The 1153433-nt window shown below is 42.5% G+C and overlaps 1 protein-coding gene across 1 annotated transcript; it reads right to left on the reverse strand.

Moving 5' to 3' along the window:
* Positions 1 to 374368: 374368 nt before the first annotated feature.
* Positions 374369 to 960668, reverse strand: LUZP2 (leucine zipper protein 2). Its single transcript, XM_044269274.1, has 10 exons — positions 960448 to 960668; positions 647986 to 648103; positions 644204 to 644274; positions 617641 to 617722; positions 607271 to 607333; positions 520330 to 520392; positions 516702 to 516764; positions 450424 to 450498; positions 447485 to 447634; positions 374369 to 374503 (listed from the first exon to the last, which is right to left on the reverse strand). The coding sequence occupies exons 1-10, from the start codon at positions 960510 to 960512 to the stop codon at positions 374369 to 374371; spliced, it is 885 nt and encodes a 294-aa protein (XP_044125209.1). The 5' UTR covers positions 960513 to 960668.
* Between the last annotated feature and the right edge of the window lie 192765 nt (positions 960669 to 1153433).

Consider the following 1153433-nt stretch of genomic DNA (forward strand, 5'->3'; position numbering starts at 1 on the left):
CAACGGAGAGGAACCTAAAATGTATTTAAAAAGTAAGCTATTTTGATGTTATAAATGTAAGAGAACCACACAACGGCATTGATATAGAGTCTGCAGGGGTAGCAGACCCCATTGCCATGTAAGAAGACACCAGTATTGTAGAAAGCACTTAGTAAATGGGGGGGAGGGGGGGCTGTTAAAGGAGTTTTCCAGGATTTGCCCATGAGGCTCTGTTGCGTGTTTTCTCTACTAAAAGATTCAAGCTCACTTGCTCTACAAGCACCCCCCTCCCCTGGTCCTCCACCCTAGCTCCATTTTTCTGGTCTGGCTTGTTTACTTTCATCCGTTTTACAGACATGGTCACATTCGGTTTGGATTATTCATTGGTTGTAGTCATGCAGCATGACCCTGGCTGGAAGTAAAAGTAAATATCCCGGGAACCAAAGAAAGGAAGCCAGGGTATAGGACCGGAGCAGGAGCAAATTAGCATGAATCTTTCATTAGGTCAAACTTACTACAGCGCCTTACTAAAAAAAACATGCAATTCCTGGAAACCCCTTTAATATAATAATGCATCACGGGGTGTCCAATACCTGAGGCCCTTGATATACAGTACGTCCTATTACACTGAAGTATGTTAAAGGTTTAAGATACACCTCATGATGCATTTCATGGGGCTAATTTGGCTCTAATTATAGGGGAATAATATAATAAAGTTTATAAGGACAAGAGACCCTAGACATACGTAAAGGCACTTTAGAACATTATTTACAAATAGTCATTCAGACTAGTAGCTGCCTTTTTTTCACATGTGTCTCTTGGTACTTATTATTAAGACAAAACTTTAGATTATTGATGTATAAAATAAATAATAACTAATTAAATCCTTGCACGCTAGTTCCAGCTCATATATACTCTTTATATAAATATATATATACAGGGAGTGCAGAATTATTAGGCAAATGAGTATTTTGACCACATCATCCTCTTTATGCATGTTGTCTTACTCCAAGCTGTATAGGCTCGAAAGCCTACTACCAATTAAGCATATTAGGTGATGTGCATCTCTGTAATGAGAAGGGGTGTGGTCTAATGACATCAACACCCTATATCAGGTGTGCATAATTATTAGGCAACTTCCTTTCCTTTGGCAAAATGGGTCAAAAGAAGGACTTGACAGGCTCAGAAAAGTCAAAAATAGTGAGATATCTTGCAGAGGGATGCAGCACTCTTAAAATTGCAAAGCTTCTGATCATCGAACAATCAAGCGTTTCATTCAAAATAGTCAACAGGGTCGCAAGAAGCGTGTGGAAAAACCAAGGCGCAAAATAACTGCCCATGAACTGAGAAAAGTCAAGCGTGCAGCTGCCAAGATGCCACTTGCCACCAGTTTGGCCATATTTCAGAGCTGCAACATCACTGGAGTGCCCAAAAGCACAAGGTGTGCAATACTCAGAGACATGGCCAAGGTAAGAAAGGCTGAAAGACGACCACCACTGAACAAGACACACAAGCTGAAACGTCAAGACTGGGCCAAGAAATATCTCAAGACTGATTTTTCTAAGGTTTTATGGACTGATGAAATGAGAGTGAGTCTTGATGGGCCAGATGGATGGGCCCGTGGCTGGATTGGTAAAGGGCAGAGAGCTCCAGTCCGACTCAGACGCCAGCAAGGTGGAGGTGGAGTACTGGTTTGGGCTGGTATCATCAAAGATGAGCTTGTGGGGCCTTTTCGGGTTGAGGATGGAGTCAAGCTCAACTCCCAGTCCTACTGCCAGTTTCTGGAAGACACCTTCTTCAAGCAGTGGTACAGGAAGAAGTCTGCATCCTTCAAGAAAAACATGATTTTCATGCAGGACAATGCTCCATCACACGCGTCCAAGTACTCCACAGCGTGGCTGGCAAGAAAGGGTATAAAAGAAGAAAATCTAATGACATGGCCTCCTTGTTCACCTGATCTGAACCCCATTGAGAACCTGTGGTCCATCATCAAATGTGAGATTTACAAGGAGGGAAAACAGTACACCTCTCTGAACAGTGTCTGGGAGGCTGTGGTTGCTGCTGCACGCAATGTTGATGGTGAACAGATCAAAACACTGACAGATACCATGGATGGCAGGCTTTTGAGTGTCCTTGCAAAGAAAGGTGGCTATATTGGTCACTGATTTGTTTTTGTTCTGTTTTTGAATGTCAGAAATGTATATTTGTGAATGTTGAGATGTTATATTGGTTTCACTGGTAAAAATAAATAATTGAAATGGGTATATATTTGTTTTTTGTTAAGTTGCCTAATAATTATGCACAGTAATAGTCACCTGCACACACAGATATCCTCCTAAAATAGCTAAAACTAAAAACAAGCTAAAAACTACTTCCAAAAATATTCAGCTTTGATATTAATGAGTTTTTTGGGTTCATTGAGAACATGGTTGTTGTTCAATAATAAAATTAATCCTCAAAAATACAACTTGCCTAATAATTCTGCACTCCCTGTATATATATATAATCTGCATCTTGCTAGAGTCACTTTAAGTTTCTTCCTATTCTAAGAATGCCTCATTTGTAGGCCTCATGCACACGATCGTGGTGTGTTTTGCGGTCCGCAAATCATAGATCCGCAAAACACGGATGGCGTCCCTGCACTTTCCGCAATTTGTGGAACGGCACGGACAGCCTTTAATATAAATGCCTATTCTTGTCCTCAAAGCACAGACAAGAATAGGACATGTTATATTTTTTTAGCGGGGCCACAGAACAGAGCAACGGATGCGGACAGCACATGGAGTGCTGTCCGCATCTTTTGCGGCCCTATTAAAGTGAATGGGTCCGCATCCGAGCCGCCAAAACGGCGGCTTGGATGCGGATCAAAACAACGGCCGTGTGCATGAGGCCTTACTCTTATAAAATTCTCAAACACTGCCCAACGGGGGCCATTCTTGAACTGGAAGAAACTTAAAGTGACTGTAGCAATGAGGGACAGATATATATATAGGAGTGAGCTGGAACTAGCGCGCAGGGACCAGCCCCCTAGAGTCCCATGATAATGCAACAGCACGGTGGGAACAACAGTGCTCATATATTTAAAACATAAAAGGAAAAAGAATGCAACACAACTGAATGTTTTAACATGATTTAATTGGTTATTTTAATTTTTTTTACATCAATAATTAAAAGTTATTTCTTAATAATAAGTAACAAGAGACATATGTGAAAATAAGGCAACTACTAGTCTGAATTATTATTTGTAAATAATATTATAATATAGTGGCAATATTTATTTGTACAGTATATACACACTATGGCAGCACTGCATATTGTGACTCAATTCATAACAAAAAAAGTACAGACGGTATCAGCAGCATCTCACATCATCGACTTTATTTGGACTTCAAAGCAATAATACAAATGGCAACGTTTCGGCTGATACACAGCCTTTGCCATTTGTATTCATGCTTTGAAGTCCGAATAAAGTCGATGATGTGAGATGGATGCTGATACCGTCTGTACTTTTCTATATATTTTGGCCATTGGATCCAAGGCCATCGGTGAGGCTGTTGCTTCTACACTTTGTTTATTTCTATTCATAACTAAGGCCTCTTTCACACTTGCGTTGTCCGGATCCGGAGTGTACTCCACTTGCCGGAATTACACGCCGGATCCGGAAAAATGCAAGTGTACTGAAAGCATTTGAAGACGGATCCGTCTTCAAAATGCTTTCAGTGTTACTATGGCACCCAGGACGCTATTAAAGTCCTGGTTGCCATAGTAGGAGCGGGGAGTGGGGGAGCGGTATACTTACCATCCGTGCGGCTCCCGGGGCGCTCCAGAATGACGTCAGAGCGCCTCATGCGCATGGATGACGTGCCATGCGATCACGTGATCCATGCGCTTGGGGCGCCCTGACGTCACTCTGGAGCGCCCCGGGAGCCGCACGGACGGTAAGTATGCTGCTCCCCCGCTCCCCGCTACACTTTACCATGGCTGCCAGAAACGACGTTTAGCTTAAGGCCGGATCCGGATCAATGCCTTTCAATGGGCATTCATTCCGGATCCGGCCTTGCGGCAAGTCTTCAGTTTTTTGGGCCGGAGCAAAAAGCGCAGCATGCTGCGGTATTTTCTCCGGCCAAAAAACGTTCCGTTCCGGAACTGAAGACATCCTGATGCATCCTGAACGGATTTCACTCCATTCAGAATGCATTAGGATAAAACTGATCAGGATTCTTCCGGCATAGAGCCCCGACGACGGAACTCTATGCCGGAAGAAAAGAACGCAGGTGTGAAAGAGCCCTTAGTCATTTTAAATTGAGCAGTTTTTACAAAATCATAAATCCCACTTGACCCCACCCCACTCAAGAATCATAACTTACTGACCTTCTGACATGATATGATCTTAAACTTGACAGCAGAAATAAAGAACTGATGAGGTAACATGATATGCAAGAAACGATGAACACATCTTTAAGAATACTACTCCATTGAACTCTCCACATATGAATAATCCACTTTTTGTGTGGAAACTTGAACCTGATTTATCATCTCTATGATACGAGCACCAGATTTCATAGTTCCTCGAACTGTGACCTATCTTCAGTAATTACCCGTCTATATAGACAGTCTCTTATCTAAGGCTACTTTCACACTAGTGTTTTCAATTCCGCTATGGAACTCCGCCATGGGATCACAATAGCGGATGAAAACGCTTCAGTTTTTTCCCCATTCATTGTCAATGGGGATAAAATTGAACGAAACGGAATGTCGTGGTCATTCCATACAAGAGGTTTCCCCAATAGTGATGGACGAGCAGCTGGGACCGTGCGCGGACGCGATCAAATGTCCGCGAACCGCAAATTTCCGGCGGGCCACATTCACTTTAATGGCAGGCGAACCTCAAAAACCTTCAGCTCATATTTTCAGCCACCAAATACTTAGTAGAAGTGCGCAAATAGTCCCACAACATGGACAGTGACATACTAGAGGGGGTTCAATGACCAAAATTCCAACAAAAAATATGTATCCTAATCAGGGGACATTTTTATGCGTCTTAAAGGGAAATTTTCTAAAATGTGTCCTGTTGGAGCCTAGAAATTTTTTATTTTAGGCCATGGTATTACGGGCCTTAAAAATTAGGCATTCACCTAACAAAATAAATTCTGATTATGTGGCTCGAGGTACTTTATGCGGTCGATGGATAAAAATTTTATTGTAGGTCACTGGACTACAGGCCCAAAACATTAGGTATTCACCGGACAGAAAAGATCAAGTGATTATGTCGCAGAGTTTGTACAGGTAGTCATTAACTGCACGTTTCTGCTGAAGCAGCCTATCAAGTATATACAAGGTGGAGTTCCAGCGCGTTGGGCGGTCAGAAATCAGTCGTCTAAAGGGCAGGTGGTGTCGCCACTAAACATCAGCAAGGCGAGCCATGGCCATGTAAGATCTTCTAAAATGGACAGAGATTTTCCTGGCCTGCCGCAAGACGTCCTGGACCCCGGGATATTTGGCAACAAATCGCTGCACGTCTAAGTTCCGAACGTGTGCCATGCACGGCACGTGTGTCATTTTGCCCTGTTTCAGTGCACTCAGCGGATTGGCACCATTGTCGCACACCACTTTACCAACAGTCAAATTGAGCGGGGTTAAACACTGATCGGCCTGTGATCACAGAGCTGAAAGCAGTACAGGACCAGTGTGGCTCTTGGCTTCCAGACACAACAGCCTCAGTACAGCATGGCAACGTCTCACCTGGCACGTCAAATAGGTTCTGGGGAGCTTGGGGGATGCAGCGGAAGAGGCGGTAGCAGTGGATAAGGAGGAGTCAGCTGAGGAGGAGATGGAGGATGGAGTAGGATGAGGAAAAAAAGAGGCAGGCCTGCATGCAATCCATAGCGGTAACACCAAATCCACACGGGTGCCACGGGTTACATGCTTGACGGCTGTCAGAAGGTTCAACCAGTGGGCAGTAAAAGTTATGTACCTTACCTGCCTGTGTTTGCTAGACTATGTGTCTGTGATCAGATGTATCTGTGTGCCAGAGATACAGTCACTTGCCGCCAAACGTGGCCATATAGCTCTGGGATGCCCTTCTGGGAGAAATATTTCCTTCCGGGGACCTTCCATTGCAGTGTGCCAATGGCCACAAATTTTCTAAAGGCCTCCGAGTCCACCAGTTTACATTGCAGTAGTTGTCGGGCTATCAGTTCCGACAAGCCAGCAGTCAGCCGTTGGGCAAGAGGGTTTTCCGGCGTCATCAACTTTTTACGTTCGAACATTTGGGCCATGGAAGCCTGCCTTTGGTCAGATTAATGCAACGATGGCACGGTGGAAGGTGAAGTGGAGGACAAATGGGAGGAGAAGGTGAAGAGGCAGGACGTGGAGCGCCGGGAGTGTAGCTTTGAGGGTTCTGACAGGCATTGCTCCCACTGGGCTCGGTGATGGGAGGCCAGGTGCTTCATTAAGGCGGTCATCCCTAGGTGAGTGTTGGGCTTACAGCGACTTATGCATTGACAGCACAGGCAACATTATTGTCAGGAAGCTGACACGTTAAGAAAAGCCCACACTGCAGAGCCTATGTGCCAGTGTCCTGGGAGCGCTAGATACATTTGCAGTCTGCTTTTTGCCTCCTGTGCACTGCGAGTTCTGCCTGCATCTCCTCCTTCTACCCCCTATCTGCTGCTCTGTGTCTCCCTCTGAACTCCCTCCTCTTCCTCTCTTGTGGGCACCCACGTGACATCCATCGACACGTCATAATTGTCACCTTCACCACCACTAACATTAGAGATCTCGGAGTAGACAGCAACAGCAGGGACCTCCGTCCTAGGGCTGATCTGGGTACTGTCGTCAGACTACTGGGTGGTGACCAGTTGCTACCTCCTCTTCCTGATCCAATGCCATGTGTCCATGTGCTGAAATATCTCAATTGGCTGTCGGTCCCACCTGATAGATGTGTCATGGGTCAAAGTTTGGTGCAATGCAAAATAATATGGTGCTGGCGGACATTGCCATATGTTACGACCGCTGTGCGAACTGCAAGGCCATCTCTACTTATATGTATTAAATTCTTGTGTAAATTGATCTCTTTTGCAGACAATCACCAACACTTTTGTCCTAAATGTTGCATAAGTAGAAAATCACTTTAAAGCCTTCTTGAAGCCTTAGATCGTCATACACAGAATTGTATAAATTAGTACCAGCTTGTACCATTTAAAACAGTATTTTGACCGTATGTTTCCATATATTATTAATTATGTGCATCATATGCATTTTGTGTATTTCTGTATTAGTTCAATATTGAGTATTTTATTGATTGCAAAGCTTTCTTAACAGTAGTTTTTACAGTTAATGCAATTTTTACATTTGCATTGAATTTTATGGTAAAACATTGGCACCCATAAGGAGCACAACACATTTTTTTCATGCAAGGACACACAGAGGTAAGGAAATCTCCATAGTATATAATCATTTGCAGGTGATCTCAATATATTAGAATATCATCGGAAATTTAATTTATTTCAATAATTCAATACAAAAAGTGAATGGATTCATCACACACAGAGTAATATATTGCAAGCATTTATTTCATTTAATGTTGATAATTAAAACCCAAAAGTCAGTATCTGTCACGGAAGATGTACAGGAAACAAGACAATGCAACATGCATATCTCACTGGATCCAAAGCTAAGGAACCAAAAGGGAGACCCCTGCACAAAACCTGGCACTTTCCCTGGCTGCTCAGCCTATGCAAAGATCCCAGAGGTGGATGGTTGCATATCCACGTACCTCGACTATATAACACCTGAACACCCTACAATAGTGAGGGGACACGACCACCGGCTCCCTACACCAGACACGGAGGGAGTCAGGGTCACCTGGGATCCAGCAAACAGAAAATAACAGATAAATGTACAGCACTTAACTTAGTAGCAGAGTGGGAAATAGGATCAGCATGCACACACACTCCAGGAAGAAGTATAAGCCGCTCAGTAATGCATTATAGGGAGGAATTTAAAGGGAAGCAATCAGTCCAACTACATGACAGCTGAGAGAGGCTAACGAGATGAGGAACTGAACACTACAACAAAGAAAACTCAAGGAGGAGGTTCTGAAAGGCTTCTGTCAGAGCTTCTCAGCTGTCTGGTTGTGACAGTATCTCAGAAAATTATAATATTATATAAAACTGATTGAAAGAATGAGATTTAATACAGAAATGTTGGCCGAAAGTCTGTCCAGTATATGCACTCAATACTTGGTCGGGGCTACTTTGAATCAGTGCATCAATACAGCGTGGCATTAAGGCGATCAGCCTGTTTAACTGCTGAGGTGTTGCCCAGGTTTCTTTGATAGAGGCTTCCACCTTGTCTGCATTGTTGAGTCTGGTGTCTCTCATCTTCCTCTTGGCAATGCGGGCAGGTGCCAAGTACTGCTAGAAAATGAAATCAGCATCTCCATAAAGCTTGTCAGCAGAGGGCAGTGCTCTAAAATTTCCTGTAAATGGCTATGCTGACTTTGGACTTAATATAACACAGTAGATCAATATCAGCAAATGACATGGCTCCTAAAACCATCATCAACTATGTCTGTGAAGGTTCTCATTTATCCAGGTCATGGTATATCTGTAAAGAATAAATCAAGGCAACTGGACGTACTGTAGATTTCTTGAAAACGTTTCACTCGTTCTTCCAACGAGCTTTCTCAATTCTGAGTGGAGCACTCAGAATTGAGTGGAAACATTTTCAAGAAATCTACAGTACGTCCAGTTGCCTTGATTTATTCTTTACAGATACATCATCAACTATAGAAACTTCACACTGGACCTCAAGCAACGTGGATTGTGTGCCTCTCCATTCTTCCTCCAGACTCTAGGACCTTGATTTCCAAATGAAATACCGCATTTTCTTTCATCTGAAAACAGGAATTTGGACCACTGAGCAACAGTCCAGTCCTTTTTCTCCTTAGCCCGGGTAAGATGCTTCTGATGTTGTCCCTAAGTCATGATTGGCTTGACATGAGGAATACGACAGTTGGAGCCCATGTCCTGAATACATCCATGTTACTAGAAACACAAAAAAAGGGGGGGGGGTCAGCACATCCCAATGCGCAGGTGCACGTTGCTGATGTGGCTGCAAATATACATCTGACAAACACATGGTGCAACAGCACTCTACAAACCAAAAGTAGAGTACAAAGGTATATTACATTGCAAATGCTATGCTAATAACTTAGAGATGCTTAGAAAATACATTTTGTACAAAATCATTTGAGCCCTTCTGCCGAACGCCTGGATTCATGGTCGCTGTTATGGCACCCAACAGGTGAGCTTTAGTGTTAGGACCCTTCTTATAGAGGTCGCCTTGGCGTTCGGCAGAAGGGCTCAAATGATTTTGTACAAAATGTATTTGCTAAGCATCTCTAAGTTATTAGCATAGCATTTGCAATGTAATATACCTTTGTACTCTACTTTTGGTTTGTAGAGTGCTGTTGCACCATGTGTTTGTCAGCTGAATACATCCGTGTGTGGTGGCTCTTGAAGAAATGACTCCAGCCGCAGTCCACTTGTGAATCTCCCCCAAATGCTTGAATGTCAATTTTCTGAACAATCCTTTCAAGGCTGCAGTTATCCTTGTTGTCTGTGCTTCTTTTTACCACACTTTTCCCTTATATTCAACTCTTCAATTAATATGCTGGGATACAGTACTTGTGGGGGTGTCAATGACTGTCTTCAGGACAACTGTCAAAAGTCTTCCCCATGATTGCTTAGCCTAGTGAACCAGACTGAGGGGACCATTTAAAGGGACACTGTCACCTGGATTTCACTTACTAAGCTATTAACATCACCAAATCAGTCTCCACGATTTACATTAAAATATACTAGTATTACTGCCCTGTGTCTTGCCATTTGTCTAAAAAAAATGCTTTTATTAATATGCTAATTACCTCAATAAGGAGCCCAAGGGGCTGTCCCTCTGGCCGTTGGAGCCCAGCCGCGACACCATGAGTTTATATAATATTATAACTTTTTTACAATATTGTAATTTTCTGAGATACTGACTTTGGGGTTTTCATTAGCTATAAAGTCATTTTACTCTTGACTTGACTCAATAATCAATCTTCTTGAGTATAGTCATAAAAAGTTTGCTGCATATTAGTCACGTGTCAGTGTGAGCTTTCAGAAAAAAAAAGTCCAGAATAAATTATAAAAGCATAATCTACTACTATAAGACCCTCACTACCTTTCTATTGGTTCCAGATTAGTTCCCACATTATGTTGAGGAACCATTGCTATATTATCAGATTTCCTGTACTAAAAAATGCCAGATTAGAGGTATATACACTGCAGAAAAAAGGAAAAATAAAAAATAAAAATAATTGACCTCTCACAAATCTGAATTAAAGACAAGCCATCACAAGAAGCTAAATGAATAATATATTGCTTTACCCTGCAAAGTAGAAAATGTGTGCCTCACGCTAATCAGTTAATTCTTGCTATTGTGTCAGTCTGATTACTGTAATAAGACACCCATCGTTCAGCCAAAATCAAGGACTGAGCATGAAGAGGAGAGCAAACAACTTATTATGCACATGGAAATGGGATATCAGATATTTTTGCTCTACTAGGAGGAAAATAATAGATTTTTATATATTTTTTTCATTTTTATTTTATGTTGTGTTATGCTATTACGTGTTTTTATTCCCCAAAATGTCTGGCCAAAATAAAACATTAATAACTAAAATATACGAGCTGAAGCTTGAACTTACCAGATATGCCAGTTTTGTGGTGTAAAAATTCATGACAATTGCAACATTTCCATGGCAACTGCAACATTTTTGTGACATTTTGTGATCCTTGCCACTTTTTCACAGTGGTCTATGTTTAGGAGCTAAAAATGAGATTAGACTTGGGTCATGGCTCATTAATCATAGGGGGTCATTTACAGACAGATATTCAACACTTTTGTGGCGTATATCTGGCGTAAATTTTGTCACACCCCATGTTGTGGCAGAATCTGCGACTTTAACACAGTTTTCTTGCCTGGTCTAAAAAAGGGGGCATGGCGGGGGTGGGGAAGGGGACAGGCCGCCAGGCTCGTCTCATTTACCATTTTTTACGCCTGGTTTAGGTGTAGAAAATGGTCTTAATGTAAGACAGTAAGGAAGATGTCTTACATTTAGAATCAGTGGTGGATATGCCGAAGTTATGTAGAAGCCGGGACCTCTACATAACTTCGATGATCCACTGCAGTCTAAAATGCCAGTCTGAATAAATGTGCCCCTAAGTGTGACTTTTGCAAAAGTCGCTAAAAAGTTGCAACCCACTTCAAGAAACCCCTCTGGTGTAAACCTAGAGGTGTAAACCACATTGTACTCACAATAAAATACCATTTAAATTTATGTCACATGCATCATAAAATATTGTGGTTTAACTCCATGCCCAAAGATTTACCTTAATTTTTTTTTTTACTTTACTCCATTAAATAAATCACAGCTCTTACATTAAGGCCTCATGCACACAACCATATCCATTCTGCGTTCCCCAAACCTTGAATTCGCAAAGTACGGAAGGCGGCTGTGTGAATGCCACATTTTTCTATTAGAACTGGCTGTCCATGTGCAGTCCACATTTTATGCAGACTCATAAAAACAAAAGGATACGCACGTGAGCCGCAAAAAATTGTGGATCGGACGCAAACCAAAACTGCCGTCATGTGCATGAGGCCAAAAGTGAGCCTGCCCAAGCCATGGGCAGAATAAAATTCAACAGGCTCTCTCGATAGATACAGTAATGTTTCAATCAAAAATTCTATAGGAAAAACAAGCTTGGAATGTTAAGTAGAGTCATAGCGGTGGGTTCCTGGTGGGTCTCACTCTGCCTGGCTTGGCTTGATTGACAAGGCTTTCTCTCTACACAGGAAGATACTTGTCAATCACCCTGAGTAAGATGGGTAGAAACTAATTAAAGAATCGGTTGGGATTTTGTTCTGCCCATGGCTTGGGCAGCCATAAATCTCTTCACAGGTTCCCTTCAGACCTTGTGTATTTTTCCAAATAAATAAAACTGTGTAACTTTGCATATTATCTAGCTTGGGAAAAACATTAAAGTGTGATGAATGTTTATTGTCTGGCTTAGCTTCTTATCTTTCCTTAATGCAAATGTTGTGTGTCAAATAAATTAATATCACAATAGAAGACAATTTATTTTTCACATAGCCTCTTCTTTAAAACATTTCAGGGAAATTCTTAGACACCGGTAACTTATAAATGGAAAATACAAGAGCATAAACACGAACAAAATCTAGAAAACTTGGATTATAGGCAAACTAAATCTAACTAAACTAATAACGCACAAAAAGTTCTTGCCACTTAATGAGAACATTGTGTAAAGTGAAACAACAAATCTTTGAATGTCATAACCTGTAGATCCCTAGCAGCAATCCCCTCCACCAAGCTTATTCTGCAGCTGCAAATATAATTTGAGTAAGCAGTTTTAACCCCATTCTGGCTTTCTACATTAAGGGTAATAAACCCTTAACGCTATACAACTTACATGTATGCCATATAGTGTTAAGGGTTGTATGGCAAAAGCTAAATTTTTTAGATTGCTCCATACATGGCAGGTAGCGACTGCATAATGATGCCTATCCTGGTCTATTAAACCCTTAGTTGCTGTTTTCAGTAGCAACTGCGGCATCTGTTGGGTTAGGTAGAGGGAGGGAGCTCCCTCTGCTTTCTGATTGGAACATCCTCTGCAAAATGTTGGGTCTCTGATCAGTTTCCATGACAGCCTGGGGCCTTGTGGAGGTTCCCAGGCCTGTCATGGCTAACTGCCTGAAAAGCCTTGCCTGAGGCACGGTTTGGCAGCCAGTGTCTCAGAATCCCATAGACTGCAGTAGTATTCTATTACAGTCTATGGGACAAGCGATCAAAAAAATTATTAAAACCTCATCAAATAGTTGTACATACTCCAAAATGGCATCAATGAAAACTACAGCTCACCCCCTCAAAAAAGCAATCATATGGCTATGTAGACAGAAACATAAATGAGTTATGGGTTTTTATTAAAACTAGTCAAATTTCCATAATCATACTGACCTGCAGAGGCAGAATAAGGATATCATGTCATTTTTAGCATGCAGTCAATGACGTTGTATCAAAATCTGAAAAACTTTGATCTATCCATATCCCTCTATAGGGGTTAAATGGTATGTTTTAAGTAGAGTTGAGCGAACACCTGGATGTTCGGGTTCGAGAAGTTCGGCCGAACATCCCGGAAATGTTCGGGTTCGGGATCCGAACCCGATCCGAACTTCGTCCCGAACCCGAACCCCATTGAAGTCAATGGGGACCCGAACTTTTCGGCACTAAAAAGGCTGTAAAACAGCCCAGGAAAGAGCTAGAGGGCTGCAAAAGGCAGCAACATGTAGGTAAATCCCCTGCAAACAAATGTGGATAGGGAAATGAATTAAAATAAAAATTAAATAAATAAAAATTAACCAAAATCAATTGGAGAGAGGTTCCATAGCAGAGAATCTGGCTTCCCGTCACCCACCACTGGAACAGTCCATTCTCAGATATTTAGGCCCCGGCACCCAGGCAGAGGAGAGAGGTCCCGTAACAGAGAATCTGTCTTCATGTCAGCAGAGAATTAGTCTGCATGTCATAGCAGAGAATGAGGCTTCACGTCAGCCACCACTGCAACAGTCCATTGGCATATATTTAGGCCCAGCACCCAGGCAGAGGAGGGAGGTCCCGTAACAGAGAATCTGTCTTCATGTCAGCAGAGAATCAGTCTGCATGTCATAGCAGAGAATGAGGCTTCACGTCAGCCACCACTGCAACAGTCCATTGGCATATATTTAGGCCCAGCACACACACAGGCAGAGGAGAGAGGTCCCGTAACAGAGAATCTGGCTTCATGTCAGCAGAGAATCAGTCTGCATGTCATAGCAGAGAATGAGGCTTCACGTCAGCCACCACTGCAACAGTCCATTGGCATATATTTAGGCCCAGCACACACACAGGCAGAGGAGAGAGGTCCCGTAACAGAGAATCTGGCTTCATGTCAGCAGAGAATCAGTCTGCATGTCATAGCAGAGAATGAGGCTTCACGTCAGCCACCACTGCAACAGTCCATTGGCATATATTTAGGCCCAGCACACACACAGGCAGAGGAGAGAGGTCCCGTAACAGAGAATCTGGCTTCATGTCAGCAGAGAATCAGTCTGCATGTCATAGCAGAGAATGAGGCTTCACGTCAGCCACCACTGCAACAGTCCATTGGCATATATTTAGGCCCAGCACACACACAGGCAGAGGAGAGAGGTCCCGTAACAGAGAATCTGGCTTCATGTCAGCAGAGAATCAGTCTGCATGTCATAGCAGAGAATGAGGCTTCACGTCAGCCACCACTGCAACAGTCCATTGGCATATATTTAGGCCCAGCACACACACAGGCAGAGGAGAGAGGTCCCGTAACAGAGAATCTGGCTTCATGTCAGCAGAGAATCAGTCTGCATGTCATAGCAGAGAATGAGGCTTCACGTCAGCCACCACTGCAACAGTCCATTGGCATATATTTAGGCCCAGCACACACACAGGCAGAGGAGAGAGGTCCCGTAACAGAGAATCTGGCTTCATGTCAGCAGAGAATCAGTCTGCATGTCATAGCAGAGAATGAGGCTTCACGTCAGCCACCACTGCAACAGTCCATTGGCATATATTTAGGCCCAGCACACACACAGGCAGAGGAGAGAGGTCCCGTAACAGAGAATCTGGCTTCATGTCAGCAGAGAATCAGTCTGCATGTCATAGCAGAGAATGAGGCTTCACGTCAGCCACCACTGCAACAGTCCATTGGCATATATTTAGGCCCAGCACACACACAGGCAGAGGAGAGAGGTCCCGTAACAGAGAATCTGGCTTCATGTCAGCAGAGAATCAGTCTGCATGTCATAGCAGAGAATGAGGCTTCACGTCAGCCACCACTGCAACAGTCCATTGGCATATATTTAGGCCCAGCACACACACAGGCAGAGGAGAGAGGTCCCGTAACAGAGAATCTGGCTTCATGTCAGCAGAGAATCAGTCTGCATGTCATAGCAGAGAATGAGGCTTCACGTCAGCCACCACTGCAACAGTCCATTGGCATATATTTAGGCCCAGCACACACACAGGCAGAGGAGAGAGGTCCCGTAACAGAGAATCTGTCTTCATGTCAGCAGAGAATTAGTCTGCATGTCATAGCAGAGAATGAGGCTTCACGTCACCCACCACTGCAACAGTCCATTGGCATATATTTAGGCCTAGCACACAGGCAGAGCAGAGAGGTCCCGTAACAGACAATCTGGCTTCATGACAGCAGAGAATCAGTCTGCATGTCATAGCAGAGAATGAGGCTTCACGTCAGCCACCACTGCAACAGTCCATTGGCATATATTTAGGCCCAGCACACACACAGGCAGAGGAGAGAGGTCCCGTAACAGAGAATCTGGCTTCATGTCAGCAGAGAATCAGTCTGCATGTCATAGCAGAGAATGAGGCTTCACGTCAGCCACCACTGCAACAGTCCATTGGCATATATTTAGGCCCAGCACACACACAGGCAGAGGAGAGAGGTCCCGTAACAGAGAATCTGTCTTCATGTCAGCAGAGAATTAGTCTGCATGTCATAGCAGAGAATGAGGCTTCACGTCACCCACCACTGCAACAGTCCATTGGCATATATTTAGGCCTAGCACACAGGCAGAGCAGAGAGGTCCCGTAACAGACAATCTGGCTTCATGACAGCAGAGAATCAGTCTGCATGTCATAGCAGAGAATGAGGCTTCACGTCACCCACCACTGCAACAGTCCATTGGCATATATTTAGGCCCAGCACACACACAGGCAGAGGAGAGAGGTCCCGTAACAGAGAATCTGTCTTCATGTCAGCAGAGAATTAGTCTGCATGTCATAGCAGAGAATGAGGCTTCACGTCACCCACCACTGCAACAGTCCATTGGCATATATTTAGGCCTAGCACACAGGCAGAGCAGAGAGGTCCCGTAACAGACAATCTGGCTTCATGACAGCAGAGAATCAGTCTGCATGTCATAGCAGAGAATGAGGCTTCACGTCACCCACCACTGCAACAGTCCATTGGCATATATTTAGGCCTAGCACACAGGCAGAGCAGAGAGGTCCCGTAACAGACAATCTGGCTTCATGACAGCAGAGAATCAGTCTGCATGTCATAGCAGAGAATGAGGCTTCACGTCACCCACCACTGCAACAGTCCATTGGCATATATTTAGGCCTAGCACACAGGCAGAGCAGAGAGGTCCCGTAACAGACAATCTGGCTTCATGTCAGCAGAGAATCAGTCTGCATGTCATAGCAGAGAATGAGGCTTCACGTCACCCACCACTGCAACAGTCCATTGGCATATATTTAGGCCTAGCACACAGGCAGAGCAGAGAGGTCCCGTAACAGACAATCTGGCTTCATGACAGCAGAGAATCAGTCTGCATGTCATAGCAGAGAATGAGGCTTCACGTCACCCACCACTGCAACAGTCCATTGGCATATATTTAGGCCTAGCACACAGGCAGAGGAGAGAGGTCCCGTAACAGACAATCTGGCTTCATGTCAGCAGAGAATCAGTCTGCATGTCATAGCAGAGAATGAGGCTTCACGTCAGCCACCACTGCAACAGTCCATTGGCATATATTTAGGCCTAGCACACAGGCAGAGCAGAGAGGTCCCGTAACAGACAATCTGGCTTCATGTCAGCAGAGAATCAGTCTGCATGTCATAGCAGAGAATCAGGCTTCACGTCAGCCACCACTGCAACAGTCCATTGTCATAAATTTAGGCCCAGCACCCAGGCAGAGGAGAGAGGTCCCGTAACAGACAATCTGGCTTCATGTCAGCAGAGAATTAGTCTGCATGTCATAGCAGAGAATCAGGCTTCATGTCAGCCACCACTGCAACAGTCCATTGGCATATATTTAGGCCTAGCACACAGGCAGAGGAGAGGTTCATTCAACTTTGGGTAGCCTCGCAATATAATGGTAAAATGAAAATAAAAATAGGATTGAATGAGGAAGTGCCCTGGAGTCCAATAATATATGGTTATGGGGAGGTAGTTAATGTCTAATCTGGACAAGGGACGGACAGGTCCTGTGGGATCCATGCCTGGTTCATTTTTATGAACGTCAGCTTGTCCACATTGGCTGTAGACAGGCGGCTGCGTTTGTCTGTAATGACGCCCCCTGCCGTGCTGAATACACGTTCAGACAAAACGCTGGCTGCCGGGCAGGCCAGCACCTCCAAGGCATAAAAGGCTAGCTCTGGCCACGTGGACAATTTAGAGACCCAGAAGTTGAATGGGGCCGAACCATCAGTCAGTACGTGGAGGGGTGTGCACACGTACTGTTCCACCATGTTAGTGAAATGTTGCCTCCTGCTAACACGTTGCGTATCAGGTGGTGGTGCAGTTAGCTGTGGCGTGTTGACAAAAGTTTTCCACATCTCTGCCATGCTAACCCTGCCCTCAGAGGAGCTGGCCGTGACACAGCTGCCTTGGCGACCTCTTGCTCCTCCTCTGCCTTGGCCTTGGGCTTCCACTTGTTCCCCTGTGACATTTGGGAATGCTCTCAGTAGCGCGTCTACCAACGTGCGCTTGTACTCGCGCATCTTCCTATCACGCTCCAGTGCAGGAAGTAAGGTGGGCACATTGTCTTTGTAGCGTGGATCCAGCAGGGTGGCAACCCAGTAGTCCGCACAGGTTAAAATGTGGGCAACTCTGCTGTCGTTGCGCAGGCACTGCAGCATGTAGTCGCTCATGTGTGCCAGGCTGCCCAGGGATAAGGACAAGCTGTCCTCTGTGGGAGGCGTATCGTCATCGTCCTGCCTTTCCCCCCAGCCACGCACCAGTGATGGACCCGAGCTGCGTTGGGTGCCACCCCGCTGTGACCATGCTTCATCCTCATCCTCCTCCACCTCCTCCTCATCCTCGTCCTCCTCGTCCTCCAGTAGTGGGCCCTGGCTGGCCACATTTGTACCTGGCCTCTGCTGTTGCCAAAAACCTCCCTCTGAGTCACTTCGAAGAGACTGGCCTGAAAGTGCTAAAAATGACCCCTCTTCCTCCTCCTCCTCCTCCTCCTCCTGGGCCACCTCCTCTTCCATCATCGCCCTAAGTGTTTTCTCAAGGAGACATAGAAGTGGTATTGTAACGCTGATAACGGTGTCATCGCCACTGGCCATGTTGGTGGAGTACTCGAAACAGCGCAACAGGGCACACAGGTCTCGCATGGAGGCCCAGTCATTGGTGGTGAAGTGGTGCTGTTCTGTAGTGCGACTGACCCGTGCGTGCTGCAGCTGAAACTCCACTATGGCCTGCTGCTGCTCGCACAGTCTGTCCAGCATGTGCAAGGTGGAGTTCCACCTGGTGGGCACGTCGCATATGAGGCGGTGAGCGGGAAGGCCGAAGTTACGCTGTAGCGCAGACAGGCGAGCAGCAGCAGGATGTGAACGCCGGAAGCGCGAACAGACGGCCCGCACTTTATGCAGCAGCTCTGACATGTCGGGGTAGTTGTGAATGAACTTCTGCACCACCAAATTCAGCACATGCGCCAAGCAAGGGATGTGCGTCAAATTGGCTAGTCCCAGAGCTGCAACGAGATTTCGCCCATTATCACACACCACCAGGCCGGGCTTGAGGCTCACCGGCAGCAACCACTCGTCGGTCTGTTGTTCTATACCCCGCCACAACTCCTGTGCGGTGTGGGGCCTGTCCCCCAAACATATGAGTTTCAGAATGGCCTGCTGACGTTTACCCCGGGCTGTGCTGAAGTTGGTGGTGAAGGTGTGTGGCTGACTGGATGAGCAGGTGGAAGAAGAGGAGGAGGAAGCCGAGAAGGAGGAGGTGGCAACAGGAGGCAAAGAATGTTGCCCTGCGATCCTTGGCGGCGGAAGGACGTGCGCCAAACAGCTCTCCGCCTGGGGCCCAGCTGCCACTACATTTACCCAGTGTGCAGTTAGGGAGATATAGCGTCCCTGGCCGTGCTTACTGGTCCACGTATCTGTGGTTAGGTGGACCTTGCCACAGATGGCGTTGCGCAGTGCACACTTGATTTTATGGGATACTTGGTTGTGCAGGGAAGGCACGGCTCTCTTGGAGAAGTAGTGGCGGCTGGGAACAACATACTGTGGGACAGCAAGCGACATGAGCTGTTTGAAGCTGTCTGTGTCCACCAGCCTAAATGACAGCATTTCATAGGCCAGTAGTTTAGAAATGCTGGCATTCAGGGCCAGGGATCGAGGGTGGCTAGGTGGGAATTTACGCTTTCTATCAAATGTTTGTGAGATGGAGAGCTGAACGCTGGCGTGTGACATGGTTGAGACGCTTGGTGACGGAGGTGGTGGTGGTGGTGTTGGTGGTACATCCCCTGTTTGCTGGGCGGCAGGTGCCAACGTTCCTCCAGAGGCGGAGGAAGAGGCCGAGGCGGCAGCAGCAGAATAGGCCGAGGCGGCAGCAGCAGAAGAGGTAGCAGGGGGAGCCTGAGTGACTTCCTTGGTTTTAAGGTGTTTACTCCACTGCAGTTCATGCTTTGCATGCAGGTGCCTGGTCATGCAGGTTGTGCTCAGGTTCAGAACGTTAATGCCTCGCTTCAGGCTCTGATGGCACAGCGTGCAAACCACTCGGGTCTTGTCGTCAGCACATTGTTTGAAGAAGTGCCATGCCAGGGAACTCCTTGAAGCTGCCTTTGGGGTGCTCGGTCCCAGATGGCGGCGGTCAGTAGCAGGCGGAGTCTCTTGGCGGCGGGTGTTCTGCTTTTGCCCACTGCTCCCTCTTTTGCTACGCTGTTGGCTCGGTCTCACCACTGCCTCTTCCTCCGAACTGTGAAAGTCAGTGGCACGACCTTCATTCCATGTGGGGTCTAGGACCTCATCGTCCCCTGCATCGTCTTCCACCCAGTCTTGATCCCTGACCTCCTGTTCAGTCTGCACACTGCAGAAAGACGCAGCAGTTGGCACCTGTGTTTCGTCATCATCAGAGACATGCTGAGGTGGTATTCCCATGTCCTCATCATCAGGAAACATAAGTGGTTGTGCGTCAGTGCATTCTATGTCTTTCACCGCTGGGGAAGGGCTAGGTGGATGCCCTTGGGAAACCCTGCCAGCGGAGTCTTCAAACAGCATAAGAGACTGCTGCATAACTTGAGGCTGAGACAGTTTCCCTGGTATGCATGGGGGTGATGTGACAGACTGATGGGGTTGGTTTTCAGGCGCCATCTGTGCGCTTTCTGCAGAAGACTGGGTGGGAGATAATGTGAACGTGCTGGATCCACTGTCGGCCACCCAATTGACTAATGCCTGTACCTGCTCAGGCCTTACCATCCTTAGAACGGCATTGGGCCCCACCATATATCGCTGTAAATTCTGGCGGCTACTGGGACCTGAGGTAGTTGGTACACTAGGACGTGTGGATGTGGCAGAACGGCCACGTCCTCTCCCAGCACCAGAGGGTCCACTAACACCACCACGACCATGTCCACGTCCGCGTCCCTTACTAGATGTTTTTCTCATTGTTATGGTTCACCACAACAACAAATATATTATTTGGCCCAATGTATTGTATTCAAATTCAGCGGGATATAAATTTGAGGCCTAGTATTTAGGCGCTGGGTGACCGGTATGGATTTAGTGACAGAATTAGACTTGGAAATGCACAGAAGCGTGTGTGTGAAGTTATTCTGAATGACCCTATGTGCACCTTCAATATGATCTACCCTTTTAGGGATAGATTTCAAATAGCTCTGATATAGCAGAAACCACTAAATTATGAAATTGCTAAATTGGGAATTGTATTTCAACCCAGAACAAGAAATGTGCTTGAACGGACACTAAATAACTCGCCCAGCTACAGCACTAGGGACAGATTTAGCGGGATATAAATTTGAGGCCTAGTATTTAGGCGCTGGGTGACAGGTATGGGTTTAGTGCCAGAATTAGACTTGGAAATACACAGTAGCGGGTGTGTGTGAAGTTATTCTGAATGACCCAATGTGCACCTTGAATATTATATACCCTTTTAGGGATAGATTTCAAATAGCTCTGATATAGCAGAAACCACTAAATTATGAAATTGCTAAATTGGGAATTGTATTTCAACCCAGAACAAGAAATGTGCTTGAACGGACACTAAATAACTCGCCCAGCTACAGCACTAAGGACAGATTTAGCGGGATATAAATTTGAGGCCTAGTATTTAGGCGCTGGGTGACAGGTATGGGTTTAGTGCCAGAATTAGACTTGGAAATACACAGTAGCGGGTGTGTGTGAAGTTATTCTGAATGACCCAATGTGCACCTTGAATATTATATACCCTTTTAGGGATAGATTTCAAATAGCTCTGATATAGCAGAAACCACTAAATTATGAAATTGCTAAATTGGGAATTGTATTTCAACCCAGAACAAGAAATGTGCTTGAACGGACACTAAATAACTCGCCCAGCTACAGCACTAAGGACAGATTTAGCGGGATATAAATTTGAGGCCTAGTATTTAGGCGCTGGGTGACAGGTATGGGTTTAGTGCCAGAATTAGACTTGGAAATACACAGTAGCGGGTGTGTGTGAAGTTATTCTGAATGACCCAATGTGCACCTTGAATATTATATACCCTTTTAGGGATAGATTTCAAATAGCTCTGATATAGCAGAAACCACTAAATTATGAAATTGCTAAATTGGGAATTGTATTTCAACCCAGAACAAGAAATGTGCTTGAACGGACACTAAATAACTCGCCCAGCTACAGCACTAGGGACAGATTTAGCGGGATATAAATTTGAGGCCTAGTATTTAGGCGCTGGGTGACAGGTATGGGTTTAGTGCCAGAATTAGACTTGGAAATACACAGTAGCGGGTGTGTGTGAAGTTATTCTGAATGACCCAATGTGCACCTTGAATATTATATACCCTTTTAGGGATAGATTTCAAATAGCTCTGATATAGCAGAAACCACTAAATTATGAAATTGCTAAATTGGGAATTGTATTTCAACCCAGAACAAGAAATGTGCTTGAACGGACACTAAATAACTCGCCCAGCTACAGCACTAAGGACAGATTTAGCGGGATATAAATTTGAGGCCTAGTATTTAGGCGCTGGGTGACCGGTATGGATTTAGTGACAGAATTAGACTGGGATATGGCCAAAAAATAAACAGACTATTGCTGGTTAAATGCACTTGGTGTGACAGCTTCACCCTGATGTAGGCTTTAGCCAAAAAACAACCACACCATTGAGGGTTAAATGCACTTGGTGACAGGCGCAGCTTGCCCCTGATTTAGTATATGGCCAAAAAATGAACAGACTATTGCTGGTTAAATGCACTTGGTGTGACAGCTTCACCCTGATGTAGGCTTTAGCCAAAAAACAACCACACCATTGAGGGTTAAATGCACTTGGTGACAGGCGCAGCTTGCCCCTGATTTTGTATATGGCCAAAAAATGAACAGACTATTGCTGGTTAAATGCACTTGGTGTGACAGCTTCACCCTGATGTAGGCTTTAGCCAAAAAAACAACCACACCATTGAGGGTTAAATGCACTTGGTCGCAGCTTGTGCTGGCGCACCACAAGACACAAAATGGCCGCCGATCACCCCAGAAAAATGTGACTGACAAACGGTCTGGGCAGCCTAAAAACAGTGAGCAATTGAGGATCAGCAGCTCAATGATCCACAGCTGCAGATCGATCAGTTAATCAAGTCCTTTGGAGGAGTTAATCTGCCTAATCTCGCCCTACTGTCGCAGCCGCAACCTCTCCCTACGCTAATCAGAGCAGAGTGACGGGCGGCGCTATGTGACTCCAGCTTAAATAGAGGCTGGGTCACATGGTGCTCTGGCCAATCACAGCCATGCCAATAGTAGGCATGGCTGTGATGGCCTCTTGGGGCAAGTAGTATGACGCTTGTTGATTGGCTGCTTTGCAGCCTTTCAAAAAGCGCCAAGAAAGCGTCACAAAAGCGCGAAGAAAGCGACGAACACCGAACCCGAACCCGGACTTTTACGAAAATGTCCGGGTTCGGGTCCGTGTCACGGACACCCCAAAATTCGGTACGAACCCGAACTATACAGTTCGAGTTCGCTCATCCCTAGTTTTAAGTCATTAATATTTCAGGGATTTCTTGAGTGCACGGCTCTCTTCAGGTCAAACCACATCATCTTAATAAAGTTAAAGGGGTTATCCGACTTAAAAAAATATGTGTTAGGGCTGCTTTATACATCATTAAAGATACATTTCTAATGTACTCACTTTATTGATTTTGCGCTGTTTCCACACTGCTGATTTGGGTCATGTGACCCCCGATGTCATCAACCCTTCTCTGGCACTGACGTCTCGTTTACAAGCTTCTCCCTGCTTGAGGGAGTGGCCCAGCTCTGTAAACGAGACGTCAGAGCCTTTGGTGCCCGCCCCCTCTCTCCGGCTGCCGCAATCTAATTAGCATATCAATAGAGCAGCAGGGCTGTCATTACCATACACAGGGCTGACTGTGCAAAACAGAAGCTCCTGTGTTACACTGAAAGAGTGTACAGGAGAGCTCTGATTAGGAAAGGGTTACCCAGGTGCGGCCAGTCGCTGTATTGCTGTGATCCAGGAGCAGGAATGAAGGACAAGCAGCTCAGCCAATAAAAGGGAGAAGGCAAATCAGGACAGCCAATCAGATGAAAGACCCGCCCTCCCTGCTGTTTACACTGGAGAGTAAAAGACATGTGCTTCTGCCTGGGCTCTTAGGTTTCCCGGGGAGAGGAAGGTGGGGGTGACTGCATTGTGTGTATAGAGGGGTGGGGGTGACTGCATTGTGTATATTGTGTGCATGGAGGGGTGGGGGTGACTGCATTGTGTATATTGTGTGTATGGAGGGGTGGGGGTGACTGCATTGTGTGTATGGAGGGGTGGGGGTGACTGCATTGTGTGTATGGAGAGGTGAGGGTGACTGCATTGTGTGTATGAAGGGGTGGGGGTGACTGCATTGTGTGTATGGAGGGGTGGGGGTGACTGACACGGCATTGTCTATGGGGGGGAGGGGGGACAGTAAATACATAGTATATAGTCAACATAGATATGGCTGTAATATAGCTTAGATAGATAGGTGTCATATATGACACCTATATCTATCTAAGCTATATTAGATACAACAATCAATAGGGACCCGCGCTACCTTCTTAGATAAAGCAAAGTATAATCCACAATACACTGTATAATACTCCTTGGAGTGTGCCGCTGCAGGTTTAAAATAGGGAAAAATGCCTAAACCCTAAATAAGTGGATAGAATCAAAAAATATATAATACAATAAACCGCGCTGGCTATCTAGTGTAAGTCTGCAGATGGTAACTTGCCTTACTACCGATGACTTTCGAGGATTCTTTACGGAGCTTCCTGGTGCTTGCCTTCAGAGGTAGTGGTGACAGTTGTGTCTTCAGGTTTCCTCTTTCAAACATGCGTGGTCCCGGCCGGTGACTCGCGCGCGTGAGGGAAACCCAGGCTGATGATCAGGGAGGACGCTGCTTCCGTGTGACGTCACACTGAGTACGGATACTTTTTTAGACCAAAAGACCTCTCCGGGAGAGGTCTTTTGGTCTAAAAAAGTATCCGTACTCAGTGTGACGTCACACGGAAGCAGCGTCCTCCCTGATCATCAGCCTGGGTTTCCCTCACGCGCGCGAGTCACCGGCCGGGACCACGCATGTTTGAAAGAGGAAACCTGAAGACACAACTGTCACCACTACCTCTGAAGGCAAGCACCAGGAAGCTCCGTAAAGAATCCTCGAAAGTCATCGGTAGTAAGGCAAGTTACCATCTGCAGACTTACACTAGATAGCCAGCGCGGTTTATTGTATTATATATTAGATACATACAGCTTAGATACACAGAGCTGCCTCGGAGCTTAGATACACAGATCTGCCATAGAGCTTAGATACACAGAGCTGCCATAGAGCTTAGATACACACAGCTGCCATAGAGCTTAGATACACACAGCTGCCATAGAGCTTAGATACACAGAGCTGCCATAGAGCTTAGATACACAGAGCTGCCATAGAGCTTAGATACACAGAGCTGCCATAGAGTTAGATACACAGAGCTGCCATAGAGCTTAGATACACAGAGCTGCCATAGAGCTTAGATACACAGAGCCTGTGTTTCTGCAATGTGACAGGATGATCTGTCTGTGTGAGCTAGGAGATGATTATGTGACTGGTTTATGCAAAGTTAGGATGTACAGAGCAGGGTGAGGGGAAGGTCAGATTGTTCACGCCCAGAAATATTCATGAGGCAGAGCTCAGGCTTTGTTGTTACACGCCCCCTCAGCATGTACTTTAGCATGTAAACACAGCAGAACCATGACAAGGTGTAAGGCTAGTTTCACACTTGCGGCAGGACGGATCCGACAGGCTGTTCACCATGTCGGATCCGTCCTGCGGCTATTTTGCCATGCCGCCGGACCGCCGCTCCGTCCCCATTGACTATAATGGGGACGGGGGCGGAGCTCCGGCGCAGCACGGCGGTGCACGGAGAAAGCCGCCGGACTAAAAAGCCTGACATGCAGTCATTTTAGTCCGGCGCCCTTTCTCCGTGCACCGCCGTGCTGCGCCGGAGCTCCGCCCCCGTCCCCATTATAGTCAATGGGGACGGAGCGGCGGTCCGGCGGCACGGAGAAATAGCCGCAGGACGGATCCGACAGGGTGAACAGCCTGTCGGATCCGTCCTGCCGCAAGTGTGAAAGTACCCTTAGTATGGGTTTTAACTTAATGAAATCTAGCTTAACCAAATTATATGTATATCTAGATGGGTTTTAAGAGTTTTTTTTTTTTTTATTAACTCAGATAACCCCTTTAAGGTTAGGACTATGGCTTAGCCATTTTCTTCTTTTTTTCAACCATTCTATATTGGATTTAGTGTTATGTTTTGGGTCATTGTCTTGTTGTATCACCCAATGTCTCTTCAGCTTGAGGTCAAGGAGATCTGCCCTTACATTCTCTTGCAAAATGTTTTCAAAAACCTTACAATTCATTGTCCCCTCAATGATAACCAGGTATTCAAATCTAGAAGCAACAACGCATCCCTAAACTGTGATGCTCAATTCACCATGCTACATGTCTTATTTTTCCTCCAAACATAGCACTGGCTAAAATTTTGCAATTTTGTTTTATCTGTCCAGAGAACGTTTTCCCAGAAGCACTGGGGAACAGCCTTACATTCTTGTCATCTTGGGAAAACTTGAGACAGGCAGCAATGTCTGCTTTGTACAGAAATGTGTTCCTTTGTTATGTCCTCCAATGTACAGTACAGACCAAAAGTTTAGACACACCTTCTCATTCAAAGAGTTTTCTTTATTTTCATGACTATGAAAATTGTAGATTCACACTGAAGGCATCAAAACTATGAATTAACACATGTGGAATTATATACATAACAAACAAGTGTGAAACAACAGAAAATATGTCATATTCTAGGTTCTTCAAAGTAGCCACCTTTTGCTTTGATTACTGCTTTCCACACTCTTGGCATTCTCTTGATGAGCTTAAAGAGGTAGTCCCCTGAAATGGTTTTCACTTCACAGGTGTGCCCTGTCAGGTTTAATAAGTGGGATTTCTTGCCTTATAGATGGGGTTGGGACCATAAGTGGCGTTGAGGAGAAGTCAGGTGGATACACAGCTGATAGTCCTACTGAATAGACTGTTAGAATTTGTATTATGGCAAAAAAAAAAGCAGCTAAGTAAAGAAAAACGAGTGGCCATCATTACTTTAAGAAATGAAGGTCAGTCAGTCAGCCGAAAAAATTGGGAAAACTTTGAAAGTAAGGGCTATTTGACCATGAAGGAGAGTGATAGGGTGCTGCGCCAGATGACCTGGCCTCCACAGTCACCGGACCTGAGCCCAATCGAGATGGTTTGGGGTGAGCTGGACCGCAGAGTGAAGGCAAAAGGGCCGACAAGTGCTAAGCATCTCTGGAAACTCCTTCAAGACTGTTAGAAGACCATTTCAGGGGACTACCTCTTGAAGCTCATCAAGAGAATGCCAAGAGTGTCGAAAGCAGAAATCAAAGCAAAAGGTGGCTACTTTGAAGAACCTAGAATATCACATATTCTCAGTTGTTTCACACTTGTTTGTTATGTATATAATTCCACATGTGTTAATTCATAGTTTTGATGCCTTCATAGTCATGAAAATAAAGAAAACTCTTTGAATGAGAAGGTGTGTCCAAACTTTTGGTCTGTACTGTACATCATTCTTGCATAGTGTTTTTCGAATAGTTGACACAAGAACAGAGGTTTTTTGCAGGTTGTTGTGTCTTCTTTGGGTCTGTGACTGTTACCTTTGATTCTTTCTCATCTTGTTTGTGATGGTCCATTCTGCTCTTGGATTACTCCTAACACAATGCAGTCTCCAAGGGAGAGTAGCAATAGTCCTGACTGATCTACACCCAGTTTAGCAATGCATATGTAGTCATTTCTAATATCACTTTATGCATCATTGTAAAACGCCTTCTGAGAGCTTCTGAAAGTCATTTGCATTGATGCATGGTTCATATTAAGCAAACTTTCTTGAAAAGAACAAATTTGTTTTATCTACTTAATTGAAACACTTTTTGCCAATTAGCTCTTTAAGTAGTCATTAACTCAGAGGGTCTTTATATATATTTTTTTTATACATTTTTATTCAACTTACAAATGTTATGTATTGATAAATCTGCAATAATATATTTATTTGGTTGGTTGCAGTTTAGAACTAGTATTGTACTGGTCTAGTAGCAGTCTGGTACATGGGTGTCTTAGCCATGGTCTCTCACTTGATGCTGGATGCAGCTGTTCACTATGCTGTCTGTCTTCTCAATGACTTACTTGAGGCTGCACAGGTGAAACTCGAAAAATTGGAATATCGTGCAAAGTTCATTTATTTCCGTAATGCAACTTAAAAGGTAAAACAAATATATGAGACTCATTACATGCAAAGCGAGATATTTCAAGCTTTTATTTGTTATAATTTGGATGATTATGGCTTACAGCCTATGAAAACCCCAAAGTCACAATCTCAGGTCCCCTTTGCTCAGGAGGTATGGGATTAATTAGCTTTCTAGAGTGTGACACTTTGAGCCTAGAATATTGAACCTTTTCAACAATACTCTAAATTTAAGTTGCATTAATGCAATTCCTTTTAAGTTGCTTTACTGAAATAAATGGACTTTTGCACGATATTCAAATTTTTTAAGTTTCACCTGTATATCTTTAGCTGTTATTCTATTGAGAATCCTTCTAAGAAGCAGGAACTCCATTGTGTGCTTCCTCTCCACTCATAGACTTGACAGGAACTCCACCTCCTGGCAGGAAGCAGGATCTTCTTACTCCTACCAAGAGGGGAGGAACAGATTGGCTAGCCCTGTTTCTTGCCAACCTTTAGCTAACAATTATTTTCTGGAATAAAACAACCATAAACATACAACATACATCACAATACATAACAATATAAAACAATAACTATACACAATATTGTAGTACACTCAGGTCTGAGCAATACACAATGATCTTTGTTAGCCTGAAATTGTTTTTCTGAACCCAGTGTTTTAACCCTTTGGCTACCGGAGTTTTTTACGTTTTCATTTTTCTTCCCTATTTTCCGTGAGCCATAACTTTTGAGGGCTTATTTTTTGCTGGACAAGTTGTACTTTCTAATGCCACCATTAATTATGGCATAAAATGATGTGGGAAGCGGTAAAAAAAAATCCAAATGGGGTGGAATTGGAAAAAAAACGCAATCCCTCCACCGTTTTACGGGTTTTGTTCCCACAGCATTTTGTTTACTGACCAATGCCCTTTATTCTCTGAGTCATTACGATTAAAACGATACCCCATATGTATAGGTTCTTTATGTCTAAATAGTGTAAAAATAAATGTAAACTTTGAGAAAAATTTAGTTTTTTATATCACGATTTTCTGACCCCCATAACTTTGTTTATACTTATATCTACTGAGCTGTTTAGGGGCTAATTTTTTGCAGAACAATCTGTATTTTTAATTGATATTATTGTGGAGTATGCATGACTTTTTTTTATCACATTTTATTACATTTTTCAGTAAGAGAAGCAATGAAAAAAATGGCAAATTGCCCATTTTGAACCTTTTTTCCTGTTACGCCATTCGCCGTATTGTTTTTTTTTTTTTTCTATTTTAATAGTATTGGCATTTTCGGTTGCAATGATACCTATGATGTTTATATTTATTGTTATGTAGGTATTTATTTTTTAATTATACAGAAAGGGGGGGGGATTTAATCATTATGTGCCTCATATATGAGCTTATTCAATTTTTTTATTTTTTTTATTTTGGTTTATCAGGAATTTATTATTGGCTTATTTTGCTCACTTTTGCTCATTTCTTATCCTGGCCTGCTATCTGGTGGCCAAAATAAGAATTGCAGTTTGAATACTGTTAGCCTACTCAGTAAGGCAACTACCTATGCCTGGATCACGGCATCTAAATCATTTAATTATCGCGATCGGCATTATTGCCAGTCACAGTAATTAGCCGCAGCTCTCTGCTGTATGAAACAGCAGAGATCTGCCGGCCATGACGCCCGCTGCACATGCGAGCGGGCGTCAGGTTTACACATCACACATGTATGGCGCTGGTAGCCTAAGGGTTAAACGTGCTTCAGTGTTTGTTTGGTTTTTGTCTTCTATTCAGAACATCCCAATTCACACCAGTTTTATTCCTGGATATTTTATAACCTGAGGGTACAAAATTAGTACAGGATTCATGTAGTATATCTTTAAACATCTCCATTTTGCTTCAGTATCCCTATTCCCCTATTTGCTAGTACTTGATCTCTATGTGCAAGACTTGCCCTCTTCCCATAGTCAAATCAAATTTGCTTTTTGAAAGTCCCAGGATTTTTTGGCTCCCTTTTTACTGTTTTATGGGATATTATTGAAATTTTCATATATTAAATAACTTCTACCCAAGTGATTTTGAAGTGGTAAATCTCGTATTGTTTCTGGTCTGTTGGAGAAGACCTGATCCAACAAATGATCTTCTCTGGTTGATTTCTCTGAGAGAAATAATTGTTGGACATTCTTACAATTTGAATGGCTTGTTTAATTAACAGAACTTGCTTTCTTTTGGATGGTATTCACATTATAATAAAATATTTGTGTTTTCCACAGTAATTACCCTGGCAAAAGTTTTCCTATTACAAATATAAGCCTTGCATTGTAACAAGGTCACTAGATTGAGGTTATCGCATTCTCCATATAATTGTGTTAAGAGAAATTCATTTTGAATGTGGATTATATCACTAGAGGGTTGTTGTTGCATTTTCTTGCAATTAATATTTTGTTTCCCTTTCTTACTTATCTACAGTTATTGCATGCCCACTGATCTCATTATGTAAATTGGTAAAAGAGCAAATCATCAAAACAGATATGATGCAATAGTAAGAAAAGGAAAACGGCAAACTCTGGTTTATTCAGGAATTCTACAATATTATTTTCTCTGTATTGACGTAGTAGAGCTACATCTCTATGTCCATCTCATCTCAATGTATAGGAGGCCATTGAATGGTAATAGGAACCATGCCATTGGCCAAGTCCATCAACTATGAGGTATCCTAGACTAAAAGCATAGCCCCATACCAGGCAGACATATGAGTGTGTGTGAATCTAATATACAATATATGTTAAAATTCAATTTATTATTATTTATTTTATTCACTTATCTGGTGCTGATATATTCCGCAGCACTTTATAGACTTATCATCACTTTGTGTCCCCAATGGGGCTCTATCCATATGTCTTTGGAGTGTGGGAGGAACCAGAGTACCTGGAGGAGAACATGCAAACTCCATGCAGATGCTGTCCTTGGTCAGATTCAGGCCTAGGACCCCAGCAGTGTAAGACAATGTGTGCCCACATTATTATCACAACATATTTTGTTTAACAGTAGAGTTTCCTGAATATGATGGGGGGGGGGAAGTACTAGCTCTCTGTGGAGAGCACCTTAATTAGAGCGAGGAGATGTATAGGCCATACATGCTCCTCTGGAATTCTGAGAAGAAAGGATGCAAATGAGCTCTTTACAAGCTCTTCCTCTAATGCCACCAGCAGTGATGGTCAGTTCGCAGTGTTCGCCAGCGAACACATGTGGGCTGCCATCTTGACTCACCCGTCCGGCGATGCACAGGTAAGCCCTTACCTGTGCCTGTGCCGGGAGCCTGTCTGAAATCAAATGTGGTCACCGGGAGCAGGCAGTTCCGAGAACAGCTAGATGAAGGCCCCCGGCGGCTGTTCTCGGGAACTGCCTGCTCCCGGTGACCGCATTTGATTTCAGACTGGCTCCCGCCCCAGGCACAGGTAAGGGCTTACCTGTGCATCACCGGACGGGTGAGTCAAGATGGCAGCCCGCATGTGTTCGCTGACCATCACTGGCCACTAGATTTAAGGCAGTTATCCTATAAGTCATTGTTTGACCCTTTAAATTGGCCTTGAGACATGACTAGTATAATAAATAAGCCAGCACCTCATCTGCAGATAGCTGTTTTAGGGTGATTTCACTGGGCGAGAAGCCTAGGTCAGTATTTGGGGATGCTATCCCTCCTTAAAGAGAGCTCCTTAATTGGCGTGAGGAGACCTATAGGCCATCCATGCTTCTCTGGATTTCTGGGAACTAGGGATGCAAACAAGCTCTGCCTCTAATGCCACCAGACGTAGGGCAACTATCCTATTAGCTTATTTATTATCCAAGTCATGTCTCAAGGCCTATTTCCTAAAGGAAAGACATTGGGCCAGATTTATCATGACTCTGACAGCTCACTCCACCTTCACATATGGCTAAAGTCAGTTTTAGCCAAGTCAGAATTATGATCGGCCCTTTAAGACTGTAATAAATGTGGTTTGACGGTAGCAGTTTATCCGTCAGTAAGCAGCTTTACAAAAGTCGCACATCTTTACGAAAAAGTCGCACATTTTTATGAAAAAGTCGCATGTTCTATTAAAAAGTCTCATAAGATAAGCATGGTCCTCACTGGAGTTAAATTTCGACTTTTTTGCGACTTTTTAAATAGTCCCAATAGTAAATCTGTCTAGAGATTCATTTACATAAGAAAACACGCCCACTTTCAGAAAACTGGCGAGCATAGTGCAGAGCAGAAAAAATGTGCAAATTTGTGCGCAGTTTTAGCGTTTGGGACTTTTTTGGGGACTTTTTTACTCCATTATTCTGACCTGAGCTAATGATAAATCTGGCCCATTGACTTATAGAATAGCTGCCTTTCATTTGGAGGCATCAGAGGATGAGCTTGGTAAGAGTTCATTTGCATCCCTTCTTCCATACATATGGTAAAGCATAGAACCTGCATAGTGAAACGCAGAGTCCCCTACATATTGTATTTTACATTGCATATATAATCAAAAACAGAAGTCAAAGTTAAAAAAAAAGTAAAATAAAATCCACCAGTGCAGTCTGTTTTTAAAGAGGCCACCAGCAGCCATAAACCATACAGTACATGACACTGTCACTTTAAGATTAAAAATATAGATTTGGTCCTCGGAGACCCCATAATATTATCTACAACTCTTCAAGATAATTGGATCACTTTTGATTTCAGTCCAAATTATTCAGACCTGAATCGAATCGTCTGACTCATCCAGTCGAATCAAGCTTCAAGAAGTTCAAGTTGCTAGTGACAAATGTTGTTTTTGGGAAAACGCTTTAAAAAATGTTGTATGTATTCTGGCCTCTTTTACCTTCATTTACCCCAGCACCATTCAGTTTTAGCCATTTCAGGAAAGTTCTGTACAGTCCATACTAAGAGGATGGGGGTGCTTTGCCCATGAAAGGCGCTGCCATAAAAAGGCAGACTTTTTAAGGAACCATCTCACATATGTGCTCAGAAAATGATTTTCCTAGTAGAAAATGTTATTCTCATCCATTCAACTGAATCAGTTTTGTGAGAAATTGCAACGTTTGGACTTGTTCAGGCTATTGTGCCACATGAAATAATACTTCAGGCCAGAAAACCGGTCATTATTGTCATTTCGCACAATGGTATTTGTAATATTCATACAATATAAATGATGTGATTTTATTCCTTCTTTCTACAATGATTGTTTCACACATAACTACATTGTTTAAAAAAAAAAAAAAAAAACTCAACGAGCTAAAGTGCCCCTTTTATCATTTTCTTGGCCTGAAAACCTGTACTGTTCTGCTACTTCATAGCATTATAACATTAACATTTGCTTTGCATCTAACTACCTTGAAAAATCTGGTAAGAAAAGGTTGAGTACAATTTAAATTGCTTTTTCCCTCAAGCCAGCAATTATTTGTTTTTATTAAAAGGGTATATTTTTCAATTAAAAGACACAATTTGTCGATTTCATGCTGAGATGTAAAATTCAAATCCTATATATATTTTTTCTAAAGTGTCTGAAATAAAGTTGCTATGGTGATAGGGTCTGAAGTCTCCTTAATTCCCGTGGAGTTCCTTATTCCACATATTTATGTAATGAGATCTGTTGCAGCTTATGATCAGTCTTTATAAGACCTTTTATCTCCACTTTAAGTTTTTTTTTTTTTAATCAAATATATTAAGATGAAGTTTTAAAGTGAACCTATCTTGTTGTACATGCAGTTCTATATGAGCAGTAGGAGCTTAGTAGGTTAATATATACCATATTTTTCACTTTATAAGATTCACCTATAATATTTTTCTTCAGACCTCAGATGAGACTACCAAACTTCTTCGGACCTCAGATTAGACCCGTAATCTTTATCAGACCCCCAAATCAGACCCACAATCTTCATGACACCACAGATAAAGACCCCAAATCTTCATCAGACCCCCAAATCATACCCCCACTCTTCATCAGACCTCAAATCAGATGCTCAATCTTCGTCAAACCTCAGTTCAGACTCCAATCTTTATCAGACCTCAGATCAGATTCCCCAATCAGACCCCCAGTCTTTATCAGATCTCATATTAGCGCCCCAAATCAGACCACCAATCTTCATTACACCTCAGCTCAGACAGTGAAATAACTAACTTGTGGCGCACACTTCTTGCACTCACTGCTCCTTGGTTTTTTGTCAGCACTGCGCTGCACTGTGAATTGACATTGCACAGTGTCAGGTCATAGTTCACACCTATATGCACTACATCCTGAGAGTGCGAGGTCCGGAAGAAGACCAGACAGCTTCAGCTGCGTGGCTGTACTCACCTTCCCTGGTCTTCTTCTGAGCCCCACTCTGCACTGTGTCCCGACAGTGTACAGTATCAGGACATAGTGCACGTAGGCGCGCACTATAACTTGACATTGTGTGACGTCAGGTCAGAATGCAGCTCTGTCCGAAAGATGTCTGATCTAAGGTTTGGTGGGGGTTGGTGGGTCCAATCTGGAGCTTATGGAATCTGATCTGAGGCTGATGGGGTCTGATCTGGGGTTAATGAGGTCTGATCAGAGTTAATGGAGTCTGATCATATTTCATGAAGCTCGGGGGTCTGATGGTCTAATCTGAGACTTATGGACTTAAAGGTTTAATTAGGCTCTGATCTGAGGAAGATGGAGCTTGGGGGGGTCTGATAACAGTCTGATCTGAGATCTGATAAAGATCTGAGCTTGGGGTCTGATTTAAGGGTCTGTTGAGGATTGGGGGTCTGATTTTTTTAAATTATTTTCCTAGGTGCGTCTTATAGTCTGGTGTGACTTATAGTCCAAAAATATGATATACTGAATCTTTTCCTATAAATCTATATATCAATTTGCACAACATCTTCCTAGTCTATAACATGCTGCATGCAGATCGGAAGCCATGTTCAACATGACAGGTTCCTTTTAAGAGGAGATTCTGGAGAAATTATTTTATTCAAAGTGGAACTTTCACCTCTCCTGACATGTCTGCTTTAGTAACTACTTTAATTCTTCATGTAATAATTCATGCTAGAAGTTTTGGAAAAAATTGCAGCAGTCTGCAACACCTTCGGTGTTCAGTGGGGAGTTTCCCCCCACTACCCACCGTGACAGTATGTCTCACTAGGTGGAGACCAACAGAGGCTGGAGGACAACAAAAAAAAAACTCCAGGCTACCAGCCACAGGCAATATAAGCACCTAGTGACCACACCCAGCCAGGTAGTTAACCCCACAGGCACCAGACAGGGAAGGGAAATGAACCTTAAAGGCTAAGTGTACACACATGCTGAATAAACTACACATTGCCCCAGGCAACTATCATGCACGGCAAACGTGTCATGGCAAACAACAAAAAGACCGGGACACAGCCTGCTGTCAGCAGTTTAACAAGGACAAAACTGTTGTCAGACTCCCTTAAAACTGCTGGCAGAGTCCCTTTAACATTGTGTTTAACTTTTTTCTTGATAATCATTACTGTAGATTCATTTTGTAATACTACTTTAAAATATTGTGAGGAATGAACATTACATATCACTAAAAAGCAATGGAGATTAAGTACTGTATTTACTGTAATTGCTTCTCTGCAATGCACAATAGACGATGGAGGTGTAATAGTTAAATACAAAGAGTGGTTACCTTATTAGATGTTATAGCAGTAGGCAACTCATGCTGTTGTATGGCGAGTTATTAAAGATTTAGATTAACTCTTACACTCACCACAAGGTAACTGTATGGTGATACCGCTCCATGTGTGACATGCTGGCTGTGTAATACAGCTGGCACCTGGCCACAGTGATCAAAGATCCCGTCATTTAACCCTTCAGATGCTGTGGTCAATAGCAATTGTAGCTTCTGAGCTGTTAGACAGAGGGAGGGGACTCCGTCTCTCTGCAGATAAGAGCCCCTGTGACAAAATTGTGGACCTTTGATCAGTTGCTATGACAGCTGGCAGCAAAGGAAAACTGCTTGTTAATCTCTAATAGGCAGCCTGTCAGAATCCCATAGACTGCAATAATATTCTATACAAGAATGCACATTCAAGTCACCTAAGGGGACTAAAAATGACAGAAATTTTTAATTTTTTTTAAATGTTAAAGCTAAAATGTTAAAATTCTAATCACCTCTTTTCTCAATTTTACGTATAGGAATAAACAACAAAACTTAAACATTATGGCCCTGATTTATCATTTTACAGGGTCAGCTCAGCAGCAGGCCCTCGCATATAATGTTTTAGAGCGTTAGCTCACCAGCAGGCACTCGCATATAATGTTTTAGAGCCTCAGCTTACCAGCAGGCTCTCGCCCCTAATGTTTTAGAGGGTCAGCTCAGCAGCAGGCCCTCGCATATAATGTTTTACAGGGTCAGCTCACCAGCAGGCCCTCGCCCCTAATGTCTTCTAGGGTCAGCTCAGCAGCAGGCCCTCGCATATAATGTTTTATAGGGTTAGTTCAACTGCAGGCCCTCACATATAATGTTTTACAGGGTCAGCTCACCTGCAGGCCCTCACCTAAAATATTTTACAGTGTCAGCTCACCTTCTGATGACAGCAAAGTCTTACCTGTTGGTAGTTTGGCACACATGGCTGACTTCATGTTAGGCTGCCTTTCCCGCGACCCGCGCGTTATATGCATTTTAGACAACACTGATTACTGGTTGTTCACCCTTCTCGACCCACGCAACAAAGAACTTCTCATCTCTTATTCCTCTGCTGGAGAGGACAAGCAAAACTGTGCTATACCAGAAGGTCCTTGTTGAAAAATTGCTCCAAAGTTGATAGGGCAGACATCCAAATGGATCGTCGCCGTCACTGAGACGTGCGTTGCCTAGAAATTATTTAGTGTCAACAAAGCGGAAGCAGGCCCTCACCTACAAGTCCAGTCTCAGTAGCCAAGAGTCTGGTCAACACAATCCTCACCATGATGGTACACTGACATGATGACATAACCGAAAGAGAAGACGTCATCGGCGCAGGCGCACTGAGGGAGTTCTGAGGAGACGAGCCTCCTCATCTCAGAGCGCCTGCGCCGAATGAACAGAGGCGCGCGATTTTTGAAATACTGACAGGGCCGGCCGGAGGAGGAGATCACGGCTGGCCCTGTCAATCAACACGACGAGGGGGCGGTTTTCTGCTGCGGCTACCAGCAAGTAGACGCCCTACTTGCTGGTAGAGACCGGATTTACATATTATAAAACTTCGTTTTCTAAAGAAACGGCCGCATGAAAGTAAGTGACAAGATTATATTCTCCTATATCGCGCTATAAGTAATGTAACTATCCAAAAAAATAAAAATCACTTTTGTGGGGTGACAGAAGCCCTTTAAACACAATACTTGCCCTGCAAAAAACAAGCGCTTGTATAACTATGTGAACAGAAAACTAAAACAATGTTAATCAGATAAGGATGGCTCTACTGAATATAAGGAAGTCTGGTTAGGTGCACAATCTGATGTAAACCCCCGTTTACCAGATAAAATGTATTGGATAATTAGATTGGCACTCACAAATACAGGGGTCACGCAGATGCAACAGTATTAAAATTTATTGATTTAAAATTCCCTATGCATACAATAACACAATATATATTGGCCAATACTCAATATTTAAAACATTGTACATACATTAGTCCTGAGACTCATATATAGAAAATGTTAATTCACATATATGACTAATGGTTCATCAAATGTTAAATAAAATGTGAATGGTTCCTTTAAGGCAAACAGAGGTAGCTGGATAACTTGCAAAAGGCTACACAATTCTGTTGTAGTGGCTTGAAAACTTGCTGAATCAAAAGTTCAGTGTACACATTTATTTAAACGGCCAGTCTTATATATTCGTAAGTATATTGTATGTTCGCGTATTGCTTTTGTGCAAACCTTCTTATTCAAAACATTCGATATAGACACAGTGGGACAGCATTTATGAGGTGCTCGCGATTTTATGATGCGTAAGTTCATATATATTATTCATGCGGACTTTCTAATGCCAAAGATTTAATATAGGCACAATAGAGCAAAGTTCATAGAGTACTCACGATTTTTTCGGCCTCTCGATATTTTCGGCCTTACGTGCAGTTTTTGTAGACACAATAAAACAAAATTCATAAAGTACTCACGATTATTTTCGACCTTGCACGTGTTCCAAGGTTTCCAATTTACTGCATGTTGTCAGCATGTGTTGCTTTCATTACCCGGAGGTTCAGGGTATATTATCGCTGGATCACCTCTGTGTCTCACTTCCTGGTTGCTTGGTATCTGTTGATAAAGGTTTGCTTGATTTTCATATCAGGCTGGTCTTTTCAAGATGTTTGCTGCCGGCAGTATTTCTTAAAGTTGTTTGTTCCTCAGCTGGCGCTGGAAGCTTATTTCTTTAAATGAACCAAACGCGTTTCGGAGTACAATTTTTGGTCTGACTCCTTCCTCAGTGGTCAGGAAAACTAAAACAATTATTTATTTTAGAGGATGGGGAGGAAAAAATCCAAAAAGTTAAAATAGGCTGTATTCTGAAAGGGTTAAAGTGACTTTTTCTTTTAAAGACAAATTATTTGTGGAAACTCCCTGTGGACTGCTGACATTACTGAAGGAATATGTGGTGGGCAAGTAATGTGTGTTTCTCTGTTAAAAACTGCAATTTTTTTAGAACTTGTTAAAATTAAAATTAGAAGGCACATCTACTGTATTAAACTTGGCTTACTGTTCGTGTTTAGATTCTGATAATTGCTCACAGTAAAAGCACCTGTCATATATGGAACAAGATAATAAAAAAATATACAAATGGCAAAACTATAGCATATTGGCTTACATTTACTAAGGTCGGTGTAGCTAGACACTGTCGTAAACTGCACCTAAATTTGGGGCAGTTTGGTGGAAACTGGCACATTTTTGGCTCGATGTTGCACATCTAGTTACTGAGAAATTCCCTGCACCTAGCTTGACAAAAAAATAGAACAGTGAGCAGCGCACATAGGTAGGACTGCTAGGAAAAGGGTAACAAGGAGCTCAATTAGAGGTGGTCACCTGATAAGGTTGCATTAGGAGTAGTGTTGAGCGCGAATATTCGAATCGCAAATTTTAATCGCGAATATCGCCACTTCGAGAATTTGCAAATGTTTCGAATATAATGCTATATATTCATATTCGCGAATAGTGTTGAATATTCTAATCACAAATTTATTGCGAATATATTACATTGCTGATTTTCGCAATCAAGTAAACAATGACTGGAGATCAACGACATTCGAATATTGCCTATGATGCTCATCACTAATTAGGAGGAGCACAACCCCCAGAGTTGTGTGTAGTTAGTGTTACTGATCCAGCCAGGCTTGATCCCTCAGGCACTATGTGCAGGCTGAGGAAAGGGAAATATATGGGATGAACTGTGGCTCAATCAGGTAAGGTTCCAGATGAGGTAGACTTTTTAAAGAAAAGTTTATTTTTCAGGTGACACGTTGTGGGGGTGGAACAGACCCCTTCATCAGATCAGCAAAAAGCATCCTGCACTAAATTTGCACCATGATTCTAGTGTAAAATAGTCTTAAACTATGCCAAACAATAGGTGGTATAAAGCTAGAAAAAACTGTCAAGGTAATGCCCAAAATTCCCAATTTATCATCATGCCTGAGTCACTGTGCTTTCTGGTGTCATGTCTAGACAACCTAAGTTTGTGTCATCTATAGGATAAGTAAATTTGACCCAACGTGTTAAATTACAATAGTATTACCTAAAGGATACCATTGTGGATAACAGTTAGGGGGGCTTAAATTGTAATGACAAGTTCCCTGTAAAGAAATCATATGGGTAAGGCCTCTTTCACACTACAGTATGTTGAATTCAGTGTTTTGCGTTCCGTTTTTCACGGATCCGTTGTTCCGTTTTTTGCTTCCGTTGTGGTTCCGTTTCCGTTCCGTTGTTCCGTTCCGTTTTTCCGTATGGCAAATACAGTATACAGTAATTTCATATTAAAAATTGGGCTGGGCATAACATTTTCAATAGATGGTTCCGCAAAAAACGGAACGGATACGGAAGACATACGGATGCATTTCCGTATGTGTTCCGTTTTTTTTGCGGACCCATTGACTTGAATGGAGCCACGGACTGTGATTTGCGGCCAAATATAGGACATGTTCTATCTTTTCAACGGAACGGAAAAACGGAAATACGGAAACGGAATGCATACGGAACACATTCCGTTTTTTTGCGGAACCATTGAAATGAATGGTTCCGTATACGGACCGTATACGGAACGCAAAAAACGGACCGTATACGGAACGCAAAATACTGTAGTGTGAAAGAGGCCTAAGACTCAAACCTTCTGCAGGGTATTAACGGATAAAGCTGGACATTGGGTTTTAACGAACACAAAAAATAAATACACAACCCATAACATAGTGATTCAGGATTGCTTGTAGGGTTTATTAAGGTCTAAAGTAACACTTGTCCTGAAAAACTTGATGTTCTCAGATCAGTGAGCTAACAAAGCAGAACTTCCCATATGACCCTATTCCTGCCTCAAGCAGCACTAATGCTAATAATACTCTGTAAAAAGAGCACCAAGATCACCATCTATCTTTTAAATTGAGAGGGCTTAAGAGCCTGTCAAGATGAGGAAGTAATTTCTATGCAAATTGCCTTTAGGGAAATAAACAATAGATTAAGTCATATATTTGGATAGCCATTCATGCAAAATCTGTATGCCAAAGTATTAAAAATGACTCCACCAACAAGCCATTATTGCTTGGATAAATTTATTAGAAGTTCCCTCAGAGTATTGTTCTCTCCATATGAATAATATACAGTATATTACACACTTCATAGCAACAGATCAACATAAAAAATGTTACCTTTCTCCCCTTCCTAGTTACAGTCTTGCCTAGTAAAGTTGGTTATAAAAACTTATATTCAAATACCTTTTAAAAAAAATCTTATTTAAAAGGGTTTTCCAGCGGTATTGTCACGGGGCACCGGCGATGTGCTCCGCAGCGCAGACTGCGCATAGCCTCTGTACAGGAGCGGGGTCGCGTGCAGCGTCCTCATCTCCTAGGTGATGGTGGGCGGGTGGCATCCTCGGTCCCCACAGCAACCAGATGAAGCCTGAGCACCGAGCCGTGCACTCGGTGCTCAGCCTTTTGCAGCAGGGCGAGTCATGTGACACTAGCCACGTCACATGACCCCTGTTACTCAGTATTTAAACAGGCAGCATGCTGGCCACAGGTTTCCTGTTATTTAGGTTCCTGCTGTAAATTTGCGTTACCTGTTTAACTTACCTTCAGCTATTTCCTGATGATCCTCTGCCTGCTCAAGTCCTAATGACAGGGGGCAACTGGATGGCAATCCCTAGCTTGGATTAAGTGCTGGGAGGACAGACCAGACAAACAACAGAACGTGAATGAACCGAGTCATTACCAGGAGAGGAACGAAGTATAATATATTGCAAATCTGGGATTAGACGTGCATAAGTGAGTGACTGTCACATTTAGGCCAGAAATATGGCTTTGTGCTTACTGGGGTGAAAAACCCTCTAATATACTGCACATTTGGGATTAGACGTGCATAAGTGACTGTCACATTTAGGCCATACGTGACTGTCACATTTAGGCCAGAAATACGGCTTTGTGCTTACTGGGGTGAAAAAACCCTCTTATATACTGCACATCTGGGATTAGACATGCTTAAGTGACTGTCACATTTAGGCCAGAAATACTGCTTTGTGCTTACTGGGGTAAAAAAAAAAAAACTCTGATATACTGCACATCTGGGATTAGACGTGCATAAGTTACTGTGAAATTTAGGCCACAAATACCGCTGTCATATAGAGTTTAAAAAAAATAATTGAGTGCAATACCCTACATCAGGGTTTTTATTGGCGGTTAATTATTTTTAACAGACTTAACCACTTTTTACTTTGCTTTGTGAAGGCTAACTATGAGGCAAACATCTAATAAGGGACGCGGTCATGGTCATGGTGGTGGTGTTGGTGGAACCTCTGGTGCAGGGAGAGGACATGGCCGTTCTGCCACAGCTACACTTTCTACTGAACCTACTAACTCAGGTCCCAGTAGCCGCCAGAATCTACAGCGATATTTGGTCTGACCTAATGCAGTTCTAAGGATGGTAAAGCCTGAGCAAGTACAGATGCTAGTCAGTTGGGTGGCCAACAGTGGATCCAGCACGTTCATATTATCTCCCACCCAATCTTCTGCAGAAAGCGCACAGGTGGCGCCTGAAAACCATGCCCATCAGTCTGTCACATTACCCCCGTGCATATTGGAGAACCTGTCTGAGCCTCAAGTCATGCAGCAGTCTCTTATGCTGTTTGAAGACTCTGCTGGCAGGGTTTCCCAAAGGCATCCACCTAGCCCTTCCCCAGGGGTGGAAGACATAGAATGCACTGATGCACAACCACTTATGTTTCCTGATAAGGACATGGGAATACCACCTCAGCACATCTCTGATGATGACGAAACACAGGTGCCAACTGCTGCGTCTTTCTGCAGTGTGCAGACCAAAAAGGGAGGAAGACTGGGTGGAAGACGATGCAGGGGACAATGAGGTTCTAGACCCCACATGGAATGAAGGTTGTGCCACTGACTTTCAGAGTTCGGAAGAAGAGGCAGTGGTGAGACCGAGCCAACAGCGTAGCAAAAGCTGGAGCAGGGTGCAAAAGCAGAGCAGCCGTCGCCAAAACAGTTCGCCTGCTACTGGCCACTGTCACCAGGGACCGCGCACACCAAAGGCAGCTTCAAGGAGTTCCCTGGCAGGGCACTTCTTTACACAAAGTGCTGATGACAAGACCCGAGTGGTTTGTACGCTGTGACATCAGAGCCTGAAGCGAGGCATTAAAGTTCTAAACCTTAGCACAACCTGCATGACCAGGCATCTACATGTGAGACACGGGATGCAGTGGAGTAAGCACTTTCAAAACCAAGAAAGGGCTCAGGCTCCTCCTGCTCCCTCTTCTGTTGCTGCCTCGGCCTCTTCCTCCGCCTCTGGAGGGACATTGGCACCTGCCGCCCAGCAAACAGAGGATGTGCCACCAACAACCCCACCTCCGTCACCAAACATCTAAACCATGTCACACGGAAGCGTTCAGCTCTCCATATCACAAACCTTTGATAGAAAACGTAAATTCCCACCTAGCCACCCTCGATGCCTGGCCCTGAATGCCAGCATTTCTAAACTGCTGGCCTTTGAAATGCTGTCATTCAGGCTGGTGGAGACGGACAGCTTCAAACAGCTCATGTCGCTTGCTGTCCCACAGTACATTTTTCCCAGCTGCCACTACTTCTCCGGGAGAGCCGTGCCTTCCCTGCACAACCAAGTATCCGATAAAATCAAGTGTGCACTGCGCAACGCCATCTGTGGCAAGGTCCACCTAACCAAAGATACGTGGACCAGTAAGCACGGCCAGGGACGCTATATCTCTCTAACTGCACACTGGGTAAATGTAGTGGCAGCTGGGCTCCAGGCGGAGAGCTGTTTGGCGCACGTCCTTCTGCCGCCAAGGATCGCAGGGCATCATTCTTTGCCTCCTGTTGCCTCCTCTTCCTACTCAGCTTCCTCCTCCTCTTCTACCACCTCCTCATCTGGTCAGCGACAGACCTTCACCACCAACTTCAGCACAGCCAGGGGTAAACCTCAGCAGGCCATTCTGAAACTGATGTGTTTGGGGGACAGGCCCCACACCGCGCAGGAGTTGTGGCGGGGTATAGAACAACAGACCGACGAGTGGTTGCTGCAAGTGAGCCTCAAGCCCGGCCTGGTGGTGTGCGATAATGGGCGAAATCTCGTTGCAGCTCTGGGACTAGCCGGTTTGACGCACATCCCTTGCCTGGCGCATGTGCTGAATTTGCTGGTGCAGAAATTCATTCACAACTACCCCGACATGTTAGATCTGCTGCATAAGGTGCGGGCCGTCTGTTCGCGCTTCCGGCGTTGTCATCCTGCCGCCCGCTCGGCTGTCTGCTCTACAGCGTAACTTCGGCCTTCCCGCTCATCGCCTCATATGCGACGTGCCCACCAGGTGGAACTCCACCTTGCACATGCTGGAGAGACTGTGCGAGCAGCAGCAGGTCATAATGGAGTTTCAGCTGCAGCACGCACGGGTGAGTCGCACTGCGGAACAGCACCACTTCACCACCAATGACTGGGCCTCCATGCGCGACCTATGTGCCCTGTTGCGCTGTTTTGAGTACTCCACCAACATGGCTAGTGGCGATGACGCCGTTATCATCCTTACAATACCACTTCTATGTCTCCTTGAGAAAAGACTTAAGGCAATGATGGAAGAGGATGTGGCCCAGGACGAGGAGGAGGAAGAGGGGTCATCTCTAACACTTTCAGGCCAGTCTTTTAGAAGTGGCTCAGAAATAGGATTTTTTCAACAGCAGAGGCCAGGTACAAATTTGGCCAGCCAGGGCCCACTACTGGAGGACGAGGAGGGGGAGGAGGAGGGGGATGAAGCATGTTCACAGCGGGGTGGCATCCAACGCAGCTCAGGCCCATCACTGGTGCATGGCTGGGGGGATACGGAGGACGCAGATGATACGCCTCCCATAGAGGACAGCTTTTCCTTACCTCTGGGCAGCCTGGCACACATGAGCGACTACATGCTGCAGTGCCTGCGCAGCGACTGCAGAGTTGCCCACATTTTAACCTGTGCTGACTACTGGGTGGCCACCCTGCTGCATCCCCGTTACAAAGACAATGTTCCATCCTTAATTCCCTCACTGGAGCGTGATCAGAAGATGCGCGACTACAGGCGCACGCTCGTAGACGCGCTTCTGAGAGCATTCCCGACTGACGCCGGGGGACAAGTGGAAGCACAAGGCGAAGGTAGGGGAGGAGGAAGAGGTCACCAACGCAGCTGTGTCAGCGCCAGCACCTCAGAAGGCAGGGTTAGCATGGCCGACATGTGGAAAAGCTTTGTCACCTCGCCGCAACAACCGGCCCCAACTGCTGATATGGAGCGTGTTAGCAGGAGGCAGCATTTGAACAACATGGTGGAACAGTACCTGTGCACACACCTACACGTACTGACTAATGGTTCTGCCCCATTCAACTTCTGGGTCTCCAAATTGTCCACATGGCCAGAGCTTGCCCTGTATGCCTTGGAGGTGCTGGCCAGCCAATGTGGACAAGCTCACGTTCATTAAAATGAATTAGGCATTGATCCCTCAGGACTTGTCTGTACCTTGTGCAGAATAGACAGTTCTAACAGCCTCAACCATCCATCCTTGTACTCAAGTGCACTTATTCCTTTTTTTTTGTGTCCCAATATTTAGGGGGATACCACTATGTAAAAATGCAAAATAACACACATCTGTGTTGGCTACCTATTCCTCCTTCGCCGCCGCTTCCACCTAGACCGCCACGTGAGCCTACATGGCCACATCCACCATTCACCGCCTCCTCAACCTCTTCCTCCTACATCATTCCTAATTTTTATTTTTTTAAGGTCTTTTATGTTTTTTTAATTCATTTCCCTATCCACATTTGTTTGCAGAGCATTTGCCATGCTCTTAAGCACATTTTGATGCCCTTTGCAGCCCTCTAGCTCTTTCCATGATATTTTTACAGCCATTTTAGTACTCAAAAGTTCGGGTCCCCATTAACTTCAGGTTCAGGTTCGGGGTCAAGTTCGGTTACCTGAACCCGATTTTTTTTGTTCAAGTTTGGCGAACCTGACGAGACCCGAACATCCAGGTGTCCGCTCAACTCTAGTTGAGACCCAACAAGCACCAGGGCCCACAAGCAGCTGCTATCTCTGCACCCCTACAACTACACCCCAGCCCACAGAGGAATGCGTGTAGCAAAAAGACATTGCCCAAATGTAACAATTTGTTTACGTACTTAAAGTGTAACTTGTTTCTTTTGACATTTCAGAGTAAAATGTTGTGTGTGTACAATGAAAATATCAGTATTTCTGGTCATTATATCATCTATACCCTGCATTTATCAGCAATTTCCCTCTTCATACTCCTGAGCTGAGCTCCAAGTTTGCGGAAGCTAGTTTCTATGATTAGAGATGAGCGAAGTTTACAAAACTTCGATTTTGCAGCTTCACCGAATTTCGCAAAGAAATTTGCTATGTGACAAATTATTTCATCACGAAGAGCATTTCTTTGTATACAGCGGGCACAATAATGGGGAACGGCGCCTGCGCCACCCCTAGTCATTGAACCCCTCAGATACCGTGTTCATCGCTGATTGCATCATCGGAGATTAAAAATTAAGGCTTTCAGGGGTTAATCTGTTAAAAAATAATAATACACACCTTATCCATGTGAGCGCAAAGAGGCCGTTGCGGCCATTCTGATTGAAAATCCTGTAAGAAATGTCACGTGGTGCGTGATGACGTCATTACGCTGGCCAGTGTGGTGATGTCATACATCACCACGCATGAGATTTTGCACAGCATCTTTAATCAAGGCCGCCGCAGCAGCCGAATTGAATTTTCGCTCATCAGTAGTGTTGTGTTTCCCCCCTCCCCCCACACACACACTCTTTAGATCCGTCTATGTAAAATGACCACATATTATTATCTTATCGGTAAATACTCAAAAGCAAAAATAAATGAATCATAAGTTTAAACTTTCCATTGAACAAGATCCCACTGACCTCATCCAGCAAGCCTCTGAAAGATTGATCCCTGCAGTGTACTTTGGGATTTTATTGGATTCTTGTCCTGCATTGTGTAGTTATTTTCTATCCACATTTAATCTTTCATATTGACCAGAATAATACATTTCCTACCAGTTCAATATCTTATTAACCGTCTTGGAGAAAATGGGATTCCTTGCATTTTGAGAACTTTGATTCTTCAACGTACTGTAAGTCATTATTCATGTTTTGCTGAAGAGTAACTCGCAAGTCTCTAGTATAGATCGCAATGTCTATTACAGGAATTAGAAAACAATTCTCTGTCCTTTCTTTAAAGGTCAGACAGGAATGCTGTACTTTTTAAATCCAATATCCTTAAGACACTGAATACTACTTTATAAAAATATTTGATTAGTATTTTTTTGTATGAATGTCATGAAAAAAACTGGTTTTGCCAGGATATACAACCTCTGGGCTTTCTCAGAAGTCAGAGCTGCCATTCTGAGCCTAGCTTGCGATCTCAGAGCATTTATCCTGTATGTGTCAGTTGCAGACACAAATCAACAACTTTAAACTGTTGTAGGGACACTATAGGGACATATTAGTTAGGTAGAGTGACGCAACAGGTAGAAAAGTGCAATCACCAAAATCTTGGAACAATCAAATTTTTTTCTTCTGTCCATGAAACGCCAAATAAAAAAAAAAGGCTTTTTTCTAAGCACCTCCAGGACCAGCAGGATATATTGTGCTGCAAATGCTGCGCATCGACCCTCTTTTTTTTCTAAAATGGAGTTTTAATTTTGCTACCATTTATAATTAAGCACTTCAGAATTTTCTGTGTGTCAATACCAGTCCATTCATAGAAGGAGATGTATAACTGGTCTCTAATTACCATAAAACAATTACCAGTTTGCTTCCGTGTATAATTTAGCAGTTCATTGCATTTTACCAGTGTGTTTGTAGCAGGGCCTGTTCAATTGTGCCTCTGTTAGTAAATGAAAAAACTGTTTTAATTTAGTTGTCTGTATCTAGGCATTTCAGCAAATTCAGTGCATCAATATACCTATTACATTCAACTCATTTGTATTGCATCAATATACCTTGTCGTTTTAGTTAATGCATTGGATTGAATCAATATATCATGCATTTTTAGTTAACACATTGTACTGCAAAAACATTAGTAAAAGAGTTTCATTCAACACATTGGATTGCGTAAAGACACCATGCAGCGTTAGGGAAGGCATTGACCTGCATTAAAAGGGTTTTCCATCTTTTTTTTAGTGATAACTAGTGCTGAGCAAAGTGAAGCATTTGAAGAGGAATTCGGTCCAAATTTTTGGAAAATTTCTACTTGCAACCAAGCCGAATTTCCTCGCGATTCGTGGAATCTGTATTTCCTGAAATGGCTGCTACACATGTTACAAAGTGAAAGCAAAAAGCCTGGGAATGCGAGATCAGCTATAATGCTGTGCAGCCAGCAGGTATTCATCCCCTGTGATGTCTTAGCCCTATTAAAATCTCATCCTGCTAGGTCTCCGTCATTGTCCTGTGAGCTGAGCATAGAGAGAGACAAGCGCTCATGCAATAGGGACAGTGCTCCTGCAAAGTGTTTTAAAAAACAATATTGGAGAGGGAGAGAGCAGGGAGAATGCAGAGAGACTGCAGGGGGAGTGTATCGCCGTGTGCATCATGGTCTAGTGCACCGACATTTAGATTTAATCCTTTATTTTAGAGATACAATTACTGTGTCTCAGTATTAAAGGCAGGTATAATGTATCATCTTGTGAATCATGTTCTAGTGCATCGACATTCAGATTTAACCTGCTATTTTAGTGATACAGTTACTGTGCCTCAGTATTAAAGGCAGGTGTAATATATCGCTGTGTCCATCATGTTCTAGTGCACCGACATGCAACAAGTCACCCTGTAGCTGCTAGGGACCCACAATAAGAAACTGGGGGGAAGAGGTGTTGCTACTTGAGAAGGTGGAATAGGAGTCGGAGTTGGAGGAGAAAGAGGATGATGATTAGTGTTGAGCGCGAATATTCGAATTGCAAGTTTTTTTCTTGAATATCGCAACTTCGAGATTTTGCGAAAATTTTGAATATTGTTCTATATATTCGCGAATACGAATATTCGTTTTTATTTTTTATTTTTATTTTTTTAATTGTTATATTTTTTTCTTTCCCACTTCCCTAAAGTAGTTCTTACCTGTCCTTAGGATTCCTGGCTTCCTGGCTGCTCCAGTCAGTGCCCGTTGCCGCTTCTGCCGACTTCCGTGCTCAAGGAGCGTCCCCATCACCATGGGAACGTCTCCATATACTAGAATGTACTGTCGGATTTGAGAATTACGTTGAAATCGCAATCCGATTAATTCAAGTTATAATAATCGAATTGCGATTTCAACTTAAAGAGGACCTTTCACTAGTATACAAACTAAAAACTAACTCTATCTGTGGGCAGAGCCGCGCCCAGGGGTCCCCCTGCACTTACTAGTATGCCTGGGCGCCGCTCCGTTCGCCCAATATAGGCTCTGGTGTCTAGGCTCCGTCTGTTGTACTGGACTGATTTTTTGTAGGAGGCGTGTCCCTTGCTGCAGTGCTGGCCAATCGCAGCGCACAGCTCATATGGAATATAGCAGTGCTAACTTAGCTAAGTTGAAATCGCAATCCGATTAATTCAAGTTATAATAATCGAATTGCGATTTCAACTTTTTACGTATATTCTTAATATTGCTCTAACTTCGTCTTTTAGAATATTCGTAATATTCTAAAAGACAAATTTAGAGCAATATTACGAATATTCTAAAAGACGAAGTTAGAGCAATATTACGAATATTCTAAAAGACGAAGTTAGAGCAATATTAAGAATATTCGTAAAATACACATATAGATTGTAATTTAGCTAATATACTGCTATAGTAATTTTTTTAATAGTGTACATATTTTACAAAACTTAAGTTCAGAAGAGGCAAAAGAAATTAGAGAAAAAATGACCACATTCTATAAACTACCCCCCTCAAGGTATTCAAAACTGATTTGACTAACTTTGTTAACCCTTTAGGTGTTCCACAAGAATTCATGGAAAATAGAGATACAATTTCAAAATTTCACTTTTTTGGGAGATTTTCCATTTTAATAAAAAAAAATTCCAGTTACAAAGCAAGGGCTAACAGCCAAACCAAACTCAAAATTTATGGCCCTGATTCTGTAGTTTACAGAAACACCCCATATGTGGTCGTAAACTACTGTACGGGCACACGGCAGGGCGCAGAAGGAAAGGAATGCCATACGGTTTTGGGAAGGCAGATTTTGCTGTACTGTTTTTTTTTACACCATGCCCCATTTGAAGCCCCCCTGATGCACCCCTAGAGTAGAAACTCCATAAAAGTGACCCCATCAAAGAAACTACACCCCTCAAGCTATTCAAAACAGATTTAAATTTTTTACAGTGTTCATCTGAGGGGTAAGGTCATGTGATATTTTTAAATAAACGGTCGATACGGATGTGGCGATACCTAATATGTATACTTTTTTTTATTTATGTAAGTTTTACACAATAACAGCTTTTTTAAAACAAAAAAAATGATGTTTTAGTGTCTCCATATTCTGAGCCATAGTTTTTTTATATTTTTTGGGCTATTGTTAAGGTAGGGGCTAATTTTTTGCGGGATGAGGTGACGGTTAGATTGGTACTATTTTGGTGGGCAAACGCCTTTTTGATTGCTTGCTGTTGTTCTTTTTGTGTTGTAAGGTGACAAAAAAGTGGTTTATTTAGCACAGTTTTTATTTTTTATTTTTTACGGTGTTCATCTGAGGGGTTAGGTCATGTGATATGTTTATAGACCCGGTCGATACGGACGCGGCGATACCTAATATGTATACTTTTTTCCCCCCTATTTTTTACCAATTTGTTTTAACTTTATTTGGGGAAAATGACGTTTTGGTTTATTTTTACTTGAAACTTTTATTTTTTGGGGGGGAAAACTTAATTTTTTCAACTTTTTTGTCCCATTTTGGGACTTGAACTTTTGGGAGTCTAATCCTTTACAATGCATTCCAAAACTTCTGTATTAAAAAGGCATTGGCTGTATGAGTAATACTGTGTGTATTACTCATACAGCTTTTCGGCCTGTGAGATCCAGGGGGCTGGATCTCACAAGCTCGTCACCGGAAGGCAGCACATGACCCCCCCTGGCGTTGTGACAGGATGCCCGCTGAATGATTTCAGCAGGCATCCTGTTCCTATTAACCCCCCGCCGCGCCGCAATTTACTTTTAAACTTAGGACGTACCGGTATGTCCTGAGTCCTTAACCCCTTAAGGACACAGCCTTTTTACACCTTAGGACCAGGCCATTTTTTGCAAATCTGACCAGTGTCACTTTAAGTGCTGATAACTTTAAAACGCTTTGACTTATCCAGGCCGTTCTGACATTGTTTTTTCGTCACATATTGTACTTCATGACACTAGTAAAATTAAGTCAAAAAAATATTTTTTTTTGCACCAAAAAATACAAAATTTATCAAAAATTTTGAAAAATTAGCAAATTTCAAAGTTTCAGTTTCTCTACTTCTGTAATACATAGTAATACCCCCAAAAATTGTGATGACTTTACATTCCCCATATGTCTACTTCATGTGTGAATTATTTTGGGAATGATATTTTATTTTTTGGGGATGTTATAAGGCTTAGAAGTTTAGGAGCAAATCTTGAAATTTTTCTGAAATTTACAAAAACTAATTTTTAGGGACCATTTCAGGTCTGAAGTCGCTTTGCGAGGCTTACATAATAGAAATCACCCAAAAATGACCCCATCTAAGAAACTACACCCCTCAAGGTATTCAAAAGTGATTTTACATATGTTGTTAACCCTTTAGGTGTTGCACAAGAGTTATTGGCAAATGGGGATGAAATTTGAGAATTTCATTTTTCTGTCTAATATTTCATTTTTACCCATTTTTTCCACTAACAAAGCAAGGGTTAACAGCCAAACAAGACTGTATCTTTATTGCCCTGACTCTGCAGTTTACAGAAACACCCAATATGTGGCCGTAAACTACTGTACGGCCACACAGCGGGGCGTAGAGTGAAAGGTGCTGCCGTATGGTTTTTGGAAGGTTGATTTTTATGGACTGGTTTATTTACACCATGTCCCATTTGAAGCCCCCTGATGCACCCCTAGAGTAGAAACTCCCTAAAAGTGACCCCATCTAAGAAACTACACCCCTCAAGGTATTCAAAACTGGTTTTACATACGTCGTTAACCCTTTAGGTGTTGCACAAGAGTTATTGGCAAATGGGGATGAAATTAGAAAATTTCTTTTTTTGCCTTATTTTCCATTTTAACCCATGTTTTCCACTAACAAATCAAGGGTTAACAGCCAAACAAGACTGTATCTTTATTGCCCTGACTCTGCCGTTTACAGAAACACCCAATATGTGGCCGCAAACTACTGTACGGCCACACAGCGGGGCGTAGAGTGAAAGGTGCGCCGTGTGGTTTTTGGAGGGCTGATTTTTATGGACTGGTTTATTTACACCATGTCCCATTTGAAGCCCCCTGATGCACCCCTGGAGTAGAAACTCCCTAAAAGTGACCCCATCTAAGAAACTACACCCCTCAAGGTATTCAAAACTGGTTTTACATACGTCGTTAACCCTTTAGATGTTGCACAAGAGTTATTGGCAAATGGGGATGAAATTTGAAAATTTCATTTTTTTGCCTTATTTTCCATTTTAACCCATGTTTTCCACTAACAAAGCAAGGGTTAACAGCCAAACAAGACTGTATCTTTATTACCCTGACTCTGCCGTTTACAGAAACACCCAATATGTGGCCGTACACTACTGTACGGCCACACAGCGGGGCATAGAGTGAAAGGTGCGCCGTTTGGTTTTTGGAGGGCTGATTTTTATGGACCGGTTTATTTACACCATGTCCCATTTGAAGCCCCCTGATGCACCCCTGGAGTAGAAACTCCCTAAAAGTGACCCCATCTAAGAAACTACACCCCTCAAGGTATTCAAAACTGGTTTTACATACGTCGTTAACCCTTTAGGTGTTGCACAAGAGTTATTGGCAAATGGGGATGAAATTGGAAAATTTCATTTTTTTGCCTTATTTTCCATTTTAACCCATGTTTTCTACTAACAAAGCAAGGGTTAACAGCCAAACAAGACTGTATCTTTATTACCCTGACTCTGCCGTTTACAGAAACACCCAATATGTGGCCGTACACTACTGTACGGCCACACAGCGGGGCGTAGAGTGAAAGGTGCGCCGTTTGGTTTTTGGAGGGCTGATTTTTATGGACCGGTTTATTTACACCGTGTCCTGTTTCAACCCCCCTGATGCACCCCTGGAGTCGAAACTCCCTAAAAGTGACCCCATTTTGGAAACTACGGGATAAGGTGGCATTTTTTGGGGGAGTATTTTTAGGGCAAATATAATTTTTGGTTGCTCTATATTACATTTTTGTGAGGCAAGGTTACCAAAAATTGAAATTCTGATATTTCATCTCCATTTGCCATTAACTGTTGAGGAACACCTAAAGGGTTAATAAAGTTTGTATAATCATTTTTGAATACCTTGAGGGGTGTAGTTTCTTAGATGGGGTCAATTTTAGGGAGTTTTTACTCTAGGGGGGCATCAGGGGGGCTTCAAAAGGGATATGGTGTCAATAAAAAAGGCCATCAAAATCGGCCTTCCAGAAACCATGTCGGTCCTTTCCTTTTGCGGCCTCCCTTTTACGGATACAGCAGTTTACGACCACAAATGTGGCGTTTCTGTAAACTGCAGTATCAGGGTAATAAATTTTAACTTTTGTTTGGTTGTTAACCCTTGTTTTGTTACCGGAAAAAACGGACTGAAATGGAAAAGTGCCAAAAATAGCGGTTTTGGCACCGTTTTTTTTTTTTTTTTTTAACCGTGTTAATCTGGGTAGTTAGGTCATGGGATATTGTTATAGAGGAGATTCTTACGGACGCGGCAATATCTAATAAGTCTACTTTTTTTTTACAATTATTTAGGTTTTTGACTATATTATCTTTTTTGATACAACATTTTTTTTTGGGTATCTCTAAAGTCTAAGTGTCATTTTTTTTATTTTCTTTTAGCCAATTATCTTATGTGGGGGCTCATTTTTTGCGGGATGAGCGGACGGTTTTATTGGCACTATTTTGGGGGCTGTATGACTTTTTGATCGCTTGCTATTAAACTTTTTGTTATGTAAGGTGACAAAAAAAATATTTTTTTGCACCTATTTTATTTTTATTTTTTACTGTGTTAATCTGGGGGGTTGTGTCATGGGGTATTTTTATAGAGGAGATTCTTACGGACGCGGCGATACCTAATAAGTCAACTTTTTTTTACAATTATTTAGGTTTTAGACTATATTATCCTTTTTGATACCCTAAAAAATTTTTTGTATCTCTAAAGTCTAAGAGTCATTTTCTATATTTTTTTTTAATCTGATTATCTTATGTGGGGGCTCATTTTTTGCGGGATGAGATGACGGTTTTATTGGCACTAATTTGGGGGCTATATGACTTTTTGATCGCTTGCTATTAAACTTTTTATTATGTAAGGTGACAAAAAAAAACTTTTTTTGCACCTTTTTTTTTTTTTTCTGGACCGTGTTAATCTGGGGGGTTAGGTCATGGGGCATTTTTATAGAGGAGATTATTACCGACGCGGCAATACCTATGTCTACTTTTAATAAATTATTTTAGTTTTTTTGGGTGTCTCAAGTCTGAGAACCATTTTTTTTTATCCGATGTCAGTGCTAAATTGGGATATAAATTTAGTACTCCATGGAAGTGTGATACTCCCTGAAGCAACCGTCAATGCAGAGGCCCGGATGATCGGGGCATGTGTCGCACTGAGTAGTCGTGTCCTTCCGTATCCCCCTCCTGCGACACACTCTGCACTTTTTTTGGGTTCGTCCCTTCTTTCCAGTATGGGGGACCACACCTGGAAAGTGTTGGCCAGGGACGATCCGGGCGCCTACAGTTCCCGAGGTACTCCGGCCTGCTCTTTCCCGGTCCGAAAAGATCAGGGCCTTGAGGACTGCCTCATAGAACTGGAGGAATGTCCCTGTGCTGCCAGCGCTTCGGGATAGTACAAAAGAGTTGTACATGGCAACCTGCACCAAGTAGACCGCAACTTTTTTGTACCATGCCCGGGTTTTGCGCATGGCGTTATATGGCTTGAGGACTTGATCCGAGAGATCAACTCCTCCCATATACCGATTGTAGGCGACGATACAATCGGGCTTGAGGACCGTTGCCGCGGTACCTCGCACAGGGACAGGGGTGATGCCGTTACCATGAATTGTGGACAGCATAAGGACATCCCTCTTGTCCTTATACCTGACCAGCAACAGGTTTCCAGTGGTAAGGGCACGGGTCTCACCCCTGGGGATAGGTACCTGGAGGGGGTGGGCAGGGAGGCCGCGTTGATTTTTCCGCACGGTCCCACAAGCGGACGTGGATCTGGCGGCAAGGGACTGGAACAAGGGGATACTGGTATAAAAGTTATCCACGTACAAGTGGTAACCCTTATCCAGCAGTGGGTGCATAAGGTCCCACACAAGTTTCCCGGTAACACCCAGAGTGGGGGGACATTCTGGGGGTTGAATCCGGGAATCTCGCCCCTCGTATACACGAAATTTGTAAGTGTACCCTGAGGTACTCTCACAAATTTTGTATAGCTTCACGCCATACCTCGCCCGCTTGGAAGGCACATACTGGCGGAAAATGAGTCTCCCCTTGAACGCAATGAGAGACTCATCAACCACGACCTCCCTTCCAGGTACATAGGCCTCCATGAATTTGGCCCCAAAGTGATCGATGACCGGCCGTATCTTGTACAGACGGTCATGGGCAGGATCACCTCGGGGTGGACATGCTGCATTATCGGAATAATGCAGACATTTCCGGATGGCCTCAAACCGGGAGCGTGTCATAACTGTACTGTAAAGTGGGGTCTGATATAGGACGTCCCCACTCCAGTACAGCCTGGCACTGGGTTTCTTGACCAGGCCCATATGCAGCACGAGGCCCCAAAATGTCCTCATTTCGGCTGCACTGACCGGCGTCCAGCCACCGGGCCTGGCCAAAAAGGAGCCCGGGTGTTGAGCGACGAACTGTTGGGCGTACAGATTCGTCTGCTCCACCATCAGATTTACCAGTGGGTCACTGAAAAAATGACAAAAAAAGTCATATTCAGTGTAGCCCACTGTGGAAATCTGGATTCCTGATTGGCCTACGAAATCGGGAATCACGGGCTCGTATCGCTCTGGGCTACACCAGACAAGTTCACCGGCAGGGTGCTCCGGTGGATTTAACTGGTGGGCCGGGAAACCAGTACGAGCCCCAGAGCTGCTCGTACTAGTGTGGGCCACAGGGTCCCTAACATGGCGGTCCCCTTGCTCCGCCTGGCGGCGTCTCCGCCGCCTTGGGGGCTCATCATCATCGCTAGATGATGAGGAGGATGCGGATGACAACAGGAATGTGGGGTCATCCTCATCCTCACTGGGACTCTCGGACTCGGAGGCAAGCTGGGCGTATGCCTCCTCGGCCGAGAACGTCCGGCGGGCCATAGGGGAGTGTGTGTCTGCGTGTATATGTGCGTGTGTGTAACTCTTTATTTGGTGTGCGTGTGTGAGGGGGCACGGGTGTTCACGAACTCACCCTAAAACTAACAGAAAAAATAAATAAACTAACTAAAAAAAGGGCAAAAAATGTGGGGAAAAAAAATTCAAAACTGCTGATCAACCGTCCGAAGTTGATCAGCGGTGGGGTGTGCGATGCGCTAACAGTGGCCGGACGCTAAGTGCCGGCCACAGTCAGCGAACTCAAAAAAAAAAAAAAGCACCCCAAAAAAGGTGGGGGGGGGGGGGCAAGTGGCAGGGGGAGGGGGGCAAGTGGCAGGCACCCCTGGGGGGTCTAGGGTCACACAGCTGTGCTGTGGACCCCAGACACCCTAACTGGGGTGATGCAATAAAAGTTCAAAAAAACTACCTTTCCCTTTTTTTTTCCCTGCCTAAACCAAACTTTCCCTAGCTGTCCCTATGTACCTGATGGGGTGCTGGGGGCAGAGATCGGGTCCTGGGGGGGCACAGATCGGGTGCAGGCAGCGGTGCAGCGGTGGCAGCAGACACGTGCAGGCAGCTCCTCTCTCCTCCGGCTCCGGAACACAAAAGGAGGAGGAGAGGGGCGCCTGCCTCTTTTGAATCTGCCGCCGGACCGCCCACAGACCAATCAGAAAGCGATCCTGAGTGGTGATGTCACCATCACCACTCAGGATCGCTGGATGGTGATTGGTGGAGTGAAATCACACCACCATCACCATCCTGTTCCAGGTTATCGGGTCTTCGGAGACCCGAATAACCCGGAAACGCAGAAAACCGCAGGTCTGAATTGACCTGCGGTTTTCTGCGATCGCATACATGGGGGGGTCACCGGACCCCCCGACGCATTTGCCCCAAGTGCCTGCTCAATGATTTGAGCAGGCACGGGGTTCCGATCGCCGCCGGCCGCGCGGCGGTGATTGAAAATGCACAGGGCGTACATGTACGCCCTGTGTCCTTAAGTACCAGGGCACAAGGGCGTACCTGTACGCCCTGTGTCCTTAAGGGGTTAAGGACTTGGCAAACATGGCGTACTGGTATGTCCTAAGTATTTAAGGGGTTAAAGTTTGTGAATTCATATTATCTCCTTAATTCATCACAATTCCAGATTTAAAAAAATGTCAAAAAGCAATTTTGTCATTAAAATATCCGGTGTTCCGATTAAGCATAGGGGGCCAATATAGAAACAAAGCATGTATACAATATATAAGCATGTATACAATATAGAAACAAAGAAACATAGAATGCGTCGGCAGATAAGAACCATTTGGCCCATCTAGTCTGTCCAATATACTGAATACTATGAATCAGTGGTGGATCCAGGGGGGGCAACGGGGCAATTGCCCCCCCTGAGCTGGCGGCGGCGGCGGGGCATAGGGAGATGAGCGCTTCCATTGTGGAAGCGCTCATCTCCATACCTCAGGACAGCGATACAGATGGCTGTGCTGCGGCAGGGAAGGGAGAGGCGTGTCCCTTTCCCTTCCTCTGATAGGCTGCAGGCAGTAGCCTATCAGAGGACGTAATCGCGCCGCCTGAGCCATACAGCGCGGGACACAGGCCGGAAGAGGCCTGGATCGCATTGCTGACATGGAGTTAAGTATGTGTTTTTTTTTTTTTTAAATATATACAATACTTTTACTGGCGGGGGGACTGTTAATACTGGAACAGGGGGGCTGTTATTACTGGCACGGGGGGAGGATTGTTATTACTGGCACAGGGGGAGGGTTGTTATTACTGGCACAGGGGGGGCTGTTATTACTGGCACGGGGGGCTGTTATTACTGGCACATGGGGGGCTGTTATTAATACTGGCACATGGGGGGCTGTTATTAATACTGGCACATGGGTGGCTGTTATTAATACTGACACATGGGGGGCTGTTAATACTGGCACATGATTGGGGGCACTATAGGGGCATCTACTGAGGCCACAAAGAAGGGGTATTTTAAATGGGCGCTCTGTACAGTACAATTTTATACTGGGACACATTATGGTGGGTACTATGGGGAAGGGGGAGAGGAGTACTATGGGGTCCTCTACGGGGGTATTTTATACTTGCAAATTATGGTGGACACTGAGGGCTTCTACTGGAGCATTTTATACTGGTACATTTACTGGGGGCACTATATAGGGGTATTTATACTGGCACATTTTGGGGCACTATGGGGACATTAGCTCAACTGGGGGCATTATAAGGGGGTATTTTTTGCACTGTCACATTATAAGTAGAATTATTTCTATGGGGGGGCATTATGGTGGGCTTTATTACTCCCCCATGGTATGACCCCCTAGTAGCAGCACCATCCTCTCCCTGCTCTGCTAATCCTCTGCCCCTCTCCAAATCCTTATTATGAAATCTTTCTCATTAGGATAAAACACAACATCAGCTGCGATTTCCACTTAGCACTGCCATATTCCATATTAGGCTAGAATTAACGAATATGGAATATAGCAGTGCTAAGTTGGAATCGCAATTCAATTATTATAACTTGAATTAATCGAATTGCGATTTCAACTTAGCACTGCTATATTCCATATTCGTTAACTTCGTTAATTCTAGCAAGCTGACCCATTAGAAACACAGCTCTAAGTTGAATCGCATTGCGATTTCAACTTGGACCTGGTTTACTATGGTTGGCTTGGTAGAATTAGCGAAGATGACGAATGTATTCGTCATATTCCTCAAAACGAAGATAACGAAGTATTCTCCATCTTCGTTTTTGCTCCATATTCGTCAACTTCGCTAATAGTAGCAATCAAATAGGAAAGTTGACTATAGAGACAGCTAAGTTTAATTCGCTATGCGATTATATTACTTTGCTTTTTTTTAAATAAATAGAATAATTATAATACTTTAATTATTCTATTTATAAAAAAAAAAGAAATATAATAGCATAGCGAATTAAACTTAGCTGTCTCTATAGTCAACTTTCCTATTTGATTGCTAGAATTAGCGAAGTTGACGAATAGGTAGCTAAAACGAAGATGGAGAATACTTTGTTATCTTCGTTTTGAGGAATATGACAAATACATTCGTCATATTCGTCATCTTCGCTAATTCTAGATATCAAACCAACAGAAAAGTAGCCTTAAGTTACAATCGCAATACGCGATTATTTAAATCACATAATAATCGCGATAACTAGAAAAATGACGAATATTCTATTTCGACGAATATGAAACGAATATTCTAGGGAATATTTGCGAATTTTGTCGAAATCGAATATGGCACCTCCCGCTCATCACTATTGCTCTATGACATTGTCTGCCTACCTTTAAGTCTTCTGAAATAATGACCCCTAAAATCCCTTTCCTCAGATACTGAGGTTAGGACTGATTTAATATTTTGCTCTTCAGTTTTTACGCCCCAGGTGCATTATCTTGCACTTATCAACATTACATTTTAGTTGCCAGATTTTTAACCATGCCTCTACTTTTCCTGAATCCTTTTCCATTTGGTGTATCCCTCCAGGAACATCAACCCTGTTACAAATCTTTGTGTCATCAGCAAAAAGACACACCTTACCATCGAGGCCTTCTGCAATTTCGCTGATAAAGACATTAAACAATATGGGTCCCAGAACAGATTCCTGAGGTACTTCACTGGTAACAAGACTCCATTGACTACAACCCTCTGTTGTCTGTCCCTCAGCCACTGCCTAATCCATTCAACAATAAGGGAGTCCAAGCACAAAGACTGCAATTTATTGATAAGCCTTCTATGTGGGACAGTATCAAAAGCCTTACTAAAGTCTAGATAAGCAATGTCTACTGCACCTCCGGTATGTTATATCCCAGTCATTACTCCCATTGAACCATGTCTCAGTAACAGCCACTAAATCTATATTCTCAGATGCCATTATAGACTCAAGTTCATTGATCTTATTCCCTAAACTGCGAGCATTTGTAGACAAGACTCTGAGCTTGTCATTTCTTAACCTATGTGCTACTGGCATCTTCTGGCATTGTTCCGGGGGTCAGTCAGACTGCTGGATTATCACTCTTTTTCCCCCGTTTCCTAGTTTAAATGCTCCTTAACAAATACTTTGAACTGTTCACTGAGGACATTCATTCCCTTGAGAGAAAGATGCAAACTATCTTTCTTGTACAGTTCTTTTTATTTCCAACGAGAGCTAACATGAGACACAAAGCCAAACCCTTGGTTCAGACACCATTCACCAAGCCATACATTGAATTCCATAATGCACATCTTCTTGTCATGCTGAAGGTTATGCACAGGCAAAACTGCAGAGATGAAACAGTTGATGCAACCTCCTGTATATCATTGGTTGTTGGGATCTTTATGTTAAGGATCCTGTTTATTGACTATCCTGTTTTGTACAATGAGCATTTTTGCACTGTGTTGAACATAACATATGACACAAGAATTTTGTAAAATTATATTGTTTATTTTTACAAAATAATAATACAAATTTATCTGATTAAAAAAAAAAAATACATAAGGGTACTTTCACACTAGCGTTTTTCTTTTCCGGCATAGAGTTCTGTCACAGCAGCTCTATACTGGAAAATAACTGATCAGACATATCCCCATGCATTCTGAATGGAGTAATCCATTCAGGATGCATCAGGATGTCTTCAGTTCAGTTGTTTTGACTGATCAGGCAAAAGATAAAACCGTAGCATGCTACGGTTTTATCTCCGGCGAAAAAAAATGAACACTTGCCTGAACCCCGAATATGGCATTTTTCCCCATAGGAATGTATTAGTGCCGGAATGCCGGATCCGTCCTTCCGGTCTGCGCATGCACAGACTGGTAAAAATGTGAAAAAAGACTGCTGCTGCTGCTACTGGATTGCACAGACTGGTAGAACAATCTTATCTTACCCATAAGATCACCTACTCGGCTAGAGCTGCTTGGGCCAACAGGTAAAAAAGGGGCGGAGAGAACTGGAGCATGAGGCTGAGGGTTTGCCTGGTGGATCAGACAGGCCCGCAGGTTATTCATACAGGCATCCCTCCGGCTGGCTGGGATGAACTACTCCAGTTACCCCTTACAGTGTGGGTCTAAAAGGGTGGCCAACCAAAAATCACCCCTCTCCTTAATTTTATTGATCCAGGGGTCCCTCCTGAGGCATCGCAGCATGTGGGCAGCCATGAGGAAGAGGACAGCCCGCTGTGGCTCTTCTTGGCTGCCTGGGACCATGACACCTTGGTCCTCCTCCTCCTCCTGCTGCTGCTCCTGCTGCTGCTGCTGCTGCTGCTGCTCCTGCTCCTCCTCCCTGTGGGAGCCGCCCCACCCTCCCCCAGACTAACGGTGCTCCCAGCACCGGCCCGCCCTCCTGACCAGGCCCAGACTCCAGGACAGCAGCAAACTCCTCAACAAATTCTTCCTCCTCCTCCTCGTCCTGGGCCTGGTCTTGGTGGAACATTGTTGCCTTTTCTTGCTCCACCAAGTCACTCTCCCCAGCATCGAGCAGGCGATCTAGTGTCCTGTGTAGCAGAAACACTATGAGGAGCACGTCATTGAGGCCGACATGTCCCCTGCTGAGCATCTAGGTTGCCTGCTCGAATGGGGCCAACACATGGCAGACCTGATGCATCTTCCCCCACTCCAAATTGGTGATGTAAGGGAGTGGGTGTGATGGCACGGAAGTGCCTTGGTCCAGCAGGTATTCTTTCACTGACCGTCACTGCTCCCACAACCTATCCAGCATGTGGAGGGTGGAGTTCCACCACGTCATGCTGTCCACAATCAGCCTGTGAGGTGGCAGACTGTTGTATTGCTGCAGTTTGGACCGGGACGCAGTGGCTGGCAATCCTACCTACATGTTGCACGATGTCGCTCAACCTTGGGTATGTGCGTAGGAACTTCTGTATCACAAGGTGTAGGATATGTGCTATGCAAGGCATGTGTGTTAGACTGCCAGCATTGAGGGAAGCAAGGAGGTTGCTGCCGTTGTCACAGACAACCATACCTGCCTTGAGCCTTCGGGGTGTCAGCCACTTGTGGACCTGAGCCTGGAGGGCAGCCAGAACATCAGGTCCAGTGTGTCTCCATTCCCCTATGCTCACAAGCTGGAGCACGGCCTGGCATAGGACATGCCCCACACTTGCTTAGCTATGGGGAACTCAGCAGCGGTGCAGACAGTGGCTTGAGGGAGAGCAGCAGTTCTGTGATGGCACCACATCTGATGATCCCTTCCCGGTGCCTCGGGGGGACACCCAATGGGCTGTAAAACTGATGTATCATCCCTGCCCATGTCTGCTGGTCCAAGCATCCATTGTCAGATGCACCCTGTCACTTACAGCGTGATCCAGCTACAGGGATACATTCTGCACAATGTGGTGGTGTAGGGCAGGGAGGCCGATCCTGGCAAACAAATCACCACCTTACTATCTAGAATCCCACAATGTCTATCTTCTATATCATCCTTCTTCGCCTCTCGCTTTCTTAAACTTAACATGGATAAGACAGAATTCATAATCTTTCCCCCATCTTGTTCAACCCCCCCTACAGACCTATCTATCACGATCAATGGCTGCACACTATCCCCAGTCAACAAAGCCCGCTGCCTTGGAGTGATCTTGGATTCTGCCCTTTCCTTCCGACCGCACATCCAAGCCCTTTCCACCACCTGCCGTCTCCAACTCAAAAACATCTCCCGCATCCGCGCTTTCCTTAACTTTGAATCTGCGAAAATACTTGTACATGCCCTCATTATCTCCCGCCTAGACTACTGCAACATTCTCCTCTGTGGCCTTCCATCTAGCACTCTTGCACCCCTCCAATCTATCCTCAACTCTGCTGCCCGACTAATCCACCTCTCACCCTATTATTCCTCTGCCTCTCCCCTTTGCCAATCCCTTCACTGGCTCCCCATTGCCCAACGAATTCACTTCAAAGTACTTACAAATACATACAAGGCCGTCCATAACCTGTCCCCTCCCTACATCTCTGAGCTAATTTCCCGATACACCCCCACACGCACTCTCCGATCCTCACAAGACCTCCTTCTCTCCTCTCCTCTTATTGCCTCTTCCCACAATCGACTCCAGGATTTCTCCCGTGCATCCCCCATACTCTGGAACTCGCTACCCCAACATATCAGACTCTCACCTACAGTGGAATCCTTCAAAATAAACCTGAAAACCCACCTCTTCAGACAAGCCTACAACCAGTGACCCTGCTGCCTCTATACCGCCACGACCTGCTTCACCCGCACCTACTGTGTCCTTCTCCCATACCATGTAGATTGTAAGCCCTCACGGGCAGGGCCATCTCTCCTTCTGTACCAGTTTGTAACTCATTTTGTTTATGATTAGTGCAATTGTCTGTATTATGTATGTGCACCCCTTATCATATCATATGTACAGCGCTATGGAATGAATGGCGCTTAAATAATAAATAATAATAATAATAAAAACAAATGGTAGCTCGGGACACGCTATCTGAGTTGGGCCTGCTCTGACATCTGCCGGAATGGATTGCAATCCACAATATTGAAGTGCAGCAAATGTTGGGCGATAACTAATGTTGAGCGACCGTGCTCGGCTGAATACCAGTTCGGCTCGAGCATCGCTATGCTCGGCACGTGACGGTACCCGGTCAAATACCGCATGTGCTTGAGCGCAATGCTCGAGTCTCCTCCCTACACGTTTTGGGTCTGCTAAGCAGCCAATAAATGTGCAGGTAAGTACTGCCCTCACTGTAATGCCAGTAGCCGTGTTGGCTATGCATTACAGTGATTGGCTGGCCGAAACACGGCATCGGGTGCTATATAGCACCCAATGACGCGTGTTTAACTCATTCAAAGTCAGGTAGAGCTGAGCGAAGGAAGGGACAGTGTAGGGAGTGTAATTGAATATTATTTCTGTTTAAAGTGTGCGCATCCCTAAAATATCAGTGACGTTCAGTGCACTTTTTCCGTAGATGGTGTTCGCTGCGGACAGTAAAGTATCTGTGCCACATCTCCTGTTTAAAGTGTGAGTATCCCTAAAATATCAGTGGCATCCAGTACACTTTTTCCATAGACGGTGTCCGCTGCGGACAGTTAAATTATCCGCGCCACATCTCTTGTTTAAAGTGTGTGCATCCCTAAAATATCAGTGATATCCAGTGCAGTTTTTCCTTAGATGTTGTCCGCTTCTGACAGTGACCTTACCAGTCTCGCATCTGCTGTTTAACGTGTGCGCTTCAAAATTCTTTCTGTGACATAAAATAAAATTGTTCAATAGACAGTGTCCTCTTCTCACAGTCGGAATTGGTAATTTGCACACCCCCCACTTCCCTTCCTTGGATGTGGTAGCCGTTTCTCAGGCTCCCTCTCCAGAATCAAACACCGATTTCCCGTTACACGTGGTCCCCAAGTTAGGCGCATAAAAGAACATCAAAAGTTGATAGGGCAGACATCCAAATGGATCATCAACGTCACAGGCATTTGCGATCAGGTAGAAGTTATCTAGAGTCAACAAAGCGGCAGCAGGCCCTTGCCCATAATGTTTGCGATAGTCAGCTCACCTGCAGACCCTGAACCATAATTTTTTCGATAGTCAGCTAAGCAGCAGTCAATCTCCCATAAGAGTCCGGTCAACACAATCCTCACCGCCAGGGGTCATGTAACTAATTAGCATGGAGAAGCCTCGTTGGTTATCGGAAGTAACCAGACAAATCGCTCCACCAACTCAGAACGGCCATGCACCACCACCTACAGAATAGAGAAAGAGCTATCAATCTGTCAATCCTTTCCTTGTCCGGGCAGGGTGAGGTTTGCCGTGTTGAGTCAAATTAAGCCGCAGGCTCCACTCCTGGTGGCACCCTTCCGCCAATTAGTTTCAGTTTCAGCTTTGCAACCATACTCCCCTTTTCAAACTTCCGACTTTCGTTGTTGATTAATGAAAACATTCTTGGAAAATGCTTCACTGTGGTTCGTCTTGCGCAGGTCCATGAATTTCATCTCTAGCGGTGCAGTACGAATGCCACCAGCCGTCCCTCCTAATCATGGCCCCAGTTCTGAAAATCAACAACATTTTTGGCAACGTTTGCACTTTATATACAAGTAAGCATACATGAAAGAATGTTTCCTAACAATTTTTCATCTAAAATCGATTTAATCTTCGGTTTTGTGCGTATTATTGCCAGCCTATAAAAGTTGCATACTATTCGGACAACATAATTTCCAGCAGTGACCTAGGAGTTCAAGATGCATCCAGACATCCTCCCCATGCTATTCCTGAACCATTTCGGTGGTGTTTCCATCAATTTCAGAAATTTCTCTCTGAACCAGGCACCCTCTCCTCTTCAGAGCAGGGGGTGCCTGGTTTAATGCTCGGGTTCTCCTATTGACTTCCATTATACTCGGGTACTCGGTCGAGCACCCGAACATCCAGTTGTGTTTGGCCTGAGCACCTGAACACCCGAGCACTACGGTGCTCAATCAACACTAGCGATAACCCTTGCCAGGAGCCCATTGAGTGAACGCACGCATCAGTCCCCGGGGGCGTAGGGTGTGGTGCGATCAAATGCATCGGAAACCGACGGCTGGTGCCAGACGGCAGTGGGGCAATAAAGGAGGGTGCAGATGAGGTAGAAGTCTCACTGCTGGTACCAGTACCTCTAAGAGAGGGAGTGGGCTAGTGGTAATGCATTGTTTAAAGGGGGTGGGGTGGCTGCAAGACAGTGGCAGGAGCTGCTGTCCTCTGTGCACTGCTGCTGCTGCGACCACCCTGCATCTGTCACTGCTGCTGCGACCACCCTACATCTGTTTCCACTCCCGCCAGTGGTTGACTCTCAGGTGCTGGGAAAAAGCAGTGGTACCCAGCCAAGCAACAGACCTCCCTCTCCTGACCCTGGTATGGCAAAGCTGACAGATGTCAATTGTCACATCGTCTGCTGCCAGGGTGAAGTAAGCCCAAACGGGCAACTTACACACCACCCTCCTGTTAGATGGGGTGGTGCTGGCTTGCGCCTGTTTGGGCTCAGTGCGCACAGGTGGAGGAGGCACCTGCTGCCGCACCTGCTGCCACCTCCTGCTGCCATTACCAGTGGAACCCCTGCCATTGGGCTTCCGGGTGACCTGGCGCACTGTTTGCCTCGGGTGCCTACTTTCCTGATAAGTGTTGCTGTCACCTGACAAGGGAGGTGGCACCCATTCTAAGTAACCCTGCTCTTCATTTCCTGTAATGTCAGACCCAAGGTCGACCAGTAGTTGACTGAGGGGAAAAGCAGATGTGGAGCTCCTGACCTGGATCTGCTGTCCCCTCGCTAATGCCTGGGTCTGACTAGGTGCGGAGGTTCTGTGGCTGTACCCGCACCAGTTGGAAGGGAAGTCACTGGGGTACTGACGGGCAGTACCCCCTCTCCCATCTCCTTCATCCCTTCCAAAAGGTCCTGAGCATCTGGACTAAGCTCTAGCTCACTCTCCTGCATTACCACCACCAAGATGTCCCTCTCACTGTCACTGTCAAACAGCATCAGTGTCGATTCTTGGGGGCTGGGGGCTGGTCCTGCAGGAGGCGGAGAGATGCTGCTTAGAGCCGGGGCAGAAAACTCTATGTCACTAGCTTATGTCACGAATTACACCACTGCCAGTGCCTCGGCGTCTTGAAATGAAATGGGGCAGCTGCCACGCCCCAAAAAAATTACAGATGAGGCTGAAGCCCCTGACACCTGCTCTTGCCCCTCCCCTACTACGAACTCGGCTGCCGGGACGCGCATGTGCACCTATGATCTGATTTTATATACAAAAAAAATCTATAAGGAAAATAATGAGGGAATTTGGCCAAACTTTATTGAGTTGGGGACAATGGGGCAAAAAAGGAAAAATAAAATATACACAAAACCCTAAAATACAGAAAAAATACTTTTTTTAGTTTGTTTCACAGTAAAAAAGCGCTGTTACTAATCACTACCCACACGAAACCCTAAAACACTAACCGCAAAACACAGAAAAATACTTTTTTTTTTACAGACGAAAGACGATGACACTAATCACTTCCCACACAAAATCATAAAACACTAACCCTAAAACACTGAAAAATACATTTTTTTAATTTTTTTTCACAGAAAAAGGACGCTGACTAGGGATGAGCGAACTCGAACTGTATAGTTCGGGTTCGTACCGAATTTTGGGGTGTCCGTGACACGGACCCGAACCCGGACATTTTCGTAAAAGTCCGGGTTCGGGTTCGGTGTTCATCGCTTTCTTGGCGCTTTTGTGACGCTTTCTTGGCGCTTTTTGAAAGGCTGCAAAGCAGCCAATCAACAAGCGTCATACTACTTGCCCCAAGAGGCCATCACAGCCATGCCTACTATTGGCATGGCTGTGATTGGCCAGAGCACCATGTGACCCAGCCTCTATTTAAGCTGGAGTCACATAGCGCCGCCCGTCACTCTGCTCTGATTAGCGTAGGGAGAGGTTGCGGCTGCGACAGTAGGGCGAGATTAGGCAGATTAACTCCTCCAAAGGACTTGATTAACTGATCGATCTGCAGCTGTGGATCATTGAGCTGCTGATCCTCAATTGCTCACTGTTTTTAGGCTGCCCAGACCGTTTGTCAGTCACATTTTTCTGGGGTGATCGGCGGCCATTTTGTGTCTTGTGGTGCGCCAGCACAAGCTGCGACCAAGTGCATTTAACCCTCAATGGTGTGGTTGTTTTTTGGCTAAAGCCTACATCAGGGTGAAGCTGTCACACCAAGTGCATTTAACCAGCAATAGTCTGTTTATTTTTTGGCCATATACTACATCAGGGGCAAGCTGCGCCTGTCACCAAGTGCATTTAACCCTCAATGGTGCGTTTGTTATTTGGCTAAAGCCTACATCAGGGTGAAGCTGTCACACCAAGTGCATTTAACCAGCAATAGTCTGTTTATTTTTTGGCCATATACTACATCAGGGGCAAGCTGCGCCCGTCACCAAGTGCATTTAACCCTCAGTAGTGTGGTAGGTCAAGCTATCACACCAAGTGCATTTAACCAGCAATAGTCTGTTCATTTTTTGGCCATATACTAAATCAGGGGCAAGCTGCGCCCGTCACCAAGTGCATTTAACCAGCAATAGTCTGTTCATTTTTTGGCTATATACTACATCAGGGGCAAGCTGCGCCCGTCACCAAGTGCATTTAACCCTCAGTAGTGTGGTTGGTCAAGCTGTGACACCAAGTGCATTTAACCAGCAATAGTCTGTTCATTTTTTGGCCATATACTACATCAGGGGCAAGCTGCGCCCGTCACCAAGTGCATTTAACCAGCAATAGTGTGGTTATTTTTTGGCCATATCCCAGTCTAATTCTGTCACTAAATCCATATCGGTCACCCAGCGCCTAAATACTAGGCCTCAAATTTATATCCCGCTAAATCTCTCGTTACCGCTGTCCTGTTGTGGCTGGGAAAGTTATTTAGTGTCCGTCAAAGCACATTTTTTGTTCTGGGTTGAAATACAATTCCCAATTTAGCAATTTAAAAATTTAGTGGTTTCTGCTATGTCAGAGCTATTTGAAATCTATCCCTAAAAGGGTATATAATATTCAAGGTGCACATAGGGTCATTCAGAATAACTTCACACACACGCTACTGTGCATATCCCAGTCTAATTCTGTCACTAAATCCATACCGGTCACCCATCGCCTAAATAGTAGGCCTCAAATTTATATCCCGCTAAATCTCTCGTTACCGCTGTCCTGTTGTGGCTGGGAAAGTTATTTAGTGTCCGTCAAAGCACATTTTTTGTTCTGGGTTGAAATACAATTCCCAATTTAGCAATTTCATAATTTAGTGGTTTCTGCTATATCAGAGCTATTTGAAATCTATCCCTAAAAGGGTATATAATATTCAAGGTGCACATAGGGTCATTCAGAATAACTTCACACACACACGCTACTGTGCATATCCCAGTCTAATTCTGTCACTAAATCCATACCGGTCACCCAGCGCCTAAATACTAGGCCTCAAATTTATATCCCGCTAAATCTCTCGTTACCGCTGTACTGTTGTTGCTGGGCAAGTTATTTAGTGTCCGTCAAAGCACATTTTTTGTTCTGGGTTGAAATACAATTCCCAATTTAGCAATTTCATAATTTAGTGGTTTCTGCTATATCAGAGCTATTTGAAATCTATCCCTAAAAGGGTATATAATATTCAAGGTGCACATAGGGTCATTCAGAATAACTTCACACACACACGCTACTGTGCATATCCCAGTCTAATTCTGTCACTAAATCCATACCGGTCACCCAGCGCCTAAATACTAGGCCTCAAATTTATATCCCGCTAAATCTCTCGTTACCGCTGTCCTGTTGTGGCTGGGCAAGTTATTTAGTGTCCGTCAAAGCACATTTTTTGTTCTGGGTTGAAATACAATTCCCAATTTAGCAATTTCATAATTTAGTGGTTTCTGCTATATCAGAGCTATTTGAAATCTATCCCTAAAAGGGTATATAATATTCAAGGTGCACATAGGGTCATTCAGAATAACTTCACACACACACGCTACTGTGCATATCCCAGTCTAATTCTGTCACTAAATCCATACCGGTCACCCAGCGCCTAAATACTAGGCCTCAAATTTATATCCCGCTAAATCTCTCGTTACCGCTGTCCTGTTGTGGCTGGGCAAGTTATTTAGTGTCCGTCAAAGCACATTTTTTGTTCTGGGTTGAAATACAATTCCCAATTTAGCAATTTAAAAATGTAGTAGTTTCTGCTATATCAGAGCTATTTGAAATCTATCCCTAAAAGGGTATATAATATTCAAGGTGCACATAGGGTCATTCAGAATAACTTCACGCACACACGCTACTGTGCATATCCCAGTCTAATTCTGTCACTAAATCCATACCGGTCACCCAGCGCCTAAATAGTAGGCCTCAAATTTATATCCCGCTAAATCTCTCGTTACCGCTGTCCTGTTGTGGCTGGGAAAGTTATTTAGTGTCCGTCAAAGCACATTTTTTGTTCTGGGTTGAAATACAATTCCCAATTTAGCAATTTCATAATTTAGTGGTTTCTGCTATATCAGAGCTATTTGAAATCTATCCCTAAAAGGGTATATAATATTCAAGGTGCACATAGGGTCATTCAGAATAACTTCACACACACACGCTACTGTGCATATCCCAGTCTAATTCTGTCACTAAACCCATACCGGTCACCCAGCGCCTAAATACTAGGCCTCAAATTTATATCCCGCTAAATCTCTCGTTACCGCTGTACTGTTGTTGCTGGGCAAGTTATTTAGTGTCCGTCAAAGCACATTTTTTGTTCTGGGTTGAAATACAATTCCCAATTTAGCAATTTCATAATTTAGTGGTTTCTGCTATTTCAGAGCTATTTGAAATCTATCCCTAAAAGGGTATATAATATTCAAGGTGCACATAGGGTCATTCAGAATAACTTCACACACACGCTACTGTGCATTTCCCAGTCTAATTCTGTCACTAAATCCATACCGGTCACCCAGCGCCTAAATACTAGGCCTCAAATTTATATCCCGCTAAATCTCTCGTTACCGCTGTCCTGTTGTGGCTGGGAAAGTTATTTAGTGTCCGTCAAAGCACATTTTTTGTTCTGGGTTGAAATACAATTCCCAATTTAGCAATTTAATAATTTAGTGGTTTCTGCTATATCAGAGCTATTTGAAATCTATCCCTAAAAGGGTATATAATATTCAAGGTGCACATAGGGTCATTCAGAATAACTTCACACACACACGCTACTGTGCATATCCCAGTCTAATTCTGTCACTAAATCCATACCGGTCACCCAGCGCCTAAATACTAGGCCTCAAATTTATATCCCGCTAAATCTCTCGTTACCGCTGTACTGTTGTTGCTGGGCAAGTTATTTAGTGTCCGTCAAAGCACATTTTTTGTTCTGGGTTGAAATACAATTCCCAATTTAGCAATTTCATAATTTAGTGGTTTCTGCTATATCAGAGCTATTTGAAATCTATCCCTAAAAGGGTATATAATATTCAAGGTGCACATAGGGTCATTCAGAATAACTTCACACACACACGCTACTGTGCATATCCCAGTCTAATTCTGTCACTAAATCCATACCGGTCACCCAGCGCCTAAATACTAGGCCTCAAATTTATATCCCGCTAAATCTCTCGTTACCGCTGTCCTGTTGTGGCTGGGAAAGTTATTTAGTGTCCGTCAAAGCACATTTTTTGTTCTGGGTTGAAATACAATTCCCAATTTAGCAATTTCATAATTTAGTGGTTTCTGCTATATCAGAGCTATTTGAAATCTATCCCTAAAAGGGTATATAATATTCAAGGTGCACATAGGGTCATTCAGAATAACTTCACACACACACGCTACTGTGCATATTCCCAGTCTAATTCTGTCACTAAATCCATACCGGTCACCCAGCGCCTAAATACTAGGCCTCAAATTTATATCCCGCTAAATCTCTCGTTACCGCTGTCCTGTTGTAGCTGGGCAAGTTATTTAGTGTCCGTCAAAGCACATTTTTTGTTCTGGGTTGAAATACAATTCCCAATTTAGCAATTTCATAATTTTGTGGTTTCTGCTATATCAGAGCTATTTGAAATCTAGCCCTAAAAGGGTATATAATATTCAAGGTGCACATAGGGTCATTCAGAATAACTTCACACACACACGCTACTGTGCATATCCCAGTCTAATTCTGTCACTAAATCCATACCGGTCACCCAGCGCCTAAATACTAGGCCTCAAATTTATATCCCGCTAAATCTCTCGTTACCGCTGTCCTGTTGTGGCTGGGCAAGTTATTTAGTGTCCGTCAAAGCACATTTTTTGTTCTGGGTTGAAATACAATTCCCAATTTAGCAATTTCATAATTTAGTGGTTTCTGCTATATCAGAGCTATTTGAAATCTATCCCTAAAAGGGTATATAATATTCAAGGTGCACATAGGGTCATTCAGAATAACTTCACACACACACGCTACTGTGCATATCCCAGTCTAATTCTGTCACTAAATCCATACCGGTCACCCAGCGCCTAAATAGTAGGCCTCAAATTTATATCCCGCTAAATCTCTCGTTACCGCTGTCCTGTTGTGGCTGGGAAAGTTATTTAGTGTCCGTCAAAGCACATTTTTTGTTCTGGGTTGAAATACAATTCCCAATTTAGCAATTTCATAATTTAGTGGTTTCTGCTATATCAGAGCTATTTGAAATCTATCCCTAAAAGGGTATATAATATTCAAGGTGCACATAGGGTCATTCAGAATAACTTCACACACACACGCTACTGTGCATATTCCCAGTCTAATTCTGTCACTAAACCCATACCGGTCACCCAGCGCCTAAATACTAGGCCTCAAATTTATATCCCGCTAAATCTCTCGTTACCGCTGTACTGTTGTGGCTGGGCAAGTTATTTAGTGTCCGTCAAAGCACATTTTTTGTTCTGGGTTGAAATACAATTCCCAATTTAGCAATTTCATAATTTAGTGGTTTCTGCTATATCAGAGCTATTTGAAATCTATCCCTAAAAGGGTATATAATATTCAAGGTGCACATAGGGTCATTCAGAATAACTTCACACACACGCTACTGTGCATTTCCCAGTCTAATTCTGTCACTAAATCCATACCGGTCACCCAGCGCCTAAATACTAGGCCTCAAATTTATATCCCGCTAAATCTCTCGTTACCGCTGTCCTGTTGTGGCTGGGAAAGTTATTTAGTGTCCGTCAAAGCACATTTTTTGTTCTGGGTTGAAATACAATTCCCAATTTAGCAATTTCATAATTTAGTGGTTTCTGCTATATCAGAGCTATTTGAAATCTATCCCTAAAAGGGTATATAATATTCAAGGTGCACATAGGGTCATTCAGAATAACTTCACACACACACGCTACTGTGCATATTCCCAGTCTAATTCTGTCACTAAATCCATACCGGTCACCCAGCGCCTAAATACTAGGCCTCAAATTTATATCCCGCTAAATCTCTCGTTACCGCTGTCCTGTTGTGGCTGGGCAAGTTATTTAGTGTCCGTCAAAGCACATTTTTTGTTCTGGGTTGAAATACAATTCCCAATTTAGCAATTTCATAATTTAGTGGTTTCTGCTATATCAGAGCTATTTGAAATCTATCCCTAAAAGGGTATATAATATTCAAGGTGCACATAGGGTCATTCAGAATAACTTCACACACACGCTACTGTGCATATTCCCAGTCTAATTCTGTCACTAAATCCATACCGGTCACCCAGCGCCTAAATACTAGGCCTCAAATTTATATCCCGCTAAATCTCTCGTTACCGCTGTCCTGTTGTGGCTGGGCAAGTTATTTAGTGTCCGTCAAAGCACATTTTTTGTTCTGGGTTGAAATACAATTCCCAATTTAGCAATTTCATAATTTAGTGGTTTCTGCTATATCAGAGCTATTTGAAATCTATCCCTAAAAGGGTATATAATATTCAAGGTGCACATAGGGTCATTCAGAATAACTTCACACACACACGCTACTGTGCATATTCCCAGTCTAATTCTGTCACTAAATCCATACCGGTCACCCAGCGCCTAAATACTAGGCCTCAAATTTATATCCCGCTAAATCTCTCGTTACCGCTGTCCTGTTGTGGCTGGGCAAGTTATTTAGTGTCCGTCAAAGCACATTTTTTGTTCTGGGTTGAAATACAATTCCCAATTTAGCAATTTCATAATTTAGTGGTTTCTGCTATATCAGAGCTATTTGAAATCTATCCCTAAAAGGGTATATAATATTCAAGGTGCACATAGGGTCATTCAGAATAACTTCACACACACCGCTACTGTGCATTTCCAAGTCTAATTCTGTCACTAAATCCATACCGGTCACCCAGCGCCTAAATACTAGGCCTCAAATTTATATCCCGCTAAATCTCTCGTTACCGCTGTCCTGTTGTGGCTGGGAAAGTTATTTAGTGTCCGTCAAAGCACATTTTTTGTTCTGGGTTGAAATACAATTCCCAATTTAGCAATTTCATAATTTAGTGGTTTCTGCTATATCAGAGCTATTTGAAATCTATCCCTAAAAGGGTATATAATATTCAAGGTGCACATAGGGTCATTCAGAATAACTTCACACACACCGCTACTGTGCATTTCCAAGTCTAATTCTGTCACTAAACCCATACCGGTCACCCAGCGCCTAAATACTAGGCCTCAAATTTATATCCCGCTAAATCTCTCGTTACCGCTGTACTGTTGTGGCTGGGCAAGTTATTTAGTGTCCGTCAAAGCACATTTTTTGTTCTGGGTTGAAATACAATTCCCAATTTAGCAATTTCATAATTTAGTGGTTTCTGCTATATCAGAGCTATTTGAAATCTATCCCTAAAAGGGTATATAATATTCAAGGTGCACATAGGGTCATTCAGAATAACTTCACACACACGCTACTGTGCATTTCCCAGTCTAATTCTGTCACTAAATCCATACCGGTCACCCAGCGCCTAAATACTAGGCCTCAAATTTATATCCCGCTAAATCTCTCGTTACCGCTGTCCTGTTGTGGCTGGGAAAGTTATTTAGTGTCCGTCAAAGCACATTTTTTGTTCTGGGTTGAAATACAATTCCCAATTTAGCAATTTCATAATTTAGTGGTTTCTGCTATATCAGAGCTATTTGAAATCTATCCCTAAAAGGGTATATAATATTCAAGGTGCACATAGGGTCATTCAGAATAACTTCACACACACACGCTACTGTGCATATCCCAGTCTAATTCTGTCACTAAATCCATACCGGTCACCCAGCGCCTAAATACTAGGCCTCAAATTTATATCCCGCTAAATCTCTCGTTACCGCTGTCCTGTTGTGGCTGGGCAAGTTATTTAGTGTCCGTCAAAGCACATTTTTTGTTCTGGGTTGAAATACAATTCCCAATTTAGCAATTTCATAATTTAGTGGTTTCTGCTATATCAGAGCTATTTGAAATCTATCCCTAAAAGGGTATATAATATTCAAGGTGCACATAGGGTCATTCAGAATAACTTCACACACACACGCTACTGTGCATATTCCCAGTCTAATTCTGTCACTAAATCCATACCGGTCACCCAGCGCCTAAATACTAGGCCTCAAATTTATATCCCGCTAAATCTCTCGTTACCGCTGTCCTGTTGTGGCTGGGAAAGTTATTTAGTGTCCGTCAAAGCACATTTTTTGTTCTGGGTTGAAATACAATTCCCAATTTAGCAATTTCATAATTTAGTGGTTTCTGCTATATCAGAGCTATTTGAAATCTATCCCTAAAAGGGTATATAATATTCAAGGTGCACATAGGGTCATTCAGAATAACTTCACACACACCGCTACTGTGCATTTCCAAGTCTAATTCTGTCACTAAATCCATACCGGTCACCCAGCGCCTAAATACTAGGCCTCAAATTTATATCCCGCTAAATCTCTCGTTACCGCTGTCCTGTTGTGGCTGGGAAAGTTATTTAGTGTCCGTCAAAGCACATTTTTTGTTCTGGGTTGAAATACAATTCCCAATTTAGCAATTTCATAATTTAGTGGTTTCTGCTATATCAGAGCTATTTGAAATCTATCCCTAAAAGGGTATATAATATTCAAGGTGCACATAGGGTCATTCAGAATAACTTCACACACACCGCTACTGTGCATTTCCAAGTCTAATTCTGTCACTAAATCCATACCGGTCACCCAGCGCCTAAATACTAGGCCTCAAATTTATATCCCGCTAAATCTCTCGTTACCGCTGTCCTGTTGTGGCTGGGCAAGTTATTTAGTGTCCGTCAAAGCACATTTTTTGTTCTGGGTTGAAATACAATTCCCAATTTAGCAATTTCATAATTTAGTGGTTTCTGCTATATCAGAGCTATTTGAAATCTATCCCTAAAAGGGTATATAATATTCAAGGTGCACATAGGGTCATTCAGAATAACTTCACACACACGCTACTGTGCATTTCCCAGTCTAATTCTGTCACTAAATCCATACCGGTCACCCAGCGCCTAAATACTAGGCCTCAAATTTATATCCCGCTAAATCTCTCGTTACCGCTGTCCTGTTGTGGCTGGGAAAGTTATTTAGTGTCCGTCAAAGCACATTTTTTGTTCTGGGTTGAAATACAATTCCCAATTTAGCAATTTCATAATTTAGTGGTTTCTGCTATATCAGAGCTATTTGAAATCTATCCCTAAAAGGGTATATAATATTCAAGGTGCACATAGGGTCATTCAGAATAACTTCACACACACCGCTACTGTGCATTTCCAAGTCTAATTCTGTCACTAAATCCATACCGGTCACCCAGCGCCTAAATACTAGGCCTCAAATTTATATCCCGCTAAATCTCTCGTTACCGCTGTCCTGTTGTGGCTGGGAAAGTTATTTAGTGTCCGTCAAAGCACATTTTTTGTTCTGGGTTGAAATACAATTCCCAATTTAGCAATTTCATAATTTAGTGGTTTCTGCTATATCAGAGCTATTTGAAATCTATCCCTAAAAGGGTATATAATATTCAAGGTGCACATAGGGTCATTCAGAATAACTTCACACACACGCTACTGTGCATTTCCAAGTCTAATTCTGTCACTAAATCCATACCGGTCACCCAGCGCCTAAATACTAGGCCTCAAATTTATATCCCGCTGAATTTGAATACAATACATTGGGCCAAATAATATTTTTGTTGTTGTGGTGAACCATAACAATGAGGAAAACATCTAGTAAGGGACGCGGACGTGGACATGGTCGTGGTGGTGTTAGTGGACCCTCTGGTGCTGGGAGAGGACGTGGCCGTTCTGCCACATCCACACGTCCTAGTGTACCAACTACCTCAGGTCCCAGTAGCCGCCAGAATTTACAGCGATATATGGTGGGGCCCAATGCCGTTCTAAGGATGGTAAGGCCTGAGCAGGTACAGGCATTAGTCAATTGGGTGGCCGACAGTGGATCCAGCACGTTCACATTATCTCCCACCCAGTCTTCTGCAGAAAGCGCACAGATGGCGCCTGAAAACCAACCCCATCAGTCTGTCACATCACCCCCATGCATACCAGGGAAACTGTCTCAGCCTCAAGTTATGCAGCAGTCTCTTATGCTGTTTGAAGACTCCGCTGGCAGGGTTTCCCAAGGGCATCCACCTAGCCCTTCCCCAGCGGTGAAAGACATAGAATGCACTGACGCACAACCACTTATGTTTCCTGATGATGAGGACATGGGAATACCACCTCAGCATGTCTCTGATGATGACGAAACACAGGTGCCAACTGCTGCGTCTTTCTGCAGTGTGCAGACTGAACAGGAGGTCAGGGATCAAGACTGGGTGGAAGACGATGCAGGGGACGATGAGGTCCTAGACCCCACATGGAATGAAGGTCGTGCCACTGACTTTCACAGTTCGGAGGAAGAGGCAGTGGTGAGACCGAGCCAACAGCGTAGCAAAAGAGGGAGCAGTGGGCAAAAGCAGAACACCCGCCGCCAAGAGACTCCGCCTGCTACTGACCGCCGCCATCTGGGACCGAGCACCCCAAAGGCAGCTTCAAGGAGTTCCCTGGCATGGCACTTCTTCAAACAATGTGCTGACGACAAGACCCGAGTGGTTTGCACGCTGTGCCATCAGAGCCTGAAGCGAGGCATTAACGTTCTGAACCTGAGCACAACCTGCATGACCAGGCACCTGCATGCAAAGCATGAACTGCAGTGGAGTAAACACCTTAAAACCAAGGAAGTCACTCAGGCTCCCCCTGCTACCTCTTCTGCTGCTGCCGCCTCGGCCTCTTCTGCTGCTGCCGCCTCGGCCTCTTCCTCCGCCTCTGGAGGAACGTTGGCACCTGCCGCCCAGCAAACAGGGGATGTACCACCAACACCACCACCACCACCTCCGTCACCAAGCGTCTCAACCATGTCACACGGCAGCGTTCAGCTCTCCATCTCACAAACATTTGAGAGAAAGCGTAAATTCCCACCTAGCCACCCTCGATCCCTGGCCCTGAATGCCAGCATTTCTAAACTACTGGCCTATGAAATGCTGTCATTTAGGCTGGTGGACACAGACAGCTTCAAACAGCTCATGTCGCTTGCTGTCCCACAGTATGTTGTTCCCAGCCGCCACTACTTCTCCAAGAGAGCCGTGCCTTCCCTGCACAACCAAGTATCCGATAAAATCAAGTGTGCACTGCGCAACGCCATCTGTAGCAAGGTCCACCTAACCACAGATACGTGGACCAGTAAGCACGGCCAGGGACGCTATATCTCCCTAACTGCACACTGGGTAAATGTAGTGGCAGCTGGGCCCCAGGCGGAGAGCTGTTTGGCGCACGTCCTTCCGCCGCCAAGGATCGCAGGGCAACATTCTTTGCCTCCTGTTGCCACCTCCTCCTTCTCGGCTTCCTCCTCCTCTTCTTCCACCTGCTCATCCAGTCAGCCACACACCTTCACCACCAACTTCAGCACAGCCCGGGGTAAACGTCAGCAGGCCATTCTGAAACTCATATGTTTGGGGGACAGGCCCCACACCGCACAGGAGTTGTGGCGGGGTATAGAACAACAGACCGACGAGTGGTTGCTGCCGGTGAGCCTCAAGCCCGGCCTGGTGGTGTGTGATAATGGGCGAAATCTCGTTGCAGCTCTGGGACTAGCCAATTTGACGCACATCCCTTGCTTGGCGCATGTGCTGAATTTGGTGGTGCAGAAGTTCATTCACAACTACCCCGACATGTCAGAGCTGCTGCATAAAGTGCGGGCCGTCTGTTCGCGCTTCCGGCGTTCACATCCTGCTGCTGCTCGCCTGTCTGCGCTACAGCGTAACTTCGGCCTTCCCGCTCACCGCCTCATATGCGACGTGCCCACCAGGTGGAACTCCACCTTGCACATGCTGGACAGACTGTGCGAGCAGCAGCAGGCCATAGTGGAGTTTCAGCTGCAGCACGCACGGGTCAGTCGCACTACAGAACAGCACCACTTCACCACCAATGACTGGGCCTCCATGCGAGACCTGTGTGCCCTGTTGCGCTGTTTCGAGTACTCCACCAACATGGCCAGTGGCGATGACGCCGTTATCAGCGTTACAATACCACTTCTATGTCTCCTTGAGAAAACACTTAGGGCGATGATGCAAGAGGAGGTGGCCCAGGAGGAGGAGGAGGAGGAGGAGGAGGAAGAGGGGTCATTTTTAGCACTTTCAGGCCAGTCTCTTCGAAGTGACTCAGAGGGAGGTTTTTGGCAACAGCAGAGGCCAGGTACAAATGTGGCCAGACAGGGCCCACTACTGGAGGACGAGGAGGACGAGGATGAGGAGGAGGTGGAGGAGGATGAGGATGAAGCATGGTCACAGCGGGGTGGCACCCAACGCAGCTCGGGTCCATCACTGGTGCGTGGCTGGGGGGAAAGGCAGGACGATGACGATACGCCTCCCACAGAGGACAGCTTGTCCTTACCCCTGGGCAGCCTGGCACACATGAGCGACTACATGCTGCAGTGCCTGCGCAACGACAGCAGAGTTGCCCACATTTTAACCTGTGCGGACTACTGGGTTGCCACCCTGCTGGATCCACGCTACAAAGACAATGTGCCCACCTTACTTCCTGCACTGGAGCGTGATAGGAAGATGCGCGAGTACAAGCGCACGTTGGTAGACGCGCTACTGAGAGCATTCCCAAATGTCACAGGGGAACAAGTGGAAGCCCAAGGCCAAGGCAGAGGAGGAGCAAGAGGTCGCCAAGGCAGCTGTGTCAATGCCAGCTCCTTTGAGGGCAGGGTTAGCATGGCAGAGATGTGGAAAACTTTTGTCAACACGCCACAGCTAACTGCACCACCACCTGATACGCAACGTGTTAGCAGGAGGCAACATTTCACTAACATGGTGGAACAGTACGTGTGCACACCCCTCCACGTACTGACTGATGGTTCGGCCCCATTCAACTTCTGGGTCTCTAAATTGTCCACGTGGCCAGAGCTAGCCTTTTATGCCTTGGAGGTGCTGGCCTGCCCGGCGGCCAGCGTTTTGTCTGAACGTGTATTCAGCACGGCAGGGGGCGTCATTACAGACAAACGCAGCCGCCTGTCTACAGCCAATGTGGACAAGCTGACGTTCATAAAAATGAACCAGGCATGGATCCCACAGGATCTGTCCGTCCCTTGTCCAGATTAGACATTAACTACCTCCCCTTAACCATATATTATTGGACTCCAGGGCACTTCCTCATTCAATCCTATTTTTATTTTCATTTTACCATTATATTGCGAGGCTACCCAAAGTTGAATGAACCTCTCCTCTGTCTGGGTGCCGGGGCCTAAATACAGTATATGCCAATGGACTGTTCCAATGTTGGGTGACGTGAAGCCTGATTCTCTGCTATGACATGCAGACTGATTCTCTGCTGACATGAAGCCAGATTGTCTGTTACGGGACCTCTCTCCTCTGCCTGGGTGCTGGGCCTAAATTTATGAAAATGGACTCTTACAGTGGTGGGTGACGTGAAGCCTGATTCTCTGCTATGATATGAAGACTGATTCTCTGCTGACATGAAGCCAGATTGTCTGTTACGGGACCTCTCTCCTCTGCCTGTGTGTGCTGGGCCTAAATATATGCCAATGGACTGTTGCAGTGGTGGCTGACGTGAAGCCTCATTCTCTGCTATGACATGCAGACTTATTCTCTGCTGACATGAAGCCAGATTGTCTGTTACGGGACCTCTCTCCTCTGCCTGTGTGCTGGGCCTAAATATATGCCAATGGACTGTTGCAGTGGTGGCTGACGTGAAGCCTCATTCTCTGCTATGACATGCAGACTAATTCTCTGCTGACATGAAGCCAGATTGTCTGTTACGGGACCTCTCTCCTCTGCCTGTGTGCTGGGCCTAAATATATGCCAATGGACTGTTGCAGTGGTGGCTGACGTGAAGCCTCATTCTCTGCTATGACATGCAGACTGATTCTCTGCTGACATGAAGCCAGATTGTCTGTTACGGGACCTCTCTCCTCTGCCTGTGTGCTGGGCCTAAATATATGCCAATGGACTGTTGCAGTGGTGGCTGACGTGAAGCCTGATTCTCTGCTATGACATGCAGACTGATTCTCTGCTGACATGAAGCCAGATTGTCTGTTACGGGACCTCTCTCCTCTGCCTGTGTGCTGGGCCTAAATATATGCCAATGGACTGTTGCAGTGGTGGCTGACGTGAAGCCTCATTCTCTGCTATGACATGCAGACTAATTCTCTGCTGACATGAAGCCAGATTGTCTGTTACGGGACCTCTCTCCTCTGCCTGTGTGCTGGGCCTAAATATATGCCAATGGACTGTTGCAGTGGTGGCTGACGTGAAGCCTCATTCTCTGCTATGACATGCAGACTAATTCTCTGCTGACATGAAGCCAGATTGTCTGTTACGGGACCTCTCTCCTCTGCCTGTGTGCTGGGCCTAAATATATGCCAATGGACTGTTGCAGTGGTGGCTGACGTGAAGCCTCATTCTCTGCTATGACATGCAGACTAATTCTCTGCTGACATGAAGCCAGATTGTCTGTTACGGGACCTCTCTCCTCTGCCTGTGTGCTGGGCCTAAATATATGCCAATGGACTGTTGCAGTGGTGGCTGACGTGAAGCCTCATTCTCTGCTATGACATGCAGACTAATTCTCTGCTGACATGAAGCCAGATTGTCTGTTACGGGACCTCTCTCCTCTGCCTGTGTGCTGGGCCTAAATATATGCCAATGGACTGTTGCAGTGGTGGCTGACGTGAAGCCTCATTCTCTGCTATGACATGCAGACTAATTCTCTGCTGACATGAAGCCAGATTGTCTGTTACGGGACCTCTCTCCTCTGCCTGTGTGCTGGGCCTAAATATATGCCAATGGACTGTTGCAGTGGTGGCTGACGTGAAGCCTCATTCTCTGCTATGACATGCAGACTGATTCTCTGCTGACATGAAGCCAGATTGTCTGTTACGGGACCTCTCTCCTCTGCCTGTGTGCTGGGCCTAAATATATGCCAATGGACTGTTGCAGTGGTGGCTGACGTGAAGCCTGATTCTCTGCTATGACATGCAGACTGATTCTCTGCTGACATGAAGCCAGATTGTCTGTTACGGGACCTCTCTCCTCTGCCTGTGTGCTGGGCCTAAATATATGCCAATGGACTGTTGCAGTGGTGGCTGACGTGAAGCCTCATTCTCTGCTATGATATGAAGACTGATTCTCTGCTGACATGAAGCCAGATTGTCTGTTACGGGACCTCTCTCCTCTGCCTGGGTGCTGGGCCTAAATTTATGACAATGGACTCTTACAGTGGTGGGTGACGTGAAGCCTGATTCTCTGCTATGATATGAAGACTGATTCTCTGCTGACATGAAGCCAGATTGTCTGTTACGGGACCTCTCTCCTCTGCCTGGGTGCTGGGCCTAAATTTATGAAAATGGACTCTTACAGTGGTGGCTGACGTGAAGCCTGATTCTCTGCTATGATATGAAGACTGATTCTCTGCTGACATGAAGCCAGATTGTCTGTTACGGGACCTCTCTCCTCTGCCTGGGTGCTGGGCCTAAATATATGCCAATGGACTGTTGCAGTGGTGGCTGACGTGAAACCTCATTCTCTGCTATGACATGCAGACAAATTCTCTGCTGACATGAAGCCAGATTGTCTGTTACGGGACCTCTCTCCTCTGCCTGGGTGCTGGGCCTAAATTTATGAAAATGGACTCTTACAGTGGTGGGTGACGTGAAGCCTGATTCTCTGCTATGATATGAAGACTGATTCTCTGCTGACATGAAGCCAGATTGTCTGTTACGGGACCTCTCTCCTCTGCCTGGGTGCTGGGCCTAAATATATGCCAATGGACTGTTGCAGTGGTGGCTGACGTGAAGCCTCATTCTCTGCTATGACATGCAGACTGATTCTCTGCTGACATGAAGCCAGATTGTCTGTTACGGGACCTCTCTCCTCTGCCTGTGTGCTGGGCCTAAATATATGCCAATGGACTGTTGCAGTGGTGGCTGACGTGAAGCCTCATTCTCTGCTATGACATGCAGACTAATTCTCTGCTGACATGAAGCCAGATTCTCTGTTACGGGACCTCTCTCCTCTGCCTGGGTTCCGGGGCCTAAATATCTGAGAATGGACTGTTCCAGTGGTGGGTGACGGGAAGCCAGATTCTCTGCTATGGGACCTCTCTCCAATTGATTTTGGTTAATTTTTATTTATTTAATTTTTATTTTAATTCATTTCCCTAGCCTTTTGCAGCCCTCTAGCCCTTTCCTGGGCTGTTTTACAGCCTTTTTAGTGCCGAAAAGTTCGGGTCACCATTGACTTCAATGGGGTTCGGGTTCGGGACGAAGTTCGGATCGGGTTCGGATCCCGAACCCGAACATTTCCGGGAAGTTCGGCCGAACTTCTCGAACCCAAACATCCAGGTGTTCGCTCAACTCTAACGCTGACACTAATCACTACTCACACAAAACCCTAAAACACTAACTCTTAAACACAGAAAAATACTTTTTTTTTTTTTTTTTTTTTCAAAGACAAAAGACGCTGACACTAATCACTACCCACACAAAACACTAAAACACTAAAACACAGAAACAAACTTTTTTTTTTCACAGACAGCAAATGCCTACACTATACTATATCTTTATCTCACCTAAACTACACCCTGCACTGGACCCTATCAGCTACACTATTCACTCACTAACATACACTGACTATCTAACACTAACTATCTGGATTATATATATGAGCTACCTAACTAATGTACCTAACACACAACACTGCAACCTATCAGCTACACTATTCACTCACTAACCTACACTGACTATCTACCACTAACTATCTGGATTACAGTTGCAAGAAAAAGTATGTGAACCCTTTAGAATGATATGGATTTCTGCACAAATGGGTCATAAAATGTGATCTGATCTTCATCTAAGTCACAACAATAGACAATCACAGTCTGCTTAAACTAATAACACACAAAGAATTAAATGTTACCATGTTTTTATTGAACACACCATGTAAACATTCACAGTGCAGGTTGAAAAAGTATGTGAACCCCTAGACTAATGACATTTCCAAGAGCTAGTTGGAGTGAGGTGTCAGCCAACTGGAGTCCAATCAATGAGATTGTATAAAAAACACACACCAGTTCTGGGGTTTGCTTTTCACAAGAAGCATTGCCTGATGTGAATGCTGCCTCACACAAAAGAGCTCTCAGAAGACCTACGATTAAGAATTGTTGACTTGCATAAAGGTGGAAAGGGTTATAAAAGTATCTCCAAAAGCCTTGCTGTTCATTAGTCCACAGTAAGACAAATTGTCTATACATGGAACAAGTTCAGCACTGCTGCTACTCTCCCTAGGAGTGGCCATCCTGTAAAGATGACTGCAAGATGCACAGTGCAGACTGCTCAATGAGGTGAAGAAGAATCCTAGAGTGTCAACTTAAGACTTGCAAAAGTCTCTTGTATATTCTAACATCCCTGTTAGCGAATCTACGATACGTAAAACACTAAACAAGATTGGATTTCATGGGATGATACCACAGAGGGAGCCACTGCTGTCCAAAAAAACATTGCTGCACGTTTACAGTTTGCACAAGAGCACCTGGATGTTCCACAGCAGTACTGGCAGAATATTCTGTGGACAGATGAAACCAAAGTTGAGTTGTTTGGAAGAAACACACAACACTATGTGTGGAGAAAAAGAGGCATAGCACACCAACATCAAAACCTCATCCCAACTGTAAAGTATGGTGGTGGCGCATCTTGGTTTGGGGCTGCTTTGATACGTCAGGGCCTGGATGGTTTGCTATCATCAAAGGAAAAATGAATTCCCAAGTTTATCAAGACATTTTGCAGGAGAACTTAAGGCCATCTGTCCACCAGCTGAAGCTCAACAGAAGATGAGTGTTGCAACAGGAGAACGACCCAAGGCATAGAAGTAAATCAACAACAGAATTGCTTAAACAGAAGAAAATACGCCTTTTGGAGTGGCCCAGTCAGAGTCCTGACCTCAACCCGATTGAGATGCTGTAGCATGACCTCAAGAAAGGGATTCACACCAGACATCGCAAGAATATTGCTAAACTGAAACAGTTTTGTAAAGAGGAATGGTCAAGAATTACTCCTGACCGTTGTGCACGTCTGATCTGCAACTACAGGAATCGTTTTGTTGAAGTTATTGCTGCCAAAGGAGGTTCAACCAGTTATTAAATCCAAGGGTTCACATACTTTTTCCGCCTGCATTGTAAATGTTTACATGGTGTGTTCTATAAAAACATGGTAACATTTAATTCTTGGTGTGTTATTAGGTTAAGCAGACTGTGATTGTCTATTGTTGTGACTTAAATGAAGATCAGATCACATTTTATGACCAATTTGTGCAGAAATTCATATCATTCCAAAGGGTTCACATACTTTTTCTTGCAACTGTATATATATGAGCTAACTATATAATGTCCCTAACACCCTACACTGAAAACTATCATCTACACTATTCACTCACTAACCTACACTATCTAGCTCTATCTGGATGATATATATATATATATACATATATATATATATATATATATACAGTACAGACCAAAAGTTTGGACACACCTTCTCATTCAAAGAGTTTTCTTTATTTTCATGACTATGAAAATTGTAGAATCACACTGAAGGCATCAAAACTATGAATTAATACATGTGGAATTATATACATAACAAAAAAGTGTGAAACAACTGAAAATATGTCATATTCTAGGTTCTTCAAAGTAGCCACCTTTTGCTTTGATTACTGCTTTGTACACTCTTGGCATTCTCTTGATGAGCTTCAAGAGGTAGTCACCTGAAATGGTCTTCCAACAGTCTTGAAGGAATTCCCAGAGATGCTTAGCACTTGTTGGCCCTTTTGCCTTCACTCTGCGGTCCAGCTCACCCCAAACCATCTTGATTGGGTTCAGGTCCGGTGACTGTGAAGGCCAGGTCATCTGGCGCAGCACCCCATCACTCTCCTTCATGGTCAAATAGCCCTTACACAGCCTGGAGGTGTGTTTGGGGTCATTGTCCTGTTGAAAAATAAATGATGGTCCAACTAAACGCAAACCGGATGGAATAGCATGCCGCTGCAAGATGCTGTGGTAGCCATGCTGGTTCAGTATGCCTTCAATTTTGAATAAATCCCCAACAGTGTCACCAGCAAAGCACCCCCACATCATCACACCTCCTCCTCCATGCTTCACGGTGGGAACCAGGCATGTAGAGTCCATCCGTTTCACCTTTTCTGCGTCGCACAAAGACACGGTGGTTGGAACCAAAGATCTCACATTTGGATTCATCAGACCAAAGCACAGATTTCCACTGGTCTAATGTCCATTCCTTGTGTTCTTTAGCCCAAACAAGTCTCTTCTGCTTGTTGCCTATCCTTAGCAGTGGTTTCCTAGCAGATATTCTACCATGAAGTCTCCTCTTAACAGTTGTTCTAGAGATGTGTCTGCTGCTAGAACTCTGTGTGGCATTGACCTGGTCTCTAATCTGAGCTGCTGTTAACCTGCGATTTCTGAGGCTGGTGACTCTGATGAACTTATCCTCCGCAGCAGAGGTGACTCTTGGTCTTTCTTTCCTGGGGCGGTCCGCATGTGAGCCAGTTTCTTTGTAGCGCTTGATGGTTTTTGTGACTGCACTTGGGGACACTTTCAAAGTTTTCCCAATTTTTCGGACTGACTGACCTTCATTTTTTTAAAGTAATGATGGCAACTCGTTTTTCTTTACTTAGCTGCTTTTTTCTTGCCATAATACAAATTCTAACAGTCTATTCAGTTGGACTATCACCTGTGTATCCACCTGACTTCTCCACAACGCAACTGATGGTCCCAACCCCATTTATAAGGCAGGAAATCCCACTTATTAAACCTGACAGGGCACACCTGTGAAGTGAAAATCATTTCAGGTTACTACCTCTTGAAGCTCATCAAGAGAATGCCAAGAGTGTGCAAAGCAGTAATCAAAGCAAAAGGTGGCTACTTTGAAGAACCTAGAATATGACATATTTTCAGTTGTTTCACACTTTTTTGTTAGGTATATAATTCCAAATGTGTTAATTCATAGTTTTAATGCCTTCAGTGTGAATCTACAATTTTCATAGTCATGAAAATAAAGAAAACTCTTTGAATAAGAAGGTGTGTCCAAACTTTTGGTCTGTACTGTATATATATATATATATATATATATATATATGAGGTATCAGATGTCACATGAATTCAGCACAGCACAAAGATCACACTCCTTTCTCTCTCACAACTGCATGAAACAGCACAATATAGCTGTGGGGAGGTTCTCTTATATAGTAAGGGATAGGCAACTTTCGTATTGGTTGCTAGGGAAGTTGCTAAGCTCTTGCAGTCTTCTCTTTAGCCCACAAGCTAGAAGCAGTGAGGGATCATGTGTACTGTGAAAAAAAACAAAAAAAAAGAATATTTGAATTTACGTATATATAGTGTTATATTCTAAATATTAGCGAATTCTCAAAGTGCCAATATTCGCGATTAAAATTTGCGATTATAATTTTTGCGCTCAACAATAACCTTCACCACCAACTTTAGCACAGCCAGGGGGAAACAAAAGCAGGCTGTTTTGAAACTCATTTGTTTGGGGGAAAAAACCCACACCGCGCAGGAGCTGTGGACGAGCATGGAACAGCAGACCGATGAGTGGTTGGTACCACTAAGCCTCAAGCCCGGCCTGGTAGTGTGTGATAATGGGCAAAATCTCGTAGGAGCTCTGGGCCTAGCTGATTTGATGCACATCCCTTGCCTGGCTGCTTTGGTTCCTAAAAAATTACTCCGATAAGTCGGAGCTGCTGCAGACAGTGTGGTCCGTCTGTGTGTGCTTTCGGCGTCTTCACCCTGCTGCTGCTCACCTGTCTGCGCTGCAGCGTAACTTAAGCCTACCCGCTCACCGCCTCATCTGCGACTTGCCCACAAGGTGGAACTCCTCCTTGGACATGCTGGAGAGACTGTGAAAGTGGAGTTTCAGCTGCAGCACGCACAGGTGAGTCGCTCTGCGGAACAGCACCACTTCACCACCAACGAGTGGGCCTCCATGCGGACGTGTGTGCCATTTTACACTGTTTCAAGTACTTCACCAACATGGCCAGTGCCGATGATGCAGTCCTTAGCGTTACTATCCCACTACTATGTCTCCTTGAAAAAACGCTCCGGGCGATGATGGAAGAGGATGTGGCACATGAGGAAGAGGAGGAGGAAGACGGATCATTTTCGTGGTTATCACAAGGTCATTCACAAGGGGCTCTGAGGGTGGGTTCCTGCACCAACAGAGGTCAGGTACACAATTGTCCAGCCACAGCACAGTTCTGGAGGATGAGGAGGAGGAGGATGATGATGAGGAGGAACCGTGTTCACAGCAGGGTGGCACCCAAATCAGCTCATGGACATCACTGGAGTGTGGCTGGGGGTATACAGAGGACACAGACGATACACCTCCCACAGAGGACAGCTTGTCGTTGCCTCTGGGCAACCTGGCACACATGAGCGACTACATGCTGCAGTGCCTGCGCAATGACCGCTAAGTTACCCACATTCTAATCAGTGCTGATTACTAGGTGGCCACCCTGCTGGATCCACGCTACAAGGACAACATGCTGCCCTTAATTCCGTCACTGGAGCGTGATCGGAAGATGCGCAAGTACAAGTGCACACTGGTAGACACGCTGCTGATGGCATTCCCACCTGACACCGGGGGCTCAGTGGAAGTACAAGGCGAAGGCAGAGGATGAGGAAGAAGTCGCCAATGCAGCTGGGGCCCCGCCAGCACCTCAGAAGGGAGGGTTAGCATGGTCGAAATGTAGAAAAGCTTTTTCAGCACCACACAACAACCAGCCCCACCAGCTGATATGGAACGTCTTAGCAGGAGGCAGCATTTCAGCAACATGGAGGCACAGTACGTGTGCACAGGCCTACACATACTGACTGATGGGTCTGCCCCATTCAACTTCTGGGTCTCCAAATTGGACACATGGCCTGAGCTTGCCCTTTACGCCTTGGAGGTGCTGTTCTGCCCTGCGGCCAGTGTATTGTCCGAACGACAGGGGGGGTGATCACAGACAACCGCAGCCGCCTGTCCACAGGCAATGTGGACAAGCTCTCGTTTATTAAAATGAACCAGGCATGGATCCCACAGGACTTGTCCGTACCTTGTGCAGAATAGACAAGTTAAACCGGCCGCACCCAGCTATTGTTATACTCCAGCGCACTTTCTCTTTGCTTTCTTTTTTATATTTCCCAATGTTTTGCCTACCTCCTCCTCCACCACCGCTTCCACCTAAACCACCACGTCCACCGCATCCTCAACCTCCTACTCCACTTTGCCCTCCGCCACCTAGTTCAAGATCATTATTTTTTTAAATTTTTTTAAATTCTGTTATTTTAATTAATTTGCCTATCCACATTTGTTTGCAGGGCAATTGTCCTGCTCTTACCCCTATTTTTCTACCTTTTGCAGCTCTCTAGCCCTTTCTATGACATTTTTAGAGCCAATTTAGTGCCCCAAAGTTTGGTTCCTCGTTGACTTCAACACGGCGAACCCGAACTTCCAGGTGTTTGCTCAACACTAAATATTACCCATAATGCAAAGCAGCCAGCCAATCCGTAGATAACCATCCCCTGGGATGTCACAGCCCTATAAAAGCCTCATCCCACACAGTCTCTACCACACAGTCTCTACCAGTCCTGTGAGCTGAACATAAAGAGAGATGTGGTAAGCGCTCCTGAGTTAGAGACAGTGTTGCTGAAAACGATTAAAAGAATAATATTGGAGAGGGAGAGTGCAGGGAGACTTATGCTGCATCAGTTTAATTTATTTATTCCTACATTTATTTATTCCTAGATCATAATGATGACCATCCTCATCTTTTGCTGGCTTTTTTTCTCCCAAATCATCCTTCAAATCTTCAGTGTCCTAGAAAAATCAGCAAGATGCATAGAGTGGAGGAGCTAGGTGTTCCTCATGACATCTCATCCATATTAGATGATGCGGAAAAGGAGGAAAAGCAAATGGCAGAAGAAGAGCTCCCACCTGTAGGGCAGCAGAGCACCGGGGTTGGAGAAGTAGGTATGCCAGAGTTGATAAATATTCTGTGTTTACTGTCAAATACAACAATCATATGCATATTGTCCTCCGACCTAACCTGCCAAACCCCATACCAGCAACACCCCCTGTTTAAAGATGCCGCGCAGCCATTAACAATAAAGAAAGACTATACAGTGCGGTCTTCATTATTAAATAAAATGCAGCTGCGGGCTAATTGGTCTAGTGGATCTTTACTGCAGCATGGCCCCAACTCACCTGCAGCATGGTGGCTCCGTGTGGCTGTACCCTAAAGCACAGTGACCTGGGTATGCCTGATTTATTGTGATTCGTGACAAATTAATTTGTAACAAATCAAACTTCTTGCCGAACTTCGGCGAAGCTGTCAAATTGAATTTTTCAAAACTTTGCTCATCTCTAATGAGGATAATAAAGGGTATACAATAATGAACAAGAAGAAAAAGAACATAAAGCAAGCAATCTAAAATTGAAATAATCCAAAACTCAAAGTACAACATTTATCAAAACAATGGAGCACTTGAAAGATCCAGACATTGTGACAAGCAGAATGATTTGTCAAAATTTGCTACAACTTGTAATTTTCTTCTTACTTTCTTCTAACCCTGTAATTTTTGCTTTTTTTTTTTTCTGTAATCGTCCTACCATCTCAGTGCTATTTGCAAGCTGTTAGATCAATATTCCACACTTCTGATTTTTTTGTAATCACGCAGAGACATGAATAATTATGGCAGCCCCTGCAATGAGCGATAGTTTACAGTATGTTCTATTTGTTGACATCCTTCATCTGCTAATTGTTAGTTACAAACGTAAATTATGGTGTAAAGATCAATAAATCCAGTGTTCCTAGTAGACAAATTAGACAGAAGACGGCTGGAAAATGGCAAATCAGCGGCTGTATGTAACATTCCTAGTCTTATATTTGGATACACTGTTGCCATTTGAATATCTCAAAAACTTATGTTTGTGTCAAGTGCATTCGATATTTCTGCCAATCACTTACCCCAGATTTACTGAGACTTGTCTTGTCTGTACACATACTGGGAAAGCCTTTACACCGAACAGCCAGCATAACAAGCTGCAGCCAAAATTGTATCTTCAACATATCTGAAGGGTGGAATAAATGTGTCACTGCAGCACTATAAATATTATCACTGAAACTTTCAGTAATAAGGAGTTTAAGACAAGTCACAGTCATTATCCTAAGTTTTTATTATAATTTTATCCAGTGTCTTCGTTGTAGACATACAACCATAGTAGCTATAGATGAGCAAATTTTTCAGACATTCGATTCGGCAGGTTCACCAATTTTTTTGAAAAATTTGCTTTGATCCTAAATAATTTGCAATGAATTGCATAAAAAAACTGCTACTTCCTGGATGCTGAGAGCGTTTATAGTGATGTAGAACACTGTGCCTTGCAGTAACACGCATAGGGAGTCTGCTGTGGTAGTGAAACAATACTGTGAGTCCGTATGACATGCAGATGTCAGGCGTCGCTCTTAGAATCACTGCTCACTTCACTTATTAGGGCAGTCACGGGCCAAAACTGACCAAATAACTGAAGTATGAACTGAACTTTACAGGTAGATGTTAGCATCAGGAAGAAGCGCACTCCTTTTACACCATCCCCAGTTGATTCCACATAGATGTCTACAGAACCTGTTCTAGTAAACGCTTATACAAGTAGAGCCCCCCGGACTGAGCGGAGAGGGTGTCAGCAGTAAGTTTGTGTTGACGTCACTGATTAATTTGTAGTGATGAGCGAGCATCGCTATGCTCAGCAGATCAGAGTGCTTGGCCGAATACTTTGGGTGCTTGAGTACAATTTAATACAATGAAAGTCACTGGGAGATGTGAGCATCAAACCAGGCACCCCCTGCTTGGAAGAAAAGAGAATGTCTGGTTCACAAAAAAGGTTAAACATTAATGGAAAACCCATCAAAATAGTTTGGAAACAGCATTAAGAAGATAGTTGGATGCGTCTTGGACTCATATTATCTATGACATACAATAGACAACCACACAAAGGCAGATGACAGGCTGAGTCAGCATACCTTACAATGGCAACCTTGTGCACTATGAGACTTTCCAAACCAGCTCTCATCTGACTGCGAGCCAGTAAGCCTCAAAGTTACTTCAGATCTGTTGGATGGCTTGGGTGGATCTGTGCACCTAGATCAATATCATTAGGGAGACAAAGTTTTCTGATTGTCCTAACATAATATTCAATTACCTTTCTATACAGTTTTGTCATGTAAAAACTCATTTGCATACACATGGGCTTATGGGAAAGACATGCAAATGAGCAGAATCTGCCTTGTTTTTCAGCTGTCATAAGACTATGAAAACCAATAGATGGCACAATTGAGTTATGAACAGCGCCATCTATTAGTTTCACAGTCTTATGACAACAGACTAATAGTTTTGTCAGACTATGAAACCAATAGATGGCGCTGTTCATAACTCAATAGCGCCATCTGGTTTCATGGACTTCTGACAAGAATATTAGACTATGAGTCTTATGACAAGCTTATGTCTGATGTCACTTAGGACATCAGACTCCTGCTGCCACGCCCCCTTACTCTGCTGCGACCTCTGCTTGCTCCCGAAACATTCAGGCCTCTGCCACTCCTCTGTGCATGGTCTGGCACTTCTCTGCCTGACATACTTGTAGCTGAACTAAACAAATGAAAAGGAAATTAAAACACCCCTAAAAGTGACAAATATATTTTTATTTTTGTACTAAAATAGTTCACTAAACGCTTTCACCACAATTAACTGTAGAAATGCACTGAGAATATATTTTTCTAGTAGTACTGAAATATGCCCCTATATGCTTTGACCACAAAAAACTTAAAGAGTGAAGTGCGTATATATATTTCTGGAAGTTCTGAAATACACACCTATTCGGTTTCACCAGAAATAACTGCAGAAGTGAAATGCGTATATTTTTTTTTCTTTTTTTTTTACTATAATATGCCCCTATACGCTTTCAACAGAAATAACTGCAGAAGTAAACTGAGAATATATTTTTCTTGTACTGAACTACTCACCTATACTTTTTCACCAGAAATAATTGCAACAGTGCAGTGCATATATATTTTTCTTTTTTTACTGTAATACGCCCCTATACGCTTTTACCTAAAAATAACTGCAACAGTGCAGTGCGTATATATTTTTCTTATTTTACTGTAATACGCCCCGATATGCTTTATACAGAAATAACTGCAACAGTGCAGTGCGTATATATTTGTATTGTTGGACTGAAATAGGCCACTATACACTTTGACTAGAAAACAATCAAAAAGTAAAGTGCGTATGTATTTTTCTTGGAGTTCTGAAATACGCCCCTATACGCTTTAACCAAAAATTAACTGCAACAGTTCAGTGTTAGATACTTTTCTTGTTAGACTGAAATCGACCACTAAACGCTTTGACTAGAAAACAATCAAAAAGTAAAGTGGGTATGTATTTTTCTTAGATTTCTGAAACAAGCCCCTACACGCTTTCACCAAAAATAACTGCAACAGTTCAGTGCGTATGTATTTTTCTTTTTTTAATGAAGTACACCCCTATACACTTTCAAAAGAAATAACTGCAGAAGTGAAATGCGTATACAGTGCAGTGTATATATATATTTTTATTTTTTTACTGTAAAATGCCCCTATTCGCTTTAAACAGAAATAACTGCAACAGTGCAGTGTCTATATATTTTTCTTGTTGGACTGAAATAGGCCACTATACGCTTTCACCAGAAATAACTGCAACAGTGCAGTGCGTATATATTTATCTTTTTTTAAAGAAGTATGCCACTATACGCTTTAAACAGAAATAACTGCTACAGTGCAGTGAGTATATATTTTTCTTTTTTTAATGAAGTATGCCCCTATACGCTTTAAGCAGAAATATCTTCAACAGTGCAGTGCGTATATATTTTTCTTTTTTTTTAAAGAAATATGCCCCTATACACTTTCCCCAGAAATGACTGCAGCAGTGAACTCAGAATATATTTTTCTTGTTGTACTGAAGTACCCTCCTATTAGTTCACCAGAAATAACTGCAACAGTGCAGTGCGTATACAGTATATAGTTTTTCTTTTTTACTGAAATACGCCCCCATACGCTTTCACCAGAAATTTCTGCAACAGTGCAGTGCGTATATATTTTTCTTGTTGTACTGAAATACGCCCCTATACACTTTCAACAGAAATAACTGCAGAAGTGAAATGCGTATATATATTTTTCTAGTTGTGCTGAATAAGATACTAAGATATAAGCCACTAAAGCTTTTTAACGTAACACTTGCAGCCCAATAACAAAAAGCTGGAATGACAGAGCTGTCTAATGACTATTTGGATCCCCAAATAATCGTTCCCTGCACTTGTAAATTGCTTTCCTATCAATGTCCCTAGTGCCTTCTGACGTCTCTCCCTGCATTAAGATGCTGTAAAAGAATTCATTCCTATGCTTTCCCAGCACTTATAAATAATTTTTTTGTTGTTTTTAGAGTTCCTTGCCCCATGTCCTCAGTCCACACACGTGTAGCCGCCATTTTAGGAAAATTGTGAGTCTTTACCAAGAAGCGTGAGAAAATTTGCATTTGTTGCGAATCAAATCTTTTTTGAAATTCTGATCGAATTCCACTTATTCAGCTTAGATTCGCTCATCTCTTATAGTAGCCATAGAATATGCCGTAGGGACCAGAGGCTCATCTTCAGGTAACCTCTGTTGTGCTGACCAAACCAGACAACCCCTTTAGAAATGTTTTTATTGAAAAATAATTACTTTGAGTTCTTCCTTCTGTTGTGTTTTAGATTTCAGTGTTTTCTCAAATAGGAAAAATTGAGTTGTAACTGTTACTTTGATAATGGATGATAATGGATTACTGTACTTATCAGATAACCTATTTAGCTCCTCACAGACTGACCTACTTCTGGCTAACATGCCAATCTAAGACACTATTTTAAAGACCTTTCTGTATTGCCTCTGGCTGAATATGGGGAATGACAGGGAAAACTTTGCTAGGTGCCTGTAAATTATTTGAATAAGATTTCAATAGAAGAGTCGGTTGAAAACCGAACATAAACTGCAATATGCTCAATACTAGTGTTGATCACAAATATTCTAATCGCAATTTTTTTTAGAGAATATTGGCACTTCGAGAATTTGCGAATATCTAGAATATGGTGCTATATTTTGTATTTGCGAATATAAAAAAAAATAAAATCATCTGCAAAACCATGATCCCTCACTGCTTCTTGCTTGTGGGCCAATGAGAAGGCTGCAATATCTTAGGAGTAGTGTTGATCGCAAATTTTCGTAATCAAGAATATAATGACTGGAGATCACAAATTCTCAAATTCATGAATATATGACGACTATTCACCCAAATATTCCCAAAACATCGCAAATTCAAATATTGCCCCTGCCGCTCATCACTGCTCAATAGCCCTCCTTGGACATCCTCGTTCTCAGAAAAAGTAAAAATTGATTAGCAAATGTGGTAAATATTTTCCATATGCCATAACATATCCATCCTACATAATGGGTCCAAGGTATGCCAAAAGTTGGTACACATTGGGTCTTTATACTTTGTTCACCACTGTATTCTCGATTCATTCTTTACTCCCTGCCCCTTCCCGAAGCCATAACTTTTTTCCCACTCACATAGCTATTTGAAGGCTTGATTTTTGTGGGACAAGTTGTACTTTTTAATTGCAGGAATGAGATAGAGGGGTGACATGAGTAAGGGTCTGTATCAGAAGAAAAAGGAAAGTCTGGTACCGTGTTAGCCAATAGTAAACTAGTTTAGTGCTCTCATTAAGAGAAACAAAATAAGAGTTTTGCAGGTTTGATACTTTTTAATGGCAAAAATAGAAGTAATGATGTTACATAGCGAGCTTTCGAGAATTACGCCAGATAAAGGGACTGGTGATGTCTTGAAAGCTCGCTATGTAACATCATTACTTCTATTTTTGTTAGCCATTAAAACGTATCAAACCTGCAATACTCTTATTTTGTTTCTCTTAATGAGAGCACTAAACTAAGGGTCTGTATGTAATGAACAGAGACATGTATACACTGTTGTCTGTGTGTTTGACTTTTTATCTTTTTGCATAAATAAACTACGGATTTTCATGGAAGCTGGATTTCTCAATATTTTAGTGTTAACAATATAGATGAAAGCTGGAAGAAAAACTGGTGTGGAATTGGACAAAAAAATTAAAATCCGACACAGTTTTGTTTTTTGGGTTTTGTTTTTATGGCGTTCCCTATATGGTAAAACTGACTTGTTCCCTTCTATTTCTGGGTCAGTACATTTACCCCAATACCACATTTATGTACTGTATGTACTTCTTCTTGTGTTTTAATAGTGAAAATAGTGTTTTTTGGTTAGGTCTATGGAGTTGTGCTAAGGCTCAGTTTGCAATCCTTGACATGGCTATAAAGAAAAATTATTATGTTTTTTTATTTCTTTTCATTGAAGGTTTTCATAGTAAGAACAGTACAAACAAATGTACATAAATACAAGCTTCATATCACATGAGACTTACATTATTGAGCAATTTGTACAAGTGTTGTATGGGGGGGGGGAGTTGAAAGGGGGAAAAGTGGGGTTTGGGGGGGGGGAAGGTTAGGGAGTGTAAACGGCAAATAGTATTGCACTGCAAAATGTATTTGGTGGAAAGCGGATGCTCCCCCCCAAGAAGGTGGATCACCACTAGACAGTGCAGGACTGTGAGGGATAAGTAGTGTCAAGAGATGTATAATACAAAATCAATGATATGACTCAGTTATAGCAAGTAAAACAACAAGAATATAACCTAAAAACTATTCCACCATCTGAAAGGGGACTTATGGACGCCATATATAATAGAGAAAAGATAAATCAGTGATATATGGGAAGTGGATGTAATGATTCGCTTCGAGATCCGATTTGGTCCTCAAGTGCGGTCAGAGGTGTGATGGCGGCTAGCATTGATGATAAGTAGGGTTGAGGAAACCCGAACTGTAAAGTTCGGGTTCGTACCGAACTTTAGGATTTTTGGACCCCAGACCCGAACCCGAACATTTCAGTAAAAGTTGAGGTTCGGGTTCGGTGTTCGGCAAGTTAATGGCGCTTTTTGAAAAGGCTGCAGAGCAGTCAATCAACAAGCGTTTAACTCATGCGCCATTAGAAGCCTTTACAGGCATGCCTACTAATGGCATGGCTGTGATTGGCCAATGCAGCATGTGACCCAGCCTCTATATAAGCTGGAGTCACGTAGCGCTGCACGTCACTCTGCTCTGATTAGTGTAGGGATAGGATTCTGCTGCTGTGAGGGAGAGAATAGGAAAGAATCTTTAATAAGAAGTGCTTGTTAACTCAGTGATCTACATAGATTTTGATTTGTGGGTGCAGTGCACAATCTTTTTACCTTGCCCTGTTAGTTCGGTGGGCATCGGGCAGCCATTTTATGCAAGTTCAGTGCACCAGCACAGCATATGTGCATTTGTGACAGTCAAAAACAAGCTTTAAATACTGCAATTATACTCTGGGTTTAAAAAATCACCTATTTTTTGCAAGACCCTACATCTGGGGCCTATGCTGCATTTGTTAGTGTGAAATACAAGCTTGAAATACAGCAATAATATTTTGGGTTAAAAAAACACAAATTTTGGGCAATACCCTACATCTGGGGCATTTGCAGCATTTGTCAGTGTGAAATACAAGCTTGGAATACTGCTATAATATTTTTGGCTTAAAAAAACACCCATTTTGGGCAAAATACTGAATATGCAGCTTTTGCTGCATCTTTCAGTGTGAAATACAAGCGTTAGATACTGCTCTTATACACTGTTATTAAAAGAATACCCATTTTGGGCAAAATAAGAAATTTGCAGCCTTTGCTGAATCTGTCAGTGTGAAAAATAAGCTTAAAATACTGCAATAATATTCTTGGTTTAAAAAAAAACACAAATTTTTGGCAATACCCTACATCTGGGGCCTTTGCAGCATTTGTCAGTGTGAAATACAAGCTTGAAATACTGCAGTAATATTCTTGGTTTAAATAAACACCAATTTTTGGCAAAATACTAAATTTGCGGCCTTTGCTGCATCTGTCAGTCTGAAATACAAGCGTTAGATACTGCTGTTATACGCTGTTATTTAAAAAACACCCATTTTGGGCAAAATACTAAATTTGCGGCCTTTTCTGCATCTGTCAGTGTGAAATACATTCCTGAAATACTGTAATAATATTCTGGGTTTAAAAAAACACCCATTTTTGGCAATATCCTACATCTGGTGCCTTTGCAGCATTTGTCAGTTTGAAATGCAAGCTTAAAATACTGCAATAATTTTCTGGGTTTAAAAAAAACACAAATTTTTGGCAATACCCTACATCTGGGGCCTATGCTGCATTTGCTAGTGTGAAATATAAGCAAAGCTTGAAATACTGCCATAATATTCTGGGTTTAAAAAAACACAAATTTTTGCCAATACCCTACATCTGGGGCCTATGCTGCATTTGTTAGTGTGAAATATAAGCTAAGCTTGAAATACTGCCATAATATTCTGGGTTTAAAAATACCCTACATCTGGGGACTTTGCTGCATTTTTCAGTGTTAAATACAAGTTTGAAATACAGCAATAATATTCTGTTATTAAAAAAACACCAATTTTTGGCAAAATACTAAATTTGCGGCCTTTGCTGCATCTGTCAGTGTGAAATACAAGCGTTAGATAATGCTGTTATATTCTGTTATTTAAAAAACACCAATTTTGGGCAAAATACTAAAGTTGTGGCATTTTCAGCACTTGTTAGTGTGAAATACAAGCTTGAAATACTGCTATAATATGCTGGGTTTAAAAAAACACCCATTTTTGGCAATACCCTACATCTGGGGCCTTTGCTGCATCTGTCAGTTTGAAATACAAGCTTGCAATACTGCAATAATATTCTGGGTTTAAAAAAACACCCTACATCTGGGGTCTATGCTGCATTTGTTAGTGTGAAATACAACCTTGAAATACTATAATAATATTTTCATTTTAAAAAAACACTCATTTTGGGCAAAATACTAAATTTGCGGCCTTTGCTGCATCTGTCAGTGTAAAATACTGAAAGAATATTCTTGGTTTAAAAAAACACCCATTTTGGGAAAAATACTAAATTTGCGGCCTTTGCTGCATCTGTCAGTGTAAAAAATACAAGCGTTAGATACTGCTGTTATATTCTGTTATTTAAAAACACCCATTTTGGGCAAAATACTAAACTTGTGGCCTTTTCAGCACTTGTTAGTGTGAAATACAAGCTTGAAATACTGCAATAATATTCTGGGTTTAAAAAAACACTCATTTTTGGCAAGACCCTACATCTGGGGCCTTTGCTGCATCTGTCAGTTTGAAATACAAGCTTGCACTACTGCAATAATATTCTGGGTTAAAAAAAACACCCACTTTTTGCAATACCCTACATCTGGGGTCTATGCTGCATTTGTTACTGTGAAATACAAGCTTGAAATACTATAATAATATTCTTGTTTTTAAAAAACAGCCATTTTGGGCAAAATACTAAATTTGCGACCTTTGCTGCATCTGTCAGCGTGAAATACTGCAATAATATCCTTGGTTTAAAAAAACATCCATTTTGGGAAAAATACAAAATTTGTGGCATTTGCTGCATCTGTCAGTGTGAAATACACGCGTTAGATACTGCTGTTATATTCTGATATTAAAAAAACACCCATTTTGGCCAAAATTTGCAGCCTTTGCTGCATCTGTCACTGTGAAATACATGTGTAAGATACTGCTGTTATATTCCATTATTAAAAAAAACACCCATTTTGGGCAAAATACTAAATTTGCAGAGAATCAGGAGAGCATCAGATAAGGGATGTGGCCCCTGTCGTGGTGCTGCTGGTGACAGAACCTTCAGCATTATTTGGTCGGGCCTAATGCGGCTCTACGAATGGTGAGGCCAGAGAAAGTACAGGCGATAGTAGATTGGGTTGCTGACAGTGCCTCCAGTTCCTTCACATTGTCTCCCACCCAGTCTCCTGCTGAAAGACCACAGTTGGCACCTGCAGCCGATGTCCATCAGTCTTTCACCTCACCCCCTTGCAAATCAACCAAGCAGTCTGAGCCCCAAGTCATGCAGCAGTCTTTTCAGCTTTTTTGAAATAACTTTTATCTGTCTGTTAGTTAGGTGGGCGTCGGGCAGCCATTTTAGGCACGTTCAGTGCACCAGCACAGCATATGTGCATTTGTGACAGTCAAAAACAAGCTTAAAATACTGCAAATATATTCTGGGTTTAAAAAATCACCTATTTTTTGCAAGACCCTACATCTGGGGCCTATGCTGCATTTGTTAGTGTGAAATACAAGCTTGAAATACAGCAATAATTTTCTGGGTTTAAAAAAACACCAATTTTGGGCAATACCCTACATCTGGGGCATTTGCAGCATTTGTCAGTGTGAAATACAAGCTTGAAATACTGCTATAATATTTTTGGTTTAAAAATACACCCATTTTGGGCAAAATATAAAATCTGCGGCCTTTGCTGCACCTTTCAGTGTGAAATACAAGCTTTAGATACTGCTCTTATATACTGTTATTAAAAAAATACCCATTTTGGGTAAAATAATAAAATAATAAATACAAGCTTGAAATACTATAATAATATTTTTGTTTAAAAAAAACACCCATTTTGGGCAAAATACTAAATTTGCGCCCTTTGCTGCATCTGTCAGCGTGAAATACGGCAATAATATTCTTGGTTTAAAAAAACACCCATTTTGGGAAAAATACTAAATTTGCGGCCTTTGCTGCATCTGTCAGTGTGAAATACAAGCGTTAGATACTGCTGTTATATTCTGTTATTTTAAAAACACCCATTTTGGGCAAAATACTAAAGTTGTGGCCTTTTCAGCACTTGTTAGTGTGAAATACAAGCTTGAAATACTGCAATAATATTCTGGGTTTAAAAAAAACACCCATTTTTGGCAAGACCCTACATCTGGGGCCTTTGCGGCATCTGTCAGTTTGAAATACAAGCTTGCAATACTGCAATAATATTCTGGGTTTAAAAAAACACCCATTTTTTGCAATACCCTACATCTGGGGTCTATGCTGCATTTGTTAATGTGAAATACAAGCTTTAAATACTATAATAATATTCTTGTTATAAAAAAAACACCCATTTTGGGCAAAATACTAAATTTGCGGCCTTTGCTGCATCTGTCAGTGTGAAATATACACGTTAGATACTGCTGTTATATTCTGTTATTTAAAAAACAGCCATTTTGGGCAAAATAATAAATTTGCGGCCTTTGCTGCATCTGTCAGTGTAAAATACTGCAATAATATTCTTGGTTTAAAAAAAACACCCATTTTGGGAAAAATACTAAATTTGCGGCCTTTGTTGCATCTGTCAGTGTGAAATACAAGCATTAGATACTGCTGTTATATTCTGTTATTTAAAAAACACCCGTTTTGGGCAAAATACTAAAGTTGTGGCTTTTTCAGCACGTGTTAGTGTGAAATACCAGCTTGAAATACTGCAATAATATGCTGGGTTTAAAAAAACACCCATTTTTGGAAATACCCTACATCTGGGGACTTTGCTGCATCTGTCAGTTTAAAATACAAGCTTGCAATACTGCAATAATATTCTGGGTTTAAAAAAGCACCCATTTTTTGCAATACCCTACATCTGGGGTCTATGCTGCATTTGTTACTGTGAAATACAAGCTTGAAATACTATAATAATATTATTGTTTTAAAAAAAACACCCAGTCTTAATTGGCCCTTTTATTCGATCATTACACTTTAATAACTTGTCCCACATTTCAGCTCGATCACATTGCAGCCATTGACCTCCCTTGGATATGGTGTCCCTTTCTCACGCTTCCTCTCCGGCGTGGAACCCTGATTCACCGCTAACCGTGATCAACATGGTAGGTACAGAAAAGAACATTGAAAGTTGATAGAGCAGATATCCAATAGGATTGTGAACATGCGACATGGTGGAGCAGTATGTGTGCACACGCCTACACATACTGACTGATGGGTCTGCCCCCTTCAACTTCTGGGTCTCCAAATTGGGCACATGGCCTGAGCTTGCCCTTTACACCTTGGAGGTGCTGGCCTGCCCTGCAGCCAGTGTATTGTCTCAACGTTTGTTTAGCACGGCAGGGGGGCGTTATCACAGGTTATATTTCCCAATGTTTTGGGGTGTACCCTAATTTTAATAAATAAAATACTAATTTAAACCAAAAACCAAATTAATTTTTTTTTAAATAAATTTAAAATCAAAAATCAGTGTTGGCTACCTGCTCCTCCTCCACCGCCGCTTCCACATACACCGCCTCCTCAACCTCCTACTCCATATGGACCTCGTCCTCCTAGATCAAGATTATTATTTTTAATGTTTACGTATTTTATGTTATTTTAAGTCATTTCACTATCCACATTTGTTTGCAGAGTGCTTGCCATTCTCTTAATCACATGTTGATGCCATGTGCAGCCCTCTAGCCCTTTCCATGACTTTTTTAGAGCCATTTTAGTACTCCAAAGTTCGTGTCCCCATTGACTTCAATGGGGTTTGGGTTCGGGGTCAAGTTCGGGTCTCGAACTCGAACTTTTTGTGAAGTTCGGCCGAACCCGTCAAACCTGAACATCCAGGTGTCCACTAACTCTATTAATGAGGTGAGTTACACCTACTAAAAAAAATTAAACAAGAGAAAAAAACTAGATGTGATCTGGCAAACTGGGTGAGAAGCGACTGCAGAAAAAGGATCAGCAGTTGAGGCACACCTATGGCAGGGTGGGGGCAGGAGATGAACAAAAATTCTCATGCCAACCTGGCACCACACCACCATGCTTCCCTATTAATTATGTGCATATATAGGTAGCAAGGTGTGAAAGGAACAGTTTAAATATCACAAATAATGATTACAATAATAACATGTGCCATATTAAGTCAAATTAGATATTTGAACAATGGCTGGAACGTGAGAACAAGCCAAAGAAATTACCCATTAAGACATTAACAGAACAAAATAAAATTAAATAAGTGAAACAGCATCTACAGTGAGGAACAGAAGCATTTTAACACCCTGCGATTTTGCAATTAGAACTTAGAAATCATGGAGAAAAATTCAGGAAATCACATTGTATGATTTTTAAACAATTTATTTGTCTTGCACTGCTGAACATAAGTATTTAAACACCTGAGAAACAGCAAGAATTCTGGCTCTCAAAGACCTGTTACTGTGCCTTTAAAAAGTCCACCTCTACTCCACTCATTAATCTAACTTAGTAGCACCTGTCTGAGCTCTTAAAAGACACCTGTCCACCCCACAGATAGTCAGACGCCAACTACTACCATGGGCAAGATCAAAGAGCTGTCAAAAGACACTAGAAAATTGTGGACATCCACAAGGCTGGAAAAGGCTATGGGGCAATTGCCAAGCAGCTTGGTGAAAATAGATCAACTGTTGGAGGAAGTGTTAGAAAATGGAAGAGGCTAAAGACGACTGTCAGTCTCCCTCGGACTGGGGCTCCATGCAAGATCTCACCTCGTGGGGTATCACTGATGATAAGAAACGTGAGGAATCAGCCCAGAACTACAAGGGAGGAGCTGGTCAATTACATGAAGAGAGCTGGGATCACAGTTTCAAAGGTTACTGTCAGTAGAACACTACGCCGTCATGGTTTCAAATCATGCATTGCACGGAAAGTTCCCCTGCTCAAGTCATCACATGTCCAGGCCTATCTGAAGTTTGCCAATGACCATCTGGATGATCTAGAGGAGGCATGTGAGAAAGTCATGTGGTCAGATGAGACCAAAGTAGAACTTTTTGGTCTAAACGTCACTCGTCGTGTTTGGAGGAAAATGAAGGATGAGCTGCATCCCAAGAACACCATCCCTACTGTGAAGCATGGGGGTGGTAAGATCATGCTTTGGGGGTGCTTTTCTGCGAAGGGGACAGGACGAGTGCACTGTAATAAGGAGAGGATGAATGGGGCCATTTATTGTGAGATTTTGAGCAACAACCTCCTTCCCTCAGTCAGAGCATTGAAGATGGGTCGTGGCTGGGTCTTCCAACATGACAACGACCCGAAGCACACAGCCAGGATAACCAAGGAGTGGCTCCGTAAGAAGCATATTAAGGTTCTGGAGTGGCCTAGCCAGTCTCCAGACCTAAATCCAATAGAACATCTTTGGAGGGAGCTGAAACTCTGTGTTGCCCAGCGACAGCCCTGAAACCTGACAGATCTAAAGGAGATCTGTGTGGAGGAGTTGGCCAAAATCCCTGTGGCAGTGTGTGCAAACCTTGTCAAGAACTGCAGGAAACGTCTGACCTCGGTAATTGCAAACAAAGGCTTCTGTACCAAATATTAACACTGATTTTCTCAGATCTTCAAATACTTATGTTCAGCAGTGTAAGACAAATAAATTCTTTAAAAATCATACAATGTGATTTCCCGATTTTTTTTTTTTTGGGGGGGGATACACCTACAATGTGAATTTCAGACCCCTCCATGATTTCTAAGTGGTAGAACTTACAAAATCGCAGGGTGTTCAATACTTATGTTCCTCACTGTATATGAGTTTGATGTTATAATAACTGACTCCAAGAATAGGGTGGATCAATAGGGATAGAAGATGAGACTCCTTACTGGCGAGGGTGTACAGCTGGTATGTAGCTTGCATGCAACGAAGGCATATGAAAATTTTCCGCACAAACGTATAGAAGCAGTACTTATCTGGAAAGGGAGAGGTCTCACTGTGGAGTTCCAAGTCTAGGTCCTTGGTCCGCAGTTTGGAGAGGGTAGAAGCATAGGATGTTGAGGAGCTATTCTATTCACCTCCTGCTGTTGGGGGACTTTTGCTCGGAGAGCACCCACCAGGCCTCTTGGTGTGGTAAAGGTGGCAATTTGTTTAGAGATATCAAAAATAGAAGTAATGTGTGGGGGGCACTCAAATATCAGGACCATATGGACTATCAACCAAGTAGAAAATATATAATTTATTGTAATCTATAATTAGACATAAAAGGCACCACACAATAAAAAATCATAAAATTACAAAATAGTAAAGATAAAACCAAGATAAAAACCACCAATAATAGCAGCAATAGAAATATATCAGTAGCATTCCTATGAGCAGCACAATCGTAAGCAGCCAAAAAAATATCAGCAGCAAAAAAGGGGGAGGTAAATGTCCAGCAGTGGCAAAAATGGAATGTCTACCTATGTTTAGACTGTACTAAAATGTTAATCCGCTCTTATAGTCAGTATCACTCTTCATCACGTATGTCACTACTTTTCCTTTTCAATAATTTCATCCAGAGATAATCTCTATATTATGTATTGCGCAATATCACATAGGGTATCAATGTGTGCGAATGTACTTTATCACTCCTCGCCGAATGCAGCTTCTCCGGGGTACCTCTTCCTCTTTGATCTGCTAGGACCTATGCGGCGTCCCACGTGATCCAGCCCGCCTCTTGTGGCGTCCCACATGACGGCAGCAGGAAGCAGGGCGTGCTTTCTAGGTCCTAAAGCTCCTCTGCTCCGCTGTATTGGAAAATATGATGGTATAATCGATAGCTTTGAATTCGGATAACTCCTATTAGCCCCTGTATTCGAGCCGCATAAGTGAAGTGTAGATTCGTTTGCTGTCCTTTCACCAAACGCGTTTCGGGGCTAACAAAAACGTCCCTTCCTCAGTGAACCACTGCTAACGTTTCTTATGTAGATCCTATTACATTGCTTGGCCTACTGTACTGTGAACTTTGACCACTCTTTTTGGATTATCCCTCAGTAGATCATTATCTATGCAGTGATTATTGGTTAACTCCTTACTTGACACCTGAACTTTACTCCTGGTATGTGTAGTACTTCTAGTTCTAACTCTTGGCCTGCTCCTGACTGTGCTCCTGATTTGACCACTGGGCACTGCACCCATTATCTTCAACAGTTTCAAAGTTTTGGCCGGGCGGCATGGCGCAGAATGGCGCGGTAGACAGGCAAGGTATGGTGTACAGGTAGTCAGACAAGAGATCACACCTTTGCTAGTTACTAGAGACTAGAAAACATGAAAGCTCAGGCAGGGGGTGGATCCACAGCCCAGCTAAATACGGAAGCTGATCAGCACCTTAGTGAGCAGTTGGACAGGGAGCAAAAATAAATAATTAAGGCTACATGCACACAGCCGTCGTTTTGGTGCGCATCCGAGCTGCAGTTTTTGCGGCTTGGATGCTGACCCATTTACTTCAATTGGGCTCCAAAACATGCGGACAACGGTCATATGCATATAGCCTAACTCTCAGTGTTGAAAGAAAGTTCTCTGACCATTAGTCCCAGTACACACAGGGAGAGTGGAGGGATGCCTGTGAATGCCTGGGACAGCAGAACAGCAGAGGACACAGGCCATCAGCCTAAAAGGTCTATTGATATCAGAGGACACATTCAATTTTAACACAGGTTTACAATTTTATTATTTCTTGTATGCAAATTGTAGACGTAATTACAAGGGAATAATTATTCTATCAAGGTAATTTCTACTGTTTAAAGTGCATCTCTACCTTTAGGCATTTATTCACCTTGCGCATATTCCCCTTGCATATTATGAAGAGCACTTGCTGCACACCAGTTAATCATCACTACTCTTGTCAATTAACCTTTATCCGATTTGTCCTCAAAAAACACCCTGGTCAGAGAGGTCTGCTCTGCTTAGCTAATTTGGCTACCTGCATCTGGAGCCATTACCCAGTTCATAATCCTATATTAGATTGACCTTATTAAGTTTGAATTTATATTCATTTGGTTATAATTAAATAGCTTTGACATCTTGCTCCTGAAGTTTATGTCACACATGGTTTGCAAACAAAGCAATAAATACCTGAACTGCAAAAGTAATTGCTGACCAAGAAGATCTGCAGACACGGTAATTGCAAATACAGACAGTTTTTTTAAAAATCTGAAGAAGGTTGTGAGCTGATTATCTTTGTAATATTCCTACATAGAGGTCAGGGCTTATTTTCTGAGACTGAGTTTTTTTATCAGCTGTTTTCCTTCACAAAGTTGAGTTAAAAGATAAAAAACTCTGACTTCCTGCAGCCATCACTAGAGGGAGCTATGTGCTTACAAAGCTATGCTATTATCCATGACCTTAGTGTAGAAAGTTCACTCCATCTAAAAAAAATTGATGGCTTGTGTAAAGACTGCAGTTGTTCAGAAGACTGCAAAATTAGATTTTATCTATAGCAATTGCCTTTCCTGAAAGCTACCTGTGTCTCTAAAAAATGCCCCCAGAATTTACAATAGGGCCGAATGACATTCACATGATTGCAAGAAAAATATATGAAACACATATAAAAACTGGAAGGCAACAAATTAAGGCCTCATACACATGACCATATTTTTTATCCGTGTCCAATCCGTATTTTTATTTGCAGATTGCACATTGATCCATTTATTTCTATAGGTCCGTAAGAAAAAAAGAGCACCCATGTGTAGAGTTGAGCGAACACCTGGATGTTCGGGTTCGAGAAGTTCGGCCGAACATCCCGGAAATGTTCGGGTTCGGGATCCGAACCCGATCCGAACTTCGTCCCGAACCCGAACCCCATTGAAGTCAATGGGGACCCGAACTTTTCGGCACTAAAAAGGCTGTAAAACAGCCCAGGAAAGAGCTAGAGGGCTGCAAAAGGCAGCAACATGTAGGTAAATCCCCTGCAAACAAATGTGGATAGGGAAATGAATTAAAATAAAAATTAAATAAATAAAAATTAACCAAAATCAATTGGAGAGAGGTCCCATAGCAGAGAATCAGGCTTCCCGTCACCCACCACTGTAACAGTCCATTCTCAGATATTTAGGCCCAGCACCCAGGCAGAGGAGAGAGGTCCCGTAACAGAGAATCTGGCTTCATGTCAGCAGAGAATTAGTCTGCATGTCATAGCAGAGAATGAGGCTTCACGTCAGCCACCACTGCAACAGTCCATTGGCATATATTTAGGCCCAACACACACACAGGCAGAGGAGAGAGGTCCCGTAACAGAGAATCTGGCTTCATGTCAGCAGAGAATCAGTCTGCATGTCATAGCAGAGAATGAGGCTTCACGTCAGCCACCACTGCAACAGTCCATTGGCATATATTTAGGCCCAGCACACACACAGGCAGAGGAGAGAGGTCCCGTAACAGAGAATCTGGCTTCATGTCAGCAGAGAATCAGTCTGCATGTCATAGCAGAGAATCAGGCTTCACGTCAGCCACCACTGCAACAGTCCATTGGCATATATTTAGGCCCAGCACACACACAGGCAGAGGAGGGAGGTCCCGTAACAGAGAATCTGGCTTCATGTCAGCAGAGAATCAGTCTGCATGTCATAGCAGAGAATCAGGCTTCACGTCAGCCACCACTGCAACAGTCCATTGGCATATATTTAGGCCCAGCACACACACAGGCAGAGGAGAGAGGTCCCGTAACAGAGAATCTGTCTTCATGTCAGCAGAGAATCAGTCTGCATGTCATAGCAGAGAATGAGGCTTCACGTCAGCCACCACTGCAACAGTCCTTTGGCATATATTTAGGCCCAGCACACACACAGGCAGAGGAGAGAGGTCCCGTAACAGACAATCTGGCTTCATGTCAGCAGAGAATCAGTCTGCATGTCATAGCAGAGAATGAGGCTTCACGTCAGCCACCACTGCAACAGTCCATTGGCATATATTTAGGCCCAGCACACACACAGGCAGAGGAGAGAGGTCCCGTAACAGACAATCTGGCTTCATGTCAGCAGAGAATCAGTCTGCATGTCATAGCAGAGAATGAGGCTTCACGTCAGCCACCACTGCAACAGTCCATTGGCATATATTTAGGCCCAGCACACAGGCAGAGGAGAGAGGTCCCGTAACAGAGAATCTGTCTTCATGTCAGCAGAGAATTAGTCTGCATGTCATAGCAGAGAATCAGGCTTCACGTCACCCAACATTGGAACAGTCCATTGGCATATATTTAGGCCCCGGCACCCAGACACAGGAGAGGTTCATTCAACTTTGGGTAGCCTCGCAATATAATGGTAAAATGAAAATAAAAATAGGATTGAATGAGGAAGTGCCCTGGAGTCCAATAATATATGGTTAAGGGGAGGTAGTTAATGTCTAATCTGGACAAGGGACAGACAGATCCTGTGGGATCCATGCCTGGTTCATTTTTATGAACGTCAGCTTGTCCACATTGGCTGTAGACAGGCGGCTGCGTTTGTCTGTAATGACGCCCCCTGCCGTGCTGAATACACGTTCAGACAAAACGCTGGCCGCCGGGCAGGCCAGCACCTCCAAGGCATAAAAGGCTAGCTCTGGCCACGTGGACAATTTAGAGACCCAGAAGTTGAATGGGGCCGAACCATCAGTCAGTACGTGGAGGGGTGTGCACACGTACTGTTCCACCATGTTAGTGAAATGTTGCCTCCTGCTAACACGTTGCGTATCAGGTGGTGGTGCAGTTAGCTGTGGCGTGTTGACAAAAGTTTTCCACATCTCTGCCATGCTAACCCTGCCCTCAAAGGAGCTGGCATTGACACAGCTGCCTTGGCGACCTCTTGCTCCTCCTCTGCCTTGGCCTTGGGTTTCCACTTGTTCCCCTGTGACATTTGGGAATGCTCTCAGTAGCGCGTCTACCAACGTGCGCTTGTACTCGCGCATCTTCCTATCACGCTCCAGTGCAGGAAGTAAGGTGGGCACATTGTCTTTGTAGCGTGGATCCAGCAGGGTGGCAACCCAGTAGTCCGCACAGGTTAAAATGTGGGCAACTCTGCTGTCGTTGCGCAGGCACTGCAGCATGTAGTCGCTCATGTGTGCCAGGCTGCCCAGGGGTAAGGACAAGCTGTCCTCTGTGGGAGGCGTATCGTCATCGTCCTGCCTTTCCCCCCAGCCACTCACCAGTGATGGACCCGAGCTGCGTTGGGTGCCACCCCGCTGTGACCATGCTTCATCCTCATCCTCCTCCACCTCCTCCTCATCCTCGTCCTCCTCGTCCTCCAGTAGTGGGCCCTGTCTGGCCACTTTTGTACCTGGCCTCTGCTGTTGCCAAAAACCTCCCTCTGAGTCACTTCGAAGAGACTGGCCTGAAAGTGCTAAAAATGACCCCTCTTCCTCCTCCTCCTCCTCCTCCTGGGCCACCTCCTCTTGCATCATCGCCCTAAGTGTTTTCTCAAGGAGACATAGAAGTGGTATTGTAACGCTGATAACGGCGTCATCGCCACTGGCCATGTTGGTGGAGTACTCGAAACAGCGCAACAGGGCACACAGGTCTCGCATGGAGGCCCAGTCATTGGTGGTGAAGTGGTGCTGTTCTGTAGTGCGGCTGACCCGTGCGTGCTGCAGCTGAAACTCCACTATGGCCTGCTGCTGCTCGCACAGTCTGTCCAGCATGTGCAAGGTGGAGTTCCACCTGGTGGGCACGTCGCATATGAGGCGGTGAGCGGGAAGGCCGAAGTTACGCTGTAGCGCAGACAGGCGAGCAGCAGCAGGATGTGAACGCCGGAAGCGCGAACAGACGGCCCGCACTTTATGCAGCAGCTCTGACATGTCGGGGTAGTTGTGAATGAACTTCTGCACCACCAAATTCAGCACATGCGCCAAGCAAGGGATGTGCGTCAAATTGGCTAGTCCCAGAGCTGCAACGAGATTTCGCCCATTATCGCACACCACCAGGCCGGGCTTGAGGCTCACCGGCAGCAACCACTCGTCGGTCTGTTGTTCTATACCCCGCCACAACTCCTGTGCGGTGTGGGGCCTGTCCCCCAAACATATGAGTTTCAGAATGGCCTGCTGACGTTTACCCCGGGCTGTGCTGAAGGTGTGTGGCTGACTGGATGAGCAGGTGGAAGAAGAGGAGGAGGAAGCCGAGAAGGAGGAGGTGGCAACAGGAGGCAAAGAATGTTGCCCTGCGATCCTTGGCGGCGGAAGGACGTGCGCCAAACAGCTCTCCGCCTGGGGCCCAGCTGCCACTACATTTACCCAGTGTGCAGTTAGGGAGATATAGCGTCCCTGGCCGTGCTTACTGGTCCACGTATCTGTGGTTAGGTGGACCTTGCCACAGATGGCGTTGCGCAGTGCACACTTGATTTTATCGGATACTTGGTTGTGCAGGGAAGGCACGGCTCTCTTGGAGAAGTAGTGGCGGCTGGGAACAACATACTGTGGGACAGCAAGCGACATGAGCTGTTTGAAGCTGTCTGTGTCCACCAGCCTAAATGACAGCATTTCATAGGCCAGTAGTTTAGAAATGCTGGCATTCAGGGCCAGGGATCGAGGGTGGCTAGGTGGGAATTTACGCTTTCTCTCAAATGTTTGTGAGATGGAGAGCTGAACGCTGCCATGTGACATGGTTGAGACGCTTGGTGACGGAGGTGGTGGTGGTGGTGTTGGTGGTACATCCCCTGTTTGCTGGGCGGCAGGTGCCAACGTTCCTCCAGAGGCGGAGGAAGAGGCCGAGGCGGCAGCAGCAGAAGAGGCCGAGGCGGCAGCAGCAGAAGAGGTAGCAGGGGGAGCCTGAGTGACTTCCTTGGTTTTAAGGTGTTTACTCCACTGCAGTTCATGCTTTGCATGCTGGTGCCTGGTCATGCAGGTTGTGCTCAGGTTCAGAACGTTAATGCCTCGCTTAAGGCTCTGATGGCACAGCGTGCAAACCACTCGGGTCTTGTCGTCAGCACATTGTTTGAAGAAGTGGCATGCCAGGGAACTCCTTGAAGCTGCCTTTGGCGTGCTCGGTCCCAGATGGCGGCGGGCAGTAGCAGGCGGAGTCTCTTGGCGGCGGGTGTTCTGCTTTTGCCCACTGCTCCCTCTTTTGCTACGCTGTTGGCTCGGTCTCACCACTGCCTCTTCCTCCGAACTGTGAAAGTCAGTGGCACGACCTTCATTCCATGTGGGGTCTAGGACCTCATCATCCCCTGCATCGTCTTCCACCCAGTCTTGATCCCTGACCTCCTGTTCAGTCTGCACACTGCAGAAAGACGCAGCAGTTGGCACCTGTGTTTCGTCATCATCAGAGACATGCTGAGGTGGTATTCCCATGTCCTCATCATCAGGAAACATAAGTGGTTGTGCGTCAGTGCATTCTATATCTTTCACCGCTGGGGAAGGGCTAGGTGGATGCCCTTGGGAAACCCTGCCAGCGGAGTCTTCAAACAGCATAAGAGACTCCTGCATAACTTGAGGCTGAGACAGTTTCCCTGGTAATGCATGGGGGTGATGTGACAGACTGATGGGGTTGGTTTTCAGGCGCCATCTGTGCGCTTTCTGCAGAAGACTGGGTGGGAGATAATGTGAACGTGCTGGATCCACTGTCGGCCACCCAATTGACTAATGCCTGTACCTGCTCAGGCCTTACCATCCTTAGAACGGCATTGGGCCCCACCATATATCGCTGTAAATTCTGGCGGCTACTGGGACCTGAGGTAGTTGGTACACTAGGACGCGTGGATGTGGCAGAACGGCCACGTCCTCTCCCAGCACCAGAGGGTCCACTAACACCACCACGACCATGTCCACGTCCGCGTCCCTTACTAGATGTTTTTCTCATTGTTATGGTTCACCACAACAACAAAAATATTATTTGGCCCAATGTATTGTATTCAAATTCAGCGGGATATAAATTTGAGGCCTAGTATTTAGGCGCTGGGTGACCGGTATGTATTTACTAACAGAATTAGACTTGGAAATGCACAGTAGCGTGTGTGTGAAGTTATTCTGAATGACCCAATGTGCACCTTGAATATTATATACCCTTTTAGGGATAGATTTCAAATAGCTCTGATATAGCAGAAACCACTAAATTATGAAATTGTTAAATTGGGAATTGTATTTCAACCCCGAACAAAAAATGTGCTTTGACGGACACTAAATAACTTTCCCAGCCACAACAGGACAGCGATAACGAGAGATTTAGCAGGATATAAATTTGAGGCCTAGTATTTAGGCGCTGGGTGACAGGTATGGGTTTAGTGACAGAATTAGACTTGAAAATACACAGTAGCGGGTGTGTGTGAAGTTATTCTGAATGACCCAATGTGCACCTTGAATATTATATACCCTTTTAGGGATAGATTTCAAATAGCTCTGATATAGCAGAAACCACTAAATTATGAAATTGCTAAATTGGGAATTGTATTTCAACCCAGAACAAAAAATGTGCTTTGACGGACACTAAATAACTTTCCCAGCCACAACAGGACAGCGTTAACGAGAGATTTAGCAGGATATAAATTTGAGGCCTAGTATTTAGGCGCTGGGTGACAGGTATGGGTTTAGTGACAGAATTAGACTTGGAAATACACAGTAGCGGGTGTGTGTGAAGTTATTCTGAATGACCCAATGTGCACCTTGAATATTATATACCCTTTTAGGGATAGATTTCAAATAGCTCTGATATAGCAGAAACCACTAAATTATGAAATTGCTAAATTGGGAATTGTATTTCAACCCAGAACAAAAAATGTGCTTTGACGGACACTAAATAACTTTCCCAGCCACAACAGGACAGCGGTAACGAGAGATTTAGCAGGATATAAATTTGAGGCCTAGTATTTAGGCGCTGGGTGACAGGTATGGGTTTAGTGACAGAATTAGACTTGGAAATACACAGTAGCGGGTGTGTGTGAAGTTATTCTGAATGACCCAATGTGCACCTTGAATATTATATACCCTTTTAGGGATAGATTTCAAATAGCTCTGATATAGCAGGAACCACTAAATTATGAAATTGCTAAATTGGGAATTGTACTTCAACCCAGAACAAAAAATGTGCTTTGACGGACACTAAATAACTTTCCCAGCCACAACAGGACAGCGGTAACGAGAGATTTAGCGGGATATAAATTTGAGGCCTAGTATTTAGGCGCTGGGTCACCGGTATGGATTTAGTGACAGAATTAGACTGGGATATGGCCAAAAAATAACCACACTATTGCTGGTTAAATGCACTTGGTGACGGGCGCAGCTTGCCCCTGATGTAGTATATGGCCAAAAAATGAACAGACTATTGCTGGTTAAATGCACTTGGTGTCACAGCTTGACGAACCACACTACTGAGGGTTAAATGCACTTGGTGACGGGCGCAGCTTGCCCCTGATGTAGTATATGGCCAAAAAATGAACAGACTATTGCTGGTTAAATGCACTTGGTGACGGGCGCAGCTTGCCCCTGATTTAGTATATGGCCAAAAAATGAACAGACTATTGCTGGTTAAATGCACTTGGTGTGATAGCTTGACCAACCACACTACTGAGGGTTAAATGCACTTGGTGACGGGCGCAGCTTGCCCCTGATGTAGTATATGGCCAAAAAATGAACAGACTATTGCTGGTTAAATGCACTTGGTGTCACAGCTTGACCAACCACACTACTGAGGGTTAAATGCACTTGGTGACGGGCGCAGCTTGCCCCTGATGTAGTATATGGCCAAAAAATAAACAGACTATTGCTGGTTAAATGCACTTGGTGTGACAGCTTCACCCTGATGTAGGCTTTAGCCAAAAAACAACCACACCATTGAGGGTTAAATGCACTTGGTGACAGGCGCAGCTTGCCCCTGATTTAGTATATGGCCAAAAAATGAACAGACTATTGCTGGTTAAATGCACTTGGTGTGACAGCTTCACCCTGATGTAGGCTTTAGCCAAAAAACAACCACACCATTGAGGGTTAAATGCACTTGGTCGCAGCTTGGATGCACTTGGTCGCAGCACCGCACAAGACACAAAATGGCCGCCGATCACCCCAGAAAAAAGTGACTGACAAACGGTCTGGGCAGCCTAAAAACAGTGAGTGAGCATTTGAATTTCAGCAGCTCAATGATGCACAGCTGCAGATCGATCGATTAATGAAGTGAAGTCCTTTGGAGGAGTTAATCTGCCTAATCTCGCCCTACTGTCGCATCCGCAACCTCTCCCTACGATAATCAGAGCAGAGTGACGGGCGGCGCTATGTGACTCCAGCTTAAATAGAGGCTGGGTCACATGGTGCTCTGGCCAATCACAGCCATGCCAATAGTAGGCATGGCTGTGACGGCCTCTTGGGGCAAGTAGTATGACGCTTGTTGATTGGCTGCTTTGCAGCCTTTCAAAAAGCGCCAAGAAAGCGTCACAAAAGCGCCAAGAAAGCGACGAACACCGAACCCGAACCCGGACTTTTACGAAAATGTCCGGGTTCGGGTCCGTGTCACGGACACCCCAAAATTCGGTACGAACCCGAACTATACAGTTCGAGTTCGCTCATCCCTACCCATGTGTTGTCCACATCCTTGTATCCATTCCGCAAAAAGATAGAACATGCTTCCCCACAAAATTCAGACCACCGATTCATTGAAGTCAAAGCGGGTCATTTATTAAGGCTACATTCACACGTCAGTATTTTTCTATAATCCGAATTTCGGTCCGTTTTTTGCGGATCCGTTGTTCCTGAAAATGTTTCCGTATGTCATCCGTGTTTTGCGGATCCGCAAAAAACGGAAACATGTATACATTTCAATAATCAAATAAAGTTGTTTGGATTTCTTTGGAAAAAAAATAAAAAAAAAATAAAAAATAAAAAAAAATATTTGCTATGTGTTTCCAGGAACGGATTCCGCAAAAAACGGAAGACATACGGAATGACATCCGAATGTCTTCCGTTTTTTGCGGAACCATTGACTTTGCATTGTACCAGGATCCGATTTTTCAGGAACATAATAGGACATGTTTTATATTTAAACGGACATGCGGAACGGAACAATGGAAACGGACAGCACACATTGTGCTGTCCGATTTTTTCCAGGACCCATTGAAAATTAATGGGTCCTGATCTTGTCCTGATCTGTTCCGCAAAAAACGGAACAGATCAGGAAAGAAAAAACGGACGTGTGAATGGACCCTAAGACCAATGTTTTAGATGCTGGTCTTCATAAGGCACCGGCCTCTACATAACTTTGGCGGATCCACCGCCACTTCTAAATCTACGCCAATTCCCTTGCCGGAATAGATTTAGAACATTTTCTACACCTAAAACCGTAGTAGAAAATGAAGAATGATATGGGCCTGCCCATGCCACAGTCCCTTTTTTAGACCTGGCGTCGCAAATAACCTTTGTGCCACAATCTGAGCCAGAAATACACCTAATATACAGTAGATGTATTTCTGATAAGTATATGACGCCCAAAGTGTATGAATAGAAAGTAGAATACATGGAGTGACTTAAGATTATTTCTAGGAATACATTCCACCATTTTTTGTAAAAAAAAAATATAAAAATACATGTAATATTCACATATAGGTTATTAACAAATGTGATTAAAATTATGATGGAAATGTCCCTTCAAAGCAGAAATTGTTTTCAAATAAACTTTTCTTTATTGTAACTAGTAAAACAAAGCCTGGCACAAAATGTGTATGATAATGATTTAAAAATGAAGATATGGCTGATGAAAAATATACTGGTTATTTCTCTTTCATTTCTGTCAGAAAAATACATTGTTTCCTGAGGCTCTTAATTCAAACTACTGCAGAAAGCAAAAGCAACAAAAAAAAAAAGAAAAGAAAAGAAAAAAGAAACGTTTGCATTGCTCATTGCAATTTAATACATTTAATGTGTCCATGAAAGCACTAGACTTGCTTAAAAGCCTGATAAATAATATAGAATAGCCGTTCACATAAACATAAAGCAGACCGATGTAAAAGGGAAAAAAATAATCTTCAAAGGATTAGTGGTGGAAAAAGTAAAATCTCACAAAACAATATGTCAGAAATATATAACTGCACTAAAAGGAATATGAGGAGGAAACAAAGAAGATATAGAGGATGCGTCGTGCTTTACTACTTAGAGAGTGATGGCCGTTCACAACGAGCTGTGGGCAGAATATAAAAAGGGGGACTAAGTGCACTTTACATTTCTTTATTGTTGCCTACAGGTATAATCAATGTTCTTCATTTACTATGACATGAAAGGCTATTAAAAACATAAGCAAGGATAGTAATTTGAGTATTATGCGTTTTTGCTCATATACTGAATATGTTGAATATAAAAAGTTATCCAATTTTAGGAACTATATTCATAAAATTATTGTGCAGCCCCATGTAGTTTTCTGTTTCAGATCATGGGAGTAATAGTCTTTAAAGGTTAATTTTTGAAAATTTACAACTAATGAGGTTGTCGGAGATTAGAAAATCAAGGCTGTTTTCTTCCAAAAACAGTACCACACCGGTCCACAGGAAACTGAGCTGAAAAACAGGACACAATTGATCAACAGGTATGTCACTGTTTCTTGAAGAAAGTGGTCATGTTTTTCTTATCTTGTACAACCGCTTTTGTAAACTCATTTCATCGAATCCACAGTGGTCTTCAATAAGAACCATTTCTTCAAGCAGAACATCAAAATTTAAGTGTTTGGAGGGGCTATAGATGTCACTAGACACAACTAGGCATAGCCATCACCAAATTTTACTAGGGAACTATGTATATGTTTCAAATCTGTTATTGGCCCTTCTTCAGGCTATGTTTAGTCATGTCCTAAATCCTAATTACTTAGGTCAATTAGGACGTCAAGAGATGGTCTTCACTTTACGTCTACAGTATGTATGTAAGGGGCAGTTGGAATTGCATGGAAGCGAACTCCACTTAGCCTTTAATAAAATAAAGGGGTTTTGCGGTACTTGACAAGTCCACATGAGTAGTAGAAAGTCAACGTGCCAAGACGCTGGACAGCTACATTTCTGGGGGACACCCCTTTATAATGACTGCAGCTGCCTAAAACAGCTGATTAGCGTGTCGTACCTAAACCAATCTGATATTATTGACCTCCTCAAAGGATTGCACACACAGGAGAAGTTCCTTAAAGGGGTTATCCAATACTATATGCCCCCCATATGCCGGGCCCATCACAGGGAATATACTTACTCTACTCCCTGGTCCGTTCACCGTCACTGCTGCTTCTCCCTGTGCGCTGATGAAAACATCCAGTGTTGGGGGGAGCAGCCAATGGCGAGGGGGATGGGGAAGAGTCTCCCTAGCGTCACCCGCTAGGAATGAAGACAACTCTGTGCAGTATTTTCTCCACACATTCTTCCATCAAAAAATAATCAAGAAATAAAGCAAAAATCTTAGCACTGTATAAATTGATTTCTTTGTGATTTAGCTATGTGAATGCACTTTTTGTGCCATTAGTCGCTTTTATGTGTTATTTTCTATAATTTAACAAACTTGAGCCCATCTGAATAACGTTGTCTAGAAATTCCTTTTATTCTAACTAAATACTGAAACCTCCATTATTTTTCCTAATAATTGCTGTGTGTTGACAAATGGTTAGAAAATTTCTAGAAAATGAACACGTAATCTCATGGGATTTAACATTATTTCTCAACTATTTTATTATTAGATTTATTTAAAAATCTATGTTACAGATAAGTACAGTAAAATGTAATAATATTCAACAATTTCAACCATTACTTTGTCGAATGTAAAGTATACTGTAGCCTAGTAAGAACGACAACTTTCAGAAAAGTCAGATGATGTTTAACACTGACAAATGTAAGGTTATGCATTTGGTAAGGAATAACGTAAGTCACTAGAGATGAGCAAAGTTTTTATTTGTTTTAAAAATTATTTTTATTGGTTTTTAAAACAATGAAATTGTACACTAGTTGTTTGCCCCACCAGGGCAGCCATATAAGAGCAAAATTTTTAAAAATTTGGCAAGTTAGCCAAGAAATTCATTATAAATTGATTTGCCATGAATTACTATAAATCAGGTATACCCAGACTACTCTGACTTATGGTACAGCTACACGGAGCGGCCGTGCTGCTGGTGGGTTGCGGGTTGCGGGTTGTGGCCATGCTGTGATGAAGAACTGCGTGACCAATTAGCCTGTACCTGCATTTCATTTTATAATGAAGACTGCACTGAATAGTAGATCTTCATTGTTAATGTCCATGCAGCACCTTTAATGCACCTATTACCAGGGGCTGCTGCTGGTATGGGGTTTGGCTGGTTAGGTGGGGGAACAATATGCATATTATTGCTATTCTGGCCTACAATCTCCTGCAGGGTATTTGACAGTAAACACAGAATATTAATCAGCTCTGGCATACCCACTTCTCCAACCCCAGCTCTCTCCTGCCCTACAGGTGAGAGCCCTTCTTCTGCCATCTGCTTTTCCTCCTTTTCCACATCATCTAATATCGATGAGAATATGTCATCGGAAACATCCAGCTTATCCTCTCTCTGCATCTTGCTAACTTTTCTAGGACATTGACACTTTGAAGGATAATTTGGAAGAAAGAAAGCCAGCAAAAGATGAGGATGGTACAGACTGGATGGTATTGGTTCGCACGCTGGCATCCATCTTTTTGGTAGTAAATGTTCTTCTTATAATCATGTTTAGCAACACTGTCCCTAGCGCATAAGCGCTGCCACGTATCTCTGTCACCGCCACTTCTGTGAGAAGGTCTGTTAAATGTTCTTCTCTACCTGCATGAAGTTCTTTGTTTTGGTTTCACTTTGTCATCTCCTTTCCTTCTCCCAGCTGTCACCTATTTACACTAATTGTCTCCCTTTATAGTCCCTCCCATACTGCCTCACTTTGCGGTTTATACTTCTTCCTGGATTGTGTTCACTGCTGGAGGCTGCTTCTGCTGATTCCTCAGATAAGTCTGTTTCCTTTATTTGTGTTTCCTTGCTGGCTTGATTCTAGGTGACCCTGACTCCGTCCGTATTAAGTGCAGGGAGACGGTGGTCGTGTCCCCTCACTATTATAGGGTTTTCAGGTGTCACATAGTATTAGGTACGTGGACATACAATCGTCTACCATAAAGACCTTTGCATGGGCATAGCAGTCAGGGAGAGCTCTAGGGGTTTTATAGGGCTCACCCATATGCTCCTAAGTTTGGGATCAAGCCAGTCGGATGTTTATTTATAAGTTCCAGCTTTCTGCAACACCATCTGTGACACTCTCCCTATGCTCAGCTCACAGGACAAGGGTGGAGACTGCGCAGGATGAGGGTTTTATAGGGCTGCAACATCGCAGGGGATGGCTATCTGTGGATTGGCTGGCTGCATGGCAATATGGATGATCTTGCGTTCTTGTGCTTCTTACTTTCACTTTGTAACACATGCAGCCACCATTTTAGAAAAACCTGATTCGTTACCATGAAACATGAAGAAATTCAAATTAGTTGTGAATCAAAGCTTTCCTAAACTTTGGACTGAATTCCTCTTTGAATGCTTTGCTTTACACAACACTACAAGTCAACATTACATACTAAATGGTAAAACACTGGACAACACTGGCATGGACAATACTTAGGAAATTTAGTGGACAGCAAACTTTGCTGTAGAAACCAGTGTCAGGCAGTTGCTGCCAAGGCCAATAAGATAATGGGTTGCATAGATGCCTATAATGAGAACATAGTCCTGCCACTTTACAAATCACTAATCAGACCACACATGGAGTACTGTGTACACTTCATGGCTCCTGTGAACAAGGAAGACATAGCAGAGCTGAAGAGGGTTCAGACATGGGCAACTAAAGTAATAACTGGAATGGATGCACTACAATACCCAAAAAGATGATTAAAATTAGGGTTTTTAGAAGAAAAAAAGTACATCAGAGGGTAGTACAGAGATCTCTCCAATGATCTCTTTACACCAGGGGCTGTGACTGTGACAAGGGGACATAGTTAAATAGTTACATATAGTTACACAGTTGATACGGTTGAAAAAAGATATAAGGCCATCAAGTTCAACCAAGGGATAGGTGGGGACGCGTATCCAAGAAGGAAGTGAGACTCAGATTTCTACACGTTTTCATAAGCATTAATGTTGTTTACTTTTAAGAATTAATCTAAACCCTTTTTAAAACTGCCCACTGTTCCTGCTGTGACCACTAGTGATGGACGAACATCTGCCTGGACGGTTTGCGAATGTGATCAAATGTTCGCGAACCGCAAGATCGCGGCAAGTCCTATTTATTTTAATGGCAGGCGAACCTGAAATACCTTCAGTGCACAAATAGTCCCACAACATGGACAGTGACATAACAGATGTATTATTCGAATTTGCGATCTCCATTCATAATTTTTTTCAATGCAAAATATCGGCAATATAATTTTCGTGTATGCGCAAATGCACTATACAGTACCTAAATGCACTATAAAGAAAGTATATTGGTATATAACACCCTGCTTCAATCAGTATTTTTTTGGGGGGCGACTGGTTTTATCACACCAGTAGAAATGATTTGTTCAAATAACGCTTGTCCCCGCTATATACCTGCAGTATCGCAGCAGAACCGCACAGTGGAACGCGCCATCTAGGAGGCGGGCACGTCCAGAGCGCGCGCACATCATCAGTGCATCCAGCGTCACCAGCGCTCCTGATAATACTATATGTGCATCTATCTGCATTCATGGCAATGGTTTGAGGGCTGAGCACCGAGCTGATCACTCTGTGCTCGGCTGTGTAGTCTGTGTGGAGTCATGTGACCCCTCTAGCTCCCTATTTAAACAGGCATCTGTTGGCCACAGATTGCCTGTTATTTAGGTTCCACCTGTGAGTGTGTCTTTCCTGGTGTACTTACCTCCTGCTGAATTCCTGACGATCCTCTGCCTGCTCCTTGTGTACTTTGCTGCTCTCCTGGTATTCTGACCCCGGCCTCCTGACGATCCTCTTCTGACTCCTTTGGTACTTCACGGCTCTCCTGGTATTTATGACCCCGGCTTCTCCTGACTATTCTCTGCTTGTTCCATTTGTACTTTGTAGCTTTCCTGGTATTGACTCGGTCCGTTCACATTCTGTTGTTTGTCTGTCATCCCTGCACTTATTACAAGCTAGGGATTGCCATCCAGTTGTCCCCTGTCATTAGGACTCGCGAGGCAAGTAGGCAGGGCCAGGGGTAAGGGTGGAGCGCAGTGGTCACTTCCCTCGCCCCTGTGTGTGTGTGTGTGTACGCGACCGTTACATCATTAATTGATTCTGTTGGATCGACAAGTGACAGTGGATTAGGGGGCCCTATGAGGGCAAAGAGTCCCATCTGATGAAAAGACAGAGATTAATTTGGGGCTCACAGCTGAGCCTAAGACATTAATTAATGAGGGAATACAAAAGCTGGTTGACAGCTGGACAAAGTGTATTGAAAAGCAGGGATATTGAGTCAAAAAATTATGCATTTGTCTTTTCTGAAAGTTGATTGAGATAACTTCTGCAGCCAGAGTGCAGATAATTTTTCACCCACTCTCATATCTTTTTCACATAGATGGCTCCAGTAGATAATTGGGTATGTGTAGGACAAATGCAATTTATTTATGTATTCTAGATTTTTATTTAATTAAACAATAGTGGAAAAATAATTTATGATATTTACCGTATTTTTCACACTATAAGACACACCTAAGTTTTAGAGGAGAACAATAAGAAAAACATATTTTTCATTAGATCTCAGGTAAGACCAGCAATTAGACCCCAAATGTTACTCAGATGACAACCCTAATGAAACCTCCAATGTTAATAAGACCCCAATAAAACCTCAGATCAGACCCCCAATCAGACCCCAGCTGGGACCCCAATGTGAATGACCCCCAATCAGACCTCAGATAAAAGGCCCAAAATAAATAAGACCCACCATTCAGACATCAGATCATCCCGATGCCTCTTATCGTAAGCCCTCATGCCTCTCATCAGCCCCCATGCCTCTTACCATCAGCCCCCATGTCTCTCATCAGCACCCATGCCTCATATCATATAAAATAAAATATCAAATTACCTCTCTTGCTCTGGATGCCACCGCCCCTCGCCTCCAGTGCTCTTCTTCTTCCTGCTGCATGCTGTGCTGTGACCCTCCGCACACAGGCAAAAACCGACAGCAGAGGACCAGGAAGCAGTTAGTACAGAGTCCGGGGAGAGCTGCATTCACCGCTTCCTAGTCTTTTGGTACTAATGTGCGCTTCCATAATGGAAATGCTCATTAGTATTCGCCCTATAAGACGCTGGGACATTTTCCCCCCACATTGGGGGAAAAAATGCATCTTATGTGGTGAAAAATGCGGTAATTTAAAGGGTACTTAAAGTCATTGTATAAATGCAATATATCTTATTAGGGCAAGTTGCAACTTCATCATTTTGTAGCAGTGGTATTTCTTTTCAGCATCTGTGTAGACTCGTTTGAGGGAAAAAGGATGAGTTCAAGTTATCAACCTGTCATCTGTAAAAATTCCTACGACATTCTCAGCCAGTCCAACCACATTGCAACACAAGAAAGACCTTGCCCACCTAACAGACAATGTAAAGCTTGGCTTTCAATACCGATATTTCCACCCTTACCTTAGCTCTAATTTGGTTAAAGACTCCAGTTTGTCGTAAAACCAATTCAATCCATTATTCCAGTGACATGCAAGGAAAACCCTTGAAAGGTTGCAATTCACAATGCAACCACTGAGTGGCGCCAAATAAAGACATGTAGAATAGACATCTCATGACAGAATATCACAAAATCACATTGTTTTGAAAAGCTGGTCATCTTGCGACACACATATCAGAACATGTATAGTCATGGTAAGGAAAGACACGTATATTTTCGATTAAGCATTTTCCAAAATTGTGCAAATGTCTCAGCCATACATATGTAATAATACTGAGGTTTTATTCATATTAATATCATGGCTTCAGTTTTCTACACTAGGTTCAGAACCTTGTTGAATAATGAATAAATAAAAAGCACACATAAAAAATACATCAACAGTGCAAAACACACTGTTGTATTACTTGATTAATACCACACTATATAAAGATAATCATGGTACAAGCTTGCTGAAACGCCATAGAAAACCTACACAAAAAAATGGAGCCCACAAAGTACCCAATAAGTAAAGTCTTTCATTTGATATATAGATGGTATAAGGAGAGGTGGCAGAAATAACGCCATCCAAGACCTACACAGAACACATGGGGCTTTATAAAACTGTGACTGATAGCAGAGACACTGGCACCAAATAAATGATTTCCATAACAAGACAGCTTCATGTAAATCTTAACTCAAACACTTATATACCAGTATCAAATAACAACAACAAATAACAAGTGGAGATATTTGTATCTCATCCATGAAGTACGTGTGGTCAGGGATGGCGATACCCCGACACGCGTTTCCGCTGAAGGAAATCATTATGGAAATCATTTATTTGGTTCAAGTGTCTCTGCTATCAGTCACAGTTTTATACAGCCCCATGTGTTCTGTGTAGGTCTTGGATGGTGTTATTTCTGCCACCTCTCCTTATACCATGTGATTTTATTGACTTTTTAACTATCTATATATCAAAATAAAGATTTACTTTACTTACTTTTTGGGCTCCATTTTTTGTGGATGAATAATGGCAGAATACAGTAATGTGTTCCAAACACCCATTTATAAATGCATCAAATAGTAAGCTGTCAAGTCAACTCATCATTTTAGTCAATGTATCTTTTAGTTTAGCATACAGGTTTATAGCCTGCACATGGTCTTAACTATTTCTTTGGAGAAGCTCAATCATTGTCACTTAAGGGAAAATCCAGAAAAAAATGATATCCCAATCATAGATACATGTGAGGAGATCACATCTATGAAGTTTATGATCTTCGACCACAACCGATTTCCAAATGAAATGGCGCTATAGAAATATCAGCCCATTACAATACTGAGAGATTTCTGTTACTGGAAATTAGACAATATAAGCTGGTCTTCTCAAAGCTTTTGCTTTTCAGCTGTTTCAAAACTATAACTCTAAGCAAGCCCTGAACAAAAGTGCTGGCAGCAGTAAACTTGCCACAGTTGGAGAGCCACAGCTTGGAAGCAACTAATCTAAGAAAAGGGCTACTCAAATCAATATTACTGTGCCATCTGCTAAAAGCAGAAGGTGCATCCGTGAAAATACATAGTATAACAGACACCAGCTGACAGGCTTCTACATACTATATTGGTACAAAATGAATACAAGTGCATCATGGCTGCAACAAGTAAAAGCAAATTAGAGCTACCACTGACCAAGTTTTTGCAATTATCTGATCACTAAACATCTTCAAAACATTTCAATGTTTGTGTGGTTCTTAAAGTTGTCATGTAGTCCCAGCCTTATGTATGTAGCCACGATCAGGAAAAGGAAGGGGAGAGATAAAATGACTGCCTCCCAAAAAAAATCTAGAGGCATCACTGTGGAGGCAGTCCAATAACTGATAAGGGTCCACCACAGGGTCGTCTTTCCTAAATGACAAGCAATGTGTATATGAAGTGGAATTTGATCCAAATTTCAGGAAAAATTTGATTCGCAACGAATGCGAATTTCCTTGCATTTTTTCTAAAATGGCAGCTACACGTTAAAGGACTGAGGACATGGGGCAAGGAACTCTGGAAAGGCAGGATCACCCAGATTGACATGCATGCATGCAACCAATCAGCAGCCAGCCTGCCCTGTGATGTCCCAGCCCTAAAAATACGGCAATCATTTTAGTTTCTGCCATTTTCCAGTGTTCTGAGTGCAGGGACAAAAGTGAGAAGGCGCTAGGGACAGCTATTGGAAAAACCTCATTGTGAACGAAAAATCGAGTTATAAGTGCAGGGAAAGGATAGGGAGGAATCATTTCACAGCATCTTAGTGCAGGGAGAGACGTCAGAAGGCGCTAGGGACAGTGCTAGAAAGCTATTTACAAGTGCAGGGAAAGATTATTTGGGGATCTAAATAGTCATTATTAGTGATGAGTGGCAGGGGTCATATTCGAATTTGTGATATTTCGCAAATATTTTGTAGAATATTCGTCGAATATTTGCAAATTAAAATATTTGTCATATACTACATTTTTTTTACTCGGAAAATCGGCACGATAATGATCGCATTATATGCAAATATTACGTGATCAATACAGGTGTGGGTCAAAAACAAATATATAGCACTATAGAATTTAGTGCTATATATTTGTTTTTTAGAATATTAGTGATTTTTTTCTATCTGAAGTTATGATTTCTCCCTGCTTAGGTTGTTTGTCAAGCAATTTAAGCAGGGAGAAATCATGATTTCAGATGGAAAAAAATGACAAATATTCTAAAAATGAATATATAGCACTATATTGAATATAGTGCTATATATTATGTTTTTTTTTATATTTGTGATTGAAGAATATTCTAAAAAACAAATATATAGCACTATATTGAATATAGTGTTATATATTTGTTTTTTAGAATAGTCGTCATTTTTTTCCATCTGAAGTCATGAATCCCCCTTGCTTAAGTTAAGCAGGGAGGATCCTGACTTCAGATGGAAAAAAATGACAAATATTCTAAAAAAACGAATATATAGCACTATATTCTATAGTGCTATATATTTGTTTTTGACCCATGCCTGTATTGATTGCGTAATATTCGCATATTACGCGATGATTACCTTGCCGATGTTTTGAGAAAAAAATAAAATGACGAATATTCGAAAAATTGACATATTGCGGTCGAAAAACTAAATGTATTCAGCGTTCAGCGCAGCAGTTATACGTGGTAAAATCTTTATTAACGTATTTCGGTGGAAAAACAAATTTGATTCAGCGTTCAGCACTGCAGTTAAATGTGCTAAAACCTTCCACAGTTATTATTATTTCAGTACAAAAGCCAAATATAATCAGCGTTCACTTTTGCAGTTATATGTGGTAAAACCTTTAGTGAAGTATTTCGGTCGAAAAACTAATTTGATTCAGTGTTCAGCACTGCAGTTATATGTGGTAAAATCTCTATTGAAGTATTGCGGTCGAAAAACTAATTTTAATCAGCGTTCAGCGCTGTAGTTGTATGCGGTAAAATCTCCATGATGTCTCCATGATAAATCTGCAGCGTGGGGGCCCCGTGTTGCTTCTACACAGTTTCAAAATAATCTCTCAGTGGGGGGAATAGATGAATAGATGCCAGATGACCGGGACGCTCCATGACCTTCCCAGGAGCTGCAGTGCAGGGGGGAATACGAACACCCTCTCCATCTCTGTGCTCCGTTATATTTGGTAAAATCTTTATTGTTGTTTTTCGGTGGAAAACAAATTTTATTCAGCGTTCAGCGCTGTAGTAATATGCGGTAAAATCTTTTATGAATTATTTCTGTGGAAAAACTAATTGTATTTAGCATTCAGCTCTGTAGTAATATGTGGTAAAATCTTTTGTGACTTATTTAGGTGGAAAAACTAATTTTATTCAGCGTTCCGCGCTGTAGTTATATGCAGTAAAATCATTATTGACGTATTTCTGTGGAAACACAAATTGTATTCAGCGTTCAGCGCTGCAGTTATATGTGGTAAAATCTTTATTGTCGCTTTTCGGTGGAAAAACTAATTGTATTCAGCGTTCAGCGCTGCAGTAATATGTGGTAGCATTCTTTGTGACGTATGTCCATGGAAAAACTTATTTAATTCTGCTTCCAGCACTGCAGTAATATGTGGTAAAATCTTTTGTGAAGTCTTTCTGTGTTCAAAAAATTGTATTCAGCATTCTGCGCTGCAGTAATATGTGGTAAAATCTTTTGCGACATATTTTGGTGGAAAAACACATTTTATTCAGCGTTTAGCGCTGCAGTTACTGTATATCCGGTAAAATCTTTATGGATTTTTTTCGGTGGAAAACCAAATTTTATTCAGCGTTCAGAGCTACAGTAATAAGTGGGGGGAAAAAATTTGTGCCGTATTTCTGTAGAAAAACTAATTTTATTCTGAGTTCAGCGCTGCGGTTATATGCGGTAAAATCTTTATTGAAGTATTTTGGTCGAAAAACTAAATGTATTCAGCGGTCAGCGCTGCGGTTATATGTGCTAAAATCAAAGCTATCTTGACGCTTTGTCTTCTCATGGTCTGTAGCTACTAGAGGCCTATTTATGCCAGGCAGGTTCCCCCAGAAGTATCTTTGTCGATCGACGCTCTGTCATTGTGCCATTCTATGGCCTATTCATGCTGCTGCCACCTCCAGACTCGCTCATTGTGCCACTCTGTGGCCCACTCATGCTGGTGCCACCTCCAGACTCAGTCATTGTGCCACTCTGTCGACTTCTCATGTTACTGCCATCTTCAGACTCTGTCATTGTTCCACGCTGTGGCTTCCTCATGCTGCTGCCACTTCCAGACTCTTTCATTGTGCCACTCGGTGGCCTCCTCATACTGCCTACACCTTCAGACCCTGTCATTGGGCCTCCTCATGCTTCTTCCACCTCGCCGCTATGTCATAGGTCCACTCTGTGAACTTCTCGTGCTGTTCCCACCCTCCCCACTTCATGACTGGTCCACTATTTTGCCTTTCATCCTGGCTGATACCATCATTTATTTGACACTTCTTCTGATCTGTCAGAAGGAAGGAAAAATGAGACACACAACGGATCGTGTCTGTGTAGCAGCTGTAAGGCCTGTATGGTCCCATCAGAATTGGCTTATGATTTGGTAGCCAAAAGCAGGAGTGGGTACAAAACACAGAAGACATGCAAATATTCCATTCACGTGTCATCTCTGTTTTAGATCCACTCCTGTTTTTTTTTTACAATAGCAATACTGATGGATTATTAAGCAAATTCTGACCGAGTGAAGGCGCATGCTCCACAGACAGAATCCGTTTTTTGTGGGTTATTGTTCTAACGGATCAGAGAATGGGGAAAATTAATCAGTGACGTCAACACAAACTTACTGCTGAAACCCTCTCTACTCTGTCAGGGGGGCTCTACTTGTATAAGTGTTTAATAGAAGAGATTCTGTCAACATCTATATGGAATAAACTGACAACAGTGTATAAGGAGTGCGCATCTTCTTGACGTTAACAGCTACCTGTAAGGCTGAGTTGATACTTCAGTTATTTGGTCAGTTTTGGCCCCGTGACTGCCCAAATAAGTGAAGTGTGCAGTGATTCTAAGAGCGACGCCTGTTATCTGCATGTCATTCTGACTCACAGTATTATTTTACTACCAAAGCAGACTCCCTATACGTGTTACTGTAAGGCACAGTGTTCTACACCACTATAAAGGCTCTCTGCAGTCCGGAAATAGCCTTTTTTTTTTTTATGTAACTCGCTGCGAATAAATTTGCATACATTTTTTCGGAAACATTCGTCGAACTGGCAGAATCGAATTTTTGAAACATACCGTCATTTCTAATCAAAATAGTTCTGCAATCAATTGCCTAATCAAGCAGGAGCAAAAGACGCTAAAAACAGAAAGGGAAGCAATTTGGTTAATACGGTAGATATATGGCAAAGGGGCATACCTATGATTCATAGGGCCCCATAGCAAAATAAGATGTGGTTTTCACCACCTAGTGTAAAAACATTAAAACAGCAGCATAAGTAGCAAAACTTATCAGTATGCATAATAGCACAATATATCAGAAAATCCAGATTGTAGCAAAAAGCAGAAACCAATGCCGCCGCTTGCAAAAGTTTGGTGCCAGTTCCACACCAGAATTCCGCTGACAAAAAATGGCATGTGAATGGGCCCTTAAGGTCTAAATCAGTGGTGTCATGATGCTGTGAGATAAGCAAATCGTTTCTATAGTATCAGAATTAAACCCGAATTGTGTAAAAAAAAACACCCACACTTTATTTATCTCTTTATGCATTATACCATATTCTCAGCCCTTTATAGGCTTTCATCATTGGTCTAAGTCTTATCCTCATGTAAGCCTAGTATATTTCTAGTGCCTAGAATTCCCTGTATTATGGGTGTCATGGATGATCCGCGAGAATATTGAACCATCCTCACAATATTATCAATATTACTATCCCTTACCGATCAATGGGCCTATTAAACAGTCCTTATTTCCATAGGCGCCCCCAGAGCTTGCAATCTGATTACTCAGAGCGTCTTATTCTATGTACCCAGAGAACAAAAGGGTCCTTTTGTTCAAGTCAGTCAATAGAGGCCAGCATGCTTCAGACTTCCTACAGACTGTCTATCACAGCTAAAACTGGAAATGGATCGAATGCTAACTTCGTTACGGGTCCTCTACAATTTAACTGATCAGACTGTGGCTATTTGTCTGCATCCCTGGTAAATAAGAAGTGTGAAGTCAGTTTCCTGAAGTTACCTGGGTGAAACTATAGACAGTCAGGCACCGCGATCTGAGATATGATTTTTACCATTTTTAAGAGAGACCATGCATCTTACAGACATAAAAATTACATCATCTTGTCCCTCAGAATTCACTGGACATTTACATATGACAAACATAACTCTAGGAGATGCCAAGGTAAAGTTATGGCGTTACACCATCATAAAACAGGTTATAATAGTCATATTTGATATCCTTGAACTCCATATTTTGTGGGGAATGTGAATCTGTGCTCGTTACTTATGTACAGCGGAGACATCCCGAGATATGGCACATACCATATTTCAGAACTGGCATTCATCTCAGAAATACAGCCTGCCCCAGCAGGCGGACTCTCAATTCCCCGCCTTGATTCTGGGATCCTTATAACAAGGGCCTAGAATCTGCTAAAGGATTTCTCCACTTTTAACAACACCTGAAGAGGGCCTCAGCCAGAGAACCCGTGGGACTATACTTTCCTTAATCACTGCACATATTGAGAAGTTGTATTGTATATATATAATAAATGACCTCCAAGTCATTTCTCTAGCCATATGCCTGCTTTCAAACACTGCAAAAACTTACCCTAGCCTCTCCGAATAGAAATTTACTCGGTTCTGTTATCCAGATAGTGGGTTCCTTGCTACCATAAATTGCAAGGTGGTGGCAGTTAAATTACCCTGTGTGTGGTTCCGGTCCGGTCGCTCACACGCTTACTTGTGGTCAATCTGTGGTCCAATCCCTGCGCTTTCAGCCTATCAACTGTACGGACTCAAATTAGACTGTCGGTGTGATGAAAGTGGCTGGGAGGCCTGTTTGCGGATTGACCACTAGGGGCGCTGTGACGGTTCCGTGACGTATTGTGGCCGCGGCGGTCGCAGTTCGTCACAATGGGAGATTAGAAAATGGTACCCTCTTACATTTTTCTCTTCATATAAAATACCCTTACTTAAAGGGGTTATCCCATGATTGATGCAAAAAATTAAAACCAGACATCATACAGTAGATGACAATCTCTTTCTTACAAAGCTAGAACCGGCCCTATACCTCCAATGGACCCATAGATCACCCCATCCATTGCTCCAAATGTTCTGCTAGATTTCTTCTTGGCAGCTCAGGAGGTGTGCCCTTCTCATAGGGCATGTTCTTTCAGTTGTAGCTCTGTCACAGCTTTTAGTATATACAGTATGGCTGGTTGAAGATTCAAACTGAGTGTGTGTGCCCACCTCAGTGAGGTGAACAAAAAAATAAATAAGAACAAACAGCAGGTGTGCTATACATATTCATTTTATTGAATAGCTCACTGGCTATCCAAAATTTTTAATTGCATGAAATTACAAAAAGTATTTAGATCCAGGTGCTGGTTTGAAAAATGTACCTTTAAGGCGTATATTAGTACAAGAATAAGGGACTAATAGGGTACATGACCTTAGATTTGTCTTTGTCCTTATACATATTTTATTCTGAGAGGATAATACCTTTTTCAGTTGCATTTTGTGTTTAAGTGGACATTTTTGTCTTTAATAGGATCATGAACTTCAAAATGCATGTAATGTACTTTTTCTCCTACTGCCCTTTGTGTGAAATGTGATTCCCAACCAGAGTAAGTTAATTGAATTCAGCTCTTTATTGTTTGAACCTCAGGTTGAATCTACCGCAGACTCAGGCTTTAGCACTTTGTAAAGCTTTACCTTTAATAATAAAAGATATATAGCAAAGAGAGAAATATGTTTCTCACAATGGTTTTCTTTGCTTCTTTGTCACGAACAACATATGGTCCAGTATGTATACCAGGAAATAGTTAATTCAACCTATCAACTACATTTCTCTTTTTACTAAAAAGATGTTCCACATCATATGCAATAAATGTTTCATAGGTGAAGGATAATAAGGAATTTTAGAAACAAACAAGTTTTAGTTTGCGGTGGTGGTCATGGGAAACTCCATTATGGAGGTCTATGGCTTGTTAAAATTAGGTTTTTAAAATGGGTTGTCCTGTTTAGAAAAAAATCTAATAACATTAGCAATGAGCAAGATATTTAGAAAAATTTGGTTCAGACACAAATCAATTTGTAGAGGGGGGAGAAATGGAGGGGAAGAGAGACCTCATATAACTCAACAATATCTATGTGTTGTCGAAAATGTACTCTTTCTCATTATGGAGATCCGCTAGTATGCAGAGTGCATGTGAGTAGTATTGCAGGCCCATCTGGGTTTTTGGGAAAGGTATTCAAATTAGCTTTCCTAAACCTATCTGATGCCAGCAGATGTTAGACATGATCATTTGCATATATTTCCGACATAAATCAAGATGTTTAGCAAAGAAAATGGAATCCCCATTGTAGTAATCAGATACCTTTTCCTTAACCTGGGGCTAGAGGATACATTTGTATTTTGGGAAAGCTCCTTTAAGTTACAATATACTACAAATGTAGATGGAAAATGCATGTGAAGTGAGCTTTAGAGGAGCTGATACAGAGGATGGGAGTGGTAGTGGCCCTGTTGACATGTTGTGTCACAGTGTACTCCCTCAAGCCATTGCTCTCTGGGGATCAGGGCAGTGGAAATGTTGTATTAAAGAACAAGGCCAGAATGAAACCTATAGAAGTCCTAGTTACTAAATGCAAGATAGAACTTCAATTACATTCGATAGCAGCTGATTTTAAGTGTAATTCTCTCTGGCACCAGTAAGGAATATGGAGGCTGGGTGACTGCAGTTTAGCACTTAGGTTTTACTGGCCTTGCATTGTTATGGGGCATGGGTTTCTTGGCCATAGTCTCTCACCTCATAGCAATGTCTTTAAATACTGAATGTAGCTTGAGGCTTAAGATAAAGGTAATTTTTTTTAGAAATTTGTAGCAGGAGCTCCAAGGTGTGCTTCCACTCCAGTGTAAGACTGAACTAACCCTCTCATTTCTGGCAGGAAGTAGGGCCAGATCCCTCCTACCAAGAGGGGAGGAACAGGGTGGTTAGCCGTGTTCCTTGTTAACCCTTGCCATCATATCCTTCATACAGTATAAAACAATACATAGCACAATACATAATACAAAACTATATACAATGGTAGTACCCCCAGGTCTTGGGTGCTACATTTGTTTGCCAGATTTCAAATGATAACTCTTCCACACAATTAGTCTCTTAACATTTAGGTGGAGTAGTAATATTTTAAAGGATAACCTCCATGCTTCATGAACAAGATGTGGGTGTCTACAGGATGGTAACCTTGAGTAATTGAGTAGTCTCAAAACAGATGTCCTTGTACACTCACTTTCTTGCTTTCTGGACCATCTCAAAGCTGAATCATTATTGCCTCTTTCACAGTACTCATAGCAGGTCCCTTTGTCAGCGGTAAGCTATATTCCTCACACTTCCAGCTATTGCCTATTAGTATGGTATAACCTTCTCTTAACTCTTCCTCACAGTAAAGCTGTCAGTGCCGCAAGGTTGTCCCTGTATAAGTGTCTGACCAAGGCTAATGCTGATGCTGAGCTCCTCACCCTGACTTAAAGCTAGGAAGGTCAATCTTATGGCAACCAGTAATGACATAGCTTTTTGTTGGTAACCCTCCTTCACAGCAGCCAGATGAACACAACACAAAAAATGTGGTTCAAATAGACACAAGGGGACAAGCAAAAACATACATAATATGGGTGGCAAGGGTCACTTTCCTTACAATTTGTATGTTCCTGATGATGGTGGTAGTGGTGCTGAGGCTCCTTCTAAACATTGTGATCAGCTGTATTTCATATTTTGCCAGTTTCTTTCGAAGAAGCATTGATAGTTGGCGGTTTAGCTATATGTCAATGAAACAGCAAGAACCCACATTTATTTGATTGATGCATTGATCACATCTTTATCCCTAGCATGAAGGAAGGCAATAACCTCATCATTTTGATATTTTGCTCAAAGGCAACATTTATTAAGTATCAGAGACTCCTGTTTTCAAAAAAATAAGATGTAATTAAAGTAAGAGTTCAAGTGTGGAATGACTGAAGAGAAGAATGCCCGTATTATATCATCCCTGCTGCTTATTTTCTGAAGAAACTACACTGTTTACTTGTGATTCAAATGAAAACCTCTGTAGAATTTCTTTATCTATTAATCTTCTTAGTGTCTTGAGGATGGCTGTGCATTTAATCATGGTACTTTGCAACGCAGGAAAAATAAGCCTAAAAATATTTCAGATTAAAAGCAAGAAGAAGTTAAAGTATTTGTAATTAGGAATAATAGCTCTTAAAGAGCTTAAAGCGGTTGTCCACCTTTGGTAGAAGGGGGAGAGGGTCTGAACTCCCACTACTGCAGTGACCGAGCCACAGGGTTGTAGTAGTTGAGTGAGTGAGTGTACTAGTGATGAGGTGCCGAGGATAGTAGTAGTAGTACTCACAGTTCAGTTGTCCCCTGGGGCCGGTGTGCAGTGGATGGGAAGACAGCACGAAATCCTCCGGGGCACTCTCGATTGCAGGGAACACCAGCCAGATAGTCGTCGAGGTGCCCTTAGTGGTAATGGGCGTTTAAGGTGCTTTGGTGGCTGGGCTGGACGTTCGTGACGCCAGCACTGTACGGTGCAATCAAGAGATGGAGCAAAAGCATTAGGAATGAGGCATTAGTTAAACCAAACAGTAACTTTACTTATCAGATATAGAAAGGCATCCAATATCATCACTTTGTCTTGCATACAGATGGCATAAAGTGTAAAGCTGCAAATCTAAATTAGCAGGCTCTTTATGGTCAATTGTAGAGGTTAACTCCAGCTCACTTTAGCAAAGGTTATGTTCTTTTGCTTTTATCTTACAACCTTTCAGTAGTAGTTCAGATCATCTGTAAATAAATATTCTGACAGATGACCTTTCTGTCCTTGGTTATGGTGGGGCAGCTTATAGCTTAGAATCTCTCCACCTGATGCAAAGGTGACTAAAACCTGATAAATGGCAATTACCTTCCTTCCCCAATATTCTTTAGTTCAATGATCCAACAACCCCAGGGTGATCTCCCTCACGGCAGACAAACAGGTTGTGGTCTTCAGAGTAAAAATCCACTTGATACCCTGGAAGGGTAATCTACAGTGTAGGATCATACAGTCCCAATCTTGTACTCAATAGTTGAGGCAAATTAGTTCCCCTGGGCTAGGCCCAGGAGGACAGAGACAAGCCTGTCTCCTCTCCTTCCTACTAACTCCTCCACTCAACTCTTCATCTCTATCTTGCTTCCTGTGTCTGCACTATATAAGTGGTGTGATAGAGACCTCTAGTGGTGAAAGTATGTAGTGCATGTTACCAGCCTGTAATATGGATTCAGCAGCATAGACAAAGAAATAGTGCAAAGTAACATCATAATACACAACAATTTGGAGTGGACCATACACACATCTGTGGGGCACTACACCACACACCAACAACAACAACTTCCTGGGCAGACCTGTAAAAGGAACCATAATACTTACCTTTCATCCTGATACTGGTTCCCGACTCCTTTATTCCCTAGCCTCTGCTTCTTCCCTTACTGTCATGGACGGTGTACAGGAAATAAGGCAAAGCAACATGTATAAACGACTCGCTGGATCCAAAAACTAAGGAACCAAGGGAGACCCCTGCAGAAGACCTGGCACTTTCCCTGGCTGCTCAGCCTATGCAAAGATCCGAATGGTGGAGGTTTGCATATCCACGAACCTTGACTATAAAGCCCTGAGCACCCTACAATAGTGAGGGGACACGACCACCGGCTCCCTACACAAGATACGGAGGGAGTCAGGGTCACCTGGGATCCAGCAAACAGATATTAACAGATAAAGGTACACTTAGCTTTGAAGCAAACAGGAGGACAGATCAGCGTGCACACACACTCCAGGAAGTAATATAAGCCGCTCAGAAAAGCCTTCTGGGGAAGAATTTAAAGGGAAGCAATTAACACATGACAGCTGAGAGAGGCTGACGAGAGGAGGAGCTGAATACCACAACACAGAAATTCAAGGAGGAGGTTCTGAAAGGCCTCTGTCAGAGCTTCTCAGCTGTCTGGTTGTGACAGTACCCCTCCCTCTACGAGTGGACTCCGGACACTCAGAACCCACCTTCTCAGGATGGGACCTATGGAAAGCCCTGATGAGACGAGAGGCCTTAATGTCCGTCACTGGGACCCACATCCTCTCCTCAGGACCATACCCCTCCCACTGAACAAGGTACTGAAGAGAACCGCGGACAAGACGAGAATCCACAATCCTAGATACCTGAAATTCAAGATTCCCATCAACCATAATCGGAGGAGGAGGCAAAGGCGAGGGTACAATGGGTTGAACATAAGGTTTCAATAAGGACTTATGAAAAACATTATGGATCTTCCAAGTCTGAGGAAGATCAAGACGGTATGCAACAGGATTGATGACAGACAGGATTTTGTAAGGCCCAATAAACCTAGGACCCAACTTCCAGGAGGGAACCTTCAATTTGATATTCTTGGTAGACAACCACACCAGATCACCAACATTCAGGTCCGGACCAAGCACACGTCTCTTATCAGCCACACGCTTATATCTCTCACTCATGCTCTTTAGATTATCTTGAATCTTTTGCCAAATAGATGACAAAGACGAGGAGAATCTGTCCTCATCAGGTAAACCAGAAGACCCCTCTCCCGAGAAAGTCCCAAACTGTGGATGAAACCCATATGCACCAAAAAATGGTGACTTATCAGAGGACTCCTGACGACGGTTATTTAAAGCAAACTCAGCAAGGGACAAAAAAGAACACCAATCCTCTTGATTCTCCACCACAAAACAACGCAGATATGTCTCCAGATTCTGATTGACGCGCTCTGTCTGGCCATTCGACTGCGGGTGGAAAGCAGAAGAGAATGACAACCGAACCCCCAAGCGAGAACAGAAAGCCTTCCAGAATCTGGAAACAAACTGCGTGCCCCTATCAGAGACTATGTCTGAAGGAATACCGTGCAATTTGACAATGTGATCAACAAATGCCTGCGCCAGCGTCTTAGCATTGGGCAAACCAGGAAAAGGGATGAAATGCACCATTTTGCTAAAACGGTCCACCACCACCAGAATCACAGTCTTCCCCGAGGAACGAGGCAGGTCCGTGATAAAGTCCATGGACAGATGTGTCCAAGGACGGGAAGGAATGGGTAAGGGAAGGAGAGGACCTGATGGCCGTGAATGAGGGACTTTGGCACGAGCGCAAGTCTCGCAGGCTGCCACAAAACCCTCAACCGACTTACGAAGCGCAGGCCACCAGAATCTCCGAGCGATGAGATCCAGTGTGGCTCTTACCCCCGGGTGCCCAGCAAGGACCGTATCGTGGTGTTCTTTAAAAATCTTGTGTCTTAAAGCGAGAGGCACAAACAACCTCCCAGGAGGACAAAGATCAGGAGCCTCTGACTGGGCTGCCTGCACCTCTGCCTCCAATTCAGGAAAAAGAGCAGAGACCACCACACCTTCAGCCAAAATGGGACCCGGGTCTTCAAAATTCCCGCCTCCCGGAAAACAACGTGACAGGGCATCTGCCTTTACATTCTTAACTCCAGGGCGGAACGTGACAACAAAATTAAACCTAGAAAAGAACAACGACCATCTGGCCTGTCTCGGGTTCAGACGCTTGGCTGACTCCAAGTAGGCCAGATTTTTATGGTCAGTAAATACGGTAATAGGGTGTCTGGCTCCCTCTAGCCAATGGCGCCATTCCTCAAAAGCCAACTTGATGGCCAACAATTCCCTATCTCCCACATCGTAATTTCTCTCTGCGGAGGAGAGTTTTCTTGAGAAAAAGGCACACGGTCACCAATTGGCAGGAGAGGAACCCTGAGACAAGACCGCCCCCACACCCACCTCAGAAGCATCAACCTCAACTATGAAGGGTAGCGAAACATCAGGTTGCAACAAGATGGGAGCGGAATCAAAACTCTCATTGATATCAGAAAAAGCCTTACGCGCCTCTACTGACCAAGAAGAAAAATCTACCCCCTTTCTGGTCATATCAGTGAGTGGTTTAACAATAGAAGAATAATTCAAAATGAACTTCCTGTAATAATTGGCAAAGCCCAAAAAACGCATCAGCGCCTTTTGATTCTCAGGAAGCTCCCACTCAAGCACAGCGCGGACCTTCTCGGGGTCCATGCGAAAACCAGAAGCGGAGAGAAGAAACCCCAGAAATTGAATTTCTGGAACCGCAAACACACATTTTTCCAGTTTCGCATATAATTTATTCTCCCGCAGGATGAGCAAGACCTGACGTAAATGTTCCTTATGAGTTTTGAAATCGGGAGAAAAAATCAAAATGTCATCCAAATACACCAATACAAATTTTCCCATCAAATGATAAAAAATGCTGTTCACGAAATGCTGAAAAACGGCTGGGGCATTCATCAAACCAAAAGGCATAACCAAATTCTCAAAATGGCCCTCAGGGGTATTGAAGGCCGTCTTCCATTCGTCCCCTTCTCTGACCCTGACCAGGTTGTATGCCCTTTTTAAATCTAATTTGGAAAAGACTTTAGCCCCAACAACCTGGTTAAATAGGTCCGGGATCAGAGGAAGCGGATAAGGGTCACGAATTGTGATATTGTTCAGCTCCCTGAAATCCAGACAAGGTCTTAAAGAACCATCTTTTTTCTTAACAAAGAAAAAACCAGCGGCAACAGGTGACTTTGAGGGTCGTATGTGTCCCTTTCTCAGACTCTCAGAGATATAAGCACGCATAGCGATCCTCTCAGGTTGGGAAAGATTGTATAAACGAGATTTAGGCAGCTTGGCGTCTGGGATGAGATTAATAGGGCAATCGTACTCCCTGTGCGGGGGCAAATCCTGAACTCCACTCTCAGAGAAGACATCCGGAAATTCAGAGAGAAAAGATGGTACAGTCTTAGTAGCAACCTTAGAAACAGATGTCGTGAGGCAATTCTCTCTGCAAAAGTCACTCCAACCATTTATTTGCCTCGCTTGCCAATCAATGGTGGGGTTATGTTTAGTGAGCCAGGGTAGCCCCAACACTAGAGGAGTCGGCAAACCGCTAAGGACGAAACATGACACATCCTCAACATGAGCATCACTCACAATTAAACGGATATTGTGAACTATGCCCTTTAATGACTTCTGAGAAAGTGGAGCGGAATCGATAGCAAACACAGGAATATCCTTTCTCAAAGCGCACACCTGGAAACCATGAGTTATCGCAAAGTGATTATCAATGAGATTGACCGCTGCTCCACTATCCACAAAAATCTCACAAAAAATGTTCTTGCTCTCTAGCGCCACCCTAGCCGGCAGGACAAAACGGGAACTACAAGCAAACGGAAAACCTTCAATCTCCGCCTCAACCCTGCCAATAGTAACAGACGGAACATTTTTCAAAGATTTTTTCCTCTTTGTTTCTTTATTATACCCAGAGAACTGCCTGAATCTCCTAGAGGGACAAATATTTGCCAAATGATTAATATCTCCACAACAAAAACAAACCCTCCCATGCGGTCTGAATCTTCTATTGTCAGAAGCAATCAACCCCAGCTGCATGGGCTCCTGCTCAGAAGGGGCTGACAGCGACTGAGACCCCTGCGCAGAGAATGGGACCGCTGCACAGTCCTGGGACCGAGTATGACAGGAAGGAGAGATCTCTCCTCTCTCTCTAAGACGCCTGTCAATACGAACGGCCTGAGACATAGCAGAGTCCAAAGAAATAGGCCTTTCATGAAAGGCGAATGCATCTTTCAATCCCTCTGAAAGACCATGGCAAAATTGACTTCGGAGTGCAGCATCATTCCAACCAGTATCAGCTGCCCATCTCCGAAATTCTGAGCAGTATATTTCTGCAGATTGTTTACCCTGGCATAGGAGACGTAATCTAGACTCCGCCAGAGCAATACGATCCGGATCATCATATATCTGACCCAGGGCTAAAAAGAATTCATCCACTGAACGGAGGGGCCGTGCCCCCTCCGGCAGCGAAAAGGCCCAGGACTGAGCGTTACCCCTGAGCAGCGATATAATGATCCCCACCCTCCGTTCCTCATCACCAGAAGAATGGGGAAGAAGGCGAAAATGGAGTTTGCAAGCCTCTCTAAAACGCACAAAATTCTCACTACCCCCGGAGAACGTATCCGGGAGCGAGATCTTAGGCTCAGAGCAAACTCCATGAACGCCAGCTGAACCGGTCACTTGAAGCTGAGAAAAAGTCCTGCGGAGATCAGCTACCTCCAATGAAAGACCCTGAAGGCGTTCAGCCAAAAGTGAAACCGGATCCATGCTTGAGACGGTTATGGCGGCTTATAATGTCATGGACGGTGTACAGGAAATAAGGCAAAGCAACATGTATAAACGACTCGCTGGATCCAAAAACTAAGGAACCAAGGGAGACCCCTGCAGAAGACCTGGCACTTTCCCTGGCTGCTCAGCCTATGCAAAGATCCAAATGGTGGAGGTTTGCATATCCACGAACCTTGACTATAAAGCCCTGAGCACCCTACAATAGTGAGGGGACACGACCACCGGCTCCCTACACAAGATACGGAGGGAGTCAGGGTCACCTGGGATCCAGCAAACAGATATTAACAGATAAAGGTACACTTAGCTTTGAAGCAAACAGGAGGACAGATCAGCGTGCACACACACTCCAGGAAGTAATATAAGCCGGTCAGAAAAGCCTTCTGGGGAAGAATTTAAAGGGAAGCAATTAACACATGACAGCTGAGAGAGGCTGACGAGAGGAGGAGCTGAATACCACAACACAGAAATTCAAGGAGGAGGTTCTGAAAGGCCTCTGTCAGAGCTTCTCAGCTGTCTGGTTGTGACACTTACTGTAAAACTGATTTGACTCTGCTGCAGCTAATTGCTGGCCTCAGAGGTGACCTGCTCCCCTTGGACCATGATAAATGGTCATGCAACCTTTGCAGATCTACTCAGGACAAGAGAGTTTTCTGCCCCCCCCCCCCTTCCTCCACAAAAGGTGGACAACTCCTTTATAGCGTACTTCTGTATTTGAGTAATAACATTATATATGGTCATTTCATGACTTGTATCTAGAATTTATCACTAGTTTACCCTTCTGAAGTCTTCAAGTCGAATTACTAGTTGTCCCTATAAATACCCTCACATGTACACAAACATCAATATGGAAGATATTATAAAGCAGTACTGAGCAGTGTAGCTTTGAATCCAGCACTGAGGTGAAAAAGTAAAACACTTGGTACCTGGTACCTGCAGCCTCTCTGCAACTCAGTCTCTCGCCACTCCTCATCCCATCCTCTCCATACAATTCTATGGGCAGCAGCTGTAACCTGATCACCCACTAAAACTGAAAATCTATTTTGACTCTGCTTTTCTTCCAGAGAGTGAATAATCAGTACAAGGGCAGGACAGACAAGTAACAGAGTCTAGTAAATGGATAAGGAGACATTTTAAAATATATTACAAAGTTTCTTATTGTCATATTTGCTATTGATTTAGGCAAAGTTTGTTGAAATAACAATGCCCATTTAAGGGATACCAATGCATCCTTCCTAAACTCTGCTCTTGGCACTGGATACCCTGAGGTGTGTGGTATGGGATAACTAACTTTGAAAAATAACATAATAACATAATGTGCTATAAGCATGCCTATGTTTGACCCCTTACTGGTTGTGATGGGATTTGCGAACATGTTGCGATATTACACTAACCTAGTTCCAAGAGCAACTGAAGTCCTTAAAGGGGTTGTGTAGCTTTTGCATATTGATATCCTCTGGATAGGTCAATATCTGATCGGTGGGAGTTTAACTCCCAGCACCCCTGCCAATCAGTTGCTTGAAGAGGAGGTAGCACTCCTTCCTCGCCAAGAATACACCGCTTGTTGTCTTGATTGTCTTGGCAGTGCAGATTAATTGCAACTGCTAATCTCATTCATTTGAATGGGACAAGCACTTGTAATTACACTGCGATGCCTTCATAAGCTAGAGAACGCACAGTGTAATCACAAGGGTGCCTCCTCTTCAAACTGTTGATTGGGAGAGCCTGCAGTAGGACCCCAACGGATCAGATATTGATAACTATCATAAGGATAGCTATCAATATGTACTGGCTGCACAATCCTGTAATCAAAGTAAAGGCAAGACTGGGCACATTAAAGGGACACTGACAGGCCCAATAAGCATATTTAGCTATATATATATGACTGCACAGGTCTTCTAATGTGTATTAAAATCATATAAGTATACCCCCTGTCCACCTTATAAATACAGTAAACTCATGTTTTATAACCCGATAGAACCGTCTTCTTTCTGCCCAAGGGGCGGTGTTTCAGCTTCACTTGTGCCCAGCCAGCCTTGCCCCAACTGCCGTTTTGAAGCGCCGCCCAGCTCATCAATATTCACTTCGCTGGGCGGCTTCTGCTGTCCCCGACGTTCCGAGATCCCATAGCTTTCTACTGGGCATGCGCGGGATCTCGGAACGTCGGGGACAGCAGAAGCCGCCCAGCGAAGTGAATATTGATGAGCTGGGCGGCGCTTCAAAACGGCGGTTGGTGCGAGGCTGGCTGGGCACAAGTGAAGCTGAAACGCCGCCCCTTGGGCAGAAAGACGATTCTATCAGGTTATAAAACATGAGTTTACTGTATTTATAAGGTGGACAGGGGGTATACTTATATGATTTTAATACACATTAGAAGACCTGTGCAGTCATATGTATAGCTAAATATGCTTATTGGGCCTGTCAGTGTCCCTTTAATATATACACTCTAGCAACCATATAATGTCTGAATTTGTCAGTTCATGAACCTTCTCAATTGTAAAGTTGTGCTACATAAAGATTACTATTACAATTTTATTACCTAAAAAAAATTCATGAAATTTCAAAAGTTTTTCTAAAAGTCTTGATTAAACAGTCTACTATTTTATGTCTTGCAGCTTCAGTGGAGCTCTGTGTCTTCATACTGTAATTCAAGATTACAGACAACCCTGGCATAGCCTTATACAATAATATTGCAAAGTATTACATTAGTAGCCAAAAAATATAACTAGAGTTGAGCGAATTTCCCCATGCTTCATGGTAGCGAATCGATTTAACCTGAAATAGTGTGAAAAATAATAAGTGTAAATAAATTGTCACGGCTGTTTAAGGGTAACCAGAGCATACACAGTAAGAAGAGCTACTGACCGGACCGAAACTAGGGAAGAGAAAGGGTGACCCCTGTCAGACCCTCTACACTCTCCCTATGCTGCTAAAGCACATGCCCGGATCCAAATGGTGGAACGAGGCATGCCCACGTACCTTAGACTGATGAGCCCTGTAACCCCTACAATAGTGGAAGGGGCACGGCCACCGATGCCCTGCTCAGAATATGGAGGGAACCGTGGCCACCTCAGATCCAGTCAGGAAATCACCAGGTACACAACAAAGTCTGCACACTTAGCTGATGGAGCTGCAGCCGCAGAGAAGACGGATCCAAGGGCCGCTGGCAATATCCGGAGTGCTTGCAGCAGCAGAACACAGGTCCAGAGAACTAGTAGCTTAACAAGTGAAGATACTCAAGGCAGAGCTACAACTGAAAAGAGAAATATAATCCACGCCCTGCAATAGGAGGAGGGGTGATTTAAAGGCAGGGAAATCACACGCAGGAGAGACAGCCGGGAGTAAAGACCTCATCACAGGGGCGGAGAAACAGAACAGTGAGAACACCTCCAAACTCTAAGTGACATCATCACAGGGGTGGAAAGGAAGATGGCTTCGGCAGCATGTAGTAGTATCAAAATTCTTTATTTGTACCTCCAGACACAAATGGCAACGTTTCGACTGTTCACCAGTCTTTGTCAAGCCTAATAACATCATTGCTGGTAGGCATATATATACCCCCCCATGTATTAAAAGCACACACCCCTCATTACGTCAACATGGCCAATCAATACATAATAAGAAGTATCTGTGTAAGTTACTACCTGTCACACCTGTAGAAGCCGCGAACTTTAACATTTACCATCATCACCGGGGTGGAGACACAGAGCTGTGAGAACGTCTCAAAGCTCTGGTAGTGACATAAATAAATCATACTTACCTCCTCCATTTCCTCGCGACATCTTGATCTGTGACGACGTCCTCTTGGGCTGCACAAGATTTCGTGCCAGATCTTCAAGCAAGATGGTGGTGACAGGCCCAAACAAATGGACAAGGTAAGTAATTTATTTTCTGTTAATTTTATACTGTTTTTACCTCCAGATGCAACGATTATATATGGGGGAACAATGATAGGGAGCTGTGTTATCGCAGCTCCCTGTCATTGCATCTTCTACTTACAAATACATGTGCTTTGTGATGAAGTAATTTTCCAAAACTTTACTCATCTATAAATATAACGTATACATCCCCTAGAGGATATTTTTTTTTCCATTAAAGTGCTTTGATTAGCCACATGAACACATGGGTCTGTGCACCCCAAAATGGTTCCAATGTGAACTACTATTTGACCCACAAAATTTAAATCTTTTATGAACCAACATTGACTGAAAAATAAGAAGTTCTTGGAATGTGGTGCCATAAAAGGAAATTACATATTGTCCGTAACTAAGAAAACATAAAAAGATCTGTATATTTTTGTTTTTAAATCCACAAAAGTGTGGATAAATGTGAAAAAAGGCAACAATTTGAGGTGCTCATTTTTGGTCACAATTTAGGCTCTGTTTCAGTTTCCACCATGTGTGTGGCTGAGCATCTATGCCCCCAAAAAAGATTTGTTAAGGCTTGTTTCACATTGGCATTTGCTGATCCGGCAGGCTGTTCTGGCCGGGAACAGCCTGTTGGATTCGGCATTAACGGAATGCCGTCCGGCCCTATTAACTATACTGGGGTCCAGCGGTGATCCGGCCACAATCCGGCAAATATGCAGAGAATCGGCCAGATAAATACTGCTGCACGCAGTATTGCTCCCCAGCATTCTATGCTGGAACAGCCTTCTGGCAGTGTGAAACCAACCTTACTAATTTAATTAGTATTGCAGTCATTAAAAATACTGAGTAATATAGTATATAGCAGGCATATTCAACCTGCGGCCCTCCAGCTGTTGCAAAACTACAACTCCCAGAGTGCCCTAATAGCTGTAGGCTGTCAAGGCATGCTGGGAGTTGTAGTTTTGCAACACCTGGAGGGCCGCAGGTTGGGCATCACTGGTATATAGTATTCTTGAAGTCACTTTAAGAATAGAATGACAAGGTTGTGAGCTAATTTTACTGAAGTCTTTTCCAGTTTGAGTAATGACAGAGATAAGGGAGTTATGTAAAACAATATAGAAATTGAAGTTTCAAGCAAATACTACAGAGGGATTATATATTGGGCTATTTCTTAATATATCAATTTATTCATTGCTCATTTTGTCATTTTGGCCTGTAGGTCATATCTGACATTAATCTTTCCTCTCAAAGACAGAGGTTAATTTGTGAAAAACATAAAATGTTTATAAGAGGAAGAAAGTGAACAGAGATGGTACTTTAATCTATGTTCCAATACATGTTACATTTTTTGTTCTTATAAAAATATACAAAAATAAGAATATTGTATGTGGCTGAATGAGCAACAGATAATGCCAGAATACATGGACACTGTACAGTACCACTTCACTTTTCCTGTATGCTGGGCGTGACAATTCTACAAATGCCATATGGGCACTGGGCAGGTGCCAGAGTGGGACATCTGCTCCGGGGGAAACACTAGGCCAAAACTCCAGGGCTTAAGCCCCGAATTAAAGTTTTACCCAGCAACTATATCAGCCCCAGTATTCACTCTCATAGGCCACAAACCATTAGGCCTGAAGCATCGTAGGCGGTTATGAAGTGATGAAATCATCGCAACCATCTGCTCCTCATTTCAGGTGGTCGCAATGTTATTGAATCAGGACACAGGGATGCGGGCAAATCAGACCACAGGACAGAAAATAGGCCTGTGGTCTGCTTTGCAGACTAAAGCATGGATCGGGAGTATTTTTTTTCCCAGTCAATTTTGGGGTAATACAGAGAAAATAACATAACAAAAACAAATACAGGTGCACTCTGCGGTCTTACTAACCCTCGTACTGATGTAAAATTGAGAATTAGCTAACATATCCTGCTTGGAGGACATGTCTGAGCCCGAGCACCGCGCCAAGGTTTCTCAAGTAGCTCGGGAACCTAACGCTAAAGCTACCTGGGCTGTATGGGCAATACCAGGAGCCAGTGGGCAAATTACAGGTGCGCAAGGTCCGACTCAAAGCAATCTCCCAGTAACCTCCAGCATGTGACCATGCATACAATGGGAGGAGGCAGAGAGCTCTGAGCCCCACCCAAGACTGGCTGATATAGCCCGGGCCTCACATGTGCACCAGAATGCTGCCTGTGGATGGAAATGAAGGCACATTCAGACTAGGAGTTTCTACACCTCCAAAAATTCAAAATACAAACTACAAATTGGCATGGTATTAAAAAGCAGGAAGTGCTCAACCCCATATGCAGTGGTGCATCTATACTGGGGGGGCAGATCCTGCACTTGTGGCCCGTTGCTAATGGCAATCCCCAGTGTGGTCCGCTGCAGGCATCCTCCTCCATTGTATGCATTTTTGCTAGGGATTGCCATCAGCAACGGGCCACAAGTGCAGGATCTGCCCCCCAGTATAGATGCACCACTGCATATGGGGTTGAGCACTTCCTGCTTTTTAATACCATGCCAATTTGTAATACAGAGAAGGCAATACATGGAGGGCACTATAGAGGGCATTATAACTACTGGGGGCTATATTTCTACTGAAGTTATTACAGGGGAATATGATAAGTACCGGGGCATTTATAACTACTAGGGTCACTTCAAGGGTGCATAATAACTACTTGGACACTATAAAGGGCATTATAGCTACTGGGTCAGCACTATAGTTGGGTTTTATATTATCTGTGTGCACTATAAAGGGGCTTATTACTTACTAAAAACTTTTTAGGATTACTTATTACTACTGGAAACACTAATTAGAAAACTTATTACTACTGTGGACACTTTTGAGCACCTTATTTCTACGGGGTGTACTTTTGGGAGCTTTATCACTACTAAGAGCACTATGGGGCATTATTCCTACTGGCGGTATTTAGGAGGGATATTATTATTAATTCATGTTGCAATGAAAGTTTCCAAAAGCACAGTGACCTATTGGAAGAAGTTTGGAAAACCAGTACTCCTAGAGCTAGCCAATAGTGATGAGCGAAGTTATAAAAAATTGAATTTGGCTGCTTTGCTAAATTACACAAAGAAATCCACTTAGTGAATAATTACTTCATCACAAAGCGCATTTCTTTGGAATTTGCGAGCACAATAATGGGGAATGGTGATTGTGCGGCCCCGTCATTGAACCCCCTCAGATGCCACGTTCAGATCTCGACATCTTAGGTGAGTATTGAGGGCTTTCAGGGGTTAATCCGGTAAAAAAAAAATACTAACCTTATCCATTTGATCGCATAGAGGGCGCTGCGGTCATCTTCTTTGAAGAGCTTGCGCGAAATCTCGGGCGGTGACGTGATGGCGTCATTATGCCAGCTGGCATGGTGACATCATACATTGAATTTCGCACGGGATATTCAATCAAGATGGCCACGGGAGTCTCTTTGCGTGGAAATGGATGAGGTGAATATGGCCCCCCCCCCCCCAATTTTATGGAAAATTGATTTGTTTTCATGAATCACACGGAAATTCGGCTTCGCTGTGAATCTAATTCTCCCTGTAATTTGATTCACTGTGACGTGATGACGTCATTATGCCAGCTGGCATGGTGACATCATACATTGAATTTCGCACGGGATATTCAATCAAGATGGCCACGGCAGTCTCTTTGCGTGGAAATGGATGAGGTGAATATGACCCCCCCCCCTCCCCAATTTTATGGAAAATTGATTTGTTTTCATGAATCACACGGAAATTCGGCTTCGCAGTGAATCAAATTCTCCCTGTAATTCGGATCGTAGTTCAATTCGGATACTTTAATTAGCATAACCCACTGGCCACCCTGCTAGACTAAGTTATCAGAGGAGAAGGGCCTTGGTAAGAGAGATGAACAAGAACCTTACGGTCACTGTGAATGATCTTCAAAGATCCTTTGTGCAAATGGGAGAAACTCCAGAAGGTCAATCATCACTGCAACACTCCACCAGTCTGGGCTTCATGGCTAAGTAGCCAGAAAGATGCCTCTCCTCTGTAAAATACATACAAAAGTCCACCTGGAGCTTTCAAAAAAGTACCTAAAGGACTCTGAAACTGTCAGAAACAAGACACTCTTCTCTGATAAGACCAGACCAAGATTAAAAAATGTTACCTAAATTCTAACAATCGTGTATGACGGAAACCAGGCACTGCTCATCATCTGCCCAATGCCATCCCTACAGGGAATCATGGTGGCGGCAACATCTTGCCCTGAGATGTTTTTAGCAGTTGGGGCAGGGAGACTGGTCAAGGTTGAAGGAAGCTGAATGGAGCAAAGAACAGACTACAGAGATATTCTTAGTGAAAAGGCAAGACAAGGACCCTAAGCACACGACCAAGACTACAAAGGAGTTGCTTAGGGACAACTCTGTAAATGTCCTTGAGTGGCCCAGCCTTAGCCCTGACTTGTACCCAATCAAACATTTCTGGAGAGACCTAAAAGGGACTGTCCCCCAATGGTGCTCATCCAACCTGACAAAGCTTAAGAGGATCTGCAGAGAAGAATGGCAAATCCCCAAATCCAGGTGTGCAAACATTGTGGCATCATACCCTAGAAGACTGGAGGTTGTGGTGCCAAAGGTGCTTCAACTAAATCCTGAGTAAAGGGTCTAACTACTTCAATGTCAATGCAAGATTTTCTTTTTCCCTTTTAACAGATAAGCAAAGCTTTCTAACATTCTGTTTTGACTTTGTCAGTATGGGTTTTGAATGCAAAATGATGGGGAAAAACGTGAGTTTTTTTTAAATTATTATTATTTATTTTAGCATAAAGCCACAATACAACAAAATGGGAAAGAACTGAAAGTGTCTGAAGACTTTCTGAATGCATGGTAGTATTCAAGATCATTGGGGAACACAATGGTTGCAGTACTGAGGCTAGCAGCAGCATAACACTGTTTGGGTACCAGGAGGAGGGGAGATGCTAAAAAAAAGTGAGGAATCTATATGTTGCAAACTCTGCAGAGACAAACAAAATACAGCTCTCATCAGGGTGGTCTGCTCGCAATGAACAAAATGAAAGGGATATACTTAAAATTAGCGCTGGAGGGGGGGGGGGGGGTTGGCAGGGATGCACAAACATTTTTCACATTTACCACAGAGCAAGTGGTGCAATGAATGTCTGGCCCTGATGCTGGCTGTAAATCTCAGTATCTGCTCTTAGGCCTCATGCACACGACCGTTGTTGTGGTCCCCATCCGAGCTGCAGTTTTCGTGGTTCGGGTGCAGACCCATTCACTTCAATGGGGCCGCAAAAGATTCACTTCAATGGGGCCGCAAAAAACGGTACGGTCGTGTGCATGAGGCTTAATTCTGTATATATGGACATTACACAGTACCACTTCTCCTGTCCTGTATACTGGGTGTAATTCTCAGTATCTGCTCCTATACTACAGTCATGTGAAAAAATTAGGACACCCTTTGAAAGCATGTGGTTTTTTGTAACATTTTTAATAAAATGTTATTTCATCTCCGTTTCAACAATACAGAGAGATTAAAATAATCCAACTAAACAAAGAAAACTGAAGAAAAGTCTTTTCAAGATCTTCTGTAAATGTCATTCTACAAAAATGCCTATTCTAACTGAGGAAAAAGATAGGACACCCTCACATGTATTCCCTCTTAAATTGGCTCAGATCTCACACAGGTATATCACACCAGGTGCACATAATTAGTAGATCGTTACTCTGCATGTTGAATGAGGCTTGCCCTATTTAAACCTCAGACATTTAGTTTGGTGTGCTCCTGACTGTTGAAGTGAGAGTGAGCACCATGGTGAGGGCAAAAGAGCTGCCAGAGGACTTCAGAAAAAAGATTGTAGCAGCCTATGAGTCTGGGAAGGGATTTAAAAAGATCTCAAAAGATTTTGAAATCAGCCATTCCACTGTCCGGAAGATAGTCTACAAGTGGAGGGCTTTCAAAACAACTGCCAACATGCCCAGGACTGGTCGCCCCAGCAAGTTCACCCCAAGAGCAGACCGCAAGATGCTAAAAGAGGTCTCCAAAAACCCTAAAGTATCATCTCGAGAACTACAGCAGGCTCTGGCTACTGTTGATGTAGAAGTACATGCCTCTACAATCAGAAAGAGACTGTACAAGTTTAACTTGCATGGGAGGTGTGCAAGGAGGAAACCTTTGCTTTCCAAGAGAAACATCAAGGCCAGACTGACATTTGCCAGAGATAAAGTTGACAAAGACCAGGACTTCTGGAATAATGTTCTTTGGACAGATGAGTCCAAAATTGAATTATTTGGACACAACAGCAGAGGACATGTTTGGCGTAAACCAAACACAGCATTCCAAGAAAAGAACCTCATACCAACTGTGAAGCATGGAGGTGGAAGTGTCATGGTTTGGGGCTGCTTTGCTGCAGCAGGACCTGGTCAGCTCACCATCATAGAATCCACGATGAATTCTACTGTGTATCAGAAGGTGCTTGAAGAACATGTGAGACCATCAGTTAGAAAATTAAAGCTGAAGCGGAACTGGACCATGCAACATGACAATGACCCAAAACATACTAGTAAATCAACCAAAGATTGGCTGAAAAAGAAGAAATGGAGAGTCCTGGAATGGCCAAGTCAAAGTCCAGATTTGAATCCCATTGAGATGCTGTGGGGTGACTTGAAAAGGGCTGTACGTGCAAGAAACCCCTCAAACATCTCACAGCTGAAAAAGTTCTGCATTGAGGAGTGGGGTAAAATTTCCTCAGACCGATGTCGAAGACTGGTAGATGGCTACAAGAACCGTCTCACTGCAGTTATTTCAGCCAAAGGAGGTAACACTCGCTATTAGGGGCAAGGGTGTCCTATCTTTTTCCTCAGTTAGAATAGGCATTTTTGTAGAATGACATTTACAGAAGATCTTGAAAAGACTTTTCTTCAGTTTTCTTTGTTTAGTCGGATTACTTTAATCTCTCTGTATTGTTGAAACGGAGATGAAATAACCTTTTATTAAAAATGTTACAAAAAACCACATGCTTTCAAAGGGTGTCCTAATTTTTTCACATGACTGTATATATATGGACACTGTACAGTAACATTTCTTTTGCCCAATATACTAGGTGTAATTCTCAGTTCTGTGTCTGCTCTTATTCTGTATATATGGACACTGCACAGTACCACTTCTCCTGTCTTGTATACTGGGTGTAATCCTCAGTATCTGCTCTTCATCTGTATATACAGTATGTAAATGCACAGTACCGCCTCTCCTGTTCTGTATACTGGGTGTATTCCTCAATATCATCTCTTTATCTATATATGGACATGCACAGTACCACCTCTCTTGTTGTAGTTCTCAATATCTGCACAGTACCACTTTTTTGCATATACTGTATCTAGACCTTTTTCACCAATACAACTTCAATTCAAACTGAGCTTTCAGTTTTAGGCTAAATTACCCACAATGTTCTATTTTTTGTATTTCCTATATCAACTAAAGAGAACTTTTTCTACCCTGTTTAGGATCTTCTGATGGCATTATATCTAAATGGGCATGAATTTGATAGAAAAATTTGCAGCTTGCTCCAGCAGATTTTACACTATAAATAGTGTTGATCGAGCACCAAACTGCTCAGGTGCTCGGGTGCTCTGGCCGAACACATCGGGATGCTCGGGTGCTCTATAATGGAGTCAATGGGAGAACCCGAGCATTAAACCAGGCACCCCCTGCTCTTAAGAGGGGAGGGTGCCTGGTTCATAGGAAAAGGTCATAAATTGATGGAAACACCACCAAAATGGTTCGGGAACAGCATGGAGAGGATTTCTGAATGCATCTTGGATTCCCAGGTCGCTGCTTGGAACGATGTTGTCCGAGTAGTACGCCACTTTTACAGACTGACAATAATATGCACAAAACCGAAGATAAAATCAATTTTAGAGGAACAATTATTAGGAAACATTCTTTCCTGTATATTTACTTGTATATAAAGGGCAAGTGCTGCCAAAATTTACAAGGAAGAGGCACTCAGATACAACCTGTATATCACATAATGGAGGGCCTCATTCACATTGTGGTACAATTGTTCATGTAGTGGGACTCCTACACTCATAAAGCCTATGCACTAAGAGAAAGGGCTGCCAAAAATTACAAGGAACCTGCACCCCAAAACACCCTTTGTTACACATAAAGGAGGGCATCATACACAGCCTTGAAAAATTATGATTGATGGCCTGATGATGACCCTCAAAACCATTTGGAGCAAGGGCCTGCTGATCTGACCATCTAAAACATTATAGCGGGGGCCTGCTGCCGCTTTGGTGGCTCTAGATAACCTGGGGCCGATTGCACGTCCCTGTGACGGCGACGATCCATTTGATCCATGCCCTATCAACTTTCGATGTTATTTTAAGAGCAAATCATGGTGACCATGGGTAACGGTGAATCAGTGATCAATTCCGGAGAGGGTGCCTGAGAAACAGCTGCGTCTACCACATCCAAGGAAGGCAGCATGCGCACAAATTACCTATTAGGAATAATTAGGTGAGGGCTTGTAGGTGAGCTGACCCTGTAAAAGATTTTAGGTGTGGGCCTGCAGATGAGCTGACCCTGTAAAAGATTTTAGGTGTGGGCCTGCAGGTGAGCTGACCCTGAAAAAGATTTTAGGTGCGGGCCTGTAGGTGAGCTGACCCTGTAAAAGATTTTAGGTGCGGGCCTGCTGGTGATCTGTCTCTGTAAAAGTTTTTAGGTGCAGGCCTGTAGGTGAGCTGACCCTGAAAAGATTGTAGGTGAAGGCATGCTGGTGAGCTGACACTCTAAAACATTATATGCAAGGGCCTGCAGATTAGCTGACCCTGTAAGAGATTGTAGGTGAAGGCCTGCTGGTGAGCTGACCCTGTAAAACATTATATGCGAGGGCCTGCTGGTGAGCTGAACATGTAAAAGATTTGAGGTGTGGGCCTGCTGGTGAGCTGACCCTGTAAAAATTTTTAGGTGAAGGCCTGCTGGTGAGCTGACCCTGTAAAAGATTGTAGGCGAGGGCCTGCTAGTGAGCTGATCCTGTAAAAAATTATATGCAAGGGCCTGCTGGTGAGCTGACCCGCTAAAACATTATATGTGAAGGCCTGCTGGTGAGCTGACCCTCTAAAAACTTATATGCAAGGGCTTGCTGGTGAGCTGACCCTGTAAAACATTGTAGGTGAGGGCCTGCTGGTGAGCTGACCCTATAAAACATTATATGCGAAGGGCATATATGCGATGGCATTATATGCGACTGTGGCGAGGTTGGTTTCGCCACACATCTCCCCCTCCCAGGGAAGACTAACCAGATACCTGACCTCACGGTCAGTACCTGAGTTAGTCTGGCAGTCCAACCACAACCCAATACTGGACCTGTTGAATCTTGGGGCCTGGCTCTGTTCTGTATGTCCCCAGCTGTTGAGTGTGCATCTGCTACTCCTTGCTTTGTGGTTCTCCAGCTTGGAGCTGTAGGTACTTGGTGGGCAGAGGCCGACTGCGCTCTGCCCAGATGCCAGCTCTTCCACTGGGGATGCCTGTGGGAAGTCAGTCTCTGGACAAGAGGATAGGGGAGGGCATAGGCCGACTGCGCTCTGCCCTGATGCCAGCTCTTCTGCTGGGGTGAGGGGGGTACAAGCCAGTCCTGTAACAAGGGGGTCGGTGGAGCAGAGGCTAGCGGCTCTCTGCCCTGATGCCAGCTCTTCCGCTGGGAAGGGATCAGTGGGTATTTCAGGCTCATCCCCTGCCCCCAGAACTCGGTTGGGAAGTAGCTGGGAAGGGGAGGGCTCGCTTACCTCCTCCTCCTGGTATCCCTGCGGAGATGGCTGGAGATCTGGTTGTTTGAGGGGGAGACCGACTGTCTCCTCTTTGGCTAAACAGCCCTGTTGCTGGGGGACAGGACCGACTGTCCCTACCCCCTGTGCTGTAAGTGCAGAGACCACGGTCCCATCTGCACAGTTGTGGGGCTTACTGTCTCCCCCTGGTGCGTTAGGCTGCCGCTGGGGAATGGAGACTAGGCTCCCAGTTCACAACAAATCCTTCTGTTGCTGTGGGATGGAGACTAGGCTCCCAATTCCCAACAACTCAATCTGCTGCTGGGGGACAGGACCGACTGTCTCTGCCCCCTGTAACTCAGCCTGCCGCTGGGGAATGGAGACTGGGCTCCCAATTCCCTGCAGGACCAGTGGAGAGACCTCGGTCCCATCTCTACCGGCCACCTGGGGTCCTTCCCAGTAACGCTCTACAATATCTGCCCAGCTGAATGGGTCTGGATCTGGGTCTGTCACCTTACTGTCCTGCTGAGCCTTCCCAATGGAGTGGAAGAGATCTTGGTAGTCCTGCTCCAGTTCCCACTCCAGGGTTGCTAGGAAAGCCAGGTCTTGCTCTACCTCATGGGGGTCATCCCACTCATGCCTAGCCTCCCTCTCATAGAAAATGTCCTGAAGTCTGGACTGTGCAGGGCTCCCAAAGCCAGGCTCTGCAAAGGACTCCCATAACAAGCCAGGACCATCAAACACCTCTCCCTCTGGCTTGTCATGCTCAGCTGTCCAGGGTATATACTGTGCCATATACCACCAGAGCGCCTGGTAGGCATCCTCCAGTCATAGCTCCTGCCATACCCGGTGCTCTAGTTCCTTCACCCATTCCTCCAGGGGCTGCTCTCCCAGGAAGGGCATCCGCAGGGCCACTTGCTTCTGCAACCGCTGCTCTTCACTGGGGAGACTCTCACCCCGCTGGTATTGTACATTATCCAGGGCCTGGTACCAGATGCCTTTCCTTAATGCATCCCGGCCATCCAGGTCCTCCTCCACGTATAACACTGCTGGTTCCATCCTGTTGCTTTTAGGGTCGCTGTACTGGGACATGTGTTGCCCTTAAATTGTAGAATCCACAGAAATTGTGTCTCCTGTAGCTGTCCTTCTGGCTGTAGGAACGATCCCGCTGCTTGCCACCAATTGTAACGGACCGTTTCAGCAGACAAGGGGTTAAAATCCGTTTAGGCGATATGCCCCTTTCTGAGAGACAGGCACAGCTACTGCAGAACACCAAACTCCCGAACTGGATACAAAATAGCACTCCAAACTGGAACCTCGTGAATAGCTGCCAGCAGACGAACAGGGCTTGCAATCCTTGGCGTCGGTAGCACCTGTGCTATCCCAGGGTATGACTCTCTTCCGGCTTCCACAACATTCCCCCAGTGTGCCGTCAGGGAAATGTCGCATCACTGGCCAAATGCACTTGTCCACGTGTCCGTGGTTATGTGGCCCTTCCCAGTAACTGCGTTGGTCAGGGCACGTGTGATGTTACGGGACACATGTTGGTGTAATGCGGGCACGGCACACCTTTAAAAATATTGGCTGCTGGGGACTGCGTAACATGGGACAGCTGCCGACATCAGGCGGAAGGCCTCAGTCCCCACAAGCCTAAATGGCAAAATTTTCAGGGCCAGTAATTAGAAAAGCTGCAAATTTAGCGCTATGGCCTGTGGGTGGGTGGCTGGGTATTTGCGCTTGCGTTCAAGGACATTTGGATGCTGTGCTGGGACACAGAAGTGAATGTAGTCACTGATGGTGCTTGCGAAAGTCCAGGTGCAGGGCGCCTTCGACAGGAGATTAGACAACACGTATCACAGGGGAAAAGGAGGCAGTGGTGTGACCCGCATACACAGATTGTGCACGGAGACGTTCGTCCTACTTATTACGGTGCTTGGATGCCATGTGACGGATCATGCTGGAGGTGGTGAGGTTGCTAGTTTTCATGCCCCAACTCATTTTGGTGCAGCACAGGTTGCAAACTACTATTCTTTTGTCGTCCGCACTTTCCTCAAAAAAGCGCCATACTACGGAAAACCTAGGGGGATTTCCACAAGGGGGTGCTCCGTGGAACAGTTGCGGGGCTGTTTGGTGTTGTCCCCCTTCTCCCTTTTGGCACCCCACTGCCTCTTCCAGCCTGTTGCGGTGTAGCAGATCTCTCCCCCTCTGTACTGCTGTCCTCGCTCGGCTTTCCACCTTCCCAGGTTGGGTCAGTGACTTCATCGTCCACCACATCCTCTTCCACTTCCTCACTCTGCTCACCCTCCTGACTTGTTGACCTAACCACTACCTAAGTGATTGAAAACTGTGTCTCATCCTCTTCATCAACCTCTTGAGACAGTAATTGCCGTTGAGTTATTGGCAACTGTGTCTCATCATCATCCACCTCATTAAACAGTAATTGCCGTTCCCCACCATAATCTTCTTGTGATTGTGGATGCTCAAGAGTTTGGAAATCAGGGCACAAGATCTATCCCTCTTCAAGTGGGCTTGGCAAGAGGGCCAAGTCAAGGAACGGTGCTGAAAAGAGGTCCTCGGAATATCCGAGTGTGGGATCACTTGTTTGCCCAGACTCTCCATGGTGGGAGGAAGGAGGATAAGGGTGAGGATTCTGTTGACCAGACTCTTGGCTACTGAGAGTGGACTTGGTGGAAGACAGTGTGGTGCTTAACCGACTGGAAGCATTATCTGCTGCAATACAACCGACCACCTGGTCGCACTGGTCTGACTTCAAGAGTGGTGTCCTGCGCCGCCCTGCAAACTGGGACATGAAGCTAGGTATCGTGGATGATTGTTTTTCTTGTGCTCTGGCAGCAGGAACAGTTTCACCGTGCCCATCAGCATCATGGCCACTGCCCAGTCCCTTACTGCTCACCTTCTTCATATTAAATGTTATATATGATTGAAAGTCTGTCACACGTACAGTAGGATTTGGAAGTGTATGCGCAAACACATTTAAAAAGCTATTTAGGATGCGAAAAAGTCACGCAGGAGATATACCGCAGGTAATGTCAATGCTGTCACCAGCGGCTAATGAAAAATTGCAGGGAATGTGACAGGTATTAGGTAGAGGTGGGATGACGAATATGTCGAATCCATGAAAAACTAGAATTTTGCTGAATTCGTGGGAATCGTGGACTCGAATCCCGACGTAATTTACGAAATTCGAATCTGACGCGACGTCATTTCCCTGCGCCACGTCCCCGCGCCTCCCAAGACCAGTGGCGCTGCCATGGGGGAGCCAGAGGGGGCCACGGCCCCCCCCTACATCATGCTGTTCCACCCCATGTGCCCCCCAATTCAAATGTGCCCCCATTCATTTTGACCCCTCACAGGAGTGTTCATTTCTTCTAAACTGTAATCGGTATCCTCTGACCTGGTCCTGCAGTAACTTTAACTTTAAATCAGCACTTAGTAACAACTAACAGGCAGTGCGGGCAGCGTGCCTGCTCCTCCCACTAGGTGGCGCAGGCGTGTGACATCACTGAGTGCCGCCTGTGCACTGCCTGTAGGCTGTAGCCTGGCCCTGTTACCGAAGCTAGCTGAGGAGTGGTGTAAGGTACTGGTAGAGATGAGCGGCCGCTTATTTAAAGTTAAAGTTACTGCAGGATATGGATTACAGTTTAGAAATGTGACTATTAAATGTACACTCCTGTGAATTATAGGGAGGGGGATCTGTGGATGACACCATCATGTGGTGGATCTGTGGATTACACATATAGCATAAGATGCTATATATACGTTATGTGTCATCCACGGATCCCGCCATAACAGTGTCATCCACAGATCCCCCTCTATAACAGTGTCATCCACAGATCCCCGCATAGCAGTGTCATCCACAGATCCCCCCCATAGCAGTGTCATGCACAGATCCCCCTCCATAACAGTGTCATCCACAGATCCCTCAATACAATTCTTATGTACAGGATTCGTAGGATTCGAGATTCGAAAGATTCAATATACAGTGATGGCAAACACTGGCGAACACTGCGAACTGACCATCACTGTCTATATATTCGAGAACCTTTTCGGATTTGGATAAAAGAAAATTGGATTCGTCCCACCTCTAGTATTAGCAATGAGGAAATGTTATACAAGAGAGGTACCACCAGTAATGTCACTGACCGCAGTGTCTACGCAAAAAAGTACACAGTATGTCACAAATACATTTTTGAAGTTCACACATTACACTGCAGATGTGGCCCTGGTAATGTCACTGTCAGTAGTGGACACAATCTATTGACAAAGTACACTGGATGTCACAGATATTTTTTGGATGTGCACACTTTACACTGGAGATGTGGCGCAGCTAATCTCACTGTCCGCAGCGGACACCTTCTACAGAAAAAGGACACTGGATGTCAGTTTTTTGGGGGATATACACACTTTACTGGAGATGTGGCACAGCTAATGTCACTGTCTGCAGATGCCTAACTGATGTACGCTACACACAATAGTCCTTAGAAGGACTTTTGGGTCTGTAAAGTTTTAGCAATTTAGCGCAGGTTGCGCTAAAAATATAGATTGCTGCTGCTACATACAATAGACCTTAAAAGGACTTTTGGGTGTCTGAAAAGTTTTGGTGGTAAAAATATTCTTAAATCACTCCCTACACTGTCTGTCCCTTCCACAGCACAGCTCTCTCTGACTAAGAATGAGCTGAACATGCGTCATCGGGTGCTATATAGCGCAGTATGGAATACCTTATGGCGGTAGAGGTACCAGCCAACCATGTAATGTGGACTGGAGTTGACTCTCCTCTGCTAGAACATATTGGGGGAGAGAAGGATAGGGCTGTTGGATTTTTTTTTGTTCTTAGGGGAGATAAGCCACAGAGGTGCCTGCTTACAGATGACTACCCTCTCCGCATTCGTAACACATGCATGCTCAGCCATGCTAAGTGTACATGTATGCGAGGGATTGGGAGAGACAGCTATTTAAAGTTTATAGCCAGTTTAATACCAGGATAAAAAGTACCGTATATTAAACATTACAACTTACCGTAGAATTGAATTAAAATGCCACTTCATGGGTTTAATACATACAGTAAGTCAGTGTATTTTGATCCATTGATCACATTGTATAATAGCTCTTTCTCTTTAAATTTACTACTAAGAGTTCATTTCCTTTGATCCACTCGCAGTTGTACAAGTAATGCACTTTAAAGAGCAGAACATTTATTTTGTTTTCATTTGCATTGAAGATATGAAAAACTTGTGCTCGCAATGAATGCTGGAGGAATAAAACCCGAATAAAAATTGCTTTCTTCTCCTCTCTGTGCATTTAATTACCACAAATGCATTTCTTCAGATCTCACCTAGACAAATGGCAAGAAATATAATGTCAGCAGCCCTTTAAAGCAGCGCAGTGCTGCTGATAATGTGAATAATGCTTAGCTTCTCATAACCTGCTTTTTCATGCTCACAGATGTAATCTTCTCAGAATGACACAGCCATAACTGCAGGAGATAGCAATTTTGTTTAATTGCGAAGAATCGCTGATGTATTTCTTTTGCTTGTACATAGTTGGCGTAAATAATACAATAGTAAATGGTGCTAGTAAAATTATTTAGCCTCCCATCTAACAGTCTTGTGCCTCTCCAATCTATCCTCAACTCTGCTGCCTAGTTAATCTATCTCCCGCCTTGTTTCTCCTCGGCCTCCTCCTTCGTTTCTTCTCGGCCTCTCCTTTCGTTTATCCTCTGCCTCTCCCTTCATTTCTCCTCGGCCTCTCCCTTCTTTTCTCCTTGGCCTCTTCCTTCGTTTCTCCTCGGCCTCTCCCTTTGTTTCTCCTCGGCCTGTCCCTTTGTTTCTCCTCGGCCTCTCCCTTTGATTCTCCTCGGCCTCTCCCTTCTGCAATTCCCTTTACTGGCTCCCCATTGTCCAGCGAATTCAGTTTAGAACACTAACAACTACATATAAGGCTGTCCACAACCTGCCCCCTTCCTAAAGTTCTCCAATTCTCACGTGACCTATTTTTCTGTTCTCCTCTCATCTGTTCCTCACCCAATCATCTACACAATTTCTCATGTACATCCCCTTACTCTAGAACTCACAACCCCAGCACATCAGACTCTTCCCCAAACCTTCAAAAGCAACCTGAAAACCCACCTCTTCAGGAAAGTCTACCACCTGCGATAAGCATGCTGCCACCACACAGCCAGATGAGCAGCTTTCACCCTAACCTAGTGTCTACTTCCCCCTACCCTTGTAGATTGCAAGCCCTCACAGTCCAGGTCCTCTCTCCCTCTGCACCAGTCTTTTAACAAGTTCCTTTTTTGTACTTCATTTTATGTTTGTTTTGTTTTATATTATGTATCTATATTCTCTTTTAGATGTACCTCACCTTAAAATTCATGGCTCTATCAAATAAATAATAATATTAATATTGCAGCAGTTATGTGCCCCTGGTGGATCAGTGGTTATCACTGGTGCCTTGCAGCATTGGGATCCTGAGTTCAAAGCTGACCAGGGACAAAATCTGCATGGCATGAAGTTTGTATGCTCTCCCCGTATTCGAGTAGGCTTCCAGGTACGCAGATTGGCTTCCTACAAAATTGATGCTAGTGTCTGTTGGGGTTGAGAGCCTATATGCAGCCACCGACTTCCCAGGGAGTCGCCCAATCCACACAACTCTCCTGGTGAGAAAAATCCATTAAGAACTTTGGTCATATGAGTGTGTTAATCTGGGCTAGATTTTAAGTTGGGGCTTATTGACACACAGTAAATCACAGACATGTTCTGTTCATGTTTTCCACAAACAGATCATATATCCATTCGCTTTAATGTATTTATTCAGTCATACCTTTTATATTGACTGTGGTCAGTGGAAGAACAATGGAGAAATTCACTGCTTTGGTCAGTGATGTGGACAAAACATGCCATTTGAAGCCTATGGGTACATGAAAACCACTGACAGAAGGCAAATGGTAAATATGTGCTTTTCATTAACCATCGTTAGTGGAAAGTCTAGTCCTTTTTTTTTTTTTTTTTTGCCCAGCAGTACACATTCGAAATGGAAGACACATGGAAGATAAAACATTTATATTCGGTCCAAACACAGACCCTTCACGGACATTATCATGGATGAAAAGCCCTGCCTTTTTGAGGATACTGCCATGGACATGGATGTGTAAATGAGGCCTTAGACCTAAGGTGGAGTCCTACATCTGGCCAAAGGCGGCCAAGACATGACCATCTGCATCAAAAAATGGCCTCACGATTTTACCACAAAATTGTGGGGAAGGTGGTTGCTGCAGGTGGGCTTGCAGCCAGCTGCACCCTCTGGCCATACCATATGTGGTCCTGTCTTATACATGTTCTAGAAATCTTCAATACATTGACCATATTGGTCAGCAGAAGCAAGCTGCAGTACAAGACACAGCAGACATTGCAGAAATTCATCTGAATATTTTTAGATTCTATTCATCTGAATGTTTTTCTTTTTTTTTCCATTGGAATAACTTGGTTTTCTGCAAGCCACATTCAGGTAAACCTTGTAGTTGCAGACATTTCTGCAGTTAATCTGCCATGTGAGAATTCAACCGAAGGTTATGTTCACATATGTCAGATAAACTGCAGATCTTCCACCATAGAACTGCAAACGAAAAATCGGCAGTGCTGCATACCGTAGCTTCAAAATGGGTGAGATTTTACCAAATCGTATCGACCTACTGTGGAAAAGTGACCTACAATGCAGATTTTAAATCCATAGCATTTTTCAGTGCATGGTTTGAAATCTGCAGAAAAATCCATGACAAATCAACATATATCTCATACATTGAAGATCTTCAAGTGTATTACTGGCAAAATCTGACATATTTTTCCACTGCAATCAATCATTTGGACATCCCCTAAGAAGTATTGAAACATAGAAACATAGAATGTGTCGGCAGATAAGAACCATTTGGCCCATCTAGTCTGCCCAATATATCTGAATCCAATGAATAGCCCCTGGCTCTATCTTATATGAAGGATAGCCTTATGCCTATCCCATGCATGCTTAAACTCCTTCACTGTATTTGCAGCTACCACTTCTGCAGGAAGGCTATTCCATGCATCCACTACTCTCTCAGTAAAGTAATACTTCCTGATATTACTTTTAAACCTTTGCCCCTCTAATTTAAAACTGTGTCCTCTTGTGGTAGTTTTTCTTCTTTTAAATATGCTCTCCTCCTTTACCGAGTTGATTCCCTTTATGTATTTAAAAGTTTCTATCATATCCCCTCTGTCTCTTCTTTCTTCCAAGCTATACATATTAAGGTCCTTTAACCTTTCCTGGTAAGTTTTATCCTGCAATCCATGTACCAGTTTAGTAGCTCTTCTCTGAACTCTCTCTAGAGTATCTATATCCTTCTGGAAATATGGCCTCCAGTACTGCGCACAATACTCCAAGTGAGGTCTCACCAGTGTTCTGTACAGCGGCATAAGCACTTCACTCTTTCTACTGCTTATACCTCTCCCTATACATCCAAGCATTCTGCTGGCATTTCGTGCTGCTCTATTACATTGTCTTCCCACCTTTAAGTCTTCTGAAACAATTACTCCTAAATCCCTTTCCTCAGATACTGAGGTCAGGACTGTGTCAAATATTCTATATTCTGCCCTTGGGTTTTTACGCCCCAGGTGCATTATCTTGCACTTATCCACATTAAATTTCAGTTGCCAGAGTTCTGACCATTCTTCTAGTTTTCCTAAATCCTTTTCCATTTGGTGTATCCCTCCAGGAACATCAACCCTGTTACATATCTTTGTGTCATCAGCAAAAAGACAAACCTTACCATCGAGGCCCTTTGCAATATCACTTATGAAGATATTAAACAAAATTGGTCCCAGTACAGATCCCTGTGGAACCCCACTGGTAACATGACCTTGTTTTGAATGTTCTCCATTGACTACAACCCTCTGTTGTCTGTCACTCAGCCACTGCCTAATTCACTCAACAATATGGGAGTCCATGCTCAATGACTGCAGTTTATTGATAAGTCTTCTGTGTGGGACAGTGTCAAAAGCCTTACTAAAATCTAGATATGCGATGTCTACTGCACCTCCACCGTCTATGTCACAGCAATTTCTTTAAACCGATTTTTCAAGCTATCCCCTATCCACAGTTAGGTGTACACTGCATCTGTCTATTTCAGGCAGTTCCATAGAAAACAATGGAGTGGCAGTGCAAACCTGCTTCATTCACACAGGAATGAACATGAGGAATGGGACCCCAGTTCTCGGGATCAGTGGGGGTCACAATTTTCAAGCTTGTCACAACCTCTTTAACCTAGCAGGTACCTTAACTAGTCTGTAGTAGAAACTTTTCAATATAGTTACCTTCCTGAATTGCTTGGATCAGCCTCTCCAGAACCAAGGCACATAAAACCATAAAACTCCTCTTCTGAAAATTCAGTTTCTGTCAACATCACATCCTTACCCCTTACGGAAGTTTGCCTCAAAGTTATGTGGATTGGTTCAGGCTTGGACTGGAATTCCCTGGACCTTTCAGAAGAAATTATTTTCTGGGTCAAACCACTATATTATCAATAAAGTCTAATAGATTTTAAAATTCTCTTTCTTCCGGACCTTTAAAGCCCACTTTGGTATCAGAGCCTGGGCCGACCAGAGTATATTCTGGTACTCTAGTGAGCCAGTCTGATTTGGATTGGTTGGTCTAGAACCCGGTAACGTGATGCCCCTCTTCTGAGAATAGAGGGGCATCACGTTTTGAAAATTCTCTTTCTTCTGGACCTTTAAAGCCCACTATGGTATCAGAGCCTGGGCCGACCAGAGTATATTCTGGTACTCTAGTGAGCCAGTCTGATTTGGATTGGTTGGTCTAGAACCCGATAGCGTGATGCCCCTCTTCTGAGAATGTTGTTTCCACATTTGTCATGTCCTTTACCAGGCTTCATTTCCAGTGTAGATTGGGACAAAGCCATTCCTCTGTCTAGTCCATTTGCAAACTCAAAAATCCAACTCATCTGCACATGCAGCAGCGAGGAGGCTACTTGTGGCCTTGTCCACAAACTTACTGACCCTGGGCTATGGAAGTACAGTCCCATTTAAAACTAAGTCCGGAAGCCTGGTGAAGGGCATTACGATGTTGGAAACAGCAACGATCAACACAACTTTGAGACAAACTTTTTTCTACAGGTGAGTCTAGGGTAATTAAGATAGGTTTGCGGGCCCGCCGGGTCCTGGGAAACCCCTTTGAGTTACGTCTCTCCTTACAGAACATACATTGTACAGCTGTGCTGTAAAGAGATTTTTTGCTATATACCAACCCTATTAATGTTCATTTTCTTTTTCTGAACTCCACATGGCTATAATAACACATTATATTGTGATAGATTGTAGCAAAAATATTCAAATATAAAACCATAATAAAGGCACTGAAAAATATGCTTTGTGAAAACCATTACACACAATGAATAGCTGTTTCAATCAAATAAGAGGCTTATTAAACTAAAAATTGCTTATAGTATATATATGAAACTCTATAAAATAGACTTTCTGTATCATCAGGTCCTAACAGGAAAAAAAAAACAGGGAAAGTCACAAAATGTTCATTGACGTTAACTCATTTTGTATTTATAATTTCCCTTTAATCTGTCACATACCTTTAATGTCATACCTCCCGGAGAGATACAAAATAAAGGGTAGTAGTAGTGAAATTCTTCATATTTGTGACTCACTGACTAAGAATATTACCCAGCCTGAGTATCTTCTTTATTCTTTTCCGATGTCGCTCTCATTGAAATGCTGAACCTGGTGCGGGATGATAAAACTGACAGATGTCCTGATTGAATCTAAGAGCTGATATTATTTTCTATCCATTAATCCAGTGATTCCCTTAGAGCGCAAAAGAATGTGCTTTAGCCAAAGAGACTCGCTTAAGGATGATCGATTCGTACTCTTGAAATACAGTTTAACAAAATGTACTTAAATTAGTGCATTAAATAAACCATACCGGATTCTATGATGGCTACATCTCTAAGTAGTTGTGGAATTAGTGCTGGGAACAATGAGGCATTCACTGACAGCAAGCTGCCATTGACTTTGTCAAGAGGAATTGAGTAGATGTTTCACCCTGATTTAACCTGCCAATCAATGGAAAGATGGCTGCTTGAAAAAATGCAATTTGAGGGAAGTAACTATCGGATCGCTCATCTTCAGACTGTTTGGGAGGAATGTACACGTTCACTGTTTCAGAACAGCAGGCATGACGTTTACTAACTGCATTATTGGAAGAGATTCATTGTATAACATTACTACAGTCCTGATCAAAAGTTTAAGACCACTTGAAAAATGGCAAAAAATCATATTTAGCATGGCTGGATCTTAACAAGGTTCCAAGTAGAGCTTCAACATGCAACAAGAAGAAATGGGAGTGAGACTAAACATTTTTGAGCTTTCAATTTAATGAAAAGAACGAATAAACTGAAACAGGCTGTTTTTCAGCTGATCAAAAGTTTAGGACCACATGCCTTTAAAAGGTCAAATCTGTGCAAAGATGTGGATTCCTTTTTCATTTTCTGTCAGGTAGTCACACGTTGTGATTAGGGATGAGCGAACTCGAACTGTATAGTTCGGGTTCGTACCGAATTTTGGGGTGTCCGTGACACGGACCCGAACCCGGACATTTTCGTAAAAGTCCGGGTTCGGGTTCGGTGTTCGTCGCTTTCTTGGCGCTTTTGTGACGCTTTCTTGGCGCTTTTTGAAAGGCTGCAAAGCAGCCAATCAACAAGCGTCATACTACTTGCCCCAAGAGGCCATCACAGCCATGCCTACTATTGGCATGGCTGTGATTGGCCAGAGCACCATGTGACCCAGCCTCTATTTAAGCTGGAGTCACATAGCGCCGCCCGTCACTCTGCTCTGATTAGCGTAGGGAGAGGTTGCGGCTGCGACAGTAGGGCGAGATTAGGCAGATTAACTCCTCCAAAGCACTTGATTATTGATCGATCTGCAGCTGTGGATCATTGAGCTGCTGATCCTCAATTGCTCACTGTTTTTAGGCTGCCCAGACCGTTTGTCAGTCACATTTTTCTGGGGTGATCGGCGGCCATTTTGTGTCTTGTGGTGCGCCAGCACAAGCTGCGACCAAGTGCATTTAACCCTCAATGGTGTGGTTGTTTTTTGGCTAAAGCCTACATCAGGGTGAAGCTGTCACACCAAGTGCATTTAACCAGCAATAGTCTGTTCATTTTTTGGCCATATACTACATCAGGGGCAAGCTGCGCCTGTCACCAAGTGCATTTAACCCTCAATGGTGTGGTTGTTTTTTGGCTAAAGCCTACATCAGGGTGAAGCTGTCACACCAAGTGCATTTAACCAGCAATAGTCTGTTCATTTTTTGGCCATATACTACATCAGGGGCAAGCTGCGCCTGTCACCAAGTGCATTTAACCCTCAGTAGTGTGGTTGGTCAAGCTATCACACCAAGTGCATTTAACCAGCAATAGTCTGTTCATTTTTTGGCCATATACTACATCAGGGGCAAGCTGCGCCCGTCACCAAGTGCATTTAACCCTCAGTAGTGTGGTTGGTCAAGCTGTGACACCAAGTGCATTTAACCAGCAATAGTCTGTTCATTTTTTGGCCATATACTACATCAGGGGGAAGCTGCGCCCGTCACCAAGTGCATTTAACCCTCAGTAGTGTGGTTGGTCAAGCTATCACACCAAGTGCATTTAACCAGCAATAGTCTGTTCATTTTCTGGCCATATACTAAATCAGGGGCAAGCTGCGCCTGTCACCAAGTGCATTTAACCAGCAATAGTCTGTTCATTTTTTGGCCATATACTACATCAGGGGCAAGCTGCGCCCGTCACCAAGTGCATTTAACCCTCAGTAGTGTGGTTGGTCAAGCTATCACACCAAGTGCATTTAACCAGCAATAGTCTGTTCATTTTCTGGCCATATACTAAATCAGGGGCAAGCTGCGCCCGTCACCAAGTGCATTTAACCAGCAATAGTCTGTTCATTTTTTGGCCATATACTACATCAGGGGCAAGCTGCGCCCATCACCAAGTGCATTTAACCCTCAGTAGTGTGGTTGGTCAAGCTGTGACACCAAGTGCATTTAACCAGCAATAGTCTGTTCATTTTTTGGCCATATACTAAATCAGGGGCAAGCTGCGCCTGTCACCAAGTGCATTTAACCAGCAATAGTCTGTTCATTTTTTGGCCATATACTACATCAGGGGCAAGCTGCGCCCGTCACCAAGTGCATTTAACCAGCAATAGTCTGTTCATTTTTTGGCCATATACTAAATCAGGGGCAAGCTGCGCCCGTCACCAAGTGCATTTAACCAGCAATAGTCTGTTCATTTTTTGGCCATATACTACATCAGGGGCAAGCTGCGCCCATCACCAAGTGCATTTAACCCTCAGTAGTGTGGTTGGTCAAGCTGTGACACCAAGTGCATTTAACCAGCAATAGTCTGTTCATTTTTTGGCCATATACTAAATCAGGGGCAAGCTGCGCCTGTCACCAAGTGCATTTAACCAGCAATAGTCTGTTCATTTTTTGGCCATATACTACATCAGGGGCAAGCTGCGCCCGTCACCAAGTGCATTTAACCCTCAGTAGTGTGGTTGGTCAAGCTATCACACCAAGTGCATTTAACCAGCAATAGTCTGTTCATTTTTTGGCCATATACTACATCAGGGGCAAGCTGCGCCCGTCACCAAGTGCATTTAACCCTCAGTAGTGTGGTTGGTCAAGCTGTGACACCAAGTGCATTTAACCAGCAATAGTCTGTTCATTTTTTGGCCATATACTACATCAGGGGGAAGCTGCGCCCGTCACCAAGTGCATTTAACCCTCAGTAGTGTGGTTGGTCAAGCTATCACACCAAGTGCATTTAACCAGCAATAGTCTGTTCATTTTCTGGCCATATACTAAATCAGGGGCAAGCTGCGCCTGTCACCAAGTGCATTTAACCAGCAATAGTCTGTTCATTTTTTGGCCATATACTACATCAGGGGCAAGCTGCGCCCGTCACCAAGTGCATTTAACCCTCAGTAGTGTGGTTGGTCAAGCTATCACACCAAGTGCATTTAACCAGCAATAGTCTGTTCATTTTCTGGCCATATACTAAATCAGGGGCAAGCTGCGCCCGTCACCAAGTGCATTTAACCAGCAATAGTCTGTTCATTTTTTGGCCATATACTACATCAGGGGCAAGCTGCGCCCATCACCAAGTGCATTTAACCCTCAGTAGTGTGGTTGGTCAAGCTGTGACACCAAGTGCATTTAACCAGCAATAGTCTGTTCATTTTTTGGCCATATACTAAATCAGGGGCAAGCTGCGCCTGTCACCAAGTGCATTTAACCAGCAATAGTCTGTTCATTTTTTGGCCATATACTACATCAGGGGCAAGCTGCGCCCGTCACCAAGTGCATTTAACCAGCAATAGTCTGTTCATTTTTTGGCCATATACTAAATCAGGGGCAAGCTGCGCCTGTCACCAAGTGCATTTAACCAGCAATAGTCTGTTCATTTTTTGGCCATATACTAAATCAGGGGCAAGCTGCGCCCGTCACCAAGTGCATTTAACCAGCAATAGTCTGTTCATTTTTTGGCCATATACTACATCAGGGGCAAGCTGCGCCCATCACCAAGTGCATTTAACCCTCAGTAGTGTGGTTGGTCAAGCTGTGACACCAAGTGCATTTAACCAGCAATAGTCTGTTCATTTTTTGGCCATATACTAAATCAGGGGCAAGCTGCGCCTGTCACCAAGTGCATTTAACCAGCAATAGTCTGTTCATTTTTTGGCCATATACTACATCAGGGGCAAGCTGCGCCCGTCACCAAGTGCATTTAACCAGCAATAGTCTGTTCATTTTTTGGCCATATACTACATCAGGGGCAAGCTGCGCCCGTCACCAAGTGCATTTAACCCTCAGTAGTGTGGTTGGTCAAGCTATCACACCAAGTGCATTTAACCAGCAATAGTCTGTTCATTTTTTGGCCATATACTAAATCAGGGGCAAGCTGCGCCCGTCACCAAGTGCATTTAACCAGCAATAGTCTGTTCATTTTTTGGCCATATACTACATCAGGGGCAAGCTGCGCCCGTCACCAAGTGCATTTAACCCTCAGTAGTGTGGTTGGTCAAGCTGTGACACCAAGTGCATTTAACCAGCAATAGTCTGTTCATTTTTTGGCCATATACTACATCAGGGGCAAGCTGCGCCCGTCACCAAGTGCATTTAACCAGCAATAGTGTGGTTATTTTTTGGCCATATCCCAGTCTAATTCTGTCACTAAATCCATACCGGTCACCCAGCGCCTAAATACTAGGCCTCAAATTTATATCCCGCTAAATCTGTCGTTACCGCTGTACTGTTGTGGCTGGGCAAGTTATTTAGTGTCCGTCAAAGCACATTTTTTGTTCAGGGTTGAAATACAATTCCCAATTTAGCAATTTCATAATTTAGTGGTTTCTGCTATATCAGAGCTATTTGAAATCTATCCCTAAAAGGGTATATAATATTCAAGGTGCACATAGGGTCATTCAGAATAACTTCACACACACGCTACTGTGCATTTCCAAGTCCAATTCTGTTAGTAAATCCATACCGGTCACCCAGCGCCTAAATACTAGGCCTCAAATTTATATCCCGCTAAATCTCTCGTTACCGCTGTCCTGTTGTGGCTGGGAAAGTTATTTAGTGTCCGTCAAAGCACATTTTTTGTTCTGGGTTGAAATACAATTCCCAATTTAGCAATTTCATAATTTAGTGGTTTCTGCTATATCAGAGCTATTTGAAATCTATCCCTAAAAGGGTATATAATATTCAAGGTGCACATAGGGTCATTCAGAATAACTTCACACACACGCTACTGTGCATTTCCAAGTCCAATTCTGTTAGTAAATCCATACCGGTCACCCAGCGCCTAAATACTAGGCCTCAAATTTATATCCCGCTAAATCTCTCGTTACCGCTGTCCTGTTGTGGCTGGGAAAGTTATTTAGTGTCCGTCAAAGCACATTTTTTGTTCTGGGTTGAAATACAATTCCCAATTTAGCAATTTCATAATTTAGTGGTTTCTGCTATATCAGAGCTATCTGATTATCTCCCACCCAGTCTTCTGCAGAAAGCGCACAGATGGCGCCTGAAAACCAACCCCATCAGTTTGTCACATCACCCCCATGCATACCAGGGAAACTGTCTCAGCCTCAAGTTATGCAGCAGTCTCTTATGCTGTTTGAAGACTCCGCTGGCAGGGTTTCCCAAGGGCATCCACCTAGCCCTTCCCCAGCGGTGAAAGACATAGAATGCACTGACGCACAACCACTTATGTTTCCTGATGATGAGGACATGGGAATACCACCTCAGCATGTCTCTGATGATGACGAAACACAGGTGCCAACTGCTGTGTCTTTCTGCAGTGTGCAGACTGAACAGGAGGTCAGGGATCAAGACTGGGTGGAAGACGATGCAGGGGACGATGAGGTCCTAGACCCCACATGGAATGAAGGTCGTGCCACTGACTTTCACAGTTCGGAGGAAGAGGCAGTGGTGAGACCGAGCCAACAGCGTAGCAAAAGAGGGAGCAGTGGGCAAAAGCAGAACACCCGCCGCCAAGAGACTCCGCCTGCTACTGACCGCCGCCATCTGGGACTGAGCACCGCAAAGGCAGCTTCAAGGAGTTCCCTGGCATGGCACTTCTTCAAACAATGTGCTGACGACAAGACCCGAGTGGTTTGCACGCTGTGCCATCAGAGCCTGAAGCGAGGCATTAACGTTCTGAACCTGAGCACAACCTGCATGACCAGGCATTTGCATGCAAAGCATGAACTGCAGTGGAGTAAACACCTTAAAACCAAGGAAGTCACTCAGGCTCCCCCTGCTACCTCTTCTGCTGCTGCCGCCTCGGCCTCTTCTGCTGCTGCCGCCTCAGCCTCTTCCTCCGCCTCTGGAGGAACGTTGGCACCTGCCGCCCAGCAAACAGGGGATGTACCACCAACACCACCACCACCACCTCCGTCACCAAGCGTCTCAACCATGTCACACGGCAGCGTTCAGCTCTCCATCTCACAAACATTTGAGAGAAAGCGTAAATTCCCACCTAGCCACCCTCGATCCCTGGCCCTGAATGCCAGCATTTTTAAACTACTGGCCTATGAAATGCTGTCATTTAGGCTGGTGGACACAGACAGCTTCAAACAGCTCATGTCGCTTGCTGTCCCACAGTATGTTGTTCCCAGCCGCCACTACTTCTCCAAGAGAGCCGTGCCTTCCCTGCATAACCAAGTATCCGATAAAATCAAGTGTGCACTGTGCAATGCCATCTGTAGCAAGGTCCACCTAACCACAGATACGTGGACCAGTAAGCACGGCCAGGGACGCTATATCTCCCTAACTGCACACTGGGTAAATGTAGTGGCAGCTGGGCCCCAGGCGGAGAGCTGTTTGGCGCACGTCCTTCCGCCGCCAAGGATCGCAGGGCAACATTCTTTGCCTCCTGTTGCCACCTCCTCCTTCTCGGCTTCCTCCTCCTCTTCTTCCACCTGCTCATCCAGTCAGCCACACACCTTCACCACCAACTTCAGCACAGCCCGGGGTAAACGTCAGCAGGCCATTCTGAAACTCATATGTTTGGGGGACAGGCCCCACACCGCACAGGAGTTGTGGCGGGGTATAGAACAACAGACTGACGAGTGGTTGCTGCCGGTGAGCCTCAAGCCCGGCCTGGTGGTGTGTGATAATGGGCGAAATCTCGTTGCAGCTCTGGGACTAGCCAATTTGACGCACATCCCTTGCTTGGCGCATGTGCTGAATTTGGTGGTGCAGAAGTTCATACACAACTACCCCGACATGTCAGAGCTGCTGCATAAAGTGCGGGCCGTCTGTTCGCGCTTCCGGCGTTCACATCCTGCTGCTGCTCGCCTGTCTGCGCTACAGCGTAACTTCGGCCTTCCCGCTCACCGCCTCATATGCGACGTGCCCACCAGGTGGAACTCCACCTTGCACATGCTGGACAGACTGTGCGAGCAGCAGCAGGCCATAGTGGAGTTTCAGCTGCAGCACGCACGGGTCAGTCGCACTACAGAACAGCACCACTTCACCACCAATGACTGGGCCTCCATGCGAGACCTGTGTGCCCTGTTGCGCTGTTTCGAGTACTCCACCAACATGGCCAGTGGCGATGACGCCGTTATCAGCGTTACAATACCACTTCTATGTCTCCTTGAGAAAACACTTAGGGCGATGATGGAAGAGGAGGTGGCCCAGGAGGAGGAGGAGGAGGAGGAAGAGGGGTCATTTTTAGCACTTTCAGGCCAGTCTCTTCGAAGTGACTCAGAGGGAGGTTTTTGGCAACAACAGAGGCCAGGTACAAATGTGGCCAGCCAGGGCCCACTACTGGAGGACGAGGAGGACGAGGATGAGGAGGAGGTGGAGGAGGATGAGGATGAAGCATGGTCACAGCGGGTTGGCACCCAACGCAGCTCGGGTCCATCACTGGTGCGTGGCTGGGGGGAAAGGCAGGACGATGACGATACGCCTCCCACAGAGGACAGCTTGTCCTTACCCCTGGGCAGCCTGGCACACATGAGCGACTACATGCTGCAGTGCCTGCGCAACGACAGCAGAGTTGCCCACATTTTAACCTGTGCGGACTACTGGGTTGCCACCCTGCTGGATCCACGCTACAAAGACAATGTGCCCACCTTACTTCCTGCACTGGAGCGTGATAGGAAGATGCGCGAGTACAAGCGCACGTTGGTAGACGCGCTACTGAGAGCATTCCCAAATGTCACAGGGGAACAAGTGGAAGCCCAAGGCCAAGGCAGAGGAGGAGCAAGAGGTCGCCAAGGCAGCTGTGTCACGGCCAGCTCCTCTGAGGGCAGGGTTAGCATGGCAGAGATGTGGAAAACTTTTGTCAACACGCCACAGCTAACTGCACCACCACCTGATACGCAACGTGTTAGCAGGAGGCAACATTTCACTAACATGGTGGAACAGTACGTGTGCACACCCCTCCACGTACTGACTGATGGTTCGGCCCCATTCAACTTCTGGGTCTCTAAATTGTCCACGTGGCCAGAGCTAGCCTTTTATGCCTTGGAGGTGCTGGCCTGCCCGACGGCCAGCGTTTTGTCTGAACGTGTATTCAGCACGGCAGGGGGCGTCATTACAGACAAACGCAGCCGCCTGTCTACAGCCAATGTGGACAAGCTGACGTTCATAAAAATGAACCAGGCATGGATCCCACAGGACCTGTCCGTCCCTTGTCCAGATTAGACATTAACTACCTCCCCTTAACCATATATTATTGGACTCCAGGGCACTTCCTCATTCAATCCTATTTTTATTTTCATTTTACCATTATATTGCGAGGCTACCCAAAGTTGAATGAACCTCTCCTCTGTCTGGGTGCCGGGGCCTAAATATATGCCAATGGACTGTTCCAATGTTGGGTGACGTGAAGCCTGATTCTCTGCTATGACATGCAGACTAATTCTCTGCTGACATGAAGACAGATTCTCTGTTACGGGACCTCTCTCCTCTGCCTGGGTGCTGGGCCTAAATATCTGACAATGGACTGTTGCAGTGGTGGCTGACGTGAAGCCTGATTTTCTGCTATGACATGCAGACTGATTCTCTGCTGACATGAAGCCAGATCCTCTGTTACGGGACCTCTCTCCTCTGCCTGTGTGCTGGGCCTAAATATATGCCAATGGACTGTTGCAGTGGTGGCTGACGTGAAGCCTCATTCTCTGCTATGACATGCAGACTAATTCTCTGCTGACGTGAAGCCAGATTGTCTGTTACGGGACCTCTCTCCTCTGCCTGTGTGCTGGGCCTAAATATATGCCAATGGACTGTTGCAGTGGTGGCTGACGTGAAGCATCATTCTCTGCTATGACATGCAGACTAATTCTCTGCTGACATGAAGCCAGATTGTCTGTTACGGGACCTCTCTCCTCTGCCTGGGTGCTGGGCCTAAATTCATGAAAATGGACTCTTACAGTGGTGGGTGACGTGAAGCCTGATTCTCTGCTATGACATGAAGACTGATTCTCTGCTGACATGAAGCCAGATCCTCTGTTACGGGACCTCTCTCCTCTGCCTGGGTGCTGGGCCTAAATATCTGACAATGGACTGTTGCATTGGTGGCTGACGTGAAGCCTCATTCTCTGCTATGACATGCAGACTAATTCTCTGCTGACATGAAGCCAGATTGTCTGTTACGGGACCTCTCTCCTCTGCCTGGGTGCTGGGCCTAAATTTATGAAAATGGACTGTTGCAGTGGTGGCTGACGTGAAGCCTGATTCTCTGCTATGACATGAAGACTGATTCTCTGCTGACATGAAGCCAGATTGTCTGTTACAGGACCTCTCTCCTCTGCCTGGGTGCTGGGCCTAAATTTATGAAAATGGACTGTTGCAGTGGTGGCTGACGTGAAGCCTGATTCTCTGCTATGACATGCAGACTAATTCTCTGCTGACATGAAGACAGATCCTCTGTTACGGGACCTCTCTCCTCTGCCTGTGTGCTGGGCCTAAATATATGCCAATGGACTGTTGCAGTGGTGGCTGACGTGAAGCCTCATTCTCTGCTATGACATGCAGACTAATTCTCTGCTGACATGAAGCCAGATTGTCTGTTAGGGGACCTCTCTCCTCTGCCTGTGTGCTGGGCCTAAATATATGCCAATGGACTGTTGCACTGGTGGCTGACGTGAAGCCTGATTCTCTGCTATGACATGCAGACTAATTCTCTGCTGACATGAAGCCAGATTGTCTGTTACGGGACCTCTCTCCTCTGCCTGGGTGCTGGGCCTAAATATATGCCAATGGACTGTTGCAGTGGTGGCTGACGTGAAGCCACATTCTCTGCTATGACATTCAGACTAATTCTCTGCTGACATGAAGCCAGATTGTCTGTTACGGGACCTCTCTCCTCTGCCTGTGTGCTGGGCCTAAATATATGCCAATGGACTGTTGCAGTGGTGGCTGACGTGAAGCCTCATTCTCTGCTATGACATGCAGACTAATTCTCTGCTGACGTGAAGCCAGATTGTCTGTTACGGGACCTCTCTCCTCTGCCTGTGTGCTGGGCCTAAATATATGCCAATGGACTGTTGCAGTGGTGGCTGACGTGAAGCCTCATTCTCTGCTATGACATGCAGACTAATTCTCTGCTGACGTGAAGCCAGATTGTCTGTTACGGGACCTCTCTCCTCTGCCTGTGTGCTGGGCCTAAATATATGCCAATGGACTGTTGCAGTGGTGGCTGACGTGAAGCCTCATTCTCTGCTATGACATGCAGACTAATTATCTGCTGACGTGAAGCCAGATTGTCTGTTACGGGACCTCTCTCCTCTGCCTGTGTGCTGGGCCTAAATATATGCCAATGGACTGTTGCATTGGTGGCTGACGTGAAGCCTCATTCTCTGCTATGACATGCAGACTAATTCTCTGCTGACATGAAGCCAGATTGTCTGTTACGGGACCTCTCTCCTCTGCCTGGGTGCTGGGCCTAAATTTATGAAAATGGACTGTTGCAGTGGTGGGTGACGTGAAGCCTGATTCTCTGCTATGACATGAAGACTGATTCACTGCTGACATGAAGCCAGATTGTCTGTTACGGGACCTCTCTCCTCTGCCTGGGTGCCGGGGCCTAAATATCTGAGAATGGACTGTTCCAGTGGTGGGTGACGGGAAGCCAGATTCTCTGCTATGGGACCTCTCTCCAATTTATTTTGGTTAATTTTTATTTATTTAATTTTTATTTTAATTCATTTCCCTATCCACATTTGTTTGCAGGGGATTTACCTACATGTTGCTGCCTTTTGCAGCCCTCTAGCCCTTTCCTGGGCTGTTTTACAGCCGTTTTAGTGCCGAAAAGTTCGGGTCCCCATTGACTTCAATGGGGTTCGGGTTCGGGACGAAGTTCGGATCGGGTTCGGATCCCGAACCCGAACATTTCCGGGAAGTTCGGCCGAACTTCTCGAACCCGAACATCCAGGTGTTCGCTCAACTCTAGTTGTGATGGCAAAGGCAAAAAAAAATATCCCTTTTTGAACTGCATAAGCTGGGTCTCTCACAGTGCGCCATCGCTGCTGAGGTGGGACGCAGTAAGACAGTCATTTGGAATTTCTTGAAATTCTTAAATGATCCTGAGGGTTATGGAACAAAAAAGTCAAGTGGAAGACCCAAAAAAATTTCATCAACACTGAGCCGGAGGATCCAATTGGCTGTCCGTCAAGACACTGGACGATCCTCAACCCAAATTAAGGCCCTTACTAGTGCTGACTGCAGCCCCATAACCATCAGACGGCATCAGAAACTGAAGGGCTTCAAAAACAAAAAACGTCTTCAAAGACCTCGTCTCCTTGAACGCCACAGAACTGCTCGTTTGGACTTTGCAAGAGAGCACCAAACATGGGACATTCAAAGGTGAAAGAAAGTTTTATTCTCTGATGAGATTTTTTTTACTTTGATGGTCCTGATGGTTTTCAACGTTACTGGCATGACAAGCAGATTCCACCTGAGATGTTTCCTACGCGCCACAGTGGAGAGGGCGCCATAATGGTCTTGGGTTCTTTTTCCTTCAGTGAAACTATGGATCTTCAGAAAGTGCAGGGGCATCAAACGGCCGCTGGCTATGTCCAGATGTTGCAGAGAGCATTCCTTATGACTGAGGGCCCTCGTCTGTGTGGTAACGACTGGGTTTTTCAACAGGACAATGCTACAGTACACAATGCCCGCAGGACAAGGGACTTCTTCCAGGAGAATAACATCACTGTTTTGGCCCATCCTGCGTGTTCCCCTGATCTAAATCCAATTGAGAACCTTTGGGGATGGATGGCAAGGGAAGTTTACAAAAATGGACAACAGTTCCAGACAGTAGATGGCCTTTGTGCGGCTGTCTTCACCACTTGGAGAAATGTTCCCACTCACCTCATGGAAACGCTTGCATCAAGCATGCCAAAACGAATTTTTTAAGTGATAAACAATAACAGCGGAGCAACTCATTACTGAGTTCATGTTTGGAAGTTGGATTTCTGTTTTGGGGGGGTTTCCTTTTTTTTTTGGGAGGTGTGGTCCTAAACTTTTGATCAGCTGAAAAACAGCCTGTTTCAGTTTATTTGTTGTTTTCATTAAATTGAATGCTCAAAAAATGTTTTATCTCACTCCCATTTCTTCTTATTGCATGTTGAAGCTCTACTTGGAACCTTGTTAAGATCCAGCCATGCTAAGTATGATTTTTTGCCAATTTTCAAGTGGTCTTAAACTTTTGATCAGGACTGTATTAAACCATGGCTTTCTAGGCACTCTGGATGCAATAGAGTACATTGTATCTGAAGAAACATCTACAGTAGAATCCTGCAATATCTCCATAGTGCTTTGCAAAATGACCCAAAATACAAGTATTTTGTGCACTCTCTAGAGATTATAATTTGGAAATAATAAGGATTATTGTATAGAAGACAGATCATGACCTTCTATCTTCATTCAGCAGGACCTGCAGGTCCTTTTGTAGGTCCTGAAGAAAAGAAGATACCAGCTGCGCGATCAAGTGGCTGAGGTGAGTTTTTGTTTTTTTAACCCCTCAATAGATATTTTATTTAGCATTCTCTTTTAAGAATGCTATTATTTTCTGTTATAACGGAAAATAATAAAGTGAAGTTCGGGCCCCCATTGACTTAAATGGGGTCCGGGTTTGGGTTAAAGTTCGGATCAAGTTCGGGTCCCGAACCCGAACTTTGACCTGAAGTTTGGCCGAACCCGGTGAACCCGAATCTCATTAGCATTTGCTCTATAAGATGCACTGCCATTTTCCTTCCACTTTTGGTGGGGGAAAGTGTGTCTTATAATCCCAAAAATATTGGTATCTCCTATCTATCTATCTATCTAATTCATGAGATGTTACTTATTTAGAAGATTATCCTTATAGTGTGACATCACTGTGCACACTGAGACATTACAATTTGTGTTATCCATATGCTGTTACATCACCATGTGCCTTAGCTATGTGCATGACTTTGCTATGTAGCAGGGGTAAACGCACCATTGATGTTACCTGTGAAGCAGCATGAAGGCCTTTTAGTTAAAAGGGTCTTACAGCAGTTAAAAAAAAGGCACAAAGGTTTCTTGACTCAAAATTACTAACAGATCTTATACTATCATATGGAAGATTAGAGTCATAGAAATGTGGTAGGAGTATTATGATTAGAGTTGAGCGAACACCTGGATGTTCGGGTTCGAGAAGTTCGGCCGAACATCCCGGAAATGTTCGGGTTCGGGATCCGAACCCGATCCGAACTTCGTCCCGAACCCGAACCCCATTGAAGTCAATGGGGACCCGAACTTTTCGGCACTAAAAAGGCTGTAAAACAGCCCAGGAAAGAGCTAGAGGGCTGCAAAAGGCAGCAACATGTAGGTAAATCCCCTGCAAACAAATGTGGATAGGGAAATGAATTAAAATAAAAATTAAATAAATAAAAATTAACCAAAATCAATTGGAGAGAGGTTCCATAGCAGAGAATCTGGCTTCCCGTCACCCACCACTGGAACAGTCCATTCTCAGATATTTAGGCCCCGGCACCCAGGCAGAGGAGAGAGGTCCCGTAACAGAGAATCTGTCTTCATGTCAGCAGAGAATTAGTCTGCATGTCATAGCAGAGAATGAGGCTTCACGTCAGCCACCACTGCAACAGTCCATTGGCATATATTTAGGCCCAGCACACACACAGGCAGAGGAGAGAGGTCCCGTAACAGAGGATCTGGCTTCATGTCAGCAGAGAATCAGTCTGCATGTCATAGCAGAGAATGAGGCTTCACGTCAGCCACCACTGCAACAGTCCATTGTCATAAATTTAGGCCCAGCACTAGTGTTGAGCGGCATGTCCCATATTCGAATTCGCGAAATTTTGTGAATATTCAAAAGAATATTCGTAAAATATTCGCGATTATTCAAATTCGTTATTATTTCGCATATGCGATAATTCGAATTATCGCATAATACATATGCTATGCAAAATTCACATGTGCGCTAATGAAATCGCCTTACGAAGATTCGCAACTCAATTCAATCACTAATGTATGAATGCAATGCCCTTTGCCTCTGTTCTGGGACAAGTGTAGATATTCGCATGTGCGCTAATAAAATCGCCTTACGAAGATTCGCACCTCAATCACTTTCTAGGGAATGTGAGACTTTTGGGAATCAATCGAGATACAGTGGGGGGTGATGACAGTAGTTGACAGAGTACAGATCAATGTAATCTGTAAGGTGGAAAGTAAAATAAAAAATACGAATATTCGTAAATCGAATTTTACGAAGTTCTACGTATTCGCGAATATGGTGCTATACTATATGAATGCACAGGCCTTTGCCTCTCTGTTCTGGGGACAAGTGTAGATATTTGCATTTGCGTTAATAAAATCGCCTTACGAAGATTCGCAGCTCAATTCAATCACTAATGTATGAATGCAAAGCCCTTTGCCTCTGTTCTGGGACAAGTGTAGATATTCGCATGTGCGCTAATAAAATCGCCTTACGAAGATTCGCAACTCAATTCACTAATGTATGAATGCAAAGCCCTTTGCCTCTGTTCTGGGACGTGCCGATATTCGCATGTGCGCTAATAAACTCGCCTTACGAAGATTCGCAACTCAATTCACTAATGTATGAATGCAAAGCCCTTTGCCTCTGTTCTGGGACGTGCCGATATTCGCATGTGCGCTAATAAAATCGCCTTACGAAGATTCGCAACTCAATTCACTAATGTATGAATGCAAAGCCCTTTGCCTCTGTTCTGGGACGTGCCGATATTCGCATGTGCGCTAATAACATCGCCTTACGAAGATTCGCGCCTCAATCACTTTCTAGGCAATGTGAGTAAGATCTGAGCTGTTGGACCTTTGGGAAACAATCAATTATATGTGTACTGTAATTTTGTGGGGGGGGGGAAAAAACAAAAAACAAATATTCGTTTTTACGAATATATAGCACTATATTCAAAATATTCGCGAAATCGCGAAGTTGCGATATTCGCGAAAAAAATTTGCTTTTCGAATATTCGCGCTCAACACTACCCAGCACCCAGGCAGAGGAGAGAGGTCCCGTAACAGACAATCTGGCTTCATGTCAGCAGAGAATCAGTCTGCATGTCATAGCAGAGAATGAGGCTTCACGTCAGCCACCACTGCAACAGTCCATTGGCATATATTTAGGCCCAGCACCCAGGCAGAGGAGAGAGGTCCCGTAACAGACAATCTGGCTTCATGTCAGCAGAGAATCAGTCTTCATATCATAGCAGAGAATCAGGCTTCACGTCACCCACCACTGTAAGAGTCCATTTTCATAAATTTAGGCCCAGCACACAGGCAGAGGAGAGAGGTCCCGTAACAGAGGATCTGGCTTCATGTCAGCAGAGAATCAGTCTGCATGTTATAGCAGAGAATCAGGCTTCACGTCACCCAACATTGGAACAGTCCATTGGCATATATTTAGGCCCCGGCACCCAGACAGAGGAGAGGTTCATTCAACTTTGGGTAGCCTCGCAATATAATGGTAAAATGAAAATAAAAATAGGATTGAATGAGGAAGTGCCCTGGAGTCCAATAATATATGGTTAAGGGGAGGTAGTTAATGTCTAATCTGGACAAGGGACGGACAGATCCTGTGGGATCCATGCCTGGTTCATTTTTATGAACGTCAGCTTGTCCACATTGGCTGTAGACAGGCGGCTGCGTTTGAGGCCTAGTATTTAGGCGCTGGGTGACCGGTATGGATTTAGTGACAGAATTAGACTTGGAAATGCACAGTAGCGTGTGTGTGAAGTTATTCTGAATGACCCTATGTGCACCTTCAATATTATATACCCTTTTAGGGATAGATTTCAAATAGCTCTGATATAGCAGAAACCACTAAATTATGAAATTGCTAAATTGGGAATTGTATTTCAACCCAGAACAAGAAATGTGCTTGAACGGACACTAAATAACTCGCCCAGCTACAGCACTAACGACAGATTTAGCTGGATATGAATTTGAGGCCTAGTATTTAGGCGCTGGGTGACAGGTATGGGTTTAGTGACAGAATTAGACTTGGAAATACACAGTAGCGGGTGTGTGTGAAGTTATTCTGAATGACCCTATGTGCACCTTGAATATTATATACCCTTTTAGGGATAGATTTCAAATAGCTCTGATACAGCAGAAACCACTAAATTTTAAATTGCTAAATTGGGAATTGTATTTCAACCCAGAACAAAAAATGTGCTTTGACGGACACTAAATAACTTTCCCAGCCACAACAGGACAGCGTTAACGAGAGATTTAGCAGGATATAAATTTGAGGCCTAGTATTTAGGCGCTGGGTGACAGGTATGGGTTTAGTGACAGAATTAGACTTGGAAATACACAGTAGCGGGTGTGTGTGAAGTTATTCTGAATGACCCTATGTGCACCTTGAATATTATATACCCTTTTAGGGATAGATTTCAAATAGCTCTGATATAGCAGAAACCACTAAATTATGAAATTGCTAAATTGGGAATTGTACTTCAACCCAGAACAAAAAATGTGCTTTGACGGACACTAAATATCTTGCCCAGCAACAACAGTACAGCGGTGGGTAACGAGAGATTTAGAGGGAATTAAATTTGAGGCCTAGTATTTAGGCGCTGGGTCACCGGTATGGATTTAGTGACAGAATTAGACTTGGAAATACACAGTAGCGGGTGTGTGTGAAGTTATTCTGAATGACCCTATGTGCACCTTCAATATTATATACCCTTTTAGGGATAGATTTCAAATAGCTCTGATATAGCAGGAACCACTAAATTATGAAATTGCTAAATTGGGAATTGTATTTCAACCCAGAACAAGAAATGTGCTTGAACGGACACTAAATAACTCGCCCAGCTACAGCACTACCGACAGATTTAGCTGGATATAAATTTGAGGCCTAGTATTTAGGCGCTGGGTGACAGGTATGGGTTTAGTGACAGAATTAGACTTGGAAATGCACAGTAGCGGGTGTGTGTGAAGTTATTCTGAATGACCCTATGTGCACCTTGAATATTATATACCCTTTTAGGGATAGATTTCAAATAGCTCTGATATAGCAGAAACCACTAAATTATGAAATTGCTAAATTGGGAATTGTATTCAACCCAGAACAAAAAATGTGCTTTGACGGACACTAAATAACTTTCCCAGCCACAACAGGACAGCGGTAACGAGAGATTTAGCAGGGATATAAATTTGAGGCCTAGTATTTAGGCGCTGGGTGACAGGTATGGGTTTAGTGACAGAATTAGACTTGGAAATACACAGTAGCGGGTGTGTGTGAAGTTATTCTGAATGACCCTATGTGCACCTTCAATATTATATACCCTTTTTGGGATAGATTTCAAATAGCTCTGATATAGCAGGAACCACTAAATTATGAAATTGCTAAATTGGGAATTGTACTTCAACCCAGAACAAAAAATGTGCTTTGACGGGCACTAAATAACTTTCCCAGCTACAACAGGACAACGGTAACGAGAGATTTAGAGGGATTTAAATTTGAGGCCTAGTATTTAGGCGCTGGGTGACAGGTATGGGTTTAGTGACAGAATTAGACTTGGAAATACACAGTAGCGGGTGTGTGTGAAGTTATTCTGAATGACCCTATGTGCACCTTCAATATTATATACCCTTTTTGGGATAGATTTCAAATAGCTCTGATATAGCAGGAACCACTAAATTATGAAATTGCTAAATTGGGAATTGTACTTCAACCCAGAACAAAAAATGTGCTTTGACGGGCACTAAATAACTTTCCCAGCTACAACAGGACAACGGTAACGAGAGATTTAGAGGGATTTAAATTTGAGGCCTAGTATTTAGGCGCTGGGTGACAGGTATGGGTTTAGTGACAGAATTAGACTTGGAAATACACAGTAGCGGGTGTGTGTGAAGTTATTCTGAATGACCCTATGTGCACCTTCAATATTATATACCCTTTTTGGGATAGATTTCAAATAGCTCTGATATAGCAGGAACCACTAAATTATGAAATTGCTAAATTGGGAATTGTATTTCAACCCAGAACAAGAAATGTGCTTGAACGGACACTAAATAACTCGCCCAGCTACAGCACTAGGGACAGATTTAGCTGGATATAAATTTGAGGCCTAGTATTTAGGCGCTGGGTGACCGGTATGGATTTAGTGACAGAATTAGACTGGGATATGGCCAAAAAATGAACAGACTATTGCTGGTTAAATGCACTTGGTGTGACAGCTTCACCCTGATGTAGGCTTTAGCCAAAAAACAACCACACCATTGAGGGTTAAATGCACTTGGTGACAGGCGCAGCTTGCCCCTGATTTTGTATATGGCCAAAAAATGAACAGACTATTGCTGGTTAAATGCACTTGGTGTGACAGCTTCACCCTGATGTAGGCTTTAGCCAAAAAACAACCACACCATTGAGGGTTAAATGCACTTGGTGACAGGCGCAGCTTGCCCCTGATTTTGTATATGGCCAAAAAATGAACAGACTATTGCTGGTTAAATGCACTTGGTGTGACAGCTTCACCCTGATGTAGGCTTTAGCCAAAAAACAACCACACCATTGAGGGTTAAATGCACTTGGTGACAGGCGCAGCTTGCCCCTGATTTTGTATATGGCCAAAAAATGAACAGACTATTGCTGGTTAAATGCACTTGGTGTGACAGCTTCACCCTGATGTAGGCTTTAGCCAAAAAACAACCACACCATTGAGGGTTAAATGCACTTGGTCGCAGCTTGTGCTGGCGCACCACAAGACACAAAATGGCCGCCGATCACCCCAGAAAAATGAGACTGACAAACGGTCTGTGCAGCCTAAAAACAGTGAGCAATTGAGTATCAGCAGCTCAATGGTCCACAGCTGCAGATCGATCAGTTAATCAAGTCCTTTGGAGGAGTTAATCTGCCTAATCTCGCCCTACTGTCGCAGCCGCAACCTCTCCCTACGCTAATCAGAGCAGAGTGACGGGCGGCGCTATGTGACTCCAGCTTAAATAGAGGCTGGGTCACATGGTGCTCTGGCCAATCACAGCCATGCCAATAGAAGGCATGGCTGTGATGGCCTCTTGGGGCAAGTAGTATGACGCTTGTTGATTGGCTGCTTTGCAGCCTTTCAAAAAGCGCCAAGAAAGCGTCACAAAAGCGCGAAGAAAGCGACGAACACCGAACCCGAACCCGGACTTTTACGAAAATGTCCGGGTTCGGGTCCGTGTCACGGACACCCCAAAATTCGGTACGAACCCGAACTATACAGTTCGAGTTCGCTCATCCCTAATTATGATACATTAGGTGTCCATATAGGAAAGGGGGCCAAAACCATAATAAAGTCTGATATAAAATCCATTTGGATAGGGAGAGGCTATCACCCCTTTAGTATAGTGAACATGTTTTCGCTTGATTATTCCCACTCACTATTGATGTAGTCCAGTTGTTAGTGGTCAAATTTAATTTCATAGTAGGGACACAAGTCTTAAAATGGGGCAAATTTCATATCTTCTTCTCACCCTCCAGCAGATCCTGGTCACTGCCCTGTCTGCAGGGCTGGTGCAAGGATTTTTGCCGCCCTAGGCAAGATAAAAATTGCCGCCGCCCCCCTTATCAGATGATCTGCCCATATCATGACATCACATATGTTCAGATCCGCAATTCCGATCCTGAAAAAAATAGAACATGTCCTATTCTTGTCTGCAATAGCAGACAAGAATAGGCATATTCTCTTAGTGCCTGCAATGTGCGGTCCGCAAAATGCGGAACGCACATTTCCGCTGTCTGTGTTTTGTGGATCCGCAAAACACACACGGATGTGTGAATGGACCCTAAATGTAAGGTAAATTAGTTTCCAATGTAGTATTAATAATTAAACAATAACATAATAAACATATTGCATTGTCTACTTACCACCAGGACAATAAGATGATCTGGTCTCTGGCTGCAGTCTGGCTCTTGGTCTGGCTCTGGGGACTCCCTTGTCACTCTCTTCTCCCCCTCCCTCCCTTGTCACTCTCTTCTCCCCCCTCCCTCCCTTGTCACTCTCTTCCCCCCCTCCCTTGTCACTCTCTTCTCCCCCCTCCCTCCCTTGATACTCTCTTCTCCCCCCCTCCCTCCCTTGTCACTCTCTTCTTCCCCCTCCCTCCGTTGTCACTCTTCTCCCCCCCTCTCTCCCTTGTCACTCTCTTCTCCCCCCTCCCTCCCTTGTCACTCTTTTCTCTCTCCCCTCCCTTGTCACTCTCTTCTCCCCCCTCCCTCCCTCCCTTGTCACTCTCTTCTCCCCCCTCCCTCCCTTGTCACTCTTTTCTCCCTCCCCTTCCTTGTCACTCTCTTCTCCCCCCTCCCTCCCTTGTTATCTTTTCTCCCCCCTCCCTCCCTTGTCACTCTCTGCTCCCCCCCCCCTTGTCACTCTCTTCTCCCCCCCTCCCTCCCTTGTCACTCTCTTCTCCCCCCCCCTCCCTCCCTTGTCACTCTCTCCCCCCCCTCCCTCCCTTGTCACTCTCTTCCCCCCCTCCCTCCCTTGTCACTCTCATTCTACCCCCCCCCCCTTGTCACTCTCATTTCCTCTCCTCCTCCCTTGTCACCTCTAGTGTAGCGTGGCTGAGCTCTCTTCGGTCCGCGGTACAGGAGCATTTGTTTCCTGTACCCGGCCGGACTGAAAGGAAGTGCACACTAAGTGAGCACTTCCTGTCAGTCCGTCCGGGTACAGGAAACAAAAGCTCCTGTACCGCGGACCGAACAGAGCTCGGACCCGCTACATTAACAACAGCACAGAGCAGACACAGCAGGCGCAGGCAGGCTGCGCAGCACTGAGCCGGCGGACGGAGATTCTTTAGAGTGGCAAGCGCTCAGCCACTCAGGAGGCGCAGCATGAGGGGCGCCGCCGGCCGGCCGCCCGAACTTATATAACCAACTTTTTATTTATTTTTTTTACACCGCAACGGGCGCCCCCTGCTAAATGGCGCCCTAGGCGACTGCCTAAGTTGCTTTACTGGTGGCGCCGGCCCTGCCTGTCTGACTGCAGGGATGCCACCCCTAAATGGGCACTCTAACAGGACCAAAAGCCAGGTCCTGATACATTTTGCCTCCTCATGTAGCAATTCATCAAAGCACCTGAACCAAGGTGCCTAGATATCTGGCCATCCAGTGTGTGGGCTGCAAAAGGAACATACTAAGGGTAAGGCCACACAGTCAGGTTTCTACATGCAATTTTGGAAGCCTAAATCGGTAACAACAGCAAGCACTGGTCTATTTAGTTCCAATGTTTTGGATTAGAGATCAGTGAACCACTCCAGATTCTCATGTTGGCGTGAATTAATAGTGTAATATAATAGTTAGTGTGGTGTCCACCTGATTTCATAATTAAGCAATTCCATTAGACCTTTATTCTCATATTGGGGTAAATAAACAGTGTAATATGACCGTTAGTGTGGTGTGCATCTGATTTCATAGATAATTTTATAGGTGCTCCCACACCAGAACATTGTGAAAAATGGCCTGTTACTTCGGGACATGTGCTTAAGCCACTTTTCTGATGCTGCCACCTATCTTATTCCACACACCTGGTGCCTTTGCTGAAATCTTCTCCTACTGCCACCCACCATCTTGCTTTTACTGCCATTGCTGTTGTCCCCCACCTCCCCACTTTGTGACTTGGGCCACTATGTTGACTCTTCATGCTGTTGATACCCACCCCAGTATGTGACTGTGCCACTGTGTTGACACCAAATGCTGTTTCCACACTCACCACTCTGTGACTTTGCCACTATGTTGACTCCTTATGCTGTTGCCACGCTCACCACTCTGTGATTGGCCCACTATGTGGATTCCTCATGCTGTTGCCACGCTCACCACTCTGTGACTAGGCCACTATGTTGACTCCTCATGATGTTGAAATCCTCCCCACTATGTGACTAGGTCACTACGTTGACTCCTCATGCTGTTGCCACCTTCACTATTCTGTGACAGGGCCACTAATGTCCCTGTTTGGCCTTATTGTCATCACCATTTATTTTACCCTTCTTCTGATCTGTCAGAAGAACCAAAAAATGAATGTAGCATCAGATACATACAGACAGGAATTGGTGGGTTCCTCTGACACCACGCTTAGTTCGCATGGCCCAGGAACTGCCTCTGTGCCCTCACCTGTCCTAAACCTGCCTCTTGCTTTGCTGCTCCTTCTGCTAGCTAAGTATGAATGCGGCCAGCTCTGCTCTGCTTTTCAGCAAGGATGAGCTTTGTGAGGACAATGAAAAGTTACAGGCCAGCACAAACTTGGAGGAGAGGTCCGCTGCGGACTCCTTTAGATGTTCAACTACCAATGACAACAGGTCATGGATGTACACAAGAGACAGGCGAGGTAGGGTGACATAAGTGATGACCAAACAAATGTAGATAATGATGTATCCGATCGCACGAGGCAGCCGGGTGAAGAGGGGGCATCGTCATCATCAGGGAGCGACGGTGGCAGCGTGTCCGTGTGATAGCAGGGTGGAATCCTGCCTGAGAGACAGCAGGGTGGTAGCAGTGGGAGATCTGCAGCCAGATGCAGGAGGGGTACACTACCTGCTACTCAAGAGACTACCTGTGAGGAACACACTAGCAGCGGTAGCCACGCTTGCGCAGTGAAATAGGCGAATAGGCCAAATAGAATTTTTCAAAACTTCGCTCATCTGTAGTAATCACATATGCAGATGCAGCCAAGCTAAACCTGATGGTTAATGCATTAAGTAAAGAATGACAAGAAAATATCAACCAAATTTTGCAATGTATTTCAGTGGCTTTTGTCACCAGATAACCAAGATAACACTGTGATATCTGTTATCAGAGTTAAATTTCACTCGGCTACATCTGTTTGCTGGTTTGAATAATTTGAAGCCCCCCACCCACCAAAAATAAATAAATAATGGAACTGTGTGGAGACAGAAATAAATAGATTTAGGCCTGCCGCCTAATATCACGTTATCACTCACAGATAATGTTGTGCGCTACCCTGTGTATTGGTAAAGTAATACCTAAATAATAATAATAATAAAATTTATAATAATATTGCTGTAAAACATGTGCAGTAAAATGGCGCTGCTTGATTCGTTTACTAGATTCGTCCTAAACAAACTTGAAAAGATTCGGGTTCATCAGTCATTCGAAAAATTGAAAATTTTATAACGAACCCAGTTTGTTACGATCTGGTTCGCTCATCTTTAGTTTGGATATGAGAGTTAACTTTGTTTTTTGCACAATATACCCCCAAAAATATTTTATGAGATGGTTGGAAATGCCATGCAATATGAAGCTGGGGTTAGGCGGGTCTTATCTGAATTTTCCAAACACACATTCATATCTTCTTTTACTGTGCTTTCTGATTGCTCTGTTGGCTTTTTATCAACTTAATGTTGCAAGCGCAATAAAAAAAAAAAAAGAAGTGTATTCCTTGCTTTATACCAGCTATTAACCGCGGGGTGCTTCATTTTTATTGTTGCCTGTAAATGATGGTGAAAATGTATATTATATCATTCTGTATACCTACTGTTTTATTATGAATTAAAGGTTCTGTTAACTTCTGTATATATTAATTTAGTGGAATCAGGTGATTGTACTTCAGAAACAATGTCTCTAGGTAACTGAAAATAAATTTGCATGCAAATGGAATCTGTTCTAATATAGATTAGTGCTGCCCATTTGACCCCTAAGGACCTGAATGCTCGTTTGTTTGTCTTATCATTTTCATGGTCCTCGGGTTAATTCCCTTCATCCTTGGTTGTTAGCAGAGGAACTAGGTACATGGTACCCCTGGATAGGTTCTCACTGCTCATCAAAAGAGAGGAGTCCAACCTGGCCTAGGTCTACATTTTACTCCCCTGCAACAGTGGAAGAAGCATTGAAAGCTGGGCCTGGCACAACAGCCTCTATCTTAGCACCCTCTACAGCAAGGTCTCCCTCTCACTCCCAGAGGAAAATGGTAGAGGTTGATCGGTGAGAAGGTCTATGAGGCGCTTCCAAATCACGAGAAGACTGGCCTCCGGCTCGTCGGACAGGTTCTCGTCGTTGATCTGACGGGCCCCCAGTGGAACTATCCTAAGCAGGAATGGTACCTGTGAGTAAACACAAGTATAGGACTCTCAGGTCTCCAGGAATGGAGGACATGAGCGTCAACTAGTGGGTTGGCAGGGAGACCTCCATGGTAGAAAAAATAGAAAGACAAAATATTGGCTTAATGCAATCATTGGTGGGACGCTCTCAGGTGGAGTTCATTAAGGACAGGTCAGCAGTGGCCGGGTCCACTACTGCTCTCAGCCAGGAGATACCCCCATTATGCTTGCTTTAGACGCTAAGAAGGCTTTAAACACAGTAAGCAGGGACTGGCTGGTAGTGGGAGCGGTGCTAGACATATTCCATAAATTTGGCCTTTTTTTTTATCTTGCTAAATGACCTCTATACAAATCTGATAGCAAAGGTACACTCCTCTGGCTTTTTATCCTCAACTTTTCCCCTTCAAAAAGGCGCTCAGCAGGGATATCCCTTGTCGCCACTTTTGTTTGACTTAGCTTTAGAGCCCTTGGCCTGCCTCTTGTAAGATTCAGATTTGTATTCAGGCATGATGATTAGCAAGAAGGAAGTTAAATCAGCACTATACGCTTATGATCTCCTGATTTTCATGTCTCAACCCAAGCTTTATATGAGTCCACTAATAGACTGGCTAACCCATTTTGGTTCCTTCTCAGGCTATGGTATTAACTCCACTAAGAGTGAAATCTTTGAATTGCAGGCCAAGAATCTCCCTCAACTGTGGCATGACAATTGTTTTGCTCCCACTTCCGTTTAACAGCACATAACTTATTTGGTTTTAAGCTAGGTAGACTACCCAGCTCACATTACAATCTGAATTACCCACCTCTCATAGGGAAGATAGTGGCAGAAGAGATGGCACTCACTCCCCTTGTTATTTCTGGGAAAATGCCACTTGGTTAAAATAATGAGTTTTCTCCAAGTTGTTGATTAAACATGTGGATGTAGCCACTCTTAATACGGCCTTCACTAAGTTTGTCTGGTCAGATAAACGCTCCCGTATTTCTCTACAAAAGCTGATGCTGAGGAAGCCTTGGCTTATGAGACATATGGTGGATTGACTACATGAGAAAGAACACTTTTCTAACAGAGATTTGGGGCACAATCTAGGGGCTCCTTGGGGTTTGGTGTCTTCCAACTTTCATACTTGCGTCAAAGTTTTCCGGTATTGAGTTCCGTCATAGGGGCTCAATACCGGAAAAAACTGAGTTTTATCCTAATGCCTTCTAAATAGAAAGCAATTCGTTCAGAATGCATCCGGATGTCTTCAGTTCAGTGCTTTTATGGTATTTGGACGGAGAAAAAAACGCAGCATGCTGCATTTTTCTATCCGGCCAAAAAACCTCAACACTTTCCGGAATGCATTTTCTTCCATTGGAATGTATTAAATTGCTGCATTGACGGATCCGGTCTTGCAGTCTGCGTATGCGCAGACCTTTAAAAATGTAAAAAAATATATACCGGATCCGTTTTTCTGGATGACACCAGAGAGACGGATCCGGTATTGCAATGCATTTGTGAGACGGATCCGCATTCGGATCCGTCTATAAATGGTTTCCGTTTGCATACAGATTGCCGCATCCGGCAACGGAACTGCCTGCTGGAATCCAGCAACGCAAGTGTGAAAGTACCCTTAGCAAACCTTCATACAGAAGTCAAGAACTACCGTAAGTGTTAGTAAAGGACGCTGTGGTGGCATGAAAAATTATCAGGAAGGCCTTTGGGCTACTCTTTATCGAAGCAGATGCCGCTGTGGGAACATCCTGCTCTCCTGCTGCCGGCTTCACTCACTGCACCTGCACCGAATACTAAATGGGATGACGCTGGATTTTACGGGCACAGAGGAGAACTAGAACGTCAATCAACTGGACATGGGCGTGCTAAAGCGTGAGAAGACGGAGCCTCTAGATCAGGCATCCTCAAACTGCGGCCCCCCAGCTGTTGTAAAACTACAACTCCCACAATGCCCTGCTGTAGGCTGATACCTGTAGGCTGTTTGGGCATGCTGGGAGTTGTAGTTTTGCAACAGCTGGAGGGCCGCAGTTTGAGGATGCCTGCTCTAGATGCTGCAGCAATGCCCCAGTAGCACCTAGAGGCTCATTAGCATATTATAAAAGTCTTTGTTTTGAGGAAACGGCGGCAGGCAGGGAGATAAAAATCATACAGTTATGTTCTGCTGACATTAGCACATCGCTAATGTAAGCCAGATACATAAGGATTTTTCTGATGACAGAAACCCTTTAACAGTGACCTCCACAGCAGTTGCCCCTTTAAATGTTGCCCCTGCTTCCTTAACAGTGACCTCCACAGCGGCCTTCCCCCTTAACAGTAACATCCACAGTGCCTGCCCCTTTAACAGTGACCTCCACAGCGGCCTTCCCCCTTAACAGTAACATCCACAGTGCCTGCCCCTTTAACAGTGACCTCCACAGCGGCCTTCCCCCTTAACAGTAACATCCACAGTGCCTGCCCCTTTAACAGTGATCTTCACAGCGCCCTTCCCCTTAGATGCTAGGGCTACACGAAGGCATGTGTCGCGCGACATTTTGTCTCAACAACTTTTATAATGATAGTCTATGGTTTTGCACTGCGACATGTGACATGCTGCGACTGCGACACATGTAGCAGTGTAGTTGTGCCCTATGTGTCATGCGACTTATTGTCATCATGTAGCCCTAGCCTAAAGCTGACCTACAGCAGTGAATAAAAATGGCTGGGTTATTATGGAAACCTGGAGTAAAACTATGTGCATGCGGAGACTAAGGGTCTGCGAGCTTCTATTGGCTGATAAGGGTCATGTGACCATGTGTATGGCAGTGGGGATATGAAGAGAAAGACTTGCGGGCTTGTATTGGCTAATGCAGGTCATGTTTTTGGAATATCTCAGGAACGGTACATCCTAGAGCAGTGATGGCTAACCTTGGCACTCCAGCTGTGGTAAAACTACAACTCCCAAGATGCCCCCCTTTGCTTGGCTGCTCTCAGAACTCTATAGAAATAAATGGAGCATGCTGGGTCGTAGTTTCACCACAGCAGGAGTGCCAAGGTTAGCCATCACTGTCCTAGAGAGCTGTGACCCCCACAACATTTCTTTCAAGGTAGCAAGGGATGTGTATACCAAGTTTTGTTGAAATCGATGGTTTTGAGTGATCGCAGAACACACACACACACATATATACGTCCTTTATATATATAGATGCTACAGGTATGGAGGCTTTAACTTGCTCTATAACCATGGTCTCGGAACATCCATTGCACACAATCTAAGATGTAATCTAAACAGAATGTGCTAGATCTTGTTTTTTCTTCTCTATTTTGTTCCTCGTTTATCTCTTTATACATTAAGGCTTCTTAATTAACTGTCTGTAAAGAGGGCTGGGACTGGGAAGTTGCTTCTTGAAAGCACATCAAAGCGTTCCATGGAAGCATACATCCATTTGTGTAATAATTAGAGATAATGGAGACTGACATACCACTTCAACATTAAACCAGAAATCTCATTTGGAGGTCACCTTTCTTTGATGGGTCTCCTCTGGTCATTAGCTGATTCGAGAAATGTAGCTTCTATTATTCTTAATTGCAAAGAAGGAAATGCTCAAAGGAATTGTGTTATAAGTTACTAAACGTATATATCAAGCTAAATGAGTTATACATTGTAATATGTTTTGCATTTTAAATACAGTAACTGGATTGACAAGTCATTAAAGTTAAAAATTAATTTCCATATCTTCAATTAAAATTACATGCTTCCTATTAACCATTCCTCAGAAACCCTGAGCTGAAATTGACACTAGAATGATGATGTATATAGATAGACAGACTGAAATACAGTAAAAAAAATTGACTAAGAGGGAAGGGGAAGAACCAATTAAAAATCATGTTTGATAGATAGATAGTTGGACTTACTTTTGCGGTTATAACACACTCTTGTGGAAAGGTTCTCCACAATTTTTACCAGTGTGCCACATCAGCCAAACAACTGTCTTGGTGTCCAAGGTAGGGGCTTCAGAAGGCAACTACAACCGACTCATCCTCAGTCTAAAGTTCACCAGGATTGCTATTAGATAGACTAGTCACATGTATTCATATTATAGGGTCTCCATATTGGACCACCACCAGCAAGCTCCAAATCTGCTACCTATCTTCCCTCACCACTCTGATTAGTAAATCCAAGCCTACCCCTAGGTGTTCGCCAGAGCCCACCACGAGGCCAGTTGGACTTAGCTTCTGGGGACCTAAGTTATGCCTGTGGAGTAAGGCGGCAGAAAACAAGTGTGAGCTTACAGGCAGCAAATCCATCAGATGTCAAGAAGTGGCAGAAGATTAAAACAAACCAAATAGAGTTGAGCGAACACCTGGATGTTCGGGTTCGAGAAGTTCGGCCGAACATCCCGGAAATGTTCGGGTTCGGGATCCGAACCCGATCCGAACTTCGTCCCGAACCCGAACCCCATTGAAGTCAATGGGGACCCGAACTTTTCGGCACTAAAAAGGCTGTAAAACAGCCCAGGAAAGAGCTAGAGGGCTGCAAAAGGCAGCAACATGTAGGTAAATCCCCTGCAAACAAATGTGGATAGGGAAATGAATTAAAATAAAAATTAAATAAATAAAAATTAACCAAAATCAATTGGAGAGAGGTTCCATAGCAGAGAATCTGGCTTCCCGTCACCCACCACTGGAACAGTCCATTCTCAGATATTTAGGCCCCGGCACCCAGGCAGAGGAGAGAGGTCCCGTAACAGAGAATCTGTCTTCATGTCAGCAGAGAATTAGTCTGCATGTCATAGCAGAGAATGAGGCTTCACGTCAGCCACCACTGCAACAGTCCATTGGCATATATTTAGGCCCAGCACCCAGGCAGAGGAGGGAGGTCCCGTAACAGAGAATCTGTCTTCATGTCAGCAGAGAATTAGTCTGCATGTCATAGCAGAGAATGAGGCTTCACGTCAGCCACCACTGCAACAGTCCATTGGCATATATTTAGGCCCAGCACCCAGGCAGAGGAGGGAGGTCCCGTAACAGAGAATCTGTCTTCATGTCAGCAGAGAATTAGTCTGCATGTCATAGCAGAGAATGAGGCTTCACGTCACCCACCACTGCAACAGTCCATTGGCATATATTTAGGCCCAGCACACACACAGGCAGAGGAGAGAGGTCCCGTAACAGAGAATCTGGCTTCATGTCAGCAGAGAATCAGTCTGCATGTCATAGCAGAGAATGAGGCTTCACGTCAGCCACCACTGCAACAGTCCATTGGCATATATTTAGGCCCAGCACACACACAGGCAGAGGAGAGAGGTCCCGTAACAGAGGATCTGGCTTCATGTCAGCAGAGAATCAGTCTGCATGTCATAGCAGAGAATCAGGCTTCACGTCAGCCACCACTGCAACAGTCCATTGGCATATATTTAGGCCTAGCACACAGGCAGAGGAGAGAGGTCCCGTAACAGACAATCTGGCTTCATGTCAGCAGAGAATCAGTCTGCATGTCATAGCAGAGAATGAGGCTTCACGTCAGCCACCACTGCAACAGTCCATTGGCATATATTTAGGCCCAGCACCCAGGCAGAGGAGGGAGGTCCCGTAACAGACAATCTGGCTTCATGTCAGCAGAGAATCAGTCTGCATGTCATAGCAGAGAATGAGGCTTCACGTCACCCACCACTGCAACAGTCCATTGGCATATATTTAGGCCCAGCACCCAGGCAGAGGAGGGAGGTCCCGTAACAGAGAATCTGTCTTCATGTCAGCAGAGAATTAGTCTGCATGTCATAGCAGAGAATGAGGCTTCACGTCAGCCACCACTGCAACAGTCCATTGGCATATATTTAGGCCCAGCACACACACAGGCAGAGGAGAGAGGTCCCGTAACAGAGAATCTGGCTTCATGTCAGCAGAGAATCAGTCTGCATGTCATAGCAGAGAATGAGGCTTCACGTCAGCCACCACTGCAACAGTCCATTGGCATATATTTAGGCCCAGCACCCAGGCAGAGGAGGGAGGTCCCGTAACAGAGAATCTGTCTTCATGTCAGCAGAGAATTAGTCTGCATGTCATAGCAGAGAATGAGGCTTCACGTCAGCCACCACTGCAACAGTCCATTGGCATATATTTAGGCCCAGCACACACACAGGCAGAGGAGAGAGGTCCCGTAACAGAGAATCTGTCTTCATGTCAGCAGAGAATTAGTCTGCATGTCATAGCAGAGAATCAGGCTTCACGTCACCCACCACTGCAACAGTCCATTGGCATATATTTAGGCCCAGCACCCAGGCAGAGGAGGGAGGTCCCGTAACAGAGAATCTGTCTTCATGTCAGCAGAGAATTAGTCTGCATGTCATAGCAGAGAATGAGGCTTCACGTCAGCCACCACTGCAACAGTCCATTGGCATATATTTAGGCCCAGCACACACACAGGCAGAGGAGAGAGGTCCCGTAACAGAGAATCTGTCTTCATGTCAGCAGAGAATTAGTCTGCATGTCATAGCAGAGAATGAGGCTTCACGTCAGCCACCACTGCAACAGTCCATTGGCATATATTTAGGCCCAGCACACACACAGGCAGAGGAGAGAGGTCCCGTAACAGACAATCTGGCTTCATGTCAGCAGAGAATTAGTCTGCATGTCATAGCAGAGAATGAGGCTTCACGTCAGCCACCACTGCAACAGTCCATTGGCATATATTTAGGCCCAGCACACACACAGGCAGAGGAGAGAGGTCCCGTAACAGAGAATCTGTCTTCATGTCAGCAGAGAATTAGTCTGCATGTCATAGCAGAGAATCAGGCTTCACGTCACCCACCACTGCAACAGTCCATTGGCATATATTTAGGCCCAGCACCCAGGCAGAGGAGGGAGGTCCCGTAACAGAGAATCTGTCTTCATGTCAGCAGAGAATTAGTCTGCATGTCATAGCAGAGAATGAGGCTTCACGTCACCCACCACTGCAACAGTCCATTGGCATATATTTAGGCCTAGCACACAGGCAGAGGAGAGGTTCATTCAACTTTGGGTAGCCTCGCAATATAATGGTAAAATGAAAATAAAAATAGGATTGAATGAGGAAGTGCCCTGGAGTCCAATAATATATGGTTATGGGGAGGTAGTTAATGTCTAATCTGGACAAGGGACGGACAGGTCCTGTGGGATCCATGCCTGGTTCATTTTTATGAACGTCAGCTTGTCCACATTGGCTGTAGACAGGCGGCTGCGTTTGTCTGTAATGACGCCCCCTGCCGTGCTGAATACACGTTCAGACAAAACGCTGGCTGCCGGGCAGGCCAGCACCTCCAAGGCATAAAAGGCTAGCTCTGGCCACGTGGACAATTTAGAGACCCAGAAGTTGAATGGGGCCGAACCATCAGTCAGTACGTGGAGGGGTGTGCACACGTACTGTTCCACCATGTTAGTGAAATGTTGCCTCCTGCTAACACGTTGCGTATCAGGTGGTGGTGCAGTTAGCTGTGGCGTGTTGACAAAAGTTTTCCACATCTCTGCCATGCTAACCCTGCCCTCAGAGGAGCTGGCCGTGACACAGCTGCCTTGGCGACCTCTTGCTCCTCCTCTGCCTTGGCCTTGGGCTTCCACTTGTTCCCCTGTGACATTTGGGAATGCTCTCAGTAGCGCGTCTACCAACGTGCGCTTGTACTCGCGCATCTTCCTATCACGCTCCAGTGCAGGAAGTAAGGTGGGCACATTGTCTTTGTAGCGTGGATCCAGCAGGGTGGCAACCCAGTAGTCCGCACAGGTTAAAATGTGGGCAACTCTGCTGTCGTTGCGCAGGCACTGCAGCATGTAGTCGCTCATGTGTGCCAGGCTGCCCAGGGGTAAGGACAAGCTGTCCTCTGTGGGAGGCGTATCGTCATCGTCCTGCCTTTCCCCCCAGCCACGCACCAGTGATGGACCCGAGCTGCGTTGGGTGCCACCCCGCTGTGACCATGCTTCATCCTCATCCTCCTCCACCTCCTCCTCATCCTCGTCCTCCTCGTCCTCCAGTAGTGGGCCCTGGCTGGCCACATTTGTACCTGGCCTCTGCTGTTGCCAAAAACCTCCCTCTGAGTCACTTCGAAGAGACTGGCCTGAAAGTGCTAAAAATGACCCCTCTTCCTCCTCCTCCTCCTCCTCCTGGGCCACCTCCTCTTCCATCATCGCCCTAAGTGTTTTCTCAAGGAGACATAGAAGTGGTATTGTAACGCTGATAACGGTGTCATCGCCACTGGCCATGTTGGTGGAGTACTCGAAACAGCGCAACAGGGCACACAGGTCTCGCATGGAGGCCCAGTCATTGGTGGTGAAGTGGTGCTGTTCTGTAGTGCGACTGACCCGTGCGTGCTGCAGCTGAAACTCCACTATGGCCTGCTGCTGCTCGCACAGTCTGTCCAGCATGTGCAAGGTGGAGTTCCACCTGGTGGGCACGTCGCATATGAGGCGGTGAGCGGGAAGGCCGAAGTTACGCTGTAGCGCAGACAGGCGAGCAGCAGCAGGATGTGAACGCCGGAAGCGCGAACAGACGGCCCGCACTTTATGCAGCAGCTCTGACATGTCGGGGTAGTTGTGAATGAACTTCTGCACCACCAAATTCAGCACATGCGCCAAGCAAGGGATGTGCGTCAAATTGGCTAGTCCCAGAGCTGCAACGAGATTTCGCCCATTATCACACACCACCAGGCCGGGCTTGAGGCTCACCTGCAGCAACCACTCGTCGGTCTGTTGTTCTATACCCCGCCACAACTCCTGTGCGGTGTGGGGCCTGTCCCCCAAACATATGAGTTTCAGAATGGCCTGCTGACGTTTACCCCGGGCTGTGCTGAAGTTGGTGGTGAAGGTGTGTGGCTGACTGGATGAGCAGGTGGAAGAAGAGGAGGAGGAAGCCGAGAAGGAGGAGGTGGCAACAGGAGGCAAAGAATGTTGCCCTGCGATCCTTGGCGGCGGAAGGACGTGCGCCAAACAGCTCTCCGCCTGGGGCCCAGCTGCCACTACATTTACCCAGTGTGCAGTTAGGGAGATATAGCGTCCCTGGCCGTGCTTACTGGTCCACGTATCTGTGGTTAGGTGGACCTTGCCACAGATGGCGTTGCGCAGTGCACACTTGATTTTATCGGATACTTGGTTGTGCAGGGAAGGCACGGCTCTCTTGGAGAAGTAGTGCCGGCTGGGAACAACATACTGTGGGACAGCAAGCGACATGAGCTGTTTGAAGCTGTCTGTGTCCACCAGCCTAAATGACAGCATTTCATAGGCCAGTAGTTTAGAAATGCTGGCATTCAGGGCCAGGGATCGAGGGTGGCTAGGTGGGAATTTACGCTTTCTATCAAATGTTTGTGAGATGGAGAGCTGAACGCTGGCGTGTGACATGGTTGAGACGCTTGGTGACGGAGGTGGTGTTGGTGGTGTTGGTGGTACATCCCCTGTTTGCTGGGCGGCAGGTGCCAACGTTCCTCCAGAGGCGGAGGAAGAGGCCGAGGCGGCAGCAGCAGAATAGGCCGAGGCGGCAGCAGCAGAAGAGGTAGCAGGGGGAGCCTGAGTGACTTCCTTGGTTTTAAGGTGTTTACTCCACTGCAGTTCATGCTTTGCATGCAGGTGCCTGGTCATGCAGGTTGTGCTCAGGTTCAGAACGTTAATGCCTCGCTTCAGGCTCTGATGGCACAGCGTGCAAACCACTCGGGTCTTGTCGTCAGCACATTGTTTGAAGAAGTGCCATGCCAGGGAACTCCTTGAAGCTGCCTTTGGGGTGCTCGGTCCCAGATGGCGGCGGTCAGTAGCAGGCGGAGTCTCTTGGCGGCGGGTGTTCTGCTTTTGCCCACTGCTCCCTCTTTTGCTACGCTGTTGGCTCGGTCTCACCACTGCCTCTTCCTCCGAACTGTCAGTGGCACGACCTTCATTCCATGTGGGGTCTAGGACCTCATCGTCCCCTGCATCGTCTTCCACCCAGTCTTGATCCCTGACCTCCTGTTCAGTCTGCACACTGCAGAAAGACGCAGCAGTTGGCACCTGTGTTTCGTCATCATCAGAGACATGCTGAGGTGGTATTCCCATGTCCTCATCATCAGGAAACATAAGTGGTTGTGCGTCAGTGCATTCTATGTCTTTCACCGCTGGGGAAGGGCTAGGTGGATGCCCTTGGGAAACCCTGCCAGCGGAGTCTTCAAACAGCATAAGAGACTGCTGCATAACTTGAGGCTGAGACAGTTTCCCTGGTATGCATGGGGGTGATGTGACAGACTGATGGGGTTGGTTTTCAGGCGCCATCTGTGCGCTTTCTGCAGAAGACTGGGTGGGAGATAATGTGAACGTGCTGGATCCACTGTCGGCCACCCAATTGACTAATGCCTGTACCTGCTCAGGCCTTACCATCCTTAGAACGGCATTGGGCCCCACCATATATCGCTGTAAATTCTGGCGGCTACTGGGACCTGAGGTAGTTGGTACACTAGGACGTGTGGATGTGGCAGAACGGCCACGTCCTCTCCCAGCACCAGAGGGTCCACTAACACCACCACGACCATGTCCACGTCCGCGTACCTTACTAGATGTTTTTCTCATTGTTATGGTTCACCACAACAACAAATATATTATTTGGCCCAATGTATTGTATTCAAATTCAGCGGGATATAAATTTGAGGCCTAGTATTTAGGCGCTGGGTGACCGGTATGGATTTAGTGACAGAATTAGACTTGGAAATGCACAGAAGCGTGTGTGTGTGAAGTTATTCTGAATGACCCAATGTGCACCTTGAATATTATATACCCTTTTAGGGATAGATTTCAAATAGCTCTGATATAGCAGAAACCACTAAATTATGAAATTGTTAAATTGGGAATTGTATTTAAACCCAGAACAAAAAATGTGCTTTGACGGACACTAAATAACTTTCCCAGCCACAACAGGACAGCGTTAACGAGAGATTTAGCAGGATATAAATTTGAGGCCTAGTATTTAGGCGCTGGGTGACAGGTATGGGTTTAGTGACAGAATTAGATTTGGAAATGCACAGTAGCGGGTGTGTGAAGTTATTCTGAATGACCCTATGTGCACCTTGAATATTATATACCCTTTTAGGGATAGATTTCAAATAGCTCTGATATAGCAGAAACCACTAAATTATGAAATTGCTAAATTGGGAATTGTATTTCAACCCAGAACAAGAAATGTGCTTGAACGGACACTAAATAACTCGCCCAGCTACAGCACTAAGGACAGATTTAGCGGGATATAAATTTGAGGCCTAGTATTTAGGCGCTGGGTGACAGGTATGGGTTTAGTGCCAGAATTAGACTTGGAAATACACAGTAGCGGGTGTGTGTGAAGTTATTCTGAATGACCCAATGTGCACCTTGAATATTATATACCCTTTTAGGGATAGATTTCAAATAGCTCTGATATAGCAGAAACCACTAAATTATGAAATTGCTAAATTGGGAATTGTATTTCAACCCAGAACAAGAAATGTGCTAGAACGGACACTAAATAACTCGCCCAGCTACAGCACTAAGGACAGATTTAGCGGGATATAAATTTGAGGCCTAGTATTTAGGCGCTGGGTGACAGGTATGGGTTTAGTGCCAGAATTAGACTTGGAAATACACAGTAGCGGGTGTGTGTGAAGTTATTCTGAATGACCCAATGTGCACCTTGAATATTATATACCCTTTTAGGGATAGATTTCAAATAGCTCTGATATAGCAGAAACCACTAAATTATGAAATTGCTAAATTGGGAATTGTATTTCAACCCAGAACAAGAAATGTGCTTGAACGGACACTAAATAACTCGCCCAGCTACAGCACTAAGGACAGATTTAGCGGGATATAAATTTGAGGCCTAGTATTTAGGCGCTGGGTGACAGGTATGGGTTTAGTGCCAGAATTAGACTTGGAAATACACAGTAGCGGGTGTGTGTGAAGTTATTCTGAATGACCCAATGTGCACCTTGAATATTATATACCCTTTTAGGGATAGATTTCAAATAGCTCTGATATAGCAGAAACCACTAAATTATGAAATTGCTAAATTGGGAATTGTATTTCAACCCAGAACAAGAAATGTGCTTGAACGGACACTAAATAACTCGCCCAGCTACAGCACTAAGGACAGATTTAGCGGGATATAAATTTGAGGCCTAGTATTTAGGCGCTGGGTGACAGGTATGGGTTTAGTGCCAGAATTAGACTTGGAAATACACAGTAGCGGGTGTGTGTGAAGTTATTCTGAATGACCCAATGTGCACCTTGAATATTATATACCCTTTTAGGGATAGATTTCAAATAGCTCTGATATAGCAGAAACCACTAAATTATGAAATTGCTAAATTGGGAATTGTATTTCAACCCAGAACAAGAAATGTGCTTGAACGGACACTAAATAACTCGCCCAGCTACAGCACTAAGGACAGATTTAGCGGGATATAAATTTGAGGCCTAGTATTTAGGCGCTGGGTGACAGGTATGGGTTTAGTGCCAGAATTAGACTTGGAAATACACAGTAGCGGGTGTGTGTGAAGTTATTCTGAATGACCCAATGTGCACCTTGAATATTATATACCCTTTTAGGGATAGATTTCAAATAGCTCTGATATAGCAGAAACCACTAAATTATGAAATTGCTAAATTGGGAATTGTATTTCAACCCAGAACAAGAAATGTGCTTGAACGGACACTAAATAACTCGCCCAGCTACAGCACTAGGGACAGATTTAGCGGGATATAAATTTGAGGCCTAGTATTTAGGCGCTGGGTGACAGGTATGGGTTTAGTGCCAGAATTAGACTTGGAAATACACAGTAGCGGGTGTGTGTGAAGTTATTCTGAATGACCCAATGTGCACCTTGAATATTATATACCCTTTTAGGGATAGATTTCAAATAGCTCTGATATAGCAGAAACCACTAAATTATGAAATTGCTAAATTGGGAATTGTATTTCAACCCAGAACAAGAAATGTGCTTGAACGGACACTAAATAACTCGCCCAGCTACAGCACTAAGGACAGATTTAGCGGGATATAAATTTGAGGCCTAGTATTTAGGCGCTGGGTGACAGGTATGGGTTTAGTGCCAGAATTAGACTTGGAAATACACAGTAGCGGGTGTGTGTGAAGTTATTCTGAATGACCCAATGTGCACCTTGAATATTATATACCCTTTTAGGGATAGATTTCAAATAGCTCTGATATAGCAGAAACCACTAAATTATGAAATTGCTAAATTGGGAATTGTATTTCAACCCAGAACAAGAAATGTGCTTGAACGGACACTAAATAACTCGCCCAGCTACAGCACTAGGGACAGATTTAGCTGGATATAAATTTGAGGCCTAGTATTTAGGCGCTGGGTGACAGGTATGGGTTTAGTGCCAGAATTAGACTTGGAAATACACAGTAGCGGGTGTGTGTGAAGTTATTCTGAATGACCCAATGTGCACCTTGAATATTATATACCCTTTTAGGGATAGATTTCAAATAGCTCTGATATAGCAGAAACCACTAAATTATGAAATTGCTAAATTGGGAATTGTATTTCAACCCAGAACAAGAAATGTGCTTGAACGGACACTAAATAACTCGCCCAGCTACAGCACTAAGGACAGAATTAGCGGGATATAAATTTGAGGCCTAGTATTTAGGCGCTGGGTGACAGGTATGGGTTTAGTGCCAGAATTAGACTTGGAAATACACAGTAGCGGGTGTGTGTGAAGTTATTCTGAATGACCCAATGTGCACCTTGAATATTATATACCCTTTTAGGGATAGATTTCAAATAGCTCTGATATAGCAGAAACCACTAAATTATGAAATTGCTAAATTGGGAATTGTATTTCAACCCAGAACAAGAAATGTGCTTGAACGGACACTAAATAACTCGCCCAGCTACAGCACTAAGGACAGATTTAGCGGGATATAAATTTGAGGCCTAGTATTTAGGCGCTGGGTGACAGGTATGGGTTTAGTGCCAGAATTAGACTTGGAAATACACAGTAGCGGGTGTGTGTGAAGTTATTCTGAATGACCCAATGTGCACCTTGAATATTATATACCCTTTTAGGGATAGATTTCAAATAGCTCTGATATAGCAGAAACCACTAAATTATGAAATTGCTAAATTGGGAATTGTATTTCAACCCAGAACAAGAAATGTGCTTGAACGGACACTAAATAACTCGCCCAGCTACAGCACTAGGGACAGATTTAGCGGGATATAAATTTGAGGCCTAGTATTTAGGCGCTGGGTGACAGGTATGGGTTTAGTGCCAGAATTAGACTTGGAAATACACAGTAGCGGGTGTGTGTGAAGTTATTCTGAATGACCCAATGTGCACCTTGAATATTATATACCCTTTTAGGGATAGATTTCAAATAGCTCTGATATAGCAGAAACCACTAAATTATGAAATTGCTAAATTGGGAATTGTATTTCAACCCAGAACAAGAAATGTGCTTGAACGGACACTAAATAACTCGCCCAGCTACAGCACTAAGGACAGATTTAGCGGGATATAAATTTGAGGCCTAGTATTTAGGCGCTGGGTGACAGGTATGGGTTTAGTGCCAGAATTAGACTTGGAAATACACAGTAGCGGGTGTGTGTGAAGTTATTCTGAATGACCCAATGTGCACCTTGAATATTATATACCCTTTTAGGGATAGATTTCAAATAGCTCTGATATAGCAGAAACCACTAAATTATGAAATTGCTAAATTGGGAATTGTATTTCAACCCAGAACAAGAAATGTGCTTGAACGGACACTAAATAACTCGCCCAGCTACAGCACTAAGGACAGATTTAGCGGGATATAAATTTGAGGCCTAGTATTTAGGCGCTGGGTGACAGGTATGGGTTTAGTGCCAGAATTAGACTTGGAAATACACAGTAGCGGGTGTGTGTGAAGTTATTCTGAATGACCCAATGTGCACCTTGAATATTATATACCCTTTTAGGGATAGATTTCAAATAGCTCTGATATAGCAGAAACCACTAAATTATGAAATTGCTAAATTGGGAATTGTATTTCAACCCAGAACAAGAAATGTGCTTGAACGGACACTAAATAACTCGCCCAGCTACAGCACTAAGGACAGATTTAGCGGGATATAAATTTGAGGCCTAGTATTTAGGCGCTGGGTGACAGGTATGGGTTTAGTGCCAGAATTAGACTTGGAAATACACAGTAGCGGGTGTGTGTGAAGTTATTCTGAATGACCCAATGTGCACCTTGAATATTATATACCCTTTTAGGGATAGATTTCAAATAGCTCTGATATAGCAGAAACCACTAAATTATGAAATTGCTAAATTGGGAATTGTATTTCAACCCAGAACAAGAAATGTGCTTGAACGGACACTAAATAACTCGCCCAGCTACAGCACTAGGGACAGATTTAGCTGGATATAAATTTGAGGCCTAGTATTTAGGCGCTGGGTGACAGGTATGGGTTTAGTGCCAGAATTAGACTTGGAAATACACAGTAGCGGGTGTGTGTGAAGTTATTCTGAATGACCCAATGTGCACCTTGAATATTATATACCCTTTTAGGGATAGATTTCAAATAGCTCTGATATAGCAGAAACCACTAAATTATGAAATTGCTAAATTGGGAATTGTATTTCAACCCAGAACAAGAAATGTGCTTGAACGGACACTAAATAACTCGCCCAGCTACAGCACTAAGGACAGATTTAGCGGGATATAAATTTGAGGCCTAGTATTTAGGCGCTGGGTGACCGGTATGGATTTAGTGACAGAATTAGACTGGGATATGGCCAAAAAATAAACAGACTATTGCTGGTTAAATGCACTTGGTGTGACAGCTTCACCCTGATGTAGGCTTTAGCCAAAAAACAACCACACCATTGAGGGTTAAATGCACTTGGTCGCAGCTTGTGCTGGCGCACCACAAGACACAAAATGGCCGCCGATCACCCCAGAAAAATGTGACTGACAAACGGTCTGGGCAGCCTAAAAACAGTGAGCAATTGAGGATCAGCAGCTCAATGATGCACAGCTGCAGATCGATCAGTTAATCAAGTCCTTTGGAGGAGTTAATCTGCCTAATCTCGCCCTACTGTCGCAGCCGCAACCTCTCCCTACGCTAATCAGAGCAGAGTGACGGGCGGCGCTATGTGACTCCAGCTTAAATAGAGGCTGGGTCACATGGTGCTCTGGCCAATCACAGCCATGCCAATAGTAGGCATGGCTGTGATGGCCTCTTGGGGCAAGTAGTATGACGCTTGTTGATTGGCTGCTTTGCAGCCTTTCAAAAAGCGCCAAGAAAGCGTCACAAAAGCGCGAAGAAAGCGACGAACACCGAACCCGAACCCGGACTTTTACGAAAATGTCCGGGTTCGGGTCCGTGTCACGGACACCCCAAAATTCGGTACGAACCCGAACTATACAGTTCGAGTTCGCTCATCCCTAAAACCAAAGTCTAAGCTAGGAGAATCAATAGAGGCCTAAAGCCTTATTCAGACATCCGTGATGATATTCGTGAGATGGTCAGTGGTTCATCTGTGAATAAATCTGTCAAGAATCTATATTTGGTCCATGTGTCCGTTTTTTGCCCTCCATGTGTATTCCATGCACACGGCTAAGCTGAAAATGAATGGGCCTGAGCTCTGATACCATGCAAAGCCCCTTTCAAATGGATGACGCTGTGCTTAGTAAGCTGCAAGAAGGTTGTGGCACTCACTGGAGTTCCAATGTCCTCAAACAGCTGATCGTTGGGGGTGTCCCTTTAAATAATCAGCCCAGTTTTTATATGATCTACCACAGTTTTAAGTGTTTTGTTTTTAGGGCGTTCCTTGTGCAAGAAAACTGACATGTCCCTTTATTATAGCAATACCACATTCATGTAGTCTTTCTTGTGTTTTAATACTGAAAAATATTTTATTTTTATTTTCATATTTTTATAGCCAATTGAGACATTGGCTATTTTGATGTTTTTATCCCGTTATTTTAATAGTGTGGGTGTTTTCATCTGCAGCAATTCCTAAACATTTTTATTTTTTTATAATTTATTTTTACATTAAATTTGGGGAAAGGGGAGGAGGTGATTAGAATTTTTATATTTTTAAAAACTTTTTCAGATTGACATTTTTATTCACTAATGGATTTTGATCCATTACTGCATAGATGATTCATTAGATTCCAATGCAGTGCTGCCACCTGCAGGACTGCATTGTAATATTCCTGTGATAACCATCAGAGCCTGCAGAAGGCACTGTCCTACCATTACAAGGTAGCAGCTTCCCTTATCACTGTAAAAGGAAGCTGTTACTAGTGTGAGACCTTACTGGCTCCTGAATTTGCACCACATAATTGACTACGGCATCTGCATTGTTAAATGTCTGCAATCAGCACTATCGCCGATCGCATACATCAGAGAGCATCATCAGTCCCGGGTGTCTGCTGTATGAAACAGCAGAAACCCGGAGGCGAATGCAAAGAGCGCCACAGTTAAAGTGACAACTTCTGCCATACATTAAGGCGGTGGTCTCCTAAGGGCAGCTTGTACCATGACATCCCTTTACAAATTCACAATGGATATTTGTCTCCTTTTTGATGCGTTAAAAGATGAAACTATTTTTACGATGCACACAAGAACAGCTGCAGAGGAGTGAGTAGGGAGGTGGCGTGTTTATAATCATTTCTGGAAAGCTATTGCATATCTGTCAGAAGTGACAACTACTTGTGTCCCTCTTTACATGCAATGATATCTGTGACAACTCTGAAAAATGAAGCGCATCACCCCTGGAATGAGAAATGATGATAGAACTGGGTCATTAGATATACTGCATTGTCAGACACTTAATTAGAGATGAGCAAGTCAGTCTCATGGAAAAACAAACCACCTTGAATTAAGACATCAACATGGAAATATTTTCTGCTTTACAGCATGAGTACATGCATGACAATTTGCCTCCTGTGATTTATATTTCTGTTCTTTTTTTGTACAGCATTTTTCCTGTTTACAGAATTACAACATTTTTTGCCTCCAGAACAAAACAAAACAAAGAAAACCTGTAAAAACAGGGGTTGCACAAAAACAGCACTTTAAGTGCTTATAAGTGTCTGATATTACATGTGCCCTATTCTGTTCAGTGAAGCGGAGCTGCAATACCAGGCACAGCCTATGGACAGGAGTGGCACTGTTTTTGAAAGAAAGAAGCTATGTTTTTCCAACTCTATATCCCTTTAAGGCTGATGTGAGTAAGCAATATCCGCTCTAAAATCAACACAGAGTAGTATCAAAGTTATATAAATACCCAAATGATGCTTTTAAAGAGAACCTGTTACTGCTCGTGATATGTCTATTTTATCAAATGCTCAAAGTGACAGTTTTGGAGCGCCTTTGAAACTTTTCATATAACTTTACCTTATGCAATTCCTCCGTTATTCCTTCTAGAATTATTTTTAAACATCAATTGACAACTGGATATTGTCACACGGGTATGTGCCTATACAATCTGCCATTTTGTATTTATTTTTGTGGGTGCAATGCAACATTTCTGTACCCTGCCCTGAGCCCAGTGACACAGAAAAATAAGTTTTAACCGTCTGTTAGTTAGGTGGGCATCGGCCGCCATTTGTGCAAGTTCAGTGCACCAGCAATGCATATGTGCCAGGGACAATTATTTAATCCTGTTCTTTTTGTTCAGTGGGCAACATATACCCATTTTTTAAGTGCACCTGCACTGCATATGTGCCAGGAGAAGGCAAAATAATATAGGTAATCCGTGAGTTCAGGGACCCAGGGGGGGGACATATTCACATTTTTTTTCTGTAAAGTACAATCCAAGTAAATCCATCTGATAGATTCTGGGGGGACAAATAATATATTTTTTGCTAAAAAGTACATTTGTGCAGTGCATTGCATTTGTGATAGTGAAATAGAATTAGTAAATCCATCTGTTTCACTGTGAGTGAAAAAAATCTTATTTTTTTTTGCCAGAAAGAACCTTTGCGGCCTGCACTGCAAATCTGATAGTGAAATAGAATCAGTGAATACAATTGGGACATTGTGGGGCAAAAAAACACTTTTTTTGGCCATAAAGTACCTTTGCGGCCTGCACTGCAAATCTAATAGTGAAATAAAATCTGTAAATCCGTCTGTTTCACAGTGGGTAAAAAAATCATATTTTATTTTCTATAAAGTACCTTTGCGGCCTGCACTGCATTTCTGACAGTCCAATACAACCGTTAAATACTGCTGTTATTTTGTGGTTTGAAAAAAACACCCATTTTGTGCTAGATAGTACATTTGCGGACTGCGCTGCATTTCTGACAGCCCAATAAAACCGTTTAATACTGCTGTTACATTGTTGGTTGAAAAAAAACTCACTTTTTGGCCATAAAGTACCTTTGCAGCCTGCACTGCAAATTTTATAGTGAAATAAAATCGGTAAATCAATCTGTTTCACAGTGGATAGTACATTTTCTGCCTGCGCTGCATTTCTGACAGTCCAATAAAACAGTTAAATACTGCTGTTACATTGTCGTTTGAAAAAAACTCACTTTTTGTGCTAGATACTACATTTTTGGCCTGCGCTGCATTTCTGACAGTCCAATAAAACCGTTAAATACTGCTGTTACATTGTTGTTTAAAAAAAACTCACTTTTTGTGCTAGATATTACATTTGCAGCCTGCGCTGCATTTCTGTTTCACTGTGGGTGAAAAAATCATGTTTTTTTTTTTGCCAGAAAGTACTATTGCGGCCTACACTGCAAATCTGATAGTTAAATATTAATATTAAATTGAACCAAAACTTAATTACAAGTATAAGTAAATAAACTTAAATTCGCAAATATATTATCCCAATCTTCAATGGAAATTCCCAGGCAATCAATTTGCCAAACCTTTTGTGCCAGAGAAAGTGTATTATATAATCGTGCCGAGTCGGGGTGGCCTCCTCATGCTGCTGCCACCTCCACACTATGTCGTCATGACACTCTGTGGCCTCCTCATGCTGCTGACACCTCCACACTTTGACGCTGTGCCACTCTGTGGCCGCCTCATGCTGCTTCCACCTCCACAATCTCTCGTCATGGTGCCACTCTGTGGCCTCCTCATGCTGCTGACACCTCCACACTTTGTCGTTGTGCCTTTCTGCAGCCTCTTTATGCTTCTGACACCTCCATATTTTGTTGTTGTGCCACTCTGTGGCCTTCTCATGCTGCTGACACCTCCACACTTTGTCATCATGCCACTCTGTGGGCTCCTCATGCTGATGACACCTCCACAATCTCTCGTTGTCGTGCTACTCTGTGACCTCCTAGTGATGATGACACCTCCACACTTTGTCATCATGCCATCCTGTGGCCTCTTCATGCTGCTAGCACTTCCACACTTTGTCGTTGTGCTACTCTGTGGTCTCCTGATGCTGCTGACACCTCTACAATATCTCTTTGTTGCGCCACTCTGTGATTTCCTCATGCTGCTACCACCTCCACAATCTTTTGTTGTCGTGCCACTTTGTGGCCTCTTCATGCTGCTGACACCTCCACACTTTGTCATTGTGCCACTATGTGGCCTCCTCATGCTGCTGATACCTCCACACTTTGTCGTCCTGCCACTCTGCAGCCTCCTCATGCTGCTCCCACCTCAACAATCTCTCGTCGTCATGCAACTCTGTAGCCTCCTCATGCTGCTAAACCCTCCACACTTTGTCATTGTGCCACTCTGTGGACTCCTCAAGCTGCTGACACCTCCACACTTTGTCGCTGTGCCACTCTGCAGCGTCTTTATTCTGCTGCCACCTCCACAATCTCTCGTCATCGTGCAACTCTGTGGCCTCCTCATGCTGCTGACACCTCCACAATCTCTCATCGTCGCGCCACTCTGTGACTTCCTCATGCTGCTGCCACCTCCACAATCTCTCATTGTCGTGCCACTCTGTGGCCTCCTCATGCTGCTGACGCCTCCACAATCTCTGATCATCGTGCCACTCTGTGGCCTCCTCATGCTGCTGACACCTCCACACTTTTTCGTCGTGCCACTCTTCAGCCTCCTAACGCTGGTGACACCTCCACATTTTGTTGTTGTGCCACTCTGTGGCCTAGTCATGCTGCTGACACCTCTACACTTTGTCATCGTGCCACTCTGTGGGCTCCTCATGCTTCTGACGCCTCCACAATCTCTCATTGTCGTGCCACTCTGACTTCCTCATGCTGCTGACCCTCCACAATCTCTTATTGTCATGCCACTCAGTGGCCTCCTCATGCTGCTGCCACCTCCACAATCTCTTATTGTCATGCCACTCTGTGGCCTCCTCATGCTTCTGACACCTCCACATTTTGTTATCGTGCCACTCTGTGGCCTCCTCAGGCTGATGACACCTCCACACTTTGTCATCGTGCCACTCTGTGGGCTCCTCATGCTGCTGACACCTCCACTATCTCTCATTGTGCTGCTATGCTGCTACTCTGTGGCCTCCTCATGATGCTGACACCGCCACACTTTGTCATGGTGCCACTCTGTGTCCTTCTCATGCTTCTGACATATCCACATTCTGTTGTCGTGCCACTCTGTGGCCTCCTCATGCTGATGATACCTCCACACTTTGTCATCGTGCCACTCTGTGGCCTTCTCATGCTGATGCCACCTCCACACTCTGTCATTGTGCCACTCTGTGGCCTCCTGATGCTGATACCACCTACATAATCTGTCACTGGGCCACTCTGTGGTCTCCTCATGCTGCTTCCACCCTCCCCACTTCATGACTGGGCCGCTAATTATCCTTTTTGGCTTGGCTGACATCACAATTTATTTGACCCTTCTTCTGATCTGTCAGAAGGAAAGTAAAATGCACAACGGATGCACAACGGATCCTCTCTGTGTAGCAGCGGTAAGGCCCGTATAGTCCCATCAGCATTGGCTTATGATTTGGTAGCCAAAAGCAGGAGTGGGTACAAAACACAGAAGACTTGCAAATATTCCGTTCATATGTCATCTCTGTTTTGGATCCACTCCTGTTTTTTTTGGGCATTAGCAATACTGAAGGATTAATGACCAAATGCTGACTGTGTATGCAGGATCCATTTTTTGGGGTTATTGTTCTAACAGATCAGAGGCAGGGCAAAATTATCAGTGACGTCAACACAAACTTACTGCTGACACCATTGCCACTCTGTCGGGGAGCTCTACTTGTTTAAGCGTTTAATAGAACAGGTTCTGTAGACATCTATATGGAATCAGCTGACGACGGTGTAAAAGGAGTGCTCTCTTTCATGCTACAGTAGGATCTTGGGCGTCTGCACGGTTCTTTATACCTGGTGCTAACATTGACCTGTAAGGCTGAGTTCATACTTGAGTGATTTGGTCAGTTTTAGCCCCGTGACTGCCTAAATAAGCGAAGTGTGCAGTGATTCTAAGAGTGATGCCTTTCATCTGCATGTTATACTGACTCATGGTATTATTTCACTACCAAAACAGACTCCCTATGCGTGTCACTGCAAGGCACAGTGTTCTACACCACTATAAAGGTTCTCCCCAGCCAGGAAATAGCTGTTTTTAACGCTATTCACCGCAAATTAATTCAGATCCGGCGAATCGAATGTTGAAAAATGTGCTCACCGCTAGTCATATATTTACTGTTCCAATGATGTGTGGCTCCATCTTCTGCCAACGTCACTTCTATTACCATGTTTCCAGCCTGGACTATAATCGGGATATTACTCCCGCTGTTAATAAAGCATGATCTATTCTTCTCCCTTGTGCGTCTTGGAGAAGATAAGTTCTGGCCCTGTCCACAGTGTAAGTAATGACCTACCCTGGAAGCCTGGTAAAGGACATAACGTTGGCAGAAGCTGGATTTTCAGAAGAGGAGCTCAGGTGACTGGGTTCCTAGAGGGCTTATCAGCTTTGAAGAAGTAAGTATATGGTACATTTTCTCCTTGCTTTAGGAGTGTGCTATGTAATTAAGATTGCAGGGAAGTTCTGGAGAAATAATTTTTGTATATTAAAACTTTTTTAATTATCCTAGGTGACTATAACAAGCAGTCATTAGATTGATACTTGTATTCTGTTATCAATATCTATCCATTACAGAATGCAGGATTCAGTATACTACAATGCAGTACTGCACTGCTGCCACATACAGGCTTGCATTGGAATATATTAGTAATAAGCCTGGAAGCCTTGTACAGGCTCAAGCCTATTACTAGTATGGGACACCTTCCCCGATCTCAGCCAGGAGAATGTGGCCCAGACCATGAATGCAGCTCCTGGTTTTATTGCTCCCAGGGTTAAATGTCTGCAATTGGCTTCACCACCGATCTCAGAAACTCTGCAGTTATGGTGCCCCTGCACGTACAAGCAGGCACCATCTTTAAAACCCAGACTTTGACTTTACATGTACAGTAGAGGTCCAGAAAATGCTAATTTAACCTGGGGAACTAATGTATTGTGGTTCAGAAAATTGCAGGTGGTTATATATACAAAATATATTCTGCATCAAGTTCACCTTATGAGTAGACTCTTTGCGCAAACACAAAGCATTACAGTGAGTGAAATTAGGTGTAAGGCAATAAAACCGAATGATCTTCTGGTAGCCAGCTGTTCATGGTATTAGTGCCTTATAACAACATTCCTCTACATTTCATTAACAGCAAGAGATTCTAAGCATTATTGAAATATCACTGATGGCTTTTCTGCAATTTCATAGGATCCTACATTCCAGCCACCTGCAGATCTGGCACACAAGTGCTAGCTATTCACTGGAATATCACATATTGGACAGATTCTTTACTACTTTTGAATATTTCATTTGTGGTGGATTCCATTTAGAGATGAGAATGAGCAATCACGAAATCCCTACTGAACATTGATAATGATTGTTTGTTAGTCATGCTGTAATGGAGTGGAAGAATATGCTGAAAGCATCGGTTTATGATAACAAGTGAAACGGTACAAATTCCCTCAATCATAGATGATTACATGTAGGATGGTAGCAATCTGTGTGCTGTATTAAATCTGCAAAACCTATCTTTAGATATCTATATTTCTTCTAGCTTTTTAGCTTCAAACCTTTGAGTATACAGTTACAGAAATAAAATAGGACAGGGAGTAAAGAAAAGCAAAGTGGCCCCATAACAAAGTGAAATGGGTCCTCTTCCGATGCTGGTTCAAACGACCATACTTCTAACCTTCCTAAGGTAGAAGGACTCAATGCTTGATTTCCTTATCTCCTTTTCATGACCCTTAGATTAGTCCCCCACACCTTTGATTGATAGAATGATAGGGCATACATGGAGGTTTTGGAGGTTATTATCCAAAAATGGACACCAATTTCATTGGATTAATTAAATTATAATGACATGAGAATGATTTTCCAATTAGATCGATACAATTATATCTCTTCTCTAGCATCCAATTCCCTATGTAAAATGTTTATCTCACCTACTTTTCTTTTTTTTCCTTTCTCAATCGACACACATGTCTCATTAGGACTTGGCAGATGAGACATCATCATCTGCAACAAGCGAATTGGACAATGTCATGCCAGGGTTACAATCTGTATGGTGTATTTGAGCGGTCAATAGGATGGAAAGAAGACAAGCGGAAGGAGAGAAACCCTGGACAATATGCCACCAAAAGGAGGAGTGGAGATAACATAGGGTACATAAAATTTCTAAGTACTGTATTTTTCGCCCTATACAACTCACCAGCCCATAAGACGCACCTAGGTTTTAGAGGAGGATAATAAGAAATAAATGTTTTCCATTACACCTCAAGTCAGACCAGCAATCAGACCCCCAATGTTAATCAGACCTCAGCTCACAGCCCCAATCAGACCTCCAATGTTAATCAGACCTCAGATCAGACCCCCAATGCCCTCAGATCAGCCCCCCATGTCAGCCATTAGCCCCCATATCAGCCATTAGCCCCCATATCAGCCATTAGCCCCCATGTCAGCCATTAGCCTCCCATGTCAGCCATCATGCCTCCATGTCAGCTATTATGCCCCCATTTCAGCCATCATGCCCTCATGTCAGCCATCAACCCCCCATGTCAGCCATCAGCCACCCATGTCAGCCTCCCATTGTCAGCCATCATGCCCCCATGTCAGCCATCATGCCCCATGTCAGCAATCAGCCCCCATGTCATCAATCAGCCCCCATGTCAGCAATCAGCCCCCCATGTCAGCCATCATGCCCCCATGTCAGCCATCAGCCACCCATGTCAGCCTCCCATTGTCAGCCATCATGCCCCCATGTCAGCCATCATGCCCCCATGTCAGCCATTAGCCCCCCATGTCAGCCATCAGCCCCCCATGTCAGCCATCAGCCCCCCATGTCAGCCATCATGCCTCCATGTCAGCTATTATGCCCCCATGTCAGCCATCATGCCCTCATGTCAGCCATCAGCCACCCATGTCAGCCATCAGCCACCCATGTCAGCCTCCCATTGTCAGCCATCATGCCCCCATCATGCCCCATGTCAGAAATCAGCCCCCCATGTCAACCATCATGCCTCCATGTCAGCTATTATGCCCCCATGTCAGCCATCAGCCACCCATGTCAGCCTCCCATTGTCAGCCATCATGCCCCCATGTCAGCCATCATGCCCCCATGTCAGCCATCATGCCCCATGTCAGCCATCATGCCCCATGTCAGACATCATGCCCCCCATGTCAGGCATCAGCGCAAATAAAATAAATAACTTACCTCTCCTGCTCCTGGACGCCGCCGCTCCTCACCACCAGCACTCTCTCTCTTCTTTCTGGTTCTCGGCTGTCAGCTGTGAAGGCTGCGCACAGTGAGGTCACATGGTGCGCAGCCCTGCACAGTAGACAGCCGAGCGGAGGACCAGGAAGCGGTGAGTAAAGATCCTTCAACGCTTTGCGGTCCTCCGGTACTAATGAAGCGCTTCCAAAATGGAAGCGCTTCATTAGTATTCGCCCCATAAGATGCACTGCGTCTTATGGGGTGAAAAATATGATAGTCACTTACAAATGTATTTAATGCCAAGATGTACTGCCAGAGAGGTTAAAAAGAGAGAAAATTCAGAACCAGCTACTAGAGAAACTCAAAGCTGTGCAGGAAAAACGGCTCAATATTTTTAATAAAGACCAATTGAAAAACAGATTTTTAGCTCAAAAAAAGTACAATGCAATAATTACAAAAATGCCACCAAAGGTGTACATAGCCTTTAAAGCAAAGTTAAATGGGTTCTCATCTGATAATGATTCACACTATTAACTGCCTAAGACAGGAAACGATGCTTCATTGGTCTACCTCCTTTCCATGACCTTTGGGTTAATACCCCCTCACCTTTGATTAATAACATAATATGGCATGCATGGAGGTTTGGAGGCTTCTAACTGAAATTGGACATCGATTTACAGGAACCATATATTGATGACCAGTCCATAGGAGAGATCATCAATATCAGATGGCTGAGGATTTGACACCTGCTGTCTCCGCCACCATAACTAGTACTTTGAACAGAGATCTATTCAAACTGTAGTGGCTGTTCCATTCAAGTGAACCCCTTTAACCCCTTAGTGACCACACACATTTTTTTTTTAAATTGCATTCCAAGAGCTATAACTTTTTTTGTTTTTTCATCAATGTGACAAACTCCCCTCTTTTGAGGTTGCCACGAGCGCTTGGAGAGGACTACTTGCCAGCCTCTTACCATGTGATTACGGTCCCATGTTGTATGCACCTGTTTTATGCAATAGCGGCATAGTTATATAAGTTCATGTATTTTGCTGTCTTTTTCTACCATATGGCTAATGGAGTCTTGCCTGTCCTTGGGAGAAAAGTGGATCACTTCTCAATAGTCTCCAGGACAAAAGACTGTGTAGAACCGGTTTTGGACAGAAAAGCCATGAGTACAGCCAGACACAAGAGACTTGTACTAACTTTTGAATTCCTGGTCTAATTTCGTGCCATTTTGGGATGTGTTAAATGTCTATGTGTATTGTAAAGGGTGGGACATTGTATAAGTTGAGTAGTGAGGTCTGTTCCATTGTCTCTCTGTGTGTATTGGCGATTGCCCTCTGTCCTGAGAGATAATTTAATTACAACTCGGTTGTCTCCAGGACAGAGGACATTGTGTATTGTCCTGCCTGGGATAATTATGTTAACCATGGTGTACCATGATTATATCACAGGCAGACGGGAGGATGTTACGTGGGTTGTAACCATTGTGTTATGGGTTACTGTATGTTTGTTGTGGGTGTCTCCCTTGCATGGGAGCAGGGGATAAAAGAAATTGTATTTTTGAATGTGGTGGCCTTCCAGTAAAGTATTTCTAGCATTCAGCTTGGGCTCATGTATAGACTTATTTGGCGATACCAGCGATACTAGCGATAATAGCGATTAATTGCTCTGTGGATCAATTGCTGGTGCTATTTCAAGGGAAGAAGGGAATACTAGACGGTGACGCGGATGATACCGTCACAATCAATGTACTTGTATGAGGTCTTATTTTTTGCAGGATAAGTTATAGTTTTTAATGCACCATTTTAAGTACATGTAATGATTGATTAAAGCAAGCTGTTTAGCTAAACCCCCCTTGTTTACGTCAGTAAATTGGTGAGTTAGAGGTCACTAAAAGGTTAATGCTTTTTCTTTGCTAGCTTGTTATTCCTTTTAGAAATTTCCATTGCAGATTGAAAGAAAAATAATTCTACATGCAAAACTATGATTACCTCATAGGAAACTGACAGGCCCAAATAAAAGCAGTAACTACTACTATTATTTCTCATTAACAACCACTTTTTCTAGCCATTCTCCTGTAGTCAGTCAAAACTTTTAAATTGAAATGCACTGTAGAAAGTAAACTCTTTTTTAAAAATACAAAATACTGAAATATATTGGAGGAGAAATAAATAATTCATGATTGACTTTAATTTGTAGTTACAGTGTTACATACAAACTCAATGACATTTAGATATTACTGGGGTTGCATTTATGTCAGTACATTCACGTTCCTATGGTAGCAGTAATGCTCAGTATATTGCGGCTTATTCTTCTGAACAAGCCAATGAGACAGGTTTAAGAACTGTCTGATTCTTATCTTCTACAACTCCATTAAATGTCAAGGTGCATGGCTTTCAAAATACATTAACTGTAATTCACCGGATGGTTTAGTAGATGTGATATTTATTGCATTTCTCTGCATACTAGCTGATTTCTGTAAGGACAAGAAAAGTATCGAAAGGACAAAGACTTAAACATCCCCTACCGAGATCAGTTTTTTATATGGTTGATTTACTAGAACCTAACTTCTATAAAGTTATCAAAATACTTATGGTTATGGAACTATTCAGGGCGGTTTCTAGAGCAGGGCGAGGGGTGCCACCGCACTGGGCGCAGCACATTAACAAGCAAAAGGGGGCGCTGCTCACTGGTGTTTACAGCTGATCGGCAGCAGGGCCAGGATGCAAACTAATGAGCGCTTCCATTGTGGGAGAGCTCATTAGTAAAGAAGGCTGAAGTAACAGAGAGTACTTCGCTCCCAGCACTAGCTGTACTCACCGCGGGCCCACTTCTTTATGGTTGCAGTATTTTGGGGGAAAGAGCAGCCTGTGCAGTGTGTGAGGGAGGAGGAAGGGCCTGTGGGGGCGCGTCAGGCAAGGAGGCGGGGCCAGTGTGAGAAGAGGACAAGGCACCGAGGGCTGTGTGGAGCTGCATGAGGGAGGAGGAGGGGCTTATCTGGGGAGGAGTCAGGTAGCTCTGACCTGTGAGGAACTTTCTTCACAGTGAGTACAAACTATAATGTAAATGTGCTGGAGCTTGTGCATGAGGGATGTTCAGTGTATTAGGGGAGGTGGGGCGGAGGTGGTGCTCAGTACATGAGGGGAGATGCTGGGGGGTGCTCAGTACATGAGGGGAGATGCTGGGGGGTGCTCAGTACATGAGGGGAGATGCTGGGGGGGTGCTCAGTACATGAGGGGGGATTCTGGGGCAGTGCTCAGTACATGAGGGGAGATGCGGGGGGGTGCTCAGTACATGAGGGGAGGTGGAGGGCTCAGTACATGAGGGAAGATGCTGGGGCGTGCTCAGTACATTAAGGGAGATGCTGGGGGGTGCTCAGTACATGAGGGGAGATGCTGGGGGTGCTCAGTACATGAGGAGAGATGCTGGGGGTGCTCAGTACATGAGGGAAGGTGAGGGGGGCTAAGTACATGAGGGGAGATGCAAGGGGGGTGCTCAGTACATGAGGGGAGGTGGGGGGCTCAGTACATGAGGGGAGATGCTGGGGGGTGCTCAGTACATGAAGGGAGATGCTGGGGGGTGCTCAGTACATGAGGGGAGATGGGGGGATGCTCAGTACATGAGTGGAGATGCTGTGGAGGATGGGGTGTCCAGTGTATGAGGGGAGATACTGTGGAGGATGGGGGTGTTCAATGTGTGAGGGGAGATACTGTGGAGGATGGAAGTGCTCAGTGTATGAGGGGAGATACTGTGTGGAGGATGGGGGTGCTCAGTGTATGAAGGGAGATGCTGTGGAGGATGGGGGTGCTCAGTGTATTAGGGGAGATGCTGTGGAGGGTGGGGGTGTTCAGTGTATGAGGGTAGATGCTGTGGAAGATCGGGGTGCTCAGTGTATGAGGGGAGATACTGTGGAGGATGGGAGTGCTCAGTACATGAGGGGAGATGCGGGGGAGTGCTCAGTACATGAGGGGAGATGCAAGGGGGGTGCTCAGTACATGAGGGGAGATGCTGGGGGGGTGCTCAGTACACGAGGGGAGATGCTGAGGGTGCTCAGTATACAAGGGGAGATGCTTTGGAGGATGGGGGTGTTCAGTGTATGAGAGGAGATACTGTGGAGGATGGGAGTGCTCAGTACATGAGGGGAGATGCGGGGGAGTGCTCAGTACATGAGGGGAGATGCAAGGGGGGTGCTCAGTACATGAGGGGAGATGCTGGGGGGGTGCTCAGTACATGAGGGGAGATGCTGAGGGTGCTCAGTATATAAGGGGAGATGCTTTGGAGGATGGGGTGTTCAGTGTATGAGAGGAGATACTGTGGAGGATGGGGGTGTTCAGTGTATGAGGGTAGATGCTGTGGAGGATGGGGGTGCTCAGTGTATGAGGGGAGATACTGGGAGGGTGCTCAGTACATTAAGGGAGATGCTGGGGGGGCTCAGTACATAAGGGGAGATGCTGTGGAGGAGTAGCTCAGTACATGAGGGAAGGTGGGGAGGCTCAGTACATGAGGGGAGATGTTGGGGGGGGTGCTCAGTACATTAAGGGAGATGCTGGTGGGGGTGTCACCGCCACTTCTGTGAGAAGGTCTGTTAGATGTTTTTCCCTACCTGCATGAAGTTCTTTGTTTTGGTTTCATTTTGTCATCTCCTTTCCTTCTCCCAGCTGTCACCTATTTATACTAATTGTCTTCCTTTATATTCCCTCCCATACTGCCTCAATTTGCGGTTTATACTTCTTCCTGGATTGTGTTCACTGCTGGAGGCTGCTTCCTCAGATAAGTCTGTTTCCTTTATTTGTGTTTCCTTGCTGGCTTGATTCTAGGTGAACCCGACTCCGTCCGTATTAAGTGCAGGGAGCCGGTGGTCGTGTACCCTCACTATTATAGGGTTTTCAGGTGTCACATAGTATGAGGTACGTGGACATGCAATCGTCTACCATAAAGACCTTTGAATGGGCATAGCAGTCAGGGAGAGCTCTAGGGGTTTTATAGGGCTCACCCATATGCTCCTTAGTTTGGGATCAAGCCAGTCGGATGTTTATTTATAAGTTCCAGCTTTCTGCAACACCATACGTGACAGTGGGCTCAGTACATGAGGGGAGATTCTGGGGGGGTGCTCAGTACATTAGGGGAGATGCTGGGGGGGCTCAGTACATGAGGGTAGATGCTGGGGGGGTGCTCAGTACATGAGGGGAGATGCTGGGGGGCTCAGTACATAAGGGGAGATGCTGTGGAGGATGGGGGTGTTCAGTGTATGAGGGGAGATACTGTGGAGGATGGGGGTGTTCAGTGTATGAGGGGAGATACTGTGTGGAGGATGGGGGTGCTCAGTGTATGAGGAGATATACTGTGTGGAGGATTAGGGTGCTCAGTGTATGAAGGGAGATGCTGTGGAAGATGTGGGTGTTCAGTGTAAGAGGGGAGATGCTGTGGAGGATGGGGATTCTGAGTGTATGAGGGGAGATATTGTGGAAGATGGGGATATTCAGTGTATTAGGGGAGATGCTGTGGAGGATGGGAGTGCTTAGTGTATGAGGGGAGATGCTGTGGAGGATGGGGGTGCTCAGTGTATTAGGGGAGATGCTGTGGAGGATGGGGGTGCTCAGTGTATGAGGGGAGATGCTGTGGAGGATGGGGGTGCTTAGTGTATGAGGGGAGATGCTGTGGAGGATGGGGGTGCTCAGTGTATTAGGGGAGATCCTGTGGAGGATGGGGTGCTCAGTGTATGAGGGGAGAAGCTGTGGAGGATGAGGGTGCTCAGTGTATGAGGGGAGATGCTGTGGAAGATAGGGGTGCTTAGTGTATTAGGGGAGAGGCTGTGGAGGATGGGGGTGCTCAGTGTATGAGGGGAGATGCTGTGGAGGATGGGGGTGCTCAGTGTATGAGGGTAGATGCTGTGGCGACACTAGTGCTGCACTATGTCTTGGCAGCGCACAGCTCCAGGACGTATTGCACATAGGAGCACACTATGACCTGGCGCTGTGTGATGTCAGGACATAGTGCAGCACTGATGCCAAAACACAGCGCTAAGCCAAGAGCAATGGCGTCTGGAGGAGAAGCAGAGAGGGAGTATACACCATATATATATTTTCTAGTCTGATGGCTGCATGTAATGTACGAAGGAGTGACGTGGAGGTTAGAGGGGGCAACAGGGGTCTGAATAAATTTTAGGTCTGTATACATTTGTGGGCTGATCTGTATGAATTTGGGAGTTGTTCTGGGGTCTGAATGGATTTGGGGCTGATCTGGAATCTGGATAGATCTTGTCTGGAGGTCTGCATCATTAATTTTGGGATCTTATGTGGGCTCTGTGTTAAGAAGGGTTTATCCAGCCATGTAAAATTAATTTTCTAAAACTGATTTGAATGTGATAATAAAAGTAGTGATACATCTCTGATCCCTGCCGTACTCCTTTCACTTCTTCCCGTGTCTTTGTGGGTCTATGCACTTCTATGTCCCCCTCCACTGAGACATGAGACCACTGCAGCCAGTGATTGAGAAGTGAGCGGTGGGATCAACAAAGTTTCACTATTTTTATTATTTTATCATGTTCTCAGCAGTTTTAAAGTAAACTAATGTTGGCACATGAGGCAGCAGTGGGCATAGTATGGAAACTACAGGGTGGCAGTGTTAAAAGGGGCAACTATATAGGGATGTTATTTTCTATACAGGGACGGGGTGGACTGCAGAAACAACAAGCCAAAGTCAAAGGTATAAGCTGAATTTCCTGGTCCCAAATGCAAAATCGGCAACAGACCTCCTCTACCCTGTGCCATTTATCAATACTGGTGTATTTTTATGTGGCAGAGGGGGCTGCGTACCCTTGGCCGAAGATGTGTGCTTCTGGAAACAAACTCAAAAGAAAAGGAAAGTGAACAAACTTAGATCTGTGGAGACTTTAAACGTTAATCGGGGGACAGCCCTTGGATTGTTTGTCCTGTTGGCAAAATTCCCTAGAAACTGCCCTGGAACTATTATATACTATTGGAATGTTTTTATCTTAGTTTTTTCTGTGAGATTTTTTTTGTCTATGTAGTATTTGCTTGAGGGAGTGGCACCTTCAAGTGTGAATGCGCACCTATTATCTTGGGAGTAGCATTCCTCTGCACCTTTGCCCCCCTCCCCTATCCAATAGAGCGCCTTAATTAGGTGGTACATATGGCTGTGCTTGCTCCTCCTCCCATTGGTTGCTTGATGCACATGGAGGTTACTAGGAGCAGCACACCATATGTGCGGCATCTGCGCTCCTGAACATAGAAGCCCAACAGCTTAGGTAGGTTTAGCGTAGGACCTGCCTGACCTGAGACCACCTTGGCGTTCGGTAGGCGGGCTTAGATGTGTTTTGATCAAAATATATTGACTAGGTGTCTCAGATATTATCATATCAGAGTGAGGACTTTGTCCATATATAATGCTTGCATCTACGTTACTAAGTGCATTATTATCTTATTTCTGTGGTTTTCTTCTATTATATACTATTGGCTAAAGCTGAGTTGTCTCCAGAACACATTTCATTGGTCTAACAGTAACGTTCATCCAGTGATGCCATCATTTCATTGTACTGATTGTTTAATGGTTTTTGCAAAGCTGAAGATGCTGCCAATGTTCGAAGATAAGTAAAGGGCAAATTGAAGTTGAAGTTAAGTCATCTGTACTATGGTAATGGAAGTGTAGGCTTGTCTAATACAAAGCTGGGTCCAGATTGTGAAATGGTATTATAAAAAAGATATATTGGATACCCGACTTAGGAGGTTTCCAACCTGTGGCTACAGATTTTAGACTATTTGGTGCCATGCTTCTTTTGGTATCAAGAAATCAGACCCAACTAGTATGAGGAATATAATCTTACTGATACAAGCCCCCATTCTTTTTTGTAATCATTTTTGGAAAGACTTTTTGTCAATGCAGTTTTCATGTTTTAGGGGGTCAACAGAACATCTGAACATATCACGAGTAGTGTTGGGCGCGAATATTCGAATAGCTAATATTAATCGCGAATATCGGCACTTTGAGAATTCGCTAATATTTAGAATATAGTGATATATTCGTATTTTCAAAAAAAAAAATCATCTGAAACCATGATCCCTCCCTGCTTCTTACTTGTGGGCCAATGAGAAGGCTGCAGTGTCTTTGTCTGAGCTTAGCAACATCCCTAGCAACCAATAGGAAAGTTGCCTACCGCTTACTATATAAGAACCTCCTCAGCAGCCATATTCTACAGTTTTTTAAAGTTCTGAGAGAGAGCAGTCTCATTGCTGTGCTCTGTGCTTTCCTGTGTCATTACATTGGATAGTTAGTTAGCTTATACATATAATACAGATAGTCAGTGTAGGTTATATCCTGATATAGTGTAGCTGTTGCAGTGCAGGGTGTTAGGTAGTGTGATAGGTTCTGCTGTCCATACATACATGCTACAGACATAGTGCTGTGATGTCACAAGTTGCACGTATTGCGCCAAAATATGTGCATCATTAATTGCCGATTTGCGCAATCGCAAATATATTGGAGCACTCTAACTGTATATAAAGCTATTGTAATGTTCTGACATGCCAGTCATTTTCTCCAGTCTCAGGACACTTCTAGCAGCTTCGAAAATGTAGCAAAAGTGACGCACGCCTGTATTGCGTGCGCTTTACACGAATATTACATTGCCGATTTTTGAAAATAATAGCGAATTCTCGAATTCGCTAATATTTGACGAATAGTCTACAAACTTTTAGCGAAATATCGCAAATTCGAATATTGCCACTGCCGTTCATCACTAATCACGAGCATACAAAATTCAGGCAAACGGATCAGAGAAGACAAAATGAGACTTTATAAAACTAGTGATGAGCGGCAGGGACAATATTTGAATTTGTGATATTTCACGAATATTTGGTAGAATATTTGTCATATATTCGTGAACTCGAGATTATTTTCTTGATCGCGAAAAATCGCAATGTAATATTCGTGTAATGCGCGCAAAATACAGGCGTGGGTCACTATAGCTACATTTTTCAAGCTGCTAGAAGTTTCCTGAGACTGGAGAAAATGGTTGGCACGGCAGAACATTACAATAGCTTTATATGCAGATAGAGTGCTCCAATATATTCGCGATTGCGAAATTGGCACTAATGATGCTAACATTTTGGTGCAATACATTTTAACAGGTCTGACAACTTGTTAGTGATTGGTGCACTAAGTATTGTTGTGAACTTGTGACATCACAGCACTATGTCTGTATGTATGTATGTATGTATGTAGCTTGTATGTATGGACAGCAGAACCTAATCTCCCACTAACTATTTGTATTATATATATGAGCTAAATAACTATCTAATGTAATGACACAGGAAAGCACAGAGCACAGCAATGTCACTGCTGTCTCTCTCTCATATCTGCAAAATACTGCATACAAGGGCTGCTGGGGAGGTTCTTTTATAGTAAGGGGTAGGCAACTTTCCTATTGGTTGCTAGGGATGTTGCTAAGCTCAGACAAAGACACAGCCAGTACACAATATCACAGGCAGCTAGTCAACATGGCAACACAGAAAACTGTCCTGTGATACAAACACAGGGAACACAGGCCCACATTCAGACACAGAAGACCATGGCCAGCACGCAGACCAAGCAACCGGCATACACAGGAAACAGCCTACAGGCAGTATGCAAGAGTGCCTGCAACCTGTGACAACAGCTTATTGGGAAAACATTTTACAATATACATTGGATTCAGAAAGTCTTCCAACCCTTTCATTTTTTCACATTTTATTATTTTCAGGTCTTGTGCAAAAATCCCCCACACACAGACACACACAAAAAAAATCTAGTTTTCCCCATCAATCTACATTGAATACCTCAATCAAAAAGTGAAAACAGAATTTTAGGAGTTTTTGTAAATGTATTAAAAAGGAAAAAAAAAAAGTTTTGCATCGATATTAGTCCCCTTGACATTTAGCTATTGGAGCTTCCTATTTCTCTTGATCATGTTTGAGATGTTTCTATACCTTCACTGGAGTTCAACCATGGTAAATTCAGTTGATTGGACATGATTTGGAAAGACATATTAGACCTATATGAGGTCCCAAGGCAGGTCATGCATATCAGATCTTGAGAAGGATACAAGAAATTCTGCTGCCCTGAAAGTTCCCAAAAGCACAGTCGCCTCCATAATTCTTAAGTGGAGGAAGTTTGGAACATTCACGACTCTTCCTAGAGCTGGTCACCCCACCAAACTAACTAATGGAGAAAAAAGGGCATTAGTGAGAGAGATGTCCATAACCAAATTGGTCACCCATGGATCCTGTCTCATCTATACACAGAAGTGAGGCAAGAAGTGGTGCCTATTAATAGGCTTAGTGGCGAGTCCAAAAACTGCAGGATTTTATGTTTTTTGTTTAAATGTAAAATATTAAAAAATATATTAAATATAAAACCATGATTTAAACACATCTCTAATAACACATTAATATTGTACGATTGGTCTGGAAAAGGTTGAACTTGGACCTGTGTCTTTTTTCAACCTCGGTAACTAGTGTTACTAATGATCTTGACAAGCGTCATTCCCATATGAGTGACCACCAATGTATTTGCCAATGATTTGTCTTCTATAATAGTCAAGATTGTGAAATGGCATCATGCACCAAATATGTTGTCTTCAACCGGGGAATATTAGAGATACCTGCACTATACTGAAGTTCTTAATGCTGTACTTATTTGGACTTCAAAAATACTGACCTATCTTTAAAGAGGAATAGTATAACCTTTGTAATGCCAGTTCTCCTTATACCATTTAAACCAATGAGCTGGAAATGCCAGGTCTGATCACTGTCCTGGAACTATGGCAACTAAAAATTTGGCCAAATCAACGGATCCAATTTGAGTCCAAATTGATTCTACCTGAATTAAAAGTGGTCCAAATTTTTCTCTCTCTCTTTAGTTATCTCCAAAATTTGCCCAAAATCAAATTTTCAAAAACCTGGTTTTGGAACTCTACTTAGAATATTTGAAATTTACTTAAAGGGGTTGTTTACCTTTGTACACATTTCTACAGACCCCACAACATAGCTGGACCTGCGGTGGTCATAACTGGCAGAAGACTTGATTTGTAACCCATACAGCACGCTGGGACATGTGACGCATGTGTGAAATGTAAATGAAAGAGCTGTGGCCAGTAATTGGTTGCAGCAATTACGTGACCCGGCATCAAACCAGATGTTACGTGACCCAGCACCAACAGAGCCAGTGGGACAGTAACTGAACTGGAACCCAGCAGGAGGGATCAGGTAAGTGTGATTACACCCGCAGGTCCTGCCACGCTATGGTGTCTTGAGAAAAGCTCTACAAAGGTGAACAATCCCTTAAAGTTTTCATTGCACAGTGAATATGTTTCTTATTTTGCTAAAAGTCACCTCTATGATATATATAATATATAAGCAACTGATATAATAATTTTTTAACAACTATCCACAATCACCAGCTCAACAAGACTTCGATATCACCAAGAAAGGCTTCCACGGAACACCAGCAGTTAAGATAAACCAGTTTACAGGATGGTGTTATATTTTACTGATAGACTTTTTACCCTGTATGTTTATATCAATTATGTCTTAAAAGGCAGCTATAGCAAAATAAATAGAAAATAAATTATACAGCTATATTACATGGACAGGACTGCAAATTAAATTGAATTCTCCCTCTAACTCTTAAAAATCCACACATATACGCAATGAATTTGTGCAGCGTTATTTGAGAGATCTTAATAACCACAGACTTTTCTATTTTATTAGTAATATTTCAGGGAGAGAAATATTGCATCTTGGTATGTAAGAGCCTCAGGAACTTTAGCTAAATTATTTAGCTGCACCCAATGCTAGACTCACTGTTTTCATGTATCACAATCTGTCAGCTGCTAACCTTTTGTTGTAGTTCAGTCTGTACTTTCATCTTCTGCACAGGCAAAACAATATGCTCACCTTTAAATGGGTTGTACAAGAATGAAGAATGGCTGGAGTTTTAAAGGGAAACTTAGTTACCTGCTTCCTGGCGCAGGCTACCAGCTCCTTTTTGTCCCAGCCTGCGATGCTCCGCTGGGGTCCCTAGATGTCAATATCTGGTTATACATCATCGCATCCAATTACTGCCATAGCAGAGACTGGATACCGTTGTGTCATGGGTCACCGTCACAGCCTGTAATTGGCTACTGTGACTTAAAAATGGATGCTGATTAGTGTTGAGCGCAAATATTCGAATAGCAACTTTTTCTCACGAATATCGGCACGTCGATAATTCGCGAATATTTAGAATATATTGATATATATTCGTTAAAACAAATATTCTTTATTTTTTTTTTTTCATCTGAACCCATTAGTGATAGTAAATGTAATGGGTTTAGAGGAAAAAATATATAAAAAACGAATATTCGGATTATGAATATAGCGCTATATTCTACATATTCGACAATTCTACCAAGCCAACCCAATAGGAAAGTTGCTTAACGCCCTTACGCGATTCGATTAATGCGCATATTTAATTGCCAATTTTTCTGCATAAGATAAACTATATTAAAGAATATTTTTATTCAGTACTGACTAAGATATTTTAGCCTTCTCACATTGGCCCACAAGCAAAAAGCAGGTCGGTAATGGACCATTACTTGTGGGCCAATGTAAGAAGGCTAAAATTTCTTAGTCAGTACTGAATTAGAATATTCTTCATTATTTAATATAGTTTATCTTATGCTCACACGAATATTTCAATGACGATTTTTCGCAATAGAATAGCATTGTACGAATATAACGAGGTCTCGGATTAGCAAAAATATCAAAAATATTTAACGAAATATTCGTGAAATATCGCAAATTCGATCATGGTACCTGCTGCTCATCACTAATGCTGACATTGAGGGAGCTCAGTGGAGCATTGCAAACTGGTAGAAGAAGGAGTGGGAAGCCAGCGCTGCGGGAGTCATGGCCGGCAAGTCTCTGCTGTTTCAAACAGCAGAGACCTGCGGCTAATTACCGTGACCGGCTAAAATGCCAATCGTGGTAATTGAAGGTTTAAGATGCTGTGATCAAGTGAAATCACGGCATCTAAATGCGCAAACACCCAGAAGCTCGAGCTTCCGGGCTTCCTACTGACATTCCCTGCGGCCAATGAGGGCTTCGGTAGTTGCGATAAACACTATGACCCTCGCTGAAGAGGCTTATAGTGCTCATGCTGCAATTCATATTTTGGCCTCCAGATGGCAGGCCAGGATAAGAAATTAGCAATTTTCAGTCCAAACCCCATTTTAAAAATCCCTGATAGTAAAAAATTAAAAATAATAATTTATAGGCTAATATATATGGTTCAAAACATCACAATAAATAAAATAAAAATGTAAATATATAAAAAAATATAAAAGTTTAAATCACCCCCCCTTTCTGTATAATTTAAAAAGAAATACCTAAATAACAATAAATATAAACATTATGGGTATCAGCACAACTGAAAACACCCATACTATTTTCAATATGGCGAATTGCGTAATGTAAGAAAGGGTCAAAATGGCCAATTTGCCATTTTTTCATTGCTTCTCTTACCCAAAAAAAGTTATAAAATGTGATCAAAAAGTCATGCACACTCAAAAATGGTATCAATAAAAACTACAGATTATCTGGCAAAAAATAAGCCCATAAACAGCTCAGTAGAGATAATTATAAAAACGTTATGAGGGTCAGACTATGGTGAAATAAAAAAAATAAGTATCAAAGTTCAAATTTATTTTTACACTATACATATGGGGTATCATTGTACCTATACATATGGGGTATCATTGTAATCATACTGACCCAGAGAATAAAGGGCATGGGTCAGTTTTGCCACAAACAAAACACAGTGGGAACAAAACCCATGGAGGAATTTTTTTTTCCAATTCCACCCTATTTGGAATTTCTTTACCGCTTCCCACTACATTTTATGCTAAAATTAATGGTGGTGATACAAATTACAACTTGTCCCTTAAAAAATAAGCCCTCATACAGCTATGTGAACAGAAATATAAAAAAGTTATAAAAAAAGGAAGAAATGGAAGAAAAATTTAAACCCAAAAATGAAAAACACCTTCGGTATTGAAAGGGTTAAGTGTTTTAGACACTTTTGTAGCTGCCTTCCAATTCGTGCAGTAAAAAGGTGTGAATAAGCAGGAAAGGGTGTGGGCTTCCAGAAAAGGGGCATGGCTTTGGATATACCAAAAAATGCATCAGATTTTCTCTGCAAATGTAAGATTGAAGTCAATTCTGTAAAAATGGAACCCAATCCGGAGAGCAGAGAGTGCCATAGGTTTTTGTTGTTTTAAACAGCAGACACTTAGGGCTAATGTCTGTGATCAGCAATAATGGTCATTGCAGACACTTAACCCCTCAAAATCCAATTGTGACCACAGCATCTGAAGTGGCTTTCTCCAGGAGCTTTGCTTTCCCGGATCCCAAACGGCTCTCCTGCATGGCGACCGCAGGAGCCGTTTTTTCCTTGTGGTAGCCTCAGTCCCTATGAAAAATCTTAGACTACCACAGCAATACTTCCTATGGAGAGTGGCCTGTGTCAGGACTCCATATTTACTCAATGAATGGCCCATAGGATGCAATAGATATTATCTGCGCACCTAGATCATTATCATTAGGGTGACAAAAAGTTTTCTGATTCTCCTAACATAATATTAAATAACCTTTCTAAACAGTTTGGCCATGTGAAATCATTTGCATAATCGTGGGCATATGCAAATTAACTGAATTTGCTTGTTTTTCAGCTGATACACCATTTGCATGGAAAATATGTGAAAAAAATTAGCGATTAGAATATTTGCAATCAACACTACTCATGAACAGCACCATTTATTGTATTAATAGTCTTACGATAAGACTATGAATCCAATAGATGGCACTGTTCATGAGTAGTGTAGTTCGCGAATATTGTAATCGCTAATTTTTATAGCAAATTTTCCATGCAAATGGTTTTTTAGCTGAAAAACAAGGTAATTCTGCTCATTTGCATGTCTTTCCCATATGCTCATGTTTATGCAAATGAGTTTACATGACAAAACTGTATAGAAAGGTTATTGAATAATATGTTAGGACAATCAGAAAACTTTTTGTCACCCTAATGATAATGATCTAGGTGCACAGGTCCACCCAAGCCATCCAACAGATATGAAGCTACTTTGAGGCTTACTTGTTCTCATTAATGTCTCATAGTGCACAAGGATGGCATTGTAGCATGTGCTGACTGTATCTGTCTCATGGATAGATTTTTGGCTATAGCCTTTGTGTGGTTGTCTATTGTATGGCATAGGTAATAGGAGTCTAAGATGCATCCAGACATCCTTCCTATGCTGCTTCCAAACCATTTTGGTGGTGTTTCCATCAATTTCTAACCTTTTTCTGTAAACCAGACACCCTCTCCTCTTCAGAGCAGGGGGTGCCTGGTTTAGTGCTTGGGTTCTCCCATTGTTGACTCCCATTGAGCACCTGAGCATCCCAATGTGTTTGGCCCAAGCACTTTGGTGCTCGATCAACACTAGTTATCTGCAATAACAGACATTAGACATTAGGAACCTGGTAGATATGGTGCTCTCTGAGCTCTAGAGAATGGTTTTCCATGATAAATCTGGATTGGGTGTCATGGAAGGGTTAATAATGTGCTTTAAGGTACAAAGTGATAAAATGTGTGATCAAAGCAGGTTCATACATGATATATGATGTAATATTCATACATAGATAATGATATATTCAACTAATGATGCATTATGAGTGATTGGTTAAAGGGGTTGTGCAGCAATATATATTGATGACATCCTCATAATAGGTCATCAATATTTGATCAGTGGTGGTCTGACACCCGGCGCCCCCGCCAATCAGTTGTTTTAATAGGAGGCTGTTCTCCATGCAAGCATTGCTTTCTGTTGATTATACTGCCAGTCATCTCAGTAGTTTCCGCAATGCAGTGGAATGACAAGTACTTGTTCCATACAATTAAATGGAGCAAGTAATTGTAATTATACTATGCCACCAGTCCAGAGAAGATGACGGGGCAGTGTAATGAAAAGTAAGCAGCACTTGCAAGTAGCACCTCCTCCTCTTCAAGTAGCTGAGCGGCAGGGGTGCCGGGTGTCGGACCTTTACTGATCTAATATTGATGACTAGTGAGGAGCATAGTAAGATTTGGTTGCTACATCCGAAGTCTCTTTCAAAACAGATTAATACTGTACAGAGATCCGTCTCCATACAGCATTAAAATGTATGGGCTCCGATGAACCAAAGTCTGTTATTCGTGAAGTCACACAAGACTTTGCTGGATAACTTCAGCAGTTGATTTTTAAAGTGGAGAACCACTTTAAATCTTGGAAGAGAACTCGGCTTCAGTTCTGACTGGTGCCTCAAAACCGAAGCCAAGTTCAGATCCAAGTTTTAAAGTGGTTTCCCACTTTAAAAATCAACTACCAAAGTTATTCAGCAAAGTCTTGTGCGACTTCGCGAATAACTGACTGTACGGATCTCTGTACAGCATTAATTCAAAGTTTTGAACAAAGCAACTTTGGATGTAGCATCTGAAGCTCTTTTCGCTCATCACTATTGATGACCTATCCTGAGTATGTCATCAGTATATATTGCTGCACACCCCTTTAACAGTGCAAAAGACAGCTCCTTCAAGTGCATTAAAAATGTACATGGAGTAAGACAAAATATCCAAATTACATTTTGCATATTGAAGATGTGATCATCTTTAAAGATCTCTACTGTGGCTAAAATAGGAGGATCTTTAAGAAAATCAAATCTCTAGTAATATATTTGAAAATGATTATTTCCTTTAATCATGTAATTTCAATATTGTGTTTAATATACTGTATGCTATTTCGCTATGTACAGTACTTCAGTCCTATTAATTAAATGTACAATGAATCCAGTATGTTTGAAAGAAGAAATAAAAAGCTTGATTAACCATATTAAACGTAATTTATACCTTTTTTTTATTGGCGGCAAAAAGAACTACAAAGACTGCTTTGTGGACAGATGTGATACTACAGTGCGTGATTCAGAGATTAACTCCCTTTCATACGAAGTATAAAGATTTGTTCTGTTTCTCCTTGTGGGAAGCCACAGAACTGGCATAGGGAGTCTTATAGACCAGGTGCAACCCTACAACTCCCCCCCCCCCTCCCCGATCGATCGTGTCCCAGGTTTTTAGGAATGCTGAGTGGTGTGGTGTGGCCTTAATAGTATCTGTGTGTGTGTCACAGTGCTTCTACCTGGATACCGTTGCTCCCCAGGGTTAGGATTCAAAACAATAAAGGGGAGAGTAATGGTGGACGTGGAGAATAAGTCAAGTCCAGACTTTATAACGTTCAACAGATTTACTTGAATAAACTTGCATCCAGTTAATATTCAGGCATTTTCTTGGTTCCAGCAGGTTTTGGCATAAATTGGCAGGCAAACTTGAGTATTCTACTTTATTTCCCTCTCTGCTGTGATAAACGTAGCTTTAGTCTGGCAGCTACAGTAGACTTTAGGTCTGTTCTGATACCTCTGGAATGGGGTGCCTTTGGCTGTTGACCCCCTTACAATATTGTGTTTATGAATCGATTAGGAATTATGGTGTTCTATGAACTGCTTCCCTCTGGAGAGACTCCTGCTGCAGGAGGGGGCCTCCCCTCGCTGCTATATCTTGGCACATCTGCATCTGATGCTACATTGACTTAGACTGACTAGACTCTTCCTGCTACCCCTAATTTCAAATTTATTGAGAATGACGAAGCTAACGCAAGCTAAGTGAATCAATATATTTACTAAGTGTGATGAAATATATGATAATTATAGTGGATGGCACTCCTATGCAGCTGTTGGTGCTCAGTGGAAATGATCAAGTTGACTTAAGAAGTAACCACGACACTCATTCGGATGATCAAAGATAATTCATTTATTTAATTGTCCATCCCAAAGTCCTCCCGATACCTTCTGATCCTCATGACAAGGCCGTGAACAAGGTCCTGGTGGACCGAAACGTTGGCCATTATTTAAAAGATCACTTTGGGATGGACAATTAAATAAATGAATTATCTTTGATAATCCGAATGAGTGCCGTGGTTACTTCTTAAGTCATTAAATATATGATAACACAGACAAATCACATACTGAATAATAAAAACGAAATACATGCTATGACACATGGCTGTCTACAACATTATAACACATGACTGACACCCCAGGGTGTACACGATTTAGGGCAAATAAATACTTACAACCTACCTAGGATGAAGTCCCAGCTGGAGTTCCCTAAATGAATATGTGTCAGAGAGTTTAAACCTTTTCGCCCCTCCTCCAGTGTGCAGCATCTCTGAGATCACTCAGGAATGTGGTCTTATCACCACAATGGGGCATGGGTACTACATTACAATGCACATCATTACACAGAATGGTTAAAAATGACAGAATGGTAATAATAAAAGGGAACAGAATTAAAAGGACAGAACTAATCAGTACTTAAAATACACTTACAATACAACAAAATACACAATAATTGACTTCAGTAACTATCTTTTAGATGCCATATTATTATTCTCTCTTAGAAACATTGGAGAGAATATCAAATGACAATCAAAAATTTTGCATTCACACAGCACAATATGGCGGTAAATGGAGTTCATACAGCCCAATATAGTCTCTTGAGCATCACTTTGGTTAACAAATGCTTTGCTGGATACATTTTCTAATCCTGCGTACCTAACCAGTTTTATCTCTGTAATACTGGGGCAGCTTTACTAAATTACTAATACTGAAGTGTATAGCCCTGAACCAGATTAGTCACAGTGTCACAATCTGACACTATCCAATCAGTGCTGCCATTTTCAAACTTTTTACACAAAACTGGACCTTTATTGAAGACGGTTTGCAATGTATTCATAACTTCTAGTAGTAATAATGGAGGAATGACACAACATACTGTAATAAGAATAGATGCTCCATATTTGTTATTACAAGGGGGAAGCAAGTAGTTACTAAAACTGACATGTCAGGAGCAGCGACAGCTCCTCTTTATAGTGTTGAGTAGATGATAAGATAGGAGGTTTTTCAGTGTTGTAATTAAAGAACTCAGCTGCCTAAGAGAGCATGTGAACAGAAAAAAAGGGATTACACGCTCAATGGCTATATATTGACATAAAAAAAAGACCATTAATTGAACTTTCTAATGAAAAAGCATAGATAATGAAATCACCGACACTGCAGACGAGCCAGAGGCATGCCATAAAATAAAATAATTGGATTAAGGAGCCGTTAAAGGAATGCCTAACTAAATGTTTAAATGTGATCTTAGATTTTTAAATACTGTATAACAACAAACAGGAAAAGAATATAAAAAGTATAAAACTGTGTTTCAGTGGGAAATTGTTAATCAAATCTTGGACCTCCACAGTGCTCTAGAGCAGTGTTTCCCAACCAGTGTGCCTCCAGCTGTTACAAAACTACAACTCCCAGCATGCCCACACAGCTAAATGCTGTCCGGGCATGCTGGGAGTTGTAGTTTTGCAACAGCTGGAGGCACATTGGTTGGGAAACACTGCTCTAGAGGAACCCAGGCTTGGCTATGTCAGTTAAGTCCACCCTTTATACTATGAATTCTGGACAAATCTTCTGGTACTTGCAGTTAAAAACACCACAAATTTATTTCAAACGCATAAAAACATCAACTTGCAATACAAAAAAAAAAAAACATAGAAAACCCATGATGCACTTCTCTTTTCTCTACAACAGCTCCAGCACCGCTCCTACAACGCCCAGCTAGTTTATAGCTCCTCCCACCCAGCCAGTTACATAGACACTCCCCTATTACAGCCTCTAACAATGCCAGCTAGTTTATAGCTCCTCCTATCAGCGTTGATCACGAATATTCAAATCGTGAATATTAATCGCGAATATCGACACTTCGAGAATTTGCGAATATTTAGATCTATTCGTAATTTTGAATATTCTAGATTTTGTTTTCATCAGTAACCTCCCTTCTTGCTTCTGGGCCAATGAGAAGGCTGCAATGTCTTTGTCTGAGCTTAGCAACATCCCTAGCAACCAATAGGAAAGTTGCCTACCCCTTACTATATAAGAACAGTGTCATTGCTGTGCTCTGTTCTTTCCACACTACATTAGATAAATAGTTAGTTAGCTTATATATAAATATATATATAAAACAGATAGTGGGAGATAGTCAGTGTAGGTTATATGCTGATATAGTGTACATTCAGGTCCATAAATATTGGGACATATACACAATTGTAACATTTTTGGCTCTATACACCACCACAATAGATTTGAAATTTAACAAACAAGATGTGCTTTAACTGCAGACTGTCAGCTTTAATTTGAGGGTATTTACATCCAAATCAGGTAAACAGTGTAGGAATCACAACAGTTTGTATATGTGCCTCCCACTTGTTAAGGGACCAAAAGTAATGGGACAATTGGCTTCTCAGCTGTTCCATTGCCAGGTGTGTGTTATTCCCTCATTATCCCAATTACAATGAGCAGATAAAAGGTTAAGCGTTCATTTCAAGTGTGCTATTTGAATTTGGAATCTGTTGCTGTCAACTCTCAAGATGAGATCCAAAGAGCTGTCACTATTAGTGAAGCAAGCCATCATTAGGCTTAAAAAAAAACATTAGACAGATAGCAAAAACATTAGGCATGGCCAAAACAACTGTTTGGAACATCCTTAAAAAGAAGGAACACACCGGTGAGCTCAGAAACACCAAAAGACCCGGAAGACCACGGAAAACAACTGTGGTGGGTGACCGAAGAATTATTTCCCTGGTGAAGAAAACACCCCTCACAACAGTTGGCCAGATCAAGAACACTCTCCAGGAGGTACAGTACAGACCAAAAGTTTGGACACACCTTCTCATTCAAAGAGTTTTCTTTATTTTCATGACTATGAAAATTGTAGATTCACACTGAAGGCATCAAAACAATGAATTAACACATGTGGAATTATATACTGTACATAACAAAAAAGTGTGAAACAACTGAAAATATGTCATATTCTAGGTTCGTCAAAGTAGCCACCTTTTGCTTTGATTACTGCTTTGCACACTCTTGGCATTCTCTTGATGAGCTTCAAGAGGTAGTCACCTGAAATGGTCTTCTAACAGTTTTGAAGGAGTTCCCAGAGATGCTTAGCACTTGTTGGCCCTTTTGCCTTCACTCTGCGGTCCAGCTCACCCCAAACCATCTCGACTGGGTTCAGGTCCAGTGACTGTGGAGGTCTGGTCATCTGGCGCAGCAACCCATCACTCTCCTTCATGGTCAAATAGCCCTTACACAGCCTGGAGGTGTGTTTGGGGTCATTGTCCTGTTGAAAAATAAATGATGGTCCAACTAAACGCAAACCGGATGGAATAGCATGCCGCTGCAAGATGCTGTGGTAGCCATGCTGGTTCAGTATGCCTTCAATTTTGAATAAATCCCCAACAGTGTCACCAGCAAAGCACCCCCACACCATCACACCTCCTCCTCCATGCTTCACGGTGGGAACCAGGCATGTAGAGTCCATCCGTTCACCTTTTCTGCGTCGCACAAAGACACGGTGGTTGGAACCAAAGATCTCAAATTTGGACTCATCAGACCAAAGCACAGATTTCCACAGGTCTAATGTCCATTCCTTGTGTTCTTTAGCCCAAACAAGTCTCTTCTGCTTGTTGCCTGTCCTTAGCAGTGGTTTCCTAGCAGATATTCTACCATGAAGGCCTGATTCACACAGTCTCCTCTCAGTTGTTCTAGAGATGTGTCTGCTGCTAGAACTCTGTGTGGCATTGACCTGGTCTCTAATCTGAGCTGCTGTTAACCTGCGATTTCTGAGGCTGGTGACTTGGATGAACTTATCCCCCACAGCAGAGGTGACTCTTGGTCTTCCTTTCCTGGGGCGGTCTGCATGTGAGCCAGTTTCTTTGTAGCACTTGATGGTTTTTGTGACTGCACTTGGGGACACTTTTAAAGTTTTCCCAATTTTTCGGACTGACTGACCTTCATTTCTTAAAGTAATGATGGCCACTCGTTTTTCTTTACTTAGCTGCTTTTTTCTTGCCATAATACACATTCTAACAGTCTATTCAGTAGGACTATCAGCTGTGTATCCACCTGACTTCTCCACAACGCAACGGATGGTCCCAACCCCATTTATGAGGCAAGAAATCCCACTTATTAAACCTGACAGGGCACACCTGTGAAGTGAAAACCATTTCAGGTGATTACCTCTTGAAGCTCATCAAGAGAATGCCAAGAGTGTTCAAAGCAGTAATCAAAGCAAATGGTGGCTACTTTGAAGAACCAAGAATATGACATATTTTCAGTTGTTTCACACTTTTTTGTTATGTATATAATTCCACATGTGTTAATTCATAGTTTTGATGCCTTCAGTGTGAATCTACAATTTTCATAGTCATGAAAATAAAGAAAACTCTTTGAATGAGAAGGTGTGTCCAAACTTTTGGTCTGTACTGTAGTTGTATGTGTGTCAAAGTCAACAATCAAGAGAATACTTCACCAGAGTGAATACAGAGGGTTCACTACAAGATGTAAACTATTGGTGAGCCTCAAAAACAGGAAGGCCAGATTAGAGTTTGCCAAACAACATCTAAAAAAGCCTTCACAGTTCTGGAACAACATCCTATGGACAGATGAGACCAAGATCAACTTGTACCAGAGTGATGGGAAGAGAAGAGTATGGAGAAGGAAAGGAACTGCTCATGATCCTAAGCATACCACCTCATGAGTGAAGCATGGTGGTGGTGGTGTCATGGCGTGGGTATGTATAGCTGCCAGTGGAACTGGTTCTCTTGTATTTATTGATGATGTGACTGCTGACAAAAGCAGCAGGATGAATTCTGAAGTGTTTCGGGCAATATTATCTGCTCATATTCAGCTAAATGCTTCAGAACTCATTGGACGGCGCTTCACAGGGCAGATGAACAATGACACAAAGCATGCTGCAAAAGCAACCAAAGAGTTTTTTAAGGGAAAGTGGAATGTTATGCAATGGCCAAGTCAATCACCTGACCTGAATCCGATTGAGCATGCATTTCACTTGCTGAAGACAAAACTGAAGGGAAAATGCCCCAAGAACAAGCAGGAACTGAAGACAGTTGCAGTAGAGGCCTGGCAGAGCATCACCAGGGATGAAACCCAGGGTCTGGTGATGTCTATGCCTTCCAGACTTCAGGCTGTAATTGACTGCAAAGGATTTGCAACCAAGTATTAAAAAGTGAATGTTTGATTTATGATCAGTCTTCTGTCCCATTACTTTTGGTTCCTTAACAAGTGGGAGGCACATATGCAAACTGTTGTAATTCCTACACCGTTCACCTGATTTGGATGTAAATACCCTCAAATTAAAGCCGACAGTCTGCAGTTAAAGAATATCTTGTTAATTTTATTTTAAATCCATTGTGGTGGTGAATAGAGACAAAAATGTTAGCATTGTGTTGATGTCCCAATATTTATGGACCTGACTGTATATATATATATATATATATTAAAGGGGTTGGCCATCCTTTAAACACTCTCCACTACAGTGTGGCAGGCAGGGAAAAAATGAAGTTCCTAATATACTTTATTAAACACACCTGCCTGCTTCTCTGTCAGTTATAAGCCACTCCCCCTTAGTCCTGCTCTACCTTGCAGCTGAGTTCGTCCATGGCTGCACACGACATGGAGGAGCTTGAGAGGAAGCTCGTCCATGCGCATGTGCAGTCTGCTCCTGTCAGTGGTCAGCTCCCTGCTGCCCGCTCCAACTGTGACAGGAATCAGCTGCTTGTTCCCTCTCTACAAACAGCTGATTCCTGTCAGAAGCTGGCTGTGATAAAACCTTCCGAGTCCCTACTGCAGAAGATACTTAGTCAATCCCCATCCCCCCCCTGCACCACACAGCCGACCCGCTAAGCCACGACCCCTGGTTCCGTTAGGCCATGCCCCCTGCAACCAACAGGGAAAGTAGGACATCTAGCCAGGAACTATGATTTTGTGTGTGTAAATATATATATACCTTTACCTTGGAGTGCTGCCTGCTTATTGGATTGTATATATATATATATATATATATATATATGTACACATACTTAGGCTCCATTCACACATCCGCAATTCCATATTTTGCGGAACGGAATTGCGGACCCATACATTTCTATGGGGCCGCACGAATTGCGGTCCCGCACTTCCGGGTCCGCAATTCCGATCCTGAAAAAAATAGAACATGTCCTATTCTTGTCCGCCATAGCGGACAAGAATAGGCATATTCTCTTAGTGCCGGCAATGTGCAGTCCGCAAAATGTGGAACGCACATTGCCGCTGTCCGTGTTTTGCAGATCCGTGGATACGCAAAACACACACGAATGTGTGAATGGACCTTTAGACATAAATACATACACACACATACATATAGATACATACACACATATATACATATATGTACACATACGGTCAGTGCCCATGCATTGCGGACCGCAATTTTTATACACATATAAATATATTAAACACGTGTGTTATATTTTGTGTATAAATAAATATGTATGTGTGTGTATATATATATAAAGCAAAACAACAGCACTCTCATTAGATGAAAATAGAAAAAAGATGATTCACCCATGTGGATGTGATGTTTGTGTGTGTATATATATATATATATATATATATATATAAAAGCAAAAAACGGAACAGCACCTCCTGAGACTAATCGCAGGTGCAGGCTACCCGGCAATAATACAGCAAACAAATAAAGTAGCAGCACACCACTAAATGCACTAAGACTGAGTATACAAGTGAATATGTGAACAGGGTCAAATACATGACGCCAATATTATTATTATTATTATTATTTACTGCAAATGCAGTAAAGAAGCTTTTAGCGCATATTATTGATCAAAAATATGTCGGGCCCACCTACCAGGCGACAAGGTTGCTTCTTATCAGGTGGGACCTACTCTAACATGGAGGGTCCAGCTCCATTTTCACTCTGATTTAAAAACACCAAGGGCTGGGGGATGGGCGAGGAGTGCTAAGTTCCAAAGAGGATGCCTAGTCCTCTATAATATACATATAAGCAAAAAACGGAACAGCACCTCCTGAGACTAATCGCAGGTGCAGGCTACCCGGCAATAATACAGCAAACAAATAAAGTAGCAGCACACCACTAAATGCACTAAGACTGAGTATACAAGTGAATATGTGAACAGGGTCAAATACATGACGCCAATATTATTATTATTATTATTATTATTTACTGCAACTGCAGTAAAGAAGCTTTTAGCGCATATTATTGATCAAAAATATGTCGGGCCCACCTACCAGGCGACAAGGTTGCTTCTTATCAGGTGGGACGTACTCTAACATGGAGGGTCCAGCTCCATTTTAACTCTGATTTAAAAACACCAAGGGCTGGGGGATGGGCGAGGAGTGCTAAGTTCCAAAGAGGATGCCTAGTCCTCTATAATATACATATAAGCAAAAAACGGAACAGCACCTCCTGAGACTAATCGCAGGTGCAGGCTACCCGGCAATAATACAGCAAACAAATAAAGTAGCAGCACACCACTAAATGCACTAAGACTGAGTATACAAGTGAATATGTGAACAGGGTCAAATACATGACGCCAATATTATTATTACTATTATTATTATTTACTGCAACTGCAGTAAAGAAGCTTTTAGCGCATATTATTGATCAAAAATATGTCGGGCCCACCTACCAGGCGACAAGGTTGCTTCTTATCAGGTGGGACCTACTCTAACATGGAGGGTCCAGCTCCATTTTCACTCTGATTTAAAAACACCAAGGGCTGGGGGATGGGCGAGGAGTGCTAAGTTCCAAAGAGGATGCCTAGTCCTCTATAATATACATATAAGCAAAAAACGGAACAGCACCTCCTGAGACTAATCGCAGGTGCAGGCTACCCGGCAATAATACAGCAAACAAATAAAGTAGCAGCACACCACTAAATGCACTAAGACTGAGTATACAAGTGAATATGTGAACAGGGTCAAATACATGACGCCAATATTATTATTATTATTATTATTTACTGCAAATGCAGTAAAGAAGCTTTTAGCGCATATTATTGATCAAAAATATGTCGGGCCCACCTACCAGGCGACAAGGTTGCTTCTTATCAGGTGGGACCTACTCTAACATGGAGGGTCCAGCTCCATTTTCACTCTGATTTAAAAACACCAAGGGCTGGGGGATGGGCGAGGAGTGCTAAGTTCCAAAGAGGATGCCTAGTCCTCTATAATATACATATAAGCAAAAAACGGAACAGCACCTCCTGAGACTAATCGCAGGTGCAGGCTACCCGGCAATAATACAGCAAACAAATAAAGTAGCAGCACACCACTAAATGCACTAAGACTGAGTATACAAGTGAATATGTGAACAGGGTCAAATACATGACGCCAATATTATTATTATTATTATTATTTACTGCAAATGCAGTAAAGAAGCTTTTAGCGCATATTATTGATCAAAAATATGTCGGGCCCACCTACCAGGCGACAAGGTTGCTTCTTATCAGGTGGGACCTACTCTAACATGGAGTATTTATATACTGTAGGAGAGTACCTGGGGTGGTAATAGACGGCAGGTACGTGCCACCGGGGGTCCTGGCACCGGTGGAGTAAGAGCCAGAAAAGTGCATATTGCAGCGGTTATGCTGTTAACACAGCGGATCCGGGCCGGCTCTTATTGGGAGCAGGCAGATATGCGGGCGGGTGCCTGTCTCCCCACGGTCCAGGCCAGGTTTTGCAGGGAAGGGTTAAAAACCTGACCAGCAACAAGGGTGTGGTGTGCAATGTGAAGCTTCTGTGTTCTCTGGCTGTGAGAGTGAGAAGTGGAGGTGAGCTGGGCTGTGTGCTGAGGCCTGTGGAGGACTGTGCAGGATCCTGCAGCTGAACCCAGGAGGGATCCGTGTTCTGTGGCTAGAAGCAAGACCCATGGATTTACTTCACCAAGGAGAAAAAGGTGACATTACTCCTGGCTTTAAATAGACTTTGCTTTATGTGACTGAAACAGGCCTCAAGTAGTCGGCAGCAGGGACTTGCTGTGTTTGAATTATTATTTTGCTGTTGTGTGTGACCACCCTCCCTATGAACTGCACTTGTATGCACCGTGTGAATAAACAAAGCATCGTGTTTTACACCAAGACCATTCTGTGTTGCCTCTATACTGCACTCGCTGCCACTGCCTACCAGAGCGGATCCCCACAATTGGTGGAGGATGCGGGCAAACGGCAGAGAGGCTGAAGGGGGAGGTGTTGGCTCGTCTTGGGGTTAATACCTATGTGCGTGCACATCGAGTGTACCGGTGGGCCTTCTCCGAGTCCCGGCCTGCTCGGTCCCAGGCCTATGACCTGTTACACCTGGTAAGAAAATGGCTGCAGCCTGAGACATTGAGCCCCTCGCAGATGGTGGAACGGGTGGTGGTTGATCGTTTGGTGCGCACACTGCCAAGGGCCATACAGCGCTGGGTTGGTCAGGGAGACCCCGGCAACCTGGATCAGTTAGTAAGCCTTGTCGAGAGGTATGTGGCAACCCAGGACTTGGTGCAGGACTCAACGCAGGCGCAGGAATCCCGTCGGGCTCCCTCTCAGGCTAGGGATCCGGAAAAAGGGACCCAACCACAAAGGGGGGGGAAGGCTAGTCCTACTGCAGGGAAGAGAGACCGGGGAGGGACCACGGGGATTCAATGTTGGCACTGCCACGGCCTGGGACATAGGGCAGCGAACTGTCCTCAAACACCTGAACCCATGGATTGCGGGTTCGCTCGCCGGTCCTCTTTCTTTGCCCGGCCTGTATGTACCGCGGATGCCAGGCCGACCACCGATATGCCACCTCTGTGCCAAGTCTTGGTCGATGGGCATCTGATTAATGCTTTGCTGGACTCTGGGAGCCTGGTGACCCTAGTGCATGAGTCCTTAGTGTCTGAGACACTCCCAGAGAAGCAAACCCTGTCCATTGTCTGTATCCATGGGGACCGCCGGGAGTACCCCACTGCCAGGGTTACCATGTCCGTGTTGGGCAAAGAGGTGCAGCATGTCGTCGGAGTGGGACGCCAAATCCCTTATGCCGCCATACTGGGAAGGGATTTTCCTTTGTTCTGGACTCTGTGGAAGAGCAATATGCCTTCCCTTAGGGACAGACGACAATCGGGCCCAGTGCCCAAGGATCCCGATGCAGGGATACCAGCTGTAGGGGTCACCACATCACCCGTAGAGTGTCATCCCGATAGGTTTCCCCTAGAGGTGTTGGCAGGCGAATCCGTGGAAACCCCGTCCATCCCGGACCTGGAGGTATCCCGTGACACGTTCGGGACCGCCCAGCTCCAGGATCCGACATTATTACGGGCGAGGGAAGGGGTGACAGTGGTAAATGGGGTGGCTCAGCACCCAGGGGCCGACTCTGTGTTTCCCCATCTGGCTTTTAACCAGGACCTGCTGTATAGGGTGGACAAAGTGCAGCACGAGGTAGTGGAGCAGCTGGTGGTACCCCAGCCATACCGCCGTGTGGTACTGGACTTGGCCCACTCCCACGTGCTGGGAGGACATTTGGGCGTAAAAAAAACCCAAGAGCGGATTCTGCAAAGGTTCTATTGGCCCGGGGTTTATGAGGAGGTCAAAAGGTTTTGCCAATCCTGTCCAGTGTGTCAGATGACGAGCCCCCAGCCCCACTATCGCAGTCCCCTAGTACCCATGCCCATCATCGAGGTCCCCTTCGAAAGAATAGGGATGGATCTGGTAGGCCCCATAAACAAGTCGGCCAGAGGGCACCAGCATATCTTGGTGGTCTTAGACTATGCCACCAGATATCCTGAAGCGATCCCACTACGTCATACTTCTGCTAAGCTCATAGCTAAAGAACTCATGGGTATGTTCGCAAGGGTGGGGATTCCAAAAGAGATCCTGACCGACCAGGGGACGCCCTTCATGTCTAAGGTGACGAGGGAGCTCTGCAAGCTTTTAGGGGTTAAACGGTTGCACACGTCCGTATACCATCCTCAGACCGACGGACTAGTGGAACGCTTTAACAAAACCCTAAAAACTATGCTTAAAAGAACCGTAGCCAAAGACGGAAAGGATTGGGACCTGTTGCTGCCGTACGTATTGTTCGCAGTGCGAGAAGTGCCCCAGGCATCTACGGGATTCTCGCCCTTCGAGCTATTATACGGTCGACGGCCAAGAGGGTTGCTGGACATCGCAAAAGAGGCGTGGGAGCAACAGCCCACCCCCCACAAGAGTATTATAGAGCATATAGAAAAGATGCAGGACCGTATAGAGACAGTCCTACCAATCGTCCGGGAACACATGGAAGCCGCCCAACTGGCACAGAGCCGGGTATACAACCGGAGTGCCCAGGTCCGGACATTTAACCCGGGTGACCGGGTACTGGTGCTAGTCCCCACCATTGACAGTAAGTTTTTTGCACGGTGGCAAGGTCCTTACGAGGTGAAAGAGAAGGTAGGGCCAGTGAATTACAAGATATCCCAGCCAGGCCGGCGGAAGCCAGAACAGGTATATCATGTAAATTTACTGAAATCGTGGAGAGATAGGGAGTGTCTCATTGGGGACAGCCCAAGCACTGTCTTGTCTGCGGGGAAGATCCCAGCTCCACCCGAGGTCCGGGAGGGCGCCTCCGCAGTAAAGATAGCGGGTGGTCTGTCGACTAAACAAGCTCAGGAAGCCAAAGAGTTGGTGAGTCGAAATAGGGACGTATTCTCTGAGCTTCCTGGTCGAACTTCGGTAGTCCGACATGACATCGTCACCGAGCCCCACGGCAGGGTACGGTTAAAGCCGTATCGTGTACCGGAGGCCCGGCGACAGGCCATTACAGAAGAAGTAAGGTCCATGTTGAGGTTAGGGGTGATTGAGGAGTCAAGGAGCGAGTGGGCCAGCCCCATAGTCCTCATCCCAAAACCTGACGGTACTCTGCGCTTCTGCAATGACTTTAGAAAGCTCAACGAAGTGTCGAAATTCGATGCCTACCCCATGCCCCGGGTAGACGAGCTCATAGAACGGCTAGGGAAAGCTCGCTATTTCTCGGTCCTCGACCTCACAAAAGGATATTGGCAGGTGCCTCTCACGGAGGCGGCAAAGGAGAAGACTGCCTTTGTCACCCCGAGGGGTTATTTCAGTACCAAGTTTTGCCCTTTGGCCTACATGGCGCTCCAGCCACCTTCCAGCGTTTGATGGACGTCATCCTACGGCCCCATCGTCCATATGCTTCGGCATATCTGGACGACATCATCGTGTTTAGCCAGGACTGGGAGAGTCACCTGCCCAAGGTACAGGCCGTAGTCGATTCACTTAGAAAAGCTGGACTGACGGCCAACCCAAAAAAGTGTTCGCTCGGGTTCGAGGAGGTCCGGTACCTGGGATACGTGATTGGGCGGGGAGTTGTCAAACTCCAGGTAGACAAGGTTGAGGCGATCAAGAGCTGGCCCAGACCTCTTACCACCAAGCAAGTACGTTCGTTCCTAGGGATGATAGGATATTACATGCGCTTTATCCCCAACTTTGCCACAATAGCGGCCCCATTAACAAGACTTTTAAAGGGGAGGAAGACGGTGATGGTCCGCTGGGATGAGCAGGCGGAAGAGGCATTCTCCCGTTTGAAGTCGGCTCTGTGTGGGTCCCCGGTTTTGGTGACACCCGACTTCACACGGGAATTTGTCGTTCAGACGGACGCCTCTGGAGTGGGCCTAGGGGCAGTACTCTCTCAGGAAATCAGTGGGGAGGAACACCCTGTTGTCTTCCTGAGTCGCAAACTCACCCCAGCGGAAACCAGGTACAGTGTGGTAGAGAGAGAATGCCTGGCCATTAAGTGGGCCCTCGAGTCCCTTAGGTACTATCTGTTAGGGAGAAGGTTCCGTCTGGTGACCGACCATTCCCCTCTCCAGTGGATGAGCCGGGCCAAGGAGGGGAGTGCCCGGGTCACCAGATGGTTCTTGTCCCTCCAGAATTTTAAGTTCAGTGTCGAACACAGGGCAGGCCGCTTACAGGGGAATGCCGATGCCCTTTCCCGGGTACACTGTTGTACATGTGTCCAACCCCTCAGGATTGAACAGGGTGTGCAACCCTTCAGGGTTGAACAAAGGGGGGGGATATGTAGGAGAGTACCTGGGGTGGTAATAGACGGCAGGTACGTGCCACCGGGGGTCCTGGCACCGGTGGAGTAAGAGCCAGAAAAGTGCATATTGCAGCGGTTATGCTGTTAACACAGCGGTTCCGGGCCGGCTCTTATTGGGAGCAGGCAGATATGCGGGCGGGTGCCTGTCTCCCCACGGTCCAGGCCAGGTTTTGCAGGGAAGGGTTAAAAACCTGACCAGCAACAAGGGTGTGGTGTGCAATGTGAAGCTTCTGTGTTCTCTGGCTGTGAGAGTGAGAAGTGGAGGTGAGCTGGGCTGTGTGCTGAGGCCTGTGGAGGACTGTGCAGGATCCTGCAGCTGAACCCAGGAGGGATCCGTGTTCTGTGGCTAGAAGCAAGACCCATGGACTTACTTCACCAAGGAGAAAAAGGTGACATTACTCCTGGCTTTAAATAGACTTTGCTTTATGTGACTGAAACAGGCCTCAAGTAGCCGGCAGCAGGGACTTGCAGTGTTTGAATTATTATTTTGCTGTTGTGTGTGACCACCCTCCCTATGAACTGCACCGCCTTTCACTTGTATGCACCGTGTGAATAAACAAAGCATCGTGTTTTACACCAAGACCATTCTGTGTTGCCTCTATACTGCACTCGCTACCACTGCCTACCAGAGCGGATCCCCACAATACATATATTAACACACATGTGTATGTGTGTGTGTGTGTGTGTGTATACATTGCAATGCATGGGCGCCGACAGTGTGTCCACTGTCTGCAGACATGAACCCATTCATTTAAATGGGGTCTGCAATCTGCATCCGACAGTACTTTTTCGCAGTGCGGAGGCATAGACAGAAAACCCATGGATGCACTCCAAAGGTTTCCGATCTGTGCTTCCATTCCAGACCACACTGTACCTTTCGGATTTCAGACCCATCACTTGATACGGTGCGCACACGGCTGGCGCCTGTATATTGCAGACCCCCTGTTCGCTGGCCACAATACAGGCACAGGCAGGCTATGGTCATGTGCATGAGGCCTAAAGCCATGCCTCCTTCCAGTATCCGGCAGGACAGTCCCGGATTTCAGTGGCGGGACTGGTACGGGGGAGGTATGTCGAAAATGGATCCGTTTTCCCCTGATGCATTCTGAATGGAAAAGGATCCACTCAGAATGCATCAGTTTGCCTCCGATCAGTCGCCATTCCGCTTTGGAGGCGGACACCAAAACGCTGTCTGCCTGATGAAACTGAGCCATCTGGCACAATAGAAAACGGATCCGTCCCCCATTCACTTTCAATGGTGTTTCACGATGGATCCGTTATGCTTATAGAAGACCTAATACAAATGGATCCGTTTATGACGGATGCATGCGGTTATATTATGGTAACAGAACCGTTTTTTCAGATCCATGACGGATCCGCAAAAAACACAAGTGTGAAAGTAGCCTTGGGCACGCAGTGTCCCTCTTCCTTCTATTCTAAAGTTGGGAGGTATGCTAAAGCACTGATGACATGACACCTAATGGGCTGTTGTCACTATGGCATCACAAGTAGGCAGAGATGTCATGTGACTGCTCCCCTGGAGACGCTTTGCTGTGATGCATGCTGGGATTTTTACTTTCACTTTGCAGCTGCTCCGCCCACACAGCCTCTCATTAATGGGAGCACGCTATGCCGAATGCAGTAGAAAAATGATATATACAGTATATCTCTCATGATACAAATTCCTCTTGGCTTTAGTTATTGTCTGGGGCACCATATTGTTTTTTATACTTATGGTGGCCAACCCCTTTAACAAATAGAAAGTAACAGTCACCTGTTATCATTTGTGAACAAATGAGTGAGCTCCAATCTATTAGTGCCCAACATGGCAACCAGTTGACACCCATAAGGGCAGCCGTACTAAAGCGCAGCCTAAGGGGAGGCTGACATGAGAGGTTTGGGGGACGAGGGGACGGCAGGGTTAACGAGAGGTGGAAAGTGGGCAGGAGTAGGTTAAGGTAAGAGGGGGCCGGTTTAGGATAGGGGTGGAGCTTTAGGTTTTTAAGGAGAAGGAGCGGGAAAGCGGGCGCCATTTTAGGTTTGAAAACTTTTCTGGGGGGTTGGTGGTATGGGGTATTTTTGGGGTCAGGTTTTGGGTAAGTGTTTTGTCATAGCAGTCTGGCAGTAGGAGGTCCTCGAAGACGGTGGTAGGGCTTGGTGTTTGTGGATGGGAGGGCCTCAAATGGTGGGGCTGGACTCCCAGGTGTGGAAAGTTGGTTGGTTTCAGTGGGGTGACCATCACTCGGTGTCTCCGAGCTGGAGTGATACGGCTGGAGGCAGGGTGGCCTAACCGAGTGTTTGGGGCACCAGCTGGAATCGAATCGGGGCTTCTAGGACCTCCTTTGTCAGGGTTTATATATACTGTTATATATATATATTTATATGGATATTTACATGTTATGTTTTGTATTAATAAAAGGCTGCTGTGGCCATTTACTTCCAACATACGATTTTGTGTCATTATTGGTGGGGTCTTAGAGATTGGTAAGGTGGTTGGGGAGACGTTATTATAGGGTGGGTGTAGAGGACCCGAGGAAATTCCCCCACTAACCCGATCATGATAAAATAGGTCATGGTAGCAAAGCACATTTTACCCTGATGATAGCTTTAATGGAGCTGAGCTCTTTGATACACAGCTAAATATTTACTGGTCTCCTGGTACATTCCAAACAGGTCAGTATGCATGTATAGTTACTTCATACTTCAGGGACGAGGCTGGGTATCAGGCATCACTAATAAACTACATTACAAAGAATTAAAGAGGAAAGGGACACTAAATACCTTGCTATACAGCATGATACAGAAATTATGACACATATAATACAATTAATTGTGATAAAATGTTCTGTCTCCAAAAGCTTAAATTCATTGTTTGTTGCTCCCCAAGCTTAAGTTACTTTTAGCTCTATTATGTGTATTGTAAGTGTTTTTTCTATTCTAGATAATAATTCATCATTTAATAAGCAGTATTACATAATACAGCCTGAATTCATGATGATGAGTAATCCTACCACACACAGTTTCTAAAACTGCCGAATGAGAACACTGAGTAATGTTATTTATGCGCTGGGCGTACATTGTGGCTGGCATTTTGCATGTGGTAATGGGTGACAATGTTATAAAAGTAGCTCTTTAGGAAGCATTGTTTGGGGGCACACTGTTGGTGCAATTGTTATAGTTTGTAATCCACAGAAGACTTTTGTGTGGTTATGCTAGACAGGAGCAATATGACTTAGAGAACAGTATATACCAGTGATGGCTAACCTTGGCACTCCAGCTGTGGTAAAACGACAACTCCCAGGATGCCCCCCTTGCTTGGCTGCTCTCAGAACTCTATAGAAATAAATGGAGCATGCTGGGAGTCGTAGTTTCACCACTGGAGTGCCAAGGTTAGACATCACTGGTATATATGGTAGTTCTTCACTGGACCTCACTGCTGTCTTTGTCTCTGATGTTACTTGCCACCAGCCATAGGTGAAAGTGTTTACAAGTCGTCCCACCACCATGACTGTTAAAGCACCAGCAGGACAGCTGATAATATAAGTGGCAGCTGCTATTCTATCATGGTTGATCTCTAAATATGGTGCATATTCCCCTTCTCCTTGAATAAGAAATACATTGTTTGTGAAGATCAATTTAATGTCATAGCAAAGGCAGTCAGCGTTGAAAATATTAGTAAATAATACAAGATTTCAAATATTACACCATATTATGTAATGTAAGTTTAAGTGCTTGCCATATACTGTAGCTGAATTAATTTCATTTGTGATTTATTTTAGGTACAATTTTACACACAAAGAACCATGCATAATACTCAGCTGTAAACAAGACATAGCCATGTTCTCCTTTAAAAAGAATAGCAGGTCCCGGTATTACACTTCCCTGAATGAGACATGGATGTTTCAGTTCTTCTTTTAGAAGAGCAAGAATACTGAGTATCGTAAGAGATAATTGCCTTGATTAGCTGAGTGGCCTTGGGGGGCAGTGTTCCCTGTAAGCTGCGCGGGTGCGCGGCCGCGCAGCTTCCTTTATGCCTCCGCTAAGGACCTCTGCTGGCCCGCTCACCGCTGCAGCCCCGGACTTTATGTAAGGGGCTTGGGGCCTCTCTGTGCAATTTATTTTTATAATGCCTACAGTGTGGTTGGCCGGCTGCACTACCGGCGCAGTGCGCACATTAAATAACCCATACCCACCTACCCATACCCTCTCCGGTGCTGCGCCACCAGCTGTGACAGCGCAAGATCCGGCAAAGAGGTCACAGGTCTCGCAGGATCACTCTGGATGACTGAATCACGGGATTGTACTGACAGATGGCCGGAGCGGAGCAGAGTAGGTATTTTTTATTTATTTATGTATGCACACACCGGCTTCATATGTAGCAGGCAGTGTGACCCAGTGGCACGCCACACTTGAAATCAGAAAGGGGAGTCCGCGCCAGCCACATGAGGGCAGGCCCACTGGCAGAAAATCCTTAATTATCATGAAATATATATAGAATGGGGCAAAATAATAAAATATATGTATGGGGACACGCGGAAATTTAGCAGTAAATTTTAACACTTTCTTTAAAATCTCGCCTGAATACGGAGGGGGAATATACACAGTGACCAGTATCAACCGAAACTGAAATGCGGAACAATCAAGACATATTAATCTTCCCTCAGCATCAATGCATACTTCATTGGAAGTAAAGGGAAGACTCCTATGTACAAGAACACTAACTCCCCTCGATTGAGTGGAATATGTAGAATGAAATTCATGCACCATCCAAGCTCTATGTACAAGGTGAGTCTTATCAGAAGTAAGGTGAGTCTCAGACAGACAGAAAATTGCAGGTTGATGTCTTTGCAGAGCATGGAAGACAGCATGACATTTAGCGGTCTGACCCAGCCCCCGTATATTCCAAGCTATAACCTTAAGGGTACCCATCATCATACCAATACCAGAAATGTAGTCGACTGCTGCTACACCCCCCTGCAAAGTTGCTGCTAGGCCCCATATACCACACGCCACTTGTCTCAGGATCCCCTAAGCCCCACTTCTCCCCCCAACACAACAAACAAAACAAAAAGACATTTCTCCTTACAGTAGAAGAACTGGGGTATAAAAAATACCTCAACTCTGATATATCAACGAGCTGAAACCATCAATAAAGCAACTATTACAGTAATGACTCGGCTTCAAACCCTGGCATAGCATATTTTGTTTTACATCCCCAACCAGCATTCAACCTCAACTTATAGACACACAGAACAGACAGTTGGAAGTGGTTCCCATTCACATGGGACTACCCCTTACCAACTGCACAACCCCCCCATTATTGCAACAAATTATTGCACCGCAGAAATATGTGAACCATAAAGCAATATAAGGTCCATCAGCTCCTGCAGGAGAAAGAAGGCAAGTAGCAGACACCACTAGAGGAACGCTGTCATCTCAGGTGTTGCCATGCAGATCCTCTTCATGTGCATCCAGCCACTGGCACGCCGCATCAGGATTATCAAACATATGTGTTTAATCTCTCGCTACCAACTGCAGTCTGGCAGGGTATAACATCGAGTAAGGAAGCTGCAAGATCCGCAGCCATTTTTTGACATCAAGAAAGTGTGCTCGCTTTTTTCTGGACTTCTGCAGAAAAGTATGGAAATAGAGAAATCCTGTTGCCATTTATAGTAAGATCCGTACACTCTCTTGCACCTTTAAGTATAGAATCCCGATCCCTGTAGTGCAGCACTTTAAGCAGTAGAGGTCTCGGCGGCACCCCCGGTGGTGGAGGGCGAAACGGTACACGGTGTGCACGCTCAACAGCAAAAAGCGGAGATAACTTATCCTTTCCAATTTTCTCCGCCAGCCACTTCTCCACAAATGTAACTGTGTCTGTTCCTTCTGCACACTCAGGCACACCTATCATACGGACGTTGTTACTCCTTAGCCTGTTTTCCATATCATCCATTTTGGATATAAGCAAAGAAACATTGGGGATACCAAGCTGAAGGTCACGCTTCACTGGCAGCACTTGATCTTTTAATTCACTTACATGGCCCTGCATTACTCCAATCCTCTCCCTCACTTGTTTCATATCCTGCCTGATAAGCCCAATATCTTCCTTTAGGCTTCCCATGTGGGTGCCGAGTGAGGTAAGCACTTTATTACATTGCATCACAGCTGCAAACACATCTTTAATAGTAGGCTCTGTCTCTGGAGCAGCCACCCAGTCCAGTAGCGCCCTAATCTCTTGTTCTTCTGCTACTGCATGAGCGACTGGCTCAGCAGCTTACTGGCCATTTACTGTCTTAGAGGCATCCAGCTCTGGACCAGGTATAGAGGGCACCTTTGAATGCGCAAATCTCTCCAAGCACGCCACCACCTCTTCACAGGCTGCGCGGCGCCATTTTGAGTCACCGGCGCGGCACTGCCAAAGTCCTTCCCCCTCCCTCTCCTTTGCCTTCTGTCGCTTCATTCTGCTGCGAATCAACAACCAGGTACAAGGGGGACAGTTCTGCCTCCGATATAGGTGAGTCACACCCGAAAACAGCGGGTTAGAGGAGAAGTTACAGGAGACTGTGCCAGGAGCTCCGCGCCGCACGATCGATCACATATTCGGTCAAGCCACTTATCTTGTGTTTTGTCTTGGAAGGTCTCCCTGCACTTATGGTTCTGGGTTTACTGTGGCTTACCAAGCATAATCCAACTATCGATTGGCAAGCTAGGCAGATTCTGGATTGGGGGGACTATTGCATTGATAATTGCCTCAATACATCCTTTTCTGTGGTTACTACTAAGACTGTACCCTCTTTTATATCAGAGTTTGCCGATGTGTTTTCTGAGAGTGGATGTCAGGATTTACCTTCCCATCGGGAATATGATTGCCCTGTCAATCTTATTCCCAGGGCTAAATTGCCTAAATCTAGGTTGTATAATCTTTCTGAACCTGAAAGGTAGGCCGTGAGAGAATATATTGCCGCAAGTTTGAAAAAAAGGGAACATAAGACCTTCCAAGTCTCCAGTGGCTGTAGAGTTCTTTTTTGTAAAAAAAAAAGGATGGACGTCTTCGGCCATGTCTGGATTTTAGTGAACTCAATCAGATTACTATCTATGATCCTTACCCTCTTCCTTTAATTCCTGATTTGTTTAACCAGATTATTGGTGCCAAGGTGTTCTCCAAGTTGGACAGGTCCCTTCACCTGGTAAATGGCGACCATGTGCATTTTTCTCGAAAAAACTATCCCCCCGCTGAGAAAAATTATGATGTGGATAACAGAGTTGCTGGCCATTAAATTGGCTTTTGAGGAATGGCATCATTGGTTGGAAGGGGCGATTCATCCGATCACGATATTCACTGATCGCAAAAATCTGGCTTATCTGGAGTCAGTGAAACAAGATGGGCCCTGTTTTTCACCAGATTCAATTTCACTGTCACCTATCGTCCTGGGATTAAGAATGTCAACGCCTTGTTACATAGACAGAGACTTCCATTCGTCCATCTGGGGAGGAATGTGTTGTCTCTGGTCCTAACCTCATTCCAGGGCCTTATAGGGATATAAGGGACTAGGTATACAGCGTGTGAATATTCATACCTTCAAGGTCTATTCATATTGATAGGTAGTTAGGGCCCGGATTAGGGTTGTTTAGGAGGTGACCTGTTCCCTCCCTAGTTTCCAGGCCCAGTTACTGTTCCCCTTCCCTTCTGTGTTCAGTATGGAGTTTTTCCTCCACACTGATCTTGACATTGCCCTATCAACTTTCAATGTTATTTTCAGCGCTAACCACGGTGACCATGGGTAAAAGTTTGTAGGTAAGGGCCTGCCGGTAAGCTGCATTATTCCCGTGACCCGCCGAGCAGCTTCCGGGAAACCAAAGTCTTTGGGTTCTGGGGGAAGTATCATTGCAAAGCTGAAACTTAAAGGAATTGACGGTAAGGCACTACCAGGAGCGGAGCCTGTGGCTTAATTTGACTCAACATGGGAAGCCTCACCCGGCCGGGACATGGAAAGGATTGACAGATTGATAGCTTTTTCTCGATTCTGTGGGTGGTAATGCATAGACGTTCTTAGTTGGTGGAGCGATTTGTCTGGTTAATTCCAATAACGAACGATACTCCTCCATGATAACTAGTTAAGCGACCCTCGGCGGTGAGGATTGTGTTGACCAGACTCTTGGATAGTGAGACTGGACTTGTAGGTAAGGAGCCTGCTGGTGAGCTGACCCTCTAAAAAATTATATGCGAGGGCCTGCAGGTGAGCTGACCCTGTAAACGATTGTAGGTGAGGGCCTGCTGGAGAGTTTACCCTGTAAAACATTATATGCGAGGGGCTGCTGGTGAGCTGACCCTGTAAAAGATTTTAGGTGCGGCACTGCTGGTGAGATGACCCTGTAAAACATTATATGTGAGGGCCTGCAGCTGAGCTGACCCTGTAAAACATTGTAGGTGAGGGCCTGCTGGTGAGCTGACCCTCTAAAAAAATATATGCGAGGGCCAGCTTGTGAGCTGACCCTGTAAAACATTATATGTGAGGGCCTGCTGGTGAGCTGACCATTTAAAACATTGTAGGTGAGGGCCTGTTGGTGAGCTGATCCTGTAAAAAATTTATGCGAGGGCCTGCAGCTGAGCTGACCCTGTAAAAAATTATATGCGAAGGGCATATACAGTCATGTGAAAAATTTAGGACACCCTTTGAAAGCATGTGGTTTTTTGTAACATTTTTAATAAAAGGTTATTTCATCTCCGTTTCAACAATACAGAGAGATTAAAGTAATCCGACTAAACAAAGAAAACTGAAGAAAAGTCTTTTCAAGATCTTCTGTAAATGTCATTCTACAAAAATGCCTATTCTAACTGAGGAAAAAGATAGGACACCCTTGCCCCTAATAGCGAGTGTTACCTCCTTTGGCTGAAATAACTGCAGTGAGACGGTTCTTGTAGCCATCTACCAGTCTTTGACATCGGTCTGAGGAAATTTTACCCCACTCCTCAATGCAGAACTTTTTCAGCTGTGAGATGTTTGAGGGGTTTCTTGCACGTACAGCCCTTTTCAAGTCACCCCACAGCATCTCAATGGGATTCAAATCTGGACTTTGACTTGGCCATTCCAGGACTCTCCATTTCTTCTTTTTCAGCCAATCTTTGGTTGATTTACTAGTATGTTTTGGGTCATTGTCATGTTGCATGGTCCAGTTCCGCTTCAGCTTTAATTTTCTAACTGATGGTCTCACATGTTCTTCAAGCACCTTCTGATACACAGTAGAATTCATCGTGGATTCTATGATGGTGAGCTGACCAGGTCCTGCTGCAGCAAAGCAGCCCCAAACCATGACACTTCCACCTCCATGCTTCACAGTTGGTATGAGGTTCTTTTCTTGGAATGCTGTGTTTGGTTTACGCCAAACATGTCCTCTGCTGTTGTGTCCAAATAATTCAATTTTGGACTCATCTGTCCAAAGAACATTATTCCAGAAGTCCTGGTCTTTGTCAACTTTATCTCTGGCAAATGTCAGTCTGGCCTCGATGTTTCTCTTGGAAAGCAAAGGTTTCCTCCTTGCACACCTCCCATGCAAGTTAAACTTGTACAGTCTCTTTCTGATTGTAGAGACATGTACTTCTACATCAACAGTAGCCAGAGCCTGCTGTAGTTCTCGAGATGACACTTTAGGGTTTTTGGAGACCTCTTTTAGCATCTTGCGGTCTGCTCTTGGGGTGAACTTGCTGGGGCGACCAGTCCTGGGCATGTTGGCAGTTGTTTTGAAAGCCCTCCACTTGTAGACTATCTTCCGGACAGTGGAATGGCTGATTTCAAAATCTTTTGAGATCTTTTTAAATCCCTTCCCAGACTCATAGGCTGCTACAATCTTTTTTCTGAAGTCCTCTGACAGCTCTTTTGCTCTCACCATGGTGCTCACTCTCACTTCAACAGTCAGGAGCACACCAAACTAAATGTCTGAGGTTTAAATAGGGCAAGCCTCATTCAACATGCAGAGTAACGATCTACTAATTATGTGCACCTGGTGTGATATACCTGTGTGAGATCTGAGCCAATTTAAGAGGGAATACATGTGAGGGTGTCCTATCTTTTTCCTCAGTTAGAATAGGCATTTTTGTAGAATGACATTTACAGAAGATCTGGAAAAGACTTTTCTTCAGTTTTCTTTGTTTAGTTGGATTACTTTAATCTCTCTGTATTGTTGAAACGGAGATGAAATAACCTTTTATTAAAAATGTTACAAAAAACCACATGCTTTCAAAGGGTGTCCTAATTTTTTCACATGACTGTATGTGACGAAAAAGAATGTTGATATGATGGAAGAGGAGGAGGAGGAGAAAGGGAAGATTCAACCATATACCCTTGTTTGTGGTGGAAGGGGTGCATGGGAATACAGTGTATTCAGAACATTATAAACAACACATTTAAAGTGCCTTTATGTTCATCAGCTTTCCTCTGGTGGAGTCGGGGGGTCATGGTCAATCCAGGGCTTGTTCATTTTTATAAGAGTCAACCTGTCAGCATTTTCAGTTGACAGGTGGATATGTTAATTTATTATAATGACCAAAGCTGCACTAAATACCCGCACAGAAAAAACGTTGGCGGGAGGGCAGGCCAGCACCACCAAGGCATAGAGCGCCAGTTCGTGCCAATTGTCCAGCTTGGACACCCATTTGGAAGTGGAGGAGGTGGCGGAGGAGGAGAAGTGGGGGTTGGAGCTACTAACGTAGGTGCTGGTGGAAACCCTGATCGACGTAGGGCCCGCATTCCTTGGCGTCGGTAGCACGTGTGCGATCCCAGGGTACGATTCGCTCCCGGCCTCCACAAAATTCACCCAGTGTGTCGTCAGGGAAATGTAGCATCCCTGGCAGAATGCACTTGTCCATGTGTCCGTGGTTAAGTGGACCTTCCCAGTAACTGCGTTGGTCAGGGCACGTGTGATGTTACGGGACACATGTTGGTGTAAGGCACAGCACACCTTGAAAAATAGTGGCGGCTGGGGATTGCATAACGCGGGACGGCCGATGATATCAGGCTGCGGAAGGCCTAAGTGTCCACAAGCCTAAATGGCTACATTTGCAGGGCCAGTAATTTGAAAAGCTAAGTGCTCTGGCCTGTGGGTGGTTGGCTGGGTATTTGCGCTTGCATTCAAATGCCTGGGGTAAGGACATTTCTACGCTGCGCTGAAGACAGGGAAATGGATTTGGTCACTAATGGTGCTTGCGAAGGTCGGGAGGCATGCACACACGTTACACTGGAGATGTAGCACTGGTAATGTCACTGTCCACAGCGGGCCTGCGTCTTGGACAGGGGATTGGCCAGCAGCTAACAAAGGGGAAGAGTAGGAGTGGTGTGACCCTCAGACACTGATTGTGGAGCCAATCGTTCGGCCCACTCATAACGGTAATTTGATGCCATGTGGCGGATCATGCTGGTGGTGGTGAGGTTGCTAGTGTTCACGCCCCTGCTCCTTTTTGTATGGCACAGGTTGCAAATTACAATACTTTTATAGTCTGCACTTTCCTTAATAAAGCACCAGTCTGCGGAACACCTACCCCTTGGCAAGGGAAATTTCCACCAGGGAATGCTCCGTGGAGCAGTTGCAGGCCTGTATGGTGTAGCCCGCCTTCTCCCTTTTGCCACCCCACTGCCTCTTCCAGCCTGTTGTGGTGCTGCATATCCCTCCCCCTCTGCACTGCTGTCCTCGCTCAGCTTTCCACCTTTCCAAGTTGGGTCAGTGACTTCATCGTCCACCACCTCCTCTTCCACTTCCTCTTTCTGCTCATCAAGTGCGGGCAGGAGACTCAAGCATTGCTCTCGAGTGCATGCGGTACTCGGCCGAGTACCGCCATGTGCCAAGCATCGAGATACTCAAGCCGAACAGGTGATTGGCCGAGCATGCTCGATCATCACTAGAATTTTCCCTTATTTTTATTTTTGTTAGGAAAGCTAATATGCATATATATTGGTTTCTGGGAAAGATACTTCAATTATATTCAAGAAATGGGTTCATCTTCAGTTTACCATTTTTTCACTGTATGAAACCCTGAGAGATGAAAGTTGATAGTAGAAATGTGGTAAGATCCCTTCTGTCCTTGTTTAATGCAATGTCTGCTTCAGTAACTACTTGCATCTTGGTGTAATAAAAACTCTATTCTTATGTCTCTCTGATTCCTCCTAGAAATTATGAATGAATATAATTAAGATGTGAGAACCTCCGTATTTGCTCATAAGGTTAATGTTACTTTTGTGTCTCCCATTCCCTGTAAAATGTCTTTCTATTAATAATATTTAAACTGTCAATGAAAAAATATGTCATGAAGTTTAGCACATAACGTTCTACATAGCTGGAAGCAAAGCTGTCCACATATTCACCAAGCACGTCAATGTGTAAGTTATATTTGTTTAATACAATGGTTAGCACCGGAAGGAATGTATTAATTGTTAGGAAATGAAGAATAATTATTTTGTATTTCTCTTCTTAAGTGTTGGAATGAGGTTTATTTGCTTGCTTCTCTTCAGATTGTTTTAAGACATAGTAAAGCTGTAGACATTGTAATCATATTACCGTACATGTATTTTGGAAGTCTGTTTCTATGGTAACCAATTTTGTAGAAAAAACTGAATATGGCTCACTTGTTTTTGTATTTTCAGACAGTACAACACTTAATTAAACTTGGAGTTTTAACTATGTAGAAATAATTATTTAAAAGAGTTTTGTAATGAAAAATATTCTCTATTTTTCAAAACAGCACTTAGAACTGATAACTTCTGTGGTTGCATGTAATTAAAACTTTAGAACAGCTGAAGTATTCCATAAGATCTATCTGTATAGCACCACCTGCTCTCTGTTCATTTCCTTATTTCTCTGTCAATTTTACTGAGGTGGTTACATATGCTCAGTTCCATCCTAAAACTGGCATCAGTCATATCTGCGGTTAAAAGCTGTGACAGTTACAACAAAAAAGATGCATCAGTAAATATATGTCCCCTGAGTTGTCATAGGGGGGAGAGCTGCAACCAAAAAGACATGCCACTAACCTGCAGAGTATTTGAAGCAATAAATGGGGAATCTCTGTATCCACATTAGGTAGCAGGCTGGTTTAAGCTTTGTGAGAGATTTTCATGTACTACAGTATACACTGAAAAGCAAAAGGGTAACAATGTTTTGAACGTTTGAGTTTCAGGCTCCACCATCTCACCATCCACTACAGCTTCCAAAGTGACACTACCATCATTTTATAGACAATCATCTTGGCTATCTCATACATAAATTGGACTTGCAACTATTTAGCATATGATTAGTTAGGCAGATTCTTGTCATGTAACTGCATTGTTGCTGTTTTGAACCTAAAATTCTACATTTACATTTTATTATTTTGTTTGTATTTTGTCAAACCACCATTGGCTTTCAACACTGCCTGAATCCTTCTGGGCATGTTCTTGATCAGATTCAAGCATGTCTTAACTGAAAGCTGTTCCCAGGTATCTTCTACACGTTCCCAATGTTGGTGCATATTGGTCGACTCACTTGGGTACAAATACAGCTTTTTATTCAACTCTACCCATAAGTGTTCGATTGGGTTGAGGCCTGGGGACTATGGGAGCCAATCTAGCACCTCTACTTCATTGTTATTGAACCATTTCTTCACCAATCTCAACGTATGTTTCTGGTCGTTGTCCTGCTGGAACACTATGGTCGTCCTTTTCATACCCATAGTACTCGAGTGTACGAAGTAACTTACAGTTGCAAGAAAAAGTATGTGGACCCTTTGGAATGAAATCATTCCAAAGGGTTCACATACTTTTTCTTGCAACTGTATCTTGAATGATACTTACATATAGCTCAGCATTGAGATGACCATTAATCCTGGTCAAGTATCCAATGCCTTTAGTTGTGAAACAACCCCATATCATTAGGCTTCCTCCACCGAACTTGACAGTTCCTTAAATTTTTCGATTCATTAGCCCACTTTTCCCTTGTTTCTTCCAGACCCATTTACACTCGTCAGAGCCCAGTTTATTGACTTTCAACTCATCGCTCCAAATTACCCATTTCCAATACTCTACTGTCCACTGTTCGTTCTTTTTTGCAAACTCGAGCCGACAATTCTTATTAAAATATTGAAGTTCCAGCTTCTTCACCTTTTTTTGTTCCATCATTCTAGACTTGTGTAATGCGTGTCACACGGTGCTTGCACGGACATCGTGATCTCACTATTATGAAGCATATGAGCCACCTCCACTGCTGTGTTTGTCATACCAAAACTGATAGACCTTGTGATAAGCCAACTTGTTGACTCTGATATTAAGCCTAGACGTCCAACTCTTGGATTTGGAATGGATGGATGGACTTCCCTTGTATTCTACCAACTGTCCTGGCACTCACATAATGCATTCACATGACAAGAATCTGCATAATTAATAATATGCTAAATAGTTGCAAGTCCAACTATGTATAAGATAGCCAAGATGATTGTCTAAAAAATGAAGGTAGTTTCACATTGGAAGCTGTAGTGGATTGTGAGATATGGAGCCTGGAAGTCAAAAGTTTAAAACATTGTTACTAGTATTGTTCGAGCACCAAAGTGCTCGGGTGATCGAGTAGAACACCTCAGGATGCTCAGGGTGCTCTACCGAGCACCCGAGCACCCGAGCACAATGGAAGTCGATGGGAGAACCCGAGCATTAAACCAGGCACCCTCTGCTCTGAAGAGGGGAGGGTGTTTGGTTCACAGTAAAAGGTCCAAAATTGAAGGAAACACAGCTGAAATGGTTCGGGAACAGCATAGAGAGGATGTCTGGATGCATCTTGGTCTCCCAGGTCGCTCCTGGGAATCATGTTGTCCAAGTAGTATGCCACCTTTACAGACTGACAATAATACGCACCAAACCGAAGATAAAATCGATTGTAGAGGAAAAATTGTTAGGAAACATTCTTTCCTGTACATTTACTTGTATATAAAGTGCAAGGACTGCAAAAAATTATAAGGAAGAAGCACTCCGATACAACCTGTATATGACAAAAAGGAGGGCCTCATTCACATTGTGGTACAATAGTTCAGGTAGTGGGACTCCTACACTCATAAAGCCTATGCACTAAGTGAAAGGGCTGCCAAAGATTACAAGGAACTGGCACTCCAATTCACCCTTTATTACACATAAAGGAGTGAATCATACACACCCTTGAAAAAATATGATTAATGGCCTGCTGGTGACCCTCTAAAACATTAGGGGTGAGGCTCTGCTGCTGAGCTGACCATCTAAAAAATGTTGTGGGCAAGGGCCTGCTGCCGAGCTGACCATCTAAAAAATGTGGGCGAGGGCCTGTTGCCGAGCTGACCATCTAAAAATTTAGGGGTGAGGATCTGCTGCCGAGCTGACCTTCTAAAACATTATGGTTGAGGGCCTGCTAGTGACCCTCAAAAACATTGTGGGTAAGGGTCTGTTGGTGAACCTCTAAAACATTATGGGTGAGGGCCCACTGCTGAGCTGATCCTCTAAAACATTATGGGAATAGAGATGTCCCAAACTATTCACCGGCGAACAGTTCCCGGCGAACATAGCTTGTTCGCGTTCGCCGCGGCGGGCGAACATATGCGATGTTCGGTCCGCCCCTTATACGTCATCATTGAGCAAACTTTGACCCTGTAACTTACAGTCAGCAGACACATTCCAGCCAATCAGCAGCATACCCTCCCTCCCAGACCCTCCCACTTCCTATCAAAAAGCAAGGACAGCATCCATCTTAGATTCATTCTGAAGCTGCAGTGTTAGTGAGAGCAGGGACAGTGCAGCTGCTGCTGATTTAATAGGGAAATCGATAGCTAGGCCAGTGTATTCAGTGTCCACTCCAGTCCTCAAAGACTCATCTGATCTGCTGTAAGGAAAGCGTCCTGACAGCACCCCAAAAAGCCCTTTTTAGGGCTAGTACATCAGTCTGCTTTTTTTTTTTTTCTCTGTAATATAATTTCAGTTGCCTGCCAGCATGTGTGTCAGGCCCACAGCGTGTACTGTGCCCACTACTGCCAGTGCCCAGTGCCACCACTCATATCTGGTGTCACAGTATCTTGCATTTAAAACAGTAAAACACTTTTTTCACTGTGATATAATTGCAGTTGCCTGCCAGCGTGTGTGTCAGGCCCACAGCGTGTACTGTGCCCACTACTGCCAGTGCCCAGTGCCACCACTTATATCTGGTGTCACAGTAGCTTGCATTTAAAACAGTAAAACACTTTTTTCACTGTAATATAATTGCAGTTGCCTGCCAGCGTGTGTGTCAGGCCCACAGCGTGTACTGTGCCCGCTACTCATATCTGGTGTCACAGTAGCTTGCATTTAAAACAGTAAAACACTTATTTCACCGTAATATAATTGCAGTTGCCTGCCAGCGTGTGTGTCAGGACCACAGCATGTACTTTGCCCACTACAGCCAGTGCCCAGTGCCCCCACTCACATCTGGTGTCACAGTAGCTTGTATTTAAAACAGTAAAACACTTTTTTCACTGTAATATAATTGCAGTTGCCTGCCAGCGTATGTGCCAGGCCCACAGCGTGTACTGTGCCCACCACTGCCAGTGCCCAGTGCCACCATTCATATCTGGTGTCACAGTAGCTTGCACGCATAGTACCACTAATTGAAAAAAAAATGACAGGCAGAGGCAGGCCACCCCGCAGGGGCCGTCGTGGTCGTGGTGCTGTGATTTCCTTTGGCCCTAGAATAATGCCCAGTGTTCAGAGGCCACGTACCCTGAACTCGAAAAGTTCTGAGGACATAGTTGACTGGCTAACACAGGACACCCAATCTTCTACAGCTTCTGCTTGGAACCTAGACGCACCATCCTCCTCCAGCTCAGCTTCGAGCACCTCTCAAGTTACCACTCGCCCGCCTGCTGCCACCACCAATACTAGTACCACAGCTGCTTCACTCGATCTGTCAGAGGAGTTATTTACACATCAGTTGGAAGAAATGAGTGATGCACAGCCATTATTGCCAGAGGATGTAGATAACAGGGATATGTCTCAGTCAGGCAGCATTACACACATGGACGTACGGTGTGATGATGATGATGTTGTACCCGCTGCTGCTTCCTTTGCTGATTTGTCAGATACAAGTGAAGCTGTTGATGATGACAATGTGTCCATGGATGTCACGTGGGTGCCCGCTCGAAGAGAAGAAGAACGGGGGAAAGTTCAGATGGGGAGACAGAGAGGAGGAGGAGACGAGTTGGAAGCAGGGGGAGGTCATTGCAAGGAGCTAGTGGCACAGTCAGACAGCATGTATCGGCACCCGGGGTCAGCCAGACAGCACGCCAATCAACGCATGCTGTTGCCACCACCAGAATGCCGTCATTGCAAAGCTCAGCAGTGTGGCATTTTTTTGTGTGTCTGCCTCTGATAACAGCGATGCCATTTGCAACCTGTGCCAAAAGAAACTGAGTCGTGGGAAGTCCAACACCCACCTAGGTACAACTGCTTTGCGAAGGCACATGATCGCACATCACAAACGCCTATGGGATCAACACATTATGACGAGTACAAGCAGCACACAAATTTAAAGCCACCATCCTCTTCCAAGTCCAGCATCTTCAGCCACGTCAACCACTGCTGTCCTCCATGCCCCCTCTCAACCACCCGCCGCTCCGCCTCTCGCCTTGAGCAGTTCCTGCTCATCTGCCCACAGTCAAGTGTCTGTCAAGGAAATGTTTGAGCGTAAGAAGCCAATGTCACAGAGTCACCCCCTTGCCCGGCGTCTGATAGCTGAATTGTCGGAACGCTTAGCCCGCCAACTTTTACCATACCAGCTGGTGGAGTCTGAGGCCTTCAAAAAATTAGTAGCTATTGGGACACTGCAGTAGAAGGTACCCGGCCGAATTTTTTTTCCGCAAAAGGCAATCCTTAACCTGTACTCTATTCTGGAAAAGGAAGTCATGGCATGTCTGGCACACAGTGTTGGGGCAAGGGTCCATCTGACCACTGATACCTGGTCTGCAAAGCACGTTCAGGGCAGGTATATCACGTACACTGCACATTGGGTAAACCTGCTGACGGCTGCCAAGCATGGAATGCGTGGCTTTGCAGAGGAGTTAGTAACACCGCCACGACTTGCAGGCAGGCCTGCTGCCACCTCCTCTACTCCTCCTACTCCATCCTCTTCGCTAACCTCCTCGGCTGAGTCCTCTTCTGCTGCTGCGTCTTGCTCCACATCAACTCCACCCCCCCAGCTCCCCAGGGGCTTTTCCACATCCCGGATACGACAGTGTCACGCCATCTTGGAGTTGACTTGCCTGAAAGCAGAGAGTCACACCGGAAAAGCACTCCTGTCCACCCTGTACGCACAGGTGGATCAAATGCTGACTCCGCACCAACTGGAGATCGGAAAAGTGGTGTGTGACAACGGAAGCAATTTGTTGGCGGCATTGAATTTGGGCAAGTTGACACATGTGCCGTGCATGGCACATGTGTTGAATCTGATCGTACACGATTTGTCCATAAGTACCCAGGCTTACAGGATGTCCTCAAGCAGGCCAGGAAGGTGTGTGGCCATTTCAGGCGTTCCTACACGGCCATGGCGCACTTTTCAGATATTCAGCGGAGAAATAACATGCCAGTGAGCCGCTTGATTTGCGACAGCCCGACACGTTGGAATTCAACACTCCTAATGTTCGACTGCCTGCTCCAACAGGAAAAAGCCGTCAATGAGTATTTGTATGACCGGGGTGCTAGGACAGCCTCTGCAGAGCTGGGTATTTTTTTGCCACGTTACTGGACGCTTATGCGCAATGCCTGTAGACTCATGCGTCCTTTTGAGGAGGTGACAAACCTAGTCAGTCGCACCGAAGGCACCATCAGCAACCTCATCCCATTTGTTTTCTTCCTGGAGCGTGCACTGCGAAGAGTGCTGGATCAGGCCGTAGATGAGCGTGTAGAGGAAGAGTTGTGGTCACCATCACCACCAGAAACAGCCTTATCAGCATCGCTTGCTCGACCTGCGGCAATGCTGGAAGAGGAGTCTGAGGAAGAGGAGTCAGAGGAGGAATGTGGCTTTGAGGAGGAGAAAGACCAACCACAGCAGGCATCCCAGGGTGCTTTTTGTCACCTATCTGGTACCCGTGGTGTTGTACGTGGCTAGGGGGAAGAACAGAACTTCAGTGAGATCAGTGAGGACGAGGAACGGGACATGAGTAGCTCGGCATCCAACCTTGTGCAAATGGGGTCTTTCATGCTGTCATGCCTGTTGAGGGACCCTCGTATAAAAAGGATGAAGGAGAACAACCTGTACTGGGTGGCCATGCTACTAGACCCCCGGTATAAGCAGAAAGTGGCTGAAATGTTACCGGATTACCGGAAGTCGGAAAGGATGCAGCAGTTCCAAAACAAGTTAAAAAGTATGCTTTACACAGCGTATAAGGGTGATTTCACAGCACAACGGGAATCTAACAGGGGAAGAGGTGAAAGTAATCCTCCTCCTACCATGACCACGCCGGCAAGGACAGGAAGCTTTACAGACATGTTGTTTTGGAGGACATTCAGAGCTTTTTAAGTCCTACGCATCGCCACAGCCCTTCGGGGTCCACCCTCAGAAAACGACTCGACCGACAGGTGGCAGACTACCTCGCCTTAACTGCAGATATCGACACTCTGAGGAGTGATGAACCCCTTGACTACTGGGCGTGCAGGCTTGACCTGTGGCCTGAGCTATCCCAATTTGCGATACAACTTCTGGCCTGCCCCGCTTCAAGTGTCCTGTCAGAAAGGACCTTCAGTGCAGCAGAAGGTATTGTCACTGAGAAGAGAAGTCGCCTAGGTCAAAAAAGTCTAGATTACCTCACCTTCATTAAGATGAATGAGGCATGGAACCCGAAGAGACTGACAGTGGGCGATACATTTGACTCAAAAAGGCCTGATGAGATGAGATGCCTTGGGCTAAAAATGGTCCACACGCTGCTGTATTTAATCTCTGCATGCCGGATGACTTGCGTGACTTCTCCGCCACCAACTAGGGTTCAAGCCGCAATGTTTTGGTGCACTTTCTGCCTGGAAAATATCAATTTTTACCTGCTACAGCGACTGTAACAATACCTAGTTTTTCAGGCATGTGTACTTGCCTAATTTTTCTGGCCTCTGGTGCTGCACTGTGGCTGCAAAAACAAAACAAAAAAAAGGCACATACATGTGTCAATTCCCCTCCGTGATCGTTACCTTGTTGTGGTGAAGGGGCTTGCGTATCACAATGAAGCGATCACCTCTATGAGTGTGTTGGCAATGGCAATGTTGGCACACCCCAGATGATAAGGTCGTTGCTTCATTGTGAACAGACCAAAAGTGATCGGCTGGATAATTTTGCATAGAAAAAAACATTAATTTTCTTTGTGATCATCTAAGGTGATCATTAAAGCCTACTAGGCCAACAATGGGCCCACACTGCAGAATAATTGTTATCTGGGTCATTTAACTGTCACTGAACTACCTCAGCATGACCATAGGCTTTGAAAAACCTCCATAGCCTGCAAGCTACCAAACGTGCGCACGAGCACAGTCATCACTACACCAAGATTGACGCATAGAGGAATACAATTTATGTCATGAGTGTGTCAACTATTGACAACTCTTTGCGGTTGTCTAAACTCTATTCCATGCACGTCCCTGATAGGGGACGTAACAGGGATTAAACTGATAGGAATAGTACTACTTAACATACCACTCATATCGGGTAGCACAGAACATTGCACGGCGCACGCGCAGTGCCCCAAATTGGAAGTAAGAGGACCAACCAAGCATCTTTTTCCATCTCCCAGTTCCTAAAATCTATTCCATACACCGGCCCCTGATAGGGGACAAAACAGAGATTAAACAGGACAGACTCTGCAGAGCTGGGTATTTTTTGGCTGCGTTACTGAATGCTCATGCACAATGGCTGTAGGCTCATGCATCCTTTTGCGGAGGTGACAAACCTGGTCAGTCAAACCCAAGGCAACATCATCAACCTCATCCCATATGCGTTTTTTCTGGAGCGTGCCCTGCGAAGAGTGCTGGATCAGGCCGTAGATGAGCGTGAAGAGGAAGAGTTGTGGTCACCATCACCACCAGAAGCAGCCTTGTCGTCGTCAATTGCTGGACCTGCGACAACACAGAGAGAGAGGAGTCTGAAGAAGAGGAGTCAGAGGAGGAAGGTGGCTTTGACGAGGTGGAAGACAAACCACAGCAGGTGTCCCAGGGGGCTTGTTGTCACCTTTCGGGGACCCATGGTGTTGTATGTGGCTGGGTGGAGGAAGAGACCTTCAATGACGTCAGTGAGGACAAGGAACGGGACATGGCTAGCTTGGTATCCAACCTTGTGCAAATGGGGAGTTTGGGGTTGTTTGCGGTGTGTTAAACGGGGAGTTTGGTCTGTCATAGTTTGGTCTGTCACTGTGAAGCGGGCGTAACCCTTACACTACCTGGTCGATACATACCTGATGTTTTAAAGCACGTTATTCCAAACAATTTAGGAATGTTAGGTGATTTATTCCCTTTACGGATTAAAACCCGACTCTGCGTCAACTACGTAATTTTCCATTAGAGTTTTGCCATGGATCCCCCTCCGGCATGCCACAGTCCAGGTGTTAGTCCCCTTGAAACAACTTTTCCATCACTATTGTGGCCAGAAAGAGTCCCTGTGGGTTTTAAAATTCGCCTGCCTATTGAAGTCTATGGCGGTTTGCCCGTTCGCGAACATTTGCGGAAATTCGCATTCGCATTTTATGTTTGCGACATCTCCATATATAATATCACAAAGCACCAGCTCCACCACAGCTCCTCTCTCTGCCACAAATGCAACACCACAAAATGTCAGTTAAATATATCATATAGGAGACACACACAGTGATATTTGAGAAGTGAAATGAAGTTTATCGGATTTACAGAAAGTGTGCTATAATTGTTTAAACAAAATTAGGCAGGTGCATAAATTTGGGCACCACAAAAAAGAAATGAAATCAATATTTAGTAGATCCTCCTTTTGCAGAAATTACAGCCTCTAAACGCTTCCTGTAGGTTCCAATGAGAGTCTGGATTCTGGTTGAAGGTATTTTGGACCATTCCTCTTTACAAAACATCTTTAGTTCATTCAGGTTTGATGGCTTCCGAGCATGGAGAGCTCTCTTTAAGTCACACCACAGATTTTCAATTATATTCAGGTCTGGGGACTGAGATGGCCATTCCAGAACGTTGTACTTATTCCCCTGAAAAAATGCCTTAGTGGATTTTGAGCAGTGTTTAGGGTCATGGTCTTGTTGAAAGATTCCAGCCCCGGCGCAGCTTCAGCTTTGTCACTGGAGACCACTGGTCTCCAGAATCTGCTGATACTGAGTGGAATCCATGCGTCCCTCAACTTTGACAAGATTCCCAGTCCCTGCACTGGCCACACAGCCCCACAGCATGATGGAACCACCACCAAATTTTACTGTAGGTAGCAGGTGTTTTTTTTGGAATGCTGTATTCTTTTTCCTCCATGCATAACGCCCCTTGTTATGGCCAAATAACTAAATTTTAGTTTCATCAGTCCACAGCACCTTATTCCAAAATGAAGCTGGCTTGTCCAAATGTGCTTTAGCCCACCTCAAGCGGCACTTTTTGTGCTGTGGGTGGAGAAAAGACTTCCTCTGCATCACTGTCACATACAGCATCTCCTTGTGTAAAGTGCGCCGAATGGTTGAATGATGCACAGTGACTCCATCTGCAGAAAGATGATGTTGTAGGTCTTTGGTGCTGGTCTGTGGGTTGACTCTGACTGTTCTCACCATTCGTCGCTTCTGTCTATCCGAGATTTTTCTTGGTCTGCCACTTCGAGCCTTTACTTGAACTGAGCCTGTGGTCTTCCATTTCCTCAATATGTTCCTGACTGTGGAAACAGACAGCAGAAATCTCTGAGACAGCTTTCTGTATCCTTCCCCTAAACCATGATGGTGAACAATCTTTGTCTTCAGGTCATTTGAGAGTTGTTTTGAGACTCCCATGTTGCTACTCTTCAGAAGAAGAGGGAAACTTACAATTGACCCCCTTAAATACTCTCTCATAATTGAATTCACTTGTGCATGTAGGTCAGGGGTCACTGAGCTTACCAAGACAATTTGAGTTCCAATAATTAGTTCTAAAGGTTTTGGAATCAATAAAATGACAACAGTCCCCAAATTTATGCACCTGCCTAATTTTGTTTAAACAATTATAGCACACTTTCTGTAAATCCAATAAACTTCATTTCACTTCTCACATATCACTGTGTGTGTCTCCTATATGATATATTTAACTGACATTTTTTATCATAACAACCAACGATTTATACAGGAAAATCATGACGATTAACAAGGTTGCCCAAACTTTCGCATCCCACTGTATATAGTGAGAAGGTAGGCTTCTTTCGGATTGGTTGCTAGGTTTGTTGCTAGGCCTTCTCAGTGGCTAATCTTGGTAAAGTAGGGAGGGGTTAGGATCAAGTCACCTAGAAAGGAAAAAATAAAAACGAATATTCGAACTGCGAATATATAACTCTATTCGACATATTTGGCTATTCTTCTAGTACTTCAAATAACACAAGGGCCAAACGCCGGGTCGGGTATAGAATGCTGCAATTAGACTTAGGAGACGATTTTACATGTTTAAAAACCTTTACATGTATTGAAAGCTTGAAATGGTGGGAGTCGGATGCTCGAATGGAATGCCGCGAAAATGACATATACGATTTTTTGCAATACATGCAGTGTAGTGCTGTCTGACACAACCCGTTAACGCTTGAGAAAAGAAGGGAATACAAAACACGAATAGATTACTGCGAATAGTCAAGTGCCGAATTTTCACAGGAAAGTTTTTACGTATAATGTCCTTACTCTAACAGGAGTATTTAAACCATTGATTAGATTTGTAGATTGATATCACTGAAATGTTATTGAACTTGGAATATAAATTAGCATATACGATTATTCAGTATTTAACATTCGCACAAATCGGATCGCAATACAGCATGAGGCATTTCACAGCCTTGACACGAGGTGGCAATAGCGTTTCGAAATTGACGAATATGGCGAATATTGTGCTATATTCGAAATTGACAAATATAGCACTATCTTCAACATATTCTACTAGATTGTGCAATTGTACGTGTGTCTGCTGGTACATGACAGCTACAGGGACGCGCATACAAATAATAATATATATCGTATTCTGAATAGGATAGGACACACACAAAACACTATCAGTCTTGAAAGCGAATATTCGTATTTGCGAATATGGGGTCATGTATTCGACTGTTCGCGAAATCTCGAAGTGGCGATATTCGAGAAAAAATTTCGCTTTGAGAATATTCGCGCTCAACACTACTCATTAAAAAGAAAGAAAAAAGTTATGGGCCTTGGGAATCGGTGTTGCAAACTATATATATATATACAGGGAGTGCAGAATTATTAGGCAAGTTGTATTTTTGAGGATTAATTTTATTATTGAACAACAACCATGTTCTCAATGAACCCAAAAAACTAATTAATATCAAAGCTGAATATTTTTGGAAGTAGTTTTTAGTTTGTTTTTAGTTTTAGCTATTTTAGGGGGATATCTGTGTGTGCAGGTGACTATTACTGTGCATAATTATTAGGCAACTTAACAAAAAACAAATATATACCCATTTCAATTATTTATTTTTACCAGTGAAACCGATATAACATCTCAACATTCACAAATATACATTTCTGACATTCAAAAACAAAACAAAAACAAATCAGTGACCAATATAGCCACCTTTCTTTGCAAGGACACTCAAAAGCCTGCCATCCATGGATTCTGTCAGTGTTTTGATCTGTTCACCATCAACATTGCGTGCAGCAGCAACCACAGCCTCCCAGACACTGTTCAGAGAGGTGGACTGTTTTCCCTCCTTGTAAATCTCACATTTGATGATGGACCACAGGTTCTCAATGGGGTTCAGATCAGGTGAACAAGGAGGCCATGTCATTAGATTTTCTTCTTTTATACCCTTTCTTGCCAGCCACGCTGTGGAGTACTTGGACGCGTGTGATGGAGCATTGTCCTGCATGAAAATCATGTTTTTCTTGAAGGATGCAGACTTCTTCCTGTACCACTGCTTGAAGAAGGTGTCTTCCAGAAACTGGCAGTAGGACTGGGAGTTGAGCTTGACTCCATCCTCAACCCGAAAAGGCCCCACAAGCTCATCTTTGATGATACCAGCCCAAACCAGTACTCCACCTCCACCTTGCTGGCGTCTGAGTCGGACTGGAGCTCTCTGCCCTTTACCAATCCAGCCACGGGCCCATCCATCTGGCCCATCAAGACTCACTCTCATTTCATCAGTCCATAAAACCTTAGAAAAATCAGTCTTGAGATATTTCTTGGCCCAGTCTTGACGTTTCAGCTTGTGTGTCTTATTCAGTGGTGGTCGTCTTTCAGCCTTTCTTACCTTGGCCATGTCTCTGAGTATTGCACACCTTGTGCTTTTGGGCACTCCAGTGATGTTGCAGCTCTGAAATATGGCCAAACTGGTGGCAAGTGGCATCTTGGCAGCTGCACGCTTGACTTTTCTCAGTTCATGGGCAGTTATTTTGCGCCTTGGTTTTTCCACACGCTTCTTGCGACCCTGTTGACTATTTTGAATGAAACGCTTGATTGTTCGATGATCACGCTTCAGAAGCTTTGCAATTTTAAGAGTGCTGCATCCCTCTGCAAGATATCTCACTATTTTTGACTTTTCTGAGCCTGTCAAGTCCTTCTTTTGACCCATTTTGACAAAGGAAAGGAAGTTGCCTAATAATTATGCACACCTGATATAGGGTGTTAATGTCATTAGACCACACCCCTTCTCATTACAGAGATGCACATCACCTAATATGCTTAATTGGTAGTAGGCTTTCGAGCCTATACAGCTTGGATAAGACAACATGCATAAAGAGGATGATGTGGTCAAAATACTCATTTGCCTAATAATTCTGCACTCCCTGTATGTATATATATTTATATATATATATATATATATATATATATATATATATAGAGAAGAAAATTGATGGCGGCACTGGAAAAAGCAAAGTGGGTGCTAGGTCCAGGGGTGTAGCGGCTTACCCCGTCTGATGCAGATGAAGAAACGGACAGCACTCCAAGTAAAAATCAATGATCTTTTATTCACCCATGTGGGTAGCAGCAACGTTTCGGCTCATGCAAGAGCCTTTTTCAAGCTTGAAAAAGGCTCTTGCATGAGCCGAAACGTTGCTGCTACCCACATGGGTGAATAAAAGATCATTGATTTTTACTTGGAGTGCTGTCCGTTTCTTCATCTATATATATATATATATATACAGTGCTGCCCATAATTATTCATACCCCTGCCAACTTTTGACTCAAAGTTACTTTTATTCAACCCGCAAGTAATTTTTTGATGGGAAATGACATAGGTGTCTCCCAAAAGATAATAAGACGATGTACAAGAGGCATTATGGTGAAAAAAAAAAAAAAAAAAAAAAACATTTCTCAGCTTTTATTTACATTTGAGCAAAAATTACAAGATGTTCCGCACTGTGGAAAATCTCAGAGGACGTGGTCGGAAGCCAAAAGTGACACCTGTGCTGGCCAGGAGGATAGTTAGAGTTGAAAAATAATCCAAGGATCACCACCAAGGCCATCCTGGTGAATCTGGGCTCTGCTGGTGGCAATGTCTCAAGGCAGACAATCCAACGGACACTGCACACTGCTGGGCTCCACGGATGCAGACCAAGGAGGACACCACTTTTCCAGATAAGGCACACACAAGCTCGCTTGACCTTTGCAAAAGCTCATCTAGACAAAGAAGAAGACTTCTGGTCTCCTGTGTTATGGTCAGATGAAACAAAAATTTAATTGTTTGGTCACAATGATGTTTCCTTCATTTGGTGTAAAAAAGGAGAAGCCTTCAACCCAAAGAACACCATCCCCACTGTCAAACATGGTGGTGGGAACCTAATGCTTTGGGGGTGTTTTTCAGCCAATGGACCAGGGAACCTAATCACAGTAAACTGCACCATGAAAAAAGAGCAATACAAGAGGATTCTTAACGACAACATCAGGCAGTCTGCAGAGAAACTTGGCCTTGGGCACCGGTGGACATTTAAGCATGACAATGACCCAAAACACACAGCAAAAGTGGTGAAGAAATGGTTAGCAGACAACAACATTAGCGTTTTGGAGTGGCCCAGCCAGAGTCCAGACTTAAATCCAATTGAGAATCTGTAGAGGGAGCTAAAGATCAGGGTAATGGCAAGAAGACCCTCCAACCTGAAAGATTTGGAGCTTATTGCTAAAGGTGAATGGGCAAAAATACCTGTGGAGACGTGCAAAAAGCTGGTCTGCAATTATAGAAAGCGTTTGATCGCTGTAATAGCCAATAAAGGCTTTTCTATTGATTGTTGAGAAGGGTATAAGTAATTTTGGACTGGACACTTTTTACTCAAATGTAAATAAAAGCTGAGATTTTTTTTTTTCCCCCACAATAGTGTCTCTTGTACATCGTTTTATTATCTTTTGGGAGACACCTATGTCATTTCCCGTCAAAAAGTTACTTGCTGGTTGAATAAAAGTAAGTTAGGGGGGTATGAATAATTATGGGCAGCACTGTATATATATACACTCACCTAAAGAATTATTAGGAACACCATACTAATACGGTGTTGGACCCCCTTTTGCCTTCAGAACTGCCTTAATTCTACGTGGCATTGATTCAACAAGGTGCTGATAGCATTCTTTAGAAATGTTGGCCCATATTGATAGGATAGCATCTTGCAGTTGATGGAGATTTGAGGGATGCACATCCAGGGCACAAAGCTCCCGTTCCACCACACCCCAAAGATGCTCTATTGGGTTGAGATCTGGTGACTGTGGGGGCCATTTTAGTACAGTGAACTCATTGTCATGTTCAAGAAACCAATTTGAAATGATTCGAGCTTTGTGACATGGTGCATTATCCTGCTGGAAGTAGCCATCAGAGGACGGGTACATGGTGGTCATGAAGGGATGGACATGGTCAGAAACAATGCTAAGGTAGCCCGTGGCATTTAAACGATGGCCAATTGGCACTAAGGGGCCTAAAGTGTGCCGAGAAAACATCCCCCACACCATTACACCACCACCACCAGCTTGCACAGTGGTAACAAGGCATGATGGATACATGTTCTCATTCTGTTTACGCCAAATTCGGACTCTACCATTTGAATGTCTCAACAGAAATCGAGACTCATCAGACCAGGCAACATTTTTCCAGTCTTCAACAGTACAATTTTGGTGAGCTTGTGCAAATTGTAGCCTATTTTTCCTATTTGTAGTGGAGATCAGTGGTACCCGGAGGGGTCTTCTGCTGTTATAGCCCATCTGCCTCAAGGTTGTGCGTGTTGTGGCTTCACAAATGCTTTGCTGCATACCTCGGTTGTAACGAGTGGTTATTTCAGTCAACGTTGCTCTTCTATCAGCTTGAATCAGTTGGCCCATTCTCCTCTGACCTCTAGCATCAACAAGGCATTTTCGCCCACAGGACTGCCGCATACTGGATGTTTTTCCCTTTTCACACCATTCTTTGTAAACCCTAGAAATGGTTGTGCGTGAAAATCCCAGTAACTGAGCAGATTGTGAAATACTCAGACCGGCCCGTCGGGCACCAACAACCATGCCACGCTCAAAATTGCTTAAATCACCTTTCTTTCCCATTCTGACATTCAGTTTGGAGTTCAGGAGATTGTCTTGACCAGGACCACAACCCTACATGCATTGAAGCAACTGCCATGTGATTGGTTGACTAGATAATTGCATTAATGAGAAATAGAACAGGTGTTCCTAATAATTCTTTAGGTGAGTGTATATATATATATATATATATTTTTTTTTTAAGGGTTTTATTTGTGCAAAAGTTTTAAAACATATATAAATGTTCGATATCACTGTAATCGTACTGGCCCAGAGAGTAATGTTATGGGTTATTTATGCCAAAAATTGCCAACAAAAACTTTATAACATAAAAACTCTATTCCACTCCCCCCAGAAAGAGCTAATAACTACGTTTCTGGAAATAAGCACACATCATTTTCTAGACATCTAGCCATGAATCTAAATTAGAGTTGGGAAAAAAGATTAACAGATAAACAGATCCTGGTAAATAATTTAATATCCCCGGGTTCATATTTTAGTCCGTGTGAATTTTTGGCCAATCAATCGGCTATCAGCTCTTTTGGAGTGAGTCGAATTAACCCATTGACCTTATTTTCTAATTAACTGAATGTCTCTGGCTTTTCCCTTTTCACTTTAATGGAGCCAGCTTTGCATGGAGATTACAAAGCATGCCCAGTGCGAGGCAATTCATTGTTCAGCACAGTACAAATCATTTTGCATCTACTATACATACTAGGCAATATTTCACCATGTGTTTGTTTTCCAAAATGAAATCCATAATGGAATGTAGCATTCTATAAAGAGAAAATACCCTGGATAAAGAGAATACATGGCATGTTTTGTTTCCTTATTTGTAGGCCTTTAATATTTATGAAGGAAGCTGTCATATTATACCAAATGGGTTTTACTGAGGTTAAGATGCTTTACTTATATTTTTACAGGGTTTCAGTAAGAACGCAGCATCTCAATGAATGTCACCATTAGCAATGTAATACTATGGTGACTTTTTAAAGAGTTTGTCTCATCTCAGGCATTAGTGGCTAGGATAGACCTCTAATGTCAGATAGGTTCGGGTGCAACCTCTGGGACCCAAAACCATATCCAGAATGGGAGGTCTGAAGTGAATGGAGCTGTGGCTGCGCTTGCGCAGTGCTCTCCTTTCATTTTTATGGGAATTCAGAAAATAACTAAGCACTTGCTTGTCTATTTCCAGCAGTCTTATAAAAGCTAATGGAACAGTGGCCGTGCTTCAAAAATAGCTAAATGCCCTTGCTCAGGTTTTTTCTGGAACATCTATAGAAATGAATGGAGAACATTTTGTGCATTCATGGTGAGCTCTCCTTCACTGTTTTATAGATAGGTGCGAGTCTGAGAGGCAGGGAGCGGGGATGGGTAAGTATGGTACATGCGAGGAGCCCGTCACATGGTGGAGCTGTTGGAGAACTTGGATAACCCATTTAATAGAGAATTTGGTTTGAACACAAAAATCAATTTCCTCATCTCTACCCCACACCTTTCCACAGAAGAGGAGAATTTGTTATTTGTCGACACCTTTCTATATCAGCTCTACATTTGAGATATCTATGCACAATTAACCAGTCATCATTCCTCCAGAGCGAACAGAGTCTCTATGCCTTCTTCATCTAAAACTGGCCATTATACAGAAGTTGATTGATAGTTGATAAGTAGTGTTGGGAGAGCATGCTCGGCCAAACACCATTTTCACTCGAGCATCGCGATGCTCGGCACATCGCAGTGTTCAGCCGAACACCGCGTGTGCTTGAGCGGGATGCTCGAGTCTCCTCCCCACACAATTGTTAGGTGCTACGCAGCCAATAAATGTGCAGGGAAGTACTGGCCCTCACTGTAATGCCGTAGTCATGTTTGTTACTGGCATTACAATGATTAACTGGTCGAAACGCGTAATCGGGTGCTATATAGCACCCGATGACACGTGGTTCAGCTCAGTCTTAGTCAGGGAGAGCTGCAGCAAAAGGGACAGATATTGTAGGGACAGAAATTGTTTAGTGTTGAAAGGTGTTAGAGACCCAAAAGTCCTTTTAAAAACTATTGTTTTAACTGGCTGCAATATATATTATTAGTGCAACCTGCGCTAAATTGCGTGCAATTGTTTGGCCGCTGCTGACAGTGACACAACCTCTGCTACATCTGTTGTGTTACATTAGTGCATCCTAAATATCTGTGACATTCAGTGCAATTGTTTGGCCGCTGGTGACAGCAACATAACCTGCTAACCTGCGCTATATCTCTTGTATAACGTTTGCGCATCCTAAATATTTCTGACATTCAGTCTAATTTTTTCACTGTTGGTGACAGTGACATCTCCTGCGCTACATCTCCTGTATAACGTTTGCACATCCTAAATATCTGTGACATTCAGTCTAATTTATTTGCGCATACACTTACAAAACCTGCGCTACTCTACATGTGACATACTTGCAAGCATATATACCATTTAATATGTACAAGGTGAGCAGTAAGGGATGGGGAAGTAACCGTGCTGCTGATGGTGCAAGCAAAGGCCGTTGCCCTGTGCACGGTGAAACTGTGCCTGCTGCCAGAGCACAAGAAACACACTCATCCACGATACCTAGTTCCAGTTTGCAGGGCGGCGCAGGACACCACTCTGGAAGTCACACCAGTGCGACCAGGTGGTCGGTTGGATTGCAGCATATAATGCTTCCAATTGGTTAAGCACCACCCTGTCTTCCACAAAGTCCAGTCTCAGTAGCCAAGAGTCTGGTCAACAGAATCCTCCCCCTGATCCTCCTTCCTCCTACCATGGAGAGTCTTGGCAAACAAGTGATCCCACACTCGGATATTCCGAGGAGCTCTTCTCAGCGCCATTCCTTGATTTGGGCCTCTAACCAAGCCCGCTTAAAGAGGGACATGAGGAGATCTTGTCAACTGATTCCCAAACTTTTGAGCATCCACAGTCAGAAGAAGATGATGGTGGGGAACAGCAATTAGTGTTTCACAGGGTGGATAATGAGGATAAGACACAGTTGTCAATAAATGAGGTTCTTGCTAGGTCAACAAGGAGAATGACCAGAGTGAGGAAGTGGAAGAGGAGGTGGTGGACGATTAAATCACTCACCCAACCTGGGAGGGTGGCAAGCCGAGCAAGGACAGCAGTACAGAGGGGGATAGATCCGCAGCACCACAACAGGTTGGAAGAGGCAGTGGGGTGACAAAAGGGAGACGGAAGGCCACACCAAACAGTCCCGCAACTGTTCCCCGGAGCACCCCCTTGCGGAAATCTCCCTTGCCAAGAAGTAGGTGTTCCGCAGTCTGCCGCTTTTTTGAGGAAAGTGTGGACGATAAAAGAATTGTCATTTGCAACCTGTGCCATACCAAAATGATCAGGGGCGTGAACACTAGCAACATCACCACCACCAGCATGATCCGCCACATGGCATCAAAGCACCCTAATAGGTGGGCCAAACGCCTGGGTCCAAAATCAGTGTCTGAGGGTCACACCACTGTCTTCTCTTCCCCGTGTTACATGCTGGTCAATTCCCTTTCCAGGATGCAGGCCCTGATGCCTCCCGCACTGCACCTGGATCTTTGCAAGCACCATCAGCTAGCACATCCACTTTTGTGTCCCAGCACAGCGTACAGATGTCCATACCCCAGACCTTTGAACAAAAGCGCAAATATCCAGCCACCCACCCACAGGCCATAGCACTAAATGCGCACCTTTTAAAATTGCTGGCCCTGGAAATGTTGCCATTTAGGCTTGTGGACACTGAGGCTTTCCGCAGCCTGATGTCAGCGGCCGTCTGTAACAGTCATGAACACACACATAGAGAGGGGGAGGGAGTTACTACTGCGCTCCACCCTTGCACCTGACCCTGCCTATTTGCCTCGCAATTCCTAATGACAAGGGACAATTAGACGACAGTCCATAACTTGGTGTAAGTGCAGGGTGGACGAACAGACAACAAACAGAACGAATACGGACCGAGTCAAAACCAGGAAGGCAGCGCAGTACAAAGGAACAAGCAGAGAATGGTCAGGAGAAAGCTGAGGTTGTTTACCAGGAGCAGCTAGTAGTACCAAAGCAGTAACTAGGGATCGTCTGGAGCAGGCCTGGATCAGGAACCAGGAAAGCAGTACAGCACAGCAGAAACAGACAGGGAGACGTCGGATAAACAGGAGATAAGTACACCAGGAATCCAAGGAGACACAGGTGGAACCTGAATAACAGGCAATCTGTGGCCAGATTGCCTGTTTAAATAGGGAGCCGGAGGAGTCATGTGATGTGGCTAGCGTCACATGACTCCACACAGACTACACAACCGAGTGCCGAGTGATCAGCTCGGCGCTCAGTCCTAAAACCATTTGCATGAATGCGCATAGATGCGCTGGGGGCGCGCATAATATTATCAGGAGCGCGGGCGACACCTCCTAGACCATGCTGTGACACCGTCCCTCATTACTCAGTCCCCAGCCGCCACAATTTTTTCCAGTATTCCGTCCCCGCCTTAAACCAGCATTTGTCCCATAACATCACCAGTTCCCTGATCAACACAGTTAATAGGAAGGTCTACTTAACGACTGACAAATGGACAAGTGCTTTTTGCCAGGGACGCTACATTTCCCTGATGGAACACTGGGTGAACGTTGTGGAGGTCGGGAGCAAGTCGTACCCTGGGATGGCACAAGTGCTACCGACACCAAGGATTGTGGGCCCTACTTCCATCTGGATTTCTGCCACTACCTACATTAGTGGCTGCAACCCCGCTTCTTCTCCTCCTCCACTGCCACCTCTGAATTCTCATCTTGCAGCACCAGTCAGCCATCAGTCAGTAGCTGGAAGCAGTGTAGCACTGCAGTGGGGAAGCGACAACAGGCCATGCTGAAACTAATTTGCTTAGTTGACAAACAGCAAACCACCGCAGAGCTGTGGCAGGGGATAAGGGACCAGACTGAGCTGTGGGTCCCACCACTCAACCTACAACCAGGCATGGTTGTGTCTGATAATGTCCTAACTTGGTGGCGGCATTGGAGCTCGCCAAGCTCACACACATACCATGCCTAGCCCACGTGTTCAACTTAGTGGTTCAGCAGTTCAGCAGTTTCTGAAAACCTACTTCAATTTGCCTAAGCTACTGGTAAAGTTGCACCGTATGTGTGCCCATTTGCGAAAATAATCTGCAGCTGCCGCCGGTCTGACAACGCTACAGCAGCGCTTGCAATTGCCAGCTCACCGACTGTTGTGCGAGGTGAGCATGAGCTGGAACACCACGTTCCACATGTTTTCCAGGCTTTGTAGGCAGCAGATGGCAGTAGTGGAATACCAGCTGCAACATGGTCATCGACTTTACAGTTAGCTTCCTCTCTTCACAAGCGACAAGTGGGCATGGATGTCTGACCTCTGTGAGGTTTTTACGCAACTTTGAGGAATCAACACAGATGGTGAGCGGTGATACCGCTATTATAAGCATAACCATCCCACTTCTGTGTCTACTGAAATTCTCGCTGCTCACAATGAAGGCAGACGCTTTGCATGTCACAGAGGTGGAAATGGGCGGGGGAAGACAGTAAACAGGGTGATAGCCAGACCACACTCCGTTTGTCTTCTCAGCGCGATTTGGATGATGATGAGGAGGAGGAGCAGGAGACGGTTGCCTCCGCTACAGAGGGTAGTACCCATAGCTGGTTTATTCTATCTGTTCAGCGTTGATAGGCCGAAAAGGAGGAAGAGGATGAGGAGATTTTGAGTCATCCTCCTGATGAGGACACCAAAGTCTTGTCTGTTGGGACTTTGGCACACATGGCTGACTTTATGTTATGCTGCCTTTCCCGTGACCCTCGCGTTATACGCATTTTGGCCAACACCGATTACTGGTTGTTCACCCTTCTCGACCCCCACTAAAAAGATAACTTCTCATCTCTCATTCCTTTGGTGGAGAGGACTAGCAAAATGGTGCAATACCAGAAGGTCCTTGTGGAACAATTGAGCCAAAAATTTCCAGCTGAAAACGCTGGCGGCAGAGTACGTAGTTCCTTGGGCAATCGAGGAGGTGAGACAAGGGGAACACACAGCAGTTCCAACAGAGGCAGAGCAACACTCTGCAAGGCCTGGGACAGTTTTATGACACCCCACCAGCACCCGAACCCTGATGCGCAAGCCTATTGTCTCAAGGAGGGAAACGTTTTGGAAGATGGTGAAGGAGTACATAGCAGATCATGTGTCATGTGTCCTCAGTGATCCCTCTGTGCCTTACAACTATTGGGTGGACACGTGGCACGAACTGGCGCTCTATGGCTTGGAGGTGCTGGCCTGCCCTGCTGCCAGTGTTTTGTCAGAGTGGGTATTTAGTGCTGCTGGGGGCATAATAACTGATAAGCGCATCCGCTTGTCAACTGAAAATGCTGACCGGTTGACTCTTATTAAAATGAAAAAGGCCTGAATTGCCCCTGACTTCTCTACTCCACCAGAGGAAAGCGGCTGCACACAAAGGCACTTTAAATGTGGCTTTTATGGTGTATTGAATACACTGTATTCCTATGCACCCCTTCCACCACAAAAAGGGTATATGGTTCAATCTTCCTTTTCTTGTCATCCTCCTCCTTCTCCTCCATAATATCAACATGCTTATTAGGCTGCCCTCGCTCCTAATGTTTTAGAGGGTCAGCTCAGTAGCAGACCCTCACCCCTAATGTTTTAGATGGTCACCAGCATGCCCTCACCCATAATGTTTTAGATGGTCAGATCAGCAGCAGGCCCTCGTCACCAATGTTTTAAATGATCAGATCAGCAACAGGCACTCGCCCCTAATGTTTTAGATGGTTAGTACAGCAGCAGGCCCTCGCTCCTAATGTTTTAGAGGGTCAGCTCAGCAGCAGACCCTCACCCCAAAGGTTTTAGATGGTCATATCAGCAGCAGGCCCTTGCCCCTAATGTTTTAGAGGGTCACCAGCAGGCCCTTGCTCCTAATGTTTTTGAGGGTCACCAGCAGGCCATCAATCATAATTTTTCAAAGGTGTGTGTGATGCCCTCCTTTATGTGTAATAAAGGGTGTATTGGATTGTTGGTTCCTTGTAATTTTCGGCAGCCCTTTCACTTAGTGCATAGGCTTTACGAGTGTAGGAGTCCCATTACCTGAACAATTGTACCACAATGTGAATGAGGCCCTCCTTTATGTGATATACAGGTTGTATCGGAGTGCCTCTTCCTTGTAATTTTTGGCAGCACTTGCACTTTATATACAAGTAAATATACAGGAAAGATTGTTAGGAATGTTTCCTAACAATTTTTCCTCTAAATTTGGTTTTATCTTCGGTTTTGTGTGTATTATTGTCAGTCTGTAAAAGTGGCGCACTACTTGGACAACATCGTTCCCAGCAGCGACCTGGGAGTCCAGGATGCATCCATACATCCTCCCTATGCTGTTCCCGAATTGTTTCAGTGATGTTTTTATCAATTTCTGACCTTTTCCTGTGAATCAGACACCTTCCACTCTTCAGAGCAGGGGGTGCCTGGTTTAATACTTGGGTTCTCCCATTGACTTCCATTGTGCTACAGAGCACCCGAGCATCCCAAAGTTCACTTTGGAGCTTTATCAACACTATTGATAAGTGCTACTACCACGTCTGTTATGGCAGGTACAAGACGTGCGGCACAGAGGGAAGGGAAACCGGGTGCCCTAACACAAGGGAGGGGGAGGAGTGGTGACCTCTAACTCACCTAGAACTGGCACCTGGCTACCCTGCAGGTATAGAGAGAGAGAAAAAAGGCGAGGGTTATTCCGATCAAGTAGAAGGATACAACGCGTTGAGCCTTTTATGAAGAGCCTTTTATGAATTAATAAAGAAGCAAAAGCCTTCAAACAATACCACTGAAGTGAAGCCTTTCCTTTCCATACTGGGCAATCGTCAGTGTTGGACGACTCTACAGGCACTCCGGATTGGGGGGTTTGTGTTCATGCTGGTGTCTTGAGCTTATCCAGCTGGCCACCCCCCGTGAAGTGAGTTGACTATTTCTTGGCTTTTCCAATATACCTTATAAGTTAACCATATGTGAATACTTCTATTTATTGTTCTCTTTATGACGCCATATTTATGTGTCTATTGGTCACTGGGTTCACCTCCTTCTCCTGGTTACCCTGACTTTGTTATATGATTTACCATACCCTAATCGCTTACCTAATTTTATTTTCCGTATATTCTGGGGATTTTGGCGCTTCTCATAGGGGTGTAAATTTTTATGACCTTTTAGTCACTCTCCTTTATTACCTGGCTACCCTAACATCCCTAGACGGGTTGCTGACCCATACGCCAATCACGTGCCTTGTCCCTGACTTACCCTGGAAAAAGCCCTAGGTAGTTAGTAGGGTGGTGGGAGCACTAGTCCTTACCACTGACACCTAGGGTAACAACAGTGAGTGGACAAACAACACAAACACCACATATAACCCCAAAGGGAGACAACAAACAGTATACAACAAACTAAAGAGGACCGGAGATCCAACCGCACTGGTTCCAAATGATCCAGCAACTCCACAGCAACACCACCTGAGGTCAGAATAGATTACCTAAAAGGAAGGTCTATATCTACCAGAACAGCTTAAAGGAAAACTATGGATACCTAGGTAAGACAAAAAGGATAGTAAACCAAAACAGGAAAACCTGGACTGGAATACATTACCACAACTAGGTCATGGAGCAATCCCTTGAAATCGGGCGGGTAGCCACCTGCTGAGACCTTCTGACCCCAGGCACCACAGGGACAGCGATAGGTCGTGACACCTTCGTGACAGCTACAAGCAATCATCTGATGAGGGTAAACATGGCCATAAACTGTCACGGCTGTTTAAGGGTAACCAGAGCATACACAGTAAGAAGAGCTACTGACCGGACCCAAACTAGGGAAGAGAAAGGGTGACCCCTGTCAGACCCTCAACACTCTCCCTATGCTGCTAAAGCACATGCCCGGATCCAAATGGTGGAACGAGGCATGCCCGCGTACCTTAGACTGCTGAGCCCTGTAACCCCTACAATAGTGGAAGGGGCACGGCCACCGATGCCCTGCTCAGAATATGGAGGGAACCGTGGCCACCTCAGATCCAGTCAGGAAATCACCAGGTACACATCAAAGTCTGCACACTTAGCTGATGGAGCTGCAGCCGCAGAGAAGACGGATCCAAGGGCCGCTGGCAATATCCGGAGTGCTTGCAGCAGCAGAACACAGGTCCAGAGAACTAGTAGCTTAAGAAGTGAAGATACTCAAGGCAGAGCTACAACTGAAAAGAGGAATATAATCCACGCCCTGCAATAGGAGGAGGGGTGATTTAAAGGCAGGGAAATCAAACGCAGGAGAGACAGCTGGGAGTAAAGACCTCTTCACAGGGGCGGAGAAACAGAACAGTGAGAACACCTCCAAACTCTAAGTGACATCATCACAGGGGTGGAGACACAGAGCTGTGAGAACGTCTCAAAGCTCTGGTAGTGACATAAACATTTTGGTCCATATTGGCCTTTGCAGTTGTTAAAATTGGTCAAACATGTTCAATGAAATCCGGCGGTGGACGAAAGTACTTTCTTGGAGCATTGTTTCAAAGAAAAGCATTGTTTTAAAGAAAGATCTTTCATACAACTATCAGATAAAAATGTCAAACATGGTAGACTTCTTTTCAGATGATAATAGTCTGTCATTGTTCAGCCAAAGCAATCGTATTTTGTCAATTTTCACCCAATGTACTTTTGTTTTGGTTGAATTTATGCCTTATGTTCAGACTAACGTACTTGGGTACTTTAATGGGGTTTTCCAGGCTACTGATGCATCCTCAGGGTAAGTCATTAATATCTGAAGCTGTTGCCTTCAGTCTCCAGAGCTGGAACTAGTTCTTGAAAGGAGGGGACCAGGAAACATAGCTCTGTGTAGTGGCCGTGGGGGGTTACTACAGCATATCCCCCAGTGAAATGAATAGGAGCTGAGCTGCAGTAACTGGCTTAACCACTACACTTTTAATGTAGCTGTTCCTCCTGTTCCATTTAAAATGCTAATTCCAGCAATGGAGCCTGAAAAACCCATTTAGTGAGTTAATAGTACCATTATCCTATTTTTATTATATCATGTTTCATCTTTTGCACTTTACAGATTTGACCTAAGAAAGAAGGTGATCAGAGATTTTTAAAAAAGTTGATTCGTTGATTCGCCAAATTTTTGGGGAAAATTTAGTTTGATCCAAATATATTTGCGGCGATTTCCGTTAAAAAAACAGCTATTTCCTGGCTGCTAAGAGCCTTTATAGTGGTGTAGAACACTGTTCCTTGCAGTGACACGCATAGGGAGTCTGCTGTGGTAGTGAAATAATACTGTGAGTCCGTGTGACATGCACTTGACAGGCCTTGCTCTTAGAATCACTGCACACTTCACTTATTAGGGCAGTCACGGGGCCAAAACTGATCAAATAACTCAAGCATGAACTCAACCTTACAGGTCGATGTTAGTGCCAAGAAGAAGCGCACTCCTTATACACCGTCGCCAGCTGATTCCACATAGATGTCTCCAGAACCTGTTCTATTAAACGTGTAAGTAGAGTCCCCCAACAGAGTGGAGAGGGTGTCAGCAGTAAGTTTGTGTTGACGACACTGATTAATTTGCCCTTCCTCTGATCTGTCAGAACAATAACCCACAAAAAACTAATCCTGTCTGTGGAGCCTCCGCCTTCACTCCACCAGCATTTACTCAATAATAGTGTTGAGCGCGAATATTCGAATCGCGAATTTTTTTCGCGAATATCGGCACTTCGCTAATTCGCGAATATTTCGAATATAGTGCTATAAATTCGCAATTTCGAATATTCGTTTTTTTTTTTTTTTTTTTTTTTTTTTTTTTAATTGTTATATTTTTTCCTTTCCCACTTCCCTAAAGTTGTTCTTACCTGTCCTTTGGATTCCTGGCTTCCTGGCTGCTCCAGTCAGTGCCCGTTGCCGCTTCTGCCGCCTTCCGTGCTCATGGAGCGTCCCCATCTCCATGGGAACGTCTCCATATACTAGAATGTACTGTCGGATTTGAGAATTACGTTGAAATCGCAATTGCGATTAATATAACACGAAATAATCGCATTTGCGATTTCAACGTAATTCTCAAATCCGACAGTACATTCTAGTATATGGAGACGTTCCCATAAGCATGGAATATAGCATTACTAAGTAAAAAAATCGCAAATGCGATTATTTCGTGTTATATTAATCGCATTTGCGATTTTTTTTTTTTTTTTTTTTTTTTTTTTTTTTTTTACTATGGTTGGCTTCAATGGTAGAATTAGCGAATATGACGAATATATTCGTTATATTCCACAAAACGAATATACGAATGTATTCGTCATATTCCACAAAACGAAGATAACGAAGTATTCTGCATCTCAGTTATATCTACCTATTCATCAACTTCGCTAATTCTAGCAATCATATAGGACAGTTTACTATAGAGACAGATAAGTATAATTCGCTATGCGATTATATGACTGCTTTTTTTTTTATATAAATAGAATAATTATAATACCTGATAATTATTATAATCTATTTATATAAAAAAGCAAAGTAATATAATCGCATAGCGAATTATACTTATCTGTCTCTATAGTAAACTGTCCTATATGATTGCTAGAATTAGCGAAGTTGATGAATAGGTAGATATAACTGAGATGCAGAATACTTCGTTATCTTCGTTTTGTGGAATATAACGAATATATTCGTATATTCGTTTTGTGGAATATAACGAATATATTCGTCATATTCGCTAATTCTACCATTGAAGCCAACCATAGTAAAAAAAAAAAAAAAAAAAAAAAAAATTAAAATCGCAAATGCGATTAATATAACACGAAATAATCGCATTTGCGATTTTAACTTAGTAGTGCTATATTCCAGGGATCAGCAACCTCCGGCACTCCAGCTGTTGTCAAACTACGACTCCCAGCATGCTCCATTCACTTCTTTGGGAGTCCTGAGAACAGCCATGGAGGTGTGCATGCTGGGAGTTGTAGTTGCACCACAGCTGGAGTGCCGAAGGTTGCTGATCCCTGCTATATTCCATGCTCATGGAGCGTCCCCATCTCCATGGGAACGTCTCCATATACTAGAATGTACTGTCGGATTTGAGAATTACGTTGAAATCGCAATTGCGATTAATATAACACGAAATAATCGCATTTGCGATTTCAACGTAATTCTCAAATCCGACAGTACATTCTAGTATATGGAGACGTTCCCATGAGCATGGAATATAGCATTACTAAGTAAAAAATCGCAAATGCGATTATTTCGTGTTATATTAATCGCATTTGCGATTTTTTTTTTTTTTTTTTTTTTTTTTTTTTACTATGGTTGGCTTCAATGGTAGAATTAGCGAATATGACGAATATATTCGTTATATTCCACAAAACGAATATACGAATGTATTCGTCATATTCCACAAAACGAAGATAACGAAGTATTCTGCATCTCAGTTATATCTACCTATTCATCAACTTCGCTAATTCTAGCAATCATATAGGACAGTTTACTATAGAGACAGATAAGTATAATTCGCTATGCGATTATATTACTTTGCTTTTTTATATAAATAGATTATAATAATTATCAGGTATTATAATTATTCTATTTATATAAAAAAAAAAGCAGTCATATAATCGCATAGCGAATTATACTTATCTGTCTCTATAGTAAACTGTCCTATATGATTGCTAGAATTAGCGAAGTTGATGAATAGGTAGATATAACTGAGATGCAGAATACTTCGTTATCTTCGTTTTGTGGAATATAACGAATACATTCGTATATTCGTTTTGTGGAATATAACGAATATATTCGTCATATTCGCTAATTCTACCATTGAAGCCAACCATAGTAAAAAAAAAAAAAAAAAAAAAAAAAAAAAAATCGCAAATGCGATTAATATAACACGAAATAATCGCATTTGCGATTTTTACTTAGTAATGCTATATTCCAGGGATCAGCAACCTCCGGCACTCCAGCTGTTGTCAAACTACGACTCCCAGCATGCTCCATTCACTTCTTTGGGAGTCCTGAGAACAACCATGGAGGTGTGCATGCTGGGAGTTGTAGTTGCACCACAGCTGGAGTGCCGAAGGTTGCTGATCCCTGCTATATGCCATGCTCATGGAGCGTCCCCATCACCATGGGAACGTCTCCATATACTAGAATGTACTGTCGGATTTGAGAATTACGTTGAAATCGCAAATGCGATTATTTCGTGTTATATTAATCGCATTTGCGATTTCAATAGGAGAGTAGCCTTTAAGTTTAAAAAAAAAAAAAAAAAAAAAAAAAAATTAAAAAAATCGCATATGCGATTTTTTAAATCGCATATTATTCGCAATAACTAGCATAATGACGAATATTCGATTTCGACGAATATAAAACGAATATTCTATCGAATATTCGCGAATTTCGTCGAAATCGAATATGGCACCTGCCGCTCATCACTACTCAATAATCCATCGGTATTCCTAATGCCCAAAAAAACTGGAGTGATCTAAAACAGAGATGATACGTTAATGGAGTATTCGCATGTCTTTTGTGTTTTGTACCCACTCCTGCTTTTGGTTACCAAATCATAAGCCAATTCTGATGGGACCATACAGGCCTTACAGCTGCTACACAGACGGGATCCGTTGTGTGTCTAATTTTTCCTTCCTTCTGATAGATCAGAAGAAAGTTCAAATAAATGATGATGTCAGCCAGGCCGAAAGGCAAAATAGTGGCCCAGTCATGAAGTGGGGAGGGTGGGAACAAGCATGTGAAGTCCACAGAGTGGACCTATAACATAGTGGTGAGGTGGATTTTTTAATGTGATATCACACTCAAGTTTATAACTGCGTCATCTCTCCTTTAAGCCAGCTTGCCTCTTGAAATACATAATTACAGTGTGAGGAATAGGCATATTTTTTAAAGTGATTTTGATCTAATTAGTATTTTATGGACGTTTTGAGTCCAAAAATGACTCTTTTTTTTAATATTTTTTTGATCTTTTAGGCTACTTTCACACCAGTGTTAGAAGACATTCGCCAAGCTGTTCTGGTAGAGAACAGCCTGCCAGAGTTCTCCGGATCCTGCCATCTGCTCACTGTACCCCATTGACTATAATGGGAAATGGCAGCCATCCGACTACTCTTCAGTATATATGCCGAGATTTGGCGGGACAAAAACTGTGGCATGCAGAAACTTTTGTCCGGCTGATTCTAATCATATATGTTGGGGATGGGAGCAGCCACATCTGGTTCCTATTATAGTCGTTGAGGTCTATGGGCAGGCGGCACTTTCCGGCTATGCCGATTCCAGAGAACTCTCTGTCGGAACAGTCTGCCGGATGTCTCTAATTCTGGTGTGAAACTAGCCCTAACTGCCATTTGCACTTTCTTTTAATTTTAAAACTTTTTAATATTATAAAATGTTTCAAGAAAAAAGAATAATCATAAAAAAAGATATATTATCCAGAAGTCCTCTAGAAATCTAGTGGCAGAAGTTCTTTCCTGTTCCATCTAACCCCTCTATTAATACTATCCATCTTTAATCCAGTGTCTATTGTCCCCCTTCTATATTATCAGCTTCCAGCAGCCTTGTTAAACTGCGATTTCTGATCCAGTGAAAACGCTGCCATTCTTAATAATGCTAAGCTTGTAAGACACTCACTTCTCCCGTCTAAAGTAAGAAAGTAAATCTAATGAATTATTCATGGCGGGGGGGGGGGGGGCTGAAGGAAATGTTCTGCTGATAACCTCAGGTATGTAAAGCTTACAATTTGGAAGCGACTGATAAAACTGGCAGGCTGTTAAGAAATATGAAATATAATATCAGTAATCCGACATCAGATGTAAAAGAAGAAAATTCCAGTAAACACGTAGAATTTTTATTTATTTTTTATGCCATTTTGATGGTGTGAGCTCATAAATTCCTACATGGAGGTGATTTCACTTACCCTATCATGGTGAGCACTAGGATATTAAAATGACTGCACTCTATTCCAGCTGGCATCACTAAATTTAGCTGTGAAGTGTGACATTGGGGAATTTGATGCAGATTCCTCTCCTTTCGCTAAACAGCTCTGGCAAAAGTCAAAGGAATACACTGTTATTACTCTGCCGCCATCTTCATTCATCGCTTCCTGTACAGGACACAAACAGAATGGAATTCATCACTTGCATCAGGTGACAGGTCTATAATGTTCTATTTATCATAATATCTCTGTTTTATAAAAGTAGATTTTATGATTTATACTGGTCTATTATCAAAACCTTAGCAACATTCCAACTGGTGTTAAGCAAATTGAAGCCAAACAAATTGACTTTGATCGGAATTTCAGGAAAAATTTGATTTGCCTGCGAAGCTGAATTTCCTTGCGCTTTATTGTAACAAATCTATTTTTACTGAAATGGTAGCAAAAAAATTTAAAAATTCATACTCACCATTGCTCCTGGAGAAGCCGTTGCGGCCATCTTGATTGAAGATATTGGACAAAATCTCACACGGGGAGACATGTAACATCACCGACGCAATCACCGCTTCCTGTCATTGTGCCTGCTACATACAAACAAAAGCTCGTCGTGATGAAGAAATTTGTCACAATTCGAATTTCTTTGTGAAATTCTGCGAAGCAACCGAATCAAATTTTTTATAACTTCGCTCAACACTAGTTGCAGCGTTGAACATTGTAGTACGTGTAGAACAAGTGTGAACACAGAACGACAGTAAATCGAAATGATACATGGATTATGGATATGTTGATAAAAGTGACATTTATCAGGGTGTTTATCACATGACTAGATCAGATTAATATTAAAGCAGAACAAATGGACTTGTAACAATCAATTCCCCTCATCAAGCAGGGTATCCCTGAGGGCTCATGCACACAGCCCTTGTGCGGCCATTTCATGCTTTGGGAACCGTAATTTGCAGTCCCCAATGCACGGTCAATGTCCGTGCGGCGGCCAGGACGGATACAGACCCATTCAACTTGAATGGGTCCGTGATCCAGACGCACCGCAAAAAAAAATTGAATATGTTCTATTTTTTGTGGAGGCACGGACAGAAACACTACAGAAGCACTTCCGATCAGTGCTTACATTCCGCATCTCTGTAATTGCGAACCCATTCAAGTTATGCATAACGCAATACGGCCACGGGCACACAATGGCCATGTGCATGAGCCCTGAAGCTGAGGACGCCCCACCTGCCGCTTCATTGACAGGGCGGAACATTTTGGCCAGCCCTGACAATCTTGCACTTTTGCTGCTGCTCAGAGAAGCAGCTCAAGCGCATCAGCTCTGGTGCAGCAGCTGTACATGCGCAAAACTCACAAGTGTAGCAGCTCGTGTGCAGATACTGCACCAACAGTTTAGGCAGAGCCGATGCACTTGCACCGCTACTTGGACTGAACAAAAAACACAGAAAAAGTGAATAAATAAAAAATAAATATACATGGCTACATTTATGAAACAAAAATCACAGAAAATAATGCACTAACATAATAGATGCAACCATTATATATGGACTAAGCCCTAAAATCTGAGGCTCTCAGCCAATATATTTTGATTAAAACACATCTGTACCCGCCTATCAGCACCAATATATGTAGATGCCCAACGGCATAGATAAGTTAAGAGTAGGACCTGTCTGACTGAGACCACCTTGGCGCGGGTAGGCGGCAACAGATGTGTTTTGATCAAAATATATTAGCTAAGAATTTCAGATTTTGTCATATCAGAATGAGGGCTTAGTCCACATATAATGTATCCATCTATTGTGTTAGTGCATTATTTTCTGTGATTTTTCTTTTATATACTCTGGAGTGTACTTGGAGCAACTACACAGGTGTGAGATATTAAGGGCCAGCCAAGATGTCTGGACCTGACAATCAAGCAGCAGAAGGGAGCATCTTCAGGGACATCATGTCGCAGGTGCAAAACCCTGCTTGATGAGATGAGTCGATTCTTACAAATCGTTTTGCTCATTTTTAATCAATATACAATAGACATAAACCATTGAGTGGCCAATTGAGTGACTGCAAGCAGAGATTTTGAAAGTAAGGAATTGAAACGAATACAGCGGAAAATAGTACAACTTTTCAATATACAACAAATAAGATTTAATTATGGGAATATGCATATTTATTTAAAAGGGGCATTAGATGATGGCATATTAAAATTTTCATGATGTTTGTGGGTCCAAACTTCAAGGATCATCTACATGAACAGGAAATAGCCCCTTTTGACTTTTTCATTACACAACAACATTCCCGTTCACCTGCTGTAAAAGGTACAACCACACAGCTCCAATCAGGTGGAAAAAGATGGGATTCAGATGGTTGGAGTGCCAAAGTGCATCAAACATCTGGAAAGGGGACTCAACATTTGTCAAATGGTATATTCTCCTGCACCATATGATCTTTTTATATTACTAATTGAAGCCAATACAGATACACATTCTTTTTTTCTTATCTGATTTTTTTTGGATCATTCTATCTTTTAAATTGTATTTTCTGTACATGGCTGTTGGTGCAGCCATTTTGCCTGAGCTACTGTTAAAAACAGAGACCTGTTTGACAGCAGTCACATGGACTATATAAACCTGTGATCGGATGATGACTTCTATAGGAGACTAACATAGTAACTAGAGATGAGTGAATCGAATCAGACGAAGTGGAATTCGATCCAAATTTCAGGAAAAATTTGATTCACAGCAAATGCGAATTTCCTCGCGCTTCGTGGTAACAAATTGCAATTTTTTCTAAAATGGCGGCTACATGTGTGAGGACATTTGGCAAAGAACTCGGGAAGTCTGGCTGACCCATAATGCCATGCATGCAGCCAATCAGCAGCCAGCCCTGTTATGTCACAGCCCTATAAATATGGCGGCCATCTTAGAGTCAGACATTTTCAAGTGTTCTGAGTGCAAGGACAGACGTGAGAAGGTGCTAGGGACAGCAATTGGAAAAACCTAATTTTGAAAAAAACACTGAAAAAATGATATAAAAGTGCAGGGAAAGGATAGGGAGGAATCATTTCACAGCATCTTAGTGCAGAGAGAGATGTCAGAAAGCGCTAGGAACAGTGAACCTCTTGAGACACTAATTGCGGTTGACTTATTGGCAACTGTGTCTCATCATCATCATCCACCTCATGAAACACTAATTGCCATTCCCCACCGTCATCTTTTTCTCACTGTGGATGCTCCAGAGTTTGGGAATCATGAAACAAGATCTCCTTATGTCACTCTTCAAGCGGGCTTGGCGAGAGGCCCAAATTAAGGAATAGCAAAGAAAACAGCTCCTTGGAATATCCGAGCGTGGGATCACTTGTTTGCCAAGACTCTCCATGGTGGGTGGAAGGAGTATCAGGGTGAGGATTCTGTTGACCAGACTCTTGGCTACTGAGAATGGACTTTGTGGAAGACAGGGTGGTGCTTAACCTACTGGAAGCATTATCTGCTACAATCCAACCGACCACCTGGTTGCACTGGTGTGACTTCAAGAGTGGTGCTCTGCGCCGCCCTGCAGACTGGGACAGGAAGCTAGGTATCATGGATGAGTGTGTTTCTTGTGCTCTGGCAGCAGCCACAGTTTCACCGCGCCCAGGGCCATGGCCTCTGCGTGCACCAACAGCAGCACAGCCATTTCCCCATCCCTTACTGCTCGCCATGCGCATATTAAATGCTATATATGCTTGCAAGTATGTCACACGTACAGTAGCGCAGGTTTTGTAAGTGTATGCGCAAATAAAAAACAGAGTGTCACAGATATTTTTAGAATGCGCACACGTTAAACTTGAGGTATAGCGCAAGTAATGTCTCTGTCACCACCGCCTAATAAAAAATTACACTGAATGAATGTCACTGATATTTCGGATACGCAAACGTTATACAGGAGATGTAGCGCAGGTAATATAACTGTCCACAGTGGATACCTTCTACAGAAAAAGTACACTGGGTGTCACAGATATTTTTAGGCTGCACACAAGTTACACAGGAGACATAGCGTAGAAAATGTCACTGTCACCAGCGACCAAAAAAATGACACTGAATGTCACTGATATTTCAGATGCGCTAACGTTATACTGGAGATGTAGCGCAGGTAATGTCGCTGCCACCAGCAGCAAAACAATTAGACTGAATGTCACGGATTTTTGGGATATGCAAATGTTATACAAGAGATGTAGCGCACGTGTGTATTACTCATCCAGCGTCCGGCCTGTGAGATCCAGGGGGCTGGATCTCACAGGCTCGTCACCAGAAGGCAGCGCTGATGCAGCGCTGATGCATGGGGACCCGATGGCACCGCCGCCCATTGCCGCACGCCGCATAAGGTAAAAGCCGCAAACCGCAGGTCTGAATTGACCTGCAGTTTGCGGCGATAGCCGACACGGGGAGGTCACGGGAGCCCCCTTCGCATTTAGCCACGGTGCCTGCGGCGGTGATCGGAAATACACAGGGCATACAGGTACGCCCTGTGTCCTTAAGTACCAGGTTAAAAGGACTTTTGGGTATCTAACAAGTTTAAGCTATTTAGTGTAGGTTGCGATAAAATATATATATATTGCTGCCACACACAATTATCCTTAAATGGACTTTTGGGTCTATAATAAGTATAAAAACTAAAATATTGTTATTTCAATCTCTACACTATCTCTCCCTTCTGCTCTCCAGCTCTCCATGGCTAATACTGAGCCAAACACGTGTCATGGGCTGGTGTTCCGGCCAGCAAATCACTGTAATGCCAGTAGCCAACATGGCTACAGCATTACAGCGAAGGGCAGCACTCGCCTGCGTGCTTATTGGCTGCGTAGCAGCCAACAAACATGTGGGGAGGAGACTCGAGAATCGCGATGCCGATCGCCGAATACCACGTGTGCTCGAGTGCGATGCTCGAGTCTCCTCCCCGCACGTTTGTTGCCTGCTACGCCCGCCCAACACTATTCTGCAGGTATATGTTTTAAAAGCGTTTATTGGCCTATTTCAGTATAGAAAGAAAAATATATTCTCAGTTCACGTCGGTGGTTATCATGTGTTTAGATGGAAAAAATTAAGAATATTCTAAAAACGAATATATAGCACTATATTCTATAGTGCTATATATTTGTTTTTGTATGTGTTTCTGTAGGACAGCGCAATTCCTTGATATTTAGAGAAGTGACTTCATAAAGCAGAACCTTCCAATTGTATATATACAGGCAAGACGCCGGATTAGATAGATATCCTCATCCACCTCCAACTCAAGGGCAGGTGGAATATACAGTAGGAACATCACACAAATATACCGTCTTCTATTTCTCCTATTTTATTTTCCCACACACTTCATGCATAATTAGTAAAATGTGTAAAATACAACAGATCACAGCCTAGTGCTTCTGCCTGAGCCGGGTTTCGCTCCAAGCTTCATCAGGGGCGTAACTATCAACACAGACATGCATCTTTAAATACCCATAAAACACCCTTCCCCTCCCCCCACTTCCTACCATGTTCACATAAAATCCTATAACTAAAAATTATACTAATATAAAAAAAGGGTGTATCAGCCCTATATTTAATCCTCTCTCCTCAATAAAAACCCCCTCTATACTCCATTGTGTTCCACTCATCTAGAAATCCATTCATACAAAACTTTTACTATGGCACTAAGTTCGGGATGCACCACATGATTCTATTCAGCCAATCCTGCGTCCCGGAGCCAGCCTCTGATACACTTGCTCTGCTATGGGTATGTCATCACGGAACTTCATCTACTCTACCAGACATGGTTTTAAATCGAATTCTACATTCAAACCTCCCGGCTGGATAGTGTCCAGCTCATAAATCCATTTCACTACCCGGCGATCACCCCCCCCCCCCCCCACCCCCGCCAATTCCCTTTCGATAATTTAATCCTTGCAAGGGTAAGTCCTCTTGGATTTTTTTTGTGCACAATTTTTTAATGTAGCGAGACTCCAAGCATTTCCAAGCCTTTTTTAAGCTTCAGCCTGGCAGTGTGTTCGGCGACGTCACCTTCTCTGATGGCCGGGCTTTAGCGCTGCCCTAGCTGTTTTACTGGCTAGGGCAGTGCTAAAGCCTGCCCTTCAGTGCTGGTGACGTCACCAGGCTTAGGAACTCCTAAAAATGCCTTTGCCCTGCGCGATTTAGTGCACGGTAAAGGAGAGCATCGGAGCAGGAACTGCTCCAATGCTCAAGTCAGGGGGGCTGCCTGGGTGAAAATGGGGATATGTCCGGGTTCATCGCTGAACCCCTTTAAGCTTCCTCATTGTGCGACCTACATACTGGAGGCCACACGGGCACTCCAGCATGTAGATTACTCCCGAACTTTTGCAAGTTATTTCCCCCATTATTTTAAAGTCCTTATCTCTTTTATTTGAATGTACTGTAGAGATCTGTCTCTCTTTTTTATCCTTGCTCCTATTTTTGCAGGGAAGACAAAAGCCACACCAAACAAATTAGTTCTGTCCTTTCTTTTTACCATCTGCGGGAAGAGCACTTTGTACTAGGCAATTGCGGAGATTGGGGGCTTTACTAAAAATAATGTCAGGGTGGTCCAGGATTTTTTCTCCCAAAACTGGATCATTTTTAAGTATTGCCCAGTTTTTTCTAATGGCATTGTTAATCTGGCCTGCTTGTGTGCTATATTGGGTTAAATAGGAGGAGCGATAATCTTTATTAATCTTTGCTTTTTCTTTCTCTCCCTTTTTTCTTCTACCTCTATTTTTCTGCAAATCGGCAACTCTTCTTTCACATATCCCTTCTCAGTAAAACTATCCTGTATAATCTGACTTTGTGCTCTAAATGTAGTAACATCAGTACAATTGCGGTATATCCTCTTTATTTGGCCTTTTGAAATATTATTCAGCCATGATTTATTATGGCAGCTAGTAGTATCTATATAGCTATTCACGAGGAGAGAGCATATGGTTAGCTACTATTGATGTCAGCTCCTTATATAACGTTATCCCCAAAGAACTGGGTTTGAGGGCAATAAGGAAAGTGTTGAATGAGGATCCTATTATGTCTGAGTTTATTGTGGAATGTGTGAAGTTTTGCTTGAACCACAATTACTTCTGGTTCAAGAAAAACTTCTATCTACAGAGGGTCGGAACGGCGATGGGGGCGAAATTCAGGGGATAAAACGGCTAGGGCAGCGCTAAAGCCCGCCCATCAGTGCTGGTGACGTCACCGAACACACTGCCGGGCGGAAGCTTCCACCCGGCAGTGTGTTATGATAAACAAAAGAGTCTGTGCCTTGCGCGATTTAGCGCAGGGGAAGAGAGCACATTGGAGCATGAGATACTCCGGTGCTATCCTCAGGGGGGCTGCCTGGGTGAAAATATGGGTGTGTCTCGCTACATTTTAAAATTGCGCACCAAAAGAATCCAAGAGGACTTACCTTTGCAGGGATTGAGTTATTGAAAGGGAATTGGCGGGGGGATGCGATAGCAAAGATTGATCGCCAGGAAGTGAAATGGATTTATGAGCTGGACACTATCCAGCCGGGAGGTTTGAATGTAGAATTCGATTTGAAACCATGTCTGGTAGAGTAGATGAAGTTCGGTGATGACATACCCATAGTAGAGCAAGTCCGTATCAGAGGCTGGCTCCGGGACGCAGGATTGGCTGAATAGATTCATGTGGTGCATCCCGAACTTAGTGCTTATTTTATATTAGTATAATTTTTAGTTATAGGATTTTATGTGAACATGGTAGGAAGTGGGGGGGGGGGGTTATGGGTATTTAAAGATGCATATCAGTGTTGATGGTTACGCCCTTGTTGAAGCTTGGAGCAGAAATCGGGTCTGGCAGAAGCACTAGGCTGTGATCTGTTGTATTTTGCACATTTTTCTAATAGAAAAAATAGGAGAAATAGAGGACGGTATATTTGTTTGATGTGCCTATATTCCACCTGCCCTTGAGTTGGAGGTGGATGAGGATATCTATCTAATCCGGCGTCTTGCCTGTATATATACAATTGGAAGGTTCTGCTTTATGAGGTCACTTTGCTAAATATCAAGGAATCGCGCGGTCCTACAGAAACGCATACGGATACTGTAAATTGAGCCCACTTTGCATTTTGGGACCTGCAGCGGCAATGATTTGTGGCGACGTATTGGTTCTTTCAAATTACTTATATATTTGTTTTTGACCCACACCTGTATTGAGTGAGCAATATTCGCATATTACGCAATCATTACCTTGCCGATTTTCACAAAAAAAAAAGAATGTCGAATATAACGAATATACGAATTTGTGAATATATGACGAATATTCTACAAAATATTTGCAAAATATCACGAATTAGAATATGACCAATGCCGCTCATCACTATTAGGTACTGTAGTGAAGGTAATCTTATTATCATTGACTGTATAAGTGAAATATAACCTTCCTTCTGATCCTCAGCTGTGTCATGCGGCCAGCACTGTGATCTCCAACTGACGAAGAACAGGAAGTCCGTTACTTTTCTATTCACTCCTATCAGACTGACAGTGAGGCGCTTATACGAGTACATAGAGAAACTGACTTCCTTTCCACACATAAGATTTATTTATTTATCATATGCACTTATATAGCGCTGCTTTATTCCACAGCGGTTTTCAGACATTAGCATCAAGCTGTCCCCAAACGGAACTCACAATCTAAGTTTCCTATTACTATGTCTTCGGAGTGTGGGAGGAAACCGGAGTACCCGGAGGAAGCCCATGCAAATATGGGGAGAACATGCAAACTCCAGATTTGCTGAAAGGCACCAGTGCTAACCACTGAGCCACCGTGCTGTCCATAAGAAGCTGTGTTGTTTGGATAGTCAAAGTGCCGGATGCACAAATAAGCTGAGGATCGGAAGGGAGGGGATAACTCACAAATACAGCCACTTGGGAGAAGACTACATTCACTACAGTTTACATCATGCACCTTTCTAACGGGTCAGATACATTTTTTTATTTTTTTTGTGGGAGTGTGCTTTTTTAACATATGATAAATGATCATAAACCTCACTCTTCTTTGCAGCCTTGCTTGTGGACCAGGACCAATGCACAGAAGATTGTTCATGTCTCCCAAGTCCCAACCTCTATGATTGAAACAAAAAACATAGGCTTGCCACTTCAAAGCAAGTACCCATAGTTTAGCACCAATGTTGAAGACCATTTTTATTGTTGGTCTACTATGTTTTAGCTACTGTGGGTCCCTATTTCGTTGGGCCCTAAACAGCTGGAGCAGCTGCACAGGCGGTAGGACATACCCCATATAAACCAATAAAGTGCAACCATTCGTACCTGCAGAACACATTATAATAAAAATGCATTGAAACTCGTATAGACAGCAGGTGGCAGGAACGAAATAGAAGGACTTATTTCTTCTCAAAGTCAGAAAACAAATGTATAACTACATTTACCTTTGCACCGCTTCATTAAGCACAACCTGTAATGAGGAGAGCAGAGCCGTCAGAGTCTCTTACAAGAACAAATGGTGCTGATGCATTTCAGTGCTCACTGAGGGCAGATGCTTATTCACTACAGCAGAACAGTTTGTTGTGGGAGGCCTGGGGCTTTATGGCTTGTGATCACTCAGTGGAAAATGTGGACTTTGGCATGGAGAAGTGAACAGCTCATATAGCACATTTAAAACAAAGTAAGAGTTCCTCTCGGCAGTCATCATTTTTTTCTTCTTTATTTTTTGATCCTGACAGGCAGGTATTTACTATAACAAGGTGAAGAGCTTGAGGATCTAGAGTCATGTTTTATTCAAAGTATCACAGAAAAGAATGATGTGCTAAATGTTATATGAACAATTCACAAATGAGAAAGAATGGATAGATAAAGTGAAAGATACTCTGTATGTAATGCCAACAAAGAAAAACTAGTCCAAAGAAAAACTTGGATGTCATCAATAGATGAGGTCAATGCCCTGTCGAAAATAGAAAAAAAAAGTAGATTATTTAAAGGGAATGTGTCATCAGAAAATGGCCTGGTTGTTTATAGCATATTTTTAAAGAATTTTTGATGATGTTATTGTTAATTATCCATGTCAAAATCTATATTTAAACAAGAAACATAAAATCCTGCAGTTTTTGCCACTAAGCCTAATAATAGGCATCACGTCATGGTCTGTACAGATTACTTTACTACAGTGAGCTGCTTATCTGTCATTCTAAACCTGCCTACAATGATATCACCTTTGTAGGGTACTTTCACACTAGCGTTTTTATTTTCTAGCATAGAGTTCCGTCCTAGGGGCTCTATACTGGAAAGTAACTGATCAGTTTTATCCTCATGCTTTCTGAATGGAGAGCAATCCGTTCAGGATGCATCAGAATTACAGTTGACTTCACTAAAAAGTTCTAGTTCGGGACCCGAACTTGACCCCGAACCCAAAACCCATTGAAGTCAATGGGGACCCGAACTTTAAACACTAATATGACTGTAAAAATGCAAACAAATGTGGATAGGGAAATTACTTTAAATAACATAAAATACGTAAAAATAAAAAAATATTATATTGATCTATGAGGACGAGGTCCATATGGAGTAGGAGATTGAGGAGGTCGTGGATGTGGCAGTGTAGGTGGAAGTGGCGGTGGAGGAGGAGGAGGTGGCCTATTAAATTAGGTTAAAGCCCAAAACATTGGGAAATAAAACCTGTGATAACCTCCTCCAGTCGTGCTAAGCACACTTTCAGACAATACACTGGCTGCAGGGCAGGCCTGCACCTCCAAGAGGTAAAGGGCAAACTCAGGCCATGTGCCCAATTTGGAGACCCAGAAATTGAAGGGGGCAGACCCGTCATTCAGTACATGTCAGCATGTGCACACATACTGCTCCACCATGTTGGTGAAATGCTGCCTACTGATAAGATGTTCCATATCAGCTGGTGGTGCTGGTTGTTGTGGCTTTTCCACATTTTGGCCATGCTAACCTTGACTTCTAAGGTGCTGGTGTTCCTCCTCCTCTGCCTTCGCCTTGTGCTTCCACTGTGCCCCTGCTGTCAGGTGGGAATGCCACCAGTAGCACGTCTACCAGCGTGCGCTTGTACTCGCGCATCTTACGATCGTGCTCTAGTGACAGAATTAAGGACGGTCCGTTCTTTTCTTGTAACGGAAATCCAGCAGCATTGCTACCCAGTAATCAGCACAAGTTAGAATGTGGACAACTCAGCGGTCGTTGCGGAGACACTGCAGCAAGTAATCGCTCATGTGTTCCAGGCTTCCCAGAGGCAACAGAAAGCTGTCCTCTGTGGGAGGTATATCGTCTTTGTCCTCTGTATCCCCCCAGCCATGCACCAGTGATGGCCATGAGCTGGTTTGGGTGCCACCCTGCTGTGAACACGGTTCCTCCTCCTCCATCTCCTCCTCCTCCTCCTCATCGTCCTCCAGAACTGTGCCCTGGCTGGACAATTGTATAACTGGCGTTTGTGGGTGCAGGAACCCACCCTCTGAGCCACTTGTGAATGACTGGCAGGAAACCCTATGAAATTATCCCTCTTCCTCCTCCCCCTCCTGTGCCACATCCTCTTCCATCATTGCCAAAAGGCGTTTTTTCAAGGAGGCATAGAAGTGGGATAGTAACGCTGAGAATGGTGATATCGGCACTGGCCATGTTGGTGGAGTACTCGAAACAGTGCAACAAGGAACACAGGTCTCACATGGAGGCCCAGTCATTGGTGATGAAGTGGTGCTGTACCGCAGAGCAACTCACCCCTGTGCGTGCTGCAGCTGAAACTCCACTATCGCCTGCTGCTGCTCACACAGTCTGGCCAGCATGTGCAAGGTGGAGTTCCACCTTGTGGGCACATCACATATGAGGCGGTGAACGGGAAGGCCGAAGTTACGCTGCAGCGCTGACAGGCGAGCAGCAGCAGGGTGAGAACGCCGAAAGCGTGCACAGACAGTCCACACTTTATGCAGCAGCTCTGACATATCGGGGTAATTTTCAAGGAACCTCTGCACCACAAAATTCAGCACATGTGCCAGGCAAACTGGCTAGTCCCAGAGCTGCTACGAGATTTTGCCCATTATTGCACACCACCAGGCCGGGCTTGAGGCTCACTGGCACCAACCACTCATCGGTGTGTTGTTCAAGGCCCGTGCACAGCTCCTGCATGGTGTAGGGTTTGTCCCCCAAACAAATCATTTTTAAAACTGCCTCCTGTTGTTTACCTCTGGCTGTGCTGAAGTTGGTGGTGAAGGTGTTACGCTGACCGGATGAGGAGCCGGTAGAGGATGAGGAAGCGCAGTAGGAGGAGGAAGCAACAGGAGGCAAACTGAAGCACCCTGCAATCCTCGGTGGTGGACATGTGCAAAACTGCTATCCGCCTCAGGCCCAGCCACCACTGCATTTATCCAGTGTGCTGTTATGGAGATATAATGTCCCTGACCGTGCTTACTGGTCCACGTATCCGTAGTTAGGTGGACTTTGCCACAGATGGTGTTGCGTAGTGCACACCTGATTTTGTCCCCCTCTGGGTTGTGCAGGGAAGGAATGGCAAGCCTGGAAAAGTAGTGGCGGCTGGGCACGACATACTGTGGGACAGCAAACGCCATAAGGCTTTTAAAACTATCCGTCTCCACCAGACAGAATAACAATATTTCAAAGGACAGTAATTTTGAAATACTGGCATTTAGCACCAGGGATCGTGGGTGGGTAGGGGGGGTACTTCTTCTTCTGCTCCAGTGTTTGGGAGATGGAGAGCTGAACTCTTCCGTGGAACAGTGTGGAGATGCTTGGTGACCCAGGTGGTGGTGTTGCTGGCAGTTCCTCTGTTTGCGGGATGGCAGTTGCCATTCTCACTCCAGAGGTGGATAAAGAGGCCGAGATGACTATTCCACTGCAGCTCGTGCTTTGCACTTAAATGCCTGGTCATGCAGGTTGTGCTCAGGTTGAGAACGTATATGCCTCGCTTCAGGTTCTGATTGCACAGCGTGCAAACCACTCGTGTCTTGTCGTCAGCACATTGTCTGAAGAACTGCCACGCCAGGGAGCTCCTTGGAGCTGGCTTTGGTGTGCTTGTTCCCTTGCTGCGTTGGGCAGTAGCAAGCGTACTGTCTAGGGGACGGCCGCTCCACTTTTGCACCCTGCTCCCTCTTCTGCTGTGCTGGTGGCTCTGTAAGACAACCTCCTCTTTCTCGGAACTACACAGGTCACTCGCATGACCTTGATTCCATGTGGGGTCGAGGACTTCATCGTCCTCCACATCATCTTCCACCCAGTCTTCACCCCTGCCCTCCTTGTCAATCTGCACACTTTAGAAAGCCACAGCAGTTGGCACCTGTGTTTCATCATCATCCGAGATGTACTCATCTTGAAACATAAGTGGTTGGGCATCGGCTATGTGGATGGCCCTGGGAAACCCTGCTAGCAGAGTCATCAAAAAGCAGAAGAGACTGCTGCATGACTTGGGGCTCAGACTGCTTGGCTGATTTGCAAGAGGGTGAGGTTAAAGACTGATGGACATCAGCTGCAGGTGCTAACTCTGATCTTTCAGCAGGAGACTGGCTGGGAGACAATGTGAAGGAACTGAAGGCACTGTCAGCAACCCAATATACTATTGCCTGTACTAGTTCTGGCCGCACCATTCGTAGAGCCGCATTAGGCCCGACCAAATAACGCTGAAGGTTCTGTCGCCTACTCACACTTGAGGAAGGTGTTTTACTTGTGCATGTAGCTGGAACAGATTGACCTCATCCTCTCCCTGCAACAGGAGCTCCACCAGCAGCACCACAGCAGAAGCCACGTCCCTTATTTGACTCTCTCCTCGTATTTCTCAAATTTACGATCTTGCCCAAAATGGGTGTTTTTTTTAATAACAGAATAGAACAACAGTATCTAACGCGAGTATCTCACAATGACAGATGCAGCAAGGACTGTAAAATTTAGTATTTTGCCCCAAAAAGGTGTTTTTTAAAACCTAGAAAATTAAAGCTGTATTTCTAGCTTAAATTGCACACTGACTAATGTGGCAGAGGCCCCAGATGGAGGGTATTGCAAAAAATTGGTGTTTTTTAAAACCCAGAAAATGTAAAGCTTGTTTTAACAATAACAGATGCAGCAAAGGCTGCAATATTAAGTACTTCGCCCAAAATGGGTATTTTTTTAATAACAGAATATGACTGTCACGGGTAGAGTCATGGGAATCAAGATAGAGCGGAGTTGCACCCCCTGAGCTGCCACCCGGTCCCCTGTCCCTACCTACTTGCACCACCCGCCCTAGGTGACAGAGCGCAACTGGGCGAAAGTCCCTAGCCTACTAAGTGCAAGCAGAGAGAAAGAGACAGCAGGGAAGAGGACAGCCACTGAGTAGTTACAAGAGGCGGACAAGAGGTAGAACAAAAACAGAAGGCGAGGTGGGTCAACTAGCCGAGGTCAGTCCAGGAGGTCACGTCAGAACAAGGGAAGAGGCAAAGACAAATCTGTAAACAAACCGAGGTCAAAATCCGAGAGGTAGCGTCAAGGTACAGGGAGCAGGCAGAAGAGGTGTCAAGAGGCGGATCGAGGTTCAATTCCAGAGGTAGCTAAATAACAATAAAGTACACAGCCTATAGGACGAAAATCACAGGCAACCTGTAGCCAGCAGGCCGCCTGTATTTATAGTGGGGAGTGAGGGTTATGTGACATGGCCCACGTCACATGACCGACAGACAGACAAGTAGAGCACCGAGTGATCAGCTCGGCACTCAAGGCAGACCTTGGAGCAGGGAGCCTCCCAGCAGCAAAGCCGCCCTGGGAACGAGGCCAAACACAGATCCTCGCTCCCGAAGCTAAGCAGCAGGTCTGCAGCTGATGGGAGACCGATTGCGCCTTCGGCGCCCTGTTACAATGACAGCAGTATATAACGCTCGAATTTCACACGTACAGATGCAGCAAGGACTGTAAAATTTAGTATTTTGCCCAAAAAGAGTGTTTTTTAACCTCTTAAGGACATAGGGCGTACAGGTACGCCCTTGTGCCCTGGTACTTAAGGACACAGGGCGTACATGTACGCCCTGTGTATTTCCGATCACTGCCGTGCGGCTGGCAGTGATCGGAACCCGGTGCCTGCTCAAATCATTGAGCAGGCACCTAGGCTAAATGCGCGGGGGGGTCCCGTGACCCCCCCATGTCGGCGATCGCGGCAAACCGCAGGTCAATTCAGACCTGCGGTTTGCTGCGATTTCTGCAGTTTCTGACCGCGGGGATCAGAAACTTTAGTATTCCTAAAATGCATCTGTATCCCCCCCCCCCCCTGCACCCCTTAGTGATTTTTGCCCGGTGGGAGGTGCAGGGGGAGGGTTGCGGGCGGTGCGGGAGGCGGGCGGTGCGGCAGGCGGGATCGCGATCCCCCGCCCGCCTCCCATTGCGTAATCGTTGGCGTCTAGTGGGTATACCAGGGTGCCAGCACATTGCTGGCACCCTGGTATAAACGGCTGACATCGGTGATGCGATGTCAGCCGTTTAACCCTTTCCATACAGCGGTCCGTACGGACCGCTGTATGGAAAAGGTTAAAAGCGCAGGGAGCTCCCTCCCTCTCCCATCGGGGGGCTGCTGTGCCTTTGCAGCCCCTCCGAATGGAGAGGGAGAGAGCTCCCAGGCAGCCCCCCAAGCCCCGTCCTTACCCTTCCCCGTCTGCGCAGTTCTGACCATAACTGAGCAGACGGGGAAGGTTCCCATGGCAACAGGACGCCTTCTCAGGCGTCCTGCTGTCCATGGTGCTGAACAGATATGTGCTGAAAGGCATAGATCTGTTCAGACAAAGTGTAAAATACAGTACAGAACTATATATTGTACTGTACTGTATTATACAGACATCAGACCCACTGGATCTTCAAGAACCAAGTGGGTCTGGGTCAAAAAGAAAGTGAAAAAAAGTGAAAATAAAGTAAAAATCAAAAAACACATTTATCACTGATTAAAAATAAAAAAAATGAAATTCCCTACACATGTTTGGTATCGCCGCGTCCGTAACGACCTGATCTATAAAACGGTCATGTTACTTTACCCAAACGGTGAACGCCATAAAAAAATAATTAAAAACTATGATGAAATTGAGATTTTGCCCACCTTACTTCCCAAAAAAGTTAATAAAAGTGATCAAAAAAGTTGTATGTACTCCAAAATTGTAACAATCAAACCGTCATCTCATCCCGCAAAAATCATACCCTACCCAAGATAATCGCCCCAAAACTGAAAAAACTATGGCTCTTAGACTATGGAAACACTAAAACATGATTTTTTTTTGTTTCAAAAATGAAATCATTGTGTAAAACTTACATAAATAAAAAAAAGTATACATATTAGGTATCGCCGCGTCCGTATCGACCGGCTCTATAAAAATATCACATGACCTAACCACTCAGATGACCACCGTAAAAAAAAAAAGAAAGAAACGGTGTAAAAAAAGCAATTTTTTGTCATCTTACTTCACAAAAAGTGTAACAGCAAGCGATCAAAAATATATGCACCCCAAAATAGTGCCAATAAAACCGTAATCTCATCCCGCAAAAAATGAGACCCTACTTGAGATAATCGCCCAAAAACTAAAAAAAATATGGCTCTTAGACTATGGAGACACTAAAACTTTAGTTGTGTAAAACTTACATAAATAAAAAAAATTGTATACATATTAGGTATCGCCGCGTCCGTGACAACCTGCTCTATAAAATTACCACATGATCTAACCTGTCAGATGAATGTTGTAAATAACAAAAAAAAACTGTGCCAAAAAAGCTATTTCTTGTTACCTTGCCGCACAAAAAGTGTAATATAGAGCAACCAAAAATCATATGTACCCTAAACTAGTACCAACAAAACTGCCACCTTATCCCGTAGTTTCTAAAATGGGGTCACTTTTTTGGAGTTTCTACTCTAGGGGTGCATCAGGGGGGCTTCAAATGGGACATGGTGTCAATAAAACCAGTCCAGCAAAATCTGCCTTCCAAAAACCGTATGGCATTCCATTCCTTCTGCGCCCTGTCATGTGCCCGTACAGCAGTTTACGACCACATATGGGGTGTTTCTGTAAACTACAGAATCAGGGCCATAAATAATGAGTTTTGTTTGGCTGTTAACCCTTGTTTTGTAACTGGAAAAAAAATATTAAAATGGAAAATCTGCCCAAAAAGTGAAATTTTGAAATTGTATCTCTATTTTCCATTAAATCTTGTGCAACACCTAAAGGGTTAACAAACTTTGTAAAATCAGTTTTGAATACCTTGAGGGGTGTAGTTTCTTAGATGGGGACACTTTTATGGAGTTTCTACTCTAGGGGTGCATCAGGGGGGCTTCAAATGGGACATGGTGTCAAAAAAACTGTCCAGCAAAACCTGCCTTCCAAAAACCATATGGCGCACCTTTCACTCTACGCCCCGCTGTGTGGCCGTACAGTAGTTTACGGCCACATATAGGGTGTTTCTGTAAACGGCAGAGTCAGGGCAATAAAGATACAGTCTTGTTTGGCTGTTAACCCTTGCTTTGTTAGTGGAAAAAATGGGTTAAAATGGAAAATTAGGCAAAAAAATGAAATTCTCAAATTTCATCCCCATTTGCCAATAACTCTTGTGCAACACCTAAAGGGTCAATGAAGTTAGTAAAATCAGTTTTGAATACCTTGAGGGGTGTAGTTTCTTAGATGGGGTCACTTTTATGGAGTTTCTACTCTAGGGGTGCATCAGGGGGCTTCAAATGGGACATGGTGTAAAAAAAACAGTCCAGCAAAACCTGCCTTCCAAAAACCATATGGCGCACCTTTCACTCTACGCCCCGCTGTGTGGCCGTACAGTAGTTTACGGCCACATATGGGGTGTTTCTGTAAACGGCAGAGTCAGGGCAATAAAGATACAGTCTTGTTTGGCTGTTAACCCTTGCTTTGTTAGTGGAAAAAATGGGTTAAAATGGAAAATTAGCCAAAAAAATGAAATTCTCAAATTTCATCCCCATTTGCCAATAACTCTTGTGCAACACCTAAAGGGTTAACGAAGTTTGTAAAATCAGTTTTGAATACCTTGAGGGGTGTAGTTTATAGAATGGGGTCATTTTTGGTGGTTTCTATTATGTAAGCCTCGCAAAGTGACTTCAGAGCTGTAGTGGTCCCTAAAAATTGGGTTTTTGTAAATTTCTGAAAAATTTCAAGATTTGCTTCTAAACTTCTAAGCCTTGTAACATCCCCAAAAAATAAAATATCATTCTCAAAATAATTCAACCATGAAGTAGACATATGGGGAATGTAAAGGCATCACAATTTTTAGGGGTATTACTATGTATTACAGAAGTAGAGAAACTGAAACTTTGAAATTTGCTAATTTTTCTAAATTTTTGTTAAATTAGGTATTTTTTGGTGCAAAAAAATTTTTTTTTTTAACTTCATTTTACCAGTGTCATGAAGTACAATATGTGACGAAAAAACAATCTCAGAACGGCCTGGATAAGTCAAAGCATTTTAAAGTTATCAGCACTTAAAGTGACTCTGGTCAGATTTGCAAAAAATGGCCTGGTCCTAAGGTGTAAAAAGGCTGTGTCCTTAAGGGGTTAAAACCCAGAAAATTATAGCTGCATTTCTAGCTTAAATTGCACACTGACTAATGTGGCAGAGGCCCCAGATGGAGGGTATTGCAAAAAATTGGTGTTTTTTTAAAACCCAGAAAATTATTTAAGTATTTCAAGCTTGTTTTAACAATAACAGTTGCAGCAAAGGCTGAAATATTAAGCACTTTGCCCAAACAGGGTGTTTTTTTTAATAACAGAATATAACAGCAGTATATAACGCTTGAATTTCATACGTACAGATGCAGACAAGGCCGCAAATTAAGTATTTTGCCCAAAATTGGTGTTTTTTTTAAATACCAGAATAGCACAGCAGTATCTGAAGCGTGTATCTCACACTGACAGATGCAGACAAGGCCGCAAATTAAGTATTTTGCCCTAAATGGGTGTTTTTTAAAGCCCAGAAAATTATAGCTTTATTTCTAGCTTTAATTGCACACTGACTAATGTGGCAGAGGCCCCAGATAGAGGGTATTACCAAAAATGGGTGTTTTTCAAGCTTGTTTTTAACAAACACAGAGCAGCAAACGCTGCAATCTTAAGTACTTTGCCCAAAATGGGTGTGTTTTTTTTTTTTTTATTAACAGAATATGACAGCAGTATATAATGCTTGAATTTCACATGTACAGATGCAGCAAGGACTGTAAAATTTAGTATTTTGCCCAAAAAGGGTGTTTTTTAAAACCTAGAAAATTTTAGCTGCATTTCTAGCTTAAATTGCACACTGACTAATGCGGCAGATGCCCAAGATGGAGGGTATTGCCAAAAATGGGTGTCTTTTAAAACCCCTGAAAATGATTTAATTATTTCAAGCTTGTTTTTAACAATCACAGATGCAGCAAAGGCTGCAATATTAAATACTTTGCCCAAAATGGGTGTTTTCTTTACTAACAGAATATGACAGCAGTATCTAAAGCATGTATCTCACACTGACAGATGCAGCAAGGGGTGTAAAATTGAGTATTTTGACAAAAAAGAGTGTTTTTTAAAACCCGATTATTATTGCAGTATTTCAAGCTTGGATTTGAATGTCACAAAAGGTCAGATGCAGTGCTGGTGCACTGAGCTTGCATAAAATTGCCGCCGCCGCCCACCTAACTAACAGACGGATAAAAGTTATTTTTCTCTGTCGCAGGGCTCAGGGCAGGATAAAAAGATTATGCACTGCACCCACACAACTAAATCTATGTAGACCGTTGAGTTAACAAGCACTTCAGATTAAAGATTCTTTCCTATTCTCTCTCTCACAGCAGCAGCATCCTATCCCTACACTAAGCAGAGCAGAGTGACAAGCAGCGCTACGTGACGCCAGCTTATATAGAGGCTGGGTCACATGCTGCAGTGGCCATGCTGCGGTTTTATCTCCGGCCCAATAAACTGAATACTTGCATGAATGCCGGATCCAGCATTTTTTTTCATAGGAATGTATTAGTGCCAGATCGAGCATTCAAATGCTGGTCAGTCTGAAAAATGCCCGATCATTTAGAAAAAATTACATGCGTTTGCATACAGTTTGCCTGATCAGGCAGGCAGTTCGAGAAACGGAACTGCCTGCCGGAATCAAACAAAGCAAGTGTGAAAGTACCCTAGACAGCATCCATCATTCACAATAGGTGATTGTCAGAGCTTATCTATTCTTTCCTTGTACAATGACCTCTGCACAGAGCATGCCCAGAAAACTCTTCCGTAGAAGTCAATGAGGTCCCTGCCTGACCATTGTGTTTATGGCCCATTTGGTTGTCATAAAGATATTTTCTTAATGCTGTTAAGAACAGCTCAGGCAAGATGGCCTCCCCCACAATTATGTTCAGGAAATAGAATTTAAAAATGGAGAAAATAAAAATAGATAAGGCTAGTGTTACACTAGCTCTTGACATGTCCGGCAGGCTGTTCTGGCTCGGTCTGGCATTGCCGGATGCTACAGTGATGCCGTCCGGACCCATTAACTATGCTGCAGAATGCCAGAGATGTCAAGCGCTAATGTGAAGCTTGCTTTAGAAAAAAAGATAAGTGTTGCCATCTGGTTTTAACCAGCAGTTAAATAATTGGTGACACATTTTCTTTAAGAGGTTGTCCTATGCCAGAAGAACATGTTCAGTTGGAGTACAGAATATTAGTATGTTTATTTTTTATTCCACATGAGATAAATCTAAATTTGACGAGAATAATTTTTTTTCAAAAATTGGGATTCCATAGAATCAGAATTTTATGTGATTGGTTTCACTAATTATAATGGCATGTACAATAAAGGCAAGAAAAAAAAGGTAGAATAGTCATAAATAATGTTAAGGACAGCCTGCCTTAGTTGAGGTTAGCAGAAAAAAAGGGCAACGTTATTTGAAGTCTTAAAGGCGTTTTCTAAGAATTTGATATTGATGGCATATCCTCATAATAGGTCACTCATCATATCAAATTGGTGGGGGTCCGACCCTGATCAGCTGTTTGAAGAGTCGCGGTAAAATAGGTGACAGTACACTCGGAAGAAGACACCAGCCGACATCACTTCCGGGTGTACTATGACGTATTCGGGACAGGTGCAATTAAGAAGTCTGCAGCCGGCGAGCGTCCTTCCTTCGCCATTCCTGCGCCAAATACTAAACGGCGCGGCGCAGACATGAGATTTCACCCGCACTCAGGGCCAGGCAGAAGGATGTGAATGTTGCCTGGCCCTGTCAATCAAGTCTAGTAGGGCATAGACAGAGGTGGGAGAACAGAGCCTCTAAGAGCAGGAGCAATGCCCCCTTCCCGCTCCTAGTGGCTAATTTATATATAATACATTTTTCTGCAGTAACGGGGCATGTATTAAAACTAGACTAGGCTATTTAGGTTCAGCTCGCATTAGTACATCGCTATTGTCAGCCAGGTTAATACTATTATTTCTGCTGACAGTAGCCCGTTAAGGTAAAAAAAAAAAGCCTTCTGTATTTATACAGCATATTCCCAAGATGAATATTTTGCATAAAACATGTAGTAAAATAGTAGCAATCATCTCAGGATAGAGTTCATAAATGCCCAACTAGTTTCGACTCCCAAGGTGATCCATGCAAGTCTACAGGAGAGACCATCAACGAGAACGCTGTGACGAGATCATTAAGTTGACAGTGCCTGCATTGTTGGTGAAAAGATCACTCATTTGAAGTAAAGCAGGTGATTTGACATTGACTGTACCACTGACCATTACTACTAATGTAGAGCCCACTAACAGTGGTCCATTTTTTATGTCACTTTACAAATTATTCTATCACAAAATGTTTGAGACATTTTAATCGATGCAACAAGTTACCATCTAGACCAATGATGGCTAACTTCCGTCACTCCAGCTGCAGTGAAACTATGACTCCCACCATACTCCATTTATTTCCATGGAGCTCTGATAACAGCCAAGCAAGTGTGCATCTTGGGATTTGCAGTTTTACCACAGATGGAGTGCCGGAGGTTAGCCTTCATAATCCTAGACTTTACCCGTAGCAGAACGTACGTTTGGTGGAATTCTTTAAACGAGATCTAGGCAGAATCCATCTGATATCAGCTTAAAGAGCAATTCTAATTAAATTGAGCATAAGGAGATATTATTTAGATGGAAATTCAATGGATTTTCAATAAAGCATGTTTATTCTTACAGAAAACCTGATTACTGCAGTGTGACATCTCCATGTAGCAGAGTAGCGGAATCAGTGCATTGCTGTCTCATAGACTTACATGAAAAATTGTTTTAATAAAATGCTTTGGGATTGGATGTGCATGCAGTAGGAAAATGCACACGCTGATAATGCCGTTTTATGTTACTGATGTGACCACAAATGCACTTATGCTAATAAAACAACATTATCTAGTGGAACTTGTTAAATCTGCTTTACTATGAACAGATTTGAATTACGTAATGTATTCCCAATGTAACAGGGATGCAGTTTGTTATTCTCTTCATTTCCCATGGTACTAAGAATTTTTCTCCATTTGCTGCGCGGTACATGGTGTATGTTGTTGACTTGAGTATCCATTAAAATCTAATAGGAGGCATATTTCCTGAAAAGTCCTCTTATTGGTTTTTCCATTGTGGTTTACTCGTTTGATATATATATATAACCTTAAGTGTTAATCTTACTACCAAGTCGCTTCTAACAGCAGATCTTATATGAGGCAGCTTGAAGTCAATAATTCATTATTTCCAAATTTACAGCTGAAATATAAAAAAGGTCACGAACAAGCAACTCCACCCAAGTTGTGCCAATCATCAAAATGGCAAAGGAAACTGCAATATACCCTTTGGTGCATTACCTTCCGTCATTTATTGCCTTCCAATTAAATTACTTATGCTAATATGTCACATAATTGTCATAATTTGCTTATCATCATGTAAAATATTGAAGTTTTTTTACACCCCCCACCACCCCAGCTCACTCATGGAACCAATAGAACAAAACAACTTCCAACAGTACTTATAAGGAGTCATCAGGGTTAGGTCTTGCAGGAGATGACATAGTGGGTCATTTACAATGCTGAAATATACCTAAATTAGGTGTATTTCAGGTGCAGATAGTTAGTTGCGTTGCTATCTGCGACTTCGCCCCGCTCACGCAAGGTCTAAAATTGTGGTTGTGGGTGGGAAAGGGGATGGACTAGTAGACCCGTCTCATTCACCATTTTCTAAATGGTCTAAATGTAAGACCGCTCGGCGCACAGGCCTGTGCCTCTTCATAACTCCGGCGTATCCACTGCCAGTTTAGGGCTTTATAACTAAAACGCCGGTCTGAAAAGATATGCTCCATAGTCTCTTTCTGTCTTGCTGCCATGAAATTACAAGTTCCTAAAGGACAATAATACATTCAAGTTCCAGTGGGCAGAAGAAGTTTTGATTTCCTTTTTACCAGCAACCACTAACAAATCTCAATGATGAGGCCTCCAACCTTTGAAGGTAGAACTCAGAGAAATGTTGGTAGAAGGTGCAATTTTTGTCAACAACACACCCTTTACCACAAATGTCGTTCTTTGGGTCCCAGGGCTAGGTCTAGTGACATAGTGCAGAAGCACTCCAAGCTGTGACCGGGAGATTCATCAACTCTACTGAGAGTCGGTGAGGTCTCCGGGCAGCTACCCAGATGTTTCCGGAGAATTGGCGAGTATGATCTTAACTTAAGCCATTATTGAGCTTTCAGTGTTTGGCTGGGCGAACCTGTGTAATCATCTGTAGGGTTTTGCTCTGGTAGGCAGGGTAAGCGGACGCAGTACAGAGGCAAGAACACAGTAGTAAAGCAAAAGTTCGGTGTTTATTCACACAAAAAGCAATAAAGCAAAAACAACACTGTGCAGAGTCCTGAAAATATAGAAAAGGATTGCGCTGCAGGAGAGAAATCTTCTCTGGGTAATAAGGTTCTTTTTATATAATCTTCAGCTAATAGGACCACATGCAAACTTCACAATCCAACACTGGTAGGAAACCTGTAATGTGATGAGAAAGCGCACTATGGTGTAGTAAGCCCCAAACACCTAACGCACCATGTGAATGGGCTATATTCACAAAACTCCGCTAGTGAAGGCGTGTAGATATCTGAATAGTGTCTTTCTTCGAAATCTGTTACAAAGAAGAACACTATAGTGTAGTATGTAGCATCACTTTGCACTCCTGCAAACAGATTGTACTCACAGGACTTCGCTGATAACGTGCGTAGATGATAATATTCCGGAGCAACCTAAGCTTGGTAGATGGAACAAGCGTGGATCCCAGCACGTCGGTATGTTGAGCTAGTTCAGCAGGTTGATTGCCGTAACACCTGAATGACACCAGACCCCAGCTTCCAAGGATCTCGTAGGAAGGAAGTCGCAGGTATGGTGAAGTACGCACCAGTGGGTCAGATAAAAATAATTTAATATACTCACAAGAATACAACTTAAAACGTGTTTTAAAATTCTCTATACTGCCCGACCCGGGTCCGTATATTAAATTATTTTTATCTGACCCACTGGTGCGTACTTCACCATACCTGCGACTTCCTTCCTACGAGATCATTGGAAGCTGGGGTCTGGTGTCATTCAGGTGTTACGGCAATCAACCTGCTGAACTAGCTCAACATACCGACGTGCTGGGATCCACGCTTGTTCCATCTACCAAGCTTAGGTTGCTCCGGAATATTATCATCTACGCACGTTATCAGCGAAGTCCTGTGAGTACAATCTGTTTGCAGGAGTGCAAAGTGTTGCTACATACTACACTATAGTGTTCTTCTTTGTAACAGATTTCGAAGAAAGACACTATTCAGATATCTACACGCCTTCACTAGCGGAGTTTTGTGAATATAGCCCATTCACATGGTGCGTTAGGTGTTTGGGGCTTACTACACCATAGTGCGCTTTCTCATCACATTACAGGTTTCCTACCAGTGTTGGATTGTGAAGTTTGCATGTGGTCCTATTAGCTGAAGATTATATAAAAAGAACCTTATTACCCAGAGAAGATTTCTCTCCTGCAGCGCAATCCTTTTCTATATTTTCTTGATTTGTACGGACTTTTTCCCACATTGTCTTTTGGATTTGCAGCGCCTGAGGGAACCAGTATTCCTAACAGAGACATTATCTATATATTTCTGAACTGTGCAGAGTCCTGGTGTTCAAGTCCACAGCACAAACGTGTCACCTGGCAGACTGTTTTGTCCATGGCAAATCACAGCCATCCACAGCAGGCTTTAGGGTGCCTGCTTTGCAGCGTGCGGCTCTCCAGCACGCTACCAACTGGTTGGCACCCAAGACCACAGTGCTTCACAGCGCCACTATGAAAATGGTGGTAATCCACACCCAGCTGTGACTGCTGGCTGTTTTTTTTTTCCCAGCCCAAAACCTGGCCTGGAATGTGGGGAACAGCCACCCACCCTGCTCTTTGGCTGCTCCCAATAAGAACCAGCCCGGATCGGCTTTACAACCACACTAAGTAAAAACACTGTGTCAGCCAGCCTAGCTGCTGCTGACACATTAAACTACCGGTTCCTATCTCACCGAGGCCAGGAACCTTGGTAACACGTACCTTCCGTCAATGACGGACCCCTGCACCTTCCTACACATCACATTATCAGAACAGATGACACTTTAGTAACAAATGATGAAAGTTCTCCTTCATTGGCGGTAAGAATAGATGATGAACAGACTATATGAAAAGTACATGGCTTTCCATTGTACAATGTGTGCGCTTGAGTTTCTGTTCACATATGGGTCATGGCTTTCATTCATAATGGTTATTCTGGATAGACCCCAGAATTCTGTCAAATGTAATGGAATTGACTGACAACACTCTTTGAATAGCTATGGGAACATAGTTTTATTTTCTGAAGCTGGAATATCCCTTTAATGTGTGGTATGAAAGGGGTTTGGTCACAGACTTTGCCCATCCTGTTCCTGCTTATAATCCTGCCTCACCAACCTATAACGAAATGAAACCCTGTGTTCAGATCTTTATAGGCTTGACATAGACAAATGTTCTCATTTCTGAACTTTCATCTGAAATTTGTACATAGTGATGGAACCATTTCAATTAAATGAAGCAAAAATGAAATCATTTTAAAGAGGACCTTTCACTAATTTAAAAACTAAAAACTAACTATATCAGTGAGCAGAGTGGTGCCCAGGGGTCCCCCTGCACTTACTAGTATGTCTGGGCGCCGCTCCGTTCGCCCGGTATAGGCTCCGGTGTCTGCAGCTCCCTCTGTTGTACTGGGTGGAGTTTTTGTATTAGGGTTGTCCCTTGCTGCAGCGCTGGCCAATCGCAGCGCACAGCTCATAGCCTGGGAGTCCCAGATATAGTTAGTTTTTAGTTTTTAAACTAGTGAAAGGTCCTCTTTAAGGAGTTTTTCAAAGACTTTTTGACAGATGACCTATTCTCTGATTGACCCTGGAGAGCCTGCAGATCAGCTGTTTGGGAAAGTAATGGCACTCCTTTAAGTGACACGTTCAGGCCGTCTTTAACGCTGGGCAAAAGGGGCATTTTCCCCGGGCTCAGTTGCTCCTGGGGGGCCCAAGGCAGCTGCCTCTTGAGCCCCGCTGGCTAGTGGCGTAGCATGGGGGGGACCGTTGCCCCGGGCGCAAAATTCCAGGGGGCGCTAGATGGGCCGAACCGCCAATTAGGCAAAGTGAGGCGATGGTCCCAGGCGGCGCGGCACTGGTGACAAGTGGGGGGCGGCGGCAGGGCACAGGGAGATGAGCACTTCCATTGTGGAAGCGCTCATCTCCATAGTCATCTGTATAGCCGTCCTCAGGACAGCGATACAGATAGATGTGCTGTGGCGGGGCGGGGAGGGAGAGGCGTCTCCCTTCCCTGTTCCTCTGATAGGCTGCAGGCACAAGGCCTGCAGCCTATCAGAGGCCAGTGCAGGCGGCGCAATGACGTTGCACCGCCTGAGCATTATAGCGCAGGACACAGGCCAGAAGAGGCCTGCATCGCTGCCAGCCTGATGGAAGTAAGTATAAGTGTTTATTTTTTTATATGGTACTACTTATTGGCATATGATTAGGGGGCATCTATGGGGGCACCTGTTACTGGCAAATAATTGAGGGACATCTATGGGAATACTTATTACTGGCACATGATTGGGGGCATCTATGGGGTAATTGCTACGGGCACATGATTGGGGGGCATCTATGGGGTACTTGTTACTGGCACATGATTGTGGGACATCTATGGGGGCACTTGTTACTGGCAAATTATTGTGGGGCATCTATGGGGGCACATCTTACTGCCATATTATTGGGGGGCACTATGGGGGCATCTATGGGGGGACTTTTTACTGGCACAATATTGGGGGCACTATGGGGGGATCTACTGAGGCCACAAAGAAGGGGTATTTTATATGGGGGAATGGGGGAGAGGAAAACTATGGGGGCTTCTACTGAGGCTACAAAGAAGGGGTATTGTATATGGGGGTTCTGTATTGGGGCATTTTATACTGTGGCATATTATGGTGGGTACTATGGGGGAGGGGAAAGAGGAGTACTATTTGCTCATCTATGGGGGGCACTAAGAAAGGGTATTTTATACTTGAAAATTATGGGGTACACTGAGGGCATCTACTGGGGCACTATATATGGGGCATTTTATACTGGTACATTACGGGGGCACTAGGAAGAAGGGGGAGAGGAGCACTATGGGGGCATTTACTGGGGGCGCTATATAGAGGTATTTTATACTGGCACATTGTGGGGACACTATGGGGACATTAGCTTAACTGGGGGCATTAAAAGGGGGTATTTTTTGCACTGGCGCATTATAAGGAGAAATATTACTATTGGGGGAATTATGATGGGCTTTATTACTACTGGGGTCTACAGGGAACATGATTACTAGTATGGGCACTATGGGAGCATAATTACTTCTGGGGCACAGTGGGGACATGTTGGGGCACTGTAGGAGCACTATTACTACCATGTGTGCTCTAGAAGAGAATTATTCTTATTGGTGTGACTTTGGGGAGCACTATTACTTTGGGAGCACCTTGGCACAGTATCAGCTTACCACAATTATTTTTGGGGGACGTTACATTTACACTTTTAGTGTCAGGGGCACTATTTGCTGGGCACAGTTATTTTATGCACTGTGTGGCAATAATTATTGAAGGACACTATCTGCAGGGTACTACTATTATCAGGGGGTTTATCTGTTTCTGCAGTATAGCATTGGGGAGCACAGCGGCACAGTATTGGGGTGGTAGGATGATTTGTCCAGAAGATGGGAGGAGGATGAAAAAGTAGTAAACTAAGATTTTGTTCGTCAAACTGCAGAGACGATAAATGGCTGAAAAAAGGTGGTCTGGTCTGAAGGTCTGAAAGGAGAAGATGAGGAAAGAGAACATCTACATCAAAGAGACGTCACTGGAAGTAAGAGGTATGTGGCGCTGTATTACCCTGTATGTAGGGGTGGATGGAGAGGTTAGTAATACAGTACTATCTGCACATTGTAAAAAAAAAAAAGTAATCTGAAAAATACTATTTATTTGTGCCAGAAGTTGTGCTTTTTTAATTTTTAGAATAATGATACAGCCATTTTATTTGATACTTCTGTGCTGATTCTTTTTGTATTTTTTCTCTTTATTAGGGGACACTATAGTCACCAGAACCACAACAGCTCTTTAATGTAAACAGCTCTTTAATGTAAACACTGCCTTTTCAGAAGAAAAGGCAGTATTTACATTACTGCCAAGGAACACCTCTAGTGGCCACTCATCATTATTCAAGTTTACTACTGTACGAGGTGTGTGGATTTTTTTTTTGTGTGCTGTGGTGTAGAGCGTGATTGCATGCTAGGGTGTGGGATGGCGGGATCCAGGGGGCCCAAGTAAATTCTTACCCAGGGTCCAATCAATATTAAAGATGGCCCTGGCCACTGCCTTCTCACAGTTTTCCCTAGGCCAGTGACGTCACGTTCCTCGGTCACATGGTCTAAGCGCAGCTCAGCCCCATTTAAGTAAATGGGACTAAGTTACGGTACCATGAACAGCCAGTGTACAATGGTCGGCACTATGCTTGGTGAGCTGTGTGAAGGTTGCTTACAGGAGCTGATCAGTGGGGGTCCCTGGTGGTCAGACCCCCACCGACTAGATACTGATGATGACCTATCCAGAGAATAGGTAATCGGTTAAAATGTCTCAGAAAACCCTTTTAAGATGCTGTCTGATTCATGCACATTCGAATTGGGTCATGTCCGTTCCTTTCACAGAGGCACCTACAAGGCACAATTAACAAAGCTGACTTTGCTTTCTTAGAATTTCCCTATTAATTACAGCAAAAATCTATTCATGCAGGTTTGCTTTAATTACTACAAATTGCCGAGCAGAGAACTGGCACTGGTACAAAAAGATTACTCTGCATTATTGCATCTCGTCTTGACCGTCTGTGTTTCCTTTCTTGGTCAAACTGAAGAACTGCTTCTTTGCAGTCTCGTAACAGAGCCGAGAGTGAAAATAGCTGAGTTTGAAAAAAAGGCCTAATGTTATACCCCTAGGCAAATTACAACATGAAATGTATGGAAAAATTTATTTTTCATATATATCTCTATTGCTTTTTTAATATATCATGCATTAAAGGTGTATTCCCATGTCTGACATTCCCTGTACTGTATATCGCTAGGATATGCCATCAATATCAGACAGGTGTGGGTCCCACCTCTGTGATCTGGTTCTATCTCAGGGAAGGGCCCCTCGAAGTGAAGCTCACCGCGCAAGCGTGGCCACTCTCTATTCACTGCTGTGGGAGTTCCAAAAATATCTTAGGCGCTGAAGCTTCCACATGGGTGAGCAAACTTTTTTCTTATTTCTTATTTTTCATCCTATGAGAGTGCTGCCAATTAACTTTTTTTTTTTAGCGCTGGATTGGCTATTTACAGCAGTCCCACAGCGTTAAATGGAGAACTGGCCGTGCATGTGTGGTGCACTCTCCATTGATAGGCATGGGAGTTCCGAAGGGAGCCGAGCGTGAGCTATTTTTGCAGCTCCCATAGAAACAAATGGAGAGCAGAGCATGTGTTGTGTGCTTTCCTTTGCTTTGAAGCTTCGGGGACCCTGGGTGGAATCTGCACATCAGCCATTGACCAAACCCTTTAAGCTGCCTATAACCCATTAGTTGCAAAAAAAATAAAAAATTAAGCTATATGTTCTTCCAAGCTCCAGTAAAAGTACAACTAGTAAATAATCCCATTTCCTTTTGTGTGTGAAATGTATTTCCTCTAGATGTAGGGTGCCATCTGCACCAGAAATACACCTAATTTTGGCATATTTCAGCATAGTAAATGACCCCCAAAGTGTCTACTAGTAGGAGGAGCATACTGAAGACAAATTTATACCATTCCATTCCATTCTAAAATAAAATTCTATCTTCTATGTGTCCATAAGCTATTTGTTGAAAAAAAGCTCTCCTATGCTACCGTATCGGAGCACAACACAAGATAGAAAGGGGTAGTCTGAGATCAGGGATACAGTATATAACTGTAGTAAAAAGTTGCTGAAATACTGCTAAGACCGTAAACAACTACTAGGATGAAGAAATCATAGGACACAATATATATTAATACTTTGCATTCTGTACTGTACTCAGAAGTAGTGCAGAAGATCTAACATTTCCATTATAGAGTAAACAATATGGCCAAAAATTATAAAGATGTGTCTATAAGGTGGTTGTGCCACAAAAATTCTACATTTTTCAAACCAGCACCTGGATCTGAATACTTTTGTAATTGCATGTAATTAAAAATGTAATATAGACACTGAGCTATTCGATAAAACATATCTGTATAGCGCCACCTGCTATTTGTTCTTTTCCTTATTTTTTGCCTACTTCACTGAGCTGGTTGCACATGCTCAGCTTAAATCTTCTAATCTGCCACCAGCCATATCTATTGTTAGAAGATGTGGGTGTTCCAGGGAAAGAGCTACAGCAGAAATAGCATGTCCCCTGAGAAATAAATCACCTTCTGAGCTACCAGCCTGAAATAAATCGAGCAGAACAATTGGAGCAATGAATGGGGAGATCTCTGTATCCATGTGAGGTACAGGGCTGGTTCTAGCTTTGTTAGAAAGAGATTGTCAGGTACTATATATGTCTGATTTATTTTCGACATGATTCATGTTTTGCATGAATTATGGCATAACCCCTTTAAAAACCTTTGTTCTTGGTTCAACATGTGGGGTGTATGATGACTAACTTTTTTTAAAATATAACCTTGATATCCTGTCATATTCAGTCACATTCTGTCTATGCTATATATTAGAGATCAGCAAATTTCAAAAAAATTTGATTCGGCCGGTTCGCCGAAAAAAGGAAAAAAAAAATTGGTTCAATCCGAATTTATTTGTGGCAAATCGCATTAAAAAGCTGCTATTCCCTGGCTGCAGAGAGCCTTTATAGTGGTCTAGAACACTATGCCTTTCAATAAGAAGCACATGGAGTCTACTGTGGTAGTGAAATAATACTGTGAGCCAGTATGACATGTAGATGACAGGCGTCGCTCTTAGAATCACTGCACACTTCAATAATTTGGGCATTTACGGGGCCAAAACTGACCAAATAACTCAAGTGTGAACTCAGCCTTACAGGTCAATGTTAGCACCAGGTATAAAGAACCTTGCAGAGGCCCAAGATCCTACTATAGTGTGAAAGAGCGCACTCCTTTTACACCAATTCACTGATTCCACATAGATGTCTACAGAACCTGTTCTATTAAATGCTTATACAAGTAGAGCCCCCCGGACAGAGTGGAGACGGTGTCAGCACTAAGTTTGTGTTGACGTCACTGATTATTTTGACCTTCCTCTGATCCGTCAGGACAATAACCCCCCAAAAACGGATCCTGTCTGTGGAGCATCCACATTCAGCATTTGGTCAGTAATCGATCAGTATTGCTAAAGCCAAAAAGAGCAGGAGAGGATCCAAAACAGAGATGACACGTAAATGGAATATTCGCATGTCTTCTGTGCTTTGTACCCACTCCTGCTTTTGGCTACCAAATCTGATGCAAAATAGGGACCACGTCATACAGGCCTTACAGCTGCTACACAGACAGGATCCATTGTGCATCAAATTTTTCCTTCCTTTTAACAGATGTGAAGAAGGGTCAAATAAAATATGATGTCAGCCAGGCTGAAAGGCAAAATAGTGGCCCAGTCATGAAGAGGGGAGGATGGGAACATCATGAGAAGTCCACAGAGTGGCACTATGACCTAGTGGTGAGGTAGAAGCAGCATGAGGAGACCACAGAGTGGCCCAACGACAGAGCCTGGAGGTGGCGGCAGCATCAGGAGAAGGCCACAGAGTATCACAATGACAGAGTGTGGAGGTGGCGGCAGCAGCAGCATCAGGAGGAGAGCACAGATTGGCCCAATGACAAAGTTTGGAGGTGGCAGCAGCATCAGAAGGAGATCACAGAGTGGCACAATGACACTGTGGAGGTGGCAGCAGCATCAGGCGGTCACAGAGTGGCAGAGGTGGTGGCAGCAACACCAGGAAAAGGCCACAGAGTCGCACAATGATAGTATGGAGGTGGCCACATCAGCAGCATCAGGAGGCCACAGAGTGGCACAATGACAGAGTGTGGAGGTGGCGGCAGCAGCAGCATCAGGAGTAGGCCACAGGGTGGCACAATGACAGTGTGGAGGTGGCGGCAGCAGCATCAGGAGACCTAAATGGTGAGGTGTCAGCAGCATCAGGAGACCACAGAATGACCCGTTGAAAGAGTGAGGATGTGGGTAGCAATACCACTTCCAGCTGAAGATGGGTGAAAAAAGGAGCAGTTTGCATCAGATGTGTAACAACAGGCGGATGGCAGCATCAGAATGGTAGCTAAGTCAGGTAGCCAGAATAAACCAGTCTCTTTTGTCAAAGTGTTGGTGTGGCTCCATGGATGATCTAGTCTGATGCTTCAGGCATTGGTGGGTGGAAATCCTGGCTGATGCATGCCTGATTCATCTTGACAAAGGTCAGTTTCTTAACATTTTGGGTAGACAGGCGAGTTCTTCTTGGGGTACATATGGCCCATGCTACACTAAACACCCGCTCTAATGTCACACTACTTGCCGGCAGGATAGCTTTTCCAGGGCAACCTCTGCCAGTTGTGGCCACAAATCTTGGGGTGGCAGGGTGCTGTCCAAGTATGCCACCACCTGCTGGTTTAGGTCCTGCTCCAAGTCTAACTGCTGCTGGTGAGTAGTTTCTTGACTAGGCGGGTGAAGAAAGCTGCTCATCAGTGACTCTAGACTCAAGATGCTGCTGATGGAGCTGGAACTGAACCTACCCACCCGACCCTTCCACAGCAGCCATGGCAGAGGAATGTGAGCACAGAGGGCCCTCCCAGTCAGACCTGCGAGAGGGTGGACGATGGCGCAGATAGCCAGAGGCCAACTGACGACATAGGATGTCTCTATATTAACATAGAAACATAGAATGTGTCGGCAGATAAGAACCATTTGGCCCATCTAGTCTGCCCAATATACTAAATACTATGGATAGCCCCTGGCCCTATCTTATATGAAGGATGGCCTTATGCCTATCCCATACATGCTTAAACTCCTTCACTGTATTTGCAGCTACCACTTCTGCAGGAAGGCTATTCCATGCATCCACTACTCTCTCAGAAAAGTAATACTTCCTGATATTACTTTTAAACCTTTGACCCTATAATTTAAAACTATGTCCTCTTGTAGCAGTTTTTCTTCTTTTAAATATTCTCTCCTCTTTTACCTTGTTGATTCCCTTTATGTATTTAAAAGTTTCTATCATATCCCCTCTGTCTCGTCTTTCTTCCAAGCTATACATATTAAGGTCCTTTAACCTTTCCTGGTAAGTTTTATCCTGCAATCCATGTACCAGTTTAGTAGCTCTTCTCTGAACTCTCTCCAAAGTATCAATATCCTTCTGGAGATATGGTCTCCAGTACTGAGCACAATACTACAAATGAGGTCTCACTAGTGCTCTGTAGAGCGGCATGAGAACCTCCCTCTATCTACTGGTAATGCCTCTCCCTATACACCCAAGCATTCTGCTAGCATTTCCTGCTGCTCTATGACCTTGTCTACCTACCTTTAAGTCTTCTGAAATAATGACCCCTAAATGCATTTCCTCAGATACTGAGGTTAGGACTGTATCACTGATTTTATATTCTGCTCTTGGGTTTTTAAGCCCCTGGTGCATTTTTTTGCACTTATCAACATAAAATTTTAGTTGCCAGATTTTTGACCATTCCTCTAGTTTTCCTAAATCCTTTTTTATGTGCTTTATCCCTCCAGGAACATCAACCCTGTTACAAATCTTTGTGTCATCAGTAGAGTTGAGCGGACACCTGGATGTTCGGGTTTGACGGGTTCGGCCGAACTTCACAAAAAAGTTCGAGTTCGGGACCCGAACTTGACCCAAACTTGACCCCGAACCCGAACCCAATTGAAATCAATGGAGACCCGAACTTTTGAGAACTAAAATGGCTGTAAAAATGTCATGGAAAGGGCTAGAGGGCTGCAAATGGGTTCAAAATGTGGTTAAGAGCATGGCAAGTGCTCTGCAAACAAATGTGCACAGGGAAATGACTTTAAATAACATAAAATACGTAAAGATAAAAAATAATAATCTTGATCTAGGAGGACGAGGTCCATATGGAGTAGGAGGTTGAGGAGGCGGTGTATGTGGCGGTGTATGTGGAAGCTGCGGTTGAGGAGGAGGTGGTAGCCTACACTGCTTTTTGGTTTTAAATTTATTTATATTTTTTTAAATTAGGGTACACCCCAAAACATTGGGAAATATAACCTGTGATAACCCCCTCCAGTCGTGCTAAATACACGTTCAGACAATACACTGGCTGCAGGGCAGTAAAGGGCAGACTCAGGCCATGTGCCCAATTTGGAGACCCATAAGTTGCAGGGGCTGACCCCTGTCAGTCAGTTAGTGTAGGCGTGTGCACACTTACTGCCCCACCATGTCGCACGTCCCCGTGATGTTCACGATCCAATTTGATATCTGCTCTATGAACTTTCGATGTTCTTTTATGCGGCTACCATGGTGAACACAGGTGGCGGGGAATCAGGGTTCTAAGCCGGAGAGGGAGCCTGAGAAAAGGATACCACATGCAAGGGAGGCCAATGGATGAAATTTAATTGTGATCCAGCGGAAATGTGGGAGAAGCTATTAAAACGGAAGAATTTTGAGGAAATTAGCGGGCGCGCGGCAATTACCCACTCCCGACTCGGGGAGGTAGTGATGGTAAATAACAATACAGGAAACTTAAGATGCCCTGTTATTGGAATGATTAAAAAAAATTATAGGCAATGTCACTGTGGTATTTTTGATTTGTAAACGTTAGCAAGGAAAGGCGCTGCTGCCGCTTTGTTGACTCTAGCTAAATTCTGCCTGATCGCACGTCCCTGTGACGTCCACCATCCATTTGGATATCTTCTCTATCAACTTTCAATGTTCTTTTCTGAGCCTACCATGTTGATCACGGTTATCGGCGAATCAGGGTTCCACGCCAGAGAGGGAGCGTAAGAAAGAGAGACCACATCCAAAGGAGGATTAAATGTTTCAAATTAAAAATTATATCTCCAAGGCAGCAAGTACATCTAGAAGGTCTTTTGGAGTTCTAATGACGTAATGATATTCCTTCCAAGTTATCAGCATTCCAAACGGAAATAGCCAGTGGAAGGCAATGCATTTGTGTCTCAGATAGTCTGTTTGGGGTTTGAGAATGCGTCTCTTGTTTAGAGTTGCAGGGGCAAGATCCTGAAATAAGAGGATGGGTGATCCTTCATATTCTATTGTCATTTGTTCTCTGACTTTTTTCACAACCTGTTCTTTCTGTGCGAAATTGAGAAGTTTACATACTATATCTCTTGGCGGGTCGCTGGGTTTTGGTTTAGGGTGCAAATCACAGTAAGCTCTGTCAATGATGATCGGTTCTGTATAATCGACTACCAGTAGCATTTGACAAATTTCAGAGACCACTTTGGGTATTGCATCAGGAGCTACTGATTCTGGGACTCCTCTGAGGCGGATGTTGTTATGTCTGCCTCTGTTGTCTTGGTCTTCAATGTAATCATATAAATAATTGATATGCTGTTGATATGTGGCCAGCGTATCTGTGGTCTGTTTTGTGCAGCCCCTTAAAGCCGAATGTGTAGATTTGAGGGCTTCCACTCTCTGGCCAATCTGTCACACTTCACATTTGATTTCTGACAGTTCCTCTAATACTGGCTTAAGTGCTTTTGATATGGTCCTCTTCATTACTATCCTTTTCACTTTGCGTTAGTGACAGACTTTGTGAGGACCCTTTGGGCGTTGAGTCTGGAGCCCCCATGTGCACTTGTGTTTTCTTCATCACGTATTTGTCCAGGTCGGATTGTGAAAGAGAAGATCTACCTAAAGGTTTTTGGGAGTCTTGGCTTAAGCCTTTATAACTGCAGACCTTCACCATATGTGCTAAGGATCTTGAGTTCCTGCTAAAGCTGAAATTCCCCCTTTCTGAATAAAGTGGGTATAAAAACATGTTCAGGTTTAGATTGATAGTGAAAACTGTGGAGGGTGCAGTTCTCATAACTGAGGAACTTAGGGGTTTTTCATAGTAGTATATAATGAATGAGTAAAGTGTTGGTCGCCAGTGCGGCCTGAAAATTTGGGTCAGTGGGACTTTATGTCTGTCTGATCAGAGAAACAGACTTTGCATACAGAGCAAAGTCCAGAAAATTTTTGACAGAGCCTAAGTGGTAAGGGGGTTCAGAGTAAATTGTGAGGAGCTGGTTCAGTGACTCCAGTATTTCCAAGAAATCGGTCTGTGACCTCTTCGGTCTAGGGGTCCGCAATAAGGTAGTGAGCTGTTTACTTATCTGGAATGCTGTGTCGGAGGGTTCACTACTTCACCCGCATGTATGGAGGCCTCGTAATGGAGCAGGTAAGCCGCTGGAGCGTGATCACGGACCTTCAGGTGCACTTTTAAGGTGGCTTGGATGGTGTTGGAGCGATCCGGAGAGTGGTGTGTCGGTCCGATCTGCCACCGCTGGGAGCACGCATCGTCACAGGGCAAATGGTGCCTTCTCCTTGGTACGGTGCTTACTTCCCACGGTAGTCCGGAGTTGCAGCTTGGTTCACCAAACGTGCTCCTTCCCCTATCCTCCCTCCAGAGGGGTTTGTGGAGCCTACTTGCTGTGGATTGGGTGGCAGCAGAGGTATTGCGTGCTGCTTTGAGCTCGGTGTGCGCTCGTCTAACTTTAGTCTGCGGCAGTGCGTGGTTTGTAGGCCCTTGTTCTAACTCTGTGACCGAATGGCTGGGTCGCACAATGAACAGCTAAAATTGTAGATGGGAATGTTTCCAGCTCTGTTGTAGCTAAATAGTGCTACTATAAGCAAAATAATGGAGTAGATTCCAGTGTATAAGTCTATCCTAGACGGAGCTGTGTAAGCTCGGCTTCCGGACACGCCCCCCTGTGCCTCAATTTCCTCAAAGCCAAATTCCCTCTATGACTTTGCTGTATAAGGGTTTATGCAAAAAATAAATAAATAAAATAAAATAACAACATATTTTGTCTCCATACATCTGAGTAGTACAAGTACACAGTTATATTTTGGCACCCACAGAGTTTTACACAGTCATTCTCTTGTAGAAGCATTTGCTGTACAGGAGACTTACCCTATAATATAAAAGTGTATGGCACATCATACAACTATGCAAACAAAGCTTGTGTTGCTCAATATTATGGACATGCAGAGAGTTTTTGTCATTCTGTATAGTCTCTTGCACATTTGTCTGCCATGTGCATGAGGCCTCAAGCTGTATATACTGAATTAAAGAGGTTTTCTGGAAGAAGAATATTGATGACCCATCCTCAGGATAATTCATGTGAATTTCATCAGTTGGGTCTGACTCCAACCCCTGCAGATCAGCTTGAAGAGGGTGTGGCGCTCTGGTGAGCATTACGATCTCTTCCTAGGCCAGTGGCATCATGCTCATCAGTCATATGGTCTATATACAGTTTGGTCCCACTGATCAGATATTGATGACCTAATCTGAGGTATTCTATCAGAAAACCCCTTTAAGGGGACCGGATTGTATTACAAAGCTAAATCATTTTGCTTCGCCTGGAATACCTCTTTAAAGTATAACAATGTACCTGAAAAGTTGTCTCTAATTCAATGGTTTTGTTTATTAGTGTTGCATTAATCTGATGTAATCTGCAGATTTTTCCATCCTGAAGCAAAAAAAAAAAAAGCTGTGAAAAATGAGTCTTAAACATTTCTTCAGTAGAATGTAATGGTAATAATTTCCATCTGACTTGAACTCTGTAAACTGGAACATGATGTTCAATAGACAAAGATACACTAGAGGCAATAAGAACCGTCCTGCTGCCACAAATCACAGTGGAGGATTGCTCCTCATGGTTAAGGTTAATAGTTCATCGACCACAGAGTTCACCTGGTGAAGGATGACTAAGAAAAGATGACAGATGTCATCAAATGTCACCAACCATCGCACAGTGAAATAAGAAAAATAAATGAGATTTATGAAAAAGGAAATTTATAGTAATAGTGGCCATGTAAGGGCTAGTTCACACAGTTTTTTGGCGCTGATTTTGAAGTGTTTTAAAATCAACTTCAAAGCACTCTTCAAAACAGCCTCCCATTCATCTCATAAGGAAGTAGCACTTGCTTTTTTACCACATTTTCCCCCCATTTTTCAGTGACCACGAGTTGAAAATGCAGTTTTGTTTGGAAGTGAACACCCATTAGTTAAAAGAAAAACATAACAAAATTACAAAAACCACATGAAAAAAATGTGAACATACTTCAAGAGAGATTTCAGCACCAGATAGAACATGATGGTTTCTAAAGGTAAGCTCTGTTGGTAATGATTCTCAAAACATTTCTTCTAGGACCTTTGTAATTAAACCATGGTGGTCCATGTAGTGCCCTAAGGAAGGGGTACTTTGAAGTCTGGATATTTGTGGACATTTCCCTTTTTCCCCTGTGCCAAGTTCTTGCTTTCTTACTTTATTTCACTTGAAAGGGTTAACTTGCACTGTTTAATACTGTTTAACTGCATTTGATATATATGTTGTTATATATATCCTGTTCATTTGCCCTGTGTTTGCTAGGCTCTGTGGAAAGGGTTAATGAATAGTGAAATAATGTTGGGACTTTGAATGAGAAGCTGGTAATTTTCCATAGCTGCCATAGGGTTTAAAGAAGGGCATGTTTTGAAAGGAAAAGGCCAGCCATGTTTACCACCAAAACCAGACAGACTGACCTTTGGAATGTCTAGTTGAGCTCTGTTGTTATATCTGAAAACCTGTTTGTGTCTGGAAAAACTGGTGTGCCATTGCTATTGTCTATCATTGAAGCTCTATACAACTGTATGACAGATGGGAGTTGTAACAATGTATCTGTTTTTGCTGAGTTTCTCCACTCCACCCCTCCCACTAGAAGGTTCTACTTTAGCCAGAAACTGTACATAAAGAGAGCAGTCAGAGCACATAGGATGTTGTAGTTAGCGATCAGTTATTGGAGGAGGGAAGTCATGCCAGTCTGCATGAGTGACCAGAAGAAGATGCTGAGATGGGGACAATGAGCTGAAGACTGTGGGTCACCAGCGCTGTGACCAAGGAGCCACCCGAACTACTAAGCTACAGACCGTGGGTCTCCAGCCTTTGACCAGGGTACCAGCCTTCTGAGAGAGAAAGGGACAGCTGGCTAAGGCCTTTCAAACCCATCAAACCCTTATTTTGCCAGGGAGGAGACTGGAGAAGCCTGTATTGTTTTGCACCTGAATTTCTCCAGTAAAGAAGCACACTGGTTTACTACAGAAACTAACTCTCTAGACTTATTTCCATCAGGGTGCAACACATTTTGCCATCTCTTCGAGAGCAGCAACACGTGTTGATGGTGTCCGGGGGACCCAGTACAGCATTGGGGCCACCCCAAACCCGACCATTGCATCCATATGCCTCAGCAGCAGTTGTTCTCCATACCAGAAGGGTGATTATGTACAGGTTGTATGGATAAGCGGAAGAAAATTCTTTAGATGCCACAGTGTCTCCCTAATAGTGTCAACCACAGTACTAGCCATTATGTGTCAATTGTGAAGCCCTCAGTACCACCTGTGCTAGTCAGAATGCTCTTATTATAGAGATTGCTGCACTAGTCTAAACAGGGCTTAACTTTTTTCCAGGCTCCTGATAGTGATCTGTAGTATGAAGTCCTTGCTGGCACCAGTTCATAATAGTGTGCGGTAATCAATTCTTAAAAACCTGATAGTGAACATCAGAATATCTGACACCCCCACGAGCAGATGTTCAATTTACCGCTGAAACTTGCACTTTGATTCGAATAGAAAGCACAGATCCATTCAAAGTGCAGTGGCTGCACTAGGTTACTGCATCTCAGCTCCCATTCGCTTCGAAGGGAGCTGAACTGCAGAAACTCGGCACAGCCATTACACTTTGAACTGGGCGGTGCTTCCTGATCCATTCACAGTGCTATTTCCAGCTCTGGCAGTTGCAGAGAACATCTGCTCATGGGGATGAGGGGTGTTAGGCCCTCACTGATCGGCTATTGATAACATCCTTGTATTAAGGAATCTAGATCCGGAGCCTGTATTGTTAAAGGGGCTATCCAGCTTAGGAACCGAAAACCCCAATAGTCCTAGCCTGTGCCCCCATTATAAATGACAACAGCATTTAATATTTACTTTGTAGGCACTTTTTGTTGGGTTGCTTTTTAATGTGTTGGTATAAAAAGAACTTCTTAGACCATGTGGATATTGATGACATCTATGTTGTAAAGCCACGAGGTGTGGACCTTCAGAATTGTTTCCTCAAGACAGCCTATATGGCTACTAGATCCCCTATACGGCCACTACCTGGTCACTGGGGATTAAGGGTCCTAGATGTTTATGAGGATTTAAAACCTACAGCTGGGTAGAGGCAAAGAAACAGCAAGATCCACTGTCACAAAGAGAAGGAAGATGGTAACATGATCCAGCCTCAGACAAGCCTAACTAAAGATTTCCTATATGGCCCTCTCTCCTCTCTTTACTCCTCTGGACCTAGCTGACAGTATGGATTACATGTACATTCGGTTACCCAATACTTACCATTAGGCCTAAACACTACCACCTAAGTGAAGCCTATCTGCTCACTTGCAGTTTATTAACATACATATTGTATCATTTTCTTTCATACTAGGTATTATGTCTATATATCTTTACTATGTGGGCAGTTTTGTCATTTACAATATGTTGTCTATAAAAGGATAAATTGTTTTTCAAGCCTGACTTTTATGGAAGCAGCTGCTTTCTATGTCAGTAAATGATACAGTGGGACCCACACCTATCTGACATTGGTGACATATCCAAACAATATGCCACCAATGTCTCAGATGAGGACAGCACACCACGTCTTTATTTGAATTATTGCTTTTTTTTTATTTATTTTATTTCAACGTCAGTAGTATGCAGTGCAACATTTCAGGCCCTTACTCTGGGATGCCCATTATCAAGCTGTTCTGATGTTGGTACACACAAGGGTGGCTGATGCGCATGGATCCTCAGGTCGAGAGGGATCAACTTCGGGACGTGCACCCAAAAAAAGCTATTAGGATGAGTGGTGTTGTGGCCACTACTTGACTCTACCAATGTCTCACATGAGACAACCCACTTTAAAAAAATAATTCTTAAAAAATAAATAAAAGACTGGACATCTTGGGATATGTTTCACCAAGATGAATGGTAAGGAAGGACACCTTTGCATCTCTTAACACATGTTGTATATGAGGTGTAACTAGGTGTGGTTCTCTGGGAGCAAATATTATGGCTTTTGGCCATGCCATCTTCTCCTTGGCATGTGCCCCATAAGCTCCATTTATACCTTAGACTCTTATGCCTATGCCTGTTTTGTATACTCTTCTATCATACATCTCTTTTTCAGAGGAACTGCATTAAAAGCAAACATGGAGGATTTAGCTCTACAGTCATGGAAAGAGCCATGGCTTGGATGGAGAAACTTACATTAGGTCCTCACTTAGATCTTTGCTATGTTGCTCCTTCTTTTTGAGATAATAATCAATAGTAATCATGTAAGTTTAATAATAAAGTATCTCACAAAAGTGAGTACACCTCTCACATTTTTGAAAATATTTATTATATCTTTTCATGGGGCAATATTGAAGATATGACACTTTCATACAATGTAAAGTAGTCACTGTACAGCTTGTATAACAGTGTAAATGTGGTGTGCCCTCAAAGTAACTCAATGCACAGTCATTAATATCTAAAACGCTGGCAACAAAAGTGTGTATACCCCTAAGTAAAAATGGACAAATTGTACCCAATGAGCCATTTTCCCTCTATGGTTTCATGTGACTTGTTAGTGCTACAAGGTCTCAGGTGTGAATAGGGAGCAGGTGTATTGAATTTGGTGTTATCGCTCTCACACTCTCTGACACTCCCAGATGGAGGAGTGCAAGGTCTGTAGCATCCCAGCCCCGTAACATCGTCATGGAGGAGTGGAAGAGGATTCCAGGGGCAACCTATGAAGCTTTAGTGAACTCCATGCCCAAGAGAGTTAAGGAAGTGCTGAAAAATAATGGTGGCCACACAAAATATTGACACTTTGGCCACAATGTTGCCATTTTCACTTAGGGGTGTACTCAGTATTGTTGCCCGTGGTTTAGACATTAATGGTTGTGTGTTAAGTTACAGTATTTTGAAGGCAACACCAAATTTAAACTGTTATACAAGCTATACACTGACTACTTTATATTGTATCAAAGTGTCAGATCTTTAATGTTGTCCCATGAAAACATATAATAAAATATTGAAAAAAAATGTGAGGGGTTTACTTATTTTTGTGAGATACTGAATGCCCTTCTAGAGTTCTTATCACTAAACTATTTTTATTACATACCATATATCTATGGTATATGGTATGTAATAAAATCTAATCTATGGCTTATGAGCAGAAAAAATAAAATATATCCAGGCTTATGAGCAGAAAAATGGAAGCACCTAATATATACTATATATTCATGTTATGTATCTAATAAGGAGTATGGTTACCCACTTGCCCCAAAAGTTTTAATCTTTTCTCAAATACTTTTTATCTATGTGTATTAAAATACTGCACCATATCTGCAAGGCTAAGGTGCTCCAGTTCTCTGAAAGAAGATTGAAATTCTTTGATGTACTAACCGTTTCTTAGCAAATTGTCTAGAGTCTATTTTTCTTCAGGTTCTAAGCGCTGGTATATATTCCTCAGTTATTGATCTTCATTTCAGTGTACTTCGCTATTACAACTTGATAGCAACATTCTGGAAATCCAAGCTTTTAGATATTTTATATAATGCCGTACATTACAACAGAACAATTGGAAGTAGGCAATAAAAGTAGTTCTTCTCTAAATGACCTCCAAAGTCAAGGCAGGAAGAAAAACATTGTCGGTGAAAGAATAGCCGTATAAAACTGTCAAAATCTACTCTAGTCAGCTTTATTTGCCAACCCATCTCCACGCATTTACTTTGTGTCAGTGTCTTCAAGGTTGCACTAAGAGGGTACTGTCAGGCTACAAAGGTTAATTTGTAAAAATAAACTGTAAGAAACTAATCTCTCTTTCCACAGGATTTATCTTCATCAGACGATACCACTTTTTTAGATGGAAGTGGGATTCGCCAGCAATACGGTTTGCCTTGGAACTTGGCGATATTTTTTATTTTTCCTTGCTGTGCTTCCACTAGGCAAACTGTCCATTACCAGTGACCAAAAAAATAAATGAACTGCCCTTGTGATGTATGGATGGTCTGTTAGAGAGAGAAATTCTCTTTGTAGCTGCTCTCAACTCTGGATATGAGATAGAGAACTTCTTCCGTTAAAGTTGCTAGCAAAGAGTGGAAAGTGTTATCCTATTTACAACACCCCATACCAACCATAATAGCCATACCAATGCTGACACAATGCCGAAACCCATTACAGCTCCATTATCCATACAGTTACATAATTCCTAGGGATGAGCGAAGCAATCCAGGGTTCCTAGATCCAAAGCCGCTTAGCTTAAAACTTCGCTTTAGTGCTGTACAGAGATTATCAATCATATGTGCTCCAGCGAGGCAAATTCTTTATTATCAAAGTCTCGCAGGACTTTGGCGAATAACTTGGGATTTGATTTTTTTACTTGAAAACCATTTTAAAACTTGGTTCAGAAGTCGGCTTTGGTACTGAGGTACCAGTCGTTACTGAAGCCGAGTTTGGATACCTGTTTTAAAATGCTTTTCAAGTTTATTAATCAGATGGCGAAGTTTTTGATAACTCACTCGCTGGAGCCCACAGATTTTAATGCTTCGCTCATCCCTAATAATTGCAGCAGACAGTTTCTCCACAATATCCTCAGTAGCTACAGTGCCCCATAAATGCCAGCAGCCACAACCCCCCATATCTTGCAATTGCAATTGTAAATGGCATTTATCATGTAGGCAATGTTAATACAAGGCATTTACTAATGTATATGTATGTATATGTATTGTGATTGTCCTTATTGCCTCCTTTGTTGGCTTGATTACATTTTTCCATAGCATCCTGCGCTAGAGTTCCTGGTGTAACGACCAGCCTGCAATCCAGCAGTGGTTGCCGAGCTTGCACACTACAGAAAAAAGGCGTCAGGACCGCAGGAGTGTGCCAAAGCCAGCACTTTTTCCTATAGTGTGCAAGCACGGCCACCGGTGCTGGATTGCAGGCTGGTCATAACCGCTGGCTACGAGCAGTGTATAATGGGATGGAAAAATGAATCCAGCCAGCAAAGGAGACAATATGGACAATCACAGTACATTAGTAAGTGCCTTGTATTCACTTTCTCTACATGATAAATGCCATTTACTGAAGTAAGACACCCCTTTAACAGCATCAATAGCATCACCATGATGTTTGTTTGAAGACATAGGTTTGGCTTTTTCTCAGAGGTTTTGGAATTGTAATCACATGCAAGCTACAAGATTAATCTTCAGTAGGGAGCCATAATCAACAATTTATATTTGAGGTAATTTTTGCTTGAGCCTGCGTAGGCGCACTTTATGCCACATTTATCAAATGTCACATGCTGTTATAATCAGGGGCTATGATTTTCCAGGATGTTTTTATAATTTTTTTTTATTTTACAGTATTTTTTTTAAACACAACAAAGAAAATCTCAACTTTTGCTAGAGAATTTGGCAATATTTCTACCTTTTTCTTGCAGCACTTCCGCAGGGCAAACTGTGTATTACACAGTGACTATTGAAATAAAAAAAGCCACCCTTGTGATGTATGGCTACGAAAGTTAATTAGTTTCAAGGGATGGAATTCCTTAAAGAGGACCTTTCACCTGGATAGCTTTAATCTAATTATTATCCTACCTTATATCCACTGATGTCTTGGCACTTTTTGTTTTCCTAAAGAACCCCCTGTTCGTCCGCTGTGGTCCCCGTATCTTTTGGTGCCTCATATGCTAATGAGGCGACTAGGTTATACTAGGCGTGGACTTGTATTTCTCCTGAGCGCGGTTATCTTCTTCCTGGCTGCGAGTGTATCCAATCAGAGCGCTCCGCTCTTAGCCAGGGAGAAGGAGCTCAACTTGAGTTTCTTCTTCCTGGCTAAGAGCGGGGCACTCTGCCTGGATGCACTCGCAGACAGGGAGAAGATAACTGTGCCCAGGAGAAATAGAAGTCCACGCCTACTATAACCCAGTCACCGCACTAGCATATGAGGCGCCAAAAGATACGGGGACCACAGCGGACAAACGGGGGGTTCTTTAGAAAAATAAAAGTGCCAAGACATCAGTGGGGGCTGCACTATAAGGTAGGATAATAATTAGATTCAAGCTATCCAGGTGAAAGGTCTTCTTTAACGTTGGAAACAAAATAGCCTCTGAACGTTAAAACTACTTTTATAAATAGTGATGAGCGGCAGGGGCTATATTTGAGATATTTTACAAATATTTAGGCGAATATTCATCATATATTCGCGAATTTGCGAATTCCAGATTATTATTTTTATTGCAAAAAATTGGCAATGTAATATTCGTGTAATGCTCGCGAAATACAGGCATGGGTCACTTTTGCTACATTTTCCAAGCTGCTAGAAGTTTTCTGAGTGTGGAGAAAATGGTTGGCACGGCAGAACATTAGAAATGGCTTTATATGCAGATAGAGTGCTCCAATATATTCGAGATTGCCAAATCGGCACTAATGACGCAAATATTTTAGTGCAATAGGTGCAACTTCTGACTACTTAATAGTGATTGACATCACAGCACTATGTATGTATATATGCATGTATGGACAGCAGAACCTATCAGCTACACTATATCAGGATATAACCTACACTGACTATCTCCCAATAACTATCTGTATTATATATATACGCTATCTGACTATCTATTTACTGTAGTGTTGAAAGCACAGAGAACAGCAATGTCACTGCTGTCTCTCTCAGAACTTTAAAAATCTATAGAAAATGGCTGCTGGGGAGGTTTTTATATAGTAAGGGATAGGCAGCTTTCCTATTGGTTGCTAGGGATGTTGTTAAGCTCAGCCAAAGACATTGCAGCCTTCTCATTGGCCCAGAAGCAAGAAGCAGGGAGGGATCATGAGTTCAGATGAAAAAAAAATCTAGAATATTCGAAAATATGAATATATAGCACTATATTCTAAATATTCGCAAATTCTCAAAATGCCGATATTCGCGATTAATATTCGCAATTTGAATATTCACGCCCAACAGTAATTATAAATATAAATTTTCTTCTAGGAAATCTCATTTTCTGTATTTCTTAAAATTACATGTTTGTGCATAATTGCAATCTTGTCATGTGTTTACCTGTTAATTGTTGTAAATGTAAAGACAGGTTTGGTCGAAGACATTTCGCATATTCCATTGCTGAGGCTGAAGCTTCACATTAATTATACATTCAGATCCTTCTGTTGCTAAGAAACATTTATATTTTCTGGTCTACTGCGTTCATTCTTAGGTTTTGGAAAATGTTAATCAATCTTCAAGAATTACAATTTTAATAAGAACTGATTTTACTTTTAACATCCTACAGATCGAATGTGCTCTTTCTTTTTGTAGGTTCTGAGATGCATTAGGTCTACATCTGATTTTGCCTAGTGGTAGCCAGCTGTTAGATTTTGCAACTTAATTTGTAGCTGGCCACAATGTGATCAAGACATAATGGGTATCTCTTCTCAACCTTCCAGAATACAGCACAATACTAACTTGACTCCAATACCAGACATAGCCCATGGATGCCAGTAGCAACTTTTGTCATTGAGGAAGGTGAATTTTGATAAAATTTTTAACCATTTGATCTTTTCTTTTTTTATCACTTAAATTAAAATTTAGAAGGCTACATTTCTGATCCAGCCCAATGATTGCTCAATAGGTGCCCTGAAAGCTTACAAAAACCATTTGGATTCCATCCATCTGACATGTTTTTTTTTTTGTCATAGGAGACAGAAAAAAACTGGATTTTAAATTACTGGTAATGTAGAGAAACAAAAAAATATTATCAGGCACTCTACCATATGGAACAGCATCAAGATTCAGCAATTTAATAACATACCCAACATATCAATATGTACATACAATGTTAAAACAATATTAAAACCAATAGATAACTATGATTATTAATAAAATTAAAAAAATTTAAAATAGATAATCGGCAATAAATTATGTCCCATTTATTGAAAATCACAATTCTCTGGAAGACGACAGAGTGGTAACGCTTAGTTGGCAATACTAATTGAAAATTATATTTTTATTGATACATATTTATGCATCTTTCTTTGGCCAATAACAATATTTTTACTGATATTGGACAACAGAGATTACATAATAGTCCAAAGGTGATTAATTGGAGATGTATATTGTGGCAATTGTTTTATGTGATGTAAATAAACACAGCACGCGGGATTACTGCACAGGAGCCATGTTGGTAACATAACATAAAGACAGGAGCAACTGCCACAAACGGAAAACAGTAAACAGGAAGTGGTGCACCAACATAACATCTTCCCCTTTTTTAGTGTTAATAAATGAACATTGTAAGTTTTGAAGAGAGATAACAATAATGCATTTGATACTCTATAGGTTAAGTCTCATAGGTGGTTTTGAACATCTGCCACTACGGGTGACGACTGGTCCTTGTAGTCTATTAGCCCTATTGGTAGTTGCTGGGCTATTATCACCTCCTACTAGCATGTCTTGTGAGTAGCTGCTGGTAGATGTACTAGCTTGCTCAGGATTGCCAGTACCATTGGTCTGTGGCCCCACCTCTGTGCATTCCTCACAGTCAATGGGCACACGTGTCCCTGTTATACCAAGCGAGACTGGCTTATCAATGAGATATTGCGACGTAGGTTTTTCTGCCACTCTTAAATCCACACGATTGTGACGAAAGAGAGTTCCATCAACGTCCTCTAGATACGAGCGTGGTGCAACTTTTTTCAAACAAGTACCCATTCTCCAACGACCTGTTCGATCCCCAGGTAAGGGTTTCATACGGATTTGTTCTCCAGTAATCAACTCTGGCAGATCCCTGGCCGATGTATCATATTGAGCCTTTTACATTTGTCTCTTAAACTTTAACTTTTCTGTAACATGTTGTACCACACAAGGTTCCAGAAGCTTATTTGCTGCCGGTAAGGAAGTCTTCAGCCTCCTTGACATCAGTCTTTATGCCGGACTACTATCCATGCCTTCAGTTGGAGTTTTTCTCCAATGCAAAATGGCCTTCCACAAGTCTTTACCATCACTGTGTGCTCTCTTGCATAAGTTCTTAACAATCTTTACAGCTTCTTCAGCTTTGCCATTTGCCTGTGGATGATGTAGTGAGGAAGTAACGTGCTCAAAATCCCATTCCATTGAAAATCTTCTAAATTGCAAGCTTGAAAACTGAGGGCCATTATCAGAGATCACTTTATCTGGTTGGCCATAACGGGCAAACTGAGCCTTGCACCACTTAATTGTTGTTTCAGTGGTCAAATCAGGAAGAAGGTCAATTTTCCAAAAGTCTGAATAGTGGTCAACTAATATCAGGTATTCTTCGCCTGCGTAGTTGAATAAGTCCATACTGATGATCTGCCATGGATGTGTCGGTATCTCATGCAACATCATAGTTTCCTTTTGCTGTAAGTGGGCATATTTATTGCAGATGTGACAATTACTGACAAAATCTTTGATTTCACCTTGCATGTTAGGCAAGTAGAGAGTATCACAAGCTTGTCTGTAGCATGCTTCACCTCCAATGTGGCTAGAGTGTATTCATGATAACATCTCCGCTCTCAGCGATTTAGGCACTATGACCCTTGAGCCTTTGTACAAGATACCATTTTGTACGCTGATCTCATCTCTGGAGGACCAATATTCCCATAGAGTTGCAGGAATTGCTACTTTATCATCTGGCCATCCACTCAAGACAACAGATTTCAGAGCTTGTAACGTTGCGTCACCGTCAGTGTGTTGTATGAGTTGCTGCAGACGCTGAGCAGTGACATTAAGATAGTTGTCTTGATTAATGTCGGCAAAGAAAATTTGTTCCTGTTGCAGTTGACAAATTGTTTGACGCTCGTGCTCACCTCCAGGTGCCACATTATCCAACGTAGCTCTGCTCAAAGCATCGCTGATATACATTTTACTTCCTGGCTTATAGACAACATTGAGGTTGTAATGCTGCAATGTAAGCATCATGCTCTGCAAAGGCTTGGGAGCACACAAAAGGAGCTTCTGGTCGAGCTTTGTGGTCAGTCTCAGCTGTAATGGAGTCGTTGGCATGCAAATACAATACTTAGACATTCCTTCTCAATCTGAGCATAGTTTCGCTCAGCTGGTGAAAGAGCTCTGGACGCATATATTCAACCGGTTGACCTTCCTGCAAAAGACAACAACCCAGGCCTAGAGTCACTTTGTATGGCAACAGGCTTAGTGACATCATAGTATTTCAACACTGGTGCAGAGGTGACCAAGCAGTTGATATCCTCTACTGCCTGGTAATGTTTGGGAAGCCAGTGCCAAACCGCATCTCTGTCCACAAGTCGTCTTAACGGCTCCCACACCTCAGATAAATGTGGCAGGAATTTTGCTAGATATGTAACAAAGCCAATAAATCTCTGTACTGCTTTGGCATCAGCAGGCTGTGGCATGTCCACAATGGCTTTAATCTTGTCCGGGTCAGCTTTTAAGCCTTGTGAAGACAGGATATGCCAATGGAAATGGACTTCTTGCACCTTGAACTGCAATTTCTTTACGCTAAGCCTCAGCATCACCTGTCTGCAACGATCTAGTAGCGCTATTAACTTTTCATCATGGTCCCGCTCAGCTTCTTCATCAGTGTTACCACAACCAACTAAAAGAATGTCATCAGCTATTGGCTCAAATCCAAGAAGCCCACTCAATAGTTCATGTTGTTTACGCTGGTAGACCTCTGGTGCCACGGAACCCCAAATTGAAGTTTAAGCCATCTATTTCTGCCCCAAGGAGTCCAGAAAGTGGTCATGTAACTGCTTTTTTCATCTAGTTTGCACTGTAAAAAGGCATCTCTTGCATCGACTAGTGTGAAAATATGCGCTTTTGGAAGTTTGTACAGAATGTCATTGAGCATAGGCATTAGGTAGTGTGACCGCTTCAGGGCCATATTCAGGAACTTTGGATCGATACAGATTCTGATCTTTTCAGGCTTTCTGATAACCACCAGAGAGATGAACTTATTCATGATAAACTGGTTCTGGGTCTCATGAATGAAAACACTCGCCACCACTTGTTGAGGAAACAGATTTAGATTTGCAAACAGCGCTTGAGATATGTCACACCGCAGAACTTACTGACAAGCATATGAAAGCTATGGAGCAGGATAAAATGACAGACAATATCAATATAGCCTCTTCACAGCAGCACAAGTTTCATCACAAGAGTCGCACACACAACTCACCTGAGCAGAAGCCTGGATCATGCAAGTATTGTGGCAGTTTGCATTTATGTGTGAAAGAAAAGTGCCCTGCATATGGGAAATTCTGTACTGCATGCGGTAAGCAAAATCACTTTGCAAGGGTGTGTCCCTCCCGTTACATGAAAGTAAGGAAGCTACACACAATTCAGCAAGTGCCCGATTGTGAGGATGCACAACTGTTTAGCACGGATATGCTTTACTCCTCAGAATGCATTGGTGCTGTAAACACAAAAGGCAAGAAATGGTTTGTAAACCTCAATTTAAATAATATAATCCAACATTGTCAGCTGGATTCAGGTGCAACATGTGATGTAATGAGTTTAAAGGACAAAATAAAACTGGCGCCCAAAACACCCCTTCAGCCTAACAGCACTAGACTAAAGCTGTATTCAGGGGAAATAATGGAATCTTTGGGACTTTTCCAAACAAAATGCAGCATACGAGATTGAGTGCACAAATTGCACTTTGAGATTGTGGAAGGTGATCAGAAACATGTGGTTCAACATGTGAGCGCCTGGGACTGCTGCAGTTCACTATTCCTGTTGAGCTGCACTATGTTGATAATCAGCCAGCGAAATCTCTGACGAGGCCACTGACAAGACAGCAAATTCTTCATGCCTACAGTGATGTATTTGAGGGCCCGGTAGTATCTGTTCCAGGGGAGGTGCGCTTTGAATTTGACCCTGCTATTCAACCAGTTCAATGTGCCCCACGGAATGTACCAATAGCTATTAAGCCACAGGTCAAAGCACAACTGGAAAAGTATGAAGCTGAGGGACATCTAACCTCAGTATCAGAACCCACGGATTGGATAAGCAACAGCAATGTGAATAGTGATGGGTGCAGTAAAGTCCCGGGTAAGCATGAAAAAGGGGTGTTGTTTGCACCAGGATGTGTCACCAAGGGGCCTGGCCTTGGTGGAGTAAAGGCCCTAGATTTAGGTGGCCACCAAGTTAGTTGGTAGACACCAAGATAGTTAGCTTAGCTGGCTCCAGCTAGTCCGGCGTGGGCTTTTACTGGGAACAGGCAATGTGTTGGGTGGGTGCATCTTCCCCATGCTCCAGTCGGGGATTTTGGAATATGCCCATGTCCTGGGATGCTATTTAATCCTGTTGCTGGACTTGGGTGTGGCTCCCAGTCTAGGGGAAGGAGACAGTCTTTGTGTAACCCCCCACAATATATATGAATTTTGATGGACATAGATCTACTGGATATTCATTATTGGGACTATTGATTGAATATTGTGACCACAAATACTAATTATTGGAACTAACATCATCAATTCCTTTTTATATCAAGAATCATGTTCTATATATTTTCTCAATGATGAACTATGTTTCCCAATTATAAACTATATTTTTTTAATTATGACTTGTGATTTACAATAAGTAGGACATAATGTATTGCTGATTTATCTATTTTTACCATTTTTGACTTTATAGTTTATTTTATTTTATAAGGGATCATTCACTATTGTCATATTTCTCTATTGGTTTTAATATTGTTTTAACATTGTATGTACATATTAATATGTTGGGTATGTTATTAAAGTGCTGACTCTTGATGCAATCCCAGATAGTAGAGTTCCTGTTAGTATATTTTTCATTTCACTGCTGAAGGGCCAAGGAGTAAGCCTTTAACAGCTTACCTGAGTCCGTATATTACAACGGGAGAGACGCTATAACCGTTTCAATGTAAAGAAACAGATTAGAAACTGCCTATAATTCTCCAGTGTTTGATAATGAAAATTGATTTACATGTAAAATAAGTACAGAACATCATTCCAGTGGTTGTCTGATTTTTACAACCCTTTTATTACAAAGATTACCCAATAACACACTGATCCTAGAGAGTCTTATTGTTTGACCTCCAATAATCAGCTGCAATGTCACTATAGAAGAAATTAAAAGGGTTACACAACTATTTTCAAGTAATGAACTATCCTCTGGATCCCCTATCCTCCTGTGAGCGCCATAGCCTGCTTGCTGCTTACACTAGGCCAGTGACATCATGACCATCAATCGCATGGCTTGGGCATAGCCCGGCCCCATTCAAGTGAACATCTGGCCTTCTAAAACAGCTGATGCTGATAGCCTATCCAGAGGATAAGTCATCAGTTAAAAATAACCGGGTCACTTAACCCCTTAGATGCCGCGTTCAACGGCGATCGCGTCATCTGTGAGGTTAGAAAGAAGGATGTAGCTCTCTCTTCCTTCTGATCAGAGCCCCCATAGTGAAATTGTGGGGGCTCTGATCATGTATCATGAAAACCTGGGGCCTTTTGGAGGTTCTTAGGCCTGCCAAGATAAGCCGCTTGTTAAGCTGTGCATGAGGCACAAATCAGCAGAGAGGATGTCAGAATCCAATTCACCAGAATCAATCTCAATTATGGTGAAAGTGACAAGGGATCAAAGGATCCCAGGTTCTAGCCCCTGAGGGGCTAAAATGGGGTAAAAAAAAAAGCATAAAAATATAAAAAGTTCAAATCACTCCCCTTTCCCAATGTTACATATAAAAATATATAAACAAATAAACATGTCAGGTATTTAAATGTCTGAACTATAAAAATATATTTAAAAGAATAATGTGCGGTAAATGCCATTCGCCATTGTTTAGTCACCTTTTCCCAAAAAAATTTGAATAACAGTGATCAAAAAGTTGTATGCACTCCAAAATCTTCAGTTCATCTTGAAAAAACAAGCCCTCATAGGCTCTGTAGAATGAAATATAAAAAATGTATAAAGAAAATGGCGATACAAAGAAAATTTGGATTTCTTTCAAAGGTTTTTATTTTTTTTAAGTTATGAAAAAAAAAATATATACAAATTTTATTTCACCGTAATCGCATTGAGCCGCATACCATTTTTAGCACACAGTAAACTGCGTTATATCAAAACCCCACAAACTTTGTCAGAATTGGTTTTTTTTTCGATTTTATCCCATAAAGATTTTCTTTCCTGTTTTCCAATTTAAGACATGGTAAATTAAATGGCGCCATTAAAAAATGCATCTGGTCCCGCAAAAAAAATAACCTTCATAAGTATGGCTCTGTGAACAGAAAAATAAAATGTTATGGCTTTTAGAATGTGAGGAGGAAAAATAAAAAATGCCAAAAATATTGAGGTATTGAGGGACTCCCTAGTAGCTTGAAATGCCGTAATATGGTGTTTTAATAGCTTTATATATTTATACTGTATATATTTTTTTTAACTCAAGTACCTTGCCGGTGATCCACTGAAGTCATTAATTGCATTTCCTGCATAATGAAAGGGATCAGGAAGAAGAGACCAGAAGGGGCCATGAAGCTTTGTGAATGGGAGTAATAGATGATCAGTATGTTAAGTATTGACAATTTTACACAATGAGGGGCCTTGTTCAAAAAAAAATTTATAGCCCGACAATCCCATTTCATTTCAGGTACTGTGGTGAAAGTAACGTTCATTACCTCATTTCTATAGATCGTTAGCTTTTATTTATATACCCAATATCCGTGGGAAATATAATCAACCTACCATTTGTAAGCTTGTTTACAATTCACTGCTACTTCTGAAATTTGGAAATGATCAGTCATGTTTCACAGCCAGAACATGTTACATGTCAGAATTCTGTGACCTGAAACAAATGATTTAATTTCCCTGAGGTTCTTCTATAGAATAAGTAGCCTGTGCCTCTAGAAACACACTTTACTTTTTATAATCTGTCAAGTGCACATAAGATATTTGCTAAGACAAATTATCACGGATATACAGTATATGTGTCTATAATCCATTAGCAAAACATATGCCTGGACTTGAATAAGAATTATTGGCAGATGTTGCTATAGTGGATTTACAGAGACACAAAACAAATGGTATTTTATGCCCCAGGGATGGGCCACAATATGCCTCATGAGTCTCATATACATCACAGGCTCCCAGGCTATCATGCCACTTCTCAATAACATGTCAAATTAGAAACCAAGATTCATAAAGACAATGGAGCTATACCAGAACCCAACTCATTTGTGACCTTTTGTCCTCTACTTATTTTCTCCAGAGATGATCTTTGGGGCAGATATTGACACAGGGAGAAGTATCTACATTTATGCTGTTCATTGGCCTGTTTACAAGACAGTTCCTGATGGGGTAGAAGAGAACAGTGCAAGACGATGAAAGAGATGACTACTTAATTTTGAGATCACTGCTTAAGCTGGCACAAGATGGTAATACTATGTGGTGAACACAATATTATGGGGAATTCTGCATTCAATGCATTACTGCACTGGCACTACTAGTTGGCCCACATGGGCAGTACAATAGCGAATAGCTTCAAGGTGGCACCACTATATGTTCCTTCAGTTTTGTAGGAAAAAATGCCAAAGTACTATTCTTCCAGTCCAAATAGGAGACACCACACTTAGACCCATGCTGTACTCCACTCTAAGTTAATGGGGCCCATCAAGAGGGAGGGGTGTGTCATGTCTGTGTCACATCTTACATTTAGAGAGTGGAAAAGAAAAGAAGAAAAGTTTGTAGCACAAAACCAAAATTTTTCCTTGTGCCCCACACATTTATATAAGAAAAACCTGTATCTGTCGCCTTGTGAATCACAAGAAGTACACATAACCTCCTTCAGGAGACCTCAAAATCAATACAGACCACATACCATATATCCCTGGTATAAAGACACCAGACCAGGCTTCTCCTGTTTTCATTCTCCAGACCCCTTGTTTACAGATCCCATACCAAACTCTGAACTTTTACAGATGTTATACCAATTTTTTTAAGAGAATCTGTCACCACGATCTTGGACTATTATCTGCTGTAATACATGTATAGAAGTCCAGATTACTTTCTATTTTCCTACTGCTCCCCCATTTCATAGCTGTCAGGGTTTTAAGCTGCACTAAAATACCTTGTCAGGACTGCTGTGCGTGTGCACAGGCGTCCTTTCCATTTCGTGAGCATAGCACAGCAGTCCTGACTGTGTATTTTAGCATAGCCTTCAGTGCTGACAGTGAGAAAAGAAGGGGCAATAGGACAAAAAGGTGTTCTGGACTCCTTATCTGCTGTACTATTCATGTAGTACTGAAGATCATAGTCTAAAATTGTGGTGACAATTCCCCTTGCTTATCTCTCCCTGTTCCTGTGTTTCCTTCAATTGGTGCCAGGATGTTGGCAGGAACCTGGAGACATGAGCATGTGGAGAACTCGTGAGATTTGTCATATCATCCAGAAGCCTTTCAGACATTCTGGGAGAGTTGCCAAGCATGACTATGAGGCATATGCATTTACTATGCGGAACATTTAATTAAGCACATTCAAAATAGCCTTATATTATGAGGTTTATCATTAAGGGGAGATAGTATCCTGCTAAAACTGCATCCAAGGCATCGCACCCAGCCAGCCAGGATCCTACTCCTTAGTAATGAAAGACAATCAGTTGAAACAGCTATCTACAGATAGATACCTGGCTTGGCATTTTCCCTTATTCCAAGTCATATTCCAAGGTTTGTTAAAAGTTGTATTCCCACTTATATGGAGCCACATCCACAAGGTGTTGCTAGTGGGATGCTTTTCTTTCCTCGGGAGATACATGTTTGTATATTATTCTTCCATGGAGCATTGTCAATAGGTCTCCACATAGAGCTGGTCTCTTTTAGGAGAGAAAACAGTGGGGTTGCGCGGAGGCGCAAAAGGAAGACCACAGAGTGGCGCCAGTATCCCTAATGTCTAGGATTATGATAGTGTAAAACCCAAAGGTAGAGGCTTATGTTTTTTAGGTGATGTGCGTACACTCACCGGATATTGTAGTCGGTTGATATACGATAAGTTCTACCATTGTCATTTGACCTACTTATATATTGCTAAGATATATAATTTCATTATTTATTTTTACCTCCAAATGGACAAGACATAATCTTACTACACTCAGTCTGCCCTACCTCTGGCGCCCTGCGAAGTTACCCCTGGACCATCGTTTTGAAGGCCCAGTGACTAACCCTCTTTTTTTCTTCCCCTGTCTCTGACTCTTTTAGGAGAGCCAGTACCCTGCTCAATCAATGATGCAGTCCAGTAATGGAGACCAGAGCCATGTTGATATTGGTCTGTTTTGTTATTTCAAGGTACATTTGAGAAAAGTATTGGCTTAGTATTACTCTAGGCAGTTGCCTAGGGCTCCATTGAGAGGGAATATGTGCATTTCTAGATACATTTATAGATTAAGATTTATATTTTTTAATTGTATCTTGCATTTAAAAATAAATATCATATTCTAGCTGCCTTATTTATTAATTTATTTTTTTCTACAAATCAATGGTGCAACATGGCAGTTAAATTAATGATTGTCCAGACAACCATCATGCTGAACTTTTTGGAACCAAGAGTGGTGTGACATATTATGAAAAATTGGTATTGTGTACCAGCTAAGCCTCTCTTGTCCCCGGTGTATAGATTTCTAAGGGCACCATATTGTGTATAAACTTGTGTTGAACTTTAATACAGCTACTGTATGTGCATGGGGTCTAATGCAGTTGAACTGTTGCAAACCATCAATGTGAAACCAATAGTCTACCACGTTTGTTATCAACTGTAGACAGTATTATTGGCACCATCCAATTTTGCTTAAGGAAATTTAAAATGAACTAACCAGCTAAATAAAAGAGAATATAAAATCAGTGTATACTTGAATGAATATTTTAATACTCACTGTTTTTGCACTGCCCTTTAACTTTTCCCAACTCTTTAAAATGAACAGTTTTCATTTAAACTGCTATAGTTAACAGCAGAGAGCCTAAGCACGGCACAGTCAGACACTGACAGTAGGAGACACAGACTAAATTGACGTTTCCAGGAAGAAATTACACAGCAGAATCGCCTTTTGCTACACTTAATGCATAATATCTAGTGCCCTTTAGCCCTCTATCTCCTTTGTGGTACATTAACTATATAAATAAACAAGTGCCATCTATGTTCAAAGTAAAGTTTCTACTTTAATTTAAAAAAATTGAGACAGTAATAATAACATTGTAACCAATTAGGAACAAAATGAAGAAATTTGTTACAAACAAATGGTTAACCCCTTAATGGCACGGCCATATTTCACCTTAAGGAAAAGGCAATTTTTTGCAAATCTGACCAGTGTCACTTTATGTGTGAATAACTTTAAAATGCTTTTAGTTATGCAGGCCATTCTGAGACAGTTTTTTTTGTCACATATTCATTTTATGACAGTGGTAAAATAAAGTAAAAAAAAATCATTTTTATTTATAAAAAAATACCTAATTTACCAAAAATGTTGAAAAATTTGCAAATTTCCAAGTTTCAATTTCTCTACTTTTATAATAGATAGTGATACCTCCAAAAATAGTTATTATTTTACATTCCCCATAGGTCTACTTCATGTTTGGATGATTTTGGGAACGTTACAAGGCTTAGAAGTTTAGAAGCAAATCTTGACATTTTTAAGAAAATTTCTAAAACCCACTTTTTCAGGACCAGTTCAGGTCTGAAAACTACACTCCTCAAGGTATTCAAAACTGATTTTACAAACTTTGTTAACCCTTTAGGTGTTCCACAAGAATTAATGGAAAATAGAGATAACATTTCAAAATTTCACTTTTTTGGCAGATTTTTCATTTGAATAAATTTTTTCCTGTTACAAAGAAAGGGTTAACAGCCAAACAAAACTCAATATTTATGGCCCTGATTCTGTAATTTACATAAACTCCCCATATGTGGTCGTAAACTGCTGTACGGTCACAACGCAGGGCACAGAAGTAAAGGAATACGATACGTTTTTTGGAAGGCAGATTTTGCTGGACTGTTTTTTTTACACCATGTCCAGTTTGAATCCCCCCTGATGCACCCCTAGAGTAAAAACTCCAAAAAAGTTACGCCATTTTGGAAACTACGAGATAGTGTGGCAGTTTTGTTGGTACTATTTTAGGGTAAATATGATTTTTGGTTGCTCTATATTACACTTTTTGTGAGGCAAGGTAACAAGAAATAGCTGTTTTGGCACCGTTTTTATTTTTTGTTATTTACAACATTCATCTGACAGGTTAGATCATGTGGTATTTTTATAAAGCAGGTTATCACGGACGCGACAATACCAAATATGACAAAACATTTTTTTGGTTATTTGTTTCAGTTTTACATAACAAAGCATTAAAAAATATATATAATTCTTTAGTGTCTCCACATTCTGAAGGCCATAGTTTAATTTACTTTTTGGGCGACTGTCTTGTGTAGGGGCTCATTTTTTTCGAGATGAGATGACGGTTTGATTGGCACTATTTTGAGGTGCGTTTGACTTTTTGAATGCTTGCTATTACACTTTTTGTGATGTAAGGCGACAAAAAATTGCTTTTTTTAAACCATTTCTTTATTTTATTTTTATGGTGTTCACCTGAGGGGTTAGGTCATGTGATATTTTTATAGAGCAGGTTCTTATGGATGCGGCGATAACTAATATGTCTTTTTTTTATTTATTATTTATTTAATTTTCAAAAAGGCGATAAAAAATTTACAGTGTATCAAATCAGTATCAGATTACAAAATACAATATCATACAATACATCATATTCTCATCATGTGTCAAATCCCCCTCTTATTTTGTACCCACCCACTTCTCCCTTCCCCCCCTTTTCTTCCGCGGAGCCGCCATTGTCACTCATAGTATTTTTATTTAATATTTGTATTATTTGGTGTTGTTATTTCCAACTACCCCATATCCGATGCCAGACTGCTTTTTTTTTCTGTGTAAGCGAGATTGTGTTCATAAAACTTTACCCTGTCCATATACTCTATCCATTCCTGGAGATTGGGGTATTTTTTAGAACCCCAGTGTTTAACTATTATTATTTATAATTATATTATTTATTTACTAATATGTCTACTTTTTATTTATTTATGTAAGTTTTACACAATGATTTCATTTTTGAAAGAAAAAAGAAATCATGTTTTAGTGTCTCCATAGTCTGAGAGCCATAGTTTTTTTAGTTTTGGGGCGATTACCTTGGGTAGGGTATGATTTTTGCAGGATGAGATGATGGTTTGATTGGCACTATTTTGGGGTTTGTATGACTTTTTGATTGCTTGCTATTACACTTTTTGTGATTTAAGGTTACAAAAAATCGTTTTTTTTTACGGTGTTCCCCTGAGGGGTTAGGTCATGTGATATTTTTATAGAACAGGTTCTTACGGAAGCGGCGATACCTAATATGTATACTTTTTTTAATTTACTTAAGTTCTACACAATAACAGCATTTTTGAAAAAAAATGAAATGTTTTAGTGTCTCCATATTCTGAGCCATAGTTTTTTTTTATTTTTTGGGCGATTGGCTTAGGTAGAGGCTAATTTTTTGCAGGATGAGGTGACGGTTAGATTGGTACTATTTTGGGGGGCATACGCCTTTTTGATAACTTGGTGTTGGACTTTTTGAGATGTAAGGTGACATAAATGTCTTTTTTTACACCGTTTCTATTTTAATTTTTTATGGTATTTATTGGATAGGGTGGATCATGTGATATATTTATAGAGCCAGTCATTACGGACGTGGCGATACCTAATATGTGTGTTTGTTTTTTCAGTTTTTTATTATAAAATAAGGGGAAAGGGACTTTTTTTTCTTTTTTTACTTTATTAATTGCATTACTTTTATACTTTTATTAAAAACATTTTTTTTTTACTTTTATTTTCTTTACTTTATTTTTGATGTTCACTTTTGGGGGTCCGATCCCCTCTGCAATGCATTACAATACATTTGTATTGTAATGCATTGTCTGTTTGTGTACTACAGTGAGTAGTACACAAACAGGTTGCCTAGGAGACCCAGCCTGAGGCAAGGCATTGGGCAGCCTCTGCACGGCATCGGGCTGCCTTCTGAGACATCGAGTCCCCGCCACAGCAGCGTGGGGACTCGATGCGCTCCCTCAAACGCAAACCCCTTCTATGCCACGGTAGCGGCATAGAAGGGGTTAATCCGCCATGATCACCTATACAGGGGGGGTCACAGGGCACCCCTCGGCATTGACTCAAGGTGCCTGCTCAATAATTTGAGCAGGCACCTTGTTCCGATCACCACCTGCCGTGCGGCGGTGATCAGAAATACACAGGGCGCACAGGTATTGTCACCGCCAGATCCCTGAGAAGTTCTGACAGACGTTCTTCAGTACCTCCTGCATGATGTTCTTTTGTTTTGCTTTCGCTTTGACATCTCTCCTCCCTCTCCCAGATATCACCTATTAGCAGTGATTGCCTCCCTATATATCTCCTCCCATACTGCCTCACTTTGCGGTTTATACTACTTCCTGGTTTGTGTTCTCTGCTTGGAGTTGCTACAGCTGGTTCTTCAGTAAGTCTATTTCTGTATTTGTTGTTTTCCTGTTGGCTTGATTCTAGGTGACCCTGACTCCCTCTGTATTAAGTGCAGGGAGCTGGTGGTCGTGTCCCCTCACTATTATAGGGTTTGCAGGTGTCAATCAGTCTAGGTACGTGGACATGCAACCTTCTATCATTGAGATCTTTGCATGGGCTGAGAAGACAGGGAGAGCTTCAAGGCTTTAATAGGGCTTACCCTTTTGTTCCTTAGTTTTGGATCAAGCCAGTCGGATCCTTATTTGTAACTTCTTGTTTTTTGATACACCATCCGTGACATTTATGCCCTGTGTCCTTAAGTACCAGGACATCAGGGCGTACCTGTATTCCCTGTTTCCTTGAGAGGTTAAAATAGGAAGCTTAATTATGGAAATTATTTAGCCATAATTAGGTGGAAATTGTGTATCATGCAGAGAGGGCTGCAGGGCATGTTGCTAACCTGTATTGAGGTAACTTATTGATATTAGCAGATACTGCAGATAGTGACATACACATATGTCCTTTCTTGTTTTTCCTCTGGGTTCAACATATCGCAAAATGTGTAAATAAGGATGACCGTAAAAAAAAGAAAAGAAAACATAATTTTATGATACTATGTCACTAGATGTCTATCCTGCACATGCTGCCACCCAATGGTTGTTTTCTGCATTACAGTTTGTCAAAGGTGTTACTAACATGTCATCAAAGTGCTCTAGTGCTCTGGTACTCGAGTAGAACACTTTGGGATGCTCGGGTGCTCTACAGAGCACCTGAGCACAATGGAAGTCAATAAGAGAACCCAAGCATTAAACCAGACACCCCTTGCTCTGAAGAGGGGAGGGTGACTGTCTGGTGCACAGGAAAAGGTCAGAAATTGATGGAAACACCACTAAATTGGTTCGGGAACAGCATTGGGAGGATGTCTCGAATCGGATGCATCTTGGACTCCCAGGTCGCTGCTAAGAACGATGTTCTCCAAGTAGTTCGCCACTTTTACAAACTGACAATAATATGCACAAAACTGAAGATAAAATTGATTTTAGAGGGAAAAATTGTTAGGAAACATTCTTTCCTATATATATTTACTATCACATAAAGGAGGGCTTCATTCACATTGTGGTACAGTTCAGGTAGTGGGACTCCTACACTCATAAAGCCTATGCACTAAGTGAAATGGCTGCCAAAAATTACAAGGAACCGGCATTCCAATACACCCTTTATTACACATAAAGGAGGGTATCATGCACACCCTTGAAAAAATATGATTGATAGCCTGCTGGTGACCCTCAAAAACATTAGGAGCAAGGGCTTTCTGATGACCCTCTAAAACATTAGGGGCGAGGGGCTGCTGCTGATCTGACCATCTAAAACATTAGAGGTAAGGGTCTGCTGTTGAGCTGACCCTCTAAAATATTATGGGTGAGGTCCGCCGGCTGATCTGACCATATAAATCATTATGAGGAAAATTTCAGCCCGCACAACCCCTAGCAGGTGCAGATTGCTATGGCGAAATAGAGATATAAATGTAAAAACACAAAATGCAATCGCACACTGCAACCAGCACTCTGCCTTGCCTTTATGCTGGATGTTGAATAAGGCATTGGTGTACATTTTGGCCAAAGCGTAATAAGCCACTCACCGCGTCAAGGTTGCCTTCATGAGTGGTCCCTAACACTAGTTCCTACCTTTTTATGGGCCATGACAGCCACATAAAGTCCAGGGAGCGCAGGTACAGCATTATGAGTGAGGGCATTAGGAGTGAGGGCAGCCTAATAAGCATGTGGATATGATGGAGGAGGACGACGACAAGAAAAGGATGATTGAACCATATACCCATACATATTTTTGTGGTGGAAGGGGTGCATGGGAATACAGGGTATTCAATACACCATAAAAGCCACATTTAAAGTGCCTTTATGTTCAGTCGCTTTCCTCTGGTGGAGTAGAGAAGTCAGGGGCAATCCAGGCCTTGTTTATTTTGATAAGAGTCAACCTGTTAGCATTTTCAGTTGACAGGTGGATGCGCTTATCAGTTATTATGCCCCCAGCAGCACTAAATACCCGCTCTGACAAAACGCTGGCGGAAAGGCAGGCTAGCACCTCCAAGGCATAGAGCTCCAGTTTGTGCCACGTGTCCAGCTTGGGCACCCAATAGTTGTAAGGCACAGAGGGATCACTGAGAATGCTGACACGGTCTGCTGTGTACTCCTTTACCATCTTCCAAAACTTTTCTCTCCTTGTGACACTAGGCTGCGCATCAGGGTTAGGGTGCTGGCAGGGTGTCATGAAACTGTCCCAAGCCTTGGAGAGTGTTGCCCTGCCTCTGTTGGAACTGCTGTGTGTTCCCCTCATCTCCCCTCCTCGGTTTCCCAAGGAACTACATACTCTGCCGCCAGCGAAGTCAGCTGGAATTTTTTTTAGCAATTTTTCCACAAGGACCTTCTGGTATTGCACCATTTTGCTCGAATGAGGAATGAGAGATGAGAAGTTCTCTTTGTAACGGGGGTCGAGAAGGGTGAACAACCAGTAATCATTGTTGTCCAAAATGCGTAAAGCGCGAGAGTCGCAGGAAAGGCAGCATAACATAAAGTCAGCCATGTGTGCCAGAGTGGCAAGACCCATCCTCTTCAGCCCATCCACGCTGAACAGATGGAATAAACCTGCTATGGGTACTACCCTCTGTAGTGGAGGCAACCGTCTCCTGCTCCTCCTCCTCCTCCTCCTCCTCATTATACAATTCACGCTGAGAAAACGAACTGAGGGTGGTCTGGTTATCACCCTGTGTACGGTCTTTCCCCATTTCCTTCGCTTTCACATGCAAAGCGTCTGCCTTCCTTGTGAGCAGTGAGCGTTTCTGTAGACACAGAAGTGGGATGGTTATGCTGATAATAGCATTATCGCCGCTCACCATCTGTGTTGATTCCTCAAAGTTGCGTAAAACCTCACAGAGGTCAGACATCCATACCCAATTGTCACTTGTGAAGAGCGGAAGCTGAATGGAAGGGCGACAACCATGATGCAGCTGGTATTCCACTACTGCCCTCTGCTGCTCACAGCCTGGACAACATGTGGAACGTCGAGTTCCAGTGTGTTCACAACACTCGGTAAGCTGGCAATTGTAAGCGCTGCTGCAGACAGACCAGCGGCAGCTGTAGATGACTTTCAAAAATGGGCACACATGCAGCGCACCTTTACCAGTAGCTCAGGCAAATTTAAATAGGTTTTGAGAAACCGCTGAACTACTAAGTTGAACACGTGGGCTAGGCATGGTATGTGTGTGAGCTTGCCGAGCTCCAAAGCCGCCACAAAATTACGGCCATTATCAGACACAACCATGCCTGGTTGTAGGTTGAGTGGCGAGAGCCACAGCTCAGTCTGGGCCCTTATACCCTGCCACAGCTCTACAGCGGTGTGCTGTTTGTCACCTAAGCAAATTAGTTTCAGCACGGCCTGTTGCCGCTTCCCCACTGCAGTGCTGCACTGCTTCCAGCTACTGACTGATGGCTGACTGGTGCTGCAAGATGAGAATTCAGAGGTGTAAGTGGAGGAGAAGGTGGAGAAGGGGGGATTCAGCCACTAATGTAGGTGGTGGCGGAAATCCTGATGGAAGTAGGGCCCGCAATCCTTGGCGTCGGTAGCACCTGTGCCATCCCAGGGTACAACTCACTCCTGTCCTCCACAACTTTCACCCAGTGTCCCGTCAGGGAAATGTAGCATCCCTGGCCAAAAGCACTTGTCCATGTGTTAGTCGTTGAGTCGACCTTCCCAATATGGTCAGGGCACGGGTAATGTTACAGGACACATGCTGGTGTAAGGTGGGGACAGCACATCGAGAAAAATTGTGTTGCATGGGGACTGAGTAGCAAGGGACGGCCGCCGCCATCAGGCTGTGGAAAGCCTCAATGTGTCCACAAACCAAAATGGCAACATTTCCAGGGCCAGCAATTTGGAAAGGTGCGCATTTATTGCTATGGCCTGTGGGTGGGTGCCTGAGTATTTGCACTTTCTTCAAAGGCCTGGGGTATGGACATCTGTACACTGCGCTGGTACACATAAGTGGATGTGCTAGATGATGCAGGGTGGGAGGCATCCGGGCCTGTGTCTTGGACAGGGGATTGGCCAGCACGTAAGACAGGGGAAGAGGAGGCAGTGGTGTGACCCGTAGACACGGATTGTGGACCCAGGCATTAGGACCACCTATGAGGGTGCTTTGATGACATGTGGCCATTCATGCTGGTGGTGATGAGGTTTCTAATGTTCACACCCCTGCTCATTTTGGTATGGCATAGGTTGCAAATGACAATTCTTTTATCGTCCGCACTTTCGTCAAAAATGCGCTAGACTGCGGAACACCTAGCGCTTGGCAAGGGAGATTGCCGCAAGGGGGTGCTCCTGTGAACACTTGCAGGCCTGTTTGATGTGGCCCGCCTTCTCCCTTTTGCCACCCCACTGCCTCTTCCAGTCTGTTGCGATGCTGCGGATCCCTCCCCCTCTGTACTGCTGTCCTCGCTCGGCTTGCCACCTTCCCAGGTTGGGTCAGTGATTTCATTGTCCACCACCCCCTCTTCAAGCGGGCTTGACTAGAGGCCCAAATCAAGGAATGGTGCTGAAAAGAGCTCCTCGGAATATCAGAGTGTGGGATCACTTATTTGCCAGGATTCTCCATGGTGGGAGGAAGGAGGATCAGGGTGAGGATTCTGTTGACCAGTAGTGTTGGGCTCGAATATTTGAATAGCAAATATTATTCGCGAATATCGGCACTTCGAGAATTAGCAAATATTTAGAATATTGTGATATATATTCGTAATTTCCAATATTCTATTTTTTTTTTCAACAGTAGCCTACCTTTATGCTTGTGGGCCAATGAGTAGGCTGCAATGTCTTTGTCTGACCTTATCAATATCCCTAGCAACCAGTAGGAAAATTGCCTACCCCTTACTATATAAGACCCTCCCCAGCAGCCCTTGTATGCAGTTTTTTTGCAGATCTGAGGGAGACAGCAGTTATTGCTGTGCTCTCTGCTTTCCTGTGTCATTACATTAAATAGTTAGTTAGATTATATATATAATACAGATAGTTAGTGGGAGATAGTCAGAGTAGGTTAGTTAGTGATATAATGTAGCTGATAGGTTCTGCTGTCCATACATACATATTACATACATAGTGCTGTATGTATGTATGTATGTATCTATGCTGCATACATACATAGTGCTGTAACGTCACAAGTTCACAACAATACTTAGTGCACCAATCACTTATAAGTAGTCAGACCTGTTAAAATGTGAAGTTGCACGTATTGCGCCAAATATTTGCATCATTGGTTCAATTTTTTCGCAATTGCGAATATATTGGAGCACTCTATCTGCATATAAAGCTATTGTAATGTTCTGCCATGCGAATCATTTTCTCCAGTCTCAGGAAACTTCTAGCAGCTTTAAAAATGTAGCTATAGTGACCCAAGTTTGTATTTCGAGCGCATTACACAAATATTACATTGCCGATTTTTCGCGATCAAGAAAATAATCTCGAATTATCGAATATATGACAAATATTCTACCAAATATTCGTAAAATATAGCAAATTCGAATATTGCCCTTGCCGCTCATCACTATTGACCAGACTCTTGGCTACTGAGACAGGACTTTGTAGAAGACAGGATGGTGCTTAACCCACTGGAAGCATTATCTGCTGCAAACCAACCGACCACCTGGTCGCACTGGTGTGACTTCGAGAGTGGTGTCCAGCGCTGGCCTGCAAACTGGGACATGAAGCTAGGTATCGTGGATGAGTTTATTTCTTGTGCTCTGGCAGCAGGCACAGTTTTACCGAGCCCAGGGCCGCGGCCTCTGCGTGCACCATCAGCAGCACGGCCACTTCCCTGTCCCTTACTGATCGCCTTGAGCATATTAAATGGTATATATGCTTGCAAGTATGTCACACATACAGTAGCGCAGGTTTTGTAAGTGTATGTACAAATAAATTACACAGAATTTCACAGATATTTAGGATGCGCAAACATTATACAGGAGATGTAGCGCTGGTAATGTCGCTGTCACCAGCGGCTAAGAAAAAAATAATGCTGAATGTCACTGATATTTAGGATACGCAAACGTTATACAGGAAATATACCGCAGGTAATGCCGCTGTCAACAGCGGCCAAAAAATTACACTGAATGTCACAGATATTTAGGATGCGTAAACGTTATACAGGAGATGTAGCGCAGGAAATGTCACTATCACCAGCAGCTAAGAAAAAATTACTCTGATTGTCACAGATGTTTAGGATGCGCAAACGTTATACAGGAGATGTAGCGCAGGTAATGTCGTTGTCAGCAGCGGCCAAACAATTGCGCTGAATGTCACAGATATTTAAAATGCGACAAATGTAACACAACAGATGTAGCAGAGGTCGTGTCACTGTCAGCAGTAGCCAAACAATTGCATGCAATTTAGCGCATGTTGCGCCAAATACATATATATATATATATCAGCCAGATAACACCATAGTCCTTAAAAGGACTTTTGGGTCTCTAACACATTTCAAGAGTAAACTCTGCCTGAAAAAATAAAAAAACAATTCCTGTCTCTACACTATCTGTCCCTTCTGCTGCAGATCTCCCTGACTAAGACTGAGCCGAACCACGTGTCATCGGGTGCTATATAGCACCCGATGATGCGTTCCGGCCAGCGAATCACTGTAATGCCAGTAACCAACATGGCTACAGCATTACAGTGAGTTCCAGTACTTCCCTGCACATTTATTGGCTGCATAGCAGACAACAAACATGCGGGGAGGAGACTCGAGCATCGCGCTCGAGCACACGCGGTGTTCGGCCAAACACCGCGATGCTCGATTCAAAATGGTTTTCATCCGAGCATGCTCACCCAACACTAATGTCGTCATATTGTATTAAATTTTCTTAATGAGCCATATAATTCCTTTACTAACTTTGAGCTAAGGTAAGGATAAAACACTAGACACATCTGTAGCTAAAAGAAGGATGTATAAATATATTCAGGAGTGGATTATATATAGGGGACACATGGCTAAGTGTCCTGCACTTTCATTCTTCTTCAGAACATAGAGGGCCTTCCCAACCTCCCTGATCTTTTTTAGTCACTATTTAAACGGTGAGTACATACACTGCTCACCTCTCTGAACCCTTGAGAAAATGGGCAGAAAAATGTGGGAGAAAGATATGACATAGAAGGAAGAGAAGATGTTGGAATTTTAGAAAGAAGATGGATGGAGGAGGTAGAAAAGATGTAGAATGAGGAGGAAATGAGAAGAGGAAGAAGACAGAGAAAGTAGAGTACATAGGATCAGGAGTTAAGGGATACTATCTCTCTTTGGGCAAAAGAGCGCCTTAATTGGCGTGAGCAGACTTTTTGGCCATACATGGTCCTCTGAAATTCTAGGAAGAAAGGGATAAAAATTAGCTCTTAGCAAGCTCTTCTTCTAATGCCACCAGATGTAAGGTAGCTGTACTTAAGTCACAATTTAAAGGAGAGATATTACCCTCCAAGTCCTGACTTAGACCTCTCACCCAGTTAAGCCAGTACTCTCTGCTTTGCACTGATGAGGGGCAATTACCCCGACACAGCTGTCTGCAGATGATTTGCTGGCTTATTTAAAATCTGAGTCATGTCTCAAGGCCTATTTGAAGGGTCAAACATTGACTTATAGGATAGCTGCCTTACACCTGGTGGCATTAGAGGATGAGCTTACTAAGAGCTCATTTACATCCCTTTCTTACTAGGACCAGTATAAGGATAGGTAAAAGACAAAGTAGCAGATGTAGGATGAGGAGAAGAAGAAAGAAAAAAAAATAAAGATAGAAAAGAAGGCGAAAAAACTGAAAGAAGTAGAAAAATGAAAATGATTTATGATATGCTAAATTAATTTGAATGATTGTATCATTTATATTTATGAACATAACCAAGAATAACCACATAAACTACAAACCGGATTCCCAAAAAGTTGGGACACTAAAAAAATTGTGAATAAAAACTGAATGCAATGATGTGGAGATGGCAAATGTCAATATTTTATTTGTAGTAGAACGTAGATGACAGATCAAACGTTTAATCCTAGTAAATGTATAATTTTAAAGGAAAAATAAGTTGATTAAATTTTTCACGGTGTCAACAAATCCCCAAAAAGTTGGGACAAGTAGCAATAAGAGGCTGGAAAAGGTAAATTTGAGCATAACGAAGAGCTGGAAGACCAATTAACACTAATTAGGTCAATTGGCAACATGATTGGGTATAAAAAGAGCTTCTCAGAGTGGCAGTGTCTCTCAGAAGCTAAGATGGGTAGATGATCACCAATTCCCACAATGTTGCCCAGAAAGATAGTGGAGCAACATCAGAAAGGTGTTACCCAGCGAAAAATTGCAAAGACTTTGCATCTATCATCATCAACTGTGCATAACATCATCCGAAGATTCAGAGAAGCTGGAACAATCTCTGTGCGTAAGGGTCAAGGCCGTAAAACCATACTGGATGCCCGTGATCTCCGGGCCCTTAAACGACACTGCACCACAAACAGGAATGCTACTGTAAAGGAAATCACAGAATGGGCTCAGGAATACTTCCAGAAACCATTGTCAGTGAACACAATCCACCGTGCCATCCGCCGTTGCCAGCTGAAACTCTACAGTGCAAAGAAGAAGCTATTTCTAAGCAAGATCCACAAGCTCAGGCGTTTTCACTGGGCCAGGGATCATTTAAAATGGAGTGTGGCAAAATGGAAGACTGTTCTGTGGTCAGACGAGTCACGATTCGAAGTTCTTTTTGGAAATCTGGGACGCCATGTCATCCGGACCAAAGAGGACAAGGACAACCCAAGTTGTTATCAACGCTCAGTTCAGAAGCCTGCATCTCTGATGGTATGGGGTTGCATGAGTGCGTGTGGCATGGGCAGCTTGCATGTCTGGATAAGGCACCATCAATGCAGAAAAATATATTCAGGTTCTAGAACAACATATGCTCCCATCCAGACGTCATCTCTTTCAGGGAAGACCCTGCATTTTTCAACAAGATAATGCCAGACCACATTTTGCATCAATCACAACATCATGGCTGCGTAGGAGAAGGATCCGGGTACTGAAATGGCCAGTCTGCAGTCCAGATCTTTCACCTATAGAGAACATTTGGCGCATCATAAAGGGGAAGGTGCAACAAAGAAGGCCCAAGACGATTGAACTGGTCTCCTCGGTCCCCAGACGTCTGTTGAGTGTTGTAAGAAGAAGGGGAGATGCCACACAGTGGTGAAAATGGCCTTGTCCCAACTTTTTGGGGATTTGTTGACACCATGAAATTCTGATTTAACATATTTTTCCCTTAAAATGGTACATTTTCTCAGTTTAAACTTTTGTTCTGTGATTTATGTTCTATTCTGAATAAAATATTAGAAGTTGGCACCTCCACATCATTGCATTTAGTTTTTATTCACAATTTGTATAGTGTCCCAACTTTTTTGGAATCCGGTTTGTATAAGGTTAATGTAGACATCTCAAATCTAACTATAAAGATGTGATATCCAGTGCAACGAGTGTCTGTGCAGTGATTTATTGTCTGTAGTGACTTCACTAAAATGGAAAGTGATTAGCTGCTGCAATCCTGTGATTCTGCATAACAAATCATCGCAATGTGATCACTACAGAAATCAGTAGGGTATCCTAGTGACTGGAAGTGTGAAAATTGTGCCCAATTTTGAAGATATATTAGATTTAAAAAGAACACACATTTTTAGAAACACTTGAAAGTTATATTTTCCTTCCATTGTATGAACATAAAGGTCTTTGCATTGACTTGTACCAAACATGACTGAGAGACTGAGATTTACTATGGCCCTTAGAAGAAAGCATCTATTTGTTTGTGTGCATTAATGGTTGTGTGTTGAGTTTATGAATGATTTTAATGGTTGACTGTGGGCATAAATATTGTGGTAACACTCTTGAGCCTAAGGGAACCCAACTGGTTCCTTTGCCCCATATAAGAATACAATTACTATGAAAAATGTGTTATAGTTGGAAGCTCAGTTACAGATTTAGCATTGTGAATTGGAATCTTCATGTTAAGCCTTTGTGCCGACTTCAAGTATGTCTACACAGCTGTATAAGCATCAAAACGGCAATATGTTAGCTTCAGCTGTGTTCTTCTATTTCCCTTCATGCCAGCTTATTGAGGTGAGCACAGGATTACTTTATGGTCTACTGGAAATGAAGAAAACAAGAGTTGAGTTTACAGATCAATCACATTGAACACATTCTTCATATTTATCTCTGGCATTTTACAGTTCTTTGCAAACCTTAAGAGAGGCAGAAGATTGAAGAACTGTGAGATGTGATGCCTGAGAAGGTCATACAGATTTACCTTGAGTTTACAGTGTTTTCCTGCTGGATTTAAGAAAAGGTCAAGCAATCTAGACTTGGTCGGAACACATTGACTGCTACACGAGGTTAGTGGTGTCAATGTGGCTTACTTTTTGTTTGCTTTTAATAATTTAATGCTTTTCTTTCTTGTAGTTAATATGTTTTGCTTGGCTTTCACTGGCTATATGTTATCTCCTGTTTCTTGAGTTATCACACACACACACACACACTATTTGAGAAGAGCATTAAATACACTATGCAAACTAAAGTATTAAGACACATTTCTCGAATATTGAATGAAGGTTTTTCATTCAGTCTCATTGCCACAGATCTATAAAGTTTAACTTTCAGCCATGCAGTCTACCTTTATAGACAATTGTTAAAGAATGACTTCTTCTAAAGAACTTACTAAATTCCAGTGTGGTCGTCTGATAGAATGTCACTGCTGCCACAAGTCAGTTTATGAAATGTCTTCCCTCCTAGATACTGTAGTCCACCATTAGCTGTGAGTGGTATTATTGCAAAGTGGAAGTGTTTAGGAACCACAGAAATTCAGTCACAAAGTGGAGACTAGAGTTGAGCGGACACCTGGATGTTCGGGTTCTACGGGTTGAGCCGAACTTCACAAAACAATTTGAAATGTGGATATGGAAATGACTTAAAATAACATAAAATACGTAAAAATAATAAATAATAATCTTGATCTTGAAGGACAAGGTCCATATGGAGTAGGAGGTTGAGGAGGCAGTGGACGTGGCGGTGTAGGTGGAAGCGGCGGTGGAGGAGAAGGGGGTAGCCAACACTGTTTTTTGGTTTAAATTTGTTTTATTTTTTTTTTAAGTAGGGTACATTGGGAAATATAACCCCCTCCAGCTGTGCTAAGCAAACGTTCAGACAATACACTGGCTGCAGGCCAGGCCAGCACCTCCAAGGCGTAAAGGGCAAGCTCAGGCAATGTGCCAAATTTGGAGATGCAGAAGTTGAAGGGGGCAGACCCATCAGTCAGTAAGTGTAGGTGTGTGCACACATACTGCTCCACCATGTCGCACGTCCCCGTGATGTCCACAATCCAATTGGATATCTGCTCTATCAACTTTTGATGCTCTTTTCTACACCTACCATGTTGATCACGGTTAGCGGCGAATCAGGGTTCCACGCTGGAGAGGTAGCGTGAGAAAGAGAGACCACATAACAAGCAGTTTAATGGCTGCAATATGATCAAGCTGAAATGTGGGACAAATTATTGAAGCCGAAGCGTCCAAGTAAAGGAGGGAGCGCAAGGCAATTACTCACTCCCGACTCTGGAAGGTAGTGACGATAAATAACAATACAGGACTCTTAATATGCCCTGTTATTGGAATGATTAATAAAAAATTATAGGGAATGTCACTGGGGTATATTGGATTTGGAAACGTTAGACAGGATAAGGATCTTCTGCCGCTTTAGGTGACTCTGGATAACTTCTGCCTGATCGCACGTCCCTGTGACTGTCCACCATCCATTTGGATATCTTCTCTATAAACTTTCGATGTTCTTTTCTGCGCCTACCATGTTGATCACGGTTAGCGGCGAATCAGGGATTCCACGCCAGAGACGGAGCGTGAGAAAGAGAGACCTCATCCAAGGGAGGTCAATAGCTGCAATGTGATCAAGCTGAAACGTGGGACAAATTATTGAAACCGAAATTACATAGCAATGCATCTGTCTAAATTCTAATCATATTTATTACAAAGATTTCAACAGTTTGTACTCCACCATGGGACTGTAGTACACTTGTATCTTTTTTGCTCCTTTTTTTTCCAAACATTTCTGATAAATCTGTCTAAAAATGTAGCTCTATGCACAAAACATCTTAGAAAATGTAAACTGCTGGGCATGGACCAAAGCACACTATAATGGTGCCAACACTTCATGAATTTGTAGCAAATGCTTACTCCATCAAGAAAACAGATAAAATCACTCCGCTTTTCTGGTACAGCCCATTTGATTCATTACTGTTAAACACTTGATCAATGCAATGCAAAACATGAACGCCAGTTTTCTGGCTAAAAAGGTGTATGATCAATAGTAAATCTTTACCAATTTCTTTACAGCAATAGTATTCAAACTGTAGTTACACAATAGTTGCAAAACTGCAACTTTCAATGTATGACATGCTGGGAGTTATAGTTTTGCAACAGCTTGAGAATTGTCTAGAATCAAATCATAAAATAAGATTATTACTTCTCCATAAAACATGTAGAATACTGCATTCCTCAGAAACATGGTCTAGCCACAATAAAGTCACTTGTCAGACACATGAGTTAATCACATATGAAAATTTAATATATTTTATACAGTGTACAAAGTAGCAATTTAACCTATTATCACATTTGTTACATACAGTAAGAGTGTGCTGTAGACCAGAGGCCATTGGATAGAAAATATGTACAATTATTACAACATATAAACACTTCTATTTGTTATATTCAGATATGAACACATTTACAAAATACTGTTTCATCAGCTCCCATTACTTTAGACTACATTCAGCTACTTATGGTAATACTGAAGGTAGACGTGATTCCAGAATAGTGCTTGGATGCGAAGCAAATAAAAAATAAAAAACAAAAACGTTTTCTGCAAAGTTATCAAAAGCTACAAGACAGGTTATTCAACATGCAAGTTAAATCATTTCAAACCTTTAAAAACTCCACCAAGAATCCCTTCCATTATAGGTCCAAAATATGAGGGGTTCATTTAAACCTACTGTATAGTTTTTTGCCCCAGTGCTTCTAAAATATACAATTAAGATAATTTGCAAACAGTCCTATTGTTTTTCGTCTACAGCTCCAATACAAACCTATGTGTCCCCATGATTACAGCCTATAAAGAAACCCTGTGTGTAGACTGTCTAATGACCGTCTTATAACTGGGGGAGCAAATCCCTGCACATGTGGTCATTTGCTAATGGCGATCCCCAGCAAGAAATGCTTACAATAGGTAGGTTAGCGTTAGGTCCCGTGCCACCTGAGAGACCTTGATGTGGTGCGCGGGCTCCGGTATGTCCTTCATATAAGGATACATATTAACATCAGTGTGAGGGTTTAGTCAGATTTTGCTGATTGTATCCACAACAGTAGTGCACCTATTCTTCTAAATGTGTATTTGATATAGTCAATTATCTGGTGTAGGATGTCTATGTGGCACTTGTGGTCCGCTGCTGGCATCCTCTATTGTACGCATTTATTGATGGGGATCGCCATTAGCAATGGACTACATGTGCAGGATTTGCTCCCCCAGTTATAAATGCACAACTGCATATGGGGTTGAGCATTACCTGCTTTTTCAGACCACGTTATATAATTCTAACAAACTAAAATTTTGTGGAGTTTGATTCAGGAGAATTGAAGAAAGAAAAGAGAAAGAGAAACTTTTCCTTGTAATTAGAGTTGAATTTATTTGGACCTAAATCAAATAGAATGGCTGATTCAGCCAAACGTGCACATCTCTATTCAAAGGGATAGACGAGTTTGGGAATAAAAATTTATGACTGTCTTTGATACACTTAACACAGGTCTGAATTTGTCTCAAGGTTTTATGGCCTGCTACAATATCTGAGGAGTAAGAGGGGTCAACTCCTCTCTAAACTCAGCGACTAACAAGCTTTGACATAGCTTATCTGTAAACTAATTAAGGACTATTTCTTCAAGAACATTTTCTGTTTGTTGGTGTTTTGCAATTTATTACTCGGCCTCTCTTTTCTTTCCTGTGTATATCCATGTTTCTTTAGAGATTTCTTTCATTTGCTGCCTGAAGAAGGGCCTCAGAGTCTCGAAAGCTTGCCTTATAACATCATTTAAATTAGTTAGCCATTAAAAGGTATCCAATTACAATATTTTTTATTGTTTCTCTTTTGTAGAGCATCAAGACTTCTCACTACTGGCTAACACAGTACCAAACCTTTTTCATCTCTATTCATAACATTTCTACTAAAAATGCCACCTTCTGAGGAATCCACCCAACTATCCTATCTTGCTGTTGTGGTGAACTCTCGTTGGAAAACAGAAGCCAAAATTAAGAAGTTTAAGTGATTACACTGATTTTGGAAAAATGCAATATTTGCAAGTTTAGTCCCAAAACTCCAATGAACAGAACAAGGGAAACTGATTGTATTGTAAACATGTAATGTATGTGCCAGGCTGTGTTCATATCTACATCAGACAATTTTCCTGTCAAGATGACAGACACCTCAACGGACCCTGACAAGATGTGTTATAAGTCAGTGAGGTCCATTAGTGCATTGTGGTTTTCATTTATCACTGGAATTATGATATGAAGCATTAATAGATTGAGTCAGATGTCTATAGCATCACCTGAATTAATTCTTAGGACATTTCTGTGTTTCTAAATTTGATTTAATGTACTTTTTTTTTTTTTTACATATATACAGTATTTATTTACTGGTTCATTCTTGTATAGCAAGGTACAATATATCAGGGGTCAGTACAGAGATCTCTCGTATCATCTTTTTATCCCCAGGACGGTGACTGTGACGAGGGGACATCCTCTGCGTCTGGAGGAAAGAAGGTTTGTACACAAACATAGAAGAGGATTCTTTACGGTAAGAGCAGTGCGACTATGGAACTCTCTACCTGAGGAGGTGGTGATGGTGAGTACAAAAAAAAAGAGTTCAAGCGGGGCATGGATGTATTTCTGGAGTGTAATAATATTACAGGCTATAGCTACTAGAAAGGGGTCGTTGATCCAGGGAGTTATCTTATTGCCTGAATGGAGTCGGGAAGGATTTTTTTCCCCCTTAAGTGGGGAAAATTGGCCTGTACCTCACATGTTTTTTTTTGCCTTCCTCTGGATCAACTTGCAGGATAACAGGCCAAACTGGAAGGACAAATTTCTTTTTTTGGCCTTATAGACTATGTTATTATGTTACATATTTCCGTGGTTCTTTCCACTTTAATTCCTTGTAATATTCGGTGAGTGGTGCCTGGTACCTGGGTCTGAAGTAACTGTACATGTGTACTACATAATGAAGACCTTTAGGTGGGGCTAGGAGGCTACAAAACATCTAGCTATGTAACACAGAGCCTAGCTCCATTGAGGATATCATCAGGGTAAGATATGTCTTGCTACCGTCAAGTCTCTTTGCATTATCTGAGTGTCGACAATGTTCCATATTGGGAACTGGTCAATGGGCAGCTTTATTGACTGTTACTTACTTCTCTCTCTCTCATAGTTTAGTAAGAAAAGTAATAAAAATGCCTTAAAACATTCGCTCTCTCTCATTATTCTGGCATTTGGCAAATAATAATAATTATGGTAATCCTAATTGACCAAAAACAGGAAAGGTTTATTCTGATTTAATGTCAGATATTGAGAAAAACATGCATATGTGTCTTTTTATATACTGTATGTAAACTTCTGATTTCAACTTTAAGTCAAGTTAAGTCGATTTTTCCTAAATCTCACACTATTACAATTATTGCAACTTTTTAGAAAATACAAAAGTCTTCTGAAGGTGAGGCAACAAAGCAAAGCACCACTGACCATCCACAAATCACAATCAGGAATTGAATATAAAAAAACAAAACATGCTTTTTCTTTTTTTATTTCTGTGTATATGGCTGCATTAGAGAGTTTGGCCACTATATGTTAGTAGCAGCACATGTGTTGGGAGAATCACATGTATTTAGAAATGGAAAGGAATTTCGAAACCATTGGTGCCAATATGCCTAATCTATGTTTGCTAGCAGGTGCTCTTAAGGCTTACACTGCCGTCCATAAATTACCACAGACTGAAGGGTCTAATCTAGTTTATTAGTGGCCTCTATTCAAATACACTAGGGATGGATTGCTCATGCACTAATTCCCCTGTCTAAATCTGGTGTTTCCTTCCAGTCCTTGTCTATTTAAAATTGTGTCTATGGTTTTGTCCTAAAATAGTGTAAGACATTAAAAACTGGACCAAACATCTCTACGTGAACTACTCTACATACATTAGGTTGGACTCAATCATGCAGTTTTGTGGCTACTTTTTAGTTACATTTTTGAGTAAAACACTGAAGTGGATAGAAAGATAGGTAATCAGCAGATTGGTGGGGGACAGCAACCCGCATCCACACCTATCAGCTGTTTGAAGAGACTATGAGCACCGCTGCCTCTTCCAAGGCCAATGGTGTCACGTTCATTGGTCACATGGCCAAAGTGCAACTCAGTCTCTTTCAAATGAAGGGGCTGAGATGCAATGCTAAGAAAAGTCAATATCCAATGGAACGGCGCTGTGCTAGGTATGCTGTAAGGAGGCTGGAGCACAGCAGCCTCTTTAAGCATCTGATCTACAGAGCTGCCCCACCAAACACATACTGATGACCAATCCTGAGGAGAGGTCATCTGTATTAAACACTTAGACAACCCTTTTAAGGGTGGTATCAGGCATAGTTTTGTGTCAGTTGATGTAGTTTTTTTAACCAAAACCATAAGAGAGCTGGGCAGGTATTAGAAATATAAAGGAAGGACTTATACTTCTCCTTCCTTTGGCTCAAAAACGACATACAAACTGCAACACATAGCTGTGTGTTACACCACCCTTATATGTTTCTTTCTCATTGGACCCTCTCCTGTTCCAAAAACTGAATTAAAAACTGCTACAAAAAATGCAGCCTAATAAACATTAAAAATGCTCTATGCGGTCATCAAGCAGTAATGTGTAGTATGTCTAAATGCTGTAAGCACGTGGCTTAAGAAAATACAGAACATACAGTCCCACTAAGCGTTTGCATCTTGAGTATGAATATATTTATTTAAACAGCTCACAGGGAATTAGTAAAAAATACAGACAGTTCAAGAGTTACCTACATCATTACAGAAACAGTTGCAATGGGAGTCCTCAAGGATTGTAATATACACTGTACAGTAGGTTCCATAGGTCAAGAAAAGGAAATTACATAAAATGCAATATACAAATATTATGTACAGGTTCATTGTAACATAAGAATCTTATATACATACTATGGTGTACACAGTACACCATATGGCATACAGGATCATTATATAATACAAATTACATCCTATCTATAAAATGGAAATTCAAGCATTCATACTTTCGGTATTTCGTGTGCTTGGTACAGTATTATAGATTTATGTAATGTTGTAATGATGGTGCAAGCATTTTTATGACTCCTTATGACATTGTTACCAGCTGTCACGTGGCTGTTTGAAATATGATTTTGCTAAGTATAGTGTTAGTGACATGGATAATCACCACAGTTCTCTATAGGAAGATACTAATATTGTTATTTTAAAGAGGTTTTCCATGATTTTGATATCGATGTCTGAGTCCCAGCAACCCCACTGATCAGCTGGTTGAAGAGGTTGTGGCACTCTGGTGAGCGCTGTGGCCTCTTCCTAGGCCAGAGACATCGCCTTCATCAGTCTCATGGTCTAGACGCAGCACAGTCCCATTCAAATAATTGGGGTTGACCTGTAATTCCAAGGACAGTCACTATCCGAAGGATAGAGCTGTGCTTGGTGGGCTGCGTGGAGCTCACTGGAGCACCGTGTCATCTTCAAACATCTGTTTGGCGGGGGTACCAGGTGTTCACCAATCAGATACTGATGACATACCCTGAAAATAGGTCATCAGTAGCAAACACTCGGAATCCCCCTTAACCACTCCTATTTGATGTAGCACAACTTCTCAGAATATTAGCTACTTGGTCTTGTAAATGAAACCTGCCACCTTGACAATGCAGTCCAATCTATGGGCAGCAGGTCATAGAAAAGGATGAATTAAACAGGTTGGTATAATATTTGTGGAAAACGTTTAACTAGTCTGTTCATTCAGGGCTTAGGAGTCTAGTGGGTGGTCCTACTCATGGATGGACAGCCCTGTGTGAGTGTGCTTTATAAGCTGCTGCCCACGCTGCATTTTTTATTGTGACAGGTTTCCAACTTGTATGTGTCACATGTGTGTAAACTCATAAAAATAGTACTTTATAGTAGTATTTGCGGGTTTCAATTCATTATTATTTATGGTATTACCCCTTAAAGGGAACCTATCACCATAAAAATGGAGTGCAATCTTCAGTAGTAATGAGCGGCTGGGGCTATATTCGAATTTACCACATTTCACGAATATTTGGGCAAATATTTGTCATATATTCGCCAATTCAAGATAATTTTCTTGATTGTGAAAAAATCGGCAATGTAATATTCGCGTAATGCCCGTGAAATACAGGCGTCAGTCACTTTTCCAAGCTGCTAAAAGTTTCATGAGACTGGAGAAAATGGTTGGCACGGCAGAACATTAAAAATGGCTTTATATGCAGTTAGAGTGCTCCAATATATTCGCGATTGCGCAAATCGGCACTTATGATGCAAATATTTTGGCGCAATAAGTGAAACTTCACATTTTAGCAGGTCTGTATGTACAGGTAAAACTCATAAAAATTGAATATCGTGCAAAAGTCCATTTATTTCCATAATGCAAATGAAAAGGAATTGCATTAATGCAGCTTAAAATTAGAATTTTGTAAAAAGGTTCAATATTCTAGGCTCAAAGTGTCACACTCTAGAAAGCTAATTAATCCATACCCCCTGAGCAAAGGGGACCTCAAAATAGTGACATTATGGGGTTTCATAAGCTGTAAGTCATAATCATCCAAATTATACCAAATAAAGGCTTGAAATATCTCGCTTTGCATGTAATGAGTCTCATATGTTAGTTTCACCTTTTAAGTTGCTTTACTGAAATAAATGAACTTTGCACGATATTCTAATTTTTCGAGTTTCACTTGTATATATGGACAGCAAAACCTATCACACTACCTAACACCTGCACTGGAACAGCTAAACTATATCAGGATATAATCTACAGTGACTATCTCCCACTAACTATCTGTATTATATATATATATAAGCTATCTAACTTTCTATCTAATGTAGTGTGGAAAGCACAGAGCACAGCAATGACACTGCTGTCTCTCTCTCAGAACTTTAAAAAACTATAGAAAATGGCAGCTGGGGAGGTTCTTATATAGTAAGGGGTAGGCAAGCTTTCTATTGGTTGCTAGGGATGTTGCTAAGCTCAGACAAAGACATTTCAGCCTTCTCATTGGCCCACAAGCAAGAAGGGAGGTACTGATGAAAAAAAATATTGAATATTCAGAATTGCAAATATACAGTGGATATAAAAAGTCTACACACCCCTGTTAAAATGTCAGGTTTCTGTGCTGTAAAAAAAATGAGACAAAGATAAATAATTTCAGAACTTTTTCCACCTTTAATGTGACCTATAAACTGTACAACTCAATTGTAAAACAAACTGAAATCTTTTAGGTGGAGAGAAGAAAAAAATAAAATAAAATAATGTGGTTGCATAAGTGTGCACACCCTCTTATAACTGGGGATGTAGCTGTGTTCAGAATTAAGCAATCACATTCAAAATCATGTTAAATAGGAGTCAGCATACACCGGCCATCATTTAAAGTGCCTCTGATTAACCCCAAATAAAGTTCAGCTGCTCTAGTTGGTCTTTCTTGAAATTTTCTTAGTCGCATCCCACAGCAAAAGCCATGGACCACAGAGAGCTTCCAAAGCATCAGAGGGATCTCATTGTTAAAAGGTATCAGTCAGGAGAAGGGTACAAAAGAATTTCCAAGGCATTAGATATACCATGGAGCACAGTGAAGACATCATCATCAAGTGGAGAAAATATGGCACAACAGTGACATTACCAAAATCTGCATGTTCCTCCAAAATTTATGAAAATTTATGGGTGGCTACCAAGAGGCCTACAGCAACATTAAAGGAGCTGCAGGAATATCTGGCAAGTACTGGCTGTGTGGTACATGTGACAACAATCTCCTGTATTCTTCATATGTCTGGGCTATGGGATAGAGTGGCAAGACAAAAGCCTTTTCTTACGAAAAAAAAAAAACATCTAAGCCAGGCTACATTTTTCAAAAACACATCTAAAGTCTCCCAAAAGCATGTGGGAAAAGGTGTTATGGTCTGATGAAACCAAAGTTGAACTTTTTGGCCATAATTCCAAATGATATGTTTGGCGCAAAAACAAAAGAACACCATCCCCACAGTGAAGCAAGGTGGTGGCAGCATCATACTTTGGGGCTGTTTTTCTTCAGCTGGAACTGGGGCCTTAGTTAAGCTAAAGGGAATTATAAACAGTTCCAAATACCAGTCAATATTGGCACAAAACCTTCAGGCTTCTGCTAGAAAGCTGAACATGAAGAGGAACTTGATCTTTCAGCATGACAACGACCCAAAACATACATTCAAATCAACAAAGGAATGGCTTCGCCAGAAGACGATTAAAGTTTTGGAATAGCCCAGCCAGAGCCCAGACCTGAATCCGATTGAAAATCTGTGGGGTGATCTGAAGAGGGCTGTGCACAGGAGATGCCCTCACAATCTGACAGATTTGGAGTGTTTTTACAAAGAAGAGTGGGAAAATCTCGTCAAATCAAAATGTGCCATGCTGATAGACTCATACCCAAAAAGACTGAGTGCTGTAATAAAATCAAAAGGTGCTTCAACAAAGTATTAGTTTAAGGGTGTGCACACTTATGCAACCATATTATTTTGTTTTTATATTTTTTCTTCCCTCTACCTAAAAGATTTCAGTTTGTTTTGCAATTGAGTTGTACAGTTTATAGGTCACATTAAAGAAAATTTTCTGAAATTATTTATCTTTGTCTCATTTTTTCACATCACAGAAACCTGACATTTTAACAGGAATGTGTAGACTTTTTATATCCACTGTATATCACTATATTCTAAATATTAGCAAATTCTCGAAGTGCCGATATTCGTGATTAATATCCGCGATTCAAATATTCGTGATCCACACTAATCTTCAGTCATCATATTGTAGAGCAGGAGGAGCTGCACAGATTGATATATAGTTTTGTGGTAAAAGATTTAGTAATAATTGTCTTTCATTTATTTAAACCTCTGCTCTTTTTATGCATCAGATTCATGTGGGTGGTGCCACTGGGTGATTGACTGCAGGACTAAGCATACAGGAAAGGCTGTCAATCACTGCAATGCAAATGACTCCAATGCAGGTTTGAATGAAAAAATTACAAGTTTTACTGAATCATTTCCCATAAAGCTATATCTCAATCTGCTCAGCTCCTCCTGCTCCTACACCGCATGTATGTTTCTTTAAAAACTTGCGCCCTCAAAAAATTGCAATTCTGGAATATCTTTTCTTAGAACCTTGCACTGTGACAGTCCCTTGTAAAAATTAATTGACCTCTGAGTGCTACCATTTACATTGTAAAGGGATGTGTTCCTATGCACACTGTCCAATCAGTGCTTACAATATAAAACTGCAGAGATCCTCTTGCCAAGGGATATTGTAAAACCTAGTTATCAATTTAATTGGAAATATTAGTCTTTTCTAAAACAGACATGTCAAGTGAACTTTTAGGTCCTCTTTAAAGGGTATCTGTCAGCAGATTTGTAACTATGATACTGGCTGAGCTTTAACATGTGCGCTTGGCAGCTGAAGACATCTGTGCTGGTCCCATGGTCATATGGGCCCACATTGCTCTAGGAGCAACGGGGGCGTTGACGTTACACCTAGAGGCTCTGCTCTCTCTGCAACTGCCGCACCCTCTCTATTTTGATTGACAGGGCCAGTTAGTCCCTGTCAATCAAATTGCAGAGGACATGGCAGTTGCAAGGAGCAGAGCCTCTGGGTGTAACGGTGACGCCCTTGTTGCTCTTAAAGGCTAATTTGCATATATTAAAACATCATTTTTCTCAGCAATGCAAACTCATGTGACCATGGGACCAACACAGATGTCTTCAGCTGCCAAGTGCACAATGTAACAGGTCAGCCAGTTTTATAGATACAAATCTGCTGACAAATGCCCTTAAAGGGTGCAATCTGACCTTTTTTATGTACAGATATGTCCACCCATAGCTTGAAGGGGTTGGCCATTTTGCTATATTTTTCGCTTACTCGTTGTTTTACAGTCTCTTGTTTTGTTCATTAACTTGCTTCCATATTCCGTTTCTTTCTCCTTTCTGGTTGTTTGCTGGTCATCCTGTTAAATAGTGGTTGTGCATTGTTTTAAAGTGAGACTTCATTGGCCCAGATTAACTATTGTATCTGCACAAAAAATCTGCATAAAAGTGGCAAAATTTGATGCATCTAGGGTTTCTACTTTTTTTGACATGCTTGGCAAAGGGGTGGAACTTAGTGGAATGGGAGGGGGCAGTGCATAAGAGGTGCCATTTTGCCCAAAATTGTGCCACAATTCTGGCGTAAATCTGTCTCAAGGTAAGCCAACCAATAGTTGGTCTAGAGTCAAAGAAAAGTATATATCGCTGCATCCACTCTGAACCCCTGTGATAAATGTGGTGATACATTTATGGATTCAAGTTTATATACTAAGCTCTGTTGACACCTTTGTTGTCATCTTTTACAATAGGAATTGTACATTCTGATACCCCAGTGGAAACCTGGTAGGCTTCCATATAAATCAATAGGATCCATCAGGAATTGTGATGTCATGACTTGTTATGGACGAATGCCATAATATTAATGCTAATAGACCCTAAGATCTCAACATTTCCAGTTGGAGACTCAAGACAGATTAGGCCGCGGTGATGCTTTCTGCATAGTACAGCTCTTACTCCTTACAGCAACAGTCAGACAAAATCAAGTTTGATGAAGATTTGAGACAGTTGATGGTTACAGTATATAAACATAGGATGATTTGAGGCTTCTTTTTTTTGCAATGAAGAACTTGTTTCATACAGTGATCAAGGGAATTAGGTGAGAAAGAAGATTTTTCACTGACTATATCGTAGGTGAGCCAAAGCAACATTTTGTCTCATAGCAAAGCCATCAGTTCGTACAGTCTGTGCACAAAACAGTGAAAGAATTTCATGGATGAGCATTTTTGGTAAATTGACATATGCTTATGTTGAGCGGAGAATCACAGTTCTTGTCATGTTGGAAATCTTTAGCTACCACTCCACTGGAATTTAAGCTTGTATTTGAAGGTATAACCATCTGGCCCTACAGAAAGAAGAAACGTGACATGTTAATGAAAGAAGCAATAATAGAGACTGAAAAATGTCGACATAGATTCTGGTGTGACCACGGAATACATAGTAAGTAGTAATAAAAAGGTGAAAAACATAACTCAATTAGGCAAAAAAAGCTGTAGCGATTAACAGGGTTGTACATGAATTGGAGAAGTTTTGGGCAAACTCCCCCACTTGGCCAGACCTGTAAAGGGAAGCTCACTTACCTGCTTTCAAACCCTGTTTTCGCTCTACTTCTTCTCCTGGTCTGCGATGCTCTATTGGGCTACCTTGTTGAAAACATCCTTTTTGACATTGCCTGCAGTCAATCACTGGCCATGGCGGTGAAAGGATCCCTTTGGCCATTTGTCATGATGTAAGAGGAGCCGGTCATGATTGGCTGCAAGAAATGTGAAACCAGATGTTTTCAGCAAGGGAGCCCAATGGAGCATCACAGACCAGGAGGAGAAGAAGCGGAGAGCAATCACCAGGAAGTAGGGTAAGTAAGCTTCCCTTTATAGGTTCGGCCAAGTGAGGGAGGGTTGCAAACCCCCCCCCCCCTTCATTCTTGCAGGGGTATCACAAGATTTCAATATTGATGATTTTTCCTTAGATTGGCAAGTGTCTGAGCCAAGTTATGAAAAATTAAATTTGTCTGTTATACCGAATTTCACAAATAAATTCAATTTCTGATTAATTACCTTGTCCTGAAGTGCATTTCTTTCTATGCAGCGGGTGTAATGACGGGGAAAGGCGAATGCGCAGGCTTCAAGCATTGAACCCTTCAGATACCGCGTTCATCGCTGATCACAGCATCTGATGCTACATTTAAGGCCTTTCAGGGTTTAATCAGGTTTAAAAAAAAACAAAAAAACATACTCACTTTATCCATTTGCTCGCGGAGAGGCTGTCATGGCCATCTTGAGTGAAGACACCGTGAAAAATCTTGTGCAATAACTTGATGGCGTCATAACTGATGATGTCACTGTGCCCAGCGATTTTAGGAAAAATAAATTTGTTACCATGAAGCGCAAGGAAATTCGGCTTCACAGCCAATCAAATGTTTCCTTAAAAATAACAAGTCACATGACATCGGAATGGAAAATTGCTAATTGGGTACAATTTGGTCATTTTCGCATTGGGTGTACTCACTTGTGTTGCTAGCGGTTTGGACATTAATAGCTGTGCATTGAGTTATGTTGAGAGTAGAGTTGAGCGGACACCTGGATGTTTGGGTTCGAGAAGTTCGGCCGAACTTCCCGAAAATGTTCGGGTTCGGGATCCGAACCCGATCCGAACTTCATCCCGAACGCGAACCCCATTGAAGTCAATGGGGACCCGAACTTTTCGGCACTAAAAAGGCTGTAAAACAGCCCAGGAAAGGGCTAGAGGGCTGCAAAAGGCAGCAACATGTAGGTAAATCCCCTGCAAACAAATGTGGATAGGGAAATGAATTAAAATAAAAATTAAATAAATAAAAATTAACCAAAATCAATTGGAGAGAGGTCCCATAGCAGAGAATCAGGCTTCACGTCACCCACCACTGGAACAGTCCATTTTCATAAATTTAGGCCCCGGCACCCAAGCAGAGGAGAGAGGTCCTGTAACACAGAATCTGGCTTCATGTCACCAGAGAATCAGTCTTCATGTCATAGCAGAGAATCAGGCTTCACGTCACCCACCACTGGAACAGTCCATTTTCATAAATTTAGGCCCAGCACACAGGCAGAGGAGAGAGGTCCCGTAACAGACAATCTGGCTTCATGTCAGCAGAGAATCAGTCTTCATATCATAGCAGAGAATCAGGCTTCACGTCACCCACCACTGTAAGAGTCCATTGTCATAAATTTAGGCCCAGCACCCAGGCAGAGGAGAGAGGTTCCGTAACACAGAATCTGGCTTCATGTCACTAGAGAATCAGTCTTCATGTCATAGCAGAGAATCAGGCTTCACGTCAGCCACCACTGCAACAGTCCATTTTCATAAATTTAGGCCCAGCACCCAGGCAGAGGAGAGAGGTCCCGTAACACAGAATCTGGCTTCATGTCACCAGAGAATCAGTCTTCATGTCATAGCAGAGAATCAGGCTTCACGTCAGCCACCACTGCAACAGTCCATTTTCATAAATTTAGGCCCAGCACCCAGGCAGAGGAGAGAGGTCCCGTAACACAGAATCTGGCTTCATGTCACCAGAGAATCAGTCTTCATGTCATAGCAGAGAATCAGGCTTCACGTCAGCCACCACTGCAACAGTCCATTTTCATAAATTTAGGCCCAGCACCCAGGCAGAGGAGAGAGGTTCCGTAACACAGAATCTGGCTTCATGTCACCAGAGAATCAGTCTTCATGTCATAGCAGAGAATCAGGCTTCACGTCAGCCACCACTGCAACAGTCCATTTTCATAAATTTAGGCCCAGCACCCAGGCAGAGGAGAGAGGTTCCGTAACACAGAATCTGGCTTCATGTCACCAGAGAATCAGTCTTCATGTCATAGCAGAGAATCAGGCTTCACGTCAGCCACCACTGCAACAGTCCATTTTCATAAATTTAGGCCCAGCACCCAGGCAGAGGAGAGAGGTCCCATAACAGACAATCTGGCTTCATGTCGGCAGAGAATCAGTCTGCATGTCATAGCAGAGAATCAGGCTTTACGTCACCCAACATTGGAACAGTCCATTGGCATATATTTAGGCCCCGGCACCCAGACAGAGGAGAGGTTCATTCAACTTTGGGTAGCCTCGCAATATAATGGCAACATGAAAATAAAAATAGGATTGAATGAGGAAGTGCCCTGGAGTCCAATAATATATGGTTAAGGGGAGGTAGTTAATGTCTAATCTGCACAAGGGATGGACAGGTCCTGTGGGATCCATGCCTGGTTCATTTTTATGAACGTCAGCTTGTCCACATTGGCTGTAGACAGGCGGCTGCGTTTGTCTGTAATGACGCCCCCTGCCGTGCTGAATACACGTTCAGACAAAACGCTGGCCGCCGGGCAGGCCAGCACCTCCAAGGCATAAAAGGCTAGCTCTGGCCACGTAGACAATTTAGAGACCCAGAAGTTGAATGGGGCCGAACCATCAGTCAGTACGTGGAGGGGTGTGCACACGTACTGTTCCACCATGTTAGTGAAATGTTGCCTCCTGCTAACACGTTGCATATCAGGTGGTGGTGCAGTTAGCTGTGGCGTGTTGACAAAAGTTTTCCACATCTCTGCCATGCTAACCCTGCCCTCAGAGGAGCTGGCCGTGACACAGCTGCCTTGGCGACCTCTTGCTCCTCCTCTGCCTTGGCCTTGGGCTTCCACTTGTTCCCCTGTCAGATTTGGGAATGCTCTCAGTAGCGCGTCTACCAACGTGCGCTTGTACTCGCGCATCTTCTTATCACGCTCCAGTGCAGGAAGTAAGGTGGGCACATTGTCTTTGTAGCGTGGATCCAGCAGGGTGGCAACCCAGTAGTCCGCACAGGTTAAAATGTGGGCAACTCTGCTGTCGTTGCGCAGGCACTGCAGCATGTAGTCGCTCATGTGTGCCAGGCTGCCCAGGGGTAAGGACAAGCTGTCCTCTGTGGGAGGCGTATCGTCATCGTCCTGCCTTTCCCCCCAGCCACGCACCAATGATGGGCCCGAGCTGCGTTGGGTGCCACCCAGCTGTGACCATGCTTCATCCTCATCCTCCTCCATCTCCTCCTCATCCTCGTCCTCCTCGTCCTCCAGTAGTGGGCCCTGGCTGGCCACATTTGTACCTGGTCTCTGCTGTTGAAATAAACCTCCCTCTGAGTCACTTCGAAGAGACTGGCCTGAAAGTGCTAAAAATGACCCCTCTTCCTCCTCCTCCTCCTGGGCTACCTCCTCTTCCATCATCGCCCTAAGTGTTTTCTCAAGGAGACATAGAAGTGGTATTGTAACGCTGATAACGGCGTCATCGCCACTGGCCATGTTGGTGGAGTACTCAAAACAGCGCAACAGGGCACACAGGTCTCGCATGGAGGCCCAATCATTGGTGGTGAAGTGGTGCTGTTCCGTAGTGCGACTGACCCGTGCGTGCTGCAGCTGAAACTCCACTATGGCCTGCTGCTGCTCGCACAGTCTGTCCAGCATGTGCAAGGTGGAGTTCCACCTGGTGGGCACAACGCATATGAGGCGGTGAGCGGGAAGGCCGAAGTTACGCTGTAGCGCAGACAGGCGAGCAGCGGCAGGATGTGAACGCCGGAAGCGCGCACAGACGGCCCGCACTTTATGCAGCAGCTCTGACATGTCGGGGTAGTTGTGAATGAACTTTTGCACCACCAAATTCAGCACATGCGCCAAGCAAGGGATGTGCGTCAAACCGGCTAGTCCCAGAGCTGCAACGAGATTTCGCCCATTATCGCACACCACCAGGCCGGGCTTGAGGCTCACCGGCAGCAACCACTCGTCGGTCTGTTGTTCTATACCCCACCACAACTCCTGTGCGGTGTGGGGCCTGTCCCCCAAACATATGAGTTTCAGAATGGCCTGCTGACGTTTACCCCGGGCTGTGCTGAAGTTGGTGGTGAAGGTGTGTGGCTGACTGGATGAGCAGGTGGAAGAAGAGGAGGAGGAAGCTGAGTAGGAGGAGGTGGCAACAGGAGGCAAAGAATGTTGCCCTGCGATCCTTGGCGGCGGAAGGACGTGCGCCAAACAGCTCTCCGCCTGGGGCCCAGCTGCCACTACATTTACCCAGTGTGCAGTTAGGGAGATATAGCGTCCCTGGCCGTGCTTACTGGTTCACGTATCTGTGGTTAGGTGGACCTTGCCACAGATGGCGTTGCGCAGTGCACACTTGATTTTATTGGATACTTGGTTGTGCAGGGAAGGCACGGCTCTCTTGGAGAAGTAGTGGCGGCTGGGAACAACATACTGTGGGACAGCAAGCGACATGAGCTGTTTGAAGCTGTCTGTGTCCACCAGCCTAAATGACAGCATTTCATAGGCCAGTAGTTTAGCAATGCTGGCATTCAGGGCCAGGGATCGAGGGTGGCTAGGTGGGAATTTACGCTTTCTCTCAAATGTTTGCGAGATGGAGAGCTGAACGCTGCCGTGTGACATGCTTGAGACGCTTGGTGACGGAGGTGGTGGTGTTGGTGGTATATCCCCTGTTTGCTGGGCGGCAGGTGCGAACGTTCCTCCAGAGGCGGAGGAAGAGGCCGAGGCGGCAGCAGCAGAAGCGGCCGAGGCGGCGGCAGCAGCAGAAGAGACCAAGGCGGCAGCAGCAGAAGAGGTAGCAGGGGGAGCCTGAGTGACTTCCTTGTTTTTAAGGTGTTTACTCCACTGCAGTTCATGCTTTGCATGCAGGTGCCTGGTCATGCAGGTTGTGCTAAGGTTCAGAACGTTAATGCCTCGCTTAAGGCTCTGATGGCACAGCGTGCAAACCACTCGGGTCTTGTCATCAGCACATTGTTTGAAGAAGTGCCATGCCAGGGAACTCCTTGAAGCTGCCTTTGGGGTGCTCGGTCCAAGATGGCGGCGGTCAGTAGCAGGCGGAGTCTCTTGGCGGTGGGTGTTCTGCTTTTGCCCACTGCTCCCTCTTTTGCTACGCTGTTGGCTCGGTCTCACCACTGCCTCTTCCTCCGAACTGTGAAAGTCAGTGGCACGACCTTCATTCCATGTGGGGTCTAGGACCTCATCGTCCCCTGCATCGTCTTCCACCCAGTCTTGATCCCTGACCTCCTGTTCAGTCTGCACACTGCAGAGAGACGCAGCAGTTGGCACCTGTGTTTCGTCATCATCAGAGACATGCTGAGGTGGTATTCCCATGTCCTCATCATCAGGAAACATAAGTGGTTGTGCGTCAGTGCATTCTATGTCTTTCACCGCTGGGGAAGGGCTAGGTGGATGCCCTTGGGAAACCCTGCCAGCGGAGTCTTCAAACAGCATAAGAGACTGCTGCATAACTTGAGGCTGAGACAGTTTCCCTGGTATGCATGGGGATGATGTGACAGACTGATGGGGTTGGTTTTCAGGCGCCATCTGTGCGCTTTCTGCAGAAGACTGGGTGGGAGATAATGTGAACGTGCTGGATCCACTGTCGGCCACCCAATTGACTAATGCCTGTACCTGCTCAGGCCTTACCATCCTTAGAACGGCATTGGGCCCCACCATATATCGCTGTAAATTCTGGCGGCTACTGGGACCTGAGGTAGTTGGTACACTAGGACGTGTGGATGTGGCAGAACGGCCACGTCCTCTCCCAGCACCAGAGGGTCCACTAACACCACCACGACCATGTCCGCGTCCCTTACTAGATGTTTTCCTCATTGTTATCGTTTACCACAACAACAAAAATATTATTTGGCCCAATGTATTGTATTCAAATTCAGCTGGATATAAATTTGAGGCCTAGTATTTAGGCGCTGGGTGACAGGTATGGGTTTAGTGACAGAATTAGACTTGGAAATGCACAGTAGCGGGTGTGTGAAGTTATTCTGAATGACCCTATGTGCACCTTCAATATGATCTACCCTTTTAGGGATAGATTTCAAATAGCTCTGATACAGCAGAAACCACTAAATTTTTAAATTGCTAAATTGGGAATTGTATTTCAACCCATAACAAGAAATGTGCTTGAACGGACACTAAATAACTCGCCCAGCTACAGCACTAACGACAGATTTAGCTGGATATAAATTTGAGGCCTAGTATTTAGGCGCTGGGTGACAGGTATAGGTTTACTGACAGAATTAGACTGGGATATGGCCAAAAAATAACCACACTATTGATGGTTAAATGCACTTGGTGTGACAGCTTGACAAACCACACTACTGAGGGTTAAATGCACTTGGTGACAGGCGCAGCTTGCCCCTGATGTAGTATATGGCCAAAAAATAAACTGACTATTGCTGGTTAAATGCACTTGGTGTGACAGATTCACCCTGATGTAGGATTTAGCAAAAAAACAACCACACCATTGAGGGTTAAATGCACTTGGTGACAGGCGCAGCTTGCCCCTGATGTAGTATATGGCCAAAAAATAACCAGACTATTGCTGGTTAAATGCACTTGGTGTGACAGCTTCACCCTGATGTAGGAATTAGCCAAAAACAACCACACCATTGAGGGTTAAATGCACTTGGTCGCAGCTTGTGCTGGCGCACCACAAGACACAAAATGGCCGCCGATCACCCCAGTAAAAAGTGACTGACAAACGGTCTGGGCAGCCTAAAAACAGTGAGCAATTGAATTTCAGCAGCTCATTGATGCACAGCTGCAGATCGATTGATTAATCGAGTCCTTTGGAGGAGTTAATCTGCCTAATCTCGCCCTACTGTCGCAGCCGCAACCTCTCCCTATGCTAATCAGAGCAGAGTGACGGGCGGCGCTATGTGACTCCAGCTTAAATAGAGGCTGGGTCACATGGTGCTCTGGCCAATCACAGCCATGCCAATAGTAGGCATGGCTGTGATGGCCTCTTGGGGCAAGTAGTATGACGCTTGTTGATTGGCTGCTTTGCAGCCTTTCAAAAAGCGCCAAGAAAGCGTCACAAAAGCGCCAAGAAAGCGACGAACACCGAACCCGAACCCGGACTTTTACGAAAATGTCCGGGTTCGGGTCCGTGTCACGGACACCCCAAAATTCGGTACGAACCCGAACTATACAGTCCGGGTTCGCTCATCCCTAGTTGAGAGCACACCAAATTTACACTGTTATACAAGCTGTACACTGACTGCATTACATTATATCGAAGTGTCATATCTTCAGTGTTGTCCCATGAAAAGATATAATAAAATATTTACAAAATGTGATTGGTGTACTAACTTTTGTGAGATACTGTATATACATATATATATATATATACAGTGGATATAAAATCTCTGCACACCCCTGTTAAAATGTCAGGTTTCTGTGATGTAAAGAAAAATAGACAAAGATAAATCATTTCAGAACTTTTTTCACCTTTAATGTGACCTATAAACTGTACCACGCAATTGAAAAACAAACGGAAATCTTTTACGTAGAGGGAATTGAAAAAAACAAACAAAAATAATGTGGTTGCATAAGTGTGCACACACTCTTATAACTGGGGATGTAGCTGTGTTCAGAATTAAGCAATCACATTCAAAATCATGTTAAATAGGAGTCAGCATACACCTGCCATCATTTAAAGTGCCTCTGATTAACCTCAATTTTCTTAGTCGTATCCCTCAGCAATAGCCATGGTCCACAGAGAGCTTCCAAAGCATCAGAGGGATCTCATTGTAAAAAGGTATCAGTCAGCAGAAGGGTACAAAAGAATTTCCAAGAACTGGACGTCTATCCAAAATTTATGAAAAGACTAGAAGAAAACTGGTCTGTGAGGCTACCAAGAGGCCTACAGCAACATTAAAGAAGCTGCAGGAATATCTGGCAAGTACTATCTGTGTGGTACATGTGACAATAATCTCCTGTATTCTTCATATGTCTGGGCTATGGGGTTAGAGTGGCAAGACGAAAGCCTTTTCTTTCGAAGAAAAACATCCAAGCCAGGCTACATTTTGCAAAAACACATCTGAAGTCTCCCAAAAGCATGTGGGAAAATGTATTCCCTTTTTTACTATATACTAGAGAGAGATTCAGGAATCTCAGGAAATTCACACATCTCTACTGGATAACATTGTGTAGAAAAGTGTAGTCTACTATGAATTTCCATACTGGTTGCACTGTGGTAGACTGATGGTCTCTGGCTAATGTAACCCTATGAAAATGTTTAGCCTTTTCCCAATACACACTAAATATACATCACAGCCTAAGAAGTCAAACTAACATTGAGACCACAGCATCAAATGCAGCCCCTGACAGATTGGAGATGGCTGGAGTACATTTGATTGTCTGTGTAAAAATGACATTTCATTAGAGATGAACACAAAATGTTTACAAAAAAAAACCAAACACTGCAATATACGGTATGTGTAAATAGAAATCTGCACATTTCCAATTTGTGTAAAATTGAGCAAAAGAGAACTTCTTTGAAAACACATAGGGGGATTTTTACTAATGCTCCAGTATTTTGGCATATTTTAGGGAAAAAACTAGCATACAGATGTAGTAGAGTTAACACTCAAGCATTTAACTCAAATGTCTTAACTCATCGTGTAACAAAAGCCATTGAAAAGCAATTGAAGGTATCCGCCTAACACACAACTAGTTTAGTTAAAGCGTCTAGTTAAGCACATTTGTTAACGCTACTACATCTGAACACGGATTACAACACATTTATTGTTTTAGACATGTTCAGATACTTTTTGGAGATTTATTCAGCAAAAGGGTGTTGTTTAGTGGAAAGGGGGAATGGCTTTGCCGGTAAATGTGCATATGTCAAAATAGTGATGACCACGAGATTTTGGTTATTTTTTGGAGTAAACAGGCCAGATTTGTTGACTTGTCTGCTATTCTTTCTGTTCTTTATGGCCATTTATACAAGTATTTATATATTCTACCCAACATAAAACTAGAAGCCATGCATACAAGTGGCAGCTGATTAGAAATGTAGGCAGTATCCCAGTAACTTAAAAAGAACTAAGCTCTGTGTATTAGATTTATCAGTGTGTCTCTGCTGCTTTTATACTTCAAAATATCAATTAATTGACACCCCAGGACCACATTCTATTGCATCCTTATACACCGTATAGACTCACAGATACATAATCCCCACATTCAATTTCCATAAATTATGTTTTCACCTAGACACACTATTATTGTCTATTATTTATGCAGTAAATGTCTTACATTATGACACAATTAAGGGTGCCACTATCAAAACTAAAATGTATCTAAATGTATTTATGAATGGAAGCAGCAAACTTCTCTGCATAAAATCATAAGAAAACTATTTGTCCAAAAAGTTTTTTTTTCCATGGCCCAGTATGAACTTTACTTGCCCATTCCAGCGCCGATCTCCTGCTGGCAGCCATGGTTCTTTTTCTTGTGGTGGCTAGAGATAGGCGAATCAAAGCTGACAAAGTGGAATTCCGAATTTCAGGAAAAATTTTATTAGCACAAAATCCGAATTTCCTCCCGCTTCATGGTAACGAATCACATTTTTTCTAAAATGGCTGCTTACGTGTGAGGACATGGAAAAAGGAAGTCTGGGAAGGTGGGATCATCCATAATGCCATGCATGCAGCCAATCAGCAGTCACAGCCCTATAAATAGCGTCAGCCATCTTAGATTCTGCCATTTACCAGTGTACTTAGTGCAGGGAGAGATGTCAGCCCTTTTTGTTGTATATTAGTGGCTAGGGATGAGCAAACCCGAACTGTATAGTTCGGGTTCGTACTAAATTTTGGGGTGTCCGTGACACAGACCCGAACCCGAACATTTTAGTAAAAGTCCGGGTTCGGGTTCGGTGTTCGTCGTTTTCTTGGCGCTTTTTGAAAGGCTGCAAAGCAGCCAATCAACAAGCGTCATACTACTTGCCCCAAGAGGCCGTCACAGCCATGCCTACTATTGGCATGGCTGTGATTGGCCAGTGCAGCATGTGACCCAGCCTCTATTTAAGCTGGAGTCACGTAGCGCCGCACGTCACTCTGCTCTGATCAGTGTAGGGAGAGGTTGCAGCTGCGACTGTTAGGGCAAGATTAGGCAGTGATTAACTCCTCCAAAAGACTTAAGTCAGTGCTCGATCTACAGCTGTGGATCATTGAACTGCTGCTATTCAATTGCTCACTGTTTTTAGGCTGCCCAGAGCGTTTTTCATTCACTTTTTTCTGGGGTGATCGGCGGCCATTTCGTGTCTTGTGGTGCGCCAGCACAAGCTGCCACCAAGTACATTTAACCATCAATAGTGTGGTTATTTTTTGGCTATATCCTACATCAGGGGCAAGCTGTCACCAAGTGCATTTAACCATCAATAGTGTGGTTATTTTTTGGCTATATCCTACATATGGGGCAAGCTGTCACCAAGTGCATTCAACCATCAATAGTGTGGTTATTTTTTGGCTATATCCTACATATGCGGCAAGCTGTCACCAAGTGCATTTAACCATCAATAGTGTGGTTATTTTTTGGCTATATCCTACATCAGGGTCAAGCTGTCACCAAGTGTATTTAACCATCAATAGTGTGGTTATTTTTTGGCTATATCCTACATCAGGGTCAAGCTGTCACCAAGTGCATTTAACCATCAATAGTGTGGTTATTTTTTGGCTATATCCTACATATGGGGCAAGCTGTCACCAAGTGCATTTAACCATCAATAGTGTGGTTATTTTTTGGCTATATCCTACATATGGGGCAAGCTGTCACCAAGTGCATTTAACCATCAATAATGTGGTTATTTTTTGGCTATATCCTACATCAGGGGCAAGCTGTCACCAAGTGCATTTAACCCTCAATAGTGTGGTTATTTTTTGGCTATATCCTACATCAGGGTCAAGCTGTCACCAAGTGCATTTAACCATCAATAGTGTGGTTATTTTTTGGCTATATCCTACATCAGGGTCAAGCTGTCACCAAGTGCATTTAACCATCAATAGTGTGGTTATTTTTTGGCTATATCCTACATCAGGGTCAAGCTGTCACCAAGTGCATTTAACCATCAATAGTGTGGTTATTTTTTGGCTATATCCTACATCAGGGTCAAGCTGTCACCAAGTGCATTTAACCATCAATAGTGTGGTTATTTTTTTGGCTACATCCTACATCAGGGGCTTGGCTGTGCTTGCTATTTTATTGAGGGGTGAAATACAATTGCCAAAATAGCAGTACCCTAAATCTGGTGTTTCAGCTGTGGCCAGCCAATTGTAATACTGTCTGCTGTCTGGCAAAAGATATATTTTTGTTCAGGGTTGAAATACAATTCCCAACTTAGCAATTTCCTAAATTCGTGGTTTCTGCTGTATCAGGGGGACTTTAAATCTATTCATTAAAAGGGTATATTAGATTCAAGGTGCTGATAGGGTCATTCTCAATAACTTCACACACACGCTACTGTGCAATTCCAAGTCTAATTCTGTCTGTAAACGTATACCTGTCACCCAGCGCCTAAATACTAGGCCTCAAATTTATATTCAGCTAAATCTGTGGTTATTGCTGTGACTGGTCAAGTTATTTTGTGTCCGTCAAAGCACAGTTTTTGTTCTGGGTTGAAATACAATTCCCAACTTAGCAATTCTCTAAATTAGTGGTTTCTGCAGTATCAGGCCTACTTTAAATCTATCCCTAAAAGGGTATATTAGATTCAAGGTGCAGATAGGGTCATTCTCAATAACTTCACACACACGCTACTGTGCAATTCCAAGTCTAATTCTGTCTGTAAACGTATACCTGTCACCCAGTGCCTAAATAATAGGCCTCAAATTTATATTCAGCTAAATCTGTGGTTATTGCTGTAGCTGGTCAAGTTATTTTGTGTCCGTCAAAGCACAGTTTTTGTTCTGGGTTGAAATACAATTCCCAACTTAGCAATTCTCTAAATTAGTGGTTTCTGCAGTATCAGGCCTACTTTAAATCTATCCCTAAAAGGGTATATTAGATTCAAGGTGCTGATAGGGTCATCCACAATAACTTCACACGCTACCGTGCATTTCCAAGTCTAACTCTGTCCGTAAACGTATACCTGTCATTCAGCGTCTAAATACTAGGCCTCAAATTTATATTCAGCTAAATCTGTCATTACTGCTGTGCCTTTATTAGTGTAATACGGGCAACCCAAAGTTGAATGAACCTCTCCTCTGCCTGGGTGCCGGGGCCTAAATATATAACAATGGACTGTTGCAGTGGTGGGTGACGTGAAGCCTGATTCTCTGCTATGACATGAAGACTGATTCTCTGCTGGCATGAAGCCAGATTCTCTGTTACGGGACCTCTCTCCTCTGCCTGGGTGCCTGGGCCTAAATATCTGACAATGGACTGTTCCAGTGTTGGGTGACGTGAAGCATGATTCTCTGCTATGACATGAAGACTGATTCTCTGCTGACATGAAGCCAGATTCTCTGTTATGGGACTTCTCTCCTCTGCCTGGGTGCCGGGGCCTAAATATATGACAATGGACGGTTACAGTGGTGGGTGACGTGAAGCCAGATTCTCTGCTATGGGACTTCTCTCCAATTGATATTGGTTAATTTTTATTTATTTTATTTTTATTTTTATTCATTTCCCTATCCACATTTGTTTGCAGGAGATTTACCTACATGTTGCTGCCTTTTTCAGCCCTCTAGCCCTTTCCTGGGCTGTTTTACAGCCTTTTTAGTGCCGAAAAGTTCGGGTCCCCATTGACTTCAATGGGGTTTGGGTTCGGGACGAAGTTCGGGTCGGGTTCGGATCCCGAACCCGAACATTTCCGGGAAGTTCGGCCGAACTTCTCGAACCCGAACATCCAGGTGTTTGCTCAACTCTATTAGTGGCAAAATAAAAATATATTTGCCGTTCAGAAGTGCAGTTATATGTTCTAAAGCCCTTTTTGTATTAGTGGCACAAAAAAGTATTTGACATTGTGTATTGAAGTGAGAAAATTGCTGACTTTTTGGGGGTGTTTTAATTTCCTTTTTATTTATTTATTTGATCTAACAGTATGTCAGACAGAGAAGTGCCAGGCCCTGCACAGGGGAGTGGCAGAGGCCTAAATGTTTCTGGAGCAGGCAGAGGTCGCAGCAGAGTAAGGGGCCTAGGAGAGGCTGGTGTCTAGTGGTCGTGTCTTGACCAGCAACCCAGCGGTTCTTGAATGGTTGACTTGGTCCTCTCTGTTTTGGATCCACTCCTGTTTTTTTTGGCATTAGCAATACTGATGGATTACTGACCAAATGCTGATCGAGTGAAGGCGGATGCTCAACAGACAGAATTCATTTTTTGGGGGTTATTGTTCTGAGGGATCAGAGTAAGGGCAAAATAATCAGTGACATCAACACAAACTTACTGCTGACACCCTCTCCACTCTGTCGTGGGGCTCTACTTGTATAAGCGTTTAATAGAAAAGGTTCTGTAGACATCTATGTGGAATCAGCTGACGACGGTGTAAAAGGAGTGTGCTTCTTCTTGGGCTAACATCGACCTGTAAGGCTGAGTTCACACTTGAGTTATTTTGTCAGTTTTGGCCCAAATAAGTGAAGTGTGCAGCGACGCCTATCATCTGCATGTCATACTGACTCACAGTATTATTTCACTACCACAGCAGACTCCCTATGCATGTTACTGCAAGGCACAGTGTTCTACACCACTATAAAGGCTCTCTACAGTCAGGAAATAGCTGTCTTTAACTTAATTTGCCACGAATAAATTTGGATCAAATCAAATATTTTCCAGAAAATTTGTTGAACCAGCGAATCATTTTTTTTTTAAAATTCACTCATCTCTAGTGGTGGCAGTTGGTGATCCTGCATATCTCTCCTGATGACCTATTGAGTGCACAACTACACAATGTTCTGCAGTGGAAAAAATCTACAGCATATGTAGCAAAGTGGATGGAATTTAAAGAAGTTCGTACATAATTTGAACTATGGTGCAGATTTTAAATTCAAGGGATATTGAATTATACTGCACTTTTCCATCAAAGATGTTGCTCTTTACCACACCAAAATACCCTAAAAGTGGAAACTGGTCTGAGATTGTTTCCTACTTGCTAAGGTATGTCCTGCAACGTCTTTGACCTTTATGCTGTTTTGTTATATATTATTTTTCATTTTATTTTTGGCTCACTCCTTTGGATTGTGATCTGATATCTATATATCTACATATAGTTTCACCTCCTGGTATTTTCTCCTGACCTGTCCTCTGACTATGTCTTTGTCCTGTCCTCCGACTGTAATCAATAAAGTTCATACCTCTTCTTTTGTGGTTAAAAAGGTTCCCCTGTATTTTCATATTAATGGATTATCCTCAGGACAGGTAATCAGTATAAGAATGGCAGGGTTGCAGGGAGTGAGAAGAATTGAAGCTGTTTTAGGAAGCCATGGCACCTAATGACCTTAAGAGGAACACAGGCGAGCACTGTGGCTTTCTCGCAGCCTACTAAGCACATCACAGTCTATTGGATAGTGGCTGTGCTTGGTATTGCAGCACAGTCCAATTCACTTGAATTGCTTTTCATGCAGCTCATCGGCGGGGGTGCTGAAACCCCCACAAATCAGAAGTGACCTATTCTGAGGACATTTTTCCTAATGTTTCCTATCAGTTTTTTAACTTTACTCTTCCAAAAACTTGGTGTACAATTTAGATATAGTCTGGGGCTCCACATTTTGGTGCTTCACCTGCAGAATTTGTCTACTGATTTCTGAATATGTGAGATATACACAATATTCAAACTTCTTAGTGAAAAATTTGATCAGTTAATTTCTCTAATAAAAAAAGAGACTTCAATTCTTCTGACCCACTAGCTTGACCTATCAGAGTATCAAAGGTTGATCAAAAGGCAATCCCATTTGAAGCTTTTTGGGGGGCTATCATTGGACACTTTGGTATGTTTTTATAAGTTGTCCTTTTTGTTAGTATGTCCTGAATGTACAATGATAGCAAAAAATAAAAATAAAATGTATCACTGTCACCTTGCAGTTCTGCGGTCCTGGGTATAAATCCAACCGTAGGCAAAATGTTTTACCGGTAATTATGAGGATTTACAACAAGGGATATCAGTTTCCTCCCAAACTTTATTACATAAATATGTGTTAATATGGAGTTTAGATTATGATCCCTAATGGGAGCAAGTACCAACATAAGTAATGATGATCTCTGTACAGCAGTTAATAGTATGTAAGCTATATTAATGAATAATATATACAGTATAATTTAAAAACAGGGGTGTACATGCTCTGTATAGAAAAAGGATGAGCAATCATCTCTTCTGATTGGACCATGGAACCTCAGTATGACACAGCTTTCATAGCTTGGCTTTTACTTTGCCCATTGCTTTATTTCTAAACAGTCTAACCTATGGTCACTTGTTAAAACCACTGAGTGACCATTCCTTGATCCTCGGGCCATTTTGGCACCCACTTGCTTGATAAGAATGCAATTCCTCTTGAGAGAGGAGACCTTACAGGTTCCCTCAACCCAGTAGCAAAATAGATGGAGCCAAGCAGGACTGGGCTCCTCTCCAAGTGCTGCATAGGAGCTATGTGACCTTTCTAAATCTTTGGAGCTACCCCTGGTACCCAGTAACCAGGCACATTTTATATGATACAACTTATTCATATAAGACAATTTAGATTAATTAAATATCTGCACACATTTTAGAATATGGTCAATAAGTAGCAATACCATTTTTTTGCTATAACTATCTAGAAGTCTCCACCATTTCAAGAAAAAGTGCTGCTGTGTTTTTTTTTTTTTTGTCTTGTGCACATCCATACTGTAGGTCCTGTATGTGAAAACAACAAAAAAAATTGGGGATGTTCCGGGAATGAGCAGCATTTTTTGGCTGTGTCCTGTACAGACTACAGAGAGCTGCAGTTTATTGCTGGATTACAACTGGGAACAGAACAGTTGAATATGGCACAAAAATGCTTTCAACCTCTAAAAGTTTGAACACTTAAATAGCTAATAAAGAAATAACGCCCTGAAAAGATTGTCTTCTTCATTTTCTCCTTGCATGCACCATACTGTCATACTATTGAGAGACATGTAAGTGCCTTTCACAAAGTGAAATACTGAAAATTACATTCATTTTTATCTATATCAGATTTTGCCAAGACCTTTGCTCATGATAAAATAACCACTTTTATGCTCTAAAATGCATTTCTTTGTGCCGCACATGGAAAATTGCACCACTTACAAGCAAACAAGCTCAGGCTATTTAAATCAGGAAAAGCGTTGATTATTGATTTCTTTCTCCTCATAAGTTGAATGATGTCCTAGGTCACACTTCTTTATGATAATAGCATACCTAATGGTCTCTAAAATGAAAGAGAATTTGCTTCTTTGTTGGCTTTTTATTTTTTTAACAAAATGTAATTAAAAATAAGATTTTTATAGAAGCCTTTTCAATATCCTATTACAATGTACTATATTCTAGCAGAAGGCAGCAAAGGGCTGCAAATGATGATCAGATCAGAGAATGATTTGATTCTGAGAGCTGGATAGAGATACAGGATGGTTAAGGACTCCAATTTCTCAAAACAAATTCAATACGATATCACAACTTGACAGGCTGCAATTCAAAAAGCAACCATTAGGAGGCTGCACATAGAAACATATAGGATAAACATCTCATGACAGAATATCATAATATTATGTTTTTAGGATAGACATCTCATAACAGAATATCACACTTTTATTTGTTTATTTTATTTTTTAAAGCTGGTCATCTTGTACCACACATCTAAGAATATAATAAGTCAAGAGAAAAGGTATGGAAAGACACATCTATAAAAATGTTTTATATGTCGCTTGTTTTTTTTTTTACAATAAATCAGTATTTTATTGTGAGCTTTTGGATATATATTATTTGGTAAAAACGGCATGTTGTTCATCCCCTTACAGCACCCTTTAATTCCCTTCCCCTGCCTACAAAAACATCAGTAGATGACAGGGAGAGGGAGTTCTCCGTCTATGTGTCTGTGAGCTTGCATGATATGAGATGGGAGTGGGAGAAGCAGGAAGATAACAATTTTTGGTTCAATACTGAGATGGCAACTGTTACATCACAAGAGGAATGGAGTTCCCATTAAACTCAACATTTACAAAAAACAAGAAAGGGAAGATAAAAGACCTAAATTTTGAAGATCGTTCACAACATTTTAGGTTCTACTAGACCCCAGGCGAAGTGTGTTCTGACCAAAATAGGATTGAGCTGAATCCTATTAGAAGCCATATGGGGATCCCCGAACGTGTAATAATTAGGTAAATTAAGTTAATGATAGTCAGATTTTCATAGTTAAGGGTGACACCATACGTTTAGGTTTTTTATGTCGTTTTTGAATCCATTCCTGGTTTGGGCTTCAAAAACTGCATCTAATAACCTGAATGTGTAGTGCCCTTAGATTAAAGCAACATTTTCAGTTTTGGCTCAGAGTTACACTTTAATTAAATTCCAAAGGGCTACATATCATGTATTTGTTAGGCTATTTTGCTACTGTATTGATAAATCTGCATTAAGAATCATACAAGAAGTTTTGAAGAAAAGCATCATTTCATTAAATTTTTATCATGATTTTGTTTTATACAAACAAATGCTCAGAGGTACTGAGGCTCATCTTCGAAACAAGTTTGGATAGGTGTGAAAGTGCTTACAAAGCTGTTTAATCTCTAGTGGATACTGGTAGCTGTCTTAGCCTACTTTCACACTAGCATTATTTGCGGATCCATGATGGATCTTCAAAAACACTTCCATTACAATTAGAGATTGAGCAAATTTTTTAAAAATTCTATTCGCTGGTTCGCTGATTTTTTTACGTTAGAAACTGCTATTTCCTGGCTGAAGAGAGCCTTTCTAGTGGTGTAAAACACTGTGCCTTGTAGAAACACGCATAGGGAGTCTGCTTTGGTAGTAAAATAATACTGTGAGTCCGTCTGACAGGCAGATGACAGCAGATGACAAGTGTCACACTTGGAATCACTGCATACTTTACTTATTTGGGTCACGGGGCCAAAACAGACCAAATAACTGAAGTATCAACTCAGCTTTACAGGTCGATGTTAGCGTCAAGAAAAAGCGAACTACAGAACCTGTTCTATTAAACGCTTATGCAAGTAGAGCCCCCTTAACAGAGTGGAGAGGGTGTCAGCAGTAAGTTTGTGTTGACGTCACTGATTAATTTGCCTTTCCTCTGATCCATCATAACAATAACCCACAAAAAACGGATCCTGTCTGTGGAGCATCCGCCTTCACTCGGTCAGCATTTGCTCAATAATTCATCAGTATTGCTAATGCAAAAAAAAAAACACAGGAGTGGATGTAAAACAGAGATGACACGTGAATGGAATATTTGCATGTCTTCTGTGGTTTGTACTCACTCCTGCTTTTGGCTACCAAATAATAAGCCAATTCTGATAGGACCATACAGGTCTCAAAGCTGCTACACAGACAGGATCCATTGTGCATCTCATTTCTCCTTCCTCAGATCAGAAGAAAGGTCAAGTAAATAATTATGTCAGACAGGAAGAAAGGCAAAATAGTGGCCCAGTCATGAAGTGGAGGGTAGGAACAGCATGAGAAGCCCACAGAGTGTCCTTATGACAGAGTCGTGAGGTGGAAGCAGCATGAGGGGGCCACAGAATGGCACAATGACAGAGTCTGAAGGTGACGGCAGCATCAGAAGGCCAAAGAGTGGCAAGGTGACATTGTGTGGATATGACAGCAGCATGAGGAGACCACAGAGTGGCAAGGTGACATAGTGTGGAGATGTCAGTAGCAGCAGCAGCATCAGGAGACCAGAGAGTGGCAAAGTGACATATTGTGGAGATAGCAGCAGAATGAGGAGACCACAGAGTGGCAATTTGACATAGCTTGGAAGTGGCGGCAGCATCAGGAGGCCACAAAGTGGCAAGGTGACATAGTGAGGATATGGCAGCAGCACGAGGAGACCACAGAGTGGCAAGGTGACATAGTGTGGAGATGGCAGCAGCATCAGGATACCACAGAGTGGCAAGGTGACATTGTTTGGAGATGGCAGCAGCAGCTGCATCAGGAGACCACAAAATGACCCAGTAACAGAGTGGAGCGGTGGGTGGCAATACCAGTACCCGCTGACGAAGGTGGGTGAAAGAAGGAGCACTTGGCATCAGATTGGTGGAATCAGGTGGTTTGCAGCATCAGAGTAGTACCTGAGGTAGGTAGCCAGAAGAAATCGGTCTCTTTTATCAAAGTGTTGGTGTGGCACCATGGATTATTTAGTCTGATGCATCAGTAATTGGTGTTTGAAATCCTGGTTGATCCAAGCCTGATTCATCTTGACAAAGGTCAGTCTCTCCACATTTTAGGTGGACAGGCGAGTTCTACTTGGGGTAACTCTGGCCCCCGCCACACTAAAAACCCACTCTGATGCCACACTACTGGCCGTGCAGGACAGCTTTTCCAGGGCAAACTCTGCTAGTTGCAGCAATAAATCATGTTTAGCTACCCAGTAGCCCAGCAGATCTTCAATGTTGGGTGGCACTGTGCTGTCCACATATGCCACCACCTGCTGGTTCAGGTCCTGCTCCAGGTCTACCTGCTGCTGCTACTGGTGAGTAGTTCCTTCACTATGTGGGTGAAGAAAGCTACTCATCAGCGACCTGTAGACTCAGTCTGCTGCTGATGGAGCTGGTACTGCTTCATCCACCCCACCCCTCCCCAGCAGCCATGGCCATGGAAAATGAGCGGAGAGGGGCCACCAGTCAGACCTGTAAGAAGATGGGCGATGGCACAGATAGGCAGCGGCCAACTGACTACATAGGATGTCTCTGTAGTAGTTTAGTTTGTCCTCCCTCTCGGTGGGTGTACAGAAGGCCACCATTCTGGACTGGTAGCAAGGGTCCAACTAGGTGGAGAGCCAGAAGTCATTCGTCTGCCAAAAGGTGACAATTCAGCAGTCACAACGCAAGCAAGTGAGCATGCATCGTGCCATTTATGCAAGTGGCTCGGTGGGACTCCCTGCCTCCATTTCCACTGCATACTGCCACAGTGTGTCTGAGTCCTCTGTCTCATCTTCCACATCACTCTGTAGCTCCTCTGGCTGCTTCTGCTCTTCCTCTCCTTTCAGCTGAGTAGAAAAACCACCCATTTGGCTACACATTGTTTGTGCTCCAATGTCCTCCTCCCCCTCCTCCTCCTCTTCCAGTTCAGCCCCCACAGGGCTCATGTAGTCGTGAGGTTAAGGCGCCACATCTCCTGTCCCCTGACCAGCCATAGATACCAGCATCTGTTCCAGGATATGAAGCAGTGGCATGACGTTGTTCATTCCGTAGTCCTGGCGACTGACAAATAACGTGGCCTCCTCAAAGGGAATGAGCAAACGCAGTGTCACGCATGAGCTGCCAGTGGCTGACATTGAAGTTACTCAGTGGAGTACTCCTATTCACTTGCATCATCAAGAAATCGTTGATGGCCTTTCTTTGTTTGTATAGTCGGTCCAACATATGGAGGGTAAAATTCCAATGGGTGGAAACGTCGCATATCAGCCTATGTTGGGGGATGCCGTTTTGCCGCTGCTACTTACGGAGGTTGTGCTTTATGGTGTACAAGTGGATGAAGTGCATGCAAAGTTTCCTGCCCATTTTTAGGATGTGTTGCAGATGGGTGGAAGACTTCAGGAACCGCTTGACAACCAGATTGAACACGTGTGCCATGCAGGGCCGACACCATGTTCTTCCCGTTGTCAGGTCAGCATGGTTCCGTTTTTCAGTTGACAGGATAAAGACAGGATTAAATTTCTTGATGCATCACATGGAGCAGTTCCTCCACTGTGTGACTCAGTTCGCCAAGGCAAACCTAGGTGCAGAACAGCGTGACACTGCCGAGCCCTGCACATGTGGTATGCTGGAGGGGCACTGTGACTTGTTCCTGCAGTGGAGGCTGAGGACATGGTGGAGGATGAGGAGGCAGAGGCGGACATTGTCACAGGACCAAGGGCGTGACAACATGGAGGCGGAAGCAGCGTGACCTGTCCAAGTTGCTGGTGTGGCTGTGCAGGAACCACATTAACCCAGTGGGCCGTAAAGGACATGTATTGTCGCTGACCGTAGTTACAGCTCCAGAAGTCGGCGCTGCCATGCACTTAGGCAGAAACTGAAAGGCTCAAGGACTGGCCCACCTTCTGTTTGACATATTTGTGCACACATACTGCTGTCTCTTGGCAATGAATTCGGTGATCGAATGCTGACGGAATGACTGACGAGGAGTAGGAGGAGGAGCAGGAGCATCTGGACCAGCAGAAGATGGGAATGACAGACAGCTCCCTTCGGCTGAGGTGGTGGAGCCTTGACTAGCTGAAACCTGGTGCGTGCCTCTGGGTGAATGCAGCAGTAGCTGCAGGCCGGTTGGACCACCACATCAGAGCCACGATTCTCCCAGGGCACTGCATGGCGACGCTGCATATGTTGACGCAGGAAACATTGGCACCCTGGCCATGCTTCACCTTCTGTCTACATATTCTACATTTGGCCACGTAAACCTCCTCTGGCAGCTTAATAAAAATACTGCCACACCATCGAGTAGGTGATTTTTTCCCCCAACGGTCCGCACTGACTGACTGCTACCGCCGCTGCCTCCGTGAACCTCTGCACCACTACTTCCCGGGCAGATAGGCTGCTGCGAAGCAGGTGGTCTAACCTGGGCACATTAGGACTCACTACCTGCAACTGATGCCACCCTTGCTGACTCACTGAGGAAAAAAAAGGGATCTATATCGAAACGCATCTGGGATAGATGGCATATTTATAAAGAGTCCGAAATTTTAAGCATGGCCATGCACTGTTGAAAGATATTAACGAAATTACTTTCTGGAGAAAACAAAAGAAAACTCTGGTGGTCGATTATATTAATGGCAAGCTACTAATAGCAATATATAAAAGGAAACTCCGATTCTATCGATAAAAAAATCAAAGCTTTGTTGCGACCTCCAAGCCGCGTTTTTGAGCCTGTATTATACGAAAGAAAGGTAATCTCGCGAGAATAGAAGTGATCCAACGGAGTTCTGATTTATGACATCAGCAAGCAATCATACTCTGCTGTCTGCATCTGACTGAATCGTACACCGAGGCAAGCGCTTTGACATGTGGGACGCCACAGAGTTGCGCACTACCAAATAGTGAGTACTCAACAAATTATGATATGAGACTGTTTGCCATGAACTTTGTCTAACAGGAGTTACCAGCATAAGAACAGGAATTTTTATGCATCATTTTACATCATTGCGGACTTGATATATGAGACAGTCCATCCACTGTTTTATCTATCCCACAAATATGTTTATGTATGTTTTTATGTTCTAATAAAATTGCACTATTTTATTCTATATTAGGTCTTCTGTGTGAAACCATATGTTTGAGTGCCGGTCTAATTTAATACATTTTTATAATTGCTTTTGAAAGGGTGATTCATCTTAGACATTTGGCACCTATCCGTGTTTATAGAGAGTGAGCCGTCCTTCTACCATATATCCACTATATGCTTTGACAAGAAAACAATCAAAGAGTGAAGTGCATATATATTTTTCTTGTAGTTCTAAAATACGCACCTATACGCTTTCACCAGAAATAACTGCAATAGTGCAGTGCATATATTTTTTTCTTGTTGGACTGAAATAGGCCACTATACGCTTTGACTAGAAAATAATCAAAAAGTGAAGTGCGTATATATTTTTCTTGTAGTTCTGAAATACGCCCCTATATGCTTTCACCAGAAATAACTGCAACAGTGCAGTGCGTATATATTATTCATTTTTTTATGAACTACGCCCCTATAAGCTTTCAACAGAAAAAACTGCAGAAGTGAAATGCATATATATTTTTCTTGTTGGACTGAAATACACCCCTACACGCTTTCACCAGAAATAGCTGCAACAGTGCAGTGCGTATATATTTTTATTTTTTTACTGTAATATGCCCATTTATGCTTTAAACAGAAATAACTGCAACAGTGCAGTGCCTAAATATTTTTTTTTTTACTGAAATACACCCCTATATGCTTTCACCAGAAATAATTGCAACAGTGCAGTGCATATATATTTTTCTTTTTTACTGTAATATGCCCCTAAACGCTTGAAACAGAAATAACTGCAACAATGCAGTGCGTATATATTTTTCTTTTTTTACTGAAATATGCCCCTATACGCTTTTAACAGAAAAAACTGCAGAAGTGAAATGCGTATATTTTTTTCATGTCGTACTGAATAAGACACTAACATATAAGCCACCAAAGGCTTTTCAAGGTTACACTTGCAGCCCAATAACAAAAAAGCTGGGATGACAGAGCTGTCTAATGACTATTTGGATCCCCAAATAATCATTCAGTGCACTTTCGCTTTCCTATCAATGTCCCTAGCGCCTTCTGACGTCTTTCACTGCACTTAGATGCTGTGAAATGATTCCTCCCTATGCCTTTCCCTTCACTTATAAATCCTTTTTTTCAGTTTTTTTTTAAAACATAGAGGTTTTTCCAATTGCTGTCCCTAGCGCCTTCACACGTCTGTCCCTGCACTCTGAATGCTGTAAAATGGCAGAATATAAAATGGCTGCCGTATTTAAAGGGCTGTGACATCACAGGAGTGGCTGACTGCTGATTGGCTGCATGCAGGCATGTCAATCCGGGTGGTCCCTCCTTCCCAGAGTTCCTTGCCCCATGTCCTCAGTCCTCACACATGTAGATGGAATTTTAGGAAAATTGCAATTTGTTACCACGAAGGGCGAGGAAATTTATATTCGTTGCGAATCAAATTTTTCCTGTAATTTGGATCGAATTCCACTTCTGCACAAAATATTGGCACGTTGGGCACAATTTGGCCATTTTCACTTAGAATTGGACTTGCTTTTGTTGCCAGTGGTTTGGACATTAATGGATGTGTGTTGAGTTATTTGGAGGGCATACCCTCAGGATAGGCCATCAATATCAGATTGGCGGCGGTCCAACACCCAGTCAATATCCTTTTTGAGGCACAAGATGGGGATGGGTGGACTGACTGGATCACACTCAAAGGTGATATCTGACAGGCTCAGATTCACATCCAATGGAGTGAAAAACTTTGAAGCCTTTATTAAATATTTATTTTCACATAGACAATGTGTTTGCTTAGGGACCCGTTTTCAAGTCTCAAGGCAGGAAGCAGGTATCTTCTTGCTTTTGTCACTACAGCTCACTAACGGACAGCACCCTGCCTGTGTGGACCATGTGGTCCCCTTGAAGGACTACATATTCTTATACATTCACCCTATGAGCACCTTTCTGTCGTTGATAAACTGTTTGAAGAGACATTGGCTCTCCAGTGAGCTCTGTGGCCATCTTGCAGCTTATCAAATACAGAGACTGTGGTTAGTATTGCAGCTGAGCTTCATTCATTTGATTAGGGACTGAGCATCACATAGGCCACATGACGACGTGACTGTAATGTCACTGGCCTGGGAAGAGGACGCAGTTTTCACTAAACTCCACAGTCTCTTCGGTGGGGATGCCAGGAGTTAGACCCCTGATGATTAGATATTAATGATCTATCTCTATCTAATAAATATCTACCTCACACAAAAATGTCTTCAACATAACTTCAACTGCAGATACAGATGAAACTCGAAAAATTAGAATATCCTGCAAAAGTCTAGTTATTTCAGTAATGCAAATTAAAAGGAATTGCATTAATGCAGCTTAAAATTAGAATTTTGTGAAAAGGTTCAATATTCTAGGCTCAAAGTGTCACACTTTGGAGTTTCATAAGCTATAAGCCATAATCATCCAAATTATAACAAATAAAGGCTTGAAATATCTTGCTTTGCCTGTAATCTCACATATTAGTTTCAATTTTCAAGATGCATTACTGAAATAAATGAACTTTGCACAATATTCAAATTTTTTGAGTTTTACCGTATGTTTCCAGCAAACAGTCTGTGTTTTATGTGTCTACTGTTCTGGACACATTACAATTCTCATCCTATTGCAGGTTTTCTATCAGGCAGATAAATAAAAACCACACTAACACATAAAACAACTAAAGTGCCTTGTGCTTAGGAGCACGAAGAAGATTGTATTTAGAGAAAGAATGATCTTTTTTTTCTGTGTTTCACTCCAGCTGTAAACCTGATTACATAGAAAGCCAAGCTCAATGTGCAGGGATATGCTTGCTGATTTATTACATTACAGAGGACGCAATGCTATAGACAATTTTGCTTTATAAATCTGACAGCTTAAATGAATTCCCTTTCAGTAAATCTATTCTCTGTATATTTTATCTCTTCCCCACCAAATAAAAGAAGATTAGGTAATTCTGAAAATTAAATAGGAGTTTGAGGCTACAGTGAAAAGTCCTAGATCCTAAATTCCCAGTGACAGATTTAAAACTTGTAAAACCAAGCTTGGAGGAATTTCTGTAGTAAACAGGCGACAAAATTTCTTCCACGAGATTAACAGAAGAGGAATAGCAAAAAGACATTAAGTTGTAAATAAATTATCAGTACTGTAACACAGCTAGGTCTGCAAATGCCACTGAACAAAGTGTAGAATTCATAAATTATATTTAAAAAACTCTTACTGCACCATAAATGTAATATAAAAATTGACAGTACTGCAACAGAGTTAAAGGGCATCTGTCAGCAGATTTGTACCTGTGAAATGGATCCATTATGCAGCCCTTAGACTTCTTTTATGACGGAATGCATAACGGAATGCCTCTAAAGGCATTCCGTTATGCATTCCATCATAGAATTGCTTTATGGTCCGTGGTAACGGAATCCATAACGCAATTCATCTTTTACCAACAAACAAAGTGTGAACAAATTTCAAAATATGAAATTCGCTTATCTCTATTGTTGATTATTGTACTTGTGTTGTTTCATATAATGCATGTATACCCTCTCTTAGATGTACAGCGGCATGGAATTAATATAAATAATAATAATATTAATAATAATTAGGGTTGTGCAAATCGAAATATCCAAAGTGGTCTTTGATCTAAATTTAGGGAAAATTTGATTCTCAGTGAAGCCAATTTCCTTGTGCTTTGTGGTAATGAATACATTCTCCCTGAAATGGTGTAAAAAAAAAAAAATACTCAACTCATCCCTTTGAGGGCATAGAGGCCGCAGCGGCCATCTGGACTGAAGATCCAGCAAGATCTTGTTGAGACGTATGATGTCACCACGCTGGGAAGCATGATGATGTCATCACACGCTGAATAAGATTTCACGCAGGATCTTCAATCAAGAATGGATGAGGTTAGTATTATTTTTCTTAACCCCTGAAAGGCCCCCATTTTTACATCAGATGCCGCGATGATCAAGGCATCTGAGGGGTTTAATGATGGCAGACAGCGAAGTTGCCGTTTCCTATCATTTCGCCTGGTACTTGCAAAGAAATGCGCTTCCTGTCAAAATTATTTGTCATCAAGTAAATTTCTTTGTGAAATTCGGTGAAGCAGCCAAATCAAAGTTTTCAAACTTCGCTCAACACTAATAATAACAATAATAATAAATATGCGTTCCAAAAAAGTTATAGAAGTCCAATATAAGGCTACATGCACGAAGGTTGTACAAACCGGATTCCCAAAAAGTTGGGACTCTAAACAAATTGTGAATAAAAACTGAATGCAATGATGTGGAGATGGCAAATGTCAATATTTTATTTATAATAGAACGTAGATGACAGATCAAACGTTTAATCCGAGTAAATGTATTATTTTAAAGGAAAAATACGTTGATTCAAATTTTCACGGTGTCAACAAATCCCCAAAAAGTTGGGACAAGTAGCAATAAGAGGCTGGAAAAAGTAAATTTGAGCATAACGAAGAGCTGGAAGACCAATTAACACTAATTAGGTCAATTGGCAACATGATTGGGTATAAAAAGAGCTTCTCAGAGTGGCAGTGTCTCTCAGAAGCTAAGATGGGTAGAGGATCACCAATTCCCACAATGTTGCGCAGAAAGATAGTGGAGCAATATCAGAAAGGTGTTACCCAGCGAAAAATTGCAAAGACTTTACATCTATCATCATCAACTGTGCATAACATCATCCGAAGATTCAGAGAATCTGGAACAATCTCTGTGCGTAAGGGTCAAGGCCGTAAAACCATACTGGATGCCCGTGATCTCTGGGCCCTTAAACGACACTGCACCACAAACAGGAATACTACTGTAAAGGAAATCACAGAATGGGCTCAGGAATACTTCCAGAAACCATTGTCAGTGAACACAATCCACCGTGCCATCCGCCGTTGCCAGCGAAACTCTACAGTGCAAAGAAGAAGCCATTTCTAAGCAAGATCCACAAGCTCAGGCGTTTTCACTGCGCCAGGGATCATTTAAAATGGAGTGTGGCAAAATGGAAGACTGTTCTGTGGTCAGACGAGTCACGATTCAAAGTTATTTTTGGAAATCTGGGACGCCTTGTCATCTGGACCAAAGAGGACCAGGACAACCCAAGTTGTTATCAACGCTCAGTTCAGAAGCCTGCATCTCTGATGGTATGGGGTTGCATGAGTGCGTGTGGCATGGGCAGCTTGCATGTCTGGAAAGGCACCATCAATGCAGAAGTATATATTCAGGTTCTAGAACAACATATGCTCCCATCCAGACGTCATCTCTTTCAGGGAAGACCCTGCATTTTTCAACAAGATAATGCCAGACCACATTCTGCATCAATCACAACATCATAGATGCGTAGGAGAAGGATCCGAGTACTGAAATGGCCAGTCTGCAGTCCAGATATTTCACCCATAGAGAACATTTGGCGCATCATAAAGAGGAAGGTGCAACAAAGAATGCCCAAGACGATTGAACAGTTAGAGGCCTGTATTAGACAAGAATGGGAGAGCATTCCTATTTCTAAACTTGAGAAACTGGTCTCCTCGGTCCCCAGACGTCTGTTGAGTGTTGTAAGAAGAAGGGGAGATGCCACACAGTGGTGAAAATGGCCTTGTCCCAACTTTTTGGGGATTTGTTGACACCATGAAATTCTGATTCAACATATTTTTCCCTTAAAATGGTACATTTTCTCAGTTTAAACTTTTGTTCCGTGATTTATGTTCTATTCTGAATAAATATTCTGTTTTTATTCACGATTTGTATAGTGTCCCAAATTTTTGGGAATCCGGTTTGTATGTTTCCGTGCCCGTTCCATTTTTTTGGCGGATAGGATGCGGACCCATTCATTTCAATGGGTCTGCAATAAATGCAGACACCACACTGTGTGCTGTACGTATCAGTATGTCCATACCGTAGCCCATAATTTTTTTTTTTTAAATGTCCTATTCTTGTCCGGCTTAGGCATTGTTACAATAGATCCGCAAAAAAAAACGGATGGCATTTGGATGTCAATATTATTATTTTTGGGCATACCGTAGCCTAAGATAAACAATAGTGAAGTATTTATTGCTCCATGACCATACAACTTTTCAGTTATGTCCTCAGAGCCTTTCTCAAGGCTGAAACGTTGCATGGACATGAAGCAATGCATACCTCACTATTTTATCTCGTTTTGAAGGGCTGCAATTTTTTTCCTTTTTTTATTTAAGCGGACCTCTCTATCTGCGACCTTGTGGCTGGCACAAGGCTGCTTTATCTATTGGAAGTGCTGCTATCTCGGATTTGTATTATGAGTTCTAACTATGAAACGAATAAACCAAACTCATGGGAATTAAACATATTTAGCTACACTAGAAAGTAATTTCTTCTGATGCTCTTTTATTTAACCTTTTTCCTGTATCTAAAAAAATGAAAATGATAAAAATAGATGTGCTTGGCTCGTTATCATTGCAGCTCTGTTCTTGAAACGTGAAATATAGAAGGCTACATTTCTATTTAATCTTACACATTGTATTGAGCTTGGTTCTCAAAACATTAATTAATATTTAGTGCCATTAATACACAGGGTAAATTTACATTAGGGACAAACTTCTAAATATCTGAATATGAAACATCTGTGCACAGTGAAAAAAATCCTCCATAAAAATATAAGACTATACTGAGCAGATTCCACCAAGAAAGAATAGCATACATGGCACAATTTGTAGATTTGTTTGGTTGCATTTCGTACTCCTTTAACCCTGTCAAGACCATGGGATTTTCTTTTTTCATTTTTTAATCCTTGCCTTCTCAGAGCCATAAATTGTGCCATGCCGTGTGAGGCATATGAGGGTTTGAATTTTTGTGGGACAAGTTGCATTATATAATGGCACCATTTAGTAGTGCATATCATGTAGTGTAAAGCTAGAAAAAAATGGGCTGAAATAAGAAAATAAATGTCCATCATAGTTTTTTGGAATTCATTTTTATGATGCTGTTCACTATGGGGTAACACTGACCCGCTGCCTTCATTCTCCAGGTCAGCGATACGATTACAGCGATACTGCGTTTGTGTAACTTTTTTGTGTTTTAATACTTACACAAAATAAAAACAAAAAAAGGTATCTGTAGCTTTCAGTGAAACTATTTTGGAGTATGTATGGCTTTTTGATCACTTTTTATTCAATAGTTTTTTTTTTGGGGGGTGAAGTGACAAATGTATTACAAATTCCTATATTATAAAATTTTGTATATTTTTAAAACTTTTTTTAAGCGTTATATAGCTTAATTAATTACCTTTCATTCATTCAGTACGTTTCTATGGAGCCCTGCCACAGCCTTAGATGCTTCAGAGGAATTGATTCTACCACAAGGAATGTGGAGGAGCTATTCTGACACGGGGAGTGCAGCTCTTTCTGGGAAATCTCCCTCTGATGCCCTGGTCACAATTTAACACAGTGTTAGCTCTGGTTGTCTGCTATATGAAACAGCAAAAACTCAGCAGTTATGGTGCCCGCTTCACTGTGGAGAAAGCTCCATCTTTAAAGACCTATCTTTCTCTGTATATGTACGGCTGTGGTTAGGAAGGGGTTAAATGGGTTGTCCCAAAATATTCTGCAGTTTTCAAACCAGCACCTGGATCTGAATACTTTTGCAATTGCATATAATTCAAAATTTATATAGCCATTGAGTTATTCAATCAAATTAATCTGTATAGCACCACCTGCTGTTTGTTCTATTTCTCATCTTTTTGCCCACCTCGCTGAAGTGGTCTCACATGTTCTGTTCCAACCTTCAACTGCTGCCAGCCATATGTTCTGTTAGAAGTTGTGACGGTTTCAGAACATACCTCCGAGCAAGGGCAAGCTTCCTAAACTGCCAGCTTGAGCTAAATCTAGCTGAACAATTGGAGCATTGAATGGGGAGATCTCCGGATTCATGTGAGGTACAGGGCTGGTTCTGGCTTTGTTTCATTTTTTGACATTATTAGAGATGAGCGAAGTGGAATTCGATCTGAATTTCAGGATAAATTTGATTCGCCTGGAAGCCGAATTTCCTCATGCTTCGTGTCAGCAAATCGATTTAACCTGAAATAGTATAAAAAACAAAAAAAAATCAAACTTACCTCTTCCATTTGATCACGATGGGCTGCCAGCCACCATCTTGCTTGAATATCTTGGCTGAAATTCCGTGCGGCGCAAGATAACATCATCACGTCGGCCGCGTAATGACGTCATACGTTACGACACCAGCCTGCGTAATGATTTAATCTCGTGTTTCACAGGATTTTGGCCGAGATCTTAAAGCAAGTTGGTGGTGGCCTGCCCGTCGCGAGCAAATGGAGGTGGTAAGTTTGAGTTTAAAAAAAATAATTATTGTTAATTTTACACTCAGATGCCACGATCATGTATAAACAGGACAACTGAGGGGTACGATGATCGGGGCGGCGCTATCGCATCTCCCTATCATTGCACCTGCTACTTACAAAAAAATGTGCTTCGTGACGAAGTAATTAGTCACAAAGCAAATTTTGGGGGGAAATTCGTCAAATCAGCCGAATCGAACTTCGGTCATCTCTAGACATTATATATGGGATAACATTGTTAAGTGCTTGTCTGGATTACAAAACTCAGCTCAACTCTGTACCTCGTCAAACAGGTTAATCAGTCAAACAATTGGTGGATATCACCTATCCCCTCAAATATCGGCTTAATTTCCTTTAAAACTGTCATGATGACTTTATTTAGGCTGGAGCTTACAATTATTTCATTGAATATCTCCTCTTAAAAGGATGAAGCAATGCATGACACATGTACTCTGAAAACATTAAGGGAGTTATCCCATGATTAATGTAAAAATGAAAATCATACATAATCTAGTACATGACAAGCTCCTTCTAACAAAGCTAGAACCAGCTCTGTACCTCAGATAGATTCAGAAATCTCCCCATTCATTGCTCTAATTATTCTGCTAGATTTATTTAAAGCTGGAAGCTTAATGTTACTTATTGGAGGGTGTGTCCTTTCTACTGCAGCTAGTGGCAGTTGAAGGATGGAGCTCTTAGAAAAAGAGCAAACAGCCCATGGAGCTATACAGATATATATTATATATTAGCTGTAATATTTTTTTTATTACACACAATTACAAAAGTAATGAGATCCAGGTTCTGGTTTAAAAAAGGTAGAATAATATTTGTGGGACAACCCCTTTAAAGTCATGCCTGCCTCCTCATGCTATGCATTCACACACATGCCAACAGTTCTGACTAGACAGGGCAGAATTTAGGCAACTTTGCACAAAAGTGGATGCTTAGGAGGTGTACCTGGAGAAAGACATTAAAAGTCCAATATTTGGTGGTGGTGGGGTATGCTCAGGGTTAGGGCTTGTTAACACGAACGTGTGAAGCCCGTGTGTCACGGACGGTGTACAGGAAACAAGACAAAGCAACATGCATATATGACTGAGTGGATCCAAAGCTAAGGAACCATAAGGGAGACCCCTGCACAAGACCTGAGACTTTCCCTGGCTGCTCAGCCTATGCAAAGATCCGAAAGGTGGAAGGTTGCATATCCACGTACCTCGACTATATAACCCCTGAACACCCTACAATAGTGAGGGGACACGACCACCGGCTCCCTACACCAGACACGGAGGGAGTCAGGGTCACCTGGGATCCAGCAAACAGAAAATAACAGATAAATGTTCAGCACTTAACTTTGTAGCAGACTGGAAAACAAGATCAGCATGCACACACACTCCAGGAAGTAGTAAAAGCCGCCCAGTAATGCATTATGGGGCGGAATTTAAAGGGATGCAATCAGTCCAACTCCATGACAGCTGAGAGAGGCTAACGAGATGAGGAACTGAACAGCACAACAAAGAGAACTCAAGGAGGAGGTTCTGAAAGGCCTCTGTCAGAGCTTCTCAGCTGTCTGGTTGTGACACCGTGCTCGTGCTGTGGACTGCAAATTGTAGTCCGCAATGCATGGGCACCATCCGTGGGGCAGGCACATGGGGATCGCAGACCCATTAACTTAAATGAGTCCGCGATCCTTCCGTTCTGCAAAAAGATAGAGCAAGTTCTATCTTTTTGCGGTGCGGAATGGAAGAACAGAACGGAACACTACAGAAGCACTACAGAGTGCTTTCTGGGGTTCCGTTCCTTGCTTCCGCACCGCAAAAAGATAGAACTTGCTTTATCTTTTTGCGGAACAGAAGGATCGCGGACCCATTTAAGTGAATAGGTCCAGATCAATGATGCGGAATGGCCACGGAACGGTGCCCGTGTATTGTGGATCCGCAAATTCGGTCAGCAATACGGCAACGGGCAGCACACATTTGTGTGAACGAACCGTTACTCTATAAGAGCAAATTCTGTTCTGCCTGACTTGAAGGGTTTGTACAAAGACAAAAATGTTTCCCCTATCCTCTGGATAGGTGATAAGCACCTCATCGATGGATGTTTGACCACTGGGACCCCCATGGATCAATGGGTGTCCCTGTTCTCCCAGTTAAGTGGCATGGAGGTCAATCATGCATGCTCCTGCTCTATTCATACCCCATGGGATCACCAGAAATTGTCTAGTACAGCAGTGCCAATGGTCGTCTGTGGCATGGACAACCATGTATCCAAATTATCGCCATGAAAGCAAAATTACCATATGTCTATGTTGGGCAACTGTGGTAAATATAGAAATTAACCGTTTATTTATAAACTTATATGAAACAGAAATATTGATTCATCTCACCATGTGAGTCACTTGTACATGCCGTACAGTGGAAAATCTGAATTCTATGGTGCATCTATTTACAAGAGATCCAGACATCTAATTACATGCATACATAGAATACATGTATAAATAACTGAACAGGGAATTTATTAATAAACCATGGTACTGAAGTACTAAGGACAAGATGATATGAAAGGAAATTACATGGCAGAATTTGACCGATGGCGCATCGTTTTGGTTATTAACAAGTAATTAATCAAAAATGAAAAAAAAAATAGAATTTATTAGATTAATGCAAAGTACCATTCAGGCTGTATCATCTCTACATATTGATAATCTATCGGGATAGGTCATAAATATGAGATCAGTAGGGGTCCAGCTATATACATCAGCTCCATTAATAGGCCAGGATACTCCATTAGCGCCTAAAATAAAGAGTTTTTGTTTTGCAAGCATTAAAAACTAAATAAGCTTTGTATTTTCATAATCATACTGATTTGTGTTAAGCGAAGTGAAGCCCCCCAAGTGGAATTCAGTCCGAATTTTATGAAAACATTTAATTCTGAACAAAACTGAATTTCCTCGCATTTCGTGGTAACAAAAGATTTTTCCTAAAATGGCATCTGGAGTTAACTTAGAAAGAATGGGGAAAAAAAATTACTCAACTCATCCATTTGCTGGCGCAGAGGCAATCTTCTCCTTTATTGATCTGCTGAAGGACCTGCTCTGAGTCTGATGATGTCACCGTGTGTTCCCAGCATGACGTCATAGTAATGATGCTGGGAGCGAACAGTAGTGTCATCACACTAAGCGGACTGCCTGTGCGCAAGCAAGTGGATGAGGTGAGTGATTTTTTTTTAAACCCAAAGGGCCATATTGCACTAGCTTACTTCCGTTTCTAAGCGGCCAATAAAAACTGTGCCATTGATTGAAAGGCTGAATGGGGTTTAAACATACCAATTCTTGACAAATTAATTCATAACAAATCAAATTTCTTGTCAAACGTCGGCAAAGCTGCCAAATTAAATTTTTCTAAACTTTGCTCATCTCCAATACTGACATTTATACTGCATAGTAAAACATCATAAAACAAAACCCAAGAAATAATGGTGCAATTGCTGGTTTTTTTCACATTGACACCCACAAACATTAATAATGTGGCTCTTAAAATGCGGAGATGAAAGCTGAAAAAAATCCTGAGGGTAGATCATCAATATGTAAATCCGAGAGAACTTCTTTAAGCTGAAGCCTCAGAGACTCAATTTATAGGCGACCCTTTTTAATTGAGAATTACAGAAGCTAATTCTTTCAACTGGACTAAAGATAAGCGAATCAGTTCATCCCATTTGGAATTTAACTGAAATCTTTTAACAAAATCAGATTCTGATTCTTAGCCTTTAAAACAGTCTTTCAAAAATTAAGACCTAAGCCAGTCTATCATCTGAAGGTTAAAGGCCGTTCTTATTATGTATAGTGCCTAGTACGCTTAGTATGCTGTAGGTCTTTGGATTTCTAAGGATAAGATATGCAAACTAGCTTTCCTTGCAAAAGTCTATGAAGTTAGTATGGATGAGCAAAGAGAGCTTCAGATCCTAGATTCAAAGTCGCTTGCTCCAAACGTCATTTTAGGTAGTAGCAAAGCCGACTTCGGAACCAAGTTTTAAAATGGTTTTTAAGTTGAAAAATAAAAATCCCGAAGTTATTCACTAAGTCCCACGAGACTTGGGTAATAGCGAATTTTCCCCGCCGAATTTGCCTCTCTTTACAGCATTTAAATGAAGTTTGGAGTGAAGGGACTTCGGATCTTGGATCCGAAGCTCGCTTCGCTCATCCCTAGATGCCAAATTAGCTTTTTTGCATTTGTTTTTTTTCCCCATAAGCCCAGAGGAACAGTGATTGGCTTACAATACTCCTCATGCTTACTTGGCACTTTCGATAGGGAGAATTAATACTCTAAGCAAGACTAAACAAGGTCTGGAACATCCACCATGAGCTGCTACTGATTCAGCAAGTAAGTACTGCTTATTTTACATCAATCTATGCCCAAATTTATCCTAATTTTGGACAATTCTTAAGGAGTGTATTAATATGCTCTTAAAGAGGTTGTCCACTCTTTCAAAAGTAATGGACTATCCTTAGTAGTGATGGACAAACATTGGCCAGGACGATTCTCAAATGCGATCCAATGTTCGTGAACCGCAATTCACTTTAATGGCAGGCGAACCTTAAAAACCTTCCGGTCATTATTGCTTCCACCAAATACTTACAAGAATTTCACAAATCGTCCCACAACATGGACAGTGACATACCAGAGGGGATCAATGGCAAAAATTCCCACAAAAAATATGTATTTTAATTAGGGGACATTTTTATGCATCTTAAAAGGGAAACTGTCAAAAATGTTGCCTGCTAGAGCCTAGAAAAATGTTATTTTAGGCCACGGGAGTACAGGTTCCAAACATTAGGCATTCACTGGACAGAAAACATCAAGTGATTATGTGGCTGGAGGTATATTAGACGGTCATTGGATAACAATTTTACTTCAGGCCAGTTGAGTACAGGCCCCAAAAAATATTCATTTAATGTACAAAAAATAAAAAGTGATTATGTGGCTAGAGGTATATTAGACGGTCATTGGATATCAATTTTACTGCAGGCCAGTACAAATAAATTTGATTAAAAACGTGGATAAAGAAATCCCCCCTCTTGAATAAACCCCAAATGATAAAAGGTGAAATTCGATAACACGTGGTCATCACAGGTGTTGAATTTCTCTGAGGCACCAACAATTAGGCATTTACCGTACAGAAAAGATCAAGTGGTTATGTGGCTGGAGGAATATTAGACCGTCAATGGATATCAATTTTACTGCAGGCCAGTGTACTATAGGCCCCAAAAATTATGCATTCAACGGACAGGAAACATCAAGTGATTATGTGGCTGGAGGTATATTAGAAATTCATTGGATATAAATTTTACTGCAGGTCAGTACACTACAGGCCCCAAAAATTATGCATTCACCGTACATAAAAGATCAAGTGATTATGAGGCTGGAGGTATATAAGACGGTCAATGTATATTCATTTTACTGCAGGCCAGTGGACTACAGGCTTCAAAAATTATTCATTCACCGGACAGAAAACATCAAGTGATTATGTGGCTGGAGGTATATTAGACGGTCATTGGATATCAATTTTACTGCAGGCCAGTACAAATACATGTCAAATACATATGTTTAAAAGAACAAAAAATATAAAATTTAAATAAAAACATGGCTAAAGAAATCCCCCCTCTTGAAAAAAAACCAAATGATAATAGTTGAAATTCGATAACACGTGGGTCGTCACAGGTTTTGAATTCCTTCGAGGTCCCAAACATTAGGCATTCACTGGACAGAAATGGCCTTTTATGCCGCTGTATTTACATAAGACAGGGACCATTATTTGTTCCGTGTGGTGGCGGAAATGTGTGGGCTGGCATGAGGAAATTCAATTAAATGTGGTTGTCACAGGTGTTGAATTCCTCCGATATCCATTCCTCATTCATTTTCGTGAGCTAGGCGAGTGCGCTTATCTTATCGGTCACAATCCCCCCTGCTGTGCTGAACGTCCTTTCAGACAGGACACTCAATGAAGGGCATGCCAAGAGTTCCATGTCAAATTGAGCCAGCTCTGGCCACAGGTCAAGTCTGCACACCCAGTAATCAAGGGGTTCCTCGCTTCTCAGAGTGTCCACATCGGCCGTCCTGCCACAGAGTTTGTACAGGTAGTCGTTAACGTCACGTTTTGGCTGGAGCAGCCGATCAAGCATATACAAGGTGGAGTTCCAGCGCGTAGGCAGTCTCAAATCAGACGTCTGACGAGCAAATGGTGTCGCCGCTGAAAGTCAGCAAGGTGAGCCATGGCCGTGTAAGATCTTCTAAAATGGCCAGAGTTTTCCTGGCCTGCCGCAAGACGTCTTGAACCCCGAGGTTTTTGGCAACGAATCGTTGCACGACTTAGTTCAGGATGTGTGCCATGCAAGGCGCGCATGTCATTTTGCCCTGTTTTAACGCGCTCAGCAGATTGTCACTGTTGTCGCACACCACTTTACCAACTGTAAAATTGAGCGGGGTTTGCCACTGATCGGCCTGTGACCGCAGATCTGAAAGCAGTGCAGGACCGCTGTGGCTCTTGGCTTCCAGGCACAACAGCCGCAGCACAGCATAGCAATGTCTCACTAGGCACTTCGAATATGTTGTGGGGGGCTGGGGGTGGTGCAGCGGAAGAGGCGGTAGCTGTGGAAAAGGAGGAGTCAGCCGATGAGGAGAGGAAGGATGAAGTAGGAGGAGGAGAAGAAGAGGCAGGCCTGCATGCAATTCGTGGCGGTAACACCAAATCCACACGGTGGCCATGGGTTGCATGCTTGACAGCCATCAGAAGGTTCACCCAGTGGGCAGTAAAAGTTATGTACCTTCCTTGCCCGTGTTTGCTAGACCTTGTGTCTGTGGTCAGATGTATCTCAGCACCAACACTGTGTGCCAGAGATATATTCACTTGCCACTGAACATGGCTATTGCTCTGGGATGCCCTTCTGAGAGAAATATTTCCTTCCAGGGACCTTCCATTGCGGTGTGCCAATGGCCACAAATTTTCCGGCCGTTATGGCACATAACAGGTAGTATTTAGTGTCAGGTTCCCATCTTATAGAGATCGCCTTGACGTTTGGCAGACAAGTCCAAATAATTTTATACAAAATGTATTTGCAGAGAATATCAAATTTAGGAAAATAAGCGTAGCATTAGCACCAGAATATTTTCTATAACTATGGCATGATTGTACTTTATTTGGTTTGCAGAGTGCTGTTGCATTGTGTTTTTTTCTTCTTCATGTTTATAGCCATGGCAGCGTGCACCTGCGCAATGGGATGTGGTGACTAACCCCCCTTTTCTTGCATGGAAACATTACAGTACATTTCAGTTCCTTTAACCCCTTAATGCCTAGCGCCATACATGTACGGCGCAACAGGACGTGACTTAACGCCCAGCGCCGTACATGTACGGCATGGTGATCGGGTGGGTGCAGGAGCTGCGTCCGCCCGATCCGCGGCATGGGTACGGCAGTTACTGATAGCCGGACCCCTGCTGTATGCATCGGCACCAGTGAAATCACCAATGCTGACGCATTAACCCCTGCACAGCCACGGTCAGCACTGACCACGGCACGTGCGGCCTTTAGACGTGTGCAGGGTGTCCATTGGGTCCCTGCGCTGCTGTGACGGGAACCCGATGGCAGAGAAGGCAGCCTAATGCCTTCCTTAGGCATTGTGGCTGCCTTCCGGGAGTGCCTGTGAGATCCAGCCCCCTGACATAAGACATCGCCCAAAAAATAAAAAATAAATAGGGCTCTCAGAAGGCTCACAGAGACACTGAAACATGATTTTTTAAATAAAAAATATGCTGTTATTGTGTAAAACATAAATAAAATAAAAAAGTATACATATTAGGTATCGCCACTTCCGTAAGAACCTGATATATAAAAATATCACATGATCTACCGGTAACCCCTCAGGTGAACACTTAAAAATAAAAAAGCAATTATTTGTCACCTTACATCACAAAAAATTTAATAGCAAGCGATCAAAAAGTCATACACACCGTAAAATCACATAAAAAACTAACTATGGCTTTCAGAATATGGAGACACTAAAAAAATCATAATTTTAAAAAAAAATGCTTTATTATGTAAAACTGAAAGAAACAAACAAAAAAGTAGTCATAGTCTGTATTGGCGCATCTGTAAAAACCTGCTCTATAAAAATACTACATGATATAACCTGCCAAATGAACATTGTAAATAACAAAAAGTAAAAACGGTGCCAAAACTGCTCTTTTTTGTTATCTTGCCTAATAAAAAGTGCAATATAGAGCAACTAAAAATCATATGTACCCTAAAATAGTACCAACAAAACTGCCAATTTATCCCGTAGTTTCTACTCTAGAGGTGCATCAGGGGGTCTTCAAATGTGACATGGCAGCATAACATTGTCCCAGTGAAATCTTCCTTTCAAAAACCATATGGCATTACTTTCCTTCTATGCCCGTACAGCAGTTTACAACTATATATGGGGTGTTTCTGCAAACTAGAGAATCAGGGCAATAAATTTTGAGTTTTGTTTGGCTGTTAACCCTTGCATTGTTAGTGGAATTTTTTTTTTTAAATGGAAAACCTGCCAAAAATGTTGAATACCTTGAAGGGTGTAGTTTCTAAAATGGGGTCATTTTTGGGTGGTTTCTATGATGTAAGCCTCACAAAGTGACTTCAGACCTGAACTGGTCCTTAAAAAGTGGGTTTTGGAAATTGTCAGAAAAATTTCAAGATCTGCTTCTAAACTTTCAAGCCTTTTAACCTCCCCCCGAAAAATATGGCATTCACAAAATTATCCAATCATGAAGTAGACATATGGGGAATGTAAAGTAGTAACTATTTTTGGAGTTATTACTATCAATTATGAAAGTAGAGAAATTTAAATTTGGGAGTTATTACTATCAATTATGAAAGTAGAGAAATGTAAATTAGGAAATTTGCAAATTTTTTCCAATTTTTGCTAAATTTTGTATTTTTCATTAAAAATAAAGGACATTTTTGACTCAATTTTACCACTGTCATATGGTACAATGTGTGGCGAGAAAACAATGGCCTGGATAAGTAAAAGCATTTTAAAGCTATTACCACATAAAGTGACACATGTCAGATTTACTAAAAATGGCCTGGGCAGAAAGGTGAAAAATTGCTTGGTCCTGAAAGGGTTAAACTTCAAATAATAGCAAACTCATGTATGTGAGGAAATCAAAGGAAATAACTTGAGGTGTAGTATCCAAAATTAAATAAATATATTGAGGTAGATCTACTTATCAAAATGCACTAGAATTCTAGCAAAATTCTCTTATATGCCGTACACCACCTTTATCAATTATTTTAGACATGTAAGATAGAAGGAAAACCCTCTACTAGAAACCTCTGGTGAGAAATTATTTTCATGCAGAAAAAAATAAAGATTGGGACATAAAATTCAACACAGCTAATCTTTCCGATTAAATTCAACAGGAAGATTAGGAGATCCCCAATGGCCCCAATGAAAATGTAGTGTTCAACCGACAATACTGTAATATGTAGGGGTAGTGGGGGATCTTAACCCCTTAGTGACCAAGCACATTAAAAAAAATATGCATTCCAAGAGCTAGAACTTTTTTGTTTTTTCATAAATGTACTTGTATGAGGTCTTATTTTTTGCAGGACAAGTTATAGTTTTTAATGCACCATTTTAAGTACATGTAATGGTTGATTAAAGCAAGGAGTTTAGATAAAACCCCCTTTGTTTATGTCAGTAAAAACACGTATGGGTGGTCACTAAGGGGTTAAGTAGAGTTGAGCGGACACCTGGATGTTCGGGTTCGAGAAGTTCGGCCGAACTTCCCGAAAATGTTCGGGTTCGGGATCCGAACCCGATCCGAACTTCGTCCCGAACCCGAACCCCATTGAAGTCAATGGGGACCCGAACTTTTCGGCACTAAAAAGGCTGTAAAACAGCCCAGGAAAGGGCTAGAGGGCTGCAAAAGGCAGCAACATGTAGGTAAATCCCCTGCAAACAAATGTGGATAGGGAAATAAATTAAAATAAAAAATAAATAAATAAAAATTAACCAAAATCAATTGGAGAGAGGTCCCATAGCAGAGAATCTGGCTTCACGTCACCCACCACTGGAACAGTCCATTCTCAGATATTTAGGCCCGGCACCCAGGCAGAGGAGAGAGGTCCCGTAACAGAGAATCTGGCTTCATGTCAGCAGAGAATCAGTCTTCATGTCATAGCAGAGAATCAGGCTTCACGTCAGCCACCAATGCAACAGTCCATTGTCAGATATTTAGGCCCAGCACCCAGGCAGAGGAGAGAGGTCCCGTAACAGACAATCTGGCTTCATGTCAGCAGAGAATCAGTCTTCATGTCATAGCAGAGAATCAGGTCTCACGTCACCCACCACTGCAACAGTCCATTGTCATATATTTAGGCCCAGCACCCAGGCAGAGGAGAGAGGTCCCGTAACAGAGAATCTGGCTTCATGTCAGCAGAGAATCAGACTTCATATCATAGCAGAGAATCAGGCTTCACGTCACCCACCACTGCAACAGTCCATTTTCATAAATTTAGGCCCAGCACCCAGGCAGGGGAGAGAGGTCCCGTAACAGACAATCTGGCTTCATGTCAGCAGAGAATCAGTCTTCATGTCATAGCAGAGAATCAGGCTTCACGTCACCCACCACTGCAACAGTCCATTTCCATAAATTTAGGCCCAGCACCCAGGCAGAGGAGAGAGGTCCCGTAACAGACAATCTGGCTTCATGTCAGCAGAGAATCAGTCTTCATATCATAGCAGAGAATCAGGCTTCACGTCACCCACCACTGCAACAGTCCATTTTCATAAATTTAAGCCCAGCACCCAGGCAGGGGAGAAAGGTCCCGTAACAGACAATCTGGCTTCATGTCAGCAGAGAATCAGTCTTCATGTCATAGCAGAGAATCAGGCTTCACGTCACCCACCACTGCAACAGTCCATTTTCATAAATTTAGGCCCAACACCCAGGCAGAGGAGAGAGGTCCCGTAACAGACAATCTGGCTTCATGTCAGCAGAGAATCAGTCTTCATATCATAGCAGAAATTCAGGCTTCACGTCAGCCACCAATGCAACAGTCCATTGTCAGATATTTAGGCCCAGCACCCAGGCAGAGGAGAGAGGTCCTGTAACAGACAATCTGGCTTCATGTCAGCAGAGAATCAGTCTTCATGTCATAGCAGAGAATCAGGCTTCACGTCACCCACCACTGCAACAGTCCATTTTCATAAATTTAGGCCCAGCACCCAGGCAGAGGAGAGAGGTCCCGTAACAGACAATCTGGCTTCATGTCAGCAGAGAATCAGTCTTCATATCATAGCAGAGAATCAGGCTTCACGTCAGCCACCAATGCAACAGTCCATTGTCAGATATTTAGGCCCAGCACCCAGGCAGAGGAGAGAGGTCCCGTAACAGACAATCTGGCTTCATGTCAGCAGAGAATCAGTCTTCATGTCATAGCAGAGAATCAGGCTTCACGTCACCCACCACTGCAACAGTCCATTTTCATAAATTTAGGCCCAGCACCCAGGCAGAGGAGAGAGGTCCCGTAACAGACAATCTGGATTCATGTCATCAGAGAATCAGTCTTCATATCATAGCAGAGATCCAGGCTTCACGTCACCCACCACTGCAACAGTCCATTTTCATAAATTTAGGCCCAGCACCCAGGCAGGGGAGAGAGGTCCCGTAACAGACAATCTGGCTTCATGTCAGCAGAGAATCAGTCTTCATTTCATAGCAGAGAATCAGGCTTCACGTCAGCCACCAATGCAACAGTCCATTGTCAGATATTTAGGCCCAGCACCCAGGCAGAGGAGAGAGGTCCCGTAACAGAGAATCTGGCTTCATGTCAGCAGAGAATCAGACTTCATATCATAGCAGAGAATCAGGCTTCACGTCACCCACCACTGCAACAGTCCATTTTCATAAATTTAGGCCCAGCACCCAGGCAGGGGAAAGAGGTCCCGTAACAGAGAATCTGGCTTCATGTCAGCAGAGAATCAGTCTTCATGTCATAGCAGAGAATCAGGCTTCACGTCACCCACCACTGCAACAGTCCATTTTCATAAATTTAGGCCCAGCACCCAGGCAGAGGAGAGAGGTCCCGTAACAGACAATCTGGCTTCATGTCAGCAGAGAATCAGTCTTCATATCATAGCAGAGAATCAGGCTTCACGTCACCCACCACTGCAACAGTCCATTTTCATAAATTTAAGCCCAGCACCCAGGCAGAGGAGAGAGGTCCCGTAACAGACAATCTGGCTTCATGTCAGCAGAGAATCAGTCTTCATATCATAGCAGAGAATCAGGCTTCACGTCAGCCACCAATGCAACAGTCCATTGTCAGATATTTAGGCCCAGCACCCAGGCAGAGGAGAGAGGTCCCGTAACAGACAATCTGGCTTCATGTCAGCAGAGAATCAGTCTTCATGTCATAGCAGAGAATCAGGCTTCACGTCACCCACCACTGCAACAGTCCATTTTCATAAATTTAGGCCCAGCACCCAGGCAGAGGAGAGAGGTCCCGTAACAGACAATCTGGCTTCATGTCAGCAGAGAATCAGTCTTCATATTATAGCAGAGAATCAGGCTTCACGTCAGCCACCAATGCAACAGTCCATTGTCAGATATTTAGGCCCAGCACCCAGGCAGAGGAGAGAGGTCCCGTAACAGACAATCTGGCTTCATGTCAGCAGAGAATCAGTCTTCATGTCATAGCAGAGAATCAGGCTTCACGTCACCCACCACTGCAACAGTCCATTTTCATAAATTTAGGCCCAGCACCCAGGCAGAGGAGAGAGGTCCCGTAACAGACAATCTGGCTTCATGTCAGCAGAGAATCAGTCTTCATATTATAGCAGAGAATCAGGCTTCACGTCAGCCACCAATGCAACAGTCCATTGTCAGATATTTAGGCCCAGCACCCAGGCAGAGGAGAGAGGTCCCGTAACAGACAATCTGGCTTCATGTCAGCAGAGAATCAGTCTTCATGTCATAGCAGAGAATCAGGCTTCACGTCACCCACCACTGCAACAGTCCATTTTCATAAATTTAGGCCCAGCACCCAGGCAGAGGAGAGAGGTCCCGTAACAGACAATCTGGATTCATGTCAGCAGAGAATCAGTCTTCATATCATAGCAGAGATCCAGGCTTCACGTCACCCACCACTGCAACAGTCCATTTTAATAAATTTAGGCCCAGCACCCAGGCAGGGGAGAGAGGTCCCGTAACAGACAATCTGGCTTCATGTCAGCAGAGAATCAGTCTTCATTTCATAGCAGAGAATCAGGCTTCACGTCAGCCACCAATGCAACAGTCCATTGTCAGATATTTAGGCCCAGCACCCAGGCAGAGGAGAGAGGTCCCGTAACAGACAATCTGGCTTCATGTCAGCAGAGAATCAGTCTTCATATCATAGCAGAGAATCAGGCTTCACGTCAGCCACCACTGCAACAGTCCATTGTCAGATATTTAGGCCCAGCACCCAGGCAGAGGAGAGAGGTCCCGTAACAGAGGATCTGGCTTCATGTCAGCAGAGAATTAGTCTGCATGTCATAGCAGAGAATCAGGCTTCACGTCACTCAACATTGGAACAGTCCATTGGCATATATTTAGGCCCCGGCACCCAGACAGAGGAGAGGTTCATTCAACTTTGGGTAGCCTCGCAATATAATGGTAAAATGAAAATAAAAATAGGATTGAATGAGGAAGTGCCCTGGATTACAATAATATATGGTTAAGGGGAGGTAGTTAATGTCTAATCTGGACAAGGGACGGACAGGTCCTGTGGGATCCATGCCTGGTTCATTTTTATGAACGTCAGCTTGTCCACATTGGCTGTAGACAGGCGGCTGCGTTTGTCTGTAATGACGCCCCCTGCCGTGCTGAATACACGTTCAGACAAAACGCTGGCCGCCGGGCAGGCCAGCACCTCCAAGGCATAAAAGGCTAGCTCTGGCCACGTGGACAATTTAGAGACCCAGAAGTTGAATGGGGCCGAACCATCAGTCAGTACGTGGAGGGGTGTGCACACGTACTGTTCCACCATGTTAGTGAAATGTTGCCTCCTGCTAACACGTTGCGTATCAGGTGGTGGTGCAGTTAGCTGTGGCATGTTGACAAAACTTTTCCACATCTCTGCCATGCTAACCCTGCCCTCAGAGGAGCTGGCCGTGACACAGCTGCCTTGGCGACCTCTTGCTCCTCCTCTGCCTTTGCCTTGGGCTTCCACTTGTTCCCCTGTGACATTTGGGAATGCTCTAAGTAGCGCGTCTACCAACGTGCGCTTGTACTCGCGCATCTTCCTATCACGCTCCAGTGCAGGAAGTAAGGTGGGCACATTGTCTTTGTAGCGTGGATCCAGCAGGGTGGCAACCCAGTAGTCCGCACACGTTAAAATGTGGGCAACTCTGCTGTCGTTGCGCAGGCACTGCAGCATGTAGTCGCTCATGTGTGCCAGGCTGCCCAGGGGTAAGGACAAGCTGTCCTCTGTGGGAGGCGTATCGTCATCGTCCTGCCTTTCCCCCCAGCCACGCACCAGTGATGGGCCCGAGCTGCGTTGGGTGCCACCCCGCTGTGACCATGCTTCATCCTCATCCTCCTCCACCTCCTCCTCGTCCTCCTCGTCCTCCAGTAGTGGGCCCTGGCTGGCCACATTTGTACCTGGCCTCTGCTGTTGCAAAAAACCTCCCTCTGAGTCACTTCGAAGAGACTGGCCTGAAAGTGCTAAAAATGACCCCTCTTCCTCCTCCTCCTCCTGGGCCACCTCCTCTTCCATCATCGCCCTAAGTGTTTTCTCAAGGAGACATAGAAGTGGTATTTTAACGCTGATAACGGCGTCATCGCCACTGGCCATGTTGGTGGAGTACTCGAAACAGCGCAACAGGGCACACAGGTCTCGCCTGGAGGCCCAGTCATTGGTGGTGAAGTGGTGCTGTTCCGTAGTGCGACTGACCCGTGCGTGCTGCAGCTGAAACTCCACTATGGCCTGCTGCTGCTCGCACAGTCTGTCCAGCATGTGCAAGGTGGAGTTCCACCTGGTGGGCACGTCGCATATGAGGCGGTGAGCGGGAAGGCCGAAGTTACGCTGTAGCGCAGACAGGCGAGCAGCGGCAGGATGTGAACGCCAGAAGCGCGAACAGACGGCCCGCACTTTATGCAGCAGCTCTCACATGTCGGGGTAGTTGTGAATGAACTTCTGCACCACCAAATTCAGCACATGCGCCAAGCAAGGGATGTGCGTCAAACTGGCTAGTCCCAGAGCTGCAACGAGATTTCGCCCATTATCACACACCACCAGGCCGGGCATGAGGCTCACCGGCAGCAACCACTCGTCGGTCTGTTGTTATATACCCCGCCACAACTCCTGTGCGGTGTGGGGCCTGTCCCCCAAACATACGAGTTTCAGAATGGCCTGCTGACGTTTACCCAGGGCTGTGCTGAAGTTGGTGGTGAAGGTGTGTGGCTGACTGGATGAGCAGGTGGAAGAAGAGGAGGAGGAAGCCGAGAAGGAGGAGGTGGCAACAGGAGGCAAAGAATGTTGCCCTGCGATCCTTGGCGGCGGAAGGACGTGCGCCAAACAGCTTTCCGCCTGGGGCCCAGCTGCCACTACATTTACCCAGTGTGCAGTTAGGGAGATATAGCGTCCCTGGCCGTGCTTACTGGTCCACGTATCTGTGGTTAGGTGGACCTTGCCACAGATGGCGTTGCGCAGTGCACACTTGATTTTATCGGATACTTGGTTGTGCAGGGAAGGCACGGCTCTCTTGGAGAAGTAGTGGCGGCTGGGAACAACATACTGTGGGACAGCAAGCGACATGAGCTGTTTGAAGCTGTCTGTGTCCACCAGCCTAAATGACAGCATTTCATAGGCCAGTAGTTTAGAAATGCTGGCATTCAGGGCCAGGGATCGAGGGTGGCTAGGTGGGAATTTACGCTTTCTCTCAAATGTTTGTGAGATGGAGAGCTGAACGCTGCCATGTGACATGGTTGAGATGCTTGGTGACCGAGGTGGTGGTGGTGTTGGTGGTACATCCCCTGTTTGCTGGGCGGCAGGTGCCAACGTTCCTCCAGAGGCGGAGGAAGAGGCCGCGGCGGCAGCAGCAGAAGAGGTAGCAGGGGGAGCCTGAGCGACTTCCTTGTTTTTAAGGTGTTTACTCCACTGCAGTTCATGCTTTGCATGCAGGTGCCTGGTCATGCAGGTTGTGCTAAGGTTCAGAACGTTAATGCCTCGCTTCAGGCTCTGATGGCACAGCGTGCAAACCACTCGGGTCTTGTCGTCAGCACATTGTTTGAAGAAGTGCCATGCCAGGGAACTCCTTGAAGCTGCCTTTGGGGTGCTCGGTCCAAGATGGCGGCGGTCAGTAGCAGGCGGAGTCTCTTGGTGGCGGGTGTTCTGCTTTTGCCCACTGCTCCCTCTTTTGCTACGCTGTTGGCTCGGTCTCACCACTGCCTCTTCCTCCGAACTGTGAAAGTCAGTGGCACGACCTTCATTCCATGTGGGGTCTAGGACCTCATCGTCCCCTGCATCGTCTTCCACCCAGTCTTGATCCCTGACCTCCTGTTGCGTCTGCACACTGCAGAAAGACGCAGCAGTTGGCACCTGTGTTTCGTCATTATCAGAGACATGCTGAGGTGGTATTCCCATGTCCTCATCATCAGGAAACATAAGTGGTTGTGCGTCAGTGCATTCTATGTCTTTCACCGCTGGGGAAGGGCTAGGTGGATGCCCTTGGGAAACCCTGCCAGCGGAGTCTTCAAACAGCATAAGAGACTGCTGCATAACTTGAGGCTGAGACAGTTTCCCTGGTATGCATGGGGGTGATGTGACAGACTGATGGGGTTGGTTTTCAGGCGCCATCAGTGCGCTTTCTGCAGAAGACTGGGTGGGAGATAATGTGAACGTGCTGGATCCACTGTCGGCCACCCAATTGACTAATGCCTGTACCTGCTCAGGCCTTACCATCCTTAGAACGGCATTGGGCTCCACCATATATCGCTGTAAATTCTGGCGGCTACTGGGACCTGAGGTAGTTGGTACACTAGGACGTGTGGATGTGGCAGAACGGCCACGTCCTCTCCCAGCACCAGAGGGTCCACTAACACCATCACGACCATGTCCACGTCCGCGTCCCTTACTAGATGTTTTCCTCATTGTTATCGTTCACCACAACAACAAAAATATTAATTGGCCCAATGTATTGTATTCAAATTCAGCTGAATATAAATTTGAGGCCTAGTATTTAGGCGCTGGGTGACAGGTATAGATTTACTGACAGAATTAGACTTGGAAATGCACAGTAGCGTGTGTGTGAAGTTATTCTGAATGACCCTATGTGCACCTTTAATATTATATACCCTTTTAGGGATAGATTTCAAATAGCTCTGATACAGCAGAAACCACTAAATTAGGAAATTGCTAAATTGGGAATTGTATTTCAACCCAGAACAAAAAATGTGCTTTGACGGACACTAAATAACTTGCCCAGCCACAACAGTACAGCAGTAACGACAGATTTAGCGGGATATAAATTTGAGGCCTAGTATTTAGGCGCTGGGTGACAGGTATAGATTTACTGACAGAATTAGACTTGGAAATGCACAGTAGCGTGTGTGTGAAGTTATTCTGAATGACCCTATGTGCACCTTAAATATTATATACCCTTTTAGGGATAGATTTCAAATAGCTCTGATACAGCAGAAACCACTAAATTAGGAAATTGCTAAATTGGGAATTGTATTTCAACCCAGAACAAAAAATGTGCTTTGACGGACACTAAATAACTTGCCCAGCCACAACAGTACAGCAGTAACGACAGATTTAGCGGGATATAAATTTGAGGCCTAGTATTTAGGCGCTGGGTGACAGGTATAGATTTACTGACGGAATTAGACTTGGAAATGCACAGTAGCGTGTGTGTGAAGTTATTTTGAATGACCCTATGTGCACCTTGAATATTATATACCCTTTTAGGGATAGATTTCAAATAGCTCTGATACAGCAGAAACCACTAAATTAGGAAATTGCTAAATTGGGAATTGTATTTCAACCCAGAACAAAAAATGTGCTTTGACGGACACTAAACAACTTGCCCAGCCAGAACAGTACAGCAGTAACGACAGATTTAGCGGGATATAAATTTGAGGCCTAGTATTTAGGCGCTGGGTGACAGGTATAGATTTACTGACGGAATTAGACTTGGAAATGCACAGTAGCGTGTGTGTGAAGTTATTCTGAATGACCCTATGTGCACCTTGAATATTATATACCCTTTTAGGGATAGATTTCAAATAGCTCTGATACAGCAGAAACCACTAAATTAGGAAATTGCTAAATTGGGAATTGTATTTCAACCCAGAATAAAAAATGTGCTTTGACGGACACTAAATAACTTGCCCAGCCAGAACAGTACAGCAGTAACGACAGATTTAGCGGGATATAAATTTGAGGCCTAGTATTTAGGCGCTGGGTGACAGGTATAGATTTACTGACGGAATTAGACTTGGAAATGCACAGTAGCGTGTGTGTGAAGTTATTCTGAATGACCCTATGTGCACCTTGAATATTATATACCCTTTTAGAGATAGATTTCAAATAGCTCTGATACAGCAAAAACCACTAAATTAGGAAATTGCTAAATTGGGAATTGTATTTCAACCCAGAACAAAAAATGTGCTTTGACGGACACTAAATAACTTGCCCAGCCACAACAGTACAGCAGTAACGACAGATTTAGCGGGATATAAATTTGAGGCCTAGTATTTAGGCGCTGGGTGATAGGTATAGATTTACTGACATAATTAGACTGGGATATGGCCAAAAAATAACCACACTATTGCTGGTTAAATGCACTTGGTGTGACAGCTTGACCATCCACACTACTGAGGGTTAAATGCACTTGGTGACAGGCGCAGCTTGCCCCTGATGTAGTATATGGCCAAAAAATGAACAGACTATTGCTGGTTAAATGCACTTGGTGTGACAGCTTGACCAACCACACTACTGAGGGTTAAATGCACTTGGTGACGGGCGCAGCTTGCCCCTGATGTAGTATATGGCCAAAAAATAAACAGACTATTGCTGGTTAAATGCACTTGGTGTGACAGCTTCACCCTGATGTAGGCTTTAGCCAAAAAACAACCACACCATTGAGGGTTAAATGCACTTGGTGACGGGCGCAGCTTGCCCCTGATGTAGTATATGGCCAAAAAATAAACAGACTATTGCTGGTTAAATGCACTTGGTGTGACAGCTTCACCCTGATGTAGGCTTTAGCCAAAAAACAACCACACCATTGAGGGTTAAATGTACTTGGTGACAGGCGCAGCTTGCCCCTGATGTAGTATATGGCCAAAAAATAAATAGACTATTGCTGGTTAAATGCACTTGGTGTGACAGCTTCACCCTGATGTAGGCTTTAGCCAAAAAACAACCACACCATTGAGGGTTAAATGCACTGGGTGACAGGCGCAGCTTGCCCCTGATTTTGTATATGGCCAAAAAATAAACAGACTATTGCTGGTTAAATGCACTTGGTGTGACAGCTTCACCCTGATGTAGGCTTTAGCCAAAAAACAACCACACCATTGAGGGTTAAATGCACTGGGTGACAGGCGCAGCTTGCCCCTGATTTTGTATATGGCCAAAAAATAAACAGACTATTGCTGGTTAAATGCACTTGGTGTGACAGCTTCACCCTGATGTAGGCTTTAGCCAAAAAACAACCACACCATTGAGGGTTAAATGCACTTGGTTAAAGGCGCAGCTTGCCCCTGATGTAGTAAATGGCCAAAAAATAAACAGACTACTGCTGGTTAAATGCACTTGGTGTGACTGCTTCACCCTGATGTAGGCTTTAGCCAAAAAACAACCACACCATTGAGGGTTAAATGCACTTGGTCGCAGCTTGTGCTGGCGCACCACAAGACACAAAATGGCCGCCGATCACCCCAGAAAAAAGTGACTGACAAACGGTCTGAGCAGCCTAAAAACAGTGAGCAATTGAGGATCAGCAGCTCAATGACCCACAGCTGCAGATCGATCAATAATCAAGTCCTTTGGAGGAGTTAATCTGCCTAATCTCGCCCTACTGTCGCAGCCGCAACCTCTCCCTACGCTAATCAGAGCAGAGTGACGGGCGGCGCTATGTGACTCCAGCTTAAATAGAGGCTGGGTCACATGGTGCTCTGGCCAATCACAGCCATGCCAATAGTAGGCATGGCTGTGATGGCCTCTTGGGGCAAGTAGTATGACGCTTGTTGATTGGCTGCTTTGCAGCCTTTCAAAAAGCGCCAAGAAAGTGTCACAAAAGCGCCAAGAAAGCAACGAACACCGAACCCGAACCCGGACTTTTACGAAAATGTCCGGGTTCGGGTCCGTGTCACGGACACCCCAAAATTCGGTACGAACCCGAACTATACAGTTCGAGTTCGCTCATCCCTAATCTTAAGTTTATATTATAGCACAGACGTTTACACAGAATTAGTAACTCTGCTCCATCATGTTTAGAAGAAAAATTCAAAAGGTTCTCTACATAAATGGGCAGACATACTTTTTTTTTAAAGTATTTGAGGAGTTTCTTTTCCTATAGGTCAACTATAAGTATAGATCGTTGGGATACCATTTAAGATCAGTGATGAGCGGCAGGGGCAATATTAGAATTTGCAATATTTTGTGAATATTTGTGTGAATATTCGTCATATATTCTAAAATTAGTGATCTCCAGTCATTATTTTCTTGATTGTTAAAATCGACAATCGGAAAATTTGCGATACTAAAATTTGCGATATGAAAATTCACGATCAACACTACTCCTATAGTCAACTTTCCTTATTGGTTGCTAGGGATGTTGCTAAGCGGTGATATTCGCGATTAAAATTTGCAATTCGAATATTCGCTCTAAACACTATTTAAGATATGGAAATGTATAAGAAACTTTTCTTTGGAAAACTTAAATTTGCATTAATAGGAATTATTAATATCCTATTAATAATAACACAACAACCCTTTTTCTCAAAGCTGGTTTATTCAGTGGAGTTCTTGGAACGTGTAAATTTTGTAGCGTTGGGACGATGGGAAGCTGGCACTTTTTACGATTTATTACAAATAAATGGCTCTCAGCTGTCTGAAACGTTCAATAGCATAAATGTTCTGGTGTTGCTAAGGAACACACTGTAGAACGCCAAACTACAGACGAATCATAATCATTAAGTTTTGGTGTGAAGTTTAGTTTGTGGTGCTCAAATTTAGGGTGAACTTCAAAATCTCGAGCAAATGGCAGAAAATACATGCCAAATGTAACTAATACAAGGTAAATATTTTCTGTCTTTAAGAGGTAGTCCAAGATTTTTAAATTGATAAATTGGAATTGGGACAATTAGGAATTGTAGCAATACGAAGAGTCCTGGTGAAATAGAAAAGGTGGAAGGGAATTTTAAGAAGTTATACTTCTAATATAGAAATCTAAAAAAATGGGGCCAGCCACCTACTCATTGCGATTCAGTGGGTCTTTGTTGCAATGTAATTGGCGGCAGTGAAGGAGGGCTGTTAGGCCTTGCCAAAAAGAACTCCCACAAGTTTCAGGAGCCAATAACTCTTAAAAAATGAACTGGACATGCTCTATTTGGCACCTAGTGCAATGTGTGCTCTGGATAGGGAGTTTTTTTTTCAACAAATTTCATCAGGAGAGGCCGTCTGATGATGAGTAGGGTTGTAAGAACAATCTAGTAAGTTCAGCACTTTTTAGGTTTACAGATAGCAGCATTTACCTGAATCAGGTGTCACAATGTTGAATGCTGCCAGGCCATGGCTCTCCCTTCTGATAGTCCAAGGGGTCTAGCTGAGCTGTAAGTTAGGAGGGAGATTCACTTTGGAGGCACAAAAAGTTGAATGAGCATGCAGAGTGGCCTTCCCCCAGTCTTAGTGGACCACACAATTTGCAAGGGTTGAAAACTCGGCAGGATCCAGACCTCTATGCCACAGGGACAGTAACATGGTTAGCCATGATTTTGGGTCAGTTCTAGGTTTGTTAGCTCCAAAGAAAGCCATAGAAGAGTTTGCACTCAAGGGTAGTAGCCCCCTTCTTTTCCCAGTCGGCATTGAGGGAAGATGAACATATAGAAGGCACAGGAATAGGATGCAGGGAATGACCACGGTTTCTCCTCACAGTTAGGGCTCGTTCACACGAACATATTTTGCGCTCCTTAAACGGTACGTTTTATGCGTTCCGCATACGGTCCGTAAACGGAACCATTCATTTCAATGGGTCCGCAAAAGATGCATACAGCACTCTGTGTGCTGTCCGCATCCATTGCTCTGTTCCGTGGCCCCGCAAAAATTATGAGTCCTATCCTATTCTTGTCCGTTTTTTGCGGACAAGAATAGGCATTTCTATAATTGGTCTCCTGTTCCATTCTGCAAATTGAGGAAGGCACACGGGCAGCGTCAGTTTTTTGCGGATCAGCAATTTGCGGACCACAAAAAATGGCACGGTCGTGTAAACGAGCCCTTAGGCTGTGCTTCAGTGCACATCTGGGGAGCCCCTATAGATTGTGGCTATAGCATTCAGTAACCTTCTTGTTTAGCGTTCAGACCACACCCATGCTAAATTTACTTAATCTAGATACCTCATGGCAAAAATGTTGCACTTCGATAACGGATCAAGAAAATTGACCTGTTGTATTGATATAATATTTGTTACCAGTGGTTAATTAGTTTAGACCCTTAGGCAGTATAGAGGACATCTATAAAGTTAGAGCTCTAATTTGAAAGCAGATGTAAAAGCTAAAAGATAATTGCTTATTGAAGTTCTCATGGGTAGCCGATCTTATCTTGAAATTCCAACGTGCTAATTTTTGCTTTGGTCCAGTCACCTTTTCTAATAAAATGTCTCAAATGTTAATTCCCATTAACTGTATACATTAGGTGTCACCTTGAAGTTGAATTATAATATTCTCAGGCATTGGAAATTGAGGTTAATTGTGTCACAATGTCCTACTAATTTTAATATGATGCAAATTTGGCAAAAGAAGCGGGAAACAAGGCGCTCATAGAGTAGTAGGTTTTGGGTACCAGATGTAGAAAGTACACTGTGACAATTGTTATGCTCACCTTCTGGTGTTGTGCATGCGTCGGCACAACACTCGCAAAGGCGGCGGGTTGGTGCTGCCGGTATCTTCTCAGTCCTTGGAGTTGCCAGTTCTCCAAAGGAGTGATATGGAATGCTATAAGAAGCTGTGTACTGAGGTCGTGCACAATGTGATACCTCTTGGTGCAAAACCACAACCGCGAATGACGTCTTATAAAAAGGTTTTAATTTTTTATCAGGTGACAACGCGTTTCGGAGTGAGAGTACTCCTTTTTCAAGTCTTTGGAACCGGGCACATGCAGTTAGCCCAACCAATCAAGATGCTTTAGTTCGGCTGCTGTGTGTGCCTCTCTACACACAGCAACCCGAACTAAAGCATCTTGATTGGTCACGCTAACTGCATGTGCCCCGATTCCAAAGACTTAAAAAATTAGTACTCTCACTCCGAAACGCGTTGTCATCTGATAAAAAATTAAAACCTTTTTATAAGACGTCATTCGCAGTTGTGGTTTTGCGCCAAGAGGTATCACATTGTGTACGACCTCAGTGCAAAGCTTCTTTTAGCATTTTAATATGATGTCTTTTTTATTTTTTATTTATTTAAACATTTGTAGAATACCAAATGCTGTACAGTAAAATTAGCAGTGAATCGGTTATTGGGAACATTAATAATTATGATCAATACATAGGCCATCAAATTTCCACCTGTAGAGGTAGCGGTCAAGTTTTAAAGTTACAACGACCGATCCTGAGAATTGTTGTCTCGTTTCCACATCCTATTAGAGCAGCAGGCCAAGCATGCACCATGCTATTTAATTCATGCTGTACTTGGCTATGTCTTGCAGTTGCCTAGAAAATGAATGTAGCACAAGGTCGTATGTTTGGTCTGCTGATCTAATAGGGCTCAGAAATAGGTCCCCTGTTCTCGGTATAGGTGAAGGTCCCAGCTGTCAGACCTTCGCCAATCAGCTATCTATTCTCTATCCTGTGGGTAGAGGATAACTTAAAAACTTGGCATAACCTCTGTTATAGCAGTGGGTGTGGAACCACTGTGTCAACCAACAAATTTTGTTTTGAGATAATCCTATGGGCATTATCCTAGTGCTCTCCTCTTCTTGGGATCCACCAGGCTCCTACCTCCTTGAGTAGTCTCGGTGTGATTGACCGGAGAACCACTGGGGTCAGAGACACAGGTAAGGGGCAGTAAGGAATCTGGCAAAGCTGTAGTCATAGACAGGCCTAAGGTCAGGGCAGGCAGAGTATGAGCAATCTAATAAACAGTCAAAGGTCATGGCAGGCAGCGAAGGGTCAATTCATAGTTCCAGCAAAGGTCAGGTCAAGCAGTGGAGAGTCTGAATTTGGTAAATGGGTAGAAGTTGGTACAGGGGTTGACAAAAAGTACAGCACACATTTGCAAGGAACTAGTAAGCTAGACAACCTATTGTTCGGCACCCTCACATTATGGAAGGTGCCTTAAGTGTGCAACCAAAATTGATTAGATAATATATAAGAAATTGCTGCTGTCAGGTTGCCTTGAACTAGTTTTGTTTGAAATCAGATGTTAAAAAAAGAAACATAGATAACAATTCTAATTATTACAATTGCAAATCACAAACTTAGTGACCCTTTAGTTGTAGAAAAAGAGACACATTAGCTGGGGAATGAATAAAATACTTAGCTGGTGAACGTTATTTCATCTTTTCAGCTGAAAATCCACTGATTCCTGGGTTCAAGCACGTTGTGCATTTGGTAGTCTGATGTACTTCAAGCTGCCCTTGTATTGGCCAGCACTACTCACGTGAAAAGTGCTGGCCAATCCAAAAGCAGACCTGGACAAGAAAGAAGGGTCTTGGACTACAAAAAGTGCAGAGTACAACATGTAGTCTGAGAAGTGATGTACCCATCTTGGATAGCTGAAGAGGACAGCAAGGAATCAGTGGATCTGCAGCTCAGAAGATGGAAAAGAGGTCACTAGGTAAGACTTCTCTATCTTCCTTACTAATGTGACTTTTCATGAACTGGTACGTCAAATTCTCCTTGTGTAGCCAATACTGGTGAGACCAGTGACTGGCGGCAGCAATGTCAGGTGTATATGAGCATGGCATAGGTGCAGCCAAGAAGATGACAGATGAGATGATTAATAGGTTACTTTATTATTGTATGGCGTTCTTGCACTTTTTGGATCCACACCAATAAGATACTGATTGCCTATTCAGAGGATAGGTCACTAGTTAAAAAGTCTCAGAAAACCCCTTTAACACTGATATACTGTACGCAGTATACTATACATCCCTTAAAAACTGAAATAATGTTCTAAAACATCACTAAGTTACTGGCAACTAGTTTACTCAATGGAATAATTAAGTCAAAATTAATTGAAAAATAAGAGTTTTGGAGTAAAAACATTGCAATTTCAATAGTAATGTTGCATAGATTATAAGTTTTATTTCCAGGAAGAATGGGGACATTTTCCATATTGTGAAGTTTATAAGCAGTGGTTAAGCAGAATAGAAATGATACAAAAAACAATTAAAAAGAGAGAAGGCTGTTGTCTAGTAAAAGGATTTTCATAAAGATGCATTCACAGGGGCTTTTAGCGTACTACGCAGTCAGAAACTGTGTGGAGGTCACCATGTAAGTTTTTGCATTGCTTCGTGGTTAAAAACAGCTTTTTTCATCAGTAAAATAAACCACATGGCCCAAATGTGAAGCAGTTTGTGCTAGAATGCACATGGGACCAACACATATAAACCATAAATGGACCAATGCAGGTAAAAACTGCAAAACTACTAAGCAAAATGACACCAACATTACTGAAACTGTAATAACCTAGAAAGTGTTAATTTGGTACATTACTAAAATGATCAATGCTTTGCATTATGCTTTGTATATATTCTCAAAAGATGCCTATGGGTGGCACTGGTTAGTTAACTATGCTCTGACTCAGCAGAGGGAACCAGCTTTCCCTCTGAGGGAGATTTGCAGTTATTATTGCATCAGCCACTTCAGTTTAGCTCTGTCTGTTGTTCAGGATAGATGCTAGTTCTTTCAAACATAGACATACAGTAGAGAGAAGGGAGACGGCGCATGCAAAAGGCTAATGCCGTCTCTTCAAACAGTTGATCGGCAGGAGTCCCGAGTATTGGACCCCGGATGATCTGATATTGATGACCTATCCTGAGGATAATTCATTATTTTGACATGCTAGCAAAACTTGAGATATACTGCAATTCACATCACATCAACTAAGTGGCCATACATAGACACATAAGGCTACTTTCACATTAGCGGCAGTCTTCTCCAGCAGCCTGTTCAGCGGGCAAACGGCCTGCCAGATCCCTGCTGCTGCCAGTGCACGCGTGCCGCCGGAAGTCAGCAAGCATGCCGAGAGGAGGCTGTAATAAAACTACGACATGACCAAATAACTGAAGTGTGGACTCAGCCTAACAATGCTTTTAGTGCCAGATCTGTCTTGTTCACTTTGGAGATAATACAACTGGATCCGTTCTAATCGGATGGAGGTGGTTGAATTATTGAACATTTTTGTTTTTATTGATCCCCTACCAGATCCGGCAAAAAGGCATATGTGAAAGTAGCCTTAAAAGTGATCTACTGGCAAAACCTGACCAACTTCTCACTCCACTATTGAAGGTACAGCTCACAACAAGTTGCAAAATTTAGCAAATTTTTCCACAAAATGTCACATGCAACATCGCTTGCAACACTTTTACACTACAAAGCTGGGATAGCAGATTTTATAAATCCCCCCTATACAGCATAAACAACTATTAACCGAGTATTGCTAAATCATGTTTTCTCAAAGCAGGTCATCTCGGGATATGTCAAGCCGAACAGTGAAAGTAATTTGCTCAATAACTCTAGTGCACTAGAGAAATCACCATCACCGCTGACAGGATACAAATGACAGGGCAAATATACATAGTTTTAGGGATTCATATGAGGGAGGCAATGAGGGCACAGCTGTGAGGCAGGACCATCTTCATTGTTCACTAATGTGCTGTGCTTAACAGTGAAGACGGGTTTTCTTTAGCAACTCTTGTTTAGAGCTGCTCAGGGACTCTTCAGAGCGAGTTTTTCTTTATAGAAATGTGCAAATTAATTTAACAAATTATATTACAAAAACATTCCTTGTCACTTCCCATACACAATACAAAAAAAATAAATGACAGTTACACTTTAAAGGCAAGTTCCTCACTTAGGACCTTCTCTACGTGCCAGAATAGAGGGCCATTTGGTGGAAGACCTGTAAGGCTAGTTTTACACCTGGGGCTGCAATTCTGGCAGGCTGTTCTGGCAGAGAACAGCCTGCCAGAGTGCTCTGGATCCAGCACTGCCAGATGCAACCAGTATACCCGCCTGCCCAAATAACTGTAAAGGAGTCTGGCGAAGATCTGGCTGCAATCCGGCAAAAATGATGAGAATTGACAAGACAGAAACGTACAAGAACTGGTGGCTGGATAATCATGCCACAGACGTGAAAGTAACCTTAGGCTCCTATGAGACTAACATCCAGGCTCTCATAGGAATGAATAGAGAAACTGACTTCCTGTCCGGTTGGGAAGTATCAGTCACACGACACAGCTGAGGACCAGAAGGGAGTGGATAAATCACAAATACAGACTACAGTAAAAAGATTACCTTCTACAGGTTACCCCATGTACCTTTCTAAAAAGCCAGAGAATACAGATTTTTGAGAGAGTACTGCATTAATAAAAGAAATTCTACTTTGTCTAAACCAGACAACCTTTTGAATATTTATTTTAGCTTTAAAGGGCATGTTCATATGTGCCCACATGGCTTAGAAAAATTATATTTAAGTATATGCAAAGAAGCCTCTAGGAGCAACGGGGGCATTGTCATTACTCCTAGATGTTCTGCTCTCTCCACAACTGCCGCGTCCTTTGCACTTTGATTGACAGGGCAAGGTGTGATGACGTTAACACTGCTTGGCCCTGTCCATCAAAGTGTAGAGGGTGTGTTAGTGGCAGAAAGAATAGAGCCTCCAGGTGTAACGCCCCCGTTGCTCCTAGAGGCTCTTTTGCGTATAATAAAACATAATTTTTCTTAGCAATGCGGGCACATATCATATGAACATGGGACCAACACAGAAGTCTTTAGCTACCAAGTGCACATGTAACAGGTCAGCCAGTGTCATAGGGACAAATCTGCTGACAGATGCCCTTTAAACTAGTAAAGTTTCTACTGGAACTAGGATATTTACTACTGAAAACACTTCATTTTTTTTATCATTTTGCATAAAAAAAGTAAACAAAAAAAAACTGGTGTGCATTCACCACCAACTATTTTACATTTTTCTAAGTTTTTATTTATTTTTTATGCATTGTCCTACAAGAAAGGTTTCTTCATTAGGAATGTATGTGGCTTTGCGTAATAAAGGGAGCACGGTCTAAATGCACCTCCGTGTGCCAAAAAATGTATCAAAATGTTGGTGCATTTTTGCACTAAAATGACGCAACCTATAGGGGGCGTAAACTTTAGACTAGACAGTTATTTTGGAGCACAGACACATTTTTTGGCACACAGACTGAATTTTTCTAAAGCTGGTACAGGATTTATGATACTCTACGAAAGGTCCATGCAACAGAATATTTTTGTCTAAAATTAAGATTGTGATTCAAATTCTTAGACAAAGTATGACACTATTAGTAAACCTACCCCACTGACTGTTCTTTGATAGCACACGGAACATGTTGCTCAGGAGTTTTCCTTGGCACCTCTACATCCCAACTAAATAGAGCTGGTGCGCTTATCTCCCGTCTTATAAAATGCTCAGTATACTGTGAAACTGTTATTTTTTTCTTCATAGAACACTGCTGCAAGTTTTGGAAGTGAGAAATTCCCAGTGCTATTGTCATCTATAGCAGCGGTATCAGCTCTACTGACTAGGGGAACCTCACAGTCTGCCAACTCACTTGTCCCCTAAGATACAAAAGTTAGCCAAACAAGCTCTGGTCAGGCTGGCGAGAGCCGTTGGGGAGACCATGTCTTCTTCCTCTGTAACATCTGTTCCAAAAACGAATTTTCACAGTGTTTAAAACCACTGAAGCATGAGGTCACAGGAAAGTGACTGCGCTGCTTAAATAGCTTAAAATCAATAGCAAGAACAAATACAAGACAGAACTGCAACAGCCCATAGTGGTACTGTACTGGAATGTAGAAGACGGAAAAGCAAAAATGCCCATAGCAGACTACAGTGCTTTATCCATTCAATCCATTGTAATAGGATTTTCAATAATTTAAAATGAATATTTAAAAGGATTGTTTTATCAGCTGTCCCAGAGATCAGCTATTATATTTTAGAAGAACCATGGTCGCTACACAGGAAATGTAATTTTGCACAGCACCTATTGAAATGAATGAAGGACCATATAATATATGGTTAGGTCTAGTCCAGCTCTATCCGTCTGACTGCACAATGCACACATGCAGCACACAAACCGCTGACACAATAAACACATACATGCCATGCATCCTTCGCACACTGGACACATGCTGCACACATCCCACTGGCACAATAGACACATGCCTTGCATGCATCACTCGCCCACTGCACACATGATGCTCGCATACTGCCAGGGGTGCACCTAGCCTTTCTGCTGCCTGTAGCAAAAGCTGAAACGGCACTGCGACCCCTCAATGCCAATTTCTTAACCTAACCCCTTCCCTCCAGCCCTACTGTTAAAGACATACTTGGAAAACATTACATACAGAGCTACAAGGCATACAGGGTAATACAGCGCCACATACTGTACCCACGGTGCTTCCCAATATTATACTGCAGAAACAGATAATCCCTTCTTCTGCTGCCCCCCTCTTGCCACCACCTGGTGCTGCCTGAGGCAATTGCCTTACCGCGCCTCGTTGGTAGTGCCCCCCTGCATACTGCTGACACAGTAGACACTTGCCTCACATGCATCCCTCACACACTGAGCAAGTAGAAGGGATCCACAGCACTCGTCAGTTCAACATCATCTTGCAGTTTATTTAGACAACAGACATGGCGACGTTTCGACATGAAGTCTTTATCAAGCTTGCTAAAGACTTTACATCAAAACATCGCCATGTTTGTTGTCTAAATAAACTGCTAGATGGTGTTGAACTAACGAGTGCTGAGGATCCCTTCTACTAAGGGCTGTATCACACGAGCGGATGCCGTGCGTGACATCCGCTCCGTCAATGACAGCCAAGACCCGATGCGGGTCTTGACATGATTGATAATGCTCCGTGCCTCTCTGTGATCTCTTTACTACGAAATCACAGTGAGATAAAGTTGTCACCGTGATTCCGTAGTAAAGAGGTCACAGAGAGGCACGGAGCATTATCAGTCATGTTAATGCTCCGTGCTTCTGCAGTCTGCATCGGGTCTTGGCTGTCAATCACGGAGCGGATGTCACGCACGGCATCCGCTCGTGTCAAACAGCCCTAACCGTTTGGGACCCATAAGCCTGGGTCCCCATCCGTGTGCACCACTTATCCTGTGGACTACAACCAGGTATCCTGAGGACTATAATATAATTTTTTCACAAGTTGGGTTGGAATGCTGCTTAATAGTGATGAGCGGCATAATCAATATATGTTTTTGCGATATTTCAGGAATTTTTCGCATAATATTCGCAATGAATTAGCAAATTCTAGAATTTGTGATCTCGTCACTATTTTCCCCATTGTGCAAATCGACACTAATGATTCACAGATTTTTTGCACAATACAATACGTGCAACTTCACATTTTACCAGGTCTGAGTAGATATTACTGATTGGTGCACTAAGTATTGTTGTGACATCACAGCACTATGTCTGTAGCATGTATGTATGGACAGCAGAGAAACAGTAATCCCTATCACACTACCTAACACCCTGCACTGGAACCTATCAGCTACACTATATCACGATCTAACCTACACTGACTATCTCCCACTAACTATCTGTATTATATATATGAGCTAACTAACTAACTATCTAATTTAATTGGATAAGGAATAGGATCCAGATGAAAGCGCAGAGCACGGCAATGACACTGCTCTCTCTCTCTCTCTCTCTCAGAACTTCATTACACTACAGAAAATGGCTGCCGGGGAGGTTCTTATATAGTAAGGGGTAGGCAACTTTCCTATTGGTTGCTAGGGATGTTGCTAAGCTCTGACAAAGATATTGCAGCCTTCTCATTGGCCCACAAGCAAGAAGGGAGGTTACTGATATAAAAAAAAATCTATACTCTACGTCTTTGCGAATTCTCGAAGTGCCGATATTCACGATTAAAATTTGCAATTAGAATATTTGCGATCAACACTACTGCTTAAGATTGACTGTATCCCTCACACACGGGACACATGCTGCACACATACCACTGACACAATGCCTTGCATGCATCACTCACCCATTGGGCACATGATGCACACATCGCATTGATGCAATAGACACATCCCTAGCAAGCCAGAATCACACTGGACACATGATTCACATGCACAACTCATACACTGCACACATGCAACGCATATGCCTCACATGCATCACTCACACATTTCACACATGCTGCACACATCCCACGGACGCAATAGACACATGAATAATACACACATGCAGCATACATGCAATTCACGCTGGACACATGCTGCACATATCTCATGGACAAAATAGACACTTGCCTTGCATGCATCACTTACATACTGGACACAAGCCTTTCATGCATTACTCATACACTGGACATGCTTCTCATCATTCACATCTGACCACATTCTGCATATGCACTAATTACACACTAAGCATCTACTGCACACTCGCCGCTCACATACAAGACACATGTCTCACCTGCACCACTCACACTCTGGACACCTTCTACACATACACCTCTCTCAGGCTGGACATATACACGTGGGTAGCTTACATGCTCTCATATTACGTACTAGTATCTGAGGGTACGACTACATGGCCCAGTCGTGTCTCGGCCAAGGTGTGGACTCTAATTAAACTAACAAGACCACACTCTCTAGTCAGTCTGCATTGTTAATGGCCATAACTAGTGCAAACCGACAAAACATGTGGACTTTATTAGCTTAATTAGATCCCACTGCAGCCGTACGGCCGCGTGGTACTCGACCACAACGTAGATAGAGTTGCAAGGGCGACATGACCACACAGTGTTACAGGACTGGGTTCGACAGACAGTATGTCTGACCATTCTCTACTACTATATATCAGAATGAGATCTAATATTTTATAAATGGTGAACCTAAACTTACCTAAACTTGCTACATGTCAATCTGATACCGTTATTGTGGTGTCTGTCTTCACGATAAAAGATGAAAGACACAGAGATTCTACAATCCTGTGTGGGCAGCATGAGATAATTGCATGGCATTTGCCTTAGAAGTAGAGGAACGGTATAAACAGACAATAAAAAAGCATCTCTTTTATGTTGTGATAATTATACGAGAAGCACAAAGAAGCACATGCTGAGCCTAGCACACGAGATCTTGACCAGAAGATGACAGAATCTTACAAACTCTTCTGTTTGATCTTTGGAGGAACACAAGATCTCAATTTCCTACAGCATGCCGCATGTTTGTCTTCGATTACTGCGTGTTGTATATTGCATCATTGTGTTGTCTATACGGCATTAGGGATGAGTGGATTTCTTGATTCGATTCGACCGAATCGGTCAAGTGATTCTACTCAGGACTGAATAAATTCAACCCGAATCAAAAGTGCTTCAACTGCCCTAAAACATTGTGGTTGACATTCTGGAGTCTCATAGGACTTTACACAATTTATTTTGAGTTCTTTAACCCCAAGCCACATTAGTTATCTTAAAGTGACATATATGGCTATGGGTAAACACATGTCTGCTGGTGGTAACAACAACCTCTATATATATAAATAAATAAATAAATAAAAAGTTGCACTTTAGGATTTTTTTAATTTTATAAATGGACTAGAAATATTTACCTTTTGGCGGCAACACATACACACTGCCTGGGGTCATATGATCTCCCTTCCTCATCTCTCCTGTCTTTTGATCTAAAAAATGTCTGATGCTAATTTTAAGACATTAAATTAAATTTGGATTTAGATTTGACCCTGATGTTTGGAAAATTCTGGTCAAATTCAATTAATTTAAAATCGATTTGCTCATCTTTATGTAGTAAATTTCATTGTTATGGATTGGAAATGGAAAAGCTGCAGGTTTACATGATTGCTTTTGGGATTAGGATCAGGTGTAGAAGGAATATCACAGTGTTCATGGGTTGAAATGATCATCATTATTAGAGATGAGTGAATTTTAAAATAACCCCAAAATTTGCTTTGTGACGATTTACTTCATCACAAAGCGCATTTTTTGGTAAGTAGCGGGTAGCGGGTGCAATAACAGGGAGCTGCAATAGCGCTGCCCCCATCATTGTACTCCTCAGATACAGGGTTCATACATGATCGCAGTATCTGAGTGTAAAAACGGTGTAAAATTTACATAATTTTTTTTTTAAATCAAACTTACCACCTCCATTTGCTCGCAAAGGGCCAGCCGCTGCCATCTTGAAGATCTGGTGCGAAATCTTGCCTGCTATCGTGGTGACTAGTGATGAGTGGCAGGGGCATTTTTCGAATTTGCGATATTTCGTGAATATTTGGTAGAATGTTCGTCATATATTCGCAAATTCGAGATTACTTTCTTGATCGCGAAAAATTGCCATCGTAATATTCGTGCAATGCACTCGAAATACAGGCGTGGGTTACTATAGCTACATTTTTCAAGCTGCTAGAAGTTTACTGAGACTGGAGAAAATGGTTGGCACAGCAGAACATTACAATAGCTTTATATGTAGATAGAGTGCTCCATTATATTTGCGATTGCAAAATCAGGCACTAATGATGCGAATATTTTTGGCGCAATACATACAACTTCACATTTTAACAGTTCTGACTACTTATTAGTGAATTCTGCACTAAGTATTATTGTGAACTTGTGACATCACAGCACTATGTATGTATGTATGTATGTATGTATGTAGAGATGGCCTTGCGGTTTGCCCGGTGGTTGTTTTGCGCCGAACTTTGCTCATTCACGGTTCGCCTAACAGTTAATATTCTTAGCATTGTGAAGAACTTTGACGCATGACACATCCATCAGGTGGAACAGGACAGCAAATTGAGGTCCACAGCATGGGCACGGGCTTCACACAGTCATGTGAAAGAGCCCTAACAGAGAACTCTCATGTCTTATATACTGTGGAACCCCTTTTAGAGTATATAGTATAAACACTGTACCCTATAGTCCTAACTAGAGATGAGCAAACGATTCTTTAGAATTCAAATTTGACCCAATTTTCAGTTCTAGCTACACCCCTGATGTGACCAATACAGATGCCTTCAGCTGCCAAGCTCACATGTGCACAGGTCAGCCAGTGTCATAGGTACAAATCTGTCCTTTAACTAAAGCACAGTTGTGATGTCACAATAGCTTTCATGGCTAAAACTAGTTGTGATGTCACAGCATGTTAACTATCCCAAACTCACTCATGATATCACACGATGATACTTGGGTTGTTTGGCTTTCTAAACCACACTGCTTCTCTAAGGAATAAAATATTAATGGTTGAATAACAATAAGTCAGTATGTTCAGGGATATTATGCCCTGTAGACATCAAAGTATAGGGAGTATCAATGGGATTTCAGATCCATTTGGCTGAATGTAAATTTTTCATAGCATAAAATTACTAGTTAAACATAAATCGATTTTATCTATTACTTTACCATTACATGTCAAGGTCCTCAAAGTAAAAAAAAAAAAAATTATATGAAGCATTCCACATACAAATACAATTCCAGGTCCCATCAGTAATACTTTGAAGGTGTAATATATATGTGCAAAGCGTCAGTTTTGGTCCCTTATGGTTCGGTTGTTGCTTATCAAAGGGGACAGAATTCATAAGGATTCTTCCACTGAGACTTCCTGTGCCAATAGGAAAAAAAATCCATGCAGATGAATAAATGAATAATCTGCAGTGTAAAATGTTTGTAAGCCTGCAGGAAATAAGTACCTTCATTCCTAGTTCAAGTAAAGTACCTGCTAATGAAATCCGAGAAACTGCATCCCTCAAACAGGAAATGGTTCTATAAAAAGATCTGATTCTATCTATCTATCTATCTATCTATCTCATATCTATTATCTATCTATCTCTATATCTATCTATTTATCTATTTATCTATCTATCTATCTCTCATATCTATTATCTATCTATCTATCTATCCCATATCTATTATTAGAGATGAACGAATCGAAGCTGACCAAGTGGAATTCGATCCGAATTTCAGGAAAAATTAGATTCGCAACGAATGCAAATTTCCTCATGCTTCGTGGTAACGAATCACAATTTTTCCTAAAATGGCGGCTACACATGTGAGGACTGAGGACATGGCGTAAGGAGCTCTGGGAAGGCGGGATCATCCAGATTGACATGCATGCATGCAGCCAATCAGCAGACAGCCCTGTTATGTCACAGCTCTATAAATACAGCAGCAATTTTAGATTCTGCCATTTTCCAGCATTCTGAGTGCAGGGACAGACGTGAGAAGGCGCTAGGGACAGCAATAGGAAAAACCTCATTGCAAACAAAGAAACTGAAAAAACGATTTATAAGTCCAGGGAAAGGATAGGGAACAGTTATTTCACAACATCTTAGTGCAGGGAGAGACTTCAGAAGGCGCTAAGGACAATGCTAGAAAAGTGCTTTACAAGTGAAGGGAAAGATTATTTGGGGATCCAAAAAGCCAATATTCAGCTCTGTCATTCCAGCAATTTGTTTTTGGGGTGCAAGTGCTATGCTGAAAAGCCTTTAGTGGCTTATATCTGTGGAAAAATATATTCTCAGTTCACTTCTGCAGTTATGTTTTAAAAGCGAACAGAAGAAAAATATATACGCACTTCACTGGTGTAGTTATTTGTGGCAAAAGCGTTTAGTGACCTATTTTAGTACAAAAAGAAAAAAATATACACACTTAACTGGTGCATTTATTTCTGAAAAAGCGTTTAGTGGCCTATTTCAGTACAGAAAGAAAAAATGTTCGCACTTCACTGGTGCATTTATTTCTGCTAAAAGCATTTACAGAAAGAAAAATATATTCTCAGTTCACTTCTGCAGTTATATGTGTTGAAAGCATTTAGTGGCTTATTTCAGTAAAGAAAGAAAAAATATACGCACTTCACTGGTGCAGTTATTAGTGGCAAAAGCGTTTAGAGGCCTATTTCAGTAGAGAAAGAAAAATATGTACGCACTTCACTGGTGCATTTATTTCTGCTAAAAGCATTTACTGGCCTATTTCAGTACAAATAGAAAAATATATTCTCAGTTCACTTTTGCAGTTATGTGTTGAAAGTGTTTAGTGGCCTATTTTAGTATAGAAAGAAAAAAATATACGCACTTAACTGCTGCATTTATTTCTGGAAAAAGCATTTAGTGGCCTATTTCATTACAGAAAGAAAAGTATATACGCACTTTACTGGTGCATTTATTTCTGGCAAAGGCGTTTAGTGGCCAATTTCAGTACAGAAAGAAAAAAATATACGCACTTCACTGTTGCAGCTATTTGTAGTGAAAGTGTTTAAAGGCCTATTTCAGTACAGAAATAAAATTATATTCTCACTGCACTTTAATGTGTTGAAAGCATTTAGTGGCCTATTTCATTACAAAAAGAAAAATATGTTCTCAGTTCACGTTGGCGGTTAAATGTGTTGAAAGCGTTTAGTGGCCTATTTCAGTACAAAAAGAAAAATATATTCTCAGTTCACATTTGCGGTTATATGTATTGAAAGCGTTTAGAGGCCTATTTCAGTACAAAGAGAAAATATATATTCTCAGTTCACGTCGGCGGTTATTTGTGTTGAAAGCATGGCTGGGAGTCAGTAGGGTGGCTGAAGTGGGAGGTCGGGAGCCAAATGTGCCCTGGGTAGACCACCTAGCTGCCCGGGAAGTAGTGGTGCAGAGGTTCACGGAAGCAGCGGCAGTAGCAGTCATTCAGTGTGGACTGTTGAAAAGAAAATCACCTACTCGGCGGTGTGGCAGTTTTTTGTTAAGCCATCTGAGGAGGTTAACATGGCCATATGTAGAATATGTGGGCAGAAGGTTAAACGTGGCCAGGGTGACAATGTTGGCCCCACAGCCCTGCGTCAACATATGCAGCGTCACCATATGTGGTATCCTGATGCTGCTACTGCCATATCTACACTATGTCACCTTGCCACTCTGTGGTATACTCCTGATGCTGCTGCTTCTGCCATCTCCACACTATGTCACCTTTCCACTCTGTGGCTATCCTGATGCTTCTGCTACTGCTACTGCCATCTCCACACAAAGTCACCTTGCCACTCTGTGGTATCTTGATGCTGCAGCTACTGACATCTCCACACTATTTCACCTTGCCATTCTGTGGTATCCTGATGCTGCTGCAATCTCCACACTATGTCATCTTGCCACTCTGTGGTATAGAAACATAGCATGTGTCGGCAGATAAGAACCATTTGGCCCACCTAGTCTGCCCAATATACTGAATACTATGAATAGCCCCTGGCCCTATCTTATATGAAGGATGGCCTTATGCCTATCCCATGCATGCTAAAACTCCTTCACTGTAGTTGCAGTTTCTGCAGGGAGGCTATTCCATGTATCCACTACTCTCTCAGTTAAGTAATACTTCCTGATATTACTTTTAAACCTTTGCCCCTCTAATTTAAAACTATGTCCTCTTGTAGTAGTTTTTCTTCTTTTAAACATTTTCTCCTCTTTTACCTTGTTGATTCCCTTAAAGTATTTAAACGTTTCTATCATATCCCCTCTGTCTCATCTTTCTTCCAAGCTAGACATGTTAAGGTCCTTTAATCTTTCCTGGTTAGTTTTATCCTGCAATCCATGTACTAGTTTAGTTTAGTCTAGTTGAGTAGCTCTTCTCTTCCTACTGATGCTGCTGCTACTGCCACCTCAACACTATGTCACCTTGCCATTCTGTGGTATCCTGATGCTGCTGAGGCTACTACCATCTCCACACTATGTCACCTTGCCACTCTGTGATATCCTAATGCTGCTTCTACTGCCATCTCCACACAAAGTCACCTTGCCACTCTGCTGGTATCCTGATGCTGATGCTGCTACTGCCATCTCCACACTATATCACCTTGCCACTCTGTGATATCCTGATGCTGCTGTACTGCCATCTCCACACTATGTCACCTTGCCACTCTGTGGTCTCCTGATGCTGCTGCTGTTACTGCCATCTGCACACTATGTCACCTTGTCACTCTGTGGTATCCTGATGCTGCTACTGCCATCTCCACACTATGTCACCTAGACACTCTGTGGTATCCTCCTGATGCTGCTGCTACTGCCATCTCCACACTCTTTCACCTTGCCCATCTGTGGTATCCTGCTGCTGCCATCTCCACACTATGTCACCTTGCCACTCTGTGGTATCATGATGCTGCTGCTGCAATCTCCCCATTATGTCACCTTGCCACTCTGTGGTATCCTGATACTGCTGCTGCCATCTCCACACTATGTCACCCTGCCACTCTGTGGTATCCTCTGGATGCTGCTGCTGTCACCACCTCCAGACTCAGCCATTGTGCCACTCTGTGGCCTCGTTCTGATGCTGCTGCTGCCGCTACCTCCACACTATGTCAACTTGCCACTTTGTGGTATCTTCCTGATTCTGCTGCTGTCGCCACCTCCAGACTCGGTCATTGTGCCACTCTGTGGCCTCATCCCGATGCTGCTGCTGCCGGCATCTCCACACTACAGGTATGTCACCTTGCCACTCCGTGGTATCCTCCTGGTGCTGCTGCTGGTGTCGCCACCTCCAGACTCGGTCATTTTGCCACTCTCTGGCCTCCTGATGCTGCTACCACCTCTAGACTCAGTCATTGTGCCACCCGGTGGCCTCCTCCTGATGCTGCTGCTGCCGCCACCTCCACACTCTGTCATTGGGCCACTCTGTGGTCTCCTCATGCTGCTGCCAACTCCAGACTTTGCCATTGTGCAACTCAGTGTCCTCCTCATACTGCTGCCAAATCCAGACTCTGTCAGTGTTCCACTTGGTAGCCTCCTCAAACTGCTGACACCTCCACACTTTGTCATGGTGCCACTCTGTGGCCTCCTCATGCTACTGCCACCTCCCCAGTCTCTATTTGTCGTGCTACTCTGGCCTCCTCATGCTGCTGACATCTCCACAGTTTGTCTTCTTGCCACTCTGTGGCCTCCTCATGCTGCTGCCACCTCCACAATCTCTCGTCGTCTTGCCACTCTGTGGCCTCCTGATGCTGCCGCCGCCCCTAAACTCTTTCAATGGGTTACTCTATGGTCTCCTCATGCTACCTCCACCTCACCATTATGTCATAGGTCCACTCTGTGGACTTCTCATGCTGTTCCCACAATCCCCACTTCATGACTGGGCCACTATTTTTCCTTTTTGCCTGGCTGACATTCAAGATTTATTTGACCTTTCTTCTGATCTGTCAGAATGAAGGAAAAATTAGATCCACAATGGATCCTGTCTGTGTAGCAGCTGTAAGGCCTGTATGGTCCCATCAGAAATGGCTTATGATTTGGTAAACAAAAGCAGGAGTGGGTACAAAACACAGAAGACATGCAAATATTCCATTCACGTGTCATCTCTGTTTTAGATCCATTCCTGTTTTTTTTGGGCATTAGCAATACTGATGGGTTATTGAGTAAATGCTGACCGAGTGAAGGCGGATGCTCCACAGACAGGATCCGTTTTTGTGTTTCTGATGGATCAGAGGAAGGGCAAATTAATCAGTGACAAATTCAATACAAACTTACTGCTGACACCCTCTCAACTCTGTCTGGGGGGGCTCTACTTGTATACACGTTTAACAGAACAGGTTCTGTAGAAATATATATGGAATCAGCTGGCGACTGTGTAAAAAGAGTGCGCTTCTGCTTGGCGCTAACATCAACCTGTAAGGCTGAGTTCATACTTGAGTTATTGGTGAGTTTTGGCCCCGTAACTGCCCAAATAAGTGAAGTGTGCAGTGATTCTAAGAGCGACGTCTGTCATCTGCAGGTCATACTGACTCACAGTATTGTTTCACTACCAAAGCAGACTCCCTATGCGTGTTACTGCAAGGCACAGTCTATCTATCTATCTATCCATCTATATATCTGTCTATCATCTATCTAAATATCTATCTATCTATCTATCGACTATCTATCTAACTATCTATCGACTATCTATCTATCTATCGACTATCTATCTATCTATCTATCTATCAACTATCTATCTATCTATCTATCTATCGACTATCTATCTATCTATAATCTATCTATCTATATATCTATCGACTAGCTTCTGTCTATAATCTATCTATCTATCTATCTATCTATATATCTGTATGTCTATCTTCTGTCTATCCATTATCTGTCTTTCTGTATGTCTGTATGATAGGTAGCTTGTTTATCTGTCTATCTTATTGTCTATTATCACATACTGTATCTGTATTCATTCTTTCTTTCTTTCTCACTAGTGACTGACTAGTTCTGATCTGCTTGCTGTTATGTACAGTGCAGATTACAATAAAAAAAAACAAATTCACTGGTACTATTTATGTATTATACCATTAATGTTGGCCGTCGCGGCCATTTTGATTGACGTGATTACATTGATGCGACTGCGATGAAGTCATCATTGTGACATCACATGTTTCCCTGGGTGAGATTTTGCACTGCATCTTCAATCAAGATGTCCGCGACAGCCTCTCCGTGAGCCAATGGATGAGATGGGAAGTTTTTTTTACCACCATTTCAGGAAATTCGCCTTCGCAGCAAATCAAATTTTTCCTGAAATTGGATTGAAGTTAATTTGTTTGGCTTAGATTCGCTCAATACTAATAACATACAACATAGCAGTCAAAATATGATCTATTGTTTTAATATGTTTTTTAAATGATTTTCTATAACTTTTTTGTGATTTTTTTAAAATAATTTTCCATGTAGCTATATTAAAATAATTTTTTGAAATCTAGCAATTTTCACACTGTCTCAAAATATGCTGACACTTCCTTTTCTGTAGAGATCACTTCCATCAGACCTCCCATTGTATGGCAACACTTCTAGTATAAAGCTGAAGGCAGACTACACAGAATCTGCTATCAATAGGCGATGGTTACAGTTCACCTCCTTCCCCTCCTGCTTTAGAGTTCTCTCACAACACACTCCCATAGAAGTCAATGAGTCATCTCTAGTCTATAGGTTTCTATGGTCCATGTGCTACTGTAAAACATATCACTGAATGCTGTTAATAAAGCCAAATAGTTACTTGGGGTAGATGGCAGCCCCATGAGGTATAGGAAATAGAAATAAAAAATTGTCCAATAAATTTTTTATAAAATCAGATTATAAAAAGTGTATGTGTCATGTATCTTGCTGGTAGATTTCCTTTAATTACATTGTATATATATTTCTGGCATAGGAAAGTCATGCAGAAGTAACATAAAGAGCTCTTACTATTGTTTAGCATCAACTAGTGAATGCTTGGTCAACTCAATATAAGATCTAATAAGTGCTATGGTGAGACACAGTGAATAGTTGGTAATAGCACATCTTGTTTTCAAGGACTGTAGAAATAGATAATGAGTACCTCTGTGGTAGGCGTCTCTAAAGTTCCTCTTAAAGATGTTAGCTTCTCACTTGGCCTTGATGAGAAGATGCTTACAGCTGGGGGTTGATTGTGTAAAACTGAAGATAGACAGAGTTGTACGGTTTCTTTTAAAGCTTTTAGTTGAGATTCCTGGAGAAATAGAACTTTAGGTCAGATGCAGTAACTTAAGAGTCTTCAAAAATAATGAGAATACGTAAATCATATTTGAGGACTGTAGATGGCGTAGGCTTAGACAAGCTGTATAGACCTGCAACAGATTTATCTCAGAGGATCAGACTGGACGATAGACACCTTTCTCTGACTCTATACCATCTAATGGTTGACTAAGGGCTCATGCCTTCATTTGAATGGGTCCACAATCCGGGAGATGCGGTGCGGTATGGAACGGAGGCATGGATCGGAAGCCCACGAAAGCACTACAGAGTGCTGTGCTTCCGGGGGTTTTATGTTCATGCCTCCACACCCCAAAAAAGTAGTGCATGCACTACTTTTTTGCGGTGGACCTGTCAGATCTGTATCGCGGACTCAAACAAAAAACAGGAGTGGACTTATTCCACGGGCGTGGCCAGAACACGGTCGTGTGCATGAGCCCTTAGGTTGTGATTAGAGATGAGTAAATTTCCTAAAACTTATTTTAGTCCAATTTAGGACAAATCAGCCAAGATATTTGGGTACAAATTGACTTTACTTGAATTAAAAGTGCTTTAAATTACAATCTCTTTTTATCTCTCTCACTCTCTCTCTTTCCATCTTTCTATATATCTCTCTGGAAAAATTCTACCTAAACAAATCTGAAGAAATTCTTAATCTACTGAATTGTTTCAAAAATTTGGGTTGAATTTTGATTCTAACAAATTGATTCACCCATCTCTATTTGTGACATAATTGTAAGTCAGAATTGTTGCACAATTGTGGTACTAAATGTTTTACTTTAGGACACTCCCCCTGTCCAACTAAGCCATACTAAAATTTGGCACAATTTAAGACAACCTAGAGGTGTATTCAAATTAGTAAAGTTGGGCAAGTGAATCTCTAATCTACTAAATCAGAAGTTCTGAGAATCTAACACTTGTTTCCTACAAGGTAACATTTTGATATATTATTTTTTTTCCTGAAGGTTTCTTTTTTTATATGATTTTTTATGACCATCTAACAATCTAGAATATATGATACTCTATTATCAGGTGCCAATGATGGCAAATTAGAGATGTTTTTACTGTATAATGAATTAATAAAACATAAATCATATACTAAAAATAAGGTGCAGTGTTTATTTGTATAAGCACATTCATAATCTATATAGGTGCTAAAACTGTGAGTGCTGCTACCCTGCTCTAGTCATTACAGGGGTTGTCGGGGATTAGAAATACATTGCTGCTTTGTTCCAAAAAAAGTAACACACCTGTCCATGGGTTGAGTCTGGTATTGTAGCTTTAGCTTCATTGGAATCCATGGGACAGATATGAAATGCTGCATGCAACCTGTGAATAGATGTGGTCCTGTTTTTGGGAAATAGGCATGTTTTTTCTAATCCTGGACAACCTCTTTAAACATTACTTTAAACTGTATGAGCAAGGGCTGCATTGTGTGACTTAAAGACGTAGCAGGGTTAGGGTGTGTCAATATGGCGATCAAAACCTACCACAGCCAGTCTGGGAGTCCAAAAACATTCTCAGAGTTTTGTTCCACAATACACAAAAAGGGTAATATTTATTTTTCTAATTTTATACATTTTTACGCTCACCTTGATATTTTACAGGTGTCCATAAAAAAGGTTGTGGCTAAGAAGAGTCAGAAAATGCTACCAATTTACTAATGATTTGCATCTTTTGGAGCAAATGTCTGCTGCACATACGAAGGCATTACAAAAAGGAAACTCTAACATATCTTGAGAATAGCACTAACTACTGTATATTAGGACTAGTGTTGAGGGCATCGAAGTTAAACAAATTGAATTTCCGGAAAAAAATAATCCTGGTGCTTTGTGGCAACTAATCAATTTTCCCTGAAATGGCGGTAAAAAAAAAAGAGTCACCTCATGCATTTGCTTAAAGGAAGGACGTCACAGTCGTAACTGCATCTTCCAAGTGTGATGACGGGCTCATCACGTCAGCACACGAGATTTGGCATGTTTTCTTCAATCAAGATGGCCGTGGCGGCTTCTCCACGAGAAAAAGGATGAGGTGAGTATATATTTTTTTAGACCCCTGATTAACCCCTGAAAGGCCTCAATGTGACAGATGCCGTGATCAGCATTGAACTGAGGGATTCAATGACGAGAGGGAGGCAAGATCATCGTTCCCCGTCATTGCATCCGCTAGATAAAATGGAATGCGATTCAAGTCATTCGTTACGAATCAAATTTTTTTGTGAACATCGGCAAAGCTGCCAAATAATTTTTGACAACTTTGCTCATCTATAATATAACATGCACATTTTAAAAAATGTTGTAACATTTCAAAATTTATTAATAATCTTCTAAAAAAATCTAATTTGAAAAAAAAATGACTGCAGATTTTAGGTGGATTATCTTCAATTTTTGGCTGCTGGTGATTGAATTTTGAGAGGCTGTCCACTTTATGGACACTTTGCAAAATGCTGATTTTAGAATGTCCTGCTGTGGGCACTGCCACTAATCATCCACAATATGTGGGGAAGGGGGGAACCTGGAAACAAGTGTTCAGTTCCCCTGCAGCACCTCCACAGGGGAAAATAAGTATTGCACTGTGTCCATTGAAATCAGTGGTCTATCCAGTGTAATGTATGAAGGTGATGATTCCTCCAAAATGAGCGATGCAAAATGTAGCCGTTCCCCACTGTTTAACATGGAAAGGTCTTGAGTAAACAACCTGAAATATTAGTATATTATTATATGCTATAAATATTCACTAGTCTGCTGCATAGTAACAAGCTCTTACATTATCCAGTGATGCTGTTTCCATTTCTCTCTTCGCCACTGTCAATTTCTGCTCCAGATCAGTTAGCTGTTGTGCCTATGAAAAAGAATTAGAGCCTCAGCCATGCTGTCAGGAGACACAAACAGTATCAGCCATTTATTGGGCTTGGAATGCAAATGGCTGTGTAACTCATAAACATGTATGGCCATTTATAATATGCTATTTAATTAACTAATTATGAACTCACAGATGGTAGCTTCGAATCATGGCTCCCTCCTTCTCTGGAAAGTCTATTAAAATGATTTGTACTCTCATAAGAAAACATCTTAAGGCTTAGCATTTCAATAGAATACACACATCATCTCCCAGGAACATACCTGCTTTATGGCAATACAGCAATCATACATTGTCAGGAATGTATGAATAATAACATAATACATTGTTTTATTCCTTGGTATATTCATCTGTCATTTTATATACCCTGTTAACAATTGATGCCCGCTTGCCAAACTGGTTGATTCTGAAACAAGCGCATGAAAAATACATATTGTTTACAAGGAGTGTTTGCTTATAAAATTCTTGTAAAACCTACGTGAGTAATATATTTGAATATTGTATGGTTTCTGTATAGGGGTTTCAGTCATTTCAATTTTATATATGACTGTCTACACATATGGATGATGCTTAATAATAACCTTTTTTAAAGGGATTATAGATAATTGTCTCAATATAACTATTGGGTATGAAAAGTATAAAATAAAATGTGGTTGCCTCCCTGTAATGCATTTACTTGCTGGATATGTGTTACATTTAGCGACTAAATAGCTGACCCTTCATACTGCAACTGGTTTGGTGCAAGCTGTAGACTGGTGTGCACAGTCTAAGGGATCCTCTAGGAATTCATACTTATTAGAGGCTGTCTAGCTTTGTAATATTGATTACATCCTCAAGATACTGTAGGTCATCAATTTTAGATTAGTGGGGGTCCAACTCTTGCAGCACCCCAAAACGGTCATCGTTTTGAAAAAGGAAGCAGCAATCACATAGGCGCTGCATTGTCAACAGTGTTTACAGAGGACTGGTCATCAATAGTACAAAGCTGGATAACCCCTTCATACCTTAATGAGGTATGGACTTTGCCTCAAGAAGATCGCAAGGTCTTTGTACCCAGAATATTTGTCAGTTGGTATCTAGATGTAGTGGTGCTGAAAGGACTATAAAGTAGGCAGTTAGGAAGCCAAAGATTGTAGCCAGGAGAGCTGAAAGGCTGTGTCAGGCCAGAGAAAGGGAGTAGAGGAAAAATATGTATGGAGCCAATTAGAGATGACCACATTTTTTAAAATTTGTTGTGGGTCTGATTAGCTAAATTTTGGAAAAAATGTAATTCAAATATGAATCTATTGTATCCAAATCAAATATGCTCCAGTTTCCCTGAAAGTTTGTATTTAACGCTCTCTGATTTCCTAGGACTTATATTTTTTTTCTGGAAAGATTCTGGTCTCCATGATAGATATAATACCTACCCAGAGGTCCCCCTAAAGGCCTCTTAACCAGAAAAGCTGTTTCTACCTGTTTTGTTCTGATAAATAGTGATGACGGCAGGGGCAATATTTGAATTTGCGATATTTTGTGCATATTTTTTTGAATATTTGTTATATATTTGTGAATTAGCGAATTTTGAGATTTTATTCTTGATTGTGAAAATCGGCAATGCAATATTTGCGTAACGAGCATGAAATACAGGCGTGGGTCACTTTTCAAGCTGGTATAAGTATCCTGAGACTGTAGAAAATGGTTGACACGGCAGAACATTAGAATAGCTTTATATGCAGATAGAGTGCTCCAATATATTTGCGCTTGCAAAATGTTGGCATATTTTTTTTCTGGGGTGGTTATTTTTATATAGTAAGGGGTAGGCAACTTTTCTATTGGTAGCTAGCTAGGGATGTTGCTAAGCTGCGACAAAGCCTTCTCCTTGGCTCACAAGCTAGATGACCACATGATGTGTACTGTGATAAAAAAAATATATATATATTTGTCATTACGAATATATAGCACCATATTTTAAATATTCGCAAATTCTCAAAGTTCCGATATTCGCAATAAAAATTAGCTTTTTAAATATTCACGCTCAACACTACTGACAAATTGATTTTGTCCTGCGCTAGCTACAGATATGAGGATGGCTTAGCTATTCTCCTAGTTATACTACATAAATCTGTTAAATGGGGCTGAGCAATGTTTGGATGGCTACTCAATTTTTCTATTGTTGTACTCGTGTCCATAATAAATAATGTTTCTATTTTCCAGAAAGAGCTAGTCTCCTTTCCTAAAGGAAAACTGAGTGTCTCATACCAGGAACCCAGCTCTTTCTGGGTAACTTCCCTTTAACAGAGCTGAGCAAGGAAAATTTTGCTTGGCTGTCTAAGAGGCCTTGGTTGGGGTATTAGTTCCTATTATAGAGGGCACTGAGTTTGCATGAGGAGTATTTTAAGCCAATCAACTCTCACCTGGGTTTCTGGGGAAAATATATAATTAGCACATATTACATTTGCCTGCATCAGATAGGCTTAGGAAAGCTAATTTGAATTTATTTCTCAGAAACTCAAAGTAGTATTGTTTGACCTACAATATTTTGCACACGTACTATGCATTCAAGGTGTTGTCAGTAATGAATAAAATTACTCCCCAGACAACTCAACAAATGATCTATATATTGCTCAGAAACCTAAGTTGCATTCTTTCTCCATTGAAAATTGGATTAGTTAGAATCCAAACTTTTGGGGGAAATTTAGGATGAATTCCAATTTGGTAGAATCGATTCACTCATAATACATTCATGTGGACAAATTGGATCTGCTGCACCATATACCATCTTTAATATAAAGGGAATCAGGATAGCATGATAGACAGTAGAAAAGCTCTACGTAGTATAGATGTGAAAAACAGTAACTATGAGTCAGGAAAACACTTTATGTTAGCTTCTGCAGCCACTGTGTCTTCAGACTGCAGTTCACCTTTATCCCTTCTCCCCTTTACAAAGTTTTCTATTGGTAGTTGTAATCTGATTTTTTAAATGATCTGACAGGTCATCCTAGTATCTCAAGAAGGACACAGCAGAGAATACAGAAAGAACACTAGTTTAGAAAAGTAGCCTGATAAGTGAAGTAAGAGGCTTTTTATAACATATATAACGTGTCTCATAATTACTTGCACTATTGATTTGCATGATGTATGAAAAGCCAGTGACTTTTTTTAATTATAAATGGCTCTAAACAGAAGCTATGATATAAGGAAGTGTATAAACTGAAAAGTATAATCTCATGATGACAAATCCAGTCGATATATATCCAATTAATTCATATAAATGTCATAAAAATAGGTGTTCACACTCAGAAGTCCCCATTATCTCCAAATCTGACAGATTGGACATATCCTGCACGATAGACCATTGGTTACCATTGATGCCGTAAAGGACTGGGGTCTTTGGTTCAAATCTGACTGATAATGACAAGTCTAGGGCCCTCAGTTTATCATACTTTCGCTCCAGAACTCTGGCATCAAAAAGTCGGAAAGTAGGGCTTGGATGTCTGCCCTATCATCTTTCTAGGTTATTTTCAGCTCCAACTATGGTGGCTACGGGTAACGGGGATTCAGGGTTAGATTCCGGAGAGGGAGCCTGAGAAACGGCTACGGCTACCACATCCGAGCAAGGCAACATGCGTGAAAATTACCTATTAGGTGAGCTGACCCTGTAAACGATTTTAGGTGCGGTCTTGCAGGTGAGCTGACCCTGTAAAAGATTTTAGGTGCGGGCCTGCTAGTTAGCTGACCCTGTAAAAGATTGTAGGTGAGGGCCTGCTGCAGAGCTGACCTTCTAAAATGTTGTAGGCGAGGGCCTGCAAGTGAGCTGACCCTTTAAAACATTATATACAAGGGCCAGCAGATGAGCTGACCCTGTAAAAGATTGTAGGTGAAGGCCTGCTGGTGAGCTGACACTGTAAAAAATTATATGCGAGGGCCTGTTGGTGAGCTGACCCTGTAAAACATTATATGTGATGGCCTGCTGGTGAGCTAACCCTGTAAAAGATTTGAGGTGCAGGCCTGCTGGTGAGCTGACCCTGTAAAAGATTGTAGGTGAGGGCCTGCTGGTGAGCTGACCCTGTAAAAAAATTATATGCGAGGGCCTGCTGGTGAGCTGACCTTCTAAATGGTTGTAGGTGAGGGCCTGCAGGTGAGTTGACCCTGTAAAAGACTTACGGTGCAGGCCTGTGGGTGAGCTGACCATGTAAAAGATTGTAGGTGTGGGCCTGCAGGTGAGATGACCCTGTAAAAGATTTTAGGTGCGGGCCTGCTGGTGAGCTGACCCTGTAAAAGATTTTAGGTGCTAGCCTGCAGGTGAGTTGGCCCTCTAAAAGGTTGTAGGTGAGGGCCTGCAGGTGAGCTGACCCTCTAAAACATTTTATGCCAGGGCCCGCAGATAAACTGACCCTGTAAAAGATTGTAGGTGAAGGCCTGCTGGTGAGCTGACCCTGTAAAAGATTTACGGTGCAGGCCTGCTGGTGAGCTGACCCTGTTAAAGATTGTAGGTGAGGGCCTGCTGGTGATCTGACCCTCTCAAAGGTTGTAGATGAGGGCATGAAGGTGAGCTGACCCTCTAAAAAATTATATGTCAGGACAACTGCTGTCAATCTGTCAGCATTTTCAGTTGACAGGCGGATATGCTTATCTGTTATAATGCAACCAGAAGCACTAAATACCCGCTCAGACAAAATGCTGGTGGCAGGGCAGGCCAGCACCTCCAAGGCGTAGAGCGCCAGTTAGTGCCACATGTCCAGCTTGGACATCCAGTAGTTGTAAGGCACTGAGGGATCATTGAGGATGGTGACACGGTCTGCTAGGTACTCCTTCACCATTTTCCCAAATTGTTCCCTCTTTTTGACACTAGGCCATACATCAGGGTGAGGGTGCTGGCGAGGTGTCATAAAAAAAACTGTCCCATGCTTTGGAGAGTGTTACCCCTCCTCTGTTGGAACTGCTGTGTGTTCCCCTTGTCTCCCCTCCTCGGTTGGCTAAGGAACTACGGACCAGCGTTGTCAGATAGAAATTTTGGAGCAATTTTTCAACAAGGATCTTCTGGTATTGCACCGTATTGCTTGTCCTCTCCACCAGAGGAAGGAGAGATGAGAAGTTCTGTTTGTAGTGGGGGTAGAGAAGGGTGAACAACCAGTAATCCATGCTATCTAAAATGCGTATAACGCGCGGGGCGCGGGAAAGGCAGCCTAACATGAAGTCAGCCATGTGTGCCAGAGTACCAGCAGGCAAGACTTTGCTGTCATTATCAGGAGGATCACTCTTAATCTCCTCATCCTCTTTCTCATCTTCTGCCCACCCATGCAGAACAGGTGGATTTAAACTTCCATGGGCACCACCCTCTGTAGCGGAGGCAACCGTCCCCTGCTCCTCTTCCTCCTCCTTATTATTGTCCAATTCGCGCTGAGAAAACGAACTGAGGGTGGTCTGGCTATCACCCTGTGTAATGTCTTCCCCCATTTCCACCTCTTCCACATGCAAAGTGTCGTCCTTAATTTTTATCAACAGAGGTCAGACATCCATGCCCACTTCTTGCTTGTGAATAGCGGAAGCTGACTGGAAAGGCGACAACCATGTTGCAGCAGGGATTCCACTACTGCCCTCTTCTGCTCACAAAGCCTGGCCAACATGTGGAACGTAGAGTTCCAGCGCGTGCTGAGGTCGCACAACAGCCTCCCAGCTAAATACTCACCTGCGCTTGCAGAGGAGAGGAAGGCAAGCACACTTCACTGTGCTGCTGCGTCCCGGCACAGGCACGCACAATGACATCATCACGCACGCCTGCGCCGGCATTTCATTACTGCATAGGCCTCAGGCCTACTAGGCCTGAATCCTATGGTGCTGATCGGCGGCGGGGCAGTGAACTATGCACTCCCGTGCGCCGCTGCAGTATGTGGGCAGAAGCGCTACAGCAATGAGCAATTCCATTTGTATTGATGGAAGTGCTCATTGCTTCTGGCACCCCCTGAGAGCCGGCACCCAGGGCGGCTCACGTCCCTTGCCCCCACCCCCCCCACCCCCAGGGACGCCACTGAGTTGAAAAACTGGAGTAGCTTCTCTAGACAGAAGTATTAGGTTTAAGGGCAAGACAAATTTATCAAGTAAAAGATATATAGTAGTGGTAGTGGCTACTTTCCTATATAACCTATGGTATGGTTCTGCAAACCCAGGGAGAGGACACCCTACCTCTCAGGATTAGATTGGAAATAAAGAGATGTGTTTGGGCAAGCACTCTACCATAAAGCACACATTTATTTAAGGTAAGTTGCGATAAAAAAAAGTAAAAAAACAGGTTAAAAACACAAATAAAATACATCAATATAACCACAATGGGGTAGATGAATGTTAGTCAATGTCCATAAAGGGCTATTCAATCCTCTGGCATGAGTGGTATCTAGAGTTCTTTGTAGGGCCTTCTGATGTGGCCTTAGTTTCCAGCAGAGGTCCACTATGACCACAATAATATGTGATAGGTGTTGTAAATGCCCATACGGCACTGAAGAGGATTACTGGAATCGACTAATACTTTTATTATGTCGGACTTCAATCCCGAGGTATTTTTCTCAGAGGAAAAGGATAACGGTATTTTCGGCTAATCTGCCGCTTACCTCCTCTTTGTAGGAATGATCCACGTGTGTCCGCGGTATTTGTCGGGGAGCCAGTGATGTGGGAGACACCGGCGTCTCACGTTGCTCTCCTCAATGGCCGCGTTCAGTAGTTCTCGCAGGATTGCACTTACGTGGCTTCCACGTGGTACCACTGAGGAAGGGATAGCTACAATTCCCGAAACGCGTCTGGGTAAACGCCATACACCTGTTGAAATTTCTTTAGTCGCATGGGCATGCAGACAGGACTTTAATATTCGAAAAATCGAATTCTAAACCTTCGAATCGAATATAGGAAAGACGTCACTACCGGACTAAACAGGAAGCCACGTAAGTGCAATCCCGCGAGAACTACTGAACGCGGCCATTGAGGAGAGCAACGTGAGACGCCGGTGTCTCCCACATCACCCGCTCTTTTTTATTAGGTTGTTTTTATTAGACAGCTTAAATAAAATATGCATTTTTGAAAGGTTTATTGTTGCTTACTGTTTTTAACTACTTACTGCAAATCAGCAATATAACAAGCACAAAACAATGCTGCAGATCCCTACTGTTGCATGTTCAATATATAGCTTCTATAGAAAACATTCTCTCATTTATAAAGTAATAAAAAAAAGCAACATAATAGGGTATCTTATCAAACCACTCACACTAAAGCACTACACAATTAATACAGAGAATGTGTTGTGAGCTGAAATCATGTTTGTACATTTATTGGCAACAGATTCAATGACACATTTCTTTGTTCATTACTTTCGGGGTAAATGAAGGACAAAAAACAAGGATATTGGACCAGATGGTTATCTGTTCTTAATCTAAAATTAAAATGAAGCATTATGCAATTCATGCAAATGAATTATTCTATAGCTCTGTAAGTGAACGCTCATAAAGGACAAAATCCTTTGGGCCGTAGGAGTTTTTTTATTATTTTCCAAAAAGCTGTTTTTTTGTTCCCTCTGAGCTGATTCTGTAAATGGTAATAAAAATGATATGTATAACATAACAAAAAATAATACTAACACAATGCAGCTGCAAATAAATGATACTATACACTTACAGTATGATTGCATAAAGTACTGCATGCCATTGTTACACAGTGACAGAATACTGGTCAGGAAGGGTGCACACAACAAGAGTACCACCCCATATTGCATGGCCAGTGATGAGTAATTTACTTTTTACTATTCTTTATGAAATTTTTTTGTTTTATTGTATATTAATTCACATTTAGTAAATAAATGTATTCAGATAGCTTGTGTCAGCTTATTACCTCTCAAATCTTTTGAATTCACGTTATGTTACAGTTGTGTACTGTTTGGTAATGTTTTGTAGGTTATTATTAATATGCCTTTGTGGTATATCATTAATAGGCCCTTATTTTTGAATAGTTGAGTACTGAAATAGAATAGCATACTATTTGTTAGGTTGTCATTTGCTACATCTTTAGCTTAACTAGTTGCAGTCATCTTTCAGGAACAGAGATGAGACCAAAATGTTTGTCAGGCACACATTCCTTATTACTTTCACACTAGCGTTTTTTGATTCCGGCAGGCAGTTCCGACAACAGAACTGCCTGCCAGATCCGTCAAGTCATGTACAAACGGAGATCCTTTTCTTCATGATCCGTTAGACGGATCCGGTGAAATACCAGATTCTTCTCATCCGGAATACCGGATCCGGTATTTAAAGATCAAAAGCAAAAATAGCTCCTCCTATGTCCCGGCGCATGTGCAGACCGGAAACCCAGATCCGGCAATGCTGCGTTTTCCGGAACACTTGGTACCGGCATTAATACATCTCTATGGAAATTAATGCCAGATCTGGCAGGTGTTCAGGGATTTTGGCCGGAAAAAATACTGCAGCATGCTGTGGTATTTTGTCCAGTCAAATACCGTACAAGGGACGGAAAGGAAGACATCCTGATGCATACTGAACAGATTCCTTTCCATTCAGAACGCATTGGGACAAAACGGAAGCATTTTTTACGGTATTGAGACCCTTTACCGGATTTCAATACCGGAAAAGAATAACGCTAGTGTGAAAGTACCCTTAAAGGGGTTATCTCATTAAAATGATACAGCATAGGTGAAAATCTACTGGAGAAGTGATAGATGATGGTTTTCAGAGGGTCTAACCACTGTGACCCTTTGTGATCCCAGAGATCAAGGGGTCCCTGAGTCTGTCTCTGAATGGAGATGGTCCTCTTCTCCATTCACTTTTATGGGGCTGACATATCCGTCATTCCCAAAGAAGTAAAAGGGCTGGAAGACCAACATATGCATTACTGATCTATTCAGAGAAAGGACTCGGGGACCCCTCGTTCTCTGGATTGCATAATGTTCCAGCAGTCATACTCCCCGCAATCTGTTATTTCCTACCTATGCATAGGTGATAAATTACTTTCATGGCATAACCTTATTAATGAAATATGACTAAGGCTACTGGACGCAACCACGCACTGCTGGAATTCCGTCCAGTCCCATTCTCTATGACGGGGGCAAGCAGAGATCCGGCCGCAACACGGAAAATATGCTATGCGCAGCTGTATTTGTCCGGCCGCTCCTCAGCATATTTGCCAGTTTGCGGGTGGATCTCCCCCAGTGACAGTGCACGGTTGCACCCGGCAGGGACGGATCCGACAGGCTCTTCCTGGCCAGAACAGCCTGCCGATCTGTTTCAAGTATATGTGAGACAAGCCTAAGAAAAGGTTTTTAACAACTGGACAGATGAGGACTTACTTTTGTTGACATTTTTGTGGACAGCAAACTTAACTGTGCCAACTAGTGTCAGGCAGCTGCTGCCAAAGTCAATAAGATAAAGGGGTGCATCAAAAGGGGCATAGATGCTCGTGATGAGAACCACACATGGAGTACTGTGTACAGTTCTCGGCTACTGTGAACAGGGCAGACACAGCAGAGCTGAAGAGGGTTCAGAGGAGGGCATCTGAAGTAATAACTGAAATGGGGCAACTACAGTACCCTGAAAGATGATCAAATTTAGGGTTATTCACTTTAGAAAAAATGCAACTGAGGGGAGATCTAATAACCATGTATGAATACATCAGGGGGCCATACAGATACCTTTCCCATTATCTATTTATACCCAGGACTGTGACGAGGGGACATCCTCTATAACTAGAGGAAAGAAGGTTTGTACACAAACATGGAGAGAATTCTTTACTGCAAGAGCAGTGAGACTATATCTCTTTTCTTGAGGAGATGGTCATATTGAACTCACTAGTTCAAGAGGGTCCTGGATGCAGTGTCAGACTGGGCTGTTTAGAGCCCTCCAATAACATTTATTTTGGGGGCACCAAACAGAAACATCCAAATACTATCTGCTCACACAAATATACTACAAGATGATTGATTATGGGGTCCTTGTAGCAACTTCAAGAAGGCAGGTCCCTGGGAAAGGAGGAAAATTGTTTGGTTTTCTTTGCCTGTTTTTTTTGCAGGATAACAAATTGAAGTAGATAGACAGATGTATTTTTTCAGCCTTACAAGCTATGTAACTATTTTCTTTAAAATTTAAAAGAAAAATGCATTTATTATCTAAGATCCCTTTTTGTTGATTTCTAAAATATAATTGTTTCCTAGATATCAAAACAGTGCAAATTAGAAAGATGAAAAGTAAAACCATGCAATTGTGTCCCTGGCTTTCAAGCAATGCATTGTTGCAAGTTGTTTATTGCATATTAGAATATAAAAGGGTTTATTACACAGTTTATTAGCAATCTGCATACCCAGAGCACCTTCAGCTATAAACATCTCGAAGAGGAATTTAGCAGAGTCATTATTTTGTTTTATAATGACAAATTGCTACATTTGATAGACCAAGCCACTATTGTGCCTGTGAGGTATACTGGGAATAGTAATGAAAGCAAAGGTTTGCTGTATTCAACCTTGTAAATGTAGAAGACTTTGTAATACAGCATCTTCTTTATAGTCACCTTCCAAGCTCAACAACATTTAAACACCTTCCATTAGAAATATTAGCCACATTAAACTTTAGGTGAAATATAAAGGGCAGTTTAGGGTTAAAACCGCACATACATAAGTGCAAGTGCTTATGTAATAAGGAATACTGAATGCTACCCATTGGTAGGAATTATGTGTTAGGGCTATAGAAGTGATGCAATTGCTAAAATGATGATACTATAATGTACAGATGCAAATTTTGAAACATAAAACTGATATTATGATATGTAATAATTACAAAGCAATTAGTTATTTTATGTTAGCACGAAGTATACTTTCATTTACCATTCAATAAAATTACATGGTTGAGTTTATCGGAGTTCATAGCGAAGATGAGAAGGAAAATTAAATCCTATTAAGATGCTTGTATTAGTATTTATGAACTGTATCTAGTGCTGCCTGGGAAAGGAACAGACCTGAAAGCAGATCATCTGTGGACTAGAGGCAAACGACTGTTTATTTAGGGATGTTTCACACATAGTGTTCTTTGGAAACCTCCCATTTTCCCCAGTTTTCATGCACCTTTTTGAACCAATGCCAGATGTGGATTCAAAAGGAATATGAAGTAAAGGAGGGGCTTCTTGTGAACCACTTCTTGTGGACGTCTTATGGCTTTGTCTCCAAAAGCCGCATCAAATACATTCAGAGCTCCTGAGCGCCATTGTAGTTCTGGCTGTATGTTTAGGGTCATTGTCCTGTTAGAAGGTGAACGTCTGCCCTGGTCTCAAGTCTTTTGTAGCCTCTAACAGGTTTTCCTCCAGGATTGCCCTTTATTAAGCTCTATCCATCTTTCCATCAACTCTTATCAACTTTCCTGTCCCTGATGAAGAAAAGCCTCCCCACAGAATGATGTTACCACCACCATGTTTCAAGGTGCAGATGGTGTGTTCATGGCAATGTGCAGTGTTATTTTTCCGCCACATATAGCATTCTGCATTTAGGCCCAAAAGCTGAACTTTGGTCTTATCTGACAAGAGCACCTTCCTACATGGCTTGCGGCAAACTGCAAATGGAATTTCTTATGGCACTTCTTGTCACTCTTCCATAAATGCCAGATTTACATAACATGAGTACATAACTCATAGTTGTCCTGTGGACAGATTTTCCCACCTGATCTGTGGATCTCTGCAGTGAACATGACCATGGGCCACTTGGCTGCTTCTCTAATTAGTGCTCTCTTTGCCTGGGATATCAGTTGAGCTAGAGGCCATGTCTTGGTAGGTTTGCAGTTGTTCCATATCCCTTCTATTTTCAGATGATAGATTGAAAAGGGCTCCTTGAGATGTTCAGAGCTTGGGATATATCTTTAAAACCTAACCCTGCTTTAAACTGCATTCACAACTTTATTTCTGACCTGTCTGGTGTGTTCCTTGGTTTTCAAGATGCTGTTTGATCACTAATGGTCACTAACAAACATCTGAAGCCTTCACAGAACAGCTGTAGTTATACTGAGAATAAATGACACATGTGTGGGCTCTATTTACTAATTCGGTGACTTCTAGAGGCAGTTGGTTACATTGGACTGTATTAAGGGGTGTCAGAGTACAGGGGCTGAATACAAATTCACACCAAACTTTAGAGATTTTTATTTATATTTTTTTTTTAAAACCATGTATCTGTACGGCGCAGGGCCTGGACGGACACAGGGATGTCCTTTTGAACAGCTCACTCTCAGACAGCAGCACTGTGCTGTCTGAGCATGAGCTGCAGGGATAAAGTCAGCAAGGGACTTTGAGTCCACTTCTATAGCCAAGTCACTGAACCATAGACCCATACACAGAGCCTACAAACCAGAATGTAGCGGGCAACAGACATGCATTGACATCTCTCTATTCAATCTCTGACTGCTTTAGCCTCCAGACATATCAAAGGTCAGGGGGTACTAGTTACCGAGTAGCTGAAGGTCACAGGGGTGGGATTCCCAGCTATCAGACTTGCATAGCATATCTTGTGTAATCAATTTTGTGGAAAATAGTGATGGGCGGTAGGGGCAATATTCGAATTTGCGATATTTTGCTAATATTTTGTAGAATATTCGTCATATATTTGCAAATTTGAGATTATATTCTTGATTGCGAAAATCGGCAATGTATTATTCGCGGAATGCGCTCAAGATACCAGTGTGGGTCACTTATGCGACATTTTATAGTGCCGATATTCGCAAAAAAAAATTGCTTTTTGAATATTCGTGCTTAACACTAAAGGAAAACTCCATTATGTCTGTTAGCAATTAGCATCATAAGAAGCTTGTGCACAGAAATAGGGAAATGTCATCGTAATTACATAATCAAAGGATGATTCTATGCTACAGTCATGTTTTGTTTAGAAAAATATGATTATGTTGATTACCATAATTCTATTGTATTGCATGCTACAAAAGTCAGATTGGTAGGGAGACAGGTCAATAGGACCTACACCTATCCTTAGAAAAGTAAGTCCTGAAAACTGTTTCATTGAGAATTCTCTTAGGCTCTTAGTCTCATTTATCTCGTTTTTTTTTACAGTGTCTGAAAACCTCTTTTATACACTAACATATCAATTTGGTGATGTTATTTTAAAGTTTTCAAATCAAAATCAATGTTTAATAAAAATCCTAAAATAGATCATTTTTCATACTGGCTACGAAGCCTAAAAATATGCTAACACATGTTTTTCTGTCAAGAACACTTTACAGCAGTCATTTCATTATCATCAAAGGCAAGATTACAATAAAATATATAACCACTGTATAGCTAACACAGGATCACATCATATCAGCTTATCTACACCCCGTCTCTACATAATGTCCTCTGAACAGGGCACATAGCAACTTTCCCATAGAAGTCAATAAGCTCCTGTATATTTTGCCTATGGTCCATATGGCTGTTGTAAAGCTGTGATCAAGAGCTCAGGTATAATAGCTGCCCCCATAATCACATACAGAAAAAAATATATATATATAAATCAACAATCAGAAAATAGAAACAAAAAATTTAAAAAAGTTTCACTACTTAGTGTCCATTAGCAAAACATAGAGGTGATACATTCCTTTTCTCTAATGATACAACGCATCATGTCCACATTTACAACTGGAAAAGGTTTTTCCTGACAAGTATCTTTGGAGACATGTACCGTAATTGCTTCTAGACAAGTAATTTTAGTATTGGTTTCATACTCCAGGACTCACTCTATCCACTAATAGAAGCATTTTAGCATCTTCCTGAGTATTTAATTAAATTTTCCCTCCTTACAATGTCTCACGTTCAAATTAGGTACATACCAAGCAAGAATCATTATTGTGGACCAGACCCTATAATCATTTGTATACAATTATGTTTTAATCTCAGAACTGTACTGCAATCTCTGCATCTTATTGTTTTACAAGAATATAATGTCATATTTAGATGTTTTGTTATTTTATTCAAGTTTTAATGCATATATTTTTGAAATCTTGCTCTATATGGTATTTGTGTTTTATTCATTTTTATACTGTAACCTTCCTACATACTGTAAATGAGATCTACCCAGAAAAAACATTTAAGAGAAAAAATGTATAATTTTATTTTTATTTAACCTTGTATGGCAGAGTGTTGTGGGCATGCTCTGTGATTTGGATAGAGATCACTAAGCAGATAACTGGAGGAGCTAAGGCTGTCTACGTAACCTATTGTCAAAAATTTTAACCTCTATTTCTGAGATGTCACCTTTCATTGTAATTCTGCCCTCTAAGTCTATTGAGATGACAGTGACCCCAGCATACAAATCACTAGTTGATAGGTTCAAAATTGAAATTATCTACTTATTCTAAAGGCTCATTGGTCAGTGGTGAAAAGAATAAGGGGGGTCATTTATTAAACAGGAATACACCTAAATGTATGCTGCAAATTGCGACTTCTCCACGCATACAAGAAGTCTAAAAAAGTAGGCGTAGTGTGGGCGGGGAAGGGGACGGGCGGCAGACCTGTCTCATTTACTAGTGTTGATCGAACACCATAGCGCTCGGGGGCTCGGGCTGAACACATCGGTAGTCAATGGGAGAACCCGAGCATAAAACCAGGCTCTTCCTGCTCTGAGGAGGGGAGGGTGCCTGGTTCATAGGAAAAGGTCATAAAATTTAAACACCACCAAAATAGTTCGGGAACAGCATGGGGAGGATGTCTGGATGCATATTGGACTCCCAGGTCGCTGCTGGGAACAAAGTTGTCCGAGTAGTACGCCACTTTAACAGACTGACAATAATATGCACAAAACCGAAGATAAAATCGATTTTAGAGGAAAAATTGTTAGGAAACATTCTTTCCAGTATATTTACTTGTATATAAAGTGCAAGTGCTGCCAAAAATTACAAGGAAGAGGCACTCCAATACAACCTGTATATCACATAAAGGAGGGCCTCATTCACATTGTGGTACAATTGTTCCTGTAGTGGGACTCGGGCACTAGAATACACCCTTTGTTACACATAAAGGAGGGAATCATACACAGCCTTGAAAATTATGATTGATGGCCTGCTGGTGACCCTCAAAAACATTTGGAGCAAGGGCCTGCTGATCTGACCATCTAAAACATTATGGGCGAGGGCCTGCTGGCGCTTTGGTGACTGTAGATAACCTGGGCCTGATCACACATCCCCATGATGGCGACGATCTAGTTGGATCTCTGCCCTATCAACTTTCGATGTTATTTTCAGCGCCAACTACGGTGACCATGGGTAACAGGGAATCAGGGTTCGATTCCGGAGAGGGAGCATGAGAAACAGCTACGGCTACCACTTCCAAGCTAGGCAGCATGCGTGAAAGTTACCTATTAGGTATGATTAGGCGAGGGCCTGCAGGTGAGGTGACCCTCTAAATGATTGTAGGTAAGGGGTCTGCAGGTGAGCTGACCCTCTAAATGATTGTAGGTGAGGGCCTGCAGGTGAGCTGACCCTTTAAAACATTATATGCGAGGGCCTGCAGGTGAGCTGATCTTGTAAAAGATTATAAGTGAGGGTTTGCAGGTGAGCTGACCCTGTAAAAGAATGTAGGTGAGGGCCTGCTGGTGAGCTGACCCTCTAAAAAATTATATGCGAGGGCTTGCTGCTCAGCTTACCCTCTAAAACATTATGGTTGAGGGCCTGCTGATTAGCTGACCATCGAAAAAATTTACAGTGTTCAAAACAGGCCGGGTCGCCTACTGGGTGTCCAAGCTGGACACGTAGAGTGGCGTCCAGGGATCTCACTGAACTTACTATTACTCCTGGGCACCTCTCCGTTCGCCCGCTGTGGCCCCCGGTATATTCTTCAGCTCTGTATGCTAATTGCTAGCATCGGAGCAATGGGGGGAGGAGACTGCCGGAGACTGCCCTTTTTCTCAATGGGCGTTCTTTCTCCCTGGCTGTAGCGCTGTCCAATCAAAGCGTAGAGCGTCACAGCCTGGGAGAAAGAAAAAAAAAACTCACCTTTTCCATGGCTATGACGCTCTGTGCTTTGATTGGACAGTGCTACTGTGAGTGAGAAGGAACGCCCAGGGAGAAAAAGGGCAGCCTCCTCCCCATTGCTCCGATGCTAGCAATTAGCATACAGAGCTGGAGTGGAGAATATACCGGGAGCCACAGCGGGCGAACGGAGCTGTGCACAGGAATAATAGTAAGTTCAGGTAGATCCCTGGGCACCGCTCTACATATCCTGATAGTTAGTTTACAATGTTTGGACCCATGAAAGGTCCTCTACTATCATTGGTGTTGCAGTGTGTCTGCCCCTCCTCCTCCCATCTCTTCCCTCATTGGTGGCAGTGGCGGCAAAGGGGGGAGGGAGAGAGTGACTCCTCCCCTGTGCGGCTGAGGGAACATGTTTTCTGATGCTAGGCTGCGCAGTAGGGCAGCCTAGTATCGATAAATGTCTAATCCCGGTATCGTATCAATACCGGGACAAAAGTATTAAAGAGGACCTTTCACCAGAATAAAACTTCTAAAGTAACTATACAGGCATGTAGAGCGGCGCCCAGGGACCCCCCTGAACTTACTGTTATACCTGGGCGCCGCTCCGTTCTCCCGTTATTGCCTCCGGTATTTTCATAGTTAGGCTCCACCCAGGGGAACCTGCCGGCGCCTCCTTCTCCCATGCTGCAGCGCTGGCCAATCACAGTGCTCAGCTCATAGCCTGAGAGGCTTTTTTCTCTCTCAGGCTATGAGCTGAGCGCTGTGATTGGCCAGCGCTACAGCATGGGAGAATGAGCTGACGGCAGGTTCCCCTGGTTGGAGCCTAACTATGAAGATACCGGAGGCAATAACGGGAGAACGGAGCGGCGCCCAGGTATAACAGTAAGTGCAGGGGGGTCCTTGGGCGCCGCTCTACATGCCTGTATAGTTACTTTAGAAGTTTTATTCTGGTGAAAGGTCCTCTTTAATTGGGTACCGATATTTCGATACCCGCAACAACCCTAGTACCAACAGACAAGACTTTGCTGTCGTCATCAGGAGGCTCACTCTCAATCTCCTCATCCTCTTCCTTCTCTTCTGCCCACCCATGCTGAACAGATGGAATTAAACTTCCATGGGTACTACACTCTGTAGCGGAGGCAACCGTCTCCTGCTCCTCTTACTCTTCATCGTCCAATTTGCGCTGAGAAGACAAACTGAGGGAGGTGTGGCTATCATCCTGTGTAATGTCCTCTCACATTTCCACCTCTTCCACATGAAAAGCGTCATCTTTAATTGTGAGCAGTGAGCGTTTGAGTAGACACAGAAGTGGGATAGTAACGCTGATAATAGCGTTATCACCGCTCGCCATCTGTGTTGATTCCTCAAAGTTTCTTAAAACCTCAGAGAGGTCAGACATCCATGCCCACTCCTTGCTTGTGAATAGCGGAAGCTGACTGGAAGGCGACAACCATGTTGCAGCTGGTATTCCACTACTGCCCTCTGCTGCTCACAAAGCCTGGCCAACATGTGGAAGGTGGAGTTCCAGCGCGTGCTCATGCTGGCAATTTCAAGCGCTGCTGCAGCATTGACAGACCGGCTGAAGCTGTTGATGACTAGTGATGAGCGGCAGGTGCCATATTCGATTTCGACGAAATTCGCGAATATTCGATAGAATATTCGTTTTATATTCGTCGAAATCGAATATTCGTCATTATTCTTGTTATCGCGATTAATATGCGATTTAAATAATCGAATTTCGATTTTAACTTAAAGGCTACTCTCCTATTGAAATTGCAATTCGATTTTTTCAAGTTATAAAATTCGAATTTCGATTTTAACTTAGCACTGCTATATGCCATATTAGGCTAACTAATATGGCATATAGCAGTGCTAAGTTAAAATCGAAATTCGATTATTATAACTTGAAAAAATCGAATTGCGATTTCAACGTAATTCTCAAATCCGACAGTACATTCTAGTATATGGAGTCGTTCCCATGGTGATGGGGACGCTCCATAACTAAGCATGGAATATGGCTTCAATGGCTTGGTAGAATTAGCGAATTGACGAATATATTCGTTATATTCCACAAAACGAATATAACGAATGTATTCGTCATATTCCACAAAACGAAGATAACGAATGTATTCGTCATATATCACAAAACGAAGATAACGAAGTATTCTGCATCTTCATTTTAGCTACATATTCATCAATTTCGCTAATTCTAGCAATGATATAGGAAAGTTGACTATAGAGACAGCTAAGTATAATTCGCTATGCGATTATATTACTGCTTTTTTTTATAAATAGTATAATTATAATAATTATCAGGTATTATAATTATTCTATTTATTTAAAAAAAAAGCAGTAATATAATCGCATAGCGAATTAAACTTAGCTGTCCAGTCAGTGCCCGTTGCCGCTTCTGCCGACTTCCCTGCTCATGGAGCGTCCCCATCACCATGGGAACATCTCCATATACTAGAATGTACTGTCGGATTTGAGAATTACGTTGAAATCGCAATTCGATTTTTTCAAGTTATAATAATCGAATTTCGATTTTTAACTTAGCACTGCTATATGCCATATTAGTTAGCCTAATATGGCATATAGCAGTGCTAAGTTAAAATCGAAATTCGAATTTTATAACTTGACATAATCGAATTGCGATTCCAACTTGGACCTGGTTTACTATATGGTTGGCTTCAATGGCTTGGTAGAATTAGCGAATTGACGAATATATTCGTCATATTCCACAAAACGAAGATAACGAAGTATTCTGCATCTTCGTTTTAGCTACCTATTCATCAACTTCGCTAATTCTAGCAATGATATAGGAAAGTTGACTATCGAGACAACTAAGTTTAATTCGCTATGCGATTATATTACTGCTTTTTTTTAAAATAAATAGAATAATTATAATACCTGATAATTATTATAATTATACTATTTATAAAAAAAAGCAGTCATAATCGCATAGCGAATTAAACTTAGCTGTCTCTGTAGTCAACTTTCCTATATCATTGCTAGAATTAGCGAAATTGATGAATAGGTAGCTAAAATGAAGATGCAGAATACTTCGTTATCTTCGTTTTGTGGAATATGACGAATACATTCGTTATATTCGTTTTGTGGAATATAACGAATATATTCGTCAATTCGCTAATTCTACCAAGCCATTGAAGCCATATTCCATGCTTAGTTATGGAGCGTCCCCATCACCATGGGAACGACTCCATATACTAGAATGTACTGTCGGATTTGAGAATTACGTTGAAATCGCAATTCGATTTTTTCAAGTTATAATAATCGAATTTCGATTTTAACTTAGCACTGCTATATGCCATATTAGTTAGCCTAATATGGCATATAGCAGTGCTAAGTTAAAATCGAAATTCGAATTTTATAACTTGAAAAAATCGAATTGCGATTTCAACGTAATTCTCAAATCCGACAGTACATTCTAGTATATGGAGTCGTTCCCATGGTGATGGGGACGCTCCATAACTAAGCATGGAATATGGCTTCAATGGCTTGGTAGAATTAGCGAATTGACGAATATATTCGTTATATTCCACAAAACGAATATAACGAATGTATTCGTCATATTCCACAAAACGAAGATAACGAATGTATTCGTCATATATCACAAAACGAAGATAACGAAGTGTTCTGCATCTTCATTTTAGCTACATATTCATCAATTTCGCTAATTCTAGCAATGATATAGGAAAGTTGACTATAGAGACAGCTAAGTATAATTCGCTATGCGATTATATTACTGCTTTTTTTTATAAATAGTATAATTATAATAATTATCAGGTATTATAATTATTCTATTTATTTAAAAAAAAAGCAGTAATATAATCGCATAGCGAATTAAACTTAGCTGTCCAGTCAGTGCCCGTTGCCGCTTCTGCCGACTTCCCTGCTCATGGAGCGTCCCCATCACCATGGGAACATCTCCATATACTAGAATGTACTGTCGGATTTGAGAATTACGTTGAAATCGCAATTCGATTTTTTCAAGTTATAATAATCGAATTTCGATTTTTAACTTAGCACTGCTATATGCCATATTAGTTAGCCTAATATGGCATATAGCAGTGCTAAGTTAAAATCGAAATTCGAATTTTATAACTTGACATAATCGAATTGCGATTCCAACTTGGACCTGGTTTACTATATGGTTGGCTTCAATGGCTTGGTAGAATTAGCGAATTGACGAATATATTCGTCATATTCCACAAAACGAAGATAACGAAGTATTCTGCATCTTCGTTTTAGCTACCTATTCATCAACTTCGCTAATTCTAGCAATGATATAGGAAAGTTGACTATCGAGACAACTAAGTTTAATTCGCTATGCGATTATATTACTGCTTTTTTTTAAAATAAATAGAATAATTATAATACCTGATAATTATTATAATTATACTATTTATAAAAAAAAGCAGTCATAATCGCATAGCGAATTAAACTTAGCTGTCTCTGTAGTCAACTTTCCTATATCATTGCTAGAATTAGCGAAATTGATGAATAGGTAGCTAAAATGAAGATGCAGAATACTTCGTTATCTTCGTTTTGTGATATATGACGAATACATTCGTTATCTTCGTTTTGTGGAATATGACGAATACATTCGTTATATTCGTTTTGTGGAATATAACGAATATATTCGTCAATTCGCTAATTCTACCAAGCCATTGAAGCCATATTCCATGCTTAGTTATGGAGCGTCCCCATCACCATGGGAACGACTCCATATACTAGAATGTACTGTCGGATTTGAGAATTACGTTGAAATCGCAATTCGATTTTTTCAAGTTATAATAATCGAATTTCGATTTTAACTTAGCACTGCTATATGCCATATTAGTTAGCCTAATATGGCATATAGCAGTGCTAAGTTAAAATCGAAATTCGAATTTTATAACTTGAAAAAATCGAATTGCGATTTCAACGTAATTCTCAAATCCGACAGTACATTCTAGTATATGGAGATGTTCCCATGGTGATGGGGACGCTCCATGAGCATGGAAGTCGGCAGAAGCGGCAACGGGCACTGACTGGAGCAGCCAGGAAGCCAGGAATCCAAAGGACAGGTAAGAACAACTTTAGGGAAGTGGGAAAGAAAAAAATATAACAATAATAAAAAAAAAAAAAAAAAAAAAAAAAAAGAATATTCGAAATATCGAATTTATATCACTATATTCGAAATATTCGCGAATTAGCGAAGTGCCGATATTCGCGAAAAAAATTCGATATTCGAATATTCGCGCTCAACACTATTGATGACTTGCGGAAATGGGCACACACGCCGTGCCCCTTCACCAGTAGCTAACTAAGTTAAACACGTGGGCTAGGCATGGGATGTGTCTGAGCTTGCTGAGCTCCAAAGCTGCAATCAAGTTATGGCCATTATTAGACACAGCCATGCCTGGTTCTAGGTTCAGTGGCGAGAGCCACAGCTCAGTCTGGTCTCTTATCCCCTGCCACAGTTCTGTGGCGGTGTGCTGTTTATCTCCTAAGCATAACAGCTTCAGCTCGGCCTGTTGACGCTTCCCCACTGTAGTGCTACACTGCTTCTGAAACACCCCAGAGTTGTGTTACTACACGCCTCTACCCCGCTACTATCTTCTAAAAACATTTATACTGTCATCAGATGTGATTTTGCTTATGTCCTCCAGAAATGTGCATATAAAACTATGTAAAATGTAAGGGTTCATGTAATTATACTGGTTACCAGCGGGTGACAGCATCATTGGCAGATTTAGTCTTAATGTTATGGCACTTCAGAGTGTAACATTCCTGTTATATTCTGCCCCCCTTCTGGAGAGAGGTGGGCGAGTACCTCTTCCTACAGCAAGGGAGGGAAAAACCAGTTAGAACCAGATATAGTTTACCCCCTGTTGGGGAAAGGATGATTTTGAGTAGTACTCCCTCCTTAGGGAAGAAAGTAGGGGCAGGTCTCCCCAAGAGACGTGGCCATATACCCAGTCTGAGCACCTTCAGCTCTGCTGGACGAAGAGAGCAGAAACTACAGCCAAACTCCAGAGTTCCAAGAAGAAAGCATCCCCTGAGAATCCATCTGTGAGATAAGTCCAGAGTCCTAGGAGAAGCCTATTCCTCCTCAGCTAGTCTGTCCCCACACAACAAAAGTTACAGATAAGTGCAGAAGCTAATCCTGCCATAGTTACAGAGCTACAAGTAACATAGTAACATAGCACATAAGGCCGAAAAAAGACATTTGTCCATCCAGTTCGGCCTGTTATCCTGCAAGTTGATCCAGAGGAAGGCAAACAAAAAACCCCTGTGAGGTAGAAGCCAATTTTTCCCTCTTTAGGGGAATATATATTCCTTCCTGACTCCAATCAGGCAATCAGACTATTTCCCTGGATCAACGACCCCTCTCTAGTAGCTATAGCTTGTAATATTATAACGCTCCAGAAATACATCCAGGCCCCTCTTGAATTCCTGTATTGTACTCACCATCACCACCTCCTCAGGCAGAGAGTTCCATAGTCTCACTGCTCTTACCGAAAAGAATCCTCTTCTATGTTTGTGTACAAACCTTCTTTCCTCCAGACACAGAGAATGTCCCCTCGTCACAGTCACAGTCCTGGGGATAAATAGATGATGGGAGAGATCTCTGTACTGACCCCTGATATATTTATACATATTAAATAGTTCTCCCCTCAGTCGTCTTTTTTCTAAAGTGAATAACCCTAATTTTGATAATCTTTCAGGGTACTGTAGTTGCCCCATTCCAGTTATTACTTTAGTTGCCCTCCTCTGTACCCTCTCCAGCTCTGCTATGTCTGCCTTGTTTACTAAGCAGACATTTATTCCTGCAAGCTCCACATTTAAAGCAGAAGTACTTATTCCTGCTAATCATTGCCAAAATCTGCTGGGACCAAGAGACCAAAGCTGTATACTGTTTGGATGCAAGTTATTTTAAGTAAAGCAACGTTTGAACTTCATCTAAAGGTCTGGACATCATTTATTCTGCAAAGTTCCTCTATTACTTCTACTATCACTACACTCAAATTTAGTGCAAGTGAGCCAGGAGCCAGGAGCCAGGAGTTCGTCCATAGCTAGGTAAGAGACATCGTGACACAACTACCACAACACTACAGAGACATTATAGGCCATTAACCCACTCTGGCTTTCCTAACCTGGGACATGCGTTATAACACCTTGCAATTGGCGTCACAACAAATACAGAATATTATCCACCTGTACCTGGCCACTGCATTTCCAGCTACCGACTGATAACTGACTGGTGCTGCACGTGGATAATTCGGAGGTGGAAGTGGAGGAGGAGAAGTGGGGGTTGGAGCTACTAACATAGGTGCTGACGGAAACCCTGATCAACTTAGGGCCCGCAATACTTGGCGTCTGTAGCACCTGTGCCATCCCAGGGTACGACTCGCTCCCAGCATCCACAACATTCACCCAGAATGCCATCAGGGAAATGCAGCATCCCTGGCCAAATGCACTTGTCCATGTTTCCTTGGTTAAGTGGATCTTCCCAGTAACTACGTAGGTCAGGGCACGTGTGATGTTACGGGACACATGTTGGTGTAAGGCGGGCATGGCACACCTTGAACAAAAAGTGCTGGCTGGGGATGTGCAAAGCAGGACGGCCGCTGGCATCTGGCTGCGAAAGGCCTTAGTGTCCACAAGCCTAAATGGCAACATTTCCAGAGCCAGTAATTTGGAAAGCTGCACATTTAGTACTATGGTCTGTGGGTGGGTGGGTATTTGCGCTTGCGTTCAAATTACTGGGGTAAGGAAATTTGTGTGCTGCGCTGGGACAGGGAAGTGGTTGTGGTCGCTGAGGGTGGGATGCATCCGGGCCTGCGTCTTGGACAGGGGATTGGCCAGCGCGTAACACAGGGGAAGAGGAGGCAGTGATGTGACCCGCAGACACAGATTTTGGACCCAGGCATTCGGCCCACCTTTTACGGTGCTTTGATGCCATGTGGCGGATCATGCTGGTGGTGGTGAGGTCCCTAGTGTTCACACCCATGCTAATTTTTGTATGGCACAGGTTGCAAATTACAATTCTTTTGTCATCTGCACTTTCCTCAAAAAAGTGCCAGACTGCGGAACACCTACCCCTTGGCAAAGGAGATTTCCACATACGGGTGCTCCATGGAACAGTTGCGGGCCTGTTTGGTCTGGCCCGTCTTCTCCCTTTTACCACCCCACTGCCTCTTCCAGCCTGTTGGGGTGCTGCATATCCCTCCCCCCTCTGTACTGCTGTCCTCACTCGGGTTTCAACCTTCCTAGGTTTGGTCAGTGACTTCATCGTCCACTACCTCCTCTTCCACTTCCTCACTTTACTCATCCTCCTGACTTGTTGACCTAAGCACAACTTCAGTGATTGACAACTGTGTCTTATCCTCTTCCTCAACCTCTTGAGACAGAAATTTCTGTTGAGTTATTGGCAATCGTGTCTCATAATTATCATCCACCTCATTATAAACAGTAATTGCCATTCCCCACCATCATCTTTTTGTGACTGTGGATGCTCAAGAGATTGGGAATCAGGGCTGACCCTCTTCAAGTGTGTTTGGCAAGAGGGCCAAATCAACGAATGGCGAGGAAAATTGGTCTTCAGAATATCCGAGTGTGGGATCACTTGTTTGGCCAGAGTCTCCATGATGGGAGGAAGGAGTATCAAGACTGGAGTCGGTGAAAGACAGGGTGGTGCTTAACCGACTGGAAGCATTATCTGCTGCAATCCAACCGACCACCTGGTCGCACTGGTCTGACTTCAAGAGTGGTGTCCTGCGCCGCCGTGCAAACTGGGACATGAAGCTAGGTATCGTGGATGTTTTTCTTGTGCTCTGGCAGCAGGCACAGTTTCAACACGCCCAGGGCCATGGCCTCTGTGTGCACCATCAGCATCACGGCCACTTCCCCGTCTGTTACTGCTCGCCTTCTTCATTTTAAATGTTTATATGCCTAAAAGTATGTCACACGTACAGTAGCGTAGGATTTGGAAGTGTATGCGCAAAAAAATGTAAGAAGGTATTTGGGATGTGGAAACGTCACACAGGAGATATCTCTCAGATAATGTCAATGCTGTCACCAGCGGCTAATAAAAAATTACAGGGAATGTCACAGGTATTTGGGATGAGGAAACGTTATACAGGAGAGGTACCACCGGTAATGTCACTGTCCAAAGCATCTACGTAAAAAGTACACTGTATGCCACAGATAGAAAATTTAGGCGCACGCGTTACACTGGATATGTGGCACTGGTAATGTCACTGACCGCAGCGGACACTGTCTACTGAAAAAGTACACTGGATGTCACAGATATTTTTTGGATGCGCACACTTTACACTGGAGATGTTGCTGATGCATTACAGTGCGTGTCAGTACCTCCCTGCACATTTATTGGCCGTGTAGCAGCCAAGAAACGTGTGGGGAGGAGATTCGAGCATTGCCCTGGAGCACATGCGGTACTCGGCCAAGTACCTTTATGTGCCGAGCATCGAGATGTTCAGCCGCGCATGCTCGATCATCACTAGGATAACAGGCCGAACTGGATGGACAAATGTCTTTTTTCGGCCTTATCTACTATGTTATGTACTATGTTACTATAATTTCTATGCCTGTTTTAGGTGTAGAAAATGGTCTAAATGTAAGGCAGCAAGGAAGTTGTCTTACATTTAGAAGAGGTGGTGGATGGCCAGCGCCTCTTCATAACTCTGGCAGATCCATCGCCAGCTTAGGAGCCTATTAAGATCGGCATCTAGAATGCCAGTCTTAATAAATGTTCCTCTAAATATTTCCAGATTTTTTCATACAGAGGGAGCAGTTCTAAATATGAATGTAATAACACATCACGGTACATTATTATTTCACAATAAGCCACTGAAAGACATTAAATAAAGAAAATTTGAAGTATATTGTTGGCTCGGCTATTACTGCCACTCCAATTCCGGTGAATGGAGAGGCTGCCATGCATGTACAGTGTGCTTTCCATTCACCGTTATGGGTCTTCCAAAATTAACTAAGTGAGGGTGATCAGCTATTTAACTCCTATAGCAGTGAATGGATTGCATGCATATGTGGTGTGCTTTCCTTAACTTTGGGGACGTTGTTCTGAAAATAGGAGTGGGTCCCAGAGGTCGGACCAGCAACTCTCTGCCATTGATGGCAAATTCAAGCGATATGCCAACAGTATCTGAGATTGGAATAACCTTTTAGTTTGTTAAGAATCAATATGAAAATTTCTAAATCTCTACAGTATTCAGACATTGACATTGAAAAATAGAAAAAAAATATGGCATCTATTCATAAAATGACTGGTCATTTTGAACCTATAGCTTCCCTTAAAAGATAGTGGAGTCTTGTTTGGATACGGTACTTGTCTCCTTTAACTATATAGACAAAAAAAACTAAGATAAAAACATCCTGCACGGTATGACATATAAATGTGCGGATGTCCATGGCTATATTAATGAAGAAAATCACAGAAATAAAATAATAATGCACTTAGGCCTCTTTCACACGGGCGTTGTGGGAAAATGTGCGGGTGCGTTGCGGGGACACGCACCATTTTTCCGTGCGAGTATAAAACATTGTAATGCGTTTTGCACTCGCGTGAGAAAAATCGTGCATGTTTTTACAAAATTTTACTCACCTTAATCCACTTGCTCGCGCAGCCCGGCATCTCTTCTGTGCTGTGTGGAGGAACAGGACCTGTGGTGACGTCACTCCGGTCATCACATGATCCATCACATGATCTTTTACCATGGTGATGGATCATGTGATGACCGGAGTGATGTCACCACAGGTCCTGTTCATCCACACAGCACAGAAGACAGACAGAAGAGAAGCCGGGCTGCGCGAGGAAGTGGATTAAGGTGAGTTAAATTTTATTTTATTTTATTTTTTTAACCCCTCCAGCGCTATTGTATTATGTATTCTGTATTCAAAATGCTATTATTTTTCCTTAAAACCATGTTATAAGGGGAAATAATAATGACCGGGTCTCCATCCCGATCGTCTCCTAGCAACCGTGCGTGAAAATCACACCGCATCCGCACTTGCTTGCGGATGCTTGCGATTTTCACGCAACCCCATTCATTTCTATGGGGCCTGCGTTACGTGAAAAACGCACACAAAATAGAGCATGCTGCGATTTTCACACAACGCATAAGTGATGCGTGAAAATCACCGCTCATGCGAACAGCCCCATAGAAATGAATGGGTCGGGATTCAGTGCGAATGCAATGCGTTCAACTCATGCATCGCATCCGCGCGGAATACTCGCCCGTGTGAAAGGGGCCTTAGTAAAGTAGATGCAAGCATTATATATGGACAAAGTCCTTACTCTGATATGATAAAATCTGAGACACTTAGCCAATATATTTTGATCAAAACACATCTGTGCCCGCCTACCAAGCGCCAAGGTGGTCTCAGGTTTGATCAAAATATATTGGCTAAGTGTCTCAGATTTTATCATATCAGAGTGAGGACTTTGTCCATATATAATGCTGGCATCTACTTTACTAAATGCATTATTATCTTATTTTTGTGATTTTCTCCTTTAACTATAGCCATCTGAAATACTGTTTTAGATATTCAGTAATGAAGATGTGTAAGCAGAAAAGCGAGACCATAAAATCAGTCACGCCTCCAAGATTATACATACATTTTAAAGTAGCGAAACAGAAACAATAAAATCCTGTATACAGAAAGACTGTGGTTAGTTACAAAATCAGCATTATCAAAGTGCAAGCAATTCCCTTAATAATATCAGTGGCCCAGACCATAACAATAAATTGTAAGTTCACTGCTGATTGTAGCAATATACACTGTTCTTCCATTACACGCCCTGGGTATCATAAAAAAAAAATATTGATATGCAATGATCCGGAAAAAAGCGTGAAAATGATATAGGGTAAAGAGTGCAAAATGTGACATCCAATATAGAGGAATGCAAGTTTTATACTGAATCTGTGGGATGCATCGTCAGAGGTCTGGGGGATTGCACCATATCCTGTCCCATGCGTATAACTGGTCAAGCCAGCTTCCTCAGGGGTGAATAGACTCAGTAATAGACTACACCCAGTAGAGAAGATTTTTTAAGCAAATTGCTTCTGGCAAAAAGAGGTATAGTTCCTTAGAAAAATAACAGAAAAATGGGACAATAAAAGATCAAACAAAATTATAAAATACTGTTATTTCCATGGTAATAAAAATTAGAGATGGGCGAAGTATAGAAAACTTCGATTGAGCTGCTTCACCGAATTTCACAAAGAAATTTGCTTCATGACGAATTACTTTGTCATGAAATGCATTTCTTTGTGAGTAGCGGTTGCAATGACAGGAAACGGCGATTGCGCCGCCCCCTGTTATTGAACCCCTCATATGCCATGTTCACCACTGATCGCGGCATCTGAAATAAAAAATTAGGGCTTTCATGAAGTTAATCGATGAAAAATAAATACTCACCATAGCCATTTGGGCGGCAAGAGACCGCTGTGGCCTTCTTGATTAAGATCCTGCGTGAACTCTCTGGCACACAAGATTTTGTGTGGGATCTTCAATCAAGATGGCCACGGCACCCTCTTCGGTTCAAATAGATGACGTGGGTATCATTTTTTTTTTCACTGCCATTTCAGGGAAACAAAGTCCACTTTGAATACTTTGATTACTTTGAGACTTATCAAAATATTTAGTAAAAATAATTACTAAAATGAATATGGAAATACAGCTGACAAGACTTCTTTAAAAGTGACCTTATATAGCAAGTTTTCAGGAATTAATTGTACAGGTGACTATAAGAAATGTTGTAATATATCCTATTAAATAATTATGCTTTTTCCTGGGGGTCTTAGGGCATTTTTCTCCTCTTTCTCTTCACTTAGCCACTTAGTGTACCTGTAGTAGTTCCTATCTCTGTCTCCAGTTTTACACATAAAAGTCTATGGAGAAAGGAAGAGAGATGAGGAGGCTACTGCCAGCTAGTGATTTATGATCTAATTCTAAACAGTGATAGAGCCTTTTCTCACTTGATATAATAGAGGTAAAAGTGCTAAGTGTCACAGAGCTAAGAAACTGCAGTTTTTTGTATCTCATCCGGCAGCCTCCTCCTCTCTCCTCTCAGGAAATAGCAAAGCAGGTTTTAAAAATAAGCATTTAATAAAATAAATTCCAAAGTTTCTTATAATCATCTATACTATTCATGTCATGTTCTAGGGAGGGTCCTACTGACTGCTAGAACATCTTAGGCAAACACACCAAAGCAAGCAGAGACAAAGACATGACAGTGACAAAAACAAATGATTTATTAACAAGATAAAGACATGGCAGAACACTTGATCAGCAGGTAAGAGACCAGTGGCAGGAAATACCACTGGACCAAGAGTACCCGTTTTACTTGGGGCCAAACCCAGAGGGCAAGCACCAGCAATCCACACAAACAAGGACTAGAACACAGGCACACATACTGAAACCCGAACAAAACCCACAGGACACAGTACAAACAAGACAAACATGATCCAGCATGCAAGCAGCTACCTGGACCCCATGCGGAACGGATGCATGGTGGTCTCAGGCAGTGCTGCCAAAACAGGCAAACAAGAAGATGCCTGGACCCCATGCATAACAACACATGGCAGTCTCAGACTAAGCTGCTTGAACAGGCAGACAAGCAGATGTCTGGACCCCATGCAGAATGACACATGGTGGTCACAGGCATAGCTGCACACAGATTAAATGTCCTCCCTCTGGAGAACCCAGGATCCCTCTCACTGAAGGCAAAACATACACAAGACAGGATCAGAAACAGCTAAGCACTGCCAGGATAACATAGACCTAAACATTGAACAAATAGAGAAGACATAGATGTCCTCCCTCCAGAGAAACCATTAAGACAAGCAGATTCATGTTCCCCATGCGGAGTTAGTCCATGGGCGAACAGACAGAGCTGCACACAAGACAAAGACAGGCAAAAGTATAGATCCCATGTGAGATGACACATGGCGGTCACAGACAAGACATGGAACAGACAAGCAGATGCTTGGACTCCATGTGGAATGACACATGGTGGTCACAGGAAGAGCTGCACAGACAGGCAGATGTCTAGACCCCATGCAGAATGACACATGGCAGTCACAGACCAGACAAGGAACTAGAAAAGGTGACCTTGATGTCTAGGTGGCCACACAGACAGGGAAGATGGAATAACCCTGGTAAGGTTCATAGACAGACTGACCCCCCAGACCCACAGCAAACAGGAATATAAAGCACCTAATGACCACACCCAGACGACATTAGGGTCCATTCACACATTTGTGTGTGTTTTGCGGATCCGCGGATCCTCAAAACATGGACACGGGCAATGTGCGTTCCGCATTTTGCCGACCTCACATTGCCGGCATTTAATAGAAAATGCCTAATCTTGTCCGCAATTGCGGATAAGAATAGGACATGTTCTATTTTTTGGGGGATCGGAATTGCGGACCCTGAAGTGCGGGTCCGCATTTCCGGATCCGGGCAACACATTGTGCGGCCCGATAGAAATGAATGGGTCCGCAATTCCGTTACGCTAAATGCAGAACAGATGTGTGAATGGACCCTTAACTCCACACAAACCAGGATACAGGGAGTGGAAAGCATACATAGAGAAAGTATACACACACGCTGCTGTTACTACACATCGCCTCTGGCAACCAACCTACACGGAAACCACTGTAGCCAGTACGCCAGAGCAAATGCGTGAGAAACATGGCAAACCATGTAACAGTGACCAACACACTGGCAGTACATTTATGGAAAGTTGTTTTGTAATGGATCTACTGTATGCTTTAAAGGGGTGTTCAGGATTTTACTATACAGTAGATGACCTCTCCTTACCATAGGCCTTTCATATCTGATCTGCAGAGATCCAACACTCTTTAACAACGCTAATGAGCTGTTTTGGGGTATCTTTCCTTCACTCTAATGGAAGCATTGATGCAGTTACCAGCTCCGTGAAGTTGGCGCCAGAGCTGTCAGAACAACTGATCGGTGGGGCTACGGGTTTCAGAACCTCGCTGATCAGACATTGATGGCCTAAACTGGAAATAGGCAATCAACAGTAAAATCCTGGAAAAACCCTTAAGAGAAAATTACCACGAGACAGAAAATACTGTAGAAAAACCTGCTTCAGATTTTGACACAGTAAAAATGTGACAAAAACGCTGGCAAAATCCATGTGCTTTTTGCCGTAGAAATGGCTATGGTTTTTACATTTTCCATTACAACTGGTCAAATCTGCAGTGCAGATGCACAGTGTAAAATGACATATTGCATATTTCAAATTCACCCCGAGGGTCAATTTACGCAGCAGATATTTTTTTTTTTTACATACTGTTTTCATAAAATGTATTCAAATTGCATTTGTTTTGGTAGTACTGTACAGTGCTGTGGATTTGCAGCATGAAAATTCATGATATCAAATCCTTAGCGTGTCTGCCATGTCTTACATACCCTAAAGGTGACCCTATAAGCAGCCCGAGGGGACTCAAAGGTCCATCTGCCACAAAAGATAACATTATTAAATATACCATAGAGAAGGTGTTTCCTGACTCAGATTTTGTAGTGGGGACCAGGAGTTTACATATCAGAGTATTAATTCCTTAGTAAATCAAGGGCTACTAGTACTACTACTACTACTACTAATAATAATAATAATAATAATATTACTACTACTACTATTACTACTGTATATTGAAAGCATATATATTGCACTCTGAAGCAAATGGCCATCTGCCGCATATGAATGTGATCATCTTCAATATTTCAGAATGCAGTGTTTTATCCATACACGTCTTTGTTCCAAAGAACAAAAACATGAAAAAGTAAAAAAAAAAAGAACTTGGTCATAATTGCAAACAAATGAGTCTAAATTCAGAATAATTGTTCCCTGCATACTTGATTGAATATTCAAGGTTGAATTCCTGAAATATCCCCACAGATGGAATCCGTCCTATATAACATCTAATGTATCCTTGGTACATCTGTCTGTTTTGTTCTTATAGCTGCCTAGTTAAACTAGATACATAATTGCCGTTGTGAAAAAATTTGTTCTAATATAAAAGCTAACTAAGCATAAAGAAGTATATTTGATGGTGAAAGCTGTAAAACAAGGCACCTATTCAATATTCTATGACTGTATTACTAAGATTTGGAGCACAGACCCCTTATAGAGATGAGCGGCAGGGGTCATATTCGAATTCGTGATATTTTGTGAATATTTTTTAGAATATTCTTCATATATTCACGAATTCGTATATATATATTATATTTACTTTTTTTTTTTTAGCAAAAATCGGCAAGGTAATGATCGCGCAATATGTGAATATTGCACGCTCAATACAGGCGTGGGTCATAAACGAATATATAGCACTATAGAATATAGTGCTATATATTCATAATGAAGAATATTCATCATTTTTTCCAACTAAACACATGATTCCTCCCTGCTTCTTGCTTGTGGGCCAATGAGTCATTGGCCCACAAGCAAAAAGCAGGGAGGAATCATGTGTTCAGAAGGAAAAAATGATGAATATTCATCATTACGAACATATAGCACTATATTCTAAATATTTGCGAATTCTAGAAGTACCGATATTCAAGATTAAAATTCGCTATTCGAATATTCGCGCTCAACACTAACCCCTACAGTATAACGTAAATGTTTCCTTTGCACATGTAAAGGGGTGAGCCCACAATCCAATGACTTTGTTAGACTCATACCTTACCCGTAACTTCTACAAATAGATCTCTATATGCCCAAAAAAATCTTAATGAGGTTCTTTCCTTCTACTTATTTTGAGTTGTCTTTCCAGTACTGCTACTGAGACTACATTCCCAGAAGTGCCTTGTCGTTCCTCTGGGCTGCATGCATCTCCATTTCCTCCTGATCTCCTGCCCATTTAGCTAAACATGGCAAATTATGGACTACATAAAAAGTTTTTCATTGGTGGCACTTGTGGTTATTCTTCTGTGCATACCTGGTTGCAGTTCTCTATAGCTGTGATGGCTAACCTTCGGCACTCAGCAGTGGTAAAACTACGACTTCCAAGATGTACACTTGCTTAGCTCTTCTCAGAACTCCATAGAAATGAATGGAGCATGCTGATATTCGTAGTTTCACCAGACCTGGAGTGCAGGATGTTAGCCATCACTGCTTACAGGAAAAGTAGCAAGAAGAATCTGCGCATGCTCTCCCAGTGCATTGAAGAAAGCAAAACCACGCTTGCATGTATCGACAAATGGTCAACTAGTCAAGTGAAGAACTATTGAAGGGCAAGTCCAGGAGGTACAAGTTTTAGGGTTGAGAATTGAGTAAAGAAATGGTGCATTAGAGAAAACTCATATTTGAAAAGATTATTGATATAACATACAGGGCTCAATTAGCTATCATTAGGAAGGATCTTTGAAATACTCCTTTAAGACCACCATAGTATTGGAGGGAAAATAATGATAATATGATGCACCCACGCAATACAGATGTGTCAAACTTTAGATTCTAATTTGGTCAAGCGCTCCAATTTCACACAAAACCAATTCAGTAGAATATTACAACACACTATCAAAACCTTTGACAAGCTGCAATGCACAACATAACCACTGGGTGGTCGAACATAGACATATATACTGTAGGATAGATACGGCATATCACAATATCACAAAAATCCTGTTGTTTTTTTTTCTGCCTTAGGAACCCTTACTAAAATAATTCAAAAGATTGGGAAGATTTATTAATATCTAAGCTTTAGACGGTGTAAACTTAGGGGGTAATATATTAAATGTGCTGTGCCAGAAAATTGGAGTGTTTTTGGCCTGTTTTGTTGGTGGCGTTTGCATTTGAAACAAGTGTTTGCACCATTTTTAGTATGGCTTTAGCCATGCCTATTAATTCACATTTTCATTTGGGTAGCCAGATGTTTGGTGCGTGAAGCTACATTTTTTGCCATAAATTGCAAAAAAGTCACAAGAGTACTTCAGTTTCCTGGTTTTATATAAACTGTTGAAACCTACCTAATTAATAGAGATAAGCAAATTTTAAAAAATTAGATTTAGACGATTCGCCAAATTTTTCGGAAAAATTAGCTTCGATCCAAATTTATATATACATTTATTTAAACAATTAAGTATTGCCTAAGACAGGAGAGTATCGGCCAGTCTTTTGGTTATTCGACAACATGGTTGTGATGGAGAAAGCTTTCCAAAAAACAATATATAACTCCACCTGGAGACGAATCCTGTCAAGATTGATGCAAGTGCGGTATCGGTTGCTCATCAAGCCAGATACTTCTGGGGGAACCTGCCTGGCATGAACAGGCCTCTAGTAGCAGACAATGAGAAGACAAAGCTTCAAGATTGCTTGGAAGAGTAGCAAAGTTTATCAAGATTCAAACCATAACTAGTACTACTTCTCTTCGTCAAGGAAAACATCACGAGTTCCCAGTCATCATGGAAAAAGCTTAGAATTAACGTTAAAAAATATATGGCATCAGAGGTATGTGAGGACGCCATCACGATGGGATGGGTACGCCATTCAGGGCAGATTGTATATGTGGGCGACATACATAATATAACCAGGAAACAGATTGAAGAATGAGGACAATTCGTTCTGATAATTGGAGGCAGTCCTTGTAGTGAATTATTTATGGTTAACCCACACCGGAAAGGCCTTTATGGAGGCAGGGGACAACTGTTTTTTGACTTTCCATGATTACTCAATAAAGTGTTGCCTAAGGCAGGAGAGAATCGGCCAGTCTTCTGGTTATTCGAGAACGTGGTTGCGATGGAGAAAGCATTAAAAAAAATAAAAAATTCCACCTGGAGACGAATCCTGTCAAGATTGATGCAAGTGCGGTATCGGCTGCTCATCGAGCCAGATACTTCTGGGGGAACCTGCCTGGCATGAACAGGCCTCTAGTAGCTACAGACAATGACAAGACAAAGCTTCAAGATTGCTTGGAGCCCGAGGAGTAGCGAAGTTCATCAAGATTCAAACCATAACTATCAGCCCATGATCTCTTCCTCAGGGAAAACATCACAAGTTCCTAGTAATCAGGGATGGGAAGGAGGACATCCTGTGGTGGAGATGGAGAGGGTCTTTGGATTCCCCCTGTACTATACAGACGTCTTAGAAATGAACCCCTGCTCCCGACAGAAGCTCCTGGGAAGGTCATGGAATGTCCTGGTCATCTGGCATCTATTCGCCCCGCTAAAGGATTATTTTGAAAGTGTTTAGAAGCCACACGGGGCCCACACGCTGCCGATTTATCATAGAGACACTGGATTTTATAATATTACATTATTATATAAAGAAAAATAAATAAATGAAGCCCCTTTGTCACCCTGCTCCCAAGTGCGATCAGCTACATCATCATCATCGAGAACTGTCTGCACGTCACTGATGTCCTCCTTAACCGTCTCTGGGTCAGGAGCCTGACCGCTTGCAACACCAGCTCCCACGCCACTCTCCTCATCACTACTTGCCCGCCTAGTGGAGGAAAGGGCAGAGGCAGGTTGAGGACAGGTGAGGGGACAGGGCCTGCTCCTGGGCCATGCCAACTAAGGGTTGTGTCTGAAGAAAACATCGACTGTTGGCTGGGGGTGTCTGATGTCACTTGGGATGAAGTGGATGACCAAGTTAGCCAATCAAGAACTGCTGGGTTGCTGGTCAAGACTAGAGTTGAGCGAACACCTGGATGTTCGGGTTCGAGAAGTTCGGCCGAACATCCCGGAAATGTTCGGGTTCGGGATCCGAACCCGATCCGAACTTCGTCCCGAACCCGAACCCCATTGAAGTCAATGGGGACCCGAACTTTTCGGCACTAAAAAGGCTGTAAAACAGCCCAGGAAAGAGCTAGAGGGCTGCAAAAGGCAGCAACATGTAGGTAAATCCCCTGCAAACAAATGTGGATAGGGAAATGAATTAAAATAAAAATTAAATAAATAAAAATTAACCAAAATCAATTGGAGAGAGGTTCCATAGCAGAGAATCTGGCTTCCCGTCACCCACCACTGGAACAGTCCATTCTCAGATATTTAGGCCCCGGCACCCAGGCAGAGGAGAGAGGTCCCGTAACAGAGAATCTGTCTTCATGTCAGCAGAGAATCAGTCTGCATGTCATAGCAGAGAATGAGGCTTCACGTCAGCCACCACTGCAACAGTCCATTGGCATATATTTAGGCCCAGCACCCAGGCAGAGGAGGGAGGTCCCGTAACAGAGAATCTGGCTTCATGTCAGCAGAGAATCAGTCTTCATATCATAGCAGAGAATCAGGCTTCACGTCACCCACCACTGCAACAGTCCATTGGCATATATTTAGGCCTAGCACACAGGCAGAGCAGAGAGGTCCCGTAACAGACAATCTGGCTTCATGACAGCAGAGAATCAGTCTGCATGTCATAGCAGAGAATCAGGCTTCACGTCAGCCACCACTGCAACAGTCCATTGTCATAAATTTAGGCCCAGCACCCAGGCAGAGGAGAGAGGTCCCGTAACAGACAATCTGGCTTCATGTCAGCAGAGAATTAGTCTGCATGTCATAGCAGAGAATCAGGCTTCATGTCAGCCACCACTGCAACAGTCCATTGGCATATATTTAGGCCTAGCACACAGGCAGAGGAGAGGTTCATTCAACTTTGGGTAGCATCGCAATATAATGGTAAAATGAAAATAAAAATAGGATTGAATGAGGAAGTGCCCTGGAGTCCAATAATATATGGTTATGGGGAGGTAGTTAATGTCTAATCTGGACAAGGGACGGACAGGTCCTGTGGGATCCATGCCTGGTTCATTTTTATGAACGTCAGCTTGTCCACATTGGCTGTAGACAGGCGGCTGCGTTTGTCTGTAATGACGCCCCCTGCCGTGCTGAATACACGTTCAGACAAAACGCTGGCTGCCGGGCAGGCCAGCACCTCCAAGGCATAAAAGGCTAGCTCTGGCCACGTGGACAATTTAGAGACCCAGAAGTTGAATGGGGCCGAACCATCAGTCAGTACGTGGAGGGGTGTGCACACGTACTGTTCCACCATGTTAGTGAAATGTTGCCTCCTGCTAACACGTTGCGTATCAGGTGGTGGTGCAGTTAGCTGTGGCGTGTTGACAAAAGTTTTCCACATCTCTGCCATGCTAACCCTGCCCTCAGAGGAGCTGGCCGTGACACAGCTGCCTTGGCGACCTCTTGCTCCTCCTCTGCCTTGGCCTTGGGCTTCCACTTGTTCCCCTGTGACATTTGGGAATGCTCTCAGTAGCGCGTCTACCAACGTGCGCTTGTACTCGCGCATCTTCCTATCACGCTCCAGTGCAGGAAGTAAGGTGGGCACATTGTCTTTGTAGCGTGGATCCAGCAGGGTGGCAACCCAGTAGTCCGCACAGGTTAAAATGTGGGCAACTCTGCTGTCGTTGCGCAGGCACTGCAGCATGTAGTCGCTCATGTGTGCCAGGCTGCCCAGGGGTAAGGACAAGCTGTCCTCTGTGGGAGGCGTATCGTCATCGTCCTGCCTTTCCCCCCAGCCACGCACCAGTGATGGACCCGAGCTGCGTTGGGTGCCACCCCGCTGTGACCATGCTTCATCCTCATCCTCCTCCACCTCCTCCTCATCCTCGTCCTCCTCGTCCTCCAGTAGTGGGCCCTGGCTGGCCACATTTGTACCTGGCCTCTGCTGTTGCAAAAAACCTCCCTCTGAGTCACTTCGAAGAGACTGGCCTGAAAGTGCTAAAAATGACCCCTCTTCCTCATCCTCCTCCTCCTCCTCCTGGGCCACCTCCTGTTCCATCATCGCCCTAAGTGTTTTCTCAAGGAGACATAGAAGTGGTATTGTAACGCTGATAACGGTGTCATCGCCACTGGCCATGTTGGTGGAGTACTCGAAACAGCGCAACAGGGCACACAGGTCTCGCATGGAGGCCCAGTCATTGGTGGTGAAGTGGTGCTGTTCTGTAGTGCGACTGACCCGTGCGTGCTGCAGCTGAAACTCCACTATGGCCTGCTGCTGCTCGCACAGTCTGTCCAGCATGTGCAAGGTGGAGTTCCACCTGGTGGGCACGTCGCATATGAGGCGGTGAGCGGGAAGGCCGAAGTTACGCTGTAGCGCAGACAGGCGAGCAGCGGCAGGATGTGAACGCCGGAAGCGCGAACAGACGGCCCGCACTTTATGCAGCAGCTCTGACATGTCGGGGTAGTTGTGAATGAACTTCTGCACCACCAAATTCAGCACATGCGCCAAGCAAGGGATGTGCGTCAAACCTGGCTAGTCCCAGAGCTGCAACGAGATTTCGCCCATTATCACACACCACCAGGCCGGGCTTGAGGCTCACCGGCAGCAACCACTCGTCGGTCTGTTGTTCAATACCCCGCCACAACTCCTGTGCGGTGTGGGGCCTGTCCCCCAAACATATGAGTTTCAGAATGGCCTGCTGACGTTTACCCCGGGCTGTGCTGAAGTTGGTGGTGAAGGTGTGTGGCTGACTGGATGAGCAGGTGGAAGAAGAGGAGGAGGAAGCCGAGAAGGAGGAGGTGGCAACAGGAGGCAAAGAATGTTGCCCTGCGATCCTTGGCGGCGGCAGGACGTGCGCCAAACAGCTCTCCGCCTGGGGCCCAGCTGCCACTACATTTACCCAGTGTGCAGTTAGGGAGATATAGCGTCCCTGGCCGTGCTTACTGGTCCACGTATCTGTGGTTAGGTGGACCTTGCTACAGATGGCGTTGCGCAGTGCACACTTGATTTTATCGGATACTTGGTTGTGCAGGGAAGGCACGGCTCTCTTGGAGAAGTAGTGCCGGCTGGGAACAACATACTGTGGGACAGCAAGCGACATGAGCTGTTTGAAGCTGTCTGTGTCCACCAGCCTAAATGACAGCATTTCATAGGCCAGTAGTTTAGAAATGCTGGCATTCAGGGCCAGGGATCGAGGGTGGCTAGGTGGGAATTTACGCTTTCTATCAAATGTTTGTGAGATGGAGAGCTGAACGCTGGCGTGTGACATGGTTGAGACGCTTGGTGACGGAGGTGGTGGTGGTGGTGTTGGTGGTACATCCCCTGTTTGCTGGGCGGCAGGTGCCAACGTTCCTCCAGAGGCGGAGGAAGAGGCCGAGGCGGCAGCAGCAAGCAGGCGGCAGCAGCAGAGGTAGCAGGGGGAGCCTGAGTGACTTCCTTGGTTTTAAGGTGTTTACTCCACTGCAGTTCATGCTTTGCATGCAGGTGCCTGGTCATGCAGGTTGTGCTCAGGTTCAGAACGTTAATGCCTCGCTTCAGGCTCTGATGGCACAGCGTGCAAACCACTCGGGTCTTGTCGTCAGCACATTGTTTGAAGAAGTGCCATGCCAGGGAACTCCTTGAAGCTGCCTTTGGGGTGCTCGGTCCCAGATGGCGGCGGTCAGTAGCAGGCGGAGTCTCTTGGCGGCGGGTGTTCTGCTTTTGCCCACTGCTCCCTCTTTTGCTACGCTGTTGGCTCGGTCTCACCACTGCCTCTTCCTCCGAACTGTGAAAGTCAGTGGCACGACCTTCATTCCATGTGGGGTCTAGGACCTCATCGTCCCCTGCATCGTCTTCCACCCAGTCTTGATCCCTGACCTCCTGTTCAGTCTGCACACTGCAGAAAGACGCAGCAGTTGGCACCTGTGTTTCGTCATCATCAGAGACATGCTGAGGTGGTATTCCCATGTCCTCATCATCAGGAAACATAAGTGGTTGTGCGTCAGTGCATTCTATGTCTTTCACCGCTGGGGAAGGGCTAGGTGGATGCCCTTGGGAAACCCTGCCAGCGGAGTCTTCAAACAGCATAAGAGACTGCTGCATAACTTGAGGCTGAGACAGTTTCCCTGGTATGCATGGGGGTGATGTGACAGACTGATGGGGTTGGTTTTCAGGCGCCATCTGTGCGCTTTCTGCAGAAGACTGGGTGGGAGATAATGTGAACGTGCTGGATCCACTGTCGGCCACCCAATTGACTAATGCCTGTACCTGCTCAGGCCTTACCATCCTTAGAACGGCATTGGGCCCCACCATATATCGCTGTAAATTCTGGCGGCTACTGGGACCTGAGGTAGTTGGTACACTAGGACGTGTGGATGTGGCAGAACGGCCACGTCCTCTCCCAGCACCAGAGGGTCCACTAACACCACCACGACCATGTCCACGTCCGCGTCCCTTACTAGATGTTTTTCTCATTGTTATGGTTCACCACAACAACAAATATATTATTTGGCCCAATGTATTGTATTCAAATTCAGCGGGATATAAATTTGAGGCCTAGTATTTAGGCGCTGGGTGACCGGTATGGATTTAGTGACAGAATTAGACTTGGAAATGCACAGAAGCGTGTGTGTGAAGTTATTCTGAATGACCCAATGTGCACCTTGAATATTATATACCCTTTTTGGGATAGATTTCAAATAGCTCTGATATAGCAGGAACCACTAAATTATGAAATTGCTAAATTGGGAATTGTACTTCAACCCAGAACAAAAAATGTGCTTTGACGGGCACTAAATAACTTTCCCAGCTACAACAGGACAACGGTAACGAGAGATTTAGAGGGATTTAAATTTGAGGCCTAGTATTTAGGCGCTGGGTGACAGGTATGGGTTTAGTGACAGAATTAGACTTGGAAATACACAGTAGCGGGTGTGTGTGAAGTTATTCTGAATGACCCTATGTGCACCTTCAATATTATATACCCTTTTATGGATAGATTTCAAATAGCTCTGATATAGCAGAAACCACTAAATTATGAAATTGCTAAATTGGGAATTGTACTTCAACCCAGAACAAAAAATGTGCTTTGACGGACACTAAATATCTTGCCCAGCAACAACAGTACAGCGGTGGGTAACGAGAGATTTAGAGGGAATTAAATTTGAGGCCTAGTATTTAGGCGCTGGGTCACCGGTATGGATTTAGTGACAGAATTAGACTTGGAAATGCACAGAAGCGTGTGTGTGAAGTTATTCTGAATGACCCTATGTGCACCTTCAATATTATATACCCTTTTAGGGATAGATTTCAAATAGCTCTGATATAGCAGAAACCACTAAATTATGAAATTGCTAAATTGGGAATTGTACTTCAACCCAGAACAAAAAATGTGCTTTGACGGACACTAAATATCTTGCCCAGCAACAACAGTACAGCGGTGGGTAACGAGAGATTTAGAGGGATTTAAATTTGAGGCCTAGTATTTAGGCGCTGGGTCACCGGTATGGATTTAGTGACAGAATTAGACTTGGAAATACACAGTAGCGGGTGTGTGTGAAGTTATTCTGAATGACCCTATGTGCACCTTCAATATTATATACCCTTTTATGGATAGATTTCAAATAGCTCTGATATAGCAGAAACCACTAAATTATGAAATTGCTAAATTGGGAATTGTACTTCAACCCAGAACAAAAAATGTGCTTTGACGGACACTAAATATCTTGCCCAGCAACAACAGTACAGCGGTGGGTAACGAGAGATTTAGAGGGAATTAAATTTGAGGCCTAGTATTTAGGCGCTGGGTCACCGGTATGGATTTAGTGACAGAATTAGACTTGGAAATGCACAGAAGCGTGTGTGTGAAGTTATTCTGAATGACCCTATGTGCACCTTCAATATTATATACCCTTTTAGGGATAGATTTCAAATAGCTCTGATATAGCAGAAACCACTAAATTATGAAATTGCTAAATTGGGAATTGTACTTCAACCCAGAACAAAAAATGTGCTTTGACGGACACTAAATATCTTGCCCAGCAACAACAGTACAGCGGTGGGTAACGAGAGATTTAGAGGGATTTAAATTTGAGGCCTAGTATTTAGGCGCTGGGTCACCGGTATGGATTTAGTGACAGAATTAGACTTGGAAATACACAGTAGCGGGTGTGTGTGAAGTTATTCTGAATGACCCTATGTGCACCTTCAATATTATATACCCTTTTAGGGATAGATTTCAAATAGCTCTGATATAGCAGAAACCACTAAATTATGAAATTGCTAAATTGGGAATTGTACTTCAACCCAGAACAAAAAATGTGCTTTGACGGACACTAAATATCTTGCCCAGCAACAACAGTACAGCGGTGGGTAACGAGAGATTTAGAGGGATTTAAATTTGAGGCCTAGTATTTAGGCGCTGGGTCACCGGTATGGATTTAGTGACAGAATTAGACTTGGAAATGCACAGAAGCGTGTGTGTGAAGTTATTCTGAATGACCCTATGTGCACCTTCAATATTATATACCCTTTTAGGGATAGATTTCAAATAGCTCTGATATAGCAGAAACCACTAAATTATGAAATTGCTAAATTGGGAATTGTACTTCAACCCAGAACAAAAAATGTGCTTTGACAGACACTAAATATCTTGCCCAGCAACAACAGTACAGCGGTGGGTAACGAGAGATTTAGAGGGATTTAAATTTGAGGCCTAGTATTTAGGCGCTGGGTCACCGGTATGGATTTAGTGACAGAATTAGACTTGGAAATGCACAGAAGCGTGTGTGTGAAGTTATTCTGAATGACCCTATGTGCACCTTCAATATTATATACCCTTTTAGGGATAGATTTCAAATAGCTCTGATATAGCAGAAACCACTAAATTATGAAATTGCTAAATTGGGAATTGTACTTCAACCCAGAACAAAAATGTGCTTTGACGGACACTAAATATCTTGCCCAGCAACAACAGTACAGCGGTGGGTAACGAGAGATTTAGAGGGATTTAAATTTGAGGCCTAGTATTTAGGCGCTGGGTGACAGGTATGGGTTTAGTGACAGAATTAGACTTGGAAATACACAGTAGCGGGTGTGTGTGAAGTTATTCTGAATGACCCTATGTGCACCTTCAATATTATATACCCTTTTATGGATAGATTTCAAATAGCTCTGATATAGCAGAAACCACTAAATTATGAAATTGCTAAATTGGGAATTGTACTTCAACCCAGAACAAAAAATGTGCTTTGACGGACACTAAATATCTTGCCCAGCAACAACAGTACAGCGGTGGGTAACGAGAGATTTAGAGGGATTTAAATTTGAGGCCTAGTATTTAGGCGCTGGGTCACCGGTATGGATTTAGTGACAGAATTAGACTTGGAAATACACAGTAGCGGGTGTGTGTGAAGTTTTTCTGAATGACCCTATGTGCACCTTCAATATTATATACCCTTTTAGGGATAGATTTCAAATAGCTCTGATATAGCAGAAACCACTAAATTATGAAATTGCTAAATTGGGAATTGTACTTCAACCCAGAACAAAAAATGTGCTTTGACGGACACTAAATATCTTGCCCAGCAACAACAGTACAGCGGTGGGTAACGAGAGATTTAGAGGGATTTAAATTTGAGGCCTAGTATTTAGGCGCTGGGTGACAGGTATGGGTTTAGTGACAGAATTAGACTTGGAAATACACAGTAGCGGGTGTGTGTGAAGTTATTCTGAATGACCCAATGTGCACCTTCAATATTATATACCCTTTTTGGGATAGATTTCAAATAGCTCTGATATAGCAGGAACCACTAAATTATGAAATTGCTAAATTGGGGATTGTATTTCAACCCAGAACAAGAAATGTGCTTGAACGGACACTAAATAACTCGCCCAGCTACAGCACTAGGGACAGATTTAGCTGGATATAAATTTGAGGCCTAGTATTTAGGCGCTGGGTGACCGGTATGGATTTAGTGACAGAATTAGACTGGGATATGGCCAAAAAATAAACAGACTATTGCTGGTTAAATGCACTTGGTGTGACAGCTTCACCCTGATGTAGGCTTTAGCCAAAAAACAACCACACCATTGAGGGTTAAATGCACTTGGTGACAGGCGCAGCTTGCCCCTGATTTTGTATATGGCCAAAAAATGAACAGACTATTGCTGGTTAAATGCACTTGGTGTGACAGCTTCACCCTGATGTAGGCTTTAGCCAAAAAACAACCACACCATTGAGGGTTAAATGCACTTGGTGACAGGCGCAGCTTGCCCCTGATGTAGTATATGGCCAAAAAATAAACAGACTATTGCTGGTTAAATGCACTTGGTGTGACAGCTTCACCCTGATGTAGGCTTTAGCCAAAAAACAACCACACCATTGAGGGTTAAATGCACTTGGTGACAGGCGCAGCTTGCCCCTGATTTTGTATATGGCCAAAAAATGAACAGACTATTGCTGGTTAAATGCACTTGGTGTGACAGCTTCACCCTGATGTAGGCTTTAGCCAAAAAACAACCACACCATTGAGGGTTAAATGCACTTGGTCGCAGCTTGTGCTGGCGCACCACAAGACACAAAATGGCCGCCGATCACCCCAGAAAAATGAGACTGACAAACGGTCTGTGCAGCCTAAAAACAGTGAGCAATTGAGGATCAGCAGCTCAATGATCCACAGCTGCAGATCGATCAGTTAATCAAGTCCTTTGGAGGAGTTAATCTGCCTAATCTCGCCCTACTGTCGCAGCCGCAACCTCTCCCTACGCTAATCAGAGCAGAGTGACGGGCGGCGCTATGTGACTCCAGCTTAAATAGAGGCTGGGTCACATGGTGCTCTGGCCAATCACAGCCATGCCAATAGTAGGCATGGCTGTGATGGCCTCTTGGGGCAAGTAGTATGACGCTTGTTGATTGGCTGCTTTGCAGCCTTTCAAAAAGCGCCAAGAAAGCGTCACAAAAGCGCGAAGAAAGCGACGAACACCGAACCCGAACCCGGACTTTTACGAAAATGTCCGGGTTCGGGTCCGTGTCACGGACACCCCAAAATTCGGTACGAACCCGAACTATACAGTTCGAGTTCGCTCATCCCTAGTCAAGACACGACCGCTAGATGACACCGGGAGCTCAGGCCTCTCGCTGCTACTCCTGCTGTCACGCCCCCTTACTCTGCCTGCGCCAGAAACATTTATGCCTGTGCCAATCCTCTGTGCAGGGCCTGGCACTTTTCTGTCTGACATACTTTTAGCTGAACTAAATAAATTAAAAGCAAATTAAAACACCCCTAAATGCGACAAATATATTTTTCTTACTTGTACTGAAATAGGCCACTAAATGCTTTCACCACAAATAACTGCAACAGTGAAATGCATATATACTGTGTTTTTCTCTTTGTACTGAAATAGGCCACTAAACGCTTTCAACACAAATAACTGCAACAGTGAAGTGCATATATATTTATCCTTACTGTACTGAAATAGGCCACTAAACACTTTTAACACATAACTGCAGAAGTGAACTGAGAATCTATTTTTCTTTCTGTACTGAAATAGACCACTAAACGCTTTCAACGCATATAACTGCAACAGTGAAGTGCGTATATATTTTTCTTTCTGTACTGAAATAGGCCACTAAAGGCTTTTCAACATAGCACTTGCACCACAATAACAAGAACAAATTGCTGGCATGACAGAGCTGTATAATGGCTACTGGGATCCTCAAATAATCTTTCCCTGCACGTGTAAATTGCTTTTCTAGCACTGTCCCTAGCGACTTCTGACATCTCTCCCTGCACTAAGATGCTGTGAAATGATTCCTCCCTATCCTTTCTCTGCACTTATAAATCGTTTTCTCGGGTTTTATTTCACAATGAGGTTTTTCCAATTGCTGCCCCTAGTGCCTTCTCCCGTCTGTCCCTGCACTCAGAATGCTGGAAAATGTCTGAGTCTAAGAGTCCCTGCCCATGCCCACTCTTTTAGACCTGCATGAGCGGGAAAAAGTCACAGATTGCAGCGCAAATAGCTGTTGCTCCCCAATCTGCACCTGAAAAATGCCTAATATAGGTGTATTTTAGCTAAATAAATGACCCCCTATATTTTTATTCTATACATTTTCATACAATTCTAGTTATCTGGAAATCCAAGAGTCTGACACTATGCAGGCATTGAACCCACCGGAGTATATTGATATTACCATATTTTATAATATAAATATCGTTCACTGATATAGATGGCTCATTGATGTGTTCATTCAATAAAGTGAATGTTGTTTGAATTTTTTTTCTCTATGGTCTGAGTATGGTCTGGCAGAAGCTCCTTGGTCTACCATGTGTGGAACCATCTAGGACTAATGCCCTGTGGACCGTCCCTGTAATACGGCCCTAAAACGCTAATCCAACCAACATGCTTTAACCACATTATCAGTATTATAGCTCAAATATGACTTTAGAAGAGAAAAAAAAAAGAGAGACACAAATAGTCCTACTTGCCAGGGGGAACAAGTCTAGCTGTAACAATATTCATACTGTAATAATAGCCATAGTGTTTAACTTCTTGTTCAGGGAATTAAATTTCTGACTTCAACCATCAGGACCGAATCAAATGTTTTAAATATGTATGGCACACAATATTCAAGTTGGACCACAATCAAAATTAACTTCAAAGGTATATCAAAAATCCTTAAGGCCACTTTATGTGCTTGTGGAAAACTTTTAAATTGGATTTTGCAGTTCATTAAACATGTAATAACATTTTTATTGCTCAAGGCTGCTTTATGAAACATATGCAACAATTTGCCAGGGGGTTGAGTTACTGAGGATAACAATTATACCCAGGCTTTTTAACTGGCTATGCTTCAGTACTTTAGGCTCAGGAGCATATTATAATGTATCAGAAGTGAAGAATATTTTATTTCAATAAATGATTGTGAGATTGGTATTTCTTTGTTCTCTAAATGTATACATAGATGAAAATGATTAAAATGAAATGATGATGAGCCTATAAGTTATTCCTCGATCAGAAAGTAATGTTTACCATCAAGTAATAATAGATACAATTTCCATCAAATAGTGAAAGCAGAAATGTATTTGTGTACTAGCTTGTAAAAACAATATGATGGAAAATAGATGTAGCAGAGCTAAATTTGTCAATTAAAAGGAACCTGTCGCCATGAAGTGTAAAGCAATCTGTAGGCAGCCTTGTTAGGCCCCTTTCACACAGGCGAGTTTTCAGCGCGGGTGCAATGCGTTAGGTGAAAGCATTGCCCCGCACTGAATCCGAACCCATTCATTTCAATGGGGCTGTGCACATAAGCAGTGATTTTCACGCATCACTTGTGCGTTGCGTGAAAATCGCAGCATGCTCTATATTGTGCGTTTTTCACGCAACGCAGGCCCCATAGAAGTGAATAGGGCTGAGTGAAAATCACAAGCATCCACAAGCAGTGCGTATGCGGTGCAATTTTCACGCATGGTTGCTAGATGACGATCGCACGATGGGGACCCGATCTTTATTATTTTCCCTTATAACATTGCTATAAGGGAAAATAATAGTATTCTTAATACAGAATGTTAAGTAAATTAGGGATGGAGGGGTTAAAAAAATAATAATAAATTAAACTCAACTCATCCACTTGTTCGTTCAGCCCTGCTTGTCTTCTTTCTTCTTGGAGGACCTGGGAGAAAAAGACCTTTAGTGACATCAATGGGCTCATCACATGGTCCATCACATGATCCATCACCAAAGGTCCTTTTCCTCCCAGGTCATCAGAGAAAAAGAAAGAAGACGAGCCGGGCTGCACAAACAAGTGGAGTTAAAATTTTTTATTTTTTTTTAACCCCTCCATCCCTATTTTACTAAGCATTCTGTATTAAGAATGCTACTATTTTCCCTTATAACCATGTTATAAGGGAAAATAATAAAATCTACACAACACCTAACCCAAACCCGTACTTCTGTGAAGAAGTCCGGGTTCGGGTCTGGGTACCAAACATGCCGATTTTTCTCACTCGTGTGCAAAACGCATTAAAACGCTTTGCACTCGCTGGCAAAAATCGTGCAATTTCCCGCAACGCACCTGCATCTTTTCCCGCACGTCCCCTGCAATGCTCGTGTGAAAGAGGCCTTATAGAGCGGGAGGAGCTGAGCAGATTGATACATAGTTTTATGGGAAAAGATTCAGTAAAAAGCTACATGCACACAAACGTATTTCGTTTCCGCGTCCTTTCCGATTTTTTTTGGGCGGATTCGATGATTGATGACCCATTGAAATGGGTCCGCAAAAATGTGGACAGCACACCATGTGCTGTCCGCATCCGTATATCTGTTCTGTAGCCCAGTAAAAAATATAGAGCATGTCCAATTCTTGTCCGTTTTGCTATTATTATTTTTTCTCTATCACCACAGGGAACTTGTCTTGGATCCAGTGTACATCACGCCGACACCAGTGACACCCTGGATGAGATAGGACCAGATTTTATTAGGACTGGATGAGTGTAGCCATGCATTGGGCTTAGGGCTCTTTAACACGAGCGGATCCTGTGGAGGTAATCCGCTGTGTGAAAGCGAGCTAAGCCCTGTTCCGGACAGCAGAGACATGGACCATTAACATGAATTGATAATTCTATGTGCCTCTCTGTGATCTTTTTATTACAAAATCACAGTGCCAACTTTATCTCACTGTGATAAAAGATCACAGAGAGTCAAAGAGCATTATCAATTATGTTAATGCTCAGTGTCTCTGCTGTCCGGAACAAGGCTTGGCTTGCTTTCACGCAGCGGATAACTGGCTTGCTTTCACGCAGCGGATAATCCACTCGTGTGAAAGAGCTCTTAGTGTAAAGAAAATCTGCCGCCTCTTTGCAAAAATGGGGGGGTGGGGGATACTAAAGTTTGCACTGGGGCGCATGACACTCTAGTTACGCCACTGTATATATATATATATATATATATATACATTGACCGTGTAAAACTTCCACCTAACCCTATGTCAGATGTGAGTGCTTCCCTGGTCACCCACCAGTGTTCCCCCAGCTCCAGTGATTACACATGTAATTGTTGCATCCAATTACTGGTGATAGAGGAGCCCTCAGGGTTGTGAATACAGCACTGCTACAGCCGTGATTGGCTGCCAACATGCCACATCACCACCAGAGCTAAGTAAACAGTGATAAGTGGGTGATCAGGAAAGCATTCGCCATGTAGTAGCCATGTAGTACCCCAGACCTGGGCTACAATTGGTTAGTAACATAATGCAATGCTCATGCTATGTTATTTTTCATGAAATACACCTTGTAGACTAGCAGATGGGGTATAGTTGGCATTCCTTCCCTCTTCCTAGGAGTGGGCTGGTCTGACCACTTACCAAGGGAAGAGTCGAGCTGATTGGAGCAGGTTAGAGTTAGTAGAGAGGAAAGTGAGGTGTGAGAGAACATGCAATCCATCTCCTGCTCCTCCAGGTCATGTGGACCAGAAAGGCAGATCATCTAGGTTAATATTGCCCCAGAGAGACTGCAGGGTCCTAGGCTACAGAAGATTGGTAAGCTACAGCGTATTTGTATCTGCAAAGTGATCAAACTATCAAGACTCCGCTGTATGGTGGTGGATAACAAGTTAAGTCACCATCCCCGCAGTTCAGGACAGGCATAGCTAGAAGCCTGCATCATACAGTGGACACCTATAGGTGCTAGGGTTAAGCCATAAAGAAGGTAGTCAAGAGAGAGACATTGTCAGCTAGCAAACTTCTGGGTGCCATCTTCTGCCACATTGCTAGCAACCATACCCCATTATCTGGGAGAAGAAATAACACCTTGTATGAACTGCTGCTGGAAGTGCTGCTATTTATTTTTTGCACTCAGTAAAGTAAGATGAGCTTTGTTCCACAATATCTGTAAATAATAAATCAAGGCAACTGGACTTACTGTAGATTTCTTGAAAACGTTTCACTCGTTCTTTCAACAAGCTTTCTCAGTTCTGAGTGACTGTAGAAGAATTCTCTGGGAATAAATATGTAACTGATTTATTCCCAGAGAATTCTTGTACAGTCACTCAGAATTGAGAAAGCTCGCTGGAAGAACGAGTGAAACGTTTTCAAGAAATCTACAGTAAGTCCAGTTGCCTTGATTTATTCATTTACAGATATACCATGACCTGAATAAATGAGAACCTTCACATAAAATTTGCTCCACAATCTTTGCCCGACTCCTTCACGTCATTTATTCCCTGTTCCGAACCCCAGGAAGCGACACAACACCTCATCAGGGAAACTATCACTCCCATCCTCTGCATCAGCTCCTCCGGGGCTCGCTGCAACCAGAGTAATCATTTTGAAGGCCACAAATGGACACTGCCTGTCAGGTATCCAGCCACCATAGATGATCTGAAGGACAATTGGAAAAGTTGACTTGCAGTAGCAGTAGCAATCCGATAAATACCAGTGGACACTTGTGGACCTGAAAACTTTGCCACATCCTATAAGACATAATGTGACTACAGGGGAGCACAGCATGCTCAGTTGTGCTGTGAGCAATTTGTATGTAGATATTATTAATTATTTCTGTACCACAGTGCATTTCCCTAATAAGATTCATGGAAAATGAATCATGTAACCATATACTCACACAGCTTCGTTTAACTGCTAATTTTGAAATGAAAGGTATCTATGTACATGCTGAAGAACTCTTCAGGGCATCCCAAGGCAACAAAGACAGCTTTATAATGAGATTGTGCAGCTCATTAGAGATACAGATGTGATTCTCCATGAATCTTGATGGTTATTTAGACAAAAAAGTGAAAAAAAAATTGCAAAGGGCTTCTTAAGAATGCTTAGATGCCACTCTATGTGTACGTGGCTTATATAGAACGTCATCAGTATTAATCATCTAGCCATCTCTATCAATGAGCAAAGTATAGAACGTAACACCGGAGACTTTTTCAAGGGATAATAAAGTATAAGTCAGAGTAAACAATGCAGCCATTAAGAGGATACTGGCTGTTCATGACAAGTATGAATAAACTCATATGATGTAGGAGCACATTATATATATTACACATTATTATATGCTGTAAGTCGATGACTAGTACTGGGGATACATCTTCACTTACATTTTATGTGCATATTATACTTGTTGCCTGTAGATAGTGACAGAAGGTATAGCTTATGAAAATAGAAAGCTATTAGTTACTTTTCCATTTTTATAGATGTGCCCGTGACCATGAGCGATCCATGGAATGGGTGGGAATTGTTGATCCAAGATTTAAAACATATTAATAAAGCCATGCTTACATGCATACAGCTGTTTACGTCATGTTTTTGCTTTATGTTAAGTGTATGTGTTTATATACAGTAGAAATATATTACTTGACGTATCTATAGACCATAATTGGGAAAACATAATTCAAAAAGTGCATGCTTTTCACTCCATGCAAGCGCTGTGCAACTGGGTCTGGAACGGCTCCCCCCATGCAGTGATCGGGGGAGCCGTTCATTGCCTGTGAAAGGCCAGAACCCCCTGAGGCTCGGATGCTTTTCAAAGAAATATTTCAACGTAGGTATGCAGGTGTTGAAATACACTGAATGTTCTATCTATCAATCGATTTATTTACATTAAAGCGGTTGGCCACTCTGTTTGCACTTATTAAAACTGGAAAGAAAGTAGGGAGATATTACACTTACTAATATATCTTCTTAAGCAGATCTGCCCGGTTTCCTTGCTATTTGAAGCCACGCCCCCTCCTGTCCTGCTCTCACCACGCCCCCTCCTGTCCTGTTCTCACAGCTGCCTGTCTCGTCCATCCCTGCACGTGCCATGGAGGAGCAACCTCGTCCATGCCCGAAGGAGAGTGCTGCTGTCTGGGTCCTAAAGCACCCTGCTTGTATCAGTGGTGCTTTCCTTCTGTGACTGGCACTTCTGGCTGTGCAGGGCTGGCAGGGGCTTAGCAGGAACACTTGTTAAAAGATGAAAAAATAAACTTTTGCAGGAGGAAGGGAGACTGAGGGGAAGCTGTGATGGCCTGCTGTATATGAGGATGTAGCAGAGCCAAGATGGTGCTGTGGACCACAAACTGTGAGGAATTCAAGTGTCTGTCCTGGTTATGGCTCCTCTGCTCTGTGTTCTTATCAAACACATGTTTATTACAGTCAGACCAACAGTTCAGGAGCATTAACTCTTTCTGTGCTTCCAGTATGGCTGAGGTCAGTGATAGCAGCAGTCACTGGTCTCATCAGTAAATGTGTGCCCTCTCCTTCCTACACAATGTATATAGCGATATGTGACACCCCCCATACAGTGATGTGACCCCCCCACTGTATATTGTATATACTGATGTGTGACCCCACCGCGTTATATAGAGATCCGTGACACCCTGTAAACTGTATATACAGATGTGTGAACCCCTGTACATTGTATATACTGATGTGTGACCCCCAACCACTGTATATAGAGATCAGTGACCCCCTGTACACTGTATATACAGATGTGTGAGCCCCTGTACATTGTATATGAGATGTTTGACTACACTTGTTCCCCCTTTTCCCCCAGGTGAAGGGCAGTCATATTTTCATAGATGATTTCTAGGCTGTCAGCTGGGAGTAAGTTATGTGACGATAGACAGGAGGCAGATCGATTTGTACAAATCTTGGCTGTCCCCCCCACCTAAAGATCCCTCTCCTCCGGCAATCCGTGCACCTAAACAAAAATCTCTGACAGCTAAGAGCTGCCATAGATTTCTGGCTTCATTTGAGTCAGAAAACTGGTCAAAAGGAACATAAATTTGTTGGGGTGACTGGTCACGCCCCCTCCTGGCCATTGTGACCACCCTTTTTTTTTTAAGGCGCAGTTAAAAAGCTGAAAACACATAGTTTGCAAGTTTTTAACGCCACTTTTCAGAAACAAGGAAAATGATAAATCTCCCTCTCAATTCATTCTGTTCATGGCTTACCCACTCCCCCCCCCCCCTTGAAACATATGTGTGGGACTTGAGTGTTCTTTCTATTACTATGTCTGTACAGCTTACTGCTGGATCTGGTGCGTTCCTTCTATTACTATGTCTGTACAGCCTACTGCTGGGACTGGGGTGTTCCTTCTATTACTACGTCTTTACAGCCTACTGTGGGGACTGGGGTGTTCCTTCTATTACTATGTCTGTACAGCAGTTTTTGATAATGTCTGAGGGGCTCTTTTCTCGATGTGAAAACACAGGTGGGCGCGGATGTCATGTGACTGCTCCTCTGAAGATGCTTGCTGCAGTGCATGCTGATAATTTTACTTTCACTTTACAGCTGCTCCTCCCACACATCCAGTCTGAGGAGCTCCTCCAGGGAAGTGTATCATGGTGAACAGGTTAGAAAAATTATATATAGCCAGTTCATTTAGCTTTAGATATTAATACTTCATAGTTTTGGCTATTGTTTGGGGAACTTTGGATTTTTGATACTTAGGGTGGCCAACCCCTTCAATAATATAGAATTGTCAATCTAAGGATTACATGTAAGGCCCTTGGGGTCCTAAAAGAAAGTAAAAAAAAATAATCTAAAGGCTTTTAAAAATGTAAAAAAATGTTAATACAAAAATTACCCCCCTCCTTTCCCCAGAATAAAAATAAATAAACATCATTGGCATTGCCGCATGAAAAAATGCTCATAATGATAACCCCTTAACGCCCAGCGCTGTACGTGTACGGCGCAACCAGACATGACTTAACGTCAAGCGCCGTACGTATACGGCGCGCTGATCGGGCAGGTGCAGGAGCTGATCTGTGGCAGGGGTCCAGCAGTCACTGATAGTCGGACCCCTGCTGTATGCGCCTGCATCAGTGAAGTCACCGATGCCGATGCATTAACCCCTGCGCGGCCGCGGTCAGCGCTGACCGCAGCATATGCAGACTTCAGACTTGTGCGGGGTGGCCATCAGGTCCCCGCGCTGCTGTGACGAGGACCCGATGTCAGGAAAGGCAGCCTGATGCCTTCCTTAGGCATCGTGGTTGTCTTCCGGGAGAGCCTGTGAGATTTAGCCCCCTGGATCTCACAGGCAAGCAGGCTGTAAGTGTATTACACTGGTTATACACTTAGTTGAAGTCCCAGAGTGGGACAAAAAAGAAAGTGTAAAAAAAGTTTAAAAGATAAAGTTTTACAGAATTTTTTTCAAAGTTTCAAGTAAAAAAAAAAAATGAAAGCCTTTTCCCAAAACAAAGTAAAAATAAATGAATTATAGAATAGGGAAAAAAAGAAAAGTAGATATATTAGGTATCACCTCATTCGTATCGAGCAGCTCTATAAAAATATCACATGACCTATCCCCTCAGGTGAACACCGTCAAAAAAATAAAATAAAAACTGTGCTAAAAAAAACATTTACATCACAAAAAAGTGCAACACCAAGCAATCAAAAAGGCATATGCCCCCCAGAATAGTACCAATCTAACCGTCACCTCATCCCTACAAAAAATTTGCCCCTACCTAAGACAATCATTAAAAAAAAAACTATGGCTCTCAGACTATGGAGACACTAAAACACGATTTTTTTTGTTTCAAAAATGCTTTTATTAAGTTAAAAAAAAATATTAGGTATCACTGCGTTTGTAACAACCTACTCGATAAGCATACCACATTACCTAACCCCTCAGGTGAACACCGTAAAGAAAAAAGAAAAATGTCAAAAAAGCAATTTTTGTCACAATACATTACAAAAAGTGTAATAGCAAATGATCAAAAAGTTATATGCACCCCAAAATTGTGCCAATCAAACCGTCATCTCATCCCGCAAAAATCATACCCTAACTAAGACGATCGCCCAAAAACTAAAAAAAGAATGACTCTCAGACTAAGGGGACACTTATGATATCAATGATGATATCATTGTGTAAAACGTACATAAATAAAAAAGTATACATATTAGGTATTTACACATCCGTAAAAGCCATTTTTTGTCACCTTACATCACAAAAAGTGTAATAGCAAGTGATCAAAAAGTCATATGCACTCCAAAATAGTGCCAATCAAACCGTCATCTCATACCAAAAAAATATAAAAAAAACTGTGGCTTTCAGAATATGGAGACACACAATTTTTTTTTTCCCAAAAATGCTTTATTATGTCAAACATGATTCAAACAATCAAAATAGTAGTCAGATTCTGTATTGTCTCGTCCGTAACAACCTGCTCTATAAAAATACCACATGATCTAACCTGTCAGATGAACATTGTAAATAACAAAAAATAATGGTGCCAAAACAGCAATTTTTTGTTATCTAGCAACCAGAAATTATATGTACCCTAAAATAGTACCAACAAAACTGCCACCTTATCCCATAGTTTCCAAAATGGGATTTTTTGGGGAGTTTCTATTGTAGGGGTGCATCAGGGGGTATTCAAATGTGACATGGCAGCTTAAAATTTTCCCAGTGAAATCTGCTTTCTAAAAACCATGTGGCGTTCCTTTCCTTCTGCGCCCTGCCGTGTGCCCGTACAGCAGTTTACGGCCACATATGGGGTGTTTCTGTAAACTACAGAATCAGGGCAATAAATAATGAATTTTGTTTAGCTGTTAACCCTTGCTTTGTTAGTGGGCAAAAAAAAATTTTAATGGAAAATCAACCAAAAAAGTGAAATTCAGAAATGTAATCTCTATTTTCCATTAATTCTTGTGGAAAGTACAAAGTTTGTAAAAATCAGTTTTGAATACCTTGAGGGGTGTAGTTTCCAAAATGGGCTTATTGTTGGGTAGTTTCTATTATGTAAGCCTCACAGAACTGGTCCTTAAAAAGTGGGTTTTGGAAATTTTCAGACAAATTTCAAGATTTGCTTCTAAACTTCTAAGTCTTCTAACATTCCCAAAAAATAAAATGGCATTCACAAAACTATCCAAACATAAAGTAGACATATGGGGAATGTAAAGTAGTAACTATTTTGGGAGTATCTATTATAAAAGTATTTTTGGTAAATTTGGTATTTTTTTATAAATAAAAAAAAAAAATTTGACTCTGTTTTACCGCTGTCATGAAGTACAATATGTGATGAGAAAACAGTCTCAGAATGGCCTGGATAAGTAAAAGCATGTTTCAAGTTATTAATACATAAAGTGACACATGTCAATTTGCTAAAATGGCCTGCGCAGAAAGGTGAAAAATGGCTTGGTCCTGAAAGGGTTAATATAACAATATTTATTCTAATAAAAATATATTACAAAATAATTAAAAAGGTTTTTCCAAGATGTTAAAGCGGTTATCCAACCCCTATAATGCACCCCAAAATGCCAGGGGCCCCTCATACTGGTTATACTTAGCCCGCTCCCCGCCACCCATGGATCAAAATATACAGCAATGGGGGGAGCAGCCAAGAGTAGGCTGCGACGGGAACGAGACTCCCTAGTGTCATCTGCAATGCTAGAGAGGCTAATTCCTGTGGTGGCCTGCTATTGGCTGTCCCCGTTGCCTGATCTTTTGATCCGCGAGAAGGGGAGAGGCAGAAGCGATGTGGGTGCCAGAGAGCGGGGTAAGTATAATCTATATGAGGGGCCCGGGTATTTTGGGGAGTTTCATAGGGGTTGGATAACCTGATTAACCAACTTATCGCTGGAGGTCCGACCGCTGGGACCCCCACCTATCCCGAGATTAGGGTTAGTGTTCCACCAATCTGATGAAGTGGCAAGTCATGCATTTGCTCTGATGCTCTATTTAATGTTTATAGGACTGACGGAAATAACAAAGCACTGTGCTAGGATATTTCTAGAAGACCTGACCGTGCCATCAAATGAGGGAAACAGGGTCCCCTGTTCTCAGGATCTTGGGAGTTCCCGCAGTCAGGGCTCCAGAAATCAGATAGTTATCCTCTATCCTGTGAGTAGGGAATATCTAAACTTGGCACAACCCCTTTAAGTTCAAAAATAACTTGGGAGAAATTTGAAGGCATTTACTGAATATTAACATAACTAGACATGATATATATAAATAATAGAGAATTTAATAATAGAGAATAATAAATCATAGAGACAAAAAAAATCTTTGAATATTACAATGTTGCCCATTTTTTCTATTGTCTTGTACTTTTTATGCCTGATCAAAAGAAGAAACAGGAAGGGATGAATAACTGTTGCTTCCTGAAAACTTTTGCTGATGCAGCTATACAGTGACATCAGTGCTATTAATATATTTTATGTGATTATGCTTGCCATTGTCTTTGCATTATATCACAGTCTTTAAATTTAGTGTTGCCAGTGGCTTGACACTTCATATAGAAGACCATTTATTTCTTACTTTCTCGAAAGCATTAACTTTCTCATCGGCTGACAGTCTGACAAATGGGACAAAGTCGCTGCTATTCATTTCACCATCCTTGAGATATTCTTCTGTGTGTTTTCTTTTAATGGGAGGATTCAAAAGCCGCATTTTATCATCGCTCCCTGACACGGGGATAAAAAAAATGACAGCTGCAATTGCCATTTAAATACAGCATCCCACATACAAAGCAGACTTGCAAAATAAAGCTACCTCAGTCATATTTAGGAGTGCGACCTTGGAAGGTTGATATGGGACTTTTTAGTTCTCTGCAAAGCGAATACATGATTTTTTGCATCGTTGACGCTTAAGTTTTCACTGAAGAAACTAAAATTTCCTTGAAAATGATAAAGGCACTTGGTCAAATATTTATTAAGTAATCTACAACCATCAAATCCATTAAAAGGGTTTTCAAGTCTTTACAATTGATACTCAGGATCGGTCATCAGTATCTGATCGATAGGTTCCGACACCCGGGACCCCTGCTGATTTATTTTCATTTATTTTACGCATTTATATAGCGCTACTATATTCTGCAGCCATTTACAGACATTAGCATCAAGCTGTCCCCGATGGCGCTCACAATCTAGGTGGTTTCAGAAGGCACCATGCGCTCCTTTGTGTGCCACAGCCTTCTCGCATCTTACCAAGCACAGGGCTGGATAGGTCATCAGTTATCTTGGAATCCTTTAATCCTAATTATGATACTATTGCTACAATGACTACTACCCTCACAACTACTACAACTAATATACTTCTTTTGACTTGCACAGATAGCTTTATGAAACCTTTTGTGCAAGTCGAAACGTTGCTATGAGGTTTGGCCAATACAAAGACCTTTGAGATACAGTACTGATACAAGACGAGTGCTGCAGTTCTTAAACATGCTCGATAACAGTAGCCTTTCAACTGAGGCTTAACACTGTGTGCACCAATTTGAACCTTCACATACAAGACAAGATCCACAGGAGTGGACAATAGGTGCTGCTGATTGACATATGAGAAAAGCTTCCTGGTCCAGCTGTGACATTCGGAAGCAGGGGCATATCACTGCTGCAACCAGTGATTGGCTGCAGCGGTCATGAAGGCCTTATGTTGGAACATTTTCTTTGGATCAGGAAGCAGAGCATGACAAAGAACTGGACAAGATCAGTACAAGTGCAGGGACTACAAGTAGCAACAAACTGCTTTATGCAATGTAGGAAGGCGCAAGAGTCCGTCGTTGATGGAAGGTATGTGTCACTGAGGTTCCTGGCCGTGGTGAAGTTAGAGCCGGTATTTTCAAGTGTCAGCGGAAGCTAGTGCTGGTTGACACGTTGCTATTTTAGTATGACTGTAAGCTAATCTGGGACGGCTCTTACTGGGAGTATCCAAAGTGCTGGGTGGGTGGCTTCTCTCCACTGCTCCAGGCCGGGTCTTTACTGGCCTACATCGAACCCATCCAGGAGTCTCAGCTGTGTGTGGATTACTCCTCTCTGACTGTGGAGTGCTGTCAGTCCCTGTGTGTTTTGGGATCTGAAAACTTGTGCCATGCAAAATGGCTGAGAGCCGCATGCTGAGAAACAGGCCCCTGAATCCTGCTGTGGACCACAGGTGGAGAAACTGCAAACCAGGTAAAGGTGTGAACAAACACCTAGACTGCAAAAAGTCACATTATGTTTTTCCTTATGTGTAAAAAATAAATAAACACTGAACTGTTTAAATTAAGACTTTGTGGCCCTATCAGTCTCGTGCCTGTGTCATTGCTCTGAAGCAGCAACACAAGCATGAAGGATCTGCCACCCAAGCAGCGCAAATGCTGACTGCATATGTGCTGCTCACGACTGGGAACATTTCTAAAATGGATAAAAAGGTTGAATTCTTATTCTTGAATGTTGTCACTTCTGCTCATTTATATCTTCCATAATAACATTATGAGGGTCAATTATGAAATACACCTATATTAGGCTACATTCACACGTCAGTATTTTTCTATATCCCGAATTTCGGTCAGTTTTTTGCGGATCCGTTGTTCCTGAAAATGTTTCCGTATGTCATCCGTTCTTTGCGGATCCGCAAAAAACTGAAACATGTATAAATTTCACAAAGCAAATAAAGTTGTTTGGATTTCTTTGAAATTTATTTATTTTTTTAAAAAGTGAATAAGTGATTTCTGTGGGCAGGATTTAATTTCCAGGAACGGATTCCGCATAAAACGGATGACATACGTAATGACATACGAATGTCATCCGTTTTTTGCGGAACCATTGACTTTGTATTGTACCAGGATCCGATTTTTGCGGAAAAGAATAGGACAAGTTTTATATTTAATCGGACATGCGGAACGGAACAACGGAAACGGACAGCACACATTGTGTTGTCCGATTTTTTTCCAGGACCCATTGAAAATAAATGGGTCCAGAACTGGTCCTGATCTGTTCCGCAAAAAACGGACGAGTGAATGGACCCTTATGCATATTTCAGGCACAGATTGCGGCGCAACTATCAGTTGCGCCGGAATCTGTGACTTTTTCCCACTCATGCAAGGTTTAAAAATTCTGTGTGGCATGGGCGGGGAAGGGGACAGGCTGGAAAGCCCATCTCATTTACCATTTTCTATGCCTGTTTCAGTCTAAATGTAAGACAGCGGCAGTGGATCCGGCGCCTCTTCATAACTCCGGTGGATCCACAGCCAGGTTTAGGGGTTTATTAAGACCAGTGTCTAAAATGCCGGTCTTAATAAATGACCCCCTACAAGTATGTGTCTTCAGCTCTGACAGTGGCACCAAGCAAACCTGGGCATACACCAGGTCTTATTGGGCTCAGGAAGCAATTGACAATCTGAGTAAATATTCTCTATATTTGTCAAGTTGAAGGTTGGGTAGAAATTGTCCCCACGGGCCCACACACCTGTGTCTTCATTTTTGCCCTCTAAGCCATTAAACACTCCCAGAAAATAGATCCTCTACTGTATTTAAATTTTATTTTATTTTTGCAAGACTTGACGGTACATGACATATTATTAAATGTTACTCAATGTGAAATACATTTCAGGTGAAAATAAATTCTGTATCGTAAAAAAAATGCATTTCACACTCCCAGAGATTCAGGAAATGAGATGAATTCAGCAGTCTAAATAGATGAAAGTGTTTAGGAACGTCATCTAGCGATGAAGCTTTCAGTGGGAGAATTGATCTGATTACTGTAACCATATAAATTCTTTAATAAATAAATACCCCCTGAAGGGAGACTATAGGCTGTAACTTTGTAATAAATTATCTTGTGCATTCCATTTTATAGGACTGTGCTGAATACTCAGTCATCTGTCATAGTATAACCCCCCCCCCCCCCGGCTTTGAAACATTAAAAAGCAATTATAACACATAGCCTTAAGTCACAACTGCATGTAAGCATGCATGTAAAACGAACACTTGACAGTGGGGAAGATGCTCTAAGTGGTGATAATCCTTCTCAATCTGCAACATGACATGAGTAAGCTGGGTATTTATGGGCCTATTTATCATTTAAGGCAGTTTTTTTGTTGTCAGTTTTAAAGGGGCTGTCCCACAAACAATATTCTACAATTTTCAAACCAGCACCTGGATCCGAATACTTTTATAATTGCATGTAATTAAAAATGTTATATAGACGCTGAATCATTCAATAAAATGTATCTGTATAGCGCCACCTGATGTTTGTTCTTTATCTTATTTCTTTGACCTGCTCACTGAGAAGGTCGTACATGCTCAGTTCCGTCCTTTAACTGCCTACTGAGTTGTGATAGGGAGAACATGGACCCACCCTCTTAGCTAGAGCAGAAAAGACACTCCCTTTGATCTGTCTGAATGGGGAGATCTCTGGATCCATGTAAGGTACAGGGCTGGTTCTAGCTTTGGTAGAAAGATATTGCCATATACTATATAATGTATAATTTTTAGTGTTTACATTAATCATGGGATAACCCCTTTAAATCTGGCTTGTGAGTGTCATGTGGTTTACACCTTTAGGTGTTAAGTAGACCAGGGGTTTGTCTGGTGTGAGATGCAATATTTTTGAGACATTTGGAAAAGTCACATATCAACATGCCATAATCCCGGTGTCATGTAGAGTTGGGAAGAGTGCAGCCCTGATTTCCACCCACACCTCTGTCCCTAGCTACTTGAACGGCCTGTCCTAACTGATGGCAGTACAACTTGCCGACGGTTCCTAGCTTAGATACGTGCAGGGGGCTAGAGTAACATGTAACAGAGTCCGGGTAGCAATGGTCCAAGCCAGTAGGTCATGCAAGTACACAAAGGCAAGGTCAAAACAAACCGAAGTCAAAAGCCGAGAGGTCACGTCAATTCCAAGGAGGTAACAAGGTTGAGGTCAGAAACAAAGCCGAGGTCCAAACAGCCCAACATAGCCAAGCGCCGATAATCACTATCGGTGCTCAGCTCTCCTGCTGCTTGTTGTCTAGGGGACGGAGGACGCCAGCCACACAGAGGAGGCATATGCGGTCTGAACTTCCCCGCCCCCTGGTCCCCGAGGAGAGGAGGACACCGCCCCGCGTCCTCGCTCCGCTATATGTGCGGAATGCCAGGGGCGCTGCGAAGGGAGAGTGCGCTGCCGGCTCCCCGTGACACCTAGTCTAATCTGGAGTTTTCGTCTAGATAGTGGAACTCTTGTAAAATTGACGTACTGACCAAAATACCACAATAAACTGCAAAAAATGTCTACCATAGTTCATAAATAAGCCCCATAGAGTTTGTAAATATGTCTTATTTCAACAATCCTGTAAGAAGTTCCACAAAAATTTAAATATAGATTTTTTTCTCCATTATGCCATTCGCTGTGTGGGATAAATATTTTTAGATTTTAATAGTACTGAGGAGTTAAATGTCTGCGATCTGCATCATCACTAATCGTAGACATTAGCCCCAGTTGTTGTACATGTATGGCGGCTGTCATGAAGTAGTTAAAAAACCTCTTTGGACATTGCTCCTGTTTTGATTAAAGAAGAAGGTTTTGAGGCTGTTGTTTTTTTAAATGCTGGTCCAATATATACTAGTGGAATTTATTATTGCTTATCTGAAAATCAAATATACAAGTACTCAAGCACATGTATGCAGGTCAATAGCAGAAACTAATTGGATACATATTCTTGGATATTTTGTTCTCAATTAAAATCTACCAATTTTTTTGTAACATATTAGGAATACTGGGAAATACTAACTAATGATTATATCTGGTCATACTGTATGGATGGTCATTAAGACCTCTGAATCCAGAATCTACAGTAGTTTATCATAGTAGGTCTGTTAAAGAATATCTGGTATACTTTCAATTTTTTTGTAACATATTAAGAAAACGGGAAAATAATAACTAATGATGATATCTGATCATACTGTATGGACAGTCATTAAAACCTCAGAATCCAGCAACTACAGTAGTTTATCATAGTAGGTCTGTTAAAGAATATCTGGCATACTTTCATTTCCCATGAGATAACAATTCTGAAGCATCTATGTTGTGCCATTCCACTTTTATACCTATTAAAAGTTTATGAATTAAAAAAATGGGTGTTATCAGACTGTGCATTGACACCCCTAGTTCGTAACACCCAGTTGAACATTTCTTCATTAACTTTTAGTACTGATAATAGAGGAATGACACAACGTTAGCATCCGGCAAACCCTGGGGCCCACTGAGGTTTTTAGCCAGGTTAACATGAAGCTCTATTGCTCAGTGGTTAAGGTTCTCGCCTTTAATGTAGATGGCTGTGAGTTTGAATCCCAGCAGAATCTTTTAAAATATAGAGGCTAAATTAAACTTAAATACACCCGCTAACCTTTTTAATTTGTGTAACCAGTATTTTTGGTTGGGAAAGGTGGCAAACCTAACAGAAATCCAGCTTCACGGTGACCCCCATAAGTTTTTTATAGTTATGTCTACGGAGATGTGTGGGGGTTCATTTGAGGGACAATCTGTCTTTTTTGACAATACCATTTTAGGGTGTGTATGACTTGATCACTTTTTATAACATTTTTTGGGATGTTAAAGTGATGAAAAAATGGCAATTCAGACTTTTTAATTTTTTTCTGTTATATCCTTCAACATAGTTACATAGTTGATATGGTTGAAAAAAGACATAAGTCCATCAAGTTCACCCAAGGAATAGGTGGTGACGCAAATCCAAGAAGGAAGTGAGACTCAGATTTCTACACGTGTTTATAAGCAATAATGTTGTTTACTAATTCGTTTAAGAATTCATCTAAACCATTTTTAAAACTGCCCACTTTTTCTTCTCCAGTCGGAGACAGTGCCTTGTCTTTTGAGGGCATTTTACATGGAACAGTTTTCCACCGTATTTTTTGTATGGCCCATTTATATATTTGTATAGGTTAATCATGTCCCCCCTTAGACATCTCTTCTCAAGACTAAATAAATTCCCTGCTCCCTAATTCTGTTGTCCTGGCCGAGCAGGGGTTAACATCATCTGGCATCGCACGGCTGAGGATTTTCCCCATCCTCAGCCGTGACAGTATGACCACAAGGGTGGCCCCCACTGGCAGGTGAAATAACAGGAGGCTGCTCCAGCTAAGCATGGCTGAAGCAACCCACAGACTGGAGCTAACAGTGAGGCTTTATAGGCCCAGGTAGCCACACCCAACAAACACACCCAGTGTTCACACACACAGAAGGGAATTAACCCTTCAAACACAAGGTAAGGGAAGACAGCCACTTAAAGGGGAATACACACATAAAACACACACTACACCTGTTGCCGCGGGCAACGGCATGTGTGACAATCATGTCCTGGGGATCAGCCATAGGGCTGGGACACTGCCACCACACGCACTAAAGACAACACGTTGCCACGGACAACCAAATGCAGGAAAGTGTCACACAACAACCATAGGCCGTGACACAATAAGGCAGGGTGCTGAACCTCCTTAAAGAGATCTGTCCTGTATATGTTATGGAGACTTTTTGGCAATGCTCCATAGGAAAGGAATTTGGAAAGAAGCATCTCTGAAGGAACAGAACTATCTCACCAGCGTGACCATTTGGAAGTGGCTCCTTATGAGTCAAAATCCAAGGCTTGTTTGAAAGTCGGATTATGAATCATAGGGAGCCACTTCCAAGAGACGGCGCTGGCGAGATGGTTCTCTTCCTTGAGAAATAATTATTTGTATATTTGTTTCCCATTCAGCATTGCCAATAAGTCTCCATACAGGACGGGTGTCTTTCACTTGTCAAATCCCAAGGCTTATTGGAAAGTCAGATTTTGACTCATAGGGAACCACTTCCAAGAAATGTCTCCAGTGAGATGGTTCTCCTCTCTGGGAGATAACTCTATGTTAACTACATGCATAATACATAGATAATACAAATTTCTTTCTGCAGAGATATTTAAAGGTATTGTTTGGCCTAGATACTGACAACCCCAATGGTCTTAACCTACAACAATAAAAAAAAAAAAATCATCTGTCCATGAGATATTTGCGTAATGCGTGCGAAATACAGGCATGGGTCACTTTTGCTGCATTTTCCAAGCACCTAGAAGTTTCCTGAGACTGGAGAAAATGGTTGGCACGGCAGAACATTGCAATAGCTTTATATACAGTTAGAGTGCTCCAATACATTCGTGATTGCGCTAATCGGCAATTAATGATGCAAATATTTTGGTGCAATATGTGAAACTTCATATTTTAGAAGGTCTGACTGAATATTACTGATTGGTGCACTAAGTATGTGAACTTGTGACATCACAGCACTATGTCTGTAGCATGTATGTATGGACAGCAGAACCTATGACACTACCTAACACCCTGCACTGGAACCTATCAGTTACACTATATCAGCATATAGCCTACACTGACTATCTCCCACTAACTATCTGTAATATATATATAAGCTATTTAACTATCTATCTAATGTAGTGCGGAAAGCACAGAGCACAGCAATGACAGTGCTGTCTCTCTCAGAACTTAAAAAAACTGTAGAAAATGGCTGCTGGGTAGGTTCTTATATAGTTAGGGGTAGGCAACTTTCCAATTGGTTGCTAGGGATGTTCCTAAGCTCAGACAAATATATTGCAGCCTTCTCATTGGCCCACAAGCAACAAGGGAGGTTACTTATGAAAAAAAAAATCTAGAATATTCTAAATTACGAATATATATCATTATATTCTAAATATTTGCGAATTCTTGAAGTGCCGATATTCTCGATTATTATTCGCAATTCGAATATTCTCGCCCAACACTACCAAACAGTACTTACATATAGCAGCAAGGCTTTCTCGAATATGCAGATATGTCTTTCCTAACCTTTGCTTTGGGCTCAACATAATCTAAGATGCTTATGCCTAAAATGACCAGCTTATATAAAAAAAAATGTCCTGATACTTTGTCACAAGGTGTGTATATGTGGCCACCCAGTGGTTGTGATGTGGTGAGGTCTGTCATGGGGGATAATATTACACATATACATATACGTCTATTAAGGGGGGGGAGAGTGAGCAACAACGTGAGTGAAAGGGAACTCAAAGAAAGACACTAAAGAGACTGCAAAGCTATATAGAAGATTGATATCTCAGTACAAGTGCTAAATTTACCAACTGTACAGGTCAGGACTTCTTTTTAATGTCCTACGTTATCCTGGGGCTTCAATCTGAGTGACTGTGAGACAGGAAGGAGATTATCTTCTACTTTCTTTATGCACCCACCATGTCTGGGAGAAACTACAAACTAGATGTTCAGCATGTACAGTGAAAAAAAGCTAAAAAATTCCATATACAAGTTATATAGTGGCCAGAAATAGTGTTATTCCTCATGTACACACCATACTATTGAGTAATGCAGTTTTTGTTAAAAGGTTAGGTAAGCTACATGTTTGCCTCCCTACTTTACACACATGAAGTGATATAGAGTGCACTGCAAACATAACAATCACAAGATGTCTAGTGATTACAAGGAATCAGGGATTTGTAGTTCGTATCATGATTGACCTGCAAGGAGTCATGATTGCTCTTAGTTGCCAAAGTCCAGGGGGTATTAGCCTCTTTTTAGCTTCAATAAAATTGCTTATAATAGAAATTCCTTATTTAACTCCAAAATAATTATTTCTATTTAACAATACAAACTTATGTTATACTGGTACAAAAATGCCATTTAACAGGATAAACAAAATTGAATAATAAATAGATTAAAAAAAAACCTTCAAAGTAACATTGCCACAATAGGAAATACACTCAGATAAGGAATGTACCTTTGAAACTAAATCTTTCTTTCCATACCGAAGCTCTTTCAGTTGGGCTTGTATACGTTTAGACTGAAAGAAATAAATGAAAAACAGCATTCATAATTACAACAATAACTATTTTTTATTTAATTTATAATTCTTGATATTCATTAAATCAAAAAGTTCAAACTTTTATGTGGCCTACAGATAAACAGTCATAGATAATTATGTCAGAAGAATGACTTTTATTCAAAAATCTCATATACTACAGTATAGCCATGCCAATAATTCTTTCAAGCATTAGAAATTCATAAACATGGGATTGAATATTCAAACGAAAAAAAAAAGGAAAACTATTCCAGGATGTCTTAATGGAAACAGAAATTTTGATACAGAATTCATAACTCAATAAAGCAGTATTGACTGTTATTAAACTGATCTACTCATCTATATTGTACAATATGTACCGTATCCAATTTATTTCCATTATGGACTGTATGTATAATATTACACAGTGTATACTTATAAAGTGTTTCCAACTTAAACATGTTCTATGGCTTCTGATTGGCTCTGTAAGTCAATCACTTCTGGCACTCTCAGTAAAGAATTAATAAATGAAAATATTTTTTTTCTGAATAATGTCACAATATGAAAATGGCATGGCTTGTCCCCTTTTCTGTTACTAGCACTGTACCGAACCACACTTAAAGGGAGTGTGCAATTAGAAAATGACATATTGTTTAAAGCAAGTTTTCATGTTCTAAATACATTTTAAAAGAATGCCTTATGTTATTTTTTATTTCCATAACACTATCTATATTAAAAAATAAATAAAACCAAGCCTAATAAAAAGTGTCACTTCCTGGTCAGTACAGATTACTTTTTAATAGTTATCTAATTATCTTTATATGCAAAAGTGCAATGACATATATCACCTGTATATAAATAACACAGGATACACTTTTTAAAATAGGTAATATTACAGCATGTCTACCTACTCCTGACCTCAGTATGCACAGGTCACAAAGCATGATTAGAAAAATCTCCCATAGAAGTCAGAAAGGGTCCCCCTAGTCTGTTGTGTCTATGGCTCATGGCGGCTGCTGTAAAGCATATTCTAAATGCAACAGCTCAGGCAAAATCCAAGTCCCCATATTCATGTTCGGAAAGTAAAATAAAAAAAAAATAAAAAAAAATAAAAATGGAATATAGAGATGAGCAAATTTCTTGAAATTTGTTTTGTGTCTGAGTTTGCAAATTTTTTTTAAAAAAAGATTGATTTGTGGCTAAATCAATTCTACACAAATCAAAAATGCTCCAATTGGACAAGAAATTGGTATATGATACTCTGAGATATTTTAATATGTGCTCAGTATCTTTTTTTCTTTCTAATTATTGGTCTTTCTCTTCCTCTTCTCCCCTTTAAGCTCTTTAACGCAAGGAAAGCAGTAGCAAATAATGTCAGTGATGCTGACATATATAGCTATTGGCAACACATAGTTGCTGCTGTTAACAAATAGCATGTTTATAAACACACTGCACTATCACACTGGTAAGGTTTTTAATATTAAAACATTTCAAGAGTTGTTCCTTATCTAGGGCAGATGGTATTTAAACATGCATGGTGTTATGGGAAAATAAACAGTGGCTTGTTAAGAGCAAGTATACAAAAATGATTCATTAATTGGGGCAGATGCCCCTGTTTATACACGCACACATGTTAATGTAAAAAAAAGTGACTTGTTCTGCACAAGCATCCAAGAATTATACCTAAATAAAGGCAGATGTCTGTAGCAGCTAGGAAGTATATGAATTCCTAGCAACCAGTCTATCTCATATTACTGAAATGTTCAAGTCAAGACCAAAACGGAAACTCAGTTTAGGGGACAAAAGAATCATTAAAAAAATAATAGAGAAATTTGTCTATACTGAGCAAAATTAAGGTCTTATATAACAGATACAGAGAATCAGAGACATCATTTGAAATATGTGGACACCATCCACTCAGATAGGAAGCCCCCACAATTTATATTTGCTATCTGGTTGCTCAACTTGGAGTGGATGCTTTGGGCAGAGAAATCACATAATCATCATGAAGCACAAAGATTATAATGACTGACTACTGTGGTAGAAATGGAAGAGAAATAATATGATCTTTAGGAACTTTCCTATGCCTATATTTGGTATTTGAAGAGCTCATAGACAGTAAAACTAATTGGGATCTTCAAAATGAAGCAATCATTTGCATGTTATTGTCCATAAAATGTGTCTCATTCATTTAGTATAAGAGTATCCTAACTCTAGGACACTTACTGGAGTATAGGTCTAGATCCAGATCTATTACTATTGGTGGCCAACTGGCAAGGTTAAATGCCTCAATACAAGTAATGTACAGTTACCACTTAGAGACAAAAAAAATCTCAAATCAATTATTCAAAATGACCTCTATTCTAAGGATAATTCAGTCAAGAAGCTCATCTCTATCTGTATACCATCCTCAAATATGTGGGCTATTTTATGTTATCCAGGATTTTTTCCTATATAATTAGTTCTAAGTAATGAGGTTAACCCCTTCCCCACTGCCCACTGTGTATATACGTCCTATCTGCACATGCCCCGTGCAGGCAGTGCTTTAATCCCAGGGCTGATCTGCGCTAGTACTAAAGATCCTGCAATCTAGCAGTAGTGGGTTGGATCCCGGCTGACAGACATAGCAGGGACCCTGAGGAAAAGACAGTAACTGTTTATTACGGCTTATGCCTTCTCCTATGCCATCAGGAGAGCGCTGAATGAGCTTATGTTGCAAGGAGCAGGAGGCGGCAGAGCTGCTTCCTTTTTTAGTTCCGGCAGTTATGTGGCCACCGGGGGTGTCTTGAGCATGGGCAGGAGCAGAACTGCAGGGGCTGTTTGCCCCTGTAACTGGGGCTTCTGTGGATACCCCAGTTACAGTGGAAAAGGTGAAAAAAAAGTGGGGAAAAAAAAGTTTATGCTCACAGAGGTTTTTTAATGACCTCCTAGGGGAACATATTATGTGCCCAAAAAGAAATTAAAATATAAGTAAAAAATACAAATAAAAAAATGTAAAAAAATAAATAAAAATAAAAATGTTGTGGCTAATAGAAACTGTCACCAAAGTAGCCCTGTTCTCTCAAACTTACACATGTTTTATATAAAAAAGGATCATCACAAAATAGAGAACCCATTGCAATAATTAGTTTTTGTTTCAGTTTTAATATTAAAAAACTATAATAAAAAATAATACTTTTTAATAACAATTAGCAGTTTTCTTCCAAATTAAACCTTAAAAAAACTCTTAAAAAATCATTCTAATTAAAAAACTTAATTGTCAAGTAAAAATCTTTGCAATAATTATTTTGGTAGTCAAATAAATAAAAAGCTATGGCCACTATACCACCTCATGCACAAAATCACAAAAAGTTGCCTGGACATTCAAGCCTTTTTTGGGCCCAGTCATGAAAGTGTTAAATGGCTCTTTCTAAATGCATTGTGATATATAATCTCTTCTCACAAAGAAGCATAGAATACTAGCATTGATATCAAATCTATTAAACACACTTTTCCTTGAAATGTAGGTGAAATATCTAGAGAATTCAATTTACTTTCAGACACTATATGAGAAGTTGATTGCACGCACCTCCTCAGCGCGAAGACCACAAAGCTTGCTTCCTGACATCAGCTTGTTTTTCAAGCTTTTGTTCTAGAAATAAATAAAAATACTTAGATGGTAATCAGATAACATGAGACATATTTATTGCTAAACATCCACAAAACAAAATCCAATATTTTTTTTCCCAATATTTTGCATCAACGACAAAAGCAAAGTTGAACCGATTCAACTTTACTTACATAAAAGTCAGTTTCTACAATTAGATGTCCTTTAAACTTTAACCTCACAGAACATACCTCTTGCTAAACTGCTCCTCAGGGGTGGAGTTCGAATAGGTAGACTGTGCATAAAGCTTTTGATCAATGCAAAGTAATGTGTCAAGTGAAATAGCTATTGTAAAGATGTTTATATTAACCCTTTCATATGTGACAAAACCTCATTTGCATTGCTTTGGCTTATCTTAAAGATTAGTCTTAGTGTAACAGTACCTAAGTGTTGTGCCCTTCTTTCAATAGTCATTTGTAAACTTGCCTAAAGCTTTGTGCTCCAAAAGCTTCAAAATATAAGCCTGAATAGTGTGCACTATGCTGGTCTTAATGTACGGATGTAGTAGAGTTAACACACATGCTTTATGAGACGTGTTATCTAAACTAAATGCGTTAAGGAAACTCCTTCAATTGCTTTTCAATGGCTTTTGTTTCAAGTAAACACAATGAGTTAAGAAATTTGAGTTAAGAGTTTGTGTGTTACCCTGCTACATCTGTACCCTTCTCTGCTTGAGGAGGCCTTTAATGTATGACTTAGTTAGGCTTGTACATAGTGTAGTTTTAAGCCATTATTGACACCTGGGCTGAATGATGATTAATGGGCCAGGCCGATGGCCACCACCAAGCAATGCCCTCGCCTTTTGGAAACTTTTGAGGACAGAGTATAAATGTCAGTTGCAACTAGATTTAATCGCTGTGATATTCAAAGACTCGCTAAACAGGGTTTGTAACTTTTTTTTAATATCAAATAACAGATATAGGTAGATGGTAAGTGTCCCTCATAGTTTTTTGTTGAGCCAATAAAGGATTCCTCTTATAATTCTGTTGTCCTTTATGACACAAAGGTATTTAACATGACATAAATGGTATTGGCTAACATGGTACCACAATATTTTTTTGTTATACATAGCTACTAGTAAAATAAGCCAAAACAACAACCAATGCCATGCAGCAGATACAACAGTAATTACAAATTTTAGATGCATAAGAAAAGATACAAATACATGTGATCTAACTACTAAATTGTCCCTCTATAAATCCCATGTAAGCTTTTGTTGCTAGATAGGGTTCATATGCAAGCAGAATTAATAAATGGAAATTTAATAAAATGCTAATTTATTAAAAAGAAAAAAACTAAGGCTGCATATGGACACAAATATTCAGACCAATTTTTTATGACACTTGACATTTAGCTCTAGTGGTTTTTATATTTCTGCTGGTCATCTTTGAGATGTTTATACACTTTGATTGGAGTCCATCTGTGGTAAATTCAGTTGATTGAAAGTGATTTACAAAGACACACCCCTGTCAAAGGTATCTTAGCTAACAATGCATTTCAGAGCAAAAACCAAGTCATGAGGTGGAAAGATTTGCCTGTAGAGCTCAGAGGCATGATTGTGTGGAGGCATAAGAAACTTTTTTGCAGCATTGAAGGTTTACAAGAGTGTAGTGGCTTTCATAATTCTTAAATGGAAGAAATTTGGAACAAACAGGACTCTTCCTAGTGCTGACCACTAGTGTTGAGCGTAAATATTCAAATTGCTAATTTTTATTGCAAATATCGCCACTTTGAGAAATCGCTAATATTTAGAATCTAGTGCTAGATATTCGTATTTGCGACTAGTGTTGATCATGAATATAGTAATTGTGAATTTTTCGCAAATTTATCGTGAATATCGGCATTTAGCAACATCCCTAGCAACCAATAGGAAAGTTGCCTACCCTTTAGTGTTGATCGCAAATATTCTAATCGCAAATTTTTATCACAAATATATTACATTGCCAATTTTCACAATCAAATAAATAATGACTGGAGATTATGAATTCTTGAATTTGCGAATATTTCATCCAAACATTTGCGAAATATTGTGAATTTGGATATTGCCTATGCCGCTCATCACTACTGACCACCATAGCAAACTAAGTAATTGGGAGAATGGCCTTGGTAGGTAAGGCGACCAAGACCCAAATGGTCACTCTGGCTGAGCTCCAAAGATCTTGTGTGCAGATGGGGGGAACTTCCAGAAGGTCAGCCATTACTGCAGCACTCCACTATTCTGGGCATTATAGCAGAGTGGCTAGAAAGAAGCCTCTTCCCAGTAAAGGACACATAAAAGCCCAACTGGAGTAAAAAACTAAACAAAAAAAAAAACTAATTTACTCTTTAACCATGAAAAACAGGATTCTGTGCTCTGATAAAAGATAAATTGAATATTTTGGACTCAAATTCTAAGCATCATGTATTGAAACCAGTCCCTGCTGTTCTCCTGCCCAATAACATCTATAGAGTGAAGTATTGTTGTGGCAGCATCATGCTGTGGGGTGTTTTTCAGCAGCTGAGACAGGCAGACTGATCATGGTTGAGAAAAAGCTGCATGGAGCAGAGAAATTAATAAAAATCTGATCCAGAGAGCTCTGGACTTCAGATTGGGATGAAAGTTATTCTTCCAATAAGACAATGACCCTAAGTACAAAGCCAAGACAACACAAGAATGTCTTAGGGATAACTCTAAGGTGACAGTCTGGAGCCCTGACTTAAACCTATCCCTATCTCTTGAGAGACCTGAAATGGCTGTCCACCAATAGTCCACATCCAACCTGACAGAGCTTCAGAGAATCTGCAGAGAAGAATGGCAGAAAATCCCCAAATTCAGTTGCAAACCATGCCCAAGAAGAGCTGATGCTGTAATCACTGCCAAAGGGGCTTCATATAAGTCCTGAAAAAAGAGTCTAAATACTTATGTCAATACAAGATTTTAGTTTCTGTTCAATAAATTAGCAAAGATTTAAAATATTTTGTTTGCTGTTTGTTATTATGGGGTGTTGAGTGCAGAATGATGGTATTTTTATTTTTATTTTAATAAGGCATAAAAACATAACAAATTGTTAAAAAAGTGAAAGAGCCTGACAACTTTTTGAATGCATTGTATAGCATATAGTATATTGGATGGCCCTTCATTTAGATAATGTTTTTAAGTCAATAAAATGACATATACTGATATGCTTTATTTCTTATTTAGTGCCTTTGTTCTGTACACTGTGTACCATTAGAGCAGACATATTTCAGTACTTTTACCCATAGTCCTTAAACATCTTTGTATTCTACATTGTAAAAGGACATGAATCTAGTAAAAAAATAAAAAAAAAATGTTGCAATGATAAACATGCTCTCACTACCGCAAAAAAATATATTTATTTCTTTTCCATTATACCTGTAATAGAAAGTAATAAAGAACTTTCAATATTGAAGATAAACTTATTGAAATGTAAAGAGCGTATTATCTTTAGAGAATAGAAAAGCAGTTCTCACAATGTCATGAGTCATGAACACAATTAGTACATCTGAATAGTCGATGACTAGCTAGAAACATTTAGCAAATGTGTCAGAACAGAAATGTGTAGCCTTATAAAATGAAACGGCAGTTACGTAGGCAAGTAGGGCCATTTAACATTATCAAGGTCATTAATTCTTTCATTTTGGTTCCGTAAATATGTTTCCAAGATGCTGTGTATAGTTTTTCAAAATGATGCATCTTTCTCTGACATCACTTCCTGCTCTGCAGTTATTGGCTGAAGCTGCACCTTAGCGACTTCCTGCTCTACCCACCAGCTGTTCTCTGTCAGATCATTTTCCCTGTTCATTTGTCCTAATGAAGAAGTAAGAAGCTAAAATGGAGCAAAGATCAGAGTGACAAAAGTATTATGTGCAGGGAGTACCAGAAGTCGGTTGTAGTGGAGGTTGCTACAGATTATGAAAATTTACTTGGAGTTTTACTGTAAAGAGGAGCTATAACCTCTTTTAAAGGGGTTATGCCATGACTGATATAAAAAAGGAAAATCAGACATCATGACAATACCTTTGCAACAAAGCTAGAACTAACCCTGTAGTGCAAATGGGTCCAGAGATCTCCACATTCACTGCTCCAATAGCTCTGCTAAATTATCTTTAGCCTGGAAACTCAGGGGGAGTATACTTTCTGTTGCAGTTCTTTCTCTGTAACTGCCAAATATTCTAACAGAACATATGTCTGGAGGCAGTTAAATATTATAACTGAGAATGTTTGACCAGTTCAATTAGGTGGACAAGAAAACAGGAAAAGAGCAAAAAGCAGGTGGCGCTATACAGATAGGTTTTATTGAATAGCTCACTGAATATAATACATTTTTAATTATATGTGATTACAAAAGTATTCAGATCCAGGTGCTGGTTAGAAAAATATAGAATACAGTTTGTGACACAACCCCTTTAACATGTCTGTTTGAGCAACTACTTGCATCCCCCTTGTGATAACAAATCTGTAACATCTATTTTTATGATTCTACGAAGTGCCATTACTTTATTATTCCTTCTTGAGGTTATTAGAAGTGAAAAAAATTCTATCAGTTTGCAATGAAAGTCCAAGTGTGGGGTGTCCATGCACAATATATATATATATATATAATATATCTATCTATCTATCTATCTATATATATATATATATATATATATATATATACTTATATACTTATATACATAAGCTTTACAAAGGCGCCATTGAGAGAGCTGAAATGCTGCATTGCTGTTGGGTGTAATAAAGTATTTACCTATTCACTGGAAGACCGGAGTGCTGCCTTACTTTTTTTGCTATATATATATATATATATATATATATATATAGAGAGAGAGAGAGAGAGAGAGAGAGATAACATACAGAGTAAAGTAAGTAAGCCACACAAGGCCATCAACAAATGAGCCAGCTCCTATCGACCAGGGCCCAACATGTCACTTGGCCGACGCCCATATGATATCAAGAAAGGTTTTGGTAGCAAGACATCTTACCCTGATAGTGGCTTCAATGGAGCTCAGTTACAAGTGTTTTCTAGTCTCCTAGCCCCACCTAAAGGTCAATACACTTGTACAGTTACTTTATACTTCAGGAATGTGGCCAGGTATCAGATATCCAGCCTCAAACACAGATACATGGGCAGCAGATCCCTTGATAAAGGTCATAATTGACCGAAACGTCGGGACTCCTATATATGACCCTATGCTATGCCTGATATGTAAAATGCTGGATGTGGAATAACACAAAGTGTTGTAAAGACAAAATAATGTATTAAGGAATTAAAACCATTACCTTCAATATCAAAATGTGTGGTGTGCCATAGATTCCTACCTACAATTGCTTGATCCTCTATGAGCACCCACCCCATTTAAAGGTGTGCAGATCCCAATATCTTCAAATGTGGCCAGGTATCAGGCATCACTAGGCATTTACATTACAAGGAATTAAAGAGAAAGGACTACTAAAGTAGCCTGCTATACAGACATTTAGGATTTTAATCCCTTGTGTCATACCTTTTGGAAAACTAAAATTATGCTTCCAAAACATCACAACATAAATTATCCAATAAAAAAAAAATACTGATATTAATAAGCCAGACTAATTTTCAACTTGACTTATTTAGGTGGTTATGGGGGTCAAAAACTAATTGATGCCCTAGACTGGTTAATTAGTACATTCCGACATAAAAACACCTATATCCACCTGGCATATCTGGTATATCAACAATGGAAAATGCACAAATGTACATAGGGTTAAGTGCAGTTCATTGAATTTGCTCAATGACCTTAATAATTACATATGAGAGAGACAATACCATAATCCCATTTACCTTTACTGCTACATGTATTACTGTAAATCCTGTATTAGACAGGCAGCAATCACTTGCTAGCTAGCAGAGGAGACTATTTCATTGCAGCAATTTCCTCTGCAGCATGGTTAGGAGAAATTGTAATTCCATCCCTCATTCCCATACTGTCTGGTGGTTTGCCGGCGGCATATTACTATTAGACAGCATAATCTGCCACTGGCAAGTGCAGATTTTTAAGCATGCTCAGCGTTTGCTCGTTCATCGGGCCATTGGTGGCAGTATTACATTGTAAGATAATGGCTAACGAGAGTTTATGCGAACGCTTGTTAGAGATTATCTACCAAAATATCGGCCAATGTAATACAACCTTTAGTCTAGACAATGAGCTAAAATGCAGCAGTGAGAGTCTGGCTGTAGCTACTGTATGGATGAATTTCCCAGTTGAAAGCCAACCAATATCTCAAATACATTTTCCTCCTTTGTTCCTTTTCACTCCTGGGGATGTATTTGCTGCTGCTGTGAAGAGTTCTGTGAGTACCTAGTGGATCTAACAACTCTAGGTCTCCACAAAATTTAACCTGGATATACACAAGAGATTCTGATCTACCAGAATCCAGCTGATCAATCGTCATGATTTACATGAACAATCCCACCAGAAACATGCCATACCTAACTGGTTGATCAGAGTCAGTATTTGGCTTTTCATGCTATACACTGGTGTTTTCCATTGAACAACATGGACAGATCACATTTTTGGCAGATAACAGTCTGCCATTTCCCATCATTAAAATAGCTGCTGTATAATTTTAAAACCATTGCTCAACTGAAATGGTCAGAATCAGCCATTGTGACCAACAATTATCTTATATGAATGGGGAAGCATTAGACAGGTGGTTTAACACCCTTGGAATTAAGCTCGCCATACTCTTCATACTTTTGTAGGCCAAACCCGCCAAGAATAGCAGATTCAGCTGATAATCTAATGTGTGTGGGGATCTCCTGACTCTTCCCTGATAGATGATATTGAGGGAGACAAGAATGGCGGGGGGGGGGGGGGGGGGTACTGTGAAATTAATATTATTTCCTGATCTGTATGTTCTCTAAAAGAGAAAACATAATAAATGAAGAGAAAAAAATTAATGAACCAGCACCTCCATAATGCATAGATATGAGAACGCAAGTGCACACTACCTTGGCTGAAACACAATACAATAGAACTACAAGTAACAGCACACTGCTTGTCAAATGCACAAAGATATAAGCAAATGATGAATGCAAAATAAACTGCTTGGTTGCTATACTTACTGTTATAAAAAATAGAAGTTCCTTGCGCATTTTATTGATCAAAAATATGTCGGGCCCATCTACCAACGACAAGGTGGCTTCCAATAGACGGGACCTACTCTAACACATGCCTCTCCTGGGCTAACAGCCTACAATATGGGCAAAGTAGGACCCAGCTATAAGTTACATGCCTCTCCTGGGCTTTCAGCCTAAAATATAGGCAAAATACAGCTATGTAATCCTGCTGAATAAAAACACCCAGTAAATGGGCAGTGGTGCACGGTCCAAAATCACCAACAGAGGAAAATAAAAAAATAAAAAAACAGCTCCTCCATAATGTATAGATATGAGAACGCAGGTGCACAGGTCCACGCTAACAGTTTATTTTTTATACATTGTTTATATCTTTGTGCATTTGATAAGCAGTGTGCTGTTACTTGTAGTTCTATTGTATTGTGTTTCAGTCAATAAACTGCTAGCGTGTACCTGAATTCTCATATCCCTGTTGGTGATTTTGAACTGTGCACCACCACCCATTTACCGGGTGTTTTTAATTAGCAGGATTACATAGCTGTACTTTGCCCATATTGTAGGCTGAAAGCCCAGGAGAGGCATGTGTTATAGTAGGTCCTGTCTGTTGGAAGCCACCTTGTCGCCGGTAGATGGGCCCAACATATTTTTAATCAATAATATGCGCAAAGAGCTTCTATTTTTTCTAACAGTAAGTATAGCAGCCAAGCAGTTTATTTTGCATTACTCGTTTGCTTATATCTTTGTGCATTTAGAGCAGTGTGCTGTTACTTATAGTTCTATTGTGCTCTATGTTCTCTTGGGAGATAAGCTGCTGTCAGAACTTTCTGGCAGTGGCTTTCTCTTCTCTCCCTATAGGATAAACAGACATGTTTGGCTGAGCTGAACACATATGTGTATGTGGGAGACAGGAGAGATAGCTGTCATCTGAACAATTGTTCAGCCAACAACTATTGAATTTGTATGGCCAGCTTTAGTCTTCATTTATTATGCAGAACATTGTCAAGCCAGTTAGCAAATGATTTAGCGAAGATATTATTGTACAGGGACTCTGAAATATGTCCTAATAAATAACTTCACAATAAGTCTATGTTCACACAGCATAAATTACATGCAGATTCCAACACCATGTCTTATTTTCTGTTGTTCCATTTACCATTATTCTCATACAGAGCAGATTTTTTTCCCATGAATTAATCTGAAATCTACATTTGTAATGTGGTGTTCTCAAACAAGGAGTTTAAAGCACAGGAATAGTTGTAGAGCAGGGGACCCAGTTATAGGCACTCACCCCCAAGACCAACTATGGTAAATTTTTATAGGAAACCAATTTACCTTTTGATATATTTTTTAGAGCATAGAAGGAGCTGGAGGAAACCCAGTCAAGCATCAAGAGAAGATGCAGATTTTTTTTGAGGGGTCAGATTTGAACCCAGGGCTTCCAGATAACAGTTCTACCCACTGAGCCAGCATGCAGTCTATGTCACTTCTTGATGTAGAATTCATGTGACTTCACCTGGGAAATGGCAGAATTGCCTTACTGAAATAGGCTTGTCGTTGTGTGGATGTCAGCTCTGCACAATACAAATCTCAGGCAAAAATCCAGTTGTCAGCCTTGGAGTTCTGCCATGGATTGCACTATAAATGCCTGTTACAAATTTCTATAGGAAAATCTAATGTGAACATAGTCTAAATGTCTCATTTTATGGTGTCATTTCATGGGTGCTTTGGAATATGCAATTTCTATGGTCTTTCTCTTGAGGATTTTTCAGTACAATCCATTCTGTGGTACTCTTACACTTCAGTCTTCTATGCTTTCTAGCCTTCTGAAGCACAACATTTGATTGTTCTATGTGTATTTGATGCCAGCATTAAAAAGAAGATATTTCCATAGTAGAGTCACCTTGAGTATATTTTTTTATACTGAACATAAGGTAAATGTTTACATGAAAACCCCATCAATGGAAAACACTAACCGCAAATTGGCATTTTAGAATAGTTTTTGTCTAGAAAGTCTCTCATGGACAACATTATAGAAACACATTTACCATATGCTATTCATAAAATCAGTACACACATGGTTATAATAGCAAATCTGTAAATGTCCCAATATTCTTTTATGCTGCTTTGCATTTTAAAGTTATCCTAGAGTAGAACGAATATTTAAGAACTTCATAACAGTTCATGTGCTCCTCAAAGTGACACTGGTCTTCTATAGAACAACATTCCTGTTAAATACCTGGGGAAATTTCTTCAGCCCGGTTAGACTCATTATAAGACCGTTTTTATATGTTATAGTTGAAATTTGAACCAATGTAGTTATATTCCTTTCCTATAAGTGAGATAGCTTCTCCACTTTCCATCCAATAGGTGGTACTAGAGATCTTTTTTCTAAGCGAGCATTGACTGGACTATGCCAACTTGATGATCTCCACAAGGAGAAACTTTATTTTGTCAGACCTACTTACATTTAACCAGACATTTAGTACCCTACTTTGCACTGATGAGGGGCTAAAACCCTAAAACAGCTGTCTGCAGTTGGGTGCCTTTTAGAGAAATTTCTTGGAATTTAATCCAGATCCAATTTGACCATCTGATTCAATTTGGGTCCAAATAAATACGACTTGGATCAAAAGTGCTTCAATTGCCTGTAAAGTCTATCTCTCTCTTCTTGATTCTCCCAAATCGAAGGACACAAAATTCAAATTCAGTATAATCAGAACTTTTTGCAGCATTTAGATTGAATTTCTGAATTTTAGAATCAATTCACTCATTTCAAATTTTTTTTTTTTTGGAAACAATTCTGGTTTTGGCTAATATCCTAAGTCAAGTTCCAATGCCTGTTGAAGGGACAGTTTTTGATTTATAGGTTACCAATCCAATAGATGGTACTAGATAGCCATCAGCTTTTGTCCAGTTACAGTATCTCACAAAAGTGAGTATACCCCTCACATTTTTGTAAATATTTTATTATATCTTTTCAAAGGACAACACTGAAGATATAACACTTACATACAATGCAAAGTGTATTGAGTTACTTTGAGGGCACACCAAATTTACACTGTTATACAAGCTGTACACTGGTACAGCTTGTATAACAGTGTAAATTTGGTGTGCCCTCAAAGTAACTCAATACACAGCCATATATATATATATATATACAGTACAGACCAAAAGTTTGGACACACCTTCTCATTCAAAGAGTTTTCTCTATTTTCATGATTATGAAAATTGTAGATTCACACTGAAGGCATCAAAACTATGAATTAACACATGTGGAATTATATACATAACAATAAAGTGTGAATCAACAAAAAATATGTCATATTCTAGGTTTTTCAAAGTAGCCACCTTTTGCTTTGATTACTGCTATGCACACTCTTGGTATTCTCTTGATGAGCTTCAAGAGGTAGTCACCTGAAATGGTTTTCACTTCACAGGTGTGCCCTGTCAGGTTTAATAAGTGGGATTTCTTGCCTTATAAATGGGGTTAGGACCATCAGTTGCGTTGTGGAGAAGTCAGGTGGATACACAGTGTCATGGTCTTACCTTCTTACTGTTCTCCTTCGTTTGACATGTGCTGGCGGCCATCTTGGTTTCTGGGTTTCTTGTAGCCTCCCACCCTGCGGCTTCTCTTTCCCACTGGGAGGGGCTGGATGCCTAGCTCATATATATAGGAGGTCTGTGGCTTCAGTTCCTTGCTTGGTCCTCCTGTGTTCACATGCTTCTAAGACTGCTGCTGCTGCTTCTGGTTCCTGATCCTGGCCTCGTCTGACTACCCCGTTGGTTCCTGATCCTGGCTTCGTCTGACTACCCTGCTGGTTCCTGATCCTGGCTTCGTCTGACTACCCTGCTGGTTCCTGATCCAGGCTTCGTCTGACTACCCTTCTGGTTCCTGACCTCTGTCTACGCAAGACCCTGCTTCGGTTTAGCCATCCGTTTGGACTTTTGCTTACAGCTTGCTTTTCAATAAAGCCTTCTTATTTCCACTTATCTCTGTTGCACGTCTGGTTCATGGTTCCATGACATTAGGACCAAGCCATGAATTTTGATGGTACAGGGCCATCCTCGCTACCTACGCTGGTTGCCAGACTTGATCAGCAGGATCACCTGTTGGGTCGGTTCGCTGTGGCGTTGCAAACCCTGCTTGAACGCACGGCTCATTTCGCTTCCGTTGCCGATGGGTCGGTTGTCGCTCCTGGGCCCGCTCCTACTGCCGCTCCGGTTGTTGCGCCAGAGTCTACCCCGACACCTGTTGCTGCGCCTGCGGTGTCTCGGGGTATGACCGGTTCTGCCCCCCTTCCACAGCGCTTTGGGGGAGAGCCAACTCAGTGCCGAGGTTTCCTTAACCAGGTGGGCATTTATTTCGAGTTGCTGCCACATGCCTTTCCTACTGAGAGATCAAAGGTGGGCTTCTTGATCTCGCTGCTCTCGGACAAGGCCTTGGCCTGGGCCAGCCCTTTATGGGAGAACAACAATCCGGTGGTTGCCGAGTTTTCCGGTTTTGTTGCTTCTCTTCGGAAGGTATTCGATGTGCCGGCTCGTGCTGCCTCTGCTGCGAAGCTCCTTATGTCCATCAGACAGGGTTCACGATCCGTAGCTGAATACGCCATTGAGTTTCGTACCCTGGCAGCAGAGGTGGGCTGGAATAATTAGGCTCTGGTCGCTGCTTTCTCTCATGGTCTCTCGGATGCCTTGAAGGATGAGGTTGCAGCTAAGGACCTACCAGTGGAGCTCGAGTCTCTTATTTCTTTCCTGATTTTGATTGACACCAGACTCAGGGAGAGACCTTCCTTTAAGGAGAGCCTGCGGAGGCCTTCTAACAGATTGGCGCCTACGTTTGCTGTCCCACCCGTGCCTCCCTCTCCTCCCACGCCTCCTGGGGATGACTTGTCTGGGGGTGAACCCATGCAGCTGGGGTTTGCTCGCCTGTCCGAGGGGGAGAGGGTACTCCGGAGACGCGAGGGCCGATGCATGTACTGTGGTCTCGGTGGGCATTTTCGGTTGGCATGTCCGAACCGTCCGGGAAACGCTCGCACCTGAGATCCTGTCGGGGGCAGATCTTGGGTGGAGTCTCCTCGTCCCCGGTTTCCCGTGTTGACAAACCACTGATCACTGTTGTCCTCTCCTGGGTCGGGGGCTCGGTGACGACCCAGGCGTTGGTGGACTCTGGTGCTGGTGGTTTGTTCATTGATAGTGTGTTCGCTGCCGCCAATTCCATTCCTCTGCAGCCTCGAGGTTCCCCACTGGCTCTTGAGGCGATAGACGGCAGACCACTTCTGCTGCCACACGTGACTCATGAGACCCTTCCAGTGGGGATAGCCATTGGTGCCGTTCACAGAGAGTCGGTCTGTCTCCAGGTGATTTCGTCTCCACACTACTCGGTGGTCTTGGGGTACCCCTGGCTCCAGAAGCATAATCCGACTTTCGATTGGAGATCGGCCGAGATCCTCTCGTGGTCACCGCAGTGTGGGGCTAGTTGCATCCATGGGCCTGTCAAGTTGCTGTGTACTTCCTCGGACTCTCTGTTGCCTCCTGAATACGAAGAGTACCGGGATGTATTCGATAAGGTGCGCGCGGTTGCCCTACCTCCGCACCGCCCATACAATTGTGCCATAGAGTTACAATCTGGTGCCGTTCCTCCTCGTGGCAAAGTCTACCCACTGTCGGTAGCGGAGAATGAGGCCATGGAGGAGTACGTGAGGGAGGCGCTTTCACGCGGACACATTCGCAAATCCTCGTCCCCGGCAGGGGCTGGATTTTTCTTTGTGAAAAAGAAGGGCGGTGAGTTGAGGCCTTGTATCGATTACAGGGGTCTCAATCGCATCACGATCAAGAATGCTTACCCGATACCCTTGATTTCCGAGCTGTTCGATCGCCTCAAAGGGGCCACGGTCTTTACCAAACTCGACCTGAGGGCGGCATATAACCTGGTAAGGATCAAGGCGGGCGATGAGTGGAAGACCGCGTTTAACACCAGGACCGGTCATTATGAATCCTTGGTTATGCCCTTTGGGTTGTGCAATGCGCCTGCAGTCTTCCAGGAATTCATCAACGATGTTTTCCGTGACCTGTTGCAGCAGTGTGTGGTGGTCTATTTGGATGACATCTTGGTATATTCTGAATCCATGGAGGCCCACATTATGGATGTCAGACGAGTGTTGCAACGGTTACGAGAGAACAGGCTGTTCGGTAAGCTTGAGAAATGCGAGTTTCACCGATCCCAGGTAACCTTCTTAGGTTACATCATTTCCGCTGAGGGGTTCTCCATGGATCCTGAGAAGGTTTCGGCTGTCTTACAGTGGCCCCAGCCCAGTGGTCTCCGTGCCCTGCAGCGCTTTTTGGGCTTCGCCAATTATTATCGGAAGTTCATCAGGGACTTTTCTATGCTAGCCAAGCCTCTCACGGATCTGACCAGGAAGGGCAGTAATTTCCAGGTCTGGCCGCTCGAGGCCATCCGAGCTTTTGAGGCTCTAAAGTCCGCCTTTGTGTCGGCTCCGATTCTGTCGCATCCCAACCCTGGGTTGCCCTTTGTCCTCGAGGTGGACGCGTCTGAGACGGGAGTAGGCGCCCTTCTGTCTCAGCGTAGGACACCCGAGGGTCCTCTGCTTCCCTGTGGGTTTTACTCCCGGAAACTGTCTTCCGCGGAGTGCAACTATCAGATTGGTGACAGGGAGTTATTGGCCATCGTGCAGGCCCTTAAAGAATGGAGGCACTTGCTCGAGGGTTCGGTGGTTCCGGTTCTCATCCTGACGGACCACAAGAATCTGACCTACCTTTCTGAGGCCAAGAGATTGACATTACGTCAGGCCAGATGGGCTCTGTTCTTGTCACGTTTTAATTACGTGGTCTCCTACCTACCCGGTTCCAAGAACATCAGAGCGGATGCCTTATCACGGCAGTACTCCGAGCTGTCCGGGGAGGAGTCGATTCCGACTTCGGTCATACCTCCGAATCAGATCCTGGCCGCCATTCGCACCAGCCTGACCTCTCCCCTGGGTGAGCAGATTTTGGCGGCTCAATCTGGTGCTCCCTCTGGGAGACCCAACGGCAGGTGTTTTGTGCCTGAGGAGTTGCGCACTCGGTTGTTGCGAACCTACCATAACTCCAAGGCCGCGGGGCATCCTGGAAAGAATCAGCTGTCCTGGGCTGTTTCACGTCTGTTCTGGTGGCCTTCTCTACGTTCCGACATCGCCGCATATGTAGCGGCATGCTCCGTTTGTGCCCAGAGTAAGTCCCCTCGGCACCTTCCGTTGGGCCTTTTGCAACCCATAGCCACCGGGGAGCGCCCATGGTCATACCTGGGGATGGATTTCATTGTGGACCTCCCTGCATCCCGAGGCCATACGGTCATTCTCATGATTGTGGATCGGTTTTCCAAAATGTGCCACTGTGTTCCTCTCAAGAAGTTACCCTCTGCACAAGAGTTGGCCACGATTTTCGCCAGGGAGGTCTTCCGGTTGCACGGTTTGCCCAAGGAGATTGTGTCGGATCGGGGGAGTCAGTTTGTGTCCAGGTTCTGGCGCGCCTTTTGCTCCCAGTTGGGGATTCATCTCTCTTTCTCCTCGGCCTACCACCCTCAGTCCAATGGGGCCGCAGAACGATCCAATCAGGCCTTGGAGCAATTCCTTCGTTGCTATGTCTCCGATCACCAAGACAATTGGGTTGACCTCCTGCCTTGGGCTGAGTTTGCCAGGAACACGGCGGTGAACTCTTCCTCTGGGACGTCTCCCTTCATGGCCAATTATGGGTTCCAACCTGCCGTGTTACCGGAGGTATTCTCTCCCCAGGATATTCCGGCTGTGGAGGATCACCTTTCCGTCCTACGTGCTTCTTGGGTACAGATCCAGAGGTCCCTTGAGGTCTCTGCGCAGCGCCAGAAACTCCAGGCTGATCGCAGACGAGCGCCCGCTCCTTCCTACCAGGTCGGAGACCGTGTATGGTTGTCCACCCGCAACCTCAACCTTCGAGTGCCCACTCCCAAGCTGGCGCCTCGCTTTGTTGGTCCCTTCCGAGTGCTTCGCAGGGTAAACCCGGTAGCCTATGCCCTTGCGCTTCCTCCTGGCATGCGGATCTCCAACGTGTTTCATGTCTCCCTGTTGAAGCCATTGGTGTGTAATCGTTTCACTTCCTCGGTACCTCGGCCCCGTCCGGTCCAAGTGGGCAATCGTGAGGAATTTGAGGTGAGCAATATCCTGGACTCACGCCTGGTCCGCGGTCGGTTGCAGTTTTTGGACCATTGGCGTGGTTATGGTCCAGAGGAGCGTTCCTGGGTTCCCTCCGCAGATGTCCATGCTCCTGCTTTGCTCCGAGCCTTCCACGCACGCTTCCCTCAGAAACCGTTCCTTACTCCGCGGAGGAGGGGCCCTTGAGGGGGAGGTACTGTCATGGTCTTACCTTCTTACTGTTCTCCTTCGTTTGACATGTGCTGGCGGCCATCTTGGTTTCTGGGTTTCTTGTAGCCTCCCACCCTGCGGCTTCTCCTTCCCACTGGGAGGGGCTGGATGCCTAGCTCATATATATAGGAGGTCTGTGGCTTCAGTTCCTTGCTTGGTCCTCCTGTGTTCACATGCTTCTAAGACTGCTGCTGCTGCTGCTTCTGGTTCCTGATCCTGGCCTCGTCTGACTACCCCGTTGGTTCCTGATCCTGGCTTTGTCTGACTACCCTGCTGGTTCCTGATCCTGGCTTCGTCTGACTACCCTGCTGGTTCCTGATCCAGGCTTCGTCTGACTACCCTTCTGGTTCCTGACCTCTGTCTACGCAAGAACCTGCTTCGGTTTAGCCATCCGTTTGGACTTTTGCTTACAGCTTGCTTTTCAATAAAGCCTTCTTATTTCCACTTATCTCTGTTGCACGTCTGGTTCATGGTTCCATGACACACAGCTAATAGTCCTACTGAATAGACTGTTAGAATTTTTATTATGGCAAGAAAAAAAGCAGCTTAGTAAAGAAAAACGAGTGGCCATCATTACTTTAAGAAATGAAGGTCAGTCAGTCCGAAAAATTGGGAAAACTTTGAAAGTGTCCCCAAGTGCAGTCACAAAAACCATCAAGCGCTACAAAGAAACTGGCTCACATGCGGACCGCCCCAGGAAAGGAAGACCAAGAGTCACCTCTGCTGCGGAGGATAAGTTCATCCGAGTCACCAGCCTCAGAAATCGCAGGTTAACAGCAGCTCAGATTAGAGACCAGGTCAATATCACACAGAGTTCTAGCAGCAGACACATCTCTAGAACAACTGTTAAAAGGAGACTGTGTGAATCAGGCCTTCATGGTAGAATATCTGCTAGGAAACCACTGCTAAGGACAGGCAACAAGCAGAGGAGACTTTTTTCGGCTAAAGAACACAAGGAATGGACATTAGACCATGGAGTCCAAATTTGAGATCTTTGGTTCCAACCACCGTGTCTTTGTGCGATGCAGAAAAGGTGAACGGATGGACTCTACATGCCTGGTTCCCACTGTGAAGCATGGAGGAGGAGGTGTGATGGTGTGGGTGTTTTGCTGGTGACACTGTTGGGGATTTATTCAAAATTTAAGGCATACTGAACCAGCATGGCTATCACAGCATCTTGCAGCGGCATGCTATTCCATCCGGTTTGCGTTTAGTTGGACCATCATTTCTTTTTCAACAGGACAATGACCCCAAACACACCTCCAGGCTGTGTAAGGGCTATTTGACCATGAAGGAGAGTGATGGGGTGCTGCACCAGATGACCTGGCCTCCACAGTCACCAGACCTGAACCCAATCGAGATGGTTTGGGGTGAGCTGGACCGCAGAGTGAAGGCAAAAGGGCCAACAAGTGCTAAGCATCTCTGGGAACTCCTTCAAGACTGTTGGAAGACCATTTCAGGTGACTACCTCTTGAAGCTCATCAAGAAAATGCCAAGAGTGTGCAAAGCAGTAATCAAAGCAAAAGGTGGCTACTTTGAGGAACCTAGAATATGACATATTTTCAGTTTCACACTTTTTTGTTATGTATATAATTCCACATGTGTTAATTCATAGTTTTGATGCCTTCAGTGTGAATCTACAATTTCCATAGTCATGAAAATAAAGAAAACTCTTTGAATGAGAAGGTGTGTCCAAACTTTTGGTCTGTACTGTATATATCAGTGACAGCAAATATAGAAGCAAATATTTGCTCCAAAGCATTAACTTCGACAAAAACCAACACCTTCCAAATGCCATACTACCACTAGAACAAAGAGACAGTGGCGTATGATGGTCACTATGGTTCTTTGGGATGCATCAATGTCATATGGGAATGGTAAAGACAGCCTACACATTTTTATTACAGTCTATGACTAAAAAAAAGCTGATAGGAGCCAAAAAGGACACTAGGCTCAACATAGCACCCCTTATTCTCTCTTTCTGATTATTAGCAGTTTTCTCAGTGCAAAATAAATTATTTTCTGACAATAAATGTCTGTCATCGATCAGCTAAAATGTTCATTCATTGTTGAATTTCACCCGTTTGGTTGAAATTGTCAGTTTTCATCATCTTTAAACTAACTTGTATGGGTACCTTAAGATTTCAACAACAAAAAAGCATATTATGAATAAATTGTTAAAATAGAATCTGCCAAAATGAAAACATCATAACATTTTTTTAGAGGTTTACATTGTAGAACACATCTTTATTTTGTTTCAAACCTGGTAATAATGTCTGTTTGAATTTTACGAGAGAACTCTACTTAGTTTCTGAATCAGAATGTTTGTCTACAAAAGTCATAAGAAATATAAAAAAGTAAACATGGTGCTGAAAGCAGATGCTAATCTATGAGTTAGCTTAGAATTGTTTTAATTGCATTTCAATAGATATTTTACAAGCATGAAAAAAGAAAGGGAACATCTGCTTTTCTATTGCTAAATGGTCTTTATTTTTAATCCAAGAGGTAAACTAAATTTTCTACTTAATTGGCTTCAAATTAATTTTTCATATCTGCATGAAATCCATACTAATGAAGAATAACTATGTTACAATTACAATAATATATAATCATTGAGATTTGATCAGGACAAGTGAAGACTGCAGATCTTTGTTCTCTAGCAAGCAAGGTAACAAGTCAAAGTAATCTTCATGACACAAATAATCAACAATCATTGGTGATTTGTAGATTAGGACATCCTTACAGTTACCTACCTCAAACTCAAAGTGGAACTGGCCCACCAAAGTAGCAGAGGATCATCTGCTGAGCCAAGGCTCTTACACAACAATAACTCTAAATGTCCAGTATAATAAAAACCTCATTTGGAATCAATTTAGGAACCAATCACTTACCACTGAAGTAGAAATGATCAATTCAGAATTTGCCCTAAATTTCTTGTGATTTTTTTTTGGTGGTGAATCACAAACAAAAAAGGGCCATGCATAATACTCCACTGGAAAGATGTGAGATTTAGTTCTCGTACAAAAATTGCAAAAATACTATATGTCTCAGCATTACACTTCTCTGAATGAGACATGAAAGTAACTTCAACTACCAAAAGGACTGAATTCCTCAAGAGAAAAATTGCACTGGTTATCTGTGGCCTTGCAGGTGCTCTTTCTCATTGGAGAGACAAGTATGTATAAAGAGTAATGTTGGTCGAGCATCAAAGTGCTCAGGCGCTCGAGTAGAACACCTCGGGATGCTCGGGTGCTCTACCGAGCACCTGAGCTCAATGGAACTCAATGGGAGAACCCGAGCATTAAACCAGGCACCCCCTGCTCTGAAGAGGGGAGAGTGTCTGGTTCACAGGAAAAGGTCAGAAATTGATGGAAACACCACTGAAATGGTTCAGGAACAGCATGGAGAGGATGTCTGGCTAAATTGGACTCCCTGGTCGCTGCTGGGAATGATGTTGTCCGAGTAGTACGCCACTTTAAAAAACTGACAATAACACACACAAAACCAAAGATAAAATCGATTTTAGAGGAAAAATTATTAGGAAACATTATTTCCTGTATATTTACTTGAATATAAAGTGCAAGTGCTGCCAAAAATTACAAGGAAGAGGAACTACGATACAACCTGTATATCACATAAAGGAGGGCCTCATTCAAATTGTGGTACAATTGTTCGGGTAGTGGGACTCCTACACTCATAAAGCCTACGCACTAAGTGAAAGGGCTGCCAAAAATTACAAGGAACCAGCACTACAATTTTTTTGTACACATAAAGGTGAGCATCATACAAAGCCTTGAAAAATTATGATTGATGGTGATGGTGACCCTCAAAACATTTGGAGCAAGGGCCTGCTGATCTGACCATATAAAACATTAGGGGCAAGGGCCTGCTGCTGATCTGACCATCTAAGGCTACTTTCACACCTGCGTTCGATCGGATCCGTCTGCATTATAACTTAGAAAAATTTTCTAAGTGTGAAAGTAGCCTGAGCGGATCCGTTCAGACTTTACATTGAAAGTCAATGGGGGACGGATTCGCTTGAAGATTGAGCCATATGGTGTCATCTTCAAGCGGATCCGTCCCCATTGAATTACATTGTAAGTCGGAACGGATCCGCTCGCCTCCGCACGGCCAGGCGGACACCCGAACGCTGCTTGCAGCGTTCAGGTGTCCGCTCACTGAGCGGAGCGGAGGCTGAGCACTGCCAGGCGGATGCATTCTCAGTGGATCCGCCTCCACTGAGAATGCATTAGGGCCAGACGGCTGCGTTCAGGGCCGCTCGTGAGCCCCTTCAAACGGAGCTCACGAGCGGACACCTGAACGCAGGTGTGAAAGGAGCCTAAAACATTAGGGGTGAGGGTCTGCTGCTGAGCTAACCCTCTAAAACATTAGGGGCGAGTGCCTGCTGCTGATCTGACTATCTAAAACATTAGGGGGGGGCCTGCTGGTGACCCTCAAAAACATTATGAACAAGGGCCTGCTTGTGACCCTCTAAAACATTATAAGCAAGAGTCTGCTGGTGACCCTCTAAAACTTTATGGGTGAGGGCCTACTGGTGACCCTTAAAAACTTTATGGGTGAGTGCCTTCTGGTGACCCTCAAAAACATTATGAACAAGGGCCTGCTTGCGACCCTCAAAAACAGGGGCGAGTGCCTGCTGCTGATCTGACCATCTAAAACATTAGGGGCGAGGGCCTGCTGATGACCCACAAAAACATTATAAACAAGGGCCTGCTTGTGACCCTCTAAAACATTATGGGCAAGGGCCTGCTGGTAATCCTCAAAAATATTAGGAGCAAGGTCCTGCTGCTGACCCTCTAAAACATTAAGAACAAGGGCCTGCTGGTGACCTTCTAAAACATTATGGGTGAGGGCCTTCTGGTGACCCTCTAAAATATTATGGGTGAGAAGTGAAGGAAGAGGCGGAGGAGGAGAAGGGGGGGGGGTTGCAGCCACTAACGTAAGTGGTAGCGGAAAACCCTGATTAAAGTAGGGCCCGCAATGCTTGGCGTCAGAACCTGTGCCATCCCAGGGTACAACTCGCTTCCGGCCTCCACAACGTTCACTCAGTGTGCCGTCAGGGAAATGTAGCATCCCTGGCCAAAAGCACTTGTCCATGTGTCAGTCGTTAAGTGGACCTTCCCAATAAGTGCGTTGGTCAGGACACGAGTGATGTTACGGGATATATACTGGTGTAAGGCTAGGACTGCACACCATGAAAAATAGTGGCGGCTGGGGACAGAGTAACGCAGGACGGTCGCTGACATCAGGCTGATGAAAGCCTCAGTGTCCACAAGCCTAAATGGCAACATTCCCAGGGTCAGCAATTTGGAAAGGTGTGCATTTAGTGCTATGGCCTGTGGGTGGCTAGGTATTTGGGCTTTCGTTCAAAGACCTGGGGTATACATGCTGCTGCACTGGGACACAGAAGTGGATGTGCTAGCTGATGGTGCTTGCAAAGGTCCAGGTGCATGGACAGGGGATTGGCCAGCACGTAACACAGGGGAAGAGGAGGCAGTGGTGTAATCCGCAGACACTGATTGTGGACCCAGGCGTTCGGCTCACCTATTACGGTGCTTCAATGCCATGTGCTCATGCTCCTGCTCATTTTGGTATGGCACAGGTTGCATATGACAATTCTTTTATCGTCCGCACTGTCCTCAAAAAAGCACCAGACTGCGGAACACTTTACCCCTTGGCAAGGGATATTGCCGCAACGGGGTGCGCCGAGGAACAGTTGCGGGCCTGTTTGGTGTTGCACGCCTTCTCCCTTTTGCCATCGAACTGCCTTTTCCACCTGTTGCTGTGCTGCAGATCCCTCCCCCTCTGTACTGCTGTCCTCGCTCGGCTTGCCACCTTCCCAGGTTGGGTCAGCGACTTCATCGTCCACCACCACCTCTTCCACTTCCTCACTCTGGTTATCCTCCTGACTTGTTGACCTAACAGCAACCTCAGTTATTGACAACTGTGTCTCATCCTCATCATCAACCTCTTGAGACACTAATTGTGGTTGACAAATTGGCAAGTGTGTCTCATCAACATCATCCACCTCATGAAACACTAATTGCCTTTCTCCACTGTCATCATATTGTGGCTTTGGATGCTCAAGAGTTTGGGAATCAGGGCACAATATCACTCATGTCTCTCTTCAAGCAGGCTTGTCGAGAGACCCAAATCAAGGAATGGCGATGAAAAGAGCTCCTCAGAATATCTGAGTGTGGGATCACTTGTTTGCCAAGACTCTCCATGATAGGAGGAAGGAGGATCAGGGTGAAGATTGTGTTGACCAGACTCTTGGCTACTGAGACTGGACTTTGTGAAAGACAGGGTGGTGCTTAACCGACTAGAAGCATTATCTGCTGCAATCCAACCGACCACCTGGTCGCACTGGTCTATAAGAGTGATGTCCTGTGCCACCCTGCAAGCTGGGACATGAAGCTAGGTATTGTGGATGAGTGTGTTTCTTGTGCTCTGGCAGCAGGCACAGTTTCACAGCGCCCAGGGCAATGGCCTCTGCGTGCACCATCAGCGGCACGGCCATTTCCCTGTCCCTTACTGCTCGCCTTGCGTATATTAAATGGTATATATGCTTGCAAGTATGTCACACGTACAGTAGAGCAGGTTTTATAAGTGTATGCGCAAATAAAGTGCACAGAATGTCACAGATATTTTTAGGATGTGTACACGTTAAACAAGAGATGTAGCACAGATAATGTTGCTGTCCGCAGCGTCTATGAAAAAGTACACTGACTCCGAAAATTTTAGGATGCGCAGACGTTATACAGAAAGTATAGCGCAAGTAATGTCGCTGTCACCAGCGGCTAAGAAAAAATTACACTGAATTAATTTAACTGATATTAAGGATAGGCAAACGTTATACAGGAGATGTAGCTCAGGTAATGTAACCGTCACAGATATTTTTAGGCTACACAGGAGATGTAGCGCAGATATTGTCACCAGCGGCAAAAAAAATAGCACTGAATGTCACTGATATTTCGGATGCGCTAACGTTATACACGAGATGGAGCGCAGGTAATGTAACTATCCGCAGCAGACACAGTCTACGGAAAAAGAACACTGGATGTCACAGATATTTTTAGGCTGCGCACCCGTTAGACAGGAGATGTAGCGCAGATATTCTCGATGTCTGCAGCGGCCAAACAATTGCAAACTATTTAACGCTTGTTGCGCTAAAAATATATATATTGCTGCCAGATACAATAGTTACAATAGTCATAACATTATGCTCCAGCTTGATATAACTATAACAATGTGACATATTACTGAAATATTTTTGTGTCTAGAACTGTGAGAGAGTGACCAGAAGAGTGATCAGGATGGTTATATTAGGCTCCAAGAAGTATATATCTCTTCCAGGGAAATCTAGATAAGATATAAGGAATCCAGGAAAGCTGGGTATCCCTAGCAAAGAATGGTTTGCTAAAGGCTTTGGTTAAGTAATGTTTTAAGTCCTCGTTCTATGGAATGATGGGCCGGTTGGTAGTGGGATCTGTAGTTCCTTTCCTGGCCAGTACAAATTTTCTTTGAAGGTGCAAGGTGTGCACTAGAGAGAAAGAGCCATCTGAGCAAAAAGAACCTGTCTGGGGAGACTGTTAACGTGCTTGCTAGCCTCAAAGTGGACATTTTCTCCAGGTAATACACGTTAGTGCAATTTTGTTCCAGTGGTCAGTAATAAGCCACTCGTATAATCAGGGAAAATTACGGGGCAAATGTATAAAGACTGCTGTTTTAGACCCCTACATTGCTTCGGCAGATCCACCGTCGCTTCTAAATTTAAGTCAGCTTCTGAGCTGTCTTACATTTAGACAATTTTCTACTCCTAAAACAGGTGTAGAAAATAGTAAATGATAAGGTCGGCTTGTCCGCCCCCTTCCCCACCCACACCACTGACATTTTTTTAGACCTGGCGTGAGCAGGAAAAAAATCGCAGATTGCGGCATAAAGGACCTTTGAGCTGCAATCTGTGCCAGAAATACGACTAATACACCTATGTATTTCTGTTTAATAATGACCCAGTATATGTTTTGTTACCGCTCAGCTGATCAGTGATTGATAGGTATTTTGGGCTAGAATGTAAAGACCATACATTTATTTAGAGCAAAAAAAATTAAATAAAGAGCAGACAAAGCCCTGTTTTAAATGGACTTCTGTGTCACTGTCTTTGACTGTATGTGGTCCTATTTTGCCTAATTCCAACAAAACATTGTCAGATATTTTTAAGAGTTGTTTCCTACAAAAATGGAGGATTTCTGGAATTATCATCAAACTTTTTGTCAGCTTTTTTTTACCCAAAAATATAATAATTTGCATAAGGCAATGGGTTATTTTAATCATTGCAGCATTCCCAGATGCATTTCCAGCCTGGGATCAATATGAGGCCTCATGCACACGACCGTTGTTGTGTCCCGTGTCCGTTGTTCCGTTTTCCGTGATTTTCTGCGGACCCATTGACTTTGCATGGCAAACTAAAGTTAGATTTTTTTTTACTTTCCTTCATGTTTGGAGATCCTCCAAAAATAAAGGAAGACACACGGAAACAAAAATGGACACGGATCACGGAACAACGGAACCCCTTTTGCGGACCGAAAAAAAATACTGTCGTGTGCATGAGGCCTGAAAGATCCTTTTCTTTCAGGATGTTTTTGGGACTTAGAGAAAAAGAACACTCTAGGCCAGGGATCAGCAACCTTTGGCACTCCAGCTGCTGTGAAATTACAACTCCCAGCATGCAAACATGTTTGGCTGTTCTTTTAACTCCCATAGAAATGAATGAAGCATTCTGGGAGTTGCTGTTTCTGAAACAGTTGGACTGCTGGAGGTTGCTGATGCCTGCTCTAGGCAAAACTACAATAGTGGGCCATGTCCCTCTCCCCTGTGCAGTGAGAAAAACATCCAACAGTAGGCACAATCTCAGTTGGTGGATGCAACACAGGGTAAGAAGAGCATTAGTTTGGGCCTAGCTTTTGGACAAGGTTATTGATTAAAGGATCCACATGACTCCAAAAGGCATAGCTTCTACCTTAATAGATTGTTTTGAGTTCTATCAGAACCTTCTATATATCTTAAATATGTATGACGTCTATTGTCTCCTAGGACTGTATTCAACCCTTTTGAAGTATCTTTTTCTCTGCCTTCTGACTTGTCAAATGGTGACTCCATTTTAAATGATTCATCCAAAATGAATAGCAAAAGTTTCAGACTCCCCAGAATCTGAATGATTTGAGAAATACATAATAAATTCTATTTGTTTAGAATCAATTTGTTCATCTCTGACTGCTATCAATTTTCTGAAAAATCTGATACTCTATGGCAGGGATCAGCAACCTTCGGCACTCCACCTGTTGCAAAACTACAATTCCCAGCACGCTTCATACATTTCTATCTGAGTCCTTAGAAGAGCAGAGCAGGCATGCATGCTGGGAGTTGTAGTTTCACAACAGCTGGCATGCCGGAGGTTGCCTACCCCTGATCTATGGAGTAACCCTTTGATACTTTAGATACTAACTTCTCCCCAAAAAAACTTGTGTCATTTTATTTAATTAATTTCCTTGTATTTATTTTTCTGGGATCTTGCTTCAGATTTACTCGGTCATCCTCAGAAGAGCATGTAGTACACTTCCAATGTCAAGTTGTTGCTTCCTTCTGGAGAAAACACACGTAATCCATGTGGAAATGATCACTTAAAGGGGTTATCCCACTTTGCGTTTTTAAACTTACCTGCTGCCACCGCGCGTTCACTTCCTGGATTCTGGCTGGGGGCGGGCTTCATCTTCTCCCGGCCGTGCCGCGCGCTGTAATGAATGCGCACGCCGACGCGCATGCGCAATGGTAACTTATTCCTGCCCAGTATAGTACAGAGCCGGCGTTCCCAGCTCTGTACTATTCTGTCCGGGAAGAAGTCACCGTTGCGCATGCGCGGCAGCGTGCGCGTTCAGAACAGCGAGCAGCCCGGCCGGGAGAAAAGAAGGAGTCTTCTGGGCAAGCGCGACCATCAGGATTTTGGAGAAGAGCGGTGGTCGTAACCAGGGGAGACCGAGTCACGACAATAAGGTAAGTGGGGATGAATTTTATCCTAATCGGTGGGAATTTTTTAATAAAGTATATTTACAAAAATGATCACTGTCAAATCATTAACAGATTTAACAGTGATCATTATGATGGGATAACCCCTTTAAGTGCACCATAGGTGGGCCCAAGGCACTGTGTGCACCCTTGTCCCCCTTCCTATTAAAGTACCTCTCTCTTCATCTTAATACACTAGGCCAGGCTCTTACATAGTCATTTCCCCAGATCATGTCAATCAAGAAGGAGAGGGAAGGGCTGCCAAAGGAAATAGGAGGAGCAAGGGTGCACAGAGTGGTTCTGGCCCTCCCTTGATGACCTCTACTACTCATACTTCTATGGATTTAAAGTATAAAGAGAAAATGACTGTTGAGGCACAGCTTTGGCCATAATATTTCTAGAATAAAAGCCTGAAAAATGTGTGAGTTATTACGTGAGGACTTGGTTTGGCCTCTAAGCCGCATATGCCTCTCAATCCATCTATAGATTACTTGATGCATCATCCTCCCATGGCTGACGACATTCATTAAATGAGCAGAATTGCTATTTGTTAATTATACTTCACATATTAATGCACTTGTCACATTCCATCACCTGCAATATCCCACATTCTTGTTTAATTTCTACTTTGATATGTGCATGGATATCTGCTTTTAGAGAGATCACACAGTTCAAGGCTAATTTAACTAATAAAACATATTGCTACCAAAGCTATTTGTAAAAAATACTTCAGCTTGTGCTTACTGTAGTGATTTAATAGTAATGTTTTGGTGCATTGCATAAAAAAGCAGATATTCTTTCTTATTAAAAATTGATCATTTTCTTTTATTGTAAATGCTGCTTTTGTGTGGAATACAATTAGAAAATGCATATATCTACGGGATGTCTCTAAACTCAACTAGACATCATCAAGTAGTACAATGCTAGTAATTACTCTTCTTACTCCTATGTTTTTGACTTCAGAAGAGGAACACTGAAGGACTAGTGGTGACTTGGACTCTAAATCATTGCATATACTGCTACATAGGCTAGAAAGGGGTCATATACAAAAAATATCCTTCTATAGGTGAAATATTAGAAATATTAGCCTTGATAAGATGGGTTTTGATACAAGAACAAAGAGGTTTGAGAGCATCATAGTATGGCATGTTCTAATTGTGCCACATATACCCTTAAATAAGTCATTTCAGTAGAATAGCATTAGCTCTCTACAAAAACATTTAATATTATAGCAAGGGGTAATCAGCACTTTGTGATAACCAGCTTTATTGATCCCACAGGATGGCACCCGTTCCATCCATGTTGCATGCAAAGAACCATAATACGCTCATTAGTAGATACACTCAACAAAATAAAATCTATCTGTTGTGGGTACCAGGAGTTGGACACCCACCAATCAGATATTGATTATCTATCCTGAGGATAGGCCATCTATGTAAAATCCTGGACAAAGTGTTTTAAAGTTTTAACTAAATGTCATTCATGAAATGTTATTAATGTGGTTAGCTTTGTTGCCTTGCAGCGCTGGGGTCCTGGGTTCGAATCCAACCAAGAACAACATCTGCATGAAGTTTGTATGTTCTCCCCGTGTTTGCGTGGGTTTATTCCAGGTAGTCTGGTTTCCTACCACACTCCAAAGACATACTGATTGGGAACTCAGATTGTGAGCCCCATTGGGGACAGCCTGATGCTAATGTCTGTAAAGTGTTGTGGAATTTGTCAGTGCTACATAAGTGCATAAAATAAATACATCTAATGTGTTTGCCATGTCTTCTGGAGTCCTCATGGTAGATCTTCAGAATGGGATTTCACCGATCATATCCAATATGCTCAAAACTAGTGTTGAGCGAATTGAAGCATCCAAAGCAAAATTCTGTCTGAAGTTTAGGAAAAATCTAATTCGACATGAATCCGTATTTTCTTGCACTTTGTGGTAACCAATCAGTTTTTCCTGTACATCATTAAAAAGAAGTTTGGAGCAAAGCAACTTTGGATCTGAAGCTGGCTTTGCTCATCTCTACCTGTCACAGCCCTATAAAATCCTTATCCTGTGTAGTTTCTGCCATTGTCATGTGAGCTGAGCATAGGGAGAAATGTGGCAAGTACTCATGCGCTAGGGACAGTGTTGCTGCAATAATCCAGTGGCCATTTTTGATTCATCCACCATGTTTGCCCATCTGGTCTTAACCCTAAACATTTTAAAAGAAAAATACCAATAGGTTCATAGTAGAGAGGGATCGCGGACCTTATGGAGGAATCCACTCGGGATTATGGTCATCCTTGTTGTGAATTTTATTGCTTTGAGGAAGGTTTTCCCGCCTCAATGCTGTGTACCAACTGAAGCCATTTTTAAATGCTTGGCTGCTGGGAAAGGGTTGACTTTCAAGCCTTCACACTGAGATTGGGCTCATTAATTAAAAACAAATCAAATTTCTTGGCAAACTTCGGGGAATCTGCTGAATTGAATTTTTTTAAACCTTGCTGCTCTCTACTTGAAACCAACACAAAGTGTTAAATACATTTGTTATTTCAGCCCAAAGAGATTGTTGTAAATTCATAAAAAAAGATAATTTTAGTCAATGATGGGTATTGACAACCCATTTTCAAATGCCCTGTTATAGATCCTCTGTGGGATCTTGCTCTTGCACAGCTGTTCTATTCACTAGTATACATGGATGTCCGTTTATTTGGATGGCATCATGTATCACTAAATTGCTCTTGCCAAAGCTGCCAATGGTAGTTTCCACTGAAAAAATTACTGTTTTCATATTCAAGAAGTTGCTTATGATTCTATTAGTATATCCTAGGGTAACCCACATTTTACATATAGAAAAACCATAATACATTTCAAGTTATCTTATGGGAACTTCTATTGTAGTAAAAGGAGTTTTACAATTTTTTTTTGATGAATTTCTATTTTGATTCTATTTTCCATTTTAAACCTCATTTGCATGGTAATTGAGATGTTTTGCTGTAATTAGCACACTTATAATTTGCTTTGAACTGACATGCTGTAAATTAGTCGCTGGTCAGATCTCAAAGAGGACCTTTCACCACTCCTGACATGCCTGTTTAAATAGCTTCATGCATTCCCCATGTAATAACAATTCTGGAGCCTCTATTCTTATGGCTCTATGTTGTACCATTCCATTAGAAGTTATGAGTTAAAGGGGTTATCCCATCATAATGATCACTGTTAAATCTGTTAATGATTTGACAGTGATCATTTTTGTAAATATACTTTATTAACAAATCCCCACCGTTTAGGATAAAATTCATACCCACTTACCTGATTGTTGTGACTCGGTCTCCCCTGGTTACGACCACTGTTCTTCTTGAAAAGCCGGAAGGTCGCGCTTGCCCAGAAGACGACTCCTTTTCTCCCGGCCGGTCCGCTCGCTGTTCTGAACGCGCACGCTGCCGCGCATGCGCGACAGTGACTTCTTCCCGGCCAGAATAGTACAGAGCTGCGAACGCGCACGCCGGCTCTGTAGGAATAAGTCACCATTGCGCATGCGCGGCGGCGTGCGCATTCATTCCAGCGCGCGGCACGGCCGGGAGAAGACTTCAATCAAGATGAAGCCCGCCCCCAGCCAGAATCCAGGAAGCGAACGCGCGGTGGCAGCAGGTAAGTATAGAAACGCTAAGTGGGATAACCCCTTTAATTACTATTTGCCTTCAGTAACGGTACAGAGGGGAGGTAACCAGTTGGGGGGGTGACCTGCACAGTCTGAAAATGGCAGCACTGATTAGATAGAGTCAGTCTGTGCCGGCACACCCCCCCAACTGGTTACCTCCACTCTGTACCCTTACTGAAGGCTAATAGCAATTCATTCATAACGTCTAATATAAATAATAAAGGAATGGCAAAACATACAGACATAAGAATAGATTCTCCACAATTGTTATTACATGGGAAATGCATGAAGCTATTAAAACAAGCATGGCAGGAGCGGTGACAGGTCCTCTTTAAGAGCTGAGACTGTCACCATTTAGACATTTGTTTCTAATTTAAAGTAACTGACAAATAGTTTTTAAACATAAGTAAAAGCGGATGATGCTAGAAATGGAATTCAGAGAGTGAATTACTCCGAATTTGATTCAGCCGAATCGGTTAACCGGTTTGTGTCCAAATCAATTCTACCTGAATTAAAGGTGCTCCAAATAGCCTAAAGATTTATGTCTGTCACTCTGCGGTCTCCGTGGATTCTTATTTTTCTCTTTCTCTTGTCCCTCAGTTATTTATTTATTTTCATTAATCTTTCACTCTCCAGAATCGGATGCAGCTTGAATTTTTATAAAATTGGGGACAAATCTGTTAAGAGTTATCTACTGTATTTTGAAAATCCAGTAAAATAAAAGACCGTATTTTTAGCCTTATAAGACACACCAGCCCATAAGAGGCATCTGGGTTTTAGAGGGGGACAATAAGAAAAAAATATTTTTCATTATACCTCAGGTAAGACCACCAATCAGACCCCCAATGTTAATCAGACCTCAGCTAACAGCCCCAATAAGATCCCCAATGTTAATAAGACCCCAATAAGACCTCAGATCAAACCCCAATAAGACCTCAGATCAGACCCCAATATGAATAACCCCCAATTAGACCTCAGATAAGAGCCCCATGACTCTCATTAGCCCCCAGTAGCCTAATATCAGCCCCCAGTAGCCTTATAGCAGTCCCCAGTAGCCTCTCATCAGCCCCCAGCAGCCTCTCACCAGCCCCCAGAAGTGTCCATCATCCTCATAAATATAAAATAGAAAAAACACTTACCTCACCTGCTCCTGGACACAGCCGCTCCTCTCCTCCAGGGCGATCTGCATCCTCCTGCTGTCGGCTGTACTGTGAAGGCTGCACACAGCATGACATCACAGAGCGCCTCATGCTGTGTGCAGCCCTGCACAGCCGACAGCCGAGGACCAGGAAGCGTTGAGTACAAAGCCTTCACTGCTTCCCGGTCCTCCGGTACTTATGAGCGCTTCCATAATGGAAGTGGCTCACTAGTATTCGCCTCATAATACACAGGGGCATTTTTACCCCGCTTTTGGGGGGGAAAATGCATCTTATGGGGCAAAAAATGCGATATATATATATATATAGATATAGATATAGATATATATTTATATATCTATATATGATTTATAGGTTGAGGCTACAAGCAGGACTTGGAGCCAAAGTGACCCAAAGATCCTTCTGCTCATATGAGGTGACTAGAACTACTAAAGAGATCTAATAGTTGGGGGTCTGTTGCATAGTTTGCGCTTGAAGCTCCATGTTTCTCTTTTACACGAGTGAAAAAGGGTGCCCCCTCCCTTTCACAGAACTAGAGAATTTTCTTGTAGACAATAGGACCTTTCTCTGGCCAATCTACATTTTACATTTTATTATATTCAATTGAATGGGGAACATGTATTACTGCATTATCCTTGAAGGGTAAAATGTATAGTTAGCAGCAATTTCCACAACATAATTTGCTAAGGGTCTTTTAATCCAGATCTATGGCAATCCACAGATCTCTAGGCCAGCTTTAACTTAAAAAATGAGTCGCTTTATGAGAAAACCTCTTTACTCCATATTAGAATAAGATGTTGGATGAGATATTACCCTGCTGTTGTGCATATTTATATCCATGAAGCAGGTCATAGACAAATAATAACAATACATACCCAGCATGCATGGTTAAATTGCTGGCCTTAAAATAATGGTTTTATTTAAACCAGAAAATATTATAAGGGCTTTAAGCATTTTGCCACTGTGAAAGTTGATTAGTTTGTATGGACCATAATTTTTTTTCACATACCATCAAGCACTGATAGATAGCATAGATCAGCCCTGAAAGGTTCCTCTGAACATCTACACATTTCATAGTAAGACTCTTTCCAATATCTTCCAACTTGACAGAGTTTATTTGTAAGATGAACAGTCTCATGACTGTATGAGAAGAGCCATCAGAGTTTAGCCTCAACTTCGTCTGAGAATGAAAATATGAATCAAATAGCTTAACTCACTGGTGGTTGATATTTTTGAAATTGATCTAATTTCTTTTCTGGAATAAAAAAAACTATAAAAAAAAAACTTGAGAAGATAATGGTTATTTTTGTCATTATTTATCTCATGAACTTGATAAAAAAAGATAAGATTGCGTTTTTTGAATGTTGCTTCAGACCTGAGATGCCTTGTTCGGTTCTGTTTGGACATAGTCTGTTGCTCTCCATTTAGTGGCCACATCACAATAATTGATGCCTTCAATTTACAGACCTTTAGGATTCCACTTACTTTAAAGTTTCTTTCCCAATTACAAAACACTTTCGATTAACTAGAACTTTCCACAATACTCACATTACCAAATGCATTACTGTTCTATGCCTCATTTATCAGAATCAAAATAGGCTGTATAGGATTGAAGGGACTGTATAAGAATAGAAGAAAAAAGGTTTCTAATTAACAAATAGACAACCCCTGAAAAAGAGCTGTACTGTTTTTGGAAGAAAACTTTTTGAAATAACTTGAAGCTTCTCAGCCTTAAAGCAAAGTTTCCCACCTTTGGTATCTGTCTCCATTAAAAAACGAACAAAACTAAAAAACTGTGTGGTAGAGGGACCTTTAAAGGCCAAAGGTGAATGATTTAACTTTAACCTTGCCTATAATAAAAACAACATTGACTTAGTGAGTTAGTTAAGAAGAATGTTTTTGACCTACACTTTTAAGCTACAGAATTATAATTTTTTCATAATTGAGTCCTACATAAAATTCTTTGAAGAAAGAATACATTTTAAAGAAATGTATTCTGATCAGCTGCAAAAGTAACACCTTCAATCTGATATTGTGTGCTATGTGGTAACACAAAAAAAAATTAAAAAAATTGTGGTTTTGTTTTGCAAGCATAAAAAACTAAATAAACTTGCAATTGACACAATCATACTGACTCTTATACCACATGGTAAACACCATAAAAACAAAACCCAAGATGCAATGATGGAATTGCTGTCTTTTTTTTATCTGACATCCAAAATTGAACATTATTAAAACAATTATATGGCAATAGTCGTAGAAAAAAAAAAAAAGAAAGGTCATGGCTAGGGATGAGCGAACTCGAACTGTATAGTTCGGGTTCGTACCGAATTTTGGGGTGTCCGTGACACGGACCCGAACCCGGACATTTTCGTAAAAGTCCGGGTTCGGGTTCGGTGTTCGTCGCTTTCTTCGCGCTTTTGTGACGCTTTCTTGGCGCTTTTTGAAAGGCTGCAAAGCAGCCAATCAACAAGCGTCATACTACTTGCCCCAAGAGGCCATCACAGCCATGCCTACTATTGGCATGGCTGTGATTGGCCAGAGCACCATGTGACCCAGCCTCTATTTAAGCTGGAGTCACATAGCGCCGCCCGTCACTCTGCTCTGATTAGCGTAGGGAGAGGTTGCGGCTGCGACAGTAGGGCGAGATTAGGCAGATTAACTCCTCCAAAGGACTTGATTAACTGATCGATCTGCAGCTGTGGATCATTGAGCTGCTGATCCTCAATTGCTCACTGTTTTTAGGCTGCACAGACCGTTTGTCAGTCACATTTTTCTGGGGTGATCGGCGGCCATTTTGTGTCTTGTGGTGCGCCAGCACAAGCTGCAACCAAGTGCATTTAACCCTCAATGGTGTGGTTGTTTTTTGGCTAAAGCCTACATCAGGGTGAAGCTGTCACACCAAGTGCATTTAACCAGCAATAGTCTGTTCATTTTTTGGCCATATACAAAATCAGGGGCAAGCTGCGCCTGTCACCAAGTGCATTTAACCCTCAATGGTGTGGTTGTTTTTTGGCTAAAGCCTACATCAGGGTGAAGCTGTCACACCAAGTGCATTTAACCAGCAATAGTCTGTTCATTTTTTGGCCATATACTAAATCAGGGGCAAGCTGCGCCTGTCACCAAGTGCATTTAACCCTCAATGGTGTGGTTGTTTTTTGGCTAAAGCCTACATCAGGGTGAAGCTGTCACACCAAGTGCATTTAACCAGCAATAGTCTGTTTATTTTTTGGCCATATCCCAGTCTAATTCTGTCACTAAATCCATACCGGTCACCCAGCGCCTAAATACTAGGCCTCAAATTTATATCCAGCTAAATCTGTCCCTAGTGCTGTAGCTGGGCGAGTTATTTAGTGTCCGTTCAAGCACATTTCTTGTTCTGGGTTGAAATACAATTCCCAATTTAGCAATTTCATAATTTAGTGGTTTCTGCTATATCAGAGCTATTTGAAATCTATCCCTAAAAGGGTATATAATATTCAAGGTGCACATTGGGTCATTCAGAATAACTTCACACACACCCGCTACTGTGTATTTCCAAGTCTAATTCTGTCACTAAACCCATACCTGTCACGCAGCGCCTAAATACTAGGCCTCAAATTTATATCCAGCTAAATCTGTCCCTAGTGCTGTAGCTGGGCGAGTTATTTAGTGTCCGTTCAAGCACATTTCTTGTTCTGGGTTGAAATACAATTCCCAATTTAGCAATTTCATAATTTAGTGGTTTCTGCTATATCAGAGCTATTTGAAATCTATCCCTAAAAGGGTATATAATATTCAAGGTGCACATTGGGTCATTCAGAATAACTTCACACACACCCGCTACTGTGTATTTCCAAGTCTAATTCTGTCACTAAACCCATACCTGTCACGCAGCGCCTAAATACTAGGCCTCAAATTTATATCCAGCTAAATCTGTCCCTAGTGCTGTAGCTGGGCGAGTTATTTAGTGTCCGTTCAAGCACATTTCTTGTTCTGGGTTGAAATACAATTCCCAATTTTGCAATTTCATAATTTAGTGGTTTCTGCTATATCAGAGCTATTTGAAATCTATCCCTAAAAGGGTATATAATATTCAAGGTGCACATTGGGTCATTCAGAATAACTTCACACACACCCGCTACTGTGTATTTCCAAGTCTAATTCTGGCACTAAACCCATACCTGTCACCCAGCGCCTAAATACTAGGCCTCAAATTTATATCCCGCTAAATCTGTCCTTAGTGCTGTAGCTGGGCGAGTTATTTAGTGTCCGTTCAAGCACATTTCTTGTTCTGGGTTGAAATACAATTCCCAATTTAGCAATTTCATAATTTAGTGGTTTCTGCTATATCAGAGCTATTTGAAATCTATCCCTAAAAGGGTATATAATATTCAAGGTGCACATTGGGTCATTCAGAATAACTTCACACACACCCGCTACTGTGTATTTCCAAGTCTAATTCTGGCACTAAACCCATACCTGTCACCCAGCGCCTAAATACTAGGCCTCAAATTTATATCCCGCTAAATCTGTCCTTAGTGCTGTAGCTGGGCGAGTTATTTAGTGTCCGTTCAAGCACATTTCTTGTTCTGGGTTGAAATACAATTCCCAATTTAGCAATTTCATAATTTAGTGGTTTCTGCTATATCAGAGCTATTTGAAATCTATCCCTAAAAGGGTATATAATATTCAAGGTGCACATTGGGTCATTCAGAATAACTTCACACACACCCGCTACTGTGTATTTCCAAGTCTAATTCTGGCACTAAACCCATACCTGTCACCCAGCGCCTAAATACTAGGCCTCAAATTTATATCCCGCTAAATCTGTCCTTAGTGCTGTAGCTGGGCGAGTTATTTAGTGTCCGTTCAAGCACATTTCTTGTTCTGGGTTGAAATACAATTCCCAATTTAGCAATTTCATAATTTAGTGGTTTCTGCTATATCAGAGCTATTTGAAATCTATCCCTAAAAGGGTATATAATATTCAAGGTGCACATTGGGTCATTCAGAATAACTTCACACACACCCGCTACTGTGTATTTCCAAGTCTAATTCTGGCACTAAACCCATACCTGTCACCCAGCGCCTAAATACTAGGCCTCAAATTTATATCCCGCTAAATCTCTCGTTACCGCTGTCCTGTTGTGGCTGGGAAAGTTATTTAGTGTCCGTCAAAGCACATTTTTTGTTCTGGGTTGAAATACAATTCCCAATTTAGCAATTTCATAATTTAGTGGTTTCTGCTATATCAGAGCTATTTGAAATCTATCCCTAAAAGGGTATATAATATTCAAGGTGCACATTGGGTCATTCAGAATAACTTCACACACACCCGCTACTGTGTATTTCCAAGTCTAATTCTGGCACTAAACCCATACCTGTCACCCAGCGCCTAAATACTAGGCCTCAAATTTATATCCCGCTAAATCTGTCCTTAGTGCTGTAGCTGGGCGAGTTATTTAGTGTCCGTTCAAGCACATTTCTTGTTCTGGGTTGAAATACAATTCCCAATTTAGCAATTTCATAATTTAGTGGTTTCTGCTATATCAGAGCTATTTGAAATCTATCCCTAAAAGGGTATATAATATTCAAGGTGCACATTGGGTCATTCAGAATAACTTCACACACACCCGCTACTGTGTATTTCCAAGTCTAATTCTGGCACTAAACCCATACCTGTCACCCAGCGCCTAAATACTAGGCCTCAAATTTATATCCCGCTAAATCTGTCCTTAGTGCTGTAGCTGGGCGAGTTATTTAGTGTCCGTTCAAGCACATTTCTTGTTCTGGGTTGAAATACAATTCCCAATTTAGCAATTTCATAATTTAGTGGTTTCTGCTATATCAGAGCTATTTGAAATCTATCCCTAAAAGGGTATATAATATTCAAGGTGCACATTGGGTCATTCAGAATAACTTCACACACACCCGCTACTGTGTATTTCCAAGTCTAATTCTGGCACTAAACCCATACCTGTCACCCAGCGCCTAAATACTAGGCCTCAAATTTATATCCCGCTAAATCTGTCCTTAGTGCTGTAGCTGGGCGAGTTATTTAGTGTCCGTTCAAGCACATTTCTTGTTCTGGGTTGAAATACAATTCCCAATTTAGCAATTTCATAATTTAGTGGTTTCTGCTATATCAGAGCTATTTGAAATCTATCCCTAAAAGGGTATATAATATTCAAGGTGCACATTGGGTCATTCAGAATAACTTCACACACACCCGCTACTGTGTATTTCCAAGTCTAATTCTGGCACTAAACCCATACCTGTCACCCAGCGCCTAAATACTAGGCCTCAAATTTATATCCCGCTAAATCTGTCCCTAGTGCTGTAGCTGGGCGAGTTATTTAGTGTCCGTTCAAGCACATTTCTTGTTCTGGGTTGAAATACAATTCCCAATTTAGCAATTTCATAATTTAGTGGTTTCTGCTATATCAGAGCTATTTGAAATCTATCCCTAAAAGGGTATATAATATTCAAGGTGCACATTGGGTCATTCAGAATAACTTCACACACACCCGCTACTGTGTATTTCCAAGTCTAATTCTGGCACTAAACCCATACCTGTCACCCAGCGCCTAAATACTAGGCCTCAAATTTATATCCCGCTAAATCTCTCGTTACCGCTGTCCTGTTGTGGCTGGGAAAGTTATTTAGTGTCCGTCAAAGCACATTTTTTGTTCTGGGTTGAAATACAATTCCCAATTTAGCAATTTCATAATTTAGTCGTTTCTGCTATATCAGAGCTATTTGAAATCTATCCCTAAAAGGGTAGATCATATTGAAGGTGCACATAGGGTCATTCAGAATAACTTCACACACACGCTTCTGTGCATTTCCAAGTCTAATTCTGTCACTAAATCCATACCGGTCACCCAGCGCCTAAATACTAGGCCTCAAATTTATATCCCGCTGAATTTGAATACAATACATTGGGCCAAATAATATATTTGTTGTTGTGGTGAACCATAACAATGAGAAAAACATCTAGTAAGGGACGCGGACGTGGACATGGTCGTGGTGGTGTTAGTGGACCCTCTGGTGCTGGGAGAGGACGTGGCCGTTCTGCCACATCCACACGTCCTAGTGTACCAACTACCTCAGGTCCCAGTAGCCGCCAGAATTTACAGCGATATATGGTGGGGCCCAATGCCGTTCTAAGGATGGTAAGGCCTGAGCAGGTACAGGCATTAGTCAATTGGGTGGCCGACAGTGGATCCAGCACGTTCACATTATCTCCCACCCAGTCTTCTGCAGAAAGCGCACAGATGGCGCCTGAAAACCAACCCCATCAGTCTGTCACATCACCCCCATGCATACCAGGGAAACTGTCTCAGCCTCAAGTTATGCAGCAGTCTCTTATGCTGTTTGAAGACTCCGCTGGCAGGGTTTCCCAAGGGCATCCACCTAGCCCTTCCCCAGCGGTGAAAGACATAGAATGCACTGACGCACAACCACTTATGTTTCCTGATGATGAGGACATGGGAATACCACCTCAGCATGTCTCTGATGATGACGAAACACAGGTGCCAACTGCTGCGTCTTTCTGCAGTGTGCAGACTGAACAGGAGGTCAGGGATCAAGACTGGGTGGAAGACGATGCAGGGGACGATGAGGTCCTAGACCCCACATGGAATGAAGGTCGTGCCACTGACTTTCACAGTTCGGAGGAAGAGGCAGTGGTGAGACCGAGCCAACAGCGTAGCAAAAGAGGGAGCAGTGGGCAAAAGCAGAACACCCGCCGCCAAGAGACTCCGCCTGCTACTGACCGCCGCCATCTGGGACCGAGCACCCCAAAGGCAGCTTCAAGGAGTTCCCTGGCATGGCACTTCTTCAAACAATGTGCTGACGACAAGACCCGAGTGGTTTGCACGCTGTGCCATCAGAGCCTGAAGCGAGGCATTAACGTTCTAAACCTGAGCACAACCTGCATGACCAGGCACCTGCATGCAAAGCATGAACTGCAGTGGAGTAAACACCTTAAAACCAAGGAAGTCACTCAGGCTCCCCCTGCTACCTCTTCTGCTGCTGCCGCCTCGGCCTATTCTGCTGCTGCCGCCTCGGCCTCTTCCTCCGCCTCTGGAGGAACGTTGGCACCTGCCGCCCAGCAAACAGGGGATGTACCACCAACACCACCACCACCACCTCCGTCACCAAGCGTCTCAACCATGTCACACGCCAGCGTTCAGCTCTCCATCTCACAAACATTTGATAGAAAGCGTAAATTCCCACCTAGCCACCCTCGATCCCTGGCCCTGAATGCCAGCATTTCTAAACTACTGGCCTATGAAATGCTGTCATTTAGGCTGGTGGACACAGACAGCTTCAAACAGCTCATGTCGCTTGCTGTCCCACAGTATGTTGTTCCCAGCCGGCACTACTTCTCCAAGAGAGCCGTGCCTTCCCTGCACAACCAAGTATCCGATAAAATCAAGTGTGCACTGCGCAACGCCATCTGTGGCAAGGTCCACCTAACCACAGATACGTGGACCAGTAAGCACGGCCAGGGACGCTATATCTCCCTAACTGCACACTGGGTAAATGTAGTGGCAGCTGGGCCCCAGGCGGAGAGCTGTTTGGCGCACGTCCTTCCGCCGCCAAGGATCGCAGGGCAACATTCTTTGCCTCCTGTTGCCACCTCCTCCTTCTCGGCTTCCTCCTCCTCTTCTTCCACCTGCTCATCCAGTCAGCCACACACCTTCACCACCAACTTCAGCACAGCCCGGGGTAAACGTCAGCAGGCCATTCTGAAACTCATATGTTTGGGGGACAGGCCCCACACCGCACAGGAGTTGTGGCGGGGTATAGAACAACAGACCGACGAGTGGTTGCTGCCGGTGAGCCTCAAGCCCGGCCTGGTGGTGTGTGATAATGGGCGAAATCTCGTTGCAGCTCTGGGACTAGCCAATTTGACGCACATCCCTTGCTTGGCGCATGTGCTGAATTTGGTGGTGCAGAAGTTCATTCACAACTACCCCGACATGTCAGAGCTGCTGCATAAAGTGCGGGCCGTCTGTTCGCGCTTCCGGCGTTCACATCCTGCTGCTGCTCGCCTGTCTGCGCTACAGCGTAACTTCGGCCTTCCCGCTCACCGCCTCATATGCGACGTGCCCACCAGGTGGAACTCCACCTTGCACATGCTGGACAGACTGTGCGAGCAGCAGCAGGCCATAGTGGAGTTTCAGCTGCAGCACGCACGGGTCAGTCGCACTACAGAACAGCACCACTTCACCACCAATGACTGGGCCTCCATGCGAGACCTGTGTGCCCTGTTGCGCTGTTTCGAGTACTCCACCAACATGGCCAGTGGCGATGACACCGTTATCAGCGTTACAATACCACTTCTATGTCTCCTTGAGAAAACACTTAGGGCGATGATGGAAGAGGAGGTGGCCCAGGAGGAGGAGGAGGAGGAGGAGGAAGAGGGGTCATTTTTAGCACTTTCAGGCCAGTCTCTTCGAAGTGACTCAGAGGGAGGTTTTTGGCAACAGCAGAGGCCAGGTACAAATGTGGCCAGCCAGGGCCCACTACTGGAGGACGAGGAGGACGAGGATGAGGAGGAGGTGGAGGAGGATGAGGATGAAGCATGGTCACAGCGGGGTGGCACCCAACGCAGCTCGGGTCCATCACTGGTGCGTGGCTGGGGGGAAAGGCAGGACGATGACGATACGCCTCCCACAGAGGACAGCTTGTCCTGATCCCTGGGCAGCCTGGCACACATGAGCGACTACATGCTGCAGTGCCTGCGCAACGACAGCAGAGTTGCCCACATTTTAACCTGTGCGGACTACTGGGTTGCCACCCTGCTGGATCCACGCTACAAAGACAATGTGCCCACCTTACTTCCTGCACTGGAGCGTGATAGGAAGATGCGCGAGTACAAGCGCACGTTGGTAGACGCGCTACTGAGAGCATTCCCAAATGTCACAGGGGAACAAGTGGAAGCCCAAGGCCAAGGCAGAGGAGGAGCAAGAGGTCGCCAAGGCAGCTGTGTCACGGCCAGCTCCTCTGAGGGCAGGGTTAGCATGGCAGAGATGTGGAAAACTTTTGTCAACACGCCACAGCTAACTGCACCACCACCTGATACGCAACGTGTTAGCAGGAGGCAACATTTCACTAACATGGTGGAACAGTACGTGTGCACACCCCTCCACGTACTGACTGATGGTTCGGCCCCATTCAACTTCTGGGTCTCTAAATTGTCCACGTGGCCAGAGCTAGCCTTTTATGCCTTGGAGGTGCTGGCCTGCCCGGCAGCCAGCGTTTTGTCTGAACGTGTATTCAGCACGGCAGGGGGCGTCATTACAGACAAACGCAGCCGCCTGTCTACAGCCAATGTGGACAAGCTGACGTTCATAAAAATGAACCAGGCATGGATCCCACAGGACCTGTCCGTCCCTTGTCCAGATTAGACATTAACTACCTCCCCATAACCATATATTATTGGACTCCAGGGCACTTCCTCATTCAATCCTATTTTTATTTTCATTTTACCATTATATTGCGATGCTACCCAAAGTTGAATGAACCTCTCCTCTGCCTGTGTGCTAGGCCTAAATATATGCCAATGGACTGTTGCAGTGGTGGCTGACATGAAGCCTGATTCTCTGCTATGACATGCAGACTAATTCTCTGCTGACATGAAGCCAGATTGTCTGTTACGGGACCTCTCTCCTCTGCCTGGGTGCTGGGCCTAAATTTATGACAATGGACTGTTGCAGTGGTGGCTGACGTGAAGCCTCATTCTCTGCTATGACATGCAGACTGATTCTCTGCTGACATGAAGCCAGATTGTCTGTTACGGGACCTCTCTCCTCTGCCTGTGTGCTAGGCCTAAATATATGCCAATGGACTGTTGCAGTGGTGGCTGACGTGAAGCCTGATTCTCTGCTATGACATGCAGACTGATTCTCTGCTGTCATGAAGCCAGATTGTCTGTTACGGGACCTCTCTGCTCTGCCTGTGTGCTAGGCCTAAATATATGCCAATGGACTGTTGCAGTGGTGGGTGACGTGAAGCCTGATTCTCTGCTATGATATGAAGACTGATTCTCTGCTGACATGAAGCCAGATTGTCTGTTACGGGACCTTTCTCCTCTGCCTGGGTTCTGGGCCTAAATTTATGAAAATTGACTCTTACAGTGGTGGGTGACGTGAAGCCTGATTCTCTGCTATGATATGAAGACTGATTCTCTGCTGACATGAAGCCAGATTGTCTGTTACGGGACCTTTCTCCTCTGCCTGGGTTCTGGGCCTAAATTTATGAAAATTGACTCTTACAGTGGTGGGTGACGTGAAGCCTGATTCTCTGCTATGACATGCAGACTGATTCTCTGCTGACATGAAGCCAGATTGTCTGTTACGGGACCTCTCTCCTCTGCCTGTGTGCTAGGCCTAAATATATGCCAATGGACTGTTGCAGTGGTGGCTGACGTGAAGCCTGATTCTCTGCTATGACATGCAGACTGATTCTCTGCTGTCATGAAGCCAGATTGTCTGTTACGGGACCTCTCTGCTCTGCCTGTGTGCTAGGCCTAAATATATGCCAATGGACTGTTGCAGTGGTGGGTGACGTGAAGCCTGATTCTCTGCTATGATATGAAGACTGATTCTCTGCTGACATGAAGCCAGATTGTCTGTTACGGGACCTTTCTCCTCTGCCTGGGTTCTGGGCCTAAATTTATGAAAATTGACTCTTACAGTGGTGGGTGACGTGAAGCCTGATTCTCTGCTATGATATGAAGACTGATTCTCTGCTGACATGAAGCCAGATTGTCTGTTACGGGACCTTTCTCCTCTGCCTGGGTTCTGGGCCTAAATTTATGAAAATTGACTCTTACAGTGGTGGGTGACGTGAAGCCTGATTCTCTGCTATGATATGAAGACTGATTCTCTGCTGACATGAAGCCAGATTCTCTGTTACGGGACCTCTCTCCTCTGCCTGGGTGCTGGGCCTAAATTTATGACAATGGACTGTTGCAGTGGTGGCTGACGTGAAGCCTGATTCTCTGCTATGACATGCAGACTGATTCTCTGCTGACATGAAGCCAGATCCTCTGTTACGGGACCTCTCTCCTCTGCCTGTGTGTGTGCTGGGCCTAAATATATGCCAATGGACTGTTGCAGTGGTGGCTGACGTGAAGCCTCATTCTCTGCTATGACATGCAGACTAATTCTCTGCTGACATGAAGACAGATTCTCTGTTACGGGACCTCCCTCCTCTGCCTGGGTGCTGGGCCTAAATATATGCCAATGGACTGTTGCAGTGGTGGCTGACGTGAAGCCTCATTCTCTGCTATGACATGCAGACTAATTCTCTGCTGACATGAAGACAAATTCTCTGTTACGGGACCTCCCTCCTCTGCCTGGGTGCTGGGCCTAAATATATGCCAATGGACTGTTGCAGTGGTGGGTGACGTGAAGCCTGATTCTCTGCTATGACATGCAGACTAATTCTCTGCTGACATGAAGACAGATTCTCTGTTACGGGACCTCTCTCCTCTGCCTGTGTGTGTGCTGGGCCTAAATATATGCCAATGGACTGTTGCAGTGGTGGGTGACGTGAAGCCTCATTCTCTGCTATGACATGCAGACTAATTCTCTGCTGACATGAAGCCAGATTGTCTGTTACGGGACCTCTCTCCTCTGCCTGTGTGTGTGCTGGGCCTAAATATATGCCAATGGACTGTTGCAGTGGTGGCTGACGTGAAGCCTCATTCTCTGCTATGACATGCAGACTAATTCTCTGCTGACATGAAGACAGATTCTCTGTTACGGGACCTCTCTCCTCTGCCTGTGTGTGTGCTGGGCCTAAATATATGCCAATGGACTGTTGCAGTGGTGGCTGACGTGAAGCCTCATTCTCTGCTATGACATGCAGACTAATTCTCTGCTGACATGAAGACAGATTCTCTGTTACGGGACCTCCCTCCTCTGCCTGGGTGCTGGGCCTAAATATATGCCAATGGACTGTTGCAGTGGTGGGTGACGTGAAGCCTGATTCTCTGCTATGACATGCAGACTAATTCTCTGCTGACATGAAGACAGATTCTCTGTTACGGGACCTCTCTCCTCTGCCTGTGTGTGTGCTGGGCCTAAATATATGCCAATGGACTGTTGCAGTGGTGGCTGACGTGAAGCCTCATTCTCTGCTATGACATGCAGACTAATTCTCTGCTGACATGAAGACAGATTCTCTGTTACGGGACCTCCCTCCTCTGCCTGGGTGCTGGGCCTAAATATATGCCAATGGACTGTTGCAGTGGTGGCTGACGTGAAGCCTCATTCTCTGCTATGACATGCAGACTGATTCTCTGCTGACATGAAGCCAGATCGTCTGTTACGGGACCTCTCTGCTCTGCCTGTGTGCTAGGCCTAAATATATGCCAATGGACTGTTGCAGTGGTGGGTGACGTGAAGCCTCATTCTCTGCTATGACATGGAGACTGATTCTCTGCTGTCATGAAGCCAGATTGTCTGTTACGGGACCTCTCTGCTCTGCCTGTGTGCTAGGCCTAAATATATGCCAATGGACTGTTGCAGTGGTGGGTGACGTGAAGCCTCATTCTCTGCTATGACATGCAGACTGATTCTCTGCTGTCATGAAGCCAGATTGTCTGTTACGGGACCTCTCTGCTCTGCCTGTGTGCTAGGCCTAAATATATGCCAATGGACTGTTGCAGTGGTGGGTGACGTGAAGCCTCATTCTCTGCTATGACATGCAGACTGATTCTCTGCTGACATGAAGCCAGATTGTCTGTTACGGGACCTCTCTCCTCTGCCTGTGTGTGTGCTGGGCCTAAATATATGCCAATGGACTGTTGCAGTGGTGGCTGACGTGAAGCCTCATTCTCTGCTATGACATGCAGACTAATTCTCTGCTGACATGAAGACAGATTCTCTGTTACGGGACCTCTCTCCTCTGCCTGTGTGTGTGCTGGGCCTAAATATATGCCAATGGACTGTTGCAGTGGTGGCTGACGTGAAGCCTCATTCTCTGCTATGACATGCAGACTAATTCTCTGCTGACATGAAGACAGATTCTCTGTTACGGGACCTCCCTCCTCTGCCTGGGTGCTGGGCCTAAATATATGCCAATGGACTGTTGCAGTGGTGGGTGACGTGAAGCCTGATTCTCTGCTATGACATGCAGACTAATTCTCTGCTGACATGAAGCCAGATTCTCTGTTACGGGACCTCTCTCCTCTGCCTGTGTGTGTGCTGGGCCTAAATATATGCCAATGGACTGTTGCAGTGGTGGCTGACGTGAAGCCTCATTCTCTGCTATGACATGCAGACTAATTCTCTGCTGACATGAAGACAGATTCTCTGTTACGGGACCTCCCTCCTCTGCCTGGGTGCTGGGCCTAAATATATGCCAATGGACTGTTGCAGTGGTGGGTGACGTGAAGCCTGATTCTCTGCTATGACATGCAGACTAATTCTCTGCTGACATGAAGCCAGATTCTCTGTTACGGGACCTCTCTCCTCTGCCTGTGTGTGTGCTGGGCCTAAATATATGCCAATGGACTGTTGCAGTGGTGGCTGACGTGAAGCCTCATTCTCTGCTATGACATGCAGACTAATTCTCTGCTGACATGAAGACAGATTCTCTGTTACGGGACCTCCCTCCTCTGCCTGGGTGCTGGGCCTAAATATATGCCAATGGACTGTTGCAGTGGTGGCTGACGTGAAGCCTCATTCTCTGCTATGACATGCAGACTAATTCTCTGCTGACATGAAGACAGATTCTCTGTTACGGGACCTCTCTCCTCTGCCTGGGTGCCGGGGCCTAAATATCTGAGAATGGACTGTTCCAGTGGTGGGTGACGTGAAGCCAGATTCTCTGCTATGGGACCTCTCTCCAATTGATTTTGGTTAATTTTTATTTATTTAATTTTTATTTTAATTCATTTCCCTATCCACATTTGTTTGCAGGGGATTTACCTACATGTTGCTGCCTTTTGCAGCCCTCTAGCTCTTTCCTGGGCTGTTTTACAGCCTTTTTAGTGCCGAAAAGTTCGGGTCCCCATTGACTTCAATGGGGTTCGGGTTCGGGACGAAGTTCGGATCGGGTTCGGATCCCGAACCCGAACATTTCCGGGATGTTCGGCCGAACTTCTCGAACCCGAACATCCAGGTGTTCGCTCAACTCTAGTCATGGCTTTTGGAAGGCAGAGATGAAAAGTTGAAAAAAAATAAAATACTGCATTCTGAATTCCAAAACAGGCCCCATCCGTAAAGGATAGGAGGACCTTAACTCAGGATAGGTCATCAGTATCAGATCAGTGGGGGTCTGGCTTCTAGCGCCCCCACCGATCAGCTGTTTGAAGAGACCAAGGCGCTCAGTGAACTTTGCAGCCTTTTCCTAGGCCAGTGATTACATGTTCATCAGTTAAATGGCCTAGAAGCAATTCAGTCCCATTCACGTGAATAGGTGTGAGCTATAATATCAAACACAGCTGCTATCCAATGGATGACACTGTGCTTGATAAGCTAGGAAGAAGCCACGCTGCTCACCAAACAGCACCCCCACCGATAATATAATAGTGACCTATCCAGAGGATAGGTCATCAGGAGTAAACACTTGGCCAACCCCATTGAGATCAATTTATTTTGCTCAGAGACAAAATAACCTACAACATGTAGAAGTAACATATAAAAATCTAAAAGTAATACAATAAGTCAAAGCAGAAAAAAGTATTTGCAAAATGTAATATCTTTCTGTCAGCACAGAGTCTGGTGACAGCTGTTCTGCTCACCTTCAGACGGGAACAAATTAAACAAATACACAATTTACTGTTACAGATATTGGCTCACCGTGCAAGATATAGCTACAGCCATGTCTGCTTTATCATAAAATACATTATTAAATCAAGCGATAAATGTAATATTTTAAGAAGTAATGTTGAGATACCGTCATCACTCCATGACAAACTATGTTATGCAGTAATAACTTGTAATGACATATGGTACTGCATGAGGCAGGGAAAGGCTTTATTATGGACATCTGTTTCCTGGCACAATATTTAATGGTATTGTTCTGATTCCAATAAACAAAACCAAGCAATAGATGCTTTCGTAATATCTTAAAGGGTCACTCTTTTTGTGACATATCAGAAGTTTTGATTGGTGGGTGTCTTGGTAGTTTATTTGGATATCATTTGAGAGCAAAGCAGAGTGGCTTGTAAAAAATCTAGCAATTACTTTTGCCCCATTGGTGGGGGTCTCAGCCTGCAGACTTGCAACCAATCAAAGCATAATACTATAACATGGCAAAAACTTTTTTGAGACAATTAACCATTAAGAATAGGTATCATTTTTGATTCTTGAAAATCAAAAGAGCTTGTTAATTGCAGAAACCAACCTGAGATAAAACTTTGTAAATTACATTCTCCAAAGCCCTTATATAAAGCTGCTGCAAGTTTGTTCCTCCAAAACCCGACATGTAGGAAAAGCCCTTCATACTCAAAGGGGTTATCCCATGACTAATGGATCCAGAGATCTCTACATTTATTGCTCTGATAGATTTATATCAAGCTGACTGCTCAAGAGGAGTTTATTTTCTGCTGCAGCTCAGGGGGCGTGTCTCAGCTCTCCCTATCACAGCTAAGGGGGCGTGTCTCAGCTCTCCCTATCACAGATTAGGGGGCGTGTCTCAGCTCTCCCTATCATAACTCAGGAGGCAGTTGAAGGATAAAACTGAGCATGTGCGGCCTTCTCAGTGAACAGGGAAAAGAAATAAGAAACAAAAACAGCAGGTGGCGCTGTGCAGAAACATTTTATTGAATAACTCAGTAGCTATGCTAAATTTTTAATTACGCACAATCATAAAAGTATTCAGAACCAGGTGCTGGTTTGAAAGCTGTAGAATATTTGTCTTGAGGCATCCCCTTTAAAGAGTCACTGTACTTTCACACAATGTCATTCAATTTAATAGAGAATGGTGTAAATAGCACATTTCTAAATAACTTCATAAAAAAAAAAAAATCGGTCTGTATCCACCTGAAAAACAGCAGTAAAGTCATGACCACTAGGGGCACCACTTCCACCTAATTTGAAGTCCACTGCCTGCTGTCAGACAACATCTGTCTGTAGTAACAGAGACACTAAAGTGGGGGCATGTCAGAGCTTTCTGAGCTTCTAAATTAATTAAAGAGTTGCTTCTACACTGCTTCTGAAGATTACAAGAACATCATTTGTGTCTGTAAGTCTGATTTCTCCCTCCTAATCCTCTCTATGAGCTACAGAGTTAAAAACAAACAGTGCAAAGTAAGGGAAAGGATATCACTGGACTAACTGCTGGCAGATTCCACAAAAGGGAAACACCCTCTGCTTATGAGAGAGATATATCAAGATATGCTTCTGAAAATGAGAATAATTAGGCTGAAGAGGACATTAGGGAAGCCCAAAAAGACTTATTCCTTCACAGTTATAATTACACAAAGAAGCACAGCCATTTTGCAAACTTTTTTATTTTTTTACTTAGGTATGCTTTAAAGTGTGTAGGGAGGATGGAGTACCTATGTGCCATAACAACAATTTCAATAATATTTAACCCCTCACATCACATTTTCTGTCCATGTGAACCTTTAAAAGGGCTGTGCAGTGTCAGATTATTGATGACCAATCATTGGACCTAAAGGTCATCAATAACAGATCGTCCGGGGTCCGACTTCTGGTACTTCTTTTAATCAGCTATTTGAATGTGTTGTGGCACTCGTTCAAGAGTTCAATGTTTACCTATAGATTATAGCGGAGGTGCAGTGTAATAACAACTGCACACCCCATTCAAGTCAATGGGAAAAGCAGTTATAATTGCACTCTGCTGCCATAAAAAAGCTGTATGGTGTGTAGGTAAGCATTAAATAGGACACAGTGCAAGCATAAGTGCTGTATTGATGACCTATGGTGCTGATGATAGGTCATCAATATCCTGACACTGCACAGACTCTTTAACTTTAATGGAGTTTTCCAGAATTTGAATATTGATGTCGTACAGTATGCTCAAGATAAGTCGTCAAAATTAGATTGACGAGGTCCAACACCCTGTAGCCAGGGGCGTACCTAAAGGCTCATGTGCCATCGCTCAGTTTGGACCCCCTTCTCTCAGTGCTTTGTGGCCAGGGGCAGGGAAGCACATAGCCTTCGTGCTAACTGAGGCAAAAATTGAAATGGCACCACGGAACCACAGCCCCCCCCCCATGGAAAATTCTTGACCTAACCCCTTCTCTCCAGCCAGTGGTGTAACTTGACCAGCATGCACTTTCTATAATGCAGGTGTCTTCTTATTTGGCACAAGGGTCTTTGGTCCTCCTAAGGCTCCTGGGCACGGGAGTGACTGCTATATCTACACTCCTTATAGCTATGACCCTTCCTGCAGCCCCACTGATTAGCTGTTCCCAAGTAGCTCTGAGACTAGAAATAGAACCAATTGTGTAGTGAACGGTGCTAGTTACTGCAATGCTACTCCAAATAACTTCCAAGGGAATATCACTACAGCAATCTATGACATAATGGATGGAGCTATATAGATCTGTTGCCTATTTATGTTGCCAGAGCTAGTCAAGAACAGCTAACAAGCTGGGGTGCGGAATGTCATAATCCTTCTAATCCTATATTGATGGTCTACCCTAAGGATAATCCTGGACCGCTCACCTAGTTTCACACCTAGCATCTGTATGAAATTCAAGCAATTTTTTGTTTGTCTGTCTTTCCAACCTTTTATCCCTATTCTCCCTTTCATTTTATTATTTGTTCTAAGCCTCTTCTGAATTGATTATAATTAGTGAATGTTTCCATGCTTTTGGGCATCTGTTATATAGAAACAAATAGATATGACATTACTTTGATCCAGTCATGCACACAAACAGTTGAGCTTTTTCGGACTTCACACTGCTACGCTATTGTGCTATGATAGTCTGGAACTAAATCAATATTTCCTTGTATCTTTTACTTTTGCCTTTGTAAACAGAAAAAAAAAACGTTTTTTGAACTTACATGAAAAATATTTGCAGGATTCGGGTGCACAGGCAATATTTCTTTTTTCTCTTGGCAACACAAACTTTAATGAATTATTATTCTTTTATGTAGGTCCAATATATAATACATTGATTTACAGAAAACATATCCAATTGCTTTGCAAATGAAGCTTCCAATGTTCAATTTACAGATTTTTCCATAAGTTGAGGGAAATTGTCTTCTACAGGACCTCATGGGCGTTTTTTTCCCTTCCTCTGGATCAACTTTGCAGGATTATAGGCTCAACTGAACGTATGTATTTTACAGCTTTACAAGCTATGTTACTATGTTACTAGATGTAGCATGCACTAAATGAGTTCTCATATAGCTAAGACATGCTACCAATGTCTAATCTGTGCATTGGGACCCTCTTTATTTAAAAAAGTACAGTGGTAGCAGCACTAAGAAAGCATTATGCCACTCTATCTTCTGTTAGCACAGCTCAGATTTCTTTGAAGGCTGCTTCGTTGGCAGCCAACTAGATTAAGTATGAATAATTTTTCCTAGTTACACTATCACTTTGTTTCACTGATCGGTGGGGTTCCAGGATTTGGACCCTCTGAAGATCAGACATTGCCCATTAAGACAATTTTTTCCCCATGGTCTTCTAGGAAACTTAGGGGGTCATTTATTAAGACCCGCATTTTGGACTCCGGTCTTAATATACCCTTGCAGTGGATCTGCCAAAGTTATGTAAAGGCACCTGCCTCTACATAACTTCAGGTCACCCACCGCTGGACTAAATGTAAGACAGCTGTCTTGCTGGCTTATATTTAGACAATTTTCTATGCCTAAAACAGGCATTGAAAATTATAAATGAGACGGCCCCTTCCCCACCCACGGCATGTCCCCTTTTGTAGACATGGAATGAGCGGGAAAAGTCAGTTTGCAGCGTAAATAACCTTCGCACCGCAATCTGTGACATTTATACTCCAGAAAACTGATGTATATGACTTAGTAAATGACCCCCCTTAGGCCCCTTTCACACGGGCGAGTTTTCCGTGCGGGTGCGATCCGTGCGGCGAACGTATGGCACCCGCACTAAATCCTGACCCATTCATTTCTATGGGGCTGTGCACATGAGCGTTGTTTTTAACGCATCACTTGTGCATTCAGTTGAAATCGCAGCATGCTCTATATTGTCCGATTTTGACGTGACGCAGGCCCCATAGAAGTGAATGGGGTGTGTGAAAATCGGATGGCATCCGCAAACAAGTACGGATGCCGTGCGATTTGCACGCACGGTTGCTAGGAGACGATCGGGATGGAGACCCGATCATTATTATTTTCCTTTATAACATGGTTATAAGGGAAAATAATAGCATTCTGAATACAGAATGCATAGTAAACCAGCGCTAGAGGGGTTAAAAAAAAATAAAAAAAATTTTTACTCACCTTAGTCCACTTGATCGCGAAGCTGGCATCTCCTTGTGTCTCCTCTGCGCTGAACAGGACCTGGGGTGAGCTGCTCCATTAAATACCGGTTAAGGACCTTCGATGACGTCACTCCGGTCATCACATGGTCTTTTTCCATGGTGAATCACCATGGTAAAAGATCATGTGACGTACCATGTGATGACCGGAGTGACGTCATCGAAGGTCCTTAACCTGTATTTAATGGAGCAGCTCACCCCAGGTCCTGTTCAGCGCAAAGGAGACACAAGGAGATGCCGGGCTTCGTGATCAAGAGGACTAGGGTGAGTTAAATTATTATATATTTTTTTTAACCCCTCTAGCGCTGGTTTACTATGCATTCTGTATTCAGAATGCTATTATTTTCCCTTATAACCATGTTATAAGGGAAAATAATACAATCTTCAGAACATCAATCCCAAGCCCGAACTTCTATGAAGAAGTTCGGGTTTGGGTACCAAACATGCACGATTTTTCTCACGCGAGTGCAACGCATGACAATGTTTTGCACTCGCGCGGGAAAATCGCACATTTTCCCGCAACGCACCCGGCTCTTATCCGGGCAAAAAAACTGACGCCCGTGTGAAAGAGGCCTTAGTGTTTTCAAAGGAATAACAAGTTTCAATTATCAGAGAAAGAAAATTGCTTTTTATGAACCCTGGCACTAGTTGATAATGTCAAGTTAGGACATGTCCTACAGTGAAAAAAGAATACCCACTGAGATGTCAGTTTCAAAGGAAATCAAGTCAGTGGTCAATATGATTTTGGAGAGCAGGCCTGTCTCATTTTTAGGTTTTAGGTCTAGAAAATGGTCTAAATTTAGGCCAGCAAGGAAGTTGTCTTACATTTAGACTGGCGGTGGATGTGCACCTCTACATAACTTCTGCGGCTCCACCGCCAGCTAAAGGGCTTATTAAGACCAGTGTCTAAAATGCCAGTCTTAATAAACGATCCCCTATGTTTACTGTACCTTGAAAGGCAATCAATACAAATTCAATGTAGTTGGTGACCTGTTAGGTATGACTGCTTTGCTTTAGTAATTTGAAATAGTCTTTCTACCGCAACACTCTTGGTTCTGGTGATACCCAAAGATAGATCATGTTAGCAACTTAGAATCAACCCTCTTTTCACTATAATTTCAGTATGTATCTGTTGACCACAGGATTTAGGTATAAGGTAACATAGTTCACAATGGTGAATTATTTGCATAACTAGGGACCGTGACAAAAAACAAAACAAAAAAAAAATAATCAAACTCAACGACACCTATATTGTTGAACAGTCTGGTGTCAGTAGCAGAAATATAATTCATATAAATTAATCTCCAGGTAGTACCTTACACCCATTAAGTTTAAACAAATGAGATGTCAGGGTTCAGATCTGGAAATATTCATTAGAACCTGGAACATACCACCACATGTGATCGAACAGCTCTGTTATACTGAAATTTTGGGATGACGTTGTAGCCATGATTAAGCACATACTGTATGTATCCTCCCAAAAAAGCCAACCTCTTGCTTAAAGATTATGGACACATTTGGGGAGGGTGGAATCTGATAGCATTTTACTCATTTTGGGCTACAATTACATTTTTTCTCAATTTTAAGCAGTTTTTGTAATACATGTGTTTACATTATTCTATTTGCAGACTGTCCCTCCTGAGTTCTGTTGGCTGACCTCATAACACAACACTCATTATAGCTAAACTCCTATTAAACTAATAAGAAAATGGATAAATGAGTTCACCTACCCTGTATGAGGCTCAGGGACCTTTTTACTCCCTAAGGCACCAGAATCTGGGTTCCACTCCTACCCCTCCATTCCCTATAGCTATTTCTCTGGTCACAAAAGAAAACAGAGAAATAACCATTCAGGTCAGGAGGTAATAAGATAATTTTCAAACCGGACACTAGAAATACTATAATGGGTCTCAATAATACAGACTATTCTGAATAGCTGTGCAGATCACAACATTGTTACATGGCCCTGGTGGAATGGGCTCCAGGAACTGAACGCCTTCTCTTTTTGATGTAAAAAACATTGCCATTTCATGTAACCACCATAAGTGGGAGCACAGTGCAAATTATTACAGCTTCCATTGCAGTCAATTGTAATTGCATACATCCCTATGCATTGAGCTCCCGCTAGTGGTGGCTGTAGGCAGCCAGTTTTGTAACAGATGGAAATCATGAGATTTACCAATGTATTTATGCCAGTTGTCTGTTGTGAATACATTGAGAAATAGCAGTGATGCAGTGATGGACGAACAATGTCTGGGACGATTCGCGAACACGATCAAATGTTCGCGAACCGCAAGTTTGCGGTAGGCCCCATTCACTTTAATGGCAGGCAGTTGTGCACAAATAGCTCCACAACATGGACAGTGACATACTAGAGGGGGATCTAATGACAAAATTTCCAACAAAAAATATGTATCTTAATCAGGGGACATTTGTATGCGTCTTGAAGGGAAATTCTCTGAAATGTGCCCTGTTGGAGACTAGAAATTTTCTATTTTAGGCCAAGGGAGTACGGGCTTTAAAAAATAGGCATTCACCTGACATAAAAGAAATTCTGATTATGTGGCTCGAGATACATTATGCTGTCAATGGATAAAAATTGTACTGTAGGCCACTGGACTACAGGCCCCAAACATTAGGCATTCACCGGACAGAATAGATCAAGTGATTATGTGACCGAAGGTATATTACACTGTCAATTTTACTGAAGGCCAGTACAAATACAGGTCAAATACATATGTTTAAAAGAACAAAAAATATAAAATTGGATTAAAAAACGTGGCTAACAGAATCCCCCCTCTTGAAAAAACCTCTAATGAAAATAGTTGAAATTCGATAACACGTGGTTGTCACTGGTGTTGAATTCCTCCAAGGCCCCAACAATTATTTATTCACCGTACAGAAGTATGTGGCTGGAGGTAGATTACACGGTCATTGGTTATCTATTTTACAGCAGGCCAGTGGACTACATGCCCCAAAAATGACGCATTCAGCAGACAGAAAAGAACAAGTAAGTATGTGGCTAGAGGTAGATTACATGGTAATTGGATATGAATTTTACAGCAGGCCAGTGTATTTACAGGCCCCAAAAATTATGCATTCGCCATACAGAAAAGATCAAGTGATTATGTGGCTGGAGGAATATTAGACGGTCAACGAAATCTCCCCTCTTGAAAACATTAGGCATTCAACTGACAGAAAAGGCCTTTTCTGCCTCATTATTTACATAAGATAGGGACCATTCTATGTTCTTTGTGTTGTAGGATATGTGTGGGCTGGCATGAGGAAATTCTATTAAACGTGGTCGTCACAGGTGTTCAATTCCCCCGAGATCCATGCCTCATTCATTTTTATAAATTTGAGGTAGTACACTCTGTCGTGAGCTAGGAGAGTGCACTTATCGGTCACGATCCCCCCTTGCTGCGCTGAATGTCCTTTCGGACAGGACACTGGATGAGGGGCAAGCCTAGAGTTCCATGGCAAATTGTGCCAGCTCTGGCCACAGGTCAAGCCTGCACACCCAATAGTCCAGGGGTTTCTCGCTTCTCAGAGCATCCACATCGGCCGTTAACCAATGTAGCGGTTGTAGACAAAAAGAAAGAGAAGGCGCTCATAGGGTGAATATGTAAAGGATTATTTTCCTTTTTCAGACGAGAGGTAATGTGCTCACCTGTTAGAGTTGCACCAATTGGGTGCAACTACAATGAGAGCTGAGTTCTCGTGAGGGTTGGTTGGTGCCGCCGGCTCTGTCCAAACACCCTTAGGTAGGTGCCGAACCACACCTATCGATAGCACATCTATATCAGTCCTTAAAAGAACTTTTGTGGCCCTATTAGCTAGCGTTTGGTGTTCCTAACAGTCTGTCCCTGCTCCACACAGCAACCTCTTCCTACACTGGCAAAAGACTGACTGTAAAATGGCGGCCAGATCAGGTTTATTTATAAGGTAGGGGGTATGTCCATGTGCTAAAACGTCTCAATTGGCTGTCCTGGACCACCTGATGGATGAGTCATGGGTCAAAGTTCTTTACAATGTAAAAGAATATGGCGCCGGTGGACATCGCTATATGTTCACCTGTTCGGTGAACCGCGAATGAGCAAAGTTCGTCACGCAACGACCACCGGGCGAACCGCAAGGCTATCTCTAATAGGATCTTCAGAATGAGTGCCAAATTTATGAAACACCTGTTGGATGAAGTGGTTGACGCCAGTGGTGACTTTTTTAGTACAATTTTTTTAATGAAAACTGCTTGATAAATAAAATGTGAATGCATCAGAAATCCAGGGTGTTGCACTTTGCATTTGCCTGGTAGTGATTGATGCATGTGTACTGTAGGAAACTGTAAGAGGCAGGGGGGCCCATACTTTTTGCTAAAGTTTTTTTGCTATGGTTTTTAGCCAAAATTTTTTTTGCTATGGGTCCCTATGAGATCTATGTACTCCCTATGTACTGTGGATGTTAGCATGAAGAATGCCAAGTGTCTACTGCTGAAATCTACTCTGTTCCTCCGTTAGTCTCTTACCTTCTAGTTTGACCGAATGATAGCATACACCGTAAGTGACTGGCCTTTTAATAAATCCAGGAACGCTGATTAATTGTCACAGACATCTAGCTCCCACATGGTATTCTGATATTATTAGAGAAGTCAACTAGCTTTTATCTCTATTAAATCTGAAAGCTATTTTTAGCGGATAGATATTTCTCATTAATAAACAATTTTTAATAAAAATGTGATAGAAAATATGTTACACCATCTGTACAAAAATAAGCCTCATTACTTCGACTTCTCTCTACTTTTTTCAAACCTGTTCAACAAAAATAACACAAATTTTGAACAATTTGAAAACAAGATATATTGTTAATGAAGTTTAATATTAAACTTTTTTTCCCAAAGAACATTATACTAAAATTCATATTAAAGGGGTTATCCAATGATTATTGTAAAAAATGAAAATATATAGTGCATGACAATCTCTCTCTAACAAAGCTAGAACCAGCCCTGTACCTTACATTGATCCAGAGATCTCCCCATTCATTGCTGCAATTGCTCTCCTACTGTAGATTTATTTCAAGAGTAGTGTCATTTCTGCTGAAGGATGGAACTGAGCATGTATGCCAACCTCAGTGAGCTGGACACAGAATTTAGAAAAAGGGAAAACAGCAGGTGGCGCTATACAGATAGATTTCAATGAATAACTCAGCGGATATACAAAATGTTTAATTAAATGCAATTACAAATGTATTCAGATCCAGGTGCTGGTTTGAAAAATGTATAATATTTTTATGTCACAGCCCTTTTAAAGTGGACCTGTCATCTCTCCTGACATGTTTTAGTAACTACTTGTATCCCCATGACATAACAATTCATTAGCACCTATTCTTATCTCTCCGTTCCTATATTATTACTGCTAAAAGTTATGAATGAAATGCTAGCAGTTTGCAATGAAGGTCCAGTTGGGTGTTGCCATTTGGTGGTCTGCCTCTGCACACTGTGTCACTGGCAACACTGATTGGATAGTGTCAGACTGTACAAGGGCACACCCCACCTGATAATATCCATCTGGACCTTTATTGCAAACTGATAGTAATTCAATCATAATTTCTAGCAGAAATAGTAGAGAAATAAGACAACATAATGTAGAGGAAAAGATGCTCAAGAATAATTATTACAAGGGGAATGTAATTAGTTACTAAAACAGACATGTCAGTAGAGGGGACAGGTTTTATTGAGCATCTTAGTTTATGCATGGTCTCCAATAACATGAAGTAAATAGCTCTGTATTTGACTTAGAAAGCATATTGACTGACTATTATAATTTTTTTTTGCACTATTGCATTAAAAATACTTTTTGGGTCCATTCCCACTCCAATATTACACTTTTCACAGAAAAAATATGGTGGCAATACATAGTTTTATTCACATTTCTATTTTGTATACATGTATTTTTTTATGAACATGGCCTTTTCCACTAAGCAGCCTGTTCCAACAGATCCATATTAGTACCAATTTAGCCTACAGAAGTCAGTCGGCTGTGAATAGGTAAAATACGATTAGCCGCAAAGCCGAATTATCTTGTGCTTCGTGGTAGCAAATCGATTTTCCCTGAATAGCAGTAAAAAAACAAAAAAAAATCATACCTCACCCCTTTGCTCGCGATGGACCAGCCGCAGTCACCTTGCTTGAATATCTCGCACAAAATCATGTGTGTGGTGACGTGTGACGACACCACGCTGGCCATCGTGATAGCGTCATCAGGGGCTGTGCGAGATTTTGCGCTAGATTTTTAATCAAGATGGTGGCGGCCGGCTCTTTGCAAGAAATTGGATGCGGTAAGTATGATGTTTTATTTATTTTTTATTTTACACTGTATTATTGGTGCTAGATGTTGTGATCAGCTATGAACACAGCATCCGATGAATACAATGATGGAGGGTAGTGCTATTGACACTCTCTGTTCTTGCACCCACTACTTACAGAGAAATGCACTTTGTGATGAAGGTAATTTTTGGGGGAAATTTGGGGAAGCAGCTGAATCGAATTTATTTGTGAAAAATGGGTTCAGCCAGCACCAGAAGTTTCTGGAAAAGACTTTCTCAGCTATTCCTATAGAATACATATACACATTCAGCCGAGCCAAACGTTTATCTGGAGGCCAAGAGGGAGTCGGGAAAAATAACTCTTGGGCAAACGATCATTCAGACAAAGCTGTTGAACGTGTATGAGTGCCTTCAGCTGAAGGTCAGAAGTCAGAATTCTGAAATAAATAGTCAAAAACATAAGATGAAACATCAAATTTCTGTCTAAACTAAACAGATTTCTAAGCTAAAATACCAGACCAATTATTTTTTATTCTCCATTTTGACTTATTAATAGGCATGAATGAACTGCAAAGTTAGGGTTCGTACCAAACGTCTGATTTCGGGTTCGGTATTCGGGTGATTCTATTATTTTCTGTTATGGCATGGTTATATCTGAAAATAATAGCATTCTTAAGACAAAATGCAAAATAACATTGCCATTTAGGGGTTAAAAGAAAACAACAACTCACCTCCTCCGCTTCATCGCAGTGCAGCACCTTCTTCTATCTTCACTAAACAGGACCTGCCAAAAGACTTGCGATGTGTGTGATGATGTCACCACGTGGTGACATCATCGCGCACATCGCAGGTACTTTGGCAGGTCCTGTTCAGTGAAGATAGAAGAAGGTGCTGCAGTGCGATCAAGTGGATGAGGTGAGTTGTTTTTTTAACCCCTAAATGGCCATGTTATTTTGCATTCTGTCTTAAGAATGTTATTATTGTACTATATACCCATGTTATAACGGAAAATAATAAAGTGAAGTTTGGGTCCCCATTGACTTCAATAAGGTTTGGGTTCGAGTCAAGTTTGGGTGCCAAACCCAAACTTTCACCTGAAGTTCAGCCGAACTCGAACTTTCACAGGTTCGATTATCCCTACCTATTAACCCTTTCATACCCAGCACCGTACATGTATGGTGCTGGGTGGGTGTTTAAAGATGGCACCCGCTCCTGCCCGGAGCGGGCACCATAGTTACGGGTGGTCGTCTGCTTCTTGTAGCAGACACCCGCGGCTCATGTCCGCAACTGGCAATAATGCCGATCACGGACATTTAACCCGTCAGATGCCGTGGTCAATCCTGACCACGGCATCTGAGTGCGCTGAAACCGAAAGTGAGCACTTTCCTCCTCCTGGCCCTAAAGGGTTAACTCAGAATCCTAACTTTTTTTCTCAGAATTGTATTTAGATATTTTTAACAGTGCTCTAGGATTCTTTGTTACTGATGAATTTTTCTGCTTTACCTGTGGACATATATTCTCACAATAGAAACAGCAGGATTTCAAGTCAAATCTGAAAGCATACTAGGTATCAGCAGATTAAAAGTTTGCATTGGATAGAGAATACATCTAATTGAACAACAGGGTACCTTCCATGGCATATTCCTACAATGCAATTTCATTATCAAAACTCTTCTATGTATTAAAGGAATAATAGTTTAGGTTCATGGTGAGTTCAATTTGAATCCACGACTGCTATTCTGTATATTTAGACAGCTTATACTTTTTATACACTTTCAAACGAGTTGGCTATTCTGCTCTTACCATGATTTTCATTATCGGAAACAGCACGACACGGTATTTTTGTGGTAATGTTATGTATCATGAGCGGAATCATACAGGAATTGATGAAACAGAATCAATCTAAAGAATAACAATGTCATAATAAAAAGAAACATCAATTTTCCTGCTTTTTAATGCTTTTTACATGGAACAGTAAATTAAACAATTTTTTACAAGTCATTGGATGTGTTTTATTTTTTTCTAAATTCTGAAAAATAGAATATTAGGAGGGAAAAATGTAAAAAAAAAAAAAAAAAAGAGATGAGGAAATCAATTCTGAAATTTGACACAAAGGAATCAGGAGAATTAAGGAGGGGGAGAGAGAAAGAGACTCAGAGATTCAGGTAGACTTTATTCAGACCCATATCAAATCAAACAGGTGATTCTGCCAAATCGGGCCAGAAACTAATCGTGTAGCGTGACCAACAATCTCTGTGTAGCACTACAGTTGTGGAACTGGTCGGCTTGAAACACAACTCATAAGTTCGGACCCCAGAATCGCAAAAAATCCAGCAGTACAGCTGGGTGTTTAATACTAGCTCCCATGCCAACCGTATTCCAGTGTCTATCTAATAGGTAATTTTATATTTTGAACTATTTTGCATTAAAAAGTTCTATTTTGTAAAATAGTTTTTGTTATGCAAAAATATGTTTTAATGTAAATAACAAATGTGGTATCATCTTTATTGTAATGACCCATAGATTAAACTTAAAGGGGTTGGATATCCAATATTAAAAACATGCCCCCCTCATATAGATTATACTTACCCCACTCCCCAGCACCCGCGTTGCTCCTGATCCCTGCACAGCTGTCGCTGCACATGCAATGCTAGGGAGGGTAGTCCCCATCACAGCCTGCTATTGGCTGCTCCCCCCATCATCAGATGTTTTGATCCATGCATCAGGAAGATGCAGCGGCGACATGGGCTATATGAGGGTCCAAGGCATTGGGGAGCATGTTTTAAACATTGGATAACATCTTTAACATACTATCAATACCTCATGGTGAACACTGTAAAAACGAATACCAAAAATAATTCCAGAAATGCCAAAATTGACCTTTCTCAGGGGGCATGTCCTTTCTGCAGTATCTCTTTCCCTGTAACTGCCACAGCTTTTAACAAGTCATGGCTGTTGGCAGTTGAAGATTTAAACTGAGCACGTGAGACCACCTCAGTGTGGAGGACAAAAAAGAAACAAGCAGCAGGTGGCGCTATACAGAGACATTTTATTGAATAACTCAGTGGCTACACTACATTTTTAATTACATGCAATTACAAAAGTATTCAGATCCAGGTGCTGGTTTGAAAAATGTAGATCTTTTTTCATAACACTACCCCTTTAACCACCTAATTGTTTAGCCGGAGTCCAGCTGGGGCAGTGGGAAAAGTAGTTAACTGGAGGGTAGGGGGCTGCTTTAGATGCTGCTCTCTCCTAAATGGTAGCAGCTAGACACATGCAACTTGTATCAACTTGTGGATAAGTGTCTTGTTTGAAAGCTGACAGTCCAGTCTTTCATACAAGACCAAAATGACAGCTAAAGTCAAAGCAAAAGAGGATAAATCACTGTTAGAAATCGAGTCGGGAATAATGGTGGGTAAAACCTGTTTTTACTTTCGCTTTCAGCTGCAATCACAGCATCCCGATTTCTATCAGTGATATCTTCCCCTGTACTGAACATATTGCTGTCATTCTGGTATAGTCTGAAAGCTTGGAATGTCAGCTTTCAAACACGACCAGTTTGTAGGGGCCGGCGCCTCTACATAACTCTAGCGGAACCACGCCAGGTATAGGGGTTATTAAGACTGAGGTCTAAAACACCGGTCTTAATAAACGTGCCCCTAGGTCTTCAATATCAGATTGACAGGGGTCCGACTCCCGGAACCCCTGCTGATCAGCCATTTGTAGAGGTTATCATGCTCGTGCAAGCGCTGCATCCTCTTAATTGATTACCTGCACGCTGTCTAGATTGTGATTGTGGTGCTTTGTAATTACAGCTTCTTCACTCATTCAAATAAATAGAATGCAAATAAACATTGAAGAGAACGTAGCCTCTCATGAGCGCTGTGACCTCTTCAAACAGTTGATCAGCAGAGGTTCCTATAGTCAGAACAGCATAAATCTGATATTGTAGAGCTATTCCGAGGATAGAACTACATACATAAAACTAGTGATACACCCATTGCAAATGCTAATGAGAAAGCTTTATTGTAGACCATAATTTAAGGTACACAAAAGACCAAAAAAATCTGCTTGGCAAAAAAGGTAAAGTAGATAGATACACAGTAAGTAGTCCATATATAAAGACAATGAGGGACATTTATTAAAGAGTTCACCCCACAATATTGGCATAAAAAAATTTAAAATCTCAAGTTATAGTGAGAAGTGGAGAGAAAAGGGAGTGGGGCTTAGCCGAAAGAAGTAGGGCATCATACAGCCCACTATAAATGTCACCAGAAATTATAGCTAAAGTCTATGCCAATCCCTTGCTTGCCCGGCCTGGTGCACGGCAAGGCAGAGATGTACCTAATTTATTAAAAGGCATCTGCCTCTTAAAAAATCTGGTGAATCTCATGCCAGTGCCAAGGAGATCAAGACTGGTGTATGGGTCCATCAGCCATGATAAATGTCCGCCAATGTATCCCTTTTCAGCAAAAGTAGGTAGGTGTAACATCAGATTCAAGTAGGCTGCAATGTTTTGGTCAACATTACGACCTTTGTAAAGTTCAATCTGTGTAAAAGAACAGACTCAGTATGAGGAACACACAGAGAATCAATATAGTAGGGAACCTAGACCAACCAATAACAAAAACAAAGTGTACAATAGAATGCAAACGTATCTAAAATCAAAATAAGTCAACTTAAGTTGAAATGCATTACTTGAGGTTCTATACTCCTCATTATATTATCTATGATCTAGATCAGGGATCAGCAACCTATGGCACTCCAGCTATTCTGAAACTACAACTCCTAGAATACTCCTTTCACTCCTGTGGGAGTTAAAAGAACAGCCAAGTATGTTTACTTGCTGGGAGTTGTTATTTCACAGCAGCTAGAGTGCCGAAGGTTGCTGATAACTGATCTAGATTATGATCTACAGTAAAGCCTTCACATTAGCATTTGCAAGGAGTATGCCACAATTTTTCTGTATAACTTTTGGACTCGAGAGTTCTACAGCAAGCACCTTCTCATAGGGTGCGTGGGTACCATTATACCCAAATACTATCCTAAAGATCAGTCACCAATATTGTAGCACTGGCACCATATGTTCAAGTGTCTTTAGAGTTATGGCCTTTACATAAACAGCCCCCACAAATCACTTTTATCAAGACTTAATGCCAAAGATGAATATGTCCTGCTTCCTATAATGCGTTGTCTCCAGCATTAACAATCATCAATTACGTTGTCTGCATCATTATTTTATACTCAGCTCCAACAGAAATAATGATCGACTACAAGGCATCTTTGTAGGCAAAAGTGCGATACAAAATATTAATATTTTTCTAGTAGGGAGCTCTGAAAGGCAATATGTTTCGACTGAGGTCGCTTCGGTGGTAAAACTTAATTGTGAGGAACATTGTGACATCTTTATATCGAATCAGCCATTATTCCATTTTATTTGATGTTCAATACAATGATTTTGGTCTCCGTTCCTTGTTACCACAACCAGAGGAGGAAGCAGTGATTAAAAGTGCAAATTAAAAAGTTGATATTAATGGGATACATAAAATTTCATTAGGGATATTATAAGCTGATGATGATTTATTGGTCCCTATTGAAAATTTCCAACAGGTTTCGGGCTGGTAAATTATGCACTAGGTATTTCAGTAATAGTGTATCGTATAGTGTTCATAGCAATAATATTGTTAATTAACTTCTGTGGAGTTATGCATATCAGTGAATGGATATTAATTTCTAATTACTGCAACTTGTTCTACACTTATTATGAGATGTATAAATGCCGAGGAGATGTCTATTAGGGAAGAAAAACCTGAGTATTTCAAAGGGGTTCTCTCATGAAGAGAAACCATTTCAAAATGGAAGCAGACTTGGGGATCAGCTGATTGCCTGAGAAACTGGCTCCTCTAAGTCCCTGTAGATTTACTATTTTTATTGCCCCTGCAGCCCAAATGGGAGCCTTTTCTTGCAGAAAGGCTATGCTTTATGGCCTATAAAGTTACCTCCCTCAATCATGTCCACACCATGTCCTTCCATAACCTCTATCCATTTGCCCTAATGAGATGACTTCAGAAGACAACCCTTTGAAAGGATGTGGAGATTGATAGGGCAACACCGTAATGCTAGGGTGAACATAAGTTTTCCAGGGTCGATCCAGATAGAGAGACATATAACCTATTATTTGACCCCCTGTACGCCAATAGATAATTGGCTTATTGCAGCAAAAATAATAATTTCTAGTAATATGACTTGATGTTCACCACTCTGGTAACCATGTAGAAAATATTTTATTTAATTAGGTATTTACTGTAGTGCCCATAGTGCTTACATTTGTCCTGGTTTACGTACTGCCCCATGTTGGTTCTGGGCATTGACATACTAAGATAATTGGAATGGCCAGCAATATCAGGCACATTCACAATTGTATAGACATGCTGCTTTGCTTGGAAAAGACTGAACGTTCAGTGGCGCTCTACAGCCCTTTGTTCTGCTGATCGTTAGGGGTCTTAGAGGTAAGGCACCCACTGATCACAAAATGACAACTAAAAAGATAACGATGTCTATAATAAAGATGTTCCACAAATATATTATTATATATATTATTCCTGCATTAATTACCCAGCTTTATTTATTGATTGATATTTTTATTTATTTTTTACCATTACTTTGTGGAATATATTTTATTGTGTCATGCCTCTTAAACAATTATCTGTGTAATATATCATATTGTATGTAAGTACTGTACATTTATTGGGATAGTGGAAAAAAAATGCCTTCAAGTTTTCAGAATTCCTATTACTCAGTTTGAATGGGATCCAAGCTTATCAGGTACATAACATAGTATACTGAAGCTGAATCTTAGCTAAATGCTGAAAATGTCTGCTTTATACTATTATATTCTGAGCTAAATATGTGATTACCTATGAAAACCTATGAGTGGATATGGTTCCATCTGCCTCATCATTAGCTGCAGTATTTTTGCGCAGGATCTGCCAATTGCACCCCACATGCAGAATCATATTGGCCATTGCTTTATAGTTGCTTGAGTTATCGTAATCTTTATTTAGATGCTTTGGTTTCTTTTACACTGCATCCCAAGAGTTCAATAACTTATTGCATTTTGTGCTGCACAGTAATTTTCTTATTATTTCCAAAAACTGGCAAAATTCAACATTTAGTTTTGACCATTTCAAGCATGCAAATAGAGTACGTACACAGCGTTGTATGAAAATATTTTATTGTATAGATGCATCCACCATTATATTTCTGTGAATTTCATTAAGGACTCTAATTGCTGGTTATTTTACCCCATTTATCTCAGGATATGTTGAGCTAAGAGGATAGGTAATGAAGGAGACATTTTTATGTTTGGACTGTTCATCTTGATGGAATCAATAGTGAACCATAGGCTACTCTGAGATCTTGTTAACCAAACCCAGGTGACCCAACATTTTTTATTAACCCATAAGGCTGGCCATTCACGTTAAATAACTATCTGCTGAACATAAGTGTATCTATCATGGTAGGGAACAGTGAACTCTGACTTGCCTATCCCACTGTCCCTACCTGCTTGCCTATCTGATCTGCCCTAAGCAACAGCTAACAACTGGTCGACAGTCCCTTCCAGGTTACCATCTATAAGCCATAGCCACCAGATACGTCATTTGGCTGAGTGGTTTAGAACCAGCTGATCAAATCTAGAACTTCACAGCCAGTAAAGTGGAGATCACTGGGGAGGCATCCCAGAGTTTTTGGTGAGGTGTGACTGAGTAGACTGTTCTGACAGAAGTGATTATAATTTGCACAGACTGTTCTATGCTGGAAGCAATACCTATTTTAGTGAAATAACTGTTCCATTTTGTACCTACTTTAGTGTTTTACTGGGTTTACATGATACATTTTAAGATGCTGAAGTCTTAAAAAAAAATTGCAATAAACTTTGAGCTTTGTGAGGCCCAAGTATCAACATATTCTGGCTGTTGAGGCCTCAGTAGGAAACAAATGAGAAGTCTAGCTCTAGACTGCCAGACTGAACAAGTTAAATTTTTTATCTAAAATAAAGCTGACCTACCGATCTGTGCAAGTCCGGCTTCTGAAATCTCTCGCAATCAGCTGATTATACTGAAGAAAATTATGGCTGGCTGACATAATGATTGGTCTGATGACAATGACTTGTCAACGGTTGCCTGTAAATACACCTTAATGTAGTTTAATAAGGGCTAGCTATGTCTGATGGAGCTAAAGTAGCTTTTTGATAGTGGTTCTACACCCTATAGAGGCAAAAGGATGGCTTTCACATAGGGTAACTCTCTCTATGAGATTAATATATTCTAATGAGCCACATCGAAAGGGTTTAATGAGACAATCCCCATAATCTTTTGTCAGCAATGTGTAAATTTCTGAGCTTCTAAAACAAATTATTAGAAACCCTAGTTAGGTTTAATGGTAACTTTGAAGATAGTATACATACACCATATTGAGTACAAGAGGGAAACCAGGGTCTTTGATATTGTTTCACTTCCTTCTATCTGCAGGAGCGAGAGTAGAGAGGGTTAAAAGAGTTGTCCTGCCAGATACTGTATATTGATGACATCCTCAGAAAAGGTCATCAATATCTGATCCGCGGAGGTCTGACACCTGGCACCCCTGCCGATCAGCTGTTTGAAGTGGAGGCAATGCTCCATGCGCACTGCTGCTTCCTCTTAATTACACTGCACATCATCTTGGCAGTGCAGTGTAATTACACTTGAGTAGAGTGAGTACTTGTCATTACACTACGCCGTCGCTTCACAGGAGACAACGCGTAGTGTAATGACTAGGAAGCGGTGCTCGCATAGAGTGTCACCTCCTCTTCAAACAGCTGATCAGCTGACCAGATATTGATGACCTATTCTGACGATAGGTCATCAATATATTTATCAGGACGACCCCTTAAATCTCATCAATAGTCCGTCCTGAGATTCAGCAATATTACAGATAGAAGAAGACCATGTTAGGCCTCAATCACATCTGCGTTCAGCTTTCAGTTCTTTTACTTCATCAGAAGAACAGAAAAATTTTAAAGAATTTCATGCCACATTTGTTTGAATACCTTATTGAAAAAGGGAAAGGTAACTTTTGTCAATTTATTATTACATTTCCAGGAAATGTAAGAGAGGAAAAACCCAACATAGAGATTTAAGAAGAGGTGCGCCAGAATGCAAGTACTTACTAAGGGCTAATTCAGACGGCCGTATGTTTTGTTACGCAAAAAAAGCGGTACCGGTGCAGACCCATTCATTTTAAGTGGCCGCAAAAGATGCGGATAGCACACAGTGTACTGTCCGTATTCGTTGTTTCGTTCCGCGGCCGCTCAAAAATATAGAGCATATCCTATTCATGTCTGCAATTGCGGACAAGAATTGGCATTTTCTATGAGAGTGACGGCCATATGAGGTCCGCAAATTGCAGAACGCACACTGGCCGGTATCCGTGCTTTGCGGATCACAAAACACATGCGGATGTTTGAATGAGCCTAAAAAACTGACATACCAGGAGAGTTGACAAGTGCTCCTTACAATGAATTACCTGCAAAGGTTCACAATTGAGCTTTACTAAAATAGTTTCTTCTATTTACTTCTCCAAACGGAACATTTTCTAAAATTAAAATGCTGTTGACGGCCCTTGGCACAGTAAATCCTTCCTGGACTTGTAACATGAGCGTATTATTGCTTTACAGCCACAAGCAATACAGAACTTTGCAGTGAATAGCCTGCTCAGTACATGATGTCTGCCGACTTCTATCAAAGAATTTGAAAAAGTAAACTGTACAAATATTTAAAGCAAAGAAGTTCTTCGGCCATTGGGAAATACTAAGCGCCAAGAGCCCCTGAAAGCTATATTTCATCAATGACCTTTATAGATAACTTTGGAGATGTCTATGTACCGTATGAGGAGACCAGTCAGTAGCTTTACTGTCACCAAAGTGAGAGAAGATACCGGGCTTCTTACTTTTTTGATATGGGCACCATGATATAGTATCTGTCTTCTAAAGGATAAGTTAACACTTTATTTATCTATCTATCTATCCATCTTTTATCTATCTATCTATCTTTATCCGTCTATCTATCTATCTAAAATGACTTATTGTTTAAACCACATTTTTATTTTAAACATTTTTTTGTGATTTTTTTATTTTTCGTTTTCTATGTCTCTAACAATATTTATTTTAAAACTGTACTAAAATTCTGAGATTTTTAAAACTGGCCACTAGGCCTAAATTATCTCCAGATTCGTTGAGAGCAGCCGCATGGGCCATAGACACGATGGACGAGAGCTTTTCCTATTGACTCTGTGGCCTGTGTTGAGGTCTGGAGGGAGTAGATAAGCTGTGATATCACTCTAATGATGGATCCTGTGTTATCTGTACCCCAGGGTGGTGACCATCGTTGAGAATTAATGAAAAGGGAAGGTATTTTGGATGTTTATTTTAAATGCAGAACTTGTATACCGAAAGAAATGAATAGGCGACAGGATCATAATTTTCATGATTGATTACTGAGACTATGTATATTCTTTTTTTTAATTTTATGTAAGAGATTGCATGTTTTTTGTAGTGCTTTTAATTGGGTACATATGAGTAAGTCAAGATTTGATTGGTTGGATGAAGTATGTTAACAATGCGTGTTCAAGCTACCAATATACTACCATACTACATACTACTACTAGTATTAAGGGCACTGTGATGGCTGAAACGCGTAAGCAGTAGTGTTGTCTGTCTCATATGGATTTTTTATTATTTTTATGATTCTATTGGACGCTGTTCTTTTTGCTCTTTTTCTGCCATGTGAATGTTCAAAACAAAAATGAAAAATGCCAAGTGAAGGAGCCAGAAAGGGGTTAACCAAATCCTAAAATGCCCCCCCATATGCCCGGGCCCCTCACACACAATTTACTTACCACTCTCCCATGAACCTGTGTCCTTTTTGAAGCCCGCATGACCGCCCCTGCATCTCCCCGTTGTGTCGGGGGGCAGCCAATAGCAGGCAGTGATGCTAGGGAGGCTTGGCCCCGTAACTGCTTGCCATTGGTTGCCCCCCGAAGCCAGATGTTTTCATCTGCATGACAGGAAGATGCAGCGGCGGCCGTGCGGGCTTCAGAAGCGATGCGAGTGCCTGGGAGACAGAGGTAAGTACAATGTGTGTGAGGGGCCCAGGCCAATGGGGGGGGGGGCATTTCAGGGGTTGGATAACCCCTTTAAATGTGACTTTAGAATATGCAACATATTTACTGTGAACTTGCAATGCAAATCAGATGAGGAAAGTATTAGATTTAAAAATGATGAATTGCATTGTGCTATTCATGTTCATGTGTATGAAAATGTATAAAAATATGTGGTGCCTTGTATTGCATCATATATTGCATCTTACAAGCCCAACTTCTTGTACAGCGATGTCGGAGTGTATTCTAAAAGCTTGACATTTATACAGTTTTACTTTAAGTAGCAAAAGTCCCCTTAAGTAACTGTCAGATTTCCGTGCCAGGAACAGTATGAGGCTCCTGTACAAAGCTTCACTTTAAAAGTCACCCAAGAAGTAAACCTCTCAGTGTCCTCGCTATGCCTGTGAGAAATGAAGGAACATTACTAATCCCCAGCAGGAGAAGAGATAACCTTAACAGTCGCCTGTTGGGCAGGGAAGTCTTAGTTCATGCTCAATGATATAGTTCCTGTTTACAGCATGTCTTTAAGGAAAATGCGGTGTAAGTTTTGACCACTGAATCTCACCGCCCAAAGGACTAATCAGTCAGCAGTGAAGAGAAACTACTCTTTACCGAACGCCCTTCATTATAGAGGGACCTTCAGTTCACTGCTATTAATGCAGCCACAAACTACCTCAAGAGGATCTGTCATGTCCTCACAGAAGTAAAACTGTACAGCTTTTCAGCTGTATCTTTCATGTCTCCTGCCCTGTTTTTTTTTTGCTTTTTTTTCACTTAGCCTTGGTCGTCAGTTTCTCAGGAACTCCTGTGAACTCTGATGTGTCCATCAGAGTGTGAAATCAGAATCTGCTTTGGTACAAATGATGGCCGCATCAGGGTTTGTAGGAGGTCTGGAGAGTGACTACTGTGCCATCATGCACACTGCTGAGACAAACAGGACCAACACCGAGTGTCAAGGTATGGGGAGCCATTATCTACCATGGCTGTTCCCATCTTGTATTTGTACAGAGAACATTGACCAGCCTTTGCTATGTCCAGGAGATTGTGGAACCAGTCCTACTGCCTTTTTTGACTCAGGAGACATGTTGTTCCAACAAGATACCTCCTAAAGAAGCATTAAGCGAAACGTGCATTGGGACAAGGGAGATACAGGCTTCACTTACAGGTACATTTATGTGGTATGTAGAGATTTTGGAGGTTTGGAATACTATTGATCTGCAGTTTAGCACTTGGCACTTTATGTGATGATCTTATGATACCTTGTGCGGTGACCCTACATCTCTATTCATGTATGATTTATATGTCGGCATTGGTACTGTTTGTTATCTCCTGTATGGCAATTTGTTTGCCTCATGTGTAGTTGCACCACCAACGTATTTTAATTGTGTTTTATGTAATATGTATGAATAAAGATAATTTATTATTTCCTATCCAGACTGGCCGTTTTTGGTGTTCGTTATTGGGGTAATATCCGGATGATATTGATCTTTTTCCCCCACATATATTGGTGTTTATGTCCAGAACATTGTGTAACCAGTACTACTGCCTTTTTGGACTTAGGAGACATGGTGTCCTACTCCCAACAAGATAACACCTGCCCGTGCTACACAACTTGCTCTTCAGGGTATCCAGCAGTTCTGTGGGCCAGCTCAATTACCAGATCTCTCCCCCATTGAGAGAGCTAGGACTGGATGTGGTAACGGATCTCCTATGCGCAGCAGCCAACAACCACCTTGGCAAAGTTGAAAGAGATTTGAATGACATATCACAGTAGGATATCCAGCATCTGTATGATTGTTACCATGCCAGAGTGGCAGCCTGTATGGCAGCAAGGGGAGATGCCACCCAGTATTAATGTGACCCTGCCCCATCATACACCCTGCTGCAGAACCCAAAACAAAGGGGGCACCACCTTGGTTGCGTGACCATTAACCAAGCACCAAGCACCAGTAGCAGTTTATGCTTTATTAATCTTAACTCAATCACATACCCAAGTGGGTATATATATATATATACAATGAAACGCAATGGCGGCACCGGACAGATGAGGATGACGGGTGCTAGGTTCAAGGGGATAGCTGCTTACCCAATATCATAGACATGAAACCGGACAGCACTCCAGATAAAAATTAGTGGTTTATTCACCCATGTGGTGTAGGCAATGTTTCAGCTCATACAAAGGGCCTTTCTCAAGCTTGAGAAAGGCTCTTTGTATGAGCTGAAACGTTGCCTACACCACATGGGTGAATAAACCACTAAATTTTATCTGGCGTGCTGTCCGGTTTCCTGTATATATATATATATATATATATATATATGTATATATATTCAAATTCCTCTTGTTATGGTTCCGTTTTATGTATATACATAAAATGGAACCATAACAAGAGGAATTTGAATGGCTACTCTTGAGACGTGCATGTGGGATGTCATGCGGTTATTCATACCACAAGTAGGGGTGGTATAGCATATGGGCAACTGGTATAGTTTCAGAGTGACTTTAAAGTAAAACGTTTAAAGTAGTTAAAGTAGTCGTCTCACTTCAGTAAGTGGCATTTATCATGTACAGAAAGTTGATACAAGGCACTTACTAATGTATTGTGATCGTTCATATTGTCTCCTTTGCTGGCTGGATTCATTTTTCCATCAAATTGTACACGTCTTGTTTCCATGGTTATGATCACCCTGCAATCCAGCAGCGTTGGCCATGGTTTCACACTATAGGAAAAAGTACCAGCCTCTCTGGTGGTCGGGACCATGGGAGCTCACATAGACTGATGTCTTTTCCTATGCTGTGCAAGCACGACCACCACTAATGGATTGCAGGATTGTCATAACCATGGAAACGAGCAGCGTGTAATGTGATGGGAAAACAAATCCAGCCAGCAAAGGAGGCAATATGGACAATCACAATACATTAGTAAGTGCCTTGTATTAACTTTCTCTACATAATAAATGCTATTTTCTGAAGTGAGACAACCCCTTTAAGGGAGCCTTTCAACCTAAAAACAGATACTTAGGGGGGGGGGGGATTTATCAAACTGGTGTGAAGTAGAACTGGAAGAAGCTGTGAAAGGAGGAATGTGATTGGTTGCTATGGGCCAGTTCTACTTTACACCAGTTTGTCTATTGTACCTCATGTAAGGCCTGACAGCGGACACACTGCATTATTAATATAGCACACTATTGGGCTCTTTAATATTAATGAGGAAAGCATTTCAAATTTTTGGAAGTGCTGGGCCACTTTATTTGTATCTTTCTTTCTTTCTCGCATCTTACTTTCTTTCTTTCTTTCTTGCATCTTTCTTAATTTTATTTTTTTCATTTTCCACCCCTATACTAATAATTACACAACGTGTCTTTATCTACTGCGATATCATACGTGGATGTGGATTCACAGAGCGCGGGAGATGAAAGCCGACCCTGATTACATTACAAGCCTGGATCGCATTCAGAGTATTACAGTTATTTACGTGTAAATACAAGTGCCCTTTATATCTCACAGCAGGGAAAATAACTTCAGACACAAAACATTTTCGAAAATGTAATCAATTTTCCATAGCATTTTTTTTTGCCTCAGATCCTCTAAACGGTGCCCAAAATACACTCAATTTACACTTCCTCCTGTGACAGCAAGAAGGGAGGGTGATGTTATCAGCCGCTGTTCAGCATAAGCCAGCTGTGTTCCTCGGCTGTATGGAGCTTAGATATACTGTAGCACCTGCGAAGTCACGAGCATCAGATAAAATAGGCCAGCCGTGAATATTTAGCTAAGACACTGTAAATCTCATTCAGAGTGTTCCTCTAGGATATTGATTGATCTTGCTTAAGAAATAGCCTAGTGCATCCTAGCTGCGGGTTACTCTGTGCACTTGTTTAGGTTTGAATAGGATTATTGTACTCTCGGATCTTCTTGCTTTGTGTTCTAGTTTACCTGGACTGTTCGGAATATAAATCAGAGATGTAGTATAAGCAAGATCCCAGTGGTAGAATAACATTTGATTTAAAGGGCACCTGTGCTTTTCTATGTTGATTGATTGTTCATTGCAGGATCCTATAATAAAAATATTCTGTTCTTTGGGACTGAGTTTTTTTTTCCAGAAACGTACGCTGAAATTGTGCTGAAATACTGTACGTTTAAGTATTTTAGGAAAATGACTGCCCATATTGAGTAGGGATCCAGGCTTATTTTGAGTAAAGAAATTTACAGCTGATTGGTCAATCGTGTGACCTCATATTCCTGCTGAGCTGCACCGAATCGGATTAGTCAGAGCCCTTCATGACCATTTAGACTAGGGGTGTACGACCTTTGGGTGAGAGGTCACCTGTGTGCGGACATCCGGTTGGCTGATCACATGTCTATTCCATGTTCAAGAGAACAAGAAGAGGAGAAGGACACAGCATGATAGACTCCACTTCTTTGTGGAGTGCAAATGTGGGAAAAGGAGAACCTCTTTTGATAGGTGGGAGCAGGGATAAACTGACAACCTAAAGTGGCCCTGGAAAAAAACAAAACCTAAACGTGGCCCCATTTTGTAGTCTGGTCCAAATTGACAGATGGCAGGGAGAACACCAGTAGTCGGGACCAATAATACCACCAACAATACACTATTGCGCCACAAAATACATCCCCAAAAACTGTCACTGGCTGGACATGAGGAGGGTTCAGGAGGCCCACTGGGCATCCGCCCACTGGGAAGTTGCCCTGTAGGGTCTACAACCAAGTTCATCCCTAGGTGGAGTCCTGGAAGTTGAACAAGAACCTATCAGACATTTTTGGTACATGGGTTTTCCCATGAGTAGTGTACAAAATTAAAATACATAACCTAATACCTAATTTCTGTTCTGCTAGATTTATTTTAGGGGATGTATCGTTTCTCAGGAGGGTGTCCTTTCTGCTGCAGCTGGTGGCAATAGAAGGATGGAACTGAGCATGCTCTTTGGTCTCAGTGAGCAGGACAGTAGAAATTAGAAAAAGAGTCAAACAGCAGGTGGCGCTATACAGATAGATTTCACTGAATAATTCAGTAGCTGTAATATATTTTTAATTACATGCAATTACAAAGGTATTCAGTACCAGGTGCTTGTATAATAACTAGTGTGGAGCGAAGTTAACAAATTGACTTTGATCCAAATTTCTGAAAAACATTGATTTGCCACGAAGCCAAATTTCCTCATGCTTCTTGGTAACAAATACATTTTTCCTGAAATAGCTGTAAAAAAAAACAAAAAAGAAAACATACCCCCCATATCCATTCAGAGAGGCTTCTGCGTCCAGCTTGATAAAAAAAAAAAAACGCGCCAACATCTCTTGTGCATTGGCCAGGGCGCGGTAACATCATGACATCACCATGCCCAGCCAGTGTGATGACATGGTGACCTTATCACATCATTACACGCGAGATTTGGCGCGTTTTCTTCAATCAAGATGGCTGCGACAGATCTCTGTGAGCAAATGGGTGAGGTGAGTATGTGCTTTTTTGTTTTTAACCCCAGAAAGGCCTAAATGTGACTGTCAGATGCCGCAATCAGCATTTGAATGCAGCATCTGAGGGGTTCAATGACAGGAGCAGCGTGATTGCCGTCGCCCTTCATTGCTCCCGCTATACAATGGAATGTGATTCGTGACAAAGTAATTCAGAACAAATAGAATTTCTTCGTGAACTTTGGCGAAGCATCCGAATCGAGTTTTTGATTACGTCGCTCTTCTATAGACTTGAAGAAAATTGCACACTGGAAAAGTTAAAATCTTACATTAAAAGCTATTCAGTGAAGTTTAGGAACTTCAAATATTTATTTAACAAATTTATTAGGCCTCTTTCACATTTGCGTTTACCATCTCTGGCAGGCTGTTTTGGCTGTTTCACTGCCGGATGCTACCTGACACCCACCGGCAGTGTTTTTTTATCAGGCTGATTCTCTGCATATTTGCCGGGTGGCAGCTGGATCTCTGTCAGTCCTCATTGTAGTAAATGGGGCTGAACGGCGATGCAGTAGCTTCTGGCACATCCAGAATGCAGAGAGAGAGAGAGCCTGCCTGTCAGATTTCAAAGCGCTAGTGTGAAACAAGCCATATTAGCATCTCTGCAAAAGAAATTTTTTTTATTCATTTGCTCACTGATTTTTCAAGTGCCTTGAAGGTGGTCCACTCCCAATATGGTGACGTGCTCTCTGCTTGGAGCTGCATTACAACCTCTCCCTCTGTTCTGAGTGATGGCTGTAGTGTCCAACAAGAAGCACATTTCCTTCTGACTATGGTTAGGGCAAGTCCTACTTGCACAAAAATGTGTGATTTCTTGTGTGGGATTAGCAGGGCCACTCACTTCAAACATTTTTTCATTTATACCATAAATCTAAGCCCGCACTCAGCTGTTGCACATTTCAGTTTGTGGCACACAGGCTGCCCCCAAATAAACCTCTTAATACATTTGACATATCTTATTTCAACATTTAGACTGACATAATGTTATGCAGAGGGTGTGGAACCACTGTGTTAACTGAGCATAATTGACATGGATGTACTCATGACATTATTCTGGTAGTTCTCTGGTGTTTACCATTTAACCCCTATACAGGGATCTGGACTTTGCTGCAGGGAAACCACCAGGCCACTACCTCCTGCAGTAGTCTCTGGTTGACAGCTGACCTATGAGGGTCAAGAGACACCAATGCAGAGCACCAAGGGGTCAGGCTAAACTGTAGTCAGAGACAGGCCAAGGTCAGGCAGACAGAGTATGTGCAATGCTATAAACACTCAGAGGGCAGGCAGCTCAGGGTCATTAAGGAAGTATGGCATAAGTCAGGTAAGGCCAATGGTCACATTCAGAAAACAGGCAGAATTTAATACACAGGCAAAAAAAAAAAAAATACACAATCTTTGCAAGAAACTAACAAACTAGAACCTATTGCTCAGCACCTTTCCATTGGAGGAGGTGCCTAAGCCACCCCAAAGTGGCCAGCCATTGGCTGGGTGACAATGAGAGTGCATGTGCTTGCACTTCGTGAGCCAAGAAGTAGAGCAAGAAAGGCTGAACTTGCAAGCAGTCCACTGCCTATGTGGGGAACAGAGGTATCCCAGAATCTGGGCCACTGGGAAGAAAAGGAGAGCAAGTTGGAGCAGGTGGGCAAAGCACAGGAACGTATTAAACACTGGTCTTAATAAATTCCCTTTTTGTTGACTATTCTGTGCCATACATATATAATCTAATGAACAGAAGCTGATTGCTGTAGGCAATGACCAGTGATGAGCAGCAGGGGCAATATTTGAATTTGCGATATTTTGCAATATTTGGGTGAATATTTGTCATATATTTGTGAATTCATGATCTCGTCATTATTTTCTTGATGGCAAAAATCGGTAATCGGAAAAATTTGCGCTAAAGATTTGTAATACGAAAATTAGAGATGTACGAAAATTCGAAATCAACACTAATCCTAAAGTCTAAGATATGGCAGCTTTCTCATTGACCCACAATGCACTGCAAGAAGCAGTGAGGGATTATGGGTACTGATGAAAAAAATATAGAATATTCGCGATTACGAAGATATAGCACCATATTCTAGATATTCGCGAATTCTCAAAGTGCCCTTATTCACGATAAAAATTTGCAATTAGAATATTCACGTACAACACTAGCAATGACCCATGACGGCAGTCTGAATTGAAAACCAGTAGTCTATTAAATGAAATATATGATCTGCTAAGCCTCAGTCTATGAAATGTACTCTAAAATGCCATTGAGCATTCCTTACAAAGAATATAGAATCTCTTCTTCCATTGTCCCTGAGCAAAACCAAGTTACTGTACAAACATTTCATGCCATGCACAATATTCAGCCGTGTGCAAATGCTATAACTTCATAAACTATCACTTTACTACCTCGGTGCAATGTGTTCTCCCTCAACTACACAAGTGCTGATAAACTTATGTAATGCTAGGTCAGATGCTATACAAGTCATAAACATGAGCAATGCCAAAGGCATTGATGTCGAGTAATGTAAAATTCATGGTGTACAAAGGGAGATGCTCCTTTTTTTATTGTGTCTGCTGACTCATAGTAGCAAAGTGGTCTCTAGGGTCTGAAAACCATACATTTCTTTATCAGATTTTGCTAGGAATTTTTCATAGTCCATAAATTGTAACTACTGTATTTTTCGCTTTGTAAGACGCACCTGATGATAAGACGCATCTAGGTTTTTGAGGAGGAAAATAAGAATATATATATTTTTTTAGCCAAAAGGTGTGCTTTTGGTGGGTTTTGAACTAATAGGTGGTCTGTGGATGAAACTGTTATGGAGGGATCTGTGGCTGATGTATTGTTATGGGGGATATGTGGATGACACACTTTTATGGGGGATCTGTGGATGACGCACTGTTATGGGGGATCTGTGGATTACTCACTGTTATGGGGGATCTGTGGATGACGAACTGTTATGGGGGATCTGTGGATGACACTGTTATTGGGATCTGTGGGTCGCACACTGATATGGGGATATCTGTGGGTGGCACACTGATATGGGGATATCTGTGGATGACGCACTGTTATGGGGAATATCTGTGGATGGCGCACTGTTATGGGGAATATCTGTGGATGACGCACTGTTATGGGGGATATATGTGGATGATGCACTGTTATGGGCGATGTGTGGATGATACACTGCTATGGGGGATGTGTGGATGATACACTGCTATGGGGGATGTGTGGATGACACTGTTATGGGGGGATGTGTGGATGACACTGTTATGGGGGTATCTGTGGATTACACACATAAAGCATCATATGCTGGTCCCCCTCATGGCCCTATGTGACACAGTATTACATTATTAATGTGTCCCCTCCTCTCCCTGTGTTAATAGTGACCCCATTACACCAGGCCCCACTCACAACAGTCGTTATATATAGAGTTTATTTATTTAATGCTCAAGCAGTGGCTCCATCTTTGTTAAACTACCGTAACTGTCTGTAGTAGTACTCACTAGCTCACTCAAAGCAGCGGTCACTAAAGTCAGTCACGCTCCTGCCAGCTTCATTAATCAAATTGGAGGGGCATGACTGAGTGAGGGATGTTACGCTGCTGGCCTGACCACTGCTTTGAGTGAGCTAGTGAGTACTTCTACACACGATTACGGTAGTTTAACCAAGAGGGAGCCACTGCTTGAGCATTAAATAGACCTTACATATAAAGACTACTGTGAGCGGGGCCTGGTGTAATAGAGTACAGTGACTGCACCGGGCCCAGCCGCGAGTGTGACTGCCGGCCTATAGCCTCTACTCCCACCCCGCTTACTGTAACTGATACATCGCAGGCCACGCTGTGCAGCATAGCGGCCGGCGATGTATCAGTGTCAGCCAAGAAAAAATTGCACCATTCGCTTTATAATGTGCACTGCAATTTCCCGGGGGGGGGATGTTGTGCGTCTTTTAAAGCAAAATATACAGTAATCTTATTTTTATATTAAAAAATTAATGAATTCCAAAGTTCACAAAGGAATCTGGTAGATTTAGGCCTAGTTCACAATTTAGTAATTTGGTCAGTGGTTTGCATCAGTGATTGTGATCTAAAATCAGGAGTGGACTTATACAGAAATAAGGTATAATGGAAAAATTTGCAACTGTTTTTGTGTGTTTGACATACATCTGGTTTTGGCTCACACAGTCAATGATTAAAATCACTGACTAAAACACTGAAATGTGAACTAGACCTTTGGGAGAGTTTAAATAAATTCTACTGCAGTAAAGCTCTTAAAGTGACCATCCAGTCCAAGCCTAAACTTTAAATATATATGACATATGTATAGTCAGACTTGGTGCCCTCTGATCCTCTCATGCTGTCTCTGTATTTCCACTCACGATCATGCTGTATTTCTTCCAAGATGGCCACCACCATTGCAGGCTTTCTCGTCAATGAACAGTGTAGAAATGTTTAAGACATGTCAACCCTCTCAATGCTTTGGATAGACAGCGTCTATATAATTGGCACTTGTCTATCTAAGGGCGGAGGTGGGGATATGTCTTGGGCTGGAAGGTCTCTATGAATATTTACATATGATATATTTTTGTATAGCATAATGTGTACCAATGTGCTGAGGGCATTGCCACACAGGCAGCAATGACAGGGTCACAACGAAGTCAAGAACAGCATGATTGTTAATTGACTGCATTATTTTGCAAGGAAATAACTGTTTTAACAGTTTTTTTTAGCAATAAATTAAAAAACTTCAGCAGTTTCATGCCAATGTTGCAATATCATCCACATGGTGATATGTTTTTTGCCTGTATCACTTTTCACCACTACTGAATTTCCAAATTGTCGGTGGCTCAACTAGATGGACAGGTCTCTCCCTGTACACAAACAGGGAGAGACCTGGCTATTACGCCAAGCCAGAAATGTAGAACCTGGTCGGGAGCTGCCCATGCAACTCCTCTCCCTGTTCCTGGCTACTTTTTAGGAAAGTGTACACATCAGTCCCCCCCCATTTAACCTATACACATGATGCATATGTAAAACTGTTGCCTCAGGTGACTGTAATACAAGAGGAAAATTGGCTTCTACCTCATTTATTTATTTATGTATTTATTACTTTCTTCTTCATCATCAGCATTTGCAGAATAATAGACTTCACTTGATGGACATATGTTAAAGATGAGCAAACTTCTTTAAATTGGCAAATGTGTAAAAAAAAATGTATTAGACCCAAATCAAATGCTCTGAAACGTAGTATATGGCAGTCTCTGGTCTCCTAAGATCATATTTTTACTCAAAAAGTTCAGAAAACATATATGAGTTAAGAGAGAGAGAGAGAGAGAGAGAGAGATAATACTCCACTGGAAGTGAGACATGCAACCCAACTATTCTTCCAAAAGGATAATAGTACTGAGTGTCACAGTATTACATTTATTTTCATAAAAGAACAAGAGTACTAGGAGTCTTAAAAATAAAATATCCTGGTTAGCTAAGTGGCTTTGGAGGTACTCCTGAGGGTGTCCTTTCTCATTAGGGAGACCAACAAGTATGCATAAGGAGTATTACAGTCCAGCCAATGCTGCTCCGCATTTTTTTGAAAATGTATGTACAAAATTTAGTATATTAGGTCTGCTGGCTCGGCGTTCTTTCATTTTTAGAAGGAAATCTAATTTGAATATCTTTAACAGAAACCCAATAGTATGCAAATTAGCTTGCCTTCCACAAAAAAGGGATGCCAGCAGATGCTAAATTTTGCATATAAGGCAAAGCAGTGTTGAATTGACTACCGTACTCAGCATGCATATTTGTTAGTCTACCTAATGAAAAAGAACACCCTATGCCAATCAGCTAAACAGGGCAATTTTCTCTTGAAGTGTTCAGTACTCTTGTCCCTTAAGACCTCTTGTGACTCTTGTGACCTTGAAATGAATCAAAAGAAATGTAGAACACAATTCAAATTGGTTGAATCAATTTGCTTCATCTTTACATACATGTTTTTTAGTCTTAGAAACTTTGTTACTATGTACTTTTTTGCTAGTCTCAGGTTTGCAGGATAGAAAAGTGTAGAGTGCTACTTGTGGTGACAGTAAATCTAATGACTGGGCTCCACATTTAAAGACTTCTCTCCAAATTTCTCAAAAAATTTCACCAATAGATCAATAGATAGACATGTAAGTTACCATAATTAATTTGAATGAGATCAATTGGACATAAATTGGACTTGTAAATTAGATCATGAGGAGACTGTTGGATTCTGAGCATAAATATATAATCATATGTTAAGCTTTCTAGAGCTCGCTCTTGACTAAAATGAAAAGTAAACTCCTCCAGTGAACTGGCTGAAATTGAATTGTAAACCAAATCTGACATTTATGAGTATTAGGTTTACATTGATTTATAAGGATTGATTGCAAAAATGTAAATCATTGCAAAATATGCTTCTTCAATATTAAAGCCATGACTCTGAGATTATATTAGATATGAATGACCTGAATGTCATTGGGCCTAGACGTGAAGTTGATGAATTCATGTTCCCTAAATGGAATCATTAATGAACATTTCAGGTTGTGGAATTAGAAAAGTTCTAAAGAGTGATTCATGAAAGTACATGAGATGGCTAAGTAGACTAACAGAAAAGAAGGACAATAGGACAAACAAATGGACATTGTCTCCCCCCCCCCCCCCCTCTCTCTCTCTCTCTATCTCCCTCTCTCTCTCATGCCATTATGATGCAAACCATAACCTAAAATATTCGAAAATTTTAAAAACTTCCATAACTTTTGCATATATGGAATGGCAATATTGCATAACAGCTTATACATGTGGATGCATGCTATATATCCCCATGAATAATAAAATAATAATGATATTATAAATAATTACAATAAACCATATGTGAACCCTTTTTACTTCATTATTTTCCTGTGTGGATTTGAGTGGGAGTTACTCATGTAATGAGATATGCTGAAAATTGTCTAGAAGTACAAATGAAGTAATAAATAAACAAAGCCATCAATCCCATAGATATTTAGCAAATTTTGGAAAATGACATTTACCACTTAGAATTAAATACTACTACTACAACTACTACTAATAATAATAATATTAATAATAATAATGCAACTGTGTATCTGTAAAATCTTGATAATAACAGACATTAATGAATTTCTTGAGGTTCATGTGGGTCCAATTCTAATGAATCAGTTAGAAGGTTTGCTATAATACAAGCTAATTTGACCAAAATCAAAACTGCCCAACTGGTCTAAAATTGTGTGTGTGACACTCTGAAGTCTCCATGGGCTCATATTTTTAATCTTTTTTCTTATATATATATTTTTTATTTCTCTCTCTATCTCTCTCCCCTTTCAAGCTATTTAATGCAAAGACATCATTAGCAAAGTTCACAAAATTGTGCCTTATTGGGCCAGATGCTTACTGTTGTTTATACATACATAGAAGTATTGGAAAAAACTGTTGCTTATTCTGTATCAGGAGTCCAAAAATGATCAAAATACTCTTATTGTACATGTATTAACTGTAGAAAATTTGCACTAGTTTTTTTTTGGGGGGTGGGGGGGAAGTAACAATTTGACAACCGCTATGGTCAAAATATACCTAGTTGCAACACAGTAAAAAACACTTAGTTGTGACACAGTAAAGTACACTTATTAACTGTAGAAAATTTGCAACAGTTTTCTTGGGTAAAAAGTGGAATCATACAGTGTCCAGCACAAATATGATGCTTACAATATAATATGCCAGTAGTTTTGTCCTTTTTAAAAAAAAAATCAATTAATTAGGCTTTATCCTACACATAATGCAACACTATTGACTTTTTAAAAACTGATCTGCAGTGCCGTCGTGAACGCTTAAACTCTGTAATACAGAATAAACTAGCTCATCCTATCCTGTCCCTAGTGCTAAAACTTGTCTTTCTATCAAGTAATTCAATCTATCTCACTAAATATATCTTCTGAATCTGCAATACTGTCCCTGATAATAACTATCATTTTAAAACTTTTTCTGTGTACAATTGAAGGGGATTAATGCACACATCAGTAGAGATGAGCAAATTGATTTTAAAATTTTAAAATTTAACCCAATTGTTTTTAACCATTTAAAGGAGAACTGTCACATTCTCACAGCACTACAACGGGTTATATAACAATTAAACATTTTCTGGAAATTCATTCAGCCGTCAGATTTAATTCAGGTCTAATTAAATTTGACCCAAATCAAAAGTGTTCCAAAAGGTCCAAAAATTATCTCTTTTATGTAGCAGATGCCTTCTTATCTGTAACATCTGACTTATAAAAAGTTTTAATAGAATAGAATAGAATAGAATTTTTTTTCTTATCTCTAGTTATTATTTTATAAAACGTAAAATTGTTAAACTTATTACATTGAATTATATAGTAATTCAATTATTGCTTAAAAATTGCAGGGAATTATTATCCACACACCAGTTCACTATTATTTTAGAGGCAGTTTCCCTTAAACAGGAAAACCAGTGTCGACACACCCTATTAGGGTGACAACAAAGAGGAGCTTGGGACCCAGCCTTTATCTATGTGAAATAACACATAGACACTCTAAGATTGGTTGTTTGTTACATGGACAGCCATTAAGTAGGTATACAGCACCTTGGAATTAATTACACTAAACCTGTTATGTTTTGCTGACCACAAAAGGGATTAATCTTATCTAATCTAATCTATAGAAATATGATTGTAATAAGTAATATCCTTGTAGATACTTTTTTTTTATAAAGACTTCTCAGCTGAGGTGTAAAATAAGTATAATATGCTTTCAAAAATATACCTTTGAATTTTGATTTTATGTTTTGTATTTTGCTAATCCTAAAATTATGTAATTTTGGATCCCTTTTAGTTAAATTAGACTGTGAATTTCATTATTAAACTATTAAATGGACCTTACTGTACCACTTGTGGACTATTCCAGCTTCTTACTAACATAGAGACAGTAGAAGATGGTGAATGGGGAGTGGGAAAACATGTGGCTGGCTACAAACATAGTTATGCATAGAAGCTGTATATACAAAATGGTAGATTTATTTGTCTAATCAAATATCTTTTGCAAACTTGTTAACCTTTGTTTGTTTTAGAAGCATTGGAACAATAAAGTCATATCTAGCTATTCATTTCCACTGTCGTGGAAAGCTTGAACCACTAAAGTGAAAGCTGTTGGAACGTGAACGAACCCCACTTTAATGCACATATGACCTTCGAGGACAAATGGGAAGAGATCATCTTCAAGAAGAAGAAAGATTGGATAAGGAAGAACTTTTTAAGCCATAGTTTAATTTACAAGACTCTTTTTCTTCTGTTTAAAGATTGAGTAGAGAGACCCAGTTTTTCTGAAATCTACTATAAACTGCCATATAGCACTGACTTAGAAAAACTATAACATATACTAGAAAAACTATAAGTAATAGAACTAATCCATCATTGTAGGGTTTTTTCAGGATGAACGATGAATTGTTCTTTGCCTTAGACCTGGCAAAAGAAGACTTTGTAATGTACCTGGTCACGTGATGTCAATTGCAGAAATTCAACAGAAATAATCCTCTCTTTTTTTTTCCAGTCCCTTTTGCCATTTCACATGCTTGCCACCTGTTATATCCCAGTATGCAGCAAGGCCAAGAGAACAGGAAAGGCAAATCCCAAAAATTGCTCGTAAACAGGAAGCAAATGCAAGGCAGTGATAATGTAATTCTTAGGGAAGCTATAAAATTAGGAAAAAAGTATTTGGGGGCTTTGTAGAACGGTTTAACATGCCAAGAGACCTTTTATTAAACCTTAAAATGGTATTAGAAATGCCATTTATCATTATGCAAAAAAGGAAGTTCAAATGATGCCAAGCAAATTATGTTTCCAGATGTCAGTGAGACTTCGCTGAGGTTGTTTGTCAGCTATAGTATCCTTGGCAAGGCATTTTATTCATGCCTATTATTTATTCACTTTGTTTTGTACCTTCTTTTTTTTATTGCATAACTTCTGCAAGACAATGCAATTTTCAGTTTTTGCATTTTTGTTAGTTTTTTTCTCACTGTCTTCCTGGAGCTATAACTTTTTTATTTTCCCATTCACATAGGACTTGATCTTTGCAGGACTTTCTTTTCCGTCCTGCATAATGGAAACCAGATGGAACCGTTATGCTTGCCCATAGACCTCTATTATGACAGATCAAAACGAAATGCCTCTAAAGGTTTCCATTTTGAATTAGTATAATGGAAAGCAATAACGTAATTTATAACGCTGATGTGAACTCATCCTTACTCTTTCTTATGTGACTATTTAATATTACATACAATGTAGTATGAAGCTGGTAAAAAAAAATCCAAAATGGGGTAGAATTTGAAAAAAAGAAAGCAATTCCGCCACAGTTTTATGGAATTCATTTTAACTGTATTCCCTATGCAGTAAAACTGGCCTGTTACTTTCATCCTCTGTGTTAGTATGATTAAAACCTTACCACATTTTTGTGTAGTTTTTCTTGAATTTTTATGCTTTAAAAAAATAAAAACTTTGCAAAAAATTTATCTTTTCTTTGCATTACCATATTCTGACCCCAATAACTTTTTAGTTATGTATATGGAGCTAATTTTTTTACAGGGTGGTCTGTAGTTTTTAATGATACTATTTTATAGTGTCTATGGCTTTTTGATCAGGTTTTATTCACCTTTTTCTTGGTAGGTGAAGTGGTGAAAAAAGGCAAATTGGCCTGCTGTTGATTTATTTTTATTATGAAGAAAGGGGGTGATTTGAATTTTAGGATTTTTTTTATTTTTAAACCTTGTTTTACTTCACTTATGCTTATATAAAAGGGTTTTTCTGGGAGTCTTACACTGATGATCGGTGAGGGTCTGACAACAGGGACCTCTGCCGATCATCTGTTTAAGAAGGCAGTGGAACTCATAGTAGTGCCGCGACATTCTCTCAGCCTTCCCTAGGGCATGTGACATCATGTTCATTGGTCATATGGCCTAGGAGCAGCTCAGCCTGAGCTGAGGTGCAATACCAAATATAGCCACTATACAATGGCATCAGATACTTAAAACTCCTGGAAAACACCTTTAAGTCTCCCTGCAATTGTTAGATTGCTTCTTCCATAGACTGAAATTAATTGCTATTGAAGTCTATGGAAGATCCCTGTTTTCCTATGGAGCCCTGTCTGTTTAGGCAGCTCGAGCGCTGCTCAGATGCTGTGGTCATAATTGATTGCATCCGAATGGTTAAATATCTGTGGTTGGCGTTCTTGCCAATCAATGACATTAGCTCAGAGTGTCCACTGTTTAAAACAATAGAAACCTGGAAGCCACAGTGCCATGTTTAAAGACCCAACTTCCACTATACATGTACTGTTAAAAGTCAGGCAAGTGGCTAAAATTTCTAAAATGGTCATATATTATTTATTGATTCCTGATCATAGGATCAGTTCTCAATTAAGTAATGTATTGTTTTTTCTTTTATATATTAAAAATTGTGTTAAAATAGATCTTTTTGTACCATATCCTGTATAGATTGGTTTAAATATTTACAGTTGAATCATCATACAAAAATGTTCCACACATTTCTCAGCACAGTAATGAGATTACCATAACATCAATGTTTCCAATGGGGACTCAGAATTTGATTTTGTTGTTTTAGGCCAATTAGGGTCAAATTCATTTTGACCAAAGTAATCTATGAGAGGTGAACATGCAAACTTGGCATCCTCAGGCCAATTTCAGCCACATTTTTTATCCATATTGCAGTCACTTAACCTTGACCTCTCACAGTTCTATTAAACCAACCTTAGACCAATATGGGTTGCCTGAACAGTACAACTGTCTGAAAGCAACTTCAATCCAAGCGACCTTGGATTCCCATTGCTACAAGGCAACTGTGCTAATCAACGAGTCACTGTGTTGTCTAACCCAGGGCTATGCATTTCCACAATCATTTTCAACTAAAGGATTTAAAGTATACAAATAGTGTTGAGTAAATCGAGCTTCACATATAAAGTCGATTTACTCCAAATTTAGTTTTAATGCTGGGTGCTCCAGCGAGGCAAAGTGAGTTAGCATCGAAGTCTCGTATAATCACTTTGGGTTTTGATTTTTAAACTTTAAAACCATTTTAAAACATGGATCCAAAGTCATCTCGGTATAAGACGAAACACGGATCCATGTTTTAAAATTATTTTAAAGCTTAAGAATCAAATCCCAAAGTTATTTACCAAAGTCCCGCGAGACTTCACTGGTAACTGACTTCACCTCACTGGAGCCCATACATTTGAATGCTTTATGGAGATGAATCTCCATACAGCATTTGAACTAAGTTTTGACCAAAGCGGCTTTGGATCTATGATCCGCAGCTCGCTTTGCTCAACACTAAGGCCTCGAGAGCATAGCTGAATTATGGATTTGTTTTTTATGGCATAACATATATGTTCCTAAAAGAAATAAATAGAAGAGCATCATGTGTTACAGTTGTAGTATGCTACATTTAAATGACAAGGGGACATTCACCTTTGGATGTTGAGCTCACAGCGCAACACCATGTCAGGCTAGGATAACAGTATAAACCGCTACTGCAGGCTTTCTGTTCAGGTTCGGTTCGGCCTGAAGTTACACTGAAGACACACAGGGAAATGAAGGACAGACAGTGCTTCAGGATACCATACACAAATGGATCAATGATGAATACTTTATTAGTTGTTGAACAACGCCTTTCGGGGACAGACTGTCCCCTTTGTCAGGTTCGTAAACAACATCTTTATGAACCTGACAAAGGGGACAGTCCGTCTCCAAAACGTGTTATTCCATAACTAATAAATTATTTATCAGCGATCAATTTGAGTATGGTATCCTGCAGCACCGCCTGTCCTTCATTTGCCTGCGTCTCTTCAATAAAATATGTTAATAGACAGCTATAAAGTAGCTGTGTAATTCATTAACCACTTCCCAGAGGCAATAAGTCACATCACATTTACTCAATAATAAGTAAATTAAACAAAATAACCTTTCTGGTATAAGGTGTATTTACTGTACCTCATTCTGTAGATCCCTGATCATTTTACTTTTACGCTCCATTTCCGTTTTTAGAAAATTTATCTGAAAAAAAATATACATTCAGTCAATATGGAAAATCTGAAACCAGATCTTCAGCGATTGCACAGAACTTTTTAAATAAAAATGTATTTAAGTTGAAAACAGCCAAATGAAAATATCTGAGCCTGCAGCCCATATTTTTAATCGCTGGAACGTAGCTCTAGAGAATGGTCAACAAATGGCTAAAAGTCCAATAGCTCTCTCATGCATTACAAAAAATAAAAAATAAAACATTTTCAAGGCAGAACGAAAATGTTAGAAATACAAATTTACATTTGCAAACAAATCGTAAAAGCTATTTACAATTTGCAATGCTTTGTTTTGCTTAAAAATATGTCTAGAATTAAAAAAATATATATTTCCTATTATTTCTGTTTACAATACATCTCTTTTGCAGTATTAGATGTTCCAGGGTAACAGACTTGAAACTACATCTACTGTAGGTTAATAAATATATTTTTGCATTCTGATCATGCAGGTATGTGTTACGCCATGTAGTAAGAGATAGTTTGCATCTCTGTTTAATTTTCTGTTCTTCTGATCTGTCAGAAGAACTGGAGAGAAAACAAAACAAAACAGGATCCTGTAAAAAAAAGGGACCCTGTGTCACATTTGGCATCCATTTGAGACATTTACGTCAGAGATCATTTATTTTTTTTTTTATTTTTTTTTTTGGGGGGGGGGGGGATTTTCATGCAGGACCTTTTTTTTACTGTCTAAAAAATTGATCTCAGATTCAAATGGCTCAAACAGATGGCAAATGTGCAACAGGATCCATATTTTTTTTTTATAGGCTCCTTTTTGCTTTTCCTTTTGTTTTGGTGGATCAAAAGAACAGAAAGTGAAACAAAGATGTGAACTCTCCCTAACCCTGGGTTTAGACCTGAGCGTCCTGACCTGAGCGCTGTGTATGCGCGATTCTCTGGCGTCCCACATACGCGGCTCCAGTAGTATGCGTACGCCCATTGTCGCGCGTTCCCGGAAGTCTATGTGCGGGAACGTGTGACAAGACGCCCCGAAGAAGCTCCTGTACTTCTTGGGGCGTCGGGCGTTTTACAGCGCGATCGTACGCGCTGTAAAATGCTCACGTGAGAACCATTCCCATAGGGAATCATTGGTTCTTGCCAGTTGAGCGTTTTAAAGCGCGTAGTAACGCGCTGTAAAACGCTCAGGTCTGAACCCAGCCTTCGGCCTCATGCACATGACCGTTGTGTGCATCCGTGTCCGTTGTTTCGTTTTCCATGATTTTCTGCGGACCCATTGACTTTTAATGGGTCAGTTGAAAACTCGGAAAATGCACCGTTGTTCATCCACGTCCATGATCCGTGTTTCCTGTCCGTCAAAAAAATATGACCTGTTCTATTTTTTTGACGGACAACGGTTCACGGACCCATTCAAGTCAATTGGTCTGTGAAAAAACACGGATGCACACAAGATTGTCATCCGCGTCAGGGATCCGTGTCCGTAGGCTACTTTCATACAGATGGATCCGAAGATCCGTCTGCATAAAAGATTTTTCAGAGCTGAGTTTTCACTTCGTGAAAACTCAGATCCGACAGTATATTTTAACACAGAGGCGTTCCCATAGTGATGGGGACGCTTCAAGTTAGAATATACTACGAACTGTGTACATGACTGCCCCCTGCTGCCTGGCAGCACCCGATCTCTTACAGGGGCTGTGATCCGCACAATTAACCCCTTAGGTGCCGCACCTGAGGGGTTAATTGTGCGTATCATAGCCCCTGTAAGAGATCATCTGCTGCCAGGCAGCAGGGGGCCAGACCCCCTCCCTCCCCAGTTTTAAATTCATTGGTGGCCAGTGTGGCCCGGCCCCCCCTCCCTCTACTGTATTAATTTCATTGGTGGCCAGTGCGGCCCCCCTCCCTCTACTGTATAAATTTCATTGGTGGCCAGTGCGGCCTCTCCCTATCAGATTTAACCAGACAAATCGCTCCACCAACTTTGAATGTCCATGCACCACCACCCACAGAATCGAGAGCTATCAATCTGTCAGTCCTTTTCGTGTCCAGGCCGGGTGAGGTTTCCCGTGTTGAGTCAATTTAAGCAGCAGGCTTCACTCCTGGTGGAGCTCTTCCGTCAATTCCTTTAAGTTTTAGCTTTGCAACCATACTGCCCCCAGAACCCAAGGACTTTGGTTTCCCGGAAGCTGCTCAGCGGGTCATGAGAATAAAGCCAACAGATCGCTGGTCGGCATGGTTTATGGTCGGAACTACGACGGTATCTGATCGTCTTCGAACCTCTGACCTTCGTTTTTGATTAATGAAAACATTCTTGGCAAATGTTTTTGCTTTGGTTCGTCTTGTACCGGTACAAAAATGTCACCTCTATACGGATGCCCCCGGCCGTCCCTCTTAATCATGGCCCCAGTTCCGAAAACCAACAAAATAGAAGCGGAGTCCTATTCAATTATTCCTAGCTGAAGTATTCAGGCGACCCAGCCTGCTTTAAACATTGTAAATTTTTTCAATGGTCAGCTAAGCAGGAGACACTCTCCCATATTTTTTTAAATGGTCAGCTCAGCAGCAGGCCCTTAACCATAATGTTTTAGAGGGTCAGCTCAGCATCAGGCCCTCAACTATAATTTTAAGATGGTCAGCTCAGCAGCAGACCCTCACCCATAATGTTTTAAAGGGTCATCTCAGCAGGCCCTTGCTCCAAATGCTTTAGAGGGTTACCAGCAGGCCATCAATCAGAATTGTTCAAGGGTGTGTATCATGCCCTCCTTTATATGTAACAAAGGGTGTATTGGAGTGCTGTTTCCTTGTAATTTTTGCCAGCCCTTTCACTTAGTGCATAGGCTTTATAAATGTTGGATTCCCACTACATGAACAATTGTACCACAATGTGAATGAGGCCCTCCTTTATGTGATATACAGGTTGCATTGCATTGCCTCTTGCTTGTAATTTTTGGCCGCACTTGCACTTTATATTCAAGTAAATATACAGGAAAGAATGTTTCCTAACAATTTTTCCTCTAAAATTGATTTTATCTTTGGTTTTGTGCGTATTATTGTCAGTCTGTGAAAGTGGCGTACTACTCGGACAACATCGTTCCCAGCAGCGACCTGGGAGTCCAAGATGCATCCAGACATCATCCCCATGCTGTTCCCGAACCATTTCGGTGGTGTTTCCATTAATTTCTGACCTTTTCCTATGAACCAGGCACCCTCCCCTCTACAGGGCAGGGGGTGCCTGGTTTACTGCTCGGGTTCTCCCTTTGACTTCCATTATAATCGGGTGCTTTGTAGAGCACCCGAGCATCCCGATGTGTTCAGCCAGAGCCCCCGAGCACTTTGGTGCTCAATCAACACTAATCCCGACGTGTTTGATCCGAGCACTCAAACACCCGAGCACTTTGGTGCTCGATCAACACTAATCTCAACATTTTGTTCCAAATTATGGGAAATTATAGCCCCATGACTGTTCTAATTCCAGCAGTAGTAGTAACCCTCTAAAATGATATACTTTAATTATAAACTTAAAAATATGACAAACAGAACACATATTACTAGAGTGAATTTACCAAAGGCATTGCTAATTACTGGTGGGTGGGGAAGCTATCCCTATGGTCTCACCCTAGTCTCATGCTCAGCCGAGGGACGGCCCCTGATGGTGGGGACTCCCTGTCCTCGAACCTGGACTAAAAATTCCAAATACAACCCTACTACCAGGATAGTGATGGAGGGTAGGACAATCGCCTATTGGTAGATGACAGGATATACACAATACACAAAACATACACAAACCTATAAACATAGGGTAAATGGATGGACTTTGTATACAGCCCTATTGACGCAGGTGCTAGTCAAAGGTACAAAGTACATCAAGGTATATGACACACCCCAAACATAAAGTACAATAGATACAGAGAGAACCCCAACGCATTTCCCCCACGGTGTGGGATCTTCAGGGGGTAGGTAAGATCAAATAGTTGATATCATGGATAACGTATACCCATGCTATAAAGCAATATCCGTAAATAGGGTGAAGACCACCAATATTTATGAATCGGTGTCCATTATGTATCCATCATAGTAGTAAAAGGACCATCACTTGATAAAAGAAGGAGGACAGAGCCAGTTCAATACAGCGACCAAAACGGAGGGAGGTGGTTGCTCCATATAATCACATATTTAAGAGACACTTAGTCTCAAAGAGATAAGAAGTATCCAGCTGAGTAGCAGATGGCAATAGCCACCGTAGATATCAGTTGGTTGTCAAACTGTTTGGTCGACCATACTGGTTCCTCCTGAGGTCCGATGCCTGTTCTACTCTAGAATGCTGCCTAAAATAGAATCTTTGTATATGCAAATTTTACATAACATCTGCCTTATTTTTCTTCCAGTTCAAAGTAATATCTTAAGAAAAACCTATTATAATAAAGATTACTTCAGCACTCTAGGTCTTCTATCAGTGATTATTCAAGTTTATTCACCAAGCCATACAACATTTCAACTACAAATACTTGAATAATCACTGAAAGAAGACAAAAAATGATGCAGTAATCTTTATTATAATACTTACGGGAGCCTGCAGGCTGGGACCTAACACTGCTTTCACCACCGCCAAATGGAATTTGTATATCAACGGCTGAAGTAATTCAACTGGTAGTGCTGCTGTTACTTCTTTGATGAACTAAACTATTCATACCAATCAATTCGTTCATGTCTAGTGAAAACTATACAATATCAAAATTATTTGATTAATGTTTTATTCTAGATGCATTAAATGAAAAAGTGTAGATAGCCTAATAAAGATGTTTAGCGTTTAGGCTCAAAATAAATGTGGAAACATAAAAGTTTATCTGAAACAAAAATCTATCTTTTGGTTTCTAAAACAGTGCAATGTTCTTCTGTAGTGTTGAGCGAATCGATAAAGTGGACCCTTTGATCCGAATTTCAGAATAAATTAGATTTGTCATAAAGCCGAATTTCCTCATGCTTCGTGCTAGTGAATTAATTTAACCTGAAATTGTGTAAAAAAAAAACAAAAAAAACATACTTACCTGATTACCATGACCCATTTGCTCGTGACTGGCTGGCATCCTCCATCTTGAAGATCTCGCACGAAATCCTATGTGCGGTGACGTATGGTGTCACCACACTGGCCGACATGATGATGTCATCAGATCTTCAAACAAGATGTCGGTGGCCGGCCTGTCGTAAGCAAATGGACCAAGTAGGTATGATTTTTTTTGTTTTACACTGTTATTTACATGGGATGCTGCACCCCTAAGATGCTGCATTTGTACATGCAGCATCTGAGGGGTACAATGATGTCAGCAGCGCAATCGCCGATCCCTGTCATTGCACCAGCTACTTACAAAGAAATGTGCTTTGTGACAAAGTAATTAGTAAAATTCTGGGAAGCAGCCAAATCGAATTTTCTAATTCTTCGCTCATCTCTAGTCTGCTGCATTACCAGACATACAGTAGTCCATAAACAAGATTGGCAATGTATTGAGAAGAAAAGCAGACTGGATGGCTTCTTTAAAGAGTAACTAAACATTTATTAAAGTTTATTAGGAAGTGTTCTAAATGTCCTAAAAATACATTTTCTAATATACTTTATTAATTCATTTTGCTGTTTTACTAAGGTCATATGCAGGAAGCAAACAAAAAAAGGTATGGCAGCACAACATTTCACATACAAACAATAAAACTGAAAAATAAGGATTATTCTAACTTAAAGTGGTATTATACCTACTATAAATGAAAAAAAAAGCTATTTGCGCACATTTTTGATCAAACATGTGTCGGACCCATTTACCAGGCGTCAAGGTGGCTTCTGCAGATGGGTCCCTAACACTAACAGAACTGCCTCTAAGCTAATAGGCACTCAAAGCCCTGGGTGCTAACGCACTTTAGATTTACATTTGTGCATCATTCACATATCAGAGGTGTATGTATTCCCCTGTACTGGATCAATTGAGGCCACAACAAACACTGTACAGGCAGAAGATACATTGCTGATTATGCTAATGTCCCCGGACCCCCACATACACAGCTCGACTAAATGTTAGCATGGCAAATCTGTACCCTGTACCCTCTTTCCTGTGCCTGCATTTGAGTTTTCAGCCTAGCAGAGCCGACACAGGCAGGAGCCCATTGTACTCAGCGAATCCTTGCATAGCAAATCCATACAGGGTACAGATAAGTTATATCAACATTTAGCCTAGCTGTGGGAAGGGGGGGGGGACATAGACAGGAGCAATGATGTGGGCCCCTGACTATACAGTGTTCGCTGTGGGCCCCATTGCTCCAGGACAGTGGAATCCACACACAGCTTACAAGTCAGGGATGTGCAGATATGAATCTAAAGCACAATAGGCCTCCAGAACTTTGAGTACCTATTTCCTTAATAAAACAAAAAAGTATATTAGAAAAAATGACTTATTTAGAACACTTCTAAACAAACTTTTATAAAAGTTGAGTTACTCTTTAAGACACAGATTTGATTTTCTATTACGATTTAGACAAACTGCAGCAGGTAGCCAAAAAGAGTAGAGAGCAGATATAAAGATGTGTCCTAACTTAACTTTCTTTCTCACAATGCAAATTTAATTAAATATTGCAACAGGTTTGCAAAACCCTAGAATGGCTACAAAACCACATCACAACCACTGGGTGGTAACATATAAAAATGTATACCATAACATAAAATGTATACCATACGCTGGCAGAGAATTGCTAAATCATGTACTTCCAGTGCTGGTCAGCTCGCATCACTCATCTCGGAATACTGTATTTTAAGCCAAGATGAAAGGCAAGGAGGGACACATCCACGCTATAGGTGCAGCCATGTAAGATGCCACAATACCGCAATCAGGTACCATTATTCCTTGGCTTAAAATGACTGAGAGAATCTGATCAACTGATTGACTTGGACAAAAGGGGATCAATGTGCTATTTATGCACAGCTCCCCTCGCTTGTCTGCTATATGTCTAGCAATGGTATCAACTTTAACCTAAAAATGCTTGGTCCTGCTTACACAAGTTTATAGCATATTTATTGGAAAATACTTTGTGGAACTGGAGACCCTTTAGTCGAGTCATACAAGGTAATCTATGTTAAGAAGCTATTAATAGCTTAGGGCTCTTTCACACTTGCGTTGTCCGGATCCGGCATAGAGTTCCGTCGTCGGTGCTCTATGCCGGAAGAATCCTGATCAGTTTTATCCTAATGCATTCTGAATGGAGTGAAATCCGTTCAGGATGCATCAGGATGTCTTCAGTTCTGGAACAGAACGTTTTTTGGCCGGAGACAATACTGCAGCATGCTGCGGTTTTTGCTCCGGCCAAAAATCCTGAAGACTTGCCGCAAGGCCGGATCCGGAATTAATGCCCTTTGAAAGGCATTGTTCCGGATCCGGCCTTAAGCTAAACGTCGTTTCGGCGCATTGCCGGATCCGACGTTTAGCTTTTTCTGAATGGTTACCATGGCTGCCGGGACGCTAAAGTCCTGGCAGCCATGGTAAAGTGTAGCGGGGAGCGGGGGAGCAGTATAATTACCGTCCGTGCGGCTCCCGGGGCGCTCCAGAGTGACGTCAGGGCACCCCACGCGCATGGATGACGTGATTGCATGGCACGTCATCCATGCGCATGGGGCGCTCTGACGTCACTCTGGAGCGCCCCGGGAGCCGCGCAGACTGTAAGTATACCGCTCCCCCGCTCCTACTATGGCAACCAGGACTTTAATAGCGTCCTGGGTGCCATAGTAACACTGAAAGCATTTTGAAGACGGATCCGTCTTCAAATGCTTTCAGTACACTCGCGTTTTTCCGGATCCGGCGTGTAATTCCGGCAAGTGGAGTACACGCCAGATCCGGACAACGCAAGTGTGAAAGAGGCCTTATATATATTACATTCTCCAACAGAAGTTGGTACCACAAATATTAGAGAGAAGCGGACCCCCTTGACCTTTATGGAAAAGTTTTCTAGGCATGCTCTCCGACCTATACAGAGATCAAGAGCACCTATTGTGAATGGTGGATCCAGTATTATCTATACAGAGGTGTTACTTGTCATTGTAATTCTGCCTGTAGTCATAAGGATAATGACTCTTGAAAAATTACCTGTACAAAACAGATACCCATGACCTATTACATTTCCCCTAAAGTGGTGAAAATTGGCTTCTACCTCACAGTTTTTTTTTTGCCTTCCTCTGGATCAACTTGCAGGATATCAGGCCGAACTTGATGGACAAATGTCTTTTTTCGGCCTTATAAACTATGTTACTATGTTACTATGTATTATTAAACCTAGAGGCCAGTGTGAAAATTGCAGGATTTTATATATTATTTAAAATATAGATAGTAACATTGTCGGGCATATTTATATCTGCACATTAAGGTCTGACAATATTAGAACCAAAATGGAGATTCACATTACCTTTAAGAGGCCAAACTCTCTGTTGGAATAAGCCAGAGAAGATCATGATGGTCACTGGCATACAATGTATATTGTTTTAAAAGTTATTGCCAACAGATGTGGTATCTTAAGAGAATGTAATGGGTCTCACATAAACTGTATCAACTACCGGGGTCATCATTACTCAAATAGCTGTGACAATTAGGTGTATACAAACCAGGGCAAAAGCTAGAAGTTTATGGTTCTCTTATCTGACCATAAATAAGATGGTCTGTTGACTGTCAAAATGGATCCATGATGTCTGGGAAAGTGATCCTAGAGGGTCAGAAAGAATACCTCCTAATTGATTTAAGTTGGGAGAGACCAAAGGTTAAGAGGTGTAATAAAGCCAGATATATATGTTAATTCTTAAAATTGCTATATGATACAACAGTGCCATCAAGTGGTAGATGGGCAGAAGGAATGCCAATTAAATGACATCATCCCCATGATTACCATACGTAACACCCACCTTATCTAATTGGAAATCCCTAATCCAAGAGGGGATGGGCATAGATAAGGATGAGGATATCTAATCCAATTTTTGGGACAGAAGGGAAACTAAGATCACTTGAAAAATCACTTGAGACAAAGAGGACTTGAGCCAAACATCACTTGGAACTTCTTCAGGGAGAACACTTGGGAATTCATTCATCAGCATCACTTCACACGTCAGGAACGTACCTCAGGACGGGATAGATCTGAATCTTGGAAAGCTGGGTCCCTTCTAAAAGCTCTTTATCCCAAAGCAAGGGGTAATGTATAATCCATTTTATTTGCAGTAATTATAAATCGCTCCAATTGGCATATAGTTGAGACCCCATTATTAGTGGGTCAATAGTGTTAACATTAATTTTACGGGAAATTTTAATGAACGTGCACATCATTAGAATTCCTATAATATTGCTATCAGAGTGGAATCTCTGATCGGATTTTATTATCCGTAGTTAGGTCAACGGGCGTATTTATAAGATGTCTCTTACTGCCATATTCTCTGATTGAGCATAAGGGATTTTCCACAGATTCATTTCTATTGTTTTTTTTTTTGTTGTTGTTGCATTATAATATTTTGATTACCAGTATATTAATCGGTAATAATTTGGTAAAAAGAAAAAGTAGTATTGTATTGTACTTAAGTCAGCCTGTAAACGGTGGAGCACCATCTTATGGTCAATTTTGATATTATCTTTGTATTCATTTGTATGCCATTTATACTGCTTATATCTATAATAAATTATATTTTGTATAATTAATTGCACCCTGTTTCATTAGCTGCACAAATTAACTTTAGATCTCATCAATAAAAGAACTGGCGTTTATATGTCCGCCAATTAAATTTTCATTTTTTATTTTTTTTGTTTTTCATAAAATATGGAATCATATTTTTATGGTTCCATATCTTATATAAAATAAATACCCGACAACATGGAAAATAAATAAAAAATGTAACGCAATAGGCGATTTTCTGGTGACACAACCCCTTTAAGAAGACTTTATCACATGTGAAAATTATTTGCTTCATACTTAATTTGCTGTGCACAAAGCTCTAGTGTATGTGCCGCCGTGTCAAAGCTGCTAACATGAGAGATAAACACACACAAAAAATTGGTTATCATCGCAATAGGAGCTTTCATCATTCAGCATTTAGCATTTAGCATTCTATAAATGTTAAATTCCCCATTACCCAGTAATGTAGCTCTCAGATTTTGCACACAAAGCCAGAACATTAGCAACAAAATAAGCTTTTATGTCACTTCAAATGCCTTCTACTTCACTTTAACACTAAACAAAGGCACAACAACTGAACACACAGATGACAAACAGGAAAAAGAAAAATGGTTGGAAAAAGTAATTGGAAGGTCACATGACACAAACACTTACAGTGGCCTGCTGCTTCTCAGCCTTTTCAGTTGCCTCATTAAGTTGTTTTGTGAATGTTTCCTGCAGGGACTTCATCTCTTCCCTAGTTTATTAAAAAAAGAAAGCGAGGCACGTTTAGAATTTTTTTTTTTTATTTGTACCAGATTTTTATAGCATGTTTTAAAACAAATAATAAAGATGAAAAAAAAAAACTGTATATAGAAAGGAAGAAAATCTGAAATAATTACACTGTGCTGGATATGTACAGTTCTAGATCTACTATAGATCTACAGTAGAGTGACAATGTGTGGTTTTGTCCACAGGACTTGAAGTAAGCCTATCTTTTGGTACCTTAGCCCAGACAGCTATCACACCATTAGATACTCCACAAGATACTTTGTTCAAAAAAGGGGAAAAAATTGTAATATATTTCAATTTTAGAATTTATACATTTCATTGACTCTAAATGGCCATCAAATAATAGGCAGATGTAACAAAGGTTAAAATGACACTTGACACATTGGGAGAGATGCATCAAGACTAGTGATGAGCGGCAGGGGTCATATTCGAATTCGCGATATTTCGCGAATATTTTGTAGAATATTCGGCGAATATTTGCAAATTCGAAAATTCGCAATTTTTTTTTACTCAAAAAATCGGCAAGTTAATGATTGTGTAATATGCGAATTTTCGGATTCGAATTTTTCATTGCAAATTTTTCAACTTACAACTATTAGACAAAGAAGATTATAGCACTATATTAGCTAAATTGCTCTATATTCGATTTTTTCGAATATTCGCTATATTGCTATAACTTAGTTTTTTCTAATATTCTAAAACAAGAATATATAGCAATATAGAGAATATTTGAAAAAAACAAATATAGAGCAAAATTTGCAAACACTACTACTCCTAAAGTCAAGTATATTGCAGCCTTCTTATTGGCCTACAAGCTAGAAGCAGGGAGGGATCATGTGTACTGATTAAAAAAAAAAATCGAAAAAAAAAAAAAAAAAAAAAAAAAAAAAAAGGGAATTTTTCCTCCGAATACTCGAAATTCCGAATATATATAACTATATTCGAAATATTCGCGAATTTTCAAAGTACCTATATTCGCAATAGAAATTTGAAATTCGAATATTCGTGATCAACACTAATCAAGACCAGTGCTTTCTGCGCTGGAGGATGCAGTTGCACACCTCGTCATAAATTAGGTGCATCCTCTGGCAGTCCCTGCACCTAAACAGAAATATACCGTGCCCCCTTTCTTTGAAAAGTGGAGAGGGCAGGGTAAAAACTGCCTTTTGCGACTTTTAAGTCACATTTAAAAAGTCTGAAACATTTGGTTTTTAACACCACTTTGCAGGCATTATACTGTATATTGATAACCTATCCTCAGGATAGGTCATCAATATCTGATCGGCAGGAGTCAGACACCCATCACCCCCCACTGATTAGCTGTTTGCACACTACGGTAGCGCTCCATTCAAGTGAGTCCTCTTCATTATACTCAATGGAGTGAGTCCTCTTCATTACACTGCCCATTGTCTTGAAGTTTCGGCAGCACAATGTAATTACAAGTACTCGCTCCATTCACTTGAAATTACACTACACTCCTGCTGCAAGGGAGACAATGGACAGTGTAATGAAGAGAAAGCAGCACTCGCATGGAGTGACACCTCTTTAAACAGCTGATCAGTGGGGTTGGCCGATGTTAGACCCCTGCAGATAAGATACCGATGACCAATCCTGAAGATAGGTCATTAATATATATTGCCTGCACAACCCCTTTAAGGTTTGCTTCAAAACCTAATGGTTGCTTCATCTGTATATTGTAGAAAATGTTGACTACTGTCTATCTATCTTCAAACTATTCAAGTAGACAGTAAAGGAGGCTGTAGTTATCAATACTATTCCCTAAAGGTTTCTCAAATTTTTGCCCAGAAACGTTTACATAGATAAAGTTTGAAAAGATTAGTAATTACCCTTTATTTACCCGGCTTGTATATAAGATGCAAAGTCCATTAACATGCTTAAGTTATAAAAGTTTTATTGTGTTTGACAATATTCTCTCATTTTGTTCAGAGGTTTTCACATATAAAACATGAATTTATTAAATCATCAATAGACTCTACTCAAGTAGAAATTAGATGAATTCTATAAATTAAAAAGGCTGGCTGGATGTACGGAACTCAGTATTTCACTAGTCGGATTGCAAAAGAAATTAACTCATGGAATTGTAAAGGATTATAGTGAAATGCTATAAATTTTGAGTCCCTTTTTTAGGTTCTGCAACATTTTGAAACAAATGGTTTATGATCTTGACATTTTGGTCTCACTATAAAATGTACTTTCAAATTTGTGATACTTTTCATCATAATAAAGCGTTGTCAGAACCACATTGACTTACCACATCCAAAAGAACGATTTTTAGAAGAAAAGTGCATTTCCATTAGGCTTATCCTAAATCCTACAGATTCGAAGTAACTCATACATCAAAATACTATTTATTAAAAATAAGTATTATACAGCACGCTACTAAAATAAGATACAATGCAAATTTATGGGGAACCTATTGGGTTATTTAAAGAGGTTACGCCATGATTAATGTAAAAAATGAAAATTGGACATTATATAGTATATGGCAATACCTTTCTAACAAATCTAGAACCAGCCCTGTACCTCACATGGATCCAGAAATCTCCATATTCACTGATCCAATTGCTCTGCTAAATTATCTTCAGCCTGGAAGCTGAACTTTCCCTGTAATTGCCACTGCTTCTAACAGAACATATGGCTGGTGGCAGTTGAAAACTTGAACTGAGCATGTTCGACCAGTTCAGTCAGATGGACAAAAAATTTAAGGGAAAGAGCAAACAACAGGTGGTGCTATACAGATACATTTTATTGAATAGCTCACTGGCTATGCAACATTTTTATTTACATGCAATTACAAAAGTATTCAAATCCTGGTACTTCTTTGAAAAATATAGAAATGCCTTGTAACATAACAATTTTAATTAATAAAAATGAGAAAATATGTAAAAATCTCAGACTTAAAGATCATACAAATGACAATGACAAACTTGTAAACTATTTTTCTCACATAGAGGACTAAAATTGCAGAGATGATGGTTTAGCTGGGGTGATTGCCTGGGAAATCAGTGGTTGCAAAATAGGCGCTCATCCCCAACTTGCAACAGTAACAAACTCGCCTATTTGCATATTTTTTGGACTACAGCCTATATTTCTTTACATGATCAGCTAATCAGAGTGCAGGAGCCACATTTATATGCTTTAGTCAAGAAAACTGAAAATAACCAGGACCATTCTCACATATTCCCATGCTATAAAGTGGGTAAACGCTATAGAGCTTGATTGCAGTAAATGAATGACTGTGGATGGGGATGAGCTGGGTTATTCTGATAATGTTGCTTAACATCCCCATACTGCAGAACACAGTGCCAAAATATTACAGATTGTCTATAAGAAAAGAATGATAGAGGTTGGTGGTAAACCAGGTCATTCTCACGCCACTGCTTTATGCATCTATTGTGCAGATATGATCCCCTGCCATTCTCAAAGCTGTGCTTTGTTATGTGAGAATATTTCAAGAGGTAAAATAGAGTGCAAACACGACACACTTTATATTAGCAAACTGCCAAAACAATTTAATGTACTGTATCTTCTGATCTCTGATTGATAAATATCAGCAATGCAAATTTTTCAAAAATTCTGATTAGTTAGAATTAGAGTTGAGCGAACACCTGGATGTTCGGGTTCGAGAAGTTCGGCCGAACATCCCGGAAATGTTCGGGTTCGGGATCCGAACCCGATCCGAACTTCGTCCCGAACCCGAACCCCATTGAAGTCAATGGGGACCCGAACTTTTCGGCACTAAAAAGGCTGTAAAACAGCCCAGGAAAGAGCTAGAGGGCTGCAAAAGGCAGCAACATGTAGGTAAATCCCCTGCAAACAAATGTGGATAGGGAAATGAATTAAAATAAAAATTAAATAAATAAAAATTAACCAAAATCAATTGGAGAGAGGTTCCATAGCAGAGAATCTGGCTTCCCGTCACCCACCACTGGAACAGTCCATTCTCAGATATTTAGGCCCCGGCACCCAGGCAGAGGAGAGAGGTCCCGTAACAGAGAATCTGTCTTCATGTCAGCAGAGAATTAGTCTGCATGTCATAGCAGAGAATGAGGCTTCACGTCAGCCACCACTGCAACAGTCCATTGGCATATATTTAGGCCCAGCACCCAGGCAGAGGAGAGAGGTCCCGTAACAGACAATCTGGCTTCATGTCAGCAGAGAATCAGTCTGCATGTCATAGCAGAGAATCAGGCTTCACGTCACCCACCACTGCAACAGTCCATTGTCATAAATTTAGGCCCAGCACTAGTGTTGAGCGGCATGTCCCATATTCGAATTCGCGAAATTTTGTGAATATTCGAAAGAATATTCGTAAAATATTCGCGATTATTCAAATTCGTTATTATTTCGCATATGCGATAATTCGAATTTTCGCATCGCATAATACATATGCTATGCAAAATTCACATGTGCGCTAATGAAATCGCCTTACGAAGATTCGCAACTCAATTCAATCACTAATGTATGAATGCAATGCCCTTTGCCTCTGTTCTGGGACAAGTGTAGATATTCGCATGTGCGCTAATAAAATCGCCTTACGAAGATTCGCACCTCAATCACTTTCTAGGGAATGTGAGACTTTTGGGAATCAATCGAGATACAGTGGGGGGTGATGACAGTAGTTGACAGAGTACAGATCAATGTAATCTGTAAGGTGGAAAGTAAAATAAAAAATACGAATATTCGTAAATCGAATTTTACGAAGTTCTACGTATTCGCGAATATGGTGCTATACTATATGAATGCACAGGCCTTTGCCTCTCTGTTCTGGGGACAAGTGTAGATATTTGCATTTGCGTTAATAAAATCGCCTTACGAAGATTCGCAGCTCAATTCAATCACTAATGTATGAATGCAAAGCCCTTTGCCTCTGTTCTGGGACAAGTGTAGATATTCGCATGTGCGCTAATAAAATCGCCTTACGAAGATTCGCAACTCAATTCACTAATGTATGAATGCAAAGCCCTTTGCCTCTGTTCTGGGACGTTCCGATATTCGCATGTGCGCTAATAAAATCGCCTTACGAAGATTCGCGCCTCAATCACTTTCTAGGCAATGTGAGTAAGATCTGAGCTGTTGGACCTTTGGGAAACAATCAATTATATGTGTACTGTAATTTTGTGGGGGGGGGGAAAAAACAAAAAACGAATATTCGTTTTTACGAATATATAGCACTATATTCGAAATATTCGCGAAATCGCGAAGTTGCGATATTCGCGAAAAAAATTTGCTTTTCGAATATTCGCGCTCAACACTACCCAGCACCCAGGCAGAGGAGAGAGGTCCCGTAACAGACAATCTGGCTTCATGTCAGCAGAGAATCAGTCTGCATGTCATAGCAGAGAATGAGGCTTCACGTCAGCCACCACTGCAACAGTCCATTGGCATATATTTAGGCCCAGCACCCAGGCAGAGGAGGGAGGTCCCGTAACAGACAATCTGGCTTCATGTCAGCAGAGAATCAGTCTTCATATCATAGCAGAGAATCAGGCTTCACGTCAGCCACCACTGTAAGAGTCCATTGGCATATATTTAGGCCCAGCACACACACAGGCAGAGGAGAGAGGTCCCGTAACAGAGAATCTGTCTTCATGTCAGCAGAGAATCAGTCTGCATGTCATAGCAGAGAATGAGGCTTCACGTCACCCACCACTGCAACAGTCCATTGGCATATATTTAGGCCCAGCACACACACAGGCAGAGGAGAGAGGTCCCGTAACAGAGAATCTGTCTTCATGTCAGCAGAGAATCAGTCTGCATGTCATAGCAGAGAATGAGGCTTCACGTCAGCCACCACTGCAACAGTCCATTGGCATATATTTAGGCCCAGCACCCAGGCAGAGGAGGGAGGTCCCGTAACAGAGAATCTGTCTTCATGTCAGCAGAGAATTAGTCTGCATGTCATAGCAGAGAATGAGGCTTCACGTCAGCCACCACTGCAACAGTCCATTGGCATATATTTAGGCCCAGCACACACACAGGCAGAGGAGAGAGGTCCCGTAACAGAGAATCTGGCTTCATGTCAGCAGAGAATCAGTCTGCATGTCATAGCAGAGAATGAGGCTTCACGTCAGCCACCACTGCAACAGTCCATTGGCATATATTTAGGCCCAGCACACACACAGGCAGAGGAGAGAGGTCCCGTAACAGAGAATCTGGCTTCATGTCAGCAGAGAATCAGTCTGCATGTCATAGCAGAGAATGAGGCTTCACGTCAGCCACCACTGCAACAGTCCATTGGCATATATTTAGGCCCAGCACCCAGGCAGAGGAGGGAGGTCCCGTAACAGACAATCTGGCTTCATGTCAGCAGAGAATCAGTCTTCATATCATAGCAGAGAATCAGGCTTCACGTCAGCCACCACTGTAAGAGTCCATTGGCATATATTTAGGCCCAGCACACACACAGGCAGAGGAGAGAGGTCCCGTAACAGAGAATCTGTCTTCATGTCAGCAGAGAATCAGTCTGCATGTCATAGCAGAGAATGAGGCTTCACGTCACCCACCACTGCAACAGTCCATTGGCATATATTTAGGCCCAGCACACACACAGGCAGAGGAGAGAGGTCCCGTAACAGAGAATCTGTCTTCATGTCAGCAGAGAATCAGTCTGCATGTCATAGCAGAGAATGAGGCTTCACGTCAGCCACCACTGCAACAGTCCATTGGCATATATTTAGGCCCAGCACCCAGGCAGAGGAGGGAGGTCCCGTAACAGAGAATCTGTCTTCATGTCAGCAGAGAATTAGTCTGCATGTCATAGCAGAGAATGAGGCTTCACGTCAGCCACCACTGCAACAGTCCATTGGCATATATTTAGGCCCAGCACACACACAGGCAGAGGAGAGAGGTCCCGTAACAGAGAATCTGGCTTCATGTCAGCAGAGAATCAGTCTGCATGTCATAGCAGAGAATGAGGCTTCACGTCACCCACCACTGCAACAGTCCATTGGCATATATTTAGGCCTAGCACACAGGCAGAGCAGAGAGGTCCCGTAACAGACAATCTGGCTTCATGTCAGCAGAGAATCAGTCTGCATGTCATAGCAGAGAATCAGGCTTCACGTCAGCCACCACTGCAACAGTCCATTGTCATAAATTTAGGCCCAGCACCCAGGCAGAGGAGAGAGGTCCCGTAACAGACAATCTGGCTTCATGTCAGCAGAGAATTAGTCTGCATGTCATAGCAGAGAATCAGGCTTCATGTCAGCCACCACTGCAACAGTCCATTGGCATATATTTAGGCCTAGCACACAGGCAGAGGAGAGGTTCATTCAACTTTGGGTAGCCTCGCAATATAATGGTAAAATGAAAATAAAAATAGGATTGAATGAGGAAGTGCCCTGGAGTCCAATAATATATGGTTATGGGGAGGTAGTTAATGTCTAATCTGGACAAGGGACGGACAGGTCCTGTGGGATCCATGCCTGGTTCATTTTTATGAACGTCAGCTTGTCCACATTGGCTGTAGACAGGCGGCTGCGTTTGTCTGTAATGACGCCCCCTGCCGTGCTGAATACACGTTCAGACAAAACGCTGGCTGCCGGGCAGGCCAGCACCTCCAAGGCATAAAAGGCTAGCTCTGGCCACGTGGACAATTTAGAGACCCAGAAGTTGAATGGGGCCGAACCATCAGTCAGTACGTGGAGGGGTGTGCACACGTACTGTTCCACCATGTTAGTGAAATGTTGCCTCCTGCTAACACGTTGCGTATCAGGTGGTGGTGCAGTTAGCTGTGGCGTGTTGACAAAAGTTTTCCACATCTCTGCCATGCTAACCCTGCCCTCAGAGGAGCTGGCCGTGACACAGCTGCCTTGGCGACCTCTTGCTCCTCCTCTGCCTTGGCCTTGGGCTTCCACTTGTTCCCCTGTGACATTTGGGAATGCTCTCAGTAGCGCGTCTACCAACGTGCGCTTGTACTCGCGCATCTTCCTATCACGCTCCAGTGCAGGAAGTAAGGTGGGCACATTGTCTTTGTAGCGTGGATCCAGCAGGGTGGCAACCCAGTAGTCCGCACAGGTTAAAATGTGGGCAACTCTGCTGTCGTTGCGCAGGCACTGCAGCATGTAGTCGCTCATGTGTGCCAGGCTGCCCAGGGATAAGGACAAGCTGTCCTCTGTGGGAGGCGTATCGTCATCGTCCTGCCTTTCCCCCCAGCCACGCACCAGTGATGGACCCGAGCTGCGTTGGGTGCCACCCCGCTGTGACCATGCTTCATCCTCATCCTCCTCCACCTCCTCCTCATCCTCGTCCTCCTCGTCCTCCAGTAGTGGGCCCTGGCTGGCCACATTTGTACCTGGCCTCTGCTGTTGCCAAAAACCTCCCTCTGAGTCACTTCGAAGAGACTGGCCTGAAAGTGCTAAAAATGACCCCTCTTCCTCCTCCTCCTCCTCCTCCTCCTGGGCCACCTCCTCTTCCATCATCGCCCTAAGTGTTTTCTCAAGGAGACATAGAAGTGGTATTGTAACGCTGATAACGGTGTCATCGCCACTGGCCATGTTGGTGGAGTACTCGAAACAGCGCAACAGGGCACACAGGTCTCGCATGGAGGCCCAGTCATTGGTGGTGAAGTGGTGCTGTTCTGTAGTGCGACTGACCCGTGCGTGCTGCAGCTGAAACTCCACTATGGCCTGCTGCTGCTCGCACAGTCTGTCCAGCATGTGCAAGGTGGAGTTCCACCTGGTGGGCACGTCGCATATGAGGCGGTGAGCGGGAAGGCCGAAGTTACGCTGTAGCGCAGACAGGCGAGCAGCAGCAGGATGTGAACGCCGGAAGCGCGAACAGACGGCCCGCACTTTATGCAGCAGCTCTGACATGTCGGGGTAGTTGTGAATGAACTTCTGCACCACCAAATTCAGCACATGCGCCAAGCAAGGGATGTGCGTCAAATTGGCTAGTCCCAGAGCTGCAACGAGATTTCGCCCATTATCACACACCACCAGGCCGGGCTTGAGGCTCACCGGCAGCAACCACTCGTCGGTCTGTTGTTCTATACCCCGCCACAACTCCTGTGCGGTGTGGGGCCTGTCCCCCAAACATATGAGTTTCAGAATGGCCTGCTGACGTTTACCCCGGGCTGTGCTGAAGTTGGTGGTGAAGGTGTGTGGCTGACTGGATGAGCAGGTGGAAGAAGAGGAGGAGGAAGCCGAGAAGGAGGAGGTGGCAACAGGAGGCAAAGAATGTTGCCCTGCGATCCTTGGCGGCGGAAGGACGTGCGCCAAACAGCTCTCCGCCTGGGGCCCAGCTGCCACTACATTTACCCAGTGTGCAGTTAGGGAGATATAGCGTCCCTGGCCGTGCTTACTGGTCCACGTATCTGTGGTTAGGTGGACCTTGCCACAGATGGCGTTGCGCAGTGCACACTTGATTTTATCGGATACTTGGTTGTGCAGGGAAGGCACGGCTCTCTTGGAGAAGTAGTGCCGGCTGGGAACAACATACTGTGGGACAGCAAGCGACATGAGCTGTTTGAAGCTGTCTGTGTCCACCAGCCTAAATGACAGCATTTCATAGGCCAGTAGTTTAGAAATGCTGGCATTCAGGGCCAGGGATCGAGGGTGGCTAGGTGGGAATTTACGCTTTCTATCAAATGTTTGTGAGATGGAGAGCTGAACGCTGGCGTGTGACATGGTTGAGACGCTTGGTGACGGAGGTGGTGGTGGTGGTGTTGGTGGTACATCCCCTGTTTGCTGGGCGGCAGGTGCCAACGTTCCTCCAGAGGCGGAGGAAGAGGCCGAGGCGGCAGCAGCAGAATAGGCCGAGGCGGCAGCAGCAGAAGAGGTAGCAGGGGGAGCCTGAGTGACTTCCTTGGTTTTAAGGTGTTTACTCCACTGCAGTTCATGCTTTGCATGCAGGTGCCTGGTCATGCAGGTTGTGCTCAGGTTCAGAACGTTAATGCCTCGCTTCAGGCTCTGATGGCACAGCGTGCAAACCACTCGGGTCTTGTCGTCAGCACATTGTTTGAAGAAGTGCCATGCCAGGGAACTCCTTGAAGCTGCCTTTGGGGTGCTCGGTCCCAGATGGCGGCGGTCAGTAGCAGGCGGAGTCTCTTGGCGGCGGGTGTTCTGCTTTTGCCCACTGCTCCCTCTTTTGCTACGCTGTTGGCTCGGTCTCACCACTGCCTCTTCCTCCGAACTGTGAAAGTCAGTGGCACGACCTTCATTCCATGTGGGGTCTAGGACCTCATCGTCCCCTGCATCGTCTTCCACCCAGTCTTGATCCCTGACCTCCTGTTCAGTCTGCACACTGCAGAAAGACGCAGCAGTTGGCACCTGTGTTTCGTCATCATCAGAGACATGCTGAGGTGGTATTCCCATGTCCTCATCATCAGGAAACATAAGTGGTTGTGCGTCAGTGCATTCTATGTCTTTCACCGCTGGGGAAGGGCTAGGTGGATGCCCTTGGGAAACCCTGCCAGCGGAGTCTTCAAACAGCATAAGAGACTGCTGCATAACTTGAGGCTGAGACAGTTTCCCTGGTATGCATGGGGGTGATGTGACAGACTGATGGGGTTGGTTTTCAGGCGCCATCTGTGCGCTTTCTGCAGAAGACTGGGTGGGAGATAATGTGAACGTGCTGGATCCACTGTCGGCCACCCAATTGACTAATGCCTGTACCTGCTCAGGCCTTACCATCCTTAGAACGGCATTGGGCCCCACCATATATCGCTGTAAATTCTGGCGGCTACTGGGACCTGAGGTAGTTGGTACACTAGGACGTGTGGATGTGGCAGAACGGCCACGTCCTCTCCCAGCACCAGAGGGTCCACTAACACCACCACGACCATGTCCACGTCCGCGTCCCTTACTAGATGTTTTTCTCATTGTTATGGTTCACCACAACAACAAATATATTATTTGGCCCAATGTATTGTATTCAAATTCAGCGGGATATAAATTTGAGGCCTAGTATTTAGGCGCTGGGTGACCGGTATGGATTTAGTGACAGAATTAGACTTGGAAATGCACAGAAGCGTGTGTGTGAAGTTATTCTGAATGACCCTATGTGCACCTTCAATATGATCTACCCTTTTAGGGATAGATTTCAAATAGCTCTGATATAGCAGAAACGACTAAATTATGAAATTGCTAAATTGGGAATTGTATTTCAACCCAGAACAAAAAATGTGCTTTGACGGACACTAAATAACTTTCCCAGCCACAACAGGACAGCGGTAACGAGAGATTTAGCGGGATATAAATTTGAGGCCTAGTATTTAGGCGCTGGGTGACAGGTATGGGTTTAGTGACAGAATTAGATTTGGAAATGCACAGTAGCGGGTGTGTGAAGTTATTCTGAATGACCCTATGTGCACCTTGAATATTATATACCCTTTTAGGGATAGATTTCAAATAGCTCTGATATAGCAGAAACCACTAAATTATGAAATTGCTAAATTGGGAATTGTATTTCAACCCAGAACAAGAAATGTGCTTGAACGGACACTAAATAACTCGCCCAGCTACAGCACTAGGGACAGATTTAGCGGGATATAAATTTGAGGCCTAGTATTTAGGCGCTGGGTGACAGGTATGGGTTTAGTGCCAGAATTAGACTTGGAAATACACAGTAGCGGGTGTGTGTGAAGTTATTCTGAATGACCCAATGTGCACCTTGAATATTATATACCCTTTTAGGGATAGATTTCAAATAGCTCTGATATAGCAGAAACCACTAAATTATGAAATTGCTAAATTGGGAATTGTATTTCAACCCAGAACAAGAAATGTGCTTGAACGGACACTAAATAACTCGCCCAGCTACAGCACTAAGGACAGATTTAGCGGGATATAAATTTGAGGCCTAGTATTTAGGCGCTGGGTGACAGGTATGGGTTTAGTGCCAGAATTAGACTTGGAAATACACAGTAGCGGGTGTGTGTGAAGTTATTCTGAATGACCCAATGTGCACCTTGAATATTATATACCCTTTTAGGGATAGATTTCAAATAGCTCTGATATAGCAGAAACCACTAAATTATGAAATTGCTAAATTGGGAATTGTATTTCAACCCAGAACAAGAAATGTGCTTGAACGGACACTAAATAACTCGCCCAGCTACAGCACTAGGGACAGATTTAGCGGGATATAAATTTGAGGCCTAGTATTTAGGCGCTGGGTGACAGGTATGGGTTTAGTGCCAGAATTAGACTTGGAAATACACAGTAGCGGGTGTGTGTGAAGTTATTCTGAATGACCCAATGTGCACCTTGAATATTATATACCCTTTTAGGGATAGATTTCAAATAGCTCTGATATAGCAGAAACCACTAAATTATGAAATTGCTAAATTGGGAATTGTATTTCAACCCAGAACAAGAAATGTGCTTGAACGGACACTAAATAACTCGCCCAGCTACAGCACTAAGGACAGATTTAGCGGGATATAAATTTGAGGCCTAGTATTTAGGCGCTGGGTGACAGGTATGGGTTTAGTGCCAGAATTAGACTTGGAAATACACAGTAGCGGGTGTGTGTGAAGTTATTCTGAATGACCCAATGTGCACCTTGAATATTATATACCCTTTTAGGGATAGATTTCAAATAGCTCTGATATAGCAGAAACCACTAAATTATGAAATTGCTAAATTGGGAATTGTATTTCAACCCAGAACAAGAAATGTGCTTGAACGGACACTAAATAACTCGCCCAGCTACAGCACTAAGGACAGATTTAGCGGGATATAAATTTGAGGCCTAGTATTTAGGCGCTGGGTGACAGGTATGGGTTTAGTGCCAGAATTAGACTTGGAAATACACAGTAGCGGGTGTGTGTGAAGTTATTCTGAATGACCCAATGTGCACCTTGAATATTATATACCCTTTTAGGGATAGATTTCAAATAGCTCTGATATAGCAGAAACCACTAAATTATGAAATTGCTAAATTGGGAATTGTATTTCAACCCAGAACAAGAAATGTGCTTGAACGGACACTAAATAACTCGCCCAGCTACAGCACTAGGGACAGATTTAGCGGGATATAAATTTGAGGCCTAGTATTTAGGCGCTGGGTGACAGGTATGGGTTTAGTGCCAGAATTAGACTTGGAAATACACAGTAGCGGGTGTGTGTGAAGTTATTCTGAATGACCCAATGTGCACCTTGAATATTATATACCCTTTTAGGGATAGATTTCAAATAGCTCTGATATAGCAGAAACCACTAAATTATGAAATTGCTAAATTGGGAATTGTATTTCAACCCAGAACAAGAAATGTGCTTGAACGGACACTAAATAACTCGCCCAGCTACAGCACTAAGGACAGATTTAGCGGGATATAAATTTGAGGCCTAGTATTTAGGCGCTGGGTGACAGGTATGGGTTTAGTGCCAGAATTAGACTTGGAAATACACAGTAGCGGGTGTGTGTGAAGTTATTCTGAATGACCCAATGTGCACCTTGAATATTATATACCCTTTTAGGGATAGATTTCAAATAGCTCTGATATAGCAGAAACCACTAAATTATGAAATTGCTAAATTGGGAATTGTATTTCAACCCAGAACAAGAAATGTGCTTGAACGGACACTAAATAACTCGCCCAGCTACAGCACTAGGGACAGATTTAGCGGGATATAAATTTGAGGCCTAGTATTTAGGCGCTGGGTGACAGGTATGGGTTTAGTGCCAGAATTATACTTGGAAATACACAGTAGCGGGTGTGTGTGAAGTTATTCTGAATGACCCAATGTGCACCTTGAATATTATATACCCTTTTAGGGATAGATTTCAAATAGCTCTGATATAGCAGAAACCACTAAATTATGAAATTGCTAAATTGGGAATTGTATTTCAACCCAGAACAAGAAATGTGCTTGAACGGACACTAAATAACTCGCCCAGCTACAGCACTAAGGACAGATTTAGCGGGATATAAATTTGAGGCCTAGTATTTAGGCGCTGGGTGACAGGTATGGGTTTAGTGCCAGAATTAGACTTGGAAATACACAGTAGCGGGTGTGTGTGAAGTTATTCTGAATGACCCAATGTGCACCTTGAATATTATATACCCTTTTAGGGATAGATTTCAAATAGCTCTGATATAGCAGAAACCACTAAATTATGAAATTGCTAAATTGGGAATTGTATTTCAACCCAGAACAAGAAATGTGCTTGAACGGACACTAAATAACTCGCCCAGCTACAGCACTAAGGACAGATTTAGCGGGATATAAATTTGAGGCCTAGTATTTAGGCGCTGGGTGACAGGTATGGGTTTAGTGCCAGAATTAGACTTGGAAATACACAGTAGCGGGTGTGTGTGAAGTTATTCTGAATGACCCAATGTGCACCTTGAATATTATATACCCTTTTAGGGATAGATTTCAAATAGCTCTGATATAGCAGAAACCACTAAATTATGAAATTGCTAAATTGGGAATTGTATTTCAACCCAGAACAAGAAATGTGCTTGAACGGACACTAAATAACTCGCCCAGCTACAGCACTAGGGACAGATTTAGCTGGATATAAATTTGAGGCCTAGTATTTAGGCGCTGGGTGACAGGTATGGGTTTAGTGCCAGAATTAGACTTGGAAATACACAGTAGCGGGTGTGTGTGAAGTTATTCTGAATGACCCAATGTGCACCTTGAATATTATATACCCTTTTAGGGATAGATTTCAAATAGCTCTGATATAGCAGAAACCACTAAATTATGAAATTGCTAAATTGGGAATTGTATTTCAACCCAGAACAAGAAATGTGCTTGAACGGACACTAAATAACTCGCCCAGCTACAGCACTAAGGACAGATTTAGCGGGATATAAATTTGAGGCCTAGTATTTAGGCGCTGGGTGACCGGTATGGATTTAGTGACAGAATTAGACTGGGATATGGCCAAAAAATAAACAGACTATTGCTGGTTAAATGCACTTGGTGTGACAGCTTCACCCTGATGTAGGCTTTAGCCAAAAAACAACCACACCATTGAGGGTTAAATGCACTTGGTGACAGGCGCAGCTTGCCCCTGATTTAGTATATGGCCAAAAAATGAACAGACTATTGCTGGTTAAATGCACTTGGTGTGACAGCTTCACCCTGATGTAGGCTTTAGCCAAAAAACAACCACACCATTGAGGGTTAAATGCACTTGGTGACAGGCGCAGCTTGCCCCTGATTTTGTATATGGCCAAAAAATGAACAGACTATTGCTGGTTAAATGCACTTGGTGTGACAGCTTCACCCTGATGTAGGCTTTAGCCAAAAAACAACCACACCATTGAGGGTTAAATGCACTTGGTCGCAGCTTGTGCTGGCGCACCACAAGACACAAAATGGCCGCCGATCACCCCAGAAAAATGTGACTGACAAACGGTCTGGGCAGCCTAAAAACAGTGAGCAATTGAGGATCAGCAGCTCAATGATCCACAGCTGCAGATCGATCAGTTAATCAAGTCCTTTGGAGGAGTTAATCTGCCTAATCTCGCCCTACTGTCGCAGCCGCAACCTCTCCCTACGCTAATCAGAGCAGAGTGACGGGCGGCGCTATGTGACTCCAGCTTAAATAGAGGCTGGGTCACATGGTGCTCTGGCCAATCACAGCCATGCCAATAGTAGGCATGGCTGTGATGGCCTCTTGGGGCAAGTAGTATGACGCTTGTTGATTGGCTGCTTTGCAGCCTTTCAAAAAGCGCCAAGAAAGCGTCACAAAAGCGCGAAGAAAGCGACGAACACCGAACCCGAACCCGGACTTTTACGAAAATGTCCGGGTTCGGGTCCGTGTCACGGACACCCCAAAATTCGGTACGAACCCGAACTATACAGTTCGAGTTCGCTCATCCCTAGTTAGAATCAGTCTTTTTGAGATTTGATTCAGGAGAAATTTTCCTAAGAAAGAGAGATTGACTTTTCCATGTGTTTCAAGTACTTTTTATTCGGGTAGAATCAATTTGTACCAAAATTGAATTTCTTGACCGATTCGGATGAATCCTGGACAAGGGACATTTTACCATCAACAAATATGACAGAAAGATATGGCAATCTTGAAATGTGGCCCATTCATTTTAGGGATTTCACTACTCATATATCATAAAAACCAAACAAACTGAAAGATGGTATGGATCATATAAAGGCTATGCAGGGATAAACAAGAGGACCCTTTCTTTTCTGAAAATCACTACAGGCATACTATTTATGAATATGTTGTGTTATAATATATTGTGTTATAATTAGAGAAGAGAGAATTTGTCAAAAATTAGATTCGGACAGTTTGATGAATAAAAAAAAAAAAATTGGTTTGATCCAAATTGGCTTGTGGCCAATCACGTTAAAAACCGGCTATTTCTTGGCTGCAGAGAGCCTTTATAGTGGTGTAGAACACTGTGCCTTGCAGTAACACGCATAGGGAGTCTGCTTTGGTAGTGAAACAATACTATGAGTCAGTATGACAAGAAGATGACAGGCATCGCTCTTAGAATGACTGCACACTTCACTTATTAGGGCAGTCACGGGGTCCAAAACTGACCAAATAACTGGAGTGTAAACTTAGCCTTACAGGTCAATGTTGGCGTCAAGAAGAATCGCACTCCTTTTACACCTTTGGCAGCTGATTCCACATAGATGTCTTCAGAACCAGTTCTACAGGGTGGGCCATTTATATGGATACACCTTAATAAAATGGGAATGGTTGGTGATATTAACTTCCTGTTTGTGGCACATTAGTATATGTGAGGGGGGAAACTTCCAGTATCCGTAGTTTAGGGTGCTGCACATCTCGTATCTTCACAGCATATGCTGCGAATATACGAGAAGTGCAGCACCTTAAAATAACGGATACTGGAAGCCTGTGCTAGCATTTCTCCTGCGGTGTTGCTATCAGTGTGTGAAGAGTGGGAGAAGAGGGTTGCATTGACAATCCAACACAATGGGCAGCACATTGAACACATTTTATAAGTGGTCAGAAACTTGTAAATAACTCATGAAAGAATAAAGTTACGTTACAACCAAGCACACCATTGTTTTTCTTGTGAAATTCCCAATAAGTTTGATGTGTCACATGACCCTCTTCCTATTGAAAAAAACTAAAGTTGGATTCAAAATGGCCGACTTCAAAATGACCGCCATGGTCACCACCCATCTTGAAAAGTTTCCCCCCTCACATATACTAATGTGCCACAAACAGGAAGTTAATATCACCAACCATTCCCATTTTATTAAGGTGTATACATATAAATGGCCCACCCTGTATTAAACGCTTAAACAAGTAAAGCCCCCCCCCCCGACAAAGTAGAGAGGGTGTCAGCAGTAAGTTTATTTTGACGGCCACTGATTATTTTGCCCTTCTTCTTATTTTGCTAAAGCCACAAAAAAAACAGGAGTGGATCTAAAACAGAGATGACACATGAATAAAATATTTGCATGTCTTCTGTGTTTTGTGCCCACTCTTGCTTTTGGCTATTAAATCATAAGCCAATTCTGATGCAAAATAGGGACCATGTCATGCAGGCCTTACAGCTGTTAGATAGACAGGATCTGTTGTGCATCACATTTTTCCTTCCTACTGACAGATTAGAAGAAGGGTCAAACAAATAATGATGTCAGCCAGGCCAAAAGGCAAAATAGTGACCTAGTCATGAAGTGGGGAGGGTGGGAACAGCATGGGAAGTCCACAGAGTGGCCTTATGACATAGTGGTGAGGTGGAAGCAGCATAAGAAGACCACAGAGTAGCCGTATGACATAGTGGTGAGGTGGAAGCAGCATAAGGAGACCACAGAGTGGCCCAATGACAGAGTCTGGAGGTGGCAGCAGCATCAGGAGGCCACAGACTGGCACCATCTCAGAGTTTGGAGGTGGCGGCAGAAGCAGCATTAGGAGGAGGGCACAGAGTGGCACAATGACAGTGTAGAGGTGGCGGCAGCATTAGGAGGCCACAGAGTGGCACAATGACAGTGTGGAGGTGGCAGCAGCATCAGGAGATCACAGAGTGGCAAGGTGACGTCGCAGCAGCATCATGAGATCACAAAGTGGCAAGGTGACATAGTGTGGAGGTGGCAGCAGAATCATGAGATCACAAAGTGGCAAGGTGACATAGTGTGGAGGTGGCAGCAGAATCAAAAGACCACAGAGTGGCAAGGTGACATAGTGTGGAGGTGGCAGCGGCATCAGGAGACAACAGAGTGGCAAGTTGACATAGTGTAGAGGTGGCAGCAGCGTCAGGAGACCACAGAGTGGCAAGGTCAAGTCGATTGGGGAGGTGGGTGGCGATACCATTACCAGCTGAAGATGGTGGGTGAAATAAGGATCACTTGGCATCAGATGTGTGGCCTCAGGTGGGTGGCAGCATCAGAATAGTAGCTGTGGCAGGTAGCCAGAAGAAACCGATCTCTTTTGTGTTGGTGTGGCACCATGGATGATCTGGTCTGATGCTTAAGGCATTTGTGGGTGGAAATTCTGGCTGATCCACACCTGATTCATCTTTACAAATGTCAGTCTCTCCACATTTTGGGTGGACGGGCGAGTTCTTCTTGGGGTAACTTTGGCCCCCGCCGCACTAATCACTCGCTCTAAAGTCACACTTCTGGCCGGACAGGACAGCTTTTCAAGGGCAATCTCTGTCAGATCTTTTCCAGGGCAATCTCCAGCCACAAATCCAGTTTAGCTGCCCAGTAGTCCAGCGGATCTTCAATGTTGGGTGGTAGGGTGCTGTCCAAATATGCCACCATCTGCTGGTTCAGGTCCTGCTTCAGGCCTAGCTGCTGCTGCTGGTGAGTAGTTTCTTCACTAGGCAGGTGACTCTAGTCTCAAGTTGCAGCTGATGGAGTTGGAACTGCTCCTACCCCCCACCCTGCCACATCAGCCATGTCAAAGGAACGTGAGTGCAGAGGGCCCCCCCTGGTCAGACCTGCGAGAGAATGGACGATGGCGCAGATAGGCAGCGGGCAACTGACTACATAGGATGTCTCTATAGTAGTTCAATTTGTCTCTCAGCGGGTGTAAAAAATGCCCCCATTTTGGACCGGTAGTGAGGGTCCAACAAGGTGGAGAGCCAGAAGTCATCCCTCTGTCGAATGGTGACAATTTGGCTGTCACTACGCAAGCATGTATGCATCGAGCCATTTGTGCAAGTGACTCGGAGAGACTTCCTGCCTCCATCTCCACTGCATATTGCCACAGTGTGTCTGGGTCCTCTGCCTCGTCTTCCTCATTGCTCTGAAGCTCATCTGGCTGCTCATGCTGCTCCTCTCCTACCACCAATTTCGCTACACATTGCTTGTGCTCCTATGTGTTCCTCCTCCTCCTTCTCTTCCAGTTCAGCCCCCACAGGGCTCATGTGGCCGTGAGATCTAGGCGCCATGTCTCTAGTCCCCTGACCAGCCAGATTTACCAGCATCTGTTCCAGGACCTAAAGCACTGGAATGACGTTATTCAACCCGTAGTCCTGGCGACTGACAAATAACATGACCTCCTCAAAAGGCCTGAGCAAACGACAGGTGTCAAGCATGAGCTGCCACTGGCTGACATCGAAGTTGCACAGTTTTAAAAAAGAAAATGGCTGCACACTATTATACATACAAACAATAGAGCTAAGAAATGGGGATCATTCTAAATAAAAGTGGTATAATACCTACTATAAATGAGCCAATGGAAGCTCTTAGCGTACATATTTGATCAAACGTGTGTCGACCCATCTGCGTCAAGGTGACTACCGCAGATGGGTCCCTCCCTAACACTAATATACTGCCTCTCTTTGCACTTACCTAAGCCTATAATATTCAGGGCAGTGTAGGAACCAGCTACATAAGTACTCTGCTCAGAAGTCATGTTTGCTTCATGGATATGCACCTGTGATTCTGAAGGTTCTAGTCTAAATTTTCTTGTAGTATTAATTGAGGGTAGTGCCTTTTTTAGACTGAACACGCCCATCTACCTGGGACTTCTGAGCAGAGTACTTATGTAGCTGGTTCCTACACTGCCCAGAATAAGGAGTAATAGGACGAGCAGGCGCATCAGGACCAGCAGATGATGGGAAGGACAGACACCTCCCTTTGGCGGAGGTGGTGAAGCCTTGACTGCCTGAAATCTGGTGCGTGCCACTGGGTGATGCAGCAGTTGTTTGGGCAGGCTGGACCACCACATCAGAGCCAAAGTTCTCCCAGGCCACTTTATGGTGATGCTGTATATGTTGATGCAGCGCAGTGGTGCCAACATTGGCACCCTGGCCATGCTTCAACTTCTTCCCACAGATTCTACAAATGGCCATGTTCACCTCCTCCGGCAGCTTACTAAAAACTGCCACACTGCCGAGTAGGTGATTTTACCCTCAACACTCCACACTGATTGACTGCTACCGCCGCTGCTTCCGTGAACATCTGCACCACTAATTTCCAGGCAGGTTTGTCTACCCCGGGCATGTTTGGCTCCCAACCTCCTACTGCTGCTACCCTGCTGACTCCCAGCCACGCTAGCAAATTTCTGGCTCTGCCACTGCCTCACGGGCAAGCTGCCACCCTCTTCTCCCGATGATGATGAAGCCAATAATTCACTCAGCTCTTAAGTGCGATCAGCTACATCATCATCATCGAGTACTGTCTGCACATCACTGATGTCCTCCTCAACGGTCTCTGGGTCAGGAGCCTGACCGCTCGCAACACCAGCACCCACACCACTCTCTGATCACTACTTGCCTGCCTACCGGAGGAAGCAGCATATGTCTCCTCCAAATCTTGGCTGGCCAGTAGCTGCTGACTGTCCTCTAGTAGCTCGTCCTTGCTGTATAGTGTAGCTGAGCCCATATAAAACTTATCTGGCTGGGGGAACAGAAAACGACAGAGGAAGGTTCAGGACAGGTGGGGCAAAGGGCATGCTCCCGAGCCATGCCAACTAAGCGTTAGAGGAACCCACTGACTCTTGGCTGGGGGTTTCTGTTGTCACTTGGGATGAAGTGGATGACCGAGTCAACCATTCAAGAACAGCTGGGTTGCTGGTTAAGACATGACCGCTAGATGACACCGGGAGCTCGGGCCCCTCGCTGTGACCTCTGCTGCCAAGTCCCCTTACTCTGCTGTGACCTGTGCCTGCGCCAGAAACATTTAGGCCTCTGCCACTCCCCTGTGCAAGGACTAGCACTTCTCTGTCTGACATACCGTTAGATCAAATAAGTAATGACATTTTCTCAATTCACCGCACAACGACTAATAAGTCCTTTTTTTCCCCCTAATACAAATAATATATATTTTTTTGCCACTAATACACGCCACAAAAGGCTTCAAAACATATAACTACACCGCTGAAGGGCAAATAATATATAACTAATACATGCCAAAAAAGACTTTGGAACATATAACTGCACGGCTGAACAGCAAATATTTTTTTTTTGCCACTTATAAACGCCAAAAGGGGCTGTAATTTCTAGCTTCACCACACAACGGCAAATAGGCCCTTATTTTTTTCCCACTTATACATGCCACAAAAGGCATTAGAACATATAACTGCACCGCTGAACAGCAAGTATATATTTTTTGCCACTAATACACTCCAAAAAGGGCTGTAATTTTCTCACTTCACCACACAACGGCAAATACCTTTTTTGTGCCACTAATACACTCAAAAAAGGGCTTTGGAACATATAGCTGCACCGCTGAACGGCAAATATATATTTTTTGCCACTAAGACACGCCAAAAAGGGCTGTAATTTTCTTACTTCACCACACAATGGCTAATAAGCCCTTTTTCCCCACTAATACAAGCCAAAAAATGCTTTATAACATATAACTGCACAGCACAAGGACAAATAAGACGCAGAAATATCTCCTTGTATTAAACCCTGTTAATGGCTGTATCAAACAGAACTTGCACCCCAATACCAAGAGCGGTTTGCTGGAATTACAGAGCTATATAATAGCAATTTGGATCCGCAGTCAGTGCAGCAAGGTGTAATAGGATTGTTCCCATTACCCAGGCTGTAACCTCCCCTACTGAACCCTGTTCTGCTTCAGTACTGTGGAATGATTGCTCCCTATCCTTTCCCTGAACTTCTATACAGCAAAATAAAAGTTTTAAAGTCTAGTGCCTGCTGATGTCTGTCCATGCACTAAGTACACTGGAAAATGGATGAATCCAAGATGGCTGAGGCTATTTATAGGGCTCTGACATCAAAGGGCTGGCTGTCTGCTGATTGGCTGCATGCATGTCATTGTGGGTGATACCTCATTTCCAGAGTTCCTTGCTCATGCCCTAACATGTGCAGCGTAAGGAAATTCGGATTCGGTGCGAATCAAGTTTTTCCAGAAATTCTGATCGAATTCCACTTTGTCAACTTCGATTCGCTCATCTCTAGTTATAATGTACAAACCAAATTCCAAAAGAGTTTGGTTGCTGTGTAAAATGTAAATAAATGTAAATAAAAACAGAATGCAATGATTTTCAAATCTATCCACCCATATTTATTCATAATAGATAATAGAACACATATTGGATTTCGAAAGCGAGACATTTTACCATTTCATTTTAAAAAATATATTCATTTAGAATTGGATGGCAGTAACACATCTTAAATACGTTGGGATAGGGGCAACAGAAGACTGGAAAAGTAAGTGCTACTAATAAGAAACACCTGGAATAGGAATTTTCTATTAAGTCACATAGCAAGGTATACATACAGCATCTTAGAGAGGCAAAGTCTCTCAGAAGTAAATAGTGGGCAGATATTCACCAAACAGCAAAAAACGGCATCTTGCAATTTGCTAATTTAAAAATTGTGAAGACTAAATATCTCACCATCTAGGTCAAGGCCGATGGCCAATATTGGATGCTTGTGATCTACAGGCCCTCAGGCAGTACTGCATTAAATGCAATAAAATGATATAAAATGAGTCACTAGGTTTCAACGGTACTTGCGCTGCTGGTCTCCCGAAATGAAGTGGGTTCTTCACAAATGCAAAGTGTTAATGTAGTGGGACCGCGCTGCTACTTGTTCACACAAGGCGTTTTTCCAGGAATGCAGGTAATCACTTTCTCTGGCTCAAGACAGACACCCTTTAGTTGGATAGTGGTGTGCTTCAACCCAGATTGAAGCTCAGCAAATCTATGCTGGATCGTTAAAGGCTTTTCTGCAAGATGTCATAAATCACACAATAGTGAGAGTACCTCCGGCACAGTAAAAACTTTCTGTTTTATTATACTCACAGAAGTAAAAAGGTTATTCAGCATATCAATATGATAGTATTCTTTCCGCACAGCCCGACCCGGGTTTCACATAAAGCTTCGTCAGGGGCGAGAATCAGTGACCCCTCTTCTTACTTGTGAGCCAATGAGAAGGCTGCAATGTCTTTGTCAGAGCTTAGCAACATCCCTAGCAACCAATAGGAAAGTTGCCTACCCCTTACTATATAAGGACCTCCCCAGCAGCTATTTTTAGTTTTATTTTTTGCAGTTCTGAGAGAGAGAGCAGTGACATTGCCGTGCTCTGTGCTTTCATCTGGATCCTATTCCTTATCCAATTACTTTAGTTAGCTCATATATATAATACAGATAGTTAGTGGTAGATAGTCAGTGTAGGTTAGATCGTGATATAGTGTAGGTTCCAGTGCAGGATGTTAGATAGTGAGATAGGAATTACTGTTTCTCTGCTGTCCATACATTCATGCTACAGACATAGTGCTGTGATGTCACAACAATACTTAGTGCACCAATCAGTAATATCTACTCAGACCTAATAAAATGTGAAGTTGCATGTATTGCGCAAAAAATATGTGCTTCATTAGTGGCGATTTGCGCAATCGCGAAAATAATGACAGATCACAAATTCTAGAATTCGCTAATTTATTGCGAATATTATGCAAAAATTTTGAGAAATATTGTGAAAACAAATATTGCCTATGCCGCTCATCACTAATCTCTGATGGTATGGGGTTGTATTAGTGCATATGGTATAGTCAGCTTACATATCTGAAAAGGCACTCAAAGCTAAATAATAGATAGAGGTTTTATATCAACATACAGTTGCAAGAAAAAGTATAGTGAACCCTTTGGAATGATATGGATTTCTGCACAAATTGGTCATAAAATGTGATCTGATCTTCATCTAAGTCTCAACAATAGACAATCACAGTCTGCTTAAACTAATAACACAGAAATAATTAAATGTTACCATGTTTTATTGAACACACCATGCAAACATTCACAGTGCAGGTGGAAAAAGTATGTGAACCCTTGGATTTAATAACTGGTTGAACCTCCTTTGGCAGCAATAACTTCAATCAAACGTGTCCTGTAGTTGCAGATTAGACGTGCCCAAAGGTCAGGAGTAATTCTTGACCATTCCTCTTTACAGAACTGTTTTAGTTCAGCAATATTCTTGGGATGTCTGGTGTCAATCGCTTTCTTGAGGTCATGCCACAGCATCTCAATCGGGCTTGAGGTCAGGACTCTGACTGGACCACTCCAGAAGGTGTATTTTCTTCGGTTTAAGCCATTCTGTTGTTGATTTACTTCTATGATTTGGGTCGTTGTCCTGTTGCAACACCCATCTTCTGTTGAGCTTCAGCTGGAGGATAGATGGCATTAAGTTCTCCTGCAAAATGTCTTGATAAACTTGGGAATTCATATTTCCTTTGATGATAGCAATCCGTCCAGGCCCTGACGCAGCAAAGCAGCCCCAAACTATGATGCCCCCACCACCATACTTCACAGTTGGGATGAGGTTTTGATGTTGGTGTGCTGTGCCTATTTTTCTCCACACAGTGTTGTTTGTTTCTTCCAAACAACTCAACTTTGGTTTCATCTGTCCACAGAATATTTTGCCAGTACTGCTGTGGAACATCCAGGTGCTTGTGTGCAAACTGTAAACGTGCAGCAATGGTTTTTTTTTGGGACAGCAGTGGCTTCCTCTGTGGTATCCTCCCATGAAATCCATTCTTGTTTAGTGTTTTACATATCGTAGATTCGCTAACAGTGATGTTAGCATATGCCAGAGACTTTTGTAAGTCTTGAGCTGACACTCTAGGATTCTTCTTCACCTCATTGAGCAGTCTGCGCTGTGCTCTTGCAGTCATCTTTACAGGACAGCCACTCCTAGGGAGAGTAGCAGCAGTGCCGAACTTTCTCCATTTATAGACAATTTGTCTTATCGTGGATTAATAAACAGCAAGGCTTTTGGAGAAACTTTTAGAATCCTTTCCATCTTTATGCAAGTCAACAATTCTTAGTCGTAGGTCTTCTGAGAGCTCTTTTATGTGAGGCATCATTCACATCGGGCAATGCTTCTTGTGAAAAGCAAAGCCAGAACTGGTGTGTGTTTTTTATAGGGCAGGGCAGCTGTAACTAACACCTTCAATCTTATCTCATTGATTGGACTCCAGTTGGCTGACACCTCACTCCAATTAGCTCTTGGTGATGTTATTAGTCTAGGGGTTCACATACTTTTCTCCCCTGCACTGTGAATGTTTGCATGGTGTGTTCAATAAAAACATGGTAGCATTTAATTCTTTGTGTGCTATTAGTTTAAGCAGACTGTGATTGTCTATTGTTGTGACTTAGATGAAGATCAGATCACATTTTATGACCAATTTGTGCAGAAATCCATATCATTCCAAAAGGTTCACATACTTTTTCTTGCAACTGTATCCAGATAATGTTCGTTTCAGGGAAGACCTTGTATATTTCAGCAAAACCATGCTAAACCACATACTGCATCTATCACTAGAAGATGGAGAATCCGGGTGCTGAACTTTCCTGCCTGCAGTCCAGACCTTTCACTCATAAAAAAACAAAAAACATTTGGTGAATCAAGAAGCGAAAAAGGCGACAAAAAGACCCAGAACTGTTGATCAACTAGAATCCTACATCAGACTAAAAAAAGGACAACATTCCTCTCCCAAAACTACAGCAATTGGACTTCCCAGACAGTTACAGACTGTTAAAAGAAGAGGGGATGCTATACAATGGTAGACATGGCCCATCCAAACTTTTTTAAGTTTTGTTTTTGCCATCAAGTTCTAAATGAGTGACTTTTCTTCGTGAAATGTCTGACTTTCAACAACTCATATGTGCTCTATGATCTATTGTGAATAAAATATGGGTCTATGAGATTTGCAAACCATTGTATTCTGTTTTATTTTACATTTTTTTACATTTTACACAGGGTCCCAACTTTTTATGGAATTGGGGTTGCATTTGACTAAATTGTGCTGGTCACAGAACAAAGGTAAATAAAAGGTACATAAAAGAAAATATAAAACAATTGTAGACAATCTATTCTAGACAGGTAGCTCTGTACTAATACTCCTATGAGTCCTTTGAGTGCTTTCATAAGATCGTAATTATTCCACATAAACTATCAAAACTAAGCTAAGTAAAACATGAATGCCCCAAGTAAAGGCCAAATTAGTTGTTTCATCAAATATCTTTGTAGAACACAATTACAGAATTTGTACTAGCATTTTAGAATTATAGAATGCTACGTGGCTGTTTCTTTATTTACCTCTGTTTTTGTTCCAACTCCAAAAGTTTTTGATCATCATTCTTGGAAGACGCATCGTTGCTTTTCAAAGGCTAGAAAATAAAATATTTGAATTTGTCATGTTTGCTCAACTATATGGCAATGAAAACATTATTGCTTTTCAAAGACTAGAAAGTAATTTTAAACAATAGAAAAAAACAACTAAAAAATTATATTGTCTGCACATTAATACAACTGGAATTAAAAACATCATAACCAGAGAAGAACTCACAAGTCCTAGTGTAAAAATTAGCTGAAATTAATAAGGTAAAAAATGAAGTCTTTTTTTTCTTTCTTTTATTGTTGATGCTTTTATTTCCTCTGTTGTACATCTCTGCCAAAACTATAATTGAATAAAGGTAGGAGACCTGGGTCTTATACTTTGCCAAGTGTCAGCATGCCAAATAATATAATAACTTGGGAAAAGTAATTAATGAAATAGAAGATCCAGACCATGAAGTGTAAATGACTTTAGGCATGTATTTAACTCTGAGGAAGATTTATCAAATACAGACTTTTTACCCCTCTATTGAAGTCTTTGATGCTGCCAGAAGATGCAACTAATTTATAATGACAAGCAGGTCTCATCATAAATTATGTGCACTCTGGCTGTCCATGCATCTGAGTGGAATCTACGGTAGCTCTGAACCGCTGTAGATTTCTGTCTTCATTTGTGCCTGAAAACAAGTGCAAATGTGGCAAATCAGCTGCTCCCCCCACTCCCCAACCTCATCATGCTCATGCTCCCTTTTCAAAAAGTGGCAAGGGTGGTGCTGAAATGCAACCATTTGTCACAAGTAGCATTCAAATATTTGCAAACATATGGTTTGCAACTTTTTCCGGCGACTTTTCTGTTGCAGTGAGCTGATAAATCTCCCTCTAGAAATTCCAGGAAAGACTGATGTGTTGCAATACTATATAATTTTCTATATACCTGCTAGAGAAGTGAACAGTTAAGTTTTGATGATTATTGGGTTTTATAACCAGAAGTGGCAGTATTTAAGAAACTGCAGTTTGTGAACTGATCGCGTGCTTATGTTCTGAAAATGTATTGTGAGTGGACAAATGGCAGCGTTGCGAATAGGTGACTTGGAAACAGCAGACTACCACATGCCATTGATGTGAGAGTGTAATGTCAGCTATCAAGGTGCACAAGGGCAGATTGACACACTATAGTAGAGCAGCTCAGCACCAAAATGAACCAGGGGGCTATCAGATGAGTGTCTAAAGCAACAATTCAGTGAACTCTACTGTGAAAGGGGCTTCAAAGCAGAAAGATGGTCGCTGCACCTCTGCTAAAAAAAAAAAAGTTGCATCAGGAGAAAAGGCTTCCATTATCGCAGCAGTATCAATATCAGTATCATATGAATTAGACCGTCTACTGATTGGTAAAGGGTTGCCTTCTCTGATGAGTCATCTTTTCTGTTTAACTGAATGGATGGGCGTTGGTGTGTCAGGAGAGAAACATCAGAGAACAAACATGCTGCAACCATTACTGGAAGATGCATAAGCTGGTGGTGGCAGCGTTATGATGTGGCTAATGTTTTCAGGGCATTCTCTGGGCCCACTTGTCTTCCCTGGGGTGGATGGGATGTTCCACCAAGACAATGCGACATGTGACACAGCTAAAAAATGTGCATTAATGTGCATTGGAGGAGCATGATGAAGACTTCCAAGTACAACCTGGCCCCCTAATTCCCCAGACTTGAACTCAACTGAGCATCTATGGGACCACCTCGATTCTCATGTTCACTCTATAGATCCTCCCCAACGCACCCTCCATGAGCTTTAGGATGCACTTTAGTCACCATGTCTCCAGATACCAATGACAACCTACCAGGGCCTTACTGAGTTACTTGCAAGTTACAATGCCCTGCAAACATATTCATACTCCTTGAATTTTTTTTTTCACGTTACACCAACAAACTTAAATCAATTTTATTAGGATTTTATGTGAACGACCAACACAAAGTAGCAAGTATGTGTGAAGTAAAAGGAAAATTATATATTTTTTTAAATAAATAAAAATATGGAAAGTGTGGTGTACATTTGTATTCAGCTCTCCTGAGTCAATACTTTGTAGGACAACCTTTTGCTACAATTATAGCTACAAGTCTTTTGGGGCATGTTTCCATCAGCTTTATACATCTAGAGTCTGAAATTTTTGCCCATTTTCTTTTCAAAATAGCTCAAGCTTAGTCAGATTAGATGAACTTCTGTTTCACGGTGGAGGTGGTGTGTTTAAGGTGATGTGCAATGTTAGTTTTCCACCACACATAACATTTTCCATTTAGGCCACAAAGTTCAAATTTTGTCTTATCTAACCAGATGACCTTCTTCCACATGTTTGCTCTGTCCCCTACATAGCTTGTGGCAAACTACAAATGGAACTTCTTATGGCTTACTTTAAAAAAAATGGCTTGCCACTGTTCCATAAAGGCCAGAATTGTGAAGTACACGACTAATAGTTGTCCTGTAGACAGATTCTCCCACCTGAGCTGTGGATTTCTGCAGCTCCTCTAGAGTTACCATGGGTCTCTTGGCTGTTTCTCTAATTAGTGCTCTCCTTGTCTGGGCTGTCAGTTTAGTTAGAAGGCCATGTCTTAGTAGATTTGCAGTTGTGCCATACTTCTTTCATTTTGAGATGATGGATTGAACAGTGCTCTGTGAGATTTTCAGAGCTTGGGATATATATTTTTTATAACCTAACCCTGCTTTACATTACAACTCTATAACTGTAGTTATACAGAGAATAAATTACACACAGACAGTCTCTATTAACTCAGTAGGTGACTTCTGAAGGCAATTGGTAACACAGGATTTTATTTAGAGGTATTGGAATACAGGGCGCTGAATACAAATGCACCCCACACTTTTCAGATTTTTATGTATTATAAATTTTGAAAACCATGTAAAATTTTCCTTTCACTTCACACATACTTGCTACTTTGTTTGGTCTATCACATAAAATCACAATAAATACATTTAAGTTTATGGGTGTAATGTGAAAAAAATGTGGAAAAGTTCAAGGGGTATGAATACTTTTTCAAGGCACTGTAGTATTTTGTTTATTATACATTAACATTATTTGGTTGAATTTTACAATTTTTCAAGTTATACAATGTCAATGAGAGATATTTACTAACGAATGCTAACCAGAATTTTGGAATGCATGGTGTACAGTGTGCACCAATATATTTCGCATTGCAGACACTTTGTACACCTTTCTTGATAGCTATGAAAAGTGTGTAGATAAAAGGGACGTTACTAAGGTGAGTTGGAAAATATAAAATTTATGTAGACTGTCACCTGGTATAGCAGGAAACTAATAATCTAGGAGGCATGTAAAATGTTTATCAGAATCATCCAAGCTATTGTGTTTTATATGGGTTTGTAAGCTGTGCGAAAAATATGAGGCAAAGATAAACAATTTTAAGAATCTCAGTTTGTCATGGGAGGGTGCAATTTTTTTGAACAGGTTAAAACCTTTGAAAACTCGCAGCTTGAGACCTCTGATGGAAAGATGAAGAGAGAACTTGAAAGAACTTGGCATGGGAATGTGATGATAGCTCTTATTTTCTATTGAGCTGTCAGTTTCAGGATTTGTATTGTTTACTTTTATGCTTTTATTATTCATTTAGAGGTTGATATTGTTTTGTAGTACTGCATAAGAAAATTCATCTATATTATTCCTCTTCAGATTTTTTTTAATTTACTTTAAAAATAAAAATTCTATAGAATTTTCAAAAACAATATGGTCTGACCTGTAAATTTCCTTTGATGCCTTCAAGCTCCCGGGATGTTTTTGAAAGCTGCCGCAGGATATTGCTTCTCTCCATAAAAACTTCCTTAAGTTGTTTTTCCAAGTCATCATAGCCCTGTCTAGCAAGGAAAAGACATAAGTCAGTTACATATTCTTCATGGTGACTAATTCTCCAATTAAATAGCAAACAGAATATTCACTTTCAAAATAACACGAAAAGGTTATGCTTGTTGTGCTAACATCAATCTGTCGTGTTGGTCAGGGTACGTGTACATAGTGGATGGAATACAAAGTACAGCTACTGACATAAATCATCCTTTGTTTATAGCCCATTTTTCATTGTTTACTCACATTTCAACCATAAAAAGCAAAGCAAAGCACACATTTTTTTTTTTTTAGCCACTATGTGACCTAGACATTCAGTCAATGACATATTTATAGCTTTACCTCCTGTAATTGCATTGTTATTTTATTACTGGGCAATTTTTAATGCAATGGAAATTCTGTTCTATAATAAAATAAAAAAATCAATTTAAACTGAAATAATAACTTAAAATATGAAATCAACAGAAAACTGACATCATTTTATGCAGCTGTAAAACTGTTGTATATTATTTTTATTATTGAGTTTTTTCCCTCATAGCATAACCAAAATCTCTCCAAGACCCATCATAACTAAATTCACTCTACTGAGTCAGAAGCCCTAAGGCATCAAGCGAGGCGACTATATTACAAGGATTCATTTGGAGACTAGTGTTGAGCACGAATATTTGAATAGCGAATTTTTATCGTGAATATCGCCACTTCGAGAATTTGCGAGTATTTAGAATATAGTGTTATATATTCGTTATAACGAATATTCAGCATTTTTTTTTTCCCTCTGAACACATAATTCCTCTCTGTTTCTTGCTTGTGGACCAATGAGAAGGAAGCAATGTCAGGTTCACAATAATACTTGTGCACCAATCAGTAATCTGTAGTTAGACCTGCTAAAATGTGAAGTTGCACGTAGTGCTAATAAATATTCTAATCACTAACGATTAGCGCAATTGTGAATATATTGGAGCACTTGACTCTATCTGCATATAAAGCTATTCTAATGTTCTGCGGTGCCAACCATTTTGTCCAGTCTGAGGAAACTTATACCAGCTTGAAAAAGTTAGCCAAAGTGACTTACGACTGTATTTGCATTGCGCGATTTTTACATTGCTGATTTTTCGCATTCAATAAATAATTCTTGAAATTCACGAATATGATGAATATTCTACAAAATATTAGTAAAATATTGTGAATTCGAATATAGCCCCTGCCGCTCATCACTATTGGAGACAAAGGAAAAGACTTACTTAGACATGCATTGAAAGTTTACAATAAACACATCAGTGTTTTTATCAGTGATTTCCATCAGTTATTGTGAGCAAAAAACAGGATTGAAGCCTCTACAGACATCAGGTATAAGGGAAAGATCTGCACCTGTTCTGTGTTTTAGGGCCGCACCTGGTTTTGGCTTAAAATTACTGATGGAAATCACTGACGAAAACACTGATGTGTAAATGAGGCATAATGGAGACATAAGTACATCCTGGAATTCCCTAGATACTTCTAATATAAGGCCATTTGATCCTGGGGATTTATTGGACGGCATAGATTTCAAAGGAAGTCTAATCTCATCCAAGGATAAAGGGGCTTCAAGCCAACCCCTCTGCTCAGAAGTCAAGGAAGGAAACTCCAACATTTCAAGAATATCTAAAATCTCAGATGATGTATACTGCACCCCAGATCTATACACGGATTCAAAGTGGAGTTGAAAAAAATTCAGAGTATCCAAAAAGTTATGCACTATATTCCCTTCCCTAGTTTGTATACTAAGAATTCCAAAGGGTGTCTTCTGGTTTTTGATCAAATTAGATAGAAAACTACCAGTACACCCTTACTCAGAAAAGCTTGCTTGTTCACAGATCTTTTCCTGACTTTTATCTTTATCATACAATAGATTTCTATGTTCTTTCTGTCTTCTCACCCATAACTATTAACTTCTTATTATGAAATGAGGGATTTTTAAAGTACGTTATCTCAAACATCATCTGAATGCTCTAAAATCCGGAAATGCACTCCTTTGGATGTGCTCCTTCTCTCCTCGGCAGGGCTCCATAGGAAAACAGTGTATTTCACATAGACTCCAGTGCTAATGCATTTGAATGTATAAGAGAAGATTGCTTGTTATAGTTCCCAATAGGAACTATAAAAGAGTAAAAAATTCAAATCACCCCTTTCCCCAAAATGAAAATAAAAAAATACACATCATTAAAATATGAAAACATTCATTCCATACGGAAAATGTGATCAGAAAGTTGTACACATCCCAAAATGGTATCAATGTCAAGTATAAATTGCCCAGTAAAATATCGAGCACTCAGCATTCGCTTCATACACATAACTACAGAAAGGTTAAAGGGTCATAATATGGCAACAAAAAGAAAAAAAATCAAGGTTTTATTTATTTTATTAAGTTTAAAAACGCTACAAAAAACTATACAATACATACGCTGGTATCGTCATAATTGTACTGACCTGGAAAATGAAAGTAACTGGTCAGTTTTACTGTATAGGGAACGTTGTAAAAACAAACTCATAAAACCATTGCCGAATAATATTTTCTTTTCAATTATTTTTTCTTTTTACAGCTTCCCACTACATAGTATGCAAAATTAAATGGTGGAATTAGAAAGTGCAATATGTCCCACAAAAAACAAACTCATATGGCAATGTGAATTGAAAAATAAAAAAGTCATGGCTCCAAAAAAGCATAAAGTGAAAAACGTAAATGCAAACAAGAAAAACACTCCAGGGCTGAAAGAGTTCCATTCCAATCCATTTAGTTCTGATTCATACAAATCATCAAATAAATTCAATTTGGATATGAATCAATCCTACTCTGAAAAATCTCTCACACTTTCTCTCTTGAAAAATTGTACCCAAACAAATATGAAGAAATTCTAATTCTACCGAACCAGAGTGTTTTTTTCCAAAATTTGTGCTGAATTTCAATGGGCAGAACTTTAGAAGTTATGTTTTGGGTTGTGTTGATAATACATCCCTTTAGATCCATATGTTTCCACAAATCATGGATTAGTTGATTTTGAGTCATAGCTGCACTTTTAATAGATGCTTGATAAGTAATGTCATTGTGAAAAATCTTTTTGCTTGGAGCTATGACACTTTCTAGCATTAACACCGGGTGCAATGAGTAATGTGTTATATCTATGATATAGTACTATTTCATGACTGCAGATTACTAGACTGTAAACTCTTATTTTTCTTTTCTGTCTAATAAAACTCAACATGTCCCTTTAGACTCCAAGCAAAAATAATCATCGCAGACAAGACTGGTGTAGGAACTTCAATGAATGATGAGAATTTACTCTTTAAGAACTTTAAAAGCTTTTTTTTTGCCCTGGAACAAGTGAAGGACAGGTATAGCAAAAAGAAAACTTATTCCTATAGAGCAAAATGATAAAATGATAATACATAGATATAACTGTGGGTTTTGTGTCCCCGTGGGAAGGGAATCTGTACTTTTTCTAATCAGACTCCAGCTCTGAAAGTGCTCACTAAATGCATAGTATAAAATAGCTTCCAACCTTGGGCTAGAAATTGGACCTGATTTTAAAACATTTTCCATTCTCTTGAAGTGCAATTTTGTATTTTTTTGTAGACAAGCAACATAAATGAGTGGATTTTTCCAAAAGGTATCAAAGTTGTCATTCCTTAATTCTGTTCTCAACCCTTTGAGTACAAGCCTTTATTTTCTAAAAGTGCTTTTTTTTTTTTTTTTTATCAATGAGCTTGTTGGGGCAGAAATATATGATAACTGTCCAGAGAAGGAACATTATTTTCAATAGCTATTGTAAAACAGTTTTTCAGTCTACACTTTAATACATTGTATGATTAAGATAACATATTTCATGTGCCATAATTAGACATGTGAACATCATAGAGTTGGTTCCCTTGTCAAGTCACATACAGTAGGTTAGAGAGGGGAGCTAATGAGAAAGAAACAAAGACTAAAAACAATTACATGGTCACCCATACCAGGACTTTTATATACTGTTTTACAGATTCATCATTTATCTTTGATGACTGCCATGCAATATGAAGTTTTTCCTAATGTAATTCAGGGAGGGGGAGTGGACAGCTGATTAGTGATTAGGGGGGATGACCAATCCTTTTAATATTTGGTTGGTTTCCTGGTAATTGAATTTTGTTCACAATTTAATTCTACCAAAACCAAAGTCTGAAAGAGAGACAGTAACTTTTCAGTGGTTTAATTTAAGTGATTTTTCATAAGATTTTCCCCTGGTGGTAGCCTCAAACTGTTCAATCGGTGCTCTTTTATAATAAGATATATTTTTTTAATCTATCACTGTGCTTATATCTCCAAGTAATGATTCTTTAAAAAGAGGCATCCAAGCTAGTCTCCTTTCCAAAAGGAATACCAGGAATTTAGCTTTTTCTATGTAACTACCCTTTAACATAGCTGAGAAAAGACTTGACTGCTGGAGAGACCTTGGTTGGAGTACTATTTTTTTAAGGAGAGTGCCAAGTATGCATGAGACGTATCGTAAGCCAGTCAATATCTGTCTGGAAGAAAAAAATTAAATGAACACATCTGCTGACATCAGATAGGCTTAGGAAAGCTAATTTGAATAGCTTTCCCAGAATTCCAAAGGCTGATGGCTCCCTGCCTTGCCGTTCACCCTTATAGGCCACTACATCATGTACAAATGATGCAGGGGCATAGGTGTCTTAGTGACTTAGTTAATTGCTCTAAATAAGAGAAACAAAATAAGAGTATTGCAGGTTTGATCAGAACACTCTCAGTGACTTACAATGGGAACCAATGTGTTCTCCATTATATGGCCATATGGGAAGCATACTACCATGGGTGTATAGGGGTCATTTCTAGGGAAAGTACATGCCATATGCCAAAGGTAGGGTTGGCTCCCTGTCCTCTCACCTCCTAAGCTTCCTGCTCCTTATCTTTATAAGAGACAATTGGAGGAGAAGGACAGAACGTGTCATCTATAGATGCCTACCACAGAGGGACAGTTTCTGGGACAATCTATTGTGAAGCACTGTGGTATTTAGCTCGGCTGGGATGGTATTTTGTGCTGCCCTATGGTATTGCTCACCCCAACTATTTGTGTTGGTCCTGCCTACTTGTGTTTCCCCTCTTTCTATCAAATTGGACTCTCCTACAACACAAGGCCACTTCTAGGTTTTTCAAGGGCCACTTTAATACCCTAAAACACCACTTAGTAATAGACTTATTCTATTGAATAAAAGACATGTTTTAAACTGGATGATGAATGCATGAAACAAATAATAACCTTGTTATTTGAGACATTGTTTGTTGTGGGATATAGGAACACTTTAACATCATTGTCTAGAAAAGGTTTATTGTTTGAAGGGGTTTCTGTTTCTTCTAAATTGATGGCCTATCCCCTGAATCTGCCAACAAAATCTGATCAGCGAGGGTCTGACACCCTGAACTTCTGCCATTCAGTCAGTCTGCAGTAGATGCAGTTCACTTCATTTTAATGGGATCAATACTGAAGTAACCAGCTCTGTTCATTACACACAATGGATGAAGCTACAGTTCAGATGCCTACTTCAAAGGTTGGTGCTACTTCATAACATCTAATCGGTAGGGTTGAAGGCTGTCTGCCCCCACCAATCAGATATTAATTACCTATCTTGAAGATGGGCCATCAATATAAAAGGACTGGAAGACCACTTCAACAATAAGGTTCTTGGGTGGGTGTTCTCAGAGCAACTGACTTTTTTTCTATTAATAAAATGTTCCTGGTTAGATCCACAATAATGAAGCTTGATCTACTGTTAAGACTCTTATGAATACTTCCCAGCATGCTTTTATAGCTCTTTGTATTAAATAATAAGATATGACCTTGAAGCACTCCATTAAACAACAAATTTAAAACTGAATTTTGCAATGTCCTTATGAATGTGAATATATCCTGTAAGAGTAAGAAAGGTTGTAAAGGAAACGTGAGCTTTAGCTAATACAAGTGAAACACGGCACGTTTGCCGTTGAGTTTTCTGAATTTCATCTAATGTGCAGTAACCATAACAATGAGCCACTTTTGCATACATAGTAATAACACATTGGAGTTTAAAAGTAACTAGCCCATCAATTTATGAACATGTGCCAAGGTACGGGAAAGAATTCCATTGCATCTTGTTAGTTGCTGAAGATGAGATTTCATTTCAATACCTCAAAAAGGACATTTATGGCTATTGAAGTGAATCACAATGAAATATCCAGAAGACAATGTCATGATAAAAGAGAAATATGCTGCATTCTGGGTAATTGCTATTTTAGGTTTCATTTTAGCTGTTAACAAGTAGACTGGATTTTGTATGATGAGCCTTCTTTAGGAAATTCATAGAAAATGAGGAATTAGATTTAGGATACCTCTTCTACAGGCTATAATTTAGGCTTATACATAGAACATTGTTACTCTCATCTAGTATTATAAATATATTTTGTATTATGGACATTTGTAGTTATTGACACCAATGTAACTTCTTTGAATCTAAAATATAATATGAATCTAAACTAAAAAAAATGTATCTTATTGATTTTAAAATAAAAAAAGATGTATGAACTATTGAACTATATAAACTAAAGACTATGGAGCACATTTATTAAGACCAGCGTTTTAGACGCTGGTCTTAATAAAGGCCCATGGCTGGTGGTGGATCCGCCAGAGTTATGACGACGAGACGCAGGTCTCTCCATAATTTCGCCGCATTCCAGAGCCAATTCAAAATGTAAGACAGCTTTTGAGCTGTCTTACATTTAGACCATTTTCTACACCTAAGACAGGCGTTACCGGTTTACCGGCCCATCCCCTTCCTGGCCTCTACCATGCCCACTTTTTTAGACCTGGCATGAGTGGAGAAAAGTTGCAACAGTTAATTGTGCCGCAATCTGCATCTGAAATACGCCTAATATAGGCGTATTTCAGCTTCATAAATGACCCTCTATGTCTATCCTTTATGCATCTACAGCTGCTAAAAGCATTTTTTTCTTCATGGTTAAAGACTACAAACAAACCCTTTGTAGTCTGATCCTGTAGTCATACTCCGTGTTGATACATATTTTGTACAGATAAGTAAATCATTTCATCCGAATTGACAGTCAACCAGAATTGTTTAAAAAAAAATCTAATTTGGTAGAATTAGAATTTCTCCAAATTTGTTTGGGATTTTTCTTGAAAGAGAGAGATATTTTGGGCAGTTAAAGCATTTTGGATTTGGTTATTACAGCTGCTATTCTGTGGTGAGCAGTTTCTTTATCAAGCAAACTATTTGGCAAAGGGAGTTTGAGGATGCAAAGAGTGTTTCTTTTTTTTCTTTTTTTTTCAAGGGCAAATTTAACATTTATGCAAATATGACATTCTTATATAAGTAAATAAATATCATGGGGAAGAAGATATTAGAGGGAAGGCTGAATATGTTTTCTGGAACAGTTTACAGCACAATCTTTTCAACCATGAGCTTCACTGTTAACATTAGTCAACAGAGCATAAGAAATTCTCCAAATTTGGGATTTTTCTTGAGAGAGGCAGAGCTTTTTAAGGGCAATTAAACAATTTTTTATTTGGGTAGAAATGGTTCATACCCATATCAAAAATTTCACGGCAGTCTCAGAATTATTGGATTGAAACACATTTTTGGGAATTTGCTCATTAGAGATGGCCTTGCGGTTCGCCCGGCAGTTGTTTAGCGGTAAACTTGCTCATTCGCGATTCGTCGAACATGCAAACATATGCCAATGTTCGCATGCGCCATATTCTTTTCAATTGCGCCGAACTTTGACCCATGACACATCCATCAGGTGGGACGGGACAGCCAATTGAGACTTTTCAGCACATGGACACACCCCCGCCCTATAACAGAACCCGATCTGGCAGCCATTTTACATTCAGTGTTTTGCCAGTGTAGAGAGCGGTTGCTTTGTGGAGCAGGGACAGACTGTTAGGGACACCAAACGCTAGCTAATAGGGCCACAAATTCCTTTTAAGGACTGGTATAGGTGTGCTATCGATAGGTGTGATATACTAAGGGGTGTGATATACCTAAAATACACATAGAAAGTATATAGTGCATTTGTATTTTGCAGCAGTTGTGTGCGGTTCTGCTGCAATACCGCGGGTATATAGAGGGACATGCGCTATTGGAACAACTATTTGCATACCTGTTGCACCCCCAAAAAACTGATTGAAGGGTGCAATATTCCTGCTTCCACAAAATACTGATCCATGGGTGCGATATAGCCGCTTCAACCAAATATTGATTAAGACCTGCGATATACCTGCTTCCACAAAATACAGATTGAGGGGATTGATATACCTGCTTGCACCAAATATTAATTGAGGCCTGCGATACACCAGCTGCACAAAATACTGATTAAGGGGATTGATATACCTTATTTCACCAAATATTGATTTAGGCCTGCTATACACCTGCTTCCACAAAATACTTAATAAGAGGTTTGATATACCAGCCTCCACCAAATACTGATTGAGGCCTGTGATATACCTGCTTCCACAAAATACTGATTAAGGGGATTAATATACCTGATTGCACCAAATATTAATTGAGGCCTGCGATACACCTGCTTCCACAAAATACTGATTATGGGGTTTCATATACCAGCCTCCACCAAATACTGATTAAGGTCTGTGATACACCTGCTTCCACAAAATACCGATTAAGGGGATTGATATAGCTGCTTCCAACAAATATTGATTGAGGCATGCAATACACCTGCTTCCACAAAATACTGATTGAGGGGTGCGATATACCTGCTTCCATCAATTATTCATTAAGGAGTTATGTATACCTGCTTCCACAAAATACAGATTGAGGGGTGCAATATACCTGCTTCCACAAAATACTGATTAAGGGGATTTTATATACCTGCTTCCTCAAAATACTGATTAAGAGGTGCGATATACCTGCTTCCACAAAATATTGATTAAGGGGTTTGATATACCTGCTTCCACCAAATACTGATTGAGGCCTGCGAGATACCTGCTTCCACAAAATACTGATTAAGGGGATTGATATACCTGCTTGCACCAACTATTAATTTAGGCCTGCTATACACCTGCTTCCACCAAATACTGATTAAGGGGTTTGATATACCAAACTTCACCAAATACTGATTAAGGTCTGTGAAACACCTGCTTCCACAAAATACTGATTAAGGGGATTGATATGCCTGCTTCCAACAAATATTGATTGAGGCATGCGATACACCTTCTTCCACAAAATACTGATTAAGGGGTGCGATATACCTGCTTCCACCAAATATTGATTGAGGCCTGCGATATACCTGCTTCCACAAAATACTGATTGAGGGGTGCGATATACCTGCTTCCATCAATTATTCATTAAGGAGTTCTGTATACCTGCTTCTACAAAATTTAGATTGAGGGGTGCAATATACCTGCTTCCACAAAATACTGATTAAGGGTTTTTTATATGCCTGCTTCCTCAAAATACTGATTAAGGGGTGCGATATACCTGCTTCCACAAAATATTGATTAAGGGGTTTAATATACCTGCTTCCACCAAATACTGATTGAGGCCTGCGAGATACCTGCTTCCACAAAATACTGATTAAGGGGATTGATATACCTGCTTGCACCAACTATTAATTGAGGCCTGCGATACACCAGCTTCCACAAAATACTGATAAAGGGGTTTGATATACCTGCTTCCACCAAATATTGATTTAGGCCTGCTATACACCTGCTTCCACAAAATAGTGATTAAGGGGTTTATTATACCAGACCCTACCAAATGCTGATTGAGGCCTGTGATACACCTGCTTTCACAAAATACTGATTAAGGGGATTGATATAGCTGCTTCAACAAATATTGATTGAGGCCTGCGATACTCATGCTTCCACAAAATACTGATTAAGGGGTTTGATATACCAGCTTCCACCAAATACTGATTGAGGCCTGCAATATACCAGCTTCCACAAATACTGCTCTTCTCTAGGGACTTTGGCAAAGACTTTTTGAAAATGTCAGGCAGAGGAAGAGGCAGGCAATTCCGCAGGGGTGGTAGGGGTCGGGCAGGTGCACTCGGCCGGAGCCTAAGTGGGAAGTTGGAGAAGGTGTGTGCGATTATGTCAAAGGACGCACCAGAGTTGGTTGAGTAGCTCACTCAGGTCTTCCGCTTCTGCACCCTCCTCATCCTCTGTATCTGCACCCTCCTCACTCTCTGCTGTGTGCACTCCCAAAGACACCTCCACCACCACCAACGTAGCCTCTCCACTCGAGTCAGAGGAATTATTTTCCCATCCATTACCAGACCTTACCGATGCGCAGCCATTCTTGGCATCGGATGAGGAAGTGGAGGTAGCCACGGCCGCCACCCAGGGGTCTGACAACATTACCCAGATCAGCCCAAGGAGGGTGGCCCCACTGTTGCTGCTTACTCCGAGATGTCTAATGTCAGTGGTGGTGAAGGTGACGATGATGACGGAGAGGAAGAGGAGGGGAGTTATGAGGGAGAGACAGAGCAGCATAGGGAGGAGAAGGAGGAGAAGCAGGCAGAACTCGCAGTGCACAGGAGGCAAAAAGCAGACTGCAAATGTATCTGGAGCGAGCCATCCACCATGCCCAGTCACATCTTGCGCTCCCAGGACACCGGCACATGGCTCCTGCAGTGTGGGCTTTTTTAACGTTTCTGCTGCTGACAATAGTGTTGCCATCTGCAGCCTGTGCTGTCAACGCATAAGTTGCGGTAAGCCCAAAACTCACCAAAGGACGACCGCCTTAAGAAGGCACCTGGCCTCCCATTACCGAGCCTAGTGGGAGCAATGCCATCAGAACCCACAAAACCACACTCCCTGCGCTCCACGTCCTGCCTCTTCACTCTTCTCCTACCTTCCTCCCATTTTTCCTCCACCTTCCACCGTGCCGTCGTAGTGTTAATCTGGCAGAAGGCAGGCTTCCGTGGCCCAAATTTTCGAGCATAAAAAGTTGATGACGCAGGATAACCCTCTTGACCAAAGCTGACTGCGGGCTTGTCGGAACTGCTAGCCCGACAACTTCTGCAATATAAACTGGTGGACTCAGAGGCCTTTAGAAAATTTGGGTCCATTGGCACACCGCAATGGAAAGTCCCCGGAAGGAAATATTTCTCCCAGAAGGGCATCCCAGAGTTATATGGCTTTGTTCAGCGGCAAGTGATTATATCAGTGGCACACAGTGTCAGTGCCAAGATACATCTGACCACAGGCACGTGGTCTAGCAAACACGAGCAGGGAAGGTACATAACTTTTACTGCCCACTGGGTGAACCTTCTGACGGCCGTCAAGCATGTAACCCGTCGTACTAATGTGGATTTGGTATTACCGCCACGGATTGCATGCAGGCCTGCCTTTTCTTCTCCTCCTTGGTTGACTACTCCTTTTCCACTTCTACTGCCTATTCCGCTGCACCCCCCAAGCTCCCCAGAACATATTTGATGTGCCAGGTGAGACTTTGCCATCCTGTGCTGCGGCTGTTGTGCCTGGAAGTCAAGAGCCACACCGATACTGCACTGCTTTCATCTCTGCGGTCACAGGCCGATCAGTGGCTAATCTCACTCAATTTGACAGTTGGTAAAGGGGTGTGCGACAACGGTGCCAATCTGCTGAGCTCACTGAAACAGGGCAAAATGACACTGCATGGCACACATCCTGAACTAGTCGTGCAGCAATTCGTTGCCAAATACCATGGGATCCAGGACGTCTTGCGGCAGGCCAGGAAAATCTCTCTGCATTTTAGAAGATCTTACACGGCCATAGACATTTAGCGGTGAGACCACCTGCCCGTCAGACTGTTTGATTTGTGACAGCCTAACGCACTAGTATTTATTTACAAATGGTCACATGGACCAATAATTCTCTCTTGATTTACATGTGTTAATTCTATATTGGTATAAAACATAACATTTAGTTTCCTTCATTAAAATATCCTACTTATGACTAACGTTTAAAATTATCAGCCGTGAGTTTATTATTTCTAGTCGTTGTCACTGGTCTTGCACTATTGTATCACAATATAAGCTAGCTAAGAGGCTCACGATATTTCCTGCCTCGCAGGGTCAACTGCTCTATCCGGTTGCTGCCGTTATATGCTAGCACTGTTATCTCACAGCGTGCTCGAGTTGGGGGACTGTAATGCATTCCCTCTCAGCAAGATTCCCTGTTCTATTCTATCTCCGTAGTGTCACTTCTCACAGGTACACACTGCCTAAAAACACTACTGTGGCAAAACCAACCTCGCCACTGGGTTTTGGAGGGGCCTGTTTGCTAGCCTCTTGCCCCAGGATTATGGGCCCTCTCATCAGCCAGGTTTCCTTTGTTCACAAAAGACTTGTACTAACTTGAACCCCTGGTCTAATTCGTGCCATTTTGGCATGTTAAATGTCTATGTGTATTGTAAAGGGTGGGACATTGTATACGTTGAGTAGTGAGGTCTGTTCCATTGTCTCTCTGTGTGTATTGGCGATGTCCCTTTGTCCTGAGAGATAATCGAATTATGTCTCGGTTGTCTCCAGGACAGAAGACAATGTGTATTCTCCTGCCTGTGATGATTACATCAACCCAGTGTGAGGTAATTGTATCACAGGCAGAGGGGAGGATTTTGTGTGGGATTGTCTGAGTGTATTGTACGTGGTTATTGGCTGTTTTTACAAAACCCTGTAGGTGGTAACCTTGTTGGAAGATGTGTATAAATCAATGCTGTGTGTTCAAATAAAGAGTTGCTGTTTTACATTCAACATAGAGCCTCATCTCATGTGTGTGGGGATTGCTATACGTGTATACTCCCCTGGCTATTACTCCTAGCTCTTGTAACAGCTGTTCCTGGTTCCTGTGGTGGTATCGGTGTCGAGCGGAGTGCTTGGAGTCCTCGGGAGGCACTGGGAGGTACCATCAATGGAGGTACCCAGTCTGGGTGTCAGGAGATCCTTTACACACACTAATCACACTCTGCACCCCTACATGTTTCACCAAACACTTGGCGTCCTCAGGGGTTTCGGGTAGTATGCTCAAACTGCCCGAAACCCCCGAGGACGCCAAGTGTTTGGCGAAACATGTCAGGGGGCAGAGTGACATGTTGCCATTAATGACTACCTGTACGAACTCTGCAGCAGGACAAGTTCTGGGGAGATTGGTTTCTTTTCACCACGCCAGTGGCTGCTCATGTGCGACGCTTTCAGACTTCTGCGGCCATTTGATGAGATCACCAAACTGATGCAGCTAGGGCACCATCAGTGACATCTTACCTTACACCTTCTTTCTGGAGCGTGCATTGAGTAGTGTGATTGATCAAGCAGTCGAGGAGCAGAAGCTGGAAGATGAGGAAGTCGCAATGTTGAATTAATTCACCAGGAGACCGAGGACGACATTCTCCTGGATGCTTCCAATTTAGTGCAAATGGGGGCTTTCATGCTCCAGTGTTTGAAGAGGTACCCCAGTATAAAAAGCATAAAGGGCAAGAACCAGTACCCCCGGTACAAATACAAAATGGTGGACATGTTACTGGGTGTCAGAATGCAGCATTTCCAGGCTTTGCTGCGAGAGATGCTGCATTCTGCTGTTGTGGGTTGAGGGTGCTGGCAGAGGAATTTCCACCCACAGCGAAACAGGTGCTGATAACAATCCTACCGCGCCCGCAAGAAGATGACGGTTTGAAGATGTGTTGGTCACTTCAGACATGAGATCATTCTTGCAGCCAACCCATCGACAGCTTCCCTCCGGATCCAGCCTCCGGGAACGCCTAGACCGACAGGTGTCAGACTACATAGGGTTAAAGGCAGATGTGGACGCTCTGAGAAGCGAGGAACCCCTGGACTACTGGGTGTGCTGGCTTGACCTGTGGCCAGAGCTGGCACAATTTGCCATGGAACTCTTGGCTTGCCCCTCATCGAGTGTCCTGTCCGAAAAGATGGTTCAGGATAGCAGAAGGGATCGTCACCAATAAGCGCACTCGCCTAGCTCTAAAAATGAATGAGGCATGGATCTTGGAGGAATTCAACATCTGTGATGACCATGTGTAATTGAATTTCCTCATGCTAGGCCACACATATCCACCACCAACCAAAGCAAAGAATGGTCCTTGTCTTTTGTGTATATACAGCGGCATAAACCGACTTTTCTGACAGGTGAATGCCTGATTTTTGGGGCCTACAGTAAAATTGTTATCCAGTGACCGTCTAATGTACCCCCAGCCACATATTCACTTGTTCTTTTCTGTCAGTTGAATGCCTAATTTTTGGGGACCTGTACTGGCTTACAGTAAAATTGTTATCCGGTGACCATCTAATATACCTCCAGCCACATAATCACTTGTTCTTTTCTCTCCAGTAAACGCCTAATTTTTGGGGCCTATACTCCACTGGCCTACAGTAGAATTGTTATTCAGTAGCCGCCTAATGTACCTCCAGCCACATAATCACTTGTTCTTTTCTGTCAGTTGAATGCCAAATTTTGGGGACCTGTACTGGCGTTCAGTAAAATTCTTATCCAGTGACCTTCTAATATACCTACAGCCACATAATCACTTGTTCTTTTCTGTCAGTTGAATGCCTAATTTTTTTGGGCTGTACTGGCCTACAGTAAAATTGTTATTCAGTGACCGTCCAATATACCTCCAGCCACATAATCACTTGTTCTTTTCTGTCAGGTGAATGTCTAATTTTTGAGCCTATACTCCACTGGCCTACAGTAAAATTGTTATTCAGTGACCGCCTAATGTACCTCCAGCCACATAATCACTTTTCTGTCAGGTGAATACCTAATTTGGGGGGCCTGTACTGGCCTAATATACCTCCAGCCACATAATCACTTGTTCTTTTCTGTCAGGTGAATGCCAAATTTTTGGAGCCTGAACTCCACTGGCCTAAAATAAAAAAAATTCTAGGCTCCAGCAGGGCACATTTTTGAGAGTTTCCCTTTAAGACGCATAAAAATGGACCCTGATTAAAATTTTTTTTTTTTTTGCTATTGATACCCCTGTGGTATGTCACTGTCTATGTTGTGTGACTATTTGTGCACTTCTAGTAAGTATTTGGTGGCTGCAAATATGACCTAAAGGTTTTTCAGGTTCTCCGTCCCGGTCGATGTTTGGCCATCACTATTGCTCATTTCTAATATGTTGCACCTACTGATCTGTGATAGTTTGTCCTGCTCTTCGATACGGTCTTATCACAATTCCTTACCGTTTTTTTTATTATAGTTCCACAAAAAATCTAATTCAAAATTGCACAAAAACTTCAAGTGCATTAAATATTTATGTAAATGACAGGGATCTTAAATAATAGCTATTGTTTGTGGGAACATGTGATGCAACTTTTTGGCTGTGTTCATGAAGCTGCAATATGGGCGCATTTTTGCATTTGTAGAAGTATGGCTACAATATGAACACCTCCTGCAGCTTTACTAAATCAGTTTTAGATCAAGTCCAGTTCTGTCGATTTGCAGCCATAATAAAGATATTAAAATGTGGCCAATCAAACCGTAGGAAAGCGGCCTTACCCATAGAAAAAAAATGAACAAAATTTTTGTGTGTGTGCAGTGCCTTGTGTTTTTATTAGTTCTGTTTTGATATGGCTTGTAGTGTTGCTATGACATTTTAATGAAATGTAGCTCAGCAGAAAATTGCAAAAGTTACTTCATAATGAGGCAACACACTGAATGCAGTGCAAATCATTGAATCTGTTTGTTAAAATGAATTGACACATTCAATTAAATAAGTTACATTTCAAAACCTACAATGCAATTGGTATTATCAAAACACAATTCCTGGATGTCTCGAGGAGTCTTTTGTTAGGTCTCGACATTATAAAGCAATTTATGTAGATTTCATTGTTTACAGCAAAACCTCTCAAAAAAGTCACCTCTTTAAGACTACAACTCCTGATCTAGGTCAGATTTTAAATTCTAAATAATAAAGGGGTTGTGCCAAGCTTATCAGTTATCACTTATCCACAGGATAGGGGATAACTAGCTAATCACTGAGGACTTGACCACTGGGACCCCTACTGATCTTGAGGACTTGGCAATCTCAGGTGCTTCTATAGAGATTTAATGACTGATGCAAGACCAGCCCCACCATCAGAAGAGGGAACGGGGCCTTGGTTCTTGGGATCGGTGGGGGTCACAGCAGTTGAACATCATCGATCAGCTAGTCCTATAGATAGGGAATAACATAAACTTGGCACAACTACCTTAATTCTTATGAATTTTGAGAGGACCCTCTAGACCAGTGATGCCCAACCTACGGCCCGCAGGCCAAATCCGGCCCACAAAGCTGTGTCATGCAGCCCCCGCAGTAACCGAAGGCCTTAGACCTTTCCCTGCTTTTTATCAGCTCAGGGTTCGCTGTGAACAGCACAGGCAGCACGGTGATGCTGCCTGCGCCTGCAATAGCCAATAGCAAAGCTCCGGACATCAAGGAGCTTTGCTATTGGTTAGATTTGGTGGGTGCCAGAGCGATACAGCGCCCTGCAGTAGGATAAACCGGCGGTAGCTGGAGGGAGGAGGGGCAGGCTCCCGGGGGTGGCTGAATCAAAGAGTGCCGGGCGCATTGTGCAAGGACACCGAGAAGCATGGCGGCTGAGGAGCTGAAGCCTACAGCCCAGACATCAAGATGGACCTGCAGAAAAAGGTGACAGCGCAGGGTGTAATGTATCGATGTGTGTAATGTATGTAGAGCAGTGTGTGATCATCACATACTGCACTAAATGCATCATACACATGTATACATCACATGCTCCCTCACAGTAATAACGGCCAGATATGTGCCTTCTTCACATCAGTAATGATCACACGTGCCCCCTTACAGTAATAATGGCCAGATATGTGTCCTCTTCACAGCCGTAATGCTCATACGTGCCCCCTCACAGTAATAATGGCCAGATATGTGCCCTCTTCACACTAGTAATGCTCACACGTGCCCCTCACAGTGTTTGCATTTATTTCTGGCAAAGCTACCTGGTTCTGGCCTGCAAAATTTATACAAAGTCTAGTGCGGCCCTCAGACAAAAAATGGTTGGGCACCACTGCTGTAGACAAGTTGATATCAACTTTTTAAAGCTAAATACCACTATATAAATTGTATCAGAGATAGTATATTGTGCTACATAGAGGTTATGAATACCATGGGCGAATATTTTTTTTTATTGCATTCTACTTATTTTGGGCTAAAAATAATATTTGCAATTAGTCTTTAATAAAAAAATACTAATTTGTAATATAAGGATTACATTTCAGTCTATTTGCAGACTATCACTTCTTATTTACTCAGATGATGGCTTATGTAGAGCCCTTTGAGCTTCTGACCTCATAAACACTAATTTCAGCCATATTCTTATCAGTTTTAAACAATTTAGCTATAATGAATGTTTATGACTTGAGGCCAGGAGATCAAAGGAAAAAGCTCTACATGAGACATCAGCTGATAGGAATCAAAGTAAACAGAAAGTAACAGTCTGCTAATAGACTAAAATTTAACCCCTGTATAAAAAAATACAGATTTTTTTTTACTACAGACCCATAGCAAAAATTAATTTTAGCCATTAATGTGGACAATTCAATCATATAAATAAATAAATAAACAAATAATATAATACAATACAATAAATTGCCACAAAGGTGTCCATAACCTTTAAAGGGTTTTTCCAAGAATGAAATACTGATGCTCTATCCTCAGGGTAGGTCATGAATATTTGATTGGTAGAAGTCTGACTTCCAGCACCACCGGTGATCAGATTGTATTTAAAAATACTGCATTGGTGAGCACTGTTGCCTCTTCACAGTATACTAAGTAGGGTGCCATACATTGTATGGTGTCTGAATTTTTCTTTGCCACCTTGGGTGGTCAATTCAAAGATGTTTAAGTGTCATATATAGAATGCAATCCATTCAGAAGTTCCCTTTAGTCGTATGAAGGCTACTAAAAAAGCGAAGTTCTGAAAAATTTGATTTAGCAGCCTCACCGAACTTTGTCAAGAAATTTGATTCTTAGGAATCACTTAATCACAAATCACTTTTTATTGTATAGAGCGGGAGCAATAACAGGGAACAGCGATCACTTCGCCTCCTGTGATTTAACCCCTCATATGCTGCATTCAGTGCTGATCACGGCATCTGAGACTCACATTCAGGTGCTCGGGGGTTAATCCGGGATCATGGAGGGGCAGTCCACTCCCACCTTGATTAAAGAAAACCTGCCAAAAGACCGGTGGGGAGCATGAAGACGTCACAATGTGATCATGCTGGGCATGTTTGGCGATGTCACCAGTCAGGACGTCACCATGCGGCCAACGTGATCATGTGGTGACAACTTTATGCTTGCTGCAGGTCCTTTGGTGGGTTTTCTTCAATCACAACAGGAGCAGACGGCCTCTCCATGATAAAGTGCATGAAGTGAGTATCTATTTTTTTTTCCAGCCATTTTAGTAAAAAAATATCAATTACCACAAAGCACAAAGAGATTCGATTTGTGGCGAATGTAATTTTTCAGAAACTTTGGATTGAATTCCACTTCGGATTCGCTCAACACTAAAGGCAACCCATTGATATTAAGTGTTTATTCTGTTAAGATCTAAATAAAAATATGATTTAGTTACATCATTTTTCTAGCAAATTAGACCGTTTTCGGTCTGATCATTTGAAAAGCGATGTCAGGTTCTTCCAACGCTATCGTAGGATGTAAGTGCGAATAAAACTCTGCAACAGGATATGTACCTCATGTTGGGGCAATAGCTATCTCCAGCGACCTTCTCCTAAGCTTGGTCCCAGGTCTATTAAATGAATGTAAATAAATGAGAGGGGATAAGCCACAATAGGAAGGCCTCTATAATAGATTTGTCTTCAGCTGGTGAGAAGGGACTGCAAGAATGGCTTCTGCAATATAGTCACCACATAACTAGTTTTTATGGTCCTTTTTTTAATAGCGCTAAGATGAACTTTTATTAGGATTAGATAAAGCGTCACTGTAACAAACGCGTGTGTCACATTTTATGTCTAAGGAAAACTAACAGCTTTCATAGCATGTGCCAGGATGACAATAAATCATAGCTGCTATTCCGTGGTGAGCAATTTCTTTATCAAGCAAACTAATTCTGTAAAGGGAAGAGTTTGAGGATGCACGGATTGTTTCTTTTTTTTTTCAGGGGGAAATGTAACATTTATGCAAATATGACATTCTTATATGAGTAAATAAATAAGTCATGGGGAAGAATATATTAGAGGGAACGCTGAATAGGTTTTCTGGAATGGTTCACAGCACAATCTCTTGAACCGTGAGCTTCACTGTTAACATTAGTCAGCGGAGCATTTAATAGTAATCTATTAATCTCTTTAGCAGATTTATACATCACTAGTAAAATATAGTAAACCTTTCATCTGGCTGGAAGAAAATAATTATTAAACATGCCTAGAGAAACGCCCGCATGCTTCATACAATCAAACACGGGCCACAGGAAATGATCTGTCAGTTGTAAAGACTTCTGTATCACATAAGAGAAAATATGTATATAAATATATTTGACACATTGTATACCCTTTAGTAAATCTCTATGGGTATGGCCGAAAAATTGGGTTTCCGTATGTAGTTTTGGATGTCAAAACCAGTAGTGAATTACAAAAAAAAGAGGAAAAGTCATATTTGTGCTTCTACTTTCTCTCCTTTAATGATCCACTCCTGATTTTGGCTTCCAAAACTGTATGCAGAAACCTTATCTTACCCTATAGTTTAGATAATTAACAAAACAGAGCCATTAATAGTCTCAATTTGGTTTACCAAATTCACTATGGGAACATTTACTTTACATTTACACCTTAGTCTGTCTCAACTGGCATCAGAGGCACCACGATTATTATTAATAATTGTGACGCAACTTCGCAGCTCCGTGCTCCAAAATGGAAATCTTTACCGGCAAGGGAATTGATGTAGATTTCCACTATTATTTATACTAGTTTCTTGTCGTGAATTATAACAAATATAACGTCTATCCTGCTCCATCTGCTCCCTGCATCGGCTCCTTCCACATTTTGTAAAAGTGGCAGGCTGGACTCCAAACCCTATGTTGCAAAATGTGCAAGTATGGTGTACTCAAAACTTTGCGTCTATTTGGCACCAGTTTTCTGGTGTAGAGGGGATAATAAATGTCTCCTATTTGTCGAGACCACATATTGTATGTTAATGTGTTGTACAGAAGAGGTTGTCAAAACAAAACCCCTTCTCTAAAGTTACCTCCTGCCATGCAGCCAGAGGCATAGCTATAGGGGGTGCAGAGGTAGCAGTCACTACCAGGCCCAGAAGCCTAAGGGGGTCCAAAGGCCCTTGTGGTCCATAAGAAGACACCGGTATAAAAAGTGTATGCTGATCAAGTTACACCTCTGGTTGTAGGGAAGGGATTAGATCGAGAATTTGGCATGGGGAGGAGCCGTTTCAATTTTTACCTCAGGCAGCATAAAGGCAATGTGCTTTCTGCCCCTGGCCACAAAGCACTGAGCGACGGGGAAGCTAAGCTGAACTCTTGCAACAGGGACCATGAGCCCTTAGCTATGCCCATGCAGTGCAGCTATTGGCTGAAGATTCACCCTACAGACTTCCTGTTTTCTCTCACCCTGCATGTAGTCTGCACATAAAGATATTATTGGTGTTAAGAAGAAAATTATGTCTTCCTTTAGGAACCACCTGGAGAAGCTAACATCAGTATCTTAATGCATAAATAATTATTCTTGAGTTCTAACTTGCTGGACTCTACCTTAGCAAAGCAGTGCCTTCCTATTATGTAGTGCTGAGCTAATCGAAGCATCCGAAGCAGAATTCAATCCGACATTTAGGAAAAATTTGATTTGCTGCAAAGCCAAATTTCCTCGCGCTTTGTGGTAAAAATCTATTTTTCCTAAAATGTTGGCTGAAAATAAAAAAAATATACCCACCTCATTCACTTGATCGCGGAGAGGTCATCTCCTCCCGTCTTGATTGAAGAAAAACTGTCATAGGACCTGCAGCAAGCGTAAAGACGTCATTACATGATCACACTGGCTGAGCGCGGTGACGTCATCACTGGCTTAACAAATCGAATTTCTTGACGCAGTCTTACGAAGTTGCTGAATCAAATTTTTGTAAATGTTGCTCTTCTCTACTTTTATGTATCATTTTGAATAGAGAGATAAAGCACAGTACTTATTATTATTGGTGGTACGTACAGCACACAAAAGTCCTTGTGCTTCATTGTAACAAATAAATTTTTTTCGGAAATGGCGGTAAAAAACAAAAAAATACACGCTCATGTCATCCTTTTGTTCGCAGAGAGGCCATCTTGATTGACGCGCCAAACCTTGTGTGCCCTGACGCGTGATGTCATTAGTGATTAACCCCTGATTAACTCCTGAAGGGTCTCAATGTGACTGTCAGATGCAGCGATCAGCGTTCAATGTGGCATCTGAGGGGTTCAATGACAGGGGGTGGCGCTTCCCCATCATTGCACCCGCTACATACAATCGAATGCAATTTGTGACAAAGTAATTAGTTACAAATCAAATTTCTTTGTGAACTTTGTGAAGCAGCCAAATTGAATTTTTGTCATGGCTTCTGCTCCAATCACCATTGCAGCCAGAACACTTGGCCGTGAGAAGTCTCTTTAATTCTCAAGATAATTAATAAATAACAAATTCTTTAAAATATTAAATTTTGTAAAGGGTTGCCATTTGTTAGCTAATAAACTGTAACAGCTAGGATAACCAACTAAGTGTACATTGTGTCCCAAATCTGCACATTTCCTGTTGCTACTGCTGTGCACGTATCAAATAGAGCTTTCAAATTCACTGTTACAGTTCTTTCTACATTCAGCTGCTCAGGAGTGTAAAAATTAGAAGCAACACAACAATGGCCAGTATCCGATAGTGAATATTTTAGCATTGTAGCTGCACAGTTCGTGTAGAGCATAAGGCTATGGTCACACAGTCAGGTTTCCTTAAAGAGGACCTTTTGCCACTCCTGACCTGCCTCTTTTAATAGCTTCATGCATTCCCCATGTAAAAACAAGTCTGGAGCATCTATTCTTATGACTCTATGTTGTGCCATTCCATTATTATTTGCACTAGAAGTTATGAATGAATTGCTATTAGACTTCAGTAAGGGTACAGAGGGGTGGTAACCAGTTGGGGGGGGGGGGTGTACCTCCACAGTCTGAAAATGGCAGCACTAATTGGATAGAGTCAGTCTGTGCAGGTACAGTCCCCCAACTGGTTACCACCCCTCTGTACCCTTACTGAAGGCTAATAGCAATTCATTCATAACTTCTAGTAGAAATAATAAAGGAATGGCACAACATAGAGTCATAAGAAAAGATGTTCTAGAATTTTTACATGGGGGAATGCATGAAGCTATTAAAACAGGAATGTCAGGGGTGGTGAAAGGTCCTCTTTAAGCAGTTTTGGAAGCCAAAGCCAGGAGTGTATTAAAAACATTGGAGAAGTCGTATCTGACCATTATACATTATCTTCTTTTATGATTCACTCCTGACTTTGGCTTAGAAAATTGCATCAGGAAATCTGACTGTGTGGGTGTACTCTTAGAATAACAAACTGGTCATAATTAGGGTTGAGCCAATAGAAGTTCATGAAGAGGAATTTGATCCGAATTTTAGGGAGAATTTGATTCGCTGTGAAGCCGAAATTCCTTGTGTTTTGTGGTAGCGAATCAATTTTCCCTAAATGGCAGTAAAATATTTTAAAAAAACATACCTATCTCATCCATATGAACGCAAAGAGCAGGGCTCTGCCATCTTGATTGAAGATCTCACATGAAATCCTGTGTGCATTGACATATGATGTCACCACACTGGTCAATGTAATGAAGTCATCAGGGGCCGCGCAAGATTTCGCACTAGATCATCAATCGAGATGGCGGTGGCCATCTCTTCGCGATCAAATAGATGAGGATAAGTATGATTTTATTATTTTTTAAAACAATTTTACACTGTATTATTGCTGTCAGATGCCGTGATTAGCTATGAACACGGCACCTGAGGGGTACAATGACAGAGGGACTGCGCAATCGCCGTTCCTTGTCATTGCACCCACTACTTACAAAGAAATACACTTCATGACAGTCATTTTTCACAAAGTTTATATTTTTTAAATATTTCACTCATCAACCCCCTCCTCCTGTGCAACCATCACTCCTGCAATTAGTCAAGATAGCTCTATAAGACCAGGCCATGCAGGCTGGTCTGTATATTTCCTTTATTAAATACTATATTTATGGCACTGTTATACAATACATCTGAGGGGTTGTTGACAATATAATCTTTCAGTCCTCCTCCTGGGTGGGCCCCTTCTGAACTTGGTCCCAGTAGCAGACACTTTCCCCCTCTTTCACTATTGCTAGGACTCAGACAATAACTATCTACTGCAATGAAAAGTAATAAAAACAGATACAATAAAAAGACAAGTCAACTAACAGTGTAAACAAAATATAATATAGGTAAAGCATGCTACTAAATATGTATTTTTTTAAATGAATATACATGCAAAGTATGCAAATTGTACAGTCTGCTCATTCCAGCAAATTGGGGCAGTTTACACATCTGCTAGCAGTCATCATCCTCGGAAATCAGTAGCACAATTTTAATTCTTTTAATATGAAGAAAAGAGGGAAATTGATGTGCACCTGCATATCAGCTTTCATCTGAGTCACCTGTTTGTATGCATGGGTAATTAAAAATAGCTGCAGGCTGGGACCTCACCTAAGTATGAGCAGTAAGAAAAAAGAAGTCTTAACCGAGAGATAAGTAGTAGATCCAGATTCTGGTGAAATATATCGTACATTACTTATAGAACTAGTCACATTGATTACAATTCAGCATTTTGTTGAGTCAAGGAGGAGGAATTATTAAAGCGTTTTTCTGGGTGTTGAATACTGATGACCTGTTCTCAGGATAGGTCATCAATATCTGATTGGTGAGGGTCTGACTGTTGGCACCCCAGCTGTTTGTAGAGCTCCATGAACACCATGGCCAGTGACATCACATTCGTCAATCATATGGTCTATGTGCAGCTCAGTCCTGTTCAAGTAAATGGGCCTGAGCTGAAATACCAAGCACAACCACTATATAATATACGGCACTGTGCTTGGTAAGCTGCAAGGAAGCCAAGGATAGGCCATCAATATTAAACACCTGGAAAGCACCTTTAATACTAACACAGTGTCAGGCTCTCCCATGCACATGCCCTAATGATATACGGTATACGGGAAAATTTGCAGAAACACCAGGCTGGCTGTGACTTTGATTTTAGTGGCAGAAATACTGCCTGTGGAGTAAGTGCAGCCACATAGGAGCCTACAGGAGATGCGGGGGGTGGGTTCTACAATGATAGTCTAGTCAGCATGATCTGACTAAAAACAAATACTGTAGAGTCCAAGGTTCTGGGCAGTTGCATGTACAGTTGATGTAGATTTAGTTGTGTCAGAAAGGGGCAGAGTGTATTTAGGTGTATTTCAGGCGCAGATAGCCGCGCAATAGTTAGTTGAACCGCTATCCGAGTATCCGCGACTTCACCCCGCTAGTGTTGAGCGCAAATATTCGAAAAGCTAATTTTTTTCGCGAATATCGCAACTTCGCGATTTCGCGAATATTTCGAATATAGTGCTATATATTCGTAAAAACGAATATTATTATTTTTTTTTTTTTTTCACAAAATTACAGTACACATATAATTGATTGTTTCCCAAAGGTCCAAAAGCTCAGATCTTACTCACATTGCCTAGAAAGTGATTGAGGCGCGAATCTTCGTAAGGCGATTTTATTAGCGCACATGCGAATATCGGCACTTGTCCCAGAACAGAGGCAAAGGGCTTTGCATTCATACATTAGTGAATTGAGTTGCGAATCTTCGTAAGGCGATTTTATTAGCGCACATGCGAATATCTACACTTGTCCCCAGAACAGAGAGGCAAAGGCCTGTGCATTCATATAGTATAGCACCATATTCGCGAATACTTAGAACTTCGTAAAATTCGATTTACGAATATTCGTATTTTTTATTTTACTTTCCACCTTACAGATTACATTGATCTGTACACTGTCAACTGCTGTCATCACCCCCCACTGTATCTCGATTGATTCCCAAAAGTCTCACATTGCCTAGAAAGTGATTGAGGTGCGAATCTTCGTAAGGCGATTTTATTAGCGCACATGCGAATATCTACACTTGTCCCAGAACAGAGGCAAAGGGCTTTGCATTCATACATTAGTGATTGAGTTGCGAATCTTCGTAAGGCGATTTTATTAATGCACATGCGAATATCTACACTTGTCCCCAGAACAGAGAGGCAAAGGCCTGTGCATTCATATAGTATAGCACCATATTCGCGAATATTTTGAACTTCGTAAAATTCGATTTACGAATATTCGTATTTTTTATTTTAGTTTCCACCTTACAGATTACATTGATCTGTACTCTGTCAACTACTGTCATCACCCCCCACTGTATCTCGATTGATTCCCAAAAGTCCAAAAGCTCAGATCTTACTCACATTGCCTAGAAAGTGATTGAGGTGCGAATCTTCGTAAGGCGATTTTATTAGCGCACATGCGAATATCTACACTTGTCCCAGAACAGAGGCAAAGGGCTTTGCATTCATACATTAGTGATTGAATTGAGTTGCGAATCTTCGTAAGGCGATTTCATTAGCGCACATGCGAATTTTGCATAGCATATGTATTATGCGATGCGAAAATTCGAATTATCGCATATGCGAAATAATAACGAATTCGAATATTCGCGAATATTTTACGAATATTCTTTCGAATATTCGCGAAATTTCGCGAATTCGAATATGGGACATGCCGCTCAACACTACACCCCGCTCATGTCAGGTCTAAAATTGTGGACGGGGAAGGGGACGGCAAAAAAGGTCTAAATGTAAGACAGCTTGGAAGGCCTGTGTCTCTTCATAACTTTAGGGCTTTATTAAGACCGACATCTAAATGCTGGTCTTAATAAATGTGCCCCTATGTGTGTAATTCTCTATTATTTATGTTTTATGATAAATATATATATATATATATATATTTGTAAACACCATGCAATATGCATAATAAATAATACAGCAATATCTATCTATCTATCTATCTATTTATTATCTATCTATCGCAGAAGTGAAGGCAAGACAATAATTACTTTTTTCCCCATAAAATATGCTTTACTACGCAACGAAAGTAAAGGTCATACTGCTGTAATGAAACACCATGTGCTACACATGACAAACACACAATTTGTCACTTGTCCTTTGTCCTCTGTTATTTCCAGGCTTTTATTATATCATTACACTTTTTATTTGGCTTGCTGTATTGAAGGGAACGTGTGACACCTGCGTAGTGTTTTGATGCACAGAGGAGCAGTGTGATGACCTCCAATAAAAGTGAACGGTTTAGACAGTGCAGTCTAGTTTACACTTGGAATATAACAATTTATTCCAAAGAACCCTAAAATAGATGAAAGTGGGGGTTTCAATGTTAAAGGGGCTGCTGCATCTTGGCAACCTGTTTTCCTATGCCCTATTAGGCATATAGAAATCCTAGAGGGGTCTCTTTCTCTGGCTAACCTTATTGGTACATGGTGGTCTTCAGTAAAGCATCTGATACCAAACCCAATGCAATCAACTTGTCATCCAGAGAGCTTCTATTGAATTAGATAGTAGGTGTTTGAGATGAGACAACCTGCTTAAAATCTGTCACTAAGAAGACAAGTCCTTTAGTAGTGGAGATGTCCATAATTTGAAAGTTCTGGTATAACATTGATATGGAAAAAAATAAATGGTTTTAATGGCATCCTATACCATCGGTTTGTCATCTAAAATATAGTACAAAAGGCAAGGATTCTTGTCATGTAACTGCATTGTTACTGTTTTGCTCCTGGTGATGGAACAATTGTTTTCTTCTTGTATACCACAAATTACAACCTGTTCTCACATTCCCTAATAGCTCAGTGTGTTAATAAGTAGATTTATTAACACACTGCAAATAGACACAGCATCATCCAGCTATCGGTATGTCGGACAACATAATTGCCAAAATGCATCATGTGAGCGCCATGACAGTTGGTAGACTACAAAATGAAGTCTGTCCATCCATTCCAAAGCCAAAAGGGAAACGTCCAGACAAAATATCGGAGTCAACAAGTCGGCTCATCACAAGGTCTATTCGTTCTGGCGCGACAAACACAGCAGTGGAGGTGGCTCGTATGCCTCGTAATAGTGAGATCACAGACATCTATGCAACCACCAAGCCGAATTTCAGAAAAAATTCTATTCACCTTAAAGCCGAAATTCCTTGCATTTTGTGGTAACTAATCTATTTTTCCTGAAATGGTGGTAAAAAAGCATACTTACCTCATCCATTTGCTCAGGGAAAGGCCGTCGCAGCCATCTTGATTGAATAAACCGCATATAATCTTGTGCGCTGATGACATGTGATGTAAACACGTCAGCCCGACATGGTGACGTCATTTGTGATGATAAAATCACGCCCGGCCAGTGTGAGGATGTTATAACGTCATCACAGTCACCACCCAAGATTTATAGCTATTTCTTCAATCCAGATGGCCATGATGGCCTTCTCCATGACCAAATGGATAAGGTGAGTATGTTTCTTTTTGTTTTGTTTTTTTAACCCTGATTAATCCCTGAAAGGCTTAATTTTTTATGTCAGATGCCGCAATCAGTGATGAACATGGCACTTGAGGGGTTCAATGGCGGTGGTGGGCCCTATCACTGTTCCCCATCATTGTGCTAACTGCATACAGTGGAATGGGATTTGTGACAAAGTACTACATAACAAATCAAATTTCTCTGTGAAAAGTTATGGATGACATACAGTCTCCTAGGACTGTATGCAATTGCTTTCAATCTCTTTAACGTCCAGGCATAATTGGTAATCTTAAAGAGACAGCAACATATATGCCTATGGGTAAACACATGGCTGCCAGTAATAACATACAGCCTCTTCAAGAACAAACTGCACTTAGGATTTTTAATATTTAAATGGTCCTAAAAATATTCATTTTTTGGAGACAAGTGCCTGCTGGGGTGTATGCAAACACTGCCTGGAGTCATTTGATCTCCTTCAGCTCTCTTGTCTTCTGATCTAAAAAATTGTTGATGTCCTTTTCAGAGATCCTACAGACGTGAATCACCAAAAATCCGGACGTGAATTTGACCCAAATGTTTTTGGAAAATTTGGGTCAACTTAGATTAGTTTGGAATGGATTAGCTCATGTCTATTGATTTGTGACCTTTTAGTAAATTCAGTAAATGTTATGTAATTATATTAAAAAAATATATATCATGATTAGTAAATGATGGTTACTATAACAACAACTATTCAATATGAATAGGGAAAATAATGTATTGTATCATCACAATGGACGTCACAAAGTGCTGCAAACCTACCACTGTGAATACACTACAACTGACACGACCACATTTTTATCCCTCAGAAACTTCTTGCAAATGTATGGCCAAATTTTTTAGCTACAAAACATCATTTTGCAATACCTTAAGCCGTGGCATGAATTTATATTATCGAAGGTGAAAAGCAATAGTGATTGGTGGCGTGACAACGCGTGAAGGTCATTTGGAAGAAAGCGGCATTTGCTTAGCTTCTGCGTAGAATCTATTGATCTGTGTTCTGTATAAATTCAGATGCCAACTAATGTCACAACATGGATATTGCTTTTGAATTATTTTATACGTGGCACAGCTGCTACCATTGCAAAACTGTCCAACTAAATTACGCTTGTAAATGTCTTCAACATCTAATTCTGACAGGATGGCTTGTAAAGTAAAATGCACAATCCCCAGATATACTATTCTATGTTTGAATTGCAGAATTATTATTTTTTTCAAAATTGTTGTAAACTGTATTTTTGTCTCCTCTTCCAGTTTTATATATCTACCCTAGAGAGAAGTACTTAGATTTGTCAAAAACTATTATGGTCTGGTGTGGATGTCAACGCAACCGGCCTACAACATCCAGCAGGCGCACACTGTATTATTACTAATAACTGAAAATACCAGCTGTGGCAGAATACCTGCCTGACGTTAAATTATTAAACAGATGCTGATACCAGGGTATCCATTTTAATTGGCAATATTGTGAATAATATCTTTGCGTTAGCACAGCATGCTCCAAAATTAGAATAATGGAGGCAATGCTGACGTACTCCGATTAAAAATTAAAATGCTCCCTTACGTGAAAAGTATTTCTTCACATTAATAAAGGCAACTTCGATTTTCTGGGTTATTTCAATATTTGCAAACTTGAGCATTTGTATGGCGAAAATGCTGTATGCTGTATAAGAAAAAAAAAGTAGAATGTGAAATTTTAGGTACAGTGCATGTAGGGCAAACATAAAAATTAAAATAGGAAAAGAAATAGGTTGCTTTCTAGCGTCAATGAAATGTTGTATTTTGGGGGAATCTATTGTATTTTGGGGTGGAAATCAAAATTAAATTGTTTTAAGAAAATAAAGTACAAATTAAAATGTTAAATTACCATTCCTTTCATTTACAGTGTATCTAATATCTGTTATAGCATTATATATAGTCATTTTATTCATTTTTCTTTCTATATCTTTCGTATCTATAGACTAGCCTGTCTGACAGTTTAAAGGGGTTGTCCAGGTGCTTAATATTGATAGGTCATCAATATCATAATGGTGGTGGTCCGACTCCCGACATCCTTGATGATCAGCTGTTTTAGGAGGTCACAGGAGAACAGTGGTCTTCTCGCAGCTTACCAAGCACAGCTGCATTCCATTGGAGAATGCCTGTACTTGGTATTGCAGCTCAGCCCCATCCACTTGAATAGGCCTCCAACAATCTCAAATCCTGAGGGATAGGTCATCAATAACAAAATCTCAGATAACCCTTTGAGATATAGTGCATTTTAACTGTATTACATTTACACAAAACTTTGAGCAAAAAAGTCACATTAGGTTATGACTAGGTTTGAGGGAATCGACTTCGGATGAAACATCCGAAGTTGATTTGCATAAAAGTTTGTTTGAATACTGTAAGGAGCGAGGTACCACTTGGAACCAAACCCGAGTTCGGGAAAAGGTTTTTAACAGTAAAAATTAATTTTTGAAGTTATTACCCGAAGTCTCGCGAGACTTCGTGAAGTAATAACTTTGGCTCATCTGAGCCAATACATTCTAATACTGTATGAAGCGCTCGCTCCGTACAGTTTTCAAATAAACTTTTATGCAAATCGAATTCGGATGTTTTTGCTCCTCCCTAGTTATGACCTCTCCAGCTAAGCCATACCCCCTTTCAACTAAGCCACCCCCCCTGTTAATCATGGCAAGAACACTAAATGTGGCATTTTGCACCATAATGGGTCAACATTTTAAATGATATCAAGGTACAGGTTCAGTAGTAAACCTGGGACATGTTCTATGATTATTCCACCTGTCAGCACTATTGTTACTGAAATGCATATAGGACAATGGTTGTGGAACGACTGTGCCAAGTAACCAGTTTGACATTGAGCCAAAGTCTAAGGGTGTTAATCAACCTTTAACTCCTATACATGGATGTGGAATTCACAAGGGGCTAGAGACAAAACCACTACCTCCTAGGATAGTCCCTGTGTATTTGGCAACTGGCCTATTTGGGTCAGAGAAACTGGTGAAAACATCAGAGTCACAGGCATCACACTATTCAGAACCAGACAGAACACAGGCAAATCCAAGGCATACACAAATTACAGACATGAGACAAGACACAGAGAACTGGCAGACGAAGGGATCTGGAACCCAGAAATTCACTTGGACACATGGGCTATAGAAACTTGGACACTGATCAGACACAGCAGAAAAATACAGAAATAGGCAAGACCAATCAGACGAGAACTAGAGGAGAAATCCAGACAAATCACGGAACAGATTTTAGCAAACAAACTAGAACAGTGTTCAGATTATGACAAGGATCAGACTATGACAAATAGTGATGAGCAAAGTATTAAAAAATTTGATTCGGCTGCTTCGATAGAACTTTACAAAAAAAATCTACTTTGTGACAAATTACTTTGTCACGAAGCGCATTTCTTTGTAAGTAGCGGTTGCAATGACAAGGAGCCGCGATTGCGCCACCCCCCTTTCACTGTACCCCTCAGATGCCGGCCGCGTTCATACATTATTGTGGAATTTGATATTGATAGCAAAGTGTAAAATTTTAAATAATAATAATACTTACCTGATTCATTTGCTCGCAACTGGCCGGCCACCTTCACCTTGCTTAAAGGTCTGGTGCGAAATCTCGCATGGCCCGGGATGACGTCATCATCTTGGTGGGTGTGGTCATGTCATACATCACTGTGCACTTGATTTCGGCCTAAATCTTCAAGCAAGATGGCGGCAGCTGGCCCGTTGTGAGCAAATGGTTCAGGTATGTATTATTTATTTATTTATTTTTACACTTTTTCAGATTAAATTGATTTGCTACTGTGAAGCACGAATAAATTTCATGGACTTCTATTCACTCATAACTAATGACAAAGACAAAATTCAGAACAACAGAAACAACCAAACAGCAAACTAGGACTATGACACAGACAGAATCTAAAGGGATCAAAGCAAGGCAGGCATAAAAGTTACTAAATCAGGCCAGGTTATAGCACTTAAAAAAAACATCCACCAAACTGACACAGAACTCAGATTTTGATAGCAAACCTAACAAACTCATTAGTCAGACATATGCAGACACACACCACAAGGAAATAACTGACCCTCGCAATACAGAACTGAGTAGGAGAACAAGCACAATGACACAATTCCCACTACAAGTAACCAGGACTATGCAATGGCACAAGCAAATGGACATACCAGGAGATGGCCCTACAATGCTTCCACAAGCAGCCAATGCTGGCCCAGATGGTATTGCCTTTAAAAAAAAAAATCCTCAGTAATGAGGACATTTGTGTGTTAAAATAGAATTACTAGCCATCATCAAATTAGTTCTCTTTTGCCAGCATTTAAATTAAAATGTCAAGTCAGTGAGTTTTTCCGAAGTGTTATTATAGGGTTATCATAATTGTTATTGTCATTTGAGCTACAGACATGCAGTATATTACTTAAAAGTTTATATTTGTTTTAGCTTGTCCAAAATGTTCCCCAAAATATGTCTGTCCATGATTATCTGTCCCAAAATTTCCATAAATGAATATCAATACGCACAGTACCCTTCATTAACACAGGAGATGTTGGAACAGTATGCTCACAAGAGAAAAGATCCAGATGTATCATGCGCCTTTTCAGGGGATAACTGATAAATATCTTTAGGGCTAATTCAGGTGGATGATAGGAAACTCATCCTTTTTATGGACAGTAAATATGGACACATTTTTAAAACAGACTGTTCATGGATGGCATCTTTCCTGCAATCTCTTTCACTTGAGTGAGTCTTACAGAAAAAATTGAATCAGGATGGTGCATGTTGCGTTTTTTTTTTGGCACAAATTGAGAGTCCATGCTAATGTGATTTGGCCCTTTGACTTTAATGGATATATCTGAAAAGGTCCTTAAGTCATCACTTTGCAAATAGGATGCAGACAAAGTTGCAAAAAATGTAATGTATGTGAATGTAAAATATACAATAAATTTACATAATTTAATTATTTCTTCCTCTTAAAAGGTTAGCAATGTCTTATGCTTTCGAAGTCTACAAATTGCTCTCAGAGGAAATAGAAGCTGACAGGAAAAGAGTAAATTCAAAGGCCCGGGATAAAATGAAAGGCTAATGAATATGTACAAATGCAAAGTGTTAAACAGACTCTAAACCTTCACATAGAAATGAATGATACAGCTGTTTTTTTTTTTATCTGCAGGATCAAATGTTTTTAGCAGAACCACATTTTATGAATTAGTTAAATCTGTCTGGTCAAGAACCTGAGCTTTATGAATATATGAATTTTGTATAGGCCATTAAGTCCTAACAAATTAGACAAAAACAGCAAGTCTAGTCCATGTCCACCCTTAAAGTGGTTATTATTCACTGGATACCAGATAACTATTATATTGGTGGTGTTGTGGCTGTTGGGACCCCCACTGACTCTGCAGGTCACAGCAGTCAGACCCATACTTATCTTAGTAATACTCTATCCTGTGGGTAGGAGATAACTTGATATAACCAGAATACCTCTTTAAACACAATTTTATTACTATTTTTTGTTTACAAAATTCTTTGCTAATTAATTTCATAATTCAGATTTCTAAATATAGAGTATTTAAATGCAGCACTAGAGGGAGCCAAATAGCCTACTGTATGATGTGTTTTTTTTATCATTGAATTCTATGTACTAACCCTATGCCATCATTTCAATGTTGGGTCACTGTGCATAGCATTTGTTCTGTTAGTAGGCAGCTCTCTAAATCTTCTCTAAAATTAATACTTACAGTGGATAAGTAGTTAGAACTGTTGCCTTGGTTACATATGACTTCTATGCTTGAATCTGACCATTGAAAAAAATTATCTGTGTGTTTTTATGAGTTTATTCACATGATCCATAAAAAAGTGCAGATAGGGAATTTGCATTTTCAGCAAGACTTCCATACAATGCTAAAGAGGCATCATAGATCTACTGTATAAGAGCTGTATTATTTAAAAAAATATATTCTTTGTATGTCTTGATATATAGAACTAAAGATTTCACAAGGCTTAGGCCCGAAGCAAATGTTTGTAATGTCAGTGCTTCGTTTAAGTATGTCTTCCAGCCCTCCATTAATAGTTAAATAGGATTAGAGGTGATCGAGCACCAAAGTGCTTTTGTGCTCTGGTCGAACACCTCGGGATGCTTGGGTGCTCTACTGCTGGTGATCTGACCCTCAAAAACATTATATTTGAGGGCCTGCAGGTGAGCTGACCCTCTAAAAGATTGTAGGTGACTGGCCTGCTGGTGAGCTGACCCTGTAAAATATTATGGTTGAGGGCCTGCTGGTGAGCTGACCCCTCAAAAACATTATATTTGAGGGCCTGCAGCTGAGCTGACCCTCTAAAAGATTGTACGTGAGGGCCTGCTGGTGTTCTCACCCTGTAAAACATTATGTTTGAGGGCCTGCTGGTGAGATGACCCTCAAAAACATTATATGCAAGGTCCTGCAGGTGAGCTGACCCTCTAAAACAATACAGGGTGGGCCAATTATATGGATACACCTTAATAAAATGGGAATGGTTGGTGATATTAACTTCCTGTTTGTGGAACATTAGTATATGTGAGGGGGAAAACATTTCAAGATGGGTGGTGGCCATGGTGGCCATTTTGAAGTTGGCCATTTTTAATCCAACTTTTGTTTTTTTAATAGAAAGAGGGTCATGTGACACATCAAACTTATTGGGAATTTTACAAGAAAAACTTTTATTTATTTTTTTGAGGGTTTTTTATTTATAGTGCAAAAAAACATATCCACATAACATTTATAATATTATAAAGTCTAAGATCATCCCCGGCCCACCCCATCTATCCCCCCCCCCCCTTCCAACCTTGCAGGAGAAAAAAAAAAAGTACATATATATGCATACATATATACACATACATACATACGTACATATACATATATACACATGCACACACACATACACACATAATAAAAAAAATAATAAAAAAAAAGGAATTCCAAATTAATTAACCATATTCCAGTCTTCCCACAGTTTACCCCATTTTAAATAGGATCCTCTTTGTTTATACAGAATCCTCTCATAGCTTTTCACTTTCTCTACCAAGGCCAGCCAATTGCTGCAATCTGGAGCGGAGGAACTAAACCATAACCTGGAAACAAGAAGCCTGGCCAAGAACATAACCTTAATCAATAATTGACGTTTTATGGGCTGATAATTAACCTCTGATAAGTCTCCCAAGACCCATATCCTGGGAGACAGAGGAACAGCAATGTTGAGTTTACGAGCCAGAGTGGTCTGGACCGATCTCCAATAGCTGCCCACCATTGGGCAGTCCCAGAACAGGTGTAGGTGGTCTGCCTCGGAGTCGCCACAGCGTGGGCAATCGGAGGAGGCTCTAAGTCCTCTTCTATATAACCACATAGGTGTCACATATATTTTGTGCAAAATGTTAAATTGTACAACAGTGTGAATAAAATTGTGTGAAACTTGGTTTTAACGTAACTTTATTCTTTCATGAGTTATTTACAAGTTTCTCTTTGTTTACAGCCATTGACATGACGCCGAGTTTAACACGTGCGGCGCGGATAGAAATTGTGTTGATGTCTGGTGAACGCAGTAACCGGGTCATTGCAGCAGATTTTTAATGCAAGACAGCCTACGAGACCACTCATCTCCAATGCTACAGTTAGAAAACTGCTTGCTAAGTTTCGTGAAACAGGTTCAGTGTTGGATTTGCCAAAATGTGGACGCATGAAATCTGTCACTAATGAAGAAACATCAGTGGCTGTCCTAGTTTCATTCAGCAAGAGCCCACAGCGTAGCACTCGCCGCATGTCACTGGAGAGTGGCATTAGCTACTGGTATGGTGTGGTATATGGGGTACAAAGATAGTGGGGCCATTCTTCATCAATGAAAACCTCAAGGCCACTGGATATGCGAAATTGCTACATGATGATGTGTTTCCCTCTTTATGCACTGAAGCTGGCACGTTCCCTGAGTTTTTCCAGCAAGATGGTGCACCACCACATTATGGGTGTCAGGTCCGAGCATTCCTAGAGTAACAGTTTCCTGGAAAGTGGTCGTGGTGGGCCAGTTGAATGGCCCTCAAGGTCTCCCGATCTGACCCCCTTAGACTTTTATCTTTGGGGTTATCTGAAGGCAATTGTCTATGCTGTGAAGATACGAGATGTGCAGCACCTGAAACTACGGATACTGGAAGCCTGTGCTAGCATTTCTCCTGCGGTGTTGCTATCAGTGTGTGAAGGGTGGGAGAAGAGGGTTGCATTGACAATCCAACACAATGGGCAGCACATTGAACACATTTTATATGTGGTCAGAAACTTGTAAATAACTCATGAAAGAATAAAGTTAAAACCAAGCACACCATTGTTTTTCTTGTGAAATTATGGATTCATAATGGCCGACTTCAAAATGGCCGCCATGGTCACAACCTATCTTGAAAAGTTTCTCCCCACAAACAGGAAGTAAATATCACCAACTATTCCCATTTTATTAAGGTGTATCCATAAATGGCCCACCCTGTATATGCGATGGCCTGCAGGTGAGCTGACCCTCTAAAAGATTGTAGGTGAGGGCCTGCTGGTTAGATGCCCTTCTAAAACATTATATGCGGGGGCCTACAGGTGAGCTGACCCTCTAAAAGATTGTAGGTGAGGGCCTGCTGGTGTTATGACCCTGTAAAACATTATGGTTGAGGGTCTGCCGGTGAGCTGAGCCTCAAAAACATTATATGCAAGGTCCTGCAGGTGAGCTGACCCTCTAAAAGATTGTAGGTGAGGTCCTGCTGGTGAGCAGACCCTTTAAAACATTTCATTCATGGTCCTGCAGGTGAGCTGGCACTTTAAAAGATTGTAGGTGAGGGCCTGCTGGTAAGCTGACCCTATAAAACACAAAATGTGAGGGCCTGCAGGTGAGCTAATACTCTGCAATATTAGGAGCGAGGGCAGAGTAATAAGCATGTTGCTATAATGGGAGAGGAGGAGGAGAAGTAAAGAAGGATTAAACTATATACCCTTTTTAGTGGTGGAAGGGGTGCATGGGAATACAGTGTATTCAGCACATTATAAAAAGCACGTTTAAAGTGCCTTTATGTTCAGCCGCTTTCCTCTGGTAGAGCAGAGAAGTCAGGAGTAATCCATGCCTTGTTCATTTTTATAAGAGTCAACATGTCAGCATTTTCAGTTGACAGGCGGATGCGCTTATCAGTTATTATGCCCCCAGCAGCACTAAATACCCCCTCTGACAAAATGCTGGCGGCAGGGCAGGCCAGCACCTCCAAGGTGTAGAGCGCCAGATCGTGCCACGTGTCCAGTTTGGAAACCCAGTAGTTGTAAGGCACAGAGGGGTCTTTAAGGATGCTGACATGGTCTGCTACGTACTCCTTCCCCATCTTCTAAAATTTTTCCCTCCTTGTGACACTAGTCCGCACATAAGGGTGAGGATGCTGGCGTGGTGTCATGAAACTGTCCCACATTTTGGAGAGTTTCGCCCTGCCTCTGTTGGAACTGCTGTGTGTTTCCCCTTATCTCCCCTCCTCGGTTACCCAAGGAACTACGTACTCTGCCACCAGCGATGTCAGCTCGAAATATTTGGAGCAATTTTTCCACCAGGACCTTTTGGTATTGCACCATTTTGCTTGTCTTCTCCACTACAGGAATGAGATATGAGAAGTTCTCTTTGTAGCGGGGGTCAAGAAGGGTGAACAACCAGTAATCGGTGTTGTCCAAAATGTGTAAATCGCGTGGGTCACGAGAAAGGCAACCTAACATGTCCCAACAGTCAAGACTTTGCTGTCGTCATCAGAAGGATGACTTTCAATCTCCTCATCCTCTTCCTCCTCTTCTGCCTATCCACGCTTAACAGATGTAATTAAACTTCCATGGGTACTACCCTCTGTAGCGGAGGCAACCATCTCCTGCTCCTCCTCCTCCACATCATTATCCAATTTGCGCTGAGAAGACGAACTGAACTTGGTCTGGCTATCACCCTGTGTAATGTTTTACCCCATTTCCACCTCTTCCACATGCAAAGCTTCGGCCTTAATTGTGAGCAGCAAGCGTTTGAGTAGACACAGGAGTGGGGTGGTGATGCTGATAATAGCGTTATCGCCGCTCACCATCTGTGTTGATTCCTCAAAGTTTCTTAAAACCTCACAGAGGTCAGACATCCATGCCCACTCCTCGCTTGTGAAGAGTGGAAGCTGACTGGAAAAGTGACGACCATGTTGCAGCTCCCTCTGCTGCTCACAAAGCCTGGCCAATGAGGAATTCCAGCGTGTGCTCACATCGCACAACAGTCGGTGAGCTGGCAATTGTAAGCGCTGCTGCAGCGTTTACAGACCAGAGGAAGCCGGCGATAAATTGTGTAAAATGGGCACACACGTGGCATACCTTCTCCAGTACCTCAGGAAAATTGGGGTAGGTTTTGAGAAACTGCTAAACTACTAATTTGAAGACGTGGGCTAGGAATGGGATGTGTGTAAGCTTGTCTAGCTCCAAAGCCGCTACAAAGTTACGGCCATTATCAGACACAACCATGCCTAGTTGGAAGGTTGAGTGGCAAGAGGCAAAGCTCAGTCTGGTCTCATCCCCTGCCAAAGCTCTGCGGTGGTGTGTTATTTGTCACCTAAGCAGATCAGCTTAAGCACAGCCTGTTGACACTTCCCCACTACAGTGCTACACTGCTTCCAGCTACTGACTGATGGCTGGTGCTGCAAGAGGATAATTCTGAGGTGGAAGTGGAGGAAGAGGCAGAGGAGGAGAAGTGAGGGTTGGAGCCACTAAAATAGGTGGTGGCAGAAACCCTGATAGAATTAGGGCCCGCAATCCTTGGCGTCAGTAGCACCTGTGCCATACCAGGGTACAACTCGCTCCCGAGCTCCACAATGTTTACCCAGTGTGCTGTAAGGGAAATGTAGCCTCCCTGGCCGAAAGCACTTGTCCATGTGTCAGTGGTTAAATGGATCTTCCCAGTAACTGCGTTGGTCAGGGCATGGATGATGTTATGGGAAACATGCTTGTTTAAGACGGGCAAGCACCCCGTGAAAAATAGTGGTGGCTGGGGACTGCGTAATGAGGGTCAACTGGCCGACATCAGGCTGCTGAAGGCCTCAGGGTCCACAAGCCTAAATGGCAACATTTCCAGGGCAAGTAATTTGGAAACTTGCGTAATTTGGTGCTAAGGCCTGTGGGTGGGTGGCTGGGTATTTGCAGTTCAAATGCCTTGGGTAAGGACATCTGTACGCTGCGCTGGGACACAGAAGTGGACGTGGTAACTGAGGGCACTTGCGAAGGTCCAGGTGCAGGGCGGAAGGTATCCAGGCCTGCACCTTCGACAGGGGATTGTCCAGCACGTAACACTGGGGAAGTGGAGGCAGAGGTGTGACCCGCAGACACAGATTGTGGACACAGGTGTTTGGCCCACCTTTTAGGGTGCTTTGATGCCATGTGGCAGATCATGCTGGCGGTGGTGAGGTGGTGGCGCCCCTGCTCATTTTTGTATGGCATAGGTTGGAAATTACAATTATTTTGTCGTCTGCACTTTCCTCAAAAAGCGACAGACTGCGGAACACTTACCCCTTGGCAAGGGAGAATTCTGCAAGGGTGTGCTCCGGGAAACAGTCGCAGGCCTATTTGGTGTGGCATGCCTTCTCCCTTTTTCCACCCCACTGCCTCTTCCAGCCTGCCTCTTGCTGTGATGCAGATCCCTTCCCCTCTGTACTACTGTCCTTGCTCAGCTTGCCACCTTCCCAGGTTGGATCAGTGACTTTATCGTCCTCTTGCACTTCCTCACTCTGCTCATCCTCCTGACTTGTTGACCTAACAACAACCTCAGTTATTGACAACTGTGTCTCACAATTATCATCAACCTCTTGAGGCACTAATTGCCATTGACTTATTGGCAACTGTGTCTCATCATCATCAACCACCTTGTGAAACACTGATTGCAATTTCCCACCGTCATCTTCTTGAGACTGTGGATGCTCAATAGTTTGGGAATCAGGGCACAAGATCTCATGCCCCTCTTCAAGCGGGCTTGTCGAGAGGTCCAAATGAAGGAATGGTGCTGAAAAGAGCTCCTCGGAATATCCAAGTGTGGAATTACTTGTTTGGAAAGACTCTCCATGGTGGGAGGAAGGAGACTTGCTACTGAGACTGGACTTGGTGGAAGACAGGGTGGTGCTTAACCGACTGGAAGCATTATCTGCTGCAATCCAACCAACCACCAGGTATTTGCGATGTGGAAACGTCATACAGGAGATATACCGCAGATAATGTCAATGTTGTCACCAGCAGCTAATAAAATATTACAGGGAATGTCATAGGTATTTTGGATGTGGAAACGTTACACAGGAGAAATACCGCAGATAAAGTTGTTGATGTCAGCAGCGGCTAATATAAAATTACAGGGAATGTCACAGGTATTTGGGATGTGGATACGTTACACAGGAGATGTACCCCACGTAATGTCACTGTCCGCAGCGGACACCATCTACGGAAAAAGTACACTGGATGTCACAGATATTTTTGGGATGCACACACGCTACACAAGAGATGTAGCGCAGATAATGTCGCTGTCTGCAGTGGCCTAACTATTGCACGCTATTTAGCGCAGGATGCGCTAAAAACAGATATTGCTGCCACACACAATAGTCTTTAAAAGGGCCTTTGGGTCTGTTAGGTTGCGCTAAAATGGTGTTCAGCCGAGCATGCTCAATCAACACTAATTAGGATACATTAATGCCCATGTTACAGGTTATCTTCATGCAATATTGTAAATGGTTATACAAGCACATTGTGCAGAGACTTGGTTTACGAGCTAGCTATAGAAATTAAACAAACCAGATGTCTAAATGATCTCGAGAGATAGGATTTATCTATCAGACATTGTATCTATTGGTAAATAAAAGAACTTCCAGAAGGGTCCCAGTAGCTTCACAGTGATAAAAAACAAAACAAAAAAAATCTCGCCCAGTGCCTCAGCTTCTTTACGTACAGAGATAGCATGGTGTCATGAATATGTCTTCACTGTCAATGATTATTTTTTACTGTCAATCTTCCACACTCTTCTTTTTTTTTTTGGGGGGGGGGTATATGGGTAGTTATTTTTAGTTATGGTATGAGATTGATCATTGACTGGTTGGTTGACGATTATGGTTGCTCCATGAGGCTTTACTTACTAGTCCCTAAAAAAAGTCTGTGCCAGAGGTGATTGAAATGCAAGCAAATAGCCTAAAGTAAAAAAATAAATACAAAATACTTTATTGATAATGTCCATTAATTTAAAAAAAATACTAATTAATCTCAGCAAATAAAAATATGCAGCAACTCTGAGCAATAATAAGGCGCATGAACTGCATATATCATATGGGTAAGTAGTGTTGAGCAAATCAAAACAACACTATTTGATTTTGATCCGAATTTCAGGTAAAAATTTGTTTTACCACAAAGTCGCGCTTCGTGGTAACAAATTCATTTTTAAAAAAATTTGCTCACAGAGACCAGTGTTGACATCACCGCGCCCAGTGAGCGTGATGACGTGGTGACGTTCTAACGTCACCGCGAGCTAGATTTCGTAGTTCCCAGTAATTGCGCCCACTTAATACAATGGAATATAATTTGTGACAAAGTAATTCATAACAAATCAAATTTCTTTATAAAATTTGGTGAAGCAGCCAAATCAAATTTTTGATAACTTCACCCATTTCTAGTGAGTGGTATAATAAATATCCCACTATATAATATTTACACTATTAATGGACTGTCAGTCTATCATAGTAATCAGGAAGATGCATAGATATATTCACAGTATATATTTATATATATATATATATATATATATATATATATATACAGTACAGACCATAAGTTTGGACACACCTTCTCATTCAAAGAGTTTTCTTTATTTTCAGGACTATGAAAATTGTAGATTCACACTGAAGGCATCAAAACTATGAATTAACACATGTGGAATTATATACATAACAAAAAAGTGTGAAACAACTGAAAATATGTCATATTCTAGGTTCTTCAAATTAGCCACCTTTTGCTTTGATTACTGCTTTGCACACTCTTGGCATTCTCTTGATGAGCTTCAAGTGGTAGTCACCTGAAATGGTCTTCCAACAGTCTTGAAGGAGTTCCCAGAGATGCTTAGCACTTGTTGGCCCTTTTGCCTTCACTCTGCGTTCCAGCTCACCCCAAACCATCTCGATTGGGTTCAGGTCCGGTGACTGTGGAGGCCAGGTCATCTGGCGCAGCACCCCATCACTCTCCTTCATGGTGTCACGGCTGTTTAAGGGTAACAAGAGTATACACAGTAAAAAGAGCTACTGACCGGACCCAAACTAGGGAAGAGAAAGGGTGACCCCTGTCAGACCCTCAACACTCTCCCTATGCTGCTAAAGCACATGCCCGGATCCAAATGGTGGAACGAGGCATGCCCGCGTACCTTAGACTGATGAGCCCTGTAACCCCTACAATAGTGGAAGGGGCACGGCCTCCGATGCCCTGCACAGAATAAGGAGGGAACCGGGGCCACCTCAGATCCAGTCAGGAAATCACCAGGTACATAACAAAGTCTGCACACTTAGCTGATGGAGCTGCAGCCGTAGAGAAGACGGATCCAAGGACCGCTGGCAATATCCGGAGTGCTTGCAGCAGCAGAACACAGGTCCAGAGAACTAGTAGCTAAAGGAGTGAAGATACTCAAGGCAGAGCTACAACTGAAAGGAGAAATATAATCCACGCCCTGCAATAGGAGGAGGGGTGATTTAAAGGCAGAGAAATCAAACGCAGGAGAGACAGCTGAGAGTAAGACCTCATCACAGGGGCGGAGAAACAGAACAGTGAGAAAACCTCCAACCCTAAGTGACATCATCACAGGGGTGGAGACACAGAGCTTTGAGAACGTCTCAAAGCTCTGGTAGTGACAGTACCCCCCCTTCTACGGGTGGACTCCGGACACCCAGGACCCACCTTCCCAGGATGAGCCCTATGAAATGCCCTGATAAGGCGAGTGGCTTTAATGTCCGACATCGGAACCCACATCCTCTCCTCAGGACCATAACCCTTCCAATGAACGAGGTACTGAAGAGAACCGCGGACAATGCGAGAGTCCACAATTCTGGAAACCTCAAACTCCAGATTGCCATCAACCAAAATCGGAGGAGGAGGCAAAGAGGAGGGTACCGTGGGCTGGACATATGGTTTTAAGAGAGATCTGTGAAAAACATTATGTATCTTCCAAACCCGTGGAAGATCAAGGCGGAAGGCAACAGGATTGATGACTGACAAAATTTTATAAGGCCCAATAAACTTGGGGCCCAATTTCCAGGAGGGAACCTTCAGTTTAATATTTCTTGTAGACAACCACACCAGATCACCCACATTCAGGTCCGGACCAGGCACACGTCTCTTATCAGTCACACGCTTATACTTCTCACTCATCTTTCTGAGATTACTCTGAATCTTTTGCCAAATGGTAGACAAAGACGAGGAAAATCTCTCCTCCTCAGGTAAACCAGAAAGAGCCCCTCCCGAGAATGTCCCAAACTGCGGATGGAACCCATATGCACCAAAAAATGGTGACTTATCAGAAGATTCCTGACGACGGTTGTTCAAAGCAAACTCAGCAAGAGGGAGAAATGAACACCAATCCTCCTGGTTCTCTGCCACAAAACAGCGCAAATATGTCTCCAGATTCTGATTGAGGCGCTCAGTCTGACCATTCGACTGCGGGTGAAAAGCAGAAGAGAAGGACAGCCGAACCCCCAGGCGAGAACAGAAAGCCTTCCAGAACCTGGACACAAACTGCGTGCCTCTATCGGAAACAATCTCAGAGGGAATGCCGTGCAATTTAACAATATGATCGACAAAAGCTTGCGCCAACGTTTTAGCATTGGGTAAACCAGGGAAAGGAACGAAATGAGCCATCTTGCTAAAACGGTCCACGACCACCAGGATCACCGACTTCCCCGAGGAACGAGGAAGATCCGTGATAAAGTCCATGGACAGGTGTGTCCAAGGACGGGAAGGTATGGGTAACGGGAGAAGGGAACCTGAAGGTCGTGAACGAGGGACCTTAGCGCGAGCGCACGTCTCACAAGCCGCCACAAAACCCTCCACAGACTTACGAAGAGCCGGCCACCAAAATCTCCGAGCAATGAGATCTACCGTGGCTCTACTCCCGGGGTGACCAGCAAGAACTGTATCATGATGTTCCTTAAAGAGTTTGTGACGTAGCTCAGGAGGCACGAACAACTTCCCGGAGGGACAACGGGCAGGTGCCTCAGACTGGGCAGCCTGGACCTCGGCCTCCAAATCGGAATATAGAGCAGAAACAACTACCCCCTCCGCCAAAATGGGACCCGGGTCCTCGGAGTTTCCTCCTCCCGGAAAACAGCGAGAGAGAGCATCAGCCTTCACATTCTTGATCCCAGGGCGGAAAGTAACAACAAAATTAAATCTGGAGAAGAACAGAGACCATCTGGCCTGTCTCGGATTCATACGCCTGGCCGACTCCAGGTACGCCAGATTCTTATGGTCGGTAAAAACGGTGATAGGGTGCCTGGCCCCCTCCAACCAATGGCGCCATTCCTCGAAAGCCAACTTGATGGCCAACAACTCCCTATCTCCCACATCATAGTTTCTCTCTGCCGGGGAGAGTTTTCTAGAGAAAAAGGCACAAGGTCGCCATTTGGCAGGAGAGGGGCCCTGGGACAAAACTGCACCCACACCCACCTCGGAAGCATCCACCTCAACAATAAAAGGTAAGGAAACATCGGGATGCAGCAAGATGGGAGCAGACGCAAAACTCTCTTTAATCTTAGAAAAGGCTGCAAGCGCCTCCTCCGACCAAGAGGAAAAATCCGTCCCCTTTTTTGTCATGTCAGTAAGGGGTTTGACAATAGAGGAATAATTCAAAATGAACTTTCTGTAGTAGTTAGCAAAACCCAGAAAGCGCATCAATGCCTTCTGATTTTCAGGAAGCTCCCACTCCAGCACAGCACGGACCTTCTCCGGATCCATGCGAAAACCAGAAGCAGAGAGGAGAAAACCCAGAAATTGAATCTCTGATACCATAAAAAGACATTTCTCCAGCTTGGCATACAGTTTATTTTCCCGCAGTATCTGCAGGACCTGAAAAAGATGATCCTGATGAGTCTGAACATCAGGGGAAAAAATCAAAATATCATCAAGATACACCAATACAAATTTCCCCATTAAATGATAGAAAATACTATTAACAAAATGCTGAAAGACGGCCGGAGCATTCATCAGGCCGAAAGGCATAACGAGATTCTCGAAATGCCCGTTAGGGGTATTAAAGGCCGTTTTCCATTCATCCCCCTCTCTGACCCTGACCAGGTTGTACGCGCCTCTCAGATCCAATTTGGAAAACACCTTGGCCCCAACAATTTGGTTGAAGAGGTCCGGGATCAGAGGAAGGGGATAGGGATCGCGAATCGTGATACGGTTCAGCTCCCTAAAATCTAAGCAAGGTCTCAGAGAGCCATCTTTTTTTTTAACAAAAAAAAAACCCGCGGCAACAGGCGACTTTGAGGGACGAATATGCCCCTTCTCGAGACTCTCAGAGATATAGGTTCGCATTGCGAGTCTCTCCGGTTGTGAGAGATTGTAGAGGCGTGCCTTTGGCAGCTTGGCGCCGGGAATGAGGTTAATGGGACAGTCAAACTCCCGGTGAGGAGGTAGCTCCTGAACAGCGCTCTCGGAAAACACATCCGAGAAATCAGAGAGAAATGATGGCAGAGTTTTAGTAGACACCTCAGCAAGAGTGGCTGTGAGACAATTCTCTCTACAAAAGTCACTCCACTCATTTATTTGCCTTCCTTGCCAATCAATAGTGGGGTTATGTCTAGTGAGCCAGGGTAGCCCCAAAACTAGAGGAGAAGGCAATCCGTTAAGGACAAAACAAGATATCTCCTCCACATGAGTGTCACCTACAGCTAGCCGGATATTGTGAACAATGCCTTTCAGAGATCTCTGCGAGAGTGGGGCAGAGTCAATAGCAAAAACAGGTATATCCTTTTCTAATGTACAAACCTGAAACCCATGCAAAGCTACAAATTGAGTGTCAATAAGATTGACGGCCGCTCCACTATCGACAAAAATCTCACAAGGAATGACCTTGCTCTCTAGCGCCACCCTGGCAGACAGGAGAAAACGGGAACTGCAGGTCAGAGGAAAAGCATCAATTCCCACATCAACTTTGCCCAAAGTAGCAGATGAAGCAGAACTTGATGATCTACCTCTTGAGGTTTTTCTCTTATTATCGCTCTTAGTACAGTTCAGGAATCTCCTAGACGGACAAACATTTGCCAAATGACCTATGCCCCCACAACAAAAACACACCATATTCTGAGGACTAAATCCTCTTTTATCAGGGGCAAGTCGGCCTAGCTGCATGGGCTCCTCCTCAGAGGGGAGCGAGACAGGATGAGACCCCTGCATACTGAATGAGTCCGCACCATTGCCCCTAGACTGACAATGGCTGGACGGAGAGGTCTTGTTTCTTTCCCTTAGACGCCTGTCAAGGCGTACCGCCAATGACATGGCAGACTCTAAGGATGTTGGTCTCTCATGGAAAGCAAAGGCATCTTTCAAACCCTCTGAGAGACCATGACAGAACTGACTTCGGAGTGCAGCATCATTCCAGCCTGAATCAGCTGCCCATCTCCGAAATTCAGAACAATAAAGCTCCGCAGACAGTTTGTTCTGGCATAGAACACGTAAGTTCGATTCTGCCAGAGCAACACGATCCGGGTCATCATATATCTGCCCCAGGGCCACAAAAAACCTCTCCACGGATCGCAGGGAAGGATCCCCTGATGGCAGCGAAAAAGCCCAAGTCTGAGCATTACCTCTGAGCAGGGAGATGACAATCCTCACCCTCTGTTCCTCATTACCAGAGGAGTGGGGACACAAACAAAAATGGAGTTTACATGCCTCTCTGAAGCGAACAAAATTCTCACTGCCCCCGGAGAACGTTTCCGGAAGTGAGACCTTTGGCTCGCAACAGACTCCATGAGCCGGAGCAGAGCCCAATGCTTGTAGCTGAGTCAGAGATTGACGGAGATCCGCTACTTCCAAAGAAAGACCCTGCATGCGGTCAACCAGGTCAGAAAGCGGATCCATGTCAACAAGGACGGTTTTGGTGGATTATAATGTCACGGCTGTTTAAGGGTAACAAGAGTATACACAGTAAAAAGAGCTACTGACCGGACCCAAACTAGGGAAGAGAAAGGGTGACCCCTGTCAGACCCTCAACACTCTCCCTATGCTGCTAAAGCACATGCCCGGATCCAAATGGTGGAACGAGGCATGCCCGCGTACCTTAGACTGATGAGCCCTGTAACCCCTACAATAGTGGAAGGGGCACGGCCTCCGATGCCCTGCACAGAATAAGGAGGGAACCGGGGCCACCTCAGATCCAGTCAGGAAATCACCAGGTACATAACAAAGTCTGCACACTTAGCTGATGGAGCTGCAGCCGTAGAGAAGACGGATCCAAGGACCGCTGGCAATATCCGGAGTGCTTGCAGCAGCAGAACACAGGTCCAGAGAACTAGTAGCTAAAGGAGTGAAGATACTCAAGGCAGAGCTACAACTGAAAGGAGAAATATAATCCACGCCCTGCAATAGGAGGAGGGGTGATTTAAAGGCAGAGAAATCAAACGCAGGAGAGACAGCTGAGAGTAAGACCTCATCACAGGGGCGGAGAAACAGAACAGTGAGAAAACCTCCAACCCTAAGTGACATCATCACAGGGGTGGAGACACAGAGCTTTGAGAACGTCTCAAAGCTCTGGTAGTGACACATGGTCAAGTAGCTCTTACACAGCCTGGAGGTGTGTTTGGGGTCATTGTCCTGTTGAAAAATAAATGATGGTCCAACTAAACGCAAACCGGATGGAATAGCATGTCGCTGCAAGATGCTGTGGTAGCCATGTGGGTTCAGTATGCCTTTAATTTTGAATAAATCCCCAACAGTGTCACCAGCAAAGCACCCCCACACCATCACACCTCCTCCTCCATGCTTCACGGTGGGAACCAGGCATGTAGAGTCCATCCGTTCACCTTTTCTGCGTCACACAAAGACACGGTGGTTGGAACCAAAAATCTCAAATTTGGACTCATCAGACCAAAGCACAGATTTCCAGTGGTCTAATGTCCATTCCTTGTGTTCTTTAGCCCAAACAAGTCTCTTCTGCTTGTTGCCTGTCCTTAGCAGTGGTTTCCTAGCAGATATTCTAACATGAAGGCCTGATTCACACAGTCTCCTCTTAACAGTTGTTCTAGAGATGTGTCTGCTGCTAGAACTCTGTGTGGCATTGACCTGGTCTCTAATCTGAGCTGCTGTTAACCTGCGATTTCTGAGGCTGGTGACTCGTATAAACTTATCCTCCGCAGCAGAGGTGACTCTTGGTCTTCCTTTCCTAGGGGCGGTCCGCATGTGAGCCAGTTTCATTGTAGCGCTTGATGGTTTTTGTGACTGCACTTGGGGACACTTTCAAAGTTTTCCCAATTTTTCGGACTGACTGACCTTCATTTCTTTTTTTTTTTTTTTATTAAATAATTTTTATTTGAATTTCACATAAAGAACACCTCCATAACAAAAACACGTTACTCTAAGACTAAGCAAAAATCAACCATTAACAGTTAATGATTACAGTTCCTTTTCCTACTCCCCTGTGAAGTGAAGACCATTTCAGGTGACTGCCTCTTGAAGCTCATCAAGAGAATGCCAAGAGTGTGCAAAGCAGTAATCAAAGCAAAAGTTTGAAGAACCTAGAATATGACATATTTTCAGTTGTTTCCCACTTTTTTGTTATGTATATAATTCCACATGTGTTAATTCATATTTTTGATGCCTTCAGTGTGAATCTACAATTTAATTTTCATAGTCATGAAAATAAAGAAAACTCTTTGAAAGAGAAGGTGTGTCCAAACTTTTGGTCTGTACTGTATATCTATGACAATTGTAGCAAAATGCTTGCAAGTGTCAGAAATCAATATAAATAAAAATATAGAACGTTACACAGGCAGTGTGTCCACATGTGCTCAAAAGAAAGAAAGAATGGGCACCTATAGAAACTATAAAGACAAAAATTGAAAAATATATGCCTGTTCCCCCCCAAAAAATATATATGTCAACTAATAAATAGAGTTACAAAGAGACACCCACCAAAAATGCAGGCAAGAAGGCTTCAAGAGAATATACATGTCTTACATTCTCTTAGTGTGTAAACAACTGTTTCACCGGACCTTCGTCTGGGGGTTGCATTATCCCTGTGCGTCACATTATTAAAAGACGTGGCCACCAGTCTCACACAAGCCAACCAATGTTAGTATTAGTGTGATGCTGAGCACCATAGTGCCCATCGCTCCGGTGAGATTCCTGTGTCCAACTGGAAGTGCGTAATAGACATGTGATAGCTAGTCAAGGTGACTGATTAAGAAAGGAGAGAAGCTATAGGGGTTGGTGGTCAGCCAGTTCTAATTTAAAGAGAGCCTGTCACATTGTACATTCAGTTCCACCTGTAGTATGCATGATGCTGAGCAGGAGGAGCTGAGCAGATTTATTGTTCTATAAGAAAAGATCCAGAATTACTTTTATTGTACTGAGTTAAATCCTTGCACGCTGATGAAAGAATAGGGGTTAACGATTAGATCAGTGGGGATCTTTTGACTGTCTGGTTTACCTCTGTTGTTTATGTCTGAATACTTATTCATGTCTGGAAAAACTGCTTAGGCCAAGTTCACACTTCAGTTATTTGGTCATTTATTTCCATCAGTTATTGTGAACCAAAACCAGTAATGAAGCCTACTCAGAGATAAGGTATAATGGAAAGATCTGCACCTATTCTATGTTTTTGACCCAAACCTGATTTTAGCTCACAAAAACTGATGGAAATTACTGACCCTTAGACATTCAAATAGACTTGCATTGACACTCTATACATGTCTATGACAGACTGAAATTGCAACATTGTCTCTCTTTAGGCTGTGATTCTCCACTTCACTCCTCCTACTGGAAGGTTCGAGTTCAGTTAGCAGCTGAAAAGGGAGCACGTTTATCCTCTTTTATGCCAGTTTTCTTGTGTAAAAGAATACTGAAATCTGTGCTAGCCAGGTTCTGGCATAGATAACAGTATAGGCACGTTTTCTGGCAGTGCACATAGTTATCATAGACCGACCTGTATATGCTGCCGGTCTTTGATAAAGCAGGCTCTTAGTATTTTAGTTGACATTAGTTTATATCTTTATTGCAAAATTCATAAAATAATTAAATATAGCCACAGAAACAAAGACACAAAAGCTGTAGATCAGCACAAAAGAGAGATGGAGAGAGATAAATCTTCATAGGTACATTTCGGTAGGTTTCTCCTCTTCAACAAACACTTTTATCCAATAAATAACAGTTAGCAGCTGAAAAGGGAGCACGTTTATCCTCTTTTATGCCAGTTTTCTTGTGTAAAAGAATACTGAAATCTGTGCTAGCCAGGTTCTGGCATAGATAACAGTATAGGCACGTTTTCTGGCAGTGCACATAGTTATCATATACCGACCTGTATATGTTGCCGGTCTTTGATAAAGCAGGCTCTTAGTATTTTAGTTGACATTAGTTTATATCTTTATTGCAAAATTCATAAAATAATTAAATATAGCCACAGAAACAAAGACACAAAAGCTGTAGATCAGCACAAAAGAGAGATGGAGAGAGATAAATCTTCATAGGTACATTTCGGTAGGTTTCTCCTCTTCAACAAACACTTTTATCCAATAAATAACATATGGGTCTGATATTTGCCTAACCTTTTCCAAATTATCCTTCTTTTTGTACAAACTTTGTTCAAGAAGTATTGCTGTTTACCTTTTTTTGTACAAACTTTGTTCATGAAGCATTGCTGTTTACCTTGTGATCCCACTGATCTGAATGTGGGGTTTTAGCTAGCAAAAAGCTTGTCTATTTGCTTTGTTACTGTTGAATTGCACAAAATACAAGTTGCCTTTTTCATGTTCTGCACTCAGAAAGCCTAAATGGCCTGTGCATTAAATTTTCCATTATTTGAGAGCTTTTACTAAACAAAAAAATCTCGGCACACAAAATAAGATAAAAGTAATGACTGATCATAAGAGGACTGCGAAACGGATAACAAAAGGTAAAAATAAATGAAACAGATCAAAGGAACTGATAAATGGAGATGGAAGCGGGTGCCACTTTGGCTGGTTATCAACATTCAGTTAAATTTTTTTTCTTTATTATATTATTTACTTATAAGAAAAAAATAGAAGATTTTGTAAAAATCTATCCATTTCTCCACCCAACCACCCACCTAACTCTATATCTATCTATCTATCTACAGTGGGATGCAAAAGTTTGGGCAACCTTGTTAATCATCATGATTTTCCTGTATAAATCGTTGGTTGTTATGATAAAAAAATGTCAGTTAAATATATCATATAGGAGACACACACAGTGATATTTGAGAAGTGAAATGAAGTTTATTGGATTTACAGAAAGTGCGCTATAATTGTTTAAACAAAATTAGGCAGGTGCATAAATTTGGGCACTGTTGTCATTGTATTGATTCCAAAACCTTTATAACTAATTATTGGAACTCAAATTGGCTTGGTATGCTCAGTGACCCCTGACCTACATACACAGGTGAATTTAATTATGAGAAAGAGTATTTAAGGGGGTCAATTGTAAGTTTCCCTCCTCTTTTAATTTTCTCTGAAGAGTAGCAACATGGGGGTCTCAAAACAACTCTCAAATGACCTGAAGACAAAGATTGTTCACCATCATGGTTTAGGGGAAGGATACAGAAAGCTGTCTCAGAGATTTCCGCCGTCTGTTTCCACAGTTAGGAACATATTGAGGAAATAGAAGACCACAGGCTCAGTTCAAGTTAAGGTTCAAAGTGGCAGACCAAGAAAAATCTCAGTTAGACAGAAGCGACGAATGGTGAGAATAGAGTTCAGAGTCAACCAACAGACCAGCACCAAAGACCTACAACATCATCTTGCTGCAGATGGAGTCACTGTGCATCGTTCAACCATTCGGCACACTTTACACAAGGAGATGCTGTATGCGAGAGTGATGCAGAGGAAGCCTTTTCTCTGCCCACAGCACAAAAAGTGCCGCCTGAGGTGGGCTAAAGCACATTTGGACAAGCCAGCTTCATTTTGGAATAAGGTGCTGTGGACTGATGAAACTAAAATTGAGTTATTTGGCCATAACAAGGGGCGTTATTCATGGAGGAAAAAGAACACAGCATTCCAAGAAAAACACCTGCTACCTACAGTAAAATATGGTGGTGGTTCCATCATGTTGTGGGGCTGTGTGGCCAGTGCAGGGACTGGGAATCTTGTCAAAGTTGAGGGATGCATGGATTCCACTCAGTATCAGCAGATTCTGGAGACCAATGTCCAGGAATCAGTGACAAAGCTGAAGCTGCGCCGGGGCTGGATCTTTCAACAAGACAACGACCCTAAACACTGCTCAAAATCCACTAAGGCATTTATGCAGAGGAACAAGTACAACGTTCTGGAATGGCCATCTCAGTCCCCAGACCTGAATATAATAGAAAATCTGTGGTGTGACTTAAAGAGAGCTGTCCATGCTCGGAAGCCATCAAACCTGAATGAACTAAAGATCTTTTGTAAAGAGGAATGGTCCAAAATACCTTCAACCAGAATCCAGACTCTCACTGAAACCTACAGGAAGCGTTTAGAGGCTGTAATTTCTGTAAAAGGAGGATCTACTAAATATTGATTTAATTTCTTTTTTGTGGTGCCCAAATTTATGCACCTGTTTAAACAATTATAGCACACTTTCTGTAAATCCAGTAAACCGTTTTTTCACATAAGAAGTTTTTTCCTAGTATTCATGAAAACATTTTTCAAAATTTCTTAAATCTACATAGAGGAGGGATGAAAAATTATGCTCCTGGCAGTCAAGTTCCTTGTATATCCGACAATCCTGAGTTTCTTCAAGGAACGACCAATTTTCTAGTGTGGTCTGTTTGTCTACTGCGATTTATGCAGAATCTGTATAATGCAACAGCTTTCATTCCAATGAATAGCAAGCAGAAAGCCTCCTGTAATGCTGCATTACACTTGGTTGAGGTATTTTATCTTTATAAAGGTGCTCCACTTCTTTTTCAGCCCAGGAAAAACTCTCAAATTGAAATGATACAATTTTTTGTAATTGTATGAAAAAACGTATGGCCTATTATTGCCAAGTACAAGAGAAAAACCAGCATAATATTTTGGCTAGCATTGTTCAATGTGTGACCAAAATTGATCATTGAGACCTAAACCAAAAATGTAAAAGTATACTAAACATTTCATGGGTTATATTGATACTGCACAGCATACTGATTTCCTATGAAATTAATTGCAGTACCTATGTGTGTGCAAGATACCTGGATTGTTCGCCCCACTGGGGACAGAGAATGTGAATGGTTATCATTTCTGCATAGTACTGTGTAATATTTGAGTGCTATATAATCAACAGTAAACGCATGGGCATAACCGACTTACATCTTTCTATTTAACATGTCTTAAATGTCCAAAATTACATGATTTTTCAATATTACTATCGCCATATTTCTATCCTATATGTGTCATACCTTCCCAGTGCTTGTGATATGACTTAGAATTTGATCCTGTTAATACCAAGCCAATGGGCAGGTTCCTCAGCAGGCAACTAGGCCAGGATTCCTAGGGGCAGGAGCACCAGCTAATCAGAAGCAATGTTGAAACATCCATCACACTGATGTCATCGGTCATGTAATGCCGGATGTGTCACATGGCTGAGAAGTGTTACCTACTTAAACAGGAAACAGTATTGGTGTCTTCTTCCTAAGATATGCTCATTTGCATACTGTTCTGACTCTCCTGGTTTTCTGACCCTGCTTAGACATTAACCTTGACTCTTGGATAATGATTTGGACCCTGATGTGTCTTCCTGGTTCTGACTTCTGGCATGGTATAGTTTCAGTTTTCTGATTTACCCTGATTGGTCTCCTGGTATTGACTAATGCATGCGGTATTGGCTCTGATTTATTGGTTCTGATTTGGTGTACCTTGGTCTCTCATGGTCTGACCCGGCTAGTCTGTTCTGCTTAAATCTTAGTGTGGTTGTTGATTTGTCACTAGGTTTTCTTCCTCCCCTTTTAGTCTCCAGCACTTATCTAGAGAGGAATTGTTGACCTGTTGTGGACCTCTACCTAGGGTGGATTGTGCAATTAGGTAGGGACAGTGGAATAGGTGGTTCAGGGTTCACTGCTCCCTATTATGACAGACTCATAGAATTTGACAGAATCAGAATTTTAGATGATTTGATTCTCATTCAGGAGATTTTTTGGAGAGAGCTAGAGAGAACCAGAATGTCTTACACAGCATCACAGGGCAATTGTAGAACTTTCCATTCCAATCTAATCCAATTCAAGTCCAAATCAAATTGGGCGGTCAAATCGAAGTCGAAGTGAATTTACAGAACTTGTCTCACCTCTAGTCAGAAGTTGTCTCTACTATATGTGTTTGTACATGGTCAGCCAGTAGTTGTGATGTGAATTTCATCCTCTTAAGGATTTTGATAGCATGTTGCAAAAATGTATTGTATTTGTATGGTGAAACTTGAAGTCCTTAATGTGTACTTAAACTTTGGAGTAATTTTTATTCAAAACTACAGTAAGTGGTGTAAAATGAAGTTTTCATATAGGGCTTTGGGCATGTCAGCGTTGTACAGGTGTACGGATTGCACTGGTGCCTCAAGAGCAGCAGCACAAATCACTGCTTCTGCTTGTGCCAGCTCCGATCTGCTAAAGCCTGGTGCAGATGTGCTATGCCAGGCTTTAGAGGAGCAGACACAGGCAGGAGCAGCAATGTGCTATGTAGAGCTCCTGTGCTGTCTATTCCTGCTCACTCCACTATGCAATGCATTAGCACCGTGAAATGAGAGCAGGCAGAAGCCGTGTATAGCACATCACTGCCCCTCCAAAACCTGGCATAGCATATCTATGCCAGGTTTTAGGAGAGCAGAACTGGCTCAATTAGGAGCACATGATGCTCCTGCCTGTACAGCGCTTCTGTGGCCACAGTTAAATTGGTATACCGGCACACCGTGGACATGTCACTGTACAAGTGTAGGGATTCCAAAGCATGATAGACAACTGAATTTTAGTTGTCTATTTCGTACTGAAAACCTGAAGAAAAATTAATTATATTACTAGAATTCATTTTATGCCATTTAGAGTAGTTTTGGATAAAGTTACTCTAGAGTAGGAGAACACTTTACCCTAGCAAAATTAGGGTAAAGGTAAGGGTGGGCATGTCTTTATGCATAACATGCCCAGTGCCTCTATGTATTGCAACTGTATATGATCCATTGTATTAGGTAGTGATTGGTGATAATGTAGAATACAAGTGCTGAGGGAGCTAAGTAATAGGCAAACAATTTTTGGGCACGTGATTTTTTTTTTTTAAAGCGATCATTGATCTCTAACTCATCAATATCAATCTGCATTATTAATTAGTTTAATTATGTGATGGGTGGTTTCATTGATTTACCATTTATATTGTTGACACTTGCTTAGAATTTAACAATTTTGCTGCCAGATGCTAGTGCCAAATGTGTTCTAGAAAATTGTTTGTTCTGTAAAGTCTTGTTGAGTTTTCAGTTTTGTGCTTTTCACATTTTTCATGCATGTTACAAGATACTTTGTATTCTTACGAACAGGAATGAGGTAGCTTTTTGCAGCAGAAGAACAACTCTCATTATTATTAATAAAAGGGGTAGAGTTTACAATGGTGACCTATCTTCAGGAAAGGTCATCAGTAACTGAATGCCGGTGGTCCAACACCCGTTACCCTGCCGACCTGCTGTTTGAAGAAGAGGTGGTGCTTCACCCGAGCGCTTCTTCCTCTTCATTACACTACGCTTCAAGTCCCTTCCTGCTTCACATAGTTTAATTACAAGCACTTGCTCCATTCATGTTAATTGGAGCGAGTACTTGCAATTACACTTGTTTCTAATATGACGGGCAGTGTATTCGACAGGAAGTAGTACTCGCATATAGCACCACCTCCTTTTCAAACAGGTGATTGGCAGGGGTATCGGTTGTCAGACCCCCTGCCAACAAGATGTTGATAAACAATCCTGAGGGTAGGTCATCAATATAAAACCTCTGAACAACCACTTTAACACTCAACATACAGTAGAAAATAAGCTGAAACCAACATGTAACGATGTTCATTAGAAGTTCCCAAATGATTTATTATTGTTTTAAAGGAGTTGTCTGACTTTGCAAATCTTTTTTTTTTTTTTTGCCTCCTTCCATTTTCTGTATTTCTCAGGTATGTCAGAAGTGTTTTCAGGTGGGGGTCTGGGCTCTTAGATCCCTACTGATCACTAAAATGAAGAAACCATCAATGTTCAGCTAAGTGCTTTGCCACCTTCAGAACCAAATAGGCACAGCTCTGAACGCTCCCGCTCTTTTATTAGGAAATGGCAGCTATGATACACTTGAATCCAGTGCTGACAGTGCCAGAGCAGTCAAGTTCACTCACCCTTGAGAACTCAGTGCAGTGGACTCCACCCTTGGGTCTGCATGGCCACATTTGCATGTAGGAAACCTGAACTAACGGCCCCAATAATTCGGGAAAATGGGGTGGTCAGGGATGGGATTAAAATTTTTAACAACAGGTTCCCTACTCAATGGTGGACACATGGCATCATGACTAGTTTGATGAGCGGGAGGTGCTATATTCGATTTAGCAATATTTGGTCAAAATCGAATATGTCACGGCCATGGCTATGACCGTGACTCTCTATCCGCATGCGGTTGCCTGCGGTTTCATGTGGGTTAAAACCACAGGTGAGGGCCGCTGGCTTGTGGCCTAACTTGTGGTTGCCGCGGGCAACCCGTTGGCTCATGTGTATGTGCAGCAGCAGTCTGAGCGTGGCTAGGCAGCGTGCTGCAGTAGCATGCGGTCTCATCTGACTTTTGTTAGGTGTGTGTGTTGTGTGCACGGTGTATTATGTTTTCTGTGCACTTCCCCTTATATGTGTGTTTTCCCTTCTGTGTGCTGGAAGGGTTAACTTCCTTCCCAGTGTGTGTGATGTCACTGGGTGTGGTTGACCGGTGGGTGTGGCTTTTTGGCCTATATAGCCTGAGTCTCTTGCAGGCTTCAGTAGGTTGCTTCAGCCCTGCTAGCTGGAGCAGCCTCCTGTGTATTTGATCTGCCTGTGAGAGCCACCACTGTGGTCATAAGTTTATGTTTAAGTTCAGTTTGTCTTTGTCTGTGTGATGTTCGGTCTATGCTTTCTTGTATAGTTGTGTGCTGCCATGTATCTAGGTTCCGGTGTGTGGATGTATTTGTGGACTTCAGATTTCCTGCACACTGGTCCAGTCAGCAGGGCTGTGGCAGGTGGCTGGAACTAGTGCAGCACCTGCCATATACATTGGTTTGCATTTGTGTTCCCCTTTCTCTACTGCTTGGCCTTTGGGACTCCTGATCCTCCCTGTCTTGGAGGAGTGGGTTGTCCTACTCTGTCACCTAGGTCAGGGCCGACTTGAGGGCTTGTAGGGACTTTAGGTTCCGGCGTATGAGCCCTCCTACCATCAAGGTCGGCTCATACTGACAGGAGACAGGGTCAGCGTTAGGGACGCAATAGGAGGTGACCTGCTCCCTAATGCTGTGGTCCTGGCCAAGTAGCGACCGGACATCCTCTAACAACACACGGCTGAGGATTTCCCCCATCCTCAGCCGTGACAGAATATTCGTCATTATTCTATTTATCGCGAATAATATGCGATTTAATTATTCGTGTATTGCGATTTTAACTGTATAAGGCAACTTTGCTATTGGTTGGCTATGACTATGGGTAATATGTGTATTTTATGATTATTCGCTATATTGCTATATATTCTTGTTTTAGAATATTACGAATATACTAAAAAACGAAGTTATAGCAATATAGTGAATATTCGTAAAATACACATATAGACTGCAAGTTAGCTAATATAGTGCTATAATCTTTTTTTCAATTTTTTTTTTCTCTTCTGATCTCCAGATTTGGAAAAAATGCACACTATTAAAAAATAATAATACTTTAGCACTATATTAGCTAAATTGCAGTCTATATGTGTATTTTATGAATATTCGCTATATTGCTATAACTTCTTGTTTTAGAATATGACGAATATTCTAAAAAACAAAGTTATAGCAATATAGCAAATATTTTCATTATTTAGAATTTTTGTCTTTTTTTTTTTTTCAATCTGTACTGTTATTCCACTTTGGCTTACTCCTCCCCGACACGAGAGATTCTGTGTGTCCAGCATGACTGGTGCTAATGATTATTCATGATCATATAATGTGGAGGTGTGGGTGCAAGTAATTGACTATGTTTACAGGTGTTTTAGCATTAGAACTAATCTTAATCCCAAAATATGTATGTTGGCACTCCATCAACTGAGATACGGATTAGAGTTTTGCATTCTTTGTGACAAGCCTTTTTTTTAGCACCGATAAATTACTGAAATTTAAGCGGATTAAGTGGTCTCATACATAATAGTGTCCTTGAGATAAACGATAATATAATTATTTGGCATTTGAGTCTTGACCTGCATATCAGTCACCCCCTGACATAGATGAGTATTGTTCTAAACACGACCTTAGGAAAGGTTGTTAAAGTATTTGAAGATTAGAGATATTAAAAGGTGATAAAGAAATGAATATTTTAAATTACTCAAATGTTTTACCTCGGGATCAATTTCAATAAACATAGCTATGATCACACTTGATTTTGCTAAAAAGTTTCCACAATTAAATCTATCCATCAACATGTACAATTAAGTTAACAAAAATAAAAAATAGATTCATCACTGCCAATTTCTGTAGCATTTTCATGCTACTAGATATTAGGGAGACAATTGTAGATGTGATTAGATAGAGTAAAGTCAGATATTTTATTTGTAACTATAAATTTAACCTACAAATCGATTCTAATCAAATCAAATTCAGATTCCTGCCAAATTCTAAACTTTTGTGAGTCGATTTGGATAAAACCACCAGCCACCATTTTAAAGATCAGAAGACAGAGAAGAAGCCACCTGTCACCAAAAACGAATTATTTATGGGCCATGTTTTAAATAAAAAATTTAATATGGCAGTGCATTGTGTTACTAAACCACAAAATATCATACATTACTTTTTGGAACAATTTGAGCCCTTTTTAATCAGGTCAAAGTTATTTGTATCCGAATTGAACATGACAGAGAAACATATTAGAGATTAGCGAACCTTTAAAGATTCATTTTAGTTCAGGTTTACCAAATTTTTTTAATAATTCAACTACAAATATGAGAGGGAGGGAGAGAATACATCACATCCCCTTATCAGAGCTAAGCAGATAGAATCAGTTCTAGTTAGGAGGCCTTGGGATAACCTCTGGGTGGGTACTATTTCTATTATGGAGATCAGTTAATATATGTGATGACTATTGTAGGGTAGGCAACGTTCCTCTGAGTTTGATAAATGCTTAGAAAAGCTAATTTGAATATATTTCCAAGAAACCCAAAGGGGCATTGCCTGGCCTACAATACTACACACACATACTCCTAGACAATGCAAATATGTTGCCAATAAACCCTCAGTAGCATAATAGACTAACTCTCTCTCTCTCTTATTTGCCAAAAATAAAAATCACAAAAATTTCAACTTTAGGGAAATTCAGGCTGAATTCCAAACCAAGAGAATCGATTTGCTCATCCATAATACATATGCTTTAAACTTTGTAGCTGCCAACATCAGACTTATACACCAGTTATATGACATGTATATACTGAATTAAGTTATTTATTTTTAAAAAGTATATGTTAGCAATGTACAGGGCTAATATTAGGAGCTAGATATTGTAGAGTATATTCTCCATATGAGTCACCATTGCTATAAAGTAAACAGTGACAAAAAATTGTAATAAAAATGAGTAAAAATAGAGTAAAGGCAAACTTTTAAGTTCAGTCTATGAACTTGTCATGTCAACTTTGATTGAACTCTAAAATGTCATTAGCTATAAATGCATGCACAGTACAGAGTTGTGAATAAAATCATCACATAGTAAAACCTGATGACTATTGGAAAGCAAATATATTAATAATGCTAAGAGCGAGAAAAGTCAATTAAACTGCCCTGTAAAAGCCCATTTACTGTTTATCTTGGTGCCATACAAATGCAATATTTTCATGGTACTGAATGATTAAAGGGCAGCTGTCTGCATGAATAATCTTTCAATTTATATTATGTGTTGACATTTATATCCATATGAAATACAGTATCTTGCTTATATTCTGCATACAATTAAGATTTTTGCACACAATGCAACATAAAGTATAGAGGCACTACAGGGTACCCATAGTTTTCTATGATGCCCTACCTTTGTATGTTCCAGATTTCATATAAAGGCATATAGGTTAAAGGGGAGCAAATTGATTCCATAGAATCTAAATGTGACCCAAATTTTTGAAAGAGAGAGAACTTTTCCAGGAATGTAAAATCAGGTGGAATCGATTTACACCCCAATTTTTTGGCTGATTTGGACAAAGTTGACCAAAACCAATTTTAGGAAATTTGTTCATCTCTGATATGGATCTTTCTTCTCTGTCAAATTCCAAGAAAATCCAAATTAAAAGAGATTGTTCCATGCTCAATCAGAGTCTCACTAACAATGGGTAACCATTCTGAGGTGGTGCACATGGAAGAGCCAATGGCAACATACTTTATGCAGGACAAATTAAGGTATACCTTCAAAATCATGTAACCATTGGCTCTACTTGGGTAGTTTTGGAGAAGAGGAGGAATTTGCCAGGGGCATGGTCTCTAAACGAGAAGATCTTAGATATACCATATGGCTCTCCATGGAGTCTAAAGGTTCTTTTACAAAGACTGGTAATCAGGGCAATTATTGGGGATGTTTGAAAAAACGCTTGTTCCTGATAATTGTCCTGTGTTTCTAGCAGTCACCTAACGAAGATGTGAGATTAACAAGATCGTGTGAGATGTGAGGCCATATAAAATATAAAAGGGGTTATTGTGGAAATTATATTGATGATATCAGATTGGTGGGGCAACAGCCTTTTCCTAGGCTATTTGACGTCACTATACATTGGTCACATGGCCTAGTTGCATCTCAACCCCATTGAAGTGAATTGGGCTGAGTTGCAACACCAAGCATACACCGCTGCTATACCATGTATGGCGCTGTGCTTGTGAGCTGCTGGGAGCTCCGATGAGTGCCGTGACTTACTGAAACAGCTGATCGGCACCGATGTGATAATAATGACCGACCCTTAGGATAAGCTTTTTAATCTGCCACCAAATTAAGCATCATGAGTTGTGGGTACACGACTGAAAAAGTGTAAATTCATTAAACTGAAAGAATCGATTTGTACAAATCCATCTGCATATACCTAAAAAGGACCTTAAGGTCACTTCAGTACTCTACTATGTACCCTGGGCTCCACATGCCCCCATCCAGACTTCTGCACATTGCCTTAACTAAGAAGTACAGGTCATTAATTGCTTACAAATAATATAAAGGCAATTTGAATTAACGGTATACTGATATTCTGATAAATCACCCCCCACATGGCACGTCTATAAGAATATTTTTTATTTATTTATTTATTTACTTTTGTACAGTATAATACAATTCTTTATGTAACTGTTTGAATATATTCCTATTATGTTACAGTCCAGGTGCTAGCTATCGAGCCACTCTATGGATATTGATATATAAATAATAGATGCTATAATAGGATGTTTTCTAAATGCTTACAGGGATATTCACATTTTAGGTTTTTCTAAGTGATCTGGCCCAGGAGCATTAAACTATAAGAAACATCATTAATTGCCATGAAGTATGTCCAGGTAATTGGTATTAAACTTCTAATTATCTGCAAATAATTCTTCAGAGGGCGAGACAGAGGTATAATTAGAAGTACAACACACTGCTCGGATTATGAAAACATGAGGACGATGAATTCTTTGATGATGTTAGGTCAGGTTTCCCCATCCTATACACTGCAGTTTTCTAGCTGAGATATTTTATTATAAACTGGTGAACTGGATCTTTGACAATTTTACTGTGATTTTAGAGAATATCGCTATTTTCTGTTATCTTTTTTGGTAGTTGTGAATCTTCACTATTTTATTTCATTGCGATAATACATAATGTCATCCGAGGCAAAAGCTGAAAAACGTTGTATCGTTTTTGACCAGATTTAAGGAGCTCTACTTGCTCCCAAAGTTTCATTGACCTTTTTGGAGATCTATTACTTTTCGAAAGCCAAAGCCTGAACTGGGCATAAAAATGGAGCAGTTTGTTGTGAGGCACTTAGGAGTCATAAAAATAAATAGAACTATAAACTGTATCAAACAATCCTTTATAAGTGACTATTCTTATCAGCTACACAGGAGTTTGTATAAGGAATACACAAAATACAACTTTTGATGCCCACAAATATTGGGCATCATTTATTATGGCTCCTTATGCCAAATTTGGGCATAGAAGAGTCACAGGCCCATTTTTTAAACACAGATGTGCCTACATTTTAGCGCACACACTTTTTTCTATGTCGCTCTCAACCATGGGGATTGGCAGGAGAGGTGCGGGACATGGAGGGGGCCAGGCCGTGAGCCCTGGCTAATTCGATAACCTTTCGTGGCATAATAAAGATTGAAATCTACCTCAGACAGATGCCGGAGGATATTTCAATCTAGGAACATGGATAAATTAAGTGCATCCTTTTACTGCATAGACCAGAGTAAAATGCCGGTTTTTGATAAATGACCCCCACTGTGCCCATTAAACACATTGTAATCACCAATGCAGAATACTAATAACAGCTAAGAGAAAGAGACCTAGGAAGAGGGGAGAAAGGGGAATCTAAAGGATAAATGCTCAACAACGAGGTGCAGAGACAGATTTATAATCTGAGCTAACGATTAGACAGTGTAAGCTACATGAAGTCCAACTTACAAAACATCTGGCCACTCCTTAGTAAATATAAACTGCTAGACAGGGTGAAAACCACATTTAAAATACATCATATTTTTGGCCTACTCTACTGACCAAACAGGGAAAATCACTCCACTCAGACACAGAGCTTTTGACAAAGTTCACCCGTAGATCAGATAGTCTAAAGTTACCAAATTGGCTCATCTTAGATGATAAATTTGGTGCATCATAGATACTTTTGTCTAACTTTACACCACTTACTTGTTGGCCAAAATGGCAATGCCAGGATTCATTGGGCTCAAATTGTGAGAGTGGTTCAGGCTTTATTTTCACTTAAAGGGAGTCTGTCAGCACATTTACCCCTTTTTAACAGTTCACATAGCGCTGTAGCCGCAACACAGATGATTAAAACGGTACCTTTATATGCTTTTGTGGACTTTTAAAACTGCCAAAAACGAACTTTGATGCATATGTAAATGAGGGCTCGCAAGTGCCCAGGGCGGCGTCCACCATGTTGGAGCCCAGGCAGCTCTGCCTCTTCGGCTCTTATCCCCGCCCAGCCTCTTCCTCTGCCCGCCCTTCTGTTTTCTCTCCCCCTCAGTGAGATCCCATGCCTACGCGATGACTTCCTCGGTCGGGGCATGCGCATAAGCTACTGCGATGCCGTGCCAGCAATGGGCATCACAGTGCGCATGCCCCGGCCAAGGAAGTTATCGCGTACGCACGGGATCTCGCTGAGGGGAAGAGAAAACAGATGGGTGGGCAGAGGAAGAGGCAGAGCTGCCTGGGCTCCAACGCGGTGGACGCCGCCCCGGGCACTTGCGAGCCCTCATTTACATATGCATCAAAGTTTGTTTTTGGCAGTTTTAAAAGTCCACAAAAGCATATAAAGGTACCATTTTAATCATCTGTGTTGCGGCTACAGCGCTATGGGGGGGTAAATGTGCTGACAGACTCCATTTACCATCAGTCACCACAGAGTCCAGACCTAAACCCCATTAAGAATCTTTGGGATGTGCTAGTGAAGAATTTAAGATCTTGGGGAAAAATTAATGCAGCAGTGTACAGAAATAAATGTTGTGACATTGCAGAAGCTTGTGCAAACTATGCCACAGCAAATGTGTGCCATAATCAAAGCTAAAACTCAACTAGGTACTTAATCATATACAGGTTTCCCGAGAAACAACTCTATGAGCATTTGTTAAAACAATTCTTCATGATATTTAAAATAGGTTAAATTGGACTTTTTACCATATACAGTAGTGCATGAGTAGGAACACTAGGGATAGGTGAGGAAAGTACAACAAAGAGAATACAAATGTGACTGCTCACTGGGAGGTACAACTGCCAATTGTTAGCCCAGTGCTCCATGCCTGCGCTGCTGGCCCTACATGCGGGCACCGGGCTCTCTTATTCCCTCCTACTTAACACATTCTCAAAATAAAAAGTAGTACTCTCCTAATAGCATGGTACTTTCAACAAATGCCAAAGAGATATCTCCCAGGGAAAGAGAACCATCTTTATAGAGCCACCTTTTGGAAGTGGCTTCCAACAAGTCAGAGTTACACTTTTTAACAAATCTTGGGATATGACAATAAAAAAATAGGCAATAGTGATGCTATATTCGATTTCGCTATATTTCACGAATATTCGATTGAATATTCGTCTTATATTCGTCGGAAACGAATATTTGTCATTATTCTATTTATTGCGAAAAATATGCGATTTAATTATTCGCGTATTGCGATTTTTAACTGTATAAGGCAACTTTCCTAACTTGGCTAGGCTATATGTGTATTTTACGAATATTCGCTATATTGCTATATATTCTTGTTTTAGAATATGCCGAATATTCTAAAAAACTAAGTTATAGCAATATCGTAAAATACACATATAGACTGCAATTTAACTAAGGGATCTTTCACACTTGCGTTCTTTTCTTCCGGCATTGAGTTCCGTCGTCGGTGCGCTATGCTGGAAGAATCCTGATCAGGATTATCCCCATGCATTCTGAATGGAGAGAAATCCGTTCAGGATGCATCAGGATGTCTTCAGTTCCGGACCGGAACGTTTTTTGGCCGGAGAAAATACTGCAGCATGCTGCGCTTTTTGCTCCGGCCAAAAATCCTGAACACTTGCCGCAAGGCCGGATCCGGAATTAATGCCCATTGAAAGGCATTAATCCGGATCCGGCCTTAAGCTAAACGTCGTTTCGGCGCATTGCCGGATCCGACGTTGAGCTTTTTCTGAATGGTTACCATGGCTGCCGGGACGCTAAAGTCCTGGCAGCCATGGTAAAGTGTAGTGGGGAGCGGGGGAGCAGTATACTTACCGTCCATGCGGCTCCCGGGGCGCTCCAGAGTGACGTCAGGGCGCCCCACGCGCATGGATGACGTGATCGCATGGACACATCATCCATGCGCATGTGGCGCTCTGACGTCATTCTGGAGCACCCCGGGAGCCGCACGGACGGTAAGTATACTGCTCCCCCGCTCCCCACTACTACTATGGCAACCAGGACTTTAATAGCGTCCTGGCTGCCATAGTAACACTGAACGCATTTTGAAGACGGATCCGTCTTCAAATGCTTTCAGTTCACTTGCGTTTTTCCGGATCCGGCGTGTAATTCCAGGAAATGGAGTACACGTCGGATCTGGACAACGCAAGTGTGAAAGAGACCTAATATAGTGCTATAATCTTTTTTTTTATAGTCAAATTTTTGGGGTCTCTTCTGAATTTAAGATTTGGAAAAAATACTATAGCACTATATTAGCTAAATTGCAGTCTATATCTGTATTTTATGAATATTCACTATATTGCTAACACTTCGTTTTTTAGAATATGACGAATATTCCAAAAAACTAAGTTATAGCAATATAGCGAATATATTAGTTATTTAGAATATTCATCTTTTTTTTTTTCAATCTGTTTTGTTATTCCACTTTGGCATACTCCTCCCCAACAAGCGTCCCCGTCACCATGGGAACACCTGAGATCGTTAAAACTCAGATCCGATGGTATATTGTAACCCACAGGCGTTCCCATGGTGATGGGGATGCTTGTAAGGGAGGAGTATGAGAACAACTGTACAGATTGGAAAAAAAGCGTGAATATTTTAAATAACGAATATATTCGCTATATTGCTATATATTCGTTTTTTAGAATATTCAGCATTTTTTTCCATAAGAAAACATGATTCCTTCCTGTAGGCCTCATTGACTCACAAGAAAGAAGCAGGGAGGAATTATGTTTTCAGGTGTTAAAAAATGATGAATATTCGATATAGCGAATATATAGCATTATATTCAAAATATTTGCGAATCAGCGAAGTTGCGATATTCAAAATTAATATTCGCTATTCAAATATTTGCGCTCAACACTAATAGCCAAGCCAAATATCCATCCATAGACAGCTGTTTCAGTAGGGTTTTGGCTGGCTAAGTGTAATGCCTTGGATGAATCTAAGAGACTTATTGGCAATGCTCCATGGGAAAATAATGTGTAAAGAGTCATATCTCAAAGCTTGTTAAAAAGTCGGACTTTGACTTCCAAAGGGTGGCACTAGAAAGATATTTACCTTTCCCTAGGAGACAACCCTTTGCAAATTATTTTCCCATGGAGAATAGCCATGAAGTCTCCATACACAGCTGGTCTCTTTAAGGAGAGCCATTACCCTGCCTAAGTTTTAGCAACTGAAAAATAGAAAAAAGTGCACATACAAGATCTAAAGTGGAAAAATACTCATCTGAATGGAGGGATTTTCCATTTTGGCTCATTTAAGGGATGATTTACACAATCTGGCCTAGGAAACATGGCCCATGTTTAGGCTACATCTCCTGGACCAACTGCTGCTCCTCGAACTAAAGGCATCATATTAATTTATGATTCAGTCAGTTCATATCTGAACAGTCTATTGTACAGTACTCACATCATCATGTAAGCACAGAACAATAGACCTATAAATTAGATATGAACTGACTGTATAATAAAACACTATGATGCAGTTAGGTCAGATAAGGAGAGCCACAGTCGGTCTGAGAGATGCGGCTGATACATGCCATGTTTCCCAGGCCAAGCACAGTCATGTGAATCAGCCCTAACTGCATTTTTCTATTCCCTATATTCGTAATTTCGAATATTCGATTTTTTTTTTTATCAGTGCAGATGATCCCTCCCTGCTTGTAGCTTGTGGGCCAATGAGAAGGCTGCAATATCTTTGACTGTAGTAGTGTTGATTGCAAATTTTCGTAATGCGAATTTTGATCGCAAATTTTTTAATTGCCGATTTCCACAATCAAGAAAATAATGACTGGAGATAACGAATTCTCGAATTCACGAATATATGGCAAATATTCGCCCAAATATTTGCCAAATATCAAGAATTCGAATATTGCCCCCTGCCGCTCATCACTACCAATAACCCAGATTTTCAGTGCCTGCTGCCAGTGTGAACATTGAGACGACTGAACAAATACCCACCTCTAGCAGTGACTACTTTTTGTAGTTGTAATTTTAAATACAATCGGTCTCATAACTATTTATAGTACTAGCTTCTTCTTTTGGGGCTAGAAAGACCTTTTTAGCAGCTGCATCCTCAGCTTCCCAATAGTTTTGCTCCTGCTTTATCCTTCAATTGACCAAATAGGTATTTAAACTGAAAATACTAAATGTTGGGCATATTGTTACTGTTTTGCATTCTGCTTTTATTCCTCTGGTGCAGCATATCAGCGTACAAAGGCAACCCCTACAGTGTTCCACCACTGTGTTCAAAAACTGTGGCTAAGCATTGTAATGTGTTCCAAGAACCCTATCTCAAGTTAGTTGCTATATTCTCTATATTTAAGCCCTGGAAACTTTCTCAACATGTCTTTATTTCTAGATTTCTGCTACTCCTGTCCTAGCTCCTTTCTTTTGAGATTTAGATACCTGTGGTTCTATGCATTGTTCTGGGGTAAGCACATATAAAAGGAACAGAACTGGTAAAGTAGCTGAAGTATAATACGTAAGGATCAAGCACAAGTTGCCTTTTCTGCAGCATCTTCTGAAGTCTCGCTAAAGTGTTACTTAGATTATGTCCCTGGGGTGGACTTCCTTGTTGTTGAGCCTCAGGGGGACTCATATAAGAGTCTGAATGTTTAGATTTTATTTTATTTTTTTGGATGATGGTGTTATGGTTCCTTAAACACAAATTAAAAAAGAGCAATGACTCATTTTGGATACATTGAATGTTCTTGTATCTATAAAAATGTTATAATTAACTATTTTTGTCTAGCAACATAGCCGTAATATTTCCAAGCAAATAAACAAAAGTAAAAAAAAAAGTAAACCTAATAAGTATTTCTAACCCTTTTAGTCACTGACATGAGGACAGTTTTGTAAAAATAGTTTTTTCCGCTTCAGCAAGAAAATTTGATCTCCCTGGGGAATAGCCTAAAATAAAGAATTGAACAGCATTTAGCTAGCAGATTCAGCACTGTAGTTCCCATTCACCCAGCTAGCTGGTGGTATCACATTAACAACATGCGACCACTGCAGCCAATCATTGGCCTCTTTATTGCACCACAGAGGTGAGCTATTGGCTGCACTAGTGACCAGTGGAGTACCTGCTAAATATATTGATACACATATTACTACATTTTTTTTTCTACTTGAACACATTATTGATTCTCATAGTAATCCATAGTAAAGTTTAGACAAAAAATATGGCTTTCTATGATTCTTACTTGGGTGTCTGTTGTTATAGCTGGATCTTGTGATAATATTTTGCTTAAAGGGACACTTTTGCCCCAAAATTTGCTTTGTAACTCAATATTTCTAGAACATAATTTGTAATGAATTATTGGCTGTTTTTCATTTTCCTTTTGGCAGTATTATGCCAATGAAAATTTAATGCAAAATATTGTCGTTCTGTAGTAGTCGGCACAGAGAAATCGTACATAAAAAGCGATCTCTTTGCTATTTTATTACTGCTGTGAGGGAAAGATGTTATGTACTAGTATAATAATATATTTAGAATTTAGGATGATAATATGACATTGCTATTGTTCCCACAGAAAAGCATTGCCCTGATTAGTATAATGTGCATTACTCTAATTGAGTAACTACAGAGGGGCTAGGGTTGCAGAGAACAGTCTGAGTAAAAAAAAATAAGAGAGGCTGTTTGCTATGCTAAAAGTCCAAACAAAGGAGGAAGTTAAAGAGCCAGGACAGGAAGTAGAATTCACAAAGTGAATTCAAAATATTATATCTAGAAACCACCCATTCCTTTTTGTAAAGAATACAAATAAGTATAGAGCTAATAAATTAGTTTAAAAAAAGTTGATAGTGTCTCTTTAAAGACCTGTAATAGTATTATTATGTATAGGTTAATACTATGTTGTCTGCAAAAAACTTTCCCTGATAGGTAGATATTGACATTAGTTCTAGTCTTTAATAGAACTGCAAACAGAAAGTCTGGGAACAAGTCTGCCTCCTCTAAACTACTTTTTCTCCAATATCCCATGTTCTAGAACTTCTATATAAAGAAATTTACATTGATAGTAGGAAAAAGGAGTGCCAGAAAAACGATTTACAAGTACAGGTAAAGGATAGGGAGGAATCATTTTACAACATCTTAGTGCAGGGAGAGACGTCAGAAGGCACTAGGGACAGTGCTAGAAAAGCAATATACAAGTGCAGGGAAATATTATTTGGGGAAAAAATAGCCATTATACAGCTCTGTCATTCCAATTAGTTATATGTGTTGAAAGAGTACAGAAAGAAAAAATTTAAAGCACTAGTGCAGTTATTTGTGGCAAAAGCGTTTAGTGGCCTATTTTATTATAGAAAGAAAAAAACATACGCACTTTACTTGTGCAGTTATTTGTGGCAAAAGCGTTTAGTGGTCTATTTCAGTACAAAAAGAAAACTATATACGCAATTCACTGGTGCATTTATTTCTGCTAAAAGCCTTTAGTGGCCTATTTCAGTAGAAAAATATATTCTCAGTTCACTTCTGCAGTTATATGTGTTGAAAGCGTTTAGCGGCCTATTTAAGTACAGAAAGAAAAATATATACGCACTTCACTAGTGCATTTATTTCTGCTGAAAGTGTTTACTGGCCTATTTAAGTACAAAAAGAAAAAAATATTCTCAGTTCACTTCTGCAGTTATATGTGTTTAAAGCATACAGAAAGAAAAAAATATACGCACTTCATTGGTGCAGTTATTGGTGGCAAAAGCGTTTGGTGGCCTATTTCAGTACAGAAAGAAAAATATACACACTTCACTGGTGCAGTTCTTTGTGGCAAAAGGGTTTAGTGGCCTATTAGCAGGGTGGCAGCAGTGGGAGGTCTGGAGCCAAACATGCCCTGGGTAGACCAACTGCTTCGCAGCAGCCTACCTACCTGGGAAGTAGTGGTGCAGGGGTTCATGGAAGTAGCAGCGGCAGCAGTCAGTCAGTGCCGTGGTTATATGTTTTATTTTGTATTTCAGTACAAAAATAAAAATATATTCTCAGTTCACTTCGGCAGTTATTTGTGTTAAAAGCGTTTAGTGGCCTATTTTAGAACAAAAAGAAAAATACATTTGCAGTTCACATCGGTGGTTATATATGTTGAAAGCATTTAGTGGCCTATTTCAGTACAAAATGAAAAATATATTATCAGTTCACGTCGGCGGTTGTATGTCTTGAACGTGTTTAGTGGCCTATTTCAGTACAAAAAGATAAATATATTCTCAGTTCACATCGGCGGTTATATGTGTTGAAAGCATGGCTGAGAGTCAGCATGGTGGTAGCTGTGGGAAGTCGGGAGCCAAATGTGCCCGGGGTAGACCACCTGCTTCGCAGCAGCCTACCTGCCTGGGAAGTAGTGGTGCGGGGGTTCACGGAAGTAGTGGCGGTAGCAGTCAGTCAGTGTGGTGATTATATGCGTTATTTTGTATTTCAGTACAAAAAGAAAAATATATTCTCAGTTCACGTCAGCGGTTATTAGTGGTGCAGAGGTTCATGGAAGCAGCGGCGGTAGCAGTCAGTCAGTGCGGACTGTTGGGGGGAAAATCACCTACTCGGTGGTGTGGCAGTATTTTGTTAAGCCGCCAGAGGAGGTTAACATGGCCATATGTAGAATATGTGGGCAGAAGGCGAAGCCACAGAAGTTGGCAGCACAGCCCTGCGTAAACATATGCAGCGTCACCATATGTGGTATCCTGATGCTGCTGCTGCTACTGCCATCTCCACACTATGTCACCTTGCCACTCTGTGGTATCCTGATTCTGCTGCTGCTACTGCTATCTTCACACTATGTCACATTTCCACTCTGTGGTATCCTGCTGCCATCTCCACACTTTGTCATCTTGCCACTCTGTGGTGTCCTCCTTATGCTGCTGCTGCTACTGTCATCCCCACACTATGTCACCTTGCCACTCTGTGGTATCCTGATGCTGCTCCTGCTACAGCGATCTCCACACTATGTCAACTTGCCACTCTGTGGTATCATGATGCTGCTGCTTATTCCATGTCCACACTATGTCACCTTGCCACTCTGTGGTATCCTCCTGATGCTGCTACTGACATCTCCACACTATGTCACCTTGCCACTCTTTGGTATCCTGATTCTGCTGCTGCTACTGCTATCTTCACACTATGTCACATTTCCACTCTGTGGTATCCTGCTGCCATCTCCACACTTTGTCATCTTGCCACTCTGTGGTGTCCTCCTTATGCTGCTGCTGCTACTGTCATCCCCACACTATGTCACCTTGCCACTCTGTGGTATCCTGATGCTGCTCCTGCTACAGCGATCTCCACACTATGTCAACTTGCCACTCTGTGGTATCATGATGCTGCTGCTTATTCCATGTCCACACTATGTCACCTTGCCACTCTGTGGTATCCTCCTGATGCTGCTGCTGCTACTGACATCTCCACACTATGTCACCTTGCCACTCTTTGGTATCCTGATTCTGCTGCTGCTACTGCTATCTTCACACTATGTCACATTTCCACTCTGTGGTATCCTGCTGCTGCTGCCATCTCCACACTTGGTCATCTTGCCACTCTGTGGTGTCCTCCTTATGCTGCTACTGTCATTCCCACACTATGTCACCTTGCCACTCTTTGGTATCCTGATGCTGCTCCTGCTACTGCCATCTCCACACTATGTCAACTTGCCACTCTGTGGTATCATGATGCTGCTGCTTCTTCCATGTCCACACTAGGTCACCTTGCCACTCTGTGGTATCCTACTGCTGCTGTTGCTGCTACTGCCATCTCCACACTAGGTCACCTTGCCACTCTGTGGTATCCTGATGCTGCTACTACTGCCATCTCCACACCTGGTTACCTTGCCACTCTGTTATATCCTCCTGATGCTGCTGCTGCTACTGCCATCTCCACACTATGTCACCTTGCCACTCTGTGTTATCCTCCTGATACAGCTGATGCTGCTACTGTCATCTCCACACTATGTCACTTTCCACTCCGTGGTATATTGATGCTGCTGCTGCTACTGCCATCTCCACACTATGTCACTTTTCCACTCTGTGGTATATTGCTGCTGCTACTGCCATCTCCACACTATGTCACCCTCCCACTCTGTGGTATCCTGATGCTGCTGATGCTACTGCCATCTCCACACTATGTTGCATTGCCACTCTGTGGTATCCTGATGCTGCTGCTACTTCCATATTCACACTTGATCACCTTGCCACTTTGTGGTACCCTGATGATGATGCTGCTGCTACTGCGAATCTCCACACTATGTCACCTTGCCACTCTGTGGTATTCCACTGATGCTACTGCTGCTGCTTCTGCCATCTCCACACTATGTCACCCTCCCACTCTGTGGTATCCTGATGCTGATGTTGCTGCTACTGCCATCTCCACACTATGTCGCCTTGCCACTCTGTGGTATCCTGATCCTGCTGCTACTGCCATCTCCACACTTGGTCACCTTGCCACTTTGTGGTACCCTGATGATGATGCTGCTGCTACTGCCATCTCCACACTATGTCACCTTGCCACTCTGTGGTATCTTGATGCTGCTGCCATCTCCACACAATGTCGCCTTGCCACTCTGTGGTATCCTGATGCTGCTGCTGCTACTGCCATCTCCACACTATGTCACCTTGTCACTCTGTGACCTTCTCCTGATGCTGCTGCCGCCACCTCCACACTCTGTCATTGAGCCAATCTGTGGTCTTCTCATGCTGCTGCCAACTACAGACTCGTTCATTGTGCCACTCAGTGGCCTCCTCATACTGCTGATACCTCCACACTATGTCACCTTGCCACTCTATTGCCTCCTCCTGATGCTGCTACTGCCACCACTTCCACACTCTTTCATTGGGGCACTCTGTGGTCTCCTCATGCTGCTGCCAACTCCAGACTCTGTAATTGTGCCACTTGGTGGCCTCCTCATACTGCTGCCAACTCCAGACTCGGTCATTGTGACACTAAGTGGCCTCCTCATACTGCTGAGAACTCCAGACTCTGTCAGTGTGCCACTTGGTGGCCTCCTCATACTGCTGACACTTCCACACTTTGTTGTGGAGCAACTCTGTGGCCTCATCATGCTGCTGCCACCTCCACAATCACTTGTCGTCATGCTACTCTGTGGCCTCCTGATGCCGATGCCACCTCCAGACTCGATCATTGTGCCACACGGTGGCATTCTCATACCTCTGCCACCTCCAGACTTGTTAATTGTGCCACTCGGTGGCCTCCTCCTGATGCTGCTGCTGCCACCTCCATACTCTGTCATTGGGCCACTCTGTAGTCTCCTCATGCTGCTGCCGAATCCAGACTCCTTTATTGTGCCACTCGGTAACCTTCTCATACTGCTGTCAACTCCAGACTTAATCATTGTACCACTCATTGGCCTTTTACTGCTGCCAACTCCAGACTCTGTAAGTGTGCCACTCTGTGGCCCCTTGATGCTGCTGCCACCTTCAGACTCAGTTATTGTGCCACTATGTGGCCTCCTCATGCTGCTGCCACCTCCACAACCTCTTGTCGTCATGCTACTCTGGCCTCCTCATGCTGCTGACACCTCCAAACTTTGTCTTCGTGACACTCTGTTACCTTCTCATGCTGCTGCCACCTCCACAAACTTTTGTCGTCGTGCCACTCTGTGGCCTCCTGATGCTGCCGCCACCTCCACAAACTTTTGTCGTCGTGCAACTCTGTGGCCTCCTGATGCTGTCGCCACCTCCAGTCATTAGGCCACTCTATGGTCTCATCATGCTGCCTCCACCTCACCACTATGTCATAGGTCCACTCTTTGGACTTCTCATGCTGTTCCCACCCTCCCCACTTCATGACTGGGCCACTATTTTGCCTTTTGGCCTGGTTGACATCATGATTTATTTGACCTTTCTTCTTATCTGTCAGAAGGAAGGAAAAATGATACGCACATTGGATCCTGTCTGTGTAGCAGCTGTAAGGCCTGTATGGTCCTATCAGAATTGGCTTATGATTTGGTAGCTAAAATCAGGAGTGGGTACAAAACACAGAAGACATGCAAATATTCGATTCACATATCATCTTTTTAGATCCACTCCTGTCAGGGGGCTTTACTTGTATAAGCGTTTAATAGAACAGATTCTGTAGACATCTATGTGGAATCAGCTGGCAACGGAGTAAAAGGAGTGTACTTCTTCTTGTCCCTAACATCGACCTTTAAGGCTGAGTTCATACTTGAGTTATTTGGTCTATGTTGGCCCTGTGACTGCCCTAATAAGTGAGGTGTGCAGTGATTCTAAGAGCGACGCCTGTCATCTGCATGTCATACAGACCACAGTATTATTTCACTACCAAAGCAGACTCCCTATGTGTGTTACTGCAAGGCACAGTGTTCTACACCACTAAGGGTCTTAGCAGCCAGGAAATAGACATTTTTTAATGTAATTTGGCGCGAATATATTCAATCAAACCAAATTTTTCCCCAAAAATTCTGCAAACCGGTGAATCACATTTTTTAAACATTTGGTCATCTCTAATTAGGAGCCATAACTTTCCATGCATTTAATGTGTTCAATTTATAACATTCTTGGTTGCTATTGCTAATCCTATACACTTACAATACACTGTGTATGTACAGTATAATACATATAAAATATTTTATGACTTACAATAACTAAGCCATGAGGTTCACTATTTTTACTATCAAATTATAATTGATGTATTTCTTATTTGCAAACAATCCTGCCTTAGCAGAGCACATGCAATTCGATATTGACTTTGGGCACCAAGTGTACTAGAAACATTCCTAGTTTGAGAACACAGTACCTGGAAGTACAACAACCTAAATTAAGTTTTTTTCATCCTTGTATCTTCATTCTGTTGCTAAGATTTACTAGCAAGAGGTGATGCCAAGTGACCAATCTGAATGAAATAGAGCAGAAATCCAGTCTCCAGCTGACAACACACATGTCTGCCTAGTTTTTTACTTCACTTTATATCAGTCATTTTTCTCATTTTATTCCTTTATCAATATCCATTTTTAATGACCAACAGAAGTATTTGTGTATTGTACCCCAGAGCTACATTCATCATTCTGTTAGGCATCCTTCGAAATAGTCAGCAAATGTATGAAATTCCAAAGGGTCCTCTTACACAGACAAGTTTTGGCCCTTAAAGCCCAACAATTGAAAATACAAAAAGTCTATCAACAATTTAAAGCACTCATTTATCCTCGGGATATGTCCTCAATATCAGCCCCATTCAAGTCAATGGGGCTGAGCTGAAATACCAAATACAGCCACTTTACTACGGACAGTGCTGTGCTTGGTAAGCTGCCCGGACTCCTGCCAATGTGATAATGATGACATATCCTGGGGATCCTTTAAGGACCTTTTACAAAAGAAGATACTCTGAACGAAGACACACGAATGATCAACCAATACTTACGATTAGAGATGAGAGAATAAATTTTTAAGAATCTATTTGTCTTCACCCGTGACAGGATGTCTCCAAAGCTGAGGATGTTCCCCTGCCACTTATTTGAAAAGGCCAGACATCTCAGTTGAACCTGACGATCTTGCGCCTGCCCCAAGTAGCGGCACGAGCACAGAGGCTCTGCTTCTGTTAGTGGAGCAGTGAGTGTGTGTTCCAGATAGCAGCACTTGAACAGGTGCAGCTGCAGTAGCGTAAGCAGAGCTCTTACGCTTGCGCCACTACTCAGAGACATCGGGCCCTGTCATTCAAGTTGCAGGGGGGGGGGCGTTTTCACCTGTAGAGACACCCAATTGCATCAACTGTTTGATGAGACTTTATTACAAATCAATTCATTCATGTTTACTTACAATTGTTTATGTAGCTGATTGGTTCCATTATCTTCAGCAGCATGTCCTCTATTTAGACAGAGCAATTTGCTGCCCACAAAAACTTTTTTATGTGCACATTAAAGATTTAGTTAGCCAAAGGTCATATAATGCAATGTGTCTGATAGTTTTTCTCATCTCAGATTACTGCACAGTGCCTGGTGTAAATATGACAGTTGCCAGATAGCAAACCACCAGAGGGAACTCTGTGTAAGTATTGCTCTAGCAAATCGGGCAGAACAGTGAATACCGCTATGGACTACAATACAGGGTGTAACTCGGTCCAAGAAAAGTAATGTGATAAATCTGCAAATTCACTCAACTTTTTTTTACATACAATAACATTAGATATTGTCTGGTCTTTAGGCATTGAAGACCCACAGGGCAATTTTTTATGCTTAAATTCTATTCATTTTGAGCTAAAAATCATTTTTACAAATGGTCTTTATTAAAAAAGAACAGTTTTTCTAATACAGGGGATAAATGTTAGTCTATTTGCAGACATTGACTGGTCCTTGTCAGACATTGACTGGCTCATGCAGAGCTCTTATCACTGATCTCCTGACCTCAGAAATACTCACTTAAGTGTATTCTTATCAGTGTGACAACAATTTAGCTTATGAGTGTTTAGGAAGTCAGGAGATCAAAGATAAGTGAGTCCTCATCTGATGGGACTCAGAAAGCGACAGTCTGCAAATAGACTAAAATGTAACCCCTACTGAAAAGTTGTAATGATGACCAGTAGAATGCAATAAAAAAAAATGCCCCTGTAAGGGTCCATTTACACATCCGTAAGTATTTTGTGGATCCGCAAATTGCAGATCTGCAAAACACTTACACCGGCCATGTGCACATGGCCGGCACTATAATAGAAAATGCCTTTTCATGTCCGCTATTGCGGCCAAGAATAGGACATGTTCTAATTTTTTGCGGAGCTGCAGTCCGGAAGTTCGGGGCTTCTGAACGAAAGTGCGGATGTGGACAGCACACTGTGTGCTATCTGTATGTTTTCTGGCCCCATTGAAAATTAATGGGTCCGCACCCATTACGCATAATTGCGGAACGGATCGAAACCATTCATACGGACGTCTGAATGGAGCCTAAGTGTGAAATGCAGTCATGAAAATTTGCCCCAAAGGTGTCCATAGCCTTTCAAATTGGATCAATACTTTAATTTGTCAAAACATTATTAACATCAACAAGAAAGTGTAAAAATTGGAAACATGACCAATGGTTGTCAACAATTATCTTTTCATTGACTCTACAGCCCCTTTGGCTGTATCAACTACTATTGTTGGCTTTTGCCTTAGCTATTGCTGGTATCAGCCATCCCATCATCCAAGATAAAGTCGACTGCATGGAATAATGGTCTCTTTTATTTGTTCTTCTGTATATCAGCTCTTTTATAGACCTGATAAATAGCCTTCCTACAACTATCTGTATTTCCCATATATAACACTATTACCCCTGACATCTTTTTAAATAAGAAATTAAACTTTTCTCACCTTTCATGACCTAAGTTGCTATCCTATTCCTACTGTATTAAAATAGATAAAGTCTTGAGGAGTAATGTAATTCCTTAAGCCTTGAGCTCACTGCAAAAAATCTAATAAAATAATCCTCCATGTCATTTTTCCAGTAGTATTGTTCTGAATTAAAGCGTTTTTGAATGTGCCTTTTTTAGGTTACATTTTTCTGTAGGATTTAGTGCTTATAAAAGAAGTCAGATCAATAGTACTGGAAAGTAAAATCCATTTATCTGGAGTGTAAGTAAAGAATAGAAAGCTGCAATGTTTGTCTCCCTGTCTCCCTATACTTTTCTGATCAAGTTGCCTTAATCCTGCTGGGAAACATGGTAACACAACAGCCTTTTACCTATTTATCCATGTCGGTTTACTGATTTTGTCAACCCACTTAATCCTTGAAAGCTGCTTGTGGGATCATAGAAATATTCAGCGCTACCAAAGAATATCAGAGTAATGTAGAATAAAGCTACTTTTCTTTATGTGAATTGCTGAATTTGCAACTACTGAAGAGCCATGTATAAATGACACCCTTCAGTATCTATTGTACTACCAGATTAAATTGCAATGGAAATGGGATATGGAACAACCCTGTGAGTAGGTCCAAAAATAAGCAAAACATCTACATCTCCAGCAGAGAACAGCCTGCCAGGGGTTCAGCAGAGCAGATATTGCCATATTCTACAGTTCACCGCTGGATCCCCGTTGACTATAATGTGACCTGGTAATGATCTGGCAGCTTTCTGGCATAAATGTCCACTTTTGGTAGGGTAAATGCTGCTTCATGCCAACAACCAACATATTATTCCATAACAGTCAACCAGATCAGACATGCCGGAGATATGAAAATAGCCTAAGTGTATTAGGAAATCATTCCTTGTGCCTAGGGTCTAGAGTAAGTATAAACAACATTTTTGGTCTGAGGACCACATTGTAAAACTGAACCAAAGGGCTACAATAACACTTAAAGGGGTTGTCCTGGACTGGGGACATTGGTGTAATAGTACTAGAGTGACATACATTTTACATACATGCATGCCCTACCTTTGCCACATATTTCTAAAGCCCCGTTTTCATATAGGATATTCTTAGCCGGAAGTGCCTGTTTTCTTATACTTGGTGACATACTGGGTCTCTTGCAGGCGAGCCGAAGCCTCTTCTTCCAGCTGCTCAGGGAGACCAGTGACGTCAGCGGATGGGCGGGCTTTAGTGCTGCTCTAGCCAGTATAATGGCTAGGGCAGAGCTATAGTCCGCCCATCAGAGCCAGGGACATCACCGAACCCACTGCTGGTCGGAAGAGCCTTTGTCCTGCGCGATTTAGCGCAGGGCAAAGGAAAGCATCGGAGCATGGACTGCTCCGATGCTCATCAGGGGGTCTGCCTGGGTGAAAATGGAGGTTTGTCCGGGTTCAGCTCTGAACCCAGACAACTCCTTTAAAGGGTATATTGTAGATTTATACTATAAATGTCTGATTGACGCTAGCTCACCTTACAGGATTATGATGGATCAAGAGATTGGGAGTCCACTACTCACCATTTACATTCCACCAAGGAAGAGATCATATACTGTATGCATGCATCTCTCTACATTTCAGGTTATGTAATTTGCTAAAACAGCAGACTCTTCCCCTTTATGATTGGTTTCCCTTCCCTGTCTGGTGTGAGTGTGGTCACTAGGTGTTTATATTGCCTGTGGCTGGTAGCAGGAGTGTAGTTGTACTCCAGCCTTGGTGTGTGCTGGAGTTATGCTCCTGTGCTGGAGATTCCATCTGTCCAGTGTGAGGGCCACCTAGTTTGATATACTGTTATTGTGGGGAGAGGGGGAAAACTCCCCACCGAACACCAGGAATAGAAACTAGGCCTGCACACAAAGGTAAAGGGAGCAGGTCACCTCCTAAAGCATCCCTAATCCTCACTCTGACTCCTATCCGTATGAGCGGATCTAGATGGTAGGAGGGCTCATACACAGGAACCTAGGTCCTAGATGACCCTGAGGATCCCCAGAATAAAGTCAGAACTGAGACAACCTGTTCATCCACAACAATGATGAACAGGAGTCTCTACAGGCCTAGCAGCAAGGAGAGGAGAAGACAGTGAACAGCAACTGGATTGGCAGGTAAGAACCCAGTGATACAACAGCACACCAGAACAACTAACACTTACCTGCCACAGCAACAGGATGGAACACCAACACCAATAATTACCTGGACCCTCACGACTGGCACCAGGCAGAGCTACTCACTGACTTATGGTTCCCCCTCCGGGGAACCCAGGAGCCCTCTCACCGAAGGCACAGACAGATAGGGGAAATGTCTAGCAAACATGCTGGACTACAAACACCAACAGACCAGACATTTAAGAGCAACTAGAAATACAACAAAACCCCAAACAAAACCCACACCTATACAAAGAGATATATATAAGGAAGTGTAGAGGACATAACAACAACGGGAAGACATTGGAGAGACATTGATGTCAAACTAGGTGGCCCTCACACAGGAGCATAACTCCAGCACACACCAAGGCTGGAGTACAACTAAACTCCTGCTACCAGTCCACAGGCAATAAAAGCACCTAGTGACCACACCCAGCCAGGTAACTAACCCCACACACACCAGACAGGGAAGGGAAACCAACTATAAAGAGGAAGAGTACACATATGCTGCAAACAACACTGTTCCCCAGGCAACCAGCATGCACGGCTATCATGTCACGGTGAACAACGACATGACCGTGACACACATAAAAGTCAGGAACTCCATTCTGCCAAAAGTATGCAAATACTAAAGATGCCAACGCAGCACACCGTTAATTCTTGCCTGTCTCTGCTTCCATGTACCGTAACATGCCATGGCTCTTCTCTCTGAGATGGAAAATGCATGTGAGTATCCACCACACACAATCATGTTTGTCTGGCACCGACATGTTTGGAGGCCACACAGAATTATGTAATTGGCCTTATGTAGCCCTCAATCCACAAGTTGTGCACCTTTTGCTTAGAGTCTAGTATTTTCTTTAAGCCAAAGGCCTTTTTGTCCATTTATTAATTTATCATACAGTAGACTACTTATTTCTCAACTCTCTTATGTACCAGACACCCCATGCCCATAACTTATGTTCCATTCCTTCCATAGCTCTGCTCTGTGCCTGACCACTTAGCTCCAGATCTTTTTGCTAGACCTTTATTTTCCTCAGAGGAATTATTTGAAGATCACTGGTTTCACTGTAAAATCCATAACAGCTTTGCATTCCCCAATATTATTTTGAATTACTTACTACTGATCTTATTTCTTTTGTCCTCAGGCTCAAGGGTCTGTGACCACAAGCTCCTTACCCCTTATTGTTACATCCCTGACTTTCTCAACTCTTCTATATGCCACAGCATTCTATCTCTAGCTCTATCTCTCTATGCAAAAATGTAGGTTATATATATCCTAGGATGCACACCATGTATCTAGGGGGTACTCTGTCATCATCCTGATATTCTAATGTGCAATACAGTGTATGGTCAGAACCTTGGTGATAATTTGATTTAATGTATTTCAGTACTGAGTACTTGGCTTAAAGATCCTGTCCAACCTTTAAGCATTTTTTTTACTGAAAGCTTAAAATTCTATAGGATAACAACCCGAGTAATACTTGCCTAACCAATTTCACTCAGATCTTATGCCTTGGTTCCCCACCCATCTCAGTGTTCTGGGCTTTATTAATGATATTTTGCCAAGATCACTGATCACCTTCTGAATAAAGCAGACCACTTTTTCTTATCACGGACTACCTCTTTCCAAACCATGAGTTAAATGTACAGAAATTTATTGACTATGTTGTACCTTTCTGCTACTGTCGTCAGGGCAAAGCTGAAGATTAGAAAGCATGCTTTCATCTAAAATGTTGACCTCTCTACGGCCACTGAAATGTGAGAAAAAAATCATACTGTCAGCTTAGCTGTTCTCGGTGAGAGAAAGTTTTGTTTGTATTGTGTCATTAAAAGCCCCTTTCCATCCAGGCGGATTGAATGCTCTTTTATTTCACGACTGGAAAATAATTTAGCTTCGGTATTGTCACACATAAAATAGCAATCCAATTCACACATCTAACAGATCTCATACCGTAAATGAAATTTGTAAATGTAATTTTTCCTTCCAGTGGAATAGCATCTGTGGCCTGGCTCCTAGAAGCAGGTGTTTTTGCTTTGAACTTCATTAGGAAAAAAAACTGAATCCAAGTCACTTGTTTCGCACTCAGCGAAACACAAATGAGCTGCCTAATTGAATAGAAAAAGCTGAATATCTATAGCAAGAGCACGTTGTCAGCTTCCCAAACAGATTGTATCCTCTGATTCCCTAATCAACATAAAATCCCGTAAACCAGAAGCATTGACCAAAGAAAATGCAGCCCAGACTTTCATCCTAATTGACTGCCATTCAAGGTTCAGTCTTTTCTTGAACTAGAAAAGAGGATGTGCAGAATGTGCAGAGGAATAAGCGGTGACAATAACTGCTGCTAATGAGGATTCATTGGTGTCTCTTCATTTATGGGATGCTATTTGCATGCAGCCAGGATGCAATTATAGAAGGTTAAATTAGCAAAAAGGCTGCAGAATGACATTCAAATAGCTGGCACATGTGGGATGTATGAGCCGGCAGGCTTTTTTTCAACTTGAGTCAGGATATAACCCAAAAAATGAAGGTTGGATAGTAGATGGTTTTCTTAGAGATTGCTATAAACCATGCTATAGAAACCATTGCTATAGAAACCATGGAAAAATACTTTAATACAGTAACATGCAAAAAAAATAAGAAAACGAAAGGCCCAAATTTACTAATATGTCTTTCAAAAATCTTTCCAAAAAGTGGTGCAAATTCACGCAATTTGGCACATCTATGGTTTATATACCTTTTCTATCCTGCTTGACAAGGGGGCAGTGCTTAAAGGAAAGTCCAAAGATGCACTGGAACTTCGAGGCAGGTTCTGAGATGCACTGTTTTCTGCCAAAGTTTTGGCATAATTGTGGTGTAAATATCTGCCCTAAAGTAAACCAATGGTATAAAGTCAGTGAAAAGTGTCTGTCCCTGCACCAGATTTATCAGCCAGCCTGAGTGAGTGATAAATCTGGTGCAGATCTAGGCAGCCAGTCTAAGCTTACACCATCTACTGGATTAGTAAATCTGGGACAAAGGTTACATTTACAAATTGAAATCTTATGGGTGACCATAGTGGGGTTATAAATAGACATATCTCCATCAAGTACAACCAAGGAATGCGGAAGAAGGGAAGGACATGTGCATAGTGGTACTGCTGAGCATCATTTGTGGATTTTTTTCTGCTTGAATAATGAAATTCTATGGTTGATGTCCTTCTTTCAAAATGTATTTGGCAGCAAGGGATACAGCCCTTGAGGAAATCTATTACCTTCCCATACATTGGCTAGACATTTCGATGTACATAATCTTACATGACACAAGTACTGGTTTCTGGTGCCAAATAGGAGAAGCCATTAGCTGGGTCCAAGTGCTGGAATGTGTTTTTTTGTCTATTTTTCAAAAACTTATGAGGAATTGATTTTTAAAGGATTGTATCTGCTGTGATGCATTATATAAATATGGCTAAAATAGGCAGACATCTGAGAAAGTTGAAAAACCTATACTGCACTCTTGGCAAGAAAGCGGGTAAGGATATTTTGGGATTTTTTTGGATGTAGAAATGAGCAAATACATTCTTTAGAATAGAAAATTGCCCTAAATTTTAAAAATAAATAAATATATTTTTTAGAGACATTTCCAGGCATTCAAAGCACTTATAATTTGGGTAGAATTTATTCATTCTCAAATCACATCTCTTGGGCTGATTCAGAATAATTGCACCCAAAACAAATTTTAACACATTTGCTCATCTCAAGTTGGATAAAAATATTGTTGATGTTGTTCTCATCCATTGTCAATGTAGTACCTCATCCATTATTTTTACTTCTAACCAGATATGACCTACATATCTTGGTGCAATGACCCTATTGCTGCAGTGTTCCCATTCAAAATGTTAACAAGAAAACTGTACAGCTACACTGAGCCTTTAGAGGAAACTTAATGATCGTCTGAATAAGTACCAGCAGTCTTCCTTCCAACTGCTAAGCTTACTTATCTCATAGAAGTTTCATTTAACCCTTTAAAAACAAGGTAATTTTTTTTGTTCATTTTAATTTTTTCCTTTCTGCCTTCAAAGAGCCATAATAACTTTTTTATTTTTATTTCGGTTCACATAGCTATATGAGGGATTATTAAAAAAAATTTCAGGAGAAGATATAATGTTTAATGAGTCAATTTAATTTACCACATCCTATATAGCTATAGTTTTTATTGGTACCATTTTGGGGTGCATATACATTTTTGATCACTTTTTTAATTACATTATTTTGGTATGGTACACAATAAATATTTTTTAATAGTTTGGACATGTCAATTATGTTTTTTTATTGTTTATTTTGTATGCAAAAATGAGAAAACCATTGGTTTCAATTTAATATTTTTGATTGACTATACCATAGACATAGACTGCAATAGAATACTATTGCATTCTGTGGGATTTTTACAGGTTGTCAATTCATTTATGCCTCAGGCATGGCTTAATAGGCATTTTTGTATGGCAGACCTGGAAGCCTTCACAAGGCCCAAGGCTGCCATGGGACCCATTCAGAATTCCACACTTTCCATGAGAGTTTCTATCAGAGGATAGAAGGAGATCTGTCCCTCTGCCTAACCTCTCAGATGCTGCATATGTCATTTACTATGACATCTGAGAAGATCTCGATCAGAGTTCTCTTCGATCCCTGTCCTTTGCCGGCGAAGTCAGCTGTATTACATAGCTCTATACATCCCCTACACACAAATGAGTATAGTTAGGTCATTTTGTGTTAAAAGGGTTCTCCTGGAATTAAGAAAATTAAATTACTATATATTCCCAAATACCTTTAATTACTTATAATGGCTTGTTTAGTCTCTTGAGCAATCATTAGGAGAAATACAATTCTGAAATATATTCTGAAATACCTTTCATTAGTTTTAATGGCTCGTTTGTCTAGGCCGCCGTACAAGTAGTACACACAAAACGTGTCCTAATCACACAGCAGGACAAGTTACTTCACAACACTGAGGTAAAGATCTGTCCTCATCCTCCTCTCTGTTCTGCTTGTCAGGGATTATGATCCTGAATACAGATGATAAGATATTCAGCTGAATCTCTGTAGAAATGGAGATACAGAGGGGAAGTGGGGATGTGGCTGATGAGCAGCAGCACCTGTATACAGTCTCCATTACCACGGTCTGTCCTTTCTGTCCTCTCGGTACTTCTTGTCTCTTCATAAACTCCATTCCTACTGATATTCATCATTCCTTAGACATAGATCATATTAAACTGTGTTCATTATCATAATTCTGTCACGACCATGGTCATGGTCGTGACTCCTGTACCGCATGCTGTTGCCTGCGGTCTGGTTTTGTTGTTCAACCACAGGTGAGTGCCGCTAGTATGTTGCCTCACTTGTGGTTGCCGCTGGCAACATGTTGTTATTGTCAGTATAGCAGCCTGAGCTGTGCTAGGCTGCTTGCTGCTATGTGCATGCGGTTGCACCTGGCAACCTCTCTTTATAGGTGTGTCTTTTCTCTGTTTGGTATGCACATTGTGTTATATGTGTGTGTGCACTGTGTTGTTCCGTCACTTGCGGTTGTCTGCGGCAACGTGTTCTTTGTGTACATGTGTTGACAGTGTCTCGGCCTTCTGGCTGGCTCCCAGGACATAGTTGCCATGCATGTCGTTGCCGGCGGTAACAGCTGCTGTGTGATAGGTGTTTGTTCACTTCCCCTTTATGTGGCTGTTTTCTCTTGCTTGGTGTAGGAAGGGTTAAATCCCTTCTGTGTGTGTGAACACTGGGTGTGTCTGTGTGGGTGTGGCTACTTGGGCCTATATAGCCTCTGCTGAGAGCAGTAGTCAGAGGGGTACTTCAGCCATGGTATGCTGGAGTCGTCCTCCTACTTTATACCTTCTGCCAGTGAGGGCCACCCTTGTGGTTATAGATGTTTATATGTTCAGTTGATGTTGTATTCCTTTTGTTATTTTATGCAGCTATGGATCTGGGTTCCTGTGTGTGTATGTGTGTTGGCTGTGTCTATTTAAGTATGGTGTGGACATCAGCGTGTCAGCACAGGGATCCAGTCAGCAAGGCTGTGGCAGGTAGGTGGAACTAGTGCAGTTCACCTGCCATATCCATAGGTCTGTTTTTGTACCCCTTTTCCTTGCAGCTTGGCCAGTGAGACTCCTGTTCCTCCGTGTCTAGGAGGAACAGCTCGTCTCACCCTGCTCCTAGTTCAGGGCCACCCTGAGGGCTAGCAGGGATGATTAGGTTCCGGTGTATGAGCCCTCCCACCATCAGGGTTGGCTCATATGGTTAGGAGTCAGGGTCAGGTTAGGGACGCGATAGGAGGTGACCTGCTCCCTAATTCTGTCGTCCTGGCCAAGCAGCCAATAACATCTTCAGGCATCGCACGGCTGAGGGTTTTCCCCATCCTCAGTCGTGACAAATTCCTGACAAGCAGTGCAGAGAGGAGGATGCGGCAACTCTTTACCTCAGTGTTGTGAAGTAACTTGTCCTCCTGTGTGATTAGGACACGTTTTGTGTGTACTACTAGGACGGCGGCCTAGACAAAACTTGCCATTATAACTAATGAAAGGTATTCCAGAATATACTTATAATACAGTAATATTTAGGTATTTTCATTTTCTTAACTACCGGAGAACCCCTTTAAGTGTTTTATTAATCCTCAAAGCTTGTTCTAAGAATTTGTAATGACAGACATTAATGGGGAATGCATTCTAAAAAAAAAAAAACTGAGCTATATCACCTGCGCCAAGATTTCTTTCCAGAAAACAGCAACATGTCTGTTTATGGGTGGTGTTTGGTATTGAACTTAACTCTTATTGATTTAAAAGAGCGTCAATACCAGATATAAGACTATGGACAAATGTGGATTTGTATAGATTTGTTTCATATCGCCACGGGACATGGAGGTGGAAAATCCCTTTAAAAGGGTTGATTCATCTAAGAGATTTATAACATATCGTTAGGACATGCTATCAATGATAGTTGGTGCAGGTCCCATCTCAGAGACCTGCCTCTAATGCCTCTAATTACAGAATAGGTTTTCCGAAATGAAGAGCGCACTGAGTGTGCATGCTCACCTCTTCATTCACTGCTATGGGACTGCCAGAAATAACTGCACCAGCGCTGTTATTTCTGTCAGTGAAGTGAAGGGAGGGTTGTTGTGCTTGCAAGATACACTCTTTCCTGTTCGTCCTTGGCAGCACACACCAAAGGGTTAAGTCCCCTAGGTACAACCAGAATAGAGACCAATTAGCAAGCAATAGATTGATTAATTACATAGTACCTCCCAGTATAAAGCACCACAGAGCACACAGAGCCACGTATTTTATTTTCTCTAGGCACTTGAAGAGACCACAACTCCCACAGTTATCCCCTGCCAGGAGTGATACTTTTAAGTCCCTCACCCTGAAGATGGACGCGAGAGTGTTTTCCCCAGTGCAGTCGGCAGCACCTCGCTCCATTCTCTGCTTGCCTCCCTCTGCATAGTGTGGGTTGAGGTTGAGGCAGCAGAGACGCGCGCTATAGGGGAGGCGCATGCGCGAGATGATACTGGGGAATCGCGACGTCTCGCGCATGCGCACTCCGCTGGCGCGTCCCGGAAGTATTTAACTCCGTGGTACCGTTACTATGGGCGCTCGCCAGGACGCTACTCCCACTGCTTGCCGAGGTAAGTAAGGAGAACGTTTGGGGATAACATGCTTGGCAAGATCTGGCATAAGTTGATACGGCTGTCCCTTCCTCTGTGCACACTCTTCGGTGGTGTTGGGGTGAAGGAATGATTTTTTTTTACTGATACTCCTTATCTATTATTAGATGTCTGCCTCCCCAGAGGAATCTCTTAAGAGAAAAAGAAAATCCAGACACCGCTCCTGCAGGAATTGTGAACAACCTATGCCAGATGATGCTTTTTCTGATCTGTGTCAGGGCTGTACCTCTGTTCATTCTGAGTCTCCTCCCTCCCAGAATAATGACTTTCTGCACTGGTTTAAGGAGCAGCTGTCGTCTGTTTTTAATGAAATCAGAACCTCCAATAAAAAAACCAAAAAATCACAGGAAACCTCGGAACCTCAGTTTGCCTTATCCTCTGACAGTTCCTTGTCTGAGGGAGAGATAGACTCAGATTCTGAGGATATGGAGGACACTATGCTGTTCCATAAGGAGAACCTGGGGGATCTTATCAAAGCAGTCAAGCTTACTATTGAATCCAGTAGAGATATTTCTAATAAGTCAAAATGTGACAAGCTGTTTTATTTTCCTAAAACAGGATGCAAAGCCTTTCCAGGGCACCCGCTGCTCAATGAGTGGCTAAAGCAGGATTGGGATAAACCGGATAAGAAACCGGATCTCAGTTCCAGATTCAAACATACATATAAATTAGCGGACGACACATGTAAAGATTGGTTGTCAGTCCCTAAAGTAGATCTTCCGGTGGCCAGATTGTCAAGGAGGGCGCTGTTTCCATCTGAGGAGACTTCCTTGATCAAGGATCCAGTAGACAAGAAGGCGGAGTCTTTTTTGAAAAAAGCATATGCGTCCACTTCTTCCTCTTGTGTACCGGCCTTAGCCTCTGTGCCAGTGGCAAGATCTCTGCGGATCTGGCTGTCCCAATTATCTCATGACCTGGAAGATGGAGTCCCAAGGGAAGAGATTTTAAAAAATATCCCGGTTATGAAGCATGCTTCTGAATTCCTGTGTGATTCGCCATTGGATTCATTAAAATTTGCATCACGTTCTTTGGCTCTCACTAATGCCGCCAGAAGGGCCATATGGATTAAGCAGTGGTCAGGTGACCTCTTGTCAAAGTTCCACTTTTGTAATCTTCCATTCCAGCCCACGTCCTTGTTTGGCCCTCAGTTGGAAAAAATTCTGGAGTCATTAAATGACAGCAAAACTGCTAAATTCCCGGAAACAAGAAGGAAGCCTTCCAGATCTTTTCGTTTCCAGAGAAGAAGATCTCCTAGATTTCGGAACAAACAGCAGTTTGACAGGCAAAGAAGATTCCGTAACAACAGACAGGAGAGACCTGACTTCAGGAAAAAAGATAAGAAGCCCGCAGAACAATGACGCCAGGCCTCAACCCCGGGTAGGAGCAAGATTAAAAGAATTCACCGCAGCATGGGAAAACACATCGAACGACGCCTGGGTCATTTCCACTATCCGGAGAGGTTATGTCCTGGAATTTTCAAAAATCCCTCCAGACCGGTTTCTTATAAACCAGACAAATCCAGTGATCCTTCAACTGTTAGAAGAATTCACAGAGAAGGCGGCATTGGAGCCAGTGCCTTATATGGAGGCGGGCAAAGGCGTCTATTCCAAGGTTTTCCCGGTACCCAAACCAGGGAACAAGTGGAGGCTAGTAGTGGATCTAACGTACCTAAACAAGTATATTGCCAAGAAGAGATTCAGAATGGAGTCAATCCGATCGGTGATATCGCTATTAGAGGAGAACAGCTACATGGCATCGGTAGATCTCCAAGATGCATATTTGCACATTCCAATCCTTCCCAAGCATCGGAAGTATTTAAGAATAGCGATTCGAACTCAACACAGAACATCGCATCTTCAGTTCACCTGTCTACCCTTCGGGATATCATCAGCACCCAGGGTGTTCTCAAAAGTAGCAGTAATCCTGACGGAAGCATTGCACCTCAAAGGCATATGTTGCATACCGTATCTAGACGACTGGCTTCTGATAGCGAACTCTGCGGCTCAACTATCAACAGATTTGAAAGAGGCTCTACTACTGCTCCAGAATCATGGGTTTCTGGTAAATCACAAAAAATCTCAACTTGTTCCTTCTCAGGAGATAAAGTTTCTGGGATTCATTCTGAATTCAAAGAAGATGAATGTCAGGTTATCCGCAGAAAGGATAATAGCTATCCAGAAACAGGCCTCACACCTGATCTCTGCCCCCAGAGTAACATTTCGGCAGGCCATGTCTCTACTGGGTCGGTTAACTTCCTCAGTGGATGCAGTTCCATGGGCAAGAGCTCACTTCAGAGAGCTACAACATGCCATCCTCACAGCATGGGACAAGAGTTATCACTCCCTGGACAGGAAGTTTGTGATACCAGTATCGACGCGTCATCATCTCAGGTGGTGGATGTCACCCAAACGCCTTCAACAAGGCAGAAGTCTGCAATCTCAAAGCCAGATTCACCTCACTACGGATGCCTCCTCCTGGGGTTGGGGTGCCCATGTCGACAGTCTGTGGGTGCAGAGGAAGTGGAACACAGCAGATTCCAAAAGGTCCTCCAACTGGAGGGAGCTAAAGGCGGTACGCCTAGCCTTAATTCATTTCCAAGATCATCTGAAGAGCCGCAGTGTCCTAATCCGGTCAGACAACATCTCCACGGTGTACTACATAAACAAGCAGGGAGGGACGAGAAACAGCAGTCTCTCCAGGGAATGCAGTCTTCTGATGGCTTGGGCCGAAGTATGGACCCGAGAGATAACAGCAGTCCACGTAAAGGGTGCATTGAATGTCATGGCCGACCTACTCAGTCGCAAGAAGATGCTCCCGGGAGAATGGAGTCTCAATCCGGCGGTTTTTGCAGAGATCGAGAATCGGTGGGGAGAACCTCGTATGGATGTAATGGCAACGGAACAGAACAGGAAGACCCAAATATTCTGTTCCATTTACCGCTCCACGCAAGCATTTGCGATCGACGGTTTATCAGTCAGTTGGAAAGAAGGTCTGATTTACGTCTTTCCACCAGTTCCAATGATCTCAAAGGTACTCAAGAAGATTCAGCAGGACCAAGCAGAAGCAATTGTGGTCCTACCTTATTGGCCACGAAGAACGTGGTTTTCCCTAGCTCTCCGTCTATCCAGAGGGAGGATTTGGAAGATTCCACCCAGACGGGATCTCCTCAGTCAGAACGGGTTTCTTCATCCGAACCCCAACAACCTCAAGTTATCGGTTTGGAGACTGAGCGGGATTCTTTAATTCACCTAGGTCTTCCCACGGAAGTGATCAATACTCTCCTAGCTGCTCGAAAACCAGCTACAGTTAAGGTTTACAACCGAGTTTGGCGCATCTTTAAGACATGGTGCCAAAGCAACTCAGAAAACCCAGAATCCCTAAATGCGATCATTCACTTTCTTCATGAAGGCTTCAAAAAAGGTCTGAAAACGAATACATTGAAGGTTCACTTTACTGCAATAAATGCACAGCAGCAAGGAAAGTTTTCAAATAATCCATTAATCCGCACTTTCTTCAAAGCCTTGAAAAATATTAATCCTTCCTTCCATTCTCCAATTCCATCCTGGGATCTGTCTGTGGTATTGTCCGCTTTGTGTAAACCTCCATTCGAGCCGCTTGAAGAAGCTTCCATAAAACACTTGTCTGGGAAAGCCTTATTCCTAGTAGCAATCACATCAGCAAGACGTATAAGTGATCTACAAGCCCTATCCTGTAGGGAACCATATTTCAGAGACCTAGGCCACTCCGTGGTTCTACGCACAATGCCAGGTTTCTTGCCCAAGGTTGCTTCAACTACCAACATTAACCAGGAGATATCGCTCCCAGTAATCCAGTCTGACGCTCAAGACCAGGATCAAACTCATCTCCTGGATGTCAGAAGAGTTCTTCTGTTCTACCTACAAGTCACTTCATCATTCAGAGAATGTGAAAGCCTCTTTTTGCAGCATCAGGGCCCTAATAAGGGTAAAAGGGCCAGTAAAGCAACTTTAGCGAGGTGGATCAAACAAACTATAGAGTTGGCCTACTCAATGGCTGAGTTACAGTGTCCATTGTTATTAAAGGCCCATTCAACAAGGTCTACAGCTTCGTCCTGGGCTGAACTGGCACAAGTCCCATTGGAACAAATCTGCAGAGCCGCAACATGGTCTACATCATCAACCTTCATTAAACACTACAGGCTAGACATTCAGGCAGCAGAAGAGGCTTCTTTTGGCAAACGAGTGCTACAGTTGGCGGCCAGTGCTCCCTCCCTTTGAGTACTGCTTAAAAATCCCTTTGGTGTGTGCTGCCAAGGACGAACAGGAAAGCGAAAATTTACTTACCGAAATTTTTGTTTCCTGGAGTCCGTAGGCAGCACAATATGCCCACCCTTAATAAATTATTGCTGCATACAATACATGGCTCTGTGTGCTCTGTGGTGCTTTATACTGGGAGGTACTATGTAATTAATCAATCTATTGCTTGCTAATTGGTCTCTATTCTGGTTGTACCTAGGGGACTTAACCCTTTGGTGTGTGCTGCCTACGGACTCCAGGAAACAAAAATTTCGGTAAGTAAATTTTCGCTATCTCACGTCAATTGCCCTATACTAGGAGCAGGTACCAGGTGTGGGATCCATCTGACATTGATGGCATATCCTAGTAATGTGCCATAAATATCTGAGATGATTCAACCCCTTTAAGTTCTAACAGTGGTTATTAAACAGATTACCATCAGAGAAGTATTTGTAATCTTTTTGGAAACTTCCAAGTGAAATCATTTTCTTATAGCCACAATTCTGTGCTGTTACAAAAAATAGTTAGAATTTTTGTTATTTCTTAAACGTCTAACTAGCATTTGTTATCCAAGAAAGTAAATTACTCAACAAACTACTGTACAAATATGGCTTCCAGCACACCAGCGTATTTGGAATTGGCATCATTAATGTGCTGTCTAAGCATTTCATACTGTGGTATACAGAGATTTGTTTTTTAAATTTAGAGTCCTCATAGAAAAAGATTCTCTTGTGGTCCATGAGATGGTGCAAAGAGAGCAGATATTTCCTTGAGGGACACTAATTGCAGTAATACTAGGGGGGAAATCAATCTGTGATATGGAACCTTGGTCTGAATTATGCAGCATGTATATAAATTAGAATCGGAACCAAAACGTTCTCTGGGTATATAATCTTTGCATCCACATTGTCAGACTGAGTGAGAGAGTAGAACTGGAAGAATGCATTTCTAAAATGCAAAAAATATGAGATGCTTCTGAAACAGAACATTACTTTTCTAAGGCTTTATGTATTCTAAACCGTGGTACAAATTTCTAAATGTTTTACAAAACTTACAATTATTTTTATTTCCCCTTCATGAGTAATTTGATGATCCACACCTTTCATGTGAATGCGTTCTATAAAATCCTTTGAAATTCAAATTATATAGGTCTCTGCACATAAACTGTTACAGAACTCTCTGTTTGACAGCAAGTGTCCACCTCTCTGAGACAACACACACTCTTCTCTACCATGATCTGTACTCCAGAGAGAAATATTCAAGCAGATGGAGTAGCTGATGGAAACCATTTGTGAACTAAATGACTAAATTCTTGTTATTGCAAGAGGTAACATGATCAAATAGAGCATGTCAGGCAATAACTGCAGACAGCTACAACCATTTGAACATCGGGTACTTGTTTTTCTAAGCACAGTGTCAAGACTCTTTCTTATAAAGCTATGTTGATCTCCTGTCTGGTTTGAAGGTCAATGGGACATTCTGGAGAAGCAGGCGAAGGACATTAATGGTTCTGTACAGAACAATTAAGCTGCAACTTAAGGAAGGGCTGGAAGTTGTTATATACAATATAAACTATTACCAAAGTAAATGTTCAAAGTTTGTACAATAATAGCACAGCATTTAATTTGAGCTATATCTGCTCACGTTCTTATGGTAAAAGTATAAAGTCTAAAATAATTAACTAAACAGACATTAGTCTTAGACCAGAGATCTACTTTCTTGATCCTGTTCTGTTCCATATCACAACCGATTTGTGTGCCAAGAGGCATCCATTTTCTCTCTCCACTTACTGGTTGTTCTACGTCTTACTCACTAGACCTATGGCTCCTGAAGAAGCCATCAGTAGATGAATCCTTGCATGGGGCAACCTGTTAATGTATGAAGAGTTTTATATATAACACTCAATATCCCTGTGTGTCCCTTTCTTTGAGTTTTTCCATGACATATAAACCATTGTGGTATAATAACTCTGTCTCCACACTATTCCAACTTTGATCTAGGTGTTTTATCATCAGATAGCAGGATTTCTGTAGAAAAATCAAGAGCATTTGCATGAACAAATGCATGAGGAGCTAATGACTATTTTCCTGACGTGATTAGAGAAGAAGTAACTTTCCTAGTACTGCTCATACTTATCCATCCAGAATGGGATCATTGAAGTGAATATTACTTCTTTTGCTTTTCTAACTCTGATCTTTTTCCTGAAAAAAATACTACCCATTGAAAAACGGAAAACTCATTTAAGGCACTTATTTGTAGTAGAAATTATCTCTATTTTTCTATACTAATATAACCTAATATTTGCCATTGAGGACTAAAAGAAAGGTTATATCTAGAGATGAGCGAAGTTATGGTTATTCGATTCGGATGCTTCACCAAATTTTACAAAAAAATCTGCTTTGCAACGACTTACTTCATCACAAAGCACATTTCTTTGTAAATAGTGGGTGCAAGGACAGGGAACAGCGATTCCTTAAATTCAGATCGAAGTCCACTTCGTGAACTTCAATCCGCTTAACACTAGTTATATTGTTGGCTTTATAATTAAGATCTAACCTATGAGACCTACAAGTAACATTGAATGTAGATGGCAACTAGCTGAAAAGTTAAAGCAAACATTTTGAATGTTGCTATTTTCACTAGATCTAGGACTTATTGTTTTAATCATCAGCAATTCATCAACTTTAATAATAACTGCAGCAATTACTTTTCAAAACCAGCCCTAAATTCACATAGCAGTCAATGTATATCTCATCTGGGAAAACCTGCTACGCTCCCACGATTCCCTCTAGCTCAAGACGGAAATTACAAAAAATCTAATTGAATGGATTTTTCATTTCCAATGCCGTACATGAGCTTAATGGTTGACTGTGCATTTGTCTCTTCATTACATTTCTGTCTGAATATACTGTAGGTGACTGAATGTTGACATATTTTATGTATTGCTTATGAAATGTGACAGTCAGAGATGACAAAAGAAGATAGACATACAATGTTTTGGCTGAAAATTCACAGACTCATAGGAAGAAATTTATCATGAGGAGAAATTTTTAAGTCAGTTCTGCAGGAGGTGCCTCTTAAGTCTAACACTTCTGTCTTGGGATGTTACCCCCCCCCCCCCACCCCCCTTTCTATGCCACACCTTTTCTACACTAAGATTGAGATTATTTTTGAGACTTTACAAAGTAAAAATTGATACCATAAGTGTGGCTTAAATCAGCTAGACAGGCTAACCATGCTTACTTTCCCACCAACTTTTCAAAAATGGAGACAGCCCTATATTGCGACTGTTTGGAGCCAAACTACTAGAATAAAAGGCTTTATAAATTATCCACCTCGTTTTATTATTCAATCGTAGCTACATTTCTCCTTCTTTTGATTATATGGAAAAGAAGTAAATGTGCAGTATTTTGAACTCTGTTCCTCGAAGTGCAGCCCCATACCTACAAGGAACCTCCATTGACCTGTAGACGTTCTTTCATCTCACATTCCCTAACTGCTTTGTGGACAAACAACTTTATCTGAGATACTGTATGTTCTGACTCATTCGTTCGAGGAAGTTACCAATCATAGAGCTGTGTTCTAAAGGCCCCTTTAGATGTGTCAATATTTGAAGCAGCTATCCTGAAGAAGTGTTCCTAGGACCACACATTCCCAATAACTGCCCTGTGCAAAGGTGCTACTGATCACCCGATAAATGAGCTAATTCATCAGGTGAAAGCACTGCTAAAGTGGACACAAAAATCATAGCTTCTGGGTAGCAGATTATTCACTGTAAATAGCGATGTGCTGTCCAGAAACAAGATGTTTGTATGTAAATGCAGTTCTCACTTCTCCTGATGAGCAGACAATTATCAGGAATTAATGGCTTATTCCCAATAATTGCCTGCTGAGTTAGCCCTAGTAATGAGGCCTTAACAATGTTAAAAGCTCTTCTTAATTGCATGGATAGATTCATCCAAGTTTTACTTGTTAACAACTTGACTTGCTGCATAATCAAATCTACATGGCTTTGCCAACACTGGGCATCTAGGGCAAATGCCCAATATTTTTATTGCTAGTGCCCAAAATGTACAGGAAATTACCACCATGACGTTGATACAGTTCATTATTTTGGCAGGTAATGAAACCTAAATACTTATTACTGTTTGGGGAACATTTAGGCGCTCTACAAGAGAATTATTACTATTCTATTTGGGACATTCTTGGGGCACTTTTACTTATAGGATCATTACTATTGGTGGTATTATGCAGGAGATTTAGGTGGCTGTGGGAAAGCATAACCACTATTCAGACATTATGAAGAACACTATTCCTAATGCTGGAACTCTGGGAGAATTGTTAGTATTAGGGTCCATTCACACGTCCGTTTTTTCTTTCCTGATCTGTTCCGTTTTTTCAGGAACAGATCAGGACCAGATCTGGACCCATTCATTTTCAATGGGTCCTGGAAAAAATCGGACAGCACAATGTGTGCTGTCCGTTTCCGTTGTTCCGTTCCGCATGTCCGTTTAAATATAAAACATGTCCTATTCTTGTCCTGAAAAATCGGATCCTGGTACAATACAAAGTCAATGGATCCGCAAAAAACGGATGACATTCGGATGTCATTCCGTATGTCATCCGTTTTTTGCGGATTCCGTTCCTGGAAACACATAACAAATTTTTTTTTTTCAATTTTTTTTCAAAGAAATCCAAACAACTTTATTTGATTATTGAAATGTATACATGCTCCCGTTTTTTGCGGATCCGCAAAAAACGGATGACATACGGATGACATACGGAAACATTTTCAGGAACAACGGATCCGCCAAAAACGGACCGTTTTTCAGGATGAAAAAAAACAGGACGTGTGAATGGACCCTTAGTTGCACTTTTGGGGTACTATTACTATGAGGCACTTTGGCACAGTAATATTTGCAGGCGTTAATACTGTTGATTCTGGTTTTAGGAGTACTGTAGAGGAGAGTGCACTAAATGAGCACTTCTTGGACACTATTACTGTCAGCGGAACATTATTTTTCAGGGCACTTTGTGGACATTACCATTGTTATTGGCATTATCAATTTGGAGCAGGGGTAATTGTTTTTCAGGGACACTATGCCTGTTACAATATTACAGCCAAGAACATTTTTAGCTGTGCATAATTATTTTGAGGCCACTATGTGTGGCACTAATTACTATAGAGGACATTACATGTGACACTATTTACTTTAAGGGTCACAATCAATGTGGTGTTTAAAGGGGTCTATTTGCATAGTACTAATATGTCTGCAATACAATATTTAGGCACTGTGAAGAATAGCAGCTATAGTATTATGAGCAGTAATAGGAACTTGTGTTAAAAATGTTTATTCTTTGACATCTTAGAAAGGTACATGATGTAAACTGAAGTGAAGGTAATCTCACTGTATTTGTGAGTTATCCCCTCCCTTCTGATCCTCAACTGTGTCATGTTACCAGCACTCTTACCTTCTAAATAACACAGCATGTAATGTGTGGATAAGAAGCCAGTTTCTCTACATATTCCTATGGAAGTCTCAACGTCAGTCTCACAAGAATTAATAGCAAAGTAACTGAATTCCTGTCCTGTGTTTGTTGGAGAGGCAGAAGGTTGATTGTATGACACAGCTGAGGATCAGAAGGAAGGTTATAACTTCCAGCCGGCATGGTGACGTCATACGTCATGGGATTTCGTCCGAGCTCTTCAATCAAGATGGCGGTGGCCAGCCCGTCATTACGAAATGGAGTAGGTAAGTATGGTTTTATTTTTATTTTTTTACACTATTTCATGTTAAATTGATTCGCTACCACAAAACACAAGGAAATTCCGCTTCATGGCAAATCATATTTATCGTGAAATTTGGATCAAATTCTTCTTCGTTGAATTCAATTCGCTCATCTCTCTAATGTCTGTGCTGCAAACTCTGCAGACACAATTCGTGGCTGAAAGAAATGTATTTTTCTTTCAGCTCAAATTCCCATGACAAGGAAAAAGAACAAATCCAGTCGGAGACAATGTCAACTGTGAGTCTCACTGGATGTACATTGATAGTACTGGATTCTCCAATACACTCTGTAGTACTGAATTTAATTTAAAGCATTATCCATCCAAGAAAAATGTATCCTGGCATATTATGTAAAAAAGTGTCTTTGGTGTGACGTTTCAAGACCCCAGCAATATCATGGATTCATTAGAACCACAAGAAGTTGGAGTCTTCCAACCATAATGCAAACATTAAAATGTTGCTGTTCTATGGCCGTCCGAAATCAGGCTTAAAGGGGATATTGTGACGGAGCAAAACAGAAACCCAATAAGAATGGATGCTTTACACTTTTCCTGCACATCTATACACTATTATCTACAGCAGATCATGAGAAAAGTTGTCTTCATGTTATTTACAGTTCTAAGGAAAGGAAGTGCAATCGTTATTTTGTTTTTGTTTCACAGTAGATTTATTATTCTCTTTTTAGCTGATATCTAAAAGCATGAGCTATCTGTATATTAAGCCACATCAATTTACAGTATTTCAAATTTCAAGCTCTGAGATTCCCAGTACCTGCTTATCCTCAATATCCTTTGTATTTGTTTTTCCTTTTTTTTGTCATCTTGGAACAGCAGTGGAATAAAGTGTAACGTATAACATTAGGAATGGATTAAAAAAAAAAATAACTTCAAAGATTGACCACATTCGTCACACAGTAAGGTATAGCCCTAGAGCCCCTTCTTTATATTTTATTACATACTGCATGAAAAATAGTTAGTGAAGGCATCAAACAATCCCTGGTGCCTTGAGGCATTTTCTTGAGAACTACACAAGTTTCTAGACTCATCATGGGAATGTTTTATGGAAATGAGATTACTAATACAAGGGGCTAGAGTACACTCGCCCTTCTCTGGGTTCACCTTCACTTTTTACATTGCCTCTGTGGACTTCTTTCAACTTTTAATCAGTCAACAAAACTTTTCTTTTGCTATTTGATATGCAGTAGAGGTGCTTTACCCTCAGATTCTGAAATGATAGCAAAGGTTTTAAAAAAAAAAAGTTGCCAATTAATTAATGTGTTAAGCCTTTGTTTTTCGCCTGCCATGTGTGAGCATAAACTACAGCTTCTCCTTTTTTCAGTTCTGTCCAGTGATTTTAGTAATATGTCAAAGTGAAAAGGTTAAAGCTTTTTCTATGAGAAGGCACCTCAGCCCTCAAATATGATTAGCCTTTTTCAAGTGCAAAACAAAAGAATTTGTCTATAAAAAATACATACTGGATTATAAACCATATTGAGCTCCATCCATTTAACGAAGGACATTGGTTTATTTTATGTTTGAAAATGTTTTCACGTTAGCATTGGTACGTTCACTTTTATTATGCTTTTTGCCATTTTGTATGCCACATTGTACAACACTATAGATGACGACAGCATGGGGAATTAAAAAGAAGGTGGATGAGAGAGGTAGTGACAAACAATCTTTTGTGTATAAGGGCTGTATTAGGAATAATCGTTAGCGATGATCTTCGGGTGTAAAAGTGCCGCCGTTTAGACGATGAACGAGCGAAAAGTTCGTTCATTGGGTAATCACATCGTTCATGTGGTTACAAAAATCTATGTTTGCTGGCAGCAGATTGTGCCATCTAATCACCTTCTGCTGCTGGCAAATAATTATTCTGTATAGGGATGAACTATGGTATTAACGATCACTCCTCCCCTTACTGTGGAGAAGATTGCTGCAAGTAATTGCATTGGTCTCCTTCACTGACAAGCAGATGATTGTTTGGGAAGGAACACCTCCTTCCTGATAATTATCTGATAAATCTAGCAGTGTAATACAGCCAGTGTTGAGTGAATAGAAATATCTGAAGTGGACTTTGATCCAAAATTCTGGGAAAATTTTATTAGCTGCGAGGCCAAATTTCCTCGTGCTTCGTAGTGACGAATCAATTTTCCCTGAAATGGCGGTAAACCAAGAAATAAAAATTATAGTCACCTCATCCATTTGAATGCGAAGTGACTGCTGCGATGTGCGGTGATGTATGACGTCACCATGCCGGCCAGTGTTCGAGATTTTGCGCTGGATCTTCAAGCAAGATGACCACTCAAATGGATAAGGTATTATTTATTCATTTTTTTAACTGATTAACCCCTGAAAGCCCTCATTTTTCTTCTCATATGCTCTGATCAGCAATGAGGGGGGGGCACTGCAATTGCCGTTCCTCATCATTGCGCCCGCCACTTACAAAGAAATGCCCTTCGTGACACAGTAATTTGTCACAAAGAAAATATTTTTGTTCATTTCGTGGAGGCAGCCGAATCAAATTTTTTAAAACTTCGCTCATCTCTAAATACAACCTTAAGTAAAAAAAAGTGTTAGGCCCATTCAAGTGAATGGGTCCGCATCCGTGATGTGGGGAGCTAATGGCCAGTGCCCGCATATTGCGGACCCGCTGTTTGCGGACCACAATACGACCACGGCCAGGCAACGGCCGTGTCCATGAGGCCTTAACCCGGGTTTAAACTTGAAAATCCTGAGGCCATTGAAAGCCACAGAGGGGCATGGGTTCAACCCCATATAATAGCTGCAATGTGTGAACCCACGTAGCGTATATAAATTTTAAAAAAATAATAATTAATTTACCTTGCATGTAAACTTTTGGAGAATAATGACTAAAAGTAAGTCTGTGTAAACTTAGAATAGACCGTCTTAAGCTGCACTGGATTTATCACAGTGGTGGCTGATAAATCGGACACATTTTAGACTGTTTATTCTTTATAACTTTGGCTTAGTTTGCTCATTTTGGGGGCTGTTTTGGCATGCGATGTTGCATTTTAGCCATTCAGTTTTTCCAGTGAAATGACAACCCTTTATGTTACACCACGCTGCCTTGTTGAAAAAAGCTGAAAAAGTGTCTAAAAGGGTCGAAAACTGTTAATAAATGTGGTGCAACACATATAGACCAATTTTGTTTGGCCGCAAACTGTGCCAAATTATGATTTGCTTTTAATCGTAAAGCTGCATCATTGAACCTTAAACATCAGCCTTTTATTCCTCGATAATAATGAGCTGACAGCTTTCTCTTTATGCACAGTATAGGGAGAAAGCTGTCAATCATCAGCTGAAGGATGGAGTTTATTGAGGGCTTAGCAATGTGTACATTAGGGAGAGTTCAGATCACCATTACTTTTCTGTTCTTGTGATCCATCAGAAGAACAAAGAAATAACGAAAATAATGGATCCTGTAAAAAAGTGGATCCTGTGCATCAGTTATGCACATTTGGCATCCATTTGGGACATTTATATCTGAGATCATGTTTAGATAGAAAAAAGTAATGCATACAATTCTTTTTTTCCATCTAAAAAAACGTATCTCAGACGGAAATGGCTCAAACGGATGCCAAATGTATATAACTGATGCACAGAATCTGGCTGGTGTGATGATTCGTGATAATTTGATTTGGCTGTTTCGCTGAATTGTACCAAAAATTTGCTTTGTGACAAATTACTTTCTCACGAAGCCCATTTCTTTGTAAGCAGTGGGTGCAATAACAGAGAATGGCAATTGTGCAGCTCCCCGTCATTGTACCCCTCAGATGCCACGTTCATACATGACCGCAGCATCTGATATACATAAAAGTGTGCAAAATGTAAAAAAAAAATATATACTTACCTGATCCATTTGCTCACGACAGACCTGCCACCACCATCTTGCTTGAAGGTCTGGCACAAAATCTTGCACGGCCCAAGAAGACGTGATGCTGGCAGGCGTGGTGATGTCATATGTCACCCCACACAGGATTTCACTTTTATTTATATCAGATGCCGCGATCATGTATGAATGTGGTATCTGAGGGGTACAATGATGGGGAGAGGTGCACTGGTTTTTATGTACTATTTCAGGTTAAATCGATTCGCTACAGTGAAGTACAAGTAAATTTGTCTTTGCGGCTAATCAAATTTATCCTTAATTTGTGTTCGGATAGGCTATCAGAAAAGCGTGCCCTATCGTAACCCCCTTATAATAACAAGCAGTAGAATTATGCCATAACTGCTGTCGTAAAAGTAGCCTAAAGTGGCCAAAAAGTACAAGCGTTAGAGTAATTACCCTTTATTGAAAAACGTATTATGACAACAAATTATGAAAGGCAACAGACATTTCTTGACATGGGTCTGGAATATATGTAAGATACGACGAGGACTTCCATCTACCTAGTTTTTTGATAACGTGTACCGGGACATTGTTCTTGGAGGCGGCTGAGGCGGCACCGATGCGAAACGAGTGACCCATGATGCTGGCTGGGTTGACATTGATATTGACAAGGAGTGCTCTAACATACTTAAGGAAAACCTGAATGCTGAGAGGTGCGCTGTTGTGAGGCAGCAATGGCGAGTCTGATACGAACCACCTCCCCTGGTCGAGCAGCTTTGGATTGTTCTAAGTTTAGCAAGTACCCTGAACTATCGTGAATTAGATTTTTTTTTGCGAAGGAACTTCGTGGAAGTGGCTGCACACGTGAATTCCCCGGGTCTTAGGAAGCCTAAAAAAAATATGTATAACGCTGTTCCCACTAATCTACTAGTCTCGAGACCAAAGGGGCAGCCGCGTAGCATGTCAACGACTGACCTAAACATGGGACCTGTGAAAGGCTGACGGCCCGAGGTCTTCTGGAAGGTGGTCTTCTGTATACCCCGTAACATGGCTTTAATGGGATAAGCAGAAAACAAGGAAGGCCGCTCAGGGTGAGCCTGATAACAGTAATGCTGGATTCCTGCTAGATATAGCTTGATTGTGTTGTAAGCTAACTTCAGATTTGAGTGGCAAAACCCGATAAAAGCCATTAGGTAAGTTATGTGTCCCATATCTAGCGGTGGATGTGAAACTCTGAACTTGTTAAATAACAACCAGGCTGTCTTATACACCTTCAAGGTATTTTTGGAGAGGGACTGTTCGATCAGGGATCTGGCAGTGAGCAGTAGTGGTGCTAATGCATGACTAGCAGGTTGTGCTGCGGAACCGACGCTGGTAGCGGATCTGCCCCTGGAGAAACCTGTAAAAAGAATGGAACGTTAAGTCTGGATAGAGCGTCTGCAGCAAGATTCCTCTGTCCTTGAATATGCGCGCAGACAAAATTGAACCTATGCTGTAACGACAACCACACAAATCTCCTCAGAAATGCCATGACTTCTATGGACCCAGACCTGCCCTTCATGATGATGTCCACCAGCGCTGCGTTATCTGTTAAGAACAACACGGTCTGATTACCTCACAGACTACCCCATATTTTAGCTGCTGCCACTATAGGATATATTTCAAAAAGGGGGGATGATTGTAGAAAGCCAGGAATAGCTAAAACCTCAGGCGGCCAAGGACTGGCCATCCAGTGTTTCCCGTAGATGGCCGCGAATCCGGTAGAAGAGGCTGCATCCGTGTGGACAATCGGGGAACGACTGGATACAGAGGGAACAAAAAATGACACGCCGTTCCGTTGCGCTAAAGATTCATCCCACATCATGAGATCTGCTAAGGCATCCTGATCTAATCTAATTATGTTATCCTGATCCGGGGCTATGGGCAGAAGCTTCAGCAACCTGGATATAAATGATCTACCTTGTGGGATTATTCTCATTGCGAAGTTTAACATGCCAAGTAGACTCTGGAGACCTGTTTTGGTGGTGACTCTGACACGTGCGAGTTTGTGTACTATCTCTCTGATCCTGATTAACTTGTCATGAGGTAGACTTGCTTTCATGCTACCTGTGTCTAGGCAAATGCCTAAAAAGGTAATGATATTACCTGGAACCTCTACTTTATTGGGGGCTACGGGGACTCTAAGGTCTTCGAAAACTCCTCTTAACACCGTGAGGTCTTGTGGCACCTGTGTGGGTGGCTCAATTAATAGGAAATCGTCCAGGTAGTGGATTACGTGGTGAACCCGAAACACATTTGATAGTATCCAATGCAAGCCTTGAGCGAACTGATCAAATAACCAGGGACTCGACTTAGCGCCAAAGGTCAGCTTGTTTGCAAAATAATACTGCCCTTGCCACTTAATGCCATGCCATTGCCACAGCTGGGGTTTGAGGGGTAATAACTTGAATGCATCCGTGATATCGGCTTTTGACAACCAAGTTCCCTTGCCTAGTGATAGAATGACCTGTATGGCTTCATCTATGGAAGAATATTTCATAGAAACTTCTTCAGAAGGTATCAGTGAATTCAAACTTGGAATGGAGATTGAATGAGGAGCTGACAAGTCGTAGATTACCCTTTTTTTATTGGAAAATTTTCCTGTGACAACACCTATGGGGTTAACCCTCCAACACTCGTATGGGGATTGTGCCATTGGGCCTTTTAAGTATCCCTTCTCTAACTCGACGGCTAGCAAATGTGAAATAGAGACCGGGTCTCTGACGGCTGACAACAGGTTCTTGCATTCATATGTGACCTGCGGCAGTGCCACCAAACCAGTATGGAAGAAATGCCGAAGACCATCAAGCAAAAATTGTACCCAACTCTGATCTGGATGACCTAGTAAATATATGGCCAGTAAATCCGTATCTACAACGCTTAGTCACGCTGAATGCTGCCCTTTCTGAGGGCACACGGTGATAGAATGAGCCCTGAAACAAAGGGTACACAAGTGCAGCAGCCTACATTGATTATAATAACAACCTGTGGTGTTAAAGTTGTTACATATCTGTGATTTGCCAAGGTATTTGATTGGGCGCCCTAATTTGTCTACGCCTGCTGAAAGCCTGGCAAGCGGAGGTTGGGGGGTATGGCTAGTTTGCGCTCGTTCTGACTTAGCACTAGCGCACCAATCTGTTGCATGTGAATAAGAGCCACAGTTACTACACGCCGGGGCTTTGAGACCTGCAAAATGCCGGCAAAACAGCTCGGTATCGACTATGGACCAATCAACGGTATGCTGAAATTGTCTCTGCGCAGCTGCAGCTTTGGCTGAAAATGATCTATGATATTCATAGAACGCTGTACCGCCATATTTGTTAGCTAAATCCACAACTTTGTATGAATACAGATCCAGCTCCTCTCTTCTATTAGGACTCACTGAACATACCACATCTCTAAACAAGCTGAATGCCAGTACAAACTCTGCTACAGTGAGTTTCCTGTTAAGCCTGACATCTCTGGACTTTAAAATCACTGAAACCTCCCCACATGCTATGGTCTTGTTATCTGGTATTTCGTGCGTGGCTATCAGCAAGGAAGCTAAGTTGACGTCCTTACCATCTAATATGTCTTGACGCACGTTGGCCGGAATGAAATTAGATGGTGCTATGTTGGGAGAGTTGATATGGGAGCCAGCAATTGAGGACTGGGTGAGTGACTGCACGGCAGTACTGGGACTGACAACATTAGAAGTAGAGGCCGTACTTTCTACTGCCTCTAATCTGGTCTGAAATTAGGACAGAGAAGATGCCATCGTATTGACTACAGCGTGAAGTTGTGTCAACGAAGTTTGGATCATGTTCATGGATATCGAGTCCTCCCCTGAAGCAGGGGGTTCTGAAAACAGCAATCTGTAAAGTTCCGCTTTCCTGGCGGACGCTGGAAAAGGAATTCCTCTCCTTGTCAGCTCTGCTGTGAGCCTCGGCACAGTCCAGGACCTGATAGCTGGAACCGCTTCTCTCTCGGATTGGGAGTCTTCATTACTGTGAGATGCCAAACTTCCTTCCACATGGGATTGCTGAGACATCCTAACTAAAAGAAACTGTGGTTACCTATGGGTACCAACTCTCGTGCTCCCGACACCAAGCGCCACCGGATACGTGATATATGACCCTGCTACCATGATGCTGCCTTACCCCGTGAAGCGGGCATTGTACTCCTGAACCTGTTGATGAGCCCACGGCTACTGAAAGGGATATAATTCCCTCGTGACCTGTAGTCGTGACAGGATTTATAACAAGTCTGTAGTCGTGACAGACTTCGAGCGTCTGTAGTCGTGACAGACTTCGAGCGTCTGTAGTCATGACAGACTTCGAGCGTCCGTAGCCGCAACAGACCTCGAGCGTCTGTAGCCGCGACAGACTTCGAGCGTCTGTAGTCGTGACAGACTTCGAGCGTCTGAAGTCGTGACAGACTTGAGCGTCTGTAGTCGTGACAGACTTGAGCGTCTGTAGTCGTGACAGATTTGAGAGTCTATAACTCCAGGTGCCTGCAGTCGTGACAGACCTCGAGCATCTGTGGACAGCACCAGTGACAGACTACGCATGCCTATAGGTAACAGGACATGAGCGTCTGCACTGGTGACAGACCACGAACGTCAGTACTCGCAACAGACGACACGAGAGCTGTAGAGCTGCCAGGTCTATGTGACGTGACCATGCCCATGATGGATTTGAAGAATCCTGTATTCGTGACAGGATCTACTGACCTACGAACACGACAGACGATAAAAGGAACATTTTAATATTATTTCCTTTTTTCCCTTTATATATATACAGACGTGGACAAAATTGTTGGTACCCTTTGGTCAATGAAAGAAAAAGTCACAATGGTCACAGAAATAACTTTAATCTGACAAAAGTAATAATAAATTAAAATTCTATAAATGTTAACCAATGAAAGTCAGACATTGTTTTTCAACCATGCTTCAACAGAATTATGTAAAAAAATAAACTCATGAAACAGGCATGGACAAAAATGATGGTACCCCTAACTTAATATTTTGTTGCGCAACCTTTTGAGGCAATCACTGCAATCAAACGCTTCCTGTAACTGTCAATGAGACATCTGCACCTCTCAGCAGGTATTTTGGCCCACTCCTCATGAGCAAACTGCTCCAGTTGTGTCCGGTTTGAAGGGTGCCTTTTCCAGACTGCATGTTTCAGCTCCTTCCAAAGATGCTCAATAGGATTGAGGTCAGGGCTCATAGAAGGCCACTTTAGAATAGTCCAATTTTTTCCTCTTAGCCATTCTTGGGTGTTTTTAGCGGTGTGTTTTGGGTCATTGTCCTGTTGCAAGACCCATGACCTGCGACTGAGACCAAGCTTTCTGACACTGGCTAGTACATTTCTCTCTAGAATTCCTTGATAGTCTTGAGATTTCATTGTACCCTGCACAGATTCAAGACACCCTGTGCCAGACGCAGCAAAGCAGCCCCAGAACATAACAGAGCCTCCTCCATGTTTCACAGTAGGGACAGTGTTCTTTTCTTGATATGCTTCATTTTTTCGTCTGTGAACATACAGCTGATGTGCCTTGGCAAAAACTTCGATTTTTGTCTCATCTGTCCACAGGACATTCTCCCAGAAGCTTTGTGGCTTGTCAACATGTAGTTTGGCATATTCCAGTCTTGCTTTTTTATGATTCGTTTTCAACAATGGTGTCCTCCTTGGTCGTCTCCCATGTAGTCCACTTTGGCTCAAACAACGACGGATGGTGCGATCTGACACTGATGTTCCTTGAGCATGAAGTTCACCTTGAATCTCTTTAGAAGTCTTTCTAGGCTCTTTTGTTACCATTCGGATTATCCGTCTCTTAGATTTGTCATCAATTTTCCTCCTGCGGCCACGTCCAGGGAGGTTGGCTACAGTCCCATGGATCTTAAACTTATGAATAATATGTGCAACTGTACTCACAGGAACATCTAGTTGCTTGGAGATGGTCTTATAGCCTTTACCTTTAACATGCTTGTCTATAATTTTCTTTCTGATCTCTTGAGACAGCTCTTTCCTTTGCTTCCTCTGGTCCATGTCGAGTGTGGTACACACCATATCACCAAACAACACAGTGATTACCTGGAGCCATATATATAGGCCCAATGGCTGATTACAAGGTTGTAGACACCTGTGATGCTAATTAGTGGACACACCTTGAATTAACATGTCCCTTTGGTCACATTATGTTCTGTGTTTTCTAGGGGTACCATCATTTTTGTCCATGCCTGTTTCATGAGTTTATTTTTTTACATAATTCTGTTGAAGCATGGTTGAAAAACAATGTCTGACTTTCATTGGTTAACATTTATAGAATTTTAATTTATTATTACTTTTGTCAGATTAAAGTTATTTCTGTGACCATTGTGACTTTTTCTTTCATTGACCAAAGGGTACCAACAATTTTGTCCACGTCTGTATATATATATATATTTTTTTTTCAGGAGTAGAATACCCTATATTGAACGTGTTTCACCCTTCGTGCTTTTAGATCGTGACACAAACTCCTGCACCGAGAAGGACCCTGTGTCACCTACCTGTACCAATGCGGGTACGCCCTACCGCTCTGTGTTGAAGGGGAGAAAAAAAAAAAAGTGATTCAAACGTTTCCCCCTTTTTTATTTTTTTTATTTTAATTATTTTTTTTATTTTTTTTACCTGCCGGAAACAAAGTAACGGGAGATACGTGCGGCAAATGTGTGCCGTGGGATGATAATCCTACTGACCTGTAAGAGATACTGCGGTTACCACCTTTCCCAAGAACCCTGATGACCTAGATTCTATGAGCCGTGCTACTAGTGTTAGGTGTGCGACAACTATGCGTCCCTTGTGCTGTCTGCAGACCCCTGTAGGTGTGACAATGAAAAGGCCACGAGGTGTTTGGTGTGTGGGCGCTGCCTGCACTGTACTACTCCCTAGTTGTATGTGACAGTGGACATGAACCGGACATGGCAATGAGCACTGGAAGCCCTAACTGAGTGCACTGAAGGTACTGCCAGTCTGCCCTGCCGAAGGGCCCATGAACCCTCCGCACACGTGCACCGTACTCAGACGCCGACCAGTGAGGTATGCAACAGCGTGCATGCCCTAGAACATTACACACGCCCCTGTCATGCGCACGGATGCGAACGCGGAAGCACCGGCTGTGGCTGAACAGCCGCAGAGTGAGAGTGGAGTGGCCGGCGATGGCAGCGTACGTTGAATGACAGTATGATTCTAGGCATGTACCGATGTATAACGCCCCCCCCCCCCCCAAACCTTATCACCTTAGTCAGACGCTCATAGCATGGGAACCAGAGCTGGCGCTGGGTGTTTGATCGCGCTTGCCACGTGACGCTCCTGACCGCTGCCGAAGGTGCCGACCCGGAAGTGAACCTCGCCGGAAAAGCGATGAGCCGTGCGACGTAGGCTATGGGGGTGAGACTTATATGCTGTGAGAGGGAGCCTCCCCTCCCACAAATCCGGCAATACCTTGCCTTAACACTTATCCCTAGTGATGTCATACATCACTGCACACAATATTTTGTGTGGGATTTTCAACCAAGATGGCTGCTGCGGCCTCTTTGCACTCAAATGGATGAATTGAGTATGTTTGTTTGTTTGTTTTTAACACCATTTTAGGGAAAATTTATTTGCTACCTTACCACAAAGCATAAGGAAATTTGGCTTCGCAGCAAATCGAATTTTCAAAAAATTCGGATCGAAGTACACTTCGGATACCTTAATTTGCTCAACCCTAGATGCAATTACAAAAGTATTCAGATCTAGATACTGGTTTGAAAAATGTAGAATATGCTTTGTGACACAACCCATTTAATGTTTAACCATGATCTCGTATTTGTAGTGATCGGTCTGTGTGTCAGGATAGACCTCATCTTCCCCAAATAAAAAATATAACCTGATCATTAAAATATATGCCTCAAATTATTTAAAAATGTGTCATTGTAATTAGGACTTTTATAGACGCAGAGCAGGTGAGGTTAGCTTGTAACTAACAACACTTAAAAACCTCATAAATCTCATTCTGCTGCTTAATTTGTATAATCATTTCTAATTCTCTCCTACAAAATCCTTTACCGTTTTATGGAATCACTGAATAGCCTGAAGCAATTTTTCTTCATAAAATTAAAAACTGTGATCTAGCATATGCCAAGCAACAAGTCTAATGAGATGAGGCACTGAAGCTCAAACAGTGGAAGAGATATCGCTATGCAAGTGATCTAGGATAATGCGCTTCAAATAAACATGCCATCACTCTGACAGCAAAATAAAACTACACTATGACCAAGAAGCCATCAGAGAGTAATAAAATGCATTGTATTAATAGAATTTTGATTATGATTAGTGATGAGCAAAGTATTGGAAAATTCGATTTTACTGCTTCGCCGAATTCTACAAAAAAATTTGCTTAGTGACTAATTATTTCGGCATGAAGTGCTTTTCTTTGTAAGTAGTGGTGCAATGACAGGGAGTGGTGATTGCACCACTCTCCATCATTGTACCCCTCAGCTGCCACATTCATAGCTGATCGCGACATCTGACAGCAATAATCAGGTGTAAAATAAAAAAGATAAATAAAAAATTTATAAAAATATAATTACCCTCATCCATTTGATCACGAAGGTCCGGCTGCCACCAATTTGATTGCAAAATCTTGCGCGGCCCGTGATGATGTCATCACATCGGCCAGCGTGGTGACGTCATACATTGCTGCGCATGGGATTTTATGCAAAATCTTCATTCAAGATGGCGGAGGCCGGCTCTTTGCACTCAAATGGATGAGATAAGTATGATTTTTTTTTTTTTTTTTTTTTTAAAAAAAGCTTTATTTGCAAAAGCATGTGTACAAGTTAACATAGGCGCAACGGAGAGTGATGACAGTTCTCCGTGCTCCAACATATTGGTTGGCACTTCAAATTCAATATAACGAATGCCATATAGTGAACACAATGAATACAGTGAAAACAATGAGTACAATGAATACACGATCACAAGGAAGAATATGACATTACTACCGCTTACTCCTTTAAATAACACTAATGTGCTGATAGGTATCTTATGGGTCCGGGGAATCCGCAATGCGGGGCTATTTAACTTCCAAGAGTCATCTCGATACATTTCCAGGTTGTCCTAACTAGATAACACTGATGTTAACTTTTCCCTGAAAAACTGTTGGCGGAATAAGCAAGCGGAAAGAAGAGTGGGAAGGTCCAAAAATTGGAGTTTATCCACTCCTAAGCCCTCTATATGTTTCCCATGGCAACCAGATGGCTCTAAACTTGTGGATGGATCTGCATTCCCAGTACGAAATTTCCTCCAATCTGTAAATTTGGTCTACTCTGGAGTGCCATTTCTCGATAAGGGGTACGTCTGGCGATAGCCAGTGAAGTGGAATCAAGAATCTAGCTGCATTGATCAATTGTCTGTAAAGACCAATATTTGGGGTATTAGGGGTTTTAGGGAATAGATTCAGCAAGGCCGTCTCTGGGCTAGGAGCAAAGGAGGACATACAGACTTTGTTGCATAGATCGAATATTTGCGTCCACCAAGCTTTTAAAGGGGGGCAGTCCCACCATATATGTATGAAGGAGCCTCTGGAGCTGGAGCACCTCCAACAACTATCCGAAGCCGATGCTGAATATAGACATGTTTTATCCGGGGTTTTATACCACCTGGTTACTACTTTGTAGCAATTTTCTTGAATCCTGGTGCATCTAGATGCTTTGTGTGGGGAAACCATTATTTGATCTATTTCCTGTCTGGAAAACGATTTGTTCAGATCTCTTTCCCAGAGTCTAATGAATGCCGGTGTGAATAGAGCTTCAGGCATTCTTATTTTGTTATATAGCTGGGAAATTAGTTTAGTCGGATAATGAGTGCCACCTACGAGGTCTTCTAACCATACCGGTGGGCGTGAGAAATCTGTACATTTAATATTTTGCTGAATATATGATCTTAGAAAGAGCAGGGGGGAAATGTTTGTATAGGTGTAATTAAGCTTATTTTTCATGTCTGCTATAGAAAAGGGTTGAGAAGCATCCAGGAAGTTTTTTACAGGGGACGTGAAGTTTTTAAGCGAGCCCACCACACTATCTAACATGGCTTTAGGTGCTAGATTTAGAATATCTCTGACTTGCAATATTAGGGAGGGAAATGGTATAAAGTGTTGCGAATCTTTAAGACCCTTCCAAACGGAAAATGTGGCTCTCATTAGAGAGGAAGCAAGTGGGGGTAAAGTTTGAGCAGTTTTATGGCCTAAAAGGAAGGCCCTAAAGGTGCGACCCAATAGAGCTTGTTCCATGGAGACCCAAGATTTGTTTAAGGGTTCCCTCAACCAATCTATCGCTCTAGCTAGAAGGACAGCTTTACCATACAATTCGGGGTCTGGGAGGGAAATACCACCCCATTTTTTCGCTCTATTCAAAGACTTATAAGATTGTCTAGGTTTTTTCTTAAACCAAATAAAGAGCTAAAAAGAGATCTCACCTTCTTATAGAATGAGGAGGGAACTTGTATTGGGAGGACCTGTTGTAGGTAGGTTAACTTCGGAAGGATCAATGAAGCCAGTATGTTTTTCCTCCCAAACCACGAAAGCAACGGCAATTCCAGGTTTCTAATTAGTTTAGTCATATCTGAGAGCAGGGGGTCATAATTCAGACGAAACCATAGAGAAGGATCTGTACTGATTTTGACCCCTAGATATGTTAGAAAGGGGGCTGACCAGTTAAAAGGGGAAGATTGGGCCAATTTTTGCTTTGTGGGGGTAGATATACCTGAGCATATGATAAACGACTTGCTGTGGTTTACTTTAAAATTAGAGCAGAGCCCGTAATTTTCCAGGTGTTGGTAGATTTTAGGGAGCGCGGTCTTTGGGTTACTGATTATTACAAGCATGTCATCCGCGAAGGCTGCTGTTTTGTGTTCTTGATCACCAAGAGTTATGCCTTTGATGTCTGAATCCTCTCTGATAGTTAAAAGAAGGGGCTCGAGTGACAATACAAATAACAAGGGGGACAGGGGACAACCCTGTCTGGTGCCATTTTTGATATTAAAAGGGTGTGAGATAGTATCATTAACTGATATGGAAGCGGAGGCATTGATATACATGGCATCAATTGCATACATAAAGGCCAGTGGGAAATTTTGGAATGTAAGGACATGCTTCATGAAGGACCAGCTGACTCTATCAAAGGCTTTTTCGGCGTCGGTGCTGAGTAAGGCCACCGGAAGTGATTTCTTATTAGCATAGTGTAAAATATTTAGGACTCTTGTCGTATTGTCCTTACCTTCTCTGCCTTTGACAAAGCCAACCTGGTCCCTATGAATAAGCGAGGGGAGGATTTTCGCTAATCTGTTAGCCAGTAGCTTAGCCAGGAATTTTAGATCTATGTTCAGGAGAGAAATAGGCCTAAAGTTAGGGCACTGAGTGTGGTCTTTCCCCTCTTTCGGGATAAGGATAATGTTAGCTTTTGTCATGTCAGATGAAAGAGGAATATTCTGAAGGGACGTGTTGTAGATTGGAAGCAAGTGAGGGATCAAGATATCCAGGAAGGCTAGGTAGTAAGGGGATGGAAGCCCATCTGGGCCAGGGCTTTTCCCTTTAGGTGACTTCTTAATGACCTCAGCCAATTCGTCTTTAGTGAAAGGGGCTTGAAGGGAATTGTTGTCTTCCTCTGACAGTTTTGAGAGCGGAAGATTTTTCAAAAAGGAATTGCTTAAATTCCTGTCTAGAGTGGGGTTCGCAGTTTGTTGTGGAGGAACCAAGTTATATAAGGCTTCATAATAATTCCTAAATTGGGTTGCAATTTTTGAAGGATCAAAGATCCAAGATCCTGAAGCATCTTTTATTTTATGTACGTAATTGTCTAGTTTTCTTTTCTTGATTCTTTGCATAACAAACTTTGAGGCCTTATCTCCGTGTGCAAATATCTTCTGTTGGGAGTGCAAATAATATTTAGCCGAGGCCGAGTTTAATAGGTTTTTGAGAGAGATCCTGTGTTTGTTAAGCTCTTCCAAATGTGAGCTAATAAGCGAACTTTTGTGTAACCCCTCTAGTCGTTTGATTTGTTTGTATAGTGAGTCTATTTGTTTTTCTCTTTTCTTTTTAAGGTAAGAACTCAAGCTTATGCATTGACCCCTAATGAAAGCCTTGTGGGCATCCCAGAGAGTTTGAGGAGAGATATCTTGAGTGTTGTTCAAGGTAAAATATTCCTCTAATAGTTTTTGGAGTCGCTCTTTTGTCTCTGGGGTTCCCAGTAAAGATTCATTCAGTCGCCAAGGCTTATTAAAATTCCTAGGGTGAGGTGCCGACACCGACAGATATATCGGGGCATGATCCGACCATAAGAAGGAGCCGACCTCTGTGTCTGAACATAACCCAATATGATTCTTAGAAATAAATAGGTAATCTAGTCGTTGGTACGAATTGTGGGCATAAGAGTAAAAAGTGTACTCATGAGAATCCGGGTGTAGTGTTCGCCAAGTGTCTATGAAATGGGAGTTCCAAAGCCTGGTAGTTAAGGAGCTGGGGGCTTTTTGGGAGTGCACTGACTTATGTGAGGAAGAGTCTAACAATGGGTTTATTGCTACATTAAAGTCACCGCCAAATATTGTAATACCTTCCTGGAAAGAAGCGACTAAGGACAAGATTTTTTTAAGCCAGATGGTTTGCTTAAAATTGGGGGCATAGACGTTGATGAATGTGTAAGATTGAGGACCAATTTTCCCTTTAACCATTAAGTATCTACCGTCGGGATCTATTATCTGGTCACTAAATAGGAAGGGGACATTTTTCTTAAAACCTATGCTTACCCCCTTCGAGTTAGAGGAGGGGGAACCACAGTGATACCAGTGAGGGTACTGAGAAAAAGAGAGATTAGGAAATTTGTTTGTTTTTAAGTGAGTCTCTTGGAGGAATAGGACATTTGCTCTGTCTTTCCTCAACACCCCAAAAATTTGGCGCCTCTTGGATGGCGAATTAAAGCCATGAACATTATATGACGCTATCCGTAAGTCCGCCATTGGTGGTGTGGAGGGAAGCCCGAACCATGGAGATATGTAGGAGATGTCTGGGGTAATGTCTGAATCTTAATGTCTGATGTTACTGACCGGAGAGTATTATGTGAAGACTTGCTGTTGGCATGATGTCGCATGGCTCTCTCTTGGAATTTTCCTTGCGATCTGAGAACATAGGTAACAAAGTAAGCCATAGATATGACCCAAACAGAACAAAAAACAGGATCTACGATCACCTTGAGGGGGGTAAAAAGGAGTTTTCTACTCATTTAGGGACCTTTCCCTACATGGTATAAAGTATCTGTTGGTTGGGGCAAGTCTCCAGGGAGACAGCCCCCTTCCACAGGTACCCGACCTAATAAGGCTAATTAACACAAGAACCCCAGAAAATGAGGCACACTTTTTTTTTTTTTCTGTAACGGATATAGAGGCAAGAGAGACGTCATATATATTATACAGTATATAGCCCAGTGCCTGATTATAAGTCCTGCTGCTAATAGCATTTAGAGTTGAGAAGGGGGGGGAACGGGAGGGGGGGTAGGGAAAAATAAAAGAAACAAGCATTCCCGCATTAAGCTATGGGGAGACCAAGGGGAAGGGGAGGAGAGAGGAGCAATATGGATGGCAGCAGGAGATCTATATAAATTCAAATATAGGTACTGAACTCGTAAACCTTGGTTCTGAACATACTGAGGAAATTAAAGAAATATAAGGGCCTGTAACAGCATATGAAAGCTAATTCTGTATATTTGCCTTAAACATGGAATACTATTTAGCCTGAATAACTATTGCTAATAGAGCATTAGAGTACAGCTGCAGCAGAACTTGCAACATGAAATACTAAGAGATTACTACCAGTCTCTTGGTCGACGGGTGTAACTGATTGGAGCTGGAGTCACGGACCATACTTGTGTAACGGGTGGCTTTCTGATCAGAAGTAGTCCGCATTAATTCTTCTGGGAGTTAGGGGAGAGTTCTTCCTCTTCAGACGCTGTGCTTTGGGAGTTCTTCTGGTCTCGAATGGTGCTGAATACTGGAACTTAGGGAGCGCTGCCAGGTCTTGTAAGCTGTCCCAGTTTTCTATCTTCAGAGGCTGGATCTCCAAACTCTCGAACAGCGGGGACAGGTCGGCATGCGAATGAATATTGTATCTGCGACCTTCTATGGCGAAGGAAAGGCCAAACGGGAATGACCAGCGGTAAGGCACTTTTTGCCCTCTAAGCCAGTCAGTCAGAGGCTTGAGGATTTTCCGTTTCTTCAATGTCACTGGTGCCAAATCTTGATATATGTTGATATTTGCTCCGTTGTATTTAATTTCAGCGGCGTTGCGAGATTTGTAGAGGATCGCCTCTTTATCTTGAAAGTTCAAAAAACGGCAAATTATATCTCTCGGTGGGTCCGCAGCATTGGGTTGGGGTCTCAGGGCTCTATGGACCCTTTCAATGGTGATTTGCGCTGGACTGTCCGGACCTAGGAGGTCAGAGCATATAGCCAGAACCGCAGCTGGTATTTCAGAAGCCGTAATAGCCTCCGGAACTCCACGGAACCGGAGGTTGTTCCTCCGACCACGGTTTTCTTGATCTTCAAGTGCAGTATGGATCGCATTCATATGGTCCTGGCACTTCTTGAAGTTCTCTGTGGCCGCCATCTGCCACTCTTGCATGGAGGTTTGGGCTGTTTCTAGCGTCTCCACTCTGCCTCCAATATGTCTCATTTCTTGTCTAAAGGAGGCTAGTTCGTGGGCGACCGGTTCCAGAGCTTTCGCTAGAGTCTTTTTCAGAAACTTCCTGGAAATCGGTAAGCTTTGTGAGCCTTTAATTTCCTCACTATCGCTATCAGCCTCAGATACCTCATGTTCGCTTGTGGCTGTCTCCTCGCGTACTGTGGGCGCCATCTTGGCTTCTTTTGCGGCGCAGACCGCCGCTGCCTTTTTTATAAATTTGTCCATGTCACCTTCTCCTGACACGGTCTTTTGATGACGGGTAGCTTCCCCAAGCTTGGGGGTCCCGATTTTGACCATAATTCGTCGGGTACGCTAAAGTAAGCTATGTAGGGAGAGACTCGATGTGACGGAGCTCAAACACTAGCGACCATTCTCTTCCGGCGCTAGCTCCGCCCCCCAGGCAAATGCGATAAGTATGATTTTGATATTTTTTACTGCCATTCAGAAAGTGGAGTTCGATTAGCTCAACAATATTTATCATGTGCATTTTTTTCTTTAGCCAGATATTTGCTAAAAGTCAATATATAATAATATATATATATATATATATATATATATATAATTCACTACAAATGATATTTTAATTGTTTGAAGTGTGTTGCTCAAATGTTGGTGCATTGTTGGGGTCAGTGGCATCCTTTTCAGAACATGTTTTAGGTTTTTGTGATTTTTTTTTCAGGCAAACTTACTAAAGATACCACTGTAAACAGTTGTAAGAAACACACAAATTATCTAAATAAAAAAACACTACCCAATATAAATGCTGATTTAAAAAAAACATGAAATTCATGGCATTTTTTACATTTTTATATCACAAAAAAATCTACATGGAGTCGACTCATAGAGAGCCACATCTTAAAGGTAACACTAGTGAGATGTTCTTTATCCTTGGGAGATATCCCTTTGTACGTTATTTTGCCATGGAGCATTGCCTCTAACTCACCATACACAGCTGGTTTCCTTACATAGAGCCATTACAACCCCCCTCCCCAAGCTGCATCTGAGGCATCATACTCAGCCAGCCAGAATCCTATTCCATACTAATGAGCATGCAACCACCACAAAACAGCTGTTTGTGGATGGCTTAATAAAAATTTACACTTTGGACTCATAGGGAGCCACTTCCAAAAGGTGACGCTAGCAAGACAGATCTTTTTCACTGGGAGATACTTCTTTGCATGTTATTTTCTCGTGGAGCATTGCTACCAAGTCTCCATACATAGTAGCCCTCTTAAAGTTGCCTATAAAAATTAGATAGCAGTAGGTTGATGGTTGAACAGCAACGATGGTTTTGCAAAAACAACTATACACATTTTAGTCCATGTTGAATACAGTTACAGTTGCTCAATGGACAAAAGATTTTTCTTTCAAATAAATATCTGTCATCCAAAAATGTTCTTTCTTTGAACAAAAGATCTTTCATCTGACCAAAACTTTCAAACATGGCTGATTTATTTTCACATGATAATAGTCTATCATCAGTTGGATAAAATAATGGTTGTTTTGGTTGAAATTGTCTGCTTTACACTAATGTGCACGGCCACTTTAAGTCTCATGCTTCTGTCCCACTTTTCCAGTTGAATTGAGTAATCTTTGCCTCATAAGAACTGCAATGTTTCAAAATTGAAGAATTGTATGATTGGGTCCCTTATGTGGAGGTCCTCATTGGGAAACAAACATTTTTCTGTAGATCTTAGCCTACTCTGACCCAGAAAACCTAGAGATATGCACTGCACTTACTTATCTCTCCTTTTATATTTTGATATCCCAAGATAAATGGTGGGAGATGACCACCTTAAAAAAATGACACTACTCACACTGACTAAAGCAAAACTTTTTTTTTCAAAGACTAATCATTTTGTGCCACTTATCTCTGGATACTGTAATTCAAAAAAAGAGAGAAATGCAACATGTAAGGAAGGACAGATATGTATTTGTCAATAACCTTTTAGGGTTTTTTAATTTAATATTAAGTTTTTCTCATTCAGGACCTCTTCAACTAACAAGAGAGAAGAGTGGCTACAAATTGTTTGTCTATGGCCGCAAAACAGCTGATCAGTGAGACTTCCATCAACCTGATATTGATAACCTACCACAAGTACTGTATATGTCTTGAATACTTCAGTCATAGAGATCCCCCATTAAGACCAGCCCTTATTTTGAAACTTTCCCAATGACAAAAAGATCCTAGGTAGTACTATCTCTCCTTGGGGAGAGAGAGTGCCTTAATCGGGCATGAGGAACTTATAGGCCATACATACTCCTTTGGAATTCTGGTTAGAAAGGGATGCAAATAAGCTCTTAATTATCTCTGACTCTAATGCCACCGAAACAGCTGTCTGCAGATGAGGTCCTGGCTTATTTAATATCCAAGTCATGTCTCAAGGCCTATTTAAAGGGTCGAACATTGACTTATAGGATAGCTACCTTACATCTGGTGGCAATAGAGGCAGAGCTTCTTAAGAGCTCATTTGTATCCCTTTCTTTACAAAAGTTCCTATACTCACTACTCACACAGTTTCTAGCACCACCACAGTTTCAGTCCTCACCTCCAGTCTCTGTTTACATGGTCACTAGAGATGAACCTTTAGAATCAAAATTTGTCCCAGATTTGTTAGAATCATAATTTCTTGGGAAACAATTGGGCGAGTTTTGATAGAGGGATGGAGAGAGAGAGAAAAATTTAGATTTTACAGGGATTCAAAGCACTTTCGATTTAGGTAGAATCAGTTCAAACTTGAATCGAATCTCAGATTTTAAGAAGTTTGCTCATCTCTAATGGTGACATAGCCCTATTACCCACATGACTGTGCGAACCAATCCCTGGTCTCAGCAATTCGTGTGCCCTCTGCAGCACATCATCTCTGCACTCATATGAACAAATCCCGAAAGAGAGGACTGGTGCATCAACCGTGGAAACATCAAGGGATTAACTGGTATTTTATTACATTCAGTGGCATTTGCTGAACTTTTAATTTATTTGACAAACCTATTAAGATGTATAACCGTTTAGAATAAAAGCTACAAGCGAACTGACTGGCCTTTCAAGCGGCTATCTTCTGCTTTCAGCGCAGCCTGGCTACTACATTGTATCTGTTGGACTAACAGCTTTGATTTTCAGTGTTGCAGAGGTTTCTTTAAGGCCAAAAGCTCATGGCTCTGGATGACAGTTGCTCAGCTGGTGGCTTCTCTCAAAGAAAGTAATACATTTGCTGTAATGATCAGACTGACTGCCATCTGCTTTGTACACAATTATATTATACACAGATTACACGTTCTGGCAGCATGATTGGATAGCTAAAACCTTTGTGGTGTCCCGCAGGGTAGATGAGGACCTGAACTGTGGATTTTACCAGTTTGATATTCAGCAATCTGTGTTTTATGTGAAGACATTACCTTGTTAGGAAATGAAATCAGTATTTCGCCAGGCTATGTTGTTCCAGCAGAGATACTTTGGTACGTTGTTGCAGATTATAACATCATCCACTTTGAAATATTGTGTGCAGCCATTCGGTGATTCAGAAATGACCTTGGAATGAAAGAGCAAACATGCACAGCGATGTAGGTAATATGTCGTGACTACTTATGTCATGTGTCTCGGTATAACCCTGCAGTGTGCAGTCTACCTGCGCTATCACTTAACGGTGGGGTTCACATTTAGGAAGGGAAGCTCTTTGAAAGACTGTGGCATGCCTGCAGTTAATCCACGTGCATTAACACGGATTACAATGCAGATTTACATACATATTTTTAACCATGGATTTGTAGCTGATTTTACCTTGAATCACAGTAGACAAAATGAATGCAAACCCAGAACAAATCTGCTTAGCTTTTTTATGCTAATTGTGAATATAAGTTACTAAACTCCATTCATTTGCACAGTGTTGTACTCTGCTGCAGATTTTCTGTGCAAACAAAATACTTCATGTGTGCGCATGACCAAAGAGTGCCTATACCTCAATGCATTCCTAAAGAAAATCAAAACCATATGGATGGACAGTACTTAAAGGCTATAGACACCCATTATATGGTAGGAATAATAATTTGTACACGTTAAAAGGGTTGTCCAGGCTTTTAATATTGACAACCTAACTTTAGGATAGGTCATCAATATAAAATCGGTAGGGGTCCAACACCCAGAAACCCCCGACGATCAGCTTTGATGTTTTTGCCATAGACAGCAGCGGTGAACAGAAAGAGAGAAGGAAGATGGCACATGCACACAGCAAACATCGTCTCCTCCTCATACAGCCGATCGGCGGGGGTGCCAGGTTTCATCCCTCGCCAATCTGATATTGATGACCTATCCTGAGGATAGGTCATCATCATCAATAGTAAAGTCCGGACAACCCCTTTACGCTTCATGTACAAGACTATAATGTAAATCCCCAAGCTACCCACAAGTTTTGCAGATATCACACTGACCAATTTTTTTCTATTTGGCCATGGACATATCCATATTTTTGTGGATTTGTGTGGTCCCACCACATATTATAAAACAATTCCTATTCTTGTCCATATAGAAAGTATAGCCCTTTCGATTGATGGGAATGAAAAAAATATGAAATGCACATGGAAGGGTATCCATAAATTGGAAATTGTTTTCTTTGAAGACTGACATTCGGATATGACAATGAGCTTAAAGCCTTAGTGGCTACAATGAGAAACAAAATGTTGCACTAAGTTTCAGTCTGCAATCTTCATTCCATCATTTTAAGACACTCTAATATTCAGTTTAAAACCTGTTCCTAATTTAAGACATTTCTCAAGTGAATGTTTCTCTCCCAGTAATCCATGTTGGACCCGTGTGTCCAGGATGCTGATGTCTTCCCTTGCAAACTGCCCTGTGTATCCCTATCTACAGCTTGTGAGCTTTCCTCTTTGGTTTCTTTCCCTCATTTCCAAACACATCTGCTGTGTAGTGATTGATGAACAGCAGGGGCAATATTCCAATTTGGGATATTTTGCGAATATTTGGTAGAATAAATATTAAAATAACATTACGCAAATATTACATTGCCGATTTTTCGTGATCAAGAAAATAATCTCAAAATCTCAAATTCACAAATATATGACAAATATATTCGCGAATTTGAGATTATTTTCTTGATCACGAAAAATCGGCAATGTAATATTTGCGTAATGCTAGCTACATTTTTCAAGCTGCTAGAAGTTTCCTGAGACTGGAGAAAATGGTTGGCACGGCAGAACATTACAATAGCTTTATATGCAGATAGAGTCAAGTGCTCCAATATATTTGTGATTGCAAAATTGGCACTAATGATGCAAATATTTTGGCACAATACGTGCAACTTCACATTTTAACAGGTCTGACTACTTATTAGTGATTGGTGCAGTATTGTTGTGAACTTGTGACATCACAGCACTATGTATGTATGTATGTATGTATGTATGTATGTATGTATGTATGTAGCATGTATGTATGGACAATAGAACCTATCAGCTACATTATATCACTATCTAACCTACACTGACTATCTCCCACTAACTATCTGTATTCTATATATAAGCTAACTAACTAACTATTACTAATGACACAGGGAAGCAGAGAGCACAGCAATAACACTGCTTTCTCTCAGATCTGCAAAATACTGCATACAAGGGCTGCTGGGGAGGTTCTTATATAGTGAGGGGTAGGCAACTTTCCTATTGATTGCTAGAGATGTTGCTAAGCTCTGACAAAGACATTGCAGCCTTCTCATTGGCCCACAAGCAAGAAGGAAGGTTACTGATGAAAAAAAGATCTAGAATATTCAAAATTACAAATATATAGCACTATATTCTAAATATTTGCGAATTCTCAAAGTGCCGATATTCGCGATTAATATTCGCTATTCGAATATTCGCGCCCAACACTACTGCTGTGCACAACCAACTTCATCTCAATACTGCTAAACACTGAGAAAAAGGAAAACAGAGAGAGCTGTCAGAAACAGGAGCGGATGGATTAATGTCAGCTTCTAAAGAACCATCAGCTAGCTGAAGAACTTACACACGCTCTGCAGAATATTAGAAAAGTTTTAATGATGGCTTTTTAGAAAATTGTTTAATTTTGCATTTAGGAATCAAATAAATAATGATAAAAATAATAAAATTAGTGCAAATGTGTCTATAGCCTTTAAGTACTGCTAGGTCCCCTTGCCCTCTATTTGTCCTCTATGCTAACCAGACCCTGAGCTGAAATTTTACCACTTTATATTTCTATTAAATGAATATGTATGTAGGTCATCTAAACCAGCACTTCTTAGCCAAGTACCCTGTACTTAAAGAAATTGCAAAAAAGGGACCCTAGTGCTATGATTATACAATGTGCTGCCTATTAAACCCATAGTATGAGCATAATGTCATCATTCCCTAGAGACATTGCATGTACACTCTGGGGCACACCTACCACAGGTTTCCTTGTTTTTAAATCATTCTCCAGAAAAAAGCACATTGATGAACATTTATGAAGCTGTAATTTAGAAAATAAAATAAATTTCACTTAATTGACAAGGGTGAGTCATACTGGGCAAGGAGCACCTATTTCCAGAAAACCTGTGGAGAGCCGCCTTTTTGTTATCTAACATTTATGAAGCTGTGCCAGGCACTGCAGCTCCACCAAATTAATCACTAGCCAAGAATAAGACAACTAAGAAAGTGGTAGGCAAATACATAGTAGTGTTGGGCTTGAATATTTGAATAGCGAATATTAATTGCGAATATCGTCACTTCGAGAATTTTATAATATAGTGATATACATTCGTAATTTCGAATATTCTAGATTTTTTTTTATCAGTAACCTCCCTTCTTGCTTGTGGGCCAATGAGAAGGCTGCAATATCTTTGTCAGAGCTTAGCAACATCCCTAACAACCAATAGGAAAGCTGCCTACCCCTTACTATATAAGAACCTCCCCAGCAGCCCTTGTATGCAGTATTTTGCAGATCTGAGAGAGAGAGCAGCGTTATTGTTGTGCTCTCTGCTTCCCTGTGTCATTACATTAGATAGATAGTTAGTCAGCTAGCTTATATATATAATACAGATAGTTAGTGGGAGATAGTCAGTCTAGGCTAGATAGTGATATAGTGTAGCTAATAGGTTCTGCTGTCTATACATACATGCTACATATATAGTGCTGTGATGTCACAAGTTCACAACAATACTTAGTGCACCAATCACTAATAATTAGTCAGAACTGTTAAAATGTGAAGTTGCACGTATTACGCCAAAATATTCGCATCATTAGTGCCGATTTTGCAATCGCAAATATATTGGAGCACTCTATCTGCATATAAAGCTATTGTAATGTTCTGCCGTGCCAACCATTTTCTCCAGTCTCAGGAAACTTCTAACAGCTTGAAAAATGTAGCTGAAGTGACCCACACCAAATTTGAATATTGCCCCTGCCGCTCATGGCTAATACATAGATGATAGATATTAGCAGATGACGGATAGATAGATATTAGATAGATAGAGATAGATAGATAGATAATTAGATAGATAGATAGATAGATAGATAGATAGATAGAGAGATAATTAGAGAGATAGATAGATAGATAGATAGATAGATATTTACAATCAAAGGATTTTTGATTCATGTAGTAGAATCAAATTATACCCAAATGAAATATTATGGTCAATTCGGATAAATCGGATCTAAAAAGAAATGTGCTCATCTCTAATGGTCACCAATGGTGTAATGTCGCATAGCCCTATTCCCCACATGACTGATCTCGTACCCTATATGGCACATCATCGCTGCAGTCATATAAACAAAGAGGACTGCAGCGATGACGGTGAAAATAGCAAATGATTAACTGGTGAGTAGTTTGACACAGTTACAGTGTAGCAGATCCCCGCCACTCTGTTCTAATACTTCCCGGGTCCCCTACCAGTCTCTGCTTCCTATTCAAGGTGAAGGAAATAACGGCTCAGCCAATCACTGGCAACAGCCCTGACTCATCTCAACCAGTGATTGGTCATTTTTAGCTAGTTCATAGAGACATGGTAGTAGACATAGGTGGGGGGCCTTAGGAGCATCTGGAACACTTTGACTGCCCTTTATCAGTCAAAGGGGTATTACAGTACTTTAACGTTATACCCTATCCACAATATTGGGGATAACTATTAGATCACTGGGAACCCAATTAATCACTGTAACGAGTGTCCTGCACCTCACAGGGCCCCCTGAAATGACCAGGAGCAGGTTTATCATGAAGACTGCTGCTATATTCATCCCTATGGCACTGCCAGAGAGAGCCAAATACAGTGGTTGGATTTTACCCCTATCAATTCGGTAGGGCATAGCTTGAAATTCCTGGAATAACCAGTTAAATGCTACTTAACAAGACCGTAGCAACAGTTCCACAATTTTTTAGAATGGGTACGGTCCTATTAATTTCAATGGGGCTGCAAAAGATACAAACAGCACACAATGTTGTTCCGTTCCGTGGCCTGCAAAAAATATAGAGCATGTCTTATTCTTGACCTCAATCATGGACAAGAGTAGACATTTTCTATTATAGTACAGACCATATGCTGTCCTGCAAAATGCAGAACGCACATGGGCCGGTATCCGTGTTTTGTAGATCCACATTTTGTGGACTGCAAAACACAACGGCCATCTGAATGAGCCCTAATTCTGTGATTCAGTGTAGAATAAGAACAAGATATCTGGACTACCATAGTTTATGTTCAAATGTTGCACATAATAAAATTCATGTATACAGTGAGGAACAGAAGTATTTGAACACCCTGCGATTTTCAAAGTTCTCTCTCACTTAGAAATCATGGAGGGGTCTGAAATTCACATTGTAGGTGCATTCCCACTCTGAGAGACAGAATTTTAAAAAAAAATCAGGACATCACATTGTATGAGTTTTAAATGAATGTATTTGTCTTGCACTGCTGAACATTAGTTTTTGAACACCCAAGAAACAGCAAGAATTCTGGCTCTCAGAGACCTGTTACTGTGCCTTTAAAAAGTCCACCTCTACTCTACTCCTTAATCTAACTTAGTAGCACCTGTGTGAGCTCTTTAAAGACCCCTTGTCCACCCCACAGTCAGTCAGACGCCAACTACTACCATGGGCAAGACCAAAGAGCTGTCAAAAGACACCAGAGACAAAATTGTGGACCTCCACAAGGCTGGTAAGGACTATGGGGCAATTGCCAAGCAGCTTGGTGAAAATAGATCAACTGTTGGAGCAATTGTTAGAAAATGGAAAAGGGTAAAGACGATTGTCAGTCTCCCTCAGACTGGGGCTCCATGCAAGATCTCACCTCGTGGGGTATCACTGATGTTAAGAAAGGTGAGGAATCAGCCCAGAACTACAGGGGAGGAGCTGGTCAATGACATGAAGAGAGCTGGAACCACAGTTTCAAAGGTTACTGTCGGTAGAACACTACGCCATCATGGTTTCAAATCATGCATTGCACGGAAGGTTCCCCTTCAAGTCATCACATGGCCAGGCCCGTCTGAAGTTTACCAATGACCATTTGGATGATCCAGAGGAGGCATGGGAGAAAGTCATGTGGTCAGATGGGACCAAAGTAGAACTTTTTGGTCTAAACTTCACTCGTCGTGTTTGGAGGAAAAAGAAGGATGAGTTGTATCCTAGGAGCACAATCCCTACTGTGAAGCATGGGGGTGGTAACATCATGCTTTGGGGGTGCTTTTCTGTAAAAGGGGACAGGACGAATGAACTGTATTAAGGAGAGGATGAATGGGGCCATTTATTGTGAGATTTTGAGCAACAACCTCCTTCCCTCAGTCAGAGCATTGAAGATGGGTCGTGGCTGGGTCTTCCAACATGACAATGACCTGAAGCACTCAGCCAGGATAACCAAGGAGTGGCTCTGTAAGAAGCATATCAAGGTTCTGGAGTGGCCTAGCCAGTCTCCAGACCTAAATCCAATAGAACATCTTTGGAGGGAGCTGAAACTCCGTGTTGCTCAGCGACAGCCCTGAAACCTTACAGATCTAGAGGAGATCTGTGTGGAGGAGTGGGCCAAAATCCCTGCTGCAGTGTGTGCAAACCTGGTCAAGAACTACAGGAAATCTGTAATTGCAAACAAAGGCTTCTGTGCCAAATATTAACACTGAGTTTCTTAGGTGTTTAAATACTTATGTTCAGCAGTGCAAGACAAATAAATTCTTTAAAAATCATACAATGTGATTTCCTGATTTTATTTTATTTTTTATCCTGTCTCTCAGAGTGGGAATGCACCTACAATGTGAATTTCAGACCCCTCCATGATTTCTAAGTGGGAGAACTTGCAAAATCGCAGTCTGTTCAAATACTTCTGTTCCTCACTGTATATGAGAATCTCAGTGTTACCATCTACCTTACATCTTTATGATCTTATGTACTACAAAGAAAAAGCCATGGTGATAGAATTAATATGTACAGGTATACTTTCTGTATGCCATTCATAAAGCTATAAAAGCACACTCAGTTTATCTTAGACTATAATAAAGATATTTATTTCAGATACTGTACCCACTGCTTATTTTATTTCCCAATTTCCTTTTTTACTGCTTCATAATTTTATCTTCCTCCCTCTGGAGCATAAAATGTGTATTATTGAAGGACTGACTCCACACCAGAAGAGACTACAGTAACTCGAGAATTATTACTTAGTTTGAGCTTGTCGGCCAAATGACTTTTTAGTTAAGCAAATTTTATAATGTGTATGTATAATTCTATGGAAAAGCCCATGATTCCACTGGAAACCATAAGTTAGGCTTCAGAATTGTCCAAAATGATATATAGACAAGTCAGATTTAAAATCAAAGGGTATTATAAAACTGCATGACTAAGGCCGAATGCACATGGCCGTGGAACACGGCCGTGAGCGGTCCATAGTATCCCGGCCTAGCATCCTGCTGAGAGCAAGAGCGCACAGCGTCATAGCAACCAATGTGCATTCGTTCTAAAGTCAACACTAGGGGGAGCTCAGTGCATAGGAATTTATACAGCTTCGATTGAAGCAATGGAAGCTGCAAAAATGCTTTTGCGCTGAACTCCCTCTAGTGGCAGCTGCATGCAAATTGCAGTGTTTAGCACGTCAGGAACAGAAGAAGGAGTTAAAGGGCGTATCCTTTATATAGGTCAATAATATCAGATCGTGGGGGTCTGACGCCTGGGACCCACGCCGATCGGTTGTTAGAAGAGGCTGGGCACTACATGAGTTCTGCAGCCTCTTCCTAGGTCATGTGACATCTCTGTACATTGGTCACATGGCATAGTTGCAGCTCAGTCCCATTGAAGTGAATGGAGTCAAGCTGTAATGACCTAGCATAGCCACTGTGAAGGGTGAGCTGCTAGGAGCTGACCACACTCACCAACCTGAGGATAGGACACTAGTATTATTTCCTGAATAACCCCTTTAAGTACTAGGCCTTTCTTCCCCTTGGGCCCCATAGCAGTCGCATTGTCAACCTCCATGAAAGCTACGTCACTGGTTATTCGCACAAAATGCTCTGAGGAGCTTCTGTTCTCTGCTTTGAGTTGAATGACCTTGCTTTTCCCTCCCTTCTCATTGTGATTGCAAGGAGTTTAAGCTACAATGTCTCAAATGTCATTCATTAAGCATGCACAACCAACAACCTTATGTGTATTCATCGAGATCTACCCTCTTATAAATGACAATGAGCTATTTAAGAAATGTGAGCAAATAAATGACTCAATTAATGGTAACATTACAATGATCTTGAAAAGGGACATATGTGAGACCAAAAGAGAAAAATTCATCAGAAGCAGACATTCCTCATACAAGTGATGTCTCCAGAGATCTGTAAAAGCAAAATGATATTAATAAGGAACGATCACTCTTCATAATAGCTCTAATGGTGAGGAGTCACATTTCAACACATTAAAACCGTTTCCCCCCTAAATCGTCCTAATAAAGGTTATTCCGAAATAATAATGTATTTTTTTCCGGTTTTAATGAATGTCAGACTGGTGCTTCTGGGATTTAGAGTAGAATTGTAAATCCCTAGCAGGCTTGATGCATGAACTTTGTAACATCAGTATCTACTTGCATCATTTCGACAGTCGCCTTAGATACAGTTATTAATGCTTAGATGCTCAAATTGGCTGGCCCATATGTCATATGACCTGCCCCATATGTCAGCCTTCCACAAGCATACACAATTAAATCTGAGCTCATTTGTGCTGCTGTAGTACGGTAATACCCATCCCAGGCATATAAATGCATACATTTGCTAAGGAGTTACATGTGCAATAGTATATTTACCAACATTCAAAAATCAAAATTAGGAATTTCAATCCCATCCCCAGGAACACCCCCAAGTAACTACTGTGGAAGGGGTCTGCAAAAGCTCCAACCCTCTTGTGGCCCCTTTTCACTGCATTGTGTCTGCAAAATCGAGGATTGTCAAGTATGCTGTGAAATTTTATGGATGGGATTCTTCGATTAGTTTAAAGAGGTTGACTCATCTCATATGATATTGATGACATATTGCTAGGATATTGCTAGCAATATCAGATAGGCTTCACCTCTGGGACCTGCTCCTATCTCCATTCATTTTTGACAGAATTCTGAAAATAGGCGCACAAGTGTGCTTTGCTATTATCAGAAGTCTCATAGCGGTGAATAGAGAGTGTGCCACACAAGCTCAACCACCACTCCATTCACTGCTATGGGACCTGCTGGAAATAGCTGAGCCAGCGCTTTTCGGAACTCTCATAGCGTTCAATGGATGGTGGGGATAGGAGTGGGACCAACACTTATCTGACATTAATTAGATATCCTAGTGATATGCCATCAATGGTTGAGATGAGCCAACCCTTTTAATTGGACTAGTAGCAGAAGTTAACATAGAAGAGAGTGGGTATCATTGGAAAAGCAAAATAGGGCCTCTTTTAGTGAAGGTTAAAGATGTTGCCTGCTCACCAGCAAATGAATTAAAGAAGAAGTTACTGACCCATAGATGTTTATTTCAGATTTTGGCTTTGGACGTTCACTCTGTCCAGCAGTCACATCAAAGCAGAGATGTTGACTGACGTTGATCTAATTCCGGTTTCTTAAACAGGAGATGCCAGGGACCTCTTCAGCATTTGAGAAGAAGTTAGGATTCTATAGGTAAGTGCTCAAAAATAATGCTATATTATTATCAAATATTTTTATTTTTTTATAATGTATGTGGTGAGTCAACCCCATTAATGTGTGCCATCCTGGTAGCAGTAAAGTCTGTTGCTTTAAGATCCTATTACCCCTCTTTTGCAATACAAAAGAGACTTCTGGCCCTTTAAGTGCTTTCACTTCCCATATTTGCTAATGAGGAGGTCCCTTGTGCAAGTTCACATTACCAATGAAGAAGGATCGGACAACTCAGTTTGGACACGTTCCTTCACAGGCTCCATAGAATCTACCTTTGCTTCCTTGATGACATGTCATGTTCACCGTTGACCAGTGGTGAACCTAACCATAGAGACTGACTACCTTATGGAGTTGTTGGTGGAACAACAAATTCTTCCTCTCTTTTTTGTCGAAATCAGTGGACAGAAAAGGGATATTTTAAAGCCTAGATTCAAAAACTACAGGATGTGTGCTGTAAAAACATATAATACTGCATAACCTTCAAGGCAATGGAAGGTGCAGTCAAAATTGGAAAACTTTTTTTTTATAGTGCTTTCTCTTTTAATGAAAAGAGTAGAACAATGGAGATTGCTAAAGCTGGTATGAACCTGGTCTTAGTGACTAAGCTAAGTAACTTTTATAGAAATAGAGTGATGTGCTGTGAGCAGCGTCTCAAATGTTTTTCTAAATTGGTAGATATCTTCTGACATTTAAAAAGGCAGATAACATCTCAGTCTTTAATTTCTGCAACTTCCAAAATATAATTTGATATCTCAAACCTAAGTAAAGGTACAGAAGGTGCAACGTCTTTTACTGTGAGGATATTTATTTGCATTGCATTAAAACTGAATTTCTGATTAGAAAAGGTCACCCAGTACTTTTTGTAAATGTCTTCACTTCTCCTTTTCAAAGAAGTAAAATCTGTAAATAAGTAAGACAGTAAAAAAGAGCAAATAGGCAGGTGAGATAGCACAGCACCCTAATATAAACTGGGAAGGTTTGGGAGAGTAATAGGAAAGACAATACAAAAAGGTAGGAAAGAGGAATCGGGGAAAAAAGTAAAATATCATCCTCAATAATTGAAAAAAACTGGATGTCTTATGAATTGTATGTTAAACATCAAAGCAGATATTCTGAAGCTTCAGACTAGTTTTCTGGAAAGAGATTGAGGGAGACTCCCCAATCAGAGCAATATTCCACTGGTGCATTAAAGGGAACCTGCCACCATAAAAATGCAGTGCAATCTGCAGGCAGCACATTATAGAGCAGGAGGAGCCTCCTCTATGTGCCAGACTGGAGAGATGCTCTGTAAGATCAGCTGCTGTTATAGCAAACTAGCCACATCCATCCATTCCATGGATGCAGTACTTGTAGTTCACTAGAGGTGAGAAAAGCAAGACCTGTGACACCAGTTAAATTGCAAGTAAAAATGCCTAAAATTGTAAAACTGGGGATGGTTTGGCAAAGTAAGTGAGTAAAAAACGAACAAAAAAAAAAAACACTCCTGTCCCGGCTGTCCCGGTTCCTTCTTACAGCTGTGTCCAAAATATTATTATTATTTTTTTAATTGTTTATAAAATTTGTTGGCTTCAGTAATAAATATAAAATATAACTAAATAATGATACTGCACCATACCGTGCACAGAAGTGTTCTCATATTTCTAGATAGTTCCCCAGTACTGATTCTTGGCCTCCTGTGATGGTACAGAGATCAAGGTATTATAACTTACAGTTAAGGCTAAGTATGCTCATATTGTGAGGTTCCTGGGATGCAGCGTAAAATTTGTAGGTTGTATGGTAAGTTGCACTTTTCATTAAAATGCTTCTAGCTCCTTTTTTTCAGTCATTCAATATACCGTATTTTTTGGCTTATATGATGCACTTTTTTCCCCTAAAAGTGGGGGGGATATAACAGTGCATCTTATAGAGTGAGCTGCAGTCTAATTAACATTGGGTGTCTGATCTGAGGTCTGATTGGGAGTCTGATTAACATTGGAAATCTGAGCTGAGGTCTGCTTAACATTGAGGGTCTAATTAGAGGTCTGAGCTGAGATCTAATTAACATTGAGGGACTAATTAGGGGTCTGAGCCGAAGTCTAATTAACATTGAGGGTCTAATTAGGGGTGTGAGCTGAGGTCTGACTAACACTTGGGGTCTGAGCTGAGGTCTTATGAATAATATTTTTTTCTTATTTTCCTCCTCTAAAACCTAAGGGCATTCTATGGGCAGGTGCATCTAATATGGCGAAAAATACGGTATATTTGTGCGATACTGGTTTGTATCACACGTTACGTTGTTTTATATATTTTTTCTTCTTGTTTCCTATGCAGCAGTTAGTGAATAAGTCATTACCAGTTACATTCTCAGTACACAAAATATGAATGCATATACTTAAAAGCGCAAAGAATGTATAATGTTCTCAAGTTCTCAAGTGTATCATCAGATTCAAGGTTGTAGGTTTTATGTGCTTTTTTATTGAGTGGTGCATGTCAGGCTCAGTGAAAATCATAGAGCAGTACTGTTTCTGGTACAAAGTAAAATGAATAGGGCTGCTGTTTACCAGCTCAGTGCATCTCTTCCTGCTGTGAGCGTGAACATTCAGCATGAATGATGAGTTACAATGCAATCAATTTTGAAGCCTGGAATTATTTTGGGGGGAGTTTTTGTGTTAACCAACTGCTTTTCTGCCTCTAAAGAACAGAGAAGAGCTTTACCACAAATCAGTGTAGCTAACTTAAATATTACTTTGACAGCCTAACCTTTCAAAACCGAGAACAACCTCATGCGTAACTAATGTTTTTGTAAATTTAATATGTGGTTGAGCAGAGGTCTCCAGAAAAGTGAGAGGTGGCTTTGGCTTTCAATCTTTGCCGGAGGGAAAGAGAGTCCCAAGTGACAATTTGACTCTCTACAATATACACGTGCCTATATCTTTTACATTTCTAGAGTGGGTGATGGAGATCCATAGGCTTTTATTTATTGTTACATTTTTATTTTTATTTATTTTAATGAGGAGCAGTTCAATAATTATATATGGAGGCCATATCATCTGTCCATGAAGGTGAACTAGACAGTTCTTTCAACCTATGGGCGTTCACTCCAGTCTGGCACATAGACTATCACAGAGCAAATAAACCCCTAAAATATAACTTTTAATAATATGCAGATAAAATTAATAAACCTCAATTTATATCTAAATAAACACATGTATGATGACCTATATCAGATGTCCGTGCTGAGGATATAGTATCAGCACAGTAAGACAATACAATAACAGCAAGGATAGACTTTATGAATCTATACAAAACAACCAACAGTTATCTGATAAAGACTCACAATTACTTGCATAATAACCAGCAATCTGTTTGATAAAGACTCACAGTTACTTGCATACAGATGATCTCATAATAGAGGGAGACTCATGGTAACACATCATCAGGTTGTCTGTGGGTAGCTAGGACCATGGGGTGGGGAAGATCTTTATTCCCTAAGTTGTCCCTGATGGCTATCCCTGCCTAAAAGCAGAACACCCACCCCGAAAGGGGCGACCCCACTTCTCGGTGGCTAAACCCTCAGACGCCCTAGATGTCCCTGTTGAAAAGATGATCTTCCCTACGCGTTTTCCCAAGTGGAGATATCCAAATGGTTCATCAGGGGACAGCGTTTTGTTGATACAAAATAGCTGCAGATCAGACACATATGATAAGGGCACCAAGATAGAGAGGACCGCCAGTCTGGCACATAGAAATTTTTCTAAATTTAAACTTATTAAAGGGGTTTTAGACATTCAGATATTGATGACCTATCAGTATCAGACTAGTGGGGTCTAACTTCCCACTGATCAGCTGTTTAAAGAGGCTACGGCACTGTGGTGAGCACTGCAGCCTCTTCCTAGGCCAGTGAGGACACCTTCATCAGTCACGTAGCCTAGGCGCAGCTCAGCCACATTCAAGTGAAAATGGCCGAGCTGCGAAAGAAGCTCCAGGGGCTAGCACTGTGCTTGTTAAGCAGCGAAGAGGAGTAGGGGGGTGCCAGGTGTAGTACCCTCACTGATCAGATATTGTTGACCTACAATATCTTGTGAAAAGATCATCAATATCTAAATCATAATAAAACAAGCATATCACTTGGCTTACCTAATCTAGACATAGCTGTGCACTTTTTACAATCCCATGTTGTTATAAAGGTCCCTAATCGGTAATGTAAGTTGACAGCAAGTTGATTGGTTCCCGGCCCCCTCATTAATCATCTGCAACCTATGGGGGATTCCATAATGAAGTGATAAATTCCCTACAGCACCACCACCGGATGGAGAAGAGGTCATCAATATCTTATCAGTGGAGGTGCAACACCCTGGACCCCCACCGATCAGTTGTTTCCTGCAGCCACTGATGCCGGAACCACAGTATCACAGAAAATAAGCTCCGTTCAAAGTGGATTCCTGTGGAGGGGTTACTATTACAACTCAATATCTATCAAGTATGGTGAACAGCATAACCGGAATAAAATGGCTGAATTGCCATTTTGTGATCACTTTGTCTCCCTGCCCCCCAAAAAATAAAATAAAAATGGGTTCATAAAAACGAAACATAAAAATATGGCAGAATTGCGCTTTTTCCTAATTCCACTCCATTTAAAACATTTTTCCAGCTTCCCCCTACATTATATGTAATAATTAAATGGTGCCACTAGAAAGTACAACTTTTGGCGCTAAAAAGCCCTCTTACATCTATACATGCAAGAAATAGAGACGAGGGAAAGAAAAAAAATCAGGAAGTTGTTATGGAGGTTTTTCACGAAACATATTCTACATTTTTTAAATCAGCACCTAGATTTGATTAAAATCATTAAAAATAAACCACCCTTTAAACCACTCAGATGCAGCGTTCATCACTGATCGCTGCATCTCAGATGAAAACTAAGGCCTTTTTTAGGGGTTGACCAGTTAAAAAAATTAATAAATTGTACTTACCTTATCCATTTGAGCATGAAGAGGGTGCCGTGGCCATCTCGCTTAAAGATCCACCGTGAAAAATCTCACTCGATGCGTGATAAGGTAATCACGCTGGCCATGCCTGGTGCCGTTATGGGTCATCGCCCATGAGATTTCACATGGAATCTTCAAACTAGATGACCGTGGTGGCCTTTTCGCGCTTAAATGGATGAGATGAGTATGATTTTTTTATTTTTTACCGCCATTTCAGGGAAAATGTATTAATTACCACAAAGCATGAGGAAATTCGGCTTTGTGGTAAATCCTAAATGGAGCAGGAGAATGGAAAGGCTGAATGGTGAATGGTGATGTGAAAGAAGCCTTAGATCAATGGTGGCTGAAAAAAATTTCTGTATCAAAATATTTTTACTTCTATTGTCTTCTACACAGAAAGGACTGATCTGCTAAGGGAAATCTGTTGGCAAAATGGTAAGAAAACTTTTTTTGTTTGTTGATTTGCCATTTGTCATTTTCAGCCCTCTTCATTGACATCTACAAAAAGAGAAACTCCTCTTACATAGCTCAGTAGTGATTTCCTATTGATTACCAGTGTTTAGGGGATTAGTGGTATAGAATATACGTGTATATAGATATATGTTTATAGATACATGTATTCACGAAGAGCTGCTAGAACTCCACAAGCATCAGTACACCCGATGCTTCTGGTATTATGCTGAAAGGTTACTTGTGTATGCATCATCTGACATAGATTTCCTTGGAGTTCATTGTGCAGCCGTCCTGAATTATAGCTCTTCATAGTTGTTCGTAGGCTCATGTGTACTTTGCTCCAAAAATAACTGCCCTGTTAGCAGCAGCTGCTCCTTGTAAATTCTGTAGGCAAATACCCAATGCAGTACTTCTCTGTGTCTTTATGTGCAGAAAGCACAGAAGATGTGTGCGTTACTTCTCACTGGATCCAATAGAAGTAATGTGTGAATAAAGGTGGTATGAGGTTTAAAAAAATCATTCTGGTTGATAGACAGGGTCCACATTTGGCAACACTCAATTTTTCAGAGCAGATACTGTCTGGAGGATGTTGTCTCGCAGGAGGTCTGAGCAGGTCTGTGCATTAAATGTACAGCCCATTCACTTCAGTAGGCACCATGTACAGTACCTTGCAAAAGTATTCACCAGCCCCTAGACTTTTTTCGTATTTTGGAGCCTTACAACTTGGAATTAACATGGATTGTTTGAGGATTTGCATCATTTAATTTACAGAACATGCCCACAACTTTGAAGATGATTTTTTTTTATTGTGAAGCAAACAACAAATAGGACAAAATAACAGAAAAGTCAATGTGCATAACTATTCACCCCCCTAAAGTCAATACTTTGTAGAGCCGCCTTGTGTGTCAATCAAAGCTCCAAGTCGCTTTTGATAAGTCTCTATGAGCTTGCCACATCTTACCACTGGGATTTTTGCCTATTCCTCCTTGCAGGACTGCTCCAGATCCTTCAAGTTGGACGGTTGTGCACTTGTGAACAGCAATCTTTAAGTCTGACCACAGATTTTCTATTGGATTGAGATCTGGGCTGTGACTAGGCCATTCCAACACATTTACATGTTTCCCCTTAAACCCTTAAGCCACTCAAGTGTTGCTTTAGCAGTGTGTTTAGGGTCATTGTCCTGCTGGAAGGTGAACCTCCGTCCTATCCTCAAATCACACACAGAGTGGGTCAGGTTTTGCTCTAGAATATCCCTATATTTAGCACCATCCATCTTTCCCTCAACTCTGACCAGTTTCCCAGTCCCATCTCCCAGCATGATGCTGCTACCACCCTGTCTCACTGTGGGGATGGTGTTCTTTGGGTGATTGTGATGTGTTGCATTTGTGCCAGACATAGCGTTTTCTTTGATGGCTGAAAAGTTCAATTTTGGTCTCATCAGACCAGAGCACCTTCCTCCATACATTTTGGGAGTCTCCCACATGCCTTTTCACAAACTCACAATGTGCCTTTTTGTTATTTGCTGAAAGTAATGGCTTTCTTCTGGCCACTCTGCCATAAATCTCAACTCTATGGAGCGTACAGCTTATTGTCGTCCTATGTACAGATACTCTAGTCTCTGCTGTGGAACTCTGCAGCTCCTCCAGGGTTACCTTAGGTCTCTGTGCTGCCTCTCTGATTAATGCCCTCCTTGCCCGATCCGTGAGTTATGGTGGGTGGCAGGTTTGCTGTTGTGCCATGTTCTTTCCGTTTGGTTATGATAGATTTGATGGTGCTCCTGGGGATCATCAAAGATTTGGATATTTTTTTATAACCTAACCCTGACTTGTACTTGTCAACAACATTGTCCCTTACTTGTTTGGAGAGTTCCTTGGTCTTCATGGCAGTGTTTGGTTAGTGATGCCTCTTGCTTAGGTGTTGCAGCCTTTAGGGCCTTTAAAAAAAGGTGTGTATATGTAATGACAGATCATGTGACACTTAGATTGCACACAGGTGGACATCATTTCACTAATTATGTGACTTCTGAAGGTAATTGGTTGCACCAGAGCTTTTTATGGGCTTCCTAACAAAGGGGGTGAATACATACGCACATGCCAATTTTCTATTTCTAAACAATAGTTTTATTTATATATTTTTTCTCATTTCACTTCACCAACTTAGACTATTGTGTTCTGATCCACCACATAACATTCAGCTTAACAAAACATTGAATTTAAGGCTGTAATGTAACAAAACACAAAAAAAAAGTGAATACTTTTGCAATTTACTGTAATTCATAAAAGGGGTTGTCCCATGATTGATGTAAAAAATGAAAATCTGACATTATGTAGTACATGACAATACCCTTCTAACAAAAGTAGAACCAGCCTTGTATCTCATATGGATCCAAAGATCTCCCCATTCATTGCTCCTATTGTTCTGCAAGATTTATTTTAAGCTGGCAGCTCATGGGGTGTGTCAGTTCGGCTGCAGCTCTCTCCTTCTAACAGAAGATATGCTTCTAACAGAAGATATGTCTGGTTACAGTTGACATTTAAATTGAGCATGTGCGACCAGCTCAGTGAAAGGGACAAAAAAGTTAGGAAAAATACAAACAGCAGGTGGTGTTATACAGATTAATTTTATTAAATAAAAATGGCTGGAGCGCCGCTGCCTTCTCAAACAGCTGATCGGCGGGGGTCCCGGGTGTCGGACCCCCGTCCGATCAGATGCTGATGATCTATCCAGAGGATAGATCATCAGTTTAAACAAAGTGCAGAACCCCTTTAATGATGGGTGTAAGGTGCAATTGTCGCTTCCTGTCATTGCATCCACTACTTACAGACAGGGGCGTAGCTAAAGGCTCATGGGCCCTGGTGCAAGAGTTCAGCTTGGGCCCCCCTTACCTTCGTGCTTGTTGGCAAGGGGCAGGGGAGCACATAGGCTTCCTGCTGCCAGGAGGCAAACATTGAAAGGGACACCCCCTCAATCTAAATTCTTGACCTAACCCCTTCCCTCCAGCCAGAGGTGTAAATTGACCAGCATGCACTTTCTATAATGCCAGTGTCTTATGTGGCACAAGGGTTTTTGGGCTCCCACAGGCTCCTGAGCCCGGTAGCGACTGCTACCTCTGCACCCCCTATAGCTATGCCGCTGCTTACAAAGAAATGCGCTTCGTGACGAAGTGATTCATCATGAAGAAAATGTTTTTGTAAAATTTAGCGAAGCAGCCAAATTGAATTTTTAGGAAATTTACTCATCTATACTGGCCATAGACATCAGATGTATGTTAGCCAAACCCACACATTTTTGCAGTCTGGTGTGAAAGAGGACCTCCTGACACTCCTCAAGGATGTGCCTTCAACATGACTGATGCCTTTGTTCTCCGGAGAGTGCCAAAATGACTGGCCGTGGCTTTCTCCCCTGTCTATATTGACAATACAAGCAGGCTCGACATCCATCTAATGTGTATGGCCAGCAAGAGAAATACAGATCTATAATAGGAAATATGTCCATTAATGAAAAACTGACTGACTTATGGGTAGATGTGATTCACCAGATTCAAGTTTTGAAGAGATTCATGTTTTCAGAATATCAATGAAGAGAAATGTTTGTTTTTTAAAATGAAAATTGTATTCCTTTACTGCCCTGTGAAGCAGTACTGTATATTGCCATTTATTTAACACTTTCCTAATCAGCCTGGTGACTATATATGTTTGGGCAATTAGCCCAGAGTGGGCACTACCATCTTTATACCCAGCTACTGTCTCTACTAGTTAACAATGCATACCATCTTTGTGCATTCCTTTGCAGGTCCTCTTATACTGTGCCTTAATAATGTATTTATGCAACATTATGTGACATGTAATGTGCCTGGTTTTCCAGCAGGTGGCATAGATTTTGCAGAGTCCTCTAGATGGGATGGAACTAACCATTCCATTCTTATCCCCCCTTGTGGAAGAAGCAGGCTAGTCCCTGCTGCCTACCAAGGGAGGGGTTGCTGAAGCGAGAGTGAGTTGAAGTTTAGAGTCCAAAGGGACAAGACATGGCGCAGTGAGGGAAGTATTCCTCTTCCTGCTGCAGGAGCCTCAGGGAGAGGTTTGCAGAGCACCTGCTCGTGCATTATCTTGTACTACTAGACTTCATTAATGAGTAGAGGGAATACACCTTCCTCAGCAAACTAAATTGAAGCCAAAGCCAGTTAGGAATGTGAGCAGCATTTAGGAGGGGCCTGACACCATATTGTATCTGGCTGAAACCAAGTATAGGAGAATTGCACTAAACCCTTTGAAACCGATTGTATTGTCAAGTTCAAGTTATTCAAGTAAACACGATTGAAATGTTCCCAAATCTGGACTTCACTTTATTCTTCAACTCAATCTCTATGACGGAGACTGACCCGCAGAAAGTTACAGCCTGAAGGTAGGAGCACCGTGACACAAATATTAGGCTGCAGTATAGCACTTGCATACTACACTCTGGGACTACTCCACCTGAAGGGGTGGCCCGCTGCACATACATCTATGCACGGACATTTTAAAACATCTGTGTCGAAATTATAGCTGCACCTTAATCGTGTAGTTACTGACTGTGACAGCCGTGCTCCCCATAGACAAGGGAGAGAAGGTTTTTCACTATCCCATTGCTCTCATATGATCGCTTGGGCCCGGGAGTTTGTGAGAACTTCTGAGCCTAAACAGACCCAGGCCAGCTCTACAGAGAGGTTGTACAGCTTTGTTATAACCTCTGGGGGCTGTATTCACCCTTTAAACGGGGCTACTATGTCAGCACCATTTATAGGAGAAATCATCAATTATAAAAAAAAAGTTACGTGTTTCCCCAAGAAGTCTTGTATGGGGGCACAACGTCTAAAATTTTAAAAAAATAAATAGATAAATTAAAAAAAATTTTAAAAAAATTAACTACAAACCACAATGTAAAAAATATGCTATTTGTGCTTGGTGGTAACAAAAAATGAAACAAATACAAATAAATTGGAAAATATGATTTCTTTCTACTTTTTTACATTTTTACTTTTATAAAAAATAAATAAAACTGAAAAATACTAAAATAAAAAGGCACAAATATGAAGCAAAAATGTATCACTAATAAAAAGGCATAAAAATGATTTACAGAACCTGACATGCACCTGTGTGTGGGGGTAAATGGCTGGCTTTCGAACTGGCTAAAGAAACACTCCAAGCAAAAACTGATGCATTGCTGCTAAGAAGAGAATCTGTATTATGCACCACCCCTGCAGGCTCTACCCTAGGCATAACAAAATACGATACAAGTTTGAAAAGAAATGTTACTTGAACCTCCTAATATGATCTTTTACACAGCTCCGCCATTGAGAGACATTTATTATATTGAGCAATGCCTTATGATATTATTGTTTGGATCACTTCTCCCACAAGCAGCAGCAGCAGGGAAATCAAATACCTCAGCACTTATAGGAAATGGCAGTCTAAAGGTATTTGTTACAATGCTTGTATTCACAGAGAGCAGCCTCCATACTGCCGAGAATGGTTTGTAATAACTTATGTGATTGATTCTGAAAATGAATTGATGCTAAAATAGAAATTAGAAATCAAATGCTTCTGAACCAGAGCTTCACATCATAGTAGTTTCAAAGGTGGAGCTTCACTTTAATTAAAGGAGTTATCCAGGAAAAGATATTTATGACTTATCCTTAGGCTGGGTCATCAGTAGGGATAAGCTTTGGATCCTAGATATGAAGTCCCTTTGCTCAAAATTTTGGTTTAATGCTTTATGGAGATCCGTTTCCATACAGTATTAAATTGCATGGCCTCCGACGAGCGAAGCAAGTTATTTCTGATGTCTCGTGAGTCTTCGTTGAATATATTCAGTATTTAATTTTTAAACTGAAAAAACATTTTAAAACTTGGGTTCAAACTCGGCTTTGGTTGTGAGCTACCAGTCAGAACCGAAGGTGAGTTCGGATCCAAGTTTCAAAATGGTTTCTCAGTTTAAAAACCAAATACCGAAGTTATTCACGAAGTCTCGCAAGACTTCAGGAATAAGTTGCTTTGCCTCGTCGGAGGCCATTAGTGACTTTGTGGGCAGTGCCTGGTATTGCAGCTCAGTCCATGAGGCTTCACTGCAATACTAGACACAGCCTATGGTTAGGAGTGATGCTGTTTCTGGGGAAAAAAAATTATACCACCTCTTTAATAAAAAGTAATAATTATAACTGTAAACATTTGTAACATATTTTATTATGGAAAAGTACTCAGCACTGAAGACACTATAATTTCTTACCAAAATCGGCCATGAATGCTTGGTTAAAGAGGATGTCCCACAAAAAAATATTAAGCATTTCTGAAAGGAGCAACTGGATTTGAATAGTTTTTTTTAATTGTATGCAATTAAAATTCAGTATAGCCACTGGTCTACTCAATAAAATATATCTGTATAGTGCCACCTGTGGATTGTTCTTTTCTTCATTTCTCTGCCCAGTTTGTTGCTCAGTTCCAGCCTTCAAATGCTAGCGGATCTATCTAGTATTAGAAGCTGTGACCTAGGAATTTTAGTGAACAGCAAACTAATCTTTAGAAACCAGTGTCAGGCAGCTGCTGCTAAGGCCAATAAGATAATGGGTGCATCAAAAGTGGCATAGATGCCCGTGATGAGAACATAGTCCTACCACTTTACAAATCACTAGTCAGACCACACATGGAGTACTGTGTACAGTTCTGGTCTCCTGTGGACAAAGCAGACATAGCAGAGCTGGAGAGGGTCCAGAGGAGGGCAACTAAAGTAATAACTGGAATGGGGGGATTACAGGACCCTGAAAGATTATCAACATTAGGGTTATTCACTTTAGAAAAAAGACGATTGAGGGGAGATCTAATAACTATGTATAAATATATCAGGGGTCAGTACAGAGATCTATCCCATCATCTATTTATCCCCAGGACTGTGACGAGGGGACATCCTCTGCGTCTGGAGGAAAGAAGGTTTGTACACAAACATAGAAGAGGATGGCAAGAGATTTGGAATCATATGAGATACACGGATGGTTCTAGTTTTGTTAGAAAAAGAATGTATAGGATTATTTTTTGTTTGTTTGTTTACAGTAATCATGTGGCAACTTCTTTAGTATTTCAAAAAAATATATAAGTTGCTGATCTTCTCTTTTTTCTGCTGTCTGCAGTCAGTGAGAAAAAGCTTAGTGATTTTTATTAAATCCATGTCTGCATGTGTTAAAAACTTCTTTAGCTAAAGGTTTTCTTTTCATTTATTGTCATTTATTTGTACTGTACCATATGAGCAATGAATACAGACAGAAAAGAAAAGTCCAGAGACTTCAAATACCCCCTGAGCTTTTGTGCATCTTAAGCATTTCGACCACACAAAATTAACGAGCAAATATACTAAATAAATCATGACTATGCAAGGAATGGTGAAACTGTGTATCTTTTTTCCCAACCAAATAGATTTTCTCCTATTTTATCTTGGGAGTAGCATTCCTTTGCACTTTTGCCCTTCCTATCTCATAGACTGCCTTTATTAGGTGGTACATATAGCTGTGCTTGCTCCTCCTCCCATTGGTTGCTTGATGCACTTGGAGGTGACTAGGAGCAGCACACCATATGTGTGGGGTCTGCACTCCTGAACATAGAAGCCCAATGGCTTAGGTAGGTTTAACATAGGACCCGCCTGACCTGAGACCACCTTGGCACTTGGTAGGCAGGCACAGATGTGTTTTGATCAAAATATATTGGCTAAGTGTCTCATATTTTATCATATCAGAGTGAGGACTTTGTCGATATATAATGCTTGCATCTACTTTATTAAGTGCATTATTACCTTATTTCTGTGATTTTCTTAAATAATATAGCCAGGGAAATCCGTACATTTATCTATTATACAGTGCAGTATGTTTTAATCTTAGTTTTTCTGTGATTTTTTTTGCCTCTGATAACACCCAGCTAGTTTTAGCTCCTCCCACTCAGCTAGATACATACACACTCCCCTATCACTGCCCCTAACAACACCCAGCTAGTTTATAGCTCCTCCCACCCAGCTAGTTACATATACCCTCCCCTATCACTGCCCCCAACAATGCCCAGCTAGTTTATAGCTCCTCCCACCCAGTTAGTTACATAGACACCCCCTATCACTGCCTCTAACAACACCCAGCTAATTTATAGCTCCTCCCACCCAGTTAGTTACATAGACACTCCCCTATCACTGCCCCAACAACACCAAGCTAGTTTATAGCTCCTCCTACCCAGCTATTTATGTAGACACCCCCCTATCACAGCCCCTAACAACGCCCTGCTAGTTTATAGCTCCTCCCACCCAGCTAGTTACATAGACACTCCCTTATCACCGCCCCTAGCAACACCAAGCTAGTTTATAGCTCCTCCCACCCAGCTAGTTATGTAGACACCCCCCTATCACAGGCCCTAACAACACCCTGCTAGTTTATAGCTCCTCCCAACCAGCTAGTTACATAGACAGTCCCCTATCACTAACACCCAGCTAGTTTATAGCTCCTCCCAACCAGCTAGTTACATAGACACTCCCCTATCACTGCCCCTAGCAACACCCAGCTAGTTTATAGCTCCTCCCACTCAGCTGGTTATATAGACACTCCCCTATCTCTGCCCCTAACAACACCCAGCTAGTTACATAGACACTCCTCTATCACTGTGTCACAAATACATGGGCGGGGAGAGACAAAGAACTAGCCCTCAAGGCTAGAGAGAGGGAAAAGGTCACCTCCTAGCAAGCCCCTAAACCTGGCCCTGACTCCTGTCAGTATGTATAGACCCTGAAAGTGGGAAAATACATATGCCGGAACCTAGATCCTAGGAGCCCTGAAATGCCCTAGGTAGTGGCAGGGAATGAGACTGCTGGTTCCTTCTCAGGTGAACGAACCGGCGTCTCCCTGAGGCCTAGTAACAACAAGCACAGGGGAAACAACCAAATACAAAGAACAGTACAACTTATCTTATAGAAAAGGGATGAGCAGGAACACAGGTAAGGTCCACACACCAACTCTTCCAAATCCAAGCAGAGAATATCAACCGCATGGTATGAAGTGTGAGACACGCCCATGGACATAACATTATAGAAAGAGCTGCATGGACATGATCATGACCAGAGCCCAGAACAGTAGATAGGAGCAATAAAGGTAAAGGTAATTTAAAAATTTCAGCTTCCTTCATGAGAGATTCATTTAAAGGATGTTCATAAAAACCTGTAAATTCCTTTAAGAGTGAAAAAGTGTAAAGTTGCCCATACACAGGTAATGACAAAGTTTTGTTCAAGTGGTCTGATACAGTCTTGAAGCTTAAACCAGGTGTGGGTTCATAAAATGGGAGAAGTGCCTGTTATACTTCATCTCTCTTAATTATCTTTTTTTTTAATCCATATTTGGTTTTGACTTCATAAACTGCATCAGAGAACCTGATCCAAACCTGAATGTGTATGTGCTGCATAAATGGATCTTTTCTTGGGGCAACTATATGTCATTCAAGGCTGTTCTTGGGAACAAATAATTAAAAATATATGACATCAGTGGTTAATGATTAGTTACATCTGAAGAGCTTCCAGGAATTATCAAGTAATAGGAATCACCGGCAATCTATGATGACTCACTTCTTTGAGAACCAAAGTCATTCTGACATTGACCTTCAAGCTTCAAAACTTGATTGTGTTTGCATCCGCTCCTAATTTTGGCTCCAAAAACTGCATCAGAAAAACCTGAATGTGGAAACAGGCAGGTTTCCTTCTCTTTTGTGAATCCAACAGTGGTTTTAGCTTCAAATCTGCATCAGAAAGGATGGTCAAAACCTGAATAGCTGCAAGATTCATTGCTATGGTCATCGGCCCCATATTCTTCTTACAATAGTCTTTACAAATCCCCCATTGTGTTTAAAAAGCCTTAGACTTCAAGGCTATGGACACTTTTAATGCATTCTTTGCATTGCTCTTATTTTGGGCTAATTTTTTCTAATAATAGCTCTTTAATATCATTTTTTAACCAGTTAGTTTCCACAGTCTGCTTGTTTTCACACACATTTCAAGCTGCTTTATCCACTTCACAGTGAATTCTGTCAGCTAGCTTGCTCAGTAGCCCTTATCTTAGACCTCATGAATGCTCATTTTGCTGAATTACAACCAATTTTATCAGAATTCAGTAAAAAAAAAAAAAAATTATGGTTATGAGTTCTCATGAGAGCAGACATCATGGTTAAGGCCCCTTTCAGGCCCCTTTCACATGGGCGTTGCGGGAAAATGTGCGGGTGCGTTGGGGGAACACCCACGATTTTTCTGCGCGAGTGCAAAACATTGTAATGTGTTTTGCACTCGCGTGAGAAAAATTGCGTGTGTTTGGTACCCAAACCCGAACTTCTTCACAGAAGTTCAGGCTTAGGATCGATGTTCTGTAGATTGTATTATGTTCCCTTATAACATGGTTATAAGGGAAAATAATAGCATTCTGAATACAGAATGCATAGTAAAATTGCGCTGGAAGGGTTAAAAAAATAAAATAAAATTTAACTCACCTTAATCCACTTGCTCGCGTAGCCCGGCATCTCCTTTTGGCTCCTTTGCTGAACAGGACCTGGGGTGACCATTAAATACATGAACAGGACCTGTGATGACGTCACTCTGGTCATCACATGATCCATTACATGATCTTTTACCATGGTGATGGATCATGTGATGACTGTGACATCACCAAAGGTCCTTGTTACTACACAAAGCTCATATGAAGACAGAAGGAGATGCCGGGCTACGCGAGCAAGTGGATTAAGGTGAGTAAAATTTTTATATATATTTTTTTAACCCTTCCAGCGCAATTTTACTATGCATTCTGTATTCAGAATGCTATTATTTCCCCTTAAACCCATGTTGTCTCCATCCCGATCGTCTCACTGCGTCTCAATGCGTTCAACTCACGCATTACATCCGCGCGGAATACTCGCCCGTGTGAAAGGGGCCTCACACGGGCGAGTATTCCGCGCGGATGCGATGCGTGAGTTGGACGCATTGCACCCGCACTGAATGCCTACCCATTCATTTCTATGGGGCTGTTCACATGAGCGGTGATTTTCACGCATCACTTATGCGTTGCTTGAAAATCGCAGCATGCTCCTCTTTGTGCGTTGCGGTGCGATAATCCACGCAACGCAGGCCCCATAGAAGTGAACGGGGTTGCGTGAAAATCGCAAGCATCCGCAAGCAAGTGTGGATGTGGTTCGATTTTCACGCACGGTTGCTAGGAGACGATTGGGATGGAGACCCGATCATTATTATTTTCCCTTATAACATGGTTATAAGGGGAAATAATAGCATTCTGAATACAGAATGCATAGTAAAATTGCACTGGAAGGGTGCATCTGAGCTTTGTGCAGTAACAAGGACCTTTGGTGACATCACAGTCATCACATGATCCATCACCATGGTAAAAGATCATGTGATGGATCATGTGATGACCGGAGTGACATCATCACAGGTCCTGTTCATGTATTTAATGCTCACCCCAGGTCCTTTTCAGCAAAGGAGCCAGAAGGAGATGTCAGGCTACGCGAGCAAGTGGATTAACGTGAGTTAATTATTATTTATTTATTTTTTAACCCTTCCAGTGCAATTTTACTATGCATTCTGAATGCTATTATTTTCCCTTATAACCATGTTATAAGGGAAAATAATACAATCTACAGAACATCGATCCTAAGCCTGAACTTCTGTGAAAAAGTTCGGGTTTGGGTACCAAACACGCGCGATTTTTCTAACGCGAGTGCAAAAACGCATTACAATGTTTTGCACTCGCGCGGAAAAATTGCGGGTGTTCCCGCAACGCACCCGCACATTTTCCCGCAACGCCCGTGTGAAAGGGGCCTAAGGGGTAAGTGATCAGGCAGCTTTTCTAAAGGATAGCTCTGTGATCAGGACAAATGAGCTAGAAACATATCTAAAATGTTGCAGTGTATAGAAGAGAAAAGGTTAAAAACTTTTATAAAAACCTTTTGGAAAATGTACCTAAAAATAAGTACAATGCAATAATAAAAATGCCTTCATATGTGTCCATGGCCTTTAAATTACTGTCAGCAGTACAGATCCTAGATCTATGCCCCATAGGAACATTCATTAGTTCATCTTTACCCTGTCTTTCGAGACCCAACGCATACAATGACCAGACATCACTGTGCTACTTCCTTTATATATCATGGGCTGTCCTTTGTGTATCTTGTTTATACTGTACTTTTGTTAGTTCCATTGTGTTTTAAAATTGTAAGTTGCATTCTACAGACATCATATCATGTGGAAGGGAAAATTTCAATGGACAATGCCCGTCAATAGGGACAAAGTGGAGTTAAGCTTCAGAAATAAAATATATGCCTATGCCTATGTCTGAATCTTCCTATTGCTGCCATGGCAGAGCTAAGTGAAACCTGCATCAAACGAACCTACTGTATAGTTCAGCGACAAAATTACTTGTCCCAACATGATCAGCTGCTTTTTTCTTAGGTACATGGTTCAGAAATGTGTAGGTTTGAGTTTCAATCTTCATTATTAAATAAAATGCAGCTGAGGGCTAATTAGCCATGTGGTTCTTTACTGCAGCATGGCTGCAACATGTCCGCAGCACGGCCACTCCATGTGGCTGTACCCTAAGGCAGAGTGACATGGGAATACTTATAGCGATTTGTGACAATATTTAAAATTTTGGAATATTTGTAATTAATTTGGAACAAATTGAATTTCTTAATGAAGTTCAGTGAAGTGGCTGAATCGACTTTTTCAAAACTTAGCTCATCTCTATTACAGATTAAAGCAGCATGCTTGGGAGAAGACAGCGGGAGGCAGGTCTGGGCCACAAGGTGAGATAAGCAGAACATTCTCTGTCTGTGACTTTGTCGTGTCTCATAATTTTTGTCTGTTTGCCCTAGCGTAATACAGATATGATTTAACCAATGTGCCAAGTCAGTTTCAACCATGAATGCAAATTAAAAACTGTTAAGAGCACAATATGTCCTTCTCAACTGAAAAGTCTAATAACACTTTCGGGGCTGAATTGAAAAGTAATTTTTGGATACAGTCCTGTTTGCCTGAGCAAACAAGATTTATAAGGAAGTATTAGTGTTGGTCAAGCACCAAAGTGTTCGGATGCTCGAGTAGAACACCTTGGGATGCTAGGGTGCTCTATTGAGCACCCGAGCACAATGGAAGTCCATGGGAGAACCAGAGCATTAAACCAGGCATCCCCTGCTCTGAAGAGGGGAGGGTGTCTGGTTCAAAGAAAAAGGTCAGAAATTGATGGAAACACCACTGAAATGGTTCGGGAACAGCATGGGGAGGATGTCTGGATGCATCTTGGACTCCTGGGAACGATGTTGTCCAAGTAGTACGCCACTTTTACAGACTGACAATAATACGCACAAAGCCGAAGATAAAATCAATTTTAGAAGAAAAATTGTTTTGAAACATTCTTTCCTGTACATTTACTTGTATATAAAGTGCAAGTGCTGCCTAAAACTACGAGGAAGAGGCACTCCGAAACAACCTGTATATCACATAAAGGAGGGCCTCATTCACATTGTGGTACAATTGTTCAGGTAGTGGGACTCCTACACTCATAAAGCCTATGCACTAAGTGAAAGGGCTGACAAAAATTAGAAGGAACCGGCACTCCAATACACCCTTTATTACACATAAAGGAGGGCATCATAAACATCCTTGAAAAATTATTATTAATGGCCTGGTGGTGACCCTCAAAAACTATTGGAGCAAGGGCCTGCTGATCTGACCATCTAAAACATTAGGGGCGAGGACCTGCTGCTGATCTGACCATCTAAAACATTAGGGGTGAGTGTCTGCTGCTGAGCTGACCCCTTAAAACACTAGGGGTGAGGGCCTGCTGGTGACCCTCAAAAACATTATGAACAAGAGACTGCTGGTGACCATATAAAACATTATGGGCGAGGGCCTGCTGGTGACCCTCTAAAACATTATGGGAGAGGGCCTGCTGGTGACCCTATAAAACATTATGGGTGAGGGCCTGCTGGAGACACTTAAAAACATTATGTTTGAGGGTGGCGAGGCAGGCCCGCACCTCCAAGGCGTAGAGCGCCAGTTTGTGCCACGTGTCCAGCTTGGACACCCAATAGTTTAAGGGATCACTGTGGACTCTAACACGGTCTGCTATGTACTCCTTCACCATCTTCCAAAATGTTGCCCTCCTTGTGACACTAGGCCACGCATCAGGTTGAGGGTGCTGGCAGGGTGTCATAAAACTGTCCCAGGCCTTGGAGAGTGTTGCCCTGCCTCTGTTGGAACTGTTGTATGTTTCCACCGTATTCCCTTGGTTGGCCAAGGAACTACATACTATGCAGCCAGCGTTGTCAGCTGGACATTTTTGGAGCAATTTTTCCACAGGGAGCTTCTGGTATTGCAACATTTTGCTCATCCTCTCCACCACAGGAGTGAGAGATGAGAAGTTCTCTTTGTAGCGGGGTCGAGAAGGGTTAACAAGCAGCAATCAGTGTTGGCCAAAATGCGTACAATGCAAGGGAAAGTCAGCCTAACATAAAGTCAGCCATGTGTGCCAGAGTCCCAACAGACAAGACTTTGCTGCCCTCATCAGAAGGATGACTCAATCTCCTTATCCTCTTCCTCCTCTTCTGACCATCCACGCTGAACAGATGGAATAAAACTTCCATGGGTACTACCCTCTGTAGCGGAGGCAACCGTCTCCTGCTCCTCTTCCTCCAATTCGCGCTGTGAAGTCGAACTAAGGGTGGTCCTGCTATTACCCTGTGTACTGTCTTCCCCCATTTCCACCTCTTCCATATGCAAAGCGTCCACCTTAATTGTGAGCAGCGAGCATTTGAGTAAACACAGAAGTGGGATGATAATAGCGTCATATCGCTCAACATCTGTGTTGATTCCTCAAAGTTGCGTAAAACCTCACAGAGGTCAGACATAAATGCCCACTCGTCGCTTGTGAAAGGTGACGACCATGTTGCAGCTGGTATTCCACTACTTCCCTCTGCTGCTCACAAAGCCTGGCCAACATGTGGAACGTCGAGTTCCAGCGCGTCCTCACGTCGCACAACAGTCGGTGAGCAGGCAATTGCAAGCGCTGCTGCAGTGTTGCCAGACTGGAGGAAGCTATCGATGACTTTTGGAAATGGGCACACACGTGGCGCACCTTCAACAGTAGCTCAGGCAAATTGGGATAGGTTTTGAGAAACCGCTGAACCACTTGGTTGAACACGTTGGCTAGGCATGGTATGTGTGTGAGCTTGCCAAGCTCCAAAGCCGCCACCAAGTTACGGCCATTATCAGACACAACTATGCCTGGTTGTAGGTTGAGTGGCGAGAGTCACAGCTCAGTGTGGTCCCTTATCCCCTGCCACAGCTCTGCGGCGGTGTGCTGTTTTTCACCTAAGCATATCAGTTTAAGCACGGCCTGTTGCCACTTTCTCACTGCAGTGCTACACTGCTTCCAGCTACTGGCTGATGTCTGACTGGTGCTGCAAGATGATAATTCAGAGGTGGAAGTGAAGGAGGAGGCAGAGGAGGAAAAAGGTGGGTAACAGCCACTAATGTAGGTGGTGGCGGAAACCCTAATGGAAGTAGGGCCCGCAATCATTGGCGTCAGTAGCACCTGTGCCATCCTAGGGTACAACTCGTTTCCAGCATCCACAACGTTCACCAAGTGTGCCGTCAGGGAAATGTAGCATCCGTGGCCAAAAGCACTTGTCCATGTGTCAGTCGTTAAGTGGACCTTCCCAATACCTACATTAGTCAGGGCACGGGTGATGTTACAGGACACATGCTGGTGTAAAGCTGGGAATGCACACCGTGAAAAAATGTGGTGGCTGGGGACAGAGTAAAGCGGGACGGCCACCACCATCAGGCTGCGGAAAGCCTCAGTGTCCACAAGCTTAAATGGCAACATTTCTAGGGCCAGCAATTTGGAAAGGTGCGCATTTAGTGCTATGGCCTGTGGGTGGGTGGATAGGTATTTGTGCTTTTGTTCAAAGGCCTGGGGTATAGACATCTGTACGGTGTACGCTGTGCTGGGACACAGAAGTGGATGTGCTAAATGATGGTACTTGCGAAGGTCGAAGTGCATGGTGGGAGGCTTCCGCATCTGCCTCTTGGATAGGTCATTGGCCACCATGTAACACAGGGGAAGAGGAGGAGATGTGGTGTGACCCATAGACATTGATTGTGGACCCAGGCGTTCGGCCCACCTATTAGGGTGCTTTGATGCCATATGGCGGATCATGCTGGTGGTAGTGAGGTTGCTATTGTTCACGCCCCTGCTCATTTTGGTATGTCACAGGTTGCAAATGACAATTCTTTTATCGTCCGCACTTTCCTCAAAAAAGCACCAGACTGCGGAACACCTATCCCTTGGCAAGAAAGATTGCCGCAAGGGGGTGCTCCGGGGAACAGTTGCGAGCCTGTTTGGTGTGGCCCGCCTTCTCCCTTTTGCCACTCCACTGCCTCTTCCAGCCTGTTGCGGTGCTGAGGATCCCTCCCCTCTGTACTGTTGTCCTCGCTCGGCTTTCCACCTTCCCAGGTTAGGTCAGTGACTTCATCGTCCACCACCTCCTCTTCCACTTCCTCACTCTGGTTATCCTCCTGATTTGTTGACCTAACAACAACCTCAGTTATTGAAAACTGTGTCTCATCCTCATCGTGACCCTCTTAAGACACTAATTGCGGTTGACTTATTGGCAACTGTGTCTTCTCATCATCATTCACCTCTTAAAAAAAACTAAGTGCCATTCCCCACCGTCATCTTCTTGTGACTGTGGATGCTAAAGAGTTTGGGAATCAAGGCACAATATCTCCTCATTTCCCTCTTTAAGCGGGCTTGTCGAGAGGCCCAAATTAAGGAATGGCGATGAAAAGAGTTCATCAGAATATCTGAGTGTGGGATCACTTGTTTGCCAAGACTCTCCATGGTGGGAGGAAGGAGTATCAGGGTGAGGATTCTGTTGACCAGACTCTTGGCTACTGAGACTGGACTTTGTGGAAGACAGGGTGGTGCTTAACCAACTGGAAGCATTATCTGCTGCAATCCAACTGACTACCTGGTCACACTGGTGTGAATTCGAGAGTGGTGTCGTGCAAACTGGGACATGAAGCTAGGTATTGTGGATGAGTGTGTTTCTTGTGCTCTGGCAGCAGGCACAGTTTCACCGCGCCCAGGGCTACAGCCTCTGCATGCACCATCAGCAGCATGGCCACTTCCCCGTCCTTTACAGCTCGCCTTGCTCATATTAAAAGGAATATATGCTTGCAAGTATGTCACACGTACAGTAGCGCAGGTTTTGTAAGTGTATGCGCAAATAAAGTACACAAAATGTCACTGACATTTAGGATGCGCAAACGTTAAACAAAAGGTGTAGTGCAAGTAATGTCGCTGTCACCAGTGGCTAATAAAAAAATTACACTGAATTAATATCACTGATATTTAGGATGCGCAAATGTTATGCAGGAGATGTAGAGCTGGTAATGTCGCTGTCACCAGTGGCCAAACAATTGCGGTGAATGTCACAGATATTTAGGCTGCGCAAATGTAAAATAAAAGATGTAGCAGAGGTTGTGTCACTATCAGCAGCGGCCATACAATTGCATGCAATTCAGCTCAGATTGTGCTAATAATATATATTGCAGCCAGATAAAACTATAGTCCTTAAAAGGACTTTTGGGTCTCTAACAATTTCACCCAATTTAGCGCAGGTTGCGTTAATTATTATATTGCTGCCAGATACAACAATAGTCCTTAAAAGGACTTTTGGGTCTCTAACAAGTTTTTTCACCAAAATATTACTATTTCACTCCCTACACTATCTTTCCCTCCTTCAACACAGCTCTCCCTTACTAATGCTGAGCCAAACACGTGTCATAGGGTGCTATATAGCACCCGATGGTGTGTTCTGGCCAGCTAATCACTGTAATGCCAGTAGCCAACATTGAGTGAGTGCCAGTGCCTCTACGCACGTTTATTGGCTGTGTAGCAGCCAACAAACATGCGGGAGGAGACTCGAGCATCGTGCTCGAGCACACGCGGTGTTCAGCCGAAGTATTATTAGTGTTCGGCAGAGCATGCTTGCCCAAAACTAAAGATTATAAACAAATATAACTCTTCATTTACAGATCTTAGAAATTAAGATTTTAGACATTCAGGAAACAAATGTGAAATCAAAATAACATACTGTATGTTTTACACCAAGACAATTCTTATGAAAACACATGAGGAGAACTTTATTACAGTGCAAAAAAAGCACAAATTTAGCACCTGCCATAACTGGCCTAAAATTTGTGAAAAGTAGGTGTGGTTAAGCAGGAGGTAGCGTTCACATAAATGTTTTGCCAAATTTATCAATTTAGCAACTAGAAAAAGGCAAGAAAATGTTGTAAATCTATGTTAGTTTATAGATTTTATTAAAGCCTAAAGATGTGCCAAATTTTAAATAAACATGTGCCTCTCAGTAAAATATGGAAATATTTATGCCATCTGACTTTTATATAAGACTGGGGTCTAAAATGCCAGTATTAAAAAAAATCTGCCTCATAAAGTACAACTTACAATAATATTGCAGTTCTGTAGATTATATATCACAGTACCAACCAGGCATTATAAAGGCTATAAAGAAACTGTTATAAAAAACTAAAACATTTATAATGTGTTAAATAAAGGGTATCAAAATATTTCTAGCAATATCATAAAGGGTAGTGATGGACGAACATCGGCCGGGACGTTTTGCAAACCCATGTTTATGATCAAATGTTTGCGAACCGCGCGTTCGCGGTGGGCCCCATTCACTTTAATGGCAGGCGAGCCTGAAAAACCTTCAGGTCATATTTGCAGCCACCAAATACTTACTAAAAGCGCACAAATAGTCCCACAACATGGACAGTGACATACCAGAAGGGGGATCAATGGCAAAACTTTCGACAAAAAATATGTATTTTAATCAGGGGCCATTTTTATGCGTCTTAAAGGGAAACTCTTAAAAATGTGCCCTGCTGGAGCCTAGAAAAATTTTATTTTAGGGCACGGGAGTACAGGCCCAAAAAATTATGCACTCACCTGACAGAAAAGAACAAGTGATTATGTGACTGGAGGTATATTAGACGGTCAGTGGATAACAATTTTACAGTAGGCCAGTACAGACCCCAAAAATTAGGCATTCACCTGACAGAAAACAACTAGTGATTATGTTTCTGGAGGTACATTAGACGGTCACTGGGTAAAAAAATTACTGTAGGCCACTGGAGTAGAGGCCCCAAAAATTTGAATTTACCTGACAGAAAAGGCCTTTTATGCCGCTGAATATGCATAAGACAACGACCATTCTTTGTTCTAGGTGGTGGCGGATATGTGTGGGCTGGCATCAGTATTTTGTGGAAGCAGGTATATCAAACTCCTTAATCAGTATATTGCGGTAGCACATACTGTATATCAGACCCCTTAATCAGTCTTTTTTGGAGCAACAGGTATATCACACCAGTTGCAATTAGTTATTCCAATTCCGTTTGTCTTTCTATATAGCTGCGGTATCGCAGCAGAACAACACACAACTGCTGCACATTACAAATGCACTATAATATACTTTCTATGTTAGAAAATATATTATAATTATATCACACCCCTCAGTATATCACACCTTTCGATGGCACACCTATACCAGTCCTTAAAAGGACTTTTTTGGCCCTATTAGCTAGTGTTCGGTGTCCCTAACAGTCTTTCCCTACTCCACACAGCAACCTCTCCCTACACTGGCAAAAAACACAGAATGTAAAATGGCTGCCAGATCGGGTACTGTAATAGGGGGGGGGGGTGTCCATGTGCTGAAACGTCTTAATTGGCTGTCCTGTTCCCACCTGATAGATGTGTCATGGGTCAAAGTTTTGGCGCAATGCAAAAGAATATGGCACATGTGAACATCGCCATATGTTTGCATGTTTGGTGAATCGCGAACGAGCAAAGTTTGCCGCGAAACGACCGTCAGGCGAACCGCAAGGGTATCTCTAATGAAGCGCCATTCATAGAATCTGACCATTATGGAAGCGCTCACTAGTATGAATTAGGTGTCGGGAGTTGGAAGCAAAGCTGGGGACGGAGCTTTACTGTCCTGACAGCGTACAGCATCAGGACGTAGTGCGTGCATTATGATCTGACGATGCACGCACTCAGGTGACAGAGCAGCGCAATACAGGAAAACAGGGGAGCGCAACTTCTGCCGGAGGTGAAGAGGAGCCACGGTGCAGGATAGGTAAGAGGAGGTTTTTTATTTTAATCTGATCTGAGGTCTGATGGGGTCTAACATTGAGGGCTGATCTGAGGTCTGATGGGGGTCTAACACTGAAGGCTGATCTGAGGTCTGATGGGGGTCTAACACTGAAGGCTGATCTGAGGTCTGATGGGGGTCTGACAATGTGGGCTAATATAAGATAAGGTCTGATGGGGGTCTAACAATGTGGGCTGATCTGAGGTCTGATGGGGTTCCCACATTGAGGGCTGATGTGATGTCCTGATAAGGCGGTCAGATGTGATGTCCTGATCTGGGGGCCTGATCTGATGTCCTGATATTTATGAGGGCCTGATCTGATGTCCTGATATTTATGAGGGTCTGATATGAGGATCTGATACAAATGGGTCCGCACTCGTTCTGCAAAATTGCGGAACAGATGCGGACCCATTCATACGGTAGTCAAAGAAAAAAAAAACTGAATATAAAGAGCAGTGAAACATGCCAAGAGGCAGCCGGACCTGAAATTGCAGCATGCTGCAGTTTTTGTCCGGTCGCCTCACGGCATGTTTGCCATGCTGCGGCCGGACCTCCAGCCCATCTCCATTATAGTGACTTCCGGTGGCACACATGGACTAGCGTTAGTACGGAACAGCCTGCTGGAACCTGCTAGAGCAAGTGTGAAAGTAGACTAATTCTATAACACCATGAATCTTTAGGGTTAAAAAGTGGTCTAATACTCCTGCTATAGAGGTGTCCACATTGTGTTATAGATTAGAAATTCTATAACTCCTTGATTCTGCAATTGGGGTGAAAACAAGCGCTCTAATAATACTGCTTTTGGGGTGTCCAGATTGTGTTATGGATAAGTAATTACATTACGCCTCGATTCTGTAATTGGAGTGAAATAGCGGTCTAATGCTACTGCTATTGTGGTGTCTACCTAAGTAATCCTAAAACGCCTTGATTCTGTAATTGGGGCTGAAATAGCGTAATGCTCCTGCTTTTGGAGTGTTCACATTGCTTTATACATAAGTAATTCCATTAGGCCATGATTTTGTAATTGGGATGAAATAGCACTCTATTTTTACAGTCACACGTCATCTCTGTTTTGGACCCACTCCTGTTTTTTTTTTTGGCCTTACCTATACAGATCAATTACTGACCAAATACTGACCGTGTGAAGGTGGATGCTTAAAAGACAGGATCCGTTTTCTTTCAGGTTATTCTTCTGATGGATCAGAAGAAGGGAAAGATAAACAGTGACGTTAATACAAACTTACTGCTGACACCTTCTCCACTCTGTCAGGGGGAAACTACTTGTATCAGCATGTTGCAGAACAGGTTCTCCAGCAATCTATGCGGAATCAGTAGATGGTGAAAAAGGAGAGCGCGCTTTCACTCTTTATTAGAATTTTGGGCTACTGCACCGTTAAGTACATTATACCTGATGCTAACTTTGACCTGTAAGGCTAAGTTCACACTTCAGTCATTTGGTTAGTTTTTGACCCATAACTGACCAAATAATTGAAGTGTGAACTGATTCTAACAGTGATACCTGTAACCTGCCTGTGATACTGACTGTTTCACTACCACAGCGGACTACCTATGCATATTTCTGCACTGCACAGTGATGTACACTGAGAAACACCCTCCCTGCAGCCGGGAAATAGCTGATTTACAATACGCTTAGTGACTAATTAATTTGGATTTAATCAAATTTTGGGGGAAAATTTGGTGAATCGTCCGAATCAGATTTTTGAAAACTTTCATTCATCTCTAAATATGATCAGTGTTTGTGTGAACAATCCATTGAACTGCCTCAGTGAAGCACAGAGGACTTTTTGCATTAAGCCCAGCCTCATCATTGTACCGGGCTGCCATCTGCTTCACCATAATTCTGCACCACGACCTGTCCACAGGACCTCTGCCCTGCACCCCCAAAACATGTTCACACCAAGGGCACCTCCACTACCACCAGGAAGAGGGCCCTAGAACTAGAGTTTTCCCTTAGGGAATAAAGGGTGCGCCCTCCTATCTCTGCACAGCCCCAGGGAGTGTCAGATTAAGGACTGCCACCGTGAGAACTACTATTACCATCAGTGTTACTACCCCCAATTTCTTCCACTTAATATAAAAATAAAAAATAATTTGCCAGAAATCAGTGAGTTCCATTCCATGCTGCTTGAGAGCAGTTGCTGCACACTTATTGGGAAACTGGGTGGGGCAGAGGGGGCCCATACAAAATTTTGCTATGGGGTCCTGTAAAATCAGTGTAAGCACCTGAACGAAGCCTTCAGTTACAGGCCTTAAAGTTGTAGACAAAATTCCTGCTTTGACTTGGTAACCAGTCATTCATCAATGGCTAAAAGAGTTTCTGCTTCGGCGCTTTAAACCCACTTGAGACCGGCTCAAGTGGGTTTGAAGCGCTGAAGCAGAAACTCTTTCAGTCTCCTTAAACGATCCTTCGGAGCGACTGGACATCTCTTCTGAGGAACCCAACACCCTGTGGCAGCACACCCAAGAACCGGATCAGTGTTACTACCCGCAATTTCTTCCACTTAATAAAAAAATGTAAAATAATTTGCCAGAAATCAGTGAGTTCCATTCCATGTTGCTTGAGAGTAGTTGCTGCACACTTATTGGGAAACTGGGTGGGGCAGAGGGGGACCATACACATTTTTGCTATGGGGTCCTGTAAAATCAGTGTAAGCACCTGAACAAAGCCATAATATGTCGGTGTTACAGGCCTTAAAGTTGTAGACAAAATTCCTGCTTTGACTTGGTAACCAGTCATTCATCAATGGCTAAAAGAGTTTCTGCTTTGGCGCTTCAAACCCACTTGAGACCGGCTCAAGTGGGTTTGAAGCGCTGAAGCAGAAACTCTTTCAGTCTCCTTAAACGATCCTCCGGACCGACTGGACATCTCTTCTGAGGAACCCAACACCTTGCGGCAGCACACCCAAGAACCGGATCTCGCCTATCAAGCCCTCAATAGTGTTACGTCTATTCTAGCGTAACCATACAAGGTGAGCCTTTCACTTGCTCTATTGGTTAACCAGTGTGAACATACTACCCTATTAGTGCGCCATCTCTATCAAGCCCTAGGCACGTCCACCACCTTTGAATTCATCAGTCGCTGACCTTAACCCTCTCTATACTCTGTGCTCTGAAGTTTGACTAATTCAGGTGCAATTGTTTTAGTGCTTTTCTTGAATGTTTCACTGTTATTTTAAGAATCTTCTTTTTAATTTCTTAATTTATTTCTTAATTTTTAATCTGTTATATTTTATTACTAAAAACTCAGATCCAGTAAGCAGGAAGCAACACATGGGCTTCCCATTTCCACCAGGAACAGTCAGGAAAAAAAGAAAAAAAAAAGCTCATTAAAATTTGTTAATACGTCTTTGACAACTTGCATTGAATTATTCATGAGCAGTTTGACAAATTTTCTAAACATGCAAATCATCTTTATTGCTTAGCTAATTTTCACTTTTAGTTTTGTATAAGACTTTTTGTTACTTACGCGCAGCATGGATGCTAATGTGTAATTAGAAATTGATGAACACTAAGTTTTGCTAATTAAATCAGCCAAAGTAGATTTAGATTGACATCGTGGTAGGTATTAGAATTAAAAAACTGTCCCGTCACATTTAATGCTGAACATTTATCAGTTCAAAAGTGAAGGTCCACTTATTTATGACATTGAGCTGAGGCCCCGAAGTGGATTACGACAGGGTATGGTGGATAAACAGTTGCAGTTCAGCTAATTAAAGCTAATATAAATCTCTAAATAATTGCTCTAAATATTGTTTTAGCAATTTTACATCATTTTTACGTTTTCATAGCTTTGGGCGGGAAAACAAATGAGCAATTTTGTGCTGTAACTGGGTTTGAATGGAGGGACTTGAATGTCTGTGATTCACTGACAAATTGCTAGGTAAATTTTTTATCTGTCTGGAGGTTTATAGAATCTTAGAATCTTGAACATTTTAAGAAGTATAATTCTAATCCATTTATCTGCTGGAAATGACTTATTGAGAAGCTGTGGGGGAGTTTTAAAACTCAGTTTTGCAGAAGTCTGTGTTGGAGTATTTTGAGCCAAATTTATTAAAATGTTAAGTGATGTTTGATAAATTTGGTGCACATTTTGTCTTGAGATGTTTCTCCTTTTCTTATACAAATTTTTGATACTTTTTAACATATCACAGATGATAAATCTGACTTAAAGGGGTTATCCCATGACTAATGTAAAAAATGACATCATATCATATAGTATCACATCATATCATATGAAATCACATCATATAGTACATGAGAATCTCTTTCTACCAAAGCTAGAACCAGCCCTGTACCTCACATAGAACCAGAGATCTCTCCATTCATTGCTCTGCTAGATTTATGTCAAGCTCACAGCTCAAGGGGATTGTCTTTTCTGCTGCAGCTCAGGGGGTGTGTCCATGATCCTCCTATCACAGCACAGGAGGCAGGTGAAGGATGAAACTGAGCATGTGTGGCCATGTTAGCCAGCGGGTCAAAGAAATAAGAAAAAAAACAACAAACAGCAGGTGGCGCTATACAGATACGTTTTATTGAATAACTCAGTGACTATGCAAATTTTTTCATTACATGCAACAAAAAAAAGTATTCATATCTAGGTACTGATTTGAAAACTGTAGAATATTTTTCATGGGTCAACCCATTTGAATCAGCTAGTCAGGGGCTGTTCACGGCTCATTTTTTATGTCTATGGTATACGATTAGATGTACATGAAAAAAACCTATACAAGTGTATAGTCTAAAGTATGCACTTACAGTATGATCTTCATTTTCCCAATTATAGTATACGGGTACATTAAGCAATATGTTTCACTCTGTTTTTACTGTTTGCAAATCGTATACACTCGACTTCCAGAAAAAAACGAGATGTGATCATCCTCTAACCACATCCACCTTTCCACGCACTTTTAAAAACTGAAGTGAGTAGAGACATTTATGAAGAAATAGGCCCTTTTTGAGACTTTTTGAAGCCAGAACACTAGAGATCAGTGCTTGATAAATACCCCCCCCCTGTTTTTATTTATAATAAAAAAATGTGAGTAAAATTTTGTGATATGATGCAGACAGATTAGTAATATGGCACTTGTAGCCTCTGTATGCCTCCAGTCTTACAGGGAGGCATGCAAATGTTCTTCCTTTAAGGATTCCATGAAAATTGGCAAGAAATCAAGCTGGCAAGCTTCATGCCATCACATCAATACTAAGATTCTTTCCCTGAGAGCATTACTTTGAGGTGGAGAGTGGTGAATAATAGAGGCACCATTTGGCAGCATAAAAAATGCATAGGCAACTTATGGGGGTTTTGTTCCTTTAGACAACCACATTAATTTAAATCCTCATCATTTCAGACTGATAGAGCCCTAAAAGTGATGTTTGAGGGCTGCATCTGATGTGGTCTGGAGTAATACCAGCATCCATCAAAAATTAGGTCTATTGATTTCACTTACTGCAGTGCTTTGTTGTTTTCTGCAGCATACCAATTCATATCAGTTGATCATGGAGGTTCACCTTAGGTTCAGATGTTCTCCAGGGAAACCATAATATTAAATAGGGTTTAATGCAATCATGCACATTAAAGTTCTGTTCTAGTGTTGGGCGAGCACCAAAGTGCTTGTGTGCTCTGGTGCAGAGTAGAAAACTTCCCAAAGCTCAATGGAAGTACCCAAGCATTAAACCAGGCACCCCCAGCTCTGAAGAGGGGAGGGTTTCGGGACTCTAGTTTGGCTTAGGAGTCCCTGATCTGACTCCATATATAGTTATGTCTATATATGGAGTCAGTGCTTGGGGACACTCAGTGTATTAAATCTAATTTAGTTTCTATTTCTGAAATGCTTCTGGTGGGATTCAAACTCACAACCTTCTACATTACAGTCAAGAATCTTAACCACTACACTATAGAGCTGCATGGCCAGTTACTTTAAAAAATAAAATAAAAATATGAGACTTCTGCTATATAGGAATATTTACTAGTAGCATGTATTCATGTATAGCAGAAGAATATAAATATATTATGGCTAAAACATCAGTAGTAGTTTCCCACATATTATGCATTCATATATATCATAGGTACGATATGTATGTATGTATATATATATATATATATATATACATATATATATATATTAAGACGAAAATCGGACAGCACTCCAAGTAAAAAAGCAATTGATGTTTATTCACCCATGTGGAAGGCAACGTTTCAGCTCATACAAGAGCCTTTCTCAAGAGCCTTTATACATTTGGGGTAAGCAGCTATATCCCTGGACCTAGCACCTGCCAGCATTTGTTTTTTCCAGTGCCGCCATCATTTCCCTTTTTTTTATATATATATATATATATATCATTTTTTTTTTTTTTGCAATTACACATTTTTTACAATTACTAAAAATAATATAAAATTTATAAATATAGTAGCTGGCCTTTGCGCTCGAGCACACGCAATATTCAGCCGAACATCGTGATGCTTGAGCCTAACTGGTTTCCGGCCGAGCATGCTCGCCCAACACTATTGTGTTCAAAAAGTCTGAAAGGTGTCGCACAAAAGTCTCTAAAGCAATGTCATATTGAGCCCTATACAGTATATACACACCATGTGCTCATGTGGTGCCTCCATCATATTTTAGAGATATACTTTGAAAGGGAGAACATGGCTTCAGACTGAGCACATTTCAATGTGCTCCAAATTCATGCAATTTAAAAATCCTCTGCATATCTCTATATATTAACAGGTGCAAACCATTGTATGGACATATAGACACATATAGCATAAACAACTCCTGATAGAGTATCGCAAAATCCTGTTTTCTTTTTCAAAGCTGGTCATTTCACACCACATACCTTGGGATACTGCATGTCAATTCAAGCGGAAAGCTAATGAAGGACAAATCTGTACTATATGGCTCCATAAACTAGCAATATGGACATGCACAAGAGGTCTAACATAGGCCATGTTCACATGTATGTCAAGCAGATCTGGCTGCCTGATCCGGCATAAATGCTGGTTGTCGTCTGTACCAAAAACCTCTGCATTCAATGGATTTTGTCTGTCCGAATCCCGGCATTTAGTCTGGAAAGCGGCCAGATCACTGCTGGCTCCCATTATAGTCAGAAGGTATCCAGAGATTATCTACTGAATCCAGCAATGCCGGATCCAGGGAACTCCCATACAGTCTGACAGAAACTTCACTAGAGATGTTGCATTAGCGAATTCTATTGATTCAGAATTAGTCCCGAATTTCTTAGGCATCTCCCAGAAACGTAGAGCAGCATTGGCTGAATTATAATACTCCTCATCCATACAAGGTGGTCTCCATAATGAGAAAAAGGGCACTCAAGAGCATCTCTCTCTCAACAAAGATTACTAATAAATTAAACTACAGATAGATAAGATAGATAAAGGCATGGAGATTTATCAGTCATGTCATAAGATGCATTAAATGCAGTCTGTCACCTGGAACTTCACTGTTTAACCAAGACAGAACCTTGTAGGGCTGGTTACGATCTGTTTTATAGCTACACATAGCTCCTTTGTATTAAAATCTGTTCTCTCATTTTATTGTCTTTGACAGAGGTTTAAAATGCACTACGGGTGAGAAAATGAAGCTCTAAGCATATGATATTTTTGTCTTGATGGTACCACAGGATCTGGCTCATCCTCTCTCTGTTTCTTTCCTCTAGTGACATAATTCTATATTGTAACACAATCAGATGAGTTCGGTCAGAGGGGCAGAGATTTAACGTCAGCCTGGCAAATAAATCAGTGCACAGGTTGTAAAGCAATTGGGCCAATGTCAGATCCAGCAGAGGAAAGAATAACAGTGAAGACGTAATGACAATAAAAAAAAAAGGAAAGCCGGAGCCTGTCCAAAGAATGTGATGTATCCAAGGTCTAGGTAATAGAGATAGGCACTAGGGTTGCTTACCTTAAAGGGAACCTGTTACTATGAAAATGCAGTGTAATCTGCAGGTGTCATGTTATAGAGCAGGAGGAGCTGAGCAGATTGATGTATAGCTTTGTGGGAAAAGATTCAGTAAAACTTGCAATTTGTTCATTTAAATTCTTGCTCATTCTGGGCTTTGAAGTCTAGGAGGCAGCCCTATAAGTGATTGACAGCTCTCTCTGTATGCACAGTCATAGAGGGAAGGCTTTCAATCACTGATAGGACCGCCTCATGGACTTCAAAGCCCAGAATAGGCCAGGAATTAAAAGTTTTACTGAATGTTAGCTCTTTCTTATTTCCTGTGATGTTATGTCCATGGACAGGGCAGTGATTGGGGAGTGTCTATGTAACTAGCTGGGTAGGAGGAGCTATAAACTAGCTGGGTGTTGTTAGGGGCAGGGATTGGGGAGTGTCTATGTAACTAGCTGGGTGGGAGGAGCTATAAACTAGCTGGGCATTGTAAGGGGCAATGATAGGGGAGTGTCTATGTTACTAGCTGGGTGGGAGGAGCTATGAACTATGTGGATATTTGTAGGGGTGGTGCTGGAGCTGTGGCAGAGAAAGAAGACGTGCATCATGAGTTTGGTTGGATACAACAGCAGGAAGTGCTATGTACGGAAAGCAGACAAACTAGAGTGATTGGTTTACCTGGTGAAAAGGGGACAGAAGAGCCCAAATTTAGAAAAAAAATGGGGGAGATGTACATGAGGGAATCATGAACAGATATATTAGACTTAATAGTACCTTTAAGGCATTTTGGGCTATTGAATCAATTACTAAGTTTGGAGGGGAATTCTTGCCTTATCCCACTGGCAACATTAAACATTTACTGTAATGTTGATTGGCTAAGTGCAGTTTAATAAATAAAAATTAAAAATAAAATAAAAATATATATATATATATCCTATTAGAGTATATTGACTTAAGAAAGGATTCCTCAGTTTCCCCTAATGTAAGCCAAAATGGGCATATACTAGGTAATAGTAGCCCCCGCTTAAACAAACCCATTCCATTACTACATTTATTTGAATGACTAGCATATAATACTACATTTCCTACAAGCACTTCTCCTGCCTATAATAGATCATGGCTGAATGTCTAAAGTGTTGTTCAACCTTGGGGGCCTTTTGGACAGACCCCCAATGTCACCAGACCTTCGGAGAGAATCATACTTAACTGATCCATGCCGATTGATTCCAGTTCCTTCATTCCCCTGCCACAACTCCAAATCTCTTGTCTTCCCAAGTCAACATCTGGTTTGACTCGGGCTAATGACTGTCCGCAGCTGGGACATATCATTTATGTGTTATGCCATTTTTTCATATGACAAATGGGCGACATGTCACTACGGAGGCCAATCATTGGTTACTTCGTCCATGTTGATACAGAAAGACTAGACAGTTGCAGTGGCAGCAGAGGAACGAATGAGCATTGAGGATTATAAGGATGATTTCCTCTGCAGGTCCTGCCACATTGGGGGGTCTGCCCAAAAGGCCCTTGTGGGTGAACAACCCTTTAAAGGAGCCAGACCTGTGCCCTTCAATTCATCATTGTGCGTGAAGATCTTTGTAGAAGAGTTTGTCTTGTAAACAGAATGCTTTCATAGGAATTTTGTGGATAAATAATTATGACTATAGATGAAGGAATCGTTAAAAACTCGATTATCCACCAATTCGTCAAACTGCCAATCATTCAGCAAATCATGAGCCTCTTTATTTTACCATCACTAGATATAAATATGACTGCACAGTCTTGGTGGATACTTCATAAACAACACCTGTTCCTTATAGCAAAAGCAGATTGAGCATTTCTATGACTGTACGACTAACAGCGCATAAAAAATCCAGCAGGGAGATAAATATATACACAATGGGGACACAATAGGAGAGGTTATGACCTTCTGGAATATACTGCATAGATATGATAGACAGGCATAGTTGAGATGAATAGGTATTCTACAGCTACAATGGCCTTCCCTATATTAGAAAAAAATAAGGATTGTTGAGGTTATACTCAAGTTATATTATATAGAAAACCCCATCTATTAGACACTGCTCATAGCCTTCAAATACAAATTATGGGCTGTCAGAATGGAGGGATATTCTCATTTAAAACCAGCAGAGTGGAACAGATTTCATACCTCTTCATAGCAGCGTGTCGGCAGGTTTAAATGCCGTGATCTGTGTGCCATATGGACCTCAGTCTCTCGAAACCTCTCTGGCTCTTATCTCACGATGAGCTGACATATCTTCAGTATTGAGTTAAATGGATCTCATAGGTCATAACCAACAGGATGTAGCATGATTGATGCCACTATGATTATATGACTTTCCGACTCACTGATGATATGTAGTACTTGATCTACTTAAAATATTACATTACTATACTAATATAAAGATACATGGCATGCATGTGTGTAATTGTAGATATACAAGTACAGGATTTATTAGACTCAGTTCACACTGAGTTTTGTGAATACATTACATTATGGTATGCACTGGATGCTTTCCCACCAACTATAACCTATGCCTCAATGTCTTATTGGCATCTGTCCGGCACAAATATGTCAATATTTCATTATTTTTTTTACTGTATAGGAAAGGGTAGTGGACTACACTTTTTTCTTTTATACAGAGGCATCCAGTAAAATACAAATACATATGAATTATACAGTTGTGCTCTTCCTTAATTTTCCTCTTGGCCGGACATGTCTTGATATGTGTGTCACATGTGATTTTGTGATATTGTGTCACGAGATCTCGTTCTTTTATATTTTGTTATAAATTGCAGCCTGTCAAGGGTTTTTAAGCATGTCGAGATATATTAATGGTTTCATGAGAAATTTGAGTTTTTAAACAAATTACGAGGGAAAAGGTGAATTCATCTGTATGTTGTTTTCTAGAAGGAAGCCTATGGGTGACATATGTCACCATATGCTTATATAGTGACATATGTTGAAGCCTTTCATTAGACAAATGCAGATTTTTCCTTCCTTACTCTAAGCTCAACACATTCTGGGATGTGTGGCATGAGATAATATATTTTCTTTCTTAAAGCAACATTTTTAAAATATTGAGTCACAAGATGTCTATCCTATATAAGTCAATGTGTGACCAACCAGTGGTTATGCTGTAAAACCAGCTTGTCAAGGATTTTGCTAGCATGTTGTGTTATTGTATTGAATTTGTTTCATTAGAAATCAAAGTACTCAAAGTACTTAAGTATTCAAGCTAAGGTAAGAGTGGGAACATCTTTACATTAATTCCCCCAGTGTATATATCAACAGATGGCTTGAATCTTTTTTTAACAGAGCCTTATTTAAATACATTTGCTAGAACTGCCCCTCCTGAGATGAACCCTTTAGAGAATAATTGATAAGAGATGAGAGAAGATGGATTTCTTTGTGAATATATAGAGGAGAGTGACCGAGTGACCAATGACATCTCTCCATAACCTTCAAAATGGCTGAATAGTTACAACTTCCTGTTCCAGTTTAAAGTGTAACTGACATATTTTTTTTCTTTTTTTGTTAATGTGTAGGGACAGGGATAGGAAAAAATTTCTAAGATACTTTATTTAGGGAAAACCTTTATCTATAGTAGAACACTTGGGCTTAAATATCCCTTAGCAGCAATCTTTTTCAGAGAGGCTGCTAAGGGATATCCTTCTTCCTTACAGCGCAGAGCTGCACTGACTAGGAGGACGGGCTGGGATCTGCCCTCTCTGCTCCTTCATATAGTGTGGCCAATACAGTTATAATACAGGAAATATACAATCATATATAAATAAATATCAACACCGGTCCTGTTCACTTATCAGCATAGCCTGTGCTGTCAATGAGCTCTCCCCCTGTGCTCCTGGCATGCTGAATAATGAACCATCCCTCATATAGTGGGGCCAATACAGTTATAATATATGAAATATACAATAATATATAAATAGATATTAACACCGTTCCTGCTCACTGACCAGTGTGGCCAGCGCTGTCAGTGATCTCTTCTTGTGTACTTCCAGCACACTGTGTAATGAACCATCCGCCGGGAGCGATGCCTGTGTGAGCGGTAAGCGCTCACTACAGGCAATGCAGCGAGGCAGGGGGGAGCTGTTATACAGTATATAGGGACAGTTATATCATATTACTGTCCCTATGTACAGTAGAGGAGCTTCCCCCTGCCACCCTGCACTGCCTGAAGTGAGCGCTTACCGCTCACACAGGCATCGCTCCCGGCGGATGGTTCATTACACAGTGTGCTGGAAGTACACAAGAAGAGCTCACTGACAGCGCTGGCCACACAGGAACGGTGTTGATATCTATTTAAATATTATTGTATATTTCATATATTATAACTGTATTGGCCACACTATATGAGGGAATAGTGAAGGCAGATGCCCGCCAGCTCCCAGACCCGTCAGCGCTGCCTTAGGCTTCATGCACACAACAGCTGTTTTGGTCCGCATCCGAGCCGCAGTTTTTTCCGCTCGGATGCGGACCCATTCACTTCAATGGGGCCGCAAAAGATGCGGACAGTCCACCGTGTGCTGTCCGCATCCGTTGCTCCGTTCCGTAGGACCGCAAAAAAAATATAACATGTCATATTCTTGTCGATTTTGCGGACAAGAATAGGCATTTCTACAATAGGCCGCCCGTTTCGTTCCACTTCGGCACTACACTACTTTCACCGTTTATCGCTCGGTCATGCAACTTACCACCCAAATGAATTTTACCTCCTTTTCTTCTCACTAATAGAGCTTTCATTTGGTGGTATTTTATTGCTGCTGACATTTTTACTTTTTTTGTTATTAATCGAAATGTAACAATTTTTTTGCAAAAAAATGACATTTTTCACTTTCAGCTGTAAAATTTTGCAAAAAAAACGACATCCATATATAAATTTTTCGCTAAATTTATAGTTCCACATGTTTTGTGATAAAAAAAAATGTTTGGGCAAAAAAAAAAAATGGTTTGGGTAAAAGTTATAGCGTTTACAAACTATGGTACAAAAATGTGAATTTCCGCTTTTTGAAGCAGCTCTGACTTTCTGAGCACCTGTCATGTTTCCTGAGGTTCTACAATGCCCAGACAGTAGAAAAACCCCACAAATGACCCCATTTTGGAAAGTAGACACCCTAAGGTATTCGCTGATGGGCATAGTGAGTTCATAGAACTTTTTATTTTTTGTCACAAGTTAGCGGAAAATAATGATGATTTTTATTTTTATTTTTTTCTTACAAAGTCTCATATTCCACTCACTTGCGACAAAAAATAAAAAATTCTAGGAACTCGCCATGCCCCTCACGGAATACCTTGGGGTGTCTTCTTTCCAAAATGGGGTCACTTGTGGCATAGTTATACTGCCCTGGCAATTTAGGGGCCCAAATGTGTAAGAAGTACCTTGCAATCAAAATGTGTAAAAAATGGCCTGCGAAATCCGAAAGGTGCACTTTGGAATATGTGCCCCTTTGCCCACCTTGGCTGCAAAAAAGTGTGACACATCTGGTATCGCCGTACTCAGGAGAAGTTGGGGAATGTGTTTTGGGGTGTCATTTTACATATACCCATGCTGGGTGAGAGAAATATCTTGGCAAAAGACAACTTTTCCCATTTTTGTATACAAAGTTGGCATTTGACCAAGATATTTTTCTCACCCAGCATAGGTATATGTAAAATGACTCCCCAAAACACATTGCCCAGCTTCTCCTGAGTACGGTGATACCAGATGTGTCACACTTTTTTGCAGCCTAGATGCGCAAAGGGGCCCAAATTCCTTTTAGGAGGGCATTTTTAGACATTTGGATCCCAGACTTCTTCTCACGCTTTAGGGCCCCTAAAAAGCCAGGGCAGTATAAATACCCCACATGTGACCCCACTTTGGAAAGAAGACACCCCAAGGTATTCAATGAGGGGCCTGGCGAGTTCCTAGAATTATTTTTTTTTTGCATAAGTTAGTGGATATTGATTTTTTTTGTTTTTTTCTCACAAAGTCTCACTTTCCGCTAACTTAGGACAAAAATTTCAATCTTTCATGGACTCGCCATGCCCCTCACGGAATACCTTGGGGTGTCTTCTTTCCGAAATGGTGTCACATGTGGGGTATTTATACTGCCCTGGCTTTTTAGGGGCCCTAAAGCGTGAGAAGAAGTCTGGAATATAAATGTCTAAAAATGTTACGCATTTGGATTCCGTGAGGGGTATGGCGAGTTCATGTGAGATTTTATTTTTTGACACAAGTTAGTGGAATATGAGACTTTGTAAGAAAAAACTAAAACAAAAACAAACAAAAAATTTCCGCTAACTTGTGCCAAAAAAATGTCTGAATGGAGCCTTACAGGGGGGGTGATCAATGACAGCGGGGTGATCAATGACAGGGGGGTGATCAATGACAGGGGGGTGATCACCCATATAGACTCCCGGATCACCCCCCTGTCATTGATCACCCCCCTGGTAAGGCTCCATTCAGACGTCCGTATAATTTTTACGGATCCATGGATCGGATCCGCAAAACACATGCGGACGTCTGAATGGAGCCTTACAGGGGGGTGATCAATGACAGGGGGGTGATCAATGACAGGGGGGTGATCACCCATATAGACTCCCTGATCACCCCCCTGTCATTGATCACCCCCCTGTAAGGCTCCATTCAGACGTCCGTATGATTTTTACGGATACATGGATCGGATCCGCAAAACACATGCGGATGTCTGAATGGAGCCTTACAGGGGGGTTATCAATGACAGGGGGTGATCAGGGTGATCACCCCCCTGTCACTGATCACCCCCCCTGTAAGGCTCCATTCAGACGTCCGTATGATTTTTACGGATCCATGGATACATGGATCGGATCCTCAAAACACATGCGGACGTCTGAATGGAGCCTTACAGGGGGGTGATCAATGACAGGGGGGTGATCAGGGAGTGTATATGGGTGATCACCCGCCTGTCATTGATCACCCCCCTGTAAGGCTCCATTCAGACGTCCGCATGTGTTTTGCGGATCCGATCCATGTATCCATGGATCCGTAAAAATCATGCGGACGTCTGAATGGAGCCTTACAGGGGGGTGATCAATGACAGGGGGGTGATCAATGACAGGGGGTGATCAGGGAGTGTATATGGATGATCACCCGCCTGTCATTGATCACCCCCCTGTAAGGCTCCATTCAGACGTCTGCATGTGTTTTGCGGATCCGATCCATGTATCCATGGATCCGTAAAAATCATGCGGACGTCTGAATAGAGCCTTACAGGGGGGTGATCAATGACAGGGGGGTGATCAATGACAGGGGGTGATCAGGGAGTGTATATGGGTGATCACCCGCCTGCCATTGATCACCCCCCTGTCAGGCTCCATTCAGACGTCCGCATGTGTTTTGCGGATCTGATCCATGTATCCATGGATCCGTAAAAATCATGCGGACGTCTGAATGGAGCCTTACAGGGGGGTGATCAATGACAGGGGGGTGATCAATGACAGGCGGGTGATCAGGGAGTGTATATGGGTGATCACCCGCCTGTCATTGATCACCCCCCTGTAAGGCTCCATTCAAACGTCCGCATGTGTTTTGCGGATCCGATCCATGTATCCATGGATCCGTAAAAATCATGCGGACGTCTGAATGGAGCCTGACAGGGGGGTGATCAATGACAGGGGGTGATCAGGGAGTGTATATGGGTGATCACCCGCCTGTCATTGATCACCCCCCTGTAAGGCTCCATTCAGACGTCCGCATGTGTTTTGCGGATCCGATCCATGTATCCATGGATCCGTAAAAATCATACGGACGTCTGAATGGAGCCTTACAGGGGGGTGATCAATGACAGGGGGGTGATCAATGACAGGGGGTGATCAGGGAGTGTATATGGGTGATCACCCGCCTGTCATTGATCACCCCCCTTTAAGGCTCCATTCAGACGTCCGCATGTGTTTTGCGGATCCGATCCATGTATCCGTGGATCCGTAAAAATCATACGGACGTCTGAACGGAGCCTGACAGGGGGGGTGATCAATGACTGGGGGGGTGATCAATGACAGGGGGGTGATCAGGGAGTTTATATGGGGTGATCATGGGTGATCAGGGGTTCATAAAGGGTTAATAAGTGACGGGGGGGGGGTGTAGTGTAGTGTAGTGTTTGGTGCGACTTTACTGACCTACCTGTGTCCTCTGGTGGTCGATCCTAACAAAAGGGACCACCAGAGGACCAGGTAGCAGGTATATTAGACGCTGTTATCAAAACAGCGTCTAATATACCTGTTAGGGGTTAAAAAAATCAGATCTCCAGCCTGCCAGCGAACGATCGCCGCTGGCATGCTGGAGCTCCACTCGCTGACCTTCCGTTCCTGTGAGCGCGCGCGCCTGTGTGCGCGCGTTCACAGGAAATCTCGGCTCTCGCGGGAGGACGCGTATATGCGTCCACCCAGAAGAGCAGGGCCGCCGGCAGGACGCAATCCTGCGTACGGCGGTCCTGGAGTGGTTAAACTGTTAGGAAATACCTATGTTCCTTAGCAGCGACTCTGAAAAAGATTGTTTTTCTTTTAACAAGTGGGAGGCACATATGCAAACTGTTGTAATTCCTGCACCGTTCACCTGATGTGGATGCAAATGCCCTCAAATTAAAGCTGACAGTCTGCAGTTAAAGAACATCTTGTTAGTTTTATTACAAATGCATTGTGGTGGTGTACAGAGCCAAACATTTTAATTAATGTAGGTAAAAAAAAAATATCTGACTCCAAATCTGGCTAGCAGAATAAGTCCCTGGATCAATGTTCCTTTCTCTGGAAATCTACTAACTATAACTTGTGATATTGCTACACTGAATAAATATGCATCCAGGTCCCTCCTGAACTTTTTCTAGTGAGTTCCCCATTGCAATCTCCTCTAGTAGAGAGTTTGATAGTCTCCTTGCTCTTACAATAATTAATACCTTCTATATTAGAAGCGTTCTTTGTTCTAGGCACAGAGGATGGTCCTTATTACACTTACAGTCCTTGGTATAAATTAATCATGGTAGTAATCTCTATGTTGACCCCCTAAGCTGTTTTTTTTCCTAAACCAAAGAATCCCAAAGTTGATAATTTTTCTGAATACTGTAGTCCACTTATACCTACTAGTACCCATCCATTTATATTGGTGCCCAGAATGTTTCCCAATACTCCATGTGCTGTCTGACTAGTGATTTTTAAAGAGGTAGGACTGCATTACACTCAGTATACGTTTTAGCTACATACTAATCTTATTTGGATTCTGTAGTCATTATTGGGAAAAATTTAATAATCAAACCTTTTATTTTTCCTTTTAACAAATTCTCAGTTACCAGGAAAAATTCAACAAATGTATCAAGATAAAAAGATATTTGTTACTATACATGCTTTTATATTTCAGTGAGGGTCACAACGATCAAGCTTTATTTAGTTTTTATATTGTGTGAAAGCAAGATCGTTTGAAAGGATTGGCAATTATGTTTGAATGTACTAAGATATTTTTTGGAAGATAATGGGCTTGCTTAAACACATTAAGTACCAAGGTCTTCTGAAGGTCCCCTTTGTTTCTTCTTGTTTCTTCCTTCATCCTCCTCTCAACTAAAATCTGTCAATAAAAAAGTAAAGTGCTCATTCTGTTTGGTGTGGGAGTGGGCTTTACTTCATAACAATTCTTTTTATTTTCCGAATTTTACTGTAGAAGACATTTCTCTAGCGAGAGGACGGCGGTAGGGAGAAGAATAACATCAACTTGCTTCTCACAGTGTATATTCAAAAGCTTGCATCCCATGAAAATTTCTCCAAAAAGAATGTAAAACTAATGTTATTTTTAGTGTCGAACGAAGCTCGCTTCGGTTCATAGATCTGAAGTTGCTTTGTTCAAAACCAGTTTGAATGCTGCATGGAAAACCATCTCTGTAAAGCATTAAAATGTATAGTCTTCACAGAGGTGAAAGTCGGCTTAACGAATTTCATAACAAATTTCCCTTCCTCAAAGCCCATACATTTGAGTGTTGTACGAACATTCAAATGAAATTTGGAACCAAACGACTTCAGCTCTAGATCCTTAGCTCACTTTGCTCAACAATAGTTATTTTACTTAACAAACTCATTTAGAGATGAGCAAGTTTCCTAAAAATTTATTTCAGTCCGATTTGTTTGAATTAGTAAATAAATCCACCCCACCCCAAAGAGCTAAATAGTTAGAGATAACTGATGTGCTGTAAATAAAGAGTTAAATTATATAAGGCTAGATATCAAAACTGTTTTTAGATAGCAGAATAGTAGAACCCCCTTGACATTCTTGTGGTTGGCCATAAAATCATCAATGTCTTAATCGAAACAGTCTAAACAAAACCAGGGAAGAAAAACTACTTCACACAGACAAGAGGTAACCCTTAGAAAACTCAGTGCTAGCTTTTACGAGCTAGCTTACTGGTAGAGCTGTTGGAAAGGTCAGGCTGAGGATACCTTCACCTGCAGCAGAGGTCGGTCATGAATGAAAATCCCATACAGATGAATATCCAAAAATAAATACTGGACCTAATCCATATTTGGGTAATGTGCATCTCATGTTGGTCTCAGGTCATTTACCGGCATCACCTGTGTCATGGTTATCTCAATCAGGGCTCTGTAGAATGTAGTAATTAATGAACTGTTTGATATGCACATGTGCGAAACATTATAATGGGCTGGATGAAGGTAGTATGATGTTACTTTGAACCCCACAAGAAAATATATCTAAATGGAGAGATTTTAATTCAAAACCTTTGTTAAGCTGACCTCATAACACTCGGTTGTACAAGGATATTAGCATACATACTTATCTCCATATAACACAAGGGGAGCAAGGAGTGGAATCTGCAGATTCTTCTTAAGCTATGTGTTTCTTTATGTCATTTCTTTGGGGGACAACTCGTTTGATTACTTGGCTGACTTTTATGCTAACCCCAGGCAACCAAACTTTTACCATCTCATAACATATTAGGTTCTGTTTCTTTTATCCTTTTTATTTTCAGACTTATTTATTTAATTTTTTTGCATTGTATTTGTATGTCACTGTATTTTTGCATTCTGATAACCACAATTTTGTGCCTACTGTCCTGTGGATATAAACATTTCACTGTAATAAGAGCCTTGTTCTAAATAATTCCACAACTTCAGAAGGAGCATTACATATATTTGTGTGTTACCCATGTGAATGCTAGCAAGCATAGTGGGTTTGAGTGGGTAACTATGAGTTACCTAGTTCAAAACATCTTATCTGCCTAATATGACAGGTGGCAGCTAATATCCCTTATTTGGATGTCAGATAGCTAAGGAGGGAAGATTTAGCATAACCCTATGGCTCAAAGTAAAAGTAGAAAAGTGGAAGGTTGACTTTCAAATTTACCTTCAAACTAAAATGCTGAGTCTGAGTCGTGATCCTGACAAGGACTAAAGCAGATCTTCTGGTCCGAGGTACTGAAGTTTTAATCCACACTTTTTACAAGAACAAAGATCCAGTCAACCCATTTAGAGCTAGAAACAAAGCTGGGCAAAGAGATGGAGTGGATATAGCCGGAAGCACAAGACCTTTCTCTGTGTAGTGGCAATGCCAGAGAGCTGCATGCTAGTTATTTGGAGCTGAGCTGTAATATGCTGGCACTGGAAATTACACAATTGACGGAGCCTTTCATCCACCATTTGGTTTCTGGTGCCAGCAGCTACCTGAAACAGCTGATCAGGGTGCATTCTGAGGGTCAGGTCCCCACTGATTTGGTTTTGATGACCTATCTGTAGGAGTCGGACTAGTCAGCAATATCTAAGTACCCAAAAAAACTTTAATCCTTTCACATTCCCCCCACCTAGGACAGGGAGTTTGCAATTGTTTGTATCCGCTAAACAAGACCTTAATGCCATTGTGAAAAGAGCTGACAACATTATTGTGGAATAGTGCCACCTGACATAATTTTTTTAAGGATTCCAAGATGATTGATGTCTGATATATAGAGATAAGCAAATCGAATTCCATGAATTCAATCCGAATTTCAGGATCAATTTGATTCGCCTAGAAGTAAACGAATCGATTTAACCTGAAATTGTCAAAAAAAAATATATATCAAACTTTCCGCCTCCATTTGCTCGTGACGGGCCGGCCTCCATCTTGCTTAAAGATCTCGGCTGAAACCCTGTGCAGCGTTAGATTACATCATCATGCTGGCCGGCATGATGACGTCATCGCGGCAGCCGGCGTTATGACGTAATCGCGCGCCGCACTGGATTTTGGCCGAGATCTTCAAGCTAGATGGCAGCGGCCGGCCCGTCACGAGCAAATGGAAGCTGTAAGTTTGATGTCATTGTTTTTTTATTGTTAAAAACAGTGTGAAATTACACTTGGATGCCGCGATCATGTATTAACGCGGCATCTGAGTGGTACAATGATGGGCACAGCGCTATTGCAGCTCCTTGTCATTGCAACCACTACTTACAATAAAATGCTCTTCGTGACAAAGTAATTCGTCATGAAGCAAATATTTAGTGATATTCTGCGAATCAACTAGATCAAATTACTAAGAAATTCACTCATCTCTAGATATATACTTAATTGATTCCATTCATGCATCTTGCCAGCTCTCTACTGAAAGTAAGTATATTACTATAAAATGAGTTGTCTCTGTCATAAACTTTTAATAAATTATAGGGTGTGCTTCTGTTAAAATGTTATTCCTAGTTAAAAGGGTATTCCCATCTTAGACATTGATGGCACATTTCTAGGATATGCTATGAATGTCAGATATATGTGCTCCTCTCTCCAGAATGGGCCCCCCTCCATTCACCACTATGAGAGTTTCAAAAATAGACAATCAGTAGCTTGCCTATGTCTGTCAGTCCCATAGTGAATGGAGAGTTGGCTGTGCATGAGCGGTGTGCTTTCCATATTCAGAACTCCCATAGCAATGAATGGAAATCATGCTGTGCATGTGCTTCCCTGCACTTGAGGGGCCCCGTTTAGAAATAGGAGTGGAACCACCACTTACTGTATCTGACATTGATGGCATATCCTAGCCATCAATGTCTGAGATGGGCCAAGCCCTTTATAATCTTAGCAAATCAAAATGTATTTGCTTCCAAGAAGAGAAAAACACTGGGGTTGCTCCCTCTAAAAGACTGGTGAAAAGTGAGGTAGAGCCTCTTCTTGGTTCAACTGGGATAACATCTTCTTGATTACAATTAATCAGGGAACCTATTATTCCCCTTATTCTTGCATTGGGATTAACACGTCATAATCTTGAATATCACCATGTAATAGATTAACTCAATAAAGATTTGAGATTAGTAAATCAGTTCTGAAATGTGAACAGAATATTTTATTTTTAATTTGATTCTAACAATTTCTATTTTTGTGTGATTAAATTTGAGAAAAAGAAAGTGAGACTTTTCCAGCTAAAGTAGAGCACTTTGGACTCAGGTAGACTTTATTCAGACCCAAATCAAATCAGGCGGGTGATTTGGCAGAATTTTTAGAAATCTGCATATCTGTAATGAAGATATAAGGAAGGACATAACTTTGTATAAATTACTCAAACTCCTTCTTTCACTAGTGAGTTTTTTTTTATGTGTATCTGTGTTAAAGGTAACCTGTCACCAGGATTTTGTGTATAAGGCTGAGGACATGGGCTGCTATATGGCCTGCTAGCACATCCGCAATACCCAGTCCCCATAGCTCTGTGTGCTTTTATTGTGTCAAAAAAACTGATTTGATACATATGCAAATTAACCTGAGATGAGTCCTGTCCCTGACTCATGAGTCACATGACAGGACTCATCTCAGGTTAATTTGCATATGTATCAAATCAGTTTTTTGACACAATAAAAGCACACAGAGCTATGGGGACTGGGTATTGTGGATGTGCTAGCAGGCCATCTAGCAGCCCATGTCCTCAGCCTTATACACAAAATCCTGGTGACAGGTTCCCTTTAAACCACATATTCAAAACTCAAAGAGGGGGATTTATCATTTCTCTACACCAGGAATTTGTTATGAAAAAAATCACAAAACCCAATTTCAGAATATTTTAAATACCATTGTGACTAGATTTCAAAGCAATTGCCATTTTTACATTACCCTCCCCAAATTCCAAAATGTGGACATGGCGAGAGTAGGGTATGGGGGAGGACTGTAGAAACAGATGTAGATGATTACTGAGATCTACACAAGCTATGAGCTGGAGTGGATTGGAGTCTGGAGCACAAACTGCTAGAGCAGGCATTTCATTTATGAAGGGGTTTGTGCCTCATGAAAAATGAAATGCCTGCTCTGGCAGCATAGTGCCCATCAAGACTGCACACGCTAGTCTTGATAAATCAGGGCCAAAGTCTTACTACCTTGATATCCTGTATTGTAGAGCTTTGAGGTTCCTGGTATGCATCCTACAGAGAATGACGGCCTTGTTTTGAGTTGCTTGAATACCTGTGTAAAAATTGTGCCAATAAGTCCTTAAAGGGCTTCTGTCACCCCACTAAAGTCATTATTTTTTTTTGGGCTAGTTAAATTCCTTATACTGCGATATATGAAAATATAATGCTCTTACTTACTTACTTTCCTTCAGCAGTTTCTTCTAAAATGAACTTTTATAATATGTAAATGAGGTCTCTACCAGCAAGTAGGGCGTCTACTTGCTGGTAGCCGCCGCCAAAAAACGCCCCCCTCGTCCTGTTGATTGACAGGCCCAGCCGCGATCTCCTCCTCCGGCCGGCCCTGTCAACATTTCAAAAATCGCGCGCCTGTGTTCATTCGGCGCAGGCGCTCTGAGATGAGGAGGCTCGCCTCCTCAGAACTCCCTCAGTGCGCCTGCGTCAATGACATCACCGAAAGATAAGAGGTCATCGGCGCAGGCGCACTGAGGGAGTGCTGAGGAGGCGAGCCTCCTCATCTGAGAGCGCCTGCGCCGAATGAACACAGGCGCGCAATTTTTGAAATGCTGACAGGGCCGGCCGGAGGAGGAGATCGCGGCTGGCCCTGTCAATCAACAGGAGGAGGGGGCGGTTTTTTGCGGCAGCTACCAGCAAGTAGACGCCCTACTTGCTGGTAGAGACCTCATTTACATATTATAAAAGTTAGTTTTTTTGAAAAAACGGCTGAAGGAAAGTAAGTAAGAGCATTATATTTTCATATATCGCAGTATAAGGAATTTAACTAGCCCCAAAAAAAATATGACTTTAGTGGGGTGACAGATGCCCTTTACAGTTTATCTAGTAACTTTTTTCATAGAATAATAGTTATATTTTGTGTAGGCAACATAATATAACTTTTTTTCAGGACAGATTGGTGAATTCTATATTGACCAAAGCTTAATATATCTGTATTTTGCATATTATCATATTAAAAATTCTCAGCAAGCACATATCATCTGCGGTTCATTTAAATTCATTAAAAGCTGCATAATTTCTGCAATCCATCTTCTGGTGTCAAAAAAAAGAAACCACAAATACAATTAAAATGAGCTAATATTTGTATAGTGTTTCTTCTTAATGGATATGTTTATATTTTTCCTCTGTTGGAGACACAACTCACTAAGAAATCATTTAGCGAAAAAGCAAAATGTAGATGGAAAATTGTACGCTTTAATTAAATGTGTGGGAAATAAATTAGCAAATGTTTTTTAAAGATGTATGGATGCATTCCTACACTTGTTTATGCTTGTGTTAATTTACAGGATATTGCATTAATATGCTACATGAGAACATAACTGCGGGTCCTTTCTTCATCTATGAATTATATTATAAATCTAAGAATGGGAAGAGCAGCTAAGTGGGAGCAAATTATCAGCAGATGAAATACTGATTACTGGCTCCTGTGATAGGTGGAAAATAGAAATAAGCAAATTGATTCTTGAGAATCAGAATTTTACCCAAATGTTTCATAAAATTCTGATCCATTTAAATCATAATTTCTTAAGATTCGATTTTTGAGAGAGAAAGAGGGATAAGGAAGGAGAGATTTTCCAGGCATTTGACGCACTTTCGATTCAGGTACAATCGATTCCTGTCTGAATCGAATTTCTTGACCGATTTAGATGAATCGTGCCGGAAACAAATTTTTTAGACTGGTGTTTTAGAGGTCAGTCTTAATAAGCCCTATATACCTGGCGGTGGATTTGGCCTCTTCATAACTTCGGCAGATCCACCGTCACTTCTAAATTCCTAGCTGTCTTACATTTAGACCATTTTCTACGCCTAAAACATGCATCGAAAATGGTAAATGAGACAGGCCTGTCAGCCCACCAGCTTCCCCACCCATACCATGCCCACTTTTTTAGACCTGTCATTAGCCCCGAAAACTTGCAGATTGCGATGCAAAGGACCTTTGCACCGCAATCTGTGCCAGAAATAATGTTAATTTAGGCATATTTCTGTTTAATAAATGACCCCTTTGGTTTTATCCATGGAACTAAAAAAGTTGGTGGCTTGGCTTTAGAAGTGAACAATTTCATTTGCTTCAGAAAAATCACACTATTCGACACTGAAATGGAAAACATTGGGTAATACTGACATACAAAAAAGTGGATAATAAGCAACTCAGAAACAACCAGTGCCAGGTGGCTGCTGCTGCAAACTACTAATGAAACTACACATGGAATATTATGCAATTCTTTGAGAAAACTGTGTACAGTATATTATAAGAGAGCGGAGAGCAGCTAAAAGTAATTCCTCTATTAAAAGGGTGGATTTCTATTCTAGAAAGAGTATTTTTTATTTTTTTTTATACACCTAAAGACTATTTATTATTATATTAAAGGGGTTGTCCGGGTTCAGAGCTGAACCCAGACATATGCCCATTTTCACCCAGGCAGCCCCCCTGACTTGAGCATTGGAGCAGTTTATGCTCTTATTTGCCCTGCGCTAAATTGCGCATTTTCATGAGTTCCGGTAATGAACCGGTCTCTCCTTAGGGCTGCCAGGCGGAGGTTCCGCCCAGCAGTGAGCCCAATTACTTCACCGGCACTGATGGGTGGCTTTAGCACTGCCCTAGCCTGTAAAACAGTAAAGTCAGTATAGAGACGTGTCTAATGATTTTCTTTATATCCAGAATTGTAAGGATGGATTTACACTGGCTCATCCCTGGCTTTAATCAAGCACTGATCAAAGATATATCAACGCCTATTGGTGCTTGTTTAGATACCCTGTACACTGGCCAAGGCATGCGGAAAGGGGATTAAGGATTACTAATATGACTGTTCATCCTCTATACACTTTACATTATGTTGGCAGCCCATATCTTATTTACAAGGGAAGATATGCTATAGACAGCAAGTATTTCTGATCAGTAAAAAAAGAAGCACTTGGTCACTACCAGGCCCTGCTGATCGACGGGATATATAGTCTACCAATACTCCTTTAAAAACCCTTCATATTGACTAAGGCATGCGTGAGGGTGGATAATGATTATTAGTATTATTGTTTATTCCCTATTTATTTATTTATTTTGTGCACTTATAGAGCGCTACTAAATTCTGTAGTGTTTTACAGATATTGGCATCACACTGTCCTCAATGGTTCCCTATCAGGGACAGCCACCCTATCAGGGAGAAGCCTATCCCCTTATTTATATTGGGAGATGCACTGCTGACCAAACATTATTCTGATTCGATCAGCCGAGCAACATTCGATTGTGCTTTATTTACATGGAAAAATGGTCAGCCTTTGTAAAAGGGCCCTTACTACTATGTCTAAATGGAGGAAGGCTACTATACTATTATAGAACGGGATTCCTTACTGTAGGAGCAGTGAGACTTTGGAATTTTCTGCTTTAGGTTGCTGTCTTGGCTAATCTTTCGATTAAAAAAAGGGTCTCACACCTTTATTGAACACTATAATGGACTGGACATGTATATGCTTTATGGGCCTGTGATTGTCTCCATTTTTTGATACATCTTGATCTTGAAAGTAATTTTCCTTAATCTCAATAAATGATAATTAAAGTTAATACCATTTACCTTATCCCGTCAGCGTATGCTTAAAGGGGTTGTCCCACAAAAAATATTCAGCAGTTTTCAAACCAGCACCTGGATCTGAGTAGTTTTATAACTGCATGTAATTAAACATTTAGTATAGCTACTGAGTTATTCAATAAAATGTATCTGTATAGTGCCACTTAATTTCTTATTTCTTTGACCTGCTCACTGAGATGGCCGCACATGCTCAGTTTCATCTTTCAACTGATTCCTGAGCTGTGATAGGGAGAGCTGAGACACGCCTCCTGAGCTGTGATAGGGAGAGCTGAGACACGCCCCCTGAGCTGCAGCAGAAAAGACACTACCCTTGAGCTGTCAGCTTGATATAAATCTATGGGAAGATCTCTGGATTCATACGAGGTACAGGGCTGGTTCTAGCTTTGTTAGAAAGGTATCGTCATGTACTGTACTATAGGATGTCTGATTTTCATTTTGTACATTATTCATGGAATAACACCTTTAAGGTTACCCATACTAGATGCATCTTAAGGAGCGGGATCCACGTGCGACTCACTGCTAATGGCTTTGCTGCACCTTTACTTGCCAGGGCCGCAGTTGTAAAGTATGTGCTATTTGAAATAAATAATGAAATATTTATTATCTCCCTATGCCACTTTTATGGTGTAAAAACCTGCAAACCTCGTGTTTGCAACTTTTTTATGCCACTGCAACAAAATTTTGTTGGAAGAGGCTTTCTTACACTAGCCACGCCACTTTCCGAAAAAGGTAGTATGGCAAGGGTGGGGAGGTGACTCTCCAGTAGGCCCGACACACAACTTATCTTTATTTATGCCAGTATTCTGGTAGAAGACAAAATCTACGACACTCCAAGCTGCCTTACATTTCAGTTTAGACAATTGGACTGCGGAAGCAAGTGCCTAGTGTCACGGCCACGGTTATGGTCGTGACTCCTTGGGAGCCGCATACAGTTGCCCGCGGTTGTGGTTGTTGTGTCAACCGCAGCTGAGGCATAATGTAGTTGGCCTCAGTGCGGTTGCCGCGGACAACAGCTATGTGTGCGGTTCCCGGGGAGTTGTGTGCGTGTGTGGATGCACTTTGTTTGTATGTCTGGTGTGCACTTGTTGTTGTTTGGTGCGCACAGACATCTTCCTTTCTCTGTGGCTGCCCGTGGCAACGTTTGGTATGTTGTACATGTGGTGGCAGTGTCCTGGCCTTCGGGCTGTCTTTCTGGATGGCTGCCACCCATGTCGTTGCCAGCGGCAACAGCCACAGTGTGATCTGTTGGACACTTCCCCTGTCTGTGACTTTCCCTTCTGTGGTGCTGGAAGGGTTAACTCCCTTCCCAGTGTGTGAGTGATGTCACTGGGTGTGTCTGACTGTGGGTGTGGCTTCTTGGCCTGTAAAGCCTGAGTGTTTTGCATGGTTCAGTAGGTTGCTTCAGCCCTGCTAGCTGGAGCAGCCTCCGGTGTATTTGACCTGCCTGTGAGAGCCACCCCTGTGGTCATAAAGTTATAGTTCTTGTTGATGTCTTTATGTTGGTGAGGTTGTATGTTGTTCTGTTGGGAGCTTTCTATGTTTTGGTGCAGCTAATGGTTCTGGATTCCTGTCTCTTGAGGGATCCAGTCAGCAAGGCTGTGGCAGGTTGGTGGAACTACTTAGTTCACCTGCCATTTCCACTAGTCTGTTAGTGTTCCCCTTTTCCCAACAGCTTGGCCATTGAGACTCCTGCTCCTCCGTGCCAAGGAGGTGTAGGTCGTCTTACCCAGCTCCTAGCGCAGGGATCTGCGGAGGGTAAGATAGGGCTCCGAGGTTCCTGCGCATGGGTCCTCCTACCTTAAAGGTCGGCCCATGCTGGTTAGGAGTTAGGGTCAGGTTAGGGACGCGTGAGGAGGTGACCTGCTCCCTATCCTGTGCTCATGGCCGAGTAGCCACTACATCACCTGGCATCTCACTACTGAGGGTTTCCCCCATCCTCAGCCGTGACAGTATGACCACAGGGGTGGCTCTCACAGGCAGGTCAAATACACCGGAGGCTGCTCCAGCTAGCAGGGCTGAAGCAACCTACTGAACCATGCAAAACACTCAGGCTTTATAGGCCAAGAAGCCACACCCACAGTCAGACACACCCAGTGACATCACTCACACACTGGGAAGGGAGTTAACCCTTCCAGCACCACAGAAGGGAAAGTCCCAGACAGGGGAAGTGTCCAACAGATCACACTGTGGCTGTTGCCGCTGGCAACGACATGGGTGGCAGCCATCCAGAAAGACAGCCCGAACGCCAGGACACTGCCACCACATGTACAACATACCAAACGTTGCCACGGGCAACCACAGAGAAAGGAAGATGTCCGTGCGCACCAAACAACAACAAGTGCACACCAGACATACAAACAAAGTGCATCCACACACGCACACAACTCCCCGGGAACCGCACACATAGCTGTTGTCCGCGGCAACCGCACTGAGGCCAACTACATTATGCCTCAGCTGCGGTTGACACAACAACCACAACCGCGGGCAACTGTATGCGGCTCCCAAGGAGTCACGACCATAACCGTGGCCGTGACACCTAGTTTATGACGAGGCCTGTTCCTTACCATATATTAGGTGCATTCTCCAGCAGCACAGGGGATATTAAGACCAGCGCAGCCCATGCCAGTCTTCATCACCCCAATAGTGTGTATAGGTGCAAAATGACAGTTACAGGTGTGGCTTGCCATTTAGCGATGGGCCACATGCGGCCGCATCTCATACAGGCAGACGTACTTTAAAGTTTATTCAGCAATTTCACTGTTAAAGCACATCTCAAAGATAGATAAGTACATTGTCAGTCATTTGAATACAAAGCAATCACACTTTACCTTGTAGGTTTATCATAAATTCCACATACAGTTGTACATTAAGAGGAAGTGTAATTTCCGAAATGCATCTTGAAAAGCTTTGTCTGTATGCAAATTAGCAAAAGCTATTTTTGAAATATTCTGAATAGCACATACAGTACTATGCATCCATTTTATTTCGAGGACTGATAATATATTAAAGTTAATTTCAATTCAATGATTACAGCTATTTTTTATTTTATTTTTTTCCAGTTTCTGGTGAATTAAGGCAAATTGACAGTCAACTTATTTTATCTTACTTTATGGTACTGAATTTCCATGTGGGCCATCCCAATGTCATTTAATTTAGATCTTTTATTTTCCTCAATTAATAATGCACTTGAGGGATATGGATGCTAAAAGAACTTAATATTACATGTAAGGTCTGTGGGAATGCTGTCAGAGTTGTCAAGTTAATTAACAGATTGTTTTAATTTAAAGCATTGCCATATGTATTAAAAATGGCCTTTAAAGATACAGTATGTACACCATTGTTACTGCTTCTCTTATTGCTTCAGTTCACCTACAATGAACAATTAAGCAATTCTGCGAGCAGTCTTCATTAAAAATGTCCTATTATTTTGTGTATACAACTCCTAGGCCGACCTTTGTGTCTCTAAGTTAACAGACTGCAAACAACCTATTTGTAATATAATAATGTAGTCATACTATATTCCATCTATCCCTACTAAAGTGTGAATATAGGGGCATATTTATTAAGACCAGCGTTTTAGACGCCGGTCTTAACAACCCCGATACCTTGCGCTGGATCCTCCGGAATTATGAAGAGGCGCCGGCCTCTACATAACTTAGATGGATCCTCCACCACTAAATGTAAGAGAGCGTCCTCAAGCAGGCATATAAAATGATAAATGAGATGAGATTGCAAGCTCGCCCCCTTTCCTGTCCACGCCCTCTTTTTTAGACCTAGCGTGAACGGGGAGAAGTCGCAGATTGCGGAGCAAAGGACCTTTGCTCCACAATCTGCTTTATAAATATGCCTAATTTAGGCGTATTTCTGTTTGATAAATGACTCTTTAGGGTCTCTGATCTCTTGGTCTTCATTGTTTCTGACAAAACTATCATGACTGTGCATGAATTGGAAATGTTTGGGGAAGACTTTGTTCGTGGTTATCTGATAAACTGAACAAACAGACAAGTCTGAAATATGTGTGTAAGGTATTGTCCCACTTATTTGACCTGAAAATGAAATGTTTGTGCAAAAGAGTTAGCATTGTCTGTCAATGTTATCTTGGGATTCAGATTTATTGCCGATCTCGGAATTTACTGCTCCAAGTTCCAAAATAATAACAGATAAACAAGATACACACAGTGACCCTTACAGATCGCAGGAGCTGGCTGCATTCAATTAAGGGGGATGAAGCTCTTTTGTTTAAACAGCATAAAGGTTGGAACTTTTCAGCAAAACAGTGAAGGTCATCTACAGAAGGAGGTTTCACGTAGAAATGTTTCCCGATCGAGACTCTGAGAGTCTAAAACAGACTTCCAAGCTGATGTGTAGCTATCAGATGATGTTACCTTAATCAGTGACATAAGTTTTCTTGTTTTTGTATATACTTAACTTAAAGTTTTATAGTCTTTGCATTTACTTTAAGGGGTTGGCACCCTTGTGGTTATTGTTGACCAATGTGTTTGTGAAATAATTATATGGCACTTACTAATATAGTCTTTATTGAAGTTCTGCACTATTGTCTATATTTTATACAATATGATACCTTATTTACAAAGTCTTTTCTGCTGTCCACACAGCTGAGGTCCTGTCCATAAAAAGGATGCCGATGGAGGGTCATGTGACTAGGCAAATCACCTTCATGTGATGTCTCCGCCATTTAAAAACTCTGCATATGTACTAAACTCCCAACAGAAAAAGTGTAGATGACAGATTCAGTGTGTTTGAATGGAGGAGACTCAATTTGCAAGGTCACATGACCCTTCATTAGCAGACATTTTATGGACAACACAAAAGACTTTTAAATAAGGGATCATACCATATTCCCAGTATGTCGCAGTGTTTTTTGTTACAGTATGCTCTACAGCATGCTGAGAATAATACAGCCTTAAGATGGTCTCTCGTACTTGAGAAAATGCCACTACAGTTTTTGCTCCAGCCAACATCAGAACTGGATCCAGCAGGAAGGAGAATAATTAGGCTACTTTCACATCTGCATTTTTGCTGGATCTGTCATGGATCAGCTAAATCATTTCCGTTGGGATAATACAACCGTCTGCATCCGTTATGAATGGATCCGGTTGTATAATCAACTAAAATGACGGATCCAGCACTAAAACCATTGTAAGTCAATAGGAACTGGATCACCTGGGAAGCAATAGGAGGAGGTTCGCAATATACCAGCTTAATGTGGTAAGAGCCTTCGTGGCAAGAAGATTGTTCAGCGCTCAAACAGAAAGGGGAGGGGTAAGAGCACAACCCCGTATAATTCCATACTGTGAGTTCACTCCAAGTAAGTGGACAATCTATGGTAGTATGCTGACATCAATCGCTCCTTCTAAACGTGGCAAGACACCAATAGTAGCGGTTTGCCAGATGTAATCACTGCTTGTTTGCAAACTATTACAGAGTCATTATTGGACACAAGATAACATCTGGATACATGTTGATATGGACTAACCAGAGATTCTTCCTTTTTGAAACATTGAAATAATATCAGGCCACTCCTTTTGTGGTGGATGGGACACTATATATGATGTCTTCTACGATTTATGAACTCAAATAGAGAATGATGGACATGAACTAATATCATAGTAATTATCTGAACCAACAATTAATCTGGTCATCACTGAATATCAAACACTAGTATATAGCTCCGTTTGTGAATTATTGATTTTAAGAATTAATACACAGAGCCAATTAAGTGTCATAATAGTAATATGAATTAAAAATGTTTATATTTTATCACTGCTAATTAATAATGCAGGGTTTATACTTGTTTTTATGTCTAATGACTATGTGACTATATATTCTATTCTATATCAATTTATGTGATTTTGTTTTTATATAAACTTTTTTTTTTTGATATCTCGTATATAGGTATCGTTCAGGTTAATTGTAATCACCTGACATGGAAGACTTTTACTATTTAAGCTCAGGCTTATGTGTCCATTCTTTGTCATGAGTAAGGATAGGTACTATGTGATCCGAAACACGTAGACATGGACTGTATGTTGGTTTTTATTGCACTTTTTTTAAAATAAAAGCTGTCACGTTTTTTGGAACCTGGAGTTTGTTTCTATTTTTGATACTTACTTCCCGCCTGGTTCCCGGTGTTTTCCGTGCTTTCTTTGTCATTATTGCTAGGTGAGCGCAGCTATTCCTTTCTTTATTTTCTTTGTTTGGGAACCTGCATGTTGCTCCCTGTGCCACAGCTTATTATTTTTTACAAGTGCATAGTTTTATACCGACAGAACAATTCACGATGTTTCACACTTCTTTAAGAGTCATTGATGATTGTAATGAAAGACTTAAAGGGGTTGTCTGAGTTATGGAAGAAAAAGATATAGCACTGTAAATCTGACGGTCAGAGATATATAACTAAGGGAAAAAATCCAGCACCTCGATTTTTCGTGCTTAACAATGTTTTATTCCACAAAACCAAATATACAGCGGTGAAAAATCCTCAAGGTACAAGCCCCAATACGGTCTACGCGTTTCGAACCAGATGGTTCTTAATAAATTTCTAAGGAAGTATATAAAGGAGTGAACATAGAAAATCCCTCCCCCCTTAAACTAGCTGGGTGGTGCAAGCCATCCCAGGTGGCTAGCAGAAATTTAAATGTACCAAACAAGTTTAAAATCTAACATGAGCCCCTATGAACAGACATTTCATGACATTAAACCCAGCAAAAATTGAGGAGTAACATAACATTAATAATAAATATATAAATAAGTGAATAAACATGATTATAAGTGAGCTGCTGCCTGAAATGCTCTGCAGAATTTCTCTTTCAGCTCCTGTGCCCAGCATTTGTCTCCTGACTGCTTGCAGCTACACAGTAAACACTTCAGCCCTGAGTCTGTGCAGCTGAAGGGGTTAGGAATCCTGGGAGAGAGCAATAAGCAGCAGCCGGCAGTGCAGGGGGGCGTGGCCAGCACAGTGACGTCTCGTGTACAGATCTCTCAGGCTTTGTGCACGAACATTATCAGAGCAGGGAGAGAAGCTGACATCACATGTCATGTGACCCTCAGTGAAATATGAGAAACCAGCCACTGGAGATAAAGTGAGTTAATTGGAAAGCTGTTACATTTGCCTAGTTAGAAACATAGAAAGAATAAAAAAATAACTTGGACAACCCCTTTAAGAAAATGGATGCGATTTTCAATACGGACAACAAAGACTCACAAGATACTTTGGAGTTAAAGATCCAAATGTCTTCCCTAGAAAAGCTGCCTGTGAAGGAAATACGTACTTGGCGGGACCTTACATCATTACAAAAGTATGTGGAAAAGAGCATGATTCAACGGGGCATCAGACTCCGTAAAAAACCAGTGTACTCGGATGCCTTTGTTACCCAATGGCAAAACATTTTGTCGGACTGTTCGGTCAAGCTAATGGGACTTATTATTACGCATGAGGAGGATATATTATCCAATTTAAGAGAGGAGTTCAGGATCATTCAGAACTCCATTACACCATTCGTCAATCTTGACACGTTCAAAGATACGGATGCTAAATTACAGCAGAATCTAAATAAAATAAAGGAAGGTCTCATCATCATCAAAAATTTAATCAGGATCTTCAGGATTATAAAAGTCATTCTGTTTATACCTGGTCTGATATTAAAGCTAACACCCCACGTTCTATTTTGAAAAAGATGCATCGTGGCAAGAAAACAAGGGCCACTAAGGTGGTTTTCAGCTCAACAGAACCAGATTCTTCTGATTCCACACCTGAGTTGTCATCTGGAGGCCTAATTGATCAAGGTTTGGCTCACATAGCGGTACCGCTGATGGCAATATGTCTATGAACAGATCTACAAAAAACACGGTGGCAGGCGAAAACACGCCAAGAAGCGGCCGCTACCTCTCCCGGAACAAGAAATTGTGAGTAATCTACAAGTGGTGAATCTTTCTTTTAAGATATTAACACAGCCACAGATTGATGTTCTGGCCAGGGGTCTTTCTTTTTCGCCAATTTGCCATTTTGACATTTACAACACGATTATAGATGTCAACAGATTAGCTCGGAATCTTACATTGAAAAAACATTTCTCTAATCCTGATACTCTTGATGAAGATCCTGTGCCTCCATCTAATCCATCCTCATCGTCCCCATTACCATCTACTGCTTCGTTTTCTTTTCAGGAACTTACGAATTTGTCTTACATGCAACATTCCTGTCCCACTCAAAAAGAAACCCATATGAATGATTTTTCACATAATTTTGCTACTTATAATCATGATTTCTATCCTATTCAGTCACGTTAGACTGCATTTGATCAATTTCAGGAATTAGTAGAGCAGGACTTGTTTGCCCTTAATACTGCAATTTATTCGGCTGGTGTGCATAACTCCACTAACAATTTGACATATAAAGAGCGTTCTGCTTTAAAGGAATTGGAAGACATGGGAGACATTAATATTAGGCAGGCTGATAAGGGGGGATCAGTAGAGGTTATGGACCAGTTCATTTATAAATCTCAAAATCTTTTGATGTTACATGATACTGGTACATATCTTGAACTGGACAATAACCCTAATCCCCTCTATCAGCAAAACTTGTTATCTCTCTAATCTCTGGGTCTCCAAAAAGGATTTATGAGCCAGAGGCAGGTGGATTTTATTTATGTTTTACATCCTGTCATTCCTGTCTTCCATTCCTTACCGAAAAGTCACAAAGGAAGTTTCCCTCCTCCTATGGGTCAGATTGTGGCAGGCATTGGCTCATTCACAGAGACTTTCTGCATGGGTTGACAGTATATTACAACCTCTGGTCCAGTCCATTCCTGGCTTCCTATTAGACACTAGAGCTGTTTTACTGGCATTTTATAATTTTGCATGGAGGTCGGAATACACTTGGATCACAGCTGATGTTACCTCTTTGTATACTGCCATCCCTCATGATTTGGTCATTGTTTCACTTAAATGGTTCTTGACTATTTATACAGATTTCTATCTTGCCTTTAAGGACTTTATTTGTCAATTGGTTTTGTTTTTATTAAAACATAATGTGTTCATGTTTAACCATCGCTTTTTTCTGCAACTCACGGGGGTGTCCATGGGGGCGAAATTCTCGCCCTCTATGGATAATATTTATATAACATGGTGGGAGAATCACCATTTATTTTCATTGAGCAATTCCTGGGTGGCCTCCTTGGAGTGGTACAGTCGCTACATCGACAACCTGCTCTTTGTGCGGCCGGGCGATTGGTCAGCTGTGCAGCTCTTTTGAGACTTCCTTAATAGGAATGAGTGCTGTCTAAAATGTACCATTAATTGTGATGCTTCCACCATCTCATTCCTAGATCTTTCCCTCGTAGGTGATATCAGTAAATCTGCTGTGTTAGCTCAAACCTTCCGCATGGAAAGCGCTGGCAACACCACGCTTCTTGCTACATCATGTCACCCCTCCCATGTGGTTCACAATATACCTAAAGGTGAGCTCATTCGAGCGAGGCGCAATTGCTCGAATGATGGAGCTTTTTTGAAGGAGATGGATACTGTTGTCAGTCGACTTTCCATGCACAAATATCCCAGCCGGGTACTGGAACAAATAAAAAAATGCGCACTTGAAAAAATCTCGGGCCGACTTGGTGTTTCCTAAGACTGCTATAAATTGGCAATAAAATGTTTTGCCATTGTGCGCTGACTTTAGCGCATAGAGTCAGCCCCAGTTTGTTTTCTGATGTCAACCGTGGTCAGCCTACTTGGTTAAGACACAAGAGCAGTTATAAGTGTGGACATCGGATTTGCACTTGTTGCAGGCTTATTTAAATGGAAGTTCACATTTTTTCTATAGCAAACCAGCAATCTTATGTGGTATATTGCATTACCTGCTCCTTGTGTCATCTCCAATATGTAGGCTGTACCACAAACAGTCTGAAGGTGAGAATTCACAAACATCTCTCAAACATTCCTCATGCCAAAACCAGAAATGTTTCTGCAGTTAGTCTACAATATGCTGTTATCCATGAGGGAGATGTCTCAGGCCTACAGGTGCAGAGGCTAGAGCGGGTTAATCCCCCCACTCGGGGTGGAGACCATAGGAGATTACTTTTGAATAGGGAATCCTTTTGGATTTTCCGTATGGGCTCTTGTATTCCTAAAGGATTAAATCACAAACACAATCTCATTTTACACTGCTAATTCTTAATTCATTTTTCTTTCTTCTTTTTCTTTTTTGTTTTTAAGTTGTATCCTCTGATAGTGTCTTATGTGCACTGATGTTTTGGATCTTAAAAACATGTATAGAGGTTTAGTTCAGGTTAATTGTGATCACCTGACATTGAAGGTTTTTACTATGACCAGATGCTGGGTTTCATCCCTGGTGATGCTCTGCCAGGCCTCTACTGCAACTATGTTCAGTTCCTGCTTGTTCTTGTGGCATTTCCCCTTCAGTTTTGTCTTCAGCAAGTGAAATGCATGCTCAATCGGATTCAGGTCAGATGATTGACTTGGCCATTGCATAACATTCCACTTCTTTCCCTTACAAAAACTCATTGGTTGCTTTTGCAGTATGCTTTGGGTCATTGTCCATCTGCACTGTTAAGCGCCGTCCAATGAGTTCTGAAGCATTTGGCTGAATATGAGCTGATAATATTGCCCGAAAGACTTCAGAATTCATCCTGCTGCTTTTGTCAGCAGTCACATCATCAATAAATACAAAAGAACCAGTTCCATTGGCAGCCATACATGCCCACGCCATGACACTACCACCACCATGCTTCACTGATGAGGTGATATGCTTAGTATCATGAGCAGTTCTGCACTTTCAGACATCACTCACTAAATTTCATCAGTGTGTCTTTGGGGCATGAGAGAAAACCCACACAAACAGAAGGAGAATATACGCACTCCATACAGTTGCTGCCCTAGATCTGATTAAAACATAGGTCTTCAGTTCTGTAAGGCATCAATGCTAACCACTGAATCACCATATATTCAGTGGATTGTGCTTTGTACTGAAGTTCATAGCCAGTCAAGTGATGCCAATACCATAAAGTAATAACAGGCATAACCCAATGAATAGGATAACGCTGTTACTAGAAAATTCTTATTTTTTTTTATATCAAACACTTTAAAGATATAGATCTGCTGCATGAAAACTGCATGTAGTTTGTGGTAATAATCCAAGTCAAGTGACAATAAGTGAAAATAATAGCTAATGCACATAGCACAGATAATTTAGAAAATTAAGCATGCCCAGCCAGGGCTGGGCAGAGGGGCAATTACCCACTGACTCAAACATCAACATGCAGAATTTGAAAAAATAAGCAGCTGTCAGATGCCTGTCTTTTCTGTCTCAGCACTTCCTCACTCTTCCTCCTCCCCTCTTCATAGACTTATATTGACATGAGTGACCTGATCTCTGGCTCCATGTGTCTCCTGGTTAAAGAAAGGGCTAGGCATGTTAAAAATCAAATTCTCCTGAACCTTGTAGTCTTTAACAGCAAAAACTGAGGGACAGTGACTTGCATACTAGATGTTTGTCAAGTGGCCTTCACCAGCCTTGATCTGTCCCTGATGACACCATTTCCAACTGTCCTCACTTTATTGAATAATTGGTGGTCATGTCTACTAATCCTTTGACAAATGGTATAGATTACAAATGTAAACCATCCTAAAAAAAAGACACAACATGACACACCCCATTGCGCCTGCTTACAATTTTATGCAAAGTATACAATAAAGAGGAAAATTTGCTTATTGCTTCCTTTAAACTCCCACAACTCTATACATTTTCCTACAGCCATAGGGGAGCTGTCACAGTGAAGAAGAAAGTCAATGAACTGTGTACTATACAAAAAGGTCTCAAGCACGACTGCAATAAAGATGCCATGAACTTCATTAACCACAAAACCGGAAAGCCTGAGAGTTATAATAAAATTCTAGCAAGCAAAAGACACCCCTGAGTTTTAAACAAGCACAAAAGCGATTTTAACCAAAGCAGCTCATTTTCACTCCACACAGCGCCCTGCAATCCCACTGTGCATCCACTGCCCTAAATTGCTTGGAAAAACATCTCAGAGGATGGCAAAGAGCTTGAAAAACAAAAGTTCATCTCGGAGACAACTAATCATTACAAATGAATTGCTTTAAACACGCATTAGCGCAGCATGAGATCGACAAACCTAAACAAGGAGATGTGAACATCAGCTATGTACGAAGAGCATGACAAACCTTCTTCCATCATTTTCCATATTCCCAGTATGTCGCAGTGTTTTTTTTTGTTTTTTTTTACAGTATGCTCTACAGCTCGCTGAGAATAATACACCCTTAAGATGGTTTCTCGTATTTGAGAAAATGCCACTACAGTTTTTGCTCCAGTCTTTTGAGCCAACACCAGAATAATTAGGCTACTATCTGTCATGGATCTGTCATGGATCAGCTAAAATATTTCTGTTACGATAATACAACCATCTGAATCCATTATGAACGTACCCGGTTGTATTATCTCTAAAAGGACCAAGAAGGATCCAGTACTAAACCCATTGTAAGTCATTAGAAGCTGGATCCGTTTTCTTTTGTGTCTGGGAAAACGGATCCGGCACCATTGACTTCCATTGTGTTTCATGCAAGATCCGTCTTGTTCCGTATCCCATGACGCACTCAAAAATGCTGCTTGCAGCGCTTTCGTGTGCGTCATACGAATGCAACAAAACGAAATGCATTCTGGTGCACTCCGTTCCATTTAGTTCAGTTTTGTCCGCATTGACAATGAATAGGGACAAAACTGAAGCGTTTTCCTTCAGTTTTGAGATCCTATGACGGATCTCAATGTCGGAAAGGAAAAGCAGATGTGAAAGTAGCCTTAGTCCTTCTCTTTTGTTTTCCATTTCTTTTCAATCCACTTTTGGCTTTGGGTAAATAGAATGCATGAAAAACTGGTAAACAAAACTTTGTGTGTGAAAAAGCCTTTACTGACCCATATATTATCAATAGAGATGAGCGAATCGGTTCTTCTGAATCAAAATTTTAAGTGAAATTTTCAAAAACTTTGGATTCATCCGAATCAGAATTTATTGAGATTTAATTGAGATGAATTGTTTTGATAGAAAGAGACTTTTCCAGGTATTCAAAGTACTGTCGATTGGGATGAATCAATTTGTACCCAAATCAAATTGCACTGTGGCAGTGACCCATATCAACAACACATGACAGCAGCAGCCAATCTCCTGGCTGGGAGAGCTGAAGAAGCAGTGCTGGATCTACTAGGTAAGCACTGCTCACTTTTTTTTTTATTGCAACCCCTTTAAGTTTTGCTTACGTAATATGCAGATATTCCTGGACCACTTGGGTGCTCTTTGGATGATCAGTTCTTTCTACTAGAAGTTTTTGAATGAATTTCCAGCAGGTCTGATTGTGTGTTACTTGGGGAGGTGTTTCTACACAGTCTGACACTATCCAATCACTGCTACCAGCATCAGACTCTAGAAGGGCACACACCCAACTGGTAACACCCCTCTGGAACCTCATTGCAAAGTGCTGGCAATTCACTCATATCCACTAGCAGGATTACTAAAGGAATGCCACGTCATTGAATCATAAGAATAGATGCTCTAGAAATATTACATGGGGAATACAGGTAGTTACTAAAACAGATATGTCAGGAAAGGTGACAGATCATCCTTAAGGCCCAAACTAAGCTATTTCCTGAATTATTTAAACATTGTATATACCAAAATCTCTACTACCAAACATTGACTTAAGTATGTACAGTAAGTGTCTTCCAAAATGGTGGCTTAGTAAGATATTGAAGGATGTAGATTCTGATATATAGCTTGCATTCTGGTGCATGCAATAAGGCATCAACATATTCCAGAGCATCATACATAAAACATCACTCCCACCAGTCTATGACACCAGAGGGGCTCACAATGCAATGCCCTCATCTCAAGCACACACATACATACTACAAATAATTTTGTTGGAAACCCAGTGATTATTTTTGTCTGTGAAACTGGCAAACTAATGGGAAACCCATACAAATATAAAAAAAATCCAACAAACTCCATGGAGAGAATTCTGATGTCAAAAAGAATGCAGTTTTTTTTGGGGGGGGAGACAAACAAGGAGTTATCCCATGATTGGTGGAAAAAAAATCTGACATCAGACATCATATAGTACATGACAATCTCTTGCTAACAAAGCTAGACCCAGCCCTGTACCTCATATGGATCCAGAGATCTCCCCATTTATTTTTCCAATTGCTTAGCTAAATAATTTTAAACTCTTGCGGCCCAGGTGTGTGCCCTTTCTCAGGGAACATGTCCTTTCTGCTATAGCCTTCTCCCTTTCACAGGTCAGGTAGTATGTCCTTTCTGCTGCCACTCACTCCCTGTGACTCACAGTTTCTAAATGAAAATAAAGCCGTTGAAGAATGGAACTGAGCATGCCTGTCCACCACAGTGAGGTGGACAGAGAACTAAAAAAAAAAAAAACAGCAGGTGGCGCTATGCAGATGCAAGTTATTGAATAACTACTGGCTATACTATATTTTTAACTACATGTCATTGCAAAAGTGTTCATAATCAGATCCAGGTGTTGATTTGGAAAAAATGTAGAATATGTTTCATGGGACGACCCCTTTAAGGGAATGTAAACATTATTTTTATTTTCCTAATTGTTTCTATGCGTTTTTGGGGAGGTAGATAGGTAGAAAATATCAGTGTAGATAAAGAAAATGTGTAATCCTCATGGTAAATGTAGAGTTTCATCCAGTTACGTCATTATGAAAAGGAGCTCTGCACTTTAATTAATAAGCCTTTCTTAACTTTCCCTGACAGGTTATTTCACAGTCTAACAATTCGAACAATGCAACAGCCGCAGTGCACATTCAATTCCCAGGGCTGCCAGCTCTGTCAATAGGTAGAACAAAGATGCTTCATCATTAGAAAATACTGTTTCCAGCCCCTCAGGACTTACCAAAACATTTTATTGAATGCTGACCAAAGATTTCCCTAGAAACACGGGAAAACGGGATCTTTTGTACTGACAGAAATCTGCTATTAAGCTTATGTCCTCGGAAAATAAGACAGAAGACACACTTTTCTAACTTAAATGGAAACTAAAAAAGTTGAAATTGTCGACAGATAAGAAATAGTTTCTGTTATTTTCTCTGCACCTTCAAAGAGCAAAATTCTCTAAAATGGTACAAACCTCATGATGGGTGGAAAGTGGAAAAATTGGACATTGGAAATTACAGACTGGATCGATTAGGGTATACACTGGTAGCAAAAAGGAAACTGTAAGTAGTTTCTTATTGTTCTGAAAAACTCAAAGACATTTTAGAAAAATTGCCAGTAATAACCAGCAATCATTATTATGGGCTTCTTGGCATGGCTAAGAGACTAGAAAGTGTTCTTTTACTAGCTTTTTTTTTTTATACCTTTGAATTTTATGTTTATGATTATATGATGATATGAAGTGAGTATAACAAGATTGTATGTAAAGCATAAAATGTTTATACTGGTTACATTTTTCTACTAGATAATGTATAGCTAAATTTATTTAAAGTTTTTGCATACCCATGTGCAGTTCCTGTGTCGCTTACCTCCCCTCAAAGTTAAGACATTTGAACTCCTTCTTCCTAAGTCACAGAAAGCTATTGCCATTGCCACGTTATACTATAGATACAGTAGAGTTGCAATTCAGTCACCGGTCACTGTTTCTACAATTCTAATAGCTGATATTTTACTTCCTCTCCCCTCTTTCCTTCTATCTATCTACAGATATGTCTTTGCAAACTTTTCCTCCTCTCTACAAAATGATCCGCTTTAAAAAAAACAAAAAAAAAAAACATGATTTTGGCACACTCTATTGGATGTTCTTTTATGCTCTATGTAAGGCTGTAGCAGGTTAACACACATGCTTTATGAGACATATTATCTAAACTAAATGCAACTAAATGTGTTAAGCAATTGCGTTTCAATGGCTTTTGTTTCAAGATAACGCGATGAGTTAAGAAATTTGAGTTAAGAGTGTGAGTGTTACCCCTGCTACATCTGTATCTATGTATGACCTTAAGTGCTTGTAATGTGTATTGCAGCTTGTCACTAGTTTTACTAGTCTGTTGCAATAAAGTATTGAATTTGTATTGTGAGCAATTGGAGTTCTTAAAGGGCTTTTCCACTCCTTGTATATTGATGGCCTATCCTGAGAATAGGCCATCAATATCTGAAGGGCAGGGCTCTGATCCCCCACACTCCCGCCAAGCAACCATAGTCGGTGCCGAAACTATGCAGCTCAATCCATTTTGCATCAGAATACTCCAAGATTTCCCAGTGTTTGTCCACGCCAACACAATCCCAGAACACGAGAGCTTGGTGATTGCTTCTCTTGCCCTCATCTCCCATTTCTTGTCTGATGCTTTGACAATTCACTATTCCCTATTATCTAAAGGGGGTATAGACATGCGTTGGTAAAATACTTGCTTGGCCAAAAGTAATTTCCAAATAATTCCAGCATAAACATGCAACATTGATATGGCCACTTGCAGCTGAAGTTAAAAAGGTTGTCTCACTTCAGTAAATGGCTTCTATCATGTAGACTAAGTTAATACAAAGCAATTACTGTTGTATTGTGATTGTCCATATTGCCTCCTTTGCTGGCTTGATTTATTTTTCCATCTTATCATACACTGTTCGTTTCTAGAGGTTATGGCCACTGTTGCCACACAGATACAAGGTGTCCTGGACAGGAGCTGCTGTGCATGTGTGCTCCCACAGTCCTGACCCACCACAGAGGCCGATGCTTTTTCCTATAGTGTATCCTATAGTGTCCTTGGATACGTGCAGTGTATAATGTGATGGGAAAATGAATCAAGCCAGCAAAAGGAGGCAATATGGACAATCACAATACATTAGTAAGTGCCTTGTATTAACTTTCTCTACGTGATAAATGCCATTTGCTAAAAATAGGTCATCAATATAAAAATGTGGACAACCCCTTTAAGATCAGAATCCTTCAACCTGAGCGGTGTTCTTTCTCCATAAGCTCTATAACAGCTACATAGTTTGACCCTGTATTATGCTTATGTATGGTATGGTTGCCCATGGCATAGGTGCCTTTATATTTGTATGGCCAAGCACAGTTTTTAAATTTTACATCCTCTCCATAATGGAAAAGTGCTGTATATCACATATTTTTGATTGAATCCACTTTTTATTTAGGTTAGACTATAATAACATTTCAAATTAAAATGTTGATGTTAGGAAATACTAAAGTTACCATCCAGACCACAGCCAGTGAACCCTAAAACTGCCTTTCAAAACCAATCCTCATGATAAGAAGCTGAGGCTACCCCTAGGTTCTTCATCAGGGCCTGCCATGATGCCTGATAGACTTTGCTGCTAAGGATCCAGGTAATGTACAGTACAGACCAAAAGTTTGGACACACCTTCTCATTCAAAGAGTTTTCTTTATTTTCATGACTATGAAAATTGTAGATTCACACTGAAGGCATCAAAACTATGAATTAACACATATGGAATTATATACATAGCAAAAAAGTGTGAAACAACTGAAAATATGTCATATTCTAGGTTCTTCAAAGTAGCCACCTTTTGCTTTGATTACTGCTTTGCATACTCTTGGCATTCTCTTGATGAGCTTCAAGAGGTAGTCACCTGAAATGGTTTCCACTTCACAGGTGTGCCCTGTCAGGTTTAATAAGTGGGATTTCTTGCCTTATAAATGGTGTTGGGACCACCAGTTGCGTTGTGGAGAAGTCAGGTGGATACACAGCTGATAGTCCTACTGAATAGACTGTTAGAATTTGTATTATGGCAAGAATAAAGCAGCTAAGTAAAGAAAAACTAGTGGTCATCATTACTTTAAGAAATGAAGGTCAGTCAGTCTGAAAAAGTGGGAAAACTTTGAAAGTGTCCCCAAGTGCAGTCACAAAAACCATCAAGCGCTACAAAGAAACTGGCTCACATGCGGACCGCCCCAGGAAAGGAAGACCAAGAGTCACCTCTGCTGCGGAGGATAAGTTCATCCGAGTCACCAGCCTCAGAAATCGCAGGTTAACAGCAGCTCAGAATAGAGACCAGGTCAATGCCACACAGAGTTCTAGCAGCAGACACATCTCTAGAACAACTGTTAAGAGGAGACTGTGTGAATCAGGCCTTCATGGTAGAATATCTGCTAGGAAACCACTGCTAAGGACAGGCAACAAGCAGAAGAGACTTGTTTGGGCTAAAGAATACAAGGAATGGACATTAGACCAGTGGAAATCTGTGCTTTGGTCTGATGAGTCCAAATTTGAGATCTTTGGTTCCAACCACCGTGTCTTTGTGCGACGCAGAAAAGGTGAACGGATGGACATGTAGTGTGGGGGTGTTTTGCTGGTTACACTGATGGGGATTTATTCAAAATTGAAGGCATACTGAACCAGCACGGCTACCACAGCATCTTGCAGCGTCATGCTATTCCATCCGGTTTGCATTTAGTTGGACCATAATTTATTTTTCAACAGGACAATGACCCCAAACATACCTCCAGGCTGTGTAAGGGCTATATGACCTTGAAGGAGAGTGATGGGGTGCTGCGCCAGATGACCTGGCCTCCACAGTCACCGGACCTGAACCCAATCGAGATGGTTTGGGGTGAGCTGCAGTGTTGATCACGAATATTCGAATTGCGAATTTTAATCGCGAATATCGGCACTTCGAGAATTCGCGAATATTTCGAAAATCGCTAAATATATTCGTAATTGCGAATATTCGATTTTTGGGAAAATACCAGTTCATGCGAATTTTTATGCGAAAATTTGTATGCGAATTCTTGCGAATTTTCTCAATCAAGAAAATAATACCTGGAGATCATGAATTCGCGAATTCTCGAATATATGGCGAATATTCGCCCAAATATTCACGAAATATTGCGAATTCGAATATTGCCCCTGCCGCTCATCACTAGTGAGCTGTACCGCAGAGTGAAGGCAAAAAGGCCAACAAGTGCTAAGCATCTCTGGGAACTCCTTCAAGACTGTTGGAAGACCATTTCAGGTGACTACCTCTTGAAGCTCATCAAGAGAATGCCAAGAGGATGTAAAGCAGTAATCAAAGGAAAAGGTGGCTACTTTGAAGAACCTAGAATATGACATATTTTCTGTTGTTTTACACTTTTTTGTTATGTATATAATTCTACATGTGTTAATTCATAGTTTTGATGCCTTCAGTGTGAATCTACAATTTTCATAGTCATGAAAATAAAGAAAACTCTTTGAATGAGAAGGTGTGTCCAAACTTTTGGTCTGTACTGTATGTCTGCAGAGTTGATAACTGCAAACTGGTGTGGGAACAGTAGCAGACCTCCTGAATGACCAAAAGAGGTAGACACAGTCAATTCAGTACACAACAGGATAATCCAGGGGCTAGCCAAGGTCAGTTATCAGGAGAGTCAATATAAGCAGAAACAGCAGCCACAAGGTAAATCCAGAAACAAGCCAGTACTCATTAAATCAGAAAAGCCAGTAGATAATTGCACAACATTGAGTCTTGATACAAACCAATCCACGGGCAAGTCAATCAGGAATACACAGTCTCCTGCCTAGCTCTCTGATTGCACACAAAGTCAGAAGCCTGATTGGCTTGGCTTTCAATCTCACTGACAGGTTGACCAGCCGAGACTTGGCTCGTTGGCATCACAACCCTCCTAGCACAGCAATGTATAGTGGTTTGGCAGATGAATTCCTGACAGTTGCTTTTTGGAAATAGTGACGTGATAAATGGAAACAGATGAACAATGTTCTGAGGTGGCATTATGTACTAAGTGACTATATTTTGCTTCCATGAATTTTATTTTGCCTCTTTCATGTAAACAGAAATTTAGATAATGTCTCTAGAAGAATTAATAAAACCATAAAATATATAACTGGAAAGAAGCATTTCAAGTGTAATTATTAGCTGTCACATTTTTTTTTTATTGAAGAACAATGGCATTTCACAGTTATTTAACATTTATTATAATGTATTAACCGACTCATAAAAGTCCAACATTTAGATAATCTATCAGGTCTTTCCAAATAATAACCGTGCCAAATCATGATGCTCCCCTCCACCTTACTTCACTGCATCATTGAAGGACACCACAAAGGAATTTGCTGATGTCCAAATATCAACATTGTGGAACATCTCAAATTTGCGAAAGACCACCTAGACATTCCACAATGCTTCTGCTATAATGTTCTTTGGACAGATGAAACTAAATAGTTTTTTAGCCAAAATGGACAGTGCTATATTTGGAGAAAAAAGAGCACTGCACACAGACACCAAAATCTCGTTCCAACTGTGAAGCATCATGGTTTGACACAATTTTGTTACCTCAGGGTCTTGATGCCTTGCAATCTTTAAAGGAACAATACATTTCTAATGCAGCAAAACATTTTACAGGAGAATGTATGACCTCAAGCTCAAGAGACATTGAGTGATACAGCAAGACATTGGCCAAAAGTACACAAGTAAAAAAGCTAAAGAATGGTTGAAAAAGAAGAATGATGTCTTGAAACTGCAGAGGGATGTTGACATAAGGCATCCCAGAAATAGTGATGAAATAAAACACATTAGCAGGGAGGAATAGTCCAAGGTTCCTCCTCAATGTTATGCCAAGATAATTTTTAGCTACAGGAAACATTTGGGAAAGGTCATTTAATTCAAGGGTCCACTTAATTTTTCGCCCTGCACTGTGGATGGGTACTCAGAGTGCTTAGAAAGAGACACAAACTTTACATATTTTTGTATGTTAGTTTAGGTTGTGTTTGTCTAGAGCTGTAAGTTAGATAACAATCAATATTTTATTTTATTTATTACTGAACAACCCCTTTAAAAAAAATCATAGACTAACCTCACCCCACCTTCATGCTCCTCACCTCCAGACTTGTATAATCCATGATAACACAAATGACCAAAAAAACTATTGTAATTCCCTTCCTAAAGTTTAATTAAACCCCCTTGCAAAGATAAAAGCAGATATGGAGCTGTGTGGTGTTTATGGTCTATCTAAACACAAATAAGAAATGCGTTAAAATTCCAATAAACTGCAATGCAAAGACAGCCAATTTATATCAACTGCGCTCGGCATGGGGCTCCCCATTAATCTAGCACAGCAGTTATGGAAGTAGAATGTAGCCCTTTGAGGTTTTATTACGTTTTTTTTTCTATTAAGATGGTCATATTTTATAAGGGATCGATTTTACCAAATTAAAGCATTCTCACTGCGCAAAACCTAGCTGAACAATCTATAATTTTCCACAGAAAATCAGCATTAATCTTTTTTTTTTTTCATTTTTATTTCTTTTTACCTTTTTGTTAAAGTAAGCAGATTCAGCTTTTCACAGCTCATCAGAATATTAGTAAATACTGTGAAAGCCATTTTCCCTTGGCCCCCATATTAGCATACCCTATACAGTTTGATATTACACTTGACTGGAAAGACACTGAAACCTTTTTTTTTTCATATATCCACTTGAAATATGCAAGATGGTTCACCATAAGGTGAGCTTAAGAAGATTAATAAAATATTACTGCTGTGTTACAAGTGGCTTTTGGAAAGGATCACAGGACTAACAAGGCTTTGGGAAGCATTACATCCACATTATCTTGTTCTGCTAATTTGACTTAAAGCAGTTGGAGGCCAAAAACCAAATGAAGTCCATTGGGGGCATAGTTTTTAAAGTGCACTTGCTATCCATTTGACGTAAAGCAAAATTCTACTTGATTTTTGGTAAAGCTTCTACAGATGATTACATGGAACATAGTCTTGCCATTTATTAAGGCATATAGAAATACATGTTGTGCCTGATTTTAAAGAGGCATTCTAGTTTTGTGATATTGATGACATATCCTTAGGATATCTTCTATTTCCGATCCGTGGAGGTACTATATGGCACTATTTTGGCATTGTGTGACATTATTTGGCAACATATGTTATTTCTATGTTTTCTACAGAATATACATGACCTTACATATATATATAATATTTACACAAATTTTAAAATGTGTTAGATGATTTAATGTTTAGGACAAAAGCAGGAACATGAAAAAAAAAAATACAGCAGGTTTTTAAGATAGCAAGAGCTTTTAAAGTCTATTTTTTTTATATATCCTTTGCCTGTCATAGTCCTATAGCTATGAACTAGCCAAGAAAAAAAAGTCATTCATTTATAAGGTCTAAATGTAAGTAATGCATTATCAGTAACATAAGTGAAAGCAAATATCTCTTGGCTGCATTGATGCTACATAGTAATACATTTGGACCATGTCGCTACTGACCCTAGTACATTTCATCTAATGCTTAGCTGTAAAAGAACTTTAAGAGGTTGGCCTTCAATGCTTCCATACATTATATTATTATGTCAAGTGAACAATATGTTGCAGTAAATTGTTTTATTTTGCCATTGCCATTTAAACTCAGCTGCCTGCCTTCAGTAAAAGGGCATAATGGAAAAGACTGGTGAATACTATGCTAATTGCTTTGAGAATTCTGCAGCTATTGAGATTAACTGCCAAAACTTTATCAGCATTCATATATAATTTCCTAATTCAGAGTTTTTAAGCCATTTACTGTTCAAATCATTTAGTAGCTATAGTGATTATTTATTCAGTGCTTAAGCTGATATAGACCTGATTGCTGTAATACTTTAGTAGCTCTACAGCTTAATGCTCTAATACTTTAGATCCTTTTTCTTAAATATTTTGCAGCCGAAGTGTTTTTTTTTATGTTTTCCTCAAGTAACCCAATTCTGAATTTAATAACTATTTCCTCACCTGTATTAAACAACAGAGGAAGACACAAAATTGGGTAGCCGATTCTAGAGGAGTTACTTGAAGCTCCTGGTCCGCAGTGCAAAATATGTATCAAGACCTCGCACCACATGCCTTTATAAAATGTTCTTTTTGTGACAGATGGGCCAGTGGACCCCCATGCCTATGGGCTAACTGATACCTATGCCTATTCTATAAAATCAATAATTTTTTTTTTTGTAAGAATCAAAATTACTTGAGATTCGATTTGAGAATCTGGAGATTTAGGAAAGAGAGGCATTTAACACATTTTTGCTTCGGGTAAAATGGATTGGCACCTGAATCGAATTTCTTGGCCGATTCAGATGAATTGGATCCAAAATGAATTTTAGGAAATTTGCTTATGTTTACTTTGCACTTCTTCTAGATACAATACAAAAACCAAAGCTAGACCAGTATCTCCAAACAAGTTGAAATGGGTTGATGGGCCTAACACAATTTTGATCAAAAATATGCTCAAAAACTTTCTAATTTTCTTGCACAGTAAGTATAGCAGCAATGCAATTCAAATTAACTAATGTTTCCAGTGTTTGCACATGGAACAGTGTGCTACTACATACAGTGTTTGCTTTTGCACATATTCTAGAAACAACTCAGGCAGAATCTGTTAGTGGGGTACTGATTCTTCATATTTCAGGCATGAACCTACATTCCTTGGATGTCAGTAAAATAGCACATTGGATTGAAGTTGTGGTTGAAAAATGAGGCATAGTGGTGTTTAATTGAATTGACCCTCTATTTTAGATGGAAATCCACTTTCACATTTCACACTTTCACATTTCATTTCTTGACACACTTGGGTGTTAGATTCATGTATTTTCTTAAATGGCTTTTCCACTTTTTATATACTGAGGACCTACTTGCAGGATAGGACATCAAGATTAGATCAGTGGGTGCCCTAACCTGCCACTTCCACTGATCAGCTGCTTGAGGCAATCGCTAGAACCAGAAACATTACAGAGGTAGGATATGTCTTTTGTGAAGTGCCCATGTTGGTGTACTGTAGCTCAGCTACAATTCACTTGATTGGTCATCAGTATCTCAAAGGTGGAAAAACCCTTTAAGGGCTTTGTTTAATTCTTCATATTCAATCATACTAGAGAACACTTGGCTTCCAGAGTTGCAACCTCATGTAAAGTTTTTAAAAATGTAATCTTACGTCTCAAAGGCTACTTTTACACTTGCAATGTTGTTTTCAGGTATTGAGATCCGGCAGAGAATCTCAATACTTGAAAAAAAATGTTTCTGTTTAGTCCTCATGCATTCTGAATGGAAAGAGATCCGTTCAGGATATCTTCCTTTCCGTCAGTATTCCGGTTTTGTGTCCAGTCATAAAAGTAGGAAAAAAATGGATCCGGCACGGAAAACAATGTGAGGCAATGATGACTGATTATTTTTTTATGGAGCCGAAAAAATGGACCCGTCACCCATTGACTTTTAATGTATTTAGTGATGGATCAATTTTTTTCCCATTTTGATTTCACACAACTGCATCCTAACAGAACAGATGCATCTTGATCTGCAAAATCAAAACTGATCCTTTTAATTCCGTTACTGAGATCCTCTGCCAGGTCTCAAAACTGGAATTAACAATGCAAGTGTGAAAGTAGACTAAAGCACATTACCATTTGTCCTGCTATTTCTCACGAACTCACAGTTTTACTTCCATGTTCGAGTCTTGAACATTACTAAGCAATTTGTATTAAAACTGTAGTTTTGAAGTTGTTTTTGGTCACAGCAGTTGCTAGTGAATGTACCCATTAAATTTAGACATAAATCAGTTAAAATAAAACTATGATCCCCCAAATTTATACTCCAATATGCCCTGCTTTCTCATTATCCTGTGTCTGAACTTTAGCATTCAATACATTTGCTTGCCTGATATAGTCTTGTTGCTATATGAAGGAAAAGCTGTGCTCACAGCTACTGAAGATCCCTATTGTTAATCATTTTTAAATGTAACATTTAGTCATTAAAGTAAATATGAAGATCATTCTTTCATTTAGAAGTTACAGAGATTCTGGAAAACACTTATTTTTTTAGATGACTGTTGGCACTAAGAAAATGCAGTGGCCCTATCAACCTAACTTCTGATTTCCTTTTTGACCTACAAGAATATTATTATGTTGGTATTCATAATTAGTTTGATTCATGAGAAAATTAATGACTATATATGACTAAGGAGCCTATGAATTTAATCACTGTCAACACGAGGAGTCAGGAACCAGTGTTAATCAGTGACCTTTGTCTTCTTCGGTAAAATAGAACTTTCTATGTAAATTACATTTTTGCATATAGTAAAACACCACATTGGAACTGTATTATTAAAAAGCGTAGCTTGCTTTGCACATTTATTATTGGATAATGATATGGTAAGCACACTTTTTTCGGGAATATCAGACTGAAATATGGGTTATATTCAAAACACAGCTCAACACAGATCAACAATACTTGCGTGCATAAGGTCTATGGAACCTGTATGATAATCGTATGAAGACTATTTAAACATAACAGAACAACAGCAGAAAAAAACACATGGTCCATCTAGTCGACTCATATTATTTCATTTATATTTTATCTTAGGATAGATTTATATTTATTCCAGGCATTATTAACATTGACTTACTGTTGATTTTCCAAACACATCTGCAGGAAGCTTCTTTCAAACTTCTACCACTCTTCAAATGTTTTTTGACAGTGCTTTTGATCTCCTCCAACTAATTTCAGATTGTATCTAGAGATGATTCCAACTAACCCAAATTCATTTGAAAAATTCAAGTTGAATTTTGATTCTTAAGAACCGATTTGCCCTTCACTAATTGTGTCCCCTAGTTCTTGCATCCAGTTTGTTATTAAAAATACTGAACCTTATTTAAACCTTTAACATATTTAAATATTTCACTTATGTCTCCCCTTTCCCTTCTTTCTTCCTGACTACAGAAAATAAGTTCTTTAAGTCTGTATTGATAAGTTATATGCTTAGGAACCTCCCTCAGCCTTGAATCCCATCTTTGGAGCTGTTGTATTTTGTCAATATATTTTTATAGGTGAGGTCTCCAGAAATGAACACAGTACTCTGGATGTGGTCACACTAGAGCACTACACAGCAGGATCATCGTCTTCCTCTTTGTACTGGTTATACCTCAAACTATACTGCCCAGTAGTGTTGAGTTAAGGTGTGAACATTTCGATTTGGCTTCTTTGACAAATTTCACAAAGAAATTCACTTTGTAATTAATTACTTTGTCAGAAAGCGCATTTCCTTGTAAGTAGCTGGCACAATTACAGGCAATGGCGATTGTGCCGCCCCTCATCATTGAACTCCTCAAATGTTGCATTCATCGCTGATCGTGGCACCTGATATAAAAATGGAGGCCTTTAAGGTTAAAAAATAATAATAATACTCACCTCATCAATTTTTTTTTACTTTTACTTTTTTTTAACGCCAATTCAGGCAAAATTAATTTGTTACCACGAAGCACAAGTTATTTTGGCTTTGCAGCTAATAGAATTTTCCCTGAAATTTAGTCTGAAGTCCACTTCAGATACTTCGATTTGTTCAACCCTTCTGCCCAGCATTCTGCTCACTTTTCTTACTGAATGCCCACAACCATTACTTAGAGGAAGTCACAGCTATTGAAGAACGGCCAATACTATAGTCAGATAGAGAATTCCTTTTCTCCACATATATTGCTTTACATTTGGAAACATCAAACTGTAGTTTCAATTGTGTTGCCAATTTATCCAGTAAAGGTAACCCACGTTCAATGTTCAGGATTATCAGCCCTATTGAACACTTTTCTATCTCCTGAAAACAGACAAACCTTACCTGCCAAGCCTCTCCTAAGTAGGTCACTTAATATTAAAAAGAACAGGACCTAAAACTGACCCTTCTTTTCAGAGAAGACAACTACAAATCCACTGAACTATTGAGTTCAATTATCAATAACTATCGGCTCCTTAGGTTGAAGTGCATCAAATGCTCTTCTGAAATTCAGAATAAACAAGGCACCGCCCTCAGCCCTGGAATGGACAATAACAGGACTCAACAGTTAGGGTTATGCACATGACCGTGTTTTTTGTTTGCATCTGAAATGCATTTTGTGACAAAGGTTTGGATAAAAGTTGCTAAAATGATTGGAATATTGTTCTGAAATGATGCCTTAATGATATGACAAACTTAAGACTCTTCATTTATTATGCAATACAATGGCCATACCTCTGGTCTTCAATATACTGTACAAAATAAACTTCTGCTATCATCAGTGTCCTTTAAATATTTTCAAGTTTTTAAAAAACATCAAAAAAGTGTGAATCATGATCCTGCATTCTGTTAGATCACATTTGGTTACTGTAATGTATGAGACTACAAATGCATCAGAGCAAAAACTAAAAATAACATACACTAGCATTATTCATACAAAAAAAGTACCAACGTGGGATTCAAGACAGTCAACATTTCCGCCTAAGACTCATTTTCTAAAAATATATTACTTTAGGGAACTTTCAAAGAAATGTTCCAGGCATACTTTTCATATCTGAAGTTTGAAAGTCATAAACTTTGCTCATTAAAAACTAGCTGAAGGACCCAGCTTCACACGGGTATATTTCATCTATTTAATGTTTGTGTGTGTTGTTAAAAGTTGACAGTATCCACTATAACAGTGACATCTACAGCACCCCGCCCCCTTAACAGTGATCTCCAAAGCCCCCCACACATTAACATTGACCCCCCACAGTGCCGCACCCCCTTAAAATGGGACTTCCACAGCAGCCCACCCCCTTAACTTTGACCTTCACAGCAGCCTGCCCCTTTAACAGTAAGTTCCCCAGCACCCCACCCCCTTGACAGTGACCTCTACAGGGGCCCACCCCCTTAACAGTGACATCTACAGCATCCGCCCCTTAACACTGACCATAGGTTACAGTCACCTTAACTGTGACCTCCACCATTCCCGGCCCCCGTAACAGAGACCACCACAGCGACTACCCCTTTAACAGTCATCGCCACAGTACCCTCTTCCCTTGACAGTGACCTCCACAGTGCCCGCCCCTTTAACATTGACCTTTGCAGTGGCCTGCCCCCTTAACAGTAACATCCATGACACCTTCCCCCTTAACAGTGACCTTCATAGCAGCCGCCTCTTTATTAGTGACCTCCACAGTACCCTATCTCCTTAATAGTAATTTACACAATAACCCTCCCCCTTAACAGTTACCTCCAGAGAGCCCCATTCCCTTAAAATACGAGTTTCACAACATCCTTACCCCTTAACAGTGACTTCTACATCACCCCGGCCCTTAACACTTACCTCCATAGAGGACCGTCCCCTTAACTGTGACATTCACTGTTCCCTGCTTCCTTAACAGAGACTTCCACAGAGCCCACCCCTTTAACAGTGACCTCTACAGCATCTTTTCCCCTTAACAGTGACCTCCACAGCGACTCGCCCCTTTAACAATGAAATCCACAGTACCCCATCTCCTTAACATTGATTTCCACAACACCCCGTGGCCTCTGCAGCAATTTGCCCCTTAGCACTGACCTCCATAGCGGACTGTCCCCTTAATTGTGACCTCTACAGCAGCCTGCCCCTAGGGTGGCCAGAGGTCTGGTTTTAGGCAGGATAGTCTGGCTTTCAGACTCCCTGTCCTCTGTCCGGCGCAGGTCCTGGACAGACACAGGGATGTCTTTTTGAACAGCTTACTCTCAGACAGCAGCAATGTGCTGTCTGAGCTTGATCTGCAGGGAGAAAGTCACCCTCCCTCCCTCCCACCCCTGAGCTGACAGAAGTAGATTTTTATGTTCATTTTATCAATCCTCGTTGGCTGCTGAGTGGTAGGTGGCATTCCCTAACCAGGTTGGGGGCATGGCTTAGTGGCACCTGGGGGCGGTTTTTTAAATCCATCTTACCTTCCTGACCTCCACAGCACTCCGCTCCCTTAACAGTGTTATCCACAGCGCCCTTCCCCTTTAAGGAAAATCTGTCACCAGGATAATCGCTATTGAAGTAAAGCCATAGCTTAATAGCACCTAGTACTTTATTTCCAGATGTGCCTTTGTTTCAGTAATAGATGTTATCTATCTTCTGAAAATCCAGTTTATTTGGTATGCAAATGAGCCAGTAAAGTGCCCAGAGGGGCATCACTCTTGCAGGAAGGAGCCCAGGCATGCCTCTTGCTAGTGCCCAAGCCCGCCCTCATGCTGGGAGCAGGGAAAATTGTGGCAGAGTTATGGCTTGAATGTGATGTAGGAGCGGTGGGTGGACACATTGTGGCAGGGGACATGTCTGGGCTCCTTCCTGCAAGAGTGACGCCCCTCTGGGCACATGACTGCTTCATTTGCATAATAAATAAACTGGATTTTCAGAGGAAAAATATATATATTGCTGAAACAAAGGCACATCTGGAAATAAGGTACTAAGTGCTATTAGGCTATGGCTTTACTTCAATAGCGATTATCCTGGTGACAGATTTCCTTTAAAGTTGACCTACAGCAGTGAAGTAAAATGGCTGGGTTGTTATGGAAACCTGGTGTAAAACTGTGTGTATGTGGAGACTAAGGACCTGCGAGCTTATATTGGCTGATAAGAGTCATGTGACCATGTGTATGGCAGTTGGGATATGAAGAGAAAGAGCTGCAGGTTTCTATTGGCTAATGTAGGTCATGTGATGTGCCATATTTGCATTTTTTTTTAAATATCTCAGGAACGGTATATGCTAGAGAACTGAGACCCAGTCTAAAACATTCCCGGACACCTGATGTACCTGTGTGCCAAATTTCGTAATTGTAAATATGACGGTGCGGATTCCTTTAGCGGACATACATACATACACTCAGCTTTATATATTATATGGATTTCATATTAAAGGGTTGTTCCCATCCTATAAAGTATGACATATCACTAGGATATGCTATTACTTTATGATTAGCCTAAATCTGACTTATGGAACTCCATGATCTGGAAATTAAGGGTTAGCAGCACTGATTTGATGTTTTTTCCTGTCATTGCAAAAACCCTACCCACTTACTGTGCAGTGAATTACAACATGGCCCCCTTCAATATCAGAATCGGTGAGGATCCCAAAGGTTAGACCTCCACGATCTTAAAGTGATAGCCTTTCTAAGCAAAATCCATCATTTTACAAATATACCCAGAACTGACCACTAAATATACACCAGTGGCTACCTATGCCCAGCAGTGGTTACCCAGATATATAGTAAATTCTGGAAGGTCAACTTACTGCTGGGCAAGGTATTACAAGGTAGCCTTCTACTTACTTCCCAGTTAACCTCTTCCTGCTCTAGCCCCTACCAAGAGAAAGCAACATATGGTAAATGGTTAGTTTCTGCATAAGAAGACAAATTTTAAAACTAGCCATATTTAATTTGTAATCATGTAAAAGTATTTGTTATGCACTGCACACATCCTTTCAATAAGACCAGTTGAGTGCGTGGCAGTCAACATGCTTGCCTTACAGAAAATTGATTTGCATTTGCTTGCAGGTACAAACTGCAATAAAGGTATTGTATTGTAGCTTACTAAATGTAGTACATGGATCCCCTGCTGTGATTATAGCCTTATCCTCTGTATTTTGGCAAATACAATTGCAAAGTTAAAAAGCCATGCCACTGCCATTTAAAACAGGCTATGAGTTTCCATGTGCGTGTTTTCTTTTCTGATCACCCACTGGGACACTATTGTTTGATAGCAAGCTTGGAGTATCTGCTGGGAAAGGCATAAACATAGCCCAATCCTCAATTAAACAAAACATGTGAAATCTATTCAAAAATAATATCACATCGCTTTGAGTATTGTACTAGGGAACTTGAAATTAGAAGTATTGATTCATTTTGTCTGCCTGCAGCCACCACAAGTTGAAATCTTAAAGTGGACCTCTGGGATTCGCGTCTCCACTGATCCCTTGGAACTTGATGGACTTATGTCTTTTTTCAACCGTATTAACTATGTAACCCTCTTGACAGGTCTGTTTTAGTAAAATTTGTATTCCTCATAAACCCGCAGTGTATTCTCTGAGATCTCAACATTGTGCCTTTCCTCTATTATTCCATCTAAAAATGGAGGTAGAAATTGAAAACTGGGTGTTATCATTGCTCTTGTCAAAGGAGTATGCCCCGACATTGCCTGATATAGTCAGAAACACTGATTAACAAATAACCGTTCTGGACTATTCCAGAGAGAAGTTGGCTCAAGCGAGACATCTGGTGATACACTTGAACCATCTTCTATCTGTGTGAATTTCCAAGAACTTTTTGTGGCCATGTCTCTTTTTAATTATGGATTTGCAAAGAGTAATCCCCCCAAGAAAGATAACTATCTCCCCAGTGCCACCTATTGAAAATGTCTCTCTATGAGTCAAGATATGACTTTCAAACAAGCCTTAGCATTTGACCAGGGACTAAAGCCAGGACAGATATCCATCTGAAGACATTAGTTTTGGGGTGCTTGGCCCCTGTGAGTAGGATTTTGGCTGGCTTAGCTAAATATCTTGGAAGCAGCTACGGCTGACAACAGCTGTCTACGGATGGATATCTGGCTTGGCTGTATTCCCTGGTCAAATCCCAAGGCTTATTTGAAAGTCGGATCTTGACTCATAGAAAGCTACTTCCGATAGGTGGCACTGGCGGGATGGTTCTCTTTTTTTTGGTAGATACCTCTTTGCCTTATTTGTTTCCCATGGAGCATTGTCAATAAGTCCCCATACTATGGAGTATTTCCCGTAAGTCTCCACACAAGAATGATCTCTTTAAGGAGATTCAGCACCCTGCCTAAGTTAATTGTGAAATAATAAAGATTTATATAATCTTTAAAGGGTTTCTGTCATCAGAAAAATCGTTGTGTATCTGGCTTACATTAGCGATGTGCTAATGTCAGCAGAACATAACTGTATGATTTTTAACTCCCTGCCTGCCGCCGTTCCCTCAAAATAAAGACTTTTGTAATATGCTAGGTGCTAGTGGGGCGTTGCTGGGGCGTTTCTCTTCTGTGCCCGTAAAATCCCATGCCTGCGCCGTCCCGTTTAGTATTCGGCGCAGGCACAGTGAGTGGTGGCATTACCATAACATTAAGCATGTCTTATCATTTCCGATGCATTATAATATAATTATTATTACCTTACAGATGAGCATTTCTTAGAATTTCTTCATTTTACTAATATACTGGTAACCCACATAGGCCTTACATTACATGTGGTGAAAATTTCCCTCTTATTATGTGTTAAATCTAAATAAAACTACTGCTTGATAGTAAGACCCTATATAACAGTGATGGCTAACCTTGGCACTCCAGCTGTGGTAAAACTACAACTCGCAGGATTGCTTGGCTGCTCTCAGAACTCTATAGAAATAAATGGAGCATGCTGGGAGTCGTAGTTTCACCACAGCTGGAGTGCCAAGGTTAGACATCACTGCTATAGAATAATCCAGGATCAAGAGAAAATGAACATTTGCTTGGTGTGTGAAAGGGAATCTGTCAGCCATTTTTTATGTGAAAAAAATGCCGATCGCACTAAGGAATTGTGGGGGGAGAACGTACTGCTCCTACAAGTGCCCTGGAGGTACAGTAATGCGTCACAAGGAAATGGCAATGATCTGATCCTTCCCACTGCTTTGAGGGTTGGTGACCATTTGGCTTAACCTGCATGGTGTCATGGCTTCCCCTATAACAGTCAGTGGAGATTTAGAATTTCCCCTGGTCCTTCATGTTTATTATATGTAACTAGGAGCATGTTTTTTTAAATTCAATTTAATATACTTCTTGCTACAAATCATTGTGATATTACATGGTATGGATGTAGTAGAGTTAACACTCATGATTTATGAGACATGTTATCTAAACTAAATGCTTTAAGCAAACACCTTCAATTGCTTTTTAATGGCTTTTGTCTTAATACAGATATAGCAGGGTTAGCACTCAAGCTCTTAACTCAAATTTCTTAACTCATTATCTGAGGCCAATCATAGATTAAAAGTCAACTGAAGGACAATTATCATAGTGATGAGCAAATTCAAAACTGCTACATAAGTATTCATTTAGGTATTGTATCTGTAAATTTTGAGAAAATTAAGAAATTTGAAGAGCATAATCATTTGCTAAATGAACATAACCAAATGTAGTTTCTATTTTAGAGTACTTTAAAGCATTAAGATACAATTTACTTTTGTACAAGTTTCCACAGGATGCAGCTTTCTTTCATTAAAATAGCACCCATTTTGTTAAAAAGTCATCATGAAATTGGAAGCCAGATTTATATCGTTGTCCTAACCATATGTTAACCTGGTAATGCTTTTCCCAGATTAGAACAAAAATTTCGGTGTTATATTCAATTACTTTCCATAATGTAACTTTAAGATAATATCTCAATGCAAAGCCAAAAACTGTCTTAGTATGAGGAGCTTACTAGGCATAACTACTCACAATGTCCTCAAAGTAAAGATTAGAATGCATGGATGTAGCTAAACTTAAATGGAATGTCCTGATCAGAGGTGGTCCGACACCCTGCAGCCATGACAATCGGCTTTTCTGCATAGTCCCATCCCTAGAAGTCAGCACAGCAACTACACAACATTGTCAACATTGTAGAGCTGCTCTCATTCATATCAATGAATTCACCGATCCCCAACTATCAACTAGTAATGTCCTATCTCTGTCACACAGCCTCCTGATGCAGAAGAATCATGTGACTTCTCGCGAGACCATACTGTACCACAGTATCTGACGGGACAGTGTCTCACTCAGACCGGAGTGAGACACCACAGAGGAGAGCTCTCTCTGCAGTGGCTGGGATCCTCTCTGCAGTAGCATCTCACTCCGGTCTGAGTGAGAGGCTGTCCTCACGGAAGCTATGGTACAGTGTGGTCTTGTGAGAAGTCCCAGTTCACTCTGTATCAGGAGGCTGTGTGATGGAGATTGTCACAGTGGGAAGAAACTTCCCCTAACTAGCAAAGCAGAGAAGAGACTAGTAGTAGCAACAGCTCTGTGGCTAGTCACTTCAGATTAACGTGTGTGGTGTCAAAAAACTCAGGGGACACTTCTGCAGAATATGGTGGTGGTGGGTGGGTGACACATATTCATAAGTGATAGAATGCCATGCTCAAGGAAGCATGGCCAACTAGAATGTATAAATATCTAATTTTTGGGGAATGATGGCAGGTCCTCTTTAATAGGGCAACCTCTTTATCATGACAAAAGCCATTGAAAAGGCCAAGGCAAAGCCTGTTGCAGCTGTGAATTTAATTTGTTAAAGGGGTTGTGCAGCAATATATATTGATGATGACCTATCCCCAGGATAGGTCATCAATATCAGATCGGCAGTGGTCCAACAACCGACACCTATGCTGATAAGCTGTTTGAAGAGGAGGTGGCACGCCATGTGAGTATTGCTTCCTGTTCATTACACTGCCCGTTGTCTCTGAGGTTTCGGTGGTTAGTGTAGTGTAATAACAAGTACTTGCCCTATTTACTTGAATGGAGCAAGTACGTGTAATTACACTACAGTATCGCTCCACAGGGGACGACACATAGTGTAATATCAGATTGGTGGGGTCCGACACCCGCACTCCCGCCGATCAGCTATTTGAAAAGGAGGCAGTGCTCCATGTGAGTGCTGCTTCCTGTTCATTACACTGCCCATCAACTCTGAAGTTTTGGTGGTCAGTACAATGTAATGACATGTACTTGCCTCATTAGCTTGAATGGAGGGAGTAATTACACAACTGTGCCACTCCACAGGAAACAACGACTAGTGTAATGACCAGAAAGCAGAACTAACATGGAGCGCCATCTCCTCTTCAAACAGTTCATCGGCGAGGGTGTCGGACCCCCACAGATCTGACAGTGGTGGCCTCTTCAGAGGAAAGATCGTCAATATATATTGCTGTACAACCCCTTTAAGTGTCAACTTGATGTTTTCTACATCTGCTACACTTGACGATGAGTTTGAATTGTGAAATCAGATAGCAGGTTATGAACATGCTTGTCAGGGTTGTAAAAAGGGGGCCATCTCCATGAACCAAGTGAAATTCTTTTTGCAATGTGTATAGGTATTCCACCTTTCTGTAGAGGTACACTAAAAGACATATTATTATTTATAATTAACTGCGGTGCATTTTAGCTAATATAATAGAACAAAGTAGTATTCAGGGCACGTAAAGATATATTAAAATAAGTAGGATTAATAGAAGTTTGTAGAAAAAAAATTAGCTTAATAATTCCATTATCATTCAGGTGGAATATATTTAATATGTTTTATTATACAAAAGTAAATGCATTATTCCACAAATAAGTAAAAATGTAATCATAATTATAACAAAGTAATTGCACATTTCAGGGCTTCTTTCGCATGTTTAATTTTAGACTAAACTTACATTATATATAAATTTTAGGATACTGCATAAGCTTAATATGCTGTAATATATACTTAGTTTAGATATTATGCTCTTTTTGCAACCGAGAAAAATCTAATAATAAGCAATAAGCATCAGGAATTTAAGGATGAATTCCTCTTTTAAAAGTTTCCAAGCCTAAAGGGATAGTCCAGCCATATACTGTGCAGGAGTCAGTTCAATTCTCCTAATGAGGGGACTTTTATCTCTCCTTGTTTTCCTTCCATTTTTGACCAAAGTCAGGCACTTTGGTGGAGATTTATTAAGACTGAAGTTGTGTACGTTGGTCTTAAAAGGGCTTTCCCACAAAAAAATATTCTACAGTTCAAACCAGCACCTGGATCTGAATACTTTTGTATTTTCATGTAAATAAAAATTTATTATAACTGCTGAGTTATTCAACAAAATTTATTTGTAAAGTGCCACCTGCTGTTTGCCCTTTTTCTAATTTCTCTGTCCTGCTCACTGAGACGGAAGCCCAATAGAGCTGGGCTGTCCACAGCCCAATTCCCCACCGCCCACTTTTTGGAAAAAGCGGTTGGAAGTTGCAAATTTTGTTGCAAACTGGGACTTGCGCCAAAAGCATACTTTTCAGAAAACTGAAATATGTAAAAAAAAATATTAAAATGTAACTCCACAGGCAGTACGAAAATACTCTGCAAAATTTGCTTTTCAATTCTGCTCGTTTAACCCATTAATAATCAGGCCTAAAAGGCCATAATGACCAGCAACATTTTTTTTTCATTTGTGCCTTCTTGTATTTCAGCAGCAAAAACTTTGAATTTTTTTTTTATTGATATGCCTTTCTAAGGCAAGTTTTATGTGGGCTACATTTTTATTATTTTTTGTGTTGTTTTGTGGCATTTATATTTTTTTTTGCTGTAGAAATTTAGAAGAAATTTATTTTTGGAGGTTTTCTTTGTTTTTATGCTCATGTTCATATTTTACACTAAACACAAGTGCAATAAGTATAATATACTGTGAACTGGAAATATATCTGCAGGGATGTGAGATCTGCATGGTGCCTCTGGATTATTGAGACTTTGGGTTATCTATGATTTTGCTTTCAAGGTCTAATAGACAATGGCTGCTAACATATCAGCAACTCCAGGATAATTGTTACTTATATGACAGAATTAGCATGTTCTACACTCACAGAGTATTAGAGGGCTTATTATACATCCAGCCAGGTGCCTCTAACCCCAAGATTTCCTGAGTTTTCTTTATATGCAGCCAACATGCTGCAATTATACTGGTAGAAATTACCACCTTGGAAATGAGCAAGAATAATGCATAGATGCACATGAAAATCCAAACACAATAGAAAATGTAAAATCCAGACACACATAGCTGCCTGATTATGTGTACAGGCATGTATTGGCCATACACCTTTATTATACAGTCACAAAGCTGGAGTGAGAAAGCTAGAAATCCGCTGGAGAGGAAGGTAACTACTTTTTATGGAAGAGGACTTTGCAGTCCACAAGGAATGTCCACTTATGGTTCCTTCAGATTGGTAAAGCATTCAGAAAAGCAGACATCCTACATGAAAAATCTATTAATCTGTTCATTTTACCTTCATAGAGGCTTCCTATTGCTTCTAGGGGAGAACAACTCTAAAATACAGTACTGTAGAGGGTCCAATGCCATTGATGTTATATTGCAGAACTGTAGGGTCTTTGAGTCTTTAAACAACACGATACATACTTCATGTATACAGCTCTGCTTTGAGCAAGGTCCCTTAAGCTCATCTGCATGTTATAGTTCCTGTCAGTGAATCATGGACATATGCTATCCTTGCTCCACGTGGACAGCACACAGATCCAATGTCAGTGGGAAAACAATGAAACTATGCAATACATTGGTCTATATTGCGAGCCAAACATGATCATTCAAGTCTATGGGTCCATGAAAATGACTGACTGTATAGCAAGGTTTTAATTGGCCCTTTCCCTTTAATTCCTTGTAATGTAGTTGGTTAGTAATAACAGGCCGCATTCCTGCAGTATGAACTAGCAGTACATGTGTACTGACCTTTAGGTGGGGCTAGGAGGGGCCAGGAGACTAGAAAACATCTAGATATGTAACTAAGAGCTCTGCTCCATTGAAGACATCAGCAGGGTAAGATGTCTTGCTACCATCATCTCTGTTTGTATCATATGGGCATCTGCCAAGAGACATGTTGGGCCCTGATCGATGTGGAGCTAGCCCATTTGTTTTGACGGATTTGGGAAACTGTTACTTTACTTTATCTTTGTATATCTTTTATCATAGATTTGCACCTAAGTTATGTTAAGTCTATTTTTCCCGAACCTCAGATATCACAATTAAACACTGACAGAACATGGATTTCACTAACTATTGGAAGGAGATACTCTGTAAATTCTATCTTTTATCATCCTTAGAGTGCACGTCGAATATGAATGACACACAGAGGGCAAAAAGCAGACACGAGGACAAACAGTGGACCTTGCTTGGACACAGATGAAACACTGAACATCTTATCAAGAATGTCACCACAGACATATGAATAGTGATGGACGAACATCAAATGTGCACGAACCGCGCGTTCGCGGTGGGCCCCATTCATTTTAATGGCAGGCGAACCTGAAAAACCTTCAAATCATATTTGCAGCCACCAAATACTTACTAGAAGTGCAGAAATTGTCCAACAACATGGACAGTGACATACCAGAGGGGGATCAATGGCAAAAATTCCAACAAAAAATATGTATTTTAATCAGGGGCCATTTTTATGCGTCTTAAAGGGAAACTCTAAAAAATGTGCCCTGCTGGAGCCTAGAAATTTTTTATTCTAGGCCACAGGAGTACGCCTGTAGGCCAATACAGGTCCCAAAAGTTAGGCATTCACCTGACAGAAAATAACTTGTGATGATGTGGCTGGAGGTACAATAGGTGGTCACTGGATAAAATTTTTACTGTAGGTCACTGGAGTAGAGGCCCCATAAATTAGGCATTCACCTGACAGAAAAGGCCTTTTATGCTGCTGTATATAAATAAGACAAGGACCATTCTTTGTTCTGGGTCGTGGCGGATATGTGTGGGCTGGCATGAGGAAATTCAATTACACGAGGTTGTCACAGGTGTTGAATTCCTCAGAGATCCATGCCTCATTTATTTTTAGAAAAATAAAAGCAGTGGAAGCAGGTATATTGCATTCTTCAATCAGTATTTTGTGGAAGCAGGTATATTGCACCCCTCAATCAGTATTTTGTGGAAGCAGGTATATAGAACCCCTCAATCAGTATTTTGTTGGAGGCAGGTATATCGCACCCCTCAATCAGAATTTTGTGGAAGCAGGTATATCAAACCCCTTTATTAGTATTTTGTGGAAGCAGGTATATCGCACCCCTCAATCAGTATTTTGTAGAAGCAGGTATATAGAACCCCTCAATCAGTATTTTGTAGAGGCAGGTATATCGCACCCCTCAATCAGTATTTTGTGGAAGCCGGTCTATTGCAGGCCTCAATCAATATTTGGTGGAGGCAGGTATATCGCACCTCTCAATCAGAATTTTGTAAAAGCAGGTAAATCACACCCCTCAATCAGTATTTTGTGGAGACAAGTATTTTGAACTTCTGAATCAATATTTGCTCAAAGCAGGTATATTGCACCCCTCAATTAGTTTTTTTGTGGAAGCCGGTGTATCACAGGCCTCAATCAGTATTTTGTGGAAGCAGGTATATCACACACCTCAATCAGTATTTTGTGGAAGCAGGTATATAGAACCCCTAATCAATAATATGTAGAAGCAGGTATATCGCATCCCTCAATTAGTATTTTGTGGAAACAGGTATATAGAACCCATGAATCAATATTTGGTGGAAGCAGGTATATCGCACCCCTCAATCTGTATTTTGTGGAAGCAGGTATATCAAACCCCTTTATTAGTATTTTGTGGAAGCAGGTATATCACACCCCTCAATTAGTATTTAGTGGAGACAGGTATATAGAACCCCTGGATCAATATTTGGTGGAAGCAGGATTGCAAGATGAAAAACAACATGGGTTTACTTCAGGGAGATCATGTCAAACAAATCTTATAGATTTTTTTGACTGGGTGACTAAAATAATAGACGGTGGAGGTGCAGTAGACATCGCATATCTAGATTTTAGTAAGGCTTTTGACACTGTCCCATATAGAAGACTTATCAATAAACTGCAGTCATTGAGCATGGACTCCCATATTGTTGAGTGGATTAGGCAGTGGCTGAGTGACAGACAACAGAGGGTTGTAGTCAATGGAGAACATTCAAAACAAGGTCATGTTATCAGTGGGGTTCCACAGGGATCTGTACTGGGACCAATTTTGTTTAATATCTTCATAAGTGATATTGCAAAAGGCCTCGATGGTAAGGTTTGTCTTTTTGCTGATGACACAAAGATATGTAACAGGGTTGATGTTCCTGGAGGGAAACGCCAAATGGAAAAGGATTTAGGAAAACTAGAAGAATGGTCAGAACTCTGGCAACTGAAATTTAATGTGGATAAGTGCAAGATAATGCACCTGGGGCGTAAAAACCCAAGGCCAGAATATAGAATATTTGACACAGTAGTGACCTCAGTATCTGAGGAAAGGGATTTAGGACTAGGAGTAATTATTTCAGAAGACTTAAAGGTGGGAAGACAATGTAATAGAGCAGCACGAAATGCCAGCAGAATGCTTGGATGTATAGGGAGAGGTATAAGCAGTAGAAAGAGTGAAGTGCTTATGCCGCTGTACAGAACACTGGTGAGACCTCACTTGGAGTATTGTGCGCAGTACTGGAGGCCATATCTCCAGAAGGATATAGATACTCTAGAGAGAGTTCAGAGAAGAGCTACTAAACTAGTACATGAATTGCAGGATAAAACTTACCAGGAAAGGTTAAAGGACCTTAATATGTATAGCTTGGAAGAAAGAAGAGACAGAGGGGATATGATAGAAACTTTTAAATACATAAAGGGAATCAACTCGGTAAAGGAGGAGAGCATATTTAAAAGAAGAAAAACTACCACAAGAGGACACAGTTTTAAATTAGAGGGGCAAAGGTTTAAAAGTAATATAAGGAAGTATTACTTTACTGAGAGAGTAGTGGATGCATGGAATAGCCTTCCTGCAGAAGTGGCAGCTGCAAATACAGTGAAGGAGTTTAAGCATGCATGGGATAGGCATAAGGCTATCCTTCATATAAGATAGGGCCAGGGACTATTCATAGGATTCAGATATATTGGGCAGACTAGATGGGCACATTCTATGTTTCTATGTTTCTATATCGCACCCCTCAATTGGTATTTTGTGGAAGCCGGTGTATCGCACCCCTCAATCAATTTATTGTGGTAGCAGGTGAACACCTGAATAAATATTTGGTGGAAGCAGGTGTATCGCACCCCTTAATCTGTATTTTGTGGAATCAGGTACATCGCACCCCTTAATCAGTTTTTTGGGGCAACAAGTATATCACACCCGTTGCAAATAGTTGTTCCAATAACGCTTGCCCCTCTGTATACCTGCGTTATCGCAGCAGAACTGCACATAACTGCTTCACAATACAAATGCACTATAATATACTTTCTATGTTAGAAAGTATATTATAGGTATATCACACCCCTCAATAATTTTTTTGGGGGGGCAACAGTTATATCACACCAGTTGCAATTAGTTATTCCAATGATGCTTGTCCCTCTGTATACCTGCGGTATCGCAGCAGAACCACACACAACTGCTGCACAATACAAATGCACTATAATATACTTTCCATGTTAGAAAGTATATTATAAGTATATCACACTCCTTAGTATATCACACCTATTGATAGCACACCTATACAAGTCCTTAAAAGGACTTTTGTGGCCCAATTAGCTAGCGTTTGGTGTCCCTAACAGTCTGTCCCTGCTCCACAAATCAACCTCTCCCTACCCTGGCAAAACACAGAATGTAAAATGGCTGCCAGATCGGGTTCTGTTATAGGGTAGGGGTTTGTCTATGTTCTGAAACATCTCAATTGGCTGTCCTGTCCCACCTGGTGTCATGGGTCAAAGTTTGGCACAATGCAAAAGAATATGGTGCATGCGAACATCGCCATATGTTTGCATGTTCGTCGAAACGCCATCGAGCAAAGTTTGCCACGAAAAGACCGCTAGGCGAACCAGAAGGCCATCTCTACGTGTGAATAGATTCTACATGAAACTGACATATAAAATTGTGTCTTGCTATTCTTACCTTGAAGTCCAATGGAGCCCTTACTAAAGGAGCCATAAAGGCCCTGTGTAATGCCATATAAATTCTGTGTGCAGGGTTCTGCCATGTGAATGAGTCCTTACATAATTTGAAGGCTAGTTCTAAATTTGGTCTGGGAGGTCAAACTACAGTTTTAACCAAAAAATTATAATAAAAAAAACAATAATATATATATATATATATATATATATATATACAGTACAGACCAAAAGTTTGGACACACCTTCTCATTCAATGAGTTTTCTTTATTTCCATAACTATGAAAATTGTAGATTCACACTGAAGGCATCAAAACTATGAATTAACACATGTGGAATTATATACATAACAAAAAAGTGTAAAACAACTGAAAATATGTCATATTCTAGGTTCTTCAAAGTAGCCACCTTTTGCTTTGATTACTGCTTTGCACACTCTTGGCATTCTCTTGAAGAGCTTCAAGAGGTAATCACCTGAAATTGTCTTCCAACAGTCTTGAAGGAGTTCCCAGAGATGCTTAGCACTTGTTGGCCCTTTTGTCTTAACTTTGTGGTCCAGCTCACCCCAAACCATCTCGATTGGGTTCAGGTCCGGTGACTGTGGAGGCCAGGTCATCTGGCGCAGCACCCCATCACTCTCCTTCATGGTCAAATAGCCCTTACACAGCCTGGAGGTGTGTTTGGGGTCATTGTCCTGTTTAAAAATAAATGATGGTCCAACTAAACGCAAACCGGATGGAATAGCATGCCGCTGCAAGATGCTGTGATAGCCATGCTGGTTCAGTATGCCTTCAATTTTGAATAAATCCCCAACAGTGTCACCAGCAAAGCACCCCCACACCATCACACCTCCTCCTCCATGCTTCACGGTGGGAACCAGGCATGTAGAGTCCATCCGTTCACCTTTTCTGCGTCGCACAAAGACACGGTGGTTGGAACCAAAGATCTCAAATTTGGACTCATCTGTCACGGACGGTGTACAGGAAACAAGACAATGCAACATGCATATAATGTCACGGACGGTGTACAGGAAACAAGACAATGCAACATGCATATAATGTCACGGACGGTGTACAGGAAACAAGACAATGCAACATGCATATAATGTCACGGACGGTGTACAGGAAACAAGACAATGCAACATGCATATATGACTCACTGGATCCAAAGCTAAGGAACCAAAAGAGAGACCCCTACACAAGACCTGGCACTTTCCCTGGCTCCTCAGCCTATGCAAAGATCCCAAAGGTGGATGGTTGCATATCCACGTACCTCGACTATATAACACCTGAACACCCTACAATAGTGAGGGGACACGACCACCGGCTCCCTACACCAGACACGGAGGGAGTCAGGGTCACCTGGGATCCAGCAAACAGAAAATAACAGATAAATGTACAGTACTTAACTTAGTAGCAGACTAGAAAATAGGATCAGCATGCACAAACACTCCAGGAAGAAGTATAAGCCGCCCAGTAATGCATTATGGGGAGGAATTTAAAGGGAAGCAATCAGTCCAACTACATGACAGCTGAGAGAGGTTAACGAGATGAGGAACTGAACACCACAACAAAGAAAACTCAAGGAGGAGGTTCTGAAAGGCTTCTGTCAGAGCTTCTCAGCTGTCTGGTTGTGACATCATCAGACCAAAGCACAGATTTCCACTGGTCTAATGTCCATTCCTTGTATTCTTTAGCCCAAACAAGTCTCTTCTCCTTGTTGCCTGTCCTTAGCAGTGGTTTCCTAGCAGATATTCTACCACGAAGGCCTGATTCACACAGTCTCCTCTTAACAGTTGTTTCTAGAGATGTGTCTGCTGCTAGAACTCTGTGTGGCATTGACCTGTGGTTCCCCTGCTCAAGTCATCACATATCGAGGCCCGTCTGAAGTTTGCCAATGACCATCTGGATGATCCAGAGGAGGCATGGGAGAAAGTCATGTGGTCAGATTAGACCAAAGTAGAACTTTTAGGTTTAAACTTCACTTGTGTTTGGAGGGAAAAAAAGGATGAGTTGGATCCCAAGAACACCATCCCTACTGTGAAGCATGGGGGTGGTAACATCATGCTTTGCGGGTGCTTTTCTGAGAAGGGGACAGGACGACTGCACTATATTAAGGAGAGGATGAATGGGGACATTTATTGTGAGATTTTGAGGAACAACCTCCTTCCCTCAGTCAGAGCATTGAAGATGGGTCGTGGCTGGGTTTTCCAAATTGACAATGACCCAAAGCACACATTTAGGATAACCAAGGAGTGGCTCTGTAAGAAGCATATCAAGGTTCTGGAGTGGCCTAGCCAGTCTCCAGACCTAAATCCAATAGAACATCTTTGGAGAGAGCTGAAACTCTGTGTTGCTCAGCGACAGCCCCAAAACCTGACAGATCTAGAGGAGATCTGTGTGGAGGAGTGGGCCAAAATCCCTGCTGCAGTGTGTGCAAACCTGGTCAAGAACTACAGGAAACGTTTGACCTCTGTAACTGCAAACAAAGGCGTCTGTACCAAATATTAACACAGATTTTCTCAGGTGTTCAAATACTTATGTTCAGCCGTGCAAGACAAATAAATTCTTTAAAAATCATACAAGGTTTTTTTATTTTTTTATTCTGTCTCTCAGAGTGGGAATGCACCTACAATGTGAATTTCAGACCCCTCCATGATTTCTAAGTGGGAGAACTTGTAAAATTGCAGGGTGTCCAAATACTTCTGCTCCTCACTGTATATATATATTTATATATATATATATATATATATACAGTGTCCCACTACGTGACCGTGGGCACCGCAAATGTGTTTTTATCATGCTTTAATGTCATGTAATATGCCTGCATTTTGTACTTCATCTCCCGTCATATTCTCCCATGCCACAATGTGATTCTATATGCAAAGATCCTTTACTCAGGGTGCACTACACTTGTTTCTCCACAAGATGGAGCAGTGTCAGTGTCTATAAATAGCTTAGCTCAGACCTAAGTTAGGCGTTTCAAACCAGATCAGTTGGTTGTTCAGTTGAGCTCAGGTCAATCCAATTGAGAGTTCAGTTCTAAGCAGTTCTCTCATGAGCTTAGTCAGAAAGCAACAGCAATGTAGCTGAATACCTGGAGGGAGGCTTATTCACAGCCTCTCTACTCTGTCCTTCTCGTCTGCTACTATTCTACCTAGAGGTTAGCAATTCCACTCCTATAGATCGCTCTTCCAGGGTGACCAATGTCCAGCTGAGTACTTAAGGAATTATCACGTTTATGCAAGACAAAGGGTTAGCAAGATAGCCATTACTTGAGGGCTTACTAGGCACCTAAGTAGTAGGTGTAGGAGACAGTATAAGGCATCCACACCTCCAGTTCAAACTCGGAGGACAGTCAGGCCAACTGTCAGAACAACATTGGAATAGAAGTTCCAGGATTTAGAAAAGCACCTTCAATTAAGGTTAGAATAAGGCCGGTGTTTTGACCAGTGTAAGACTTTCATATTATTACAAGCCTAGTCTGAGCAGTAGCTTCTTATCTATTACAAGAAACTTTATTTCACTGAGGACTTGCATTTCCCTTCCCCGATATGTATGGGAGATTGTGCTTAATACTGGGCTGTATCCTGAGACTGTTGTAATGCTGGCTGTATCCTGAGACTGTTGTAATGCTTTGGATGTACTGTTATCAGGAGTTATCTTCAGTAATGTCCCACCCTGGATTTCATCCTTCCTGTCTCAGTTTTAAGTTCCTCTAGTAACACTACAGTAAATGGTTGCACCTCCATACAAAAGGTACTGGCGTCACGACTACAAGGGACCTTGCCACTGGCACATAAATACAGACCACCAAGGGCACCTCGAACCACCATCTGGCCTGTGTCCCTTACCCCAGAGTGTGCCCCAGAGAATTCCTGTGCCATTCTCCTCGTCACTTATGCGAGCCTGCCCAGGGATGACATAACCGTGAGTAACCAGGACTGTATTTACCTCGGCCCACCTACTGCTCACACCGTGACCTCACGCAGTAATTCCCCTGTTAGGTCTGGCATACCGCATATATATATATATACTGTGTGTAAAACAATGTAAAAACATTATTTTCACTTCTGCCATTTTTAAAGTTAACTCAGTTCAGCACAATAAATTAATATTCAGCAGCAGGAACATTGTCATGATGCAGTCCCATGCCTGGTTACATCAGTCAAATTACATTAAATTGCATGACCAATATAGGCTTCAGGGAGGCATGATACGAATGCTAAGCCGACGTTTTGTGTGCTGGCACTTGACATCTTTTTATTCTCTTTCCATTGTGGCTGGCTTCACAAATGCTTTTAGACTTGAAGGTGAAGCATTTTATGCACAATGCACGCCATTTTTATAGTAAATTCTTATAATAGACATCAGATACTGCAGGCTATGGGCACAGCTGTATTTTTTACAAAGCAAGAAATGAACAAATAGTTACAGGAGTGTAAGTTCCTTGGGGGTCCTGAATAGTGATGAGCGGCAGGGGCAATATTCGAATGTGCGATATTTCACAAATATTTGGTAGAACATTCATCATATATTCGCAAATACGAGATTATTTTCTTGATCGCGAAAATTTTCGGCAATGTAATATTCGCGTAATGCGTGCGAAATTCAGGCGTGGGTCACTATAGCTACATTTTTCAAGCTGCTAGAAGTTTCCTGAGACTGGAGAAAATGGTTGGCATGGCAGAACATGACAATAGCTTTATATGCAGATAGAGTGCTCCAATATATTCGCGATTGCGAAATCGGCACTAATGATGCGAATATTTGGGCGCAATACGTGCAAATTTTCATTTAGCAGGTCTGACTACTTATTAGTGATTGGTGCACTAAGTATTGTTGTGAACTTGTGACATCACAGCACTATGTAGTGTATGTACGTATGTATGTATGTAGCATGTATGTATGTATGGACAATAGCTACACTATATCGCTAGAATAAGGAAAGAGGAGTGCTCTCTGTTCTCGCTTCTAGACTTAATAGAAAGTCTATGAGCCCTTCTCGATTCCACCCTCTGCAGCAAGGAGAGAAAGCACGCTATGCAAGCACTTCTTTAGTCTAGTTCTAGCAATAGGTGGGGGTCTTAGCACTCAGGCCTTCCCCCACCGATCAAAACTTTGGATATATCTCTATGACATAGCAAAAGTTTTTTTTTAAACTCAGTGACCCTTTAAATTATATTTTATATGACAGGCTTTTGGTTTAAAAAAAAGGAAGTGGAATTACAAAAAAATGTAAACTGGTATACAGCTCATCTACTGCAAGCCAGTGGACTGCATGCTGGGTCACCTTCGAGTGGACAGAATGCTAGGAAATACATAAGAAGTAATAATAAAGTGTGTTGTACTTTATTGAGCTTCCCAAGCATAACCCATTAGTACATTTCCCACCTATGGTCATTTCCAATCAACCAATGAAAAAAAAAGTGTTATTTTTGGGGTATAATACAACATTTAGACGTTTTGAAATATATTTTTTTCAGCTTGTTAAATGTGATTACAGTGGCATTTAGAAAATGTTCAATACTTTATTTATTTTAAATTGTATAGTGCAGCCTATGGTAAAAACACTGAAAAAACACCATATGCAGAACATGCTATGCTTAAAAACAAAAAACACTACTGGCGGGGGTAAAAAAACACTCATAAACATATGTACTGTTTTCTGTACTGTCCAGCCAGAACCCGTCTGGATTCCCGCTAGATTATAGTCAAGGGGCTCTGGTGGTGCACGGCTCTATACTCTGCCAGAAGTGCCTGTTGGCTAGCTCTACTACAGATGTTGAGTTAGCCTAAGTTGAATTGACTACAGAACAATTAAGTTGATCGAGGCTTGCAAAAAAGTGATTTGCTAGTGGCATGTCTATAGAACCCTATAAATATAGGGTTGTATTATATGGCTTTATTTAGTCATAGTAGCTTGCACATCCTCCATGAAATGATTGCCATTAACTAGAGATGAGCACATGCCTTCAAATTCGTTTAGAGTCCAAATTGTCTAAATTTACCTTATGATTTGATTTTGGGTATGAATCCTTTTTTTCCTGAATCAAAAGTACTTTAAATGTCTAGATCTCTCTCTCTCTAATGAATCAGAATTTTTGAAAAATTTGGGTCACATTTTAATTTTAATGAATTGATTTCCTCTTCTCTACTGTACCATTGACCATTTAAAGAGGCTTTCACTGGCCACATAGAGAAAGAATGTCTTTCTATTCCTTTCCACTCTAAGGGAGTTACGGATACAGCTAAGCACTTGAAGAGGGAACGCCGATAACATAGTGCCTCCCATTCTAGTGACTCAGTAGACCATGTGTCTGTATGGTGGACAAAAAATATTACATTCGTCAGATGCTGGGCGATGGTTTCATGATAACAGCTGATCAACTGGGATTTTACAGTAGACCTGCGGTGTGTTCAACTTTGTTCAAACAGCATAAGACAGTTTTGAATATATGTATCTGTCTTTATATATGTATGGTTTTGCTCTGGTAGATAGGGTAAGTGGGCGCAGTACAGAGGCAAAATACAAGTTCTTAACTCAAAACGCCAGTGTTTATTCACACTTGAGGCAATTGCACAAAACAGCACGTACCTTTGCAGTCTTGGTGTTAATTCACACACAATGGAAAGTTCATATAACACAAGTCACCTTGCTGACAGTACTGCCTCTGGTAGTTCACAGTAGGCTTTAGGGGGCCTGTATCCCCAGAGTGCGGCTCTCAGCCCTCCAGCACGGCACAAAGCCTCAGATCATGGCATCTGGCGCAGCACCCCATCACTCTCCTTCATGGTCAAATAGCCCTTACACAGCCTGGAGGTGTGTTTGGGGTCATTGTCCTGTTGAAAAATAAATGATGGTCCAACTAAACGCAAACCGGATGGAATAGCATGCCGCTGCAAGATGCTGTGGTAGCCATGCTGGTTCAGTATGCCTTCAATTTTGAATAAATTCCCAACAGTGTCACCAGCAAAGCACCCCCACACCATCACACCTCCTCCTCCATGCTTCACTGTGGGAACCAGGCATGTAGAGTCCATCCGTTCACCTTTTCTGCGTCGCACAGACACGGTGGTCGGAACCAAAGTTGTTCTAGAGATGTGTCTGCTGCTAGAACTCTGTGTGGCATTGACCTGGTCTCTAATCTGAGCTGCTGTTAACCTGCGATTTCTGAGGCTGGTGACTCGAATGAACTTATCCTCTGCAGCAGAGGTGACTCTTGGTCTTCCTTTCCTGGGGCGGTCCGCATGTGAGCCAGTTTCTTTGTAGCGCTTGATGGTTTTTGTGACTGCACTTGGGGACACTTTGAAAGTTTTCCCAATTTTTCGGACTGACTGACCTTCATTTCTTAAAGCAATGATGGCCACTCGTTGTTCTTTACTTAGCTGCTTTTTTCTTGTCATAATACAAATTCTAACAGTCTATTAAGTAGGACTATCAGCTTTGTATCCACCTGACTTCTCCACAACGCAACTGATGGTCCCAACCCCATTTATAAGGCAAGAAATCCCACTTATTAAACCTGACAGGGCACACCTGTGAAGTGGAAACCATTTCAGGTGACTACTAGAGTTGAGCGAACACCTGGATGTTCGGGTTCGAGAAGTTCGGCCGAACATCCCGGAAATGTTCGGGTTCGGGATCCGAACCCGACCCGAACTTCGTCCCGAACCCGAACCCCATTGAAGTCAATGGGGACCCGAACTTTTCGGCACTAAAAAGGCTGTAAAACAGCCCAGGAAAGAGCTAGAGGGCTGCAAAAGGCAGCAACATGTAGGTAAATCCCCTGCAAACAAATGTGGATAGGGAAATGAATTAAAATAAAAATTAAATAAATAAAAATTAACCAAAATCAATTGGAGAGAGGTTCCATAGCAGAGAATCTGGCTTCCCGTCACCCACCACTGGAACAGTCCATTCTCAGATATTTAGGCCCCGGAACCCAGGCAGAGGAGAGAGGTCCCGTAACAGAGAATCTGGCTTCATGTCAGCAGAGAATTAGTCTGCATGTCATAGCAGAGAATGAGGCTTCACGTCAGCCACCACTGCAACAGTCCATTGGCATATATTTAGGCCCAGCACACACACAGGCAGAGGAGAGAGGTCCCGTAACAGAGAATCTGGCTTCATGTCAGCAGAGAATCAGTCTGCATGTCATAGCAGAGAATGAGGCTTCACGTCAGCCACCACTGCAACAGTCCATTGGCATATATTTAGGCCCAGCACACACACAGGCAGAGGAGAGAGGTCCCGTAACAGAGAATCTGGCTTCATGTCAGCAGAGAATCAGTCTGCATGTCATAGCAGAGAATGAGGCTTCACGTCAGCCACCACTGCAACAGTCCATTGTCATAAATTTAGGCCCAGCACTAGTGTTGAGCGGCATGTCCCATATTCGAATTCGCGAAATTTTGTGAATATTCGAAAGAATATTCGTAAAATATTCGCGATTATTCAAATTCGTTATTATTTCGCATATGCGATAATTCGAATTTTCGCATCGCATAATACATATGCTATGCAAAATTCACATGTGCGCTAATGAAATCGCCTTACGAAGATTCGCAACTCAATTCAATCACTAATGTATGAATGCAATGCCCTTTGCCTCTGTTCTGGGACAAGTGTAGATATTCGCATGTGCGCTAATAAAATCGCCTTACGAAGATTCGCACCTCAATCACTTTCTATGGAATGTGAGACTTTTGGGAATCAATCGAGATACAGTGGGGGGTGATGACAGTAGTTGACAGAGTACAGATCAATGTAATCTGTAAGGTGGAAAGTAAAATAAAAAATACGAATATTCGTAAATCGAATTTTACGAAGTTCTACGTATTCGCGAATATGGTGCTATACTATATGAATGCACAGGCCTTTGCCTCTCTGTTCTGGGGACAAGTGTAGATATTTGCATTTGCGTTAATAAAATCGCCTTACGAAGATTCGCAGCTCAATTCAATCACTAATGTATGAATGCAAAGCCCTTTGCCTCTGTTCTGGGACAAGTGTAGATATTCGCATGTGCGCTAATAAAATCGCCTTACGAAGATTCGCAACTCAATTCACTAATGTATGAATGCAAAGCCCTTTGCCTCTGTTCTGGGACGTGCCGATATTCGCATGTGCGCTAATAAAATCGCCTTACGAAGATTCGCAACTCAATTCACTAATGTATGAATGCAAAGCCCTTTGCCTCTGTTCTGGGACGTGCCGATATTCGCATGTGCGCTAATAAAATCGCCTTACGAAGATTCGCAACTCAATTCACTAATGTATGAATGCAAAGCCCTTTGCCTCTGTTCTGGGACGTGCCGATATTCGCATGTGCGCTAATAAAATCGCCTTACGAAGATTCGCAACTCAATTCACTAATGTATGAATGCAAAGCCCTTTGCCTCTGTTCTGGGACGTGCCGATATTCGCATGTGCGCTAATAACATCGCCTTACGAAGATTCGCGCCTCAATCACTTTCTAGGCAATGTGAGTAAGATCTGAGCTGTTGGACCTTTGGGAAACAATCAATTATATGTGTACTGTAATTTTGTGGGGGGGGGAAAAAAACAAAAAACGAATATTCGTTTTTACGAATATATAGCACTATATTCGAAATATTCGCGAAATCGCGAAGTTGCGATATTCGCGAAAAAAATTTGCTTTTCGAATATTCGCGCTCAACACTACCCAGCACCCAGGCAGAGGAGAGAGGTCCCGTAACAGACAATCTGGCTTCATGTCAGCAGAGAATCAGTCTGCATGTCATAGCAGAGAATGAGGCTTCACGTCAGCCACCACTGCAACAGTCCATTGGCATATATTTAGGCCCAGCACCCAGGCAGAGGAGAGAGGTCCCGTAACAGACAATCTGGCTTCATGTCAGCAGAGAATCAGTCTTCATATCATAGCAGAGAATCAGGCTTCACGTCACCCACCACTGTAAGAGTCCATTTTCATAAATTTAGGCCCAGCACACAGGCAGAGGAGAGAGGTCCCGTAACAGAGGATCTGGCTTCATGTCAGCAGAGAATCAGTCTGCATGTCATAGCAGAGAATCAGGCTTCACGTCACCCAACATTGGAACAGTCCATTGGCATATATTTAGGCCCCGGCACCCAGACAGAGGAGAGGTTCATTCAACTTTGGGTAGCCTCGCAATATAATGGTAAAATGAAAATAAAAATAGGATTGAATGAGGAAGTGCCCTGGAGTCCAATAATATATGGTTAAGGGGAGGTAGTTAATGTCTAATCTGGACAAGGGACGGACAGATCCTGTGGGATCCATGCCTGGTTCATTTTTATGAACGTCAGCTTGTCCACATTGGCTGTAGACAGGCGGCTGCGTTTGAGGCCTAGTATTTAGGCGCTGGGTGACCGGTATGGATTTAGTGACAGAATTAGACTTGGAAATGCACAGTAGCGTGTGTGTGAAGTTATTCTGAATGACCCTATGTGCACCTTGAATATTATATACCCTTTTAGGGATAGATTTCAAATAGCTCTGATATAGCAGAAACCACTAAATTATGAAATTGCTAAATTGGGAATTGTATTTCAACCCAGAACAAGAAATGTGCTTGAACGGACACTAAATAACTCGCCCAGCTACAGCACTAAGGACAGATTTAGCGGGATATAAATTTGAGGCCTAGTATTTAGGCGCTGGGTGACAGGTATGGGTTTAGTGCCAGAATTAGACTTGGAAATACACAGTAGCGGGTGTGTGTGAAGTTATTCTGAATGACCCAATGTGCACCTTGAATATTATATACCCTTTTAGGGATAGATTTCAAATAGCTCTGATATAGCAGAAACCACTAAATTATGAAATTGCTAAATTGGGAATTGTATTTCAACCCAGAACAAGAAATGTGCTTGAACGGACACTAAATAACTCGCCCAGCTACAGCACTAGGGACAGATTTAGCTGGATATAAATTTGAGGCCTAGTATTTAGGCGCTGGGTGACAGGTATGGGTTTAGTGCCAGAATTAGACTTGGAAATACACAGTAGCGGGTGTGTGTGAAGTTATTCTGAATGACCCAATGTGCACCTTGAATATTATATACCCTTTTAGGGATAGATTTCAAATAGCTCTGATATAGCAGAAACCACTAAATTATGAAATTGCTAAATTGGGAATTGTATTTCAACCCAGAACAAGAAATGTGCTTGAACGGACACTAAATAACTCGCCCAGCTACAGCACTAAGGACAGATTTAGCGGGATATAAATTTGAGGCCTAGTATTTAGGCGCTGGGTGACCGGTATGGATTTAGTGACAGAATTAGACTGGGATATGGCCAAAAAATAAACAGACTATTGCTGGTTAAATGCACTTGGTGTGACAGCTTCACCCTGATGTAGGCTTTAGCCAAAAAACAACCACACCATTGAGGGTTAAATGCACTTGGTGACAGGCGCAGCTTGCCCCTGATTTAGTATATGGCCAAAAAATGAACAGACTATTGCTGGTTAAATGCACTTGGTGTGACAGCTTCACCCTGATGTAGGCTTTAGCCAAAAAACAACCACACCATTGAGGGTTAAATGCACTTGGTGACAGGCGCAGCTTGCCCCTGATTTTGTATATGGCCAAAAAATGAACAGACTATTGCTGGTTAAATGCACTTGGTGTGACAGCTTCACCCTGATGTAGGCTTTAGCCAAAAAACAACCACACCATTGAGGGTTAAATGCACTTGGTCGCAGCTTGTGCTGGCGCACCACAAGACACAAAATGGCCGCCGATCACCCCAGAAAAATGTGACTGACAAACGGTCTGGGCAGCCTAAAAACAGTGAGCAATTGAGGATCAGCAGCTCAATGATCCACAGCTGCAGATCGATCAGTTAATCAAGTCCTTTGGAGGAGTTAATCTGCCTAATCTCGCCCTACTGTCGCAGCCGCAACCTCTCCCTACGCTAATCAGAGCAGAGTGACGGGCGGCGCTATGTGACTCCAGCTTAAATAGAGGCTGGGTCACATGGTGCTCTGGCCAATCACAGCCATGCCAATAGTAGGCATGGCTGTGATGGCCTCTTGGGGCAAGTAGTATGACGCTTGTTGATTGGCTGCTTTGCAGCCTTTCAAAAAGCGCCAAGAAAGCGTCACAAAAGCGCGAAGAAAGCGACGAACACCGAACCCGAACCCGGACTTTTACGAAAATGTCCGGGTTCGGGTCCGTGTCACGGACACCCCAAAATTCGGTACGAACCCGAACTATACAGTTCGAGTTCGCTCATCCCTAGTGACTACCTCTTAAAGCTCAACAAGAGAATGCCAAGAGTGTGCAAAGCAGTAATCAAAGCAAAAGGTGGCTACTTTGAAGAACCTAGAATATGACATATTTTCAGTTGTTTCACACTTTTTTGTTATGTATATAATTCCACATGTGTTAATTCATAGTTTTGATGCATTCAGTGTGAATCTACAATTTTCATAGTCAGGAAAATAAAGAAAACTCTTTGAATGAGAAGGTGTGTCCAAACTTTTGGTCTGTACTGTATATATACACACTCACACAAAAGTAAGTACACCTCTCACATTTTTCTAAATATTTTATTCTATCTTTCCATGAGACAATACTGAAGATATGACACATTGATATAATGTAAAGTAGTCAGTGTACGGCTTGTATAACAGTGTAAATTTGGTGTGCCCTCAAAATAACTCACAGCCATTAATGTCTAAACCGCTGTCAACAAAATTGTGCCCAATTAGCCATTTTCCCTCCCCAGTGTCATGTGACTTGTTAGTGTTACAAGGTCTCAGGTTTTATAAATTTGGTGTTATCTCTCTCACACTCTCTCATACTGGTCACTGGAAGTTCAACATAGCACCTCATGGCAAAGAACTCTCTGAGGATCTGAAAAAAAGAATTGTTGCTCTACAGAAAGATGGCCTAGACTATGAGAAGATTGCCAGCACCCTGAAACTGAGATGCAGCATGGTGGCCAAGACCATACAGTGCTTTAACAAGACAGGTTCCACTCAGAACAAGCCTCGTCATGGTCAACCAAAGAAGTTGGGTGCACATGCTCAGTGTCATATCCAGAGGTTGTCTTATCAAATTAGACATATGAGTACTGCCAGAATTGCTGCAGAGGTTAAAGGGGCAGGGAGGTCAGGCTGTCAGTGCTCAGACCATACGCCGCACACTGCATCAAATTGGTCTGCATGGCTGTTTTCCCAGAAGGAAGCTTCTTCTAAAGATGATCCACAAGAAAGCTTGCAAACAGTTTTCTGAAGACAAGCAGACTGAGGACATGGATTACTGGAATTGTGTCCTGTGGTCTGATGAGACCAAGATAAACTTATTTGGTTTAGATGGTGTCCTGTGTGGCGGCAACAAGGTGAGGAGTACAAATACAAGTGTGTCTTGCCTACAGTCAAGCATGGTGGTGGGAGTGTCATGGTTTGGGGCTGCATGAGTCCTGCCGGCTGTAGGAGGCTACAGTTTTTATGTTTACCAATGATAGTAATGCCAATAGTGACACTGATTTGCTTGTTCAACAAATGGGACACAAGAGCTGGTTTTAGTGGATTGTACAGTGGGAAATGATCCTGGGATCCCATCTACTTGTGGACAATAAACATTTAATTGAGGTACCACTGTATATGATGCTATTATGTGTGTTCCTAAAGGGATACTATAAATATGCTGAAGCTTTTAAAGAACCATAAAGTGGCATGATGTGGGACACAAATGGCAGTATTTTCTTGGTACTATATGGCAGAAGTTATGAGAACAACTCTCTAAAAATCTCATATTTTCTATAAAATCACCCCTGTTCAGAGCAAACTACATCAAAAATTTCTGGATTTTGTGTTTTATTGATCCCAGGTTAGTAGGAACACTGAAATATTGATTCCGATTCACTTGGGCAGCATTTCTTCTCCCATAGAATACAGGAGTAGAGATATAAATTATGCTTTTCTGACTTATGATCATAAGGTCACAATATGCAGGCTTTCTGAAAAACTTAGACTCATAAATAGCTGAAATTAGCTGCACAAGAGAAGCATGTCATCTATTATTCAAACTGTGATTTAATCTACTTTACAGTTTGCTATCCTGATGACACTAGCACCAGTGAAATTTAACAATTGCTTACATTCTCAACTTTTATTATATAGGTTTAGTTGTAGTAGTATTACTGTTCTTATTATTATTATTATTAAGCATATAGCATATCTAAAAGATTAGCTGTCGTGGCTTCAGAAAGACAATAAAGTGAAAGAATAAAAAAGTTGGGATCATTGAAAGGGTTGTGTCACAACACAAATTCTACATCTTTCAAACCAGCCCCATGCATGTAATTAAAAATGTATTATAGCAAGTGAGTTATTCAATAAAATGTATCTGTATAGCGCCACCTGCTGTTTGTTCATTTCCTTATTGTTTTGTTAAGCTCACTGAACTGGTTGAAGGTGCTCAGTTTAAATCTCCACCTGCCACCAGCCATATGTTCTGATAGAAGCTGTGACAATTATAGGTCAAGAGCTGCAGCAGAAAGGACACACCCCTTGAACTTCCAGGATGAAGTTAATCTAATAGATAAATTGGAGCAGTGAATGTAAAGATCTTTTGACCCATGTGAGATACTGTGCAGGGCTGGTTCTATCTTTGTTAGAAAGGTATTATGCACTATATGATGTCTGATTTTCATTTTTTTACATTAGTCATAGCATAACCCCTTTAAAGGTATATTTTGGTTCCCTGTATTGGGTCTGCTTTAAAAGCATTGTACAGGTTTTAAAAAAGTCTTATATACTTTAATAAATGTTCTGCACTGTTCTCTAATAATATCTATTTCTTTCTTAGTCTCCCTCTGCCTTGTTTACACTCCTCCTGTCACGACCCTTGGTCATGGTCGTGACTCCTTGGGAGCCGCATGCAGTTACCCGCGGTTTTGGTGTTGTGTCAACCGCAGCTGGGGGCACTTAGTGGTTTGCCTCAGGTGCGGTTGCCGCGGATAACAGGCATGCGTGCGGTTGCCCTTGGCAACGTGTTTTATGTGCACTCCCTTTGTCTGTTTGTGGTGCACTAGGTCTTGTGTTGTATGCACGGAGACACCTTCCTTCACCTGCGGTTGTCCGCGGCAACGTCTGTTGCTGTGTGCATGTGGTGGCAGGTTCTCGGCCTGCTGGCTGTTCCCCAGAACATGGTTGCCACGCATGCCGTTGCTGGCGGTAACAGGTGAGTGTGTTGGTGTGTGTTATGGATTGTGTGTACTTCCCCTTTAAGTTGGTGTTTTGAACAAACAGCACCTGCACATGGGTTCCTGGTTGTGTTGTTCTGTGGCAGGTGAGTTTTGTGTTGATTGCGTTTGCCTGTCACTGCCATAAGGTGTTTTCTGTTTCCCCTTGTTGCTTGGCCATTGAGACTCCTGCTCCTCCGTGCCAAGGAGGAGTAGGTCGTCTCACCCAGCTCCTAGGTCAGGGATCTGCGGAGGGTCAGCAGGGATCCGAGGTTCCTGAGTATGGGCCCTCCTACCATCAAGGTCGGCCCATGCAGGTAGGAGACAGGGTCAGAGTTAGGGACGCAACAGGAGGTGACCTGCTCCCTAATTCTGTGTTGGTTGGCCAAGTGGTAACCCTACCATCTCCTGGCACCGCACGGCTGGGGGTTTCCCCCTCCTCCAGCCGTGACACCTCCATTCCTTGGTTACGACCTGTCTGCTCTCTCCTGCTGCTGGTCGAGCATGCTCAGTTTCTCTGCTCTGTGTCTAGTCCCAGCTCTGGGAAGTGCATTCCCTTGCACCTAGGAGCAGCTCTGGTTGGGGCTTATCTGCTCTGAACGTCCTGTCTGCTGAGCGAGGATGAGTTGAGTCCAATGATGTCAAATAGTGTTGAGCGAAGCATTTGAATTGGAATTCGGTCCAAAGTTTAGGAAAACTTTGATCCGCAACTAATGCAAATTTTCTTGCACTTCATAATAACAAATCAGGTTTTCTTAAAATGGCAGCTGCATGTGTTACAAAGCAAAACAAAGTGTATAGGATACAAGCCAAGGAATTCAAGAACATCCATAATGCCGTTCAGCCAGCCAATCCACAGATAGCCATCCCCTATGATGTCACAGCTCTATAAAACCTTCATCCCGCGCAGTCTCAGCCATTGTCCTGTGAGCTGAGCATAGGGAGAGACGTGGCAAGCGCTCATGCACTAGGGACAGTGTTGATGAAAATGATTAACATAAGAATATTGGATAAAGAAAGTGCAGGGAAAGTGCAGGGAGACTGCAAGGAGAGTGCAGGGAGAGTGCAGAGTCAGTGCAGGGAAAGTGCAGAGTCAGTGCAGGGAAAGTGCAGAGTCAGTGCAGGGAAAGTGCAGAGTCAGTGCAGGGAAAGTGCATGGAGACTTATGCTGCATCAGTTTTATTTATGTATTCCTACATTTACTTATTCCTACACCAGCCTAAATGCAATTCAATACTAATAAGATGGAAGCTTTTATTATTCCGGTGCCAGTGTGCCGACCAATACCATCCAGTCTGCACCCCTTAGTGGAGTCAGGTCTGAATAATGACCATCCTCATCTTTTGATTGCTTTACTTCTTCCAACTCATCCTTAAAAGTCTCCATGTCCTATAAAAGTCAGCAAGATGCAGAGAGAGGAGGAGCTGGATGTTCAGGCTGACATATTCTCATCGATATTAGATGATGTGGAAAAGCAGGAAAAGCAGATGGCAGAAGAAGGGATCCCAGCTGTAGGGCAGGAGAGCGCTGGGTTTGGAGAAATGGGCATGCCAGAGCTGACTAATATTCTGTGTTTACTATCAAATAACCTGCAGGAGATTGCAGGCAAGAACGGCAATATTGTGCCCCCATCTAACCAGCTTTAAAAAGCAACACCCCCTGTTTAAAGGTGCTTCCCGGTCATTAACAATAAAAACCAACTATGCAGTGCGGTCTTCATTATCAAATAAAAAAACAGCTGCGGTCTTATTGGCTGTGCAATTCTTCATCACAGCATGGTCGCCACCCACCCGCAGCATGGCGGGCCATTTGGCTGTACCCTAAGGCACATTAATTTGGAACTAATTGAATTTCTTTTTGAACTTCGGCAAAGCTGCCAAATCGAATTTTTCAAAACTTCTCTCATCTCTAGTAAAGATGATTGAATCAAAGCTGACAAAGTGGAATTCGTTTAGAATTTCAGAAAAATTTGATTTGCAACTAATGCAAATTTCTTCGTACTTCGTGGTAACAAATAGAATTTTTCCTAAAATGGCGGCTACTCATGTGAGGACTGAGGACATGGGGCAAGGAACTCTAGGTAAGTGGGATCACCCAGATTAACATGCCTGCATACAGCCAATCAGCAGCCAGCCAGCCCTGTGATGTCACAGCCCTATAAATACGGCGGCCATCTTAGAGTCAGACATTTTCCAGTGTTCAGAGGGCAGGGACAGATGAAAAAAAAAAACTGAAAAAATTATTTATAACTGCAGGGAAAGGATAGGGAAGAATGATTTCACAGCATCTTAGTGCAGGGAGAGAAGTCAGAAGGCGCTAGGGACATTGATAGGAAAGCGATTGACAAGTGCAGGTAACAATTTTTTGGAGATCCAAACAGCCATTAGACAGCTCTGTCATTCCAGCTTTTTGTTATTGAGCTGCAAGTGTTATGTTAAAAAGCCTTCTGCAGTTATTTATGGTGAAAGAGCATAGGGGCGTATTAAGGTAAAAAAAGAAAAATACATACGCACCGCACTGTTGCAGTTATTTCTGGTGAAAGCGTCTAGGGGTATAGTTCATAAAAAAAAAAATATATATATATATATACGCACTGCACTGTTGCAGTTATTACTGGTGAAAGTATATAGAGGCGTATAACAGTAAGAAGAAAGGAAAATATATATGCACTGCACTGTTGCAGTTATTTCTGTTGAAAGCGTATAGTGGTGTATTTCAGTAAAAAAAAAAATATATATACGCACTGCACTGTTGCAGTTATTTCTGTTGAAAGCGTATAGGGGTGTATTTCATTAAAAAAAGAAAAATATATATTCAGGTGCATAGGGGTGTATTACAGTAAAAAAAAAGGAAAAAATATACACACTGCGCTGTTGCAGTTTTTTCTGGTGAAAGCGTATAGGGGAGTATTACTGTAAAAAAAAGGAAAATATATACGCACTGCACTGTTGCAGTTATTTCTGGTGAAAGCGTATAGGTGCTTACTACTGTAAAAAAAAAAAATACGCACTGCACTGTTGCAGTTATTTCTGGTGAAAGTGCCTAGGGGCGTATTATTGTAAATAAAAGGAAAATATATACGCACTGGACTATTGCAGTTTTTTTCTGGTGAAAGCGGATAATGGTGCATTTCAGTAAAAATAAGAAAATATATACGCACTGCACTGTTGCAGTTATTTCTGTTGAAAGCGTATAGGGGCATATTGAAGTAAAAAAAGAAAAATATATACGCACTGCACTGTTGCAGTTATCTGGTGAAAGGATCTTCTATCTTAATTTAGCAGGACCTGCGCTGACGTCACTGCGCTCACCTTGTGGTGAGCATGATTACGTCATCAAAGGTCCTTTTGGAGGTCCTCAAAGAAGAAGAAGGAAGATGATGCAGGCTGCGCCATCAAGTGGATGAGGTGAGTAAATTGTTTACAATTGTTAACCCCTCAAGCAACATTTTACGAAGCATCCTATATTAAGAATGCTATTATTTTCCCTTATAACCATGTTATAAGGGAAAATAATAACGTCTACACAACACCAAACCCAAACCCGAACTTCAGTGAAGAAGTTCGGGTCTGGGTACCACATTCAGTTTTTTATTACACGCGTGCAAAACGCATTTCACGCGCGCAATAAAAACTGACTGAAATTGTGTGCGCACTCACGTGGGTTTCCCGCAATGCATCCGGGACGCATCCGGTGCAAATCTGGGACGCCCGTGTGAAAGAAGCCTTAGGGGTGTTTTAATATCCGTTTAATTTGTTTAGTTCAGCTACAAGTATGTCAGGCAGAGAAGTGCCAGGCCATGCACAGGGGAGGGGCAGAGGCCTAAATCTTTCTGGCACAAGTGAAGGTCGCAGCAGAGTAAGGGGTCGTGGCAGCAGTAGTCGCAGCGAGAGGCCTGAGCTCCCAGTGTCATCTAATGGTCGTGTCTTGACCAGCAACTCTGTAGTTCTTGATTGGTTAACTCGGTCATCCACATCATCTCAAATGACATCAGACAACTCAAGCCAACAGTCTGGGGGTTTGTCAGGCTCCTGACCAAAAGACCGTTGAGGAGGACATCAGTGACGTGCAGACACTACTCGATGATGAAGGCGATCGCAATTGGGAGCCGAGTGCAGAAGGGGCTTCATCATCATCAGGAGAAGAGGGTGGCAGCTTGCCCGTGAGGCAGCGGCTGAGCGAGCAAGGTGGTAGCATGGCTGGGAGTCAGAAGGGTGGCAGCAGTGGGAGGTAGGGAGCCAAACGTGCCCAGGATAGACCCCCTGCTTTGCAGCAGCCTACCTGCCCAGGAAGTAGTGGTGGAGGGGTTCACAGAGGCAGCGGCAGTAGCAGTCAGTCAGTGCGGACTGTTGGGGTAATAATCACCTACTCAGCAGTGTGGCAGTGTTTTATTAAGCTGCCAGAGGAGGTGAAAGTGGCCACATGTAGAATATGTGGGCAGAAGGTGAAGCGTGGCCAGGGTACTAATGTTGGCACCATGGCCCTGGGTCAACATATGCAGCTTCACCATAAAGTGGCCTAGGAGAACAGTGGCTCCAATGTGGTGGTCCAGCCTGCCGCAGCAATGGCTGCATCACCCAGTGGCACGCACCCTGTGTCAGCCAGTCAAGGCTCCACCACCTCAGCCGAAGGGAGCTGTCTGTCATTCCCTTCTTCTGCCTGTCCAGATGCTCTTGCTCCTACTCCTCATCAGTCATTCCGTCAGCAATCAATCATTGCAGCGATTGCGAAGAGACAGCAGTATGCGTGCACACATCCAACGGCGCAGAAGCTGAATGTGCTCCTGTCCAAGTTGCTGGTGCTGCAGTCCCTCCCTTTCCAAGTGGTGGACTCTGCACCTTTCAGAGAACTGATGGCTTGTGCCAAGCCGAGGTGGAGAGTCCCAAGTCTTCATTTCTTTGTGAAAAAGGCAGTACCAGCCCTGCACAAACACGTAGACCAGAAGGTGGGCCTTGAGCCTGTCGGTGTCTGCCAAAGTGCACGGCAGCGCCAACGTGTGGAGCTGTAACTACGGTCAGGGACAGTACATGTCCTTTACGCCCATTGGGTGAATATGGTTCCTGCACAGCCACAACAGCAACTTGGCCAGGTCATGCTGCTTTCACCTCCACGTTGTCACGCCGTTGGTCCTGCGACAATGTCCACCTCTGCCTCCTCATCCTCCACCATGTCCTGCACCTCGTTTCCCTGGGCGAACGGAGTTACACAGTGGAGGAACTGCTCTGTATGATTCATCAAGAAATCAAATCCTGGCTTTCTCTGCGACAAATGAAAATCTGAACCATGGTGACCAACAATGGGAAGAACATAATGTCGGTGCTGCGTCAAGGAAGGCTGAGCCATGTCCCCTGCATGGCACAGGAGTTCAATCTGTTTGTTAAATGGTTCCTGAAGTCGTCCACCCATCTACAAGACATCCTAAAAATGGCCAGGAAACAATGCATGTACTTCAGCCACTCGTACACCGCAAAGCACACCCGCCTTGAGCTTTTCAGCGGCAGAACGGCATCCCCCAACATATGCTGATATGAGATGTTTTCCACCCGTGGAAATTCCACCCTCCATATGTTGGACCGACTATACGAACAAATGCCATCAACGATTTCTTGATGATGCAAGCTTATAGTGGTACTCCCCTGTGTAACTTCGATGTCAGCCAGTGGCATCTCATGCGTGACACCTGGCGTTTGCTCAGGCCCTTTGAGGACGCCATGTTTTTTGTCAGTCTCCAGGACTACAGGATGAACAACGTCATTCCACTGCTTCATGTCCTGAAACAAACGCTGGTAACAATGGCTGGTCAGGGGACAGGAGACATGACTCCTAGATCTCACGGCCACATGATCCCTGTGGGGGCTGAAATGGAAGAGGAGGTGAAGGAGGACATTTGAGCACAATGTGTAGCCACATAGGTGTTTTTTCTACTAAGCTTACAGGACAGGAAGAGCAGGAGCAGCCAGAAGAGCTACAGGATGATGAGGAAGACAAGACAGAGGACCCGGACACATCGTGGCAGTATGCAGTGAAGATGGAGGCAGGGAGTCCCTCCGAGTCACTTGCACAAATGGCCCGATGCATGCTCACTTGCTTGCGTAGTGACAGCCAAATTGCCACCATTCGGCAGAGGGATGACTTCTGGATTTCAACCTTGTTGGACCCTCACTACCGGTCCAGAATGGGGGCCTTTTTTTACACCCACCAAGAGGGAGGACAAACTGAATTACTACAGAGACATCCTATGTAGTCAGTTGGCCGCTGCCTATCTGCACCATCATCCATATCTGCACCATTGTCCATCCTCTCGCAGGTCTTACCGGGGGTGGGGGGGCCTCTGCGCTCACGTTTCACTGCCATAGCTGCTGAGGAGGGGTGGGGTGGCAGGAGCAGTACCAGCTCTACTTGTATAAGCGTTTAATAGAACAGGTTCTGCTGACAAGGGTGTAAGAGAACTGCGCTTCTTCTTGACGCTAACATCAGCCTGTAAGGCCGAGTTCACATTTGAGTTATTTGGTCAGTTTCAGCCCTGTGACTGCCCAAATAAGTGAAGCGACACCTGTAATCTGCATTACTATTATTTTACTACTAAAGCAGACTCCCTATGCGTGTTACTGCAAGGCGCATTGTTCTACACCACTATAAAGGCTCTCTGCAGCCGGGAAATTTGTTTTTTTTACGTAATTCACCGCAAATGTATTCGGATCTAAGCAAATTTTTTTCAAAAAATTTGACAAACTAGCGAATCGAATTTTTGAAAAATTCGATCATCTCTAATCTCTAGTGTCAAATGTTCAGTGGAGCCTTGCAACAATGATTGGAGCTGTCAGTGGCCAGAAATACAGTATATAATATAATTCATAGGGGATCGAGCTGATATTTCCCCGTACTCTTTTTCTCTACTGTGCTATTCACATAAACTTTGCATTACTTAGCACTAGAATGGACCCATCTGCTATGGAATGTAAAGCAGCTGTTGTCTGATTATGCTTTGCTTCGCTGATGCCAAATTATTAAACTTGCAATCCGTAACTACTTTTTTCTAATTAAAATAATGCACAGCAGTTTCCCACATTTGTATAATAACCACAAGAGTTGTGCAAATAGTCATAAAATACCCTAATAATCCAGTTTCAAGAGGTGGAATTAATGTCATACGTTTTCATGTACCAACCATTTCCACTAGAGAGGAATAAATTGGTTCCCAAGAATCGATTTGTCTCATCAAGCAGAGTTCTGTACCTATGATTGGGTGTCCCCGAAGCTGAAAACACTCCCCTGCCGCTTGATTGACAGGGACACACATAGCGGCTGGCCCTGACAGTCTAGTAACTGCGCAGCTATTCCTAGCAGAGGCAAAAGTTTAGAGGTTCTGCTTCTAAATGTGTGTGCATCACTACCTGGAAGTGTAGCTGAGCACAGGCAGTTGCTGCTCCAGTAGCGGAAGCAAAGCTCTATACTTTCGCCGCGGAGGAGTAGCTCAAGTGCGAGATTGCCAGAGCACCCTGTCAATCGAGCGTTGGAGACGGGGCTTTAGAGACACCCTTTCGAAGGTGCAGAGCCCTGCTTGAGGAAAATCAATTCTTACAAAACATTTTGCTCATCTCTAATCAATCCCCACCTTTTTTTCAGGAGAATTGCTAACAACTTGGTTCATATCATGGCCTGTTCAACTATCTTCTCCAGGGGCGTAGCTATAGGGGTTGCAGAGGTAGCAAGTACTACCCGGCCCCGGAGCCTGAGGGGGCCCAAAGACCCTTGTGCCACATAAGAAGACACTAGTATTATAGAAAGTGCATGCTGGTCAAGTTACACCTCTGGCTGGAGGGAAGGGTTTAGGTAAAAAATTTGGCATGGGAGGGGGGTGCTGTTTCAATTGTGCCTCAGACAGCATGAAGACTATGTGCTTCCCTGCCCCTGGCCTTAAAGCACTGAGGGAAGGGGGTCCAAGCTGCACCCTTTCGCCAGTGCCCATGAGCCTTTAACTATGCCCCTTTGATCCTCTCCATTCAAAATCTCCCTATGAATGTAATGTAAAATATATGCCTACATAATTATCGGGAGAGAGAGTGAGGCTGGGTTGACACTTTTTGACCATAGCAAAACCGAGATGCAACTGATGTCACCGAAGATCAAGCTGTCACGAAGTTTGACTATGAATTGACACAATTTTACCCACAAAACAAGCCAGTCATCAACAATCAATTCAAAAATGTCATCCATTGGCAATAAAAATGCACATGGTGTGGTTTTAGGTCATAGGCTATGCCTGCCTCCTGAAACGAAAGATTCATACTTACCTCCTCCCTGCTGCTCTGGTCCTCCATGTTGCCTCTGTTGTGTCCAGTGTTTACCTCCGATGCTGCATGGCCATATGTTCCACTGCGTCCAATAACTGGCTTTAGTGGCGATGTGGTCAAAAGTGACAAATCACAGCTAAAACCAGTCATTGGCTGTAACCATGCCCATGGCTTGTGGCCACATCACTGCTGAAGCCAGTCATTGGATGCAGTGAGTGGAGCAAATGAACAATCCAGGGACTGGAACATAGACACAGCAAACGCAGAGCAGAGCGGCAGGTAGCAGGTAAGAATTAATTTTCAGTTTCAGGAGGCAGGCTGCTGGCATCAGTTAAAAGTAATTATTTCTGGAAATACCCTTTACGTTCTTGCTCATATACAGTAGTCACAGAGTGAGGTCACTGCCTCCCAAAAGTTCAGCACACTCTTCCACCTCTGCAATGATCATTCCCAATTGCTCCCAACAGTTTTCAGCTAGTGATGAGCGGCATAGGCAATATTCATCTTTTTCGCATAATATTCACAATAAATTTGCGAATTCTGGAATTCGTAATCTCCAGTCATTATTTTCGCCATTGCGCAAATCGGCTCTAATGATGCGCATATTTTTTGCGCAATGTATGCAACTTCACATTTTATCAGGTCTGAGTAGATATTACAGATTGGTGACATCACAGCACTATGTCTGTAGCATGTGTGTTTGCACAGAAGAACCTATCACACTACCTAACACCCTGCACTGGAACCTAACAGCTACACTATATCAGGATATAACCTACACTGACTATCTCCCACTAACTATTGGATAAGTAATAATACTAATGTAATTGGATAAGGAATAGGATCCAGATGAAAGCACAGAGCACAGCAATGTCACTGCTCTTTCTTAGAACTGCCCAAAAAAAATAAAACTGCAGAAAATGGCTGCTGGGGAGGTTCTTATATAGTAAGGGGTAGAAAACTTTCCTATTGGTTGCTAGGGATGTTGCTAAGCTCAGACAAAGACATTGCAGCCAGAATGGAGGTTACTGATGAAAAAAAAAAATCTAGAATATTCACGATTACAAATATATAGCACTATATTCTACATCTTCGCAAATTCTCGAAGTGTCAATATTCGCGATAAAAATTTGCAATTAGAATATTCGCGATCAACACTGCTTTTTAGCCATTTGTCACCTACACCCTTGACCTTATTAACAAAATTAGTGAACAAGTCAATGCCTCCTGCAAAATCAACAGACTCACCATCTACTGTACCCATTTAATTAATTTCAAGATATTTTAGATATGTTTCAGAAATTAACTATGTAGTATTGTTTTACCAAGGTAAAAAATTATGTTCAAACAATGTCCGTATATTTTGACTGTACTTAGTACAGTAAGAAATGTCTGCCTTCAATGAAAAACGTTCCCACGTCTCATCTTCCAGAATTATGCGAGCTACATACTTGCTAAGGCTGTAGGAACAAGATGTTGTTCTGATGTAGATACTCTATTTCATTACGATGTTTGAAAGGAAAAAAAAAAAAAAAAAAACTTTATTTATAGCACCCTAGTACATATCATTTTGTTTTATTACCTTTGGTCTCCAGACAAATTGAAGCTGTTCTCAGAATATAAATTATTTCTACTGATTCATACTGAATTGTTACATCATATAGCCATAAGCCCATGCACTAAATTGTGGACATGTCATTCCAATGTAAAAAGTCTGGAAAGTATAAAAAGTAGAATAACAATAAAAAAGAAAATAATAATAATAGCCTTAAAGTAAACAACTGTTTCCTGCCAAACACACTGGGAGAGATTTATCAAAGTGGTGTATAGTAGAACTGGCTTAGTTGGCCGTTGAAACCAATCATATTCAACCTTTCATTTTTCACAACTTCTTTGAAAAATAAAAGGTGGAATCTGGCTAGTTGCTATTGGCAATTAGGCCAGTCTACTTTACACCAGTTTGACAAAAATCCCCCAGTATATTATAGTATCTAATACTAGGGATGAACGAACCCGAACTGAGTGTTTGGGTACATTGAGTGTTTGGGTACCTGAACCCGAAGTCTGGGTTCCATGTTCAGGTGATTTTATTATTTTCCGTTATAACATGGTTATAGCGGAAAATAATAGCATTCTTAAGACAAAATGCAAAAGAATATGACCATTTGGGGGTAAAAACAAAACAAAACAACAACTCACCTCATCCACTTGGTCACGCTGCCGCAGTGCCTTCTATCTTCTTTCAGCAGGACCTGCAAAAGGACTTGCAAGTGTGTAAGTGTGAGTGTGTTTATTTCATCGCAGGTCCTTCTGTCTTCATTCAGCAGGACCTGGTGAGCGCGGTGACGTCATCACAGGTCCTTTGGCAGGTCCTGCTGATAGAAGACACTGCGGCAGCATGATCAAGTGAATGAGGTGAGTTTTTTTTTTTTTCTTTTGTTACCCCTAAATGGCCATATTCTTTTGCTTTCTGTCTTAAGAATGCTATTATTTTCCACTATAACCATGTTATAACGGAAAATAATAAAGTGAAGTTCAGGTTCCCATTGACTTGCATGGGGTTCAGGTTCAGGGTCAAGTTCGGGTCCCGAACCCGAACTTTGACCTGAAGTTCGGCCGAACCCGGCCAACCCGAACTTCCACAAGTTCGCTTATCCCTATATAATGCCACTACCTATGCAGTTCAGATGTTGGAAAGCTTTGCTGAAAGAAGGCAGTGACTTCTGAATATTTATATGTGAAGAATGGTTATCTGAAAGGGCAGTAGAAATGATAGGAGGACATCCAGGGAGGGAGAATAGCAAAAGAAGGTGCTAGACACTGTGAGAAGAAAAAAACAACACATCTGTTTTATTCTTTATTTTTCTGTTCTTCTGGTGATGTAAACTCAAGCCTTAGGGCTCATGCACACAAACGTATTTCCTTTCCGTGTCCATTCAATTTTTTGGGCGGACCGAATGCGTAACCATTCATTTCAATGGGTCCGCAAAAAAAATGGTTAGTCCGTTTGCGTACGTTACATACATTTCCGTACGTCTGCATGTCCATTATGCCAAAAAATAGAACATGTCCTATTATTGTCCTACATAACAGACAAGGATAGGACTGTTCTATTAGGGGCCAGCTGTTCCATTTCGCAAAATACGTACTGCACATGGACATCCGTGTTTTTTGTGCATCTGTGTTTTGTGGAACACAAAATACATACAGTCATTTGCATGAGCCCTTGTTCTTCTACTGTCTTCAGCGTGCCAGTAATCCAGGTCAATAGATGTTTAATTTCTTTTTTTTTTTATAAATCCACTTGACATGTTTGGGTTATTGGGAAATGCAATCTCATTTGCAACAAGTTAATTGTCAATTGCATTTTTAAGTAATTGTACTTAACTCTGGCTTACTGTTCTGTTGCAAATCTTTGCTTCCATTGGAATCAAGTAAACAGATTGGCTCTACGGAAAATACTTCTTATCTGTTTGTTAGCTCATTAATGGGCAAAACAAATATCAGCTCCGGTGACGCCAAGAAACCCACAACACAGTTTCCTTACAAGTGACATTTGGAAACCTTACACATGAAACTCATCTATGCAAAGCCATCTGTATAACTTCATACAAGCCGTGCCAGTTATAGCGCTTGTTAGACTGGTATCCTACTCCCCCTGAGCAATCAATATGACATGTCTTAGGCTACTTTCACATTAGCGTCAGCAGGGTCCGGAAGGCTGTTCAGGCAGGGAAACATCCTGCCGGATCCATACGGACGCTATCCCATGTGTGCAGTCGAAAGTTCGCTCCAGCCCCATTACCTATAATGGGGACGGGCTGCAGGTCGGGTTGCAGCACGGCAAACATGCTGAGAGGTGGCTGGAAAACAAACTGCAGCATGCTGGCTGCATCTCCCACCGGCAGCACACATGGACTTCCAGCGGCACACATGGGCTACCGTTAGTACAGATCTGGCAGGCTGTTCCCCTGCCGTAACAGCCTGCCAGACCCTGCTGACGCCAATGTGAAAGTAGCCTTAATACTTCATGAACAAGATGTAATAATTTGGAGCTTTAATCATAATATTAATGACTTGATTGACACGGATTGTCCGTCTGTTAAACCATTGAGTTTGGTTTATGTTAAATAGAATAGGTCACCTCCAAAATCAAAGTAAGCATACAGCCACGTAGCGTGATGACTGGTGTTGAGCAAATCAAAGCTGAATTTTAGGAAAAATTTTATTTGCGTTTTGTTGTAACAAATCATTTTTTCCTAAAATGGTGGCTGAAAATAAAAAAGACTATACTCACCTCACCTCACCTTTGTTATAAGGTGAGTATAATTTTTTTTTTACCCCAAATGAACCCCCTGAGCACCTGAACGTGAGTCTCAGATGCCACAATCGTTGTTGAACACAGTATATGAGGGGTTAAATGACGGGGAGCGGCACAATCGCTGTTCTCTGTTATTGCGCCCGCTCCATACAATGAAAAGCAATTTGTGACAAAATAATTCCTAACAAATCAAATCTCTTAACAAAGTTCTGCGAAGCAGTCAAATAGAATATTTCAAACTTTGCTCATCTCTAGTGGTAACCCCCAAAGAAATCATATAACCTTTTAATGAAAAGCTGGTCCTCTAATCCTGAGAAGTTCTCCATTTTATTTATATGCAAATAAGGTTTTTGGTGTCACCATCAACGTTGTACCAGAGGATCCTTCGATGGGCCCAAGCTCTGATACCATAGTGGGCCCCAAAAGTCCAGAGAAAAGAAAATGTTTTGCCACTAGTGTTTATTTCTTTGACTCGAAACCTGTTAGATTTTATTGACCATACAGGGTTTGGCCTGATATCTATTTTCTCTGATTGGCACAAGGAGCTCCAGTCCGACCCTGTGCACCCTTACTCTACCAATAACACTGCCAATTGTGTGTGAGGGCACAGCAGTAGCCTGGTTTACTGAGAGGAGCAGCCCTGCCCATGGTGTACTGAAAACCTTATTTATAGAGATGAACGAATCGATTCTTTAGAATCAAAATTCCACCCACATTTTTTTCATTAAAATCCAAGTTTCTTTTGATTCGATTTGGGAGAATTTTTGGGGAAAGAGCATTTATATCGGTTCAATCAATTTGTACTTCAATCAAATTTCTTGGCCGAAGTGAATTTTAGGACATTTGCTCATTTCTACTTATTTCCATAAAAATTATAAAGACGTATTTCTGAGGCTTCCCTTCTTTCACAAGGCTGCAATGGTTATATTTAAGGGCACATGGCGGAATACATACTTTGAAATTGATTTTGAAGTTGACAGAGTCCCCAATACACATACTTGGGAGGAAAAAAAACGCAAACCTATTTATTAATAGTTTTTAATATTAGAGCCCCACTAGTCCCATTCTGTATATGGAATTCTGTGTGGGACAAAACAAAATAGAAGTTTCAGTAAGACCCAATGCGGTCCAATGTGCGTGTACCATTTTTAAAATATTATTCCTCCCTGTCTACATGCAAAATTTATAGAGGACTGATTTGAACAACAAGATGCAACAATACTATCATTAAGGCTTGATACACTTGATTATTAAAGCTTGGATGGTAGCTTAATACAGGGAGAGTTGTATGTATTGTATGTGTACTAGAGATGAGCGAATTTCTAAAAAATTAGATTCAGCTGGTTCGCCAAATTTTTTTTCAGAAAAATTTGGTTTGGCCCGAATTTATTTGTGGCGAATCGCGTTAAAAAACTGCTATTTCCTGGCTGCAGAGAGCCTTTATAGTGGTGTAGAACACTGTGCCTTGCAGTAACACACATAAAGAGTCTGCTGTGGTAGTGAAACAATATTGGGAGTCCGTATGACATGCAGATGACAGGTGTCGCTTTTAGAATGACTGCATATTTCACTTATTTGGGCAGTTACGAGGCCAAAACTGACCAAATAACTCAAGTGTGAACTCAGCCTTACAGGTCAATGTTAGTGTCAGGTATAAAGAACCGTGCAGAGGCCCAAGATCCTACTATAGTGTGAAAGAGCACACTCCTTCTACACCAATTCACTGAATCTACATAGATTTCTACAGAGCCTGTTCTATTACACTGCTTATACAAGTAGTGCCCCCCGACAGAGTGGAGAGGGTGTCAGCAGTAAGTATGTGTTGGACGTCACTGATTATTTTGCCCTTCCTCTGATCTGTCAGAACAATAACCCCCAAAAAACTGATCCTGTCTGTGGAGTTTCCGCCTTCACTCGGCCAGCATTTGGTCAGCAATCCATCAGAATTGCTAAAGTTAAAAAAAACAGGAGGGGATCAGAATCAGAGATGACATGTGAATGGGATATTTGCATGTCTTCTGTGTTTTGTACCCACTCCTGCTTTTGGCTACCAAATCATAAGCCAATTCTGATGAAAAATAGGGACCATGTCATGCAGACCTTACAGTTGTTACATAGACATGATCTGTTGTGCATCTTATTTTATCTTCCTTCTGACTGATCAGAAGTGTCAAATAAATGATGATGTCAACCAAGCCAAAAGCCAAAATAGTGGATCAGTCATGAAGTGGGGAGGGTAAAAGCAGCATGAGGATACCACAGAATGGCCCAATGACAGAGTCTGGAGCTGGCAGCATCATCAGGAGGAGGCAAAAGAGTGGCACAATGACAGTGTGGAGGTGGCAGCAGCATCAGGAGGAGGCAAAAGAGTGGCACGATGACAGTGTGGAGGTGGCAGCAGCAGCATCAGGAGATCACAGAGTGACCTGTTGACAGAGTGGTGAGGTGGGTTGCAAAACCAGTACTAGCTAAAGATAATGGGTAAAAGAAGGAGCACTTGGCATCAGATGTTTGGCATCAGGCAGTGGCAGCATCAGAATAATAGCTGAGGCAGGTAGCCAGAAAAAAATGGTCTCTTTTGTCAATGTGTTGGTGTGGCACCATGAATGATCTAGTCTGAACATCAGGCATTGGTGGGTGGAAATCCTGGCTAATCCACGCCTAATTCATCTTGACAAAGGTCAGTCTCTCCACATTTTGGGTGGACAGGCGAGTTCTTCTTGGGGTAACTGAGGAAACAGAAAAGGACCGAGGCAGGTTGATGACAGGTGAGGGCATAGGGCCTGCTCCCGGGCCATGCCAACTAAGGGTTGTGTCTGACGAACCCACTGACTCTTGGCTGGAGGTGTCTGATGTCACTTGGGATGAAGTGGAGGACCAAGTCAACCATTCAAGAGCCACTGGGTTGCTAATCAAGACACGACCGCTAGATGAGACCAGGAACTTAGGTCACTTGCTGCGACTCCTGCTTCCACGCCCCCTTACTCTGCTGCGACCTGAGCCAGAAACATTTAGGCCTCTGTCACTCTCCTGTGCAGGGCCTGGCACTTCTCTGTCTGACATACTGTTAGATCAAAAATATAAATAAAAAGGAAATTAAAACACCTCAGAAAAGTCTGTCATTTTCTCACTTCATCACTAATACACGCCAAAGAAAGCTTTAGAACATATAACTACATCGCTGAACGGCTAATAGGCCCTTACTGTTTTCCACCTATACACGCCACAAAAGGATTTATAACATATAACCACTGAACGGCAAATAATATATATTTTTTTGCCACTAATACACGCCAAAAAGGGCTGTAATTTTCTCACTTCATTACACAAAGGCAAAATACTTTTTTTTGTGCCACTAATACACGGCAAAAGGGCTTTAGAACATATAACTGCACCTCTGAACTGGCAAATAGGCCCTTACTTTTTTCCACTTATAACACGCCACAAAATCCTTTAGAACATATAACTGCACCGCTGAACGGCAAATAATATATATTATTTTTGCAACTAATACACGCAAAAAAGGGCTGTAATTTTCTCATTCACCACACAACGGCTAATAAGCCCTTTTTTCCCACTAATAGAAGCCAAAAAATGCTTTAGAACATATAACTGCACCTCACAAGGGCAAATAAGACGTATAAATATTTCCTTGTAATAAACCCTGTTAATGGCTGTATCAAACAGCACTTGCACCCCAATAACAAGAGCGGTTTGCTGGAATTACAGAGCTGTATAATGGCAATATGGATCCCCAGTCAGTGCAGCAAGGTGTAATCGGATTGTTCCTATTATCCAGGCTGTAATCTCTCCTACTGAACCCTGTTCTGCTTCCATACTGTGGAATGATTCCTCCCTATTGTTTCCCTGAACTTCTATACAGCAAAATAAAAATGTTAAAGTCTTTTCTACCACTGTCCCTAGCGGCCTGCTGACATCTCTCCCTGCACTAAGTAGACTGGAAAATGGCTCTGAATCCAAGATGGCTGAGGCTATTTATAGGGCTGTGACATCACAGGGCTGGCTGCTGATTGGCTGCATGCATAGCATTGTGGGTGATCCCTCGTTTCCAGAGTTCCTTGCTCCATGTCCTCACATGTGCAGCATGCATTTTAGGAAAAAATTTGATTCGTTACCATGAAGCGTGAGGAAATTCGGATTCGGTGCAAATCTAATTTTTCTGGAAATTCGGATCGAATTCCACTTCGTCAACTTCAGTTCGCTCATTTCTAGTTACGACATATCTGACTTTAAAGGGTATAGCGTTGAATCAAGGAAATCGAAATACTAAACATAAAGAGAGTCTACTGATGGATCGGCATATGCACTCTCTTAAAGAGGACCTGACAGTATTTTGGACACGTCTGTTTTAGTAACTACTTCCGTACAGCAAGTAGTAACAATTTTTAGGCATCCTTTCATATAACGCTATGTTGTGCCGTTCTGCTATTGTTCCTACTAGAAGTTTATGAATGAATGAATTGCCAGCAGTCTACAATACAAGTCCAACTGTGTGAGGGTGTGTCCCTGCACAGTCTGACACTGGCAACACTGATTAGATAGCATCAGACTGCTTAGGGGCACACCCTCAATTGGTAACCTCCATCTGGACCTTTATTGCAGACAGCAACAATTCATTCATAAAATTATTAAAGGAATAATAGAGAAATTGCCTGACGCAGAGTCATAAGAATAGATGCTCAAGAATAGTTATTGTATGGGGGATGCAAGTAGTTACTGTACTAAAACAGACATGTCAGGAGAGGTGGAGATGCTGAAGCCAGATGATACTTTGCCTGTTCATTGGTTTCCATGTTTCTCATAGGAAACCAAATATGTTTGATTTGATGTCTTGTTTTGTATGCTGGTGGCAGTGATATGATGTATTAGGATTAGGAAGTATTAACCATGCATTGATAACTTTTCCCCCTATTTTAGCTATAAAACACCCATCTGTTCTGTTACTTTTTTAATTTCCTGACGAAGCAATGGCAGATTGTGAGAGATTGCACTTACTTTTAATTTGGTTTCAATGTAAAGAATGTCACACAAGAATTAAAAGTAAGAAAAATAGCTTCTTTTCATCTCGAGATAGGATTTTCATCTCAGTATTCTTGGTCCAGTAAGAGATGGTGGAGAACCAGTATATCTTCACATTGATGTGTCTATTTCTTTTCTTTTCTTTTTGGAATTAGTAAGTGCATTTGGTTCTTTGTATTTCTTTATTTGTAAACATGTTAAATATAAGGTTCAAATAAACAAACTTCTTTATTAATTAGTAATAGTGTTGATCAAGTCTAAGTCCATGAAGTGGATCAATCCGATTTTCAGGAAAAATTTGCTGTGAAGCCGAATTTTCTCAAGCTTCGTGGTAACAAATCAATTTTCCCAGAATGGCGGTAAAAAATAAAATCATACTTACCTCATCCGTTTGAGCGAGAAGAGTCAGCAACCACCATCTTGATTGAAGATCTTGCACAAAATCCTGTATGCGGTGACGTATGACGTCACTACACCGGTCGATGTGATGACTTCATCACTGGATGCTTGAGATTTCACACTGGATCTACAATCAAGATAGCAGCAGCTGGCTCTTCACGATCTATTGCATGAGGTAAGTGTGATTTTTAAAATTTTTTACACTGTAATATTAGTGTAAGATGCCGCGATAAGCTGTGAAAGCGGCATCTGAGGGGTACAATGATGGGGAGCAGTGCAATCGCCGATCCCTGTCATTGCACCCAATACTTACCAACAAATACAAAGTAATTAAATACACAGAAAAAAAAATATTTACATTCGGCGAAGCAGTCAAATCGAATTGTCAAATACTTCACTCATCTGTAATTAATAACCTAAGCTGGACACAGCAGTCCTCACTTTGATGCCTTTGCTAAGTAGTACATGTCTGTAGGACACGTTTGGTCATTGACAAGGGACAGAAATGTCTAATACATAAAAATCCTAGTTTATATTCTCATCCAAAAAGTTGAACATTAAAGAACTTTTCCAGGCTCCTGATACTGATGACCTACCCCAGGATTGGTCATTAATATCCAGTTCGGTGAGGGTCTGATATACCGCATTCCCACAGATCAGCTGTTCCTTGCAGTCTCCGGTGCTAGAACTAGGACTGTGGATGGAGCAGGAAGCACAGCACCATTCAAAGTATACTGGTCATGCTGGGTTACTGCAGCTCAGCTCCCATTCATTTCACTGGGGGATGGGCTTTAGTAACCCAACACAGCCACTACACTTTCAACTGAGCTGTGCTTCAGTAACACCCTGGAGTGGTGTTACCACTCCTACACCCTGCTACTATCTCTAATGGGCTAACATGAATGCCAGCTTATGTATTTTTGTCCAGGTCCTCTACACTGTGTATTCCAAATCTTGTTATGCAACTGTTTATTACATGTAATGTGCCTGGTTCACCAGCAGGTGGCAGCATAAATGGCAGAGCTATCCTTAGATAGAATGGAACTCGCCATTCCATTCTCCCCCCTTTGGGCAGAAGTGGGCCAGTCCTGCTTGTTACCAGAAGGGTGGCAGTTCTAGATTATTCCAGTTTGGACTCCATGTTAGAGCCGAGAAGACTCGAGTAGCAGTCAGAGGAAATTGTTCTTTGGCTGAAAATAAGTTGTTTACTGAGTCTCAGGAGGGGAATAACAGTCAACGGCACCTCATTCAAGGATACCAGAGCAGATCAGACGTACATAAACCAGACAAAACCATAATTTGGTGCAGCTTAAAGAGGTAAAGTAAGTTATTAAGCAAGCCTGTGAGTAGAGCAGAGAGAGATAAAGCCAGCAGTTTTTGAGCTTGCATGCCAGTTTATGCTAAAGCCTGCTGGGACCAAGACAGAGCTTGAAGATTGGTTTTGATGAACGTTTATTCAAGTAAAGCTGCCATTGAACTTCATCACAAGGTCTGGACTCAATCTTTCTTTCAAATCCCTCAATTATTCCCCCTTTTTATTGATTCGGAGCCAAAGCCTGTGGTCCCGCAGTATACAAGTAGGAGCACCGTGACACACATAAAGAAACATTTATGCCGCACTACACCACTCGGCATTCCTACTACACCTGGGACTTGATAGAGGGCCCTGGGGGGCAGCGCACATTGCACTTCCTGCTCCATTGACAGTGCTAGTTCCAGTTCCTGAAGTTTCATGGGACAGCAGATCGGTATGAGTTCCATGGGTCAGACTATCACCAATTGGGTATTAATGACCTATCCTGAGGGTAGGTCATCAATATCAGGAGCCTGGAACACACCTTCAACAAAGAATTGATCTTCATTTCTCAGCTGTGGGTCCTGAAATCAGCACTTGACAATTTAACTTTAACAAGGCAAGACAAGTGCGCTTTATGTTAAAGGGTTATTCCCATCTCAGACAATGGGGGCATATTGCTAGGATATGCCCCCATTTTCTGATAGGTGCAGGTCCCACCCCTGCGCATGCACAATGCGCCCTACAAAGTCCAGGAGGGCGCATTGTGCATGCGCAGCTGCCCTCCATTTATTTCTATGGGGCTGCTGAAAATAATCGAGCTCTGGCTCGGCTATTTCCCTCGACCCTATAGAAATGAATGGGAACAGTGGCCGTGCATGCACAGTGCACTCCCATTCATTTCTATGGGGAGAGAACGTTTGGTGGTAGCCGGTCACTGGAATACCCGGGGTCCTCCAGCCACCACTTTCCCTGCTCCCTTCTCGATAAAGGTGCGGGTCCCAGCGGTAGGACCAACACCTATCAGACAACGGGGACATATCCTAGTGAAGGGAATTCCCTTTTAAGGCCACTTTAGACTGCGTTTGCATTAATCTGCAATTATAAAGGTGCCACCAATTACGTACCTAATGCAAAAGCATAATAGAATTGTTGGTGTGGACACCTAAATCATCATTTACCGGAAGCAAATCATGCCGCCTAAACAGAACTCTGCTGCCGGCAAATAATGATTCTGTATGGGGGCGAACGATGAGATTATTGATCCCTCCTCCCCATACTGTGGAGGAGATTGCTGCATATAAATACAGAGGTTCACCTCCAATGACTAGCAGGCGATTGATGGGAAGTTGAGCAGTGTAAAGGGGCCTTTACTGGAATAACCCTTTAATCAATGCCATGGATATATACAATATTGTTTTGCATATAAAAACATCTGTTTTATGCAATTATTGAGCTCTTTCTGCATATACACAGTATGAGAGCTCAGAAGTTGATTAAATGTTGTACTACTTGGTGCCTCCTTGAACAAATCTAGAAGAATGGGCTCCGCATGTTACACCTCAGCTCTAAAGACGATTCTAAGTGGGTTTGAAATGTGGTAGAAAAACAAACAAACACATGATTTACTTTACATCTAGTTTTATTGTTTCCATTAATCCGCTCAGCAATCATAATCCAGAAAGTAATGCTGTGGCTGGAATAATATTTCTTCCACAAAGCTCAGCGTCTTGCTGAATCAGGTGTAAGGCGCCAGCCAGGTTATGCTATTTACTTTACAAGTGCTTGCATACATTTTGCCTCTGATTTTCACTCTATTCTGCAATTTAGTTGCCAAGGCATATATAAATAAGAAATCTCTTCCACTTCATCTGCATGTTTATAGACTTGCTTAGAAAATTATAAAGTTGCTGCACAAATCTCTGTCATTATGGGGGAGTAGTAGTGAGTATTCCTCCTTGTCTGTGACTCACATTTCCGATGCTAGACAACAACTTTTAACTTTTTAACTCTTTTACATTAAATTGAGATATTTTTCTAATTTTCAATCTTTTAGCCGAAGCTTGGAAAATCTGGAAATATAATTAGAAATAATACTGAACCATAACCACATATCACATAAAGCTGCTGCCGCCACGATCATTATTTATTGCGAACCATTGAGAAGAAAACACATTTACGAGATGTAATGAATCATCCAACATAGGGGGATATACGGTATGTCAGGGGATGTGATTTCTTAGATTTCCAATATCAGCTTCTTCAGTGACATGGCAGATCCTGTCTTAGAAAGCCATTGTTCTCCACAGCTCGAGATGTGCGCCGTTGATATCAGATGCAGGAGAGCTGTGCATTATGAAAAGTGACAGAGCATGAAGCTATGTTCAAATGAAATGGCAGCGAAGAGCTCTGGAGCTCTATAGTAGGATGGAATAGGTACTGACAGGGCATATGAGGTATGGATTCTCATTCTAAACGCTATGGGTTAATCGTCAAAAAGCAGTGGAATACATAAAAGAGAGGGGTCCCCGAAACACATATCAAAATGACATATCATAAAGATATAGACATATCGTAAAGGTACAGTCCAAACAAATTAAGATGCGTTGGACTCACCCCCTCACAAATAGATGGAGATTAGAGATGAGCAAAGTTTTGAAAAATTTGATTTGGGCGCTTCGTCGAATTTCATGAAATTTGATTCGTTCTGAATTAATTTGTCATGAAGCGTGTTAAATCAGCCAGATTCAATCAGATTTATTTTTTAAAAGTTGGGTAGAATATTGATTCTTCTGAATTGATTCTCCCATCTCTAATGTATTGCAAGGGGTGAAATCCACAATGGAAACCTGCACTATCAATTGACATGCCGCGGCAAATCTGCAGCATTTGAGTCCAGGGTGGATGTACCCTAAAAAAAAAATATGGGTTCAGAAAATGTATATATTTTCAGCATCTATGGAGCAACAGAGACTCTGCGTGTCATTATACAGTATTCTCCTGCTCCACTGGATGCCTTATACACAGGCTCTGAGCTAAAAAATAAAAGGCTCAATACATTATCCTTTCCTTTTTTTTTTTTAAAAGGACTATGAATGCCACTGTATGAGGCAAAATAATGCCTTATGCAATTTTATACCTATTGTGGTCCTATATATATACGCGTATATACTGTACATTCATAAGAATTATATTGTGACATTGTGCATTTTTGTGAATGCCTTTAGATGGTGGACTAAGAATTACGTGTTACATTTATTAAGCAACAATTGCACTTAACGGAAATGCATTCAATTAATAGAAATGCTGTATTTGACACTTCAAATCTATTCATGGTACCTGAAATTTATAGTGTAGGACTCTTGTCTTGAAATTTATTAGTGAAATGTCAATGTCAGTAAGTGTCAATTCTTCAAGTCAATGACATGTTCATGTTTCACAGTGATGGTTCTTAACTCTTTGCTTTCCTCTAGAATACACTCAGATTTTTTTTATAAAATACATAGATCCATATTGTCTGCTGATGAGGGCCCAAAACTCTGAATCAAATACATTACAATTGGAAACAATGACAATTTATTTGGACTTTATATTCCACGATATACCAGTAGGACCGGGGTGTTATTACTTTATGGCTGGTGTTTGGTGGGGTGGCAATACAGTTTGCATTCATGGGAACAATGTATCAATTATTCATGTGAGGTTGCTGAGAAAGGGGACGTCTCTACGCTCCACTCAGACCGCGAGTGGAGTGGTGGAAGAGAGAGAAGGGGCGCACAATAGAATAGTACGTTCGAGCAAATTAAGGTATAATAACAAAGAGAGAGAGAAGCTCTAAGATATAGGCACAACTCTGTTGTAGATCCAATTAGAATCCAATTCCACAGGACTGCAGGGAGTGTCTCTCCTGGAAAGGGTGTCCAATCCTCCAGAGAGTGTTAGTCATGAAGAAAAGTTGCTGCAATGGCGCAAATTTGCTGATGGAAATGGACGTGGGACTTCAATATAGATTTTTTATTTTTTTTATTTAGAGAAAGTGCATGACCATGTAAACAACGCATTTTGGGGACAAAAAGTTCCCCTTCATCAGGTTAGATCTAACCTGATGAAGGGGAACTGTTTGTCCCCGAAATGTGTTGTTTACATGGTCATGCGCTTTCTCTAGATAAAAAAAGAAAAATCTTTATTGAAGTCCCACCTCCATTTCCATCAGCGAATTTGCGCCATTGCAACATTTTGCGTAATTATTTATGTGAGGACATTATTGCTGGCACTAGTGGAGGGAGATTTATTTGGTAATTTCTCAATGAACTTAAAAGGCTTGTCCATGATAGAAAAATGCTTGCGTTTTCCCCCAGAAAGCAGCACCAATTCATAGGCTGTGTCTGCCACTGGCATCAAAGCAAATTCACCTATTCAAGTGAAGACTGAGCTGCAATATCACACACATGCCTAGGCCAAGAGTGGACAAACCCTTTAAGTTAAATGCACACAATTCCAGTAGACATTGATCTCTTTGGACTTGATGAAAACAGGCAAAAAAAGAGGCGGGGTGGAAATTAGGGATTATTATTATGTTTTGTAGACAACATGTCTTTGAATTCAGCAGCGGAGTCACTCTCATGTAGAGCGAGGTGCAGGACTTGGATATCTCAGAGTTCAGCTTTCCCTCTTCCTCTTTTGTCTGTACTGAAGAAGGTTACAACAGCCCGAGCTTCTTGCCAGCTGTTGTAACTTGAAATTGACAGTAGATTAGTCTGAACATACAGAAGAGAGAGATAGAGAGAGAGTCTGTAGAGAGCAAAGAAGTCACACAAAGTATAAAACTAGAAGAAATAGCAGATTTATGAGGGTCTTAGTTCTGAAGAATTTAGGATCTTAGTTATGAGGAAAGAATTAAGGGAATTATATTTTTTTAGTCTTGAGAAGAGGCACTTAAGGGAGTACTTGATAAATCTTTATAAATATTTTAATGGCCCGTACAAAAAAATATGGTGAAAAGATATTCCACAATAAATCTCTCAAAAGACAAGGGGCACTGCCTCCGTCTATAGAAGAAAAAGTTTAGTCTCCAGAGCTGATAAGGCTCCTTTACTAGTGTTGAGCGTGAATATTCGAAAAGCAGTTTTTTTTCAAGAAAATAATCTCGAATTCGCAAATTCACAAATATATGATGAATATTCTACAAAATATTCATGAAATATCACAAATTCGAATATTGCAGGTAACCCTCATCAATATTCTTTACCATAAGAACAGTGAAACAGCAGGAACAGTGGCATACCAATGTCATTGGTACAGAAGCTATCATTCACAATCAATTGTGAAAATATCATTGATCTAATGATATTTCACAATTGATTTTGGATTACAGCCTCTGTACCCTGGCTCACTCCCAGTACTGGTGACGTCACCCTTTAGTCAGTCTCAATTTTGCTTTGCTGATTTGGGAGGGGCAGGCAAAGTGCACAAAATGGTAATACAGACAAAACAAAATGAGGAAAAATAAAACAAATAATTATAAAAAAAAGAATGCCTACACTAATTCAAACTGAAACTTCTAGCCCAGTCCCTCGTAAACTATATATCCTCTAGTTCAAAAGAATGGAAATGGGATACCATTTAAAAATGTGTTTAGTTGCAGTTTACACTATTACAAAATAAAAAAAAATTAAACAGACTATTTCACAATTTTTAGCATTCTCCTGGGTATGAACAAAGCATACTTTAATGAAAATGGAATCAAAATAAAGCCTTGTGTATCTATGAAAATTTAAGGATTTTACAGCCACCTGTACCTAACAAAATGAAAATTTGTCTTGTAAGGACAGTGGGTAAATGGCCTGCTTTTGAACAGGCTAAGGAATCTATCAAAATATATACTTTTGATAGTTAGAGGGCTTTTCTAGGGGTGAATGGTTAGCATTTTTATAAAGGGGCAGAAGTGAAATGTTGGGGTTCAGCAAATAGAGTTGGGGATGTGTTTATGAATAATGGTGTCCTCAATGCTTAGAAGTACAGGTACAGTGTCTTGAAACACATTGCTTAGTATTGTGATTGTGTGTCATGAAAAGGTGCTTGTGCCTGAGTTCCCATAAAGTTGCACAGGGAGGGGGAGGTTCTAACAATCCTCCCAGGGCTGACTCCACCCTTCTTTCTCTCTACTAGGAAGGAAGTCAGTGCAGAGCAGTGTAAACTGTTGTCTGAGGTAGAAGCATCAACTCAGCAGGCATTGTGTAGAGCTATCTAAACTCCAGAGTTAGTTACATGTACCAGATCAAAAAAGGGAAAGATTACAGAAGATCCAGGCAACCCAAAGAGGAATTGAGAATATTGGCAAAGGAAGGTAATTTTTTTTTTATCAGGCTTTAGCCTCCTCTGCATTTGGTGGAGAGATTCCAAGCTGCCCACCATAACCAAAGATAGAAAGGCCACCTGTCAGGAGACAGTATTCCTAGAGAGGATACTGCAGCTATTGTGAACTGAACTGAAGTATATGACTGATAGTACATCCCTCCAGCCTGGAGACACAAGAGAGGAAGATTGATTGCTATAAAACAAACCCTTATGCAACTTTTGGGAACTAACCTGAACCATTGTAGAAGCTGTCTTGCTGTAAATTACATTTTTTGTACAGTGATGACCTTTGGATCAGATTCAGCAAAGTACTGGGAATTTGTTAAGAGAACTGGTCTTCTTATTGTGCAAACTCATCACCTACTTGCACCCAAGGGTGCTGGCATCACAAACTTCAGGGACCCTGCCTTCCCTTCACCTAAAACCCATACCACCAAGGGCACCTTGACTATCATCTGACAGGAGAACCCTCAACACCAGAGTGTTCCCCCGAAGGAATCCAGTGCTATCCTTCCACTCACTGCACACTGGCCCAGGGAGCTGCAGAAATGTGAGTACCAACTAGTACACCCATCAGGTCATCACACTCACACATTGCTTCTGAAGTCCCGGTAGCTGTACATGTAATTATCCATCATACAATACCATCAGGGAGGACAACAGCTCCAAACATACAAGCCAATAGCATTAACAACAATCAGCAGCGTAAAGAAGAACAAGGAGTCCTGGAAGTGATGATATGGCCCCCACAGAGCCCTGATCTCAACATGATCCAGTCTGTCTGGGATTAAATAAAGAGAAAGAAGAATTTTACAAAGCCTACCTCCACAGAAGAGCTTTGGTTAGTTCTCCAAGATGTTCGAACAACTTCCGTGCCAATACCTTCAAAAACTGTGTGCAAGTGTACCTAGAAGAACTGGTGCTGTTTTAAAGACAAATTAATGGATCTAGATTTCTCTTTTTTCTTTTTGTTGCTTTACATTTTGTTAATGGATAAATACACTATTAACACTTCTAGTTTTGAAAGTATTCTTACTTTGCTGCATTTTCCCCCCACCTGCTTTCACTTTTTTCCACAATACGATTTATTTATCTATCTATCTTATAAAAAGCTAACTCAGAACACCAATATATCAACTATCATATCATCATATGGAATATATTTGAAGGCAAAGGATAAAAACAAATACCAGTACCATATAGAACAACTTAGACTCTTGTATTATATTTAAAAAGGAATAAAATATCCTTTCACTTCTCAAAGGAGACAGGAAATCCCATCACAGTATTGACATGTCCTTGACTGCGTCTTGTCACTCAGCTACCATTGAAGACACAATAGAATCTGCAACCCATGATGTATATCTAGGCTCGGACTGGCCCACCGGGGAGACGGGGGATTCCTTGGTGGGCCCCCAGTCTCCTGCGCCCATAGATAAGACGAAGGAGTAATTATTTATCTTGTTTCTCAGGAGAGATAATTATTGAAGCCACTAGGTGGCAGTATCGCACAGCAATGCAGCCTCCTACTGGTGTAAATTGTACTGGAGGCCCCGCAGTATCTTCTAAACTTTCCAGCTGCTGGCAGTGAAGGAGGAGAGAACATGTCTGGCCATCCTCCTGCCCTCCCAGCTGTCAGAAAACTGGCTGCTGGACAGAAGGACTCCTCTACGATGCTGGGCGGATTTCTCAGGTGTGTGACAGTAGTGAGCTGTAGGAGACTGTAAGGGGGAAATAGGGGATTTGTTTATAGCAGACACAGATCTATGAATGTGTGCTGCTCTCTGCCCTAGGTCCCCCCAATGCCTCTGCTTTAGGTGCACCCCCATTAGTGCCATAGCTCCAGATGCCCCCAATGCCCCCAGTCTAAATGCACCCCTACTATTGCATCTCTATCAGTTGCCTCCCCAATACCTCTGCTCCAGGATCCCACACTATTACCATGCCTCAGGCAACCCTAATGCCTCCGCTTTAGGTGCACCCCTATTAGTGCTCCTGCACCAGATGGCCACTCTAAATGCACCGCTAATATTGCCTCTTCTCCAGTTACCCCTGCTCCAGGATCCACACTACTGCCCTGTCTCAGGCGACCCTAATGCCTTTGTTTCAGTCATGACCCTCCGTTTGTGCCCTTTTCTCAAGTTGCTCCTCTAGCACCTTTGCTTGGGCTTTGCTAAAGGTTATGACCTGCAAAGGGGGTTGGACCTATGACTGAAAAATTTGCATAGTGCGTCACATTCTAGAGTATTGACACAAATTGTTTACATGGTGGTAGTGTTGATATTCCGTATTTACAGGCATCACTGCTGCCATGTAAAGAGATACTGGTGGTGGATTTAAAGGGGTTGTCAAGTTTTTCAAGTTATCCTCTCCACACCATAGGGCATAACTATATGATTAGTGGGGGTCTGATTCTGCGACCCCCCACTAAATCCAGGAACAGGTCCTGTTCCCCCTTTTTGATGGCGTGGCAGGTCACACATACGCCCTGCTGCTCCATTTATTCTCTTTGGGGCCACTTGAAATAACTAGCGCTGTACTCTGCCATCTCCAGTGACCCCATAGAGAATGGATGGAGAGGCAGGGCATATGCTCGACCTGCCACTCAATCAAGAAGGGGGATCAGTGGGGGCTACAGCGTTCAGACCCCTACTGATCACTTAGCTATCCACAATCCTGTGGATAGAGGATAAATAGAAAAGTGGACAACGACCCTTTAACAGGCGAGCATTTCTATTTTAGTTTGACAAATATTTTGGGCCAGATTTTTAATTCTTATTTTTTTTACACCCAAAGAAAACCTTTGAAGCTAGGGAATGTGAATGTCACGGCTGAGGATGGGGGAAACCCTCAGCCGTGCGATGCCAGGTGTTGTAATGGCTACTCGGCCATGAGAACAGGATAGGGAGCAGGTCACCTCCTCCCTACCCTGACCCTAATTCCTAACCTGCATGGGCCGACCTTTAAGGTAGGAGGACCCATGCGCAGGAACCTCGGAGCCCTGTCTTACCCTCCGCAGATCCCTGAGCTAGGAGCTGGGTAAGACGACCTACTCCTCCTTGGCACGGAGGAGCAGGAGTCTCAATGGCCAAGCTGTTGGGAAAAAGGGGGACATGAACAGCAATACGGAAATGGCAGGCGAACAAGAAGTTCACCAACCTGCCACAGCCTTGCTGACTGAATCCCTAAACAGAGAGGGATCCAGAACCGTATGCTGCACCAAAACATAAGAAGGTCCCAACAGGACAACATACAACAACACACACATAATGACATCAACATGGCAAGAATACTTTTATGACCACAGGGGTGGCTCTCACAGGCAGGTCAAATACACAGGAGGCTGCTCCAGCTAGCAGGGCTGAAGCAACCTACTGAACCATGCAAAACACTCAGGCTTTATAGGCCAAGAAGCCACACCCACAGTCAGACACACCCAGTGACATCACACACACACTGGGAAGGGAGTTAACCCTTCCAGCACCACAGAAGGGAAAACACCAACTTAAAGGGGAAGTGCACACAATACATAAACACAAGTGCACACATACACACAGACACCTAACATAGAGGTTGCTAGGTGCAACCGCATGCAACTGCAGCAAGCTGCCTAGCCACGCTCAGGCTGCTGCTGCACATACACATGAGACAAACAGTTGCCCGCGGCAACCACAAGTTAGGCCACACGCCAGCGGCCCTCACCTGTGGTTTTAACCCACACGAAACCGCAGGCAACCGCATGCGGTTAGAGAGTCACGGTCATAGCCATGGCCGTGACAGTGAAAAGGTCCAACATCAGGTGATAAGTGTCTGATTGATGGGGGACTGACTGCTGGGACCCCCATGACCAAGGGAACGTGGTCTTAAGACCCTTGTGTACATAGATTGACGGTCATGTAATTGAATGTCTCAGGACCACTTTTTCATGACCAGTGGGTGTTCCAGTAGTCAGACCCCAGCAATCTGATATTTATCACCTATCCTGTAGCTAGGCGATAGGTCATTATGGTAGGACAACCCTTTTAAATATACTGTAGATTATGTGCAATTTGAGGAGGTTACGATTTTGGTAAATTTCATGCCAGACATTTATGCTTAAAGGGGTTAAAGGGTTTGTCTCACTTCAGTAAATGGCATTTATCATGCAGTTAATACAAGGCATTTACTAATGTCTTGTGATTGTCCATATTGCCTCCTTTCCATCACATTATTCACAGCACGTATCCGTGGTTATTACCACCGTGTAATCCAGCAGCGGTGGCCGTGTTTACACACTATAGGGAAAGGCTGGAAGTGAGCATAGGCCAACACCTTTACCTATAGTGTGCAAGCACGGCCACCACTACTGGATTACACGGTGGTGATAACCACGGATACGGGCTGTATATAATGTGATGGAAAGGAGGCAATATGGACAATCACAATATATTGTAGTAAGTGCATTGTAAGTGCATGCCAGTAAGTGCATGCCAGCGAACACATGCGGGCTGGCATCTTGACTCACAAGTCCGGCGATGCACAGGTAAACCCTTACCTGTGCCTGTGCCGCGTGCTGGTCGGAAATCAAATGCGGTCACCAGATCAGGCAGTTCCGAGAACAGCCACCAGGGGCCTTCATCGTGCTGTTCTCGGAACTGCCTGCTCCCGGTGACCGCATTTGTTTCAGACCGGCTCCCGGCACAGGTAAGGGCTTACCCTGGCGAACACTGCGAACTGGCCATCACTGCCTCTAATAGAGCAGTCCTATCCTTGTCTGTAATGTGGAGAATAATAGGACATGTTCTATCATTTTGCAGAACAGCCATGCGGACATACAGACACAGAATGCACACAGAGTCTTTTTTTTTTTTTTTTCGGCCCCATTGAAGTGAAGGGAAAGGTACGGACATGGAAAAAAAATAAGTTTGCGTGCCAGAGCCCTAAGGTGGGCCCACAGAATCAGTTACACCCGTGGGCCCTAAGTACCCCAGTCCGACACTGTGTATATCACACTTTAGAGGAGATAGCATCACTGTCTTAAAAGAATCAATAGCTATCACATCTGTAAATCTTAAGAAAAGTGAGTTTCGCCCATTCAGACAACAATCTTTTGTTTAAGGGGCTGTGTTATTGATCCTTACAGCAATTATCGACAGCATAAGAATGGGTTTTAGTTATAGTAAGCCGTTTCCTCAAAGAGCATCGTCTGACTTATGAAACCTTTCACTCCGCAGCAGTTGTCTGCACGCCATGAACTATTAAAGACTATAAATATAATAGCAGACTGCAGTAGCAGATTAAACTTTAATCCCTTATCTTTAAATGTCACCCTGTGCCGATGATGTTTCTTACCAGGTCGCCATTTTTTAAGCTTTAAAGATCATTAAAGTCAGTCTAGTAATGGTGTCTATGTGGAAAATATCCCCCCCTTCCTTACTCCAATTGTTCATAAAACTAATTCAATACAATATCATAACAAGCTAGCAAGCTTTGACAGGCCGCAATTCACATCACAATCACTGGATGACTGCACATAGAAACATATAGGATGGACATCTCATGGCACAGTATTGTGAAATCATTTTTTTGTTTTTGTTTTTAAAGTAGTTCCTCTTGTGTTTCACATCTCAGGAAATGTTGATCTAAGAGAAGAAAGTAAGGAAGGACACATCTTTCCAATACTAGGCTATGACTTTCCTTATACAGGTCCTTCTAAAAAAATTAGCATATTGTGATAAAGTTCATTATTTTCTGTAATGTACTGATAAACATTAGACTTTCATATATTTTAGATTCATTACACACCAACTGAAGTAGTTCAAGCCTTTTATTGTTTTAATATTGATGATTTTGGCATACAGCTCATGAAAACCCAAATTTCCTATCTAAAAAAATTAGCATATTTAATCCGACCAATAAAAGAAAAGTGTTTTTAATACAAAAAAAGTCAACCTTCAAATAATTATGTTCAGTTATGCACTCAATACTTGGTCGGGAATCCTTTTGCAGAAATGACTGCTTCAATGCGGCGTGGCATGGAGGCAATCAGCCTGTGGCACTGCTGAGGTGTTATGGAGGCCCAGGATGCTTCGATAGCGGCCTTAAGCTCATCCAGAGTGTTGGGTCTTGCGTCTCTCAACTTTCTCTTCCCAATATCCCACAGATTCTCTATGGGGTTCAGGTCAGGAGAGTTGGCAGGCCAATTGAGCACAGTAATACCATGGTCAGTAAACCATTTACCAGTGGTTTTGGCACTGTGAGCAGGTGCCAGGTCGTGCTGAAAAATGAAATCTTCATCTCCATAAAGCTTTTCAGCAGATGGAAGCATGAAGTGCTCCAAAATCTCCTGATAGCTAGCTGCATTGACCCTGCCCTTGATAAAACACAGTGGACCAACACCAGCAGCTGACATGGCACCCCAGACCATCACTGACTGTGGGTACTTGACACTGGACTTCAGGCATTTTGGCATTTCCCTCTCCCCAGTCTTCCTCCAGACTCTGGCACCTTGATTTCCGAATGACATGCAAAATTTGCTTTCATCCGAAAAAAGTACTTTGGACCACTGAGCAACAGTCCAGTGCTGCTTCTCTGTAGCCCAGGTCAGGCGCTTCTGCCGCTGTTTCTGGTTCAAAAGTGGCTTGACCTGGGGAATGCGGCACCTGTAGCCCATTTCCTGCACACGCCTGTACACGGTGGCTTTGGATGTTTCTACTCCAGTCTCAGTCCACTGCTTCCGCAGGTCCCCCAAGGTCTGGAATCGGTCCTTCTCCACAATCTTCCTCAGGGTCCGGTCACCTCTTCTCGTTGAGCAGCGTTTTCTGACACACTTTTTCCTTCCCACAGACTTCCCACTGAGGTGCCTTGATACAGCACTCTGGGAACAGCCTATTCGTTCAGAAATTTCTTTCTGTGTCTTACCCTCTTGCTTGAGGGTGTCAATGATGGCCTTCTGGACAGCAGTCAGGTCGGCAGTCTTACCCATGATTGCGGTTTTGAGTAATGACCCAGGCTGGGAGTTTTTAAAAGCCTCAGGAATCTTTTGCAGGTGTTTAGAGTTAATTAGTTGATTCAGATGATTAGGTTAATAGCTCGTTTAGAGAACCTTTTCATGATATGCTAATTTTTTGAGGTTGGAATTTTGGGTTTTCATGAGCTGTATGCCAAAATCATCAATATTAAAACAATAAAAGGCTTGAACTACTTCAGTTGGTGTGTAATGAATCTAAAATATATGAAAGTCTAATGTTTATCAGTACATTACAGAAAATAATGAACTTTATCACAATATGCTAATTTTTTTAGAAGGACCTGTATATCTCTGTGCTCATTGAAAAGCCTGAAGAAGGGCTCTGTCCCAAATGTTGCTACTTGCTACTACCTCTTATCTTGTAAAACTCTGATGAAATGAATAAAGTTAATTCATTAACTGCAAAATAGTCAGGACTCAGGGATACATGTGTAACGTAATGAACAGATGAGCTTTATTATCACCTATTGTGAATGATGGATCCTGTGGTATCTATATAGAGGTGATATCTAACATTATAATTTTGCCTGTGATGACAATGAAATGGCTATTGAAAAGTAATCTGTATAGAGCAGGAAGTCTTAACATGTTATTAGGCATACTGGTCAGTGCAAAAACTGCTACATTATATATATATATATATATATATATATATATATACTATATATATACTGTATATATATATATATTTTTTTTTGCAAGGATAAAATATTATATATTTATTTTTACATAGATAATGACATGAAAAACAAATCACTAAAAATTCAAAAAATATTTTAGTATAAAAATGTGATTTAATCTATATTTCATTTATCTATTTAATATAATCTAATAGAGATGATAGATTCTTTTATATGCAATATATCTATTTTTACCGTATTTTTCACCCTATAAGACGCACCGGCCCATAAGACGCACCTAGGTTTTAGAGTAGGACAATAAGAAAAAAATATTTTTCATTAGACCATATTAACCACTTCAGCCCCGCTAGGTGAAACCCCCTTCATGACCAGGCCACTTTTTACACTTCGGCACTACACTCCTTTCACCGTTTATCGCTCGGTCATGCAACTTACCACCCAAATGAATTTTACCTCCTTTTCTTCTCACTAATGGAGCTTTCATTTGGTGGTATTTTATTGCTGCTGACATTTTTACTTTTTTTGTTATTAATCAAAATATAACGATTTTTTTGCAAAAAAATGACATTTTTCACTTTCAGCTGTGAAATTTTGCAAAAAAAACGACATCCATATATAAATTTTTCGCTAAATTTATAGTTCTACATGTCTTTGATAAAAAAAAATGTTTGGGCAAAAAAAAAATGGTTTGGGTAAAAGTTATAGCATTTACAAACTATGGTACAAAAATATGAATTTCCGCTTTTTGAAACGGCTCTGATTTTCTGAGCACCTGTCATGTTTCCTGAGGTTCTACAATGCCCAAACAGTATAACTACCCCACAAATGACCCCATTTCGGAAAGTAGACACCCTAAGGTATTCGCTGATGGGCATAGTGAGTTCATAGAACTTTTTATTTTTTGTCACAAGTTAGCGGAAAATGATGATGATTTTTATTTTTATTTTTTTCTTACAAAGTCTCATATTCCACTAACTTGCGACAAAAAATAAAAAATTCTAGGAACTCACCATGCCCCTCACAGAACACCTTGAGGTGTCTTCTTTCCAAAATGGGGTCACTTGTGGGGTAGTTATACTGCCCTAGCAATTTAGGGGCCCATATGTGTGAGAAGTACTTTGCAATCAAAATGTGTAAAAAATGGCCTGCAAAATCCGAAAGGTGCACTTTGGAATATGTGCCCCTTTGCCCACCTTGGCAGCAAAAAAGTGTGACACATCTGGTATCGCCGTACTCAGGAGAAGTTGGGGAATGTGTTTTGGGGTGCCATTTTACATATACCCATGCTGGGTGAGAGAAATATCTTGGCAAACGACAACTTTTCCCATTTTTTTATACAAAGTTGGCATTTGACCAAGATATTTTTCTCACCCAGCATGGGTATATGTAAAATGACACCCCAAAACACATTCCCCAACTTCTCCTGAGTACGGCGATACCATATGTGTGACACTTTTTTGATGCCAAGGTGGGCAAAGGGGCGCATATTCCAAAGTGCACCTTTCGGATTTCACCGGTCATTTTTTACAGATTTTGATTGCAAAGTTCTTCTCACACATTTGGGCCCCTAAATTGCCAGGGCAGTATAACTACGCCACAAGTGACCCCATTTTGGAAAGAAGACACCCTAAGGTATTCCGTGAGGGGCACTGCGAGTTCCTAGAATATTTTTTTTTTTGTCACAAGTTAGCGGAAAATGATGATTTTTTTTTTTTTTTTTTTTCTTACAAAGTCTCATATTCCACTAACTTGCGACAAAAAATAAAAAATTCTAGGAACTCACCATGCCCCTCACAGAACACCTTGAGGTGTCTTCTTTCCAAAATGGGGTCACTTGTGGGGTAGTTATACTGCCCTAGCAATTTAGGGGCCCATATGTGTGAGAAGTACTTTGCAATCAAAATGTGTAAAAAATGGCCTGCAAAATCCGAAAGGTGCACTTTGGAATATGTGCCCCTTTGCCCACCTTGGCAGCAAAAAAGTGTGACACATCTGGTATCGCCGTACTCAGGAGAAGTTGGGGAATGTGTTTTGGGGTGCCATTTTACATATACCCATGCTGGGTGAGAGAAATATCTTGGCAAACGACAACTTTTCCCATTTTTTTATACAAAGTTGGCATTTGACCAAGATATTTTTCTCACCCAGCATGGGTATATGTAAAATGACACCCCAAAACACATTCCCCAACTTCTTCTGAGTACGGCGATACCAGATGTGTCACACTTTTTTGCAGCCTAGATGCGCAAAGGGGCCCAAATTCCTTTTAGGAGGGCATTTTTAGACATTTGGATCCCAGACTTCTTCTCACGCTTTAGGGCCCCTAAAAAGCCAGGGCAGTATAAATACCCCACATGTGACCCCACTTTGGAAAGAAGACACCCCAAGGTATCCAATGAGGGGCCTGGCAAGTTCATAGAATTTTTTTTTTTTTTCGCATAAGTTAGCGGAAATTGATTTTTTTTTGTTTTTTCTCACAAAGTCTCACTTTCCGCTAACTTAGGACAAAAATTTCAATCTTTCATGGACTCAATATGCCCCTCAGCAAATACCTTAGGGGGTCTTCTTTCCAAAATGGGGTCAGTTGTGGGGTGTTTGTACTGCCCTGGCATTTGAGGGTCTCCGCAATCATTACATGTATGGCCAGCATTAGGAGTTTCTGCTATTCTCCTTATATTGAGCATACAGGTAATGAGATTTTTTTTTTCCGTTCAGCCTCTGGGCTGAAAGAAAAAAATGAACGGCACAGATTTCTTCATTCGCATCGATCAATGTGGATGAAAAAATCTCTGCCAAAAAAAAAAAATGGAGGGGAAAGGCGTCTGCCAGGACATAGGAGCTCCGCCCTACATCCATACCCACTTAGCTCGTATGCCCTGGCAAACCAGATTTCTCCATTCGCATCAATCGATGTGGATGAATAAATCATTGCCGGGATTTTTTTTTTATATATATATATATATATATATACAAAGTGCTTGCCAAAGCATAGGAACGCCGCCTCCTCCTCAGCTCGTATGCCTCGGCAAACGTATCTGTCACTGCAGAGGAGAAAATCCCGTCTTGCAGCGCCGCATACACCGACTTGCGTGTAATCTGACAGCAGCGCAATGCTTCTGTCAGAATGCACATCGGTGCTGCAGCTAGTAGATCGGTTGGTCCACCTGGAAGGTAAAAAGACAAAAAAAAAAGAAAAAACCAGGCCACAACGCAATAATTTTATTAACTTTGGAACAGAACATGTAACTTTAACTTTTGGAACTAAACATTAACCTGTTTGCTTACCTGTTTTTTTTTTTGTTTTTTTTTTACCTTTATAGAACAAACCTCTCCTTCCCCATGGGTCAATGTGCAAAGCGCAAATCGCCCAAAGATGTGGCGAAGTGCGTTATGCACTTTGTCCCATGTAAAAGGAGACGTTTGCAGCAGCTGTGAGTGAATGGGCCCTAATAGCCCTGTGTGCCTATCCTGGTGAGATGTGATCCCTATGCTAGGTGTACCTGTGTGTGGTACTTTCGGAAACACTCCCCTAAGCATAGGGCAGGGTGGTCGGGACAGTCAGGACAGAAATAGCGGGTGTCACGCCTTATTCCACTCCTGCTACAGACACGACATTTTTTTCGGGGTGGCGGTCGGTTTGAGGTACCAGCAACGACACTGGGGAAGTGTCGCTCGTGTAGACGGCTAACTACACTGGTGGATGGGGCCACGGAACCTCCTGGATACAGGAGGTTCGCGATGATCTCTTCCTGAAATTTGAGGAAGGATCCAGTTCTCCCAGCCTTACTGTAGAGAACAAAACTATTGTACAGAGCCAATTGAATTAAATATACAGACACCTTCTTATACCAGCGTCTGGTGCGTCGGGAAACTAAATACGGAGCCAACATCTGGTCATTGAAGTCGACCCCTCCCATGTGGAGGTTATAGTCGTGGACTGAGAGGGGCTTTTCAATGACACGGGTTGCTCGCTCAATTTGTATTGTCGTGTCTGCGTGAATGGAGGAGAGCATGTAAACGTCACGCTTGTCTCTCCATTTCACCGCGAGCAGTTCTTCGTTACACAGTGCGGCCCTCTGCCCCCTTGCAAGACGGGTGCTAACGAGCCGTTGGGGGAAGCCCGCGCGACTAGTTCGCGCGGTACCACAGGCGCCAATCCGTTCTAGAAACAAATGCCTAAAGAGGGCCACACTTGTGTAGAAATTGTCCACATAAAGATGGTACCCCTTGCCGAATAAGGGTGACACCAAGTCCCAAACTGTCTTCCCACTGCTCCCCAGGTAGTCAGGGCAACCGACCGGCTCCAGGGTCTGATCTTTTCCCTCATAGACCCGAAATTTGTGGGTATAGCCTGTGGCCCTTTCACAGAGCTTATACAATTTGACCCCATACCGGGCGCGCTTGCTTGGGATGTATTGTTTGAAGCCAAGGCGCCCGGTAAAATGTATTAGGGACTCGTCTATGCAGATGTTTTGCTCAGGGGTATACAAATCTGCAAATTTCTGGTTGAAATGGTCTATGAGGGGCCGAATTTTGTGGAGCCGGTCAAAAGCAGGGTGGCCCCTGGGACGGGAGGCGGTGTTGTCGCTAAAGTGCAGGAAACGCAGGATGACCTCAAATCGTGTCCTGGACATAGCAGCAGAGAACATGGGCATGTGATGAATCGGGTTCGTGGACCAATATGACCTCAATTCATGCTTTTTTGTCAGGCCCATGTTGAGGAGGAGGCCCAGAAAAGTTTTAAATTCGGAAACTTGGACTGGTTTCCACCGGAAAGGCTGGGCATAAAAGCTTTCCGGGTTAGCGGTGATAAATTGTGTGGCATACCTGTTTGTCTCTGCCACGACTAAGTCTAAAAGCTCCGCAGTCAAGAACAGCTCAAAAAATCCCAGGGCCGAATCGATCTGAGCTGTCTCAACCCGAACTCCAGACTGGGCGGTGAAAGGGAAAACTACGGGTGCGGCTGAAGTTGGGGACTGCCAATCAGGGTTTGCCAGCACCTCTGGGATTCTAGGGGCTCTACGGGCACGTCTTTGCGGTGGCTGCGACGGGGTCACTACTGCACGTGCCACCGTACCAGCTTCAACTGCCCTTCTGGTGCTCGCTACTTCACCAGGTTGTACGGCAGTGCTGGTACTAGGTCCAGGAAGGGCTGGGCTGCTGGTGTATGCCTCACCACGTAATCCGACAGCACCAGCCCCACTCTGCTGCTCTTGAAGCGGATCCTGCGCAACCTGCGGTCTAGCGACACGGGGCCGGGTACGCCTGGTGCTATCAGGGACCTCAGCCTCCTCGTCCGAACTTTGGGTCAGAGAGCCACTGCTTTCTACAGGTTCGTATTCTGACCCGCTGGATTCATCAGATGAGGGTTCCCACTCCTCATCCGACTGGGTCAGAAGCCTGTAGGCCTCTTCAGAAGAATACCCCCTGTTAGACATGTGGGCAACTAAATTTCGGGGTATTCCCTGAGACTACCCAAGAAAAAAAAAGCAAGCCTGTCTTACAAATGGGAGGCTAGCGAAGTACCGGAGGCTGCTGCGGTTGATAAAAAATATCAAAACTGATTTTTTTATCGCCGCAGTGCGTGTAAAGTGAATGTGCAGTGATCAAAAAAAAATATTTTTTTTGTCACTGCGGTGGGGCGGGTGTGGGCAAACGCACGTGTGGGCGACCGATCAGGCCTGATCGGGCAAACACTGCGTTTTGGGTGGAGGGCGAACTAAAGTGACACTAGTACTATTATAGATCTGACCGTGATCAGTTTTGATCACTTCCAGATACTATAAAAGTACAAATGCTGATTAGCGATACGCTAATCAGCGAATAACGGACTGCGGTGCGGTGGGCTGGGCGCTAACTGATCGCTAACTACCTAACCAAGGGACCTAAACTATACCTAAAACCTAACGGTCAATACTAGTGAAAAAAAAAAGTGACAGTTTGCACTGATCACTTTTTTCCTTTCACTAGTGATTGACAGGGGGGGATAAAAGGGGTGATCAAAGGGTTAATTGGGGTGATCTGGGGGCTAAATGTGGTGTGGTGGGTACTAACAGTAATGATGTGCTCCTCTGCTCCTCTGCTGGAACCAACCGACCAAAAGAAGGAGCAGAGGAGCACAGCAGCCATATAACCCCATCATATTTACTAATATGTGGGGTTATATGGCTGCTGATTGGTTTTTTTAAAAATCAGCAGCCTGCCAGCCAATGATCGTGGCCGGCAGGCTGCTGACGAAATACTCTTCTGTGAAATGCCGGCCCGCGATGCGCATGCGCGGGCCGGCTGTGACGTAATCTCGCGTCTCGCGAGAGGACGCGCCGATGCGTCCAGGAGGAACTAAACAACCACCTCCCGGACGCATCGGTGCGTACAGCGGTCGGGAGGTGGTTAATCAGACCTCAGCTGACAACCTCAGTTCAATCCTATTCCCAATCAGACCCCACAATGTTAATAAGACCCCAATAAAACCTCAGATCAGACCCCCAATCAGATCTCAGCTCAGACCTCAAAGTGTACGACCCCCAATCAAACCTCAGATAAGAGCCCTAATATAAATGAGACCACCATTCAGACCTCAGATCAGCCCCAATGCTTCTTATCATGAGCCTCCATGCCTCTTATTAGTCTCCTATACTCTTATCAACCCCCAGCAGCCTATCAGCCCCCAGCAGCCTATAAGCCCCCAGAAGCCGCTCATTAGCCCCCCAGCCTCTCATTAGCCCCCCAGCCTCTCATTAGCCCCCAAGCCTCTCATCAGCCCCCAGCCTCTTCTAAACCCCCTAGCCTTTCATCAGCCCCCAGCCTCTCATTAGCTCCCCATCCTCAGCTCTCATATTTCCGTACACAGGAGCAGGCAGTGTGAAGACTTAGAGGCAGAGCAGGCATGTGTGAGATTGTGAAACAGCCCTCATTATTCACTGTTTGTGTATAATTGTCATTCTGAGTTTTGACCACAAGAGGCCGCTGTTTCCCCACACTGCTAACAGACTGCAAGCTTTTGCATATTCATAGGAGGTGGAGCTGAGCTGCAAAACAAGAAACAGGAAGCAGGAGAGCAGACATGTTGCAAAGACTGTGTGTAAACAGAATCTGCTCGCATCCAGGGTGTCAGTGCGTCCTAGAGTTTCAGGAACTGCAGCTGAATGAGGATTATCACCGTCCAAGACATCCTGTCCGGAGGAAAAGGAATTGTTTTTCAGGAAGGCTGATAGGAGCTTAGGAACGGAGAGCTGCCTAACCTGCAGTACCTCATAGTTGCTGAAAGGACTTGTTGTTGTTCAGTTGAAAGGCATCATCGGATACAGATCAAGACCTGGGTCAGTAATATCGTGCACGCACCTCCTAGTGTTTTTTGGTGCCTAAAGATTAGGCCTGTGGTTAGTCAGTCATGGTCATTGCAGTGTATCAGGCCAAAAGTGTTGCTACCGTTAGTACAAGGACTCTGTTACTTAAAGAGACATTACATACTGAGAGAATTCTCCCATGACTACAAACCCGTTTAGTGTCTTCGTTCAGGAAGTAACATTCAAACACGTGTTACCAGTTATGTAAAGGAGAGGGGGGAAATATTGTCTAGAAGTGATACGTTTGTAAGCTGCTGTGCTGTACCGCAGATGACCCCGAACTAAGCATATACACATTCGTTTGTGTTCTGTATATGGTAATAACAGGTACGGTGGGACAGTTCTAGTTCTGTAGTTCTGTAGGCAAATTACGGCAAACTGCATCGGTATCCACCAAGGGGCATCTTGCTGTGCAGCACAGGGGTTGTCAGCTGCAGCTGAGTGCATGTAACCTTATCCTTTGTTCACAGCATATTGAGGTTTTGTTTAATACCCTGTTACAGTAAAAATAAAACTGTTTCACAAAACCTGGTGTCAGAGTAGATTTTCTCGTTCGTGACTTCGCTGTATCCTGGGGAGCCTACCCCGATACACGGCTTACACATGTGTGGCAGGAAAGCCTGCTCCGCCTCTCATCTGCCTGCTCCCACCAACATTCCCACTGCTGGCCGGTCCCTATTATCCAGCCCCAGAAAGGGTCTCTGTCACCAGTCTCTATCACCGGATAATAGCTACCGTACACCCTATCCCCCAGCGCATGCCGTGGCCGGTCCGCATCAGCAAGCATGCGCTGCAGCTGCCGGGCTCTCCTCTTTTCTTCAGGTATGTATGGTGCATCGCAGGCTGCTGTTCCCATGCAGCACAGCCTGCGATGTACCGGGCATAATACATTACACCACACAATTTAAATGTCTTTGTCCTGTATTCACCCCATAAGACGCACTAGCGTTTTCCCCATTTTAGGGGGAAAAGTTAATCTTATGGGGTGAAAAATACGGTAGATTATTTTCTTTTCACACGATCCCTTTAAAGTAAGCGTGTTACCCAATTTTTTTTTTTGCCAGTTAAAACCATCTTTATTTAGTCACAAGGTTGTGGGGGTAAATAATCTAGACAACCAGTGGTGCAAGGTCTATCTCATTAACAGCTGGTCTGTAGCTGATACATAGAATATGCCCCGAAGCTATATCTAAGCAGCAGGGGCCAGGAGCAGACCGTCATACACGCTGCTGTTAAAATGCTCAGACCTTATAAGATATTAATGCAAAGACCCTATCTGATCTAGGGCTGCATATCTAAGTACTGGTACAGCTCTGCTAGGTATGGCTGGTTGTCTAGATTGGTTGGGTTATAGGTTGGCCCATAGGGTTTATGGTGACTCTTACCCTGTGGCTAGGACAATAATACCTGCCCAGCCTGGTGAACAACGGCATTGTAGGGCAGTAACAAAGTGTAGTTTTATTTATTTATTTACCCCCACAACATTGTGACTAAATAAAGATTTTTGTTTTGGTCCTTTTTTTCTAATCTGTTTTTATTTTCAGATTTTTTAATTTTATTTCCTGAAAATTATTATGGAAGTGGCCATCTTACCTGAGCTGTTCTTAACAGCATTTACACAGCATTAAAAAATATTGCTTTACGGCAGCCCCATGGGCCATAGACACAATGAAGGGAACCTCATTGACTTCTATGAGAAAGTTTTCTAGGCCTGCTCTGTGACCTGTGCAGCGGTCATTGTACAAGGAAAGAATAGATGAGCTCTGACAATCACCTATTGTGAATGGTGGATCTGGTCTTATCTATACACAGAGGTGATTAGAATGAGTTAACTGCAGTAAAATGATCTGTAGAAACCAACCAAGAAGTGATGCAAACTATAAGACATAGTGGCCAGTGCAAAAACCGCAACATTTTTTGTTTTAGTTTAAATATAAAAAGTGACATGGAAAATAAAAATTTACAACATCAAAACATTATTATAAAATATGTTAAAAAAAAGTTATTTAAACAGGTCATTTTCTGATGGCACACTCCCTTTAAGGGAGCTGAAATATAAGATATTGGGGTAGGGATGGCTGAAAACTTCCATCTTTTTTCTAGTGGTTATTATAAAAATATATTTGATCAAAAACCAATCAAATTCCTACTGGATTTCATTGATTTTAATTAATTTACAGTGGAACTGTATTTTAAACATTTCTTTAATAAATCTTGCATTTCCACCTTTCAGTGCCATACTGTATTAACTACTAAAGAAACACAGAAACCAGTCATTTGTATAGCCAGAAGTCAGCAATATAATAGATTATTAATAATTCAAAGAAATGTTGAATATATATTGATTTAATTAGAAAGTGTGGTATGAAATAATGAGGATCAGAGGGCTTGGAAGATGGATTATAGTTACTTATTTAAAATGAAGACTCAAGCAATATATGAAGAATGAGGTCTAGAAAGCTTAATTTAAAGAGCATATTAGTTTTCAACTGGGAGTGCAAAAAAATATTTGTATTAATATTTTCCTTTTCTTTTTGTAAGCATAAGGCGGATGATCTAGGTTTGGTTTTGTAGAATTGTGGGATGAAACATCTGAACTCGATTTTCCTAAAACTTCATTCCAATATTGGACGGAGCAGGAGCTCCATACAGCATTAGAATGTATTGGCTCCGATGAGCCGGAGTTATTGCTTTGCGAAGTCTCGTGAGACTTTGGGTAATAACGTCATAAATTAATATGTACTGTAAAAAACAATTTCCCGAACTCGGGTTCAGTTCCAAGATATCACTTGGAACTGAAACAGGTGTATCCCTTCCTCACCAATGCCACACCCATAAATTTTGTGGTGTTAGCACAGCAAAGTCTCAAGTAACAGAGCAACTAACCATTGCACCGCCATCTGCACCAGAAATATGCCTAATTTAAGCGTATTTCAGCTTAGTAAATGACCCTCTTAATGTCTTTTGTGTCTATGGTCCATGTGGCTGCTGTAAGACATATCTCTAAACAGAAGCATAACATATACAGAAAATAAAAAACATCTGCAATGGGAAAGTAGAAGTAAAGAGAAATATAGTAATATGATTGATTATCTGGTTCTAAATTGCAAAAGAAAAATATGAGTAGGTGACACATTCCTTTTGAGAAATCTTAATTTCATAGTAATTGTTCTTTGTTATTGTTGGGCGAGCATGCTCGGCCAAACACAAATTTTAGTCAGGCATCTCAAGGCTCGGCACATAGCGGTGTTCGGGCGAATACCGGGTGTGCTCAAGCGTGATGCTCGAGTCTCCTCCCCACAGGTTTGTTGCCTGCTACGCAGTCAATAAACGTGCAGATGAGTACTGCCATTCACTGTAATGCCATGTTGGTTACTAGCATTATAGTGATTGGCTGGCTAGAACGCGTCATCGGGTGCTATATAGCACCTGATGACACGTGTTCGGCTCAGTGTTAGTCAGGGAGAGCTGAAGAGCAGAAGGGAGAGATAGTGTACGGAGTGAAATAGGAATATTTTAGCTTTTATACTTGTTATAGACCCAAAAGTCCTTTTAAGCCCTTTCACTTAGTGCATAGGCTTTATGAGTGTAGGAGTCCCACTACCTAAACAATTGTACCACAATGTGAATGAGGACCTCCTTTATGTGATATATAGGTTGTATCGGAGTGCCTCTTCCTTGTAATTTTTGGCAGCATTTGCGCTTTATATACAAGTAAATATACAGGAAAGAATGTTCGGTTTTGTGCGTATTATTGTCAGTAAAAAGTGTCGTACTACTCAGACAACATCTTTCCCACCAGTGACCTGGGAGTCCAAGATGCATCCAGACATCCTCCCCATGCTGTTCACAAGTGGTGTTTCCATCAATTTCTGACCTTTTCATGTGAACTAGACACCCTCCCCTCTTCAGAGCAGGGGGTGCCTTGTTTAATTCTCGGCATCCCGAGGTGTTCTACTCGAGCACCCAAGCACTTTTGTGCTCGACCAACACTATTCTTTGGGTTTTCAGAAACTTCTCCATAAACATTATAATAATGATCTTTATGAAAATTAATGACTGCCGTATCTACTTACATCTTTCGAAAATTAGAATGCTTAGCAAGAATGTAGAGAGCAGTTAGTGATTTTTGCATTCCAAAAAATTGCAGGCTCATTAGAGCATTGCCCTCACAAGGCTCTCAGTTATCTGAATTATTGTCACTTCCTTACAGATGCCTTGGCAGAAGAGAACATATGAATAACTTATGCTAGACTAAAGGGGTTTGTCCAGGGTTTAAATAAAAATCATTGCTGCTTTCCTTTTAAAACTGTCACAAATTAGTGGTTTTACATCTCAGCCCGATTAACATAAGATAAGCTGTTATGCAAGCGGCTATACCCTGGAGGAGCGTGGCTAAGTAACTACCTGGTCTTCACTAGAGCCGCTGATGGTGAGGATAGGCTTGGGTCATTAGAGTAGTTACCAGGTACCACTCTAGAGCAATCCCCTGGTCAATGACAGCTGACCAGCGGGTCAATGATACCGGTGCAAGCACCGAGGGGAAAGACTTAGTCAGGAAGTCTGGAATCAGGGCAGGAAGTGATCGAGCAAGGTCCGCAATCAAAGTCCAAGGTCAGAGGCAGGCGGCAATCAACCAAAATCCGCTTAATCGAGAAACACGGTCCAGTACACAGAAAAGCATGAAACTTCCAAACACCTTCACATGAGGAACTAGACTAGCTAAGGTTGCTCAGGAGCCTTTCTAAGGCAGGAACTGCCTTATGTACTTCCTGCAACCCAGCCATAGGCTGGTGAGATAGAGGACGTGTACATGCTGTCTCACAAAAGGAGAAGAAACACGCCCATGCACACCCTCAGGGTCCATTCACACGTCCGCAAGTGTTTTTTTACGGTCTGCAAATTGCAGATCCGCAAAACACAGACACTGGAGGACTGCACATGCCAGGCACTTTAAATAGAAATGCCTTTTCTTGTCCGTGTCTGCAGACAAGAATAGGACATGTTCTATTTTTTTGTGGAACGGAAGTGCAGATGCGGAACAGAAGTGCAGATGCGGACAGCATCTTTTCCGGCCCTATTGAAAATGAATGGGTCTGCACCCGTTCCCCAAAATTGCCGAACGGATGCGGACCCATTCATGCGGACATTTGAATGGATCCTAACAAACAGTACAGGACTCAAGCAGGAAGTAAGCTCTGTCACGGAGCACAGATACAACAGTTTAAGTTACCTGCTGCCCATGCTTGTCAGCACGGCACAAGGCAGCAGGAACGAATGAGGGAGCCCAGCGCCTATGCCCACATGTAGGGCCAGCAATGCAGGCATAGAACGCTAGGCTAACAGAGGCTTAGTTAAAATGGCAAATTCAAACCATGTGCCTAGTGACAACCTATATAAACACTACATAATTGTGAATCTAGGCTAATAAGAAAATAAAACACCAACTTTAGGGATCTACGCATTTTCAGAACAGGAGTGACTTGGGATTGGTAAGGTGAGTATGGCTTCTTAGTTATTTAACCATCAAAATTGGAAAAACACTTTTTAAAATGTCACATTTTGTTTGTTGCTAGCCATGTGTTAGCCATCGGGGGGGGGGGGGGGGTTAACATACACAGAAGTCCATAAAAACTTTCCCCTGGGACATGTACAGGTAAAGCACAGAGACAGAGGATTTTTCTCTCTTCCTGCAGCCTGTCATGTCTCTCAATTCCCACCCTTAAACAATACCAAAGTAACATGGCTAGATGATGTACATGGAGAGATATAGCTATTAGAAAGCTGGTTGGGAATAGCAGCTGCAGCTTTCATTGAAACCTTTTTGTAAGAGCTGTAACTTGCAGTGAATTAGATTCTTGGACTTGTTTAAAAGATTAGATTGTCAGCAGTAGGCTGCAGACCAATAGATTGTAGACCAATGACATATGACCTCCTTCTTCTGCAGCCACACAGCCCCCGAACAATACAGTGTTGTCTTTTCCTTCCCACACAAACACTGTTCGGGATGGTCAGTGGGGAAATAAAATAATCCCGAGGAAAACCTTATATTTGTTCACAGAAGGAAATGACACAGCTGTAATGTTTATTTGCATTATTTATTACTAAGTCATAATTAGAAAAGGTTCACAGAAACCACAGGTCATTTAATGGCAACCTATAATTCTAACATGTTAAACCAAAGGAAAGCAGAAACACCTCTATGAGGCGGATGCCAATTAGTGGCTTTGTTTGTTTGTTTGTTTGTTCAGTTACATCACTTTTATATTTATTCTGCTTGAATGTCCTTTTTTCACATGATTTTACCTCTACTATGACCTAAGCAGTAGACAGATTTACTGCATCTACTGCTGGTTAGTTACAAATGGTAGTACCTAAATTGTACTGTTACGGACATTTAGTACCTTTTATTTGCAACCAAAGGAAATATTTAAAAAAAATTCTAGGAGAATACAGAATTCTCCACACTGATCGACTTTCGTGTAGCACTGTTGATTTGTAAGCATTTTTTTTTGTCAGTCCTAGTCATTTGCTGATCTCACGATGTTTACTTTGACACTACTTAGGGAAGTTTTAGAGTGTTGTAAAATTGTCGGTGGAAAACATTTTAAGCATTGGTAGTCATGGAAACAACATGGTAAGATCAACAGCCTTTAAAAAATAATGTGATATACTAGGAAACAAAACACTTACTTATTGGTTAAAAACTGTCATTAAACTTCATTTATGAAAAAACTGCAAATACATTTTACTTGTTGGAAATTACAGTACGTACATTTACAGTTGGAGCTAATGGATGTAAAGAGCTTGTGTACACCTTAAAGTCAGTTTATAAAGTGTACCTAAACTTTCAACTAAACTTTATTACAACCTATTGTAAATGCTGTGATATGAATATTTTTAATATATTTTTTCTGTTTGTTTTTCGTTTTCCTAGTGAAAACTCAGAATCTGTGCATTTATACACTGCTAACATGGTGCATGGATTGAGAAACCGGGTGGGGCATGGATGGAGGACCTGGGGCATGGATTGAGAAACCGTGTGGGGCATGGACCGAGGACCTGGGGCATGGATTGAGAAACTTCCATTCTGTAGATCAGTGTAGGTCAAAGAGGTGAAGTCTGTATCTATCAGCCATTTATGGTATGATTTGTGGATATGCCTAAATGTCTAAGACGAGATGTCCATTTTAGGCCTCATGCACACGACAGTTTTTTTTCACGGTCCGAAAAAACGGGATCCGTGGGTCCGTGATCCGTGACCGTTTTTTCGTCCGTGGGTCTTCCTTGATTTTTGGAGGATCCACGGACATGAAAAAAAAGTCGTTTTGGCGTCCGCCTGGCCGTGCAGATCCAAACGGATCCGTCCTGAATTACAATGCAAGTCAATGGGGACGGATCCGTTTGAAAATTGAGCCACAGTGTGTCATCTTCAAACGGATCCGTCCCCATTGACTTACATTATAAGTCTGGACGGATCCGCTTGCCTCCGCACGGCCAGGCGGACACCCGAACATAACTTGAAGCGTCCCCATCACCATGGGAACGCCTCTACGTTAGAATATACTGTCGGATATGAGCTACTTCGTGAAACTCATTTCCGACAGTATATTCTAACACAGAGGCGTTCCCATGGTGATGGGGACGCTTCAGGTTAGAATACACTGCAAACTTGGTACAAGACTGCCCCCTGCTGCCTGGCACCACCCGATCTCTTACAGGGGGATATGATAGCACAATTAACCTCTTCAGGTGCGGCACCTAAAGGGGTTAATTGTACTATCATATTCTCCTGTAAGAGATCAGGGCTGCCAGGCAGCAGGGGGCAGACCCCCCCCTCCCCAGTTTGAATATCGTTGGTGGCACAGTGTGTGCCCATCGCCCCCCCCTTCCTCCCTCTATAGTTAAAAATCGTTGGTGGCACAGTGTGTGCCCATCGCCCCCCCCTTCCTCCCTCTATATTTAAAAATCGTTGGTGGCACAGTGTGTGCCCATCGCCCCCCCCTTCCTCCCTCTATATTTAAAAATCGGTGGCACAGTGTGTGCCCATCGCCCCCCTCCATCTCCCCCCCCCCCATCATTGGTGGCAGCGGAGTTCCGATCGGAGTCCCAGTTTAATCGCTGGGGCTCCGATCGGTAACCATGGCAACCAGGAAGCTACTGCATCCCTGGTTGCCATGGTTACTTAGCAATAGTACAATTGTAGAAGATTCATACTTACCTGCCTGCTGCTGCGATGTCTGTGACCGGCCGGGAGCTCCACCTACTGGTAAGTGAAAGGTCTGTGCGGTGCATTGCTAAAGAACTGTCACTTACCAGTAGGAGGAGCTCCCGGCCGGTCACAGACATCGCAGCAGCAAGCAGGTAAGTATGAATCTTCTACTATTGTACTATTGCTAAGTAACCATGACAACCAGGGATGCAGTAGCTTCCTGGTTGCCATGGTTACCGATCGGAGCCCCAGCGATTAAACTGGGACTCCGATCGGAACTCCGCTGCCACCAATGATGGGGGGGGGGGAAGATGGAGGGGGGCGATGGGCACACACTGTGCCACCAACGATTTTTAACTATAGAGGGAGGAAGGGGGGGGGGCGATGGGCACACACTGTGCCACCAACGATTTTTAAATATAGAGGGAGGAAGGGGGGGGCGATGGGCACACACTGTGCCACCAACGATTTTTAACTATAGAGGGAGGAAGGGGGGGGCGATGGGCACACACTGTGCCACCAACGATTTTTAACTATAGAGGGAGGAAGGGGGGGCGATGGGCACACACTGTGCCACCAACGATTTTTAACTATAGAGGGAGGAAGGGGGGGGCGATGGGCACACACTGTGCCACCAACGATATTCAAACTGGGGAGGGGGGGGGTCTGCCCCCTGCTGCCTGGCAGCCCTGATCTCTTACAGGAGAATATGATAGTACAATTAACCCCTTAAGGTGCCGCACCTGAAGAGGTTAATTGTGCTATCATATCCCCCTGTAAGAGATCGGGTGGTGCCAAGCAGCAGGGGGCAGTCTTGTACCAAGTTTGCAGTGTATTCTAACTAGAAGCGTCCCCATCACCATGGGAACGCTTCTGTGTTAGAAAATACTGTCGGAAATGAGTTTTCACGAAGTGAAAACTTAGATCAGAAAAAGCTTTTATGCAGACGGATCTTTGGATCCGTCTGTATGAAAGCAACCTACAGCCACGGATCACGGACACGGATGCCAATCTTGTGTGCATCCGTGTTCTTTCACGGACCCATTGACTTGAATGGGTCCGTGAACCGTTGTCCGTCAAAAAAATAGGACAGGTCATATTTTTTTGACGGACAGGATACACGGATCACGGCCTCGGCTGCAAAACGGTGCATTTTCCGATTTTTCCACGGACCCATTGAAAGTCAATGGGTCCGCGAAAAAAAACTGAAAACGGCACAACGGCCACGGATGCACACAACGGTCGTGTGCATGAGGCCTTACTCTGTTAGAACTTTTCTATCATGCTCTGAGACAGAGAGACAATTGCCAGCTCACTAAAGGCTCAGGCTGCATGCTACCCATAGAATTCAAGGGAAGGGGGAGGAGGAGTAAGTTGACAGTCCATCTCTCCATCTTGGAGAATGTTAACTTGGGAGGAGAGAGTAAAAGAGCTGATAAGTGGAGAAATAGGCATTTTTCAGATATGATATATTACAGAGTTTCTTATATTGACCCATAATATTGATTTAGGGCTCATATACATGTCTGTAAGTGTTTTGCGGTCCGAAACAAAGATCCAAACAAAGAAAATGTCCTATACTTGTTCCCGAAATGTACACAAATTGGATATGTTCTATTCTTTTGCAGGGCCACAAAACAGACTTACGGATGTGGAAACACCCACTGAGATGAATGGGTCCACATCTGACCCACAAAAATGTGGATTGGATTTGGACCAAAACTACAGCCTTGTGCATGAGCCCTTAAGCAAAGTTGTGTGAGAAGTTAGTGACTGTTTAGATTCTACCATAGGGTTAGAGATTTCTCAAAGAAACAATTGCATCATGCTTTCTCCTCCTGTACCATTTAATATTATACATTCCACAAATGGATTATAGTCAATTTTGCACAGAGTCCTTTAGTTTCTATGCCAATGCAAATTTTGGGAGCAAGATTAGTAGAGCAAGAGGTATTGTAAAAAAAAAAGAAGAAAAAAAAAGAATCAATCTATATTTTCCTAGGCTTGTGCTTTGCTTGCTTTTATAGGAAATAGAATCTGACAAAGAACACACAGGGGGTCATTTATCAGACTGGAGTAAAGTAGAACTGGCTTAGATGCCCATAGCAACCAATCAGATTCCACTTTTCATTTTAGACAGCCCCTTTTAAAAAATAAAATAAGGAATATGATAAGTTGCTATGGTCAACTAAGCCAGTTCTACTTTATACCACTTTGATAAAAAAAAAAAAAACATAGTTGCTACCTCAATTACTACTGCTGTTATATAGGGCAATGATGGCAGCTTAATTAATATTGTGCATATATGTCTGGGTGAAGTAGAACAGCAAGAAGCACTTGTCCTAAAAGATCATACAACAAATGTGTAATGTCAGTAGGTAGGTACGGACACGGACAGTGAGCCCTAACTAGAACCCCGTCCCCTTTCCCTGCCTACTTGCAGTGCAAGCTCTAAGCAGCATGTCCACAACTGGTCGAAGTTCCCTACTCTGCTAAGGTGCGAGACAAACAACACAAGGAGACAAAAAGAAAGCAGAGAGAATGAGTTGTACTGAAATGGGTCAGAACCGAGATCAGAACGAGACGGGAAACTCAGTACCAATATGTTAGACAGAGAGTGGTCAAAGGGAGAGGCCGAGATCAACACTAGTAATCCAAAATACGCACTGGTGTATGGCCAGGAAGTGATTTAAATAGAGCACCAAGTCCAGGATCAGAACCTGATGGTCATGACTCGGCACTCCATTAGTCAGAAACACTAGCACATAGGAATAGATCAGCTGAGCAATCAGCCCACTGCTAGTCTCATCCAGCACATGCCTACATGCCTATTGGTAATGACGCTGCCGTGTCACCTGGGGGTGGGGCTTAGCAGCAGGTCTCTCATGGTGCTGCCGCGCTGAAGCTGGAGATCTCACTGCTGTAGCCTGGACAGGTACTAGAGACAAGCAAATTTTGTCAAATTTTATTCGGGTCCAATTCATCTGGATAGACAGTGTGATCCAATTGCCTGGAAAAGTCCCTCTCGCCCTAAAAAAGTTTCCAAAACTCAATCACCTAAGACTCTGAGTCTGATTCTATAGAATCCGTTTTTTAAAAAGGTCAAATTTTGATTCTATAGCATTGATTCGCTCAACTGTACATGTGATATGGTCTCAAGAGATTATTTCTTAACATCTTAAGATCTGGTCAATAAATGCTTAGGCGGAGATTTATCATCTGCTTTGCATTAAAAAGTTGCAAACTGTTTGCGACTTTTTTACTGTGACTTTTAAAAAAATGGTTGCATCTCTTGGCTCGCGCCACCATTGCCACTTTCCTTAAAGAGGGTGTGTCAAGAGTGGTAAGGGGGCATGATCAGCTTCCCCGCCAAATGTATCTTCATTTACACTAGTTTTCTGGTGCAAGCTCTGAGCTGTCGTAGATTTCTGTTTAGGCGCATGGACTCCTGGAGGATGTGCCTAGTTTATAGGCAAATTAGGCACATCCTTCTGCAGTGCAGAGGAGATCAAGACCAGCCAGGAAGGTGCTGGTCTTAATAAATCTCCTGGATGGATGGACCTAACAATAGGTCATGCCATTACCAAGAGACAACCCCATGTTACACCCAGTACTAGCCTGAGGGAGGCAGTGCCAAGCCCAGAGATTCAAAGACGCACAACCACTACAGGTATATCAGAGTGATCCAGATTTCTTAATAAGTTTATGTTTAGAATTTGTCTCAAATTGTCTAGAATTGGTGCAATTTGGAGCAACTAGGGTTTCTACTGTTTTTTTTCAACTTGCTCGGAACCTACTGTAGGTGGGACTTATCAGAGAGGCGTGGAGCATCACAATAAAGGGCCGAGACCTGAGATGCTACATTTTAAGGCACAAATGTGCCCCAATTATGGTGTATAATTCTGTCTCAAATTAATTCAACCAATAGCTGGTACAGACTCAGAGAAAAGTGTCTATCCCTGCACTAGATTTAACATCCAGCCTGAGCCTCTGTGATAAATATATTGCAGGTCTAGACAGACTGTCCGAGCTTCAGACAAGATTAGCAAATCTGGGCCTGTGTTTTATTTTCTTCTGAACTGGTCCTTTAAAGAGCGTTGCAATATGTATTTACACCCTGCATGACATAGTCTATGGTGTTTAAAACATGGAAATCCCATTGTCAGATCTTAAATCATCATATTGTCTATATCTAGAGGTTGAATATATGATATATACAGTTCACCTTGAGGTATCAGAGCATCTGTCAGATGTTCAATTAATATCTCTTTGCTTCTGCTCCTGCCTATATAGTCTCAAGGCATCTTGCTTACCTAAGTCAAGCAAGTTCACAAAGTAGGACAAAATTATATATGACATATCTTATACGGTATGATAAAGCTAGACAGCCGGCCCAGAGAGACATTAATATATGTGCTTTGTAGGGAGGTAAATTTATCTTCAGAAGAATTGTTCTTCTTGAGTTCACTGATGCACATATAAATCACTGACACCAAAGAAAACACATAAGATATATGTGTGTGTATATAAATATATATATATATATATATATATATATATTTATATGCAAAAAAGTGCAGCACTCCAACGCAGCATAAAACAAAGTCTAAATCATTTATTCACCCATGGTGTAGCGACGTTTCGGCTCTACAATTGAGCCTTTCTCTTTGCTTGAGAAATGCCGAAACGTCTCCACACCATGGGTAAATAAATGATTTGGACTTTGTTTTATCCTGCGTTGGAGTGCTGCTCTTTTTTGCATATGATATTTGGGTAAGCTTCAGCCCTCAGAGCGTGCACCCGGCTACTTTATACTGTATCGGTGCTGCCTCCAGTTTTTGTTTTGCTATATATATATATATATATATATATATATATACACACACACATATATATATATATATATTAGTGGGGAGAGTAAGTATTTGATGCACTGAAAGGTCCAGCAGGGTATTGCCGCTGCATCCTTGCACGGTTGGACACTGGCAGCACTGTTTTAATAGTGTCAGAGACACATTTCCAACTGGTAGCACCCATCTGGACCTTAATTTCAAACTACTAGTAATGGTAGCCCATCTCAACCTTGTGCAGGTTTACAATTTTGTGCCTGCTGTCCCTAGACAGCCCTTCAGTTTTGGCCATGGTGGAGAGGTTGGAATGTGATTGATTGAGTGTCTGGACAGGTGTCTTTTATACAAGTAACAAATTCAAACAGATGCAATTAATACAGGTAATGAGTGCAGGGTCGGGGGGCTTCTTATAGAAAAACTAACAGGTCTGTAAGAGCCACAATTCTTGCTGGCTGGTAGGTGATCAAATGCAGATTTCATGCAATAAAATGAAAATTAATTATTTAAAAATCATACAATGTGATTATATATATATATATATATATATATATATATAGATTTAGATTCTGCCTCTCAGATTCTGTTGAAGTGTACCTACGATAAAAATTACAGACCTCTCCATTCTTTGTAGGCGGGAAAACTTGCAAAATTGCCAGTGTGTCAAATACTTATTTCCCTCACTGTATATATGAAGTGCTAGAAGTTATGAATAAATTACTAGTAGTTTTAAATAAAGGTCCAGATGGGTGTTACCAGTTAGAAGTGTGTCTCTGCACGGTCTGCCAGTGTCGCAAGGACACACCGGTAATGTTCTGCTGGGCCTTTTTTCAAACTGCTATCAATTCAGATACTAGATACTAACCCACTACCCAAATACCAAAAGGAGTACATGTCTATTAAAGACAAGGGATTAAATGTGTTTTCTTATACCCAAAAGGTGCATGATTTCCTGTCTGTGGAGGCACCGATAACACAGATCATCCATACACTACCCAAAACACATAAGATTGTAAACCCACTCCCACTGCCACCTATAGGACTCGCAATTACAACCTCTAGTCCGAAGATTGCCAGGATACATCCGGGATACTATGGATGTATTAAGGGCTCTACATGACAAAAAATGGGGTTGTGGTTTTTCATTGGATGTAGTCTCATTGTACCCTTCCATATACCATGAATTTGCCATTTTGGCTTTGAAATTTCACCTTCATAAATATAGCAGACACACACCCGAGCTTGTAGATTATCTTTCTGAGGTCACATTTTTTCTCATGACCCGCAATAATTTTTATTTTGATAAGAAATTTTATCTGCAAACAAAGGGTGTGTCAATGGGGGCTAAGTATTCACCTTCCCTTGCTAATATCACAATGGCCTACTGGGAGGAGCGGTATATTTTTTCTGTTGGGAATCCGTTTATGGAGGCGGTGGTCCGCTATGGCAGATACATCGACAATATGCTCATTATATGGGGCGCCGGTGTGTCTGCCAAACCAGATTTTGTCGACTATGTTAACGACAACCCTTATAATAATAAATTTGTACATTTTGTTGTTCCCCATACTGTCGTTATTTTAGTCCTTATATTGAACGGTATACCGGATTGCAATATTTGCACAGAAACATTCTGCAAACCAATTTCGGGTAATATCATACTGAAGTCTACTAGTCATCACCCCAGACATACAATTAGGCCATTCCAATAGGTGAATTCACCCGTGCACGTAGAAATTGCAGTACTGATGCGGCTTTTATACGGGAATCTCAGACTATTTGGAAAATGAGAGGCTACCCTAATTGGATGCTTTACAGAGCTCACCGTATAGCAGGAAGAATTTGCTGTTTAAAACCAATACTGTTAAACCTGATATTAGTTATGACATCCGTACTAATAATTAATAAAAATAAAAATAAAATAAAAAGGACAGAATCTACGATGATAAAATAGACAAACCAACCTTAGTCCTTACATACAGCCGGCAGCTTCCTGAAATCCAGCGAGTGGTCAGGAAATATCTTCCGATACTTGATGATGACGATACTTATATAACACTTTGAAAAATGGATGTCGAATTGTCGCGAGGAGGTCCAAAACTCCGGCCAATTCTTTATCTCCATCATTATTCACACGTACTCGATTAAAAATGAAAGTACTGAGATTCAGGGGTTTCACTAAAGGCGGGGGTCATCCCTGCAAGACTTGCAAATATGCAGTTCAAACTACTGAATTTGACAATTCCCCACACACAAGCACGTTTCCCATACGCAATTATATTAATTGTAATACATCGGCGTAATTTACGCCATTAAATGCATCCTATGTGATCTAATGTACGTAGGGAGTACGAGTAGACAATTTAAAACGAGATGGCGCAAACATCTTAATACCAATAGCCTATGTACTTTTGCATTTGAGAAAGTGACGACACTAGCAAGGGGAGGTAACATTAAGAAAAAAAAATCTTGCTACATAAAGCCTTTTGGGTCCTTACTCTGAATGCTAGGTCTCCATTCAGACTGAATCAGAAAAAAGAACTCATGCACTTGTATTAGATGTCGCAATTACCTTTCTGATTTAATAATACTATCTATATCCGGTATGTAATAAGGCTGTTTTGGTGTCAATGGTCATTTTGGGAAGGAATTATTGTGGGGGTAGTTTTGCCCTTCCCCTCTCCTTTCACCCTGTTTTTAAATGTATTAGTTTAAAGTGTGATGGGAATGAGGACCATGTGCACACTATGTGGGTTTGAATTATTATAGAATTAGTCCTAACATCCCCGTGATTTGGGTCGGAGATGTTCTGGATGGAGTTACTTTCTTATAACCAATACATTGTACTATGTGTGCACATGTGTTCTACCTTAGTTTTTAATTCTTTGCAGGGTTAATGTCACTTGTTCGTTGGGTGTAGTTTGTCCATACCAGAAATTGCGGTCTTCTCTGCCCCCACCTCCATTGTTTCACTGGAGGCGGAGGCTTATAAGAGCCGCACATATCGGACAAAACAAAGTGGTCATGAGTAAGAACCTGGTGGTTCGAAACATCAATCTGATGGGAGGTGAAGTCCACTACGTTTTACTTATCATGTGAATATCGGAATAAAGACGCTGCAGCGTTTGATCTGCCCCGTGCTGGAACTTTTTTTGTTATGCTCGTGAAGAGCCGGCCTTGGCTTTATCCATGCACAGAAGAATTGGGTGAGCTGGACTAATACAGGTCCTTCTCAAAAAATTAGCATATTGTGATAAAGTTCATTATTTTCTGTAATGTACTGATAAACATTAGACTTTCATATATTTTAGATTCATTACACACCAACTAAAGTAGTTCATGTTTTAACCCCTTAAGGACTCAGCTTTTTGCAAATCTGACCAGTGTCCCTTTAAGTGCTTATAACTTTAAAACACTTTGACTTATCCAGGCCATTCTGAGATTGTTTTTTCGTCACACATTGTACTTCATGACACTGGTAAAATGAAGTCAAAAAAATTATTTTTTTTGCATAAAAAATACCTAATTTACAAAAAATTTGGAAAAATTAGCAAATTTCAAAGTTTCAGTTTCTCTACTTCTGTAATACATAGTAATACCCCCAAAAATTGTGATGACTTTACATTCCCCATATGTCTACTTCAGGTTGGAATTATTTTGGGAATGATATTTTATTTTTTGGGGATGTTACAAGGTTTAGAACTTTAGAAGCAAATATTGAAATTTTTCAGAAATTTACAAAAACCCAATTTTTAGGGACCACTACAGCTCTGAAGTCACTTTGCGAGGCTTACATAATAGAAACCACCCAAAAATGACCCCATTCTATAAACTACACCCCTCAAGGTATTCAAAACTGATTTTACAAACTTTGTTAACCCTTTAGGTGTTGCACAAGAGTTATTGGCAAATGGGGATGAAATTTGAGAATTTCATTTTTTTGCCTAATTTTCCATGTTAACCCATTTTTTCCACTAACAAAGCAAGGGTTAACAGCCAAACAAGACTGTATCTTTATTGCCCTGACGCTGCCGTTTACAGAAACACCCCATATGGGGCCGTAAACTACTGTACGGCCAGACAGCGGGGCGTAGAGTGAAAGGTGCGCCGTTTGGTTTTTGGAAGCCAGATTTTGCTGGACTGGTTTTTTGACACCATGTCCCATTTGAAGCCCCCTGATGCACCCCTAGAGTAGAAACTCCCTAAAAGTGACCCCATCTAAGAAACTACACCCCTCAAGGTATTCAAAACTGATTTTAAAAACTTTGTTAACCCTTTAGGTGTTGCACAAGATATAATGGAAAATAGAGATACAATTTCAAAATTTCACTTTTTTGGCAGATTTTCCATTTTAATATATTTTTTCAAGTAACAAAGCAAGGGTTAACAGCCAAACAAAACTCATTATTTATGGCCCTAATTCTGTAGTTTACAGAAACACCCCATATGTGGTCGTAAACTGCTGTACGGGCACACGGCAGGGCGCAGAAGGAAAGGAATGCCATACGGTTTTTGGAAGGCAGATTTTGCTGGATTGGTTTTTTTACACCATGTCCCATTTGAAGCCCCCCTGATGCACCCCTAGAGTAGAAACTCCAAAAAAGTTACCCCATTTTAGAAACTACGGGATAAGGTGGCAGTTTTCTTGGTACTAGTTTAGGGTACATATGATTTTTGGTTGCTCTATAATATTACACTTTTTGTGCGGCAAGGTAACAAGAAATAGCTTTTTTGGCACCGTTTTTTTTTTGTTATTTACAACATTCATCTGAAAGGTTAGATCATGTGTTAATTTTATAGAGCAGGTTGTCACGGACGCGGCGATACCTAATATGTATACTTTTTTTTTATTTATGTAAGTTTTACACAATGATTTCATTGTTAAAACAAAAAAAGTTTTAGTTTCTCCATAGTCTAAGAGCCATAGTTTTTTCAGTTTTTGGGCGATTATCTTATGTAGGGTCTCATTTTTTGCGGGATGAGATGGCTGTTTTATTGGCACTATTTTGGGGTGCATATGACTTTTTGATCGCTTGCTATTGCACTTTTTGTGACGTAAGATGACAAAAAATTGCTTTTTTTAAACCGTTTTTATTTTTATTTTTTTATGGTGGTCACCTGAGGGGTTAACTCATGGGATATTTTTATATAGCCGGTCGATACGGACACGGCGATACCTAATATGTATACTTTTTTTTTATTTATGTAAGTTTTACACAATGATTTCATTGTTAAAACAAAAAAGTTTTAGTTTCTCCATAGTCTAAGAGCCATAGTTTTTTCAGTTTTTGGGCGATTATCTTATGTAGGGTCTCATTTTTTGCGGGATGAGATGGCTGTTTTATTGGAACTATTTTGGGGTGCATATGACTTTTTGATCGCTTGCTATTGCACTTTTTGTGACGTAAGATGACAAAAAATTGCCTTTTTTAAACCGTTTTTATTTTTATTTTTTTATGGTGGTCACCTGAGGGGTTAACTCATGGGATATTTTTATATAGCCGGTCGATACGAACACGGCAATACCTAATATGTATACTTTTTTTTATTTATGTAAGTTTTACACAATGATTTAATTTTTGAAACAAAAAAAATGATGTTTTAGTGTTTCCATAGTCTAAGAGCCATAGTTTTTTCAGTTTTTGGGCGATTATCTTATGTAGGGTCTCATTTTTTGCGGGATGAGATGGCTGTTTTATTGGCACTATATTGGGGTGCATATGACTTTTTGATCGCTTGCTATTGCACTTTTTGTGACGTAAGATGACAAAAAATTGCTTTTTTTAAACCGTTTTTTTTTTTTTTTTTTTACGGTGGTCATCTGAGGGGTTAACTCATGGGATATTTTTATAGAGCCGGTCGATACGGACACGGCGATACCTAATATGTATACTTTTTTTTATTTATGTAAGTTTTACACAATGATTTAATTTTTGAAACAAAAAAAATGATGTTTTAGTGTTTCCATAGTCTAAGAGCCATAGATTTTTCAGTTTTTGGGCGATAATCTTGGGTAGGGTCTCATTTTTTGCGGGATGAGATGCCGGTTTGATTGGCACTATTTTGGCGTACATGCGACTTTTTTGATCACTTTTATTACCTTTTTTGGGAAGTAAGGTGGGCATAATTTAAATTTTCTCATAGTTTTTATTTTTTTATTTTTATGGCGTTCACCGTGCGGGGAAAGTAACATGACCGTTTTATAGATCAGGTCGTTACGGACGCGGCGATACCAAACATGTGTAGGGAATTTTATTTTTTTCATTTTTAATTAGTGATAAATGTGTTTTTTGATTTTCACTTTTTTTTCACTTTTTCTTACTTTTTTTTGGACCCAGACCCACTTGGTTCTTGAAGATCCAGTGGGTCTGGTGTCTGCATAATACAGTACAGAACCTATATAGGGTTCTGTACTGTATTTTACTTACACTGAATAGATCTATGCTTTCAGCATAGATCTGTTCAGCACCATGGACAGCAGGACGCCTGAGTAGGGGTCCTGTTGCCATGGGAACCTTCCCCGTCTGCCACAACTTCGCAGACGGGGAAGGGTAAGGACTGGGGCTTCGGGGGGCTGTCTGGGGGCTCTCTCCCTCTCCCATCGGGGGGCTGCAAAGGCACAGCAGCCCCCCGATGGGAGAGGGAGAGAGCCGCATCTTACTGTTAACTCTTTCCATACAGCGATCTGTATGGAAAGGGTTAAACGGCTGACATCCATTCACAGATGTCAGCCGTTTATACCAGGGTGCCAGCAATGTGCTGGCACCCTGGTATACCCACTAGAAGTCAACGATTATTCGGCGGGAGGCGGGCGGGGGATCGCGATCCCGCCTGCCGCACCGCCCGCCTCCCGCACCGCCCACACCGCCCGCAACACCCCCCCCCTGCACCTCCCACCATGCTAAAATCATGCAGGGGTGCAGGGGGGGTGATCACTATAGATTTGTGCCACACTAAAGTTTCTGATCGCCGCGGTCAGGGACCGCGGCGATCAGAAACAGCAGAAATAGCAACAAACCGCAGGTCTGAATTGACCTGCGGTTTGCTGCGATCGCCGATACGGGGGGGTCATATGACCCCCCCAGGCGTTGTGGCAGGATGTCGGCTGAATGATTTCAGCCGGCATCCTGTGCGGATTAACCCCTGGGGCGCCACAATCTCAATTTAAACTCATGACGTACCGGTACGTCATGGGTCCTTAAGGACTCGGAAAACATGCCGTACCGGTACGTCATGGGTCCCTAATTGGTTAATATTGATGATTTTGGCATACAGCTCATGAAAACGCAAATTTCCTATCTAAAAAAATTAGCATATTTCATCCGACCAATAAAAGAAAAGTGTTTTTAATACAAAAAAAGTCAACCTTCAAATAATTATGTTCAGTTATGCACTCAATACTTGGTCGGGAATCCTTTTGCCGGAATCACTGCTTCAATGCGGCGTGGCATGGAGGCAATCAGCCTGTGGCACTGCTGAGGTGTTATGGAGGCCCAGGATGCTTCGATAGCGGCCTTAAGCTCATCCAGAGTGTTGGGTCTTGCGTCTCTCAACTTTCTCTTCCCAATATCCCACAGATTCTCTATGGGGTTCAGGTCAGGAGAGTTGGCAGGCCAATTGAGCACAGTAATACCATGGTCAGTAAACCATTTACCAGTGGTTTTGGTACTGTGAGCAGGTGCCAGGTCGTGCTGAAAAATGAAATCTTCATCTCCATAAAGCTTTTCAGCAGATGGAAGCATGAAGTGCTCCAAAATCTCCTGATAGCTAGCTGCATTGACCCTGCCCTTGATAAAACACAGTGGACCAACACCAGCAGCTGACATGGCACCCCAGACCATCACTGACTGTGGGTACTTGACACTGGACTTCAGGCATTTTGGCATTTCCCTCTCCCCAGTCTTCCTCCAGATTCTGGCACCTTGATTTCCGAATGACATGCAACAGTCCAGTGCTGCTTCTCTGTAGCCCAGGTCAGGCGCTTCTGCCGCTGTTTCTGGTTCAAAAGTGGCTTGACCTGGGGAATGCGGCACCTGTAGCCCATTTCCTGCACACACCTTTACACGGTGGCTCTGGATGTTTCTACTCCAGACTCAGTCCACTGCTTCCGCAGGTCCCCCAAGGTCTGGAATCGGTCCTTCTCCACAATCTTCCTCAGGGTCCGGTCACCTCTTCTCGTTATGCAGCGTTTTCTGCCACACTTTTTCCTTCCCACAGACTTCCCACTGAGGTGCCTTGATACAGCACTCTGGGAACAGCCTATTCGTTCAGAAATTTCTTTCTGTGTCTTACCCTCTTGCTTCAGGGTGTCAATGATGGCCTTCTGGACAGCAGTCAGGTCGGCAGTCTTACCCATGATTGCGGTTTTGAGTAATGAACCAGGCTGGGAGTTTTTAAAAGTCTCAGGAATCTTTTGCAGGTGTTTAGAGTTAATTAGTTGATTCAGATGATTAGGTTAATAGCTCGTTTAGAGAACCTTTTCATGATATGCTAATTTTTTGAGATAGGAATTTTGGCTTTTCATGAGCTGTATGCCAAAATCATCAATAGTAAAACAATAAAAGGCTTGAAGTACTTCAGTTGGTGTGTAATGAATCTAAAATATATGAAAGTCTAATGTTTATCAGTACATTACAGAAAATAATGAACTTTATCACAATATGCTAATTTTTTTAGAAGGACCTGTACATTAATTTTTTGAACTGCTATAAATTCAGTCATAAAATCTAGCAGGACTAATAAAGGAAATGAGTCACAATAATAGATGCTCCAAAACAATAAGAAAACAAGGAGTTACTAAGAAGAGATGACATGTCCTCTTTAAAAAAACACTATGAATTAAGGGACTGGGGTACCATTACTATTGGGGGTATTAAATGCAAATAGCCACATTTTCAAGTTTTCTGACCAGGTTTAGGTTTCATGACCATATTACAGGTTCACACCTTACATGTTCGAATATATGTATCACTGGATAACCAGGATTTTTACACAACAACATTATGTGGTATTATGTCACAAGATGTCTATCCTATATAAATCCATGTGTGGCCACCCTGTGGTTGTTTTGTAAATTGCAACCTGTCACAGGTTTTACTAGCATGATATCTTATTCAATTGAAAGAGAAACAAACTTGATGTAAGGTAAGTGGGGTCCTACCATAATTCCACGTATCTCTGATCCCTTCTGGAGGCATGCTAAGTATTCTTGTGTAGGATTCTAAAAGGATCTACAATACATGCAAATATTCATGCCAAGCTTCACCAAGTGCCGTATAACATGCTGCAGAAACAGTTCAGCGGTATGTAACAAATTTGCCACCTAAGAAGAAAGCCTAGAAGATTATCTAAACAGAGGACTGTCACAGATTGAAGAACGACTAACAATACTTGATGTATGGTGTTAAAGATAAAGGCTGACATCAGAGAATATGAGAGGTTACACCTTGGTGACTTCTGATGGACCAATTACAGTACATTTCCAACACCTATATTCATGCTCTGTGAGGACTGGGAGATTTATCAATAGTGCTGAATGGTGTGACTATAAAAATATGCAACATTGAGTAAGTGGTGTGATACATTTATTGAGATTCACTGGGCATTACACATTTTTCTCTTCCCTATGCTACCACATAGGCTACAGGACTTTCCCTAGCTTTCTTCAACATATCAGTAGATGGATGGCACAAGATGACTGGCTTTTCATAGAAACATGAGTTTGTGATATTATGCTGCTAGATGTCTATCTATACGTGTTACTGTGTGGCCATCCAGTGGATGTGCTGTGAATTGCAGTATTTTAAGGGTTTTGCAAGCATGTGCTGATATTGTATTGAATTCGTTGCACGTCAAATTATAGCCCGAATTTTTTTCTTTGCCTATATAGTACAGGGTAGGTCATTATTAAGGAATACGATAGATGCTTTTCGCGTGTGTCTTGTGTATACCTGTTTTATTTGATGTGCAATTTGTATATGGTCTGCCAACTTTGTTCTCTCTTTCCCTCAGGTTGCCCTAATAAATCCTATATTTCCCATCATAACTGGCTTTGCAGAGACAGAGGGGACAGAGTCTAACCACAGTGTACTTCTCAGAGTCCTGTGTAGTGGCAGCCATAGCAGATCAGTGACACAGAACTGCAGTCCCCTCACACTGTAGGATCTCCATGGTTTCTGTCCACAGGGGCGTAGCTATAGCGGGAGCAGAGGTAGCAGTCGCTACCGGGCCCAGGAGCCTGAGGGGGCCCAAAGACCCTTGTGCTGCATAAGAAGACACACAAAGCACTGAGGGAAGGGGGGCCCAAGCCTAACTCTTGCACCAGGGCCCATGAGCCTTTAGCTACTGCCCCTGTCTGTCCTGTAATGTCTATCTTCCTTATCAGCTCTTACATGCAGGAGGCAGGGAGACCAGTGAGTAGCTAAACCTCATGGAAGGTCAGCACACACATAGTAGATACAACGTGAGTTGAGAGGGTTGTATTATTACAGCTAATGACTGTCTGCACTCACCTACTATATGTCTGCTCCATTAGATGGGGGAGACATTATATCGTCAACAGATTACAGGAATGTGCAGAGTAACATGGACAGAGAGGGGCCTAAGAGCTGTCAGGAGGGATTTGATAGGTGATGATGTTAATTCATAAAAAGGTTCAAAAAGTATGGATGGAACTGTGTTAGGATGTAACACACTGCACTGCTAGAATAGTGGTGGTGAGTTAGGAATACATGCTAAAATTTAGTGCTTCTTTAACCAAATTTGAAATTTGAGACCCCTTTGAGAAACATGCATTGCAATTATTTGCTGCTGTTAAGGATTGGGTTTACACAGCTATACATTTACTTATATATACATTATTAATTAATTAATTAATTTTTTCTAAAAATACCGGTATCTTTTTTTAAATTCCTTCCTGGCATGTACTTATTTTGAAGTAATTCATGACATAATTTAAACAAATCTTTCAAGATTCATTTCGACAATTTTTTTTAGAACAATGCAGTAGGTATCTGAGGAAGAAGGCAACACGTCTCCAAAATGTGTTATGCATGATTTTATTGTTTTAATAAATTATTTAACTGATATTAACTGATGGTGCTAGTATTGGGTCTCCACTGGAAGGCCGGTCGGCAAAGCTGAGTATTACCTTGAGTCTGGAGTCATTATGCACTGAACAGAGTTGTGCTTGTAATTACACAACACTCTTTGAACAAGTTCAGATATCGAACCAGAAATCCAAAGCAGCTAGGAAGATCATGTTCCTCATCTCCACATAAGCACACAAACAATCACTGCAAGCTGGCCACGTTGCCTCTCTCTCTCTCTCTCCTGGCTTCCTTCTCCTGTAATCCCTCTCAGAGACAAACCAGAGAAGATCCAAGATAGTTAATTACTGCAACACTAGTTCAGCCAAGGATATTTATTATACGTATTATTATACTTACAGGATATTATATAAAACATGCATGTAATAAAACCAGAGTGTGGCAAAACCTGGTGGTCTACTTCAATAGATCCTGCAGTGCCCAAAAAACTGTGGACTCTGGACAATACTTTTTTTTTATTCTATAGACAATACTCTTTGAGCTGGTGGTCAGTAAATGTGTTAACACTCTACTGGGGCTGTATACTTGATGGATATTTCACATCAGACAACTTTATTTCCTACAAAGTCCACATAACACCAAACACACAATATCATAATGGGTGTTGGATAAAAGCCTAAGTGCCCCCAATGTCAAAGACTTACGAAAGAGGTCCTGCCTCACTGAAGCAACCTCAAGAAATAAAGTACTCAGGTTTTCCTACGGGTCGTCTTTTTGCGCCTGTGAGCCAACTGTATGTAATAAGACCAACATGGGTCTATCTCCTCTCATCATCTCTTATTCATATGATACTCCCCAAGTTGGTTGGAGACCGTCATCTGGAGGATTCCAAAAGAATGGCACCGGCAGCACCAACCATCTCATACTGAACAAACCATAACACCAATGCACCAATCACCATAGAATGGGTTAGAGCATTATATACTCCTTCTAAGGACCCCAATGTCAAACATACCCTATGAGCAGTGAAAAGAAAACATTCCAGCACACAAGTAAATCCACACGGTTGTTCGTCTTTTTTGGTCTTCAAAATAAAATCACGTACAGCATGTATCTGCACCCACCACCGTGGACGGTTAACATGTTTCGGACCTTACATGGTCTTTAACCATAAACTGACAGGTTATTATTATGATTAAGGACCGTGTAAGGTCCGAAACATGTTAACCGTCCGCGGTGGTGGGTGCAGATACATGCTGTTCGTGATTTTATTTTGAAGACCAAAAAAGACGAACAACCGTGTGGATTTAACTGTGTGCTGGAACGTTTTCTTTTCACTGCATCTATCAAGACTGGTCCGGTCGAGTTCCGTGCACCTTAGCTGGTATGGTGAGCTGGAAAAGCAATTTCTCTACATACCCTATGGGCGCCTACTTCCTCCTAATTCATCAGTGATCTATAAGTGGTCTATTATAATTGCATCTATAATACAAGACCCACCCCAAAAAGTCTAAAAGTCTTATCCATACTGACAACAAAAATTATTCATTTAATGATTACCAATCAGTTTCGGCAAACATCAATTGGCATGGTTTACCGTACATTGAATATACCTGCCGATACATCCTAGCATTGCAAAACAAAAGCCAATAATTAGTCCCACAAATGAGTGTTGTCAGAAGACAACTTCAAGGTATTTAATGAGGAAAGCGTCTATTTCCAGCATACTGTACATGTGACCGCACATAGCTCGCAGTAATTACCCAGTAAACGTGTTAACACTCTACTGGGGCTGTACACACTTGATGGATACATCACATTAGACAACTTTCTTTCCAACAAAGTCCATGGAACAACAAACACCCACTATCATAATGTATAACAATAATTGATATGGATTTTAAACACCACTGTAATAGACAAGAAAATGGATTTCACACAAGCACCGGGGACTTTTGCCGCATCACATAATTTCACCAAGTACAGAACATATTTTATAAAATCACCCATCAGAAAAGATGTCTCCTCTTCCTGCAGTTATTGTCAAACTTCATGAAGGTTTTATCATGATCACTTCTCGGAATAACAATTCTTTCTAGAAATACTTCACATTTTATCCATCCCACATTGCAGAAAATTCTACCAACATTTGTTCCCAGAGTTCAAGTGACTTTGGTTTTAAAGGGAATGTCCACCTATAAAGTAAAACTGATCGCATATGAGTAAGTCCAAAGTTAGAGAGGTAGCCAAAGTTTTGGAATTATATTTTACTTATGTACTGACAGAAATATCAGCGGTTTTGTCGAGGAGGCCATTTTTTGGTGACAATTATAGCCATTAACAGTTATATAGACATTGACAAGTAGAGTAACAGTAACTTAAACTTGTCATGCCATCGTTAAATGTTATTTTAATATAATTCAGCTTAAAAACCTAGTTGCTTTTGTAATTTACTTTCTGTCAAAAAAAATGGTCACATTATTAGTAATGTGCACGTCCTCCTACCGTGGTTGACACTCATGCTTAGCGCCATGCTTCAACTACCACTAGCCTTGTCTACTGTTAGAAGCTGCAACCGAAAGGACACAGCCTCTGATTTGTGCTAGGGAGAGACCTGCAGCAGAAAGGACACCCCCTCTGAGCTTTAATAAGACGAGAGCTTCAGCAGGAAGGACATATCCCCTGAGAAATGACACACGCCCTGAGCTACCATCCTGAAGAGAATTTAGGAGCAATGCATGTTGAGATCTCTTGATCCATACAAGATACTGATTTTTAAATTTTTAACTTCAATCATGGGATAATTCTTTTAAGTCAACTATGATTTGGTCTGCTAATTCAAAGGAGATTAACCATACGACCACGTCCTGTAGTTGATGTCCTCCAAACCTGAATAGACACATGCTATGTATACTGTTGATTGCCTTTTTTAGGCAATTAAGTGCTGTCAGGACTCCTAGTGAGAAACGTCTACTACATATCTCCACAGAGTGATTGACAGTGCTTCTTGCATGCATTTATATACAGGAAGATCTGGTAATCACTGCGTGCTGGAGGGCAGGCAAGAATCATAGTCTTTCTCTATGTGTCTTGGTAGCATTGAAAGAGCTTTCAACATGCAAATACTAAATAAGATAACTTTAAAAAAAAAAAACGATATATCCCCGAGCCTCTTCTCCATCTTCCATCCTGTCCTATGTTGCTTGTTCCAACAAACAACTAGTGATGAGTGAACCCGTGGTTCACTGGGTTCGGCAAACTTCAGGTCAAAATTTGCCCCGAACCCCACTGAAGTCCATGGGGACCCGAACTTGACTTTATTATTATCCGTTATTAATATGGTTATATCAGAAAATAATAGCATTCTTAAGACAGAATGCAAAACAACATGGCCATTTAGGGGTTAAAAAAACAACAACAACTCACCTCATCCACCTGATTGCGCTGCAGCAGCTTCTTCTATCTTCACTGAACAGGACCTGCCAAAGGATCTGCGATATGCGTGATGACGTCATCACCTGGGAGAGAGCGGTGACGTTATCGCGCACATCGCAGGTCCTATGGCAGGTCCTGTTCAGTGAAGATAGAAGAAGCTGCTGCAGCGCGATCAAGTGGATGAGGTGAGTTGTTTTTTTAACCCCTAAATGGCCATATTGTTTTGCATTCTGTTTTAAGAATGATATTATTTTCTAATATCACCATGTTATAACGGAAAATAATGAAATCACCCGAACATCGAACCCAGGACTTCGCTCATCCCTACAAAAAACCCTTATTCATTATAGAATAATTTTTTTTTATGATTTTCTATTATAATTTCTTATAATTGCTTATGTTTTTCTGTTTATTGTCACGTAACAGAAACTTAAAGGGGTTGTGTCACTTCAGCAAATGGCATTTATCATGTAGAGAAAAATAACACAAGGCACTTACTAATGTATTATGATTGTCCATATTGCCTCCATTGCTGGCTTAATAACATTATACATTACTTGTATCCTGGGGGTCAAGACCACTCTGTAATCCATCAGTGGTGGTCATGCTTCACACTATAGGAAAAAGCATTGTCCTCTCTGGTGGCTGGAGCCGTGAGAGTATGCATAGTCCAGCACTTTTTCCTATAGCTTGAAAGCACGACCACCCCTGCTGGATTGCACATAACCCCGGTAAATGAGCAGTGTATAGTGTGACTAAGATCAACGCAGCCAAAGGACACACAAAGGGAAGCTGCCATTCTTTTGGCCATTGGTGGAATTGCGACACTAAGATATGTCAGAAGTTTTCTGATATGACAATTATACTTTAAAGGGGTTGTACACTCCTTTTATATTGATGGACTATCCTCAGAATAGTCCATCAACATCTGGTTGTTGAACGTGCAACATCCCACACCCACAGTGATCAGCTACTCAGGATAAGCTCTGGCATCCAAAATTGGCCAGGGGCGGACTGGCTATAGACCCTACAGAAAGATTTCTGGTGGACCTATGCCCAGGGGGCTGCCCAAGCCCTCCTCACGGACACATAATGATCTGATGCTCTACGCATTAATTAATGCTAGGAGAAACAATTACTTATGCTTCTGGCAATGGCTGCAGGTGCCCTCCTGAACTCAACTCAGGATAGTTATACAGTTGAGTACTATGGTGAGGGCAGTAGTATTTTATGCTGCACTGTGATATTTGGTTCTGCTGGGACGGGGCTGGGGGAACACCTACTTCTGTTGTCCCTGTCCACTTGTGTTGCCTCATTTCTGTTAATATGGACCCAACTACAACATGGGGACACTTTTAGATTTTTTTCCAGGGCTACTTTAAAGGGAACCTGTCACCAGTTTTATGGTGTCCTAACTAAGGGCAACATAAATAAGTGACTGATTCTCTTAGCAAAATGCTGGGTCACTTTCTTTAATAGTTAATCTGTCAACATCTTGTATTGAAAAGCTCCAGCTCATAATGATGAGTCATGAATATTCATGAGCTTCTGACTCTCCCCGCCCACCTGCTGCTGATTGACAGTTATTTTCCATATGAATCAGCAGCAGGTGGGCAGGGGAGTGGCTATAGCTCTGAATTAAAAAAACGCTGGACTCACTGACATCACGCTGGACTCAAATCAGCTCATTAGCATGCGGCATGTGGCATCTTTGTGTGTATATTATGAGGTAACCATCTGTCACACCAGTAAGTGAATACATCTAAGGCACTTTTTAGTAGTTAATGATTGTATATAATTAGTTAGATTATAATCAAATATCCACATGACAGGTTCCCTTTAAGTTCACAGTCCACCCCTGTTCACAGCTCCCTCCATTGTGTACTGGACAAAGGTGGTTGCTGCTACGCTACTCTCATTGAAGTGAATGCTGCAGTAACCAGCTCCTGAGGATAGCCCATCACTATAATTGCTTTTTTCCAAGGAATAAAAATCTGTCCTGGTCACGTAAGCTTTATTTTTCAAAGCTGGAAACACTGTGTGCTGTCCGCATCTGTTGTTCCGTTCCGTGGCCCTGCAAAAAAAGATAGAGCATGTCCTATTCTTGTCCGCAACCGTTGCGGTCAAGCTTAGGCATTCCTAATATAGCGCTGGTCATGTGCGGTCCGCAAATTGCAAAACGCACGCGGCCGGTATCCGTGTTTTGTGGATCCGCAATTTGCAGACCGCAAAACACTTACGGTCGTGTGAATGCACCCTTAATCGGTACATGTGTGAACCTGTTCCTGCATTTTATACTTTTTTTTGGCTTATATATATATATATATGTTCACACATATAACCCCAAATGCATAGTACTCCATCCTCAGCTATTTAAACATTTCCTTGTATGTATCTTGGAGCATACCGTGATCTAGTGAGCAGTATTTGATTCGATACACATGACATATGGACTGCAGGAGAAATCCTCCCGGGTTTTTGTGGAGTCCATGGATGCCTTTGTTTGCTTACACACCTGGTGATATGGCATTCCTTGACATTGTTAGGATCAGTCGCTCAGAGTATTGATTCAGATTGACTGCACTTTAAATGGCATGAATTTATATGCAAAATCCACTGGGAAAGCATTTTGAATTGAGATGAACATCTAATTGGAAAAACTAGGAGGGGTATGATCAGAGCACGACAGGGTCAATCATGTATAGAATATCAGCTACCCACTATGTGGTTTTTATACTGCAGAACAATTATGATCATGAAAGGGGTTATGCCATGACTGATGTAAATAATAAAATTTAGAGGTCATAAACATGGCAATCTCTTTCTAACAAAGCTAGAACAAGCCCTGTACCTCACATGGATCCAGAAATCTCCACATTCATTGCTCCATTGCAGCTAAGGAGGGCATGTCCTTTCTCAGGCAGTGTGTCCTTTCTGCTGCAGCTCTCTTCCTATCACAGCTCAGGGGGCATGTTCTTTCTTAAGGGCTGTGTCTTTTTTGCTGCAGCTCTCTTCCTATCACAGTTCAGAGGGCATGTCCTTTCTCAGGCAGTGTGTCCTTTCTGCTGCAGCTCTCTTCCTATCACAGCTCAGGAGGGCATGTCCTTTCTCAAGGGCTGTGTCTTTTTTGCTGCAGCTCTCTTCCTATCACAGTTCAGGGGGCATGTCCTTTATCAGGCAGTGTGTCCTTTCTGCTGCAGCTCTCTTCCTATCACAGCTCAGGAGGGCATGTCCTTTCTCAAGGGCTGTGTCTTTTTTGCTGTAGCACTCTCTGTGTAGCTGCGACAGCTTCTAACAAACAGTGACTGTTGAAGATTTAAACTGAGCGTGTGCGACCAGGTTAGTGAGGTGGACAAGAAATAAGGAAACAGCAGGTGGAGCTATACAGATACATTTATTGAATAACTCAGTGGCTATACTAAATTTTAATTCAATTGCAATTATAAAAGTATTCAGATCCAGGTGCCGGTATGAAAAAAGTTGGATATTTGTTTTATGGCATAACCCATTTAAAAGGCCACTTAACCAAAGGAGTAGACCAATATTAGAAAAACATGATCTGCCCTTTTTTTCCCAGAAACAGTGCCACTCATGGTCTGTGGCTATGTATGGTATTGCAGGACAGTCGCATGCTCTTATTGAGAATAAGATAAGAAACTAGACAACCCATAGGCAAGCATGCTTTTTTAAAATAAAACCCCTTATCTCAAGAACCCCTTTAAGGATATTGGGGGTCATTTATTAAGAAATATACGCCACTTTCTGACGTATTTTAGGTACAGATTTTGCCGCAAAGGGGTTTTGCACCACTTTTCCAAGGTGGCGGAAAAAGGGGGAGAGGAATTTTCTATGCCAGTTTATAGCGTAGAAAATGGTCTTAAAGTACACCAGCAAAGGAGCTGGCGTAGTTTAAACAGTGTCACATGGTAGGTGGAGCCAAGCGGCAAAGTTATGTAGAGGCATGGGGCATTATGACCAGCGTATAAATGAGACCCCCCCCCCCATTGTATCTACATTTGCTTAGAGTTGCTTGGGAGTAGCTTGCTCTGCTGTTGGGATTTTGACAGGACATTACCCTAAACTGAAACCAAAAGTGTGCCACACTGGATGGAATAAAATACCATCTTTATTATAACATGATCCATAAAAATTGATACAAAATGAATACAAGTTCATAACATTGAATGGGTATCTAAGCATATTAGATACGGTAACCCGGAGCCCTGGTACTGTCTATCCAAAAAAAGCCACTGAAGAACGACTGGTGTAGTAACTAAAGACGAGCAATATCCTGGACAGAAAGCAGTCACTGGTGTATAGATTGCTGAAAAAATATCAATAGCAGGGGAAGAAGGTTAGGATACTTTCAGATCTGTGCTTTCCTTTCCGGTGTTGAGATCCATCATAGGATCTTAATACCGGAGAAAAACGCTTCAGTTTTTTCCCATTCATTGTCGATGGAGACCAAACTGAACTAAACAGAACGGAATGTACCAGAATGCATTCCGTTCCGTTTGGTTTCGTTTTTGTGTGCGTCATGGGACACTGATCAAGGATCTTGGTCTGTTGCCACGTTCAATCACTGATCGTTGGTCACCACTGAAGCTAGTCGTTGGCTGTAGCAGAGCAGGTCACCCTGTCAAGCCATAATTTAAAAAGTTGAGGACCACATGGGAGCTAGCGTTCAGAACTGGAGTGGAGTTGAGCAGATAAGTATGAATCTTTCAACAGCGAGGCCAGGCTGAAGGCATCTCTTAAAAGTTAGTTATTCACAGAAAACCCTTGCCAATGTTATCTATGTTTCAATTATAATGGACCCAATCTATACATATCAAGAATGCTACTTAAAAAGGCTGTCTGGCTTTGGCTGTGTGCTGACTTGTGGAGGGAAGATAGTCTGCTCAGTACTAACTTCTCCATCAGCCTGCGCCATGTGACTTCCAAGACTGGATGCATGCTCTTCTGTTCAGCTCCCAACCTGGATGTGTTCCATAGTCTTCCTATTCAGCTGCATTCAGAGTATTCCACTGAACAGGAAGACCGAGGAACACCTTTAGTCGAGACATGAGCGGAAGAACATCAAGTACTGGCAGTCAAGAGAGTGCAGCAAAGATGGCGGAATAAGTGAGTACTGAAAACTATATTCCCTCCAAGATCTTCTAGAATGCCCATATACTCCCTATTAAGAGGTTGACTTTTTCTTCAAACCCCTCCAGCGTGGCCAGACCAGTGGTGGTACTCTTACGGAACAGGTAAGTATGATTACCACCGCGAGTCCAACCATGCTGCGGAGATCTGAAGAAAAGGTCACCAGCGGTGAAGAACCCCTTTAAGTCTTCATCACTTTGTTGACCTGCTGTAAAATGTCTTTGCATCAAACAAGAATCGAAAGTCAGTTCTTCCTGATATAAAGTGGGACCTGTCATCTCCTCCGTTAGCTCTCACCGTTGATGTTGACAGGCAATTGTTTTAATGAGACAATGCGTGAAAGACTCTAGATTTTGTAATCTTAAGGAAGGGGGGGGGGGGGTTAATAAAGTAAAATCACTCGTACTGTCCATCTGGATGTGATTGGTAGGAAGGGCACAGTGAGGGCAGACTCCGCACTGCATGGCGCTGCCACACAGAACAATGACAGATATTGTACCGTCCACTGAACCAACTTTTCATTATTCAAACAGATAAGCAAGACTTTGTATATGACAGCGATATTCCAAAAAACAGCCTAGAATATCAATGTTACCGTAATCTCATCTGTAGTTAACCTGATAGGTTACAATAAGCCCCTGTTAAGAGGATTAACCCCGTAATGACCAAAGGAGACTACACTACTATACAGCTTCAATATGACTGCTTGCAGAAGACCTTAAAACCCATTGAGACATAGCAGAATGCAGTAAAATTGGCACTGAAAGTAGAATTTGGTTATCGAGGCCCAGACTCAATGACCCTACACATTAAAGCAGCGCAATTAACTGTCATATCGATAACCGACAGTACTACAAAAACATGGGTCAATACACATCCCAATAAAGCAATGTCACCCATTCCCTAGAACATGCCACGCTTATACTAGGAGGCAAATCTGAAAGTACCCACGCAACTTTACCAAAGTATTCCTGAAGCCCAAATATCATTCCATAGAAACCTTCATTAAAAATCAAATTTTTTTTTTTTTTATAATCCTTGAGCCAGGAAGAGATAACAACCTTCCAACTCTCAACGGTTAACACAGCATCTCTCCTACCCAGAGATGTTGCACGGAATTCATCAAATTTCTCAAAATGCCCTTACCCCATTCTAATACGACCTGGCAACTTGAACGAATTGCATTACAACGCTTAACCCCTGCAGTGCTGCAGCATCCGCTATGTGCCTCCACATCACTCTGCCACCCTAGAGCAGATGCCTTCAAAACTCCCCCCCAATGGAAAGTCACAGAGCTGTGCATGCTGCAAAATACAGCAACGCTCATAAAAAACCTAAAGGTAGTATCCCATACAATGCTCCCTGATAGAAAAACATGCTTTCTCTGCTCACCTGGTGCTGAAAACCATAGCAGGCAATAGAACGGATAGGAAGTAGCAAGCAGGGATAGATTTCATGCTGCAGCTCCCCTGGTCTGTGCTTGGAATTCTTTCCTCCCACCGTGCCTTGGTATAGAGTATTAGAAAGCCCTTCCTCAAGGCAGGATGTTCCAGTACAAAGGATAAGGGAAATGCAGACAGACTAACAGACTGGCTAATGAAAGCAACTCTAAGCTAGATGCAAGCTCCAAGTGTGATGTCACAGGCAACGGACCTGCTGCTGCAAGGCTCCTTGCCTGATAGTCTGTGATTATTCAACACTGTCACTCTATTGATGTCCTCAGGGGGTTGTTATTACTAGCAGTTTAAGTGGCAGCCAGGGAGAAAAGGGAGTATGCAAGGGGGTGGCACTTAACTCTTTGTACAACGTCATGTATCAATGCTAATGCCCCCCAGATCACGGAAACATTGTGGAATAATTAGTGAAGGATTTATACCTGATGGCCTTTGCACCCAATTAATTTGTGCACGTCCTATGGTAAGATCCATGCAGAAGATAAATATTAAACAACCGCCGATACGTAGACATTACCCATGGGATGGTGGCCATCAACAATGGATCACACCGCACACGCCGTAGATCAATGCCAGGTTGCTGGCATTCTTTGAAAGTGCAAATTGCCCTGGATAGCATTCAGCCTGCTGTAAATAAAATGGAGATCTGGCTCGTGGTGAGATTTAAGCCTTGCCATCATTAACATCCAGGATGAGGTTAAAGCAACATTAGGATTTTTTGTTGCAGAAATAATGGAGTAATATGAGCGCAGATGATTAGTTCTGGAAGAATGGAGGCTGACATCACTAATACACCAGTTACTGCAATATGTCCTCATCCTCACCATGGTACAAAAAGTTGCATATAGAGAAAAATGCTATTTTTTTTAAAAGATCGAAAATTCCCCGAATCCTAAGGCTACATACAGTAAAAAATGGACATGGAATGGATGTTTTTTTAATGGCCATCACATGTCCATTTTAAGACTAATGGTGGTCTATGGGGTTATTCACACAGCAGTTTTTTTGACAGTGAAAAACGGACGTAAAAAAATTGAACATGTTCTATCTTGTCCGTTTTTCACTGACCCCATACAATTCAATGGGTCTGTTTTTAAGACCCGCTTGTCAGAAAGGCATGAGTGATAAAAAAAAGGTCAGTTAAAAATGGAACGTTTTTTTCACTCTCCTGCTGTAACCTTAGAATTATTTTTGTATTTTTTTTTCTCATAGGGAATAATAAATAAATACATAAAAATAAATAAACAAACACATAAATAAATACACTTGTATGGATACGCAGAAAACTTACAGCCTCTTAGTACTTTCACACTAGCGTTAAAGTTTTCCGGTATTGAGTTCTGTCACAGGGGCTCAATACCGGAAAAAAAAACTGATCAGTCTTATCCTAATGCATTCTGAATGGAGAGCATGCCATTCAGTATGCATCAGGATGTCTTCAGTTCAGTCACTTTCACGGTATTTGGCCGGAGAAAATACCGCAGTATGCTGCAGTATTTTCTCCGTCCAAAATTCCGGAACACTTATTTTCCATTGAAACTAATTAATGCCGGATCCGGCAACAAGTTTTCCGGCAAACCAGATGACACCGGAGAGTCGGATCTGGTATTTCAATGCATTTGTTAGACAGATCCGCATCCAGATCCGTCTACAAATGGTATCCGTTTGCACAAGGATTTCTGGATCCGGCAGGCAGCTCCGGCGACGGAACTGCCTGCCGGATCTTCACAACGCAAGTGTGAAAGTACCCTCTGTTTGTGGCCCTAAAGTCAATGCTAACACTTCTTCCCGCAGCACTGGCTGGGATTTGCAGTTCTTACTGAAGATTCACTAACATCTTACCTATTACAGGCTGCAAATGGTGCCAAAAAGTTGCTTATATAGTATTCCAGGATGACAAGTGACATGACTGATGGTTCATGTAATGAACATTCCTGATTAGCTGATTTAGTCGGCAACTTGCTGGCATCACCCAATCTTGCCCATCAGCCGATCCTCTCCAAAGCTCAACAAAGCAATTAACACATCTCTAATGACACCGATGCACCTTAGCAAATTGCGGAATTCTATAATTTATTAGGTAATTGTAAGACAGGTTATAATGGCCCTCCATTAAATGGTAAATTACATCATTATAATAGTGTAATATATACATTTTAACTCTTATTTTATAACCTGATGCAATCATAGTATGCATCACTAGTGATGGACGAACATCGGCCGGGACGGTACACGAACGCGATCGAGCAAATTACATCAAATGTTCGTGAACTGCAAGTTCGCGGCAGGCCCCATTCACTTTAATGGCAGGCGAACCTGAAAAACTTTCAGTTCATATTTGCAGCCACCAAATACTTACTAGAAGTGCACAAATCGTCCAACAACATGGACAGTGACATACCAGAGGGGGGATCAATGGCAAAAATTCCCACAAAAAAAGATGTATTTTAATCAGGGGCCATTTTTATGCGTCTTAAATTGAAACTCTCAAAAATTTTCCCTGCTGGAGCCGAGAAAATAATTATTTATATTCACCGGACAGAAAACATCAAGTGAAATGTGATTGGAGGTATATTAGACGGTCACTGGATATCAATTTTACTGCAGGCCAGTGGAGTACAGGCCCCAAACATTATTGATTCAATGTACAGAAAAGAACAAGCTTTGTCTTCTTCTCATTGTCTGTCGATAGTAGAGGCCTAAGCATGCCAGGCAGGTTCCCCCAGAAGTATCTTGCTGGATGAGCAGCCAATACCGCACTTGCATCAATCTTGACAGGATTCGGCTCCAGGTGTAGAGGAATAGTTTTTTTTGGAATGCTTTCTCCATTGCAACACTCTCCACGTTGTTGAATAAACTGAAGACTGGCCGATTCTCTCCTAAGAAAAAAATAAAATGTTATTATTAAATTTATTAAACATTTATTAAACATTTTATTTTGAAATTTATTTCAAATATATTTTAAAATTGGTGTCTCCATGATCAATCTTCAGCGTGGGGGTCCCACACGGGTTCTACACACTTCCAAAATAAAGTGGGGCGAATAGATGACGGATGATCGGGACGCTCCGTGATCTTCCCAGGAGCTGCTTTTGTGAGCCACGGTTTATTTCTGAGACGTCTGTGTGGGAATCCAAAGACCATCTCCATCTACGTGCACCACAGGATATCCTCCTCCTCCTGTGTTAGGAAAAATTTAATTTTTATTAGAAAATGTATTAAATGTATTATTAAATTTATTAAATATAATAAGGATGCCCTCCTTTCCATTCAATGATGACTGGGAACCCCTGACGAAGAGACTGGGCCCTGGTTGGTTTGAATCGTGATTAAATTAGCAACTCTTCCGGGCTCCAAGCAACCTTGAAGCTTTGTCTTCTTGTCAATGTCTGTCGCTAGTAGAGGCCTAAGCATGCTAGGCAGGTTCCCCGAGAAGTATCTTGCTGGATGAGCAGCCAATACCGCACTCGCATCAATCTTGACAGGATTTGGCTCCAGGTGGAAAGTTTTTAGCGGTCTAGTGAGAGTGAGGACACAAGGCGCATATCACAACCGGATGTTTTAGTACAATCAGATTTTTTGTACGACAATGCATTTCGGGGTTCAAAGGACCCCTTTTTCAAGTCTATAAAAAACACATAAGTCGTAAAAGGTACAGATATCAGTAATATATATATACAGTACAGACCAAAAGTTTGGACACACCTTCTCATTCAAAGAGTTTTCTTTATTTTCATGACTATGAAAATAGTAGATTGACACTGAAGGCATCAAAACTATAAATTAACACATGTGGAATTATATACTTATCAAAAAAGTATGAAACAACTTAAAATATGTGATATTCTAGGTTCTTCAAAGTAGCCACCTTTTGCTTTGATTACTGCTTTGCACACTCTTGGCATTCTCTTGATGAGCTTCAAGAGGTAGTCACCTGAAATGGTTTTCACTTCACAGGTGTGCCCTGTCAGGTTTAATAAGTGGGATTTCTTGCCTTATAAATGGGGTTGGGACCATCAGTTGCGTTGTGGAGAAGTCAGGTGGATACACAGCTGATAGTCCTACTGAATAGACTGTTAGAATTTGTATTATGGCAAGAAAAAAGCAGCTAAGTAAAGAAAAACAAGTGGCCATCATTGCTTTAAGAAATGAAGGTCAGTCAGTCTGAAAAATTGGGAAAACTTTGAAAGTGTCCCCAAGTGCAGTCACAAAAACCATCAAGCGCTACAAAGAAACTGTCTCACATGCAGACCGCCCCAGGAAAGGAAGACCAAGAGTCACCTCTACTGCGGAGGATAAGTTCATCCGAGTCACCAGCCTCAGAAATCGCAGGTTAACAGCAGCTCAGATTAGAGACCAGGTCAATGCCACACAGAGTTCTAGCAGCAGACACATCTCTAGACCAACTGTTAAGAGGAGACTCTGTGAATCAGGCCTTCATGGTAGAATATCTGCTAGGAAACCACTGCTAAGGACAGGCAACAAGCAGAACAGACTTGTTTGGGCTAAAGAACACAAGCAATGGACATTAGACCAGTGGAAACTGTGCTTTAGTCTGATGAGTCCAAATTTGAGATCTTTGGTTCCAACCACCGTGTCTTTGTGCGACGCAGAAAAGGTGAACGGATGGAGTCTACATGCCTGGTTACCAACGTGAAGCATGGAGGAGGAGGTGTGATGGTGTGGGGGTGCTTTGCTGGTGACACTGTTGGGGATTTATTCAAAATTGAAGGCATACTGAACCAGCATGGCTACCACAGCATCTTGCAGCGGCATGCTATTCCATCCGGTTTGCGTTTAGTTGGACCATCATTTATTTTTCAACAGGACAATGACCTCAAACACACCTCCAGGCTGTGTAAGGGCTATTTGACCAAGAAGGAGAGTGATGGGGTGCTGCGCCAGATGACCTGGTCTCCACAGTCACCGGACCTGAACCCAATCGAGATGGTTTAGGGTGAGCTGGACCGCAGAGTGAAGGCAAAAGGGCCAACAAGTGCTAAGCATCTCTGGGAACTCCTTCAAGACTGTTGGAAGACCATTTCAGGTGACTACCTCTTGAAGCTCATCAAGAGAATGCCAAGAGTGTGCAAAGCAGTAATCAAAGCAAAAGGTGGCTACTTTGAAGAACCTAGAATATGACATATTTTCAGTTGTTTCACACTTTTTTGATAAGTATATAATTCCACATGTGTTAATTCATAGTTTTGATGCCTTCAGTGTGAATCTACAATTTTCATAGTCATGAAAATAAAGAAAACTCTTTGAATGAGAAGGTGTGTCCAAACTTTTGGTCTGTACTGTATATATAACAAATATGAGTGATGTATTAAAACCAGTGATGAGGATATCATAATAAAAAGGCCCAAAACGGTAATAAAAGCTTAAAGGAGTTATCATTGTTATAACTGAATGATGATTTTTGACTATACATAATATTTAAAGGCAGCTAAATATTTGTTTAAATAATTAGTTGATTAAATAAATAATTAATTGAATGAAAGGTAGATAAATAACAGAAATAGCCTTTTGTTACATAAAAAGGTGAATGGTTTCCCACTCAAATACATAAATAATCGAGTTAAAGAAAAAAATATTAAATAAATAAATAAATAATTGAATGACTTCATAATAGCACACTACGTCGCTCGATGTAGATTTAAATCGTACATTAATAATAGAGTGAACCACATTTCCATGTAAACACATGAATGTATTTACTCTATTATTAATGTACGATTTAAATCTACATCGAGCGACGTAGTGTGCTATTATGAAGTCATTCAATTAATTATTTATTTGTTTAATTAATTATTTATTTATTAACTCTATTATTTATGTATTTGAGTGGGAAACCATCCACCTTTTTATGTAACAAAAGGCTATTTCTGTTATTTATCTACCTTTCATTCAATTGATTAATTATTTATTTATTCATTTAATCAATTAATTATTTATACAAATATTTAGCTGCCTTCAAATATTATGTATAGGCAAAAATCATCATTCAGTTATAACAATGATAACTCCTTTTAGCTTTTATTACCGTTTTGGGCCTTTTTATTATGATATTCCCATCACTGGTTTTAATACATCACTCATATTTGTTTTATATATATATATATATATATATATATATATATATTACTGATATCTGTACCTTTTACGACTTATGTGTTTTTTTATAGACTTGAAAAAGGGGTCCTTTGAACTCCGAAACGCGTGTCCTACAATAAATATGATTGTACTAAAACACAAGGTCCACACGCTCACTAGGCCGCTAAAGTCCAGAGGAGCCCTAGTACTAGTATCTGATGGATGTGTCATGGGTCAAAGTGCTTCACAATGTAAAAGAATATGGCTGGCGAGAATATCGCCATATGTTCGCCTGTTCGGCAAATAGCGAACGAGCAAAGTTCGTCGCGAAACGACCGCCGGGCGAACCGCAAGGCCACCTCTATGTATCACGATGCTATGCTAGAATTATGAATCCGTCCTTAAAAAATCTATACCAATTCATGTGTTTTCTAGGTCGAAACCAAACTAATGGCAAATTATATTAAAGGGGTTATCCAGGAATTGAAAACGGTTACCTATACTCAGGATAGCTCATCATTATGACATTGGAGGGGGTCCAAGTCCCAGCACCTCCACCGATCAGCTGTTTCAGGGAGCCACCGTGCTCATCGGAGCTCTGGTGAGTGCAACCGACTCCTGCGAGCTTTCCACAGCGCCATACATTGCATAGTGGTTGTGCTTGGTATTGCAGCCCAGCTCAGTTGACTTTAATGGGGTTGAGCTGCTACTAGGCTGTATGGTGATATCACTGGCTTAGGAAGAGGCCGCAGCACTCACAGAGTGCTGGCCTCTTCTAACAGCTGATCGGCGGAGGTCCCACGTTGTCGGACTCCTGCTGATCTGATATTCATTACCCGTCCTAAGAATAGGTCATCATTAGTAATACCCATTTAATAAAAGCAGTGGTATTAATAATAATTTGTTTATGCTTTACTTACAGAGTTCAGATGGCTTGTAACAAGCATAAAGACAGAACTCCCATTTATAAAGTTTTGTATAAATTTAGCTACAAGTTGCGACCTCTATTGACTCTGTTCCAACAATGTCACAAATATACAAATAAGTTAATGGAACACTAAACCTAGAAGTGAATGATACAAGTAAACAATCATATATAGTTATCCTCACAGTTTCTCAGTCTGCAGCGTTTTCTGCGGGATTCTGACACAGAGAACCATATAGCAAACCTGCAGAATAATAGGGGTTAATTCTTGCTAATTCCTTCCCTCTTCAGCTGGTGACTGGCTTAGCAGAGGGAGTGGAGATGAATCATGTTTCTGTCCTACTGAGGTCAGAGCAGAGGAAGGAGGCTGCACATCCAGCCAGTTGTCTTACGTCCAGACACATAAGGCCTATTTCACACGGCCGTAGTGCATATAGCGGTTCCGCAATACACGGGTCACCACCCATTCACTTGATGCAGTGCGGAACGGAATGGAAGCACGGAATGGAACCCCACGGAAGCACTACGGAGTGTAAAAAAAAAATTAATAGAACATATCCTGTACTTGTCCACAAAATGCAGACTGTAGACCCATTGAAGTCAGTGTGTCTGTAGAAAATGTGCATGCAACACAGGCCGTATCCGTATTTTGCGGATCTGTAATTTGCAGACTGTATAACTGATACGGTCATGTGCATGGGGCCTTAGAGTTTTGTTAGTATGTTGCGATATGTTTGCCATGAGTAAGGATCGGTGGAACCAGATCGAAATGCGAAGGAGCTTTGTCTGTCCAGCTGTTCCTGGTTTTTAAGATGCAGTAATATTGATCTACGTATTTTATGAATGCTAGGTCGTTCCCCTGTCTACATGTTGAGATATTGTATCGAATTGGTTGCCCTTAAAGGAAATGTATCACCAAAATTTGTATCTGCCAGTTAAAACAAGATAGTAACACATCTCCTTTTTTCTAATCTATTTTAATTTATTTATTTTTTGCACAGCAGATTATTTTATTCTATTTCCTGAACATGATTATGGGGCGGCCATCTTGCCCGATCTGTTCTTAACAGCATTTAGAAAGCATTAGGAAAATTGCTTTACAGCAGACCCATGGGCCATAGACACAATGGAGGGGACCTCATTGACTTCTATAGGAGAGTTTTTTAGTCATGCTCTGTTACCTGTACAGAAGTCAGGAGGGAGTAGGCAAGCTCTGATATCACCCATTGTGAATGGTGGATCCTGTCTTATCTATACACAGTGGTGGTATCATTGCAGGCAGCATTAGAATGACGGACAAGCAGATAACTATAGCAAAGTGATCTGTACATAGGCACAATGGTCAGGAGGGGACCTCATTGACTTCTATGGGAGAGTCTTCTAGGCCTGCTCTGTGACCTGTGCAGAAGTCAGGAGGGAGTAGGCAAGCTGTGATATCACCTATTGCGAATAGTGGATCCTGTCTTATCTATACACAGAGGTGATATTATTACAGGCAGGATTAGAATGACAGACAAGCAGATAACTGTAGCAAAGTGATCTGTACAGAGGTGCCCATTATTAGGCTTAGCGACCAGTGCGAATACTGCGGGATTTTACAGTTTTTGTTTAAACATAGAATATTGACATGGAAAATTCAAAATATGGCAATTTTTTATTTATTTATTTTTAAAATATGGTCATTTTCTGATGACACGTTCCCTTTCCCTAAATTCGAGCTGAAGTACTGGTTGGCACATCTATACCCAATTAATTCATTTATAGCTCAATTATTGGCTAATTACCTTTCATAGCTAGACACCAACACATCGGCAGAATGCACATTCCTTGCTTGTTTCTTGAAAATATATGAGCAAATTCCATAAATCTATTTATAAGGGTCTCAACGTGCCAATGGTATGTGCTACAGACTGTCACAAAACAGCATGTCACTGATGCCAGATTTCCATTGGCACAACAAGGCAGTAGGGAATAATCTGGTTCCCTACGTATTATAACAGAATGTTCTCCCTCCTAAAAGACTTGACTCCTTCTAGTATAACACCCCATCGAGAAAATGCAAATGAAGCAGTTTCTCAATATATTATTAACAAGTACAATAATAGAGAACCTGCACCTTCATAATGAATGCATCCATTGGATGGTTTTCAATGGCGTTGATCCAGGCTCTCCATGATTACATGAGAGGCACGTGTGAGAGCCCAGTTAGCATACCACGTTGTAACACATGCATCTCCTTGACACTACGACAAGCAGTAAACCTATTCTGAGAACAAGTCTTGCATTATTCAACCATCCAGACAGGGCCCAACAAAGCAGAATTCCAAATATAATATGTAAAATTAATGTCACAGCCGTTTCTACTCTCACACATTTGCACGGATAACTAGGATATTTTTCTATCATTTTTCATGTAAATGTCTACACTTTGCATTTATTTATCTAAAATAAGGGGGGGGGGGGGTAATTGTATGTTTTAAAAATAGTCTCCTTCTCCTATAGTGAAAGGGTTAGATCCGCAGCAGAAATGACTCCCCCCCCCCTCCTTTACAGCCAGTAGGAAATAAATCTAGCAGAACAATTGAAGCAAAGTTAGCAGAACAAACAGCTGAGAACAGAGCATCCCCCTAATGCCTATCCAGCAGGCAGCACCTAGGGGATGTCCAACCCTTTCCCTAACTCCCTCTGGCATCTACAGTGGGGCAGTGCATAGCGGACATAGTCTCATTACCAAATCCTCCTTCCTAAGGAGACACCTTCTCATTGCACAACGAGACTCTCCTTGTGTCCCTCTTTGATGTTTGCCACAAGGCCACAGAATGCAAACCCTTTCTTTTCGGGGTGTGAGTATCCCGATTCCCATACATTGCACAATACTTTTAAATGCATATAACATAAAGGGGGTTACCCCATGATTAATGTAACAGAAAGAAACTCAGACATCACATAGGACATCTCTTTCTAACAAAGCTAGAACCAGCCATGGACCTCACATGGAGTCAGTGATCTTCCCATTCATTGCTCCAATTCTTCTGCTTGTTTTATGTCATGGTGGCAGCTCAGGGGGCGAGTCCTTTCTGCTGCAGCTCTCTCCTGATCTCAGTTCAGGGAGCATGTTCTTTCTGCTGCAGCTCTCTCTCTCTCTCTCTTTCACTGCTCAGGGGACATGTACATTCTGCTGCAGCTCTCTCCCTATCACAGTTCAGGGAGCATGCCCTTTCTGCTGCAGCTCTCTCCCTATCACAGTTCAGGGAGCATGCCCTTTCTGCTGCAGCTCTCTCTCTTTCACTTCTCAGGGGGCATGTCCTTTCTCCTGCAGCTCTCTCCCTATAACCGTTCAGGAGGCATGTCCTTGATGCCACAGCTCTCTCCCTTTCACTGATGAAGGGGCATGTCCTTTCTGCTGCAGCTCTGTCCTATAGCAATTCAGAGGACATGTCATTTATGCCAGAGCTCTCTCCCTTTCACTCCTCAGGGGTATGTACGTTCTGCTATAGCTCTTTCACTATTACATTTCAGGAGCCATGTCCTTTAGGCTGCATTCATACGAACGTATTTTCTTTCCATGTCTGTTCCGTTCCATGTCATTCATTTCAATGGGTCCACAAAAAAGCGAGAGTTACTCTGTGTGCATTCCATTTTCATAAAAAAAATAGAACATGCCCTATTATTATCCGCATTACCGTCAAGGATAGTACTGTTCTATTAGCGGCCAGCTGTTCCGTTCTGCAAAAATGGAATACACATTAACGTCATCCGTATTTGCTGTGGATCTGTATTTTGCGAACCGCAAAATACATGCGGTCGTATGCATGAGCACTTATGCTGCACTTCTCTCCCTTTCACTACTCAGGATTCACTATCACAGTTCAGGCGGGGCGCATCCTTTCTCCAGGGCAGTTGAAGGATTGAACTGAGAATGTACGACCAACGCAACAATGTTAGAAAGAATACAGTAAAATAGGGAAAATAACAAACAGCAGGTGGCGCTATACAAATACATTTTATTAAATAACTCAGTGGCTATGCAAAATTTTTAATTACCGTACATGCAATTTACAAAAGTATTCAGATCCAGGTGTTGGTTTGAAAACTGTAGAATATTTTTTTTGTGGGACAGCCCCTTTAGGACTGAAATAAAAAAATAAAATAAAATAAACTATCCTGGACAAACTCTTTTTAAATGCAAATTCAAAATAATTTAAAGGGAACCTGTCACTGGGATTTTGTGTATAGAGCTGAGGACATGGGCTGCTAGATGGCCGCTAGCACATCCACAATACCCAGTCCCCATAGCTCTGTGTGCTTTTATTGCTTAAAAAAATCAATTTGATACATGTGCAAATTAACCTGAGATGAGTCCTGTACGTGAGATGAGGCGGGGACAGGACTCATCTCAGGTTAATTTGCATATGTATTAAATCTGTTTTCTTACACAATAAAAGCACACAGAGCTATGGGGACTGGGTATTGAGGATGTGCTAGCGGCCATCTATCAGCCCATGCCCTCAGCTCTATACACAAAATCCCGGTGACAGGTTCCCTTTAAGGAAATTTCTCTTATTTTATACATATTCCTAAAATACACCTACATAACATAACATAACATAAAAGAAGGCAGGAAATTACCCAAACATTAACATTACCCAAACTAAATATTAACTATTGTACAGATTACATGGGAATCAGTGCTGACCTTGATCGCTGAGTAGTTTTCGGTCTGTCAGGTCCATCCCTCTTCCACTTCTTCTATGGCAGGGATCAACAACCTCCAGCACTTCAGCTGTTCTGAAACTACAACTCCCAGAATCCCCCGTTTACTTTTATGGGAGTTACAAGAATAGCCGAGCAAGTCTGCATGCTGGGAGTTGTAGTTTCACAGCAGCTGGAGTGCTGAAGGTTGCTGACCCCTGTTCTATGGTTACTGCCTGCATTAATGCTGGGAATTGTGACAAAGGTTCTTTATCACATTGTTGATGTCCCCCCAAAGACATTCTGATAGGGAACTTAGATTGCGAGCAACCATTCGGGACAGCTTGATGCTAATGTCTGTAAAGTGCTGCAGAATATGTCAAGTAAGTATAATAAATAAATAAATAAAGACTAGTGGACAGAGATGTTAGGCCCCTTTCACACGGGCGAGTTTTCTGCATGGGTGCAATGCGTGAGGAGAACGCATTGCACCCGTGCTGAATCCTGACCCATTCACTTCTATGGGGCTGTGCACACGAGCGGTGATTTTCACACATTACTTATGCGTTGCGTGAAAATCGCAGCATGCTCTATATTGTGCGTTTATCATGCAACGCAGGCCCCATGGAAGTGAATGGGGCTGTGTGAAATTTTTTAACGCACGGTTGCTAGGGGACGATCGGGATGGAGACCCGATCATTGTTATTTTCCCTTATAACATGGTTATAAGGGGAAATAATAGCAATCTTAATGCAGAATGCATAGTACAATAGCACTGGAGGGGTTAAAAAATAAATAAAATAATTTAACTCACCTTAATCCACTTGCTCGCATAGCCGGCATCTCTTCTGTCTTCTTTTTTGCTGTGTGCAGGAAAATGACCTGTGGTGACGTCACTCCGGTCATCACATGGTCCATCACATGATCCATCACCATGGTAAAAGATCATGTGATGACCGGAGTGACGTCACCACAGGTCCTTTTCCTCTACACAGCAAAAAAGAAGACAGAAGTGAAGCCGGGCTGCGCGAGCAACATGACGCCCGTGTGAAAGAGGCCTTAGACTCTGCAGATACCTAGGGCGCTGTAGGATGCAGGTGCAATGGACTGTAGCCACTGCTAGCACGTAACATCAGGGACACTATGCAGAATGTATATAATTAATGCACATAACACAATAGTATGTATTCAGTACTAGATCTTATTATTTAGCTAGAGTTTCACTTGTTTCTGGCCCTTATGCAACATGAAGCAATAGGGTCTCCTTGCTGTACTGTGTAAGCAAAAAAATGACTTCCTAGCAGAGCTGAGCGAAGCTGTTCTAAACTAAGTTGATGTGACCTAAAAAATTTAAATTGAATCTGAATGCAATTTTTGTAATTTAATTCAGGCAAATTTTGAGAGTGTGAGAGAGAGATTGAGAGAGAAGAAGGAAGAGCACATCAGAGAAAGAGAGAGGAAAGAGAGATAAAAAAAAATATTAAATATAAAAAAAGTGTGGAAAAGAGAGAAAAATATGAGTCTTGGAAGCCTTAGACCAGGGGTCAGTAACCTCCGGCACTCCAGCTGGTGTGAAACTACATCTCCCAGAATCCTCCTTTCACTTCCATGGGAGTTACAAGAATAGCCAAGAAATTTTGCATGCTGGGAGTTATAGTTTCATAGCATCTGGAATGCTGGTCGCTGCCTAAGGCTTCGTTCACATCACCGTTCAGCCTTTCCGTTCTCCCGCTTAGGAGCGGGAGAACGGAAAGGACAGATGCGGCACATTACTGAGCCGAACAGGGCCTAAGGACCCTATAGACTATAATGGGGTCCGTTATGTTTCCGCTCAGAAGATGATTTTGCAGCGGAGACAAAAACGGAGCAGGAGAACGGAAAGTCTGAACGGTAATGTGAACGAAGCCTTAGGCCCCTTGCGTTCCTCCCGCAGAGAGTCTGCATCGCAGCACCCGGCCTGACCTCCCAGCACTGACGGGGTTCGCATTGCATTATATTGATTTATGATACTATGTAACCCTTACAGTTCTGAAATGTATTGGATAGCACTGGCAGCATTATGCCAGTGTTATCCAATACACTCCAGAACTGTAAGGGTTACATAGCATCATAAATCAATATAATGCTATGTGACCCCCGGCAGCGCTGGGAGGTCAGGCCGGGAGCTGCTTTGCAGACTCGATGCGGGAGGAACGCTCATCTGCAAGGGGCCTTAGAGTGTCATATATCAATTTTAAGGCCAATTGGAGCACTTTCGATTCAGGTAGAATCAATTTGGTTCTAAATTGAATCGGGCTAGCCTGATTTGGCCCAAATAAATTTTTTAGTGATTTGCTTGTTTCTACTTGATAGGCTTGATAAGAACAGTGTAAAAGCAAGAAGAATTGCCCTTTCTATCTACCTCCCAGTGTCTCCAGCTATGATCAGTGCATGGATCTGCAGGGCTAGCTCCCTGGTACAATCAATCCAGAAGAAATTTAGACTATCTGGTACTCACTAAAATCATGTAGCTTTATTAAATCATGTAAAAGAGATCAAAAACCATTAAACTTCCTACGCATTTTGAGCTGATATACTCTGTTAATCATGCTATGATTAAGGATGTCCATAAGCTAGAAACACCTACAGTACATAGTTTAGTGGATTTTTAATCTGTTTTCCATTATCTAAAAAATAAAGATAAATTGATATTAGCATCTGATTTTCTCGTGGATTTGATAACTAAGGCTTATAGTCTTAACCGCCTCCGGACCGCCTAACGCAGGATTGCGGTCCGGAGGCGGCTGACTCAGGCACAATCACGCGCCGGCGCGTCATCTTGCGAGACGCGAGATTTCCTGTGAGCGCGCGCACACAGGCGCGCACGTTCACAGGAACTGCAGGTAAGCGAATGGATCTACAGCCTGCCAGCGGCGATCGTTCGCTGGCAGGGTGTAGATGCGATTTTCTAACCTCTAAAAGGTATATTAGATGCTGTTTTGATAACAGCGTCTAATATACCTGCTACCTGCTCCTCTGGTGGTCCCTTTTGCTTGGATCGACCACCAGAGGACACAGGCAGCTCTGTAATGAGTAGCACCAAACACCACTACACTACACTACACCCCCCTCTGTCACTTATTAACCCAAAATTAACCCCTGATCACCCCACATTAGACTCCCTGATCAGCCCCCTGCCATTGATCACCCCCCTGTCATTGATCACCCCCCTGTAAGGCTACATTCAGACGTCCGTATGTGTTTTGCTGATCCGATCCATGGATCCGTGGATCCGCAAAACACATACGGACGTCTGAATGGAGCCTTACAGGGGGCTGATCAATGACAGAGGGGTGATCACCCCATATAGACTTCCTGATAACCCCTCTGTCATTGATCACCCCCCTGTAAGGCTCCATTCAGACTTCCGTATGTGTTTTGCGGATCCATGGATCGTATCCGCAAAACACATACGGACGTCTGAATGGAGCCTTACAGGGGGGTGATCACCCCATATAGACTCCCTGATCACCCCCCTATCATTGATCACCCCCCTGTAAGGCTTCATTCAGACGTCCGTATGTGTTTTGCGGATCCAATCCATGGATCCGCGGATCCGCAAAACACATACGGACGTCTGAATGGAGCCTTACAGGGGGCTGATCAATGACAGAGGGGTGATCACCCCATATAGACTTCCTGATAACCCCTCTGTCATTGATCACCCCCCTGTAAGGCTCCATTCAGACTTCCGTATGTGTTTTGCGGATCCATGGATCGTATCCGCAAAACACATACGGACGTCTGAATGGAGCCTTACAGGGGGGTGATCACCCCATATAGACTCCCTGATCACCCCCTATCATTGATCACCCCCCTGTAAGGCTTCATTCAGACGTCCGTATGTGTTTTGCGGATCCAATCCATGGATCCGCGGATCTTCAAAACACATACGGACGTCTGAATGGAGCCTTACAGGGGGGTGATCAATGACAGGGGGGTGATCACCCCATATAGACTCCCTGATTACCCCCCTGTCATTGATACATGGATCCGCGGATCCGCAAAACACATACGGACGTCTGAATGGAGCCTTACAGGGGGTGATCAATGACAGGGGGGTGATCACCCCATATAGACTCCCTGATAACCCCTCTGTCATTGATCACCCCCTTGTAAGGCTCCATTCAGACGTTCGTATGTGTTTTGAAGATCCGCGGATCCATGGATCGTATCCGCAAAACACATACGGACGTCTGAATGGAGCCTTACAGGGGGGTGATCACCCCATATAGACTCCCTGATCACCCCCCTATCATTGATCACCCCCCTATCATTGATCACCCCCCCTGTAAGGCTTCATTCAGACGTCCGTATGTGTTTTGCGGATCCAATCCATGGATCCGCGGATCTTCAAAACACATACGGACGTCCGAATGGAGCCTTACAGGGGGGTGATCAATGACAGGGGGTGATCACCCCATATAGACTCCCTGATCACCCCCCTGTCATTGATCACCCCCCTGTAAGGCTCCTTTCAGACGTCCGTATGTGTTTTGCGGATCCGCAGATCCACGGATCCGCAAAACACGGACACCGCGGATCAGTTAAAACATGGAGACCGGCAATGTGCTTTCCGCATTTTGCGGATCCGCACATTGCCAGAACTATATAGAAAATGCCTTTTCTTGTCCGCAACAATTGCGGACAAGAATAGGACATGTTCTATAGGCTCTACAAAAAACGCAGTGTTCGCCCGATCAGGCCTGATCTTGTGCGCACACTTGCGTTCAGTCTGCCCCACCGCAGTGACAGAATTATTTTTTTTCTGATCACTGCAAAAACACCGTAAAATCGCTGCGGCGCTATAAAGATCGCTTTTGAGGGGCATGGCGAGTTCATAGAAGATTTTTTTTGTCAAAAGTTTGCAGAAATTGATTTTTATTTTATTTTTGTTTTTTAGTTTTTTCTTACAAAGTCTCATATTCCACTAACTTGTGACAAAATAAGTAAAATCTCACATGAACTCACCATATCCCTCACGGAATCCAAATGCATAAAAAAATTTTGACATTTATATTCCAGACTTCTTCTCACACTTTAGGGCCCCTAAAATGCCAGGGCAGTATAAATACCCCACATGTGAGCCCATTTCGGAAAGAACACACCCCAAGGTAATCGCTGAGGGGCATATTGAGTCCATGAAAGATTTAACTTTTTGTCACAAGTTAGCGGAAAGGGAGACTTTGTGAGAAAAAAAAAAAAAAAAAAAAGTTAACTTGTGCCAAAAAAAAAACTTCCATGAACTTACCATGCCCCTCAAGGAATACCTTGGGGTGTCTTCTTTCCAAAATGGGGTCACTTGTGGGGTATTTATACTGCCCTGGCATTTTAGGGGCCCTAAAGCGTGAGAAGAAGTCTGGAATCCAAATGCCTAAAAATGCCCTCCTAAAAGGTACTCATTGGAATTTGGGCCCCTTTGCCCACCTAGGCTGCAAAAAAGTGTCACATGTGTGGTATCGCCGTACTCAGGAGAAGTTGGGCAATGTGTTTTGGGATGTCTTTTTACATATACCCATGCTGGGTGAGAGAAATATCTCTCTAAAAGTCAACTTTTTACCATTTTTTTTATACAAAGTCGTCATTTTAGAGAGATATTTCTCTCACCCAGCATGGGTATATGTAAAAAGACACCCCAAAAAAAACATTGCCCTTCTTCTTCTGAGTACGGCGATACCACATGTGTGACACTTTTTTGCAGCCAAGATGCACAAAGGGGCCCAAATTCCAAAGAGCACCTTTTGGATTTTACAGGGCATTTTTTATGCATTTGGATTCCAGACTTCTTCTCATGCTTTAGGTCCTCTAAAATGCCAGGGCAGTATAAAAACCCCACAAGTGACCCCATTTTGGAAAGAAGACACCCCAAGGTATTTTGTGCTGGGCATAGTGAGTTCATGGAAGTTTTTCTTTTTTGTCACAAGTTAGTGGAATATGAGACTTTGTAAGAAAAAAATAAAAAATCTGCATTTTCCGCTAACTTGTGACAAAAAATAAAAAGTTCTATGAACTGACTATGCCCATCAGAGAATACCTTAGGGTGTCTACTTTCCGAAATGGGGTCATTTGTGGGGTGTTTGTACTGTCTGGGCATTGTAGAACCTCAGGAAACATGACAGGTGCTCAGAAAGTCAGAGCAGCTTCAAAATGCGGAAATTCACATTTTTGCACCATAGTTTGTAAACGCTATAACTTTTGCGCAAACCAATAAATATACACTTATTCCTTATTTTTATCAAAGACATGTAGAACAATAAATTTAGAGAAAAATGTATGTAGAAATGTATTTTTTATTTTTTTAAATGTACAACTGAAAGTGAAAAATTTAATTTTTTGCTAAAATGTCGGTAAATTTCAATTAATATCAAAAAAAGTAAAACTGTCAGCAGCAATGAAATACCACCAATTGAAAGCTCTATTAGTGAGAAGAAAAGGAGGCAAAATTCATTTGGGTGGTAAGTTGTATGACCGAGTAATAAACCATGAAAGTGGTGTAGTGCAGAATTGTAAAAAGTGGTCTGGTCATTAAGGGGGTTTAAGCTAGGGGAGCTGAGGTGGTTAAAGAGCCTCTGTCAGAAGGCTCAACCCTACAAAACCATGAATATTGCCTGGTAGGGTTGATCTGTCTAAGTAAAACAATGCCTTTCATTTTTGTAAAGGGTTAATAATGTTTGAGCTATACTAACATTTATATTTATGTAAATTACCTAGTTGGAGCACCATGGGGTATGGCCATAGTGCTAGGAGTACCACTAGTGCAACGCCTCCTGTGCTCTCTGTTCTCCACTTAGAGTGACAGGGCTAGAAATCTCATCTAGGCCTGTGTTCTGGCAGCAGTGCCAAGGCTCAGTGAGTCAGCGGTTGTGTGGTGAAAGAAATGCTGCTTCATGAGCTTGGGAATGGGTTGGCTCAGTGACTCGGCACTTGCGCAGTGGATCTGATGAACGCTACTTTCTGAGCTCATCGAGACGCTTAGCCGCTGTCACTCAAAGGGGAGGGGTTAGTACAGAGAGCAAAGGGGTAGTTGTGCTAACAGTGCTCAGAGCACTTTGGCCAGCCCCCTAGTGCTCCAACTAGATAATTTATATTAAAGTTCATATATCTTAGCCATTCCTAACCTTTAATAGAAAACTAAGATATTGTTTTACACAGCATGATCAACGCTACCAGGCAATATACCTGGTGTAATAGAGTTGATCATGCTAACAGAGGCTAATCAGAGCCGTATGGTCCATCCTTACCAGCAAGCATGTCTCTGATCTATCAGATATGAAGCATGGGCCCCACAGATTGCAAGATCCATGGGCCACTGCGTGTGAGAAGGAGGGTCATTTTATGATGTTATCGTGACAAGTGTCCACTAACGTACACAATAAATTCCAAGCTGTAAAATGAAGCTTAAAGGCTCCTGACCATTTGCCTACATGTGGTCCAGATATGTTTGATGGCAGCTAAGGGCTTAGGAATTTCTTGAATACTTTGATACTGCACTTATCCTATTCTACAGAAGCTTCTCCTGAGAAGACCCACAGATGGCCCTGCATGATCAGATCATCCACGGAATTCACTTTAGATTACTGTAATGCAACAAGTCCTTTATTTGTGCAGTAGAATCATGGCTGTAGGCTAATGTTCCTTGTGATTCTGAACGACACATAAATATGGGCTATTCATAATGCTTATTATAAAAATGTGCAGTGTAGAACATGATATTTCAGTAGACAAGTCAAATGCCAGGGGCTGTTCTTTGTTATTAGAAAAGCTGTATACATCATTGCTAGAGATGAGTGAATTCGCCGAATTTTTCTAAATAATTTGGTTCGATCTGAATTTATTCTCTGTGAATCGCTTTAAAAAACGTCTATTTCCTGGCTGCAGATAACCTTTATAGTTGTGTAGAACACTGTGCCTTGCAGTAACATGCACAGGGAGTCTGCTTTGGTAGTGAAACAATACTGTGAGTCAGTATGACACGCAGATGACAGGTGGCACTCTTAGAATTAATGTTGAGCGCAAATATTTTAATCATGATTTTTAATCACGAATATCAGCACTTTGAGAATTTGAAAAATTCTAGAATATAGTCTTTTCCATATGCCCATGTTTATGTAAATGAGTTTACATGACAAAACAGTATAAAAAGGTTTTCGAATATAAATGTTAGGATGCCCTCCTAAGCAGTGAGAGAAGAGTTAGCTGGCATCGCAAATTTCTTTTTACAATTTTTGTCACCCTAATGATAATGATGTAGGTAAGCAGGTCCCCCAAGCCTTCACACTTAAATCAAGCAACTCTGAGGTTTACTAGCTCTCAGTCAGATGACAGCTGGTCTTGAATGGGTCATTGCACACAAGGCTGCCATTGTAAGGTATGCTGACTACCTGGATAGGTTGTTGGCTTGCACATACCCAGCTTTTGGCATATAGTCAAGAAGAAGTGTACTCCTTTTACACTTTCAGCAGCTGATTCCACATAGATATCTACAGAACCTGTTCTATTAAAAGCTTATACAAGTAGAGCCCCCCCCCCCCCCCCCCGACAGAGTGGAGAGGGTGTCAGCAGTAAGTTTGTGTTGAAGTAACTGATTATTTTGCCCTTCCTCTGATTCATCAAAACAATAACCCACAAAAACGGATTCTGTCTGTGGAGCATCCGCCTTCACTCGGTCAGCATTTGGTCAGTAATCCATCAGTATTGCTAACGGCAAAAAAAAAAACAGGAGTGGATCTAAAACAGAGATGACATGTGAATGGAATATTTGCATGTCTTCTGTGTTTTGTACCTAATCCTGCTTTGGCTACCAAATCATAATCCAATTCTAAAGCAAAATAGGGACCAAGACATGCAGGCCCAACAGCTGTAACATAACAGGATCTGTTGTGTGTCTCATTTTTCCCTCCTTCTGACAGATCAGAAGAAGGGTAAAATAAATTATGTCAGCCAGGCCAAAAGACAAAATAGTGGCCCAGTCATGAAATGGGGAGGGTGGGAACAGCATGAGAAGTCCACAGGGAGGCCTTATGACATAATAGTGAGGTGGAAGCAGCATGAGGAAACTACAGAGTGGTCTAATGACAGAGACTGGAGGTGGCAGTAGCATCAGAAGGAAGCCACAGAGAGGCACAATGACAGTGTGGAGGTGGCAGCAGCAGCAGCAGCATGAAGAGACAGAAGAGTGGCATAATGACAGAGTGTGAAGGAGGCGGCAGCAGCAGCATCAGGAGGAGGCCACAGGGTGGCACAATGAAAATGTGGAGGTGGCAACAGCAGCAACAGGAGGCTACAGAGTGGTAAAGTGACATAGTGTGGAGATGGCAGCAGCATCAGGAGACCACAGAGTAGCAAGGTGACAGCAGCATCAGGAAGTAACGATAAGACAGCACTACTCACTGGATTTCCAGCTGGTCCAGTCTGTGGCGGTGCCTCTAGTATCGGATCCCGGTCTCTTGGTCCCCGCAAACGTTCGAACATGATATAAAGCTGTGTCTAGTGCTGTGGCTTTATATAATTTTCAGCAGCATCAGGAGACCACAGAGTGTCCAGGTGACATAGTGTGGGGCTAGCAGCAGCATCAGGAGACCACAGAGAGGCAAGGTGACATAGTGTAGAGGTGGCAGCAGCATCAGGAGACCACAGAGTGGCAAAGTGACATAGTGTGGAGGAGGCAGCAGCATCAGGAGACCACAGAGCGGCAAGGTGACATAGTGTGGAGGTGGCAGCAGCATCATGAGACCACAGGGTGTGCTTTGCGGTGTGGGTGAAGTGCATGCAAAGTTTTCTGGCCATTTTTAGGATGTCTTGCAGATGGGTGGAAGACTTCAGGAAACGCTAGACAACCAGATTGAACATGTGTGTCATGCAGGGCGCATGGCTTAGTTCTCCTTGACACAGCGCCGACACCATGTTCTTCCAGTTGTCGGTCACCATGGTTCCGATTTTGAGTTGTCACGGAGAAAGCCAGGATTCGATTTCTTGATAAGGGACACGGAGCAGTTCCTTCTCTATGTGACTCAGTTCACCCAGGCAAATGCGGTGCAGAACAGCGTGATACCGCTGTGCCCTGCACATGTGGTATGCATATGGTGTGCTGGGAGTGGTATGCTGGGGGGGGCACAGTGAATTGTTCCTGCAGTGGAGGCTGAGGACAAGGTGGAGGATGAGGAGGCAGAGGTGGACATTGTCGCATTGTCGCAGGACCAACGGCATGAGAACATGGAGGTGGAAGTGGCGTCACCTGGCCAAGTTGCTGGTATGGCTGTGCAGGAACCACATTCACCCAGTGGGCCATAAAGGACATGTATTGTCCCTGACAGTAGTTACAACGCCACACGTCGGTGCTGCCATGTAATTTGGCAGACACTGACAGGCTCAAGGACTGTCCCACCTTCTGTTCTACATATTTGTGCAGGGATAGTACTGCCTTTTTAGCAAACAAATGACTGCTTGGGACTCTACATCTTGGCTCGGCACAAGCCATCAGTTCTCTGGTGCAGAGTCCACCACTTAAAAAGGGAGGGACTGCAGCACCAGCAACTTGTAGAGGACCACATTCAGCTTCTGCGCCGTTGGATAAGTACACATACTGCTGTCTTTTGGCAATCGCTTCAGTGATCGATAGCTGACAGAATTACTGACGATGAGTAGGAGGAGCAGGAGCATCAGGACCAGCAGATGATGGGAATGACAGACAGCTCCCTTACTGCTGAGGTGGTGGAGCTTTGACTGCCTAAAATTGGGTGCGTGCCACTGGGTGATGCAGTGGTTGCTGCGGCAAGCTGGACCACCACTTCGGAGCCACGGTTCTCCCAGCCACTTTATGTTGATGCAGGGTCGTGGTGCCAGGATTGGCACTTTGGCCATGCTTCTCCTTCTACCCACAATTCTACAAATTGCCATGTTATCCTCCTCCGACGGCTTAACAAAAATCTGCCACACCGCCGAGTAGGTGATTTTTTCCCCAACAGTACGCACTGACTGACTGCTACCGCCGCTGCTTCCGTGAGCCCCTGTACCACTACTTTTCGGGCAGTTATACTCCTGCAAAGCTGTTGGTTTACCCCGGGCACGTTTGGCTCCCAACCTACCACTGCTGCCACCCTGCTGACTCCCGGCCACGCTAGCGACTTGCTGGCTCTGCCGCTGCCTCACGGGCATGCTGCCACCCTCTTCTCCTGATGATGATGAAGCTCCTAATTCACCCGGCTCCCAAGTGCGATCAGCTACATCATCATTCTCGAGTACTGTCTGCACATCACTGATGTCCTCCTCAATGGTCTCTGGGTCAGGAGCCTGACCGCTTGCAACACCAGATCCCATGCCACTCTCCTCATCACTACTTGACTGCCTACCGGAAGAAGCAGCGGATGTCTCCTCCACATCTTGGGTTGCCAGTAACTGCTGGCTGTCCTCTAGTAGCTTGTCCTCGCTGTATAGTGGAGCTGAGCCCACAGCATATAATACTTCTCTGGCTAAGGGAACAGAAAATGACAGAGGCAGGTTGAGGACAGGTGAGGGCACAGGGCCTGCTCCCGGGCCATGACAACTAAGGGTTGTGTCTGACGAACCCACCGATTCTTGGCTGGGGGTGTCTGATGTCATTTGGAACGAAGTGGATGACCGAGTCTACCATTCAAGAACCGCTGGGTTGCTGGTCAAGACACGACTGCTAGATGACACCGGGAGCTCAGGCCTCTCGCTGCGATTCCTGCTGCAACAACCCCTTACTCTGCTGCGACCTGTGCCTGCACCAGAAACATTTAGGCTTCTGCCTCTGCCCTGTGCAGAGCCTGGCACTTGTCTGTCTGACATACTGTTAGATCAAATAATTAAATAAAAAATAAATTAAAACACCCCAAAAAAGTCTGTAATTTTCTCAATTCACCACTCTAAATAAGCCCTTTTCTTTTTTTTTTCACTAATACATGCCAAAAAGGGCTTTAGAACATAAAACTGCACCACTGAACGGCAAATATATATATTTTTTGCTACTAATACACACCAAAAGAGCTTTAGAACATATAACTGGACTGCTGAATGGCAAATAATATATATTTTTTTGCCACTAATACACGCAAAAAGAGCTTTAGAACATATAACTGGACTGCTGAATGGCAAATAATATATATTTTTTTGCCACTAATACACGCCATAAAGGGCTGAAATTTTCTCACTTCGCCACACAACGGCTAATAAGCCCTTTTCTCCCCACTAATCAGGCCAAAAAATGCCTTAGAACACATAACTTAATACAAGAAAATTTAGGCTAGCACATTCATAATCATTTGTGAATTTGAGATTATTTTATTGAATACAAAAAATCGGCAATGTAAGAAAAGCGTAATGCGAATTCAGAACGCGGAATACAGGCGTGGGTCACTTTGGCTACATTTTTTATGCTGGTATAAGTTTCCTGAGACTGGCACGGCAGAACATTAGAATAGCTTTATATGCAGATAGAGTCAAGTGCTCCAATATATTCGCGATTGCGCTAATCGTCAGTGATTAGAATATTTTTTTGGACTACGTGCAACTTCACATTTTAGCAGGTCTGACTACAGATTACTGATTGGTGCACTAAGTATTGTTGTGAACTTGACATTGCTTCCTTCTCATTGGCCCACAAGCAAGAAGCAGAGAGGAATCATGTGTTCAGATGAAAAAAATGCTGAATATTCGATATAACGAATATATAGCACTATATCCTAAACATTCTCAAATTCTCAAAGTGGCGATATTCGCGATAAAAATTTGCTATTCGAATATTTGTGCTCAACACTACCGGACATACACACATACACTCAGCTTTATATATTAGATATAAAATAGGGAAAGCGGGTTATTTAAAAGTTTAATATTATAAAGTGTTTTATTTTTTATTTTTGTTAAACTTTTTATTTAATATCTATTAGCCCCCTGGGATCTTTTGATCCTTTGTCCTTTTCACACTAATAGAGATCTAATAGGGTGAATAGGATTTTCACTCGCTCCCTGCTGCGCTGTGCTTGACCATGGAAGGGGATCCTCTCTGAAGGCAGGGGGAGCCACATCCTTCTGACTTACCTCACAGGTGCTGCAATCAGTGTTGAGGGGCTAAATGATGGAGTTCAATGGGATCGCTGTTCCCCATCATTACAGCGGGGTGCCTGCTGTATGATACAGCCGGCATCCCCTGCATATGGAGTGGGCTTACTGCAGCAGCCTGCTCCATACATCATCTCAACCACTGTGATGCACAGGTACATCACGATGGTTGAAGGGGTTAATCTTGGGTAAAATTCTAATAGTTTAATGAATTATATACAAAGCAATTGCCTAACATATTTGCCTTTAAACTCCTAGTGGCAAAAGGCTGGGACATGCTTTTACAGAACCTTATAGAGTCACTCCCTAAATACATGATAGTTAGCATCAGATCCTTTAAGTTCTGTAACTTTGAGGTGGGGCATACATGGATTGACTTGTTTGTCCAGCAAATCCTACAGGTGCTCGATCAGATTGAGATCTAGGTAATTTAAAGGCCAAGTCAACACCTTGAACTGTTTGTCACGTTCCTCAAACCATTCTGAACCATTTTTGCAGTCTAGCAGCGTCAGTTATCCTGCTGAAAGTGGTCACTGCCATTAGAAAATCCTTCTGCTATAAAGGCATGCCCTTGTTCTGTACAATATTTAGATAGGTCATATAAACCCAGAGAGTGCACTGCCTACACTGGCTTTTCTTCTGCCCATAGTCCATCTGTGTGCTATCTCCTTACCAGATGATTACCAAAGATACACCTGGCTGTCCACATAATAATGTAAGAAAAAAATGCTTCATAGAACCTCACCACTTTTCTCCAGGGTGCAGTTCTGTCTATTAATGTCAGGGTAGATGGACAGTGGTCAACATTGGTATACTAACCAGTCTGCAGCTCTGCAGAAACCTTTCTATCATAGCTAGCATCATTTTTTTCTAGCAATTTGTGCTACATTTGCTCTTCTGTGGGATTGGACAAGACGGGCTAGGCTTTGTTCCCTACACACATCCATAAGCCTTGGGTGACCCTGTCACTGGCTCATTGGTTGTCCTGCCTTCGATCATTTTTTGTAGGCACAAAGCACTGCATATTGGGAACGCTCCACACGAGCTGGAGATGCTCTGACCATCAAAATTTCTAATATCGCTGCTTCTAACACATCAACTTCAAAAACGGACTCTTTACTTGTTGCCTAGTATATTGCACCAATTGACCAGTGACATCCTCACGAGATAATTGCTGTTACTTCACCATCAGTAGTTTGTAATGTTACGTATGTGTGAATTAGGAAACACTACTGACAGAACAGTTATAAATGAGCAAATCAATTCTAAACAAATCAAATGTGATAACGCATTTCCCCCAAAAACTGAATTCTAATGAATTCAAAACTTTTGCAATCCATTTTGGATAATTTTCTCTAAATGGTGGCCACCACGTTACAGGTCAGAAGACAAGATCAGAAGGCACCTGGCATCATAAAAGGATCATTGTTGGAAAGTTTTTTAATAGGAAAAAATCCAACAGTGCAGTGTTTTTTTGGGAATCTGGGGAACTTTTAGTTTGGGTTAAAATTTATTCGGACGCAAAGCTAATGATTTATTCATGAGAATTGGGCTCGAAACTAATTTTAAGAAATTTGCTCAGCTCTCATTTTAAATATGTCTTTCTCTCCAAGGTGCTGACATATCGCAATGTAATTTATGAATTCACCAATCACTTCATTAAAAATATGTACAAGATAATAAGTTTAGAATTCTAAAATATTTAGGGGGTCATTTACAATTAGAAATATCCCTGAAGTAGGTTATTTGTGCCGCAATCTGCGACTTTTCCCCGCTCGCGTGGGCATGGTATGGTCGGGAAGAGGATGGACCGGCAGGCCCATCTTATTCATCATTTTTCACGCCTGTTTTAGGTGTTGAAAATGTTCTAAATGTAAGACAGCTCAGAAGATAGCTGACATTTAGACCAGCGATGGATACACTAAAGTTATGTAGAGGGCGGCGCCTCTTCATAACTTTGGCGGATCCACTGCCAGCTCAGGGGCTTATTAAGACAGACATCTAAAACGCTTTTCTTAATAAATGACCCCCTTAAAACTATTGATTTAGGGTACTTTCACACTTGCGCTATTCTTTTCCGGCATTGAGTTCTGTCCTGGGTGCTCAATACCGGAAAAGAACTGATCAGTTTTATCCTAATGCATTCTGAATGTAGAGCAATCCGTTCAGGATGCATCAGGATGCCTTCAGTTCAGTCTTTTTGCCTTTTCAGGATGGAGATCATACCGCAGCATTCTGCAGTTTGATCTCCGTCCAAAATTCCAGAACACTTTTCCTATTGAAATGCATTAGTGCTGGATCCGTACCCGAGTGTTACGGCAAACGGATCTGGCATTGCGGTTCGCGCATGCTCAGACCGCAAAAAAAAGTGAAAAAAAAAATGCCAGATCCGTTTTTCCGGATGACACCGGAGAGACGGTTCTGGCATATGGATCAGGATTCTGATCCGTCTGACAAATGCCATAAGTTTGCATGCATTTTGATGGATCCGGCAGGCAGTCCCGACGACGGGACTGCTTGCTGGAATCCTCTGCCGCAAGTGTGAAAGTAGCCTTAAAAAGAGAAAACGTTCACAGTTTCAACCTGAATCATTTAACACCATGTTAAATCCAAATCTAAATTAACTATCGCAGTGTAACAGTTTAAAAAGGAAATCAAATATGAAAAAATGCAAAACAACAATTTTACTTAGTTTGCACATCCTAATGTACATTGTCCGAAAAATATTTATCTGCAGAATGTCCATTAGGGGGGGTTATTGTGCACATGATTCCAGGCTGCAGTAAAACCTAGGAAATGTATTTCAGTTAAGCATTGCGTTCACTGTGAATATATTCATGAATAATAGGCATTATTACAAGTATCGATGTTTCTACACACATTCACACCAAATACTCATGCATCCATACATATTTTATGCAGAGAGCAATACAAAAACTTTAAGAAACATTAAGCTTGCTTGTTTGATGTCGTTTGTATTCTGAATACAGATTAGTAAATTATCAGTTTTCATATCTGATATATATATATATATTCAGATATTTATACACTTCTTCATTAATTCTCAAAGAGCCTGACTACTGAAACTCAATATGATATGAATCTTATACCTAGTGAATCAATTCTACTATATAGATGATGGAATACATATACAGGTCCTTCTCAAAAAATTAGCATATTGTGATAAAGTTCATTATTTTCTGTAACTGATAAACATTAGACTTTCATATATTTTAGATTCATTACACACAACTGAAGTAGTTCAAGCCTTTTATTGTTTTAATATTGATGATTTTGGCATACAGCTCATGAAAACCCAAATTTCCTATCTAAAAAAATTAGCCGACCAATCCGACCAATAAAAGAAAAGTGTTTTTAATACAAAAAAAGTCAACCTTCAAATAATTATGTTCAGTTATGCACTCAATACTTGGCCGGGAATCCTTTTGCAGAAATCACTGCTTCAATGCGGCGTGGCATGGAGGCAATCAGCCTGTGGCACTGCTGAGGTGTTATGGAGGCCCAGGATGCTTCGATAGCGGCCTTAAGCTCATCCAGAGTGTTGGGTCTTGCGTCTCTCCACTTTCTCTTCCCAATATCCCACAGATTCTCTATGGGGTTCAGGTCAGGAGAGTTGGCAGGCCAATTGAGCACAGTAATACCATGGTCAGTAAACCATTTACCAGTGGTTTTGGCACTGTGAGCAGGTGCCAGGTCGTGCTGAAAAATGAAATCTTCATCTCCATAAAGCTTTTCAGCAGATGGAAGCATGAAGTGCTCCAAAATCTCCTGATAGCTAGCTGCATTGACCCTGCCCTTGATAAAACAAAGTGGACCAACACCAGCAGCTGACATGGCACCCCAGACCATCACTGACTGTGGGTACTTGACACTGGACTTCAGGCATTTTGGCATTTCCCTCTCCCCAGTCTTCCTCCAGACTCTGGCACCTTGATTTCCGAATGACATGCAACAGTCCAGTGCTGCTTCTCTGTAGCCCAGGTCAGGCGCTTCTGCCGCTGTTTCTGATTCAAAAGTGGCTTGACCTGGGGAATGTGGCACCTGTAGCCCATTTCCTGCACACGCCTGTACACGGTGGCTCTGAATGTTTCTACTCCAGACTCAGTCCACTGCTTCCGCAGGTCCCCCAAGGTCTGGAATCGGTCCTTCTCCACAATCTTCCTCAGGGTCCGGTCACCTCTTCTCGTTGTGCAGCGTTTTCTGCCACACTTTTTCCTTCCCACAGACTTCCCACTGAGGTGCCTTGATACAGCACTCTGGGAACAGCCTATTCGTTCAGAAATTTCTTTCTGTGTCTTACCCTCTTGCTTGAGGGTGTCAATGATGTCCTTCTGGACAGCAGTCAGGTCGGCAGTCTTACCCATGATTGTGGTTTTGCGTAATGAACCAGGCTGGGAGTTTTTAAAAGCCTCAGGAATCTTTTGCAGGTGTTTAGAGTTAATTAGTTGATTCAGATGATTAGGTTAATAGCTCGTTTAGAGAACCTTTTCATGATATGCAAATTTTTTTAGATAGGAATTTTGGGTTTTCATGAGCTGTGGCCAAAATCATCAATATTAAAACAATAAAAGGCTTGAACTACTTCAGTTGGTGTGTAATGAATCTAAAATATATGAAAGTCTAATGTTTATCAGTACATTACAGAAAATAATGAACTTTAGCACAATATGCTAATTTTTTTAGAAGGACCTGTATATTAGTGTTGGGCATGAATACTCGAATCACGAATATCGACACTTTGAGAATTCGCAAATATTTAGAATATCGTATTTTCGAATATTCTAGATTTTATTTCCTCTGAACCCATGATCCCTCCCTGCTTCTTGCTTGTGGGCCAATGAGAAGGCTGCAATGTCTTTGTCTAAGCTTAGTAACATCCCTAGCAACCAATAGGAAAGTTGCCTACCCCTTACTATATAAGAACCTCCCCAGCAGCTATTTTCTACAGCAGTGTCATTGCTGTGCTCTGTGCTTCACATTAGATAGATAGTTAGTTAGCTTATATATAAAATACATATAGTGGGAGATAGTCAGTGTAGGTTAGATCGGGATATAGTGTAGCTGTTGCAGCACAGGGTGTTAGGCAGTGTGATAGGTTCTATTGTCCATACATATATACTACAGACATAGTGCAGTGATGTCACAACAATACGTAGTGCACCAATCAGTAATATGTAGTCAGAAAAAAAAAAAAAGTTATATGTAGTCAGACGTGCTAAAATGTGAAGTTTCATGTATTTCGACAAAATATTTGCATCATTAGTGCCAATTCCGATTAGCGCAATCGCAAATATATTGGAACACTCTATCTGCACATAAAGCTATTTTTTATGTTCTGCTGTGCCAACCATTTTCTCCAGTCTCAAGAAACTTCTAGCAGCTTTGAAAATGTAGCAAAGGTGACCCACGCCTGTATTGTGCGCGCATTACGCAAATATTACATTGCTAATTTTCGCAATCAAGTAAATGATTTCAAATTTGAGAATATTGAAGAATATTCTACAAAATATTTGTGAAATATAGCGAATTCAAATATTGCCCCTGCCGCTCATCACTAATATATATATATATCACTTCCTGTTCCCTCGGCATGCCTATGATGTCACTTCCGGGACTTTGGCTTGTGTTCCAAGAGCAAGCTCGCTGCTTCTCGCACTTTGTGACTGCACATGCGCCTTCGAGTCTCTCCTGCTGCAGGTATCCAACTTTCTTGTATAATTATGTCTATTCCAGCCCCCATGTTTACACCATCACCACTGTAAGTATACAATTGATTTGAGGACCAATATGTTAATTTAATAAGGGGAATATGCACAATTGGTGGGTGGTTCATGTGTTGTGGGGGGTTCATCTATGAACTTTAGGGTATTTAACAATACTCTATACATTCACTTTTGGCTTGATGAAGACTAGGATATAGTCTTGCCATGTTTGATGCACATTATCGAATAAACTACATGAACTGGAAGAGTGCTGCAGCTTTCCTTCCCTATATTATTATTATTTATTATTAAAGCGCCATTCTTTTCATGGTGCTGTACATATGATAAGGGGCGCACATGTATAATACAAAACAACTGCACTAAGCATGAAAAAAACGAGTTACAAACTGGTACAGAAAGAGAGATGACTTTGCCCACGATGGAAGAAGGACACAGTAGGTGAGGGTAAAGCTGGTCATGGCGGTATAGAGACAGCAGGGTCACTGTTTGTAGGTTTGTGGGATGTATTGGGAAAGTAGCTCAGAGATATACGGAGGGGGAAGGTTGTGGACGGCCTTGCATGTATTTGTTGGTATTTTAAACTGAATTCACTGGACAATAGGGAACCAGTGAAGTGACTGGCAGAGAGGAGAGGCAGAGAGATGAGCAAACCACCACTTGAGATTCTGTTCGGTTCAGATTCGCCAAATTTTTCAAGAAGTTTAGTTCGGACCTAAATCAATTCAGACTAATGATGAGCAAACTGGTTCTAACTGTGATTTAGTCCCAATTTTTCAAAAATTTCAGATACGCACAAAACTAAATTATTTTTACAACAAGGCCAGTCAACCAAGTAAGGCAAATTTCTCTTGAGAACTAGTTTGTATGTTTTGTTGATAGAGGTGCAAGCGTTGCACTTTGGAGGTCTCTCTGGTTCATTCGAAGTTGATCCAAAATAGTACATTCAAATTGCTAAAGGTGTTCTCTGTTTTAGCTATATTGATGATGTATTCTCAGGTGAATAGGAAGAAGCTGTCCCATTGAGGTGAAATGGGACAGCAGAAGCTATAACAACTTGATACTTCACAGCAACTAGGTAAACAGTAAGGAGAACACAGCATCCATAGAAGTGCTACATTATTTTTACACAGTGGATTGAAATATATTTGAACATGCTTATGTAGCAAAGCTAGAAAAATAGCTAGAACAGCCTCACATCTACAGCTAGCTCTTTTCAGGGCAAAAGCCTTTTATCAGAGTAAAGTAGATGACAAAATGTTTTTTTGTGTTTCTTTTCTTTTTTTTTTCCCTAGTTGTTGCAAGGCCTTAAGAGGAACCTTTGGGTGGGTACTATTTATATTAGAGAGACCAGTTGATATACGTGATTACTATTGTAGGCTAGACAACTCTCTTCTTGATTTCCGGGGAAAATACAGAGTATGCAAATATTATGACCAACATCTGCTAGAATCAGAAGCTAATTTGAATGTCCTTCCCAGAAACCCATAAAGGTATCGCCTGGCCTACAATACTATGCAAATGAACGCCGCATACTATTGCTCTCCATAATGAGAACGTGAACCCCTTAGACAACGCATATATAGTTGAGAAACACACATTTGTATACTCTGTGCTCGCTTTCATGCTTTCTCTCCAACTGAATCCTGCTAAGTTCTTTCATTCAAACCAAAGTTGCTCCTGTTGCACTGAAAATTGGTATATATAACGCCTCCAAGGACTCCAAATTTTTTGGTATTTTCTTTTTCCCTCCCCCTCCCCAAGCTCAATGTAATGACATTTACATACACAGTTATGGGTAAAGGCACATTTATTGCCGCATCTGAGAGTCACATTGAGGGGTTAGTAAAAAAGTACATACTCACCTCATCCATTTGATCGCGGACAGGCCGTTGTGGCCTTCTTGATAGAAGACAATATGCCAAATATCGTGCTCTGATGTTATGATGTCACCACTACATCATGCCCTGCAGATGCAGTGATGTCATCACTGGCATCCGGCCAGCGTGATGAAGTGGTGACATCACAAGTCAGATCGTGCGAGATTTGGCGCGTTTTATTCAATAAAGATGGCCATGATGACCTCTCCTAAATCAAATGGATGGTACGTTTTTGTTTTTTTCCATCATGTCAGGTCAAAAATTTATTTGTTAGCACGAAGCGCTAGGAAATTCGAGTTTGTGACAAATCATATTTTTCCTGAAATTCATTTGAACATGTCTATTCAGTGCAGGCGCAGGTACAAACCCAGGTGTTTTCTTTTTATCAAGCTAAACAGTCCTGATTTTTTCTACCCTTTCGTTGCATAAAAAATATATTTCATCCAATTCTATAATCTAGTTGTCTGCCACTAAACTTCCTGAAAAAAAACTTCCTAGTTCTTCTATATGCTTTTTTAAATTGTAATTTAGAACCTTTAACTGAATCCCATATTTGAAATATGGTCTTATAGAGGGGTAATATTATAATTAGAGATGAGCGAATTTTTGAAAAATGTGATATTCCGGTTCGCCAAATTATTTTGAAAAAATTTGATTTGATCCGTATAAATTTGCGGTGAATTACATTAAAACCTGCTATTTCCTAGCTGCAGAGAGCCTTTATAGTGGTGTAGAACACTGTGCCTTGAAGTAACAAGCATAGGGAATCTGCTGTGGTAGTGAAATAATACTGTGAGTCAGTATGACATGCAGATGACAGGCGTCGCTCTTAGAATCACAACGTTTTTCAAGGGTCATGCGATCAAAGCGTGGCTTGAATCACCTACTGACTAAATTTTTATTTTTAATACATAAAACTTTTTTATTAATGCTATTTAAAATTTAACACTCTAAATTATGTTTAAAAATCCTCAAGATGAGCGGTGAGAACTGATATATAGTTTTTGTGTACCTCTGCTCAATGTACACCACTGGGTGGGATAGCTCCTGATAAGGTTCTCAGGGCTTACCCAATTTCCTAAACCTCTTCAGCAACTTTATGTTTAGTTGCACGTGTGTCTCTACTATGGAGACTCACTACGCCCATCTGACTCTAAAATCTAAAGTGTTCCTGCTTCCCTACATGTTTCGCCGAAACTTCGGCGTCCTCAGGGGATATGCAGGTTTGCAATGGAGGGGGCGGTCCCTAAATTATAAAGGTTCGGTTTATGGGGGCTCTTAGAATCACTGCACACTTCACTTATTTGGGCAGTCACGAGGCCAAAACGGAAAAATTACTCAAGTATGAACTCAAACTTACAGTTCGATGTTAGCGCCAAGAAGAAGCGCACTCCTTTTACACCATCGCCAGCTGATTCCACATAGATGTCTACAGAACCTGTTCTATTAGACGCTTTTTCAAGTAGAGCCCACAGAGTGGAGAGGGTGTCAGCAGTAAGTTTATGTAGACATCACTGATTTATTTGCCCTTCCTCTGATCCGTCAGAACAATAACCCACAAAAAACGGATCCTGCCTGTGGAGCATACGCGTTCACTCAGTCAGCATTTGCTCAATAATCCATCAGTATTGCTAATGCCCAAAAAAACAGGAGTGGATCTAAAACAGAGATGAATGGAATATTTGCATGTCTTCTGTGTTTTGTACCCACACCTGATTTTGGCTACAAATCATAAGCCAAATCTGATTGGCCCATACAGACCTTACAGCTGCTACACAGACAGGATCCATTGTGCATCTCATTTTTCCTTCCTTCTGACAGATCAGAAGAAAGGTCAAATAAATGATGATGTCAGCCAGGCCCAAAGTAGTGTTGAGCGCGAATATTCGAAAAGCAAATTTTTGTCTTGAATATCGCAACTTCGATAATTCGCTAATATTTCAAATATAGTGCTATATATTCGTTTTTCGAATATTTGTAATTTTTTTCCATCTGAAGTCATGATTTCTCCCTGCTTCTTGCTTGTGGGCCAATGTGTCATTGGCCCACAAGCAACCTAAGCAGGGAGGAATCATGACTTCAGATGTAAAGAAATGACTAATATTCGAAAAACGAGTGTATAGCACTATATTCTATAGTGCTATATATTATTTTATTTTTTTTTATTAATTTTTTTATAATTTTCTTTATTGAAAATAATCAGGATACAGAATATTGCATCATAAAAAATTATTAACAGAAAAGAAGAAACAAAAAGAAAGGAGTACATATCACCAGGTACAATGTAGTGAGATACAATAATGACATTTGTCCAGTAAATTGAGCAAAGTTAGTTCCTAAGGAACGCGTAGGTCTCCAGATCCTTTTCAACCCAATATTGTTCTAAATATAAGGATGTATATGAGTAGATATGACCCAAAATTAATAATAGAGGGCTATCAGAAGTTCCTGAAGGACCTCCACAGTTTCCAACATTCTCTATATTTAGTGATAGTGTGACTCTCCCAGGCCGCAAGTTTTTCAAATCTATATATTTGATCGACCTTTTGAATCCATTGGGTCATGGAGGGGAGGTCTGTGTTAAGCCAGTATTTAAGAAGCCCTTCTGCTCCCAAAAGGGAGATAAACAATCTGGGGGGGGGGGCAGAGGGAGTTGGGGGGCAAAAGACCCAATAGGGCTAGTAAAGGTGATGTCGGGAAAGCTGTCTGGCACACTTTATTACTAAGGGCAAAGATCTCGGACCACTAAGTCTGGATCAGTGGGCATGTCCACCAAATATGGAAGAAGGTGCCTTTCTGTTCACGGCATCTCCAACAGACATCCGACCTGTCTGGCTTATATAGACAGGTGACATCAGGAGTTTTATACCACCTAGCTAAAACCTTAGAATCATTCTCCTGTGTTAGTGGGGAGCTTTTGTGGGGAGTTATCAATATTGAGGAAAGTTCAGACTGGGGCCAAGAAATTTTAAGGTCTTTCTCCCATAAATTGAGGAAGGCCGGTTTGGGCATCAAGACAGGGGTTGCAATTAGTTTGTAGATCCTAGATATGAGTTTAGGAGGTGGTTTTTGGGATAAGCTTAGACTTTCAAGCCAGGTGATTTGGCGTAAAAGTGCACTTTTAGGAATATGTTTTGATGTGAAAGATCTTAAGAATGAGATCAAAGGGTGTGAAAATGTTAGCTCAGGGAAGAGGGCGAGAATTCCTTTTGAGTCAATAAGTCAATTTCCCTCATCAAACAGGGATATGACCTTGATTGTTGAGTTACGTACAGTGTGAGGTAAGCTGTCTCTGAGTGCTGATGGAGCATCGGCCAAGATGTCTTTTATACATATTAGGGGGGAGGGTAAAGTAATGGCATTCTGTGAGGATTGAAGCCATTTACACGCAGCTAAGGTCGACCTAATCAGAGGGTTAGAAGGCTTGTCGTAGGAAAGAGGGGTTTCAACACCAACTAGGAGACCGGAGAAAGGATGTTTATAATCAGTCTGTTCCATGTGTACCCAAGTGCTAGGTTGGAAAGTATTTACTCAAATTGGCATGTCAGGAGAATCAAGAGGTCCTCTTTAATGGAAAACCTATACTTGTATCTTTTTGGAACTATTTGGAAGAGGCACCTTTTATGCCCGAAAATTCATGGTCACTACAGAGATTTTTTTCTTGTTTTATTTAATTGGAATAGTTATGAGTATATGATGCCCATCAATAAATAAATATTACAATCAAATAGGAAATATCCATGCTGATCTAGTCATCATAGAAGAGATAACTACTGTAGAAGGCACGCCTTATTTGACATTTGTGGTAAATGCCATTAATTAATCAACTCTAATGGGTCTATCCATCTGTTGCCCAATGACCTTCACCTCAGTGCATTTGGGATACTAAGTATTCTTCCACAGAACCCTAGAATATTTAGATTTGAAATTTGAATTGAGAAAGTGTAATATATCTAACTTTAGAAAAAGCCACTCAATTGAGTGTCATATATGGAGAATTTAGTTTATGAATGATAGGCTCACTAATTAAGAGATAACTGATATATAACTTATAGCTAGATATTAAAAACGAATGTACAAAACTAATGGACAGATCATTACTAAGAATTTTTTTCTTGAAAGTTTTCATTGTGTTGACAGTGGTCATTAATAACCACAGTATCAACCACAACAGTAATTATTCCGAAGCTGTTGGATTACTCATTTTTGTCAGAAATAGGATAGCATTGAATAAATATTGATTGCATATTTGACACAAGTCACACAAGTTACTAATAACTGAATAAATCATGAGACTGTAATTATAATCATTTATTAAGGAATCATAACATAAGTAAAGAGAAGAAGGAAAATATAAGAAGAGGACAAAGTAGAAGGAGAGGAAGATAAATGGAAGAGGGAGGTTGAGGTCACCCACAGTTGGGAGTTGCTTTAGCAAACTAAAACACTGAAAGTATACTATTAGTGCTAAAAGTGATGGATGTATTTTTTGGATTAGTTAAGGAAGTATTATTTAGATACTTAGCATCATTTGGGCACTATTTTTCTATTGGTCATATGTTTGTATTCTTGCCATGGAGTCGGCAATGACAAATTCTGTCTTAAAAGTCTAAGTAATGTTTAATAAACGTGATAGGCATCCAGCAGAATACAGGGCATCCAAGTTAACCGTCACTTGGGATGAAACCACAGAACATAAATAATAACAAACAGCAAAGAAAACAAATGCTCGCCTGGGCGCTAACTGTACATAGAACTTTCCTCTCTCACCTATGCCTTCAGTATGTCAGGAGAATGAAGCTTTGCACAGCCGCATGGTCAAATTACCAGCATATTCTGACACTGACTAAGGCTCTGAGGCCTCTAGTTTATTCCCCAGTAATGATCCCAGTTGCCATAATCGGGATCTTGCCAAGCTAGGAAGAATAGCTGTACTGGAGTAAGGGTGTGGAATGGTAAGTTCCATTGCCAAACCTACTGTACCTAGCATTCAAAAAAAATAATTCAAAAAATCCAGCCAACAACAAAGTGAACGAAACAGATCTAGCAAACTGCACTGCAACAAATACAGCCTTCTGGATTCTCTTTATCTCACCCTGCGGAGGACTCTGGGTAAAATATACTCCGCTTCCAACACTTTGCCACACACATTGTTACACAGTAGTATTTATTACTGTATTATGTCAGCTGAAAATACTGTAAGTGGGCAACGGTCTAAAATGGTGGGTAGAGGGTCTACATCATTTTTTCCCAGCACTCTATTTTAAATAAAACTGTCCTAGATAGATAGCTAGATAGGTAGATAGATAATGGACAGATAGATAATAGATAGATAGATAGGTAGATAGATAGATAGATAGATAGAGAGATAATAGATACTGTAGATACGAATTTATTAGAGCTGAAACTCCTAACTCAAATATCTTAACTCATCATGATATTCCAAAACAAAAGCTATGGAAGATATATCGCCGTAACACAACTAGTTTAGTTAACACATCTAGTTAAGTATGTGTGTATTACCGCTACTATATCTGTACATAGATAGATAGATAATTACAAATGTTTTATATGTTCAGGTAAAATTAGAGTGTATTGCTTGTAAAGTTCACTCTAAGTTTCATTTGTGTATTTTATAGTTTCCCTGCACATCCAGGGTTTATTGATTTTATATTGACTGTATCTTTGACTTCAGCAGCACTGAAAGACTGAATAAAACATGAGATTGTGTAATTATTATAATTTGATGAGCACTATGAATAATAAATGATTGAAATTATTTACCGCACACACACATCTCCATTTAGAGAATTAGAGGGACATGAATTACAAAACAAATATGTGGAGCATTACACTGTTTGTGATAAACAGAAACTACTCGCTACGATGGCTCTCTCTGAACCCGGGATGCTTTTCCTTTACACTGCTATTTATTGATATTCAAGCAGAGCTGTCAACTGAGCAGATACAAGCCATGGTCTGTACTGTACGTCAGCTGGGTTTACCGACAGCTTTCATATATTACCGTATACTAATGCAAACTAAATTACACTGTCAGGTCACATTGCACTAATATTAAAGGGTCCGTAAAGACTGTTGGATTTCTTGACCAAAAGCCTAAAATGTTATAAAATATAGTGAGTAAATCTTTACTAACCCCCTGCTGTCTCTGTATCCTGGCCTCCAAATTATTTTAGGAGTCCGAACCCCCGTTTGTAATCATACAACAATTTTAATGAGTTGAAATGAGAAGACAACGTAATCAGGGCATCTGTCCTTTATTGTTTGTCCGTTGTTGTAAAAGACTTTGTTATACTACATACATAGATGCCCACTTGGGTCAGGATTTCAATTTATTAGATAAAACTATAGAAAAAAAATGAAAAAAAGGAATTGCGATGGCACACTCACATTTGGATAAAATTATTATTTAATGTTTTTAGTTAAAAGTGTTTAGTTTGCAATAATTATAAAAATGTATATATAAAAAGATATAAATTTTAATAATAGCGAATGTTCAAAGTCTTTAAAGAGTCTGTTCAATGGATCCTGGATAGTGGTATCATATAGGTCAAAAAATAGGATGGTTCACTTTTGTGAATAAATGTTATTCTTCTAAAAATCTGCAATATAGTTGCAAGAAAGAAAGTCCAGTATATCAAAAAGCCGTGCAAAAAATAAAGAGCATAAAAAAGTGTTCAGTTGAATAAAATATAGGACATGAAAAAAGTGCTTAATTGAATAAGATATGTTGTTGTGTACAACAAAAAGTTAGTTAATATCTAGGTGTTATTTAAAAACTGGTGAACCATATATCATATAGGTGGTCTTACTATATTGCAACACTGACAAGTAATTGTTGGTGTGGATACCGCAGTAATAATTTGTATATTCACCGGGTTTCCCGGTGTAGGGACCACCGTCTTGTAGGGAGAGAGCGACTCTCCTAGCAAGTTTTCAGTGTACTTGAAGTCTGTTATATGCTTTCCCAGTAATGTTCTTTTATATAGTCGTTACTGTTGGTAATGCATATATATTACAATGCGGAGGAACAGTACAGATTATATTGTACTTTACCCTTCTTCATCTGTTACGGTGCTTTTCCTTTGGGCAAGGACCTGCGTGGCGTTCCACATGATCGATCGCCTTACCATGTGATGCTTGCACGTGATGGTGATGCGGTTTGACGTCACACGGTGTCTGGTTTCTGATTGGCCAATCCTTTTCACTGCGGGAAATTTAAAAGAATATCGCGGTGGCGGATATTTTTCATCCAATGCTTTTCAATTCCAAGTGTTTGTTTTCCAAGTGTTTGTTTCGGGACACTTTTCGTCCCTTCCTCAGTGGACGACTTGACCACTAAGGAAGGGACCAAAAGTGTCCCGAAACGCGTCTGGTCTGAGGAACTAGTGAGGACTATAAGGAAAACAAACACTTGGAATTGAAAAGCATTGGATGAAAAATATAATATATTTTTTAAATATAATAATTTTATCCAAATGTGAGTGTGCCATCGCAATTCCTTTTTTTCAATACTATTTACCCTCACAGTTCTAGGTGTACCGGCGGTTGAGCACCTCTATCCATATAGATCGACTGGTGAGCCTCAGGCACTCTTCCATTCACATTATAGAAAAAAAAACTTTTCTTTTACCATACCAAACTCTTTATAGGGGTTATGCCATGAGGAAATCAGACATCATATAGTACATTACATGACAATACCTTTCTAACAAAGCTAGAACCAGCCCTGTACCTCACATGGATCCAGATATCTCCTCATTAATTGCTTTACCTGCTCTGCTAAATGTTTATCAATCTGGCAGCTCAAGGGGAGTTGTAGGATGAAACTGAGCATGTGCGCCCAGCTCAGTGAGCCAGACAAAGAAATAAAAAACAGCAGGTGGTGCTATACATTTTATTGAAAAAGTCAGTAGCTATACTAAATTTGTAATAACAAATGCATGCAATTATAAAAGTGTTCAGATCCAGATGCTGGTTTGAAAACTGTAGATTATTTTTCGTGGGACAACGCCTTTAATGTCCCACAGAGAGACACCAGTTCAGTTCCAGGTGCTTTGACAATCTTGCAAAAGAAACCTCCAGCCGCATGTCCATAAATTCAATGCTTTATTATTTCAGTATAAAAATATATATCACAATCCATAGATAAATAAACAGATCACCTATGCATTTCAACCCTAGTGCACTGGTTCTTAGTCATAGTATGAAATTACAAACTGCATAACCATCTTAAGTACCAACCACCTCAATGTGCACAGGTGAAGACTAATACCATGCTTAACGCTATATGCAACAATCTAAAATGTTATGTTCTATATCTTCCTATTTCAATATAAATATGATACATCACTCCTATAATTCATGCCTAAAGGATATCTAGTATTTAGGGTCAAGATCCAATATTTTTCTCTAAATCTCCATTTTCTTTCCCAGTCGCCACCCCACTTGAAGGTTATGTTTTAAAGGATGTTTTCGCTGTCCAAAAAATAGATGTAAAACCTGCAATTATAGTATAAAACACAGTATTTTACTTAGTTTTACACTGGTAAAGTATTTCAGATGAGATCTACGGACTCTGTTGCCAGAGTTGTGAGATGGAAATTTTTGGAGCAATTTTTCAACAAGGACCTTCTGGTATTGCACCGTTTTGCTCGTCCTCTTCATCAGAGGAAAGAGAGATGAGAAGTTCTCTTAGTAGTGGAGGTCAAGAAGGGTGAACAACCAGTAATCTGTGTTCTCTAAAATGCATATAACGCGCAGGTCGCTGGAAAAGCAGCCTAACATGAAGTCAGCCATGTGTGCCAGAGTACTAACAGTCAAGACTTCGCTGTCATCAGGAGGATCACTCTCAATCTCCTCATCCTCTTCATCCTTCCTCTTCCTTCTGCCCACCCACACAGAACAGATGGAATTAAACTTCCATGGGTACTACCCTCTGTAGCAGAGGCAACTGTCTCCTGCTCCTCCTCTTCATCGTCCAATTCGCACTGAGAAGATGAACAGAGGGTGGTCTGGCTATCACCCGGTGTAATGTCTTTCCCCAATTCCACCTCTTCTGACTGCAAAGGTTCGTCCTTAATTGTGAGCATCAAGCGTTTGAGTAGACACAGAGTTGGGATGGTTACGCTGATAATAGCGTTATCGCCACTCACCATCTGTATTGATTCCTCAAAGTTTCTTAAAACCTCACAGAGGTCAGACATCCATGCCCACTCCTCACTTGTGAATAGGTGGAAGCTGACTGGAAAGGCGACAACCATGTTGCAGCTGGTATTCCACTACTGCCCTCTGCTGCTCACAAAGCCTGGCCAACACATTGATTGTCGAGTTCCAGTGCGAGCTCACGTCGCACAACAGCCGGTGAGCTGGCAATTTCCAGCTCTACGGTAGCGTTGACCGGCCGGCTGAAGCTGTCGATGACTTGCGGAAATGTGCACACACGCGGCGCACCTTCACAAGTATCTCAGGCAAATTGGGGTAGGTTTTGAAAAACCACTGAACCACTAAGTTTAAGATGTGGGCTAGGCATGGGAGGTGTGTGAGCTTGCCGAGCTCCAAAGTAGCCTACCAAGTTACAGTCCATTATCAGACACAACCATGCCTGGTTCTAGGATGAGTGGCGAGAACCTCACCTCAGTCTGGTCTCTTATCCCCTGACATAACTCTGCGGCGGTGTGCTGTTTGTCCCCTAAGCATATCAGCTTCAGCATGGGCTGTTGCTGCTTACCCACTGCTGTACTAAACTGCTTCCAGCTACTGACTGATGGCTGACTGGTGCTGCACACGGATAATTCGGAGGTGGAAGTGGAGGAGGAGGACGAGAAGTGGGGATTGGATCCAATAACGTAGGTGCTGGGGGGAACCCTGATTGACGTAGGGCCTGCAATCCTTGGCATCGGTAGCACCTGTGCCATCCCAGGGTACGACTTGCTCCCAGCCTCCACAATGTTCACCCAGTGTGCGGTCAGGGAAATATAGCGTCCCTGGCCGAATGCACTTGTCCATGTTTCCGTGGTTAAGTAGACCTTCCCAGTAACTGCGTTGGTCAGATCATGTGTGATGTTACGGGACACATGTTGGTGTAGTGGTGGCTGGGTACTGCGTAACGCGGGGCGGTTGCTGACATCAGGCTGCGGAAGGCCTCAGTGTCCACAAGCCTAAATGGCAACATTTCAAGGTCCAGTAATTTGGAAAGTTGCGCATTTAGTGCTATGGCCTGTGGGTGGGTGGCTGGGTATTTGCGCTTGCGTTCAAATGCCTTGGGTAAAGACATTTGTACAATGCACTGGGACACGGAAGTGGATGTGGTCGCTGATGGTGCTTGCAAAGGTCCAGGTGCAGGACGGGAGGCATCCGAGCCTGCGCCTTCGACAGGGGATTGGACAGCACGTAACACAGGGGAAGAGGAGGCAGTGGTGTGACCGGCAGACAGACTGTGGACCCAGGCAGTTCGGCCCACTTATTACGGTGCTTGGATGGCAAGTGGCGGATCATGATGGTGGCGGTGAGGTTGCTATTGTTAACGCCCCGGCTCATTTTGGTGGCAAAACTGCTATTCTTTTGTTGTCCACACTTTAATAAAAAAAGCGCCATACTGTGGAACACCTACCCCTTGGCAAGGGAGATTTACGCAAGTGGGTGCTCTGTGGAACAGTTGCGGGCCTATTTGGCCCGGCTTCTCCATTTTGCCACCCTACTGCCTTTTCCAGCCTGTTGTGGTGCAGCAGATCCCTCCCCATCTGTACTGCTGTCCTTGATCGGCTTGCCACATTCCCAGGTTGTGTCAATGACTTCATCGTCCACCACCTCCTCTTCCACTTCCTCACTCTGCTCATCCTCCTGACTTGTTGACCTTGTTGATCACAACCTCAGTGATTGACAACTGTGTCTCATCCTCTTCATCAACCTCTTGAGACATTAATTGCCGTTGACTTATTGGCAAATGTGTCTCATCATCATCCACCTCATTAAACAGTAATTGTCTTTCCCCACCGTCATCTTCTTGTGACTGTGGATGCTCAAGAGTTTGGGAATCAGAGCACAAGATCTATCCCTCTTCAACCGTGCTTGGCGAGAGGGCCAAATCAAGGAATGGTGCAAAAAATAGCTCCTCTGAATATCCGAGTGTGGGATCACTTGTTTGCCAAGACTCTCCATGGTGGGAGGAAGGAAGATCAGGGTGAGGATTGTGTTGAGCAGACTCTTGGCTACAGAGACTGGACTTGGTGGAAGATAGGGTGGTGCTTATGCGACTTGCAGAATTATCTGCTGCTAAACAACCGACCACCTGGTCGCACTGGTCTGACTAGAAGAGTGGTGTCCTGCACCGCCCTGCAAACTGAGACATGAAGCTAGGTATCGTGGATGATTGTTTTTCTGGCAGCAGGCACAGCTTCACTGCGCCCAGGGCCACGGCCTCTGCGTGCACCATCAGCATCACGGCCACTGCTCCGTTCCTTACTGCTCGCCTTATTCATATTAAATTATACATTTTTTCAGTGCACACTTTACACTGCAGATGTGGCACTGGTAATGTCACTGTCAGAAGCGGACACCATCTATTGAAAAAGTACAGTACACTGTATGTAACAGATATTTTTGAGATTTGCACACTTTACACAGGAGATGTGGCCCAGCTAATGTCACTGTCCACAGCGGAAACCGTCTACGGAAAAAGTACACTGGATTTCACAGATATTTTTTGGATTCGCACACTTTACACAGGAGATGTGGCGCAGCTAATGTCGCTGTCTACAGCGGCCTAACTGTTGCACGCTATTTAGAGCAGACCTTAAAAGGACTTTTGGGTCTTTTAAGTTATCGCAATTTAGCACAGGTTGCACTAAAAATATATATTGCTGCTGCGACACACAACAATAGTCCTGAAAGGGACTTTTGGGTCCTCTGACAAGTTTTTATAATAAAATTATTCCTATATCACTCCCTACACTCCCTCTCTGTGGGCACCCGCACTCTGGAAAAAGTCTATGGTGTACAATATGCCTTAGACTTTTCCTGCCATTCATCAGCGCAGGCGCACTATGAACAGCACAGGCAGCACACTGAATGTAGGCAGGCTATTATAGCTAAATCATAAATACATAGAGGATATACTATATTGGACTATAGTATTCAGATTAAATTGCTTTGTTGGCACTTTGCAATAAATAAGTGGGTTTTGGGTTGCAGTTTGGGCACTCGGCCTTTAAAAGGTTCACCATCATTGCCCTACACTCTCTGTCCCTTCCTCAGCACAGCTCTCCATGACTTACACTGAGCCGAACACGTGTCATATCTATCTATATAGCACCCGATGAAGCGGTCGGCCAGCCAATCACTGTAATGCCAGTAACCAACATGGCTACAGCATTACAGTGAGGGCAGTACTCATCTGCACGTTTATTGGCTGTGTAGCTGCCAAGAAACGTGCGGGGAGGAGACTCGAATACTGAATACTGAATACCTGAGATGCTCGAGCCGAACTGGTGTTCAACCGAGCATGCTCTAACAGCACTAGTAAAGGCGCAAGGGACAGCTATTGGAAAAACCTCTATGTTTAAAAAAAAATAATGAAAAAAGGATTTATAAGTGCAGGGAAAGGATAGGGAGGAATAATTTCCCAACATCCTAGTGCAGGGAGAGACGTCAGAAGGCTCTACGGACATTGATAGGAAAGTGATTTACAAGTGCAGGGAACAATTATTTGGGGACCCAAATAGTCATTAGACAGCTCGGTCATTCCAGCTTTTTGTTATTGGGCTGCGAGTGTTACGCTGGAAAGCCTTTAGTGGCTTATATCTTTGTATCTTATTCAGTACGACAAGGAAAAAATATACACATTTCACTTCTGCAGTTATAGTGAAATACTGTATAGGGTCGTATTACAGTACAACAAGAAAAATATATACGCACTGCACTGTTGCAGTTATTTCTGGTCAAAGCATATAGGGGCGTATTACAGTAAAAAAAAGAAAAATATATACACTATGCACTGTTGCAGTTATTTCTAGTGAAAGCATATAGGGGCGTATTTCAGTAAAAAAAGAAAAATATATACGCACTGCACTATTTAATTGTTTTCTAGTTAAAGTGTATAGTGGCCTATTTCATTCCAACAAAAAATATATATTCTCAGTGCGTTTCTGCAATTAATTCTGGTGAAAGTGTATAGTGGCCTATTTCAGTCCAACAAGAAAAATATATGCTCAGTTCACTTCTGCAGTTATTTCTGTTGAAAGCGTATAGGGGCGTATTACAGTAAAAAAAATATATATATACGCATTTCACTGATGCACTTATATCAGATATATGCTTTGAAAGCGTTCAGTGGCCTATTTCAGTACAAAAAGAAAAATATATTCTCAGTTCACATCGGCAGTTATATGGGTTGAAAGCATCACTGGGAGTCAGCAGGGTGGCAGCAGTGGGAGGTCGGGAGGCAAACGTGCCCGGAATAGAGCACCTGATTCGCAGAAGCCTACCTGCCCGGGAAGTAGTGGTGCAGGGGTTCACGGAAGTAGCAGCGGTAGCAGTCAGTCAGTGCTGCGGTTATATGTGTTATTATGTTTTTAAGTACAAAAAGAAAAATACATTCCCAGTTCACGTCAGCGTCGGTTAGATGTGTTGAAAGCGTTTAGTGGCCTATTTCAGTACCAACATAAAAATGCATTCTCAATTCATGTCGGCGGCGGTTAGATGTGTTGAAATTGTTTAGTGGCCTATTTCAGTATAAACAGAATAATGCATTCTCAGTTCTCGTTTGTGGCGGTTAGATATGTTGAATGCTTTAAGAGGCCTATTTCAGTACAAACAGAAAAATGCATTCTCAGTTCACATCGGGGGCAGATATATGCTTTGAAAGCGTTTAGTGGCCTATTTCAGTATAAACAGAAAAATGCATTCTCAGTTCGCGTCAGCGGTGGTTATATATGTTGAAAGCATAGCTGGGATTCAGCAGGGTGGCAGCAGTGGGAGGTCGGGAGCCAAATGTGCCTGGGGTAGAGCACCTGCTTCGCAGCAGCCTACCCACCCTGGAAGTAGCAGGAGTTTATGGAAGTAGCGGCAGTAGCAGTCAGTCAGTGGGGCAGTTATACGTGGTAAAATCTTTATTGAAGTATTTCGGTCGAAAAACAAAATGTATTCAGCGGTCAGCGCTGCAGTTATATGTGGTAAAATCTCCATGATGTCTCCATGATAAATCTGCAGCATGGGGGCCTTGTGTGGCTTCTACATACCTTCAAAATAATCATTTAGTGCAGCAAATAGATGCCAGGTGACCGGGATGCTCCATGACCTTCCCAGGAGCTGCTTGCGGGAGCAGCGGTTCATTTCTGAGACGTCCGTATAGTGCGGGGGGAATCCGAAGACCCTTTCCATCTCTGTGTTTCGTTATATGTGGTAAAATCTTTTGTGAATTATTTTGGTGGAAAAATAAATTTAATTCAGCGTTCAGCGCTGCATTTATATGTGGTAAAATCTCCATGATGTCTCTATGATAAATCTGCAGTGTGGGGGCCCCTGTGTGGCTTCTACACACTTTCAAAATAATCCTTTAGCGGAGCGAATAGATGTCTGATGACTAGGACACTTCATGACCTTCCCAGGAGCTTGTATTCAGCGATTCTGTTATATGTGGTAAAATCTTGTGTGATTTATTTTGGTGGAAAATAGCATTAAGCGCTGCACTTTTATGCGTTAAAATCTTTTTTGAATTATTTTGGTGAAAATACAAATTTCCACATCCTCCATTAACTTCATTATCTCTTCATTAGCATCGGACACACTAATTTTACACCCTCCCCCCAGCTATATATAAGTGGTGCAAGCACCACCTAGGGGCGAAAAAAGGTAAATTACACTGCCAGCCTGTTAAAGGGAATTATAGCATGATACCACAATACATTTGATGGGACATTTAGCAAGAGTTTAAAGTGTCTACATATAGCACATAGTGGGACACTGCATCAAGATTAATCAGGTGTGGTTCAGCCAGGATTTCCACACACCAATGCCTGATGCATCAGACTAGATCATCCATGGTGCCCCACCAACAATTTGGCAAAAGAGACCGGTTTCTTCTGGCTACCTGCCTCAGCTACTATTCTGATGTTGTTACCCGCCTGATGCCACATATTTGTAGCCAAGTGCTCCTTCTTACACCCACCATCTCTAGCGAGTACTGGTATTGCCACCCACCTCCACAGTATGTCACCTTGCCACTCTGTGGCCTCATGATGCTGTCGCAACCTCCAGACTCTGTCATTGTGCTACTCTGAGGCCTCCTCCTGATGCTGCTGCTGCCGCCACCTCCTGACTCTGTCATTGTGCTGCTCTGTGATCTCCTCATACTGCTGCCACCTCCAGACCCGGTCATTGGGCCACTCTGTGGTCTCCTCATGCTGCTTTCCCCTCCCTACTATGTCATAGCCTGGTCCGCTTTGTGGACTTTTCATGCTGTTACCACCCTCCCCACTTCATGACTTGTCCACTATTTTGGCTTTCGGCTTGGCTGACATCATTTATTTGACACTTCTTCTTATCTATCAGAAGGAAGGAAAAACGAGACATACAATGGATCCTGTCTGTGTATCAGCTTTAAGGCCTGTATGGTCCCATCAGAATTGGCTTATGATTCAGTAGCCAAAAGCAGGAGTGAGTAGAAAACACAGAAGACATGCAAATAATCCATTCACGTGTCATCTCTGTTTTAGATCCACTCCGCTTTTTTTTCCTTTAGCAAAATCGATGGATTATTGAGCAAATGCTGACTGAGTGAAAGCATATGCTCCAAAGACAGGATACGTTTTTTGTGGGTTATTGTTCTGACGGATCAGAGAATTGCGAAAATTAATCAGTGACGTCAACACAAACTTACTGCTGACACCCTCTGCACTCTGTCCGGGGGGGGGGGCTCTACTTGTATACGCATTTAATAGAACAGGTTCTGTATACATCTATGTGGAATCAGCTGACGACGGTGATAAAAGGAGTGCGCTTCTTCTTGACGCCAACATCTACCCGTAAGGCTGAGTTGATACTTGAGTTGTTTGGTCAGTTTAGGCACTGTGAATGCCCAAATAAGTTAAGTATGCTGTGATTCTAAGAGCAACACCTGTCATACGGACTCACAGTATTATTTCACTACCAAAGCAGACTCCCTATGCGTGTTATTACAAGGCACAGTGTTCTACACCAATATAAAGGCTCTCTGCAGCCCTAAAATAGTCGTTTTTTAATGTAATTCGCTGCAAATTTATTCAGATCATACCAAATTTTTCCCCAAAAAATTGGCGAACCGGCATATTGAATTTTTTAAAAATTCGCTCATCTCTAGTTATCACATAAATAGATTATTCAATTTTTTTTATGAATAAATCCATAACACTCTTTTTAAACTTTAGTACACTTCAATGGAATATATTAAATGGAAAGTAATAAATATTGTAGGAGGGTTCAAGGGATGATCGTGGATGATAGATATGTGTCACCAAGGTTTCTGGCCTCGGTGAAGTAAGAGCTGGTTTCATGTGTTAGCAGCAGTTGCTGTTTGAGCTATTACAGCTATTTAGTATGGCTGTAATAGCTGATCCGGGATGGCTCTTACTGGGAGTAGTCAAAGTGCTGGGTGGGTGACTGCTCCCCACGTTCCAGGCTGGGTCTTGGTTTTGGGCTATAGAACACAGGCAGCACTGTCAGGTGGTGTGGATAACTCTTCTCTGACAGTGGAGCTCTGTCAGTTTCAGTGTTGGGACCTGGGAGTTTGGGCCTGGATTAACGCTGGGTTCAGACCTGAGCGTACTTGAACGTACGCTCTGTATGCGCGATTGTACGGGCGTTTGCAATCGCGCATACAGAGACAAGCGAACGCCCATTGTCGCGCGTTCCCGCTGAAGTCTATGTACGGGAACGCGCGACAAGACGCCTCAAAGAAGCTCCTGTACTTCTTGGGGCGTCGGGCGTTTTACAGCGCGATCGTACGCGCTGTAAAACGCTCTGATGAGAACCATTCCCATAGGGAATCATTGGTTCTTGCCTGTTGAGCGTTTTACAGCGCGTAGGAACGCACTGTAAAACGCTCAGGTCTGAACCCAGCCTTAGGCCTGCTACATTGTTGGTGTGAAAGCAGGTGAATTCTGCTTTGTCCAAGGACTTCTTCTTTGCTGAAAGGTGTGAACGGACACCAGAATCACAAGGTGACTGTTTTCCTTGAAACTAACTTTTTGTTTTGTCACTTACTTAGTATATGAATAAGCACTGAACTGTTTAATTTAAAGACTTTGTTGTTGCCTCTATACTGGGTCCGCTAACCTGCCTATCAGGGCGAACCCCCACAATATGTAACAATATAAAAGATAAAAAGATGATTCTGTCCTATTTCATTTATGAAGTGAAGCTTAGTCTTCTTGTAGATATTTGTCAAACCTGATGAATACTGAATGCTGATGCCTTAAAGAGGTTTTGCTATTTTCCGCCTGTTGACTTTTCAAAGTTTGCTTTGAGGTGACCACAACATCAATTTTATGCATGGTAAAGCTCCAATGTATGAAAAAAATAATTCAGGATATAACTTGTGTTGGCAGGAGATTCAAATCCTTTCCACTAGAGAGAAATGGAAGGTTAATTGTAGACCAACCATAATAACCTGCACTTGGCCTCATGTCGGTTGAGGACTATTCCATTTGTTTTCTTATCTAGGATGCCTTTCTGCATTGCGAAAACTCATTATACCTTTCTGTTTGTCTGTCTGTCTCTGAATGAGAATAATTTCATTCATTATGTGAAGATCTTCCTGTACAACAATTTCAAAGAGAGGGTCATATACAAGATGAAGAGGCCACTTGATGTCCTTTCTCTTCAATCTACATCCGTGTCCATACATGTTTCAGGTCGCTTACTTATTACATTGCATTTATTCAGAAGACGGTGCTATATGCTAGGACATGAATGATTTAAAGTCAACCAAAGCATAGTCCTGCCTACTGATTCAATACTTTAAAAAGAACAAGTTAAATAGAATATATCATAGGAAACAGACATGTTACCTAAATCAGGTTTTCATTATTATTTAATGACTAATATTATGTATTATTTACTTTATTTTTATCTGCTTCAGCCACCATGATGTATCTGTATGTCGCAGTGGCTGAGGAAATATAAGAAATGGTCTGCTACGCTGAGCTTGACACATTTGCAGCTGGTGCTGGCTGTAAAATACAGCAGGCACCCGGCCGCAATGATGGGGATCGTCGATGATAGTGTTGAGCGAGCATGCTCGGCCGAACACCACGTGTGCTCGAGCGCGATGCTCGAGTCAGTGTATTTAACACTAATTTAGCCTATATTTCTATGCAGAAGATCGCTGTACAGTGAGGGAATCCCTGCTCTGACTCCATATATAGCTATATCCATATATGGAGTCAGTGCTTGGGGACACCCCCGTGTATTTAAAGGGGTTATCCCATCATAATGATCACTGTTAAATCTGTTAATGATTTGACAGTGATCATTTTTGTAAATATACTTTATTAACAAATCCCCACCGATTAGGATAAAATTCATACCCACTTACCTGATTGTTGTGACTCGGTCTCCCCTGGTTACGACCATTGTTCTCCTCCAAAAGCCGGAAGGTCGCGCTTGCCCAGAAGACGACTCCTTTTCTCCCGGCCGGTCCGCTCGCTGTTCTGAACGCGCACGCTGCCGCGCATGCGCGACAGTGACTTCTTCCCAACCAGAATAGTACAGAGCTGCGAACGCGCACGCCGGCTCTGTAGGAATAAGTCACCATTGCGCATGCGCGGCGGCGTGCGCATTCAGTCCAGCGCGCGGCACGGCCGGGAGAAGACTTCAATCAAGATGAAGCCCGCCCCCAGCCAGAATCCAGGAAGTGAACGCGCGGCGGCAGCAGGTAAGTATGAAAACACTTAGTGGGATAACCCCTTTAAATCAAATTTAGCCTATATTTCAGGAAAGCATAATATGTGGGAAACTACTACTGATGTTTTAGCCATAATAGATTTACATAAATTATAATATATTATATATTCTAATAATATTATATGTGTAAATATATTATAGCTAAGGGGGGGGGGAGGGGGTATCCAGCTTGTTCATTTGTCTAGTCTGGAATGTTTTTTAAATATTTTTTTAAATATATATTATTTTTTTAAATATATATTTAAATTAGGTTTAGCCTCTATTTCTGAAAAAGTTTGTGACAGGATTTGAACTCACAGCTTCTGTATCACAGCCCAGAACTTTAACCACTACACTAAATAGCTGCATAGCCAGTCACTTAAAAAAAATAAAAAAATCTACTGTATAGGTCTTAGTAGAAGTACAGTACAGTAGAAGTCTCATATTTTATTTATTTTTTTAAAGTAACTGGCTGAGCAGCTGTTATAGCTGAGTGGTTAAGTGTCTTGCCTCTAATACAGAAAGTCTTGAGTTTGAATCCCGGCAGAAACTTTTCTGAAATACAGGTTAAATTAGATTTAAATAGACTGGGGTGCCCCAAGCACTAACTCCAGATATGGACATAGCTATATATGAAATCAGAGCACGGACTCCTAAGCCAAACTAGAGTCCCAACACCCTCCTATCTTCAGAGCAGGGGGTGCCTGGGGTTCTCCTATTGACTTCCATTGTGCTCGGGTGCTCGGTAGAACACCCGAGCATCGCGAAGTGTTCTACTCGAGCACTTTGGTGCTCGCTCAACACAATTCAATGATACTGAAACTGGTCATTTAACCCCTCAGATGTTGCATTCAATAGAGATTGCGGCATCTGTCAAGTTAGGCAGAGAGATGCGGCTCCCTCTGCCTTCTGGTCGGAACCCCACAGTGACATTACGGGGGTCCAATTGTTTATCATGACAGCCTGCTGAAGGTCCCCAAGCAGGTCATGCTAAGCTGCCTGCTGAGCTATACACAAGGCACAGCTCAACAGGCAGTGCATCTGAATCCTATTCACCATAAAAGGTTTATATTATGGTGAATGGGACAAGATATCAAAATATGCTAGATTCTAGCAGGCTAAGGTGGATAAAAGTTATTATGTAAAAAGTAAAAAAAAAATAAAAATAAATACATAGAAAACTGATATAGACATGCAAATAAATTGATAACCTCCTTGCTAGCTTCTGCTAGGATACTTATCGCTTATAAATGGAGAAGTGACTCTCCTCCCACATTAACTATGTGGCTTGATAAATGTAGAGCACTAGTAAATGTAGAGCACTAGTATTAGCACACAAAACCCCACAGCAGATTAAAGCTTCCAGACGGCTACATTCCAGACTAGACAAATGAACAAGCTGGATACCCCCCCTCCCCTCCCTTTTTCTTTGCCCCATTACCTACCCAATGTTTATTTTTCACGTTATTTGTGATTATTCGTGATCCTCATTTTCTGATTCTGTACAATAATTATGGCACATTTGATATAAAAAAAAAAAAAGAAAACTGATTTTGGCCCCAATTCTGCTAAATTGGTCGATTCAGTTCAGTTCTGAATACATTCGACCCAAATAATGTGTCCTGATTGCCTGAAGGAGTGTTTCTCTTTCTCGATTCTCCCTAAATGAATCCCAAAACAAAAATGGAATTCTTCAAATCTGAACTTTTTGGAAAATTTGAATTAAAATTTAGAATCAATTTGCTCATCTCTAATAATTGCAACATTTAAAAACAACTTCTGTGGATGTAGGCTTGCTTAAATCCTTCTGTCTCTTTATGTAATCCCAGAATGTCTGGATGATGCTGCAATCAGGGCTCTTTGGGCCCTCACTTCCAGGTGAAAAACGCTTGACTGTTTTAAAGGCTCCCATAGGAATAAATAGAGGGTTGGCCACACATCAGTCATTGATGTACCCAATATACACCTAATGTCTGAGATGGGAATAACCCTTTAATGTGCTGCCTGCAGACAGGATTGTATATACAACATGGCAGATTCTCTTTCAAGAGGTTCTCCTATCATTTCCAATTAGGCCTAACCTGTCGATGGAAGTACTTATCCTCTCTCGCTCCCCTGATACTACCGTTTCCAATGCGCTTGAACACGCTGTGGGCTCTCGACTTCAATGCAGCTGAACAGTTGAAGAAGTGGCCATATCAGGTCGGCATCTACTGTAGGTGGAAGAGCCCGCAGCATGTGAGAGCGCAGCAGATATGGTGGCATCGAGGGATCAAGGGAAGCTAAATACTATGTACTACGTGAAACATCTTCCTTCCACGGGTTAGTACCATGGGCTAATGATACTAAATAATTGAAGAGCTTCTTTAAGTGGTTAATGCCAGTAATCAAAGATACAATGTTAGATAGATAAATAGATAGATGGATAGATAGATAGATAGATAGATAGATAGATAGATAGATAGATACTTTATTTTATTTGTTTAGTTATTCATATTCTTTTTGTATTAGGGATGAAAGACCAGTAGAGTATAATGCTATCAGTTTATACCTAGTCAGAAAATCCTTGATTAGGAATTGTTTCTTAACAGGAGCAGCAGATAGTTTGTTATTTTATGGTTTGTCAAAGAGTGGCATTTCCACCTACCTAACCTTAATGAAGTTGACTACAGTGTGTAAAGGCCATCAGTGTGTGGACTTTCAAACTTATTCCAACTTTCGTTAACCTAATGCGTGGCCAAAAGGTAAAATTAGAGTACTACAGATTTCTTCAGTTTTGTAAAAGCCTCGTTGTGTGAAACAAACTGTAACAACCGTTCAAAAAGGGCAAAGCTACAGATTTAATTCTCTGGCAACTTTGAATGTATTGTACATCTAGTTCCTATAGACATCCTAGTAACAATAGAAGCAAAAGGTTTCCTAAAGTCTTTTGAAAAGGCTACTAGCTTAAACTATGGTTGGAGTGGTTCAATAGCCTTTTAATATAAAGTCTATTGTGGGAAACTCAGAAAGGACTTGAGCTTCTGTAGGGAAAGACGCCAAAAAATGACATTTGGTTGACTATACACAGGTGTTTTTCTCAACACACAAAAAAAAGTTGAATTCAACGAGTTGGAGCTTTTGTTTTTCAAGGCTCAATTATCTTTTGATGAAATGTTGTAAAAACAAAAGCCTATAGAAAATAATGTCAATGTCAACTCACTCAACCAAATGTTAACCATTAGATTTCTTAAAAGGTCAGTCTGCAATTTGTAAAAAGGGTGATTATTTTTTTTTTTTAAGTAGCGCCACAGATTTCCATGAGTTATATCTGATATTGCAGCTTACATTTTTTTAAGTACATGAGGCTAAACTGCAATACCAGACACAGCCCATGGACTCGAGTGCTTAAGGGTAAATCTGTACAATTTATACAAGGTTAGTCCTTAGATATCACTAGCTGAAATGGAATTAGAGATGAGCAAATATTTTGAAAGTTCGATTCAGCTGCTTTGCCAAACTTTACAAAAAAATTTGCTTTGTGATGAATTATTTTGTCACGAAGTGCATTTTTTTTGTAGGTAGCAGGTGCAATGACAGGGATCTGGCTCAGAATCTTGCGCAGCGTGGGAGTGATATTATCACGCTGGCGGACGTGGTGACGTCAGACCTCACTACACACAGGGTTTTGGCCTCACTACACACGGGATCTTCAATCAAGATGGCGGCTGGTGGCCCGTCGTGAGCAAATGGAGCAGGTAAGTAAGATTTTTTTGTTTTTTACACTATTTCAGGTTAAATCGATTCGCTAACACGAAGCAAGAGGAAATTTGGCTTCGAGTGAAATCAAATTTATCCTGAAATTCGGATCGAATTCCACTTTGTGGCATTCGATACGCCCATCTGTAATAGTGATGAGCGGCATAGACAATAATAGTTTTTGCGATATTAAGCACATTTTTCTCATACTATTCGCAACTAAATACGCGAATTCTAGAATTTGTGATCTCATCATAATTTTCACGATTGTGCAAATCAGAACTAATGATGCTATATTTTTTGTGCAATACATGCAACTCCACATTTTATCAGGTCTGAGTAGATATGACTGATTGGCGCACTAAGTATTGTTGTGACATTACAGCATTGTGTCTGTAGCATGTATTTATTGCGACACAGTGAGGGGTTGTATCTGGAAAGGCAGGTATTTTCCTCCCAGCAAGTGCGGCTGGGCTGATTCCAGCCAGGTGAGGTAAAATACAGGACCAGAGTTTAAGTGCCCGTCTGGGTTTTGGCAGCACCTGGCTGTCCTTAAATAGGCAGTTGGGATTAGCAAACATGCCTCTGTTTTGGGGATCTGAGGCTTTGTGCCATGCCTAAGGGCTGAGAGTCGCATGCTGGGGAAACAGGCCCCCTAAAGCCTACTGTGGACTACTGGAGGCAGAACTGCCAGAAAGATGACTTGTGTTTTTTATGAACTTTCCATTGTGTGTGAATTAACACCAAGACTGCAAAGTTGCGTGCTGTTTTGTGCAATTGCCTCAATTTTGAATAAACACGACGTTTTGAGTTAAGAACTTGTATTTTGCCTCTGTACTGCGCCTGCTTACCCTATCTGTCAGAGCTAAACCCAAACAGTTTGGGACAGCAGAGAAACAGTAATTCCTATCTAACACCCTGCACTGGAACTTATCAGCTACACTATATCACTATTTAACCTACACTGACTATCTCTCACTAACTATCTGTATTATATATATGAGATAAATAACTAATAGTGTTGGTCAAGCACCAAAGTGCTCGGGTGCTCGAGTAGAACTTCTCGAGCACAATGGAAGTCAATGGGAGAACCCGAGCATTAGACCAGGCACCCCCTGTTCTGAAGAGGGGAGGGTGTCTGGTTCATAGTAAAAGGTCAGAAATTGATGGAAACACCACTGAAATGGTTCTGGAACAGCATGGGGAGGATATCTGGATGCATCAATGAGGTCCCCTTTAGTGTTGATCGAGCCCCATAGTGCTCGGTTGCTCGGGGGCTCGGGCCGAACACATCGGGATGCTCGGGTGCTCTACCGAGCACCCAAACACAATGAAAGTCAATGGGAAAAACCGAACATTAAACCAGGCACCCCCTGCTCTGAAGAGGGGAGGGAGCCTAGTTCAAAGAAAAAAGTCAGAAATTGATGGAAACACCACCGAAATGGTTCAGGAACGGCATGGGGAGGATGTCTGGATGCATCTTGGGCTCCCAGGTCTCTGCTGGGAACGATGTTGTCAGAGTAGTGCGCCACTTTTAAAGACTGACAATAATACGCACCAAAACGAAAATAAAATCAATTTTAGATTGAAAATTGGTTCATTCTTGTATATGCAATGAGTGGTGGGTCGTTTCGGGTAGTATTTCATGTACTCACGGTTAGCAGAGCCTTTCTGGGCCGCCAGTGCAGTGGATGGGAAGACAACACTGAATCCTCTGGGGCACTCTGCATTGCAGGGAACACCAGCCAGATGGAAGTTGAGGTGCCCTTGATGGTTCAGGTGTTTAAGATGCTTTGGTGGCTGGGCCCCTGTGTTCGTGACGCCAGCTGTGTAAGGTGCATGAAGAGTCAGTTGTTGTGAAACAATTCAAACATTTACAATCAATAGTGATAATGATAATGCAAACAGATCTGTTTTGACTTACACTGAAAGTCAATGGGAGGCGGATCCGTTTTCAATTGCACCATATTGTGTCAGTGAAAACGGATCTGTCCCCATTGACTTACATTGTAAGTCAGGACGGATCTGTTTGGCTCCACATCGTTAGGCAGACATCAAAATTCTGCAAGCAGCGTTTTGGTGTCCGCCTCCAGAGCGGAATGGAGGTGGAACGGAGGCAAACTGATGCATTCTGAACGGATCCTTATCCATTCAGAATGCATTGGGGCTGAACTGATCCTTTTTGGGCCGCTTGTGAGAGATCTGAAACGGATCTCGCAAACGTACCCAGAAACGCCAGTGTGAAAGTAACCTAAACTGTACAACTCAATTGAAAAACAAACTGAAATATTTTAGGTAGAGGGAAGAAAAAATATAAAATAAAATAATATGGTTGCATAAGTGTGCACACCCTTAAACTAATACTTTGTTGAAGTACCTTTTGATTTTATTACAGCACTCAGTCTTTTTGGGTATGAGTATCAGCATGGCGCATTTTGACTTGGCAAGATTTGCCCACTCTTCTTTGCAAAAACACTCCAAATCTGTCAGATGGTGAGGGCATCTCCTGTGCACAGCCCTCTTCAGATCACCCCACAGATTTTCAATCAGATTAAGGTCTGGGCTCTGGCTGGGCCATTCCAAAATTGTAATCTTCTTCTGGTGAAGCCATTCCTTTGTTGATTTGGATGTATGCTTTGGGTCGTTGTCATGCTGAAAGATGAAGTTCCTCTTCATGTTCCGCTTTCTAGCAGAAGCCTGAAGGTTTTGTGCCAATATTGACTAGTATTTAGAACTGTTCATAATACTCTTTAGCTTAACTATGGCCCCAGTTCCAGCTGAAGAAAAACAGCCCCAAAGCATGAAGCTGCCACCACCATGCTTCACTGTGGGGATGGTGTTCTTTTGGTGATGTGCAGTGTTGTTTTTGCACCAAACATATCTTTTGAAATTATGGCCAAAAAGTTCAACCTTGGTTTTATCAGACCATAACACCTTTTCCCACATGCTTTTGGGAGACTTCAGATGTGTTTTTGCAAATGTCAGATCTTTTCATAAAGGACCTTAAAATACAAAAGCAGCCAGTTGTTGTTTTTTCCTGGACTTTTGGGACCCTCTATGGTATTAGGTCCTGGTATAACCAAGGAACCCTGGTGGGTCCATCAGATCCTGAAAATATATGTATGGAAGACACCTGCCATAAATACCTACCATCAAAATGTACACAATGGGAATGAAAACCTTTTCAGATCTACGAACCGTTGGCTATAAGCAGATTGTTTTTTTCATTCCATTTTCATCAGAATTTTCTTATCTTTTCAATGCCCTGAAAAGCAAGAGATCCTTACTACAACAAGAATGGTTGATGATGATGATTCTCTCCATGTATGGTCAATTTATTCCTACAGTTCCCTCACACAGTACTGTAGTGGTCACTGATTTCTATGGACCATCCTATATCTATATGCACCTCTCATTCTATTTAGAGTTAAATAGATTTTCTGTGAATTTTACACTGATGATAGGATAGGCCATCAGTATCTGATTGGTGGGTATCCGACAACTGGGACCCCCGCCAATCAGCTGGTTGAGAAGGCAGCAGCAGTTACAGTAACTTTTCCTAGCCATGTGATGTCACGTTCTTCGGTGACATGGCCTAAGCCCAGTTCAACCCCATTGAAGTGAATGGGTTTGAGCTGCAATACCAAGCACAGCCATACTGGTGTGCAGGTGCCTTCTCAAACAGCTGATCGGAGGGGGGTCCCGGGTGTCAGACTTCCACCCAGCAGATGCTGTATAAAACCCCCTTTAAACATTAGCTTTTTTGCATGAATTTCTATCATAATATCCTCATAATATCCCCTTTATAGTAGCAGTACATTATTCTTTTTAATAAATAACCTGCTATAGAACATCATAGTTAAGAGTTAGGCTTAAACCTTATATACAAGCAACAAAATCCAGCCGGAGAGCGACGTTGAAAAGTTCCTGGAGAATAACAATCTCCCTAAACTAACAGAACAGGAGTGCAAAATATTATATCGACCTATAGAGTTAAAGGAATTATCTGAGGCTGTTGGGACTATCCAGGAAAACTCTTCTCCAGGGACCGACGGGCTTCCCTTTGAAATCTATCGCCAATATGGGGACATAATCCTGCCAATGTTATTACAGGTTTTAAATAATTCCTATCAGATAGGTCAGCTACCTGCATCTTTATCTGAAGCAGTGATAACTCTTATCCTTAAAAAGGGTAAGGATAAGAGAGAGATCGGTGCGTTCCGCCCGATCTCTCTCTTAAACACAGATTATAAAATCTGCGCGAAAATATTTGACAACACATTAAGAGTAGTTATTTATAGGTTAATCCATCCAGATCAGACTGGATTTATACCCAAAAGACTGGTACAATACAGTATACATAGGGCTTTTTTAAATATCCAGGTTAGTCAGGGAGGTGGTTCCCGCTCCATCATGTCACTAGACGCTGAGAAGGCGTTTGACAGGGTGGAGTGGGAATATCTATGGAAAGTAATGTATAGGATGAACATGGGCAAATATTTTACCAAATGGGTCCAGATTCTTTATAATTAACCTAAAGCCAAAATTAACATCAATGGAGTATGGTCGGAGCAAATTGAGCTGCATAGAGGTACAAGACAAGGATGCCCCCTTTCTCCCTTACTAGTGGCTAAAATCAGATCGGATGAGGGGATTTCCAGTTTTGGTATGAATGGGATCTCTGATAAGATAAGTATGTATGCAGATGACATTTTGATCTTTATGGAGAACCCAAAACTTCAGTCACCCTATGGAACTAATAAATACATTTAGTGATATTTCGGGATACAAAGTCAACTGGGCAAAATCAGCATTGTTACCATTAGATCAGGAAAACCCACCAAAATCCCTAGGATTTACGGTATTAAAAAACACAGAATCTATGGAATATCTGGGTATAAAGCTAAGTGCAAGTATACTAGACTTTGTGAGATTGAACGTTACCCCCCTGCTGACTAGATGTAAAAGTAAACTTGGTGTCTGGCAAAAGTTACCTATTGGACAGGCGGATAGAATTGCATTGATAAAACTGGTTTTGCTTACCCAGATTTTGTATATTTTGGCGGCCTGTCCAGTTTGGATAGAGGACTGTTTTTTTAACCATTTGGAACGACTGATGAATGATTTAATCTGGGGAAGAAAAAGGGTAAAAATTAAGCAAAAATACCTCTGGTTAGCGGAAGAGGATTGAGGACTATCAGGTCCCTTTTATGAAGGGATATTATTTTGCCTTCTCAAGTTCAGTGGATAAAGTCAGTGGGAAATAAGATAAAATAATTTTTGGAGCGGGGTTTCAATGGTCCAAAATACGGCATATTTAGCATATTGGAGACGGGATTTATTAAAAATAAAGGGAAAAAATGCCCAATAAGTCGAATGGTGGACTTGTCTTGGGCAAAGATAAAAAAAATTCTAGGAATCTTGAACACTGTCATTTTTTCCCCTTGGTGGTGTAATAGCAGTATAGGAGAATTTCGGTCGATCACTGATTATAAATACTGGGTAAAATATGGTATTATTTATGTATCACAGTTAACAAAAAATGGAATAATTAAAACACTAAAATAATTATGTCCTGGAATAAATATAGATTTAATGAGCCAATATCGCTATCATCAATTAAAACACGCATTTGAAGCTACACAAATTAGGGAATATTTTATTACAACAAAACATGAATTTATAGATTTTTGTAATAAACACATGACAACAAGGGTGAGTATTTCTCAGGTATATAGGATAATAAGGAAGAGATTGGGGAAAACACTAACGTTTATTAGCGAGAAAAAATGGGTAAATGATATAGGAGTAACACAATAGATTGGGGTAATATATATATATATATATATATATATATATAATATAAAAAGACAACGATTTCTAGTAATTTTAGGATCATTAATTTTAACATCATTCATAGAATATACCTGACCCCAATGTTGCCTAATAAGATCTACAAAGAACGAGAATCAAAATGCTGGAATTGTCGAGAAGAGTCCGCTGACTATATTCATATGATATGGACCTGCCCAAATATTCAAACTTATTGGCTGAGAGGTCTTCGATTTTCTAAGAGCAGAGTCCCTAATATCCCTTCCATATAAACCGGAAGTTGACGTCCTAGGGTGTTTTCCATCATCAATCTGGGAAAGGAAAAAAAAAAGGGTCTGGATAAGAAGCCTTATGGCGGCAAAAGTTATTATTTCAAGAGAGTGGGGAGCAAATAGAGCACCTAGTATTAGAAAATGGAAAAACCTTCTGGCAAGGATTGAGAGATGCGAGATATATGCAGGCAGGGCCCTGTATGAGCTGCCGGCCGAAGAGGGGATAGGCGTGAGGGGGGTGGGGGAGGACAGGAGCGACCACTTGGCATGTCCACCGATATGACCATCATGGGGGGGGGGCATGGTTGGACAGTGGGAGATACGAGTCCAATGTAATAGTGTATTGAACAGGGAGTTTTTTTTTATATTAGTATAGACGATGTATGATGTATTAGATTTGTATTTTTCTTCCTGTTCAAAGTGACATATAACTTATTATATCTGTTATATCAGATGTGTATGTAAGGATGTACTCAAACTTGTTACTGTCAAATTCTCTTGTAACCTAGAGTTGTAATGGGAAAGAAACTGAATAAATAAATAGGCTACTTTCACACTGGCGTTTTTAATTCCGTTTGTGAGATCGGTTTCAGGGATCTCACAAATGTTTCAAAACGGATCAGTTCAGCCCCAATGCATTCTGAATGGATAAGGATCCGTTCAGAATGCATCAGTTTGGCTCCGTTCCACCTCCATTTCGCTCTGGATGCGGATACCAAAACGCTGACAAACGCGGAAAAAAGTGTTATAGGTGCGGATCCGTCTGGTATCTGCACCTAACGCAAGTGTGAAAGTAGGGGTAGCGCCATCCTGGGATGTTCCACACATGGTCTGTTTTAGGTGAGCTGTGGTCGCAGTTTTTACCTCCACGGTATTTGGACATTGGTGCTCCACTACACTTGGTCTTTATTTATTTTGGTTTGTTGTTTACCTCTGATTTTTCATAATTTTTTGCTCAACATACCTTGCATCATTGCCGTGGTTGGTCTTTAGCTGACCCCTCATTTACATATCTTTGGATGTACTTGGTCCTTAGGGTGGTCATTGTACCTTACATTCCCCTATGACCACTATATACCTATATATACCTCTGACCTGTGTGTTCTCCCAGGGTGGCGCTTTTTCTTTTCCCCTTCTCCTATTTATCCTGTCTACGACATCATATGTATGTAATTTTAATCATGCTTCTACGTTATTAAATAAATATTTATTCTTTGGTACATTGAGCTCTATTTTGTTTGTGTTTTTGCAGGTGTGAAAGTAGCCTAAGGGGAGTTGTTCCAGTTCACTACTGATTGCCCTGATATGAACTGCCCAAATCTTTTTTTTTTTACATTTGTGGTATCTGATGAATGTGTAATGATGCTCTGCAGCAGCTGTTAGGGCTGTGAGAGTGTTGAATGTCCAAACAGTGCATTTATTTTAACACCAGCACATATAAAACAATACAAATGAACACCTGCCCGTCTAGGCTCTAACTAAATATAGTATTCCTGACTCACCTATAAGACATAGTTCATACACGGAGACAGATGCAGCTTTTCCAGCCAGTCATTCCAACAACCTCCTGGCTGTAACAAGCACAATGTCTCTTGTGGGGGATTGAGGCTCAGTAGTCTGTCTGACTATGGCCCTGCGACCCACTGCCCAGGTGTCGCTTTGTCCCCCAACTCCAAGCTATCTCCCAGCCTCGTGGTCTCTCAGCCAAGCCCGGCTGAAGCCACACATCCAGAGCCTCACCCGGCCTCTGTTTGCACACTCCCCCTGACTGACAGTCTGGGCTGGGTTCTTATCCCAGACTGATTGTGGCACCTGGTGCTGCCTCAGCCCTGATGATTGCCGGGGAAGACATGGAAACTCCTGCCATAAATCTCCCCTAGCAGCTATGAGGCCTATCACTGCCTCACATACCACCCCCTTTGTTCAAGCCATAGGGGTGAACACCAGCATCAAACCAAGATGCTCGTGAGAGGGTATCGATCTGGCCTACAGTTTTCCCCTTATTCTGCCAGACCATGGACAACCCCGCTTGGTTTGTCACAAACATGAGTTTATTACGGAAAGACCTACAGGATTTTCTTGCCCATCTCATGAGGAGGTATTCTCTTTCCCAAGCGAGGATGAAGCGCTTTCGCACCCGTGACCTCTCGCTTTTCTTTTTTCTTTTTCTCTCCACATCTGGCATTTGGCCTTTGGAACTTCTCTTAGAAGATGTTTTTATACAATTGGCCGCTCCTCTGGTCTCTGCAGCACCTGAGGACTTCATGTCCTCAAACAACTCGGCAATAACTTCTTCAGCCTTTGTTTTCTTGGACCCAACATCATATGCTTGCCATCTTAAATCCTTCTCCTCTTTCTCATCAAGGCAGGAGGCGCCGGGTGCACCAGGTTCTTCACCAGACTTGTCGACCCCTGGCCTTTTCTCCAGAGGCTCACTCAGGACACCATTCTCCTTGCAGGAGGAATTCAGAAGAGCCAGCCCGTAGTAGAAGACAGGATCCGCATACTGGCTGTCCATCACCTCGTATTTCTTCCCTAGCAAGCTGCTGGCTACTTGGAAGGCCTTGTAGGCGGAGGAGACGTCTTTCGCGACCAGGTCCTGGCTACACACTGCCATGAGTCTCTTGGCCTCTGCATCCACATCAGCCCCATCAACGGGTTCAGCAGAAAGATCTTCCATCTTCTCTGCCTCGGTCGGCACCGCAGTGCCACCATCCCCAGACCCCTTTTGAACAGGCTCTGGCTTAGACTTCTTGGCCTCTAACTCTTCAGTCTTAATCTTCTCCAACTCATACTGTTGACCTTTGTGTCTTTTTGGAGTCTTTTCTCTTCTCCTGGACATCAAGCCGTAGACCCTTTTATTCCCTCATCTTTTCCGGGGTCTCCTCCTTTGACCCCTCTGCAGACAGCTAGTCCCGTCTTTATTGTATCTAGGAACTGTGCGGAGCGAGCGAAAACATTTTGAACTTTAAGTACTCCCGCCGTACCATATCTGCCAAAATAAGGGAAAATTCTTGCCCAGTACGAATTCTGAATGAGGGGTCTCACATTTCAACAGCTCCTCCTGCATGGAGTCGTAGTCCGTCACAAAGGTCAGTGACCTTAGTTTTTGTCCCTTGCTATCATGTTACAAAGTCCAGAATTTCAGGCAGGACCCGCAACTCTTGCTGGCAGGAGTCTAGTATCACCCCCAGTGGGATTCCCCCAATCACCAACTCGCAGGACTTTTCCCATGGGCTCCACCAATTTGCAGCTATTTTTACCAGTCAGTCTCTCTACCTAGGCTCCTGGCCCTTTAAACCACCACACAGCTCGCACCACAGGGAAAAAAAAAGTCCATATTATCACCAGTCGTGTTTTCCAGCATCACCTGCTCATTTCTGCGTTGTCGTTGCACCTAACAATCACTTTGCCTTCTTTCAGCAGGGACGCTTGCCCGAAATCTCCCACCAATTGTGAGTGACTAGCTCTATCTCCAGGGTCTCAGTCACAATATTCTCGCTGACAGCCTGATTACCGTGTTGAATGTCCAAACAGTGCATTTATTTTAACACCAGCACATACAAAACAATACAAATGAACATCTGCCCGTCTAGGCTCTAACTAAACATAAACAAAGTATCCCTGACTCACCTATAAGACATAGTTCATACACGGAGCCAGATGCGGCTTTCCCAGCCAGTCGTTCCAACAGACTCCTGGCTGTAACAAGCTCAATGTCTCTTGTGGGGGATTGAGGCTCAGTAGTCCGCCTGATTATGGCCCTGCAACCCACTTCCCAGGCATCGCTTTGTCCCCCAACTTCAGGCTATCTCCCAGCCTCGTGGTCTCTCAGCCAAGCCCAGCTGAAACCACACATCCAGATCCTCACCCGGCCTCTGTTTGCACACTCCCTCTGACTGACAGTCTGGGCTCTTATCCCAAACTGATTGTAGAACTCGGTGCTGCCTCAGCCCTGATGATTGCCGGGGAAGACATGGAAACTGCTGCCATAAATCTCCTCTAGCAGCTATTAGACCTGTCACTGCCTCACAGGGCTCATGCACATAACCATATGTATTTTGCGGTCCGCAAAAAATATGGATGACCTCCATGTGCATTCCCTATTTTGCGGAACGGAACAGCTATCCCCTAATAGAACAATACTATCCTTGTGCGTGATGTGGACAATAATAGGACATGTTCTATTTTTTTGCGGAACTGAAATATGGACATAAGGAAACCGTTTTTTGGCAGACCTATTGAAATTAATGGTTCCGCATTCAGTCCGCAAAAAAAACGGAAAGGACACGGAAAGAAAATATGTTCGTGTGCATGACCCCATATACAGACCTTTATAATACAGACTCCGCAGGTGCAGTTAGACGATAGTCAGCAAAGCTGGCGTACGTCTTTCAATTGGTGAAAGATTGTTTTTATAGGAAGAGCTATATAATGGTGCCCCTTATCGTTGCATAATAATAGGAATCTGATATTATAATTAGAGTTGAGCGAACACCTGGATGTTCGGGTTCGAGAAGTTCGGCCGAACATCCCGGAAATGTTCGGGTTCGGGATCCGAACCCGATCCGAACTTCGTCCCGAACCCGAACCCCATTGAAGTCAATGGGGACCCGAACTTTTCGGCACTAAAAAGGCTGTAAAACAGCCCAGGAAAGAGCTAGAGGGCTGCAAAAGGCAGCAACATGTAGGTAAATCCCCTGCAAACAAATGTGGATAGGGAAATGAATTAAAATAAAAATTAAATAAATAAAAATTAACCAAAATCAATTGGAGAGAGGTTCCATAGCAGAGAATCTGGCTTCCCGTCACCCACCACTGGAACAGTCCATTCTCAGATATTTAGGCCCCGGCACCCAGGCAGAGGAGAGAGGTCCCGTAACAGAGAATCTGTCTTCATGTCAGCAGAGAATTAGTCTGCATGTCATAGCAGAGAATGAGGCTTCACGTCAGCCACCACTGCAACAGTCCATTGGCATATATTTAGGCCCAGCACACACACAGGCAGAGGAGAGAGGTCCCGTAACAGAGAATCTGGCTTCATGTCAGCAGAGAATCAGTCTGCATGTCATAGCAGAGAATGAGGCTTCACGTCAGCCACCACTGCAACAGTCCATTGTCATAAATTTAGGCCCAGCACCCAGGCAGAGGAGAGAGGTCCCGTAACAGAGGATCTGGCTTCATGTCAGCAGAGAATCAGTCTGCATGTCATAGCAGAGAATCAGGCTTCACGTCAGCCACCACTGCAACAGTCCATTGTCATAAATTTAGGCCCAGCACCCAGGCAGAGGAGAGAGGTCCCGTAACAGACAATCTGGCTTCATGTCAGCAGAGAATTAGTCTGCATGTCATAGCAGAGAATGAGGCCTCACGTCAGCCACCACTGCAACAGTCCATTGGCATATATTTAGGCCTAGCACACAGGCAGAGGAGAGAGGTCCCGTAACAGACAATCTGGCTTCATGTCAGCAGAGAATCAGTCTGCATGTCATAGCAGAGAATGAGGCTTCACGTCACCCACCACTGCAACAGTCCATTGGCATATATTTAGGCCTAGCACACAGGCAGAGCAGAGAGGTCCCGTAACAGACAATCTGGCTTCATGACAGCAGAGAATCAGTCTGCATGTCATAGCAGAGAATCAGGCTTCACGTCAGCCACCAATGCAACAGTCCATTGTCATAAATTTAGGCCCAGCACCCAGGCAGAGGAGAGAGGTCCCGTAACAGAGGATCTGGCTTCATGTCAGCAGAGAATCAGTCTGCATGTCATAGCAGAGAATCAGGCTTCACGTCAGCCACCACTGCAACAGTCCATTGTCATAAATTTAGGCCCAGCACCCAGGCAGAGGAGAGAGGTCCCGTAACAGACAATCTGGCTTCATGTCAGCAGAGAATTAGTCTGCATGTCATAGCAGAGAATGAGGCTTCACGTCAGCCACCACTGCAACAGTCCATTGGCATATATTTAGGCCTAGCACACAGGCAGAGGAGAGAGGTCCCGTAACAGACAATCTGGCTTCATGTCAGCAGAGAATCAGTCTGCATGTCATAGCAGAGAATGAGGCTTCACGTCACCCACCACTGCAACAGTCCATTGGCATATATTTAGGCCTAGCACACAGGCAGAGCAGAGAGGTCCCGTAACAGACAATCTGGCTTCATGACAGCAGAGAATCAGTCTGCATGTCATAGCAGAGAATGAGGCTTCACGTCACCCACCACTGCAACAGTCCATTGACATATATTTAGGCCTAGCACACAGGCAGAGCAGAGAGGTCCCGTAACAGACAATCTGGCTTCATGACAGCAGAGAATCAGTCTGCATGTCATAGCAGAGAATGAGGCTTCACGTCACCCACCACTGCAACAGTCCATTGGCCTATATTTAGGCCTAGCACACAGGCAGAGCAGAGAGGTCCCGTAACAGACAATCTGGCTTCATGACAGCAGAGAATCAGTCTGCATGTCATAGCAGAGAATGAGGCTTCACGTCACCCACCACTGCAACAGTCCATTGGCATATATTTAGGCCTAGCACACAGGCAGAGCAGAGAGGTCCCGTAACAGACGATCTGGCTTCATGTCAGCAGAGAATCAGTCTGCATGTCATAGCAGAGAATGAGGCTTCACGTCACCCACCACTGCAACAGTCCATTGGCATATATTTAGGCCTAGCACACAGGCAGAGCAGAGAGGTCCCGTAACAGACAATCTGGCTTCATGTCAGCAGAGAATCAGTCTGCATGTCATAGCAGAGAATCAGGCTTCACGTCAGCCACCACTGCAACAGTCCACTGTCATAAATTTAGGCCCAGCACCCAGGCAGAGGAGAGAGGTCCCGTAACAGACAATCTGGCTTCATGTCAGCAGAGAATTAGTCTGCATGTCATAGCAGAGAATCAGGCTTCATGTCAGCCACCACTGCAACAGTCCATTGGCATATATTTAGGCCTAGCACACAGGCAGAGGAGAGGTTCATTCAACTTTGGGTAGCCTCGCAATATAATGGTAAAATGAAAATAAAAATAGGATTGAATGAGGAAGTGCCCTGGAGTCCAATAATATATGGTTATGAGGAGGTAGTTAATGTCTAATCTGGACAAGGGACGGACAGGTCCTGTGGGATCCATGCCTGGTTCATTTTTATGAACGTCAGCTTGTCCACATTGGCTGTAGACAGGCGGCTGCGTTTGTCTGTAATGACGCCTGCCTGCCGTGCTGAATACACGTTCAGACAAAACGCTGGCTGCCGGGCAGGCCAGCACCTCCAAGGCATAAAAGGCTAGCTCTGGCCACGTGGACAATTTAGAGACCCAGACGTTGAATGGGGCCGAACCATCAGTCAGTACGTGGAGGGGTGTGCACACGTACTGTTCCACCATGTTAGTGAAATGTTGCCTCCTGCTAACACGTTGCGTATCAGGTGGTGGTGCAGTTAGCTGTGGCGTGTTGACAAAAGTTTTCCACATCTCTGCCATGCTAACCCTGCCCTCAGAGGAGCTGGCCGTGACACAGCTGCCTTGGCAACCTCTTGCTCCTCCTCTGCCTTGGCCTTGGGCTTCCACTTGTTCCCCTGTCACATTTGGGAATGCTCTCAGTAGCGCGTCTACCAACGTGCGCTTGTACTCGCGCATCTTCCTATCACGCTCCAGTGCAGGAAGTAAGGTGGGCACATTGTCTTTGTAGCGTGGATCCAGCAGGGTGGCAACCCAGTAGTTCGCACAGGTTAAAATGTGGGCAACTCTGCTGTCGTTGCGCAGGCACTGCAGCATGTAGTCGCTCATGTGTGCCAGGCTGCCCAGGGTTAAGGACAAGCTGTCCTCTGTGGGAGGCGTATCGTCATCGTCCTGCCTTTCCCCCCAGCCACGCACCAGTGATGGACCCGAGCTGCGTTGGGTGCCACCCCGCTGTGACCATGCTTCATCCTCATCCTCCTCCTCCTCATCCTCGTCCTCCTCGTCCTCCAGTAGTGGGCCCTGGCTGGCCACATTTGTACCTGGCCTCTGCTGTTGCCAAAAACCTCCCTCTGAGTCACTTCGAAGAGACTGGCCTGAAAGTGCTAAAAATGACCCCTCTTCCTCCTCCTCCTCCTCCTCCTCCTGGGCCACCTCCTCTTCCATCATCGCCCTAAGTGTTTTCTCAAGGAGACATAGAAGTGGTATTGTAACGCTGATAACGGTGTCATCGCCACTGGCCATGTTGGTGGAGTACTCGAAACAGCGCAACAGGGCACACAGGTCTCGCATGGAGGCCCAGTCATTGGTGGTGAAGTGGTGCTGTTCTGTAGTGCGACTGACCCGTGCGTGCTGCAGCTGAAACTCCACTATGGCCTGCTGCTGCTCGCACAGTCTGTCCAGCATGTGCAAGGTGGAGTTCCACCTGGTGGGCACGTCGCATATGAGGCGGTGAGCGGGAAGGCCGAAGTTACGCTGTAGCGCAGACAGGCGAGCAGCAGCAGGATGTGAACGCCGGAAGCGCGAACAGACGGCCCGCACTTTATGCAGCAGCTCTGACATGTCGGGGTAGTTGTGAATGAACTTCTGCACCACCAAATTCAGCACATGCGCCAAGCAAGGGATGTGCGTCAAATTGGCTAGTCCCAGAGCTGCAACGAGATTTCGCCCATTATCACACACCACCAGGCCGGGCTTGAGGCTCACCGGCAGCAACCACTCGTCGGTCTGTTGTTCAATACCCCGCCACAACTCCTGTGCGGTGTGGGGCCTGTCCCCCAAACATATGAGTTTCAGAATGGCCTGCTGACGTTTACCCCGGGCTGTGCTGAAGTTGGTGGTGAAGGTGTGTGGCTGACTGGATGAGCAGGTGGAAGAAGAGGAGGAGGAAGCCGAGAAGGAGGAGGTGGCAACAGGAGGCAAAGAATGTTGCCCTGCGATCCTTGGCGGCGGAAGGACGTGCGCCAAACAGCTCTCCGCCTGGGGCCCAGCTGCCACTACATTTACCCAGTGTGCAGTTAGGGAGATATAGCGTCCCTGGCCGTGCTTACTGGTCCACGTATCTGTGGTTAGGTGGACCTTGCCACAGATGGCGTTGCGCAGTGCACACTTGATTTTATCGGATACTTGGTTGTGCAGGGAAGGCACGGCTCTCTTGGAGAAGTAGTGCCGGCTGGGAACAACATACTGTGGGACAGCAAGCGACATGAGCTGTTTGAAGCTGTCTGTGTCCACCAGCCTAAATGACAGCATTTCATAGGCCAGTAGTTTAGAAATGCTGGCATTCAGGGCCAGGGATCGAGGGTGGCTAGGTGGGAATTTACGCTTTCTATCAAATGTTTGTGAGATGGAGAGCTGAACGCTGGCGTGTGACATGGTTGAGACGCTTGGTGACGGAGGTGGTGGTGGTGGTGTTGGTGGTACATCCCCTGTTTGCTGGGCGGCAGGTGCCAACGTTCCTCCAGAGGCGGAGGAAGAGGCCGAGGCGGCAGCAGCAGAATAGGCCGAGGCGGCAGCAGCAGAAGAGGTAGCAGGGGGAGCCTGAGTGACTTCCTTGGTTTTAAGGTGTTTACTCCACTGCAGTTCATGCTTTGCATGCAGGTGCCTGGTCATGCAGGTTGTGCTCAGGTTCAGAACGTTAATGCCTCGCTTCAGGCTCTGATGGCACAGCGTGCAAACCACTCGGGTCTTGTCGTCAGCACATTGTTTGAAGAAGTGCCATGCCAGGGAACTCCTTGAAGCTGCCTTTGGGGTGCTCGGTCCCAGATGGCGGCGGTCAGTAGCAGGCGGAGTCTCTTGGCGGCGGGTGTTCTGCTTTTGCCCACTGCTCCCTCTTTTGCTACGCTGTTGGCTCGGTCTCACCACTGCCTCTTCCTCCGAACTGTGAAAGTCAGTGGCACGACCTTCATTCCATGTGGGGTCTAGGACCTCATCGTCCCCTGCATCGTCTTCCACCCAGTCTTGATCCCTGACCTCCTGTTCAGTCTGCACACTGCAGAAAGACGCAGCAGTTGGCACCTGTGTTTCGTCATCATCAGAGACATGCTGAGGTGGTATTCCCATGTCCTCATCATCAGGAAACATAAGTGGTTGTGCGTCAGTGCATTCTATGTCTTTCACCGCTGGGGAAGGTCTAGGTGGATGCCCTTGGGAAACCCTGCCAGCGGAGTCTTCAAACAGCATAAGAGACTGCTGCATAACTTGAGGCTGAGACAGTTTCCCTGGTATGCATGGGGGTGATGTGACAGACTGATGGGGTTGGTTTTCAGGCGCCATCTGTGCGCTTTCTGCAGAAGACTGGGTGGGAGATAATGTGAACGTGCTGGATCCACTGTCGGCCACCCAATTGACTAATGCCTGTACCTGCTCAGGCCTTACCATCCTTAGAACGGCATTGGGCCCCACCATATATCGCTGTAAATTCTGGCGGCTACTGGGACCTGAGGTAGTTGGTACACTAGGACGTGTGGATGTGGCAGAACGGCCACGTCCTCTCCCAGCACCAGAGGGTCCACTAACACCACCACGACCATGTCCACGTCCGCGTCCCTTACTAGATGTTTTTCTCATTGTTATGGTTCACCACAACAACAAATATATTATTTGGCCCAATGTATTGTATTCAAATTCAGCGGGATATAAATTTGAGGCCTAGTATTTAGGCGCTGGGTGACCGGTATGGATTTAGTGACAGAATTAGACTTGGAAATGCACAGAAGCGTGTGTGTGTGAAGTTATTCTGAATGACCCAATGTGCACCTTGAATATTATATACCCTTTTAGGGATAGATTTCAAATAGCTCTGATATAGCAGAAACCACTAAATTATGAAATTGCTAAATTGGGAATTGTATTTCAACCCAGAACAAGAAATGTGCTTGAACGGACACTAAATAACTCGCCCAGCTACAGCACTAAGGACAGATTTAGCTGGATATAAATTTGAGGCCTAGTATTTAGGCGCTGGGTGACCGGTATGGATTTAGTGACAGAATTAGACTTGGAAATACACAGTAGCGGGTGTGTGTGAAGTTATTCTGAATGACCCAATGTGCACCTTGAATATTATATACCCTTTTAGGGATAGATTTCAAATAGCTCTGATATAGCAGAAACCACTAAATTATGAAATTGCTAAATTGGGAATTGTATTTCAACCCAGAACAAAAAATGTGCTTTGACGGACACTAAATAACTTTCCCAGCCACAACAGGACAGCGTTAACGAGAGATTTAGCAGGATATAAATTTGAGGCCTAGTATTTAGGCGCTGGGTGACAGGTATGGGTTTAGTGACAGAATTAGACTTAGAAATACACAGTAGCGGGTGTGTGTGAAGTTATTCTGAATGACCCAATGTGCACCTTGAATATTATATACCCTTTTAGGGATAGATTTCAAATAGCTCTGATATAGCAGAAACCACTAAATTATGAAATTGCTAAATTGGGAATTGTATTTCAACCCAGAACAAAAAATGTGCTTTGACGGACACTAAATAACTTTCCCAGCCACAACAGGACAGCGTTAACGAGAGATTTAGCAGGATATAAATTTGAGGCCTAGTATTTAGGCGCTGGGTGACAGGTATGGGTTTAGTGACAGAATTAGACTTAGAAATACACAGTAGCGGGTGTGTGTGAAGTTATTCTGAATGACCCAATGTGCACCTTGAATATTATATACCCTTTTAGGGATAGATTTCAAATAGCTCTGATATAGCAGAAACCACTAAATTATGAAATTGCTAAATTGGGAATTGTATTTCAACCCAGAACAAAAAATGTGCTTTGACGGACACTAAATAACTTTCCCAGCCACAACAGGACAGCGTTAACGAGAGATTTAGCAGGATATAAATTTGAGGCCTAGTATTTAGGCGCTGGGTGACAGGTATGGGTTTAGTGACAGAATTAGACTTGGAAATACACAGTAGCGGGTGTGTGTGAAGTTATTCTGAATGACCCAATGTGCACCTTGAATATTATATACCCTTTTAGGGATAGATTTCAAATAGCTCTGATATAGCAGAAACCACTAAATTATGAAATTGCTAAATTGGGAATTGTATTTCAACCCAGAACAAGAAATGTGCTTGAACGGACACTAAATAACTCGCACAGCTACAGCACTAAGGACAGATTTAGCTGGATATAAATTTGAGGCCTAGTATTTAGGCGCTGGGTGACAGGTATGGGTTTAGTGACAGAATTAGACTTGGAAATGCACAGTAGCGGGTGTGTGTGAAGTTATTCTGAATGTCCCTATGTGCACCTTCAATATGATCTACCCTTTTAGGGATAGATTTCAAATAGCTCTGATATAGCAGAAACCACTAAATTATGAAATTGCTAAATTGGGAATTGTATTTCAACCCAGAACAAGAAATGTGCTTGAACGGACACTAAATAACTCGCCCAGCTACAGCACTAACGACAGATTTAGCTGGATATGAATTTGAGGCCTAGTATTTAGGCGCTGGGTGACAGGTATGGGTTTAGTGACAGAATTAGACTTGGAAATGCACAGAAGCGTGTGTGTGTGAAGTTATTCTGAATGACCCAATGTGCACCTTGAATATTATATACCCTTTTAGGGATAGATTTCAAATAGCTCTGATATAGCAGAAACCACTAAATTATGAAATTGCTAAATTGGGAATTGTATTTCAACCCAGAACAAGAAATGTGCTTGAACGGACACTAAATAACTCGCCCAGCTACAGCACTAAGGACAGATTTAGCTGGATATAAATTTGAGGCCTAGTATTTAAGCGCTGGGTGACCGGTATGGATTTAGTGACAGAATTAGACTTGGAAATACACAGTAGCGGGTGTGTGTGAAGTTATTCTGAATGACCCAATGTGCACCTTGAATATTATATACCCTTTTAGGGATAGATTTCAAATAGCTCTGATATAGCAGAAACCACTAAATTATGAAATTGCTAAATTGGGAATTGTATTTCAACCCAGAACAAAAAATGTGCTTTGACGGACACTAAATAACTTTCCCAGCCACAACAGGACAGCGTTAACGAGAGATTTAGCAGGATATAAATTTGAGGCCTAGTATTTAGGCGCTGGGTGACAGGTATGGGTTTAGTGACAGAATTAGACTTAGAAATACACAGTAGCGGGTGTGTGTGAAGTTATTCTGAATGACCCAATGTGCACCTTGAATATTATATACCCTTTTAGGGATAGATTTCAAATAGCTCTGATATAGCAGAAACCACTAAATTATGAAATTGCTAAATTGGGAATTGTATTTCAACCCAGAACAAAAAATGTGCTTTGACGGACACTAAATAACTTTCCCAGCCACAACAGGACAGCGTTAACGAGAGATTTAGCAGGATATAAATTTGAGGCCTAGTATTTAGGCGCTGGGTGACAGGTATGGGTTTAGTGACAGAATTAGACTTAGAAATACACAGTAGCGGGTGTGTGTGAAGTTATTCTGAATGACCCAATGTGCACCTTGAATATTATATACCCTTTTAGGGATAGATTTCAAATAGCTCTGATATAGCAGAAACCACTAAATTATGAAATTGCTAAATTGGGAATTGTATTTCAACCCAGAACAAAAAATGTGCTTTGACGGACACTAAATAACTTTCCCAGCCACAACAGGACAGCGTTAACGAGAGATTTAGCAGGATATAAATTTGAGGCCTAGTATTTAGGCGCTGGGTGACAGGTATGGGTTTAGTGACAGAATTAGACTTGGAAATACACAGTAGCGGGTGTGTGTGAAGTTATTCTGAATGACCCAATGTGCACCTTGAATATTATATACCCTTTTAGGGATAGATTTCAAATAGCTCTGATATAGCAGAAACCACTAAATTATGAAATTGCTAAATTGGGAATTGTATTTCAACCCAGAACAAGAAATGTGCTTGAACGGACACTAAATAACTCGCCCAGCTACAGCACTAAGGACAGATTTAGCTGGATATAAATTTGAGGCCTAGTATTTAGGCGCTGGGTGACAGGTATGGGTTTAGTGACAGAATTAGACTTGGAAATTCACAGTAGCGGGTGTGTGTGAAGTTATTCTGAATGTCCCTATGTGCACCTTCAATATGATCTACCCTTTTAGGGATAGATTTCAAATAGCTCTGATATAGCAGAAACCACTAAATTATGAAATTGCTAAATTGGGAATTGTATTTCAACCCAGAACAAGAAATGTGCTTGAACGGACACTAAATAACTCGCCCAGCTACAGCACTAACGACAGATTTAGCTGGATATGAATTTGAGGCCTAGTATTTAGGCGCTGGGTGACAGGTATGGGTTTAGTGACAGAATTAGACTTGGAAATACACAGTAGCGGGTGTGTGTGAAGTTATTCTGAATGACCCAATGTGCACCTTGAATATTATATACCCTTTTAGGGATAGATTTCAAATAGCTCTGATATAGCAGAAACCACTAAATTATGAAATTGCTAAATTGGGAATTGTATTTCAACCCAGAACAAGAAATGTGCTTGAACGGACACTAAATAACTCGCCCAGCTACAGCACTAAGGACAGATTTAGCTGGATATAAATTTGAGGCCTAGTATTTAGGCGCTGGGTGACAGGTATGGGTTTAGTGACAGAATTAGACTTGGAAATGCACAGTAGCGGGTGTGTGAAGTTATTCTGAATGTCCCTATGTGCACCTTCAATATGATCTACCCTTTTAGGGATAGATTTCAAATAGCTCTGATATAGCAGAAACCACTAAATTATGAAATTGCTAAATTGGGAATTGTATTTCAACCCAGAACAAGAAATGTGCTTGAACGGACACTAAATAACTCGCCCAGCTACAGCACTAAGGACAGATTTAGCTGGATATAAATTTGAGGCCTAGTATTTAGGCGCTGGGTGACAGGTATGGGTTTAGTGACAGAATTAGACTTGGAAATGCACAGTAGCGGGTGTGTGAAGTTATTCTGAATGTCCCTATGTGCACCTTCAATATGATCTACCCTTTTAGGGATAGATTTCAAATAGCTCTGATATAGCAGAAACCACTAAATTATGAAATTGCTAAATTGGGAATTGTATTTCAACCCAGAACAAGAAATGTGCTTGAACGGACACTAAATAACTCGCCCAGCTACAGCACTAACGACAGATTTAGCTGGATATGAATTTGAGGCCTAGTATTTAGGCGCTGGGTGACAGGTATGGGTTTAGTGACAGAATTAGACTTGGAAATACACAGTAGCGGGTGTGTGTGAAGTTATTCTGAATGACCCAATGTGCACCTTGAATATTATATACCCTTTTAGGGATAGATTTCAAATAGCTCTGATATAGCAGAAACCACTAAATTATGAAATTGCTAAATTGGGAATTGTATTTCAACCCAGAACAAGAAATGTGCTTGAACGGACACTAAATAACTCGCCCAGCTACAGCACTAACGACAGATTTAGCTGGATATGAATTTGAGGCCTAGTATTTAGGCGCTGGGTGACAGGTATGGGTTTAGTGACAGAATTAGACTTGGAAATACACAGTAGCGGGTGTGTGTGAAGTTATTCTGAATGACCCAATGTGCACCTTGAATATTATATACCCTTTTAGGGATAGATTTCAAATAGCTCTGATATAGCAGAAACCACTAAATTATGAAATTGCTAAATTGGGAATTGTATTTCAACCCAGAACAAGAAATGTGCTTGAACGGACACTAAATAACTCGCCCAGCTACAGCACTAAGGACAGATTTAGCTGGATATAAATTTGAGGCCTAGTATTTAGGCGCTGGGTGACAGGTATGGGTTTAGTGACAGAATTAGACTTGGAAATGCACAGTAGCGGGTGTGTGAAGTTATTCTGAATGTCCCTATGTGCACCTTCAATATGATCTACCCTTTTAGGGATAGATTTCAAATAGCTCTGATATAGCAGAAACCACTAAATTATGAAATTGCTAAATTGGGAATTGTATTTCAACCCAGAACAAGAAATGTGCTTGAACGGACACTAAATAACTCGCCCAGCTACAGCACTAACGACAGATTTAGCTGGATATGAATTTGAGGCCTAGTATTTAGGCGCTGGGTGACAGGTATGGGTTTAGTGACAGAATTAGACTTGGAAATGCACAGTAGCGGGTGTGTGTGAAGTTATTCTGAATGACCCTATGTGCACCTTGAATATTATATACCCTTTTAGGGATAGATTTCAAATAGCTCTGATACAGCAGAAACCACTAAATTTTTAAATTGCTAAATTGGGAATTGTATTTCAACCCAGAACAAAAAATGTGCTTTGACGGACACTAAATAACTTTCCCAGCCACAACAGGACAGCGGTAACGAGAGATTTAGCGGGATATAAATTTGAGGCCTAGTATTTAGGCGCTGGGTGACCGGTATGGATTTAGTGACAGAATTAGACTGGGATATGGCCAAAAAATAACCACACTATTGCTGGTTAAATGCACTTGGTGATGGGCGCAGCTTGCCCCTGATGTAGTATATGGCCAAAAAATGAACAGACTATTGCTGGTTAAATGCACTTGGTGTCACAGCTTGACCAACCACACTACTGAGGGTTAAATGCACTTGGTGACGGGCGCAGCTTGCCCCTGATGTAGTATATGGCCAAAAAATGAACAGACTATTGCTGGTTAAATGCACTTGGTGACGGGCGCAGCTTGCCCCTGATTTAGTATATGGCCAAAAAATGAACAGACTATTGCTGGTTAAATGCACTTGGTGTGATAGCTTGACCAACCACACTACTGAGGGTTAAATGCACTTGGTGACGGGCGCAGCTTGCCCCTGATGTAGTATATGGCCAAAAAATAAACAGACTATTGCTGGTTAAATGCACTTGGTGTGACAGCTTCACCCTGATGTAGGCTTTAGCCAAAAAACAAACGCACCATTGAGGGTTAAATGCACTTGGTGACAGGCGCAGCTTGCCCCTGATGTAGTATATGGCCAAAAAATAAACAGACTATTGCTGGTTAAATGCACTTGGTGTGACAGCTTCACCCTGATGTAGGCTTTAGCCAAAAAACAACCACACCATTGAGGGTTAAATGCACTTGGTCGCAGCTTGTGCTGGCGCACCACAAGACACAAAATGGCCGCCGATCACCCCAGAAAAATGTGACTGACAAACGGTCTGGGCAGCCTAAAAACAGTGAGCAATTGAGGATCAGCAGCTCAATGATCCACAGCTGCAGATCGATCAGTTAATCAAGTCCTTTGGAGGAGTTAATCTGCCTAATCTCGCCCTACTGTCGCAGCCGCAACCTCTCCCTACGCTAATCAGAGCAGAGTGACGGGCGGCGCTATGTGACTCCAGCTTAAATAGAGGCTGGGTCACATGGTGCTCTGGCCAATCACAGCCATGCCAATAGTAGGCATGGCTGTGATGGCCTCTTGGGGCAAGTAGTATGACGCTTGTTGATTGGCTGCTTTGCAGCCTTTCAAAAAGCGCCAAGAAAGCGTCACAAAAGCGCGAAGAAAGCGACGAACACCGAACCCGAACCCGGACTTTTACGAAAATGTCCGGGTTCGGGTCCGTGTCACGGACACCCCAAAATTCGGTACGAACCCGAACTATACAGTTCGAGTTCGCTCATCCCTAATTATAATATAACATTTATGACAATATTATTTACAAACATATCAATAAAAAGTTTCCATATTCGAGATTAGATAACTATGGATGCCACAGATCGTATTTTCCATCATAGCGATCTTTATCTTTAATATCCATTTCTAATAACACAAGAAAACTGTTTCAAAATGTTATCATCTTCAACTGTATATTATTAGGGTATGCAAGCAAGTAAAGCAGTGATTATGCTGGCTACATGATCCTAACATAATATAATTGCTTTGAATAGACGAAAGAATTATCACATTAGTTTTTACATATTTTGTCTGTAGATTAACTCTACAGTGAATGCAATACCAGTCCTGTTTATTTATGGTTAATTTTTTATATTTATTTTATTTTTTTATAATTTCTTTATAGAGCTTTAAGGCATATTGCGGGAATTAACATCATTGGGGATGACAGGTGACATGTACCATCTGCTGCATTATGTTATACAGTCAACATAGGCTTTATATGAGTAGATCATTGAACTGTTTATCACTCCAGAATTTTCCCTATTAACCTGTATACTAGTCATTAAATACAGTAAAACAGCGCCTAGGTATAAAATCTAGTTATTACTTAAAACGATGCAGGATTCCAGCAGATTTCGAAGGAATCCTGCATCGTTTTAAGTAATAACTAGATTTTATACCTAGGCGCTGTTTTACTGTATTTAATGACTAGTATACAGGTTAATAGGGAAAATTCTGGAGTGATAAACAGTACATCTATAGTGGCAGTGCTTGGTATTGCAGCTCAGCCCCATTGACTTGAATGGGGCTTTGCAGCAACTATGAGATCTGACCAATAAACAATGATGTTACTGGCCAAAGAAGAGGCTTCGGCGCTCAAGATCTCTACTTACAGCTGATTGACGGGGGTCCCGGGTGTCACACCCCCACAGACATGATACTGATGACCTATCCTGAGGATAAGTCATAAATATATTTTTCTGGATAACCGCTTTAATATAGCCAAGGAAATAAAAAAGTTTCCCAAAAAATTTCCTCATGATTTAAACTTTTTGTTACAGTATTTTCTTTTTATTTCAGTCAGAGATTTGAATTTTTATCTATAAAAGGAGATTCTAATAACATGGCCCCAGCACTCCATGCCTTTTTAATTCGGAGAGGCTCCAAGGGTATATTTACGTTTTTACGAAATATTTTTTGCAGATAATATTAATGCATAGAAAGCAGTTTTTCTGTCAAAATCCATCAATTATTTTCTAAACCTTGAAGATGTCAGAAGCCTTGTTTCCATAGGTACGAAGGAATTATATATATGCTGTTTATGGCATCTGGTTTTCCGTATGGCTGCTAGAGCTCAACATCAAGCAGAAGGTGGATAATGGATAGAGCAACAGTAATGCCAATACCTTTCACCTACTATAGAAAACTATATGACAATTACCTGCTTTTATATCTGGTCCCCTCCGTCCACTTGGTAGTTAAAGTCTCAAGAAGTGAGAAACTCAGAATCTTGCAGATTAATATAGATAAGACTTTGCATGTAAAATTTATAATATAATCATCTGGGCACATATAATGTATGTTTTTACCTAAAATGTAGTACTATATAAATCTATAAATTGTAATATTGTTTACATTTTATAATTAACATTTTGGATATATTTCATAATTATAATTAATTTATAGTAATAAAGAGGACCCGTCAAGACTTCTGACATGCCTATTTTAAAAGCTTCATGCATCCCCCATGTAATAACAATCCTGGAACATCTATTCTTATGGCTCTATGTTCTACCAATCCTTTATTATTTCTACTGGAAGTTCTGAATGAATTGCTAGCAGTCTGCAGTAAGGGTACAGAGGGGAGGTAACCAGTTGGGGGGGGGGGGTGTGCCTGCACAGTTTGACTCTATCCAATCATGCTACCATTTTCATACTGTTCAGGTACTCCCCCCAACTAGTTACCACCCCTCTGTACCCTTACTGCAGACTGCTAGCAATTCATTCATAACATCTGGTAGAAATAACACAGGAATGGCACAACATAGAGTCATAAGAATAGATGCTTCAGAATTGTTATCACATGGGGAACTCAAGTGGCTATTAAAACAGGCATGTCAGGAGTGGTGACAGGTCCTCTTTAATGGGTGTTGGTTGATGATAGGGGCACATGGTATCATAAATGTGGTGCTACTAGACGCTAGACACACATCTCTTCTTTATTCTGCTTCATGGCTGGCATACTGTATATAGCAGTACTTTTTAAGGCTTCTCTTTAAATGCAAAATTATATAGGGTTATCCATGTCCTGGAAAAAAAACTGGAGATGGATGACCAGAGTGCATGAGGAAAAAATAAATACTACTTAACTGCTCTGGTCATCCTGGTTCCTGCAGTGTGTCTCCATCCCTGATGATTCCGATCCTGCCTGGCCAGAATTGTGATGTGCTTATTCACCACACATCACTGCTGCCGGCCAGTCAGTTGGTGGCATGGGCAGGCACGGCAAGTTACCCCTGAGTCACTGATTGGCTGCCAACAGTGACATGTGGTGAGTAGGAACATCATCATTTTTTCACAAATTATGTTTGGCCATCCCTAATTCAGACAACGCCTTTAATTTGGTGTCCATCACATGCCATTAACAGTGCCAGACTCCTGGATAGTAATTTTACCTGACGCTGTCAATCACGAAGGAGAGATAAGGGCTGGTAGAGGAAGCAGGAGAAGCAAGGGTGTACAGTGGCTTAGGTCCACTCTAGGTTGACTTAAAGGGTTGTGTCACTTTATCAAATAGCAATTAATAAGTAGAGAAAGTTAATACATGGCATTTACAAATTTATTGTAATCATCCATATTTGCCTCCTTTGCTGGCTGGATTAATGTCTCCATCCCATTATACATTGATCATGTTCATGGTTACGACCACCCTGCAATCAATCACCGGTGGCCATCCTTGTACACTATAGAAAAAAAGCACAAGCCTATGTGAGCTCCCGACCACCAGAGAGGCTGGCATTTTTTCCTATAGTGTGCAAGCACGGCCACCGCTGATGGAATCTATGGTGGTCGTAACCATGGAAATGAGCAGTGTATAATATGATGGAAACATGAATCCAGCCAGCGCAGAAAGCAATATGGATAATAGCATTAGATTAGTAAGCACCTTGTATTAGCTTTCTCTACATAATAAATGCCATTTGCTGAAGTAACATAACCCCTTCAACTGCTTATGCCTATGGATTAGGATTAACAGTAATTTTTCTCCAGAATGAAGTAACAGGTATCATCACATTCAGCTGAGCATTGTGGTAGTATGCCTGCCTAATTTAGCAATTAATTTCACAGTGACAAATTCCTTTTAATATGTATGACCTCTCCCCAGATGTAGCCTTCAGCTTCACCAAATTGATCAGTTAATCTCCTCTGATATGTAGTCAAACCACAAATTGCAGGTAAATCTACTAACTCTAAAGACATTCACAAAATAAACTGTTAGGTGACATAGTAGTTTACATAAGTATAATACAGTCCTGCTCAAAAGTTTAAGACCACTTGAAAAATGCCAAAACATCATATTTAGCATGGCTGGATCTTAACAAGGTTCTAAGTAGAGCTTCAACTTGCAACAAGAAGAAATGGGAGTGAGACAAAACATTTTTTGAGCATTTAATTTAATGAAAACAACAAATAAACTGACACAGGCAGTTTTTCAGCTGATCAAAAGTTTAGGACCACACCTCTAAAAAAAAAAACAACCCCCCCCCCCCCAAAACATAAATCCAACTTCCAAACATGAACTCAGTAATGAGTAGCTCCGCCGTTATTGTTTATCACGTCAAAAATTTGTTTCGGCATGCTTGATGCAAGTGTTTCCATGAGGTGAAGGCCATCTACTGTCTGGAACTGTTGTCCATTTTTGTAAACTTCCCTTGCCATCCATCCCCAAAGGGTCTCAATTGGATTTAGATCAGGGGAACACGCAGGATGGGCCAAAAGAGTTATGTTATTCTCCTTGAAGAAGTCCCTTGTCCTGCGGGCATTGTGTACTGCAGCGTTGTCCTGTTGAAAAACCCAGTCGTTACCACACAGACGAGGGCCCTCAGTCATGAGGAATGCTCTCTGCAACATCTGGACATAGCCAGCGGCCGTTTGACGCCCCTGCACTTCCTGAAGCTCCATTGTTCCACTGAAAGAAAAAGCACCCAAGACCATTATGGCGCCCCCTCCACTGTGGCGCATAGAAAACATCTCAGGTGGGATCTGGTTGTCATGCCAGTAACGTTGGAAACCATCAGGACCATCAAGGTTAAATTTTTTCTCATCAGAGAATAAAACTTTCTTCCACCTTTGAATGCCCCATGTTTGGTGTTCTCTTGCAAAGTCCAAACGAGCAGTTCTGTGGCTTTCAAGGAAACGAGGTCTTTGAAGACGTTTTTTTGTTTTTGAAGCCCTTCAGTCTCAGATGCCGCCTGATGGTTATGGGGCTGCAGTCAGCACCAGTAAGGTCCTTAATTTGGGTCGAGGATCGTCCAGTGTCTTGACGGACAGCCAATTGGATCCTACGGCTCAGTGCTGATGACATTTTTTTGGGTCTTCCACTTGACTTTTTTGTTCCATAATCCTCAGGATCATTTAAGAAATTCCAAATTACTGTCTTACTGCGTCCTACCTCAGCAGTGATGGCTCGCTGTGAGAGACCCTGCTTATGCAGTTCAACAACCCGACTACGTTCAAAAAGGGAGAGTTTTTTAGCCTTCGCCATCAGAACGTGTGACTACCTGACAGAAAATTACAATGAATCCACATCTTTGCACAGATTTGGCCTTTTAAAGGCATGTTGTCCTAAAATTTGGATCAGCTGAAAAACAACCTGTTTCAGTTTAATCGTTATTTTCTATTAATTGAATGCTCAAAAAATGTTTTGTCTACCTCTCATTTCTTCTTGTTGCATGTTGAAGCTCTAGTTGGGACCTTGTTAAGATCCAACAATGTAAATAAACTTTTGATCAGGACTACACTACGTGCAGAATTATTAGGCAAATGAGTATTTTGACCACATCATCCTCTTTATGCATGTTGTCTTACTCCAAGCTGAATAGGCTCGAAAGCCTACTACCAATTAAGCATATTAGGTGATGTGCATCTCTGTAATGAGAAGGGGTGTGGTCTAATGACATCAACACCCTATATCAGGTGTGCATAATAATTAGGCAACTTCCTTTCCTTTGGCAAAATGGGTCAAAAGAAGGACTTGACAGGCTCAGAAAAGTCAAAAATAGTGAGATATCTTGCAGAGGGATGCAGCACTCTTAAAATTGCAAAGCTTCTGAAGCGTGATCATCGAACAATCAAGCGTTTCATTCAAAATAGTCAACAGGGTCGCAAGAAGCGTGTGGAAAAACCAAGGCACAAAATAACTGCCCATGAACTGAGAAAAGTCAAGCGTGCAGCTGCCAAGATGCCACTTGCCACCAGTTTGGCCATATTTCAGAGCTGCAACATCACTGGAGTGCCCAAAAGCACAAGGTGTGCAATACTCAGAGACATGGCCAAGGTAAGAAAGGCTGAAAGACGACCACCACTGAACAAGACACACAAGCTGAAACGTCAAGACTGGGCCAAGAAATATCTCAAGACTGATTTTTCTAAGGTTTTATGGACTGATGAAATGAGAGTGAGTCTTGATGGGCCAGATGGCTGGATTGGTAAAGGGCAGAGAGCTCCAGTCCATCTCAGACGCCAGCAAGGTGGAGGTGGAGTACTGGTTTGGGCTGGTATCATCAAAGATGAGCTTGTGGGGCCTTTTTGGGTTGAGGATGGAGTCAAGCTCAACTCCCAGTCCTACTGCCAGTTTCTGGAAGACACCTTCTTCAAGCAGTGGTACAGGAAGAAGTCTGCAAGGTAAGAAAAACATGATTTTCATGCAGGACAATGCTCCATCACACGCGTCCAAGTACTCCACAACGTGGCTGGCAAGAAAGGGTATAAAAGAAGAAAATCTAATGACATGGCCTCCTTGTTCACCTGATCTGAACCCCATTGAGAACCTGTGGTCCATCATCAAATGTGAGATTTACAAGGAGGGAAAACAGTACACCTCTCTGAACAGTGTCTGGGAGGCTGTGGTTGCTGCTGCACGCAATGTTGATGGTGAACAGATCAAAACACTGACAGAATCCACGGATGGCAGGCTTTTGAGTGTCCTTGCAAAGAAAGGTGGCTATATTGGTGTCATGGAACCATGAACCAGACGTACAACAAGAGATAAGTGGAAATAAGAAGGCTTTATTGAATATAAAGCTGTAAGCAAAAGTCCAAACGGATGGCTAAACCGAAGCAGGGTCTTGCGTAGCCAGAGGTCAAGAACCAGAGGGGTAGTCAGACGAAGCCTGGATCAGGAACCAGCAGGGTAGTCAGACGAAGCCAGGATCAGGAACCAGCGGGGTAGTCAGACGAAGCCAGGATCAGGAACCAGCGGGGTAGTCAGACGAGGCCAGGATCAGGAACCAGAAGCAGCAGCAGTCTTAGAAGCATGTGAACACAGGAGGACCAAGCAAGGAACTGAAGCCACAGACCTCCTATATATATGAGCTGGGCATCCAGCTCCTCCCAGTGGGAAGGAGAAGCCGCAGGGTGGGAGGCTACAAGAAACCCAGAAACCAAGATGGCCGCCAGCACATGTCAAACGAAGGAGAACGGCAAGAAGGTAAGACCATGACAATTGGTCACTGATTTGTTTTTGTTTTATTTTTGAATGTCAGAAATGTATATTTGTGACTGTTGAGATGTTATATTGGTTTCACTGGTAAAAATAAATAATTGAAATGGGTATATATTTGTTTTTTGTTAAGTTGCCTAATAATTATGTACAGTAATAGTCACCTGCACACACAGATATCCCCCTAAAATAGCTAAAACTAAAACCTACTTCCAAAAATATTCAGCTTTGATATTAATGAGTTTTTTGGGTTCATTGAGAACATGGTTGTTGTTCAATAATAAAATTAATCCTCAAAAATACAACTTGCCTAATAATTCTGCACTCCCTGTATACCTATGGAACAGAGACGAGAGAATTTGTTAAGATTAGGGATGAGCGAACTCGAACTGTATAGTTCGGGTTCGTACCGAATTTTGGGGTGTCCGTGACACGGACCCGAACCCGGACATTTTCGTAAAAGTCCGGGTTCGGGTTCGGTGTTCGTCGCTTTCTTCGCGCTTTTGTGACGCTTTCTTGGCGCTTTTTGAAAGGCTGCAAAGCAGCCAATCAACAAGCGTCATACTACTTGCCCCAAGAGGCCATCACAGCCATGCCTACTATTGGCATGGCTGTGATTGGCCAGAGCACCATGTGACCCAGCCTCTATTTAAGCTGGAGTCACATAGCGCCGCCCGTCACTCTGCTCTGATTAGCGTAGGGAGAGGTTGCGGCTGCGACAGTAGGGCGAGATTAGGCAGATTAACTCCTCCAAAGGACTTGATTAACTGATCGATCTGCAGCTGTGGATCATTGAGCTGCTGATCCTCAATTGCTCACTGTTTTTAGGCTGCCCAGACCGTTTGTCAGTCACATTTTTCTGGGGTGATCGGCGGCCATTTTGTGTCTTGTGGTGCGCCAGCACAAGCTGCGACCAAGTGCATTTAACCCTCAATGGTGTGGTTGTTTTTTGGCTAAAGCCTACATCAGGGTGAAGCTGTCACACCAAGTGCATTTAACCAGCAATAGTCTGTTCATTTTTTGGCCATATACAAAATCAGGGGCAAGCTGCGCCTGTCACCAAGTGCATTTAACCCTCAATGGTGTGGTTGTTTTTTGGCTAAAGCCTACATCAGGGTGAAGCTGTCACACCAAGTGCATTTAACCAGCAATAGTCTGTTCATTTTTTGGCCATATACAAAATCAGGGGCAAGCTGCGCCTGTCACCAAGTGCATTTAACCCTCAATGGTGTGGTTGTTTTTTGGCTAAAGCCTACATCAGGGTGAAGCTGTCACACCAAGTGCATTTAACCAGCAATAGTCTGTTCATTTTTTGGCCATATACAAAATCAGGGGCAAGCTGCGCCTGTCACCAAGTGCATTTAACCCTCAATGGTGTGGTTGTTTTTTGGCTAAAGCCTACATCAGGGTGAAGCTGTCACACCAAGTGCATTTAACCAGCAATAGTCTGTTCATTTTTTGGCCATATACAAAATCAGGGGCAAGCTGCGCCTGTCACCAAGTGCATTTAACCCTCAATGGTGTGGTTGTTTTCTGGCTAAAGCCTACATCAGGGTGAAGCTGTCACACCAAGTGCATTTAACCAGCAATAGTCTGTTTATTTTTTGGCCATATACTACATCAGGGGCAAGCTGCGCCCGTCACCAAGTGCATTTAACCCTCAGTAGTGTGGTTGGTCAAGCTGTGACACCAAGTGCATTTAACCAGCAATAGTCTGTTCATTTTTTGGCCATATACTACATCAGGGGCAAGCTGCGCCCGTCACCAAGTGCATTTAACCAGCAATAGTGTGGTTATTTTTTGGCCATATCCCAGTCTAATTCTGTCACTAAATCCATACCGGTCACCCAGCGCCTAAATACTAGGCCTCAAATTTATATCCCGCTAAATCTCTCGTTACCGCTGTCCTGTTGTAGCTGGGAAAGTTATTTAGTGTCCGTCAAAGCACATTTTTTGTTCTGGGTTGAAGTACAATTCCCAATTTAGCAATTTCATAATTTAGTGGTTTCTGCTATATCAGAGCTATTTGAAATCTATCCCTAAAAGGGTATATAATATTCAAGGTGCACATTGGGTCATTCAGAATAACTTCACACACACCCGCTACTGTGTATTTTCAAGTCTAATTCTGTCACTAAACCCATACCTGTCACCCAGCGCCTAAATACTAGGCCTCAAATTTATATCCTGCTAAATCTCTCGTTACCGCTGTCCTGTTGTAGCTGGGAAAGTTATTTAGTGTCCGTCAAAGCACATTTTTTGTTCTGGGTTGAAGTACAATTCCCAATTTAGCAATTTCATAATTTAGTGGTTTCTGCTATATCAGAGCTATTTGAAATCTATCCCTAAAAGGGTATATAATATTCAAGGTGCACATTGGGTCATTCAGAATAACTTCACACACACCCGCTACTGTGTATTTTCAAGTCTAATTCTGTCACTAAACCCATACCTGTCACCCAGCGCCTAAATACTAGGCCTCAAATTTATATCCTGCTAAATCTCTCGTTACCGCTGTCCTGTTGTAGCTGGGAAAGTTATTTAGTGTCCGTCAAAGCACATTTTTTCTTCTGGGTTGAAATACAATTCCCAATTTAGCAATTTCATAATTTAGTGGTTTCTGCTATATCAGAGCTATTTGAAATCTATCCCTAAAAGGGTAGATCATATTGAAGGTGCACATAGGGTCATTCAGAATAACTTCACACACACCCGCTACTGTGTATTTCCAAGTCTAATTCTGTCACTAAACCCATACCTGTCACCCAGCGCCTAAATACTAGGCCTCAAATTTATATCCCGCTAAATCTCTCGTTACCGCTGTCCTGTTGTAGCTGGGAAAGTTATTTAGTGTCCGTCAAAGCACATTTTTTGTTCTGGGTTGAAGTACAATTCCCAATTTAGCAATTTCATAATTTAGTGGTTTCTGCTATATCAGAGCTATTTGAAATCTATCCCTAAAAGGGTATATAATATTCAAGGTGCACATTGGGTCATTCAGAATAACTTCACACACACCCGCTACTGTGTATTTCCAAGTCTAATTCTGTCACTAAACCCATACCTGTCACCCAGCGCCTAAATACTAGGCCTCAAATTTATATCCTGCTAAATCTCTCGTTACCGCTGTACTGTTGTTGCTTGGAAAGATATTTAGTGTCCGTCAAAGCACATTTTTTGTTCTGGGTTGAAGTACAATTCCCAATTTAGCAATTTCATAATTTAGTGGTTTCTGCTATATCAGAGCTATTTGAAATCTATCCCTAAAAGGGTATATAATATTCAAGGTGCACATTGGGTCATTCAGAATAACTTCACACACACCCGCTACTGTGTATTTTCAAGTCTAATTCTGTCACTAAACCCATACCTGTCACCCAGCGCCTAAATACTAGGCCTCAAATTTATATCCTGCTAAATCTCTCGTTACCGCTGTACTGTTGTTGCTGGGCAAGATATTTAGTGTCCGTCAAAGCACATTTTTTGTTCTGGGTTGAAATACAATTCCCAATTTAGCAATTTCATAATTTAGTGGTTTCTGCTATATCAGAGCTATTTGAAATCTATCCCTAAAAGGGTATATAATATTCAAGGTGCACATTGGGTCATTCAGAATAACTTCACACACACCCGCTACTGTGTATTTCCAAGTCTAATTCTGGCACTAAACCCATACCTGTCACCCAGCGCCTAAATACTAGGTCTCAAATTTATATCCCGCTAAATCTGTCCTTAGTGCTGTAGCTGGGCGAGTTATTTAGTGTCCGTTCAAGCACATTTCTTGTTCTGGGTTGAAATACAATTCCCAATTTAGCAATTTCATAATTTAGTGGTTTCTGCTATATCAGAGCTATTTGAAATCTATCCCTAAAAGGGTATATAATATTCAAGGTGCACATTGGGTCATTCAGAATAACTTCACACACACCCGCTACTGTGTATTTCCAAGTCTAATTCTGTCACTAAATCCATACCGGTCACCCAGCGCCTAAATACTAGGCCTCAAATTTATATCCAGCTAAATCTGTCCTTAGTGCTGTAGCTGGGCGAGTTATTTAGTGTCCGTTCAAGCACATTTCTTGTTCTGGGTTGAAATACAATTCCCAATTTAGCAATTTCATAATTTAGTGGTTTCTGCTATATCAGAGCTATTTGAAATCTATCCCTAAAAGGGTATATAATATTCAAGGTGCACATTGGGTCATTCAGAATAACTTCACACACACACGCTTCTGTGCATTTCCAAGTCTAATTCTGTCACTAAATCCATACCGGTCACCCAGCGCCTAAATACTAGGCCTCAAATTTATATCCCGCTGAATTTGAATACAATACATTGGGCCAAATAATATATTTGTTGTTGTGGTGAACCATAACAATGAGAAAAACATCTAGTAAGGGACGCGGACGTGGACATGGTCGTGGTGGTGTTAGTGGACCCTCTGGTGCTGGGAGAGGACGTGGCCGTTCTGCCACATCCACACGTCCTAGTGTACCAACTACCTCAGGTCCCAGTAGCCGCCAGAATTTACAGCGATATATGGTGGGGCCCAATGCCGTTCTAAGGATGGTAAGGCCTGAGCAGGTACAGGCATTAGTCAATTGGGTGGCCGACAGTGGATCCAGCACGTTCACATTATCTCCCACCCAGTCTTCTGCAGAAAGCGCACAGATGGCGCCTGAAAACCAACCCCATCAGTCTGTCACATCACCCCCATGCATACCAGGGAAACTGTCTCAGCCTCAAGTTATGCAGCAGTCTCTTATGCTGTTTGAAGACTCCGCTGGCAGGGTTTCCCAAGGGCATCCACCTAGCCCTTCCCCAGCGGTGAAAGACATAGAATGCACTGACGCACAACCACTTATGTTTCCTGATGATGAGGACATGGGAATACCACCTCAGCATGTCTCTGATGATGACGAAACACAGGTGCCAACTGCTGCGTCTTTCTGCAGTGTGCAGACTGAACAGGAGGTCAGGGATCAAGACTGGGTGGAAGACGATGCAGGGGACGATGAGGTCCTAGACCCCACATGGAATGAAGGTCGTGCCACTGACTTTCACAGTTCGGAGGAAGAGGCAGTGGTGAGACCGAGCCAACAGCGTAGCAAAAGAGGGAGCAGTGGGCAAAAGCAGAACACCCGCCGCCAAGAGACTCCGCCTGCTACTGACCGCCGCCATCTGGGACCGAGCACCCCAAAGGCAGCTTCAAGGAGTTCCCTGGCATGGCACTTCTTCAAACAATGTGCTGACGACAAGACCCGAGTGGTTTGCACGCTGTGCCATCAGAGCCTGAAGCGAGGCATTAACGTTCTGAACCTGAGCACAACCTGCATGACCAGGCACCTGCATGCAAAGCATGAACTGCAGTGGAGTAAACACCTTAAAACCAAGGAAGTCACTCAGGCTCCCCCTGCTACCTCTTCTGCTGCTGCCGCCTCGGCCTATTCTGCTGCTGCCGCCTCGGCCTCTTCCTCCGCCTCTGGAGGAACGTTGGCACCTGCCGCCCAGCAAACAGGGGATGTACCACCAACACCACCACCACCATCTCCGTCACCAAGCGTCTCAACCATGTCACACGCCAGCGTTCAGCTCTCCATCTCACAAACATTTGATAGAAAGCGTAAATTCCCACCTAGCCACCCTCGATCCCTGGCCCTGAATGCCAGCATTTCTAAACTACTGGCCTATGAAATGCTGTCATTTAGGCTGGTGGACACAGACAGCTTCAAACAGCTCATGTCGCTTGCTGTCCCACAGTATGTTGTTCCCAGCCGGCACTACTTCTCCAAGAGAGCCGTGCCTTCCCTGCACAACCAAGTATCCGATAAAATCAAGTGTGCACTGCGCAACGCCATCTGTGGCAAGGTCCACCTAACCACAGATACGTGGACCAGTAAGCACGGCCAGGGACGCTATATCTCCCTAACTGCACACTGGGTAAATGTAGTGGCAGCTGGGCCCCAGGCGGAGAGCTGTTTGGCGCACGTCCTTCCGCCGCCAAGGATCGCAGGGCAACATTCTTTGCCTCCTGTTGCCACCTCCTCCTTCTCGGCTTCCTCCTCCTCTTCTTCCACCTGCTCATCCAGTCAGCCACACACCTTCACCACCAACTTCAGCACAGCCCGGGGTAAACGTCAGCAGGCCATTCTGAAACTCATATGTTTGGGGGACAGGCCCCACACCGCACAGGAGTTGTGGCGGGGTATAGAACAACAGACCGACGAGTGGTTGCTGCCGGTGAGCCTCAAGCCCGGCCTGGTGGTGTGTGATAATGGGCGAAATCTCGTTGCAGCTCTGGGACTAGCCAATTTGACGCACATCCCTTGCTTGGCGCATGTGCTGAATTTGGTGGTGCAGAAGTTCATTCACAACTACCCCGACATGTCAGAGCTGCTGCATAAAGTGCGGGCCGTCTGTTCGCGCTTCCGGCGTTCACATCCTGCTGCTGCTCGCCTGTCTGCGCTACAGCGTAACTTCGGCCTTCCCGCTCACCGCCTCATATGCGACGTGCCCACCAGGTGGAACTCCACCTTGCACATGCTGGACAGACTGTGCGAGCAGCAGCAGGCCATAGTGGAGTTTCAGCTGCAGCACGCACGGGTCAGTCGCACTACAGAACAGCACCACTTCACCACCAATGACTGGGCCTCCATGCGAGACCTGTGTGCCCTGTTGCGCTGTTTCGAGTACTCCACCAACATGGCCAGTGGCGATGACACCGTTATCAGCGTTACAATACCACTTCTATGTCTCCTTGAGAAAACACTTAGGGCGATGATGGAAGAGGAGGTGGCCCAGGAGGAGGAGGAGGAGGAGGAGGAAGAGGGGTCATTTTTAGCACTTTCAGGCCAGTCTCTTCGAAGTGACTCAGAGGGAGGTTTTTGGCAACAGCAGAGGCCAGGTACAAATGTGGCCAGCCAGGGCCCACTACTGGAGGACGAGGAGGACGAGGATGAGGAGGAGGTGGAGGAGGATGAGGATGAAGCATGGTCACAGCGGGGTGGCACCCAACGCAGCTCGGGTCCATCACTGGTGCGTGGCTGGGGGGAAAGGCAGGACGATGACGATACGCCTCCCACAGAGGACAGCTTGTCCTTATCCCTGGGCAGCCTGGCACACATGAGCGACTACATGCTGCAGTGCCTGCGCAACGACAGCAGAGTTGCCCACATTTTAACCTGTGCGGACTACTGGGTTGCCACCCTGCTGGATCCACGCTACAAAGACAATGTGCCCACCTTACTTCCTGCACTGGAGCGTGATAGGAAGATGCGCGAGTACAAGCGCACGTTGGTAGACGCGCTACTGAGAGCATTCCCAAATGTCACAGGGGAACAAGTGGAAGCCCAAGGCCAAGGCAGAGGAGGAGCAAGAGGTCGCCAAGGCAGCTGTGTCACGGCCAGCTCCTCTGAGGGCAGGGTTAGCATGGCAGAGATGTGGAAAACTTTTGTCAACACGCCACAGCTAACTGCACCACCACCTGATACGCAACGTGTTAGCAGGAGGCAACATTTCACTAACATGGTGGAACAGTACGTGTGCACACCCCTCCACGTACTGACTGATGGTTCGGCCCCATTCAACTTCTGGGTCTCTAAATTGTCCACGTGGCCAGAGCTAGCCTTTTATGCCTTGGAGGTGCTGGCCTGCCCGGCAGCCAGCGTTTTGTCTGAACGTGTATTCAGCACGGCAGGGGGCGTCATTACAGACAAACGCAGCCGCCTGTCTACAGCCAATGTGGACAAGCTGACGTTCATAAAAATGAACCAGGCATGGATCCCACAGGACCTGTCCGTCCCTTGTCCAGATTAGACATTAACTACCTCCCCATAACCATATATTATTGGACTCCAGGGCACTTCCTCATTCAATCCTATTTTTATTTTCATTTTACCATTATATTGCGATGCTACCCAAAGTTGAATGAACCTCTCCTCTGCCTGTGTGCTAGGCCTAAATATATGCCAATGGACTGTTGCAGTGGTGGCTGACATGAAGCCTGATTCTCTGCTATGACATGCAGACTAATTCTCTGCTGACATGAAGCCAGATTGTCTGTTACGGGACCTCTCTGCTCTGCCTGTGTGCTAGGCCTAAATATATGCCAATGGACTGTTGCAGTGGTGGGTGACGTGAAGCCTCATTCTCTGCTATGACATGCAGACTGATTCTCTGCTGACATGAAGCCAGATCCTCTTTTACGGGACCTCTCTCCTCTGCCTGGGTGCTGGGCCTAAATTTATGACAATGGACTGTTGCAGTGGTGGCTGACGTGAAGCCTCATTCTCTGCTATGACATGCAGACTGATTCTCTGCTGTCATGAAGCCAGATTGTCTGTTACGGGACCTCTCTGCTCTGCCTGTGTGCTAGGCCTAAATATATGCCAATGGACTGTTGCAGTGGTGGGTGACGTGAAGCCTCATTCTCTGCTATGACATGCAGACTGATTCTCTGCTGACATGAAGCCAGATCCTCTTTTACGGGACCTCTCTCCTCTGCCTGGGTGCTGGGCCTAAATTTATGACAATGGACTGTTGCAGTGGTGGCTGACGTGAAGCCTCATTCTCTGCTATGACATGCAGACTGATTCTCTGCTGACATGAAGCTAGATCCTCTGTTACGGGACCTCTCTCCTCTGCCTGGGTGCTGGGCCTAAATTTATGACAATGGACTGTTGCAGTGGTGGCTGACGTGAAGCCTGATTCTCTGCTATGACATGCAGACTGATTCTCTGCTGTCATGAAGCCAGATTGTCTGTTACGGGACCTCTCTGCTCTGCCTGTGTGCTAGGCCTAAATATATGCCAATGGACTGTTGCAGTGGTGGGTGACGTGAAGCCTGATTCTCTGCTATGATATGAAGACTGATTCTCTGCTGACATGAAGCCAGATTGTCTGTTACGGGACCTTTCTCCTCTGCCTGGGTTCTGGGCCTAAATTTATGAAAATTGACTCTTACAGTGGTGGGTGACGTGAAGCCTGATTCTCTGCTATGATATGAAGACTGATTCTCTGCTGACATGAAGCCAGATTGTCTGTTACGGGACCTTTCTCCTCTGCCTGGGTTCTGGGCCTAAATTTATGAAAATTGACTCTTACAGTGGTGGGTGACGTGAAGCCTGATTCTCTGCTATGATATGAAGACTGATTCTCTGCTGACATGAAGCCAGATTGTCTGTTACGGGACCTTTCTCCTCTGCCTGGGTTCTGGGCCTAAATTTATGAAAATTGACTCTTACAGTGGTGGGTGACGTGAAGCCTGATTCTCTGCTATGATATGAAGACTGATTCTCTGCTGACATGAAGCCAGATTCTCTGTTACAGATCCTCTCTCCTCTGCCTGGGTGCTGGGCCTAAATTTATGACAATGGACTGTTGCAGTGGTGGCTGACGTGAAGCCTGATTCTCTGCTATGACATGCAGACTGATTCTCTGCTGACATGAAGCCAGATCCTCTGTTACGGGACCTCTCTCCTCTGCCTGTGTGTGTGCTGGGCCTAAATATATGCCAATGGACTGTTGCAGTGGTGGCTGACGTGAAGCCTCATTCTCTGCTATGACATGCAGACTGATTCTCTGCTGACATGAAGCCAGATTCTCTGTTACGGGACCTCTCTCCTCTGCCTGTGTGTGTGCTGGGCCTAAATATATGCCAATGGACTGTTGCAGTGGTGGCTGACGTGAAGCCTCATTCTCTGCTATGACATGCAGACTAATTCTCTGCTGACATGAAGACAGATTCTCTGTTACGGGACCTCCCTCCTCTGCCTGGGTGCTGGGCCTAAATATATGCCAATGGACTGTTGCAGTGGTGGCTGACGTGAAGCCTCATTCTCTGCTATGACATGCAGACTAATTCTCTGCTGACATGAAGACAGATTCTCTGTTACGGGACCTCCCTCCTCTGCCTGGGTGCTGGGCCTAAATATATGCCAATGGACTGTTGCAGTGGTGGCTGACGTGAAGCCTCATTCTCTGCTATGACATGCAGACTGATTCTCTGCTGACATGAAGCCAGATTCTCTGTTACGGGACCTCTCTCCTCTGCCTGTGTGTGTGCTGGGCCTAAATATATGCCAATGGACTGTTGCAGTGGTGGCTGACGTGAAGCCTCATTCTCTGCTATGACATGCAGACTAATTCTCTGCTGACATGAAGCCAGATTCTCTGTTACGGGACCTCTCTCCTCTGCCTGTGTGTGTGCTGGGCCTAAATATATGCCAATGGACTGTTGCAGTGGTGGCTGACGTGAAGCCTCATTCTCTGCTATGACATGCAGACTAATTCTCTGCTGACATGAAGACAGATTCTCTGTTACGGGACCTCCCTCCTCTGCCTGGGTGCTGGGCCTAAATATATGCCAATGGACTGTTGCAGTGGTGGCTGACGTGAAGCCTCATTCTCTGCTATGACATGCAGACTGATTCTCTGCTGACATGAAGCCAGATTGTCTGTTACGGGACCTCTCTCCTCTGCCTGGGTGCTGGGTAGTGTTGAGCGCGAATATTCGAAAAGCAAATTTTTTTCGCGAATATCGCAACTTCGCGATTTCGCGAATATTTCGAATATAGTGCTATATATTCGTAAAAACGAATATTCGTTTTTTGTTTTTCCCCCCCCCCCCCACAAAATTACAGTACACATATAATTGATTGTTTCCCAAAGGTCCAACAGCTCAGATCTTACTCACATTGCCTAGAAAGTGATTGAGGCGCGAATCTTCGTAAGGCGATTTTATTAGCGCACATGCGAATATCGGCACGTCCCAGAACAGAGGCAAAGGGCTTTGCATTCATACATTAGTGAATTGAGTTGCGAATCTTCGTAAGGCGATTTTATTAGCGCACATGCGAATATCTACACTTGTCCCAGAACAGAGGCAAAGGGCTTTGCATTCATACATTAGTGATTGAATTGAGCTGCGAATCTTCGTAAGGCGATTTTATTAACGCAAATGCAAATATCTACACTTGTCCCCAGAACAGAGAGGCAAAGGCCTGTGCATTCATATAGTATAGCACCATATTCGCGAATACGTAGAACTTCGTAAAATTCGATTAACGAAAATTCGTATTTTTTATTTTACTTTCCACCTTACAGATTACATTGATCTGTACTCTGTCAACTACTGTCATCACCCCCCACTGTATCTCGATTGATTCCCAAAAGTCTCACATTCCCTAGAAAGTGATTGAGGTGCGAATCTTCGTAAGGCGATTTTATTAGCGCACATGCGAATATCTACACTTGTCCCAGAACAGAGGCAAAGGGCATTGCATTCATACATTAGTGATTGAATTGAGTTGCGAATCTTCGTAAGGCGATTTCATTAGCGCACATGTGAATTTTGCATAAAATATATGTATTATGCGATGCGAAAATTCGAATTATCGCATATGCGAAATAATAACGAATTTGAATAATCGCGAATATTTTACGAATATTCTTTCGAATATTCACAAAATTTCGCGAATTCGAATATGGGACATGCCGCTCAACACTAGTGCTGGGCCTAAATTTATGACAATGGACTGTTGCAGTGGTGGGTGACGTGAAGCCTGATTCTCTGCTATGACATGCAGACTGATTCTCTGCTGACATGAAGCCAGATTGTCTGTTACGGGACCTCTCTCCTCTGCCTGGGTGCTGGGCCTAAATATATGCCAATGGACTGTTGCAGTGGTGGCTGACGTGAAGCCTCATTCTCTGCTATGACATGCAGACTAATTCTCTGCTGACATGAAGACAGATTGCTCTGTTACGGGACCTCTCTCCTCTGCCTGGGTGCCGGGGCCTAAATATCTGAGAATGGACTGTTCCAGTGGTGGGTGACGGGAAGCCAGATTCTCTGCTATGGAACCTCTCTCCAATTGATTTTGGTTAATTTTTATTTATTTAATTTTTATTTTAATTCATTTCCCTATCCACATTTGTTTGCAGGGGATTTACCTACATGTTGCTGCCTTTTGCAGCCCTCTAGCTCTTTCCTGGGCTGTTTTACAGCCTTTTTAGTGCCGAAAAGTTCGGGTCCCCATTGACTTCAATGGGGTTCGGGTTCGGGACGAAGTTCGGATCGGGTTCGGATCCCGAACCCGAACATTTCCGGGATGTTCGGCCGAACTTCTCGAACCCGAACATCCAGGTGTTCGCTCAACTCTAGTTAAGATTAGTTTCGGGTCCGATTTGGCCAAAATGATTATGAGATTTGATTTGGGAATGAATTGATTCCAACTAAATCAAATTGAATCTTAAGAAATTCTGATTCTAATAAATCAGGTTCTTAGGCCGAATGCACACGGCCGTGTTTCACGGCCGTGAGCGGTCTGTGGTAACACGGTCTGGATTCCTGCTAAGAGCATTGGTTGCCATGACGCCATGCTGCTCTCAGCAGGATCCCAGACCGTGTTACCACGTACCGCTCACGGCCGTGAAACACGACTGTGTGCATTCGGCCTTAGGAAAAATTTGGGTCAAATTTTTATTATTAACCCTGTGAAACACAAATATAGAAAAAAATTGAGTACATTTTTTTTTCATCTTTCAGATATTATTGTAGGATGCCTCTGATGCAGAAATTGAAGAGTTTTTATTATTATTTTTTTAGTTAGTTTTTAGGAATTTGTTGGGACTAGTTGGGAGCAGAACTTCTAAATTTTGCACTCACACTCTATAAGCAAATATAAACACCTAAAAATATAATTGCATGTTTGACTGCTCTTGTTTCCCCATAAAACTATATGTTATGAATAATACCTGTACAAATTTGCATTTTCAACTTCAACTATAATAATTTAATAAAACAGGATTAGAATGTAAATCACTCATGACAGTGTTCATTTGCAGTCATTGTCCCAAGACAGTTCTTGTCATCTGAAAAACAGAGAAGGACATTGCACTTGCTGCATAGTGTGCTGGTATATCCTTTATCACAGTGCATTTTACACGCATGTGAAAAACTGCCTTTTTGTAAGTAGATTAAAATTTTCTTACTTCTAAATCCCGAGGGTATTGCGCAATCTTTTTCTGTCCTTTATCAAGGTAATCTGGACTGTTTCGAATCAGGTGTTCCGTGCGACTGTTGCCACAAAGGGAGATTTCATCACATATTGGAGGCGGACATCAGTTTTATCGCATGTGGATTATTAGACGTGGGGCAGCCGTCTTTACATATGCGCAGCTGAGCAAAAGGTTGCTGACAATCTTCACAGGTTATATATAGACTTGTGAGATCCGCCTGTGTACCATTGTTTTATGGATTTGTGATTTTCACCTGTGTAGAATACGAACTTGGCACATTGTATTTTTGGTTCCAGATCCCTTATACTGCTCTATAAATTAGCGCGGCACCCGCCAACTTTTCTTCTATTTTGTATTAAGGATTTTGAACCTATCCTATTAAGGGCACCGCAGCTGACTGTTCATTAGTCCACACCCACCAATTTGCTTCTGTTTGCCATTCTGCCGTATGTAGCCGATCCATCTTGCATCGAGGTAAGCGCTTCTACACGTGGGAGGCCACAAGTACGCGCACTACCGAACAGTGAGTACTAAAGAGCCATACATTGTTATTTATTACCACAAACTCTATGAAACAGGAACTAAAGAGTTACCAATGTAACGGGACGGTTTCTCCACACTTGCACGCTATAGTTGGCATATTTATTTAAGCAGCTGTAACAACCTGCAGACATTTCAGTAATAATTATCAGCACGCGGCATTGCGGATTCCTTATATGAGACTGCGTATCTATCATTATTCCACGTTTATGCTATTGTATGTTATTTTAATGAGATTTTATTGTGCATTTAGATATTAAATTGTATTTTAGTTTATCACATATCTCCTGAGTCTCCTACATGATTCCTCATGGTCGAGTGCCGGTCTATTTTATTATTATTCTTTTACTATTTTAAAAGGGTGATTCATTTTAGACACAGGCACCTAGCCGGGATTATTAGGAGTGAGCCGTCTTACTATCAAACCAGATTAAAGTCCTTTTTTAGCCAGCGATACCTGTCACGGGATATGGTCTGTTTGTGTGGTAGGCTCTCTTCAGTTGTCTTGATATCAACACTGTGTGCACAGTAAGTGGGCTGTTGATTTTCTTTGTCCACTTCACTGGCATCTTCATCTGCCTCTTCATCACTTGCATCAGTGTCATCTGATTCCATCTCAAAGTCACTCTCTCTATTTTGGATGGCAGCGATAACATCCTGCACAGTGTACACACGACCTTCTCATCTCTACTGTGCAATTATGCAATGCAGTATTCTATACGTTCTCTACTTAAAAGGTAATTCAAGCTTGAAGTGCAATGTTGGAAAGCTTGATTTTAGTACCACAAAGTATCGCCTGCTCCGAACAGTCTCGCTTCATCTGCATTTATTTTCACTTCTTTCCTTTACATTTCCTTTCTTTCCTCTACTCTGATCCAAACAAAAGAAACACAATCAATGTGATTTCTGAAGTCTTTAATTATTCTGCTTGTTTTGCAAAGTGCGATTGCAAAGACTCCAAGCCCCAGTGATACTGTCATGTTTCTATATAAAAAGCTTTCATGTAATGTCTCATCCCGTTCACAAATCACTACTCCTTTCTTATAAGATGTAATAGAATGTAATGCAAGTAATAAATGGGGCAACTTACGATTAGTGATGAGCGGCAGGGGCAATATTCGATTTTGCAATATTTCGCGAATATATGGGCGAATATTCATCATATATTCGCAAATTCGCTATCTTCGTTCACTATTTTTTTCAATGCGAAAATCACAATGTTAAATTCGCTTAATGCGCATGTGCAAAATGGGCGTGGCCTAGTTTAGCGACTGTTTTCAAACTACCCGAAGTTTGTGAAGATTGGAAAAGATGGTTGGAAGCAATTTTCGAGACAGTGAGGAAGAACTCCTGATCACTGTAAGTAATTTGACATTACACCAGTGTAGTTGATTACATTTCACATGCATGTCAGAAAAATCACTTTATATGCAGATTATAAAATATTCGCAATTGCGAAAATCGCCACTTATGATGCAAATGTTTTTTCGCAATAGATTCAACTTCACATTTTATCATGTCTAAGTAGATATTACTGATTGCTGCACTAAGTATTGTTGCACAGCACTATGTCTTCAATCTTTAAGTCTGACCACAGATTTTCTATTGGATTGCAAGATCTGCAACATTCTATGGAGGCCATTCCAACACATTTACATGTTTCCCCTTAAACCACTCAAGTGTTGCTTTAGGCAGTGTGTTTGGGGTCATTGTCCTGCTGGAAGGTGAACCTCCGTCCTAGCCTCAGATCACACACAGAGTGGTGCAGGTTTTGCTTAAGAATATCCCTGTATTTAGCACCATCCATCTTTCCCTCAACTCTGACCAGTTTCCCAGTCCCAGCTGCTGAAAAACATCTTGTCACCGCTGGCCCTGGGAAAGATCTTAGAAGTTCAGATAGACGGAAGACTCAGGAATCTATCTGACAGATCTCTCTTGTTTTCATTGTTGCTGACTGGTTTCCACCCTTTCCCAGATGCTGCTGATTATCTGTCAGGTGGCTCTTTATATGTTCCGCCTCTCACTTGTTTCCCTGCGGCTGATAGCTCTTCTGTGGAGTGCTCTGCTTGTGTGGCAGTTCTCCTGTTTCAGTTGCTTCTCAAGCTAAGTACTTTTCCCTTTCCTGTTGTGTCTATTCTGACTAGGTCTCAGGGAGACTAAGATCTGCAAATCATTACATTTTCAGGCACCTAGCTTGAATCTGAAGCATGTGGGAGGAGCATAAAATTTAGAGTGAAAGCAAAGTTTTTTAGCCACATGAAACCTAAAAAATCAGGTCATGTCTTGTGCGATGCCTCCTGTTCGTCAACATATCAGGCTACTTTCACACTCACGTTTGGTGCGAATTTGTCATGGATCTGCACAAACACATCCGTTCAGATAATACAACCGCATGCATACGTTCAGAACAGATCCGTTTTGTATTATCTGTAACATAGCCAAAACTGATCCATCTTGAACACCATTGAAAGTCAATAGACGACGGATCCGTTTTCTATTGTGCCAGATTGTGTCAGTGAAAACTGATCCGTCCTGACACACAATGTAAGTCAATAGGGACGTATCAGTTTTCACTGACACAAGTCTAGCACAATAGAAAACGGATCCGTCGTCCATTTTGGCTCAGTTTCGTCGTTTGGCTCAGTTTCGTCAGACGGACACCAAAACGCTGCAAGCAGCATTTTGGTGTCCGTCTCCAAAGCAGAATGGAGGCGGAACAGAGCCAAACCGACCCAAAATTATGCATTCTGAGCGGATCCTTTTCCATTCAGAATGCATTAGGGCAAAACTGATCCATTTTGGACCGCTTGTGAGAGCCATGAACGGATCTCACAAACGGAAACCAAAACGCCAGTGTGAAAGTAGCCTCAGTTGTTGCCACTTGTTTGTCACAAATTGAGAGGGACAGAATCCTTGAACTGGGAGACCTTGCTTTATCAATCTGGCAGAATGCTACGTGCCTAGGCTGAGATGTCAGCGATGTTAAGCATTGCATGCCCTGGTTGGTAGAATAGTGAAGGACTGGAATGATGGATCCTCTGGTTAGAAGTTGACTCGAGCTTAAGGAAAGAGCAGAGTTCAGAAATGTTTTTGAGGTGGAGGTGGAAAGAAGTAGTTAGGACTTGGAGTCTCCTGTTCTTGTGATCAATGGGTGCACCAGTGATACTAAATGTTGTTTGTGGGCCAACCCCTTAAAAATGTTATTAAATACAACTGTAACACATGGTGTTTATAAATGCATTTTAGCAAATTAAAAAGTAAGAGTGCAAAAAGGGGATGTATATTTACAACTAGTGATGAGCGGCAGGGGCAATATTCGAATTCACAATATTTCGCGAATATTTGGGCGAATATTCATCATAAATTCGCGAATTCGAGAATTTGCCATTATTTTCTTGATTGTGAAAATCGTCAATGTAATATGCGCGTATGGCGCACGCAATACAGGCGTGGGTCACTGTTGCTACATTTTTCAAGCTGCTAGACGTTTCCTGAGACTGGAAAAAATGGTTGGCACGGCAGAAAATTAGAATAGCTTTATATGCAGATAGAGTGCTCTAATATATTCACAATTGCGCAAATTGGCAATTGATGGGTTTATCTTTGGGCGTAATACAAGCAACTTCACATTTTAGCAGGTCTGACTACATATTACTGATTGGTGCACTAAGTATTGTTGTGAAATTATGACATCACAGCACTATGTATGTATGTAACATGTACACATACAGCTACACTATATCACGATCTAACCTACACTGACTATCTCCCACTAACTATCTGTATTATATAACTAACTAACTAACTAACTATCTAATGTAATGACACAGCAAAGCACAGAGCACAGCAATGACACTGCTCTCTCTCTCTCAGAACTGCAAAAAACTGCAGAAAATGGCTGCTGGGGAGGTCCTTATATAGTAGGGGGTAGGCAACTTTCCTATTGGTTGCTAGGGATGTTGCTAAGCTCTGACAAAGACATTGCAGCCTTCTCATTGGCCCACAAGCAAGAAGCAGGGAGGGATCATGGGTTCAGATGGAAAAAAAATCTAGAATATTTGCCAATATAAATATATAGTACTATATTCTAAATCTTCGCAAATTCTCGAAATGGCGATATTCACGAAAAAAAATTGCGCCCAACACTATTTACAACATGATACTTAAAGATCCCTTTTATTAGTCTTAACAATGCATTAAAGGTCCTCGAAAAAAAGGTGGTTTTAAGAAGAATCTTGTTAATCCAGTGGATTTACCATTCTGAATTTCTGACAGAACATTTGTTTCGGGGACATGGGTACCTGATCCTTAGAAAGGTTTTTTTTTATGCTTCAGCTTTATGCATTAACAATTCCTTTTGGCCTTGTATTTCCTTCTCATTACATTTGAAGTCCCGTGCCACCTAAGGACATTTGTTCTCTTCAGTTCTATCAATCTCACATGTCTAAGACTAGTCAAGTACCTCAGTCTGAGTATTCAAGCTAATCAAGCTTACTTTTTGTCTTGCAAGGTGCCTGCACCCTGTTAATTAGCAATCAAAAGATCTGTGAGTCTGTGACATAAATTTTTTAGTCTAATGAATATGAGAACAAAGTGAGACTATGAAAGCATAAGCTCATTTCAGACGGCATAGGATATTTTCATGCCTATAGAATAAGTGACTGATGTTTTACTCTTTTAAAGCTGTAAGTATCAAATCGAGATGAGCGAATCAAAGCTGACGAAGTTGAATTCGTTCCGAATTTCAGGATAAATTTGATTCTGAACGAATGCAAATTTCCTTGCTCTTCATAGTAACGAATCAAAAATTTTCCTAGTTCATATTTGCTGTTATTTGCGCTAAAAGCATTTCTTGTCGTATTTCACTACAAAATAATAGTGAATAGTAAAAATAGACGCAGTTCACATTTGGTGTTATTTGAGCTAAAAGCGTTTATTGCCATATTTCTAGAGAAAAAGAGAAAAATAGACAGGTCACATTTGGTGTTATTTGCAGTAAAAGCGTTTCTTGTCATATTTTATTACAATACGAGAAAAATAAACGCAGTTAACATTTGGTGTTATTTGCGCTTAAAAGCAATTACTGCCATATTTCTAGAGAAAAAGAGAATACTAGACTTAGTTCATATTTGGTGTTATTTGCGCTAAAAGCGTTTCTTGTCATATTTCACTACTAGTGATGATCGAGCATACTTGGCTACGCAGCCAAAAAACGTGCAGGTGAGTACTGCCCTCACTGTAATGCCGTAGCCATGCTGGCTGCTGTTATTTCAGTGATTGGCTGGCCAGAAGTCGTAATTGGGTGCTATATAGCACCCGATGACGCATGTTCGGCTCATTCTTAGTCAGGGAAAGCTGTGTTGAGGAAGGGACAGACAGTATAGGGAGTGATTTAAGAATAAATATTTACCACCAAAACTTTTCAGAGTCCCAAAAGTCCTTTTAAGGACTATGATGTGTGGCAACAGCAATCTATATTTTTAGCGCAACCTGCACTAAATTGTTAAATTTTTACAGACCCAAAAGCGACATTAGCTGCACCACATCTCCTGTGTAAAATGCGCACATCCCCAAAAAATCTGTGACATCCAGTGTACTTTTTCCGTAGATAGTGTCCGCTGCGGACAGTGACATTAGCTGTGCCACATCTCCAGTGTAAAGTGTGCGCATCCCAAAAATATCTGTGACATCCAGTGTACTTTTTCCGTAGATGGTGTCCGCTGCGGACAGTGACATTAGCTGCGCCACATCTCCTGTATAAAGTGTGTGCATCCCAAAAATATCTGTGAAATACAGTGTACTTTTTCAATATGCGGTGTCTGCTTCTGACAGTGACATAACCAGTGCCAAATCTGCAGTGTAACGTATGCGCTGAATAAAATTATCTGTGACATACAATGTCCTTGTTTGCGCATACACTTCCAAATCCTATGGTACTGTATGTGTGACAGACTTTCAGTCATATACAACATTCAATATGAAGAAGGCGAGCAGTAAGGCATGGGGCAGTGGCCATGATGCTGATGGTGCAAGCAGAGGCCGTGGCCCTGGGTGTGGTGAAACTGTGCCTGCTGCCAGAGCACAAGAAAAAAAATCATCCACGATACCTAGCTTCATGTCCCAGTTTGCAGGGCGGTGCAAGACACCACTCTTGAAGTCAGACCAGTGTGACCAGATGACTGGTCGGTTGAATTGTAGCAGATAACGCTTCCAGTCTCAGTAGCCAAGGTCTGCTCAACCCAATCCTCACCCTGATCTACCTTCCTCCCACCATGGAGAGTGTGAGCAAACAAGTGATCCCACAATCGGATATTCTGAGGACCTTTTTTCAGCGCCATTCCTTGATTTGGCCCTCTCGCCAAGCACGCTTGAAGAGGGACAGATCTTGTGCCCTGGTTCCTAAACTCTTGAGCATTCACAATCACAAGAAGATGACGGTGGGAAACAGCAATTACTGTTTAATGAGGTGGATGATGAGACACAGTTGCCAATAACTCAACGGCAATTACTGTCTTAAGAGGTTAAAGAAAAGGGATGATACACAGTTGTCAATCACTGAGGTTGTGGTTAGGTCAACAAGTCAGGAGGATGAGCAAAGTGAGGAAGTAGAAGAGGAGGTGGTGGACAATGAAGTCACTGACCCAACCTTGGAAGGTGGCAAGCCGAGCAAGGACAGCAGTACAGAGGGATATACTGTACCAAAACAGGCTGGAAGAGACAGTGGGGTGGCAAAATAGAGAGAGCGCAGGCCACACCAAACAGGCCTGCAACTGTTCCCTTGCGAAAATCTCCCTTGCCAATCTGCATGAAAATAATTAAAGGGGTTTTCCAGGAATTAAAAAAAATGGAAATACTTAAATATTATTTTATAATAAATATATTCACAAATACCTTTCATTACTTGTTTTGTCTAGGGAGCAATCATTAGGAGAAATAAAATGGCCGCCATCCTATCAGTACACACAAAACCTGTCCTAATTACACAGGAGGACAAGTTACCTAACCACAATGAGCCATAGTGCTGCTTCATCCTACTCTCTGCTTGTCAGGAATCATGATCCTGAATACAGGTGGATAATGAGCAGCAGCACTTGTATAACTGGTTGTGCCACCCTTGGCGGCAACAACTGCAATCAAGTGCTTGTAATAACTGGCAATATCTCTCTATGGATGAATTGTGGCCCACTCTTCTTTGCAGAATTGTCTTTATTCAGCCACATTGAAGGGGTTTTCAAGCACGTCCTGTTTAAGGTCATGTCACAGCATTTTAATCAAATTTACGTCTGAACTTTCAGCAGGCCACTCCAAAGTTTTTTTTTTTTGTTTTTTTTTAGGTGTGCATCAAATCATTGCCCTGCTGCAGAACACAGGTATGCTTGAGCTTAAGCTCACAAACTGATAGCTGGACATTCTGCTTCAGGATTTTCTGGTAGAGAGCAGAATTCATGGTTCCATCAATTACAGCAAGTGGTCCAGATCCTGAAGCATCAAAGCAGCTCCAGACTATCACACTACCACCACCATGTTTGATTGTGGGTATGGTGTTCTTTTTCTGAAATGCTGTGTTAGTTTTACTCCATATGTAATGGGATGCACACCCTGAAAAAGTTCCACTTTTGTCTCAGTCCATAGAATATTTTCCCAAAAGGCTTGGGGATTATTATTTTTTTGGAAAATATGAGAGTAGTTTTTGCCCTGGAACTCTCTTTTTCTTATTGTTGAATTCATGAACACTGACTTTCACTGAGGCAAGTGAGGCCTGCAGTGCTTTAGATGTTGTTCTGGGTTCTTTTGTTACCTCCTGGATGAGTCATGAATGAGCTCTTGGAGTACTTTTGGTAGGCCGGCCACTCCTGGTAGGGTTTAAAACTTTTCCATGTTTTTTTCCATTTGTGGATAATACTGTAGCTCTCACTGTGGCTCACCAGCGTTCCAAAGCCATAGAAGTGGCTTTGTAACCTTTTCCAGTCTGATAGATGTCAATGACTTTCTTTCTCATCTGTTCTTGAATTTCTTCAGATCGGGGCATAATGTGTTGCTTTTTTTAGATCTATTAGCCTACTTCATGTTGTTAGACAGTTTCTATGTAAGTGATCTCTTGATTCTATAGGCTTGGCATTAATCAGGCCTGTGTGTGTGTGGGGGGGGGGGGGCAATAATATTTTTTTTTATATAGGGCTATGTTGTTTGGGTTAGTTTTTTTCTCTCCCTTAATAAATAAAATAATTATTTAACTGCTTTTTGTATTTACTCGGGTTATCTTTGTCTGATATTCAAATGTGTTTGATAATCTGAAACATTTAAGTGTGATAAATGTGCAAAAAAATAGAAAATCTGCAAGGGGGTAAATACTTTTTCACAGCACTGTATGTTGCCAAAACCGCTACAAGTTAGGTCCACTCCAATCCACATTTTCGCAGAAATGCATTATTGTGGTAGTGCTACAATGTCCCATTGCTCAATTTACAGCATATGTTCCTCACCCAATCATTCACTCATCTACTTCAATGTATTACATAAGGATGATCAATAAATGGTCCAACTCCAACCCCATATGTAATTTGATGTGCCAACTGGTATAAGCATACAGAGCTCCACTAGTGACAGTCAACAGAACCAGAAGTTTGTGTACCTGAGGCACCCCTGTGATGAACACAGATGCATCTTCTTTGAAAAGACAACCCCAAAATATAATTTTTCAAAGAGTCTTCTTTGTCTTCTACTGCATGCTGAATTCATCAAATGTCATCAGTGCCTTGCCAAACTGTGATCCTGGATTTGATATATGCCGAGGACAATATCTGAATAGCGTTTTGAATGTTCTTACCATGTTTGTTCTTCCTTTTGACCTCCAAAAACATACAAAGAGGCTAACTGGCTCTCAATGTAATTGCCCCTAAATTAGAAACGTGATCGATGTACAAGGTGATACTCTGCACAGCTCTGTGGAAATCTAAAAATAAAGGATAAAATAAGTAAAATCAAAGCATACAAATTACATGGAGATATTGTTCTGGTTGTGAATTAGACTCATGGACCCAGGGCTGGCATGCTATCTGTAAATTTTGTATAGAGTTTACATGAAGGAAGGACTGTACTGTGTATACTGATCCATAACAAGCATTGAACTAAAAAAAAAACAACACAAGTTATTAGCTCTAAAATATTTGCAGGCTAGAGCTTGGCAGATGCAGTAAGCAAATCCCTTCACAGATTCCAAGTTTCGAAAGCAGAGCCTGAAGTGTAGATAAATGTTGAAACTGCTGCTTTTTCTGATATGTTTCATGGAGAAACCAATTAGAAGCAAGGTTCATATCCCCTGGTCTAGTGCTCATAAACTAATTTCACACTTGATGAAAATTCTTAAGGTGATGCACTCTAGAATGAGCCATCCAAGTTAATAGCAACATGCCAACTGCTGGCATTTTTCCATGGTAAATTGAGAAATTGTAAACAAACCCTAAGCCAATAAATGCACAGAATCAGTAGAAACAACGTATCAATTGCAAATATTTGGATATTGTTTTCATCACGTGCCTATACTATGCCTATGGATAAATCTTTATAGTCATATTAGACATAAAGTACTAGTCTATTAAATAAAGAAATGCTTCATATTAGGAAATGTTTACATCTATTGGCTAAAATCCTGTACGGACCTCAACTCTCACAACTACAGGCACCCATTCACATTAGTCTAAAGATTATCAAAATGAACTATTTCAAACAAAACTATCGTTTTCTGGGTGAAATCTAACCACAAAAGATTGTTGGCAGATTTGTCCGACAGTTTAATGTGTGTGGGGAACTCCTGACAGATGATGTCAGGGGAGACAAAAGAATAGGTGGTGAGTATTTTTGTACAATGGTTTTGTTGTCCTAGGAGTAGGGATGAGTGAACTTCTGTTTTAGAAGTTTGCTCATCCCTACCTGGAAGAAAAGCTGCCACCAAGGTTTCCAAGAGCAGCTACCTACATTTTCCTTATTGAAGACACTTAAACATTTGGGCAAGGCGAATGTGTATGTATATAGGGGAATCAGGAGGAAGTTGGTAGACATAGCTGCTAGCCTCAATAATCGTTTGGCCGACAGCTATCAAATGTTTATGGCCCCCTTAAAATGTCTATGCCCATGTCTGTGAAACAAGGTAATTGTCAGCAGATGATTGTATGGCCTCCTTAAAAGCTTCCTACAACTATAGAAAGCAGATACCCACTTTGGTCATTTCCTTTTCATCAGAAGGGTTCCTTTGACAGGCAGTACTCTTCGGGGATCCCAAGCAACCACCTGTTATCTGAGTTCTCCTTTAACATCTCCAAGCATTACACATTACACTAATAGGCTATTAGTGTACAGGTCCTTCTAAAAAAATTAGCATATTGTGATAAAGTTCATTATTTTCTGTAATGTACTGATAAACATTAGACTTTCATATATTTTAGATTCATTACACACCAACTGAAGTAGTTCAAGCCTTTTATTGTTTTAATATTGATGATTTTGGCATACAGCTCATGAAAACCCCAAATTCCTATCTAAAAGAATTAGCATATCATGAAAAGGTTCTCTAAACGAGCTATAAACCTAATCATCTGAATCAACAAATTAACTCTAAACACCTGCAAAAGATTCCTGAGGCTTTTACAAACTCCCAGCCTGGTTCATTACTCAAAACCGCAATCATGGGTAAGACTGCCGACCTGACTGCTGTCCAGAAGGCCATCATTGACACCCTCAAGCAAGAGGGTAAGACACAGAAAGAAATTTCTGAACGAATATTCTGTTCCCAGAGTGCTGTATCAAGGCACCTCAGTGGGAAGTCTGTGGGAAGGAAAAAGTGTGGCAGAAAACGCTGCACCACGAGAAGAGGTGACCGGACCCTGAGGAAGATTGTGGAGAAGGACCGATTCCAGACCTTGGGGGACCTGCGGAAGCAGTGGACTAAGTCTGGAGTAGAAACATCCAGAGCCACCATGTACAGGCGTGTGCAGGAAATGGGCTACAGGTGCCGCATTCCCCAGGTCAAGCCACTTTTGAACCAGAAACAGCGGCAGAAGCGCCTGACCTTGGCTACAGAGAAGCAGCACTGGACTGTTGCTCAGTGGTCCAAAGTACTTTTTTCGGATGAAAGCAAATTTTGCATGTCATTCAGGAAATCAAGGTGCCAGAGTCTGGAGGAAGACTGGGGAGAGGGAAATGCCAAAATGCCTGAAGTCCAGTGTCAAGTACCCACAGTCAGTGATGGTCTGGGGTGCCATGTCAGCTGCTGGTGTTGGTCCACTGTGTTTTATCAAAGGCAGGGTCAATGCAGCTAGCTATCAGGAGATTTTGGAGCACTTCATGCTTCCATCTGCTGAAAAGCTTTATGGAGATGAAGATTTCATTTTTCAGCACGACCTGGCACCTGCTCACAGTGCCAAAACCACTGGTAAATGGTTTACTGACCATGGTATTACTGTGCTCAATTGGCCTGCCAACTCTCCTGACCTGAACCCCATAGAGAATCTGTGGGATATTGGGAAGAGAAAGTTGAGAGACGCAAGACCCAACACTCTGGATGAGCTTAAGGCCGCTATTGAAGCATCCTGGGCCTCCATAACACCTCAGCAGTGCCACAGGCTGATTGCCTCCATGCCACGCCGCATTGAAGCAGTCATTTCTGCAAAAGGATTCCCGACCAAGTATTGAGTGCATAACTGAACATCATTATTTGAAGGTTGACTTTTTTTGTATTAAAAACACTTTTCTTTTATTGGTCGGATGAAATATGCAAATTTTTTTAGATAGGAAATTTGGGTTTTCATGAGCTGTATGTCAAAATCATCAATATTAAAACAATAAAAGGCTTGAACTACTTCAGTTGTGTGTAATGAATCTAAAATATATGAAAGTCTAATGTTTATCAGTACATTACAGAAAATAATGAACTTTATCACAATATGCTAATTTTTTGAGAAGGACCTGTAATGTATGAACATGGTGGGTTCTCCAGACTGAGACGCTCTTCATAATTACTTTCCACTCCAGTCAATAGATAAGAGGCCTGAATGCAGGACTACCCTTTATTAATTCAGTATACAGCCTGGTACAATTTCAGGGTGAACCCAGAATTCCCCAAACATAGAGTAATGGATTAGTCAGAAAAAATATAAATCCAAAATACCTTAGAGATGAGTGAATTTTTCAAATTCGATTTTGCCGGTTCGCAGAACTTTAAAAAAAAAATTGGTTCGATCCAAATTTATTTGCAGAGAATTCCGTTAAAAAAATGACTATTTCCTGGCTGCAGAGAGCCTTTATAGTGCTGTAGAACACTGTGCCTTGCAATAACACGCATAGGGATTCTGCTTTGGTAGTGAAATAATACTGTGAGTCCGTATGACATGCAGATAACAGGCGTCGCACTGAGAATCACTGCACACTTCACTTATTTGGGCAGTTACGGGGCCAAAACTGACCAAATAAGTATGAACTCAGCCTTACAGGTCGATGTTGGTGCCAAGAAGAAACGCACTCCTTTTAAATCAATGTGAGTTGATTCCACAAAGATGTCTACAGAACCTTTTCTAAAAAATGCTTATACAAGTAGCGCCCCCCTGACAGAGTAGAGAGTGTGTCAGCAGTAAGTTTGTGTTGAAGTCACTGATTATTTTGCCCTTCCTCTTATCCGTCAGAACAATAACCCCAAAAAAACAGATCCTGTCGAGCATCCGCCTTTACTCGATCAGCATTTGGTCAGTAATCCATCAGTATTGCTAATGCCCAAAAAAAACACGAGTGGATCCAAAACAGAGATGACCGAGTCAACCGTTCATGAACCACTGGGTTGCTGGTCAAGACACAACCGCTAGCGGAAAACTCGAAGTGACCCCTGCTGCCATGGCCCCTTACTCTGTTGCGACCTCTGCCAGTGCCAGAAACATTTAGGCCTCTGCCACTCCCCTGTGCAGGGCCTGGCACTTCTCGGTCTGACATACTGTTAGATCAAATAAATAAATAAAAAGGAAATTAAAACACCCTAAATAAGTCTGTAATTTTCTCGCTTCACCACACTACGGCTAATAAGCCCTCCCCCCCCCCACTAATTTACACTACACTGCTAAATGGCAAATATATTTTTTTCTTTTTCGACTAATACATGCCATAAAAGGCTTTAGAACATATAACTGCACCACTGAACGGAAAATATATTTTCTCTTTTTCCACTAATACACTCCACAAAAGGCTTTAGAACATATAACTGCACGACTGAACAGCAAATATATTTTTTCTTTTCCCCCTAATATATGCCACAAAAAGGCTTTAAAACATAACTGCACCGCTGAACGGCAAATATATTTTTTCTTTTTCCACTAATACAGGCCACAAAATGCTTTAGAACATATAACTGCACCACTGAACGGCAAATATATTTTACTTTTGCCACTAATACACAGCAATTTGTTCAACCAGGATTGTTTATATTACCCAGACTGTAACCTCCCCTACTGAACCCTGTTCAACATAAATGCTGCAGAATGATTCCTCCCTATCCTTTCCCTACACCTTGAATAATCTTTCCCTGCACTTGTAAATAGTTTTTTTTAGCACAATGAAGTTTTTTCTAGCACTGTCCCTAGCGCCTGCTGACGTCTCTCCCTGCAATAAGTACGCTGAAAAATGGCAGAATACAAGATGGCTGAGGCTATTTATAGGGCTGTGACATCACAGGGCTGGCTGGCTGCTGATTGGCTTCATGCATGGCATTATGGGTGATACCGCCTTCCCAGAGTTCCTTTCTCCATGTCCTCACATGTGCAGCAGCCATTTTAGGAAAAAATGCTATTCGTTACCACGAATCGCGAGGAAATTCGGCTTTGGTGCGAATCTGTAATGACCGGCGTCACGCACAGGGAAAGCCCTGCCCAAGGGAGAGGGAAAGGTGGTGACCCCTTACTCACCTTGCGGCTGGCACCTGACTGCCCTGATGTCCCTAGACGGGTTCCTCACCCGTGCGGCGATCACGTGCCTAAACCCTGGCTTTCCCTAAAATGAGCCCTAGATAGTGAACGGGCCGGTGGGATCGCTAGTCCGCACCACTGACACTAAGAGGGAAACACCAGGGAGAGGACAGACAATACAGACAAACACATAAACCCAGGTGGGCGACCACAGCAGACCACAAAGGTCCAACAGGGATCCGGAGGGAAACGTTCTGGACCAACAACCAGAGAACGCAGCAACACAGCTCCAGTGGGTCAATATAGAAGTCCAGGCAGGAAGCTCTATATCTGGCAACCAGAGAAGTGTGAGAGGGGAATATAAGGAGGTTGGGAGTGCTGGACAAGGAACAGCTGAGGAGAAGGAGCCACGGATCCCTGAGTGAGCCAAAAAGGGTTGCAAAGCAAACCCAGAAAGCTACCATAAGGAAACAGCCCTATCTTACATAGAGCGCGCAGCCAACCGCTGCGACTTCCTGACACCGCATATAACGGAGTCAGGCGTGGTTCTTGACACCCTCGTGACAGTACCCCTCTCTCTACGAGGGGCCTCCGGACACTCAGGACCAGGTCTCTCAGGATGAGAGGCATGAAAAGCCCGAACTAGCCTGTCGGCGTTTACCTCAGAAGCAGGAACCCACATTCTTTCCTTGGGACCGTAACCTCTCCAATGCACCAGATATTGAAGAGAGCGGCAGACCCGACGAGAATTAACAATTGTGGATATCTGAAACTCTAGATTACCATCCACAACAACAGGAGGGGGTGGCAGCGGTGACGGTTCTAGAGGTGGAACATATTTTTTGAGTAACGACTTTAGAAAGACGTTATGGATTTTAAAAGTCTGAGGTAGCTCCAGGCGAAAAGCCACAGGGTTGATGATGGCTACAATTTTGTAAGGGCCAATGAACCTAGGACCCAGTTTCCTAGAGGGAACCTTTAATTTAATATTCCTATTAGACAACCACACATAGTCATTCACTCCTAGGTCCGGACCTGGCGACCGTCTCTTATCAGCCATGCATTTGTATTTACCTCCCATATTTTTCAAGTTAGCTTGCACCTTCTGCCATACCGATGAAAGAGATGACGAAAACCGTTCCTCTTCGGGAACCCCAGAAGACCCCCCCTCTTTGAAAGTACAGAATTGGGGATGAAAACCATATGCACCAAGAAATGGTGACTTGCCAGTGGATTCCTGACGACGATTATTAATGGCAAACTCAGCTAACGGTAAATATGATGACCACAACTCTTGGTTTTCAGACACAAAACATCTTAGATATGTCTCAAGGTTTTGGTTGGTACGCTCAGTCTGTCCATTCGACTGAGGATGGAAAGCTGAGGAAAACGACAAGTGTACCCCCAAACGGGAACAAAAAGCTTTCCAAAATTTAGAAATAAACTGGGTACCCCGATCCGAAACAACATTGGAAGGGACCCCGTGAAGCTTCACGATTTCACTGATGAATACCTGAGCAAGAGTCTTAACATTAGGTAGTGCGGGTAACGCAATGAAGTGTACCATTTTGCTAAACCTGTCCACTACTACCAAAATAACAGTTTTACCCGCAGAGTAAGTCAGTGATAAAATCCATTGACAGATGTGTCCATGGTCTATTGGGAATGACGAGTGGTAATAGAGACCCTGCAGGAAGTGTATGCAAAACTTTTGCGCGCGCACAGGTAAAACAAGAAGACACAAAATCCAATACATCCTGATGCAACCTTGGCCACCAAAAACGACGAGACAATAGCTCCAAGGTTGCTTTACTACCCGGGTGCCCAGCAAGTGCCGAATGATGATGTTCCTTTAATAATTCGAAACGCAGGTTCAACGGAACAAACAATTTCTCTGAGGGGCAAGAGACCGGGGCGTCCCCCTGGGCCTCTAACACCTTCCCCTCCAGAGCAGAGTGTACCGCAGAAACAACCACTCCTCTTTGAAGAATGGGTACCGGATCACTCACATTACCCCCTCCAGGGAAACAACGAGATAGTGCATCAGCCTTGGTATTCTTTGCCACAGGACGATAGGTAATAACAAAGTTAAACCTGGTAAAAAATAGCGACCACCTAGCTTGTCTAGGAGTGAGACGCTTAGCTGATTCGAGGTACAGAAGATTTTTGTGGTCCGTAATCACAGTGACGGGGTGGACTGCCCCCTCTAAAAAGTGACGCCATTCTTCAAAACGCTAGTTTAATAGCTAATAGTTCCCTATTGCCAATATCGTAGTTCTTTTCCGCTGCAGATAGTTTATTAGAAAAGAAAGCACAAGGACGCCATTTGCCAGGAGACGGACCCTGAGACAGCACCGCCCCCACTCCCACCTCTGACGCATCGACTTCAACAATAAAAGGCTGAGAGACATCAGGTTGGACTAGTACAGGTGCCGAGGTAAACCTCTCTTTTAAAGAGGAAAAAGCAACTTTAGCGGCGTCAGACCATTTAGAAAAATCAGTCCCCTTCCTAGTCATGTCAGTAAGGGGTTTTACAATAACTGAATAATTTTTAATTAATTTCCTATAGAAATTCGCGAAGCCCAAGAACCGTTGCAGTGCTTGAGGTTCTCAGGAAGATCCCAATCTAAAATTGCCTGGACCTTCCTAGGATCCATACGGAAACCTGAAGCAGATAAAAAATAACCTAGGAATTGTATCTCCTGAACGGCGAAGACACATTTTTCAATTTTAGCATATAATTTATTCGTCCGTAGGACCTGCAGTACTTGTCTGACATGCACCTCATGTGTTCTCAGATCAGACGAATAAATTAAAATATCATCTAGGTATATTACCACAAACCTGCCGATTAGATGACTAAAAATGTCATTAACGAAATGTTGAAAGACGGCAGGAGCATTGGTCAGACCGAAAGGCATAACTAGATTTTCATAATGCCCCTCAGGGGTGTTAAAAGCTGTCTTCCACTCATCCCCCTCCTTGATACGAATCAGATTGTAGGCCCCCCTAAGATCAAGTTTGGAGAACCACCTAGCACCCGCAATCTGGTTAAACAGGTCAGGAATGAGAGGAAGAGGGTATGGGTCTCGGATGGTTATCCGATTTAATTCGCGAAAATCTAGGCAAGGACGCAGACCCCCATCTTTCTTTTTAACGAAGAAAAACCCTGCAGCCACGGGTGAAGAAGAGGGTCTGATGTGTCCCTTAGCCAAGCTCTCGGAGATATAATCTTTCATGGCTTGTCTCTCTGGACCCGAAAGATTATATAACCTGGTCTTGGGTAATTTTGCGCCGGGAATATAGTTAACCGGGCAATCATAAGGATGGTGAGGTGGTAACTTCTGACAACCCTTTTCAGAAAAAACGTCCTCAAAATCCGAAATAAATGTAGGTAGGGTAGTTATGGAGGCGACTAAGCAATTGCTATTTAAGCAATTTTCTCTGCAATGCTCACTCCACTCCGATATCTCCCTGGCCTGCCAATCCACCACTGGATTGTGCGCTACCAACCAGGGAAGGCCCAGCACTACCGGAGTGGGAAGCCCCTCCAGAACATAACATGAAAGCATCTTGTTATGGTGGTCCCCTACCCGAAGGTGTAAATTATGAACAATATGGGTGAGGTTTCTCTGAGACAGAGGAGCAGAATCAATAGCAAATATGGGAATAGGTCTCTGTAGCGTACAGAGAGACAAACCCATAGTGCGGGCAAAATGGGCAACTATCAAATTTACCCCTTTCGGATAACCCAGAGCAGAACTGACTCCTGAGAGCCGGGTCGTTCCATTGGGTATCCGTAGCCCACCTACGGAAGTCAGAGCAATACTCCTCTACCGGCCGCTCTCCTTGTAGGAGTCTCCGTAATCTTGATTCAGCCAGTGCGACTCGGTCAGGGTCGTCATATATGAGACCCAAGGCCCCGAAAAACTCATCCACTGACCGAAGAGCCTGGGAATCAGTGGGTAAAGAGAACGCCCAGGACTGCGGGTCACCCTGCAGCAGGGAAATAAGAACCCCCACCCGCTGTTCTTCATTACCAGAGGAGTAAGGGCGCAGTTTAAAACATAATTTACAGGCCTCACGGAATGTCAAAAACTTGTCCCTTCCCCCATAAAATCTGTCAGGGAGAGGGACCTTGGGTTCCGCAACAACCTGGTTACCAGTAGCAACCGCTGGGCTTGCGGTCAGTTGTAATTGCTGCTGTTGCTGGAGGACCGACGCCTTCAATCCTGCCACCTCCAAAGACAGGCCATGAAATTGTTTGGACAGAGCAGCAATTGGATCCATACTGGATTCTGAGTAGGTAAAAAAAGAAAGCCCTGCCCAAGGGAGAGGGAAAGGTGGTGACCCCTGACTCACCTTGCGGCTGGCACCTGACTGCCCTGATGTCCCTAGACGGGTTCCTCACCCGTGCGGCGATCACGTGCCTAAACCCTGGCTTTCCCTAAAATGAGCCCTAGATAGTGAACGGGCCGGTGGGATCGCTAGTCCGCACCACTGACACTAAGAGGGAAACACCAGGGAGAGGACAGACAATACAGACAAACACATAAACCCAGGTGGGCGACCACAGCAGACCACAAAGGTCCAACAGGGATCCGGAGGGAAACGTTCTGGACCAACAACCAGAGAACGCAGCAACACAGCTCCAGTGGGTCAGTATAGAAGTCCAGGCAGGAAGCTCTATATCTGGCAACCAGAGAAGTGTGAGAAGGGAATATAAGGAGGTTGGGAGTGCTGGACAAGGAACAGCTGAGGAGAAGGAGCTACGGATCCCTGAGTGAGCCAAAAAGGGTTGCAAAGCAAACCCAGAAAGCTACCATAAGGAAACAGCCCTATCTTACATAGAGCACGCAGCCAACCGCTGCGACTTCCTGACCCCGGGTATAACGGAGTCAGGCGTGGTTCTTGACACCCTTGTGACAGAATCAAATTTTTCATGAAATTCAGATCGAATTCCACTTTGTCAGCTTTGATTCGCTCATCTCTACTTACGTATCCTGGGTTCTCCTCATGGAAGTCAATAGATCATTAGATAAGGAATTATATTCTCTCCATAGATAGAAATGGAATTGAGTACCCATCAGTAGAGAAGGGAGACAGCACGTTCGCACTGCGCATGCCACCCCCTATAGCTGATCGGAGGGGATGTTGGGTGTCGATCTGATATTGATGACCTATCCTAAAGATAGTTCATCAATATTAAAAGCCCAGAGAACCTCTTTAATAATTCATATTCTCTACATAGAAATGAATGAGGTGATATTACACATCTGAATGTTTAGACTGCAGTGCCTTCTCTTTGGATCCATATTACACACTACATGGGTTGTTCCTTCTCCACACATCGAATATGAGGCTTGCCTTCTCCAAATCATCAGTGAATTCTAATGTCTTTGTCATCTATATTTTAATAAGCAAATAATCGCAAATAATTAAAAGTATGATCTTAATGGTGAACCATTAATGCGGTAGATCGTTATTAAGGAGTGTTTTTTAAGTCAGCTACCCTTAAACCATAAGTTTGTTTTCAGTGCTCGGACAAGTACATTACATTTTTAGAAAAGCACATGAAGGATGTTCTCCTCTGCTCCTGTTCAGTATACAACAAAGTAAAGATCCTGTGCTGAATCAATAGAAAGAACTTTGTTCTGTAATGTATCTATGTTTTATGAGTCGGTATGACTAATAAAACTGTTTGCAGAATACCCTAATCACCTATTTAAAGAAGTCTGGGTAAGAAATATAATGATCGATACTGAAATGTCAAGGGCATAAGTGAGTGTTTTGATGGCAGTAACAAAGAACATAAACTAACTGTATTTGTGATTATGGGGAACAAAGACTAGACAAATGAAAGCTACAGAATATATGGTATGTTTTATTTTCTTTGTATCGAGCTAAAACTTTGACTATTTTATTTCCTGCCATTATTAACCCCCTAAGTACTGGGCCCATTTTCCTTTTTGCATTAGCGTTTTTTTTCCTCCCCACGTTCCAATAGCCATAAAATTTAAATTTTCTATTCATATAGCCATATGAGGGCTTATTTTCTGAGAGATAAGTTGTATTTTTTAATGGCACTATTTAATTTACCTTGAATTGGAAAATGGGGGAAAAAACTGTATGCTAAATTGACATGTAGCCCTTATTCTGCGGCTCAATACGATTATGGTGATACAAACTTGTATATTTTTTATTTTGTTTTAGTAATTAAAAAAATTATAATAACCACCTTTGAAAAAAATCAAAATTTTCTTTGCATCATCATATTATGACAGCCATAGCTTTTATATTTTTCCATCTATAGAGGGAAAATGTGACCAAAAATGACAAATCGAGAGTTTTTTCCACATAGCACAGGAAAAATATTTTATATTTTAATAGTTCAGACATTTTCAGATGTGGTCCTACCTTTTGTGTTTATTTTTTATGTTCATATAAACCTGGGATCTTTTAATGCCTTATCACTTTTCTCATAATAGAGATCTATTATGGTGAATGGGATTCTGCTCCTCGACCTGCTGAGCTGTGCCTCATGCACAGCTTAGCAGACAACTTACCATGACAGGTCTCTGATCGGAGCAGAGGGAGCCGCATCCCATTGCCTAACCTATTAAACATAGCATCTAAGGGGTTAAATGACTGGTTTCGGTATCATTGCTGATCCCGTTCATTGTGGCCAGGTGTGTGCTGCATTATACAGCTGGTAACCGCCGTGCATGGAGTTGGCTCAGCACATCGCTGATTGGCAGGGGTGCCATGAATTGGATCTCCATCAATATCCTGAGGATAGGTCAGCGTTAAACACTCAGACAGCCCCTTTAGGGTACAGCTACATGTCGATTTTGGGCACAACTTGTGTTGAGCGCTTGTGTTCCACCTCCAAGTATCAGAGTGTAGCATGGCAGCTACAAGAATGAATGAGGTAACAGCGCTACTCACACATTTGCTGCAACCAATACACAGGCACACATTAAGTGTCCAGTGCAGAATCAACATGTACCCGACCCTCTATTTCTAATTTCAGCCCTTTTAAAACTTGAAACAGGCACATTTGAATGGCCAACCTGTGAATGATCATATTAAATTCCAAGAATAACATTTATCCACAGGGTAGGTGAAGAAAGTATGATCACTGGGGGCCTTACCACTTATATCTCCAGTAATTTTGAGAACGTTGATACCTAAGCCATCTATTGATCACTGCTCCATTTACTCTCTATGTGAATGTCAAGTACAGCACTTCCATAGAATTGAATGAAGTGGTTAGTCACACAGAACATTTGGGGACCCCATTCTCATGATTAATATTATTTATTATTAGAGCGCCATTCATTCCATAGCGCTGTACATATGATAAGGGGTCCACATACATAATACAGACAATTGCACTAATCATAGACAAGACAAGTTACAAACTGGTACAGAAGGAGAGAGGGCCCTGCCTGTGAGGGCTTACAATCTACATAGTATGGGAGAAGGACACAGTAGGAGAAGGTAAAGTTTGTTATGGCGGATTGGCGGGATGTTCATGATCACTAGGAATCCCTGTGTTCAGGCATCATACATTTATCAACTATCCTGAATAGGTGTTCATTGGCCAAACACTTTAATTCCTACAATGCAGATAGGGATTGCAGCTTCTAAGAATAGTCTGCAAAGTCAGTTTTCTCTGTCTTGATCTATTTTCCCTATGGAGATATGCCCCAAGAATAAATTAAAAAAAATGCCCAAAGAGTCTGATTACTATGTATAAACTATAATAATGGCTTCACCAGATTTACTTGAACCAGAATAATAATTCTATAAAATATCAAGATGTATTTTGCTTATAGAAGATCGCTTAGTCTGCACACAATTGTAGCCACCAAGTTAATCTAATCCCATTTTCTATAGTTGATTTGATTTTGTCATATAGACAATAAAGGTGGAAATGTTGAAATATAGATCTTTATCTCTGCCTTTGTTCTCTTTGCTGCCATTGTATCTCTGATAAAATGCACACGGCAGAACTGGATGTGCAGCGCGCCACCCCCCAGGGCCAATCATGTCCCAGGTTTTTAGGAATGCTGATGCGGTCTTATTAGTTTGTGGTGTGTCATGGTGCAGTAAAGGGGAAACTAATAGTTGGTGGAGTAAGAGTTTGGTAAAAGTTCAACAACTTTACTTGAATAAACTTGCATCCAGATAATATTTGGTCTTTCTCTTGGCAAACTTGGATACCTTGCTTTATCTTTCTCTGCTGTGCTTGACTCGGTCTGGTAGCTGGACATCGGCTGTTGACCCTCTCGTAATACTACATTTATAAGCTGTAAGGACACAGGGTGCTTTGCAAGCTGCTTTTCCTGGAAGACTCCTTCTGCAGGAGGGGGCTTTTTCCTTACTGCACCATCTCTTGTCTCTTTCCAGCTCCACTGTCGACACTAGACTACACTAGCTTCCTGCAACCCCTCCCTTGGTAGGAAGCAGGACTAGCCAACTTCTGCCCAAAAGGGGAAGAATGGAATGGTAAGTTCCATTGTATCTAAAGGTGCTCTCTCTGCCAGATACACTGCCACCTGCTGGTAAACCAGGCACAGTTCATGTAATACAATACATAACAGTTACATAGTAATATGATTAATGCACAATATAGGAGGACCTGGAATAAATACACATATGACATGATTAGTTAGCTATTAGAGACAGTAGTGTAGGAATGGTAGTGCCTGCTCTAGGAGACTACAGATGGGCTTACAGTACATACCATATGTATTTTTTCATCCTTACAAACAAACAGTTACTCGTGATAACATTAGATCTGTATAGGGTTTTCAGTCATCATATGTAACAAAATAAAAAGTTCCCACTCACTGAATGAAAACTGATTTTGAGAAAGTGGGGTGATATAGATACAAGTATGTTGCAGGACAAGAAAGTTGCAGTACATTGCATTACACAATAATGAGAGAGAATATCAGCAGTGAGTATCCCAAATGACTGCTGAGGCCAATAACTGTCACGGAATGTGTACAGGAAACAAGACAACACAAAATGAATATACGACTCACTGGATCCAAAACTAAGGAACAAAAAGGGAGACCCCTGCATAAGACCTGGCTCTCTCCCTTACTGCTCAGCCTATGCGAAAATCCCAATGGTAGATGATCGCATATCCTCGTACCTCGACTGTATAACACCTGAACACCCTACAATAGTGAGGGGACACGACCACCGGCTCCCTACACTAGATACGGAGGGAGTCAGGGTCACCTGGGATCCAGCAAACAGAAAAACACAAATGAATGCACAACACTTATCTTGTAGAAGACTGAGAAGTAGGATCAGCATGCACACACACTCCAGGAAGTAATATAAACCGCACACTGATGCACTATGGGGAGGAATTTAAAGGGATGCAATCAGTACAACTACATGACAGCTGAGAGAGGCTAACGAGATGAGGAACTGAAAGCAAAACAAAGGAAGCTCAAGGAGGAGGTTCTGAAAGGCATCTGTCAGAGCTTCTCAGATGTCTGGTGGTGACAATAACTGGTTGTGACAATCACGACTGCCAGGGAGCAACCAGGAATAATGCAGGTGATTAAGCCTTTTTTATTTAGAACATGTCAAGCCTTCTGTAAAAGATTTTGTGTCCCAGAAAACCCCTTTACCTTATATGTCTTTATGGTGGACAGAGCTCCATTTATATAAAGTAGCTTTGAAATTCCTGCCTAAATGTTAGAAGCACTATTGGATTTTCTGGACCTATAAGGCTTAGCTTCTTTTACACATGTGGCAGAGTAGCAGAGAACAGCCTGTTGTAGTTCCCTGGATCCGACCTAGCCACATAGTACTGCATGCCTGTAATACCCCATAGACTATAATGGGATCCGACAGGAAACAGGCCACTCCTGGGCATTTATGCTGGGATGTGGCCAGACAAATATTGCTGCACCCAATAGTTTTTGTCAGGCCAAATACAAACATAAATGCCGGGAAACAGTTGGATTCCTGCCGATTCCCATTATGGTCAATGGGTTCCTGTAGTGGACAGCAGTATCAAGCTAGACAGATCCGTAGAACTCAAGCAGGCTGTTCCTCTGCCAGAACAGCTTGCTGGATTGCTCTGGAACAGCTCAGCTCCCTCCCAGCTCAGCTACATCCATACACTGTGATCACTTTCAATATGGACTGCTGTGTCATGTGATTCCAGTGTGACCACCAGTCCACACCTTGTTCTCCATGATGTCAGGATGCCCGCTATCCCAATGTATCTGTTTTCCTATGAATTACAGGATTATATCAACATCTATCAAATCCATCCTGACAGTTTTTGGGACAACCCACCACCCCACCATATTTTGTACCCTTTTTCCTGGGTATGTCCCCTTTAGTGTAAGTGCTGTGATATATTAGGTCAGACCCTTCAATGGTTAACTGCAGAATTAGGGTCCTTTTACACAGACCATTAGTCAGGCAGGTTATCGGGGACAAGCAAATGCATAAGCCCTCTGCAACCTCTAAAACAGCAATGACAAAGAAATCAGGGTGGTCCTTAAGGGGTTAATGATTTATAAATTCAGAAGACATTTTTACATTGCATCAGGGCCTAGATCTAGAACGTTTTGCACTAAATGGTTAACGTATACTCGCCGAGCTTTTAATTGTAGAAAGTTTCAGGGCCTGTGGCTATTCAGATGTTTCAGTGATGTCGAAACAATTTTCATTTAGAATACTTTATATGAAGTCTAACCCTTAGCCTGGGGAATTGCAGCTTAACAAATGTGTTGAGAGGAGGCCTTGTTGTAATGTTGATGCTATTTGCTCTTTTTAGACATTGAACCTATGTAGCAGCACTAAAAAAATAAGAGCTTATTTTCACAAAGCAGGGAACGAATGCAAGCTGACAGATGGGTTATGGCTAGCTGTATCTGCTTGGCCTGTGGTAAACCATCTAGAGCCAAACAAGGCATTCCTTTTGGCTTAAATAGAGTTTTCATTGTATTTTAGAAATATTTTCTGTTTCAAGGCAGTACAGTCATTTCACAACTATTCACATAATATTACAGTACACTGTTTACCAGCAAAAATACACAATGACTAAATATTTACCATACAATTGTTATAATGTAGGCAGCATTTATGATGCTTCATCAATAAAGTGTGTTTAATTGTGGGCCCTTAAAAAGATAATAGATATTAAAAGGATTGTGTGATCAGAAAATGACCTATTGTTTAAATTGAGGCTTAAAATTACCATATTTAAAAAAAAAATTGTGATGTTTAATTTTCGTTATGTCTATATTTAAACAAAAAACATAAAATTCCTACAGTTTTCGCACTGGCCACTAAGAATAATGATAATAGACACCATTCTACTGCAGTTATCTGCATATCTGTCCTTACAATTCTGCCTGTAGTGATATCACCTCTCTGTGTAGATAAGACAGGATCCACCAATCACAATAGGTGATTGTCAAAACTTATCTATTCTCTCCTTGTACAATCACCTCTGCACAGGTCACAGAGCATGCCTAGGAAACTCTCCCATGGAAGTCAATGAGGTCCCCTTTAGTGTTAATCGAGCCCCATAGTGCTCGGTTGCTCGGGGGCTCGGGCCCCCGAGCACAATGAAAGTCAACGGGAAAAAACGAGAATTAAACCAGGCACCCCTGCTCTGAAGAGGGGAGGGTGCCTAGTTCAAAGAAAAAGTCAGAAATTGATGGAAACACCATCGAAATGGTTTAGGGACAGCATAGGGAGAATGTCTGGATGCATCTTGGGCTCCCAGGTCGCTGCTGGGAACGATGTTGTCCGAGTAGTACGCCACTTTTACAGACTGACAATAATACGCACAAAACAGAAGATACAATCGATTTTAGAGGAAAAATTGTTAGGAAACATTCTTTCCTGTATATTTATTTGCATATAAAGTGCAATTGCTGCCAAAAATTACAAGGAAGAGGCACTCCGATACAATAAATTTTATGTATTTTTGAACTCCATTGACAAGGAGATCCAATTTACATTAACGGCATCAGAAGACAGGGTGCAGTTCCTGGACACTCAGGTATACATAGAGGAGGAGCAAATACACATGGATTTGAATATTAAACCAACTGATAAGAATACACTATTGCATTTTACTAGTGGACATCCGAAGAGGATGGTAAATTCTCTACCATTCAGTCAAATTTTGAGAGTGAGGAGGATAGTAGACAAGGAGGACAATATGAACCAGGCTCTAAAAAATATGGAGCAGTCCTTTGTGGACAGAGGCTACCCTGGTACATAGACATGCAGATAGAGCAAGAAAAATGTCAAGAGAGGAATTGTTAATTACAAAACAGAAGCAAGAAAGTGAAAGGTTACCTTTTGTGTCATTTTATAATGAGTTGAGCCCAAGTATTGAGCGTATAGTGAGGCGACTTTGGGGGTTACTCAGAAGTGGCCATCCTACAATAGCGGCCTTTAGAGACCCCCCCTATGATGGCATACAAAAGAGCAGGGAACGTCAGAGACAGAGTAGTGCACTCAAGATTGCCTGAAAAGGGCCAGTTAAGGCCTCCTGCACACGACAGTATTTTTTAACGTCCCGCAAAACGTGGTTCCGTTGTACCGTGATCCGTGCCCGTTTTTTCTTCTGTGGGTCTGCTGTGATTTTTGGAGGATCCACGGACATGAAAATTGAAAAAAAAATCGAAGTCAAGTTTGCCATTGAAATAATAGGAAAAAACGGACACGGATCACGGACACGGATCACGGACACGGATGCCAATCTTGTGTGCATCCGTGATTTTCACGGACCCATTGACTTGAATGGGTCCGTGAACCGTTGGCCGTGAAAAAAATAGGACAGGTCCTATTTTTTTCACGGCCAGGAAACACGGATCACTGACGCGGCTGCCAAACGGTGCAGTTTCCGATTTTTCCACGGACCCATTGAAAGTCAATGGGACTGCAGAAAAACAAGTTAAACGGGACAACGGCCACGGGTGCACACAACGGTCGTGTGCAGGAGGCCTAAGGCAAACATTTCTGAAAACGAAGCGTACAGGGAGTTTCCCATGTTTGGGATGTGTGAACTGTAAACTTATGCACAAGGGACCAGTATTCACACATCCGGACACAGGAGAATCTTTTGACATCAAACATTATCTTACATGTGATTCATCATGGGTAATATATGTATTATGGTGTCCGTGCAAAATGCTCTACGTAGGGGAAACTACATGTGACCTGAAAACCAGGTTAAAGAGGACCTTTCACTACTCTACAAACGAAAAACTAACTATACCTGTGGGCAGAGCGGCGCCCAGGGGTCCCCCTGCACTTACTAGTAAGTCTAGGCGCCGCTCCGTTCGCCCGGTATAGGCTCCGGTGTCTGCGCTCCCTCTGACTGATTTCTTGTAGGAGGCGTGTCCCTTTCTGCACTGCTGGCCAATCGCAGCGCACAGCTCATAGCCAGGCTATGAGCTGTGCGCTGCGATTGGCCAGCAGTGCAGCAAGGGACACGCCTCCTACAAGAAATCAGTCAGAGGGAGCGCAGACACCGGAGCCTATACCGGGCGAACGGAGCGGCGCCCAGACTTACTAGTAAGTGCAGGGGGACCCCTGGGCGCCGCTCTGCCCACAGGTATAGTTAGTTTTTCGTTTGTAGAGTAGTGAAAGGTCCTCTTTAAATAACCATTGACAATCCATCAGAAATAAAAGAAAAGATCTACCGATGGCAAAACACTTGAAAATGAATAAAAATGAATGATTTTAGACCATGTAAAACCGCTGGAAAGAGGTGGTGATAGGTTAATGATACTAAAGAAAAATGAGCTTAGATGGATCTTTCGCTTAGATACATTAAAGGTCCGCAGGCACGTTCGTGCGCGCTGGACGCGCCGACGCTACATGGACACCTGACATCGCGATAGTTCGGTCTCCGCCTCTGGTGACGTGCAATAGTTATGTACCGTCCAATAGGAGGGACAAGGGTTGACACATGCGCATTGGACAGTGGTGGACACGCTGGATTAGCATGAACCACCGCGAGTTAAGAAGCAAGTTTTATTCTCCTTGTTCGTCACGTGAACATACAGCATCAATCTCCCAGAAAGGTACATTTTAATGTAAACGTTTTTAATGCACTGTGCACTTTATTACATGCACTATGATTATGTGAAGTGTATAATCAAAATCACTGTCATGATATATGGATTGGTGTGGAGTAGGTGTGGGGCGTTTTTGCATCCCTGTTCACACCGAAATGTGGTATGGAAATGAATGAATTGTAACATTCCTTTAAAGGGGAGTGCATGTTTTTTATAGGTTGATCAATTAATTGGTAATGACTATACTATGTATATATACTAGCACTTTTGCACTTGATGTTTCACCTGACTTGAAAAAGGTTCTGTGAGAGAACCGACATGTGTGGAGAAATTGCACATTTTTCATCTTTCAAGGAGTGCTGCGGACTTTTATTGTGTGTGTATATATATATATATATATATATATATATTATGGCTAGAAACATCACTTAAAAAATATATAAATGTAATTTCTATTTCTGAAATGTTTCTGCCGGGATTCAAACTCCCAAGCTTGTATATTAGAAGCAAGGACATTAGCCACTACACTACGTGTTAGCGTGCACAGAAATATTAAATAAGTCTTCTGCTGAATAGGAATACTCACTAAAACATAAACTACTATGTGGTTTTTCTGACATGGCTTAGAATTCAGCTTCATAGCTGAGTGGATAAGCTCCTTGCTTCTAATGTACAACGTTGGGAGTTCAAATTCTGGCAGAAATTTTTCTGAAATTAGATTTAAATACACTGGGGTGTCCCCAAGCACTGAATCCATATATGGCTATAGCTATATAAGGAGTCAGAGCAGGGACTTCTAAGCCGAACTAGAGTCCCGACACCTTCCCCTGGGGTTCTCCCATTGACTTCCATTGTGCTCGCTAGAACAACTGAGCATTGCAAAGTGTTCTACTTGAGCACACGAACACTTTGGTGCTCGATCAACACTATTAAGTACTTATGCAGATATCTTTATATGCATTATTAAAAAAAATTCATTTATTTAACAGACGCACTAGAACTCAGGACCGGATCCCAAACACGTTTGCCATTTCTACCATATCCTTATGGTTCATCTGTCCCTAGTATTTCCCCTCCTCTTCCTCCTCCTTCCTTTTTCCCCCTTTTTTTTCCTTTGTTTTCCCTTTTTTCCTTTTTTCTTTACTCTTATTTTACTACTAATTTACCATAATTATATGTTCTATGGCACCTTTATAACTAAATAATTTTCATATCTCACATCCAATTATAATAAGTATATTAGTATATTGGTAAGTATATTATGATGTATACACAGGTCCAATTATTTACACACATCACATATCCCATATATACAGTATATCATATTTCTCAGTTTATATTTCTCATACATTATTTTAGCTCCATATTTTATTTCCATCCTAATTTGATCCCCATATTAGCTTTCTCATATATCATAAGTTACTAAAATTCCACTATATCCAGAACTAGCTGAAGGACCCGGCTTCGCTCGGGTATATTTAATCTATTTAATTTAATGTTTGTGTGTGTTGTTAAAAGATATCAACGCTATGCACTATAACAGTGACAACTAAAGCACCCCGCCCCCAAAACAGTGACCTCCTCAGCCCCCCACCCTTTAATACTGAACCCCCCACAGTGCCCCATACCTTAAAATTGGACCTCCACAGCAGCCCACCCCCTTAATTTTGACCTTTACAGCAGCCTTCCCCTTTAACAGTGACTTTCACAGCATACCACCCCCTTGACAGTGACCCCCACAGGGGCCTGTCCCCTTAACAGTGGCCTTTACAGCATTCTGCCCCTTAACACTGACCTCCATAGTGGACCATCCCCTTAACTGTGACCTCCACAGCAGTCTGCCCCTAGGGTGGCCATAGGTCCAGTTTTAGGCCAGACAGTCTGGCTTTCAGACTCCCTGTCCTCCATCTGGCATAGGGCCTGCATGGACACAAGTATGTTCTTTTCAACAGTTCACTCTCATAAAGCAGCACTGTGCTGTCTGAGTGTGAGCTGCAGGAAGAAAGTCACCGTCCCTCCCACCCCTGCAGCTGACAGAAGTAGATTTTTAACCTCATTTTCTCAATCCCTGTTGGCTGAGGAGTGAGAGGGGCGTGGCCTAACCAGATCGGAGCGTGGCTTAGTGGGACCTAGAAGTTGACTTTTAACTTCATTTTTTCAATCCCTTTCAGCTGAGGAGTGGGAGGGGGCATGGCCTAACTGGATTGAGGGCCTAACTGGATTGTCCTTTCGAACAGCTCAGTCTAAGACAACAGCACTGTGCTGTCTGAGTGTGGGCTGCAGGGAGAAAGTCACCCTCCCTCCCACCTCTGCAGCTTACAGAAGTTCATTTATAACTAAATTTTTTCAATCCCTGTCGGCTAAGGAGTGGGGTGTGTGGCCTAAACGGGTCAGGGGCGTGGCTTGGCGGGACCTGGGGGTGGAGTTTTAAGTTCATCTTTTGGGGTGGACACATGGTGGCAGGGGGCGTGTCTGGGCTCCTTCTTACTGGCTCATTTGCATACCAGATACACTTGGTCTTTTAGAGGATAAAACATCTATTGCTGGAACAAAGGCACGTCTTGAAATAAGGTACCAAGTGCTATAAGGCTAAGGCTTTACTTCAAAAGCAATTGTCCTTGTGACAGATTTCCTTTAAAGCTGACCTACAGCAGTGAAAATAAATAGCTGGGTTGTTATGGAAACCTGGAGTAGAACTGTATGTGGAGGCTGGAGAACCTGCCAGCTTCTATTGGCTGATAAGGGTCATGTGACCAAGCTTCTATTGGCTAATGCATTTTTGGGGAATATCTCAGGAACGGTACGTCCTAGAAAGCTGAGATCTTTTCTAAAACATTCCCGGACACCTGATCTGCCTGTGTGCCAAATTTTATGATTGTAAATGCGACGGTGCGGATTCCTTTAGCAGACATACACATACACTCAGCTTTATATATTAGATGTTCCAATTCCATATACACAGCCATCTCTATGCATCTCACTGCTGCGATGCGTTCCACGCTGGAACACATCGCTTCCTTATACTAAGTATCCTGCAGATCAGCCACAGGTATCGGTGCGTTCCACTGTGGAACGCACCGCCATCTTAGATTTCAACTTCCGCCTCCTGTACTTCGGTGCGCTCCACAGTGAGACACACCGCATCACACCTCCTCCTCAGATCCAGCACCTTATGGGTCAGGGGCTCCTCACATCCACCTGTAAAGACTGTTGCGCTCCATGTAGAACGCACCACTTCGCCCCCTTCCTCCCAATATCTATCAGGCCATCTTTTATTTTGCCTCTGTTCCAGAGAGAACAGTGGGACACACATCTTTGATCTCCACTCCCACCATCTAAGTGCCATTCTACAGTATTATTAAACATCGCAGTACCCACATTCTCTTCCTTATACTCTATGTATTCACTATACATTAGATATACAGCAACACAGGCCAGGACTATGTTCCTAACTACTACCCATGCGTTCCACACTGGAACACAAGATACTTCCTGTCTAGGGATGAGCGAACTCGAACTGTATAGTTCGGGTTCGTACCGAATTTTGGGGTGTCCGTGACACGGACCCGAACCCGGACATTTTCGTAAAAGTCCGGGTTCGGGTTCGGTGTTCGTCGCTTTCTTGGCGCTTTTGTGACGCTTTCTTGGCGCTTTTTGAAAGGCTGCAAAGCAGCCAATCAACAAGCGTCATACTACTTGCCCAAAGAGGCCATCACAGCCATGCCTACTATTGGCATGGCTGTGATTGGCCAGAGCACCATGTGACCCAGCCTCTATTTAAGCTGGAGTCACATAGCGCCGCCCGTCACTCTGCTCTGATTAGCGTAGGGAGAGGTTGCGGCTGCGACAGTAGGGCGAGATTAGGCAGATTAACTCCTCCAAAGGACTTGATTAACTGATCGATCTGCAGCTGTGGATCATTGAGCTGCTGATCCTCAATTGCTCACTGTTTTTAGGCTGCACAGACCGTTTGTCAGTCTCATTTTTCTGGGGTGATCGGCGGCCATTTTGTGTCTTGTGGTGCGCCAGCACAAGCTGCGACCAAGTGCATTTAACCCTCAATGGTGTGGTTGTTTTTTGGCTAAAGCCTACATCAGGGTGAAGCTGTCACACCAAGTGCATTTAACCAGCAATAGTCTGTTCATTTTTTGGCCATATACAAAATCAGGGGCAAGCTGCGCCTGTCACCAAGTGCATTTAACCCTCAATGGTGTGGTTGTTTTTTGGCTAAAGCCTACATCAGGGTGAAGCTGTGACACCAAGTGCATTTAACCAGCAATAGTCTGTTCATTTTTTGGCCATATACAAAATCAGGGGCAAGCTGCGCCTGTCACCAAGTGCATTTAACCCTCAATGGTGTGGTTGTTTTTTGGCTAAAGCCTACATCAGGGTGAAGCTGTCACACCAAGTGCATTTAACCAGCAATAGTCTGTTCATTTTTTGGCCATATACAAAATCAGGGGCAAGCTGCGCCTGTCACCAAGTGCATTTAACCCTCAATGGTGTGGTTGTTTTTTGGCTAAAGCCTACATCAGGGTGAAGCTGTCACACCAAGTGCATTTAACCAGCAATAGTCTGTTTATTTTTTGGCCATATCCCAGTCTAATTCTGTCACTAAATCCATACCGGTCACCCAGCGCCTAAATACTAGGCCTCAAATTTATATCCAGCTAAATCTGTCCCTAGTGCTGTAGCTGGGCGAGTTATTTAGTGTCCGTTCAAGCACATTTCTTGTTCTGGGTTGAAATACAATTCCCAATTTAGCAATTTCATAATTTAGTGGTTCCTGCTATATCAGAGCTATTTGAAATCTATCCCAAAAAGGGTATATAATATTGAAGGTGCACATTGGGTCATTCAGAATAACTTCACACACACCCGCTACTGTGTATTTCCAAGTCTAATTCTGTCACTAAACCCATACCTGTCACCCAGCGCCTAAATACTAGGCCTCAAATTTAAATCCCTCTAAATCTCTCGTTACCGCTGTACTGTTGTTGCTGGGCAAGATATTTAGTGTCCGTCAAAGCACATTTTTTGTTCTGGGTTGAAGTACAATTCCCAATTTAGCAATTTCATAATTTAGTGGTTTCTGCTATATCAGAGCTATTTGAAATCTATCCCTAAAAGGGTATATAATATTGAAGGTGCACATAGGGTCATTCAGAATAACTTCACACACACGCTTCTGTGCATTTCCAAGTCTAATTCTGTCACTAAATCCATACCGGTGACCCAGCGCCTAAATACTAGGCCTCAAATTTAAATCCCTCTAAATCTCTCGTTACCCACCGCTGTACTGTTGTTGCTGGGCAAGATATTTAGTGTCCGTCAAAGCACATTTTTTGTTCTGGGTTGAAGTACAATTCCCAATTTAGCAATTTCATAATTTAGTGGTTTCTGCTATATCAGAGCTATTTGAAATCTATCCCTAAAAGGGTATATAATATTGAAGGTGCACATAGGGTCATTCAGAATAACTTCACACACACGCTTCTGTGCATTTCCAAGTCTAATTCTGTCACTAAATCCATACCGGTGACCCAGCGCCTAAATACTAGGCCTCAAATTTAAATCCCTCTAAATCTCTCGTTACCCACCGCTGTACTGTTGTTGCTGGGCAAGATATTTAGTGTCCGTCAAAGCACATTTTTTGTTCTGGGTTGAAGTACAATTCCCAATTTAGCAATTTCATAATTTAGTGGTTTCTGCTATATCAGAGCTATTTGAAATCTATCCCTAAAAGGGTATATAATATTGAAGGTGCACATAGGGTCATTCAGAATAACTTCACACACACGCTTCTGTGCATTTCCAAGTCTAATTCTGTCACTAAATCCATACCGGTGACCCAGCGCCTAAATACTAGGCCTCAAATTTAAATCCCTCTAAATCTCTCGTTACCCACCGCTGTACTGTTGTTGCTGGGCAAGATATTTAGTGTCCGTCAAAGCACATTTTTTGTTCTGGGTTGAAGTACAATTCCCAATTTAGCAATTTCATAATTTAGTGGTTTCTGCTATATCAGAGCTATTTGAAATCTATCCCTAAAAGGGTATATAATATTGAAGGTGCACATAGGGTCATTCAGAATAACTTCACACACACGCTTCTGTGCATTTCCAAGTCTAATTCTGTCACTAAATCCATACCGGTGACCCAGCGCCTAAATACTAGGCCTCAAATTTAAATCCCTCTAAATCTCTCGTTACCCACCGCTGTACTGTTGTTGCTGGGCAAGATATTTAGTGTCCGTCAAAGCACATTTTTTGTTCTGGGTTGAAGTACAATTCCCAATTTAGCAATTTCATAATTTAGTGGTTTCTGCTATATCAGAGCTATTTGAAATCTATCCCTAAAAGGGTATATAATATTGAAGGTGCACATAGGGTCATTCAGAATAACTTCACACACACGCTTCTGTGCATTTCCAAGTCTAATTCTGTCACTAAATCCATACCGGTGACCCAGCGCCTAAATACTAGGCCTCAAATTTAAATCCCTCTAAATCTCTCGTTACCCACCGCTGTACTGTTGTTGCTGGGCAAGATATTTAGTGTCCGTCAAAGCACATTTTTTGTTCTGGGTTGAAGTACAATTCCCAATTTAGCAATTTCATAATTTAGTGGTTTCTGCTATATCAGAGCTATTTGAAATCTATCCCTAAAAGGGTATATAATATTGAAGGTGCACATAGGGTCATTCAGAATAACTTCACACACACGCTTCTGTGCATTTCCAAGTCTAATTCTGTCACTAAATCCATACCGGTGACCCAGCGCCTAAATACTAGGCCTCAAATTTAAATCCCTCTAAATCTCTCGTTACCCACCGCTGTACTGTTGTTGCTGGGCAAGATATTTAGTGTCCGTCAAAGCACATTTTTTGTTCTGGGTTGAAGTACAATTCCCAATTTAGCAATTTCATAATTTAGTGGTTTCTGCTATATCAGAGCTATTTGAAATCTATCCCTAAAAGGGTATATAATATTGAAGGTGCACATAGGGTCATTCAGAATAACTTCACACACACGCTTCTGTGCATTTCCAAGTCTAATTCTGTCACTAAATCCATACCGGTGACCCAGCGCCTAAATACTAGGCCTCAAATTTAAATCCCTCTAAATCTCTCGTTACCCACCGCTGTACTGTTGTTGCTGGGCAAGATATTTAGTGTCCGTCAAAGCACATTTTTTGTTCTGGGTTGAAGTACAATTCCCAATTTAGCAATTTCATAATTTAGTGGTTTCTGCTATATCAGAGCTATTTGAAATCTATCCCTAAAAGGGTATATAATATTGAAGGTGCACATAGGGTCATTCAGAATAACTTCACACACACGCTTCTGTGCATTTCCAAGTCTAATTCTGTCACTAAATCCATACCGGTGACCCAGCGCCTAAATACTAGGCCTCAAATTTAAATCCCTCTAAATCTCTCGTTACCCACCGCTGTACTGTTGTTGCTGGGCAAGATATTTAGTGTCCGTCAAAGCACATTTTTTGTTCTGGGTTGAAGTACAATTCCCAATTTAGCAATTTCATAATTTAGTGGTTTCTGCTATATCAGAGCTATTTGAAATCTATCCCTAAAAGGGTATATAATATTGAAGGTGCACATAGGGTCATTCAGAATAACTTCACACACACGCTTCTGTGCATTTCCAAGTCTAATTCTGTCACTAAATCCATACCGGTGACCCAGCGCCTAAATACTAGGCCTCAAATTTATATCCCGCTAAATCTCTCGTTACCGCTGTACTGTTGTTGCTGGGCAAGATATTTAGTGTCCGTCAAAGCACATTTTTTGTTCTGGGTTGAAGTACAATTCCCAATTTAGCAATTTCATAATTTAGTGGTTCCTGCTATATCAGAGCTATTTGAAATCTATCCCAAAAAGGGTATATAATATTGAAGGTGCACATTGGGTCATTCAGAATAACTTCACACACACCCGCTACTGTGTATTTCCAAGTCTAATTCTGTCACTAAACCCATACCTGTCACCCAGCGCCTAAATACTAGGCCTCAAATTTAAATCCCTCTAAATCTCTCGTTACCGCTGTCCTGTTGTAGCTGGGAAAGTTATTTAGTGCCCGTCAAAGCACATTTTTTGTTCTGGGTTGAAGTACAATTCCCAATTTAGCAATTTCATAATTTAGTGGTTCCTGCTATATCAGAGCTATTTGAAATCTATCCCAAAAAGGGTATATAATATTCAAGGTGCACATTGGGTCATTCAGAATAACTTCACACACACGCTTCTGTGCATTTCCAAGTCTAATTCTGTCACTAAATCCATACCGGTCACCCAGCGCCTAAATACTAGGCCTCAAATTTATATCCCGCTGAATTTGAATACAATACATTGGGCCAAATAATATATTTGTTGTTGTGGTGAACCATAACAATGAGAAAAACATCTAGTAAGGGACGCGGACGTGGACATGGTCGTGGTGGTGTTAGTGGACCCTCTGGTGCTGGGAGAGGACGTGGCCGTTCTGCCACATCCACACGTCCTAGTGTACCAACTACCTCAGGTCCCAGTAGCCGCCAGAATTTACAGCGATATATGGTGGGGCCCAATGCCGTTCTAAGGATGGTAAGGCCTGAGCAGGTACAGGCATTAGTCAATTGGGTGGCCGACAGTGGATCCAGCACGTTCACATTATCTCCCACCCAGTCTTCTGCAGAAAGCGCACAGATGGCGCCTGAAAACCAACCCCATCAGTCTGTCACATCACCCCCATGCATACCAGGGAAACTGTCTCAGCCTCAAGTTATGCAGCAGTCTCTTATGCTGTTTGAAGACTCCGCTGGCAGGGTTTCCCAAGGGCATCCACCTAGCCCTTCCCCAGCGGTGAAAGACATAGAATGCACTGACGCACAACCACTTATGTTTCCTGATGATGAGGACATGGGAATACCACCTCAGTATGTCTCTGATGATGACGAAACACAGGTGCCAACTGCTGCGTCTTTCTGCAGTGTGCAGACTGAACAGGAGGTCAGGGATCAAGACTGGGTGGAAGACGATGCAGGGGACGATGAGGTCCTAGACCCCACATGGAATGAAGGTCGTGCCACTGACTTTCACAGTTCGGAGGAAGAGGCAGTGGTGAGACCGAGCCAACAGCGTAGCAAAAGAGGGAGCAGTGGGCAAAAGCAGAACACCCGCCGCCAAGAGACTCCGCCTGCTACTGACCGCCGCCATCTGGGACCGAGCACCCCAAAGGCAGCTTCAAGGAGTTCCCTGGCATGGCACTTCTTCAAACAATGTGCTGACGACAAGACCCGAGTGGTTTGCACGCTGTGCCATCAGAGCCTGAAGCGAGGCATTAACGTTCTGAACCTGAGCACAACCTGCATGACCAGGCACCTGCATGCAAAGCATGAACTGCAGTGGAGTAAACACCTTAAAACCAAGGAAGTCACTCAGGCTCCCCCTGCTACCTCTTCTGCTGCTGCCGCCTCGGCCTATTCTGCTGCTGCCGCCTCGGCCTCTTCCTCCGCCTCTGGAGGAACGTTGGCACCTGCCGCCCAGCAAACAGGGGATGTACCACCAACACCACCACCACCACCTCCGTCACCAAGCGTCTCAACCATGTCACACGCCAGCGTTCAGCTCTCCATCTCACAAACATTTGATAGAAAGCGTAAATTCCCACCTAGCCACCCTCGATCCCTGGCCCTGAATGCCAGCATTTCTAAACTACTGGCCTATGAAATGCTGTCATTTAGGCTGGTGGACACAGACAGCTTCAAACAGCTCATGTCGCTTGCTGTCCCACAGTATGTTGTTCCCAGCCGGCACTACTTCTCCAAGAGAGCCGTGCCTTCCCTGCACAACCAAGTATCCGATAAAATCAAGTGTGCACTGCGCAACGCCATCTGTAGCAAGGTCCACCTAACCACAGATACGTGGACCAGTAAGCACGGCCAGGGACGCTATATCTCCCTAACTGCACACTGGGTAAATGTAGTGGCAGCTGGGCCCCAGGCGGAGAGCTGTTTGGCGCACGTCCTGCCGCCGCCAAGGATCGCAGGGCAACATTCTTTGCCTCCTGTTGCCACCTCCTCCTTCTCGGCTTCCTCCTCCTCTTCTTCCACCTGCTCATCCAGTCAGCCACACACCTTCACCACCAACTTCAGCACAGCCCGGGGTAAACGTCAGCAGGCCATTCTGAAACTCATATGTTTGGGGGACAGGCCCCACACCGCACAGGAGTTGTGGCGGGGTATTGAACAACAGACCGACGAGTGGTTGCTGCCGGTGAGCCTCAAGCCCGGCCTGGTGGTGTGTGATAATGGGCGAAATCTCGTTGCAGCTCTGGGACTAGCCAATTTGACGCACATCCCTTGCTTGGCGCATGTGCTGAATTTGGTGGTGCAGAAGTTCATTCACAACTACCCCGACATGTCAGAGCTGCTGCATAAAGTGCGGGCCGTCTGTTCGCGCTTCCGGCGTTCACATCCTGCCGCTGCTCGCCTGTCTGCGCTACAGCGTAACTTCGGCCTTCCCGCTCACCGCCTCATATGCGACGTGCCCACCAGGTGGAACTCCACCTTGCACATGCTGGACAGACTGTGCGAGCAGCAGCAGGCCATAGTGGAGTTTCAGCTGCAGCACGCACGGGTCAGTCGCACTACAGAACAGCACCACTTCACCACCAATGACTGGGCCTCCATGCGAGACCTGTGTGCCCTGTTGCGCTGTTTCGAGTACTCCACCAACATGGCCAGTGGCGATGACACCGTTATCAGCGTTACAATACCACTTCTATGTCTCCTTGAGAAAACACTTAGGGCGATGATGGAACAGGAGGTGGCCCAGGAGGAGGAGGAGGAGGATGAGGAAGAGGGGTCATTTTTAGCACTTTCAGGCCAGTCTCTTCGAAGTGACTCAGAGGGAGGTTTTTTGCAACAGCAGAGGCCAGGTACAAATGTGGCCAGCCAGGGCCCACTACTGGAGGACGAGGAGGACGAGGATGAGGAGGAGGTGGAGGAGGATGAGGATGAAGCATGGTCACAGCGGGGTGGCACCCAACGCAGCTCGGGTCCATCACTGGTGCGTGGCTGGGGGGAAAGGCAGGACGATGACGATACGCCTCCCACAGAGGACAGCTTGTCCTTACCCCTGGGCAGCCTGGCACACATGAGCGACTACATGCTGCAGTGCCTGCGCAACGACAGCAGAGTTGCCCACATTTTAACCTGTGCGGACTACTGGGTTGCCACCCTGCTGGATCCACGCTACAAAGACAATGTGCCCACCTTACTTCCTGCACTGGAGCGTGATAGGAAGATGCGCGAGTACAAGCGCACGTTGGTAGACGCGCTACTGAGAGCATTCCCAAATGTCACAGGGGAACAAGTGGAAGCCCAAGGCCAAGGCAGAGGAGGAGCAAGAGGTCGCCAAGGCAGCTGTGTCACGGCCAGCTCCTCTGAGGGCAGGGTTAGCATGGCAGAGATGTGGAAAACTTTTGTCAACACGCCACAGCTAACTGCACCACCACCTGATACGCAACGTGTTAGCAGGAGGCAACATTTCACTAACATGGTGGAACAGTACGTGTGCACACCCCTCCACGTACTGACTGATGGTTCGGCCCCATTCAACTTCTGGGTCTCTAAATTGTCCACGTGGCCAGAGCTAGCCTTTTATGCCTTGGAGGTGCTGGCCTGCCCGGCAGCCAGCGTTTTGTCTGAACGTGTATTCAGCACGGCAGGGGGCGTCATTACAGACAAACGCAGCCGCCTGTCTACAGCCAATGTGGACAAGCTGACGTTCATAAAAATGAACCAGGCATGGATCCCACAGGACCTGTCCGTCCCTTGTCCAGATTAGACATTAACTACCTCCCCATAACCATATATTATTGGACTCCAGGGCACTTCCTCATTCAATCCTATTTTTATTTTCATTTTACCATTATATTGCGAGGCTACCCAAAGTTGAATGAACCTCTCCTCTGCCTGTGTGCTAGGCCTAAATATATGCCAATGGACTGTTGCAGTGGTGGGTGACGTGAAGCCTCATTCTCTGCTATGACATGCAGACTAATTCTCTGCTGACATGAAGACAGATTCTCTGTTACGGGACCTCCCTCCTCTGCCTGGGTGCTGGGCCTAAATATATGCCAATGGACTGTTGCAGTGGTGGCTGACGTGAAGCCTGATTCTCTGCTATGACATGCAGACTAATTCTCTGCTGACATGAAGACAGATTCTCTGTTACGGGACCTCCCTCCTCTGCCTGGGTGCTGGGCCTAAATATATGCCAATGGACTGTTACAGTGGTGGCTGACGTGAAGCCTCATTCTCTGCTATGACATGCAGACTGATTCTCTGCTGACATGAAGCCAGATTCTCTGTTACGGGACCTCTCTCCTCTGCCTGTGTGTGTGCTGGGCCTAAATATATGCCAATGGACTGTTGCAGTGGTGGCTGACGTGAAGCCTCATTCTCTGCTATGACATGCAGACTGATTCTCTGCTGACATGAAGCCAGATTCTCTGTTACGGGACCTCTCTCCTCTGCCTGTGTGTGTGCTGGGCCTAAATATATGCCAATGGACTGTTGCAGTGGTGGCTGACGTGAAGCCTCATTCTCTGCTATGACATGCAGACTAATTCTCTGCTGACATGAAGACAGATTCTCTGTTACGGGACCTCCCTCCTCTGCCTGGGTGCTGGGCCTAAATATATGCCAATGGACTGTTGCAGTGGTGGCTGACGTGAAGCCTCATTCTCTGCTATGACATGCAGACTAATTCTCTGCTGACATGAAGACAGATTCTCTGTTACGGGACCTCTCTCCTCTGCCTGGGTGCCGGGGCCTAAATATCTGAGAATGGACTGTTCCAGTGGTGGGTGACGGGAAGCCAGATTCTCTGCTATGGAACCTCTCTCCAATTGATTTTGGTTAATTTTTATTTATTTAATTTTTATTTTAATTCATTTCCCTATCCACATTTGTTTGCAGGGGATTTACCTACATGTTGCTGCCTTTTGCAGCCCTCTAGCTCTTTCCTGGGCTGTTTTACAGCCTTTTTAGTGCCGAAAAGTTCGGGTCCCCATTGACTTCAATGGGGTTCGGGTTCGGGACGAAGTTCGGATCGGGTTCGGATCCCGAACCCGAACATTTCCGGGATGTTCGGCCGAACTTCTCGAACCCGAACATCCAGGTGTTCGCTCAACTCTATTCCTGTCCAAACAACACACTTCCTGTTGCTGACATCATAAATAGTGGACTTCTACCCATGCTCTCTAGCGTTACACATGGTGTGGATACACATGTCTACCAGCTCAATAGTTTATTCTTCCTGTTTCCCCTAATCTTTCACTGGCAACTTGGTAAGTTTCTTAGATACGTCAGGGGACCCGGTTCCTCATTCCATCTTGGGGTTATGTACTTTAGCACTGTGCGTTATTTCACCTGATGACTGAATAGCGATTCATTATGGTACATAGTCAATCTATACTTAACTGAATTACACAGATATCTGTTTAGAAGAGCCGAAATGTGGATTGCAATGTACACTAATAGCTAGACCACCAAAGTGGGATATTTATGTGTTATGTCACCTCTGCATATATGTTTAACATTTCTATGTTACACATAGAAATCTGATGTATTATCATTTTGTACCTATAATAAATGTTATATTACTCATATCTGTTACATGATTATATAAGATATTTTCTCTATATGAAAAAAACATGTAAAAATTTTAAATTTTCTGTTATAGTGTTTGAAAAAGGTAAAAAGTTGACAGAAACGTCACACTGTCAATTTAAGTTGCCTTGCATAAGAAAAAATAAAAAATAAAGACACCTTGATATCACCATATTCATTAGAGTGCTGAAGTCTCTATGTTGATATAGTGGCGGATACTGTGGTATGCTTTATTTACACAGTCAGTGTTCGGTTAGTGATTTCCATCAGTGATTTTGAGTCAAAACCAGGTGCAGCTCTAAACACAGAACAGGTGCAGATCTTTATTTTATACTTTATCTCTGTGGAGGCTCCAATCCAGGTTCTGGCCCATAATCACTGATGGAAATCACTGACCAAAACACTGATGTGTGAATAAGGCCTCATGCAAACGACAGTATTTTTTCACGGTCCGCAAAACGGGGTTCCGTTGTTCTGTGATCCGTGTCCGTTTATTCTTCCGTGTGTCTTCTGTGATTTTTGGAGGATCAACAGATATGAAGGAAAGTAAAAAAAAAAGTCGTTTTGGTATCCGCCTGGCCGTGCAGAGCCAAACGGATCCGTACTGACTTACAATGCAAGTCAATGGAGACGGATCCGTTTGACGTTGACACAATATGGTGCAATTGCAAACGGATCCGTCCCCAATTGACTTTCAATGTAAAGTCAGGAGTCTCTATCGGAGTTTTCTCCAATCCGATGGTATATTTTAACTTGAAGCGTCCCCATCACCATAGGAACGCCTCTATGTTAGAATATACCATCGGATTTGAGTTACATCGTGAAAACTCAGATCCAACAGTATATTCTAACACAGAGGCGTTCCCATGGTGATGGGGACGCTTTAAGTTAGAATATACTAATAACTGTGTACATGACTGCCCCCTGCTGCCTGGCAGCATCCAATCTCTTACAGGGGGCTGTGAGCCGCACAATTAACCCCTCAGGTGCCGCACCTGAGGGGTTAATTGAGCGTATCATAGCCCCCTGTAAGAGATCAGGGGCTGCAAGGCAGCAGGGGGCAGACCCCCCTCCCTCCCCAGTTTTAAATTCATTGGTGACCAGTGCGACCCCCCCTCCCTCCCTTTACTGTATTAATTTCATTGGTGGCCAGTGCGGCCCTCCCCGGCCCCCCCCTCCCTCCCATTGCCATGGTTACTTAGGAATATTAGAAGCATTATACTTACCTGCTGTGCTGTCTGTGACCGGCCGGGCGCTCCTCCTACTGGTAAGTGATAGGTCTGTGCGGCGCATTGCTTAAAGCACAGATCTGTCACTTACCAGTAGAAGAAGCGCCCAGCCGGTCACAGACAGCGCAACAGGTAAGTATAATAAAGAGAAGAGCAGATTTCAGAGGCTCTACTGGCAGCAAATCACGGATAGGTGCTCTCTCCAATATGGCAGTACCACTTGCCAAAAATTGGGTATATTATATATGGTCAAACGATGGAGGGCACTCAAATGGATGGGTATATATATATATATATAAGGAGTCAGGTGTGGTAATTAACCATCAATTTATTTCACAATACACAGCCTTCAGCAAATTACTGAATGACTGAAACGTGCTATTTGGTCACAATTATATATGTCCTCCTATAGTTGGGAGGAAATACAAACTTACACAGAGATTAAAGAAATAAATAAAATGGTGTAAGTTAAAATAAAGTAAGAACCTACTATTGCAGGTGATCAGTCTGCATGTAGGTGCTGCATCAGTATAATGCTTCTAATATTGCTAAGGCCGCACTGGCCACCAATGAAATTAATACAGTAGATGGAGGGAGGGGGGGGCAGGTGGGGGGCCGCACTGGCCACCAATGAAATTAATACAGTAGAGGGAGGTTGGGGGGCCACACTGGCCACCAATAAATTTAAAACTGGGGAGGGACGGGGGTCTGCCCCCTGCTGCCTGGCAGCCCCTGATCTCTTACAGGGGGCTATGATACGCACAATTAACCCCTCAGGTGCAGCACCTGCGGGGTTAATTGTGCGGATCATAGCCCCCTGTAAGAGATCGGGTGCTGCCAGGCAGCAGGGGGCAGTCATCAGCAGGGGGCAGTCATGTACACAGTTCGTAGTATATTCTAACTTGAAGCGTCCCCATCACTATGGGAACGCCTCTGTATTAGAATATACTGTCGGATTTGAGTTTTCACTTTGTGAAAACTCAGCTTTGAAAAATCTTTTATGCAGACGGATCTTCGGATCCGTCTGTATGAAAGTAGCCTACGGACATGGATCACTGACGCGGATGATAATCTTGTGTGCATCTGTGTTGACTTGAATGGGACCGTGAACCGTTGTCCGTCCAAAAAATAGGACAGGTCTAATTTTTTTGACAGACAGGAAACACGGATCACGGACGCGGATAAACAACGGTGCATTTTCCGAGTTTTCAATGGACCTATTGAAAGTCAATGGGTCCGCAGAAAATCACAGAAAAAGGAACAACGGACACGGATGCACACAACGGTCGTGTGCATGAGGCCTAAGGCATTACCTGTGTTTATAGGTAATATGTGTCATTCTAATCCTGCCTGCAATGATCAGCAGATAAATGCAGTAAAATAATCAAGAGAGACCAAGAAGTGTCGCCTATTATTAGGCTTAGTAGCCAGTACAAAAACTGTAGTTTTTCTTTATCTAATATAGATATTGACATGGAAAATTAAAAATAACATTACCAAAAATTGTTTAAAAATATGTTTAAGATAAAAAAATGATTTAAAAAATATATTCTTTTCTGATAACATATTGCCTTTAAAGGAGTTTTGCCAAGTTCTAAAATTATTCCTTATGCCCAGGATAGGTGATAATCATCTGATCGTTGGGGGTTTGACCTCTGGGACTCCAACTGATCATGAGAACGAGGTGGATCCCCCAAATGAATAGGTCACTAGGTTTAGCATGTACACTACCACCCTATTCATTTTCTATGGGACTGCTAAAGTTGGTACCATGCTTGATCATGCCCAGCACTTCCATAAAGACAAATGCTGCAGCACAATCATGTATTTCAAGGAATGAAATCCCAATTCTTGAGATCAATGTCTTTCAGATGGTTATCCCCTCTTAAAGGGTCATAAGGATTTAATGCACCTGTTTTGCATCCAATATCTAGTTGGCACAGTCTTGAAGAATTTTCTGAGCAAAAAAGTCCAGTTGAAGCCATCATAGACTAATGTGTTCTTATGATAAATTTTCAGTGTGTCCTCATGTCTGTCCTTCCTGACATACCACTTGACCACTTATGTGCCAGAATGCTGCCTACCCCGACCTTTGCTGCTCTAAGTCTTCTGCCTGACAATTCTGCACTAGTCTTGTCAGCTATCGCTAATGAAGACCAGCCTTAAGATTTGCTACCTGAGGATTCCCAGCATTGAAACTGCTCCATATTATTTGCAGCAAAGTGTGTGACAGTAACACATAATTCTCCATAGGACCAGTAGACACAAATCATTAAGAGATTTTAGTTTTTGCAAAGTTTTTTAGACTAGATATTTTAGATTTATATTGTAGTAAGCAATTCTGCACGCAAATAAATCATCTATATGTCTATGTAACTATATCCAATTATTTTCAAAACCCATTTACAAATTAACATGTGGAATTTTGAATAGTGAAAGCCAGAGCATTCAGGACTCAGTATCTATACAATGATGAACTCCGGTAATGTCAAGTACAAATGTGAAATCGCCATTCTTTTGATACATACAAACTGTATAACATTCAATTGAACCTAGCAACCAACACCATCAGACACGATTCCATGAATATGAGTAGGTGGTGGGGGAGTTTTCTTTTTTCTTTTACCGTCTTTCTGTTGCTAAGAAATTACATAATGGTGCACAGTTTTCAAACAGCTAAGTACACATGAATTCTTAAAAACAGTAAGGATTTTTATGACTTTGCATATGACTTGAGGCATCTGCTTATATTTTTGCAAGAAGTTCAAAGGCGTTGTCACATGAATAAATATAAAATTTCTCTTAGATCTGGCAAAACATAACCATTTTCCAATATCATTCATTTTGTATTTTATTTTGCTATGTCTAACTATTGCTGTTACAGTCTTCTTATGGTGCCCCCTGATGTTTATTTTGTTCCATCAGAACATGCACCTTGTGTGTCCTGTACTGTTGATAAGAAGCCAATTCTAGTCTATCAGCTGGAAATATTCCACCAGGGACAGACACATGATGGCAGGTGGAAGGGAAACAAAAGAACAGCAGGAGGTGCCAGAACAAGTATGGAAAAATAATATCTAGACACTGGAGCTGAGAAACAACAATCCACAGCCTATCCACACCCATACACAGGCACAGTGGACTGCCTGTACTGGCAGTTGTGCCTGGCACTGCAATGAAATTCCCTTCCCTTGAAGTGGACTGAGCTGCAGTACCAGACACAAGCCCCTGTAAAGAGAAGCCATTGAAACGGCGTAAACACTTAAAAAACATGGTGGCCCCTTTGGCAGGGATCCTGAAGTATATTCTACAGAATTTTTTTTGTAGTAGATCTTTTTACAGTCAGTCACATAACTTTCATAAGTCATTGATAGCACCCCAAAAACAGAGCCGAAGACAAAGCTTCAATAAAAAAAAGAGCCACGGTAACTTCCTAAGATAACCAGCACAGTGCCCCCATAATGGGACCATTCATTGTGACTTTGTACCAAGGACAGACACAGTCAGGGGCGGATTGGCCATAGACCTTATAGGGAAATTTCCTGAATGGCTTAAAGCCCAGAGGGCCACCTAGGCCCTCCTCACGGCCTGCCGTGGAAGTTTTTTGGGATGTATTTTGTGCTGCTGGCAATACTTTGTGATGGACTGTGGTGTTTCACTGTTGGGGTGGTATAATGTGCCACCATATGGTATTGCTGGCCCTGCCTTCCATCAATTTGGACCCAACTACAAAACAGGGCCACTTTTAGTATTTTTTCAAGGGCCACTTTAAGTTCCCAGTCCGCCCCTGGACACAGTGCCCCAATTAAGGTAGCCAGCCAGGACCCCATAACAGATCCAGACTGAGAAAGTAGGGAAACAATTAGTTGACAAACAGAGATGAGCGAATTTCCCAAAATTTAGTCAGATTTAGTTAAAATAGCAGCCTGATTTGATTTGGCGCAAATAATTTTAGTTTGAATCAAAGGTGCTCCAAAAGTCCTGGGGTCTCCTTGGACAGTATCCAACCCTTTTCAAGCCTTTTAACAGTAGGACAGCATTAGTAGTGTTAAAGTGACAGCTACATATATGGCTATGGGAAAACCAATAGTGACGCAGATAGTACATGGATGAAAAATATGGTTTGGCATATATGGCGTAACTCTATGGAACAGTCAGATATTAAATTTTCCCCTTATGTGATGTTTATTAATGGTGAAATGGATACAATTATGTTTATATTTATTTTAGGGCTCATCTGAAATATGACAGAGATAAACATCCCACGGCGCAAAGACCAACCACAGGTCACCGGGATGCGGAATCAAAGTATTTTATTGCAGCAATACTTTTGCTGCAATAAAATACTTTGATTCCGGGTCTTAGAAGTCATCAATATTCCAGTTATGATATGTATTTAAAAATAATAGTATGACATAGTGTATCAATACAAAAAAAGTAAATTCCCCTCCCCCAAATAGATTTACAATTCTATGTCTAGATCATGCGTGCTTCGCCTAACATTTCGCTTGCCTTTAATCCATTCCTGAGCTGAAAATATTGAAATCTAAAACAAATGATACAGACGGAATAATAAATATGGATCGGGGATACTGGCAAAGAGAACTATAAGCTGAGACTTGACATTTCTTGAAGTTGACAGCTCTGAGAGACAGAATACTGGAAAATGTGCAATAAGCAACATATGTAGTTGCGGTTACACTTTCCCTGGAAGATGTTTCACACTAACCTTAATGTCGGCGTCATGAAAAATACATTACATATGAGATTCTGGTGGGAAAAGGTTTTGATTTAACCCTTTTTGGAAAAAGCTTTAGAAGGCTCAAGTAAGGCTTTGACTTGTTTAGTAGAGATGGCCTTACGGTTCGCCCGGCCGTCGTTTTGCGGTGAACTTTGCTCATTCTTGATTCGCCGAACATTCGAACATATGGCAATGTTAGGGTGTGATATACCTATAATATACTTACTAACATAGAAAATATATAGTACATTTGTATTGTGCAGAAGTTGTGTGTGGTTCTACTGTGATACCACAGGTATATGGAGGGACAAGAGTTATTGGAACAAGTATTTGCAACGGGTATGATATACCTGTTGCACCCAAAAAAACAGATTGAGGGGTGCGATATACCTGCTTCCACAAAATACTGATTAGAGGTTTGATATACCTGCTTCCACAAAACACTGATTGAGGGGTGCGATATACCTGCTTCTACAAAATATTGATTAATGGGTTAGATATGCCTGCTTCCATAAAATACAGATTGAGGGCTGCGAAATACCTGCTTCCACAAAATACTGATTGAGGGGTGCAATATACCTGTTTTTACAAAATACTGATTAAGGGGTTCTATATACCTGTTTCCACAAAATACAGATTGAGTGGTGTGATATACTAGCTTTCACCAAATATTGATTCAGATGTTCTCTATACCTGTTTCCACAAAATACTGTTTGAAGGGTATGAAACACCTGCTTCTACAAAATAGTGATTAAGGAGTTCTATATACCTGCTTCCACAAAATACTGATTGAGGGGTGCGATATACCTGCTTCAACCAAATATTGATTGAGGCCTGCAATATACCGATTTCCACAAAATACTGATTGAGGGGTGCGATATACCTGCTTACACAAAATAATGATTAAGGGGTTCTATATACCTGTTTCCAGAAAATATTAATTGAGGGGTGCGATATACCTGCTTCTAAAAAATACTGATTAAGGGGTTCTATGTACCTGCTTCCAGAAAATACTGATGGAAGGGTGCGATATACCTGCTTCCACAAAATACTGATAAAGGGGTTTGATATACCCGCTTCCACAAAATACAGATTGAGGGGTGCGATATACCTGCTTCCACCAAATATTGATTAAGGTGTTTTATATACAGTACCTGTTTCCACAAAAAACGGATGGAAGGGTGCGATATACCTGCTACTACAAAATTCTGATTAGGGGTTCTATATACCTGCTTCCACAAAATACTGATTGAGGGGTGCAATATACCTGCTTCCACCAAATATTGAGGGGTGTGATACACCGGCTATTACAAAATACTGATTGAGGAGTGCAATATACCTGCTTCCACCAAATATTGATTGAGGGGTTCTAAATACCTGTTTCCACAAAATACTGATTGAGGAGTGAGATATACCTGCTTCTAAAAAATACTGATCAAGGGGTGAGATATACCTGCTTTCACAAAATACTGATTGAGGTGTGCGATATACCTGCTTACTTCAATTATTGATTCAGGTGTTCTATATACCCTTTTTCCACAAAATACGGATTGCGGGGTGAGATATACCTGCTTCTAAAAAATACTAATTAAGGGGTTCTATATACCTGCTTCCACAAAATACTGATTGAGGGGTGCGATATACCTGCTTCCACCAAATATTGATTCAGATGTTCTATTTACCTGTTTCCACAAAATATATAGAGGGATGCGATATACCTGCTTCCACAAAATACTGATTGAGGGGTGCGATATACCTGCTTCCACAAAATACTGATTAAGGGGTTCTATATACCTGCTTCCACAAAATACAGATTGAGGGGTGCGATATACCTGCTTCCACCAAATATTGATTCAGGTGTTCTATATACCTCATTCCACAAAATACATATTGAGGGGTGCGATATACCTGCTTCCACCAAATATTGATTGAGGCCTGCGATACACTGGCTACCACAAAATACTGATTGAGGGGTGCGATATACCTGCTTCCACCAAACATTGATTCAGGGGTTCTATATACAGTGGGTATAAAAAGTCTACACACCCTTGTTAAAATGTCAGGTTTCTGTGATGTAAAAAAATGGGACAAAGAAAAATCATTTCAGAACTTTTTCCACCTTTAATGTGACCTATAAACTGTACATCTCAATTGAAAAACAAACTGAAATCTTTTAGGTAGAGGGAAGAAAAAATATAAAAATAAAATAATATGGTTGCATAAGTGTGCACACCATTAAACTAATACTTTGTTGAAGCACCTTTTGATTGTATTACAGCACTCAGTCTTTTTGGGTATGAGTCTATCAGCATGGCACTCTTCTTTGCAAAAACACTCCAAATCTGTCAGATTGCGAGGGCATCTCCTGTGCACAGCCCTCTTCAGATCACCCCACAGATTTTCAATCAGATTAAGGTCTGGGCTCTGGCTGGGCCATTCCAAAACTTTAATCTTCTTCTAATGAAGCTATTCCTTTGTTGATTTTGATGTATGCTTTGGGTCGTTGTCATGCTGAAAGATAAAGCTTCTCTTCATGTTCATCTTTCTCGCAGAAGCCTGAAGGTTTTGTGCCAATATTGACTGGTATTTGGAACTGTTCATAATTCCCTCTAGCTTCACTAAGGCCCCAGTTCCAGCTGAATAAAAACAGCCCCAAAGCATGATGCTGCCACAACCATGATTCACTGTGGGTATGGTGTTCTTTTGGTGATGTGCAGTGTTGTTTTTGCGCCAAACATATCTTTTGGAATTATGGCCAAAAAGTTCAACCTTGGTTTCATCAGATCATAACACATTTTCCCACATGGTTTTGGGAGACTTCAGATGTGTTTTTGAAAAAAATAGCCTGGCTTGGAGGTTTTTCTTCGTAAGAAAAGACTTTCATCTTGCCACTCTACCCCATAGCCCAGACATATGAAGAATACGGTAGATTGTTGTCACATGTACCACACAGATAGTACTTGCCAGATATTCCTGCAGCTCCTTTAATGTTGCTGTAGGCCTCTTGGTAGCCTCCCAGACCAGATTTCCTCTCGTCTTTTCATCAATTTTGGAGGGACGTCCAGTTCTTGGGAATGTCACTGTTGTGCCATATTTTCTCCAATGTGTTCCAATGCCTTGGAAATTCTTTTGTACCCTTCTCCTGACTGATACATTTTAACAATGAGATTACTCTGATTACTCTGATGCTTTGGAAGCTCTCTGTGGACCAAGGCTTTTGCTGTAGGAAGCGACTAAGAAAATTTCAGGAAAGACCAACTAGAGCAGCTAAACTTTATTTGGGGTTAATCAGAGGCACTTTAAATGATGGCAGGGGTATGCTGACTCCTATTTAACATGATTTTGAATGTGATTGCTTAATTCTGAACACAGCTACATCCCCAGTTATAAGAGGGTATGCAACCACATTATTTTAGTTTTTTTGTTTTCTTCCCTCCACCAAAAAGATTTAATTTTGTTTTTCAATTGAATCGTACAGTTTATAGGTCACATTAAAGGCGGAAAAAGTTCTGAAATGATTAATCTTTGTCTCCTTTTGTTACATCACATAAACCTGACATTTTAACAGGGGTGTGTAGACTTTTTATATCCACTGTATCTGTTTCCACAAAATACTAATTGAGGGGTGTGATATACCTGCTTCCACAAAATACAGATTGAGGGGTGCAATATACATGTTTCCACCAAATATTGTTTGACGGGTGCAATATACCTCCTTCTACAAAATACTGATTAAGGGGTTCTATATGCCTGCTTCCACAAAATACTTATTAAGGAGTTTGATATACATGCTTCCACAAAATACTGATTGAGGGGTGCGATATACCTGCTTCAAACAAATATTCATTGAGGCCTGCGATACACCGGCTTCCACAAAATACTGATTGAGGGGTGTGATATACCTGCTTCCACAAAATAATGATTAAGGGGTTCTATATACCTGTTTTCACAAAATACTAATTGAGGGGTGCGATATACCTGCTTCCAAAAAATACTGATTAAGGGGTTTGATATACCTGCTTCCACAAAATATAGGATTGAGGGGTGCGATATACCTGCTTCCACCAAATATTGATTTAGGTGTTCTATATACCTGTTTCTACAAATTACTGATTGAGAGGTGTGATATAACGGCTTCTACAAAATAGTGATTAAGGGTTTCTATATGCCTGCTTCCAGAAAATACTGATTGAGGGGTGCGATATACCTGCTTCTAAAAAATACTGATTAAGGGGTTCTATGTACCTGCTTCCATAAAATACTAATTAAGGGGATTGATATACCTGCTTCCACAAAATACTGATTGTGGGGTGCAATATACCTGCTTAAACCAAATATTGATTGAGGCCTGCGATACACCGGCTTTTACAAAATACAGATTGAGGGGTGCGATATACCTGCTTCCACAAAATACTGATTAAGGGGTTCAATATACCTGTTTTCACAAAATACTGATTGAGGGGTGCGATATGCCTGCTTCTACAAAATACTGATTAAGAGGCTTTATATAAATGCTTCCACAAAATACTGATTAAGGGGTTTGATATACAAACCGGATTCCAAAAAAGTTGGGACACTATGCAAATCGTGAATAAATACTGAATGCAATGATGTGGAGGTGCCAACTTCTAATATTTTATTCAGAATAGAACATAAATCATGGAACAAAAGTTTAAACTGAGAAAATGTACCATTTTAAGGGAAAAATATGTTGAATCAGAATTTCATGGTGTCAACAAATCCCCCAAAAGTTGGGACAAGGCCATTTTAACCACTGTGTGGCATCTCCCCTTCTTCTTACAACACTCAACAGACGTCTGGGGACCAAGGAGACCAGTTTCTCAAGTTTAGAAATAGGAATGCTCTCCCATTCTTGTCTAATACAGGCCTCTAACTGTTCAATCGTCTTGGGCCTTCTTTGTTGCACCTTCCTCTTTATGATGCGCCAAATGTTCTCTATAGGTGAAAGATCTGGACTGCAGACTGGCCATTTCAGTACCCGGATCCTTCTCCTACGCAGCCATGATGTTGTGATTGATGCAGAATGTGGTCTGGCATTATCTTGTTGAAAAATGCAGGGTCTTCCCTGAAAGAGATGACTGTCTGGATGGGAGCATATGTTGTTCTAGAACCTGAATATATCTTTCTGCATTGATGGTGCCTTTCCAGACATGCAAGCTGCCCATGCCACACGCACTCATGCAACCCCATACCATCAGAGATGCAGGCTTCTGAACTGAGCATTAATAACAACTTGGGTTGTCCTTGTCCTCTTTGGTCCGGATGACATGGCATCCCAGATTTCCAAAAAGAACTTCGAATCGTGACTCGTCTGACCACAGAAGAGTCTTCCATTTTGCCACACTCCATTTTAAATGATCCCTGGCCCAGTGAAAACGCCTGAGCTTGTGGATCTTGCTTAGAAATGGCTTCTTCTTTGCACTGTAGAGTTTCAGCTGGCAACGGCGGATGGCACGGTGGATTGTGTTCACTGACAATGGTTTCTGGAAGTATTCCTGAGCCCATTCTGTGATTTCCTTTACAGTAGCATTCCTGTTTGTGGTGCAGTGTCGTTTAAGGGCCCGGAGATCACGAGCATCCAGTATGGTATTACGGCCTTGACCCTTACGCACAGAGATTGTTCCAGATTCTCTGAATCTTCGGATGATGTTATGCACAGTTGATGATGATAGATGCAAAGTCTTTGCAATTTTTCGCTGGGTAACACCTTTCTGATATTGCTCCACTATCTTTCTGCGCAACATTGTGGGAATTGGTGATCCTCTACCCATCTTGGCTTCTGAGAGACACTGCCACTCTGAGAAGCTCTTTTTATACCCAATCATGTTGCCAATTGACCTAATTAGTGTTAATTGGTCTTCCAGCTCTTCGTTATGCTCAAATTAACTTTTTCCAGGCTCTTATTGCTACTTGTCCCAACTTTTTGGGGATTTGTTGACACCGTGAAATTTTTAATCAACGTATTTTTCCTTTAAAATGATACATTTACTCGGATTAAACGTTTGATCTGTCATCTACGTTCTATTACAAATAAAATATTGACATTTGCCATCTCCACATCATTGCATTCAGTTTTTATTCACGATTTGTATAGTGTCCAAACTTTTTGGGAATCCGGTTTGTACCTACTTTCAAAAAATACAGATTGAGGAGCGCGATATACATGCTTCCACCAAATATTGATTCAGGTGTTTTACTGTATATACCTGTTTCAACAAACTACTGTTTGAGGGGTGCGATATACCAGCTTCTACAAAATACTCATTAATGGGTTTGATATACCTGCTTCCACAAAATATAGATTGAGGGGTGCAATATATCTGCTTCCACCAAATATTGATTTAGGTGTTCTATATACCTGTTTCCACAAAATACTGAATAAGGGGTTCTATATACCTGCTTCCACAAAATACTGATTCAGGGGTGCAATATACCTGCTTCAACAAAATACTCATTAATGGGTTTGATATACCTGCTTCCACAAAATATAGATTGAGGGGTGCAATATATCTGCTTCCACCAAATATTGATTTAGGTGTTCTGTATACCTGTTTCCACAAAATACTTATTAAGGGGTTCTATATACCTGCTTCCACAAAATACTGATTGAGGGGTGCGTTATACCGGCTTCCACCAAATATTGATTGAGGCCTGCGATACATCGGCTTCCACAAAATACTGATTGAGGGGTGCGATATATACCTGCTTCCACCAAATATTGATTCAGGCGTTCTATATACCTGTTTCCACAAAATACTGATTGAGGGTTGAGATATACCTGCTTCTAAAAAATGCTGATTAAGGGGTTCTATATATCTGCTTTCACAAAATACTGATTGAGCTGCTTTCACAAAATACTGATTGAGGGGTGCGATATGCCTGCTTTCACATAATACTGATTAAGGGTTTTGATATACCTGCTTCCACAAAATAATGATTGAGGGGTGCGATATACCTGCTTCCACAAAATATTGATTTAGGTGTGTTATATACCTGTTTCCACAAAATACTGATTGAGGGGTTCGATATACCTGCTTCCACAAAATAATGATTGAGGGGAGCGATATAGCTGCTTACATTAATTATTGATTCAGGTATTCCATATACCTGCTTCTACAAAATTCAGATTAATGGGTTCTATATATCTGCTTCCACATACTGCTCTTCTCTAGGGACTTTGGCACAGGGTAATTTTGAAAATGACAGGCAGAGGAAGAGGCAGGCCGTTCCGCAGGGGTGGTAGGGGTCGGGCAGGTGCACAAGGCCAGAGCCTAAGTAGGAAGTTGGAGAAGGTGCGTGCGATTACATCAAAGTATGCACCAGAGTTGGTTGAGTGGCTCACTCAGCCTTCAGCTTCTGCACCCTCCTCATCCTCTGTATTTGCACCCTCCTCACTCTTTGCTCTGTGCACCCCCAGACGCCACCACCACCACCACCACCAGAGCCCCTCCACTCGAGTCAGAGGAATTATTTTCCCATCCATTTCCAGACCATACCGATGCGCAGCCATTCTTGGCATCGGATGAGGGAGAGGAGGTAGCAACGGCCTCCACCTATCATTCTGACGACAGTACCCAGATCAGCCCAAGGAGGGTGGTACCCGCTGTTGCTGCCTACTCCGAGATCTCTAATGTCAGTGGTGGTGAAGGTGACGATAATGACGGGTCGATGGTAGTCACGTGGGTGCCCACAAAAGAGGAAGAGGAGGGGAGTTTTGAGGGAGAGACGGAGAAGCAGATATGAAGGAGAAGGAGGAGAAGCAGGCAGAACTCGCAGTGCATAGGAGGCAAAAAGCAGACTGCAAATGTATCTGGAGCGACCCATCCACCATGCAAGGTCACATCTTGCTCTCCTGGGACACCGGCACATGGCTCCACAGTGTGTCATATGCTGACAATAGTGTTGCCATCTGCAACCTGTGCTGTCAACGCATAAGTCACGGTAAGCCCAACACTCACCTAGGGACAACCACCTTAAGAAGGCACCTGGCCTCCCATCACGAGCCCTGTGGGAGCAACGCCGTCAGAACCCACAAAGCCACACTCCCGGAGCTCCAAGTCCTGCCTCTCCTCCTGCTCCTCTCTCCTCCAATTTGTCCTCCACTCCACCTTCTACCATGCCGTTGTCGCGTTCATCTGGCACAAGGCAGGCTTCCGTGGCCCAAATGTTCGAGTGTAAAAAGTTGATGACGACGGATAACCGTCTTGCCCATCGGCTAACCGCTGACTTGTCGGAACTGTTAGCCCGCCAACTACTGCCATATAAACTGGTGGACTCGGAGGCCTTTAGAAAATTTGTGGCCATTGGCACACCGCAGCGGAAGGTCCCTGGAAGGAAATATTTCTCCCAGAAGGGCATCCCAGAGCTATATGGCCACGTTCAGGGGCAACTGAATATATCTCTGGCACACATTGTCGGTGCCAAGATACTTGTGTCCACAGACACGTGGTCTAGCAAACACGGGCAGGGAAGGTACATAACTTTTACTGCCCACTGGGTAAACCTTCTGACGGCCATCAAGCATGTAACCTGTGGCACCCGTGTGGATTTGGTGTTACCGCCACTGATTGCATGCAGGCCTGCCTCTTCTTTTACTCCTCCTACTCTATACTCTGTCTCCTCCTCAGCTGACTCCTCCTTTTACACTGCTACCGCCTCTTCCGCTGTGCACCCCAAGCTCCCCAGAACCTATTCGATGTCCCAGGTGAAACGTTGCCATGCTGTGCTGCGGCTGTTGAGCCTGGAAGCCAAGAGCCACACCGATCCTGCACTGCTTTCAGCTCTGCGGTCACAGGCCGATCAGTGGCTAACCCCGCTCAATTTGACATTTAGTAAAGTGGTGTGCGACAATGGTGCCAATCTGCTGAGCCACACGTCCTGAACTTAGTCTTGCAGTGATTCGTTGCCAAATTCCCCAGGGTCCAGGACATTTTGCAGCATGCCAGGAAAATCTCTGCCCATTTTAGAAGATTTTACATGACCATGGCTCGCCTTGCTGACGTTCAGCGGCAACATCACCTGCCCGTCAGACGTCTGATTTGTGACTGCCCGACTCGATGGAACTCCACTTTGTATATGCTTGATAGGCTGCTCCAGCAGCAATGTGCCGTTAACGACTACCTGTACGAACTCTGCAGCAGGACAGGTTCTGGGGAGCCTGGTTTCTTTTCACTGCGCCAGTGGCTGCTCATGCGCAACGCATGCAGACTTCTGTGGCCATTTGATGAGATCACCAAACTGGTCAGTCGCAGCCAGCGCACCATCATTGACATCATACCTTATGCCTTCTTTCTGGAGAGTGCATTGTGTTGTGTCATTGATCAAGCTGTCAGGGAGCAGGAGCTGGAATATGAGGAAGTCGCAATGCTGAATGAATTCCCAGGGGGGCTACTCCATCTGAGACAAGTCAGCAGGAGTCTGAAGAGGAGTCAGAGGAGGATGGTGGCTTGAGGGAGGAGGAGCAAGAAGAGCAGGCTTTGAGGGGGACTTTTAACTTTTCGCGGATACCTTGTGTTGTCCGTGGCTGGGGGGAGGAGACCGAGCATGACATTCTCCTGGGCGATGAGCAGGAGCCAGGGCACTCCATCGCTTCAAATTTAGTGCAAATGGGGGCCTTCATGCTCCAGTGTTTGAAGAGGGACCCCTGTATAAAAAGCATAAAGGGCAAGGACCAGTTGTCACGGTGGGGAGCGGGGGAACCCCCACTGTATAATGGGAACTGATACTAGGCCACAAAACAGGGATAGGGAGCAGGTCAGCACCTATAGCCGCCCTAATCCTGACCCTGATCTTCTGACCGTATGAGCGCCCCCTGAAGGTAAGAGGGCTCATACACTCGAACCTAGATCCTACTGACCCTAACGGTCCCTTGCATAGGGGTCAGGGATAGAAGACGACCGGTTCCTTAAGGAAACAGACAAACTGGAGTCTCTAGCGGCCTAGTAACAGAAGGGAAAAGACCATATGTAGCAACTGGACGGCAGGTAAGTACACAGTGTAACAACAGAACACTAGCAACAACCAACACTTACCTGCCGCAGCAAAGATGGAAAGACGGCGCCAAACATCTACCCGGACCTCCGTGCGAACACCAGATGCATGGAAGCTCCAGGCAACGCTGCATACAGGCTAATGGTTCAACAACAGACTGGGGAAAATATCAATCATCCATGCAGATCACAACACCAAACCGACATTGACATGGAACGCCAGGCATGATATAAACCACACCAAACAACATAACAGGTGAGGAGGTGAGGAGGGGAAACGAGACGAAGGGAGACAAACGATGTCCAACTAGGATGCCCTCACAGGGTAAATTAGACATCCAGAAAGGATCAGAGCTCCTATACATATGCAGGCAAACAACCATCTGACCTTCAAGCTCACAACACTGTATAAAAGAGCCAGAGGCCACACCTAGCTCCACCAAGCACACCTCTTAACCCCGAACACACCAGGAAGTGAAGGGACACACAACTTAGAGGGGAAGTGTCAAAACATGCAAAACAACATGTTGCCACCAGCAACAAGCATGCACGGCAAAAGTGTCATGGTCCACTACACCAGACCATGACACAGCCGTGACACCAGTACTGGGTGGCAATGTACTTACACCCCCAGTTCAAACACAAGATAGCAGACATGCTACCAGCATCATTGAGGGCTGTCAGAATGCAGCATTTCCAGGCCTTGCTGTGAAAAATGCCTCATTCTGCTATTGCAGGCGCTGGCAGAGGAATTTCCACCCACAGCGAAACAGGGGCGGGTACCAATTCTACTGCACCTGCAAAAAAAAGGCGGTTTGAGGATGTGTTGGTCACTTCAGATATGAGATCATTCTTGCAGCCAACCCATCAACAGCCGCCCTCTGGATCCAGCCTCAGAGAACGCCTAGAACAACAGGTGTCCGACTACATCGGGTTAACGGCTGATGTGGAAGCTCTGAGAAGCAAAGAACCCCTGGTCTACTGGGTGTGCATGCTTGACCTGTGGCTAGAGCTGGCTAAATTTGCCATGGAACTCTTGGCTTGCCCCTCGTCCAGTGTCCTGTCCGAAAGGAAGTTCAGTGCAGCAGGGGGGATCGTGAGCAATAAGAGCACTTGTCTAGCTCACAACATTTCTAGAAATGAATGAGGCATGGATCTCGGAGGAATTCAATACCTATGACGACCACGTGTAATTGAATTTCCTCATGCCAGCCCACACATACCCGCTACCACCCAGAACAAAGAATGGTCCTTGTCTTATGTATATACAGAGGCATAAAAGGTATTTTCTGTCAGGTGAATGCTTAATTTTTGGGGCCTCTACTTCAGTGGCCCACAGTAAAATTTATATTCAGTGACCGCGTAATGTACCTCAGGACACAGGTAAATGCCCAATTTTTGGGGCCTGTACTGGCCTACAGTAAAATTGTTATCCACTGACCGTCTAATATACCTCCAGCCACATAATCGCTTGTTCTTTTCTGTCAGATGAATGCCCAATTTTTGGGGCCTGTACTCCACTGGCCTACGGTAAAATTGTTATTCAGTGACCACCTAATGTACCTCCAGCCACATAATCACAAGTTCTTTTCTGTCCAGTGAATGCTTTATTTTTGGGGCCTGTACTGGCCTACAGTAAAATTGTTATGTCAGTCTAATATACCTCCAGCCACATAATCACAAGTTCTTTTCTGTCCAGTGAATGCCTAATGTTTGGGGCCTGTACTCCACTGGCCTGCAGTAAAATTGTTAATCACTGACTGCCTAATATACTTCCAGCCACATAATCACTTGTTCTTTTCTGTCAGGTAACTGCCTAATTTTTGGGTCCTGTACTGGCCTAAAGTAAAATTGGTATCTACTGACCGTCTAATATACCTCTAGCCACGTAATCACTTGTTCTTTTCTGTCAGGTGAGTGCATAATTTTTGGGGCCTTTACTCCACTGGCCTACAGTAAAATATGGTGTGTGCAGTGTATTTCTAGAAGAGGAAAGATATTTTATTTTGCCTGCAGAAAACACACTTTTCTAGTACCATTCAATAATCTATGTGTACCAAATCCATGACTTCTCATTTAGAAACTAATTTCTAGGAAACCCGTGGTATTTAGAGGGTGCTGGGAATGTCCAGGAGACTGACGTCTCAGACATTCTTAAGTGACAAGGAACACTGTCCTAACTTTGCAGCGACAGAATGGTCTGCTGTTATACTGCTTAATCTGCAACACTTAAACTTGAAGGAAGTGCACCTTGCAGGTGCTAGAGCATCTGTACAAGCAGAGAAAAGCCGTGAATGAAGAGTCACAACATTTGTCAGTAGGGACAACTGCAGCATATATGATGTCCCCCTGATATTTATATTAGAACAGATGCTCACTCGGATGCAACAAGGGAAGGCGGAAATGGAACAGATTATGCATCTTGCTGAACGCCCTGTAGGATGAGAAGGTGCCATTGGAGGAGGATGAGTGTGTGGTGTATGCACATTAGGATGATAATGATGAAGACGACACCGGCCATGATGACCATCATGATCATTTGAGTTGAACCTGTGGAACCGGAAAGAATTGGGTCCTTGGGCACGCTGGCCAGAATGGCAAGCTGTATGTTTGATTGCTTCCGTACTGTATCATTCACATGAAGCAGTCCGATGATTACTGGATAGCCATGCTTTTAGACCCTTGCTAGCAAAGCAAAATATGGGAATGTTTACCTCTTGCCAAAGGGGAGATTAAATTATTTTATTACCAGGAAACACTGTGTAGACAGCTTACTGCAGCTTTCAGTGTGCAAATGCCTGCCATCGACATGTCTGAAGTCCCTCTTTGTCCCCTGCACAGTCACCCACTTCCTGACATCTCCTTTACCACAAGCAACAGAAGCCACGGAAGCAGCCAGTTCAGTATGGTCAACATAATGGAGCAATTATTTCATGTGCCAGGACATACCGCCTCGACATACAGGTTCAGTTCTACCTGGATTCTCGCCTTTCTCTGGCACATACCGGGTTTCCTGACCCCATAGACTTCTGGGCAAACAGACTGAGCCCCAGCATGCTTTCTCTGTTCAGCAGGGGGTGCTGTGAAACCAAATAAGATAAAGTTGTCCTCAACCAGTGTACAAAGTATTTTTTTGTCAAAAAGAATGAGGCATGGATCTGCAAGGATTTTCAAACTGCTCTGGATGAGGCCTATGAATATATATGCTCTTGCTGATGGTGTCCCATCATGTCACTGCCACTGTCTGCCTACCTACCATCATGTTCTCTACCATATGACTGGTGCTGCCATCATTCCACTGCCACTGTCTGCCTGCTTACCTACCATCATGTTCCATACCGTATGGCTGCTACTGCCACTGCCACTGCTGCTATTCCCTACTGCCACTTCCATTACCCCTACTGTCACAACCATTACCGCTAAACAGCCACCACTACTACTTCTACTAAACAGCCACACACACACATCTACTGCCTTGTCCATTCCATGCTGTGCTACTATTGCAGCTACATGCCACTATTACTCTACCCTTCTGTCCCCATTAAGGCATCATCTTTTAAAACCTGTGGAGAACAAGCCACTTTTTCTTTTTTGATATTAGCGTGTGTATATAAAATGGGGCAGGGATTTGCCCCCTTGAGACATCATTTTTGGATGCTTGGTCCCAAAAGGCCACTGTTTTTGGCCCATAACACCATAACGGTGCAATGTCTTTATAAGCATGTGGTTTGTAAACACCGTCAAACATGAATTTACCCATAGCTATGTATCGCAGTGTTACTCTGAAATTATTTGCTATTGCTGTCATTATGTTCAAGAGCTTAAAGGGGAAGGGGGAAGAAAGAGCAAAAAATTGTTTAAAAAAAAATAATAAAAAAAGGAGAAAATATATTTTCCTATTTTTCTGCTAGCTTAGAATGGTTGCTACAGAATATAAAAGGATGCAAAGGATGGGAGAGGTAGTGGCCCTGATGAGAATTAGTATCACAGTGTCCTTCCTCAACTTCATGAGGATTAGTACAGTGAAAAGATGGTGCAAGGAATCAGGCTATAAATAAAATAAAAGTCTCTCTTTACTAAATGCAAGATTAGAGCAATCTGAGTAGTTTGCTCACAGCACAGTTTTTCTCCCCAGATGATAAGGTGTGGAGGCTGACGATGGCACTCAAAGTATACTAGCTAAAGCAAAAGTTTCTCTCTTCTGATTATCTGGGTAACAGCAATAAGCTTTCTAGCTATAGGGGTCCATTTGTGAAATGCAGGCTTTTGAGTGTGTCTGCCTTGAACTGTGTTGAAGGATGTCTTAACATGTTTCCCCTCACCTGCAGCAGAGCCTTTATAGCTGTAATGCTGATCAGTCTGCAGACGATAAACTCTGTAGCTTGGAGAAGATCTTTTGCCTCAGACACTGCAGTCTCCCTGGAGTAGGGGTCCTCACAGGTGAGCTGGATCTCTAAGACCCTAAGGCCCGTGGAGCAGGAATAGATGGAAGGAGAAGGGCAAATGGAGTGGTTAGGGCCATTCCCAGTGCCACCCATACACCATCGACTCGTGTAACAGTGCATATCAGTTCAAAAACATTACATTATTATTATTATTTATGATTAAAGCGCCATTAATTCCATAGCGCTGTACATATGATAAGCGGTGCACATACATAATACAGACAATTGCACTAATCATAAACAAGATGAGTTACAGACTGGTACAGAAGAAGAGAGGGCCCTGCCTGTGAGGGCTTACATTACATACCCACACTTTGCAGATACCCCTATATCTGGGGTACTGCAAGGACAAGCCGTTCGTAAGTTCATTATAAAGTTAATACATGGAAAGCTGGTATCTGTTACCGCATGGAAAGGATGATTATAAACTAAAGCACATAAACCACCAGTAAGAAAAGAACACAGAATTGCTACTTGCACAAAACAATCAAATAGTAAATGGGAAAAATACATCTGAAGGTTGACCTCTAACGTTAAATGTCTGTGTTACTTAGATACATTACAGCAGGGGAAATCATGGGTTCTTTTTATATAACAGATAGCAAAAGACAATCTAATGATCCAATCAGACTCCAGTGTGCATAACATTTAGACTGTAGTGATGTAATTTAATCAATTAACATAATTACATTCAATCATGGAGAGAAGAATCCTTGAATCTCTTTGCAAACCAACTCTGTGCATGCATTTGCCAAGTATAGACAAAGATTGCTATCTTTTAATAATAAGGCATGAAGCATTTCAATTCTTAAGAAATGAACAGACACGTTAAATACCGAGGAAGCAGGTTCTGATTACGTTTTATAGTACAGTGTGAGTTTGAGGCAATTATTTTGCATATGCAGGGAACCTCAGGGGCAGTGGAGAGGATGGGAGTAGGCATACTCACAATGGCAGCTTTCTCTCCAGTGCTCCCTGGGCTGTGATAGAAGGGTGCACTCTTTCTTCCCCCAGGGCACACTCGGACTTTGGGGTTCTCTGCCTGATGATACTTATCTCCGATGAGAAGACCTCCATCCATGGCTGTAGACCAACCGCCATCTGGGATTCCAGTATACATCTTGATGAGCTCTAGCTAGCGTTCTGCCTACAGGTATCACAACCTCTCAAGGTGAGTCTTATTCTAGAATTAATACTTACCTGATTTAAACGGTATTACCCTACAGTGCGCCTTTCTGTTTAACAGCACAAATTAAGCCTGTGGATCTGATGATACTGATGATACTGGAGGTACCCTCTGTGTAAGTGGTTTTGTGTGAGCAAGGCAAGAGTCCTCTGGATGGGCTGTGTGCAAAACGTCAGGATTTTAGTGCAACAACTTCACGAGTGTGAAAGTAGCCTTACTGAGGAATTTCGAAGATGATTGACACAGGTACTGAATATGTCAAGTACAGTCTTTACAGTTGCCATGCTCTTCTCAAGACTATGTATAGGAGGCAGTGGGTTAAGTTTCTTTCTTATAATCTTCCTAATCTTTCCCAGCTCGACTAAGGGGTGCAAATTATTTGTTTCACTTTTACTATATGGGTAACTCCTCAATATAGCACAGTCTCTAAACAGGTGATCATGCTGTTCTTTTAGTATGATGAGGAACTTTAAGCTTATTAGATCCCACCACATGCAGGGAAGTCTGTAGTCAGGGTGCAGGAATTTACCTTATCTGATAGAATGCTATCCTGTAACTCTTTTCTTGGAGGGCTGGCACATGTGCTGTCACTTTGCACAGATCTGCTACTTAGTGGTTTAAATATTCACAGCTCAAACTAGACTTACTAATTATTCCTAGAAAGGAAGAGGTGGTGCCAGCCTGGCCTAGTAGCAGAAGCTAGGGACACACTCCTCTCTCCATATACAGTCTATAATCACATTAATGCTTGCAATGGGGGACACTGCACACATATTGCACATTGTACTTTTAACTTTACAATCAGCAGTCTGACTTAAAGTTCACGCTGCCTTCAATTTCATGAAATGGAGCAGGTAAGGAACATCCACTATGATCTCTTCTGCATGGACACGTTGCTCCACAGAATATCACTGCATGTCTCTCCCTGTGCTTCAATCACTCCTGATCTACCCCTAGATCCCATCCAGGATACAAGTAGGAAAATCCGATAGTGAAGAATTGCCACAAAAGGACTAGAACTTTACGGTGCTTTATTATACTCACAAACATCCATTAAAAATTGCACATATTAATAAAAGCCTATTGTTTCAGGCATACCTGACCCAGGTTTCACACTGCTTTCTCAAGCTATAAAAAAACTTGCATTTGAAATACAGGGAAGAACGCCTACTTCAAGAGGATCCTGCAACACAAAAGTTTGTGAGACTGGATGAAAAGGTTTTTCTTTTTCTGAGGTCTCTGGACTGTATGCAACTCATTTCAAACTCTTAAAAGGGTTGTCTGAGATTTTAATACTGAAGACTTATCCTCTGGATAGATCCTCAGTATCTGATCAGTGGGGGTCTGACACCCAGGACTCCTGACGATCAGCTGTTTGAGAAGGCACCAGGGCTCCTATGAGAGCCACGGCCTTCTTGCAGATTTCCATAGGTCAGTGACAACACGTTCATCGGTCACGTGGCCAAGGCGCAGCACACTGAAGTGAATGGGGCTGAGCTGCAATACGAAGCAGAATCACTATACAATGTACGGCACTGTGCTTGGTGAACACGGAGAAGGCTGTCAGTGAGCTCCAGTCCCTTCTCAAAACAGCTGATTGGCGGGAGTCCCAAAGGTCCAGAAGATAGGTCGTCAGTAGTGACGAGCAAACATGGTGAAGGGTTCGAGTGGGTTAGAAAAATGGAATATAATGGAATTTGTAGACGGAATACAAAACTTAAGCCTTTAAGAGGCATTCTGTTTTGATTCATCATAATAGAAGTATATGGCCAAGCATAACTGATCTATCTGGTTTCCATTATGCAGGACTTTGTTTTCAGTCCTGCATAACAGAAAGCAGACGGATTCGTTATTCTTGGCCTTAGACTTCTATCTTTGACAGATCAAAACGGAATGCCGCTTATAGGCTTCTGTTTTTCATTCCATGCTCGGCTGAACACCAGTTTGGCTTGAGCATCGCTATTCTCGGCACATCGCGGTGCTCGAGTCTAAAGTCTACTCCCCGCACGTTTGTTGGCCGCTACGCAGCCCTTCACTGTAATGCTGTAGCCAAGTTGGCCAGTGATTGGCTGGCTGGAACGCATCATAGACTGCTATATAGCACCTGATGAAACGTGTTCGGGTCAGTCTTAGTCAGGGAGAGCTGTGCTGAAGAAGGGACAGGTAGTGTAGGTAGTGAAATACTAATATTTTTATTGAAAAAACTTGTTAGAGACCCAAAAGTCCCTTTTTTGTTGACATTTTACAGTTTTTTTTAATTTGCTTTATTGAGAATTAGCAGTATAATGGTAATAACAAAAAAAAAAAAAAAACATCACCAGGTACAATGTAATGGCGCTAGGGGAAGGTAATTGTCCAGCAGTATTGAGCAAAATTGATTCTTTGGAATTGTTTAATTTCCGTCTAACTCTCTACTAATTACTTTACTTCACTTATGGGTGTAGTTTTGAGGTTAAGACCTAATAATAAAAGGAACAATCAGAAATTCCCTGAAAGACCTCCATAGCTTCAAACATTCTTTATATTTAGCTATTGTGTGGTCTTCCCATGCGGATAGTTCTTCGAATCTGTAGATTTGATCTACCTTCTTTATCCATTGAGACAGGGAAGGCAGGTCTGACGAGAGCCAGAATTTTGGGATCAAGAGTCTAGCTGCACATAAGAGGAATTTTAAATAATTTTGGCGGATTCTGAAGAGAGTTGGGGGGGGGGGGGGGGAATCCCAAGTAATGCAAGCTGTGGTGAGATGGGGAATTTTGTATTGCACACTTTGTTGCAGTTAGCAAAGATCTCAGACCACCATGTCTGAATCCGGGGGCACGTCCGCCAGATGTGGAAGAAGGAACCTTTATGCTCTTAACACCTCCAACAGGAATCCGATCTATCCGGATTGAAAAGACACGTTACATCAGGAGTGTTATACCACCTAGTTATAATTTTGTAGCCATTCTCCTGTGTTCGCACGCATCTGGAGTTTCTGTGGGGTGTCATAAAAAGTGCTGATAGTTCAGGAGGAGACCAGGAAATCTTTAGATCCTTCTCCCAGAGACTAATGGAGGCGAGTTTAGGCATCAGTATTGGGGTACCAATTTTTTTTGTATATCTTTGAAATAAGTTTGGGGGGTCTTGTTTTGTCATTAGGCTTTCAAACCATGTTATTGGGCATAACAGAGCGCTCTTAGATATGTGTTTCATAATGAAAGATCTTAAAAATTAGATTAGGGACGAGGAGAAGTTTAATCCTGGGAAAAGGGTGAGAATGCCTCTTGAGTCTAGAACCTCATCTCCCTCACCAAGCAGCAAGATGGCTCTGATTGCAGAATTGCACACAGCTTTTGGTAAACTATCTCTGAGTGCTTGTGGTGCGTGAGCCAGTATATCCTTTATTAGGATATGGGGTGAAGGTAAGGGTATGGCATTTTGTGAAGACTGGAGCCATTTCCATGCTGCTAATGTTGAGTTAATCAGTGGGTTGGAAGGTCTATCAGTGGAACAGGGGACATCAACACCCACTAGGAGGCTAGTGAATTGATATTTAACGCTAGTTTGTTCCATGGGTACCCAAGATCTATGTTGGAGACAAAGGAACCAATTGACCAATTTTGGATAATGAAACCGCTCTCCCATACATCTCTGGATCTGGGAGGCCAATCCCCCCGTGTGATTTAGGTTTGTTGAGAGAGGAGGAGTATGTCTGGCGAGATCTCTTCCTTGCCCATAAGAAGGTCCTAATATGGCGTTTTAATGTATTATAAAATGCTTTGGTATTGGGATGGGCAGGACTTGCTGTAAATATGTTAGTCTGGGTAAGATCAAAGAGGTGATGATATTCTTGCTCCCAAACCACGATAACATCAAGGGTTGTATGGTAGTAAGGTGATCTATTATTGATTGTAGGAGGGGAACATAGTTTAAGTTGAACAGTGTCGACGGATTGGGACCGATTTTGACCCTCAGATATGTGATATAGGGAGTGTCCCACGTAAATGGGGAGGAACCCATCAGGTTAGATTTGACAGATGGGGAAGATCAATACTTAAAATTTGGGATTTCTTCATGTTAATTTTGAAATTATATAAATGGCTGAAATGTTCCAATATATTATAAATAATGGGGAGTGATTTAATTGGGTTGGTGGACAGTATCAGTAAATCGGCAGCAAAAGCTGTGACTTTGTGTTCATGTTGACACCTTCTATTCTGTCTTCCTGTCTTATTGCTTGCAGCAGAGATTCCATGGTTAAAACAAAAAGAAGAGGTGAGAGGGGGCAGCCCTGTCTGGTGCCATTTCGGATAACAAAGGATGGGGGGGGGGGATAGTGTTATTAATGATAATGGATGCTGAGGCATTGGAATACATAGAGAAAACTGCATTGAGAAATGGTGTGGGGAGCCCAAAGGCCAATGAAGTCAAACGCATATAATCCCAATCAACTCTGTTGAATGCCTTTTCGGTATCGGTACAAAGGAAAATCATAGGATGTTTTGATTTTTTTTAGTGATATATGGCATTAAGAACTCTAGGGGTATTGTCTTTGCCCTCTCTGCCTTGGATGAAGCCCACTTGGTCTCTATGAATTAGGCCCGGTAAGAGCAGGGACAGGCGAGACGCTAATATTTTTGCAAATATTTTTATATTATAGTTCAATAGGGAAATCGCTTGGTAAGTCGCGCAATTAGATCTATCTTTCTCATCCTTTGGGATCAAGGAGAGGTGTGCTCTTGTCATGTCTTCCGATAATGGATCACCAGACAGGGCACTGTTATAAATACAGAGTAGGCAAGGGTTTAAGGTCTTTTGGAAAGTACGGTAGTATAAAGCAGGGAAGGACATCAGGATCAGGGCACTTCCCATTAGGGAGTTGTTTAATGGCTGCTTCAAGTTCAATTAGAGTAAAGGGTTCATGCTTGTGATTCGATATGGAGGGCAATGAAAGAGAGTGTAGGAAAGTATTTAATGTCTTTTGGTGGGGGAGGGGGGCCTCATCTTTCAATTCAGTGTAACGTAGGTTATACAACGCATGGTAAAATTTCTGAAATTGAGTAGCAATAGCCGAGGTAGTAAAAACCTCTCCGCCACCGACGACCTTCACACTGTGAATATAGTTATGTGATTTCCTCTGTTTGATGCGTTGCATCATGAATTTGGATGCCTTATCTCCATGTGCATAGTATTTAAATTGGGAGTGGAGATAGTATTTGGTTGAGTTCGAGTTTAATAGGTTCTTTAGTTGTGCTCTTAGATCTGTGAGTTCAGAAAGGTGTTCATTTAACAGGGATTGTTTGTGCAGTGTTTCTAGCCTTTTGATCTGGGTAAACAGAGTGTTGATACAGGCGTTTCTTTCTTTTTTAAGTCTTGCTCCCATACTGATAAATTGTCCTCTCATATATGCCTTATGTGTGTCCCAGACTGCATGGGGGTGGTCTCTGGGAGAGAATTGAGCATAAAAAATTCCTCTAGGAGATTTTGCGCTCATTGGAGATAATCTCCTGGAGAGATGAGTTGTTCATTTAATCTCTATCTAAATGGGTGGGGAGTCATTGAGGCGGCAGAGATGGTAATAAACACAGGAGAATGGTCTGATAAGTGAATGTTGCCTATGGAAGTCTTGGTACAGAATTGTAAGTGTTCTTTAGAGAGGAATATATAGTCAAGTCTCTGGTATGAGCCATGTACATTAGAATAGAAGGTGTAGTCGCAGGTGGAGGGATTGATCAATCTCCAAGCATCATGTAAGGATAGTGATTGTAGCCTTTTCTTAAGACTATTAAGAGCTTTTGTGTGGATTTCTTTGATGTGGAGTCTAAAAATGGTTCCAGTGTCAGATAAAGATCATCTCCAAGCACCACAACACCTTCCAAAGTTGGCTCCATTGTGGATAACATTGTCAAGATCCATGTTATTTGATTAACATTAGGTGCATACAGGTTTACAAATGTATATATCTGCTTAGCAATATTGTCATTAAGAAGAATATACTGTATCTACCCTCTGTATCCAGAGTATGAGAAGTATAAGAAAAAGGAACATCCCTCCAGATCCCGATGCTCACACCTCTGGAGCCTGCTGAATATGAATCGCACTGGTACCATTGCGATAACAGAATTTGTAAGGTTAGGATACTTATTGAATTTAAATTGGGTCTCTTGAAGCATGATAACCGAGCAATTTTATTTTTTTAAGTTAGAGAAAATTTGGCTGCGTTTTTAAGGGGAGTTGAGGCCCTTGACATTGAAGGACGTCACAGTTATGCTAGCCATCTCTCCCATAAAAAATAGAGAAGAATCCCATAGCTCCAACGCTATTCAATGTTCCTAGTATGCAAGATCTAGTGATATACTTAGCCCTCCATGGCGGAGCAACGAGATTCGACGGGGGGACCCTTCCCCCCCTTCCCAAGTGGATATTAGTCACGGTAGTGTGGAAGAACCTGGGGAAAAAAAAGAAAAATAGAACAAATACATTGAGAAAGAGCCAAACATGAAGGCCTCTGAGAAAGAGGTCCGACAGTAACGTGTTAGAGCATCTAAGCTCTAGAAAATCACAAGGGGGAATTGAAAGAGACATAGTGTAGCACCCTCAGGGTGATATAAGGTGAAGGATATCTATTCTACCTTGATCAATCTTTCCCCTCAAAAAAAATGGGAGCGGGGTACCCAAGTATCATTTTGGTTATAATGTTCTGGTTGTCAGCCTGGAAACAGAGTTATGGGAGGTAAAATTGAAGTAATACTTATGTGAAACAGTATAATTTCTTATTAGAGATGGGGACTAGAAGAGGGTATCATTAGTTCTTGTCTTCCAGAGATATTCTTCTTGGTGTAGAAGAAGTGGTGTTTCTTTTGCTCTTTGAGTTTTCGGGATCCGAGGTGTCTCCCAGGGCGTGATCGTGGGACATTCTGGTAGGATTGCTAAGTCCAGGACTGGTTCTCAATCTGTAATGAAGATCTCTTGAGCCTGTCGTATGCCTTGTCAAGGTCGCTGAAAGAAGAAATGTTGATGCGCCGGCCTTCATGAAGAAAAGAAAGATAAAACTGAAAGTTCCATCTATAGAGGATCTTGTGAGCATAGAGCCAGTCAGTGAGTGGTTTTAATGCTCTCCTTTTTTTCAAAGTTGACTGTGCTAGATCTTGGAAGACAGTTATGTGATGGTCCTCCCACATTATTGTCGGCGTATTTCTGGCACTGTTTAGTATGGCTTCTTTAACAGGGTAGTGCAGAAACTTGCAGATCACATCTCTGGGTGGTTCTTCTTGTTGAGGTTTTGCTCTGAGAGCTCTTTGGGCCCTTTCTAGAAGCACTTCATGCGCAGAGTCTGTGACAAGAAGTTTAAGGTATATCTGGACGACAGTCCCTGAGATATAATCAGGTACAATGGTTTATGGGATACCCCTGAAACGCAAGTTATTACGTCTGCCCCGGTTTTCTTGGTCTTCAATTGCTGAATAGATAGCGTTTAGATGAATTTGGCACTTATTCAAGCTCGTGGATATCACGCTCTGATGCAGGATGGCTTTAATAAAGGCTAAGCCCTGGCTGAGGGGGCATAAAGCTTCTGCTAGGGCCTATTTCAAGAAGACCCTTGATATAGGGAGGCCCTCGGACTCTGGGGATTCATCCTTACCTTTGGCAGCTTCTTTAGAGGCCGTGTGACTTGTGTCCGGCTGCTCTCGGCGTTCCAGGCGCCATCTTGGATTCTCTGGCTATGTAAGTAGTCGCTGCCTTTTTAATGAATTTATCCATCTCCCCGGCCTGAATGTTATTTCTGGTTGGACCCGACCGGTCAGAAGCTTTAGATCCACTGATCTTGACCATTTTTGATCCTTCACTCTTGCAAATACAGGCTATGAGGGTTTAGCTAGAAGCAGAGCTGTGCTTCACACTACCATCCTCGTCTGGCATAGGCTCAGCCCCCTCAAAAGTCCTTTTAAGGACTATTGTTGTATCTGGCAGTAGATTAGATTTATTCACTTAGTGGTGTGACAACCGGTTAGCCCCATAATATACACATAAAGAAGCCATGTGCCGCATGTTAATGAGCTGATTTGAGTCCAGTGTGACGCATAACTTTGATTTGAGTCCAGTGTTTTTTCTATACAGCACTGTGGCCAATCCCCTGTTCACTTGTTCAGATGCTCAAAATCAAGCGCATGCGCGCTGTCTGACTAGAGTAACAACATAAAGTAAACTGTATATGCATCGAAAATATACTGGGGCGGTCTATCCTCACTTCCGGTAAACAAGTTGAAGCGGGAGTTATTTGGCATGACCAAACAACAACTTGAAGCTTCTGGAAGGAAAATAACTTGCGCATGCACGTTGTATAAGAAGGAAGGCCGGGAGAGTGGCAACTGCACGCATGCGCAGGATTTGAAACGAGACTTCGGAGCCACAAATAAAAAAAAAGAGCTGTAGATAATAAGATAATGAAAAATGGGGCGTGATTTTTGACGTCATCCGTTCATTTTAATGATTGGTGGGAAAATGAATAACGAGGAATGCAAATATAGGTACTATATAGGTACTAATATAGGTACTATATTACTAATGTGAAAAAAAGGGGGAATTGAAATTAGTAATCATAATAAGGGCTAGTTTTTTCATGGGGTGATAAACACATGACAGGTTCCCTTTAAGGACTATAGTTGTATCTGGCAGCAATATATATTTTTAGCGCAACATGCACTAAATAGCTTGCAATTGTTTGGCTGCTGCAGACAGCAACATTATCTGCGCCTAACGTGTGCGCTGCCTAAAAATATCTGACATCCAGTGTACTTTTTCCGTAGACGGTGTCCGCTGCAGACAGTGACATTACCTGAGCTACATGTCCTGTACAACGTTAGCGCATCCAAAATATCAGTGACATTCAGTGTCATTTTGTTCACCGCTGGTGACAGCGACATTATCTGTGCTACATCTCCTGTGTAACGTGTGCGCAGCCTAAAAATATCTGTAATATCCAGTGTACTTTTTCTGTAGACGGTGTCCGCTGCAGACAGTTACATTACCTGCACTGCATCTCCTGTATAACGTTTGCATATCCGAAATATCAGTGACATTAATTCAGTGTAATTTTTTATTAGCCGCTGGTGACAGCGACAGTACTTGCGCTATACCTCCTGTATAACAGTTTGCGCGTCCTAAATATCAATGACATTAATTCAGTGTAATTTTTTATTAGCCAGCGGTGACAGCGACATTAATTGCGCTATACCTCCTGTATAACGTTTGTGCAACCTAAATATCAGTGACATTCATTCAGTGTAATTTTTTATTAGGGGGTTGTGACAGCGACATTACTTGCGCTATACCTCCTGTATAAAGTTTGTGCATCCTGAAAGTATCTGTGACATTCAGTGTACTATTTTCATAGACGCTGCAAACAGCGCATACACTTACAAAACCTGTGCTACTGTACATGTGACATACTTGCAAGCATATATATCATTTAATATGCACAAGGCGAGCAGTAAAGGACGGGGCAGTGGCCGTGCTACTGATACTTTAATATGAAGAAGGCGAACAGTAAGGGACAGGGAAGTGACCGTGATGCTGATGGTGCACGCAGAGGCCGTGGCCCTGGGCGCGGTGAAACTGTGCCTGCTGCCAGAGCACAAGAAACACACTGATCCACAATACCTATCTTCATGTCCCAGTTTGCAGGGCGGCACAGGACACCACTCTCGAAGTCACACCAGTGCGACCAGGTGGTCGGTTGGATTGCAGCAGATAATGCTTCCAGTTGGTTAAGCACCACCCTGTCTTCCACAAAGTCCAGTCTCAGTAGCCAAAAGTCTGGTCAACAGAATCCTCACCCTGATCCTCCTTCCTCCCACCATGGAGAGTCTTGCCAAAGAAGTGATCCCACACTCGGATATTCCGAGGAGCTCTTTTCAGCGCCATTCCTTGATTTGGCCCTCTCGCCAAGGCCGCTTGAAGAGGGACATGAGGAGATCTTCTGCCCTAATTCCCAAACTTGAGCATCCACAGTCACAAGAAGATGACGGTGGGAAACGGCAATTACTGTTTCACAAGGTGGATGATGATGATGGGACACAGTTGCCAATAAGTCAACCGCAATTACTCTATCAAAAGGTTGATGATGAGTATGAGACACAGTTGTCAATAACTGAGGTTGTTGTTAGATCAACAAGTCAGGAGGATGATTAGAGTGAGGAAGTGGAAAAAGAGGTGGTGGACGATGAATTCACTGACCCACCTGGGAAGGTGGCAAGCCGAGTGAGGACAGCAGTACAGAGGGGGAGGGATCTGTAGCACCTGCAACAGGCTGGAAGAGGCAGTGGGGTGGCAAAAGGGAGAAGGCAGGCCACACCAAACAGGCCCGTGCTTTTTTGAGGAAAGTGCGGACGATAAAAGAAGTGTAATTTGCAACCTGTGTCATACGAAATTGGGAAGGGGTGTGAACAATAGCAACCTCACCAGCATGATCCGCCACATGGCATGAAAGCACCCTAATAGGTGGGCAGAAAGCCTGGGTTCACAATCAGTGTCTGCGGGTCACATCACTGCCTCCCTTTTCCCTGTGTTACGTGCTGGCCAATCCCCTGTCCAAGACACAGGCCCATATGCCTCCCGCCATGCACCTGGACCTACACAAGCACCATTAGCTAGCACATCCTGAGCACCCTACAATAGTGAGGGGACACGACCACCGGCTCCCTACACCAGACACGGAGGGAGTCAGGGTCACCTGGGATCCAGCAAACAGAAAATAACAGATAACAGTTTAACACTTAACTTTGTAGAGGAGAGGAGAACCAGATGGGCATGCACACATACTCCAGGAGAATTTAAAGGGAAGCAATTAGTCCAACACATGACAGCTGAGAGAGGCTAAGGAGAGGAGGAGCTGAATACCACAACACAGAAACTCAAAGAGGAGGTTCTGAAAGGCCTCTGTCAGAGCTTCTCAGCTGTCTGGTTGTGACAATCCATTTCCGTGTCCCAGCGCAGCGTACAGATGTCCATACCCCAGGCCTTTGAATGAAAGCGCGAATACCCAGCCACCCACCCACAGGCCATAGCACTAAATGCACAGCTTTCCAAATTACTGGCCCTGGAAATGTTGCCATTTAGACTTGTGGACACTGAGACCTTCCGCAGCCTGATGTCGATGGCCGTCCCGCGTTACGCAGTCCCCAGCCGCCACTATTTTTCAAGGTGTGCCGTGCCCGCCTAACACCAACATGTGTCCCGTAACATTACACATGCCCTGACCAATGCAGTTACTGGGAAGGTCCACTTAACGACTGACACATGGACAAGTGCTTTTGGCCAGGGAGGCTACATTTCCTTAACGGCACACTGGGTGAACGTTGTGGAGGCTGGGAGCGAGACATACTCTGGGATGGCACAGGTGCTACCGACGCCAAGGATTGCGGCCCCTACTTCCATCAGGGTTTCCGCCAACACCTACGTTAGTGGCTTCAACCCCCCCTTCTCCTCCTCCGCCTCCTCCTCCACTTCCATCTCTGAATTATCATCTTGCAGCACCAGTCAGACATCAGTGAGTAGCTGGAAGCAGTGTAGCACTGCAGTAGGGAAGCGGAAAAAGGCCGTGATTAAACAGATCTGCTTAGGTGACAAACAGCACACCGCTGCAGAGCTGTGGCAAGGGATAAAGGACCAGACTGAGCTGTGGCTTTCGCCACTCAACCTACAACCAGGCATGGTTGTGTCTGATAATGGCAGTAACTTTGTGGCTTTGGAGCTCGGCAAGTTTACAAGCATAACGTGCTAAGCCCATGTGTTTAACCTAGCAGTTCAGCGGTTTCTTAAAATCGACCCCAATTTGCCTGAGCTACTGGTGAAGGTGCGCCGCGTGTGTGTGCCCATTTCCGCAAGTCATCGTCAGGTTCCGCCGGTCTGGCTACACTGCAGCAGTGCTTGTAATTGCCAGCTCATTGACTGTTGTGCTACGTGAGCATGCGCTGGAACTCCACGTTCCACATGTTAGCCAGGCTTTGTGAGCAGCAGAGGACAGTAGTGGAATACCAGCTTCAACATGTTCATCGCCTTTCCAGTCAGCTTCCGCTCTTCACAAGCGACGAGTGGGCATTGATGTCTGACCTCTGTGAGGTTTTACGCAACTTTGAGGAATCAATAAAGATGGTGAGAGTGGCGATAAGGCTATTATCAGCGTAACCATCTCACTTCTGTGTCTACTCAAACGCTCGCTGCTCACAATTATAGCGGACGCTTTGCATGTGGAAGAGATGGAAATGGGGGAAGACAGTACACTGGGTGATAGCCAGACCACTCTCAGTTTGTCTTCACAGCGCAAATTGGATGTTGATGAGGAGGAGGAGGAGGAGCAGGATACGGTTAGCTCCGCTACAGAGGGTCGTACCCATGGAAGTTTTATTCCATCTGTTCAGTGTGGATGGGTATAAGAGGAGGAAGAGGATGAGGAGATTGAGAGTTATCCTCCTGATGAAGACAGTGAAGCCTTGTCTGTTGGGACTCTGGCACACATGGCTGACTTTATGTTAGGCTTCCTTTCCTGTGACCCTCGCCTTGTACGCATTTTGGCCAACACCGATTACTGGTGGTTCACTCTTCTCGACCCCTGCTACAAAAATAACTTCTCATCACTCATTTCTGTGGTGAAGAGGATGAGCAAAATGGTTCAATACCAGAAAGTCCTTGTGGAAAAATTGCTCCAAAAATTTCCAGCCGACAACACTGGCCACAGAGTCCATAGATTCTTGGGCAACTGAGGAGGGGATACGAGAGGAACACACAGCAATTCCAACAGAGGCAGTGTAACACTCTCCAAGGCCTGGGACAGTTTTATGACACCCCGCCAGCACCCTCAACGTGATGCGCAGCCTAGTGTCACAAGGAGGGAAAACTTTTGGAAGATGGTGAAGGAGTACGTAGCAGACCGTGTCAGCATCCTCAGTGATCCCTCTGTGCCTTACAACTATCGGCTGTCAAAGCTGGACACGTAGCACGAACTGGCGCTCTATGCCTTGGAGGTGCTGGCCTTCCCCGCCACCAGCATTTTGTCAGAGCTTGTATTTAGTGCTGCTGGGTGCATAATAACTGATAAGCGCTTCCGGCTGTCAACTGAAAATGCTGACCGGTTGACTTATTAATGAACAAGGCCTGGATTGCCCCTGACTTCTCTACTCCTCCAAAGGAAAGCGGCTAAACATAAAGGCAATCTAAAAGTAGCTTTTATGGTGTATTGAATATACTGTATTCCCATGCACCCCTTCCACCACTAAAAAGAGTATATGGTTCAATCTCCATTTTCTCGTCGTCCTCCTCCTCCTCCTCCATCATATCAGCATGCCTATTAGGCTGCCCTCACCCCTAATGTTTTAGATGGTTAGATCAGCAGTAGGCCCTCACCCATAATGTTTGAAATGGTCAGATCAGCAGTAGGCCCTCACCCATAATGTTTTAGAGGGTCAGCTCAGCAGCAGACCCTCACATCTAATGTTTTAGATGATCAGATCAGCAGCAGGTATTCGCCCCTAATGTTTTAGAGGGTCAGCTCAGCAGCAGACCCTCACCCCTAATGTTTTAGATGGTCACATCAGCAACAGGATCTTGCACGTAATGTTTTAGAAGGTCAAATTAGCAGCAGGCACTCGACCCTAATGTTTTAGAGAGTCCGCTCAGCAGCAGGCCCTCGCCCCTAATGTTTTAGATGGTCACATCAGCAGCAGGCACTCACACCTAATGTTTTAGATGGTCAAATCAGCAGCAGGCACTCACCCCTAATGTTTTAGAGGTTCAGCTCAGCAGCAGACCGTCACCCCTAATGTTTTAAAGGGTCAGCTCAGCAGCAGACCCTCACAGCTAATGTTTTAGATGGTCAGACCAGCAGCAGGCATTCGCCCCTAATGTTTTAGAGGGTCAGCTCAGCAGCAGACCCCCACCCCTAATGTTTTAGATGGTCACAACAGCAACAGGCCCTTGCACATAAAGTTTTAGAAGTTCAAATTTGCAGCAGGCACTCACCCCTAATGTTTTAGAGGGTCCGCTCAGCAGCAGGTCCTCGCCCCTAATGTTTTAGATGGTCAGAGCAGCAGCAGGCACTTGCTCCTAATGTTTTAGATGGTTAGATCAGCAGCAGGCACTCACCCCTAATGTTTTAGAGAGTCAGCTCAGCAGCAGACCCTCATCTCTAATGTTTTAGATGGTCAGATCAGCAGCAGGCCCTCGCCCCTAATGTTTTAGATGGTCAGATCAACAGCAGACACTCGCCCCTAATGTTTTAGATAGTTAGATCAGTAGGCCCTTGCTCCAAAAGTTTTTGAGAGTCATCAGCAGGCCATCAATCATAATTTTTTAAAGGGTGTGTATGATGCCCTCCTTTATGTGTAATAAAGGGTGTATTGTAGTGCCGGTTCCTTGTAATTTTTTGCAGCCCTTTCCCTTATTGCATAGGCTTTATGAGTGTAGGAGTCCCACTACATGAACAATTGTACCACAATGTAAATGAGGCCTCCTTTATGTGATATACAGGTTGTATCGGCGTTCCTCTTCCTTGTAATTTTTGGCAGCACTTGCACTTTATATTGAAGTAAATATTCAGGAAAGAATGTTTCCTAACAATTTTTCCTCTAAAATCGATCTTTTTTCTTCGGTTTTGTGCTATTATTGTCAGTCTGTAAAAGTGGCGTACTACTCGGACAACATCATTCCACGCAGCGACCTGGGAGTCCAAGATGCATCCAGACATCCTCCCCATGCTGTTCCTGAACCATTTCAGTGGTGTTTCCATCAATTTCTGACCTTTTCCTATGAACCAGACACCCTCCCCTCTTCAGAGCAGGGGGTGCCTGGTTTAATGCTCGAGTTCTCCCATTGACTTCCATTGAGCATCCCGACATGTTCTACTCAAGCACCCGAACACCCGAGCACTTTGGTGCTCGACCAACACTAAAAAAACATGGTAAAAAAATTATAACTTTTTGGCGTCATATTCCTGCTAGTGTGTATACACAAGCATCTCTTAGGTGATGTGATCCACCTTCTTCATCTTTCCTGTCTTCTGATCTGAAAAATGGCCGATATGATTATGAGAACTTTGCTGAAATGGCTAAAAGTTGTAATTTGGTTTCAACCCGAGTTTTGGGAAAATTCAGGTCTAATTTGATTCCAACCAAATTGTTTTTCTTATCATTATTCGTAAGTGACAAATATGTTGGTATACATTTTTGAGTTGGCTATGCTTTTCAGTATGGATGAGCACAATATATATTTTTTCACAATGGAAGTACTCCAAATGTACTGTCCAAATACAATGTGAACAGAGAAATGAATCTTTTACTGGAGTATCATCCCACCATTAAATCTGTTCCATTCACAATAATACATTCCATACAAACATTTAAAGGTTGGAGAACATTTTATCAGTTTTCTTTCATCTCTGAATATTTGGTCATTGTACCGCACTTCTTACAGTTTCCAATAAATATATTTTCTTTCTGTGTTGAGTATCCATTGTTGTCATTAAACTGCAAGTGACATTGAGAAACAGTTTTCCTGTCGTCCCTTAAAAATAGGAGAGTTTAAGGAGGATTATGAATTTATTCACTAGGTGAGAATCTGTTGAATATATGCATGAAGTCTGCTTGCAAAAATGGCAGAAAAATTCCATGAATCTCCTTCTGTCAAACATTTGGAATCCAAGGGAAACAACATTAAAACTCTATCAAATAATTTTAATCTAGGTTTTTCTGGGTAGCTTTTATCTTCTTGACACCAGTGTCAAGTAATAAATCATCTTCAATTACGTGCTCAATAAAAATACCAAACAACTGCAGTAGAAATGTTGTGCTATTTTGCCAAATTGTGAATAAAAGCGACTGGTAGGTCATAGGGGTTAGGTGAAACCCAGCTTATCTTTAATTAAAATTTGGTAAATCATATTTAACTTACCTACTGGTCATCAGTAGTGTTGAGCGGGAAAATTCGAATCGCAAATTTTAATGGCGAATATCGCCACTTCGAGAATGCGCGAATATTTAGAATATAGTGCTATATATTCGTATTCGTGAATAGCGTTGATCGCGAATATTCTAATCGCAAATTTATTGCGAATATCGGCACTTAGCAACATCCCTAGAAACCAATAGTAAAGTTGCCTACCCCTTAGTGTTGATTGCGAATATTCTAATCGCAAATTTTTATCGCAAATATATTACATTGACGATTTTTTCAATCAAGTAAATAATGACTGGAGATCACGGATTCTCGAATTTGCGAATTTATGGCGAATATTAGGCCAAAAATTCACAAAATATCGCGAATTTGTATATTGTTATGCCACTCATCACTAGTCATCATATACAGTTGTATAGCAACCCCATTATACCTGTACAGTAAATATAAGATAAGGGGGTTGTGAAGATTATTCTGCATTAGATGAAGATTTGGTCAAGGTATCACATAGAAATCTGTAACAATTTTGCCTGTTTCTACTTTCACTATGAATCCAGTGCTTTTGCAGTTAGATTCCACTGGATATTTCTGGGGAAGGAGGAGATTTACTAATCAAAATGCAACAGAATTGTGGTGAAATTTGCGGAAAAAAAAACTGAAGCATATATTTTGCATCATATTTATTGTTGTTTTAGACACTTTGGGGGTAATTTATTATTCTGAAATACGCCTAAATTAGACATATTTCAGGCTGTTGTGCGTCTGTCTGCGATTTCGTCCCGCTCACGCCAGTTCTCAAATCATGGGCGGGGAAGGAGACGGGCCAGGCAACTCCGAAGCTGTCTCACATTTATAACTTGCGCTGGATGCACCACAGTTGTTTGTGAGGCCGGCGCCTCTTCATAACTTCGGTGGAACCACAATCAGCTATGGTGCTTGATAAATGTGCCCCTTAATATAGTCGCCGGTAGTGGGTAGTGGCATTTAGTGGGAATTAATTTCACCTTGTACACCTTGTACACCTTGTACACCAGTTTTTTGGCATCAAAAGTCGCAAATTTCGGTGCAAGCCCCAGTTGCTCAAAAAGGTGCAACTTATTAGGGGTTTCAGACTACAGATCAGACCCCATGTTAATCAGAGAGGAAAAAAAATCTACTTAACTCTCCTGCTCTAGGCTCCTCCGCTGCTCCTGAGATCCAGCGCTCTTCATGGTCTTACTGCCACGCTGTGCTACGACCTGATGTCGCACAGTGTGAGGTCACAGACTGCGTCGACATTCCTCACACTATGCGCAGATTACAGCACAGCATGCAGAACTCTGCATTAGAAGACCAGAAAGGGGTGAGTACAGAGATCTCACTGGGAGCACTCCATTCACCATTCCTCTGTCCTCCTGTACTAATAATAACTTCCATAATGGAAGCATTCATTAGTATTCACCCCATAAGATCCATAAGATGCACTGACATTTTCCCCACTTTTTTTTTTTTTTTGGGGGGGGGGGGGGGGGGTAGGGGTGCATCTTATAGTGCTAAAAATATGGTATAAATGTGGTATCGTTGTAATCTTACTGACCCAGAGAATGAAGGTAACAGGTACATTTTACCTGATAGGAAACCCAGTAAAAATAAAACCCATGAAACTGAGGCAGAATTGCAATTTGTTTTGTAGTTCCACCTCATTTAAAAAATGTTTCCAGCTTCTCACTACAGTTTATGTGACAGTATATGGTGCTATTAAAGTTATGACTAGAGATGAGCGAATTTTTTCAAAATTCGATTCGCCTGATTTTTCGGGAAAAATTTGTTTCGATCCGAATAAATTTGAGGCGAATTATGTTAAAAAATTCCTGGCTGTTGAGAGCCTTTATAGTGGTGTAGAACACTGCCTTGCAGAAACACACATAGGGAGTCTGCTTTGGTGGTGAAATAATACTGTGAGTCCGTATGACATGCAGATGAAAGGCGTCGCTCTAAAATTCACTGCACACTTCACTTATTAGGGCAGTCACGGGGCCAAAACTGACCAAATAACTCAAGTAAGAACTCAGCCTTACAGGTTGATGTTAGCGCCAAGAAGAAGCGCACTCCTTTTACACCGTCGGCAGCTGATTCCACATCGATGTCAACAGAACCTGTTCTATTAAATGCTTATACAAATAGAGCCCCCCCTGACATAGTGGAGAGGGTGTCAGCAGTAAGTTTGTGTTGACGTCACTGAATAATTTGCTCTTCCTCTGATCCATCAAAACAATAACTAACAAAAAACGGATCCTGTCTGTGGAGCATACGCCTTCACTCAGTCAGCATTTGCTCAATAATCCATCAGTATTGCTAAAGCAAAAAAAAACTTAAAAAAACAGTAGTGGATCTAAAACAGAGATGACACATGAATAGAATATTTGCATGTTTTTTCATAATAATCATAAGCCAATTCTGATAGAACCATACAGGCCTTACAGCTGCTACACAGAAAGGTCAAATAAATGATGATGTCAGCCAGGCAGAAAGCCAAAATAGTGGACCATTCATGAAGTGGGGAGGGTGGGAACAGCATGAGAAGTCCACAGAGTGGACATAATGTTGAGGTGGAAGCAACATGAGGATGATACCACAGAGTGGCAAGGTGACATAGTGGGGAGATGACAGCAGCATGAGGACACCACAAAGTGACAAGGTGACATAGTGTGGATATGGCAGCAGCAGGAGGAGACCACAGAGTGGCAAGATGACATAATGTGGATATGGCAGCAGCATGAGGAGACCACAGAGTGGCAAGGTGACATAGTATGGAGATGGCAGAAGCAGGAGGCACCACAGAGTGGCAAGGTTACATCATGTGGATATGGCAGCAGCAGGAGACTACAGAGTGGCAAGGTGACATGGTGTGGATATGGCAGCAGCATGAGGAGACCACAGAGTGACAAGGTGACATAATGTGGAGAAGGCAGCAGCATCAGGAGACAGAGTGGCAAGGTGACATAGGCAGCTGCATCAGGAGACCATAAAGTGACCTGGTAACAGAATGGGGCGGTGGGTGGCAATACCAGTACCCGCTGACGAAGGTGGGTGAAATAAGGAGATGTATGGCATCAGGCAGGTTGCAGCATCAAAGCAATAACTGAGGCAGGTAATAAGAAGAAACCGGTCTCTTGTATCAAGGTGTTGGTGTGGCACCATGGATGATCTAGTCTGATGCATCAGGAATTGGTGGTTGGAAATCATGGCTGATCCACGCCTGATTCATCTTGACAAACATCACTCTCTCCACATTTTAGGTAGACAGGTGAGTTCTCCTTGTGGTAACTATGCCCCCCACCGCACAAAACACCCGCTCTGATGCCACACTACTGGCCGGGCTATTCCAGGGCAAACTCTGCTAGTTGTGGCCAGGAATTCAGTTTGGCTACCCAGTAGTCCAGTGGATATTCATTGTGGGGTGGGAGGGTGCTGTCCAAGTATGCCACCACCTGCTGGTTCAGGTCCTGCTCCAGGTCTACCTGCTGCTGGTGATTAGTTTCTTCACTATTCGGGTGAAAAAAGCTACTCATCAGCGACTGTAGACTCAGGCTTCTGCTGAAGGAGCTGGTACTGCTCCTGCCACCCCACCCCTCCCAAGCAGCCTGTCATGCCCTGCTCAGGTTATGTGCGGAGGTCTGCCAGGTTAGCAGCACGTGTATAGTTTTTTGTTTTTGTTTTGGGTTTGGAGTTGAGCTGTATCTGCCTCCCTTCAGGTGCACTGGGTGGGGTCGTTTGTGTGAGTTTAAATTACGCCCCTTCCCAGTGTCCTGTGCAGGTTATAGCTTCTATCTTGTTCTGAGGAAAGGTGGATTTGCGGTTTCTGCTCAGCTACAAGATAAGTTGGTTTTTGTTTTCCTATTTGTGTGTTCTGTCTAGGCTGTTAGAGAGATACCTGCCTCCTCCAGGTCCTGAGGAAGCATGCTGTCTCTTTCCCCCTTTCCACCATCTTAGGGACTTTAGGGATTCTACAGCCTTAGGCACAGGGGCATGCTTATTCCCACCTTTAGGGTCTGAAGTTGGGCACAAAAGTCTAGGGAGAGCTTATTCCCACCTTTAGGGTTTGAAGTTGGGCACAGAAGTCTAGGGAGAGCTGGTAGGGAATTGTCAGGAGTTGACCTTTATTCCCAGCTTTTGGCCTAGATGCTTTTGTGGTTTTCTGTGTGTTTTTGTATCTTGTATCCTAGCCAGTGTGACACAGCCATGGCAATAGAACGTGAGCGCAGAGGGCCTCCCTGGTCAGACCTGTGAGAGGATGGACGATGGTGCAGATAGGCAGCGGCCAACTGAGCAGATAGGCAGCGGCCAACTGACTACATAGGATGTCTCTGTAGTAGTTTGTCCTCTTTATCGGTGGGTGTAAAAAAGGCCCTCATTCTGGACCGGTAGTGAGGGTCCAACAAGGTGGAGAGCCAGAAGTCATCCCTCTGCTGAATGGTGACAATTCGGCTGTCACTACGCAAGCAAGTGGGCATGCATCATGCCATTTGTTTAAGTCATTCGGAAGGACTCCCTGCCTCCATCTCCACTGCATACTGCCACAGTGTGTCCGGGTCCTCTGTCTCATCTTCCTCATCGTTCTGTAGCTCCTCTGCCTGCGCCTTCTCCTCCTGTCCTGTCAGTTGAGTAGAAAAAACACCTATTTGGCTACACATTGCCTGTGCTCCAATGTCCTCCTCCCCCTCCTTCTCTTCTTCCAGTTCAGCCCCCACAGGGTTCTTGTGGCCGTGAGATAGAGGCGCCACATCTCCTGTCCCCTGACCAGCCATTGTTACCAGCATCTGTTCTAGGACATGACGCAGTGGAATGCCGTCATTCATCCCGTAGTTCTCCTAGCGACTGACAAATAATGTTGCGTCCTCAAAGGGCATGAGCAAATGGCAGGTGTCACTGCCTTTGGTTGACATTAAAATTACACAGTGGAGTACTCCTATCCGCTTGCATCATCAAGAAATCATTGATGGCCTTTCTCTGTTCGTATAGTCAGTTAAACATATGGAGGGTGTAATTCCAACAGGTGGAAACGTTGCATATCAACCTATGTTGGGTGATGCCGTTTTGCCGCTGCAGCTCAAGGAAGGTGTGCTTTGCAGTATACGAGTGGCTGAAGTGCATGCAAAGTTATCTGCCCATTTTTAGGATGTCTTGCAGGTGGGTGGAAGACTTCAGGAACCACTTGACAACCAGATGGAACATGGCTCAGCCTTCCTTGATGCAGCGCCGACACCATATTCTTCCCATTGTTGGTCAGCATGGTTTTGATTTTGAGTTGTTGTGGAGAAAACCAGGATACTATTTCTTGATGCATCATATGGAGCAGTTCCTTCCTTGTGTGACTTTGCCAAGGCAAACCAGGTGCAGAATAGCGTGACACCGGCGAGCCCTGCACATGTGGTATGCTGGAGGGGCACTATGACTTATTTCTGCAGTGGAGGCTGAGGACATGGTGGAGGATGAGGAGGCAGAGGCGGACATTGTTGCAGGACCAACGGCGTGACAACGTGGAGGCGGAAGCGGCGTGTCCTGTCCAAGTTGCTGGTGCGGCTGTGCAGGAACCACATTCACACAGTGTGCCATAAAGGACATGTATTGTCCCTGACTGTAGTTACAGTTCCACAAGTCGGTGCTGCCATGCACTTTGGCAGACACCAACAGTCTCAAGGACTGGCCCACCTTCTGTTCTACATGTGTGTGCAGGGCTGGTACTGCCTTTTTTGCAAAGAAATGACAGCTTGGGACTCTCCACCTCGGCTTAGCACAAGCCATCAGTTCTCTGAAAGGTGCAGAATCCACCACTTGGAAAGGAAGGGACTGAAGCACCAGCAACTTAGACAGGAGCACGTTCAGCTTCTGCACCGTTGGATGCATTTAATCATACTGTTGTCTCTTGGCAATTGCTTCGGTGATTGATTGCTGACGGAATGACTGACAAGGAGTAGGAGGAGGAGCATCTGGACCAGCAGAAGATGGGATTGACAGACAGCTTACTTCGGCTGAGGTGGTGGAGCCTTGACTGGCTGAAACTGGGTGTGTGCCACTGGGTGATGTAGCGGTAGCTGCAGCAGGCTGTACCACCACATCAGAGCCACGTTTCTCCCAGGCTTCTTTATGGTGATGCTGCATATGTTGATGCAGGGCAGTGGTGCCAAAATTGGCACCCTGCCCACACTTCACCTTCTGCCCACATATTCTACATATGGCCATTTTGACCTTATCCGGCGGCTTCATAAAAAACTGCCACACCGCCGAGTACCTGATTTTCCCACCAACACTACTCACTGGCTGACTGCCACCGCCACTGCTTCTGTAAACCCATGCACCACTCCTTTCCGGGCAGGTAGGCTGCTGCAACACGCAAATGGTCTACCCCATGCCCGGTTGGCTCTTGACCTCCCACTGCTGCCATCCTGCTGACTCCCGGCCACGCTAGCGACTTGCTGGCTCAGACGCTGCCTGACGGGCAAGCTGACACCCTCTTCTCCAAATGATGATGAAGCCCCTCCTTCACCCGGCTCCCAAGTGCGATCGGATTTATCATCATCGAGTAGTGGCTGCACATCGCTGATGTCCTCCTCAACGGTCTCTGGGTCAGGAGCCTGGCCACTCACAACACAAGCTCCTGTGCCACTCTCCTCATCACTACTTGCCTGCCTACCGGAAGAAGCGGTGGATGTCTCCTCCACATCTTGGCTGGGCAGTAGCTGCTGACTGTACTCTAGTAGCTCATCCTCGCTGAAAAGTGAAGCAGAGCCCACTGCATGTAGTACTTCTTGCGGTGATGGAACAGAAAAGGCCAGAGTCAGGTTGAGGACAGGTGAGGGCACAGGGCTTGCTCCCGGGCCATGCCAAATAAGGGTTATGTCTGAGGAACCCACCGACTGTTGGCTGGGGGTGTCTGATGTCACTTGGGATGACGTGGATGACAGAGTTAACCAATCAATAAAAGCAGGGTTGCTGGACAAGACCGTTATATGACACCTGGAGCTCAGGCCTCTCGCTGCGACTACTGCCACGGCCCCTTACTCTGCTGCGACCTTTGCTTGCACCAGAAACATTCAGGCCTCTGCCACTCCTCTGTGCATGGCCTGGCACTTCTCTGCCTGACATACTTGCAGCTAAACTAAACCAATGAAAAAGAAATTAAATTCCCCTAAAAGTGACGAATATATTTTTCTTTCTGTACTGAAATAGGCCACTAAACGCTTTCACCACAATTAACTGCGGAAATGCACTGAGAATATATTTTTATTGTACTAAAATACGACCCTATCCGCTATGACCAGAAAAAAAGTAATGATTGAAGTGCGTATATATATTTCTTGAAGTACTGAAATACGCCCCTACAGTATATGCTTTCACCAGAAATCTCTGCAGCAGTGCACTAAGAATATATATTTCTTGTTGGAATGAATTAGGCCACTATACACTTTGACCAGAAAAAAATTAGAGAGTGAAGTGCTTATATATATTTATTGCAGTACTGAAATACACCACTATATACTTTAACCTGAAATAACTGCAACAGTGCAGTGCATATATATTTTTCTTATTTTACTGAAATATGCCCCTTTATGCTTTCAACAGAAATAACTGCAAAAGTGAAATGCGTATATATTTTTCTTGTCGTACTGAATAAGATACTAAGATTTAAGCCACTAAAGGCTTTTCAACATAACATTTGCAGCCCAATAACAAAAAGTTGGAATAACAAAGCTGTCTAATAATTATTTGGATCCCCAAATAATCATTCCCTGCACTTGTAAATCACTTTCCAATCAATGTTCGTAGCGCCTTCTGACGTCTCTCCCTGCACTAAGATGCTGTGAAATGATTGCTCCCTTTCCTTTCCCTGCACTTATAAATCATTTTTTCATATTTTTTTTTTAACATAGAGGTTTTTCCAATTGCTGTCTCTAGCGCCTTCACATGTATGTGCCTGCACTCTGAACGCTAGAAAATGGCAGAATCTAAAATGGCTGCCATATTTATAGGGCTGGCTGCTGATTGGCTGCATGCAGGCATGTCAATCTGGGTGATCCCGCCTTCCCAGAGTTCCATGCCCCATGTCCTGAGTCCTCATACGTGTAGCCGCCATTTTAGGAAAATTGCAATTCATTACCACGAAGCGCAAGGAAATTCACATTCGTTGCAAATTGAAATTTTTGAAATCAGATTCAATTTGCTCTTTTCTAGTTATGACTCTGGGAATGCTGGGAGTAAAAAATGAAAATGGAAAATAGCCTGGTCCTGAAAGGGTAAATGAGATTCTAAATGAATCAGATGTGACAGAATATTATAAAAATTCGAGGATGATTTGGATGATTCGATGTAGGCAAATTTTAGAGAGAGAGAGAGAGAGAAAAAAAAATTATGAAAAATAAAAATAGCCAAAAGTGAATGAAAAGAGAGAAAAAGAGACCTCTGAGTGTCATACACAAATTTTCAGAGCAATTGGAACACTTTCAATTTGAGAACTCGATTCGGACCTAAACAAATCAATCAACCCATTCGGCCAAATTGAACCTGAATCGAATTTAGAGCAATTCACTTATCTGATACCTCTGACTGTGCTCTAGCTGAACTTCTTGGCAACCAGTTAGACGTGTGTTCAGCATGTTCCTTACTCACACAAGAGGGGAAAAATAGAAAATGCGAAAATGCGAAAATGCACTGGGGTGGGGGGGGGGGAAGAAAAACAAAACAAACGTTGTAAGGGTAGTAAAGCTTGCCCCCCCCCCCCCCGTTACAAACCTTATTTTGCAATCCAGACCTGTTATGCAGAGGTAAGGATCATGTATTCATTTTCTTTCACGCCCAAAACAAACAGTATACTGGAGATGGGCAGTTGATCCAGTGTGTCTTCTAATTGACTTCTACCTTTTAAGGGTTTTTGCCTTTCCAAGTATACTATCAGTCTGATGATTGTAACAGCGACTGCTGTGCGACGCTGTTCCCCTGCTTACTGCCGCGGTCCCGGGCTCCGTGCTCTTCGGTGTTCGGTGGCCAGTGCTTCCCAGTTACCGCTGCAGTCTGGGACACTCTGTGTGAGTTATGTTGCTTCTTAGGATTCTGCTCCACAGCTTCCATTCAGCCCTGGACACAGCATGAGTTCGGCTGGTTTCATGTGTCACTGCTCTATGGGTGGTACGCATCACTCCTTGGGTGGGGCTGGGTTGGGTCAGGTGACCTCGTTGACCAACCCTGGCTCTCCTACACATACTTAAGAGGCTCAGCCTTTTCCCAGATGCCTGAGTGTCAAGGTCCTAGTCTGTTGCTAAAGAGCTTGATAACCACTTGTGTTCCTGACCTATACTTTGTCCCTGGACTCTGCTTATGGTCTGATCCCTGCCTGCTTGTTTTGTCTCTCCCATTGCTGACCCAGATTGCCTGACCTGTACCTGTACCGCCTGCCCTGACCTTCTGCCTGTCTGACTACGCCTCTAGTGATGGGAAGTTCAAATCTTTTAAATTCATCGGTTCATTTGAATCAGTTCATTCAAAAGAAAGCTGACAAGCAAGTGAACCGAAGCTCAGGTGTTAAAAAAAAAGGGGAGGAGAAATTAATATAATTAAAATGGTTGCACACCAGGTGGGTTGGGAAGGCCCAGCCTTCACTCTAGGATCACAAGACCTGCTAGAGTCTCTTCTACCTCACACTGAGCTGCTTCAAACTGATCAGCTCAGTCAGATGAATCAACTCCTCCAGTTCAGTGAAAGGAATCGATTCAAAAGAATGATTCGTTCAAGAACTGGACATCTCTATACGCCTCTGCCCCAGCCTTCGGTTACTGCTTTGTTGCTCAGGTAACGACCCTCTGCCTGTCTACCACACCTGTACTGCTGGTACCTATCTCAGGTATCTTCGGGTCCGCCTGGACCAGCTGCTACTAACTCTGGGACTGCTCTGGAGAGGCACCTGGCAACTACCCTAAAGGCCCAAGTCTATCCTCACCATCAGACGCTTTAGCGAAGACCATGTAGTTGCTTAGTCGCGACCCTCCAGGGTACAGCCAGTCAGCACAGTGGGTTCACATCCGCTAAACCTTGACAATGATCTTGGTCACAACTTAGATCGAACCCCACAGAATGGAAATATACAATGTTGTTAACCTCAAACAATGTATCATTTGCCACAGGAGAATAAGGAAACCACAGATCTATATTCTTCCCACAGAAGTAAATGAAGTATAAAAGTCGGCTGACTCATATGGGGATGGAAAGAAAAAGAAGGAAGGCAGCACACGTACTAGATTGCAAGAGAGAGCGAAGTGTTTTTTTAATCATATAGGGATAAATCCATATTATAGATCTATATTCTCTCCATAAAAGCAATGAAATGTAAGAAATGAATCTCTGTTTTAGATGCAATTGATGAATAAAAAGTGTTCTCCCCATAGCAGTCAAAAGAGTGTAAAATATACATTGCTATTAATATCTATGGGTTTTTCATAGAAAGTTCATCTTCAATGCCTTACAAAACCATATTCGCCACCTAAAAGTCAATAAAGTTGTATTACGGATCTTTAGTTTATACTCAACTGACAATGGACTAGGGGCAAGAATAGTATGTAAGGAAAATGTTTATGGCTCATAATTAGAGATAGAGATGGCCTTGCGGTTCGACCGGCTGTCGTTTTGCGGCAAACTTTGCGCGTTCACAATTCGCCGAACATGCGATCATATGGCGATGTCAACCAGCGCCATATTCTTTTGCATTGCGCCGAACTTTGACCCATGACACACACATCAGGTGGGACCAATTTAATTTCTAGCATAGAAAGTATATTATAGTGCATTTGTATTGTGCAGCAGTTGTGTGCGGTTCTGCTGCGATACCGCAGCTATATAGAGGGACAAATGCTATTGGAATAACTAATTGCAACAGGTGTGATATACCTGTTGCCCCACAAAATACTGATTGAGGGTTGCGATATACCTGCTTCCACAAAATACAGATTGAGGGGTTTGATATACCTGCTTACTAGTGTTGATCGAACACCGTAGTGCTTGGGTGCTCGGGATGATGACATCGGGATGTTCGGGTGCACCCAAGTATAATGGAAGTCAATGGGAGAACCCGAGCATTAAAGTTACCTATCAAATTTTGATGTTATTGTCAGCACTGTAACTACGAGTCATCCAAGCATCCAAGCAAGGCAGCATGCGCGCAAATTACCTATTAGGTATAATTAGGTAAGCTGACCCTGTAAAAGATTTTAGCTGTGGGCCTGCTGGTGAGCTGACCCTGTAAAAAAATGTATGCGAGCGCCTGCTGGTGATGAGCTGACCCTGTAAAACATTATATGCAAGGGCCTGCAGGTGAGATGACCCTCTAAAAAATTATATGCGAGGGCCTTCAGGTGAGCTGACCCTGTAAAATATTTGAGGTGTGGGTCTGCAGGTAAGCTGATCCTCTAAAAAATAGGGCCTTCAGGTGAGATGAGCATATAAATATTTGAGTTGCGGGCCTGCTGGTGAGCTGACCCAGTAAAAGATTGTAATTGAAGGCCTGCTGGTGAGCTGAACCTCTAAAAAATGTAATGCAAGGGCCTGCAGCAGAGCTGACCGTATAAAAAATTATATGTGAGGGCCTGCAGCTGAGCTGACCCTCTAAAAAATTATATGCGAGGGCCTGCACATGAGCTGACCCTGTAAAATATTATATTTGAAGGGCATATATGCGAGGTCATTATATGTGATGAATAAGCATGTTGATATGATGGAGGAGGATGGAAGAGGATGAGGAGGATGAGAAAAGAAGATTCAACCATATACCCTTGTTTGTGGTGGAAGGGGTGGGAATACAGTGTATGGGAATACAGTGTATTCAGTACATTATAAACAACACATTTAAAGTGCCTTTATGTTCAGCCGCTTTCCTCTGGTGGAGTCGAGAAGTCATGGTCAATCCAGACCTTGTTCATTTTTATATAAGTTAACCTGTCAGCATTTTCAGTTGACGGGCAGATACCTTATCTGTTATAATAACACCAGTAGCACTAAATACACGCTCAGAAAAAACGCTGGCGGCAGGACAGGACAGAACCTCCAAAGCATAGAATGTCAGTTCGTTCCACGTGTCCAGCTTGGACACCCAATAGTTATAAGGCAGTGAGGGATCATTGAGGATGCTGACACGGTCAGCTATGTACTCCTTCACCATCTTCCAAAAAGGATCTCTCCTTGTGACAGTAGGTCAGCGTGAGGGTGCTGACGGGGTGTCATGAAACTGTCCCAGGCTTTAGAGAGTGTTGCCCTGCCTCTGTTGTAACTGCTGTTTGTTCCCCTTGTATCTCTCTCCTTGGTTGGCCAAGGAACTAAGGACTCTGTTGTCAGATGGAAATTTTGGGAGCAATTTTTCCACAAAGAACTTATGGTATTGCACAGTTTTGCTCGTCCTCTCCACCCGAGGAATGAGAGATGAGAAGTTCTCTTTGTACCAGGGGTCGAGAAGGGTGAACAACCAGTAATCAGTGTTGTCTGAAATGCGTATAATGTGTGGGTCGGAGGAAAGGCAGCCTAACATGAAGTCAGCCATGTGTGCCAGAGTAACAACAGGCAATACTTCGCTGTGGTCCTCAGGAGGATCACTCTCAATCTCCTCATCCTCTACTTCCTCTTCTGCCCACCCACGCTGAACAGATGGAATTAAACTTCCACGGGTACTACCCTCTGTAGCGGAGGCAACCGTCTCCTGCTCCTCCTCCTCTTCATCGTCCAATTTGCACTGAGAAGACGAACTGAGGGTGGTCTGGCTATCACCCAGTGTAATGTCTTCCCATTTCCACTTCTTCCACATGCAAAGCATCATCCTTATTTGTGAGCAGCGAGAATTTGAATAGACACAGAAGTGGGATGGTTACGCTGATAATAGCGTTATCGCCGCTCACCATCTGTGTTGATTCCTCAAAGTTTCTTAAAATCTCACAGAGGTCAGACATCTGTTCCCACTCCTCGCTTGCGAAAAGCTGGCTGGAAAGGCGACGACCATGTTGTAGCTAGCACTCTACTACTGCCCTCTGCTGCTCACAAAGCCTGGCTAACATGTGGAACATGGAGTTGCAGCGTGTGCTCACGTCGCACAACAGTCGGTGAGCTGGCAATTTCACAGACCGGCTAAAGCTGTTGGTGACTTGCGGAAATGTGCACACACCAGTAGCTCAGGCAAATTGGGGTAGATTTTAGGAAACCGCTCAGTCTGGTCTCTTATCCCCTGCCACAGCTCTGCGGCGGTGTGCTTTTTGTCCCCTAAGCATATCAGCTTTAGAACGGCCTGTTGCCGCTTCCCCACTGCAGTGCTACACTTCTTCCAGCTACCGACTAATGACTCACTGGTGCTGCACGCAGATAATTCCGAGGTGGAAGTAGAGGAAGAGGCGGAGAAGTGGAGGTTGGAGTCACTAATGTAGGTGGTGGCGGAAACCCTAATTGACGTAGAGCCCGCAATCCTTGGTGTCGGTAGCACCTGTGCCATCCCAGGGTACGACTCGCTCCCAGCCTCCACAACATTCACCCAGTGTGCTGTCAGGGGAATGTAGCATCCCTGCCCGAATGCACTTGTCCATGTGTTAGTGGCTAAGTGGACCCTCCCACTAACTGCATTGGTCAGGGCATATGTGATGTTACAGGACACATGGTGTAAGGCGGGCATGGCACACCTTGAAAAATAGTGACGGGCACTGCTTAACGCGGGATGGCTGCCGACATCAGGCTGCGGAAGTCCACTAGCCTAAATGGCAACATTTCTAGGGCCAATAATTTGAAAAGCTGCGCATTTAGTGCTATGGCCTGTGGGTGGGAGACTGGGTATTTTTACTTGCGTTCAAAGGCCTGGGGTAAGGATATTTGGATGCTGCGCTGGGACACAGAAGTCGATGAGGGGTGTGATATACCTGCTTCCACCAAATACTGATTAAGGGGTTCTATATACCTGCTTCCACAAAATACTGATTAAGGGGTTTGATATGCCTGCTTCCACAAAATACATATTGATGTATGCGATATACCTGCTTCCACCAAATATTAATTATAAGGTTCTATATACCTACTTCCACAAAATACTGATTGAGGGGTGCGATATGCCTGCTTCTACAAAATACTGATTAAGAGGTTTGATACACCTGCTTCCATCAAATACTGATTGAGGCCTGCAATACACCTGCTTCCACCAAATACTGATTAAGGGGTTTGATATAACTTTTTCTATGGTCGGTGGGTGGGGAATGTCATGAATTATTAAATGTTATTAAATTAAAAGATCGTGAATATTCTTCTTGTATGTTATAAAAAAGAATAAATATAAAAAACAACCAAATATTGAGTAAGGGGTTCTATATACTGGCTTCCACAAAATTCTAATTGAGGGGATTGATATACCTGCTTCCACAAAATATTGATTGAGGTCAGCGATACACCTACTTCCACAAAATACTGATTAAGGGGTTTGATATACCTTCTTCCACCAAATATTTATTGATGTCTGTGATACACCTGCTTCCACCAAATACTGATTAAGGGGTTTGATATAACTTTTTCAATGGCCGGTGGGTGGGGAATGTCATGAATTAATGAATGTTATTAAATTA

This window comes from Bufo gargarizans, chromosome 10 (genome assembly GCF_014858855.1).
Source record: "Bufo gargarizans isolate SCDJY-AF-19 chromosome 10, ASM1485885v1, whole genome shotgun sequence".
NCBI lineage: Eukaryota > Metazoa > Chordata > Amphibia > Anura > Bufonidae > Bufo > Bufo gargarizans.

Excerpts from the sequence above, each read along its gene's own strand:
- LUZP2 (XM_044269274.1), bottom strand. The coding sequence starts at position 960,512 with ATGAAATCTATCCCTGCTTGCTACTTCCTATCCGTTCTATTGCCTGCT. Across the intron at positions 648,104-960,447 it reads GCTATGGTTTTCAGCACCAG|ACAGGGCTATGATGACTTGG; the intron begins GTGAGCAGAGAA and ends TTTCCTTGCTAG. Across the intron at positions 447,635-450,423 it reads AAACAGCATCACTGGATAAT|GAATCTCAACTAAAAGCTTT; the intron begins GTAAGAGCTTGT and ends CTATTTCTCCAG.